This window comes from Suncus etruscus, chromosome 15 (assembly GCF_024139225.1).
Source record: "Suncus etruscus isolate mSunEtr1 chromosome 15, mSunEtr1.pri.cur, whole genome shotgun sequence".
Taxonomy (NCBI): Eukaryota; Metazoa; Chordata; class Mammalia; order Eulipotyphla; family Soricidae; genus Suncus; species Suncus etruscus.
This window is the reverse complement of record NC_064862.1, coordinates 50,172,586-51,285,088: the sequence shown is the minus strand read 5'-3', so window position 1 is coordinate 51,285,088 and position 1,112,503 is coordinate 50,172,586. Positions and strand designations below refer to the sequence as shown.

The 1,112,503-nt window shown below is 44.0% G+C and overlaps 12 protein-coding genes, 1 non-coding gene and 1 pseudogene across 18 annotated transcripts; 7 read left to right on the top strand and 7 right to left on the bottom strand.

Moving 5' to 3' along the window:
- Positions 1–30,091: 30,091 nt before the first annotated feature.
- Positions 30,092–37,412, top strand: PLAU (plasminogen activator, urokinase). Its single transcript, XM_049789271.1, has 10 exons — positions 30,092–30,175; positions 30,764–30,797; positions 30,987–31,094; positions 32,708–32,882; positions 33,042–33,163; positions 33,455–33,674; positions 33,793–33,941; positions 34,863–35,003; positions 35,629–35,777; positions 36,397–37,412. The coding sequence occupies exons 1-10, from the start codon at positions 30,119–30,121 to the stop codon at positions 36,640–36,642; spliced, it is 1,401 nt and encodes a 466-aa protein (XP_049645228.1). The 5' UTR covers positions 30,092–30,118; the 3' UTR covers positions 36,643–37,412.
- Positions 37,413–115,970: 78,558 nt separating this feature from the next.
- On the bottom strand, positions 115,971–118,400 carry LOC126030993 (glycine--tRNA ligase-like). The gene is given in 6 exon segments (XM_049789264.1): positions 115,971–116,254; positions 116,257–116,965; positions 117,172–117,459; positions 117,461–117,510; positions 117,513–118,287; positions 118,290–118,400. Coding segments are annotated over 6 exon segments (2,052 nt in total). The 5' UTR covers positions 118,386–118,400; the 3' UTR covers positions 115,971–116,120.
- A 24,740-nt stretch (positions 118,401–143,140) lies between these two features.
- Positions 143,141–251,042, top strand: VCL (vinculin). 2 transcript variants are annotated; one of them, XM_049789090.1, is made up of 22 exons: positions 143,141–143,402; positions 181,998–182,068; positions 206,516–206,666; positions 206,852–206,960; positions 209,178–209,300; positions 210,323–210,483; positions 224,026–224,116; positions 225,147–225,294; positions 231,072–231,225; positions 232,425–232,600; positions 233,802–233,992; positions 236,568–236,767; positions 237,191–237,319; positions 238,900–239,049; positions 240,327–240,435; positions 241,523–241,825; positions 243,257–243,381; positions 244,911–245,096; positions 246,814–247,005; positions 248,919–249,122; positions 249,207–249,311; positions 249,961–251,042. In XM_049789090.1, exons 1-22 carry the CDS (start codon positions 143,235–143,237, stop codon positions 250,105–250,107), a joined length of 3,393 nt encoding a protein of 1,130 aa, XP_049645047.1. In that variant the 5' UTR covers positions 143,141–143,234; the 3' UTR covers positions 250,108–251,042. The 2 variants fall into 2 exon arrangements, with proteins under 2 accessions (XP_049645047.1, XP_049645046.1); XM_049789089.1 differs by lacking the exon at positions 246,814–247,005.
- On the bottom strand, positions 177,663–179,857 carry LOC126031331 (probable RNA-binding protein 18; annotated as a pseudogene).
- A 3,335-nt stretch (positions 251,043–254,377) lies between the features above and the next one.
- Positions 254,378–271,794, bottom strand: AP3M1 (adaptor related protein complex 3 subunit mu 1). 2 transcript variants are annotated; one of them, XM_049789176.1, is made up of 9 exons: positions 271,533–271,794; positions 266,401–266,676; positions 264,802–264,973; positions 261,463–261,600; positions 260,351–260,436; positions 258,508–258,641; positions 257,231–257,438; positions 255,839–255,983; positions 254,378–254,817 (listed from the first exon to the last, which is right to left on the bottom strand). In XM_049789176.1, the coding sequence occupies exons 2-9, from the start codon at positions 266,671–266,673 to the stop codon at positions 254,717–254,719; spliced, it is 1,257 nt and encodes a 418-aa protein (XP_049645133.1). In that variant the 5' UTR covers positions 266,674–266,676; positions 271,533–271,794; the 3' UTR covers positions 254,378–254,716. The 2 variants fall into 2 exon arrangements, with proteins under 2 accessions (XP_049645133.1, XP_049645134.1); XM_049789177.1 differs by lacking the exon at positions 271,533–271,794 and adding an exon at positions 271,156–271,183.
- Positions 271,795–272,307: 513 nt separating this feature from the next.
- On the top strand, positions 272,308–675,155 carry ADK (adenosine kinase). Of its 2 annotated transcripts, none has more exons than XM_049789187.1 (11): positions 272,308–272,398; positions 330,600–330,674; positions 341,070–341,123; positions 404,263–404,341; positions 449,700–449,872; positions 455,438–455,546; positions 542,449–542,619; positions 590,499–590,534; positions 595,618–595,732; positions 652,025–652,111; positions 674,879–675,155. In XM_049789187.1, the coding sequence occupies exons 1-11, from the start codon at positions 272,334–272,336 to the stop codon at positions 675,001–675,003; spliced, it is 1,089 nt and encodes a 362-aa protein (XP_049645144.1). In that variant the 5' UTR covers positions 272,308–272,333; the 3' UTR covers positions 675,004–675,155. The 2 variants fall into 2 exon arrangements, with proteins under 2 accessions (XP_049645144.1, XP_049645145.1); XM_049789188.1 differs by lacking the exon at positions 272,308–272,398 and adding an exon at positions 303,259–303,372.
- Positions 675,156–681,228: 6,073 nt separating this feature from the next.
- On the top strand, positions 681,229–681,333 carry LOC126031441 (small nucleolar RNA U13). Its single transcript, XR_007503315.1, has one exon. It is a non-coding gene; the product is annotated as a small nucleolar RNA U13 (small nucleolar RNA).
- Positions 681,334–764,261: 82,928 nt separating this feature from the next.
- KAT6B (lysine acetyltransferase 6B) lies at positions 764,262–948,578 on the top strand. Of its 3 annotated transcripts, none has more exons than XM_049789068.1 (16): positions 764,262–765,076; positions 877,143–877,251; positions 888,598–888,713; positions 888,932–889,013; positions 891,673–891,805; positions 894,522–895,507; positions 896,563–896,684; positions 900,444–900,559; positions 904,186–904,327; positions 909,670–909,831; positions 912,835–912,928; positions 935,789–936,023; positions 936,867–937,026; positions 937,608–937,931; positions 940,225–940,513; positions 944,218–948,578. In XM_049789068.1, the coding sequence occupies exons 1-16, from the start codon at positions 764,456–764,458 to the stop codon at positions 946,830–946,832; spliced, it is 6,306 nt and encodes a 2,101-aa protein (XP_049645025.1). In that variant the 5' UTR covers positions 764,262–764,455; the 3' UTR covers positions 946,833–948,578. The 3 variants fall into 3 exon arrangements, with proteins under 3 accessions (XP_049645025.1, XP_049645027.1, XP_049645026.1); XM_049789069.1 differs by having other exon boundaries at positions 764,266–765,076; positions 894,522–894,577; XM_049789070.1 differs by lacking the exons at positions 891,673–891,805; positions 894,522–895,507 and having other exon boundaries at positions 764,265–765,076.
- Positions 948,579–950,758: 2,180 nt separating this feature from the next.
- Positions 950,759–968,589, bottom strand: DUSP29 (dual specificity phosphatase 29). Its single transcript, XM_049788100.1, has 3 exons — positions 968,360–968,589; positions 957,968–958,188; positions 950,759–950,982 (listed from the first exon to the last, which is right to left on the bottom strand). Exons 1-3 carry the CDS (start codon positions 968,551–968,553, stop codon positions 950,759–950,761), a joined length of 639 nt encoding a protein of 212 aa, XP_049644057.1. The 5' UTR covers positions 968,554–968,589.
- An 18,271-nt stretch (positions 968,590–986,860) lies between these two features.
- On the bottom strand, positions 986,861–991,460 carry LOC126030952 (dual specificity protein phosphatase 13). Its single transcript, XM_049789230.1, has 3 exons — positions 991,285–991,460; positions 987,403–987,623; positions 986,861–987,063 (listed from the first exon to the last, which is right to left on the bottom strand). Exons 1-3 carry the CDS (start codon positions 991,458–991,460, stop codon positions 986,861–986,863), a joined length of 600 nt encoding a protein of 199 aa, XP_049645187.1.
- Positions 991,461–998,827: 7,367 nt separating this feature from the next.
- LOC126030958 (dual specificity protein phosphatase 13-like) lies at positions 998,828–1,001,265 on the bottom strand. The gene is made up of 3 exons (XM_049789234.1): positions 1,001,117–1,001,265; positions 999,784–1,000,001; positions 998,828–999,027 (listed from the first exon to the last, which is right to left on the bottom strand). Exons 1-3 carry the CDS (start codon positions 1,001,263–1,001,265, stop codon positions 998,828–998,830), a joined length of 567 nt encoding a protein of 188 aa, XP_049645191.1.
- A 5,744-nt stretch (positions 1,001,266–1,007,009) lies between these two features.
- SAMD8 (sterile alpha motif domain containing 8) lies at positions 1,007,010–1,052,320 on the top strand. Its single transcript, XM_049789161.1, has 6 exons — positions 1,007,010–1,007,151; positions 1,041,150–1,041,742; positions 1,045,623–1,045,718; positions 1,047,556–1,047,673; positions 1,051,478–1,051,628; positions 1,051,785–1,052,320. The coding sequence occupies exons 2-6, from the start codon at positions 1,041,165–1,041,167 to the stop codon at positions 1,052,087–1,052,089; spliced, it is 1,248 nt and encodes a 415-aa protein (XP_049645118.1). The 5' UTR covers positions 1,007,010–1,007,151; positions 1,041,150–1,041,164; the 3' UTR covers positions 1,052,090–1,052,320.
- Positions 1,052,321–1,073,279: 20,959 nt separating this feature from the next.
- On the top strand, positions 1,073,280–1,088,896 carry VDAC2 (voltage dependent anion channel 2). Its single transcript, XM_049789207.1, has 10 exons — positions 1,073,280–1,073,422; positions 1,073,630–1,073,684; positions 1,075,469–1,075,537; positions 1,076,826–1,076,875; positions 1,080,580–1,080,732; positions 1,080,839–1,080,891; positions 1,081,421–1,081,648; positions 1,083,742–1,083,892; positions 1,086,173–1,086,230; positions 1,088,498–1,088,896. Exons 2-10 carry the CDS (start codon positions 1,073,663–1,073,665, stop codon positions 1,088,587–1,088,589), a joined length of 876 nt encoding a protein of 291 aa, XP_049645164.1. The 5' UTR covers positions 1,073,280–1,073,422; positions 1,073,630–1,073,662; the 3' UTR covers positions 1,088,590–1,088,896.
- Positions 1,088,897–1,091,548: 2,652 nt separating this feature from the next.
- Positions 1,091,549–1,093,107, bottom strand: COMTD1 (catechol-O-methyltransferase domain containing 1). The gene is made up of 7 exons (XM_049789215.1): positions 1,093,023–1,093,107; positions 1,092,819–1,092,946; positions 1,092,597–1,092,705; positions 1,092,384–1,092,502; positions 1,092,246–1,092,300; positions 1,092,016–1,092,149; positions 1,091,549–1,091,809 (listed from the first exon to the last, which is right to left on the bottom strand). The coding sequence occupies exons 1-7, from the start codon at positions 1,093,102–1,093,104 to the stop codon at positions 1,091,657–1,091,659; spliced, it is 780 nt and encodes a 259-aa protein (XP_049645172.1). The 5' UTR covers positions 1,093,105–1,093,107; the 3' UTR covers positions 1,091,549–1,091,656.
- Positions 1,093,108–1,112,503: the final 19,396 nt, after the last annotated feature.

Here is a 1,112,503-nt window from a genome sequence, read left to right as displayed (position 1 = left end):
GTCTCCAAGAAATGTCAGGAGTGATCTTTGAACAGAGTCAGGAGTGAGCCCCAAGCACAGCTGGTGTTATCTAACAATAAAATAATTCAGGGGACCTGGGGCTGTAGCAGTGATATTGCCTTGCATGCAGTCAATCTGGATTCAATCCCCAGCATCCCATATGGAGTTCTGAGCCCACCAGGAGTGATTCCTGAGTGCAGTGAGAAGACACCCCTGAGCTCTGCTGGGTGTGTTCCCAAAACAAAACAAAATAAATTCAGGAGGCCAGAACAATATTACAGGAAGTAGGGCACTTAACTTGCTTATGGCCAATCCAGGTCCCCATATGGTCTCCTAAACCCACCAAGAAACAGATCTAGGAGCAAGTCCTGAGCATCAGCAGGCATGGCCCCAAACCAACAAAACAAATTCAAATTCTAAACCTTTCTTAACATTTTGGGTGATTTTGGGTGATTCCTAGTGATTTCTTTGAAGGTGCTCTGAGAAAACTTCTCTTATGGGTGTGGAGGGGAGGATGTATAGATCCCGGGAGAGAAGGGAGGAATGATGAGGGAAGTATCTAGGAGGGTCAGAGCGAGTGAGCGGCTGCTGTCTTGCTGGATATGTTCAGCTGAGGAGTGGCTATCGAAGTGATGACAGGGCTGGGCTTGCAATCACACATGTGGTAGATGAGTGTGAAAAGCTCTCATGTCAAGAATCTCTGAAGTTAAAGGTCTCTGTCTTGCCTCGTATCTTCTAGGAGATCACTCATACCTGATACAGACTGCGGGCAGGCCCCACATGAGCTGGAGGAGGGAAGGAAGGAAGGAAGGAAGGGAGGGAGGGAGGGAGGGAGGGAGGGAAGAAGGGAGGGAGGGAGGGAGGGAGGGAGGAGGGAGGGAAGGAGGGAGGAAGGGAGGAAGGAAGGAAGGAAGGAGACAGAGAGTTTGAGCAATCATGTCAGCTACACCAAAGCCATCTCAGCAGCAATAAGCACCTGTGGGGGATTGGGGGTATGTTTGGGGCCACACCTGGCAATGCTCAGGGCTCTGCACTCAGGAATCACTCCTGGTAGGTTCAGGGGATCATATGGGATGTCAGGAATCAAACCTTGGTTGGCCTCGTGCAAGGCAAGAGTACTGTCACTCTGGTCCTGTGGCAGATTTCTTTTTTTTTGTGTGTGTGTGTGTGTTTTTGGGGGGTCATACCCAACAGCGCTCAGAGGTTACACCTGGCTCTATGCTCAGAAATCGCCCCTGGCAGGCACAGGGGACCATATGGGATGCCGGGATTCGAACCCCCATCCTTTTGCATGAAAGGCAAACACCTTACCTCCATGCTATCTCTCCGGCCCCTGTGGCAGTTTTCTGAGCAGAACTGAGACAGGAATTTTTAGCTGAGACTACAAGAGGAGGTGAAGGCATTATTGGAAAATATCATAATAATAGTGTCATGACTGACCTTATTAAAGAGTTAGCCAGAAGGTTACCTCTGGGCAGGCTGAATTCTCCTGGAAAGCTTAGGGAGGCTTTGCAGAGAACATGGATCTCAAAGTTATCTCACTTGACTGGGCCATGGCTCAGCAGTAGGTCATTAATGTGTGAGGCCCTGGATTTAATCCCTGGCACTGTAAAATGAAACAAAGCCAAATAAAACACACACACACACACACACACACACACACACACACACACAAATGGGGGCTGGAGAAATAGTACAGTAGGTTGGGCTCTTGCCTTGCACATACCTGATTGGATCCCCAGTATCTATTATGGTCTCTTGAGCATTGTCAGGAGTGATCCCCTGAGGGTAGAGCCAGGAGTAAGCTCTGAGCACCACCAGGTGTGGCACCCAAATAAAAGAAACAAGAACCTCCAAAATGTAGGCTAAATTAGACAAGAGTATATAGGCTGAATGCTCGTTTATAATTCTATTAATATCTAGCAGTTCAGTCTGTGGCTCTTTTCTGTCTATAATTTTGTATATTATCTATGATCTAGTCTATCACTCTTGGGGACTCTTTAGGGTTTCACTGTCACTTTCTCACAAATCCTCCTGTGTCATCGCTTAGATAAGGTCTCCCCCTAAGTACTCCCAATAGAGCACACAATAATCCCTTTTTACAAATTTACAAGCACTGCATATGTATTTCCACTTGAATTCCACCATCAAGCACACTCAACAGAAAGAGCAAAATCTCAAGAATCTCTCTTCCTTAGAGTCAGCCTTCATGTCAGTTTGATACCTCATACCACATCTAATGCCCCCAGCACTGCCAGGAACACAGTATCAGGAGGAAACCCTGAGCATAGCCAGGTGTGGCCCAAACCTCTTCTTCCTCCCCCTGAAGAGTCCCCTTTCATTGCAGATCTTGAGGTCATACACAGGGGGACAAAGACAATAAAGGGTAATAATTCTTAGCTTTTGTGCTTTTAAATACCAAGAGTCTGGCAATGTGACAATGTCATGGATTTTTAAGAAAAATTTCACAATTGTTGTATTAAATATGAATTATATAGTCCTAGATGTTGGAAGGTGGATGGTGAGGCCTTTCTCAGCCTAGACCATTGCTTGCAGCCTTTTTGGCCTGGTGGGTCTGTAGGTATCAGGGTAACAGTGAAGAAATGATCCACAGGCAGTCAGATGAAGTTTTAGGAGACATAAAGTTTTATTACAAGATTATAACTGCCATGTACATATTTTACATGGCTTCTAAGCTAACCAGCCTCTCTGCACCCAATCTGTGTTTCTTCTTTCTCTGTTGTGTCTTCTTTGCTTAGCTTTCTGTCATCCCTCCCCTGGCCACTTTAATTAGCAACCACAGACCCCTTCCAGCTGTGAGCTGGTCTGACCATCAGGTAAGATTAGCATTTGGCCTGGAGAAGGGTAGGTAACATACAATCTTTACTTCATAAATTAATCTTGTTTTATGTTTTCACTTTTAGGGTGAAATTTGGTGTGTGTGTGTGTGTGTGTGTGTGTGTGTGTGTGTGTGCGTGCACTCACACACAGGTCCATATCCTAGGGCCTCAACACTCAAGGTATCTCTCGACCACTGAGTTATATTCCAATCATTTGAAGTGATTTTGGAATTTCCCACAACTCACACCAACGCCCAGTCCTAGAAGAAGTTTTTCTCCCAGGACAAAGAGCTCTGAGGACAGACGGAGCATGTGCCCCTATAAGTAAGTGCTCAGTACCTGGGACCTTGGGCTGGGGAGAAAGAAACTGCAGGCAGAGAGGTGGTTGAATGCCTCCAGCTAGACTGTTCTCCTCTCAGGCTTGTGGCTTTTTAAAAATCCGTAGTTTAGTCTACTTTCTCCTAAAGCAGCATCTCTGGATTAGTACCTGGTCCCATCCTGCCAGGCAGCAGTGCATCCCCTGTGACTCACAGATCAGCCTCGCTAAGCCCCAGGGCTCAGACAGCCGGTTCCATCTGTTTGGGCTTCCTGGTCAGAAGCCAAACCCCACCCAAGCCCTTACTGGGACTCTTCTCTATCAGAATAAAAAACTGGGCTGGGATGCCTGTGCCCAATTATCTTGATCACAGCTATTGCACACAGGCTGTTTTCCCAGTCCTGGTGGGTTAACAACCAAACCAACTATGACAGTCCAAGCAGCCCTCACTGAGGCCCCCATGACTTCCTGTGTCTTTTGGAGGTCTTGCTCATCTATTTGTTTTAAAAATCAAGATGGTGCGTATTATTTAATATGATGTTTACAACTCCATGCCATGACCCACATTTTTTCCAAATAAGGAAGCTGAGACCTAGAGTGAAAAACAAGGCTGGGAGAGGGAAGGTTTGCAAGTCTCCTCTTTGATTTCACGACATTGATCCCACTCCTGAGTACAGAGCACAGAGAAAGCTCTGATCATGGCTGGGTGTGGCTAGAGAAAGCCAAACTCCTCCTCGTCGTCATCATCATCATCATCATCATCTTCTTCAACAACAACAACAACAACAAAAATAATAGGAATAATACTAACTAGTGTGGGAATGTCCAAGGCCATATAACTGGTCAGTTGCAGAGCCCTGACTTGTTTGCTGTTCTAATCCTAGATCTGGGATGCTAAAACTCTCCACTGAATTGTCTATTGCTCTTATGTCAATCAGTCTCTTAACAATGGCAGAGTTTAGGGTCCCAGAGACAGTACTAAAGAACATAAAAGTTTCGGGGAAGCAACTCAGCAACCAAAGTCCTTTTGCTTTGCTACTATGGGACTCTCAGACCACTGGGCTCAATCTATAGTGCTCCCCCCAGAAAAAAAAAAAAAAACCAATCCCTGAGGCTTTTCTGCTTGGGAATTTTTTTTTTTTTTTTTTTTTTTTGGTTTTTGGGCCACACCCGGCAGTGCTCAGGGGTTACTCCTGACTGTCTGCTCAGAAATAGCTCCTGGCAGGCACGGGGGACCATATGGGACACTGGGATTCGAACCAACCACCTTTGGTCCTGGATAGGCTGCTTGCAAGGCAAACGCCACTGTGCTATCTCTCTGGGCCCCTGCTTGGGAATTTTAGAACTAGAGCAGAAAGGAAAGGGCCCTTAATAAAGTGGGGAATGTTCAGTGAGCACCACAGAAAAAATGAGTGAGCACTCAAGCCAGTAGTTTGAGCCCTGGAGAGCGTATGTGTGTGTGTGTGTGTGTGTGTGTGTGTGTGTGTGTGTGTGTGTGTGTGTGAGAGAGAGAGAGAGAGAGAGAGAGAGAGAGAGAGATAATGAGAGAGAGAAAATGAGAGAGAGAATGAGGGAGAGAGAGAATGAGAGAGAGAGAGAGCTGTTGTGATGACTGGTGGATGTGGCCCTTAAACGAAAAAGAAAGAAAGAAAGAAAGAAAGAAAGAAAGAAAGAAAGAAAGAAAGAAAGAAAGAAAGAAAGAAAGAAAGAAAGAAAGAAAGAAAGAAAGAAAGAAAGAAAGAAAGAAAGAAAGAGAAAGAAAGAAAGAAAGAAAGAAAAGAAAGAGAGAGAGAGAGAGAGAGGAAGGAAGGAAGGAAGGAAGGAAGGAAGGAAGGAAGGAAGGAAGGAAGGAAGGAAGGAAGGAAGGAAGGAAGGAAGGAAGGAAATGATGGTTATGGGGAGCAGAGAGGAGCTTGAATTTGAGCAACCAAGATAGCACCATAATGTTTGGATTCCAGTGACAGATTCCAGTCTGTTGTCTTCGATCACCAAAAGTAGGTCAAAAATGAACCAAAGCTCAGGAGAACTGACTCACTGTGGTGAGCTCTGATGGGAGACAGGAAGCCTCAGAGGATGACTGCTGATGGATGAAGGAGAGAAGGTCCCAGAAACATCTACCGCAGACACAGGGAAACCACTGCCTGCCAACGGCAAGCCCCAGACCCAGGATGCATTTTAGCCCTCAGACCTGCCAGTCTTATTCCCTGTTGCAGACAGCTTTTCCCACAGAACAACTCCATCCTGTCAGCTTGAATCTTTCACCCTGACTCTCCCCTTTGGTCCTTTTTCCTTCTCAGCCTGGTTGCTTGTCTCTCACCCAGCCTCCAGTCCTCTGCTTGCCAAGCTCAGTGTCACTGTAGCTGTCTTCTTGGATTCTATCTCTGATTCATGCTCAGAACCTGGCAGATTTCCTGAGCTACAGGCCACTTCCCTTTTCTTTGGTATTTGGGGGTGGTGTAGGGGTGTGTAAACATTTTTAACATAGAATGTACTATTTGGGGGGCACACCTGGCAGCACTCAGGGGTTACTTCTGGCTCTGTGCTCAGAAATCCCTTCTGGTAGGTTCTGGAGACCATATGGGATACTGGGGATTGAACCAAGACAGCCCTGGGTTGGCTGCATGCAAGGCAAACGCCCTCCTGCTGTACTATCACTCCAGTTCCAAAATGTACTATTTTAAACTTTAAAATAGTTATTGTTTTTATTGTGAAAAAATAAATATCAAATTTACATTTTGGTCATTTCTGGGTGGTGAGATCAGTAGCATTAAAGATATTTTCATTGCTTTGTAATCACAGTGTTTTTTTATTCCTTTGTTTGCTTGTTTTTTGGGCCACACCCGGTGACTCTCAGGAGTTACTCCTGGCTATGCCCTCAGAAATCATTCCTGGCTTGTGGGGACCATATGGGACTCTGGGGGGATCAAACTGCTGTTCATCCTAGGCTAGTGCTTGCAAGGCAAACGCCTTACCTCTAGCACCACAGCTCCGGCCCCTGCTTTTTTTTTTTTTTTTTTTTTTTATTACAGAAGGTTTTCTGCATCCCAATCAGAAACACTGAATCATTACTCAGAAACTCCCCTCTTGGGGTCAGAGTAATAGCACAACAGGGAGGGCATTTGCCTTGCACTAGTTGACCTGGGTTGATCCCCAGAATCCCATTTGGTCACCTGAGCCTGCCAGGAGGGATTTTTTTTGGGGGGGCCACACCCTGTGATGCTCAGGGCTATGCACTCAGAAATTGCTCCTGACTAAGGGGGTCATATGGGGCACTGGGGGATTGAACCCTGGTCCATCCTAGGTTAGCGCTTGCAAGGCAAACCCCCTACCGCTTATGCTACCGCTCTGGCCCTTAAGGAGTGACAGCCAGAAGTATGCCTGAGTTCTGATGGGTATGCCTCCCCAAACTAACAAATAAACAACAACAAAAACAAACTGTCCTTTCTTACCCACTCAGCCCCTGGTACCTTATATTCTTATTTCCATTTGCATGAATTTGCCTATCTAAACACCTAATCTAAATAGAGGTATGTGCTTTTGTGTCTGACTGACAACACTAACCATGTTTCCAAGGTTCATCCATGTTATATATAGTCTATATAAGGACCTTCTTCAGGCTCAATAATACTCTATTGTGTACACAGGAAACATTGGGGGTTTATCTCTTTGCTATAATTGTGAATAAAGCTGCTACTTACAGGAAAGTCTTTGTTTTCTATTTTTGAGTTGGGGGAGCTTAAGTTAAGGCCCTACCCTACCATGTTCAGAGGTTATTCCTGGCTCTTTGCTCAAGAGAAACTCTTGGAATTTCCCAGGGGCCCATATCTAGTACCGGAGATGAACCAGATTTGACCACACACAAAGCGCATCTTCCCTCCTTGACTATCTCTCTCTTTGCGGTTCATTTTAGTTAAGATATTGTGGAACAGAACTGCTTGATTACATGGTGGATCAAGGCGCAATTTTTTGGTAAACTGGCAAACTGTTTTCCATGGGAGCTGCACCCTTTTATGGTCCTACCAGAAATGCTCAAGGGTTCCAGTTTCTTCACTTTCCTTGTCAACACTTGTTCGTTTCTTTTGTGTGTGTGTGTGTGGGGGGTGACAGCCATGATAGTGAGCAGGAAATGTCTTATGAGATTCCTTTGGAACACAATACTTTTCAAGTCCCAGTTTTCCTGATTTGATTTCCAAGGTTTGTTTTGTCCTCAGGACTCTCCATAGGTCTGCTCTGAATTTGAGAATTGCATTTCCCTGAGGCCGTGAAGCCTTTACTGATGATGAGCAGCCAACATGAGTCTCTTTCCCTGTACCCTCTCTTTTCTCTTCCATCTCTATGTCATGGAGAATTGGACTAAGAAATAATACAGGGCTAGGAAATCACACACATATTTGCATGCAGGAGGCCTGGCTTTGGTTCACCAAGCATTGCTGGGAGTGACCCAAAAGCGTCAGGCTTCCAAGCACCACTGGGTGTGGCTTCCAAACAAAAAACCAAACAGACAAAAGACAATACCAAGGAAAAAGAAATGATACAGGGGCCGGGTAGGTGGCGCTGGAGGTAAGGTGTCTGCCTTGCAAGCGCTAGCCAAGGAAGGACCGCGGTTCGATCCCCCGGCGTCCCATATGGTCCCCCCAAGCCAGGGGCGATTTCTGAGCACATAGCCAGGAGTAACCCTTGAGCGTCAAACGGGTGTGGCCCAAAAACAAAAACAAAAAAAAAAAAAAAAAAAAAAAAGAAATGATACAAAGGAAAGGAGAAGTGGTTGATTTAAAGGAGAGGTGAAGGATAGAATTAAACTTTTAGTGTTGATCATAATGTGCTGGGTGCTGTGGATGATACATAACTATATATAAAATCATATGAAGTTGTAGGCCAATGTTAATTCAATTAAAAAATAGAAAAATACAGGGGCCAGAGAGGTGGTACAAGCGGTAAGGCAGCCACCTTGCCCACACTAGCCTAGGACAGACCGCAGTTCAATCCCCCAGTGTCCCATATGTATGGTCCCTCAAGCTAGGAGCAATTTATGAGAGCATAGCCAGGACTAATCCCTGAGCGTCACCAGGTGTGGTCCAAAAACAAACAAACAAATAAATAAAAATAAAAATACAGACTTGAAGAATGTGGGAATATGAATTTGACTGACTTCTATTCCTCCCTTCCTTTCTTTTTCCTTTCTTCTTTCTTCCCTTTTCTTTCTTTTTCACTTGTTATTTTTCTTTTCCTTCCTTCCTTCCTTCCTTCCTTCCTTCCTTCCTTCCTTCCTTCCTTCCTTCCTTCCTTCCTGTTTTCTTTTTTTTTCTTTTCTAAAACACGCAGGAATCAGCCTGGCAGGGCTTCCAGGAATCATAAAGGATGCTGGGGGGCCAAACTCAGGCCAGCTGTGTGTGACGCAAGAGCCTAACCCACAGTACTCCAGCCCCCCAATTTTTTTTTTTTTTTAAGGTTCACAGTTTCCCGAGCTCATTCTCCAGAGTCAACCAGCCCAGAGACAACTATGCTGCCTTTTCAGGGACCAACTTTATGGCTTTGACCTGACACTGACCTCATAGCTAACAGTCAGGAAAAAATTGTTTTTCGGTCTTGCCAAGTCCCAGAGCAAGAGCTTATATTGTAGCTACATGCCCTGGGTTGTCCAGAGCAAGCCCCTTTACTTGATCTGTAGCCCAGGACCCTGAGACAGACCCTGAACATGCTGATTCACCACCTCATGAACCTCTGACTCCTGAGGGGATCATGGAGATCTGGAATTTTGGTCAGGAATTCCTATTTATATTCCCAGAACTCTGGCTCTCTGGGGCCATACTTGTTTATATTGTCAGTGCTTACGTTCTGTCCTTGCATCCTTCTGATGTCAGAATAGGGACACATCAAAGCCCGCCAGAGATCACAGATCCTCCTCTGGCTTTTGCTCCACTACAGGCCTCACACCTTGGCTTAACGGTACCTGCTTCAAATTTCTTTCAGTCATTTTTTTTTTTTTTTTTTGGTTTTTGTGCCACACCCAGCGGTGCTCAGGGGTTACTCCTGGCTGTCTGCTCAGAAATAGCTCCTGGCAGGCACGGGGGACCCTATGGGACACCGGGATTCAAACCAACCACCTTAGGTCCTGGATCAGCTGCTTGCAAGGCAAACACCACTGTGCTATCTCTCCAGGCCCTCTTTCAGTCATTTTTGTCTCCCCAAAAAACAGGTGGAAAACTACCCCCATGCATTCCACAAAAGAGAAAACAGAGGCCTGTGGAGGGAAGTGACTCAGGCAGAAGATCTGTTTGCTGACTCTGAAACCACAAATCTTGTTCAGAAGGAAGCGCTCAGAAATGGGATGGCTTTATTGGGCCAGAATGTAGGCACTGCATACAGGAGTGCTGAGTTCAGCTTCAGCACCTCAGGATGCCTTGAGCTCCACCAGGAGCCAACCTCCAAGCAGAGTCAGAAATAACCCCCAGCACTGCCAAGTGTGGCCCTCAAAACAAAAGAGAGAGAGAGAGAGAGAGAGAGAGAGAGAGAGAGAGAGAGAGAGAGAGAGAGAGAGAGAGAGAGAGACATGAGTCCTTTTGCATCAAGCAATGCATTAGTCTATGATCTACCTTGTCTTCCCACTCTGGACCCATGAGTCTATTGGACTGGCCTTCATATACATATTCATGATACAGCTTTTTTTCTTTCTTTTTTGGTCCACACTGGCAGTGTTCAGGGGTTACTCTTGTTTCTGCACTCAGAAATTACTCCTGGCAGGCTTGGGGGACCATATGGGATGCTGGGGATCTAACCCAAGTCAGCTGCTTCCAAAGCAAATGTCCTACCCACTATGCATCACTTTAGCCCCAGCCTTTTCTCTTGAATGTTTGCAACTTTATTTAAACACTGCGATTTAAGGACCGAAGAGATAGCACATTGGTAGGGCGTTTGCCTTGTATGCAGCAGAATGATGGTTTGAATTCCGGCATCCCATATGGTCCCCTGAGCCTGCCAGGAGTGATTTCTGAGTGCAGAGTCAGGATTAACTCCTGAGCACTGCCGGATGTGACCCCCCAAAAAAACCCAACCAACCAACCAAACAAACAAACAAAAAACAAAAAAAAAACCACTGCGATTTATCAAATTTGTTAATAATATAGTCATTTCAGGTCCTCACTGCTCCCATACCAATCCAACCAGCAGTATTCCCAGGGTACACTGGCCCACCCCCACACCTAGCCTGCCCACTTAGCACAAAAATAACTTACTTCATGTTACTTGTTCCAACAAATATCTAAAAAATGGTGTTACTAGGGGCCTAAGTGATAGCACAGCAGTAGGACATTTGCCTTGCATGCTGCCAACCTAGGACAGACCTGGGTTTGATCCCCAGCATCCCATATGGTCCCCTGAGTCTGGCAGGAGCGATTTTTCTGAGCACAGAGCCAGGAGTAACCTCTGAGCGCTACAAAGCGTGGCCTCAAAATAACAAGAACAACAAAAAAGTGTTACTAAACTTACTAAGTCTGAAGACTTGCTGAGCTGTTAGGAGCTAGCAGGATACAGCTCTTTTCAAAGAACTTTCTAAAGTTCTTTATAAAGTGACATGTATGACTTTCCAGGCCAGAAACAGTACAATGGGGAGGGTGCTTGCCTTGCACACAGTCTACCTGTGTTCATTCCAGTGGACCAGAAATGGTTTTCCAAGTCCTGCCAGGAATGAGCACACCCAAACCAAAAGTTAAAAATCAATAATAAATAAAATAGTATGGCCTTCTCAGTTTGGAAAAACAGAAATGCCTATTCTTTCCCCAGCACTGAAAAAGGAATATGCTGAATGAAATAATGCTCAGGTCATATACTAAAAGTTAGGCTCAGGGTTAAGTGTGTATGTTACAAACACAGGACATGCTGGCATCCCCCAAGCCAAAGACAGAGGACAGGAAAGAGACAGCACACCTTCCATCTGCCCCTCATATTCATCCCCCCAGAAATCCTCTCCTTTCCATTCTCACTCCACTATAGTTTCTAGTAATGAGCAGTATATTATTATCCCATTTCCTGAAAGAACAACAAATTCAAAGTTACTCTCTTATTTCTCATATTTAAATTGAGGCTTGTGGGAATTTTTAGCTTTATCGAAAACCTTATCTGTATCCTGGTTGAGGAACTCACCGTGGGGTCAAGAGCAGAGTCAGGAAGAAGTCCCAAACACTGCTGGGTGTGGCAGGAAAAGAAAAAAATAAGTGTGCTAATTAAATATAAACACATCAAAGAATCTTTATTTTGTTTTCACATGGAAGAATCTTGACCAACTGAATCATCTGGGGAAGTGAGGGTCGGGCTCCGACTAGTTGTACTTATTCCTGGTTCTGTGCTCAGGTACACTCTTTTTTTTTGATTTTTGGGCCACACCCGGTAACGCTCAGGGGTTACTCCTGGCTATGTGCTCAGAAGTTGCTCCTGGCTTGGGGGACCATATGGGACACCGGGGGATCGAACCGTGGTCCTTCCAAGGCTAGCGCAGGCAAGGCAGGCACCTTACCTTTAGCGCCACCGCCCGGCCCCCTCAGGTACACTCTTGCAGGTTTTCAGGACCCTATAGGGGGGATGAAGCAGGGATCATGGTTGGCTGCATCCAAAGTAAGTGCCTTATTCACTGTCCTATCCTCCGGGTCCAGTTTAACTACTTTTAACCAGCTTAACCAGATCAGAAGTGTTAAGGACACTCTCACTGATGGACAGAAAGTCGCCAACACAATTTTCATCCTTACATGACTGAAACTCTGACCCCTTCAGTCTCACTTCCTGTTCCCCCTCTCTCCACTTCCTGTTACACCCCTCTCCCCCATTCTTTGTTTCTCTGAGTGTGGGATTTGATTGTTCTGAACCAAAAGATACATGTGAACTCATGCAATATCAGCCTTTTAATTTATTTTTTTTTGGTGATGGATATATATAATTTAGCATAACATCTAAATGCCATTCATGCAGCATATGACAAATTTCCTTCCTTTTTCAGATTGACTAATATTCCATTGTGTGCCCATCCTACTTTGGTTAGGTTGTTTATTATCTAGTAGGCGGCTTGATTTCGTTCACCTTTTGACTATTGTGAATTCTGCTTCCCACGGACATGAGTGAACTAATAGCCCTGCTTTTAATTCTTGTGGATATAAACCCAGAAGGAGAATTGTTAGATCATTCTAACATCATTCTTTTTTTGGGGGGGCCACACCTGGTGATGCTCAGGGGTTACTCCTGGCTATGTGCTCAGAAGTCGCTCCTGGCTTGGGGGACCATATGGGATGCCTGGGGGATTGAACTGTGGTCCTTCCTTGGCTAGCGCTTGCAAGGCAAATACCTTACCTCTAGCGCCACCTCACCGGCCCCGATTAATGGTTAAATGCTTGATTGGGTGATGCAATGAAGCTCAGACCAAGTGGCACTGAGGATCACCAGTCCTACAGCCAATGGTGCTTGGGGGCCATGGATTAAGCTTTGCATACATTGCATGTGACTTAGTTGAAGTGGGGGAGCAAAGAAGGAATCCTCGAGAAAAGCATTTTCTTTTTCTTTTCTTCTCTTTTTTTTTTTTTTTTTTTTTTTTTTGGTTTTGGTTTTTGGGTCATACCCAGCCACACTCAGGGGTTTACTCCTGGTTCTGTACTTAGAATTAGTTTCTGGCAGGCTTGGGAGACCATATAGAATGCTGGGATACAAAACCGGGTCGCTGTGCTACAGCTCAAGCCTTTTCTTGACCCATCTTAATCACCCAGAAAACGCTGGGTTGGGTGAGAACTAGTAAAGTCTAACACCTCATGTTCTCCAGCCCCACAAGGCAGCTGTCATACTAGGTCTGGGTCTACTTGGGCTACTCAGTGTTGGAACTGGTCCTCACTACCTGACTCTCTAGGAGTTGCCAACTAGGTCTGGAGCAGGATTCGCTCTCTGCAAGGACAGGCAAGTCTTTTCTCACCTCTGCCTAGATCTTCCGGGAATATTGCTTCCCTGCAGAAAAGAATTTCAAAAGGAGACGAAATAGTAAAGTACAGTAGTTTGATTTAAAGAAATGGATTTAAAAGAATGTGGGGAGAAGAGAGAGATACAGAGAGAGACAATGCAACTGGGTTGAGAAGGAGCCCCACAGTCACTATAAAACAAAGTAGGTTTTATAGTAGTAAGTCTTTTCTACTCTGTACTGGTCCTAGAGTTTTACTGCAGACAAAAAAGTTCAGAGAGAGAGAGAAAGAGAGAGAGAGAGAGAGAGAGAGAGAGAGAGAGAGAGAGAGAGAGAGAGAGGCCTCAGAAGCAGGCAGGGGTGAGGGCATGAGGGCAACTGGGGACATTAATATTGGTTGCAGAAAATATGCCCTAATAGGGGTGTTGGACTTCGGGTTTTTTTTGTTTTTTTGTTTTTGATTTTTGGGTCACACCCGGCAGTGCTCAGGGGTTACTCCTGGCTCTACACTCAGAAATTGCTCCTGGCAGGCACTGGGGGATCATATGGGATGCCAGTTTCAAACCACCATTCTTCTGCATGCAAGGCAAACGCACTACCTCCATGCTATCTCTCCAGCCCAGCGGTGTTGGACTTTATATGACAGAACCTCAATGAGCAATTTTGTGACCACTGTGTTTAAATAAAGTGATTAATTTTTTAAAAGTTTAACTCTTGATGGTCCTTCCAGCTTCCATCATGACCTTCAGATTCTCTGGAGCCTCAGCTTTTCTCAGCCTTCTCTACCTCTTTCCTCACCTCAAGTTCTCCGTCTGGGCTCCTTTTCTCCAGAGATGCTCAGGGGTTACTCCTGGCTATGCACTCAGAAATCCCTCCTGGCAGGCAAGGGGGACCATATGGGATGCCGGGATTCAAACCACGGTCCTTCTGCATGCAAGGCAAATGCTCTACCTCCATGCTATCTCTCTGGCCCATTTTTTTAAAGTAGTAACTGTCCTCCTCAATACATTTTAATTATTTTATGTATACTCATTTTCTTTTCCTTAGCAGGTTTGATTATTTACTGTAATAATCATAATTATTATTATTATTATTATTGGTGAGTTTCTTTTTTGAAGTACACACCTGGTGGTACTTGGAAGCTATACCCACAGCCCCTGTGTTTGAGGGTCAAAGGTCATTTCTGATGGTGTTTGGGAGACCATAAGGTGCGGGGGATTGAACCGAAATTAGCAGCATGCAAGGCAAGTGCCTTAACCCCTGGAGTATCTCTCCAACCCTCAGATTTTTTGGTTCTGGGTTCACACTCAGCTGTGTTTAGGTCTTACTCCTGGCTTTGTGCTCAGGGATCTTTCCTGGCTATGCCCAAGGGATCCTATGTTTGAACCTATGGCAGGTTCAAACCCAAGTTAACTGTGAACAAGTAAATGCCTCAGCACCCAGATTTGAACCTTTTTGAGGGCCCTGCTTGTCCTGTGTCCCCAGGACCTTTCTCATTGCTTGGCACTGTAGGTATTTAGGTGACTACTCTGGTTGTTTGAATAAAATGAGTACTTTGAGTTGATTGCAGCCATTTAAACTTGAGAACTTGGGCTAGAATCTTCTTTCCAGATATAACAGAATAACTGTGTGGGTCCTATAGGGACCTGGGCTGCATATTCCTCCTCCACTGAACACAGATACTATGTTCCTCTCACACAGTTCTGTTTCCTCTCTCACCAGGAAAGCCCCAACTCATCCTGTCAATGTGACAGTGCCCTTCTAGTAGAATGGGAAGTTTCTAGAAAAACCACTGACCTTGAGCAGCTCAGAGGGGCTAGCAAGGAAAATGTCTATGAAAGGAGCCAGTCACACCAGCACTGTCCTGTGTTCACCAATGTCCTGTGTCCCCAATGTTTGTGAGGTTCATGGGGATAAGTCTCTCATTGGCCACCATGAATGATGGTGAGAGTTACCATGAATTCCCATGCACTTTTTGTCTCCTTATGATACTAGCCCCTTGTTTTCCTTTTAGTTGGCATTTGAATTTAATTTAAATTATTTTGGGTGGTTCCTGGGCCACACCCAGTAGTGTTTAGGGGTTATTCTTGACTCTGCACTCAGGAATTACTCCTGGAAGGCTCAGGGGGCCATATGGAACACCAGGGCCAAAAGCTGGATTGGGTTGGCTGTGTGCAAGACAAATGCTCTACCCTCTGTGATATCACTTTGGCACCAAGATTTCAACTCATTTTATCTACTCTTTTTTTGTTTGTTTGTTTGGGGGGCCACACTTGGTAGAGCTTAAGGGTCATTCCAAGCTATATGTTGGGGTAGGAGGGTTTTCCTGGCAGACTTAGGGGACCTGGCAGTGTGGGGATTGACCTTGAACCTCCTGCAAAGTATGTGCTTTGGCCACCCAAGCTATCTCTGGTTCCATGTGACATTTTGAAAATAAAACTTGAAAGGCCTCAGGATGTAGCTTTAAGGTTGAATGTTTGCTTTACAGGATATATCCCAACTCCTCCCCACATAGCCTAGTGCAAACAGTGTGCCACTCCTTTGGGATTCTTGGGGCTACACTGGAAGTGTGTTGTCTTAACGTCCAGGGATATGAGACCCTAAGTTATAATAATGACTAAGGGGGAAGGGAGAGAACAGAACTATTATCAGGCTCTTAGAAGAGAGATAGCACAGTGGTGGGGTATTTGCCTTGTAAATGCCGACCCGGGATGAACCTGGATTCAATCCCTAGCTTTCCATATAGTTCCCTGAACTTGCCAGGAGTAATTTCTGAGTGCAGAACCAGCAGTGACCCCTGAGCACCACCAGATGTGGCTCCAACCCCCCTCCCCTAAATAAAAGAATAAAGCCTTTCTGAGAAGGTTTTTTGGAGAGTTGGTCCTGGGGGACCATATGGGACACGGGGATTCGAACCAACCACCTTTGGTCCTGGATCGGCTGCTTGCAAGGCAAACGCCGCCGCTGTGCTATCTCTTCGGGCCCCAACCCTGCTTGATTCTTCTGTCTGGGAAATGGCCTCTCGCCCTGGACCTTCCCCACCCCACCCCACCCCACCCCCCACCCAAAGAATGGGGCAGCAGAGAGAAAGTTTTAGACTGGGAATCCCAGGTGAAAAAGTAGATCAGTTTTTGCCAGCAGCATGTTCTCCAAACTTAGACTGAAGTTCAGTCCTCAGATGTATGTGAGGAATCTGATTCCTGGGGCAGGGCCTGGAGCAATAGGTTAGCAGAATAGTGCATTTACCTTGTACTTAACTGACCTGAATTCAAAATCCAGAACCCAGGGCCGGAGAAATAGCATAGTGGTAAGGTGTTTGCCTTGCATGCAGCCAACACAGGTCAGACCCGGTTCGATTCCCGGCTTCCCATATGGTCCCCCAAACCTGCTAGGAGTGGTTTCTGAGCACAGAGCCAGGAGTAACCCCTGAGAGCTGCCCAGTGAGATCCTCAATAAAAACAAAATCCAGAACCTCATATGGTCCTCCAAGCGAACCAGGAGTGATCCCTGAGCACAGAACACCACTGGGTGTGCCCTCCCCCCAAAAATCCTAAACAGATTTCTGAGGCAGGGGAGATTCTTTTTTTTTGTTGTTGTTTGTTTGTTTTTTTGGGCCACACCCGGTGCTCAGGGGTTACTCCTGGCTGTCTGCTCAGAAATAGCTCCTGGCAGGCACGGGAGACCATATGGGACACCGGGATTTGAATCAACCACCTTTGGTCCTGGATCGGCTGCTTGCAAGGCAAACATCGCTGCGCTATCTCTCCGGGCCCGCAGGGGAGATTCTTAAGCACTGAGCCCTAAGTATCCTCTGAGCACTGATGGGTATGGCTCTCTTATATACAGTGAATCCGATTCTTAGACCCTATCTTAGAACTATTAAAGAAGTAACAAGAAGATTGTATATTTTATTTTTATTTATCAGTTTGTTTTTTGTTTGTTTTTAGGCTATACCTGAAAGTGTTCAGGGGTTATTCCTGGCTCAGGATTCATTTCTGGCTAGACTCAGAGGACCATATGGCATGTCAGGGATCAAACATGGGTTGACAGAGTGCAGAGCAAATGCCCTACCCACTATGCTATTTCTCTGTTTTTTTTTATAAGTTTTTGTTTGTTTGTTTTTAGCCACTCCCGGCAGTGCTCAGAGGTACTCCTGGCTCTGAGCTTAGAAATCGCTCCTGGCAGGCTTGGGGAACCATATGGGATGTGGATGTCAGGGTTTGAACCCAGGTCTGTCCCAGATCAGTCACGTGCAAGGCAAATGCCCTATTGCTATGCTATCACTCCGACACTCATTTTATCAGTTATTTTTTATTTATTTATTTATTTTTTGTTTTGGGGCCACACCCAGTGGTGCTCAGGGGTGGCTCCTGGCTGTCTGCTCAGAAATAGCTCCTGGCAGGCACGGGGGACCATATGGGACACCGGGATTTGAATCAACCACCTTTGGTCCTGGATCAGCTGTTTGTAAGGCAAACGCCGCTGTGCTATCTCTCTGGGCCTTTTATCAGTTATTTTTATAGGAGCCACACTGAGTGGAGGTCTTGGGGAGGTGGACCCCACTCCCAGTGATACCTTGTGATATGAGCAAATTATTTGGTGGTAAGGCCTGGGGGTGCATTACTTGCCAGGCAATGCTTGGAGGACCCCAGGTTACACCCAGTGATGGCATGGGGGGCTCTGTGTACCTCAGAGTATAAAACAGAACCCCAGGAGCCAACTATATACTCCAGCACTTTGAAACGTCTCCTGACTTTATTCATTTACCTTTAGTTTTTGTTGTTATTGTTGGACCACACCCAGAAGTGCTCAGGGCTTACTCTTAGCTTTGAGTTCATGGATTTCTCCTTATGTTTGGAGGGGGGAATCCTATGGGGCGCCGGAAATCAAATCTGTGTGAGTCACATGCAAGGCAAGTGCCCTTCCTACTCTGCCATCACCCCAGCCCCTATTTATTCAGTCTCATTGTTGGGAGGCCTCACCCAGTGGTGCTTAGGAATGTTGGGATGGTAGAACTTCACCATATCCCTGGCTCTGAAAATCTGTATTTTTAAACCTCTGAATTAGGCGCTTTTTTCTCCTTTTTAAAAATATTCTAATTTTTTGTGGGGGGGGGGGCATACCCAGAAGTGCTCAGGGTTTACTCTGCACTCAGAAATCACTCTTGGAAGGCTCAGGGGACCCTATTGGGGTTAGCTGTGTGCATAGCAAATATTCTTCCTGGTGTCCATCATTCCAGCCCTCATTTTTTTTTTTTTTTTGGTGGTTTTTGGGTCACACCCGGCAGTGCTCAGGGGTTATTCCTGGCTCCAGGCTCAGAAATTGCTCCTGGCAGGCACGGGGACCATATGGGACGCCGGGATTTGAAACGATGACCTCCTGCATGAAAGGCAAACGCCTTACCTCCATGCTATCTCTCCGGCCCCATTTTTAAAGCAGTATCTCAGGGGCCTGCAGTGCCACAATGGGGGACCATGTAGTTGAACTCAGAACCTTACAGATGTGCACTCTCAGCCTGCCAGGCGTTTTGTTGTTGTTGTTGTTTTTGTTTGTTTGTTTGTTTGTTTGGTTGGTTGGTTCTTTGGGCCACACCTGGTGACGCTCAGGGGTTACTCCTGGCTAAGCGCTCAGAAATTGCCCCTGGCTTGGGGGGACCATATGAGATGCCGGGGGATCGAACCGCAGTCCTTCCTTGGCTAGCGCTTGCAAGGCAGACACCTTACCTCCAGCACCACTTCAACCGGCCCCTTGTTGTTGTTTTTAATCATCATACAAGGTTGGAAAACTTGGGAGTCCGAGCGGTGGCGTGAACCGTAAGGCATCTGCCTTGCGCGGGCTTGCCTCGGGTGGACCTCTGTTTGATCCCTCGGCATCCCATTTGGTCCCTCGAGCCAGAAGCAATTTCTGAGAGCATAGCCAGGAGTAACCCCTGAGCGTCACTGGGTGTGGCCCCAAACCCCCCCCCAAAAAAACAAAATAAACAGAACAACAGGTTAGAAAACTTATTAGCAAATAATCATATTTACAAATATATTGCCATCTATTTCAAAAGTGACTATTATTATTATTTTTTTTTTCATCCAGGAATGGGTAAAGACACATTATCCTAGTGAAAATCGGCACCTGGTGTTGAGTTTGCAGGTTATTGAGTTGGCTGCATGACTTTAACTTCTTAAATCCTCAATTTCCTTTTCTATAAAATGGGGTGACACTGCATTCCTTTCATCCAAGAATGATAAGATACTCCATACCTTTTACCAGTGAATGCCTCTTGATAAAAAACACATGTTCAGTAAATAGAGGTAATTGTTACTTCCCTGAAGGACCACTGATGTAGGAGTGTGACCTAAATCTGGATGAATAAATTGTCAGAAAGAAAGGCTTGTCAAGGCCAGAGAATAGTACAATGAGTTAAGCTCTTACCTTGCAGGTGGCTCACCTGGATTCAGTCCCTGACACCATATATGGTCCCATGAGCACTGCTGGGTATGGCTCCCCGCAAAAACTCCAAGAGCCAAAAAAATAAAGCTGTCCTGGAAGTTTCCAGGGATCCTCACAGGAACATCAATAGTCAGGAGACCCAATCGTCACTGCTCAGACCAGATCCTGCAGTTGCAACAGTGACTGACTATTATAAACAAAAGAAAGGACATTTTAACCAAGTCTGGCTCGAGTTGGGTAAGGCAGGAACCAGTGCAGACTTGGACAGCTGGCTCTGCTCTGGCCTGACACCAAAGGTTAGAAGCAAGCTTTCCAGCCAGAAGTGAACCCATCATGCCCAAGGAAACATCTTTCCCTGGAATCAATGTGAGTTGGGTCCTGATCATGTTATCTCTCCTGCCAAGTGTGAATCCATGCATCTCACCTACCTACCTTTCATCTGACCTGAGAGCCGCTACTTTATTAAAACAAATTAACCTCTGTGTTCTAGTTTATAGAGTGGGGATTTTTATATCAGTAGAACCTTCCATAGGTTGTTGCTAGGATTTACTTATTTATTTTATTTTCCCCCTCAAGGGAACTTTATTCATGATACTACAGTTCTATTCTCAAACATCAACCCATGATTTGTCTTCATAATAAAAGATGAAATTTAAAATTGGATTACTTGTTCCTTTCTCTTTTTATCTCCCCTCAGTTCAAAATGCTTGCATCTCTTAATGACCAGCATTTTCTTAGATCTGCAGTTGAGCTAGACACACTCAAGTCTCAACACAATATCTTCTTTGTAGTAGGATTTACTAATTTCTATGTCATTTTATTAGAACAATTTTGTTTTTTTGTTTTTTTGTTTTGGGCCACACCCATTTGATGTTCAGGGGTTACTCCTGGCTAAATGTTCAGAAATTGCTCCTAGCTTGGGGGGACCATATGGGACGCCAGGGGATCGAACCAGGGTCCTTCCTTGGCTAGTGCTTGCAAGGCAGATATCTTACCTCTAGCGCCACCTCACTGGCCCCTATTAGAATAATTTTTTGTGGATCTGGAACAATGGTACAGCAGGCAGGGTATTTGCCTTTCTCATGGTTGACCCGGGTTCAATCCCCATCATCCCATATGGACCCCCTGAGCACCTCCAGAAATAATTCCTGAGCACCACCAGGTATGGCCCAAAAAACAACCAAAAATAAACAAACAAAAATTTTTGTGCCATTCCTGGGTATGCTCAGGCCTCGCACCTGGCTCTGTGCTCCAAGATCACTGCAGGATCATATGAGGTGCTAGGAATTGAATCAGGATCAGCCACATGCAAACCTTTAAGTGCCTTCCTTCCATATTATCTCTGACACCAAAGCCTTGAACATGTGAGCTTACTTAGTTATATATAAATATATATTTTATATACTTTTTGGTGTGGGTATGTACATGCAGAGGTGGTTAGGGTTACTCCTTGCTCTGTGCTTAGGGATCACTCAGGTGATGTTTAGAGGATTGACTTTAGGTCAGTCACAAATCAGGCAAACACCTTACTTGTGCTGTCTCTCCAGCTCCCCTTCTAAAATTTAAAAAGGAAATGAATGTCAGCCAGAAGGATAAACATAGGATGATATCACTTACATATGGAATTTAGAATAATTGGATGAGGGAATGCAATTGCTTAAAGAGGTGAGACGCCTAGAACCTTGACCTCAGAGTATAGGGAGGAGAAAGAAAGTAAAAAATGCAGTGTAAGGGGGACAGGGGTAGAAGAGACAGAGGAGGAGAAGCAAAGGTGGGCAGGGTTCAAGGGGATTCAGGTACATGAGTGGTGTTGTGGAAGGACAGAGCTAAATATCCCACCTGCTAAGTCAACAATACTAAAATAATGAGACTCAAACTTAAACAACCAAACTTAAAAGGGTGTACCACCTGTCAAGGTGGTATGCTGGGGTCAGTAGGGAACCCCAGAACACAGTATTGGGGGGTGGTTGACATGGGTGAAGGGTTTGGTGCTGGCACCTTGTATGTCTAAAACCCAATGATTAAAGTGTTACAAATTATGGTGTTTTAATAAATAAAGTGAAAACAAAAAGATGCATTATAAACAGCAGTTGGCAATTTCTTTCTTTCTTTTACAATGAAAGATGATAATATGCCTTTGCGGGGAACAGACTGTGTTTTCTTCCCTTCCCACTATCGCTGCTTTTAGAGGCAAGAAGGCATGTCTGGGAGCTCACTACATACACACTGTGGCTTCCACTATCCCCACAGATGCTTCTTGCAGGCTCCATCTGCACAGGCTCCTTCCCATTCCCTTCATCCTTTCCATCTGGAACCTTCTCAGTAGCTTCCTCCTCATTCTGGTCTCCATCACTGCTCAGAAAAGGCAGCATCTTTCGTAGGTAGGAAGGTTTGGGAGACAGTTTGGACTGGGGTGGTCAGAAAGGGAGGAGGAGAGAGGACTCAGACGAGGAAGGGAGAGGACGGATGTGTCATGAGGTTCCTCCAAATGGGTGAATTTTGAACCTCATCATTTTCAGTGAATGAACGCCTATGATTCACTTCCCTTCACAAGCCCTCATTCCCTCCATGTCCAGGAAAGGGAAGTCCTGGCATTTGCTCTCAAGAGAGTAGCCTATAGAATCCAGCATGGGAGAGCCCTGGGCACCAAGAATGGTCCATTGCCAAAGTTCTGGGGATCAGGGTGTGTGTTTCCTTCTGAGGGGTAGGTCAAGTTCTGAGGGCTCAGGGCAGGATGTGGTTGCTGAATGTCACTGACCTCTTGCAACTTTTGGCCCAATCACCTGTGTTGTGTTCCCCTTTATTGGCTCCCTTTCTTAGCTCTTTGGCTTCCGCTTCCTTCCACTGCTTGTCACTGACATTCTATGGGCTCTAAGCAGAGGGTTAAAGACAAGGACCCACCTTTGGCTCTTGGTGGAAGACCCAGAATGCTTGGAAAGCCAAGACCACAACTCTTTTTTGGGGGAAGGGTGTTTTTGAGGCCACATTTGTGCTCAGGTATTACTCCTGGCTCTGCACTTAGGAATCACTCTTGGTGTGCTCAGGGGACCCTATGGGACACCAGGGATCAAATTCTCAGGTCATCCATGTTTAGTGTAAGCGTCCTACCTGCTGTAATATTTTCATCTTAAAATTACTTTATTTAGGGGGTGGAGCACAGTGGGTAGGTTATCAGTCTTGCACCCAGATGACCCAGGACTGAAGGGGGTTTGATTCTTTGCACCCCACAAAGTCCCCCGAGCCTGTCAGGAGCAATTTCTGAGTGCAGATACAGGAGTAACCCCCAGTGCTGCTGGGTGTGGCCCTAAAACCAAAAATCAATAAATAAAATTACTTTATTTAAACACTCATGTATAAGGGTGTTCATAATACAGTTTTTCCTCCAGTGTTACAAAATTGTTCATGATAGTTTCTTTTTTTTTTGGTTTTTGAGCCACATCCGTTTGACGTTCAGGGGTTACTCCTGGCTATGCGCTCAGAAATCACCCCTGGCTTGGGGGGACCATATGGGACGCCGAGAGATCGAACCGCAGTCAGTCCTACGCTAGCGCTTGCAAGGCAGACACCTTACCTCCAGCGCCACTTTCCCGGCCCCCATGATTGAGTTTCAATCATAGGTGCTATCCTCCTTTCTCTGACCAAGGGTCTTTTTTGGTTGCTGTTTGTTTGTTTGTTTTGGGGTCACACAAGTAGTGCTCAGAAGGTACTTCTGGCTCTGCACTCAGGGATCACTCCTGGCAGTGCTTGAAAACCATATGGAATGCCGGGGATCAAACTTGGATTGCCCCCATGCAAGGCAAGCACCCTTCCCGCTGTCTTATTATTTCTCCCTCAACCAACTGTCTTTCCAGAGAGTAAGTTCCTAGGTACAAAAGTTCTGGATTTAAGTTAAGAAAAACCAGGGCCAGAGGGGGCCGGGTGGTGGCGCTAAAGGTAAGGTGCCTGCCTTGCCTGAGCTAACCTTGGACGGACCGCGGTTCGATCCCCCGGCGTCCCATATGGTCCCCCAAGCCAGGAGCAACTTCTGAGCACATAGCCAGGAGTAACCCCTGAGCGTTGCCGGGTGTGGCCCAAAAACAAAAACAAACAAAAAAAAAGAAAAACCAGGGCCAGAGAGATAGCATAGCAGTAGGGCATTTGCCTTGCATGCAGTAGACCCAGGACAGACAGTGGTTCAAATTCCTGCATCCCACATGGTCCCCCGAGCCTGCCAGGAGCGATTTCTGAGCACAGAGCCAGGAGTAAACCCTGAGCACCGTTGGGTGTGACCCCCCCCCAAATAAAACAAAACTTAACTAAACAAGAATTTAAGAAAAACTGCAAGATTTGGCCAAGACTCAAAACACTTAAGCAGAAATCTAAGAAGGAATGTGAGGTTAAAATCTGGGCTAACTATGTGAGAGAAAGGGAAGGGGGCTTATCGCCTGGAGGCCTCACCTTGGACCTCCCAGCACAGAGGCTTTTCCGGTGCTGCTGACAAGAGGGTAACCTCAGGGTGCAGCCCTCGAACTGACTCTTGGCTGCCTGTGAGTAAGGGAACAACTATGTAGCTTCCAGCCACTCTTTCCACACCACTGGGGACCTCACAGTGCCAAGCCCCCTCTCAGGTTACAGGCTGAACTGACAACTCTCTGAGGCTACTTCTGTCTAGTCCTTCAGTCGTACAATAGGCCTCAGACCAGGGGGAAACTGTGTGGGTCTCAGCTTCCTCCTCAGACTGCACAAGAGCAGGGCCAGACTGATCACCTCACATCCCAACTTCCCACATGGCAGGTCCAGAGGAAAGATGGAGGCTGCAGCCGACCGGGAGGAGGTGAGGGGGTGGAAGTCCCGGGTAGGAGGGCCCCCCATGCAGCTGTCCCTTTGCTGGGAATTGCTGCTAAGCTGAGAGCATCACACTGACTGGAATTCAGGGGTGGATTCTGGAACAGCCATTTCTTCTGGATCATACAGATCCACTAGCAATCGGAAATGATAGTGGACAAAGTGGGCCTGGGTGAGGAGCTTGGAGTGTAGCTCACGTTTGGGCGAGGGCTTGGAGCTAATCCCCTCAGACCCTTAAAAAAAACAACAATAACCCAACTAAGTCAACTTTCCCACATGGATGCAGACCTCGTTGAGATGTTGGATTTGAGGGTTAAGCAGAGCAAACTTTTGCTTGATTTGAAGAGGGGTGGGGGTGGGGGTCTGAGGCCTATAAATTCATCTGGCCAAGGTCAGTTTAGCAGGCCTGAGGCCAGATGTTGTGCTTTTCATTTCCTCCTTGGTGGAACTGACCAGGAATAATGGAACTTTTCTTTTGGTCTTGCTAATGAGAAGAGACCTAATTACCGTTTCCCAGACCAATTGTCAGAATCAGGTTCACACAGTCTGGCCTTCTTCATGCACCTTACTTCTGCTGGCCCTGGGGGGCAGTTCATGAAAAGTGGCCCTTCTCACCCCCCTCTCTTGCCACATCTGGATCAGGCTGTCTGGTTCCCCATGTGAGCCTGTGGCTGGTGGCTTTTGTCAATGAAGTCACACACAACCAGTTCCTTATTCTCACCCCTTGGGGCCCAGACTTCAGAAGACTTAGGCCACAAAGTGAAGTCAATTCTTCCTCAGGCAAGAGGCTAACTCACTCTGATGAGAACTTTCTAGGAGCAAAGACCAGAGTCAAGGCATAATTCTGTGAGATTTCTCAGACTTAGAGAGGACTCTCCTGAGCTAAAACATCTCATTTCTCTATTCCCCTTTTACTGTTCTCACTATACAGAGCACACCTTGGTCTTACAGCATGGACCAAGACATGCCAAAGCGATAGAATGGCAGGGAGGGTATTTGCCTTGCATGCAGCCGACCTGGGTTAGATCTTTGGCATCCATCTGGTCCCAAGTTCAAAGAGGAGTGATTCCTGAGTACAGTCAGAGTACACTGCCAGCTGTGGCCTAGAAACAAGCTCAAAACCCAAACCCATGTGTGCTAGTGAGGGCTTTGTCACTCATTATATTTTTCATCTGCAAAATGGTAATAGCAGTTTATATGTTGTAAGGCAATGGCAAGTTTGAAGAAAAAGTACTTTATTTTTGTGGGGTCACATCCCAATGATGCTCAGGGGTTATTCCTGATGGTGCTTGGGGGACCTTATGGGATCAAACCTGGGTCAGCTGCATATAAGAAAAATGCCCTCTCCACTGTGCTATTGCTCTGGCCCCTCTAAAGTACTTTTAAACATAAGTTAGAAATAATGACCATCTGCTTTATTTTCAGGCAAGAAAATATGAGAGAGAGAGAGAGAGAGAGAGAGAGAGAGAGAGAGAGAGAGAGAGAGAGAGAGAGAGAGAGAGAGAGAGAGAGAGAGAGAGAGAGAGAGAGAGAGAGGACATTTCCTGGGCTTCCCCCAAGCGCTCTGTTTCTACTTGTTCACTAACAATAAAGCAGGCTCCTTTCTTAAAAAGCTCCGAGTGAACAAAGCATGCCTGGTACAGGGAGAGATAAAGAGATTTAAGAAATCATTTCTGGCAGCCAAGAATTGAAAGTCAGGCTGGAGAGAGAATCTAGTGGGGAAGGCACTTAACTTGCCTTGCATGAAGCCAAGCCCAATTCCATCCCTAGACTTGTGCCTGCTTTTCTGAGATCAACCAGGTAAGATCCCTGAACACTGAACCAGGATAAAGCCCTAAGAACAATCAGATTAAGGGACCTTTCTCTCCAGCCCCCCACCATGAAAAAAAAAATTGAAAGTCTAGCACAGATTTGCACTCCCCCCAAAAATGACCAGAGATTTCAGAGTAGAAGGGAAGCTCTGGGAAGAGCTGTGGATATGAGAATTGTAGCACCAGGTGAAGAAGAGGAAGGAGAGTGGGGGCAGGGGAAGGGGGTGTCACAGAGCATAACGGTCCCAGCCTCTTTGTCCAGGAGGAAATGAGGTCATTGGCTCTCAAGAATCAGCATGACAGCCTTCAGCCAAGTAAGCTGGAGTCATGAGCCCCAGCTCTGCTGGGAGAGCTCGTGAATCACTGCCCAGCTGGGAATTTCCTAATCACCAACCTAGGAGTTTCGGGTTAAGTCCTGGGGCTGCACCCCTCTCTGTTTACATTCTATTATTTTTTTTTGGGGGGGGGGAGGTTTTCTTGTTGGGCTACACGTGGCAGTACCACTGGAGGGTTACTTTTGATTTCTGCACTCAGAAATCACTCCTGGCACGCTCAAGGCACCATATGGAATGCATGGGATGGAACCCTGGTTGCCTACATGCAAGGCAAAGGCCTTACCCGCTGTGATATCGCTGCAGCCCTTGATCACGTTTATTTACAGTTAATGGCTTCTCTTCTCCAAACCAAACCTGTCAGTCAGTTGCAGGAAGTAGCCACTTGCCACTCACCTCTGACTCAGGCCTTATCCTGGAGGCTGCTAGCTGAATCTAACACAGAAACTGCCTCTGGAGATGAAGGTCACCTGCCTCCCCAAAGCTGGCCGCTAAACTTGCACTTTCCCAGGCCCAGGGAAGGCCCCGTGAGACAGACGTCTGACCCTCTCCAAGGGACTTGATTCAAGTTCAGATTGGCTGGGCAGGAACAGGATGGAGACCACTGGGACCTGGCCTTTGACCATCCACAATGTGAAAGGGATTCGGAATTTATTTTTTGTAGACACTCAGAGTTTACTCCTGCCTCTGTGTTCATGGATCACTCCTAGTGGTACTCAGAGGACTAGATGGTTAGGGACTAAAGTGAGGCTGGGTGGGGTCTTGGCATGCAAGGCCAGAGTTTCACCAGCATCTCTGAGGCTTCCCCTGTGGTTTCATTAAAGGGAACTGTCCTGTCCTGATTGAGGAAAGGGATGAGGGACAGAGATGATGGAGCCGCTGAGTCTCTGCTGAGCTCCTCTGGTGGACATGTGTGGGTGTATGTATATGTATGCATGAATTATATGTGATCACTCTCAGGTTGGAAATTCTGCTGAGCTTGTTCTCATTTGGTCACTTTTGCTAGCATCTAATCTTTTTTTTTTGGGGGGGTGAAGGGGAACACCTGGCAGCTCTCAGGGGTTACTCTTGGCTTTGCACTCAGAAATCTGTTCCTGGCAGGCTTGGGGGAACCATATGGGATGTCGGGGATCAAACCTGGGTCTGGGCCCGGAGAGATGGCACAGCGGCGTTTGCCTTGCAAGCAGCCGATCCGGGACCAAAGGTGGTTGGTTCGAATTCCGGTGTCCCCATGCCTGCCAGGAGCTATTTCTGAGCAGACAGTCAGGAGTAACCCCTGAGCACCGCCGGGTGTGACCCAAAAACTAAAAAAAAAAAAAAAAAAAAAAAAAACCAACAAAAAACACCTGGGTCCATCCTATGTTGTCTGTGTACAAGGCAAATGCTCTACTGCTGTGCTATCACTCCTAATTATGTATATATATATATATAATTTGGGGGGGGGTGTTTTGGGTCACACCCAGCAGCACTCAGGGATTACTCCTGGCTCTACACTCAGAAATCGCTCCTGGCAGGCTCAGGGGACATATGGGATGCCAGGATTCGAATCACCATCCTTCGGTATGCAAGGCAAATGCTCTAGCTCCATGCTATCTCTCAGGTCCCTATCACTCCTAATCTTACTTGATAAGCAATCTTTACCTTTACCCAATCTCTTCTCCCCCTAGGGCAAGCTACCAAATTGCAAAACACATTCTGATCTTCCTTTTCACTTTTCTATACATGACTTACACATCATTAACATGGTAAATATCACTTCAGCTTTGAATATATTCATTTATTGAATTGTGGTTTTGAGGAATGCCACTCCTGGTGATGCTCAGGACTTATTCCTGGCTCTGTGCTCTGGAACCACTCCTGATGGTCCTGGGATGGGAGTTTGGGAGGTATGGGATGCCAGGATAGAATCTGGATCTGCCTTGTACAAGGCAAGCATCCTCCCTGCTTTATGCTCAGGCCCATAGTCAGTCTTGTTTTTGTTTTTGGGTCACACCCGGCAGTGCTCAGGGGTTATCCCTGGCTCTAGTCTCAGAAATCGCTCCTGGCAGGCTCAGGGGGACCATATGGGATGCTGGGATTCGAACCACTGTACTTCCGCATGCAAGGCACTACGTCCATGCTATCTCTCCAGCCCCTCAGTCTTGTTTTTATCCTGTGTTTTTTTTTATGGTTTTATATGTAATTTGATAATTTTAGTGTTATTAAATAATTAAATAGTATTCAATTTATTTTATTGTCTATTTTAATATTAATTAAAATATTAAATAAAGGGGCCAGAGTGGTGGCACAGCGGTAGGGCGTTTGCTTTGCACATGGCTGACCTAGAACGGACTGTGGTTCAATCCCCATATGGTCCTCCGAGCCAGGAGCAATTTCTGACCCAGAGCCAGGAGTAACCCCTGAGTGTCACCGAGTGTGAGCCCAAAATAATAAAGAACAAACAAAATTATTAAATAAAATAACTTATTTTAATTTATTATTATAGGCATGCAAAACATGTACTTCAGCCTTCTGTACTATCTGGCAGAACTTGTCAATAATATCTGACCAGGGCCAGAAATGATAGCACAGAGAGGAGGGCGGCCTGGCATGATTCCCGGCATCCCATAGTATTCTCAGATTTCTGAGCACAGAGCCAAGAAGAAACCCTGGCACCGCCGGGAGTGGCCCAAAAACCAAGGGAAAAAAAAAATCTGATTTGGGCAGGAGCGCTAATACAGCGGGTAGGGCGTTTACTTTGCACATCAACCTTGGTTCGATTCCCAGCACCTCAAATGGTCCTAGAGCTTGCCAGGAATGATTCCTGAGTGCAGAGCCAAAAGTTAGTTACCCCAGAGCGACCCAGGATTGTGGCCCCAAAACCAAAACAAACAACAACAGAAAACCCTGATCATCTATCTGGTAGATGAAATTCGACACAAAAACCCGTATCAGCATTTGGGGGGGGGGGGGACAGCAATGCCCTGTGGACTCTGTTCCTCAGCTCTAGGATCTGAAACACACTCGGGCATTTGGGGGGCTTGGAGAAGGAAGGGCTCTTTTTGGGGGGGCAGCTGGCAGGAGGCTGTGAAATGCAAGGGGACCCTGTTTTCCTTTCTGCAAATCTGGGCACGGAGCGCTGGGGCTGGCTGGGTCCAGGGCACTTGCTTGGGAGGTGGCGCATGTCCATGCCTCCCTCTGTCCACCCCTCTTTGGGGGCCTCGGGGTGCCGGCCGCAGGCCGGAGGAGGGAGGGGGAGCGCACCCGGCGTTCCCGGGCTGGGCGGGGCTGGGGCGGGTCCTATAAAGAGCCGGCGCGGTGCAGCCGCCGCTCAGTGCGGAGACCCGGGGCTCAGAGACCGTTTCTGATCGCCGGGTGTCCGTCAGTTGGGTCCCGTGTTCCTCCCGCTTGCCCGGTAGGGTAAGTTCGGGTCCGCCGCCTCCCCGGGTCCCCGCAGCCCTGCGCGCTTGCCGTGTGCGCCGGGTTCCTGGGACCGATCCCAGAGGGAGGGTGTTTCTGGACAGCTGAAAGCTCGTTCCAAAAGGGGGATCTCGGGGTGCCCGCAGCCCCCTGCTCCACGCGCCCCCGAGGGCCTGATTTTTGCTCCGTTTTTTGCAGTTTCAACCGCCTGCATTCATCCTCCTGCAACCATGCGAGTGCCCCTGGCGAGCTTGCTCGTCTGCACCCTCGTCCTGAGCCTCTCCCAGGTGAGTGAGGGCGTCTCCGCTGTGACTCACGGCCGGCTGGGCTGGAGGAGGAGGCTAGGCTGGCACCAGGGCCAGGAAGGGGCTGCATGGATGGGGTGGACAGGGCGGATTCCGTGCCCAGCAATAGACCAGGGGTAGCTCAGGTGCGGCACTGGAGTTTCTGGTAAATTGATTCCTGCAGTTGCAACAAAGAAGGCAGCTCAAGGCTGGCCGGCCTGCAAGAGCTTGAGCCTGAGCCGGGCAGCTTGCTTGCAAGTCAACCCATCCCCTGCGTCTTTTTTGTTTTATTTTTTGGACTACACCCGGCAGTGCTCAAGGCTTACTTAACTACTGATTGCTTTCAGGGATCATGCCTGGAATCAACGCCCTCCCCACTGTGCTCTCGCTCAACCCCCCCCCCCCTTTTTTTTTCTCTGCCCCGACTGTGATCTGGAAGCCTGTGCTATTTTGAGGACTAGTTGCCTGTGAAAGGGGTGAGGAGGGGAGCTGCCTGGGATGCAAGTGTGAGTTTAGGGATTAGGGCAAGTTTTTCCTGGCTTCCCAGTTGCTCCGGGCCTGTGCTGACCTGCCCTCTCCCATCTCTTTCAGGGCAGCCATGGGGTTCACAGAAGGTCCCGTTCAAGTGAGTTTCCCCTTCTCACCCTTGCACACTGCATCGCAGACTCTGAGAATTGGGGGGTGGGAGTGGGTTGGGGAATAACCTGGGTGTGGGGCGACAAGGCACAAGTTCTCCTGCCTTGCTGCAGATTTGGCTCCTGCTGGTCTTCTGGGGGGCTCATGCTCCTTGCTTAACACCCTTTGTTACTTCCAGTGAAATGTGCCTGTCTGAATGGAGGCACCTGTGTGTCCTACAAATACTTCTCCAACATTTATCGCTGCAACTGCCCGAGCAAATTCGAAGGGGAATACTGTGAGATAGGTAAGGAGGGTATTGACTGGCCCTTGGGAGGGACGTGGGGCAAGGGAGAGAAGTGGGCTGCAAAAGTCAGCAGTGAATGGATCCGTGTGATAGTGTCTTGAATGCTGTTGACCAGGGTTCCATCCCCAGCATTCCATATGATACCCAGAGCTACCAGGGCTGATTCTTGATTGAAGAACCAGGACTACCCCCTGAACACTGCAGGGTGTGGCCCCCAAACAAAGAGTTGGGAGGGTGCTGACTTTCCACATGGGGCCAACCCAGATGTCACCTCTGGGACCCTATATTGGTTCCCCCAAGCATTGCCAAGTCTAATTCCTGAGCACAGAGCCAGGAGTAACCCTTGAGTATCTCTGGAGGTGGTCCAAAAACAAAGCACCTTAAAATAAGTAAATATTTAAAAGCTCAATTAAGAACAAAGTCTTTCTTTAAATTTTTTTAAAAACTGGGGGCATGGGGCTGGTGAGTTGGCGCTAGAGGTAAGGTGTCTGCCTTGCAAGCGCTACCCAAGGAAGGACCACGGTTCAATCCCCCGGCGTCCCATATGGTCCCCCCAAGCCAGGGGCAATTTCTGAGTGCTTAGCCAGGAGTAATCCCTGAGCATCAAATGGATGTGGCCCCAAAAACCAAAAAAAAATTGGGGGCATGGAGCCAGAGAGATAGCATGGAGGTAGAGCGTTTGCCTTGAATGCAGAAGGTCGGTGATTCAAATCCCAGCATCCCATATGGTCCCCTGAACCTGCTAGGAGCGATTTCTGAGCAGAGAGCCAGGAGTAACTTCTGAGCGCTGCCAGGTGTGACCCAAAAACCAAAAAAAAAAAAAAAAAAAAAAAAAAAATTGGGGGCTAGGACCAGAGTGATAGCACAGCAGTAGGGTGTTTGCCTTGCATGCACTAATCCAGAAAGGACCTGGTTAGCCCGGAGTCCCATATAGTCCCCCTAGCCAGGAGCGATTTCTGTTTTGTTTTGTTTTGTTTTGTTTTTTGTTTTTCTTTTTTTGGGGTCACACCCAGCAGTGCTCAGGGATTACTCCTGGCTCTGTGCTCAGAAATCGCTCCTGGCAGGCTCGGAGGACCATATGGGATGCCAGGATTCGAGCCACCGTCCTTCTGCATCTAAGGCAAACGCTTTACCTTTACCTTTGTCCTATCTCTCCGGCCCCCAGAAGCGATTTCTGAACGATAGCCAGAAGTAACTCCTGAGCGTCACCTGGTGTGACCTAAAAAAAACAAACAAAAATTGGGGCCTGATAGCAGAGCGAAGAGGACATTTGCCTTGCCTGAGGCCAGCCTAGGTTCAATTCCCAGCATTCCTTAGGGGATGAGTTTGCCAGGAGTGTTTTCTAATGCAGAGCCAGGAGTAACCCCTGAGCACCACTGGGTATGGCCCAACAACAAACAAAAAAGAGCAGGCAGGAGTTGGGAAAAGGGAAAAGGGGGAGCTTTGGACTCTGAATGAGTGACACAGGCAAACACATGTAGGCATGCACTGTGGCCACCACACATGGGTGGCTTGGCAGAGTCCCTTTCTAGTGTTTTCTACCATGTTTCAGGCCACACGGAGCCTGCTAGACCCTGCAAGATGCCCACCTGAACTTTTCCTTCCTGTCTTAGATACCTCAAAAACCTGTTACGAGGGCAATGGCCACGCTTACCGAGGGAAGGCCAACACTGATGCACAGGGCAAGCCCTGCCTGGCCTGGAATTCTGCGGCGGTCCTGAAAAACACATTCCATGCCCACAGACAAGATGCCATGCAGCTGGGTCTGGGGAAACACAATTATTGCAGGTGAGCTGGCTGGTATGGAGGAACTTTTTACAGAAACCCTGGGTCACTATTCCCCCAATTTCCCAGTACTCTGGCTAGCCTTTGTGCAAGTCACAAGACTGACTTGCAAGGTCTTCTGGGTTGATACAAATCCCTCCCCTGTTCCTCTTACGTTGCCAGGAACCCCGACAACCAGAGGCGGCCCTGGTGTTATGTGCAGGTGGGCTTCAAGCAGTTCGTGCATGAGTGTAGGGTGCGTGATTGCTCCAATGGTGAGTACCACTGGCCTGTCACTCCACAGGGCCCTCAGTCCAGCACAGGAGAGAGGACGAGTGAGCTTAGATGGCCCCAAGGAAATGGGAGATTGAAAATTGGGAGGTCAGAGAAAGAGAGAAGAGAGAGGTCAGAGAATGAGAGCTGTGATGCTTTTTGGACTTTGTTCCGGGTCATCTATATCATGGTGCTGGATGGAGTGGGCAGTTCTCAGGGGACCATGTAATTCTCCTGTTCTATGTGGCGTGGCTGGGAGAGGAAGGCTTGTGCCTGCCTCCCTGAAACTCTCTCTCTCTTTCTCTCTGTCTCTTCTCCTTCAGAAGGGTCATTCTCAACTACCCCCAAGCAGTCTGAGTTCCAGTGCGGCCAGAAAGCTCTGAGACCTCGCTTTAAGATCATTGGAGGGGAGACTACCTACATTGAGAACCAGCCATGGTTCGCCGCCATCTATCGCAGGCACCGCGGAGGCTCCGTCACCTATGTGTGTGGTGGCAGTCTTATTGGTCCCTGCTGGGTGGCCAGTGCCACACACTGCTTCATGTAAGTCCCTCCCAAAACCCCGGCCTTACCCCTCTCTTTTACCTTCTTTGCCCAGCTCCCCTTCCTTCAGCACCCCATGGTGGTCTTTGGGACCAGCTGATGGTGTTTCCTTCCACAGCAATCACCCAAAGGGGGAAGACTACATGGTCTACCTGGGCCGCTCCACACTCAATACCAAGACCCCTGGCGAGGCCAAGTTCGAGGTGGAGGAGCTGATCCTGCATGAGAACTACAGCGCCATCACATGGGCGCACCACAATGACATTGGTGAGTGGGACCTGGGTGCAGTCAAGGTTCTGAAAGGCTTCCTGGTGGGAGCTGTCATCCAGAGGAGCTGGAAGACCCTGCTTATAAACATCAAAAGGAGTGTTGGGTTCTGAGTGGTGTCACTGAGCATCTCTGGAGATGCTGTTTGCCCCAAACCAAAGACAAGTGGTTGGATATGGCCTACGGGGCACCTGGAATGACGGTGCTTTTATTTTTGGTTTTGGGGCTACATTCAGTGGCACTCAAGGTTTACTCCTGGCTCTGCACTCAAAATTATTCCTGGCAGGCTTGGGGGACCGTATGGGACGCTGGAAATCAAATCTGGGTCAGCCATATGCAAAGCAAATGCCCTCCCCAACGTGCTATTGCTCTGACCCTGGCGTGAGTTGCAATGTTTTTTTCCTCTATTTCATGTGGGGCAAGTCACACTCTGGGCTGTAGTTCTGCCTAAAAAAGCCACGTTAGGGGATATTTTGCAAGGAAAAAAAATAAACCAAATAATTTGCTATATATGTGCAACAGTCTTCACTATCCCAATCTGTCAGTCTTCCCCAGCTGAGGCAAAGCTCTGGAGATGGGACAGGAGTCCATGAGATAGTATAGGGGGGGTAAGGCACTGTCCTTGCACGTATTTGATCCCAGTTAAATCCTCAGCACCTCATTTGCTTCCCTGAGTAGCATCTAGAGTGATCCTTGAGCACAGACTAGCGGAAGGCGTTGAGCAACGTTGAGTGTGACCCTGGTGCCACCACCCTAGAAAGAGAGCTACTGTACAGACAAGGGTCATTTCATTCAGGAGCCTAGTGAGGCATGTCCCCTGAGCTTAATCACTAAAGCCCACTCCCTGGAGAAGGTAGATTACACTCCCTCAAGTTGGGGAGCTGGCGCCATCTGAGTAAGTGACCACCTCTCTCTCCCCAGCCTTGCTGAAGATCAGGTCTAGCATGGGCCAGTGCGCTCAGCCATCACGCTCCATTCAGACCATCTGCCTGCCCCCAGTGTACGGTGATGCCCGCTTTGGAGCAAGCTGCGAGATCACCGGCTTTGGCAAAGAAGATCCTGGTCAGTGAACTTTGGGGTGACTAGAGTCCTGGGATGACTAGGTCCTGGAAATGAGCTCAGAAGCCCAGGGATTGTGGTGGGAACTGTGCAGAACATATGGGATCAGGGCAGAGACAGTGGATGGGCTCAGGGATGGAATGGAGCACCCTATTTGGAGAATGATGGAGCATTGATGAGGGGTTGGACATGGAGGTGAAGACTCAGACTTGAGAGGGAGATAATAAAAGTTTTTTATTATTTTTGGTTAGGGGGCTATACCTGTTTATTCAGGGGTTACTCAGACTTTGTTTTTAGAAATTACTCCTAGTAGGCTTGGGGGACCATATAGGATGCCAAGAATTGAACCTGGATTGGCCACATGCAAGGCAAATGCCCTCCCCAATGTGCCTTAAGAGAATAAGAGACCCTCTCAGGGTCCCTCTGGACAGACACTCTGACTCAACTCCTTTGGGGCCAGATATAGAACAACAAATAGGGCAATGGCCTTGCACAGATGCAGCCAACCCAGGTTTGATCCCCAGTGCTCTATATGATCCCTGAGCAAAGAGCTGGGAGGAAGCCCTTAGCACCCCCAAACCACAACATCAGTGATCTAAAGATTAATAATTCAAACTCTGCCCTTTAGCCGACTATCTGTACTCAGAGCACCTCAAGATGACATTAGTGACGTTGGTCTCGCACCGGGAGTGTCAGCAGCCGCACTACTATGGCTCTGAGGTCACCTCCAAGATGCTGTGTGCTGCTGACCCACAGTGGACAACAGACTCCTGCCAGGTGAGAGCCCTCAGGTGCTCCTGTCGCCCCCTCTTCACCTCCTCCATCTTATTTGCCTCCTAGCTCTGGGGTACTTCCCTTCAGAGGAAGCTCTAAACCACAAGAATTAGGAGGTTTAATTCCATTTCTGTGTTTTCCCCAAATAATCAGTCATGAGCTTGGCTCTGGACCAAGCACATTAAAAAGGAGGTGGAGTTAGGGTGGAGGCACCCCCCCCCCATGTGAGACACACGAAAGAACGCAGTGCTCAGGGAGGACTGTGGGTGAAATGAGCAGCAGTTTAAGGAGAGGAAGGCAGGGTCGCTGGTCACCAATGGGAAGTTCTGGCCAATAGCTGGTAACCAAGGGTTTCATCCCAGCAGTTCACTAAGCAGGGAGGAAGCCCTCAGTACTGCTGAGTGTGACCCCAAAGGGCACAGACAAAGACAGAAGTGAGACAAACAGAAACAGAAACAGGAGTAGAGGGGAAGACAGGGAGTGGGAGAGGGAGGAAGAGAGTGGGAAGGGGAAGGGAGAGTAGGGGAGTACGTGTCCTGTACTCTGGACATGTTTGGTCAGAGGGGGTGGTTCCTCTTTATCACTTCTACCAGAACTCATTGTTGGCTCCTTGACTTCACAGGGAGACTCTGGGGGCCCACTGGTCTGTTCTGTTCAAGGCCGCCTGACTCTGACCGGCATTGTGAGCTGGGGGAGAGGGTGTGCCATGAAAGACAAGCCGGGAGTCTACACCAGAGTGTCACGCTTCCTGTCCTGGATCCACACTCACACTGGGGGCGAGCTTGGCTTGGCCTCTGAGGAAGACACGGTCCATCTCTCCACTTACAGTGCTCACAGGAGGCACCTTGCCACCAGTTTGAGACACTGAGGAAGGCCGACTGCAGACCTCAGCGGGATGGATGAATGGTTTGGTCTGTGCGGCCTTAAGACAGCGACATTCGCTTTACCCCCAGACCCAAGGCTTGGGTGCTGGTCACCTGGCTCAGTCGGAGGGACAGCCCAGACCCAGGAGGGTTTGGGCCTTTCTCGGGGGTTAGACAAGTGGCATCTCCTGGCCCCAGGAGGAAGAAGAGGAGCCAGCTTCCCCCCCATACAGGGTTTTCTTGGTCCACTGTTGGGAAATGAGTCATTTCCCAACTAGGAAGTGTAACAGCTGAGATCTCATGAGCGGGTTCCACCATTGTGGGAACAACTGTTGTGGGGCAGAGAAACCCGAAGGACATGAGGGAAGGGCTCTGACATTCCATGAATGTGTCGGGAAATATATGTGTCTTTATACACTGGTGCACAGGCAGGCTGTGTCCTTGTGGGGAGGAGCTGGTGTGGCCCAGCATGAGGGCTCATTTCCCTCCACCGTGAGAACTATGGAGCTGTCCAGAGGCCTGACTGGAGAAATCAAGAGGTCAGTGCGGGTCAGTCAGAGCTGCAGCAGGCGACCTGCACTTGCACCTATCCTACTACACCCATGGCCCTGCTCTGTGGCCAGTTATTGCTTCAGATTTCCCAGTCCAGTTCATGCCACCCTCACCAAGTGAGTGAGGGCCACTCCTAAACACTGAATATTTAATAAATATACCCACTGTTTTTATTTATATCTATTTTTTATAATTTTGAATAAAGGCAATCAATAAAAGGTGATTTTTTTCCCTTCTTTCCCTTCTGAAGTCTTTGCCTGCTATCTGAGAGAACATAAAAAGTAAAAAATGACATGGGGGGGGGTTGGAGAGATAGCACAGCAGCGTTTGCCTTGCAAGCAGCCGACCCAGGACCTAAGGTGGTTGGTTCGAATCCCGGCGTCCCATATGGTCCCCCATGCCTGCTAGGAGCTATTTCTGAGCAGATAGCCAGGAGTAACCCCTGAGTGCTGCTGCCACTGGGTGTGGCCCAAAAACCAAAAAAAAAAAAAAAGACATGGGGCTGGAGAGGTAGTACAGTGGATGGACACATGCTTTGTACATGAATGACTTAGGTTCAAACAACCAGAATCCCATATCATCCTCTTAGACTGCCGAAAATGAACCCTAAGTACAACTAGGAGTGACTCCAGAGCAACCATGGGAGTGAGCCCAGAGCAGTGCCATGTGTGGCCCCAAAACAAATGGACTAAAACAGTAGAACACGACAACATGAACCACCCAAAGTTGAAGGGAACTGTGTTCCGGTACTAGCGGGTCTTTGGCAGGAAACATTGAAGATCCAAGTCCAGGTCAGGCCTCCAGGGGCACAAGAAGTGCAGGAAGGGGGCCGGAGAGATAGCATGGAGATAAGGTGCTTGCCTTTCATGCAGAAGGTCATTGGTTCGAATCCCAGTGTCCCATATGGTCCCCCAAGCCTGCCAGGAGCGATTTCTGAGCCTGGAGCCAGGAGTAACCCCTGAGTGCTGCCAGGTGTGACCCAAAAACCAAAAAATAAAGAAGTACAGGAAGGTGCCCCTAGCCAGGGACCCCAGTTGGGCATGTGATGTACAGGTGGGGTATCAGGTCCCACTTACCTGCTCAGCTTGTCTTTTTTGGGGGGTGGAGGGGAGGGCCTTTGGGCCACAGCCAGCAATGCTCAGAAGTTACTCTGGCTCTGCACTCAGAAATCACTCCTGGCTAGCTTGGGAAACCATATGGGATCCGGGAATTGAACCCGTGTCACCTGTGTGCAAGGCAAATGAAGTGTTCACTCTGGTCCCCCTGTTCAGCTTTTCTGCAGCCTTGTCTATGCCTCAGTCTCATGCACCATCAGTCCCATTCTATTTCCTATATTGGTGGGGAGGTGTTGAGGACTTGCCTGGCAGTGCTCAGGTTCACTTCTAGGGGCCATATGTGAGCCAAAGGCTTAAACATAGGTCAACCTGCTTGGACATTCATCCCTATGCATCTCCAATCCCCACTGTATTTTCTTTGCTCTGTCCCAGCAATCCTTGGACTGATCTTAGCTGGATGAGTGAAAACTACCCACCCCAAACCCAGGCCATGGGAGGCTGAGGGAGGGGTGTTAGCCCTTTTTTCAGTGTGTTCATGAGGTCTCTGAGAAATCATGGCTGTTCCTTTAGCAGAAAACTACGGCCTGGTGATTACCTAGGGTTAGAGGGAGACCAGATATTTGGAAACAAGCATCCATTTCAGAAAAATTGGAGCTGAGCAGGTAGAGAGAGGTAGTGTCAGATCCCCAAATATTGAATTTTTACACTATGTTAATGGACTTTGGCAGTATTTCTCAGTCACCTGAGTATCTTTCAAAAATATCTGCCTCTGCTCCACCCAGAAAGACGGTGATTCACATCGGGCCTGGCCCTGGGCCTCGTGATGCTGGGAAAACTCTCCAGGCGTTCCTTACACCTTGAGATCCTGGCTGGGTGAGGGGTGGGGGTGACACAATCTCCCAGCAGAATTGAAAGGCTCCGAAAGTGCCTGAGTTCCTGGTGCGAGGCTGGAGAGATAGCACAGTGAGGAGGGCATTTATTTGCTTTGCATGTGGCCCAGCAGGATTTGATTGGCATCCCATAGAGTCCCCTGAGCCTGCCTGAAATAACCCCTTTGTGCACGCAGCAGCTGGGTGTGGAAAAAAACAACAACAACAAAAAGAAAATTTCTGGTGTAGTCTCTTTTTGTTCTCTGCATAAACAATTTTTTGAAGACAGGTTTGGGGGGTTTTTGCTCAGAGAGTTCTTGGCAGGGGGCCTGAGTCACCTGAGCACTGAGCAGGAAAATCAGTGCAGTGACTGGAGTTCTCAGGTCCCTACACATTTCAAGCAAGGGTCTCTAGATCCAGATGACCTGGGTGCGATCTGTGTGACACAGGAGAGAATCAAAACAACAACAACAACAACAAAACACTCCCTGTGCCTCAGTTTCCCCATTTGTTACAAAAGATGTGGTAACATTTACCTTCATTGTTCATAGGACTCCTGGGTTCTGAACTTGAGGAAGGCAGAAGAGAAGCCATTAGAACAAAGCTGGCACCCCTCATAAGATGAAGGCAGGGGGACCCTAAGTTGCACTGGTGTGTTTTGTGGGAGCTCAAATTTGCCAGGAAAGTCAGGGTTTGGTGCTCAGGTCTCAGCGAAGACTGAGTGGGCACTTGCTTGTCCCTACTTTCCCCTCAAGGGCCCAAGAGAATCTTGTTCCGACTTGAGCCACTCAGGTGTCTGGCCCCAGAGAAGCTACAAACAGGAAGTGTTGGATTGAGCAATGATCCAGACCCTCACTTGCCGGTGCCTCTTCCCCAAGTCAGAGTCCCCTATGACCTCATGCCTTTGGGTGGGAAGAGGCGGGAGGGGGCTTCTGTCAGGATCAGCCAGTTCTCCAACAACTGACCCCAGGGCCCCAGAACAACTGACCCCTGGGCCTCAGAGATGACTCAGCCCAGCACTATGCTATCAGTGCCTAGGTTCACAGCACCTTCAGGCCCACTTGAAGGCCAGTGATGCTGGGGAATAGCAGAGCTAGCTTCAAAGTTAGCGCCAGAGAAACAGCCCCAAGAAAGGGCTTGTCTTCCAGTCCCTTCTCCAGGATTCCAGGATCCAAGATTCCAGGTCAAGCATGAACTTTTCAACCTAGGCCTAGAGTAGAACTCCCTCCTCTCCCACCTGTTGGTTTTTGAGAGCTCAGGGCTTATTCCTGACTCTACACCCAGGGATCACTCCTGGCAGTACTCAGGGAATACCTGGGATGTCGGGAGTCAGACCTGGGTCTGAAGCATACAAGGTGAGCACTCTCCCCCTCTGTGTTATCACTCTAGCTCCCAGGCCTAGATTTGAATTTTTTTCCTTTTTAGAATTTTGGTTTTGGGCTCACAACATTGGCCATGCTTGGGGGCTATGTGCGTAGTACTGGGAATCGAATTGGGCCTCCTGCACACAAGATGAGCCGCAGCCCTGGCTATAATTCTTTTCTCTTTATTTGTTGGGGAGAGAGGGACACATCTGGCAGTGCTCAGGGCTTACTCCTGGCTCTACACTCAGGGATCACTCCTGACAGGTTCAAGGGACGCTCTGGGATGATGGGGATCAAATCTGGGCCAGCTGCAGGTAAGATAAGCATCTTCCCTGCTGTACTATCACTCCATTCTCTCTTTTCTTTCCTCTTTTAGGGTTCATAGATGGTGAGAGGACACCTGTCGGTATCCCCTTCCCCAATTTTCTGTTTATCCCACCTAGATGGTCAGACCTACCTGTTAAGTATTTAGAGGCTTTCATAGTATTTCTCTTTGGTATATGTTTCCCTGCCTGCTTTTCCACCTACAACCTTTCAGGTAGGGGGCGCTGGCTTAGATCTGAATAAATAGGAGTTAAGCTGGAAGGACGGGATCCCAATTGCAGCTAGCTTAGAGAGCTGTAGAGTTTTGGAGCAGCTAGCAATTGGAAAAGGATTTGGTGTCCTATCTTCTTGCCTCTTACCCTCTTGTTTGTGTGGCTTATTTACTGTGAATCTATATAACTGGAACAGTTTTCCCTGTCCTGGGTGGACAGAGGAATGGGAAGTGCCTTCCATCTCTGGGAGCTCTGTAGGAATCAAACCTAAACCAATTTCCTAGAAAATGTGACATTACAATTGGCGCCTGGACATGAACTTGAACCCTGGACCCAAGAAGACCTCAGCAATAATGATGAGTGTCTTGGCCTTATGGTTAATCTTGGCTCCCTTCAACTGGAGTGAGTATGGAGAGTCCAAAAGGTTGGACCACGAGGCGCCTGATGTAAACATGGTGGAGCTCCTTCAGGCAGCAGAGCGGGCAGTGAAGCAGTGAAGCTGAAAGCTTGGAGTACCTACCCCAGAGACCTAGGACTGCGACTTTTATCCTACAAAAAGTGCCTCTACTGAGGACCTCGGCCTCCCAGTTTGCAGAAACTTATAGAGGCCACTGATAGGGGAATAAAACAACAAGAAAAAAAGGCACTTCATTGATGGTGAACTGACATCTGGATGATGGCCTACAGCCCCCAACATGATTCCAGCTTTGGCTAAGACGGACTTTCTGGCTAAGACGACCTCAGTTGTTCCAAACTCCCAGATGCGTGGTGGCAGTAGCCACAGAAAGCTGCACTCCCTGCAGACAGGTACCTCACTTCAGCACTAGCTGCCCCAAGGGGCAGAGAGGTGACCACGGCAGGGGAGCACTCCAGCAGGCAAGTGGGATCTATGCAGTGGCTCCAGCCCAGGACAGTCCACAGGATCAGGGGTTACTCCAAGCTAAAGCCATGTGGGCAGCCTGCGCACCCTGGGGAATATCCCACAACTTACCAGTGTCTGGACACCATGGTGATGAAGAAAAAGAAGAAAAACGAGAGAAAGAATAGAAGCCCAGTGCAACCCAACTGAAAAGCTGATTTTTAAAACCTCCTGCATCTTAACTTTGTTTCAGGTTTATCTCTTAACCCTATTTGCATCTGTCATTGTGTTGCTGGTTAAATGTGTTTTATAGTTTTTCCTGTTTAATATTTCCCAATTGCTACGATGTTTCCTTGTGTATCTTAATGTAGTAGCCTGTTTTCAAACTGTATTTTCTGCAGTAATGTTCTTGTAACTTTGTTTAGGGAAGTTTATGGAAAGGAACTAGGATATTCCAGTATGAAAGTGCTTGGTTAAACAGCATTAAGAGTTTTAAACTACGGAGCTGGAGAGATAGCGTGGAGGTAAGGCGTTTGCCTTTCATGCAGAAGGTCATTGGTTCAAATCCCTGCCATCCCATATGGTCCCTCAAGCCTGCCAGGAGCGATTTCTGAGCAGAGTCAGGAGTAACCCCTGAGTGCTGCCGGATGTGACCCCCCCCCCAAAAAAAAAAAACCCAACAAAAATAAAGAATTTTAAACGACAAGTGTATTTTGCAGAAAAGTTCGGTTTATGGAAAAGGCTGATATTTTAATCATATACCTTAATTTTTGTTGCTTTGGATTCTATGAGTTCCTAAGGCCGAGGTCAGGAAAACAAAAGCTAACCTTTTCTCCTTTTTATTTGAAACAAGAAAGGGGGAGATATTTCCCCTCCTCCAACTTCTCACCTGGATGGTGAGACCCTCCCACAGCTGGGAGGGGTCTGTGGTTGGTAATAAAGGGGTTAGGGGGGCAGGGGAGAGGGAGATAGGGTGGTGGGGAAAAGGTGGACACAGCAAGGAGAGAGATAGGACACAGGGTGGAGGCAGAGCAGCAGGAAAGAGGCTACTTAGCTTAGAGGCCATGTGAAAAAAGCACATGGCAATTAGGGCCTTGTAATTAAGTTGGCTGTCTCCTATAACTTCAATTTACTGCCTGTGGATTATTTCTTTGCCATCACCCTGCACCTTCAGACCTGCTGGCTGAATGGGCTGCAGGCGCCAGGCTGAGCTGAGAAAGGCCTCACCATTCATCCACACACATTAGGACTTTATAATTAATAATTAATACAGCACCACCCACACCTGGGAGGGGTCTGTGACTTGAAATAAAGAATATAAGATGCTGGCTTCGGAAGAGGAAGAGAGAGTCAGAGGAGGAGCAGGATAGAAGAAGCTCTTGGAATAAGCTGAGAATAGAAGCCATGTCAGGAAATGTACATGGCGGATAGAGTCATAGAATAAACTGAGCTGTCTCCTATGAATCTTTTAACTGATTGCCTGTGAAATTATTTCACCGCTACTACCCTTCTCCTAACCCGTTGGCAGAAGGGTGAAAGCACTGAGCCAAGGAAGGCCTCTCCCCAGACACTAGAACTCTATATTTTATATTAAAACAACAGACACCGACCATCCTCAGACACCACTTGCTTTTTTATTTTTAATTTTATTGAAACACTTGTAAAAAAAAAAAAAAAGAAAAGAAAGAAAGAAAAAGAAAGAAACACTTGTGATCATGGGGCCGGAGAGATAGCACAGCGATGTTTGTCTTGCAAGCAGCCGACCCAGGACCTAAGGTGGTTGGTTCAAATCCCGGCGTCCCATATGGTCCTCCCTGCCTGCCAGGAGCTGTTTCTGAGCAAATAGCCAGGAGTAACCCCTGAGCACTGCCAGATGTGGCCCAAAAACCAAAAAAAAAAAAAAAAAAAAACCAACAAAAATACCACTTATGATCTACAGAATCCTTCATGGTTGGATTGCAGATACAATAAGGCCCTTCCCTTCACCAGCAGACCCAGAGGGCATCCTATACCACCACCCCTTTAAGTTTAGATTGTTAAACTTTAGGTCCCTTGATTCTATTATCATATTTGTCTTGGATATTTAGTTCTGTTCTTATTTATTTCCCCACCAATGTATCTGAGACCACTTGGCCCCTGGCCCCCAATCTTTCTTTATTTCTTTATTAGTTTTAAGGAAAAATGTGGGAATATGTGGTAAAATAAAGTAATCTGTATCCCAAGGTTCTATAAAAAAAAAGACAGGAGCCCAGATTTAAAAGATGAGATAAAAATACAATAAATAATAATAATAATAAGTGTGTATGGAGCCCAGATTAAAAGATAAGAGATAAAAATACAATAAATAATAATAATAAAAAGTGTTGTGGCAGAGTTTTTGGTTGTTTATTTGTTTGTTTTGCATAGGCACAGCAAAATATGGGGAAAATAGAAAGGAAAAACCTTTGGCCTAAAAACAGGAAGACCCTACCTACCCATGAAGCATACAGCCATAAGACCAACTACAGGCTCAGGGCATACTAAGTTGTCTAACCCCAAAGTCTTTTTCTCTGTGGTCCCAGTAAGATGCCACTTTGAAACTCCACCCTGCTTCGGCTAACCTCATGGCTTTTGCTGCTGAAACTTGGTTTCATTGAAGTGGTTTCCGTTTTCACCAGAACCTCTCCCTTTGAACTATTTCATGACCCATTCTACTATCAGGACTAACCTTAATTTCCCCTGTTCTCTGACTTTCCCAAGCACTCCCCCTGCAACCACTCTGCCTTACACATCAGCCTACCCCTAGTTTATGCGTCCCCCTTCCTGGCCAACAGCAAACATGGGAGCCTTGCATTGAGTCAGTGGGAAAGAGGAGAGGCTGTGATTTAGGAGGTTCCTAAAGTCCAAATAAACCTCATCAGAATAAAACTAAAATAATTCACCTCGTAGGTAAGCATGAAACACAGTGCTTGTTAGTCTGTTCACAGAATTGTGCAAGTGTTACCACAATCACTTAGAGAGCTTGCACCACCTCCAGTGGAACTTGGATGACTGAACTCAATCATAAACAACTTGGTAACTATATCTGTAAGTATATGGTAACTGTATTCTATATATACTTGGTAACTGTATATCTCACAGAATTCAATTAAAATATTTACTTAAGAAAAAGAAGTTTACAATTAAACATGAATATAACATATTTCAAAAAAAAAAGAAAAGAAATAAAACTCTGGCCCACTGGTACTCAACACTGAATCCACTTAAAAAAATTTCCTCCCATGGGGCCAGAGTGATAGTACAGTGGGAAATGCTTTTGTCTTGCACATCACCAACTCATGTTCAATCTCCAACATCCCATAGGGTCTTCTGGGCACCACCAGGAGGAATTCCTGAGTGCAGAGCTAGGAGTAAGTCCTGAGCACTGGACTGGAGTCTAAGAAGCCCAGAAGCTGCTCTGTGTTCACACTGGCAGACTGAACCTCTTGGCAGACCCTGGACACTCTGAGGAGCTGGTGCTAGAGCTGAAGGCCTTGTTTGGGTCTTGTCTTGGGCCTTGAATTGATCCTTGGTTTCACTTTTGATTCTAGGCCTGCAGAGGCTGCGGCTTCTGACATTGAGGCATCAGTCTTTATTCCCAAGCCTGAGGTGAGCCAGGCACAAAGATTGAGCTTGTAGCTGTTGTTCTTTGTGACAATTGATGGACCTGGTCCTCTTGGGCTTCAAAGAGCCTGTGGCCTGACTTGGCCTATGCTTTATTGACCTTCCTTTTTCAGGTCCTTCTTGTGCTTCTTAACAAAGCATATGCTCCTTAGGAATTTAGAATGTCCTTTGAGATACTCCTATGTCTGTGTCTGGGCTTTCTTGTGGTATTTTGGTTGTGCTTTGTTTCTTTCTTTGTTTTGCTTTTGGCCATACCTGGTGATGCTTAGGAGTTACTCCTGACTCTGCACTCAGGAATCACTCCTAGCACGTTCTGGGGCCCATATAGAATGCCCAGGATAGAACCTGAGTCAGTTGCATGCAAGTTAAATGACCAACTCGCTGCACTATCTCTCTGGTCCTTGACTGGGGTTTCTTAAGGCCATTTCTATGCCATTTTCAAGATTGGTTGTGTTGGTGTGGTTTTTGGACTTGTCCTTGTCTGCACAATTTCCCAAGCCCTGAAACTAGAAGAGCAACCCTGAATCAATCTACGTTCTGTTTCTCCTAATTTGCTTATTTTGGACTTTCCTAAAAAAAGAACCACAAAAAGTATTTTTGTTTTGTTTTTGGGCCACACACAGTGGTTCTCAGGGCTTATTCCTGAATCTGTTCTCAGGGTTCATGTCTGGTGGTGCTCTGAGATCATATGTGGTGCTGATACTTAAACCAGGGTTGGCTAAATGCAAGTCAAATGTCTTACTACCTGTACTATCACTCTGGCCCGAGAATCATAAACTATGTTGCTTTTTGTAACTGAATTTTTCTTTTACTGAGTATCATGAATTTTTCTTTTACTGAGTATCATGTTCTACAGTTTCAACAGTTATGGCATGTACCAGTGAAGTTGCTGAGTATTGACTATTAAAATGGGAGAAAGGTGGGCAAGGGGCATTTAGAGAACTCATTGAAGGCCCTTGGTATCTTGAACAAAGACTTGAGCTAGACTTGAAAACAGCGGGCAGGGACCAGAGCGATAGTACAGTGGGGAGTACATTTGCCTTGCATGCTGCTGACCTGTTTCAAGCCTCAGCATCCCATAGGATTCTCCAAGCACCACCAGGAGTAATTATTCCTGAATGCAGAGCCAGAAGTAACCCCTGAGCAAGATGTGACCTAAAAACAAAAAGAAAGAAAGGAAGAAGGAAAGAAGGGAGGAGGGAAGAGAAGGAAGAACGGAAGGAGAGACAGACAGAAATAAAGAAAATAAAGAAAAGAAAGAAGAAAGGAAGAAGACAGAAGGAAAGGAATGAAGGAATGAAGGAAGGAAGGAAAGAAGGAAGGAAGAATGAAAAAAGAAAGTTGTTGTATTAATATAAAATATATAGTCCTAGGTTGTGGTGAGGTCTTTCTCAGCACAGAGCCTGTAGCCCCTTGGCTGGCAGGTCTGAAGGTTGCAGGATAACAGCTGAGATATAATCACAGGCAGTCAGTTAAAGTTTCATTGGAGACAGCTTGGTTTACCCTATGGCCCTAACTGCCATGTGCATTTCTTCACATGGCTTCTATGCTCAGCTTATTCCAAGCAGCTTCTTTTAACCTGCTCCTTCTCTGGTTCTCTCCCTTCATCTCTCTCCCTCCAGCCAAACTCTGTTATTCTTTATTCCAAACTGCAGAACCCTCCCAGGTGTGTGTGGGGGTCTGACCATTCAGGTGGGATAAACAGGGAGTTGGGGGGAGGGGATACCACAGAAAGGAATGGAAAAAAGGAAGAAAGAAAGGAAAGGAAAAATGAATGAATTAAAGGGAGAAAGAAAGAAAGGAAGAAAAGATGGATGAAAGGAAGAAAAGGAAGAAAGGAAAAAAAGGAAGAAAGGTAGGAAAAAAAGAAAGGATGGAAGGAAGAAAAGATAGGGAAAGAAGGAATGAAGGAAGAAAAAGAATAGAAGGAAGAAAGAATGAATGAAAGAAAGGAAGGAACTAAGGAAGGAAGGATAGATGGAAAGAAAGAAAGAAAAGGGAAGAAAGGAAAAAAGGAAAGGAAAAAGAATGAATGAAAAGAAGGAAGAAAGGACAGATGGAAAGAAAGAAAGAAAGAAAAGGGAAGGGAGGAAGAATAAATGAAAGAAAGGAAGGGAGAAAGAAAGGGAGGGAGGAAGGAAGGAAGGAAGGAAGGAAGGAAGGAAGGAAGGAAGGAAGGAAGGAAGGAAGGAAGGAAGGAAGGAAGGAAGGAAGGCTTTGCCTTGCATGTGGCTGATCCGGATTCGATCTCCAGAATTTCATCTGGTCCCCCAGGAGTGTGATTTCTGAGCACAGAGCCAGGAGTAACCTCTGAGTGCACCTTGGTGGGGTGGGGGAAAGACAGACAGACAGACAGACAGACAGACAGACAGACAGACAGTTGAAAGTTGAACAGAGAAAGGTTTTGCTACCAGGTAGAGAGTAGACTGGCTCAAGGTAAGGTTTAGTGGACATGTTTCAAGACCTTTGGAATGATGGCTTTGGGGGTGACATTGGTGTGTGTGTGTGTGTGTGTGTGTGTGTGTGTGTGTGTGTGTGTGTGTGTGTGTGTGTCAAGATGCCAGGTTGATGTTTGAGGCCTCTGGCTGTGCGTTGCAATTCCTAGGAGGCAATTGGCAGTTTTAGCTTCTCTATGGAATGTCTGGAGGGGGGTGTCCGCCTTTCTCCCCACTGTTGAAATAGCCAAGAAGCCCCAGACTAATATGTGGGTTTACTTGTCCTTTTTTTTTTTTTTTTTTTTTTTTTTTTGGTTTTTGGGCCACACCCTGTGACGCTCAGGGGTTACTCCTGGCTATGCGCTCAGAAGTTGCTCCTGGCTTCTTGGGGGACCATATGGGACGCCGGGGGATCGAACCGCGGTCCGTCCTAGGCTAGCGCAGGCAAGGCAGGCACCTTACCTTTAGCGCCACCGCCCGGCCCCGGGTTTACTTGTCCTTGTTCCCATCTATCCCGCCCATGTCAGTTCCACATCAACTGTTCCACATCAACACTTCCGTCTCAGCCCTGACCCTTCTCACCTGCTTGGCAGAACGAGACATGTTGAATCCTAAAGCACCAAGTTCCTGCAAACAAAACAGAGCTAAGACCACGGTTCACCTTCGAGGAGTTGGGCCAGTTTCTCAACTAGGAAGATGGTTATTGGTTTGTTTTTGTTTTAGGGACACCTTCGAGGTACACGGGGTTTATTCCAGGCTCTGAGCTCAGGAATCACTCCTGTCTGGGTTAGGGTGGGTGGGCGGATGATGGGAAGAACATATGCAGTGTCAGGGATCCAACCTGAGTGGGTTGTGTAGAAGGCAAGAGCCCAAACTTCGGTACTCTCTCTCTCTGGACTGCATCCCATAACTGTTACTAACTGAGCTCAGGGCTCCTAACATTAGAGACTCCATTTTACTCCCTGCCCTAGACTGTCAGCAGAAAGGGGACTCTCAGCCATTGATCCAAGATTCAGAACAGGTGTAGTCCAATAATGAATTGCTCAGGTCCTGGAATTATGACATCTCATTCCCTCAATTGTAACTGGTAGCCAGATTAACTATAAACTAGTTTGGAGGGTTTTCTTGTTTGTTTGTTTTGAGGCAACACCCAGTGATACTCAGATGTTAGCTTCCCCAGATCTTGATGTCTTCCCTTCCGAACTTCTTCCCAGCATCGATAGTTGACTTTGTAAACACTGAGCTTTAGTTAGTTCTCTTTTCTGAGTGTCAGATGCTTGGGTTTTGTTGTCTGTATGACACCCCCTCTTAATTTCACATACAGGGCACCTTAAACTCAACCTGCCCCAACCAGAATAACTCCTTCCTTCACTCTGTGTCTCAGAGGCTGGAACTCCAATCCATTCACTTCCAGAACCCCAGGGCACCTGTCCTTTCTCTTGTTTGACCCCACCCATCACCAAATGTGGCGAATGTTCCTTGTGATTCTGGAAGCCATAATTTATTTCAATCTTTCTCTTTGTTTAGACCAACATAACCTTTTACCAACTGGCCTCCCAGACTGTCTCCCTCCACTCCCTCCATTTCTCTTTTATTCATTGTGCTCCCCAGAATTGAGAAATCCTTTGAAAATGCAAATATGCATGACTCTCATAAATCTTGCTGGGGATTGGCCTGGAATGTGACAGGTCTCTACTTCCTCCCCTTGCATCCAGCTCTTTCCCTACTCAGCTTTCCTCTTACTCATCAATCTCTTATCACCAAACCCTAACTTGTAATGTTTCTTCTGGCTGGGACTATTTCTGACTTTCCTTGAGGACTAAAGTTCTTCCTCATACTTGAGAGGTTTGTTCTTCAAGGAAATTTTCCCTAGGATGGCTTGTGTCTAGAAAAGGTCCTACATTTTTGTCTCTCGCCTTAACGCACTACATCTGACCTCTTTGGATTTTTTTCCCCATCTAAATGTAACATCTCTGTGTGTGTGTGTGTGTGTGTGTGTGTGTGTGTGTGTTTAATTACCTCTCTATTTTTAGCATGATGTATATTGTATATAACAAATATTTAATAAATCACTATCTAGGATAAAGGCAATCTGATGTGCTTCTATTTTTCCCTCTAGCTACTTTTTTTTTTTATGTAGTTGCATTCAGACTCTACAAATTTGGTAACTTGCTCTGTTTGGATTATTTTTGCTCTAAGACTTCTTTGGTATTATTCTACAATCTCTCCAAGACTACTAAGTACAAGGTGGCCAGCAGGTAGGGCTCTCGCCTTGCACGCAGCTGAGCTGGCTTCTGAAAGGTGGCGAGATAGAAGAGGCAGGGGCAGAGACAGTTTTGACCAACTGGGAGGCACTTCAGGGAGAGGTCTGATAGTCTCTACACAGGCAGGAAAGAGTGTGGGAAGAGGTATGTGCTGATGCGGCCCTTAGTCAGCTTAAAAAGTTCCCATCTCCCCTCCTCTTTGGGTGGGTTTTTGTTGCAGCCTTTATCACTCATGGTAGGGCCCAACATCCTGTTATTCCCCACAGTTAGTCCTCGTGACTTCTGGTAGGAGCTGACATCCACTGATGTCGTTAGATCTAACTAGTCCTTCTCTGGGTGAGGGAAGGGACTGCCTGATATTTTTCTCCCTAGCAAGCCTTATAGGTTAGAACCCCAGCATCCTATATACTGGAAGTAATCCCTACTAGGTGTGGCCAAAAAAAAAAAAAAAAAGTACATGTGACTGATGAAAACATTCACCTGATTTATTTTTCTGGATTGAGGCATCATGAATAAAGTATGTGGAAGTTCTTTGTAAACAATAGGTATGTTCAAGGCAAGTGGATTTGCATAAACGAAATGTGGGTGAAGTTTCTTTTGCTCAGATGCCCTTCTGTATTTGCCCTTGTATTTTACTCCCTTGTTCTGCTTGATCACCTGGTTGAAGTATAAAACAATTAATTAACTTTAATATGGTACTAGCCCAAAGGTTCTTCAAAGACAAATGCTCAGACCAAGCTGATGAGGTTTGGGGTCCAGGAGAAGATTCAAGATTTTCATTGGTTTTTTTTGTTTTGTTTTTGTTTGTTTGTTTTGGCCACATCCTGTGATGCTCAGGGGTTACTCCTGGCTATGTGCTCAGAAATCGCTTCTGGCTTGGGGGACCATATGGGATGCCGGGGGATCAAACTTCTGTTCGTCCTAGGCTAGCACACACAAGGCAGATGTCTTACGCCCTGCACCACTGCTCCGGCCCAAGATGTTCATTGATTTTTTATCTTTCACTCATCAATTTACAAATGCTTATTGAAAATTGATTTTGAGGCCTAGATGGCACTGGGCCTATATAGAAATGAAAGCCCCAGTTTTAGCTTCATGAGGCTAAAGGTCAGGATGAGGAACAGCTAAATCAATAAAGAGAGTAGAAGGATGAGCAGGAAGACTTAGAGGGCAGCCATCTTTCTTGCTTTTTTGGAGGGGGGGTCACACCCATAGGCACTCAGAGGTTACTCCTGGCTCTGCACTCAGAAATCACTCCTGGAAGGCTTGAGGGATCATATGGGATGCTGAGGATTGAACCCAGGTCAGTCATGTGTCCCTCTCCAATGTGCTATTGTTCCGGTTTTCAACAGCTATCTTTCATTTGTGTTGGTTTGTTGTGTTGGGCCACACCTACCAATGTTTAAGTGTCTTTCATGGTTCTGTGCTCCAGAGTGACCCCTGACAGAATTGGGGAACATCTGGGCTGGTTTGGCTGTATGCAGGGCAGCCCCTGAACCTCCTGTTCTATCTTCCTGGCACCAGTGGAATCTTGAAGAGCAGATATAATGGAGAAACACCTTGCTGAGCCAAGGAGACAGCATGTACAAAGGTAAAGAGAAAGAGACAGACATGGACTTGAGAAAACTGCAGGCAGTTCAGGCAGGCTGGCTTGGTATGGGCTCTGTTTTGTTTGGTGTGGCAACTTGCCTGAAAGAATCAGTAGAGAGTGAAAATAGAAAGGCCTAAAAGACACCTTGTCTTGCCTGCCACAAGAAGGGCGTGGGACTTTATTGTGACAAAGAGTGACTAAAAAAGTTTAGGTGATGTGTCAGCAGTATGAAAATTTGATCTAAAGAAGCTTCTTGGCTGAAACTCTTAATGGAGGAGTTGGAAGGAGGAGGAAGTATAATTTCATCACTCTACCTTCAGAGTGATAAGAAAATCGACAAGTGGGTAATAACAAAACCTCTCTTTTCAAACGAAGAGGTGGCGCCATTATCAAATGCACAGTGTGAAGCTGGAGAGAAAGCACTTGCCTTGCAGGTGCTGTTACCTTTGATCTTGCTTTCTTTTCTTTCTTTCTTTTTTTTTTTTGAGGGGGTGGCCACACTCAGCAGCACTCAGGGGTTACTCCTGGCTCTGTGCTCAGAAATCACTCCTGGAAGGCTCGGGGGACCATATAGGATGTTGGGAATTGAATCTAGGTCTGTCCTGGGTCGGCAGCATATAAGGCAAACACCCTACTGCTATGCTATCTCTCCCGCCCCCTCATATTTTCTTTTTACTTCATATTTTTTCTCTATATTTCTCATACATGGATGTACATGGAATCTATTATGCTGAGTGAAATAAGTCAGAGGGAGAAAGAGACACAGAATAGTCTCACTCATCTATCGATTTAAAGAAAAGAAAAGGAAAAAAAGACATTGAAATATCAAGATATGAAACTCACCACAAAGAGTGGTGAGTGCAGTTAGAGAAATGACTACGCTGAGAACTATCATAACAATGTCAGTGAGGGAGGGGTATAGGAAGTCTGTCTCGAATACAGGCTGGGGGGGTGAGAGGGGAGAGAAGGATGGGGGCATTGGTGATGGGAAGGTTGCACTGGTGAAGGGGGGTGTTCTTTTTATGATTAAAACCCAACTACTATCATGTTTGTAAATAAGGTGTTTAAATATATTATTTTAAAAATAATTATTTAAACATCATGGTTACAAGGTTGTTTATAATGCAATATATTTTTTTTTCACAGATACAAAGTCATTCATTGTTTCAGTCATGCAATGTATATTTTTGTATTTTTCTTTCTGTATTTGGTTGCTTGGTTTTGGTAGTGCATAGAACTTGCTCCTGGCTTTGTACTCCTGGCAGGCTCATAGGTGGTGACTATATGAAGTGCAGGGGATCGAACCCATGCAAGACAAACACTTTCCCTACTGTACTATCTCTCCAGCCCCTGACCCAAGTTTGATGCCCCAGCATTGCATAAGGTCTTCAAAGCACTGTCATGAGTGATCCTTGAGCACAGAGCTAGGAGTAAGTCCTGAGTATAGCTGGGTATAGCCCCCAAACCAACCAACCAAACAACAAGTCAAAAAATAAAGAGAGAGAGAGAGAGAGAGAGAGAGAGAGTTTAACCAATTCCTTGCCTCCAGACCCAGCAGGATGGTCTGCTTTTGTCCCTCTGGGATGTCTCCACAGATTTCTCTTCCCATCCTGGACACAGGCCACGGAGCCCAGATGCTGGTTTACAAGGACTCAGCAAAATGCTCACCTCAGGATGAGGAAGCACCTGGGCAAGAGCCAGGCCCAACTCCCGCCCTAGACAACTCTGTGCCTTTGGTTCTTGTAGGCAGGATTATTATTGCTTATTCTCGAATACAGCCTATTCTCGAATGCCTTTTCTTCTGCTTATAATGCAGGAATTCTCTCACTAGCCTCAGCATTTGCTCAGCACCCCTAACAATAAGAAAGATTTTTTTTTTTTTGGAGCCATACCAAGTGGTGCTCAGGAGCTAATTCTGGTTTTGTTTGTTTTGTTTTGGGTCACACCTGGCTCTACATACAGGGATCACTCCTGGCAGTACTCAGGGGACCTTATGGGAGGCCAGGGATTAGAACCCAGGTCAGCCACATGTCAGATAAACTACCTGTTTTACGGTCACTCCAGCCCTGCATACATTTCTTATTTTTCTTCTTCTTCTTCATCTTCTTTTTTTTGGCTATACCTGGTGGTATTTAGGGGCTACTCCTGGCTCTGCATTCAGAAATTACTCCTGGCAGACTTCAAGGACTATATATGCTAGGGATTAAACCCAGGTCGGTCAAATGCAAGGCAAATGCTGTACCCACTGTGATATCACTCCGGTCCCTGTAGACATTCTTTAAGGTGAGTGTGGGGAAATGAATAAAGAACTCTGTGAGGCTGGAGAGATAGCATGGAGGTAAGGCATTTGCCTTTCATGCAGAAGGTCATTGGTTTGAATCCCGGCGTCCCATATGGTCCCCCATGCCTGCCAGGAGCAATTTCTGAGCATGAAGCCAGGAATAATCCCTGAGCACTGCCGGGTGTGACCCAAAAACCACAACAACAACAAAAAAAGAACTCTGGCCTTTCCCTACAGTCTTCTGGGGTAAATGTCAGAGTTAGCCCTGGGAATGGGCCAGGCAAGGTGAGAAGAGAAACCTCTCAGGTGTTCTGCACACTATAGCATCTTCATGTCCATGGCTCTTTCTCAAGGCTATTTGCACAACACACACACACATACACACACACACACACACACACACACACACACACACACACACACACACACCATCTTGGTTGTGCCTTTGCTCTGTGGTCTTGTACTTCTGCCACGGTTGAGGTGAGCCCTTCGGTTTCCCACCCAATTACCCCCATGCTCACTAACGGACAATCTCTGACTGCTGTGGGACCTGCCTTCAGAACTGGACCTTCTGTGCACAAGAGCACATAAAAACTGGCCTGGCAGCAGTGGATCTGAGGATCCACACTTGGGAGGAGTCTGAAGTTTGGAATAAAAGTGACCTGAGGGGAAGGGGAGGCAGACAAAGGAGCAAGGGATCATGGAGGGCAGCAGGAAAGAGGCTGCTTAGCTTAGAAGCCATGTGGAAAAATGCACTTGGTGATTAAGGCCGTGTAATAAAACTGGCTGTCTCCCGAAAGTTCATCTGACTGCTTTGTGAATCTCTCCACCATTATCCTGTAACTTTTAGACGTGTCGGCCAAGGGGCTACAGGTGCTGGGCCAAGCCGAGAAAGACCTCACCACCCCACCCTAGGACTCTATATTTAATATTTAAACAACAGATCATGACCCTGTTGCTCCACTAGGGAACATTCTTGCAACAACAATCACCCTGGGGTAATGTCAAGCAAACCTGCAAGGTTGCTCTGTGTTCCCAAAATGTCCCAGATCCTTCTGGGCCTGGGACTGTGGTCTGCACTCAGGGACTTGTAACCCTTCCTGGTCCTGATGCAGTCAAAGTCAGTTCTCTGCGTGTCTGATGGAGGCAGCATATGTTGGGTCTAGCTCTTCGTCTCCTGCTTTCTTAGAACTTACTTACTACTTAGAACTTTCTTCAAACTTACTTCTTAGAACTTACTAAGAACTTTTCTTAGAACTTACTGAGTGGTAACTTCTGGGTTTTGTGTAAATACTCTGCATTTAGCTCAGAACCAGCACCTGAGACTCAGAGGTGGATGCTGTTAGTAAGAATTTCCAGTGGTGGGGAACCCAGTCCAATCCTTCTATCTCCATTATCCTGGGTTCTACCAGTTGCACTTCATTTTTTGTTGTTGTCTGTTTACCGTGCTCAGGGGCCACCCCTGGACATGTTCATGGTGCTGAGAGTTGAACTTGGGACCTCATTCGCCCTTGTGAGACCTGTGCTTTGCCCCAAGCCCCATTCCCATTTCTCTTTGTTTATTTGCTTATTTGTATTTTTTTGGTTTTGTTTTTTGGGGCCACACCCAGTGACGCTCAGAGGTTACTCCTGGCTCTGCACTCAGAAATTGCTCCTGGCTTGGGGGGGGGGGACACCATATGGGATGCTGGGGGATCAAACCTCCATCCGTCCTAAGTTAGTGCCAGCAAGGCAGACAACTTACTGCTTTGTGCCACTGCTCTGACCCTGCTTATTTGTATTTTTTTTATTCTGTTTTTGAACCACACCCAGCAGAGCTCAGGTCAGAAATCACTCCTGGCAAGCTCAGGAGACCATAGATGCCAAGGATTAAACCTGGATTGGCTACATGCAAGACAAACTCCCTACCACTGTACTATCACTTGTACCTACATCCCTATTTCTTATAGCCCCTTAATTGTACCTTATTGTCAAGCAGGCATGGGAAGCTTTTCCTGCCAAGGACCATCTGGACTATGGAGTGATGGCAAGCAGGACATGGGCAGCAGACAAAAGGACAAAATGCCTATCCCTCACCCACCAAGATTTCAGCAGCCGTAGATTGCCTCTGGCAGACATAGCTCACTCTTGAAAGGAAGGGGATGGTGGCCTTTCTCCTTTCCCAAGCTCCCCTCCATCTTTCACTCTCCCCAGAGCCTGTGAGCAGCTGCATCCAAGCCTTGGGAGAACAAAACAGTGAAACTCTAGCTTGCCTAATGGATTTGTGACAGATGTTCGCCTGATCTCAGAACATTTTTTTTTTTTTTTGGTTTTTAGAGCCACACCCATTGACACTCAGGGGTTAGAAATCGCTCTTAGGGGCTGGAAAGATAGCATGGAGGTAGGGTGTTTGCCTTGCATGCAGAAGGACAGTGGTTCGAATCCCAGCATCCCATATGGTTCCATGAGCCTGCCAGGAGCAATTTCTGAGCGTAGAGTCAGGAATAAGTCCTGAGCACTGCCGGTGTAATCCAAAACAAACAAACAAACAAAAAATTGCTCCTGGCTTGGGGGACCATATGGGACATAGGGAATAGAACCAAGTCCATCCTGGATCGGCCGTGTGCAAGGCAAACACCCTACCGCTGTGCTATCGCTCAGGCCCCTCAGAACATTTCTTGGAAATAAATAATATTTTTAATTGCGTCACCATGAGATATGCAGTTACAAAGATGTTCAAAATTGAGTTTTGGTCCTACAATGTCCAACACACTTCACCAGAGCACATTTCCCACCACCAATCCAATGTCCTTAGTTTCCCTACTTCCCTCCCCGCTGCTCTCTCCCCTGCCTGCCTTTGGGACAGACATTTCTTCTCTCTCCTCTCTCTTTTTCTCTCTTCTCTTTATTTTTTTCCTTTTAGACACTGGTTTGCAGCATGTTTACTGAAGGTAACATGCTTATCACTTTGTACCCTTTTAGCACCCAATTCTTGTCCAGAGAGGTCATTCCCAAGTCTCATTGTCACTGTGGTCCCTTCTTGTCTGCCCTAATTGCACTTCCCCACACTTTGTGACAAGGTTCCTTCATGGCTAGTTCTTCTAGCCTTTTTTTTTGGGGGGGGGTCACACCCAGTGGCACTCAGGGGTTACTCCTGGTTCTGTACTCAGAAGTCACTCCACAGGGGACCATATTGGATGCTGGGATTTGAACCACCATCTGTTCGAATCAGCTTCATGCAAGGCAAACGCCCTACTGCTGTGCTACTTCTCCAGCCCCTAGCTTTTTTTTTTTTTTAATATTCCACAAATGATTGCAATCAGATGACTTTTGTTTGTTTGTTTGAGGCCACAATTGGCAATACTCAGGGCTTACTTACTCCTGCCTCTGTACTTAAGGATCTCTCCTGGCAGGTCTTGGGGACCATCTGTGGTGGTGATGATCAAACCTGGTCCTCCCTATCCACGATTGTATTGTTTGGGACTAATCTCTAACCCTTCTTTTCCCCTCTGAAGGCCCCTGTGCTGAGTTCTCCTGCACCATCCATGAGACTCTCCTCTTTAAGTCCTAATTGGGTCACTCCCAAGGGTCCTTTGCCACACAAGGTAATAATTGATCTTCAGCTATAGGTGTCAGAGTGGGTACCTTGGGTGGACCCCAGCCCAGCCCACTTTGGTCATCATAGCTCAGAAAGCAGCAGAGGTGGCCCAGGGGAGGGAATGAGCCGTAGCCCTGGGCAGTTTCTGCTGCAGGTGGGTCACCACTGACTACTCTGGAAATCCCCGTCAGGCTCAGTGCCCAGTGCCTGTGCCTGTCACTGAGGCAGCCATGACAGTAGCGTGTTCTCTCTCTCTCTCTCTCTCTCTCTCTCTTTCTCTCTCCATACCTGGTGGTGCTCAGGACTGACTCCTGACTACACTCAGGGATTCCCTCCTGATAGAACCCATGGGACCATATGGGATGCCAGGAATGGAACCTGGGTCTGCCACTGTGTTTGAGGTGTGTATGTGCTCACATGCTGTTCTGTCCTTTGCAGCCCTTTGCCTTTGTTGCTTTGGAAACCCTGAACTTTGTCCATGGGATGTGGAGGTGCACCAGGAGCGGCCCACACACATCCAGGCAGGCGCAGAAGCAGGTTTCCTGCAGAGCAGAGCTGAGATGAGGCTGGAGAGGGGGATGGGGGACCCCTGAGGCCCCAGTGGGTGACACTAACCTGGGCCTTGCCTCTCATAGCTGCTCTGCCTTAGGGAGATGCGTCATCAGGGGCCTCCCTGGTGGGTGACTCAGCCCTAGGTAAGGCCCATCTCCCTGGGAAGTGACTAAGCTTCCAGACTCTTCCTCCATTGGGGGCCAGGCTGCTTCTCCCCTGGGATCGCCTGAGGAGAGAGGCAGGGCTTCAGGTGACAGTGCTCCAGGGAGTTCTCTGTAGTGACTGTGTGTGTGTGTGTGTGTGTGTGTGTGTGTGTGTGTGTGTGTGTAGTGAGTGTATATGTGTGAGATGTGTGTATGAGTGTGTGTGTATGTGGGGGGGAAGTATGTGAACATGATATAGCATTTTCCCTCTTTTTTGTTTTTGCCTTTGGGCCACACCTGATGGTGTCCAGGGCTTACTCCTAGCTTGGTGCTTGAAGTTGCTCCTGGCAGTACTTGGGGGGACCCCACAGGGCTATGGATCAGGTCCTGGACTCCTCTAGCACAGTATCTTCACTAGTCCTTTGCTCGATGCCTCCCCAACACCTTTGCTGTCACCTCTGCTCTCTGCAGCATCTTTATTTCTGCCGCAATGAGACCTTTTGGCAATTCAGAAAGAGGCATTTGGAAAATGAGGAGATTTGTGATGAGCACCCAGATGAGAGTTCCTGGCCACTCTCAAGCCAGTTGCTAACTCACAAGGCTCTGTTTACCAGGTGTGCTCGGGTTCGGGAGATGGATTAGGAGATGGGGCCCAACACTTCCCTTCGGGTTTAGTCCCTAGCACCGTGTGCCCATCCCTCTTTAGCACTGTCAGGTGGGGTATCATAGGAGCAATTCTGGGTCCCTGAGCCCCTCTGGAAAGGACCCTCGATTGGGTCTTTGCACGGTTGGGTTCAACTTGACTAGTCCCATAGTTGCCTGAGTCAAAGGACCAAGACCAAATAGCCATAGAGCAAGGCAGGCCTCCGTAGAGCCCGTGAGAACATTCACAGTCACAGGACAAGACATGGAGGGAGTTGTAAGGTGAATCTAGCTCAGGGGTCTGCAACCTTTAAGACATAAAGAGCCACTTGCACTCATTTCTGAAGGAAAGGAGCAGCAAAGCCATTGTGACATTTAAAACAAATATAGCACTGCATACATCGTTTCTTATCTTAGTGCTATATACAGGATCGTGCAGTTAGCTGTCGATCTGAAAAAAAAAAAAACTTTTTCACTTTTTTTTTGTTTGTTTGTTTTTGGGACACACCCGGCAGTGCTCAGGGATTACTCCTGGCTGTCTGCTCAGAAATAGCTCCTGGCAGGCACGGGGGACCACATGGGACACTGGGATTCGAACCAACCACCTTAGGCCTTGGATCGGTTGCTTGCAAGGCAAACGCCGCTGTGCTATTTCTCCGGGCCCAGAACTTTTTCACTTAACAATGTAAAATATATTTGTGCAAGTTAATAGCCAATTAAAATATTTAATTTACCTGTTTTATTTGGGGGGGGTCAGACCTGGCAGTTCTCAGGGGTTACTCCTGGCTCTATGCTCAGAAATCGCTCCTGGCAGGCTCGAGGAACTATATGGGATGCCGGGATTTGAATTACTGTCCTTCTGCATGCAAGGCAAATGCCCTACCTCCATGCTATCTCTCCGGCCCCTAATTTACCTGTTTAATAAGATTTTTGCCACACAAATCTTTGGGAGGCTGCGGGGGTAAGTGATATAGCTACCCGACCCCCTGCTATAGGCCCTTCTACAAAGCTTCTAAAGAGCCGAAAGAGAGCCACAGGGTTGCTGATCCCTGAGTCCTAGCTAAAACCTAAACAAAGTAATTGCTTCCTTTGATATTTTTGTAAAAGCCCACTGGATACTTACTTTTGTATCTGACTGGAACTTGCCCCTCGGCAGAGAGAGCACATGGCAGAGAGCCTATGAGGCAAAAGGCAGACTGACTCCAATAAATCTTGTCCTGACTGGCTTGGTATTATTTCTCCCTGCTACCCTGCTACATCAGACCTGTCTGCCTAAGGAGCTAGAAACATGGTGCCTGGGGCAGTCTCACTACCTGGGGATTTTTTTTTTTAATTTTACATAGAGTCACGGGGTGAGCAGAAGGAAGACAAAAGGGGTGTCATGGGCCCGGGGCAGGGAAAGCCAGAGCCAGGGGCTCCCCAAGGAGAGGCAGGTGCTGGCAGGTGTGTGGGTGTGTCAGGAGAAGCAGGACTCAGGCATAGCCTGTGTGAAGACTGTTGGACCACACACACGAAGCTTGACTGACTGAGGGGCCTCATTCATGCTCGCATGTGCCCAGCCTAGGCTGATCCCTGAGCACTGCTGGTGTGGTCCAGAGGATCCCCTATATCCAGCAATGTCAGGATGGTCCTGGTGGTCCCTTGAACACGCTCTTGGTCCCCAGAACCACAGGTCCAAGTGATACCACACCTTACACTCTGAACCATCAGCCTGGTTAGCCAAGTATCACCAACAGTGACCTTGGTCCCCCTGTTCCTGCCTGGACACCCCTCCTTCCCATTCCCAAATTCAGCTGAGGGCCCAGGAGATACTCAAAGGGCTAGAATTCATGCCTGACATGTACAAAGCTCCCAGTTCTGACTCTAGTACCTCATGGATGATCTCTCAATGGGCTGGAGCAGCACCTCATTGCCCCCTCTACGCACTGGAGCCATCATGCCTGCATTACCGGACCATGGAACATTGGGAATGGTCCCCAGCACCCCTCCAAATTTGGCCTGGATAGGTCTGGAGTAGTGAGAGGCTATGTCTTAAAAATGGAGTATGCCGGGGCCGGGTAGGTGGCGCTGGAGGTAAGGTGTCTGCCTTGCAAGCGCTAGCCAAGGAAGGACTGCGGTTCGATCCCCCGGTGTCCCATATGGTCCCCCCAAGCCAGGGGCGATTTCTGAGCACATAGCCAGGAGTAACCCCTGAGCGTCAAACGGGTGTGGCCCAAAAACCAAAAAAAAAAAAAAAAATGGAGTATGCTGTGTAGAGAAATGAGAGTTGGAGAGGTAAGTTCAGCTGTAAGGTGAAGTGTTTCCTAAGTGGTGTTTGAGTCCGGGGGAAAGGGGTTAATCATTACTCATCGGTGCTGGAATGTTCTCTGTGTCAAGCCCTGTAATGTTTTCACATGAGTTGGTGCATTTAATTATCCCAACCAAGCCTATGTGATATTTATCACTGTTTTCCTTTCTTTCTCTATTTTGTATTTGCTGTTTCAAGGAAATTGAGGTTCAGGGAGGTTGAGTTAGGCGAGCCAGTCCCGCAGAACACCATGGGAAATACTGGAGATGGCACAGACCTGTGTCTGTGAAGAGCTAGGAGCGCCCCCTAAATGTGCCAGTCTAGCGTCCCCTGCTGGTAAGACATGAATTTGTCCTTCCTAAGAAAGTTGACACATCTGGAAAAAGTTTAGTTTTTTGTGGAAATGCTACTGACTGGCAGCTGGTGGACAATGAGTGTCCAGCACAGACTAGCTACCAGGGTCTCTCAGAAATAAATCCAGAGCAGAATGAGCATCCCACAGACCCTGCAGGACTCTCCGCCTTAGGCCTCTAAAGCCACCTTCTCTTGAGTGTCATTGCACCATGGTCCTTAATGCCACTCATGGTCCCTTCTCACCTCCCACGACACTGGGAGGAGAAGGAGATGCTGAAAACTGAACCAGAGTGAGAGAATGGGAGCAGCAGGCAGCAGGCACCAGGTGCATCATGGATATGGCCATTTAGGGTGTCAGGGGAAAGGGGCACAAAGAAGAGAAGAGGCAGGGGTGTGGTTGGTTCTTCTCTTAGAATTCTCATGCATTTTTCAGATTTCCATTATCTTGGGGGTTTTGTTTTTTTTGTTTGTTTGTTTGTTTTTTGGTTTTGGGGCCACATCCTGTGACACTCAGGGGTTACTCCTGGCTATGCACTCAGAAATCGCTCCTGGCTTGGGGGACCATATGGGACGCCAGGGGAGAGAACCATGGTCTGTCCTAGGTTAGCACATGCAAGGCAACTGCCCTACAGCTTGCACCACCGCTCAGGCCCCTTCATTATCATTTTAAAGCATTAGGGGCTGGCTGAGAGATAGGACAGTGAGGATGGTGTTTGCCTTGCATGCAGCTAACCTGGGTTCCATCCTTGAGCACCACCAGGAGTGATTCATAAGTGCAGAATCAGGAGTAACCCCTGTGCATCATTGGGTGTGGCCCCAAACAAAAAGACATATATAATATTTTAAAAGTTCAGGACCAGGGGCTGGAGAGATATCATGGAAGTAGGGCATTTGTTTGCAGAACAAACCTCCTTGCAGAAGGACAGTGGTTTGAAGCCCGGCATCCCATAGGTCCCCTGAGCCTGCTAGGAGCAATTTCTGAGCATGAGCCAGGAGTAACCCCTGAGCGCTGCTGGATGTAACTCAAAACAAAACAAAACAAAACAAACAAACAGAAAAACAAACTTCAGGACCAGTGCAGTAGTATAGAGGGGAGGGCACTTCCTTAGTGCATGACCAACCCAAGTTTGATCCCTAGCTCCCCATATAGTCCCCTGAGCTCCACCTGGAGTGATCCCTGAGCACAGAGGCTGAATAAGCCCTGAACACCTCAAGGTGTGACCACTCCCCACTAAAATTTGTTCCCAAGCTTTCAGCTCAGGGTATGTGTCAGTGTCAGAAGGTACTATCTTGCAACCAGGAGGCAGTGGGGTTTGATCCCCAGGGCTGCCCACATGTGTCCAGCATGGCCCTCCCTATGTTTGTACTGTCCAGTACCCTCGGGATATTGGCCAGCTCCAGAGCACCATGGCCAGAGTGTGTGTGAACTCCACTGAGCCCCACTGCTAAAAATGTAGGAGCACCTGGAATGGGAGCCCCACTCCGGCCAAGCACTCTTGAGGGAGCACTACCACAGCCAGAATGCATTGGAGTCAGCTAAATGTGTGTGTGGGGGGTTGTTTGTTTGGTTTTGGTTTTTGGGTCACACCCAACAATGCTCAGGGGTTACTCCGAGTTCTATGCTCAGAAATCACTCCTGGCAGGCTCAGGGGACTATATGGGATGCCAGGATTTGAACTATTTACCTTCTGTATGTGAGACAAATGCCTTACCTCCATGCTATCTCTCCAGCCCCAAGAATTAGCAATTTCAAGGTCACAGAGCCGTGATTCCACATCCCTGTACAATGTGAATTATTTTTTGTTCATTTGTTTGTTTGTTTTTGGGTCACACCCAGCAGCGCGCAGGGGGAACTCCTGGCTCTATGCTCAGAAATTGCTCCTGGCAGGCTCAGGGAACCATATGGAATGCCGGGATTCGAACCACCGTCCTTCTGCATGCAAGGCAAATGCCTTACCTCCATGCTATCTCTCCGGCCCAGCTAAATGTGTGTTACCTCTGGCAAACACATGCCTGAGTGCTGCAACTTAGAGTGTGACCCCAGCAAACACCAGGCCAGAGGGCACGAGCACCACACACCAGCCCTGTGTGAGAACCATGACACAGCGACTACAAAAGGAAGCAAAGGGACTGATGTAGTTCTCAGAGTTTTTCCCCCATTTTGTTCTATTGCAAGAAATTGTGGTTCTTGCTGTAGTGGGGTGGGGGGAGCAGGAGGCCCAGAGTGGACACTCCCTGCCAGGGTGAGGCCTGGGTTCCTGGGAAGTGCAGAGAGCTGGGCTAGAAGGATGTTGGGTTCCTAAAGGGTTCCCTGAATCACTTTCTGCTTCAACAAAGATGCAGAAAAAGGCACAGGGGCCCAGATGGGGGACACTCAGCCAGCTGAGAACTGCAGTAGCCAGAAAGTCACTTCTCCCACTTGCTGTCCCCAGGCCAATGAGAGCCCCCACAGGGGATAAAAGGGGTCACAGTCACCTTGGATAGCCCTCCCCTTCCTGGCTCTGCTCCCAGTGTCAGATTTCAGAGTGGTTCAGGGATAAAAAGTAGGGAGAGGGAAGGGCACCCAGTGGGCCATGTATCCTGGACCTTGCTTTTATGAAGGGCCTTCAATTTAAAGGTCTATTTTTGGGGTCGAAGCAAGAACCCGGTGAGTAGGGAGTTTTTTTTGCATGCATTCAGCCTAGGTTTGATCCCCGACATCCCATATGGTCTCCCGAGCCTGCCAGAAATTATTTCTGAGCTCGGAGCCACGAGTGGCCCCTGAGCACTGCTGCGTATGGCCCTGAAGTCAAAACCAAGCAAAAGGTTTATTTCTGGTTTGGGGGCCACCCCTGGCATTGTTCGGGGGCCACTCCTGGCTCTGCTCAGGGCTCACTTTCAGTACTGCTCAGTGGAGACTGGGGTTGGGGGGTTGATTACTCCTACTTTCCATTTACATAAGACGTGAAATATGTGGGGTTCTAGTCCTAGTTTCCCTCATCCCTCACTTTGCTCAGTAGAAGGCACCCCTAAACCGTTTCTGATAAAGCATGCTGTGAATGAGTATTCCTTCTATGCGTAATTGTGCATGAGACTGTTCTATTGTCTTGTGTGTGTGCATGTGCCAGAGAGAGAGAGAGAGAGAGAGAGAGAGAGAGAGAGAGAGAGAGAGAGAGAGCGTGTGCTAGGATTGTTCAGGAAGGACATTTGGCTACACTTTTAGTGACTATGTTTTGGTATTAAAAAGCCATCAAGAGGGGGCCAGAGAGATAGCACAGCCATAAGGCATTTGCCTTGCATGCAGAAGGACGGTGGTTCGAATCCCAGCATCCCATATGGTCCCCCGAGCCTGCTGGGGACAATTTCTGAGTGTAGAGCTAGGAGTAACCCCTGAGCGCTGCCAAGTGTGACCCAAAAAACAAATATAAATAAATAAATAAAATAAAATTAGTATGTTTCAGTGAATAAAATATCTTTACCTCAGAGGAAGATTGAGGTGAGGGGAAGTTCTCTCAGGAGGAGCTTCAGGGTTTCTGAGTGGCTTCACTGAGTTTCTCAATGGCTGAGGAAAACTTGGAAGGAGACCCTAAGGAACCTTTGAGAGAGTCTCTGAGGGCCTGGGCTTTTTTTTCCTGCTGGAGTCCCTCAGCTTCATCTGCATCTCTCTAGTGACCTCTGCTGGGCTGAGGGAGCAAGGCCACCAGGATGAGTGGTGGTGTCTCAAGCTCAGGCCTAGACTGGGAAGTGGTGGTGGGACAGCCAGATGGGCCAAGGAAGAGTCATGGCACCCAAACAAACTTCAAGAAGACAAGTTTCAAGTTCATCTGATTCTGAACGCCTCCCTTTGAGCTTCCGGAGTTGTTCTGAAGGTGATGCCGAGGAGGGAAGGCAAACCCAGGCCTGAAGTTCAGCTGACAGAGCCGGCACAGAAACACTCTTGTGAAACGGGGATTCGTGACTCCATGTTCTCTCTTCAGCCTAATCCCTTTTCTGTTGACTCAAGTCTGTCTAGACAGCTTCAAATATTCTTTAAGAAAACAAAAGCAAGGGGCCAGAGAGATAGCACAGTGATAGGGCGTTTGGTTCGAAGGAAGGTGGTTCGAATCCTGGAGTCGCATATGGTACCCCGAACCTGCCGGGGCCAATTTCTGAGCATAGAGCCAGGAGTAGCCCCTGAGCGCTGCTGGGTGTGACCCAAAAATAAAAGCAAAACAAACACAAGGATCCAGAGCAATCATCTGAAGCTTAAAAGGCATTTGCCTTGTAGTTTGATCCCTGGCATCACGTATACCAGCGTAATCTCAGCATAGTTCTATGCTCCAAGCCCACCAATTCTCCCAAATAAACAGCAAATAGTTTGTTTCAGGCTCACTATTGTTTTGTGTTTGTTTAATGCATAGGGGTTACTCTTGGTTCCACACTCAGGAATCACTTCTGGTAGCCTATTGAATGACAGGAGGTGCCAGAGATGGAACCCAGGTCAACAAAGCAAAGTTTTTAACCACTGTACCACCTCTACATTCCTTAAGTTTTAATCTTCAATGAAAAGTATTGAAACAATGTAAAGTTCGTCCCTGTAATGAAAATATGACTTCATCTTTTCTTTTTAAAATCAATCACAGGGACCGGAGTGATAGCACAAGGCCAACCTGGGATGGACCAGGTTTGATTCCCAGTATCCCATATGGTCCCCTGGACCTGCCAGGAGCAATTTCTGAGCACAGAACTAGGAGTAACCCCTGAGCATCGCCAGGTGTGGTCCAAAAACCAAAATAAATCAATCATTCAATCAAATCAATCATAGGAAAAGAAACCATGGAGATACATGTGTAGCTTAAGTGATCATTTAAAGGCACAAGCACTCAGGTAAAGAAATAAATTCTTGGGGCCAGAGAGATAGCATGGAGGTAAGGCGTTTGCCTTTCATGCAAAAGGTCAGTGGTTCGAATCCCGGCATCCCAGATGGTCCCCCGAGCCTGACAGAGCGATTTCTGAGCATAGAGCCAGGAATAACCCCTGAGCACTGCCAGGCGTGACCCAAAACCCAAATAAATAATAAATAAATAAATAAATTCTTGCCAGCATTCCCAGGAAGCTCTCCAAGTGGCATCTCCTAGTCAAAGTGAGTTTGTAATATCATGATGAGTATTTTGGAAAGCAGTTTAGATAGAAAAGCCCGACCTAAAGGCTTCTAGGAGACGGACACTTTCTTGTCTTCTGGGTCAGGCCAGAAGATCTCACAGAGGTTGAAAGATTTAGTAGAAAATTAAAAAAAGAAAAGAATTAAACATTAAAAAAAAAAAAAAGATTTAGCAGAAGCTGGAGCTCAGCTGGAAAATTGCAATGAGTGAGCTTAGATCCAAGAAAATAGACCCCTGCTAAAGCAGATGGGGAATATGAGGGACAATGTCTGATGCTTCTAGTCAAGGATTAATATCTGTAATGGATAGGGAAATTCCTTAGATCCACAAGAAAAATTCCAAAAATCAAATGGAAAAGTAATAAATAAAAAGAGCAACAGATAAATTAGGAAGGCACAGAAGGAAAGTCAAAACGGCTGGCAAGAAGTGTGAAAAGCAGCTTGAATTTAGTCACATTCTGAGAAATGCAAATGAAGAGGCATCCGTCTAGATCAATGGGATGGGCAAAAGCTGGACAAGGTATTTATTTTCCACCCCAGGGTGGCAAGGAGGTGGTGGGAGAGAGAGCTCCTGATCACTGGGAGGAGAGACTCGAGGACAACCTGGGAACCATTGGACTCTTTCTTGAGTGTCAACTTGTCAGATAGCAAGAGCCAGCTCCAGTCCTGGGTACACTATCCTGGAAATTTTCTCTTTTAAAACATTTTTTTCATTTCTTTTGAATATATTTCTGTAAGTAAAATGGTTATATAAAAATTCAGGAGCCGGAGAGATAGCATAGCGATATTTGCCTTGCAAGCAGCCTATCCAGGACCTAAGGTGGTTGGTTCGAATCCCAGCTTTCCATATGGTTCCCTGTGCCTGCCAGGAGCTATTTCTGAGCAGATAGCTCAGATAATCCCTGAGCACTGCTGGGTGTGGCCCAAAAACAAAAACAAAAATATTCTGTGCTAAACATCCCTAGTAACTGTTAGAATGCATTTTCAGAGCAAGTGCACCGCTTTCCATTGAGATATTTATTACATTTCCAACGCTTTTTACTTTTTTGGGGGGGGGAGGGGCACACCTAGCAGCACTCAGGGATTATTCCTGACTCTATGCTCAGAAATCACTCCTGGTAGGTTTAGGAGACCATCTGAAATGCTGAGGATCAAACCTGGTCTGTCCCAGGTTGGCCACGTTCAAGGCAAATGCCCTACCAAATGCTATTGCTCCAGCCCTTCCAATGCTTTTTAAACTGACTTTCAAATTGAGGCCATCCTAAAGGTTAATAAAATTTAAAATAAGTTTTTTTTTCATGCCTCAATGAAATTGAACATGTTTTTAGGTATTATTAACATTATTTTCTTCCCTGGAGAGATTATATTTTCATCTCTCTCATGCATATTTTGTTTGATTGTTTACTGGGCCACACTTGGTTGTGACAGAGCTTACTCCTGCTTGTCCTCAGGGATCAGTCTTAGCTCAAGGCACAATGCTGAATGCAAGACTAGCACCTTTTTCTTTTCTTTTCTTTTCTTTTCTTTTCTTTTCTTTTTTTGGTTTTTGGGCCACACCCGGTAACGCTCAGGGGTTACTCCTGGCTATGCGCTCAGAAGTCGATCCTGACTTGGGGGACCATACTGGACAGGACACCGGGGGATGGAACCGCGGTCCATCCTAGGCTAGTGCTTGCAAGGCAGACACCTTACCTCTAGCGCCACCTCGCAGGCCCCAAGACTAGCACCTTTTTCATCACCTTATCTTCTATACTATCTCTTTGGTTCCTTGATGGAGTTTCCAGAAGAAGTGAGAACCCCCAAACTTTTCAGAGCTATAAAGTCATGAGCAGACTACAAAATTACATCAAAATTACATCTAAGTTACATGGGACATAAAGTACAGACTTCAAGAAAGAAAGTATAAAATCAATGGTGACCTGAGGCTCTAGAGTGTCTTATTTAAGGTGGACTCAACATTCTTTTTTTTGTTTTGTTTTTGGGTCACACCCAGTTGCACTCAGGGGTTACTCCTGGCTCTATGCTCAGAAATCACCCCTGGCAGGCACAGAGGACCAAATGGGATGCCGTGATTCAAACCACCATCCTTCTGCATGAAAGGCAAACGCCTTACCTCCATGCTATTTCTCCAGCCCCGACTCAATATTTCTGACTCTTAGTGGGTAATAGGGAACTAGAAAACTATCTACCTAGATTTTAAATAATGTTTGTCCTAGAAATACTCTCAACATAGTTCCTGCTGCAGCATCAATGAGCTGATTTGTCAAAGGGCTGTGGCACCATTTCTGTTCCTCACTGGAAGATGGGAAAAGGAAAAAGGTAGACACAAGCTTTGTAGTGTGTGTAGTATGGCAATATGAATATCTGTCACATAGGAGTTGTATAGTGAACCAGTGAACTCAGAGCTCAGGGTGCTCTTAAGCATGAACTTTGTAAAGGAGAAATATGGTATTGTGATATATGATGTAGGAAAATGTCATTTATGTAGGATAAGCAGCATCATTGGTTCTAAGGATTTATGTCAAACACACAGCAGGGCCAAAGAGATAGGCTAAGGTGCTTGCCTTGTACGTAACTGAGACCTGTTTTATCCTCAGCACCATAGAGGGTCCTCCAGCACTGTCAGGAGTTCTGAACAACCAGGTGTGTTCTAAAACCAAAACCAACCAGCTCAGCAACCAAACCTAAAACCCATTGGAGTTAAAGCCCCTTATGGGACAGGAAGGATGATTGTTTAGAGGTTCAAATCAGAACAAAGATCAATGGGGATACCTACCTCCCAATGATGTCATGATGAATTTTTGAACAGGGACTTTGGCTAGCTTTCTGCAGAATTGACACACCCTATGAGCCCAAATTTTACCCGAATTTTTTTCACATAGATCATCAATAATAAGAAAATCTGAGGCTTCCCCAAATGATGGGATGGTTGCAGATTGTATGGAAGTTGGGGCCATTTAACAATGGAAGGACCATGAAGATCAACACAAGAGGCTTTGAGTATCTTAAGGGCAGTTACCCTCCCTGGGCTTCCCTTTTATTTTTGTAGGGTTCATGCTCACTTGGGGACAGAGATCTTACACTAAGATGGGCTGCCCTTATTGTAGGGGTGGTCTCAAGTGAGGTGGTCTAACATTGAGACATAGCTCCTGTCCCCTCCTGTGGCGGGGGGAGAAGCATTAAAGAATAACAAGTCGGGCCCGGAGAGATAGCACAGCGGCGTTTGCCTTGCAAGCAGCCGATCCAGGACCAAAGGTGGTTGGTTCGAATCCCGGTGTACCATATGGTCCCCCGTGCATGCCAGGAGCTATTTCTGAGCAGACAGCCAGGAGTAACCGCTGAGCACCGCCGGGTGTGACCCAAAAACCAAAAAAAAAAAAAAAAAATAACAAGTCACTTGTGTTGGATGGGTTGGTTTGGTTTTGGTAGAATGGGCAAGATTGGTTTGAACAAAGGAATATTTGGGGAGAATTCATTTCTTTAAATTTTGGTGCCATACTCAACGATGCTCAGGGTTTACTGCATTCAGGAATCACTTCTAGTAGTGTTTTAAGGACCATATGGGGTGCCCAGGATAGACACCATGTGCAAGGTAAACACATTTCCTGCTGTGCTATTGCTCTAGCCCTGGGGAGACTTCATCTTATTTTTTCTTTCTTTTTTTTTTTTTTTTAGGTTTTTGGGCCACACCCTGTGACGCTCAGGGGTTACTCCTAGCTATGCACTCAGAAGTTGCTCCTGGCTTCTTGGGGGACCATATGGGACACCGGGGGATCGAACCGCGGTCCGTCCTAGGCTAGCGCAGGCAAGGCAGGCACCTTACCTCCAGCGCCACCGCCCAGCCCCTTCATCTTATTTTTGTTTGTTCTACTTTTGTTTGCTTATTTGGGTGGGCACACTTAGAGGTGCTCAGGACTTACTCCTGACTGCTCAGAATTCACTCCTCAAAGTCTTGATGCCCAGAATCAAATTTAGTTTGACTGTGTTCAAAGCAACTGTCCCCCCCCCCCCCTGCCCCAGTATGCTATTGCTCTGGACCTGGTGAGGCTTAATTTTGTTTTGTTTTGTTTTTTGGGCCACACCTAGCATCGCTCAAGGGTTACTCCGGGCTCTGTGCTCAGAAATCCCTCCTGGCAGGCTCGGGGACCATATGCGATGCTGGGGATCAAACTTGGGTCTGTTCAGTCGGCTGCGCACTTGCAAGCCAAAGGTCCTACAGCTGTGCTATCACTCTGGCACTGAGGCTTAATTTTTGTGCCTCTAAGAATGGTTAGTAATTGGGGGCCGGGTAGGTGGCGCTGGAGGTAAGGTGTCTGCCTTGCAAGCGCTAGCCAAGGAAGGACCACAGTTCGATCCCCCGGCGTCCCATATGGTCCCCCCAAGCCAGGGGCGATTTCTGAGCACATAGCCAGGAGTAACCCCTGAGTGTCAAACGGGTGTGGCCCAAAAACAAAAAAACAAAACAAAAAAAAAAAGAATGGTTAGTAATTGGAGACATTCACAAGGAAAGTAGATTTTTGTTTTGTTTTGGGGCCACTCCAGCAAACTCAGAGTTTACTTGCACTTGTACTTGGGGATCACTCCTGGCAGAGATCAGAGGAGCCTATGTGGTGCAGGGGATTGAACCTAGGTCGGCTTCATGGAAGGCTGCAGCCTAGGAAAGCAGCAGAAAGTGGGGTGGGGGTGGCTAAGGCATGGGAAAGAAGGTGCGTAACATCATCTTGATGGTGTCTATAAAGAAGAAAGAGGGCCCGGAGAGATAGCACAGTGGCGTTTGCCTTGCAAGCAGCCGATCCAGGACCAAAGGTGGTTGGTTCGAATCCCGGTGTCCCATATTGTCCCCCGTGCCTGCCAGGAGCTATTTCTGAGCAGACAGCCAGGAGTAACCCCTGAGCACTGCCGGGTGTGGCCCAAAAACCAAAAAAAAAAAAAAAAAAAAAAAGAAGAAGAAGAAGAAGAAAGAAAAGGAGAGATAAAAGGAGTGGTGGAATGTTTGAATGCTTATTTGTGCAAATGCTGTGTGTATGGAACATGCATAAAGGAACATCTGCTCTTCTCTCTGGCACAGAAAAGGAAACATTGTAAAAATGGGGGGAAATATGAATAATGTCTGTATTTAGGCTAATGATCTTGTCGTAACATTAATTTCACAGTTTTGACAAATGGGCCATTTTGGGGAGTGTATGGAAGGTGTCACTATCATGGCAAGCTGCAGGAATCATTCAGAAACTCTCTGTATGGTCTTTGCAGCTAGATTATTAGATTATTATTAGATTATTCTCAATTGAAACAAGTAAGTGAAAGTTAGCTCTAACCAATGGGCATTTGAGAAGAAATAAAAATAGATATCTAGATTAACTGGATGAGTTTAGAATAAGTGGGATTTCTTGTTAGTTTTGGGGTCACAGCCAAAAATTCAGCAATGCTAAGAGGTTACTCCTAGCGATAATTCAGGAACCACTCCTGGTGGGGCACAGGGGACCATATAGGATGCTGGGATTAAATCTGAGTTTGCTGGGGCCGGAGCGGTGGCGCTAGAGGTAAGGTGTCTGCCTTGCAAGCTCTAGCCTAGGACGGACCGCGGTTCGATCCCCCGGCGTCCCATATGGTTCCCCCAAGTCAGGAGCATTTTCTGAGTGCATAGCCAGGAGTAATCCCTGAGCATCAAATGAGTGTGCCCCCCCCCCCCCATCTGAGTTTGCTGATGCCAAGCAAGTGCCTTCCCACTGTGCTATCTCTCTGGCCCTTTTATATGTGGTTTTTTTTTTTTTGTTTGTTTGTTTGTCTGTTTTGAGACCACACCTGGCAGTGCTCAGGGGTTGTTCCTGGTTCTGTGCTCAGAAATTACTCCTGACAGGTAGGGGGGACCATACGGGATACCAGGGAATTGAACTCAGGTCAGCTGCATACAGTGCAATGTCCTTCCTACTGTGCCATTATTCTGGTCCCTATATATATACATGTTTTTTTTTGTTTGTTTTTGTTTTTGTTTTTGGGCCACACCCGGTGGTGCTCAGGGGTTACTCCTGGCTGTCTGCTCAGAAATAGCTCCTGGCAGGCACGGGGGACCATATGGGACACCGGGATTAGAACCAACCACCTTTGGTCCTGGATCGGCTGCTTGCAAGACAAATGCCGCTGTGCTATCTCTCCAGGCCCTATATACATGGTTTTTAAGCTGAAGGAATGGATACCCTAAATTGCCAATTCTAAGAATACTATTGCAAGGGTGTGGGGCTGTAGATTATTTTCTTCTTTGTCTTTGCTATTGTCTATTTCACAATCAAAATGTGGACATTTCATCAGCATGAGAGGGAAACTATGGTCCCACCAGAAAGAATAATGCAGCGATCTTGTCTGGATTCCAGACCACAGGGCCCCCAAGGTCAGGCCTGAGATTGTGCCCTATAGAATTTGAGTGGTTTCTTTTTCCTCTAAAAGACCCATAGTGACTGGACATTCAGGGGAAGTGTGGGTCAGTTACTGCATTAGGGAATGCCCAGATGTTTGCAAATCTGCTGGCTCCTAGGCATGTGTGCGGATATGATTGGAACTCACAGAGACAGTGTGTATGCTCTTCTCTTTTTTCCAGTGTCTTCCTTCCTTCCTACCTTCCTTCCTTCCTTCCTTCCTTCCTTCCTTCCTTCCTTCCTTCCTTCCTTCCTTCCTTCCTTCCTTCCTTCCTTTCCTCCTTTTTCCCTCTCTTTCCTTCCTTTCTCCCTCTTCATTCCAGCAACAGCACTGATGATGGCAAAAGGGAAGAGAAGATGTGCCTGTTTCTAAGAAAACAACTCCATAGCAACTATATTCCCCAAATCCCCATGCATCCCAACATATTTCTTCTATTTTAGGACTTAAAGAATGAGAGAAATTTCCTGTTTCCTGCAAAATCAATTTGCCCATCTAACATAAACAGCATGTGCTCTGTTCCATTTTTCTTTCCTGAAGTTCCCTCTGGGGTCAGGAGTCTTGTCTGGAGGCCAGTGGAGCAGCCAGTTCTACCTGCCAGTTTCCCCCTTCCAGACCATCCTTCACACGTGCTGGTAAACTCAAATCTCTGCACCTGCGCATAGCTCCCACAGCCTCCTGGGATAAATCTGCCATCTCCCACTTCCGACTTCAATTGTTCTACTTAGTGAATGGACATGCTGTATAAACAGAGAGCTAGGAAGCATTTTAGTCACCGTACTGTTGACTCTAACACCAGAAGCATCACACAGAGCTAAGTGATGGCAGAAGGTGTCCATAAGCTGCTGAGGGGAAAGTCTGCCAAGAGAGCACAGAGTACAGTTTTGTTCTCCTTTTGAGGGTCTCCCAAGGAGACCTGGAAGTTCCTCTGTCAACTCTTGGCCAACTGGGCCAGAGGCTTCATGTTAGGACCCGGGATGCATGGAAGATTCCCTGGCACTGACTGCAGTCTTGAGGGCTGCTTATAGGGATGCTTGGGGACCAGTTGCTCAAAGCACAACCAGGTGCGGGTCCCAAAACAAAACAAAAAACGGGCCAGAGCAAAAGCACAAAGGGAGGGCATTTGCCTTGCATGCAGCTGACCTGGGTTTGATCCCAGGCATCTCCTATGGTTCCCCGAGCCTGCCAGGAGTAATTTCTGAGTGCAGAGCCAGTAGTAACCTCCAAGTGCCATCAAGTGTGGCCCCAAAACAAAAAGAAAAAGAAAGCTTGTAGATAGATGATTCTTGGGTGTGGTGGGGATTAAGAGAAACTCCATTTTTTTTTTATGGGGTGGGATCTGGTTCCCACCAGGAACAAGCTGAGGTCTTATTTCTGATGCTGTGCTCAGGTATCACTCCTGGCAACCATAAGCATAGCAGGGATTGAGCCCCAGGTCAACCATATGCAAGGCAAAACCTTACCAGCTATACTTTCTCTTGGGTTCCCCAAAACGTGAAACCCCTTAATTAGCAACTCCCCATATTCTTCTTTCATCTGCCTCTGGCCATCCCTGCTCACTGCTTTTTAGAAACTTGGGGGTTTAACTGTACTTTTTTTTGTTTTGTTTTGTTTTGTTTTGGGCTACACCTGGTGGTGCTCAGAGGTTACTCCTGGCTCTGTGCTCAGAAATAGCTCCTGGCAGGCTTGGGAGACCATATGAGATGCTGGGGTCGAACCTAGGTCAGCTGCATGCAAGTCAAACACCCTACTGCTGTGCTATCGCTCTGGCCCCTGTACTTTTTTAATAGGATAATATTCTGAAAATATTAAGAAGTCAGTAGTCTTAGTCAAATAAGCAGAAATTTTTAAAGCCAGCATTGCTGGGTTAGGGGTTCACTCTTGGTAATATTTGGGCTTGTGTTGCTTGAAAGCCTCCTGGGTGGCCCCTGACAATGCTTGGTAGGGGCCATGTAGAGCTGGGGAGGGGATCCAGCACCTTACACATGCTCAGTATGTTCACTCTCACTTGAACTCTCTCCCCAGCCCAAAGTGGGATGGTTTACAGTTCCTCATATAAACAAAATCCTACAGTATCCTGCACCCTGACTTCCTAGAGCATGTGCTTAACCCCCATTGTTCCACGGCGTGGGAGTTCCTGACTCTCAATAAGATAACAAATGTCCTACTGACCTACTCATTCTATTTTAGTGTTTGGGTAACACCCAGAAAATAGTATTCAAGGGCGACTTTTGGTTCCAGGGTTGGGGGGGGGTTCACTCCCAGCAATGCTTGGGAGACTATGTGGCACTGGGTTCAAAGCTGGGACTCTCTTATGCAAAATAAGTGTTTCAGCACTTTGAGCCAGTTCCTCGAATTTATTTTTAAGTTTTGTTTTTTTTTTAATAAGGGCCACACCTAGAAGTTTTAGGATGAGGTGAGGTGGGGGGTCTATGCATTATTAGCAACCAATTCCAGGGCCTCCCATGTGCAAGACATGTGTTTTGGTACTTGGGCCCCCTCCCTGCCGTTTATCTTACTTCCTTTGTCCCTTCATCAAGGGACAGACATTTGGTTTTTCCATATGAGAAATGCCTGGGCATGAATTTTCCCCCAAGATCTTCACTTGATTCTGTCAGATAAATATTGGCTCATTTGATGGTTCTATTTTTTCTGTTTCCGGAGAAACCTCCTCATTGTTTTTGTAGGGTTTATAGTGTTTTCCCTTTCTGCTGATGATAGTCAAGCATTCCAATTTCTCCACATCTTCACCACCACCTGTCTTTTGCATAAGAGTCATATGAGATAAGATGCACCCCCAAAATACAAATAATTTGGTAAAAGATGATCTCACTACTGGATGCTTATTCACTGGATATTTGGCAGGAAGGGGCCCTTGAATTCTCACTCTGCAAGAACAGGCCCACCTCAGGGCAGGCTCAGAGGCTCGGATAGGGTCTCCAGACACCATCCTTGACTCCCACACTCACAGAACCCATGAACTCTGGCAACTCGAAAGCTGTTTCAGGGAGTCCTGAGCAGGAAGCAGCCGTGGTGGTTGATAATCTATGACCCAAATATAGTCATCCAGGATCTCACTGTGGTTTCTTGAGGCTCTGATAGAGAAGACACTCACCACCTTCTCAAAGTTATTCTCAACGTTCAGTTCCTTGTTTTGCTCTGGCAGGATGTTACTTACCCCTGGGCTCTCCTAGGCCTCAAACTTTGGCTTCTCTGTAGGGCCCAGGCTCCCAACTTCATTAGCCAACGTATGTATGGGGCGACCTGGTGACAAGAGACTTCCAGAAAAGAGGCCGGAGGCTGTTAACAAGTTCCCAAACACCTTAAAGCTGACACCCACGTTTAGTTCCTCTTCAGGAAAGTCACCAAATAGAACTGACACAACCAGAGAGACTATCACCAGCCTTACACTCTTTACAACGGTACATTTCCTACCACCAGTGTTTGTTTCCCTCCTGCCCTCCTCTCTCTCTCTCTCTCTCTCTCTCTCTCTCTCTCTCTCTCTCTCTCTACCTCTCTCTCTACCTCTCTCCCTCCCTCCCTCTTTCTCTCTTTCTCTCTCTCCCTCCCTCCCTCCCTCTCTCTCTCTCTCTCTCTCTCTCTCTCTCTCTCTCTCTCTCTCTCTCTCCCCCCCCCAAGCAGAAGTGCTCAGTGAATATGCAAAGTAAAGTGTGTCTCTGACTTCTTCACCCCCCCAGATATGCTTGAGCTTGGACAAAGCCTTAGTTACCCACTCCCTTTCTGCCTCATCTGGAGGAGCATTTGTTTGGGTTTTGGTGGTGGTGGGGTATTTTTGTGGGGAAGTGGTGACCACAGCCAGCAATGCTCAGGGCTTACTCCTGACTGCACTCAGGAATTTAGGGGACCCTATGGGATGCCGTGGATTAAACTCAGGTTAGCTGCGTGCAAGGCGAGCGCCCTCCCCACTGTGTTATTTCTCCACCTTAAGGAGCATTGACTCGGGAGAACTCAGGATGACACATGTTACCTGTTTCAGGAGAGGAAACAGCGATAAATTCTAAAGAGGCTGTTATTTTGGGGGTCACATCCTGCAGTGTTCAGGGGCCCGCTTCCTCTCCTGAACATGGCACTTTGATCAGAACCCAGGTGTCCCCCATGTCAATCAAGCTTTGGTGCAGTCAGCTGATATCTCTCTGGTCCTGAGGGCTTCTGTTTTATTTTTATTCATTTAGTTTGAGTTGGGGGCCACACCTGGCGTTCTCAGGGCTTACTCCTGGCTCTGCACTCAGGGATCACTCCTGGCAAACGTCTTCCCCACTGTGCTATGTCTCTGGCCCCTTTTAAGATAGAAACTCCTTCTACATCCCAACTTGGGGTATGTCATGACTTTCTTTTACTTCCTCTTTTCACCCAAGGGCCTCTCTCCTCCCACCAGAGAAATCTGCCTTCTCTTTCTTCTGCTGCTCAATAACGTTTTCTTCCTGCAAATAAAACCGAAGAGAACTGGCAGGATCTGACTTCCCTTGGGGTTGCTCTCTGTTGATTTCTGAGGAGCCAGGCTTGGCCTGTTCTACTTCTCACCCCCTCATCCCCATCCCCCAGTCCATCTAGCAGTCTTCGAGACCGCCTGGAGAGGAGCAGGAAGGCAGTTTTCCTGCACTTTGGTCAGAACCCAACAGGGAAGCTTGCAGAAGGCTGCTTGCTTCAAAGCCTAGAAATGGGTTCGAAAACAGCTCTCCTCATCTTGAACCTGTTTTCAGGTCTCCACAGGGGAGTTCTCAGGGGTTCTGAGATGCTGTGGAAGCAACTGGAAGAGCAGAAGTGGATTAGCTCTGGCTCTGCGCCAGCTGCTTCCGCCCAGCACAGCCCTGAACCTCTCTGGGCAGGGCCCTGCAGCAACAATGTTCCAAGAAGGGAGGATGCAGGCAGGGTGGGACCACAGGTTATGGGTTTCCTCTTAATGCCTGTTTTCTGCTTTCTTTCCTTCTTTCCTTCTTTCCTTTCTTCCTTTCTTCCTTTCTTCCTTTCTTCCTTTCTTCCTTCCTTCCTTCCTTCCTTCCTTCCTTCCTTCCTTCCTTCCTTCCTTCCATTTTTGTTTTAGATTTTTGACTTCTTGGGGATGTTTGTTTTTGAAAATGCACAGACATTCAAATTCTTCTGTGTATGAAAAGTTAACAAAAGAAAAACATTCCTGGGCTACAGTACTAATAATAACCTTTCCTGGGGGTGGGCACATCATACCCAGTGGTTCTCCAGTGTTGTTCTTGGAGGCTCCACATTCAAAGTATGTGCTCAACCCTTGGAAGCTATCCTGGCTCTAAAACCATTGAGGGGATCCAGTGAAATAAAGTAAAAATGAACCCTGAGAAGCAGGTGGGCACAGAAAGGAGAACGGATAGAATAATATTTTACCTGGGGTGCATATTTTTTTTAACTGATGCAAAATATGTTTACTAGTAGCTCGCTTCTTCATGAAACCCAGTTCTGAGTTTATGTGGTCATGTTTATGTGGCCAGAGAAGAGACCCTGGTCAGGGATAGAAGGAGGAGAGGGACCAGTTTCCTGAGTCCTGAACAGTCCCCCTCGTGGAGAGATCAGCATTTGCTCTACTGGTTCAGTTCAGGTCTCATGGCCTAGCAGAACTATGTCACTGTCATCTGAAATCAGTTCCTTCTTTATTCCAGGATGAGCCTCTGATCCCCATACACCAGATGCTTCTATGAGTGAAACAATAACCACTAAAGCTAGTCTCCCTGATTTTGTTTGTTTTGTTTTGGGGCCACACCCAACAGTGTTCAGGGCTCTGCATGCAGGAATCACTCCTGGAAGGCTCAGAGAATCCCATGGGATGCTGAGGATTGAACATGGGCTTGCCTTATGCAAGGCAAATGCACTACTGCTGTGCTATTGCTCTGGCCCCTGGTCTCACTTTTGCAACTCTCCATTCTCACAACCCACGCACCATCTCACCTGTCAACACTTCTACCCTGGAGCCTTTCTCCTGTCACCAGCTCTGAGAAAGAATAGGGTTACAAACTCAATAAGAGCTTTATTAATTCTTGTTTTATTGTTGTTTGCTCCTGGAATTGAACTCAGATCCTCATATTTATGAAACTTATACACTAACCACTGAGCAGCCATCCCAGGCCTCAGGAGGATCTTAACTGGTGCCCTTGTGCAGTGGGAGTGTTTGCTCGCTAGAGTAGTGACAGGGCTGACCAGCAGCCCCTGAAGAGGGTAGATGGCACAGCCCTCAAAGCTCTAGCCTGGAACAGATATTGTGGCTCACAGAGGAATTGTTCCTGGCAATAGCCCTGGTGAGGCAGCATTAGTGCCTCTTGTGCTCGGGACTGTCATTTGCAGCCAGACACCTGAGCGTCTCAGGCACCAGAGGGTTTGTTCGGGGGGGGGGGGGGGGGGGGGGGGGTTGGCCAAGTTCAGGTTCCCTGGAGAGAGCTTTTTATGGAAAGAGAAATCTGGAGGAATCTGAGTGACTCATTCTTTCTTCCTGGAAGCCCAACCAACCCCAGATTCTCTGCCATTAAAATCAGACTGAAACAAAAGCCCAGAGCATGTATGTGAGAGCAGATTAGAAAGACTAGACAATAAAGCCAGAGAGATAGTGCAGCAGGTACTTTTTTTTTTTCTTCCGTTTTTGGGGCCACACCTGGCAGTGCTCAGGGGTTACTTTTGGCTCTCAAGGGGCCATATGAGATGCCAGGAATCGAACTGAGGTTCGTCTAGGGTTGGCTGTGTGCAAGGCAAACGCCTTACTGGTGTGCTATTGCTCTGGCCCCTACAGCAGGTATATTTGCCTTGCAGGCAGCAGACCCAGGTTTGATCACCAGCATCCCATATGGTTCCCCATTCCTGCCAGCAGTGAGTCAGGTGTGAGTCCTGAGTGCAGAGTTGGGGGTAACCCCTGAGTACCACTGGGTGTGGCTAAAAAAAAGTCAACGATAAGAGCCAGAGCCATAGCACAGTGGTAGGGCGTTTGCCTTGCACGCCGCCAACTCCGGACAGACTCCAGTTCGATTTCCGGCATCCCACATGATCCCTTGAGCTTGCCAGGAGTGATTTCTGAGTGCAGGGCCAGGAATAATCCCTGAGCACCACTTGGTGTGGCCCCAAAACAAAAAAAAAAAAAAAGAAAGAATAAACAGCTGAGACCCTCTTGAACCTTCACTGTCATTACATCACTTAGAATAGTCTGGACTTAGCCCTTCCCAGAACAGCCCCTGTCCCTGTCCTGGACATACTCCTTTGCCTTTAAGTGGACTTTTGTCACAGAGCCTGCAGGCCAGGGCACACATGCTGCCATATTTGGGAGTGAGCCGGAGACTGGAGGCATGTGGGTTTCTGTTTAAAATTCCAAAGCCAGCAGGGCGTAGATTATCCACTTCCTCCAATCCAGCGTGCTGTAATGAATGAGTCAGAGACGGATAAGCGTCTTCCCAGGGGAAGTTGTGTCCGAAAGTTAGAGTATATCATTAAACCAGGATAATGTTTCTAGGCATTAGCTGTAGGTTTCCATGCACTAGAAAACTCAAATCTCCATTGTGGTTTTCCAATATTCTAGCCGAGACAGGACAGTTTCTTTCAGATCTTCCTGATCAGAGCAAGACAGACAAGCTGATGAGGGGGGAGGCTCAGGCAGCTCCCTCAATGAACAATTCCCTTCCACAGCAGTGAAAACAAAACAAAACAAAAGGTAGCCCCGAGAACCTTGGAGTGAGGACCCTGCAAACTGGTCACCCCTAAGGTGCACGAGGGGAGGTTTGATGCTAGCAAAAACCATGGGGGGTGATTTAATTGAATTTAGCATAGTCCAGGACCAGGTGGTAGTGAAGAGAAGTGGGTTCTGAGAGAAAGGAACACAGTGCAGGGAAGATTTGCTAAGTGTTGGAGAAGTTTGGTTGCTTCAGATGAGCTGAGGGGCCGAGGATACCAAGGAAATCAGAAAAAAAAAAAAAAAAAAGGAATGGGTGGACCCAGAGACCATTGGAATCCCAGGTTCTCTTTCACACTTCAGCCTAGACCAGGCCTTTTTACATCTACAAAGCTATTTCTGGAAAGATCCTTGGCCTCTTCATTGAAAAGTGAGTAGACACCTACCCAGAGGGGCTAAGGTATTATTCATCCAATTTTATTTCCTCTTTCTTTCTTTGTTTTTGTTTTTAGACCACACCCGGTGGTGCTCAGGAGTTACTCCTGTCTCTGCACTCAGGAATTACTACTAGTGTTGCTCTGAAGACCCTATGGGATGTTGGATCAAGCCCAGGTTGGCTACATGCAAGACAAATGCCCTATCCACTCTTCTTTTCATCTCTCGATTAAGTAGCTTCTGTGCAGATCCCAAGAATGATGAGAGTTAATGGTCAAGCTAAGGCCACTGATCTTATCCACAAAATATCTCCTTTATCCTTTCAAATTAACTTTTCTGGGGGCTGGAGCAGCGGTGCAAGTGATAGGGTGTTTGCCTTATGTGTGCTAACATAGGACGAACCACTGCTCAATTTCCCCAGCATCCCATACAGATCCCCAAGCCAGGAACGATTTCTGAGCACATAGCCAGGTGTAACCCCTGAGCATCACTGGGTGTGGCCCCAAAACCAAAAAATAAAAAATAAAAATTAAATCAACCTTTCTGGCTAAAGAAGTTTTGTACATCTACATAATGGACTACTATGCAGCCATAGGAAAAATGAAGACATGACAATTGCTTATACATGAATGGACATGGAGACTATTATGCTGAGTGAATGAGTCAGTGGGAAAGGGATAGACATAGAATAATCTCACTCATTTGTGGGATAGAAGTAAAACAAGAGGGCCAGCGCATTGAGGTAGAGCATTTGCCTTGCGTGCAAAAGGACAGTGGTTCGAATCCCGGCATCCCATATGGTCCCCTCAGCCTGCCAGGAGTGATTTCTGAGCATAGAGCCAGGAGTAACCCCTGAGTGCAGTTGGGTGTGACCCCAAACCCAAAAAAACAAAAAACAAAAGAACAAAAGAAAAAAAAAAGAAAAACAAGAGATAGTGTGATAATAATATTCAGAGACAATAGAGACAAGAGGTCCAGCTCAGGGTAGAAAGCCTGCCTAAAGAGCAGCGAGTGTAACTAGAGTAAAGAAGGGTCTAAATAGCTCTGGACAATAACTCAGTGCTGAAATTAGAGAAACTAACAGGCAAGGCACCCCCCCATTAACAATAGTGTAGACCACAGTGTCAAGAAGGAAAGAGAAGGAGAAAGGCAAATTGCCAACCCTATAGCAAGGTGAGGGTGGGGGTGGAGGGTGAAAGGGAATTGGTGATGGGAAGGGTGACTCGTAAAGAATGGTATACATTGAATGACTAAAACCCAACAATGAGCAATTTGTAACCACAGAGCTCAAATACAGCAATTAAAATAAAAAAATTAACCTCTATCTGGGCATTGGAAGCCTCAATAAGCCATGATTGAGCATGTTTGTTCTACCATTCAGGTTCTTTCTAGCTTTGACAATGTAAACAATTTCAAATTGTTAGGTAGGAGTGTGTGTGTGTGTGTGTGTGTGTGTGTGTGTGTGTGTGTGTGTGTGTGTGTGTGTGTGTGTGTGTGTGTGGTGTAGAATTATTTAAGTCAACAAGAGGACCTTGTGGTACAGGGGATCAAATGGGGTCAGCCACAAGGAAAAGCCACAAGGTAAAGTCACAAGGTAACCACCTTAAACCCTGCACGGTCTCTCTAGCCCAAATGTTTATTTTCATAAATGCAAAAGAGAGCCTGCTATTGCAATGGTATTCACACAATGGTATTCAAAATATATAGTTAATTAGAGCAGTTTCTGGGGGCAAAATGGAAAGGAATTAGTAGGGGCTGGAGTAATAGTATAGCAGGGAGGGCATTTGCCTTGCATAAGGATAGCCCAGATTGATCCCAGGCATTCAATATGATCCCCTGAGCCTGCCAGAAGTGATTTCTGAGTGCAGAGTCAGGAGTAAACCCTGAGCACTGCTGTATGTGGCTCAAAACACACCAAACAAAAAGGTTAGGGAGAGAACTCCAAGGGTGCAGAGTGCAGGTTTTACCAGTGGGAAGTCTGGGTACAATCTCTGGTATCAACTGGTGCCTTAAACAGTGCTGTGAGCACTGAGCCTCTGAGCATTGTTGTTTGATGTAAACCCCCTACAAATGGCGGATTGGATTGTTGATTTTATTTTATTTTATTTATTTATTTATTTTGATTTTGGGCCACACTCACTGGCATTCAGGGATCCAACCTGGGTCATCTCTGTGCAAGGCAAATACCTTTCACACTGTGCTATTGTTCCCGCCCGTGAATTTTCTTTTCAATGTAATGAGATATTCCCAACAGCTCCCCTCTGCCTCTCCACTTTAGCAAAGGGCTTAGAGATAGTCTTAATCCTTCTAGCATTTTCCCTGTGCTTGTCTGCTTTCAGAGGGGGCCCTTCTGATATTTGCCTATCCTAGCATCTTGTTTTTCTGCAACATGAGATTGTGTTCTTTGTACCCAAGGAGGATGGAAAAGACGTTTCCAAATTAGGAAGTTTGGCTGCCTTGGGTTTGGACCAGATCAGCAGCAACTTCTGGCTCCTCCCAGGTCGAGTTCAAGAGTTCTGCTAAGCTGGGAAGCACAAAGAAACTCATTCGCACTTCTGCACCTTCTGCACTGTTGAACCCGTGGCAGGGGGTGGGGTGGGGCTGGGGATGCTGCCAGAAAATGAGGGTGGCAAAAACAAAACAAAACAAAACGTGAAGAGAAGGCAAAGCTGGATTTGGCATATCCCGATGTTCCAATTCCCGCTTTCCTGTCCTGAGTCCTAACTTGTCTTAGTCCTTTTAAGACTCGAAAGATTTTTGAGTTTTGGAAGCAGTAAAAGGAGTTTCATAGTTGACCTGTGTGACCGCCAGGAAGTCACTCAATGTTGGGAGCCTTTTTTTCTTTCTTGGAAAATAGAAGTGCTAGTGCCTCTCTCCTGGCAGAGTCATGAAGAGTAAGTGGTCTCAGCAATGTGGCACATGCAGAAGGTTCTAGAACCCCCTTCTTAGACTCTGAAATGCTCCCTTTTCATCCTTTTAGAGTATCTCGCTGATTCTCAGAATCAGCGAGCCTGAGAATGAGCTGACTGTACTTAGCTTGGAGTTAGAGGGAAAGTGTGATTATTAATTTACTGAGCTGCAAGTGACTGTGAGACCCAGGGATTGGCTTCTGTGAATGTCTGACTGTTGTCATTAGGAATGATGTAAGGGAAATCAAGAATGTCCTGTGACACAGGATGTATTTCCTTTTGTAGTGTCCCTTAACTTATTCCAGAATGCTTCACTACCCTGGCTCCTAAACCCAGTTCTGCCTCTTAGAGTGAACAGTAACAAGAGCTACCGAAGAGTTTATAGACCTTTGCTAAACTGTTGGGCACAGATGAGAGAAAGAAGGTGTGTGTGTGGGGGGGGGGGGCGGGGGGTAAGCTCAAAGACACGAGAATGCAAACTGCAGGTGCGGTTTATTTTCTTAGCTAGCTAGGGGTCCAAGACTTCCACCTGACAGCAGGCATTCAATCAAGGACCTTGAGACACTATTCCGCTCAGGTCATATAGATGTACTGCATCAATCTAGAGTCTAGATTCTAGACTCACCCAGTTACTTTCCTAATGGCACCTACCACATTTCAAAGAATACATCTTCTATCTCCCTCTGTCTCCAACTCTTATCTGAAGGTCATGTTCCTAAAGGAATACAACCTGACAAAAGGAGTACAGAAGCTAATAAGGGAGTACAGAAGCTACTAAGCAGTTTGGCAAAAACCAGAAACTTTCACAGGGAAAGAAGAATTCTTGAGGTCCCACAAAACAAGATCTTTATTTTTCCAAGAGAGAAGAATAAGAACCATCTTATTTTGAAGATAGTTGAGAAACATATTTTATTTATTTATTTATTTATTTTTATTTTGTGGGACCCCACACCAGGCAATGCTCAGGGGTTACTCCTGACTCTGTGCTCAGAAATTACTACTGGCAGGCTCAGGGAATCATATGGGATACCAGGGATCAAACCCAGGTCAGCAGAATGCAAGGCAAATGCCCTACCCGCTGTGTTATTGCTTCGGCCCAAAAGAAGCATACCATCTTTTAGATCGCCACATTTAGCTCTTAGAATCAGTGACACTCTGGCCCCCCAAAAATGTTTTTTACCTGTTTCTAAGGTCATATTCAAACAGAACATCAATCAACCAGACCAAGTCAATTGATAGATAGCCTTGATAGGGGCCAGAAAGATAGTGCGGGGCCGGAGAGATAGCATGGAGGTAAGGCGTTTGCCTTTCATGCAGGAGGTCATTGGTTCAAATCCCGGCGCCCCATATGGTCCCCCGTGCCTGCCAGGAGCAATTTCTGAGCCTGGAGCCAGGAATAATCCCTGAGCACTGCCGGGTGTGACCCAAAAACCAAAAAAAAAAAAAAAAAGAAAGATAGTGCATGCCTTGCATGCAATGATCCCATGCCAGGAATGCCCCCTGAACATAGAACCAGGGATGTATCCTGAACACTGCTAGTATTTCATCCCCACCCCCAGAGAGGTGGAGAGGCAGGAAGAGAAAAAGAGCCTTGTTATAAAATGTTTATTTATTTGTTTGTTTATTTTTGGGCTACACCCAGTGATGTTCAGGGATTACTCCTGGCTCTGCACTCAGAAATCGCTCCTGCAAAGCTCAGGAGACAATATGGAATGTGGGGAATCAAACCCACGTCAGCCGCGTGCTGGCAAATGCTCTAGTGCTATGCTGTCGCTCTGGCCCAGATAGCAGGTTTTTTTCCAGAAGGTTGACCATAGAATCAACTTATGACTCAGCAATTCCATTCTTAGGAAGGTGCCCCAGAGGAGAAAACATGTTCACACGAAACACTTAAACGTTCATATTCCTAGCAGCAGTGCTCACAAGTACAGAGCTTCAATGGAGTTAGGGGAGAATGAGGACTCCAAGGCCCTCTAACCACTCTCTGCTTTTGTTCTAGTCACAAACTGCAGAACCAAGTTCTCTGCCACCTCCTTCCTCTGGGAGCAACCAAGAACAATTTTTTTTTTAATTTATCTTCGTAGTTCTGGGTAAGTAGGAGCCCCAGTTTTATCAGAATTATTTCAGAGAGTGGAAGTGGCCAGGAACACTGGCCAATGGCCTGCTCGCCCAGTGCCTCCCACATCTCTCTCCCACTGGGCTTTTCCTTTCACTGAGACTTTTGGACTTTGGAGAACACCGGACTGATGGCGCCGTCTCTGTCGGTCCCTGTTCTTCTCTCTGTAGATGCTGTTGTGATGGCAGCAGAGGAAGAGGCACATAATTGGTTGTGCAGGTCACGGGCTGAGGGAAGTCTCTGTGGTCCATTGTTTGGAGCTCAGGCACATTCTGGTTGTGCTCACTGGGGGGCGCTGTGGAGCTCACCAGAGGAGGTGCTCCTAGCCCCAGTATCATTCTTAGAGAATCTTGCTTTTTAGCTGGGGGAATCACACACCTTGTTGGCTGGGGCTCGCCATGCCATCTGTCAGCAGAACTGTCAGCACCATGCTCTGCACTGCAGGACTCTGGAAGTGAGCTGGAGCCTCAACCTGACTAGGAGGCACTCCCATCACAGAGCTGCTCCTCAATCCTAAAAGCATCTCTTGAAAATTCAAAACCTCTGTGGAGCCCAAGTCCTTTTCAGAACCCACAGGAGCCTTTGTAAGGTGAGGGAGTAAAATCTTAGTTTGTAAATCATGGTATTTAAGTAAAAATGAAACAAATTTCACCTACCAACTTAAGCCTCTGTGCCTAGTTTTCTTTGAGTCTCTTTAGTAGATAGGGGTTCTGCTTGAGTCTCTCCCTGCAGCCCCTAAGCAGCTTTATAAAACATCCTCAACCCTCTCTTATGTCATGAACCAATCAGAACCAATAAAGCTTTTTGCAGGAAATGAAAAGGAAGGTACACTCATAGAGTGGAATATTATTCAGTCATTAAGAAAAGGCAATGGGGTCAGAGAGATAGCATGGAGGGAAGGCATTTGCCTTGCATGCAGAAGGACAGGGGTTCGAATCCCGGCATCCCATATGGTGCCTCAAGCCTGCCAGGAGAGATTTCTGAGCGTAGAGCCATGAGTAACCCCTGAGTGTTGCCAGGTGTGACCCCCCAAAAAAAATACATGGGGCCAGAGAGATAGCATGGAGATAAGGCACTTGCCTTGCATGCAGAAGGATGGTGGTTCGAATCCCGGCATCCCATATGGTTCCCCGAATGAGCCTGCCAGGAGCGATTTCTGAGCGTAGAGCCAGGAGGAATCCCTGAGCATTGCTGAGTATGACCCAAACACCAAAAAAAAAAAAAAAAAAGAAAGAAAAGAAAGAAAGGCAAATAAAGTAGTGATGCCTACTTCAGTGGAAGGGCCTGGCACACTCTCAGATACATGAAAGGAGCTTGACATCAAAAGTCACATCCTCTTTGATACCAGTTATATGAAATTTCTAGAAGTCAGAGTCACAGAGACTGAAAACAGCTGAGTCATCATTCCCTGGGCAGGGCGGAAAGGGAAGTGAGGCCTCACTGGTCTGTGGCTCCTATTTATGGTGACAGAAATGACTGTGATGATGGTGGCACATATCTTTGACTAGGCTAAAACTTATGTGGGAGGCCTGTGTTTCTTCATATCCCCCAGCTCTGGGGAGCTCTCAATGCACCCATGGGCAGGCTTGGTGGTCTCCAGCTTCTCAGGATGAGCTTCTCTGGGAGTGACGTTGGGTCCCCAAGAACCAGAGGGTCTGGCTCCTTTTGATTTTTTGGTTTTTTTTTTTTGTTTGTTTGTTTGTTTTTTTTGTTTTTTTTTTGGTTTTTGGGTTACACCTGGCAGTGCTCAGGGGTTCCTCCTGGCTCTACGCTCAGAAATTGCTCCTGGCAGGCTCGGGGGACCATATGGGATGCCGGGATTCAAACCACCGTCCTTCTGCATGTAAGGCAAACGCACTACCTCCATGCTATCTCTCCAGCCCCAGGTCCGTTTTAAAAAATAACTTAAATAAAGTTTTCAAAATGGGGTCCGGAGAGATAGCACAGCGGTGTTTGCCTTGCAAGCAGCCGATCCAGGACCTAAGGTGGTTGGTTCGAATCCCGGCGTCCCATATGGTCCCCCGTGCCTGCCAGGAGCTATTTCTGAGCAGACAGCCAGGAGTAACCCCTGAGCACCGCTGAGTGTGACCCAAAAACTAAAAAAAAAAAAAAGTTTTCAAAATGGTATCACAACTTTAGGACTTAACATTTTTTATTGTAACACTGTGATTTACCAAGTTGTTCATAATACATTCATTTTAATCATTAAATGTTCAGACACCAATCCCACCAGCAGTGTGACCTTCCCTTCACTAGTGTCCCCAGTCTCCCACCCACCACCAGTATGATCTTCCCTCTACCAGTGTCCCTCATCTTCCACCCACCAGCCTCGTCTGCCCCTTTACATGCACAAACAAATCTACCTCATATTGTTTGTTATGGCACAAAGACAAATGGTATTATCAAAACTTAGAACAACAAGGGTCAATTTAAAATAGTTGTTCTGGGCCCGGAGAGATAGCACAGCGGCGTTTGCCTTGCAAGCAGCCGATCCAGGACCAAAGGTGGTTGGTTCGAATCCCGGTGTCATGTATGGTCCCCCGTGCTTGCCAGGAGCTATTTCTGAGCAGACAGCCAGGAGTAACCCCTGAGCACCGCCGGGTGTGGCCCAAAAACAAAAACAAAAAAACAAAACAAAACAAAACAAAAAGTTGTTCTATCTCTGGTATTATTCAATCATTGTCTGAGGATTGACTGGGCCTTGGTTTGTTTTAGGGGTGATAGAAATATTCTGAAATTGTGACAATGGTTGTACAAGGGTAAATCTAAAAGCCACATATTTAATTTTAGGATCTTAATATGTCAGATTTATTCACTCATTTTTCACCTTGTTAGGTATAATAATACCTATATACATATGCATAAGTATGGAGTTTGATGAATTTTCATGAAGTGTGACTACCCAGGCAATTAGGATATTTGTGCTTATTTTTGTAGACAGTGCCCAGATCCTCATATGTGGGAGCCTTGTACTCCTCCACTGAGTAACATTCCCAAGCTTAGACATATATTAAATAAAATAAACACACTCACATTCCAGACTCTTATTTGCTTCAAGTCAACTTCACATCACAGGCTTACCAGCATCCTGACTTAGAATAGAATAATAGATGATTGCATTGCTCTTTCTGTAACACTTGGTTGTTTGTTTGTTTTTTTCGTTTTGAGTATAATTTAATTATATATATAAACATTTTTTAATTCATCACTTTTCAACAAATAGTTTCTGAGCATCTACTATGTGACTGGTCACTGCATTAGGTGTTGCAGCTACAATAATTAATATTTATATGTGGATAATAACTAAGGACAATAACTCACAAAACACAGAGAAGGAAGACATATGACAAAGAAATTATTTACTAATATGAGGGGAACGAGCAATGGCCAATTTAAACTTCATTGAGGAGATAACTCTAGGCCTGAAACAAGATATAAATGAGGAATTATTTAGAAGGAAAAAAAAGGACTTGCAGGGGCCGGAGAGATAGCACAGCGGCATTTGTTTGCCTTGCAAGCAGCCGATCCAGAACCTAAGGTGGTTGGTTCGAATCCCGGTGTCCCATATGGTCCCCCGTGCCCGCCAGGAACTATTTCTGAGCAGATAGCCAGGAGTAACCCTGAGCACCGCTGGGTGTGGCCCAAAAACCAAAAAAAGAAAAAGGACTTGCAAAAGATATATAGATGTGCTAGGATATACTTTACTCCTATGGCTACCAAATAAACCAACCAAAACATACTGAAGCTATAGAGAAAAATCACTAATGATAATAATTATTGATATTATAACAATAATATTAAGGTAGTTAATCAGCAGTATCTATAAAGCTTGAAATATAATGCACAAGTATTTTATGGTTGATGGGAAAGTATGATGCCTTTTACAGTCTTATAGTGGTCACCGTGCTGTGGCAGGCATAAGAAAATGGCTGAGACAAAATTGAAAAGAGCTTCAAATAATTATCTCTCTGAGAGTTACCAGAAAAAGAGACTGTTGTCAAGGAGGAAGAAGTGAGCACAGCAGTGAGGGGGAGAAGTAGATACCAAGGTCTGAAGAAGAGGAAACTCACTTGACATGTTTTGCAATGACTTTGAGTTCTGAAGAAGATAAAGAAAAGGGAAGCAAAGAGAAAGCAATATAGGGGCCAGAACAACAGCAGAGGATAGCAGAGTGAGTCGGGAGGTCACTTGCCTTTCATGTTGCTGACCTGTGTTCAATCCCTGGATTCCTATAGGGTCCCCTAAGCACCACCAGAAATAATTCCTGAGCACTGGACTAACCCCTGAGCACCACTGAGTGTCATCAAATCTCCCCCCCCCCCCGCCAATAAAACAATAAAAATGGGAAAGTAATATAGATCTAAATCTTTGTCTCTCTTTTTGGGGTGCTGTTCCAGCTTGCCTCCTGCACTGCAGAGCTCAATCAGCCATATCCTGAAGCCATTTATTAAAATGACACTGGTTAAGTCAATTAGAATTCCACAGGAGGATCTTTAATTCTCCCTCCAGAAAAAAATTAAGTTAGTTCCGTAGCAAAGTGATATTTTGAGACAAATATAGAGCTGTAAGATGATTTAGAAGGGGGCCGAAGAGATAGCATGGAGGTAGGGCATTTTGCCTTGCCTACAGAAAGACAGTGGTTCGAATCCCGGCATCCCATATGGTCCCCTCAAGCCTGCCAGGAGCGATTTCTGAGCGTAGAACCAGGAGTAATCCCTGAGCACTGCCAGGTGTGACCCCCCCCCAAAAAAAAAAAAAGATGATTTAGAAGGAAATATATGTACGGTTTTCTAATCATTTCTTGAAGGGGAGGAGAACTGGACCATGCCTGGCAAGAATAATTACAATGGGGGCTAGAATGATAGCACATTGCGGAGAGCATATGCCTTGTATGTGTTTGACTAGGACTCAATCCCAGGTATCCCATATGATTCCCTGCGTACCTCTGCCGTCCCACATGGCCCTACCTATTCATTCACAACTGCCTCTGTATCTCATTACAGATATTGAGATATGCCACATACCAAGCATTTTTGTTTTGTTTCATTTTGGTTTCGCTCCAACCTGGCTGTGCTCAGGATTTACTCCTGGCTCTGGGCTCAGATTTTACTCTGAGGCAGGATTGGGGAACCAAATGAGGTGCCAGAATCCCAAACTGGGCTGGCCTCATGCAAAACAAGAGTCCTGCTTGTTATTCTATCTTTTCAGTTCCTGGAAAGGGGATTGTTAAATATTATAAGAATCAAGTATCAAGTTACACATATTAGAGATATAAAGTTGAGTCTACCATTTCAGACTGCTCACTTGGCTATCCTGATGTGCTAGTTTTCTTGATATGGTTATGGGGCCACACTGGGGTGGTATGCAGGGGCTGCTACTGGCTCTGTGCCAAGGATATGTCAAGGGACCATATGGTGCTGAAATTTAACTCTGGCCTCCTGCATGCAGAGCCTTCTCCAGGGGGAGGCTTGAGGTTTATTTCCAGTTCAGTCAGACATTCTGGTTAGACAGGTGAAATAGAAAACATTGATACAAGAATACAGAACTTGTTTTTACTTGGTTTCTTATTTTGCTTTAAATATATGTGTATATATATACATGTATATATAACATTTTAAAAATACAACATATTGCTGGCAGGGAGACCCATAAATTAGCTATGATTATGTGGCAGTGAAGTGCCCAAATGGAATAATTCATGCTTTCATGTCATTTTCTTCAGCATAAAATCTGTGTTTATCCTGTTACCCAATTTCTTGAAATTGTTGATCTTTTAATTACATTTAAGGCATCCTATAAAAGATTAAAGATAGATGATGAGTGTATGAAGGCGCATTGCTTCAGTATGGACGAACATTTTCTTGATTTTGTTTTATCCCATAAAATAAAATACAGTGTGTGTGACTCTGGGTGGGTCTGGACCTTAAGTGTGAGGGTCTAGGGGCCAGAGTGATAGCAATTCAGGTAGGATGTTTGACATGCTATGTAGCCAATCCACTTTTAATCTCTAACATCCCATATGGTCCCCCAAGCCTGTCATGAGTGATTCCTAAGTGAAGATCCAAAAAATAACCCCTGAGCATTGCAGGGATTATTAAAAAAAATTTTTTTTTGATTGTCTAGGGCTGCAGGAAGCTCAGAGGGCCGAAAGGCAGGTTCAGTCAGAAAACCCCCAAGTAACCCTTAGGTCCCCAGCCAGGAATAGTCCTTGAACAGCACCACAGGATGTGGCCCTCAAACTAACGAACAAACAAGAAATTGCCCAATTTTTTATTTTTAAAATAAGCTTTATTTTTTGGGTTTTATGGGCCACACCCAGTGGCACTCAGGGGTTACTCCTGGCTCTACGTTCAGAAATCGCTCCTGGAAGGCTTGGGGGACTATATGGGATTCCAGGGATTGAACCTGATCTGTCCCAGGTCATTCACATGCAAGGCAAATGCCCTACTGCTGTGTTATCGCTCTGGCCCACAAAATAATTTTATATTAATATTTTAATATAGTTAAAGGTTATGATTTTAAAATGAAATAAATTCTTTAATTGAACTGTGATATATGCAGTTACAAAGTTGTTCATAGTTGAATTTCAGTTATACAATATCCAACACCCTTCACCAAGGCACATTTCCTGCCATCAATGCCCTGGTTTCCCTCCCTCCTCCCTCTTGCCAGTCTCTATGATAGACATTTTCCTTCTTTCTATCTCTTTCTCTCTCCCTCTCTCTTTTCCTCTCTCCCTCTCTCTCTCTTTCCCTCTCTCTCTTTATCTCTCTCCCTCTCCCTCTCTTTTTCTTTTTTGGTTTTTGGGCCACACCAGGGACAGTCAGGGGTTACTCCTAGTTCTGTGCTTAGAAATAGCCCCTGGCTTGGGGGACCATATGGGACGCCAGGGGATATAACCACGGTCCATCCTAGGTTAGCACGGGCAAGGCAGATGCCCTACCACTTGTGCCACTGCTATGGCTCCTCCCTCTCTCTTTCTCTCTTCCTCTCTTTTTCTCTCCCTCTCTCTCCCTCCCCTCTTCCTTTTGCATACTTTGGTTTTTAATACTGTTACTGAAGGAGTATCATGCCTATCACTTTACTTCCTTTCAGCTCCTAGTTCTTGACTAAAGTGGTCATTCCCAACTCATTGGGAATCTTTTTGTTTTGTTTTTGTTTTGGGGCCACACCCGGTGATACTCAGGGGTTACCCCGGCTATGCGCTCAGAAATCGCTCCTGGCTTGGAAGACCATATGGGATGTCGGTGGATCTAACGCGGTCCGTCCTGGGTCAGCCACTTGCAAGGCAAACGCCCTACTGCTGCGCCACCTCTCCAGCCCCTTGTTTGAAAGACTCTTGAAGCACCATATAAGAAGCCTGATGACCTTTCTGGAGAGTGTCTAAGGAAGCTTAGAAAAGCCACAGAGAACTAGAGAGACCTGGAGAATGTGTAGGAGGGAAACGCCCCCCCCCTTCCCCCGTCATTTCCGATCTTTTGAGCTCAGCCTTCCAGCCATAGTCTCCAAGACACAGGATATGAAAGAGGCTCATCTCGGATGGTCCAGCCTCATAGAATCCGCCAATGGCCACAGTCCCATGTGACTTCGTGTGAAGCAGAACTGCCCTGCTGAGGTCAATTAATCCAATGAATCCAAACAGATGATACAATGAAGGCCTTGAGTTTTGCAGTGGGTTTACTAACCAGTCATAAATAACTGAAATGGATATTTTTGTGTTCTCAAAATTTAATCCACTAGGAGTCTGTGCGTCCTGAGGATATTAGAGCTTCCTTGGGGGAAGAAACTACCTTTCATGAAAAAAAAATCTTATTTGGAAATAATTTCAAATGTACAGAAAAATTATAAAGTAGAATACAGCACTTCCATTTGCCCTTTACTTTGATTGTTTTCACTGACTGTTTCAGAATTACTTTGAGAATTCTCTGTACACACAACGTTCAATTACTCTTTGATATATTTATTTGTAGTTATGAGGTTCAATGATACAAGATTATAATAAAATTCAGAAATTAGGAATCAGATAGATAGTTCAGGGGTTAAAGCAATTGCCCTGCATGTACTTGAGTCTGATTTGATTCCCAGTACCCTCTCTGGTCCCCTAAACTAACGAGGGTTGATCCCTGAACACAGAAAGAAGAGTAAACCCTGAGTACCTCACTGGGTATGGCCATTATCACCTGCCTTCCCCCCAATTCAGAACTTAACATGGATTCAATAATGCCACCTAATCTGTAGATCTAATTTAGATGTCACTCGTTGTCAACACAAGTGTCCCCTGTAGATTCATATTCAAGTCACATTTGATTGTCACATCTTCTGTCTTCAATGGGCTTTCATTTCTTAGTATGCTTCAGGACCTTGAGAGTTTAAATACTGTGAAGTTTATTGCTTTTTATTATTATTATTATTATTATTATTATTTTGGGGCCACACATGGCCTTGTGTAGGGCTGAGTACTGGCTCTGTGCTCCGAGATGCACAGGGAAGCGCATGAGGTGCCGGGGATTGAACTTAGGTCAGCTATGTGCAAGGAAGAGCCTTCCCTCTGTACTGTACCTCCACCTCCCAATCTAATTACTTTCTAGGGTGTTCCTCATATCTGGGGGCTTGTCCAATGCATCTTTACAACCCATGCGTTTTTGCAAGAGTATCACAAGTTGATCCTATTCTTACCACTGAGCTTCACATGAAGAGACACAGCGTATCAATGCCCCATTAATGGTTATACTAACTCTTAGCACTTTATTAACAGGGTGCCAGCCAGGGTCCTCAGTGTAATTAATAATTGTTGCAAGGTTCTCTGATTGTGGGAAAGCCCTTAATTAACATTAAATTATTGCCAGTTTTAACACTCACAATGATTATTACTTGAATAAACTATCACCCTGATGATTGCCAAAAGGGACTTTTCTAGATTCTCAATGGATATACAGTGGACTGTCTGTCTGGTAGGAACCCAGCTTGATTATTTTTTAAACATATGCAGAAAATAGACAAACAAATCCCAAACCCTGTGACTTCCAAGTTACTGGAAGTTATTTATAGTTTGTGCTTCCTGAGAAAAGGAGGTCTGGATGCATTATGGAAGTAGATAGGTCTGTTCTAGAAAAGTTATCACCATGTTATGGAATCTTGAGAATGCAGACAAAGTGTTTCCTCTTTGCTCAGGAGAGAAAAATCCAGGGCTGGAGAGATAGCATGAAGGTAAGGTAATTGCCTTGCATGCAGAAGGACAGTGGTTTGAATCCCGGCATTCCATATAGGTCCCCCAAGCCTGCCAGGAGAGATTTCTGAGACTAGAGCCAGGAGTAATCTCTGAGTGTGTGCCTTCCCCTCAAAAGAGAGAGAGAGAGAGAGAGAGAGAGAGAGAGAGAGAGAGAGAGAGAGAGAGAGAGAGAGAGAGAGAAATCCCACAGAGTAAACTGAGTCAAATATGATCATTTTATTCATATATATTTTTTATTTTTGGTTTTTGGGCCACACCCGGCAGTACTAAGGAGCTACTCCTGGCTCTTTACTCAAAAATCACTCCTGGCAGACTTGGGGGACCATATGGGATGCCGGAAATCGAACCCAGGTTCGTCCTGGGACTTCCACATGCAAGGCAAATGCCCTACCACTGTGGTATTACTCTGGCCCCAAATATGATCATTTTAGACCAAGAAAATTTGTGTTTGGAGTGCAGACATGACAATTTCAAAAGAAAAAAATTGTTTCGGATGTCAGTTGGATCTATTTTTTGTGATCTTGTAAGGGAGCCACCTCAAAGGATCATTTCTAGTGGGGTTTGGGGGGATCCATTTGGGAATCAGTTGCCTGCAAGGCAAGTGCTCTAACCATTGTAGTATCTCTCTGGCCCCTTTGTTCTGTCTCAGATAGAATTTCCTGGCCTTTGGGTTCTGAGAAATCTTCTTCCACTTATGTGGCATGTACTTTTCTTTGGAGTTTCAGTTTGTTTTCTGTTAAAGACAGTCACTTAAGAGTGAGAGTAGGGGGCCCGGAGAGATAGCACAGCGGCGTTTGCCTTGCAAGCAGCCGATCCAGGACCAAAGGTGGTTGGTTCGAATCCCGGTGTCCCATATGGTCCCCCTGTGCCTGCCAGGGGCTATTTCTGAGTAGACAGCCAGGAGTAACCCCTGAGCACTGCCGGGTGTGACCCAAAAACTAAAAAAAAAAAAAAAGAGTGAGAGTAGGGACTAGAGCGGTGGGCCAGAGACTTGCCAGAGCTAGCCTAGGAAGGACTGTGGTTCGATTCCCTGGTGTCCCATATGGTCCCCCAAGCCAGGACTGATTTCTGAGCACAAAGCCAGGAGTGACCTCTGAGTGTCACAGGGTGTGGCCCAAAAAACCTAAATAAATAAATAGTAAGAGTAGCTAAGGATAGAATAGTATGCATGTTCCTGTAAACAGATCGTGGATAATTGTGTAGGGAATAGATGGGGGTGGATGTGATCTCTGTTATGGGGAGCCCTGAGAGTGACTGAGAATGACTGCAGGGTGAAAGGCTGGAGCAGTAGATTCTGACACAACTATTCCTCACCCCCATAACCCTTAGATTGCTCTCTCCTCTTCTGCTCGGTCCTTCTTTGGTAATCAAAGAAGTAATAATTTGTTTTAATTTATTTGTTTCATTGATAGACGCGACTACAATTTTTCATTCAAGCTGGCAAAATTTCAACATTTGGGTTATTTAGTTGTTTAACAACGATGGCTTCACACAAATCTATGATCAAGACTGATTAGTCTGACTCTCCTGCCACTAGTCTCTGTCAGTCTACCAAGAAAAAAAATAACCCCAAACTCCACAGTGACTCATCTATGAATTCATACTAATTTTGAAAACAATTACTGGGGGGCCCACCAAGAGGAATAGAAGCCCTTACTTAAGAGGTTAAAAGAATTCTGCTGTTGTGTGACTTAGATTTACTTTCATAAAAAAGAAAAAAACCTATCAGGATTCTAAAACACACTGACGGGCCTGGAGAGATAGCACAGCGGCGTTTGCCTTGCAAGCAGCCAATCCAGGACCTAAGGTGGTTGTTTCGAATCCCGGTGTCCCATATGGTCCCCCGTGCCTGCCAGGAGCTATTTCTGAGCAGACAGCCAGGAGTAACCCCAGAGCATCGCCAGGTGTGGCCCCAAAACAAAAAAACAAAACAAAACAAAACAAAAAAAAACACTGACTATAAGTATCTTTGGACAAAGTAGAAAAATTGAAAAAAAAAAAGAATTATTTAAAAATCACAGTTCATACAGGTCCCCAAGTAGACAAGAGTCTTCCCAGAAAAATATAGACTTATAATTAGCCATCAACCGATAGTTCAGGGTGTCTCAAAAGAAGCAAGTAAAAAGTACTGAGGGGCTGGAACGATAGCGCAGTGGTAGGGCGTTTGCCTTGCATGTGGACTATCTGGGACGAACACAGGTTTGATCTCTGACGTCCTATAAGGTTCCCAAGCTTGCCAGGAGCCATTTCTGAGCGCAGAGCCAGGACTAACCCCTGAGCGCTGCTGGGTGTAGCCCCCAAAACAAAGAAACAAAAAATTAAAAGTACTGAATGTATCTGATCCTGGAGAGTGTGGATTGGGGCAAAGGTATGGGGAGTGGGGGGGGGGGGGGAAGAAGCCAAACACCTCTTCTTTGGGCAATTCTAATACTTTCTGTGTGTGTGTGTGTGTGTGTGTGTGTGTGTGTGTGTGTGTGTGTGTGTGTGTGTGTGTGTGTTTTGGGTCACACCGGCAGCGCTCAGGGGTTACTCCTGGCTCCATGCTCAGAAATTGCTCCTGGCAGGCACGGGAGACCATATGGAACGCCGGGATTCGAACCGATGACCTTCTGCATGAAAGGCAAACGCCTTACCTCCATGCTATCTCTCCGGCCCCTACTTTTTTCTTCTTACTAAGTGTGCGCACACAATTGAGCACTCTTGCATGCTTTTTCTCAGGCTAGAGACATAGATGATATTGGGAAATAGTAATGGGCATTGACTAGAACTTTTGTTCTGCAGATGTTCACTTAGCCTTGCTAAAGTCCAAGAGGATTTATTGATTTCTATGTTTGGGTCATGTAGGGCAACCTAAATGTTGTGTGACCCATCATCACTGGATTGAAAGGAACAAAAAATGGCGGAGTCTTTTCTTCTCTCCCTATCTCTGTGTCCTGCTTCTCTTAGTGGCTTGGCTTCATTTTTCTTCCTTCTCCTGTTAACCTCTTGAAAAAAGGATTCCAGCAAGTCCAATTTTGAATCTTTCAAGATGAGAAACGCCCATGAGACCCTTTCTCTCTTAGACCAGTCAGTCAATGTTGGGTAGCGATATAACATGATAGATCATTTCCCTTTGGGTTCCATTTCTACCCCAGTTGCTGAGGAGTCCTTCCTCTGACTCTCACAACAACTAAGATTCTCCTGACTGCAAGTTTCCATCCCCAAACAACCCCCACCTCCCACAAGCAGGGCAGGGGCTGAGACAATCCTTCCTCATTATGTGTCATTAGGAAAAGATTCCAAACACCCACACACACTCTCCACAATTACATGAGACCAAAGATTCATCAGATTCCAAGAAACATAGTGTGAACTACACCAAGGTACATGATACTCAAATAACAAAGAGAAAAATCAGAAAAGTAGAGCGAAAAAAGGAAACGTCGTGTTTCATGTTTTAGAAAGGAACAAAGATTAACTTCAAACTTCTCATTGGGAACTGAAAATCAGATGTTAGTAGAGGTTTTTCTGCTTAAAGTTTAACAGATGGGCTTAGGAAGATGGTGGAAGGGAACCATGGGACCTGGATGAAGGGAAGTGGACACTCTGATAAAGAATCTGATGATGGACTGTTGGTATATGTAAAATTCTATCAAGGACAGTATTGTAAATCACAGGGTTTCACGATAAAATAGGAATTTTATGAAAATAATAAGTAGTAAAAAGAAAAACAACCAACCAACCTCTTCAACCTCAGATTTTTTGTGTCCAGCAAAAACTCATTTCAAAAATAATGGCCCGGGGCTAGAGAAATATATAGCAAGTTGGCACAGGCCTTAAATCTGGATACCGGTTTTGGGATACTAATTCCTTGGAGACCTTGAGGGGCCATCAGCTCCACCGTCCTGTTACTATAGCCAAACTCACTGTCGCTTCAGGAAACAAGCTGGGTAAAGTGGATGTTGAGTGTCATGCCAGCACCAGTATTGACAGGGATGTTCAGGATGCAGACCTGATCCTCAGGGTAGCTCAGGATGTCCTTGTTGTCCTATGTGGTAGCTTTCTCCGTGTGATGGGTCATATCCTTAATCCACATGGTGTAAATGAGGCTCAGAAGGCCATGACATTTAGCTTTCCAGTTTTCTTTTTTTGTTGTTGTTATTTTCGCGCCACACCCATTTGATGCTCAGGGATTACTCCTAGCTAAGCGCTTAGAAATTGCCCCAGGAGCCGGGTGGTGGCGCAAGAGGTAAGGTGCCTGCCTTGCCTGTGCTAGCCTTGGACGGACCACAGTTCAATCCCCCGGCGTCCCATATGGTCCCCCAAGCCAGGAGCAACTTCTGAGCGCATAGTCAGGAGTAACCCCTGAGCATTACCAGGTGTGGCCCCCCCCCAAAAAAAAAGAAAAAAAAGAAATTGCCCCTGGGACGCAGGGGATCGAACCACGGTCCTTCCTTGGCTAGTGCTTGCAAGGTGAACACCTTACCTCTAGCGCCACCTGGTCGGCCCCTGCTTCCCAGTTTTCGTTTTTTTTTTTTGTTTTGTTTTATTGTTTTTTTTTGGGGGGGGTCACACTTGGCGGTGCTCAGGGGTTACTCCTGGCTGTCTGCTTAGAAATAGCTTCTGGCAGGCACCGGGGACCATATGGGACACTGGGATTTGAACCAACCACCTTAGGTCCTGGATCGGCTGCTTGCAAGGCAAACGCCGCTGTGCTATCTCTCCGGGCCCTGCTTCTCAGTTTTCTAGTCAGCTTTCCAGTCATCTTTCTAGTCAACTTTTCAGTCAGTTTTCCAGTCAGTCAGCTTTTCAGTCATTTTCAGTCAGCTTTCCAGTCAGTCAGTTTTCTAGTTAACTTTCCAGTCAGCTTGGAATGGTCTTGCCCACAGCCAAGGCAGGGATGATGCTCTGGGCCACCATTGTCACACTGTTGTCATGAATGATCTTGGCAATGAGGGGGGAGGCATTGCTGACAATCTTGAGGGAGTTGTCACACTTCTCATAGATCATGTGTGTCACAAACAAGGGGACACTGGAGAAAGAAACAGAGATGACAACTCTTTTAGTTCTGCCTTTAGCTTCTCATGGTAGTGAAGACCTGCTGGACTTCAAGACACATTGAGTACTAGAGTCGACCCATTTGCTGTGGGCAGGATTGAACTCCTGGAGAATGGAGACATGAATAACAAAACTCCTACTCTAGGAAGCTACTCTACTCTAGGAACCTTTCTACTCTTGACGGTGCCAATGGACACGCCATGGGCAGAATCGCAGTAGACAAGTTGATCCTGTAGCTGAAGTCAATGAAGGGGTCATTGATGACTCTGATCTACGCATTTGAGTTGAGTGGGAAAGCTCAAGAGGGAGGATTCTTGGGGTCCTTTGGAAAAAAAGAGGGGGTATGTTGGTGGTATGTGTGGAGTTAGAATTAGGTGCATGAGGGGCCGGTGAGGTGGCACTAGAGGTAAGGTGTCTGCCTTGCAAGTGCTAGCCAAGGAAGGACCACGGATCGATCCCCCGTCGTCCCATATAGTCGCCCCAAGCCAGGGTGATTTCTGAGCGCTTAGCCAGGAGTAACTCCTGAGCATCAAATGGGTGTGGCCCGAAAAACAAAAAACAAACAACAAAAAAAAAGAATTAGGTGCATGAGAAACCATTATAAATAACATTGTAAACCACAAAAATCTTCATTTTAAAAAAAGAAAAATGGCGGGCCCGGAGAGATAGCACAGCGGTGTTTGCCTTGCAAGCAGCCGATCCAGGACCAAAGGTGTTTGGTTCGAATCCCGGTGTCCCATATGGTCCCCCGTGCCTGCCAGGAGCTATTTCTGAGCAGACAGCCAGGAGTAACCCCTGAGCACTGCCGGGTGTGGCCCAAAAACCAAAAAAAAAAAAAAAGAAAAAAGAAAAATGGCAAGTATTATCATTAAAAAAAAACCAACAACAAATAAAAAGCAGTGCAAGAGTACGAGGTCACTCTTGGTGACATTTGGAGACCAATACAATGCTGGGAATCCAACCTGGGTCAGCCACATGTAAAGCAAGTACCTTACCTGCTATGTTATCTCTTGGCCCCTATCCTTTTTATATCAGACAATTCTTTTTGTTTGTTTTTTGAGGTCACACCCAATGTGCTCAGGTATTACTCATGGCTTTTTTTGTGCTCAGAAATCACTCCTAGTAGGCTCATGGGACCTGGGGTTGCTGGGGATCAAACCCGGGCCAGTCAATGCAAGGTAAATGCCCTCCCCACTGTGATATCGCTCCACTTCAGCCCCAATGTCGGGCAAATTTTAAAGTATCATTTTTTGCCACACCCAGAGGTGCTCAGGGGTTACGCCTTGCTGTCTGCTCAGAAATAGCTCCTGGCAGGCACGGGGGACCATATGGGACACCGGGATTAGAACCAACCACCTTAGGTCCTGGATTGGCCGCTTGCAAGGCAAACGCTGCTGTGCTATCTCTCCAGGCCCTAAAATATCATTTTTAATACTATAAATAATCCCCTGAATAGGATAAAATAAAGGCCTATCCAGTTATAAATTATGAAATATTTAAAATAAACTTAATTAGTGTACTACAATCTGGGGGCTCAAGGGACAAAGTAAATGTACATGTTAAAATAAATAAAAAAATATATAATAAAAATAAACTTAATTAGTTAAATCCTCACACATACGAACATGTTGTTAAAACCCTTTCTAAACATTTTTTTTTTTTTTTTTTTTTGGCGGTTTTTAGTTTTTGGTTTTTGGGTCTCCTGGCTATGCGTTCAAAAATCGCTCCTGGCTTGATAGACCATATGGGATTCCAGGGGAGATCCAACCCAGGTAAGTCCTGGGTCAGCCACTTGCAGGGCAAAGGCTCTACTGCTGCGCCACCGCTCAGCTTCCGACTTCTAAACATTTCTGAGTGTGCGACTTGACATTGTTTTCTTTCAGAACTTGACCCAACTGCACCACCTACCTGATGAAGTCAGATAATGATCAGTTAATGAGACATTGTGCCTGAGTTTCCAAGATAGGGCTTCAACACCCACTCTAATCACGTGTGAACAAATGTTCACATTTTAACAGTGTTACTGTTGGCGAAATGCTGGTATGCTAGAAAATCAACGAAGTTAGGCTGTTTAGCACTCACTGCTCATAATCTAGTTGGAAAAGAGAGAGGAAATGAAAGTCTGTAAGGAACTCACAAGTGGTCGAAAGGAGTTGGGGCCGAGAGGATGCTGGGTCTTTGAACAAGTTTTCCCCTCAATTTCTCAATTTCTCAAATGACTTTCTGAAAATGGTAGAGTTCCTGAAAACAGTCAGTGAAGTTTTGGGTAGGGGAGCAGCAATACACCTTTTTGTTTGTTTGTTTTGGGGCCACACCTTATAGTGCTCAGGGCTGACTCCTGACTCTGCTCAGAAATTACTCCTTTGTTGTTCAGAGGACCCTATGGAATGCTGGGGGCAGAACAGGGGTCTGCAGTGTGTAATGCAAATGCCCTCCCCGCTGTGATATCGCTCTGACCCCAAGCAATACTCCCTTTGAAGTGGATAGATTCCTAGGTTAGTTAGTGTTTATCCACTGCCAGATCTTGGATTGAGATCAAGATCACAACAGGACCTCATGGAAAGCCCAGGAAAGGCCTGATGGGTGCTGAGAGGCTGAAACATCTACCTGGCAACCTCTAGGCTGGGAATTCAATGCCTGGTGCCAACACATGTGCCAAAATGCACTATTCTCTGCTGTCTGTTTTAGACAGATGTGTGTAAACATGAAACTTAACGGGGGTTTCACCCACCCTACCCTTGACAAACACTACCAGTGCAGCTAAAGGAGATCGTGGGAAAACACCATTGAAACTACTAACCATGGCCAAGTGGTCTCTGATTCTCACGCATATCGAGAGAAAAGAAACATAAGCAAATACAACAAATATTAACACATGTAAAATTCAGATTCTTACGCTCCCATCATAGAGGTACTGAATTCAGGCAGAAGAAATAGCACAATGAGTTGGGTATGTGCTTCACACACAAGAGATGTGAATTGGATCCCCAATAGCACACAGTCCCCAAGCATCTCCAGGAGTAACCCACTAGGCATCAAACTCTATGGCCACTACATTTAAAATAAAGGCAAAAAAGATAACCTGAATTTGAAGTATTTTGGTAGGGATCAAGAAACTGATGATGTTTTGAAGAAGATAGTATGGTAACAATACTCAAAGAAAATAGAGATGAAGGCCATGAGGACCGTCCATGAGGAAACTTGATAAGAAAGAGCAGAGAGGGGCCAGAGTCATGGTGGAGGAGGTAAGGTGTTCGCCTTGCACACACTAACCTAGAATAGACCATGGTTCGTGGCTCGATCCTCCAGCATCCCCCAGAATCGTCCCCCAAGCCAGGAGTGATTTCTGAGTGCATAGCCAGGAGTAACCCCTGAGCATCACCAGGTGTGGCCCACCCCCCCACCCCCACACACACAAAGAGCAGAGAGTGCACTGAGGGCAGAGAAGGAATCACCATGACAATGAGAGTTAGTAATGATCACTCTGGACAAGAACTGAGTGCTGAAAGGAGGTAAAGTGATAGAACCTTTCAGTAACAATATTGCAAACCACAGGGTCTAAAAGGAAATAAAAAGCGGGGAGAGAATGAGAGAGAGGAAAATAAAGTCTGTCATAGCCGAGGGCAAGGAAGATGTTGGGAGGGAAACTGGTGGTGGGAAATGTGCACTGGTGTAGGGTGTTGGATATTGTATGACTGAAACTCAATTGTGAACAACTTTGGAACTGTCTTCTCATGGTGATACAGTTAAAATATAAAATAAAATTGGGGCCGGTGCAATAGCACAGCAGTAGGGCATTTGCCTTGCACAAGGCTGACCCAGGACAGACCTGGGTTCGATCCCTGGTGTCCCATAGGGTCCCCTGAGCCAGGAGCAATTTCAGAGCACAGAGCCAGGAATAACCCCTGAGTATCACTGAGTGTGGCCCAAAATCAAACCAAAACAAAACAAATATATATATACATACATATATATTTAAAATAAAATTTTAATAAAAATATATATTTAAGGGGCCGGGCGGTGGCGCTGGAGGTAAGGTGCCTGCCTTGCCTGTGCTAGCCTAGGACGGACCGCGGTTCGATCCCCCGGCGTCCCATATGGTCCCCCAAGAAGCCAGGAGCAATTTCTGAGCTCATAGCCAGGAGTAACCCCTGAGCGTCACAGGGTGTGGCCCAAAAACCAAAAAAAAAATATATATATATATATATTTAAAATAAAAATTTAGAAATTTAAATAATTTAAATTTAAAATAATTTATTTAAGCACCGTGGTTACAGAAATGTTCATAATTGGATTTCAGTCACTGCCCTTCACCAGTACAACCTTCCCACCACTAATGTTCCCAATTTCCCTTCCCTTCTACCCCCTGCCTGTCTCTAGGGCAGGCATTCTGCTTCTCTCTCTCACTATCATTGTTATGGTAGTTCTAATGGTAGTTAGTGCTCTAACTGCAGTCATCTTTCTTTGTGGCAAGCTTGATATCATGAGCTAGTCTTCCTGGTCCTCATCTCTTCTGTCTCTGAATATTTTTACCATACTGTCTTTTATTTTTCTTCTATTCCACAGGTGAATGAGACTATTTTATGTCTATCCCTCTCTCCCTCTCTCTGACTCATTTCATTCAGCATAATAATCTCCATATCCATCGATGTATAGCAAATTTCATGACTCACTTTTCCTAATGGCAGCATAATATTCCAGTGAGTAGATATACCACTGTTTATTTAGTCCCTCATCTGTTGTTGGGTCGGGCACCTGGGTTGCTTCCAGATTCTGGCTACTGTAAATAGTGCTGTGATGAACATAGGAGTGCAGAAAGCATTTTTGTATTATGTTTCTGTGATCTAAGAGTGGTATAGCTGGATATATAAGAGCTTAATTTTTAATTTTTTGAGGAATATCCATATTGTTTTCCAAAAAAGCTGGACAAGACAGCATTCCCACCAGCAGTGAATGAGAATCCTTTCTCCCCACATCCATGCCAGCACTGGTTGTTCTTGTTCTTTATAATGTGTGCCAGTCTCTGCGGCATAAGATGATAGCTCATTGGGCCGGAGAGATAGTATGGAGTTAAGGCATTTGCCTTGCATGCAGAAGAATGGTGGTTCGAATCCTGTCATCCCATATGGTCCCCCGAGCCTGCCAGAAGGGATTTCTTAGTATAGAGCCAGGAGTAACCCCTGAGTGCTGCCAGGTGTGACCCAAAAACCAAATAAATAAATAAATAAATAAAGACCATACCTCATTGTTGTATTGATGTGCATCTCCCTGGTGATTAGTGATGTGGAGCATTTTTTTCATGTGCCTTTTGGCCATCTGTATTTTTTTCTTTGAGAAAATGTCTGTTTATTTCTTCTCCCTACCCCCTTTTTTTGGGGCCACATCCGGCTCTATGGTCAGAAATCACTCCTGGCAGGCTCAGGGGATCATATGGGATGCTGAGAATCGAATCCAGGTCTGTCCTGGGTTGGCCACATGCAAAGCAAAAGCCCTGCCACTGTGCTACCTCTCCAGCCCATTCTCCCCATTTTTTTTTTTTATGGGCTTAGATTTTTTTTTTTATTGTTGAGTTCTGTCAGTATTTTGTATATCTTAGCTATTAGCCCTTTATCAGAGGAGTATTGGTTAAGTAGATTCTCCCATTCAGTGTGTAGCCTCTGTATTCTAGTCACTGTTTCATTTAAAGTGAAGAAGTTTCTCAGTTTAATATAGTCCCATGTGTGTTTATTTTTGCTTCTACTTGCTTGGACAGTGGTGTTTCCTCCTTGAAGATAACCTTTAGTCTCACTTGTCATACATCTGAAAAATCACTTTAAATTTTAATCACCTTTTTTGAGGTAATTATCACAAATACCTTTACTTATGTCAACCCTGACCCTCAGATGATTTGTGTTAAATTCTGACTAATAAAAGTGTCAGGGAAATCAGCAGAGAGCTAGAAGCTTGGCTGGTTCGGTTAGATCCATAAAGCTATAACCCTTCCTCCAACTTCCTGTTTCCTTAACCTCTTCTTTGTATGTAAAAGTCCACCTTGTGGGTGGAGTTCTGGATAATAAAGAGTGTTAGCTTTGGGTGTGACAGAAAGAATAAGAAAGACATGGTTTAGGAGCACAGGGAGACAAGCTCAGCAGGAAAAGCACATGGCTTAGGCAGAGGAAGGCTGGGAGAGCTCTGCAAAGAAAGACATGTCAGAGAGACTCATGGCAGAAAAAGGCCACGAGGAATAATGTGAATTGATTCTAATGCATATCTTTTCTGACTGCTGTGTATTATTTCTCTGCCACTACTCTGCTTTAAGAGACCCCTGGGCCTGAGGTATTAGAAACATGGTGCTTAGGATGGCCTCATCCAACACGTGGACTTTATATTTTTTTTTTATAATTTTTTTATTTTGAATTATGAGAATAAAAGATGCAAAGAAAGAGGATAAGGTAAAGTTACAGTGGAAGGACAATCACCCATAACATAATTATCAGAAGTCCCCTTGTTGATATCTTAAATTTGAACTTTCACCAAAGAAAGTTAAGATAAATAAAACAGAATCCATGTGCAATTACTTTGTCCCTCAAGTCCCCAGATTGTAGCACATTATAATATTTCTTAACAGCACACAAGGCAATCTAAAGCCATCAAACTTACATAACTCCTTAAACATTAGAGGCATAGTATTTTTTACATTTCCATGTACATGCATATTAGCTTAAGTTAACCTCAAATTTTAAGTGGGTGCGTTTTAAGGATTAGAGTCAAAGGAGCACAGTAAAAACGGTGTTAGAGTGGCAATTGTTGTTTGCATAGGCCCACCAAAATATGAGAGGCATGGAAAGGAATAACCTTGGCCTAAATACAAAGAGATCCTACCCCTGAAGTTTCCTGGCGTAAGACCAGCTCTAGGCCTCAGGAAAGTTATCGTTCGATCCAAGACATTGTCTGTAGTGCCAACACACTTTCACACAGTCTCTGTTGTTGGTCTCATGTTTCTGTATTAAAGATTCTGGAATCTGCATGTCCTACATTGAAGTCATGATGTGGAGTGCCTTCTCGTTTCACCTCACCATGAAAGGGCAATGCAGGAAGCCCTTTCCTGTAAGCAGGTTGTTGTTGTTAAGTTTTCTCAGTGTTAAGGGAAGTCTCTTTTGAGCAGGACGATGTCTGAGCAGTGGTAGGGTCTTCCGTGGTAGAGGATTGCTTCCAGGTGATGTTATAGACAAACCTCACAATTAAGGGGCAATACAGCAAGTCCTGTCCAGTAAGCAGGTCTTTGTTCTTGTTGTCTTCTCAGTGTTAAGGGGTGTTTCTTTTGAGTAGATGTCAGAGCAGCTGTAGGGTCTTTCCTGGTACAGGAATGCCACCAGGTGATGTTATATACAACCTTGGATGTTTTGTAAATGTCTTCTGTAGATCAAGGGGTGAATGGAGAATGCCCATTCTTCTGAGGCCTGTGCCATGTCTTTATGTCAATGCTCAGGGTGTAAGGTCTCATTGCACTACAAGATTTGTGTGTTCCCATTCTTATTAGATAAGAACTTATTGGTATGTATAGTATTTTTCCATGTTAGTGTGCCTACGCAAACAAGATATAAAGCCACGTGGTGCTATCAGATATATGGGGGCATAAGAACATTTCCAACAAGACCCATGACTTGGTTCAAACATAAGTATTAAACTGAGGGATTCTTTCACACCAAATTCCATATTGAGCAGTTCACAAAGAGAAGATAAAAAACATGGGGGGGATCATCACTGTATAAGAAAGTATTTAGCAAAAGTTATAGCCGTCAAAGAAAACACCCATAAAATGTTGAAAAGATATGTGTCCTTTTTATGCCTTTAAAAATAGTTGGGTGAGGGGCCGGAGAGATAGCATGGAGGTAAGGTGTTTACCTTTCATGCAGAAGGTCATCGGTTCGAATCCCGGCGTCCCATATGGTCCCCTGTGCCTGCCAGGAGCAATTTCTGAGCACGGAGCCAGGAAAAACCCCTGAGCACTGCCGGGTGTGACCCGAAAACCACAAAAAAAAAAAAAAAAAAAAAAAAAAATAGTTGGGTGGGTGTTAACTCTAGGGCACCACTTTGGTCTGTGACTTAGGACTCAACAGTACTTAAGTTAGAAAGGGTATAAAAGGAGTAATGATGATAGGAGTTAAAGAAGTTAAAGAGAAATATGAACTTATGAAGGGGTATGCAAAAGGGCAGAGTACAAAATGGACATTCTGCATACATAAAAACATAATTCAATGATAGTGAGTACTATTAAAGTTTCTTGTGAGAGTACTATTACAGTTTCTTGTGAGAGTACTATTACAGTTTCTTGTGAGAGTACTATTACAGTTTCTTGTGAGAGTACTATTACAGTTTCTTGTGAGAGTACTATTAATGTTTCTTGTGAGAGTACTATTAATGTTTCTTGTGAGAGTACTATTAATGTTTCTTGTGAGAGTACTATTAATGTTTCTTGTGAGAGTACTATTAATGTTTCTTGTGAGAGTACTATTAATGTTTCTTGTGAGAGTACTATTAATGTTTCTTGTGAGAGTACTATTAATGTTTCTTGTGAGAGTACTATTAATGTTTCTTGTGAGAGTACTATTAATGTTTCTTGTGAGAGTACTATTAATGTTTCTTGTGAGAGTACTATTAATGTTTCTTGTGAGAGTACTATTAATGTTTCTTGTGAGAGTACTATTAATGTTTCTTGTGAGAGTACTATTAATGTTTCTTGTGAGAGTACTATTAATGTTTCTTGTGAGAGTACTATTAATGTTTCTTGTGAGAGTACTATTAATGTTTCTTGTGAGAGTACTATTAATGTTTCTTGTGAGAGTACTATTAATGTTTCTTGTGAGAGTACTATTAATGTTTCTTGTGAGAGTACTATTAATGTTTCTTGTGAGAGTACTATTAATGTTTCTTGTGAGAGTACTATTAATGTTTCTTGTGAGAGTACTATTAATGTTTCTTGTGAGAGTACTATTAATGTTTCTTGTGAGAGTACTATTAATGTTTCTTGTGAGAGTACTATTAATGTTTTTTGTGAGAGTACTATTAATGTTTCTTGTGAGAGTACTATTAATGTTTCTTGTGAGAGTACTATTAATGTTTCTTGTGAGAGTACTATTAATGTTTCTTGTGAGAGTACTATTAATGTTTCTTGTGAGAGTACTATTAATGTTTCTTGTGAGAGTACTATTAATGTTTCTTGTGAGAGTACTATTAATGTTTCTTGTGAGAGTACTATTAATGTTTCTTGTGAGAGTACTATTAATGTTTCTTGTGAGAGTACTATTAATGTTTCTTGTGAGAGTACTATTAATGTTTCTTGTGCGCGCGGGGGCTATCGCCCCCGCGCGATTTTGAAAATGTAGACTGGACAGAGATTACCAGTGCCAGCCAAACCTCCTCCTGCTAGACTCCCGGCTCCCAGGAAGGAGAGATCCTTCAAGAAGCTGGGAGACCAGAAGCTCAGAGCCCCACCCAGACCCTCCCTAAGGAGCCGCATGGATAGTGGGGGAAGGCCTAGGGTACCTTCAGGCTCCACCAAGGGGCCCAACTCACCGGCTTGCCCAGGCGTGTGGCCCGGGGAAGCCCTGGAGATCTGGAGCAAGGCGGCAGAGGGGTGCTGGGGTTACCCAAGTCCTGCACCCCCCCTAGGCCTGGCCAAGCAGGCCTCCGGCATGGCGGGGGCCTGCCAAACCTCCTCCTGCTAGACTCCCGGCTCCCAGGAAGGAGAGATCCTTCAAGAAGCTGGGAGACCAGAAGCCGGACTTTATATTTTTATTTTTATTCTACAAACAACCACTGGCAGAAAATGCATTTTCTCCCATGACTCTGATTTCTTGTACAAAACTGCAAATTGAGAACCAATGTCATGGAGTGTTTTGCCTACATTTTCTTCTATATACCTTATAGTTTCAGATCTGATATCAAGGTCTTTAAACAATTTTGATTTGACCTTTGTACCTGGTGTTAAAAAGAGGTCTGAGTTTGCTTTTTTTTATTTGCATGTAATATAATACAGAATTGTTGTTGTCCAGTTGTCCCAACATCACTTGTTGAAGAGGCTTTCCTTACTACACTTTGTGTTTCTTGCCCCTTTATCAAAGATTAATTGATTATACATCTGGGGATCAATCTCTGATATATCTATTTCATTGATCTGAAGGTCTGTCTTTATTCCAATACCATGCTGTTTTAATGACTATTGCTTTGTAGTACAATTTAAAGTTGGGGAAAGTGATGCCTTTCATCTTCCTTTTCTTAAGGATTGCTTTAGCTATTTAAGGGCATTTATTGTTCCAAATGAATTTCAGGAGTGTGGATCTTTGATCCACTAGTTTGAAAAACGTCATGAGTGGGGCTGGAGTAAGAGCACAGAGGGTAGGGCGCTTGCCTTGCATGCAGCCAACCTGGGTTTGATCCCAGCAGCCCATAATGGTCCCCTGAGACTGCCAGGACTGATTCCTGAGTGTAGAGCCAGGAGTAGCCATTGAGTACCACCAGGTGTGCCTCAAAACAAATTGAAAAAAAATGTTATGGGTATCCTTAGAGGGATTTCATTAATTCTGTACAATGTTTGTGGAGTATTGCCACTTAACAATGATGTTAAATTTCCAAATCCATGAACAAAGCATATATATTCATTTTTTGGTGTCTTCTTTTATTTCTTGAAGCAGTATTTTGTAGTTTTCTTTGTATATAGGTCTTTAACCTTTAGTTAATTTGACTCCAAGGTACTTGTGTTTCTGTGGTACAATTGTGAATGGGTTTTGTTTGTTTTTGTTTTTTGGGCCACTCCCTCAGGGATTATTCCTGGCTATTTGCTCAGAAATCACTCCTGGCTTGGGGGACCATATGGGACGCTGGGGGATCAAACCATGGTCCATCCTAGGTCAGCCGCATGCAAGGCAAAAGCCCTACCACTGCACACCGCTCCACCACCATGAATGGAATTTTTTTTTTTTGGTTTTTTGGGCCACACCCCTTTGACGCTCAGGGGTTACTCCTGGCTATGTGCTCAGAAATCGCCCCTGGCTTGGGGGGACCATATGGGACGCCGGGGATCAAACCACGGTCCTTCCTTGGCTAGCGCTTGCAAGGCAGACACCTTACCTCCAGCGCCACCTACCCGGCCCCATGAATGGAATTTTTTAATGTCTATTTCTTCTCTATCATTATTTGTATATTAAAAACATGGATTTTTGCATGTTAATTTGTGGCCTAAAAACATTTTTTTTTTTTTTTTTGGTTTTTGGGCCACACCTGGTGGTGCTCAAGGGTGACTCCTGGCTGTCTGCTCAGAAATAGCTCCTGGCAGGCTTGGGGGACCATATGGGATGTTGGGATTCGAACCAACCACCTTAGGTCCTGGATCAGCTGCTTGCAAGGCAAATGCCACTGTGCTATCTCCTCGGCTCAGAAAACATGGATTTGCATGTTAATTTTGTAGCCTGTCACTTTGCTATGCAAATCTATTGTTTCTAGAAGCTTTTTAGTAGTCTTTAGGATTTTCTAAATATAGTATCATGTTATCTGCAAACAGTGAGAGCTTGACTTCTTCCTTTCCTATTTGGATGTCTTTGATATCTTTTTCTTGACTGATTGCTATGGCAAGTACTTCCAGTACTATTTTGAATAGGAATGGTGAGAGGGGGCAGACTTGCTTTGTACCAGATCTTAGAGGAAAGGCTTTCTGTTTTTCCCCATTGAGTATAGTATTTGCCATGGGCTTGTGGTAACTGACCTTGACTATATTGAGAAAAGTTCTTTCCATTCCTATCTTGCTGAGAGTTTTTTTAAATCATGAATAGGTGTTGGACTTCATCAAATACTTCCTCTGCATCTATTGATACGATCATCTGACTTTTATTTTTCCTTTTGTTGATATATTATATTACATTGATTGACTCACATACATTAAACCATCATTGCATCTCTGGAATGAATCCTATTTGGTCATGATGTGTTACCTTCTTGATGAGGCATAGGATTCTATTTCCTAGAATTTTGTTGATGGTTTTGCATCTGTATTTTTCAAGGATATTGGTCTGTAGTTTTTGTTTTGTAGCATCTCTGTCTGCTTTTAATATCAGGGTGATATTAGCTTCAGAAAAACTATTTGGGAGTGTTTCTGTTCCTTCAATTTCCTAGAAGAGCCTGAAAAGAATTAGCAGGGTGGGTCCCTAGTGATAACTCAGCAGTAGGGCATTTGCCTTGCACACGGCTGACCTGGAATGGAGCCAGGTTTGATTCCTGGCACTCCATATCATCCTCCGAGTTTGCCAGGAGCAATATCTAAACACAGGACCAGGAGTAATTCTTGAACACTGCTGGGTGTGGTCCAAAAAAATAAAACAAAACAGAAAAGGGGCCGGAGAGATAGCATAGAGGTAAGGCATTTGCCTTTCATGCAGAAGGTCAATGGTTCGAATCCAGCATCCCATATGGTCCCCTGAGCCTGCCAGGAGCAATTTCTGAGCATAGAGCCAGGAGTAACTCCTGAACGCTACCGGGTGTGATCCAAAAACAAAACAAAACAAAACAAAAATAAAAAATTAATGAATTAAAAAACTGCCAAGAATGGCAGGAGGTCTTCATTAAAGGTTTGAAAGAATTCACTAGTGAATTCATCTGATCCTAGGCTTTTGTTTTTGGGAAACCTTTTATTTGGGGGGGGTTTGGATTTTGGGTCACAACCAGCAGCACTCAGGGGTTACTCCTGCCTCTATGCTCAGAAATCGTTCCTGGCAGGCTTGGTGGACCATATGAGATGATAGGATTCGAACTACCATCCTTCTGCATGTGAAACAAATGCCCTACCTCCATGCTATCTCTCCCCGGCCCCTTGGGAAACCTTTTGATTACTATTTCAATTTCTTCAATAGTGATAGGTCTGTTCAGATATTACAGATAATCTTGGTTCAACCTTAAGAGGTTATAGGAGTTCAGGAATTTTGGATTTTTTTTGTTTTGTTTTTTGTTTTTGGCCACACCCGGCAGTGCTCAGGGGTTACTCCTGGCTATGTGCTCAGAAATAGCTCCTGGCAGGCACGGGGGACCATATGGGACACCAGAATTCGAACCAACCACTTTAGGTCCTGGATTGGCTGCTTGTAAGGCAAACACCACTGTGCTATTTCTCCAGTCCCAGGAGTTCAAGAATTTATACATTTCTTTCAGGTTCTCTGTTTTGTGGCATAGAGTTTCTCAAAGTAATCTCTGATTACCTTTTGAATCTTTGTAGTATCTGTAGTTAAACTTCCCCCTTTCATTTCTAATTTAGTTTAGTTTGTTTTTGGGCCACACCCGGCAGTGCTCAGGGGTTACTCCTGGCTGTCTGCTCAGAAATAGCTCCTAGTAGGCACGGGGGACCATATGGGACACTGGGATTTGAACCAACCACCTTAGGTCCTGGATCGGCTGCTTGCAAGGCAAACGCCGCTGTGCTATCTCTCCGGGCCCTCTAATTTAATTTTTAAGTTTCTCTCTCTCTTTGTGAGTTATGCTAATGGTTTATTGATCTTGTTTATTTTTTTTCAAGAACTAACTCTTGCTTTTATCAATTTTTAGATTGTTTTTTATTTACAATTAATTCATTTCTCTCTAAGTTTTATTATTTCCTTCCATCTGCCTATTTTTGGCTAATTTTGTTGATCATTTTTTAAGCTGTGCCATTAAATTATTTATGTAGGCCTCTTCTTCCTTTCTGATGAGTGCTTGCAAAACTATAAATTTTCCTTTTAGTACCATTTTGTCTGTGTCCCACAAATTCATGTCTTCATTCTTATTTGTTTCCAATAATCTTTTTTTTATTGTGGGCAAAGTGAATTACAAATCTTTCACAGTAATATTTAAGGCACATAGTAGTAGTGAACGAGGGGCATTCCCACCACCAGTGTTGTCCTCCCTCCTCTCTTATTCCCAGCATGCATCCCATTTCCCCCTTTTCTATCCCCCATAATGCTAGTGCAGCTATTCCCCACATGTACAACTTGATGTAGATTGGGTATCATTTCCGTTGTCTTTGACTTTGGATTTTGTGTTCAAGTCTGATCATTTTTTATTTCCACCAAATAGACATATGACTGTCTGGTCTTGGTACCATCCATTTTTCTCCCTCCAATTATGATGCTGATCAAGGTGATTCCAGTAATGTGGCTCTATTGGAGATATAAGGAGGGATATGGAAGGAGTTCGTCGAGGTGCTGTAAGTATCCCTTTGGAAGAAGAAAGGAAAAAGAAAAAAAAAAAGAAAAAAGTAACAAAACAAAATAAAATGAGACAAGACAAAAACAAAACAATACAAAAAAACCAATAAGGGAGTAACAAAAAAAATACAAATAGAATTAAGAAATAAAAAGAGTAAACTAAAAAACCAAAACCATCAGCTACGAGGGGGACCATATGGGATGCCAGGATTCGAACCACTGACCTTCTGCATTCAAAGCAAATGCCTTACCTCCATGCTATCTCTCCGGCCCCTCTTTTTATTTTTCATAGGCACAGTAAACATTGGGGAAATTAGAACAAGAATCCCTTGGCCTAAGAGATACATGGTTTCTTTGCCCTTGAAGCATACTGCCATGAGAACAGCTACAGGCTTTGTACTCACTCTTTTACACACCCCAAGGTCTTTTAATGGTGCCAGATGACTTTCTGCTCAGGTGTGGGTGATGATATCCTGCCTCTGTAGCTGAAGATCTTGCTATTTGCATAGGTCATAGGGCGAAGACTAGGAGAGAGGTGGGGTTTTTTTTTGTTTGTTTTGTTTTGTTTTGTTTGTTTTACTGTTCTAGGATTTCTGTTCCTCACTGTTGTTGTAATCAGTCTTCTGTGGCTAGTGGACTCTAAGAATCTTTTGACTTCCTCTTTGATTTTATTTTTGATCCACTGGTTGTTCAATAGTGAGCTGTTTAATTTCCAGGTGTTAAAGTTTTTTTCTTAGTATCTGTTTGTAATTCATTTCTAATTCAGTGCATCATGATTTGAGAAGGTAGTTCATACAATTTCTATCCTCTTAATTTATGGTGTTATATTTTATGGCTCAGCATGAAGTCTATCTTGGAGGATAACTCATGTTCACTGGAGAATAATGTGTATCCAGTTTCCTGGAGATGACCCTATATATATATATTTATATATATATTTATATATATATATTTATATATATATTTATATATATATATATATATATATATATATATATATATATATACTTGCTTTATTCTATTTCTTCCTTCAGAGCCAGTATATTCTTGTTGGGTTTTAGCCTGGTTGACTTATCAAGGAGTGACGGCAGTGTTGAAGTCTCCCACTTTATTGTGTTGATATTGATGTCTTTATTCAAATTTATCAGCAATTGTTTTAAATATTTTGCTGGTTTTTCATTGAGTGCATACATGTTTAGGAGTGTGATTCTTCCTGGTTTACATATCCCTTGATTTAAAAAAATTTTTTTTCATGAATTCCTTCAACTTTAATGGTGAGGTGCAACTGGGCTGCCACTGAGGAAGACAGTGCCTGGGGTGGCTGCCATGCTGTCTGGCATGAGGTGAATGCGGCGAGTAATGTGTTTCTTAGTGCAATAGTTTGCAACAGTCTTCACTCCTCAGTAGTTTCCTTTTTCCTAGTCTCTTGCCCTTCAAAAAGAGGGTATCTGGCCTCCACGTTGGCCCAGGTGATGCAGCCATTGGTTAAGTCTCGGACTATGCCTGATAGTTGGGAGACCTTGGCATGATCTGCCACATGGAGTCCCTGTCATGCAGAGTGGCTTTGTGCAGGGTCTTGTTCACAGTATCGAAGTAGATGGTGATGCCAAAAGCCACACCAATCTCATCTGCCCTGGCATAGCGCTTTCCGATGGACCCAGAGGAGTCGTCGACCTTGTAAGAGACACCATTCCTGGTCAGGGCATTCGACAGTTCCCTGACGAAGGGCACGAACACCTGGTTCTGGCTCAGTGGGAGGATGAAGCATTTGAATGGAGCTACCACGGCAGAGAAGCTGAAGAATGTTCTCTGTTCATCTCCTTCTCGAATACAAAATGTATGTTCAAACATGGTGTACGTGATCTGGCCCAGGCCAAAGGATGGCTCAATGACTTTCGGAACCACTTCCTCCACATGTAATGTTTTGGAGAATCTCTTCACACTCACTATGTCTTTGGTTAACTGAAATGTTCTCCCTTCAGTTTCAATGGTAAATTCACCTTTCTCATCCAGAAGCTTCTCCATTTCTGTGATGTAACACTCCTCACACATGGCCAGGTATATCATCACCAGCTTGGTGTCCTTATAAGCCTTCCCAACTGCACCCTTATTGGGCTCAAACTGGACGATATTGACTGTTTTGGGTTCTTTCAGGGGTTTCTCAGCTACAAGTGGAACTTTGGTGGCTCGTGCATGGCAGGCTAGGTCAAAACACAAACGGTCAGCACATCTGACAATCTCTTTTTTTTTTTTTTTTTTTTTTTTTTTTTGTGCTTTTTGGGTCACACCCGGCAGTGCTCAGGAGTTATTCCTGGCTCCAGGCTCAGAAATTGCTCCTGGCAGGCACGGGGGACCATATGGGGCGCCGGGATTCGAACCGATGACCTTCTGTATGAAAGGCAAATGCCTTACCTCCATGCTATCTCTCCGGCCCCACATCTGACAATCTCAATCCAGCCATAGAAAGTTTTGGACTCAGGGTCCCAGCAGTCACAAGTGTAATAGACCATCTCATTCTCCATGTGCTGCTGGAAGCTGAGCTTTTCTGGAGCTACTCCGACCTTCACCAGATAGAGGTAAATGCGGCCAATGAAATAGCCTAATACTGAGTTATTGATAATACCCTGTTCCACTGCATCCCCTAAGTGCATTTTCTGAGCAGACTGTCCGCTGACCTGGGCTTTTGCGGAATACAAAATGAGGTGGGAATACAAAATGAAGTGGTGGTTGGCCACTCTGGAAGTTGGGGTGGTCTTTCTCATTGGGATCTACAAAGTGCTCTATTCCCTGACTCTGATGAGTCTGGACCAAGGGGAAATCTCATTCCTAAAGGAGTTTCCAATCTGGGGCGCAGCAAAAGGCAACTTTCCTTGGTTGAATTCCAAAAGCCATTTAAAATTTAGGAAAATCTCCTGTGCAGTTTCTGGCTGCAGGTATCCAGGCATATTTCCTTCAGACCCAATGAAGGTCTTGAACATTAGGTTAAATGATACTGGAGGGGAGAGCTCATTTCCAGTAATGGGGGATTTCACATTATAGTTCACGAAAAGATCCCCAAGTTCTTGCTGCCCATAGTTATCAAGCTGGATCAAGACATTTTCCACCTCTGCTTTCTTCTCAGCTGAACACTTTTTATCAGACATCAACTGCTACAAATGAGCTTTCAATAGATGGTCAGCACGAAAACACTCTCCATTCTTCACATCTTTGACCATGAAGTCAACAAATTTGTCTACGTGGCCAGAGGTCGTTAGTACTGGCTCTGGCGTAAGCATGGTGCAGTAGATCTCTAAGATCTGCTCCTCCTGGATAAAGTGCTGCCACCACGTCTGAATAATATTGTTCTTCAAGGCACAGCCCACAGGCCCGAAGTCATAAAGGCCACTGACACCTCCATAAATAGCGAAGGCTTGATCATAGAAAAATCTCTTGAGAGTGTCTTCCATTTTTGCTCTGTCCATAATGTCATCTTTGGGCTGCAATGCCAACTCCTTCGCCTCCAGAACCCTCTTCCTGCCTTTGAGCTCAGCAACAACCCGGTCGATATCCACGTGGGGAGGGGAGCTTTATCTTCTTTCAGTTTCTGTACCAGATCTCCCTGCTGGCGCACAGCGAACCGGAGGGGGGCCAGCAGGACATCGGACCCAGCGTCGTCCATGCTGCTGGGTGTAGAAGCGGCATGGGCTCAGGCAGGCAAGCGGAGGGCCCAGCCTGGAGATTTTTAAAATTTTTTTAATTGAAACCATGTGAATTACAGATTTTTCATAGTTGGATTTCAGACATAAAGCGACAGTGAATTAGGGCCATTTGTATCATTGGTGTTGACCTCCCTCCACTGAAGTTCCCAGCGAACATCCTATACCTCTACTTTTTTTTTTTTTTTTTTTTTTTTTTGGTTTTTGGTTTTTGGGCCACACCCAGCAGCGCTCAGGGATTACTCCTGGCTCTACGCTCTGAAATCGCTCCTGGCAGGCTTGGGACCATATGGGATGCTGGGATTTGAACCACCGTCCCTCTGCATGCAAGGCAAACACCTTACCTCCATGCTATCTCTCCGGCCCCAATCTAGTTTTTAAATTGCATGTGAAAGAAAATCCAAATTCAGTTACGTATGTTTAAACAAGAAAGGGGAGTTACTTTGTTCATTGGACCACTTGATTTTTGTATACATTAAACTGGGCAGTGGTGAAACCAAAGATTTCAGATAATATGGGGGGTGTTATTTGAGTGTATTTGGTAGGAGGCCAGATTAGGACACAAGGGTGAGGAACCCTCCTTGAGGAAAACAGGATTCTTTCCTGCCTGATTCTCCTCCAAAGGGACAGTGGCCTATTCTTGCCTTCCAAACCTAATGGGAATGTGAATGACAGACACCAAGAAAACCTGCAGTTCAGTAGGTGGAATTTACTGGATCTGTGAGCTGAGAGAGGGTCTAGAAATGTTCACCCATGAAACTGGTTTCTGGTAGGAGAAATGAAAACAAAATTTGGATAGACAACCAGAATTTTTGTTGGGAGAAGCTCTAAGCAGGGCCTCAGATCTCCCTCCATGACACTGCCTGGCTTCTGGGAGCCTGATAGATGGCCATAGGATGTTGGGGGGCTACCGGGTGGTGCTTGAGAGACATAATGGTGCTTAGGACTTGAACCTTGGGACTAATGCATGCTTTGAGCTATCTCCCTGGCCCACATTCACAGTTAACACTTAAAAAAAATTTTTTTTTCAATTTTTGGACCACACCCAACATTCATACTCAAGAATAACTCCTTGCTTTGCATTCAGGGATCACCCCTGACAAGCTCAGGCTACCAGATGTGTGAAAACAAAGGGAGGGATTATTTTACACAGCCTAGTTCATTCCTTTGAATTGCCCCTACTCTCTCTGAGCATGCATGTTTGCTTCCCCTGGAAAACGACATATTTCTAAGTGCTCTTTTTAAGTGGGGAGATAATACCTCTTTGTCAGGAGCGAGTGTCTGTTTCCTTGTGGGAATCTAGGCCAGCTTTATGCTTGACTCAGGCAGAATTGATATCAGGACTTGCAAGACAAAATTAGTAAAGATGAGTCAGCTCCTGTCTGCTCTGGATCTCTTGGGATCAAGCTTTGGAGGGCTAAGCCTTCTGTAAGAAAATCTAGTTATTCTGAAACCACTATGCATGACAGACCATGAGAGAAATTCACTTTGAAATAGAAAGACGTCTACAGGGCTACATCATTCAGTCTCTTAGCTCATCAAGTCTTCCCAGGAGAGTTGTCAGACATAGGAGTGAGGAAAATTTTCACAGAACAACAACTATAGCATCGCAGTGTAACCTTATGAGAAACTTGGTGCTAGAATTTTCCACATTTTCACATTCCTGAACCACAGGAGTGGGGTAGGGGAGATGAGAGAGAATAGACAGGTACTCTCTGGAGTAATATATAGACAACTAATACTCTTCTCCACAGTATTGGATAAGTGGAAGCTAAAGAAGAGATTTCCTATTAAGCAGACAACCAATGGTGTTCATTGTCCCCAGAAGTAATGAATGTGTGAAAGAACAATTTAGTGCTTATAGAAATTAAAAGTCAAGTTGCTGGAGAGATAGGTCAAAAGATTTGTATATGTGTTTTGCATGTAAAAACCCCGAGTTTGAGTCCTGGCCTTTTATAGTCCCTTTGAACATGCCAGCAGAGACCCTGAAAACTGTATGAGTAGCAGTTCCTAAGGACTGCTAGGCATGGCCTCAAAACAAAAAGAAGCAGGTAAGACTCACGTTTTTTTCCATGCAGTGCTTATAATAACAAAATATTGCAGACAATTAAAACATCCACAATAAGGGGATATATATGGCTCTTGATGCTTCAAATATTGTGGCTATCAACTGTCTATAGAAATCATAGCATTTTGGGCCCAGAGAGATAGCACAGTGGCGTTTGCTTTGCAAGCAGCCGATCCAGGACCAAAGGTGGTTGGTTTGAATCCTGGTGTCCCATATGGTCCCCCGTGCCTGCCAGGAGCTATTTCTGAGCAGACAGCCAGGAGTAACCCCTGAGCACCGCCGGGTGTGGCCCAAAAACCAAAAACCAAAACCAAAAACAAACAAACAAAAAAAATCATAGCATTTTAAAGTTTTTTTGTTTCAAACACTGTTTAATTTTTTTGTTTTGTTTTTGGGTCACACCCAGTGATGCTCAGGGGTTACTTCTGGCTCTGCTCTCAGAAATTGCTCCTGGGGGCTGGAGAGATAGCATTTTAAAAAGGGCATTTGCCTTGCATGCAGAAGGATGGTGGTTTGAATCCCGGCATCCCATATGGTCCCCTGAGCCTGCCAGGAGTGATTTCTGAGAGTAGAGCCAGGAGTAACCCCTGAGCGCCCCTGAGTAACCCCCCCAAAAGAAATCACTCCTGGCAGGCTCGGGGAGCCATATGGGATACCAGAATTTGAACCACCATCCATCCTGAATCAGCTGCTTTCAAGGCAAATGCCTTACCACTGTGCTATCTCTCTGGCCTCATTTTTTTTTTTTTTTTTGGTTTTTGGTTTTTGGGCCACACCCGGCGGTGCTCAGGGGTTACTCCTGGCTGTCTGCTCAGAAATAGCTCCTGGCAGGCACGGGGGACCATATGGGACACCGGGATTCGAACCAACCACCTTTGGTCCTGGATCGGCTGCTTGCAAGGCAAACGCCGCTGTGCTATCTCTCCGGGCCTCTGGCCTCATTTTTAAATTTTTTTTAAATTTTATTTTATTGAAACAATTGTGATCCACAGAGTCCTTCATAGTTGAATTGCAGATATACAATGAGTCAGGGCCCTTCCCACCACCAGTATGAACCTCCCTTCACCAATGGACCCAAGATATATTCTATACCACCACTTTTTGCCCCCTGGCCTTCCAGTAAAACTGAGCTGTGATACGTTTATTAAAGTAGAATTCTTATAGGTGTGCCTTAGGTCCCGACTTTATATAACAATAGAGATGATTTAAAACAGTGTTTGAGGTATATATACACAATGGAATATTATGCAGCCATCAGGAGAGATGAAATTATGAAATTTTCCTATACATGGATGTACATGGAATCTATTATGCTGAGTAAAATAAGTCAGAGGGAGAGACATAGACACAGAATAGTCTCACTCATCTATGGGTTTGAAGAAAAATAAAAGACATTGTTGTAATAATGCCCAGAGACATAGAAATGAGGGCTGGATGGACCAGCTCACGACATGAAGCTCACCACAAAGAGTGATGAGTGCAGTTAGAGAAATAACTACACTGACAACTATCATAACGATGTCAATGAGTGAGGGAAATAGAAAGCCTGTTTCAATTACAGGTGGAGGGGAGGAGAAAGATGGGGGGCATTGGTGATGGGAATGTTGCACTGGTGAAGGCAGGTGTTCTTTTTTTTTTTTTTTTTGGTTTTTGGGCCACACCCGTTTGATGCTCAGGGGTTACTCCTGGCTATGTGCTCAGAAATCGCCCCTGGCTTGGGGGGACCATATGGGACGCCGGGGGATCGAACCGCGGTCCGTTCCTTGGTAGCGCTTACAAGGCAGACACCTTATCTCCAGCGCCACCTTCCCGGCCCCTAGGCAGGTGTTCTTTTATATGACTGAAACCCAACTACAATCATGTCTGTAATCAAGGTGCTTAAATAAAGATATTTTAAAAAAGTGTTTGGGGACCAGTGAGGTGGCGCTAGAGGTAAGGTGTCTGCCTTGCTAGCGCTAGCCAAGGAAGGACCGCGGTTTGATCCCCGGCGTCCCATATGGTCCCCCCAAGCCAGGGGCAATTTCTGAGCACTTAGCCAGGAGTAACCACTTAGCATCAAACAGGTGTGGCTGAAAATACCAAAAAATAAAAAAATAAAAAAAAAAGGTGTTTGGTGGATTACTTTATTTTACCACATATTCCTGCATTTTTCTATAAAACTAAGAAGAAAGGAATAAAGAAAGGTTGGAGGCATTTTTTAGTTTTAAAGAATATTTTAGGAGCCAGAGAGATAGCATGGAGGTAGGATGTTTGCCTTGCATGCAGGATGGTGGTTTGAATCCCGGCATCCCATATGGTCTCCCAAGTCTGCCAGGAACAATTTCTGAGTGTAGAGCCAGGAGTAACCCCTACCGGGTATGACCCAAAAACTAAACAAAAAATATTTTATATCATGACATATGTTTTTGGTATAATATGTTACCTTGTAAAAATAATGATACAGAGGGCTGGAGTGTTAGTACAGTGTGTAAGGTGCTTGCTTTGCATGTGGTTGACCTGGATTTAATCCCCATTAAATATGGTCCCCCTGAACCTGCCAGGAGTGATTCCTGAGAGCAGAGTCTGTAGTAAGTCTTGAGTGTCAATAGGTGTGGCCTAAAACAAACACAAACAAAAAAAATGAAAATAGAAAGAATAAAAATGGAACACTAGATATTTTTGTTTGTTTTTGTTCTGGGGCTACACCCAGCAGTGCCAAGAATTTACTCTTGGCTCTGTGCTCAGAGATCATTCTAGGTGGTCTTGGGGTACTATATGGAGTACAGGAGATTGAACCTGGGTTAGCTAATACAAGGCAGGCACCCTTTTTACTGTACTATCACTCCTATCCTGAAAATAATATTTTTAAAAGGTAAGTTTATTTGGAGTACTAATTACTTTATAAAAAACTTAGAAAAAGAATTAAACCTAAAATATGTATGAGAATATGGAGACAAAGATTAAGGTATTGAGTGTGTTCTTTGCATATGGGATTATTTTTTATCCCTGTCTCACATGGTCTTCCACACACTGCTAAGTGATTCCCAAGTTAAGAGCTGGAAATAGTCTCCCCCTTCCACTATGACACAAAACCAAACTAATAACTAACTATATTAAAAAACATAAACAGGGGCAGGTAGGGGTTAATGTACTTGCCTTGCATGTGGTTCACCCTAAATAATCCCTAACACTTTATATAGGCCCCAAGTATAAGCAAGCATGATCTCTGAGCACAGAGCCAGAAGTATGCCATAAGCACTGTGGGTATGGTTCCTAAACAAACATATATACACACACATATACATACAAACATACTGACATGTATATATACAAAAAAAAAGTTAATAATGACTGTATTAAGTGCTTTATGTACCTATCTCTGAGACCTGGCATTTGGCATAATTTTTTTTTGGTCACATCCAGCAGTGCTCAGGGGTTACTCCTGGCTCTACGCTCAGAAATCGCTCCTGGAAGGCCTGGGGGACCATATGGAATGCTGGGATTTGAACCACCATCCTTCTGTGTTTAAGGCAAACGCCTTACGGCTGTGCTATCTCTCCGGCCCCATAATTTTTTTTCTTTGGTTTTTGGGCCACACCCGGCGATGCTCAGAGGTTACTCCTGGCTGTCTGCTCAGAAATAGCTCCTGGCAGGCCCGGGGGACCATATGGGACACCGGGATTCAAACCAACCACCTTTGGTCCTGGATCGGCTGCTTGCAAGGCAAACACCGCTGTGCTATCTCTCCGGGCCCCAAAATTGACATTCTTAAAACTGCAGATTGTGTCATTTTCTCACATTCTTGCTAAAACTTCTTGTTTCCACATTTTAAAAACATTATTGTGGGGACATACCTAGTAATCGTTAGGCCAAGCAGCACTTATATTTGGACTCTTTTGATTGATTGATAACCATATTAACTTATTGAAAGATTGAAGATTGAATCTGCATTTCCCTGATGACTATTAATACTGGGTACCTCTTCATATATATTTTGCCATTTGTTTATCTTCTTCAGAAATTTAAATTGCAATTCAAATTAAGAGGAAATAAAATCAAGATAGTGAAGAGCTCTCTGTAAAACTCTTGCTCTTTGAGGCATTATTCATAGAAGACAAGAAACTAAAAAACTAAGTGCTTATTGGAAGAAAAAAATAGACCTCTATAAATAAATCTATAAATAAATTAGTAAATAATCTAAAAATGTACTAACTTCTAATTTTATTTTATTTTTATTTTTTCTCCCCCCCCTCCACTAACTTCTAATTTTAATGTGAATATGTTCTGGAGGCACAGTATGATGACACCTGTTAACAGCAAGGTATTGTATTAATTTTTGTTTGTTTGTTTGTTTTTGGGTCACACCCAGCAGCGCTCAGGTGTTACTCCTGGCTCTACACTCAGAAATCGCTCCTGGCAGACTCAGGGAACCATATGGGGAGCCGGGATTCGAACCACCATCCTTCTGCATGCAAGACAAATACCCTACCTCCATGCTATCTCTCCAGCCCCAAGGTATTATATTCTTGAGATTTTCTAAGAGAGTAGATCTGAAGTTCTCTCATCTCTCTTACACAATGAAGGTTCTGTTGTGTTGATTACCTTGACTTGATCATCATTTCACAGTACATATATATATTATATATGAATATATGTTTCAAAACATCCCATTGTATGTCAAGAAGAAAAAAGGTGTACAACACACATTTTCAAAGTGTTGACGGAAGTGGTTGTGGTTATGGGTGGGGGAGGGTGGTAGGGTTTGGTGTACTGTAGCATTCATTAGAGGAAGGGCAGAAAGAAGTACTGATTGAGTCACCATGTGGGTTGGATGTGGGGACATAATGGGGCAGGGGCTGGTGAGGTGGTCTAAAATAGGGAAAGTGTGTCTCAGCCATGACTTGAAGGAGACAGTGGATACCTGTCACTCGTAGATTTACCCTGTGTGCTTGTATTGAGAAATTGGAAGTAGGTTCTTAGACGTGGAACAGAAACTCCACAGGAAGAGCGAAGAACAGACACCTGGAGCGAAACTGAGCATGCAGCTGTCCAGCTGTTATAGAAAACTCAGCTTTTGGGTCAAAGTGATAGCACAGTGGTAGGCATTAGCCTTACATGCTGTTGACCTAGGACAGACATGTGTTCCATTTCTGGCATCCCATATGGTCCCCTGAGCCTGCAAGGAGCATTTCTGAGCACATAAACATGAGTAACCCCTGAGCACTACCGGGTGTGGTTCAAAAACCAAAATTTAACAAAGAAAGAAAACTCAGATTTTATGCCCAGTCTGTCTAATGAAAGAACAGGTACTCCTTGCTTTTCACTTCAGAGAATTGCTGCCAAGTTAAAGGAGTCAAAAGTTTCAGAGCTTAAGAACTCAAACACATTAATCGGAAAGACCCACATACACTGGTGTTCATGGTAGCTCTATTTTCAGTAGTCATGATGCAGAAACAACCCAAGTGCCCAACAACAGATGAGTAGGGAAAGACATTCTTAGCATATATGCACATTTGACAACTCTACAGCTCTGAGAAAAGATCATCTAAGAGAAGTGAGTCAGAGGTACATTCCTGATGATCTCACTCATCTGGGGAGTATAAAGAAACAAAGAGGGGCCGGGCGGTGGCGCTGGAGGTAAGGTGCCTGCCTTACCTGCGCTAGCCTAGGAGACGGACCGCGGTTCGATCCCCCGGCGTCCCATATGGTCCCCCAAGCCAGGAGCGACTTCTGAGCGCATATAGCCAGGAGTAACCCCTGAGTGTCACCGGGTGTGGCCCAAAAACCAAAAAAAAAAAAAAAAAAAAGAAACAAAGAAAGGTATTAGGCACCCCCCCCAGAGCAAACAAACCATGACCAATAGAACTAGGAACTGAGGGGTATATGGGGAATGGGGAAAGGAACTGCAGACTAATCGTGGGGGAGATCTTGAACCAGTGTTGGATGAATTGTTGTTGCAGCCTTGTAACCATAAGTCAATGACTTCAGTACTATTATAAGTTATGATACTTCAATTATAAAAAAAGGGGGGGTATTGGGAGATACTTCAAAGGGCTAGACATGATTGTAGTTGGGTTTTAGTCATATAAAGAACACCCTCCTTCACCAGTGCAGGAGGAAACCCAGATTTGATGTTTGATAGCCATGGTTTCCTGAGCTTAGGGAGTTGTTCCCAAGCACAGTTGGATGTGGCTTCCAAAAAAGTCTCATGTCTGGGAACTGTATAAAATATTCACTTCCTGGGAGCTGGAAAGATATAACAGAAGGGAGAATGTTTGACTTGCCATGGCTGTACTCAGTTCAATCACTGGCATCCCAAATGGTCTCCTGAGCACCACCAGGAACAATCACTGAGTTCAGAGCCAGGCATAAGCACTGAGTACAGCTGAGCATGGTCCCAAAACAAAAGTCAAAAAACTTGATTCTCTTGTAAATTGTAAAACAAAACAATTCACATGGCTCCTGATGAGTAGATACATCTCAAGTAAGAATCCAGAGTTGAAAAAAAAAAAAAAAGGATCCAGAGGTAAAAGAAGATAAATTTTAACATCTTAAAGCAGTTCCTGTCTGGCTAGTTTTGGATGTCAATACTGATTAGGGGAATTTGCAAGGAGATGGTTTTTCCTATATTCTGAGGAAACAGGTTTTATTTTAGAGGCTAATACAGATAACTAACTTCCTAAGATCTGACTAATAAATAGTGTAATAGTGTTTAGGAAATAACAAACTTATCTGAAAGATATGCAAATCTACCTGGTGAAGGTTTTCTCAATGGCCAATGCTATTTACTGGACAAAACTTTAGATGTACGTTCTGAGGCGAGAATTAGTTAGCAAATACTCAAAGTCCTTTAGAGATGTCCAAATATCAGAACATTTCTTTTTGTTTAAAACTGCAATGACATATAGAAGACAAAGAGAAATAAAGTTGTATTTGGGTATATTTTGGTGCTGAGTTTTTCAGGGAAAGAGAAATTAATCAAGGTTAGATTTGCCTAAAAAGACCCTTATGTTTGGAAGTAAAAGGTTCAACTATATACACACTTAATACAGCAGAAGGGAGTATCATATATAAGACAAATAACTGTTTGTATTAAGCATAAGAAATTTCACCTTTCACTATCAAAAGTCTTGGTCAGCCATCCACATTGAGGGACGACTTCTCAATTGACCTTCTGACAAGATTCATTAGATTGTGGTGGTGATAATCCCTGTTTTTTGTTTGTTTGTTTGTTTGTTTGTTTTTTGTATCTGCTTATTTGTATCTGCTTGGTTTTACCCAAAACAGAGATTTTTCTACTTACCATAGTCTATATGTCTCAAGCATATAAAATCCTTGGGTTGGACTGGCTCAGGATAGGCCTTTCATCCTTACTTCATCGTCCATGGGTGGTCTCTGTATTCAATAAAAACTGCAGTGCAGGCAGGCAGCTCTCTCTCACTCTCTCTGCTTGATGAGACAGAGTGCTACTCAGCAACACATATTTCACTTTCAGCTTTCTTTGGATTATTTTTTGTTGCAGCCATTGCTCCAGACCCACCTTCCTTGGATGAAAATATAGCATTTGGGGCCATTACATCTGGTGTACTGAACAGGGACCTGAGAAGGCCCCAGTGATAATGGCAATTCCACCAAGAAACTCTGGATTCCATTAGAACCTCATCAGAAGCACAATCCTTATAAATGATGAAACCAAATCACAGATTTCTGCTGAAGGAATAAGGAACATCCAAGCTGAAGCATTCCTACTCCTCCAAGATCCAACACAGATTACTCAAGAGAAAGAGAAAAGGAAACTCACAGCAACTAACAGCAGGTAATTGGGACAACAAGTCTACATATCACTCTAAAGCAGAGACTACAGGAATTAGAAATGATCAGATTCAAATTTTCTGTTCCGTTTTAGGAGGAACTGGTCCACTTCTCACTTGACTTTGTAATTTAGGAAACACTGTTACATTAATTCAATATTACAGTGTCTGTGTAACGCTTCCTGTTTGGCTGATTATTTCAACTAAAACCATTACCAGGATGGTATTAATAGGTCAAATCTAGGCATAAATTGAGACATAAAGGTAAAGTGTCAGAAGAATTTGGCCTAATTATGATATTCCTGTGGGCAATACAGCACAGGCATATTAGCCCAAAAGACTTTTAAGAACCCTGGGAAGGGGCCGGAGAGATAGCATGGAGGTAGAGCGTTTGTTTGCCTTGCATGAAAAAAGATGGTGGTTCGAATCCTGGCATCCCATATGGTCCCCCGAGCCTGCCAGGAGCGATTTCTAAGCGTAGAGGCAAGAGTAACCCCTGAGCGCTGCCAGGTGTGACCCCCCCAAAAAACAAGAACCACTGGGAAGATCCATGACAGTTTTTAGGGTGCAGCCAACAAGATTCATATGAACTATTTCTATTTCTGATGAATGGTCTCCACGAAGACCTGAATAAAGCTGATAGGCAGAGAAGACATGAAAAGGAAATAATGATGGTCTCAGTGACTTGAAAGGAGCAGAGCATATTTGGTAAAAACACAAGCAGCTCAATGAATCTATTATTATTACATGTTTTCAAGGTAGTTCAGTCCAGTGCCACAGTCCAGTGTTGCATCTCTCACAAAAAGTCTTGGATATTTGAGACATTTATGCCTCTATCTCTGCCACTAGCATCGATAAGCAAATATATAATTCAGGATTGCCTCAAGTGATTTTTCAAAAAAGAAAAACTGACAGATAACAAAAGGTTTTATTGCAATCACTGCATAGCTCTCAGAGGGATTCTCTAAGAAAGATAGAATTTGGAAATTACCACCTGTTCTTTTAATATATCTGAAATGCTTTTCATACAAGGGCAAGTGGAAGCAAAAATGACATACCTGGGCTGGAGTGATAGCATAGCAGTAGGGGGTTTGCCTTGTACATGGCCGATCTGGAACGAACTGGGTTTGATTTTTGGCATTCCATATGGTCTCCAGAGCCTGCCAAGAGTGACTTCTGAGTGCAGAAACAAGAGTAATCCCTGAGCACTGCCGGGTGTAGCCCAAAAACAAAATTACAGACCTATGTGGACTTCCTCTTAGAAAACCTTGACTTTTCATAGGATGTTATTGATTCTAAGAACAACTTGAAGAAATCAAACTTATTTACTGTTTTGAATCATTATGATTAGATAGACAGAGCTCATTACATTGCCTACTTAAAAATTCAGCAAGACAACACTGATTTAATTAGATGATCACGAAGTTTTGGATATCCCCAACCCTTCTGTGAAATCTTCAGCAGCTTATGTACTCTTCTATACTTATAATGGGACCTATAGCAATGAATACAGCTGCATAAATTAAAGCAGGTGATCAGCTAATTTTCTTTTAAGATGTCTGCAATAATGCTTTGGTCCACAGAAATCTCTGGAGAAGTGATTTGGATGTCATGGACTCCGATTACAGTGCTCATTATAAGAATGTTTTAGTAACTTTTTTTTTTGTCACACCCGGCAGCGCTCAGGGGCTACTCCTGGCTCTACGCTCAGAAATTGCCCCCGGTATGCTTGGGGGACCGTATGGGATGCCGGGATTCGAACCACCATCCTTCTGCAAGCAAGGCAAACGCCCTACTGCTGTGCTAAATCTCCGGCGCCTAGTAACTTATTTTCTTCTTCTTTTTTTTTTTTTTGGTTTTTAGTTTTTGGTTTTTGGGTCTCACCCGGCAGTGCTCAGGGGTTACTCCTGGCTCCATGCTCAGAAATCGCTCCTGGCAGACTTGGGGGACCATATGGGATGCCGGGATTCAAACCGATGACCTTCTGCATGAAAGGCAAACGCCTTACCTTCATGCTATCTCTCCGGCCCCGACTTATTTTCAAACTAGTATGTTGCAATAATATTCTAATGTTTTTTTTTTTTTGGTTTTTTTTTTTTTTTTGGTTTTTGGGCCACACCCTGTGACGCTCAGAAGTTGCTCCTGGCTTCTTGGGGGACCATATGGGACGCCGGGGGATCAAACTGCGGTCCATCCTAGGCTAGCGCAGGCAAGGCAGGCACCTTACCTCCAGCGCCACCGCCCGGCCCCTATTCTAATGTTTTTGTTCCCAGAAGTCTATGGAGAAAGAAGTTTGAGCCCCCAGACATACATTACAGTGCTCTATATTCTAAACTCTCATAGAGTGCCCATTATAAGAATGTTTTAGCAATCTGTTTTTTTTTGTTTGTTTGTTTTTTTGTTTTTTTTTGGTTTTTGGGCCACACCCGGCGTTGCTCAGGGGTTACTCCTGGCTGTCTGCTCAGAAATAGCTCCTGGCAGGCACGGGGGACCATATGGGACACCGGGATTCGAACCAACCATCTTTGGTCCTGGATCGGCTGCTTGCAAGGCAAACGCCGCTGTGCTATCTCTCCGGGCCCCTATCAATCTGTTTTTAATTTAAATACATCTGCTAAAATGTTTTAATTTTTTCACAGTTGTTTATGGGAAAGGAACTGAGTACTCTGGACTTGCACTACAGTGCTCAGTACACTTAACTCTTATTACAGTGCTCATATAGAATGTTTAGCAACTTATAAAAAAGATTTTTGATATGCTTAAGAAAGGATATGAAAAAACTGGTTTAGTCTGATATATGCATAATCTAATCTATGATGCTTTACAGCCAAGTCTAAAATTTCCTCCCTACCTTATTAGCAGACTTTATATTCATGACGTGCTTTGGCCTATTCCTATTTACTGTCATCAATGAGTCAATTTTACATCTGAAACATACTGATAGACCTACTATGTATATGTGTGAATGTGTGTGGTGGCCATCTTTATGTTAGTTTAATGTCTGTCTGTGTCATATGTTATGTCTGTCTGTGTTGCACATAGTTCTTCTACCTTCCCTCTCCCCTGCCTGCCATTCTGCAAAATGTTTTTTTTGTTTGTTTGTTTTTTGGGTCACACTCGGCTGTGCTCAGGGGTTACTCTTGGCTCTATGCTCAGAAATAGCTTCTGGCAGGCACAGGGGAATCATGAGATGCCGGGATTGGAACCACCATCTTTATGCAAGCAAGGCAAATGCCCTACCTCCATGCTATCTCTCCGGCCCCTGCAAAAACTTTTTTATTGTTTCTCCATGCTCACTTATCCTGGATTTGTTGCTCCCCCTATGAAACCTCTTTACCCCTACAGATCAATATCCCTTGTGCTCTGAAATACCACCCCACTTCTACACGCTCCTGCCCAACTCCCACACCCCATCAACCTCTCGTCGCTGTGGACAGCTGCTCATACCGACCAGCTTCTTAAGTAGGCCTTGGCTCAGGGACTGATCTCAGCCCATAACTCTACCCAGCAGCTGCAGGCCATTTCCACCATCTACTTAATTGCCACCAACAGATAGATCATCTCGTTAGATGAAGCAGTATTAAAGACTCTACCCACCTTGGACTTATTCAACAGACCATAGGGAATATGTGTATATCTTTATATATATTTTCTCTTGTGCATTTTTTTGTTTTGTTTTTTTGTTTGTTTTGGGGTCACACCCGGCATTGCTCAGGGGTTACTCCTGGCTCTATGCTCAGAAATCGCTACTGGCAGGCCCGGGGGACCATATGGGATACTGGGATTTGAACCGATGACCTTTTGCATGAAAGGCAAATGCCTTACCTCCATGCTATTTCTCCAGCCCCCTCTTGTGCATTTCTAAATTGGGGAACAATATAACTCCTTTGTACTTGTTCAGCAGAAAATAGGGGGTATGTGTAGTTATATATTTCTTGGGGAACAGTGTTGTTGTTTACCTATGTATGAGGAATTATAGAGAATGACATCAACTGAGGAATAGATTTTGCAACCTAGTCATAGTTCCCTGGTGTCCCAATAGTACTTTGTGGCATTAATTTTTTTCCTTTTTGTATAGACCCAGTACATTTTACTGGGGATCTTTTGTGTGTGTGTGTGTGTGTGTGTGTGTGTGTGTGTGTGTGTGTGGTTTTTGGGTCACACCCAGCAGTGCTCAGAGGTTATTCCTGGCTCCAGGCTCAGAAATTGCTCCTGGCAGGCATGGGGGACCATATGGGACGCCAGGATTCGAATCGATGACCTTCTGCATGAAAGGCAAACGCCTTACCTCCATGCTATCTCTCCGGCTCCTTACTGGGGATCTTATGTGAGAGAGGAGTTCCAAAATTTATGTGCTGCAGAAAGGTCTTTTACTATGGACATTTGTCATATATATGTATATACATATATACATATACATATATATAAATATATATAAATAAAAATATTTGATTTTTTTTCTTTTTTTTTTTGTTTTGTTTTTGGGTCACACCCAGCATTGCTCAGGGGTTACTCCTGGCTGTCTGCTCAGAAATAGCTCCTGGCAGGCACGGGGGACCATATGGGACACCGGGATTCAAACCAACCACCTTTGGTCCTGGATCGGCCGTTTGCAAGGCAAACGCCGCTGTGCTCTCTCTCCAGGCCCAAAATATTTGATTTTTGGGCTACATCCAGAGGTGCTCAGGGGTTATTCCTAGCTCTGTGATCAGAAATCACTCCTGGCAAGCTCAGGGGACCATATGGGGTGCTGGAGAATCGAACCTGGGCCTATTCTGGGTTGGCAGCATGCAAAGCAAATGCCCTACCACTGTGCTATCTGGCCCCAACATTTATTATATTCACTTGAATTGAGCTGTACACCCTAAACTTTGGGTTCCATCACCAGAACCAAGAAAAGGTTTTGTGCCACCCTGACAACAAGGAATCCAGTACAGGCTTTGAGCCATCCTGGTAAGGACTTGCAAACCTGGGCATACTTCATGACTCCCTGACAATGATATAGAACTTGTGATATCCCAAGAACTCTAGTACTATGCCTACAATGACAGCTGCCATGCGAAGAACTTTTGTGGGACTCTCTGGGGTTAAGCAAAAATTAAACTCTCTGAAGGCTACAGTTGGAATGTTTGACCAAATGCTCCCTGAGAAAGGTCACCCTGCCCCTATTTAGGCTTAAAAGTTTCTTTTTTCTTTTCCTTTCCTTTCCTTTCCTTTCCTTTCCTTTCCTTTCCTTTCCTTTCCTTTCCTTTCCTTTCCTTTCCTTTCCTTTCCTTTCCTCCTTTCCTTCCTTTCCTTTCCTTTCCTTTCCTTTCCTTTCCTTTCCTTTCCTTTCCTTTCCTTTCCTTTCCTTTCCTTTCCTTTCCTTTCCTTTCCTTTCCTTTCCTTTCCTTTCCTTTCCTTTCCTTTCCTTTCCTTTCCTTTCCTTTCCTTTTCTTTTCTTTTCGTGTGTGTGTGTGTGTGTGTGTGTGTGTGCGTGTGTGTGTGTGTGTGTGTTTGGGTCACACCTGGCAGTGCTCAGGGGTTACTCTGGGCTTTATGCTCAGAAATCCTCCTGGCAAGCTCAGGGGACCATATGGGATGTCGGGACTCGAACCACTGCCCTTCTGCATGCAAGGCAAACACCCTACTTTCATGCTATCTCTCCAGCCCCTGGCTTAAAAGTTTTTTTTTTTTCCCTAGATTTTATTGTGCCTATGCAAAATAACAACCACTTTTATCGCTCTTATTTGGGAGTTCTTGCTCAAGGTTCTAAAGTTCTAGAGTTCTAAAGTTCTAGAACTTTAGTATATAATCTATTCTGGTTTATCTCAGATTTTCTGCTTTTCAGTACAAAAAAGGGGGAATTGTTGGTTTACAAGTTACAACTTGGTTTCACTCAAAACAAATATCATCCCTGGTATTTTTGTTTGTTTACAACTTGATTTGACTCAAAACAGATTTTCCTACTTACCATATTTTACATATCTCAAGCAAATCCTAGTGGAACAGGCTCAGGATAGGCCTTCTGTCTTTACAGCCGCAGCAAGGGATGGTCTCTGTACTCAATAAAAACTGCAGTTTAGGCAGGCAGCTCTCCCTCTCTCAGCTTGACAAGATAGGTTGCTACTTGGCCACACATATTTTACTCTCAGCTTTGTTTGGATTCTTTTCTGAGGTGACCCTTGCTCCATACTGACCCTTCTTGGGTGGAAATATGGTGTTTGGGGCTATTACAAATGCTCAATTATATCTTGTCTTTGATTTCTGTGGAGAAAGAGAAGATACTGGGGATATCAGTCATCTTACAGCCTCTCTTATAGACAGAGCTTAAAAGAATATAAATATAAAAGTAACTATATTAAGAGAGGGCATGGAGGTAGGGCGTTTATCTTACATTCAGAAGGTTGGTTAGAATCCTGGCATCCCATATTGTCTCCCATGCCTGCCAGTGGCAATTTCTGAGCAAAGAGCCAGGAGTAACCCCTGAGTGCTGCTGGGTATGACCCAAAACCAAAAAAAAAAAAAAAAAAAGAAGTGAGGAAGAGAAAAGACTTAATAAAAATTCTTTAGGCCCGGGCCTTGTGGAAGGAAATTATAAAGAAAGGACTAGAAAAAAATAGTCATTGAGTGTATTGGTATTTATTGCTATGTGACAAATGATTATCTTGTTATTATTTGCTTTGTAATAAACTTTTTGACTTATGATACTCTCACTCATGACAGCTTAATCATAGAAGTCAGATGCTTGTCACAATATAGGGCTAAATTCTCTGATCAGTAGTACATAGTATACATCAAGGTGTCAATTGGGCTGAATTTCCACCTGAAGGCTCTGGAGAACCTTTTGTATTTTTTTGTTTGTTTGTTTTGTTTTGTTTTTGAGTCACACCCGGCTGCGCTCAGGGGTTACTCCTGGCTCTACGCTCAGAAATTGCTCCTGGCAGGCTCAGGGTTCATATGGGATGCTGGAATTTGAACCACCGTCCTTCAGCGTCTAAGGCAAATGCCCTACCGCTTCACTATCTCTCCAGCCCCAAGCCTTATGTATTTTTTTTTTTTTTTGGTTTTTGGGCCACAGCCGGCGGTGCTCAGGGGTTACTCCTGGCTGTCTGCTCAGAAATAGCTCCTGGCAGGCACGGGGGACCATATGGGACACCGGGATTCGAAACAACCACCTTAGGTCCTGGATCGGCTGCTTGCAAGGCAAACACCGCTGTGCTATCTCTCCGGGCCCGCCTTATGTATTTTTTTAATACATAAATAATTGGGCTGAGAGAGTGTACAGCAGCAGGGCGTTTGCCTTGCACGCAGCCAATTCAGGACAGACTGTGGTTTGAATCCTGGCATCTCATATGGTTCCCTGTGCCTGTTTGAGTCACCATGAGATACAGTTACAAAACTGTTTATGATCGAGTTTTGGTCATACTATGTCCAACAAGGGCATATTTCCAGTCACTAATGTCCCCAGTTTCTCTCCTGTACTCCCTCCCTGTCTTTTCCTCTGTTTGCCTCTATGGCAGATACATTTCTTCTCTTTCTTTTTTTTTTCCTTTCTCCTATTTTTTCTTTTAAACACTATGGTTTGCAATATTGTTACCAAAGGGGTATTATGCATATTTATCTCCTTTCAACATCCAGTTCTTGTCCAAAGATATCATTTTCAAGTCTAAATATCTTCGTGCTCCTTTCTCTGCCTTTCCCTGATCTTTGTGGCAAGCTTCCTTCCATGAAGTGGTCCTGCTGGCCCTCAACTCTATTGTATTTGGTTATTAATACCATACTATATCCATCTGTATACATAATTATTCCACATAAAATAAATAATTATATATATAAATATTTCATGTATATCCAACAGATAATTGTTATCATTCTATGTTCAAGATCTTTCTTATTGGCAGAACTCAGTTCCTTGAAGCTGTGGGATTAGGGGTCCCTTTCTTCTCTAGCTAGTTATCTGCTAGCCAGGGCCACTCTCAGCTTCTAGAAGCTGTTGGCATTCCTTGATATGTGTGGGTTTCAGTATCTCTAATCCAGACAGAGCACATCAAATTCTTGTGCTTTTAATTTGAGTTTCTTCTTTCAAGGCCAGCTGTAGGAAATCCTCTGCTATAAAGTGGACAGGAGATTAGGTCAGGCCTGCCAGGATCATCTTTTTATCTTCAGGTCAACTGTGCTCTGTAACATGATCTAATTATGGAAGTGAAATCTAATATAGTCTTAGTCCTGGGTATTATAGCTGTGGTGGGAAATCTAGGGGCAACATCTTAGAATTTTACCAAGCATAGTAATCTTGAGATAAACTGAGAAAGGTTTTGAAATGGGAAAAAAGTGAAGTCACAGCTCCAAAAGTTAGATTTGACATGGGATGTTTGGAGACAGTGACTATGTTTCTAATTTTCCCAATAATCTTCCTAGCTTCCTTTTACTCAGGACCTCTTGCTTTGCTGGGTGCTCAGCAATATTTGCATCAGTTGTATCGTCTAAGTTTAAGAGATATTCCAGGTAGAGAGAAAAAGAGTCACTTTCCAGAGTTTTCTTGTCATTGATGAGGACGGTCAGGCGCTGCACTTTAAGTTAGAATTCTTTGCAGTTTAAACAATGGGTTTGAAGGATTTTCTGGGCCTAAACTGCCAAGGACATTGATGTTTTCCTGTGGAGGACCTTTAAGGGTGCATTGGAATGTCAGAGATGAGGGGTGCAGGAGTGGGTATGGGTGAATAATGGGGGAGGAGAATACAAGACTGAATGTGCACTGTGGTATTTTAAGAAGGTTATTCTGGGGCCCAGAGAGATAGCACAGCGGCGTTTGCCTTGCAAGCAGCCAATCCAGGACCAAAGGTGGTTGGTTCGAATCCCGGTGTCCATATGGTCCCCCGTGCCTGTCAGGAGCTATTTCTGAGCAGACAGCCAGGAGTAACCCCTGAGCACTGACGGTTGTGGCCTCCCCCCAAAAAAAAGAAGGTTATTCTGGCTAGTTAGGGGGAGCCTGAACTATAAAATTGATTCTTTTGTTTTGTTTTGTTTTTAGGCCACACCCGGTGACGCTCAGGGGTGATTCATGCTGTGTGTGTGTGTGTGTGTGTGTGTGTGTGTGTGTGTGTGTGTGTGCGTGAACTATAAAATTGGAAGTACATATGTAACATTAAAAAACTTAATGGGAGGGCCAGAAAGAAAGCATGGAGGTAGGATTTGTCTTGCATGCAGAAGGACGGTGGTTTGAATCCCGGCATCTCATATGGTCCCCTGAGCCTACCCGGAGCAATTTCTGAGCGTAGAGCCAGGAGTAATCCCTGAGCTCTGCCGGGTGTAACCCCAAAACAACAACAAAAACCAATGGGGGGGGGGAGCAGAGCGGTGGCATTGAGCCGTAAGGTGTCTGCCTGGCAGTAGCCTAGGATGGACCTCGGTTCAATCCCCAGGCGTCCCATATGGTCACCCAAGCCAGGAGCGATTTCTGAGGGCATAGCCAGGAGTAACCCCTGAGTGTCACCGGGAGTGGCCAAAAAGACCAAAAAACAAAACAAAAAAACCCAATGGGATAGAAGTGATAGGACAGTGACTAGGGACATTGCTCACGCATGGCCAACCAGAATTCAATTTCTGGCACCCCAAGAACCACCAGAAATGAGTTATGAGCACAGAGCCAGAAGGAAACCATGAACACCATGGAGTGGGGCTCAAAACCTAAAAACCAATCAATAAAATTTACACATCTTGTCTGACCGGGCCTCTGAATCACACGTTGATTAGTAGGAAATTCGTTGAACAAAAGCCACGTCCCTAAGTATAAGTGGGAGTAGAGTGAGAGTTACTGAGAATAGAATCATCTAGAGCTTCGCTTCTCTTCTGTAAAATAAGGAGCACAGAACATTGCTTTGGTGCAGTTAACTCTGCCGCGTTTCCGGGCAGAGGAGCTGGGCACAGGAAAGGACTTTCTCTGAATCTTCTGCATGCACCATCCTGAAGCCCAATAATCTTTTTTGGAATATACATCATACTTCATCCTGCTACCATTTTCTGGGATGAGGTTGAAGTTCTCTGCTCCCCCAGCTCTGACCCAACTTCACTGGCCAGTGACCATACTTGTTCTCTGGTCCCCTTGGGGTTGAAAGCAGAGAGATGGTTGTGGCCCTTCCAGATCTGAACAGTCACTGGGGCACATGTTGGGAGGTTGACTTGGTGGGTGGTATGTTTTCTGCAATCTCTTCACCTGTTTATTCAGCATTTTGGAGTGAGGGGCTCATAGCTTCACAGATCACCCCTCTGCTTTAAATTGGGGGTGCGGGAGATGCTTGCCATAGTTTTTGGCAGGGGAGCACACTCTGAAATGCAATGGGTAGCAATATCTCTTGGTGATGCTCAGGGTAACATATGAGATGCCAGAGATAGAACCCAGGTCAGATGTGTACAAGGCCAGCACACTCCCCAATGTGTTATACCTACTTGGCATGTCTTTTTTGCTCCTAGTCAGTCTGTTAGCTGGCAGGATGGTCTTTAGTAAAATGCTGAGCTCCCAAACTTCCAAAAGGGGTTCTACATTCTACCCAAATATTGCATGAAGTACATACCACTAAAGAAACAAAAAAATAGGCCCCGAGAGATAGCACAGCGGCGTTTGCCTTGCAAGCAGCCAATCCAGGACCAAAGGTGGTTGGTTCGAATCCCGGTGTCCCATATGGTCCTCTGTGCTTGCCAGGAGCTATTTCTGAGCAGACAGCCAGGAGTAACCCCTGAGCACAGCCGGGTGTGACCCCAAAAAACCCCAAAACAAAACAAAAACAAAAACAAAAATATAAAAAGAAAAGAAAAAAAACAAAAATACCAAAAAGGGTTGGAGAGATAGTACTTTAGCTAATGTGCTTGTCTTGCACGTGGATGACTCTAGTTTGAGCCGTGGCATCACATAAAACCTCTGACCACTTCCAGGAATGATCCTTGAGCACAGATCCATGAGCAAGCTCTGAGCACTTCCAGGAATGATCCTTGAGCACAGATCCAGGAACAAGCTCTGAGCACAGACAGTTGTGGCCCCAAAACAAAAATAAATAAATAAATAAAAATGCCAAGAAATATTCTGGTGGCAGGTATGGCACAGTGATATCACATTCCTGAAACATCTATCTATCTATCTATCTATCTATCTATCTATCTATCTATCTATCTATCTATCTATCTATCTATCTATCTCTCTCTCTCTCTATATATATATTTTTTTTTTTTTTGATTTTTGGGTCACACCCAGCAGTGCTCAGGGGTTACTGCTGGCTCTATGCTCAGAAATCGCTTCTGGCCAGGCTCGGTGGACCATATGGGATGCCAGGATTCGAACCACTTGTCCTTGTATGCAAGGCAAACGCCCTACCTCTATGCTATCTCTTCAGCCCTTAAACATCAATATTAATAGTTTTGTAAGGTGACTAAGAAAAAATTTTTTTCAAAGTACCATAAAAGGTACTTTCAGAGAGAGGCTGACAAAGAAAGGAATAATAAGCTTGACATTAGTCCCTTTAGCTCCACTTTTTTTTTTTTTTTTTGGTTTTTGGGCCACACCCTGTGCCGCTCAGGGGTTACTCCTGGCTATGCGCTCAGAAGTTGCTCCTGGCTTCTTGGGGGACCATATGGGACACCGGGGGATCGAACCGCGGTCCGTCCTAGGCTAGCGCAGGCAAGGCAGGCACCTTACCTCCAGCGCCACCGCCCGGCCCCTAGCTCCACTTTTTAAAACTTTATGTACTTATTGTGCTACTATAAATCATGTGAAACATGATATCCACAGCACTGAGTTACATCCCAGCATTTTCCAAACTTCTGAACAAGTAATCACAGTTCATTTTACAGGGAGGATCTGAGTATCTGGTGGTATCATGTGAAAACTTATACAAAATGCAAGGGTTCCGTTTCCTCATCTATAAAATGGGGGAGAGTAAGAGAGCACATACTGACTATATCTAACATTAATAAGCAGTGATACAAAGCCTAGGATTTAGAAAACACTAAGTAAATTTCAGCTTAACTAGATATAGAAAACCAATGTCAATAAAGACATAGAAGCAGAAGCAAAGAGTGAAGGTCTTATGAGAAGGGAAGATAAAAGATTTAGTGCGGGGCCGGCAAGGTGGCGCTAGAGGTAAGGTGTCTGCCTTGCAAGTGCTAGCCAAGGAAGGACCGCGGTTCCATCCCCCGGTGTCCCATATGGTCCCCCCAAGCCAGGGGCAATTTCTGAGTGCATAGCCAGGAGTAACCCCTGAGCATCAAACGGGTGTGGCCGAAAAAAAGAAAAAAAATTAAAAAAAAAAAAAGATTTAGTGCATGTATATGATGAACAGAAATGGCTTTAAAAACTGTACAAGATAGGGCCGGGTAGGTGGCGCTGGAGGTAAGGTGTCTGCCTTGCAAGCGCTAGCCAAGGAAGGACCGCGGTTCGATCCCCCGGCGTCCCATATGGTCCCCCCAAGCCAGGGGCGATTTCTGAGCACATAGCCAGGAGTAACCCCTGAGCGTCAAACGGGTGTGGCCCAAAAACCAAAAAAAAAAAAAAAAAACTGTACAAGATAAAGGGCCAGAGTGATAGTACAGTGGGTAGGGTGCTTGCCCCAGCATCCCATATGGCCTTGAAGGCACTGTCAGGAACAATTCCTGAGTGTGACAGAAGTCACCCCTGTGCCCCACCAGATGTGCCTCCCCCAAATGTACAAGATAACACCTAAATAACTTAACCTCTTGCAAAAGGAAGGCTGTCTAGAAATATTTTCATTGAACTTGAGCATCTTCTGTTTGGAAGTATTAGTGAAAGTGTTTCCTTCAGAATAGGGAAGTTTGAACAAAAGAGAAGTAGAGGTGAAGAAGACATTCAGAATTTTCTAACCCAAAGTATTGTGGGAGAAGTTAGGTAATTTCTCTCTCTCTCTCTCTCTCTCTCTCTCTCTCTCTCTCTCTCTCTCTCTCTCTCTCTCTCTCTCTCTCTTTGGTTTTTGGGCCACAACCGGTAATTCTCAGGGGTTACTCCTGGCTACGAGCTCAGAAGTTGCTCCTGGCTTGGGGGACCATATGGGACACCGGGGAATCGAACCGTGGTCCGTCCTAGGCTAGCGCTGGCAAGGCAGACACCTTACCTCTAGCGCCACCGCACCTGGCCCCTAATTTGTGTCTCTCAAAATAGAAAATGCACACATCTTTGCACTGACATCTAATTTCTGGTACTTGTCTTAGATAAAAACACATGTGCACAGCACAGAAGCAAGTACAATGTGTTTTTATTGCACTGTCTTTTAAATGGTGTAAAACAGAATTTGGGGGCTGAGTGATAGAACAGCGGAGAGGGCACTTGCCTTGTTCTTGGTTGACCTGAGTTGGATTCTCTGTATCCCATATCTAGAGCTCTACCAGGAGTGATGCCTGAGTGCAGAGCCAGGAATAACCCCTGAGCATTGCCTGGTGTGGCCCAAAACACAAAAACAACAACAAAAATGACCAAACAAATAACACTTCCCCCCAAAAAGCCAACCCAAAATCTACATGGTCATCATTAGGAAATGTTTAATAAAAAATGATTTACTTACACGAAAAAAAAAAGAAATAAGAAAAAAAAAAGAGAGAGAAAAAAAAATGATTTACTGGGCCCGGAGAGATAGCACAGCGGCGTTTGCCTTGCAAGCAGCCGATCCAGGACCAAAGGTGGTTGGTTCGAATCCCGGTGTCCCATATGGTCTCCCGTGCCTGCCAGGAGCATTTCTGAGCAGACAGCCAGGAATAACCCCTGAGCACTGCCGGGTGTGACCCAAAAACCAGAAAAAAAAAAAAGATTTACTGTTGAAGTGGGAAGTACAGCTTGAAGAGGCTTGCCTAGCCCATTCCAGGACCAGCATCTCATATAATCTTTGAACCCTTCCAGGAATGTTGTGTTCCCTTAGCTGGGAGTAACTCTGAGCACAAAGATAGGAAAAAGCCCTGAACACTGCTGTGTGTTGACCCAAAATCAAAAATAAAATAAAGAGGAAAGTGTTATAGTATGCAATGGAATACCATGCTGCCATTTAAAAGAAAGAAAAAGATAAGTAGGGAATTTTCATTTAAAGGGAAAGGGGAGAGTGAATTTTCAGGAAAATGAATTTTAAATAAATATGACATGACAAAGTGTCCACTGTTAGCTGTGTCTGAGTCACAGAATGAAAGTTCCTCTGCATTTCTGTTGCTAAAGAGGTGTGTGTGTGTGTGTGTGTGTGTGTGTGTGTGTGTGTGTGTAGAGACAGAAAGAGAATGAATGAATGTCTATTCATGTGTCTCTATGTACATCTCTATTTGAAGGTTTTACTAAAAACCCTTTCATGTATTACAGAGAGAAAGCGGAATGTGTTTTTGGTTTTTTATTACATATTTGAGCGTCTTGGGCGAAAGGGAAGGCGAGCTGTCCTGGAGACTAGGACTCCCAGGTCTCTCTCTCCCCGACCTCACCCCGTTGCGGTAGCCCTGCGGAGGGGGCGGAGCTAGTCGGGGGCGTGTCCCAGAGGAGAAGGCGTGGCCCCGAGAAGGAGGGCGTGTCCAGAAGAAGGCGTGGCCCGCGGCGCTCCCGTCCGCTCCGCTTTGCTCCTACCATGCCCTTATAAGGAGCGCCCCGGCCTCGGACTCGGGAATCCGGGCGCGATCCCGGCGGCGCGGTTTTGGATCTCAGGCCCCGCCCTTGGGAATGAGAGCAGGAGGGGCGTGGCCACAGCGCAGGGGGCGGGGCAGGATCAGAGAGGAACCAATAGGAAGCGCTCTTCGGGTCTGTGCCGCTCTGCCATTGGTCGAGGTGACGTGAGTGAGGCGGGGTGTCCGCCGCTGGGTGGTTACGCGGAGGGAAACCCGCACTGGGCGGACTAGTCGCCGCCGCCCGCCGCCGGGAGTCGTTCGGTGCGTCCGCGGGGTGCCAGGCGCGCAGTGGATCCCCGTTTTCTCGTGGCTCGCGGCCCGCCGCCCCTGCAGCCGCCACCATGCCGGTGTTTCACACACGCACGATCGAGAGCATCTTGGAGCCGGTGGCGCAGCAGATCTCGCACCTGGTGATCATGCACGAGGAGGGCGAGGTGGACGGCAAAGCCATCCCGGACCTCACGGCGCCCGTGGCCGCGGTGCAGGCGGCCGTCAGCAACCTGGTCCGGGTGAGTGAGTGCTGGGCCCGAGGCGCGGGCGGACAGGACACACCTTCCCTTGGCCTGGGGCTCCCGGGGATCGCTCTCTGCGTGAGCGAGCGAGCGGGTGCATGACGCCGGCGGGGCCCCCCGTTTGCTCGAAATTCCGACCCCGTTTCCGAGCCGTGTGACCTTGAGCGGGCAGCTTCCTCCCCGAGCCTCTCCGGGCCTCAGTCTCTGCATCTGCAGAGTGGGGACAGCCGCGATCACCCCGTGTGCAGAGTGGGAGACCTGGCCTGGCTCCAGGGCCCGGTGCGATGCTCCTGGGACGCGCATTTAGTGCTCCGGGGAGGCGCTCCCGGTGCTCTAGCAGGCTTAGAACGTTCCAGGGTCCAGTCCAGGGTTCCCAAGTAGGCGCTTTCGGTCCTGATTCTCCGAGCTGGAGATCACCAGCCGGCATGTGGTCGATCTTCCTGGGGAGAGGGGAGATCCTCGGTCGCCCCTCACCCTGACAGCCGTGCTGCTCCCAACAGCTGGGGCTTAGCCTGCCTTGTAGCTTTGGCTTCTCCCCACCTGCACCCCGCTTTCCCTCCAGGTGAGCCTCGTCCTAGGTGAGTCCTGCCCAGGGTTCCGGGGCGTCCCGCCCTTTTGTCCGTCCACCGGCTCCCCTGGCTGGCCACGTTGGGCCTTTCCCCGCTTTGCTGGCCGTTCTCTTCCATGCACCCCTGACAGATCCTCTGCAGTCCTCCTCCCCAGGTGCATTTCTTTATGTTTCACAAAGGGGCACCCAAGGGGGTGCGCCTTGCTTTTAGTCCCCCCTGCTTGGGCACCTCCACCTGCCTTGACCTGCTGTCTGTCACACAGACAGGGTGCGGGGCGTAGCGGCTGCTCCTCCTCCCGGCAGGAAGCAAGATGGAGCTGCCGGGAGAGGCCTGGTCTGGAGTCTGGGCGCCCGGGAGCGGCCCTGCTAGACCCCCGCTAAGCTCAGCACCCCCCGTCCCGTAGCCCCCCAGTACCGGTGGTGGAAGGGGATGGGGCCCAGACCGCTCGGGAAAGCGGGGGAAAGCTGATCACAGCTCCCCCGAGCTCCCTCTGCGAAACCCACGCCTGTCTGCTTCTCCGGGCTGACTCACATTTGGAGCCTGGGAGCAGCAACTTGGAGGAAAAGTTCTCGCTGCTCACCCCGGGACAATCACTACGGAGTGTCGGGTGGTGTGGGGAGCCTAGGAGGCCTCTGTGGGTCTGAGTAGGAATCACTGGACAGGAGGGACTAAAGGTCGCCCCAAGTTTCCAAAGCCTTCCCCCCAGTACTGTCTTCTGCAAGGTATACAGGACTCCCACCCCTAGCTAGACCCAGCAAGTTCTGGATCATCGGGACCTGTTGCAAAGATTCGTATTTCCCTAGCAACTCACCCAGTGCCACTTTTGTGCCTTCTGCTCTTTTGATAAACCCTCTCAGATCTAAGGCCCCCCGAGTTGCACATTCTCCTGTAGCCGAGTTTCTCCTGGCTGTAGTCCAGGCCTCCATTTCTCTACACACCGGAGCAAGGGGGGGTTGGGGGGACAAAGTAAAGATGCAGAAGATTGTGTTGCGTCAGGAAATGAAATTTAAAAACCACATGTTGCGCTTGAAACCGAGTGAGAGTAGCTGTGGAGCTGTTCTGGGGTTATTTTTAAAGAAGTTATTTATAAGCGTCAGAGTCATGAATGAAGAAGAATGGTAAGTCTGCTGCAGGAGAAGAAACCAGGACTTCTCAGGGTGGGGTGTGTCCGAATGATCAAAAAAATTTTTTTTAAAAAATAAGGACTTGCAATTTTCACTCCCGACTTGCTTGACTGCCTCTGTAGAGCTAGGGTGGAATACTTTGTAGTTGTGAAAAACTTCAGTTGGTTATTTTGCAAGTTGCACCTACTGTAGTTAGGAGACATTGTAATAGGCACTGAGTCAAGTACAGAAGAGGTTAAGACCAATCCAAGGTAAAATGCAGACTCCTGAGAAATGCAGGCATCACAATATATGCAGAAAGAATCTTGGGGTGGGTGGTAGATAAGAATGAACTTGGGGCCAGAGAGATAGTACAGCAGTCGGTTGTTTGCCTTGCACACAGCCAACCCAGGACAGACAGTGGCTCGGTTCCTGGCATCCCATATGGTCCCCAGAGCCTGCCAGGGGCAATTTCTGAGCGCAGAGCCAAGAGTAACCCCTGAGTGCTGCCGGGTGTGTCTCCCTCGCCTCCCCTCCCAAATATGAACATAGAGAAAGTTGTTAGCCCTGCCCTGATACTTATTTCATCAGCAATAAAGGTCCTGGTGAATATTTGACTCCAGCTTAAGCAGTAGGTTGCCTTGATAAGCTCAGTTGGGGGGAAATTGGAGTGAAGTCAATGCCTGACATATAGGTAGGTAGTTAGCTGAAGGGCCTAGCCATTAAGATAAACAAAGGAAATTCTCCTATACATGGAGGTACATGGAATATATTATACCGAGTGAAATAAATCAGAGGGAGAGAGATAGACACAGAATAGTCTCACTCATCTATGAGTTTGAAGAAAAATAAAAGACATTTTTGCAATAATCCTCAGAGACAAAATGAGGAGGGCTGGAAGATCCAGCTCACGACATGAAGCTCACCACAAAGAGTGGTTTGTGTAGTTAGAGAAATAACTACACTGAGTTCTATCATAACAATGTGAATGAATGAGGGAAGTGGAAAGCCTGTCTAGAGTACAGGTGGGGGTGGGGTGGGGAGAAGGGAGATTTGGGACACTGGTGGTGGGAATGTTGCACTGGTGAAGGGGGTGTTCTTTACATGAATGAAACCCAACTATAATCATATTTGTAATCAAGATATTTAAGTAAAGATATTAATATAAAAAAAGATAAACAAAGGAGTGGGAGGGAGAGAATGAGGAGAGTATGAGATGGAGACTGTGTGTAAGTTCTGTTCTGGTAGACCAGATATCATACCCTAGTTCTAAGTGCTTCCAATTTTCTGTGCCATTATGTTGTGGCCCTTATTTGCTGTTGAGTATTTTGTGATGATTTGTGTACTCGCTTTGATTTTTTTTTTTTTTTGGTTTTTGTGCCACACCCGGCGGTGCTCAGGGGTTACTCCTGGCTGCCTGCTCAGAAATAGCTCCTGGCAGGCATGGGGGACCATATGGGACACTGGGATTCGAACCAACCACCTTAGGTCCTGGGTCGGTTGCTTGCAAGGCAAATGCCGCTGTGCTATTTCTCCGGGCCCTGATTTTTTTTTTTTAAACTAAAGTGTATGTGATGGCTACCAGGTTTTTCCAAGAAAAGGAAGAAACAGGGAAAAGAAATAAATTAGGAGACTTTAAAAATTGCCTGGTCCTGGAGCAGAGATAGTACAGTAGGTAATGTAATTCCTTGCCTTGCTTGCAGCCATCCTTTCCTCCATTCCTGGCACCACTTAGGATCCTTTGAGCACTGCTAGAAATAAGCCCTTAGCATCATTAGTGTGGATTTCCCTTCCCTTAGATTCCCCTTTTCCAAATTGGTGGTCTTAAGGAAAATAGGGGTCTCTCTAGACTTTGGGTGTGGTAGGTATAATGAAGAAGTAATCAGTGGAAATATAATAGAAGAGTTAATAACCTGTAATTAGAACTCTCAGATTTTTAGGGGAAAAAACCCATTGTGTTACTATAAAATAATAAAACTGTTTTTGGGAACAAATATTCTGCATTAATATCATTCATATTTATATTATTCAGATATATTATAGCATTCAGATTTCTTTGCAGTTAACTTGGGATTTTATATCTTTAATCTCGTGTTTCACTTCTGGAATTTCTCTCAGTTGATTTACATATATACATATATGTATATATATATATAGATATATTTGTCTTATTTTTTTGGCCAAGAAAATTTGTGTCTGAAGTGTATATTCCTGAGCCCTGCTACTTACATCTAAAAGACTTTGAAAAAAAAAAAAGACTTTGGCATAGTTCTGAAAAAAAAAAAAAAAACTTACTGGATGCTAATGAAATTCTCAATTCTTAAGCAGTTTTGAACTCTTCCTTTAAAAACAATTTTTTTTGTTTGTTTGTTTTGGGCCATGCCTAGCTATGAACAAGGACTTACTCCTGATTCTGCACTCAGGGATTACTCCTGGCTCAGGACTATATGTTTTGCTGGGGCAAAGCAAGCACCTCCCCTACTGTATTTTAGCTTCTGCCCAGCTCCTCCTTTATGCTTGGGAAACCATATGGAGTTCTGAGGATCAAACTGGGGTTTGATCAAGGCAGTTAAGTAAAGATTGAGTCAGAAGGAAAAGTTGTATGTTTCTGAGCAAGTGAAGTACCTGGAAGTTCAGATGGAAGTGGTTTCTTTTGATGGGAGCATTAAAGATTTCAGGGAAGATGTAACATATGAACTGGCCTTAAAGGCAGGCAGGATCTGAACACCTAAAAAGCTGTGCTTAGACAGGCTTTCCCTGTGGAAAGGACAAGTAAGCACAGAGCTAAGGAGAGTCTGACCTGAGGATCTGAGGACCAATGTTTTGACTTAAGATCTATTGGAGGTGACAAAGTACAGGTGACAGTTGGGTGAAGAGCAAGATTCATGTGGATTTTTCATTTTGTGTTTACTTGTAAGCAAAAGTAGCCCATTCACTTTATGGAACTGTCTTATCACAACCAAATGAGCTGTCTATTCACACTTTGAGAGGACAGATTTATTTTTATGTTCTTTTTATATCCTGAACAAGGTCACTTTAAAAACATCTTATTTATGATAGAACATGCTATTGAATCCACCTACTTAAAGATATAATTCAGGGGGCTGGAGAGATAGTGGGTAGGGCGCTTGCCTTGCATGCAGCCAACCTGGGTGTAATGCCTAGTATCCCATATGTTTCTCCAAGTACCTCCAGGAGTAACTCCTGAACATTGGCAATTGTGCCTTTGTACCCACAAAGTGTATAATTCAGTATTTTCTGTTTTTGTTCTTTTGTATATTGAAGGGTTGTAAAACTGTCACTGTAATCTGACTATAGACATTTTTATCCTCTCAAAAATAAACTCATGGGACAGAAGACCAAAGATTAAGATGTTGCCCTGTGTGTGGCCAACCTCAGTTTGATCCTCAGAATTACATATGGTTACCCAAGCATTCCCAGGAGTAATCTCTGAGCACAGAGCTAGGAGTAAGCCCTGAGCACTGACAAGTATGGCCCAAGTCCTACTCCCCCCCCAAATAAATAAACTCATCCATCAGCAGTTATGTCTTTTCTCCCATCTGTCACTTTTCCACTTGTAGGCAGTGGTACTGACCACTTTTTTTGGTTTGTTTATTTTTGGGCCACACCCAGTGAGACGCTCAGGGGTTACTCCTGGCTATGCACTCAGAAATCGCTCCTGGCTTGGGGACCATATGGGATGCCGGGGGATTGAAGCGTGGTCTGTCCTCAGCTAGCGCCTTACCGCTTGTGCCACTGCTCCAGCCCCAGTAGACTTTCTGTTTCAATTAATTTATCTGTTTTGGACATTTCATATAAATAGACTTACAAAATGCCAGTTGTTTTCTTTGTGTCTGACTTACTTAGCATATTTTTCAAGATTCATCTATAATGTAGACTGTATCAGAACTTCATCCTTTTTTGTTGAGTAATATTCCACTGTTGAGAATAAATATGTTTTAAATGCCTAGAGTTGCATATAATTATGTGCAATAATAAAATAAGGAGGGCTAGAAGAGGGATGGGAAAGGAAACAGGCATTGAAATTACTCCTCAGGGTCAATTTTGTGACTTGGGAATTTTGTGACTTTAACTTTTATGAGCCTTCACATACATTATACCATGTTGGGGCCAGCTCTGGTACAAATAGCAGCGTTATTTTTACATGAAATTACTATATGGGAAGGACTTCTATTATACAAAAGAGATCACCAATTAGATTTGTTATCTGTATTATGCCTGAAATTATTTCTGCCTTACTTTGATTGATGTTGGACTTACATTAGTTAAAATAAATAACATTTAGATAATAGACATGTGGGTGATTTATTTTCCAAATTAAAACATAACATGTAATTTCTTTACTATGGAAGAACTAATAAAGTAAATAATAATTCTGTACAGCTTATAAAATCTGCAGATAGAGACATATTCTATATACTCTTTTTTTTTTTTTTGATTTTTGAGTCACATCCAGCAGCGCTCAGGGCTTACTCCTGGCTCTACACTCAGAAATCACTCCTCTCAGGCTCGGGATCCATATGGGATACTGGGATTCGAGCCACCATCCTTTTGCATGCAAGGCAAACGCCTTACCTCCATGCTATCTCTCCAGCCCCTATATACTCTTTTTAGCTTTAGTAAATATTGCTCTCTAATACAAATCTGGCTCTTAAAGATCACAGAAATTAATCTTGTCTATAGTGGCCCAAAATTAATCAGTGATTTTCAGGCCCCTTTTCTTACTCTAGATTCTCAGCTTTAATCCCTCCATTCTGTGTCCACTGAAAACAAATTTGTTAACTATTAGTGGTTCTTTTTTACCTTGTTTCAGAAGCAGCATGAATGCTGTTCATCATTGTTATTATTTGTCCTGGTACTCATCGAAGATGATCTGTTTAAGCCTGGCATTTTGGAATGGCATACATGAAATGAATGATAAAGATTTTGTTTTCTGATGCTAGCTAACTTTGCAACATTAAAAATAAAAGAGTTATATTATATGGGGCTGGGGAGATATCATAGTGGTAGGGTGTTGGCCTCGCAAACAGCCAATCTAGGATGGATGGTGGTTCAAATCTCAGCGTTCCATATGGTCCCCATGACTGCCGGGATTGATTTCTTTTTTTTTTTTTGGTCACACCCAGCAGCGCTCAGGGGTTACTCCTGGCTCTACGCTTAGAAATCACTCCTGGCAGGCTCTGGGGACCATATAGAATGCTGGAAATTGAACTACCGTCCTTCTGCATGCAAGGCAAATGCTCTACCTCCATGCTATCTCTCCAGCCCCCAGGATTGATTTCTGAGCACAGAGCCAGGAGTAACCCTTGAGCGCTGCCAGGTGTGACCCAAAAACCAAAAACCAAAAACCAAAAAAAAAAAAAAAGAAAAAAAAAAGATTATATGTAGATCAACACCAATGGTATTTATCCCTGCATAACAGAAAAAATTTTTCAGTTACTGTGCTCATCTATATGACTACTTAGTTTGACGTCTATTAGAACTGAAGAGTATTTAACATAAGTTTGTGTTGGGGCCAGAGAGATACTACAGTGTTGGTAAGGCAGTTGCTTTGTACTATCTGACCTGGAGTTGATCCCTGGCATTACATATGGTCCCTTGAGCACAGCCAGGAGTAAACTTTGCACCTGCTAGGTGTGTCTCAAAAACAAAAAATAAATAAATGAAGTTTTTTTTGTGGATTCTCTATGGAATCCTGAATTTTCATATGAAGAGATTTACCTCTAGATCAGAAAAATGAGACAGATGTGAACTTTATTCTAACATCTTAAGAACATTTACCTAATGTCTATATCATTGTAGAAATATGTTCTATCTATTTTTTTCTAATTGTATGTTTCTATAATATGTTTATACTTTTAATGGAGACCTAACATAAGTATTTGCTTATAAATGTCTACTCATTGGAAAATTGGACTTATCCAAAGCTGGTTTTTTATTTTTATTTATTGCTATACCCACTTGTGCTCAGGGCTTACTCTTGGCTCTGTGCTCAGAGATTACTCCTAGTGGGTTCAGGAGTCCTTAGGGGGAGCTGGGGATCAATTAAAGACTGTCTATGTGGAGATCAAGCACCCTACCTCTAGCCTTTCCACAGCTATTTTATAATGATCAGTGGTTTACTATTCTTTGGCTATAATCAAAGAGTAAAAGTCTTCCGGTATCAATTACAAGATCATTATAAGTTTGCACCTTCTGCTAAAGCCAAGGAAGCAAGAGAGGAAGGACTAAGGCAACTACTTTTGGGAGATAGAGCTTAATTGGATTTAATATTTCTTATACATTTGTTTTTTAAAAAATAGTCTGGTAATTTTATATAATTATTTAATTACTGTCATCTATGAAATGTTGACATTTTATAATACTACAGATGAGAGGCTCATTACTATAAAAGCCTTCTGACAACTTCCTTGCCTTTTACTGCATACCTAGGAAAGGTCAGAATAGCCTATTATCCACTCTGAAGTCCATCTGAACAGCCTGTGTTCTCTTGTCTTTTCCAGAGGATTCTAAACCCTCAGTAGTAGGTTCTTTCTCTATTGTGTTCACCCCTTTATTTCCAGTTGCTGTTTGGTAACAGGTGTGCAATAATAATTTTTTTTCTCTTATTCAAAGCTGTTAACATAGGTAGCATTCATTTTTTTAAACATAAAAATATTAAAACAACATAAAAATTTGTTAATAGGGATTTTTTAATTTTTGGTTTCCTTCATAGGGAGTTTTGTACAACAAATAGTTTTTAGCCCTAGCTTTCAAAACCTCTGACTCAGCCCAGTGTGAACAGTTTGCATTGACTTGATGCTGGGTTTTTGTCTGAAAAAAGCGTCTATACTAAGAGGCAGGTATGCAGGGCTAAGTGCCCATTGTTCGAGATAACAAACATGTTGGGGCTATTTCGGGTGGTGCGTCTCTGTTTCAGAGTCATTTCAGCTATGCAGCCACTAGCAAAGTTCATCACGTGACAAGATGTAGTCACCTCTCTGAAAGCAGCATTGGCATTCCTTCCAACTTGGGAGTGTCTTCTTAAACTTTAATATTTTAGACCAGGTGCGAATTGATACGTTATTCAAAGTCCTGGTGGTGATAGTGTAATATATGATGAGTCATGTATTCCCCATGGAAATATCTTGACTTCCTTGAGCCTTATTGCAGGAAACAAAGATAAAGTCTGATAGCCTTTTATTTTTTTTCTGACTGAGCTGGGCCCAGTCAGGAATTTCAGTGGAAATTTATAGTTATGATTGTGGGGTATATACATATATATATAAGGATATGCATAGATATATATGGGGTATATATGTATATATGGGGAGTTGGGGGTCACACCCAGCAATGTTCAGGGGTTATTCCTGATCTTGCACTCAGGAATTACTACTGGCAGAGCTTAGGAGCCTATAGGATGCAGAGGATCTGGGCCGGAGAGATAGCACAGCGGCATTTGCCTTGCAAGCAGCCGATCCAGGACCAAAGGTGGTTGGTTCGAATCCCGGTGTCCCATAGGGTCCCCCGTGCCTGCCAGGAGCTATTTCTGAGCAGACAGCCAGGAGTAACCCCTGAGCACCGCCGGGTGTGACCCCCAAAAAAACAAACAAAACAAAAGGATGCAGAGGATCTAACCTAGGTCAGTCATATGCAAGGCAAGTGCCCTCCCCATTGTACCCTCCTTTTGGGTCTATATTTTTTTGTTGGTCTATTTTTTGTCTTTGTTTGTTTGTTTGTTTTTGGGTCACACCCGGTGGCGCTCAGGTGTTACTCCTGGCTTTGTGCTCAGAAACTGCTCCTGGCAGGCTCGGGGAACCATATGGGATGCTGAGAATCTAACCCGAGTCTGTCCAGGATTGGCTCCATGCAAGACAATCATCCTACTGCTATGTTACCACTCTGGCTATTTTTATATAATGAGGCAGCTTATTATATAAGAGCAAAATATTACATACAAAGAAATAATATTCATTTTATGATATAAAAATAAATCATATTATTTTATCTTTCAGTTTCAAAAGAAGTAGCAATCTTTAGATGGAAGTGTCAAGATGAACTGGTATCCAGTAAATTTTTTTTTTCCTACAAAATGCTCTTGTTTCCAAGCCTTGCTGAACATCCATTCCTTCTTGGATGGGTTCATGCTGTTTTCAGCAGATCTGCCCTTAAATCTTCCTGTACTGAGAAAACTAGGAGATAACAGTCTCCGCTGTGGTTTTGAGAAAATTCAACTGCCATCAGGGCTAAGCAATATCACTACATCAAAGTAACTATTAAGGAGTAAAGTTCAGATTTGTCTTGAGTTGCCCAATCACCAGGGAAAAAAGATGGTTGTAGTATAAAAAGTGTCAAAAGTGTCAAAAGTGTCCTCTGCTGAGGATTTTCATCTCTATGTTCCTTGTACAAGATACTTGTTGATTTCTTACAGTGCCTGTTTGGTTAGTCTGGATCTTCATGTACACACATATGTTGGGATAATAGAAGTTTTGAATTATTTCTTGATTTTTTTAGCCTTAGGACTAGTAAAGGAAAAGAAGGTGCTCTTGTTTTCTTTCTTTTGAACCAGTTGACTAGAAGATACATTAGGGAAGGAGGTGAAGGTTAAGATGAAGGGGACTGTGTTCCTTTTGTGTTTATCTCAGAATGAAATGAAATCAAAATACTATTTTCATAATAGTACACTCTTAGTAACCAATATTTTAAAAATCACATTCAGCTAGGTTGGTGTTTGCAAAAGGACAAGAATGTTCTTTGTCCACATTTATTGAAACAGCAATAACTAGAGTCTAGTTAGCTACATGTTTGATAGATTGGGAATGTTGTAACAAACTGATTTCATTTTTATTGCTGAAATAGAAAAAAAAAAACCACCCCTGCCTTTCATTACCATCTTCTCAGTGTTGGGTCACACCCGGCACTGCTCAAGGTTTACTCCTGGCTCTACACGCAGATATCGCACCTGGCAGACTCTGGGGACCATGTGGGATGCCGGGGTTTGAACCCGGGTCTGTCCTGGGTCATCTGTGTGCAAGGCATACATCCTACCACTGTGCTATCACTCTGGCCCCTTTGGAAGACTGATTGGACTGTGTGTTTTCTTTTTGTTCTCTCCCTAATTTCTAGGTTGATTTCTGGAGGGAAGAACTGGGTTTTGTTCTTGATATTTCCATTGCTTTGCTAATCTCAATGCCGTGCTGACAACAGTTTATCTGGTTGGTTTGCTGGGTTTGGTTACTTATTATGCAGGCTGGTCATTCTGGGTTATTTTCCTATAATGGAGACAGCCCACTAGCTCTGGCCTCTGGGAGGCCATGGTATCCCTCATCTTGCCTTGGAACGTTATACAATAAAAATGCCTCTGTGATTACAGGAAGAAACAAAGATTCACAAATGACACTGTATTATGTTAGATGTTTGGACTTTTTAGCTGACAAAATTCTGTCTTTTTTCAGAAGCCAGCTTATTAGATTGGTTATTGGTGTGACCCTCTGTGGACAGAGATGAGAGGTCATGAATCTTAGAATGAAAAAGGTTTTGCAAATATTGTAAAGTTGCAAGAAAATGGAGTCTTTTTTTTTCTTTTTCTTTTTTTTTTTATTTTATTTTTTTTTATTTGCAGCAACAGAATTCAGAGATACTCACATGCCTACATTATTGCTGCATTAACTTTATTTTATTTTTTTTTAATGTAGTTAGCAGCACACAGACCAGTTAATCCTAAATTGTAGTGCATCTTTTATACTTTTTCCTTTTTTTTTTTTTTTTAACACCACCCATCACCAGTGCAACATTCCCATCACCAATGTCCCAAGTCTCCCTCCTCCCCACCCGTTTAGAGTTTAGAGTACAGGCGGGGGTCGGGTCGGGTCGGGTCTTTTTTTTTCTTTTGAGAATTTCCCACTGGTCATATTTCCAGTTGAATGACTTTTAAGAGGAAAGTGGCTGAAGTCCCCTGCAGTTCTTACTCCAGCTGGCCACAATCCAAGTCCAAGTCATTCCTCTTTTAAAAAATCCCAAGAGTTAGCTTTATGTCCAAGAGTTAGTTTTCTGGGGAGCAAAAGAAATGGCATATTTGTTCTAAGAGATGAGGGGCATCTATTATGTAGGACTTCCAACTTTTTATCTGTTTCCACTTCATCATTGCAGAACTGACTCATCTTTTATCTGTAAGGTGGACAAGATATTTTCCTCCAAACAATTAAAGTAGATAAGGATATATGGATGGGCTAGTAAATCTCACATGGGGAAAAAAAATCTCCACTAGAAAGAAACACTTGCATTTCTTGTCCTATAACTCTTCCCTATGAGCAAAGTTAGTTATCAGACTGCTATATATATTGCCAGTTGTTTTGAAAGGTAGTAGGTATGTTAAGATAGGGTCTCTGACATTGGTTGTTAAAATTTTGGTAAGTTTGATCATCTTAGAAAAGACTGATCTTAATCCACATCATCTCCACCGATGAAATGGCTGCAGAACTCAAATCTTTTGTTTTTGTTTCTTTAGTCATCATTCTTGTATTTTGAGCCAAACCTGACAATGCCTCTGTCCTCATGGAGAGCTTCTGGCAACATGGAGGGTACCAGGTTGTACTAGGGCCTCAGTCTGGATCTCCCTCATGCACTGTCTTCAAAAGAAGTGTGGTACTCTTTATGCTGGTTCAATAAGTACAGTTCGTATTCCTTGGACCCCCAGAATGAATGTGAGTAGAACAAATAGGTGTGGGAAATGACTCTGTAGCACTGATATCAAATATCCTTTCTTGTGGTTCCTGGGCACCCTGAGTTTTCATTTTTCCCACAGCACAGTGTTCATGTTCTTGGCATGTGCTGTTCCCTTTTCCTGAGCTGCTCCTGTGAATGTTTGTGCTGGTTTGGGTTCTGCTCCCCCAATTTCATCAACTCAGTTTTTAGGGCTGCCCTCCCTGGCTGTCCTTCGAAAACTAAGTTAGCTCCTTCTATTAGATTCTTGCCCTATGTTTTTCTTATTCTGTGTATCACAATTATAAGAAACTATTTCTATAATTATTGCTTATTGGACATCTTCCTTCTCTCCAAGCTTATCCCAGTAGCGAATACTGGCTTGGCCACTTTTGCCCTAGTTTTCAGCACCCAACATAGTGTTTGACATTTAGTGCATTTTTTAAATTAAATTGATTTAATTTAATTTTTGTTTTTTGAATCACATCCAGCAACACTCAGGCACTACTCCTGGCTCTACTCTCAGAAATCACACGCAGCAGGCTCAGGGGACCATATGGGATGCCGGGATTTGAACCACCGTCCTTCAGCATGCAAGGCAAATGCCCTATCGCTGTGCTATCTCTCCGGTCCTGTATTTTTTATTTTTATTTATTTTTGTTTTTTTGGGGCCACACCCGGCGGCGCTCAGGGGTTACTACTCCTGGCTCTCTGCTCAGAAATAGCTCCTGGCAGGCATGGGGGACCATATGGGACACCGGGATTTGAACCAACCACCTTAGGTCCTGGGTCGGCTGCTTGCAAGGCAAATGCTGCTGTGCTATCTCTCTGCCCACCCCCATGTATTTTTTTTAATTGAGGCATAATTATAGTCATGTCAAGAATAAAGCAAATGATTTGACTTTTCTTTCTTTCTTTCTTTCTTTTTTTTTTGTTTTTGGGCCACACCCAGTGACGCTCAGGGGTTACTTCTGGCTATGCACTCAGAAGTCGCTCCTGGCTTGGGGGACCATATGGGACGCCGGGGGATCGAACCTTGGTCCATCCTAGGCTAGCGCTGGCAAGGCAGACACTTTACCTCTAGCGCCACTGTACCGGCCCCTGATTTAACTTTTCTATATAATGTGAAATTGTTGCCATCATAAGTCTACTTCCCATTTATTCTTAGCAATTTTTAAAATTTTATTACTTTATTTATCATTGGAATTTTTGGGAGGTAGGCCCACATCTGACTGAGGGATTGATTATTCCTGGAAAAGTCAGGGAACTTTCTGGGGTGTTGGGGATCAAACTGGGGTTTTCTGTGTACAAGGCAATGTCCCTCCTAATGTACTATCTCTTTTGCCCCAAACTGAAAATTATTTGGGGGGGGGGTCACACCTTGCTTTGTCAGGAGGCAGAATGACTCCTGACTGTTCTCAGTGATCACTCCTGTCAGGGCTCTGGGGACCATTTGGGGTGATGGGGATTAGAACTAGGGTCACAGCTGTAACTCTATGCAAGCAAGCTCCTTAATCTGTTCTCTCTCTCCAATACCCCTCATTTTATGACTTTTATTTTTCTTGATGTGGAATATCATGTTGCTTGTTTTATGACTGTTAAAATATGTTTGTACTTCCTTTGTTTTTTTTTTTTTGTTTTTTTTTTGGCCACACCGTTTGATGCTCAGGGGTTACTCCTGGCTAAGCTCTCAGAAATCGCCCCTGGCTTGGGGGGACCATATGGGACACTGGGGGATTGAACCGGGGTCCTCCTTGGCTAGCGCTTGCAAGGCAGACACCTTACCTCTAGCGCCACCTCACCAGCCCCACTTCAAGAATGATTTTTTTTGTTTTCGTTTTTTGGGTCACACTCAGCAGCACTCAGGGGTCACTCCTGGCTCTATGCTCAGAAATCACTCCTGGCAGGCACAGGGGACCATATGGGATGCCGGGATTCGAACTACCGTCCTACTGCATAAAAGGCAAATGCCTTACCTCCATGCTATCTTTCCAACCCCGTTTGTACTTCTGGATCACGGTGTATGATACTTTTAGTGTATTTTGGATTTGGTTTGCTAATATCTTGGGGTAGAGGCAAAAAATCCATCAGTTATATTGACCTATTTTGTGTGTGTGTGTGTGTGTGTGTGTGTGTGTGTGTGTGTGTGTGTGTGTGTGAGAGAGAGAGAGAGAGAGAGAGAGAGGGCAGAGAGAGGGGGGGAGAGAGAGATGTCCTTGTTAGGTTTGATTAGAATGATTTTGGTTTTGGATTTTAATTTCTTTGTTTTGATTTGCCTTTTTTTTTTTTAATCACAATCATCTATTCTCAGGACTTTATTCTGCTCTGTGCTCAGGGATCACTCCTGGTGGGACACAGGGGATCAACCTTATGTGGTTCTAGGGATTGATCTCGGGTAGGCTTATGCAAAATAATCACCTAATCTGCTATCCTCTTATGTTCCAATTCATTTTTATATTGGCTTGATAGGTAGTAGCTTCTCTTATACTTATGATTTTATTTATTTGAGTTCTCTTTCCACCTTTTGAGTCTACTCAAGGGTCTGTCAATTTTGTTAAACTTTTTAAGGAACTAGGTTTTTTTTTTTTTCTCCTCTCCACATCATTGGTTTTCAGTCTGATTTTTATCATTTCCTTTCTGCTAATTTTGGGCTTTGTTTGTTCTTATTTTTCTAGTTTGTTTAGATACAATGTTAGGTTGTTGACATATCTTGACATATCTGTCTTCCCTCTTGCCTTTACATTCCATAGATTTTGGTATGTTGATTTTTCTGGGTACATTTATCTCTGGTATTTACATTTTTCTATGATTTCAGTAGTTGTTCAGTAGCATTTTGTTTAATCTTCACATATTTGTGATTTAAAAAAAAGCAGTGTTTTGGGTCTCTCAAGCAGACAGGGTTTCCTGTAGTCTGTGCCTGAACCCCAGTACTATCTCACCAACCCCTCCATTACTTTTTGTAATTTGTTTCTGACTTCAGACCATTGTGGTCAGAAAGGATCTTTGGTATAATCTCAATCTTCTTAAATTTATGAATACTTGCTTTATGCTTAGCACATGATCTGTCAGGGAGACCTTTACATGGCTACTTGAAAGGAATGTACAGTTATATAGAGATGGAATGTTCTATAGAAACCTGTTCAGTCCATCTGCTCTGATGCGATTGATGGTTTGTTGTGGTTGTTGTGAAATACCACTTCTAGTGGTGTTTGAACCACACCACATCCAGCCACACTTGGGGATCCCTGAGGAGTCAGGGATTGAATCCAGGGTCTTGTATAGGCAGCAGAAATCTGTAGTCCTGGCCTTCTAATTTGGCCTTTGAGACAGATGGTTCCTGCTGGGTCTGTCTGGACGCTCTGTCTGGTGATGTCAGTGGGCATCGGCATCTCTGACTATTACATTATTGCTCTTCAATCCTTCCTTGAGGTCTGTTAGTGTTTTCTTTATAAGTATTGGTACTCTGTGAGTCCACCTTTCTTGTCCTTCTTTGCTCTTTCCTATTGTGGTGTCTGGGGGTTGCACACTTCGTTGTGGTGCTCTTACACTTGATTATGGTACACACCAGGATTCTACACTCTGGTTGTGCTTGCACACCCTCAATTGAATATTAACAAAACACACTTGGCTACAGTGCACTGTAATTTATACTGACAGTCATGCTGGAAGCTATCCTGGTGGCATGGCTGGGAATTTCAGTTAGTGGTAATAGGGATCAAACTCCAGGCCTCATTCATACAGGGTAGACTACCACTAATCCATGGTCTTGGGCCTGAGTTTGCTTCCTTATTTTGTTGCTTTTTGGGCTATACTTATTTGTGCTTAGAGGTCAATCCTGGTAGGTTTGGAGAACTATTTGTAGTGCTGGGGATTGTTCACAGTCGACTGCATGCAAGCAAGCGCCATACCTACTGGTCTATTGTTTTAGCTCCATATTTATTTTTTGAGTAGATTTTTATTCGATTGATTAACCGCTCCATATCTTTTCACTGGAGCTGTTCATATTGAGATGGACTTTCCCCCCTTTTATGAATTGCTTATTTTAACTTTTCCTTTTATTGAGGGAGGAGGCCACATCTGGCAGTGTTTAGGACTTGCTCCTGACTCTACATTCAGGAATCATTCCTGCCAGTGTTTGGGATCGAACCCACGTCTACTATGTGCAAGGCAAACATCTTCCTTTCTGTGCTATCACTCCAGCGACATCTGTGAGCCTTTAGAAAGAGTCTTTGTCAGTTTCCAACAGCTCCTTAGGTTCCCCCCTGGAAATCGGTGCTATTGGGTTTTAGAGCTGCACATTTAGGGGCCTTTCACTTCAGGGCAGGTCTCCAGGGTTGGGATACTCAGGCAGGGGAGAAGCTTTTTGGGGGAGAAATTCTCTGCCCTGTATGGGTTATGGCAGGGGGCAGCTGGGATTCTGGACCAGCCCCAGCCACCTTATCCTGGCTGTGGCAGGCCTGGGTTTGATGGGGAGGGACTGCAGTTCTAGCACAGCAGAGCTTTTTCAGAAGAACCAGGTGTGTGCTGTGGCCTTGGAGCCACATTCTCAGCCCTTTTAGTCGAAATTTAAATGTTAGTCTAATGAAAAGCAGCGTTGATCTTTTTTAAACATAGGCATCACTTTTAACTTGAATTCAACAAGGCAACGTGCCAATGAAAGCTTTCAGCAGAATCCCGTATGTTGTGGAATATAAAGTTTAAACAACTTGGAAAACATCACTTCCAGTTTAGGGGCCTGAGCTTCTGGTTTTGCCAGTTTCCTAGGATGAAAATCAAACGTTTAAATTTTTAATTTTTGTTTGGAGTCAGGGTGAATTGTCAAGTATCTAATTCTTCCCTGTAGTTTGTTTGTTTGTTTATTGGGTCACACCCGGCAGTGTTCGGGGGTTACTCTTGGCTCTATGCTCAGAAATCACTCCTGGCAGGCTCAGGGGACCATATGGGATGCCAGGATTCAAAGCACTGTCCTTCTGCATGCAAGGCAAATGCCCTATCTCCATGCTGTCTCTCCAGCTCCTTCCCCCTGTAGTTTAGAAGTGAGGATTGGGCTCTGAACTTGGTTTTGTTTTTTGTTTTGTTTTTGTTTTTGTTTTTGGGCCACACCCGGCGGTGCTCAGGGGTTTCTCCTGGATGTCTGCTCAGAAATAGCTCCTGGCAGGCACGGGGGACCATATGGGACACCGGGATTCGAACCAACCACCTTTGGTCCTGGATCGGCTGCTTGCAAGGCAAACACTGCTGTGCTATCTCTCCGGGCCCCTGGGCTCTGAACTTGGGACTTTCCACCATCACCACCCAAGAATTCATTGTTCTTTTTTTCTAAAAAAAGAAAAACTTGCTCAGTCAGTAGTAGAGAACAGGCCTTGCATTTAGAAAGTCCTGGGTTAGAACTTTGGCATTATAAAAAACTAATAAACAGAGTTAGAGAGATGGTAAAGGGGGTAAGTAGCTTGCCTTGAATGTGACCTATTCTAGTTTGATCCCTTGAACTCTATATAATCTCCAAGCACTGTCAGGAGTGACCCATGAACAAGACTGGGAATCTTATAAAAATCAGCCAACCCTAATAAAAACAAATAAATCCCTTAGAATTGGGCTGGAGCAATAGCACTGTGGGTAGGGCATTTGCCTTGCACATGGCCATCCTGGGTTCGGTCCCCGACATCTCATAAGGTCCCCCAAGCCTGTCAGAAGTAGTTTCTGAGCGCAGAGCCAGGAATAACCCCTGAGTGACACTGGGTATGGTCCAAAAACAAAAACAAAAATAAAACCAACCACCACAAAACCCACTTAGAATAAAAAAAAAACATTGAGGACTTGGTTAGGCTGTTCATTAAAATGGTAAAATGAGGGCCCGGAGAGATAGCACAGCGATGTTTGCCTTGTAAACAGCCGATCCAGGACCTAAGGTGGTTGGTTCAAATCCCGGTGTCCCATATGGTCCCCCGTGCCTGCCAGGAGCTATTTCTGAGCAGACAGCCAGGAGTAACCCCTGAGCATCGCCGGGTGTGGCCCAAAAACCAAAAAAAAAAAAAAAAAAAAAAAAGGTAAAATGAAAGTCACCTGAGTGGATGATATATTTATAAAGTTGATTTCAACTTATTCCATCATAGCCAGATTAATTTAACCAATATTTAATGATACATTCAAATCAGATACTGGACATCAGCATTGCTTGCTGAAAGGTGTGTGAGGGAATCTCATCAGGTTTCCTCCCTGAGTAAAAAACGATGCTCACATGATACTTCAGAATCCATCATTCCTCATGTATGGCTGTCTGAGAGTTTCAGACAAACTGTTTAACCAAAATTGATTGATTTTACTCCCCACAAATTAGGGGTGAAATTTAATTTTTCTTATTGTCATATGGTTACTATTTCCTTGAAAATGAGAGATAAACAGGTGCATTTCCTTTCCTTCTGAAATCCATTCACTGCAAGTATTTTGTTGTTGCTGTTATATTTTTTTGTTTCTGGGCCACACGTGGTGGTGCTCAGGGGTTATTCCTGGCTTTTCACTCAGAAATCACTTCTGGCAGGATCAGGGGATCATATGGGATGCCAGGGATTGAACCTGGGTCTGTCTAGGTCTGTCCCAGGTTGACAATATCGACAATGTGCAAGGCAAACACCCTACCACTGTGCTATCACTCTGCCTCCTGCAAGATTTTTTGTTTTTTTTTGTTTTTTGTTTTGGGTCATATCTGGCGATATATAAGAGGCTTACTTTTGAATTTGTGCTCAGGAATCATCTTAGGGGACCATGTGGGGTGCTGGGGATTGAACCAGGGTTAGCCACATGCAAGGCAAGTGCCTTACCCACTGTATTATATCTCTCCAGTCCCCATTGCTAGCATTTTTGGGCAGTACTTTCTCCTCTAAATTTTTATTTTTATGAAGATATGTTTGTTCTCATTTTTGGAAGGATAATTTTATTGACTCTAAAAATCTACACTGTTGGGGGCCACCGGAGCAATGGCTCAGTGGTGGGGCATTTGCCTTGCACACAGCTGACCCATAATGGACCGTGGTTTGATCCCTGGCATCCCATATGGTCCCCCAAGCCAGGAGCAATTTCTGAGTGCATAGCCAGGAGTAACCCCTGAGTATCACCGGGGGTGGGGCCCCCCAAAATAATAATCTACACAGATGGAGGATTTTTTTCTTCTTTGAAAGTATATGTGTCTTCATTTAAGTCAGTCACCGGTTTAATTTTGTTTTATATTGGTTAATTTTTCTTCCTAGGATGTTTCTAAAGATCTTTTTTATTCTGGGCATTTTTTTGGACTCTGATTTTGAGGGTTGATTTCTTTTACCAATCTTAGAACTTTTCTAGTCATTATCGCTTGTGTGTTTTGCCTTTCCCTGATTTAATTCTCTTTTTGGAACTGGTGCTAATTTCCTCACTGCACTCCTCTTTATTGTTGTTGTTGTTTGTTTTTTGTTTTTGGGTCACACCTGGTGATGCTCAGGGGTCATTCCTGGCTCTGTGTTCAGAAATTGCTCCTGGCAGGTTCAGGGGACCATGTGGGGTGCCGGGATTCGAACCACTGTTCCTCCTGTATTGGCTGCGTGCAAGGCAAATGCTGTATCGCTTTTCTGTCTTTCCGGTCCCTGCACTCTACTCCTTAATAGTTTTATCTTTTCTAGTTGAATATCTCCAGCTCTCCCAGGTTGCAGCTATAACTGATATGCCATTTAATCCAACCACAGAGGTTTGTTTACATTTAAACAGCAATTGTTATTTCTAGATTTTGTTTGTGTTTTTCTCCCTTAAAATCTGCCTGTTTCTTTCATCAAGTACTTTTGTTGTTGTTGTATTTTGGTTTTTGGGCCACACCTGGCAGCACTCAGAGATTACTCCTGGCTCTGTGCTCAGAAATTGCTCCTGGTAGGTTCGGGGACTGTATGGAATGCGGGGAATTGAATCCGGGTCTGTCCTGGGTTGACCAAGTACAAGGCAAATGCTCTGCCACTACCCTATCACTCCATCCCCTTATCAAGTACTTTTAATAAAGATGATTTTTGTTTCCTTTAATTGGAAAAAACAATATTGACATGTAGAAACTATAAAGTTTTAGTACCAGGATAAGACTAGAAAGATGCCTTTTTATTCCTTTTTAAAAATTTACTTTATTTAAGCATCATGATTTGTAAAATTGTTCATAATACGGTTGTTTCTGGCTTTCAGTGTTCTTTTTTAAAATTAATTTCTTATAAGCACCGTTGTTTACAAAAATGTTTGTAGTTGGGTTTCAGTCATCAAATGTACACGCTCCTTCATCAACGAAACTTTCCCAACTCCAATGTTTCCCATTTTCCTCCTCCTCCACTCCCTGCCTGTCTTTGGGACAGACATTCTATTTCCTCTCACTATCATTGCCATGGTAATTATTAGCTCGGGGGACCATTTGGGATACCAGGTACCAATTCCCGGCTGGCTGTGTGCAAAGGAAATGCCTACCTACTACACTATTGTTCCAGTTCATTACTTTGCTATTTTTAAGCGTAGAGTGTATGAAGTTTATACATTCACTTCATGGAACCATCAATATTGTCTACCTCCAGAATCTTACTATTTTTCTCATCTGAAACTCTGTACCAGTGAAAAGCAACCCTATTGATTCCTGCCCCAAATTCCAGGAAAATGCTTTCTTAGTTTTGGTCATATTAATCAGACTTTCCTAGGTATTTCATGTAAGTGGAATCATAACAGTATTTATTATTTTCTGATTGTCTTATTTTAGTTAGCATTATGTCCATTTTTATTCACATTGTACCTGTGTCAAAATTTCCTTTTAAATGGTGAATAATATTCTGTTATATGTATCACATTTTGTTCATTCATTTATTTGTGCCTCTACTTTGGCTATTTTGATGAATGCTGCTATTTCGCCATATTTGCTATTCCTTAAAAGGCCCAGATTCTGTCCCTGAGGGGGTATGACCAACCCTCTGATAGGCTCATAGAGTATTGTGAACCCAGCTTCCCATGCCAGGGTGTAAACATGAAATCAGAGCAGGCCAAAGTCCCTTTTCTCTCTGGTAGGAGAGAAGTTTGTTCTGTTATATAGAAGAACCAGTTTTGGGGAGAGTGTTTACAAAATGAGGGTGTATTGGGGAGGGCACTTGCCTTTTTGCATGCAGTCAACTGAGGATTGATCCCTGGCATCCCATATGGTTCCCAGGGGTGCTGCCAGGAGTGATTTTGAGTGCAGAGCCAGGAGTAATCACTGAGCATTGCCAGGTCTGACACCCCCTCAAAATAAACAAGGATGGAAGGAAGAGATGGAAGGAAAGAAGGAAGGAAGGAAGAAAGGAAGGAAAAAAGGGAAAGAAGGAAGGAAGGAAGGAAGGAAGGAAGAAAAGAAGGAAGGAAGGAAGTGAGTGATAAATGCCATTTAAAAGCACAAACCATTTTTTTTTTTCAGGCCACACACATTTGATGCTCAGGGATTACTCCTGGCTAAGCGCTCAGAAATTGCCCCTGGCTTGGGGGGACCATATGGGACGCTGGGGGGATCCAACCTCGATCCTTCCTTGGCTAGCGCTTGCAAGGCAGACACCTTACCTCTAGTGCCACCTCGCCGGCCCCATAAACCATTTTTATCTTAGGAAAATGGAGACCTGGAGCTCCATCCTCAAATGCAACATGTAATAAGAGTTAAAGAATTTGAATTTTGGAATGACTCTTATTAATACTTGCATGTACTGGGCAAGTAATTTCATCACTTTGAATCTCAGTCTTCTGTTAATAAAGGGTGAAAGTAAAATCTCCTTAAGGGCCCCCAAAAATGTAAGACATTTGTGACCTGCCTAGAACAGGGCCTGCCTAGAATAAGGGGTCTCATTTCTTTCCTTTTGCATCTGACAGGATGCATTGGAGAGTTCCAATTTCATCTTTAAAAAATGTTTTTGTGGGACCGGAAAGATAGCATGGAGGTAAGGCTTTTGCCTTTCATTTAGGAAGTCATTGGTTCGAATCCCAGCATCCCATATGGTCCCCCGAGCCTGCCAGGAGCAATTTCTGAGCATGGAGCCAAGAGTAACCCCTGAGCACTGCCGGGTATGACCCAAAAACAAAAACAAAAAAAAAGTTTTTGTACTCCCATACCCAGGCTTATTTGGAAAGTCTACTGTGGAATTTGGAATTCTGCACATTTATGAACCAAAATTGGGGGAAAGTATGTTGGCAATAAAAACAAACAAATAAACTTTTCAAATCACAGTGTAGAATGATATGACTTTGAGAAAAGCAGATTTGGCCAGAGGGTAGTGAGGACAAAGGTAGATTCTGTTTGATGCTGATGGTATTTCTGAGGTACTGCAGGAAGTAAATATCTACCACACACTCAGACACTTCCTCTATTTACTAATAAAAGATCGATGGTGCATAGAAAATATTCACATATGCCCCAAAATATATGAGGCTGGGAGGATTGACCTAATTTTCCTTAGCAACCTACAATTTTTTTCCCCTCGTGTTTTTAATCATGATTTTAAGAAGTGGCTTGTGGAAAGGCAGCTCATAGTCTGATTTCTTTACTGTGTTGAAGAATACAAATAGAAGAATAGAAATCTCCTGAGTCAATCCTGTAGGAATGGGGTAGAATGAAATAGGTGAATGTTTGTAGATGGATACGAATGCTGTAGAATGAAACTTTAACCTATTTTATTAATTGCCTTTCTTAATCATTTTACTGATTTCCTTTTTTTATTTTTGGGTCAGACCCAGTATCGCTCAGGGTTTACTCCTGGATCTGCACTCAGAAATCGCTCCTGGCAGGCCCAGGGATCATATGGGATGCCAGGAATCAAACCCGGGTCCATCTGGGGTCAGCTGTGTGCAAGGCAAATGCCCTACTGCTGTGCTATCGCTCTGGCCCCATTTTACTGATTTCCATTCATATTTCTTTTGTCTTGGGGATGAGGACACATCCAGCTACACTCAGGGCTGACTCCTGGCTCTGTGCTCAGGGATCACTACTCCTGGTGGACTTGGTAGGCTATATGAGTTTCTGGAGAATTGAACCTACTACATCAGCTGCGTGTGAGGCAAGTGCCTTACCTGCTGTACCTTCCTAGCTCTCCCTACCCTCCCTACCCTCCCTCCCTCCCTCCCTCCCTCCCTCCCTCCCTTCCTCCCTCCCTCCCTCCTTTTCTTCCTTCCTTCCTCCCTCCCTCCCTCCCTTCCTTCTTTCCTTCCTTTCTTCCTTCCTTCCTTCCTTCGCCACGCCTGGCTGACTTCAAGGTTTACTCCTGGTTCTGTGCTCAGGGATGGTGATCAGGGATGGAACCAGGCCAGTTGCATGCCCTACCCCCTGGCCTAAAACACTTATTTTCTGGGGCCGAAGCGATGATAGCACAGCGGTAGGGTGTTTGCCATGCACAAGGCCAACACAGGACGGACCCTCTTTTGAATCCCGGTATCCCATATGGTCCCCTGAGCCTGCCAGGATTGATTTCTGAGCAGAGCCGGGAGTAACCCCTGAGCACCGCCGAGTGTGACCCCCAAACCAAAAATAAAACAAACAAACCAAAACACTTTCTGCCACTAGCTGTGTGTCATGACTATGAGAAGAAAAATTCTAAAACTAAGAGATTTATTTGTTTTCTATTTGAAGCACCTATCATATTCACACTTGTTTTTAGATATTGCCCCAGTTTTAAGGAATTTGTGGTAATTAGTTTTATAACTAAATGAGTTTCCATTTAAGTAATATTTTACTAATGAAAAAATTAGAAACTCTAAAGGAGATTAATTACTTCCCCATAATTAATGCCTGGTTTTCAGACAATAAAGGTAGAAGTAGAGGATTAGTGTTGGGTGTTCATGCATTTGCCTTGTGACCTTTGTGACCTAACTAAACAGGGAGTAAGGCTATTTGTTGGCAAACATCTGGCTTACAACTTAGGAAGTGTCCTTTCAAATACAGGAAATGGGGAGCTCAGGGACTCGGAGTACAAATTTGCTTCTGCTGTTGTCTTAGGGAAACAATCTTTCTGAAATTCTTTTTTAAATGCACGAATTGGGTTCCAATCACCAACTTCTTTTCCACACCAATTTTCTCTGGAATGGCAGAAATCTGTCTCTCTGCCTGTGTGTTTTTCATGTCAGGAAGAAAGAGATGGAGTAGAAAGTCCCATCTGGCCTGGAGAGATAGCACAGCGGCGTTTGCCTTGCAAGCAGCCGATCCAGGACCAAAGGTGGTTGGTTGGAATCCTGGTGTCCCATATGGTCCCCCGTGCCTGCAGGAGCTATTTCTGAGCAGACAGCCAGGAGTAACCCCTGAGCAACGCTGGGTGTGGCCCCCCCAAAAAAAAAAAGTCCCATCTGTGCTGGGGACCTGCCCTAGGAAATTGATGTTGGTTCAAGCACAAGTATTAACTGCATGCATGGGACTGATGTCTACAAAGATCTTGAGTTGATGGGGAGAAGGACATACCTGCAAAAAGGAAGGTTACCTAGATTGTCCTCAATAACGGAATCTGGAGGGCAAGACTGCTTTGCTAATGTTTCCCTTGCCTTCACTGACTCACTCAGCCTCATATTAAGTTAGAATAAACAGCTACTCTTAAGGAAGCTTGACCCTAGTTTCCAGGAAAGTATGTTCCATCAAATGAGCTTGCTTAACCTTAGAAACCCCCCTACCCCCAACAGAATTTAGCCTTCTGTTTAACCTGTTGGATTATCTTCTCAGTGATGTACATCTGAAATGAACTATTTTAGGCAGTTGGCAAATATTTGACCCTTTTTAGTCTCTGGTGGTTTCTCATTCATTTCTTTTGATTGTTTGCTTTGGAGGCACACCCTTTGATGCTCAGGGCTTGCTCCTAGTTCTGCACTGCTGGTGGTGCTTACAGGAATGGGATTCCGGGAATAGAGTAGGTGGTCCACTTGCAAGTTCAAGTCCTGGGTGGGCCACATGCAAGACAAGCACCCTCCCCACTGTTCTATTGCTCTGATTCCTCTAATTAATTAATTAAAAAAAAAAACCAGGGGCCAGAGTAATAGTATAGCTGTAGAGCATGTGCCTTGCATGCAGCTGATTCAGGACAGACCTGGGTTTGATCTCCGGCATCTCACATGGTCCCCTGATCCAGGAACGATTTCTGAGCACATAGCAAGCCAGGAGTAACCCCTAAGTGTCACTGGGTGTGGCCCCAAAACCAACTCCCACCCCAAATTTTTATTAATTAATTAATTAATTAATTAATTAATTAATTAATGTTTTTGGGCCACACTGGTGGTGCTCAACAGTACTCCTGGTTCTGTGCTCAGAAATCTCTCCTGGCAGGCTTGGGGGACCATGTGGATATTGCCAAGAATGGTCTTTGGGTTGTCTCCACAGTACTTTGCAGTATTCTGCAGTACTTTGTTGCCCCCCCTCTTCCTAACACACACAAGTGCAAGTCAAACAAAATCGGCCTGTAGATTAGTCTTGGCCCATGCACCGCCATTTGTCATTCCTGACATAAATTCTTCGTATTTATTTCTCATAGCTCATACAAGAAGAACACTTTTAATAAAGAACATATTTACAGAGGTAGGTAAGGAATTTCTATGAGTGGTCTCAGGAACTTTTTATCAAGGGACTGAGAGAGGTTTGCCTCATATACGGTTGATGAATCCTGACACCACAGGGACCAAGCAGGGACGGACACGAATGAATGAAATGGTTCGAATGTGGAGATCATGAAGAATGACATAAAAGTCTGTTTGTCAGTTGGGATTTTTGGGTTCCAACAAATTGTCTCCTTATTGGGATGCAGTTCTAGGGTGACCAAATAAGTTCTTAAAAATCCCATTTATTGGGGCCAGAGCGATAGCACAGTGGTGGTGTTTACTTTGCATGCTGCCGATCTAGGATGGATGTTGGTTCACATCCTGGCATTCCATATGGTCCCCTAAGCCAGGAGCGATTTCTGAGCGCATAGCCAGGAATAACCCTTGAGTGTCACCAGGTGTGGCCCCCCCCCCCCAAAAAAAATCCCATTTATTATTGGATCAGAATGAAGCAAGTATATAGGAATCACTTAAAAAAGTAAATAAAGGGGCCGGGTAGGTGGCGCTGGAGGTAAGGTGTCTGCCTTGCAAGCGCTAGCCAAGGAAGGACCGCGGTTCGATCCCCCGGCGTCCCATATGGTCCCCCCAAGCCAGGGGCGATTTCTGAGCACATAGCCAGGAGTAACCCCTGAGCATCAAACGGGTGTGGCCCAAAAACCAAAAAAAAAAAAAAAGTAAATAAAAGACATAGACTGGGGCCGGAGAGATGGCACAGTGGTAGGGTGTTTGCCTTGCATGCAGCCGATCCAAGATGAATGGTGGTTTGAGTCCTGGCATCCCATATGGTCCTCCAAGCCTACCAGGAGTGACTTCTGAGCATTGAGCCAGGAGTAACCCCTGAACACAGCCAGGTATGACCTAAAAACAACAACAACAACAACAAAAAAGACAAAGACTGTCATTGCTACAGGAGTAACTTTTATATATCTGGTACTAGGGATTGAACCCAGGACTTTATGCTGAAAACTCAGCAAATCTTTATTGTTGAACTACATTTCAGCCTCACATTGTTTAAAAAGCAAATATGTAATAATATTAGTCTATGCTCTTGCTGGGGTGGAAGTAACATTGTTTATGTGTTCTTTCTGCCCAGAGCATCATACAGATTAGTGCCGTACCTGTACAAATCTCAATGGCGTTCTTCAAAAAAAAAAAAAAAAATCCACAAACAGAACAAAATTTGCTAACATTTGTATGGAAGCACAAAACACTTGGAATCATCCAACTTCTGAGAAAAAAAAAAGATGGAAGCATTATGTTTTCTGAATTAATAAATTAGATTGTACACCCAGATTAATCCAATCATATGGTTAATCTGGCTTTGCAATAAGTGTTTTTTGCATCACTTATTTTGCATCTCTTACACCACATCGGATTGTTTCGTATTTGATTAAATATATCAGTGAGTTAGGAAATCAGGTCAAAAGAGAGAGTCCAAGATCTGGGTTTAAATGTCTGACTCTGGCAAACCATCCTTGAATAACATAAAAGGTACTAGAGAGAGGATGAGGAGGTCAACAATCTAACACTGCTGCTGGAAAACAAAAAAAAATCATAATGATTTTATTACCCTGGTTTGAGTCAGGAGTGGATCTGGATCCAGCTCCATATCAGAATGACCTCAGTATAATGGACTGATTAGAGACTAATACTTCTGCAATAGAACCATGGATTTAGAACCAAATTATAGGCGGATGAACCCGTGTTTCCTTATCTGGTGACAATTGAACTTATAGCGGGTCCACAGGACCTGCAAAGGTACATTAGACATACATTTTCATCATTTGTTTTTTCTTGGACGTTAAGAATTTTTGTGGATTACAGTTTCCTGCTACCCTGTTAATATAATGCTCTGGAGTTACCACTTCACACTATACAAATTGGTAACAAGCCCTCGTTGTATGCTGTCTTTCTGTTTCCTTATGCTAGTCTGGCTAAGGAAGACATTGGTATGAACATATTCTGGCAAGGGACTTAAACAGTCTAGCTTTCAAATCAAGTAGATTATGATAAAAGGAGTAACCATGGCAGGAGAAATAACAACAGCAGCAGGGAAAAAAAGACCTCTTCCAGGGAGTTTTGAACTAAAGTCACACAGGAACAAAAGATATTTAAATGAACCACTGAACAAAATAACAGCTTTCCCAAGAAGTGGGGTTTCCTGCCAAGTTCCCTGAAAATCACCCCCAGCTCATTTATTTAATCTTTCACTGCCTTATTTCACTTTCTAGGGGCGTTTTCCTTTTCTTCATCGGCCACATAGCAGACACATAGTGGGCACTGCCTGCCTTTTGACTGAATTGGGTAGAATTGGGCCTAAAGACTTCCAGATGATTCTCTGAAGAAGAAATCATTTTCTTACTTAATAGAACCAACACATTGGAGTTTTAGTAATGGGAGGCCATAATATGCATGTTGGGTCTTAGTAGGTCTTGAGTAGTTATGTTGCCTAGTGTCATTTTGTTATGATATTCATGAGGAAAAATTTGATTCTCACAGGCCTGGATTCCCAGAGTCTATGTGGAATTTGCAGTCACAGTATATTGTATCCGTGACTTTCTCCAAGTCTCCCTCACTTGGTTCAGAAGCTCCCTCCCCTTCCTGGGCCAGCCTTGTGCCAGTGTGAGTGCAGTGTGTCCAATGAGAGGTGTTTTGTCTGTGGCTTCCAAGGTGTTTTGTGCCTTGAGCTGCTGGGACAGGCTCTGGTCACCTGCCTGGAGTCTAATAAGTGGGTCAGAAACAAATGTAGGACTGAATGACTCCCAGTGATTGCCGAGTGGTAGAAAAGTTGGGAGGAGGGGGAAAGTGACGGGCATTTTAGGAGATTTTGTGACCAGAAAATTCTATAGAGGAGCCTGAGAAATAGCTCCGTTGCTGAGCACATGCTTCATATGCGGAAAGGTTTGACCCATAACCAGGAGCTACTCCTGAGCACAGAGCGAGAGTAGGAACTGCTGCTGAGCACAGGGTTGGGAGTAGCATAGAACACTGGGTATTGCCCTGTGCACAGACCAAAAACCAAAACAAAAAGGAGGAAACAACCAACAGGAGTTGTTTATTATATCCATTAACCTCTGGTAAAATTGGATTTGTTGTAAGTTATTTTCCTTTGGGCCACACCCAGTGATGCTCAGGGATTACTCCCGGCGGTACTCTGGGATCCTCTGGGATGCTGGAGATCTAACCCAGTTTTGTTTCATTCAAGGCAAGTACCCTACCCACTACTAACACTACAGCCTCCACATATAGGTACTTCTTCTTATTCTTTTTTTAACATATAGGTACTTTTTTTCGGAGAATTCTTTGGTGTTAGCAGAGTTCTCTGTGGGACATCCTCCATGTATAAGATCAGGGCTTTCCTGCGGAGTCACATTCCTGGCCCAGAAATGGACTTCTTTGAATGTTGTGGATTCATACTTCAGTGAGAGGAGCCTTGAATTGGCAAGGTGGAAAACACAGATGATAACCTCTGGTGAAGTGATAGGAACCTCTTAACTTTCACTCATACCCCACGCCCTTCTCAGACCCATTCAGACTTTTGTGGCGCCCCAGGCCCTTCTCAGGCTCTTTCAGACTTGAGTCTCATTTCCTTGGTTGATGCCTGTAGAGCCTGTTTTTCTTGTCTGATCAACCAGGTGCAAAAGCGCTAGCCCAGGCTTCTCTTTGCTTAGGCCTCCCAAGTGCCTTTGTTCCACTCAGCAACTTCTCTCTCCAGGGCTAGGTCCCTTTTTCTGTGCAAATATCAAGTAATAGAGGCAGCAATAAAGTTCACTATCATAGTTTGTGAAGCATCATATTAGTCAATGAGTCTGGAGGCAGAAACCTGAGTTTTGGGTTCCATTGAATCTCATTTACCTAGACCAGCTAATATGGTAGTCACTACCCATATGGAGCAACTGAAATTAGAAGAAGCTAATCGTTTTATGTATTTATGTAAACCCAGTAGTGCCCGGGGTCTATTCCTGACTTTGCTCAGGCGTCACTTCTGGTTATTTTCGGGGCGCTATATGTGGCACCAGGGATTGAACCCAGGTTGGCTGTGTGCAAGGTAAAGTGCCTTCCCTACTGTATTATCTCTGTATCCCCAAGAGGCCAATTTTCAAAGGTTTAATATATATATATATATATGGATATATTTATTTATATTTATAATATATATCTTTGGGGTTTTGGGCTATACCCAGTGGTGCTCATATACCCAGTGGTTATTCCTGGCTCTGCTCTCAGGAATTACTCCTGGCGGTGCTAGGGAACCACATGGGATGCTGGGGATCAAATCTGGGTTGGTCACGTGCAAGACAAATGCCCTATTTGCTGTGCTATAGTTCCAGCCCTGATTTTTTTTTTTTAGGTGGATCGCACTCAGCTGTGCCTAAGGTTTTTTCCTCGCTCTTCTGGCAATGCTTAGGCAACCACATGTGAAGCCAGGGTTCAAATCCCGAATGGTTGAATGCATGGCAAGTGTCATGTCTGCTCTACTATCTCTCAGACCTTAAGGCTATACAATGTTATTTACTCTAATTATATGACATTCTGGAAGAGGTACAACTGTGGAGACAAAAAAGATCGCCAGTTCCTAGGGTTTGGGCATCCAAAGGGAGGACTGTTACCCTTCCCCCAACTTCCTGTCTAGTCTTACCTGATGGTCAGACCAGCCCATTTCTGGGAGGGGTGGGGTCCATGGAAGGTAACTAAGGGGTTGCCTGAGGGGTGTAAAGGGATCCAGAGATTCTGAGGGAGATCAGTGAGGGATTTTGCTGGAGAAGCTGAGGAGGAAGAGGCAGGATGGGGAGATGAGAGATGGTTAGATGCAGAGAGGCTGTTTAGCTTAGAAGCCACACATGGTGGCTAGGGCCTTTAATAAAGCTGCATGTCTCCTAACATCTACTGACTGCTTGTGGGTCATTTCCTTGCCAATACCCTGAACCCTCAGACCCACCAGGCCAAAGAAACTGCAAGTGCCCCAGAAAGCCGAGAAAGGCCTCACCACCCACCCACCAACCATCATCCGTCCATTCATCCATCCATCCATTCAGGACTCATATTAATTTAATTAATTCTACAGAGGACTGTGCAGAGCACAGAATTTGAGTATGTCATTTTGAGATCCAAACTCAGATTCTACAACACTAAGAGTGAAATGTTGTATGAACTCTGGACTTTAGTTGTGATGTGTCTATGTAGACCTATCAACTATAAAAAGGGAAGCTGAGTAAGACACTTGCCTTGTATATGGCTGACTGGGGTGCTATGAGTGTGATCTTCAACACCTCATAAGGTCTTCTGAGCCCACTAGGAGTGATCTCTGAGTGCAGAGCCAGGGATACTCTTTGAGCACTGATGAGTATGACCCAAAAGCTTAAAACAAAAACAAGTGAAAAAGAAAAAGGACACTCTGAGGGGTCTGTTGAAGAGAGCATGTGGATAATGGAGGAGACTGTGCACGGTGGAGACAGAGACTAGGAAATCTCTGTATCGCCTCCAAGTTTCCCTAAGTACCTAAAACAGCTCTAAAAAATAGATGCCAAACTTAAAATAGGGTAAGTAAAAGTGGCTATTCAGTTCATGGCTCACACTGACCATATTTCAAATATTTTAGTAGCCACATTTGGTCACTGGCTTGCTGTTTTGGGAAGCAGAAATGCAGTAGGACATACGTGGATTGTTTCTGTCACTCCACATTGTTCTAAATGGTGTTCATTCTACAGCAGTGCTTTCTGTGTTGTTGCTTAAAAATGGGATCATTTATTGTACCCAATTCAGTTGGAGATTAGAGCAATCGTGAACATCAACATTGCAAGAATAAAAGCATTTTACAGTAATGAAATATCTTAGTGTCTACCTCTTAAATAATTTAAAATAGCTTTCAAATACGTAGCCCTTGACTATTTTTATTACCTCTTTCCTTTCATCTCACCTACCTTTCATATAAAGTAATGAAATAAATTACTTTCCTTAACAATTACCTCCACTTGGGTTTAAGTAAAATCATCATATATTGAAAAAAAAATAGGCGAGAGAAAGTGAAAAAGAGAATGTAAGAGGAAGGAAGGAAGGAAGGAAGGAAGGAAGGAAGGAAGCAAGGAAGCAAGGAAGCAAGGAAGCAAGCAAGCAAGCTTTGGGAAGAAGCCAAGGGTACTCCTTTCAGGTTGAGCTGTGAGTGTTGGGTCAGAACATTTGCTGTTTGAAAACTTTAAATTAATTATTTTTTCTGGCACACTCATGCTTTGTTTTGTTTTGTTTTGTTTTTTGGGGTCACACCAGCAGTGCTCAGGGGTTACTCCTAGCTTTACGCTCAGAAATTGCACCTGGCAGGCTCACTCGGGGGACCATATGTGATGCCGGGATTTGAACCACCGATCTTCTGCATGCAAGGCAAATGCTTTACCTCCCTGCTATCTCTCCGGCCCACACTCATGGTTCTTTTCCTCCTTTGATGTCTTTGAAGGCATTTCACTTAATTAGCCTGCAAGTCCTTTTCAAAAAAACTTTTCTCCTCCCCAGTCCCTTTTACCTTCCCTCCCCAGTCTAAGAGAAGCCCCAAGTAACTGTCAGTGTTTCCATTTCTTCTTCCCTGTCTTGTCTTTGCTCTGTCTCCTGGATGACAGCAGTGGCCTCACAACTGCTCATCCTGGTTCCCCTTCTCCACTGAACACACTTCTTCATATACCAGGCAGCACATCTTTTTAAAACATTTTAAACATTTATTAAAAAAAGATAACCAGCTCATTTCTTTCTTTGTCTACCTGCTTCCTTCCTGTTTTACTTAGGGAAGATTCTAAACACCTTCCCCTAGCCCAAAAGATGTGTGCTCCCTTCCTTCCTTTCTTACCCAACCCTACTGCCACACCTTCCCCTCACTAACTGTTTAGACTTCACCTATCCCAGACTCCTGGCCTTAGGACCATTTTCTTGCTTCTTCCATCCAGTGTGAGAGAAGCCACAGAACGTCAGTGACTCTGTGAGTTCTGCAGAGAAGCTGTCATTGGCTATATTTTGCAGCTCTGGTGGCCACACTTGGGGTGCTGAGGATCTCACTAGAAGTGTGTGTTGTGGTGGCAGAGGAATCAAACTTGGGCCCCCAAGTAGGTAAGGCAAGTGCTTTACCACCAAGCCACAATTCTGGGCCCCTTCTACAAGAGGACATTCTCCACTTTCATCTACTTGATTAGACCATTGCCTTTATCTCTGTCTGGCAGGCTCTTGAGTGTTAATTTAAGTTATTTGGATTCTCCTTGTCCTCTCTTTCTAGAACAAAGTTCCACAAGGGCAGGACTTCATGTTCATCTGCATTCTCCTCATACTTAGAAAGTCCATGGGGTTGTTCTCAATAAATGTTTAGTAACACAGAAGAATGACTTTCTAGAAGATGTCCGAGAGAATCTCACTCCCTTGCCCCTTGCTTTCTGTTTGTCTCTATCTTATGTGTGTCTGTCTAATATAAAATAAAAGGAATCTCTATGGGTCTACGTGTCAGTCTCCTTTGAAGCTTTCTTGATCCGCAGTATGAATTAGTGACTGTTGCTGAATTCCATCTTTTACTTCCTGAAATCGTGGCCACAAACTTTTTGAATGGGTGATTTAACTTGGAAAATACAGTGAACAATGCATCTGGAAATTTTCTGTCATGTTTGGATCTGAGAAACTCTAGGGAAGCAGCTGCTCATTTGAAAGGCTTTGATTAGGATACAGAGAGTCTGTTGTCTACGAAAGTGCTGGCTGTTACACTGTGTGTGTCTGTGTGTGTGTCTCTATGTGTATCTCTGTGTGTGTGCTTTTTCTTCTAAGCTATTAACATGAGAGAAACAAATCTTGTGTTCAGTAACTTATGCATGACTTGTATTCCTGGAGAACAGCTTATTGTGTTACTGGCTTTCATGGATTTACTGTGTGCTTAGAATTTGTTGCTGTATACTTAAAATGTAAAATTGCTTAATAGTAGGACTGAGGTATTTTCAATCCTGGATTTGAACATTTTCCCAGATTTTCAGCATTAACGTGGACTTTATATTTACGATTAATATCCTGATATAGCTTAATTTCGATAAAATTGGTAAATCCCACCATTCAGTTTTGTTTTTTATTTTATTTATTTTTATTTTTGGATACAATCCTATTTATTCTGGACAATGCTCAATTTCACACACACTTCAGGGAAGAAAAAGCCCTAAGATCATCCAAAAATGTTATGTCACCAAACTCTAATATGTGATTGTGTTTTGTGGGGGCAGTACAAAGTACTACAAAGTACAAAGGCAGAGGAGTGAAATGTCTCAATCGATTTGTTTTTGCTGGGTCAGTGAATATGTGAATCGCAGTCATCGTGGGGACTTCCATGTTTTTCTAAAATGAGTAGGTCTTTTTTTAATCTGGTGGCTTAAAGTAGGAATACGCTGGTGCAGCTGGATACTCTGCTTCAGGGTTTTCCTCCATCATCTTCAGTTTTGCTTCAATGACTTTGATCTTGGCGGTGACACTTAGGTTGGACTGAATGGGCTCAGTGCTGGAGGAGGGCTCCAGACAGATGGAAGGATCTAATGGTTCTTGTTGTATCGTACCTCTTTACTTGGGATGCACCCGCCGCACCATCTGATTCTTGGACAAAGCCAGCTTGCCATTGAGACACTGGATGGCTTGTTCTGTTTCCTGCTTGGTTTCAAAGTTAATGAAAGAGTAGTCCTGAGGCTGCCCCTCCAGGGCACCGGATTTGTGGAAGAAGATGTCAAACTGTTTCACCTTGTCGAACTTCTGCAGGAGCTTGAGAAGGTGGAATTCTGTGATTTTGGGGTCCGGGTTGCCAATCCATACCCGGTGCCCTTCCTGCAAGGGAGCCCTTTGAAAGGATGGATGCTTTCTCCAGGGGAAGAGCTTTATTTTCTGTTTCCGGGTCCCGACTGCCCCTCTTGCAGATTCTTCCACACAGCCCACTCCCAGGCCGCCAGGGACCCACTCACCATTCAATTTTAAAAACTGCATCTTCTGGGCTGGAGAGTTTAGCACAGTGGTAGGGTGTTTGCCTTGTATGTGGCAGACCCAGGACAGACGGTGGTTTGAATCCCGGTATCCCATATGGTCTCCCGTGCCTGCCGGGGGCGATTTCTGAGCACTGAGCCAGGAATAACCCCTTAGTGCTGCCGTGTGTGATCCAAAAAACCAGAAACCAAAAACAAACAAACAACCTCCCCCTGCATCTTCTTAGGATCTTACACCAGTGAGAATAGTACAAAAGCAATGATAACAATCTGTTGGCAGGAGTGTGGTGAAGAAGAAAGCCTCATTCACAGCTGGTGGGAATGGAAAACAGTCTGAAGAGTTCTTAATAAATTAAGAATTTTACTTCTGGCTGTCCACGACCCAAGGACACTCATTCAGAGGGACTTGTACACACATATGGACTCGACCTAGGTGTCACATGACAGATGAGTGGATTGTGAAGATGTGGTATGTCTACACAAGGGAATACTATTCAGCTGTCAGGAAGTCTATTGATGCTATTTCCTAAAATATACAGTTAACAACACTGACAACCCAAGATCCAAATTACAACCAGTAATTTAAAAATATGGGCCTGCCAGGGGCCAGAGTGATAGCAGAGCTGTAAGGTGTTTGCCTGGCATGTGTTTAACACAGGATGGACCCTGGTTTGAATCCTGATATCCCATATGGTCCCCCGAGCCTGCCAGTAGTGACTTCTGAGTGCAGAACTAGAAATAACCCGAGTGCCGCCTGGTGTACCCCAAAAACCCCCCAAAAAGAAAAAGTCCTGCCAATATGGCAAACTGTGTGTGGGGTGGTGGTGGAGGGGTGGAAGAAAATTGGGAACATGGATAGAGGGAAGTTGATTGTGGTGGTGAAATTTCAACTAGAACATTGAATGTCTAAAACTCAACTATCAGTAGCTTTGTAAATGCTGGTGTTTTAAGAACATTTTTTAAAAAGAAAGATTAAACATTGAGATACTAGAAATATTTTAAAAACATTTTAAATCACATCTTCTAAAATACTTTATATGTGATGTACTTAAAAGAAATAGGAGTTGATGCGCTTTAGAGAAACAATTTGTTTTGTTTTGGCCATACCTGGTGGTGCCTCCAGGCTGAGTCCTGGCTTCATACTTAGGGATTACTCCTGGTGGTGCTCCGGGAACTGGAGGTTGAACAAGGGTCAGGTACATCAGTGCAAGCTTCTTTTTTTGGTTTTTGGGCCACACCCATTTGACGCTCAGGGGTTACTCCTGGCTATGCGCTCAGAAATCGCCCCTGGCTTGGGGGGACCATATGGGACATCGGGGGATCAAACTGTGGTCCGACCTACGTTAGCGCTTGCAAGGCAGACACCTTACCTCTAGCGCCACCTTCCCTGCCCCAGTGCAAACTTCTTAACCCTTTAATGATCTCTTCAGCTCTGATTACAGGAGCAATATTTCTTTTAGGAATAATTTTGAAGAAAGTGAATATGTGTGTAATTTTTGATATAAAACATACTCATACCTTAGTGTGGCAGACTTGGCCATCAGTATTTGGGTAACTAACAGAAAATGAAAAATAATAAGAAAAAGAAAAGAAGATAAAAGAACATGAAATTATTAAGGAAATTATTAGATGGGAAATAATTGCAAAGTGACCCAGAATAACATTTATTTTTATTTTTATTTTATTTTGGGTTTTTGGGCCATACTGGGCTCCCACTCAGAAATTGCTCCTGGCAGGCTTAGGGTTCCATATGGGATGCTGGGGATTGAACCCCGTCTGTCCTGGGTTGGCTGCCTGCAAGGCAAATGCCTTACTGCTGTGCTATCGCTCCAGGCCCCAGAATAACATTTTAAATACTATATTTAAATGATAAAAAACTTGGGCTAGAAAGACAGACATGAGGAACGTCTTTGCCTTGTATGCATCCCACCCTGTTTGATCCTCAGCAACATGTGTGGTCCCTTGACCATCACCAGTAGTGGCCCGTAAGCACAGAATTGGGAGTAAACCTTGAATACAGCTGGGTGTGGCCCACACTCCTCTTCCTATGATAAAAATTGTATGTTCTCATTTCAAAATCAAAGGAACAAGATATAAATTCACTCAAAAATTCCCCAACTAGGGGCCAGAGAGATAGCATGGAGGTAAGGCGTTTGCCTCTCATGCAGAAGGTCGGTGGTTCAAATCCCGTTATCCCATATGGTCCCCTGAGCCTGCTAGGAGCGATTTCTGAGCATAGAGCCAGGAGTAACCCTTGAGCGCTGACGGGTGTGACCCAAAAACCAAAAACCAAAAAAAAAAAAAAATCCTCAATTAGTGTTAGCTTCTTCTTTAAGTTTTACCTTAAATGGCTGAACCTTTGCAGAGTCATAGCATTTTTATTATTTTTAGCTTTCATTTTAAATGAGTACCAACTTTCTCTTAACTGTTGTTTTAATGGTCCCACGGTACTCGATTAAAGATTATTTTTATTCTACCTTTTAAATTAAATATAAACGTCTTTCTGTACTGCTGAGTGTCTCTTAACTATGGTTTTAATTGCCCCATAGTATTCAGTCTAATTATATATATATATATATCTTAATTTACTAAATTCATTATTGCTGGATGCTGTTTTTAAATATCTTAGCTTTTATAACTCACTTGATGGTGAAGTTGTGAAGTTGTGAATATTATTATTACCACATTTGGTATTATCACTTATAAACCATATTCTCACAAGTGTAATTTTTAGGTAGAACATTTCAGACACAAACTTGCAGGCTAATTTAACAAAGAGAAGGTACCAATTACAGTTCTACCTCAGGGTATAAAACTATTCTATTGCGACACTCGGAATTATATATAATTATACATATAATGCACATGTGCACATGTTTGCATGTACATGTGTGTGTGTTTAGTATCAGGCAATTAACCAAAGTTTCACACAAGAGCAAGGCTCTACCACTGAGACACATCCCTGCCCCTATATTATTTCTTTCTTTTGTTTTTGGTTTTTGGGCCACACTCAGTGACGCTCAGGGGTTAGTCCTGACTATGTGTTCAGAAATTGCTCCTGGCTTGGGGGACCATATGGGATGCCAGGGGATCGAACCGTCTTCCATCCTAGGTCAGCAGCGTGCAAGGCAAAAGCCCTACTGCTGCACCACTGCTCTGGCCCCGATATATTATTTCTGTTTAAGTTGCTCTGTCATTGGGGGTGGGTGGAAACCTGCTGCTTGAGTTGGAATGCATTTAATTATTACTAGAGTTTTTCATGTCTGATTTTTAGTTCTAGAATCCTGATGATTTCAAATAGTTATTCTTTTTTTTTTTTGGTTTTTGGGCCACACCCGGTGGTGCTCAGGGGTTACTCCTGGCTGTCTCCTCAGAAATAGCTCCTGGCAGACACGGGGGACCATATGGGACACCGGGATTCGAACCAACCACCTTTGGTCCTGGATCAGCTGCTTGCAAGGCAAATGCCGCTGTTCTATCTCTCCGGGTCCTCAAATAGTTATTCTTTGTGTCAGTGAGGTCTGCTATTTTTCTGCATTGACATTTTAGCCTGCCTCAACAGATTCCTAAACTTCATAGCCTCTCTTTGAGCTACAAAAGTGTACATTTCAAATATATTTAAGAATGGCTTTTCCAACTCTGACTATGCATATCTAAGCTGTGACTCTTTCTTCTTCTTAGGTTGGAAAGGAAACTGTGCAGACAACGGAGGATCAGATTTTGAAGAGAGATATGCCACCAGCCTTTATTAAGTGAGTAACTGTCGTGTCCTTTTAGTAAGCAGTTACACCCTCCATTTTTTTTTTTTTTTTGAAAAGTAACGGACTTCAGAGGCAACTTTGATTTAAAATTTAGGACCAGGGGCCAGAGAGATAGCACAGCTGTAAGGTGTTTGCCTTGTAAGCAGCTGATCCAGGATGGATGGTGGTTCAAATCCTGGCATCACAGATGGTGTGTGTGTGTGTGTGTGTCTGTGTGTCTGTGTGTGTGTCTGTGTGTGTCCTGGCATCACATATGGTGTGTGTGTGTGTGTGTGTGTGTGTGTGTGTGTGTGTGTGTGTGTGTCCTGTGCCTGCCAGGAGTGAGCTTGGCAGGGTGTGATTCAAAAACAAACAAACAAAACAAACCAAGGGTCAGAGAGTATAAGAGTTAAAGCACTTGCCTCACAAGTGACCAACCCACATTCTATCCCTGGTATCACATATGTTTTTCTGAGTACTGCTGGATGTGAATCCAAAACAAACACAAATTTAAATATATATAAAATTGGACGTAGGGGCTGAGGCAGTAGCATAGTGGGGAGGGTATTTGCCTTGTACAAGACTGACCCGGGTTTGATCCCTGGCATCCTTTGCGTCCCTTGAGCCTGCCAGAAGTGATTTTTGAGCACAGATCCAGAAGAAACCTCTGAGCAAATTTTGGTGTGCTTTCCCCAAAAAAATTAGAACAAAAATTTTATGTTTGATTTTTCTCCCCTCCTGATACTAGAGATAGAACACAAGACTCCTGCATGCAAAATATGTGCTTAGCTACTGTACTCCACTGCCATTCCCCAATTTTAGTCTCCCTCACTCTAATTATCTACTATATACTTTTACCATGAGGCTGAGTTTTCCATTTTTATTTCCCAGATTAGGAAGTTTTCAGAAACATACTTTTATCTGGAAATGCATAAATGGGAATTACATACTAAAATATTTACTTAGAGATACTGGAATAATAGTAGCTAAAAGCTTTTCAAAAATTGCCATAACATTTAAGTAATTTTGGGGTCCAGAGCGATAGAACAGCGAGTAGGGCTTTAGCCTTGCACATGGCTGACCCGGGTTGATCCCCGGCATCCCATATAGTCCCTCGAGCCTGCCAGGAGTGATTTCTGAGGTGCAGAGCCAGGAGTAACCTCTGAGCTCTGCTAGGTGTGGCTCAAAAACAAACAAATCCCCCCCCCCATTTTTTTTAACAAATCGGAAATTTTTGAGAAGCTTTTATCTACTGTTACTATTCCTTGAGAAGTATTGGACAGCATGATGGTTTTAGTTAAGTGTTAGGTTTTAGTTAACTGTTAGTTAGCTGTTAGGTTTTGTAAAAAATTGCTAAGGGGGGCCAGCAAGCTGTTAGGTTTTAGTTAACTGTTAGTTAGCTGTTAGATTTTGTAGAAAATTGGTAAGGGGGGTCAGCGAGATAGCATGGAGGTAAGGTGTTTGTCTTGCATGCAGAAGGATAGTGGTTCTAATCCCGGCATCTCATATGGTCCCCCGAGCCTGCCAGGGGTGATATCTGAGCATAAAGCCAGGAGTAACCCCTGAGTGCTGCTGGGTGTGACCCAAAAATCAAAAACCAAAAAAAAAAAAAAAAGTTACTAAGTGGATAAAAGTTCTTTTTTTTTTTAATTCCCCCCCCCCCCCGGGATAAAAGTTCTTATCACAAGGTCAAATTAAAAAAGAAGTGACTGTCCTGCTTTTTCTATGTTGACATATCACATATATCTGTGTTGACTATTGTCTCAGTGGAATTCTAGCCCATAATGTACAATAAGTGTAAGTGACAGACAGATGATGATTATTAGGTTAAGATTAATTGTCTTTGGATACACAGGAAAAAAATGTCCTGACCAGTATTTTTTTTTTTTGGGGGGGGCCCACACCTGGTGGTGCTCAGGGGTTACTCCTGGCTGTCTGCTCAGAAATAGCTCCTGGCAGGCACGGGGGACCATATGGGACACCGGGATTCAAACCAACCATCTTTGGTCCTGGATCGGCTGCTTGCAAGGCAAACGCTGCTGTGCTCTCTCTCCAGGCCCTTGACCAGTATTTTAAAAGTAGATAGTTTTCTTGAACACAACCTAGAGGAAAAAAATCAATATAGCCCTGGATATCAACACACTGGGGCAAAGCAAATGAATATTCAGCAATTTAAAATATACTGGTTCTTGCTGGCTCTTGCTTTTATTTAGAATGCAAAATGAAGTTGAAAATGACTTTACACACAATAAAGTCACTGGAGGGCGTGGGGAAGAGAGGGAAACAGATGGATGCAATTAGTGATATCCTCAAAACTGTTGAGCGGAACTTTCTTGTTTGGTTGATGTTTGGAAGTTTCCAGGGCATGATAGACTGAAACTTTCTCTCATTCCATTCAAAATATATAATTTATTTATTTAAGCACCATGGTTACAGAAATGTTTGTAGTTGAATTTCAGTCATTGACTGTACATCACCCTTCACCAGTGCAACCTTCCCACCACCAATGTTCTTCACTTCCCTCTTTCCTATCCCTCTCATATTTATTCATATTTATAAGATTTCTGAATTGTCTAAGTAACACTAAGGAAGAATAACATAAGTGGACTGAGTTATAATTCAAAGCACTAGTGCACATGCTACACATGTAGGAGGCCCAGGGTCAGTCCTGGCACCACATGGTTTCCCCCCAAAGCACCATAGAACACAACCCCGACCACTATGCCAGGAGTAGCCCCTGAGCACTGCAGGGCGAGGCTTCCTTAAAAAAGGTTCTAAAAATTTGTTCTTTGATCAGTTTCCCTACTCATACAATATCAGACTGACCAGCCTAAAGATAGCAGATGATTCTTGACCTCAATATTTATTTATCTGGTAAAACCGAAAGAATTATTAAGAATTATTAAGTTGGGTTGGAGAGATAGCACAGCGGTAAGGCATTTGCCTTGCAAAGTGAAGGATGGTGGTTCGATTCCCAGCATCCCATATGGTCTTGAGCCTGCCAGGGGCGATTTCTGAGCATGGAGCCAGGAGTAACCTCTGAGCGCTGCTGGGTGTGACCCAAAAACCAAAACAAACAAAAAAAAAAGAATGATTAAGTTGAGAATGTAACTTTCAGGATTTTTGACATCTTCAGTAAAAATCGAATAATTTATTTGTGCAACTGTTGGAGAACAGATTCAGTGTCAATACCTGTTTTAGGGGGCCAGAGCAATAGCACAGTGGGGAGGGTGTTTGATAGCACATGGCCAACCTGGGTTCAATCCTCAGCATACCATATGGTTCCTCGAGCACCACCAGGAGTGATTTCTTATTATACAGCCAAGAGTAACCCCTGAGCCTCACCTGTTGTGGCCCCACATCACAAAAAAAAAGAAAGATTACACATATTTTTTGAATCTGTCAATGAGAGACTTCCATTACTGGGGCAATGCTTTATTGTGAAAGCAGGAATCATTTTCGTCTGGAGCCAGATTTCTTGATCACAGGAAGATTTTCCCTTTGGTGGAGCTGCACGTTATGTGATGGCTCAGTGCACTGGCAGTTAGATTGCTTTACTTATTTCACCCAAGACTGCCCGTTGCCCAGGGGAGGGAGATGGTTGCCTGCTGGTCTCCATAGAAACTGTTGTGTGCCCTAGAAATGTCAGGAGGGCAAGAGCTGAGTAGTGCAAGTCCAGTGGTTACTCAATCCCTATCTGAGCAATCACAGGACTGAGAGAGAGTCAGAATCTTGGAAGACGAGAGCAAATGCTTTCGATGTGGGAGTCATGGGTTTGGTTGCCAGCGCTGCTTGGTCCTTGATACTACCTCCAGAACAGGCTCAGTACCACTGTTGGGCCCAAAAAGGGAAAAAGCAGCAAGTCAATTGTTGTTTTATGTATCAGCTGCTATATGCCATGTTAGTATTTCTTCTTCTTCTTCTTCTTCTTCTTCTTCTTCTTCTTCTTCTTCTTCTTCTTCTTCTTCTTCTTCTTCTTCTTCTTCTTCTTCTTCTTCTTCTTCTTCTTCTTCTTCTTCTTCTTCTTCTTCTTCTTCTTCTTCTTCTTCTTCCTTCTTCTCCTCCTCCTCCCCTCCTCCTCTTCTTTTCCTCCTCCTCTTCTCCTTCTCCTCTTCTTCTTTTCTTCTTCTTCTCTTCCTCCTCCTCTTCTCTTTTTCCTCATCCTCCTCTTCCTTTCCTCCTCCTCCTCCTCTTCTTCTTCTTCTTCTTCTTCTTCTTCTTCTTCTTCTTCTTCTTCTTCATCATCATCATCATCATCAGACAGCTGCAGCTATAATGTTATGATTCATGGTTTAGATACCCAACTGGTTAGTTCATTCTTTGCTTTCTCATGAGCCAAGCATGCTAAGTGCTATCTAGACTAGTAGTTCTGATCAGTATATTATTATTATAAAGGATCACTTGTATGATTCAAGTTATTTATGAATAGTAGTAAAGGGCCCAAGTTTTTGAAAATCTGGAGCACATGCCTAGAATGTAGGAGTCCCCACATGGCCTCCCAAGTACTGTTGGGAGTAACTCCTAAGCACTCCAGTCAAGTGTGGATTCAAGCTATCTCCCCAAAAGAATTAAGTTGAAGGGCCAGAGAGATAGATGATTGAGGCCTGCATATGACCAACCGGGTTTGATCTCTAGCACCCCCAGACTGATCCTTGAGCACAGAGTTAATGTGTCAGCCCTGAACATAGCTAGGTATGACCTTGCTCTGGGTGGCTTCTGTCCCACAGCTCCAGTGGGCTTCAGTGAGTTCACTTCAGGGAGTGGGCACTGAATGAACTGGCGTGTGGGAAATTATTGAAGAATGAGACCACACAAATGAATTGTATGGGACAACATGTTCTGGCAAGTGTGTGACAAATTTAATCTCTAAGCTAGGAGTTTTATAAGGGGTAAAAGCCAGTCATAGGTATTGAGAAGAATGTTTACAATGACAAAGTAGAGTTTAACAATCCATTAAGCTATGGGTGTGAGCAGTAAGAATTCTGAGTTACAAAGGAGAAGGTCACAACTCAAGGCAGCTCTTTGCAAACTAACTTCAGATGCAAATAAGAGATAAGAGAGAAGTAGAAAATATCTAGAACTACCATCCTCACTGGGATGGGCTCTATTATTTTAGAGGTCAAGTGAAAGAGCTAACTCCACTAAGGAGTAGTTCCCATTTTCTGAGAAAAGTCCATAGCCCAGGATCTGCATTCTGGCTATGCCCTTGCATACCTGAAACCAAGGCTGCAAGGACATTTTGAAAAAGAGAAAAATATTGTTTTTGATTTGGTGCTAAATATTATCCAGGTAAGGGGATTTTTATCAAGGCTCTATTTTGCCTGTGAATATCATCAGCATAAGGGAGAACTAATTTTAAGGTCAAATAATATGAAGGCAATATAATGTCAGTACCATAACAAGACTCTTAGAAATCTCTCTTCGGGAATTCCTCAACTCTCCATGCAGGGGCAAGCACCCTCAGTGGACCTTTAGAGGGGGCCCCGTGGTTCTTTGCTCTAGGAAAATACATCTGGTGGGCCTACTGAACCCCCCCCCCCTTTAATGGAGATGTCTATGCATGGTCCAACGTGACCCAGAAGTCAAAATTTCAAAAAAATGGGGCATAGAGATAGTATAGTGGGTAAGATGCTTGGTTGCCTTGCACACGGTCTGCCAGGTTCAATCCTGGCATCCCATATCACCACCAGGAGTGGTACCTGAATGTAGAGCCAAGAATGAGCCCTGAGCATCTCCAGATGTGGTTCAAAAACAAAAAGAAAGAAAGAAACAAAGAGCCCATTAAGTTGAGGGTTCGGGTGTTGCTCAGTGGTACAATGCTTTTCTTTCTTTTTATTTTATTTTATTTTTTAGTACAGTGCTTTTCTTTGAGGAGCTTCTGGGTTTGATCCCCCCACCCCACATTCAATATCTTATATGTATATATATGTGTGTGTATATATACATATATAAAATAACATTACTCTCATTCATATACTGTTATTTGGTTTTCCTGTCACCTACTTGAAGTATAGTACATTTGCTTGGTTTTCATTGCTCTCTGTAAATTGTATTACAAAGCTATAGTCATTAAAACAGCATGGTACTGGAATAAAGACAGATCAGTGGAGTAGACTTGAGTATTCAGAGAATGTTCCTCAGACATACAGTTAGTTAATCTTTGACAAAGGGGCAAGAAATGAAAAGTGGAGCAAGGAAAGCCTCTTCAACAAGTGGTGTTGGCACAACTGGTCAGCCACTTGCAAAAAAGCGAACTCAGACCTCCATCTAGCACCGTGCACAAAGGTCAAATCCAAATGGATTAAAGACCTTGATATCAGACCCAAAATCATAAGGTATATAAAACAACATGTAGGTAAAACACTCCACGACATTGAGACTAAAGACACCTTCAAGGAGGAAACAGCATTCTCCAAACAAGTGGAAGCAGAGATAAACAGATGGGACAAGATTAAGCTGAGAAGCTTCTGTACATCAAAGAAAATAGTCCCTAGGACTATGATACAAAACTCACCCACAGAATGGGAGAGACTATTCACCCAATACCCAACAGACAAGGGGATAATATTGAAAATATACAAGGTACTGACAGAATTTAAAAAGAAAAATCTAACTCCATCAAAAAATGTGGAGAAGAAATGAACAGACATTTTCTCAAAGAAGAAATACAAATGGCCAAAGGGCACATGAAAAAAATGCTTCATTCTCTCTGTAGTGGGAAAGGAATGAGTAGAATAATAGCCTTTGTGCTGGAATCATTCTTAATTCCCAATGTTTCCAAGGGGAGTGTCATTTATGAAAGGTGGATTATCCCGCAAGACAACAGCGAAAAACTGCAGCTACAGAGATTATTTCTTCTACAGAGTTTTTTTTTTTAAGCAATGTGAACAGTTTATTTTTATTTTGGGGGCCTTTTGCGAGGGCACACCTGACAGCATTCGGGGATTATTCCTGGTTCTGCGCTTAGAAATCACTCCTGGCAGGCTCATATGGGATGCAGGGGATTGAACCTGGGTCCGTCCCGGGTTGGCAGCATGCAAGGCAAGCACCCTGTGGCTATGCTATTACTCTGGCCCCTGATGTGAGCCGTTTAAAGAGTTTTAATTGGGGCCGGAGAGGTGGCGCTAGAGGTAAAGTGTCTGCCTTGCAAGCGCTAGCCAAGTAAGGAACTCGGTTTGATCCCCCCGGCATCCCATATGGTCCCCCAAGCCAGGGTTAATTTCTGAGCGCTTAGCCAGGAGTAACCCCTGAGCATCAAATGGGTGTGGCCCCCCCCAAACAAAACAAAACAAAAACAAAGAGTTTTAATTAATACAAACTGACCTTACAATAATTAAAAAAAATTGTTCTTTTAGGTAGAAATAAAAGAGACTATGCAGGAATTGAGACGTGGTTCAGTAGATCAGGAACGAAGGACTCTATTCTGCTTTGAATGAATGGCACAATAGAGTCCCAGGGGCCTGTTGACCATGGCAAGAAGTAGGTTGAGCTAGGTAGGTGGGGCCCAGGCCTTGGAAAGCAGGGCATGGGGATTTAGAAATGGGGAGTAGAGAAGCCTTGCATTTCTTGAGCAATAGGATGGCATGGTCAAAGTGGGTGTTTAGGAAGATTCTCAGTCAAATGAAGGCTGAAGAAAGGGACTAGGCTGTCTGTCAAAGTGTCCTCTTCGCCTACTGTTAGCATTAAATTGCTTCTGGTGCACTTTGTAGAGGTGGGAGAGATTTATGGCAAACACATTCACTGGCCTTGGAAAAAGTTGGGAACACAATACAATCTTATGCCTTTGCAACAGAGCAGTAATTATGCAAGCAGGGGGATTTCTTGGGTTCTCCCTAAAGGCGGTGTGGTGCATTTCTGACTATGTCAAAAGGTGCTGAGGTGGTCCTGGTGGATGAGGCAATTATGAGGACAATGCACAGAGTGTGATGACACGCCATGGCAGTTTCCTTCAGAATTGTCCTATGGGGCCACTTTCTGCTTCTCCTGAACAGTCAGCTTGGAATTCTTCAAACTTGAGTAGAGTCACCAACTGGGGCTATTTTTGAAATTGTATTTATATAATTTATATTTATATATATTTATATTATGTACTATACATTATATATCATATATACATATTATGTATTTATATAATTCAAATTATATTTGAATGTTTAGACCTTTGGAATAAATGAATGTTCTAAAAATATTACGTGAAAGAGTCTAAGTTCCTTTGTTATAGGTGCCCATAAATAGATCTCAGAAAACTGTCTCTTTTCCCTTATTAAACTTGATTAGTTAAGCGTTCATTATTAAGTTTTTGCATTATTTTGATCTCATGTACAAAGAAATTTGAAAATTTCTTTGAAAACTCTTTCAAAGCTCTTAACTAATATTCTGTTTTACTTGATGTCACTTTCAATATTGTCAGATTTTTTTGGTGGCTTTATATTTTTAGATCACCAGCTCTTATATTTAGCCTTTTCTTTGCTTTTGATCTTGAATACTCAAAATAGTTTGTGGTGAAATTTGTATTTTAAACACTAATACTTCTCAATTCAAATGCCCAGAATAGTTTTTTATTTTAAGGCTAAAAAGGGAAATCTTTTATCATGCTATGCAATGTATTCTTTAAATCTAAGGGGTAGATTATTTATTATTATTATTATTATCATTTTTTTTGGCCACACCCAGAGTCCCTCACACCTGTCTCTAAGCTGAGAAATCACTCCTGGCTCAGGGGACCATATGAGATGCTGGGGATTGAACCTGTATCCATCCTGGGTCAGTCACATGCAAGGCAAGTGCCCTACCGCTGCTACCACTCTGGCCCCAGGAATGGGTTTTTAATCATATTATTTAATGCAGTTTTTCTGATACTAATGCATCCTCCTGTTTCCTCCTGTGTTCCTCTTCAGGAATTACTCTTTGTGGGGCTCACGGAACATACAGATGCTGGGGATTGAACCCTGATCTGCCACATACATAGTGCCCTACTGTACTATTATTTATTATTACTCAGACCCTTGTGGTTTTTTTTTTTAATTCAAACGTTTTGGTGTTTTTTTTTTTTTTGTTGTTGATATGATACCATTTTTGGTTTTAGTTTTGGGCCACGCCTGGTTGTGTGCTCAGGTGTTACGCCTGGCTCTGTACTCAGGCATCACTCACCTGCAAACAAAACTCTCTGGACTTGGACTCTCTAGCCCATTATGATAAGGTTTTTTTTTGTTTTTTTTTTTTGGGGGGGGTCACACCTGGCAGCGCTCAAGGGTTAGTCCTGGCTCTACACTCGGAAATCGCTCCTGGCAGGCTCGGGGGACCATATGGGATATCGGGATTTGAACCACCATCTTTCTGCATGCAAGGCAAATGCCCTACCTTCATGCTATTTCTTCAGCCCCCTATGATAAGGTCTTTGCCTCAAGGATAAAGCGATGTTCCCTTGTGAGGCCCATTCATACTCTCTGGTTGATTTGCAGCCTTTATGACCCAGAACAAACACCACTTTAATTTACCTTTTGGATTCACCATGAAATAGTATTGGATACTCCTGTTTTTTAGATTTTCTCAAGCTAAAATGATTGGTAAGCTTCCTTTTTTCTCCATAATGGCCTGAGTTATTTTATTCACTTGAAGAATTCTAACTAGAATGGGAGGAATTTCATCCTTTCTCTTTTGTATATGCTCTGTGATTAATAGGGACATAGGTCCGAGGTCTGGAGCCCATAGATAGTGAGCTCTATCCTGGCATTGGATCATCAATTGTGGCCTCAGCAGTTCCAGCTTTGCAGGCCCAAGGACCACTGCTTTGTTGGGCTGAGTATCTCCAAGAGTGGCCACTGGACCCCTGAACCATGCTTAGGGGATCCTTCAGCCAATAGAAAGAGATATGAGGGGCTGGAGAGATAGCATGGAGGTAGGGCATTTGCCTTGCATGCAGAAGGACAGTGGTTCGAATCCCGGCATCCTGCATGGTCCCCCGAGCCTGCCAGGAGCGATTTCTGAGTATAAAGCCAAGAGTAACTCCTGAGCGCTGTTTGGTGTGACCCAAAAACCAAAGGGAAAAAATAAAAAAGAAGGAGATATGAGCAGAACTTGAGACAGGAGAACTGTGTTTCCATGGTTTGTGTATAGCTATGAAAAATCACAAGGTCAGAAGAACTCCAGGAGCACCTGTAGTGATAGCACGGTGTGGAGGGCACTTATCTTGCAACTATAGAGCCACATGCAGCAATTCTTGGGGTGCTGTATGGTATTGGGACTCAAAACTGGGTCCAGGCTTAAGAACAGCACTATGTTCCCACCCACCGAGTTATCAGAATTTGCAGTGTTTTAATTGAGGAGTTTGGGGGTCATTTCTAGCTGTGTTCAGGGCTACTCTTGGCCTCCTGGCTCTGTGTGTAGGAGTCACGCCTGGCAGGGCACCATACGTGGTGCTGGAGATTGAACCCTGGTTGGCAGCATGCAAGACAGGCATTGGACAGCCCTGCTACCTTTTAAACAAGCTGTGTGATTAGGAGACTTGAGGAGCAGATACGGGAGTAGCTGAAAGTTCTTCGTCATGGCTGCTTCCCTTCAGTCAGCCCAGCTCAGTCAGTTGTGCTCAGGGGTCACTCCTGTCATGCTCAGGGGATCATATGTGGGGGTTGAATTGGGTTTGGCTGCATGCAAGGCAAGCAAGAAGACTCTGTGCGGGGCTGGAGAGATAGCATGGAGGTAAGGCAATTGCCTTTCATGCAGGAGGTCATTGGTTCGAATCCTGGCATCCCATATAGTCCCCCTAGCCTGCCAGGAGCGATTTCTGAGCATGGAGCCAGGAATAACCCCTGAGCGCTGCCTGGTGTGACCCAAATCCCCCCTCCAAAAAAAAGAAGACTCTGTGCTCTCTCTCTGGCCCCACAATCTTCTTTCATGTGCAAAGCAAAGTCATAAGGGGTTGCTTAGCCTTCTAATATCAGGTGACATCATAGAGTTCAGCCAGTGTGTGTGTTGGAACTGTGTTTACATCATTATCTTTAGATAATGAGAGATCAAAAAGGAATCTAGTGCTGAGGCTGGAGAGATAGCATGGAGGTGGCGCGTTTGCACGCAGAAGGACGGTGGTTCGAACCCCAGCATCCCATATGGTCCCCCGGGCCTGCCAGGAGCGATTTCTGAGCGTAGAGCCTGAGCGCTGCTGGGTGTGACTCCAAAACAAAGAAACACAACACAACAAAACAAAAAGGGAATCTAGTGTTTTGGATTTTTCCAGTCTGACTCCCTGTAGTTTTCAGTGTTGGTTTTGGGTGTTTGCAGACAGGGTCCTGTGCTGTCACTGAGCTGGGCCCATCAGACCTTTTCATTCTGCAGCCCAGAGTGCATGTGGTGAGTTGGTGCTACTTGAATTAGGTAACAGTTGGTCTTTACCCTCTGTGGATCTGACTTCCTCCTGAAAACTAACTATACTGTGGACTTCACTCAAGTTTCTGGGTGACTAATGGCTGAGGCTTCTTGACCTTTCTCAAAATGGCAACACGAGGAACAAAGTTTATTGGCTACTATTGGGATACACAGCATGTACCTGCTGTTTCTATTTTAGTTATTTACTCAGTATTGTTTGGCTTTGGGGCCACCTTCTGGGTTTGGTGATTTGGGGTCATTTTCAAGGGGTGCTTGGGACCACACAGTGCTGGGGAGCAAAATCAGGCCTGTTGCAGGCAAAGCTGGCACCTAGCCAATGGATCTATTTCTCTGCTTCAACTTTTCTTCTATTTTAAAGTAAAGTTTGTGCTAATTTACTAGTATGTAAAAGAAACAACTTTTCAAATATCTCTGAATTTTTTGAAATCTTCATATATTATTGTCTTTAAAGTTTTGTTTTGTTTTGTTTTGTTTTGGGCCTATTCCCACCAATGCTCAGGGATTACTCCTAGCTCTGTACTCAGAACCCCCTGGGTAGGGCTCAGGGGACTATATGGGATGCCAGGGATGGAAGTAGGATTGACTTGTATGCAAAAATGCTTTTCCCTCTGTACTATTGCTCCATCCCCTCCCTTATTATTTTTAATGGTATATCTAGACACAGGACATCTTAGGCCAGAGTCATAGCACAGGAACTTATGTACTTACAAGGTGATCAGCTGATCCAGCTTGATTCCAGCATCACATATGGTCCCCAGCGACCTTCCAGGGTTACTCATAGAATATCCCTTCATGTCACAGGCTTCCATCCTTCCCTGAAGAACATGTGCAAGCAGAAGGAAATGATACTAGTTGGGGAGTCTAGAAACATGGAGCTGTCAGTCAGTCGCTGATCCTGGAATTTGATTAACAGTCATTTTGCAGACTTTTTTTTTTTTTGGAGGGGAGCCACACTTGGCTGTTCTCTGGGCTTATTCTTGGCTCTGTGCTCAGGGATCACTTCTGGCAGATTTGAGACCATCTAGGATGCCAGGGATCTGACTGAGGTCTGCCTGGCTGTACAAGGCAAGTGCTCTGCCTGATGTGCTATCTCTCCACAAGCCCCCACTGGCTACTATATTGCTTATAGACTCCATGAAGGGAGAATGTGTGAGATCCAATACTCATTTTCACCTAACAGCCTTTTGACTTGATGGTGGGAAGAAGAGTGAGTTCTAGGTCTTCTTGCTCTCATAACTTGTTATTTAAGTTCTTTCATTTATGGAAGGGCCTGGATTTTAATATTGTCTTCCACTGATAATGTATGTGTCACCATAGAGAAAAAGGGGCAGTTTTTGTTTGTTTGGGGACCACACTTAATAGTACTGCGGGCGGGCCCGGAGAGATAGCACAGCGGCGTTTGCCTTGCAAGCAGCTGATCCAGGACCAAAGATGGTTGGTTTGAATCCCAGTGTCCCATATGGTCCCCCGTACCTGCCAGGAGCTATTTCTGAGCAGACAGCCAGGAGTAACCACTGAGCACTGCTGGGTGTGGCCCCCCCCAAAAAAAAAAAAAACCAAAAAAAAAGGAAAAAAAATAGTACTGCGGGCGATTCTGTGCTCAGGGGTTGCTTCCAATAGGGCTTTGGGGACTGTGTAGTGCCAGGGATTGAACCTAGCCTATTTAGCTGTCTCTGGCCTCAGAAAAGGGGAGTCTTAAAAGAGATTTATCATGGAATAAAAAACCATAACACACTTAACTACCAGCATTTTAATGATCCTATTTCTATATTCTTGTTTTATAGAACATTGAGCTTCTCAAATTGGAAAGTGCGCTGAGAATATTTCATCTCTGAGAGGCACTATCCATGTAGCAAGGAAAGGAAAATATCAGGAAGAGGAAACAAGGATCTAACCGTGGTGGTTGGTTAGAAATATTGTGAGGAGAGCCCGGAGAGATAGCACAGCGGTGTTTGCCTTGCAAGCAGCCGATCCAGGACCAAAGGTGGTTGGTTCGAATCCCGGTGTCCCATATAGTCCCCCGTGCCTGCCAGGAGCTATTTCTGAGCAGACAGCCAGGAGTAATCCCTGAGCACCGCTGGGTGTGGCCCAAAAACCAAAAAAAAAAAAAAAAAAAAAGAAATATTGTGAGGAGAGTCATCGTTGTAAATAGTGCTGAGCTTCTGAGCCACAAGCAAAATTGTCTTCATTGCTTTTTGAGACATTTTAGTTGCGATTAAGAATGGCGAATGTGTCTTTATCTTCACCACTGATTTCCTAACCTCCCCCTCTCACTTTCATGAATTCTTAGCATGTGTTTGACACTCTTATAAATAACAGCTTATATTTGTTCGTTTACTGGGGCCTTTAAAAGGGAACATTCAATTTATAGATCTTAGATAGCACTGAAATGAACACGAACAAAAAGTATAAAAGTATATAAGTGAACAAAAAGTATAAAAGAACATAAGGTTAGTAACTCACTTTTGGATATGTTCCAGAAGAACCTTTAGGAATAACTTGTAGTGATCAATATAAAGTTTTAACTTCTTGATTATTATTTTTTCTTTCTTTTTGGTTTTTGGGTCACACCCCACAGCGCTCAGGGGTTACTCCTGGCTCTGAGCTCAGAAATTGCCAGGCTTAGGGGACCATGTGGGATGCCGGGATTCAAACCACCGTCCATCCTGGGTCGGCAGCGTGTAAGGCAAATGCCCTACCACTGTGCTATCTCTCTGGCCCAACTTCTTGATTCTTGATCATTAAAATCACATGGAACTAAACTATATATAATATATAATTATCCTAGACTATATAAAATCATGTGGTAATTCTGGGAAAAATGGATTGGTGGGTAAGGAGTGAATGTAGTAGAGGTTCTCTGAGGCAATGATCATTCCGTTGAGCTAAAGTATAATTTTTGCTTTTTTTTTGTTGTTTGTTTTTGGGCCATATCCACTGGTACTCTGGGGTCCCTCCTGGCTCTGTGCTCAGGGGTCGTTCCTGGCAGAGTTTAGGGGACTATATAGAATGCCAGGATCAAACCCTCGTCAGTGTGTGTAAGGCAAATGCTTTCTCCACTGTGCTATCACTCCAGCTCCTAAAGTAAAATGCTTTTCTATTAATTTAGATTAAAGACAGAGGAAGAGAGATGCTTTAATCTGTTCTATTTAAAGTATCTAAATTAATTTTATTTATACATATACATATATGTACTTATAATAAGGTATACAATTATATAGGAAACAAATCTTAGACCTATCTCATTCTCAATTGCTTTTGAAGTTTTTTAATTCAAATTTATATTTAAAATAAAGATTGATCACATTAAGAAGCTAGTCTGTTTGAATGTTTAAATAAAATCTCATTTTTCATAGACAAGACAGACTCTTTCTGAGTACTGGTTAGTTATGGTGGGATTTCTTTGGCTTTTAAGAGCGCCATTAAAATTTAATGCACAGATTAGATGTCTTACTGTATGGGGAAAAAGAGACGTTGTCTGCTGGTCTTACGGTTTTTACCACACAAGGGAACCATTAGTGAAGAATCAAATTGATTCCTGCAAAGCTTCTTTTCCATTTCATCTGTGTTTTTTTTTTTTCTGTTCCTTCCTTTCTCCATGATCATCATTCCTATCAGTTATTTCTTGATTTTTTTTTTCCTCTCAAATTTGAAACATGCAGTAACTGTGTCTGCAAATAGGTGGTGAGCAACAGTTTTATTTTATGATGTTCATGTTTGTTTGCTCTAATTTATAAGTAAGGTTTATTTTCCCTGGAAATAAAATCAAGTTTGTGACTTTTGTGTATATGTTTGTGTATGGGGGTAGAGGGAGACATCTCACAGTGATGTTTTGGACTAAATCTGGAGAGTGGGGGCGACCTGGTGATTCTCACCTATCTTGGCCTAGGGTCTAAAAACAAGCATCCATGGATGAGGTAATGAGGTGAGAACCCTCAGGTTTGCCCAGGCCATTCTGTGGGTACTCGGTTGTCTCCATAGCTGTACCCAGAAATCCTTGGGAGACTGTGGTACCTGGGATAGAAATGGGCTTGACCACATGGAACGCAGGAACCTAGACTTTGTCTCTGATTGATGACTTTATTTTAATTAAAAACTTTGTGTTTTTCTTATCAGTAACAGTAAGGTAAGCAGGAGTGCCAAAAAGTTATTAAAAAATGAGCCGGAGTGATGGCATATCAATAGGCCATTTGCCTACTGACCCAGGACGGACCTGGGTTCAATCCCTGTCATCTCATATGGTTCCCCTGAGCCTGCCAAGAGTGATTTCTGAGCACAGAGCCAGGAGTAACGCCAAAGCACTGCAGGATGTGGCCCCAAAACTATAGCAAATTATAATTTAAAAAAAGTGATTAAAAAGTGCCTGTGATAGAGGCAGAGTTGTGGGTGGAAGGGAAAACTGGGGACATTGGTGGAGAGATGTGAGCACTTGTGAATGGGGGGGTGTCAGTTTTGGAACACTGTACAACTGAAGATCAGTCATGAGTAATTGTAATTCATGGTGACTAAATAAAATTTAAAAATTTACAAAATTTGCATTTTAGTTGTTCTGAGGTCATAGCACCTACCAGTGCTTTTTTTTGGGGGGGGGGCATGTGGTGCTGGAATCAGAGTCAGGTTCCTGCACCTGCTAGACTTGTGCTATACCCCCAGCACTGGTCTCCCATTTCCTGTCTTTGAGCAATCACTATTAGCCAGTGGTTTATGGGAAGATTGCAGTCTTTGCCTTTTCTTGGTGAAAAGAGTCTTTCAGCAAATACCTATTAGAGTATTTATTATATCCTAGGCTTCTTCCTTGAAAGAAGGTGTCTCTCAGCGTTGCTGAGTTTCCACTATTCTGTGGAAGATGGTGCTGACTGAAGCAAGAGGTTAGAATATGACTTGTGGGAACCCTTAGTGGAGGTCCTCAGAGATTTGGGAGACTTATCTGAAGAAAGCAGTATTTCAAAGCTGCATCGAATGGATGGAAAGGTGAGGTAGCTTAGAGAAGGATGGAGTGCGGCTTTGCATGTGGGAGTTGAGCATTGTGGTCCTGTGAGCACTACTGGGAGCATTTCTCCTCTGCACTGCCAGGTATGGCCCCTCAAAGAAACAAACATGCAAATCAAATGAAAACTTTAGTCTCTGAGTGAGCAAGTAGGGTTCTTCCGCAAAGGAGGGGCACCAGGGGAGACAACTGGGAGAACTCTGAAGCAAGGCCAGCGCTCTTTAATTTAAATGCTCGTTTGACTTTTTTTTTTTTTTTTTTTTTTTTTTTTGGTTTTTGGGCCACACCCGGCAGTGCTCAGGGGTTACTCCTGGCTGTCTGCTCAGAAATAGCTCCTGGCAGGCACGGGGGACCATATGGGACACCGGGATTCGAACCAACCACCTTTGGTCCTGGATCGGCTGCTTGCAAGGCAAACGCCACTGTGCTATCTCTCCGGGCCCTTCTTAAAGGACTTTTAAAAAATTTACTTATTGTGACGTTTTCATGTAAACATTTAAAAATCATTACGTTTAACTAGTTGCAAAACATGTATAAAACATGTATATTTCTGCCATATTATTTGTTAAGTATGTGTCATAAGTATATTTTCATGTGAATTTAGTTAATTCAATTTATGGAAAACATCTGTAATAATAATAATAATTGGTAAGCACAGTCCTCATTGTCTAACTGGCCAGTCAAATTACATTTGCTCTTTTAAACCTAACATCTTTAAACTTTCAAGAAAGTTACTGCTTTTATTATTAGCTGTAAAAGGTGTTCAAATAATAAACGCAATTTTTATGTTTATCTACATCATTACATTTTTTTTTTTTTTTTTGGTTTTTGGGTCACACCCGGCGGTGCTCAGGGGTTAACTCCTGGCTGTCTGCTCAGAAATAGCTCCTGGCAGGCACGGGGGACCATATGGGACACCGGGATTCGAACCAACCACCTTTGGTCCTGGATCGGCTGCTTGCAAGGCAAACACCACTGTGCTATCTCTCCGGGCCCTACATCATTACATTTTTGTGCTCTTCTTGTAGATCCTTATTTCCATCTGGTATCATTTATCTTTTATAAATGAAATACTATGAAAAGTATTTTTTAACCCCTATGTTTTATTTATTTTGTTTTGTTCTTTTTTTTTTTTTTATAAAATTGAAAGAATATTTTCTATTATATATTATGACAATTTCTTTTTTTTTTCCAGTTAATCCTAAATTGTAGTGCATCTTTTATACTTTTTCTTTTTCTTTTTTTTTTTTTTAACACCACCCATCACCAGTGCAACATTCCCATCACCAATGTCCCAAGTCTCCCTCCTCCCCACCCGACCCCCGCCTGTACTCTAAACAGGTTCTCAATTTCCCTCATACATTCTCATTATTAGGACAGTTCAAAATGTAGTTATTTATCCAACTAAACTCATCACTCTTTGTGGTGAGCTTCCTGAGGTGAGCTGGAACTTCCAGCTCTTTTCTCTTTTGTGTCTGAAAGTTATTATTGCAAGAATGTCTTTCATTTTTCTTAAAACCCATAAATGTGTTTTGTTCTTTTTTTTAAATATATTTTTATTTAAGTAACATGATCATATTTGGGTTACAGTCATAACCAGAACACCTCCCTTCACCAGTGTAACATTACCCCCTCTGTAATTCCCATCTCCCGCCTGTATTCGAGACAGGCATTCTACTACAGTTATTTGTTTTTAAGTTCAGTAAGTTGTATTTTTTTTCCTTAAAGGATAAGAGTAAAAAAATATATTAAAGGTGTGATAGTGGGAATCGCCATTGTTTGCATAGGTCCAGAAAAATGGGAAAATGGAGAAAAACTCCTTGACCTGATTACAAAAAGGCCTCACCCTAGAAGTTTATTGGCATAAGACAGACTCTGGGTTCAAGGCATACCAGTTTGTCCAACTCCAGTCATTCTCAAGGTTCCGGTGAAACTTTTTCACACTTTAGCTTTTGTTGGGAAAAGAATTTTTTGTTTTAATTTTGAGATATATATTTTCATTGGGCATAAGGTTACAGATTTAGGTTGAGAGGTTTTTTTTGGGAGGGGTCATCACACCCCACAGCTCTCAGGGGTTACTCCTGGCTCTACAATCAGAAATCACTTCTGGCAGACTCGAGGGACCATATGGGATACTGGGATTCAAACCACCATCCTTTTGCATGCAAGCAAATGTCCTACCTCCATGCTATCTCTCCAGCCCCTGAGAGGTTTTATTTTATTTATTTATTTATTTATTTATTTATTTATTTATTTATTTATTTATTTATTTATTTATTTATTTATTTATTTATTGTTTCCTTGTTTTTGTACTTTGACATGTTATCCTACAACTTTCTGCTTTGCATTGTTCCTAGGGAAAAGTCTGGTTTCCAGCCTTTGTTGTTCTTTGTAAGTGGTCTGCCATTTTCCCCTCTTTCATTCCATTTGTTGTTTTTTCTGTTGTTATAGCCAGTGGCTACATGCCTTAGTTGTGATTCGCCAAATTTATAGTTGAGATGCTTCCTGAGGGTCAAGTGCTTTAGTTGTTTGCACATTTTGGTTATAGGGCCCACACACTTGGTGATCACAGTCTCTTTGACACTAAGATCCCAATGGCCTTGTCCCAGGACTCAGCATATGGGCAGTGCTGAGATCTAACTCACAGTCTCCAAGTAAGGGCTCTGCCACTCCCTTATCCTCTAGCCCCTCATTGGTCAATTTTCTCTGGTTGCTCTTACTTTTTTCTTAAAATATGTTTTTTGGGGGCCAGAGCAGTGGCGCAAGTGGTAAGGCATCTGCCTTGCCTGTGCTAGCCTAGGAAAGACTGCAGTTCGATCCCCCGGTGTCCCATATGGTCCCCCAAGCTAGGAGCGATTTCTGAGCACATGGCCAGGAGCATCACCGGGTGTGGCCCAAAAAACCAAAAACAAAAAAAAAATGTTTTTTGCTAGTATTTATGGTTTACATTCTATTTTCAGAAACACCAGTTCAAATGAATTTCTCTCCAACCACAGCATGGCTCCTTTGGAGTTATTTGAGTCATTCTTAGCATGCAATTGCATCAAACCTTGAACCTGAACAAATGGAATTTCCAAATCATTAACTTTTAGATGAACAGATAAGAATATATGAACAGGTAATGGCAGAGCCTAGTAAATTTCCAAGTAGACAATTGTGGAAATGTATCTTCTGGTGTAGCAGACCTGAGTTCCTTCTAAAAACAAGGGCAAACTAGAAGTAGAAAGACAGATACTTCTGCATCTTAGGGACCTTAGTCCTTTTTATAATTATGTCTAGTGCTATAGAGGAACCAGAGATTCTGTTTTTCCTTACTTTGAGGACTCTAGTGGCATGTGTATTGGATTGCATTGTGTTGGCTCATAGCTCCCTGGTACTGGGCTCCTTTTTGAATTTTTTTCTTTGCCTTTTTAGTTTGATTTTTTATTTCCACAAATAAGTTTAGTTGCATGAAAACCACTCTTCCTCCTTGCTTACTTCCTAGAGTATCTATGTCTAGATCCGTCTCTAATTGTTCTTTTTAAATAGTTGTTATTTACTGAAGCAAGTTAGTTTTATGCTTTGTGTGTGTGTGTGTGTGTGTGTGTGTGTGTGTGTATGTGTATGTGTGTGTGTGTGTGTGAGTGTGAGTTTGGCAATGCTCAGGAATGCTCACATTCTCAGCCTTCATGCAGGAATTATTCCATTTTTTTCTTTTTAAATAATATCTTTATTAAGCACCATGATTACAAACATGATTGTAGTTGGTTTCAGTCATAAGAGGAACAGCCCCTTTCACCAGTACAACAAAGAATTATTCCTGCCATTGCTTGGGGTTGACTGTGTGCAAAGCAAGTGCCCTCTGTGCTCTACTATTGTTCTGGCCCACAAGATAATTTTCACTGACCAAAACTTACTTAGAAAGGAGTGAGGGAAGAGAAAGGGAGGGAGTATGTATTCAAGAGAGAATATGGGCTGCCCCAGAGTGGAGAAGAGCCAGAGATAAGTAAAACTGGATGTTTATTCAAGCTTCTATTGAAATCTTTCACTTATCTACTTAGTGTGCTCCATTTTCCCATTAGCTTTTTGAAAATAAGAACCTACATTATTGTAATACCTGCATTAGCTTTTTATCTACTAATTCTGTTATCTGAGTCATTACTGGGTTGGCTTTAAAGACCCTTCCCCAATGATGGATAGTATGTTTATACCTACTGAATGCATGGTAAATTTTGATTTGATGCCAGCTCATGTTACTGTTTAAACAAAACACTTTAGTCTTAATTGTTTAAGGCAACATTAAATATATATTTTTTAAATTTATTTTTTGGGCCACACCTAGTGATGCTCAGGGATTATTCCTGACTCTGCACTCAGGCATCACTTTTGATGATGCTGGGGACCATATGAGATGCAGAGATGGAAGCAAGTCTGCCTTATAGAAGGCAAATGCTCTCCCCTCTACTTTTATCTCTCTGGCTCCAACAGTATAATTACTTTATCTTACATTTCTGGAGTCTAAACTGGCTTAGCAGGATTGTGTTTCTACTGAACATTCTAAGAGTTAATTTTCTTTCTTTACTTATTTTGAGGTGGAGATGAAGGAGTTGGGGTCACACAAATGATGCTCCAACTTTATTACTCCAGGGTCTATCTATGCTCAGGGATCACTCCTGGCAGGGCTTAAAGGACCAGATGGGTGGCAGCGATTGAAATTGATTTTCTATGTGCCAGGCAAACTCCATCTTTCTGGCCCTACTTTATTTTCTTTCTTTTCCAATATCTGGAATTGCCAGGATTCCTTGATTTATAGTTCTGCATCCCTGGGTCCATTTCTTTTTTTTTTTTTTTTTTTTTTTTTTTGTTTTTGGGCCACACCCGGCGGTGCTCAGGGGTTACTCCTGGCTGTGTGCTCAGAAATAGCTCCTGGCAGGCACGGGGGACCATATGGGACACCGGGACTCGAACCAACCACCTTTGGTCCTGGATCGGCTGCTTGCAGGGCAAACGCAGCTGTGCTATCTCTCTGGGCCCCTTGGGTCCATTTCTTCACATGTCTCCCTGCTGCTTTTTTCCATTTGTATTGGGAAAATATCTTTAATGTACTGATAAAATAACTGTCAATATAGATTTCTATATAACTGAAGTAGTCTTTGAAGAGAATATAAGTTTTCAAATATATATAAATAAAGGTTTTCAAACAAAAGTGGATACATTTTGTCTCCAGCAGATGATTGCTAGAGCAAATTCTAGAGTGTATGCCCCAGACAGATCTAAATGCCAAGCAAGTGACTGGACAGTTTGTTAGCAAACAAAAGCAAACTTTGACTAATGCTATATAATTCTTACAATATTTGGAAATCTTAGAATAAGATACCATATTTATAATGACAAAATATTGATTTATAAAACTGAATTTAAAAAAATTAGCATAAAAGTCAGGGAAAGGATAATGGGGAACTTTATCCAAAGATCAATTTTTTTTTTAATCTGGTTTTGGACCACTCAGGTAGTGCCCAGTAATTACTCTTGGTGGGCTTGAGAATCTTGACCCTTTGGGATGCAGAGGATGAAACCTGGTCAGCCACATGCAAGGCAACCACCCTACCCACTGTGCTATCCCTCTGGCACACCTTACCATCATTTTGTTCTGTCTTGAGGCTAATTAAAATAATGACTTACTTTAGGTTAAAAAAATTCTTTTGCAGTGCCAGGTATGTAGAATCCTGGATTCACACATGCACTTTACCACATCCCTGACCTTCAATTTAGACAGTTTTCTTTTTGTATTTCTTCCTTTTACTCTTTTTTTTTTTTTTTTTTTTTGGTTTTTGGGCCACACCCGGTAACGCTCAGGGGTTACTCCTGGCTATGTGCTCAGAAGTTGCTCCTGGCTTGGGGGACCATATGGGACACTGGGGGATCGAACCGCGGTCCGTCCAAGGCTAGCGCAGGCAAGGCAGGCACCTTACCTTTAGCGCCACCGCCCGGCCCCTACTCTTTTTTTTTTAATTTAGATTTTTAACATACCAAATAAATATTTGGCTAAAATATTTCTTTACTTTTGAGTACAGAACCAGAAATAGCTACTGAGTATCCCAGGGTGCGGTACAAAATTTAAAAATCCCAAATAGGGTAGGAGTGATAGCAAAGTAGTTAGGGTCCTTGCCTTGCATGTGGTCAATTCGGGTTTAATCCCTGACATCCCCTAGGTCCCCCAAGCACCTCCAGGAGTGATTTCTGAGGGCAGAGCCCAGAGTAATTCCTGAGTACTCCCGGGTGTGGCCCAAAAACCAAAAAATAAAAGATCCTAAATAAAACAATCCACTGCTGGGTATAGTTCATGGTTGAATCCTAATTCCAACCACCCAACTATGACACATTGCATTTGTGCTGGAGATAAAGTACAGTAGTTAAAGTACTTACATTTCATGCTGCTGACCCAAGTTTGCTACCCAGCTTTGCATATATTTCCCTCACCACTAGAAGCTTATACCTTAGCATAGAGCCAGGGATAGCTCCTGAGCACCTGTGATTGTGATCCCACATTCCCTCCTCCCAAAATGGGGAGCAAACCATGATGTGCTACAACTTGGGTGAACTTTAAGACAGTGTGCAAGGGAGAAAAAAGAGACAAAATCCAGTTACTTGGTACATGATTCCTTTTATATGATTAATCCAAGACAGGCAAAATCATAGGGACAGAAAGCTGGTTAATAGTTATCAGGAAATGGGGAAAGAGGAGAAATGAGTGATTATTTAATAGGTATGTAGCATTACTGAAGTGAAGAAAAAGTTTTTACACAAGAGAGAGGTTTGCTCAATATTGTGAATATGTTAAGTGCCACTGAACAATCAGCCCTTAAAATGGTTAATTGTACATTAAGTTTTACAAAAAACAAAAAACAAAAAAAAACACCACCAAAAACCCTTTGAAATAGCATATGAAATTTATGTTTTTGGTTAATTCTATTTATAAACAATATTGCAATACTCTTGTACTTTGTTTTGGTTTTGGTTTGATTTTGGGGTGCTCTAGGTTTCATTTGTGGTGTTAGGCTGGAAACCAGGTCAGCCACATGCAAGGCATAACCCTTCCTGCTATGCTACCACTCTAGACCCAGCTAGTTTATACTTTTGAAGCTTTGTATTATTTTATTTGATTCTCAAAGCCGCTCTTTGAAATCCTTTCTATTTGCCTGTGTCTATTCTGTGATTTCAAATTAAAATATATACTCATGCCTGATTACTTTAACTCAGAGTGATTTGTTTCCTGTCTCTGTTACTCAGTGATACCATAATAGTTTTACTGAATATGAGAGTCAAGGAAATGATGTATTAGGTCTTTTTCCCTCATCAATAATTCAATGAGTGGCTACATTTTAGTAGCACAAGAGGATAAAGAAAGGTACTTGATTTATGTCTGTTGGGGGCCTCCCTTTTAAAGGAACACTCGTTCTTGTCTGATTAGTTCATGTTTATTATTAAATGATATTTGCATTAACTATTAATAACTGACTATGTTATAAATGGCAGTGACATTTTAATTAACAGCATAGTTTTATAGTGCTGTTTGCAAGCGGCCTAATGCATTGTCTAAAGAAATTTCATTGAGCTGAACGCATGAGAAATTTCTGCACAGTTTCCTGTTGTTACTTGCTTCCTCGGATCCATAAATTTAATTCAGCACAATGTCTTGACATTTTAGTTCTCAAAATTCAATCTGAAAATGCTGTCAAGGGGTTTTTGGTGTGGGGTCTTTTGATGATAACACATATAGGTTGAGAAATGAGGAATCAAAAACAGCTACAAAAATACAGGAGCCTCCAATCAAAGATCCCAAACATGTATTTTCTCCACATTTTTTTGTTTTGTTTTCAGGTAATAATAAAGAACAAGGTGTTGTACAGTACATGAATGAATGGGCGGATGAATGAATGAATGGACTACTTTTAATTGTGAATTTTATAAGCTCAAATCTAAATTAATTGTTGCCAACTTCTGTGTAGTGAAAAAAATGTGAATTCTGCTCCACTGTCTTTCTTGCATTTTCTCTAGACTTTTTTTTGCCTGGTTCCACCCTGAGTTCACACCATATTCTTGCTCCACAGGGTTGAGAACGCTTGTACCAAGCTTGTCCAAGCTGCTCACATGCTCCAGTCGGACCCTTACTCAGTGCCTGCTCGGGATTATCTCATCGATGGGTCCAGGGGGATCCTGTCAGGCACATCTGACCTGCTGCTCACCTTCGACGAGGCTGAGGTAGGCACTGTGAGGCCCATGCATGCTCAGCCTGCCCAGTAAACCTCATTTTTATTAATACTGGCAGGTGGCTAATGCAGGGATGATGAGATGATTTGTGTTGGAGGAGAATATTCTGTACTTAGCATGACCAGGTTTTCTCTTCACTATGTGCTCAGACTTCAGACTCTGAAATCTATTTTCAGGTGCGCAAAATTATCAGAGTTTGCAAAGGAATTTTGGAATATCTTACAGTGGCAGAGGTGGTGGAGACTATGGAAGATTTGGTTACCTACACCAAGAATCTGGGGCCTGGTGAGTCACAGAGATAACTTCTCTAGTGAAAGTGCTTCTGGGGTATTTATGTTTGATCATTGGGGAGTAGCAGCCCCCCCTGACTCTTGAAGCACAAGGCATTGGTCTGTTAGGTACTCTCTACTTTTCCTGACACTCAGACTGGGCTCCCATCCTTATTGCTAAAAGCCAAGTCTGCTTTCAACAAATCCTGGCCCTGCCTGATGAATAAAATTAGATATCGCAAATGTTTTCAGAGAATATAGAAAATACTCTTCTATGGCTGGAATGCTCTAGGCTGCCCTCAGTCCTAACCCTTTTGTTCCACATGACACAACATTCCATTCCTTAGTTGTCTGCTAGTTCCCCATACGATCAGGATGTCTCCACTGGATAGTTACCCCGCCTTGCTAGGATGGACTCATGCTGCAACCCCTGGCTGCTTAAACTAATCATATCTCACAGGAGGGAAGGCTGCGGGGACTGAATCTCATTTTGAAATGATTGTTTAGTCATCTGAGAACAGTCTTCAAAATGCAGGACAGATAACTGCTTTTGATTGTGACTCAAAGAGGATTTAAAGTAGGAAAAAGGCATCTTCAGGTCTGGAGCACTAGTACAAGAAGGAAGGCACTTGCTTTGCAGGTGGATGTGGGAGCCACAGCCTAGTTCACATCCCCAGCCTGGCTCACATCGCCAGCTGGTTCCTTGGACCCTGTCAGAGCTCACTCCTGAGCGCAGGGAGAGGAATAGTCCTTGACCCCCAAACCATCTTTACCATTCCCCCAAAAGTGGCATATCTGATGTTTATCTTGCCACCACCAAACATCATGTACCTAACCTTCTAAACTCCCTTGCCTATATGAAATTAATTGTCATTAAACTCTGATGCGGTCATTCTGTACACTTAGGGCAATGGAGGATTTCTTTGGACCATCACTGAAGATCACCAGGAAATCACTAAATAGTAGCCTTAACCATTTTCCTAGCACTGGAAAATAAGTAGCATGTTATGTCTTCAAGTGAAAACTTATGCAGAATCTCTAATTACAAAATTCGAGTTGAAAGAGCTGTGGTTGAAACAGCAGAGATGACTCCTTCCCATCTCCCCTTGGTTCCTCATAAACTACTTAAGAAATCCTAGCAGTGGTTCGCAAATCAAAGCTTCAGAGACTCAAGTAGCGCTTTGAATAATAACCAAAGTAAACACAAAGTGCTGGCAGGCTGATTCCTAAACACCAGCTGCTTTCCAACTCTGTCATCACAGTTATTATTTTCATAATATTTCTATTTGTTTCTAATTTTAAAAGCAGTTCATGCTTATTTGGGGCACATTGGGAAAGGACAAAAAAATGACAAAGATGAAAACAAAACACATTGTTGTCATTCTTAAGACATTTTCTCAGCCAGTCGAGTCTCAGTAGTAGGTGCCATGAGGTTCTTAGATGGCTTGGGGCTATGCCAACCTTACACCGAGAAGCCCAGAGCAGACAGGCATCAAAATATTTTACCGCACTGGGGACTTTATTTTCTACCCCAAAAACACCTTTTTATTTTAATTAAAAATATTTGTGAATGTGTTTATGTTGATTATAGTAGAATTATATCACATTTTTAGATTTGCATTTAATAAGCTATTTCTATGTTGCTCATTCCTGCCTCTGTACTCAGGGATCATACCTGGCAGGGTTCAGGGGGACCAGATGGGGTGCTAGGGATTGGACACTACTTGGCCATGTGCAAGGTAAGTGTCCTGCCTGCTGGACTCTTCCCTTGAATCCCTAATAAGCTACTTTGAATGGAACAAACAAATGGGGCTGGAGAGATAGTACAGTGGGCACAGCACTTGTCTTGCTTGTGGCTGACTTAAGTTTGATTCCCAACATCCCAGGTGCCAGAGCAAGAGCACAGTGGGGAGGGCACTAACATTGCATATAGCCAATCCAGATTCGATCTCTGGCTCTCTGTATGGTCCCCTGAGCACCACCAGGAGTGATCCTTGAGCACAGAGCCAGGTGAGCATTTGAGCATTGCCAGGTGTGGCCCAGAAAACAAACCCAACCCCAAATAAAATAGACTAAATTGTACTAAATTAGAGCTGCCTGGAAACTCCTCCTGAAGTCAGTGATGCTGTATGGTGTTTCCTAAGTGGGCAGTGGGTCTGGACGTTGGTAGTGGTAAGCCCAAGAAAGGCCTCATCTTCCTGTTCACCCTCCTGCTTTGTTTGTCCCATGCCAGGAATGACCAAGATGGCCAAGATGATTGATGAACGGCAGCAGGAGTTGACGCACCAGGAGCACCGTGTGATGCTGGTGAATTCCATGAACACTGTCAAGGAGCTACTCCCTGTGCTCATATCAGGTATTCTCCACGAGTGCCCATTTCAGGGACCCTCTACCCTCATTTTCCTTTCTTTCCCCCTCCTCTCTTCTTTTTAAGGAGAGTTTTGCAGTTCTGTTGATTGGTCTTTTGTTTTTCGTTTTCAGATTATTTTATGGAGAGATACTCTCTTTCTCCAATGATCCATATTCTTTGTCAGTCTGTTTTTTGTTTGACCACACCCAGCTGTGCTCAAGAGCTTACTACTATTTCTGTACTCAGGGATTCATTTTAGAAACTCAGGGAGGAGACAGAGCGATGGCACAGTGGGTAGGGCGTTTGTCTTGTATGTGGCCTACCCGGGACCGACCCAGGTTTGATCCCTGGCATCCCATTTCGTACCCCAAGCTTGGCAGGAGCAAATTCTGAGTGCAGAGCCAGGACAGGATTAACTCCTGAGCACTGCCAGGTGTGGCCCAAACCAAAAAATTAAAAAAAACAAAACAAAAGACTTAGGATGCCACTTGGGGTGCTTGCGATTGAACCTGGTCCAGCTATTTGCAAGGCAGACTCCCTATCTGCTGTACTATTGTTCTGACCCAGATTCATATTATTCATATTAGGTGTGTCTTTACTGTGAGAGCTAGTAAGTCCCTGCTATATATTGAAAGAAATGCTGGAAAATAAACTTAGCATTTTCGTGTATTCCATTAGTATGAAAGATATTCCACCTAGTTCTCCTGTTTTCATTTTGTCCCATTAACTGTTGGGACTAGGGCAACTGATTGTGAAGATGGTTGGCTATTTTGTAATTGTAGCTGAACCAGTATAATCCTGTTGAAGTAGTTCTTTGATCATACTGTATTACTGTTTTGTACTCTGAGTTTTCCTCACAATGTAGGTAATGGATATTGGAACTCTGTTGTCTCACTTTCTGTGTTTCTCAGCTTCTTTGAAAGACCCCAAACATTTGTCAAAGTGTGAAACTTGTTCTTGTGTGAAAATGGTTTTCATGCAAGAGCAAACCCCAAGTGAAGTTTCTGATTATTTGTTTATTTTGATAGCCATGAAGATTTACGTAACAACAAAAAACTCAAAGAACCAAGGGATCGAAGAAGCCTTGAAAAACCGCAATTTCACTGTGGAAAAGATGAGTGCGGAAATAAATGAGATCATTCGTGTGCTACAACTTACTTCCTGGGATGAAGATGCTTGGGCTAGCAAGGTAAGGCTGCCCCGAGGAGACACTACTGGGCCTCTGCTGCGTGGGCTCTCATTGAACTAGTCATTGGGGATAGCTTTGAGCTTACTCAGATACTAGAAAGCAATTTCTGCCTTTTGTTTTAGGAGCTATTTGCTGTTTTTGCAAAAAAAATTTTGTGCCCAAGTAGAACAAATAAACTGAAGTGTGGGGTGAAATGTTGTTGAAGGATATACTAAAACTTTTTTTCTTTCAGCCTGCAGTCTCATTTATTTGGCTGGTGAGGAATTTTGGGGCTCTGTTCCTTCCCTTAAGGTGGGGGTGATCCCAACCTTTTCCATGGGCTGCTGTTGATAAGTGACTGAGACACAGCAACTGAATTTCATGGGGAAACTTCCTTAAACAGACTTTTGAGTTCGACAGATTGCCAGAAGGAACTCAAAGGTCTAGGTATAGAGATTAGTTTTCATAGGGTTCAGTTAGTTTGGAGGGTGGGGAGGGCTTTTTTTTGGGGGGGGCCACATCCGGCGTTGCTCAGGGGTTACTCCTGGCTGTCTGCTCAGAAATAGCTCCTGGCAGGCACGGGGGACCATATGGGACACCGGGATTCGAACCAACCACCTTTGGTCCTGGATCGGCTGCTTGCAAGGCAAATGCCACTGTGCTATCTCTCCGGGCCAGGGCTTTACCTTTTGTATAGGCTCTGTTGTTAGACTTGGGGAGAGCTGGGGTATTTCTGGCAATCCTGGGAGTTCTGTGATGCTGCTGCTCATATTTGCTTCTCTCTGTCTAGTGATCATTATGAGACACTTGGGCTTATAATTTTAGGAGCCCAAGATGCAGATAATGTGGAGGGGTGGGGTGGGAGCACACTGTGTCTCCGAGATCTGCCTTTCCCACTGGTCACCACATATTTCTAGAACCTTCTAACAAGTCTAGTTTTTTGTAGTATAAACACTACTAGGTGCCCAGTAGAGCTATTCTGATCTGCCGGGACCTCTGTCAGGTAAGGTTAGGACTGACCCCTCAGACCCACCAGCCTTGTTGCCTGAACGACAAACCCTAATCCCCAGTAGAAATTGGCTTCATTTGGGTTTGTGTACAGAGACCCAAAGCTCTTCAGCAAGTTCTAAGCCTGTGCATTCAACCTGTGTGTTAAAATCATTGAAAGTCTTGATATGTTCCTTTTGCATATTTGCCAACTTTCACTTGCCCATTTTGACTTCTTTATGCATCTTTTTCTGTTGTTGTTGTTCTCCTGTTTGTTTTATTCTTTTGTCTCACCCTTAGAAGGTAAGCTTCCCCCTGCCCTTGCATTTCTCTGTAGCTTTACAAAAGAGCCGGAGCATGTCTGGGAGGGCTTCTTGTGCTGTGTGCTGTGCCATCTTCTGTGTGCCCGTGTGGACCTCGGATTCATATCTGAGTGTGACTGAGGGTGGGGGGCAGTGCTGGGCGGACTGGTGAGCTATTTGGTTTTGGAAAGCAAAAGGGAAGATTATGAGAGAATATCAGGCTTTCTAAATGGGAATTACTTGCTTCTCTCTAAGTAGGCTCCTTTAAGCAGTATTATTAGACTAACCACCCCGAGGGGCAGTTTTTCTCAGTAACTAGGCAAGCACGGCCTTTTCTGTGGTTTTACTCTGCAGAAAGGCTAGAGAGATAGATAGTATAGTGGAGAGGTTGCTTGCCTTGCATGCTGCTGATCCGGTTCCAATTCCTGCATCAGATAGCACCCTGAGCACTACTAGGAGTGATCCCTGAGTGCAGAGCCAAGAGTAAGCCCTGAGCAAAAAAAAAAAAAGGAAGGAAGGAAGGAGGGAGGGAAGGAACTCGAAGCTTCGGGGGGAGGGTACTCCCCTTTGCCCCTCCTACCTGTGTACTTTGCAGACTCTGGAATTTTGCTTTTGGAGATAATGTCATTGAGGTTTTGAGCCATAAGGACAGGCTAGATGGTTCAATCGGATCCCCCGTGCTTTACAGTCACCCCAGCCTTTGACCTTAGAAAGCAAGCAGCTGAAGTCACTGGACCAGCCGCCCTAGGCTGCCTCAGTTGTGATCAGCTGTGAATCTCTCTGGCTTCACGTTCCTCCACTGTAGCCCTTCCCTGAGTTTCTCTCCTTCACTTCTAGCTGTACTGTTTCCCTGTTGCTGAAGGAGGGAAAGGTTTACTTACCATCACTTAGTGAACTGTGTTATTGAGCTTGGTTTTCTGAACAAGGCTCATTGAGAGCTGCTGCTTTTGTAAAATAAAGTAAAAAGAAAAGAGGGGGGGTTCATTGAGATTTTCAGGCCTTCAGAAGATAGAAAAGGGAAAGAGACCAGCTCCCCACTATGTTCACCCTGTAGCTGTCTCACTTTCATGCAGATGTAGAAGGTAGCAGACTAGGGATGCTGCAGGACCATTAGAATAAATGAAAGAAAATTAGTTCAGCCAAAAGAAACTTGGGGACAAATGTGTAAGAAGTCAGCTGGGTTTGGCTTTTGTTGTTCACAAGCAAACATCCAAATACTCTAAAATAAGGAACGTGACAAATCTCCCTCTGAGTCCTGCCCACCTCTGCTGTTTTCTCCCCTTTAGTGTTGAAGAGTTGTAATTATATTTCTTGGTTATAAGAATGTCTAGAAAAAGTTTTCACCTTTAACTTGGAAATTGTTTGCTAGGGTTGAGTTGATTTTTCAGTCGAGTAGCCTTGTTCTCTTTCATTGCTCAACTAGAAGCATTGAACTCATCTGCCCTCACGTCTGTCTGTGAGTACTGGATTCCCACTTAATTCTATTTAACATATATGCTATCTTTTACCTCCTCTCACACCTCCCAACGGAAGCATTAATGTCTTACCATACTTGTTTCACGGTTCCTTATTGATGCAGTTTTCTCCTGGAACAGTGGGGGAAGAAAGTAAGTGGAAAAAAAATTTTGGTAGTGAGTGAGAGATAGAATGCCTGTCTTGAATACAGGCAGGGGGGTGGGGGAAGATGGAGACAGCGGGCATTGGTGGTGGGAATGTTGCACTGGTGAACTGGATGTTCTTTTTTTATAACTGAAACCCAACTACAAACATGTTTGTTTGTAATCATGGTGCTTAAATATATTATTAAACAAACAAACAAATAAACCTCCCCCCCCCCCCCAGTACACAAATTCTTGGTAAAGCATGTCTTGCCAAATTTAAAAGTTAGGCTTTTAGGGGTCATGCAATACCTGGTTGTCTTATATTTTCTATCTGCATTGACATGGCAGATTTTTTTTTTTTTTTTGGTTTTTGGGCCACACCCGGCGGTGCTCAGGGGTTACTCCTGGCTGTCTGCTCAGAAATAGCTCCTGGCAGGCACGGGGGACCACATGGGACACCGGATTTGAACCAACCACCTTAGGTCCTGGATCGGCTGCTTGCAAGGCAAACGCCGCTGTGCTATCTCTCCGGGCCGGCAGATTTTTTTAAGTGTTCAAAGTAGTTTGACTTAAAAGACGTTATTTTATTTTTAAAGTTTAAAAAGTGCTTCTCTTTGAGGGGTGACTCAGGGATGATTCACAAATGACCTGTCTTGTGAGTTCACAAGTTCCATGTCTGGTATTGCCACATGTGCTGAGTACGGCTCTGGGGGTAGCCACAGCTCAGAACCCCTGTGTGCAATCTCTGGAGGGGCCACAGCTGCAAGCTCCTATCAAGTACTACAGCTTAAACTTTGTAAGCACTGAGGCATGAGTACATATCCTGTGAGCACAAATGGTTGCTGCTCACCTGACTCCCCGCAGTAAATACCATCAGCTAATTGTGAGTACAACAAACCCTGGCAGAAACTTGGACCTAGTGTGTGAACATTCCAACCAACGGGGTGTGCAAACCCCAGTACAGTAGCACCAGGGAAAGGGTAGGAATGAGAAAGAGAGTTTAAATAAAGATTCAAAAGATTTTCACCCTGGGCTAGAATGATAGTACTGTGGGAAGGGCACTTGCCTTGCATGCTGCTGACCGGGGTTGGGTTCCCAACATCGCATCTGGTCCCCTGAGCCTATAGCAGTGATCCCTGAGTGCAGAACCAGGACTGAACCCTGGGCATTATCAGGTGTGGCCTCAAAACAAAACGAACTAAAATTAATTTGACTTTTTTTTACCCCCCCCCCACTGGAAGACATTATAAAAAATAAAAGTTTTTATTTTATGTTAAACAAAATTCTCTTTCAACTTTTTAAAAATGGAGAAATCTATCCTTAATATTGTGTGTGTGTGTGTGTGTGTGTGTGTGTGTTTGTTTATAGTACTTGTACCCTGATGCATGCTGAGAAACATTAGAAAAGTCATTCACTGCTAAGAACCTTTGTCGCCAAACAAAGGGGTTCTGACAACTGAACCCTGAAGCCATGAGACACTATTACTCAGGATTCGTTCCTGTGCCATCCTGGGCCAGAGCCATATTTCAGCAGGAAGGGCACTTGTCTTTTGTACTTTTGACCTGGGTTAGGTGCCCGATATCCCAATCAGTCCCTGCATCCTGCAAGGAGGATTAAGCCCTGAGCACTGCTAAGTGTGGTTCTCCCAAACAAAAACAAAGCAAACAAACCAATGACTTACTGTGCTGAAGCTTCCCACTGTGGGCTTGACCTGCCAGAGGGTGAGAGCAGCCTTGAGCTTAGAGCTCATCACTGACCTTTTCCAAGGAAGGAGCTGTTATTGCTTGGAGTATACAGTTTTTTTTTTAAATATAATTTTATTTTGTTATATAATTACTTTGCTCTGTTTACAGATTTGTTCATGGTTGACTTTCAGTCTTAGAATGTGCATCGTCTGCCACCAGTGCAGCATATTTCCTGTTATTATTATTCCACCCATCCTCACCTACCTGCCTGCCTTTGGGGCAGGCACTTTAGTCTCTCTCTCTCTCTCTCTCTCTCTCTCTCTCTCTCTCTCTCTCTCTCTCTCTCTCTCTCTCTCTCTCTCTCTCCCTCTTCTTTTTTGACACTGTGGTTTGCACCATTACTAATAAAGGAGTACCATGCATATTACTTTATCTCCCTTCAGCACCCAGTTCTTTCTTTTTCTTTTCTTTTTTTTTTTTTCCTTTGGTTTTTGGGCCACACCCGGAGGTGCTCAGGGGTTACTCCTGGCTGTCTGCTCAGGAATAGCTCCTGGCAGGCACGGGGGACCATATGGGACACCGGGATTCGAACCAACCACCTTGGGTCCTGGATTGGCTGCTTGCAAGGCAAACGCCGCTGTGCTATCTCTCCAGGCCCAGCACCCAGTTCTTGTCCAGAATGGTCAGTTCCAACTGTCATTGTCACTGTGGACCATTCACTACTCTTTACTACTCTTTTTGGCAAGCTTCCTGGTCAGACTGGTGCTTTTGATCTTCTGTACTGTCTCTGGCTATTACTACTATACTGTCTTTTATTTTTATTATACCTCACAAATGAGAGGACATGTGGTTCTGTACTCCTGGTCCCTATTTTGCGGATTATGGAGATTTGTGGGACTTATTTACATTTCAACCTATTTGAAGGACTGGAAGGAGGACTCAGTGGCCTGAGCTTTGCATGCAGGGGACTCTAGCACCTTAGATTCCTGCTGGTATTCTATAAACACTGCTGAAAGTCACTCCTAACATTCCCAACTCCTAACCTCTTCCCTAATCAACTGTTTTGAGTGGAAATTTGTACATGAGCTTTTCTTTGATGGGGTGGGAACCAGTGGGCTACACCCAGCAATGCTCAGGGCTGATTAATGTCTCTGGGCCCAGGGATCACTCCTGGCAGGCTCGGGGAACCATATGTGGTGCCAAATTTCAAGCCCTGGTTGGCCATGCACACAAGGCAAATGCTTTACCCACTGTACTATCTCTCTGTCCCCAGTAAGTGAGCTTTTAATGAACTATTTAATCTTTTATTTTAGCAGCTGGAAGTATTTTATTTAACAGTCTTCACTTTAGTGATAGATTTAGCTCCTGGAATTTGAGATAAATTACCAAGGCAGGTGTTTATGCTAAGTTCCCTCTCCCCTCTACACTGTGAAAAGCCTCAGAGAGAAAAGGAAATGGTCATTTTTCTCAGACCTGAGTGATCTTTCAGTTGGTCCTTCAGTTGGTGCTTTTGGGAGATAGGGTTTGAGCCTGGAAGTTGTTCTTTGAGATGAGGAGTCAGTAGCTTTCAATGTTCTCTCTTGGTTTTACTATGCTTTGTAGGATTTTATTTCATGGCTCAATCTATTTTTCCCAGAAACATTTTTGTTTAAAACCTTGATTTGGGGGGCTGAAGAGATAGCACAGTAGTTGGGCATTTGCCTTGCATGCAGTTGACCTGGGAGGGACACTGTTCAATTTCCGGCATTCTATATGGGCCCCCAGCCAGCCAGGGGCGATTTCTGAGTGCAGAGCCAGGAGTAACCCCTGAGCACCGCTGGGTGTGGCCCCCAAACCAATCATTCAATTAATAAATAAAGTTAAAAAACAAACAAACCTTGATTTGGGAACTGGAGCGATAGCACAGAGGTAGGGCATTTGCTTGCATGTGCCCGGCCTAGGATGGAACTGGGTTCAACCCCCATCATCCCAGATGGTCCCCTGAGCCTGCCAGGAGCGATTTGTGAGCTCATGCAGAGCTAGGAGTAACTCCTGAGCACTGCCAGGTGTGGCCCAAGAAACAAAAAATTTTGATTTGGGGTTTTCTGTTGCTGGAGGTTTTTTTTTCCCTCCTGATAATTTCATTACCATAAGTTGTACCAAGCAATAAATATATAGTAAATCATATGTTGCCTGCCAAGGGGCAGGTTTGGAGTGGGAAGGAAACTGGGAAGAGTGGTGAAGGGAAGGTCACACTGATGGTGGGTTTGGGGTGGGAACATTAAAGGCCAGAAACTACTGTATCATGAGCAACTTTGTAAACCAAGGTGTTAAAGTAATTTTAAAAAAGAATATATATTCTTTTAATAACTATAGAAAAAATCTAGGAGGCCCGGAGAGATAGCACAGCGGCGTTTGCCTTGCAAGCAGCCGATCCAGGACCAAAGGTGGTTGGTTCGAATCCCGGTGTCCCATATGGTCCCCCGTGCCTGCCAGGAGCTATTTCTGAGCACACAGCCAGGAGTAACCCCTGAGCACCGCCGGGTGTGGCCCAAAAACCAAAAAAAAAAAAAAGAAAAAAAAAAAAAAAAGAAAAAATCTAGGATACTCGAGTTATTTGCAGTAATTTAAGACTATGACCTTAGAAAAACTAATATAGATAATATGTGAAATATGAATATTATAATGTATTCATTATGAATATGTGAATACATATTTCTATATTATATATGTACATATATATAAGTCTAGTACTATATTAAATTGCAGCAGTATTTTGGGTTCTGTGAAAGCAAGACAAAGTTTTTTTTGTGTGTGTGGTTTTTGGGTCATACCCGGCAGTGCTCAGGGGTTATTCCTGGCTCTGTGCTCAGAAATTGCTCCTGGCAGGCATGGGGACCATATGGGACACCAGGATTTGAACTGATGACCTCCTGCATGAAAGGTAAATGCCTTACTTCCATGCTATCTCTCCGGCCTTGACAAAGTTATTTTTTTTTATTTATTTATTTATTTATTTATTTATTTATTTATTTATTTATTTATTTATTTATTTATTTATCTTTTGGTTTTTGGGCCATACCCACTGAAGCTCAGGGGTTACTCCTGGTTATGTGCTCAGAAATCGCTCCTGGTTTGGGGGACCATATGGGATGCTGGGGATGAAACCCAGGTTCGTCCTGGCTTGGCCACATGCAAGGCAAACACCCTATTGCTGCTCTATTGCTCCGGCCCCGAGACAAAGTTCTTCAAAGTTGTTCTTCCACCTTGTGGTATGTGGGGGAGAGTCCCAAAGTCAGAGTTTGGGCATTGTGGGTTGTTTTTCTTCTCTTTTCATTTCATTTAAACCCAGGTTCAGTGGTGGCAGAATGTAGCAGGGAGGGAACCAGATCCACCAACTGTCTTCATATTGCACGCACATATTTGGTCTTTTCCACACTCATTCTTTGGAAAAATGAATCAAGGGCATTGGTGGAGATATTTTTCTTTTCCTAATTTGAGTTTTTTGGTTTTGGGCCACACCCGGCAGCACTCGGGTTACTCTTGGGTCCATGCTCAGAAATCGCCCCTGGCAGGCTCAGGGGACCGACCATATGGGATGCTGGGATTCGAACCACTGTCCTTCTACATGCAAGGCAAATGCCTTACCTCCATGCTATCTCTCCGGACCCCCTAATTTTAGTTTTACAAAGTTAATTTATAAAGGTGTAGTGCTCTCTGTCTGTCTGTTTGTCTGTCTCTCTGTCTATCTCTGTCTCTGTGTGTCTCTCCTTTTTGGGTCACATCTGGCAGTACTCAGGGGTTACTCTTCACTTTGCACTCAGGAATCACTCTTGGCAGTTCTTGGGGGGACCATATAGGGTGCCAAGTATCAACTCAGGTCAGCTGCATGCAAGGCAATGTCATACCCTTTGTACTATTGCTATGGCCCCATAAAATGTTTTGTTTTGTTTTTGGGCCACACACAATGACACTCAGGGGTTACTCCTGGCTATGTACTCAGAAATCAGTTCTGGCTTGGGGGACCATATAGAATGCCATGTGATCAAACCATGGTCCTTCCTAGGTCGGCTGCATGTAAGGCAAATGCCCGACCACTGCACCACCGCTCCGGCCCCTAAAATGTTTATTTTAGTTTATTTATTTATTTTTTTGGTTTTTGGGTCACACCCAGTAGTGCTCAGGGGTTAGTCCTGGCTCTATGCTCAGAAATCGCACCTAGCAGGTTCAGGGGACCATATGGGATGCCGGGATTTGAAAAACTGACCTTCTGCATGCAAGGCAAATGCCTTACCTCCATGCTATCTCTCCAACCCCAAATGTTTATTTTTTTTAAAGGGTCAAAGTGATAGTACAGTGGGAAGGATGCTTGCCTTACACATGGCTAACCTGGGTATTTCAATCCCTTGAATTCTATATAGTCTTTCAAGAAACCCTCCAGGAGTGATCCTTGAGCACAGACCCAAGGGTAAGCCCTGCGTACTCTGGGTGTGGCCAAAAAGAAAAAAAATAAAATGGAGTGTATTGTGTTTTAATGAATATTAACAACCTGTCCTATTTCAGAGAGAATATGAGGTGGCCTTTACAGTGACTTATTTATTCCCACAATTGTGGGATAAAAATTCCCACGATTGTGGGAATAAAATTAATGCTATTAAAATTTTTAGTAACTTATTGAAATTTTCCTTTAAAAATCTATATTTAGGGGCCATAATGATAGCATAGCGGAGAGGGTTTTATTGCATATGGCCAATACACGTTTTAGACCCTGAGCACTGTTAGGCCTGATCTCTGAACACAGAGCAAGGAGTAAGCCCTGAGCACCACCGGATGTGGCTCTAAAGCATATAAAAAGAAATGTAGCTTTATCCAAAATTTAGGGACAAACGATAAAACATTTCTTGATGTTCACTCTTTCACTCAGGACTAAGTTCCTCATTTTCTGAGTTTTAGAGACTTTCTTTATTACAGCTATTTGAGTTTTAACAGGGATCAAGTAATAGCAGTGATTTCTGATGACACGGAAAATAGCAAAGCCAATTTCATAGCATTTGGGGCAGTAGAAAAAGGCAGTCATTTAGGGTAATGAGGGCTCTGGGTTGGATTTCTGAGAGCACTTGTTGTAACTAAAGCCAAAATTGACAAAACAGAGACTTGCTGACTGTTACAGAAGATTATTAGATTCTTTGCCAGTTCTCTTCGGTAAAAGAAAAAAAGAAAAAACTATTGAGTTTCATCTATCACAGAATAATGAAGTTTGGTAACAACAAATCTGAGATCCAGTTGGGTTTCTAGGCCTGATCCCCATTTCTTAATTTATTAAATTAACTTACATTTAAATTTGTGTTTCAATGAAGTAGAGAGAGAGAGAGAGAGAGAGAGAGAGAGAGAGAGAGAGAGAGAGAGAGAGAGAGAGAGAGAGAGAGAGTGACAAAATTTGACATGCAGGAAATTCTCAATTAAAGTCAGGAAGTGATCCTTATTTATTTTCTAACTGCTAGCCTGTAGGCTAAAATAGACACTAGAACTTTTCCTTTTGAATGATGTGAGGGGCTGAACAGTAGCTCGGAGGATTATGCAAGTGCTTTAATGTGGGGTGCCCATTAGTCCCATGTGGTCCCTGAGCACTACTGGTAGCAATTTTCAAGCACTCAGCCAGGCCTAGCCCCCTGATTACCACTCGGTATGTTCCAAAACAAAACAAAATCAAAACAAAACAAAAACAAAAACAAAACAATATAAACTAGTTTTTTGAAATACAGCAAATTTGTTTGTTGAGGGGCACATCTGGCAGAGTTTGGGGTACAATTTCTGCTGGGTTTGGGCTTCACTCCAAGTGGTGCTTGGGGACCATGGCATTGTTGCTGGGCCTTCTGCATGCCAATGTTCTTCATTCTAGTGAATATCTATCTGACTCAGATTTTTTTATGGGTGGGGGCGCCCTCATTATTTTCAGAGCTCGGGGGCACAGTATCTCAGTAATACTTGGTCTGGTAATTCTGTGCTACTTGAGACCAGTAATGCCAGGGGGTCGAAAGAGCCCCTTTTGGTATTGCTCAGGGGGTCATGAAGTGCACTAAAGATTACATTTAGGGACCTTGCGTGTGTAAGACAATTCTCCAGCTCTTTGAACTGGAGAACATCTCCCTACTTCCAATTCTATCGTTTTTGTTTATCATTATTACAGTATTTTGTTTGTTTTTGAGTCACACATGGTGGCGCTCAGAGGTTACTCCTGGCTCTGTGCTAATAAATTATCCCTGGCAAGCTCAGGGGACAATATGGGATGCCAGGATTCGAACCACCATCCATCCTGAATCTGCCGCATGCAATGCAAATTCCCTACCACTGTGCTATATCTCTGACCTCTCACTATTATATTTTTTAGTTTTTTTGGGGGGCATACACAGTGGTGCTCAATAGTTATTTCTGGCTCTGCAGCTAGGAATTACTCCTGGCAAGCTTGAGAACCACATGGGATGCTGAGGATCAAACCTGGCATGTGCAAGGCAAGCAGGTTACTTGCTATGCTATTCCTCTTTCCTCTGGCTTTCTAGTTTTGTTGCTGTTTTTGAGCCACACCTAGTGACACTCACGGTTACTCCTGGCTATGCACTCAGAGTTTGCCCCTGGCTTGGGGGACCGTATGGGATGCTGGTGAAATGGAACTTCCATCTGTCCTAGGTTAGCACGTGTAAGGCAAATGCCCTACCAACTGGCCCCATGTCTATTTTTATTTTAACTAAAAATATGTTAGTAAATGGTCACTGGCAGAATTTTTAAATTAAGTACTTTTGCAGGAATGTAATTTCTTTTCAGGGCATATTCTTCTTTAATGAGAGCTTGTTGCTTATTTTTATATCTGTTTCTAAACAAAGCCCTATAATTTGTGTTAGGTTTTAAAGTTGCCTGAGATCCTCTTTAAATATATATAGGAGCTGAAGACATAGTGTGTGTGTATGTATGTATATATCTTTATATATATATGCCTTATATTTGGTTTGATCCCAAGTATCACATATGGTCCTCAAAGTGCTGCCAGGGGTGATTCCCAAGAGTCAGGAGTAACCACTGAGCATCTCTGGATGAGTGACCCAGAAACCAAACCAAACCAACAAAAAAGCACCAGACCCCAAAACTCAAAAATGCCCCTTGTCTGCAGCAATTTTAAATAGATTCTCTTATAGCTCTGGCTTCATCTATAGGTACCACTGTTCATTTAACTTGATCATCCTTCCCTTCCCCCCTCCCCCCCCCCCCCCGTTTGTCAATTCATTTCTCTTTATTGCTGTTGGCTAACAATGTGCCTTAGACAACGTAGGTTGTAAAAGGCATCAAGGTGGGCAGGATCCTAAAGCTGAGAGTGTTGGGATGGAGTGATGGCACAGTAGGGAGGGCATTTGCTTGCATATGGCTGACCCGGGGGTTTAATCCCGACATCCCATAAAGTCCCCCAAGCAATGTCAGGAGTGATTGCTGAGTGCAGAGCAGGAGTAAGCCCAGAGCACTGCTGGGTGTGTCCAAATAAGCAAACAAAAGCTGTGAGTTCTGTGATTTTAAAACATTAGATTTTGGGGCATCCTATCAGACCCCAGAGACCCTTATCTTGCTTGCTCCCAGCTAGGGCTTATCTTGTGCTAATGTTGGGTCTCCTTTAAATTGGAAGAAGAGGTTCTCTTGGCGCCCCCGTGTGGGAAATTGGGGGTACAGTATCTGCAGAAACCCAGCTTTGCTTAGCTGTAGATGGAACTGATTGGGGTTTTGAAGACTGTCTAGGATTTCAGAGACAGCACAAATGTCGACATGGTTGTAAGCATACAGCCTCAACTATAATAAACTAAACATAGATAAGTAAACTTAAAAAGCTCTGTATCTTGTAGAGTCAAAAAATAAAAACGAATCATCGGATTGCTGATTGTGAGGATGAATCTATTGGCACATGTTATATCATCTTCTGAAGTTGCTTTTATATTTTCAAAGCTATGGAAATATACATATTAAGAAATTAGTGTGGGGGCCAGGTGGTGGTGCTAGAGGTAAGGTGTCTGCCTTGCCTGCGCTAGCCTTGGACGGACCACGGTTCGATCCCCTGGTGTCCCATATGGTCCCCCAAGTCAGGAGCAACTTCTGAGTGCATAGCCAGGAGTAACTCCTAAGCGTTACTGGGTGTGGCCCAAAACCCCCCCCCCAAAAAAAAAGAAAAAAAAAGAAATTAGTGTGGGTGCTGGAGTGATAGTTCAATGGGTAAGGCATTTGTCTAGCACGTGGGAGACCCAGGTTTGATCCTCGGCATCTCATATGGTCCCCCTAGTCTGCCAGGAGCAATAATCCCTGGGCACCGCCAGATGTGACTCAGAAATAAGCAAACAAAAATTAGTTCGTTATTTCATTCTCCCCAAACTGGGTGCTTCTTAGTCCTGATTGTCAGTGCTTCCAGGTGGGAGTGGGGCAGGTAAAGAATTTGAGGAGTGTCAGGGAAGGCCAGAAAGATGCGTCTCTCATCTATTCTATTTTAGTACATTTCATACACCTAACATTTATGTTCAACCAGTAATTTCAAGTTTTTCATCCTGATTCCAGTTGCACTTCATCCAGTGTCTTTCACCAGAAGATATCAAAGCCCAGTGATTTATGGCACTGGATGCTAATGAGGCTTTCCCCGGTGGCTCTGCCAGGGCTGCGGTGGGCGAATGTGGACCGAGTGGAAAGGCTGATAACAAGGCATGTGGCAACAAGGGAATTTTCCCGCTGGAAAACACTAAACATCTTTTGGCTAGAGCAATTTTTCCAGTCTTCACTGCTTAGCAGTACATAGACCAAAGCACAGAGTGGAGTTCATGAAAGATTTGCATGCCGATGCTGCCTTTGGACCGAAATTGAGCATTCTGGTGTGATGAGAATATCGTTAAGGCTCTTGGAGCAAGTGTGAATGTTAACACGGTCACTTCTCTGTCTTCCTTTGTATCATGGTTTTTGCAAAGAAAATAACACGGTGCTTTTCTTCACAAGGACACGGAAGCCATGAAGAGAGCTCTGGCCTCCATTGACTCTAAACTGAACCAGGCCAAAGGCTGGCTACGAGACCCCGGTGCATCCCCAGGTAACTCTCTCTCTCTCTCTCTCTCTCTCTCTCTCTCTCTCTCTCTCTCTCTCTCTCTCTCTGATGAGACAGTCAAGTTGTCCCATCCTGTCATTTGAAGTCACTTGTGCTGCAGATGGAGGCTATCCCCACTCTGTCTGGTTTGACTAATGGGCAGATTACTGATCTTTGAAAGGAAGGATGTGGCCAGTAAATGCTCACCATGAAGGAGTCAACTAAATACAACCAGGCATCCTGTGACAAATTTTAGTTCCCCTTTTCCTAGAAGCTCATAATTTTGCATAAAAGCTCTTCTTGTCATTTCTATGCGTAAGTTGGTCATTTCTAGCAATGGAATGGACTTCACTATAGCAGGTGAAATGACAGTTTGTAGAAATTGTAAACTTTAGTTGACTTAGATTGAGAAGGATAAGACCCACATAGTTATTGAGCTAAGATCTATTATGAAGGGGCCCGGAGAGATAGCACAGCGGCGTTTGCCTTGCAAGCAGCTGATCCAGGACCAAAGGTGGTTGGTTCAAATCCCGGTGTCCCATATGGTCCCCTGTACCTGCCAGGAGCTATTTCTGAGCAGACAGCCAGGAGTAACCCCTGAGCACCACCGGGTGTGGCCCAAAAAACCAAAAAAAAAAAAAAATCTATTATGAAGTTTTCTTATCTAATATTGATGCAGTTTTAGATCAATATTAGAATGAATGTGATTAGAGGTACTAAATTCTATGAAACTATTGGAGTCTGTTTGCATCATCTGTTCTGTGAACTGCTTTTTATCTCCAGGTGGGTCTAGTTCCAAGAGTGTTTCTTTACACTGTCTCTGGTTGAAATCTCACTCTCTGATTGTAAAGGACCTCTCTTGGCTATTGCCTATCAGGTGTACTGTCTTATATTACTCAGTGTCGTTTAAAATCACCCACTGCTTCAGGACTGAGATGACCCCAGACAACCTCCCCTCTCTCTATAATGAACATGTTGGCCACATAGATCTTTCCTCTCTCTCCCTCTCACCACTCACACCCCCTTTCCCTCCCAGGAGATGCCGGTGAGCAGGCCATCCGGCAGATCTTGGATGAAGCGGGAAAAGTCGGTGAACTCTGTGCCGGCAAAGAACGCAGGGAGATCCTTGGAACTTGCAAAATGCTGGGGCAGATGACGGATCAGGTGGCTGAGCTCCGAGCCAGGTAAAGTGCCCGTTCCTGCCCAGAGTGGGTCTTGGTGACTCAGAGAGATGGGGTTTCTCCTGGGGGAGTGATTGGGAAAACATGTCTCTGTACCTTGGACTCGGCTGGCTTTGGCTGATGGATAAATGTCGATTTCACAGTCTGTTAATTGCTTGAGATTAAAGTGAATGTGTCCTTTCTTTGCTTTTAAAATACATAGATCTAAGGGCCAGAGTGATAGCAGAGGAGGTAGGGTGCTTGCCTTGCACATGGTTGACTCGGGTTCAATCCCCAGCATCCCATATTGTCCACTGAGCCAGCCAGGAGTGCAGAACCAGAAGTAACCCCTGAATGCTGCTGGGTGTGACCCAAAAATAAAAAACCAAACAAACAAAAAAGCAAACAAACTATGGATCTAAAGTTGAAATAGAAACAGGATGTTTTGGACCGGAGATATAGCACAGCAGTAGGGCATTTGCCTTGCACTCAGCCAATCCAGGACGGACTGTGGTTTGAATCCTGGCATCCCATATGGTCCCCTGAACCTGCAGGAGTGATTTCTGAGCGCCACCAGGTGTGACCCAAAAACTGGAAGAAGGAAAAAAAAGGCTGTTTTACCTCTTCAGTAACAAGCTTGCAAATGACAGTGCCTAAAAAGAAAATAAGGGGGAGAAATAAGAGGAAGAGGAGAATGGTGAGGGAGAGAGAGAATGCGCTCTAGAGGCAACAGCAGGAGGGAAACTGGGGTCATTGGTGATTGGAAATGTGCCCTGGTGAAGGGTGTTGGACATTGTAGGACTGAAATTCAATCATGAACAACTTTGTAACTGTGTATCTCATGACAATTCAATTCAATTCAATTCAGTTAGAATTATTTAAAATAATAAAATTGGGCAAAAAGAAAAAAATAGGATATTTTAAGAAATCAGTAGTCACATGACAGGTTAGGGGAGTGAGCAGGTATTTTGGGGGGATAGCTAGAAGGAAGCACAGTGTCCAATAATGAAACGATTTCATATCACCAACAAAACTCAGGTAAGGGCTAGAAGGATACTCCAGGGCAGAGTGCATGCTTTGTATTGGGAGTAGCCTGGGCCAGGCATGTGTGGTCCCCCACTGAAACCCACCCTCCCACCACCACCCTCCCCCGCCATGACTGTGTTAGATAGGTGATCCTCTAAGATGGTCATTGTTGAACACTTTTCATTTCTATTTTATCATTGTTCATTAATTTTATCACTTTTTTTTAACCTTTCCACCCACTCAAACCTTGACTTTTAGAGCTTCCCCCCACTCACAACCTGAATATATCTAGTATGCCATTAAGAAAACTCAGTGCATTCATAGGATTGAGTTAGTGAAGTTCTAGAAGAGCCTCATTTTTCTGGCAATGGGATTTTATGGAATAAACATGCAGAAAAATTGTGTGTGGTGAGATAGCCATGTAAGTAGAGTTGAATTTTGCTACCATGATGTCCTAAGACATCTTGATAATTGGGATATATGAAGTTTCCCTACAGACAAGCTTCAGAAAACTCCTGATACACTGCACACTATGACATCTGGTCTACCATTGACACATAGACTTGAGTGACTCCAAACAACAATAATAAAAGCAGTATATGCGGGCTGGAGAAATAGCATGGAGGTAGGGCATTTACCTTGCATGCAGAAGGACTGTGGTTTGAATCCCAGCATCCCATATGGTCCCCTGAGTCTGCCAAGAGCGATTTCTGAGTGTAGAGCCAGGAGTAACTCCTGAGTGCTGCCGGTGTGACACCCTCCCCCCCCAAGAAAAAAACACAGTATGTATGTGTGTGAGAGAGGGATGGCCATACCTGATGTTCGCTGCAGTCAATCTCAACTTCGTATTCATGGGTCACTGCTGATGGTGCTCTGAGAACCATGTGGTATGAAGAATGGAACCTAGAGCCTGTCCTTTTGAGACAGTAGCTCTATCACAGGGCCACATCCTTAGTATTTCCTTTTTCCTAGCCAAATCTGGTTTGCAGAGTAAAGTAGTAGTTTTTTGAGGGTCCACACTCAGTGGTGCTCAGGAACTGTTCCTGGCTGTATGCTCAGGAGTGACCCTTGCTGGTACTCTGGGGGTTATATGTGGTGCTGGGAACATGACCCAGAACCAAAATCTCAACTGGCAAGTGCTTTGTCTCCTGGACTATCTCTAATCCCTGAAGTAGTGCTTCTTGCCTTTTGGTGGGGCCCAGGTCATTTTTATGACCTGGTGAACATTCCTCCCATCAGCACTCAGGGGTTACTTTTGGTTCTACACTCAGAAATCATCCTTGACAGGCTCGGGGGACCATATGGGATGCCAGGATTCAAAATGTCATCCTTCTGCATACAAGGCAAATGCCTTACCTCCATGCTATCTCTTCGGCCCAACCTGATGAACATTCTTTTTTGTTTGTTTGTTTTTGGGTCACATCTGGCAGTGCTCAGGGGTTACTCCTGGCTCTATGCTCAGATATTGCTCCTGGCAGGCTCGGGAGACCATATGGGATGCTGGGATTCGAATTGCTATCCTTCTACATGCAAACGCCTTACTTCCATGCTATCTCTCCGGCCCCTGATGAACATTCTTAATCTTTCCTACAAAGGTGCATGTAAACAAGCAGTATCATGTGTGATCTCCAGAGCTTCATAGATTCACTGTGATTTTGCAAGCTCTAGTGTGACAAGGAAGGAACAATATTGTTCAGTGGATCCCACTGATTTCTAGCTTTTCTCTAGCTGCAAAGCTGTCTGTTCTGTCGTGAACTTGACGGGAATTTTTTTTAGCAAGAACAAAAAGAGGCTCTGACCCTTCCAGAGAAATGCCAATGCAGTTGGACAAGAATTTTGGCATCTCCAGCTTCTCATTGCTGGCTCCTTTGCCTGCAGTCTTTCCACATTGTGGCAGTTTTCTCTTGGAATCTTCAAACACATAGTTGTGTGTGTTCAGAGAAAGATGAATTGGAACAAGAGAATGAGGTAATGCTATATAGCATTGGCCATTAATCTAGAGAGAGAAAAGGCCAGGACAGTGACAAACAGCTCTAAGACAGCTTCCCATGAAAGTATGCAAATTCCTTTTACAGTGGAGGATTAGAAAACTCTCTTCCTGTGCCTGAGATAGCACCGCAAGGAGGGCTTTTGTCTTGCACCTGGCCAACCTGCGTTTGACCTCTGGTATCTCATATATTCCCCAAGTCTGCTAGATGTGATGCCTGAGTGCAGAGTCAAGAGTAACCCCCTCAGCACTGCTGAGTGTGACCCCAAAACAAAAGCAAAACAAAACAAAACAGAACAAAAAAAGTTCTATGTTACCTGTTCTTAAATTCTGTCCAGCTACTTAATATTTTACAGCAGAAACCAAGTCTCTGTTTTCTCATTGATATTTTTCCAATCTCTCACCAAGAGTTTCTAGGTTATAAATATTTATCCTGGTTCTTCCTACCATGGGACTCACTAAACTTGAAATTTTGGGTGAGAGGCCAGAACAACAGCATAGCAGATAGGGGGTTTGCTAGCCTGTGACTGGCCTGCATTTGATCTCTGGCATTCCATATGGTCCTTCATATTACCCAGGAGTAATTCCTGAACTCAGGAATAAAGAGCCAGGAGTAAACCCTGCGCATCACTGGATGGGACCCCAAAATAAAAACTAAACTAAACTAAATTGGGTGAAAATTTATGTAGCTTGTAAATATTTTGACTTTTCAGTCAGACTCTTATGCCAAAATATGGTCTCATTCAAATTAAGTTATAAAGAGAATGAATCCCCAAATCTTCCGTTCCCCTGCCAGGTAGGAGAGAAGCTTCATGAACAAGTGAGAAGTCTACACATCTTGGGTTGGTGAAGGAGTTCATTCAAAAGGCTGTAGCACTTACAGTACAGTTAGAGGCCAGGGTTCAATCCCCAGCACTGATGATTCTCTTGTTCCATTTGTGCACTGTTCCCACATCCAAATACCTGGACATAGAGTCCATCACCTCAAGTTTGATATAAATGAAAAAATAACGATGAATTTTAAAAGGAAGGGCAAATTCGGATTTCTTATTAAGAAAGCAGATTTTTTTGAGTTCATCTTAAAAGTCAAGGCTCTGATTCGGAAGATCAGCTACTCTAGTCAACCAAACAATAAAGTGGATGGATTAAAAAAAAAAAATCTGAGCTTAGGTCAGAGTGATAGCACAGCAGGTAAAGTGTTTTCTGTGCATGTGGCTGACCTGGGTTCGTTCCCTGGTATTCCATATGGTCTCCCTTTCACCAGCAGGAATGATGCCTGAGCACAGAGCCAGAAATAATTCCTGAGCATCGCTGGGTGTGACCCAAAAACAACAAAACAAAACAAAAAGTATCGGAGCTTGTAAAAAAAAATGGCAAAGTTGAGACTGTAGATAGTGGAGCGAGAGATAGTGGAGCGGACAATACACTTGCCTTGCACACAGCCAACCCGGATTCAATTGCCAGCACCACATATGGTCCTTTGAGCATCACCTGGAGAGATCCCTGAGCACAGAGCCCTGAGCAACACTGAGTATGACCCCTCACACACAAATATATCTGGCAAATATTATTTGGTTATGGCTTGGAAAGTCTCTAAGAAAATAAAACGAATGTTTTTTGAATTCCACATCTTGCTCTAGTGGCGTATTGCTTCTTACAAAGGAGACTTGCTAAATTTGATCTTAAGGAGCTTGGTAATGGTAATTTTTTATTACCATGTATTTCTCCCCCCCCCCCCCCACCCCCAGTTCTAAACTGATTTTGCATGTAGCCTGCATGGGAGTGGAAGTTAGCATACTATCACTGGGTGTTTTTTTTTTTTTTTAATCACTATCATCATTAGAAAAGTCAATAATAGTTTATATGTTTTGTTTTGGCTTTTGGTTTTTGGGTCACACCCAGCAGTGCTCAGGGGTTACTCTTGACTCTACACTCAGAAATCGCTCCTGGCAGGCTCAGGGGATTATATGGGATGCCGGGATTCGAACCATCTACCTTCTGCATGAAAGGCAAAAGCCTTACCTTCATGCTATCTCTCCAGCCTCAATGGTTTATATGTATATAAAATATATATGTATATATTATATATATACATATATATTATATACATATAAACTATATGTAGCTTTATTGCCAAATTGCTTCTAAACATGCCCTTTTGCATGAGGCACTCAGATGAGCTGAGCAAATATTTTACCTACTCATTTGTTACTTTCTTTGGTAGAAAACTGAAGCTGAGGAGATTGAACATCATGTACAAGGTTTTACATGTCCCGGGAACCAGGATTTGAACTCAGATCTACTTGGCCGTAGAGGAACATGTTTTCAATGACCCTATTGTGCTCTCTCCTGAGGCATTTTCCATGTGTATTTGCCCATGAATAAGCCCAGTGGAGGGGCTGCTTGTTTTTGAAGTGCACTTTTCTATGGCAACAAAACTGTTGATGAGCTCACAGACTCATCTCACTCAAAGTTTAGATTTGACTCTGTAATTGTCACCAAGTGAAAACCTTTATGGTCAGAACTTGCCAGCCTGGATTTTGAAGTGACTTTATGATGCCACGATGCCAATATGTGCTTTGAAAAGCACGGGGCTAGTAGGTGGTTTAGGGGTGCGGGGACAGTCTCACTTTGTTCCTCTATGGGGTTTTCTTGGCTGTTCAAGATCCATCATGGAAAGGGAGGGAGTAAGGAAGCATGTTCAGAAAAGCATCTGTTTGAGCTCTTGGTCAGCTTTTCTGTGAACATTTGTGACAGTGCATCAGCCGCATCTGTTTGTTTTGAGTAGGGGCCAAGGAGCCTCCCCGGTGGCCATGCAGAAAGCCCAGCAGGTGTCCCAGGGGCTGGATGTGCTCACTGCGAAGGTGGAGAATGCAGCCCGCAAGCTGGAGGCCATGACAAACTCCAAGCAGACCATAGCAAAGAAGATTGATTCCGCTCAGGTAGAAATGATGATTCTCCTGGGGGTGGGAAGGGAAGAAGGGGAAGAGCCTGTCGACAGTCTTTCTCGCCTCCTTGTCCTTCCTCTTTCTCTCTCTATTACTCTGCCTGGATGAAGGTGTTCATGAGATATGACTGAGGTCTAGTGTGACCCAGTGTTGGCCTCTTTCCTCCCACCAAGGTCTAAACCATTGTTCTTTATAATTTGAAATATAGCTATTAATTTTGTTATAGGTAGGTCAGATTTGGCACTCTGAGTACCCAGGCAAATCTTAATTCCTGTTATAGATTATAGCATAGGAAAAATAATTTTATCAGTCTCAGAATTGTCAACCTTTCTCTAGTTATAGCCATGTGAATAGATACAGGTTGACATATGATTGATTTCCAAATATTTCACAAAGCAAAACCAATAATCAAGAAGTTGAAGTAGGGGCTGAAACGATAGCACAGTGACAGGGCATTTGCCTTGCATGTGGCTGACCCAGGACAGATCCAGGTTCAATCCCTAGCATCCCATATGGTCCCCTGTGCCTGCCAGGAGTGACTTCTGAGCACAGAGCCAGGAGTAACCCTTGAGCGTCACCAGGTGTGGCCCCCAAAACAAACAAACAAAAAAATGCTGACATATTAAAAAGGTTGATGTATTCATCAAAGATAAGGTAAACTCGTGGTAATTTTATTCTAATGGAGACAAATACCTTTTTTTTTTTCTTTCAAAAAGTGAGAGGTTGGGGCCCAGATTGTGGCCTTGTGGTAATGTGTGTGGCCTTTCTGGTATGTGTGTGGCCTTGAATTCGATCCCTTTCAGCACAAATAAAAAGATGAGCGATTTATTTGGGGGGGGGGTTTAGGACCATACCCAGCACTGTTCAGGGGTTACTTCTGACTCTGCACTCAGAAATCACTTCTGGCAGGCTAAGGGGACCATATGGGATGGCAGAGATTGAACTGGAGCCATCCATGTTTAAGGCAAGCGTTTTCTGTGCTGTTCTATCACTCCTGCCCTGTGATTTGGCTTATTTTTTTTTTTTTACTTGCGCTAAGAACCTACATGCAACAGTAAGAACCTACATTGTGAAAAAAAATTACTGTTGTGCTTTGTGATTATTTCACAGTATTTTTTGCTGACTGTGTTCTATTTAATGACATGTAGCTATGGAGCAGGCTTCAAAGCACTTCTTTCTGTTTCCATGTGCAGAACTGGCTTGCAGACCCCAACGGGGGGCCTGAAGGAGAAGAACAGATTCGAGGGGCTCTGACTGAAGCTCGGAAAATAGCGGAGTTATGTGATGACCCTAAGGAGAGAGACGACATTCTTCGTTCTCTTGGGGAAATATCTGCCCTGACTTCTAAATTAACAGATCTACGCCGACAGTAAGTATTTCCTTCATCCAATCCTTTAAACTCTATTTTTCCTCAAAACACCCAATTAATTGAGTTCCTTGGGTTAAATGATGTTCCTTTTCTGTTTTGTTTTGGCCACACACAGCAGTGCTCAGACTCTGCGCTCAGAAATCACTCTTGGCAGGGACAATAGAGATGCCAGGGATTGAACCCTGATCAACTGCATGCAAGTCAAATGCCCTCCCTGCTGTGCTATTGCTCTGGCCTCTGATGTTTATTTTCTATTCTGTTCTCATTGATTCGGTGTGTTGTACCAGTGACTTAACCTAAGCTAAATGATTTATTGCTAATCACATGTTAAATCCTAAGAATTATTTTTTAATTTGTATTTTTGTTGTTTTGGGACCATACCTAACAGTGCTGAGGGGTTGTCCCTGGTCTGTGCTCAGAGATACTCCTGGCTAGGCCCAGAGAACTATATCTAGTGCTAGAGTTCAAACCTGCAAGATAAGCCATAGCCTGCTATATGATCTCTCCTAAGCTCCTATTTTTTTTTTTAACTACCGTGCTATTGCTCTGGCCCCTTTTTAAAATAATTTAAAATAATTTAGAAAAAAATTAATTTTTTAAAAGTAATTTTAAAAATTTTAATTTAAAATAAATTCTACAAAAAAATATGGGGCCAGAGCAGTGACACTGGTAGTAGGACGTTTGCCTTGCATGCACTAATCTAGGACTGAACACGGTTCGATCTCCTGGCATCCCATGTGGTCCCCCAAGCCAGGGGCAATTTCTGAGCACATAGCCAGGAATAACCCCTGAGTGTCACCAGGTGTGGCCCAAAAACCAAAATAAAAAAAAAATCTAAATTTTACCTTTTTTTGGTTTTGTTTTATTTTTGTTTGTTTTTGGGCCACACCTAGTAACATTCAAGGGTTCCTCCTGGCTCTATGCTCAGAAATCGCTCCTGGCAGGCTTAGGGGACCACATGGGATGCTGGGGAATCGGTCCACACAGTTCGTTCTAGGTTAGCACTGTAGCAAGGCAAATGCCCTACTGCTTGCACCACCATTCTGGCTCCGACTTTTCTTTTATTATTTATTTTTCAGCTATCTGAAATGTCTATAACTGTGCCTGGACAAGCAACTGGTCATCTCATTGGCCTTTGTATAGTGTCATCTCATTGAAATAGCATCTGTGTGTGTGACAGGTCCTGTTTTTCTCTCTACAGGGGGAAAGGAGATTCCCCAGAGGCCCGGGCTTTGGCCAAACAAGTGGCCACTGCCTTGCAGAACCTACAGAGCAAAACCAATAGGGCCGTGGCCAACAGCAGGCCCACTAAAGCCGCAGTTCACCTTGAGGGCAAGATCGAGCAAGCTCATCGGTGGATTGATAACCCCACAGTGGACGATCGGGGAGTAGGTAGGACCATCAGTGTATGTCAAATTCCCATGAAACTGATCTCATAGAAGTGAGCAAGTTGTTGACAGATCTGTAACATCTGTCATTCAGGCCCAAGGGGGTTCTTTTGTCCCAGGTGCAAGGCCATTCTGTACTGTGACTCCATGTCCACTTGTGGCCAACTATATTCTGGTGATTTCATCAAGATGTATTAGTAATTATATCCTTTTGCTGTGGACAAATATAAAGGTCCATAGGTAGGCATTGAAACCTGAGCCAATTATTTTCAGCCTGTGAAAACTTCTATTCTCATGTTTCTGCTTCCCATCTGTTGTTTCATTCAATTTCATATTTTTCCTTCAAAGTTTAAACTTAATTTACATGCCATAGTTTATAAAATTGTTTATAATACAGTTGTTTTGGCATTTAATGTTCCAACACCAATCCACCACCATTGAGACCATTTCTCTACCTTTGTCCCAAGTTTTCTACCTAATCCCCAGCCTTCTCACTTGGCAGGCACAAAGTAATTTATTTTTATTACTTTTTACAACAAAATGGTAAGTGAAATGGTAAAAAAAAAAAGTTCAGGGGCTGGCGAGATAGCGTGGAGGTAGGGTGTTTGCCTTGTATGTAGAAGGACGGTGGTTCGAATCCCAGCATCCCATATGGTCCCCCAAGCCTGCCAGGAGGGATTTCTGAGTGTAGAGCCAGGAGCAACACCTGAGCACTGTTGGGTGTGACCCAAAAACCCAGCCCCCCCCCAAATAGTTCATAGCATAGCAGGTAGGGCTTTTGCCTCGAATGTGGCTGACCTGGGTTCAATTCCTGGCATTCCACTTGGTCCCCTAAGCCTGCCAGGAACGATTTCTGAGCACAGAGCCAGGAGTAACTCCTTAGCCCTGCTGGGTATAGCTCAAAAACCAGAAAGTAAAAAATAAATAAAAGGAAGTTTGAAAATTGTTCTATCTCACAACGTCATTAAAGCCCTTGTCTGAGTAGTAATGGAGCAGTTTATTACTAGTTGAGCCTTCTCTGATACTGTTTTTTGTTTTTGAGCTTAGTGGCTTTTATGATATTTTCTCATCTAATTTGCTGTGCTTCTACTAGGCTGTCAGGAATATGGAATTTGGAGGTGTCATGTGGCTACATATGCCACCATGTGCTCTAGGAGCTCTGGGGTCTGTTGAACTGGGCTGATTTTCGGCTCACCATCCCCTCCCAAGGGTCCCTGAGAGGTTTTAGCCTGAAGACAGTGTTTTCCTGGCTTGGCTTGGCATCTCTTCTGAAGCTGGGCCATTTACATGGTGGTAACTGTGGGATGTCTTGTCCAATTCAATTTCTGTAAGACAGAAATAACACAAATACAGTTTTGGAAAACAGGTAAAAGGCACTTACATGTCAAGATTATTTTTAGTTATAACAAGAATTTTGATTTGGGGGAGGTTTTGGAATAAGTCTTTTTTAATTTTTTTTGGTTTTTCGGGCCACACCCGTTTGATGCTCATGGGTTAGTCCTGGCTAAGCGCTCAGAAATTGCCCCTGACTTGGGGGGATCATATGGGACGCCAGGGGATAAAACCGTGGTCCTTCCTTGGCTAGCGCTTGCAAGGCAGACACCTTACCTCTAGCGCCACCTTGCCGGCCCCTGTTTTTGGAATAAATCTAAAAGAATTTAGCTCATATTATGGAAGCAAGCTACTGAAGATCAAAGATCTATTCTTTTACTAGCAGTGTTTATTGGCTATAAAGGAATTTTAAAATTTGTGATTTCCAGTGTCAATGAATCAGACATGTATAACTTCCTGGAGAAGGAACAAATTGGTGCAAATGTTTTGAATGGTAATTTTATATTATAGCTCAAGATCTTTAAAAATGTGCATTCCAGGGCTGGAATGATAGCACAGCAGGTAGGTTGCTTGCCTTGTCAGCAGCTGACCCAGTTTCAATCCCTGACCTTATATGAGGTCACTCTAACCCTACCAGGAGCAAGCCCAGAGCATAAGTAAATAGCTGATAATTTTGGCTGATACGATAAAATATTACATAGATTTTCACTGATATATAATGATGTAAAATGCATTAAATACAAAGCAAGAATAAAAGTCAATTTCTAATATGAATACAATTTTGTGAAATATAAATATATATGTTAGAGCATATGATATTAAAATAAAACATTCAAACAAATCATTCTCCAAGTGATGCGATAATGGATAGTTTATCTTTATTTAAACATTTATATGTTTTTTTTCTATTGTTAGGGAAAACTTCCCACTAAGTGGCACTATTTATTTTTGTTTGCTTTTGGGTCATGGCTGGTTCCTTTGTCAGAGGTTACTCCTGACACTGTTCAGTGGTTACTCCTGGTGGTACTCAGGGCCCATAAGTGATACCAGGGATGAAGCCTGTGTTTACCTGCAAGGCATATGCCTTAGTCTTTGTACTATCCCTCTGGCCTTAAGTGTTCCTTTGTTGGGTTAACTGAATAGTATATATTAAAATAAGCCATACAAGGGTCTTAACTACAGTTTACCATACCTGCATTCTTCAGGTCTATTTGAATTTTGAGTTCAGTGTTTTTGTCTTCTTCTAGGTCAAGCTGCTATTCGAGGGCTTGTGGCTGAAGGGCACCGGCTGGCTAATGTCATGATGGGACCTTATCGCCAAGACCTTCTAGCAAAATGTGACCGAGTGGACCAGCTGACAGCGCAGCTGGCTGATCTGGCTGCCAGAGGGGAAGGGGAGAGTCCCCAGGCGAGAGCACTTGCTTCCCAGCTTCAAGATTCATTGAAGGTAGAAATTCCCTCCCTCCCTCCCTCCCTCCAAGATATATGGGCCATCTTTGACTTTCACTACTCAGTAGATGCTTATCTCTTAAAAAACAGGATCTTGGGCTGGAGAGATAGCATAGAGGCAGGGCATTTGCCTTGCATACAGCTGATCTAGGACAGACAGTGGTTCAAATTCCGGCATCCCATATGGTCCTCTGAGCTCAGAGCCAGGAGTCACCCCTGAGCGCCGTCAGGTGTGACCCAAAAATAAAAACAAAACCAAAAACAAGCAGGATCTCACCTGTTCTGTGCTAGTTCAGGGCCTTGATACTCTGTAAATTTTTATGGAATAAAAGACCAAGCAATTCCTTGGTAAAGTGGGGACATTGGGAAATAAGTGTTTGCAAGTGTCTAAGATATTCCCTCTGTGAACAATGCTTTGAAGGACCTGAAATCACGGATGCAAGAGGCCATGACTCAGGAGGTGTCTGATGTTTTCAGTGATACCACGACTCCCATCAAGCTGCTGGCGGTGGCAGCCACTGCTCCTCCTGATGTGCCCAACAGGGAAGAGGTGGGTGTCTTTGCCCTACACACATCACACATCACACACATACACACACATACTCTGACATTTTATACACATGAATTAGTTTGTCAGGGTTAGCTGTGATGCCAGCCTGCATCAAGGGCACCTGGAAGAGCTCACTAACTTCAAGAATCAAAATGGACTCTCTTGGGCCCAGAGAGATAGCACAGCGGCGTTTGCCTTGCAAGTAGCAAGTTGGTTCGAATCCCGGTGTCCCATATGGTCCCCCATGCCTGCCAGGAGCTATTTCTGAGCAGACAGCCAGGAGTAACCCCTGAGCACAGCCGGGTGTGGCCCCAAAACAAAACAAAACAAAACAAAACAAAAAAAAAAAAAACGGATTCTTGAAGATGCCTTTGGGACCTGTGTTTAGTTTTAAGCATTAGAAGGCCTGATCATCCTAAAGAAAAAGAGTGGGTTTTTAAAACATTTTAAAATGTTTGGTCACTCGAGGTGTCAGAAGTTGGCCATCCTGGGGCCAGAGCGATAGCACAGTGGGTAGGGTGTTTATCTTGCACACAGTATGGACTTGGGTTAAATCCCAGCATCTCGTATGTCCCCTGAGCCTACCAGGAGTAATTTTTGAGTGCAGAACTAGGAGTAAACATTGAGAGCCACCAGGTGTGGCCTAAAAACCAACCAACCGGGGCCGGGCGGTGGCGCTGGAGGTAAGGTGCCTGCCTTGCCTGCGCTAGCCTAGGACGGACCGAGGTTCGATCCCCCGGCGTCCCATATGGTCCCCCAAGAAGCCAGGAGCAACTTCTGAGCGCATAGCCAGGAGTAACCCCTGAGCGTCACAGGGTGTGGCCCAAAAACAAACAAAAAAAAAAAAAAAAAAAAAAAACCAACCAACCAACCAACAAACAAAAAAAAAAAAAAAAAAAAAAGAAAATGTTGGCCATCCTCATTCTTGAGTCAGGCCGGTATGTGTTTCTGCATTAATACTAGTGGGATAGGTGAGGGAGGACCCCCTCTCCTCACCAGTGGCTGGCACTTGCTTTAGGATATTCATGTATCAACTCACTGGCTCTAGGAGTAGGTTTGTTTAAACTCTTCAAACTAGAGCATCAACCTCGTAGGCACAGGGATTATTGGAGTCTTTGCATTTGATGATCTTGATTCAGACTCTCAAAATTACAGTGGCAGATTGCCTGTATATGCCAATCCAGATTTATTCCCTGACATCCCATATGGTCCCTGAGCACCACCAAGAGTGATTCCTGAGTGCAGAGCCAGGAGTAGCCCCTGAGCACCACAGGGTGTGGCCCCAAACCAAGCACCAAACCCAGCGCAAACCAGACTGCCAGACAGAGGTGACCCAGGTGGAAGGGATGGTCAAGGGCGTTGTGGGCGACACTTCTGCCAACCCTGAGAAGGGGCAGCGGGGCCAGGATAAGTTGTGGGTCTGTTGTATTTTTCTAGTACCCAGTGCCAGTTGTTGTGGTAAAATTCTTTACTCTTTTTAAATACTCTGCTAAAAAAAACCAAAGCAAAACAATTTTTTAGGCTGCTTGACTTGGCCTGTTGAAATGACTTTTCTTTCACATCTTTATTTCCTCTTTCAGGTATTTGATGAAAGAGCAGCCAACTTTGAGAATCACTCTGGACGACTCGGGGCCACTGCAGAGAAGGCAGCTGCTGTGGGGACAGCAAATAAGTCTATCGTGGAAGGGATCCAGTCGTCTGTGAAGACGGCCCGAGAACTTACTCCTCAGGTGGGTCTCAACCCTCTTTCCCTCATTCAGTCCTTATTGGGGAGTGTGTAGCAGGGGTCAGGGAGATGACACAGGGGTTAAAGCCACCTCATGTGGCCCCCTGATTACCACCAGAGTGACCCCCTGAGCACAGAGTCAGGATAAGCTCTGGAGTTTTGCCAGGTGTGAATCCCCAAAACAAACAAAAAGTTACAGGAGCTGGAGCAATAGCACAGTGGGTGGGGCATTTGCCTTGCACAAGGCCAACCCAGGTTCAATCCCTGGTATTCCATATGGTTTCCCAAGCCTTTGAGGAGTGATTTCTGGATGCAGTCAAGAGTAATCCCTGAGCACTACCCAGTGTGGCCCCAAAACAAAACAAAACAAACAAAAAGTTACTTACAAACAGTTTCTCTACATCTTTGAATACCTAGTATGACAGATCATTAAAAAATACCCATAATGGGACCAGAGCAATAGTACAGTGGGTAAGGCACTTGCCTTGTATGTGGTTGGCCTGAATTCTGTCTTTGGCATCCGATAGGGTCTACCAGGTATGATTACTGAGCCAGGGGTAAACTTTGAGCACCGCTGGGTGTGGCCCCAAACCACCCAACCAAATAAAACAAACAAAAACCAAAACCCAAGAGCTCTTAAGCAAGAGATCTCAATCTTCTAAATCTTGATTTTGTATCTGCCAGGTGGAACAATGATATCCTATCTCTCAGCCAGGTTTTTGTAAGGAATTAGTAAGGCGATGAAGGTGGAAGCACTTTATAGACTCTGTAAATGTTATCTTAACAGATAAATATGTATTATTTCTCAATTTTTAGTCTCTAATGGTGCTTTAAAAAATAAATTCTTTATTGAATCACATTAGATACACAGTTTCAAAGTTGTTCATGATTGAGTTTGAGTCATACAATGTCCAACACCCTTCACCAGTGCACATTTCCCACCATAATAATGTTTTTAAAGTTGAATTTGATAACCAGGGCCTAAATCCATATCAGATTTTATGTATTCTGAAGGACTAAGTAGACACTCTTTTACTTGGCTCCTTATACTCACTCAGTGACTGTCAAACTTTTTTGCTGGGGCTTATCTTAGGCGACTCCCATCAGTGCTGACCCAAGATGGGCCAATTTTGGCTTTAGTATGGCTTTCTACTGCCACCTATGGGGCGAGAGGAGGAAGCACCACCAGAGCCTGGTATTTCTGTGGTGGGGCTGCTCTAGTATTGAAAGGTTGTCCTGTTCCCCATCCTCCCTCCCCCCCTCCCCCCATCACCTCCCCAGGTCGTCTCCGCGGCCCGAATCCTGCTCAGGAACCCTGGCAATCAAGCTGCTTATGAACATTTTGAGACCATGAAAAACCAGTGGATCGATAACGTGGAGAAGATGACAGGTTGGTTGGTGTGCAAGGTTCTCCCCAAGTCCCCTGAGGCAGGAGCTGGGAGGAACAGGAGCCCGCCGGGTCCAGTTCCAAGGTGGCCATTGGATAAAGGGCCTGTCATGTGCTTGGCGTGTTCTTGGCTCCGATGAAGGTGGCTGAGCAGTGGCGGCTTCTCATTCAAGCCTGGTGTCTTTGTATGGAGAGAGGCTCTCTGAGTCTCCTTTATCCTGGGGCCGCGATCCCGGTGTGATGTTTATTGTCCCTGGGCCTATCTTCTCCCTGAATGGGGCCTTTGCTCCTGCCGAGCCCGAGTTCGGTTTCAGAGGCGGAGAGGGCGGCATTGGCGGATACAGTGAGCGTCCCTGTCACTTTCCTGGGCTCACATTTCAGGGAGCCACAATAGCAACCATTTAATACAACTTGTCTCAAGAGTTTCCTTCAACTTTGGGTCAACTATGTAGTTTGGGGAGAGAAAGAAGGAAGGGAAAGAAGGGAAACCAGGCCCCCCAGCGACCCCGTGCCAGTGTGAGTGCAGTGACCCCTCGGAAACTTCACTGCCGAGGGAAGGGCCGAGGAATGTCGGGGTGTTCCCACTTCTCCACACCTCCCTGACGAAGCCTGTCTGTGACAGCCAGAGCTGAAAGTGGAGCGAGCTCTTCAGGTGTCTAAAGGCAGGAACAGGAACAAGAAACGGGCCAGCGGCTGATTGGAACCATTCGAGAGCTTCATCTTGGGCGCTGCCTGCTGCCAGCAAGCACCAGATGGCTGGGGAGTGAGACGGGAAGCCAGAAAGTTTTACTCCCATATAAAGTGGTTGTCAATGTGGTGGAGGCTTCTGGACACGGGCCTTTGCTCCTTTGGTCCTTGTGTTGTTCTGCGTTTCTGCTGGTCTTTGAGAGATACAGGATAGCCAGGGCATGCACCTCTCTGCTCCATTTTTGTGCACCGATTTTCCACCTGGAGATTTTTTGATTCTCTAAGCAGACTCGGGCTGAGGAGAGGATTCTGGGCACTGGCCTTTTTGCACAAGCAACTGGAAAGTGGATGACCAGGTTTTGGACACATCGAATTTAACTTCGAATTTCTATTCCCTTGACAGGACTGGTGGACGAAGCTATCGACACCAAGTCACTGTTGGATGCTTCTGAAGAAGCGATTAAAAAGGACCTGGACAAGTGTAAGGTCGCCATGGCCAACATGCAGCCACAGATGCTGGTTGCTGGCGCCACCAGCATTGCTCGTAGGGCCAACCGGATTCTGCTGGTGGCCAAGAGGGAAGTGGAGAACTCTGAGGACCCCAAGTTCCGGGAGGCTGTGAAAGCTGCCTCGGATGAACTGAGCAAAACCATCTCGCCAATGGTGATGGATGCCAAAGCTGTGGCAGGCAACATCTCTGACCCAGGTAAGCCAGGCATGGGGGTAGGAAGTGTGGAGGGGTCTGACCAAGAGATAAATTCAGGAGGTTGATGGGGGAGGGGGGGAAGGTGCAGAGTCTGGGTGCAGAAGAGAGATGCTGTCTCAAGTATGCGGGGTCTCTCCTCCTATGTCAGCAACAATCAGGGAGAGCTTTCCTGCTGGTCAGAATTCAATCTTCCTGGCCTAAATTCTGGGTGCTTCTTGAAGCTGCCTCACCAGCCTCACCCCATATAGTTATCATGTGAGACATTTCTCAGAAGACAGAGGATGACCAATTTGCCTGCTTGTGTAACAGCCATAGCTTCTGCTTTTCCTTCTCTCTTGAATATGCTTGATTTCTCTCTGCTCCAGAGGGCTCGAGTTGACCAGGAATCTCCTAAGTGACTCAAGTGAGTCGTATACCAAAGCATCTAAATGTGTGGAACATTCATTGTTTTTAGCCTGTTTGCGAGGGGGACTCTTGTCCATGGACAGCTCTGACTCAGAGACAGACTTTTTTTTTTTTTTTTTTTTTTTGGTTTTTGGGCCACACCCGGCGGTGCTCAGAGGTTTCTCCTGGCTGTCTGCTCAGAAATAGCTCCTGGCAGGCACGGGGGACCATATGGGACACCGGGATTTGAACCAACCACCTTTGGTCCTGGATCGGCTGCTTGCAAGGCAAACGCCGCTGTGCTATCTCTCCGGGCCCAGAGACAGACTTTTTCCCCCTGGTTTTGGGGCCATTTTTGGTGGTGCTCAAGGGTGACTTCTGGCTCTGTGCTCAGGAATCATTACTGGCAAGCTCAGAGAATCATAGGAGATGTCAGAGATTGAACCTGAGTTGGCTGAGTGCAAGGCAAATGCTCTCCCTGCTGTGCTATGGCTCTTTCCCCCAGGGATAGTCTAACCCAGTAGTTCTCAAACTATGGCCAGTGGTCACATACTGTATTTGTTCCCATTTTGTTTCTTCACTTCAAAATACGATATATGCAGTGTGCATAGAAATTTGTTCATAGTTTTTGTTTTTACTGCAGTTCTGTTCTCCAGTGGTCTGAGGGCCATTTAAAAAGTTTAAGGCCTCCTGTTTAAAACGTTTGAGGACTATTGGAACTTGTGTCTTCACCCCACTGGCACTAAGGACATGCCCACTGTCATGACTGGTTTCAGTTATCCCCAGTGGAGACTCGATACCAAGGAGAATATGCAGAAAGGCTAGTGGAGTAGAGGAGGAAGTAGGAAGGAAACCTGGGACTCACACGTACCCTGTGTATGACAGTCAAAAGGGTGGCCTGAACACCCCCAGGACCCCTGACTTTATAGCACATCCCTAGCCCATCACCTTCAGTCCTTGCACTCAGCTTGCTGGCACCTCCCAGTGAGGCTTTTGTCCAGAGAAACCAGTTCTGAGCTGGCGCTGAAGGAGGCATCTCATTTCTAGGACTGCAAAAGAGCTTCTTAGATTCGGGATACCGAATCCTGGGGGCTGTGGCCAGGGTGCGAGAAGCCTTCCAGCCCCAGGAGCCCGAGTTCCCACCACCGCCGCCTGATCTGGAGCAGCTGCGGGTAAGTCAGAGCTGGGAGGACTGAGGAGGCAGGACAGAGGAGGGAGGTGCTGGGCTAAGGGGAGAGAAATGAGGCATCTCAGGAGCCTTGGACCACTTTCTTTGAGTTTTGGAAATGCAGAGGCACCCCGGATCTTCCTCCCCTGACCTAGCAGGGCCCTGGGCTTGCTTTCCTGTTCAGGTTGATGGGTAGTGAGTTTAGGGTAGGACTCACCTTCAGGGCGCTGTGAATGTGCTTGGGACCTTAGCAAGAAGCATGGTAAGATTCTGAGCAAGTGCTGGAAACTGGTGAGATTTCTTCAGGCTCTTTGTTTTCCTTGGCTTTTTTTTTTTGGGGGGGGGGGTCACACCTGGCAGTGCTCAGGAGTTACTCCTGGCTCTATGCTCAGAAATCACCCCCGGCAGGCTCTGGGGACCATATGGGATGCCGGGATTTGAACCACCGCCCTTCTGCATGCAAGGCAAATGCCCTACCTCCATGCTATCTCTCCAGCCCAGTTTTCCTTGGCTTTTATTGGGTTAAGTAACAGGAGTAATGTGATCATTTTTGTTACCTCCGCCCTCCATTTAAAATCTTTCATGCAGAGTAGCTGGGATTTATTCTTGCAGAAGTAAGTGGTTTGGGTGGGGACCAGTTCCAAACTCAGGAATCAGACCCAATCTTTGTCTCTAGTTCATGGTCAGAGCTTGACTTTGAGGTGACTTGTGAAGGCAGCAATAATTCCATTTATTTACTGGATTGATAGCCCTTAGTCAAGTCAGTCTAAGGTGAAGTTTTGGAGTTCAGGTAGGAGAGTCGATCAAGGGGCCGGAGAGGTAGCATGCAGGTAGTGCGTTTGCCTTGCATGCAGGTCGGTGGTTCGTATCCTGGCATCTCATATGGTCCCCCAAGCCTGCCAGGAGCGATTTCTGAGTGTAGAGCCAGCAGTAACCCCTGAGCGCAGCTGGGTGTGACCAAAAAAATAAAAAATAAAAAGGAGAGTCGGTCGAGCCACTGTTTGTGGCTCAAAGGCTTAGTTTCCTTCTCTCCTTTGCACTTGGTGGTCCATGAGGGAACTAGAGAGGCTGCTTCGAGCAGCAACTGCTCTTTGGAGTTCAGAGCACGGCAGAGTGGAGGCTCCTGAGCTGGCTGGTGTCATCTGGTGATGGGTCAGAGGCTTGTGAGCTGCAGAGTTGAGATGGTCCTTGAGCGTCTTTGTATACCTCTGGTCCCCTGTATTCTCTGATTCTGTGTGACCTCTGGTTTTATGTGACCTCTGGTTTCATGTGATCTCTGGTCTCATGTGACCTCGGTTTTCTGAGACCTCCTGTGACCTTCTCCTGTGATCTCTGTTCCCATGTGGCTTCTGCTCTCTTGCTTCCCTGGGACCAACCCAAATGGGAGCTACGGGACCATGTGTGTGATGGGGAAGGTTGAGAAAGCACTTGTAGCCCTGCTGGGGTGTGGTCCAGGTACTGAGATGGAGCTGCTATGCTGTAGGTCCCATCTCACCAAGGACATCCCCATAAATCCTAGTGGTTCTTTTTCAGCTGACAGATGAGCTTGCGCCTCCCAAACCACCGCTACCTGAGGGAGAGGTCCCCCCACCCAGGCCCCCGCCGCCTGAGGACAAGGATGAGGAATTCCCCGAGCAGAAAGCTGGGGAGGTGATTAATCAGCCCATGATGATGGCTGCACGGCAGCTCCACGATGAAGCTCGAAAATGGTCCAGCAAGGTACGTACTGCCATGGGGATGGGGACAAGAGCAGGGCTGTCAGCCCAGGAGGAATGGGAACCTGGAACCCCCTCCTCTTCTTAGGGTTCAGTGAGATGACTCTGGGCTTCCTGCTGTGGTTCTTCCCCTTGTTGATTGGTTGCCCTGACCCCAGCTCATCTGTTAGAAGTTGCTTTGCTTCCCCAGGATCACACAGTGTCTTTGAGGATCTTGTTCATTATCAGGGAGTAGTTCTGTCTTCAGCCTGGCAGGCTGGGTGCAGGGCCCGCTGTCTCCTCACGGAGTGTCTCTGAAGCTATGTGCTCCATTTTCCCCTTCAACCAAGACTACACAGGCTAGCTAGTCTGAAAATAGGAATGTTAGAGCTCTTCGGGACAGGGGTGCTGCTGTAGGCCGAGCCCAAGAGGCGTTTTTGCCTCTTTGTCCCTAAATAACAAACAGGAACTATGGGCAATTCTAGAGGGAACTGAACATTGGTGCTCCTGGTCAGCACTGACTGAGCCCAGTCTGTTCTCAGCTGCTCCCAAAATGCTCTTAGGTCTTATTCCTGTATCTCACTTGCTCTCACTCTCACCCTCTCTCTTGATTTTTGGGTCACCCCCAACAGTGTTCAAGGGTTACTTCTGGCTCTGCTCTCAGAAATTACTCCTGGTGAACTTGGGGGACCAGAAGAGATGCTGGGGATCAAACCTAGGTCGGCCTTGTGCAAGGCAAATGCTCTACCCACTGTGCTATTGCTCCGGCTCCAGATTTTAAAGGAAATTAAAGCTTTATCACAGCACATGTAGGTACAACATGCAGTGAAACCAAACAGGCAGGACTTGTTGAGATAAAGACAAATCTTTGCTTTGTTCTTATTGTCAGCGTGTGGGTCCCTGGAAGGGGTGAGCTGGGGCTGAGTGGATCAGAGCCTGATCAAATATGAGGCAGTGACAGGTCTGGGTGTGTGGAACTGTCACTGTTTCTTGCTCTAGACTTTGAGAGGGGGGCCTTCCCCCTCTCGGTAGTGGGGTGAGTTCTGGTTGAGGCAGGGCGTGGAGATGGTCTTGGGTCATGGTGTGGGCTCTGAATCCTTCTTCATTATTTGGTGGCTGGCTTTTTGCAACTTTCATACCTCCAATAAAATTCAAGAGAAGGGCCCCAGCAGTCTAGCTGTGAATTCTGGGACTTTAGCCTCTTGAAGGAAGTTGGCACCTGTGACTGACATTGGTGGGCTCGTGCTCCTTCCTGTGCCCAGGCAAATGAGGAGCCGCGTCCATCTGAGCAAGCAGAGCATCCACTTCATTCTGTTCCAGGCAGCCTCGTTTGCTGTTTGCTCTCCCCTCTGGAGCCTTTTAAGGTAGTTGGCTCCTCTCCCTTTGCTGTTTGGCTCTGCCAGAATATTCTGCTGCAGGGCCTGCTGTTGACCAGTTTCCTTGACAATAAGTGTGTACGCCTTGGATGACGTGGTTTTGTCTGAAGACCTTTGCCCCTGGAGCGAATCTCTACCCTTCCCTCCCTCCTAACAGGGTGGCCAGGCTGGTACCAAGACCGAGAACGGCCCATCTCCTGCCTTGCATGAACCTTGTGGGCATTGGGGCCAGGACAGTCTGTGATCTGAGTCCTGTCTGGGCAACTTTGTTATCCCTGAACCAGAGGGAGTGACGCCTTCTCCCTCCTCCACCTCTGCCATGCCTAACCCTGTCCCTGTTTCTTACCCTGCCCGCTGTCCGCCAAGCCGGGTAACCCAGCCACCTCAGTGGGTCTAGGTGTGGTGGCAGAGGCAGATGTGGGGTTCCCTGTCCCCCCTGACATGGAAGACGACCTCGAAGCTGAGCTGCTGGCCGTGCCCTGCAACCAGCCGGTCAACCTGCCCATTCTGGCCGCGGCTCAGGCCTTGCACCGGGAAGCCACCAAGTGGTCTAGTAAGGTACTGACAGGCCCCTCCACGGGCGCCTCCAAATGAATGCATCGGCCATGTGCATCGTTCACATTGCATCACCCCTGATCTGTGCGGCCCTGTGAGTCTGAGGGCGGCCCTCCGTCTGTCCGTCCATCTGTCTGTCTGCGCCTGGGGTCAGGACTGGCCTCATGGATGAATCCCAGGTCTGCTCATGCCAAATGAATGGAATCGCATTTCTGCGTGGGGGGGGGGGTGAGTTAGAGAGAGATGGGGGGGGGTTCACTTGGAAAGGATTCTCCTGCTCCTCACCTGTGCCTGGAAGGTGTGGTACAGTGACCTAGGTTGGGGAGCTCTGGGGGTCACCTGGCTTGACCTCTGCTTCCTTGCTGATATGCTGGGGCCAGGCAGAATGGGGCAGCGTGGGACGCCAGCATTGGGCACACTGCTTGCTGCCCTGCACTTGGCTGAGTGGCAGACACTGGCCATGACAGGCCCCACAGGCCGGGGGCTTCACTGACTGCTTCTCAGGGCGCTCGTTAGGACACCGAGGGCCGTGCTGGAGGTGCTGACACAGAGCTGGTCTGAGGCGGTCCCTCTGTCCCATGCAGGGTGACTGACCCCACTGTTTCCTAATGCCATGGATTCTACTGGGGGCTAGTGCTACTAGGCCCCTTACTGGCCTTTTCCCCACCCTGGTTCTTTGTCTCTTTAGTGCCTGAGGCACCCCGTGTCCTCCTGTTCCCCCATTCCCTCCCCTTCCTCCCCAGCCTGTCCAGGATGGATGAGGGAGAGAAGAAATTGAGCTTCATGGCCCTGTGCTCTTCCGTTCTCCATAGAGCCTTGGTTTCCACTGAGCAGCCCAGAGAAGAGCTGTGAGGGCCATGATGTAGCTCCCGGACAACCTTCCTATGTCCAGGATGAGGGTTCAGTACACAGTCTCAGTGGAACTGCTTGCTCAGTCCTATTTGAGGGAAGGCTTAGGTCTTTTTTTTTTTTTTTTTTTTTTTACAGTTTCAGTTGTAAGTTTTCTTTATCTTTTTGGGCCACATTTGGAGGTGCTCAGGGGTTACTATTGGTTTTGTGCTTAGGAATCACTCCAGCAATGCTCGGGGGACCCTATAGGATGCCATGGATTGAACCTGGTTCAGCTGCCTGTAGGGCAAACACCATCCTTGATACTTTTGCTCTGGGTCCTCATGTTTTCTTTCCCTGACATCTTCCCTGGCCTCTTCTTAGTTGTAAATTCCTTTCATTGAAGCCATGTAGCTAAAAGCCAAAGAATTGATTCTTGATTTTTTCCCCTTCTTTTTAAATGTTCAATACCAAAAATTAAATTGCATAGACTAATAAAATAAACAAGAGGTAGTAGTAGAGGGAGGCAGGGCTTTTAGGTCTGAAATGCCTGATAGGCCTTTTTATCCTCACCAGGCCTGTGAATACCTGCTTGATGTTAAACTGTAGCAGCACCAGGCTGCTCTTTAAAACGGGGCAGGAGAGGATGCACCCCCAAGGTGCCTCTGTACCCATCTCAGGCCAGCTCTGCCGCTTTCCCTCAAGAGAAAGGCAAATGCCTGTTTTAACCAGTGTCTTGGTCCTGTCCTTACTTGACTGACATGATCTACCAGAAGTGCTGCTGTGAATCTGGGGCTGTGCCCTGGGATCTATGTTGCCCTTTCGACTAATCTGCAGGTCTCCCTGCAGCTGAATGGAAACTCGCTGAGTGTTGGGGTGTGTGCCCTACACCTTCTTTTTGTTCCTCCTGTGCCGGCAGCTGTGTCCTCTCCTACTTTCTCCTCTCATCTCTTCTCTTTTCCACTCCTGTCCTTTTCTGTTCTCTTTTTCTCCTCTCCTCTCTTTGAGCAGCAGGCTCCCTCTTCCTCTTCACTGCTCCTCCCTGTCCTTCCGGGGTGAGTTCACTGTCTCTCCTTTCTTCCCTCCAGGGCAATGACATCATCGCTGCGGCCAAGCGAATGGCTCTGCTGATGGCTGAGATGTCTCGGCTGGTACGAGGGGGCAGCGGTACCAAGCGGGCACTGATCCAATGTGCCAAGGACATCGCCAAGGCCTCAGACGAAGTGACTCGGCTGGCCAAAGAAGTTGCCAAGCAGTGCACAGACAAGCGGATCAGAACCAACCTCCTACAGGTGAGAACTGTGGTTTGTGTTCGTAAATGGGGATCAGGGACGGGAGCCACAGAAGCAAAACTGAACGGCCTGTGTATTCCTTAGGTGTGCGAGCGCATCCCCACCATCAGCACCCAGCTCAAAATCCTGTCCACAGTGAAGGCCACCATGCTGGGCCGGACCAACATCAGCGACGAGGAGTCAGAGCAGGTACTGAGGGGTTGGAGCCACCACTGCTCACCTGGCCCCAAGACAGCAGAGCAGGTCTGGCTTGTTATCTCCTAGACAGGACACTGGCTGAGGCCACTAAGGGTCCATTTCTCCATTCCAGGGTGCATGGTTTTCCCCTACCTGAGATCTAGAGACATCTTTACTCCCAGATGCTCATGTTTTAGCTGCAGGGAATTTTTGCCACCCTGCTCTGTCCTCAAGGAGGACCTAATTGGGGGGATTCAGAGATGTGAGGCAGATGGGCCTGTGCTGAGATACTTCTCTTTGGGTTTCTCCCTTGAAGATTTGAAATCACTATCATGAGCTCAAAATGAAGCTTTTGGTTTGTACCCCGGCAATCCTGTCTTTGAGTTAGTCCTTCCCTGTCTCCAGCAAGATGGCCCAAGTGTTCTTGATTAAAGAAAACCGTCTGGGAAGCACCTTTCCCCCTTTAACTATTCTTGCTGAGAGGGATGCTAGGAGGTGGTTGGGCTGCTTAAGTAGTGGTGGAGATGTGAGGTGGTTTAGGGGGGATTCTGAGCCCCCAGAGTTATCACACAATGGCAGAGGGCGGCAGATTCCAGGAGGTGAACTCCTGGCTTCGGTCCAGGCCGGATGAGGATGACCTCTAACACCTCTGTCCTCACAGGCCACAGAGATGCTGGTTCACAATGCCCAGAACCTCATGCAGTCAGTAAAGGAAACGGTCCGAGAAGCCGAGGCTGCGTCCATCAAGATCCGCACAGATGCCGGCTTCACGCTGCGTTGGGTCCGGAAGACCCCTTGGTACCAGTAGGCCCCTGCTCAAAATTCCACATAACAGAGGGGAAGCGCCCGAGTTCCAGAGCCATTCCAAATGGCCCAGGGCTCCAGAACCACCTCCTGGCTTGATCCAACGAAGGAACGGGGCCTCCTTACACTTGCTCCTCCCTAAGTGCGCCTCTGTCTAAGGCCCGTTTCCTCAGTTCTGCTCTCCATCCTTCCAACAGAGAATGGGCTTATAGCCCACGGACCCCAGATAAGCTCTGAACCCAGTAAACACTAGGCAGCCCCTCCCTTGTTCCTTCACCCCCATCCCGCTCCAGCGTGTCCACTCAGAAGGAAATTACTGGCCTCCACATTCGCTTTGGGTTTTCTGTGGCTGGCCCAGCTGCCTGCCTGCCCTGGCCAGTCTCCTTGTCAGCAGGACTGTGCTCCCTTTGGAGCCCCAGCAGCAGGGGTTGGGACTCACAGTTCAGTCCACCCACGGTACTAAACTCAACTACTCTGGGGACCATGGGGTTCTCTTGTCTGGGCCCCTAAGCAGCGCCTGTGCTAGATACTGCCCAACCCCACAGTGCCCCCACAACTCCCCTAAGAACACACCGTGGATCCAGGGTGCTTTGTTCCTGGCCAAGTATTCTCACTGTGTCTTCTTTTTGAGCTAAAATGCTGCACTTGATTCTTAACCAAACCAGGGCTCCAAGCCTCATTTGAGCAAAACCCCACCTTCTTCAATTTCTGAATTGCAGTCAAGAGACATGCATTTGTCCAGAGAGAAACATGTGTTTGCCTTCCTCATCCTTGGAAAGTTGCAGCCCCCAATATTGGTGCTTGTCTTCCCCTGAGGACTGCAGGAAGGGCCCTGGCAGTCCTGGGGTGGGACTCATCCTGTGCAAGGGGATGGTGTCCAGACTGGGTCTCTAGATGGGTGATTCCCCATTCCTGCCTCTTCCAACCACCCCTGCAGCCATGCTCTCATCCTCCTCCCTGATTGTTCTAGGCAATTATGGGGTCTTTTGAAATATTACCATAGTAAGTTGCTACAAGCAAAAGGCAGGATTTTTCACTTGTCCTTGCTGTTGGCATTTCCCAGCACACAAAACTTTCTTCCCCAATCCAGAAATGAATGAATTGAGTAGGAACCCCACTGAGATGTCTCCCTGCCCACCTCAAGTGATAGACCAGTCCCGGCCTCCAAGACGTAAAACTTGGGTAAAACTTGTCTCAAGCCAGTTCGTTTTCTCAGGCTTCCTTGGTTTCCTTTAACCCAACATAGACAACTTTCCAGCCCTCTGCATATGTGTATAGTTGCTTCTCTGACAAAATACAATATTAATGCCTTTAAAGTATGAATCTATGCCAAAGATTTTGTTTTACTACAGATTCCTTAGGATAAGAAAAATCACGTTCTTCTCTGGGTTATTCCAGTATATCGACACTGGTTTATCCTTTTGGCTGATGTACTTTTTCTCTAATATCAATGCTTAAGGCACAGTGAAGTAAATTGGGGGTAAGGATTCCTTAAACAATTAGAGATATTGCCACTAAAAAAAGATAAAAAACAAAAACAGCTACATTTATAACCTAGTATTTGTTATATGAAAATATTTTCTGCCTCTTCTTTTGTTCAGTCTAAAACTAAATAAAGTGCATTTGTATGAATGATGTTGTAAATGATGATGTCTCATTTTAGCAGTAAATTTCAAGGTTGGGTTTCTCCGGAGTTTTGAGAATAGTCATCAAAACTCAACATCTGCAAGATCTGAAAATGAAAAGATCCAAATGTGCTGCATTAGTTTACTCTATAAGAATTGGTGTCAGGGGGCCGGGCGGTGGCGCTAAAGGTAAGGTGCCTGCCTTGCCTGCGCTAATCTTGGACGGACCGCGGTTCGATCCCCCAGTGTCCCATATGGTCCCCCAAGCCAGGAGCAACTTCTGAGCACATAGCCAGGAGTAACCCCTGAGCGTTACTGGGTGTGGCCCAAAAACCAAAAAAAAAAAAAAAAAAAAAAAAATTGGTGTCAGAAAGACAACTTTAGGGGTTTAACCCCAGGAGTACACGTTACAGATCGCTGTGGAATTAGTCTCTTATTTTGAGGAGATTTCAGCTCTGGATAAACTGTCATTATCTTCTTTATGCACAAAAAAGGGGAACATTTATGACATTTGCTCTAAGACTTTAGAAAGCAGGGGTAGGGGGATATTGCTCAATTGGTGGAGCACATGCCCAGCATGCTCCAGGGCCGGGTCTGACACCTGGCATTGCCTGGGACTTTCAGAGCTCAGCTGAGTGTGGCCCCTAATAAGAAAAAGTAAAGTTAGAAAATGGAATACTTCTGGGGTCAACTATAATTAACTGCTTTAAAATATTCAAACTTTGTAACCAGGGTGTTTAAATGAAAAACAAAAAACAAAACCATAAAAAAAGGTTCAGTAACCTAGGTATTCATAGTAAGTGGTGGAAGGGACAGAAACTCTGATGACTTAATATCTGGCCTGTTCTGTTCTCTTCTGGACAGAGTAGTAAAGTTCGGAGTAAACATGCCTCTCCAGAAGCACTCAGACCCTGTTCAATAGAAGGTATAAACCAAGTGTGATCAACTTTGACACAGAGCCATACCCATCTGAGATTGCTCTAGAATAAATTTCAAGTTATCTTCTCTTTCTTTTTTTTTTTATTGACAGTGTGGCCAGAGCTAGAGAAACAAATTTACTGGATTAAATCCAATTAATTAGTAATAAATACAATAATTTAACTCTGAAAGAAAATAGTCCACTTGGAAACGTGAGTAGGAAACACTAAAGGAAAGGGTCTTTTGGCAAACAAACTACTTGTATAGGAGTGAAGATTACAGAGTTGGACAGTCTAGATATGGATATTTCAAAAGAGGGAGGGACTTTCCAGAAAGAAAAGCCAAGGAACTGGCAGCTCTTTTGGGGAATGAACTCTGAAGAGAGGAACATTAAAAATGACAAGCAATGAGCTGGGTCACAGACCTCAGGTGAAGGGAATAAATCTTTGGCAACAGCATGCATGATTTGCAGTTGCCAAGATGAGACCCTAACAATCTCAGTGTGGTGTAAGGTGGCGCTTCCAGTTAGGTGGGTGCAGAGTGCTCTCTACAAAGGGAAGAATGATGGTACCCAGAGTCTAGAACCATTAATCCTGGAGTGCAGATAGATGGACACACAACATGACAATTGAGGAGAACAAAAAGGTCAGAGTCCCCAAAGAGAGGAAAGAGAATGAAGAGGTAAATGAAGACGTAAATAGTGGCACAATCACCTCTATCTAAACTTTCAACCTTTCTCCATTCTTCCTGCCTACTGTGGCCAAATGAGTGAGCAAGGACAACTGAGGCAGGGAAGGGAACCAAAACAAAGGTCAATCAATGCTCTGGCCTTGATGACCACCAGCAATGAAGGATTTTATTACTGCTCCCACAGAATGTCCATTACACACTCAGTCAGACAGGCTTAAACTTAGTTTAAGTCTTCTGGAAGCTTACATGAGGACAATGATTTTTTAGAAGGGAATTTACTGACACTAGATTTGGTGACAACAACAAAAAGGGAAAAAATATCTTAAAAACCTGCTAGGCATGGGACTGCACAGCGGGTAGGATATTGGCCTCGCACGTGACCAACCCAGGCTCGATTCCTGGCATCCCATATGGTCCCGAGCACTGCCAGGAATAATTTCTGAGCACAAAGCCAGGAATAAGCCCTGAGTGCTGCCAGATGTGGCCCAAAAACCAAAATAAAATTGCTAGATAGATGCCTTTCTCTCCTTTCATTAAAAGGCACAGGCCCTGCAGGCTCGTCGTGATTTCTGTGGTGTTGGATAAGCTTTAAAAAAACATTAAGACAGCAAAGGGTCAACTGAATGTCTTTTACTACCATAATCTGTGGAAAGTCTCAAATGCTTGTGCTTGCAGTAAGGCCCTAAAAGCAATAGTATTAATGACCTTTGTACAGTAGCCAGTCACCTCTTCATTACAAATGGATTCTACTATGCTAACCGTAGAAGCAGTGGCACAAAACCATGATGGTGCTTGGTCCAGTAAGGTCCCTAAAACTCAAAATCTGGGCTTGACGTAAAAATCTTCTTTATAAAAAAATAGCATACCAAAGACCAAGTACAGTGAGAATGGAGCCTGGGCCAGCAACGTTCCCTGCCTGGATGGCGGGAGTGGCTCTTGCTACAGTGCTTGCTTAATGGCACGTGTGAACAGTGGAGTAAGGCAAACACTTCGAAGAGGCAGTTTTCTGTAAACTTTTAGGGGAGAGGAGGAGCGATTTTCTCGGTGGAGGGGAGAGGCAGATGCTTAGCAGGGGTGGCCGTGAATAGTCTGGGACATCTGGCAGCACCGACCCACCCCGCTCCCAAACCTCCTGGAGGAAATCACCTCTCAGATCATCCTAAGTGAAAAATACAAAATAAGCTAAGTCAGTCCAAAGGTTTCTTAGCTTATAGCTCTGTGAGGCTCCTACTCTGGTGAAGCGGCTCTCTGCTAGTTGTGCATGGCTGGACCCGGATGCTCTAACTGCGATACCTATTCCCACCCACTTGGTACCTAATAGTTTGAAACTGTCGTGACTCTTGGAAAACAAACAGATCTCGAGGGACTTTTGGCATCTTTTCATGTCCTCACTTGGAACTTTCCAGCTTTTGTGACGTATTTGACTCCTTTAAATGGCTTATATTTCTCCCCATACATGTCCAAGCGGTTTACTTTTAAGCCTGTATCCAAAAAAAAAAAAAAAAAAAAAAAGTCAAAGGTATATTGTAGACTCCTGTATTTGATTATTCGGTCATTAGCTGCTTTCCTTTTCCTCCTCATATCCTTTCTGAGCTATAAAAACCCACCCAGCATGATTAGGGACTCACCTACGTTTAATTAACATAAGTACCTTTAACAACCCCTCAGATGATTTACTTTTGTTCTGTTAACTCTAGATAATGAAAGTGCCAGGGAAAGTAGCTCAGCTCAGCTTAGCTAGCCGGCTGCTCAATCACCTTGGCCTTATGCATCTTCTCTTGTGACTCCATCCGTTTCTTGTGCTACGCCCCTGTGGCCAACCAGTCCATCCAGGGTCAGAATGATATGGCGAATACTGTGGACTGCAGGAAGCAGGCAACCCCCAGGAAACCACGCCCCCACAGCATATATTTTTTTGTCTTTTCTTTCCACAGTATATTATTAGGTTACTTAAACACCAGCCAATACAGTATTTGCTCAACAAGGAGCAATGCAGGCATGCCTGCCCACGGTGCCCCTCATGACTTGAACTTCCTTACTTTAGGGCCCATTTCCTCATTATGGATCAAGGCCAGCACATGCCTGTGTGGGGCATGGACTTTGCTTTTTCTCACTTTGGAGAAGCACGTGTTCTTTCTTTGAGCATGCATCTATTTCTACCCCATTCCCCATTTCCCAAATAAATGTGTTAAGCTTGAAAAACAAAAATGAACCACTCTACTGGCATTCAGTTACAATGCTACAGATAAGGGGTCAGTGTCAATTCTCAGGCAAGAAGGGCTGTTCTTTAAGGTAAGTTCTTTCTGATACTGGGCTCCTTGGATGCCTGCAGGAGGGTGCTAGCAAGGGGAAGTGAATCCAGACTGTTACCTGGTGGGGTGAGGTTGGCCCCTGAGCTCAGTGTCAAAGACAGGAATGTGTCTTTCTAGATAGAGCTGCCTATCTGGGTGTGACTGTTGCAAAGCTTGGTCACCCCATAATATGAGCTGAACTCAAACTCACCTGATATAGCCAGCTGCTGGATCCTGAACTGGATGTTGAGGCTTGGGTTTTCTTCCGGCTTGGGTGCTCCAGACTGTAGGTTGACCAGTCCTTTAAGGCTAGGGAGCTTTTGTGGAGTAATTTTTCCCACATCCCATGTCAGTATCTTAAAATGACACAAGCAAACACAAATAACTGGAACCACTGAAACAATGCCTCACAAGAACTGCAGTGTCAGCAATAGTGCTCAGAAATCTCAGAATTCCTGGACCGTGCAACAGTTTCAATTTTTTGGAAATACTGTCATACCCACAGGAACACAGCAATTTAGATGCCAATCTTTCTCTAAAGTCATCTAATATTCAGAAACAAATGAAGTAACAAAATGGTCACCTACGAGCAAGAGCTTACTAAAACCATCTGACAATGACTTAATGACCTCAATGGCGATAATTTTCACACATTTGCTTGTTGCCATATTCTTTTTTTTTTTTAACTTTCCTCCCTCCTTCCTTCACAATTTCTCTCCCACTTACCTGGGAACAAGTGTATTATGATCAGCTATACCAACTATGTGATACATGCCTTTAAATAATATAATAAAAAGATTTTGGGGGAGGAAGGGAATGAGCACAATGAGGAAAAAAAACAAAACAAAAATGATAAATCTTGGAAGACACCACACACTCCCATCAGAAAGAGACTAACGAAGCATGGTGACTTGAAAATGAGAGACGTGGTCCCATCACCCATTACTGTGACTTTGGAGTGTGAGGATGAGAACCAAAGTTAGTTAATGTCTACTTTTAGCTCCAGCGCTTTTCATAGGTTTATCTCATGAAAAGTGGATGATCGGGAACTTGACTATTTTCTTTGGTTTTTGGATCACAGCAACGCTCAGGGGTTACTCCTGGCTCTGTGCTCAGAAATCACTCCTGGGAGCCTTGGGGGACCATATTGGATGCTGGGATTCGAACCACTGTCCTTCTGCATGCAAAGCAAATGCCTTGCCTCCATGCTATCTTTCTGGCCCCACTGACTATTTTCCTAGGAGCTACGTCCCCAAAGAGGCCAGAGCTGACAGTGTTTGGGGACCATGCGAGATTGGAGTTCAAATTCTGGGGTTCCCACATGCTGGACGTGTTGTATGCTTGAGCTACATCCCTGCCCTCCAGAAATTTTGACTCTGTTCTCAGGAATCACACCTGGCAGAGCTCAGGGGGATCATATGAGGTGTGGGAGATTGAACCTGGGCCAGCTGTGTGCAAGGTCAGCTCCCTCCCTGCTGTGCTAACACTGGAGTTGGACCCAAAATGTGAGCCCTTCTCTCTGGCACCCAAATTCCCAGGTCCCGAATCTAATAAATGACCACAACAGAGACATTTGCTGGCCTCCGGCTTGAGGCGGCTGTACCTTGGTGACGGGGTCAAATGTGTAGCTGCCCTGGGTCGGCGTCAGATTCATGTTCAGCACAACTTTGGGCATGTGGACTGTCACGGTGATTCCTTCAATCGTTTTCCCCATATTCTGCTTTGGTCCAATAGTGATATCAAATCTGCCACATGAACTGTTCTCCTTGAAACTGATGCTATGTTTCACGTACACTGGAATCGCCACTAGACTAGAGAGGAAGGAAAGAGCATCAAACACACAATGAACGTGTCAAACAGCATCAGCAGTTGGGCTCAGGTCCGCACCAGGCGCCTCAGTACATAATACTGTTTTGTGGCTGTGCTGGGGACTGGGCAATGGCTTTTCTCTGGTTTTGGACTCTTAACAGACAATGCTGGGACTCTTCCTGGCTCTGCTCAGGGCTGCTCCCTCCCGGTGCTGCTTGGGACTGAACAAGCATTAAATAATGCAAGGTTAGTGACTTTACTTTTGTGCTGCGTTGTAAATCACAGAAATTATAAGTATATGATCAAGGGAGAAATCTGGAAATAATATAACAAATGGGAGCAAACAATCTTAAAGGAATAAGTCACAGTTCCACAAAAAAGAGTATTTAAAATGACAAACTAAATAAAGCATTTTCTATGTAATAAGAAAGAATTCCTCTGCTTTTTAAAATCCTGTCAATATAATAATGATTTTTCTGATTTTTAGGTGTGTATTGCCCCCCCCCCCAATTAAAGTGCTAGGCGGGAAATAAGGGAGAATACGCCAGTGCTTGGAGGACTTACTGTATGTGGAAACGGATTGAACCAAGGTTGGCTGCATGCAAGGCAAGCACCTTAACCCCTGTACTATCTCTCTGGCCCCATTTTTCTCAAATTTATTTTTGTGCGATGCACTAGTTCTAACATATTATTAATTTATTAATAATATAACATTAAGTAGTTAACTTAAATCTCAGAGCAGAAAACAGTGACTAGAAGTCAATCCGGGATGTTGTGGGGACCTTTGTCCCTATTAGCCAGATGTCTCTAGAACACTGAAAATAATGTCATGGGTTCACAGTTTCACCAAGTATACCTGGCCCCCAGTGCTTCCCTTCCAGGTGTTTTTCAGATATAGTCACCAGTGCTCTGTACTCCTGGATTAAAGCTGACTGTTTTAGATACATATTTCCACCAATCCTTCCTCACTCAAAGGAACAATGGTGACTTTTAGCATCCGACTCTGAAGGCACTTGGGGAAGGGCTCAGCACTGTGAGCAAAGATGGCAGTCTGGGCAATGATCCACTTACTTCTGTGAGCTGACACGGTATGAGATGAGCCGGAAATTTCCATCAGGAGGAATAAAGGACAAAACTCTTTCTGATTCCCAGCGTTTGAACCGGATACAAGGGTGGAAGCTGACATCATCTAGAAGCCGTGGATTCTGCCGGGACAAGACAAAAATATACTGTTCACGGAGTAAATGAATATGGTGACTCCTCAGCTATTCAAAGCCCGTGTGCACCCTAAAGATAAAGCAAATATGGCTGCAACCTGACTACAGCAATGTAATCTCAGTGTCTGATGGTACTTTATAGAGTTTGCGTGGGGTCAGGGGGGCTTTCCAGCAGTGCTTATGAGCCCTAAGCTGGCTCTGCTGGGTTATATTTGGTCAATAGGGCTGGTGGTCTAATGTGAGGCCCAGAGGAGGTGGACATGCTGGGCCCTGCAGTGCTGAGAAGATCAAGGGGAAGTATCCTGACAGTGCTTGCAGAATTCCAGGCCAAACCTGGACATGATGTCGGGAGGCTGTGTGAAGTGTGCAAACCTCCCCCACCACCTTGTACCACCTCCCAGTCCATGAGAATATTTCATGTCCCTCAATTACTCCAATTTCAAAGTTTCTATAATATAGGGAAAAAAAAATTGGGGAGGGGGCATACCCGGTGGTGCTCAGGGGTTACTCCTGGCTCTCTGCTCAGAAATCGCTCCTGGCAGGTACGGGGGACCATATGGGATGCTGGGATTCGAACCACTGTTGGTCCTGGGTCAGCACTTGCAAGACAAATGCCCTACCGTTGTGCTATCTCTCCACCCCCTAATGTAGGGAATCTTCCATCTCACAGATGGATAAACCAAGGCCCCAAGAACTCAAGAGCCAGCCGGGAGGGGGTTCAGAGGGTACCAGGAGTGCTGGCTTGCTCGAGAACCCTTTAGTCCAGCACACTGCTGGGCATGGGACAAAGTCAAAGCTCCAAAACAAAGGCCCCAAAGTCTGGTCAAGTTGATGGCAGAGGCACCGCCAAGATTCAGCAACTGCCAGAACTGAATGAAGTATAGGATCAAGGCCCTTTTGAAGTCAGGCAATAATGCAATAAAAACAGCCATTCAGGTCCACCAAGACCAGCCCAAGTCAGGGCTGACACAGAGACTAAAGTCTCTCCACAGCCTTGCCGTAAGGGCCATGCTCATTGGGTCATAGGCTCTCCTGGCTTGAGAAAAGCTGCTAAGAATGTTTCTCTTTTCTTTCTCTTGAAGGGGTCAGAGACACACCTATTTAACCAACTTACATGTTGAAGGCCAAAGTTTGATTCTCAGGAGCAAATGAGTTGAGAGAAATCCCTTTGCTCTGAATGTGGCCCCGAAACCAAGAAGAATTCTATTATTGTTTATGGGATTTGATCCCTGGCATCTCCTAGGTTCCCTGAATACTGACATAAGTAATTATTCCTGGGCACAGAGCCAGGAGCACCAACCAGGTATGTCCCCAATATCAAGAAAAAAAATTTTTTATTAATATTTTAAAAAAATTCTCTATCTCCTTTCTTGGTTGTTGTGATAACTGGGGACCACACTTTTTTTTTTTTTTTTTTTTTTTTTTTTGTGGTGCTCACGTAAGTGGTTCTTGTGTGCTGCAGCTCATTTTCTTGCAGCCTCGAGGACCAGGACCCGAGTAGCAGTGCCACTTCACCCAGTATGTGAGTGCAGGGGACGGAAACCGGGCTCTATACCTAAAAGGAGAGGGGTCCACACTGAGCCATTACCAAGCTTCTTTAGGAAAGTGCATGTGAACCTCCGTATTTTGGATTCATCTTGTTGTTCATATGGTGTTGGGCATACCAGGAACTACAGATCAGGAAGGAAAGAACTCACCATAAAAGAAAGGGAGAGGTCAGGCATTCCAGTGAGCTTAATGCAAGCATCTATGACTCCCTGGATTTCCGCAAAGACTGTAGACCCTAGAAGAGGGAGTGACAGATAAGGACATCAGTGGAAGGTGTCTCTTCACCCCAGCTTACTCACCCTGTATTCAAAGTAATGGAAATGGCTCCTAGGGAAACCCACACCTCGAAGTGCTAAGGGCCCACATATGGCAGTGCTCAGGGGAACCATAAGCAATGTCAAAATCTGAATCACCAACAGGCCCATGCAACCCTCTGCACAATCTCTCAGGACCTTTGTGCATCTTTTCCCACAAGGATGTGTTACAACATTTCAGACATTCTCTAGCTACAAAATGCTCATCCCAATAAAAAAAGCAAACCTGTCCCCATCCTTAAGCGTTACCCTTAACCGGGCCTTGACTCACCCATCACAGGCCCCGATTGGGACTTGTGCTATTTGCTGGCAACTTTAATTCTCCAAACCCCAATTCATGACGAAGCTAGTACATGCGTATAAAACAATCACTAGATACACACCTCATGTGGAAACAAGTGGTATGTGACAATCAGAATTTAGCAACTTAATTCACTGACTTATGAGTCTCAGTTCACCAAATGGAGTGGCTAGCTGCAGAATTCCCCCTTGCCACAATCAAACAACACTACACGATAAAGGAAATAATCTGAACAACAGAGGTATTATCAGCTGCCCTCTGGCAGAGATGAACAGATCATTATTGTGGGAAGGAAGTGCAGGGATGCAGGCACCTGCTTGCCTTGCATGCTCCTGCCCCTGGTTCAGTCTCCAGTTCTATATTTGGTCATAAAGTGGCAGCAAAAATATAGCAGACGGTACATCAATGAGTGTTAGAATACAGTAAGAATTGACTTAAAACTAAGGCAGCAGGAGATTCTATTTATGAAAGTTTGGAAGATGTCACTAATCATTATGTAAACAAAAAGTAACTTTGAAGCAAAACATTTTTAAAAATCCTAAAGTAAAAGAATGCTTTTTTGCTGTAACTGGAGTGTCAACCGAGTTCAATGATCTGTTCAACTAAGTCAGCTGAACTATTTGTCCCAATTATAAGCACCCCCTACCTGATTTATCTATAATTGCATCTATCTCTTCAATGACATCAAAGTAGGCTTCATTGTTCGTATACTTGACCCCTGCCCGGCGCCATGGGATATTGGATAGCTGTCCAGTGGGGAGAGTGTCCCCAACATTGCTACTACCTGCAAGTCAGAAAAGGAAAAAAGCAAGGTCATTGCATAAAATGGTCATCAGAAAATTTACTTTAAAAAAAAAAAAAGGCCTAGGGGCCGGAGAGATAGCACAGCGGTAGGACAGACAGTGGTTTGAATCTCGGCATATCATATGGTCCCCTGAGCCTGCCAGGAGTGATTTCTGAGCATAGAGTCAGGAGTAAACCCCTGAGCACAGCTAGGTGTGACCCAAAAACCAGAAACAAACAAAAAACAAAACAAAACAAAACAAAACAAAAACCAGTTATTTTCTGTTTGGCTTTTCTTCACTGAGGCTGTAAATGACTGTCTGGAATTGTCAGAGACATATCCACCTGTTCAAGCTGTGAGAAGAGACACAAGCCATATGATTCTTTATCTGCCAAACCAGGTTACTTTGACTTATTTACTGCCTTTTGCTTCTGGTACACTAACAGTAATCTAGCCTAGTTCCTAGTTGCTTACCAACAGAATCCCAACTCTGTTACTTAGGGAAAGAGGCTGGTTGTTTCAAAATAATGGTAACCTGTCTCCTCTGAGAAGACAGAGTTGTAACTAGGTCCTCTAGTTGATGATTTCAGATTTACAGCAGATGCTGCCAGATGGCCTCAGTGGAGTAACTGCATGAAGAGCAGAACAAGTCTAAGGTTCTACCCATTGGATTATCTCTCTGACCCCCAGACAAAGACTTAATGCTCAACAACAAAAGCAAAATATGGAGAATTCATCAATGATTAAAAATGATCTTCCTATTACTAAAATACAATCGCCATCACTATTAGTAGGTCTTTTCCTTTTTTTTCCTTTGCAGTGCTAGGAGCTGAACCCAGGTAGCGCAGACCAGACAAGTAAGTGCTCCATTTGATCCCAGGCTGTTATATATTTAATTGTATTATATATTATATATATAATATATATAATAATATCAGAAATCGCTCCTGGCAGATACAGGGGACCACATGGGATGCCTTACCTCCATGCTATCTCTTCAGCCACTATTTTTCTATTTTTAATGATTTTTATTTTTTTTTTATTTTAACTGTACTCTGGAATACAGTTGTGACCACACCATCATATACAGCTTTGGTGTCTAATTATAGTTGGTGTCCTGTCTCAAACCTACTGCTTTCCAGAATATTTGAAAAGCACTGCGCGGGGGGGGGGGGGGGGGGGCATCTAGCAGTGCTCAGGGTATACTCCTGGCTCTGTGCTGGCAGGTTTTGGGGACCGTATGGGATGTTAAGGATCAAACTTGGGTCAGCTAAGTGCAAGGCAAAAGCCAGACTTGTACATTTGCTCTGGCACCTAAAAGCACATTATTTAACTTAGTGTTCCAAGGTGCCCTCGACTTAACTTTATCTTTTTCTATTAAAAAAATAATGAAAATTAGAGGCTGGAGAAATAGCATGGAGGTAAGGCATTTGCCTTGCATGCAGAAGGTCTGTGGTTTGAATCTTGGCGTCCCATATGGTCCCCTGAGCCTGCCAGGAGTGATTTCTTAGCATAGAGCCAGGAGTAACCCCTGAACACTGCTGAGTGTGACCCCCCCCTCAAAAAAAAATCCCTAATAAGATAATAAAAATTAGTAAAAAAAAAAAAAAAAAAGTAAAAAATAGTAAAAATAGGGGCTGAAGTGGTGGTGCAGGTGGTAGGGCATTTGCCTTGCACTCACTAACCTAGGATGAACCACGGTTTGATCCCCAGCATCCCATATGGTCCAAGCCAGGGGTGATTTCTGAGCACATAGCCAGGAGTAACCCCTGAGCATCACTGGGTGTGGTCTCCAAACAAAAACAAACAAGCAAAAATAGTAAAAATAGACCTGCTTTTGCTAAACCGATCATCTGAATTAATAGTTTAGTTTGAAGGCAATAGTTGGCAGTGCTCAGGGTATTAGGAATCACTCCTGATATTTTTGCAGGATCCTTATAAAGTGCTAGGGCTCAAACCTGAGTTGGTTACATGCGAGGCATGCACCTTACAAGCTGTACTATCGCTCTGGTCCCCAAACTGATTTTTGATAGAGAGGCACAACTCAAGGTTTTTCTTATTTTTCTGCTTTGATACATATTCTATGTCTTTTTTTAATTTTTTTTTTTTTTTTTTTTTTTTTTTTTGGTTTTTAGGCTCAGGGTGACTCCTGGGTATTTGCTCAGAAATCATTCCTGGTTTGGGGACGCCAGGGGGATCGAACCTCGGTCTGTCCTAGGTCAGTGCGCTCTACCGCTTGCACCACTGCTCTGGCCCCATTTTGTGTCTTTTTATTTTGTGTGTGTGGTTTTTGGGTCTCACCCAGCAGTGCTCAGGGGACCACATGGGATGCTGGGATTTGAACTGATGACCTTCTGCATGAAAGGCAAACAACTTACCTCCATGCTATCTCTCCGGCCCCATTTTGTGTCTTAATGTGCTAAATTTAAGTAAATTGTGCAACATGCTGATTTGACATAATTATATACTGCAAAATGATCACCACTATAACTTAATTAAACCTGCTCCACACCACATAAGATGCTATTTTGAATGTTAAAATGACTGTCTAGAAATAGGGTAATTGCTCTTACAAGTAGTTTAATACATAGATTTATATATTGGATTCTTTTTATTTTTTTTTCATTTTACTGAGTTAAAATTGACAAAACATTGTATAATATATGATATAAACAAGTATTCACAGAATACTGTATTCACAGTATTCAGTTAACATTCATCACTACAACAGCTTTATTAGGATTAATTGGTATAATTACTCATAATTATTAGTGCTAAAGAATAATAAAAATTTCCCAAAAAGGGGGGGCAGAGAGATAGCGTGGAGGTAAGGCATTTGCCTTTCATGCAGAAGGACGGTGGTTTGAATCCCAGCATCCCATATGGTCCCCAGGCCTGCCAGGAGCGATTTCTGAGCATGGAGCCAGGAGTGACCCCTGAGCGCTGCCGGGTGTGACCCCCCCCCCAAAAAAAAAAAAAAAAACTTTTGTCGTGGTCTTCAGAGACCTACATTAAAAGGATAATAATCAAAACTTGTTTATCATTTAAAACCTGACACATTATAAAAAAAATAGGCAACTAAATAGTGCCTTTAACTTTAATTTTCAAACTTGATTACTTTAACAATCTGCAAAATCAAAAGCAACAAGGAGTTGTTTAAATTTTAACTGCTCAGTTCCTAAGGATACATTTTCACCTTACCTGTAATTGAGTTCACAACAGAACGTAGAATTGTTGGTGGTTTAATCAATTCTTTCAAAATGTTAGATTCAGTAGCCAGTGGGAATCCATTGTCTAACATTTCTTCCAGAAGCTCATAGACTATGACCACATTATCCTTAATCGCAGCCTCTGAGCACTCACCAAAGTAGTCCTAACAAAACAAAGATAATATTGCACAAAGAAAGGCATGAAGAAAGGCTTGCTAAAAAAGTTCTGTTCCAAAAGGAGAAACTTAGAGCAGCATAATTCACTGTTGAATGCTGTAAAATAAATGGTGGTGGTGGTAGGGGAACCCCTCTACACTTTTATACACTATTTCTCTATATTTATTTCCCATCACATAATATGCCAGAAAGTACATTGAAAATTAAACCAGGATGTGAACTATGTATTTTATTTGCTCTGAATAGGTACCCCAAAGCTCATAAATAAGTTTTAAATTATTTGATACACTTAGCAAGGCAAGAGAAAAATAACAAAATGCAAAACTGGGGGGAGGGGGTTGTCATGAGCCATAAATGACAGAGTGCAGGGCTTACTCCTGGTTTTATGATCAGTAAAGTATCTTAGGACCACCCATGTGGAAGACACTATTGTTTCCTGTTGGTAAAATTTGTAACACATCTAAACAATGAGTTCCACGGCCATGAGATTAATATCCTGAAATAGTGCAAGGACTAATAACACATGCTATCATTACAAATAAAAAATATTTATTAAATATTTATTTATTACAAATAAATAAGAGGTTTGGAAGGCAGGGCCAGGAATGTGACTTAGTGGTAGAACATTTTCCTTGCACATATGAGGTCCTAGATTCTACCCCTAGCAACACAAAAGAGTTAAAAACAAAAGGGGAGAGGGCCGGAGCAGTGGTGCAAGCGGTAGGGTGTTCGATTCCCTGGCGTCCCATATGGTCCCCCAAGCCAGGAATGATTTCTGAGCACACAGCCAGGAGTAACCTGAGTGTCACCAGGTGTGGCCCCAAACCCAAAATAAATAAATGAAAATAAAAAGGGGGGAGTCATGTGTTGGTTTTGTTTAGGAACTTAGGTTTAGCTGCAAAGAAGAGACAGGCTACATATCCAAAAACTGCTTAGCTAAAGAAACTATAATCAGGGATCAGAGTGACAGCACATCAGCAAGGTATTTTGCCTTGCACACAGCCAACTCGGGACGAACCTGGGTTTGATTCCCGGCACCCCCTATATGGTCCCCTGAACCTGCCAGGAGCGATTTCTGAGCACAGAGTCAGAAGTAACCTCTAAGCGTTTTTGGGTGTAGTCCAAAACCAAAAACAAACAAAAATTTTTAAAAAATGTATATCCAAAGAAAAGGGGGGCGGAGAGATCACATGGAGGTAGGGTGTTTGCCTTGCATGCAGAAAGACGGTGGTTCAAATCCCGACATCCCATATGGTCCCCCGAGCCTGCCAGGAGCAATTTCTGAGCATAGAGCCAGAAGTAACCCCTGAGCACTGCTGGGTGTGACCCAAAACCCAACCCCCCCCCCCAAAAAAAAGAAATCATATCCCATCTCCAACTAAATGGGTTGTTTAAAGCTTCTAGAATAACCAACCTGAAAAGTGTCGGCCACCCGATGCAAGAATTCAATTACAAAGAGGGGCGGGACTTCAGACTGGATGACAGACACGAAGAAGAGCTTCTCACGGTAGATGCTGATGAGGTAGTGATGTGGGGTCGAGATGACAGGGGGCACATTCTCCACATCAGCAGCTTTCTCCTGTGCCTCGAAGAAATAATCACAGACAGACTGGCTCACCACGCTTTTCCAGTGCTTCTCTAAGAAGATGTCACCGGAACAATTGATGAGAAATAGGCTGTGGATCATTTTCTGAGGGGTGGGGGGAAGAAAAAGCAAGTTTAAATTTATTACATATCAGAGCCAGGGTTCTAGGGAAAGCAGTAAAGTCATGCCTTGCAGGAATAAAGCTCAAAGCATGGACCTGAGCATGGAATCCTTTTCCAACCACCAAACAAATCTCAACAAATACTTCTCATTTGTCAAAAACTAGCCTTGTAGGATCCTGATAAAAGCAATATATACAGTGATATTGGTTGTATCAACACAAGAACAGAAGAAAAACAAAAAATAAAATAACACCACGGGGGCTGGAGAAATATCACAGAGGTAGGGCATTTGCCTTGCACGTGGCCGACCCTGGATAACCTGGGTTTGATCCCCAGCATCCCATATGAACCCCAAGCCTGCCAGGAGTGATTTCTGAGTGCAGAGCCAGGAGTAACCCCTGAGCGTGGCCAGGTGTGGCCTCCCCAAACAGGGAGGGACACACACGGACGGACGGACGGACACACACACACACACACACACACACACACACACACACACACACCCTAACCTCCACCACCTCATGGTGTGCCACCCACCCCACCACACTCAGCATCTCTGGCTCGTACAGCAGCACTACAAGGACAGGTTCAAGCACTGAGTCATCATCACAGATGAAGGGGCTAGAGTGATAGCATAGCAGAGAGCATCTTTGCCGTGCACATTGCCAATCTAGGTTCAATCCCCAGCATCTAATGGTCCCCCAAGCCTGCCAGGATTAGTTTCTGAGTGCAGAGCCAGGAGTAACTCCAGAGCACCGCCAGGTGTGGCCCCCTTATAAAACAAAAAACACAAATATAAAAGTTCTCAATGAAATAGTTTCTGAGTGCAGAGCCAGGAGTAACCCCAGAGCACCGCCAGGTGTGGCCCCCTTATAAAACAAAAACCACAAATATAAAAGTTCTCAATGAAATATAAACTGGTCCAGTGATATGTAAAAAAAGGTGTGCCCCCCTTATAAAACAAAAAACACAAATATAAAAGTTCTCAATGAAATATAAACTGGTCCAGTGATATGTAAAAAAAGTAGCACCTGGCCAAATGTGATTTATTCCAAGACTACATGTTTGGTTAAAGATATATGAAAGTTGGGTAAGAGCAATAGTACAGCAGGGAAGGGTGTTTGCCTTGCATGTGGATAACATGAATTCAACTCCTGTGTGGTCCACCTAGTACCAACAGGAGTAATTTTTGAGTGTAGAGCCAGAAGTAACCTCTGAGCATCACCAGCTATGGCCCCAAAACCAAACAAACTGGAAACATCTGGAGTGGGAAAGCTATTACAAGTGGTACCAGAGGTAGGTCACTTACTGTCTTGCATTAGGCTGATCCTGGTAGAATGTTCCCTGGTGTGGCCCAAAAACAAAACCCAAAGAAGGACACACATCTTGTTTGGTAAAAAGCCAAACACAAAGGCTATGGGAGACAAAAACCTGGAGTGAGTGTTTCACATGTTTGACATTCTCAACCAAATCCTTGGCACCAGCACTGTGTCTGCCCTCTCCCACTTCCCATTGCAGTGGTCCTGGTGGATTTTGGCGGCCCTGGGCCCACGCAGCCGAGCCCTAACTGGCCTTGAGCACTGACCATCAGGCCCAAGGATGGGAAGGAATCTCTTCTTGGAACTCCATACAAAGACCCACATCTGCTCTGCTAAATCGTTCCAAGCAGAAATTGGATTGAACATAGCTGAGCGGGTCCCTTCTCATCCTTGCTAAGCTGCGGAAACATTCTTTCCACGAAAAATCCCCACCAAGGCTGTTTTTGCTGGCAGGAGTTCAAGTCTCAGAACTTAAGTCAATCCAATCAATGAGATGGGCACTTGCCTTGCCAGTGGCCTACCTGAGTTTGATCCCAGGCCATACGAAAGAGAACCTCCCGCACTGCCAAGAGTGATTCCTGAGCACAGAGAAAATTGCCAGGTGTGGCCCAAATGCCTATTTACCCCCCAACCCCCACCAAAGTAGTTTCTAGTGGTAGCTCAATGGATTCCTAGGAACTGGTGGTACAGGGGGAGAAATAAATAGCAAGACATGAAAATGTATCCAATAGAGGGTAGTATAGACACCAAGGGAAAAACAAATACAAGCAAACTGGAATAGTTTATAAAGTTAGGGAAGAAAGAATATTTAAGGTTCTATTTCAATTTTTTGTTAGGCTACGCCCAGTAGTGTTCAGGGCTTACTCCTAGCTCTGCATTCAGGGATCACTCCTAGCTGTGCTCAGGGGACCATATAGATAAGGTTCAGGGAATTGAATCTGGGTTAGCCTCATGCAAGGCAAAACAACCAGTCTCCTGTAATCTCTATCTAATCCCCAAGGAAGACTTTTTTTGGGGGGGTTTTGGGGGGAATGAAGCTACACCCAACAGTGCTCAGGGCTTACTTCTGGTTCTACACTCAGGGATCATTGCTGGTGCGCTTAGAGGACCATGTGAGATGCTGTTGATTAAAGCTGGGTCAGAACATGCAAGGAAAGCACCTTTTCTGCTGTATCATCACTTTGGCCCTGGGAGAATATTTTTAAATGCTGAAGGAAAGGTGTGAGTACAATGGAATAGGCTGATGAGGTCAGGTAGGAAAACCAGAGGAAAAAAACAACCTTCCCCAAATAAGAAAACTTGAATTACATGGTTGCAAAAGATGCCTTCTGGACCAGAGAGATATATGGTGGATAAGGACTTCCATTGACAAAGCTGAACTAAACCCCAAACAAACAAAAGATAATGACTTCTATATTCTGTGTCAAGATGAGGTCATTTGAGGAAGCAGTAGAAACTTCTCTTCTCTACCCCTAAATAGAGGTATTAAACTGCTTAGAGTGCAAAGCATTTCTGTGACTAAGTGAAATGTCTAGAAATAGTGCAAAATCCCTTAGGTGTCAGTTAGAAAAGAGAGCTGAGAGTATAGACACCTTTCCTGTGTGTTGTGCATCAGTTAATTCTTTATCCATCTCAATTTCTCTTCCTGAGGTTGAGACTTTCCAACGCCAAATCCACTTCTTGATGTATTTATTTTTGGGTCTGAAGCCACACTTAGTGATGCTCAGAGGTTATTCCTGGTTCTCTGATCAAGAATCACTCCTGAGGGGCCGGAGAGATAGCATGGAGGTAAGGCGTTTTCCTTGCATGCAGAAGGATGGTGGTTTGAATCCCGGCATCCCATATGGTCCCCTGTGCCTGCCAGGAGCCATTTCTGAGCAGAGAACCAGGAATAACCCCTGAGCGCTGCTGGGTGTGACCCAAAAACCAACCCCTCCCAAAAAAAGAACCACTCCTGGGGGGCCAGAGCGGTGACACAAGCGGTAGGGCGTTTGCCTTGCATGCTCTAACCTAGGTCGGACCGTGGTTCGATCCCCTGGCGTCCCATATGGTCCCCCAAGCCAAGAGAGAGTTCTGAGCGCATACCCAGGAGTAACTCCTGAGCATCACCGAATGTGTCCCAAAAAGCAAAAAAAAAGAAAAAGAAAAAAATTACTTCTGAAGACTAAGGGGGGGGGGGGAGGAACATATGGGATGTTGGAGAAGGAACTTGGGTCGGTCTGGCTGTGAACAAAGAAAATCCCCTCTCTGCTGTGTTATGGCTCTGGTCCTTACTCCTTGAAATCTTGATTCTTTCCCTTCCCTTGAATTTCAGATTATTTTGGGGGAAGTCACATCTTGCCACGGTAGGGGTAGGAAGGCTGGGTATGCAGTACAAGAGTGTAGTGATCCCTGGACCTCATATATCCAAGGCAGGTGATTTATTAATTATGTTATATTCTCCACTCTCCTTCTAATCTTCTACAATAACTTGCTTTCTCCCTCAAACTGGACTGGCATTTCTGTTCTCTAAAACAAATAAGCCCCTGCTTGCTGAAGAGACCTTAAACACGCTCAATAATCTTTTGGTTTTTTTTTTTTTTTCTCTCTCCAAATAATTAGCAGCCTAGGGTTTTCCTTTGTTTGGGGACCACACCCAGCGATGTTTATGGGTCATTCCTTGTGTTGGCAGAGGCAGCCTGGGTGGCAGATCCAATGCTAGCTTCCTGCCTGCAAGCATGAGCTCCAGTCCCCTAGAAATCGGAATCTGGAAGCAGCGTTCAAATGGCCCCAAGACTTCTTCTTAACCCTCAAATCCCGGCCTAGTCTCAAACACCCACTTCCTTCGTGCTTTGCACTTCACTGAACTCCCCTTGCTTTCAGAAGACAAATACAACAATACCTGGACTCTTATGAGACAGCAACTGTCAACACGATTTGAGTAGTCACCCCACAAAGAGGCTGATTTCCAACTTCAACCCCAGGCTCCCCCCAATCCTTTAAATACATCCACCATCTTTACCTAATGCACCGCGGGGGATCTGAACAACTCCAGTTGCCCCCCACCAGGCTGCACCCGGGTCTTAGGGCTGCCCCACACTCAAAGCTAGTGGTCCAGGAGCTCCAGGTGCAACCCAAACCCCGTTTCTACATCGGCCCCGCACCCCGCAACCTGCTCCCTTAGCAGGCCCGTCCCGGCGCCGCCCCAGGAAGTCCATGAGGTCAGTCTGGGGTTTGGCCCTTCCTGGAAGGCGGAAATCTGGGACTGGGGTGCCAGGAGGTTAACTCCAGCGGCACCCCAAGAAGTCTGAGCTTCGGGAACGTGCAGCCGGGAACCCCCGAGCTTTGCAAGTGCGCCTAAGTGTCCCTAAGGCCCTGCTGCAAGGGAGGAAGCCGGGAAGGCCGGGAGGGAGTCGCACCGGACGCCCTCGGAGCCCAGATCGGAGCCCCTATTAGCCCCAGCTCTGCAGCGTCCGCGCCACGTCTTCGATTTCCCAGCCGCCTCGCGCCAGCGGACTCCCGGGCCCTGACACTCACTCACCCCGACCCGACTCCAGGGGCCGCCGGTGGGAACGTTCCGTGCCTGGGGTCCTCCTGGCAGGACCGAAGCCGAAGCAGCGAGAAGGCCGCGAAGACCCCCTGCAGCCGAGGCGGCTAGTACAGTGCCTGATTTCTAGCTGCAATGAAATGAACTCAATCTCCACAAATGAGCGAAAAGATGCTTCCCTGAAAGATTAATGTCTCTTAAGAGTACTATCTAAATTTTCTAACTGACTCAGAATCGAGAATAATTAATGTTTCTAAAGGGTTTTTCACTCAGTGCGCTCCTTCGCGGCCTAAATCACGCTTCATGATGAACTTGTGGGCGGTCCATAAAAGCGACGTGGGTGGGGCTTTGGGTCGTAAGAGCCAATGACTGTTGAGGGAACGGCACTCGGAGTGGGCGGAGCCCTGAAGGCGGTCTCTAAAGGAAATGCGGCGGAGTAGAATGAGGCCGGAGCCGGGGCGGGGGCATGGAAAAGAGAGTGGGTGGGGCTTTGAGCGTCAGAGCCAATACTGCTGAGTGGGACGACACGCGGAGTGGGCGGAGCCCTGAAGGGCGGGACTCCCAAGGAAAAGCCGCCGGAGTGAAGTGGGCTGGGTCCGGGGGGGCGGGCCAGGGAAAAATGCAAGTGGGTGGGACTTCGAGCGTAAGAGCCAATGACTGTTGAGTGAACGGCACTCGGAGTGGGCGGGGCCCTGAAAGGCGGGACTCCCAAGGAAACGCCGCGGGAGTGGAGTGGGCCGGGCCCGGGGGCGGGGCGCGAGCGGGTGGGTCCTGAGTGGGCTGCGAGCTGCGAAGATGGCAGCGTCTGAGGAGGGGCCGAAACCCAAAAAGCTCAAGGTGGAGGCGCCACCAGCGCTGAGGTGAGCGCTTGCCCAACGACGGCGGGGTGGAGGGTTCGGGGTCTGCAGCTCACTGCCCCGGGGCCCACGTGGGGCGGCGCGGGGCGGCGTGGCTCAGGGTTTGGATGAGACGCGCTCAGCCGGGCACGGTGCGCGCAGGGCACGGCTCGTCGTCGCGACTCCTCGTGCGCTGCGCTGCGTCCTCGGCCAATCAGCGCGCGGGCTAAACGAGGGCTGGGCCGGAGCCGGGCCCGCTGCCCGCGCCACGTGGGGAAGCCCCGTGCTAGGCCCGCGACCCTGGAACATCCGAGCAGACAGTCCCAGCTCTTCCCCCTAGCTTTCCCCCAGCTGGAGTGGCCCAGCGACGGGCGGCCGGCCTGCCTGCTCGAGCCTTCCAAAGGCCAACTGCATGCAGAGGTTTTGCATCTGGGACTCGGAAGGGCACTTTGACCTTCCCTTGCCAGGGCGCACGCTGTGAGCTGGCACTGCCAAGCGCGGCCTCCTTGGCACGCTGAATCACCTCTGACGCTTGGCCAGGGCCACCACCGCGTTCCTCTCAACTCCTGGCAAGGTGGATTTTTCTTTTTCCCCACTCTGCACGCCTTGAGAATGCAAACCAAGGTGGCTCCCTCCACGTGTGACAAACAGCAGCTTGGAATGAGGCAAGGTTATTTGTGCAGATGGGTGCTTCCTAATGAAGTATAAGGTGCAGCCTCTTGCATATAGCTCGGTGATTTTGAAATGCTGGGTGCCAGGCAGGATTTGTTTTTCTTTCTCCCCATCTAAAAATAGATAATGTCGGACTGAGTTGAGACTATCAGGACACTTGGTTAGACCAGACGAATCTCATCTCTTCTGACATAGTCCTTTTGTATTGCTGAAAGAACGAGTCATTTACAATAAAAAAATTTTTTTTAAAAGGATCACTTGGTGTCCTGGAAGCCTGTTGATATTTTGAATACAGGCCAGCAAATATTTTCTCTTCTTTTTCTGTGTTCCTACTATCCCCCAAAGATAGTATATATTTCTGATAGCAAAATAATATTTTAAAAGATGGGTGCCAGAGCGATATTGTACAGCTTGTTGGGCGTTTGTCTTGCACCGTAGCTCACCCAGCTTCGATCTCTACTACTGGCCCCCCCCATATGTTTCCCCTTTACCCCCAGCACTGTCAGGACTAATTCCTGAGTGCAAAGCCACGAATAATCAAAACACACAACACAGGATATCCTACTTTATTTTTGGGGGGGGGGTCATAAGGGTCACGCTCAGAAATAGCTCCTGGCAGGCTCAGGGGACCATATGGGATGTCAGGATTCGAACCACAGTCCTTCTGCATGTAGGGCAAATGCCGTATCTCCATGCTATCTCTCCGGCCCCAGGATATCCAACTTTTAAGTGTCACAATTCTAGCTGACAAAGTAGGTTTTATGGGCTAGCTAGACCAACCCGGATTCACATCTGTGTTGTCCTTGCTGAATCCTTTATTAATTCCCTAAAATGGAATTATAGAGCTATTCCCAAGTTGATGACAAAATACAACTTCTCTTTTCTGTTTAATAAACACACAACCCTTGGGCCCAGAAAGAGAGCACAGCGGCATTTGCCTTGCAAGCAGCTGATCCAGGACCAAAGGTGGTTGGTTCGAATCCCGGTGTCCCATATGGTTTCACCCCCTCCCCGTGCCTGCCAGGAGTAACCCCTGAGCACCGCCGGGTGTGGCCCAAAAAACCAAAAAAAATAAAAAATAAAAAAATAAACACACAACCCTAATGATCCTGGTTTCTAAGTGCTTTTAGTTTTGCAGATAAGGAAACTGAAGCCCAGACAAGCAAGGAATTGAAATGTGAACCCAGAGAGCATTTTGGATGTAAATGTAATTGCTCTCTGACTGAGTTGCGCTTGGTTTGAAACAGCTACCCAGGCTATGAATCTTTCTGCTTGTGCAGCCTTAAAAATGATAAATAACAATGCTTAATACTTTAGGATGTGTGGGCAAGACACTGTTTCAGCACTTTACCTTTTTCTCCCTCATTCATTCTCATAACTGCCCTATGAGACAGATACCAAAATTTTGCACAGTGGAAACAGGCAAGGAGAAGTAACTTGCTCAGGTTCACCTGTCTAGTACCTGGTGTTGGAATTTTCATCCAGCTAGTCTTATTATCTAAGTTTGTGCTCTCATTACCATGCCCTCATTAGTCATTGCAGCAAGTTTTCTCAAAACCACAGTGAATTGTAAGCGTCATTTTTGTTTCTCTTTTCTTTCTTTAATTTATTTGTTGTACCAGTAACTTTAAATGAAGCTTCAACAAAAATGAAACATAATACATAGTAATTCTGACCTTTATTTTATAGACCAGTTCCTTTTAATTAACGTTTATTTGCATATGGGATGCCGGGATTCGAACCAACCACCTTAGGTCCTGGATCAGCTGCTTGCAAGGCAAACGCCCCTGTGCTATCTCTCCGGGCCCTATTTAAAATTTGTAAAAGTACTTACTTCAGCAAGAAAACCTCATTTGAAGTATTCCCTAGCGCCCCCTGTGGACACTGAACTTTATAAAAGATGAGACACTGGTGTCCTCGGACAGATTGCCTGATTTGATTTGGGATTGCTATTTTGGTTTTCATCGTTTTTGTTTGGCTTCTGTAGTCTCAGTGTGATTAGGTACTGACCAGTAGTCTGTGTGCATTATGAGTATGACATGTCATTTTAGGCTTCGCTTCCAATTCTGATTAATTTTGAAGGAGAGTGGCTTACATAACCTGAGCATAGCTTTATACATAGAATTAGTCAGTGGGTACAGATGAATTTGTGAGATGTATTTGTCATTGTCGGGAAAAGGGAGAGGATTTTGTGAAGTTCAACTAAGTGTGGGATAGAGGAAATTCTGTTTTCTCTTTGACACTTGGCAATTTCTTTTTTTCTTTATTTCTGGAGCTCTTTTCAGCAGGAAATGGTACTCATCTAGAGATTTAATTCAAGGGTGCAGCTAAATAGCATCCTTCCGAAGGCCCTTGTAATAATGACTGCTGTGGCCCAAATTCACAGTAATGTTGTAATAGAGAAAAGGAAACAAACAATGAGAGACAAAGTTTCCTTTCTCAAATACCATTAATTTTCTTCACTTGTTGCTTTTCTGAGTGTCCCTGAAGTTATGAAGAAATAAGCTGGCTTTTCACATGTCTTCATATTGGGTTGGGGAACAGAAAGAAACATCAACTGCATGCCAGCTATTATTTTGGTATTCTGGATATGCTAGTTCCTTTTATATACTTAATTTTATTGTTATTTTATGGGGGATGCCCACACTAATAATGCTCAAGGCTTACTCCTGGCTCTGTGCTCAGGAATGACTCCTGGCAGTGCTCAGGCGACCATTTGGGATGCCAGGGATGGAACTCATATGCAAGGCTGTTGGTTTTCATCCTGTTCAGGATAAGCTTGTCACTCATTGGCTGGAAGCATCTTTAGATTGACGCTCTTTTGGATTGGTACCTTAAACTACCTGTCCTCCTCCCTTCTTTGGGTTCCCTATAAAGCCTCCTGGTCTCAGAAAAAACTGCTTGAGGTTTCAGTTTTCCAGGACTGAACTTTCTGCTTGCTGGACTTAGTACTTTGAGCAGAAAGTTACAGTGGAAGCTCCTGAACCTAAAAGCTGTAAGTTTTATCTCCTTAACTGTGTGTGATTTATTTCCTATGTTTGTGTTTGCTTCCAGAACTGCATCTCCCTAATCCCTTAAGTTCGGGGCATGAGGCTTCTGCAACACAAGACCATGTGTAAGGCCAGTGCCTTGCCCTCATTTCACTCCAACCCTCTGCTATCATTTTAATAGCAGGAGCAACGATATATTCCTTTTTTTTTTTTTTTGGTTTTTGGGCCACACCCTGTGACGCTCAGGGGTTACTCCTGGCTATGCGCTCAGAAGTTGCTCCTGGCTTCTTGGGGGACCATATGGGACGCCGGGGGATCGAACCGCGGTCCGTCCTAGGCTAGCGCAGGCAAGGCAGGCACCTTACCTCCAGCGCCACCGCCCGGCCCCAGCAACGATATATTCCTAATCCTTGCATTACAACTGAGGTCTCTAGGCTGTTAGATGCCTTTTTTGGGAGACTGTTCCCTAAATGATGTTTCCATGACACTTATGCAGGTCTACTTTATTTTCTCATCCACGTCTTTTTTGTTTTGTTTTGTTTTGTTTTTTAGGGTCACACCCGGCAGCGCTCAGGGGTTACTCCTGGCTCTAAGCTCAGAAATCGCTCCTGGCAGGCCCGGGAGACCATATGGGATGCCAGGATTTGAACCACCATCCTTCTGCATGCAAGGGAAACGTGCTACCTCTGTGCTATCTCTCCGGCCCCATCCACATGTCTTTTCTTCAAAGGTCACCTCTAAGGGGGATACATGTCTGTCAAAGCCTATTGAACTCATGCCTCAAGTTTTATAGTAACTCTTTAAGTGTCTGCTCTGTTGGGCTTGGTGCAAAGAAGTAAGACCCAGCTGTTTGCTTCCTGGTGGGAATTTTTTTTTGGTTTTGGTTTTTGGGTCACACCCGGCAGTGCTCAGGGGTCACTCCTGGCTCCAGGCTCAGAAATCGCTCCTGGCAGGCTTAGGGGACCATATGGGATGCTAGGATTCAAACCATCGTCCTGCATGCAAGGCAAATGCCCTACCTCCATGCTATCTCTCCAGCCCCTCCTGGTCGGAATTGAGTGGGGTTTGGGGAAATAATCACTAAAGCTTTTTTTTTTTTTTTTTTTTTTTTTTGGTTTTTGGGCCACACCCGGCGGTGCTCAGGGGTTCCTCCTGGCTGTCTGCTCAGAAATAGCTCCTGGCAGGCACGGGGGACCATATGGGACACCGGGATTCGAACCAACCACCTTTGGTCCTGGATCGGCTGCTTGCAAGGCAAACGCCACTGTGCTATCTCTCCGGGCCCTAAAGCTTTTTTTTTTTTTTTTTTTAACTTTTGGGCCACACCTGGTGACGCTCAGGGGTTATCCTGGCTATGTGCTCAGAAATCACTCCTGACTTAGGGGACCACATGGGATATGCTGGTGGATCGAACCGTTGTCCATCCTAGGTCAGTGCGTGCAAGGCAAATGCCCTACCACTTATGCCACCGTTCTGGCCCTTCTAAAGCACTCTGAATGTGGCATAGAGTTAACTTGGTGTGGGGTTGGCTGTCTGGTTTTATGGGGTTCATTAAGACACAGAGATGGTCTCTGTTGGAGAACTGCTGAGGCTTTTTTGTTTGTTTGTTTGTTTTTGTTTTTGGGCCACAACCGGTGGTGCTCAGGGGTTACTCCTGGCTCTGTGCTCAGAAGTTGTTTCTTGGCAGTCTTAGGGGATCATATGGTATGCTGGGTATGGAACCTGGGTCAGCCAGGTGCAAGGCAAATGCCCTCTGTGCTATCACCCTGGCTCCTGCAGAGGCTTTTGTCTGATGGAAACGGAAGATAAAGAAGGCAGGCACAGGCTTTATTTTTTTGTTTTTGGTCCACACCCAGTGTCACTTAGGGCTTACTCCTGGCTCTGCGCTTAGAAATCACTCCTGGCAGACTCGGGGGACCACATGGGATGCTGGGGATTGAACCCGGGTCCATCCCCAGGAGCACTGTTTCTCTAGTCTCAAGGGTTGACTCTCAAATCCACAACAGAACTCTGAAATGAATGCCTTGATAAGGGCTTTTTCTGGGGATGTTAAACTAAGTGCAGAGTGTAGGAGAAAGTGAGCCAGAGGAAAACTCTCATGAATGGGGTAACCAGGGTGTCTTGGAACAAGTATGAAGTACCCAGGGAAAGTAGAACAAATTTTTGGGTGGAAAGATGCTCATTGAAAACTATGATTGGGGCCTGCAAGCACAACAGGGAAGGCATTTGATTTGCACATGGCTGACCAGGGCTAAATTCCCGGCATCCCAGATGGTCCCCTGAACCATCCTGGAGTAATTTCTTTCCTTCCTTCCTTCCTTCCTTCCTTCCTTCCTTCCTTCCTTCCTTCCTTCCTTCCTTCCTTCCTTCCTTCCTTCCTTCCTTCCTTCCTTTCCTTCCTTTCCTTCCCCTTCATCCTCCTTCCTTCCTTCCTTCCTTCCTTCCTTCCTTCCTTCTTCCCTCCCTCCTCCCTCCTTCCCTCCCTCCCTCCTTCCTTCCTCCTTCCCTCCTTCCCTTCCTTCCCTCCTTCCCTCCTTCCCTCCTTCCCTCCTTCCCTCCCTCCCTCCTTCCTTCCCTCCTTCCCTCCTTCCCTCCTTCCCTCCTTCCCTCCTTCCTTCCCTCCTTCCCTCCTTCCCTCCTTCCCTCCTTCCCTCCCTCCTTCCTTCCTTCCTTCCTTCCTTCCTTCCTTCCTTCCTTCCTTCCTTCCTTCCTTCCTTCCTTCCTTCCTTCCCTCCTTCCTTCCTTCCTTCCCTCCTTCCCTCCTTCCTCCCTCCTCCTCCCTCTCCTTCCTTCCTTCCTTCCTTCCTTCCTTCCTTCCTTCCTTCCTTCCTTCCTTCCTTCCTTCCTTCCTTCCTTCCCTCCTTCCCTCCTTCCCTCCTTCCCTCCTTCCCTCCTTCCTTCCTTCCTTCCTTCCTTCCTTCCCTTCCTTCCTTCCTTCTTCCTTCCTTCCCTCCTTCCCTCCTTCCCTCCTTCCCTCCTTCCTCCTCCCTCCCTCCCTCCCTCCCTCCCTCCCTCCCTCCCTCCCTCCTTCCCTCCTTCCTTCCTTCCTTCCTTCCTTCCTTCCTTCCTTCCTTCCTTCCTTCCTTCCTTCCTTCCTTCCTTCCTTCCTTCTTTCCTTCCTTCCTTCTTTCCTTCTGGATTTTTGGGCCACACCCAGCGGTGCTCAGGGGTTACTCCTGGCTGTCTGCTCAGAAATAGCTCCTGGCAGGCACGGGGGACCATATGGGACACCGGGATTCGAACCAACCAACTTTGGTTCTGGATCGGCTGCTTGCAAGGTAAACACCGTTGTGCTATCTCTCTGGGCCCCAGGAGTAATTTCTGAGTGAGGACCCAGGAGAAAGCCTTGAATACCATTTTTGGGGTGTGGCCCAAAAACCAAAACCAAAACCAAAAATCCCTAAGTGTTTGAGGTCTCCACATAGACTAATTAGCAAGTAATAAAACATGAAGCTGAAGCTGTTGTGCCTCTTTTTTCTACCTGGAATATAGCTTCATCTCCCTTCCCTGCTCATTGGAAAAATAATTTATATGGGGCCGGGCGGTGGCGCTGGAGGTAAGGTGCCTGCCTTGCCTGCGCTAGCCTAGGACGGACCGCGGTTCGATCCCCCGGCGTCCCATATGGTCCCCCAAGCCAGGAGCGACTTCTGAGCGCATAGCCAGGAGTAACCCCTGAGCATCACCGGGTGTGGCCCAAAAACCAAAAAAAAAAAAAAATTTATGAAAGAGCGTTCTGGTCAGGGTAGAATCCAGAGGTTACATGCATGAACTCAGAAATCAAATATCTGGTTCTAAATGAGAGGAGTGTAGGAGGTAAGCACTTGCCTTTGCATGCACCTGATCCAAGTTCAGTCCCCAGCACTGACTGCATTTGAATACTGTCAGGCGTGATCCCTGAGCACAGAGCAAAGCTGGATATGACTGCCCCCAAACCAAAAACAACCAAACATCAGTTTTGGCTCTTGGTCCTTATGAGTTGGTGATCTTGGAGAAATTACTTACTAGTCCTGGGTTTCTATGATTTTATCTATAAAATGGGCATAAAATTAGCGCCTACCTCAAAGGAGGGTTTAAGAGAAAATGAAGCTAAGATTCGTACATAGCAGACCTTCAAGAAATGTTAGTTTCGGCAAATGTTATCCATATGGATATGGAGGGTATTGTGCTGAGTAAAATGAGTCAGAGGGAGGAGGACAGACAGAGTAATCGCCCTCATTCCTGAGCTATAAAAAAGAAAGATCGTATAGTAATAATAACGACAGAGACTAAGGCCAGGAGGATCAGCCATGGAGGAAGCATGCATGGTGGAGGGGAGGAGTGCAGTTAGGGCAGAGAAGGGAGACTATGACAGTGAGAGTTAGGAATGATCACTCTGGACAAGAATGAGGTGTGGATAGGAGGGAAAGTACTCTTTGAGTAACAATATTAGGGGGGGAGAGTGAGGGGGGTACAGAGAGAGAGAAAGAGAGAGAAGAGAAGAGAAGAGAAGAGAAGAGAAGAGAAGAGGGAAGAGAGAATGCCCTGGAGGCAGGAGGGGGTGGGGAGAGAAGAAAACTGGGGACATTGGTGGCAGGAAATGTGCCCTAGTGTTAGACATTGTATGACTCAAACTCAATCATGAACTTTCTTTTTGTTTTTGTTTTTTGGGCCACACCTGGCTGCACTCAGGGGTCACTCCTGGCTTTGCTCAGAAATCGCTCCTGGCAGGCACAGGGACTAGATGGGATGCTAGCATTCAAACCACCTTTGGGCCTAGGTCACTGCTTGCAAGGCAAACACCTTACCACTGTGCTATCTCTCCGGCCCCTCAATCATGAACATTTTTTTAAAATCATGAACATTTTTATAACTGTTTATCTCAGAATGACTCAATTCAGGAATTTATTTATAAAAAAAATGTTATCCATAAAATAGGTAAAATAATAGTGCTGACTTCAGAAGAGCCCTGTGTGGGTTTAGAGAGAAAATGAACATTGCAAGTACATAGCAGTTATCTTCCACTTCAAGAAATTTTTCTAATTCCCATTTCTCTTCTGCTTTTGGCTTCCTCCTCTGCTTTGGACACAGCAAATCAAAGGAAAAGATTGTGGCAAAGTAAAGAAGAGAACCACACTCAGAGCCTAAAAGAGAAAGGAAGGGTGTGCAGTTAGACTGTGGGTTTGGGCATGGGGGGGATGGAAAGGAAACTGTGCCCTGAGTCAGTGGCCCTGAGGCAGCTGGGGGTGGGCTTGGGCTGGGTGAGGGAAGGCTGCAGGCCTGTGATTGCTCTCCACTGTTGCTCTAAAAAGCTGTGGGCTGACCTGATGACACAGTGAAAGAGCTGCCAGATGTCTGGAGCTGGGAACTGTCATTTTCCCCATGCTCACTTAGGACTGGGAATAGCAGGCCCTGAGGTCAGGGCCCTGGGGTGGGGAGGGAGGGTTGTCTGGAAAAGGCAGGGAAAGTGTGAGTCTGCAGTCTGCTAGGATGACTTGTCCTCAGATTCACAGCTACCAGGAGACTTTGATCCCACATTCAATTCTAGCAGCTGCAAAGTGAAGCTAAGTCCTGCAGGCATCCTTAGGCTGAGAGGTGGATCTAGGATCTGGAGCTCCTAAGTGTTCAAGCACCAGTCTGGTTTCCTAGCAAGGCCAAGGTAGTCAGTCCTCAAGTACCACAACATTGCCCCCCCTCCCATACAAGTCTTTACAATTAAAGAAGTAATTGCTAGTAAAAATCATGTTATAAATTAAAATAGGTAGTTAGGAAGTAAATAGCTATATAAAAGCAGGAAAAACAACCTTTGGGGCCAGAGAGATAATACAGCACTTAGAGCACTTGCCTTGCATCTGAAGTGTCATTTGAGTCCTATCACTAGTTTGATTCTTGAGAGCCAGGAATAACCCCTGAGCATCTCCAGGTGTGGCTCAAAACCAAAACAAACACTCCCCAGCAATCTATAATTATCATGTTCATGTATGGAGAGAGAATTTGAAATTTTAGATCCTCACAATTATTGGTTATCTCTTCTGTAAGATGGTGGTTATTTCTGTTTAGAATAATTGTGGGTTATTCTTTTTATTTGTTTCTTTTATTTATTATTTTTATTTTACCCCCCCCCCACTTTTTTTTCTTTTATTTGTTTCCTATAGTTTAGAAAAGGCTTTTCAACTTTTCTACACATGTGGTGTTGAAGCTGGAGAAACTTATGCATTGATAACTTCATTTTGCTAAGTGCTAAGTGGCCAAATGCTATCATCATAAAAATGGATCTCTGGGGAATCGGACAAATCTTTTAACTTTGTAAAACAAAGACCGATTTTTTTTTTTAAATCCCAAGTGCTCTGCAAACCGGAATTTCAAGAACTTTGGGAGGAAGTAACTGAGAAGCAAAATGGGAATTGATTAGGTTCCGGTAGTATTTATCCGCCTGTGGCAAGTGTCTGCATCTACAGTTTTGCTGCAGAAAGAACTGTTAAGTCTGTTCATGTTCCTCAAAGGGGTTCACGGACTCCATAATTCAAGGACTCCATAATTTAGATAATGTGGCACTGGGCTTATTTCTCACACAGTCCAGGTTGTTACAAGATAGCATTTTATTAACCACGAGGAAAAAAGCAACAGTTTCGGCCTGGTAAAAGAGGATTTCCAGTTCGTTCTCTATTAGTTTTGAAAACACTCTTAGTCCTAACTACATTATGAACCGTCAAGCCACTTACTGTCCCAGAGATGGGATTTGGACCAGCATGAGCTCCATTCTCCTCATTCTTTGTGCTCTTGAGTATGTGTGTAAGTGAGCCAGCACTTAGGATATGTGGTAGAGCTAATGGATAATGAGGAAATGGAACCAACCCCACCCAGACCTCAAAGAGAGGGAAGTGGGTTCTGCCTCCCAGTAGGAAAGAAATCTCTTCTAGTTCAGTTAGAAAATAAATAATATAGGAAACAGTTAGTCCTGCCACTTGCTCATCAAGGGCTGGGAAGAGTCTGTTTTCTGTCAAAGCTGCCCTAATAAGCAGCTAATAAGGGTGTGACTCATTCTCCACTCACACTTCACTGTCTCTGCTGCACACTTGGCCTTGTTGCCATCTACAAATGCCCCCCTGTTTGAGCTTGTCCACTGCTGCTTGCTGTGAGGAAACTTCCCAAATAAATAAATCCTTGTGCCTCTTCACTAATTGCATGAAGACATAGTGGCTCTCATGTTTGATTGAAGGAAAGAATTCTTAGTTGTTTTTTGTTTTTTTTTGGGTTTTTGTTGTTGTTGTTTTTGTCTTTGGGCCATACCTGGTGATGCTCAGGGGTTACTCCTGGCTCTGGGCTCAGAAATCGCTCCTGGCTTGGGGAGCCATATGGGGCACCAGGGAATCGAACAGTAGTCCGTCCTGGGTTAACGCAAGCAAGGCAGATGCCCAACCCCTTGCGCCACCGCTCCAGCCCCAGAATTCTTAGCTTTTAAAAGAGGTTAACAGGATCAACCAAAGAGATCATTAAGTGAGTGATGGGCTTGCCTTGTATGAGTCTCTTACCCAGGTAACCCAGGTTCAATCCCCAGCATCTCAGATGCTCCCTGAGTACAGAGTCAGGAGGAAGCCCTGAGCACTACCGTCTGAGACCCAAAACAACAATAACAACAAGGTGCTGACAGTTATTCACTTATTAGTGAAAATGAGTCCTGTAATAATTGTATTTATTTTTTTAATCCCTGGAGTTAATAGACCCCTTAACTGCATATACTTCCTGGTTCCTCTCATTTTTCTTGTTCCAGACAGTGAGCTTCTATGCAAAATAAACCTATTGATGAGAATGCATTCCTACCTTCCATAAGTCAGCCCTGAATACTGCCAGGTATGGCCCCCAACAAAAACAACGAAAAGAAACAATATCTATAAAGAAGTATCCCTTTAGTGGGAGGTCGGAGAAATAGCGCACGTAGTAGGGTGTTTGCTTTACACTCAGCCAAGCAAGCCAATCCCGACAAACGATGGATGGTGGTTTGAATCCTGGGCATCCATATGGTCCTCCCAGCCTGCCAGGAGCAATTTCTGAGCAAAGAACCCCGGGAGTACACTCCCTGAGGTGCCGGCTCAGGTGTGAACTCAAAAACAAGCAAACATAAAAAAGGATCTGTTGTCAGTGATTTACTTTTACTTTTTTTTTTTTTCTGGTAATTGCTTATTTTGTGGAAGAATTAGGAAGAAGAGTGATTTTACTCAAATCTCAGAAATTTATTTTAGAAACAAAAGAGATTTCAGAATGCAAGAGTCTGTTTTACCTCTAGGTTAATAAGTTCTTATTGAGTCTATTTGCAAGAAAAATAAAGCCCATTTTAATTTAGCTTCCTGCAGTAACCACTGAATAATACCACAAACTGGTCATAGTCACAAATGTGTCCTATTGACTCATCCTTGAGTGAAATAAAGTAGCAGGAGAATCCAATTCACTTATCTTCAGTTTTCTCAAATTCCTTCCTGCTCGATACAACAGAATGAACTCTAAGCCCCAAAAGCTAAATCTGGGGAGAGGGGAAAATGTAAGCGTTACAAATTGAATACCAGAAAGAAATTCCTGCAGATGAAGAAGCTTGAAATGCATTTTTAGTCTTTGAAGTGAACCACAGTAAAAATGTGAACTCATTGGTTGGTTGTTTTGTTGACAGAACCGAGGAAGCCATAATCCCCTTTTAAGAAAATAGAGTGTTTCAAAAATTCTTCCTAAATAGAGCTGAGGTCTAAATTAACCTTTTTAGGCCTCAGACTTGCTGATGATTCAAACCGTGAAGCTGTCAGAGCTATGCAGTCTTGCACCCTTGGTTCTGCCTGTCCTCACACACCCAAGTGTGCTAATTGCATTACAACGAGGAATCTCGGGCTGATGCACATTGGATTCATGACAAGATTCTGCTGTGATTTTCCTCAATGCTTCATTGAAATCTAATGATGTAGAGTTTGAAAATTATTGCTATAAGACTGTTACATTGTTAAATTTATAAGTGGTCCATAATGCTTTATATTAATAGTAATATTTTAGGGTGCTGGAGAAATAGCATAGCAGTCAAGGTGTTGGTTTTGCTTGCACTGCAGTTCCCGGCATATCATATGGGCCCCCAAGAGCACTAGCAGCTCTGAGTGCAGCTAGGAGCACAACTCCCTGCCCCTGTAGTATTTTAGTTAAAATGATTTCTTTCTTTTTTATGTGGAGGGGAGTTTAAGTTCTTTACTTGGTACGTTCATGTAAAAATAAAATAGATGTTCCAACCAGGTCAACTGCATGCATTGCAAGAGCCCGGCATCCCATGTGGTCCCTGAGCACTGCCAGGGGTGATCCCTGAGCATCATTCGGCACGGTCAAAAATCAAACAACTCTCCTACCAGAACCTATGGTATTTTTGTTTGTTTGGGGGCATACATACACATTCCAACATACACACACACACACACACACACACACACACAGAGCAACATAAACACATGTACACACTGACACACATCCAGAATATGACATTTGTGGGGGATGCATACCCGGCAGCACTCGAATTACTCCTGGCTCTGTGCTCAGAAATCACTCCTGGCAGGCTCGAGGGACCATATGGGATGCTAGGAATTGAACCCAGGTTGATTGCATACAAGGCGAACACCCTCCCTGCTATGCTTTTTGCTCCAGCCCGCTAATACTATTCGGGAATAAGAAATGCATCAATTTGGGGGGGGGGTTGGGCATACCCAGTGATACTCAGGGGTTACTCCTGGCTATGCACTCAGAAATCGCTCCTAGCTTGGGGGACCATATGGGACGCGGGGGGGGGGGGGGTGGAAACGCGATTCGTCCTAGGCTAGCGTGTGTGCAAGCCTTATGCCCTGTGCCACGGCTCCAGCCCCAAGCATCAATTTTCTTTGAAAAAAAAAAGTTTTGTTTTGCTGCTGCCAGTGATCAAACCCAGGGCCTCACACAAGCAAGGCCAAGTATAAACTACTACTGCGCTACATTTTCTCAGCCTCTTTGAAGTCTTGTTGTTGTTGTTTTGTTTTTGTTTTTGTTTTTGAGCCACCCTTGGCCGAACTCTGGAGTCACTCCTGGCTCTGCACTCAATAGTTGCTCCTGGCAGGCTTGGGGGAACCATATGGGATGCCGGGGATCAAACCCGGGGCCATCCCATGTTGGCTGTGTGCAAGGCAAGCACCCTACTGCTATGCTATCACTCTGGCCCCTGTTTTTAAAGATAAATAATTACATTTACTAGATTATATTAGATCACATACATTTACATTTATGTTACTAGAATATATTGAACATTCTAACTTGATCCTCACAAGGAGGCTGTCAGGTAATTGCCAAAGCTGGAAGGACAGGGCCAGAGGATGAAAGGACCCCTGTTTAGTGAGGTTCTCATTTCACAGTGCTGTTATATCAGAAAGAAACACATTGAGGAGTTGTCTATGTGAGTTTTGTATGTGCTAGAGAATCACACTGTTTACTAGAATTATGTTGTGGTACTGTGTTTAGAAACTCGGTTTAGATACTTTTATTAACATTCAAATATTTGTAATCTTTTCCCTGCTGCCTCAGGAATAAATTAGAATATGGGGCTAGAACAGTAAGTAGTACAGCGGGTAGGTTTTTTGTCTTCAAAAGGCCTACCCAGTTTTCAAACCTGACTCTGTTTGAGGCTTTCTCCTGGATCTGTGCTTAAAGATCACTTGTGGTGAAGCTTGGGGGGGACCATCTGGGGTGTTGGGGATCTAAGCCACGTGGTCTGCATGCAAGGCATATACCCTACCTGCTGCACTGTTTCTCTGAATCTGGGGGTAAATGACATTTAAAAAAATTTTTTTTTGTTTTTGTTTTTGGTTTTTGGGCCACACCCGGTGGTACTCAGGGGTGACTCCTGGCTGTCTGCTCAGAAATAGCTCCTGGCAGGCACGGGGGACCATATGGGACACCGGGATTCGAACCAACCACTTTTGGTCCTGGATCGGCTGCTTGCAAGGCAAACGCCTCTGTGCTCTCTCTCCGGGCCCCATTTTTTTTTTCCGGGCCCCATTTTTAAAAACTTAATAAATAAAAAAGAATATCCATGCTGGGACTAGCCAAGAGTGAGTGTTACTCTGAGACACATTGTTTCACTACAGATATGCATAGAGTACTAGGTTGCAAGGTACATAGAGAACAAGGTTGCAATGAATTTTTCTACTGTGAGTTTGTTGTTCTAGGGCCGGCAACCTTTAAGACATAAAGAGCCATTTGGACTCCTTTCCGGAAAAACAAACAAACAAGAAAACCTGGGAGCACAAAACCATCGTGACATTTAAAACAAAGCTAAAAAACAAATAGCACTGCATACCTTGTTTCTTATCTTAATGCTATATACAGGATTGTGCAGTTAGCTGTCGATCTGAAGATAAAAAAGAACTTTTTCACTTAACAATGTAAAACATATTTATGCAAATTAATAGCCAATTAAAATATTTAAGTGATACTGCTCCCCACTCCCTGCTATCGGCCCTCCTGTCAGAACCGCGGCAAAGCTTCAAAAGAGCTGCATGGAGCTGCTGGGTGCTGGCCCCTGTTCTAGACAGAGTTTAGTTTTTTTTGTTGTTGTTGTTGTTGTTGTTGTTGTTTTTGGGTCACACCCGGTGGTGCTCAGGGGTGACTCCTGGCTATCTGCTCAGAAATAGCTCCTGGCAGACACGGGGGACCATATGGGACACCGGGATTCGAACCAACCACCTTTGGTCCTGGATCGGCTGCTTGCAAGGCAAACGCCACTGTGCTATCTCTCCGGGCCCAGTTTGTTTTGTTTTTGTTTGTTTTTGGGTCACACCTGGCAGCGCTCAGGGATTTCTCCTGCGCTCAGAAATCACTCCTGGCGGGCTCAGGGGACCATATGGGATGCCGGGATTTGAACCACTGTCCTTCTGCATGCAAGGCAAACTCCATGCTATCTCTCCGGCCCCCAGAGTGTAGTATTTTATAATAACAACATGGGCTTGAGCAATTGTACAGCTGGGAGGCCGCTTGCTCTGCACTCAGGCAAACAGAGTTTGATCCTTGGCATCCCAAGGATCCCCTGAGCATAGTCATGCCCCTTCCCCAAGCACCACCAGGAGTGATTGCTAAGCAATTCCTGAACATGGAGCCAGGAGTAACCCCTGAGTAATCCCATTGCCGCATGTGACCTCAAAACTAGGGGGGAGGGTGCTAACCAAATAGTATGCTGCCAGGGAGACAGCACATGATAGGGTGTGCACTTTGTACATGTGGGACCCCATTTCATTACCTGGCACCCTATACCTCCACCCTCCCTGGCACCATGGGTATAGCCTAGAGGGGCTCTTGAGCACTATTCAGTGTGGCCCTGGTGGTCCCCAGCATCGAAAATCGCTTGGAGAGAGGGGCCAGGGAGATAGCACATTGGTAGAACGTTTGCCTTGCAGGCAGCCAATCCAGGATGGACAGTGGTCCTCCATGTGGTCCTCCATGCCTTCCAGGAGTGATTTCTGAGCGTAGAGCCCAGAGTAATCCCTGAGTGCTACCGGGTGTGGCCCAAAAAACAAAAAAAATCCAAAATCTCTTGGAGAGGGCTGAAGTGGTAGCACAGTGGGCAGGCGTCCCCAGCTGGGAAGGGCTTAAGGATTCAATGCTCAGTCCTAGAAAGTCATGCAAGTACCCCACTGCCCCCCTCCAGTCCTGAGGGGCCTTGGGGCTGTACCTGGGTGACAACTAGGAGATTGGGCAAAATTATAGACAGTTAAGGGGCCTGAATGATAACACTGTAGGGTGGGTTAAACAACCTTAGGCAATCAACCTGACTTTGATCTCCAATTATCCCATATGGTCATGTGGTCCTCTGAGCCGGCCAGGAACAATTCATGAGCATAGAGTCAGGAATAACTCCTGAGCATTGGCTGTGGCCCAAAAACTAAATGGGGGGAAAAAAAAGACAGGACAGATCCTTTAGTTCTTCCGGTTTTCCCTGTAAGTGAGCAAAAATGGGTTGGAAAGACACTTCTTTTGTACGTCTTGTGCTAGGCCAGCTAATGATACAGACAGCTGCTAAATTCCTGCATTTATGGAAAAACCCTAGTGCTCTGTCCTGAAATGTGGGTATTTATAGGAGCTCAGGCTTCATTCAGGCTGTGAAAGGGGTTGTACATACAAACGAGAAAAGGTACTGAGAGAGAACAGAGAGGCAGAGAGACAGAGAAATTGGTGTCAGGCCCAGAGTGAGCACTAGAGAATTTCACCTTTTGTTCTGCCCCATTCCTGGCTGCCAGCTGCTTGGAGAACAGTCATTTCTTAGGTGTTGTTCATTGAGACTGCAGAGAGGTCAGGACATTTATTCAGGAAGAAGCAGAAGGCACTATGAACTAAGAAAAACTCAAAAACAAAATGTGTTCCCTGTGTCCTTGGCTCCCTGATGACCTCCCAGAACCATCTCCTGGACTCTGGTCATTTGACTCAGTAGCAGCAGCTACATTTACTCAATGCTGCCCCAAGTCTGTTTACTTATCTTTGCCTTCTTTATTTATTGGTTTGTTTGGGGACTACACTTGGAGGTTTTCAGGACAGACTCCTAGCTCTGTGCTCAGATATCACAACTGGCAGGGCTCAGAGGATGGTTTGGAATGTGGGGGATTGAACCCAGATCCACTGCAAAGCCAATGCTCTTCTTGCTGTGCTATTTCTCTGGCTCTGATACAAGCTCTTTAACACAATAGTTTCTTAAAGAAAAAAGATTGGGTGTGGGTGCCCCTGCCTGCAGGGACACCAATTAAGATGTGGTTATTCTTTCTTGGAGGGAGATCGCGCATACACAAAGACACAAAGACAGACACGGAGACAGACAAGAGTGGGAAAAGGATTCCAGATCCAAATCCAATTCCGTTTATTGAAACTCAAGGCCCAGCTTATATACTTTTGCGGGCATAGTTCCACTCGTAAATATATCAATAGGGGATAGATACATTGAACAGGCCAGATTGTCCAGGTAACAGGACTCATAGGCGAGTGGGACGGAATGTACAGATAATGAGATCCATCTCCATCAGGCCGGGGTGCACTGATAATGGAACCCATCTCAGGCAGGTCAGAATGTACAGATAATGGGGACCTCATAATGGGACTCATTTTCCCATGACCAAAATTCTGTGCCTTCTTTGTTTCTGTACAAGACTTAAATCTTAGATGTTTACATTTATTTCTCTCTGCTTTTAACAAAGTTCTGTGCTTGTCACAAGGCTCTGCTTTTTAGCTAAGTTTTCTGCCTGTTATAAGGGTTCCTGGCAATTGGGGGCTGAAACAATAGTACAGCGGTAGGTCCAGGACAGATGGTGGTTTGAGTCCCAGCATCCCAAATGGTCCCCCAAGCCAGGAGTGATTTCTGAGAGCATAGCCAGGAGTAACCCCTGTGTGTCACCGGGTGTGGCCCAAAAAATGGAAGAAAAAAAAGGATTAAGATTTAGACTTTGATGTGGAGAGTTAAAACCCAAAGATCAAAAGGTTTTAAAACGTTTTTTTTTTTTTTTTTTTTTTGGAGGGTGCACACCTCGCTGTTTTCAGGGCTTAGGGCTCTGTGCTCAAGGATAAGACCTGGTAGGGTTCTGGGACCATCCCTATGGAATGCCAGGGATCAATTCCGGATCAGCTGCGCACAAGGCAGGTGCCCTTCTCACTGTGCTATTGATCCTTCTCTCATTTTAAAACTTTATTAAATAATATTGCAGGACGCAGTGAAGTAGATGCCCAATTATCTTTTTATTCAGGACTCCAGGCCGACAGAAACTCATATAGTTTGTTTTGGGGCCACAGCAGAGGTGCTCAGGACATAGTCCTGGCTCTGTGCTCAGGGATCATTCCAGGCAGGGCTCAGGGATCTAACTGTATGTGGTACCAGGAATGGAATTGGGATGAGTGAAGTAAAAAGACAGGTAGGTACATTAACCACTGTACTATGACTCAGACCCAGATGATATGGTTTGAATTGTGTAGAAAATAAAATATATATATGTGTGACCAGGGAGAAGCTTGGATCCTTAGCACCACAAGGCTCTAGAACACGAACCAACTGTGAGACCCCCCCCCCCATTGACCTCACTGACCTCCCTGCACATCAGGCCTTGACAGTTCTTCTATGCTGAGAGGTGTCCAGATTGGCCCATGAGCATTTTTGGGGAGGCGCCTATAAAAGAGAGGTAGCTCCATCTTCCCAAGGGTAGGAGGGAGCTTTTGATAAGACCCAGTCAATGTTCTTTGGCAGGCTGTCCTGAAGGGAAAGAAGAGCCTTTCACAACCTGTTATCAGCAAGTGGACCAAAGTCCAAGAAAACTTTAGCAGATGAAAGGTCTCATTTTATATAAGTGCCCTATTTTAATATTAAAGTTTAATTTAAAGAGCACTTAAAATTTATTCAGTCTTGGATTTCTTTTTTTTTTTGGTGGGGTTACTGGTGTTTTTTGGGCCCAGCAGTATCCAGGGGCTATTCCTTCCTGGCTTTGGGGCTTTTATGATACTTGGCAAGTCCCTTAATCCCTGGCCCAAATGTATTTAATATTTTTAAAAATAAAAAAAAATTGGGGAGTGGTCGGAGAGATAGCATGGAGGTAAGGCATTTGCCTTGCATGCAGAAGGTTGGTGGTTTGAATCCCAGTATCCCATATGGTCCCCCGAGCCTGCCAGCGATTTCTGAGCATAGAACCAGGAGTAACCCCTGAGTGCTTGTGGGTATGACCCAAACCTCCCCCAAAAATAGGGGGTCAAACCTAGTGATTCTCAGGAGTCACTCTGGGGACCATATGGAATGCCGAGTATCAAACCTGGGTCAGCTGTGTGCAAAACAAATTCCCTACCTGCTGTGCTATGCTCCGTCCCCCCTTTTTGGGGGTTAGGGCTCCAGCCCCCATTTGACTTTAATGATCATGTTTGGATCATCCACAAAGACTGAGATATTGGGGGAGCACTTGATTTGCATACAGCTGACCTGTATTCAGTCCCGGGCATACCATATGGTTCCCTGAGCATAGGAGCGACTCCTGTGTGCAGAGCCAGGAGTAAGCCATGAGCACCACTGGGTGTGACCAAAAACAAAATCAAAACAAAAATTTGTCTTCGACAGAGTCATCCTCCTGAGTTCTTTTCCTTTCTTTATATGTTATTTTCCTTTATATATATTTTATTTTCTATGTTCTTTGTTTTGGAGCTACCCATGGCATTACTTGGGAGGCCCTGCAATGTGGGGGTCAAACGCAGGATCCCACATGCAAGGCAGTAACTCTAGCCATTGGCTTTTGGGCCACATGCAGCAATGCTCAGAGCTTACTCCTTGCTCTGTGCTCAAGAATTACTCCTGGCAGTACTCAGGAGACCCAATCAAACCCAAGTCAGCCTCATGCAAAGCAAATGCCCTTCCCACTGTATTATCACTGTTTCTATATTTCTTTTTTTTTTTTTTTTTTTTTTTTTTTGTGGTTTTTGGGTCACACCCGGCAGTGCTCAGGGGTTATTCCTGGCTCCAGGCTCAGAAATTGCTCCTGGCAGGCACGGGGGACCATATGGGACGCTGGGATTTGAACCGATGACCTCCTGCATGAAAGGCAAACATCTTACCTCCATGCTATCTCTCCAGCCCCTGTTTCTATATTTCTAAGACATTTAAGTACCCTTAATTTATACCAAATGCTCAAATGCAGTTCAATTTAACAAGTTCTTTGCAAAGTAATTTTGTAGTCCCATCTGGCTGTAGGCAATAATTCCCATATATGCATAGGCATACAACAAGCAGGCAGACAGTCAAGAGACCTCACAACTTCATTTTAGGTACAAAATTTTTTTGAGGTAATAGTGGAGTACAAATGGTTTCTTTTAGGTGCTTCATATATCTTTAGTTTTCACTAGTGTTTGATGTGAACTTTCAGGAAAGCATCTTTTTAAAAAAAAAAAAAGTTGGGGGGGGTTGGGTCACACCTGGAGGCACTCAGGTTACTCCTGGCTCTGTGCTCAGAAATCATTCTTGGCAGGCTCAGGGAACCATATAGGATGCCAGGAATCAAACCGGGTCTGTGTACAAGGTAAGTGGCCTTTGTCTGTTTATGCCAAACCTCACACTGGACCACCAGTTCTGGCTGACAGTTTCTGCTCTGAAACTTACCACTGGGAGACTGGAAGCAGATAGATCCAGCTGATGTCACATAGGCTCAGAGGATAGGCCTTCTGCACAATTCTCTTCACTCAGAGGTTGGGAAAGAATCAAGGATGTCTTTCCATCAGTTATGTGCTAAAGTGAAGATTCGGGCTGGTCTCTGTAGGGCTCTGTGGAACTCTGTGGAAATGTCTACTCGTCTATGTGGACTTGCCTTATTGGAAAGTGACTTAGGTTAGTTTGTGGATGGAGTTTAGAACCAGAGGAATATACTTAGGGATTTTAGAAATGGGGGAAAAAAACCAAAAAACTCCAGGGGGATTTTGGGTACTATTTTGGGTATTTTTACTACATTTTTCTTTGTCGCTGAAGTCTCCAGAGTTTTCCTTTGGATCCCTGGATAGCTGCTCCCAACCCTCAGAGTTAAAAACAATGTCCAGGGGCCCGAATAGCACAGTGAATGACCTGGGGGTTCGATCCCTGGCATCCCATATGGTGCCCTGAGTCTGTCAGGAGTGATTACTGAGTGCAGAGCCAGGAGTATCCCCTGAGCATCACCATGTAGGGTCCCCAAACCAACAACAACAATAACAACAACAACAACAACAAAAAAAAAAAACCTTTCACCTAGTAAATGGAAATCTAGTAAATGAAGCGATTGCTGATGGCATGATTCCTAGTGAAACAGCATTTCTGAATCAGAGTGATGAAGAACTGTACCAAATGGATGGGTTCGAGATGTAGAATGGAGTAGGGGAAGAGAAGCCAGTTTCAGGTTATGGCCCTGCCTGTTTCTTTAGGGTACAGAGGGGTCTACTCAGCATATTACCTCATTACTGGCTATTAGGAAATTTCAGCTTACTGAGTTAAAAGCTCCATTAAAGAGAGATGTTGAAACTGCAATTAAGTAACTTATTAACTCTTGATTTGCTGATGTGAAACTTAATACAAGTGACTTCATTTTTGGGTCTGTTGTCTTTTTCTAATGGTATGTTCTTGGCAGTAATTGGGAAGCACTGGAAAAAAGGTTTTTGAATATTATTACTTATTTGGGGGGGGGGCTACTTCTCTGTTGTGCTCAGGAATCATACCTGGAGATGCTCAGGGTATCATATGGGATGCCGGACATTAAACCTAAGTCGGCTGCTTACAAGGGCGACTTTCTCAGAATATATTGTTTCTAGCTTCGTTTTTGAGTTTTTGAGGTGTAGTTCGTTGAAAATAAAGAACATAGTGTAGGTGTGCCTGGAAAAGTTTTGCTAAAAATTCTGACTAAATGACGTTCAATCAATCAGATGTTATAATCTTCAAATTCCCTTGGGAGATAAATTGTCAGGTTCCATTTAAAGAGTGCATTCTGTTTGAATATGTAATTTTACAGTTGAAATGTGACAAACCTTTACGGATAACACAAATGAAATAAAAATAGTAGTTCTCTTGTAAAATCATCTGAGGAAAAGTGCTGGTACATTTAGCAATATATATTTTTGAATAATGAAAATGGAATCCACTTTGTTTTTATTTATTTATTTTGGGTTTTGGGCCATACCCAGTAGGGCTCAGGGGTTATTTCTGGCTCTGCACTCAGGAATTACCCCTGGAAGTGCTGGGTGGGGGGACTATATGGGATGTCAGGGACGCAAGGCAAATGCTCTCCCCACTGTACTGGCTCCTACTTTGTGTTTTTAAATGAATTAACCTCAAATTTATTTTTAATTTTTCTTTCTTTGCCAGCAGATCAACTCTTTGAATCCTCCCTCAATTTGTACCAAGTGCAAGTTGACTGTTTTTCAGGAATACCAAAAAAAAAAAAAAAAAAAAAAAAAAAAAGAAGAGCTGGGAAGAGGGCACTTACCTGACATTTTTGAGGCCCCCTGACTCTGATCCCCATCACTCAGGTTTTCTACCCCACCATAATGGGCTGTAGTCCAATTAAATCACTGCAAATTCTAAGTTCTCCAGCATTGAGTGTAGGGCGTCCATATGTCCCTTCTCCAAAGTCCCCAGTTTCCCTACTGCCTCTCAGCCCGCCTCCTTGACAGGCATTTTTTCTATTTTTGTTTGTTTGTTTGTTTTGTTTTTTGGTTTTGTTTTTTGGGCCACACCTGGCGGTGCTTAAGGGTTATTCCTGGCTATCTGCTCAGAAATAGCTCCTGGCAGGCACTGGGGACCATATGGGACGTGGGGATTCGAACCAACCACCTTAGGTCCTGGATCGGCTGCTTGCAAGGCAAACTATTTTTCTTTTTTCCTCTTCAACACTGTGCTTTACTATTACTGGTAGGGAATTATGCCTGTCACTTTACTTCCTTTTAACTCCCACCCTCCTGAAGTTCCCCTACCTTTGGTCCTTGTAGGGGCCCCTTCTCTGACTTTCTCTTTCCCCTACTGGTAAAATTCCCACTAATCCCTGTTTTTATTGCCTTTGGGCATAAATTTCTCTCCTGTTTCCTTAGATAAGGAAGCCTGTGCCCTTTTTGTTAAGGAGTATAATTCCAATCTCAGTATCCCCAGATTCCTAACCTCCCTCCCCCCTAGTGTTCTTCCATATTTTTATACCTACATTTCAGCCCCTGCCTGTGTACTGGTCCTAGATGTAATCAAGGTTGTAGCCCTAAGTTTCGACCTTTCAACACTTGAGGAGCATTGTGGGCTAGTGGCTGAAATATTGCTTTATGTTAAGGCTTGCTGCTTGTTTTAGGAAGGCACATCTTCCTAAATTTCTCTTTGGGAGGTTTTTTGTTTTGTTTTGTTTTGTTTTGTTTCTGCGTTCAGGGGTTACTCATGGCTCTGTCCTCTGAAATCACTCCCGGCAGGCTAAGCTGGGGACCCATTCTAGGTCGACCACATGCAAGGCAAACATTCTTTCTGCTGTGCTATTGCTCTGGCCCCCTCTTTGGGGAATATCTTATATCCTGCCCTTTTTTTATTCCCTCCAGTTTTAATGTACATTGAGATGAAGGGAATGCATTTTATTTTGCTTGGGACTATGAGGCATGCTTTGCTCAGCTGAGGGTTGGCCACATGTGAGTCAAGTGCTTACCCTTATGTTATGTTTCCAGCCTTGGGAAGGTATTTTTAAAGGATGTGCAGGGAAGGGCACAGTCCCCATGGTGTTGAGACAGCTGGTCCCCCAAAGGCTATGCAAAACTTCTTGAAGTGGTATTTATGCAGTACACTTCTGTTAGGGTTTAAAATTAACTGAGAAAAATCATAAAGACATCTTATTTCTGTTATTTTTGTCCCAAGGAATCTTTATCCATGAGATGAAGAGAGATTTATAAAATAAAGCCAGATTCAATAAAAGAAAGTAGTTGAAAAATATTTTTTTGTAGGATAAAAATTTTACACAATTAAAACTTCATGCATGCAAGGTGTGTTCTAGCACTTACATACATCCCCAGCTTAGAATCAGTGATTGCACAGTGGAGAGGTTATTGTCCCTAGCATTCTGAATGGTCCTCTGAGCACTACCAGGAGTGATTCTCTTTTTTTCTTCTTTCTTTTGTTAGTTTTTGGGCCACACCCGGCAGTGCTTAGGGGTTACTCTGACTCTGTGCACAGAAATTGACCCTGGCAGAGTTGGGGTCCTTATGAAATGCCGGGAATCGAACCACCATTTGTTTTGGGTTGGCTGCATGCAAGGCAGATATCCTACTACTGTGCTATATCTCTGGCTCCTACGAGTAATTCCTGAGTGCAGAGCTAGTAGTAAGCCCTTTAGCATCGCCAGGTGTGGCCCCCAAACAAAAGAAAGAAATTTGGTGGCTGAGCACAGCAGGTAGCACTGTGGGACTCAGGGAACCAACCATATAAGTTGCTGGGAATTGAATTTGTTTGGCTCCACTCTATTTTCTTTATTACTTCTCAGGCTTCCTACACTTGTTAGATTTGGAGAGGACTTTGGCTGTTATTCTGGCCTTGGAGATGGGTACGTCCGCATCATTAGTTATGTTGTTTGGAGGTAGTTACCTTCTTGTCCTTTATAGCTGCAGGCTGACCGCATGAATCAGGTAGATGAAATACTTTACTGTTTTCCAGATTCAAATTACTCTGACCTGGGTACCTTGATTCAGCTCTTGAAATTGTAGGTTAAAATTTTTCTATTGACTTTTCTTATGTGAAAAGAACTATTTTCAAAGAAATATCTTTCTGTTTTGTTTTGGAGGCACTATGCTCAGGGATCTTGCCTGGAGGGGCAGGCTCAGATGTGGGGATTGAATTTATGTTGGCTGCATGCAGGGCAAGCTCATTCCCCGCTGTCCAATCTCTCCAGCCCCTGGAATCAGTATCTTTAAAAGGTGATCAGAAGAGTCACGAAGAGCTAACCGCATGCAGGTGTGCGTAGCGGCAGCCTGAATGGAAGAGACAGTAGGGAAAGGTTAGAAAGAGTATGAAGGGGCCGGAGAGATAGCATGGAGATAAGGTGTTTGCCTTGCAATCAGAAGGTTGGTAGTTCAACCCCATATGGTCCCCTGAGTCTGCCAAGAGTGATTTCTGAGCATAGAGCCAGGAGAAACCCCTGAGCATTGCTAGGTGTGACCCTAAAAAAGAAAAGAAAAGGAAGGAAGGAAGGAAGGAAGGAAGGAAGGAAGGAAGGAAGGAAGGAAGGAAGGAAGGAAGGAAGGAAGGAAGGAAGGAAAAGAAGGAAGGAAGGAAGGAAAAGAAGGAAGGAAGGAAGGAAGGAAGGAAGGAAGGAAGGAAGGAAGGAAAAGAAGGAAGGAAGGAAGGAGCTGTAAATAAAAAATCATGATTTAACCGGGAAAGCCCATGTTTTGCTTCGGGGAGAAACCCCTGAGCATTGCTGGGTGTGACCCTAAAAAAGAAAAGGAAGTAAGAAAGGAAGGAGCTGTAAATAAAAAAATCAATGATTTAACTGGGAAAGCCCATGTTTTGCTTTGGGGAGAAACCCCTGAGCATTGCTGGGTGTGACCCTGAAAAAGAAAAGGAAGGAAGGAAGGAGCTGTAAGGAAGGAAAGAAGGAAGGAAGGAATGAAGGAAGGAAGGGAGGAAGGAAGGAAGGAATAAAGGAAGGAGCTGTAAATAAAAAATCATGATTTAACCGGGAAAGCCCATGTTTTGCTTCGGGGCCATACCAGCAATGTTCAGGGATCACTCCTGGTGGGGCTCAGGGGACATATACTGTGCTGGGCATCCAAATGGGGTCATTACATGCCAGGCCAGTTCCTTTTCTCCTGAACTCTCCACCCTGGGAAACCACACCTTTACCTCTTGAAACCGAGAGAGCCATCACCCTAAATTCTTTATGCCAAAATAGTATTTTCTGTCTTTACCTGCTGAGATGAACTGTTACCTAAGAAAATTAAAAAGATGATGCCAAAGTGATGATAATACAGCGGTAGAGCATTTGCCTTGCACACAGCTGACCCAAGATGGACCTGAATTTGATCCCTGGCATCCCATATGGTCCCTTGAGCCTGCCAGCAGTGACTTCTGAATGCAAAATTAGGAGTAAACCCTGAGTGCTGCTGGGTATGGCTCAAAAAAAAAAAAAAATGAAAAAGAGAAAACTTTGGGGGAAGTGTAGAGAGGTAAGTGAAGGAGCTGGACCACAGGCTTTGCATGCAGGAGGCCTGGGTTCAATCCTTAGTACCATGTGGTCCTTTGAGCACTGCCAGGAACAAATCCCAAGCATAGCAGAGAACACCCCTGATCACACTGGGTGTATACTCATCTCCAAAACACTTGCAAGTTGAACTTACCAGTTTTGAGTAATAACATTCAACATTCTCATTCCATTGGTCACTTCCCAGAAATCCTCTTTGAATGTTGTATGGCTTTAATTTTGCTCAGGCCTGGGGTCTGAGAAATAGCTCAGCTGTAAGGCATTTGTTTCTAGGACAAAAGGGGCTTCAAATCCCAATATCCCCCATGTCTGCCAGAAGCAATTTCTGAGTGCAGAGCCAGGAGTAGCCCTGAGTACCGCTGGGTATGACCCAAACCCCCCCCCCCAATTTTTTTTTTTTTTTTTTTTGCTCAGGCCTTACTCCTTTCTTTGCTCAGGGATCACGCCTGGTTGGAGCTCAGTGTACCATATGAGGTGCTGCAGAATGAACTCATGTTGACAATGTGCAAGGCCAGCACCTTACTATCTACCTAATGAATATTTGAATATTGCAGACTTATTTGTATTACCTAATGATAAGGAATTCACTATGTTTGTTAAGAACATAAAATTAAAAAATTTATTTTTAAAAACGTGACTGCTTGCTTGCTTGCTTGATTCTGGCTTTTGCACTCAGAAATCTGCCCCAGCAGGCTGGGGGACCATATGGAATGCTGGGAATTGAACCCAGTCCCTCCCGGGTCGGTCACATGCATGGCAAACACCCTATTACTTTGCTATCTCTCTGGCCCTAAAATTAGAATTTTTTAAATTTTTATTATTTAGTTTTGTTTTTTGACTACACACATCGGCATTCAGGGATTACTCCTGGCTCTGCACTCAGAAATTGCTCCTGGCAGGATCGGGGTGAGGGAGCATATGGAATATTGGGGATTGATCCCAGGTCCAGGACCTGGGTCAGCCTCATGCAAGGCAAATGCCCTACTGCTGTGCTATTGCTCCATAGAATTTTTTTTAAAGATTCATTATGAAAAATTTATTATGAAAAGTAGGAGTTACTAGAATATATTAAGCATGAGAAGAATACTTTTTCTTTTTTTTTTTTTTATAGGATCAAGTTTATTAGAGCTTTTAGGCTATACTTAACAGAGATGGCATATTTTTTTGAGGGGTGGCTGAGGGCTTTAGACAATGCTTAGAAACTATTTCTGGCTCTGTGTTTGCAGACCATGCAGGGCTGGGGATTGAACTCTGGGCTCCAGACTCTCTTCTCTGACTCTGTGGTCCTTGGAGATACAATTTAAGATTAATATTAGAGTGTGATAATAGCAGAGTAATGTTTATGCTATGACAGTAGATATACAGATTATTTTATTAGAATTAAGTAATCTTTATGCTATGTGACAATTCTACTTTATTAGAATTAAGTTTAATGTTCACAATGTCCTGAAAAACATGTAATTGGGTAATGAAAGAGAAGAGAGGCTGAGAAGCACCCAAGGTCAGGCAGTTGGTAGGGGTCAGACAGGGATCCAGGCTCCTCTTGTTTGGCTACTCAGTGTGACCCCCAGACCTGGAACAGATGGTGAAATCTGAGCACGTGGGGAGATGCGGGGACAGAAGAGATAGGCTGGGTTTGGCTTAGGTACTTGCCTCGCATGCAGCAGCTCATGGTTCTGGTTACAGAATTAGTGGATGGTCCAATCGCCATCCTTTTTCCTCAGTATCTGTAGGAGTGACCTCTGAGCACAGAGCCAGGAGTAAGCCATGTGGGGTGTGCCCCAACCCCTATACCCTACCCCCATGCATGGAAAACTTGAATCCTATCTCCACCCACCTCTTCAGAAGACTATCTTGCCTTTTCTTGAATTAACATCCTGCTTAATTCAGAGGGATAGTGAGGACCATACAGTGCAGGGGGTGGAACCGTGAGCTCCCTCCTGTACTCCCTGAACTGTATCTCCCATCCCAAGTGGCCCTTCCTGAGGCTGGAGCAGCAGTACAGTGGGGAGGGTAATTGCCTTGCATGCAGCCATTCTGGATCCCCTGATCTCACTAGAAGTGACTCCTGAGTGCAGAGCCAGAAGAAACCCCCGAACATTGGCCAGTGTGACCCAAAAACAAAAATCAACCAAAGAAACCATTTAGAGCCTCCTTTTACAGCCTGTACTCAAGAACAGGATCATGACGTGATTATAGTCATGGCTCTCTTTATTCTTTATAGGCATTTCCTTTCCTTCCTTCAGTCATTCCTTCTTATTCTCTTCCTTCCTTCTTTTCCTCCCTTCCTTCCTTCTGGGCTTCCACAGGCAAAGAAACAATAGTTCATCCACTCTCTCTTGCTTGGTATTTTCAGTTCTGTAATTTAGGACCAAGGGTTGGTTATCATTTGATACTATATATTCCCTTGTGGTCTTTTAGGTTATTGGAGGGGGGGCACTTACTCCTGGTTCTGTGCTTAGAGATCACACTTGGCCATGTTTGGGGGACCCTAAGTGGTGCTCAGGATGCAATGTTGGTCTGCAGCGTGCAAGCAAGCACCCTATCTGCTGTCTTCTCTCTCTCTGGTAGCCTCTTACCCTTGTTTCAAATATACTACTAGAGTAAAATGATCCACTATTTATTTTCATTCTAACTGAATTTTGCTGAAGATAAAAGGGTTTATATAGGGCTGGTTGGGTACTTGGGAAAGTTAAATATTTTTTAAAAAGTGGGTTCTGCAAAAATAAAAAAAATAAAAATAAAAAAGAGGGCCAGAGCCATAACACAACTGTAAGGCATTTGCCTTGCACGTGGCCAACATAGGATGGACCCTGGTTCAAATCCTGGCATCCCATATGGTCCCTAGAGCCTGCCAGGAGTGACTTCTGAGAGTAGAGCCAGGAGTAACCCTGAGCGCTGCCTGTTGTGACCCAAAAACAAACAAAACAAACAAACAAACAAACAAAAGAAGTGGGTTCTGGGGAGAAAGGGCCCCTGAAATCATGGTTTGCTGAATCCCCAGGGAAGGTTGTCTGGTCCTGGGAAAGCTCAGAGATAAAACTTGTCAAATAGTAGCTGGGGGCAGGGATGGCCTGTCCTCCTCCAGGAATTTGGGGGGGGGGGAAGATCCTGATCTTTGCCCTTTTTTTTTTTTTATCACTAACTGGGCCTTGAATGTTAAACACACTGATAACCTAAGGGTCTGGGACTCTAACAAAAGGGCATACCTGTGGAGGTCAAGCCTGCTTGCTCAACCCAGAGCCTGCCTGCTACCCAGCTCATGGCTTAATATTTCACTTAACACAGCTTTCCCGAAGTAAAAAAAAAACAACAACAAACAAACTATAAGAGACATTGCATTGTTTTTATATTAACCGTTTTTCATTGTGGCTACTAAAATGTCAGGCAGAAAGACGAAATTCAGTCTAGTGAAAACGTGGACATTTATGTAAAAATACCTGCCTTGGCTTCCCATTTTAGCCAAGTGAAATGAACTGAAATGAAAGATTACTAGTCTCAGCCCAGGCGCTCAGGATCACAATCATGATTCCATATTGTCAGGAAATGTTAAATAATAAATAAATAATAACAGGCCATAAAAGGGAAGCTGGTGAAAGCTATTGAGGTCATCAATCTAGTAACCCAGGGAATTTGCCTTGTGTTTAGTGGTTCCAAGTTAGCTTCTTACCTTTACCTACCCCCTCCCCAGATGATTTTGTTTGTTTGTTTTTTGGGTCACACCCTGCAGTACTCAGGGGTTCCTCCTGGCTCCACGCTCAGAAATCACTCCTGGCAGGCTTGGGGGACCATAAGGGATGGCAGGATTTGAACCACCGTCCTTCTGCATGCAAGGCAAAACGCCTTACCTTCATTCTATCTCTCCGGCTCTCCCCCAGATGATTTTTGTGGGGGTCATTAATACTTCCAAAAGTTCCCCTGTGGCAGGAGTAGCATCACCTCCCTGCAAACTCCAGAAAAGCAAGAATCATCAGGCAGTGGGAGTGGACTGGGCTGGCCTCTATGTTTCCTCCAACTTGGTTGTTGAACCCAGAATACCCTCCCACCCCGGTTTGGCTTGCATTTACCCGGACCACACCTGGGAACAGCATCAGCCCCCCAGTGCCCGGGGCCTCCCCGCACCAGATCCTGTTGCACAAAGTTATGCACCGAGCCCCAGGCCGGACGGCACCCCTCAGCCCCGAGTCAGGAACAAGTTTTAGGAGGAGTGGGGGCCCGTCCACAGGCCCAGGGAACAGCGACCTGCGGCCGCCCAGGTAGACAGGCGGCCACGTGACTCGCGAGCCGCGGCCGGCTGGGGGGCGGCCATGTTTGAGACGGGCACCTCACCTCCTGCCCCCGCGGGCGCCCGGGTGAAGGTAAAGTGCCGCTACCCGCACTCAAGATGGCCCCTGGGCCCGCCGCTCCCGGGGCCGCTGGCTCGGGGCGGAGCGCCCGCCCCCTCGGGGGCGCGGCCAATCAGCGCGCGGGACCGCTGGGCGGGGCCCGCCCGCGCGGGGTGTGTGAGGACGCGCTCGGGGCCGGGGCAGACAGGCGGCGCGGCCGTGACTGGTCCTGCCTGCTGCTGCCGCCGCTGGCCGTGCGGACGCCGAGCATCGTGCACGGGCCGGGCAGGTGAAGCCATGACGTCGGTCAGGTAATGGGGGATCCGGAGCCGGCTGTCTCGTCCGTCCTCGCCCCTGGTCTTGCAGCTTCTGTCGTGCACCCCCGCGCCCCTCTGGTGCACCTTTCCTTTGCACTTTGCATTTGCTTGTTCTTGCTACCCTCTGAAGTTTTGGGGTTTTTTTTGGGGGGGTGGGGGGGAGTCCGTTCTGACCCTCATCCAGACCTAGTTAGTGGTGCATGCAGTGCTTCTCTTGAGGGTGGGGGCTGGGGTTGCCGGAGCTCTCTTTTTTTCCTCCTAGGGTGACCCAGGGCCCCGGGGAGCGTGGTGTGCCCAGTACGTGTGTGTGTGTGTGTGTGTGTGTGTGTGTGTGTGTGTGTCCGTCCGTCCCTACCAGCGTGTCATGCCTTTCACAGAACTTACCTGGTGGTGGCCGTGAGCAGACCCGTTTGCAAAGCGTACCCCTTCTCTGGTCTAGGTAGATTGGTCCTGAGTTGTGAAATAGCGCCAGCAGCTGTGGGCTAAGGGCATGAGCGAGCCCTTTGCTGCCCAGACGTACCATCTGTTTACTTGCTGTTTGTGGGAGCCTGAGTCCAGGGAGACTCGAGGAGGAGGAGATATACATAGTTAAGCAAAGAGCTAGGGGCTTCCCTCAGCGTCCAGGGGCGGCCGAAAAACGGGCCCGTCCACTCGGCCAGTTTTCCCTTGATCGAATGTTTGACTTCGGGTTCTGACTTGCCTCTTAAAGTGGCTTGGCCTGAATGAGCTGTCCCTGAGAATCGTTTCTATGCAAATGAAAGGAATAAGTTCTGTTTGGGGTCCTTAGTTTCTCAAAGCACAATGATTGAACAGGTTCTTGTTTGGCTCTGCACCCAGGAATTACCCTTTGGTGGTGCGGGGGAGTTGGGGGGCACCATATGGGATGCTGGGGATCAACAAACCAGAGTTGGCCATGTGCACAGTAAATTCCCTACCGCTGTGTTATTGCTTTGGCCCCTATAAAGGTAATTTTGGCTGCATAGTGAGAAAACCAAGCCCTCAGGTAAGATAAAGTAAATTGCAATTGTGCTCATTTGGATGCAGTTTGTCTTCAGTTGCATAACTCTAGACTGACACCAACTAAGAGTAATTAGCTCATCATGCAGCAGGAGAAATTCAGGTGTTGAACCTTGAGGCAAACCTAGGAAGGGCTCATAAGATTCAGACATTTTAATTTTAATTTTTAATTAAATTTAATTTTTAGGGCGCCTTGAGATATTTTCTTTGCATGCATCAAATCCCGGGTCCATTTCCAGCCAACTCCATTTGGTCCCCTGGGCACCACCAGGAGAGATCCCTGATCTCTGTCCAATGTGGCCCAAAACAAAATAAATTCTTTGGTTTGGTTTTTGGGTCAATCCCATGGGACTCTGTGATGATTGGGGTGAAGCTGAGGTGTGTCCCATGCCAACACATCTTTGGTATGATCTGTTCTTTCTCTCCTGCCCCAGGTCTGTTTTTCCAAGCTAACAATTTACCATGAATTAGGGTTTTACTATTACACTAGTTAATCCCCCTCCTACTTCCACTTTCATCAGCACAGCCTGCTGTTAATTAGGTGTGTGGGCCAAATTCTTTCTATGTTATGTTAAGAAACAGTTCTTGAAAAAAAAAAAAAAAACAGTTCTTGGGGGCTGGTAGTAGTACAACAGGGAGGTCTTTTGTCTTGCACAAGCCAACCCAAGTTCAATCCCGGGAATCTCACAGGGTCCTCTGAGCCCTCCAGGAGTAATTTGGTTTGTTTCAAAAGCAAAAACAAACAAACAAACAAAAATCATTTCCTGGTGCAGATTCAGGGATATGCCTTGTATCCTGCACCTCCCTGAGCATTCCTTGGGGTCACTCCTGAGCACAGAACCAGAAATAGCTCTTTGTGACACTGTGTATGACACCCCCTTTCTGCCCAAGAAAAGAAAGCAGCATTTCTCTGTCTGTTTTTGGGCCACACCAGCCATGCTCTGCATTCAGGAATGCTCCTGGTGGTGCTGGGAGGCCCTCTGGGGTGCTGGGATTGAACCCAATTCAGATACATGCAAGGCAAGCACCCATCCCTACTATATTATTACTCCTGCCACAGGAATCAGCTTTTTATTTATTAGACCTTTTTTTGGGGGGGAGTGGGCACACCTGGCGATGCTCAGGGGTTACTCCTGGCTATTCAGAAATAGGTCCTGGCAGGCACGGGGGACCATATGGAACGCCGGGATTCGAACCAACCACCTTAGGTCCTGGATCAGCTGCTTGCCGGCCTCCAGACATTTTTTTTTTTTTAAATAAGTCTTATAGGGGCTCACTTTTTTAAATTACAAATTGGTTTTGTTGGGGCCGAAAAGATGCATGGAGGTGGTGCGTTTGCCTTGCATGCAAAAGCATGGTGGTTCGAATCTCGGCATCCCATATGGCCCCCCGTGCCTGCCAGGAGCGATTTCTGAGCATAGAGCCAGGAGTAACCCCTGAGTACTGCCGGGTGTGTCCCAAAAACCACACACACAAAAAAGTTGGTTTTGTTGTTTTTGGATCACACTTGTTGGGACACACAAGGCAAACCATCAAACTTGCTCCTGCTCTCTGTGGGCTCACTTTTAATCAACTATGGTTTTCCTACTGACCTAAGGCTTTTCCAGCTTAGTAAATGACAGCAGAATTTACATCTTTTAATGTAGATTTTCAGGACTGGTTGTCTTCAAAGTACTAATTTTAAAGGATGATACCAGATTAACTTGATTGTTTGGAAAGGATAAATAGCTGCTAGGAAAAGTTACGTTTACTCTATTCCTCCACTTTTGCGTGTCGAAGTTACTAGAACCATACAGATGGGACACTTGTTTTGCATGTGACAAAGCCTGGTTTGATTCCTGAGCCCTGGCAGGAGTGATTCCTGACTGAGCACAGAACCAGGGGTATTTGCTCCTTTCACTGTCACCAGGTATTTTATAGTCTCTCTCTTTCCTATCAGGTAATTTAGTCTCTTTCTCATATTAATGTTCATGAGGATTAATGCAAAGCAAAGATATTATAGATATTTGCCATAAGACTTGACAACTTTTGTCCACATTTTCCAGGAAACTGAAATTGCATCTTGTGTCTATGAGAACTCTGTGCCCCTTGGGATGACTATTATTTAATGTAATCAGAACATTCCTTTAGTTCTCACTCCATTCTGTGCCTGGTCATCTTTGGCCAGGAGAGTGAGCCAGGTCACAAGTTATCAACATCTGATTTCATGTCCAGTGTTTTTAACATGACACTTAAATTGTTGCTAAATATAGTAACCCATGGCTCTTTATGCAGTGACTCCCAAAGGATGTTAGATTGGAACCCAATTAGGACCTTTGATCAGCTTACCTGAGTTTTGAGGGTCTGTTTCTAACTCATTGATCTTTATTTTTTCCTCTCTTTTTCTTCCAGATATTTTTTTTAGTGACATATTGTCTGATGAAGTTGTTAAAATGTATTTCACAGACTTGTTGGGTAGGCTAACATTGTAGCCCCATTATATTGAAGCTTTGAAACATTAGAGATTCCTAAATAATTGAATGAGAAAGAGGAATAAGGAGAATGAGTGAGTAAGTTAAAGTTTCCTAGCCACAGACATCTTGTGCTCAGGGCTGACTCCTGGCTCTGCACACAGAGATTACTCCTGACAGTTGCTTAGAGGCGACAATATAGGATGTAAGGGATCAAACCCAGGCCAGCTACATGCAAGGTAAGCATGCCTTTCTCTTCAGCCCCCCTCCCCCAATAATATTTAAAGATCTTTGAATGAAATTGGCTGGGGATAACTGTCTTGGTAACTTTTATTGTTGCTCTTTATTTGTGAATCTATATCTATAGCCGCTAAAACCAGTTACCTTGGAAGAATAATATTTCCTTTTGTTCTGGTTAACAGATTCCAGCTTATCTTCCTTTGGGAAAGAATTTAGAATGTTGTAGTTGAGGTAACATGGTTGCACTAGCCATTCTGCTTATGATAAACAAAGTTACTTTCCTTCCAGCACCTGCAGAGTGACCAAACCTCCCCTTCCTCAATCCCTTCTCAGTCCCATTTGTCCTGAGGTCACTGGAATTCACTCCTTCCTATCCCCCAACCCACCCCAAACTTGGTGACCTCAGTTCTGTATTCAAAGACCAAGGATGTATTGTCATTAGTTACCATCTAAGGGAGACTGTTTTTTTTTTTTTTTGGTTTGTTTTTTTTGGCCACACCCATTTGATGCTCAGGGGTTACTCCTGGCTAAGGGCTCAGAAATCGCCCCTGGCTTGGGGGGACCGCGGTCCTTCCTTGGCTAGCGCTTGCAAGGCAGACACCTTACCTCTAACGTCACCTCGCCGGCCCCAAGACTTTTTTTTTTTAATTTTATTTTTTTGTGGGGAATAGGAAGGGGGTACCTGGTAGTACTCAGGGCTTATTCTTGGCTCAGAGCTCAGAGATCTCTCCTGGCCAGCTCAGGGGATGATGTGGTTCTAGGCTGCCTGCTCTTGGGGAAACACCCTCCCTGAAGTGCTGTTGCTCCAGCCCCATCTCTAACACAGGAACTTCACTCAGCATGTCTTGGCTAGTGAGTGCTTCACACTGGTGTCAGGAACCACTAAGGCACTGGCTCGAAGGTTACTAGGGCCACACCCAGACTGCTGAAAGGGAAGTACCAGGCTGCACCCTGTGTGGTACTCTTGGACAGGTGCTCCAGTTGCCTCCTGCATTGTCTTTTTTTTTTTTTTTTTTAAGCAGGCCTAGTAGGAAAAGTTGAGAGTTCAGTTAAAATTTAGATGGGAGAGGGAAGGGCTGGAGCCATAGCATAGTGGGGAGCATGTCTGCTTTGCACGTGGCAACCCGGGTTCGATGTATGGCATCCTGTATGTTCCCAGAGCCTGCCTGGAGTAACCTCTGAGTGCTGCTGGGAGTGGCCCAACAAAATAAAAACTCATGCGGGAGAGAAAATTGTAGACTTCGGACTCACTGGGAAAATGTGTTTGTTTGTTTCTTTTTTAATTTATTTTTCTTCCTTTATTCTGAATCTTGAGGACTAAAGTGAAATTAGGTGACACTAGAGCTTAAACTAGAATTTCAGTTTTGTGATTTCTGCTTTATGCACTATGTACCAAACAACCTCTGTTTCCAAATACCCCCTGTGACTTTTGCCTTGTTTTCTCAGCATCACTGTCTAGTCTGGTTTGGGGCATTGCCTTCTACTGGGATTGTTGCCAGGCCAGACCTCGGGAATGTGGTGGGCAGACTGGGCGAGTGTTGGCTGTTGAACTGAGGAGCCCTATTTTTCAGGGCAGATTTGGTCTCAAGACTATTCTGGGACCCGCCATCACAGTGGCCTCCATCATGATTCTAGAACCATTTCTGTGGGTGGGGTGACTCTGGAAAATTTGTGGGATTTCGGGATATTTTTCTCTCTTAACACTCAGGACTTTTTGAGGTACATCCAGCAGGACCTGCCAAGCCACTCAGAGGGAGAACATTCAGAGGGAGACAGAAAGCTGGCCAAGGTTGAAACTGCCTTTTCTTTGTGGAGTTATCATAAATGAAGCAAAATTTCAAGCCCCATTTCAGGACCTTGTGCCTTGCCCAAAAAAATGATCAATTCCAGCTCACTGCATTTGCTCGGGACTCTGGGATTCCTTAGCAAGGCCTATGAGCATCTCTTTAGAAGAAGAAGGAAATTTGTTTGATGAGACGTTTCAAGCTGTTAATGCTTATATTTATAAATAGGTCATCTTTGTTTGAAAAAAATGTTTGGGAACTCCATATCTTCCCAGTCACAGTATTGCTACATTAAGCAGAACTGTCAAAAGATAAAGGGGGGAGTCAAGTGATGAGTCTGGTGTTAACTCTTTTCTGTCATGTTAGCTAGAAATCTTGGCTCTTTACCTCGTCATATCAACTTGGGTTCAAATGACTCGTTTAATAAATGGTTGTAACAAAGCATTAAGTATTTTCAAATAGCAAAGCTGACATAACTAGAACACCACTCGTTGGTTTGCGCAAGGCATTGCTGGATCACTCCTGTAGTTCTGGTATAATTTCTACAATTCTGCTGTCATTCTAAAAAGTTCCCCATGTAGACAGTAAATTGTCTGGTCACCTACTTGTATGCTATAATAATTTGGGGGAGGGGATATTTTATTACTGAGATGGAATTCATGCATTGTGAGGATTTAAAGGCATAACAGCACATATTATAATGTTTGATAAACTCTAAGTTACTGTCTTAGTCCTTGTTATATCACATGTGCTCTTGAAAGTGGAATTTAAAAATGATTTTTATCTAATTTCAGGGGAACTTACCATTTAATGGCAGAGGGAGTTATCTCAGAAGTGTTTTACAAGAGAGGGGACTAGAGACCTAGTAAGTAGTTGGGGAGATGTTAGCTGTACAGGAGAGAAGGTGAAATGCCAATGTATTTGTGGGTTTTTTTTTTTGTTTTGTTTTGTTTTTGGTGGGGGTTTTGGGCCACACCCAGCAGCACTTAAGGGTTATTGCTGGCTCTGGGCTCAGAAATAGCCAGCTCCTGCCCCCTGCCCCAAGAATCTATTATAAAGAGGCCAGGGTTGGCCTAGCCTAGACTAAAGGACATAAATGTTTCCATTTTCAGTTCACAGAAATATGCCAATACTATTTTATTTTGTTTGTTTGTTTCTGGGCCACACCCAGGGGTGCTCGGGTTACTACTGGCTCTGCACTCAGAAATCACTCTTGGCAGGCTCAGGGGACCATATGAGATGCCAGGATTTGAACTCTGGTTAGCTACAGTCAAGACAAACATCCTACCACTGCTATAGCTCCAGCCCCAGCAAACACTATTTTATATATAGAAAAACCAAAAGTCTTCCGATTACTTACGACAACAGATGTATTTGTGTCAGCATCACCTACATGTCAAAATACAAAAGCTGCTGCCCCAGAAAGTTCTTTCTCATCTCTTGTCCTCCCTCCCTGCATCCATCCGTAGAATCATTCTAAAGCTTCATGTAAATGGAATGATAGCGAAAATACTGTTTCTGCCTGGTTACCTCTATTCAGCAGTCACTTTTTCCATACCTATTAGAGAATTGCTCGGTCATCCTCCATTACTTGGAAATTGTTCTGTTGATGGACTTGGGGTTGTTGCTTAAGTGTTGTTGTTGGGTTGTTTGTGTTTGTGTTGTGGGATTAAAAGCACAAATGTTCTTGTCTAAGGCTTTGTGTAGCCTGGGATAAATACATCAGGAACTGCTGTGCCCAATTTTATGTTTATTTAACTTTAGAAATCCCCCAGACTTTTATATTTAGTTTGTCTATTTGGCTTTAGAAATTTCCAACTATTTATAAAATGAGAAAATGAACACACTTTATATCCCTATCTTCCTATCAATAGGATTATTTTGTTTGGGGAGCCTTTAGAGGTGACCTTCTTAGGGCCCATGGATGTGCTTAGGACCACATCTGGCAATCCTGGGAAATTGTGCAGTGGTGTCAGTGTTGGGATGGAATTGAGGGCCTCATGCCTGCAACATATGTGCCAGCCCTGGAGAACTCTCCTCACTTTCACCCAGCAGTGTTTGGAGACTTCTAGTTATTTCACATTCTTTTTGTTTGCTTCTTATTTATTTGGGGGTGCCACAAAACCCTGTTTTGTGCTCAGGGTTACTCCTGGCTCTGCACTCAGGAATCACTCCTGACTGGGGGGTAGGGGGACGACTACATGCGATGCCGGGAATCAAACCTGTACATATAAGCCAAGCTCCCTCCCTGCTGTACTGTCTCTTGGCTCCTAATTCTCAACAATGATGAAGACATATTTTCATTTTGCCCTTTTGGTGGGTGTGCAGTTAGATTTCATTGTGGTTTAGTTGTTCATCTCCTTAATGGTAAATGATGTGATAATAGTCCATTTACTTATTTTGGTTTTTTTTTTCGGAAGGAATTGTTCTCTTGCAACTTTTTAAATCTTCCCTGTGTTTTGACTGCATTGTCTTTTCTGATTTGTAGGAATTCTTTTTATATATTGTAATTTGATTTATTTGTTCAGTTTTAAGACACATCACATACATATACTCATACAGTTATATAAAAGTATCTGCTCTGGATTGGAGACTTTTATTTTCTTTGCAGTGTTTTTTGGAGCATATGTTGGATTGGGGGGGTGTGAGGGTCAGAAATTTTTTTTTATTTTTTTACTCCTTTATGCAGTGTTGTACTCCTAGAAATCTTTTCTTTCCCTTTATCTTTTTTAGAAGATTAATCATTTCATAACTTTTGTTTGTTTTATTTTGGGGCAACATGCAGTAATGCTCAGACCTTATTACTTCTGATTGAGCTCAGAAATCACTCCTGGTGATGCTTCGGGAACCATATGGGATGCTAGAGGTTAAACTCAGGTTAGCTGCATGCATGGCAAATGTCCTACCCTTATTTATTTTCTATTTTGGGGGGGGGGTGTTGCCATACATGACTGTGCTCATTAGGGGCTTACTCCTGGCTCTGTGCTCACAGATCAGTCCTGGCAGGACTTGGGGGGGATTGGATTGTCTGGGGTGCTGGGATTGAGTCTGTGTTGGCCTTGTGTACAGCAAGTGCCTTCTCCTCTATCTTGTGCAACTACCATCTAATTCTCAGTATTTTATCACCTCATTCAAGACTTCAGGTTAGAAAAAAAAATAAAAAAAGACTTCAGGCTTTACACCTGGGAATTCAGGATTCTTTCTTTCTCTGGCACCTATGGGAGTGACTAAAAACAAAAACAAAACAAACAAAAAAGAAATCAATAACTGTAAAGGAGAAAAGTACTCTGTGTCCCCCTCTTCATTCTTACTAATCTACTTTCAATTTCTGTGAATTTGCTGTATTCTGCACATTGTACAAAGGAAATCATGCCATTTGGGTCATACCTGATGATGCTTAGCTGTCATTCCTGGCTCTGCTCTCAGGGATCACCCCTGGCAGGGCACAGCAACCATATTATATATCAGGGATCGAACCCTGGTATGTAAGGCAAGTGCCCTTCCTTTTCACCTTACCATTTGCTCTGGTTCTGAAGATCTTTTTTACCCACTGAGCTGTAGTATTTTCAAGTGCCATCAATCATACTTCATTCGTATGGCTTGATTATTGTTACATTGTAATCACACATAGGCCACATTTTGTACTACCTTCATCCATTGAAATTTCCTTTTATTTCTACTGTTATTTTCTTTTTTATTATTATGAATTAAACATTAAATGTTCACATGCAAGGTTTTGTGAAGTTAGGATGTTTTCATTTTTCCGGGGAACACTCAATAGAGTCTTGTAATTTTGTGTGCTTTCTTCTAAGCTGTTTTCTTAGATGCAGCATCATTGCCATTCCCAGGAGCAAAAGAAGAGATTGTTATTTCTCTACATACTTGAAATACTTGTTATTGTCTAGGAAGCTCTCGGACTTCCTGAACCATAATATAGCCTTTACACTCATCCTGGCACCTCTGCCCAGTCTTGGCTTCTCTTTGCGGAGCTCAGTCTTACATAGATGGTTGCTTGGGACTTTTCAGGGATTTATTTATTTATTTGGAGTTGGGGGCCACACCTAGTGATGCTTAGGGGTTTATTCTTGACTCCACACTCAGGAATTACTCCTGGTGGTGCTCAGATGGTGCTCAGGGGACCCTATGGGATGCTGCTGGGCCCGGGACCAAACCTGAGTTCTTTGCTTTCAAGGCAAATACCCTCCCTACTGTACTATCACTTTCACTCCCTTTTCAGATATTTCTTAGGCATGTACCAAGCAAGCCCTCGGCACATGTATATGACTTCCTAGAGCTGCTTTTCTCAGCCAGGGCCCACATGGCCCTGTGTGGGCCCCAGTATAGTCCAAGGGGAGCAGCAGTGAAATTAGTGTGAATGGGTCTGTGCAGGAGGATTGAGTCCAAAGGTATGAGTAAAGGTACTAGAAAGAAAGAAACCAGGTCAGAGCAGACCAAAGTTAAAATAAAGGTGGAGAAACAGTGTTTCACTCTGAATGAGAGTACTCATAGACCCCTGCACAACTGCCTTTTTTTAAGTGGAGAAAGAGACAGACAGATGTGTATCCCAGTGCAACTGGGAAGGGTCTGGTAGGCCTTGTGCCACTCTCTTTGGTAAACACTGTTTTAGATGGCCAGGATGGGGCCAGAGAGGAAGCTCGGATTAGAGTGGACCCAGGTTTGATCCCTGGCACTGTTGGATGTGGCCTGTCTTCCTCCCCACCAAAAATATTTTGAGGATCTGCAGAATGTTCTAGAATTCTTTATGAAATAAAGAATTCCCACTTCCACCATTGATTTTTCTGTTGGCTTTTTGGTCTCCATGGCTTTAGACCACAGAGGGATGAAACAGTGCAAGTGATATATTTTTTTGTTTGTTTGGGGTTTATTCAGGGATCACTCTTTGGGGGGTCTTGGGGGGTGTTGGGGATTGAACCCTTGTCAGTCATGTATGAAGTAGGTGGCTTCCCTACTGTCCAAGTCCTCAGGCATGCATCTCAATGATTTTTTTTTGTTGTTGTTGTTATTTATTTGTTTTGTTTGGGGGTCATACCTAGTGATGATAAAGGGCTTATTTCTGCTCTGTGCTCAGAAATCACTCTGGCAGTACTCAGGGAACCATATGGAATGCTAGGGATTGATCTCCAGTCAGTCATTTGCAAGGCAAATGCTTTACCTGTTGTTCTCTCTCTCCAACCTCCCTAACTGCTTTTTATTTTTAAGATTATTTTTTATTTGTACTTTTCTTTTATTATTTTTTAAAAATAATATATTCAAACACTGTGATTACAAATATGATTGTAGTTGGGTTTCAGTCATCAAAAGAACACCCCCCTTCACCAATGCAACATTCCCATCACCAATGCCCCATCTCCCCCTCGCCCCCCATTTGAGACAGGCTTAACTGCTTTGTAAACAGCCACCATACACCTTTAATTTTTTCTTTCTTTTTGAAATACTTAAAGACTGGGGATTAGCTCAGTGGCAAACCACAGACCAAGGTACGTTGTTAGGTCCTGGGCATGATGCCTGGCTCTGCACACTAAAGAACTGACTTAACTTTTAGGGCCAGGGATGTGTCTGGGACATATCAGTTCTTGTTATTTTGCTTTGTGGGTCACCTCTGGTGGTGATCAAGGCTTACTCCTGGCTCTGTTTAGGGGTGCAGGAGACCAAACCTGGGTCGGCTGTGTACACACCAAATACTATACAATCTCTCCAGTTCTAAGTTTAAGTTTCTCTTGTGATCTTATTTTCTTATGGTTTTTCAGCTACACCCTGTGACGCTTAGGGGCCACTCCTGGCTATGCACTCAGAAATCGCTCCCTGGGGCCGGGGAGATAGCATGGAGGTAAGGCATTTGCCTTGCATGCAGAAGGACGGTTGGTTCGAATTCTGGCATCCCGTATGGTTCCCCAAGCCTGCAGGAGCAATTTCTGAGCGTAGAGCCAGGAGGAACCCCTGAGCGCTGCCAGGTGTGACCCAAAAACCAAAAACCAAAAAAAAAAAAAAGAAAAAAAAGAAAAAAAAAAAAGAAATCACTCCTGGCTTGGGGGACCATATGGGATGCTGGGGGATCGAACCGCAGTCTGTCCTAGGCTAGCACATGCAAGGCAGACACCTTACAGCCTGTGCCATCACTCCGGCCCCAAATTCACATATCTTATATTTATTAGTATCCTTTGCTCGAATTCCGACCTCCTTTTATTCTAGGAAGTAGTAATTTTCATTTTTTATTGGCCACAACCTATCTTAATATTCTGTCTTTTCACTTTGGGGGTAAAAACTTTGAAGCCAAGACTTTCCTCTAAATCTCTGCCAGCATAACAGAAGCAGAAACTTTTGATCCTAAGAACCTGGAATTGCAGAGACATGCTTAACACATGGTTATGAATACAAATAAATTGTTTTGTTTTGTTTTTTTTGGGCCACACCTGGTGACGCTCAGGGGTTACTCCTTGCTATGCACTTAGCAATTGCCTCTGGCTTAGTGGACCATATGGGACGCCAGGGGATCAAACCACCATCTGTCCTAGGTTAGCACATGCAAGCACATGCTCCGGCACCTGAAATTTTTTTTACCCCCCCCCCCCCAGTTGATTGCAATCAGTTGGTTGATAGGAAACAACTCCTAAAATTTATTTTAAAAGCCTTTGAAAGAAGTGTTTGTCACCCTGAGTTTGTAGTGGGCCACCAATGGAAGTTGTGTGAATAAGGAGCCACTGGTTTATCTGGGGGGAAAGAAAAGAGATCAGAAAGGAGCCAGGTTGGAAAAAAGGTTGAGATTAGTTCCTTTAAAGAATAAAACCTAGGGGCCCAGAGTAATAGTACAGTGGTGATGGCATTTGCCTTTCATGTGGCTGACCTGGGTTTGATCCCCAGCACCTCATATGATCTCCTGAGCACTACCAGGAATGACCCCTAAGTGCAGAGCAGGGAGACCTCTGAACATCATTGGATGTGGCCCAAAATATAAAAAAAGAAAAAAATTAAACCTAGGAACTTGGGGTAAGGCACTACATATAATTTCCTGAGCCCAGTCCATGTGATATCCAGGTATGGACCAAAAAGCCATAAATAAATGAACAACTAGAAAAAAGATTTGGGGAGGCAGGAACATGTAGCAGAACACCTGTGTGAACTGAGCTTCCTCCAAACAAATGTTGGAGCTGGGCGAGGGTCAGTTGCTGCAGTAGAAGGCAGGCAGACAGAGTCCCTAAAGAAGGTGACATTGGAGCAATTTTTAAAAGATAAGGTCTCCCGCAGTCATTTTCAGGAACTAGCAAGGATTTGGGATTTGAACATTTTATGCTTGCATTTAAGTGGTAAAAGAGTCAGACACACATTCTCTCTCTCTCTCTCTCTCTCTCTCTCTCTCTCTCTCTCTCTCTCTCTCTCTCTCTCTCTCTCTCTCTCTCTCCCCCTCCCTCCCTCCCTCTCTCTCTCTCCCTCCTTCCCTCTCTCTCTCTCTCTCCCACCCTCCCTCCCTCCTTCCCCCCCATTCTAACTGTTCTGAAGTGAAGGTACATTTCTCCATGGGCTGTATCTTGCAGACACTGCGAGAGATCAAAGCAGACCTTACATAATTGATGGCATTTTAGATGTGATCAAAGACAGCAGGTGTGCATTCACACTCAGACTTTTCTCTCTGTTTCAAAGGTAAAGTTTTTATTCTATTTATCTTGGAAACTCAGCTGAATTCAAAAATCATCACCAATGTAAGGAAAAGGATGTGACAATGGTGATACTGTAGGGGATGATTGTGGTGCAATTAATGAGCTGTGGTGTTTGTGCAGTCTCTTGACAGGCAGGCTGTGCACTGGAGATGCTTGTTGAGTTTGTGGACACTGAACCTTGAAATGCTTGTCTTTAAGGATGTGGAAGGTGTGGTAGGACACTGAGGAAGGGGTGGACTAATGGGTACCAGAATGAATTGTAAAATTTTCTCAGGCCTGATTGCTATGGCAACTACTTCCAGTATTTGTTGAATAGAAGTGGCAAGAGGGGACAACTGTAAATAATGTTGGTGAAGTCAGATCCCAAGATGTAGAACTGGGAAGTCTGAGTCACTAGTGAGAGTCACTCCCGGGTTTGTGGAGTACTCACCAGTTACTTTTGGAGAGTAATTCACATTATTGTAGGTGAGAAATGAATATTTATATTAAGGAAGTATAGGATGTGGAATGTCAGTCAATCAGGGGGTTGTGAGAGGGGATTAAAACAGGGTATGTGCTTCTGTTTTTAGAGAAGAAGGTAAGGAAAAGCAGGGTGTGTGCTCTGAGTGTTAAATAAGGGTGTACCGTATTTTCCTGCGTATAAGACGACTTTTGAAATGAAAAAAAGTCAACTGAAAATCAGGGGTCGTCTTATACGCCGAGTATATCCCGAAAAACGTTTCAATATGCCGCTAAACGAAAATCGTTTGGATATTGCCACGAAAAGAATTTCCCAACTCGGGCCCGGAGAGATAGCACAGCGGCGTTTGCCTTGCAAGCAGCCGATCCAGGACCAAAGGTGGTTGGTTCGAATCCCGGTGTCCCACATAGTCCCCCGTGCCTGCCTGACCTATTTCTGAGCAGACAGCCAGGAGTAACCCCTGAGCACCGCCGGGTGTGACCCAAAAACCAAAAAAAAAAAAAAAAAAAAAAAAGAATTTCCCAACTCGATCCTGCACCAATCACTGCAAGGCTGCTCGGACCGCCTCTCTAACTCAGCCAATCCAAGCAGGCTTTTTATGCATGCAAATTAGACAATGTTCTGGACCTGAATCTACACTGTAAAAAGCCTGCTCAGAGTCAGAGAGGAAGTCTAAAATTAGGAGTTCGTCTTATGTTTGTTAAACAAGAATTGAGATGGTTAGTTAAGCACAAAAAAATAGAGAAGGGCTAGATAAATCATGCTAGACTGTCTTCTGCTAGAGAACACCAGATCATACAGCAAAGTGTTAAAAGTGACTGTTATTTTGATAAATGCAGTAAAGCTGGGATGAACATTTTAATCTAGATTATATTAGATGTAGAGCAGGGTGGCCTTTCCCAGGATACATCTGGTTATAGATTTCAACTGCAGTCTTCAGGCTAATCTTTAAACAACCCAGAGGTCCTGGAGAAAGTAAAAAGTTCTTTTTCCTTTATCTTCTCTTTGGTGGCTGTCCTCTACAGGCATTGCCCTAGAGTCCTTTGGGCTTTCACAAGCTTTTCACAAGTCATTACTAGGGCAGATTACAAGTCCTTGTTAAGGTGTCAGGAAGCATGCCCTAGTATCAAGTCATTGCCAGGATGGTGCAAAGCTTGCCCCTGGTTCCCTTGTCACCACCAGTGAAACCTACCTTGGTTTTGTTGACATTTAGGGGTGGGCTATATGGTCAACTCAGAGCAACTGAAGCTAAATTCAAGGCAGTATGACAAATGTTAAAAGCCCATCTGCAACATAAAAATTTAGGAGTTCCTATCTCTAATAGATAGGAACTCATCTTTTTCATAAGATTTCCCCCGTTTTACTAGGTCTATGCCAAAAGGATATTGCCACAAGGTAATATTAGTGTGCTAGGAGACTATGGCTAAGTCTGATTCATAGGTATAGAAACAACAGTGTTCCCCAGTAAATATATAAAGAAACATATGTATCCCCCTTATGTCTGTTGAATTAAGTCCAAGGCAATAACATTATACCCCAATAAATACATATAGAGAAATGTATATCCCCCCGTTTGTCTGCTGAGTCAAGTCCAAAGTAATAACACTTCCCTAAGAAATATATGTAGAGAAATATATATATATCCCCTTTTATCAAGTTCAAAGTAATAACATTGTTCCTGAAGAAATACATATATCGGACCCGGAGAGATAGCACAGCGGCGTTTGCCTTGCAAGCTGCCAATCCAGGACCAAAGGTGGTTGGTTCGAATCCCGGTGTCCCATATGGTCCCCCGTGCCTGCCAGGAGCTATTTCTGAACAGCCAGGAGTAACCCCTGAGCATCACCGGGTGTGGCCCAAAAACCAAAAAAAAAAAAAAAAAAAAAAAGAAATACACATATCCCCCTAAGTTGAGAGCAAGTTCAAAGTAAGATGATTCGAGAGGACTACTTCAGCTAACGAGGTAATCTGTTGGCTGAGAGTAGTTTATGGAGCCAATGGAAGTGTCAATGATTTCCTGCAGCTGCTGTGAAATCACAGGCTAAAATCAGTCCTGAGACAGGACCCATTTGAAAAGCTGGTTCTGGTCATGAGCAGCAATCCACAGTGATGAGAGGTGAAAAGGCTTGGTGTAGGAGTGTGATAGTGTTACAAGGCACAGGGGTGTTGAGCTATGGGGGTAAAGGGGTTTAGTAGGGAGAGCAAAAATTATGGGATAAGTGAGCATAGGAAAACAATAGAAAGGTTTTTGCTAATTGCAGGGGATGGGGAAAGGTAGAAGAGTTATGTTCCCCAGGCGACTCAGCAACAGTCTGCATGCAGGGCAGATCGCTCCACATTTAATGATATGCTGAAACTAGAGGATGCTCCACATCAGCCTGACATCGATGAAAGAAATGCACAGAATCCAGAGTCTTTAAATATAAGAGTCTGATACCAACAATAGCTAAAGTGTGAAAAAGTTTCACCGGGACCTTGAAAATGACTGGAGTTGGATAGACTGATATGCCTGGAACCCAGAGTCTGTCTTATGCTAATAAACTTCTGGGGTGAGGCCTTTTTGTAATCAGGTCAAGGGTTTTTTTTTTTTTCCATTTTCTCCATTTTTCTGGACCTATGCAAACATTGGCGATTGCCACTATCACACCTTTACTATATTTTTTTTACTCTTATCCTTTAAGGAAAAAAATACAACTTACTGAACTTAAAAACAAATTACTGTAGTAGAATGCCTGTCTCGAATACAGGCAGGGGATGGTAAGGGGGGAGGGGGTAATGTTGCACTGGTGAAGGGGGGTGTTCTGGTTATGACTAACTCAAATATGATCATGTTACTTAAATAAAAAATATATTTAAAAAAAAGAGTTATGTTCAACACAGACAGACATTAGCCTAACATAAAGTGGCCAAAACTCTCTCTCTCTCTCTCTCTCTCACACATACACACACACACACACACACACACACACACACACACACACACACAATTGATCAATTGGTTAACAACTATAAAACTGACCCATCTTGGGTGGTAAATAGATCAAAGCTCTTTATAAATATAATGCCGGCAAGTAAAGTGGTAAGGATATTTTAGATTTGGCTGTAAAGCATCAAAGGTTAGATTATGGACATATATGTAAACCAATTGGCTTTCCCATATCCTGTCTTAAGCAAATCACAAAATTTTTTTTCATAAGTTGCAAAGCGTCCTATAATGACCACTGTAATAAGAGTTAAGAGTAAAAAGCACTGTAGTGCGAATTTGTAACATCCAACTTGTTTTCAGTAGACTTCTGCTTTAATTTATGCAGCTATAAGCTGCTGAAGATTTCACAGAAGATTTGGGAATATACAAAACTTCGTGATCATTGAACTTAAATCAGAATTGTCTCATTGCATTCTTACAGTAGGCAATGTAGTGACATTGGTCTATTTCACCATAATGACTTGAAAAAGAAAATAAGTTGTATTTTTCAGAATTGTTCTTGGAATCAGTAACATACTGTGACAAGCTGAGGTTTTCTTCTTTTTTTTTTTTTTTTTTTGGTTTTTGGGCCACACCCAGCGATGCTCAGGGGTTACTCCTGGCTGTCTGCTCAGAAATAGCTCCTGGCAGGCACGGGGGACCATATGGGACACCGGGATTCAAACCAACCACCTTTGGTCCTGAATCGGCTGCTTGCACGGCAAACACCGCTGTGCTATCTCTCCGGGCCCAAGCTGAGGTTTTCTAAGGGAAAGTCCACATAGGTCTGTAATCTTTGCTTCTGCAAAGACAAGTGATTCAGATATATCAAAAACACAAATAGTAATTTTGAAATTTCTGTCTTTTTTAGAGAATCCATTGCATTCTGCAGTAAGATCTGTTATTGTTTGTCAGTTTTTCTTTTTTGGAAAATAACTTGAGGCAATCCTGGAGTGTACATTTACTTGTGAATACTAATGGCAAAGATAGGTGCATCAAATGTCCAAGACTTTAAGAACTGTGGATTTGAACTTGGCTTGAAAAAGTGTAACAATAATAGACTCATTGAACTGCTTGTGTCTCTGCCCAGCATGCTCCACAGCTTATAAGTTATCTAGATGATTACTATTTTTCTCTTTATATCCTTTCTGCCTATCAGCTTTATTCATATCTTCATGTAAACCATTCATCAGAAATAGAAGTAGTTCATGTGAATCTTATTGGCTGTACCCTGCAAATTATTCATTGATGTTCCCAATGGTTATCTTGGTCTTTTGGGCCGATAGCCTGTGCTGTCCTACCCACAGAGCTTTCATAATTTTGCCAAGTTCTTCAGCCACTTTTCCTTTATATCCCAAAGGATTTGACTTGTCAATATCATTCTGGTAATGGTTTCAGTTACAGGGGTCTCAAACTCAATTTACCTGGGGGCTGCAGGAGGCAAAGTCGGGGTGATCCTTGAGTGCAAAGTCAGTAGTAAGCCTTGAACATTGGAGGTGTGACCCAAACAACTAAAACAAAACAAAACAAAAAAAATATTCCTTTAGGGCAGGGCCACAAAATGTTGTATGGAGGGCCGCGAGTTTGAGACCCCTGAGTTAAAATAATCAGCCAAACATGGAGTGTTACACAGACACTGTAATATTGAGTTCATGTAACAAATGTTTCCTAAATTATGAAGTCCAGTGAGAACTGGATCAGTTTCCTCAAAAACAGAAATCAGACTTTTGAATCTGGTCATTCCTAATTCCTATAATCTCTGTCTTTTTTTTTTTTTTTTTTTTGTGGTTTTTGGGTCACACCCGGCGTGCTCAGGGGTTATTCCTGGCTCCAGGCTCAGAAACCGCTCCTGGCAGGCACGGGGGACCATATGGGAAGCTGGGATTTGAACCAATGACCTCCTGCATGAAAGGCAAACCTCCATGGAGGCCTTACCTCCATGCTATCTCTCCAGCCCCTTTATAATCTCTGTCTTAATGTGATATGTTGGCTTGTTGTCCCTGTTATCTGTTTTGTTTGTAATTGGTTTCCTTTTCTCTTTCTTTTGGATAGTCCATGTTGGATTTAGGGAGGAACAGAAACGCTTCCTTTTGGAGGGTTCCTTATCCCGTTCAGCAGCAATCTGTATTTTGGTTTCAGTGAGAATTCTGTTTCTGACAAGGCATAGTGGGATCTATAGTTTCTTGGTGGGGCTGCCATTTGTAAAAATATAAGCATATCCTTTTTCTTGAGTGAGGAGCTTATCAGCTATCCATTCTTTATCAATTTTTACTCAAAATAGGCAAGTTCACTGTTTTTTTTGAGCTTGTTTATCTTCTTGAAAGTGTCTTTCTGCAGCTGTGTGTGGTTCTCCTTGGTGTAAATTCAAGAAAGTTAGTGAAAATAGTGTTAAGGATAAAAGGTCAGTTGGTGGCATGCCCTTTCCCTGTTTTTTGTTTTTTTTTTTTCTTTTTTTTTTTTTGGTTATTGGGACACACCTGGAGGTGCTCAGGAGTTACTCCTGGCAGGCACAGGGGACCATATGAATTACCGAGATTCGAACCAGGGTTTGTCCTGTGTTGGCCACGTGCAAGGCAAACGCCTCACTGCTGTGCTATCACTCTGACTCCCTTTTCCCTGTATTTTAATCATTGGCTTTTGAGGGTTCTATGACTATGTTTAACTATGCATTGTCCCTGAGGCTTGTAAAGGATACCAGTGATGTGTTTGATTTGCCATTCTTTACAAAATGATAGAAAAATTTTACTAAAGTAGCCTGGGCCATTATCAGTTTTGATAGTTTGGAAATGCCCATGACAGAGTGAAAAGGAACAGACAGCCTTAGCTCTTTCAGAATTCATAGGGACAGCACATATAAAACAAGAATTAAGTGTCAACTACTACATGAAGATATGGCTTGTTTGGAAAAAGGATTACCAACTGCCACAAATCATTGATCTGCAGACCTTAGGAGTTGGCTCCAGGGCCCGGAGAGATAGCACAGCGCGTTTGCCTTGCAAGCAGCCAATCCAGGACCAAAGGTGGTTGGTTCGAATCCCGTTGTCCCATATGGTCCCCCGTGCCTGCCAGGAGCTATTTCTGAGCAGACAGCCAGGAGTAACCCCTGAGCACTGCCGGGTGTGGCCCAAAAACCAAAAAAAAAAAAAAAAAAAGGAGTTGGCTCTAGCTATAAGTGGGGTACAGTTTAAAGGTGAACAAATATTATATGCCCTGATAATTTGTCTAGCTTGTCTACATAGAATGCTATAATGTACATGAAGACAGCGAGTGCTATAAGTACTGTAAAAACAGGTGCTACCAAGTGATTAGCAATTTCGTTTCCTTGAGCCATCAGTCCGGAGAGACAAGAATGAGATCTTTTATGTGGATTCAAAACACTGTCTTAAAAGAGTTTGGAGTTGCTGAAGTAGTTCCTGAACCACATGGTTATGAGCATTTAAGGAAGTAGTGACATCTCATGGAAAAGGCAGACCACATATGCTGAGTCACTCACCACTCACCATGCATGGGCTGACCATGAGAAAGTAAGTAAATCATACAAACTCAAATACCTTGGAGCCAACTTAACTAAAGAGGCAAAGGATCTATACAAAGAAAACTGCAAAACCCTGCTTTAGATGTGGGCTGGAGAGATAGCATAGCAGTACTGCATATGCCTTGCACACCAAGGACACATGATGGACAGTGGTTTGAATTCTGGCATCCCATATGGTCCCCCGAGCCAGCCAGGAGCCATTTCTGAGCGCAGAGCCAGGAGTTATTACCTGAGCACCACTGCCAGATTGTGACCCAACCCTCCCCCTCAAACAAAAAAAAAAAAAACAAAAAAGAAATAAAAGATGGCACAAGGAAATGGAGACACATACCCTACTTATGGATTGGGAGGATTAACATCATTAAAATAGGAATACTTCCAAAGCATTGTACAGATTTAATGCAATAGAAGTGGATCAAACACTCCTGAAATTCATTTGAAACAATAAGTACCCATGAATAACTAGAGCAACCCTTAGGAAAGAAATATGGGAGGCATCGCTTCCCCCAACTTTAAATTGTGTTACAAAGCAATAGTCATTAAAACAGCAAGGTATTGGAATAAAGGCAGATCCTCAGGTCAATAAAATAGACTTGAATATTCGGAGAATGTTCCCCAGACATATAATCAATTAATCTTTCATAAAGAGGCAAGAAATGCAAAATGGAGCAAGGAAAGCCTCTTCAACAAATGGTGTTGGAGCAACTGGTCAGCCATCTGCAAAATAGCAAACTCAGACCTCCATCTTAACACCATCCACAAAGGTCAAATCCAAATGGGCTAAAGACTTTGATATCAGACCTGAAACCATAAGGTTCATAGAACAGCCCATAGGTAAAACACTTCATGACATTGAGGCTAAAAGCATCTTCAAGGAGGAAATATCACTCTCCAAACAAGTGGGAGCAGAGATAAACAGATGGGACTATATTAAGTTGAGAAGCTTCTGCACCTTAAAGGAAATAGTTACTAAGATACAAAGGCCATCCACAGAATGGGAGAAACTATACATCCAATACCCATCAGATAAGAGGCTAATATCTAAGATATACAAGGTACTGATAGAAATTAACAAGGAGGGGCTGGGCGGTGGCGGTAAAGGTAAGGTGCCTGCCTTGCCTGCGCTAACCTTGGACGGACCGCGGTTCGATCCCCCGTGTCCCATATGGTCCCCCAAGCCAGGAGCAACTTCTGAGCACATAGCCAGGAGTAACCTCTGAGCGTTACCAGGTGTGGCCCAAAAACCAAAAAAACAAAACAAAAAAAAAAAAAAAAGAAATTAACAAGGAAATAACATTTAACCCCATCAAAAAATGGGGAGAAGAAATGAACAGACACTTTGTCAAAGAAGAACTACAAGGCTAAAAGGCACATGAAAAATGCTCCACATCACTAATCATCAGGGAGATACAAGTCAAAACAACAATGAGGTAACATCTCATGCCACAGAGACTGGCACACCACAAAGAACAAGAACAATCAGTGATAGCAGGGATGTGGAGAGAAAGGAATCTCATTCACTGCTGATGGGAATGCCGTCTAGTCCAGCCTTTATGGAAAACATTATGGAACTTCCTCAAAAGTGGAAATTGAACTCCCCTATGATCCATCTATACCTCCTAGGGATATACTCTAGGAACACAAAAACACAATATGAAAAGACCTTCTGCACACTCATATTTATTGCAGCGCTATTTTTAATAGCCAGAATCTGGAAACAGCCCTAATGTCCAACAGCAGATGAGTCCCAAAGAATCTGGTACATACACACAATGAAATACTATGCAGCTGCCAGGAGACATGAAGTCATGAAATTTTTCAATACATGGATGACATGGAAACTATTATGCTGAGTGAAGTAAGTTAGAGGGAGAGAAATAGACACAGAATAGTCTCACTTATCTATGGTATTTAAGAAAATAAAAGACATTATTGTAATAATACCCAGAGACAATACAGATGAGGGCTGGAAGGCTTGGCATATGATATGAAGCTTACCACAAAGATTGGTAAGTGCAGTTAGAGAAATAACTACACTAATAACTATCGTGACAATGAATAAGAGAAGTAGAATGCCTGTCTCAAATATATGGAGCGGGTGAGGGAGGATGGAGATGAAAGGCATTGGTGGTGAGAATGTTGCACAGGTGAAGGGGGGTTGTTCTTTTTATGACTGAAATCCAACTTCAAACATGATTGTAATCATGATGCTTAAATAAAGATACTATTGTAAAGAAAAAAGTAAGTAAATGTGTGTGTTGAATTCCACTTGGGCAGATTTATAATTTGTAGGCACTATTGTGGTCAATTAGGGGCCAGTGATACCACCTTTCCCTGATGAAGAACCATCTATATAATATACCCGAGCATCACGGATGGGAGAAGAATAGATTATAGAAGGAATTACAAAAGGCATCTTTCTTAGAAAATCCCAGATTTTTTTTAGCCACATAGAAGAAAATTTCTCCTGAGAAATCAGTTAAGGCTCTTTGAAAAGCCTCACTAAGAGGCAGAATGGATTTAATTTCCTTTTTTGGAATAGATAAGACAATGACATGGGAGTCATATCCCAGTAGGGCAAGTGCTCACAGTCTCCCTTCAATTACCATAACATCTATCAATTCTAAAGTGTATGAAGCTGTTTAAATAGAGCCATTCTAAAAGTGGCAGGTCCCTAACTGCAGCAGCCCCAATTAAAAGGGCGAGGCCTGTGAACTAGTGGCCAGAGAGAGGGCTGGGCGAGGTATGTGATATTCAGCACCCCACTGATTATGTAGATCTCAGCCTCATAGATTCAGGGATATGGGAGTTACATATGGCAGGAAAATGACTATGTCCTTCAGGGCCAGTGCATTTTAGTTGCCTTGTACTTCGATGGACAGAAGAAAGTAAAATGCCACCTATTCCCTCCAGGCCATAAGATAGATCTTACAAGGCCCAATTATGGAGCCATTATTGAAAGGAGATGAGAAAAACCTGCACCTGTGTCAAAGATACCTTTAAATTTCTTGTCATGGGGCTGGGCGGTGGCGCTGGTGGTAAGGTGCCTGCCTTGCCTGCGCTAGCCTAGGACGGACTGCAGTTCGATCCCCCGGCGTCCCATATGGTCCCCCAAGAAGCCAGGAGCAACTTCTGAGCGCATAGCCAGGAGTAACCCCTGAGCGTCACAGGGTGTGGCCCAAAAACCAAAAAAAAAAAAAAATTTCTTGTCATTAATCTCAAGGGTTAACTGTGGATGCTGAGTTTGTGTAAATTTAACAGTAAAGGCTATTAGAGGATTAGGGGAGGCATCCACTGGTTACTTTGGGAGAGTAATTCAGTTTATTGTAGGTGGGAAATGGATATATATATATAAAGGGAGAGTAGGATGTTGAGTAAGGTGTCAGACAGTCAGGTGGGATGTGAGAGGTGATTAAGGAAGAATGGGAAAGGGGATTAGGGAAATCGGGTTGTGTGTTCTAGTGTTAAAACAAGATGTGTGCTTAAGGCAGTGCCTCTCAATTATTTTCTGTCATGCCCCCCTAGGAAGAAGAAAACATTTTTCACGCCCCCCATGCAACTGTAAATAGTATTTTTATTAAAAAAAAAAAACTTAAACCTGCAAAACAAAAATATATCAAATAATTTGAGCTGGGGCCCGGAGAGATAGCACAGCAGTGTTTGCCTTGCAAGCAGCCGATCCAGGTCCTAAGGTGGTTGTTTCGAATCCTGGCGTCCATATGGTCCCCCGTGCCTGCCAGGAGCTATTTCTGAGCAGATAGCCACGAGTAACCCCTGAGCACCTCCGGGCTTGGCCCAAAAAACAAAAAAAAATAATTTGAGCTGATTTTTTAATCAGAGGTGATGTCTGGGTTAATGGCTACAATGAGCATGTTTTGCAATGCATAGCTTTTCAAAGCAAGGTTTGAAGCAGGACACAGCAACTCTCAGCTCCAGAGGCATAAACACGGGGTTTAGCTTGTTTGGACTGTGTTTGCTGAGATCAAACGCGCCCCCTTTATGGAGGGCACGTGTCCACTATTTGAGAAACACTGGCTTAAGGTGATTAGCTACAGACAACCTTTTCTTGTGCCAGATCTTACAGAAAAGGCTTTAAATTTTTCCTCATTTAGTATAATATTTGCCATGGGCTTGTGGTAAATGGCCTTGACTCTATTGAGAAAAGTTCCTTCCATTTCCATCTTGTTGAGAGTTTTCATCATTAATGAGCGTTGGACCTTATCAAATGCTTTTTCTGTATCTATTCCTTTTGTTGCTATGATGTATTACATTGATTGACTTGTGTATGTTAAAGCATCCTTGTATCTCTGGAATGAATCCTACTTGGTCATGGTATATGACCTTCTTGATGAAAATGTTGTACCCTGGGCTGGAGAGATAGCATGGAGGTAAGGCGTTTGCCTTTCATGCAAGAGGTCATCGGTTCGAATCCCAGCGTCCCATATGGTCCCCTGTGCCTGCCAGGAGCAATTTCTGAGCATGGAGCCAGGAGTAACCCCTGAGCACTGCCGGGTGTGACCCAAAAACCACAAAAAAAAAAAAAAAAAAAAGAAAATGTTGTACCCTATTTGTTAGGATTTTGTAGAGGATCTTTGCATCTGTGTTTATCAAGGATATTGATCTTGTGATTTTCTTTTTTTTTTTTTTTCTTTTTTGTGGTATCTCTGTCTGCCATTGGTATCAGGGTGAGTTTAGCATCATAAAAACTATTGGGGGAGTGTTTCTGTTTATTAAATTTCTTGGAAAAGCCTGAAAAGGATTGGCAATAGGTCCTCTTGAAAGGTTTGAAAGAATTTACTAATAAATCCATCCAGGGCCTTGCCTTTTATTTTTGGGAAGCCTTTTGATTACCATTTTAATATCCCCAACAGTGATAGGTCTGTTCAGATATTTCAGATTATCTTGGTTCGACATTGGGAGGTTATAAGAGTCAATAAGGGCCCAAGAATTTATCCATTTCTTCCAGGTTCTCTGTTTTGTGGCATAATTTTTCTCGAAGTAATCTCTAATTACCCTTTGAATTTCTGCAGTGTCTGTAGTAACCTCTCCCTTTTCATTTTCTAATTTGGTTTATTATGCCCTCTGCACTCCTATGTTTGTCACAGCAGTATTTATAATAGCCAGAATCTGGAAGCAACCCAGGTGCCCGACAACAGATGAATGGCTAAAGAAACACATCTATACAATGAAATACTATGCAACCATTAGGAAAAATGAAGTCATGAAATTTGCATATACATGAACAGAGCTTATTATCCTGAATGAAATGAGTCAGAGGGAGAGGGATAAATAATCTCACTCATATGTCATAAATAAGGGGAAGAAAAGGCAGTGTGGGGATGATATCCAGAGACAATAGAGATGAGGATTAGGAGGACCAGTCCATGATAGGAAGCTTGTCACAAAAAGTGGAGAGTGCAGTTAGAGAAGGGTCTACTATATATGAAAGTGATAGTTGGAATGGATCACTTTGGACAGCATACATGGCACCCCTGCATTAACAGTCGTGCAAATCAAAGTGGAGTGGAGTAGAGAGGAAGAAAGGAGAGAGAGGGAAAGAGGAGAGGAGAGGGAGAGGGAGAGAGAGGAGAGAGAGAGGAGAGAATGCCTAAGTAACTCCCAGTTACCTTTAGAGAGGAGAGAATGCCTAAGTAACTCCCAGTTACCTTTAGATACTCTAACAGCCTCTCATTAACATAACACTATCCATTTCTATATCAGTTTTAGGGGCTGGGACTGGCATGGGTCTCATGGGACTTGACCATATCAATCTTTTTGTTTACAGCATGAATTTGGAGGAAGGTTGGGACTACCAAGAACCTCCCTCATCTGACTCTGCCCCTACCCTGCCAGTGTCTGTGTGTTAGGCTTCAGTACCATTTTTTTTTTTTAACTACACCCGGTGATACTCAGGGGCTACTCCTAGCTTTGCTCAGGACTCCTTCCTGGCATGCTCAGGGGGCCATGTGGGATGCCAGTGACCGAACTCAGGTCGAGCGTGTGCAAGGCAAGTGCCCTACCCACTGTTCTATAGCTCCGGCGCCTTCAGTACCATTTTAGTTTATTGTTATCACGACTCTGTCTGGGGCCACACCTAGCACCATTTCGAGAGGGTGTGTTTGGGAAATACTATTACTGTTGTGGACTTATTTGAGGACAGTGTTTGGGGTTCTCCCGACTTAATGCTGGAGTAGCACTACATGGGAAGCATATTTACTGGTAACCTCCTCCTGGCTGTGCTTCAGGAACCCTGTCCATTGTACTATCTCGGTGTGTGTACGTGTCTCTGTGTGTCTTTGTGTGTCAGTCACACTGGAGCCAGGATGCTTGATTAATCACAGGACTCCCCAGTACTTGTGGGTATTTCTGAGTAAGGGCAGCAAGGCTGGTTAGGTGGTAATAGGTGAAGGCAGTTGCTTTAAGTGGCCCAGTCTTGTCTTGAATCTGGCGCTGCGGAATACCCCTGAGCACCTTCCCCTAAAATATTAAAAGATTTCAACACAATTAAAATATATATTAATACAATTAGTCATTAGCTACTAAATTTTAATTTTTTTAGTTTTATTGGGGGGGGCACACCCAGCGGCGGTGTAGGGATTATTACTCCTGCCTCTGCTCAGAAATTGCTTTTGTCTTGGGGTACCATATGGGATACCGGAGATTGAACCTGGGTCCATCCTGGGTCAGCCACATGCAAGGCAAACATCCTATTGCTGTGCTACCACTCCAGTCTCCCTGCATTTTTATATTTAAAAGAAACATAGGATCAGATTTCTTTCTTTTTTTTCTTTGGGGGGACTACTCTGGCATTGCTTGGATTTGCACCCTCCCTGCCCCCTATCCCATCTACCTCACACACACCCGCCCATCCTGCTATATTTAAATCAATTCAGTTTACAAGTCTTCCTTCTTCAATGGCTTTGCGCAAATTCTGCAGCATCTTGTATGGGCTGGACAAAGAAAAGTTTCGAGAAAACAATTGTTGGGTTCAGTTTTTATATGCAGATATTGATACCAGTTTGAATTTTACATGTCAATTTATTTCCTATAGTATTTTTAACCTGCATCTATATTTTCTTTGTTGTTTCTTTTTTTAGTGAAAATATTCTCTTTGGCATGGGAAACCCTCTTCTTGACATTACTGCTATAGTAGACAAGGATTTCCTCGACAAGTAAGTACAAATTTGTTGTATATGCTATTTTAGTTGGAAACAAACTTATTTGTAATTTTTTTGTTTGTTTTTGGTTTGGGGCTATACCCTGGCAGCTCTCAGGGATAACTCCTGGTTCTGAGCTCAGAAATAGCTCCTGGCAGGCTTGGGGGACCATATGGGATGCCGGGGATGGAACCCGAGTCCATCTTGGGTCAGCAGTGTGCAAAGCAAATGTCCTACCACTGTGCTATTACTCCGGCCCCTATTTGTAATTTATTGTGTAATTGAACAAGTATTTCCCTGGGGAAGCGTTGGCATATTCGCTTTTTTTTTTTTTTTTTTTTTGGTTTTGGGTTTTGGGTCACACCTGGCAGCACTCAGGGGTTACTCCTGGTACTCCTGAGTCTATGCTTAGAAATCACCCCTGGCAGGCTTGAGGGACCATATGGGATGCTGTCCTTCTGCATGCAAGGCAAACACCCTACCTCCATGCTATCTCTCCGCCCATATTTGCTTATTTTCATTGAAATTTTTATTTTCATTCTCTGCAAGGCAGAGATGAAATGATTTACCTAGTGATTTAGTTTTTAAGTTATTGTTTGCTGTTGTTGAACTCCAATCATCTGTTATATTAATTTCTTTGATATATCTCCAGCCCCCATGTTTTGAATTTTTGAGTATGACTGATCTTAAATTTTTCCCCATCACTTTATTGAGTAAAATGAAATTTTCTTTGAGAATTTTGGTGTTTTTCTTTTTTGAGGGGTGGGGGCCACACCTGGCAGTGGATAGTGGCTATTCCTGGCTCTGTGCTTAGGGTTCACTCCTGGCTGGTGTGTAGGATATGTCATGCCAGAGATGGAACTGAAGTTGGCTGCATGCAAAGCAAGTGCCTTAATTCCTATATTAGTTCTCCAGCCTTCCTTTTTGGTATTCTTTTAATTTTGGGCTACATTTACAGTGGCTCTGGCTGGTTCTGCATTCAAGGATCACTCCTGGTGGGCTCAGGGGACCAGATGGGGTGCCAGGGTTCAAACTGCAGGATTTGTACTGTCTTTATACTGACTCTTTGGCTCTAATTGAAAAGATATCTATTCTGGGCCCCTGTGGTCTTTCCTCTCCTTCTCTCTCACCTTTCCCTCTCCTCTAGTCTCTCTCCTTGGTTCTCTTTCTGTCTTGCCTCTCCTTCCTGGGGAAGATAATTGTTGTTTAGACATTCAGGCCCCCTCTGGAGAGGTCCAAGTGGCAGGGCCCTGCCAGCAATCTTCTGAGTGAGCAAAAGGAAGGGAAGTCCGATCTGTGCTGAGCCTGATACAACAGCATCTCTCTCTCTCTCTCACTTCCTTCTGGAAACTCAGCTAAGCCACTTCTAGATTTCCAATCCCAAGGAGATAATGGCATATTTTAACCTGCAAGTATATCTTTTAAGGTACATATACTGTGCACCAATGAGCACTAGGACAAAGCAAAAATATCTCTTCCCAACCCTCTGTGGCCCATTTCCTAAAACCTCATTGGTATGTGGCTGTTATATCTTGTTGACTGGTGGAATTTTATTTTGGTTTGATCCTGCTAAAAATATGTGCTGTTGTTGTTTGCTTTAATTGGGAGATAACCCCTAATAAGAGTGTGTAGAAATCCATCATCTTAGTCAGTTTTGTTTCTTTACAGAAAACGTTTGATTTCTTGAAGAACTAAGCCTGGCTTTATTCTTAGATCTGTCCAAAGGCAAGATGGTTTAGAAACACCATAATTAAGCAGGCAGTTTAATTCTTCCTTTTCCCCTCATTTGCTTGTTTTTCTTTTTCTTTTTTTTTTTCCTCATTAAATCAGATGTATTTCTGCTTGGTTTCTCCAAGAAGAAATAGTCTCATTTATTTTAGAGCTTTAAGTTGTGATTGTGGAGATTCTAGTTCTCTTATTTTTAGCTCCTCTCTTTTTCTCTTTCCTCTTATCTTCCAGTAGGTCGATTTAATGCAACACTCACAGCCACTTTCCTCTGAAATTCAGCCTTTAGTTTCCTGAGCTCTGCTAAATTCCGAATCTTCTCTTTTTATCTCTGAACATTTGTGAGAGCTTCTTGGTCATAATATGATGCTAAGGGCTGGCTCCAACTGGTGCTTGCGTGCGGGGGCAGCAGGCCATGCAGTGCTGGGGGTCTAACCCAAGGCTCCATCAGGCAGTGCCTGTACCCCCTCACTCTGAGTCATTTTCCCTGCTCCCTAGAGTCTTTTTAGAGCATGTAGAATAGACAGCATTACTATGACTCAGACATGCCAATGAGAAAGTGATTTGATAGCCAAAGTGTGAATTTCTTCTGGAATAGCCAATTGATCATTTGAAGATGAAATATAAAAGTGCTTTTCTTCCTGGAATAAAATCATTGAGAGGACCCAGGGAGATAGAGCACTCTCCAGACCCCCCGCCTCTCCTGCTTGTTCCCCAGCACTGAATGAATAAACTCTCTTTCTCTTTCTCTCTTTCTCTCTCTTTCTCCCCACCTCCCTCTCTCTCCCTCCAACCCCCTACCCCCCCCCCCCCCCCAGCATCAGTGAGCTCTGGTGGTTGCTCCACCCTCAGATCTTCCACTCTAGCATTGCACCATCTGGTGACTGAGCATTTCAGAGCCCCATTAGCACTGCTTGGGAAACTTCCCCAGTAAAGAAAAACTTAGCTTCCCTCTCTAGTTAAAAAGCAAAATCGTTAGTCCATTTGATAGTGCTCCAGGATATAATTGAAATTCAGTAGCAGCCCCCTGCATCAGAAGTTAGAATATTAAGAAGCTACTGGAATTAGGACCTAGTGATAGTATAGCAGTTTGGTGTTTGCCTTGCACACAAATTTAGATTCAATCCCCGGCATCCCGTATGGTCCCTGCCAGGAGCGATTTTTGATCTTTTTTTTGGTTTTTGGGCCACACCCGGCGGTGCTCAGGGGTTACTCGTGGCTGTCTGCTCAGAAATAGCTCCTGGCAGGCACGGGGGACGGGGACCATATGGGACGCCAGGATTCGAACCAACCACCTTAGGTCCTGTGTTGGTTGCTTGCAAGGGAAAGGCCACTGTGCTATCTCTCTGGCCCCAAGGAGCAATTTTTGAGCTCAGAGCTAGGAGGAACCCCCCCCCCTGAACACTGCTGGGTGGGGCTCCCCACAAAAAAAAAATCCACTGGGGTGTGGAGAGATAATAGAGCAGGGAGGACACAGGTCTTGCATAAGCTAACTCAGGTTTCATCCAAGGTACCCCAGATGGTTCCCTGAGTATTGCCAGGGGTGATCCCTGAACTCAGCAGAGCCTGGAGTATGCCCTGAGCACAGTTGAGTATGGCCTCAAAACAAACAAATGCACATGGGCCAGAGATATCTTTCAAGTGGTAAAGTTTATGCATTGGATGCATGAGAACAGGGCTTGATACACAATTCTGTGTGTACCCCTGTCCCCCCAGCACTGCCAGATAATGGCCTGGTGGCCCTGACCTCTATTAAGATGTCCGCCACCCGGGGGTAGGAGTGATTGCACAGTGGGTAGGCTCTTGCTCACGGCTGACCCATGTTTGATCTCTGGCATCCCACCAAGCCTACCAGTAGTAATTTCTGAGTGCAGAGCCAGGAGTAATGCCCGAGCACCACACCACTGGGTATGTCCAAAAACCAACCCAAAAAGAAAGGGAAGGAAGGAAGGAAAGGAAGGAAGGAAGGAAGGAAGGAAGGAAGGAAGGAAGGAAGGAAGGAAGGAAGGAAGGAAGGAAGGAGGGAGGGAGGGAGGGAGGGAGGGAGGGAGGGAGGGAGGGAGGGAGGGAGGGAGGGCACATTTTATTACTTTTGTCTTCCAACTTTCATGTGTTTTAACTCCCTCGCATTATTTCCCTTTGTCACTGAGATTTATACTTTCATGTTTCCTTACTAGCACTTTCTTTTCATCTGAACAAAATTTCTTTCTCATTTCTCAAAGGGTGGTAGTATTGTTAAACTCCTTTAGATTTTTCTTGTCTTCAAAATTCATCTTTCCTCTAATTTTGAGTAATATGTTTGCCTGGAAGAGTTCTTATTTGGAACCAAGAATAGATTGGAGCTTTCACATTTATAATTATGATTTCTACCCAGCCTGCTTTCAAATAGTACTTGAAGCATTCTTTTTAGATTATAACATAAGTGTTTGCTATTCTAGGATTGCACTTTTTTAAAAAAGTTTATACTTTTATGGTATGTTTATTTTATTTATTTATTTTGTGGGTATTTTTGGGGGGCAACACTTGAGGGTACTCAAGGGTTACTCCTGCCTCTACACTTGGGAATCACTCCTGGTGGGCTCAGGATACCATATGGCATGCCAGGGAGCAAACCCAGGTCAGCCATGTGCAAAGCAAGTGCACTACCTGTTGTGCTATTGCTCCAATTCCTGTAGTGTTCTGCAGAGGAACACACTTTCTTTCATCAGTGCTCCTTTTTTTCCTAATTTGCAAATAAGATCAGGTTTCCTTTTAAAATTGAGATTATTTTAGGTAGCTAGAAAGGTACTTAACAACTGGAGTTATGTTAGTTACTCTTCATAAAGTTATATTTCTATTGAAAATTGGGAAAGTAGTTATTTACAGTACAGAGTTTGCAAATGAGGAAATATGTATATATGCCTAGCGTGATAATTGATGCTTGATCTCTATCCTTTTCCTGTAATCCACAGCCACAAGACCAGTTGCTTCCATTGATCTGTGCTAGTTCTTGCCGTGACTTATTAATGTGAGATTTTGGGAACCAACTGAACATGTAGTTGGGATCAGAAACGCAGATGAGCACTGTGTCCTTACAGTTTGGTTCAGCCTTGAGTAGAAGTTTACTTTCTTTTCCTAAGCAGTATTTAAGACTCAAGGGAGATCTGTTTGATGAAAACAAGAACAAATTAAAAAAAAAAAAAAAAGAGAGAGAGAGTGAGAGGAAATAGAGTATATTGAGATCTGATTGAAAATTACTTGGTTTGGTGCTCTGGGAAATCAGCTGAGAGAAAGAAATACTTGGAAAGAGTGCTGCTTTGACATGCATTTGGGAGTTGGTAACTAATTTATCTGTTAAAGGGGTTCAAGATCAAGTCTACACATTTAGGATTGTAGGTCTCATAGACAGACTCTCAGTGGCGTCAGTACAATTGCCCTTTTGGTGAGTTGATCAAAATCACTCAATTCTTCCCTGATTTGTTTCTCTCTTGTGCCACACTCAGCCATGCCCAAGGCTTACTTCTCGCTCTGTGCTCAGAGGTTTCTCCTGACAGTGCTCTGAGGAAAACGCTGATGCTTATGATTAAACTTGAGCCCACCTCATGAGTAAGGGGCTTACTCTCTGTACCATCTATTTCCTGGCCTGCTTCTTGTCTGTGTGGAATCTCCCCCATCTTTTGCTACTCTCAATGTAATATTCTTAGCATTAGACATAAAGACTGTTCATGGGGAAGGAACAAAGAGAAAAAATAAGAAAGAAAAATTAAAAAAAGAAAAGAAAACCTATTTGGGAACAGATAAAAGTTTTTCCTTTTATTGGGGATTCTATTAGAAAGAAGACTTTCATTAATTCCCTCTTTGGTGTGACCAACATAATTATCCTTAAATTTATTGCAACACATAATCCATTATGAGCAGTTATTTTTATTCTGATTTATTCTGCTTACTCAGTGACCTTAGGAAGGTAAAAAAATGTTTTTCTATCAGCAACTTGGTAGACAAGAAAGTAAAGTTGGGGCCAGAGCAGTGGTGTGGAGTGGTAAGGCAACTGCCTTGCCGGCACTAGCCTAGGACTGACTGTGGTTCGATCCTCCAGTGTCCCATATGGTCCCCCAAGCCAGGAGCGATTTCTGAATGCTTAGCCAGGAGTAACCCCTGAGTGTCACCAGGTGTGGCCCAAAAAAAAACCCAAAACAAAACAAAGCAAAGTTATGTTGACCGAGTTTCTTTTCGAAGGACATAGTTTTCATAAAATCTGTTTTGTACATTTTTATTTATTTTTATTTATTTTTTATTTTTATTTATTTTTTTTTTTTGGTTTTTGGTTTTTGGGCCACACCCGGTAACGCTCAGGGGTTACTCCTGGCTTGGGGGACCATATGGGACGCGGGGGGGGGGGGGGGATCGAACCGCCGTCTGTCCAAGGCTAGCGCAGGCAAGGCAGGCAGGCAGGCAGGCAGGCAGGCACCTTACCTCTAGTGCCACCGCCCGGCCCCGTACATTTTTATTTTTTTATTTATTTTTTTTTTTTTTGTGGTTTTTGGGTCACACCCGGCAGTGCTCAGGGGTTACTCCTGGCTCCATGCTCAGAAATTGCTCCTGGCAGGCACAGGGGACCATATGGGATGCTGGGATTCGAACCGATGACCTCTTGCATGAAAGGCAAACGCTTTACCTCCATGCTATCTCTCCAGCCCCGTACATTTTTATTTTAATAAATGCTTTGTTATATACCTCCCCAGCTAAACAAATTGACATTTAGCACTAAAAGTGCTAAGTCACTTTTTTTTGAACCTAGTGTTTTGATTTCTACAACCATCATTCATAAAAATATGTGAAAAAGCTAATGATAATGTTAAAGCTTTTTAAATCCTTATTTTCTGATTTCAAATTTTTATTAAAATATCATGATTTACCAAATTGTTAATACAGGCATTAAATGTTCCAACATCTGTGTCCCCAGTTTCCCACTCATTACCCTAACCTACCATTTTTGCAGGTACAAATAAATTTATTTCCTATTGTTTGTTACAACACAAAGGCAAATGGAATGATCAAAACTTAGGTCATGGGGCCGGCGAGGTGGCACTAGAGGTAAGGTGTTTGTCTTGCAAGCGCTAGCCAAGGAAGGACCGAGGTTCGATCCCTTGGTGTCCCATATGGTCCCCCCAAGCCAGAGGCGATTTCTGAGTGCTTAGCCAGGAGTAACCCCTGAGCATCAAACGGGTGTGCCCCCCCCCCAAAAAAAAACTTAGGTCATTAAGGGTCAGTTTGAAATACTAGTTATATTTCTTCATGGTGTTACTGAGGTCTGTGTGTAAGGATTTGCTGGGAGATTCCTATGGAACTTTCCTATCAGATTTTCTGGAATCCTACTGAGCTGACACTGCTATGAAAATTTAAGGTGTTGAGTGAGAGAATATCTATAGATCTGGAACAAATTTGGTGGCTTGGCATATGATAAGATTGAGTTGTGGAGCTGGGCTGTTTCCTGTCAGAGCATGTTGGGTATGGCACTGGGCTGCTGTGGTTCATGCAGAAAGAGGAATCTGCCCCCACCCCATCTCAGAACGCACCAGAGTTTTCGGCACAGACCAGGGAAGAGTTGGTAACTGTAATTTCCTCCTCCTCTCCCTTCTGCTCTCCATTTCTCCCCCCCTCCCTCCCCCTCCCTCCCTCCCTCCCTCCCTCCCTCCCTCCCTCCCTCCCTCCCTCCCTCCCTCCCTCCCTCCTTCCTTCCTTCCTTCCTTCCTTCCTTCCTTCCTTCCTTCCTTCCTTCCTTCCTTCCTTCCTTCCTTCCTTCCTTCCTTCCTTCCTTCCTTCCTGTATTGGTTTGATTCCCGGTATCCCATATGGTCCCCTGAGTTTGCCAGGGGCAATTTCTCTCTCTCTCTCTCTCTCTCTCTCTCTCTCTCTCTCTCTCTCTCTCTCTCTCTCTCTCTCTCTCTCTCTCTCTCTCTCCCTCTCTCTCCTTCTCTCTCCCCCTCTCTCCCCCTCTCTCCCCCTCTCTCCCCCTCTCTCCCTCTCTTCTTTCTTTCTCTCTTTTCGTCCCTTTTCCTCCCTCCCTCCCTTCCTTCTTCCCTCCCTCCCTCCCTTCCTTCCTCCCTCCCTCCCTTCCTCCCTCTCTTTCCTTTCCTTTCCTTTCCTTTCCTTTCCTTTCCTTTCCTTTCCTTTCCTTTCCTTTCCTTTCCTTTCCTTTCCTTTCCCTTCCCTTCCCTTCCCTTTCCCTTTCCCTTTCCCTTCCCTTCCCCCTTCCCTTCCCTTCCTCTTTCCCTTCCCTTCCCTTCCCTTCCCTTTCCCTTTCCCTTCCCTTCCCTTCCCTTCCCTTCCCTTCCCTTCCCTTCCCTTCCCTTCCCTTTCCCTTTCCCTTCCCCCTTCCCTTCCCCCTTCCCTTCCCTTCCCTTCCCTTCCCTTCCCTTCCCTTCCCTTCCCTTCCCTTCCCTTCCCTTCCCTTCCCTTCCCTTCCCTTCCCTTCCCTTCCCTTCCCTTCCCTTCCCCTTTCCCTTCCCTTTCCTTTCCTTTTTACTTCCCCTTTTCCTTCCCTTCCCTTCCCTTCCCTTTCCCTTTCCCTTTCCCTTTCCCTTCCCTTTCCTTTCCTTTCCACTTCCCTCCCTCAGTGATGCTGAGGGCTTAACTCATGGTTCTGGACTCAGATATCCAGAGCCCTTCCCTGTTGTTTTTTTTTTTTTTTTTTTTTTTTTTTTGTGGTTTTTGGGTCACACCCGGCAGTGCTCAGGGGTTATTCCTGGCTTCATGCTCAGAAATTGCTCCTGGCAGGCATGGGGGACCATATGGGACGCCGGGATTCGAACCGATGACCTCCTACATGAAAGGCAAACGCCTTACCACCATGCTATCTCTCCGGCCCCAGAGCCCTTCCCTGTTATACTATCTTCAGACCCTCATTTTCATTTTTAATGTTAAAGATTTTTATATTTCTTTCTTGATTTAAATTTGCATATTTTGTTTGTTTTGGAGTACCCAGTGGTACCCAGGGGTTACTCCTGGCTCTGCACTCAGAAATTATTCCTCGCAGGCTTGAGGGACCTTATGTGATATTGGGGATCTAACCCAGGTTAGCTGCGTACAAGGCAAACACCCTACTCTCTGTGCTATTGCTCTAGCCCCTAAATTTACATTTCTAGTACACCTTTTTCCCTACTAGATTTTTTTTATGTGTTGCATTTTTATTCATGGCTTATATTTTTCATGTAATATATTATGCATACATTATGAAGGTAATGTATTTTATGCATTAAAGCATTTCATGCATTTTGATCACCGAAGCATATGTCTTCGCAATAAAATATCTATGTAAATTGATCTAAAATTTACTTCTAGTCATTAAGTTATAATTAGCATAATATATTTAGCAAAGAGCATAAGTATATTAAATTGTGGTTAAATAATTACTAAACAAGAAAATTTAAGTTATCAGAAGTACGTTTTTTAATGACATGGTATAGGTAAATGTTTTCCTTTTTCCTTTTTTTTTTTTTGGGTCACACCCAGCAGCGCTCAGGGGTTACTCCTGGCTCTGTGCTCAGAAATCGCTCCAGGCAGGCTCAGGAGTCCAGATGGGATGCCTTGAATTGAACCCAGGTCCATCCTAAGTCGGTTGTCTGTAAGACAAATGCCCTACACTGTACTATCACTCCAGCCCCTTTAGTGCAACTTTTGTAGATAGCTAATACAGTTGTAATAAGACAAGTTCATCATCAGTTTTGTTGCTTAAGTGTTGAGAAATATGATCAGACAGTTAGATAGAAACTGTTCTTTCTACCTATGTTGCTCAATTCTTTGAGATTAATGCCTGGGAGATGACTCAGAGGGCTAGAGCTCAGATCTGGCTTGCATTGGCTCCAAGGTTTCATCCCCAGCCCCTTACGGCCTCCTGAGTATAAGGGGGGATAACCCTGGTGACCCCCCAAGTCAAACTGTCATCAGATTATTTTTGTCAAATGTGATTAGGTTCTTTAATTTTATTGTTTTGCGGCCACACCTGGTGGTTTCAGGGCTTACTCCTGGCTTAGTAGTCAGGAACCACACTTCTGGGGACCCTATGGGATGTCAGGGATCAAACCTGGTTCAGATTCCTATAAAGCCAACTTACCTTCTCCTCCCCTCTGTTCTCTGTTTATCTCTCTCTCTCTCTCTCTCCCTCTCCCTCCCCCCTCCCTCCATCCTTCCTTCCCTTCCACTCTCCTCCCTTTTTCTACCTCCTCTACCAGCTTCATTCTTTATTGAAAATAATGTAGAAAGAGGAGGCTGGAAGTTTCATTTGGTGCTTTCATTGAAGAAGTTCCATGGACAGATCATTATGAGTCATTTTTCATTTTGCACTTCAAAGTTTTCGATCAGGCTGTGCCATACAGAAAATGTTTACTCCCTTCAGCTGTGCAAAGAGACGTTAATTGGGAACGTTTCCTGTTCTAATAATATCTAGCAATCTCCAGTCTTAGATAGGAAAGCAGATGTAAAGAGATGAAATTATTGTCTGTGGTCATTAAACTAGATAATGATTCAATTAAGAGCAACAAAACTTAGATTTTTTTCCTCCTGTGTCACAGTTCCTACTACAGACAACCTGTTTATTTCTAGTGGGGTTTAACTTGCTCCTGCATAGTCTCCCAGTCTACTCAGAAGGAGCCAGAATTGTACTTGAGTATGTCTGTAATCGGCCCTTTTCTGTTTCTTTGTTTACAGGTATTCCCTTAAACCAAATGACCAGATATTGGCTGAAGATAAACACAAAGAACTGTAAGTGCATGAAATCTTAGGTTGTGTCAAGGTTACTCTGGAATTAGTACCTGTATGTCAGCAAGCCAGTTTTTAAAAATGATAAAAATTATAAAAAAATTTTTGGGCCCGGAGAGATAGCACAGTGGCGTTTGCGTTGCAAGCAGCGATCCAGAACACCTAAGATGGTTGGTTCGAATCCCAGTGTCCCATATGGTCCCCCGTGCCTGCCAGAGGCTATTTCTGAGCAGACAGCCAGGAGTAACCCCTGAGCACCACCGGGTGTGACCCAAAAACCATATATATATATATGGGGCCGGAGAGATAGCATGGAGGTAGGGCGTTTGCTTTTCATGCAGGAGGTCATCAGTTCAAATCCTGGCATCCCATGTGGTCCCTCGTGCCTGCCAGGAGCAATTTCTGAGCCTGGAGCCAGGAATAACCCCTGAGTACTGCCGGGTGTGACCCAAAAACCACACACACACACACACACACACACACACACATACACACAAAAGATATATATAAATTTTTATATGCAGGCCATCAGCTTGAATTATATTTTGTTTTGTTTTGTTTTTTGGACCATACCCAGCTGCTCTCAGGGGTTACTCCTGGCTATGCATTAAAAATGCTCCTGGCAGTCTTGGGGGAACCATATGGGATGCCGGGGATTGAACCTGGTTCTGTCCTGGGTCAGCAGCATGGAAGGTAAACACCTTACTACTGTGCTATCACTCTGGCCCTAGAATTTGTATTCTAGAACTATTCTCTTTTATAGCTTTCACACAGTGAAACATCCAAATCTTAAGGGTAACTTTTCTAAGTTCTAACAAGGCATAATGATTTCCAACTCAAACCTATAGCACACGAAGAATATTACTCTTCCTTCCTCCCCAAAAAAGTTCCTATAAACCTCTTTGCATCCATGTCTCAGCTCTAATTTTCTCAGCAGTAATTGATGTTGATTTCTTTTTATCATAAATGAATTTTTCTCTTTTTCTAGACTTTTTAGTAAATGGAATCATGTCTGTTGATTTACATAATGTTACTTTTTACTCAGTATGACTGTCATAATAACACTATGTGTTAGACATTTTAGAGAAAACACAATTTTATTGACCATCTTAAAATAAGAAGTGTCAGGGTCAATGCAAGAGCTCACTGTGCTGAAACATGCGCTTTTCATGCAGAAGGTCTGGGTCCATTTCCTGCACCCCATATGGTCCCCTGAATGCTGGCAGAGTGACCCCAAACCAAACCATCCTAAAGATAGTTGCTTTACTATTAAACAGCATTTAAAAGACCTGCTCTTTTAGATGTGCTTTTCTATTGAGATACATCCTTGTCATATAATTGCCTTTTTTTTGGGGGGGTTGGTGTTTTGGCAGTGCTCAGGGGTTACTCCTGGCTATCTGGTCAGAAATAGTGCCTGGCAGGCACAGGCAGTGGGGGAGTGGGGAGCATATGGGATGCCAGGATTCGAACCAACCACCTTAGGTCCTGGATCGGCTGCTTGCAAGGCAAACGCTGCTGTGCTATCTCTCCGGCCCCATAATTGCCCTTTTATATATATATATATATATATATATATATATATATATATATATATATATATATATATATATATATATATATATATATATATATATATATATATATATATATAATTTTTATTTTGACCAAAGTGGATTACAGATCATTCACAGTAGTATTTTAGGTATATAGTGACATTGAATCAGGGGCATTCCCACCACCAATGTTGTCCTCCCTCCACGCCTGTTCCCAGCATGCATCACATATGAGCCCCTTCTTTGCCACCCCGGACTGCTAGTACAAGTGGACCCTTCTGTGTCTAGCTTGTTGTAGATTGGGTATCAATTCTGTTGGAGTTGGCTTTGGATTTGGTGTTTCAGTCTGCCTAATTTGGCAGTGCAGGACACCATATATGGTCCAGGGCTCAAACTGGGGTCAACCATGTGCCGGACAAGGACCATACCCCTTATGATCCCTTTTCCCCAAAATAATTGTCTATAACCATTAGTGGTTTTTTTTTTTTGTTTGTTTGTTTGTTTGTTTGTTTTGGGCCACACCCAGCGATGCTCAGGGGTTACTCCTGGCTGTCTGCTCAGAAATAGCTCTTGGCAGGCAGGGGGGACCATATGGGACACCGGGATTCGAACCAACCACCTTTGGTCCTGGATCGGCTGCTTGCAAGGCAAACTCCACTGTGCTATCTCTCCGGGCCCTAGTGGGTATTTTTTTTGTCTTGTTGGTGGTTTTGGTTTGTGGGCCATACTTAGTAGCACTTGGGTTACTTCTGGTTCTGCACTCAGAAATCACTCCTGGAGGTGCTTGGGAGACGATATGGGATGCCAGGGATCGAACACAGGTCAGCTGCATGCAAGGCCCTCCCCACTGCTATCTCTCTGGCCCCCAATTAGTGCATTTTAATTGGTACTTTCTGGAGAGTGGACTTGTCAGATTTTGCCATTTCAAGCCATTCATAGCCCTCCTGATTTCTGAAAGATATTTTCACTTAGTAAAGAAATCTAGGGATGCATTATGTGTTGGTTTTTTTCATTCCTTCTCGGGTTCATTGAAATATGTGTGAATGTTGTGAATTGCACGAATGCCATGAATATTGGTGAATGCGGTACTAAGCATGAGCTCAGCCACTCAGCTATGCTTCTAAAATCATAGTACCTTCCTTAATTGTTTAAATTTTTTTTTAGAGTTTGTTTGTGGGGGTGGTACATACCCAGTGGTGCTCAGGAATCACTCCTGGTGGTGCTTGGGACCAATGGGAATCTGGAGATTGAATCTGGGTCAGCTTCTTGCAAGGCGATGCCTTACTGGCTATGCTGTCTATGCCTTCAGCCCCCAAATCCTACCATGAACCCTAAAACTCCTGTGTACATGATGTGATGACTTGGGTGTGCATCAGAGTATTGGACCATTTAATGACAATGCTGGCTTGTAATTCAAGTCTCCTGATAGTCACAGTTTAACAAAACGTAAGTCCCTGTGGTACTGGTTCCCTCTGTAGGACTTTATTAATATTGCAATTAACTATTTTAATTCTTTAGTCAAGGAATTAAAACATGATCTAGAAGGGATTTTTAAATGTTCTTACGCAATTTTATTTTATATTTGATTCACAAGGTTGGTTTTGTGTGATGTGCGAATATTAACTTTTTTTGGGGGGCACACCTGGTGAGGCTCAGGTGTTACTCCCTGCTACGCACTCAGAAATAGAAATCACTCCTGGCTTAGGGAGGACCATATGGGACACTGGGGATCGAACCCAGGTTTGTCCTGTGTCAGCCACATGCAAGGCAAACACCCTACCACTGTGCTATCACACCTGCCCGCAAATACTAACTTTTTATAATAATGAGTCATGGTGTCAATATGAAATTGTAATAGCATATGCAAAATGGAGCTTCCTTCTTCCTCAAACATTTCTACTTCTTTATAGTGATTATTTGAAGGACAGAGAAACTTGTGATTTTCAGCAAAAGGGTTGGCTTGTGTATTTTAAAAATCTTACCATTGCGAATGAGAGATTGAGAGCTTTTTGCAGACTGAATTACTGAGTAATTCAGGAGGAGTCAATGTCATCTGTGATGTTGGATTTGTTGTTGGGAAGGAGGGCAGGATCCTAAAATGTGTGAGAAGACAGTGACTTGCACTGAAGAGAGGCTTAGCTTGCTGAAGTATATACTTGTCTTGCAAGGGGCTCACATTCAGTCTCTCGCACTATGTGGTTCCCTAGAACATTGCCAGAAGTGACCCCCCAAAATCATAAGTTTAGGAATAGCACCCCTGGATGTGTTCCCCAAACCCTCTTCCCTCCAAAATAGCAGTTTGTGGGGATAATGGGTGTTGATATCTGTAATCTACCTATGTTTTATCAATTACTATGAGTAAAAGATAGAAAGATTTGTAGTAAGTATGATTCAGGTTGTGTTATAATGTTAATATGGAGGTGAATATTCACTAGTTATATAAGCATCAACTTCTTTGTAATTTTCCTTTTATGTGTTTTGAAATTGTTTAAGAGTAAGAAGAAACTCATTCCAAATCTCCTGGTGTTGCACATACTATGCTTCAGAAATCAGCTGCCCTGTGGGGAATATATACCTCTTTGGGTAAATATATAGTCTTAGGGGCTCCCAAAGTCTTAGGTGCTCAGAAGATCCAGGGGCCAAACTGCAGTGCAGAGGGCCACTAGCATCAACCCAACTGTGCCTCATCTCCATCTCTTTCTGTGGAGCAGGGTATTGAACCGGGACCTCACAGTGCACACCAGCACCTGTGCTACCCCAGCCCTAAGTACATGTGTAAAATTACATTACATATGTATTGAAGGTGAAACAGTTTTATCTTTGTTAAATAACTCCACATTTAAGGCATTTAAGGCTTAAAGCAGATCGATGTTTTCTCATAGCCTTTCTCTGTTGCACTCTTGCTAAGCTCTGGAATTACTCTGGTATAAATAAATCAAGGAACATACCAGAATTTGTGTCCTGGGACCAGAGCAATAGCACAGTTGGGGAGGGCGCTTGCATTGCATGTGACAGATCCAGGCTTGATCTCCTGGATCCCATATGATTTCCTGAGTAACATAGGAGTGTGACCCCTCAGCTCAGAGCCAGGAGTAACCCCTGATTACTGCCAGGTATGTCTTCCCGAGAAAAACAAAATAAAAACAAACCAAGAATTTATATCATGGAGTTGACACTTTCATGTTTTGTGACTTAATTCCCCTAAATGTTTATTAATATAAATTATGAGAATGTCACAGGCTCATAGAGTTATTGTGAGGATTAAATAATGCCATATATAGGAAATTTTATGATGCCCAGCATGCAAATAATTAATTCTGTAACTATTTACATTTATCGATCATCTTTCTTCTAGTCTCAGTAGTTTGATTACAGAGTTCATATTCATTCATTGATTTGTCTTTAGTGCTTGGCATCTGATAGGTGTGTAGTAAATATCTGTGATTAACTCAGGTCTATTTTATTCTGTTTACTATTTTGGACCACACCTGCTGGTGCTCAGGAGGTAATACTGGCTCAGAATTTGAGGATCACTCCTGGCAGTGCTTGGGGGACCTGATGGGATGCTGGGGATTGAATCTGGATCAACTTTTGTCTGCCCTACTTTAGTGGTGATGTTTGCACACTGCTGGGTCATGGCACTTGTATAGAGTTCTTGTTCCAGTTGCAGGTGTTAGCAGGAGCAGCACCTCTGTGTCACACAGGATTGTGGGTTACCTGGGAATGAGGGTGTCTGGGATGGCAGGTGGTAAAAGAATTACCGAGTTGGTGGTGTTCAGCACATGTGGGACACGGGATTTGAATTCACATACCATATTTATTCCAGTATAACACGCACAATTTTCTACCAAAAAAATAAATCAAAGTTTGGGTGCACGTTATAAACGAGGGCTGGGGTGGGGTGGCAGTGGCGGCTGGTCCAATGAGGGCGCAGGTGAATTGTGAGTTCGCACTGCACCTTTTCCAGGCTGCAGCCGCGCACTGTATGCGAGGGCGAGGAAAAGAAAAACCTCAAGAAACCTGGCCTTTCTCTCCTGACATCCTGGGTTAAAACATCATGGGAAGACATACCAAAAGAAATGATCATCAAGAGTTTTTTGAAGACAGGCATCAGCAATCAAATGGACAGCACAGAAGACGACCTGCTATGGAATTTAAACTCAGAAGAAAGCGAAGAAACTGGAGAAACAGATGTTCCTGCCAACTGGGACATTGATGAAAAATTAACTCGAGAATAATGGGAACAACTCTTTAGTGTATCTGATGATGAATCTGACTTTGTAGCATTTTAAATAGTGTTACTGGTAATTTTATTTTGGTATTGTGTTTATAGCAGTTTATATTGTCAATAAATGATTTTATCATGGCTGCACGTGTTCAACAACGTTGTTTTTTTTTTTGCCAGTTACAATGCTTGGTGTGAAATAAAATTTTATACCGATTTTTAATCGAAAATTAGGGATGCACTTTATATGTGGGTGCGCATTATACTCAAATAAATACGGTAAGCTTGCAAGGCACTGAGCAATTCCTGAGTCCTTCAGAAAAGGCCCAGGAGGTACACAGTGGTTAGGGCACTTGCCTGCCCCTAACCCTGGTCAGATTCCTAGTACCTTATGGTCCCCTGAGCATTCCGAGATACAGCCCAGGAGGCTTTCAGCATTGCTGGGGTGACGTGGGTATTTCTTTAGTGGGACCCCTCTCCTTACTAAAAACACTAGTCACAGCAGGTGATGTGAGTTTCTTCAGAATAATTTTGGTCATTCTTGTCTTTCGTGCTAGTTTGAAGAGATTTTTCTGTTTAAATTATATCTTTATGAATGTAATCAAATGTCACAGCTTGCTCCTTTAAGATGAGAGTGATTCCACATTGTAGATATATTTTGAAGATACAATTACTTTTTCTGTCATCTCTTAATTATGACCCACTTAAATTTTCTTAGTAAAAAGTTAAAGAAACTTTTGTGGCTTTTCCAACATTGACTTTGTAATTAAAACACTAAAAACTAACTGGCCAGCCAAGTGTTAGTATTTCTTCAATCTGCCCAAATTGTCTCTTTTTCCACTGTAGGGCAGGACAATGCATTTTGAAGTTAGCCCCTTCTTAAATTAAGGGCTTTGTTTTTATTATTTTCAACATGTGAGTTTCCATTTGAATGTCATTTCCATTTGAATGCCTGGGAACAGAATTGCCTAGTAATTGAGAGTTTGCTCCTTTACTGTCCTCACTCCTTTGAAGTAGTGGTATGTATTCCTCTCATCTGAAGAACAGAGGAATAAAAAAAGTGTCTGAGGTCTGAGTAGGTTTTGAATGTGAATATATTCTTCAGTCACAGCTTGTTGGCTTTGGTCTCTGGTGGTGTTAGCATTGTCAATTAGGATCATTTTTGTGAATTACCTAGTTGAAAAGAGGCTGTTTGTATATACACATTTTTCCAAACTGATGATATTTTTTTTTGGTTTTGTTTAGGCTCAGAACCTCTTTTTTGTTGATTTGTTTTTGGTTTTTGGGCCACATTTGGTGATGCTCAGGGGTTACTCCTGGCTCAGCATAGGAATCACTCCTGGCAGGTCATTATGAGATGCTGGAATAGAACCCTAGATGGCCACTTGCAAGGCAAGACACCCTGCCTGCTGGACTTTTGTTCTGGCCCCAGGCTCAGAACACATCGTCTTTTCAACTGTGGTTGTACACTAATGCCTAACTTCTCATAATGAAAAATTAAACAATCTGTAGCCATGTTTTTGTTTTTCAAGTATATTTGCTTCTAAACCAAGGCACTTTTTAATTTAGTACATTCTTTTTTTTTTTTTTTTTTGGTTTTTGGGCCACACCCGGTGATGCTCAGGGGTTACTCCTGGCTGTCTGCTCAGAAATAGCTCCTGGCAGGCACGGGGGACCATATGGGACACCGAGATTCAAACCAACCACGTTTGGTCCTGGATCGGCTGCTTGCAAGGCAAACACCACTGTGCTATCTCTCCGGGCCAAAATAAAAAATACCTTATGATGTAGTTTTTTCTATTTTGGTCGGGCTACACCTGGCATTGCTCAGTGGTTACCCCAGCTCTACACTGAGGGATCACTATTTCCAACAGGGCTTGGGGTACCATATGGAGTGCCAGGACTCAAACTGAGGTTGGTTGTGTGAAAGGCAAGTGCCCCTATGTACTGTTCTGTCTCTCTGGCTCTAATGACTTTATTTCTTTTTTGTTTTGTTTTGTTTTATTTTGGGCCACACCCATTTGATGCTCAGGGGTTACTCCTGGCTACCTGGCTAAGCGCTCAGAAATTGCCCCTGGCTTGGGGTGACCATATGGGACTCAGGGGGATCAAACCTCAGTCCTTCCTTGGCTAGCGCTTGCAAGGCAGACACCTTACCCCTAGCGCCACCTCTCCGGCCCCTAATGACTTTATTTTTATAATGCAATTTTCCCCCAGAGATAGAAAATGAAAATTATTTTAACATTAAGTCAATGCCCACCAGGTGGTGCTGTTTTGCTTTTTTTGTTTGAAATTAAGGAGAATGAATACTCTGTTCAAAGTCTGAAAGAGATAGTACTCAAATGTTATAAATTTGTATTAGTTTATATATCTGTATATAAACATGTATACATTTGGTTTATGGGCCTCACTTAGCTATGCTCAGAGATTACTTCTGGCTCTACACTCAGGTAGAGTGTATGACAATCCACTTACTAGGTACTATATTCCACTGACAAGGTACTATATTATTTTGTTTGTTTGTTTGTTTTTGTTTTCTTGAGCCACACCTGGTGTGGCTACTCCTGGCTACGCGCTCAGAAATCACTCCTGGCTTGGGGAACCATATGGGATGTCGGGGGATCAAACGTGATTGATTTGGACAGTAAAGGACAGAACAATTTACTCTGTCAATAAGTGCCAGAGTACAAATTTCATTTTGGAGCTTGGAAGTTTCTAGTTCCAATTCACATGGTATAATTCACAGTTCAGTCCTAGTTTATGGTCTTTTATGTGTTTCAATGTTTGATTTTGTGAAGATGTGAATCACTAAGCCACTCCTGTTGGGTAGAATTGAATTTGGTATTGTAAACAATTTCAAAATTAGAATAACATCAGCAAAATAGTGCTTTATAATTCCTTCATGGTTAAAAAAAAACCTTTAGTTAAATAATTTTGATTGATATAAAAAGTTTGCAATTGTCAGGGAGCCTAAAGTATTTTAGTACTTAAATATTTTAAACTTTTATGGAATTTTTTTTTTTTTTTTGCTTTGGGGGCTTCATCTGGTAGTTTCGAGTTGTGGCTTCTAGCCAGTGTTTGGCCACTGTCGGCAGTGTGAAGCGGGTGCCTTCTCTCTCAGATGCTCTGTCCAGCTCATCAGCCAACCTGTTTCCTTGTACAAGCTTCCATTTTCGGGGTAACTCTGGGGTTACTCTTACTTCAGACAGGTCTTTCTGTTTGTAATATTTTACATTTATTACACATTTTTCTGTTTTTTTTTTTTATTTTAGTTTTTGTTTGTTCGTTTGTTTTTGGGCCACACCCTGTGGTACTCGGGTTATTCCTGACTCTGTGTTCAGAAGCTGTTCCTGGCAGGCTCAGAGGATCATATGGATGCTGAACCTGGGTCCATCCTGGGTCGGCAGAATGCAAGGCAAACCCCTTTGTGTTATCCCTGTGCTATCACTCCAGCCCCATACATTATTTTCTTTTTTTGTTGTTTGTTTTTGATTTTTGGCCCACACCCGGTGATGCTCAGATTACTCCTGACTATGCGCTCAGAAATCGCTCCTGACTTTAGTAATCCCCTAAAATATTTACATACACAACAGGGGACCATATGGAACTCCAGGGGATCAAACCGTGGTTCATCCTGGGTCAGCTGCGTGTAAGGCAAAGCCCTACTACTGCACCACTGCTCCAACCTCCCATACATTATTTTCTTAACACGTTTCTTTTTTTTTTTTTTTGGTTTTTGGGCCACACCCGGCAGTGCTCAGGGGTTACTCCTGGCTGTCTGCTCGGAAATAGCTCCTGGCAGGCACGGGGGACCATATGGGACACCGGGACTCGAACCAACCACCTTTGGTCCTGGATCGGCTGCTTGCAAGGCAAACACCTCTGTGCTATCTCTCCAGGCCCAACACATTTCTTTGTAACTGAGATACACAGTTACAAAATTATTCATGATTGAGTTTCTGTCATAGAATGTTCAGTACCCTTCACCAGGGCATATTTCCCACCACCAGTGTCCCCTCCTGTTCTCCCCCTTTCCTACCTCTGGTGCAGACATTCTCTCTCTTCTTCCTCTTCCTCTTTCTCCCTCTTCATTCTCCCACTATTTTTCCCTTTTAGGCACTGCTGTTTGCAGTCTTGTTACTGAAGAGTTATTGTGCATATCCCTTTGCCTAAGACAGGCTATTTCTTTTATTGGAATTTTGGGGGGTTTTGTTTGTTTGTTTGTTTTTGCATTGGAATTTTGTTTTAGGAAAACTTAGAGCATCCCAAACCCTGAACATGTAACATAGTCTGTGGTTGGAGGGGCTGGTGATGGTTATGGTCCCTGCTTCTCAGATCTCCTCGAGTCTCCTTTTCGGCCACTCCTTAGTTTGTTGTCTTTGTTTTGTGGTTCGGGCCCATAGCACATCAGTGCTGGGGGCTACTCCTGACTCTGGTCAGGGGTCCTTACTCTCATTGCTACCTGACAGTCCAGGTAGCGCTGAGGCTTGAACTGGGGGCCCCTGCATGCTTGCAGCTCTTTGAGATCTCACATTAGTTGGGCCTTGAGTGCACTTCTTGCTTCTAGAGTTTTCTCCTGCAAGCTTTTCCCGTGGGTCATTGGTTTACCTGTAAAAATACCCTGAAAGAGTCCTGAGTGCCCCTTACCTTGTGTCATGTAAGTCTCCCGTCAGTACCTTGTACATTGTGAATCAGATAGAGATGTGTTTGGTTTTGCTGCTTACAATAAATTGCATATACTTTGTAGATAGAAGCTATTTTGAATTATTTTATCTCTACTAAAATAATAAAAGAAAAAGATTTGCAGAGAAGAAATTGAAAATGAATATTCTCACTGCATACTTGTACTTGCTATGTGTCTAAATATATACACAGCACTAGAATCTTTAAATATTCAAAAGTATAACTTTCCTTGAGACTAAGGACTTTTGAAACACTTTTATCATATGATTATAATTTTAAAAATTCTACTTGAAATGCTTTGGTACTGAACATGTACATTAAATATTGGGTGTCTGGGGCCGAAGCAATAGCATAGCATGGCTAACCCAGGTTTGAGCCCCAGCATCCCATATAGTCCCCCGAGCATGCTAGGAGTAACCCCTGAGTGCCAATAGGTGTGTCCTCAAAAAAACCCTAAAAATTGGGTGTCTATTGAAAAATTTAGTATAATTAAATTTAAGTTTTCTCTCTGGAGAATGTGGCTAGAAAAACTAATTTTTGACTCTTATTTTAAATTACAGATTATTGCAAAATTGTGTAATCTTTTGGGGTTTCATAGAGAAGCTATTTTCCTCGTGAACATCAATAAAAATGATTCATTTATATATGTAGGTTCTTATAATTTGTTTGGGGAGCATACCTTGCTGTGCTCAGGGCTTACACCTGGCTCTGCCCTCAGGGATCACTCTTGGCAGGGCTCTGGGAATCATATGTGATGCTAGAAATGGAATTTGAATCAGTCATGTGCAAAGCAAACACCCTCCCCACTGTACTATCTATCTGGCTCTATATGCAGATTCTGGATTTATGGGTGCATAAAACACATGTTTCTTACCTTAGTACCCATGAAATAGCCAACAGCATTCATTCGACATATACATTTCCAATATCATCCTTTAAGTAGTATTTGAGGGTTGGAGAGATGGAAAGGAAGGTGTTGGCTTTGCAATGTGGCCAACTGAGATCTGATTTCTTGTACCTTTTTTGGTCCCCCTGCGTAGCATCTGTAGTACTATAAGAATACAGATCTGTAGCTCTTCCAGATATCTTTCTTTTTGGAGATTTTAGTCCCTTACCCTGTATAACATTGATTGGGGTGCTCTTGTTCCACCTGCCATCGTTACTGGTTGGTGAGAGTTGATGACTGGCCCATCATCTTGGTTCTGAAGAGAAAGAACATTGAGCTGAACCTTTCGCTGATCCATTCACGTCTGTCTAATGTAAGCAAGAAAAGTCCTTTTAAGTCCTTTAAGCCACTCAGATCTTGTGCTTGTTATGAACTTGATCAATTGGACCAGAAACTGCCCTACCCTGTCCTTACCTGCATAGAAAAGGCTTAGCTAGAAAGAAAATTGTTTTCGACAGATTTATTGTGAAGAGTAAAAATTCACAGAGTTCTAATCTGATTTCAAGATGGAGATCGCCATCATTCAGCTACAATTGGAACATTGAAGTTTTAATGAGATTTAGAAAATGAGATGTTACTGTTTCTGTGACTCATGTTGAGAGATTAAAATAACCTTCTGTTTAATTTGTCAACCTAGACTCAGCCATTGTGACACAAATATGTTATAAAATTGGAAAAGTTGGACAGCTGCCACTTTTAGGTCACTTCGTAGGTTTTAAGTGTTACACAGTGTTACTGATTTTAAGCATTTAGCAAATAAGAAAATTGAGTGGTTCATTTTGATAATTAAAATTCCAAAAATTTTTCACATTTTCAAATAATTTGTGATGATGCTAATATTCCTTTGAAAATATAAGAGCTACTGAAGCAGGCACAGTGGATAGGGCATCTGTCTTGCACACAGCCAACCAGGGTTCAATACCCAAGCCTACTAGGAGTGATTCATCAGTAAATCCTGAGCATCGCCAGGTGTGGCTCCAAAAAGGTAAGTAACAAAAACAAACCAAAAAATAAAACTCAAGGGGCCGAAGAGATAGCATGGAGGTAAGGTGTTTGCCTTGCATGCAGAAGGTCATTGGTTCGAATGCCGGCATCCCATATGGTCCCTTGAGCCTGCCAGGAGTGATTTCTGAGCGTAGAGCCAGAAGGAACCCCTGAGCGCTGCCGGGTGTGACCCAAAAACCAAAAAAATTAAATAAATAAAATAAAACCCTTAATTTCTATAGATCTAAGCATCCCAGTCAAGCTATAGAGAAACAGCAGTGCAACTTGTACTGTAAATAAACTATTAGCACTAAGCATCACAGTGAGAGCTGATAGTATATGAATTATTCACTGTAAACTTATTATCTCTGTGTAAGATAATGTAAGATAATGAAGCTAATTGCCATGACTTTAAACTCAGGGGAGGGATCAGTTTGCCTGTAGAACTTCCGGGCTGTGCCTACCACCCACGAGGGCAGCCCTACAACTACAGGGAGAGAAGCCCTAGACCTACAGGCGCTTGCTGTGTTGGCTTTGTGGAAATGCTCTTTTCCCCTTTGCTTCTTTGTTGCTAAACTTATATTGTGTTTATTTGGAGGGGGGAGTCAGATGGGAGAGGTTTTTTTTCTCTTGTTTTTTATTTAATTTTTTTGCCCAAGGATCTTCAAAAGGTGTTCTATGAAAAATGCTTGAGTTTTCTTACTTGTTCTTTTTTGTGCGGTAGACCAAACATTGTCTCACTCTTTCATGCACCCACTTTTCTAATCAAATTCGTTTGCCCCATAAATAGTACTTGCTCGAAAACTCTAGTTGAAATGTCAGTCTTTTTTCTTCACTTGAGAAAGTTTAGTTAGAAGTGATTGACTTCTAAAGTTTAGGGCAGTCTCATAGAGCCCCTTCAAATCTAGAATATTGTGGAGTAGTTTTTTTCTTTATTTTTTATTCTAAATTTAAGATTTTGATAAACTTCTTTTTCTCTCATGTAAATTATCTGTAATAAGTTATCCTAATTAAAGTTGGTAAATCTACAACTGTTTCAATTACACAGTAATCAATTATACACTAATTTAATTCTCCTTAGCAGGGTACGTACATCATTAATCAGTTTCAGACTTAATACAACATATTTAGAAGTAATCAAAATTTGAACCACTTTTCTTTAGCTACAGCAAGTGAAGGATCAGATTGTCAACTCAAATGCTTATTTCTATCTAGTATTTAAATATTACTTATACTAGTTTTATATAGTTTAATATTCTGTCCTTTCCCTTAAATTTTGTTTTGTTTTGGTTTGGTTTTTGGCAGTGCTCAGGGGTTATTCCTGACTCTGCACACAGGAATCTTTCCTGGCGGCTTGCAGGACCATATGGTTGCCGGAGATCCAACCAGGTTGGCTCTGTGCAAGTAAACTCGCTCTCCTTAAGGCCCTTTTCTCTTAATTTTTATTGTGTATGAGGACTGTATGTGATGCTGGGGATCAGACCCTGGGCCTTTACACATGCAAAATAAGTGCTATACCCCTAAATTATAGCCCTGGCACTTTTCCTTTAAATTTTTCCCATTAAAAATATTTTAAAATTAGGGGCCGGAGAGATAGGAGGTAGAGTGTTTGCTTTGCATGCAGAAGGACGGTGGTTCAAATCCCGGCATCCCATATGGTCCCCTTGAGCCTGTCAGAAGCGAGTTCTGAGTGTAGAACCAGGAGGAACCAATCCCTGAGCACCGTTGTGTGTGACCCAAAAACCAAAAGAAAAAAATTTTTACATTAGGTCCTGTAGCATGGTTTTTAGGGCCAAGAGATAGTATAGGAGTAAAGCGCTTTCTTGGCATGTGACCAACACCATTTGGATCTGTGGTGTTCCATGTGGTCCCCCAATACTGCAGGAGTGATCCATGAGCACAGCCAGAAGCAAATCCTTGGCCACCCCCCAATAAAATATATAGCCATCTTTGTCTTCCCCTTGAGCTCTCTAGAAGCAACTGCTTTCAATATTAATAGCCTATTCCTGATAACATTTGTGGAAATAATCTATTCTTTCATCTTCTCTTCATTAGCCAGTTTGAGATGTTATCTGTTGACGTTTTTATTACATTCCTAGTTAGATCAGATTATATCTACTGCAGTTTATAAAAATGAAATAATTCTCACTAAATGTATAAGTAGTCTATAATATCTTTCTGAATATAATAAACCCAATTTCATTTATTTTATGTGATGTCTCATTATTTATTGACTTGACTTTTAATTTGCTTGATTTCCTTTTGAACAAGTGTAATGGCCCCAAAGACTGGTCTGGAGCAAAGGTCTCAAGGATCACTACAGAAAAATAATCCAAAGAAAGCTGAAAGTGAAATAGCAATCTGTCTGGGGGAGGGGGTGGAGAGTAGGGATGAGAGAGGGAGAGCTGTTTTTCAGAACTGCAGGTTTTATTGAGTACAGAGACCACCTCATGAAGGGGAAAGTAAGGACAGAAGGCCTATCCTGAGCCATTCCTGCCCAGGTTTGCTTGAGACATGTATAATATGGTAAATAGTAAAAAAGCTCTGTTTTTGGTAAAACCAAGTTGTAAACAAACAGATACAAAGAAATCGGGTATGGTCTTTGTGGGGTTTTTTTGTTGTTGTTATTTTGGTTTTTGCTCACACCCGGCAGTGCTCAGGGTTTACTCCTGGCTTTACGCTTAGAAATCACTCCTGGCAGGCTCGGAGGGATCATATGGGATACCGGGATTTGAACCACCGTCCTTCTGCATGCAAGGTGAATGCCCTACCTCCATGCTATCTTTCTGGCCTCTATGATCTTTGTTTTGAGTGAAACCAAATTGTAACTGTAAACCAACCAACTGACAAGTTTTATTTGATTTAATTTTTTGGTGTATGGGCTATACCCAGCAGTGGGCTTGGGGGAACATATTGGATAACAGGAATTGAACCAGCGTTGACTGCAATCAAAGCAAATAAATGCCTTACCTCTATTTTTGCCCTGGGCACCTCCTCCTTTCTTTTTATTTTAATATTTTTTAAATTTTGTCCTTCAGCCAGCAAGTATTAGATCCTCCAGGTTAGACTTATGAATTTTTTTCCCCAAGCATATAAAAATAGCTCCAGAGCAGAGCTAATTTCCCCCCTGAAGACTCTTCTCTCATAATTTTCTGTTTTACTTCAAGTATGTTTATTTTCTTTACTTCACACACTTTGATCCTGTGACTTCCCTTTGCTGCTCCTTTGTGGGATAAATTACATTTTTGCTTCTTTTCTTGCTTATTAGTTTATTCCCTTGTTTCCTTGACGTGTATTCTCCAGAGATTCTTGAAAAAGAAAGTGTGAAATAAAACATTTTGAGAATTTGCAGTTCTAAAATGCCTTGATTCTACCTGGCATTAGATTTGCATTTCAAATAGGTATGAAATTGGAGGTTGAAATCTTTCTCAAAAATTTGAAGACCTTCCTCTTATACTGACTTTCTTGTACTGAGCTTTTATCTGTGACCTGTTTTTCTCTCCTTGGAGACTCTTACAGGATACTCTCCCTCTTGTTATTTTAAAATACCTTTATGCATTTTTCTTATTTTGGCTTTACTCCCTCTCTCCCTTGTGCTTAATCATGTGATGGACTCCTAAAATTTCCAGCATTTTAATATCCTTCCTTCCATTTTTTTTTTAATGACACAGTTTTGGTAATTTTCTCTAGTTTTCTTTGTTCTTTCGTTCTGGGTCTATGAGTTATTTTATTGACCAATTTTCTGTCCTTGTACTTTCAAGCCTTTTCACTCTCAAAAAGAACTTACATGTATCTTTTTACCTGTACTTGAAAATACTGTGCTTTCTTTTTTCTTTGAATAAGACAGCTAAAAGGTATAGACATTTTAATTTTGGAGACACTCCAAATTGTATTACCTAAGAATTTTAGCAGTTACCATGAGAGAATACAACAATGTTTATTTGTGCTGCCAACATAATAGGTACAACATGGCATAGAACAGTTCTGTGGAGTCTATAAAAATAGGATTTATAAATAGATCTATAAGAATAAGACTTATTCCTAATTGCTGTTGAGGTTCCAAGGATCTTAATTTTATTCACAATTTTCATAGTGTAGAAAAAAAAAGAATTCATGGTCCCCGGTAATAGCGCTGCAGGTAGAATGTTTGCCTTTCATATGGCCGACCTGGGTTCAATCCCCAGCATCCCATAGAGTCCCCAGAGCCTGCCAAGAGTGCTTCTTGAGCACAGAACTGGAGTGCTTCCTAGTGTGGCCAAAAAAAAAAAAAAAAACAAAAAAAAAAAAAAACACAAAAAGAAATAAAGGAGAGAGAAAGAGATTCTTTTATAATCATTCTGTAGGCAATTCTTTCTGATCAGTATAAGCAGTATCATAGTGGGTTTAAATTAATAGCATACAAACTCTTTAAGGGCTGTTGGCTGAAGATAACAGTCTTCTTCCTTGATGGCTGACATGGCTGACCTACACCAGCCCCTCCTCCTTTCTTCTGTCTGTTTGCCAATTCTCAGGATTAAACATACCAGTTGAGGATGACACTGGGAAGAACCTTTTGCCACAAGGAAAATTAAACTGTAAAGTCTGGGTTGCAACTTTCTCTGGTTTCTCACTGCTTCTTCTGTGAGTTGGAGGGCATGGGGTGGCTATGAGGATATGGGGATGGGAGAGACACTGTGACTCTTCTTTTTACTTGAGCTTCAAACTCTTATTATGAAAGCTTTACATGTAGTGAGTATCGCTTTGCAAGCCTGTTTACTACCAGTTTCTCATAGTATCCTGTCTCTCAACATAGTAAACCAACATGGAAGCCTTTTCAGTTCTTAGAATAAAAGGGGCTTCCTTTTTGAGGTTCCTTTTCTTCAGAAAATAGTTGAAGAACATTGGCCAGGTCACTGAGCTAAAGTTCCAGGTGTCTCATGGTCAACCCAAAGGATTGATGTCTCTAGTGTGACAGGCCCAGCACAAGGAACCTTATCCTGGGCCTTGTTTTGAGGAGCAGATAGACCAGGGGTCTCAAACTCAATTTACCTGGGGGCCGCAGGAGGCAAAGTTGATGTGAGACAGGGCCGCATAAGGGATTTCACACACACACAAAAAAAGGCCTCAAACGTCATTATTAATAGTTTTAATTATTTCTTCTGAACATGAATAGAACATTGAGTGAAGATCATGAACAGTTCTTCTGAACATGGCATCTTTTGCCTATTCCTTGCTGCCAGAGACTTGACAGCGCTTCTTCTCACAAATCTGAACCACATTTGGCTTTAGAGAGGAAGCAGTTGAGACCCTCAGTATAGCTTGAAGATGATCATCATTAAGTCTAGACCTGTACTTTGACTTATTGAAGTTCAATGTGGAGAATAACTTTTCACACAAATATGTGCTCCCACATGGTGCGCTTGAACATTCGGGAAAGCTCGGGGATGTTGGGGGGCAATTCTCTCAAAAATTGCCCATGCGTGTCTGCTTTTCCACTAATCTCCCTGAACTTGGCTTTGAGATCAGAGTTGCATTGCAGGTCAATGAGCTCCATTTGAAGCACATCAAAGGGAAAGGGGTCCACAAAAATTTGGAAAGTGACTCTGTGCTTTTTGAAGTCTGCAAATCTGTGATCAAATTCCTTCTCTAGCTTAAAAATAGCATCAACATATTTCTCACCACTGAATGGTATGCCTGCATCCACAAGTTCCTTGCATGCTGGGAAATGGCAAAGGTTTGTCTGAGAGAGCTGGGATTTCCATAATACAAGTTTTGTGGAGAATGCTCTCACATTGTCATAGGCAGCACTGATACGCTGCCCGGGGCCTTGTAACATCTTGTTTAGTACATTCAGCTTATGTGTGATGTCAACAAGAAAAGCTAAATCCATGAGCCATTTGTGATCACTCAACTCAGAAACAGCATTCCCATCCTTCTCCATGAAGACTTTCACTTCTTCTCTCAACTCAAAAAATCTTTTCAGGACATTTCCCCTGCTGAGCCAACGTACCTTGGTGAAATAGAGCACATCTCCATATTCTGACTTCCATTTCCTCTAAACAAGCATGGAACCTCCTGTGCTTTAAGCTCCTGGATCAGATTTGGTTGATGCATTTCACAACAACAGACATCACATTGTCACACGGCAGGCATTTACTGCAAAGGGCCTGCTAATGGATAATGCAGTTAAGAGCAATGGCCTTCTCTACACCCTCCTCTTCAAGTTTTTTTTGAACAAGTGCCACCAGTCCATTTTTCTTCCCTGTCATCAATGGCACTCCATCGGTTCTTATTCCAACAAACCTGAATTCCATGGCAAACCTGCATTCTCAATGGCATCACACAGATGCTGAAATATCTCATTAGCGGTGGTCTGGCCATGCATTGGAATTATTGTGAGCAGCTCTTCTGTCAATTCAAAATTGCAATCAACACCATGGACATAAATTGTGAGCTGCGCAGTGTCTGTTATATCTGTACCCTCGTCAAGAGCAACTGAGTATGCATCAAAACATTTGGCTTTCTCACACAATTGATGATAAATGTCACTTGACATGTCAGAAATGTGCTCTGCCACAGTGTTGGCAGAAAGGCTGATTTTGCTAAACTGACCTTTCTTTTCCAGACAGGTAATATTTGCAGCCTGTAACATGCATTTTTTAACAAACTCTCCTTCTGTGAATGGTTTCCCTGCCTTAGCAATCATCTCACTAACCATGTAACTAGCTTCGACTGATGCAACATTCTCTTCGGTTGCTTTCTTGAAGAAATCTTGTTGCCTCATTAGACAGACTTTAAGACTGGCAACCCGCTTGGCTCTCTCATTTCCTTGATATTTTGCACATTCCTCAGCATGTTTAGTTGAATAATGGCGTTTCAAGTTGTATTCCTTGTGCACTGCAACTTTCTCTGAGCAAATAAGATATGTGGGGATCTGTGCTCAAGAAAGAAATACTATGTCTCCCACTTTTCCTGAAATTATCTGTGCTCATCATCAATCTTTCTCTTCACTGCAGGCTTTGATGAAGTCATGATGAAGGTATGACAAAATCTAATTCTGTAATAAACTTCTCTCCCTTCTCTCCCTTAGGCCTCTGATAATGCAAGGGACAGTGGGCAGGAGCAGCGGAAATGACATCTGCGCTAGGTGCAAAGTATTTGTGATTATTCGCTTACCAAATATTCGCAATAAAAAATCGCAAAAAATCGCATTAAACATTTGCATACCCCGAACGGAACTGCTGGAGGTATGTGAATGTTTAATGCAATTTTTTCTTACTAATGCAATTTTTATTGCGATTATTCGGTAAGCGAATAATTGTGAATACTGCGATATTTGAAGGCCGGCCGAGGGCCACAAAATGTCGTACAGAGGGCCGCAAATGGCCCGTGGGCCTCGAGTTTGAGACCTCTGAGCTAGAGAGTGTATCTATCGATCGATCGTTTTGGCCCACACCTGGAGGCACTCGGTTTCTTCTGAGTCTGTGCCCCGAAATCACTCCTGGCAGATTTGGGGGACCATATAGGATGCTGAGGATCAAACCTGGGTAGGTCGCATGCAAGGTAAATACCCTAAACACTGTGCTATCACTCCAGTCCCAAATACAGCATTTTTTAAAATTTGTCTTATGTTCTAGAGGGCACTCTCAGTGATGCTCAGAGGTTACTCCTGGTTATGCACTCAGGAATTACTCCTGGTTGGCTAGAACCCAGGTTGGCCCTATGCAAGACAAACATTCTCCCTGCTGTTCTGTTTTCCGGCCCCTTCTTTAAATATGTTCATGAACACATTTATTAACTTTTTATATTTTAAACTCGAAAAGGAAAAAGTATCTTGGCAGAAAGATGTATTATGTGTTTCTTATGAGCTCTTCAATTGCTCAAAAATGAAAACATTTATTAAGGGACTCAACAAAATTGATTAAACGGTATTTAAAACATATGTTAGAATTGACCTCATCTTGAAATGGCTTGGATCCATGAGTGATTCCCCAAGGTAACTCATACAGAGCAAAGTTTTGTCTCCCCCACCCTCATGCTGAAATATTTGATACTGCACAGGGGAATTAAAGAAGTCACAAAGTAATAGGAAAAAGAGAAACCTTACCTTTTCCTTTCACTGCTTTTACGAGAATCATTTTTAGTGTGAGAGTAAATCATATATAGTTGGAGATTATTGGTCTTCATAACCTTGGTTTCAGTGTGTATATGTTGTTAGTAAATTGAATATTTTGGGGAGAAATGAAAGAATGGCCAAGAGATTGCAGAGGCAATTGAGGAGTTGTATCTGTGTATTGTATCTGGTTTTTTTTTTTTTAGCACCCCTTAAGCCCCTCAAAACTATCCATACAGATAATTCAGGCTAGAGGGATAGAACATTGGGGAGGGCATTCGTCTTATATGCATATGACCTGGGTTTTGACTCCCAGCATCCCCAGTTCCCCTAAACACTATTGGGTTTTTGTTTTGAAACAAAAAAAGAATATATAGACCTCTCAGACTATTTTTGCTGTGAATATTTGGGGGGCCACACCCAGCAACACTTGGGTTCTTCCTAGCCCCTCACTCGGAAATCACTCCTGGCAGGGTCGGGGAACCATATGGGATGCTGGGAACTGAACCTGGGTCTGTCCCAGGTCGGCCACATACAAGGCAAATGCCCTGCCACTGTGCTATTGTTCTGACCCTCTTTTTATTTTTATTTTTTTAACTTTTCTATAGGAACTATTTTCTGACCACTATGTAGAAAATTTCATTCTTTATATTTGTTAAAAATGTGAGTGTCGGGGCCGGTGCGGTGGCGTTAGAGGTAAGGAGCCTGCCTTGCGTGCACTAGCCTAGGACGGACCGCGGTTCGATCCCCTGGCGTCCCATATGGTCCCCCAAGCCAGGAGCAACTTCTGAGTACACAGCCAGGAGTAACCCCTGAGCGTCACCGGGTGTGGCCACCCCAAAAAACAAAACAAAACAAAATAAAAATGTGAGTGTCTCAGAAAGCAGCTATAAAGCATTAGAAATACGATTGTATTATACCTCGCTCTAATTACATTCTGCTTCTTAAGCCAAGGTTTAGAGTATATTTGTTTTTAGTGGTTTTTTTGGATGTGTAGTTTTTGGTAGAATATCTTTGATAATAAGCTATCATGCTTAGAATACAAAATAGTAGAAAAGTCATCATTACAGACAGCCATAGTTTTAGAGGAAAATGTGATAACCTTTTAAAAATGAGAACTGCATGCTTTCAAGGGATGTATTAGTCTAATTTTTAAATTAAAATTTATTTTTTGGGGTCACTCCCAGCAGCGCTCAGGGGCTACTCCTGGCTCTGTGCTCAGACATCGCCCCCGGCAGGTTCAGGGGACCACATGGGATGCTGGGATTCGATCCACCGTCCTTCTGCATGCACGGAAAATGCCTTACCTCCATGCTATCTCTCCGGTCCCTTAAATTAATTTTTTTATTTTTTTTCAGAGATTGCTGAATTTGAGTTTTATGTATTTGGGTTGATCTTCTTAGGAAAAGAAAATTGACTAAGAAAAAGTTGGGCTTTATGGATAGTTTAGGAAGCAAATGGCTTTGGAGCCACTTTGCCTTTCTGAGATCTGGAGCATGCAAATGAGTTCTCAGAGTAGTACTTAAAAATGCTTATGGTAACAACTTGCTTCATCAATAGTCTGTGTAAAATACTAGAGTGAAAGGAAGGAAGAGAGGGAGGGAAGGAAGGGAGGGAGGAATGATGGGAGGAAAGAAAGGAAGGAATTCACTGTGAATGTCCATATGAATGAAATAGAATCTATTTGATTATTTGATGATATTTTTCTCCCTTTTTTTTGGATCATACCTGGTGATGCCCAAGACCAACTTACCTCCACCTCTGCATTAAGGAATCGCTCCTGGCAGTGGTCTGGGAACCATATGGGATTCTGGAGATTGAACTTGCAAGCCAAGTACACCCTACCTGCTGTACTATCACACCAGACCTTGAAAGACCGCCCCCCGCCTTTGGTTTTTGGACCACACCTGGTGGTGCTGAGGGGTTACTCCTGGCTCTGCACTCAGAAATAGCTCCTGGCAGGCTCGAGGGACCTTAATTGGATGCCAGGAATCGAACCTGGATTTGTCTTGGGTCAGCCATATGCAAGACACATAAACGCCCTACCGATGTGCCATCGTTCTGGCCCTGGAAGACTTTTTTTTTTTTTTTTTGAGGATGGAAGATTCTGGAAGGAATTGTGAAGGTGGAACAACAGAGAATTTAGCCCTTATGTTACCAGTATTACGTTGATACTTCATCATCAGTACAATACAGTGAGTCAGGAGGCCACAAGGTGGTGCCATTCACCTAAACTGCTTCTTTGTCTTCTCTGGAGGCTGACTGGCCCGCAGGGCAGAAAACTGAAAAAGTCACAAATTAAAGCTTTTTAGCCTCAATTTAGAGAATCGCTTGCATGTTAAAAGTGTGGATTGTTTCATTAAGACATTTTCAAAGTACTTTGATAGTTCCTGCTCCTCAGTGATCTTTTGGAAAATTACCCTTTATCATTTATTCATCAAATAAACTGTATTTAAAGGCAAACATTTCTCTTTTAAAGATAATATTATAAAAGTGTGCTTCTATGTGGAGTTAATTTCCAAACCCAACCAAAATGTTTATGGTGAAACGATGCAATACTAAGGCATTCCAGGGTCTTTAGTTGATATTTGTGGTCATAGTTCAGGTCATGTTCAGTTCCGTTCACCTTGAGTAAAGAGTTTATAGATTCCTGGGAATATTTCTAGATTTCAGATTGAGACTACTGTAATAATTCAATCAAATCTGGAGGTGAGTTCCTCCACCAAACTCCCTCTGTATGTTGATGACACAGGGTCGAATACAAGATTGAACGCATACAAGGTCACACAAGGGATTGTACATGGGGTTAAACACAGGTTCGTGTGCACTTAGGATTGAACACAGGACCACACACACACCTTAGCTGTAGTTCTCAATATGTGGGTTATGTTTGCCTGGGGTGGTACGTCCTGCAGCAGGGTTCATCCACTCTTTCAGATGTGGTACCGCCGGGCTCACACTTCTTTTTTTTCTTTTTTTGGTTTTTGGTTTTTGGGTCACACCCGGCATTGCTCAGGGGTTACTCCTGGCTGTCTGCTCAGAAATAGCTCCTGGCAGGCACAGGGGACCATATGGGACACCCGGATTCGAACCAACCACCTTTGGTCCTGGATTGGCCGTTTGTAAGGCAAACGCCGCTGTGCTATCTCTCCAGGCCCGGGCTCACACTTCTTAAAGTTCATGTAAATTTAATTAATACAATATATTTTATTACATTCAATTAATAATTTAATTAGACTTTAATATATTTAATATATCATTAATTTGATTATTATATTTAATGTATATTGCGTGGCACAGTTAATTGATATTGGAAGTTTAAAAAATACTTTAGTAATAGAAAATATGTGAAATTTGTGATCACTAGCTGTGGAGTCATTAACTCATTGGCTGAAGGTTTACCAAGCTGTTGCCACTTGTGCCTTCTATGTTGTTGTCTTTGTTATTGTACAGAAGGATGGGGTGCCCTATTGTGGGTCGCTTGTCCAGCCTCGGCCTTCATGCTTCTTTCAGATCCAGTGCTCAAAGAAGGCTGTAATCTTTACTTGAGATGCTCAAACACTCCTGCCATGTTTGGGATTTGAGACAATAAAGCCACTGGGATGACCTTTGACACATGCTCACATTCTCATCTTTCCTCAAGCCAATTTTCAACCCTCTTAGACCATTGAAATTGTTATTGATGGGTGCATTGGATGAGTGAGAGGTGTTTTAGTGGGTCCCCTAACTTAAAAAGTCATTGCATGGCTGACCCACTATGAAACTGTGGCCAAAGAATGTTATTTAGAGTGCTTCCTGCCCTGACCCTGATGTTCTTGCTATGGACCCTTTTGCACACACTCTCCTCTCCTGGACATGTTGTAGTTGCCCGCAGTTTTAAACTTACAACCTTCCCATATTTTTGCCATCTGTTCTGCTGGTTTCAGGAGAAGTTGTGCTATTCCATCATACTCATTTTGTTTGGCTTGGCCTGCCTTTGTACTTAACTCGTGCCATTGGAGAAAGAATTAGTATGGTTGGAAATTTATGAGATTCCAAGTGTTGGGGGAATGGCTCCCCAATGCAAATGAGAAAGTTTTAGGGGACTAAAAACTGGTTGTAAAATGATAATAATTTTCATAAGAAAGTATCTCAAAGTTATTCTTTCCTTGATTTTTTTTTTATTGTTTTTGGTTTTTGGGTCACACCCAGTGATGCTCAGGAATTACTCCTGGCTGTGCACTCAGAAATCACTCCTGGCTTGGGGGTCCATATGGGATGCCGGAGGATTGAATCGCGGTCCTTAGGCTAGTGAGGTCAAGGTAGACAAATTATGGCCTGCACCACCACTCCAGCCACTTTTGACTGTATTTTTATAGGGTTCATTTTTAATTACCTCTCTGCTGACTTATTAGTTATGTGAGTTCTTAGGATCTAATTCCTCAGGCAGAAGTGGGTATGTGAAGCCTGGCTGGTAAACCAGTGATGCTCCTGTTTTACTCCTGATCCCGTGCTCAGGGATCACTCCTGGAAGTGATCAGGTAATCATATGCTGTGCCAGGGATTGACCCAGGATCAGGATTTAAGCAACTATTATGATAATGAAAATAGATCAATATGGCAAGTACCTACCACTTGCTTTACATATTCTTGATATTATAAAGATGTCATTTTACTACGAAGCCCGGTTAGTAAGTTTGGGATTTTATCAACACTATCTGTATGCCTTGTTAGTTAGTCTAAAACAGTGATGGCTAACCTTTTTGAGCCTACGTGCCCAAACTGCCGCACAAAACCAAAGAATTTCCTCAAAAGTGCCAGCACATCAATTAAACCTTAATAACAAGATTTTAGTATCTAAAATCTATGCAGCACATGCCTCTTATCTTAATTGCGGACCTTCCCATGTTCCAGCTTCAAGACCTTCGCGTGCCACAGGTTCGCCATCACGGGTCTAAAATATGTGAATATTACAGTTGTAACTTTCTAATGATACGTTATAAAACGATTAATTTCACTGATTACCTTTTCTATTTCATGTGTGTGTTGAATGTCAGGTTGTATTCTTGCAAGACTGAAAATGAATTTTTGTGTTTCAGAAATGTAAATGATCTTTAAAGAAAGCAATAAACAGTGAAATGTTGTTATATGATTTTATTGTTTGGGGAAATAATACAAATGTTTCTGTGTTGGAAGAAAGAGAAATGTGGTTGAAATGTGTTTTTAGTTAAAATGCTTACAGCATTCAGAAATATTTTAAGTATTGCATTAATTTTTCAATTATCTCTTTATCTATTCACAAAGATTGCTTGCATTTATCATCATTTTCTGTACCAACTTTGAGCTGTTTAAGTAGGATTTGTTTAGGTTTAACTGAAAGGTATAGTCTCAGAAGAGCCTTTATCATGGTTTTTAAGCAATATTTGAACTGTAGGTGTTTGATAATCAATGTTTCCAAAACTAAAAATAATGAAACTCTTGGTTGTGATGATGAAAAAGAATTATTTTTCTTTTAAGATGTTGGATGACTCATCATTCTTTGACTTAGCACATACTTAAAAATGGTTAGCTACAAACTATTACACCTGTATCCTTTATTCATCATGGATGAATATCAATGTAAAAAGTACTTTTTACCTGATTTCACCATAGAAAATTTTGTGAGCAAAAATGTAGCCACCATATTCCCAACAAATGATAAAAAGTGATATGGTCCATTATTTTATTTTTATTGTATTCTTTATATTACCATATTAATTGCAAATTATTTTATTTTATTTTACTTTCTTAAACTTTATTGATTCGTTGTTGGGCCACACCAGCAGTGCTCAGGTGTTACTCCTGACTCTGCATTCAGAAATCGCCCCTGGCAGGCTGGGGGACCATATGGGAATCAGGTCCCTCCCATGCAGCCTCATGCAAAGCAGTCTCTCCAGCCTCTGCAAATTATTTTAAAGAAAAATTTATTATGGGTAGAAAAGTAGTAAGAATATACTATTTGACTATTGAGAGGTGCTTGCTGATAGTTAGAAGTATCTTTTTGAGGGAATAATTGAAAATGGTGGAAATTCAACTTGTACAGCAGTAAAAATTATTTTGAAGCCAAAATGATCTTTAAACATATTGAAAATATTGTGCATATACAACAAGGCATCATAGCTTTGTGGGTTAACAGCTAATGACTCTTAACCATATTAGAAATAAGAATAGAGATGGGCCAGGAGTAACCCATGAGTGCCGCTGGATGTGACACCCCCCCCCAAAAAAAAAAAAAAACCAAACAACAACGAGAAAAATAAAGAATAAAAATTTTGAGAAGGTCTATGAACATACTTTAAAGCTATCACAACTATAATAGCCCCACTATAGAATAACATAAAGAGCACAACTTGGTGAAAAAGAACTTTCGTTTTCAAAACACAGGGTTTTGCTTAGCATTTTTGTGAATCTCTATTACATGCAACTTACCTGTTTCCTGTCTCTGAGCGCTTCTGCATTCTGAGAAGTGGCAATCAATATATTACTTTAAAGCAGTTTATTGATTGATTGATTGATTGGTTTGGGGGCCACATCTGGTAATGCTCTGGTTACTCCTGGATCTGCGCTCAGGAATTGAACCACGTCCGTCCAGGTCAGCCACATGCAAGGCAAATGACCTATCGTTGTGCTATCGCTCTGGCCCCTCAATGTATTATTTTGATTGAGTTCATAAAGGAGACATGGTCTCACACAGATAAAAAGATTTTATATACAGGTAGTAAACACGCAGTAGAAATACTGAAAACTAATGTAATTTCTGCAGTTGCTTCAATGAACATTGATGCCATATTCAGGGCTTTATATAGACCTTGTAGTTTCTAAACTAAATACAGGTATGTCAGTAGCCGTTTCTCTAGTCATCAGAGTAATGTCATGGCATACATTGTTAGCTTCTGGAAATTTTTGCTATGTAATTGTGCAAGATTTTATATAAATAACATATATAAGAGGCAAATAATTTTAACCTGTAGAGTTCTTGGAGGGAAATTAGGTTGGGCCAGTGAGATACTACAGGTGATGAGGCAATTGCCTTGTATGTGGCTGACCTGGGTTGGTTTTTGATACCTTTAGATTGGCAGTTGCTCATTGGGGACATGAAAAAGGATAGAATTTGCTTAGTAGCTTGCAGAAATAGTCATTTCCAGCTGGAAATTTGAGTTGCAGCATTAATGATTAAGTGTTTCAGCCATTTGTATATTTATGGTAAAACCACAATTATTTCTGTTTTACATTTTTATTGCAAGTATATATATGTGTATATATATGTATACATATATATACACTTGGTTTTTGGGCCACAGCCAGTGACGCTCAGGGTCACTTCTGGCTATGCACTCAGAAATCGCTCCTTGCTTGGAGGGCCATACGGGACGCTGGAGGATCAAACCACGTTGCATCCTAGGCTAACGCGGGGAAGGCAGCACATTACTGTTTGTGCCACCGTTCTGGCCCCTGGAATTATATTTTAAGTCAGTTTTGCTTTAAGCGTATAGTTTGTTTTGCTTCTTAGTAGGTGGTGGTTATCAATATTTGAATATTTGGTGGATAGAACTACTTGGTATTATTATATTAGATTAAACTTTCCTTTGAGAAGTCTAGCAAATGCTTGTTTTTCTTGAGTAGAAACTAGCCACAATACAAATCTGTGGAAACTAAGTTATTTGCATAAATTTGTCATGTAGGAAACCTTAGTTATTATAATAGGCTTTAATGTGTGGCTGATTTGTTTACTGTCTTAAATGTAAGTCAGTCAAAATATATGTGAAATTTACATACAGGAGAAGTATTGCTTATACCTTTGTATTACTGAATTAATTGTCCTTGTCAGGGACTTGAAAAGTTTTCATTCCTCATTTTTGTTTCTTCTTCCATTTCTGTAATCTGAAGGGAGTTGAGAATGCTAGAGGATGTAAAGAATTGATTCTTCTCTTAACAATTGAGTAGGAGGACTGTTCTGACATCAGTAGATTAAGTAGACTTTTTTTTGGGCCACACTCATCAGGGCTCTTGTGGTCCTGGCTCTTTGCTCAGAAATCACTCCTGGCAGGCTCAGGGGACCATGTGGGATGCTGGGAATCAATTTGGAGCTCATCTGGGGTTGGCTGCGTGCAAGGCAAACACCCTACCACTGTGCTATTGCTCCAGTCCCCTAAGTATACTTTAAAAAAATTTTTATTTCCTCCTTTCTTTTCCTTCCTCCTCGAGTAGATTTTTTTTTTGTTGTTGTTGTTAAGTTCACTCTTGGCTATACTGCTCCAGGGACACTAATATGTTTTTTTCTTTCTTTTATAAAATTTTTTTTGGGGGGGTCACGCCCAGAAGCACTTAAGGGTTACTCCTGGCTCTGCACTCAGAAATCACTCCTGACTCAATGGACCATATGGGATGCTAGGGATTGAACCAAGGTATTTTCATTAAGTAGTTGTTTGATCTAACTTTGTTGTTGTTGTTTTTGTTTATTTGGTTAGTTGGTTTTGCGGTGGGGCACACTCAGTGATGCTCAGGGGTTACTCCTGGCTATGCACTTGAAATCGCTCCCAACTTGGGGGAACCATATGGGTCTCCGGGATTGAACCAAGGTCTGTCCTGGGTCAGCCAGGGTAGGCAAATGGCCTACCGCTATGCTATCTCTCCAGCCCCAACTTTTCTCTTTCCAGTCTTCTTTGATGTTCTTCATTTTTCAATGTCATAACAATACTCATATTTCTCTTAGCATTTTTAGCAATGTAATGTGTGGCTGTGTGCATTTTTATGTCAGTCTCTCTTAAGTAGACTGTAAGCTTCTTGAAGGCAAGGTGACCTAGATTCAGCACCTTGGCAGTGATGGGGAGACACATTGTAAGAACTTGAATATTGGTGTATGGAGAAACATTTTTCACCAGTATGTCAAAAACATCCTGGTTATACTTAGGATAATAAGAATTAAAATTTAATTTATGGGGGCCGGAATGATAGCACTGCAGGAAGGGAGTGTATTTGCCTTGCACAGGGCCAACCCAGGTTCTATTCAATATGGTCCCCTGAACACGTCAGGAGTGATTTCTGAGTGCTGGGGGAAAAGTGCAGGTCCTTTTATAAATGGAATTCTTGAATGATGAGGAATAGGAAGAGCTGGGAGAAAACTGGACTCTTAAGCCAGGAACTTCTATTCGTTTTTATTGTTGCTGCTGCTGCCGCCACCATAGAAATTGCCACCCACAAACCCATCAGGACTAGGACTATAACTCTTGGACAGATTCTTTTTTTTTTGGTTTTTGGGCCACACCCGGCTGTGCTCAGGGGTTACTTCTGGCTGTCTGCTCAGAAATAGCTCCTGGCAGGCACGGGGGACCATATGGGGCACCGGGATTCGAACCAACCACTTTTGGTCCTGGTTCGGCTGCTTGCAAGGCAAACGTCGCTGTGCTATCTCTTTGGGCCCCTTTTATTTATTTATTTATTTATTTATTTATTTATTTATTTATTTATTTTGGTTTCTGGGTCACACCCAGAATCTCCGGGCCCCGGACAGATTCTTAATTACTTCTTCAGTTTCCTTGTTTGGGATTGGCCTATTCAGGCTTTCTCCTTCCTCCTTATTCCATTTTTGGAGATTTAATGTTTCTAAGAATCTTGTTCATTCTTCTAGTTTCTCTACCTTATCAGAATAGAGTTCTTCCAAGTAGATCTCATGATGTTTTTGATTTTTAGAAGTTCTATTGTAATTTCTTCCCATTTTCTGATCCGGTGCTTTTTTCTTCTTAGATGTTTCTCTGAACATTTAAAGTTTGATGTTACCTTTCTTTTCTTCTGAAGGCCTTAATGGCTATGAGTTTGACCCTACATATTCTTCCCCAGAGATTTTGGTAACTTGCTTTTTCATTATCATTTGTCTTATCTTTCAGAATCAGATGAACTGATACTTGAAGCTATTTTTCTCTGCAACTAATTTTATGTCGTTAACAGCAAATGTTATCACATACAGGGTGACATAGTAAAAACATGGAAAGAATCTGTACTCATGCTGTTGTAATAATTCCTGTAATTGTCTTAAAAAAAAAACAACAACAACACTGGAGGCTGGAGAGAAGGTCCTAGTGCTGCCAGGGAGAACTCTTAAGCATCAATGGGTGCTGAATATCCCTTAAAAGAAAACCAAGGGGTTAGAGCAATGGCACAGTGGTAAGGTGTTTGCCTTGTACACAGCTGATCTAGGACTGACCTTGGTTCGATCCCTGGCATCCCATATGGTCCCCTGAGCCAGGAACAATTTCTGAGCACACAGCCAGGAGTAACTTCTGAGCGTCACTGGGTGTGCCCCCCCCAAAAGAAAAGAAAATCAAAATAGGTATTTCTTGTAACTAATGTTTAAAAAATCTTAAGTACATAAACATCCTAACATTTAGATTACTTCCATTTTAAAGCTTGAATCTGTAGTTTTACAAGAAGTTCTTGATGTCTATTTCTCATGAAATTAAACTGAATACGGAATTTTGATCATATTCTTCCTTTATTGTTTTTTTTGTTTTTGTTTTTGTTTTTCCCAAAACTTGGGTGACTCTGACATGTAGTTGTTGGGCAATACTGGTCACTTTAATCTTGTGTTTTGTATGATTCATGTTGACCCAACATTTTAATAAATCTGTCTCCAAGGACTGATTAAAGAAGTATCTGGTTTATTGAAATGTATACATTTTCCTTGTGAAATACTTTTTATCTGTGACTCGTCAAAAGCTTTTGAGGCACAGGTTTTTGATCCTGCTGCTACATTTTTAATTAATACTTTAGATGTGAAAGGTGACAGTTTAAAAGATGGTTGTTAGTAGCCTGTCCTTAAAGCAAGTGGCATTTGGTTTTATTTTACAATAGAATTTAATCTTACATGTTTTTTGTTAAAGTAATGTCACCAAAAAATCTCTTATTGAACTATTTGTGGTGAGCTTTTTAAGGATGTTTAAGATTTCACATGGAGTTTAACTGATCACAGATGAAGTTGTAAATTAATACCTCATGAGCGTATTTGACTACAGGGCACTGTTTGTGAGTCAAAACTGCTTTGTTCCTGTAAACTGTAAAGGAGATTTAAGCATATGGATTAAAATTGCATGGTGATACCAACATATTTAGGAAAAGACATTGTAGCTGTATCGTTCAGAATGAACAAAAATATAATGAATAGTTTATAAGTTTCATTTCCCTAAAGCTTCCAGAGTTATAAGAATTTGTTTCATTTTTGTTTCTGTTGAATTAATCACCTTAATGTGATTGTTTTGCTGCTTTTAAAACAGTACATAGTAATAATAATAATAATAATAATAATAAAAGAAATTCTCTAGTGTGGTGAGGACAACAGAAGTTTCCCAGGAAACATGTATTTTTACAGTAATGTTCAGGCTTGTATCAATCATATACATAAAGTTGTACTTGTTTTCATTTCCTGTAGAATTAATAGTTGTTCATTAATATCTAGTGAGTATTAAATGAGCATTTTACTGTACAATATGTATATTTTTGTTCTTTAGTACTTTATGAACATTTAAAATATATGATGTCTGTAGAGTATATTCTTTGAGCTATGACAGATGGTCAAGTATCTGTTTTTAAAAATGTCCAAAATATATTAGGGACTTGTTCTAAAAGGTAAGTTACAAGAACTGAATCCAGTTTTATTTACTTCTCTATTCAATATGAATAACACTGAATCGTGTTATCTGTTTTGCAGATACTTTTCCTCCTTTGTTCTTTGTTTTTTTTTTCTTGTGGATGACAGTTGTAGCATTAAATGTTCTCAAACCCCCCTAAACGCCTTAATATTAGTTCTATTTTCAGTGAACCTTTGGAAACTTGTGTGTGTGTGTGTCTGTGCGTGTGTGTGCGTGTGTGTGTGTGTGTGTGTGTTCCACATTCTGAATCTGACTCCTGCCATGGACTGTTTTAAACATACGGAAGGAAGGAAGGAGGGAGGGAGGGGGGGGAGAGAGAGAGAGAGAGAGAGAGAGAGAGAGAGAGAGAAAGAGAGAAAGAAAGAAAGAGAGAGAAAGAGAGAAAGCGAGAAAGAAAAAGAAAGAGAGAAAGAGAAAAAGAAAGAGAAAGAAGAGAGAGAAACCTCTTAACCAACTTCTTGTTTAACTCCTTCCTATTTTACTCTTCATTCAGCTCAAGTGGCATGGTTATTCTAGCAGTTCTTACCATCACATCTTTTCTTTGATAATGCCAGCTTCTAAATTCGAGTTGGTACCATGTATACCCTGCAGTCTGACTGAGTGCCCTGCTTTGTTGTCCGAATGTACTTATTCTATCGTACTAGGTGTTTTTAACCGTCTTCAATCCTACTCTTGAAACCTTCTCCATCAGCTCCTTCACCAGCTCCTATTTCTAGCTGAAATTACTTCTGAATTCTCTCTCATTCTCTCTGTGTGCTTTCATATGTCCAGTGGTTTTGCTTGTTCAGCCTTTTCTATCCCAGCTATACTCATTCAGCTTCAAAATAATAGAGACCTTAGTAATTCATTTGGGGAGAGGGGAGTTTGACAGGCATGGCCTCATGCAGCTACAATCAGGGCTTTCTGTGTGCTCAGGGATCACTCCAGGCTGTGCTCCTGAGACCAAAGGTGCTGTTGGGTTGAATCTGGGTGGGCTACATGCAAGGCAGCCTGGCAGCTATACCATATCTCCACATCTTCCTTGAGAGTGGGGAAGAAAAAGAAGGCATTTGATTACACTCAGAGATGCTCTGGGGTTCTTCCTAGCTCTGCACTCAGGAATTACTCCTGGTGATACTCTGGGGATTGAACTCTGGTTGGCCATGTGCAAGGCAAGTGCCCTTATCTGCTGTACTATTGCTTCAGACCCTGAAGCTATTTTACTTATTCTTAATTTATTATCTTTTTAAAAATTTAGTCACCATGAAATGACCAAGTGATTTATGATTGGGTTTTAGGCAGACAGTCTTTCAACACCAAACACCCATACGCCCCCATTCCCCACCACACACACCCCATTTGCCTTTAATCAGTATAATTCTACAAGAGGCTTTTATATTATTGTATATATATATATATATATTTATTAAAAGTATTTTCTATCGGCTTGAGAAATAGCACAGTGGGGAGGGTGTTTGCCTTGCACACAACCAACCCAGGTTTGATCCCCGGCATCTTATAAGGTCCCTCAAGCCTGTCAGGAGTAACCCCAGAACCCCACCAAGTGTAGTCCCTGAACCAAAAAAAAAAAAAGTTTTTTCTATGTTAGGTCCACTCCTAGCATTGCTGAGAGAGAGAGAGAGAGAGAAGAGAGAAGAGAATGAGAATTTAGAGAGAGAGAGAGAAGAGAATGAGAATTTGTACTTCATTACTAAATTGAGCCATTATAAGCAAAAAAATAAATAAAAATAAAAAATGAGGGACAAGAGCGATTACAGTGTGTAGGGTGCTTGCCTTACTTGTGACCAATTTGGGTTTAATTTCTGGCACCCCATGTCACCTCTGAGCATCTCTGTGAATGATTCTTAAGTGCAGAGTCAGGAACAAACCCTGAGCAGATATCTCCTTGCATGCCCCCAAACCCAAAATACAGAAATAAATGAAATATTAAACAGCCATAAATAATTTTTTTGTTTTGTTTTGTTTTTGGGTCACACCCGGCAGCGCTCAGGGGTTATTCCTGGCTCTATGCTCAGAAATCCCTCCTAGCAGGCTCCGGGGACCATATGGGATGCCGGGATTCGAACCACCATCCTTCTGCATGTAAGGCAAATGCCCCACCTCCATGCTATCTCTCCGGCCCCTATAAATAATTTTTTAAACCTCTTAATTCTTCTTAGTTTTGTAATGGCATGTTTTTCAGTCGATATCTGATAAATATTTGTTAGATATTTTCCCTCAAATCTCTTGAGTAAAGGCCACAATATCTTTTGAACCTGGAGATTATAGCCGTTTAAAATATATCCTAAATTACATAGTGACTTGTTTCTTTTTGATTGGTGAGGACTTGTACTCTACCCCAAATAGGATGGAAAATACTACCGATTAGTAATTTTACCATGAGTTGCATAGATTTTTTAATGTTTTGTATTCCCCTAGTACTTAAATGATGTCATGGTTGACCTGAAAAATTGCTACATCTCTGTAATTCTCTAGATAACCAGAATCTAGATAATATTTTTTTACTCTCTGTTAGAACTGTTCTTGCTTAGCTGTGTGTGTGTGACAGGAAACCTAACTAGCTTCAGCTTAGGCTAAAAAAGGAATTTAATAGCTGAAGACACCAGACTACGTGCTCACAAAAATGTACGCAGATACACTTGGGCCTTAGGGATGACTAAGTCTAACTAAAAATTGATGTTTCTTTTTCAGACTGACTTTATTCCCCCCCTTATGTCTTATTTTCTGTGCCTGTATTTTGTAGGTTTTTTTTTTTTTTTTTGCTTCTTTATTTGAAAAACTATTAGCCCTGTGGGTTACTAGGCTTTATATTTTATATATATATTTCATAAAGTAACCCAAAAATAATAGTTTGGATGAATAGTTGAGAAAGATTTGCAATGTATGTTTCATTATTTCTTCCTCTAAATAAAGGAATCAGGACTGTATTCTTGTTTGTTTGACTGAAGTACCTTTCAATTTAGCTAGGGGAGAGTTTCACACCCAGCAGTCAGTGTTCAGGTTTTATTTTAGAGGTACTTGGGGTGAACCCTGGGGCTCCAGGGTCACACCTGGTCTCATGCATATAAAGTTCATTTCTGACAATAGAACCATCTCTGGCTCAAGCACTTTTCAGTTTTCACTAGAGACACTGAAGTTTTTTGTATTTGTGTCTAGAATTCATATCTAAGAGGTTCCATGGTTTTATGAAGATATATATTTGTTGAAAGAAAAGGCAATTTCTTATGTGATTTTTGTAAAGTTTCCCACTTGATGAAAGGTTATAAATTTTTAGTATGCATTTCTTTTCTTTCTTTTCTTTTAATTACCCAATGTGCTTAAATGCATTTTATTAAGTTGACCCTTCAAGATTGCTCTTATTAGCTAAAGAGAGGTGCTGGATTTTCCAATGTTTTAGAAGAGGCTATATTTAGCTGCTGGTATTTCAAGTTGGAACAGTTCATTCTACTGTGCCTTACTTAATGAGTCATCTGAAGAAAATGGGCAGCCTCTTGCTTTTAGAAAGAGTCTGTAGCAAAGAATAATAATAAGTTAGACTTGCTGGAGGATTTCTTTGTGTCAAATAACAAGTTCAAAATGGAAAATGTTTTGTACTTCATTCTGTTGCCTATATAAAATAAAGATTAATTAATTCTAATATATAGAAGCATTTTGTTCATTAAGATCTTCAGCTGATAAAAATGAGGAAAAAAATAAACAATAATCCTGATGTCACATAACAGAAAGAAACGTGTGCTGTTTGGAGTTGGAGAAAAATGAAAGCCTGCATAAACATAAATTCTGCTATATCCTCTATATGGCAGTTATCAGATCTTTTTATTTTGTCTTGAGGCCACCCACAGAGCAGTGCTCAGGCTTACTCCTGGCTCTTTGATCAGGGGTCACTTCTGGCCATGCTCAGGGAACCATATGGGGTGCTTAGAATTGAATCCAAGTCAGCTACAAACAAGGCAAGTGCCTTACTCACTGTCCTCTCTCTCCAGCCCCAACAGCAGTCAACTCTTTTTTTCTTTTTTTTTTTTTTTTTTGGTTTTTGGGCCACACCCGGCGATGCTCAGGGGTTACTCCTGGCTGTCTGCTCAGAAATAGTTCCTGGCAGGCACGGGGGACCATATGGGACACCGGGATTCAAACCAAACCAACCACCTTTGGTCCTGGATCGGCTGCTTGCAAGGCAAACACCGCTGTGCTATCTCTCCGGGCCCAGCAGTCAACTCTTAATGATAATCATCAGTATCTAAGAAGTGCACCATGATGCTTGATGCTTTGCTTTGTTTTTGTTTTTGCTTTTGTTTATTTTGGTCAGACCCAGCAATGCTCAGGGGTTACTCCTGGCCCTACACTTAGAAATCTCGCCTTGCAGGCTCGGGGGGGGGGGGGGGGGGCATATGGGATACCTGGATTAGAACCACTTTCCTTCTGCATGCAAGTCAAACACCCTACCTCCATGCTGTCTCTCAGGCCTCTGGTACTTGATGCTTTTTAAAATGGTTTATTCAGTCCCTTTGTTGTGGTGATGGTTCTGTTGGTGATGGTGTGTCTGAAGTTACATACTAGCTTCAAGTGTGCTGGAGGGGTTTCACTCTTGTGGTGCTCACACTCTTTAAGGAGGGGCTCTATGATTTGCACACTCAGACTGGCAGAGTTGGGGAGCTGATTTGTCATTGTGGGAATGCTGTCAAGGCCATAACACGCTTTCAGCAGAGCTTTATTTAGCCCTGCTGTTCTTGAAGTCTTGATTGTTTTATAAAAAGGATTTTTGTATTATATCTAACTTAATGACCCCCAATAAGTGTATTATAGAAATCCACCCTCCTAAGTGTACATACAGTTCAGTAGTAAATAAGTAAAAAAAGTTTATATTATTGTGTGATCATGCTCACCCTCCATCTCATAATTCTTTTGCTCTTGTATAACTGAATTTGCTTGTGTACTTCCAGCTGTTCTTTACCGGAAGTTGCTTTAGGCACGAGAGATCCCAGATCCAGGTTGAAACAGCAGTTTCCAGACTCATCTGTGCATATGAGTCATGTCCCAGGGGATTGGATTGCAACCTAATGCTTGAAGGGCAAGAGCTGAGTATTGCAGATCAAGTCCCCGAGTTCCTGTGAATGTCTTTATGTGCACAAAGGTTTCTATTTTCTCCGAGTCCAGTTTGTCAATTTTTGTGTTTGTTGTCAATACTTCTGTTCTCATTCCTAAGAAACCATTGCCCAGGCCAGTGCTGTGAAGCTTTTGTTTGTGTTTTCTTGTGTTTCATATTTTAAATATGTCTTTCATCACTTGGAATTAATTTTTATATATGGTGTTAGAGAAGGAATCAAATTCATCTTTCTTAGCACCCTCTGTTATAAAGCCATTTCTTCCCCCATTGAATTAATTCAGTTCTTGGACAATTTCCCGAATAATTTGGTGATAATTGAATGGTTCTGCTTCTGAGAACTCTGTTCTGTTCTACTAGTCTCTATGCCTTTCTATGCAAACATATAATATTTAGAAGACTGTGGCTTAATGGTTAATTTTGGAATCGGAAGTGCGAATAAACCCTTTAGCTTTGCTGTCCTTTAATGTTTTTTTCACTGATTGAGATTCGATGTCAATTTTAAAATAATGCTTTTCTATTTCTGCACAAAAGAAGTCATTGAGATTTTGAGAATGTGCTTAAGTTTTATCTAATTTTTTAACTTGAGATTTAATTTGATATAGCAGTTTTAATTTGATATAGTAGTAAATGTTATTAGATAATGTTTAGTTTTAAAAAAGATATGGAAGATACCTATTCTAATTTGGCTAATTTTGTATTGTATACATCCGATTTCTTAACTTTTATAATTATGATTAATTATATTCTTTATTATTTTATATCTCTTGCAGGAATGTTATATGATAGTGTGGAATATAGAAAAGTATTATAGAAAAATTTAAGATCTCTGAGCTACATTTTTTAGCGCAAAATATCTCATTTGACATAGACTTGCTATGGCTCCTATGCAGAGAATGATTGGTTAGGGTTAGGGTTTACAGTTAGGGTTAATGGTTAGGATTAGGAGTTATGGTTTAGTGTTAGGATTAGAATTCAGGGTTAGGGTTAGGGGTTAGAGTTAGGGTTTAGTATTAGGGTTAGGGTTTAGGGGTTAATATCAGCCCTTTGCTTTAAGTAATGTCACAGAGATGAAATCAGGTGAGGAGCCAAAGTTAAAGGAAGTCAGGGTGAAAGGTCACAGAAACAATGAGTCAGGTGAGGCCCAAGTTTACTTTATTCATTTACAAAGATCATATGAAAAGTCCTGGGAGGTACCCTGGGCCTTTACTTAGCATTTTGGTTTTTTCAGTACATGGAAATTTGGGAATCCTAAAGATTTGTCAATATTGGAGAGATTTGTTAGTCAGTTCCTTCAATAAGTTTTAGTAAATGTGCTTGTATTTTCTGATATCTTAAACTAAACATAACTACAACTGAATTCCTAATCTTTTACACAGAATCGGATCTAACTCGCCTCTTCTCCAGTTCACTTCCATTTTGCTTATTCAAGCTCAAAGGGCTCAACGTCGCCTTTCTTCCCCCTGTATACCCACTAATTTTCTTCTGGCACTTTTCCAATCTTTCACAAATTATACTGGATTATCTTGGAGGGGTTTCAGAGGGGGTTCCACCTGGCAATACTGATGAGTTACTTCTGGCTTTTCACTTGGGACCAGATGGGATGCCAGGGATTGAACCTGGGGCAGCTGGTCATGTGCAAAACAAGCGCCCTCCCCACTGTATTACTCCAGCCCTTTGGGTCACTTTTTAATTATCTCCTTAATCTGATCACTTCTTGCCATCCACACAGATCCGGTCAGTCCGTTGTGGGTTCAATACAGTAAGTGAGGGCAGGTCCAGCACCTCCTGCCATGGGGGTGGGGGGGTGGGGGGCGGCGGCTAAGGGTGCCCCTCCTGGGTCCTAGAAATTCAGTAAGTCCCTGGAATCTGTTTCTTTGGACAGAGAATTCAAAACAACACCCCTCACAGTACCAATTTGGCCTTCACCAGGCTAGCCTAGAAATGAATGGTGTTGTAAAAAGTTGTATTACTTGCAGGTGAACTGCTAGCACTAAAAGTCAGTTGAAAATAATAATAATAATAATTGAAAGAAGACATATACATGGTGGCTAGTTGCTAAAATACTACACAAAATATATTCCCAAGTGATGGTTCACTGCAGTATAACTGGAATAACGCCAGCACGTAAGGATACCAGTACCAAGCTGCTTATTCCAAAATGAAAGGATGAATCAGAATTAGAAACTCTTCAAATGACTTACTGGAGCTCCTTTCGGCTGTTTTTCCAGAGGATTTCCAGGGCTTATCCCAGCTCCCAGCCATGAACCTCTGCCATCTGTGTGTGAACTGCACCTTCTCATATGATGTCTGATCTTTTACAAGGTTTCCCTTCCTGGGTATCCCCTCAGCCAGCCCATATGGGTATGGAGCTCCCTTACATCTTTTACTTACTCTTTTATCACAGTTCATAATTCTTGACTTCACACTCGCCTGTTTCCCAGGCTGTGTGGTTTTCATCTTTTGATTGGACTTCAACCAGCATGCAATATTAATATGTTTCAGGAGAAGTTTTTATAGATGGTAAAAAAAAAAAAAAGACACACTTGCAAAAATTCAACATTCATTCTTCTTCTCTTGTTAACTTTTTATGAATGGAAGTATAGCACAGGTCAAAAAATAGACAGCTTCTAAGTGTGCAGCTGAAAGAGTCACCTCAGAGTAAACATGGCTCACTTCACCACCAGCCAGCTCTAGAAACAGCATTTGGCCAGGAGCCCAGAAAAGACCTTGTGCCCCTCCTTTGCCCCAAAGGTATCCACTCTCTGGCTTACAGCTTTCCTCCTGTAGTAATCATGATTACATGTGTAATCATACTGTAGGCATTTTTCCCCCCCTCTGGCTTCTCAGATTACTTTTACTGTTATTTATTCTCATGTTTTTAGACTTTTGTTTGGTTTTGGTTTGGGGACCATACCCATTGGTGTTCAGGGCTTACTCTTAGTTCTGCTCTCAAGAATCATTACTGGCAGTGCTCAGGGAATCATAGGGGATTCCAGAGATTGAACTGAAGTTGGGTGCATGCAAGCCAAGCACCCTACCTGCTCCTACTATCTCTTTGACCCCTGTTTGTTTATTTGTATGTTCTATTCTGTATAAATCCACATTAATTTTATAATATACAATTGATAAATATTTGTTTTGTCATTTGATTCTGTTGCAGTGGATGTCAATAGTGAACATTCTTTGTATGTGTCTTGGAGTCTATATATACATATATTTTTGTTTTTGTTTTTTTGGGTCAGCGCTCAGGGGGTACTCCTGGCTCTATGCTTAGAAATCGCTCCTGGCAGGCAGGGGACCAATGGGATGCCAGGATTTGAACCACCATTTTACTGCATGGAAGGCAAATGCCTTACCTCCATGCTATCTCTCCAGCCCCTGTATATACATATTTCTATTGGATTATTTGTAGGAAGTTAAATATTTGGTACCTTAGAATGTTAGTCTTCAGTTTACTATATATTGCCCAAAGAGTTGCCAAGGTTTTTATTCCCATCAGAGTTCCAGTTGTTCTACTAGTGTTGCCAATCTTCAAAGCACACTTTTTAAAAAACACTGGTATGAGTAGTTGTATCTTAATATAATTTTATTTACAGTTCCTTCACTATGACCACTAATCAAGTTCATTGCCGCCTTTTGTTTTTGTTTTTGTTTTTGTTTTGTTTTTTTTTGTATTGTTTTGTTTTATTTTGGGGTCACACCCAGCAGAGCTCAGGGGTTACTCCTGGCTCTGCCCTCAGAAATCGCTTCTGGCAGGCACAAGGGACCAACCATATGGAATGCTGGGATTTGAATCACCGTCTGTCTGTCCTGGGTCAGCTGCTTGCAAGGTAAACGCTTTACCGCTGTGCTATGTCTCAGGCTGTGATTTGCCTGTTATAACTTCTCTTCAATTGCCTTCATGGTGTTTAATGTTTTTTGTTTGTTTGATTGTTTTGGGGCCACATCTGGTGATGCTCAGGTGCTATGTGCTCAGAAATCGCTCCTGGCTTGGGGCCATATGGGACACCAGGGGATCAAACCTTGATCCGTCTTAGGCCAGCGCAGGCAAGGTAGACATCTTACCACTTGCGCCACCGCTCCTGCCCTGTTTAATGGTATTTTTTTTATTGATTTATAGAAATTTTTTCTATGTATAGGTCATGAGCCATTTTGATTGGAAGATAGATGATGTCTCTGACTCAACCTTTCATTTCCCTCTCCCATCCCATCTCTTTTTACTTGGATCTTATATGCAGGGTTTATTTTCCCTTTCCATTCTTGAAATGTATGCTTGACTATTTGAATTTTTATCTACAACACAAATTTGCATAGCAACATATGACAGGAAAGGAAAGATCACCCACTGGGGAGGGCATTTACCTGCACATGGTGCACCCAGGTTCAGTCCCAGCATCCAGTATGTTTTCTCCAAGTACCACCAGGAGTGATTTCTGATTGCAGAGCCAGGAGTAAGCCCTGAGCATCGCTAGGTGTAGCCCCAAAGCAACAACAACAACAATTTAGAAAATTCAGGAGCCAGAGTGATAAAACAGCAGGTAGGGAGTTTGCTTTGCATGTGACTGACCTGGATTTGATGCCCAGCATCCCATAGGGTCCCCTGAGTACTGCCAGGAGTGATTGCTGAGTGTAGAGCCAGAAGTAGTAACTCCTGAGTACCACTGGGTATGAGCCAAAAATCAAATAATTATGATGATGATATGATAATGATAATAATAATAATAAATTAGCAAATTAAAAATATCACAGTAGAGTTTTTTCTTTTGCATGTTCCTGTACATTCTTGCACATACTCATAGTGAGTCTGGGGAGGTGGCCCAAGAACCAATCAATCTGGGCCCGAGAGATAGCACAGCGGCATTTGCCTTGCAAGCAGCCAATCCAGGACCAAAGGTGGTTGGTTCGAATCCCGGTGTCCCATATGGTCCCCCGTGCCTGCCAGGAGCTATTTCTGAGCAGACAGCCAGGAGTAAACCCTGAGCAATGCCACGTGTGACCCAAAAACCAAAAAAAAAAAGAACCAATCAATCAATAAAGAAATAAAGTTTAAAAAAAAAAGAATTGGGGGTATCGGAAGCATTATCATAGCCAATTACAGAGGATAAATAATTTTGGGTGGTGTTTCTGGGCTCTCAATGACTCAACAGATGTTTCTGTACATCCTCACATCTTTCTTCCAAGAGATAATGCAGAATATAAGTGACAGAAGTTTTTTTGTTTTGGTTTTGTTTTGGTTTTTGGGTCACATCCGGCGGCGTTCAGGGGTTACTCCTGGCTTTGTGCCCAGGAATCAAACCCTTTTGCTCTGGGTCAGCCACATGCAAGGCAAACTCCCTACTACTGTGCTATCTCTCCGGACTATGACAGAAGAATTTGCAACAAACAAGACTATTTTGGTGGTATCTCATGTGGAATTTGTTATGTTGTGTTAGAACTGATGGTTTTAAAAATGTTGAGCTAAGGAGAAATGACTCTCTGTGCTGGATGCTAGGAATAGCTCCAGGCTCAATCTCTTATACCAGGCACCCAACTGTATTATCACTAGGATACCACCAAAAGTTGCACTGAATTTTTAAGCTCACAAGTGAAGTTTTCTAGTCATAGAGTCCTTTTTTTTTTTTTGGTGGTTTTTGGGTCACACTCGGCAGTGCTCAGGGGTTATTCCTGGCTCCATGCTCAGAAATTGCTCTTGGCAGGCACGGGGGACCATATGGGATGCCGGGATTCGAACTGATGACCTTCTGCATGAAAGGCAAACACCTTACCTCCATGCTATCTCTCCAGCCCCCATAGAGTCCTTTTTAACTACTTGGATGAAGCATGGAGGAATTCTGAAGATTGCCTTTTTTTTCAGTCTTATATTGTTTCTGAGTTAGGTTGCGTTTACTTTTCCATCAAGACCATTGCAGCATTGGCATGGAGGAAAGGTACAGGCAGTCATCCAAGGGCAGGTGGGAAAGGCACAAGGAAGGTCAAGCCTCTCTTTAGATGCCTTATGTCAAAAGTTAAAAGAAGTGATGGGGGCCAGAGCTATAGTACAGTGGGTAGGGTGTTTGCCTTGCATATGGCTGACCCAGGTTCAATCCCTCGAATCACATGTGGTACCCCTGAGTGCTACCGAGTTTGTCCCCAAAACAACAACAACAAAAATAGAAGCAATGTCTTCATTCCTGCACCTATTTGTAGCAGTTTATTTTCCATACTACAATTACAGTTTAAACAGTGTTTTTCAGACTTTGACTTGGGAGCAAAGGCAACTTCCTTATGTCCTGATCCTCTTTCCCTGACCATCTGAGTCATTGTCATTTAGTAGGGAGTTGGAAGTGATTCATCTGCAGTGAAGTCACACATAGGAGTCCAGTGTCAGGAGACACTCATATGATGTCTCTCAGTGATGAACATGCATGGAAATCCATACAGATGGATTTCTCTGTATCTGGATTGGTCCGTGTACATATATGAGCATGCACAAAGGACATTTTCAGATTTGAAATATGTATGTAAAGTCTCACTGTTGTATGTCAGTGTTCACCGATAAACATTTGTGACTTTTAATGATAGGGGATGCCAGCATTAAACCAATGATATGAAATGGTATTCCTAGCAAAAGAATTACGTTCTCATGTTCCCCACTCCCCTTTCTTTCTCTCTTCCTCTCTCCCCTCCCCACAGAAATTTTGTTCCAGTGAAACTTAAGACTTTCAGATTCTTTTCTATCATGATGATGCATCCTGTAATATAAGTTTAAGTACAGAAAGACTCTTTGGAGGAAAAGACTTTGGTATTAGTATTTTCTCTTATTTGTGTGTGTGTTGGGGGGTACACCTGGTGGCGCTCAGGGTTACTCAGGGTTACTCCTGGTTCTGTGCTCATAAATTACTCCTGGCATTCTTGGGAGATCTTATGGGTTGCCAGGGATTGAACTTTTTTTGGCCATATGCAAGGCAAATGACCTTCCTGCTGTGCTATTGCTCTGGCCCCTAGTATTAATATTAGTATTTTCTTAACCTGATGCCAGATAAATACACATCTTTGGGGCCAGAGTAGTAGTTCAGGGGTATGGTTTTACTTGCCTTTCCTGCTGAGGCTCCAGTTCTACCCCTGGCACCACATATGGTCCCTTATGTACCATCAGATACAGGAAAAACCTCTGAGCACCACCAGGTGTGGCCCCAAATCCAAATAAAAGAAGAAGAAATACACATCTTCAAATTTACATCTTCAACTATACAGAATAAATCATTTATCTCTATGTATTCTTTTTTTTTTGTGTGTGTGTGTGTGGTTTTTGGGTCACACCCGGCAGTGCTCAGGGGTTATTCCTGGCTCCAGGATCAGAAATTGCTCCTGGCAGGCACGGGGGACCATATGGGACGCCGGGATTCGAACTGATGACCTTCTGCATGAGAGGCAAATGCCTTACCTCCATGCTATCTCTCCGGCCCCTATGCATTCTTTCTAATATTAGTATTCAGTGAAAATTTTCAGATCGAGCAATAGTTTCTAAGGAAAATAATATTTGTATTCTGAAACTATTATCCATTAGTAGTGACAGAGAATGATTAATCATTACTCTGGGTGCTAAGATCTTCATAAAATCATTATATTCTCACAATTACTTTGGAATTAAATTCTATATATTTTATATCCAAGCCCTTAGTGTTTATTTTTAAATTTTCTTTTTATGGAGCAATTTTGTCTCGGCATGTTGCTTCTGAATTGTAGTTTCTTTTTCCTTTTTTTTTTTTTTTAAATCTGTTTATATTCAATGGGATTAAAAACACACTTCCACTCTTCAAGCAAATTTATCTTCTACCCTTTAGGCTGTTCTTGGAGCTCTTAAGAATGAATATCTTAAAAATCCTCCCCAGATGTTTTAAACTTCAGGAACTTGTGGTTTTCTTTATTGGAATGGCTGTAGTTTTTGCAAGATTAAAGCAAACATCTCTTTAGTATCCAAACACTTTTCATATTAGTCTTAATGTCTTTTGTTTCAAAGACATAGAAAAGGTAGGCTTGACTATAAATGGTAGAGTCTTTCAAAGTCCTTGGATTTAAGAGGCATTATCAAAATGAAAATTGGATTTATAGTAGGGTAAGATAAAATATTGTATGAATGTTTGCATCAGCATTATTCTGTGGTTAGCATTTGTTTAATATGTACCTCTGGTTAATTGCTTAGGGTCACGAAGTAGGCTTTATTCTTCATGACTTGGTCAGGTAGGAACTGAGAAATTTGAAAAAGTCAGTCATCTAGTTTCTTTTAGGGGAGAGCCTAAAAAGTTGGAGGGCTGGAGAGATAGTACAGCGGTAGAGCATTTGCCTTGTACTCAGCTGGTCCCGGCCAGATGGTGGTTCGAATCCTGGCATCCCATATGGTTCCCCAAGCCTGCCAGGAGCGATTTCTGAGTGCATAGCCAGGATTAACCCCCCAGATCTGCTGGGCATCAACCAAAAAAAAAATAATAATAATTTAAAAAGAAAAAAAAGAAAAAAATAGTTGGTAATATTTGTTGAGTGTTGTGAGCAAGGCAAAAATCCTCACAAGAGATTGGTAATATTTATGCAAGTTGGAAATAAGAAATTATATGAAAAAGAATGAATTAGTGTTGTACACATTTACGCACATTTCCCCTCTCGTCTTGAGCCCGTTATAGGGAAAAGGAACATACAAAACGTGTTCTTACTTATTTAGAAATGATTTTCTGGGGCCAGAAAGATAGCACAGCCTTGCAAGCAGCCGATCCAGGACCTAAGGTGGTTGGTTCGAATCCCAGTGTCCCATATGTTCCCCCGTGCCTGCCAGGAGCTATTTCTGAGCAGACAGCCAGGAGTAACCCCTGAGCACTGCCAGGTATGGCCCAAAAAACAAAACAAAACAAAAAAGAATGATTTTATGTTTTTCTCATTATATTATGTTGGTTTTGGGGGACAGTTGGGCTACAACTGGTGTGACACTCAGGGGTTACTCCTGGCTATGTGCTCAGAAATCAGTCTTGACTTGGGGGACCATATAGGACACCAGGGGATCTAAATGCAGTCTGTCCTAGGTTAGCACATGCAAGGCAAACCTTACCACTGCGCCATCACTTTGGCCCCTCATTATATTATATTGTATTGCAGTGATAATCTCGTTTGACTGCCAGTGGAATTTCTCTTTGATAACAATGTTCTTTGGCTTTGTTTTTATGAAGTTATTTTTCTTTACCTTTCTATATACTATCCAGTTATCTTGGGACATTGGCAGCATCTAATTTAATGAATTTTCTAAATATATACAGATTATTATACTTTAAGAATCAATAGCAGTAGTTTATCATTTGTCCTTATTATGCTCAGTAAATCTAGCACTATGCTTCAATATGAAAGAATGTAAATATGTAGTCTTAAATATAGTGCTATGCATTTGCATAGCCAGATTTAAAATTGGAGCCAGACACAGTGGGGAGGAAGTTTGCCTTGCACACAGCCAGCCCAGATTCAATTCATGGCATCTCATATAGCCCCCTGAACACCACCAGGAGTAATTCCCAAGTACAGAGCCAGGAATAACTCCTTAGAACCACCATGTGTGACCCAGTATTTCTACCCCCCAAAATATAAAAATCTCAGATTATTTAAATTACTAGTACTGTATCAAACAATTAGATAAGGATGAAATTAAAGTCAGGCTTGTATTATACCATATGCTTTGAATGACTAAGGAAGTGCTATCTATTTTGATGGCTTAAAATGTGAAATCTTGTTTGTTGGTTTCATGGGGAAGGGGCATACCCAGTAGTGCTTAGGACTAACTCCTGGTTCTGTCCTCGGATCATTTCTGGCTTGGCTTGGTGGACCATGTGGAGTTCCAGGGACTTAGCTTGGGAACTGCTGCATACAAGACACGTGCCTCAGTCCCTATAATGCCCCTCTATCCCTAAAATCATATTTTATATCATGTTAGTCTTATTTGTCCTTGAAAGAAATGGACCATGTTGAATATTCCTTCCTTTTTTTTTTTTTTTTTTTATTCTGGTTTTTGGTTTTTGGGTCACACTTGGCAGTGCTCTGGGGTCACTCCTGGCTCTACACTCAGAAATCGCTCCTGGCAGGCTCACAGGACCATATGGGATGCTGGGATTCGAACCACCGTCCTTCTGCATGAAAGGCAAACACTTTAGGATTTTTCCTATGTGAGATGTCTGACCATTTTTTTTAATAAAATATTTAAGCACCATGATTACAAGTGTGATTGTAGTTGAGTTTCAGTCATAAATAGAACAACCCCCTTCTCCAGTGCAACATTCCCACTACCTCTGTCCCCTTCCTCTTTCCCCACCGCTGCCTGTATTTTTATTTTATTTTAATTTAATTTAATTTTATTTTGGATTTTGGGTCACACCCAGCAACAGGGGTTACTCATGGCTCTATGCTCAGAAATCACTCCTGATGAGCTCGGGGGATCATATGGGATGCCAGGATTCGAACCACCATCTTTCTGTATGCAAGGCAAACACCCTGCCTCCCTGCTATCTCTCTGGCCCCATTAATTTTGTTACAGTTGCTTTATTAGATGTGAGCATGCACAAGTATATCAAATATTTTGATATACCTGAATTCATAAAGTTGTGAGAATAATAGAGCCTGAACATGAGATCATTTGCAATCAAATCCAGGCATTGAGATATATAGGTCATCTCCTCTACAAATTGAACCACATCCATAGACTCCTCCTCATCCTCTTTTCTTGTCTTTTTTTCTTCCTCCTCCTCTTCTTCCTCCTCTTTTTCTTTCTCTTCTTCCCCTTCTTACTCATCTTTGCCTTCTTCCTCCTCTTCTTCCTTTTCATCTTCCACTTCTTCTTACTCTTCTATTCTTTTTTTTTTAACATATTTTATTTAAACACCTTGATTTCATACATGATTGTGTTTGGGTTTCAGTCATGTAAAGAACACCATCCATCACCAGTGCAACATTCCCATCACCAATGTCCCAAATCTCCCTCCTCCCCACCCGACCCCCACCTGTACTTGAGACAGGCTTTCTATTTCCCTCATACATTCTAATTATTAGAATAGTTCAAAATGTAGTTATTTCTCTAACTAAGCTCACCCTGTTTGCAGTGAGCTTCATGAGGTGAGCTGTAACTTCCAGCTCTTTCTCTTTTGTGTCTGAAAATTATTATTGCAAGAATGTCTTTCATTATTTTTTTAAAACCCATAGATGAGTGGATGAGTGAGACCATTCTGTCTCTCTCTCTCTCTCTCTCTCTCTCTCTCTCTCTCTGACTTATTTCACTCAGCATAATAGATTCCATGTACATGGAAAATTTCATGACTTCATCTCTCCTGACAGCTGCATAATATTCCATTGTGTATATGTACCACAGTTTCTTTTTTTTTTTTTTTTTTTGTGGTTTTTGGGTCACACCCGGCAGTGCTCAGGGGTTATTCCTGGCTCCAGGCTCAGAAATTGCTCCTGGCAGGCACGGGGGACCATATGGGGCGCCGGGATTCGAACCGATGACCTCCTGCATGAAAGGCAAACGCCTTACCTCCATGCTATCTCTCCGGCCCCTTACCACAGTTTCTTTAGCCATTCATCTGTTGAAGGGCATCTTGGTTATTTCCAGAGTCTTGCTATGGTAAATAGTGCTGCAATGAATATAGGTGTAAGGAAGGGATTTTTATATTGTATTTTTGTGTTCCTAGGGTATATTACTCCTCTTTCCCTTACTCTTCTTATTCTTCTTCCTCCTTTTCCTCTTCTCACTCTTCCTCAAACCCTTATTATTATTCTTTTCCTGGGACTTCAGTGATTCCTATATGGTTTCTGTTGAATTTATCAAAGACTTCTATTTTCATCTGTTCACATTCTTTGAGTAGTTTAGACATTGTCTGATCATTTTCTTTAAGGTTCTCTTCCAGTCTGTTCTGCTATATGGAGTTATTCTGCATCTCATCCTCTGGCTCACTGACCCTGTTTGCAGCCGCCATTACTCCAGAGGAGAAACTTTCCATTGAGATTTTCAGTTCATAAACCGACTTTTTCAGACCTGTTATTTCAGTATGACATTTTCTAATTTCAATCTTCATATCCTCTTGATTTTTATTTGTGTTTCATTCTAGTCTGTCTATGCTTTCTTTGAGCTCCATGAACATCCTCCATAATTCTTCTCTAAACACCTTATCTGAGAGGATACCTCTCAGATACTGACTGGTACTTTTTGGGTCATCAAAGCAGCCATCTTCATTCTCTATACATCCTGCATTGTTTCCCAATTGTGACACTTGTGGTGTGGTTTTTACTATGCGCTGAGGTGGGGTTCAGGGCTTAAAAGATGCTAGTGGCTGCAGAGAGAAGCAGAGCAGCCGTGCTCCTCACGCTCCACCCAAAAAGCAGGAAGAGAGCAAGGCAGCAGTCCTTTATAAATGGTTCTGGGTGCCCAATCACACTGCAGGAATCAGCCCCCACTTTGGTTGAGTGGGGACATCTTACTAGGTTTGGGTCCTGGAAAAATTGTGTTCCTTGGTGTCTTCTGGGCTGCCCTCCCGCAGAAAGAAGGCAGGGAGCAGGGCAGCAGTCCTTTATAATGGCTCTCTGGTGCCAATCACACGGCAGGACTCAGTCCCCACGTTGGTTGGGTGGGGACATCTTACCGCGTTTGGGTCCTTTAGAGATTATGTTCGTTGGCTGATTATTTTTAAATGCACGTATCTATATGTCTTTCATCTAGTTAGGTCAGTTCCGAGCCATATTTTCTTTTTTTTTTTTTTTTTTGACAATGAAGTCTCCCCACCCCCATTTTTTTTTCTGGAACTCTTAGGACATAGATGATAAATCTTGTTTCATAGGAATCTGAATCTTCTTTTGAAAAGTAACATTTTCTCTGGTTCAAAGTAGAACTTTTGTTTTGTTTTTTGTTTTTGGGTCACACCCGGCAGCACTCAGGGGTCACCCCTGGCTGGCTCTGTGCTCCTGGTAGGCTCTGGGGGACCATATGGGATGCCGGGATTTGAACCATAGACCTTCTGCATGCAAGGCAAATGCCTTGCCTCCATGCTATCTCTCCGGCCCCAAAGCAGAACATTTTTTTTTTTTTGATTTTTTTTTTTTTATTTAAACACCTTGATTACATACATGATTGTGTTTGGGTTTCAGTCATAAAAGGAACACCACCCATCACCAGTGCAACATTCCCATCACCCAAGTCCCAAATCACCCTCCTCCCCACCCAACCCCCGCCTATACCCTAAACAGGCTCTACATTTCCCTCATACATTCTCAATATTAGGACAGTTCAAAATGTAGTTATTTCTCTAACTAAACTCATCACTCTTTGTGGTGAGCTTCCTGAGGTGAGCTGGAACTTCCAGCTCTTTTCTCTTTTGTGTCTGAAAATTATTATTACAAGGGTGTCTTTCATTTTTCTTAAAACCCATAGATGAGTGAGACCATTCTGCGTTTTTCTCTCTCTCTCTGACTTATTTCACTCAGCATAATAGATTCCATGTACATCCATGTATAGGAAAATTTCATGACTTCATCTCTCCTGACAGCTGCATAATATTCCATTGTGTATATGTACCACAGTTTCTTTAGCCATTCATCTGTTGAAGGGCATCTTGGTTGTTTCCAGAGTCTTGCTATGGTAAATAGAGCTGCAATGAATATAGGTGTAAGGAAGGGGTTTTTGTATTGTATTTTTGTGTTCCTAGGGTATATTCCTAGGAGTGGTATAGCTGGATCGTATGGGAGCTCGATTTCCAGTTTTTGGAGGAATCTCCATATCGCTTTCCATAAAGGTTGAACTAGACAGCATTCCCACCAGCAGTGGATAAGAGTTCCTTTCTCTCCACATCCCCGCCAACACTGTTTATTCTCATTCTTTGTGATGTGTGCCATTCTCTGGGGTGTGAGGTGGTATCTCATCGTTGTTTTGATTTGCATCTCCCTGATGATTAGTGATGTGGAACATTTTTTCATGTGTCTTTTGGCCATGCGTATTTCTTCTTTGTCAAAGTGTCTGTTCATTTCTTCTCCCCATTTTTTGATGGGGTTAGATGTTTTTTTCTTGTAAAGTTCTGTCAGTGCCTTGTATATTTTGGAGATTAGCCCCTTATCTGATGGGTATTGGGTGAATAGTTTCTCCCACTCAGTGGGTGGCTCTTGTATCCTGGGCACTATTTCCTTTGAGGTGCAGAAGCTTCTCAGCTTAATATATTCCCATCTGTTAATCTCTGCTTTCACTTGCTTGGAGAGTGCAGTTTCCTCCTTGAAGATGCCTGTAATGTCCTGTAGTGTTTTGCCTATGTGCTGTTCTATATATCTTATGGTTTTGGGGCTGATATCGAGGTCTTTAATCCATTTGGATTTTACCTTTGTACATGATGTTAGCTGGGGGTCTAAGTTTAATTTTTTGCAAGTGGCTATCCAATTGTGCCAACACCACTTGTTGAAGAGGCTTTCCCTGCTCCATTTAGGATTTCCTGCTCCTTTATCAAAAATTAGATGGTTGTATCTCTGGGGAACATTTTCTGAGTATTCAAGCCTATTCCACTGATCTGAGGACTTATCCTTATTCCAATACCATGCTGTTTTGATAACTGTTGCTTTGTAGTACAGTTTAAAGTTGGGAAAAGTAATTCCTCCCATATTCTTTTTCCCAATGATTGCTTTAGCTATTCGAGGGTGTTTATTGTTCCAAATGAATTTCAAAAGTGTCTGATCCACTTCTTTGAAGAATGTCATGGGTATCTTTAGAGGGATGGCATTAAATCTGTATAATGCCTTGGGGAGTATTGACATTTTGATGATGTTAATCCTGCCAATCCATGAGCAGGGTATGTGTTTCCATTTCCGTGTGTCCTCTCTTATTTCTTGGAGCAGAGTTTTATAGTTTTCTTTGTATAGGTCCTTCACATATTTAGTCAAGTTGATTCCAAGATATTTGAGTTTGTGTGGTACTATTGTGAATGGGGTTGTTTTCTTAATGTCCATTTCTTCTTTATTACTGTTGGTGTATAGAAAGGCCATTGATTTTTGTGTGTTAATTTTGTAGCCTGCCACCTTGCTATATGAGTCTATTGTTTCTAGAAGCTTTTTGATAGAGTCTTTAGGGTTTTCTAAGTAGAGTATCATGTCATCTGCAAACAGTGAGAGCTTGACTTCTTCCTTTCCTATCTGGATTCCCTTGATATCCTTTTCTTGCCTAATCGCTATAGCAAGTACTTCCAGTGCTATGTTGAATAGGAGTGGTGAGAGAGGACAGCCTTGTCTTGTGCCAGAATTTAGAGGGAAGGCTTTCAGTTTTTCTCCATTGAGGATAATATTTGCCACTGGCTTGTGGTAGATGGCCTTCACTATATTGAGAAAGGTTCCCTCCATTCCCATCTTGCTGAGAGTTTTGATCAAGAATGGGTGTTGGACCTTATCAAATGCTTTCTCTGCATCTATTGATATGATCATGTGGTTTTTATTTTTCTTGTTATTGATGTTGTGTATTATGTTGATAGATTTACGGATGTTAAACCAGCCTTGCATTCCTGGGATGAAACCTACTTGATCGTAGTGGATGATCTTCTTAATGAGGCATTGAATCCTATTTGCCAGGATTTTGTTGAGGATCTTTGCATCTGCATTCATCAGTGATATTGGTCTGTAATTTTCTTTTTTGGTAGCGTCTCTGTCTGGTTTAGGTATCAAGGTGATGTTGGCTTCATAAAAGCTATTTGGAAGTGTTTCTGTTTGTTCAATTTCATGAAAGAGTCTTGCCAAGATTGGCAGTAGTTCCTCTTGGAAAGTTTGATAGAATTCATTAGTGAATCCATCTGGACCTGGGCTTTTGTTTTTCGGCAGACATTTGATTACTGTTTTAATTTCATCAATGGTGATGGGGGTGTTTAGATATGCTACATCCTCTTCCTTCAACCGTGGAAGATTATAAGAGTCCAAGAATTTATCCATTTCTTCCAGGTTCTCATTTTTAGTGGCGTAGAGTTTTTCAAAGTAGTTTCTGATTACCCTTTGAATCTCTGTCATATCAGTAGTGATCTCTCCTTTTTCATTCCTGATACGAGTTATCAAGTTTCTCTCTCTCTCTTTCTTTGTTAGGTTTGCCAGTGGTCTATCAATCTTGTTTAGTTTTTCAAAGAACCAACTTCTGCTTTCGTTGATCTTTCGGATTGTTTTTTGAGTTTCCACTTCGTTGATTTCTGCTCTCAGCTTTGTTATTTCCTTCTGTCTTCCTGTTCTTGGGTCCTTTTGTTGAGCATTTTCTAGTTCTATTAGCTGTGTCATTAAGCTACTCAGGTAAGCTCCTTCTTCCTTCCTGATGTGTGCTTGCAAAGCTATAAATTTTCCTCTCAGTACTGCTTTTGCTGTGTCCCATAAGTTCTGAGAGTTTGTGTCTTTATTGTCATTTGTTTCCAGGAACCTTTTTATTTCCTCCTTGATTTCATCTCGGACCCACTGGTTATTGAGCATGAGGCTGTTTAACTTCCAGGTGTTAAAGTGTTTCTTCTGAGTCCCTTTGGAGTTCACAAATAATTTCAGAGCCTTGTGGTCAGCGAAGGTAGTCTGCAAAATTTCTATCCTCTTGATCTTATGGAGGTATGTTTTATGTGCCAGCATGTAGTCTATCCTGGAGAATGTCCCATGTACATTGGAGAAGAATGTGTATCCAGGTTTCTGGGGATGGAGTGTCCTATATATATCCACTAGGCCTCTTTCTTCCATTTCTCTCCTCAGGTCTAGTATATTCTTGTTGGGTTTCAGTCTGGTTGACCTGTCCAGTGTTGACAAAGCCGTGTTTAGGTCCCCCACAATTATTGTGTTGTTGTTGATATTATTTTTCAGATTTGTCAGCAGTTGTATTAAATATTTTGCTGGCCCCTCATTCGGTGCATATATGTTTAGGAGAGTGAATTCTTCCTGCTCTACGTACCCCTTGATTAATATAAAATGTCCGTCTTTGTCCCTTACAACCTTCCTGAGTATAAAGTTTGCATTATCTGATATTAGTATGGCCACTCCAGCTTTTTTATGGGTGTTGTTTGCTTGGATAACTTTTCTCCAGCCTTTTATTTTGAGTCTATGTTTGTTCTGACTATTCAGGTGCGTTTCTTGTAGGCAGCAGAAGGTTGGATTGAGTTTTTTGATCCATTTAGCCACTCTGTGTCTCTTAACTGGTGCATTTAGTCCATTGACGTTGAGAGAAAGAATTGTCCTGGGAATTAACGCCATCTTTATTTCAAAATTTGGTGTGTCTTTTGGGTAGTCTTGTCTTAGATTAGGTCTTTCAGTTTTTCTCTTAAGACTGGTTTTGTGTCTGTGAAGTTTCTGAGCTGTTTTTTGTCTGTGAAACCATGTATTCTTCCATCAAACCGGAAAGTGAGTTTTGCTGGGTATAGTATTCTGGGTGAAGCATTCATTTCATTCAGTCTTGTCACAATATCCCACCACTGCTTTCTGGCATTGAGCGTTTCTGGTGACAGGTCTGCTGTAAATCTCAGGGAAGCTTGCTTGAACATGATTTCCCCTTTTGATCTTGCTGTTTTCAGAATTCTGTCTCTATCTGTGGGATTTGTCATTGTGACTAGGATGTGTCTTGGGGTGGTTTTTCTGGGGTCTCTTTTGGTTGGTACTCTTCGGGCATGCAGGATTTGATCACATATATTCTTTAGCTCTGGAAGTTTCTCTTTAATGATGTTCTTGACCATTGATTCTTCCTGGAAATTTTCTTCCTGGGTCTCTGGGACTCCAATGATTCTTAAGTTGTTTCTGTTGATCTTATCATAGACTTCTATTTTCGTCTGTTCCCATTCTTTGACTAATTTTTCCATTGTCTGCTCATTTGCTTTAAGTTTTTTGTCCAATCTCTCCTGCTGTATGGAATTGTTATGTATCTCATCTTCCACAGCACCAAGTCTATTCTCAGCTTCTGATACCCTGTCCCAGAGCTTATCCATTTTGTCATTCACTTCGTTTACTGAGTTTTTCAGGCCTGTTAGTTGACATGTTATTTCAGTTTGGAGTTTTGTCATTTCTGCCTTCATATTTTCTTGGTTCTTATTAGTGTTCTGTTCAACTCGATCCATGGTTTCTTGGAGTCTGTTGAGCACCTTCCATATTGCTAGTCTAAAGTCCTTATCTGAGAGGTTGATTAGTTGTTCAGTCATTATCTGGTCCTCAGAATTGTCATCTTCATTCTCTATGTCTGATGCTGGCCTGCGCTGTTTCCCCATTGTCACATTTGTATTGTGGGTTTTTCTACGTGTTGTAGTGGTATTCATTGTCTATATGATGTAGGCAGCACACTCCTCTGGCTCCTCCCTTTCTGGATGGGCTGACTTGCCTCTAAGGGAGGGGAGTCCTCCGTGGATGAAGCCTCACACTGGGTCAAATCTTAGGCCCGAGCATGTAACAGAGAAGACAGTCCAGAGAGAAATGTTTGCTTCTGTGATATAGCGCCGTTCTTAGTGTGATTTTTCCTTCTTGTTGCAATGGAGTTCTTTCCTTAGAAAGAGTGCACGGCCGCGTAGCGAAGCGGAGCGGCCGTGCTCCTCTGAGCCTCTTTTTGCCCCACTCGCAAGAGTTTCACGCAAGAGGACAGTAGACAGACATAGACAGGTCACACTCACAGTCTTTCACAGCTGAGCCCCACTGGGCCGGTGTACTTTCGCGGATTTTCCCCGCCTGGTGTCACACACAGGGAGCCAGCTTTTGCAAAGGATAGCCGGTTTTTATGCTCTGAAGTCCCTCCCTGAAAATGGCGTCTGGGCGAGCGAGGTTTCTGGAGGCTCTTTTTGCCCCACTCGCAAGAGTTTCACGCAAGAGGACAGTAGACAGACATAGACAGGTCACACTCACAGTCTTTCACAGCTGAGCCCCACTGGGCCGGTGTACTTTCGCGGATTTTCCCCGCCTGGTGTCACACACAGGGAGCCAGCTTTTGCAAAGGATAGCCGGTTTTTATGCTCTGAAGTCCCTCCCTGAAAATGGCGTCTGGGCGAGCGAGGTTTCTGGAGGCTCTTTTTGCCCCACTCGCAAGAGTTTCACGCAAGAGGACAGTAGACAGACATAGACAGGTCACACTCACAGTCTTTCACAGCTGAGCCCCACTGGGCCGGTGTACTTTCGCGGATTTTCCCCGCCTGGTGTCACACACAGGGAGCCCAAAGCAGAACATTTTTATTGAGCTCTTTTTAGTCGCCTCCTGAGTTTCTCTTTTCTTCATTTTGCTGTTTGAGTTCATCTAGCCAATCAAAAGTTTTTAGTCATTGAATTTTTATTTGATTTTCTCTTTATACTCTGGTTTTGGAGATGGGAGGGCAAGGGGGCAAGGGACACAAATGGTGATGCTCGAGACTTATTCCTGGCTCTCTACTCAGGGACCTCTCCTGGCAGCACTGGGATTTGAACCTAGTTTGGCTATGTGCAAGGCAAGTGCCCTCTGCCCACTACTATCACTCCAGCCATATATATTGTAATTTGTAATAAGTATTTTGTCCCATGTGTGTTCAGAGATCTGGTAGACCTGGTATTTGGTGGGTTTTGATCCTCTCTGGTCCTTTTGCCAGCAAACATGGTGTAGTAAATCCTTTATTCTTGGAATGGACTCATCAGTAGACATAGAGAGAATAGGCTAAATTGAAATTGAAGTCTGCAAATCCTTAAATTTATACATGAAATTATTCATTTCTAGATGTTTGATTGATTTTTTTTGTTTTGATTTGTTTTGTTTTTGGGCCACACCCAGCAGTGCTGGGGTTACTCCTGGCTATCTGCCTAGAAATAGCTCCTGGCAGGCACAGGGGACCATATGGGACACCGGGATTCGAACCAACCACCTTAGGTCCTGGATCGGCTGCTTGCAAGGCAAGTGCCGCTGTGCTATCTCTCCGGCCCCATTTAAGAATAATTTTAATTCTTATTTCAGATTTTTTCATGCTTGACCTAATTTTCACATTCTGCTTTCTTAAAACTAGTTCCTTTATTTTCGGGGCTAATTTCTTAAAATATTTTAAAAATATCTTTATTCTTTCTTTTTGTTTTTGTCTATCTGGCCTTTTTGCGTAGATAATCTGTGGTTGTTTGCTAGATTCTTACTCTAAGAATGAGCTCATCAGGTCTATCTATCTTCTCACCTTCATAAAACCACAGAGAAATAATACAGGAATAAGGTGCTTGCTGTGCATGCAGATTCCCTGGCAGTGCATTTGGCCCTCATGGGTATAGCCAGAAGTGATGCCCGAGCACCATCACATGTGGCCCAAACCACTCCACACTCCCACCACCCTGCTAAAGACAAGATGATCGACTTTGATGAGTTCAGTCTCTCTTGCCTCTTCTTTAAATTGAAGTGTTTTGTTTTAATTTTTGGGAGGTGACACACTCAGTTTCAACTTTTTTTTTATACTGTGTACTTACTAAAGTGCCCCACTTTTTTTTTATTTAAAGAAAATTCATCTCATAGTTGAACATAAAACATTTGTTTCTAGATAAATGAGAGCAAAGTTATTATTACAAAGAAATTTAAAAAATGAATAGAAAAAAGAAAAAGAAAGAGAAAAAGAATATTCAATAAAAAAGAAAGAAAAAATACAGTAAACTTAATAAAAAAATTTTTAAAAAAGTACAGGGCCAGAGATTTAGCACAGTGGTAGGGCGTTTGCCTTGCACATGGCCAACATAGGATGGACCTGGGTTCAATTTCTGACATATGGCTCCCCTGAGTGAGGCCGGGTGTGGCCCAAAAACCAAAAAAAATTAAAAAAGTACAGTAGCAAGCATATTTGTGAGAATCATTGTATCTTCAATTAGGTCATGAATATAATGGCAGAAGATTTAGTAAGTTCTTGTTGTTAGCTGTCCTTTCTGTGAACTTGTGTTCCTATAGGTATGACAGTATCAAATAAATGAAGTTGTCCATAAATTCAAAGAACTACTACTGATATTAAGACTTTTAGGGCCTCTTGGAAAAAGGAAGATATGGAGGAGATTGCCAGCACTTGCTCCAAAAGCTGTGGTAATATCAGCCCCCAAACCTGCATGCCTAAGTGTGATCAGATCAGTGTCCCTGAATCCTAGAGAGTCACTGATGAGACAGGGCCATAGGGGAAAGGGTGATTCTAGATGATGGAGGCATGGCATGGCAGGGGCTTGGCCCACCCTCCTCACAATGTGGATAGCTTTGTCCGGAGTAGACTGGCATTCAGAAATCACTCCTGGTAGACTCTGGGGATGTGTTGTGTGTGTGTGTGTGTGTGTGTGTGTGTGTGTGTGTGTGTGTGTGTGTGTGTGTGTGTGTTTGGTTGGTTAGTTGGTTAGTTGGTTTTTGGGTCACACCCAGCAATGCTCAGGGATTACTCCTGGCTCTAAGCTCATATGGGATGCTGGGATTCGAATCATCAGCCTTCTGCATGCAAGGCAAATGCCTTACCTCCATGCTATCTCTCCGGCCCTCTGTTATCTGTTTTTATGTTGAGTTGGAACCTGATGCACATAGTGTATCTGAATTTAAGAGTAATTTTCTTGTATTTTTATGCCACACCCAAAGGTGCTCAGGGCTTACTCCTGGATCAGTGTTCAGGGATCACTCCTAGCCGTGCTTAGGAGTTGTTGGTGTTTGAAGCAAGGTCAACCAAGTGCTCTACACATTATACTGTCTTTGATCCCTAATTTCGTCTATTTTAATCACTGGCATACAAAGTAATTTTTGACTATATTTGATTATCTCATGCGGCAAAAAGAAGTCATCCTCAAAGTTATAAATGGGAATAATTACATCTAAAGCACTTTAGAATTAAGTAAGGAGTTATCTAGGCAATACATGCTTAAAACTACTTTCTTATCAAAAAAAATAAAATTAGAGGTTGGAGCAATACCTTTAAATTACAGTCCTTATGAACTAATCGCTTAACCTTAATTTTCAATGACTGTTACTTTTTCCATCTTTGAAAATATGCTTAAATATAAACACATGTGGAAATGTTTCTTTGGCTTTTATCAAACTGACATTTAAGTGATTCTCTTATTTTAAACTTCACTAAACATTTGTGGTAAAAGATTTCAAAGCTTTGAATCTAAAATTTGCCTATGGATTTTTCCCCCTGTGTTATTCTATTAACATTTGGTCTTAATAAGTATAACCTGTTTAAAATTACTGATTTTTTTTCATTTATTATTTGTTTAGATGAGAAGTTTAGGAAAGACTTAGTCAAAAACCCAACTTGGCAGTGAAAAATGCTTTCTTAAGGAAGTGCAATTTCCCCCCCTTGGTTTTACTCTGAAAATTTGTCTTGTGCATCAAACTATCACATTGTCTTCTCAGAGGAAATGTGGACGGTTACTGATGTGCCTGTCTACTCTGTGGTCATGTTACTGCAATGAGAGATCTTCTTTATCTTCTGATGTTGGCTGCGCTCTCACTCAGCTCCCCCCCTCAACTCCCAGACTAGGATGAAAGAGTGGATTTAGTTACTGCAAAGTGGGAAGCAATTACACTAAACTAGAACTAGAAATTGTAAATAGTGGTTTGTGGGCATTTTTCTGTTTGTAATTTTTCTTAGGTATTTTTTTCATAGAAGAATGATTGGCTCTAAATTATGGGGTATCATCATGGAATTAAAGCTTTCTTATTTCAAGTAGTGTTTTCCTCATATCAGATAACTAGGGGAAAAATACTCATTGAACTGTAAATGTTTTCATTTCCTTTCTTCCTTTTCTCTTATTTTTTATTTTCTTTATATTTCTGGCATTTTGAACCAGAAGTGTCTTCTGGGTGTATTATTTAGGCAGATTTTGCCAGAGAGGCTTGTGGCCAGTGCCTAAAACACAGCCAACCCTGGTTTGATTCCTGACCCTACTTGGTCCCCCAAACAATCAATGAGTACAACCCCGAAGGCCCCCAGAACTACCAGGTGATCTACATACTCCTAGCACATTAGACCCAAGTAACACCCATACTCAAACCCCTTGTTTCAGTTTGCATGGTTTCATTCATTTTCAGAGCTCTGTAGTTGGCCATTTGTGTATTTAGTGCCGCACTGAACATAGGTGTGTGTGGATCCTTTTGAATTAATGTTTTTTTCTTTGGGGTATAGATGCCAAGAAATTATACTGTTTGATTCTATGTATGAGAGGACTCTTTTTTTTTTTTTTTGAGAAATCTCCATACTGCTTTCCAGTGAAGCAGACAACAGTCGTACCAAGGTGGAAGAGGACTGTCCACACCACTGAGTTGTTGGGGTGAAGAGGCAAGGGTGGTTGGTAGCCCTTGTGTGGGAGAGAGATGGGTACTCCAGAGATAGAAGGAGTGGTGGAATTCTGTCTATGAGAAGCCATTATTATAGGATAAAAATAATAATGTATATAATCTACATTAATAGTGATTGTATATGTTATAGTATAATATTAATAAAAAGGGACACGTGTATCGCCTTTGTATATCTCAGATGTATTTCCTTAACATCTATAACTCTTTTCGAACATCCTCATATAGTGACAATTTTGCCCACTGGTTTTGTTATTTGATTGTTTGATTTCCCCCCTTTGAGATCTGTTTTATAAGCAATATTGGCAGAGGAGTATCTCTGTATAGAATGCATGTTTGAACCAAGTTACGGGGAATGTTGGACTTTATTCGTCAGCCCCCAGATGCACCAACAATATCTTGTGGCATTGCTTTTCTTTTGCATAGGCACATTAAAATGGGAAAATAATACATATGAAACAAATTCTTATCTAATAGAGATGGGAACGCAAATTTGGTAATGCAATTAGGCCTTATACCCTGAACATTAGCATAATGATTTGGCTCAGGCCTCAGAAGAATGGGCATCTCCCACACACACCTGAACAATGGATACCATCTATGGAAACAACCACAATTATCTATAACATTACCAGGATCCAAGCCTCTACCAGGGAAGACCTACCACTGCTTTGGCATTGACTTACTCCAAAGAGTGCTCCCAACACCCAGAAGACTCAGCAACAGTCTGAATGCAGGGCAGATTGCTCTGCATTTAATGGTATGCTGAAACTAGAGGATGCTCCACATCAGCCTGACATCGATGAGAGAAATGCACAGAATCCAGAATCTTTAAATATAAAAATCTGATACCAACAATAGTGAAAGTGTGAAAAAGTTTCACCGGGACCACGAAGAATGACTCGGGTTGGACAGACTGGTATGCCTGGAACCCAGAGTCAGTCTTATGCCAATAAACTTCTGGGGTGAGGCCTTTTTGTAATCAGGTCAAGGATTTTTTTCCATTTTCCCCATTTTTCTGTACCTATGCAAACAATGGCGATTGCCACTATCACACCTTCACTATATTTTTTTACTCTTATCCTTTAAGGAAAAAATACAATTTACTGAACTTAAAAACAAATAACTGTAATAGAATGCCTGTCTTGAATACAGGCAAGGGATGGGAAGGGGGGAAGGGGGTATGTTACACTGGTGAAAGGGGGTATTCTTGTTATGACTGTAACCCAACTATGATCATGTTACTTAAGTAAAAAATATATTTAAAAAAAGGGGGGGCGTTCCTTGTAGTGAACTTCCTGGAGAGAAGTTGTTTTAGTCACAATCCACAGTACTGGTATATCAGAACTTTCAGCTTCTCTCTCTCTCTCTCTCTCTCTCTCTCTCTCTCTCTCTCTCTCTCTCTCAGAACTTTCAGCTTTTCTCTCTGTCTCCCTCCCTCCTTCTCTCTTCCCCTCTCACTCCCCCTTCCTCTCCTACTCCCCCCCCCCCCCGTTTGTCAGGTTAGAAAAATTTTCTCCCTGAGTAACTTACTGAAAATCAAGCTAACCAATATAATTTCCTGATAGGCTAAATTGCAAGCTATTCAGCTTAAGTTTAGCTAAAATTTGTAGCACTTAGTGGAAGGTACAAGTGTTAAGAGAATATACATATATACATTGCTTTAAAATAATTATTCCTCTATTCTTATTTTTAATATGCTCGTTTATTTGTTTGTTTATTGGGTTTTTTTGTTTGTTTGGTTGGTTGGTTTTTGGGCCACACCCAGCGGTGCTCAGGGGTTACTCCTGGCTGTCTGCTCAGAAATAGCTCCTGGCAGGCACAAGGGGGGGGGGGAGGGGGACGACGGACCATATGGGACACCGGGATTCGAACAAACCACCTTAGGTCCTGGATCGGCTGCTTGCACGGCAAACACCGCTGTGCTATCTCTCCGGGCCTGTTTATTGTTTTTTTAGGTCATGCCTGGTGGTGCTCCGGGCTTACTCCTGGCTCTGTGGTCCAGGGATCACCCCTACTGGGTTCATATGGGGTGCTGGGTATTGAACCTGACTGGCCTCATGCAAGACATGTGTCCACCCACTATTTCTTCAGCCCCTCCACTCAATTATTTTTTGGGGTTTTTTGGTGGGGGCCACACCTGGTGATGCTCAGGGTTTACTCCTGACTATGAGCTCAGAAATTGCTCCTGGCTTGGGGGACCATATCGGACGGTAGGGGATCAAACCATGGTCCATTCTAGGCTAGACACCTCACCACTTGCGCCACCACTCAGGCCCCATCCACTCAAATTTTTAAATTTGGAATAATGATGTTCCTGTTAGGGTTTCATGCATACAAAGTTTAAGTTTTATACCCCCTCATTATCTCAGGATGCTCTCCCCACACTCACTAATAAACATAGTTTAGTAAGCTAATTCTCAGGTCAATTTTTAGTCTTACAATGAACAATGTAATTTTAATTTTTATAGTATTTTCATGGGAAAATTTAAGTATGTTATTTAATAAAGTTTTTATTTGTAGCATCATATATAAAATTCCACTCATTTTTATTTAATACATTTTGAAGCTGGAAAATATGCATTATGACAGTAGTCAAATACTAATGCTTTCCCCCTTTGCTTTGATTTTCTCATAGGTTTGATGAAATTGTAAAAAAATTCAAAGTCGAATATCATGCTGGTGGCTCTACCCAGAATTCAATTAAAGTGGCCCAGGTTGGTTAATTATTTTAAAGTCATAAAGAAATGAATTTGTCAGTGTATCGTGACATTTTATCATTGTACATAATTGTTCCTATTTCTGTTCGGTGCTGTAGAACCATCTTGTTAATTTTTAATTTGGTTTTAATCATCATTATTTTAAGCAACAAGTATTTATTCCTAGCAACAAAAATGTATTGTAGTTGATATCCCTTGTGTAATATTTTGAAAATATTTATTGATCATTATTTTTATTCTTGAGGATGAATCTTTCTTTTTTATATAACTTTTATATTATTTGTAGCACTATCTTGTTTTATGCTCACATTCTTTTGTCTGTTTGCTTGTTGACTTTATTTGATGGTGCTCAGGGCTTACTACCCTCTCTGTGCTCAGAGATAAGTCCAGATGATGTTCTGAGGACCATATGTGGTGCCAGGGATTGAACCAAGGTCAGCCTTATGCAGGGTGATGGATACCTTCTAGCACCGCTTATGTTTATTGGGGTGTATTTTTGGGTTTTTTTTTTTTTTTTTTTTTTGGCTGGGTGGCAGGGACTGCACCTAGCTGTGCATAGTAGTTCAGGACTCCATATTTGGTGTCTGAGACTAAGCCTGGGTCATTTTATGCAAGGCCAATGCTTGAATTAATTTTTACCTTTTTGTTGTTGTTGTTGTTGTTTTATTTTGGGTCACGCCCAGCAGTGCTCAGGGGTTACTTCTAGCTCCACACTCAGAAATCGCTCCTGGCAGGCTCAGGGGACCATATGGGATGTCGGGATTCGAACCAATGACATTCTGCGTGAAAGGCAAATGCCCTACCTCCATGTTATCTCTCTGGCCCCAATTTTTACTTTTTTTTTTTAACCTTAACCCTGCTCTTAAGACTTTTATTGTTCCCGTTCTTTATCTTCTGGTTTTTTTGTTTGTTTGTTTGTTTGTTTGTTTTGTTGGGGGTACTCCTCACTTCTGTGAGACATGTGCTCTGCTTCTGAATCACATCCTAAGCCCCCTATTATTTTGAATATAATTCAGCCTCATGGTGTTTGTTTGCCTTTTTAGGGCCACTCACACACAGTGATGCTCAGGGGTTACTCCTGGCTATTCGCTCAGAATTGCTCCTGGCTTGGGGGACCATATGGGACGCTGGGTTAGCCACTTGTAAGGCAAACACCCTACTGCTTGTGCCACCACTCTGGCCCCTCTTTTCTTTTTTTTTTTTTTTTTTTTTTTTTTTTTGGTTTTTGGGCCACACCCGGCGGTGCTCAGGGGTTACTCCTGGCTGTCTGCTCAGAAATAGCTCCTGGCAGGCACGGGGGACCATATGGGACACGGGGATTCGAACCAACCACCTTTGGTCCTGGATCGGCTGCTTGCAAGGCAAACGCTGCTGTGCTATCTCTCCGGGCCCGCCCCTCTTTTCTTTTATCTTTTTCTTTCTTTTTTTGGGTGGGCAGCCACACCTGGTGGTGCTCAGGGGTTACTCCTGGCTCTGCATTCAGAAATAGCAAGGTTGGATATGGTATGCTGGGAATCCTGGTTCATCCCAGGTCAGCCGTGTGTAGTGCCCTACCGCTGTGCTATTGTTCAGGCCCCTGTTTATTTCTTATCAGAGGATATGTCTATAGCAATGTATTTTATATTGCTTTGTGCTGTAAATTTTGTGTGTGTATATATAGGTAGATACAGATGTTTGTATTTAGAATCTATACTTTTATATACATATACTTATCTAACTTATCTATAGTCTTCCACGGGGAGGTTGGATAAATCATTTGACATTTCTTCCTCCTCTCACCATTCTAATTGCCTAATCAAACGAAAGTATTGGTTCTCTGGTTAAAATCAGGATGGTCATGAAAAAAAGCTTTAGGTATCTCTGGTAATTCCTACAAATTGAATCCTAGGTCAAAATTCTTCATTGTTACTTGTAGGTCAATTCTGATGTTCTCAGGTTATTTTGATTTTTCATTGATTTCTTTTTTTTTTTTTTTTTAATTTTAAGTTCAAGAATAGGAGAGTGGAAAATTGACAATAAATTCAAGGCCACTTTCTGATTTTTTTGAAGTATTTGATTTTTTTAAATGTTTGAGGTATTTTATTGATTTCCAATGTGGTCCTGTTGTCATCACACAACTCCCATTTCATCACAGTCCTAAAGCATTTTAGATTGTTCAAAGTTACCTTTAGTGCTCATTTATGGGCAGTGTTCTGAGAAAGGTAAAAATCACGTTCCCCTTGATTTGTATCATTTGTCTCTGATGACTAGTTCGTTCAGGTTAATAAATGGACAGTTTTTGCCCTTAGATATTATCTTCTCTGCTTGCCTGCTATATAACAAAGCACCTCCACCTTGGTGACTTAACCAACAGAATTTATTTCTCATACTTGGGGAGGCTGGAAAGTTAAAGATTGAGGGGCCCTCCCCTGGGTTTCTGATGAGAACTCTTCTGGCTTGTGGAAATCTGTTTTCACTGTGTCCCTACAAGCCTCCTCTTCTGTGTCGTTGTGGAGAAGGAATGAGGGGAATTGTCCGTTGTCTAAAAGGACCCTCACTCCCATGAGTTAGTGCCCTTTCTTTGGACCTTATTTGACTGTAATGATTGCCGAACAGGTCCTATCTCTCTCCCAACGTAATTACAATGTGGGATAGTGTTTTTGGCACATGGATGTTTAGGGGTGGGGGCCAAGAACAACCACTGTATTGTCCTGAACAGGCATCTTTGTAAGAAATTCTCTCTCTCACCCTCCCTCTTCTCTTCCCCCCTTTCTCTTTCTCTCTCTCTCTTCCTTTCTCTTCACCCCCCTCTCCTTTCTCCTCTCTCCTCTCTCCTCTCTCTCTCCTCTGTCTCTCCTCTTTTTCCTCTCTCTCCTCTCTCATCAAGAATTGACTTGACCAGAATTTTTGACTGATCAAGAATTAGTGTTGAAAGGAAATAATATGATAGACATGATAACCTTCAGGAATAGTATTGCAAACCAGAGGGAGCTGTAACACAGCAGGGTGGGCGTTTGCCTTGCATGCTGCTGACTCAGGTTACACCCTCCCCACATCCCAGAAGGCCCCCCAAGCACCTCCGGAAGTAATTCCTGAGCACTGCCTGGCCTCAAAACCAAAATACCAAGCAAAAACAAACAAACAAACAAAACAACAATATTGCAAACCACTGTGTCTAGAGGACAAAAAAATACATTTTTTTTAAGCTGAAGGGAGATAGTACCAAGGCTCCAGTGCTTAAGTAATTGCTTGCTTTGCATGAAGCTGATCTCTGGCCTCTCCAGGTTTGTTTACTCTGTCTGCTGATCACTGCCAGGAACTACTACTGACCACAGAGCCAGGAATCACCCCTGAGCTGCTGGGTGTTACCCAACCTTTCTTCCTACTTTGCAAGTAACAGTTTTCTGTGGGGTAGGTTAGTGTTGGTCAATCCATTCTCTTTGGTCTGTGTGCAGTCTATTTCTTCTCATAGTTCTCCCCATAACTCCTTTCAGCTATTTCTTCTTCCCATAACTGAAGGACGGATCCTTGCAGGATAAACAAGGTTCTGATCTAGCCTGTTCCATGGTTTTCTCTGTGCCTTTTGTTTCTTTTATTGAATTCTATGGGTAGTGAACCTGATATTTTCTTACTGGGAGCTTCAAGATCTGTCTTTGTTTTTTGGGGGGGGTGGATTTTTTTATGTTTTTTGTTTGTTTCTATTTTTATCTCCTTGATATTTATTTACTGACTTTTGTCTTTTTTACTTTCTTGCATTATCTTGTTGCACATTGAACTGACCTTCTCGCGTTCTTTGAGCATATTTTGAGTTTCTTTTAATTGAGATTTTGGACTCGTCTCTGAATTGGGACACAGCCCTGTCTTGGGGTTGGATTCTGTATAAGTTGTTCTGTCTGTATGATGTCCTGTTGCCCTGAGGTTCTGGACTTACGTACTTAATGTTTTTTCTCTCTCCATTTGCAGCTTTAAATATCCCTATTTTCATTTCCAGAAAGAAAGAAATTTATTTTATTGTTTTTCCAACTACACACCCTGTAGGGTGGCTTGGACAGTGCCTGGAGGTGGCATGAATTGAACGCAGAGCAGATCTTTTGAGCTGTCTGCCCCACGTTTTGAACTTCTTTTTTTTTTTTTTTTTTTTTTGATTTTTGGGCCACACTGGCGATGCTCAGGGGTTACTCCTGGCTGTCTGCTCAGAAATAGCTCCTGGCAGGCACGGGGGACCATATGGGACACCGGGATTCAAACCAACCACCTTTGGTCCTGGATCGGCTGCTTGCAAGGCAAACGCCACTGTGCTATCTCTCCGGGCCCTGAACTTCTTATTTATTGTTTTGAACTTTGATTCTGTTATCAGGGTCTCTAGAGAGAGCTGCCCTGATTTTACTTTTTAAGCAGAGCACATTAGTTGTTTCGGACCCTTGATATTTTGGAAGGTCGTTAGGATTCTATTGGCAATTGCTGTGTCTGCTGGATGTGAGAAGGCCTGGAAGGGCTGAAGTGCTGGATGCTACTTCCCTGCTTTTTACACCTCTAGCCCCTCCCTCACCACCACCAGCACTGGAACCCAGATCTGTGACTTGCCAGTGTGTCTGTTAGCCAGGCACTTCACAGTGTCAGAACATGTCCAGAGAACCTACCCAGGATTTTGTCCAAGCACTTTCTCTGTTCTTATTGTTCCTTTCCAGACTGTTCCCAATGTCAGCTTTTTCTGTCAGCTAAATATCGACCCCAGGTATGAACCTTGTACAGCTCAGACGTGGGTTCAGTCTCAGCTCCATATATGGTTGCCCTTGAGTCAGGAGTCACCACTGAGCATAGCTGTATGTGTCCCAACAAACCTCCTCCAAATACCCCCCTCCCAAAGTCAACTGTTTTTATACTTTCTCCTAATTTACTTGCTGATTTTCTGTGTTTCCTTAAAAAAATGATTATTTTGTGCACATTTTTGGCATCTGATACCATTTGTCACATATAAAGAAGTTCTTGTTTTTTTTTTTTTTTTGATTTTTGGGTCACACCCGGCGGTGCTCAGGGGTTACTCCTGGCTGTCTGCTCAGAAATAGCTCCTGGCAGGCACAGGAACCACATGGGACACCGGGATTCGAACCAACCACCTTTGGTCCTGGATCGGCTGCTTGCAAGGCAAACGCCGCTGTGCTATCTCTCCGGGCCCAGAAGTTCTCGTTTTAACCTTTGTTAACTGGGCTATAATCAGATTATTGGAATCAATGAGAAGAAAAAAAGAATCAGGTGTTTTGTTTTGTTTTTTCTTTTGTCCTCTCCTAAGGTTGAGGCTAACTGGATTTATATGACTATGCAGTAATAACCCCTGGCACCACCAGGATTAACCCCTCATGGTTGAGTGAGGAGTAGCCCCAAAGCGCTGCCAAGTGTGGTCCAAAAACAAGAAAGGGAAAGAAAAGGGGAAGTATTTATTAGAACAGATAATTTTCTTATTATTTAATTTCTAAATGACTTTTTTTTAAAGGGGAAGTTTTTGAGATTATGGAAATCACTTATTTTTGTATATGTCTTCCAACCAGTAGTCATTATTTCTCTTTTGGAAGCCAAGATATCACTCAGCTCCTAATGACAGGTTTTCATCCCTAAAGTTAACACTAAGGGTAGACAGAGTTGGTAGGGACTTGCCTTACACACAGCTGACCCAGGTTCAATTTTCAGCACATCACATAATCTTCTAGGTTCCAACAGGAGTGATCCTTCAGTGCAGAGACAGGACTGAGCCCTGAGTACCACCAGACAGTATGTGGATGTTACATCTTTTGTTGAGTTCCAAATATATAATAAAAATAAAATCTAAGATGACAGATTAATAATAGTCAGTGAGCAAGCTGGAATATAGGGTTAATTGTCAATCCAAGGATGTTCGATATTAGTAAATCTGTGATTGTAACTTTTGGATAATAGCTATTATGTTTGATTTTTGTTTATTGAGGTAATATTGATTTCAAACAGTGTCACTGTTTATATATTCTAGGGATGTAGTATTACACATCTACACCAAATTGCCATATCCCTCTAATACAATTTATTGGCTTCTTTTAATCCTCTTTGTAAAGATACTGTTATTATTATCAATTTTGATACTTTTGGGGACACACTCCTGTGGTATTCAGGGATTACTGGCTTTATGTTGAGGGATCACTCTTGGTGGGTTTGGGAGACTATATGGGATACAGGAAATGCTCTCTCTTCTCTCTCTCTTCTCTCTCTCTCTTCTCTCTCCCCTCCTCTCTCTCCTTCTCCCCCTCTCCTCTCCCCCTTCTCTCTCCCTCCCTCCCTTCCATTCTCACCCAAACCCTGCTGTGCTCAGGAATTACTCCTGCCTCTGTGCTTAGATATCAATCCTGGTAGGTTTGAAAGACTGTATAGGGTATCAGAGATAGAATCCAGATTGGCTGTGTGCCGGGCAAGTGCCCTACCCAATGTAGTATTACTCTGCCCTCTATATTTTTATCTAGCTCTAAATCATTTACTGCCATCAGCTGGTTCATATTTCTTGTTTCCCTTTAATAGTAATTTTTATATAAGTCAGTATAACTGATTAATATATTACTTTTTAAGCTGATACTCTCTTCAAAATTGTTGATGAAATATAAGATGATAGTTTGTGTAGTTACAAGGAAATGAGAGTTACTTTATCTTTTCAAGTGCAAAGTCTACTCATTGTTTTTATTCGCTTGTGTGCAAGGCATAAAGAAGCATATTATGGAAAAAAAAAAAGAAGCATATTATGGTGAAACTATGAAAAGGTAAATTTATGGTTAGCTTCCAGATCTGTTCCAGAGTTTATAACCATATGGTCTCTTTGGAGACAGCTATAATTATTCATGGGAATATTTTCAACTCCAAAAGGCATGGTTTGTGTATTGGCAGAAAGTAAAAAAAAATACCAGTGGTTTAAACCATATGTAGTTTTCTTAGAGTTAAGCAAGGGAAATGAACTAAAGAACTAATTGTCAATCATCAGTTGCAATGTAGTTTGTCTCAGTGTTGTCAGAAGTCATTCATAGTGAAAAAAATATTGCACAATAAAACATTTGATGGTAATGGAAATAAAATAGCAACTCTTGGACACATGAATTTATCTGCATTTGAATCATTAAGTATAAGAAATTCTCAGTTTGGGCCCGGAGAGATAGCACAGCGGCGTTTGCCTTGCATGCAGCCCATCCAGGACCAAAGGTGATTGGTTCAAATCCCGGTGTCCCATATGGTCCCCCGTGCCTGCCAGGAACTGTTTCTGAGCAGACAGCCAGGAGTCACCCCTGAGCACTGCTGGGTGTGGCCCCACCCAAAAATAAAAAAGAAATTCTCAGTTTAATCACAGGATAAATTACAAAGAAACAAAGGATTATTCATTTTGAGGACATATAAAAATAAAAGCCAAAACATATTAATGTTACAATAATTCTGAAATTTAGTACTGAAAGAAAATGCCGCTAGAAATATTTTTCTTGAAGGTAAAGCATTTAAAGTAATTTCACTTGTCATGCACTTATTTATATCACTTACACTTAAGAAACATTGTAAACCACTTCAACAATTTTTAATATGATTTAGTAATAGGATTAAATTTATGTTACTTCACTTTTCTATTCTAAGAGTTAGCAAGAGATATAAAAAATGAGATGACAAATTTAAAAAATGGAAACCATCTATTTTTATTCAGCTGTTTTAAAAGAAAAATGCCTGGTGGGCTGGGAATATACAGGAAATTTAAATTTGTGATTGAGAATAAGAAATGCCTTTGTGGTTTAAAAAAGGAATACCGGTGTGTCACATTAAAGTTATGGTATCTACAATATTGTATAGTTAGTGGGAAAATGTATTACATCGGGGAGGGGAGTATGTATGTTGTACTTTAGAGAACTCGTGTGAGGATGTGAAGGAAGAGAAGAAGAACTGCATAAAACCCTGAACATTAATAAAATCCAGTCAGAGAGGAAGAATTTTTCTGTCTCCCATGTAACATAAAACAGATGTTGCATTTCTGTGAAAAACAGTCTCGACTATAATGCATGTTTCGATGTAGCTGGTCAATGGGAGAAACATGAACAAGATAACTGAACATGTCTTTCGCTTGTGAATTTTTCTAGTGGGGTTAAGGAGGGTGACAGAGAACTTGCTAAAATAGTGTACTCTGGATATCTTAATTTAGAGAGCTGAAGGGTTAATAGTTGGCTGTATTAATTTTTCATTTATGAACTTTTGCAAATGGAAGCTGTTTTCCTCCCCCACCTCCCCAGAAAAAAGGCCGAGAGCCAAGATTTTGAGCACAGATCTGATTTCCTGTTTGAATAGGTGATGCCCATAAATCTAAATTGTAATTCATTAACTCTCAGTGGAACCCTCTGAGCCTTGCCGAGTGGTTGGCAGCTGAGTGAGAAAAGGCATGTGTGGGAAGACCCATTGGGGATGTTAGCATGTCCCAAGTCTTTTGTGTTGCTTTATTAAAAAGTTTACCTTCTCCCTTGTCAGCTTGTGATTTTTGGTTATACTTAGAATACTGTAGGTCTTTTCAATATGTAGTGAATGCCATAGGTACTGTTATGTAACCATAAGACCCAAACAGAGAGTAGTTGGTTGCCCCAGACCCTGCCTGTGCCCTTTCCTCACCAGCCTTTTCTCTTCCTTCAGCCTTTGGCAATCACAGCTCTTGTTTTTGTTGGCAGACTTGGCCCTTCTTGATGGGGATGCCAAAACCCGTAAAGGCTCTGGCCTGGGCCATTTCTCAGCATTATTTATACAGCTGGAGGGCTTAAGACATGAGGTAACTGTCTCTCCCCAGACAAGGCAGACTCCATTACTGTGGGCCATAAAACCGGTAGATTCTCCAAACTTTATTTTCCTCACCTGCCAACTTGAACCTACCGCATCCATGGCATCTCCCTGAACCATGTCCTGGTGACCCCAGTAGACTTGGGGAGAAGGAACTGGTGTATATATGCTTATAATATAAGCAAGAATAATTGTATCTTCTATAAGTCAGTAGTGGCCTTCTTATTTTGGGAGGTGGGGTGGGATTGGGGGGTTAAGGATTCAAATTAAGCAGAAGAGAACCTCACATCACTTCCTTCCCAAAAAGTCATTCCATGAGTTCAGAAGCCCAAGTGAGACTGTTCAGGACAAATCATAGCCGTTTATTCTGAACTGTTGTTCTTGCTGAGCTTTCCCCTGAGAGCTGCCTTGCCACAGCAGTGGAATTCAGTCTGTGGAGTATGTTGTAGTCGAAGACAAATACCTTCAGCCTCCCACCCCATTGACCATATCCCCGTACATTTCTCGAAAATATACCCACTCCCTTTCCAAGGATCCCAGTGCCCCTCCCATTCAGCTCTGCTCACTAGTCTTACTTGGTGGATCATTTCTTTCCTCCTATTGCCTTTGGCTCTGTGTCACTCCCTTGCTGTAGATCTTTGTAAGTCCCATAGAAGAGGGATCACCCTGAGTCTCTCCCCTTCCTTTTGGCTCACTTCCCTCAGCAGGATAGAATATCCACTAGTTTTTTTGTTTTTTGGGGGGGCCACACCCGGCAGTGCTCAGGAGTTACTCCTGGCTGTCTGCTCAGAAATAGTTCCTGGCAGGCACGGGGGACCATATGGGACACCGGGATTCGAACCAGGACACCGGGATTCGAACCAACCACCTTTGGTCCTGGATCGGCTGCTTGCAAGGCAAATGCCGTTGTGCTATCTCTCCGGGCCCTATCCACTAGTTTTATCCATGTCATTACAAAGTACTAGAATCCTAGAATGTTTCTGTAGCTTTTCCTGTGTTACAGCCAATAGTTTTGATCAGATAGCCCTAACTGTTTTTTGATTCTACTAGCTGCATTTATGTTTGCCTTTTATTTATTTTGTTTCCTGGGGCATTTTGTAGATCTATCCCTAACATACTATTTAATTACTTTTAAATGGTCCGCTAGCTATGTACTTGGAGGTAATATTTCATAGTTTCTCTTCCTGTCATCTAAGTTTCAAATGTGAAAAGTAAAGGAGAATATCTAAGGTGGCAGATAGAAATAGAGAACCTTCTCAGTATATTTAGACATCTAAGAAGTGCAAATTGAAACCACTGCCTAATTTCTCAGATCTGGCTACATTTTTATTTATTTATTTTATATTTATTTTGGATTTGGGGTCACACCTAGTGGTGCTCTGGGGTTACTCCTGGCTCTGCGCTCAGAAGTCACTCCTGGCAGGCTTAGGGGACCATATGGGATGCCAGAATTCAAACCGGGGTCCGTCCTATATTGGCTGCATGCAAGGCAAATGCCTTACCACTAGCTACATTTTTTAATAACTCCATTTGGTTTCAGACTCGAACATAATAAGTGAAGGTGAGCAGGCAAATTGACTGCATCTGTCATTCATGGCTGGTGGGGACGTATGACTGAATAAACAAATGTTCAGACAATTCTAGTGTCCAGGAATAATATTCAGCATCAAAAAGGAAGAACAGCAGCCAGAGAGGTGGCTGACAGATAGCGCCAATTGCTTTTGACATGAATCTGAGCACTGTCAGATGTATCGTTTGTAGTGACTCCTCATGTGGTAGGTTTGATCACTGAACTCCCCCTGCATTCCCAAAGCATTTCTTTTTACTTTTGGTTTTGTTTTTGGGCCACACCCAGCGACACTCAGAGGTTACTCCTTGCTCTGCACTCAGAAATCACTCTTACAGGCTCGGGGGACCATATGGGATGCTGGAGATTAAATTCAGGTCCATCCCAGGTCGGCTATGTGCAAGGCAAATAGCTTACCTACTGCTGTGCTATAGCTCTGGCCCTCCCAAAACATTTCTAAAATGGGTAAAGTATCAAGAGAGCCATCAGAGTCCAGGAATCTTAAAGGCTTTGAAGTTTTGTATAATTGCAAATATCTCATGTTCTTAAAGTTAAGTTCTTTTTGGGCATCAGAACCATGAATACTAGCAGAGTCAAGGTTGGTAGATAGACTAGGACTTCTTTTTTTTTTTTTTTTTTTTTTATGTGTGTGTATGTGTGTGTGGTTTTTGGGTCACACCTGGTAGTGCTCAGGGGTTATTCCTTGCTCCAGGCTCAGAAATTGCTCCTGGCAGGCACGGGTGACCATATGGGATGCCGGGATTTGAACTGATGACCTCCTACATGAAAGGCAAACACCTTACCTCCTTGCTGTCTCTCCGGGCCCCAGACTAGGACTTCTTGGAGTGATGTTTTTATCTGGATTTTCATAGGGATCATGCAAATTCATATAGCTGCTAAGATTTGACAGGGTTCCATGCACTTAGGTATCTTTTTTTTTTGTGTGTGTGTGTGGTTTTTGGGTCACACCCGGCGGTGCTCAGGGGTTATTCCTGGCTCCAGGCTCAGAAATTGCTCCTGGCAGGCACAGGGGACCATATGGGACGCCGGGATTCGAACCGATGACCTCCTGCATGAAAGGCAAATGCCTTACCTCCATGCTATCTCTCCGGCCCGCACTTAGGTATCTTTAGAAATGAGTGAAAAATGGAGAGTCAGTACAGGGTTGAAGGCTCTTGCTTGTTTGTGCAGTCAGTCAATCCCAGTTCTGTCCATGCACCACATAGGGTCACTCCCAAAGCACTCCCAGAATTGACTCCTATGCTCTGCTGGGTGTCGCCCTAAAACAACAGCCCCAAGACTAAGTAGTGAAATCTGAAGAGGGTCTGTAGTTTGCATTGTCTGAATGTCCAATTTTAGGGTTGATAATGGACTTCAGTCATATGGTACCTGGGGGCATTTAGGATAATGCACCACATGAGAGTTCTGTGAATTCCTGTTCTGGGGCATCTAAAGTGAGTGAGCATTTGATTGTTAGCTTTTAACAGTCTATAGATACCTAGTCTAATCCCTACCACTGTCCTACAACTGCCCCTTTTACTCGATTTACATATTTCTGTCCACATTCCCTCTGGCTGCCACCAAATTCTTCTCATCTTGAGACTTAGCTTTTTGGTTTTGTTCTAATGTTTTGCGTTATATATACATTTTTATGTTTTGACATCCATATGTACTATATTATGACCACCCTGAAAGTTGAGTTGCCACCCAACTCTATAAACCTCCCCCCAATTAAGTTATGCCCCCTTTTCCTTGTAGATACCCACCACTGATCCTATAATAAGACTATGTAGGTTTGCCTTTTTTTCCCACCATACTTCAAGTCTTGATTTTTATGCCTAGTAGGAGAATCATACAATGTTTGTCTTTTTTTCCATCCGTCATATTTCACTTAACATAATTCCCTCAAGGCCTATCCACATCATCACATAGAGCAATCAATATTTCACATTTTTGATTTTGGTGAGAGTTGAGGAGAATTACATTATGTATATAGTTACATACTGCTTAACAAAGGAGATAATGTTGTGGAAAAAATGCCTCGTTTGAGTGATCTTTGTCACTGCAAAAATGCCACAGATAGGAATTGAAGAAGCCTAGATGTATGGATTATGATGGCAGAACAGTTTACTGAACTAATAACATTCTCTTCCCTTTTTGGGGGGGGGGGGGTTTGGGTTTTTGGTTTTTGGGTCACACCTGGCAGTGCTCAGGGGTTATTCCTGGCTCCAGGCTCAGAAATCACTCGTGGCAGGTACGGGGACCATATAGGACACCAGGATTCGAACTGATGACTTCCTGCGTGAAAGGCAAATGCCTTACCTCCATGCTATCTCTGGTCCCTACATTCTCTTCCTTTATTTGACAAATTTCTGCCACCTTTTTTCTATCTTGGCTAAAATAGTTCTTTTGAAGTTTTATCTCTCACACTTTTGACCCTCAGAGAAATTTTTGTTACACTCACTTACTAGAAATGGTGGCTTTTGGTAGCAGACTTGAAAATACATCCTAAATCTTGACTGTACAAATAAATTATTCAAAACATGAGACCACCTCTTTTAGTGATCTTTAGTACAGGTATATTTGTAAGTGGTAGCAGAATCACTCCCTAGATAGAAGTTCGATTACTTTTCATTTTATTCACCTGAAAATAAATCACTTTCAAGATTTGGCAGACGTCTCTTTTTTCCTGGAAAGGGGGGGAAAGATTTATTAAAGTAGCGGTTTCTTTCCTATATCAATGCTGGCTTTTTCTTCCCTTTATCCTTCTTTATTGAAAGAAGCCAGAGGCCAAGCATGGACTTGTCTGTTTTCCTCTTTATTTCAATGTTATTTTTAACCGAGTTGATGAAATTCCTGTTTTTGAAAGATCATTTTTTTCTACCATAATGAAGAAATTTATTGGAGTTGATGTTAATATTAGGTTACTATAAACTGTATTTCTTTAAATACATATTGATTTATATGCATTTAACATGTACTTAGGGTTCAGCTTTATTGACCAAAAATCAGTATTTAGTTTTCTTCCAGGGGAATATTACGGAAAAGAAAAATAGAGAGATTAAATGGCTAACAGGCTAAGGATGCATTTTCAGTGCTTCATAGTGTGTATGTGTGTGTGCGCACACACACGCATGCATGCATATACATGCATATACCCTCATTTGTAATATAAGAACTAGAAGATTGTTTACCTGTATTCTCATATACTGTTTTTCTTTGGGGCCATATTCAGTAATGCTCAGAGGTGGTTTCTTTTTTATTTTTTAATTATCTTTATTTAAACACCATGATTACAAACGTGATTGCAGTTGTATGATTACAGTCATGTAAAGAACACCCCCCTTCACCAGTGCAACATTCCCACCACCAATTTCCCAGCTCTCCCTCCTCCCCACCCCACCCACACCTGTACTCGAGACAGGTTTTCTACTTCCCTCATTCATTCATATTGTTATGATAGTTCTCAGTGTAGTTATTTCTCTAACTGCACTCATCACTCTATGTGGTGAGCTTCATGTCATGAACTGTACCTACCAGCCTCAGAGGTGGTTTCTGATGTGGCGTAGGAGGGATTATATGGAGTACTGAGGATTGACTCCAGGTCAGGTGCATGTAAGGTAAGTGCCGTAACTGTTGTATCTCCAGCTCAAGAATAAATTTTTTTTTAGTTGACTTTGTAGAACATGTAAAGGAAATCTCTTAATTTTATATTAATATCTTCTTTTGTTTGTTTGTTTTTTTTTTGGAGGGCCATACCTGGCAGCGTTCTTTGTGGTGAAATTCATATCATTAGCCAGTCCTTAAAGTCCTCATCTCTATTGTCTCTGGGTATTGCAATAATGTCTTTTATTTTTCTTAAATTCCATAGATGAGTGAGACTGTTCTGTGCCTATCTCTCTCCCTCTGACTTATTTCACTTAGCATAATACTTTCCGTGTCCATCCATGTATAGGAAAATCTCATGACTTCATCTCTCCTGACAACTGCATAATATTCCATTGCATAGATGTACCACGGTTTCTTTACCCATCTATCTGTTGAAGAGCATCTTGGTTGTTTCCAGATTCTAGCTATTGTAAATAGTGCTGCAATGTATATAGGTGTGCAGAAGGCCTTTTTTTGCTGTGTTTTTGTGTTCCTAGGGTATATCCCCATGAGTGGTATAGCTAGATTATATGGGAGCTCAATTTCTAGTTTTTTGAGGAATCTCCATATTGTTTTCTATAAAAGCTAAACAAGATGCCATTTCCACCAGCAGTGAATGGGAGTTCCTTTCTCCCCACATCCTCACCAGTACTGATTGTTCTTATTCTTTGTGATATGTGCCAGTCTCTGTGGTATGAATTGGTACCTCATAGTTTTTTTGATTTGCCTCTCCCTGATGACTAATGATACGGAGTATTTTTTTTTTTCATGTGTCCTTTGGCTATTTGTATTTCTTCTTTGAGAAATTGTCTGTTCATTTCTTATCCATTTTTTGATGGGATTACATGTTATTTTCTTGTTAAGTTCTGCCAGTAGCTTGTAAATCTTAGATATTCGCTCCTTATCTGATGGGTATTGGGTGAATAGTTTCTCCCATTCTGTGCGTGGCCTTTGTATCCTCATCACTATTTCCTTTGAGGTGCAGAAGCTTCTCAGTTGTCCCATTCATTTGTTTATCTCTGCTTCCACTTGTTTGGACAGTGCTGTTTCCTCCTTGAAGATGCTTTTAGTCTCAATGTCATGGAGAGTGTTTTGCTTATGTGTTCTTCTATATAGATTCTGGTTCTGAGTTTGATATTAAGGTCTTTAATCCATTTGGATTTGACCATTGTGCATGGTGTAAGATGGAGGTCTGAGTTAGCTTTTTCGAAAGTGGCTGACCAGTTGTACCAACACCACTTGTTGAAGAGGCTTTCCTAGCTCCACTTTGCATTTCAAAGATTAATTGGTTGTATGTCTGGGGAACATTCTCTGAATATTCAAGTCAATTTTATTGATCTGAGGGTCTGTCTTTATTCCAATACTATGCAGTTTTAATGACTACTTCTTTGTACTTTAACATTTTTTTTTAAGTTTAAATTTTTAAAGTCTAAATTTGGGGAAAGTGATGCCCCCCTTAGTCTTTATCTTAAGGGTTGCTCTAGCTATTCACGGGTGTTTATTGTGCCAAGTGAATTTCAGGAGTGTTTTATCACTTCTTTGAAGAATGTTATGGGTATCCTTAGAAGATTTGAATTCAATCTATAGTGTTGGGGCCAGAGAGATAGCACAGTGGTAGTGCATTTGTCTTGCACACAGCCAATCCAGGACGGATGGTGGTTCAAATCCCAGCATCCCATATGGTCCCCCATGCCTCCAGGAGTGATTTCTGAGCACAGCCAGGAGTAACCCCTGAGCACTGCCAGGTGTGAAGCCTCCCCCCCAAAAAAATATCTGTACAGTGCTTTGGGGAGTATGTTAATCTTCCCAATCCATGAGCAGGGTATGTCTACATTTTCTTGTGTCCTCTTGCTTTTTTGTTTTGTTTTGTTTTTATTTTTAGGCCACACCCATTTGATGCTCAGGGGTTACTCCTGGCTAAGCGCTCAGAAATTGCCCTGGCTTGGAGGGACCATATGGGATGCCGGGGGATCAGACCTTCCTTGGCTAGCGCTTGCAAGGCAGACACCTTACCTCTAGCGCCACCTCACCGGCCACATCCAGCAGTGCTCAGGGGTTACTTTTGGCTATCTGCTCAGAAATAGCTCCTGGCAGGCACGGGGGACCATATGGGACACTGGGATTCGAACCAACCACCTTTGGTCCAGGATTGGCTGCTTGCAAGGCAAACGCCGCTGTGCTATCTCTCCAGGCCCTGTTTTTTTTAAATGTCCATTTCTTCTCTATCATTATTTGTGTATAAGAAGGCCATTGATTTTTACGTGTTAATTTTATAGCTTGTCACTTTGCTAGATGAATCTATTGTTTCTAGAAGCTTTTTGGTAGAGTTTTTAGGGTTCTCTAAATATAGTATGTCATCTACAAACAGTGAGAGCTTGACTTCTTTTTTTATATGGATGCCTTTAATATCTTTTTCTTGCCTAATCGCTATGGCAAGAACTTCCTGCACTGTGTTGAATAGTAGTGATGATAGGGGCAGCCTTGTCTTATACCATATTTTAGAGGAATAGCTTTTAGTTTATCTCTATTGAGAATAATAATTGCCCTTGGCTTGTGGTAGATTCCCTTGACTATAATGAGACTGTATTTCCTCTATTCCCATCTTGTTGAGAGTTTTGTTTTGTTTTGGGTCACACTGGCAGCGCTCAGGGGTTACTCCTGGCTCAATGCTCAGAAATCGCCCCTGGCAGGCTCGAGGGACCATATGGGATACTGGGATTCGAACCACCATCCTTCTGCATGCAAGGCAAACACCCTGCCTTCATGCTATCTCTCCAGCCCTTGTTGAGAGTTTTTATCATGAATGGGTGTTGGACTTTATCAAATGCTTTCTCCAAATCTATTGATATGATCATATGGGTTTTATTTTTCCTTTTGTTGATATGGTTTATTATGTTGATTGATTTGCATTTGTTAAGCCATCCTTGCATTCCTGGAATGAAACCTACATGGTCCTGGTGTATGACCTTCTTGATGAGGCATTGGGTCCTATTTGCCAGGATTTTGTTGAGGATCTTTGCATCTGTGTTCATCAGCGATATTGGTCTTAGTTTTCTTTTTTTCAGCATCTCTCTCTGGTTTTGGTATCAAAGTGATTTTAGCTTTATAAAAACTATTTGGGAGTAAGGAACTTATATTTTTAAAAAGTCCCTGTGGTGGGGCTGGAGAATTAGCATGGAGGTAGGGCATTTGCCTTGCATGCTGAAGGATGGTGGTTTGAATACTGGCATCCCATATGATTCCTCAAGCCTGCCAGAAGCAATTTCTAAGCATAGAGCTAGGAGTAACCTCTGAGCACTGCCAGGTGTGACCCAAAAACAAAAACAAAAAGTTCCTGTGCTAGAGGTAGGTTGATAGGTAAGAGAAACTGTGGACAGTGGTGGAGAAAAGTAGATAGTTGGTGAAGGGATGGGCGTTGGAACATCGAATACCTGGAACCCAGTAATGAATAACTTTAAGTTCAGGTGACTAAAAATTTAAAAAATAATAATAATAATAATAATACGCACTCAACTTTCTATTAGGAGACAACTTTTCAACTTCTAAGCAGTTATTTCATTCATAAAGAAGTTTTCTCATTGTCATCTACATGCTGACTCTTCATTGTCCCAGTGCCTAGACTTCTTGTTTTCTTCGGTCTTTGAAAAATGGGTATTTTCCTTCTGCCCTTTTTTATATCTGAAAGTTTTTATTTATATTTTACTTCCTATTCTTGAGTTTACATATCCCACCCTCCCCACCTTCACTGCCTTTGTTAAAACCATGGTTAAATTCTCTCTCAACTCAGTATTAGTTTTTTCCTCACTGTGCAACTTATTACCTGGTTTCTTTTCCTGAGTTTATATGACAGGTTTATAGAAATCGTTTTCCACACTCATGACATATGTGGGGTTTTGTTTTGTTTTTCTCTTTCCTTTCACTCTGACTGGTGGCAAAATTTAAGCTGTGGCCTTTGATTTGCAAAATTCCCTGAGTCCTTTTTGATTCTTCTTTCATTTATCTGTTGCCTTTATCAAAGTTGACCTCAGGACCTCCTTTGAAGGATTGACTAAAGTCTCCTGTGATTACCTTCAGCTATTCCAATATTTTTTTTGGGGGGGGCACACCCTTTTGACGCTCTGGGGTTACTCCTGCTATGCACTCAGAAATCGTTCCATGGTTGGGGGGACCAGATAGGACTGTGGGGGATGGAACCTTGGTTTGTCCTAGGCTAGCGCTTGCAAGGCAGATGCCTTACCTCTATAGCCAACACTCCGGTCCCAGTTATTCCAACTTTTCCTCTTTCTCTTAACTCATCTCTTTTCTTTTCCACAGTTAGAAATCTGGGAGGGAAATACTAGAATCTTCCTCTTCTGACAACACCACCATATTTTTTTCTCTGCTTAAAATTGGAGCCCAGAGATCACATTTTTCTCTTGGGTACTTACAGGTTTGAAGGAAACAAGTTCCAGTTCTTTCCAATGTATCCTTTCTTTCCCTAAGCTGCAATCCCAGGCAACGTTTGCAGTTTCCACTTCTTTTTCTGTTGGGCAGTCTTACAGAATCGACCCTCAATATATTCATGGTTTCCCACCATATTTTCCCAGTGACACTCAGGGGTTACTCCTGGCTCTGTGCTCAGAAATCACTCCTTGCTTGGGAGACCATATGGGATGCCAGGGATCAAACCTAAGTCTGCCCTGCATCAGCTGCATGCAAGGCAAACGCCCTACTGCTGGGCTATCACTCCAGCCCGACACTTTCCTCTCTTTTTTTCTAGTTTGTTCACTTTTCTTCTAGAGTACAGAGCAATTTTTCTCTATTTACCCCACAGCCTCTCTGACTCTCCCAGGGCTGCTGAAAAATCCCAATGTAGGAAAAGACAAATTCTGTCACATTGCTCTCTTGGGATGCATCAGCAGTTGGTGTTATCATTTTGGATAAATATAGCCTGTCTTGCCTTTTCTTTAAGCTCCTTTTTTATTGAGGTAAAATTCATATAATGAAATTAATAATTTTTAAGTATGCTCTTCTGTGGAATTGACTGCCTTGGTGGTGGTTGGCAGTCCTGTGCTATCTCCACTTCCACACCTTTTCTGGACACATTAGACCTTCCCTCCAATTCCCTTCTGCCACCCCTTGGAGAGTTGGCGATTTGTTTCTCTGGATTTACCAATTTGGGATTTTTGTATAAGTGAAATCATTACATTATGTGATCTTTTCTGTCTGGCATCCTGCTCTTAGAAAGGCTTTTTTGTTTGTTTCATCTACTTTGTCTGATATGTTAGTTATTCAATGTTGGGCTGTATTCCAATCCCTTATATTGTACTGTTAGCTGTTGTATATGGTGTGTTGTTAGCTGTCCATCAGTTGATGGGAATTTGGATGGTTTCCATCTTGTTTGTTATTTTGTCCATACCCAGCAGTGCTCAGGGGTTACTCCTGGCTCTGAGCTCAAAAGTCAAAACTGGCATGCTTGGGGACCATATGGGATGCCGGGGATTGAAAATAGGTCAGCTATGTACAAGGCAAATGCTCTATTGCTGTGGCCCTGGTTTCTTTTTTTTTTTCTTTTTTTTTTTTGTGGTTTTTGGGTCACACCCGGCAGTGCTCAGGGGTTATTCCTGGCTCCAGGCTCAGAAATTGCTCCCAGCAGGCACAGGGGACCATATGGGGCGCCGGGATTCAAACCGATGACCTCCTGCATGAAAGGCAAACACCCTACCTCCATGCTATCTCTCCGGCCCCCTGGCCCTGGTTTCTATCTTTCTGTTGATTGAACCTTAGCCTACCAGTTTCTACTGTCTTTAACAAACTTTATACATTGGCTGTGCGTTTTACATTTTCAGCAGCAGAATACAAAAGTATCAGTTTGTGAGCATGCTCACCAACATTTGATCTTTTCTATTTTTGATGTTTTTGGATTTTGTGGGAGGCCAACCAACAATTTTTAGGGCTTCTTACTCTGCACTGGGGAGTCACTCTTGTTCAATTTGGGGACTCATATGAGATGATAAGGATTGATCCTGAATTGGCCATGTATAAGGTCAACTTCCCTACCCGCCTCACTCTCTCCAACCCATGTTTGTTTTCATTTTGACCAACCTATTAGGTATAAAATACTATTTCACTGTGATTCTGATTTGAATTTCTACTGCTAGGATGTTTGGATTGTTTCTATATCCTGTCTGTTGGCCTAACCACTGCAGTTAATATATGTGGCCTATGGCTTAATTAATGGTTTTGTGTTTGGGGTGAAGTAGATGCCAAGAAGTGAATTCACTGGTTCATAAGGAAGCTCTAGTCTTACTTTTTTGAATAATCATCATAGTGTTATACAGAGAGCTAAATCAGACAGACAGTATTCCCATCAGCAGTAAAAAAAGATTTCCTTTTTTTTTTTTTTTAACCACATCCCCCAACACTGATTGTGTCCAGGATATATAAAGATTTGTTTCGACATTAAATCTTTTCTCTGAGACTGGAGGAATACCGCCTTACAATAAACATTTTATGATACTTCATAAGTAGAGAACCAAATCAAATCATAATGCTCATATAAATGCTATAAAGCTTCATCAAAATGGGAGTCGTTGAAGAAAATTTAGCAAGTGCTCTAAATGAGCTTGTAAAAGTTTTGCTTTCCTGCTTATGTTCTAAAGGTTTTTAACTGGAAAATTTGGGAAGAAAGTATGAAAATTTACAAATGAATATTTATCCCTATGAAAGTGTGCTTCTGTTCTGTCTCTTTGGAAAATCCCAATTATTGTTGCTCTACACATTCAGAATTTGTGCATAGGGGGGGTGGAACCATACTGCATGCATGCAGCTGACCCGAATTCAATCCCTGGTGTTCCATAGGGTCCCCCAACCCTTCCAGGAGAGATTTTTGAATGCAGAGCCAGGAATAACCCCTGAGTACCACCAGGTGTGGCACAAGAAACAAAAACAGAATTTGTTCATAGATGGCAGTACAGTGACTTTTTGATAAATACGAAGAGTCATTGAGATCTAAAATGATTCTCAAGGTAATGCTTTAAAAATTATTTACTTAAAAACCCAACCTGGCAAAAAAAAAAAAAAATAGAAAGAAAAACCGACTTGGCATGATGCCATTATCACACGGTGACATCCCTAGAATGTGGCTCAGTCACTGCACTTTGAACATGCTTATGCCTACAATTTCCACAGGTGGGGAATTCAGCTGCGTAACTTGTGGTATTGGAGGCCTGTGTTTGTTCTCTTCCCTGATTTTAAAATAGAAATAGAAAAATGTCATGATTTTGTGTAAATCTTCTGTAAGTTGTATTTTAGAACTATAGGTTTTGGGATCTCTTCCATGTTTCCTTCTTGAAGCAGCTATCATAGTAAGTTTTTGTCCCATGTAAGTGTAGTGTCTTATGTTTTACTTTTCTGTTTCTTTTGAGGCCACTCATGGCAGTGCTCAGGGCTTACTCCTGGCTCTGTGCTTAGGGGACACTTTTCACTCCGACGTACTGTTGGTTATTGAATCCAGGTCATTGAGGTATATAGGTCAGATGCCTTCCCCACTGTATCACAATGACCCTTTTATATTTTTGTTCTTTTTGTTGTTAGTCTTATTTAAAATCATCTTTATGTCTGTCTGAGGTACTGGGTTGGATATCCAGCACTGCAAAAATAAATACATTAAAATTTGGGGGGATGGACATGGGGCTTGGGGCCACTCTAATAGTGCTCAGAGCATACTCTTGGCTCTGCACACAGGAATTACTCATGGTGATGTTCAAGGTCCATTTGGGACCATATGGGATGCCAGAGATTGAATCTGGGTTAGTCACATGCAGCATAAGTGTTCTACTTGACCCTAAAATTTTTAAAAATATAATGGGCCTGGAGAGATAGCACAGCGGCATTTGCCTTGCAAGCAGCCGATCCAGGACCTAAGGTGGTTGGTTCGAATCCCGGTGTCCCATATGGTCCCCCGTGCCTGCCAGGAGCTATTTCTGAGCAGACAGCCAGGAATAACTCCTGAGCACCGCCGGGTGTGGCCCAAAAACCAATATATATATAAATAAAATATTTCTCTAGCAGTATGCTGGGTGTTAGGATACTGCAGTGTGCTTCAGAGAGAAAGGGGTATAGATACACTTTTACGAAATAAGTTATATGTTTTGTCAACCATGGATTTTATTTATTTAAACAAATATGAATATAGTAAATACATAATTTAAATATTTTTCTGCTAATACATGAAGTTGTAGTTATGAAAATAAAGCTTATATATCCATATGCATATTCATGTATCACATGTGTATTTGGATAGATGTGTTTATATATTTTAAAATATTTATAATTATATGTGTGTATACAAATGGCATATCTTGGCTGGAGGGATAGTACTGCTTTGTATTTAGTCTTAATTATTTGTATGTTGTCTTAATCCCTAGCATCACATATGGTCTCTCATTAACCATAAGCACAACTGGATATAACCCCACTCTATCCCCCCCCCCCAAAATAATAGAATTGTCATGTCTCTAAAAAATTGATAAATTGACCAAAGTGTTGGGACCAAAGGATTGAGAGCCATAATCCTTTGTTTCCCTTAGGGGAACTATGGCTGATAAATTCAGTGTTGATGTCATCTTTGAACAGCCTAAGTAGCTTAGAGAAATGAGAATCAGCTTTATGATTGGTTGACAGAAAAGCTAATCTAGTTGACCTTTCAAGTTTTTTTTAATTTAATATTTCTTAATTTCTTCTTCTGTGAGTATTTACTGACATTAGAATTAGACTTTGCATCATTCATCTCTTAATATTACACATCAGATGCTTTTAACAGAAACTTGATAAATGATGTTGACTTAAGTGGGGTTTATGTTTACACTTGCTAGCTCTGCCAGAACTCACTAGCCTCTTAAAATTTCTGTCTGAAATATTATTACTGCAAATTATATACATATATTAGACTAGAATGTCGTGTTTTGTTAAGAGAGCCATTTAGACTGATTTGTAAACATGAGACAGAATTTAGTCATTTCATCTGAGTGCTTGCTGAAAATCATTATTAAAAGAAGAGTCAAAAACAGATCTTTATCTAAAAAGATGAGCTATAGTTTATTTTATTTTTCATGACTCAAATCTAAAGACTGACCTTCCTCACTCCCTCCCTACTTTCTTCTTTCCTTCATCCCTCCCACATCTGGTTATACTGTGGGCTTACTTCTGGCTCTTGAATTACTCTTAGTAGTGCTCAGGGGCCCATATAGGATGCCAGGGATGGAACCTGGGTCACTTGCTGTACAATCACCCCAGCCCTTGGTTTGTGTTGATGCCACACCCAGCAGAGCTCAGGGATTACTCCTGGCTCTGTGCTCAGAAATCACTCCTTTACGACTGAAACCCAACTACAATCATGCTTGTAATCATGGTGCTTAAAGATTAAAAAAGAAAGAAAGAAAGAAATCACACCTGACAGCTCTCAGGGCAACATTAGTGGTTCTCTCCAGAGAACCTTGACTGAGGGCAAGGCAAGCTCCTCATTTGTTGTAACATCTCTTTGGCCCCAAGGGTGCTTCATTCTCTTTCTCAATTGTGTGACTTTCCCAGTGATCAAGAATTTTTTAAAATTAGTTATTTCTTTGGGGAACAGAGGAATGCATTTCTTTCATGGACTTCTTGGGTCAGAGCTCTGTTGTTCTTTGTGGGGGAAGAGGGACTCAGGGATCGTCTTGGGGGACTGTAGGATTCTGGGAATTGGACCCAGGTATCCTCATACAAAGCAAGTTCCTTACCCACTGTACTATCTCTCTGGCCCCTGTTATTCTTATTTAAATCTTTATGTAGTATACTAGACATCTGTAATGTGTTTTTCTTAATTTTAATAAAATCTCCAGTTATATTTTATATCAGCTATTCTCTATCATTTTTCATTGTACTTATTTTTTCTTATTTCCCTCAGAGAAGTAACAATGATCAGAATAAAGAACAATGACTTTATATTAAATCCCAGCATGATTTTGTACATTTGCCACAGATCCTTCTATATTGAGTCAGCAGGTATTATTGAATGCTTCAAATTTTCTCATAGCATGGGCTCAGAATTTGTGTCTTGAATTTTAAAGTATTTCCAAATTGTTTTCCTTCCCTTTTTGAAGAAACATATTTTTAAAATGAATAACTCAGTGTTTTAAATTTAAGGTAATTTTATAGATATTAGAAAAAATCATGTTATGTAATGACAACCCTGTTCCCATAAACACTTTTTTTGTTTTGTTTTGGGGCCACATCCGGTGACGCTCAGGTTACTCCTGGCCATACGCTCAGAAATCACCCCTGGCTTGGGGGGACCATATGGGACTCCTGGGGATCAAACCAAGGTCTGTCTTAGGCTAGCACAGGCAAGGCAGACACCTTACCACTTGCACCACGGCTCCGGCCCCAAAATATACACTTTTTTTTTAATTAATATTTATAGAGGTGTTATAGTTTACAGTCCTATTGAAGTTGTTGTGTGAGTTTTTGTTTGGGGCCCACCACCCACCAGTGTTCAAGGGTACTAGATTTGATAAAAACTATATTTTTACATACTGATGAATAAAGTTGTACCCTTCTGCACATAAACCCTTTACAGAAGTTTTACTGAGAACATTGGGAAATTATGTTGAGTTTACAGCAGAATTATTTGTAATGACCAAAAATATTGGAAACAACCCAATGTTTATCAGCCAACCTGGGGATAGACGAGATGTTGTGGTCTTAAAGTAGGTTATTGGTGATGATACTGGGATGAGTGCTCCAATCTAGGGCTACTGTGGGGGAAACATGTCACAGCATCATACATGCTCTGTGATTTCATTCCTGTGCACTCTTTCGTAGTAGGCACGTCCAGGTTGCCAGAAAACGGCATTGTTGCTTAAAGTGTGCAGCGATGGAAGTTGAGTTGTCATAGTGGTTTTGTTAAGAGGAGTCCTTTTGGGGGCCAGAGAGATAGCATGGGGGTAAAGCATTTGCCTTGCATGCAGAAGGATGGCGTTTCGAATACAAGTATCTCATATGGTCCCCTAAGCCTGCCAGGAGCGATTTCTGAGCTTAGAGTCTGGAGTAACACAGAATGACGGCGTTTCGAATACAAGAATCCCATATGGTCCCCTAAGCCTGCCAGGAGCGATTTCTGAGCTTAGAGTCTGGAGTAACCCCTGAGTGGTGCCAGGTGTGACCAAAAACAAAAAAAAAATGTGACCCGGAGAGATAACACAGACTCTGCAATATTATCAAATAATTCAGTTTATAATACTGGCCTTCTCTGTAGAATCAATTTTGAAAATTTTGAAAACGTGGTACCTTTCTTCCTTTGCACGCAGCCAACCAAGGATGGATGGTGGTAGTTTGAATCCCGGCATCCCAAATGGTCCCCCGAGACTGCCTGAAGCGTTTTCTGAGCACAGAGCCAGGAGTAACCCATGAGTGATGCCAGATGTGACCCCCCCAAAAACAAAACAAAACAAAACAAAATGTTACTACCAGTGTCAAGAAAATACTTTTACTATTTAATGTGGACTGTGTTGTGGATGTGAATTTTACAAGGTATAATTTTTCATCACAAGCTGAAATTTTATTATTAGCAATAAATTCTAACAGCTATTTTAAGTAGCTATTTTAAAATACAGGCTTACTTTTTTTTCCCATTTCCCAGAAATGTAGGCCATAATCCTAAATTGTAATAATTATCATTTGTCTGTCAATCCTGATAACAAATAAAAATAGTCTCCATTTAAAAAAGCAAATAAGTCATTTAGCAACTGCAAAAGTGCTTATCTATAGCAAAGCATTATATTTCACTCATATTTCTCATTTCCTTACAGAAAAGTATTTTTTAAAAAGATGTGTATTTAAGGATTAGTGTTTAAGAGATTTTAGTTAATTAATTAATTAATTTTGCTGTTGCAGAAGACATAATTGGCTTTTATTCCACACCCTTTCTAATCCTTGGAGCATGCCTAGGATTGAAGCCTAAATCCAAATAGGTATGGCCCCAAATTGAAAACAGGTAAAATTAAGATGCTGTATTTTTAAAAGAGCAGGGTTTTGAAGGACACAATGATTGCCTAACACAGTTGCCTTTCTGATTTATATAAAAGCATTTTCACTCACCAGTGAATTATCACAATGAAAGCAATAAATATATCAAGACCTTGAAAAATACAAGTAGCATCATAAAATTATGTTGAAATTTTTTGGTTTTGTTTTTGGGCCACACCTAGCAGTGCTCAGTGCTTACTTCTGGCTCTATACCAAGGAATCACTGCCAGAGGTGGTAGGGAACAATGTGGGATGCTGGGATTTAAATTCAGGTTTGCTGAATACAAGACAAGATCTCTGTCCACTGGACTATCACTCCAGCCCCTACAATGAAACTTCAAATTAACTTTTAATCCTTTTTTTCAAAGATCTTTGTTCATCCCTTGTATATTAAAACTATTACTCAGTTCTTCCTTTATCTTTTCTTCTTTCTAAAGGGATAATTTCCTGCAGGAACTACCTTAAATTTCCATATCTTCAAAATCAGTTGACCATATCCTAACATTTTATCTTTGTCTTTTTATTTGACCTTTCTTTTTTGGGGGAAGGGGTCCCACTCAGCAGCACTCGGGGGACCATATAGGATGCCGGGATTAGAACCACCGTTCTTCTGCATGCATGGCAAATAAATGACTTACCACATGTTATCTTAGGTCCCTTTATTTTATCTTTCTTCTTTTCGCCAGGATTGTGGCTTAGACTCTGGTCTAATGTGCTGTCTATACTCAGGAATGGTCCAAATCTCCCTCCATCCCATCCCACCCCCACCTGTACTCCAGACAGTCTTTCCAGTTCCCTCATTCATTCACATGATTATGGTAGTTCTCTGTGTAGTTATTTCTATAGCTGTACTCACCACACTTTGTGGTGAGCTTCATGGAGTGAGCTGGGGTTCCAGCCCTCCTCTCATTGTCTCTGAGGATTGTTACAAAAATGACTTTTATTTTTCTTAAAACCCATAGATGAGTGAGACTATTCTCTCTCTCTCTCTCTCCCTCTGACTTATTTCACTCAGCATGATAGATTCCATGTACATCCATGTATAGGAAAATTTCATGACTTCATCTCTCCTGACGGCTGCATAATATTCCATTGTGTATATGTACCACAGTTTCTTTAGCCATTCATCTGTTGAATGGCATCTTGGTTATTTCCAAGCCTGGCTATTGTGAATAGTGCTGCAATAAATATAGTGTGAGGAAGGGGTTTTTGTATTGTATTCTTGTGTTCTTAGGGTATATCCCTAGGAGTGGAATAGCTGGGTCGAATGGGAGCTCAATTTCCAGATTTTGGAGGAATCTCCATATTGCTTTCCATAGAAGCTGTACTAGATGGCATTCCCACCAGCAGTGAAAAAGAGTTCCTTTCTCTCCACATCCCCGCCAGCACTGATTGTTCTCATTCTTTGTGATGTGTGCCAATCTCTGGGGTGTGAGGTGGTATCTCATCATTGTTTTGATTTGCATCTCCCTGATGATTAGTGACGAGGAGCATTTTTTCATGTGCCTTTTGGCCATTTGTATTTCTTTTTTTTTTTTTATCAAAGTGTCTGTTCATTTCTTCTCCCCATTTTTTGATGGGATTAGATGTTTTTTTCTTGTAAAGTTCTGTCAGTGCCCTGTATATTTTGGATATTAGCCCCTTATCTGAAGGGTGTTGTGTGAATAGTTTCTCCCACTCAGTGGGTGACTCTTGTATCCTGGGCACTATTTCTTTTGAGGTGCAGAAGCTTCTCAGTTTAATGTATTCCCATCTGTTGATCTCTGCTTCCACTTGTTTGGAAAGTGCAATTTCCTCCTTGAAGATGCCTTTAGTCTCAATGTCATGGAGTGGTTTTTTTTGTTTTTTTTGTTTTTTTTTTTTGGTTTTTGGGTCACACCCGGCGGTGCTCAGGGGTTACTCCTGGCTGTCTGCTCAGAAAATAGCTCCTGGCAGGCACGGGGGACCATATGGGACACCAGGATTCGAACCAACCACCTTTGGTCCTGGATCGGCTGCTTGCAAGGCAAAAACCGCTGTGCTATCTCTCCGGGCCCCATCATGGAGTGTTTTACCGACGTGTTGTTCTATATACCTTATGGTATCTGGTCTGATATCAAGGTCTTTAATCCATTTGGATTTTACCTTTGTACATGATGTTAACAGGGGGTCTATGTTCGCTTTTTTGCAAGTGGCTAACCAGTTCTGCCAGCACCACTTGTTGAAGAGATTTTCCCTGCTCCACTTAGGATTTCTTGCTCCTTTGTCAAAAATTAGGTAATTGTATGTTTGGGGAGCGTTCTCTGAGAACTCAAGCCTATTCCACTGATCTGAGGGTCTGTCTTTATTCCAATACCATGCAGTTTTGATAACTATTGCTTTGTAGTACAGTTTAAAGTTGGGGAAAGTAATGCCTCCCATTTTCCTTTTCCCTAGGAGTGCTTTAGCTATTCGCGGGTGTTTATTGTTCCAGATAAACTTCATAAGTGTTTGATCCACTTCTTTGAAGAATGTCATAGGTATTTTTAAGGGGATCACATTAAATCTGTATAATGCTTTGGGGAGTATTGCCATTTTAATGATGTTAATCGTGCCAATCCATAAGCAGGGTATGTGTTTCCATTTCCGTGTGTCCTCTCTTATTTCTTGGAGCAGGGCTTTATAGTTTTCTTTGTATAGGTCCTTCATGTCTTTGGTCAAGTTGACTCCAAGATATTTGAGTTTGTGTGGCACTATTGTGAATGGGATTGCCTTCCTGACTTCCATCTCTTCCCTATCATTATTGGTGTATAAAAAGGCCATTGATTTCTGTAGGTTGATTTTGTAGCCTGCCACCTTGCTATATGAGTCTATTGTTTCTAGAAGCTTTTTGGTAGAGTCTTTAGGGTTTTCTAAGTAGAGTATCATGTCGTCTGCAAACAATGAGAGCTTGACTTCTTCCTTTCCTATCTGGATTCCCTTGATATCTTTTTCTTGCCTGATCGCTATAGCAAGAACTTCCAGTACTATGTTGAAGAGGAGTGGTGAGAGAGGACAGCCTTGTCTTGTACCAGAATTTAGAGGAAAGGCTTTTAGTTTTTCTCTATTGAGGATAATATTTGCCATGGGTTTGTGGTAGATGGCTTCAACTATATTGAGATAGGTTCCTTCCATTCCCATCTTGCTGAGAGTTTTGATCAAGAATGGGTGTTGGACCTTATCAAATGCTTTCTCTGCATCTATTGATATGATTATGTGATTTTTATTTTTCTTATTGTTGATGTTGTGTATGATGTTGATAGATTTACAGATGTTAAACCATCCTTGCATTCCTGGGATGAAACCTACTTGGTCGTAGTGTATGATCTTCTTGATGATGCATTGGATCCTATTTGCCAGGATTTTGTTGAAGATCTTTGCATCAGCATTCATCAGGGATATTGGTCTGTAATTTTCTTTTTTGGCAGCGTCTCTGTCTGGTTTTGGTATCAAGGTGATGTTGGCTTCATAAAAGCTGTTTGGGAGTGTTCCCGTTTTTTCAATTTCATGGAAGAGCTCGGCTAGGATTGGTAGTAGCTCCTCTTGAAAGATTTGAAAAAATTCATTAGGAAAACCATCTGGGCCTGGGCTTTTCTTTTTGGGCAGATGTTTGATTACAGTTTCAATTTCCTCAGTAGTGATAGGGGTGTTTAGATATGCTACATCCTCCTTACTTAAATGTGGAAGGTTATAAGTGTTCAAGAATTTTTCCATTTCTTCTATGTTCTCATGTTTAGCATAAAGTTTCTCAAAGTAGTCTCTGACTGGGGCCGGGCGGTGGCGCTAGAGGTATGGTGCCTGCCTTGCCTGCGCTAGCCTTGGACGGACCGCGGTTCAATCCCCCAGCGTCCCATATGGTCCCCCAAGCCAGGAGCAACTTCTGAGCACATAGCCAGGAGTAACCCCTGAGCGTCACCGGGTGTGGCCCAAAAACAAAACAAACAAGCAAAAAAAAAAACAAAGTAGTCTCTGATTACCCTTTGGATCTCTGCAATTTCTGTCGTGATCTCCCCCTTTTCATTTCTAATACAGGTTATCAGATTTCTCTCTCTCTCTCTTTCTTTGTGAGTTTTGCCAATGGTCTATCTATCTTGTTTATTTTTTCAAAGAACCAGCTTCTGCTTTCATTGATCTTTCGGATTGTTTTTTGGTTTTCCACTTCATTGAGTTCTGCTTTCAGCTTTGTTATTTCCTTCTGTCTCCCTATTTTTGGTTTCTTTTGTTGATCATTTTCTAATTTTTTGAGCTGCGTCATTAAGCTATTCAGGTATGCTCCTTCTTCCTTCCTGATGTGTGCTTGTAGAGCTATAAATTTTCCTCTCAGGACCGCTTTTGCTGTGTCCCATAGATTCTGGCAGTTTGTGTCTTCATTATCATTTGTTTCCAGGAAAGTTTTGATTTTCTTTTTGATTTCATCTCGGACCCACTGGTTGTTCAGTAGCAGGGTGTTTAATTTCCAATTGTTAAAGTTTTTCTTCTGTGTTGCTTTGTAGTTCACATCTAATTTCAGAGCCTTGTGGTCAGCAAAGGTAGCCTGCAAGATTTCTATCCTCTTGATTTTATGGAGGTATGTTTTATGTGCCAGCATGTAGTCTATTCTGGAGAATGACCCATGTACATTGGAAAAGAACGTGTATCCAGGTTTTTTGGGATGGAGTGTCCTGTATATATCTACTAGTCCTCTTTCTTTCATAACTCTTTTCAGGGCAAGTATGTTTTTGTTGGGTTTCAATCTGGTTGACCTATCAAGTGTTGATAGGGCCGTGTTGAGTTCTCCCACAATTATTGTGTTATTATTGATTTCTTCTTTCAGATTTGTCAGTAATTGTATTATAATTATAATTTATTTATTAATTATAATTATTTAATTATAATTATATATAATTAATTATAAAATTAATTATAATTTGCTGGTCTCTCATTGGGTGCATATATGTTTAATAGTCTGATTTTTTCCTGTTGCACATATCCCTTGATTAGTACATAGTGTCCATCTTTGTCCCTTACCACTTTTCTGAGTATAAAGTTGGTGTCATCAGATATTAATATGGCCACCCCAGCTTTTTTGAGGGTGTTGTTTGCTTGGATGATTTTCCTCCAGCCTTTGATTTTTGTTCTGGCTATTCAGATGTGTTTCTTGTAGGCAGCAGAAGGTTGGATTCATCTTTTTGACCCATTTTGGCACTCTGTGTCTTTTAATTGGTGGATTTAGTCCTTGACATTGAGGGAGATGATTGTCATAGGATTTAATGTCATCTTTGTAGATAAGTTTGCTGTGTTTGTTGGTCTCTCTTGTCTTAGAGTAGACCTGTAAGTTTTTCCTTTAAGGCTGGTTTATCATCTGTGAAGTTTTCTGAGCTGTTGTTTATCCATGAAGCTGTGTATTCTTCCTTCAAACCTGAACGTGAGTCGGGCTGGGTGCAGTATTCTCGGTGAGACATTCATTTCATTCAGTCTTGTCACAATATCCCACCACTGTCTTCTGGTCTTGAGAGTTTCTTGTGACATGTCTGTTGTAAGTCTTAGGGATCCTCCTTTGAATGTAATTTCCCTTTTTGATCTTGCTTTCAGTATTCTATCTCTATCTATGGGATTTGTCATTGTAATGAGGATATGTCTTGGGGTGTTTTTCTTTGGGTCTCTTTTAGCTGGTACTCTTCGAGCATGCAGGATTTGATTGCATGTAGTCTTTAACTCTGGGAGTATCTCTTTGATGATGTCTTTGACAGTTGATTCTTCCTGGGTTTCTGGGACTCCAATGATTCTTATGTTGTTTCTGTTGAGTTTATCAAAGACTTCTATTTTCATCTGTTCGCATGCCTTGAGTACTTTTTCCATTGCCTGTTCGTTTGTCTTAAGGTTCTTTTCCAATTTCTTCTGTTGTGTTGAGTTTTTCTGCATCTCATCTTTCTGTACTCCGATTCTCTCCTCAGCTGCTGATACCCTGTTGGCGAGGCTATCCATTGAGGTTTTCAGTTGAGCAACCGTGTTTTTCAGATCTGTTATTTCAGTTTGGAGTTTTCTGATTTCTGTCTTTGTGTTCTCTTCAGATTGATCTATGCTTTTTTTTGAGTTCTACAAACATATTCCATATTGCTATTTTAAGTTTCTTATCTGAGAGGTTAATCAGGTGGTTGGAATTTATTAGGTCTTCCGAGCTTTCATCTTCATTTTTCTGGCGAACAAATTCGACACAAAGAGCCAAAATTTTAAACTGTGAGAGTCAGAGAGCCACACCACACAGTGACCTGCCAAAACAAACACTCACACAAAAGCATATATTTTTTTTTATATTCAATCTCTTTTTAGTAGTATATTTATTTAAGCACAGTGATTGCAAACATGTTTATAGTTGGGTTTTCAGTTATATTAAAAAAAGAGAACACCTTTTCACCAGTGCAACCTTCCCACCGCCTGCCTGTATTTGAGATAGGCATTCTATTTCTCTCACTCACTACCATTGTCATGATAGTTGTTAATGTAGTTTATTCTCTAACTGAACTCACCACTCTTTGTGGTGAGCTTCATATCATTGGGCCAGTCATTCCAGCCCTCATCTCTATTGTCTCTGGGTATTTTTATAATAATGTCTTTTATTTTTCTTAAATCCCACAGATGAGTGAAACTATTCTGTGTCTATCTCTCTCCCTCTGACTTATTTCACTCAGCTAATAGATTCCATGTCCGTCCATGTAAAGGAAAATTTCATGACTTCATTTTTTCTGATGGCTGAATAGTATTCCATTGTGTATAGGTACCACAGTTTCTTTAGCCACTCATTTGTTGTCAGGGAAAGCATATAATTCTAACAATAATCTATTAGACACATATTGCATTTTGCCATTTTGAGTGAGGGTAAAAATTCTGCAGTGATGGTGAGGGTGTGCTGCGTCCTCCACACTAAGAACTAATGGCAAGATGTGACTCAGCATGTGACACACAGGTTCCCCCCCCCCCCCCCCCCCCCCCCCGCTGGCCTGTGCAGTTGTTTCCAAGGGATAAGAGAGAGGAGGACACAGCTTGGAGGCAGGACTACATGCTCGGAGATCTCTCCTCAGAGGTCCCTCCTCAGAAGCAGCAGAACAAAATCCAAACTTGGCAAAGAGCCACGTGTTCGCCACCCTGGAACTAGAGCGTCTTTAATACACCTAAGAATAGCCTCTGGGACTCTTGTTACCTGGGTCCACGCAAATGGCCCCATATGAACACATGATCTGAGTCTCCCCTCCTGAGTTGAGTGTGGCTTTCCTACTTTCATGCTGGGCTGTGTACCAGTGCTCTCTCTGCCTTTGAAGAAGCCCACACTCTCTCTTAAACATGCTACTCTCTCATTCTTTTCTCTCTTTCCCCACTTCCTCAGTGCCTTTGAATAAAACCTGTTTTATTCAAAATAGGCTTTTACTCAAAACCTAGCTTTGAGCAGTCTTCTAGGTGTGTATTTGTACGCTTGGATTCTTTACCTACATTCAGAGTTTGTGTGTTGTAGCCAATGTGTGTGGAGATCACTCAGTCAAGTACTAACATTCTGTGAGAGTCTTAAGGTCTTCTTTACTTTGATATTTGATGGATTTTTGTGTATTGAAAACATCCACAGCAATAGTACGTTTGCATCACGCACAGCCAATCCTGCTCAATCCCCAGTATCCCATATGTTAGTACTAGGAATGATTTCTGAGTGCAGATCCACGAGCGCCTCCCTGAGCGCCTGAGCGCCTCCTGGTGTGACCCAACAACCAAAAAGGAAAAAAAAAGACCATTCTGCACACTCCTCGGTTACTCACAATAGTTCTCTCTCTCTCTCTCTCTCTCTCTCTCTCTCTCTCTCTCTCTCTCTCTCTCTCTCTCTCTCTCTCTCTCTCTCTCTCTCTCTCTCTCTTTCCCCCTCCCTCTCTCCCTCTCTCTCTTTCTCCCACCCCCATACTCCTCTCCCTCTCTCCTTGCCTCCATCCTTTCTCTATTTACTACCAGTATGGCTGGTGGGGGGAAGGTACATGCTGTGCAAAGTAGCTAGCCCAGACTTCCTAGATGTAAAGCATGTGCTCAACTAACTGGCCCATCTCCTTAGCTCTTTTTCTCTTACAGTAAACTGAAGCTTATAACTAATCAAAATATTCAATATTTTCATTTATACTGTTTGGTGTTCTTGCCATAATTTAAAATTTTGTCCTTGTCTTCTAGTTAGTAAAATAGCCCAATCTTTTTCTGGTTTAATTTTTTTTATATCATTGTTTAAAAGTATGGGAGGAAAGCACAAATGTCAAACCAAAATGGGTAAATGACCTTAATATTGAGCCAGAGCTGGAGAGCCATAGATGATGCTGAGGAAAACATAAGTTGATCATGTCTTGGCATTGACTCCAGAGGTATATTTGGTGATTCAGCACCATTAACCAAGCAAGTAGAAGCAAAGATGAACAAACGGGACCATATCAAACCCAGAAGCTTCTGCACTGCAAAGGAAGTGATGACCAGAATAAAAAGATGCCCCCCCAGAATGGGAGAGAATATTTACCCACCACTCACCTGGTAAAGAATTGATACCCCAATTATAAAGAGTACTGGTAGAGAAAGAAAAGACAATTAGAAGAATTAGAGAGAGAAAAGAAAATTACAAGAATAAAAACAGGGGCTGGAGAGATAGCACAGCGGCGTTTGCCTTGCAAGCAGCCAATCCAGGTCCTAAGGTGGTTGGTTCGATACTCCGGTGTCCCATATGGTCCCCCATGCCTGCTAGGAGCTATTTCTGAGCAGAAAGTCAGGAGTAATCTCTGAGCACCACCGGGTGTGGCCCAAAAACCAAAAAAAAAAAAAAAAAAAAAAAAAGAATAAAAACAACTAACTCCACTCTAAAACAGGAGAAGAGACAAGAGAAAGTTTCTCCGAAAAGACACACAGAAGTCTAGCAGTAGATGAAGAATGTTTGGCTTCACTCCTCAGGGCAATGCACACCCAAAAGATGAGATCTCCATGTGGCCTCTCAATTTATATATAGAATCAGCTTTTTCATCAACAGTAGCAGAAAGGGACTCTGAATTAGTCAATTTTGCTGGTTTAAACCCCTTCCATGGCATCATTTTGTCATGTCTAGTATAAAACTTATTTTTTCTAGTTGTAGAGATCTGTATGCCTTATTTCTTTAATGAAATCTTTATTTAAGCACCATGATTACAAGCAAGATTGTAGTTGGGTTTCAGTCATCAACAGAACACCCCCCCCCTCACCACTGCAACATTCCCACCACCAATGCTTCGCCCTCCCAATTTTTAGTGCTGTTATGTCCTTGTTCCCAAGCAGGGTGGTGCCCCTTGAAAGCATAGGCCAAACCATCCCTCCAGAGGTCAGATCCTTCAAATGTATGCCTTATTTCTGAAAGATGTTCTGGTTTTTGTTGTTGTTGTTTTTCTTTTTTAAGAAAGATTACAAATTGTAATATATTCATTTGCATATCATGTGTCTCATTTGTGCTTACATGGTTTGTTCTGGGGCTTGGTATCCAGCCCAAAGAAACATGTATATAAAACACCTGGTTGCTTTCATGCCCCCACACAAGCTTCCTTATTTATATATTTTGGAGTCTTTACTGGCCCCTCTTTCCCACCCATCAGCATTCTCAGTCATTCGCTTTTTTTATTTATATCATTTCTTTGACTCTCTTTGGTTACTGTTTTGTTTCATTTGATTTCCTTTTTGTTTTGAATCATCAGAGAACATGACTGATTCATTCAACTTTATGTTCTGGTGCAAACAGGGTCCCCCTGATTTATAGAAACTTTCCATCAAATCATTTTAGATTGGATAGACTGTCAAAATTAGTCAACACTGAACACACAAAATGTTTTCTTATTCGTTAGAGCCATAGCCCTGAACTTTATGCCTAACTTAGATTGAAATACAGTCTTGTAGTTTCTATTTTCACCTTCCTTACTCACCTGCTATTTATTTTTCCTTTTATGCAATTCTTAATGGCCAGAAGGATGTTTCCTCATTTAATTTGGTTAGTTATTAAGATCTAGACAGATCTTTAGTTTTGAAAGATAGCTACACTAATACAATTATAATGTCAGGGAGATATGTGAAAAATAGCAGCCTGTTCAGTGCTCCCTACCTCCACCCTATTTTCCCTTGAAGTTATTATCCTAGAGGAAGAAAGGGAAAAAGAAATGTATGGTGTGAGTTTAGGTTTACTACAGAAAGTCTTTAAGAACCCCGTTACTATGGCAACAAATGCATGAATTTCAAGTGGAATATTTTCAGCATATAGAACTGAATAAAACTACACATCTCTATTCTTTGTGAACTCAAAATTCTGAAACCCCTCTGTTCAAATTAAGTTTTTCAGTGTTCCTACATTTTCTAATATTTGATGGAATATTATGTTGAAGCCTGTTTTTTATGCATCTGCCATGCATTATATGAAACATTTTATTTGAAATTTTTTATCATTTCCCTAATCTTTACAGATTTTATTTTATTAAATAATAAAGAAACCAATAAATTGTTTCATACATTGGGAACGTGAAACAATTATAAAAACCTACCATTTTGGAGATTCTTTGGCTTTTACCACTGTCTGTAATTCCAGTGCAGGAAAGCTGGTAAGCTTTTTTAGTCTGGTGGCCACACTCAACACTCAGGTTCCTCTTAGCTCTGCACTCAAAAATTTCACCTGGCAGGCTCAGGGGACCACATGGGATGCCAGGGATAGAACCCTGGTTGGCTACATGCAAGGCAAACATTCCCCCCCTCTCCTTCCTGAAATTTAACTGAAGCCTCAACTTTAGATTTGGGCCAGCACTTAAGTAACTCCTGGCTTTGTGCTCATAAATTACTCATGGCACCTGGCAGGCTTGAAGGAACATATGAGATACGAGGGATTGAACTCAGGTCAACCGCATACAAGGCAAATGCCCTCCTCTGTTTTATCTATCACTCAACCCCATGGCTTGTAGGCTTTTCACTGCTACATCACATATGCAGGCTTTTGAGCAATGAGGATGAAAACCACACAGGTAGATTGCAAGGACCATTAGATCCAGATGGTGTGTGCAGTTCCTTGAATGGAATCGCCTTTAAATGAAAGGATCAGCCGTCTGGGCTGCCCTGATGGGTGCTGGAAGGAGAGGAGGAGAAATGTTCCTTGATGGTAACTGTGCATGAAATTGCCACATTCAGAGATACTGACCAGATGTTTCAATCTCAATAACTCACTCATGGGGTGACGGCATGAACTGATCTTGGCCGCCACGGTCACACACACCTTGAAGAAGGGCTAATTTCATCCGGGCTTTTTGTCATGGTGCTGTCCAGAAGCCATGACTTGACCTTGGCTGTGGCTTTTGGTGGTTGCTGCTGTTAGGTGTTGATGGACAGATGTGTCAGGTTCCTGGATGCTGCTTTCTGTAATGTTGTCCTCTAGAAATCACAAAGGACTTCCTGCAATTTTGGTTTTGTCCTCTGGTTCAGGTTGATATGTGTGGCCTATTTTGTAAATATTTCCCAGTAAGTGCATCTGAGTGACATTCTCACCTCCAAAAGTCATGCTCGTAAGTTTTCTTAACTGGAGTTACCTCCTGTTGCCATTTTAATTTGTCACTTTCTTGTTTTTTTGTTTTGGTTTTGGGGTCATGCCTGGGTGATGCTCAAGGATTACTCCTGGCTTTGCACTCAAGTATCACTCTGGCAGTCTCAGGGAACCTTATGAGATGGCAGGGATCAAACCCAGGCTGGCCACGTTCAAGACAAATGCCCTCCCCACTGTGCAATAGCTCCAGCCCCTAACTTCCTTCTTTTATATGAAGTGTATTCTTCTGGATTTTTTTTCTATCCTTGGAAGTTATGATACTCATAGAAAGGACTGTAACTTCCTGGCCAAAGAGTGTCTAAAATATCCCTTCAGAAGTGTACCGTTTTGAGGGTTTATTGTTTGTTTTTAGTTTTGGCTGCACTCAGGGTTTAATCCTGATTTTGCGCTCAGGAAATTGCTCCTGGCAGATTCCGGGAACATATTTAATGCCGGGGATCAAACCCAGGTCATTCCTGGGTTGGTTGAGGGTAAATCAAATGCCCTACCTGCTGTGCTACCCTTCTGGCCATACAGTTTTGAGTTTTACCACCAATCTACCTATTATGTCTTTATAAGTGGAATTGGGTATTTGGTGATTTCGATTCAGAGGTAACACAGTAGGTAAAGGACTAGAATAATGCTCAACATACATATATTGGAAATCGTTGTTAATTGGGTACTTAATTATTCCCTACTTTTATTGATCCTAACTCATCTTTATCTAATTGAAATGGTTATTAATGGAATCTTTGGTTTATATTTGATACCCATGGATGCTCAGGGGCTATCCTGGCTCACAGCTTAGAGGATCAAGTCTATTAGCATACAGACCTGCCAGTCCATTGACCTCTCTCTCTCTCTCTCTCTGGCCCCAAGATTTTGTTTTAAATGTGTAGCTTTTCTTTAACTGCCAGTGTTTAGAATGTTAGGGGAAATGGTGAGATAAACTTAGAAATTACTTTGAAACTGTAATAAGTAAAAATTAAACTTGGGGGGGCACACCCACTTGCACTCATGGGTTACTACTGACTACGCTCAGGTATCACCCCTAGCAGGCTCTGGAGACCACATAGGGTGCCCGGGATCAAGCCCAGGTCAGCTGCACATGTAAGACAATTGCCTTCCCCACTATGGTATTGCTCTGGCCCCACCATTTAATTAAAAAAAAAAAAAAAAAAGTCTTCTGCATTCCAGTGCTGCTCTTGTTACTATCTTTGATTTGAAGTTGTTTGACGTTAAGAAAATCTTCATCCACTCTCCTAGAGTCCCTGGCCTTATCTAAATATTAAAGTAAAGATTTGGGGGGGCCCAGCAGTGCTTGGGTCCCCTTTGATTCCATTTAGCCCTGTCTTGCAGGTCCGAGCAGCACTGCTCAGATCTGTGTTGCTGATTCTCTACAGGGAGCCATGTGGGGGACCCCAGGTACAAGGGGTCACCCTTGGGACGTCCTGTGTGCCAGGCATGTGCTCCTGCCCTTTGACCTTTTTCTCCGGCCAAGGAATGACTTGAATATAATTAATTATGTGTCTGGTGCCATGAGGGCCTCTGTAAGGCCTCTGCAAATGTCAGAAGAGACAGTTTTCCTTGTGCTTTTATGCTTAATGACCAGTGCTCAATAGTGTGGAAATATGATCAGGGGGTAGGAGGCAGGTACAATAAGCTGGGAACACTTGGGGAGTCTTCTTGTGAGGATGCCTTTAGGTGGGCCTTCATCTTTGAGACACAGGTGTTCTTTCCTTGTTACAGGAGGGTTTCATGGCACGTGCCAGGGGAGTTAAACCAGGGAACATCAAAGGTACTCCTCTTCTGTTGTTTTCTCTAATGTCTTTAGCCAGTAGGCTTCAGGTTAGAGGTGCGTACCCTGAACCCCATCTGTGGAGAACAATGTATCCTTAATGTCACTAGCAGGAGTTTCACTGCCCTGTGAATGTTAGGGGAAGTTACATTGAATTCTTTGTTCAGATGATGTTTTCTAGAAGTTTTGGTGTTTTTTTTTTAAAACTATAATTTCTCCCTGAGTCTTTTTTCCCTCCCCACTGAAAAGAAAGACTTCATTGTGAGCATGCAAGAATTAAAGCAAAAGGGGTCTCATTTGAAAATCCAAACAGAATGAAGTAGAATATAGATACTATTTATCTGATAAAAAAAAAATTTTGACTTAAAGGTTTCTGGCTGGTGAAAGTCCAATTGAGGGGAGCTCAGAGATAGTATAGGGTTTAAGGCACTTGCTTTGCATGCACCCAAACCCCCAGCATCACACATAGACCTAGTGTATCTTTGGGTGGACCATCCCCCTTACCAGTTTGCCTTGGATTATAAGAAATAAAGAGCACAGGGGCCGGAGTGATAGCACAGCGGTAGGGCATTTGCCTTGCAGGCAGCTGACCCAGGACAGACTTGGGTTCGATCCCCAGCATACCATATAGTCCCCCAGGCCAGGGGCAATTTCTGAGCGCATAGCCAGGAGCAAAGTATTGATCTAGTCATTATAATAGCAGTTTTAATAGTTTAGATTTATGATGTGTCCACTTTCTGTGCTATGGCTATTACCCAGATTTATGGCTATATTATTGATATCTGAAAGTGAAATGAATTCAGTATGCATTTATCATGTGTGTTAGAAAATCCTTTATCTTTAGAGTACAGATACAAGGAAGAGGTGATAAGCATTTTATTCTAAGACTGTTTCTCATTCATCTTTCTTCATTGCATTTATAAAGTACCAGAACCGTTGGAATACTCAATTTACTGTTTATTTTCTGATTCTAACCCTTGATTGCTTCCTGCTTCTGAACTTCCTTATCAAATTCTTCTTTGAAACTTAACTCATACCACAAAACCTATGTTCTCCTTGCTTCTTTCTGGATGCAAGTTTCCCCAGCCAAATTTCTCCCAGTGTCCTAAAATACAATACGAATTTGGGTGTGGTTTGATAGATTACATTGTGGGCCTTGGCCTTGCTATTTCCATTCATCCATAGAGAATATTTCTTTGATTTCCTAGATCCAAAAAGTAAACTACCAAATTATACCACATAGGAAAATACACTCATCAGGAGACAATTGATTGATCTTTGATCCTCATGGTTCAGTTAGTGGTATTCCCATGTTCTAAAATAGTAACTCTGGAGGCTGGAGAAAGACCACAGCAGTAGGGTATTTGCGTTACATGCAAGGCATCCAGGATGGATGGTAGTTTGAATCCCAGCATCCCATATGGTCCTCCAAGCCTGCCAGGAGCAATTTCTGAGCTCAGAGCCAGGAGTAACCCCTAAGTGTGTACAAATGACAACAACCATACTTTTAAGAGGTACTGTGACGAAAGCAAGCAGGATGGGGCTGGTAGAAGAGAAAGGGGTGGGCAGGAAATTGGGGGTGCTGTTTGGATTGGTGCTGAACCAGAACAGGCCTGGAACTTATTCCTGAAACTCACCCTTGGAAATCGGAGCACCTAAATAAACTGTTTCTCAAAGCTACTTTATTCACAATAAGGCACAACACATGGTAGGGGGTCAAAGATATATTTATGAAATGAACTGAATGAAGAAAAACTTTTTTATTGACTCTTAAGTGTCCAGTTATTATTAACTTTATCATTCTTAACAAGCACAATCCCTTTTTTTTTTTTTTTTTTTTTTGGTTTTTGGGCCACACCCAGCGGTGCTCAGGAGTGACTCCTGGCTGTCTGCTCAGAAATAGCTCCTGTCAGGCACGGGGGACCATATGGGACACCGGGATTCGAACCAACCACCTTTGGTCCTGGATCGGCTGCTTGCAAGGCAAACGCCGCTGTGCTAGCTCTCCGGGCCCCAACAAGCACAATCTTAGGGATTTGCGTGACCATCTTTATTCTCATCATAATCCTGCAAGGAATGTAACTAGAATAGGAAATTTGTATGGAGTTGTTATTTATCTCATCTTCCACAGCACCAATTCTATTCTCAGCTTCTGTTACCCTGGCATAGAGCTTATGCATTTTGTCATTCAATTCGCTTACTGATTTTTTTCAGGCCTGTTATTTGACCTATTATTTCAGTTTGGAGTTTTGTGATTTCTGTCTTCATATTTTCTTTGTTCTTATTAGTGTTCTGTTCAACTTGATCCATGGTTTCTTTGAGCATCTTCCATATTGTTTGTCTAAACCCCTTATCTGAGAGATTGATTAGTTGGTTGGTCGTTTTCTGGTCATCAGAACTGTCATCTTAATTTTCTATGTCTGATGCTGGCCTGCGTTGTTTCCCCATTGTCACACTTGTATTGTGGGTTTCTCTACGTGTTGTGGTGGTATTCATTGGCTAAATGATATACGAGGACATGCTCCTCTGGCTCCGCCCTTTATGGGTGGGTTGACTTGCCTCCAAGGAAAGGGTGTCCTCCGTGGATGAAGCCTCACACAGGATCAAATCTTAGGCCCGAGCATACAGCAGAGAAGACAGTCTGGGGGAAAATGCTGGGCTTCAGTAATCCAGCACAGTTCTTAGTGTGATTTTTTTTCTTCTTGTTTCAATGGCGTTCTTTCCTTAGAAAGAGCGCACGGCCGGGGCCGGGTAGCGAAGCAGAGCGGCCGTGCTCTGCTGAAGCCTCTTTTCGGCCCACTCCCAAGAGGTTCAGGTGACAGGACAGGAGACAGACACACACAGGCAGCACTCTGTGATTTTTATTTAAGGACATTCATTTTCAATTGTTTATTGTTTGGGCATTGGGATGGACGGAAGCATTTGTAATCCACACGGGGTTGATTACACATGATGTTTGATACAGAGTTAGACCTGGGCTAAAATTTTAGCATTCTTCTTAGCATACTCGCTTTTATAAGTCTTTCAAAAACTAAACTTTTAAAGTCAACTTTAGCTTTTCTAATTACACTGTCTCTTTGTAGTTTGTGTGCTTTGAAGCAATAATTTTGACTTCTATTTCTTTTGGTATATATATTTTCTGTCTGCCAGCCTGCCTTTATTCCTTTACTCTATAACCAAGATCTCTTTAGAAATAAAAATAAGTTATAGAACTATGCATGGAGTGAGAAGTGTTTCAAACTTAAGGAAAACTCAGAATAGCAGAATGGTGGGGCCGGAGAGATAGCACAGCAATAGGGTGTTTGCCTTGCACTCAGCCGACCCAGGATGAATGGTGATTCAAATTCCAGCATTCCCTAGAGTCCCCCGTGCCTGCCAGGAGCAATTTCTGAGCGAAGAGCAAGGAGTGGCCCCTGAGCGCCATGGGTTGTGACCCAAAAACAAAAACAAAAATAAACAAAAACAGAATAGCGGGGCCGGCGAGGTGGTGCTAGAGGTAAGGTGTCTGCCTTGCAAGCGCTAGCCAGGGAAGGACCGTGGTTCGATCCCCCAGCGTCCCATATGGTCCCCCCAAGCCAGGGGCAATTTCTGAGCTCTTAGCCAGGAGTAACCCTTGAGCATCAAACCGGTGTGGCCCCAAAAACAAAAACAAAAAACACAGAATATCAAAATGTATCTTTATACCCTCTGCAGATATCTATTAGTGGTTAAAATTTTTATTCATTTTATTTATGTTTTATTTATGGAAATAAATGTTTTGCTGTACCAAGTATTGTTCCCCTTTATAAGAAACAGCTGATTTAATACTATTTATTTATTTATTTATTTTGGTTTTTGGGCCACACCTGGCGGTGCTCAGGGGTTACTCCTGGCTGTCTGCTCAGAAATAGCTCCTGGCAGGCACAGGGGACCATATGGGACACCGGGATTTGAACCAACCACCTTGGGTCCTGGATTGGCTGATTCAATACTATTTATTAATAGATTGCTTTCAAGTTTCAGAGACGGTTTGATTTTATTTTGACAGATCAGATTGAACCTGGGTCAATCTCATGCACTGCTGGGGCCTGCCTGCTATACCTTGCTCTGTTTTATTCTTTTTTTTTTTTTTTTTTTTTTTTTTTTTTTTTTTTTTTGGGCCACACCCGGCGGTGCTCAGGGGTTACTCCTGTCTGTCTGCTCAGAAATAACTCCTGGCAGGCACGGGGGACCATATGGGACATCGGGATTCAAACCAACCACCTTTGGTCCTGGATCGGCTGCTTGCAAGGCAAACGCCGCTGTGCTATTTCTCCAGGCCCGCTCTGTTTTATTCTTACGTGTTTCTTTTTTTTTCTTATATTTTTCATTCTCAGTTTGTTTACCTCAATTCAGGACACTCCCAGCCTTTCATTTATTTTGCTGTTTTCTCTCTCCAACTCCTATAAACAAATGAATGTGCTATGTGCTAGAGGAATATCTGTAATCATAACTTTTTTTTTCAGAAAGTACGTTTTATATTTGCTCTCCTTCATTTCCTCTATTTTTTGTATTTTACAAAATACCATGACCTGTGTTCCCCTAGCTTTTCATTGTTCTACTTTGTATTTTAAAAATTGCTGCGTCGGGGGCCGGGCGGTGGCGCTGGAGGTAAGGTGCCTGCCTTGCCTGCGCTAGCCTAGGACGGACCGCGGTTCGATCCCCCGGCGTCCCATATGGTCCCCCAAGAAGCCAGGAGCAACTTCTGAGCACATAGCCAGGAGTAACCCCTGAGCGTCACAGGGTGTGGCCCAAAAACCAAAAAAAAAAAAAAAAAAAAAAAAAAATTGCTGCGTCGTCTTCCATTAAATGCGTTTATCATAATAAGTATTAAAGCTACTTTTCTCCAACTGCTTTCTGCTGATGGTCATAAAAATTGCTTGCAGTATTTGCCATTGAATTAATATTTAAAGAATACTCAGGCATATCTTCATCTAAATTTATTACATAGATCTTAAGGATAATAGCAACAGGTGGTATTGCTAGATCATTCATTAGTTTTTGTAACTTAATGTTATAGTTATGGCTTTATTTTTTTCTGTTTTTATTCTCAGTAGAATGAATAAACTTCAATATTGTGCATTTCTTGTACATCCCAATATTTAAGAATGTTTGATCTATTTTCACTTTCTGTTTTGCTAACTCTAAATGCTAGAATCAAAACAGATGGGTGACTTTGAAAAAGCGAATAGTGTTAAAAATCTCAATGATTTGAGCTAACAATTAAAGAAACATATCCGTGCAAAGCACGCATTTTCAAACTAGATATCACTTGCTCATTTATAGCAGATATATTAATGTTTATAATGCCAAGAGAAACATAAAACAAGAACAAGCAATTATCAGTTCCTTATGAAAGTAGTTCCGCTCTATTGTATATGCATTTCTTTAAGTATGACCATAATGTTGGCAATCACTGTGAATATGTCCTTTGTTAGGTCCCACATACTGTCCTTCGCAGTGCATAGCAATTCGTTTATTTGATTTAATCATCAGCTACCTCAAGAATCTGTTTATCATGATTATCCCTGGTTTTCAGACAAGAAGTTGCAGCCTAGGAATGTTCAGTGACATATAACCTTTAGTTGTCTGTGAGTTAAGCAATTTTTGTACCCAGACTCTCCTCCCTTGGGATTCTGAGCTTTTCTTGGCGGGGTACCACTTGGCTTGGTTCTCTGCTATTTTCAGCTATAACAGCAGGTTTGACCTGTGGTCAGTGAAACTTTCTATTCCGAGTTCACAGCCACAAGGTGTTCTAGGGGTCTCCTGGAGGAATAACCAGGTGGCACTTAGTTGTTGTACTGGTTTGTTGTAAAGTTGTGGTGCAGAGTCCCAGTTCTGGTCCTAACCACCTTGGCATCCATCCTGCGCTTCTTGGATTTGCCAGCCTGTACGGCAGGAGGCAGAATTGTGCCAATGATCTCCTGTTGCTCCTTTGCAGTGGATGATTCAGAAGCCACACAAAGCTGCCACCTTTTTTGGCTGCATCGGGATGGATAAATTCGGGGAAATCCTGAAGAAGAAGGCAGCTGAGGCACATGTGGACGCACATTACTACGAGCAGAATGAGCAGCCCACAGGGACATGCGCTGCCTGCATCACCGGCGGAAACAGGTCAGCAGGGTGCAAGTACCTGGAACCTGGGCGGGTGCCGAATCCTGCTCTAGGGCTGGGCCCTCAGCCACATGGTCATGACCCCTTGCAGCATTTCACCCAGTCCTCTTTCTATCACTTTAATGTCTTAAAATTTTCCTTTGGAACTGGAGTGATAGCATGAAGGGCATGGGCCTTGCAAACCATACTGGGTTCGATCCCTGGCATCTAATAGGATGCCTTGAGCCTGCCAATAACGATTCCTGATCATAGAGCCAGGAATAATTTCTGAGCACCTTCAGGTATGGCCAAATAAAATAAATAATAAAAAATAAATTTACTCTACTTTGGGGCCGTTAGGGTATTCCCAGGAGTGCTATTACTGAGTCCTATGGAAGCTCAATTTCTAGGTGTTTTTTTTTTTTTTTTTTTGAGAAATGTGCATATTGTTTTCTAAAAGGCTGGACCAGTCAACAACAGCCCCCCCCCCCCCCAGCAGTGAGTGAGAGTCCCTTTCTCCCCTGATTTATGCCAACACGGATTTTTCTTGTGCTTTATTGATATGTGCCAGTCTCTGTGGTGTAAGATGGTATCATGAACCACTTTGTAACTGTGTATCTCATGGTGATTTAATTTAAAAAACGTATATTTAAAAAAAAATTAAAAGTTTCTGGGGCTGGAGAGATAGCACAGCGGTAGGGCATTAGTCTTGCAAGCAGCTGATACAGGAGGAATGGTGGTTCGAATCCCACCATCCCATATGGTCCCCTGTGCCTGCCAGGAGCGAATTCTGAGCACAGAGCCAGGAGTAACCCCTGAACGCCACCAGCTGTGACTCAAAAAAAAAAAAAAAAAAGAAAGAAAGAAAATTAAAAGTTTCTTTGGGCCAGAGCAATAATGCAGTGGTAATGGGTGTTTTGCCTTGCACACAGCCTACCCAGGTTCAATCCCCTGCTTCCCATATGGTCCCTGGAGCCTGCCAGAGTAATTTATTTATTTATTTATTTATTTTTTGTTTTTTGTGTTACACCCAGTAGCGATCAGGGGTTACTCCTGGCAGGCACAGGGTACCATATGGGATGCCGGGATTCGAACCACTGTCCTTCTACATGAAAGGCAAACACCTTACCTCCATGCTATCTTTCCGGCCCCACCAGAAGTAATTTCTTAGTACAGAGCCAGGATTAACCCCTGAGCACTGCTGCAGGTTGTGCCCCCCTAAAACAAAACAAAACAAAGTCTTAAAAAAGTTTCTTTGGACCAGAGTGATAGAACTACAGGTAGGGCATTTGATTAGATTAGAACAAAAACTTTTAAATCATACCCTGAAACTGAACTATTCAGATCATTACTTATAATCACAGATGCATTTTTAACAGATATAAAATGCCATTTTATCTCTCTCTCTATATATATATATATACATACATACATACATACATACATACATACATACATACATATACATATATATATATATACACATACCTTAGGAGAAATTTTTTTTAGGAGAAATTATTTTACTACATGAATTTGAGGTCTATTTTTCAGTGCTTTCCTTGCAGTAGCTAGTGTCCTTTGCAGCTCATCTAAGAATGTGAACATTGTCCTTACTAAATTGCTCATGGGCATAAGATAAGCTTTTGCTCCTTTGCAGGAAGAAAACAAAACAACTTTCCAATCTGTTAGGCTCAGCAAGCTTACTCTCCTTTTAAATACTTGATCACCAGTACTTTTACCTCTTTGTATTAAGGAACAATTCCTGAGTCTTATCTGCTTCTTGTCTTCTTCCCCACCTTTCCCTTCCCATGTCAGTTTTCCAAATGCCAACTTGAATTTACAGTAGTTTTCCCAGGAGTAAAAAATAGCCAAGTTTTGGCTGTGGAGAAAGTTAAAGTAGAATGTTGTATCTAACTGGTAGCAGAAGTGTTGGCTTTTATTTAGTCATAATTTTTCTTTTGGTCAACATTATGTTACCACTAGGATTTAATTAATATATCTTTATAGATGACGGCAAACCATTCTTGTTTTTGATAGTTGTTTTCATATGGTGTGCTGGTGCACCATTCCCCTTGTTTTCATTCATTTAATTGAACATCAGCAGATGCCCCTTCTGTTGTCGATTGGCATATGGACCAGTAGAATGTTTCAGAAGACACGCAGTCAACATGTGAACCCACACGTTTCACTTGCTTCCCTTCCCTTTGTTGTTGTCATAGTTACTAGCCGTCTCACACACACACACACACACACACACACACACACACACACACACACACACACACACACACACACACACACACACACGGTCTTAATGTTCAATCATTTGTCTATGCTGTTTGCTTGGACTTAGAATCTGGTTGGAGTGCCCTCCCTGACCCTGGGGCTTGCTACTTACTGGCACTCAGATCCTGGATATGATACCTGCCCAGGGCACTACGATACTTACCCTTGTCTTGTTGGGGTTGCTCCCCACACCCCACCTATGGTACTTACACATCTGTAGTTGCAGGGTCTCCTGGGGACACCATGTACTTGAGCACTGAGCCTTGCTCATAGCAATTGTGGTGCTCTGGAACTGTACTCTGACTTGAGAACAGTCGCAACTGCAATACTCAGAGACTCTTCTTGGAAAAGAAGTCCCAAGACTTCTTCTTGGGAATGAACTCACAGCTCTCATGTTTACAAGATCTCTACAGTTTGTGAATGAGCTTTTTCTCAGAGATCCACATATAAATTGATATATTTTCTTTTTAAATAGTAACCAATCTAGGGGGCTGGAACAATAGCTCAGTGAGAGGTTGTTTGCCTTGCATGTGTCCAACCAGATTTGATCTCCAGCATCCCATAGGGTCCCTTGAATAATTCCTGGGTGCAGAGCTAGTACACCCACCCATATGAATATTCCTGAGGGCTATTATTGTTTGTGGCCAAAAAACAAACAAAAGTAGTACCTAGTCATATTTTTTGTTTTGTTTTGTTTTGTTTTCGGACCACATCCATTTGATGCTCAGGAGTTACTCCTGGCTAAGCGCTCAGAAATTGCCCCCGGCTTTGGGGGACCATATGGGATGCCGGGGGATCGAACCGCTGTCCTTCCTTGGCTCGCGCTTGCAAGGCAGACACCTTACCTCTAGCGCCACCTCGCCAGCAATATTTTTAAGTCTCAAGTGATATTTATACATATATGTCTACAAATCACAACTTCCCATTTAATTAAAACGTAGTTGATTGGTAATTTTTTCTAATTTTGTTTTATGATTTTAAGTAAAATATTTTAAGAGAAGGTTAATTTTTAATATTCAGGCTATTTTTATTATTTTATTTTTTATTATAATATCATGATTTACCAAGTTCTTCATAATACAGTCATTTCAAACATTAAATGTTCCAACATCAATCCTACCACTAGTATGACCTTCCCTTCACCAGTGTCCCCAGTTTCCCTGTAGTATGTGTGGGAACAAATAAAATTTACTTCAAACAAATTCATTGTTGTTGGTTACCATACAGAGGCAATTTGAATTATCTAAACTTAGATCAACAAGGGTTAGTTCAAAAAGTTCTCCATGGTATTACTAAAGTTGATGTCTGAGGATTGATTGGGTTGTGGTTGGTGCTAGTTGAGATTCTGTGTTACTGTTCAGGGTCCCTGAGCCTTGAAGATTCCTAAAGAATCTTCTCATCAAATTTTCTGGGATACTACTAGGCTGACACCTCTATAAAATATCAAAATTTTCTTTTGGAGCATGGTGAAGGAGCCATTTTTCCTTGCCAGGCTCTTTTCTGATTTTTCATGGCGATGTTGGTACATAACATTGCTTGTTGCTTAATGAACACAAATTGCCATGACAGCGCCAGTGTGTTATGATTAGAAAAGAGGGAAAAATGGTTTTATTAACTTGTATGCACTGTATGTAATTGTTTTATTAAATCTTGTTGTTGGGCAATAATAAACAGCTCTGTGTGGTGCCAGTATCACAAATCTTAATGGAATATCCTGCTTAGATTTTCCAGGGGCCAGTGTGAGGAGTCTTTAATTATAGAAAGTTTAATTTATCACAGTCCTTAAAAAGTAATGGCTTGCAAATTAATTACTCAGTGTAGGGGTGGCCTGTATTTATATGTGTAATTTGGAAAAATTATGTACATGGTACTTAAAATAGGATTTTGATGTTTCTTTTTTTCTCCCAGTTTTTATTAGAATACTGTGATTTACCAAGTTGTTCATAATACAGTCATTTCAGGCATTAAATGTTCTAATACCAATCCCACTACCAGTGTGATCTTCCCATACAGACACAGATTGTTACTTCAGATTGTTTATTATAACAGAAAGGGCAAATGGAATTGTCTAAACTTAGATCAACCCAGGTCAATTTAATATGATTGTTATATCTCTTCATGGTGTTACTACAGTCAGCATATAAGGATTTACTGGGCTTAGTTGAGCCTTCTGTGTTACTATTTAGGCTTACTGAGCTTGATATTTTACTATGTGATTTTTCATCAGGTTCCCTAGGAGGGGCCGGAGCAATAGCACAGTGGTAGGGTATTTGCCTTGCACGAAGCCAATCCCTGACAGACTCTGGTTCTATTCCCTGCATCCCATATGGTCCCATGAGCCTGCCAGGAGTAGCCTCTGAATGCTACTGGGTGTGACCCCCCCAAAAAAAAATGATTTCCTGGGAGACTATTGGGCTGACATTACTCTAGATGTTGAGGTTTCATGCAGTCCACAATTTATAGACCTAAAACAAATTTTATGGCTTGGAAGTTTGATAAGGTTAAGTCATAGAGCTGGGCTGTTTCTGTCAAAGGGTGAATGGGGTGACATTGGACTGCTATAGATCATGTACAAAGAGGAATCTGGGGCCCGGAGAGATAGCATAGCAGCGTTTGCCTTGCAAGCAGCCGATCCAGGACCAAAGGTGGTTGGTTCGAATCCCGGCGTCCCATATGGTCCCCCGTGCCTGCCAGGAGCTATTTCTGTGCAGACAGCCAGGAGTAACTCCTGAGCAACACCGGGAGTGGCCCAAAAAAACAACAACAAACCCCCCCCTCAAAAAAAAAGAGGAATCTGCCCCGTCCCCTTTCTGAGTGGGCCACAGAGGAATCAGCCCAAATTGGGTCACCTGGAAAGTGATGCTAAATAACTACCATCTAGCCTATTCAAATGAATTTTCATTTAACATGGCAAATATTAACATTTTAGTAGAAAGGAAATCTAAATTTCTCAAAAGTACCAGTGATATTTAGAAAAAATTCATTTTTCTGTTCATCTTTTGGGAAGCACAGAAGTCTCAAAAAGTTCTCAAAACCACTATTTAGCACCAGAGAAATAGTACAGGAATTAAGTTGAACATGGCTGACTTTGGTTCTTTCTTCAGTTCTACATGTGGTCCCCCAAACACAGCTAGAAATAAACACTGATCATGGCGAGGTAAAACCCAAAACAGACAAAAAGAATACAAATATTATGTTAAACAAAATTTTTTTAAAACTGTTTGATTTTTCTAAGAGAAATAGTTGACATAGATAAATGGTTGTAATATAAGTAAAACTTGCTTTCTCTTGATGTCTTAGGTCCCTTGTGGCTAATCTTGCGGCTGCAAATTGTTATAAAAAGGAAAAACATCTCGATGTGGAGAAAAACTGGATGCTGGTAGAAAAAGCAAGAGTTTATTATATTGCGGTAAGAGTTTCCCTAGTTCAAATGCCTTTTACTGTGTTTACACTGTAATCATTATGCCTGATGTCATTTTTTGCTATGTTTTTGGGCCATACATGCCTGGTCTATTCGGAGACTTCTTCCAACCCACTTCTCACATATCCCTCTCAGCAGTGCTTGTGATTGTGCAGTGCTGGGAACCCTACCTAGTTCTTTTGAATTTGAAGCAAGAGTCCCAGCCTGTAATAGATCTCTGGGCTCCAGTTTTTAAAGAATTCTATTTGACTTCTCCTGCTCACTATTTGTCTATTCCAAACCACTTGTTGATTTTGCTCTTATAAATACAGAACTTTGTGTTTATACAAATATATAAACTATACAAATATAGAACCTTCCCAGGGGCCAGAGAGACAGTACAGCTGTTTATATAGCTCACTCCACATGCAGCTGACCAGGGTTCCATCCCTGGCATCCTATATGGTTCCCCAAACCTAACCAGGATGATGCCTGAGCACAGAGATGGGAGTCAGCACTGAACACCAGGCGTGGCCCAAAAACAACCCCCTAAAAAGGAACAACTTTTGTAGTGATGTAATCACACATCTGCCACCTCTTGCAGATACATTGTACATAAGTACTTTAGCTATTAAATTCTATGTTATCCTAATTTCTGAAAATCTTAGTTTTTGTTTTTGTATCACATCTGGCTGTGCTCAGTAGTCACTCTTGGCAGTGCGAGGTAGGAAGCCATAGGCTTTGCCAGAGATTGGACCAGGATCGGCCTTGTGCAAAAGCAAGTGCCTTAATCCCTTTTCTATATCTCTCTGGACCTTGTTTTATTTGGTTTTGGTTTTTGGCCCACACCCGGTAGCACTCAGAGGTTACTCCTGGCTTTGAGTTTAGAAATTGTTCTTGGCAGGCTCAGGGGACCATATGGGATGCCAGGGACCGAACCCGGGTCTATCCTAGGTCGGCCACGTGCAAGACAAACGCTCTACCTCTGTGCTATCGCTCCGGCCCTGTCTTTTTATTTTTTAATTATGGTTTTTGTATTATGGTAATAATAGCATGAATTGTTATGGTATTGATGTCCAAAATTACTCTAACCCACCACTACCATAATTGCCCATGGCCTCCTCTCACTCCATCTTCTCTGGTTCTGAAGATCTTTAAAAGTAATTCCGGGTCCCATATGGTCCCCTGTGCCTGCCAGGAGCTATTTCTGAGCAGACAGCCAGGAGTAACCCCTGAGCAACGCTGGGTGTGGCCCAAAAACCAAAAACAAAAACAAAAACAAAAAGTAATTCCGGGGCTAGAGAGATAGCACAGCAGTAGGGTGTTTGCCTTGCTTGCTGAAGGATGGTGGTTCGAATCCCTGCATCTCATATGGTCCCCCAGGCCTGCCAGGAGCGATTTCTGAGCGTAGAGCCAGGAGTAATCCCTGAGCACTGCTTGGGTGTGACCCAAAAACCAAATCAAAAAAATAGTTCCAAGCTTACATCTTATATTATTAGGCTACTTGTGAATGATGTATGCATTGTGTGGGAAAATACTGGTAGCATAAATATGCACTGCAAACACTTTGAGCTTATTTGCCTTAAAAAAAAAACCTTAATTGCTATTTATTCCGTAGTAATTACCATGACACCTTTTAATTTAATATTTCAGAAACATTGATCGTGACAAATCTCTTAAATCTGGGAATAAGGGCAGCATGTAATTGAATTATTAAGTCTTCTGACATAAAAAATAATTGGTTAAGAATTTATTTCTGAAATAAGACTGTGCCAGAATCCCTCCTGAATTAATCACCCTCTAAGTACCTTGTTTCTGATGTTGTACTAGTTAAATGTGTCTGAGCACAAATAAAGCAGATTCCCTTGCAAAATTAATAACCCCCTCGTATGTCTCAAATATCAATGATTCCGTAAAGCGCTGCTGCCATACACTGCCTGAGCAGTGACCCAGTGAAGACAAGAAACAATATTATGGATTATTCATTAGGAAACATTGAACATTAACAGTTTCGTCCACCATTCCTGTTTCCTTCCTCATGTTGACTTGGATTACAGTTGTTTTTCCAAGCTATTTGTTGTTGATGTCTCTGTATCAGAAGTCCTACCTCTGCCTTTTTGTTGAGGGGCTGTTCCCTGTGATTGGGGGTGGGGAGGAATCAGTGCTGCCCCTGTTAAATTCTCACGCCCTTGTTTGCCTTGACATGAGTTCATGGAAGAAAGTCATGTGACCTGTGACCTCTTCTGCTAGTACACGAGGAAACCATTTTAAATACTGGGGCTGGGGGTGGAGGGGAAGAATGTTTTTGGGTCAAATGGCTCAGTACCCTGGGCTTGGTCTGTGACTCCACATGGAATCCTGAGCACCAAAAGAGCAACCTCTGAGCTCTGGTGGGTGTGACAGAGGAAAAAAGAAACCAGGGGATTGAAGTGATAGTACAGCAGTTAAGGCACTTGCCTTGCATGAGGCTGACCCAGGTTTGATCCCTGGCATCCCATATGTTCCTTGATTATCATCAGATGTGATCCCAAAAAAAATTTTTTTTAAAGAAAAATAAATAAAAGAAACCAAAGGGGCTGGAGATATAGTATGGAGGTAAGGCATTTGCCTTGCATGAAGAAGGATGGTGGTTTGGATCCTGGCATCTCATATAGTCCCCGAGCCTGCCAGAAACGATTCCTGATCGTAGAGCCAGGAGTAACCCGCACTGCCGGTTGTGACCAAAAAAGAAAAAGAAACCAAAAACCTACCATAAATAAAAAACACAGCCTGGGGCTGGAGAGATAGCATGAAGGTAAGGCATTTGCCTTTCATGCAGGAGGTCATCAGTTCAAATCCCGTGCCCCATATGGTCCCCTGTGCCTGCCAGGAGCAATTTCTGAGCCTGGAGCCAGGAATAACCCCTGAGCACTGCCGAGTGTGACCCACAAAAACAAAAACAAACAAACAAACAAAAAAAACAGCCTGTTTTCTGTTAATAAGATTTTACTGATTTACCATTTGTTTACATATGAACTCCATAGTCTCATGGTGCTGGACTGTAAGACTAGAGAACAGTTTGTGACATTGAAGCTAAAGACATTTTAAGGATGAAACATCACTGAAAAAGCAAGTAGAAGCAAAGATAAACTAATGGAACTTCATTAAACTACATTAAGAAGCTTCTACACCTCATAGGAAATAGTGATTAGGAGACACTTCACCCAACTGGTAAAGGGTTAATATGTAAGATATACAAGGCTCTGGTCGCGTGTAAGAAGAACCATCCAAAACCCATCCAAAAATGGGAAGAATTGAACAGACATTTCCTCATGAAGTACAGGTGGCCAAAAAGCAAATGAAAAAATGTTCCACATCACTAATCATGAGGGCAACGCAAATAAAATACTGTTTTTAAAGTGCTTTCATTGCTATCAGAAATAATACTAAGATGATCAGTATTTCTGGGAATAGTATAGAAAGCTTTATAATTTTTTTCTCCACTAAACAGAATAGAATTAAGATTATATTCGTTAGGGGCTGGAGTGATAGTGCAGCAGTATGGCGTTTGCCTTGCACGTGGCTGCCCAAGGACGGGCCTCCGTTCAATCCCTGGCATTCTATATGGTCCCCCGAGCCAGGAAAGATTTCTGAGCGCATAGCCAGGAGTAACCCCTGAGCGTCACCAAGTGTGGCCAAAAAAACAAAAAAAAAAAAAGATAGATTGGTTAAAGAATTTTCTAGCTCTAGATAAAGATGAAAGTTTTCTGTTTTGGACTCACGGCATTATAATGAAAGCTTAGAATTTTTAGGATATTGGAAACCACACTATATACTAATTTTAATGGTATGAAAATAAACATGTATGTTGTTTAGCATTTAAGACAGTAGATCCTTATACGGAGCCCCAGATGAATTAACAAGCCATCTACTGAAATGTTTCCACTTCCATTTACTTTGTTTATATGTTTTGGACCAGTCAGCAATTTCTTCTTAACAAAATGAACTGTTCACTAAGTTTCTATAATAAACATGTTTAAGAGATGAATACTGTATACCTAAGATGAGAGTCTACATTCTTACATGCTAGTTTTCATTTTTAAATTGTATGCAAACAGGACTCAAACAGTTTGCAGTGTGTTTTCCAACCTATTTTATCTTGTATATACAGTGCCTCTATAGTCTAATAAGTTTTAATTACTATAGTCTATTTTCTTTATCCTGAATAAATAAAATGGATTGTTTTTTTCAAAAGAGGTTTATTGTGATATATATGCACCATAAAGTTCACCTTTGTAGAGTGTCCCATTCAAGTATTGTTAACATAATTACAGAGGAGTGCTTTAACCCATCATCATAATCTAATTTTAGAACAATTTAACATCACTGCAGAAAAACTTTGTGCCTATTAGCAGTGATTTTCTGGCCTTTGGGTTCAATCATATTTCCACATTCTCTCTTAACTCTTTGGTGGTATCAAAGTATTATGGCATAAGCTATAAATTGTTCCCAATTAGATAACTAATGAATGTGCCTCTTTGGATTATTTTTATTTAATAAATGGAAATTATAGTAAATCTATTTTGATTTGCTTTTGTTAGCCAGTTCTATTTTATACAATATTCGAAAGATGGTCTGTATAGCCTTTATTTAATCTGGAGTTAATGTTGCTGTGTTTTAGGGTCATGTCTTTGATAGATCCATTTATGTTCCAATTTGGTTAGGTTGAATATAGGAGATGAAGCTTTTAGAAATTTATATTTGCCTACGTGGGATTAAAAAAATGAGAAAAGTTGAAGTTAATTTGTTCCCATATAAATCTATATTTCTTGTGCCCCGATTTCAAGCCAATTCAGCAGTAAGGTAGAACTCATTTGATTCCAACCTCCTGTGTCTAAAATGTTTTATCTCTACTCTTTGAAAATACCTTCTGAAAGCTAGAAAGAACTCTCCAGACTTTTAATACTATTTCTGTGTCCCAAGAATAGAAATATTTTTCACTGCCATTGTCTAAATGTAATTAGGAATACTAACAAATCCTAAATAGTGGGGAATGTTCTGGAAGATAGATTGCTGCTTTGCCAAATTGCATTGCTCTCTATATGGATTTCTGGCATAGGTTTCTCTTAAAAGTGTAGGAAACCCTTGAATACTTTCTCTCAATAGCATTCTTTCCCTATTATATCTTCACTTTAGACATGTCAGTTTTTTCTATCCTCACACTCCTGTTCAGTTTCATTTTCTTGTCTAGTAATTTTGTACATTTATTTTTCAAAATATATCTTTATTATAAAGAATATAAATCTATTTAGTATGGTTAATTACAAATTTTGAAGATCATGACAGAAAGTCAAAGTCAAATAAAACGTAACATGCACAATAATCCACCAAAGCATTGTATTTCTGCTTTGCCAGAAAAATACACATAATAAAGTAAAAGTTATCTATATTTTATTATTCATCTCTCAAACTAAATATTAGTTTCCTCTTTAAGGTAAGCATTTATTGAACTTAACACATAATAAACCAGTTGAGCTTTTGAAATAAAAAAGAATGTTTGTGTGTGTTTGTGTGCACATATTACATATGTAGTTTTGGGGCCATACCTGGGTATGGCCAGGGGTCACTCCTGGCTCAACTACATGCAAAGCAAATGCCATACATGCTGTGCTATCACCCTGAAATACTATATTTGACTAAAAAGTGTCAAATAGCATTTTTCAGGTTATTTGAAGTGCTTTACTAGACTGGTTGATAATTTCTGAGTTTTGAACATGCCCCTAATATTTATTTGCTTGTATAATTTCCATGTAATTTTTGGATCTTCATAAAAATCATTTAAAAGAGCCTAAAAAGAAGTTAGGTGTTTCGCTAATACGTGGAGTTTAAGTCAAGAACTATAGTAAATTGTGAGTGAAATTGATTTATATTTCAATTATGGTTTCTTTTTTTAGAAAATGTCTGTGAAGGTTTTTTGTTTTGGTTTGGTTTTGGTTTTCGGGCCACACCCAATGACACTCGGGTTGTTACTCCTGGCTCTGTGCTCAGAAATTGCTCCTGCCTTGGGGGGACCATATGGGACACTGGGGATGAACCACAGTCTGTCCTAGGCTACACAAGCTATGCAGACGCCTTACCCCTTGTGCCACCACTTCGGCCCCTTATTTGATTTATAAATACTGGCCAGAGCGATATTAAAGTGGTTAAGTCGCTTGCCTTACATACTGCCAACCTGGGTGCCATCTTTAGCACCAGATATGGTCAGTCGTCTGAGCACCACCAGTGTGATCAAGCCAACAAGTAAAAAATTGACTTAAAGTCTAACCTGATGGTATTTGGGGCCTATGCCCTGTGGTATCTCTTAGACAGGAATATTTCTCCAGCTCCGTCTATGCTGGATTTTCAGTACTTTTCTGTACATAAAAGGTTCACAGGACTGATATTTGCCTATGGGAGCCCCAGTTCTCATCCCAAACACTATGATCCCAAGTACTGTGTATCCAAAACATGGTCCAAAAATCAAATCTGATTTTGAAAAAAGTATATGGGTTTTATTTTGGCATCAACTAAACATTGTTTATTATAAAAGTACATTGAAATGGGCTAGACTCTCTGAATTAAATTTCAGTACCCTGTGATCCATGCTGTGGTTAAAATATGCTTCAAAAAGTAAGTTTTTGGTCTAACAGTAGGATGAAACTGGGCACACACACAAAAAAATTGAATGGGCTAGAGCAGTAGCACAGCTGGTAGGGTGTTTGCCTTGCACACAGCCGACCTGGGTTTGATCCCCCTCCTGTTGAATTTTGTTTTTCATTCAGCAGTACAGCATCCTATATGATCCCTGAGCTTGCAAGGAGTAATGCCTGAGCACCCGCAAATATTATCAAAAAACAAACAAACAAAAAAACATTAAAATAGGTAATCAGACCCAGTTGTAAAATGGTTTTTTTAGTGTTAGTAATATAAGCAAAATTTGTTAAAATCTTTCAACTATCTTGAATTTATTCTCCTTAGTGTATGTATATATACATATGTATATGGTATACTACTTGAATATAACCAAAGGTTACTTAATGCTAGTATTCCTTTATAAAGAGTCCCCAGTATCAATTTGATTTCCAATGTTTTAGTGTTCTCATCATGGTGTTTGCACATAACTGGTAGTTTTTTTTTTTTTTTTTTGACGTTCTTTTATTTGGGGGGGGGGTTGGTTTTAGGGCCACACCCGGCGGTGCTCAGGGGTTACTCCTGGCTGTCTGCTCAGAAATAGCTCCTGGCAGGCACAGGGGACCATATGGGACACCGGGATTAGAACCAACCACCTTTGGTCCTGGATCAGCTGCTTGCAAGGCAAACGCCACTGTGCTATCTCTCTGGGCCCGACATTCTTTTTTTTTTTTCTGGGCCACACCCATTTGATGCTCAGGGGTTACTCCTGGCTAAGCGCTCAGAAATTGCCCCTGGCTTGAGGGGGGACCATATGGGACACCGGGGGATCGAACCGCGGTCCTTCCTTAGCTAGCGCTTGCAAGGCAGACACCTTACCTCTAGCGCCACCTCGCCGGTCCCTTTTTTGACATTCTTCCGATGATGAACTAAGTTGCACCTGTACTTTGTATTGGAAAAAAAATTTTTTTAAATAGTATGTAGACATTGGCAAGAATCGGGCTAGAGCAATAGCACAATAGGCAGGCCATTTGTGTGTGTGTGTGTGTGTGTGTGTGTGTGTGTGTGTGTGTATAAAGAGAGAGAGAGAGAGAGAGAGAGAGAGAGAGAGAGAGAGAGAGAGAGAGAGAGAGAGAGAAGAAGAAGAAGAAGAAGAAGAAAAAAGAATGGCCACTGAATTATTTGTTTCACAGCTGCTTCTGTAACACTTAGTGTGCTCTTGGGTAGTATTAGATTATCCTGGACCTACGACAGCCAATCTATCCTGAAGTATGCCAGTTTCCTGAGAGCTGAGCCTGGCCCCAGCCCTCTCTCTGATGTGCCACATTCATTTCCATTAACTACCATTCCTGGGAAGCAGTAGTATTGCTCAGGTTCTGCGGCATCTCAATCCCAATCCAAAAATGGCAAAATATCTCTAGGCTCTTTATCATAAGATCTCCTGTCCTTCATCCCATTGAAATCACTAAATATATAAATAACCAAAAGTCTCATAGAAATGCATGGAACTTACTTCCGGGGACAATACAGCCTGCCCTGCACTTGGAATCAGTTTCATCCTATGTGAATTTCATGGCATGAATATAAAACCTCAGCCTGCAATCTTGGAGCAGATTTGCAAATCCTTAATTTTTGTGCCTGAAGTTGACAAGGAAACAGCTTCCAAACATAGGTTAATTTGCTTTTGAAGGGTTCCCACAGTATTGCTTCATGATGCTTTTGTGTTTTGATTGGGGGGTGGGGTGGGCATAGAGACAGTTTATCCAGCCACATTTCAGGTGCCAAGACCTTCTGTATCCTTTTTCCTAAATCAGTTTAAACAAAACCCTATCGACAGTCCTCTCCACCACTCCCCAGAGAAAGTATTGCTTAGTCAGTTCTCACCTGCAAATTCTTGATAATGGAGCTAGCACCTTGGTCCTCCTGTCCCTTTCTCAACCCCCCACCCCTAACAGGGCTTTAGATGATAGATAAACTTCCCAGCTCAGTAATTAACCGAGCTCAGTCATTGCACTCCATATCGTGTGATTTTTTTTTTTCCAGTGGAATACATTATTGGAGCACTTACACTGCCAGTCTTGCGTCTGCAGCCCAGGCGGCAAGAGCAGTGAGTGCCATTTTTCACAAAGAAAATGTTGAACCGCAGCCAAGTGTTTGGTGGCAGTGTGTTGCTAGGAAATCAGGGTCCTGAGGCGATTAATGACAAAGCAAGCAATAACAAGAAGGCAGAATTACAGATTTAAAAAGAGGGAGAGGGGAAAAAAAGTGGTTGGTGTTATAATTACCCCAAGAAATCCGCACTCATTAAATTGGCTGTTTTTATGATTGACTTTAATTGGAGGTTAGCTCAGATATTTAGCCCCTTTCCCACCCCTTTAAACACACACAGGCACATAATCTGCAAAACTGCAGCCTTGTTTTTCTAAGCATCGAGAGGCGCTTGCCCTGTAATTTGATCCCCACTGACAGATGCATTTTCTATGCTGCCATTTTGAATTAACCTATTGTAGAACAATTTTCTTCAGTCCTGTTGAATAAAACATCCAGGCTGATTACCTCCGATGGGTTTGCTAGAGTAAAAGAATGTACTTCTCATTGAAGTCGATTATTTGCATGGACTCAGGCTGATTTTGAACTCTGCCAATGAGCATAATCATTTGTAATAAATTTCCAAAGAAATCGGTAGAGAAGAGGTAATGAGACTCAACCTTTTATAGTGTGTTTGGCACCTGCATTAAAATAGTATTAGTCTTACTACATGGTGAGTTTGGTGTTTTTTTTCTTAATTTTTCCTCCATTAAGATGTTTTATTCATTTTGAACAGGTTTTTTAAAAATCTTTTTTTAATGTTGATATTTTTAAGAATAGAATCTTATATGTATATGCTACAAAATGAACATTCTTTTATCCCCCCACACACAGCCCCCTTATTGCAAGATTATTTTTAATCTCTCAAATATTTAACTAAATTGTATTGAAAAATATGCATGTTTGTGATCAATCCCTGGTGTATAATGTGAACTTAATTCTTTCATTTAGATGGTCTAGGTTTCGAAAAAGCATATTACCAGTGAAGTATGTGTGTGTTTGTGGTTGATTGGTTGGTTTGTTTTGGTCTATAGTACTAAAGGAAGCACCCATTTATGCACCTCTCAGACCTGGAGAATCAAGTTCCTCAATGCCTCTACACTCCATATTTTTAATCAAACCCTGTAACAAAAGAGCTAAGCACATTCTATCTGACAATACACTCTCTGCTAATCAGATGCCAATGACAAGCTGTCTGCTTTGTTAAATACTTCACTTCCTAGAGGCATGAAGACAGCTGCTCTAAGTTTGATGAAATTTAGTAGTTCAATCTATTTTTCTACCCTTGGGCAACTAAGATATTGTTAATGTAGTCCACCCCAATTGGTACACTTTAGGGAGTTTTTTGTTGTTGTTGTTGTTGTTGTTGTTTTAAAGAGTTTGTAATTCAAATGCTAAAACATTTATTACATTGAGGATCTGCTGTAAGTTTTACAGGGGGCTGGTACTTATTGAGATAACCCCCACATATAATTCACAGTGATCTGAAGGCTGTAATTGTATTTGGGGGAGAGAGGAACTATATGTGTTTTCTTCACAAGGGTTTTTAATTCTATTTCTATTTCATGACAGTCTACTTCCGTCCCGAAATTGCCTGTCTGTAATTGACTGTAGCAATTGTAAGCATGAAAATACTCTTCCAAGTATTTTTTTCTTTAAATATTATTAACCGACATACTACCACAAGGGGGAGAAATCTAAACTTGAAAGTCTTTAACTGGTGTTACTTCCCACAAATAGTCTGTGCTAGCTTAGATCGAGACACTTAGCTGCCTACCAAAAAGCCATTGCCTTTGGAGACATGATTCTAAAATTATTTTTGGAATCTGTGTAGATAGTATTTGACTTTAAATAAAACAGGAACTTTTACTTCAACAATAGATGGTTGTTTTTAAGGTAAAGAGAGACACAGTGACAAATAAGGATCCTGAATATTTGAAATCTGAACAGTATTCTGCTAGGGGAGGGGCCAGAGAGATAGCACATCAGTAAGTCATTTGCCTTGCAGGCAGCTAATCCAGGACAGACAGTGGTTTGAATCCCGGCATACCATATAGTCCCCTGAGCCTGCCAGGAGCAATTTCTGAGTGCAGAGGCAAGAGTAACCCCTGAGCGCTGCCGGGTGTAACCCAAAAATAAAATAAAATAATCTTCTAGAGGAATTATCCTTCTGAATTTGAAAGCTGGAGATCTATGATTGTAGCCAGCTATCATAATGTATCTACTAAGTAATTGATTTAGCAAAGTGAATAACCTTCTAGTTTATTATTAATGGAGTCTAACTTATTTTTGAGTATTTATCAATAAACCACTGATCATTTAATCCTCAGCATTTGTGGGAGCAAAGCCTACATGATTCATTCACTGAAGAATATAGATGTAGAAAATAGGTACTTGGAAATATATCCAACTCTTAAGTCCTGACCAATGTCAAAGTTAATTCAAGCCTTAGATGTTTGAGAGTAGCCCTGGGGAAAACCTAATTAAATAATATAGGTATTTATTTTTCCCCTCTAATCTAGTTTATAAATTCTCCATGGTCATATCTTTTAAGCAATGACTATCTTACTACTATAGTTTTTGTTGCTGGAGAGGTGGCGCTAGAGGTAAGGTGTCTGCCTTGCAAGCGCTAGCTAAGAAAGGACCGTGGTTCGATCCCCCGGAGTCCCATATGGTCCCCCCAAGCCAGGGGCAATTGCTGAGCGTTTAGCCAGGAGTAACCCCTGAGCATCAAATGAGTGTGGCCCAAAAAACAAACAAACAAACAAACAAAAAATATATATACTTTTTGTTCTGTGAGGAATCATGATTTTTAAGTTTTACTTCTTGATTTTTTTAAAAATTATTTTATATATTAAAATTACACATGGTGGGGCCGGAGAGATAGCATGAAGGTAAGGCATTTGCCTTGCATGCAGAAGGTCGGTGGTTTGAATCCCGACATCCCATATGGTCCCCTGAGTCTGCCAGGAGTGATTTCTGAGTGTAGAGCCCGAAGTGACCCTGGAGCACTGCTGAGTGTGACCCAAAAACAAACAAACAAACAAATTACACATTGTGAAGGAAAATGACCAGGGAGAACATGGGACTATTTGGATGGTATTAGCGTTACTGTATGGCACGATAGTGGTAGGCATATGATTCTTTGCATATGTTAAAAGGAGTTAATATTAATGTTCTGTACTTTTTTTTATATAAACAATCCTGGGAGAGGAGTTTGGGGGCACTGAGTGAGTCTTGCAGTCAATGTGCATTCACTCTACCCTCAGCCCTGAAGTAGAGTAAGCAGGATAGGAAAACAATGAATGGAGAATACAAATGGTTGTTTAATGTATTTTGGGGTCCCTATTTAGAAATTTGGTGATGCTTTCGTGGCCAGAAAAAAAAGTGCATATACTTTTATTTATATCAGTTGTGTATGGTAGAACTAGTTTTGTTTAAGTTTCATTTCAAGTCACAAATTCTAAGAATTTCTTTTATTTTGGAGTATTGGGGGGCCACATCCAGAGATGCTAAGGACTTACTCCTGGCTCTGTGCTTAGTATCACTCCTAAGCACAAGAGTGGTTGTGGTTCTGTAACTGCCAGTGAAACTGACAATCTTTTTTTGTTTGTTTGTTTTTGTGCCATACCCAGCAGTGCTTAGGGTTTATTCCTGGCTCTGCAATCAGGAATTACTCCTAGTAGTGCTTGGGGTGAGGGGACCATATGAGATACAAGCACCTTGCCTTGCACTATCACTCTGGCCCAAAACTAAGAATCTTACATGATTATTGGTCTTTCGTATTTCTCTTTTCTTTTATATTTTTCCCTTTGATTTTTGGTTTTGGGGTCACACCCGCGACACTCAGGAGTTACTCCTGGCTCTGTGCTCAGATGTCACTCTTGGCAGGCTCGGGGGACCATATGGGATCCCGGGATTCAAACTGTAGGCTGTCCTATGTTGGCTGCATGCAAAGCAAATGCCTAACCACTGTGCTATAGCTCCGGCCCCCATATTTCTTTTTCTTGTAAATCATCTCTTCATACTCTGCTCATTTTTCTTTTATGTAGTTTCTCATCCTTTTATATTAATTTGTTGATTGCTTATTATATATTTTGGACAAATTGTTATCAAGCTGAAAATTGTTCTCTTATTTTTTAATTTTTATTTTTTTATATACTGCTTTTATTGACAATTAATCCCTCTGTACATCCATGTTCTCATTCTATAATTAGTTTCCATAATAATTCCATAATTACATTTTCAGGGAAATAGCACATTCTATGGGCGTATGATTTATGTATATGTTCTTTTTACAGTTGCTTTATTAGAGTGAGCATGCATAAGTATATCACATTTTATACATGCAGATATACACGAATTCATACAAGTTGTGAGAATATTAGAGCATGAACACGAGATCATCAGGGATCAAATCTAGGCATGACACCTATAAGTCATCCGCTCTACAAATTAAACCACATCCCTAGCCGCCTCTTCCTCCTCTTTTTCTACATTTGGGGGGGGGGGGTGGTTGAGCCACACTCAGTGACTCTCAGAGGTTATTCCTGGCTATGCGTTCAAAAATCCCTCCTGGCTTGGGAGACAATATGGAACATTGAGGGATCAAACCACAGTCCATCCTAGGCTAGCACTTGCAAGGCAGATGCCTTACCTCTAGCGCTACCGATTTGGCCCCTTTCTGTACTTTTTATAATGTTGGGAATCCTGTGGTGGTGTGCAGACCTTGTAAATAAATCTGCCTTCATTATGAGTATGTGTCATTACCTCTGTGAAAGGGTAAAAAGAGAAGGAGACCTTAACAACTTCTGGAGAAAGGTGTTTGGAAGGTGTAAAGCGTAATTAAGTCATAGGAGCACCTCAAAGAAACACTTGATAAAAATGCTAGCTGGTAGAAATGTTCACTGCAGGACTGTGGATTAACCATCCTGAAACTGATAGGATAAGATTAAACAAAAATCAAAAAAAAGAAAATAAAAAAGGGGCCAGAGAGATAGCATGGAGGTAAGGTGTTTGCATGGCATGCAGAAGGACGGTGGTTCGAATCCCGGCATCCATATGGTCCCCCAAGCCTGCCAGGAGTGATTTCTGAGCATAGAGCCAGGAGTAACCCCTGAGCACTCTCAGGTATGTCCCAAAAACCAAAAAAAAAAAAAAAAAAGATTACTAAACAAAAATCTAAATAGGTGTTCTATGGTAGCATTTAGAGAGAAGAGACAGATAAAAAAGATAAGCAGAGAGAGGAAGAATGGGTGGGAGAGAGGAAGGATGGAAATGAACTGGAAAGGGAAATAAAACATGAATGTAGGTTTATTTTAAGATGGGGGCGCAGGTCCCGGAGAGAGATAGCACAGCAGTGTTTGCCTTGCAAGCAGCCCATCCAGGACCAAAGGTGGTTGGTTCGAATCCCAGTGTCCCATATGGTCCCCCGTGCCTGCCAGGAGCTATTTCTGAGCAGACAGCCAGGAGTAACCCCTGAGCACCGCCGGGTGTGCCCCCCCCCAAAAAAAAAGATGGGGGCATGGAGAGATAGCATGGAGGTAAGGTGTTTGCCTTGCATGCAGAAGGTTGGTGGTTTGAATCCTGTCATCCCATATGGTCCCCCGAGCCTGCCAGGAGTGATTTCTGAGCATAGAGCCAGGAGTAATCCCTGAGTGCTGCTGGGTGTGACCTAATAAAACAAACAAACAAAAATAATAAAAAAGATGTATAAATGAGGGGCCAGAGCGTGGCGCTGAGTGGTAAGGAATCTACTTTGCTGGCGCTAGCCTAGGACAGACTGCAGTTCGATTCTCTGGCATCCTATATGGTCCCCCAAGCCAAGAGCAATTTCTGAGCACATAGCCAGGAGTAACCCCTGAGCTCATTGGGTGTGGCCAAAACACAACAACAAAAAGATTATAAATGGATAGATGCAGAAGTAATTGCATGCATGTATATTTACACATATATTTTATAGCTTTGCTATAAAGTTGTGGAATGAATGGAAAACCATGTAGCAACTATCAATACCCAAACACATGGGTGTAAGTTCCTTTCTCCAATAAAAGACTACCGGGTTCTTGGGAAAAAATGGCTAAGTGTTAGGCCTGGGCATTGTAAACACATGAGAAAACACCAGGAAATCCAAAACTGATGGGCATTCTCCTCAGAACAGTCAAGGTAAGGAAAAACTTAAGACTTGTCAATGATGAGGGGAAACTAAGGAGACTTGATAACCAAATACAGAGTGGTTTGCTGGATCGAATCCAGAACAAACAAAAAAGAAAAGACTTTAGTGTAAATACTGGTGAAATCTGAATTAAATTTGGACTTCAGTTAATAGGAATGTACCGAACTTGATTTTCTTAGTTTGAAAAAATGTTCAGGAATGTCAGATGTTAACATTAGGGCAATTGGGTGAGGGTTGTATACCAACTTTGTTATGATTAAAAATAATCTAAAATGATTCCTGAGATGAAGAGGTAATAGAGCAGGTTGTGATTGCACGCAGTTCATCCAAGTTCTATCCCCAGCACCACATATATTGCCCTAAATCATTTCACAAGTGAACCCTGATCACAGAGCCAGGAGTAAGCCCTGGGCACTGCTGGGTGTAACCAAAACTAAAATAAATAAGTAATTTTTAAAATAAAATCATTTCTAAATACTTGAGAAATGCAAATATAGTACTCATAAGAAAGAACATCACCACTGTCTTGTGTACCTCATGCTCCAACCTCCCTTTACACCCCAAAGGTCATATCTTGATTTATCTGATGTTTTTCTTTATGACCAAGCCACATGTTTCCCTAATCATCTCTCTTCTCTTTTGTTATCTGAATAAAGAAAAGCCATGGATATTTTTTGTTTTGTTTTGTTTTTGGGTCACACCTGGCAGTGCTCAGGGGTTATTCCTGGCTCCATGCTCAGAAATTGCTTCTGGCAGGCCCCGGGGACCATATGGGACGCTGGGATTTGAACTGATGACCTTCTGCATGAAAGGCAAACACCTTACCTCCATGCTATCTCTCCAGCCCCCATGGATATTTTTTTTATTAAGTTTGTAACCTGCCACTTTACTATAAAAGTTTGTTGTGTCTAGATGCTTTTTTATAGTCTTTAGGATTTTCTAAATATAGTATCATGTCATCCTTAACAGCGAGAGTTTTACTTCTTCCTTTCCTATATGGATACCCTTGGTATCTTTTTTTCTTGTCGAATTGCTATGGCAAGTACTTCCAGTACTATTTTTAATAGAAGTGGTGAGAATGGGCAGTTGACTTGTGCTTTATTTTAGAGGGAAGGCTTTTAGGTTTTTCTCATTGAATATAATGCAGAAGAAGTGCTATATTATGAAACTTAAGTCAACCTTATTACCAGAAACAGAACACCTCCTTTAGTTTGTTGTTGTTCATTGTTTGCTTTCATTGTAAACATAATATATTTGTTAGAATAAACTTGAAAAGTAGGAAAAAATTTAAGAATAGTAAAATTCTGGGGCCGGAGTAATGGTGCAGCAGTAAGGCTTTTGCCTTGCAGGTGTCTAACGTAGGACAGACCATGGTCATATCCCCCGAAATCCCATATGTTCCCCAAGCTGGGAGTGATTTCTGAGTGCATAGCCAGGAGTAATCCCTGAGCGTCACCAGGTATGGCCCAAAATAAAAAAAAAAAAATCTGGGCTGGAGCAATAGCACAGCGGTAGGGCATTTGCCTTGCACGCAGCCAAACTCTGACAGACTCACTTCGAGTTCCAGCATCCCATATGGTCCCCTAAACTGCCAGGAGCAATTTCTGAGCATAGAGCCAGGAGTAGTAAATCCTGAGAACTGCCGGATGTGGTCCAAAAAACAAAAAATTAAAAATAAAAAAGCAAATTTTTTTTTGTTTTTTGGGGGTCACACCTGGCAGCGCTCAGGGGTTATTCCTGGCTCTACGCTCAGAAATCACTCCTGGCAAGCTCAGGGGACCATATGGTATGCTGGGATTTGAACCACCGTCATTCTGCATGCAAGGCAAATGCCCTAACTCCATGCTACCTCTCCGGCCCGCAAAATTGTTTTTAATTCCCTCAAACATGCATTTTTAATATTGAATGTGTCTTATATAACTTGTATTGTATCTGTTTCATAATGTGATTTTTGTTTTTAATGTGTAACATATACTTGCATTTGCTATTAATTGCTCTTCATTAATAACTCATTTCTCAGTTATATGTGAGAATAAATTCAAGCAGATAAGAATTTATTTCAGGACTCAGTTCTTGTGACATATGAGAAAATTTTGCTAAGATAATTTATTGCTGAGGCTTGAGAGATAGCACAGCGGTAGGGCATTTGCCTTGCATGGGGCCAATCCAGGAGAAACTCGATTAGATTTTGTGGCATCCCATATGAGACCCCAGGGGCAATTTCTGAATGCAGGGGCAGGAGTAACCTCTGAATGCCACTCTGTGTGGCCCAAAAACCAATCAGTCAACAAAGTTATAGAAAAAGGTTATTCATTGCTTTAAGTTATTAAATAATTAAAAATACATGAATGACCAATTAGAGAACATTACTTAAATAAACACATAAACACAACTGACTACTACGGAGCTTTTTATTAACAGATATGGACTAATTTCTAGGAAATATCACCTGAAAAAGGTCAAAAAAGCATATATGACTAGAAAGATAATACTGTGAGTAAAGTACTTGACTTGCACTGTTGATCTGGGTTCAATCTCATAATATCCCAGTTGACCCCCCCAACTTACGTGATTCCTAAGTACAGATCTAGAAGTATGCCTTGAGCACCACTATGTGTGATCCAGAAACCATGTGTGTGTTAATGAGAAGTGTGAAGTTGGGGCCCAGAGAGATAACACAGTGGTGTTTGCCTTGCAAGGAGCCGATCCAGGACCAAAGGTGGTTGGTTCGAATCCCGGTGTCCCATATGGTCCCTCGTGCCTGCCAGGAGCTATTTCTGAGCAGACAGCCAGGAGTAACCCCTGAGCACTGCCGGGTGTGACCCAAAAACCAAAAAAAAAAAAAAAAAAAAAAAAAGTGTGAAGTTGTTAGGGTATATATGTGCAAGAAAGATAAAGCAGAAAACAGGAAATTAGTTATGTGATAGGAGAAAAATTTGGCAGAAGCAGTAAAAAGAGTATGGCCCCCTTGATCTCCATTGACTGAGGATAGTATAGCTTGAGTCTCTGCTTCTGTGATGTGTCATCGTGGGTTAAATGTATCCAGATCTGTTGGTCTCTCTCCTTATAAGAACACAGGGTCGGGGCTGGAGAGATAGCATGGAGGTAAGGCGTTTGCCTTTCATGCAGGAGGTCATCCGTTCGAATCCCAGCGTCCCATATGGTCCCCCGTGCCTGCCAGGAGCAATTTCTGAGCATGGAGCCAGGAATAACCCCTGAGCACTGCGGGGTGTGACCCAAAAACTACAAAAAAAAAAAAAAGAACACAGGGTCACATTTCCACAAACCTGGCTTCGAAATGAACCCTCCATCACAGATAACCAAGAGTAAGTTCTTTAGCATATCTTGTTGTGGGCTATGATTCAACCCACACCTCATGGTATTCTCATGGTTGAAGGAGTATGGATGACAAGGATTTCTTTCAGGTCACTTTCTGGCCTGAGAAATAGCACAAAGGTAGGGTATTGGCCTAGCATGCAGCTGCCCAGGACGGACCTTGGTTCAATCTCCGGTGTCCCATATGGTCCCCCAAGCCAGGAGCAATTTCTGAGCCATAGCCAGGAGTAACCCCTGAGAGTCACCAGGTGTGTCCCAATAAATAAATATATAAATAAATAAATAAAATAGGTCACTTCCTGGCAAGGCTCAGCCCTGATGGACATCTCCAAAAATTCCACAAAGAAATGGATATGGGGGATGGCCTGGAACGCTAGCACACAGGTAAGCTTTTGCCTTGCATGCGGCCAACTGGGTTCAATCCCTGGCATCCTATATGGCCCCCCAGGCCCATCAGAAGCAATTCTTGAGCTTTGAGACAGGAATAACCCCTGAGCACACTCAGGTGTGGCCCAACCCTGTCCCCAATGGATGTGGGAAATAAGATGGATATCATATGATACATATTATGTATCATAGGTACATGGGGATTGCTTGGCATAACACTCAGTCTCAAGTCTGGGACAATTTGTGAAAATAATGAAGATTGTAATGACACATAGAGTATGGAGGGGGCAAGTTCTGTGATGCTGTACTAATAGTAGATGGTACCAGTCAACTTGCAAATGTGCTGGGCATACTGCATCAGAATAAAATAAGAAAAACAAGAACACTTTGCAGCACAAGGTTAAAAAAATTATATCCCAGCCGGAGCCATAGCACAGCAGTAGAGCATTTGCCTTGCATACGGCCAGCACTAGATGGACCCTGGTTTGATTTCTGGCATCCCATATGGTCCCTTGAGTCTGCCAGGAGTGATTTTTGAGTGCAGAGCCAGTAGTAACCCCTAAGTGCTGCTGGGTATGACCCAAAAATAAAAAAAAAAAAAATAAAAAGATTACATCCAGGGGCCAGAGTGTGATAGCACAGCAGTAGGGTATTTGCCTTGCTCATGGCCAACCCAGGACAGATGGTGGTTCAAATCCCGGGATCCCATTTGGTTCCCTGTGCTTGCAGGGGTGATTTCTGAATGCAGAGCCAGGAGTATCCCCTGAGCGCGGCTGGGTATGGCCTAAACCCCCCTCAAAAAAAAGATTATATCTGGGAAAAATCATCAGTGGACACAACATCTAAGTGCAGGACTGCAAATATGTTCAGAGACACTTGACAAGTATTGTGCTTCCTCCATAACCATCCCAGGATGCTTATTGTACATTGTTGAGAAAAGAACAGTAATGGAGTGGAAAATTCAGTCCACATTCTGTCTGGTGTCAGAATGACTGTCATCGAGGGATGGAGAGATACTACCTGGGTTAAGGCGCTTCCCCTCAATGCAAGCAACCTGCACCCTAGTACTGCATATGTTCCCCCAGTCAGCACCAGAAATGAACTCTCACCCCCAGGAGAAAGTCCTGAGCTTTGTGAGGTGTAGCCCATTCCCATATAAAATGATCATCACTAGGGTCGGAGCAATAGCGCAGCAGTATGGCATTTGCCTTGCATGCAGCTGACCCAGGAGGGACCTGAGTTCGATCCCCTTCATCCCATATGCCCCCCCCAAGCCAGGAGCAATTTCTGAGTGCATAGCCAGGAGTAACCCCTGAGCATGAGCGTCACCGGGTTTGGCCCCCCCAAAAAAAAATTATCATCGCCAGTAAAAGTCAGGGGGCATTGGATATCTTCTCGTGAGATTCGTAGCCAAGTACCAGTATCACCCAACATTAGTTTAATCGTAATCTTTTTTGGGGGCCACACCCGTTTGATGCTCAGGGGTTACTCCTGGATAAGCGCTCAGAAATTGCCCCTGTCTTGGGGGACCATATGGGACGCAGGAGGATCGAACCGCGGTCCTTCCTTGGCTAGCACTTGCAAGGTAGACACCTTACCTCTAGCACCACCTCACCGGCTCCAGTTTAATCATAATCTAATCACAGTAAAGTATTGGCCAAATGTTCTGATACAGAAATAGGCAGTGCTAGCAAAGACGAATGATTCAGCACATGGAATAAAAAAGGTGAGCAGAAAAACTCTGGGCGAAGGTGAGTAGCTGTAGTCATTCTTTCATTTTTATTTTTTGTAACTTTGCTCATAGGAAATTATTTCCAGTCCAAAACTTAAAGAAATTATATTTTAATTAGAAAGAAATTGAAAAGCAAAATATCTCAAAGTGGACTTCGTGTAGGGAGTCCCAAGTGACACTTGACGTTTCCTAAGTGAATATTTTTCAAACTACTTATTTAGGAAACTATTTTGTGTTAATTGTGACGCAGCCTATTTTGTTGACTTTGCTTCTTGCCACATTAAATCATTATCTCGAATCACCTTGAGATTTCACAGGATAGTAACCTAATACAGAATTAATGTACAGTTCTGTGGTTTCTATAGTTTGTATCATTTTGAGTTTATTACACTAGAAATAGGTATCATTTAGCGCATTCAGCACTGGGTACATTGATGAAGAGATGTTGACACTGATGGTGGGATTGGTCTTAAAACATTGTATCTCTGAAACCCATCTGTGAGGAATTTTGTAAATTGTAATATTTTCAATTAAAAGCAGAAATCATTTGTAAGCCAACTTCTCACCTTTCCGTTGGGATGCATTTTTATATGCTTGAAAAATTTGCAAATTATTTGTTCACAGCCTACAGATCTACAGTCAGGTTTTCTTAGCCCGGTGTTTTCTACCAGTAGTCAACTTAGGGATGGAAGAGAAGACAAATGTGTGTTTTCTGGGCCCCCAGAGAATGGATTTTAAGCCTAGCATGAGTATGCACTGGGAAGAAGGGCAGGGGTGCTTCTGCCATTGCAAGATGCTCTCCCAGCTTTCAGATGAGCCTTTGAGATGTTCCATCAGCATCTATCACCAGAATTCTGCTTTGTCTTCATTCTGTCTGGAGCAAAGACTTAAGCCACCCTGTCTCCTTCACTGTGTGGCTGAGATGATGGAAATTGGTTTATTCAGCCCAGAATGGAGGGATGATATCGTGGAAAGTTGTCCTGTGCATCCTATCCCAAGTTTGCAGCCTACCAAAGCATGTGATAGGACACCAAAGGTCATCTCACCTGTTATACTAAGGTACTCTGATTCATGAGGGCTCCAAATTTCCAAATTAGGCCCCTAATTTCCCTCAAATTTGGAGATGCAAATTCTCTGTCAGTGGCACTCATTGTTGGTCCTTATTGTGTGGCCCAGAAACAAAAAGACAAAATATTAAACCTCTTGGGAGGAAGTACAGCTAGCCTGCTCAGGGCTTACTCCTAGGAATTGAACCCAGGTCTGCCAAGATTAGGACAAGTAAGTGCCTTACTCCAGCCAGTAGTAAATTTTTTTTTTTTTTTTTTGGTTTTGGTTTTTGAGCCACACCCAGCGGTGCTCAGGGGTTACTCCTGGCTGTCTGCTCAGAAATAGCTCCTGGCAGGCACGGGGGACCATATGGGACACCGATATTCAAACCAACCACCTTTGGTCCTGTATTGGCTGCTTGCAAGGCAAACGCCGCTGTGCTATCTCTCCGGGCCCCCAGTAGTAAATTTTAAGCAACATTGGGTGCTAGGGATTTTTTTTTTATCATGCTTGACTTTTGGAGGTGGGGGTAGAGGAGATGGAAACACCTAGTGGTGCTCAGAGCTTACTCCCTGGCTCTGTACTCAGGGATCACTCCTCGAAGTGCTTGGGGACTATACAGAAAGCTGGGGATCGTCCCTGGGTCAGCCACATGGAGACACCATGTGTCTCACAGTTCTCATTTTCCACCAACCTCCCTCTTAGCTTTTGACCATTACTGTCATTTTGAGAAAGTCACTTATATAGTAGCATACTCTGTCACCTTTCACTCCCCATAATCCTCCACCACAATGTTGTATATATTGGGAAATTTTCTGTTAAGAGCTTAAAAAATAAAAACAAAATAACACTGCTATGGATATGTAACATTTAAATATTTACTCACTGGAGGACATCTAGATCTATAAGCATTTGCTCCTGTGTGGTTTTAGTTTTCAGAACCCACTTCTTTATCCACTGCATCCTACCACAATAAATGGAATGGGTTGACTTGCTTGGGAAGGTGACATTCTGAAGACACCTGAGAGAAGTCAGGGTGGAAGCTGGGTAGTTATTTGGGGGTGGCATGTTTCAAGCAGAGGGATCAAGTATAGAAGCCGGGAGATGGGAATTTGTGGCATAGCACAGAGGGCAGAGAGGCAGCTGACAGAAGGGGAAGGAATCCCAGGAAAATGTGGATCAGATCAATAGAAAAAAAGGATTTTTCAGTTTTCCCAAAGGGAGACATAGACAAACATGGAATAGTTTGATTGAAAGACATGTTCTGGGTTTTTGTGTAAAATCTCCAGAGCTTCTTATAGAAAGAGAGGCCAGAGAGGTGGCACCACAGGTAAAGCAATTAAGGCACTTGCCTGGCATGTCACCAGCCCAGGTTTCATTTTTGTCACTGAATGGTTCACTGAGCCCCACATGGAGGAACTACCTCTGAGCACCATCAGTACTGCCCCTCTTCCCCCTTCCTTCTTTTCTCCTTCCCTATCTTCCTTCTTCCATTCTTTCCTTCCTCTTTCCTTTCCTTCCTCCCCCCCTCACCTTCCTTCTTTACTCCCTCTCTCCCTCCTTTGCCTCTCCCTCATTTCTTCCTTTTTTCCTTCCTTTCCTCCCTCCCTCCACCCACTCCACACAGGGAACTCTTGTTGCCATTAGTTAATTTTTCTGTCCCTAAATCAAGTATTACAAGACTAAATGTCCATAATCTCAAGACTTTATTATCTTCCTAATTAAAGATGAAGCAAAAAATGGGCTCACTTGACCCTTTATGTTATTTAAGCCAGTTTTAAATGTGCTTGTAGCTTAGGTGATGTGGATTCAATTGTGGCAGCATTCTGGGTTTTGCCATAACAAGTCATTGCACCTTCACCCACCCCAACGCCCATTGCCTGTTCCCCTGTGCCCCACCCCCCTTGCCAGCACACCCACATCCCCTGTCCCCGGGTTCCTCCTAGGTCCACCCCTTCAGCTCATGGTACCTACTTCTCATGCTGTTTCCCTGGCGTTTGTGTAGCTCTTTGCTTCATTTCTTTAGACAATAAATCTATGTGAAATCATCTGGTATTTGTCTTTTCCTTTCAACTCACTTCTTTCCGTCAATGCTGCTTTTTAATATCCGGCATACTCGATGCTACAGTTCATTCAGCTCCATGCATTCCAGCCACAGTATAATCTGCAGTTTGGACTTTCTTCTGTAATTCTCTTTGTTGTCACAATCCTTTCTCCTCTCTCCCCTAGTTGTCGCTATCTGTCCTATGTTCTATGTAACACTTTGAGACAGTTGGCCACTCTTTCCTTTTGGAAACATTTTGATTTGAGAGTGGAATGTGCAGGAAAGGAAAGACCCTTCTTCTCATTAATAATAATATTGTTAATTCCTACATTGAGGTACTTTTACCTTGCTTCCTTGTGCTGACAGTAGTAGTAATAAATGAAATAATAAAATGGAACTTTTGTTTTTGGGCATATCATTTGCTTGGCATTGTCAAGAATAATAGTAAATCTGGGGCCAAAGCTATAGCACAGCGGATAGGGTGTTGTTAGCCTTGCATGTGGCCGAGCTGCGTTTACTCCTCAGCATCCCATATTGTCTTCTGAACTTGCCAGGAGTAATTTATGGGCACAGAGCCAGGAATAATGCCTGAGCGCCGCCAGGTGTGGTCCAGAAACAAACAAAATAAAAAATATTAAACCTCTTGGGAGGAAGTACAGCTAGCCTGCTCAGGGCTTACTCCCAGGAATTGAACCCAGGTCTGCCAAGTGTAGGGCAAGTAAGTGCCTTACTTCAGCCCAGTAGTAAATTTTAAGCAACATTGAATGCTGGGGATTTTTTTTTTATCATGCTTGACTTTTTTTTTTGGGGGGGGGGGTAGAGGAGGAGACGGAAACACCTGGTTGTGCTCAGAGCTTACTCCTTAGCTCTGTACTCAGGGATCACCCCTGGCAGTGCTTAGGGACTATATAGAAAGCTGAGGATCGTCCCTGGGTCAGCCACATGGAGTCATGTGGCCTACCTACTATACTCTCCCTTGTATCACCGACTTTTATTTAGTTGTTGACTATCTAATGAGGTAGGTTGCTTCTCTTCATAAAAAGACAAAAGTTGAGCATTAAACACTAGGCACTATTGGGCCTTTTCTGTTTCCTGATTTTCTTGTCCTCTTCATACCTAGATTTTCTTTCACCTAGTGTCACATTTTATTCTACAAGTTGACTTAGCAATAGCTCCTTGATTGTATTTTTTTTTTATCAGAAAAGTTCTCTGGTTCTATAGCAGCCAACACTGCCCATTAATTAGTGGTGCAATACAGAATCATTCTTTGGATGATTAAATTAGCAAAGTGGATCATCTCTAAGTGTTTATACAGTGAACAGTACATCAGAAATGTCATCATTTCATTTCATTAAAGAATTTACATACACATCAGATTGTTGAGTGCTCATTTATGCTGAAAGTCTACTTCCTCGCTGTTTGTGTTGGGAAACATTCAATAGCCAGTCTTGAATTTAAAAAAAAATTTTTTTAATTGAATGCTTAAAGAATTACAAGTGTTCCTTGCCTTAGCCCGAACGCTAACCAGAAGTGCTTTTCTCAACTGCTAAGAATGGACCAAAGATTCTGCTGAGGGCTGGAGATACTTATCTGCCTAATTGAGCTGTCATTTGTTGACATGAAGGAAACCATGTGACCTGCTCTAATGCATTTCTCAGTAACAGCAGGAGGCTGGAATGAAGTTCATCCAAGAGAGGAACTAGCAGCAATATTATTAGACTTGTAAAAATAGCATTGTGAAGAGGGAAGGGCTGGAGTAAAAAAAGAAGAAGAAAGCTAGTGAGATAAAGCCTATAATGCTAAAAAGATCATCACAGTGTTTTTTTTTTTAAATCATAGTGAAGCTTAAGTATTTTCATCCTGTTATTTATTCAGTAATTGTCTAATGACAGTCACTGGGTATGACAAAGGGGATATTGATTTGTGGAACATGATTCATGTCAGTTAATAATAAAGGTGGAAATCAGTGGCATATCATTGACTGCTCAATAAATGATGTATCATTAAAAGTTTATGAATATAGGGGGCCAGAGAGATAGCATGGAGGTAGGCGTTTGCCTTGCATGCAGGACGGTGGTTCGAATACCGGCATCCCATATGGTCCCCTGAGCCTGCCAGGTGCGATTTCTGAGCGTAGAGCCAGGAGGAATTCCTGAGCATGCCAGGTGTGACCCAACCCCCCCAAAAAAAAAGTTTATGAGTATAGACAGTAAAGTGATCAAAGCTCAACTAGCTCCATTATTCTTGCCTGGGGCACATCAGAAATTAGCAATGAGAGATTATTTTGTTAAGTGTTAACTTTAGTCTACATCAAAGCCAAAGAGTAGAAGAGTTTTTCTGTTTGTTTTGTTTTGTTTTACATTTTGGTCCACATCCACTGATGCTCAGTGCTTACTCCTGACTAAGGAATTACTCCTGGTGGTGCTCAGGTGCTCACTTGGTGCCCAGAATCTTGATTCTTTACTAGTAGGAAAATAAAAATGCAGAAGTCTATGGAAAGGAGTGTAAGTAACAAACCAAAACAAATTAAAGGTTAACTACTTGGATGAATTTAGAAAATCAACTAGTTAGTAAATCCAGAAAAAAAGTAATCATTTCTTAGGCATGTCTGGAGGTTTTTTTTTTTTTTTTTTTTTTTTTTTTTTTGGTTTTTGGGCCACACCCGGTAACGCTCAGGGGTTACTCCTGGCTATGTGCTCAGAAGTTGCTCCTGGCTTGGGGGACCATATGGGACACCGGGGGATCGAACCTCGGTCCGTCCAAGGCTAGCGCAGGCAAGGCAGGCACCTTACCTTTAGCGCCACCGCCCAGCCCATGTCTGGAGTTTTATTGAAGACTTTTTTGAAGTAGAAATGTCAATTAGGTACCCACAGGTAATCAGAAATGGAACTCTACTTTTTGGAAGTGAATCAAAGTTAAAGGCTCAATTGTAGGAGTCATTTATAATGACAGTATGGTTAAACTTGAATATTGACATTACCAGCAAAGAAATATAGGGAAAAAATACCAAATTCAACATTTTCTGGAATGTCTGCTAAATGGTGAAGTAAGACTTTACAGCCATCAGAGGAAATAGTTCAAAACTGTCACTAAGTGAACCAGTGTAAACTTTGATCATGTCACTGCTGATAGTTAAAAAAAGAAAAACAGGAGCCACAGTGGTGGGGCGTTTGCCTTGCATGTGGCACTGGGTTCAGTCCCTTCTCCCTGGCTTCCAGCTCTGCTCATCATGGAGCAAGGGAAAGTGTCTGCAGGAAAATTTCAGTCCTGGGAGTACTCTCCAGCCACAAAGCACCAAATAAGACCACAAGGGCTTCAGACTCGGTAAATAATTCAGAAGGACTAAGGTTAACATGCATGTATGGGGCCAGTGAGCAGGGCTATGAACCTCATGCCTGGCTACCACTGCCTCTGGGCCAACCAAAGCTGTATCCAGGAATTGGACCTTCTGACCTCATCTTCTTGAGCATCCCTGGATATGATTCCCCAAGTCTCTTGAGTACTCCTTGCAAGGTTCTCCTGCCAAACCAAACCAAAACACTCGCTTGAAAAAGAGTCATTGGGAGGGAAAAGGGCATCAGGGAAGGTGACAGGAAAACTGTTGACATTACTGGTAGGAAATATGCACTGGTAAATGTTCTATAGTGTATGACTGTAACTCAATCATGAACAACTTTATCTTTTAAAGAAAAAAAGTAGTAGTGTCATGACAATGTTAATGAGTGAGAGAAGTAGAATGCCTGTCTCAAATACAGGCAGGAGGTGGGGACAGAAGGAGATGGAGGCCATTTGTGATGGGAATGTTGCACTGGTGAAGGGGGGGTGTTCTTTTTATGAGTGAAAACCAACTACAATCATGTATGTAATCATGGTGCTTACATAAAGATTATTAAACAAAAGTAGTATGAACAACCATGTAACCACGATGTTTACACTTTTTTAATTAAAAAATTTTAATTTGCCTTGCATACGGCTAACATACAACAGACAGCAGTTCTATCCCCCCGCGTGCCATATGGTCCCCCAAGCCAGGAGCAATTCGATTTCTGAGCACATAGCCAGGAGTAAACCCTGAGCATCACCGAGTGTGGTTCAAAAACAACAAAATTAAAATTAAAAAAAAAAAAAGAATCATAAGTAAGACCTAAAATTATAGCTCCTTACCAGGAAATGAACATAATTGCTGTGGATGCCAGACTTCCCATGTGTCTTTGGATGTTCGGCCCTAAGCTCTCAGAGAAACGAAGGAGAAATAAATTCTTAGGACTGCCTCATACAAAAATTACTTTTCTGTACTCTGGAAGAAACTGGCATCCAGATGAAAAGACTTCTTACGATGTTCTTTCATGGGGTAGAAAATAATGTTATGCAAAGACTTAATATCCAGAATGAACAAAGAACTCATAAAACAGCAATAAAAAATAAAAATAAATAAAAACTATGGTTCAAAATGTACAGAGGATCTTGACCAAAATTTCTCTGAGCAGGACACAGGTGGCCAGCAGGCATGGAAAAGATGTTCCTGTCTCTTTCTTAGGGCAAATCATATCCATATGGGTGTAACTGCCCCCTAGTGTTCTACTGGTGAGCGAGCTATTTACCACCCAGAGCGGGTAAGAGTGAATCTTGGTAGGATGTTGGCAAATGTAACCCCTTCCTTACCTGCCCCTGGGCAGAGATGACTTGTGGACCATGATCTGGAAAACCTTAATTCTTTTTTTATTTGTTTTGTTTTGTTTTGTTTTTGTGGGGGGGCATACCTGTTGACACTAGGGTTACTCCTGGCTATATGCTTAGAAATCACTCCTGGCTTGGGGGATCATATGGGATGCTGGGGGATCAAACGGTGGTCCATCCTAGGTTAGCGCATGCAAGGCAAGTGCCCTACTGCTTGCGCCACCTCTCGGCCCCTGGAAAATCTTAATTCTAATTCAATTCTACTGTCATTCTCATTTTGGGTGTTGACTTGTAAAGTCATGAAACATGAGGTTGAAAGGGGTTATATTCACCTCCCTTGTCATTGTAGCCTTATTTACTCTAGCCAAGATCTAGAACATATTTTAAGTACCAATTTCTGATAAGGAAAATTGATGTGTTTTCTGTACCCAATAAATGTCACTTAGTTGTAAAAAGATCAAATATTGTCACCTGCAAAATCAATCTAGGCTCCTGAGGTTATTGTGCTCGGTGAAATCTTCCATAGGAGACAGGCGAACATCTTAAGATTTCACTCAGGCTCTACAAAGGGGGTCATTGAATGGAGCAGGGCCAGGAATGTAGCTCTAAAGACTAGTCAGTTTTTTGCATGTGGGAGCCCCGAATGATCAACATGGTTCCCCTGGGGCATCAACTAGCTGTAACCCCAAAACTATAATAGCCCCCCTGAGCCTGCCAGGAGTAATTTCTGAGTGCAGAGCCTAGCTGGGAAGATGCTCAGTGGCAGAGTGTCTGGCCCTTTGAGAAAACTGTTCTCCCTTTTCATTGTTCTCTTACCCATGACAGAAATAGGGTGGAGACATTGTATGCATTTCTCAGTGACTTGTTGTGTGGGGCCACACTTGATAGTGCTCAGGGGCTACTTCTGGGGCATTACTTAGGGTCACTTTGAAGGGCATTGGAAGGATCATGTGCCCAGGATTGAATCTCAATGCCCTGTACACAGAACATGTACCTGAGTCCTCTGTGCGGTCTGTCTAGTTCATCTTAAGAGATGGTGTTTTGAAAGCTTGATAGATTGTGAGATATTCTCATTGATTGGGGCCAGAATGATAGCACGGTGGGGAGGGCATTTGCCGTGCATGTGACCAACCTGGGTTTCATCCCCAGCATCCCCCTATGATCTCCCAAGCTTGCCATGTGTAATTTATGAGTGCAAAGCCAGGAGAAGTAACTCCTGAACACCACCAGTTGTGGCCCCAAAACAAAAAAGTTCTGATTTTAATTGTTATTAAAGAGATTATCATGGCCACACTTGACTCTAAATGTCATTCACTGGATGACATTGGATGAATCGGATGATTTCCAAGTGTATTTGTGTGTTTTATGTGAGTGTGTTGTGTGTATTGTGTGTGAATACTTTTTTTCTATTATGGCATTGTCTCACTATCCCTAGATTCCTTGGGAGCAGAATTTCTGGCCTGGCGCTTAGTCTGTCCTTTGCTCTTGTCCAGTGCAGCTCTATAAAAGCCCCCACCAGGGGCCGGGTAGGTGGCGCTGGAGGTAAGGTGTCTGCCTTGCAAGCGCTAGCCAAGGAAGGACCGAGGTTCAATCCCCCGGCGTCCCATATGGTCCCCCCAAGCCAGGGGCGATTTCTGAGCACATAGCCAGGAGTAACCCCTGAGTGTCAAACGGGTGTGGCCCAAAAAACCAAAAAAAAAAAAAAAAAAAAAAAGCCCCCACCTTAGGGCTCCATTTTCTGGGGCCCAATCCTGGCTCTTATCTTTGGTGGTTTATCCCCAAAGGATCTATTTCTTGATAAGTATAAGTATCTTGATACTTATACCTATAACCATTCTATACTAGTTTGGTTTTGTTCTGTTTTGTTTTAGTGACACACCTGGTGGTACTCAGGCCTTTCTCTTGACTCTGCACTCAGGTTACACCTGGCCATGTTCAGGGAGCCCCATAAAGCCAAGCCTGTGACAACTGGTACCCTATCTGCTGTACCATTTATTTGGCCCCCTTTGATTACGTTGTAGCAAATACTGTCTGGTTCAGAATTTCAGTTAATTAGGGTTTTTTTTTTGTTGTTGTTGTTTTTGGTCTTTTGGTCTATACCCCCATCTGTGCCCAGGGCTTAACTTCCGGCTCTACGCTCCCCTAGTGGGGAGGGGCGGGGTAGAGGAAGGACTAAAAGATGGTGCCAGGGAACCCAGGTCAGCTCCAAGTAAGGCAAGTACCGTACCTTTCCCACGTATTATCTCTCCTACCCTCATGGCTTTATCATTTTACTCCTGGCCTATAGCATAATAATAACTGGTTTCTCTACTTACTTTTAACCCTTCTAAATCATCCTTCACAGAAGAGGTGAAATCATCTTTCAGAAATGCAAGTCTGCCTCGATGGCTCTTTGATGTTCAGAGTCAAAGTTGGATGGTCGCCAGTTGCCCATAGAATAAAGACCAAAGCTTCATGCAGTTATATAGAAGACTGTCTCACGGTTTCCTCTCGCCAATTTCATGTCATCTTATTCCATTCCATGCCTCATTAATCATTTCTTGAATGTTCAAAAGAAAGAAAAAAAATTTTCTTTTCCGTTTCAAGTGCTCGACTTAGTAATTCTTCCTGGAATGTTCTTGACACAGGTTTTGAGAGCTGACTCACACCCTGTCAGCTTTCAGAGTCAGCAAGACTTTTTCTGGCCACCTCTCTAAAGTAGCTTCCTTATGAACTATAGTTATGTGTCACCTCCCAACCCCTTGACACTGAACCAGGCTTGTCACCTTGAATTATCTCTGATTAGTTAACTATTGACTTTAATCACTCCAAGGATCCTGTCAGATGAAGAAGGCAAAGAAGGCACTAGCTGGCCTTCCTTGAATCATCACATATTATTTCTCACGTTACTGGTTTTATTTGCAGTATTCCTGTGGACATCTTTGGAACCTTGTATTTCTTTTCTATATCCTGCCTTGATGCCACATTGCACATCATCAGATATGTATAAATCGGAGGGGTTATTTTTCTCCTGCTTTTTTTTGATGTTTTCATTGTGGGCATTTTTTCCTTTCTCAATCGTTATGCAATCCCAAAACAGAAGGGAGGAATGTGTTTCATTTCACTGTCTACAATTTCATGTGGCTTCATTCAGTCCATACTGCCAGCCAGCACTTTCTCCCTAATTATGCATCTGGTGTATACAAATTGTTCATATCATCTTTTAAAAAAATTATAAATCACATCTCACATAATGACTTCTGTTTCTTATGCAGAAGGTTAGACTTCTCAATTAAGCTTATCAGCTGGATTTTCTGCCTTTGGAACACATTATGAGGCAAAATTAAATTTTCAAAGTTTGGTGGCAGTTGGAGGCATTCATTCAGCATTTTTCAAATATGTTAATCTATAATCCCTTATATACTGCTCCATGTAAAATAGTGGGCAATTTTGTCTATACAAAAAGCTGTGAAAGTTATTACTTCTGCTTTCTCCAATGACTTAAAGTTTATCAGAAAGGATTATAGAAAGAACAGATTTATAACAACTGTCTGATATATGACCAGAATCCCATGTTCAACTAAAACACACTTGCCCTAGGCTTCCTAGAGTATAATGCCTTGAGCAAGTAGCTTTCAACAGCTTTTTTTCAGGAAGCAATATTTTTCTTCAGTAAAAGGGTCACTGTACTGTTTTTCTTTTTTCCCTCTCCTGTCTTATCTTTTGAATTCAGGAAGTACTTTAAATTTACAGGCAGCTTTGAAGGCATGAAGCAAGTTCAGCCCCAGAAGTATTTCCTGTTATGGCATTAATCTAATTCCATGAAAGTAGAGCTGATTTTTCATCTGTAAAGGCGATAAAGTGCCTAGAGCAGCTGGCCATTATTCTGGGTTATCATGATAAAGAGGCTTAGTTTTGACACCAAAGAGTTTATCAGCCTACCCAGTGGAAGATTTCATCCTTTTGTTGAGTGATATATTAGTGTATTATAATCTGTCTTGACTACCAGCAGGAAACTTGTGCCTTCATATTGAAAATATTTACTTGAAGCAGCAACTATGGTGTGTTCATAAAATATGCCATCTATAACAAATCAAGCAAGCTCCGAACATTAAGTCAAATTGAATATCTAATGTTGGAACGTTTTATATTCGGTTAGTTAGTATTCCCATTGATGTCCCAATTAGAAATCATGATGATGGTATAGTAATAATAGAATTATCCAGTTCGTATTTGCAACACCTGGTTTGCTCAAGTGTTTTCTGGATCAATTGAGTTTTTTCGTCTGTTAACCTTTTAGAGGTGGTAGAAACAGAAGCTCAAACATTAAGTAATTTTCTCCAGGTTATATAATCACAAGTGGTAATTTGCTGATTGGCTCTTGGGCTCTCTTTAGGAGGTCATAGGAAGAAGGCTATCACTCCCTAATTCTGCCTTTTATACTTAAGAGGAACCGAAAACTTCTTAGATGCACTGAAGAGTGAGTGAGAATATTCACAATGCCTCACCATGTCCTGAAGCAGTGATGTCTGTTTTAGGGGCCAGGGAACTAGTTCAGAATACTGGAATGTTGCATAAAGGAGCACAGAGTTTGTTCCTGGTACCCCAAGGGCCAACATCTCCCACTTGGAGGCATCCCCATGTACAGACCTGCCTGGTTTTTTGGTTAGAAGCTGAACCAATAAACAACTAAACATGAACTATTTTTTATATCCATCAAATCAACGTATTGCTTTTTATAGGCATAATAACTTGAAGACATATCTTTGAACATAAAAAATATACAGGCTTGGGATTGGAGCGATTTTATAGTTTTAGGGTGTTTGCCTTGCATGTGGTAGACAGGACAGACCTGGGTTCTATTCCTGGCATCTCATATGGTCCCCCAATTGCCAGGAGCAATTTTTTTTGTTGTTTGTTTTGTTTTGTTTTTTGGACCACACGTGGTGGTGCTCAGGGGTTACTCCTGGCTATGCACTCAGAAATCACTCCTGGTTTGGGGGACCATATGAGAAGCCCAGGATTGAATCCAGGCCCATCCTGGGTCAGCCACATGCAAGGCAAATGCCCTACTGCTGTGCTATCGTTCCAACCATTTTTTTTCCCTCTAATCTTGGATCACACCCAGCAGCACTCTGGTTATCCTGGCTCTGTGCTCAGAAATCGCTCCTGGCAGGCTCGGGAGACCAGATCGGATAGCAGTATTCATACCACTGTCTGTACTAAATCAACTGCATGCAAAGCAATGCCCAACTGCTGTGCTGCCCTTCTGGCCCCAGGAGTGATTTCTAAGTGCAGAGCCAGGAGTATCCCCTGACTGCCTGCCTCCTGGTGTGGCCCAAAAATAAACAAACAAAATACGGGCCAACCAAATGCATGACTGAACTACTAAATCTAAAATTAGGGAATTTTGTAATAATTTCACTAGTTCAGAGTAAACTTTGTGATCATCATTTTTCAAAGGAGCATGGGGAAAGAATAGACAAAGTAGAGCAGATTGTAACCAGTGATGCCATATTGTTCAACAATGAGAAGGAAGAACGGAAACGTACTGCAATGGAGATGATATAGGAAACATGATGCTGTGTGTGAGAACTTGTTCTTACACAGTTCCACATGTGATTTCATCCATGTGCAGGGCCAGAAGAGTCAGCTCGTGACACAAGCCAGGTTGGGTTTTGCTACAGTTGCTAATGGGCGAGAGGGACAATGGTGACAGTGAGTGGGTGCGGGATGTTCTTATGGGACCATGTCCTAATCTTGGTCCTGGTTACTCCTCCTTATGTATACTCTGAAAAACACTTGATTATGCTCTTTCAATACATGAACTTTCTGGTATGTGAATTGGCAATCCAGTAAGACTCTGAACTGAGAAGAGATGGTTCTAGAACTTTGGGGTTGATTACTTAGTGGGTACCAATGGCCTCTCTCTGGCCTGCTTTGATGTCACATAACTGCAGCCACTTAGTTGGTAGCAGTTTCTGTCAGGAAATTGGACACCACAGACCTGTCTCCTTGGTTACTGTTGCCAGTCTGTGGACTGGGAATGCCGAACAGGAGTTGGTCCACAAGTGGGAAAAGCTTAAAGAATATTCTAAACACCTCGTATGGAAGAATCCGAGCGATCATAAATTTGGAAAATACATTCATTGGCAGTTTTGAGGGTAAATACTTTGAGAGGGACTCCTTGAGGAAACGAGTGGTAAAAATGGATTGTAGTTTGAGTTACTACTTTTTTTTTTTTTTTTTTTGGATTTTGGGCCACACCCGGTAACGCTCAGGGGTTACTCCTGGCTATGCGCTCAGAAGTCGCTCCTGGCTTGGGGGACCATATGGGACGCCGGGGGATCGAACCGCGGTCCGTCTCCTAGGCTAGCGCAGGTAAGGCAGGCACCTTACCTCCAGCGCCACCGCCCGGCCCCTGAGTTACTACTTTTTATCAGATACCTTGATGCAGAATTAACGTACTTACCTACTCAAGGCCCATGGTGGGGCGAGGGGAGATCAAGGTCTCATGGTAGTAATTCAGGAAGAAAGAACAGGTATGAGACTTCCTATGTTGTCCACAACTTATGAATGGATTTGTTACTAAGACTCTGGCTCTCAAACTATCTCAGTCCTTACCACATCATCCTGGATGGACAGATGAGCCATACACCCAAAGTTTACTTGCCACTTAGCTATTTGGAGCTTAAAATGCATTTTTCTTTTTTTTTTTTTTTTTTTTTTTTGGTTTTTGGGCCACACCCATTTGACGCTCAGGGGTTACTCCTGGCTATGCGCTCAGAAGTCGCTCCTGGCTTGGGGGACCATATGGGACGCCGGGGGATCGAACCGCGGTCCGTCCTAGGCTAGCGCAGGCAAGGCAGGCACCTTACCTTTAGCGCCACCGCCCGGCCCCTAAAATGCATTTTTCTACACCATTTAACTTCCTATACAAACTCTAGTTACTGTCCCACAAGAGTCCATAAATTTATAGTTGTTAATGAAGCACAATTAAGTAGGAAGAGGAAAATCATTAGTGAAAAGGGAGCGAGAAGAATACCTTTCTATGGATAAATTTTGACCAAGTTTGATTTCAGTTTGTTGTTGTTATTGTTTGGTTGGCTGTGTGTGTGTGTGTGTGTGTGTGTGTGTGTGTGTGTGTGTGTGTGTGTGTGTGTGTGTGTGTGTGTGTGTGTGTGTTTTGTTTGGTGATATCTTTGGTTTGAGGGTTTTATTTGTTTGTTTTGTAGGCACTGTCTCCCAAGCAGTGCTTAGGAGACTCAGGGTCCTTCCAAGTGTGCTCTAAGAGATGGGCTTACTCCGTGCTGCCAAGAGTCCCCTCTCAGGCTATACCTAACAATGATCAGGGCACAAAGTGGTGCCAAGGACTGAACCACAGTTGGTCATTTAACAGGCATGCACCTAAACCCCTGTTGACTCTGCAGCCTGGTGTTCCTTTCGGGACTGGCTTGTCACTTTAGTTGCAAACACCTGCTTGCAAGTTAGTCACATATTGCCTATGATATGGAATATAGAGGCTCTAAGGAATCAGCCTGGGAAGATGTTCTATCGCCTGCTCTGATCAAAGTTAAATGACTAACTCAAGACTGTGAACCTGTTTATTAAAATCAGTTGACGATGATTTCCTGGCCAGCCCTTCTCAGACAGACTCCAGGAATGATGTTTCCACCGGAAGATTTGGTCTTACAGAGAAGCAGCTCCTTAAGATGTGTGGTGGTCATTAATATGTTGATCCATGACTTTTAATTTAAAAAATAAAACAAAACATTTCCTCCCTTGGAAAGGCTGTTTTATTTCTCTGCAGAAATCACCTCACGGTTCCCTGAGATAGTAGTTATTTCTGCTGCATCTGAATGTAGCAATACCCCTTCCAGAAGACAGAAAATACATAGCACAAAGCAATATGACATTGAGAATGTACCTCAAGTCAAATTTATTATTTTTAATGCCATAACTATTCACTTAGGAAAGCATAAGTAACCTATGGGTTGTAAACAGGTTGTTTCATATTTTTTTCTTTTCTTTTCTTTGGGGGGGGGCGCTCTCTGGGCCATACTCAGTGACACTCAGAGGCTACTCTTGGCTATGTGGTCAGGAATCGTTCCTGGCTTGGGAATGCTGGGAGATCGAATCGCAGTCCTTCCTAGGCTAGCATGGGTAAGGCAGATGCCACCGCTCCGGCCCCTTTGCTAAAGAATACATTGGTCACACTCATATTTAATATTATAAATTTGCCAAGTTTTTTTTTCTCTCAATGTAGTTATTTTCTCTAACAACACTCATCACTCTTTGTGGTGAGCTTCATGTAGTGAGCTGGACCTTCAAGTCCTCCTCTCTTTTGTCTCTGAGAATTACTGCAAAAATGTCTTTTATTTTTCTTGAAACCCATAGATGACTGAAACCCAAATACAATCATGTATGTAATAAAGTTGGTTAAGTAAAAAAAAACAAACCCATAGATGAGTGAGACTATTCTGCTTCTTTTTCTCTCCCTCTGACTTATTTCACTCAGCATAATAGATTCCATGTATATCTATGTATAGGAAAATTTCATGACTTCATCTCTCCTGGCGGCTGCATAGTATTCCATTGTGTATATGTACCACAGTTTCTTTAGCCACTCATCTGTTGAGGGGCATCTTAGTTGTTTACAGAGTCTGGCTATTGTAAATAACGCTGCAACGAATATAGGTGTGAGGAAGGGATTTTTGTATTGTATCTTTATGTTCCTAGGGTATATTCCTAGGACCAGTTTTTCTTTTTAAAAAAAGTCTTTCTTTACTTATTCTGCCAGGAAATTTAGCAACCAAAGATTTTGGGTTAAAATCAGCAGCCCCAATTTGACACCTCTTTGGATGTGATTAATATATTTGTAGATTTTTTTCCCCTAAGGGGAATTGTTGTACTGAATATCAAGCTTCTGGTTTTAAACACATGAATCACATCTTCATTATAAATACCTACTTTTTTATTATTATTTCTCAAGGGAACAGTTCTTCCTTGTATAATGTTATATTTCTTTTTATTTGCATAAAGAACAAACTGGGGCTGGAGAGATAATCCAGCAGGTAAGGCACTTGTTTTGCACAGTCATTTCAGGTTTCCCAGCACCCCATATGATTTCTCAAGTTCGCCAGGAGTGATTTCTGAGTGCAGAGTCAAGTATAAACTCTGAGCATCACCAGATGTGGACCAGAAATCAAACCCCTTTTATCCCCCCCCAAAAAAAAACCAAAAGAATAAATTGCTGCTATTAATGCAGATAAGAATTCTCTTTTTCTGACATGCTTTCAAACCTTTTCTCTAGTTCTTTACTATTTAAAATACCCTGATTGAAAGAAAGTGGCTGTGTGTAAAAGAAGCTTCTTGGAATGTCTCTGTCACGTGTCTTGGTATGTTTACACCTGCATGAAGAAAAGAGTAAACGATTTCTTGAGAACCCACAGTTGTATGGCTGCTTTCCCTTCTGATCTGCTCAGAGGCATTTAACCTCTCTTAACCTTGGTTTTCTTATTTCGAGGAAGTGACTGGTGGGCTTTACCTTAAATCATAAAGTGAGGGCAAGTAATTGTTTACTGAGCGTTCCAAGAAAGGGTAATGGAAAATGTCAAGGATAAATGAAAGAGTTATAACTGCTCTTTTTCTCTCAAATGAATAGCAATTCTCTCATTCAACTATCATTTAAAATATATATGCCTTTTTAAAAAGTCATTTAAATATAAATGCATAAATCAATAGGGAGTATTTTGATATATTACTTCACTAGTGCTTTTGAGCTAATTGAAATGTATAACTCAAAAAATACTTTTTGTCACGTTTGAATAGTAGGTTAGCCAAAACCTAGTAAATAATTTGAGAATTGATTCTGTCGATCTAAAATGGATGACAGGTACTTTTAAGTGGCTTTACTTTTTCATTCTGATCTAAGGTTGATCATTTATCTTCTTACTCTAATTTGAGAATTAGTACCCTGCCACTGTGTAATCAATGTGTAATTTACTCATTTCTCAGAATTACCTTCCTTCTCTTAATTTACTCATGTTCTTTGTCCATTTCAGAGTGGGACATAAGAAATGTAGCTTATAAAAATGGATTTGTGGGCCGGAGAGATAGCATGGAGGCAGGGCGTTTGCCTTGCGTGCAGAAGGATGGTGGTTCAAATCCCGGCATCCCAAATGGTCCCCTGAGCCTGCCAGAAGTGATTTCTGAGCGTAGAGCCAGGAGTAATCCCTGAGTGCTGCTGGGTGTGACCCCCCCCCAAATGGATTTGTGCTCGAGGAATTATTCTTTATATTACTAGGATGTCATTTCCTTTTAGACTTCTAGAAAGTATAGGAGCTTCAGAGTTAGATAAGTCTGTGTTCAAATTTTGGTTCAGTTACTTGTCAAATATTTGACCAAAGCCCCAACTTTCCCAGTTGGGATATAAATAATGATATTTACATCTTTAGATTATGAGATTTAGAAAACTTTGAGGGAGCCACACCTGGCTCTGCATTCAAAAATCACTCATGATGGTGTGTGGGGTTCTCAGGGATGCTCGGAATCAAATCCAGGTCAGCGATATGCAAGGCAAGTGCCCTCCCCACTGTGTTATCACTCTGGCCCCCTAGATTATGAAGTTTAAAGTTGTCAACATATACAGAACGTGGCCTGTGCTAAGTATTGACTTTGTGCCAGACCTTTCAGTACTGGTCTTCTTTTTTGTTTGTTTGTTTTTTGTTTTTGTTTTTTGAGCCACACCCGGTGATGCTTAGGGGTTACTGCTGGCTATGGGCTACGAAATCACTCCTAGCTTGGGGAACCATATGGGACCCCAAGGGATCTGACCGAGGTCCATCCTGGGTAATCCCCATGCAAGGCAAACACCCTATCACTGCACTATTGCTCTGGCCCTGTACTGGTTTTCTCGACCTTTCCCTTTCCCTTTTGGTGCTTTGCACCTTTCATACAAACCACGCTCTCCTTTCTCTGTGACACTCACTCATTCAGTGCTCGTTGATCTTTTATGCAAAGACAGCAAAAAGCTTTACCCATAGATAGTTCCTGTGTAGGCAAAAAATTGTCAGAAATTCCCATTTAGACTTATGCAAGTTTTTGCTTCTACCTCGATGCAAATTTATAGATAACCTGACTTGCTGTATAGTTCTTATTTAATAAAATTCCTACTTCTTTAGTTTAAAAACAGACATATTACACACAGATATACACACACAATTGCAGACAGTAATTCCACACTTGCAGACTGAAGCTGCCTTTTATAAGTAACGTTTAAATATTCTGTTCTCTCAGAGAGCCCTTGGTATATGCTTTTAAGGCCACACAACTGACTCAACCTGGTCCTTCCAGATTAACCAGGGTAGTTCCACATTGCAATGTTAAGTGATTGGGACTTTTTTGTTTTGTTTTTGTTTGTTTGTTTGTTTTGGTTTGGGGCCTCACCTGGTGGCGCTCAGGAGTAACTCCATTCAAAAATCACTCCTGGTGGTACGCGGGGACCCTCGGGGATGCCTGGAATCAAATCCAGGTCAGCTGCATGCAAGGCAAATGCCCTACCACTGTGCTATCATCCGGCCCCTGATTTGGGAGTTTTAACTACATCTGAAAAATCACCTTTTCAGCAAAACCTTGATTCGTTTTTTATTTAATAACAGAGAAATCGGAACTGGAGAGATAGCACAGTGGTAAGGCATTTGCCTTACATACAGCCGATCCAAGACTGATGGTGGTTTGAATACTGGCATCCCATATGGTACCCCGTGCCTGCCAGGAGCCATTTCTGAGCATAGAGCAAGGAGTAACCCCTGAGCACCTTCTGGTATGACCCCCAAACAAAACAAAAACAATCTGAGGAAGGTTGGGTGTAGCTTGACCAACTTTTCTTTTCTATCTTTTTTTTTATCTTTTTGAGTTTTGAGAAACCTTTTAAGTAGGGCCTATGTATAAACAACCCAGACATGGGACCTTGAGGCTCAGAGCTTAGACCTGACAAGGTAATGTTCTTCACTGGGAAGTTCGAGGCCCACTTCACACACATTCTCCATCAAATTCAAGACATCCTGCAGGCTCCAGCCCTTTGAAGGTTGTCTACAATCATTCATTTAGGATGTATAGAAGTGGTAGAAACTACCTCATAAATGTTGTGTTGATTTACAGAAACAAAACAATCTGTTCCCGTGTGATTTAAGCACAGATTGAGTTATACCCATATATATGATAACCAAGAATATAAGATAAGGATCATATCAAGAGTATAATAACTGGAGGGAACTGCTTTCAGCCATTGCCTGTTTAAACTGATTAAACAAAGACCAAAATCCTAACTTAAAACCTGCCTTGTAGGGGTGGGAGCAATAGCACAGCGGGAAGAGCATTTGCCTTGCACACAGCCAACCTGGGTTTGATACCCAGCATCCGATAAGGTCCTCTGAGACTACCAGGAGTAATTTCTGAGTGCAGAGCCAGGAGTAATCCCTGTGCACCTCCAGGTCTGCCTCCCTTGAAAAAACACCTTTCTGTGGACTAGAGACATCGTATTGTAGTACGTGTTTTCACCAATCCTATTCAAATTCAGGGTACCACTTTTGGTTCCCTGAACAGGACCAGGGATCAATCCTGGGCACACAGCCAGGAATAGCCCCTGAGAAAGAGTGGCTGTGGCCCAGCACCCCACCAACCCTTTCCCACAAAACAACCCCCAAAATCCTATATTAATGGGCCAGGAAGATGACTTAAAGTGTTAGAACATATCTTCTGTGTGCCAGAGCCCCAGGTTTGGTGACCACTACCTGAGCACTATGCTGGGAGTGTTCCTTTACCCCCTGCGTAACCACCCTCTGCTGTTATATCCAGTTATAGTAGGAGTCAATGCTTTGTTACCTACCTTAGCTTTAAGAATCTATAGTGCTTGGAATCAGAGTGATAGATAGCACATCAGGTAGAGTGTTTGTCTTGCACATGGCCAATCCAAATTTGATCCCCAGTGTCCCATATGTTCTGCTGAGCACCGCCCAGTGTACCCTGAGCATCATCAAGTGTGGGCCAAAAAAAACGATAATTCTAAATTGAAGAAAGACATTTTTAGTTATTTCCCCCAAAACAATGTAAAATTCTTTGTGGGCAAAAAGTATTACGCAATTTTAGATCACTCTGTCTTAAGCACAGAACCAGGATTCAACCCTGAGCACCTTTAAATGTGACCAAAAAAAAAAAAAAAGGAAGAAAAGAAAAAGTACAGTTTGGGATCACTTCTCAGTGTTCTCTCTCTAAGTATTATTGGCTGAATTAAAGTAGTGAAAATAATTTTAAAAGTTTGTAATGCGACTTTTGTAATGCTGACAAGGAAAACAATTATTTGAGATATAACATATATAGTTTATAATTCCTACAGTGTAAAATTGATCTGGTTCGTATATTTCAGTTAACAAGAGGTCACTAAACTTCTTTTAGTACATGGCAAAACATTGAATATAAAGGAAAGCTGATGGAATTTCATCCTACTAAGTACAAATATTTGTTTGGAGTTTCAAGGTTTGTTAGAGAAAATTATTTAATTAATGATGTAACTATGCTATCTTTTAACCTTCCTATTTTATTTGCAGTTGAGTGATAGTGTATGTATAAATTGCTTTTTATTTCTCATTCTTTCCACTTTGAAGTATAAAACAATATCCAAGGAAAATCACCCAGGCACTTTCTGTATGTGTGTTTTTAAACTTTATAAAAATTAGGGCTCTCCTGTTTTGTTTTGCTTTTTCATAATTAAATTTGGTTTCCCAAAGAATTTGTGAAAAAAGGTAAAACAATAGTTTGTGGCATATAGTGATTCCTTTTTTCAATTTGTACTGATTTTGTATTATTTACTCAGCCATTAAAATACAGGGATTTCTTGTGTGGAGCAGGCAGGAGTTAAAAATCTCTTGTTCTGATGGCTTTTCAGTGATTTTTCACTAGAAAGATAAACATGGCTTTATTGTTTACTTTAGCCAGTAAAGTTTTCTGCAAATTTGATACCCAAAGGCAAAGCAGTGTGTTTACTTTTCCACTTTGCCCCAAAGAGAGACAGTAAAACAGTGTTTTTGAGTGGAATAACTCACTTAACTGCTTGATTTCTTGGGAAGCACAGGGAGCTTTTATCACATGATTATAGGTGTTGTGTCGTGAATTGTACTACACTTGAAAGATGAGTCTAATTTCTGGCCCTTGAAATGTGACTAAACATTTAAAAGGGAGGCCTGATTTTCCAAAGTGACACCCAGATCTGTAGTTAATTTTCATCAGAGGGCCTGATTTTTTTTTTTTTCCTGGTAATTCAGAAAAAAGGAAAAGGAGCGGGGATGGGGGTGGTAGTGTAATATATAACAAAAAGCCACTAGCGTGAGTATTTGAGTGTTTTATTCCATCTGACAAAGTTCCACTGGGAATAGAACTGATCAGTTCTCCTTTCACAGAGAAGCAAATATCAGAATATGCCAATTTTAAAATGAAGGAGTGAAATTTCAGAAAGGAGCTTTAAAAGAAAATTAAAAATTGGGATTCCTTCAAAGAATAGTCATGTAATCTTTCATATAAAAATGATGATTGTATTATTTGCTTCTATTTATTTACATTTCCCTTATTTGGTAGGTCAGGCAAATTATTTTATCCGAGCCTAGGTGTAGATTCAGTATCTCAGTGGTCTTTTTGCTTATTTGTGCTGAGCCAGACATGATGAATTGTTCACCATGTAGTGTGTTATGTTCTAAGAAAATTAGACTTTGTAAAAATCACGCATGATTAAAAAGGAAATATAGCCCAAATAATCTCTTCAATAAATTTGAGAGTAAGACAATAGATAGGGTTGTCCAGAGTACATAAAAGTTGTCTTAACTTAATAATGGACTTTTGAAGTGGAGACATTATTCACTTGACTGGGAAGTCGCCCCCACTTATTGACAGTGCCCCTGAATCTAAATCCTGAAACCTCCTGAATCCTGGTTTAAAGCACTGTGGTCATATTGCCTTCTTCAAAGCTGCTAATGATTTGCTGTTTGCCTAGCGAATTTTTTTTTGTCTGTCTCTAATTAATCAGCAAACATGAATGTGGTACTAATGACTCAGGGTAAGCCTACCAGCTTTATTTTCATTTCTCTGTTACAAAACCACAAATTTATAGATACAAAAACACGATCCTTGGGTTATTTATCAAGAAATTTAAAGAGGAGAATTTCATTTACTACCTAACAGTAGGAATAATTAAAATGTTATCCTGGTCCTTTCAACAGCAGCCCTTTTATGGCATGTTAATTCTAGGTGAACATTTTTATATTGAATCTAAAATATCTCATGATGGACCACAGAGTTCTAGAAATTTAATTTTAACTATCACAAGCACTTAATTATAATTGAATGTTTGATTACCCAGTTTTATCATTATAATAACAAAAATTACTTTAAGCAAGTATAATAGAAATTTCTGTATTGCTTCATGCCACAGAATTATTTTCTAATTCCTTTTAGGTTACTGTAACCTGTTTTCAACAATGATAGTAATAATATCTCCATAAAACATAACATTTTTAAGATAACTATAAAAACTCAGCTATACTCTTATAGGTGCTTATTAGAACTTAGTCAGCTGTACTTATCTTTCCTTTTATTTAGTTATTTTGTTTTTATTTTTGGTTTTGATTGTGGTTTCTGGGTCACACCTGGCGGTGCTCAGGGGTTACTCCTGACCCTGCACTCGGAAATCACTCTGGCAGGCTCGTGGGACCTTATAGGATACCGAGATTCGAACCATCATCTGTCCTGGGTTGGCTGCTTGCAAGGCAAGCCCTACCACTGTGCTACCTCTCTGGCCCCAGTACTTTTTTTTTTTTTTTTGAGCTTTTTGGGCCACACCTGGTGATGCTCAGGGGTTACTCCTGGCTATGTGCTCAGAAATCACTCCTGACTTGGGGGACCATATGGGACACTTGGGGATCAAACTGTAGTTCGTCCTAGGTTAGTGCGTGAAAGGCAAATGTCCTACCACTTGCGCCACCTCTTCGGTCCCTGTACTTATTTTTCAATTGTGTTGTTTTGCGATTACTTTTGTTTTATTGTTTGTTTTTATTTGTTTGTTTTGTTTTTGGATCACCCCTGGCAGACACAGGACAGGATTCGAACCACCTTCCTTCTGCCTGGAAGGCAGATGTCTTACCTCCAGGCTATCTCTCCAGCCCCTTGTTTTTTCTTTTTGATTACCAATGCAAACTATGGTTTTTTGTTTTGTTTTTGTTTTTGTTTTTTTTTGGGCCACACCCGGCATTGCTCAGGGGTTACTTCTGGCTGTCTGCTCAGAAATAGCTCCTGGCAAGCACGGGGGACCATGTGGGACACCGGGATTCGAACCAACCACCTTTGGTCCAGGATCGGCTGCTTGCAGGGCAAACACCGCTGTGCTATCTCTGCGGACCCTGCAAACTATGGTTTTAACATATGGCCTTGTGATAGTCTCATGGTTATAGTGGTATGTTTTGTTAAAATTCACACAAATCTTTGCCTTCCCTCCCTCTCCCCCCCCCCCAACCCCCCCCTCTCTCTCACTTTCTCTCTGGTTTTTGGTTTGGGGGAACACCCGGTGGTACTCAGGAGTTACTCCTAGCTCTGTGCTCAGAAATCACTCCTAGCAGCCTCGGGTGACTATATGGGATTCTGGGAATTGAACCAGGGTCCATCCGGGGTCCGCCGAGTGCAACACAAACACCCTACCGCTGTGATATCGTTGCAGCCCTCAATGAGAAGCCTTCTTAAAAGGTTTAAGAAGTTATTTATTTTTAAGTATAAATACCTTATATAATCCAGATGCTTTATTCAATTTTTTTTAATAATCCAACTAGCGAACAATGTGGGGTTTTTCCCCCCAACATTTAGGACAAAGATGGATTTCTGTAGAATTCAACATGAATCCCATCTCCTTGTCAATGTATGACTCTAATTGCCGACTGATCAATATTTGATCTTTTTCCCACCCTGAAAACATGTTTCTTTGACTCTGTCTCTCTCTCTTCCTTTTGGACCATTGCAGCCATGTGAGAATGGCTCGTTTGTTTGTTCTGTCTGGCTAGAGGCCAGGGGTCTCTTATTAGTATAATGCAGTTCATTGATGTGAATTTGTTGATCTCCTGGGTAGTTTTTCACAAATTTTAGGCAATTAAAACCTCTTATATGACATTTCACTTGCAGTTATTAGTGGTCTTTCAGTGGTTGTGCTTTTAAAAATGACTTCATTTTATGATTATTTCCTTTCCTCTCATTTATCTCCCTCCTCAAACTGTAAAATTCTAGAAAAGACCTGAAGCAGTCATCCCATTGATTTCATAAGAAGCAATAATTTATAGACATATAATTCAATGACTTAATATTTTATTATAAAACTTAATGAAAAATTTTTGTAATGTCTGCTTGTTTAAAACCTACAGGACCCCCCCCAGAATAGCCATAATAAGTTTGGCAATGACAAAATCATCTAAAAATGGTTTTAATAATGGCTAAAATCCTTAAACACACATGCACATTTTAACATTTTTAGTGAGACGGTTTTTAAAGTTGGAACTATCTTAATTTTTCATACTGTTCTCATAACTAGAAGGTGTGTCCTTTTTGTTCCATACCTTTTGCAGTGAATAAACTTTTTTCAGGACATTTGAAGTAAAATTACTGTACATAGGTCACTTAAGATTTTTAGGAATGCTATGGCAGTACTTAGAAATCTTTTTTTTTTAATAATTTTTATTGTGACCAACATTAATTACAAATCTTTCACAGTAATATTTGTGGTACATAGTGGCATTGAATCAGGGATATTCCCACCACCTGTATTGTCCTCCCTTCACCCCAGTTCCAGCATCCCCTTCCTTTGCCCCCGGACTGCTAGGATAACTGGTCCCTCTGTGTATAGCTTGTTGAAGATTGGATATCGATTTTGTTGTCGTTGACTTTGGGTTCGGTGTTTAAGTCTTTTCCTTTTTTATTTCTACACAATGTTCATACAACTGTTTGGAATAATTAGAAATCTTTTAACAGGGACCAGAGCAGTCGTACAGTGGGTAGGGTGCTTACCTTACCCACACCATCCTGGGTTCAATCCCTGCATCTCATATGTTCCCTCAAATACCGCCAGGGGGATTCCTGAGTGCTGAATCAGGAGCAAGCCCTGAGCTCCATCGAGTGTGACTCAAAACCAAAAAAAAAAAAATAAAAAAAAATTAGGGGCTGGAGCAATAGCACAGCAGTTAAGCATTTGGCGAATACAAGACGGACCCTGGTTGAAATCCCTGCCAGGAGTGACTTCTGAGTACAGAGCTAGGAGTAACTCCTAAGCGCCACCGCCAGGTGTTACCCTCCCCCCCAAAAAATACAACTAAACAAACAAACAAAAAAAAAAGAAATTTTAAATTAACATAAAAGATTGTATTCAGTTTTAGAAGCCTTTTTGGCATTTTCTTTTTCTTTTTTTTTTTTTTTTTGGCTTTTGGGCCACACCTGGCGGTGCTCAGGAGTTACTCCTGGCTGGCTGCTCAGAAATAACTCCTGGCAGGCACGGGGGACCATATGGGACACCAGGATTTGAACCAACCACCTTAGGTCCTGGATCGGCGCTTGCAAGGCAAATGCCGCTGTGCTATCTCTTCGGGCCCTAACTTTTATTTCAAAGTATGTAAAAAATAATAGCAAATATTTGTTCATCACATTATGCTACTAGTAAGGCAAGGACTGGATATTGATTTGGAGTGTCTGCCTTGAATCTGAAAAAGACATTAAGAAGAATCTAAAAAAGAAAATAAAAGTAAATAAGATCCTATATACTAGCACTTCATGGAAAATAATGAGTTCACACCATATGCAAAATATGTGGAAGTGTAGAGCAGAACAAAATCCCTTGCTTATGCCTGTATCATAGAAAAACCATCATACCCTGTTGGTGGGGATGTAATTAGGCTGGCCTCTACAGAAAACTCTCAAAATATTTTTTAAAAAATAGTCTAACATATGATTGAGCAGTTTTGCCTCTATTTTAAGGAATACAAAAACTCTCATTCACAAAGATAAATGCATTGCTTTACTCATTACAGTGTTCTTTTCAGAAGTCAAATTATAGAAACATTCTAAATGTCCAGCAGACAAATGGATAATGGAAATATGGTATATATCCAAAAAAGTACTACTCAACCACAAGAGAATATCTTGCATTTTTCAACAATATCATTAAGCAGGAGGAGGTTGTGCTAAGTGTAGTAATTCAGAAAAGACAAATATTGAATGATAGTCTGTACATGTCAGATAAGGGGAAACAAAGACATGGAAATTGTTTAATCCAAAGGAAACAGACTGGTACTCTAAGACTGGAGTGGGAGAGGGGCCCAACAGACTAGTTGAAGATAGAAGCACTTTAATTGTGATGAAGGGTTAATTGAAAGCACCCATAGTCAAGTTATCTGTTAGCTTAATTTAAAAAAGGATCTTTACTTTGTGGAACCTGTTTTTCTAGATATCTGGGGGAAAGGACAAAATAATAAATCAGTATTATTTCACATTATCTTATATTTTTATATTGTCTTGTGTTATAGTTACCTGAAGGGTCACGTTCTCAAGAATATTGGTTGAGATATGATTCCCACCGAGATCCCAGATAGGAAAGGCAGTTTCCATTCTAACTGTCCTAACTGGACAGGGGGAACAGTTCCCGTTGTAGAGATCCACAGGAAAGGAGCAGGGAAATAGGGCATTTGCCTTGCATGCAGAAGGACAGTGGTTTGAATCCTGGCATCCCATATGGTCCCCCGAGCCTGCCCTGAGCAATTTTTGAGCATAGAGCCAGGAGTAACCCCCTGAGCGCTACCAGGTATGACCCCAAAAACAAAGAAATAAAATAAAATAGAAAGATCCGCAGCAAATCATTCCTGACAGGGCTTGGGAGGAGATGGAACCTGGTTCTGGAAATGAAACCAGGGCAGCAGCATGCAAGGCAAACAACTTCCCTGCTGTGCTGTCTCCTGAGCCCTCCATTTATTCTTTACGTTTTTTCTACTTCCCCCTACTTCACTGGAAGTTACTGCTCTTTTTTGGCTGTGTTCTCAAGGGTAAGTATTTTTGTTTTGACTTTAAAGAAAACTATTCAGTTTTGCTTCAGACATTTTATTGTTGTCCTCTGTTTCTCCTGAGGTGACAGAAATCCAGTTTGGTCTAGAATATTCATTCAGGGGCAGGAAAGGTGGCGCTAGAGGTAAGGTGTCTGCCTTGCAAGCGCTAGCCAAGGAAGGACCATGGTTCGATCCCCCGGTGTCCCATATGGTCCCCCCAAGCCAGGAGCGATTTCTGAGTGCATAGCCTGGAGTAACCCCTGAGCGTCAAATGGGTGTGGCCCAAACCCCCCCCCCCAAAAAAAGAATATTCATTCAATCCACCACCCTCTATGTCCATCTTTCTACTTGTCAGCAAAAGAAAGAGATTTTTCTGCATACCATTTATGACCAGCAAAACCAACTCAGTGTTCTTTCTCTGAGTTCTTCGAAGATTTAAAATGGGAAGGAGGGCCGGAGCAATAGCACAACACTAAGGCATTTGCCTTGCACGTGTCCAACATAGGACAAACCCTGGTTCAAATCCGGCATTCCATATGGTCCCTTGAGCCTGCCAGGAGCAACTTCTGAGCACAGAACCAGGAGTAACTCCTGAGTCCCTACGAATGTAACCCAAAACCCACCCCCCCCCCAAAAAAAAAAAAAAAAGAATCTAAAATGGGACGGAGGAGAAGTCATTAAACCAAACTTGATGAAAAGGCATTTTATCTCTCTAAATGGAAAATGCAATGAGAAAAGTTAAACAGATTACTGTGTCACCCCTCTCCCCCTCCCAAAAAAAAAAAAAAAACCGTATCTTTTATAGAACATCTTTTTACATCTTAAGGGATATTACAGACACAGTTTGGAAGATTATAATACAAAATAGTAGCTCTCTGTAGTCTAGTCAAAGGCAAAACATTTTCTCTATGAAAATAGGACAGGTTGTTTTGGTTTTTGGTTTTTAACTGCTCCTGTCATTGTTGGTTCTTTCTTGCTTCTCAATAACTTCTTTTAAGTTTGTTCCTGCCTTGCTCATTCGTGCCCCAATCCACTTATTTTTATCCCTGCCTCAATGAATATTTCTCTCCATAATAGTGGTCACATCAAAAGTTAACTGGGAAAAAAAAAAAGGAAGTTAACTGGGAGGCACTCTTGCTTTATTTTTAAATTTCAAAAAAGTTTTCAGTGGAGACACTTATTTCTGGCTCTAGCTTTCTAGTTCCCCCACTCCCAAAGGAAAAGTTCTGTGAAACTGAAACAGTACCTGCCATTGAGTGCTTTTTGACTCTCTTCTCCCAAGCTCATCCAGATAAAGCCATTTTTGATGGAAAACAAAAACATCCTTGTGGTCCCTTATTCCAGAGATCATTCTGGTCCCAACAAGGTGATTCTGATCAGTGCAGGCATACTGTCTGGATTTGATCATTGTGGGTTGGGCTTCATTTTTATTTGTTTATTGTGTTCATTAGGTATCTTATCACCAACTCTGTGATAGTGAAGCAACAAACATTGGTCTAGCTCATTGGTTGCTTTGACTTTGCTTATCTCACAAAAGGGAAATTCGATGGTATGTTGGCTTCAAAAACACATCTCGGTGTATAAAATTTTTCCTTTCAATGTGCAGCACCATAAGGCTTTTTTATAATGCAAGTATGATTCCTACTCCAGAATGCATATTTTTCCCTAAAATTTCAGTTATGCTTTTATGGTCCCTGTAATTGGTTCCATCTAACCAGAGTGCCAGATTGTTCGCTTTGCCTTGTCTCCACCCTGTATCTTTAGAATAAAAAACAAAAACAAAAACAAAAAAAAACCCTAAGAGTAAGAATTGTCCCTGACAAACAAAATGTACAAGGTGTTTGTCTCTGCCTTTTCATCTGTCAAGGTCTCTCTTCTTGGGAGTAGGGGGTGTATGGTGATATTTGAATGAACTGTTTCTTTTATTTCATGAATTACAGTTTAAGAAAATGTTTAAAGTAAATGGATAATCATTAGTTCTGGTAGTCTCCATTTTCCCGAGAATGCCTCTGTCAGAAATGATGTCATCGCCAGGAAGTTCTGTCTGGCAGATGAATGAGTTTAGAGCACTGAGTATGTCTAATAAAAGGCACTATTGTCATGCCGCACTCCCGCTGATGTGGCTTGCCAGCTTTCTGTCTTTAAATTTACAGAACATCTTCTGTGATTAAAGTAAGGAATCCTTAGAGCAAGTCCTTAGAGTCCACAGACTATAAACTTGGGGAAGCCAGAAATAGAAAAGGCTATTTCCTTTTAGTTCCTAATTCCTCAGACTTCAGCTTCTAGGCATATTTCCCTTTGTTTTTTTGTCAAAAACTGGTCACATAAAACAATAAATCTACTTCTTGCTATACTCTTGCTGACATCTGATTTTATCTATCTGCGGGTTGAAACCATTAAGAAAACATTTTTCTCACTTTCCTAGCCCGTGTGGCTTATGTAGCTCTAGAGTGTTATGACTGTTACAGCAAAGATCTTGTTTCTTTTATTTGATGAGGAAGAAAAGTGCTGTAGATACTATTTGTGTTTAATTTGATTGTTGACTTCTGACTAAAACCTACAATAACCTAGATATAGCACTGATTCTTCCCAATCAATAAACTACACAGCACTTTACATATAGTAAATATTTATTATAATGGAACTCATACATCTTGTAGGCTAAAATATCACTTCTGCTCTTTCATTTACTTTCTTCAGTAGATTTATTTTAGCAATTACTAGACTTATTGACTTTCTCCTATTAACAATAAATCCAGTTTGCATTATCTTCTGTAGTAAACGATAATGTAGAAAATGTAGAAAAATGTTTTTGCAGTACGCCTTCCCAAAATCTCAGCTTGTTTGACTAATAAAAATAAAGAATTTTGTACTGAGGTTTTATTGTACAATAATTACAGCATTTTCATGTGCTATATCATAGCCTGTTAACTAAAAAATAAATGGGTACTTAAAATGGAAAATGAAATTATCCTGTTACTTGAAATATCTTAACTCAGGTTTTATTACAGGTTGCATATGGTATCTGTTAGAACTTTAAACCTATCTTGGATGTTGAATTATTGTGTGGATTAACTGTTGCATTTGAAAGTTTTTGACTTTAAAAGCATATGTCTGTTTTAAATCTTATACAAATGTCTTACAGGTTTTGAGAGCAGCTTAATCTTTTTGTTGTATGGCTTTTGCTCCAAACAGTGTCCCAGCAAATGTCGAAAGTTGCTTTGGATATTTTTTGTGCTGTCATTTTTATGTATATTTTTAAATTAGATAAAATCTTCTAAATGTTTCACTTACTGTCAGAATTTCTCTGTTCAACAATTTGTAAATAAAAAATTAAGAGATATTACACATATTAAGAAAAAATACTTTACTGTAGTTCTCAGAAAAATAACAAATTGATTTAAGAGTTCATGGGATGAATAGATGGGAGAAAGCTCAATGTAGGAGGGTCTAGGTTTAATCTTCAGTCCCCCATTTTACTCCAAGCACCTAATCACCAGGTAAGAAATGAGCCCTAAGCACTTACAGAGCGTGGCTCTAAAATAATAGATTTTGGGCCCAGAGATATAGCACAGCGCCTTGCCTTGCAAGCAGCCTATCCAGGACCAAAGGTGGTTGGTTCGAATCCCGGTGTCCCATTTGGTCCCCGTGCCTGCCAGGAGCTATTTCTGAGCAGACAGCCAGGAGTAACCCCTGAGCACCGCCGGGTGTGGCCCAAAAACCAAACCAAAACAAAACAAATAAAATAATAGATTTTTTTTTGGACCCTCCTAAATTTTTTTAATTTTTGTTTTAAGTGTGCATGAGAACTTTTCTAAAATTCTATAGATCAATCTAAGGGAAAATAAGAGGGAAATTTTGTTTTATTTTGTTTTGTTTTGTTTTTGAGTCAAATCCAACAGTAGCACTTGGGTTATTCCTGGCTCTGCATTCAGAAATCACTTCTGGCAGGCTCAGAGGACCATATGGAGTGTGGAGATCTAACCCTGGTTGGCCACTTGCAATGCAAATGCTGTACCCACTCAACTATCACTCCGCCTCCCCTTCCCCGCCCCCCCCCAAAAAAGGTTGTTTTTGGTTTTGTGCCACACCTGGTTGTGCTTGGGTGCTTGGCTCTGTGCTCAGAAATTACTCCTGGCAGGCTCGGGGGACCATTTGGGATCCAGGAATCAAACCCAGGCCCATCCTGGGTCAGCTGCATGCTAGACAAGCACCCTATCACCGTGCTATCTCTTCGGGCCCCCAAAAAAGATTAACATAATGTTCTACTAGACGTAACAACAGGAATTCCTGAAAATAATGCAGTAAGTGACATATAAATCTTACTTCATTTTGTATTTATTTATTGCTGTTGGGACCACACCCCACTGCGCTCAAGTTACTTCTCGCTCTGCACTTAGAAATCACTGCTGGCGGGCTCAGGGGATCCAGGGATTGAACCGGGGTTGGCTGTGCGCAAGGCAAATGCCCTCCCCACTGTTCTATTGCTCCTGCACCTTATTTGGGGCTGAGAGATGGAATAGAAGATTGGGTGCTTGCCTTGCATACAGCAGATCAGAGTTCAATCTTAAAAATCTCATATGGTTCCCCAACCCAACCAGGAGTGATCCCTGAGCCCAGAGACAGAAGTCCCAAGCAACCTCAGTATGGTCACCAAAACCAAATCATATGATTTGAGTTCTGGCCATTCGTTTTGGTCCAGTTTCTTTCACAGCTGAGCCATCTTCCTTGGACTGTAACAGTCACTTTAGCTTTCAGAGTTCAAATCACATTTATCGTGATCTTAGGTCATGAATGAGCTTAGTAACCATCTGATGTTTTATGTAACATATTTTACTCCTCTCTCTGGCTTATCAAATTGGCTGCTGCCCTTCTGAACCATAGCTTGATTTCTTTGCGGAAATTTACTTCTGAATGAGAAAACTGTAGCGAAGCCAGAAAGCTGATCACTTTTAGAGCTACATGTAAAAGAAAGCTTGCCTGCACATAAAATTTAGTATTGACCCTAGTTTTGTTTGGTATGTCCATTATTTATGGGTTCAAGGACTTGTGGTAGCCTGAAACTGCCTTTAGTGGCAGGTGCAATGGAACAGTGGGTAATGCACTTGCCTTGTATATGCCCAACCCTGGTTTAATTCCTGGCATACCAGAAGATCCACCAAACACTGCCAGTATTGATCCTTGAGCATTGCTGGTGTAGCCCCAAAACAAAATAAAATCTTTGAAAAGGAAAGGAAAGGGGAGCCGGAGAGATAGCACAGTGGTAGGGCATTTGCTTTGAACACCAATCCAGGACAGACAGTGGTTTGAATCCTGGCATCCCATATGGTCCCCCCAAGCCAACCAGAGACAATTTCTGAGTGCAGAGCCAGGAGTAACCCCTGAGCGCCGCTGGGTGTAACCCAAAAAATAACAGCAACAAGTAAAGAAAAGAAAACTGCTGTCTAAGATTCCAAGATACACCATAAATTCATGAATAAGAATGGAATCCTGGGGCTAGAGAGATAGCATGGAGGTAGAGCATTTGCCTTGCATGCAGAAGGTTGGTGGTTCGAATCCCAGCATCCCATATGGTCCCCCAAGCCTGCCAGGAGCGAATTTTGAGCATAGAGCCAGGAGTAATTCCTGAGCACTGCTGGGTGTGAGTCCAAAACCAAAAACGAAAAAAAACAAAACAAAAAAAAAACAACCAAGAATGGAAACCTGCAACTCAAATGGTTGAGAACTTTCCAGCTAATAGGATTATTATATATATACATATATATATATATATATACACACATATATATATTTTGGGGTGCCTTCCAAATGGTATTGGACAGTAGGGACTCCAGCCTTGACCTGCTGGATCATTTCTTCTCTCAGGGAGACAATGGGTGCTGAGAATTCAACTTGGGAACTCATGCATTTAAGGCATGTACTCTGGCCTTTTAGGTATCTGTATTGGTAAAGAATGGGGGACATACCCAGGACTACTTTGGGGATTGTGCATTGCTGGGGATTGAACCTGGGCTCATCCTTGCATGCACATCATGAACCATCTCCCCAACTTTATATATATTTTTAATTAAACACCCATTATAATTAATTTACCCAGATTTTTTTATCTTTTGTATGCTGTTGGTTCCACTGTTCTATTTCCCCTTTTCTCCTTTGTTATTAAAAGTCTGAAAGCGATAAAAGCCTGAGAGATAGCTCAGCAATAGGACATTTGCCTTGCATGTGTCTGATCTAGGACAGATGGTGGTTCGAATCCCGGCATCCCATATGGTTCCCCGTGCTTGCCAGGAGTGATTTCTGAGTGCAGAGCCGGGAGTAATTCCTGAGCGCTGCCAGGTGTGACCCAAAAAACAACAACAAAAAATGTCTGAAAGAAAACGTGTGTAGCAAAATCCGAGTTCCGCCCCCTTGTACTCCCATTTTTTTTTATAAAGTATTGTTTTTATTTAAACTCCATAATTACAAACATGTTTGTAGTTAGGTTTCAGTCATAAAAGGAACACCCCACCACCACCAATCCAACATTCCTACCACCAATACCCCCCCCTTATTTTTCATCCCCCATGCCCTGCCTGTATTTGAGACAGAATTTTACTTCTTACTTATTAGCATTGTCATGATAGTTGTTAGTGTAGTTATTTCTCTTAACTGTACTCACCACTCTGGTGAGCTTCATCTCATAAGCTGGTCCTTCATTGTCTCTGGACTTTATTACAATAATGTCTTTTATCTTTCTTAAAACCCAAAGATGAGTGAGACTATTCTGTGTCTATCTCTCTCCCTCTGACTTATTTCACTCAGCATAATAGTTTCCATATCCATCCATGGATAAGAAAATCTTATGGGGCCCGGAGAGATAGCACAGCGGTGTTTGCCTTGCAAGCAGCCGATCCAGGATCCAGGACCAAAGGTGGTTGGTTCGAATCCCCGTGTCCCACATGGTACCCCGTGCCTGCCAGGAGCTATTTCTGAGTACACAGCCAGGAGTAACCCCTGAGCGCCGCCGGGTGTGACCCAAAAAAAACAAACAAAAAAAAGAAAATCTTATGACTTCATCTCTCCTGACAGCTGCATAATATTCCATTGTGTATATATACCAGTTTCTTTAGCCATTCATCTATTGAAGGGCTTCTTGGTTGTTTCCAGATTCTGGCTATATGGGTGTGCAGAAGGGATTTTTAAATTGTATTTTTGTATTCCTAAGGTATATCCCTAGGAATGGTATAGCTGGATCATATGGGATCTCAATTTTGTGTTTTGAGGAATCTTTATTTTGTTTTCCATAAAGGCTAGACTAGACAGCATTCCCACCACCAGTGAATGAGAGTTTCTTTCTCCCCACATCCCTGCCAGCACTGATTGTTCTTGTTCTTTGTGATGTGTGCCAGTCTCTATGGCTTGAGATGGTACCTCATAGTTGTTTTGATTTGCATCTCCTTGATGATTAGTAATGTGGAGCAATTTTTATGTGCCTTCAGGCCATTTGTGTTTCTTCTTTGAGGAATGTGCTCCCATTTTAAATAAATATGCCTAAACTAAAAACAAATATCTGTTGTATAGCTTATAACATGCCCTTACATTTATCCTATTTTTTTCCTTACCATTAACTTCTGGTTATGGTCCTGTTTTTTATATTTTTCTAAAACTCTTCATTCTCAAGGAAGTAAGCAAAGTATAAATATAATAATAATAATAATAATAACAATAAATGAAATGTTTTAAGAAAATGTGTAGAAAGATGATACAGTGGGAGAAAAAAACTGTTTTATTATGACTGAAACCCAACTACAAGCCTGTTGGTAACCATGGTGCTTAAATAAAGATTTAAAAAAAAACACTGTTTTAAAGATCTCCCAAAAAATAGTGCAGAATTTTAAAAATTATTATTTTGGGTGGGACTCAGGCTACTCCTGACTCTGCTCAGAAATCACTAATGGCACATGTGGGAGGCCATCTGGGATGCCAGGGATCAAACCCAGGACTGTTGAGTGCAAGGCAAAGGCCCTCCTCAGTGTGCTATTGCTCTGGCCCAAGTGTAGATTCTTAAAAGTATAAGAGCGATATACTAAGTAAGAATTGAATTGGAAAAGACCTTTGCTTTATGGTCATTCTAAATTAGCATGCTTATATGTTCCAAATGTTATATGTCTCAGAAATTAAGTACATAAAGCATTTGGACTAGTATATAATGACTACCAAGAAAATCATAAGCATGGCACTTAACTTTTTCTGTATCAATTATATTTCCATTTTGAGCAGTTATAGCAAAGAACAATATATAGTTATGCTTTCAGTATATTATAAGAATTTGTCAATAATTTATCAAGTAATTTTATTGTAGGATTTCACTGTAGATATATATGTTTCTGTTAGTACTTGAAGAACATTTTATAAACTCTTAATATGCTTTACTCAAGAGAGTATACCTGAGGCTGAAAAGATTTCTCAGCTTGCCCGGGTTCAATTTCTAGTACACCACATGGTTCCCAAAGCACAGATTTGGCATCAGCCCCCAAACTGCACAAGGTTCATACTCAAAAGCAAACAAATGAGAAGACACCTTATCTTAAAATCCTTTTCAGTTTAAATATGGTAATTGTTTAACTCATTCTGCTAAAGGCTCATTATGTTTTGAAAATATAGCAGTAGCCAAATTGAAAGTTACTGCTTTTAATAGCTTGCATTTAAGTAGACTTTAAAAACCACATAATAAATTAGGTGAGAATAAGGGTGATAAAAAAGATAATGTGTGCTTGGATCTGGAGAGGTAGATTGCAATTTGAAAGAAGACCATGGAGAAAGGTCTCACCTCCAGTAATATTTAAAGAAAAAACTTAAAGCTAAAGGAGCTAGTCTTGCCCATGTTAGGAAGGAAAAAACAATCTCGACTGGGAAGAAATGGGAAAAATATGTATGGTCCTATTAGCATGTTTTAGAAACGGCAAGGAAATGCTTAGAATGTAGTTCCTCAGGAGAGCATTTGTCTTGCACGTGTGAAGCCTTGAGGTCAGTTCCCTGCTCTGTAAAAGAGGAAATGGTGGGGGGGATAATAAAATTCAGATTAATATGGCCAAAATGAAACCAGCAATGCATTAATTTTATTGAGGGAGGACAATTGAGGATGACTGTAAAGAGTTTCTCTTGTTCTTCTCAAACAAAAACCCATCTTTTATGTGAAGAAGAAATGCAACCTGAATGACACTCTGGTTGCATTGTTCTGACTCCGTGTGTGTGTGTGTGTGTGTGTGTGTGTGTGTGTGTGTGTGTGTGTGTGTTCATTCGCTCATGCGTGTGCGTGTGCATGTGAAGAACTGAGTAGAGCAAAGATGGAACTAGTGCTCAGGCTTGGCAGTGGAATGATTGAGAATGCTTGGTTTCTTGCAGGTGCTTTGCAGGCAGTGGGAAGAATCTATCTCAGACTGAAAGATGTTAGAGACGGAAACAACTCTAAGATGGAATGTCAGTTACAGCGAAGGAAATGGGGAGAACATGGGCATGGTTTACATAAAGGAAGAAAAATTGGAGTTTAAAAAAAAAGAAAGAAAAGTAGGAGTTATATTTGATTAGTTGTTTTTTGTTTCTACTTTCTTGGTTGGGGTCCTTTTGATAATGAATGACTTCTTTCGTCTATTTCACTCTTTATAATTTATTATAAAGCACATTAATGGAAGCACAACTTTTTCTCTTTGTTTTCCCTCTTTAAGAAAATAGCTGTGTGTGTGTGTGTCTGTCTGTCTATGCATACACACATACATAATGCTTTTTGTCTCGCTAACATATTTGTTCTCCCTCCCCCGACTTGGCAGGCTTGTTTGAAGGTCTAACATTACACATTATGTCATGGGTACACTGGCGCACATGTGTTCAATCCCATCGTAAATGGAAGCAGCTGGTTTCCTGTGCAGTTCAGGGGGAGGGGGCTTGAGCACCGACTTCAGAATTCACTGGGTTCTCCATCCTGTAGTAAGTAACATGCTGTGATTTCAATTAGTACCAATGGGTAACAAGCTACCTAATGGTTTAAAAAAAAATGATTATGTTCCCATAGTTAACCCCAGTTAATGTTCTTGCCTTCTCTCCAGGACCTACTCACAACCCTTCCTACTAACCTTAGCCCAGAGAACATGGTACCCCATAGGCTTTGTTTTAGACTGACTTGATTCTGAAAAGTCCTTGACGGAGGGGTGGGGTATCCCCTCTAAGGGAAAAGCTGAATTCATACCCAGGAACTGCAGGATTACTTTGGTGTTTTAACTAGTCCCTTGTAACACTAGCAAGCCCCATAAATACCTAGTGGAAAAACAGCAGAAAATGAGCCTTGCAGCAGCCTTTTGAGATCAAATTTATGTTACCGAACTTTTTTTTTTTTTGAGGTTGAGTGTAAAGGTCAGAAGAAAGTGGGTAGATTAAAGTTGCTGATTTTTGCAAACTTAAGGCCACATTTAAAGGTTTCTCTTCCATAGCAAGAAAATTTCAAGATAAATGGCTTTGCTTCATTAGTTGAAATGTCATGTCTTCATTGAATAGCTGTTAGGCAAGACATTTAGTGATTTCGTCGTATTTACATGCAATAAATAAAAACCCACGCTCCAGTTTAACAAGCCTGAAGACAGGAATTCAAGAACGTGTAGGTGTTTATAAAAACGATATGTTAACTGACTAGTAATAGGGATTTATTAATATGTTTATGGGTTCTAAATAATTTTTTTAGACTCTTGGAGAATATAAGAGAAAAAGATAAAGCTTTCCCTTTTGTAAGTATAGGTTATTGATCTAGTAATGTAATTCTGTATGTCTTAGTTTTTCCTTTCCTTTTCTGTACATTAAACTATTTAGTAAAGGCAAATGGCCTCAAAGAAAGAACAATGGTGTCTTCACATTAAAGAAAATGTATAAATACTTGAACTGACTTCCTTACCTTGTGAATAATACTGTTGTTATTATTATCAGTCCAGACCAAAATTTTGCCAAGTGTACTTTCACTTCTTATTTTCCTCACTTTATACATGAAATTTCATGTTCATTTTCACTCTCTGTTCTTGTTTAAAAACACACTTTAAATATTAACTGATCTTATAGCGCCCTATTACCATATATGTGATTTTTGTATGATATTTGAGTTTTCATTTTCACTTTATTTCTGTTTTCTAAAAAAGGAAGTTCCTGAAGCCCGAGAGATAGCACAGTGGGTAGGGTGCTTGCGTTGCACACAGCCAACCCAGGTTCATCCTCAGCATCCCATATGGTCCCCCAAGCACCATCAGGTATGAATCAGAACAAAACAAAACCAATAGCAACAAAAGGTACCAACCCTTCTGAAATACTGGCTACCAACAAGCCCCGTATCTCCTAAGTCTCTGACACCTACCAGGTACCAGGTTTTTCCCTTTGTTCCACTTTTCCTCATTAGTTCTCTCTAGGTTCCGGGAGCAATTTCCTCCTCTTAACTTTCTATATTTTATTGCAGTGTAAAGCTCAGCTTTTCTTCTCTCTAGTGTCCATTAAGTACTGTTTCTGTTCCGGGGTCCCAATGATCCTGATGGGGAAGAGGGAGAGAGCAATGTTGGAGCGGGTGGTATAAAATGGCCCTGCTAGCTCCCTGGGCTGGGGACAGGAGAAACATAAAAATAAAAATAAAATGGCCCTAGAAGAACAAAGAGATACATAGTAAAGAACCTTAAAGAGAAGATGCCCCCTACTTTCTTTCAGTTCAGGCTGTACTTTCAGCCGCTTTAATTTCTTAGTTAAAAGTTTAAAGTTTATAGTACTCTGATATGCAATTTTATAATTCTGGCAATGATAGGCTTTCTTGAGTATGGTGTCAAGCCTTTATGAAAAACAGTATGGGTATTCCTCAAAAAACTGTAAATTGAGCTCCCAATGATCCAGCAATTCCACTCCTAGGGATATACCCTAGGAACACAAAAACACAACACAAAAATGCCTCTGCACATTGCACATTGCAGCACTATTTATAATAGCCAGAATTTGGAAATAACCCAGATGCCTGACAACAGAAAAAACTGGTACATATATACAATAGAATACTATGCAGCCATCAGGAAAAATGAAGCCAAGAAATTTTCCTATGCATGGATGGATATGAAATTTTTATTTATTTATTTACTTATTTATTTATTTATTTATTTTGGTTTTTGGGTCACACCTGGCAGCGCTCAGGTGTTGCTTCTGGTTCTGTGCTCAGAAATCCTTCCTGGAAGGCTGGGGGGACTATTTGGGGTGCCAGGAATCTAACCACTGTCTGTTCTCGATCTACTGCGTGCCCTACTCTGGCCTCGGATTTGGAAACTATTTTGCTGAGTGAAATAAGTCAGAGGGAGTGAGAGAGACACAGTTTCACTCATCTATGGGATTTAAGGAAAATAAAGACAGAAGTGTAATAACACCCAGAGACAATGGAGGTGAGGGCTGGAATGACCAACCCATGATATAAAGCTTACCACAAAGAGTGGTGAGTGCAGTTAAGTAAATAACTGCACTAACAATGATCATGACAATGATAGAGAAATAGAATGCCTGTCTTGAATACAGGCAAGGGGTAGTGAAGCATGGAGATGAAGGGTATTGATAGTGGGAAGGTTGCACTGGTGAAGGGGGATGTTCTTTCTTATAACTGAAACCCAGCTACAAACATGTTTGTAATCATGTTGCTTAAATATATTATTTAAAAAAAAAAAAAACTACTTGGGAAGACCCTAATGCTGCCCTAGCACCAACTTACCCCGGGATAGGTTCATATGAGACTTACAATGGGCCTGTTATACTGGCAGTCTGGAACCAAAGGGTGGTAGGTAGTAGGATGCACTTTCTGGGAACATTGGTGGAGGGAGGTCAACACTGGTGTTGGGATTAGCCCTGATCCATTGTATGTCTGAAATCCAACTATGAAGGACTTTGTAAATTACATTGGTTTCAATACAATAAAATTAAAAAAAATTATAGACACTATGATATGCAGTTTTATAATTCTGGCAAGAATAGGGTTTCTTGTATGGTGTTCTTCAAAACCACACCACACCATTTTCCCTCCCCCTTGTCTCAGCATGCCCTCTTCCTGTCTCAGCACCCCTTCCCTGGGCCTCTCCTCTACCAGTCACTGGACCTTATTCTTGAGGCTACCTATTGGAGACTTTATTTTTTTGTTTTTGTTTTTGGATCACACCCAGTGGTTCTCAGAGGTTACTTCCTCCTGGCTGTGCTCAGGGATTATATGAAATGCTAGAGATCGAACTGGGTCAGATGCAAGAAAAGCAAACTGTCTTACCTACTTACTGTGTTTTTTTGAGAGTGCTTTATTCTGGCCCTGTTTGAGAGTTCTTCAGGCTATTTTTTTATGTTGATGAGGATCTAATAGCTCCTTTTATATTTTAACAAACCTACATTTTAATATCTGGTGTTTTTATGGCTTATGTTTGTTTTTGTTTTGTTTTTGTTTTGGGGTCACACCCAGTGGTGCTCGGGTTACTCCTGGTTCTTCACTCAGAAAGCACTCCTGACAGGCTCGGGGGATCATATGGGATGCTGGAGATAGAATCTGGGTCCTTCCAGGGTCAGCCACGTGCAAGCTAATGCCTTACCACTGTGCTATCACGCCAGCCCCATATCTGGTGTTTTAAATGTGATATGTTATCCCCCCCCCCAATTTCTATTATGACACCCTGTCTTGAAGTTGTTCATCATATAGTTGTTTCAGGCATGAATATGCCAACACCAATCCTTTTGTTTTTAATTTATTTTGGGGGGCTCACACCTGGCTCTGCACTCAAAAATCGCTCCTGGCAGGCAAGGGGACCATATGGAATGCTGGGATTCGAACCACCATCTGTCCTGGATCGGCTGCATGCAAGGCAAACGCCCTACCGCTGTGCTCTCTCTCCAGACCCAACACCAATCCTTTTAGTGTGACCTTCCCTTCTCCAGTATCCCCAATCTCCCACCCATCACTTTAGCTTGCCTCCATTCAGACACGAACAAATTTACTTCATCTTTTTGTTACAACACACAAAAGTACAAGGAATGAGCAAAACTTCGATCAACAAGGTTTAGTTTGAAATGATTGTTCTCTCTCTCTCTCTCTCTCTCTCTCTCTCTCTCTCTCTCTCTCTCTCTCTCTCTGGTGTGACTAAAGTCGATATCTGAGGATTGACTGAGCTGGGACTGGTGGTAGTTGAGCCTTCTGGGGGGAAGATCATCAATGATTTCTCAGGATGTGCATAATAACAATCTCTCTTGTCACTTTGGTGGGGAGGGGTCACACTGTGAATCTCTCCTGGAATCCTGGAATCTCACAGGATCCTATAGGATATAGAAAATCGAACCTGTGTCTGCCACTGAAGTATCGCTCTGACCCCCTGACTCATCCCACTTGGGGATACCCTCAGTGCCCCAGTTCAGACAGCATGTGCCTGAAGATTACTTTTTTCCTTTCCTTGTACTAGTCCTGAGAATGAGTCCAGCCTCTCAGGGCAAGCTCAGCGCCACCTTCTGGAGAAATGCAGTATCAGAGAACCTGTTAAAAGGAACCGCATTGAGAATTAAACATTTGTGAGGAAATCTGTGAAACTGCAGATTGTTTTTTTTTTTTAAGTTTTGTACTTTAAATGTTACCATATACTAGTAGATTTGGGCCTACATCACTTATGTGATGCTACTAATACTTGGAATCTTATTAAGGAAGATTTGGCTCTTTGTCTTCATTATTGATCGCTTCACTTATTTAATAAGCAATACTTTCCCCTTTTTTTGGGGGGTGGGGGACCCTGCACATGGAGGCGTTCAAGGGTTATTCCTGGCTCTGCACTCAGGGAACACTACTGGTAAGTTCAAGGGACCATATAAGATGCTGAGGATGAAACCCAGTTCAGCCATGTGCAAGATAAGAGCCCTTTCCACTGTACTGTCGTTCCAACGCCAGAAATTTTGTTTTTTTAAAAACTGCCATGAGAATATGTTCTCATTGCTGTGAGGTAAATAGTAACTGAGAGGTGTTTGTAATGAACTTTATTTTGGTCGTTACTCCAGATTATATTCATGTATCAAATCATTACATGATAAATCTTGATATAGATGATGTTACCAACTTGTTTGTTTTGGGGGCCACACCTGGCTGTGCTCAGGGGTTATTCCTGGCTCTGTGCTGAGAAATCACTTCTGTCAGGCTTGGCAACTTTATGGTGGGATGCCAGGAATCGAACCCGGTTCCATCCTGGGTTGGCCACATTCGAGGCAAATGTCCTACAGCTGTGCTATTGCTCTGGCCCCATGTTACAAATAATGTAATTTCAGTAAACCTGGGAAATATATTCATTTTAATTAATGGATATTTATTTAATTGGGGGAATTATAATGCAATACTAGACTAATTTCATTGTCCAGCATCTGGCCTTTTCTATTGAATACTGTTTTCTGGGTGAGGCCATACTCTGCAATGTTCAGGGTTATCCCTGACTTGGTGCTCAGGGGTGATGCTTGATAGGCATCAGAGGACCATCTGCAGTATTGGGGATTGAACTGAGGGTTGGCAGGAGGCAGAGCTGAACCCCTAGACCAGTGATGGCTAACCTTTTTGAGCCCAAGTGCCCAAACTGCCGCACAAAACCAAAGAATTTCCTCACAGTGCCAACATGGCCTCCCAATGGCCATTCTGGCCCTGTTGCCAGGTGAAATGCAAAGCAGACACCCACACACTTGCCTCCCGCCACGCCGCATATCTTAATTGAGGACCTTCCCAAGTGCCAGCTGCAAGGTCTTCGCCTGCCACAGCTGGTTCACCATCGCTGCTCTAGACCATCTCTTCAGCCTCCTATGAGAGCTCTTTCAGATTGACTTTTTAAATGCCTGTGATAGACCTAAGTGCTTTCTCAGTTTCACTTAAAACAAACATCAGGGGGCCAGAAGCAAGAGCACTACAGGCAGGGCATTTGCCTTGCACACATATGACCAGGTTTGATCGCTGCTTTCCCATATGTTACTCTGAGTATTTCCAGGAGTGAGTCCTGAGTGAAGAGGCAGGAGTAACCCTGAGCACCACCAGCTGTGCCCCAACCCCCCCAAAAAAAACCCAGTTCCTCAAAAGTAGACTTTCTATTGTGTAAAATAATAAAATGTATATGTACCATGTTTTTAAAAACGGGAAAACAAGAAAGTAGGACTGGAGCAAACTTATAAGGAACTTGCCTTGAACTTGCTGGACTTGGGTTGAATCCCCAACACCCCATGTGGTCCCAAACACTGCCAGGTGTGGCCAGAAATGGATTGGGAATTAATTCCAGTTGGGATTATTAACATAGGGAAATTCTATGAATGTTCATTGTATTATTGTCTCAACTTTTTTTTTTCAAGCTTGTTTTTTTTGAAACTGAAAAAGTTAAGCGAAGGCATAACTTACAGTAAGAAAATGCATTTGATTTAATTTAATTTTTTGGTAGAGTGCCAGGAATTGAGCCCAAGCGTCATGTTTTCAAGGTAGGCACTCTGCCACTCTACCACATTCTTGGCCAAAAAACACATTTTTAAAGTGTGATTATATTAATAAAAAAAATCCAGAATACTCAGTATACTTTTTGCAACTTCTGTGAGGAACGCTTTTCAGAAATCTTTATTCTATAGCTGCTAGAGAGTTTCCCTTGTAGTACCTACAAAGCCAAATTTTCCTTAAATTTTAGATATTAAACATGAAGCAATCGAAGTAGAATTTCCATTTCACTTTTTTTTAATTTGGTTTTTGATTTTTGGGTCACACCCGGCAGCACTCAGGGGTTACTCCTGGCTCCAGGCTCAGAAATTGCTCCTGGCAGGCTTGGGGGACCAGATGGGATGTCGGGATTCGAACCAATGACCTTCTGCATGCAAAGTTAATGCCTTATCTCCATTCTATCTCTTCGGCCCCTTCATTTCACTTCTAAGTGTTCACAAAAGCAGGTATTCTTTTTTTTTTTTGGTTTTGGTTTTTGGGCCACTCCCGGCGGTGCTCAGGGGTTACTCCTGGCTGTCTGCTCAGAAATAGCTCCTGGCAGGCACGGGGGGACCATATGGGACACCGGGATTCGAACCAACCACCTTTGGTCCTGGATCAGCTGCTTGCAAGGCAAACGCCGCTGTGCTATCTCTCCAGGCCCAAAAGCAGGTATTTTTCAAAGAATAACTTTTACTTAAGATTGTGTTTAAAAAAATGCTATATGAATGAATCTAGGGGGCAGCTTACTGAGAGATGGATATAGAGTAATCTCTTGTACTGGGATATTAATAATAATAGTAAAGGGGCTGGCGATATAGTATGGAGGTAGGACGTTTGCCTTCCATGCAGAAGGACAGTGGTTCGAATCCCAGCATCCCATATGGTCCCCTGTGCCTGCCAGGGGCAATTTCTGAGCGTAGAGCCAGGAGTAACCCCTGAGCACTGCCGGTGTGACCCAAAAACCAAAAAAAAAAAAAAAAGAAAAAAGAAAAAAAAATAATAGTAGTAAGAAGGAAATAAGTAGGCAAAGGCAACAGAACTTCTCTAAGAGTTGGTCTACAGAGCTGAGCTTACCAATGGGATGGGCAGGGGTGGGGTGGGGAGCCTTGGGACTTTGATGGAAGTATTTGGACACTCTGAGTTGGTGCTACAACATTGTATGTATGAAACTGTCAGTAGTCCTACTGGGAATCACATTGCTTCGATAAATATTGGAGGAAAATATATATACTTAAATGATTAAATGATGAGTTTCAAAGTAATGCTGTTCTGAAATTCCACAAGTTGAAATGGATAAAGGAAGAACTTAAATTTGGGGTAGAGAAAAGGGAGATCTGTGAATATTTTGCATTTGAATTTAAATTCTGGATTAAAAGTAATTTTCCCTCTGTGTCTTCTTTTTGATACTCCTTAATGTATACTCCTTGGAAACAGTGATCTAACTAGTCCTGAAAAACTATTTCTGTGCCAAAGTCAAAGCAAGATGATGTCATTTGGTGATTATTCAATAATTGGGTGACAATATGATGACTCAGTCTACATTCTCTGCATGATTATTATGTGCTCGCTCAGAATAGAATGCAGATTAATTTTTTTTATACCTGATACAAAATATTTTAGCTGCAAGCACTAAATACTAAGGAGAAAAAATATACTTGTGTCAAATTGGAAAAGTATTATTGGGGCTTGAGTGTTCTTTTAAATGTTCTTTAAAACCCTATACAATTAGGGTTTTTATAAGTTGGTTGAACTGCAAATAATTTACATCAGTTTACTTAATGTAATAATCTTTAGGCCTGTATTTTGGAAATAGAACCAATAGTCATGAAAGTGAATTATTTGCTCATTCATCATGTACCAAAGCATCCTTTTATTCTTTCCAAATCTATGACATCTGAATTTAGAAAATATTACAATAAGCAAAAAATACTCATGTTTTATTTCTCCATTTTTTCATGCTTTTTTAAATTAGACCAAAATGCTTGTGGAAATAAAATCTTCTCTGTGCATTCATTGCATCATTGATTTTTATCAGTAGGTTTCTGTCAAGACACTTACATCCTAACTTTGAGTAGGCTGAACATATGGTATATGTTATATAAGTAATGATAGTGTAGAACCATGTTAACCCATAAAATATTGCCAGGGATTTACCAACAGCCACAAATTTAATTATACAGAAGAAAATTGTAGTTTAAAAAATGCATTCTTTGACATTCTCTCTGTCTAGATGGTTCCAGAGATAGTATATCCCCATGCAACATATGATCTCCATTCTACGATTAAAACAAAACTTCAGAGCTTAATTTAAGCTTTAATGGTTGTTACTTACATAGTGCTAGTAAATGAAAAGGGGGGATAAAAGTCTTTGACCCACTGCCTCAGTCTACTTCTATTTTCTAATTGAAGTGATCCAGGTATTTAGATTTCTGATAGTATTCATCTCTATTTTTCTTGCACAAGATATTTCTGAGAAGGTCAATAAGCTGATCTTTTGTCTGAATTTTCTCAGGCTAGGATTGAGCAAGATGGTTCCAAGAGCTTCTTCTAACCTGAGAATTTAGTGAGTCTTTCTTAGTGACCAAGATCCATTCTAGGTCAGTGGTGTTGAGGGGGCAAGGAAAGAGCTCCTAGAATACACACATGCCTACAGTGGGGTTGATTCCTGTTGTCCTCAGCACCCATAGAGAAATCCTGGGAGCTATCTTCTCTTCAAGACATAAAGACTACTAGGCCAGGTGGCTTTGGAGGAGATCCTTAAATACTGCTTGGGATAGCTCATCTCCAAAAAGATAATAATAAGTGAATGACCAGAGAGATAGTACAGGAGTTAAGGCACTTGCCTTGGTGCCAGCCTGCTTATCCTCGGCCCCCTTTATCTTGCCCCCTTAGCCCACACCTGGCTTGGCTAGCTCAGTTCTACAGTCCTGAATTTAGGAGTTTATATAGCTATTATCTGTTTGCACTTGGTTGATTTCTGTCTTCAAGTGAGTGGGATCTTCAAAGATTGCTTCTCTCGTTGATTCATTTGCTCACCTCTGCTTCCTGCGGATTGCAGGAGAGGATCCCTCTCCTCCATTCTGTTGGGCATTGAGGTAGTATGGAGATCTTGGCTATGGCACACAGTACTGCAAGCACCATGCGAATGTAGGGATCTTTGAGGTTCATGTTTCTGAGTTCTTGGGGGAGATTCAAGGAGTGGGGTAACTGGGTTCTAGGGAGGTTCCATTTGAAGTGTTCCTGGGATATTTCCAGCCTACTCTCCACTAAGGATGACTCAAAGAACAGTCCCAGCAGCAGTGAAGGGGGCTCTTTGCTCACTACATTCCCCAAGCACAGGCACTGTTTCCAGATGTCCTAACCCTACCCTTTCTCATTAATATTTTTCACCAATTGGATTGATGGTGTCCAATTGTCCCTTTACTTGGCATTTTCCTTATTGAGAAGCACTTCTTCACATGCTTGTTGACCATCTCTGTTATCTTCATTGGAAAATGACTGCATATTTGGTGGTGGCCTTGGTTTTTTCTTGATTTTGTTAGTACTTCGTGGATCTTAGAATTTAGTCTTTTGTCAGATGTATGTAGATATTTTCTTCCATTTAGCAAGTTGGCTATATTTTAGCAGCCTTTTCTTTCACAATTTAGAAACTTTTGTCATTTGATATAGTTCCATTTATTTTTATTTAATATTTTGTTTTCTTCATCAGTGCCTTTGATGTTGATAATATTTATAATATTTAACATTTATAGGGGCCAGCGAGGTGGCACTAGAGGTAAGGCGTCTGCCTTGCAAGTGCTAGCCAAGGAAGGACTGCGGTTCGATCCCCCAGTGTCCCATATGGTCTCCCCAAGCCAGGGACAATTTCTGAGCTCTTAGCCAGGAGTGTAACCCCTGAGCATCAAACGGGTGTGGCCTGAAAAACCAAAAAAATAAATAAATAAAATTTAACATTTATAATATATAAATATTGATAATATTTATGTTTCCCAGTGGATTTTGAGCTAATATTCCAATCTCCAATCCTTCTTGAATTCCTGTGTATAGACTAGGTTGTCCAAAATCTCTGCCATAATTTGTATATCTGAAATTATGGTTGATCCATAAGCAGAACATTCTTCTGCTTTGTTACCTTTTGCTATCATCACGCTCTGTTCTTTTCTTTTCATAAGATATAATTCACTTGGTTACTTTTATATAATATCTTTATTGTTCCACTTATAAGCAAAATAAAATCTGGGAATATGGGTTACAGTGGTATTTTGTCAAAGAAGAAAATGAAGAAGTTAACTTGTTTATTTTCTTTATTTGACAAGTTAACCTTGACAAATGATGAAGTTAACCTGTATTTTAGTTCTAGTCCACATATCCTTGTTTATTTATATAGTAGATTTTATTTCTACTTTGTTGCATGTGTTTTCTTTTTCCCGTTAGTTTAAGGGGTTAGATTTTGCTCACTCACTTGTCTTGTGACTAAAGTTTTATTGAAAAATAACAAGGCTTAGCTTTGAAATTGTAGTCCATTTTATTTTGTTTATTTTGGGGCCACACCCAGTAGTTCCCAAGGGTTACTCCTGCTCTGCACTTAGAAATCACTCCAGGCAGTCTCGGGACCATATAGGATGCCAGGGATCGAACCTGGGTTAGTCCTGGGTCGGCTGTGTACAAGTCAAATGCCCTATCACTGTGCTACCACTCCGTCCCCTGTAGTCTATTTTAATGCTACAATGGCAGACTTGGTTAGTTGCAAGAGAGATCAGATGGCCCATGAACCTCATTATTTACACAGAAATTATTTGCCCACTCTTTGCTTGGTAAATATTTTGGAATTATGTGGGAGGTGAAGAACAGGTTCAACAGGAAAAGAAAAAATGTGTAGGAAGTTTTAGGATTTGTTATTTGGGCTGCCAAATATGCCAAATATATGTGTTCAATGTAAAAGTTTCATGAAGGTGAATCTTCAAAGATAATAGTGAAAGCAAGATTTAGAGGATTTATCAAGAACTTGAGACGCATTGATTAGGAAATGAGCAATTTAAGGGTTTTGAGCAAAAGCACTTTGCCAAAATGGGAAGCTGCTGCCTTTGTATATACCAGGGGTAGCGAACAAGTTCGACACAAAGAGCCAAAATTTTAAACTGTGAGAGTCAGAGAGCCACACCACGCGGTGACCTGCCAAAACAGACAAACACTCACACATAGCATATAATTTTAACAATAATATATTAAACACATACTGTATTTTGCCATTTTGAGTGAAGGTAAAAATCCTGCAGTGATGGTGAGGTTGTGCTGCATCCTTCACACTAAGAACTCATGGCAAGATGTGACCCAACATGTGACACACGGGTCCCCCCACTCGCTGGCCTGTGCAGTTGTTTCCGAGGGATGGGAGACGGGACTACGTGCTCGGAGATCTCTCCTCAGAGGTCCCTCCTCAGAAGCAGCAGAACAAAATCCAAACTTGGCAAAGAGCCACAGTATACAAAATAATGATAAGAGGCAAAGAGCCTCATTCATTTTGGCCCAGAGCCGCATGTAGCTCGAGAGCCACATGTTCGGATTGCTCGCCACCGCGGGTATATACTAAGAATTAAGAGTGTTGGATGCTTGCCTTCAACCAGATGACCCAGTTTCCATCCTGGCACCCCCAGATGGTCCCCCAAGACCCACCAGAATTGGTCCCTGAGTGCAAACCCAGGAGTCACCTTGAGCACTGCCAATTGTGGCCCCAATTTATTTTAAAGGAGAGAGAGAAAAGTGAGTTGTATTTATGAAGAAACTGTAATGTATTAAGGAATAGAGCCAAAGTTGCAAGAATTATTCTACAATTTAAATTAATTGTACCTTATAGCAGGTAGGGTGTTTGTCTTGCATGCAGCTGACCCAGGTTCAATCCCTGAGCATCACCAGGAATAGCCTCCCCACCAACAAAAGTCAGTAAATAAATTGATGATACCTTAAACATTGACTTTGAAACTGTGAATGTCTGAATTTAGGGTTCAGTTCCCTGAGTCCATGGAGTAAACCAAAATAAATCCATGGAGCAGAAAAACTGAAAATTATTTACATGGGGCCGAAGAGATAGCATGGAGGTAAGGCGTTTGCTTTTCATGCAGAAGGATGGTGGTTCGAATCCTGGCATCCCATATGGTTCCCTGTGCATGCCAGGAGCGATTTCTGAGCATAGAGCCAGGGTACCCCTGAGCACTGCCGGGTGTGACCCAAAAACCAGAGGGGGGGGAGGGAGGGAGGGAGGGAGGGAGGGAGGGAGGGAGGGAGGGAGGGAGGGAAGGAGGGAAGGAAGGAAGGAAGGAAGGAAGGAAGGAAGGAAGGAAGGAAGGAAGGAAGGAAGGAAGGAAGGAAGGAAGGAAGGAAGGAAGGAAGGAAGGAAGGAAGGAAGGAAGGAAAATTATTTACATAAGGGGCAGAAGAGATAGTACATCAGATAATGACTTTTGCCTGGCACGTGAGCCAGCCTCATGTCAATCCCTGAAACCCATGCCATCCTTTGAGCCCCACCATTAGTGTTACCTAAGCTCAGAGCCAAGAATAACCCCTCAGCACCATTCGGTGTGTAGTCCAAAAATAAAATGGCATGTATGAAGTTTTGATGGAATATTTAAGCTAGCAGAGTTTTGGTTTGTTTTTTGGTTTGGGTTTTTTTTTGTTTTGTTTTGTTTTAGTTGTTTTTTTTGTTTTTTGTTTTTTTGTTTTAGTTTTTGGGTTACACCCAGCAGCGCTCAGAGATTACTCCTGGCTCTATGCTCAGAAGTCGCTCCTGGCAGGCTCGAGGGACCATATCATATGCCGGAATTCGAACCACAGTCTTTCTGCATGCAAGGCAAACGTTCTACCTCCATGCTATCTCTCCAGCCCGTTTTTGGTTTTTGGCCACACCCAGTGATGCTCAGGGTGTTACTCCTCGCTATGCGCTCAGAAATCAATCCTGCCTTGGGGGACCCTATGGGACACCGAGGAATCGAACTGCAGTCAGTCCTAGTTTAGCTGCATGCAAGGCAAACGTCCTACTACTGTGCCACCTCTCCGGCCCCATTTAGTTAGTGGAGTTTTTAACAGAGTTGGGTAAGAAACAAAGTCAAATAGATGGCCAGGATCAGCTTTCCTAGTTATAAGGTTTCCTGTAGATTCTAGTCTACCTCACAGCACCATATTGCCACCTATTAGCAGGTTCCTTTTCTTTTTTTCTTTTTTTTTTTAGGTTCCATTTTTATTTATTTATTTTTTTTTTTGGGCCACACCCGGTAATGCTCAGGAGTTTCTCCTGGCTATGTGCTTAGAAGTTGCTCCTGGCTTGGGGGACCATATGGGACACCGGGGAAACGAACCACGGTCCGTCCAAGGCTAGTGCAGGCAAGGCAGGCACCTTACCTTTAGCGCCACCGCCTGGCCCCGGGTTCCATTTTTAATAAAAGAAATATCACTCACTTCTATTGTCTAGAAATATCCTGATAATTAGACTAACTTTTTTTTGGGGGGGGGCTACACCTGTTGACACTCAAGTGTAACTTCTGGCTTGGGGAACCATATGGGATGCCAGAGGATCATACTACGGCCCATCCTAGGTTAGCACATGCAAAGCAAACACCCTACCGCTTGCACCACTGCTCCGGCCCCTAGATTGACTTTTTTTTTTTTTTTGAGATTTTTTTTGGGGGGTTCACACCCAGCAGCACTCAGGGGTTACTCCTGGCTCTGCGCTCAGAAATTGCTCTTGGCAGGCTTGAGGGACTATATGTGATGCCAGGATTCGAACCACTGTCCTTCTGCATGCAATGCTTTTCTCTGGCCCCTAGATTGACTATTTTTATGGGACGTGGGGAAAGTGGGTTGGACCCATCCCTTGGTGCTCAGTGACTTATCCTGACTTTTGTCTCAGGTATGATGATCTCTGGTGGTGCTCAGACCATTTGAAGTGCCAGGAATCAAACCAGGGATTCAAACTAGGGTTGGCCATATGCATGGCAAGCACCTTACTTCCTATCTTATCATTCTAGCCCCTAATTCTGCTCTCCTAATACTGAGTAAAATGTTTGCATTTCTAACAAGTCTCTCAAATGAAGCTACATCAAGATTTTTTTGTTTTTTGTTTTTTAATATTAGAATTACAGTTTCCAATCTATGCATTGAAATGCCTCTGGCATTCTAACAGTGCAAGTGCACTGTTAGATGTTTTCTGTTAGGGTACTTCATAATTTCATCATTAGATTGTGAGCTATTCCTTGGATGATGTTATATCTTTGGTAACAATGCCACTGATTGGGGTTGAGATAGACATTCATTTTGGAAATTGGTGCTGTTCAGGAAGTGAGAGCAATAGTGTTTATGGAGCCTTGATGAGTCGGGCAGTGCTCAGAAGCACTATATCCTGTTAATAAATATTGTGTTTGATGGATTTTTAGCCAGTAAAAAAAAATTATTTATTTACATTTATCAATTCTTCCCAGGGTACTGAGTTGTTAAGATAGCAGTATTAGGGGTCAGAGAGATAGCATGGAGGTAAGGCATGGAGGTAATCGGTTTGAATCCCGGCATCCCACATGGTCCCCCGTGCCTGCCAGGAGCAATTTCTGAACATGGAGCCAGGAGTAACCCCTGAACACTGCCGGGTGTGACCCAAAACACACACACACACACACACACACACACACACAGATAGCATTATTAAAGTGTTCAGACCTAAGTGTTTAAAAGTTAAAATACTGCTTCTAGACTTCCTAGAATACCAAGGAAAAATTATACGCTAAAGAGAGTGTTCTGAGAATGTGCTGGATCCTCTGAATTAGACTCTAGTATGTGTATGCTTGTGTGTTTATGTGTTTGATTTGTTTTGGGATCACATCTGTTGGTGCATAGTGGTTACTCTGGTTCTAGACTTAAGAATTATTCCTGGTGGTGTTCCAGGAACCATATTCGATGCAGGGTTTCAAACCCAGGTCAGCCTTGTGCAAGGCAAACACCCTATCAGCTGAAATATTGTTCCAGCCATACATATATATGTATATATTCTTTTTTGTTTGTTTGTTTTTTGTTTTTTGTTTTTGGGTTACATCCAGCAGCGCTCAGGGGTTACTCATGGCTCTATGCTCAGAAATCGCTCCTGGCAGACTCGGGGGACCATATGGGATGCCAGGATTCGAACCAATGACCTTCTGCATGAAAGGCAAATGCCTTACCTCCATGCTATCTCTCTGGCCCCATATATATCTTCTTTAATGTGTGTGAGTGAAGTTATCTTTTTCCTTTCTTTCAAAATGTCTTCATGTCAAGCATGTGGATTTTATGTAATGTCTCAAATTTTAATCAGCTCTTTAAAAATTATCTACATGCTATTTTGTGCTAACATGCAAATAAATTAAGACTTGTACAAACATACAAATCAAGAGTCCCCTTGGGTCTAGGGAAATAGCTACAAGACCTGGAACTCCTATTTTGCATGTGGAAGGCCAGAGTTCGTTCTCTAGAGCCACAAGGTCCTTTGATGCTCTGCCAAGTGACTCCAAAACAAACCAAGAAGGGACTGTTGCCTCTAGTGTTAGACTCAGTTTAAGAGGTACAACATACACAAGTAGCTGGTAATATTAAGTAAGCTTAAGGGTAAGGAGATGACACTCAAGGACAGCACCTGTGCTTTGCCTACTGGAGCTATGGGTTCAGTCCCTGGTGCTGTTGGGTCCCACAGGGAACTGGGAAAGTGCTCCCCAAGATCCACCAGTGTGGCCCAAAGGAGCAGGAGTAAATATGTTGCTTCCTTATTCCATGGAATTCCTTTGATAAGAACCAAGTAGATCTGTCAGTAGAAATTAAGTCTTGTGGAATGAAAGACTTGAAATGCACCTTGACGCAGGGCATGTGAGATTTTTTTTTTTTTTTTTTGGTTTTTGGGCCACACCCGGTGATGCTCAGCGGTTACTCCTGGCTATGCGCTCAGAGGTCACTCCTGGCTTGGGGGACCATATGGGACGCCGGGGATCGAACCGCGGTCCGTCCTAGGCTAGCGCAGGCAAGGCAGGCACCTTACCTCCAGCGCCACCGCCCGGCCCCGCATGTGAGATTTTTAATAAGTAAATGTAGCAGCTACTTCTGATAGAAGTAACACTGTGAAAACTGTTTTATTTTGGAGCAAGGATGTATGTTTCAGAGTAATAAGAGGTAACAGCTGTTTGACTATGTTGGTTGAAATACTGTTGTGGATTGCTCTGAATTCTGGGTGTGAGGCATTTGGGTTTAATTTACTGGGGAAACAAAAGTGATTAGGGTGATTAATCTGTCAACAGGATATAAGATGATTAAATCAAGGGGGGAGAGAGAGAATAGGCTGGGAGAGTTTTGGAAAAGGGAAGGATGAATTTTGTTTTATGTATTTGTATCTCAAAGGAAATGCAAAACTGAATTGAAATAGAAGAGCATACATTGAAACTAGCAGCTGTAACATTCATGGAAAAACAAAACTTTCCCCAAGTTCCTTGATATTTCTGCAGAAAGAAACTATAAATGTGTTTGGGCTACAAACTACATGACATATCTTGTATAAAGCTCTCATTAGGGGCCAGAGCGATAGCACATCGGTAGGGCTTTTGCCTTGCATGCGGCTGACCCAGGATGGGCCTCAGTTCAATCCCCGGCGTCCCAAATGGTGCCCCAAGCCAGGAGTGATTTCTGAGTGCATAGCGAGGAGTAACCCCTGAGCATCAACAGGTGTGGCCCAAAAACCAAAAACACAACTCAGTTCATTCTCAGATGGACTTTGAGAAGTGTGACTACTTCCTAGAAAAGTGAGGTCCAGGGAAGTAAATATCACAATGTAAACAAAATCACATCAGTAGTAATAAGTAGTCAGATTGGTAGTTTACTAGTCAGTAACTATCAAAACATGGATATATTTGTGGGACTGGAGAGACAGTACAGATTGTAGTACATCAGGCAAGGCATTTGCCTTGTATACGGCAGACCTGGGTTCAATCCCCTATATTCCATATGGTCCCCTGAGCCCATTATGAGTGATTCCTGAATGCAGAGCCAAGAGTAATCTCTGAGCATTTCTGGGATGGCCCAAAAATAAATTGGAAAAAAAAGTATCTGAGTTTGTTTAAAACCATCAGATGCAGGGAATTGAATTCATTTTTCCAGATTCTATCAAATTATGATTTCGCTTAGAATAGCTTCATTCTTCACGCTTTATTTTTCATATTATGCCTGATCACTGATTCTTTTCCTCTTCCTTTGGGACTTTATGCTTGATGCCTCCTTTATCCTTGTAAAAAGGATCTTGTTTTAAATGTTTCCCTGAATGTCTGGTTCATCTGCGGTGTATAAACGTACACTCTCGAACTTAAGTCTTATATTTCCGGTGCATTGCTTTTAAAGTCTCTCTAGAATAGTGTTCATTCACCACATTCCTTATCTTTTCCCTTAGAAATAGGTTTCTCTTATGTCTCACACTTCCTCATACTAGCAAAAGATAAATATTTCCCAGCTGTCCCTGCAAATCCATCTTTTCTCCACTTACCTAGTTATTTTTTTTTTTCTATCTCAGGCTTTGCAATAGGCTCTGACTTTTTCATTTATGCTATCCCTAAGATCCCAGGTATAAATCCCCTCAAGGATGAAGATATCTGGATTTCATTGATGCCTATGGAAGCAGCCACCCAGGCAGGAAGAGTGAAGTGAATTATTCTCTCATCAGTACATTTTATTCATGTCCTGTTGACATACGTCTCCCAGCATTTTGGAGTGTTATTTGTTCTTTAGTGATCTTTGTGAAGAGCCTGAAGTAATGCGTATTATAACTTTGTAGTCATAAATGATTTCTACCTTAGCTCAATTGTCAGCATTTTCCTCAGAAGTCAATAGGGACAGTGCTTCCTCCTACTTCCCTTGTGACCATCCCACTCCTGGGATGATTCTGTGAAATCAGTTCACACTCTTGGTTTTTGGGCCACACCCGGTGACGCTCAGGGGTTACTCCTGGCTATGTGCTCAGAAATCGGTACTGGCAAGGCAAACACCCTACTGCTTGCGCCACCACAAGTTCACACTCTTGAGAAATTCTGAAAACATGGGGAGAAGAAATTCTACATGGTCGTTTTACTTGTTTAACTTTGATGTATTTGTTTTCTCAATCTCCTTCTCCAAATATGTTATTACTTCTCCAACTAGTTTACTCCTTCTCCAGCTAGTGTAACTTATTCTTCAACTAGAGTTACTTCTTCTGTGACTAGTGTTACTTCCTTCCAGCATGTTCTGGAAGACTGAGAGCAGTGTTGGATCTGAGACTTAAAATCTGCTGCCCCCAACCCTGCCTTCTCAGCTCTAGTCTGGGTGGCTCTGTGGCAATGCAAGTATTTTTCTGTATTCATACATACTCTTACTTTATTTTCTTTATTATTTTTTTTGTCACACCCAGCAAGCTCAGGGGTTACTCCTGGCTCTATTCTCAGAAATCGCTCCTGGCAGGCTCGGGGGACCTTATGGGATGTCAGGATTCAAACCACCATCCTTCTGCATGAAAGGCAAATGCCTTACCTCCATGCTATCTCTCCAGCCCCCAATTTTCTTCATTGATTTTGTGAAGTGACTTTTGTCTGTTTGGTTTGTTTTGGTTTTGGGAGTAGAGTTGGTCAAGGGCCATACCTAGCAGGACGCAGGCACCACGTCTGATGTGGGGCTGGGGGCAAATGCTATATACTCTGTGGTCTCTCCAGTCTTACGAGATGATTTATACTTACTAACATCACTCATCTCATATTTATTTTGCTTCTTTCTGCAATCTACTAAAAGAAATAAAAGAAATGGTTGCTCACCAGCTGTTTATTAGCTCTTTCTGTTGCTTGTTGAATTGAGTCCCAGTATTTAGAAACACTTCTTGTTTGTATCCAGATGTACTTGAGTTGAACAGAATATTTGTATATTTTCAGTGTTTCTTAGCATAAGAGAACAGAAGTCACATCACCCAAGCTTCAAAAACTTAAAAAATATCAACCCAGGACCACTGGGTTTGATCCCCAGTGTCCCATATGGTTCCCCATCCTGCTAGTAGTGATTTCTGAGTAGGAGTAATCTCTGAGCACTTCTTGATATGCCCCCCCCCCCCAAAAAAAGAAAACTTAAAAAAATATATTAAAATAATTTGTAATATTTTTCTCAGGTTTACCTATATTCTTTGTTTGTTTGTTTGTTTGTTTTAGTTTTTGGGTTACACCCGGCTACGTTCAGGGGTTACTCCTGGCTCTATGCTCAGAAATCGCTCTTGACAGGCTTGGGGGACCATATGAGATGCCAGGATTCGAACCACAGTCCTTCTCCATGCAAGGCAAATGCATTACCTCCATACTATCTTTCCGGCCCCAGGTTTACCTATATTCTTGCTGTATTCACTTTCTGATTAATTTTTTCTGATGGATTATATGATTTATTACCGGTTTTTATACATGCTATAGATATCTTCTAAATATTCTCCAGAGGGGGAGATTTTGGCCTTTTCACACCAACCAGGAATATGGAAAACCCCTGCCTCAAATCAGACCTTTCTCAGCTTTTTTTTTTTTTTTTTTTTGGTTTTTGGGCCACACCCGGCGGTGCTCAGGGGTTACTCCTGGCTGTCTGCTCAGAAATAGCTCCTGGCAGGCACGGGGGACCATATGGGACACCGGGATTTGAACCAACCACCTTTGGTCCTGGATCGACTACTTGCAAGGCAAACGCCACTGTGCTATCTCTCCAGGCCCTCTCAGCTTTTTCTTCTTACGACCCCTTTTCTCCCAAGAAATTATAATGTGATCTGAGTGTATAAAATAGGTGTATAGGGCTGGAGCGGTGGTGAGGAGCGGTAAGGCATCTGCCTTGCAAGTACTAGCCTAGGACGGATCGCAGTTCGATTCCCCAGTGTCCCATATGGTCCCCCAAGCCAGGACCAATTTCTAAGCACATAGCCAGGAGTAACCCCTGAGTGTCACCGGGTATGGCCAAAAAATAATAATAAATAAATAAATAAATAGTAAAGTAAATAATAAAATAAAATAGGTTTATAGGGCCAGAGCAACAGTAGGACAGTGGGTAAGGTCTTGCATATGGCTGACTCAAGTTCAGTCCCTGGTACCTCAGATGGCCCCAGTGCTGCCAAGAGTGATCCCTGAGCATAAAGCCAAGAACACTGGAGTGTAGCCCCAAAACAAAACAAAAAAATTAATAAAATAATATAGGTCAATAAATTAAATGCTTAACAACAATTAATGAGGTTTAGACCAAAAATTGTGGGAGAGTTTTGAGCCGTGTATGGCAATGCTCAAGAATTACTCATGGCTCAGAGCTCAGAGATCATTTCTGACAGATCTGGAGACTGTCTGGAATACCTGGAATTGAACAGGTCTGTCACATGCAAGGTTAGTGCCCTACATGCTGTACTCTCTGACCCATAAAACAAAATATTAAAGCTATTTGGTGACTCCCATTTTTCAGTTACACAACTCTATGTATAGGGTTGTAAACTACAGCTCTTAAGTTGGAAATTGACTTGAGTATAGGGATATCAAATGAGAAAGAAGCAAAGGTCACCTAAAAATGTAAAGTTATCTAGTAGTCACCGTGATTGAGGAGAACTTTCCCTGGGACCATGAGGAAAGTCTTTGGGGTTAAAAAACTTATTATATGAGCCGGATCAATAGCACAGTGGTAAGATGTTGGCCTTGCATGTGACCAATCTAAGGCTGTTCCTGGTTCAATCCCCAGCATCCCATATGGTCCCCTGAGTGTGCCAGGAGCAATTTCTGAGCACACAGCCAGGAGTAACCCCTGAGCACCACAGAGTGTGGCCCCAATTCTAGATCAATAGAAAATATACTTTTAAAAGAAAACAACTTAGTATGCCCAGTGCCTGGAGTTAGTCTTATGGCAAAGTGCTCCATTGATATGGGGACAATGCTTTTCCTTTCGATTTTCTCCAACTTTTGCCGCGCTTATACAAAAAACTACCACCCCTTTTTTAAAAATCTTTTAGATAGGAGTTCCCGCCTTTTTCATCGAGCCTTGGGATATGAATTACTTTGTTTTATGTATGTCTGCATTTTTCTATAAAATTAAGAAGAAAAAAAAAGATGGGAGCCAGAGGCCAAGTGGACTTAGGTGCATTGGTGGAGATAAAAAAAAAAATGGCAGAACTAAATATCCAAACCAAAGTCAACAACAATAGAATCAAGAGACCCAAACTCTAACAATCTAAACTTAAAATGGCCCTGTTACACTGGCAGGCTGGGAGGCAAAAGGTGGTGGCATGAGTTGCACTCTGGGGACATTGGTGGAGAAAGGTCAATACTGGTGGTGGGAATGGCCCTGTTTTACTGTATGTCTGAAATCCAACTAAGAAGGACTTTATGAATCACAATGGTTTCAATAAAAATTTTAAAAAATTCTGTGCCTTAGTAAAGGCAATTAAAATGATATTCAAGTTATGGATCTCCATACATTATGGTAGAAACTAGAAAGAAAATTCTTTTTCTTTTAGTATAATAAGTCATTTAGATTTTCTGTTCCTCCCAGAGAAATCTTTCCGGGAACTGAATGACAAATCTATGTATTTGAGACTTGTAGCTTAAACTTTAGGCCAGCTAAATCTTTCTCTAGATCTCTAGCTGCCCTTTTTGCCTAATTTTATTGTCCACCTTAAAGGACTGAACTGTGTCACTTGACTCAGTTCTTGTTCATATTATCTAGCCTCTTGTGTTTGGTCGCCTGAAGAAACAAAGGCTAACAGGGTTAATTACTGTGTAGATTTGGGTCCTAAGAAGAAAATCACAGGATTTTTATTGATTATTTTTCTAAATGAAAAACCTACCAACCTCTGATCTGTAGAGATGCAAAAATTGACCTTTTTATCACATACCTAGTCCCCAGGGGAGAGAGGAAGAAAAGCTATTTTTGTCAAGGCACTTCTTATTTGAGTGCTTGTACAGTTTGGAACACATAGCCTAGAAGAGAATCACACATCTAGCAAGAAAACCATTGTTGGCATCAATCTTAGGTCTTTTCCATCAAACAGCAGGCCTCCTACATTGTTTAAAAACTAAATATTTGCCTAAAGATAAAGCAAGAAACTACTCAGAATTAGAATTTAATTGTGAATTTGCCTCATAAGATTAGATATATTTTTCATGTATTCTTCAAGTAACAAAATATAAAGAGACATGTCCATACCGCAGTACTCTTGCTTCATATTTTAAAAATAAAACAACATACTCACACACAAATACACACATACATACACACACTTACTTGGAATAAAGCCAGACTTAAACTCCAGGGGCGTACTGTTCAGTACCTTAAATTACAATCAGATGTATTTTAGCACAGATCAAATTTTCAGTGTGTAGTTGGTGAGAAGCCTAATTATTTGACCAGGTTACTATTTATGTAGACCATTCTAGGACTGTCTGTGGTTAATCCACAGCCCCAGACTGCTTGCTCTGGGAGGTTTTTATTTCATGCTGGAGCAGTTTAAGGAGAAATGGGTGATGGGTAGGGGCTGGGGGGGGGCATTAAACTCTCCTCATTAAATGAGAGACTAAAAAGCAAGTACATACATATTACTATGGAGACAAGATGCTGTATAAACTGTTCAGTTTCACTCTCCAAGTGACAGAAATAGCAAAGGAAGCAGCTTGGATGCTCATAGTTTTCGAGTGACATGGTATTTGGTTTTTAAAAAAAAAGGATAAAAACATTTTTAAAACAATGTTACCTAGGAGTCAGATTTGTTACCTTTCTATAACAATTGAATATTGGTTATGAATTAAAAGAGTGAAGCTTTTTAATGAGAACATACTATATTACTCTGATAGGAAAACATTTTTATTAGAATTTCATTAGCAATACTTTAAAGTGATGAGATAATTATACTCTTAATATACTGTCAGAAAAAATCTCTTGGGAGTTCAACATTTGTTGGGTTTTTTTGGTTTTTTCGTTTTTGTTTTTGTTTTTGATTTTTTGGTTTTTGGTTTTTGGGCCACACCCGACGGTGCTCAGGGGTTACTCCTGGCTGTCTGCTCAGAAATAGCTCCTGGCAGGCACAGGGGACCATATGGGACACCGCGATTCGAACCAACCACCTTTGGTCCTGGATTGGCTGCTTGCAAGGCAAACGCCGCTGTGCTATCTCTCCAGGCCCGGAGCTCAACATTTGTAAGGCAATAAATCTGTCAGATAACTCCCTATATGTATCATTCCTACATTAAAAATAATTTTAATATTATTTTAATAGAAAATGTGAAAATAATAGAAAAATTTTGATTCTGAAATACAATTTGAAGAGAATATTTCGATAAACATTTTGGAAAGACTTAAGAAATGGCCTTAATTCGTGTTCAGGGTTATAAGCCTCCATGTCCTTCCAATCACTAATAAGCTAAATTTTTTTTCCCGTTTTGATTCTTCTGTACTCGTGTATCTGACCAGATTCATCCTTTATTCCTTCTTTTGTTTCTCTTCTAGATCCTTGTTATTGAAGAGTAAAAATTCTCAAAATTCCCCTGTTCTTAAAAACAACTCTTTATCTCCAACTGGCTGACCAAAAATACTTTCTGCCCTTTTCTTTTCTTTTTTTTTTTTCCCCCTGTGGAATACAGAAATACAGTTCCATCACATACATACAGGCTGTATGCTCAGGAAAACTTTTATTTTGTTTTGTTTTGTTTTGGGGCCACAACTGGTGACACTCAGGGGTTACTCCTGGCTTTGCACTCAGAAATTGCTCCTGGCTTGGGGGACCATATGGGACACCGGGTATTGAACCACAGTCCGTCCTAGGTTAGCGCATGCAAGGCAGATATCCTTCTGCTTGCGCCATAGCTCCAGCCCCCTTGAAAACATTTCTTTTTTTAGGCAATATTTTTTTTCGCACCACACCCATTTGATGCTCAGGGGTTACTCCTGGCTAAGCACTCAGAAATCGCCCCTTGCTGGGGGGGGGACCATGTGGGACGCCGGGGGATCGAACCACGGTCCTTCCTTGGCTAGCGCTTGCAAGGCAGACACCTTACCTCTAGTGCCACCTCGCCGGCCCCAACATTTCTAAACATTACTGTCTTGCCTTTCTAGTTCCTAAAATGAGAATAATATCAATATTCACCTTGTAAGTTTGATGAAAGGAAAAATGCTAAGAAATGCATTAATATACATAAAAATTGTTGCTCACAATGCCTGGAACACAAGTATTGGCCTAGGAAGAAAGAGAACTCATAGAATTGGAGCAGATGCTTGGCATTACCCAAGATTCTGGTTCGGTTTCCGGTAACATATAACCTGCACACAGTTGGATGGGATCCTAATGACCACCATCCCGAGCATTGATGGGATGAATCTCCCACCATAAAAAGAAAAGAAGAAACAAATTCACCATATTTTCCAGCATATAAGACAACTTTTTAACTCATGAAAAACTTCTTAAAAGTCAGGGGTCATCTTGTATGCCAGTATACGGCATGCTGAAACTTACTCCAGCTTCAGGGAGAAGTGGTCCTCCCCACTCTTACCACCAGCATCCCTCTGTTCAGGATACAGAGGAGGCACTCTGTCTCCCTCTAGCAGTCCTATTAATCACTGCACTCCAGCCAGCTGCTCTTGTGGAGCCCTCTCCCTGCTCTCAATGTAGATCACTGTTTTATGTTTACATGGTTTTTTGTTGTTGTTGTTGTTGTTGTTTTTTGTTTTTTTTGGGGGGGGCCACACCCGGCGTTGCTCAGGGGTTACTCCTGGCTGTCTGCTCAGAAATAGCTCCTGGCAGGCACGGGGGACCATATGGGACACCGGGATTCGAACCAACCACCTTTGGTCCGGGATCGGCTGCTTGCAAGGCAAACGCCGCTGTGCTATCTCTCTGGGCCCATGTTTACATGTTTGATGACAAGTAGCCTTATGTTTATAAGTGAGTTTTCCAGCTAAGTACATGCATGGCATAAGCATATGAATTAAAATCTCCTATTGAAATCAAATCTTACGTTTTTTAATTTCCATTTGGTGTGCGCTAGAAGAGAGGTAGTCTTATATGGCGAATATAGCCCAAAACCCATATTTTAACAGGAAAAGTAGGGGGTTGTCTTATACACCGGAAAATACGGTTGTTTCCAGGTGATTCTATTATAACCACTTGCAATACTTCAAAAAAGAACAGTACATGTACCATTATTTTTCTTTCTTTAACAGCTATTTATTTTGGAGCCAGAGAGGTGAGAGAGGATTTCAGATGTAGGGGTTAAGGTGCTTGCCTTGGTCAACCTCTGTTCCATCCGCTGTACCATATTTGGGTCCCTATCACTGTCACTTCTGAGTACAGAGATAGGAATAGCTCCTCAGCTATTTTTTTCTCTGTCTTTTTTCTCTCTCTCTTCCTCTCCTCTCTCTCTCTCTCTTCTCTCTCTCTTTCTCTCTCTCTCTCTCACACACACACACACACACACACACGTGTACACACATACACACACCTTGCAAATAATAGAATGACTCCTGACTATTTTCCTGCAAACTTTATTTCTTTGTTGTTGTTGTTGTTGTTGTTTTGTTTTTTTGTTGTTGTTGTTGTTTTTGGTTTTTGGGCCACACCCGGCGGTGCTCAGGGGTTACTCCTGGCTGTCTGCTCAGAAATAGCTCCTGGCAGGCACGGGGGACCATATGGGACACCAGGATTCGTTTGCAAGGCAAACGCCGCTGTGCTATATCTCCGGGCCCAAACTTTATTTCTTATCACCTGCCACCACCACACGTAATAGTCCCCTATCTTGCCGCTTGAGATCCTTTGCATTCCTCACTCGGCCAACATCTCCAATGTTGCCTTAGTGAACCAATTACTATGTGAACACTCATGTGTTGACTGCCAGACATGAGAGAGAAAAGTGGGGCCGGGGAGATTGCACAGTGGGGAGGGCATTTGCCTTGTACATGGTCAATCTGGGTTTGATCTCAGGCATCCCATATGGTTCCCCTGAGCCCTGCAAGGGTGATTTCTTTTTTTTTTTTTTTTTTTTTATTAATTATTTTTTTTATTATTTTAATTATGACAACAAAGATGCAAAGAAAGAGGACAGGGTAAAGTTACAGTGGAAGCCCAATCACCCATAAACAGGATTCTCAGTAGTTCCATCGATGATATCCCAGCCTTGAACTTTCAGCCAAAGAACATTAAGAAAAACAAAACTGAACCCATGTACAATACAATTACTTTGTCCCTCAAATCCCCAGTTGTAGTACATATTGTTTCTTAGCAGCACACCATATAATCTAAAGATATTAGACTTATGTAACTCTTTAAACATTGAGGGCAAAGTACATTTATCTAGTTCCATGCACATGCTTACTAGTTTAAGTTAACCTCAAAAGTTTTAATGGGTTGTTTTTCTTAAGGATTGGAGTCAAGAGAACATAGTAAAAAACGATATTAAAGTGGCATTTGTTTGCATAGGCCCACCAAAACATAAGGGACATGGAAAGACAAATTATGGTCTAAATACATGGAGACCCTACCCCTGAAGTTTCCTGGCACAGGACTGACTCTAGGCTCCAGGCAAACTAGTTTGTCCAATTCAAGTCATAGTCTGTAGTGGCAATACACCTCCATTCCTCACATAGTCTCTGTTGTTGGTATCATTCTTCTGTATTAAAGATCCTGGAGTCTGCATATCGCAAGGGTGATTTCTGAGTGCAGAGCCAGGTGTAACCCCAGAGCACCTCTGGATGGGAGAGGGAGAGAGGAAGGAAGGGAGGGAGGGAGGGAGGGAGGGGAGGAAAAAAAGCATGGGGGACAAGGGTTTACAGCCTCATGGAACCCTGACTGTACTTACTATTCTGGGTCATTAAACCAGGAAGAAGGGCAAATGCTAACTGGCATAAATACCTATCTAATGCTAATCAAACCTAAGTGGGCCTTTACATTATCACTAATGAAAAGTCTCTCTGGATTGTCTTCTGCCCAGAGAGGGGGCAAACCAAAGAGTGAATACAGAATCCTCACCTATAGGGCTTTCCTAAGAGTGCCTGCATTCTGGCAATTAGAAATTAAGATTCCTGGGCCGGAGAGATAACACAGCAATAGAACTTTTGCCTTGCAAGCGGCCAACCCAGGACCAGTGGTGGTTCGAATCCCAGCATCCCATATGGTCCCCTGAGCCTGCCAGGGGCGATTTCTGAGCTCAGAGCCAGGAGTCACCCCTGAGCGTTGCCAGGTGTGACCCAAAAACCAAATTAAAAAAAGAAATTAAAATTCCTTAGATCACCTTTTCTGCCCCTCTCCCCAGAATATCATTTTTCTTACTTATTTCTTGGATGTTATGGGGGAGGGCTTGGCCACACCTGGCTTTGTATTAGGGATTCACCATAAGTTCTGGGAACCAAACCCTTCTTGGCTACATGGTAGTAGCATACAATAAATGCAGTACTAGCTGGGCTTACATGCTGTTTCACTTCTGGCCCAGACGCAGAGATTTGAAGACTTCCAGAACCTTGGGATGTGGCTGAGAATTAGTACCTTGCATGCATAAGGCTCACTGTTTATCCCCTGCACCCCAACAATGACTACAGAAAGAGGGCTCTGTTCCAGTACTGGCCTTTCACACAGACAACCCAAACTCAATTCCTTGCATCACTTATGGTTATCCCTTTACTCCCAGGATGATTCCTGAGCATAGAGCCAGAAATAAGCACAGCCAGGTGTGATCCAAAGCTTCCACCCCCCAAAAAAGGCCTCAGAGCTTGCAGTGTCATTACGGCACTTGTGTGCTTCCTGGTTTCAACTTCCCCAGGTACTGCCACAGGAGTGATCACTGAGCAAGGCACCTGGAGTAAGCCCTGAACGTCACCAGGTCTGGCTCCAGAACCAAGAAAAGAAGTAGAAATGCCTAAAGATTGAATTAATATGCCTGTGTTAATATTTCCAGTTAAATGAGATATTTCCACTGGTTTTCCCTTTGCGGGTTCCCAGAATTTTTTTTCAGGATTAGATTTACATCTCTGCCATGCAATAATGCACTCTGAGGCAGTGGCCTATGTCAAATATTTACTGATCCTGATAAACTTTTCTCCTAGTCAAATGCTGTTTTATGCATTGCACTTTTAAATAGACTTTTGTGTTTCGTATATAGATGAATTTTTATTATTTCCCCATTAGGTGCCATTTCTAATATCTTCTCTTTTTCTCTCCTTTATCCAGGGTTTTTTTCTTACGGTTTCTCCAGAGTCTGTGTTGAAGGTAGCTCACCATGCATCTGAAAAGAACAGAATTTTCACTATGAATTTGTCAGCACCATTTATTAGCCAGTTCTACAAGGAACCCCTGATGAAAGTTTTGCCTTATGTTGACATCCTTTTTGGAAATGAGACTGTAAGTTACACTTGGGGAGAGGGGGATAGTGCTTGTTTTTCTTTTGTTTTGTGTTTGTGCATATACCCGACAACAGATGAATGGCTAAAGAAACTGTAGTACATCTATACAATGGAATACTATGCAACTGTTAGAAAATGAAGTCATGAAATTTGCTTATACATGGTTGGATGTATAGACTATTATGTTGAATGAAATAAGTCAGAGGAAGAGAGAATAGTCTCACTCATTTGTGGGATTTAAGAAAAATAAAAGACAGTATAATAATAGCACTGAGAGACAATAGAAATGAGAGCTAGAAGGACCAGCCTATAATAACAAGCTTATCACAAAAATGGTAAGTATAGTTAGAGAAATAACTACACTAATAGCTATCTTGACAACAATAAAGAGAGAATACAATACTTGTCTTGAAGATGGGGAGGGGGAGGTAGGGAATGGGGGGATAATGGGGAAGGGGGTGTGCATTCTATGGCTGAAACACAATTACAAACATGTTTGTAACCATAGTGCTTAAATAAAGATATTATTAAGAACGTAGAAAAATTTACAATCATCTTTGATGGTTCGAGACCAACGGGTGTCTTCCAGTTCTTTAGAAATAATAAAATTAAGGCCCGGAGAGATAGCACAGCAGCATTTGCCTCGCAAGCAGCCGATCCAGGACCAAAGGTGGTTGGTTCGAATCCCGGTGTCCCATATGGTCCCCCGTGCCTGCCAGGAGCTATTTCTGAGCAGACAGCCAGTAGTGACCCCTGAGCACCGCTGGGTGTGGCCCAAAAACCAAAATAATAATAATAATAATAATAATAATAAATTTTTTAAAAGAAGAAAAAGAATAGCATCTTTGGGAATTGCAAAGAAGAGTTTTTATAACTCTCAGGGTCTGTACCTACTGGTAGTCTCAGGAAACTGATCTAAATGTGTAGATTTTCCTCTCTACCTGTTTTCTTTTTTATTTTTTTTTTTTTTTTGTTTTTGAGTCACACTTGGCGGTGCTCAGGGGTTACTCCTGGCTGTCTGCTCAGAAATAGCTCCTGGCAGGCACGGGGGTCCATATGGGACACTGGGATTCAAACCAACCACCTTTGGTCCTGGATCAGCTGCTTGCAAGGCAAAGGCCGCTGTGCTATCTCTCCGGGCCCCTCTACCTGTTTTCTTAATGGATCCAGAAGACCCAGTAAAGAGATTGCTGTATCTCTTAGTGACCACTTGATTTTCCTTGGGCAAAACTGACCCTTGACCTCAGAGTTCTTAAAAGTTAGGGTGCCAGAGTGATAGCACCGTGGTAGGGCGTTTGCCTTGCACATAGCCGATCCAAGACAGTAGTTCGAATCCCAGCATCCCATATGGTCCCCCATGCCTGCCAGGAGTGATTTCTGAGCACAGAGCCAAGAGTAACAACCCCTAAGTACTGGTAGGTGTGACCCAACCTCCCCCAAACAAAGGCAGGTCAGGCAGGTCGAACGGATTGAAATAGAAAATTTTCTGTAGGTTTTCAAAGGATGCATATGATTTCAAAATGGACACTTTTGCAGGGCGCTGTAGCAATGGTACAGTGGAAAGGGCTCTTGACTTGCACGCAACCAACCTGGGCTCAATCTCTGGCATCTCAGAAGGTCTCCAGAGTGCCATCAGTAATGATTTTTGAGTGTAAAATGAAGAGTTACCTCTGAGTATTTCCAGTTGTGGCCCCCAATCAAACACAGACAAACAAGACACTTGGGAATAATAGCAACCTGAGAACTTGAAATAGTAAAAGAAATTCAGTTTTGACTGTATAATTCTCTGATATAATGGAGAATAGTCTTAAAATTGTTAAGAATGTCTGAATAACTTTTTAATAAGAGTTTACATATTTTTGAAACATGTAAAACAAGTTGGAAAGAATTTACCAGAAGCAAGGAACAATGCTTAGTGCTTTGGCTGAGATTTGGGAGAATGGAAAAGAAGGACTCCAAGAACACAGGCAACAACAGAAATAATAAATTGGCTTTCACTGTAATTAAAGCCACTTGATTCTAAGAAAACGCAAGAAAATGAAAAGAAGTCCACAAAATGGGAAATATATTTTCTACTATGTGATTAACAGACTAATAGGCTATATATTGCAACAGTAATCAAAATATATCTGAGTCAAGAAACCTAACTAAAAATGAACAAAAGGTAAACATTCAAAAAAGATACCTGAGGAGCTGAAGCAGTAGTATAGCAAGAAAGGTGTTTACCTTGCATGTAGATGACCCAGGTTCAATCCCTGGTCTAAGGTCCCAAACCCCTCACCACCACTAACTCCAAGCACCACCGGTAATAGTCCCTGAACATCAGCAGATGTGACCCCAAATCAAATAACAAACAGAAAACACTATGTGGACCGGGGTGGTGGTGTTAGCGGTAAGGCGTCTGCCTCGCAAGCGCTAACCTAGGACAGACCAAGGTTTGATCCCCCAGCATCCTGCCAGGAGTGATTTCTGAGCACATAGCCAGGAGTAACCCCTTAGCGTCACTGGGTGTGACCCAAAAACCAAAAGAAGAAAAGAAAACAATGTGAATGACAATAACAAGATGTTTATCATCACCTATTGATTCTGAAAACTAGTAAAGTTAATGTTCATTTAGAAATTTAGTCTAGTTTTTTTATTTTTTCTGTTGGGTGGGGATTGAGGGACTAGAGGTACTCAGATGCTATTCCTAGATTTGATCTCAGGAATGACCCCTGGTGCCGGTAGAGGACCATACATCATGCCAGGGTTTCGAATTGGGGTCAGCAGAATGACCCTTAATCCCTAACTATGTCTCTGATCTTAGAATTTATTTTTTGTTTGTTTGGGGGCTACATTCGGCTCTACTCAGGCTATACTCAGGGATCACTCCAGATTGGCTCTGGAAACCAAATGGGCTGCCAGGATTTAAAACCAGGTCGGCCATGTGCAAGTGCCTTACCCGCTCTTCTATTGCTTGGCCCTTCTGATCCTAGTTTTCTATTTTTTGTTTTATAGGGTTTTTTTGGTTTTTGGGTCACACCCAGCTGTGCTCAGGAGTTACTCCTGGCTCTATGCTCAGAAATTGCTCCTGGCAGGCTCAGGGGATCATATGGGATGCCAGGATTTAAACCATCAACTTTTTGCATGCAAGGCAAATGCCTTACCTCCATGCTATCTCTCTGGCCCCAGCTCTGTATTCTTGTCACTCTTGACAAGGTTAGGGAACCATTCAGTACTGGGGGCCAAACCGTGACCTCCAACATGTACTTAGGCCTTTGAGCCTGTCTCTTTGGCCCCCACTTTGAAAATTCTTTACTAAAATAAAATAAATAAATAAGAAAGAAAATTGTTGGGGCCGGGCGGTGGCGCTAAAGGCAAGGTGTCTGCCTTGCCAGCGCTAGCCTAGGACGGACCGCGGTTCGATCCCCCGGTGTCCCATATGGTCCCCCAAAGCCAGGAGCGACTTCTGAGCGCATAGCCAGGAGTAACCCCTGAGCGTCACTGGGTGTGGCCCAAAAAACAAAAACAAAAACAAAAAAAAAAAAAGAAAGAAAATTGTTAACTTAGTTGCAAATATCAATTGGCCAAATTGAGTCTGAATAAATAAAAACTACCACATTTTGTTACAAAAACTAATTATAGAGTTGTTCTTTTTTGGGGGGTGCCACACCTGATGGAGTTCAGGCTCTACATTCAGAAATCACTCCTGTCAGGCATGGGGAACTGAGGACCATATGGGATGCCAAATATCGAACCCAGGTTGGCCACATGCAAGACAAACATCTCCAGCTGTGCTATCACTTCAGCCCCCAAGTTGTTCATTTTGTTTCTCTAATCTCATTTGCCATTTTTCCCATTGAATATTCTTGTAATACTAAAATATCTTCTGTTGCCCAGAGATTGAAAAGGGGGCCATTTGATATTTTAAATGTGATGAAGTGTAAAATCTATTCCTCAGAAATTACCAGTAGAATTATTTTCTTTTTCTTTCTGCCCTGCCCCCGTCAGTCAAATTTGCTGTCTTACTCTAAATGTTCAGAATGCCAAGTTTTAGAGGCAATTAGTAATATTATTACAGAGTAACATTACTACACATATAGTAAGTAATAATGTTCTTTTTTCTTAGCACCTTCTGTTTAAACAATGAGTTCCAAAAACCCCAAGACTATATTCAGAGTCAGTGAGAAATAGTGATTCCTGTGAGACAAGAGATAAATTAAGTGAGCCTCTAAGTACCCCAGCCTATTGCTTAGAGAGAATTTCTAGGCCACATTGAACTTGGCATTAGCTTTGAATTGTGGAGATAAGGCAGGAAGTTCAGAAATGTAACACAGAGTTCACTAGTCAGAGGGTACAAGTGAAGAAATAGCTTCATAAAAAAGATACGCATTTCTGAACTACTGCAAACAAAGATGACTTTCAAGGAAAGGAAACTGAATCAAAACTCTTTATAAACTTAGACAGCAAAAAATCCTTTATAGCAAATCACCCAACCGTACATAAGAAGGATAATTCATCATGATCCAGAATACAGAATTGGCTTATAATGTAATTCATCTTAGTAAAGCTAAAGGAAATAAATAATCATCTTAATGGACCTAAAAAACCCTCTACAGATAAGAAAACTCTAACATTTACTGATGACATCCTCAAAATAACTGGGATTAGAGAGGAACTTCTCCAACCCAATATCTAACCCCAAATTATATAGGGACCATCATATTTAATATGAAAAATGAGCTGCAAATTTTCTTTAAATTGAGAACAAAACAAAATGTTTCCTTTGTTGACTTCTAATGAATATTATGCTGGAGGATTTAGTGAGTGCCACTAAGGTACAAAGAAACAGTTCAGGAAGGAAGAAATAAAATAGTCTCTATTATCATCTTTCACAGAATATCTTAAGTCTAAGTTTTTTAAGGCTATGGCTATAAATGACATATTTATTTTTACCATGTTAGCAGCTCTCAGTGAAATTTTAAAATGCTTTTCTTGCAGCCCCCCCACCAAACACACCCTCTTTTGGTGTATTCTTCCTAACAAATGGTTCATATAGTAAACATCTATTGAGAATTGAAATTATTGAGGAGTGGAGTGTTGAGAGCACATGCCTATGGAATTTAACGTGTCATTGTTTAAACTATCACTGAGACCAGAGAGATAGGAAAGTAGAGCACTTGCCTTGCAAATGGTCAACCCAGATTCAGTTCCTAGCCCCCTTTATTGTCCCCCTTTGTTGTGATCCCTGAGGGCAGAGCCAAGACATCCCAGAGCACCACCAGATGTGTGTCCGCAAAATCAAAATATTAAAAATTACCAGCATGTCTGTTATTAAATTGATCTGTGGACTCAACAGGACTTAATCCAGGGGTGATTTCTTTTTTTTCTTTTTTTTTGTTTTTGGGCCACACCCGGCATTGCTCAGGGGTTACTCCTGGCTGTCTGCTCAGAAATAGCTCCTGGCAGGCACGGGGGACCATATGGGACACCGGGATTCGAACCAACCACCTTTGGTTCTGGATCGGCTGCTTACAAGGCAAACGTCGCTGTGCTATCTCTCCGGGCCCCCAGGGGTGATTTCTAAGTTCAGAGCCAATAGTAGGCCCTGACACTGCCACGTGTGGCCCCAAAACCAATCAATCAATAAATAAATAAGTAAAGTTTAGAAAAAAATAAAAATAAAACTATATTGAAGGGACCAAAGTGATAGCACAGCAAGGAGGGCATTTGCCTTGCATAAGGCCAATCTGGATTCCATCACTAGCATCTCTTATGGTCCCTTGAACCTGCCAGGAGTGATTTCTGAGTGCACAGCCAGGAGTAACCCCTGAGTGTCACTGAGTGTGGTGCAAAAACAAACAAACAAACCAAAAACCATATTGAAGCAACAGCATAATATCACCCTTAAAAGTAAGTGAATAGGGGGCTGGAGAGATAGCATGGAGGTAAGGCGTTTGCCTTTCATGCAGGAGGTCATTGGTTCGAATCCCACCATCCCATATGGTCCCCCGTGCCTGCCAGGAGCAATTTCTGAGCCTGGAGCCAGGAATAACCCCTGTGCATGCCAGGTGTGACCCAAAAACCACAAAAAAAAAAAAAAAAAGGTAAGTGAATAGGAGCTGGAGCTATAGCACAGCAAGTAGGGCGTTTTTCTTGCATGGGGCAGACCAGAATTTGATCCCCACCATCCCATAGGGTAAACTGAGCTTGTCAGGAGTAATCCCTGAGCACCACCGTGTGTCCCCTCTCCCCCCAAAAAAAAAGATAAATAAATAGAACCAAGTATAGAAGTGATAGTCTAACAGGGGTCTCAAACTCAATTTACCTGGGGGCCACAGGAGGCAAAGTCGGGTGATACTTGAGTGCAAAGTCAGTAGTAAACCTTGAACATTGGGGGGTGTGACCCAAACAACTAAAACAAAACAAAACAAAAAAAGATTCCTGGGCGGTGTTTGCCTTGCAAGCAGCCGATCCAGGACCAAAGGTGGTTGGTTCCAATCCCGGTGTCCCATATGGTCCCCCGTGCCTGCCAGGAGCTATTTCTGAGCAGACAGCCAGGAGTAACCCCTGAGCACCGCCAGGTGTGGCCCAAAAACCAAAAAAAAAAAAAGATTCCTCTAGGGCAGAGCCACAAAATGTTGTACGGAGGGCCACAAATGGCCCGCGGGCCGCGAGTTTGAGAACCCTGGTCTAGAAAGTGACCCACATTTGATTTTTCAACAAAGTATGATCACACCAAATAATAATGACAGAATGTGAATTTATGATATGCTGTAGGCTTCTGCAGATCCCCCAGTCCTTTACGTAAATTATAATCTTCCAAAATAAAAGCATGTGTTCACAAATAACTCTAGAAATACATGGAAAAATTTTTCCTTATAACGTGTCATAATGAAGGATCATGTAAACAGGTACAACTACTTTGAGAAATGGTTTTCCACTTTCTTCAAAGTTACATATAGCTGCACCTTAGAACATTCCCTTTTAAAATTACCCAAGACAATAAAAACATGTATGTATGTGAACCTTTACAACTTCTCATGCAATTTTATTTATAAGTGTCTAGAGTCTCAGAAACAATCCAAATGTACATCTACCAGTGACTAAATACAGATTGCTCTAGGGGTCTGGAATGTGACCAGTGGTGTCAAGTTCTTGTCTTGTGAGCACATGTCAAAGCCCTGTGTGACTGTGCCTGGGGGAGCTGATCAGATGGCCCAAATGGGCTGGAGCGGTGGCATAGCAGGTAGGGTGTTTGCCTTGCACTCAGTGACCTTGCACAGACCCAGGTTCTATCACCTCCACATCCCATATGGCCCTCCAAGCCAGGAGCGATTTCTGAGCGTATAGCCAGGAGTAACCCCTGACCATCACAGGGTGTAGCCCAAAAATAAAAACAGACGAAAACAGATGGCCCAACTGTGAATCCCTGTGAGAAGTCTTAGGGTCTTTTTGGAAGAGCCCAGGACAAGCCTGAAACAGTGAACCCCATCCCCAGTGCACACAGACTACCCCAAGGCAATCCTGAATCTCTTCATGCTCTGGGGTCCTCGGAGAGGTAAAATCAAAACAAAAATCTGTATTGGAACTAAAGCAAATTGTGACATGTCTACACACTTCTAAAAGGTTTCTCAACTGTAACCGGAAGGAACTATTTATACTTCCCCCAACATGAATAAATTTCTGAATACTTAGGCTGAATTAAAGATGAGATGTCAGACAAAGCATATCTTGGATAATTCCATTTAAATTAAATTCTAAAAAAATTCAAAGTAATCTGTCAGGGTAGAGCCAACCCTTGGTTGCCTGAGAATGAAGATGTATGGTGAGATTGGTTTCAAATGGACATGAGGGAACTTTGAAGGAGTAATGGACGTTTTCCTTTCTTCATCAGCACTCAGTGCATATGTTAAAATGTATCTTTATCTAATGAGCTAGGGTGACCCTGCAAAGAGCTGTCACTCTGCCTGCCCTCTCTGGTCCATTCCATTGACTCAGGTGTCTCTTTTAATGCCAATACCACACTGTTTTGGTCAATATCACTAGGTAATTTGAAATCGGGGATCATAGTGTCTTTACTTTTGTTCCTTCTCCAGATTACTTTGTCTTAAAGGAGATTTTTAGGATCTTTTATTCTATTCTGTGAGGGGAAAATGCCATTCCAATTTTGTTAGGGGTTGTGTTGAATTTTAGATGGCTTTGGGTAATATTGATTTTTCAACTGTTTTTTCCAATCTATGGATATGAAATATATTTTTTTTATTTATGTATATAAATAATAGATGTTTGTATTTTGATCTTGTATGCCATAGCTATACTGAGTTGATTTATATCTATTCATATATATTTTCGGGGGAACCACATCTGACTGTGTTCAGGGCTTAATCCTGGCTGTGCACTCACAAATTACTCATGGTGGTGCTCAGGGAATGATATGGGATGCCAGTGCCCTACTCACTGAACATCTGGCCCCTTTCAGTATATATCATTTGAAATAAGTCACCATTTTACTTCTTTTTCAATTTTACTTCATTATTTTACCTAATTCTTCTGTCTAGGGCTTGTGGTGATATGTTGAATAAAAGTTATGAGGGTAGGTAGGTACCTTGTCTTATTTTGTTGTTTTTGTTTTTGTTTGGGGGCCACACCCAGCAGTCTTTTGGCCTTACTACTGGCTCTCTCTGTGATCACTCCTGGCAGGCTCAAGGGACTATTCAGGGTATTGGGGATCAAACTCAGGGCAACTGGGTTCAAAGCAAATGCCTTAACCAGCTCCTTGGCCCCACTATTTCTTATCTTAGACTGTTGAGTCAAGTATTAGCTACAGCCTTTTTCTTTGTAAATTAAATCTTTTTAAAATATCCATTTTCTTCTCACATTATGATATTTAGGAACAACGAAAAACTTTATTGTAAGTCAGCAGACTAATTCTGAAATCTAAAATAATATTGTGTCTAACAGTTGTTGTTGTTTTGTTTGTTTGTTTGTTTGTTTTTGTTTTTGGGCCACACCGGCGGTGCTCAGGGGTTACTCCTGGCTGTTGCTTAGAAATAGCTCCTGGCGCCCGGGAGAGATAGCACAGTGGTGTTTGCCTTGCAAGCAGCCGATCCAGAACCAAAGGTGGTTGGTTCAAATCCCAGTGTCCCATATGGTCCCCTGTGCCTGCCAGGAGCTATTTCTGAGCAGACAGCCAGGAGTAACCCCTGAGCACCGCTGGGTGTGACCCAAAAACCAAAAAAAAAAAAAAAAAAAAAATTTGAGAGAAAAAAAGAAATAGCTCCTGGCAGGCACGGGGGACCATATGGGACACCAGGATTCGAACCAACCACCTTAGGTCCTGGATTGGCTGATTGCAAGGCAAACACCACTGTGCTATCTCTCTGGGTCTGTGTCTAACAGTTTTAGGTAATTATTTACTTTTCCACTAATTGTGCAACAGACTAGTACATTGCCTCTTAAGTTAATATTTCACCATATCTCATTCAATTGTTTTCACAGTTTGACTTAGGAAAAAGGATACTTTTTTTAAAAGAAACTCTGAAAATACTTTGGCACATCCTGAGATAAGTACTGGTGTCCACCCAAACATCATTTCATCGTTAGTGTGATCAAAGTAAAGTATAGTTATCAAGTGTTATGATAATCATTAAAAGAAAAATACACATAAAATTTACCATTTTGATGGGGCTGGAGAGATAGCATAGAGGTAGGGCATTTGCTTTGCATGCAGAAGGACAGTGATTTGAATCCCGGCATCCCATATAGTCCCCCAAGCCTGCCAGGAGCAATTTCTTTTTCTTTTTTTTTTTTTTTTTTTTTTTTGGTTTTTGGGCCACACCCGGTAACGCTCAGGGGTTACTCCTGGCTATGCGCTCAGAAGTTGCTCCTGGCTTGGGGGACCATATGGGACTCCAGGGGATCGAACCGCGGTCCGTCCGAGGCTAGCGCAGGCAAGGCAGGCACCTTACCTTTAGCGCCACCGCCCGGCCCCGGGGAACAATTTCTTGATTGTAGAACCAGGAGTAATCCCTGAGCGCTGCCAGGTGTGACCCAAACCCCCCTCCCCAAATTACCGTTTTGTACTACTATAATGTAGTGTGAAGGACACTCCCAGCATTGTCCCATTGGCCCCTGATACCTCAACCCCATTCACCCCCCTCAAGCCACTTTTTTTTTTTTAATTTAGGGCCACACCTGGTGACACTAGGGGTTACTCCTGGCTATGAGCTCAGAAATCGCTCCTGGCTTGGGGGACCAAATGGTACATCTGGGATCGTCCTAGACTAGTGCACACAAGGCAGACGCCGCTTGCACCACTGCTCCGACCCCATCAAGCCACTATTCTGTTTTCTCCACAATATGGCTTACAGATACATCTCAATTGTATTTTAGGTACAATTCTGTTTTTGCTTTTGGGCCACACCCAGTAGCACTCAGGTTACTCCAGGCTCTGCTCTCAGAAGTCACTCCTGGCAGACTGGAGACTATAAATCCCTTTTGCCAGGGATCAAACCCGGGTCAGCTGCATGCAAGGCCAATGCCCTACCTGCTGTGCTATCACTGGGCCCCTGTAGGCACGATTCTAAATAGATTCAGTTTGGCTCTCACGTAACATAATTTGTTAAGTGAATAATAATCATTTTGTGAATAATGTAGCTATGAAGCTGAAGGCATGAAACCAACAGTGACATTGCTGGAGTGTGTGATACTGTGGCTCAGTTTTTGAGGATCTACCAGGTTGTTTTCTACAAATGCAGCTGCATCATTTTATACTCCCATCATCAATATGCAAAGGTCCAGCTTCTACACATCCTTGCTAACAATTGTCGTTTCCTTTTATATATGTAAGACCTCATCGATTTTTGTCCAGCTGGGCAGACAGTTCCTGTGCTGCCCCTGGTAATGTTAGGGACACCCTCCAGTATTGGGACTCAAATCCTAGTTACTCCTCCCAAACCCCCATATCTATCGCTCTATATATACATATATTCAATATATTATATCATTGTATGATATATAATACATTAATATATTCATATATTTATTAATTTAAATATAAATAAATTAGCATATAATATAGTTTTATCTATATTTAAACCAAAGCCCTCTTATTTGGGTGTGAAATAGCATCTTATTGTACTCCTGGCTCCTTTTAATGGGGCTTAGCAGCTCAAAGAGAAATGTGTATATCGACACAATTAGCAACTCTTGGTAGCCTGCTATCCTGCATCTTCCACTTTAATTCTTTTGAGAGGAACTCCTGGCGACTGTGTGGGGGCCCTGATGGAGCCAAGGGGATTGTACCCAGGCCCTTACATGCAAAACTTGTACTTCGGGCCACTGAGCTGGGCATTTCACTCAGGAAACTGTATGGATTTCCAGGTTGTTATTGGTTTTGTTTGTTCATTTGTTCTTAGATTTTTGGGCCACACCCAGTGATGCTCAGGGTTTACTTCTGGCTTTGCGCTCAGAAATCGCTCCTGGCTTGGGGGACCATATGGGACACCAGGGGATCAACCTCGGTCCGTCCTGGGTCAGCCACATGCAAGGCAAACACCATACCACTGTGCCATCGCTCTGGCCTCCCTGGTTGTTATTGTTAAGGTACTATTGAAATGACTTCAATGCATAAATTCTTTTAAGTGTTTCACTGTTTTTCTAAGTCATTTTTAACATCCTCAAAGTTTTCCATATTTCCCTTGAGCAACAGCCATTTGTTCCCACGATTCACATGTAATCACCTTAATAAAGGGCATTGGACAGGCAGGTAATTATACCCACTGATGCCTGCTAATGCAAGCTGTTTGGCAGTCATTATATGTAATACATGACTAAAGAAGTTGATTATTCTTCTTGTTTTTCATTTTTATTAAATTAAGTTTTGGTTTTTTTTTTTTTTTTAATAATGTCATCTTGCAAATGGTTCTTAGGAGTAATACTGTTCAGGGCTTCATAATCACTAGATAATTAACCTGCCAGGATTAAGTACACTCAACTTTGCCTGGGGATGCTTAACTCTCAGGAAGGTCAATTATCTCATGATAATAACTGCTTTGTCAAGAGTTTCACTTAATTCCATTGTGAAACAGCACTCACCCATAGCACGCAACTTAAGATTTGTTTAAATAAGGAAATTCAGCTTGGAAAGTGGGCATAAGAATTCAGCTTCATTGCTTCATATGGTTTAAAGATGTTTCGTTTCAGATAAAATTCCACCTCTGCATTTTGAGTCTGGCAGGTGAGGTCTCTTCTGGTGGCATTTGTTCCATGTATTTATTAGTTGCCTGTTTGGAAATTTGTTTTAAATGCCTGTTGAACCTTTAGTAGATTACAAGTCCATTGCAACTCAGGAACTGTGATGACACGCTTTCCTGTGTGGTGACTTAGTATGTTGTTGTTGTTGTTGATGATGATATGCTGATGATAATGATAATGATGTTGAGTAGAATCTGGGTTAGTTGTTGAGTCATGCAAAGCAGTGAAAATATTTTGCAGGCGATGGTGGTGGGTGGAGCCCAAAGCAGTAATTTATTTTGACACTTCTGGACATTAAAGCAACATGAAATTGATTTTTACTAATGGAATTCAAGGTTTTTTTTGTTTTGTTTTTTTGGTTTTTTGTTTTTGGGCCACACCCGGTGGTGCTCAGGGGTTACTCCTGGCTGTCTGCTCAGAAATAGCTCCTGGCAGGCACGGGGGACCTGGGACACCGGGATTCGAACCAACCACCTTTGGTCCTGGATCGGCTGCTTGCAAGGCAAACGCTGCTGTGCTATCTCTCCGGGCCCTGGAATTTGAGTTTTTTAACTCATCTCCTTTTGGGTTTGTTTTTTGTTTTGTTTTTGGCCACATCTGCAGATGCTCAGATATTACTCCTGGTTCTGCAATCAGCAATTATTCCTGGTGGTATTTAGGGGACCATCTGGAGTGCGAAGGATTGAACCTTGCAAGGCTCCCCATCTGGTCAGCTGCTCCCTACCTGCTGTACTCTCTCTCCAGCCCCTGGCTATGTAGCTCCGTCTTAGTAAACTGAATCATCTCTTTACCAAATCGAGGGAACTGGATTTGTTTGTGCCTTCCTTCATGTATTTAATTAGACAAGGGAGACATTGCTGATGTTTGCTGTGCACATTGTTAAATCTCCTAAGCTTTCTAACAGCCATTGATTCTTTTTTTGCGGGGGCCCACACCTGGTGGTGCTCAGAGGTTATACTCTCATCTCTACAAAGGAAGTTGTTATTTCAGGATGAAAATGTATGCACGGGGCCGGGCGGTGGCGCTAAAGGTAAGGTGCGCCTGCCTTGCGTGCGCTAGCCTTGGACAGACCGCGGTTCGATCCCCCGGTGTCCCATATGGTCCCCCAAGCCAGGAGCAACTTCTGAGCACATAGCCAGGAGTAACCCCTGAGCGTTACCGGGTGTGGCCCAAAAACCAAAAAAAAAAAAAAAAAAAAAAAAAAAGAAAATGTATGCACATCTTTAAATTATGCATAGGACATATAAATGATAAAATAGAATTTTCTATATCCTTACTCAGATAGTGTCTTTTTGGGTAGGAGATTTTCTGTTCTTTGTCAAGGTAGCATTTTTTAATGTTTGAAAACCCTGTCAAGTATGGACACAATGTTATCTTCAGGGAACTCATTTTTGAATTTTGACTCAAAATTTTGTTCCTTATGATAGATGATTTCCAAGCATTTTCAGACTTCGGGCCATCACCTTGATCCATGGTCTAACAAGAGAAGCTGTGTTCTTACCTATCCTTATTATCAAGGGATTTCCTGTATGATGTGGGGTCAGGGTCGTATCTAAAATACTAATTCTACACTCCAGAAATGCCTTATTTCTTCCCAAATAACGATATATGTCACCTTCCTACTGCTGCTGTTCATACCAATTTTTCCCTTTCTTTTTTTTTTTTTTTTTTGTTGTTGTTTTTTTTTGGGGGTTTTTTTTTGTTTTTTGTTTTTGTTTTGGTTTGGGTTTTTTTTTTTTTTGGTTTTTTTTTTTTTTGGTTTTTGGTTTTTGGCTTTTGGGCCACACCCAGCGGTGCTCAGGGGTTACTCCTGGCTGTGTGCTCAGAAATAGCTCCTGGTAGGCACGGGGGACCATATGGGACTCGGGGATTCGAACCAACTACCTTTGGTCCTGGATCGACTGCTTGCAAGGCAAACACCGGGCCCAATTTTTCCTTTTCTTTTTTTTTCTTTTGTTTTCTTTTTTTTTTTTTTTTTTTTCCACTTGCAACCAGATATGATATGGAACAGATAAAACCTAAGGGGTTGAGCCAGAGAGATAGCATGGAGGTAAGGCTTTTGCCTTTCCTGCAGAAGGACAGTGGTTCGATCCCGGCATCCCATCTGGTTCCCCGAGCCTGCCAGGAGCGATTTCTGAGCATAGAGCCAGGAGTAACCCCTTGAGTGCTGCCGGGTGTGACCCAAAAAACAAAGCAAAACAAAACAAAAAAAAAAACTTAGGTTGCTAAAAAATATATAACCTCTTCAAAATCATGAATATTTTTCTAAACTTAATGTTTACCTATTTCTATTTTCTACAGAAAGTAATCAGGCATCAGTCAAAATAAGGCTATCACACCTTCTGATTGTTGCTTAGTTTATGGATTTACCCTTCTCCTTAGAGTCTTTATAAGGTGTTTTACATATGCAAAAAGCTAAGCACCCTAGAACTCAGGGGAGACTATTATTAATGGAAAAAGCATATAGTTAAAAAGTTTTGCCAGCAGGTCCAGGGCAGTAGTACTGCGGGTAGTCTTTCCTTGCTCGCTGCCAACCCTTGTTCAATCCCTGACACCATGTGGTCCCTTAAGTGCTGCAAAAACTGAATGCAAAGCCAGAAGTAACCCCTGAGCACCATCCGGTGTGGCCCCCTCAAAAAAAAAAAAAAAAGAATAGTTACTTAGTATCTGTTTTGTGACTCTATTTATAATCCACCTTATCTTCCACCATTTTCTTCTTCCAGCTACTGTCTTTTCTAAGTCCTTCACCTGCATTGCATAAAGGCAAGAGGTTTCTAAATCTTTGCAAAATAACTATTCATCCTTTGTTTTTTTTTTTCAAAGCTCTAGTTTGAAGTTCTTTGAATTCCTATAATCATATTACAATGCTTTTCCATTTTATTAAATATTTCCTTCACCTTTTTTATTTGTTTCTGTTGCTGTACTGCAAATTTGTGGCATTTTAATATAGCTAAAGTAGGCAAATTTCTTTGATAAAAAACTAATGAGATTATAGCCAAAGCTTTCACATAATGCATTGGAACTTTGGTACTGGCTAATTTATACTGGCTTCATCTCAGAGAAAAACTAAAAACAAAACTGGTCTTGGACTCAACACAGTTGTTTTTCTGTCTCTTTTTGACACAGGAAGGTCATTAGTAAAGGTTAAATTATATTCTGAAGACAATTTTTCAATATTTTAATTTTAGGCACTGTGTTTACAACACTCTTGATGTTAGAATTTCATGCATAAAAGTTTCCAACACCATATCACCCCAGAATGCTCCCTCTGTTAACAGGATTTTATCAACAGTAATTTCCTAGCTTTGATTAGTTCATAGTGGTTACGAATGATGTTTATATTAGAAAAACTCTTTAATGTCTTTTTTTGGATCCAGATGGAATCTAGGATCCCAAATTAACTTGTGCGTGCCCTTTTCCCTTTTGTTTTTAATCAGGAGCATTTCTTTGGTTTTTCTGTCTTTTATGATTACGGCATACTTAGAAAGTTGTAACCAGTTTTTCTACAATATTCTTTGTAGGAGTGATAAGTTTTTGACAGCACAAAAATTCTGCAGTGTCTTTTTTCATACATTCTAACAGTATTTTTTTGTTTTTTTGAGGGAGCACTCAGGTTACTTCTGGCTCTCCATGTTACTCAGAAATAATTTTAGCACGCTCAAGGACTGTATGGGATGCTGGGGATCGAACCCAGGTCAGCTGCACAACCACAAATGCCCTTCTACTCTGTTATTGCTCTGGCCTCAAACTTCCTCTTAATTTTACAATTAATTTTATATCTTTAATCTTATATGTAAGATTCCCTATACTTGACTGTAGGGCTAGATCTAGAGATATTAATTGCAAGTAAGATATTTGTGAGTGTGTAGGAAAAATTGCTTCTGGCAGGCTTGGGGAACCGTAGGGATTTCCTGGGATCAAACCAGGGTCAGTTCTGGGTTGGCCACATGCAAGGGAAATGCCCTCCCACTGAGCTATCATCCAGCCCCCATGGTTGGGTCACCTTAATCCAATGGTTCTCAAATAGTGGGGCGCGCGTTTGACCTCGGCAGACACTGTCATAACAAACTAAGCCCCGTGTTTATGTCTCTGTATATCTCTGAAGCTGAGAGTTGCTGTCCTGCTTCAAACCAGCTTCGAAAAGCTATGCGTTGCAAAACGTGCTCATTGTAGCCATTAGTCCAGACATTGCAAAACGTGCTCATTGTAGCCATTAGTCCAGACAACACCTCTGATTAAAAAATCAGCTCAAATTACTTTATATATTTTTGTTTTGCAAGTTTAAGTTTTTTTTTAATAAAGATACTATTTACAGTCATGCAGGGGGCGCGAAAAATGTTTTCTTCTCCCTAGGGGGAGCATGACAGAAAATAATTGAGAAGCAGTGCCTTAATCCCTTCTCTCTCTCTCTCTCTCTCTCTCTCTCTCTCTCTCTCTCTCTCTCTCTCTCTCTCTCTCTCTCCCCTTTCTCTTTCTTTCTCTCTTTCTCTCTCTCCCCTCCCTAAATGATTCAATATTTTTTCATTTCCATTCAACCTCAACCTCCAGAAGTAACATTATTGATTCACATGGACACTTTGCATCTATTCCAAATGTATTATCCAGTATAAGCAATATTATTAAAATGCTAGTCTAGTAGTCATAGGAACTCTTGACATGTTAGCTCATTAATCTGTGGTAATGGCAAGTCCATTTTAAGGACAACTAGATATGGTATTCTCATTGCTGTTATTTGATTGTTGAGCTATTCTTTTTTAAACCATCATGAATAATTCATTTTAAAAGGCAATGGCTATTCTCAGCACTTGACCTTATTAAAACTAACTCTTAACCATGAAGACATTAGTGAATAGAATGTGAGCACTAATTTCATTAGCTCAAGGTGGAATTCTTAATTTGAGCAGATTATTGTATTACCTGTATCAAACCAACTTGGATTCATTATAGAACATTGCAAGGACCCCCATGGGGTTGAGTTGAAACGGACCTTCATCCTGGAATGTTGTTTTGGTTAGGAGGGGAATTCCTCATCAGACTGTTACGCTGGAGTCAAAGTTTATTTCTTGCTCTGTGGAACTCAGAGCTGTGCCCCCAAGGGAATTCTAAAAAATAAATTATAAAGCATTTGCTTTGTGCTGCGGACATTGAGGCAGCCTCAGGATGAGTGAAAAACATACAGACAAACCACGAAGCCTTGTCACAACTGGTTAGCACTTGGTTCTGGTCTTCAAGGAAAGAAGTGTATTGAGTGCTCAGGAGGTAAAGGTAGAGGAAGAACATCAAGATGTTTTTCATAAATGGCAGAGCCTCTGCCCCTGCAACCACAGCCCATAGTTTATGTGAAGTGTGTTCCAGGAAGCTGAAGACTGGATTCTTAATTCTTTCAGCCATGCCTGCATAGGGGAGGACACACATTGAGTATCCTTTGAATGAACAATGTGAATTTGCACTAGGAGTAAAATTAGGCCTTGCAGAACAGAGGTTATCTGCTATAACTAAGTTGATAAAGATCAAATGTCTGGAATCTTTGGCAGGAGGCCTTGGATTTCCGATCTGTCTTGATTGTTCTTTGATTATTTTATAATGATTTATTAAGCCAAGATTATGCATCAGATGCTAGGGATGTGATGTGGAATAGACCTGGCCTTACCCTCCCTGCATTTTATAGTAGAAATGGAATTATGGGTATTTCTCAGAGGACTTCAGTTTATCATTATGAATCAATTAATTACAATTTAACAGTACTTTGGTTTTTGTTTGTTTGTTTTTGGGGCCACATCTGTTGATGTTCAGGGGTTACTCCTGGTTATGCGCTCAGAAATTGCTCCTGGCTTGGGGGACCATACGGGACGTGAGGAGATTGAACCGAGGTCCATCCTAGGCTAGCACTTGCAAGGCAGACACCTTATCTCCAGGGCCACCATTCCGCCCCCAATATAACAGTACTTTGTTCTGAAATTTTATTTTATTTATTTTTTTTTTGTTTTTGTTTTTCAGGCCACACCCGTTTGATGCTCAGGGGTTACTCCTGGCTAAGCGCTCAGAAATTGCCCCTGGCTTGGGGGGACCATATGGGACACTGGGGGATCGAACCGTGGTCACGGTCCTTCCTTGGCTAGTGCTTGCAAGGCAGACACCTTACCTCTAGCGCCACCTCACCGGCCCCAAAAGAAGTTAGTTTGTTTGTTTGTTTTTTTGGTTTTGGTTTTGGTTTTTGGGCCACACCCGTTTGACACTCAGGGGTTACTCCTGGCTATGTGCTCAGAAATCGCCCCTGGCTTGGGGGGCCATATGGGACGCTGGGGGATCGAACCGCGGTCTGTCCTACGCTAGCGCTTGCAAGGCAGACACCTTACCTCTAGCGCCACCTTCCCGGCCCCCTGAAATTTTATTAAATTAATGTATTTATAAAATTTTTCTAAGTTTAGTAGGATTATGTAATGTCTCAAGTGAGAGCTCCAATTTCTGTGAAATCTTTATTCACTATTCTCCCTCCCGAATTTATAGAGCACTCTGTGTGATTACACATGTATTCGGCATTTGTTTCTTTTTCTTTTTTGGTTTTTGGGCCACACCTGGCGGTGCTTAGAAGTTACCCCTGGTTCTATGTTCAGAAATCACACCTAGCAGGCTCAGGGGACCATATGGGATACTGGGAATCAAACCCAGGTCCATCCTAGGTCGGCGCATGCAAGGCACACGTCCTACCATTGTGCTACCTCTCTGGCCCCAGCATTTGTTTTCTGATTTGTGCTATTTTGTTTATGTAGTAGATCATTTTTTCTTAGAGAAGAGAGGTATGTGGGTGTTTGCACTGTAGTTTATTACAATAATATAGGAATATTTCTACAAAATAAAATTTCCTACAAATAATAAGTATAAAATACACCTTTTATGTCATAAAAATTAAAGGGGATCTGGGGGACTGGAGCGATAGATAGCACAGCGGTAAGGCATTTGCCTTGCACACAGCCAACACAGGACGGACAGTGGTTCGAATCTTGGCATCACATATGGCCCCCCGAGCCTGCCAGGAGCGACTTCTGAGTACAGAGGCAGTAGTAACCCCTGAGTGCCACTGGGTGTGACCCAAAAACAGAACAAAAAAAATTAAAGGGACTTTTGATAACTATAGCTAGTATGGCTCAATTGATAGTACAGTATGTAAGGTATTTGCCTTGCATGAGGCCAACCCAATTTCAATCCTTGGCAGCCCATACGATCCCCCTAGCCTAGCACCACCAGAAATGATTCCTTTTCTTCTTTCTTTCTTTCTTTCTTTCTTTCTTTCTTTCTTTCTTTCTTTCTTTCTTTCTTTCTTTCTTTCTTTCTTTCATTTTGGTTTGGGTCATACCCAGCAGCACTCAGGAATTACTCCTGGCTCTGCATTCAGAAATCACTCCTGGCAGGCTCCAGGGACGATATGGGATGCCGGGAATCGAACTACCACCCATCCTGGTTGACAGCATGCAAGGCAAATGTCCTACTGCTGTGCTATTTCTCTGGCTCCAGGAATGATTTCTGAGTATAGAGCCAAGAATAAACCTTGAGTACCTCCGGATATGACCCCAAAACCAAAAAATTAATTTTTTTTTCTTTTTTGGTTTTTGGGCCACACCTGGTGTTGCTCAGGGGTTACTCCTGGCTGTCTGCTCAGAAATAGCTCCTGGCAGGCATAGGGGACCATATGGGACACCGGGATTCAAACCAACCACCTTTGGTCCTGGATTGGCTGCTTGCAAAGCAAACGCCGCTGTGCTATCTCTCCGGGCCCCAAAAAATTAAATTTTTTAATTTAAAAAGTAATCCAAGATAGTCAGGTTTAGAAGGATCTGGTTTCTTGATTGCTATATCCAGAAAGCTCCTAAGAGAATAGAAAAATATGCCAGGTCAAGTTGTGTCCACACACCACCCCCAAATCCAGTATCGGAATCCACCTTGGACCTCCCCATGATCTCAGCTCCCTAGAGAAGATAGATGGGCAGAACTTTCTTCATTGTGACCAGGCAGGGACGCCATTTCCTTCTTTGGGGACACAGGCACTGCACATATTTGCTCAGACACCTCCTATGATTTATCACCATCATTATCATCATCATCACCGTCATTGTGATAATTCTCCATGAAGCTCTTAAACCCTACACACAAGTCACTGCTCTCTCCATTTGTTTCTTGAATAGCAATGACATTATAGAGAGTGAAGGCCCTCATTTATTTAAATTAAAAAAAAATAGCCAGGGTAGAATTTCATTGTCTTAGTCATCTTCCAGGTAAATCAGAAGTTATTACAGCTCTGGGGCAGCATGACTTATCTATTGACAACCTCTAGGGTTGTGCACTGTTCACTGGTAAAATGTAGTTACCATAGCAATGAGCCCATCGCGTGGTTGCCGTGCTCATTCTAAAATAGTGGCCACATGAGCCAGTCTTCTTCCTATCTCTGTCCTGCTTCCTGTGTGTCCCGCTGGAGACCAGTTCATGTCCTTCTTCAGGTTCAGAGCTTAACACAATTCAAAAGCTTGCAGAGAAAGGAAACATTTGCAAGAGGTAAATTTGCACCCTCTCTCATGCTCTGCATTCTTTGCCACTGAGCTAAAAGAGCAGCTACCCTGGCCTAAATTTACCTACATGTGCTGCTACTTATTAAAGCCAAATATATTCTATTGGAATACCTGACCACATGAAGAGTTGGCAGGAGGAACATTTGTATATTGAATTTGCAGGAACATTTTTATTTTTCTCCATCTTGTCCATCAATTTCTAACCAATCTTAGCTCTTTCATACCTTTTTTTTTTTTTTTTTTTTTTTAGTTTTTGGTTTTTGGGTCACACCCGGCAGTGCTCAGGAGCTACTTCTGGCTCTAGGCAGGCACAGGGGACCATATGGGACGCCAGGATTTGAACCATCGTCCTTCTGCAGGAAAGGCAAATGCCTTACCTCCATGCAATCTCTCCGGCCCCTCTTTCATACCTTTTAAGCATCAAATTCACACACAAAATGGAACTCAAGGAGTTTGTTTTAATATGAGGCAAGAAGGAGGGAGGTCAGATTCAGATGGAATTATGCCTTTAGAAGAATGGTCAATTTTTGCAAGATTTCAGGGTGAGTTAAACTGCGCTGGATCATATGATAAGGTCCTTCCCAATTTTTGCTTTTGTCATGTCCCCACTTGTACCTCCCTGGGGCTCCCTTTGGAGGAAGAAGTAAAGCTGTCAGGCCTCAAGAGATCAACTAGGAGCCCTCCCTCTTATGTGGAAAGCAAGTGGACTAGATGTACTGTTTCTGCAGTCCCAAAAACTCACATGTTACTACACAGTTCTCATTTACCAGAATGTGGAGACAACTCCAGTACCCATTAGTGTAAAACTACACACACACACACACACACACACACACACACACACACACACACACACACACACACACACCACAGTTCTCATTTACCAGGATGTGGAGACAATTCCAGTACCCATCAGTGTAAAATTACATATGCACACACACACACACGTGCGCGCGTGTGTATGTGTGTGTATACTTATATAAGGATTCTTTAACTTTCCAAAAGTAGTGTTCTGCCTTTTGAATTGTGGATAGACTTTGAATCTATTTTACTAAAGAGATAAATTTGGGGGGCCAGAGTGGTAGCACTGCAGGGAGGGCTTTTGTCTTGCATGTGGCCAACCCAAGTTCAATCCCTGGCATCCTATAGGGTACCCTGAGTCTTTCAGGAGTGATTTCTGAGCATAGAGACAGGACTAACCCCAGAGCCCCGCCAAATGTGGTCCAAAAATCAGGGTGGAAAAGGAGATATATTGGGCACAAAAAGTCAAATCTCACTTATGTGGAATCTATTTCATTAGAATTTATTGGGGGGGGGGTTCACACCCGCTGGCACAGAGTGGTTACTCCTGGTTCTACCCTCAGAAATCATTCCTGGCAGATTCAGAGGACCGACCATATGGGATGCCGGGATTCGAATCACCGTCCTTCTGCATGCAATTATGTGGAATCTAAAACCCTTCAACTCAAATAATAAAATGGTGATTCCCAGGAGACAGGGCTTAGGGGAATAAGGTCAGTGTTGTTTACAGGAACCAACTTGCTACTAAATAAGCCATAAAGAGATTTTCTTTTAGCTCAGTTTAATGACCACAGCCAACAAAAATATACATAATATATATATTGAGGGCATACATAAATCGTTAAAGTGGCAAACACTGCAATATATAAATATCAGATTGGCATGCACCTTAACTTTGCAATGTTACATGCTAAGTGCAGTCAGTAAAAGAGGTAGGGGCTGGAGTGGTGGTACAGCAGTTGGACGTTTGCCTTGCACATGGCTGACCTAGGACGGACATTGATTCAATCCCCAGGCGTCCCATATAGTCCCCCAAGCCAGGAGCGATTTCTGAGTGCATAGCCAGGAGTAACCCCTGAGCATCACCAGGTGTGGCCCACAAAGCAAAATAAATAAATAGAATGAAATAAAAGAGGTGCATGTTTTGAGCCTATTTAAGGTAGTATGGTATACTAAGCATAAGTACATCAAAAAGTCAATAATGAAGTAAAATTACCCAATGATACACTAAGACCTCCCTTTCAAAAATTCGAACAATCTAAGTGCATTCTCTTTCTAGCAGTATTTCTACTAGGGTAGTACCAGTGTTGGGGAAGCTTTAGCTACAGTCATTTCTAGAATGTAAATGAAGAACTCACTTGAAAAAGGAAACAAAGCAAATGAGTTTGTGAATTTATATCTGCCAGAATGTACTTATTGCCCGGCATACCCCTCCATTTCATATTTCTTCCTTTCACCGCCACACCCAGCAGTGCTCAGGGCTTACTCCTGGCTCTGCTCTCAGGAATAACTTTGAACAGTGCTATGGGATGCAGACTGGAAATATAAGCGCTTAATATGTGTTAGAGAGATGGCTTTATGAGATTGCAATGTGTCCTCTTTGGAAATTGAGACATTTCAAGTGATCTCCGATAAATTAGAGCCAAGACACAATCTCATTATTTCTCTGTTGCATTGTAATATTTTTTTCTAATGGTTCCCTAGAATTTAGTCTGTGAAACAGTTTTCTAGTGAATTCTTAGTATCTAATCTAGTCTAGAGTTTATATGAAAGTTAGTTTTGAGGATTATATGTGTGTTGGGGAGCAACACACATATATGGGGTGTGGGGGGAGTATGTGCGTATTTATTTTTATCTGGTGCATTTGAGCATTCCCCCACCTTATCATTAAAGGTCCCCAAAACAGTGTATAAATTCCAGAGAATACTTAAGTACCCACTTGTGCCTTCTCTTGATAAGCCAGTGAGAAGATTTTCAGGCAGGAAATGTATATGGTAAAACAGCAAAGTGGAAAGTATTGTCAGCAGGAAAATTTCAATGGACTAGCTGCTCTAGACATGAGATAAAGCTTTGGAAATTTGTTTGATATCCTAAGACATGAGGACTGGGATGCTTTGACTAGAAATATAGGGCCATGAAGTGTAAGGGGGTGTCCTTAAACATTGCAGTGCCTCTGTCCCAGTTTCTGTCATCTTCAGACTTGAGTTTATCCAGCTGTTACACAGGATCTGCTGTCTGTATACAAATTGCAGATTCCTGTGATCTGGAATGGTCCTGAGTGGTAGCTGGTCATTTCAGTGGACTTTTCCTTTGCCTGAAACTAAAGCATTAAAGCATACGATGGTAAAATGTGGGGATAACAGAGCCCTACACAGAATGAAAGATTTTCAGATATTAGGAACATGGAATATAGCGAACTAAACCCTTGGGAGCACCCTCAGGACCAGGGTAATCAATGGAAAGGCTTCTTGCTTTTAATTTGTAGTCTGTTGCCTGATGCATGATATATACATGTTTTATTGATGATGGGGTTTTTGAGGGGAGGATCGCACCTGGCAGTGGCACTCAGGGGTTACTCCTGGCTCTGTGCTCAGAAATTGCCTCTGGCATGGGGCCGGAGTGGTGGCGCAGCAGTAGGGTGTTTGCCTTGCATGCGGCTGACCTAGGACGGACCACAGTTCGATCCCCTGGCATCCCATATGGACCCCCAAGCCAGGAGTAATCCCTGAGCATCACATGATATGGCCCAAAAACAAAAAAGGAAGGAAGGAAGGAAGGAAGGAAGGAAGGAAGGAAGGAAGGAAGGAAGGAAGGAAGGAAGGAAGGAAGGAAGGAAGGAAGGAAGGAAGGAAGGAAGGAAAAGGGAGGGAGAGAGAAGGAAAAGAGAGGGAGAGAGAAGGAAGGAAGAAAGGAGAGAGAGAGAGAGAGAGAAGAGAGGAGAGAGGAGAGAGATTGCCCCTGGCAAACTCAGGGGACCATATAGGATGCCGGGAATCAAACCACTGTCTGTCCTAGGTTGGCCGCACGTGCAGGCAAATGCCCTACTGCTATGCTATCTCTCTGGCCCATATAGATGCATTTTTTTAAATAAATAAGATCTATATGACATAGGGGAGGTGGCAAGGATTGGGCCACACCTGGGAGTGCTTGGGGATCTCTCTTGACAGTGTCCTCAGGACCGAGAGTACAAGAAGAGAATTGGAGTCAGGTTTATATAAAGCAAGCATCCATAAACTCCCACTCACCCCTGTTCTATCTTTATAACACTTTGTTGCTTTGTTTTTGTTTGGGGATGACACCCAGTTCAGGGCTTACTCTAGGCTCTGTGCTCAGGGATCACTCTTACAATGCTCTAGGGGTCATATGTGGCGCCAGGGATCAAACTGGATCATCTCATGCAAGGCAAGAGCTTTATGTATTTGCTATACAATCTCTCCAGCCCTATATGGCATTTTAAAATGAAATAAGACTCGTGTGTGTGTGTGTGTGTGTGTGTGTGTGTGTGTGTGTGTGTGTGTGTGTGTGTTTTGCTTGGAATTGAATCCAGGACCTCACATGTGCAAGACATGTGTGTATGTGTGTGTGTGTGTGTGTGTGTGTGTGTGTGTGTGTGTGTGTGTGTGTCTAGAGGAATGTAGCAAATTGAACATCATGAAAAAAAACAAAAATTTCCCATAGAGGTGGGAGGGGTGTTAAGGGCTTAAGTGTGTTGGGACATGCTATGGGTATACTTTGACTTATTAGCAATTTGTTTCCTGAATAGTTTCATTCTTTTTGTTTTCCTATTCCTTAGACATAGTTTTATTCTTCTTGTTGCTGATCTTTCCACCTTCGTTGGAAATTAGTGCATCAGTTTATAACTGACTGGAATTGTCAGCGGCCCAGTGAATTTGACATAGCTAGAAAAGAACAGAAAATAAGGTTGTGGTTACATTGCCGTGTCACAGAGCTCAACTTCCCTCTGAGGGCCAGAGTATGAAGGAGTTCACTTATCGTATAAGGCATATGACATTTTAGGGAACTTTTGAGTGTGGTACATGTGCTTTTAATAAATGTCTGTATAAGCAAAAAATTCCATCTCTGTTCCTGGTGTCCAGTGTGCTTTTATTGTGTTTTATGCTTGATAATTTGGAAAGTGACCTTGAAAGTAAGGTCAAGGGCAAAATACAAATTTCTGGTTTCTGGATTTGGATTTACATTCAAAAAATTGTTTTTTTTGTTTGGTTTTACTTTGCTGTATTATGGGTACTTGTAGAATTTAGAACCCAAGACGAGGCCGGAGAGATAAAACAGTGGTAGGGCATTTGTCTTGCACATAGCCAATCCAGGATGGACGGTGGTTCAAATCTCGGCATCCCATATGGTCCCCCGATCCTGCCAGGAGCAACTTCTGAGCATAGAGCCAGGAGTAACCCCTGAGCGCTGCCAGGTGTTATCTAAAAAACAAACAAACAAATAAATAACAAAAGTTTCAAGAGAAGTGAAAGCAAGGCAGTCCAGCCACAGATCTAAGGTTCAGTCTAAATCTATTATATCTTTTAGACGTGCTTATTGAGTTGGTGGGACTGTCTTTGTAGACATTTTCTCCGAGAACTAAACGAAAGTAAAAGGATTTCAGTTTGATACTAGTCATTTTTAAAAATACCACCATCTCATAATGTAATGGTGATGCTGGTTCAACAATAAAACATGTCCATGAGACCTGGCTTCTATTCTAAAATAATAAATAAAATTGGGGTTGGAGCAATACATAGTGGGGAGGGTGTTTGCCTTGCATGTTGCTGATCTGGGTTCAATCCCTGGCATCCCACGTGGTCCTAAGTCAGCTGGAAAGGATTCCTGAATACAAAGACAGGATTAACCCTGACTACTACCAGGTGTGGCCCTAAAACCAATAAATAAAGTATAAATTTTGTTATAGATGTAACAAGACTCCACTTAGACTCCTCAGTTTTCCGACTAATGGGTATTATTCAAGCCAAGCTAGAGTCAAAAATGTTAAAAGACAGTTGAATAGAATACAAATTAAAAGTGGAATAAATGCACGTTCTCAGTTCCGTGGTGTGTATTTCCATCTGTTGTCAGAAGTCTTAGGAATGTGGCGCAAAATTGGGCTGAAAGAACTATTTGCCTCCTCAGAGGGACAGGTATCACTTCCTTTTCCATCAGTATCATCTCAGGACACTGATTGTCACATCTGGAAATAGAAGATGCAGAAGACTCAGGTCTAAGCATTGGCCTCCTGGTTCCAAGCTTCAGAATTCTCAGGCCTTGTTCTTACCTTCAACTGCATTCTGTAGCTTCTCCTCTCCTTCATCTCCTGGTCTCCGTGTGTCTTTCTTAATTCTTTTTCACTCTAACCACTGTTACTTCTTCCAAATGCTTCTTATTTCTACTTAGGAATATATCTCAGTGCCATTTATCAAATCATAAATTCTTTGTGAATTTCTATGTGAGCATAGTGGGATTCAACAGTAGTTTGAAACTGCAGCATTATAATTAAGCAGGCATTTATTATTATTATTATTATTATCATTATTATTATTTAATACAGTGATAAGTCACATTTTCCAGCCTCTTCTGCTTTTACATGCCTGTGAATCAGGCAAAAAGATTTCTTTTTTTTTTTTTTAATTTTGGCTTTTGGGCCACACCCGGCACTGCCCAGGGGTTACTCCTTGCTGTCTGTTCAGAAATAGCTCCTGGCAGGCACAGGGGACCATATAGGACACCAGGATTCGAACCAACCACCTTTGGTCCTGGATCGGCTGCTTGCAAGGCAAACGCCGCTGTGCTATCTCTCCGGGCCCATCAAAAAGATTTCTTGAAATTGGATTTTTCAAAAGAAATGAGTCTCTTTTTTTCTGTCTCCTTGAAAATTTGTTTTAGGGCCAGAGAGATAGTACAGCGGTAGGGCATTTGCCTTGCATGCAGCCAATCCAGAATGGACAGTGGTTCACATCCCGGCATCCCATATGGTCCCCCGAGCCTGCCAGGAGCGATTTCTGATTGCAGAACCAGGAGTAATCCCTTAGTGCCACCAGGTGTGGCCCCAAAACCAAAAATAAATAAATAAATACCCTCCTTGATTCATACCAGTCATTTCTTAGTAGATTCTCCAGATTTTTTATTTTTTATTTTAAGGGCCCTTCTTAGAAGTAGACTCTGTGGATATTAGAGACATTCCCAAAAATCACTATTACTTTCATCTCAATTTTAGAGATTGGATAATTTGCATAATGATGCAACTGAATTTATGTTTTGGCCATGTTCACAGTAAAGGTTTTATCAGGGAACATGGAATTCTTGATTGATTCAAGGTTCAAGACTCCCCATCCTGGACCAGAGAGATAGGACAGCGGGTAGGGCGTCTGCTTTGCACCTGGCACGGATGGTGGTTTGATTCCCGGCATCCCATATATGGTCCCCCGAGCCTGCCAGGAGCGATTTCTGAGCGCAGAGCCAGGATTAACCCCTGAGCTCCGCTGGGCATGACCCAAAGACCAAAAGAAAACAAACAACAAAGATTCCTCATCCCATCCCATTTTTGAAAGACCATGGAAAGCAAGCTCCATGACTGGACTTAAATATATTGTACTTAACATAGCATCACATCTCTTTGTCACCTGCTTTCTAATCTGCCAGCAAAACCTCTTTATCCAACCTGCATCTCACTGCTGGATGAATTGATCTGTCTAAAGTGAAATCCTAATTATGTCATTTGCCTGTTCAAAAACCCTTAATATCTCTCACTCCCTCCATCTGCCCACCATATAGTTAAATGAATTAAATCCAATCTCCTAACTCATTACAGACTAAATGTACATTTTAGTTCTTTGTACATTTTGCTACTCTTTTCATCCCTTCTGATCCAACAAAATTGGACCACTTGGCATTCTCATCACAGTCCTTGCTCCTCATTTTCTTGAACTCTATGTCCTTCTTATTTATTCCTTCATCAGGTATTTTACCTCTCTATGTTCACATCAAATTAACTTCCACCATAAAACATTTATTCTTTTCCTCCTGTTCTCACTTACAACATATAAGACATACCTTTTTTAGAAGATATGGTAATACCAGGTAGAGTATTTGCTTTACACGCTGCTGACTTGATTTCAAACTCCAGCATCCCATGTGGTACCCTGATCGCACTAGAAGTATCTATCACTGAGCATAGAGCCAGGAGTAAGCCCTGAGCCAAGTCTGGTATCTCAATACTTGGGGCTAGTGTGATAGTAGAGTCAAAAGGGCTTTTGCCTTGCATGCAGCCAACTCAGGTTCGATCCCCAGCATCCCATATGGTTCCCCGAGCCTGCCAGGAATAATCCCTGAGAACCACCAGGTGTGGCCCAAAAACCTTGCAGCAAAAATAAAACCCCAAACTTTGTATTTGTTTATTTTTGTTTTAAGGGTTACTCGTGGGCCCGGAGAGATAGCACAGCGGTGTTTGCCTTGCAAACAGCCGATCCAGGACCAAAGGTGGTTGGTTCGAATCCCGGTGTCCCATATGGTCCCCCGTGCCTGCCAGGAGCTATTTCTGAGCAGACAGCCAGGAGTAACCCCTGAGCACCACCGGGTGTGGCCCAAAAACAAAAAACAAACAAACAAAAAAAAAGGTTACTCGTGGCTCTGCACTCAGAATTTATGCCCAGCAGGCTCAGAGTACCATATGGGATGCCAGGGATTGAACCCTGGGCAAGGCAAACTCCATGCCCACTGTGCTATGGATCCAGCCCTAACACCTGAACTTTTTTGTGTTCATCATCGTAATTTCTTATTTTTTGATTAATCAGATGAGGGAAACGCAGATATATATATATAAGTTCAGAAATAAGTGTTAAGTAATGTGTTAATTCTCTAACATGTTAAACTTTTTGAAATAGATGAAGATTGTTACTGTTGTACCCTTTATTCCTACACAGATAATCAAAAATCTACCCTGACCGTTACAATACAGTCTCTGTCCACAGTATCTGAGTTCCTAAGTAACCATGTAAGAATTCCCAGGTAGCAATTATCAGTTGGTTTCATGAAGGCTGAACGTAGTCTCAAACTATTGCATAGGTGCTCCAAGTTTCCAAATCTCAAGAGTTTATCTTCTTTTTTTTTTTTTTTTTTTTTTTTTGGTTTTTGGGCCACACCCGTTTGACGCTCAGGGGTTACTCCTGGCTATGCGCTCAGAAATTGCCCCTGGCTTGGGGGGACCATATGGGACGCCAGGGGATCGAACCACGGTTCTTCCTTGGCTAGCGCTTGCAAGACAGACACCTTACCTCTAGCGCCACCTTCCCGGCCCCAAGAGTTTGTCTTAAGAATATACAATAAGGGACCAGAGTGATAGCACAAGTGATAGGGGCATTTGCCGTGCATGTGAATGACCTAAAATGGACTGTGGTTCAATCCCCAGTGTCCTATATGGTCGAGAATAGCCAGTAGTAACCCCTGAGTGCCACCGGATGTGGCCCAAAAAGCAAAAAAAAAAGAAAAAAGAAAAAAAAAGACTATACAATAAATGTAGTTTGTTTTGGAGATATTTTTTTTACCCAGATACCCAGAAAATTGCATTCTTCTATGCTACTTAAAGTAGCTTTCAGATTCCAGGCCTGTTTCCACACTCACTGGCTTTTAATTCTTCTGAAATCCCACCTAGAATGTGAGACGCTTTTTCCCTTTGCTCATATTATGGCTCATTTTTTTAGTTCCCAAGAATGGACTGTTGCTTACTGGAAAGTTGACCCTGTTTACTATCGTTTGAAAGTAATTTAAAAAAAAAGATAGCCTTCGCCTGTTGGTTACAGCAGAGAAATGTGAAGGTAGCACAGCAGAAAGATGTGTTCCCAATAACTAGGAAGTCGTATTAATTACAAGCCCATTGTTAATGTTGGTTATCCAAGTGAAGTCTAGTCATGGTCAAGTTATTCTGTGTGAAGTGGAGGTTGGTGTACCCTACCTTACCTGTAAGTGCCCCACTTCTTTTTTTTTTTTTTTTTTTTTTTTGTCTTTTTGTTTGTTGGTTTGGTTTGGTTTTGGCTTTCGGCCACACCTGGTAGAGCTCATGGATTTCTCCTGGCTTTGCACTCAGAAATTACTCCTGGCCAGCTCAAGGACCATATGGGATACCAGGGATCAGCTGCATGCAAGGCAAATACCCTCCCTACAGTGCTGTCGCTCTGCCCCATTATCCTAACTAGAGTCTCTCTACCTTTAATGTTTTTGGTTTTTTGTTTTTGTTTTTGTTTTTGTTTTTGTTTTTGGGCCACACCAGCATTGCTCAGGGGTTACTCCTGGCTGTCTGCTCAGAAATAGCTCCTGGCAGGCACGGGGGACCATATGGGACACCGGGATTCAAACCAACCACCTTTGGTCCTGGATTGGCTGCTTGCAAGGCAAACGCCGCTGTGCTATCTCTCCGGGCCCAATGTTTTTGTTTTTTGTTTGTTTGTTTGTTTTTAGTTTTTGGGCTACACCAGGTGACGCTTAGGGTTTACTTCTGGCTATGTGCTCAGAAATTGTTCCTGTCTTGGGGGACCGTATGGGACACTCGATGAATCGAACTGTGGTCTGTCCTAAGTTAGCCGCATGCAAGGCAAACACCCTACTGCTGCATCATCTCTCCGGCCCCTACTTTCAGTCCTTTTGACTGCTAACCTAATAGTGTCTGATTTCCAGGATCTATTAGGGAAGTAAATGCATGTCAAGTTCCCGTTATGTCTAAACCCATCTCAAATCTGCTCTGAATACACAAGTCAACTTTCCTGATTTGAAGTCGGTGCATGTTCATTGGAAATAGAACTTAGTTTCATTCCTTTCACAAGATGGTCTTTAGGATCATTATTGTTCATATGCCTTATATCTTTTTGTAAGAATTTGCTCTCTCAATCAGATATTGTCCTTGGAGCACCTTATATTATTGTATATAATCTCCTCTTGAAATGAACAATCTTTTAACTACATGTGAAGATGTAGTATAGTGATATGTGTTGGCAGTAAAAAATAAAGTTGCAGATTACATTGGGTATATATTAGCATTGATTTGCTAGACGGGAGAAAGGTGTGATTTTAAAGTCATGAAAGTATAGCATAGTAGATTATTGCGGGTTCTAAGTTTATTTCAACTAATGTGTGTTTCTATGCCACATACCATAAATTTTCTAATCTTACATTTCAGCAAAGGAAAATAGTAGCTTGTCATAAAGAATTGCTCTTAGTTGAAAACTTACCAAGTCTCCAACTGAGTTGGAACTTATATTTATTCCTATTATTTCTTCTGGGCATAAAACATCGATTTATAGTCTTAGTTATTTTTATAGGGTTGTTCTCTGCTATTTATCAAACTTCTCTGAGAAGCCTTTTGGCACCTGGCCTTGTTTTTGTACTAGACTGCTCTTTGGTCTCCAGAATCTGCTGGTACTGTCTGGGTTGTCCGTATCTTTAAAATAGAATTTTTTTTAATTAAGAGTAAAATTTTTCAGAATAAAAGGCTTTTTCCCCTATGGAATGTTCATGTTGGAACATTAGGCCAGAGTCAAAATCTTGTTTATATGTGGAACCGTAACCAAACCCAGGGCCTCCCACATGCAAGGTAAGCACTCTACCCCTTCAGAATCATACCACAACCATGCCAGAATTCAGTGACTAGTTCTGGACAACTAACTGCCCAAGTATAGGAAAATCCAATTGATAAGCATGATGACAGAGCACATCAGATTGGAAATACACTGTTTCTAGCCAAATTCCCAATCCCATTTCTGAAAATTACAATGTCCATAGGTAGATCTGTCACTTGTTTATTTGTCAAGGCAGGGGGATAGTGTTTCTCCCAACTAATATTTAGGAGGCCCAGGGGTCCCCCTCACAATGCTCAGGCATCCAGATGGTTCCAGGATTCCGGGAATTGAACTTATGTCTGTTGCATGTTGGTTAATGCACCCTAACCACTATATTGTACTATCTCCTAGCCTCTAACCTTTTTTTTTTTTTGTGGAAGGGAAGGGGTTTGGGTTTGGGGGAAACACTCAATGGAGCTCAAGGGTTACTCCTGACTCTGTACTCAGGAATCAATCCTGGAGGCTGGCCACGACCATATGGGATACTAGGGACCGAACCCATCAGCTACATGCAAATTAAACACCCTACCCACTATTCTGTCATTCTGAGTCCCAACCTCTAACCTCTTTGTTGATTTATTTGTTTTGTTCTGTTGGATTTTTGGGGCCACACCCAGCAGCGCTCAGGGGTTACTTCTGGCTCTGCACTCAGAAATTGCTCCTGGCAGGCTTGGGGAACCATATGGGATGCCGGGTACTGAACCTGGGTCAGCCACGTGCAAGGCAAACACTCTACCACTGTGCTATTACACCGGTCCTAGTGTTCGCTGTTTCTTGGTTTTTGTTTTATGGGTCATATCTAACTGTGCTCAGGTATGGCTCCTGGCTCTACACTCAGGGGTCACTCCTGGAGAAACTTGGGGTGCTATGCAGGATGCCAGAGATTGAACCCAAGTCAATTGCTACAGCGCAAGCATTTTACCTGCTATCCTATCTCTTTGGCCCGCTTCTGACCTCTTAAAATGCGATTATTTTCATTGATACATTTAACTCATTCCAGTACGGATTCAATTTATACCCTATATGAGCATTAGTTCTTAGGATCAGATACAAGCATTTGTTATCAAGAATTTCATAAACTGGGGCCGGAGAGATAGCATGGAGGTAAGGCGTTTGCCTTTCATGCAGGAGGTCATCGGTTCGAATCCCGGCGCCCCATATGGTCCCCTGTGCCTGCCAGGAGCAATTTCTGAGCCTGGAGCCAGGAATAACCCCTGAGCACTGCCAGGTGTGACCCAAAAAAAAAAAAAAAAAAGAATTTCATAAACTGAAGCCGGAGCAAAAGCACAGCATAGAGTGCATTTGCCTTGCACATAGTCAACCAGAATTCTCTTTGGCATCTAATATGGTCCCCTAAGTCTGCCAAGAGTGATTCCTGAACACAGAGCCAGTAGTAATTTCTGAGCACCACCAGTTGTGGCCCAGAACCCCCCCCCCCAAAGAAGAATATAAATAATCTCAAACTGAGGGAGAAAATAGGTGGTAAATTATAAAGCATGCAGGAAAGTGGCACAATAGAAGCAGATCTAGAGCACTAAAGTCAGTCAACTCATTCTCAGAATAAAGAACCTCAAAGAGACCAGTGCAGTGTTAATCGACTGCACAGGTATTTCTTTGGCTAGTATAGATGAGTGTATGATCCTTGTCATGTGGTCAGTTAAGAAGGACTTGCTTTGTTCAGTTAAGAGCAGTATTATCGGTGCTTGAAGGTATGAAGTGAATGGTGATCAACTGTCTGTTGACTAACTTTCCTTTTGTTTTTGTTTTTGTGTCACACCGGCAGCGCTCAGGGGTTCCTCCTGGCTCTATGCTCAGAAATCGCTCCCGGCAGGCTCGGGGGACTATATGGGATGCCGGGATTCAAACCACCAACCTTCTGCCTGCAAGGCAAATGCCTTACCTCCATGCCATCTCTTCAGCCCCTGACTAACTTTCCAATTTGCACAAAATTGCCTTAAGAGATACCTTTCCAAAAAGTGCAAAGAGGAAAAGTATCATTTATGCGGTGATAAGGAAAGAGAAATTAGGACCAGTTCAAGGTTCCCCATAAGCAGAATGTGGCCCAACTCACTCTGGGAAGTGAGTTGGATTTTGACACACCAGGTGGTCCTCAGGGGTTACTACTGGCTCTGCACTCAAAAGTTGCTCCTGGCAGGCTCGGGGGACCATATGAGATGCTGGGATTCGAACCACTGTCCTTCTGCATGCAAGGCAAGTGCCTTATATTCATGCTCTTTGGCCCCGAGACTTTTTATTTTTGTAGGAGGATTTGGTTTGGTTTTGGTTTGATTTGATTTGGTTTGGTTTGGTTTGGGGCCCACATCTAGCAGTGCTTTGGGTTTTTACTCCTACTCCTAACTCTGCACTCAGAAATTACTTCTAGGGGCTGGAGAGATAGTACGGTGGTAGGGCGTTTGCCTTGTATGCAGCCGACCTCTGATGGACCTTGGTTCAATTCCTGGCATCCCATATGGTCCCCCAAGCCTGCCAGGAGTGATTTTTGAGTGCAGAGCCAGGAGTAAACCCTGAGTGCCGCCAGGTGTGACCCAAAAAGTGAAAAAAAAAAAAGGAAGGAAGGGAGGAAGGGAGGGAGGGAGGGAGGGAGGGAGGGAGGGAGGGAGGGAGGGAGGGAGGAAGGAAGGAAGGAAGGAAGGAAGGAAGGAAGGAAGGAAGGAAGGAAGGAAGGAAGGAAGGAAGGAAGGAAGGAAGGAAGGAAGGAAGGAAGGAAAAAATCACTCTGGCTTACTTGGGAGAACCGTATGGGTTGCTGGGGGATCAACCCCCGGTTCGCTGCATACAAAGCAAAGGCCCTACCTGCTTAGGCCCCAAGGTGGGTTATTAGTTTGGTTCGGTTTGGGTTTGGGTTTGGGTTTTTTGTTTGTTTCCTATTTTTCAGATTTTTCTCAGCCAGTATTGATATTTAGGAAGATGGACCTAATGCTTTTGTGCAATGAGTGTAAATTATAAGAGGGACAGTTAAAAGACTAGACATAATCCAGTCCAGAGATAGTACAGGCCTGACCTGTGTTTGTGTTAGAAGGAAAGGAAACAAAGAGTACACAGGCCACACCTGCCTTATAAAAGGAACTTGGCAGAATTTGGTTGCATAGAAAATGTCATGCAATTCATGAGGTAGTGTCTGATAAAGGAATAATGGAAATCATTCCTCCTCACAAAAAATTGGAGGAGGGGCCAGAGCAGTGCTACAGCAGGGAGGGCTCATGCCTTGTATTGGGCCAACCAGGTTCCAGGCCTCTCATCTCTTAGGAATTTTTAGCACTGCCAGAAATAATCCCTGAGCACAGATCCAAAAGCAAATCTTCACTACTATTGGGTGTGACCCAGAAAGGAAAAAAAGGGGGAGAAAATATTGGAAAAATTGATAACTAAATCTCTAAAGAAAGGCTATATGTATGAGTAATGTATGAGAAATAAGATAAGCAAAGGAAATATAATAGTGTTTCTTGCAGAGGCTGAAAAGGATTTCAACTATGGAAACTTTTCAAAAGTTTTCAAAGCCAATTATAACCCTAATGGCCATGCCAAAAAGAAAAAAAAAACTTTACAGTATTCATTAAGCCTCATTTTTCACCTATTAAGTTAATCATTGGAATTAGAAAATTCAAACTAGATCTAGAATGTGCAGGAGTAAATCGAGGGAAATTGGCCATCATTGTAGAGGGAAAGTGTTTATTTGGAAATTAAAGGGTAGTTAGCAACACAAAGAAATTAGAAGGTTGGGAATTAAACCTCTGAAAGAATGGTAGGAAGTGGGTACTCATTTTTATTTCCTAAATATTCCTAAATTTTATGCTAGACAAAAATCCTTCCATGAGACGTTCTCAGAAAGTTCACGATTAAAAACCAGGATTGGTAACCAGTAAGAATATAGTTCTGGGAAGAAGATAGGTAGAAGCCAATTTGAAATATATTAGACAGTAAGTTCAACATGCAATTCATAAAAATTTCATCTTTTAGTGTTTTTTTGTTTTGTTTTGTTTTGTTTTGTTTTTCTGGTTGGGTCATACCCAGCAGCACTCAAGGGTTACTCCTGGCTTTATGCTCAGAAATCGCCTCTGGCAGGCTCGGGGGACCATATGGGCCGCCGGGATTTGAACCACCATTTGTCTTGCATTGGCTGCATGCTAGGCAAATGCCCTACCACTGGGCTGTCTCTCCATCTTTTAATGAGCCCGAGAATAAACATGACATTTCTCTTTGCCCCTTTATATTACTTTCAATTCCCTGTGGCTTTGTGGTTGATAAAATTCATAGGACTCAAACATTCATTGTTTGTCTTATAGCTTATACAACAATTATTTCTGGCGCAATAGGGTAGTAAAGTGGGCAGGACACTTGTTTTGCATACCCAAAAAACAACCCAGGTGGGCCATATGCAAGGCAACACCCTACTCCCTGTGCTATCACTCCAGCCCCATTTTCACTTCTATGAACAAAGCTAAATAGTATCTGTATCCTAGACACTGACCTATAACCCACGCAAATATCAAGATCGCTAGCTACAAGGGCTTGATTTTCTCACACACAACTGAAAGGAAACTTTCCTGGCATCACAAAAAAAAGCCTTTTGGGATGGGGTAATGAGTATATATGGAGCCAGGGGTTGATCCCATGATGGCATGCTTCAAGGATGGAGAAACCCTGAATCTCTTAGGCCACGGGAATTCCCTTTCTTCCCCAAATCTTACTGTGCCTATGCAAAAAAAAAAAAAAAGTGGGGGAAACGCCAAACCCTGCCACTCCAGCACCCATACTTTTTCTTGTTTTGTTTTGATTTGTTATTTTTTTACTTTATTTTCCTTCTCTTTTTTCTTCCACTTTTCTCTTTCTTTTTCACTCTTGTGGTTATTATTTAGAGATTTGTTTTTATTTTTATTTGTCGGGTCCATTTTTTTCTTTTTTCTTCCATTTTTCTATTCTTTCTTTTTTCTCTCTCTTCTTTCTTTTTTTGGTAGTTGTCACCAAATTTTTTTCTCCCTTTTTTCTTATCCTTTTTATCTCCAATGATGGTGGAATGGATGCTCAATCTACAACAAGCTGTAAAGTGGAGACCAGTTGCACTAGCATTCTGGGGGGTAGAGGAGGGAGATATGGGATGCATACTGGGAACAGGGGCGGAGGGAGGACAGCACTGGTGGTGGGAATGCCCCTCATTCATTGTCACTATGTACCATAAATGATGCAGTGAAAGTTTTGTAATGCACTTTGGTCACAATAAAAATTAAAAAAAAATAAAAAATAAAATAAATAATATCTCTAGCATTCAGCTTTGTGTTATTCTACAAGCCCATGTTCTCCCTTAAACACATACCTCCTTTGCTTGTCTATTTCTTTACTTACTTATTTCTTCTACTCTCCAGAATGGCCTGTGTTCTCTCTCAAGCACTCTTTTTCTCTTTCTCCACAATCTTACATTTAAAACAAATAAATTGATGGGGGCCGGAGAGATAGTACAGTGGTAGGGCATTTGCCTTGCACGCAGCTGACCCAGGACCAATAGTGGTTTGAATCCTGATATCTCATATGGTCCTCATAGCCTGCCAGGAGAGATTTCTGAGAGCAGAGCAATAACTAACCCCTGAGCATTACCAAGTATAACCCAAAAGCCAAAAAATAAAATAAAATAGAGGGCCAGAGTAATTAACACAGTGTTAGGGTGTTTGCCTTGCATATGGCCAACCCAGGACAGATCCGGATTCGATCCCCTATATCCCATAAGGTTCCCTGAACCTGCCATGAGCCATTTCTGAGTGCAGAGCTGGGAGTAAACCCTGAGCACCGCCAGGTGTGACCCAGAAACAAAAAATAAATAAATAAATAAAAATATTGGGGCCGGAGCAGTGGCTCAGAGCCAGAGGTGTCTGCCTTGCCAGCACTAGCCTAGGACGGGCCACGATTCCATCCCCTGGCATCCAATATGGTCCCCCAAGCCAGGAGCGAAAAAACAAAAAATAAATAAAAATAAAGGGGGTGGAGCAGTACCACTAAGCCATAAGGCATCTGCCTTATGTGCGCTGGCCTACGATGGACCACGACAGTTTGATCCCCTGGCATCCCATATGGTCCCCCAAGCCAGGAGCAATTTCTGAGCGCAAAGTCAGGAGTAACCCCTGAGCATCACTGAGTGTGTCCCCTCCTAAAAAATTAAAAAATGGGGGCCAGAGAGGTAGCACTAGAGGTAAGACGTTTGCTTTGCAAGTGCTAGCCTAGGACAGACCGCAATTCGATACCCCGGTGTCCCACATGGTCCCCCAAGTCAAGGGCGATTTCTGAGTGCATAGCTGGAGTAACTCCTGAGCGTCACTGGGTGTGGCCCAAAAGTTAAATACTAATTGGATAGAGAGAGGTTTATTCTGCTTTCTGAAACAGAAATATCGTTATTTGGTCCTATGTTGGACCTTCTCCCTTTCTAAATTTTATTTATTTTATTTTATTTTTTATTTTATTTTATTTTTAGTTTTTGGATCACACCCAGCAGTGCTCAGGTGTCACTCCTGGCTCTATGCTCAGAAATCGCTTCTAGCAGGCTTGGGGAACCATATGGGATGCCGGGATTCCAACCACTGTCCTTCTGCATGCAAGGCAAATGCCCTACCTCCATGCTATCTCTCCAGCCCCTTCCTCTCTAATTTTGACCCAGGAAGTTTTAGGCCACAACCCTCACATCTGGCATCAAAGGACAATTGGTTACATAAGCAAGCACATAATAGTTCTGAATCACAGCAGCAAGTGCTAGGACAAAGGTTATGAGCTGTGATTATCATGGCCCTTAGTATCCAGTTCTCTAGATAGCTTATGGCAATAAGAAATGAAAATTTTATTTTACTTTTTTATTTTTGGGTCACACCTGGCTGCACTCTGAAGTCACTCCTGGAAGTAGTCTCTGATTACCCTTTGAATCTCTGCAGTATCTGTGGTGATCTCCCCCTTTTCATTCCTAATCCGGTGTATTAGATTTCTCTCTCTGTTTCTTTTTGAGTTTTGTTAGTGGTTTATCAATCTTGTTTATTTTTTCAAAGAACCAACTTTAGTTTTCGTTGATCTAATTGTTTTTTTGTATTTCCATTTCATTGATTTCTGCTCTAAGCTTTGTTATTTCCTTCTGCCTTCCTATTTTCGGTTCCTTTTGTTGGTCATTTTCTACTTCTGAAAATTGTGTCATTAAGCTTTTTATATGCCCCTTCTTTCTTTCTGATGTGTGCTTGCAAGGCTATAAATTTTCCTCTAAGTACTGCTTTTTTGTGTCCCATAAATTCTGACAACTTGTATCTTCATTGTCATTTGTTTCCAGAAATGTTTTGATTTCCTTTTTAATTTTATTTCTGACCCACTGGTTGTTCAGTAGTGAACTGTTTAGTTTCCAGGTGTTAAAGTTTTCTTCTGTGTTTCTTTGTATTTCACATCTACTTTCAGTGCCCTGTGGTCTGTGAAGGTAGTTTGTATAATTTCTATCCTCTTGACTTTATGGAGTTGTTTTATGGGCCAGCATGTAGTCTATCCTGGAGAATGACCCATGTGCATTGGAGAAGAATGTATATCCAGCACTCTCTAAACAAGTCGAAGCAGAGATACACAATGGGACTATATTAAGCTGAGAAGCAATTTCTCAAAGAAGAAATACAAATGGCCAGAAGGCACATGAAGAAATGCTCCACATCACTAATCATTAGGGAGATGCAAATCAAAACAACAATGAGGTACCATCTCACATCACAGAGACTGGCACACAACACAAAGAACAAGAACATCACTGTTAGTGTGGATATGAGGAGAAAGAAACTCTTATTCACTGCTGATATTCCATATGGTCCCCACTGCCTGCCAGGAGCGATTTCTGAGCATAGAGCCAGGAGTAACTCCTGAGCACTGCTGGGTGTGATCCAAAAACAACACAAAAAAAGGCAAATAAGAAACTTCTTTTTATTGAGGGAGGTTTGGTTTGGGGCCACACCTGGCCCCCAGAAATTAGTTCTGGCAGGCTTGGGGTAACCGTATGGGATGCTGGGAATCAAACCTGGGTCCATCCTGGGTTTGGCTGCCTGCAAGGCAAGTGTCCTACCACTGTGCTATCACTCCAGCCCCAAACTTCTGTAAAAGTAAAAGTATCGGGGCCAGAGAGATAGCATGGAGGTAAGGCGTTTGCCTTTCTTGCAGAAGGATGGTGGTTCGAATCCCGGCATCCCATATGGTCAGGGGCGATTTCTGAGCATAGAGCCAGGAGTAACCCCTGAGCACTGTCAGATGTGACACACACAAAAAAAAAAAAAAAACACAAAACAAAAAAAAAGTAAAAGTTTCAAGGTGGAAACAGCACTCTCCAAACATGTGGAAGAAGAGATAAATAGATGGGAATATATTAAGCTAAGAAGTTTCTGCACCTCAAAGGAAATAGTGCCTAGGATACAAAAGCCACCCACAGAATGAGAGAAACTATTCACCCAATACCCATCAGATAAGGGGCTAATATCGAAAATATACAAGGTACTGACAGAACTTAACAAGAAAAATCATCTAACCCCATCAATAAATGGGAAGAAGAAATGAACAGACACTTTCTCAAAGAAGGAAAACAAATGGCCAAAAGACACATGAAAAAATGCTCTACATCACTAATCATCAGGGAGGTGGAAATCAAAACAACAATGAGGTACCATCTCACACCACAAAGACTGGCACACATCACAAAGAACAAGAACAATCAGTGCTGGCAGGGATGTGGAGAGAAAGGAACTCCCATTCACTGCTGGTGGGAATGCTGTCTAGTCCAGCCCTTATGGAAAACAATATGGAGATTCCTCAAAAAACTGGAAATTGAGCACCCATTTGATTTGGCAATACCACACCTAGGGATATACCCTAGGAACACAAAAATCCAGTACAAAAATCCCTTCCTCACACCTATATTCATCGCAGCACTTTTTACAATAGCTAGACTCTGGAAACAACCAAGATGCCTTTCAACAGATGAATGGCTAAAGAAACTGTGGTACATATATACAATGGAATCTTTTTTTTTCTTTCTTTTTTTTTTTTTTTTTTTTTTTTTTGATTTTTGGGCCACACCCGGTAATGCTCAGGGTTTACTCCTGGCTATGTGCTCAGAAGTTGCTCCTGGCTTGGGGGACCATATGGGACACCGGGGGATCGAACCGCGGTCCGTCCAAGGCTAGCGCAGGCAAGGCAGGCACCTTACCTTTAGCGCCACCGCCCGGCCCCTACAATGGAATCTTATGCAGCGTCAGGAGAGATGAAGTCATGAAATTTTTCTATACATGGATGTACATGGAATCTATTAGTTAGAGGGAGAGAGAGATGCACACACAGAATAGTCTCACTCATCTCTGGGTTTGAAGAAAAATTAAGACATTGAAATAATTCCCAGAGTTGAGGGCCGGAAGGACCCGCTCATGATATGAAGCTCTCCACAAAAGTGGTGAGTGCAGTTAGAGAAATAATTATGCTGAGAATTATCATAACAATGTCAGTGAGTGAGGGAAGTAGAAAGCCTGTCTTGAATACAGGCGGGGTCTGGGGGAGAGAAGAGATGGGGCCATTGGTGATGGGTAGGTTGCACAGGTGAAGGGGGCTGTTCTTGTTATGACTGAAACCCAACTACAGTTATGTTTGTAATCATAGTGTTTAAAGAATTTAGTTTAAAACAAAAACAAAACAAAAAAAATTGCTCCTGGCAGGCTCTGGGGACCATATGGAATGCTGAGATTCAAAATGGGGTCTGTTCTGAGTTGGGTGCATGCAAGGCAAACGCCTTACCACTGTGCTATCATTCCGGCCCCAAGAAATGAAAATTTTAAAGGCATTTTTCAACTTCACCAAAAAAATGTTACGTTGTGGTTTGTAGGACATAGAACTATCTTCACTTCCAGAAGAAAAAAAATTAGCTTCTACAGCTAGTGAATGTTTTTTGTTTGTTTGTTTGTTTGTTTTGGTTTTTGGGTCACACCCGGCAGTGCTCAGGGGTTACTCCTGGCTTTATGCTCAGAAATTGCCCCTGGCAGGCACAAGGGATTCGAACCACTGTCTTACTGCATGAAAGGCAAAAGCCTTATCTCCATGCTATCTCTCTGGCCCTACAGCTAGTGAATCTTTAAAGTTGCAGGAAAATAGGTCTAACTGGTAGTAATTGGAAGTGTAATAAGAATATGATAGATAAGTTATGAGTTTAGTTTAATAGTGGCTATAGGTTGCTCAACTTAATGTACATATCAGACTAAATGCAGGAAAAACAATTTTCTTCTCAATGTAAGGAAGTGGTCTTCTAGATTCTTACAAGCAAAGTTTTAAGTTTTCTTCTTCCTTCACTGTATAATCATGCTTTTTGTTTTGTTTTGTTTTGGGGCCACCCGGCAGCACTCAGGGGTTACTCCTGGCTCTGCACTCAGAAATCTCTCCTGGTAGGCTCAGGGACCACATGGGATGCCGGGGATTGAACCTGGGGTTCATCCAATGTGCAAGACAAACAACCTACCCACTGTGCTATCGCTCCAGCCCCAAGATTGTGGGTTTTTTTGTTTGGTTGGTTTTTTGGTTTTTGGGCCACACCCGATGACGCTCATGGGTTACTCCTGGTTATGCACTCAGAAATTGCTCCTGGCTTGGGGGACCAAATGGGATGTCGGGGGATGCAATGCAGTTCATCCTAGGCTAGTGTCAGCAAGTCATATGCCTTACCACTTGCGCCACTGCTCTGCCCAAGATTGTGGGTTTTAATAGTGACTCACTCTAATTTCTTTAACTAGCTCTTGATATACGTAGCCCAACCATTCCATTACCCACAAACTGTGCTTTAATAGCAAAATACCTCAACTCAAAATCCTGTTTGTGACCAGAGTGATAGCACAGTGGGTAAGGCATTTGTCTTGCATGCGGTCAACCAGGGTTTGATTCTTAGCATCCCATATGGTCCCCCAAGTCTGCCAGGAGTAACTTCTGAGCGTGGAACCAGGAGTAACCCCTGAGCACTGCCGAGTATGACCCCAAAACAAAACAACAAAAATTATTGCTTCCCAGCACCCTTCCAGCTTGGTAGGTGAAGCCACACAAGTCTACTACTTCAAAGACTACTGCAAATAGTGCAGTGTAGACAAGAGACTAAGATTTGAATTATGTCATTTTCAACACTCGGTCTCCAAAAGGGGAAATATGACTTTGCTGTTGTGAGAGATTATGAGTATTTATCTTGGGAGAAGTCATATGGCAGTGCATGATCATATATATGGTCAACAATGGTGGCTGATTCTACAGAAGAAACACAATAGTGGTAAAAGTTAGCACAATGGTAGGACTGGAGCAGTGGCACAAGTGGCAAGGCATTTTGCCTTGCATGCGCTAACCTAGGACAGACTGCGGTTCAATCCCTCAGCATCCTATATGGTCCCCCCAAGCCAGGAGCGATTTCTGTGTGCATAGCCAGGAGTAACCACTGAGTGCCACCGGGTGTGGCCTAAAATAACGAAAGAAAATAAAGTTAGCAAAATGTGTAGAATGTTGATGGCCTTCATGCCTTCTTAAGATTCACTCCCCTTCCAGACTTTCTTTGGCTTTTGTTGCTTGTCATGAATGAAGGAAAGTGCCACTCTTGCTGAAAAGTGTCCACAGCCTCTGTTGTTTATGTCCTAAATCTCTCCTACTTTTTTATTTTTTTTTTATGTCAGGTGAAAAATGGAAAAGCATGGAACTATTGTGATTATCCATGATAATCACCTTCAGGAAGAGCCAGCCTGCTCCTGTGCTCGAACCCTAGCTGTCCAACACATGTCACCTCCCCTCCACAGTTAGACTGAAACCCGCCTGCTTCATTAGATTTGTGAAACTAGGTCCCCAGAGCCCTGGGAGTAGCACAGATGGGGACTTGCTTGTTTTCTCTTCTCACTTTTACTGCAAAGACACACAGAAAAAGTCCCTTTTGATTAGCATGATCAGTGCACTTGGAATTGGCCCTGATATTTGGAAACCACTTGCTTGTGCTCTCTCTCTTTCTCTCTGTCTCTCACTCACTCCTCTTCATATCGCCCTTCCTTGCTTCCTCTCCCTTTCTCCTCCCTCCTGTCTCCTCCTTTCTCTTCTCATCTCCCTCCTCTCCTCCTCTTACTTTTCTCTTTCCTCTTCTCTCTGCCTCTCCATGTAAGACAAATCTGAGACCAAAATTTGGCTCACAATTCTTCCAAAGTCAAACTCTCTTCTCCTGTGTGGTTCTATTTGTTTCCTTGAGCAGGAGAAAGAAATATCATTCCATCATTGTATGGACAATCACCACCTGATGAGGGCTGAACTGTGGGGAAATCCAGGGTGATATAAAGCTGAGAACCAGTTGCCTTTCCCAGTGGAATGATTAGGATAGCACCAGAGATCAAAAGAAGGTGGGAGGAAATTAGGAGATAAGATCTTTTTGAGGGGCCAGAGTGATAGCAGAATGGGTAATGCATTTATCTTGTGCGAGGCCAACTTGGGTTCAATCCTGAGCCTGCCAAGAGTGATTTCTAAGCGCAGAGCTCTAAAGAAAGCAAAAGAAAAAGTATTTTTTGAGCCAGGGGACAAGGGTTTCACTCATCAATCAGGTTACCACCCTGCCAACTTGTATGCAGAGCCACTAAAAGAAAATCAGATTATCTTTTCTTCATCACAACCTTCCCCAGTCAAAAATGCATTTATATTTATTTATATTTATACTGTGGAATATTCGGCAGATGTGGAAGTAGCCTCTGGCCCAGCCTCCTTCAAGAATCTGACGTGCGGGGCCGGGCAGTGGCGCTGGAGGTAAGGTGCCTGCCTTGCCTGCGCTAGCCTAGGACGGACCGCGGTTCGATCCCCCGGCGTCCCATATGGTCCTCCAAGAAGCCAGGAGCAACTTCTGAGCGCATAGCCAGGAGTAACCCCTGAGCGTCACAGGGTGTGGCCCAAAAACCAAAAAAAAAAAAAAGAATCTGACGTGCATGGATGCATTTTCTTGCCACACCAGAACAGGCCTGTGGCTCCTTCCACTGGTGTGAGCAAAACTGAGTATTAATAAAAAGCTACTGGGCCACTGTGGATGAGTTCGAATTGAGAGTTTTTGTGTAGTTTTAGTCATTGCAATCCTTCATGATAACTTTATCATCTAGTCCTCTGGGTTCTCTTGAGAGCCCCAGGAAATCCGTTGTAATTCTGTGTGTCTTTTATTTCTCTGCTCCCTTTCTCAGAGGAGAATTCTCTGTGGTGGGTTACTGACCCCCTTCAAGTGGGTGTCTGAAGGTGCTTGGCAGAGATGCAAATGGTTGCTCACCACTTTGTAAAATAACAAAAAGCCTGAAAGGATTCCGTTGGTTATTTCTGAGATGCTGAGATGCATGGCTTGAAAAAAAAAGCTCTATTCTCATTCTCATCTTTTGAACCTTGTGCTTTCCCAGGACTTCCAAGCCAGCAAGTATTATTTTGCGGTGCATAAAAATTCTACTGGAAGTAGATTTCACGGAGGTTCACCTTGAAGGCACTAATTGTCCAGATCCTATTTCAGGTTTTTGGTTTATTGTTGTTTTTTTTTTAAATCTACATCCTGTAAGGTTAATTCTTAGCAGCTTTATGCCTCTCTAGTGAACAGTCTAAGGGAGACCTTTAGCTCCTTTTCTGTTAAATTCAGCATTCTGATGTTAACAGCCATTTAGACCTTCCCAAACTCTCAAAATAGGTTCTCAGATCTATATGGTATTAGTTCTCTTGCACCATAGATATATATAGATTTTTTTTCTTGCCCCAGTGATTCCATGATTTCTTAATGTGTAGTAAGTACCCATTTGTGCTAGAGACATTTAACTGTACTCACTGCCTTACATGGTTTGGTACAGACTCGTTTTAGTTGACTGGGATTGGCTCGCCCCTCAGGCTCAAAACCCATCCTTCTATTAATATCTCTTGGCAAAGATAATTTTGGAGGAATGTGAGTTATGATGTCGAGGCTCTTGACAGTTGTCTGCGGGATTTTTCGTCTTCAAGAGGAAGATGGAAGTAATATTGCTTCCATTTTCTGTATCAGTCCTAAAATTAAAATAAATGCACAAAGGAAGGCAAGGGAAGGGATTTACATACACAGAAATTTGTTTCATAGCCTAATCTTTTATAAGGACATTAATGTGTATATATGTGTGTATATGTATAGTAATGTTCATCAGTTTCCTGAATTGTATCTTTTTTTTTAAAAGCTGTTTTTTAACTTTTGTCAGAATGAGTTTAGAGGTAGCTTGTTTAAGTAAAAAAATTTTTTTAAAAAGTAAAAAAATTTTAATAGCCAAAAAGTTACAATACAAAAGATATATAGATGTAATGGCTGATACTTGCCATTTTTTGCTTTGCTAATTTTCATTTATCATTTCCTCTTCATTTCAAAATATTTCAGAATGCACTTTTGATAATTTACAACATCTTAGAACCTGCTCAGATTGATCATTCTTGATATTCCCTGATGTCCATTTCATTCTAAAGTTCCCAAGCTTATCCCAAATGTACCTGTTAGTACCGGAGTGATAGTACTAACAGTGGAGAGGGCATTTATTTACCTTGCACCTGGCCAACCTGGGTTCGATCCCCATGGTCCCCTCAGCATCCCATATAGTCCCCTGAGCACTATTAGATGTGATATCTGAGCACAGAGCCAGGTGTAATCACTGAGCACATTAAGGTGTGGCCCAAAAACAAAACAAAAATAAAAATGTACCTCTTCTAGCTAGGTTAGGGTGCCCAAATTCATCTCATTAATGTCTGTGTATCCTTCTTGGTCATTTCTCTAGAGGCCTTGCTCCTTGATCCTGACATTGATTTCTTAAAGAAATTACCTGTCTTTCTAGTGTCTGCTTTATGCATTTGTTCATTTGCTTTGTTTCTCCCCTGTCTGAGTGTAAGTTTCTGAATTAAATTTTGATTCCTTCATGTTGGAAAAATTGAGGATTAGGAAACTTCAGTCATATTATGTACTACCTACTATATCGCATATTCAAAGTCCTGGGTTGTTCCACAACCCCATTTATAGTTGTGATAAGTGAGAGATTTGGCCACAGACTTAGGGTGGTGACAGTTGTTATATCCTTCTGTTATAAAGTCATACTTTGCTCCTCATGCCCCGCATATAATCTGTGCTACTCCAAAGCCAATTTCCCATTATTTTGTCACCTAATGAATTTCACACCCTTGGATGGGTCCCTGCTCAGACTTCCTTGCTAGGGATGGAAATAATGGTGATTTTTTTTTCTTAATCTGCTTATTTATTAGCAGACAATTTCTTTCTACAGAGCAGCTTTCTGTAAGGTCTTGTTGTAATTAAAAACATCACCATCTGCATGTTCCTTAAGTGGGAAACGATCGTCTTTCTTTGCCGGGGTCAAAACACCTGAACTCGGTGTGACAGCCATAGTGAAAACAAGTGCTACATCTTCTTTATCCCAACTTCTGAAGTGTGTTGACATTTGGGTTGCCTTTTTGTATGTCAGGGAGAAAAGAATTTTTTTTTTTTGGTGTAAGAATGAAAACTGAACTATGTGGGTATGTTGAGATCATTGTGTAAAAAGAAAACTGAATGAGTTTCAACATGGATTATTTCTTCATTACCTAGCACTTGATAATTAACTATTCTTTTTTTTTTCTTTCTTTATTTTTTATTTCAGGAAGCTGCCACTTTTGCTCGAGAACAAGGCTTTGAGGTGAGTTAACCCACAATTGCACGCTAAACAGACCCTAAAGGTTTTTTCTCTCTGATAATGAAGTTCTTTGGGGCAGTGATTGATGTGCTATTATACTCTCGGAGCCTCTCCGCAGTTGCCATGGAAACTTGGCAGTCGTCATGGTTTCTTTGTTCTGCCAGCACAGTGTTATGACGCACCCGGCTAGGTCTGCACCCAACATCGCCTACAGATGTTATTTATTGAATTTTGAAAAGCCTCTTGGGAAGCCAAGAGGTTGGGCACGGTTTCAAGCTGCCTCTGCAGATATGGGGCCTGTCAGTTTTTTCAGTTAAAAAGCAGCCTCATTAGCTGTATTACATTTCAGAAAGCTTCACTGCCTAAGCTGTGGCGGAGTCAGGCTAAATAGTGAAATCTAATGTCGTTGGACTCATTTTCATGCCCTACCACATGGACATTATCACTCTGCAAATTAATTTCCAAAAGGTTGTGCTTAACTGTTGTCAGGAATGGATTCATTTAAAAGCCTGCTCAGAGACATTTCCTTTTGGAAATTTGTTTCTTCTTTTTTTTTTTCCTTTGAGGTCACAAAACAGATATAAATCCAAGTGAAATCAATATTTCGTTTCCATTTCCAGGTCCTGATTGTAGTTTTCCTGATAGAAATATTATCCTGTCAAAATTCAAAACTCCATGTGGTAGTTGTTGGCAGAATAAAGATGACAGACAAGACCATGTTTTATCTAGAATATTCAACCTTCCATTGATTGTTACAAAACATTGATTTTAATCTGATCCCAGGTTGATTGACACAGTTAACTAAGTGCATGAGTTCTGAGGCTGTCATATTTTTATTTGTATTTTTGATTGGTTGTAATGGTTGTTTGGGGACCTTGTTGGGTTTTGCTTGTTGATTTTGCTTTTTTTTTTTTTTTAATTTGTTTTTAGTTTGGGGCTCAGTGCTCAGGACTTGCTCCTGGCTGTGCTCAAGGATGATTCCTGGCATGCCTCATGGGACCATATGTGGTGCCAGAGATCAAATATGGGTTCACTGCATGCCAGGCCTACCCACTATACTCTTCATTCCAGTCCTCACAGTCATATTTTTCAAGCCATAACTCTATAAAATCTTGTGTTCTGTAAAGCAACTTGGGATGTTTTACATAATAGTAATGTTTAAAATTTTAATGACTAACGCATTTCTTTATTCCAGCAATGAATATAGACACTCTCATTGTTTGCATACTCAGAATTGTCTTCCATTAGGGAAACTGGGGTGTTGACGAGATATATTAGTAGATACTCTTTGAAGTCTTTAGAGAAAGATTGAATTTTTTATGGAGCTGTGACTTAAATGTTCTAAAGGCAGATTAATTATTTAAAAACATAGTAATATGCATGGATATTACCTAGGAGTATGCCAAGGAAAACCAGACATGAATTTTTTTTTGTTTTGGTTTTTGGGTCACACTCCTGGCTCTACACTCAGAAATCACTCCTGGCAGGCTCAGGGGACTATATGGAATGCTGGGATTTGAACCATTGTCCTTCTGCATGCAAGGCAAATAAATGCCCTACCTCCATGCTGTCTCTCAGGCCCCGACATGAACTTTTTTTTAATTATCTTTATTTAAACACCGAGATTACAAATATGATTGTAGTTGTATGATAACAGTCATGTAAAGAACACCCCCCTTCACCAGTGCAAGATTCCCACCACCAATTTGACGTGAATTTTTTTTTAATAAAGTTTTACTTAGAGCCAGAGAGATAGCACAGAGGTAGGGCATTTGCCTTGCACACAGCCGATCCAGGACAAACAGTAGTTCGAATTTTGACACCCTACATGGTTCCCTCGTGCCTGCCAGAAGCGATTTCCTAGCACAGAGCCAAGTGTAATCCCTGAGCGCCACCAGGTGTGACCCAAAAACCAAAATAAAGGGGCCAGAGCAATAACGCAGCGATAGCACGTTTGCCTTACAGGTAGATGGCTGACCCAGGACAGACCTTAGTTCAATCCCTAGAGTCCCATGTGGTCCCCCAAGCCAGGAGCGACTTCTGAGCACATAACCAGGAGTAACCCCTGAGTATTACTGAGTGTGGCCCAAAAGCAAAATAAAAAGTTTTACTTAAATTAGATTTTTTTGGGGGGTCACACCCAGCAGCGTTCAGGGGCTACTCCTCACTCCATGCTCAGAAATTATTCCTGGCAGGCTCTGGGAACTACATGGAATGCCAGGGCTCAAACCACCATCCTTCTGCATGCAAGACAAATGCCTTACCTCCATGCTATCTCTCCAGCCCCTTAAATTAGATTTTTTTTAAACTGTATGATTAGTAAAGTAGTAATCATAGAGGAGGCCACTTGGCCCAGAATGGGAAGTGAATGAGGAAGAGATAGCATATGAGAGCTCTGGTGACTGGCACATCTGAGGAAGACCATGGCTGTTACAGAAGAAAAGTAAGATAAGTGGTGCTTGAAGACACCACAGTTGGTATTCCACAAGAGTCAGGAGATTGACAGTGTTGTTTAACATTTATAGCTCCAGCCTGTTAAAAGAAAGAATAAAGGGCCAGAGAGATAGCACAGAGGTAGGTTGTTTGCCTTGCACACAGCTGACCCAGGACAGACGGTAGTTCGAATCCAAGCATCCTATATGGTTCCCTGCCAGGAGCAATTTCTGAGCGCAGAACCATGAATATCCCCTGAGTAACACCAACTGTTATCCAAAAATGGGGGGGGGGGGGGAAAAAGGGAATAAAGAGAGCAGGTAGTCTTTCATTTGGAGGACATTTAAAAGTTTAAGTGATCAAATCCTTAGAGGTGAGAAAGCATAATCCCACATTTATAAATGGCCTTATAGGGGACCCTCTGTACTAGTAGATAAGGTGCTCATTTTGCATGTAGCCTACCCAGGTTTGATCCAAGCCCCAGCAAGAGTGATCAACCCCAAGCACAGCCAAATGATGCTGTCTAGGGGCCCAAGGAGATACCCTAGGGGTCAAATGTATGCACTTTGCAGATAACTGGTTTCATCCCACACTGTGACGCTCCAAAATGTTGTAATTTCTCAAACAGCTATTTGTAACCATTGACCTGTTCATCAGTACTGACCTGTTTTTCTTTTCCAGATATACTAATTAACTTCCCTTATATTATTTGTAGCGTTTCTCCTCAGTTTTTCCATTACAGTTGGAAAGTTTGGGACCAGGCAACTAGTGACCAGCCTAAACTATGGGCATTTTAGCTCAACTTAATTTTCAAGTCAGAGCATCTATAATGGTTTGCCTGATACGAAAAAAAAATCATTCATATTTCTACAATTTCTACAATTTATCTACCATTTTTTTTATTTCCCACACCTGTGAGTACTTATTGTTGGGAAACTACTCCCAAGCAGTGCTCAGAGGACCATGCAGTGCTAGGGATCAAACCCAGGACTACTCCCGCACTACATGTGCTTCAGCCTTAGAATTAATTTATAATTATTGTCATTTTGTTTGTTTTGGTTTCTGGGCAACTCGGGGCTTACTCCTATCTCTGCTCTCCCGGATCATTTCTGGCAGTGTTCAGGGACCATAGGGATGCTGAGGATAAAAACATGGATTGGTCACATGCAAGGCAAGTGTCCTATTCTCTCCAGTCCCAATTTTGTCTTTGTTTGTTTTTGTTTTGTTTTTTGGGCCACACCCAGTGATACTCAGGGATTACTCCTGGCTATGCGCTCAGAAATTGTTTCTGGCTTGGGGGACCATATGGGACACTGGGGAGGGAGCAAGGGGGCGGGGCCGAACTGCTGTTCGTCCTAGGCTAGCACCGGCAAAGCAGACACCTTACCACTCTGTGCCACTGCTCCGGCCCCCCAATTTTGTCATTTTAAAAGAAATTTAAGGCTTTGTAAGAAGCAGCATCTCTTTATTACCAGTTCTTAGAAAGCTTTGGCATTATATCAACTTAGTGTTTTCAGGGTCAGTATAAGCAGGCTTTGGAAATCTTCTATCATGCAGTACCATGTAAGACTGGGAGTTCAGTGCTTAGTTACCTAGCGCTGTGCTGAGGGTCCTCAGTACACCACCACCCCCCCCCCCCAGTATTCCCTGGTATCTGTCAGGTGCCTGGGAGTAGATTTGGTTTTTCCCAGGCCCTCTTTCCATCTTTTTGTAAATCTCTTTCATTGAACTTCTGCACATAGACTGCCTACTTGGCTGATAATTGAAAATCATTGCTAAATTCTAAAAAACAAAAAAACTGTGATAATGCCATAAGGCTAATGTGAAAGATACCTTTAGAGGCATCTGTGGTTGAGTGTCTGAGATTTGATTCAGAATCATATCAAAAGCAAGTACATGAGAGTGCATGCTTTGCCTGCAGCAGCTGCTGGTTCAAATTCCCAGCACTGTGTATAGTTCTAATGAGCACCACCATGGGTTACTAGTGAGCACAAAGTCATGAGGAGACCCAGATTACTACCAGGTCTGGCATAAAAATAAGAAACCAGGTAGAAAGTACTATTCATCATAAGCCTTAAATGGTTATAGCTTGAGGATTGCAGGTTTTTAGAGTTCTTTAGAGGGTATCTTATTCTCGATTTACTTTTGTCTGTGTTAAAAACCATTTTTAGGGACTGGAGAGATAGCATGGAGGTAGGGTGTTTGCCTTGCATGCAGAAGGATAGTGGTTCAAATCCCGGCATTTCATATGGTCCCCCGAGCATGCCAGGAGCAATTTTTGGGTGTAGAGCCAGGAGTAACCCCTGAGCACTGCCGCTCGGGGAAAAAAAAAATTTTTTTTTTTTTTTTGCTTTTTTGGGCCACACCCGTTTGATGCTCAGGGGTTACTCCTGGCTAAGCACTCAGAAATCGCCCCTGGCATGGGGGGACCATGTGGAACACTGGGGGATCGCGGTCCTTCCTTGGCTAGCGCTTGCAAGGCAGACACCTTACCTCTGGCGCCATCTCTCCGGCCCCATGAAATTTTTAATTACTTTTTACTATGAAAAGGTATTGACTCTTACTTTTGATCACCAAAAGCTAAATCCTTAATCAAGTCATCAAATTTCGCCATGTCATACTGGACATCTTTTTTTTTTTTTTCTTTTCATAGACTGAAGACATAAAAGAGATCGCTAAAAAGGCACAAGCTCTGCCCAAACTGAACTCGAAGAGGCAACGGATTGTGGTTTTCACTCAAGGGAAAGATGAAACCATCATGGCCACAGGTAGATCTATTTTGAAACTCCATAAGGAACCCAGTACAATGTAGGCCAGTTGCTTTCTTAGAAAATTTCATATTCTTTCTATTATAATTTATCTAAACATCGTGTCTTTTCCTTTTTTAAATAAAAATCACCTTCACACACCTATGCATGCAAATCATGAGATCTGACCCTACCTGGATAGAATTCTAAGGTATCCATCCACTGAGTGAAAGCAGAGGGAGTCAGACAGATGGAGAATCTCTCTCAGGTATGAGATGTAAAGGCACGTAGTTAGGGAGCAATACATGGCCAAAGCCACAAAATCAAAAAGTTGGTCCCTAGAACTGAGCTTACTGTGAAGGGGACCTAAGGGAGAGTAAGAGGGAGGGATGGTAGCTTCCACAGGGACACTCATAGAAGGAAGCCCAGACTCTGGACATGGGTGTGATGTTGGAATGATGCATGCAGTCATAAAAAGAACATTCACTTTCACCAGTTCAACATTCCCACCACCAATGCCCCCCACCCCTGCCTATATTCGAGATAACATTCTACTTCTCTCACTCATTAATAAAATTATTTTGATATTTTGGAGTTGACATTTTTTGTATTTTGGTTGTAGGGCCACACCCAGCGACACTCGGGCTACTCATGCTATGCAGAAATCACTCAGAAATTACTCCTGGCTTGGGTGACTATGTGGGACGCCAGGGATCTAACTGAGGTTCATCCTAGATCAGCCATATACAAGGCAAATGTCCTACCTCTGCGCTATCACACACACGCCCTGGAGTTGACATTTTGCTATTGTTTCTCTTGTATTTTGGAGATGAACTCCTTATTAGATATATGATTTGCAAAATCTTTTTCCATTGATAGGTTTCTTCACTTTATTGATAATTTTCTTAGTTATGAAAGAGGGATATGGAGAAGAGAGAGGAAATTTACTTTTGCTTCTTTTGCCTTTGCTTTTAGTCAGTAAGTCCATGGAGTCTTTGTTTAAACTGATATCTAGATCAGGGGTCCTCAAACTTTTTAAACAGGGGACCAGTTCACTGTTCCTCAGACCATTGGAGGATCTGACTATAGTAAAAACAAAACTTATGAACAAATCCTTATGCACACTGCATATATCTTATTTTGCAATGAAGAAACAAAACAGATACAAATACAATATGTGGCCCGCAGGCCTTAGTTTGAGGAGCACTGATCCAGATAATTACTACCTGTTTTCTTCTATGCATTATTGTTTCTTGTCTTACATTTAAGTCTTTCTTCCATTTTTGTTTTGGTCTTTTGGTTGTTTGTGTTTGGGCCACTCTGATAAAAGGCTTAAAGCTTGCTCCTTGCTCAAGGGTAACTCCTGGCAGACTCAGCAGACCATATAGTATGTTAGGGTTCATACCCAAGTTGGACACACACTAGACAAATCTTTGTACCTGCTATACTATCTCTTCATCCCTCTTCCCATTCAAAGTTACTTCATTTGAAGTAAAGGTGCTCAGGTGTTTCTCCTAGCTCTGCACTCAGGAATCATTCCTGGTGCTACACAGGGAACCATGTGTTGGAAATAATGAAAACGGGTCACCCTGTTTACAGCAAGCACCCTTCCTGCTACACTATGTCTCCAGATCCTTGAATTACTTTTTGTGAACAGTATAAGATTGTCCTTTTGGGGGCCAGAGAGGTAGCATGGAGGTAAGGCATTTGCCTTTCATGCAGAAGGATGGTGGTTCGAATCCTGGCATCCCATATGGTCCCCCGAGCCTGCCAGGGGCGATTTCTGAGCATTGAGCCAGGAGTAACCCCTAAGCGCTGCCAGTGTGACCCAAAAACCAAAAACCAAAAAAAAAAAGAAAGAAAGAAAAAGAAAAAGATTGTCATTTAGTTTAATTCTTTTGCACGTGACCAATTTTCCCATGAGAAGACTGTCCTTTCCAATTATTTCTAGAATCACCTATCCTAAGTTACTTGACCATATGTGTACATGGGCTCTCTGTTCTTTTCTGTTGATCTGTGTATCTGTTTATATGCCACTTCTATAACGCTTTGATTCCTATAACTTTGTAATACAGTTTGAAATCAGTGAGTATACTGCCTTTAATCTTGTTCTTTATTTTCAGTATTATTTTGGAATAGTCAGGTTTTTTTATGTGTGCTTTCTTATAATTTTTGTGCTTTTTTTCTCTATGAAAATGTACCCTTTATTCTAACGGATATTACAAAATATTTCATTTTCAATAAATTATTATAATTAAGTTGAACAAATTCAATCTTATTTAGTTTAATTACTTTGATATTTTATGGATATTGTCTGGCAAAAACTCTTACCTGGAGATTGGGGTGGGGGGGCACATGGATACAAATATCTGCTGGAATAAAATTAATTTGTCTAATTATGGACAAATGAAATCCAGAAATAAGTTATTTCTTTAGTCTAACAACATAAAGGAATTTTTCCTTCTTTTTTTTTATTCATTTTTGGTTTTGCTTTTTAATTTTTGGCCCATGCATGTGGTGTTCTGGGCTTACTTCTGGCGGGGCTCAATCCTGGCTCAAAGCTCCAGGATTATTCCTGAAGGGCTCAAGGGATCATATGGAGTGCTGGGGATTGAAACCCAGGTCAGCCACATGCAAGGCAAGTGCTCTACCTGCTGTACTGTAACTCCAGCCCCTTCATCCATGTTTTTTTTTTTTTGTTTTTTTTTTGGGGTTTTTTTTTTGTTTGTTTGTTTTTGGGCCACACCCGGTAACGCTCAGGGGTTACTCCTGGCTATGTGCTCAGAAGTTGCTCCTGGCTTGGGGGACCATATGGGACACCGGGGGATCGAACCGCGGTCCGTCCAAGGCTAGCGCAGGCAAGGCAGGCACCTTACCTTTAGCGCCACCGCCCGGCCCCCATTCATCCATGTTTTTTTATAGCACCAATAGAGATAGAAATATCATCTGATAAACATTTATTGATTCAAGTGGTAATTTGTTACTGTACAACATGTAGTCAAAATACAAGCCTCTTAATTCCATATGAGCCATTAAGTTGGAAACCAATTAATTGATAGGTATTATAAACTATAAGAAATAATTACCTTGGTGTATATTCATTACTCTGCTAGAACACTGAACTTTTCGATATGAGTCAATTGATAAATTTAAATTAATTAACTCAAACTCTGATTCTAAAGAAGAGTTGTATTGATTTAGGGAGATAAAGAGAGCTTAGTAAATTTTTGCTGAGTTAAATATATAAGCCGGGGCCGGTGAGGTGGCGCTAGAGGTAAGGTATCTGCCTTGCAAGTACTAGCCAAGGAAGGACCTCAGTTTGATCCCCCGGCGTCCCATATGGTCTCCCCAAGCCAAGGGCAATTTCTGAGCCTTTAGCCAGGAGTAGCCCCTGAGCATCAAACGGGTGTGGCTGAAAACCAAAAAAAAAAAAAAAAAAAAAAAAAAAATATATATATATATATATATATAAGCCTAAAAAATAGCCTGAGAATTTATATTGTCAGATTTTGAGGAAAGGGATTGTAGAATTTATTCCAACATTTTCTTATCTTAGAAATGTGAAAGGCAAGGTTCACAGATTGATTTCATAAAAATATTTGTTCGAAAATAATTCAGTGAGAGGCCAATGGAAGAAGTAGTAAGAGATGAAGTGAGATTTTTCCTGAGTTTATTGCTGACATTGGGTTATGGATATGTAGTAATAGTGCTTATGTGGTTACCTCCCCTTTTGTATTTATGCTTATTTTTTTCTTTAATGGTACTAAAAAATAAAATTAAATAAATAAATAAATAAAATAAATAGTAAAAAAAAATGTATTTCATCAAAATAAAGACTATTTTTCAATCAAGTTCAGAGCTATTAAGTAGAGTTCCCCAGACACCTTGCTATCCTTTCTAAGCCCCGTATTCTAAGAAGGATTTAAAGAAAGGAGGGCAATCCGGTCAAAGAGGATCATGCAGAGAAAGCATCAGGTAATATAGAATGTTTTCTAGCGGGAAAAGTCATCTTCTTAATTTATATGAGAGGAAAGAAACCAATTCTGAAAAGGTGTCTCTGCATTGATAATAACCATCTGAATTGAATCCCTGCATTTGTCTTAGCTTTGAACACTGTTTGAAAAACTGAAAAACGTGGGATATTCTTAGCTTATAAGAACTACAGGACTGCTTGAAGGTTTTTTAAATGCCTGTGGTGGGACTAAAGCTGTAGCACAGAGGGGAGGGTTTTTGACATGCACATAGACGACCTAGGTTCGATCCTGGCATCCCATATGGTTCACCAAGCTTACCAGGAATGATTCCTGAGCACAGAGCCAGGAGCAACCCCTGAGCTCTGCCAGGTGTGGCCCAAAACCTTCTCCCCCTCCCAAAAAAGAAAGAATGAATGAATGAGGGGCCGGAGAGATAGCATGGAGGTAGGCGCTTGCCTTTCATGCGGGACTGTGGTTCGAATCCCATATGGTCTCCTGTGCCTGCCAGAGGCGATTTCTGTGCATAGAGCCAGGAGTAACCCCTGAGTGCTGTTGGGTGTGACCAAAAAAACAAACAAACAAAAAGAATGAATGAATGAAATACCTGTTGATTGATCTTTATGAAGACATTGATTTGTAGGCTTTATTTTCCAGAGAAACATGTTGTACCAGTGTCTTCCTCATTGTAAACCAATAGTTCTCTCCTCAAAATTCTATTTTTGGAAAATTATCCTCCCCATTTCTGTGATTGAAATTTTCTTGTCAGGTCATTTTGTTTCTTTAGTATAATCTGTCACACCCTTCTCCAGAATGCTGACCAGCCCACATTTCCTTTGAGGAATGATTTCGGCTCCACTTTGCTGTTCCTGCCATAGGAAAATGAACTTAGAGGAGAGGATGCACACGCTGGTTGCAATGCATGATAAATACAAGATGGATAGACAATCTGTCCCGGGGTGTCAGCTACCAAAGCAAACATGATAAATGTTAACGCAGCTTTGAGCCCCAGGATAAGGCCTTCCGCACACAGGCAGAGCAGAATCTCTTTGCCGTGTTGTTATTCATGGCAGCCAAATAAATGTCAATAATAAAAGAGAATTAAAGATTTTCATTTCCCAGAGGCAATCCCCTAATACGGCTTGATCTTTCATTTCATTTGTAATTCGTTCTCATGTCAGGGCGCAATCATTCGCCAGGCTCTGGGTGTCATGTTAAGTCATTTAATAATGATTAAGAACATAAAAATGCTTGGCCTGTGGGGCAATTCACAGAAGAGATGCCAATTTGTTATTGTTGTTTATTTCCCTCCTTTTCTCTTGAATATGAATCAGTTGTTGGGTTTTTTTTTTCTCCTCTTCCTAGCATTAAAATACTAATAGAGGCCAGGGAGGCAAAGTGTCCCTTAATTTACCATAAGTGGCATTCAAGAATGGCACAAGGCACTTATTAAAACACTAATTAGAAATCATTGTTCCTAAACCTCAGTGTGTTGAGTATTTTTAAATGATAAACTAAGTTCCATGGCATTGAGCAATAAAACCGAATTCCCTTCCTTGGTATTTTGTTCTTGAGATCTATAAGTCATTTTCTTGCATTTTTTAAATGTTACTCTTAGAATTTCTGTTCCCTGAATTGCCTACAGGTCTCGTGTCTGTGTGTGGTGCATGCATTTTTTCCTGTCACCTGTATTTCAGATGAACTAGCCTAGCCCTGTGTTCGTGTACCCATTGATTTGTCACATCTTAGTCGTTGTTGCTTCATTGCTTACAGGCTAAACTAGACCCAAGCTTTGGTGGGAGGAGAAAGTGTGGGGTAGACACTATAAGGCAGCAAGAATAAGAAACTAATGGGTGCAATAGTATTGTGGGGAGGGTGTTTGCCTTGCATGCAGCTGAACAAGATTCGATCCCCGGCATCCCAGATGGTCCCCTGAGCCTGCCAGGAGTAATCCCTGAGTGCTGCTAGGTGTGGCCCAATAACCAACCCTCTGCCAAAAAAAGAATAACAAGGATGGACAGAAAAGATGTGATTTGTTAAGAAATATCATGTTAACCTGTTCACTGGCATAAGCATTAAAGAAAGGAAATATTTTTTTCCATAAACTAGAAAATGTCAGACTGAAGTTTTTATTTTTGTAAGATAGCAATTACTTATAAGTTTGACATAGTTTCATCATTAAAATATATGTGTATGTATGGACAGTTTACTCATGGGGAAGCACCACATCCAGAGATGCTCAGGAATTACTCCTGGCCCTGCACTTAGGAATCACTCCTAGTGGTACTTTGGCAACCATATGAGATGCCGGGGATCAAACCTGAGTAGGCCACATGCAAGGCAAGTGTCCTATTCACTATGCTATTCCTCCAGCCCTTTGGGCCACAAATTTTAAAAAGTTGAAATTTTCGGGCTGGAAAGATAGCACAGTAGTAGGGTGTTTGCCTTGCATGCAGCTGATTCAAACAGAATGGTGGTTCAAATCCGAGCATCCCATATGGTCCCCCATGCCTGCCAGGAGTAACCCTTGAGTGTGACCGAGTGCAACCCAAAAACAAAAAAAAGTTGAAATATTTGTTTCTATCTTAAATGTGCTAAGGTGGAAAGAGCAAATCAAACTTGTGTTTTAAGTTGTAAATAATGCCTTTGTATGGGTCCTAAGGCAAAACTGAAAGAACAATAAACCCCCAGTTTAACTTTAAATTATTGTCCCAGAATCTTCTAGAACATCAGTCCTTAAAATAGGGCTTCAGGCTGGCATTGTCCCTGAGGAATGGGGAATGCCTGCCTTCAAAACCCTGGTGTTGGGGTTGGTGCAGTGGCGCAAGCGGTAGGACATTTGCCTTACACACACTAACCCGGTTCCCATATGGTTCCCCAAGCCAGGAGCGATTTCTGAGCACATAGCCAGGAGTAATCCCTGAGCATCAGCGGTGTGGCCCAAAAACCTAAAATAAATAAATAAATAAAAATAATAAAAATAACATATTTTGCCTTCTTCCTTTCCTTCTCTCCTTTCCACCCTTTCCTCCCTTCCTTCCTTTCTTTCTTCCTTTCTCCTTTCCTCATTTTCTTCCTTTTCCCTTTCCTTCAAAAAAAAAATGAAGAAGAAAAAAAATAACACATTTTTATGACCAGAATGATAGTACAGTGTGGAAGGCATCTGTCTTGAATGCAGCCAACCCAAATTCAATCCTCAGCAGCCCAAATGGTCTCCTGAGGAGTGATCCCTGAGCACCTTCAAGTATGGTCCAAAAACAAAATAGATTCCATCAAAAACTAGGGAGAATTCAGGCTGGAGAGATAGCATGGGGTAGGGCATTTGCCTTGCATGCCAGAAGGACGGTGGTTCAAATCCCGGCTTCCCATATGGTCCCCTGAGCCTGCCAAGAGCGATTTCTGAGCATAGAGATAGCACAGAGATTCTGAGCGCTGCTGGGTGTGACCCCAAAACAAACCCCCCCAAAAAAAAACTAGGGAGAGGATCTGAATACAAACTTCTCCAAGAAGACATAACTAATATGTTCATATAAAAAATGTTCATCAGGGGCCGGAGAGATAGCACAGCGGTGTTTGCCTTGCAAGCAGCCGACCCAGAACCTAAGGTGGTTGGTTCGAATCCCAGTGTTCCATATGGTCCCCTGTGCCTGCCAGGAGCTATTTCTGAGCAGATGGCCAGGAGTAACCCCCTGAGGACCTCTGGGTATGGCCCAAAAACAAAAACAAAAAATGTTCATCAAAACTTAATATCAGGGACATACATATAAACCCCACTGAGATGTCAACCAACACCACTGCAAAGGTTTATATCATAGCAGGAGGAGAGAAAATAATGAAAAAGAAAAGTGAATCATCAAATAGAAAAAATAAACTGTGTTGCCCTCTCAGCAAACCTTACTGAGTTATGATTCTATCATCTGCTTAGAAGTTTTTCAGTTGAGAACTATATGGGAGATACTCCTTTCCCCTCTGGGACTTGCCTTTTCACTCCAGCATAATTTACTTCTTTTTTTTATTTTTGGTTTTTGGGCCACACCCACTGATGCTCAGGGTTACTCCTGGCCATGTGCTCAGAAATCGCTCCTGGCTTGGGGGACCATATGGGATGCCGGGGGATCAAACCGTGGTCCGTCCTAGGTCAGCGCATTCAAGGCAAATGCCCTACCACTTGTGCTGCTGCTCCAGCCCCATAATTTATTTTTTATTAAATTTTTAGTCAGTAAAATCTCCTAATTTTAATAGAACCCAAATTCTAATGTTTGTCCCTCGTGGGTAGTGTTTTTATTATTATTATTATTATTATTATCATTATTATTATTATTATTATTATTTTAAGGAACATTCCCCAAACTTTGATCCTTTCATTCTTGCACTCTAGATCCTCCAGGCATTTAGAATAAGAGTTTGTTTTTATTTGTGCGGTGTCGATTATAAGGCGTAATTTGTGTCGCTGCACTGATTAGCTAGTTGATCCATCATTGATGAGTGGAATCCTCCTTTCCACTCTTTAACGTGTGCATTAAATTCACACTTTGGTTGCATTTCAGACAACCTTGGATCTGGAGGCTCTTTCTAAGTCTGTTCATTTCCATTATTCTTTATATGCTGTACCAGTTTACAGGTTCTTAATTACTTTGCTTGTAATCCATCTTTTCTTTTTTTTTTTTGGCATCTGGTAACTTTGTAACTGGAAAAAAATTAACTTGGCCACATAAATCCTAAGGTCCACTTATTTATGGCCATTTCTTAATTTTGTAATGCAGTTTCTATTTAGGCTCCATTATTTACAATATTGTCAGTAGTAAAGTTTTAGTTGTGCAGTGTTTTAACACCGTCCCCACGACCACCAGAATGATACACCTTCTGCATCAGCATTTCAGCCTCCCCACCCTACTCCCAATACACTCAGGTGTGTTCCTGCGTCCAAGCTCTGTTGCCACTGGCTATTTGTTCTAGCCTCCCTGTGTTCCTTTATATTATGAGAGAACATTCCAAATATGTCCAGGACCTTTTAACTGTCTTCACTCACCAGAATAATTCCCTTGAGTTCCATCCAAGTAGTGACAAATTTTATTTTCTCTTTTCTTCCAGGTGTACATGCGCTCACACACACACACACACACGCACACACACACACACAATCTGAACAATCTCAGGTTTTTTATTTGGGGGTTTTGTGAGGTTGGGTTTTTTTGTTTGTTTGTTTGTTTTTTGGTTTTTGGGCCACACCCGGCGGTGCTCAGGGGTTACTCCTGGCTGTCTGCTCAGAAATAGCTCCTGGCAGGCACGGGGAACCATATGGGACACCGGGATTCGAACCAACCACCTTTGGTCCTGGATCGGCTGCTTGCAAGGCAAACGCCGCTGTGCTATCTCTCCGGGCCCGGGTATTTTATTTTTAATTATTTAAGTACTTTGCTTTACAAGATTGTTCATAATGTAGTTGTGTATTTTTTCCACAGTTGCAAAATTGTTCATGCTGAGTTTTAGTCATATAGTGTCCCCAGTTTCCCTCTCACCTGTCTCTGGGTCAGACATTTTTTTCTCCCCCCCCCTTTCTCTCTCTCTCCCTCCCCCTTACTGGTGCTCTCCCTCACTCACTCCCTCTCGCTCTCTTCTTTTTCCTTTTTAGACACTGTGGTTTGCAATGTTGTTACTGGAAGGGTATCATGCCTATCACTTTCCTTCCTTTCAGCACTTGTCCATAGTGATCATTTCAGCTCTCATTGTCACAGTGCTCCCTTCTCTGCCCTAACTGTACTCCCTTTAGGTGATGTCGGGGATGAAATCCAGGTCAGCTGTGTGCAAAACAAGCACCCTCCCCACTATACTATCACTCTGTTGTTTTCTGGTCATTTTAAATGTCTGTTGTTTTTCTCCCCTTTATTTTTGGCCTTTCGTGTGTTATTTTTGCCCCAAGATTCTCTCCATTTATTGTTTTCGGCAGTGGGGACAGTTGGCTTTTGGGTCATACCCAGTGGTGTTCAGGGGTTACCCTGGCTCTGTGCTCAGGGATCACTTCTGGTGGGCTTAAAGGACAATATGGGGTGCTAGGGTTTAAACATGAGTTGACTGTATGCAAAGCAAACATCTGACCTGCTATACTTTCACTCCGACCTCTACTTTTTTTTAATTTTACTTTAAATGTCTATGCTGTAACTCAGTGGTTTCTATGAGTTTCTACCAGTCTTTTTTGTGCTGATACCAACTCGTCAGAATTTGACTAGATCAGTTCTGTTCTTCTCTTACTTAATTTTTAGTTTCTTGTTGATTTTGTTCCTGATATTACTTTTTATCTCTGTGCTCAAGATTTTATTGGTTTTTATTTCACTTTTTTTTTTCTTTCACAGATAAGAATTCCTTTCAGGTCTGGTGATAGTAAACTATTGCCTTTCGTCTGTCTGATAAAACCTTGATTTCTCCATCAAATTTTGCTGTGTTAAGTTTCCTTGGCTGGTGGATTCTGTATTTGTTCTGTGAATATGTCATTCCTCTGTCTCTCCTGTAGGGTTTCTGCTGAAAAGTCTCATCCAATCCTGGTAGATGTTAGGTTTTCATTTTTCTTATCCATTCCTGGCCTTCAGTATTTTTTCTTTATCATTGACTTGATTAGTTAACAATACTGTCTTGGTGTAAGGCTTATTAAATTCTGAAATCTGGGTATTTTCCTGCCGTCTAGTTATATAGTTTATTCTTTCCTTGAAAATTAGTCTCTCTCTCTCTCTCTCTCTCTCTCTCTACCTATCTCTCTCTCTATCTCTATCTCTATCTCCCTCTCTCCCTCCCTCCCCCTTCTAATGGAGTCTGATATTTCACCATTTTTTCCTAAGTCTTGTCTTTCCTCCCATTGCCCTCCCCCCTTGTCATTTAGTGAATGCTGTGATCTTTTCTATTTCTGATATTCTTTCCTCTGGGGAGATTGCTCCTACCTGGGAGACTGGATTTATTCCCATGTGTTTATTCATTCGCCACCCCACCACCACCCCTCCTTCTCTAGAACTGTCTTGGCAAAAAAAAAAAAAACACTCCTTTTGCTCTTGGCAATACCTGTGTAAGGGGGATTCTCTGAGTTTAGTAACTGTTAGAATATTTTCTCCTTGTTCTTTGCCCAATCCCTGCTCCAGCTTGTGTATTTGAGTGTACCCTCTATATAGACTTGGCATTTTCTTTGAGGAAGTTCGACAGTTTTAGCTTGAGTGTTTTCTGCTTTTTTACCTGAGTCAGCTTCTTTTGTTTTCCTGCAGGTGGTGCTGTGGCTTTGTTGTTGTTGTTGTTGTTGTTTGTAAAGTGGGGGGGCTAGGAGTTGTCACACCTGAGGGTACTCAGGAAACACTCCCAGTAGTGTAAGCCTTAAGGTGCCAGTGCCAGGGGCAAACTCAGGATTCCCACAGAAGCAAAGCACATGCTCCAGCCTGTTGAGCAATTCCGAACCCTGGAATTGCTTGGGTTTTTATTTTTTTTTAATTGAGATACTGTAATTTACAGTGTTACTAATGATTTCTCATATCCATAATTCCAATAGCAAAGGAAGTCTTTGTTTTTATGGCCAAGATAATGAGCAGGAAAATGGTAGTGATGAGATTGAAAACCCCAGTGTGGGACTGACCAGGGAGCATGGCCATTGCTGCCCCTTGGCCTCTCTGGCCTCTTTTTGTTTTCTGTTCTGGGCAACAGGCTCGTCAGTCTCTTCTACCTCTGGGCCCAGGCAGGATGCTGCACTTCCCTGTATAGAAGGGGAGACTTCTACTGCTCCAGCTAATGGAGGGGAGAACTCTACTGCTTCAGCTGATGCTTGCCCTCTTGCCCCAAAACTCTAGGCATAAGGTTTTATTTCCATTCAGAAATCAGATGTCGCCAGCAGCACAATGCATATTTCTGAGATTGGAACTGTTATTCCTGTATTCATGGCTCTCTTTCCCCATCTATACAACCCCACTGACTCTACACCCTGATCCAGTTGCATCAGATAGACAAATGCACCGTCTCTAGGCAAGGTAGACTCTGAACAGGTAGGGTTTTTCCTGTGCAAGAAAATCAGCTGTCAACTTGTATCTGTTCTAACACTTTGCCTGTCATCTGGATCTATTTGTACATCTTTGCAGTGTTGTTCATGAGAGGGTTTATCTTCTCATTGTCTCTTTTTTTGAAAGGGAGGGCCACACCAGTGGTGCTCAGGGGTTACTCCTAGCTCTGCACTCAGAAATCACCCCTAGCAGGTTCGGGGTACCATGTAGGATGCCGGGGGATTGAACCCAGGTCCATCCCAGTTCGGCCATGTCACCCTACCACTGTGCTATTGCTATGGCCCTCATTGTCACTTTTTGTTTTTGGGGGGGGCCACCCTCATTAATTGGGTAGGAACATTGTGATAACCTTAAGAAGTTCATTAGAAAGTACTTTTTTAATTCCAAGTTTTAGAGGAATCTTTTTGCATGGTTTTTCTTCTCTCTTCTCTTTTTTTTTTTTTTTTTTTGCAGGGGGGATCATCAGCACTCAGGGATTACTCCTGGCTTTGCACTCCTGGCAGGCACTGGGGACCACATAGGATGCTGGGGATTAAACCCGGGTTGGCCTTATGCAAGGCAAACACCCTTCCTGCCATGATATTGTTTCTGCCCCGTTTTACATGGGTTTTTTTTTTTCTGTTCCTATATGGCTTCGTTTATTTTTCTAGATATTTGTAAGCATCAAAGATATTTAAGTTTATTGGCACAAAGTTATAGTATTCTATCACTTCATTTTCCTGGTTACTATAGGATCTATAGTAATGTTTCCTTTTAAATTTCTAATCTTAAAATTTTGTGTTTTTTGCATTTTCATTAATTATATTCTTCTTCAAGGTCCAAACCAAATAAATAAAAATAGTAGAAACCATGATATATATATAGAAAGAGAGGAGGGGGGAGGGAGAGAGAGAGAGAGGTAGGTCAAGCTTCTTAAGTTTGCTATCTGAGTCATTTATATTCTTAATTTTGTATGCTTGGTTTTTTATTTGCTTATCTGAATTATTTTATAATTTTCTTGAAATGCCTTTTATTAGTGAATTCTTTTTGGTCTTCTTGATGTAAAAAAGAAAAATAATTATCTGTCTTACTCTTAATCCCTCACATATAGAGTTTCCATTTTTCTCTGGCTGCTTTTTCTATTGGTTAGTTTTAGGGTCACATACAACAGTTCTCAGGGCAAACTCCTGGATCAGGAATTTCTTCAGGGAGGATCATAGGCAGTACCTTCACCCCTGAACACTCTCTCTCTGACTGCTCTCTAGATGTTTTATTTGACTTTGGTTCTGTATACATGGTTCTGGTTTTTCTTGTTGGTCCTGCTAGGGTTCTTGGTGTTCTTTGAGTCTGTCACAGACATTCATCAATGTGAAATTCCATCATTATTTGTATGGTTTTTTTGTTTTGTTTATTTTTTTTGGCTTGGTTTTTGGGTCACACCCGGTGGCGCTCAGGGGCTACTCCTGGCTCTGTGCTCAGAAATTGCTCCTGGCAGGCACAGGGGACCATATGGGGTGTCGGGATTCGAACCACCATCTGTCCTGAATTGTCTGTTTGCAAGGCAAACGCCCTACCACTGTGCTATCTCTCCAGCCACCCCCCCATTATTTGTATCTTTTCTTTATCCTTCCTTTTCTAATTGGGATGCCAGTTGCACATATCTTAACTTTTTCATTCAAGCCATATGGTTTAAGCTCATGATTTTCCTCCTCAAGCTTTAACGTGTACATTTGTGGTGACCTGGTATTTCGCTCACTAATCCTCTTTTCTATTTTATCTCATCTACATTTTAGAACATCTATTGAGTTTTCTAATTCAGTAATCTCAGCTTTTTCTTTTTCTGTATAATTTAATTTTTTTTAAATCCCAGTGCTATTATATAATCCTTTACTTTGTCATTTATTGTTTGAACTTCTTATAAATTTTTGTTATACTAATGATAAATTGTAAATACCAAAAACTACATCTCTGTCAGCATTTGATCTGTTATGGTGTGTTGTTGTTGTTGTTGTTTTCTTTAAATCTTCCCTTTAGAACATGTTTCCAAGCTTACCTGATTGTTTTTCATTAAAACCACCTCAGGGCCAGAGAGATAGCATGGAGGTAAGATGGTTGCCTTGCATGCAGAAGGATATTACTTCAAATCCCGGCATCCCATATGGTCCCCCAAGCCTGCCGGGGACAATTTCTGAACATAGTGCCAGGAGTAGCCCCTGCAGCCGGGTATGACCCAAAAACAAAACAAAAAAACTAAACTAAACCTCCATAAAAAAGATAGTATTTTTGTTGGTGATAGGGCATATTTAGACTAAAGTATAGAAAAGCAAATGTCAGGACAACTAATAATTTGGTTGTATGAACTGGTTCCAAGACTCACCCTCGTGCTTTCTACCCACTCTTTAAAATCTCAGGGTATCTGCTAGAGTCTATACTCAGTTTCAAGTTCTCAGTACCAGTTTCAACTTCTTTTGTACTACAACTCTAACCATGCATCTATCCTGCCTTTTTGACTCTTGGTACCGTAGTCTCTTGTCCTGCTTCTTTTGAGATGCTTCAAAAGAGGGACCAGGATGATAATACAATAGATAGAACATTTGCCTTACATGTGGCCAATTTAGAATTGATCCCCATTATCCTATATTGTCCTAAGTCCTCCATATGTGACCCCTGAATGCACAGCCAAGATTAAACCCTAAACACTGCTGGGTGTGATAAACAGTGTAAAATAAAAAGATGAACAAAGACAAAGATAAACAAATGACCCCAAGGAAAAAAATCCCTGAGTCTCAAATTTGTTTTGTTTTGTTTGGGGTCATACCTGACAGTGTTCAGTGGTTCATAGGGATTCACAGGGAACCATCCTGGGTCAATTGTATGCAAGGCAAGCACCTTACCCTCTGTAGTATTACACTAGTCCCTCGTTTTAACTCTTTTCCCTTTTATTTTGGAAACACACTGGCAGTGTTCAGGGGTTACTCCAGACTCTGCACTCAGAAATCACTCCTGGTAGTGCTTGGGAACCATATGGGATGCCGAGGATCAAATCCAGGTCAGCTATGTTGCTCTCTCTGCTATACTCACTCTGTCCCCTTTCTTCTCTCTCTCTCTCTTTTTTTTTTTTTTTTTTTTTTTTTTGTAGTTTTTGGGTCACACCCGGCAGTGCTCAGGGGTTATTCCTGGCTCCAGGCTCAGAAATTGCTCCTGGCAGGCACGGGGGACCATATGGGGCACCAGGGTTTGAACCAATGACCTCCTGCATGAAAGGCAAACGCCTTACCTCCATGTTATCTCTCCGTCCCCTTTCTTCTCTTTTTTTTCCCACCCCCCCTCTTTTTTTAAAGTTCTCTTTCCTTAGGGGTTTGTTTCTTTTTTTGCTTGTTTGTTTTATTTTGTTTTTGGGTCACACCTGGCAGTGCTAGGGAGTTACTCCTAGCTTGGCACTCAGAAATCACCCCTGGCAGGCATGGGGGACCATATGGGATGCTAGGATTCGAACCATTATCTGTCCTGGATTGGCTGAATGCAAGACAGATGCCCCATTGTGCTATTTCTCGGCTCCCAAGGATTTGTCTCTTTTGGGGGAGGGGGGCCACGCCCGGCAGTGCTCAGGGGTTACTCCTGGCTGTCTGCTCAGAAATAGCTCCTGGCAGGCACGGGGGGGACCATATGGGACACCGGGATTCGAACCAACCACCTTAAGTCCTGGATGGCTGCTTGCAAGGCAAACACCGCTGTGCTATCTCTCCCATCCCAAGGGTTTGTCTCTTTAAGCCCTGGATACCTGAGCGATTCTTTTTGTTGGCATGATTTTGTTTTGATAAGGAGATTTTATTTTTTTCCAGCTATCTAAAGTGTAGGAGCTGGTTTGTTTGAAGCTGTGACATTAGGGCATGAATTAATGTACTGCGTGGCTATTTTTATCCTAAAATAGAAAAATACTTGAACAAAAACGTTCTGTGGAATTCTTTACTTGTTTCAGAAAGTTCTTAGCTGATTATTTTTGTTTTGGGGCCACAGTGGGTAACATTCACACATTATTACTCCTGGCAGACTTGGGGGACTATATGGGGTGCTGGGGATTGAACCCGGGTTAGCCATGTGCAAGACAAGTGCACTCCCCACTATGCTCTTGCCTCAGCGCCTTGTTCTTAGCTTATGTGAGTTTTGCCCTCCGTAACCCACTCCAGTTTCCAACTTGCAGTTGTTGGGAGTTGGGTACTTTCGAACAGTGCTCCCATTGTGCCAGGTAGGTCTGGCTGGAAACATTGCTCAGGCCCAGTGATACCGGGGCCACACTCTCTCTCTCTCTCTCTCTCTCTCTCTCTCTCTCTCTCTCTCTCTCTCTCTCTCTCTCTCCTCTCTCTCTCTCTCTCTCTCTCTCTCTCTCTCTCTCTCTCTCTCTCTCTCTCTCTCTCTCTCTCTCTCTCTCTCTCTCTCTCCCCCCCCCACTGCTCCTGGGACCAGTATTTCCATGTGGTACAAGGATTCAAATTCCAGCCCCCGTGCATTCAGGACATGCACCCCACACATTCCTTGATGGGTTAGTTGGTTTGGGGTCATTCCTAGTTCGTCTCTTCCTGGATGAGTGTGGTCTGGGGTTCCAGGGCTCTGACCCATGATTTCTGCCTGTGCCCACAGTGAGTGCCCTGAGCTTGGTTAAGTGTTTTAAACCCTAACCTTGAGGAAGAGACAGCTGGAGTCAAGTTCAGCCTCTTGGACTAGTCTCATCCATTTGGCTCCACTGTGTTTCATTTATTTTGCTCGAGTAGTTTTCAGCCAGAAGTGACTTCCCTTGGTTTGGGTTGTCACCGTTGAATGGGAAGGTGATTCTCTGGCCTCTGAGCAACACATGACACAAAGTGTGATGTGCAATATAGCTACCTAAGCAGTGGATTATTAGGCTCTTGGCATTGAGCAGCTGGAGGGGAGTGAGGCACTAGCCTTATATGTTGCTGGCCCTGTTTGAATCCCCAGCACTCCATAAGGGCTCCTGAGCACAGAGCCAGGAGTAGCCCCTGATCACCAATGGGCATGGAACACACACACACACACACACACACACACACACACACACACACACACAATTATCTGACCCAGATTATCAATTGTACAAAGGACTTGGTCAGAGAGTTTAGTCTAGAGGATAAGGCACTCACATTTTTATTTTTGGTTTTTGGGTCACACCCAGCAACACTCAGAGGATTCCTCCTGGCTCTGCACTCAAAAATCGCATCTGGCAGGCTTGGGGGACCATATGGGATGCCAGGAATTGAACCACCATCTGTCCTGGGTTGGCCGTGTGCAAGGCAAACACCCTACCACTGTGCTATCTCTTCGGCCCCAGCACTCACACTTTTTACTGACCCAGGTTTGAACTCTTGCTTTGCATCTGGTCTCCAAGACCATGGGTGATCCCTGAGTACAGAGCTAGGAATAAGCCCTGAGCACCACTGAGCATGGCCAAACACATCAAGCCTTCAAAGGCCTATGGGCAGGATAGCTTGCTAGTAATGTGCCTGTCTTGCCAGAGCAAGGTTGCAAGTTGGACCCTGGCACCCAGGATTGCTGCATGGGGTAGTCCACACCACAGCAAAGTGTCTGAGCTTAGAGGTCCTCACTGCTGCAACAGCAACAAAAAAGGGGAAAAGGGGGTCAGAGCAATAGAAGAGCGGGTAGGGCATTTGCCATACAGCCTACCCAGGTTCAATCCCTGGCATCCCATATGGTACCCCAAACCTGCCAGGAGCAATTTCTGAGTGTAAGCTCGAAGTAACCCTTGTGCACTTCTGGGTATAGCCCCCCCCCCCCAAAAAAAAATAAAAGAGGGGAAAAGGAGGAATTGAACAAACTTGTCCACCTGACTGGCCAAGCCCCTTCAGAAGGTGTTTAGAAGATCTGGCATGTTTCTCTCTCTACTTACTCACATCTAACTAGAGAATCAATTCTAAGATTGCTTCTCTCAGAACAATATGCAGATTGTTGACCTGGAGTGTTGAGGCCTTGTTTCCATGGCTAACTGTTAGTGCATCTGCCAGGTAGCCTCCAATCTTCAGTCTCCAATTTTGTCCAGGTCTGTCAGAACTGGAAAACCATTCTCTGGCGGAGGACTGTGCAGAGATTATACATGCTTTTCCATGTGAGAGCAGCATCAGGATTATGAATTCATTCACCTCAGTGTCTCCATCTTCACACTCCAGCTAACAGATTTCTAGGATCAAAAGCTCTTCGAAATATAGTCCACGTGGGGCTGGAGAGATAGCATGGAGGTAAGGCGTTTGCCTTTCATGCAGGAGTTCATCGGTTCAAATCCCAGCGTCCCATATGGTCCCCCGTGCCTGCCAGGAGCAATTTCTGAGCATGAAGCCAGGAGTAACCCCTGAGCACTGCCGGGTGTGACCCAAAAACTACCAAAAAAAAAAAATATAGTCCACGTAGCTTCTTAGAGGCAGGCTGTGTGTGATAGGATGATTGTTTGCGCCTGGTAATTCTCCTGCAATTAATTTTCAGAGCAGTACTACTTGGCAGCAAAACTTTATTTTGGCTGAGACCCTGCATGCTAGTGTTTTGCTCAGACAAACACATCTTTGAAGGTGGAGTAGGAAAGTCTGATTTAGATAACTGGAGAGATAGCATGGAGGTAGGGCGTTTGCCTTTCATGCAGAAGGATGGTGGTTAGAATCCCGGCATCCCATATGGTCCCCTGAGCCTGCCAGGAGTAACCCCTGAGCGCTGCTGGGTGTGACCCCCCCCCTCAAAAAAGTAAATGTATTTAAAAAAAAAACTACTTAAATAAAGACATTGGGCCGGAGAGATACCATAGCATACAGGTAGGGCATTTGCCTTGCATGCAGAAGGGCAGTGGTTCAAATCCTGGCATCCCATATGGTGCCCCAAGCCTGCCAGGAGCAATTTCTGAGCGTAGAGCCAGGAGTAACCCCTGAGTGTTGCCATTGTGACCTCAAAACAAAACAAAACAAAACAAAAGACATATTGCTTTATTCCCTTAAGCCTTAGCAAAGATGGTTTATCTTTAATTACACTAATATAGAAACACACCGTTTTTGATTCATTGACTTTTTTTTTTTTCTCTTTAAAATAAGCCCAATAGAAACCAACATCCCTGGGGTATCTAGCACTTTTTTTTTTTTTTACCCCAAAAAGTCTAGTTAGCCTTTCTCTGCTTCTGGTAAGCTATTTTAAGTTTAGAACATGGTTTTAAATCTCCAGTCTCAAGAAAGTGCCTAATCTGTTGGCAAACTAATAAATTGGCACTTCGCTTTCTACTTGATGGTCTGCAGATTAAACTTGCCTGTCCTCTAAGTAAGGTATTTACTTGTTTGATTTTTTCCGTTTCTTCTGGTGGTTCCTGTGGTATTGCATGACCAGGAGTCAAGACCCAGGGGTGATGCTCACTGGGCATCACAGTGTTGGCTGCAGTGCATGCTGGGACTCAGTCTGTCTCCTGGGGGACACCAGCACATGGGTGCAGCCCAGCCCAAAGCTTGTCATTTGTTGTATTCCAGGAATCCCACATAGTAGTGTCTCCTGGAACTGTGTGTGGGACACTGCCAGGTGTGGGGGGGGGAGAGAAGAGAGTGAGAGAATCCGGATTTAGGAGCCAGAGAGATATGTGGAGGTAGGACATTTGCCTTGCATGCAGAAGAACAGTAGTTCAAATCCCGGCATCCCATATGGTGCCTTGAGTGCTGCCAGGTGTGACCCAAAAACAAAAACAAAACAAAAAGATTTTTAAAAAAATGTGTGTGGGAGATCCACACCTGGCTCTGTGCTCAGAAATTACTCCTGGCAGGCTCAAGAGACCATATACGATGCCAGGGGTCAAACCCGGGTCAGCTATGTGCAAGGCAAATGCTCTACCTACTACACTATCACTTGGCCATCAATTTCTTGTTTTGTTTTGTTTTATTTTTTGGGGTCACACCCGGCAGCACTCAGGGGTTACTCCTGGGTTTACCCTCAGAAATCACTCCTGGCAAGCTCGAGAGGAACCATATGGGATGCCGGGATTCGAACCACCGACCTTCTGCATGCAAGGCAAACACCTTACCTCCATGCTATCTCTCCGGCCCCCCCTTTTTTTTTTTTTAATGCCAGGGACAAAATCAGGAACCTAACCAGATGATTTGAGAGTGAAAAGGAGCTTTCTTGATTTTACTAGAGCTATCCAGGGCAAACTGGGCCATATAGTCACACTGATCACTACATTTTTCAACAAAGGTAAAATTTGGTATGATACATGATTGCATTAGCTAGGTTTTTGTTTTTAGTTTTTGGGTCATACTAGGTGGCGTTCAGGAGTCACTCCTTGCTCTGCTCCCAGAAATTGCTCCTGGAGTCCATATGGGATGCCAGGATTCAAACCACCGTTTGTCCTGAATTGGCTGCAAACAGCCCTACCATTGTGCTATCTCTTCGGCCCATTAACTAGGTTTTGTATTGCATGGTTTCTGTTATTACCTTCAATGCATAGATTCTGTGTCATTTTCTAAGAGCATTCCAGAGTGATAGTACAGCAGGTAAGGTGTTTTCCTAGCACCTGGCTGACCCAAGTTCAATCCTGCTATCTCATGTGGTCCCCCTGAACTCACCAGGAGTGATTCCTGACTGCTGAGCCAGGAGTAACCATTGATCATTGCCAGATGTAATCCAACAACCAAAAAAAATAGTAATAATAATAATAAAAGGAGGACAAGTTGGAGGGACAGCATCAATATGTGAAATGGTAAAATAACAATACAACTGGATTCAGATTGGCACCACTTGATTTAGTGCCTAATTTGTATCAAGAATTTAGGTTATCGAGATAACTTTGACAAAATTTGTTCCTCTAACAGTGGTCCTCAAACTATGGCCCACAGGCCACATATTGTATTTGTATCTGTTTTGTTTCTTCATTGCAAAATAAGATATATGCAGTGTGCATAAGAATTAGTTCATAAGTTTTGTTTTTACTATAGTCAGACCCTCCAATGGTCTGAGGGAGAGTGAACTGGCCCCCTGTTTAAAAAGTTTGAGGACCCCTGCTCTAGAATTATAGAAGAGACTTAATCCAATAATACAGTATCAGAAATGGCATATTTCATAAGCTTCTTATTATAGTTTTAGAACTTATATCAAAAAGAAAGAACAAGAGAGTGGGCAAAATTTCACAAAGACTGGCTGGAGAGATAGCAGAGTGGTAGGGCATTTGCCTCGCAAGCTGCTGACCCAGGACCAATGGTGGTTCGAATTCTGGGATCCCGTATGGTTCTGAGCCTGCCAGGAGCGATTTCTAAGCCAAGAGCCAGGAATAACCCCTGAGCACCGCCGGGGGTGGCCCAAAAACTAAGAAAAAAAAGTAAAAGAAAAAAAAATTTTTTTTTTCACAAAGAATGTGATTTTTAAACTAGCACTTTGTTTTAGGAGCCATACCCAGTGGTGCTCAGACTTACTCAGGGGTCATTTCTGGCAGTGACCAGGGAGCTACATGGGATGCCAGAGATCAAACTGGGCCAGCTACATGCAAGGCAAGCACTCTCCCCATCTACCATCCCTATGGTTCAAGCCCTTTTAATTAATCTTTGAAATGCTATTCTGGAACTTTGAGATTGCAATATTATTTTGATTTACTAGGGATCAACAAATACTAAACATGAAGATTTACTTTTTAATTAAGTGTCAATGAATAAGAACTTCAATAATCACACTAAAAATGATGAACACTCCCATGGGGTTAGAGTGAGAAAATCTTGATCAGGTTAGAACAATTGTAGAGGATATATATATATATATATATATATATATATATATATATATATATATATATATATATATATGCACACACATATACACATGTCTCATAGAAAAATCACTAGGGAATTTGCTTTAGAAAATTAATAAATATTGGCTTGGCTTATAGGTGATAAACATAGACTGATGCAAAAGGGTAATGAATTCAGTCATGGAGAAAGTTTTAGAAGCAACAAAGTGCTTTGCAAAAGTACTGCTGTAGGGGTAACTCTTATTCATTATTTTTACCCTTAAGTTCTAGAAAAAGTAACACATTAATAAAATTCACAGTCAAAACTAAATTAGGAGTTACCTGTACCTCCTGATAAAACTGTAAAAAAAAAAGACACAGAAGTTAAAAATTCAAAGTAGGGGCCGTAGGCGGTAGTGCGTTTGCCTTGCAGGCAGCCTATCCAGGATGGACCGTGGTTCGAATTCAGGCATCTCATATGGTCCCCATGCCTGCCAGGAAGATTTCTGATCACAGAACCAGGAGTAACCCTTGAGCGAGGCTGGGTGTGACCAAGAATTTTTTTCAAAGTAAAATGAACTATATAAAAATAAATCCCACTTAAAGTTATACATAGGGGCTGGCAGGATAGTACAGTGGGTAGGTCACTTGTCTTGCACACAGTCAACCTAGGTTTGATCCCTTGAGCCCTGTATGGTCCTCTGAACACCACTAGGGGTAAGCAAGCCCTGAGTACCCCTAGGTGTGGCCCCCAAACAAACAAAAAAAAGCTACATAGAAGAGATTTATGATAAGATGAAATTGATACCTTGATTTCTTTCTCTTTTTTGGGGGGTTCACACCCGGCAGCGCTCGGGTTACTCCTGGCTCTATGCTCAGAAATCGCCCCTAGCAGGCACAGGGGACCATATGGGATGCCAGGATTCGAACCACCATCTTTCTGCATGAAAGGCAAATGCCCTACCTCCATGCTATCTCTCCGGCCCCAGATATCTTGATTTCTAAGAAATATTACTGGTCTGGGGGCCGGAGCAGTGGCGCAAGCAGTAGGGCATTTGCCTTGCACACAGTTGACCTAGGATAGACTGGCTGTTCAATCCCTGGTGTCCCATATGATCCCCCAGGCCAGGAGCGATTTTAAAGTGCATAGCCAGGAGTAATCCCTGAGTGACATCGAATGTGGCCCAAAAAGGAAGGGAGGGAGTAAGAAGATTGGAAGGAAAATTATTGGTCTGGAATTTTTGTTTTTATTTGACTAGGGGTCACATCCTGTGGTACTTAGAAATTGTTCTGCTCAGGGATCACTTCTAGAGGTTCTTCTTTTTGTTTGATGGTTTTGATTTTTGGGTCACACCCTGTGACGCTCAGAGGTCTCCTGGCTATGTGCTCAGAAATGGCTCCTGGCTTGGGGGACCATATAGGATGCCAGGGATCAAACCGAGGTCCTTTCTGGGTCAGCTACATGCAAGACAAACGCTGCACTACTATGCTATTGCTCCAGCCCTTCCTAGCGGTTCTTGGGGGAACCATATGTGGTGCCAGATATACAAACTAGGCTGCATGCGAGACCAGAGCCTTAACCTCTATTTTGTGTCTCTGGACCCTACTCTAACTGGATTGGGGTTCAAGAACTACAGAGTGGAGTCACCTAAAGTTTAAATCAGCAGGACTATATTTTCACTTAAAGAGTCTATTAAAAGATAAATATATATATGTATATATATATGTGTGTGTATATATATATACATATATATATATAATGTGATAATAATTCAAAGTGGATTTTTTTTTTTGGCAAAAAATTTTACTCCTGGGATCAAAGCAATTGCACAGTGGGCAGGGCATTTGCCTTACAAGCAGTCAACCGAGGTTCGATCTCTGAGATCCCATATGGCCCCCCAAGCACCACCAGGAATGATCCTCGAGTTCAAAGCAAGGAGTAACACCTGAGCACCACTAAGTATGACTCAAGAAAAAAAAAATTCTAATCTGTGCTTGAATTTTCTCTGGAACACATCCATTTGTGATGCACTCTGAATTATGGCAGTTTTCTGGTACTCGGGGTGGCTGCATGCACAGAACACTTGCTTAGTGAGAACAAGGCCCAGAATCCATCGCTAGCATCACCCTCTGGTCTCAACATGATGCCAGCAGAGGCTGTGAGCACCAGCACACAGCCAGGCATGTGCAAGCAACACAACTACAAAATGTTCTGACACCACCAAGACAGTGACCTGTCTTGTAAGTGTCTGAGCACTGTAACCCTAGGCCCTCATCACATGGTGAATGGGAAGGGGGTGAAATAAGCAAGAGTTTTAAAATTGTCTTAAATGAGAGTTTCTTGTTTTGTTTGTCGGCCACACCCGGGAGACGTTCAGGGGTTATTCCTGGCTATGCGCTCAGAAATCACTCCTGGCTTAGGGGACCATATGGGACACTGAGGGATCGAACTGCGGTCCATCCTAAGCTAGCATAAGCAGGGCAGGTGCCTTATGCCCTGTGCCACTGCTCTGGCCCCTTAAATGGGAGTTTTAAGGATGACACAGGACAAGAAGGTGAGGAGAGCAAGACTGAGAGTGCTAGCTCGCTAGCTCTATGGGATGAGCACATACTTTGCAATGGAAACAATGAGGTCCAGGGTCCAGTGCTGAGAATGGAACTCTCCAAACATTTTTATGTACTCAGAAAAAGGAGGGAGGGAGGGAGGGAGGGAGGGAGGGAGGGGAGGGAGGAAGGAAGGATAGGAAGGAAGGAAGGAAGGAAGGAAGGAAGGAAGGAAGGAAGGAAGGGAGGAAGGGAGGAAGGGAGGGAGGGAGGGAGGGATGAAGGAAGGAAGGGAGGAAGGAAGGAAGAGGAAGGAAGGAAGGAAGGAAGGAGGAAGGAAAGAAGGAAGGAAGGAAGGAAGGAAGGAAGGAAGGAAGGAAGGGAGGGAGGGAGGGAGGGAGGGAGGGAGGGAGGGGAGGGATGAAGGAAGGAGGAAGGAAGGAAGGAAGGAAGGAAGGAAGGAAGGGAGGGAGGGAGGGAGAAAGGAAGGAAGGAAAGGAAGGAAGGAAGGAAGGGAAGGAAGGAAAGAAGGAAGGAGGGAGGGAGGGAGGGGGAGGGAGGAGAGGGAAGGAGGGAGGGAGGGGAAGGAGGGAAGGAAGGAGGGGAGAGGGAGGGATGAAGGAGGGAAGGAAGGAAGAGGAGGAAGGAAGGAAGGAGGAAGGAAGGAAGGAAGGAAGGCAGGAAGGCCTAGGGCAGGAAGGAAGGGAAGGAAGGAAGGAAGGAAGGAAGGATCCTACAATTCTATGTCCTATAATGTTTTCCTTTAAGGATAAAAGTGGAATAAAGATAATTTTACATGAGTGTATATTCAATTCTATTTATATAAGCCTCAAAGAGATATAATTTAGGTAATCTTTCAAGGGAATTAATAATGAAAAGAAATAAAAAGTATGGTATAGATTATTAATCATTAAAAGCCAGACCCAAATTGCTTGAAACTGAACCATATCTGTCTTTTCATGATTCTACACTAGACTTGTCTCAGCTTGACACTTCTGTTCTTGTTGCAGTTGTCATTTGTGTAGCTACATCCAACTACTATGCTTGATTTCTGTAGATTTAATTTCTGCCAATAGAGGTTGGCTAGAACTTTCTCCCATCTCTCCATGTAGTCTCAGAATCAGTGCTTTCCAGTGTCACTTCCAAATCGAACACTTGTGCATCTTTATAGATAGTATAAACCATAGAGTACAGAAAATACAAGTAGACTTCTGAGAAAAGACCAGGGTTGGATGAGGAGAAATTTATACTTATACTCAGGGTTATACTTAGGACTATATTACAATGATATTTGAATTCATCATTAAAGATTTGGGGTCGGAGAGATAGCATGGAGGTAAGGCAAACATTTGCCTTTCATGTAGAAGGATGGTGATTCGAATCCCGGCATCCCATATTGTCCCCTGTGTCTTCCAGGGGCGATTCCTGAGCATAGAGCCAGGAGTAACCCCTGAGTGCTGCCTGGTGTGACTCAAAAACAAAAACAAAAACAAAAAAAAAAAAAGAGAAAGATTTAGGGTTTGTTTAAAAGAGAAAGAAGTTATCAGTAAGCGTAGTTATCAAATTTCTTTATTTCCGGGGCTGGTGAGGTGGCGCTAGAGGTAAGGTGTCTGCCTTGCAAGCGCTAGTCAAGGAAGGACTGCAGTTCTTTCCCCCAGCGTCCCATATGGTCCCCCCAAGCCAGGGGCGATTTCCAAAAAAAAAAAAAGAATTTATTTCCTAGGCAGATTGAGCTCTTAGATGATAATATAGGCAAAGAGTAGTTACTGTATATTATTTTTTCTTTTTTTTTTCTTTTTTGTTTTTTGGGCCACACCCATTTGATGCTCAGGGGTTACTCCTGGCTAAGTGCTCAGAAATTGCCCCTGGCTTGAGGGGACCATCTGGGATGCCGGGGGATCAAACCGTGGTCCTTCCTTGGCTAGCGCTTGCAAGGCAGACACCTTACCCCTAGCACCACCTCACCAGCCCCTGTATATTATTTTTCTATAGATAATGTTCCTACAGAGTTTATAGTGTAAAAAATATATTGGGTTGGTTTGGAGCGGTGGTGCAGGCGGTCAGGTGTCTGCCTTACATGCACTAACCTAGGGTGGACCGCGGTTCAATCTCCGGCGTCCCATATGGTCCCCCAAGCAAGGGACTATTTCTGAGTGCATAGCCAAGAGTAACCCCTAAGTGTCACCGGTTGTGGCCCAAAAAGAAAAAAAAAAAGATTTTAAACTATTGGGGGGCCTGAGGGATAGCACAGACAGCAGTAGGGCCTTGCTTGCAGCTGACCCAGGACGGACCTCTGTTCGATCCCTGGTGTCCCATATGGTCCCCCAAGCCAGGATCGATTTCTGAGTGCATAGCCTGAGCATCACCAGGGTGGCCCCCAAAAAACAAAGAAAAGATTTAAACTATTGGAAATTTTTTCTCTATGTGCACATGGAAATTGGTAGAACACACTATTCTGAATAGTTATTTTTATTAGCTCTGGATGGGCTGCAAGTTCAACAGACTTTTTGGCTTTTTATTAGGGAGGACCTATGGTGCAATTTAAACAATTTAAATAATCATAGATGTAATGGATATAAAGTTATCTGTTCCATTTTGATCAATACTAGTTGAACATGACCGTCAGACAATAGGGTCATGCCTATTATTTATTTGTTGTTACCACCAAAAATACTACAGCACTTTGAGACTGTCTTTAAGTTTGGAAACTTTTAAAGACTGGGATTATGGTACCATGGATAGAGCACTTGGCTTTACTGCAGCTGACCTGAATTCGATCCCTGGTACTCCCATATGGTGCCCTTAGCACCACCGAGTGTGAACCAAAGACAAACAAAAAATGGGGGTCGGGGCCGGCGAGGTGGCGCTAGAGGTAAGGTACCTGCCTTGCAAGCGCTAGCCAAGGAAAGATCGCGACCGCGGTTCGATCCCCCGGCGTCCCATATGGTTCCCCCCCAAGCCAGGGGCAATTTCTGAGCGCTTAGCCAGGAGTAACCCCTGAGCATCAAACGGGTGTGGCCCGAAAACCAAAAAAAAAAAAAAATGGGGGTCGTCTTTTCTATACATTGAACAAATGGAGCTAGGGTTGGGTCTGCACAGTTACTGGTTGCTCATCCTTCCCATCCAGTTGGCAAAGCACAATCCAGGGGTGACGCTCCGACACCATGAGGCATGATCTCTGGCACTTTGACTAAATGTGTGGGCATGGGGCCGGAGAGATAGCACAGCGGTGTTCGCTTAGCAAGCAGTCTATCCAGGACCTAAGGTGGTTGGTTTGAATCCCGGCGTCCCATATGGTGGTCTCCCATACCTGCCAGGAGCTATTTTTGAGCAGATAGTCAGGAGTAACCCCTGGGCACCGCTGGGTGTGACCCAAGAGGGGACCACCTACTCTAGCAGCCCAGGGGAGGGGAGGATGGTGGGGGATATGGTTGCAGGAAGGGAAGGGGGATGGGGGGAGGACAAATTTGGTGATGGGTATTCCCCTGATTCAATGTTAATATGTACCTAAAATACTACTGTGAAAGATATGTAACCCATTATGATCAAAATAAAAATTAAAAAAAGATGTGTGGGCATCACAACCCAGGGTGATCTTGGGCGTCCCAGCTGTAACAGAACATAAGGGAGAGGAGAAAGGGAAGCCTTGTATGCTAATCAGGACAGAAAAGTGCCCAGTGAGGCCGGAGCAATAGCACAGTGGGGAGGGGGTGTTTGTCTTGCTTGTGGCTGACCCGGGTTCGATCTCCAGCATCCCATCTGGTCACCCAGGAGTGACTTCTGAGCACAGAGCCAGGAGTGGCCCCTGAGCATCACCGGTTGTGGTGTCCTACGACTAAACACCAGGCATGCACAATATCCTATTTTCCTATGTTAATACACCCCCCTTTTTGCTTTTTTTTTCAAACAACAACTCCCTCCTTTTAATTAACTGTACAAATTGAGCTCTCCTGAACTAGCAGAGACAACTAGTAGCTGAAGCTCTGGGGCTTCATTAGCGCAGCGATGGCTTCATTAACGACCCTCCCTGAACAGAACCAGGGCCTGGCCTGCGGGAGGGGGGATCAATTTGCCCTGCGCCAGCCAGGTAGTGGCAGTGGCAGCGAGGCCTAATGAGCCAGTTCCACGGACGTGGCTCTGGCTGGGCTCCAACTCCTTAGGGGCCAGCTGGGATAAGGCTCAGCGCGCGACTGCACCTTTGGGACCCTCGCAGCCTGGTTACCCAGGTGTTGAAAAAACCATTTCTACACCAACACCATATGTAGCTTTTAAAAGACTCAGCAGGGCTCTTGCTCTGGGCTGAGCATTCCTGGTGTGGAAGGAGCCAGCTCAGAATAGGCCAAGAGGGAGGAGCGGCCTTGTGCAAGGAAGCTCCCCAGGTCTTCCATGAGATTGTACAGAGTTTGATTCTCCCCAACCCTCTACCCCCAATCTCTCTGTTTCCTCTTGATTTCATTGTCAGTTGAAATTCTGGCCAAGCTGCAAGTGTGGCTCTAAGCTCTTAGGTATTGTGTTGTGTATCTCTGCACAAGGATTATGCCTAGTGTCTTGTCACAGCGTCCCAGGTCTGCCTCTGCCAAACATTCCATCCCCATAGCAAAATATTGTGGTCCTGCTGTGATTCGACATGTGTCTGTGTGTGTGTGCAAAATGGTCCTGCTGTGATTTAACTTTCAGGTGTGTGTGTATGTGTGTGTGTGTGTGTGTGTGTGTGTGTGTCAACTTGCGGGTGGGTGTGGGTGTGTTTTGACCCTCAGAGCTTAGCTAGATGAATCCTCATTAAGGTAAAGGTAGTTTCTTTCTTTATATTTTATTTTTATTTTATTTTGGACCACAACCAGCAGTGCTTAGGGCTTACTCCTGGTTTAGCAGACTCCTGGCAGGGCCCTGTGACCATATGGGATGCCAGGATTAAGCCTAGGTCTGTTGCATGCAAGGCAAACACCCTCCCCATGGTACTATTTTATTGCTCCAGCCCCCTAAACTAAAGGCAATTTCATTTTAGGTTGGGTTTTGTTTGTTTGGTTGGTTGGTTGGTTGGTTGGTTGGTTGGTTGGTTGGTTGGTTGGTTGGTTTTAGGGTCAGGGGGCTACTCCTGGCTCTGCACTCAGAAATCGCTCCTGGCAGACCCGGAAGGCCATATGGGATGCCGGATTCCAACCACTGTCCATCCTGGATTGACTGTGTGCAAGGCAGACACCCTACTGCTGTGCTATCTTTTCAGCCCCTCATTGTAGGTTTTATTTGGGTTTTTTGTTTGATTTTTGGTTTTGGTTTTTTGAGCCACACCCAGTGATGCTCAGAGGTTATTCCTGGCTATGCGCTCGAAATCTCTCCTGGCTTGGGGGACCATATGGGTCACCGGGAGATGGAACCGTGGTCCATCCTAGGCTAGCACCAGCAAGGCAGATGCCATACCGCTCTACGTCAATGTTCCTGCCCCTTATTGTAGAATTTTTGAAGGTTTGGATATAGACCTTACTTGAAAGATACCATTGTACCTGAGTTTTTACCTATAAAAATTAGTCAAATATAAAATGGTATTTACTATGGGACCAGAGCAATAGCACAGCGAGTAAAGTGTTTGTCTTCCACGCAGCTGCCCCAGGTTCGATCCCCAGCATTCAATAGGGTTCTCCAAACATTCAGGGAATAATCCCTGAGCACTATTGGGTGTGGCCCATAAACCAATAAATAAATAAGGATAAAACGTTATTTACTATTGGGGCCAGAGAGATATCAATGAGGTAGATCATTTGCCATGCATGCAAAAGGATGGTGGTTCGAATCCTGGCAACCCATATGGTATCCCAAGCCTGCCAGGAGCGATTTCTGAGCATGGAACCAGGAGTAACCTCGAACTCTGCCAGGTGTGACCCAAAATCCCAAAAAAATAAATGTTATTATATCAATTTGTTTTGTTTTTTTTGTTTTTTGTTTGGCTTTTGGGCCACACCCGGCCATGCTCAGGGGTTACTCCTGGCTTTCTGCTCAGAAATAGCTCCTGGCAGGCACGGGGGACTATATGGGACACTGGGATTCAAACCAACCACCTTTGGTCCTGGATCGGCTGCTTTGCAAGGCAAACGCCGCTGTGCTATCTCTCCAGGCCCCAATTTGTTATTATTACTTTTTTTTGTTGTTCAGGGGTTACTCCTGGCTCTGCACTGACAAATCACTCCTGGTGGGCTCAAGGGGTACTATATATATGGGATGCCAGGGATCAAGCCCAAATGTCCAAGAAAAGCACTCTACTTGCTGTACTATCTCTCTGACCTTAATTATTTTATTGTTTACAAACATTTTATTAGAGAGTTTTTTCTTCTATGAACTAAAATTTCGGTTAATTTTGTGGGGACGGAATGGAGCACTTCTGATGGTTGAGACTCTTCTTGACTCTGTGCTCAGGAGACCTGACAATACACAAGTGACAATCTACAGTGCCAGGACTCAAACCCAGTTTGGCAAGAGGCTTAACTTCTGCACAGTCTCTCAGTATTTTAATTCTTACAACTTCTGTACATTGAATTTCCTCTACTTCCAATTTGGGGAACTATGTAGAATATACTTTACTCATCTTGACTGTGCTTTATCCTAGGTCTTCTAATCTGTCTTCCAGTTCGCTAATTCTTTTCTAAGCTGTGTCTGTTCTTTTAAACCTATATACACATCAAGCTCTTTGATGTGTATCCATTTAATCCTCTCAAGTTCTTGTTTTAATCTCCATTCCATGTACTTTACAGCCCAGTGAAATTTTCAATTCTATTTTAATTCTTGGTATAGTTATTTCAAAGTTTCTGTTTGATTAGTTTGGTATCCAGTACTACTATGACAAATTTCTGTTGCAGAATTTTTATTGATTATGATTTATTGTCTCTTTACTGCTTTTTGTAAATATGACATTATATTTGGAAGAAAACCTACAGAAGTAATTAGAGTCATAGGATATGCCATATTTGCTTTTTGAAATAAATGATAGGACTCTAGAATCCTCTTAATCTATAGTTCATTGTCTAGACCCTTCTTTTTTGAGGTGAGGCTTGGGTTTTGGGGCAACACCCTATGCCGCCCCAGGAATTACTCCTGGTTCTTCACACAGAAATCACTCCTCGCAGGCTCGGGACTATATGGGACATCAGGGATCAAATCTTGGTTTGCAAGGCAAACCCTCACTGCTGTGCTATTGCTCTCCCTACGGCCTCTCTACTTTTAAGGGGATCTTTGGATTCCAAACCTAAGTTTAGAGTTGTTGGTTATTTTTCCATAGGGCCTTGTCTCTCTACGAGTTCCAGATTCCAAAATTGGTCCTCCTGTTAGTACTCACCACCAAGTTTATCTCTAGCTTTGATCATCCCATATATTCTAGTCTGGTAATTCTCTATTCCTTTGTAGATATCTTCAAATAGTGAGTTTCAGGGAGGAAAGTAAGTATTACACCGGGTTCTCAAGGCTAACTCATGGCTCTGCATTCAGGGATCATTCCTGGAAGGCTCACAGGACCATTTGTGGTGCCAGATATTGAACCCAGATTGCCATATACGAGGCTGTACTCTCTCCATCCCTCCAAGTAGAATTTTTTTATTTTGGTTTTTGGGTCATGCCCAGCAGCGCTCAGGGGTTACTCCTGGCTCTATACTCAGAAATTGCTCCTGGCAGGCTCGGGGACCATATGGGATGCCAGGATTCAAACCACCATCCTTCTACATGCAAGGCAAATACATACCTCTATGCTATTTCTCCGGCCCCCCAAGTAAAAATTTTTTTTTTTGGTTTTTGGGCCACCCCTGGTAATGCTCAGGGGTCACTCCTGGTTATCTGCTCAGAAATAGCTCCTGGCTGGCACAGGGGACCTTATGGGATGCCAGGACTTGAACTCTTGAACTCGGTTGCTTGCAAGGCAAATGCCGCTGTGCTATCTCTTCGCCCCCCCAAGTAGAATTTTTAAATGTATATTTTATCTAGATATTTTGATCTTGTCAAAACAGTTGATCTAAAACTCCTTATTCTGCCATAATATACAAAATAATATACCTATATTTCCCTGTACTGAAGGTCTTAGGAAGCTGATGAAGGCCAAATAACCCTGACTCATTTTTATCACCTGTGCTCCATTAATCCAGATACTATATTTAGGACTTCCTTTTTTTTTTTTTTTTTTTTTTTTTTTTGGTTTTTGGATCACACCTGGCAGCGCTCAGAGGTTACTCCTGGCTCTACGCTCAGAAATCGCTCCTGGCAGGCTCGGGAGACCATATGGGATGACAGGATTCGAACCACCAACCTTCTGCATGCAAGGCGCCTTACCACCATGCCATCTCTCCAGCCCCCAAAGTTAAAACTTTTAATATGATGCAATCCTGGTTTTGTTTGTTGTTTTGGTATCTTTGTCAGTGGAATCAAAACACTGAGTATACAGTCAGGTGGATTTTGGATTGGTGGAGAGCATCACACACACACACACCCCAGCCTCAGCTTTTGTGTGTGTTCTATTTTGCATGGCAGTATCTTTCCTACTGTTTTCCTCACTGATTTTTTTTTCCAGTCGATTGATTTCAATAGGTTTGTTGTTTTAAACTTCGATTTGCATTCTCCCTATGTATTTGCAGTCTTTTCTCCTTTCAGTCACCCTAGATGCCTTTATCTTCTAAACTCTAGAGATTCACAGTTCTCCTTTACATTTATGGAACTGCTCTAGTTATTGTCATCTTTTCCAGGATATACCTGGATAAATTATCATTTTATTCTTGTGTTTTTTTTTTCTGAGCAAGTCCAGACATGTTTTATAGGAGGTCTCTTAGACAATGGCATGTAAATGTCTGAGTAAAGTGCAACATTAACATACTTATTTATCTTATTACTACTTGTTGATCTTCCTACTACTTTTTGATCTAAAACGGAAGCATTATTTATTAACAATGGAACTTGTTGTGAAAGATGGGAGTCTTGTGAAAGGGAGAGAAGGATTTCTTCAGACATAGCCTTGCTCTCTTTGTCCTAAACCTTCATTCTAATAACACCAAAGTAAATGGTCTGAGCACCCCACGATTAGCCTCCAAGATGTGTGTGTGAGAACTGTGTTTTCAGGGATGAAAGTGGCAGAAAGTGATGCCCCCTCCCGAGTACTTAGTTTCAAAATATTGTGTGTTCAGTGGCGTGATTGTCAGCGTCAACCAAACAAACACTTTCAGGGGAGCCTGTCAGCTGTCCGGTAACGGGAGATTTCAAGGCCATGCCAGTCGTGCCGGTCCGGCCCAGTTCTTTTTCTCTATTATCATATCAATTGAGTCAGTTCATCGTGGACAAAGCGAGGTTATGGGAACCACCTAGAACATCACGCATCATTGGCCCTCAATGCCGCACACACGGACATCTGCAACTTGAGTCCCATTCACAGTGGGTAGCATGGGGGGCGGTGAATAGCTTTCTTCCGCCTTTAATGGCAAAAGAGTATTTCTTAATGTTCGCATTGTTTATCAACAGGAACCCCAGTGATAATTATGAGATTCTGGCTGTGCCCTCCCTCAATTTGTCATTTTATTGCAGAGAGATCCAAATTTACTCTTGAGTTTGAGCTCATGTGATTCCAGACTAATCATTTAAGTCCCTTGAAAAGGGAATTGTGGATTGCACATGATTGGGGAGGGGGGGCATTTTCTGATTCTTGGGTCACTTTGGGGATTAAGTAAACAAGGGTGACAGGACACTGAAAGGCAATGGAAAAAGAGAAGAAGTCACTAGTTAGACTCATACAGGCAGACTCTCTGAACCTGAGAGGGCGTTAATGTTCTATAGAATTAATCACAAATAATTAGGCCAAAGTGGGGCTAAATTAAAACAAAACTATTAGGATGAGGTGTCCCCTTGATTCTGTATTGAAAGGACAGGGAATGACCAAAAAGGTACAAGGATAGTGAGCAAAAGATAGGAATGCCCAAGTAGGAAATTCCACCTGCAGAGGAAAAGCTTGGCATAGCCATGACCTCCTTTGCTGTGGGATCTTGGTGATGTTACTAATAACAAGCAGATGTTATCGAGATTCCTCCTTCTGCTCACTGGCAGCCAAGGGTGTTGTTGTTGTTGTTGTTGTTTTGTTCCAGGGTACAAAATATCTTCCCCCCAAATGAAGGGAAGTTGTCGAAATTAAGGAAAGGTCATCGATTGGTGTGATTGGTAGGTGTTTTATGATGAAGCAAGATGTGAGGAAACAGTGAACACATTTCCAAGCAAGTTAAGGGAGACAGGGCCCGGAGAGATAGCACAGCGGTGTTTGCCTTGCAAGCAGCCGATCCAGGACCAAAGGTGGTTGGTTCGAATCCTGGTGTCCCACATGGTCCACCATGCCTGCCAGGAGCTATTTCTGAGCAGATAGCCAGGAGTAACCCCTGAGCACCGCCGGGTGTGTCCCCAAAAAAAAAGTTAAGGGAGACAGTCTGTAAAGTTTGTCTCTTGTTAAATAAAGATCTCAGGATTTCACTTCACTGTTTTCACAGTATTCCAATATTCAGAAAAAATCTGAAACTAGCCCATGAGTGAGTGAGTCAGTCTATTTGAACTGGACTATTTCCTCCTAGTTAAGATCGTCATTCTCGGCCCGGAGAGATAGCACAGTGGTGTTTGCCTTGCAAGCAGCCGATCCAGGACCTAAGGTGGTTGGTTCAAATCACGATGTCCCATATGGTCCCCCGTGCCTGCCAGGAGCTATTTCTGAGCAGACAGCCAGGAGTAACCCCTGAGCAACGCCGGGTGTGGGCCCCCCCCCCCAAAAAAAAAAGATTGTCATTCTCGGGGCAGTGAGGTGGCACTAGAGGTAAGGTGTCTGCCTTGCAAGCTCTAGCCAAGGAAGGACCATGGTTTGATCCCCCGCATCCCATATGGTCCCCCCAAGCCAGGGGCAATTTCTGACTGCTTAGCCAGGAGTAACCCCTGAGCATCAAACGGGTGTGGCCCAAAAAACAAAAACAAAAAACAAAAAAAATTGTCATTCTCAGGGCCAGAGAGATAGCATGGTGATAAGGCCTTTGCCTTTCAGGCAGAAGGTCATTGGTTCAAATCCCAGCATCCCATATGGTCCCTGTGCCTGCCAGGAGCAATTTCTGATATTGGAGCCAGGAGTACCCCTGAGCACTGCCAGGTGTGACCCAAAAACCAAAAAAAAGGGGGGCGGCGAGGTGGCACTAGAGGTAAGGTGTCTGCCTTGCAAGCGCTAGCCAAGGAAGGACCGCTGTTCGATGCCCCAGAGTCCCATATGGTCCCCCCAAGCTAGGGGCAATTCCTGAGCGCTTAGCCAGGAGTAACCCCTGAGCATCAAACAGGTGTGGCCTGAAAAACCAAAACAAAAAGATTGTCTTTCATTCTCTGGCATCTGCTTTGCAAGCGCTAGCCTAGAACGGACCGTGGTTCAATCTCCCGACGTCCCATATGGTCCCCCAAGCCAGGAGCAATTTCTGAGTGCATAGCCAGGAGTAACCCCTGAGCATCAATGGGTTTGGCCCAAAAAAAAAAAAAAGAGGGCCCGGAGAGATAGCACAGCGGCGTTTGCCTTGCAAGCAGCCGATCCAGGACCAAAGGTGGTTGGTTTGAATCCCGGTGTCCCATATGGTCCCCCATGTCTGCCAGGAGCTATTTCTGAGCAGACAGCCAGGAGTAACCCCTGAGCATCGCCAGGTGTGGCCCAAAAACAAACAAAAAAAAAAAAAAAAGAAGAGATGCTGGAATTTGAACCACCCTCCTTCTGCATGCAAGGCAAACTCCCTACCTCCATGTTCTCTCCAGCCCTAGGTTAGGACATTACGATAAATATGTACTTCTCTTTTGACATGTACACATTTTTTGCCACACCCAACAGTGCTCAGGGATCACTCCTGACCTTCAGGGATCACTCCTGGTATATGGGATGTTGGGGATCAAACCCATGTCAGCTCAACCTGCTCTACTATCACTTCAGCCTCACATTTTATTTTATTTTACTTTTTGTTTGTTTGTTTTTGTGCCATACCCGGCTGCACTCAGGGTTTACTCCTGGCTCTGCACTCAGAAATCACTCCTGGCAGACTCAGGCGACCATATGGGACGCCGGGGATCAAACTCAGGTCTGTCCCTGGGTGGCCATGTGCAAGGCAAAAGACTTACCCCTGTGCTATAGCTCTGGCCCTTCAACTCTTTATTTGCAAGTGCTTTTTAGGAATCCTTTCTAGGAACTCTTCTTCCAAATTGCTGCAGTAATGAGTCCTACTCTCTGTTAAGAGAGTAATCGATAAACTACAAATTAATGTTCCCTAATTCACATCACAATGCACTTGTAATTATTTTGAGATGAGGGGAAAAAATAGCCAACCTGTGCATTTAATTTATAGCTGTAATTAAATAAGCTCATTTGATACTAATTAGGTGAGCCTAAAAGGATCATAGGTTTGTGTATTTAATTATCAAAATCTAATCAACAAGTTTTTAAAAGATGTTTTGTCGTGTAATCAACACTGACTTTGTTCCGACTCACAATTTTACATCTTTAAACTTTCAATAGTTTAAGATATACGTATCATGAACTATGGGAAATTTACTTGCTAGGTAAGCAATTTTTGTCATATATATTTTGTTTGTTTGGTATGGTTTAAGGGCCACATCCAGTTGTGCTCAGGAGTTATTTCTGGTTCTACACTCAAATCACTTCTGGGGGCCTGGAGTGATAGCACAATGGTAGGGCATTTACCTTGCACGCGGCTTCCCAGGACAGACCTGGGTTTGATCCCCGGTGTCCCATATGGTCCCTCAAGCCAGGATCGATTTCTGAGCACATTTAGCCAAGAGTAACCCTTGAGTATCACCAGGTGTGGCCCAAAGACCAAAAATAAAAAATCACTTCTTGCTAGCTCAGGGAAAACCATGTGGGATGCCAAGGATCGAACCCCGGTCAACTCTATGCAAGGCAAGTTCTCTCCTTGCATGGCCCTGGCCTCTGTAATTATTTTTTGTTTTTGTTTTTGGGTCACACCCGGCAGTGCTCAGGGGTTACTCCTGGCTCTCTCCTCAGAAATCGCTCCAGGCAGGCACAGGGGACTATATGGGATGCCGGGATTCAAATCGCCGACCTTCTGCATGCAAGGCAAATGCGCTCCCTCCATGCTATCTCTCCGGCCCCCTGTAATTATATTTGTAGTTTATCATCAGTGTAGTTTTAGAGAATGGCCTGAAAAGTCCAGAAATCTCAGGGCCAGAGAGAAATACAAGGAGGAAGGTGCTCTGTCTTCTCAGGCTCCCCAGATATAGATTCAGTTAGCCCACCCCACTAATCAGTAAGCAGTGTTGGGTAAGACCCAAGATCCCCTCCCCAAGAAATAAAGTCAAATCAGGGAAAAAAAAAAAACTAAGATTTGATACTTATCATTTTAAAAAAGACCATAGAAATTCTCTAGAAAATCTACCAAAAATGAGGGAGAAATGAAGTATTTCTCCTTTGGGGAGTTTTGAGGGGAAATACCAGCTACATTCAGGGATTACTACTGGCTCTGTGCTTAGGGATCAGCTCTGGTGGACATAGGGGACCATGGAGGGTGTCAGGGATTGAACCTATGTGGCAACATGATAGATAGAATTGTGTCTCTCCCACTGTGCTCTCTCTCCAGTCCCCACATTCCCACTTAAAGGGAAGCTAAAGTTGTTCCTCATAGTATACTTGCCCTGTACAAAGTACAAGTCTTTAACTCTTCTTTTATTTCATACATGATTTTTTTGTTTATTTGTTTTGGGACCACACCTGGTGGTACTCAGGGGTTTCTCCTGGCTCTGCACTCAGGGGTCATTCCTGGTGGTGCTTTTGGGGGAGCATAGATACCAGGAATCGAAACTGGGTTGATTATGTGCAAAGCAACCGCCCTTCTCACTGTGCCATCACTCTGGCCTCTCTTACATGATTTTCAAATCAAATATATCATGCCAGAAAGAGAATAAAGAGAATAAGGTGTTTGCCTTGCATAAGACTACAGCTAAGACCTCACCTTCCAGGCATGACTTCTGAAAAAAATATATTAATCCTGGGGCCAGAGTGATAGTATAACGGGTAGGGCATTGTCTTGCACACTACACTGCTGACCTGAGTTCAATCCCCAGCATCTCATATGGTCCCCTAAACCTGCCAAAGTAATTTCTGAGTACAAAGCCAGGAGTAACCCCTGAGTGCCACCAGGTGTGGCCCCAAAACAACAACAACAAAAAAAAAAACAGTTAACCAAACATAAATACTTGTTACTAGGCACACATGTATAAAGATGTGACACATTGAGACTGGAGCGATAGCACAACAGGAAGGCATTTGCTTCACATGTGGCTCACCCAGGTTCAATCCCCAGCATTCTACAGGGTCCCCCCAAGCCTGCCAGGAGTATTCCTGAGTACAGAGCTAAGAATAACCCCATGTGCACTAAAACTCCTGGCTCTAAAAACAAAAAAGATATAGCATACAACAGGAACGGCATGATAGACCTGTCTAGAAACAAAGGCTTTCTCTATGCTGTTGGAGCTAAATTGGCATCAAATGGAAGAAACCTGCTTGTTTGAAGTTTAGGGTGTTTTAATTCCCATTGTAATTTTTTTTTCTGTTTTGTTTTATTTTGTTTTTGGGCCACTCCTGGTGATGCTCAAGAGTTACTCCTGGCTATGCACTCAAAAATCGCCTCTGGCTTTGGGAGACGATCCACGGTCCATCCTAGGTCAACCTCGTGCAAGGCAAACACCCTATTGCTCCAGCCCCTCCCATTGTAATTTTTTGTTTGTTTGTTTTGTTTTGGGGCCACACCCGGTGACACTCCTGGCTATGCACTCAGAAATTGCTCCTGGCTTGGGGGACCATATGGGACTCCCGGGGGATCTAACTGTGATCCGTCCTAGGCTGGCTCGGGCAAGGCCTTACCGCTTGATCTATGGCTCCAGCCCCCATTGTAATTTCATTTGTTTGTTTGTTTTGGGTCACATCCAGCAGCGCTCAACCATTACTCCTGACTCTATCACTCAGAAATCGCCCCTGGCAGGCTTAGGGAACCTTATGGGATGCCGGGATTCAAACCACCGCCCTTCTGCATGCAATGCCTTACCTCCATGCTATCTCTCTGCCCCCTGAAGTGTTTTTTTCCATTGTAATTTCTAAGGAAAAAAAAATTAAGGGATTCAGAATTTTATTTTGAAAAGTGGTATATAAAAAAATTAGGGTTTTTGTTTCTTGTCTTGTGAGTTTTGGGACTTTTTTCTTCCTTTTTTTTTATTTGTTGTTTGTCTTTTACTTTTGGTTCTTGGTTACACCCAGCAGTAACTCCTGGCTCTGCTTCTGACAAGGATGAGAGATTTGAAGTGCTGAGCATCAAACCTGGGTCAATCATGTACAAGGCAATTGCCCTCCCTATTTTACTTCCACTCTCAACTTTCTCATTTATTTTTTAAATAATTAACCGTATGTTTACACATTTTAATCTACTTTTAAATGCAAGAGAGAAATGATTCAGTAAAGAAACATGCTTTGTTTAAATTAGGTAAAATGGTCATTGGCTGGTAAGCCTGTGAGTCAGTCCAATTACTTATTAGGCCATCAGTAGCAACCATCACTTCTGTCAATGTTTGAGTTAATTCACATATGTTAATTAATTTCATACATTGGGGAACTCAGATGTTATTTATAGTAGAGAAAAAAAATTTTTTAGATCTTTTCCTTTCTTTCAAATCTACGTGACATTAAGTTTAGGTATTCTTATTGCAACCAAACAGATTGCCCTAACATCAGAGAGATTTCGAGGTTACTCCTGGCTCTTCACTCAGAAATCGCCCCTGGCCAGAGCGGTGGCACAGGGCGTAAAGGTGTCTACCTTGTGCGTGCTAGCCTAGGACAGATCACGGTTTGATCCCCCAGCATCCCATATAGTCCCCCAAGCCAGGAACGATTTTTGAGTGCATAGCTAGGAGTAATCCCCCTGAGCATCACTGGGTGTGGCCCAAAAAAAAAAATTGCCCCTGCCAGGTATGGGGGGGCCATATGGGATGCAGGAATTCAAACCACCATCCTTCTGCATGCAAGGCAAACACACTACCTTCATGCTATCTCTCTGGCCCCCAGGAGCGATTTCTGAGCACAGAGTCAGGCAGGGTGTGGCCCCAAAACCTAAATAAATAAATAAAAGTTTGTAAAAGTCTTCCTAATTTCTGAATGGTGAGAGGAAGTAACATAGCAATCAAATAATGTTTTCATTATTTCTCTAGGATGTTTTCATGAGTCTGAGAAGATTTTCAAGACAAGCTTTGCGAGGTTGATTTTATTCAGTATTGAAATGGCCTCTTTTTTTTTTTTTTTTTTTTTTTTGGTTTTTGGGCCACACCCTGTGACGCTCAGGGGTTACTCCTGGCTATGCGCTCAGAAGTTGCTCCTGGCTTCTTGGGGGACCATATGGGGCACCGGGGGATCGAACCGCGGTCCGTCCTAGGCTAGCGCAGGCAAGGCAGGCACCTTACCTCCAGCGCCACCGCCCGGCCCCTGAAATGGCCTCTTAGCCTCTGATTTTTCACGCAGTTAATGTGATTTTCTTTCTTGATATGTATTTAGAAAGTTAGATTAAATCCCAGTATATCAAAAAAAAATGGAGTCATTGTCAGCTCGTTCCTTTGGCTTACTTGATTTACTATCCTTATTTAGAGAGGGATATTATAGTTAAGAACTACTTATTCAAGAGGAGGAAATTATAGAGTGAGTTTTAAGTTCTGCTAGTTGAAATAAAGGCTAATCATCACAACTTAAAATCTCGCAGAAATTCTCGTTCATTTGTGTGAACGATCACATTGTGTGATCCAAGAGCTCAAAATAAGATTTTCTTGATTCTTACCTAAAATGAGGCTCAATAGTTTCACGGGGAAAATGTTTGCAAGTATTATGAACACAAGTATGAGAAATTGTACATGACAAAAAAAACAATCTCCTGGGGCCAGAAAGATAGCACGGAGGTTGGGCAGGGGTCTCAAACTCAGTTTACCTGGGGGCCGCAGGAGGCAAATTCGGAGTGAGGCAGGGCCGCATAAGGGATTTTGCTTACCGAATATTCGCAATAAAAAATCGCATTAGTGGGGGCCGGAGAGATAGCATGGAGGTAAGGCGTTTGCCTTTCATGCAGGAGGTCATCGGTTCGAATCCCGGCGTCCCATATGGTCCCCCGTGCCTGCCAGGAACAATTTCTGAGCCTGGAGCCAGGAATAATCCCTGAGCACTGCCGGGTGTGACCCAAAAACCACAAAAAAAAAAAAAAAAAAATCGCATTAGTAAGAAAAAATCGCATTAAACATTTGCATACCCCAAACGGAACTGCTCGGGGTACGCGAATGTTTAATGCGATTTTTTTCTTACTAATGCGATTTTTTTTTGGGGGGAGTGCTACACCCTGCCGTGCTCAGGGGTTACTCCTGGCTGTCTGCTCAGAAATAGCTCCTGGCAGGCACGGGAGACCATATGGGACACTGGGATTCGAACCAACCACCTTTGGTCCTGGATCGGCTGCTTGCAAGGCAAACGCCGCTGTGCTATCTCTCCGGGCCCACTAATGCGATTTTTATTGCGATTATTCGGTAAGTGAATAATCGCAAATACTGCGATATTTGAAGGCCGGCCGCAGGCCACAAAATGTTGTAGCAGGCTGCGAGTTTGAGACCCCTGAGGTAGGGCATTTGCCTTGCATGCAGAAGGACAGTGGTTCAAATCCCAGCATCCCATATGGTCCCCCGTGCCTGCCAGGAGCGACTTCTGAGAATAGAGCCAGGAGCAACCCCTGAGAGCTGCCGGGTGTGACCCAAAAACCAAAAACCAAAACAAAAAAAATGGGGTCCCTCTAGTGCAAAACATATACCCCTAAGCCCTGTACTCTTTAATTCCCAGATGAATTCACAAGTGGTTTTTGAGGAGAAAAAAGTTGATCAGGTTTGCATTCATGCATTCGCACGCACGCACACACACACACACACACACACACACACACACACAATCCAGCCGTTTGTCTCATTCTGCAAATATTTACTGGGAGTTTATAATGTGCCAAGCAGTTTCAGGGCTAGATTGTCTTTGCTATAACCCGCTTACCTGCGTTACCAAGGAGAAAAATGAAATATCTACCATATATACTTGAGTATAAGCCGAGTTTTCTTCGGCACAAAATTTGTACCGAAAAAACCCAAACTCGGCTTATACTCAGGTCATACAGGTTATTTGATGTGGTGGGCGCACACAGAATCAAATGCACTAGTCTCTAGTCATCTTCTGCCGTCTGCTGAAGGGGCGGTGCTTCAGCTCAGTCCACAAGCTGAGCTGAAGAGGTAGGCGGCTGAACTAATGGTATACCACTGAACTATTTTTGTTTGTTTGTTTGTTTTTGGGCCACACCCGGTAACACTCGGGGGTTACTCCTGGCTATACGCTCAGAAGTCGCTCCTGGCTTGGGGGACCATATGGGATGCCGGGGATCGAACCGCGGTCCATCCTAGGCTAGCGCTGGCAAGGCAGACACCTTACCTCTAGTGCCACCACACCGGCCCCTCCACTGAACTATTTAACTCACAATATTCTGCACTTTGTATGAGACTGACAGCAGTGATGATATCTGCGAACTCTGTGATAATGACAATGTCTATGCTGATACCCTCACATCAGATACAGTTAAAGCTCTGTTTGGACATACAGATGATGAGGAGAAGGAATCCAGTTTTGAAGGATTTTAACCTTTGTGATTTATCTTGATTACCTGTTAAGCTACAGTTTTCTGCACTTTGGGGCCGGGCGGTGGCGCTAAAGGTAAGGTGCCTGCCTTGCCTGCGCTAACCTTGGACGGACCGCGGTTCGATCCCCCAGTGTCCCATATGGTCCCCCAAGCCAGGAGCAACTTCTGAGCACATAGCCAGGAGTAACCCCTGAGCGTTACTGGGTGTGGCCCAAAAACCAAAAAAAAAAAAAAAAAAGTTTTCTGCACTTTAAAGTTTTAAAGTTATTGTTGCTAGTTTGCAGTTTTTCTTTGCAATATATATTGAAAAACATCTAACCAACTGATTCCTCAATTATTGTAATTTGGGGGGGGGGGGTATTTATTTTTTATTTTTGAAATTTAGCAGTGGCTGCTGCATTTTCCACCTCGGCTTATCCAGGGGTCTCAAACTCAATTTACCTGCGGGCTGCAGGAGGCAAAGTCAGGGTGATCCTTGAGTGCAAAGTCAGTAGTAAGCCTTGAACATTGGGGGGTGTGACCCAAACAACTACCGTATTTTCCGGCATATAAAACGACTGGGCATATAAGACAACCCCCTAATTTTGCAGTTAAAACATAGGTGTAGGCCTATATTCCCTGTATCAGACAGAACGTTCCTGTGCTGCAACTGTATGTACCACAGTGAGCCAATCACAACAAGCAAAGGTTCAAAGGTTATACTGTCATAGACGCCCTCTCTGACGCTGGCCAATCTGAACAGGCTTTTGACAGTGTAGATTCGGGTCTAGACATTGTCTAATTTTCATGCATAAAAAGCCGGCTTGGATTGGCTGAGTGAGAGAGGCAGTCCGAGCAGCCTTGCAGTGATTGGTCCCTTATCATAGGCACCTTTTCTGGCAATTCCCTGGTGGCGTCAGTTAATCTCCCCCACTACATGAACCAAACCACACCCCATCCTCAGACCCGAGCACTGAACCACCAACACGGTTAGCTAGGTTTTGCCAGAAGTGGCCCCCAGATCTCCTGAGTACTGTTTGGGAGCCCCCAAGAAAGAGATTTGGAAAATCTGTGGCCTGATTTTTTTTTTTTTTGTTTCGTTTAGCGGCATATTGAAACATTTTTCGGGATATACTCTGCGTATAAGGTAACCACCCCGCCCCCGGGCCCGGAGAGATATAGCACAGCGGCGTTTGCCTTGCAAGCAGCCGATCCAGGACCAAAGGTGGTTGGTTCGAATCCCAGTGACCCATATGGTCCCCCGTGCCTGCCAGGAGCTATTTCTGAGCAGACAGCCAGGAGTAACCCCTGAGCAACGCCGGGTGTGGCCCAAAAACCAAAAAAGAAAAAAGAAAAGACAACCCCCGATTTTCGGCTGACTTTTTTTTGTTTCAAAAGTCGTCTTGGGCCCGGAAAGATAGCACAGCGGTGTTTGCCTTGCAAGCAGCCGATCCAGGACCAAAGGTGGTTGGTTCGAATCCCGAATCCCGGTGTCCCATATGGTCCCCTGTGCCTGCCAGGAGCTATTTCTGAGCAGACAGCCAGGAGTAACCCCTGAGCACTGCCGGGGGTGGCCCAAAAACCAAAAAAAAAAAAAAGTCGTCTTATGGGGCCGGTGAGGTGGCACTGGAGGTAAGGTGTCTGCCTTGCAAGCTCTAGCCAAGGAAGGACCACGGTTCGATCCCATATGGTCCCCCCAAGCTAGGGGCGATTTCTGAGCGCTTAGCCAGGAGTAACCCCTGAGCATCAAACTGGTGTGGCCCGAAAAACAAACAACAAAAAAAAAAGTCGTCTTATACGCCGGAAAATACGGTAAAACAAAGCAAAACAAAAAATGCTTCCTCTAGGGCAGGGCCACAAAATGTACGGAGGGCCACAAACGGCCCGCGGGCCACGAGTTTGAGACCTCTGGCTTATACTCAAGTCACTAAGTGTTCTTTGTTCTTAGGGTAAAACTAAAGGGGGGGTCGGCTTATACTCAAATATATATGGTAATTTAGGGAACTGATCATACATAGTAGAAAGCTCTCATGAGGGACCAAAGCTAGTGGGGTTGGTGTATGCCTTGCACACTGGTTCAATCCCTGACATTCTGTTGTCCCCACCCCCCAGCCTGCCAGGAGTGATCTCAAAGCAGGAGTCAGAAGTAACCACTGATATGTCCTCCTAATCCTTATTTAAAAGGAAAGCTCTCAAAGGAAAGCAAAATGGGGCAATAAGTGATTTTTATCTTTCTCCTTTTGTCTTATCTTTATTATATTTACATGAGAACTATATGATGGTTGAATTTATGGAGATAATTTCACTGAAGAGCTTCAAATCATCATGTTGTGTGTCTTGAGCTCACATGTATGTCAGCAATTTCCTCACTGAGACAGGTGAGGTGGAGTGGGTGGGGTCCATCTGCCCTTCCAGATGGGGTGGATTTATTCATCACTCAGCAGTCCTCTTCCAGTGGCTTCCACATTTGCCCAAGCACTGGTTTAGTTCCCTCACATGTCTTTGTTTGACTTACAAGAGTAACTGGAAAGACTCGGCTGTCTGGTTGGCAGACAGTCGCCTCTGAGTCGGGAGAGAGTTACTAGGTCTGGCTTTATTCTTGAAACTGGGAGTTCATGAGGCTGGAGGTAGAACACTTTCCTTCACAACACTGACTGGTTCCATCTCCAGCACCCCATATGGTCCCCAAGAACCACCAGAGATAATCCCTGAGTGTACAGCTGGGAGTAAGCCCTAAGGACTGCTGGGTGTGGCCCAAAAAGCAAAATAGATAATTAAACTGTAACTTTAGACAAGTAACTTCATCTCCCTGATCCTGTTTCCTCAACCAGAAATTATGTGTTGTAACACTGACTACAGATCAACAGAATATTTTCCATATCAAATGAAATAAGCATGTGAAAACAATTTTAAAATGGTTCCTATGTGTGTTTATAACATGCATACAGTTCATTATAGCAATGCCTCAAGGAAATGGCCTTAATGCCTCCAAATAGAATTCTTGTTTACATTTTAGCACATTCAGACTATAAAATAATGTATACCTGTCAAAAACAGTGATTTTTGAGGCTGGAGTGATGGTATAGAGAGGTTCATTCACTTGCCTTATCCAGAGCAATCTAACATTCACTCTAACTTCATGATCTCCTGTGTCCCACCAGGAGGAAGTCCTGAATACAATGGTATGTGCCCTTCCTCCCACTCAAAAAACTAGTGATTCCAAGGGCTGGAGAGATAATAGTGGGTAAGATGCTTGGTTTGCAGGTAGCTGACACAAGTCCCATCTGCAGCTTCCCATGAGGCTCCCCAAGTTCACCAGGAGTGATCTCTGAGTGCAAAGCCAAGAGTAAACCCTGAGCTCCACTAGGTATCATTCTTAAAAAATAGCAACAACCAGAAAAGATGATACCAAAAAGTAATGAATGGACAGGGGCCGGAGAGCTAGCATGAGGTAAGGCATTTGCCTTTCATGCAGAAGGTCATCAGTTCGAATCCGGCTTCCCATAAGGTCCCCTGTGCCTGCCAGGAGCAATTTGTGAGCATGGAGCCAGGAGTTTCCCCTGAATACTGCCGGGTGTGACCCAAAAACCACACACACACACACACACACACACACACACAGTAATGGACAGGAAAATGTTTACAGTATAACAGTGTTTTTTTTTTATAACAATGTTTTATAACAGTGACTTACCTTTTTTGGGGGGTGGCCACTCCCGGTGACGCTCAGGGGTTACTCTTGGCTCTACACTCTGAAATCGCTCCTTGGGGGAACATAAGGGATGCCGACGATCAAACCCAGGTCAGCCACATGCAAGGCAAATGCTCTACTGCTGTGTTATGGTTCAGGCCCCTATAACAATGATTTTAAAAATAACTTAGTGATTAAAGGGCCATTAATGATTGATCATATGGGTAGAGTTTCTATACATCTCACTGATCTTTCTGTTTCTTGATCTAGTTAATGGTTCCATGGTGTGGTCTCTTTATTTAAAAAAAAAACCTACTGTATATTCATTTTAGTACTGCTTTGTGCCTAGATATTTGTTTTTGTTTGGTTTGGTTTGGTTTTAGGGCCACACCTGGTGACGTTCAGGGAATGCTGGCAATGCGCTCAGAAATCGCTCCTGGCCTGGGGGACCATATGGTACACTAGGATGAACCAAGGTTCATCTTGGGTCAGCCACGCGAAAAGCAAGCACCCTACCACTGCACTACCACTCCGGCCCTGGATATTTGTTTTAAAACTTAAATATGGGGGCCGGAGATATAGCACAGCAGTGTTTGCCTTGCAAGCAGCCGATCCAGGACCTAAGGTGGTTGGTTCGAATCCTGGTGTCCCATATGGTCCCCTGTGCCTGCTAGGAGCTATTTCTGAGCAGACAACCAGGAGTAACCCCTGAGCACCGCCGGGTGTGGCCCAGAAAACAAAAAAACAAAAACTTAAATTTGGTGGCCTGAGAGATAAGGCGGGTTAAGACACTTTCCTTACATGCTCGATCATTGACATCACATATGGTCTCCCAATTTTCTCCAAGATTAAGTCCTTAACACAGAGCCAAGAGTTAAGAGGCCCTGAGAACTACTGGGTATGACATCAAGACTAAATTAATTAGGGCCTGGAGCAGTGGCATGATCCGTAAGGCATCTGCCTCGCATGCACTAGCCTAGGACGAATCAAGGTTCGATTCCCCCAATGTCCCATATGGTCCCCCAAGCCATTTCTGAGCAAATAGCCAGGAATAGCCAGGAATAACTCCTAAGTGTCACCAAGTGTAGCCGAAAAACAAACAAAAAAAACTAAGTTAATTATAAATAATCTTTGTTATAAAATGGGGGTGCTTTGGGAAATGTGTCTCAGTGGTAAAGCACTAGCATGCATAAGACCTTGGGTTTGTTTTTCAGTACCAAATACACAAACACAATATTAACATTTTTTGGTTCCTTTTTTTAGAAAACAAGCTAAACTTAAAGATAACATAGTAAAATCACGTCCTTATTTTAAGAACCTGTACTTTTTTAAGAGTAGACAGATGTTTTTATATTTTGAAATATAAACGTATCTACAGAAAATTGCACAAATCCTAAGTGTCATGAGTGTATATCTTATTTTTACCAACGTGAGTACCCGTATGCATCAATGACTTGGTGAGAGAAACCTGTTTCCCTGTCAGCCACACACCCTCTGTGTCATAATCATTACCAGTTTCCTCAAAATTTCACCACTATCTGGACTTTTAAATGTTGATTTGTTTTGCACCGTTTGAGTTTGAGATAAATAGAAGAGGGCCAGGAATATTACTTGATGTCTGGCTTCTGTTGCTCAACATGATGTTTGCGAGTCTCGCCAATATTCAATAAGTGGTTTTAAAGCAGTAATTCCCTGATTCTTTTCTTCATCACTTTCCTACGGAAAACTATTTTCATATTCAAAGCAGGCGTTCATTGATTCTCTCATCTGTCTCCATTCAGTACTGAAGATTTTTACCTGCCATTTACTTGAAGCACTTGCAGAAAATTCAACAAAAACATGAATCAACTACACAACACACACACACACACACACACACACACACACACACACAAATACAAATAAACACATGCTATGGGCTTAATCTGGTTCTGAGCTGAGGGATCACTCCTGACAGGGCTTGGGGGGCTCTCTAGGGTGCCAGGTATTAAAAGCTGTTGGCAGCATGGAATTGAGCACCTTGCCAGTTTTACTCTCTCTTTCTCTTGGCCTGAATCTCATTGTTTTAGATTGGTAGTGTATCTAAAGGGCAGTTTTTGTTGTGAGTGCTCCAAATTATCTACATGTCTGGTGAATATTCACAAAGACTCCATAAAATCAACTGTTAGGACATTTACCCAGGAGAAAAACAAGGTGGCCTAGATAATGGAACCTCAACAAAACTGAGCTTCATGAAGATGTACCAGTGCTCAGGAAGATGAGTCCAAACAATTTGACTTCTATTCATTGTCTGTGCCCAGATACCCTTCCCCATGCTGTGACTGACTTACTGGCACTCTGGGTCCCCCAGAACTGGACCCAGCTGTATGAGAATCCTGGGTTCTAACTTAGGCCTCGTGTAGGCAAGGCAGACAGGCTACCCCATGTGCTGTCTGTCTCCCTTCCCTGGCAAACTCTGAAACCAAAATGTTCACTTCTCCTTGGAATATTTACTATCTCATTTATCAATTTTAGTCATCAGTAGAGGGCTTATAAAGGGAATTTAGGGTTTGGAGCAATAACACAGCTGGGAAGGCATTTGCCTTGCATGCTGCTAACTCGGGTCCAATCCCTGGCATCCCATAGGTTCGTCCCTCCTGCACCACCAAGAATGATCCCTGAACTCAGAGCCAGGAGTAACCCGTGAGCACCACTTTGGTGTTGTCCAAAAACCAAAGGGGGGACAGGAGATTTAAAAGTCTATTCCTGTAATCAAAACCTCATTCTTTCCCTTTAAATTATAGAAGCAGCATTGTGCTGTGGGTAGAGATGTGTCTTTCTCCCTGTGAGGCTCTGGGTTGGTTACTGATTCAGGGGCGAGGGGGAAAGGAGCAACTTGGCTTCTATGGCAGCTTTGAGATTACATTTTACTTTGCTTCCTCTCCCCCCCCCCCATAAGTCCTGTTTTGCAAGTGGGACCTTCAGCAATTGGCAATCTCCTAAACCTCAAGATCTTCATTGATAAATGATCTTCTGTTATACCTAATTCCTGGGAAGGGCATAAGGAAATGTGAAACAGTGTTTATAGCTCAGTACATTATACCTCCGGAAGCCTTTTGGGAATCCATTTTTATTTTATTGAGGGCAGGGAGAGGGAAGTGAACCATACCGAGCCATGCTCAGAGTTTACTCCTGGTGTCTGAGCTCAGGGATCACTCCTGATGGGATCTGGTAGGGAGTTTGGGGGCCATTATGCTGTAATGAGGATCAGTTGGTCACATGCAGTCAAGTACCTCACCTCCATACTATTTCTCCCACCCTTGAGTGTCACTTTTGCTATTACCCCATTGCCTAATATCACAAATCTGAACTTTTGTCTGATACATTTCCTTAGACAGAGTTGCATCCATCCGTGTTTGTCATTTTTCATCTTGTGTCATATCATAGTGTTCCTGACATACGAACTTGCTTTCCTGTACCTCCATGATATAGACTTGTTTCTATTCATTTCTCCTTCATTGACACATCTTTAAGTTGTAGCTTTTTTTGTTGTTGTTTCCTTAAAACCTTCTCTGGTTAAACTCATGTTGTTGCTTTCCTTCTCAGTTTTGGATTTTTTTGTTTGTTTTTGTTTGAGGGCCACACCCAGCGACTCCTGGCTCTGCACTTGGAGTACTCCTGGTGATGTTCCAGGACAATATGGGATGGTGGGGATTGAATCCTAATTGGCCATTACTATGTGCTAAGCCATGTGCTATGTGCTGTCTATGCTGTGTTCTCTCTCCGGCCCCAGTTTTGGGATTTTTAATTAAATAGGTGGGTTTTTGGGGTTTTTTGTTTTGTTTTGTTTTGTTTTGTGTTTTGGTTTTGGGGCTCAGAAATATTCCTGGCAGACGCAGGGGACCAATGGGATGCCAGTGATCAAACTCAGGACAGCCTGACAAAAAGATAGGCGTCTTACCCATTGTGCTATCTCTCCAGCCCCAAAATATTTTTTTTTATTTTTTTACTTTATTTAAACACAGTGGTTTACAAAGTTGTTCATGTTCCAACACTAAGCCTTCTACCATTTTCTCCACCCAACTCACTCCTCTATTACCTGCACTATCTTTGTGGCATTTATTATTATTGCAAATCAGTATGTTCATTGTGTTTTTTTTTGTTTTGTTTTGTTTATTTTGGTCACTTACATATATTCCTTCCTCCCTGAACTGTTTGGCCTCCAGAGAGCAGGATTCTGCCCGACCTATGTATATCTCTTTTCCCAGCATCCAAGAGTATCTGGAGCATGATAAGCTCTTAAAGTATTGCTGGAGCTGGGGTCGGCGCGGTGGCGCTAGAGGTAAGCTGTCTGCCTTGCCAGCGCTAGCCTAGGACAGACCGCATGGTCCCCCAAGCCAGGAGCGACTTCTGAGTGCATAGCCAGGAGTAGCCCCTGAGCGTCAAACGTGTGTGGCCCAAAAACCAAAAAAAAGTATTGCTGGAGCAGTAGCACAACTGTAAGGCGTTTTTGCCTTGCATGCAGCCAAAACAGGATGGATGGTGGTTCGAATCCCACCATTTCATATGGTCCTGAGCCTGTCAGGAGTGACTTCTGAGCACAGAGCCACGAGTAACCCCTGAGCCCCACCAGGTGTGACCCAAAAAAAAAAAAAAAAGTATTGCTTGGGACCAGAGCAATAGTACAACAGGTAGGACATTTGCCTTGCACGTGGCTGACCCAGGTTCAATCCACAGCATCCAGTATGGCCCCCTAAACCTTCCAGGTGTATCCCTGAGCACCTTCGGATGTGGCCAAAAAAAAACAAAAATAAATAAATAAATAAAATAAAATATTCCTCAAATGGAGTCACTGAGCCTAAGCCACACAGAATCCCCAGGGTCTTTTGAGACCCACTTAACTATTCCTGCCACTACCCCATGGATGGGGCCTTTTGGGAACGTGCTTCTACCTGACAGTCATCATATGTTCTGGATGACATTGACACGTGTAGGATTTTTTATCATCAGAGATTCTCACTCAGTTACAAATGAAACTAATTAAAGCATGGATGTCATGCTGTGTTATCCTGTTACATAAGTATGTTGAGAGAAATTTTCCAACTAAAAAGACTTTGGTTTTTTGTTGCTGTTGTTAACCAGAAAATTAAATGAACACCAAGCTCTTCACTCCCCAAAACTTCTGTTAGGATTGTTCTACCAATCTCTATTAGTGGCAGAATCTGTTTCCTTGCTCTGTTTACTAGGGCAGCTTGAGCAGCTCAGATACTAGTATTGTAGCCTTGCAAATTAAAAAGAAATTCTTGGGGACCAGAGTGATATCACAACAGGTAGGGTGTTTGCCCTGCACGCGTCCAACCCGGGTTCAATTTCCGGCATCCCATATGGTCCCTCAAACCTGCCAGGAATGATTTCTGAGCACAGAACCTGGAGTAACATCTGAGTGCCATCAGCTGTGGCCCCAAAACCAAATAAAATTTTTTTCTTGAGAGTGGAGCAATGATACAGTAGGTAGGGCACTTACTATTTACACAGAGCCCTGGGTTTTTTTGTTTGTTTGTTTGTTTTTTGGTTTTTTTGGGGTCACACCAGGCAGTGCTCAGGGGTTATTCCTGGCTCCAGGCTCAGAAATTGCTCCTGGCAGGCACGGGGGACCATATGGGACGCCGGGATTCGAACCGATGACCTCCTGCATGAAAGGCAAACGCTTTACCTCCATGCTATCTCTCCGGCCCCAGAGCCCTGGGTTTTATCCCCAGTATCCCATATATTCCCTGAGCACTACTGGATGTAGCCCAAAAACCAAAAATATATATATATTAATAAACTTAAATTAAAAATAAGAATTGCATGATTAGAGTAATAGAGCAGTGGGTAGGGCTCTTGCCTTGCCCATGAGAGACCCAGGTTTGATCCCTGAGTGGAAAGCCAGAAGTTACCCTGAGCACTTCAAGATGTGGCCCCAAAACAAAGTAAATTAGGATTGATGGCTGAGGAGATGATTCAAAGGGCTGGGGTAAATGAACATTTGTTCTGAGAAGTACAAAAGGCAGAAAGTAATTCTACTTTATGTTTCAGGAAATTGAACTTCATATGGCACAGGGCTAACGCGTCTCTGATTTGTATATATAAAGGTTTAGTAAAACTTTTTATTTAGCTTTTTCAGTAATTTTAGACCAAAAAGATTTGTAAGAACAAATTTCAAAATAATCTCTTCCATGATGAATTAGATTTTCTTCAGAAATAAAGATTTATGTAACCAAAATAACTTTTTCAAACAAAGAAATCAAGAATTATATGCAATTACGACTTGCCATTTATATGTAATTATTTTCAAATCCCAGCAATTCTTGTATTACCTAAAATGTTTTATAGGCATGCTACATCATTACATAATATAACCCTATTATAAATGGTAATGGTGTCATTAACTTAGCTCATTTTACTTATTTAGTGCCTGTTTGTTCTTAGTTTATAGTTGTTAATTCCCTTTATAGTACAACTTGTACTTGGAAGTAATAAAACCAGATTTCTTTATAAATATTTATGATATAGATGTTTTCCCAAATCAAACTACAGCCCATTTCTTAATTATTTCTAGTAAACTCTTCGTGCCTTTTTTTTCTTATTCTCCTATGTAAAATTGTAACTTCCAACTGTACTTACTCATGATATTCTAGGAAATTTAATCCTTGTGAGGTGTGCCTTAACTTCAGTTAATCAAAATCCTCTGGGATCAGAGTGATAACAGTAGGAAGGGCATTTCCCTTGCAAGTGGCCAATCCAAGTTCAATGCCCAGCATCCCAGAGCCTGCCAGGAGTGATCCCTGAGTGCAAAGCCAGGAGTAAGTCCTGCGTATTACCTGTTGTGCCCCCCAAAACCAATATATTGATTTTTCATTTGCATACTTGGTTCCAAAATAGGAATATTTATATTTGAAAACAATGGGTTTACCATAACATCTATATTATATGTTCATTTCATTATTATGTCATTGCTTATTTCATATTGAAAGAATACACACATGTTCCTTATAATGTATTGTGGTACATAATATAGATTTTTAGGTTCTCTATAAGAAAGACTTAAAGGGGCCGGAGAGATAGCACAGCAGTAGGGCTTTTGCCTTGTATGCAGCCAACCCAGGAGAGACGGTGTTTCTGGTTCAATTCCAGGCATCCCATATGGTCCCCTGAGCCTGCCAGGAGCAATTTCTGAGCACAGAGCCAGGAGTAACCCCTGAGCACTACCGGGTGTGGCCCCAAAACAAAACAAACAGAAAAAAGAAAAAAAGTAAAAGAAAGACTTAAAGGTGGGCCTAGAGTGATAGTATAGCACTTGTACAAGGGCATTTGCCTTGTACATGACCAACCTGGATTGATCTCTGGCATTCCATATGATCCCTGAGCACTGCCAGGAATAATTCCTAAGTGCAAAGCCAGAAGGAACCCTTGAACACCACCAGATGTGGTCCATAATAATAATAATAATAATAATAATAATAATAATAATAATAAAAAGCTGGGGGACCAGAGTGATAGCACAGCGGTAAGGCTAAGGTGAGAGAGAGAGAGAGAGAGAGAGAGAGAGAGAGAGAGAGAGAGAGAGAGAGAGAAGGGGAGGGGAGGGGAGGGGAGGGGAGGGGAGGGGAGGGAGAAGACTTAGAGGATATTTACATCTCTATAGAGAGAGATCTTGTAAGTGCCTTACCTTTTGTACTATTTTTCTAACCCCCTCATTTGTAGATAGATAGATAGATAGATAGATAGATAGATAGATAGATAGATAGATAGATAGATAGATAGATAGATAGATAGATATAGATATAGATATAGATTTTTTTTATTTTGGGGTCACACCTGGTAGTGCTCAGGCATTACTCCTGACTCTACGCTCAGAAATTGCTCCTGGCAGGCTCAGAGGACCATATGGGATGCCGGAATTTGAACCACCGACCTTCTGCATGAAAGGCAAACGCCTTTACCTTCATGCTATCTCTCCAGCTCCCACATCATTTATATTTTTTTATATTTTTTAAACTATATACCTCTTTATATACAAGGATTCACAATCAACAATGCAGTCAGACTTGCTTTATCAAAGACTCAAGCACCATGTAAGCACTTCCATTAGTTGGTAATTTTTCTTCAAGTTTTTTTTATTTGGGCCACATCCGTTTGACTCCTGGCTAAGCGCTCAGAAATTGCCCCTGACTTGAGGGGACCATATGGGACGCCGGGGGGTCGAACGGCCATCCTTCCTTGGCTAGCGCTTGCAAGGCAGACACCTTACCTCTAGAGCCACCTCACTGGCCCCTTTCTTCAAGTATTTAAGAAAAGTTCAGCTACCTTTTATAGTAATTCCCCCAAAATGTGAACTATCTATGGATAATATATGAGGCGTGGCCACAGGATCACTCATGGCTCTGCACTCAGGAAATTATTCCTAGTTCAGTACTCAGGAGACCAAATAGGATGCAGGAACCGATTCTGTGTAATCCATGTACAAGGCCAGCATTCTGCTTGCTATTCTATTTCCCCAGGCCATGTCATTCTTACAGATCACATCTGTGTATGTGTTTATTTATTTTTTTAGTTGGCATTGTTCATCATACTACATTTGTTTCAGATAAGTGAAGGCAAAGTAGTTTAAGGGCCAGAGTGATAGCACAGCAGGTAGAGCATTTGCCTTGCACACAGCCTACCCGGGTTTGATCCCTGGCACTCCATGGGATCCTCAGAGCCTACTGCCAGGAGTAATCCTGAGCACCACCAGGTGTGACCCAAAAACCAAGAAGAAAAAGAAATTGTACAGTAACAAGCTTATTTGTATAAATTATTATATCATCAATGAAGTCATTAATACAATGAATGGCAGAAGGTTTGGTAAGCTCTTATTATATGTCCATACTGTTAATCAGGGTGTTCCTTTAGGGATGAATTTGTTCAGAAATGAAGTTGTCAAGTGGCCACATGCAAGGCAAATAAGCAAATGAAGTTGTCCAGAAATTCAGAGCTACAATACTACAAATTTTAATTGCATATACTCAGCTTCAGAGTCTCCTGGAAGAAGGCCTGGTTCAAACATGGCAACTGGGTTTGTGGGCAAGGTTACAGCTGCCAGGCTTTCGTAGAAGAAGGAAGATATGAGGAAGGGTGCCTGCACTCATTCCAAAAAAAGCCAACCTAATAACTGATGTACCTGAAGTGCGGTTAGATCAGCGTCCCTGCAGGGAATCATAGAGATTCAGTGACGAGGCATTCCATTAGGGAAACAATGATTGTGGGCGATGGAGGCAGCAAGCATGGCTTCATCAGGGTGGGGGCTTGGCCCACCCTCTCCTCCTGAGATGGCCAGCTTTGTGCTGTGTGGGCAGTGTAGCCATAATCTTTCACAGCTCAGTTTACATCTTTCAAAAAAAGAGTGAGTCTATGAAGCTGGCCCAGTTCAAATATGGCAACTGCCTGTATATGAATCTTGCCAAGAAAGAATTGCTCACAAATAACCTTCCAGCTTAGTTCACTAGCAGACTCTGGTGTTTAAGGCCTGTCTCTCTCTGAGGAGTTGTGAAGAAATCTGACGCACTCCTGGGTGCCTCTGTGGTTGAGTGTTACAACAAGAAGTCAATCTGTTCCCCTTTCATTCTAATTGTAGATAAAGAAGTCACCACTTTTACTGTCTTGGATCAGGACCAGAAAGACATCGTTGATACCAATGGAGCTGGAGACGCATTTGTCGGAGGTACGCCACGTTATTTTCTACCTCCTTACAAAAACATTTCCTTGAACCCATGCCCCTTACCATATAGCCAAGATTGATGAACTTAATAAGTTTTCATTTCTCTTCTGATATAATTAATTCCTAATGTTCTTTGCCTAGGCCGCCATCATTGTGAACATTATATGGGGGTTTCATTCAATAAGAAAAATAGGTATTTTGAGGATCGTAAAGAGAATTTGTCAGGATGCTCCACCCAAGTCATTTTCACAAGATTAATTGTGGCTATCATAATGTTGCCTAAACTTATGCTGCATCAAGCACTGTGTGCAGTCTAATCAGAGACCTTAGGGCTTGAATGTTAATGCATTTTTGTGCTGTGAAACAAGTTGTGGTGAATACTGAATATAACGCGAATATCTGTGATCACATCTTTGGAGTCTAACATTTGGTTTGGGAACACTTGTTTCTTACACAGTAGGTGCTTATTATTCTTAAGACGGTTCAACTCTGGCCTGGCCCAGGTTTGTCAGAACTGGCAGCATTTCTAAGAACCTAATGGCTCTGGGAATGAGTCTTCAAAACTAGAATCAAAATAAAACATATTACAGTGGCGAGAGCGTTTGCCTCGCACCTGTCTGACCTGGGCCTGATCCCCAACATCCCATAGGGTCTCCCTAGCATGTCAGGAGTGATCCCTGAGTGGAGCCAATTCCAATTCTAAGTTCTTAGGCAAAGCCTTGCTTCACTTCCTGTGTGCTAATGGACCATCCCAATTTCAGAGTGCCCGGTGTTCTTTTTATTATTATTATTATTATTATTATTATTATTATTATTATTATTATTATTTTCTTTCAATTTAATTTTTTTTTTGGTTTTTGGTAACACCCGGCGGTGCTCAGAGGTTACTCCTGGCTGTCTGCTCAGAAATAGCTCCTGGCAGGCACGGGGGCCCATATGGGACACCAGGATTCGAACTAACCACCTTTGGTCCTGGATTGGCTGCTTGCAAGGCAAACCCCGCTGTGCTATCTCTCTGGGCCCCTAATTTAAATTTTTTGTTTGTTAGTTTGTTTTTGAGTAACACCCAGCAGTGCTCAGGGGTTACTCTTGGCTCTATGCTCAGAAATTGCTCCTGCAGGCTCGGGGAACCATATGGGATGCTGGGATTTGAACCACCGTCTTCTTCATGCAAGGCAAACGCCCTACCTCCATGTTATCTCTTCGGCCCTGCCAGGAGCAATTTCTGAGTGCAGAGTCAGGAGTAACCCCTGAGCACCAACGGTATAACCCAAAAACCAAAAAAAAAAAAAAAAACCAACAACAACAACAAAAAACCCAATCACCTAAATACAGGGAAGGGAAATTTCTTATTCCATCTCCCTGGTCAGTGACAGCTCCTTCCAGCCTCTCACATCTGCCCCTTGTTCTATTTGGAGACTTTAGCATTGCCTCTGGTCCACTGTCTCTCCTTATTGGAGCTCCTTTTATTCCCATTCTGCCTTAACAGCCCAGGTGCTTGGGGCCACAGTGATAGCACTGCAGGGAGGATGCGATTAACCTTGCACGAGATAGGCTCAGGTTCAATTCCCTGGCATCCCATTTGGTCCCCCAAGTCTGCCAGAAGTGATTTCTGAATGAAGAGCCAGGAGGAACCCCTCAGCACTACTGGGGTTGGCCCTCCCCTGAGAAAGAAAAAAAAAATCCAGGTGCCTAGAGTGTCCCCTTGGAAAGGCCATATGATCCTCTCCAAGTAGGATTTCAGAGTTTACCAGGTCAGGGAAAAACTCTCATAGTAAGAATCCTAGTTCAGTATGGCCATAGTAACAGATGGAAATCTAGAAGGTTTTGTGAAAAGCTCTGTCATTGTTTCCCTGCAATCTCTCTTCCCCTTTGCCCTCCCAGTAAATAAAATGGAGAAGAAGTGGGGGAAATAATCCTAACTAAGACCATGAAAGTGGGCTTGATCGGTTGGCTTCCGGAAGCTGTCAATACCAGCCTGAGCTGATCTAAGAGGGTTCAGTTGTAAGTTTGTGGCAGCTGCAGGAATAGAAACCAGCCCTTTTTGAACTAAAGGTGAGTGAAAGTCTGAGAGGCAATAGGTGGCAGGTTCTAACCCAAGGGTTGGTCTGACCTAATATTCTCAAAATCCAAACAACCACAAGTATGTTTACAGACCATCACAGCTTAGAAGGCACTGTGTGAGTGATAGGGAAGAACTGCCTTTCCATACTTTGTCCTTTTACTTTTTTTTCAGTGTTAGGGATTCAGCCCATTCCAGGCACACACATTCTATAGCAACATCTCCTCCCTAGCACCTCCAAATGCTTTTTCTTTTCAAATTTTCCCTGCCAATCATAGCCGGGAAAATTAATTTCCCCCACCAAAAGAAAATTTCAGGGACTAGAGAAATAATATATCACCTTACCAGGCCCAGAGAGATAGCACAGCGGTGTTTGCCTTGCAAGCAGTCGATCCAGGACCAAAGGTGGTTGGTTGGAATCCCGGTGTCCCATATGGTCCCCCGTGCCTGCCAGGAGCTATTTCTGAGCAGACAGCCAGGAGTAATCCCTGAGCACCATCGTGTGTGGCCCAAAAAAAAAAAAAAAAAAAAAAAAAAAATATATATATATATATATATATATATATATATAACCTTACCTTCCCCTCCAAGCAAGAAGACATGAATATGGTTTTCTTTTTTATTCTTTTTCTGTTTGTTTTTTATTTTGGTTTTGGTTTTTGGGTCACACCCAGCAGCACTCAGGGGTTACTCCTGGCTCTGCACTCAAAAAGTCGCTCCTGGCAGGCTCGGGGGGATCATATGGGATGCTGGGAATCAAACGGTATCCATCGGGGTTGACCACGTGCAAGGCAAACAAACGCCCTACCGTTGTGCTATTGCTCTGACCCCCATAAATGTTGGTTTTTTTTGGTTTTTTTGTGTCACACCCGGCAGCGCTCAAGGGTTCCTCCTGGCCCTACACTCAGAAATCACTCCTGGCAGGCTCGGGAGACCTTATGGGATGCCGGGATTCGAACCACCGTCCTTCTGTATGCAAGGCAAACGCCCTTACCTCCATGCTATCTCTCCGGCCCTAAATGTGGTTTTCTAAACACTAGTGTTTGGATTGATGCCAGAAAGGTGAACCGTTAATAAATATTTAAGAAGAAACCATGTGGCTGGGCCATGAGTGAGTGGCTCTATAGTCAGCTTTTTTTTGTTTTTTTCGGTCACACCCAGCAGCACTCAGGGGTTACTCCTGGCTCTAGGCTCAGAAATTGCTGCTGGCAGGCTCAGGGCACCATATGGGATGCCAGGATTCAAACCACCGTCCTTCTTCATGCAAGGCAAACACCTTACCTCCATGCTATCTCTTCTGCCCCTGATTTTTTTGTTTTGTTTTTTGTTTTGGGGTCACACCCAGTGGTGCTCAGGGTTTACTCCTGGCTGTCTGCTCAGAAATAGCTCCTGGCAGGCACGGGGGACCATATGGGACACCGGGATTCGAACCAACCACCTTTGGTCCTGGATCGGCTGCTTGCAAGGCAAACACCGCTGTGCTATCTCTCTGGGCCCTGCCCCTGATTTTTTTATATATCTTATTTATTTATTTATTTTTAATGTATTCTATTTTTTTGGTTTTTTTGTTTTGTTTTGTTTTGTTTGTTTTTGGGCCATACCCGGAGGTGCTCAGGGGTTACTCCTGCCTGTCTGCTCAGAATAGCTCCTGGCAGGCATGGGGGACCATATGGGACACCGGGATTTGAACCAACCACCTTTGGTCCTGAATCGGCTGCTTGCAAGGCAAACGCCCTGCTGTGCTATCTCTCTGGGCCCAATGTATTCTATTTTTAAATTTCCCAATATTATTTACATTGAGGCGGCTGGAACCAGAGTACAGAGTATAGGACACTTGTCTTGCTTACAGCCAACTTGGGATCTATCTCCAAGTTGAGCCCCACTAATAGTAATTCGAGTACAGAGCCAGGAGTCAACCCTGAGTACCATTGCGTATAGCAAAAAAAAAAAAAAAAGTTTAATTCATTACATATGCTTTTATTGGCCTTTTAATTGATCTCGTCTAAATCAATAAAATCTCTCATACCTAGGCCTGCTAGTACAGATCTTGGCCATAGTAAATACAATTGGTCTCAGCTTTCTAAACTGCTTGAACTATAACTTGGGTGTTCTCTGACTTGAATAAACCCTTACAACATTAAGGTTATGCTTGATACGACTAGAGGTCTAGCGAAAGCAAATAAAAATTAGTGACATAATTGCTGGATTAATAGCTCTTCTTACTTTGGAAATATGATTCCCTGGATCCACAATGCAGGCTCTTAATTTATGTCTCATTTTATTATCCATTTTTCATTTTACTATCCAGTTAACATTGGCATTTTATAGAGTTAAGAAATGGATATTTTAGTTCAAGCCCATCAAATAAATGGCAAATAAAAAATGAGTTTCTGCCATTGGATGCTCTTAAAACTTTAGGGCCATCCTACAGTGAAGAATTGTGTCAGTTGATCAAATACAGAGGTTTCTTTTGGGGGGTGAGGGGCGGGTTGGGCCACACCCAGCAGCACAGGGGTTACTCCTGATTCTGCACTCAGAAATCGCTCTTGGCAGGCTTTGGGGACCATATGGGACGCTGGGAATCAAACCCAGATTGGCTGCATACAAGGCAAATAAATGTCCTACCGATATGCTATCGCTCTGGCCCCTCAAATACAGAAGGTTTTTTTTTTGTTTTGGTTTGGTTTTTGGGCCACACCCAGTGACACTCAGGAATTACTCCTGGCTTTGTGCTCAGAAATCGCTCCTGGCTCAGGGAACTATATGGGACACCGGGGGATCGAACCCAGATTTGTCCTAGGTTAGCCACGTGGAAGTCAAATGCCCAGCTGCTGCATCACAGCTCCTGCCTCTCAAATACAGAGTTTTTTTGTTTTTTTTTTTTTAAGGTAACAAATGTTTTTAAATACAGAGTTTTTAATTGAGTTAAATTGTATCAGTCTTAGTTAATTTTGCTTGTGAATTAGGACTAAAGCCTAGATCTCTATTCTATAAAACATTATGTTCTGATAAGTTTTTTGTTTGTTTTGTTGGGGTGGGGACATTGGGCCACATCCAGCAGTGCACAGGGTTTGCTCCTGGCTCTGAGCTCAGAGAATACTCCTGGCAGTGCTCGGGGACCATAGGGAATGCCAAAGATCAGCAGCATACAAGGCAAACACCCTCCCCACTAGACATTGCTAGCCCTATGTCCTGGTGAGTTTTGTTTGTTTGTTTGTTTGTTTTTTGGATCACACCCTGCAGTGCTCAGAAATCGCTCCTGGCAGGGGGGGCGGGCATATGGGACGCCAGGATTCGAACCAATGACCTTCTGCATGAAAGGCAAATGCCTTACCTCCATGCTATCTCTCCAGCCCCTGTTCGTTTTTTTTTAACCGTACCTAAACATGTGTTCTGAAAAGATTTAAGGGATTTATTTTGGGGAGTGGTCACACACTCAGGGATTACTCCTGGCTCTTGCTCAGAAATCGCTCCTGGCAGGCATGGGGAACCATATGGGATGCTGGGATTCGAACCACCGTCCTGGATTGGCTGTGTGCAAGGCAAACGCCCTACTGCTGTGCTATCTCTCTGGCCCCAGGATTTGAGTTTTTAAATCACACTTTCTACTTTTCATGTCTTCAAATAAGTAGCAAAGTGGCATCTTTTCTGAATAAGAATGAGGATTTAAAATTTTTCCATTTGGGGGCCAGAAAGATAGCATGGAGGTAAGGCATTTGCCTTGCATGCAAAAGATCATTGGTTCGAATCCCGGCATCCCATATAGTCCCCCAAGCCTGCCAGGAGCAATTTCTGAGCATGGAACCAGGAGTAACCCTTGAGTGCTGTCGGGTGTGACCCAAAAACCCAAAAAAAAAAAAAAAAGAAATTTTCTGTTTGGCCTTAGCTATATTTCAGTTAGTTACTCATAAAGCAATTGCCTGAGTGATAAATTCCATTTAGGGTTCAAGACCCCTTAGTCACTTGGAAGCTCCATCTTACAGATGTACACAGTGAGACTTACGAACTCCCTTTCTGTAGTAACCAAGAGCCAGAGTCCATAGAAATAGCTCAGCAGGGAGGGCATTTGCCTTACAAGCATCCGACCTGTATTCGATCCCCAGCATCCCATATGGTTCCCCAAATCCCACCAGGAGTGATTCCAGAGTACAGAGTCAGATGTAAGTCTTGAGCATCGCCAGGTATTACCAAAAAATAAAATAAAATAAAAAGGAGAGCCACCGGTTATTCCATATGACTTGAATAAGGAACAGTTTTTAAAATTGGGCAAGTCCAAAAGAAATCCTAAAATGTAAGAAAGACTCTCTCATGGCAGGGAAAAGAAATACTAGAGCTTGATCTCAGCATCTGCCCATGAGAATCCGAAGCAGAAATTCGGATTTCCTAGAAGCGAACACCAAAAAAATGACAAAAGGTTTTAGTTACCCTGTTGAGACGAGAGGCCTTTTTCAATGGACAGGAAGACAAAGAGGCCAAGCACATGCTCTGGGTTCCCGTCCCTACCAGCCAGGGAAAATATTGACACTTACGGACGCCAGGCTCGGGCGTTCAGATCTCCCGCTGTTTATTTCTATAACAACCTCATCAATGTGCCTCTTACCCGGCTCTCCAGGTTTAACTGAGTTGAGTCGATTTGTTGCCACAGCTTCAAGTAGCTGTTACAGAACAAGCCAGACATCCTAATAAAGCTGTAAACTGTGTTTACTCAAACCAAGTATTGATTTTGCTTGGAGAGGGCGGCTGCATCACACTGCAGTTTCTCATTCTCGTCTGTCCTGCTCAGGAACACTAAGTAAAGCCATCAAAGGGTCATTAGAAATACCCCCAAATGTAGCCCTGCATTAACTTGCTCATGGGGGAGTTGGGCCACTTAATTAGCTCGTGTTAAAAATTTCCTCTTAGTAATGATAGTTGAGCACTTTTAACACCACTACCAGGTGGAGCAAAAGCTCAAGGTTGTAAATCCATAAACTCAGGAACTGAAGGCCTGGTGGTTTCTCAGGGTTGTAATTAGGCCAACACTGCGGTATAATGGATGTGTCCTCACCAGCAGAGGTAGTTTTCTAAAAAATCAGTTATTAGGAAGTCGTAAAGCAAATTTCAGCAACTTAAAATATCTCTTTGTAGGGAAAAAAAAAAACCCACCTGGCTGACACGTTTGTTATACTTAAATGTTTGCGGGGGGAGGTGTCTAGAGAAATAGTCCAGGGCCTAGGTAGGGTGCTTGCCTTGCACCAAACGAATCTGGCTTTGATTCCTGGGCATCCCAAATGGTCCCTCTGAGCCCTGCCAGGAGTAAACCATTAGTACCACTTGGGTGTGTCCAGAAAGCCAATAAATAAAATAAAATAAATATATCATGCCATAATGATCTCCTTTCATGTTTTGAGCATTTCTTCATGCAAAAGAAAAATACATCTGTGAATTTTTTTATTAGAATTTTTTTTTTTTTTTTTTTTTTTTTTTTGGTTTTTGGTTTTTGGGACACACCCTGTGACACTCAGGGACTAGTCCTGACTCTAAGCTCAGAAATTGCTCCTTGCAGGCTTGGGGGACCATACAGGATGCTGGGATTCAAACCACCGATCTTCTGCATGCGAGGCAAATGCCCTACCGCTGTGCTATCTCTCTGGCCCCAGGATTTTTATTTTCTCTTTTGAAAATTAAAAAGCTGTGCTGGTGTTTTTTCTCTTTTTTGCTACAAAAATTTTTTGTTTGTTTTTGTTTTTGTGTCACACCTGGCAACGCTCAGGGGTTACTACTGGCTCTGTACTCAGAAATCACCCCTAGCAGGCTCGGGACCATATGGGATGCTGGGATTCAAACCACTATTGGTCCTGGGTTGGCCACTTGCAAGGCAAACGTCCGACAGCTGTGTTATGTCTCTGGCCCTCTTTTTTGCTACACAATTTTACATCCCATGACTTCATGGCATAAAGGTGGACCTTAGGATAGATTGTGACTTAATCACAACATCGCATTTCAGAGGCAAAGACTTGACTGTAATATTTTTGTTTTGTTTTGGGGCCACACCCGGTGACACTCAGGGGTTACTCCAGGCTATGTGCTAAGAAATCACCCCTGGTTTGGGGGACCATATGGGACGCCAGGGGATTGAACTGCAATTCATTCTAGGTCAGTGCATGCAAGGCAAATGCCATACCGCTTGCGCTACCACTCCAGCCCCTCATTTTTGTTTGTTTGTTTTTGGGTCACACCTGGTTACTCCTGGCTCTGCACTCAGAAATCACTCCTGGCAGTCTCAGGAGACCATATGAGATGCCAGGAATCAAACCAGGGTCCATCTGGGCTTAGCCTCGGGCAAGGTAAACAAATGCCCTACCGCTGTTCTATAGCTCTGGCCCCATGCAATATCCTTTTCTGTCCTTTTCAGTAGAGTCTGACAACTAGGCTTTTCCAGTAATTCACCTCCAAGTACTGTCATTCTTGTGAGTCCGTTGGACACTGCAGGAAGTCATGAGAAGTCTGCTAGCTAAGCAGTGAATACAAAACTGTAGATACTGGAAGAAAAGTCGCTTTAAATAAAATAGGCAAACTTTTTTTCTTTACTGAAATTCCACTTTTTTTTTTTTCTCTTAGATGAGAGAGTTCTTTCTAGGATGTTTTTGTGTAGGACGAAGGGAGATAGCGTGTTCATCTGAATACCTTTGCTCTCTGATCACACACATACATACATACAGGCAATGTCCAACTGTTCTGTATCCTGGAGTGGACATACAGCTGGAGAAGAAATAAAAGATTAACAAATAAATACAAGAAATAATATATTAACAAATGTCATAGCAAATGCCACAGCCATAACTATGTGGCTCAGCTTGGGGGATGAACTATAATGAACACAGATAAGAAAGAGCACAACTTCAGTACAAAACTTTCACGTCAGCCAGGTGAGCAGCACAGCTGGTGTGTGCAATCACACATCTTTATCATAATGACCATAGAGGGAAGGAGAAGTGATACTAGAAATGAAAAACCAAAAAAATTTAAGGCTGATGAGATAGTACAGTGGGGAGGGCATTTGTCTTGAACGCAGCCTATCTGGGTTCTCTTCCCAGCACCCGCATATGATCCCTTGAGTCCACCAAGAGTGATCCCTGAGTGAAGAGCCAAGAGTAAGCTCTGAGCACTGCTGGTTGTGGCCCAAACTCCCTGCACAAATAATAATAATTGTCGGTTGACTGATTAAGTCAAAGGAAATTTTCTGGTTTTGCTTTTGAACCAAACCAGGCTGTGCTCAGGGATTATTCCTGGCTCTGTACTCAGGGAATCACTCCTAGAGTGCTTAGGGGACCCTATAGGAAGCCAGGGATCATACGCTGGTAGCCCATGTGCAAGAAAAGTGCCATCCCCACTGTACTATCATTCCAGCCCCAGCTAAAGTCATTTTTATAACATCTGGGCTCTTTCTTTTCACTCATTTCTTAGAATAAAATTGAGTGAAGATGTAATAGTGGCCTGAATCTAATAAATTGTTGATTTTGATGAGTACAAGTTATTATATACATAATTGAAGTATCAGAGCACCAGGAGTGATTCCTGAGAGCAGAGCCAGAAGTAATCCCTGTGTACTGCTGGGTATGGCCCAAAAATAGAGAGAGTGAGAGAGAGAGAATATATCAACCATTATGAAATCATAGCTCCCTAAGAAATAAATTCAACATAATCAAATTAGTGGAAAATCAAGTTAACTGAGATTTAAAGCCAAAAAAATTGAAGTTTCTTCCAGGGAAATGGGACATGGGGAAATACAGGATTTAGCCCTGTCAGTGTCTATAAAATATTATATCAGTGTTGCTTTAATTACATGGTAAAGCCTTGAAGAACAAAGGTAATTACACGATAACTTCTGTTACCACTTCCACATTATCTCTTAATAACCAAGTAATTAACTTGTCACTACTATCCAATATATTGTTTGATACGATTCTCTGTATGGAGCATTGATAACAGCAGTGAGTGCACTGGGATAGCACAGGAACGGAGGCAGCTGGGATTCTAATAGTCAGGAGCACCGGGAGGTCAGTCACCCTTTGGTCCAGCAGTCAGGGATGTGAGCCAAGTTCCAGAGAGCCACAGCAGAGTCAGAGAGTAGTCTTCTCACTTTGGAAGGCAACAACCCACAATAAAGGAAAAAAGCTTGCCAATCACTGGAGCAGGTACACTTATTTACCAAAGATCACTTCTTTGCATAGTTGTAAACACTTGGTTTTGTTGGGGGAAATTTTTTTCTTACTTTTTGTTTGTTACTGTACTCATTTTGGATTTTAGGGGACCAGCCCCCAGTGGTGTTCAGGGGTTGCTTTTGGGTGATATTCAGACAACAACCTGGCCAGCTCAGGAAGCCCTGAAGCCCAAGATTCTTCTTTTTGCTTGTTTATTTGTTTGTTTTAGGAACATACCCAGCAGTGTTGAGGGGTTACTCCTAGCTTTGCATTCCAAAATTGCTTCTGGCAAGCTTCGGGCACCCTATGGGATGCTGGGGATTGAACCCGGGTCGGCCGCATGCAAGGCAAAAGCCCTCCCAGCTGTGCTATCACTCTGGTCCCGCACAATTTTTCTCTTTAAGTAAATATCAAAAATGCTTAACTGGGGCCAGAGAGATAGCATGGAGGTAAGGCATTTGCCTTTCATGCAGAAGGTCATCGGTTCGAATCCCAGCGTCCCATATCATATGGTCCCCTGTGCCTGCCAGGAGCATGGAGCCAGGAGTAACCCCTGAGCACTGCAAAAAAAAAATATGCTTAACCAAATCTAATGAAATGTTATTTCCTATTTTACCAGCCTTGAAATGGTAGGTTCCATTCACCTCTGCTGGTCATTGTCCCTGGGCCAGTGTGCTGTTAGCTACCTCAGAGTCTTCGAGTTGGGACCAGAACATCTTTGCATGCAAGAGGTTTGCTCTCCAGTGCTGCTGCATTCCCCCAAGCACTGCCAGAAAGACTTTGATGCCAGAAAAAACCTAAGGATAATTCTAAGTGGTTCAGGGAGATGTCTCAGAGATGGGAGCACATGTTTTGTATGTGGAAATCCTGGTTTTGACCCTAGCACTATTCAGTTCCCCCCAAGCATTGCTGGAAGCAAATCCCCAAGTATCACTTTATGGCCCAAATGTTTAAAAAAAAAAAATGAGCTGGCTTGCCCTTGCTTGGCCAAAGAATTACCGTATTTTCCAGCGTATAAGACAACTGGGCATATAAGATGATCTTCTAATTTTGCAGTTAAAACATAGGTTTAGGCTTATATTCGCTGTATCAGACAGAACGTTCCTGTGCTGCAACTGTATGTACCACAGTGAGCCAATCACAAGAAGCAAAGGTTCAGAGGTTATACTGTCATAGACTTCCTCTCTGACTCTGGCCAATCTGAGCAGGCTTTTGACAGTGTAGATTCGGTACAGAACATTGTCTCATTTGCATGCATGAAAAGCCTGCTTGGATTGGCTGAGTTAGAGAGGCGGTCCGAGCAGCCTTGCAGTGATTGGTGCAGGATCGAGTTGGAAAATTCATTTTGTGGCAATATTTAGACAATTTTTGTTTAGCTGCATATTGAAACATTTTTTGGGATATACTTGGCGTATAAGACGACCCCCGATTTTCAGTTGACTTTTTTTGTTTCAAAAAATACGGTAAGGGGCCCCGGAGAGATAGCACAGCGGTGTTTGCCTTGCAAGCAGCCGATCCAGGACCAAAGGTGGTTGGTTCGAATCCCGGTGACCCATATGGTCCCCCGTGCCTGCCAGGAGCTATTTCTGAGCAGACAGCCAGGAGTAACCCCTGAGCACTGCCGGGTGTGGCCCAAAAACCAAAAAAAAAAAAAAAAAAAAAAATACGGTAAGTTGATATGTCCAGGAGCAAGAGTAATAGTATAGCAAGTAAGGAGTTTGCCTTGCATGCAGCTGACCTGGGTTCAATCTTCAGCATCTAATATGATCCTATGAGTCCCGCCAGGAGTAAGTCCCAAGTGCAGTGCCAGGAGAAAGACCTGAGCACCAGTGGGTGTGACCCCAACGTTGTGATAGCCACTGAAACTGCATAGAAATTTGTATAAGTGAACCGGAGTGATAGCATAGCGGTAGGGCATCTGCCTTGCACACTGCTGACCCTCTATGTTGTATTAATTATTAATAATATAGTCCTAGGGTTGTTGGATGGATGGATGGATGGATGGATGGATGGATGGATGGATGGATGGATGGATGGTGAGGCCTTTCTCGGATGGATGGATGGATGGATGGATGGATGGATGGATGGATGGATGGATGGTGAGGCCTTTCTCGGATGGATGGATGGATGGATGTATGGATGGATGGATGGATGGATGGATGGATGGATGGATGGATGGATGGATGGATGGATGGTGAGGCCTTTCTCGGATGGATGGATGGATGGATGGATGGATGGATGGATGGATGGATGGTGAGGCCTTTCTCGGCCCAGCCCAGTGCCTGCAGATCTGTAGGTATCAGGGTAAAGGCAAAGAAATGATCCACAGACAGTCAGTTGAAGTTTCAGGAGGCATCCAGCTTTATAAGAAGGCCCTAACCGCCAAGTGCGTATTTCTCACATGACCTCTAAGCTAAACAGCCTCTTTCCTGCTCCTGCATCCATCCTGTCTCTAATCTCTCCTTGCTGCATCTGCCTCTTTTCCCTCCTCCCAGACAACTTTAATTACCAACCACAGACCCCTCCCAGCTGTTGGAGGGTCTCACCATCCAGGTGAGTTTAGCATTTGGCCTTGGGGAGGGTAACACAAGGACAGACCCAGGTTTAATCCCTGCCATCTCTTATGGTCCATTGAGCCTGCCAGGACTGATTTCTGAGCACAGAGCCAGGAGTAACCTGAGTTTTGGTGGCCCAAAACCTAAAAAACAAGAAAAAGAAATTTGTATAAGTAGTTTTGTTCATAGTTCGTAAAACCTGGGAGCCAGGAATATTGCCTTCAGTGTGTGCAGTGGTAAACAGCAGAAGATGGAATACTCAGGATCAAAGTGAAATGAGAAAATGAGCTACATGCCTTCTGTGGAAAGCTTAGAAATGTGGAGGATGACATAAAAGGTACCCCCAAGAAGGCTGGGAAAGCGACACTACCTGTGCAGTACTGAAAGAGGGGCACGCTGAATCCAGGGGCAGGAGGTGCTGAGGGTAGAGGGGAGAAATATGGGGGCAAAGGTGATTATTTAGGATAATAAATTCCCTTTGTATGGGTTGATAATGGTATATGCAGAGCACTGTGCTTTTTTGTAAACCCCTCAAATATATCAAACAATGAGTGAGCCCTGTTACAAACCAGGGCATATAGAAATGAGCCAGTTATGGTTTACCAGTGATCCCACCTTGATTTGAGGTAGAGGAAACTGAGAGAAGGGATGCAGAGTGGGAATATAGGAACTATGCATCTTGTATTTAGTTTTCCTATAAGCCCAACTTCCCACAAAGTAGAACCTTAATTTTTCATTTTGGTAAAAAAAAATTGGCCACATCCAGTAGCACTCAGGGTTTATTCCTGGCTCTGTGCTCAGAAATTATCCCTTAGGCTGGAGCAATAGCACAGCAGGTTGGGCATTTGCCTTGCACACAGCTGACCTGGGTTCAATCCCTGGCATCTCATATGGTCCCCTGAATAGTGAAGGGTATGACCCAAAAATTGAAAAAAGAAAGGAAGGGGGCCAAAGAGATAGCATGGAGGTAAGGCATTTGCCTTGCATGAGAAGGACAGTGGTTCGAATCCCAGCATCTCATATGGTTCCCAGGAAATTGCCAGGAGCAATTTCTGAGTATAGAGTCAGGAGTAACACCTGAGCACTGTTGGGTGTAACCCAAAAACAAAACAAAACAAAACAAAAAAAAGAGGGACCCGAGTGGTTGGCACAAGCAGTAGGGAGTTTGCACACGTTAACCTAGGATGGACTATGGTTCGATCCCCCGGCACCCCATATGGTTCCCAAACCAGGAATGATTTCAGAGCACATAGCCAGGAGTAACCCCTGAGCGTCACCAGGTGTGGCCCAAAAAGCAAAAACAACAAAAAGAAATTACTCTAGGTAAGCTCACGGGGCCCCTCTGAGGATCAAACCTGGTTCAGCAAGGCAAATGACTACCCACTGTGCTATTGTTCTGACCCCTAATTTTTTGTTTGTGTCATATGCGGCTGCACTCAGGGATTACTCTTGGTTCTATGCTCAGAAATTGCTCCTGGCAGGCTCGGGGGACCACATGGGATGCCGCGATTTGAACCACCGTCCTTCTGAATGCAAGGCAAACTCCCCTACCTTCATGCTATCTTTCTGCCCCCCCCCACCTAATTTTTTTAAGTGAAATATTCTCTCCCACCACACATTCTGGGTCTTCCAGCATTCTGAGCGTGTAGGAGTACAGACTCAGTTTTTCCTGTGTCTTGTAATCTCTGATCTCCAAGATCTTGTGATCTTTCGTTTCATGGAATAGCTGCTCCCTCGAATTGCTCACTGGGCTTTCCTGCCTCCTCCTTCAGAAATTCTCTGGCTGGCCCTCCATACATGCTTCACATTGATCCTTGCAGTTACATTTCTTATCCTATTCCTTTCCTCCTTCCATCCACTCAGCCCCACAAGTCTGCATGTGTTACTGCTCAAGAGTCAGCGAGTCTGGGGACTACTAAGGGGCTTGGATATGGCTTCCTGCTGAGCTCAGCAGTGGCCGGCCGACTTTGATCATATTTATTTGGGGTGTAGTGGGGCCACACCCAGTAGTACCAGGAGGAGGCTTTATGCTCAGAAATGACCCCTGGTAGTGCTCAGGAAATGATCCACCGTGCCAGGGCATTGAGCCAAGGTCAGCCGGGAGCAAGAAAAGTATCTTAGCCTGCACTGTCTCAGGTTTATGTCTTCCCTTCTGAATCTCATTCCCACTTCGGGCCAACTGCAATGCCTGTCCTTGGTCTCATCTTTTAGACCTGTTCCAAGGGTCACATAGCTTGTTTCATTTTGGCATCTTGCTCTGTGTGGCTGGCACAAGCATCTTTTTATTTTGTTTTGTTTTTGTTTTTTGGGTCACACTGGCAGTGCTCAGGGGTTACTCTCTATGCTCAGAAATCGGTCCTGGCAGGCTTGGGGGACCATATGGGATGCTGGGATTTGAACCACCGACCTTTTCCATGCAAGGTAAATGCATTACCTCTATGCTATCTCTCCGGCCCCTGGCACAAGCATCTTTTATTGTTGTTTTCATCACATACACAGAGCATGTCCTTGCTTGATAAGAAATTGCTCTGTGGGCTGGCTTCTTCCTCACGTTGCTCTCACGAGTCTCAGTTTTATGTAAAGTGTCCCTTGGGAGGCCCTCACAGGTCACACAGCCCTGTCTTTGTGACCATGTCTTATTAAAATTACCGTGTTTTATTAAAATTCCAAAAGGCATGACCAGAACAAAAACAGTGTGGGGAGGGCTTTGCACATGGCCAAGCCTGCCAGGAGTGATATCTGTGTGCAAAGCCAGGAATAACACCTGAGCATTATCAGGTGTGACCTCCCCCACCCCCAAATAAAAATATCCTGCATGCTTGTTGCTCTTCTAAACTTTGGTCAGTGAAGGTCAGAAAACAAAAGTCCATCCAGAGTGAAAGGAACTTTTTTAGAGACTGGGAGTAAAAAACTTGAGTTTTTCATGTATCTATGGTGATATATGCCTACTAAGTTGGAGGATAAAGACTTTATAATTAAAGGGCCAGAGAAATTGTACTGCAAGAAGGGCACCGGCCTTGTACATGGCTGACCCGAGTTCAGTCTCCTGCATCTCATATGGTCCCCTGAGCCCTGAGCATCACCAGCTGTGGGGAAAAAAAGATGTTCTCCTAGAGACACTCTAGACACGATAAACAAACCATTACATGAAGACACAGGAGACCACAGGTTCACTCCATGCCTCCCCACCCCGTATTGGGCTCTGTCCCCGTGTGGCCTGTGCAGTCCCAGCACTACCACCAAGTGTGAGATGTCCAGAACAAAGGACATTGGGGAAGGGGGAGAATTACAGCAACATGGGCCGGAGAGATAACATGGAGGTAGGGTGTTTGCCTTGCATGAAGAAGGACGGTTCGAATCCCGGCATCCCATATGGTCCCCCGAGCCTGCCAGGAGAGATTTCTGAGCGTAGAGCCAGGAGGAACCCCTGAGCGCAGCCGGGTGTGACCAAAAAAGAATTATTTTTGAAAAAAGAATTATACAACGTGTGTGTATGTGTGTGAGGGGGAAGGGGAGTGTGTGTGTGTGTGTGTGTGTGTGTGTGTGTGTGTGTGTGTGTGTTTTCCAAGAGCTGAAGTTCTCTCTTCCAAAAGCTTCACCCAGCATAGCCCACAGCCATGTTTCTCCTCTCAGAATGGGAGATGCTGGTACTAAGGCTTTCACAATATTCCATAAACACAAGTTCTTCTCTTTCCTCACAGCGACCACACCAAGGGATATGAGGAAAACAGATGTTGCTTCTCTAGCTTCTAGTGGCCATGTCTCCACTGCAAGCCAATCTGACTCCAGATTTGGCACCTACTCCCACCACTGCAGGCTGAGCATCTTCATCTCATTAGCTGGTCTGAAAGTTAATATTGACCTTTGACTGTTACCTGAAAAGTCAGTGCTGAAGTACAGAGACAGAAAGAGAGAAAGAGTCCACATTCTAAGCAAGCATCTTCTGAAGACTCACTCTATTAACCAGTTTCCTTATTTATTTGATGAGAAGAAGGACATCAACTCCTCTTAGTGTGTCTCAGTTAACCTGTGCACCCCCCTTCCCTCCTTGTGCCCCAGCAAGGCTGCTGGGACCCTGGGAAAGGTCTAGAAAGAACCCTTTTCTCCTATTCCTCTGCTCTGAGGGTGTGAGTAATCCCCCACGAGGGTGGAGCTCTGTGTTCTCCTGTTATTGACCTAACTTATTCGTAACTACAGTGCCTACCTGTACACCTTTGTGGCATGTCTCTGACACACAATGAGCCATGTGCTGAAAGTGTAGCTTTTAGCAATACAGACTTGTATGTGCACCCATACAGCTATTTGGCTCGGGTCATATTTGCTGTTCATCTTCCCTCATTTCATATTTGCTCACTGAGGCTCTTGCAAACCAAGCTGTCAGGAGCTGCTGCTTATGCTATTGTGGTAGATCTGTACCTTTATTCACCTGGAGTACAGCAGCTGTTGATGGAATGACTGAGTCATATAAGGTATAGGTTTATTAGGGGGTCATATCCGGTGATGCTCAGGACTTACTCTTGGCTCTGCACTCAGGCATTCCTCCTGGTAGGGCCTAGGGAACCATTTGTGTGATGCTAAGAATCAAATGCAGATCAGTCACATGCAAGCTCCCTACCCACTGTACTATCTCTCCAGACCAAAGTTTGGTGTTTCCAAAGTTACACTCTGCAGTTGTTCCTGGCTGTGTGCTCCAGAGTGACCACTGGGTGGCAGGGGTTGGGAGTTAAACTGGAATGTTGGTGGAGGGAAGTGGACAGTGGTGAAGGGATTGGTGCTGGAACATTGTATGCCTGAAATTCAATCAGGAATAACTAGGTAGCCCATTATGATTCAATACATTTTTAAAATACATATCATATAAACTTTATGTGAATGTTTCCATACAAAGATACATGGTGCCAGAATTGAACAGGTCAGTTGAGAAGCAATCAAGGCATGTACCTCAACCCCAAACTCTCTCCAGCCCTGATTATTAATTTAAAATATGAGGCCAGAGAGATAGCATAGAGGTAGGGCATTTGCCTTGCATGCTCAAGGACGGTGGTTCCAATCTCAGCATCCCATATGGTCCCCCGAGCCTGCCAGGAGCGATTTCTGAGCATAGAGCCAAGAGTAACCCCTGAGTGCTGCCGGGTGTGACCTAAAAACCAAAAAAAAAAAAAAAAAGAGGGGCCGGAGAGATAGCATGGAGGTAAGGCGTTTGCCTTTCATGCAGGAGGACAGTGGTTCGAATCCCAGCATCCCATATGGTCCCCACTGCCTGCCAGGGGCGATTTTTGAGCATAGAGCCAGGAATAATGCCTGAGCACTGCCGGGTGTAACCGAAAACCAAAAAAAAAAAAAATGAAAGACACTGACAGGAAAAAAAAAAAAAGACAGACACTGACAGGGGCCAGAGAGATAGCACAGCAGTAGGGCAATTAATTGCCTTGCATGTGACCAACCCAGGACAGACCTAGGTTTGATTCTCAGCATCACATATGGTCCCCCGAGCCTGCCAGGAGCAATTTCTGAGCACAGAGCTAAGAGTAATCCCTGAGCACTGCCAGGTATGGCACCTCCCTCCCCCAAAAAATAGACATTGTGAAATGTTTTTCAAACTGGTTTTGTCTTTTAATATTCCAGTTATCCCTTTATGTGGGTTCTGATTAGTCTACACTTGTGGGGGGATTGGCTTTTGGCTTTGGGACCACACCCAGCAGCACTCGGGTTACTTCTGGCTCTGTGGTAAGAAATCACAGACAATAGGATGCCAGGGGTCAAATCTGGGCCGGCTACATGCAAGGCAAATACCCCGCCTGCTGTGCTGTTGCTCCAGCCCCTTATCAGTCTTCTCATTTTATTCAGTTTATTGAATGGTGGTGGTATTATAGTTTTTATTTCTATAATAGATGCTAAGTGTTGCACTTTCTTTTTGCTTTTATGGCATGTGCTTCTTTTTTTGTTTGTTTTGTTTTTTTAGGGGGGTCACACCCAGCTACACTCAGGGGTTACTCCTGGCTCTATACTCAGAAATCACTCTTGGCAGGCTTGGGGGACCATATGGGATGCCAGGATTTGAACCACCGTCCTTCTGCATGCAGAGCCAAATGCCTTACCTCCATGCTATCTCTCCGGCCCCGGCATGTGCTTCTTTGCAAAAATATTTTGTTGTTTTGTTTCTGGACCATACCTGTGAGTGCTCAGAGATTAATCCTGGTTCTGCATTCAGGAATCACTTCTGGCTGGCAGGACCACATGGGATACCAGGGATTGAACCCTGGTTAGCTGCTTTGCATCTGTGCTATCACTTTAACCCAATCTTGGCTAAAAATATATTTTTGGGGGGCCACACACGGTGACGCTCAGGGGTTACTCCTGGCTCTGCGCTCAGAAATTGTTCCTGGCTTGGGAAACCATAAGGGATACCAGGGGTTCAAACCACAGTTTGTCCTAGATAAACCGTGTGCAACACCCTACTGTTGTGCCACCGCTCCGGCCCATGGCTAAAAAAAATTTTTTTTTTGGTTTTTGGGCCACACCTGGCGGTGCTCAGGGGTTACTCCTGGCTCTCTGCTCAGAAATAGCTCCTGGCAGGCACGGGGGACCATATGGGACACCGGGATTAGAACCAACCACCTTTGGTCCTGGATCGGCTGCTTGCCAGGCAAACGCTGCTGTGCTATCTCTCCGGGCCCGGCTAAAAATATTTTTATTAGTCACTTTTACTCTTTTGTTTGTTTGTTTTGGGCCATACCTGGCAATGCTCATGGGTTACTCCTGGCTATCTGCTCAGAAATCGCTCCTGACAAGTGCAGGGGATCATATGGGATGCCGGGATTTGAACCACTGTTGGTCCTGGGTCAGCCGCTCGCAAGGCAAACGCCCTATCGCTATGTTATCTCTCCAGCCCAATTTTTACTCATTTTTATTGGGTTGGTTCTTATCATTGAGGTATTTAATTTGTTCGTGTTCACCTTGCTTTTTCTTTCATGGAAGTTTGTACTTTTTTGATTCTTTAGGTAGCTTTAGTAAATTCAAAAATCACTAAGGGCTTCTCTTGTCAGAGTTTTATAATTTAGCACTGATATTAGGCCAGTGATCCATTTCAAATTAAATTTTGCAAATAATTTTTTTTTGGTTTTTCGGGCCACACCCGTTTGATGCTCGGGGGTTACTCCTGGATAATCGCTCAGAAATTGTCCCTGGCTTGGGGGGACCATCTGGGACGCCGGGGGATCGAACCGTGGTCCTTCCTTGGCTAGGGCTTGCAAAGCAGACACCTTACCACTAGCGCCACCTCGCTGGCCCCGCAAATAATTTTTTTTTTTTACTTTATTGTTGATTTTTGGCTCACACCCAGTGGCACTCAGGAGTCACTCAAGACTCTATACTCAGAAGCTGCCTCTGGCAGGCTGGGGGACCATATGACATGCCAGGAATCAAATCAGGTCCCTTCGGGGTTGGCCACATACAAAGCAAATGCCCTACCACTGCGCTATCTCTCCAGCCCCCAATTTTGCAAATAATTTAAGGGAAGAGTTGAAATGTTTATCTCTGTTGTTTATTTTGTCCACATAAAGCATTCAACTATCCTAAGACCATCTGATAAAAAAAATAAACATATCCCCCCCAATTAGAGGGGGAAATAAAGGAGGCATCAGGACCAAACAGGTGTAAGACTACGAAGTAATAGGATAGGTACAGAGGGGACCACATATTCTAGTAGCACTGGGGGTGAGGGAAGAGGATATGGAAGGTAGGACAAAAAAGGAGGAGTAGGGAAGACAAACCGGTGATGGGAATCCCCCCTGATTTTATGTAAATATGTACCTAAAATATTATTGTCAACAATATGTAAGCCACTATGATCAAAATAAAAATTATGTTAAAAAAAATAAACATATCTTAGGGAACTGAGTGATTGTATTGCTTAGGAATCTTGCATTGAGGCCCATCTGGGTTCATCCAGCACCTCAAAGGACTCCTCTGGGACTAATCCCTGAGTGCAGAGCCAGAAGCACATCGGGTATAGCCTAAAAAACAGACACACAGCAAAGAAAAAGGAAAAAAGAATGAGTTGGGGGGTATTACCTTTTTAGAATCTTGAAGTGTTTGTAGAGTTTAAGATTAATGTTTTTCAAAAAAAAAAAAAAAGATTAATGTTTTTTAGGGCCGGAGAGATAGCATGGAGGTAAAGCCTCCATGCAGAAGGACAGTGGTTCGAATCCCGGCATCCCATATGGACCTCTGTGCCTGCCAGGGGCGATTTCTGAGCATAGAGCCAGGAGTAGCCCCTGAGTGCTGCCAGGTGTGACCCAAAAAACAAAAAACAAAAAAAACAAAACAAAAAAGATTAATGTTTTTAAAATTAACGTTTTTCCTTTGACGTTTGACAGAATTAATCATTGATGGGGTCCGAGAGGTAGCATGGAGGAAGGGTGTTTGCCTTGCATGCAGAAGGTCGATGGTTTGAATTCCGGCATCGCATATGGTTCCCTGAGCGATTTCTGAGCTTAGAGCCAGGAGTAATCCCTGAGCGCTGTGGGGTGTGACTCAAAAAAAAAAATTAATCATTGATACCATCATTTTCTTTACAGGAAACTTTAATGAAAAAAATCAACATATTTCATGGCTATTTGAGTTATCTGTTTCTAAGAACTAAACTTTGATATCCTGTGTCTGTCTAGGAATTTGTCCAGTTCATCAAATTAGTCAAGTCTCTTTTGAAAAGTCCCTCTAACCTTACTCTCCTTTTAGTGTCCGTGTAGGTGCTCTGTGATTACCTTCTTCATTCCAACAATTGGAATTTACCTCTTCTCTTTGATTTTTTTGACCAGTCTACCCAAGTAATTAATTTTGTCCTTCAGGGGTCCCCAGTTTCATCTTCTGCCTCATTGAGATCAATGGGTTTTCCCTAGGCCATTCCTGTATGTGTGTGTCCTATTAACTCTAGGCAACAGCTTGACCAATTTTATGGTTTACCTAATTGTTTAACTTCTTTTCATTGATCTTTCATAGCTGCTGTATTTTGTTTCATATATTTTGTCTTTAGTGGTTTCTTGAAAAAGGGTAAAAGGTGGTTGCTTTCATTTCATCTCATTTAGAAGCAGAAGTCCTGGACATTGTTTTCTAATTTATATTCGTTATATTACAAAGCTTTACCCACTAGAGAAATCATTTGACAGTGAGTCTGTTAAGTGAAAGGGAAGTATTAGGTTCTTCATAACTTTCTTTTTCTTTTTTTTTTTTGTTTTTTTTGGGTCACACCCGTTTGATGCTCAGGGGTTACTCCTGGCTAAGCGCTCAGAAATTGCCCCTGGCTTGGGGGGGCCATATGGGACACCGGGGGATCGAACCACGGTCCGTCCTTGGCTAGTGCTTGCAAGGCAGACACCTTACCTCTAGCGCCACCTCACCGGCCCCTCTTCATAACTTTTTAAGTCTACACTCTCACTTAGAGAAACTTCCAAATGACAGAATTTGATCCCCAGACAGATATATCAGAAATAATAATATAGAAGAAATCCAGAAGAATGAAGAAAGGGAATCCTTCATAATTTCTCAGCTATAATTATCCCTTGTGATATTACTGGGTCTAAATTTTTGTTTGCTTTGCTTTTGTATCCTGGCCAGACCTGGTAGTGCTCAGGAGCACTCTCTCGTGGGGTGGGGTTGGGTGGGGAATGGGACCATGCAGGGCTGCAGCTCAAATATTGCAAAGTAAGGCCTGTCAGAATACTCACAGCCTTCTCCTTGCAGAACCAGAGCCCAGTCATGGAAAGACCAACTTGCCATGATCATGGCTCTTCATGTGGCTCAGTGGTGGACCTTCCTGTCTTATGTGTGTGAGGTTTGAGGTTCCATCCATAGCACCAATAGACACTTTTAGATTAGGAGAAACAGTGTTTGTTTAAGCCCTGAGCTTTGTCCATGGACATTTCTAAAAGCTGGCATCATGATGCTCAGTCTTTCCTTTTGTCTTTGCCAGGTTTCCTGTCCCAACTGGTATCTGACAAACCCCTGACTGAGTGCATCCGCGCCGGTCACTATGCTGCAAGTGTGATCATTAAGAGAACTGGCTGCACTTTTCCTGAGAAGCCGGACTTCCACTGACAGGCCAGCAGGCAACCAAACGAAGAGGACACATGGACACAGCCCTGATGGCGTCTCCACAACTCTACTATAAAACCCAGAAGAGAATTGTCGATCATTTGTCTCCTGATAATGTCTGTCCTGAATTTAGGCGGTACATACAGCAATGCGCAGTAGAATCTTGAACTCCCCAGATTACCTGACCCCTAAAAATGATGCTCATTTTTAAAGTTTGATCGCGCTGCTTGAATGCCAGAAATCTAGAGCCTTTCCTTTGAGATTTTTTTATTTCATTTTTCAATTGCTTCGACAAGATATGGTATACCTAGCAGACTAATCATTTTTTACATTTCTGCTTTGAATGCAGATGCCATTTAATAAGGTAGCTTTTCTTTTTTTAAGGAATTACTCCTAACACATGAAACTCTAGCTTTTTATATAAGTATATTTAATTTAGGGGTTAGGTATATGTATGTACCATATATATACACGATAAATGATCAAATGAGAGAAATAATTATTCTACCAAATAATCTCTACAGTGTGTACTCATATAATAAACTTGGGAATAATTAAGTCACTTGCCAAATTTTCAGTTCTGTTAGAATATTCAGATCATAATCCTATATTTACTAAGGTACTCTGTAATTTGATACAAATAAATAAAAAACTTATATGGGAAAATTTGTTCTGTCTCTGTACTCTGTACTCAATGAACTAAGGAAGAAAGGTCATTATTGAAGTCTAAATTCTGAAAAGAAATTGGATTTGTTGATGGAAGTAGGAGGAACACATGGGGTTTTTTCCACTTCTCAGTGGCTATTCCTGTCTCTGTACTCAGGAGTCACTCTTGGCAGTCCTGGGGGACCATATGTGATACATAGGGTCAAACCCAATTGGCTTCATGAGAGACCAGTTTCTTTCCTTCCTTCCTTCCTTCCTTCCTTCCTTCCTTCCTTCCTTCCTTCCTTCCTTCCTTCCTTCCTTCCTTCCTTCCTTCCTTCCTTCCTTCCTTCCTTCTTTCTTTTCTTTCTTTCTTCCTTCCTTCCTTCCTTCCTTCCTTCCTTCCTTCCTTCCTTCCTTCCTTCCTTCCTTCCTTCCTTCCTTCCTTCCTTCCTTTCTTTCTTTCTTTCTTTCTTTCTTTCTTTCTTTCTTTCTTTCTTTCTTTCTTCCTTTCTTCCTTCCTTCCTTCCTTCCTTTCTTCCTTCCTTCCTTCCTTCCTTCCTTCCTTTCTTCTCTCTCTCTCTTTTATTTTTGACAGACCAGCTTTTTTTTTTTTTTTTTTTTTTTTTTTGGTTTTTGGTTTTTGGGTCACACCCGGCTGGCTCTATGCTCAGAAATCGCTTCCTGGCAGGCTTGGGGGACCATATGGGATGCCGGGATTTGAATCACCATCCTTCTGCATAAAAGGCAAACGCCTTACCTCCATGCTATCTTTCTGGCCCTGAGAGACCAGTTTCTTTCTTTTTTGGTTTTTCAGGCCACACCCGTTTGATGCTCAGGGGTTACTCCTGGCTAAGCACTCAGAAATCGCCCCTGGCTTGGGGGGACCATATGGGACGCCAGGGGATCGAACCGCGGTCCTTCCTTGGCTAGCGCTTGCAAGGCAGACACCTTACCTCTAACGCCACCTCTCTGGCCCCGAGACCAGTTTCTTAACACCTGTTCTTCCCTTTCCCTTTTCACTCTTTTGCTTGTTTTGGTTGGTTGTTTTTTTGTTTTTTTTTTTTTTGGTTTTTGGGTTTTGGGCCACACCCTAAGGTATTCAGAGGTTACTTCTGGCTCTGTACTTAGAAATTACTCCTGGGGGCCTGGAGAGATAGCACAGTGGTGTTTGCCTTGCAAGCAGCCGATCCAGGACCTAAGGTGGTTGGTTCAAATCCCGGTGTCCCTGGGCCCAGAGAGATAGCACAGCAGCATTTGCCTTGCAAGCAGCCGACCCAGGACCAAAGTTGGTTGGTTCGAATCCCGGTGTCCCATATGGTCCCCCGTGCCTGCCAGGAGCTATTTCTGAGCAGACAGCCAGGAGTAACCTCTGAGCAACACCGGGTGTGGCCCAAAAAACAAAAAATAAGAAAAAAGAAAAAAAAAAGAAATTACTCCTGGTGGCTCCTGGGACTATATAGGATACCTGGGATCAAACCTGTGTCAACCACATGCAAAGCAAACACCTTACCCATGTGCTATTGCTCTTTCCCCCATAGAGCCTATTTTTTTTGTTTTCGTTTTTTTGTTTTTGTTTTTGGGTCACACCCGGCAGTGCTCAGGGGTTACTCCTGGCTCTATGCTCAGAAATCGCTCCTGGCAGGCTCGGGAGACCATATGGGATGCTGGGATTTGAACCACCATCCTTCTGCATGCAAGACAAATGCTTTACCTCCATACTATCTCTGCTGCCCAATAGAGCCTTTTTTTTTTGTTTTGGGCCACACCCAGTATTGCTCAGGGGTTACTCCTGGCTGTCTGCCCAGAAATACCTCCTGGCAGGCATGGGGGACCATATGGGACACCGGGATTCGAACCAACCACCTTTGGTCCTGGTTTGGCTGCTTGCAAGGCAAACGCCGCTGTGCTATCTCTCTGGGCCCCAATAGAGCCTATTTTTTTGTTTGTTTTTGTTTTTGTTTTTGGATCACATCCGGCGGTGCTCAGGGGTTACTCCTGGCTGTCTGCCCAGAAATAGCTCCTGGCAGGCATGGGGGACCATATGGGACACCGGGATTCGAACCAACCACCTTTGGTACTGGATCAGCTGCTTGCAAGGCAAATGCCGCTGTGCTATCTCTCCAGGCCCAATAGAGCCTATTTTTAAGGTCATCTCTCCTATAGAATTTATGTAACAATACTTCATTTCTCTTAAGACTCCAAGAGTGGTGAGCTGGAGAGATAGCACAGTGGTAGGGCATTTGCCTTGAACGTAGCCAATTCAGGACAAACAATGGTTGGAATTCCGGCATCCCATATGGTCCCCTGTGCCTGCCATGAGTAACCCCTGAACACCGCCAAGTATGTCCCCCGCAAAAAAAGACTTCAGGAGTAGAGTTTTATTTGGTAATAAAATATATTCTATTTATCCACTCATGAGTTAATGGTCACCTGGATTATTAACACATTTTAGATATCATAATTAACATTTCTGTTAGAATATCCATGCACTGATCTTGTATTGTTTTTTAATTATTTGGGATCTATATTTGGATTAGAATTTCTGGATTACATGATAACTCTTGTTTATAACTTTTTGCAAAACTGCCAAACTTTTCCCCATCCTATTACCATTTTCCATCCTCGGCATGATTTGAGGGCTACAATTTCTCCTTGTTCTCACTAGCATTCGCTGTTATCTTGTTGTTTGGTTAGAGCCATCTTTGTAAAAACAAAGGCTATCTCATGGTTTTGATTAGCATTTTCCTAAAAAACTAGTAGATATTAAGTATCATTTTATGTACTAGTTGTCCTTTTTTTTTTGGTTTTTGGTTTTTGGGTCACACCATCAGTGCTCAGGGGTTGCTCCTGACTCTGCACTCAGAAATTGCCTCTGCAGGCAGGGGGAATCATATAGGATGCTGCGAATCGCATATAGAACCACCATCCATCCTGGATCAGCTTCGTGCAAGGCAAATGCACTACCACTGCACCACCGCTCAAGCCCCAGCTCCATGTTGTTTTTGTTTTTGTTTTTTTGTTTTTTGGGCCATACCCGGTGACGCTCGAGTTATTCCTGGCTACGTGCTCAGAAATCGCTCCCCATATGGAATGCTGGGGATCAAACTGCTGTCCGTCCTATGCTAGTGCACACAGGCAGAAAAGCTTTACGGCTTACGCCACCACTCCAGCCCTCCATGTTTTTAGTGGTTTGTGTTTTGTTTTGTTTTGTTTTGTTTTGGGCCACACCTGGTGATGCTCAGGGGTTTTCCTGGCTATGCACTCAAATTGCTCCTGGCTTAGGGGACCATATGGGACGCTGGTGGACCGGTCCATCCTAGTCTAGCTCAGGCTTGCGCTACTGCTCCGGCCCCCCACCATGTTTTTTTGTTTGTTTTTGGGTCACACCCGGCAGCGCTAAGGGGTTATTCCTGGCTCTACGCTCAGAAATCACTTCTGACAGGCTCGGGGAACCATATGGGATGCTGGGATTCGAACCACCGACCTTCTGCATGCAAGGCAAACGCCTTACCTCCATGTTATCTCTCCGGTCCCAACCCACCATGTTTTTGGGTTTTAGGTTTTTTTGTTTTTGTTTTTTTTGTTTTTGTTTTTGTTTTTGGACCACAACCCGGCGGTGCTCAGGGGTTACTTCCTGGCTATCCGCTCAGCCATATGGCATCCTTGGATTAGAACCAACCACCTTAGGTCTTGGATCGGCTGCTTGCAAGGCAAACGCTGCTGTGCTATCTCTCCGGCCCCATCCCATCATGTTTTTTTAATTGAGTGACTTATCCTTTTATTTTTAGCTGAAATAATCCTTTATCAAGTCTCAGATAATTACAAATATTTGTTCCATTCAGTGGTTTCTAGTTTTACTTTCTTCTGTTTCTTTTTGGCTTTAATTTTGGTTGGGTTGGGTTATCTGGGGGGACTCAGGGTTTACTCTTGACTCTGTTCAGGGATTACTACTAACAGGGACCAGGGGATCATAGCTGGTGCCAGGGATTGAACCTATGTCAGCTATGTGCAAAACAAATGCCTTAACTCCTATACTATATTTCTGGCACCTAATTTCACTTTCTTAGCATCATTTGAGATCATTTGAAGCACAAATAATTTTTAATTTTTATTAAGTCTATATTTTTATTTGTATTTTGTTTTTGCTTTGGGACCACAACCTCCTGTATTTATGGCTTACTCTTGGCTTTGTGCTCAGGGATCACTTCTGGCAGGATTTGGGGAGGGGATACATGCAGTGGAAGGGTTTGAACCCAGGTCAACTGCCTCTAAGGCACATTCCTCACCCTCTGTACTGTCCTGTCATTTGTACTTATTTCGCATCTAAGAAAATATTACCTAATCCAAGAGCACAGAGAATTAAAGCCATTTTCTGAATGTTAATAAATTTTTTTTTTACATTTAAGTTTTTTTTGTTGTTTTTTTAATTTTCTCTTTTTTGGATGAGGAAAGATTCTAGGATGAGAAGGAGGGAGAGTGAGTCAGAGAGAAAACCACTAATAATCTAAAATTATTGGCTTTCCTTATAGAGACGGTTCCTAATACATTGGGACATTGGGAGTTACAGAGAGAGAGAGAGAGAGAGAGAGAGAGAGAGAGAGAGAGAGAGAGTGTGTGTGTGTGTGTGTGAGAGAGAGAGAGAGAGAGAGAGGAGAGAAGACGTGAAGAAAAGAACAGAAGCTCTAAGAAATCTCTCCCAAGTAACTGATACTATCCCCTAGAGAGAGAGAAGAGAGAGAGAAGAGGTGAAGAAACAAAAAAACAGAAGCTCTCACATTTAAGTTTTTTATTAAAGTGTATATACATGGTCTAAAGCTCTTGCATGTGGAGTTCCAGTCATTTAATATGATTATTTCTTCGTTATGAATTGTCTCGCCACTGTTGAAAATCAGTTGACCATAATTACAAGGTTTTCTTTTATTTCTAGGTTCTCAGCTCTGTTATATTGATGTATTGTCTGTTTCTGCCAACCCAGACTTTTTATTACAGGAACTTCTAATGTGTTTTGAAATCAGGAATTGGTATCATATGGGGGTGGGGTTGGAGGTTGGACCACATATGGCTTACTCTTGGCTCTGCTCAAGGATCACTCCTGGCAAGCTCTGTACTTGGGGCTTACTCCTAGTTCTGTGCTCAAGGATCACTCCTGGCAGACTCAGGGGCCCTCATAGGGTGCTGGGTCAGCCATGTGTAAGACTGCACACTGTTCAACCTTATGCATTGTCCAACCCCAGGAAGTGAGAAACTTCAGATTTCTCGCTCAGGAACAATTAGTTTAAAAGCTAGGAACTTGTCAGTGTATTAAAACTATTTTAGACTCTTCTCTCCATTCATCAGAAGGAGGAATATGAACACAGATCCCACAATTTCCTTGTAATAAAAAATAGTCATTGGATAGGTGGTTTTATCCTCACTGAGTAGAGACTATTACTTTGGTTTTCTATTTTTTGATGACTATATATCAATGACTAGGCTGCTGATTCATTACTAGTATTGCTGGGATGTGGAGAAAAATGAACTGGTGCAACCATTTTGGAAAATAGTGTGATCATTCTTGAAATTAAAAATTATCTGGGCTAGATCCTTTTCCGGTTCATAAGCATGATGATTGGGTTTTCACACGTCTGTGTGATATGTGCCTCCCTTCCAACCTTGTTACGACGTGGGCACATCACCCTTCTGACGTGAAAAGAAAAAAAAGAAAAAAAAATTATCTGGGCTAGGGGCCGGAGAGATAGCATGGAGGTAAGGCGTTTGCCTTCCATGCAGGAGGTCATCGGTTCGAATCCCGGCGCCCCATATGGTCCCCCGTGCCTGCCAGGAGCAATTTCTGAGCCTGGAGCCAGGAATAACCCCTGAGCACTGCCGGGTGTGACCCACAAACCACACACACAAAAAAAAAATTATCTGGGCCAGAGAAATAGCATGAAGGTAGGGTATTTGTCTTGCATGCAGAAGGACAGTGGTTCAAATCCCAGCATCCATATGGTCCACTGAGACGAGCCTGCCAGGAGCGATTTCTGAGTGTAGAACCAGGAGTAACCCCTGAGCGCAGCCGGGGTGACCCAAAAACAAACAAACAAAAAAAATTACCATATAGGGGCCAGAGCTATAACACAGCCATAGGGCATTTGCCTTGCACACAGTTACCCAAGATGGACCTGGGTTCAATCCCAGCATCCTACATGATCCCCCTAGCCAGGAGCAATTTCTGTTTTTTCCTATTTGTTTTATTTTTGTTTTTTTTTGTTTTGTTTTGTTTTTTGGGCTACAACCGTTTGATGCTCAGTGGTTACTCCTGGCTAAGCGCTCAGAAATTGCCCCTGACTTGGGGGGACCATCTGGGACAGGGGATCTAACTGCTGTTTTTCCTTGGCTAGCACTTGCAAGGCAGACACCTCTAGCGCCACCTCACCGGCCCCTGGGAGCAATTTCTGAGCACATAGCCAGGAGTCACTGGGTGTGGCCCAAAAAACAAACAAAAATTACCATATAATCCAGAATTCTACTTCTAAGTATCTGTCCAATTAAATTTTAACTCAAGTAGATGTGAACCCCTAAAAAGTTGTCCCCTGGTGCCAGTTGCAATGACCGGGTTATAGGAACAACCCAGATCTCTACTGAGAGGTGAATTAAAGATGTAGAATATACACAACAGAGGAACAACTCAACCCTCTTCAAAAAAGCTGAATGGGATGTGTGTGTATATGTGTGAGAAGCAAGATAGTTATTAAAATTTAGTAAGGGTTTTGAAAGTAGTTAAAGTGATATTCATGATACCTTTTCAGTAATACTATTGCAAACTCATATTGTCCAAAAGAGAAGAAAAATGTCTGCTGGAGGGCAGAAGGGAAACTGGGGCCACTGGTGAAGGGTGTTGGACATTGGATGACTGGAATCAGTCATCAGCAATCTTGTAACTATCTCACTACGATTCAATTTATTTTTTAAAAAATGTAAGACTGGGAAGAGAAAGAGTGCTTAAGGGAGAACACAGGCCAGTCTTGAGTAGAAATAAGTAAAGGGACAAGCAAAGGAGATAAGTGTTTAAGGGAGAACACGGACTTGGAGAGTAAGACAAAGCTCAATGCTAGTAATACTATTTAATTTCGTTCAAAAAGCTGAAATTGATGCTGGAGTGATAGCACAGGGTGTAGGGTTCTTTCCTTGCACATGGCCCACCCGGGTTTGATCCCTGGCATCCCATATGATCCCCTGAGCATAGAGACAGAATTAACCCCTGAGTATCTCCAGGTGTGGCCCAAAAGAAAAAGAAAATAGTATAATTGAATAAAGCAAAGTAATAATAAAGTAGTGGACGTTGGCAAGAAACAGATTGACAGAAGAAAAGAATTTGAGCAAGAAGCTAGAGCTGGGGAGAGGGGTGTCTAATGGATGTTGGCAGATGAATTTAAAAAATTTTTTTTTTTTTTGGTTTTTGGGCCACATCCAGCGGTGCTCAGGGGTTACTCCTGGCTGTCTGCTCAGAAATAGCTCCTGGCAGACACGGGGGACCATATGGGACCCCAGGATTCGAACCAACCACCTTTGGTCCTGGATCGGCTGATTGCAAGGCAAATGCCGCTGTGCTACTCTCCGAGCCCTAAAATGTTTTTAATTGGGGCCGAAGATAGCATGGAGGTAGGGCGTTTGTTTTGCATGCAGAAGGACAGTGGTTCAAATCCCGGCATCCCATATGGTCCCCCAAGCCTGCCAGGAGCGATTTCTGAGCGTAGAGCCAGGAGTAACCCCTGAGTGCTGCCGGGTGTGACCCAAAAACCAAAAAAATAAATGAAATAAAATATCCTTAATTTTTGTTAATTGCCTTGGGGTCAAGGAGATAGTTCAGCAGGCTGGAGAGCATATCTGGCACTCATGGGGGCCTGGAGTTCCACCCCTGCCATTTCATGCCTTCCCTCCTGCCTCCTTCTAGGTATAACCTAACATCATCCCAACACCTGGGGTTTGGGTTTTAGGAGTTTGGGGACCCCTAGGCCTCTCCCCCCAAAAAAGAAAAACAATAAGTAGGCTAGAAAAATGACCGGCTAGTACTCATTCCCTTAATAGCCTAAATTTTCTCATCTGGGATTGAGGAGTCATCTAGGATTTTTGGGGAGTGGTGTTTTTTTGTTTTGTTTTGTTTTGGGGCCACACTCAGTGACGCTCAGGGGTTACTCCTGGCTATGTGCTCAGAAATTGCTCCTGGCAGGCTTGGGGGACCATATCGGATGCCAGGGATAGAACCCCAGGTCCGTCTTGGGTCAGCCACGTGTGAGGCAGACACCCTACCACTGTGCTATCGCCCCGGCCCGAAGTTACCCCACTTTTAAAGTTCGAGAGAAGATAGGGAATGGAGGAAGAAAAATAAAGTTGTTAACGGGGACTCTGGCCTCAGAGTGGCTTCAAGTTACTCCATTCTGTTGATGTATGTCAGTTGGACTTGGATACCCCCCACTGTAATGACAGTTGAATCTGGACACGCTCCTTGGACACAGCCCCTGTCATGCCGGGTATAAAAAAGAAACTTGGGTCTTTGGGAGGGCCCAAGGGTAGTGACCAGAGCAGCACCTGCCAGTCCATGGAGGGAGGGGGCATCGGCAAGATGCTGCCTGCTTTATATCTATTTCTTTTTCTTTCTGGAACCTGGCCTCCCTTGCCACCTCTGGTGGTGGTATCTCTCTCTCTCTCTCTCTCCCTCTCTCTCTCTCTCTCTCTCTCTCTCTCTCTCTCTCTCTCTCTCTCTCTCTCTCTCTCCCTCCCTCCCTCCCTCCCCATTCCTTCTCTCCTCTCCTCTTCTCTCTCTCTCTCCCTTCCTCCCTATCCCTCTCCCTCCTAGGCATCCTGCTGCTACAAATTGACTGGAGTTCCTGGGTGAGCATGAGGCCCCACCTAACAGCTAGGTTCTACTGGCCCCCGTGGGCCTTGCAGCACCAGACCCTCTGCAGCCTTGCAGATGGACTTGCAGTTTACTGCAGTAACCCACCTATGGAAAACTGCAGCAAGGGAGTCTACAAAATTCTGCACACCATAGCTTATTTTCTGTGATGCACAAGGCGTTGAAATGTTAGGTGTGACGTCTATGAACTTTAGTCACGGCCCAGTGGGTGGAACAGGCCTGCAGTTCTGAAGGGGGTAAAGCAATTCCTCTGTGAAGAGGTAGCTGGAAAGACCGGGCCACTTGTGAGTGTGTCAGCGTGGGACAAATGAGGAGGATGAAGGAAAGGTGACAGGAAAGGTAAACCCAGGTGATGGTGAGAATTAGAACATTCAAGCCATCAGCCTGGTTTCAGCCAGTGAGTCAGGGCAGCCATCAAAAATGGCTTCTATGAGTTGAAAAAGAATGTACCCTTCCCCTTTTTGCAGGCTGGCTTGGGGCCAGGATGCAAAACAGGAGAAAAAACTGCCAGAGCAAAGGGGCTATTGCTTGTGTTTTCTGCTAGTTATTTATGTATTTTACCTTCTGGAAATGTCCTTTTTCTAGAACTTTTTTTTTCTATTTCTCTTCTTTCTCTTTCTTCTTCTTTTTTTTTTTTTTTTTATGTTTCTGGTTTACACCTGGCAGTGCTCAGGGGGTTACTTCTGGCTCTGCACTCAGAAGTTTCTCCTGGCAGGCTCAAGGACCATATAGGATGTCAGGATTCAAACCACCATCCATCCTGACCTGTTGCATGCAAGCCAAACACCCTACCACTGGCTGTGCTATCTCTCCAGCCCTGAGAACTTTCTTTTGTTTTGTTTTGTTTTTGGGTCACACCTGGCAGCACTCAGGAGTTACTCCTGACTCTGCACTTAGAAGTCGCTCCCTGGGGGGCCGGAGAGATAGCATGGAGGTAAGGCGCTTGCCTTTCATGCAGGAGGTCATTGGTTCGAATCCCGGCGTTCCTTGTGGTCCCCCGTGCCTGCCAGGAGCAATTTCTGAGCCTGGAGCCAGAAATAAACCCTGAGCACTGCCGGGTGTGACCCAAAAACCACACACACATACACACAAAAAGAAGTCGCTCCTTGGGGCTGGAGAGAGCACAGCAGTGGGGCATTTGCCTTTCATGCGGCCAACCCTGGAGGGACCTCGTTCGATTTCTGGCATCCCATATGGTCCCCCAGCCTGCCAGGAGCGATTTCTGAGTGCAGAGCCAAGAGTAACCCCTGAGTGCAGCTGTGTGTGGCCCAACAACCAACCAACCAACCAATCAACCAATAAAGTAAAAAAAAAAAAAAAAAAAAAAAAAGCTCCTAGCAGGCTGTGCTATCACTCCGGCCCCCCTTTTATTTTTTTTACTTTTTTTTTGTTTTGTTTTGGGGCCACACATGGCAGTGCTAGGTGTTATTCATGGTTCTACACTCAGGAATCACTCCTGGCAGACCCCAGGATCAAACCCAGCTGGTTTTGCACAAGGCAAATGCCCTCCCTGCTGTGCCATCTCTCTGGATGTTTTCTGGAACAAGCAACCTGGCTACAATATAATGGTTTTGTGTTCTTGTCATGCTGAGAATTACTGGATCCTATGAAAGTTCTGCCTTGTTTGGGGGCCACACCTGACTGTACTCAGGGTATACTCACTCTAAACTTGGACATAACTCCTGGCACAGATGTGGGAAAATATATGTGGTTCGAGGGATATTGAACCTGGGTCAACTGCATGCATAGCAAGAGTCTTACTGCTTCTAAGCCTGGAAGTTCTATTATTTTTAAATGTGGTCTGTTTGGGAACCATACCTTGCTGCTCCTAGTTTGTATGGGGTTTGAGGCGTCAAGCTGGCAGTACTCAGGTTAACAAGGGGTGCCAGAGATTGAACCCAAACCTCCTGTGCTCAGTCTGTTGAACGAGCTCTCTGGCCCCTATTTTAAATTTGTTGAAATGTTACCATCCCATTTTTCACAGAGGTTACAGAGAACTACTTTTCCATTAATGACAGAAGGGTTTCACTGCATCCCCAACAACAGTTAGTCATAGGGTGTTGGCCATTCTCACTGGTGTGAAGTGGCATCTCATTGTTGCTTTGATTTACATCTCCCTGATAATACATGAAGAAGAATTTTTTCTATTTCTAGTGGTTATCACACATTCCATCCCTTCAAGTTATCCCCCTGTCTCCCTCATTTATTTTTGTCTTGTTTGCTTGGCCAAGGGTGTTGATTTATTGAAGATACCTGGAGAGTCCTGCCTGATATTTTCCATGATGCATCTTAGAAATTCTGCTCTAATTGCAGTCTTTACTTCATTTTGAATTAACCTTTGTCCCCTCTATGTATGCCATAAGGTAGGAAATCCATTTTTATGTTTAGTATTAGTATTTTTGGCATTTATCTATCCTTCCCAGCACTGTGTGTGTGTGTGTGTGTGTGTGTGTGTGTGTGTGTGTGTGTGTGTGTGTGTGTGCCACGCGGGTTGGTGTTGTTCTTGTTATTTTGGGCACTATAGCTAGCTATGCTCAGGGCTTACAGTGGGCTCAGGGATCACTCCTGGAGGGGCTCAGTAACTATAGGGATATCCAGGGATCAGATCTGGATCAGTGATATTCAAGGCAAGAACCTTACCTCCTGTGCTGTACTGTCTCTCTGACCCCACTAAACCATTTGTTGAAGAGACTTTTCATCCTCCACTTAATGCAGTTAACTCCTTTGTCATTAATGAACTCTCCATGTCTGAAAGTCTACAAGGCTTTTTTTTTTTTTGGGGGGGGGGGTCACACGTGGTGGCACTCAAGAGTTATTCCTGGCTTTGCACTCAGAAATTACTCCTGGCACTCGGGACCATATGGGATGCCAGAGCTTGAACCCAGGTCCATCCTGGGTCAAATTTCCTACCACTGGCCTCTCTAATTTCTTTTTTTGAGGGTGGCCACACCCCATGTTGCTCAGGGATAACTCCTGACTATGTGCTCAGAAATCACTCCTGGCTTGGAGGATCATACAGGGGTCCTCAAACTTTTTAAACAGGGGGCCAGTTCACTGTCCTTCAAACTGTTGGAGGGCCAGATTATAGTAAAAACAAAAATTATGAACAAATTTCTATGCACACTGCATATATCTTATTTAGAAGTGAAGAAACAAAATGGGAATAAATACAATATGTGGCCTGCGGGCTGTAGTTTGAAGACCCCTGATAGGATATCAGGGGATCGAACCATGGTCCATCCTGGATCAGCCGCTTGCAAGGCAAACGCCCTACCGCTGTGGCTGTGCTATCACTCTGGCCCTCATTTCTTTTTTTGTTTGTTTGGTTTTTGTTGTTTGTTTGCTTGTTTTTTGGTCATGCCCAGCAGTACTCAAGGGTTACTCCTGGCTTTGCACTCAGAAATGACTCCTGGCAGGCTCCAAGAACAATATAGGATGTCAGAGATCTAACCCGGATCAACCACATGCAAGACAAACACCCTACCTGTTGTGGTATTGTTCTGGCCCCTAAGCTCTCGTTTCTATTCTGTTCTGAACATCTGATTTTATTCCCATGCCATACTGTTTTGATTATTATAGTCATATTGTATTAATTTGAAGTCAGGAAATTCAGTCTACTGAATTTACTCCCATCTATCTTTTTTTTTTTTTTTTAGTGAAAATTGCTTTGGCTATTTGAGGAGGTTTGCAAGTCTATACATTGTGGAGCCCACTTGGCAATACCCAAAAACACTATATGGGTTGCTGGCGATCAAACCCTTGTCAGCTGTGTGGAGAGCAACCACTCTAGTCACGATATCCCAGCTCCTTCACACAAATTTTAGGATCAATTGTTCGATGTTTTTGAAGAAAGCTATTAGAATTTTGAGAAATTACAAAATCAATTTTTGTTGATAAGGGCACCATTAAAAATATGGTGTATGGGACCAGATCAATCGTACAGTATTTGTTTTGTACTTGTCAACCCAGATTCAATCTTCCACACTCCATTTGGACCCTCCAGCCCACCAGGAGTGATCCCTGAGCACTGCCAGCTGTGGGTCAAAAAACAAAAAAGATACAGTGTAGGTACGCTACAGACCATGATAAAAATTTTTACAAACATGTATCTGACAAAAAAAAATAATCTAGACTATATTAAAAACTGCAACTCAATAATAAAAGCCTTACAAGGAGCCGGAGAGATGGCATGGAGGTAAGGTGTTTGCCTTTCATGCAGAAGGTCAGTGGTTCGAATCCCAGCATCCCATATGGTCCCCCGAATGAGCCTGCCAGGAGTGATTTCTGAGCATAGAGTTAGGAATAACCCCTGAGCGCTGCTGGGTGTGACCCCCCCAAAAAAAACTAAATTAAATTAAAAATAAAAGCCTTACAAAAGAATAAACATGACCAAAAATATATAAAATATTAGTCATGAATTAATTAACATTTAAACTTCAGACACTGCACTGGAATAATCAAAATTAAAATGACAGGGGGCTGGAGCAGTAGCACAGTGGGCAGGGCATTTTCTTGCATATGACCCACCCAGGTTCGATTCCCAGCATCCATATGGTTCCCTGAGCCTGCTGGTAGCAATTTATAAGCGCAGAGCCAGGAATAACACCTGAACGCCACTGGATGTGGTCCCAAAAAAACAAAAAATAAAATAAAAATAAAAATATTATACCTTTCCCCCTATGAGATCTGTTTTATAAGCAATACTGATAGAAGAGTATCTCTGTATAGAATGCATGTTTGAACCAAGTTACGGGGAATGTTGGACCTTATTTGTTGGCCCCCCCAGATGCACCAACAATACCTTGTGGCATTGTTTCTATTTTGCATAGACACATTAAAATGGGAAAATCATACATATTCAAACAAGTTCTTATCTAATAGAAGAATACAAATTTGGTAATGCAGTTAGGCCTTATACCCTGAACATTGGCATAATGATTTGGCTTAGGCCTCAGAAGAATGCGCATCACCCACACACACCTGAACAATGGATACCATCTATGGAAACAACCACAATTGTCTATAACATTACCAGGATCCAAGCCTCTACCAGGGAAGACCTACCACTGCTCTGGCATTGACTTACACCAAAGAGTGCTCTCAACACCCAGACGACTCAGCAACAGCCTGCTTGCAGGACAGATCGTTCCGCATCTAATGGTGTGTTAAAACTAGAGGATACTCCACATCAGCCTGACTTCAATGAAAGAAATGCATAGAATCCAGAATCTTTAAATATAGGAACCTGATACCAACAACAGCTAAAGTGTAAAAAAGTTTCACTGGGATCACGGAGAATGACTCGGATTGGACAGACTGGTATGCCTGGAGCCCAGAGTCGGTCTTATGCCAATATACCTCGGGGATGAGGCCTTCTTATAATCAGGCCAAGGATTTTTTTTTTTCGTTTTCCCCATATTTTTCTGGGCCTATGCAAACAACGGCGATTGCCACTGTCACACCTTTACTATTTTTTCTTTAACCCTTATCCTTTAAGGAAAAAAAAAAAAAGAAACAATTTACTGAACTTAAAAACAAATAACTGGGGCCGGAGAGAGGCGTTTGCTTTTCATGCAGAAGGTCATTGGTTCGAATCCCGACATCCCATATGGTCCCCTGAGCCTGCCAGGAGTGATTCCTGAGCCAGGAGTGGCCTCTGAGTGCTGCCGGGTGTGACCCAAAAAAACAAAACAAAAACAAAACAAAAAGAAAAACAAATAACTGTAGTAGAATGCCTGTCTCGAATATAGGCAGGGGTTGGGACAGGGGAATGTTACACTGGTGAAGGGGGTTGTTCTGTTTGTGACTGTAACCCAACTATACTCATGTTACTTAAATAATATATTTATAAAAATAATAAAATAAAGGAAAGCAGATATGAAGAAAAAATATTATACTAAAATGACAGACCAAATGTTGGAGAAATGAAGCAACATTGGAAAAGTATCATACTTTCTGGCGTATAAGACGGCTTTTCTTTTGGGGGGTGCCCGGTGGTGCTCAGGGGTTATTCCTGGCTCTGGTCTCAGAAATCGCTCCTGGCAGGCACAGAGGACCATATGGGATGCCGGGATTCAAACCACAGTCCTTCTGCCTGCAAGGCAAATACCCTACCTCCACGCTATCTCTCAGGCCCCAAACCTTATATTTTAACAGGAAAAGTAGGGGGTCAATTTATATGCCCAGTCATCTTTTTGTTTGTTTGTTTGTTTTGTGTTTTGGTCACACCCAGCAACGCTCAGGGTTTACTCCTGGCTCTATGCTCAGAAATCGACTCTGGCAGGCTCAGGGGACCATATGGGATGCTGGGATTTAAACCACCGTCCTTCTGCATGCAAGGCAAATGCTCTATCTCCATGCTATCTCGCTGGCCCCGCCCAGTCATCTTATACTCCAGAAGATAGGATAAAATGGAAGAACCACACTGGAAAAAGCCTTAGAAGTTTTTTTTTATCAAAGAAAACATTTTAGTTCATCACTTCTACTCCTTTATTAATACTAGAAAAATAAAAACATGGGCCAGGAGGTAGCAGAGTGGTAGGGTGCTTGCTTTGCACGTGACCAACACAGGACAGACAGTGGTTCAATTCCCGGCATCCCATATGATCCCCTGAGCCAACCAGGGATAATTTCTGAGCACAGAGCCAGGAGTAACCCCTGAGCACTGCCAGATGTGACCCCCAAAAAATAAAAAAATAAAAACATATAATCACAAAACACTTGTCTTAGGCTATTGTTAAATGCTTAATTGTTATTGTGAAATACTAGAAACACTTTTCCATAGACAAATAGATTAAAAAGAATTGCAGTATATTCAAACAATAGAATAATATAAAATATATATGAGAAAGTATTAGTGAAACAGCATGAGTCAATCTCAAAAGCATTTTTTTTTTGTGGTTTTTGGGTCACACCCGGCAGTGCTCAGGGGTTATTCCTGGCTTCACGCTCAGAAATTGCTCCTGGCAGGCACGGGGGACCATATGGGACGCCGGGATTCGAACTGATGACCTCCTGCATGAAAGGCAAACACCTTACCTCCATGCTATCTCTCCGGCCCCAAAAGCATTTTATTGAGTCAAATAAGTCAAATAGAAAAGAATGCAAATGTAGATTTCTAAGTTCTAACAAATCCCAAGCTTGTATAACAGGCAAAAGCTACCTTTGGTAAAAGCAAACATCCAGGGACCAGAGCAGTGGCACAAGTGGGAGGGTGTCTGCCTTGCACGTGCAAACCTAGGACGGACTGTGGTTCAATCCCCGGGCATCCTATATGGTCCCCCAAGCCAGGAGTGATTTCTAAGGGCGTAGCCAGGAGTAACCCCTGAGCATCACCAGGTATGGCCCAAAAAGAAAAAACAAACAGACAAGCAAACCACATCAGAACAAGGGTTGGATCTGTAGGAGAGGCGGGAGGGGAACTGATGGCAATGAGGGAATTTTCAGAGCTGACAAGGATGCTCTGTGTCATGAGGCATTACCTGGGTGTGTATATTGGTCAGAGTTGTGGGAACCGTGCACTTCACTTTAATTGCAGGCTTCGGTTTTGGTTTTTGAGTCACACCCAGAGTTCTCGGAACTTACTCCTAACTCTGCACTCAGGGATCACTCCTGCCCTTACCTGAGGGAACATATGGGGATTGAATCCAAGTCAGAAGCTTACAAGTATCTACATCATCTTTTCTGCCCAAACTGATTTTTAATCACAAAGTTGTAACTAGGCAGATAATGTTACTCCTGGCTCTGCACTCAGAAATTACTCCTGGCAGACTTGGGGGACCATATGGGATGCTTGGCTGCTTGGGAGGCAAATGCCCTCCCCTCTAAGCTATCGCCCTGCCACCACCACCCCGCCTCCCACACCCCTGTAGAGATGTTTTGAACTTAAGGAACTAGAGGCTGGAGTCAGCAATAGTACAGTGGGAAAGGCACTTGCACACGGCAGACCCAGGTTCATTCCTCAGCATCCTGTGTGGTCTCCAGGGACCATTAGGAGTAATTTCTAAGTTCAGAGCCAGGAGTAACCCCTGAGCATCACTGAGTGTGTTCCTTCCTAAAAAAAATAAAAATGGGGCCGGAGAGATAGCACAGCGGTAAGGCGTTTGCCCTGCATGCAGAAGGACAGTGGTTTGAATCCCAGCATCCCATATGGTCCCCCGTGCCTGCCAGGAGTGATTTCTGAGCATAGAGCCAGGAGTAATCCCTGAGCACTGCCGGGTGTGACCCAAAAACCAAAAATAAATAAATAAATAAAAATGGGGCCAGAGAGGTGGCGCTAGAGGTAAGGCATCTACCTCGCAAGCGCTAGCCTAGGACAGATAGCAGTTCGATCCCCCGGCGTCCCATATGATCCCCCCAAGTCAGGGGCAATTTCAGAATGCATAGCCAGGAGTAACCCCTGAGCATCAAATGGATGTGGCCAAAAATAAATAAATAAAATAAAAATATAATTAATTAAGGAAAAAAAGGTAAATAAGGGACTGGAAAGATAGCACAGTGGTAGGGCGTTTGCCTTGCATGCAGCTGATCCAGGACAAACGGTGCTTCAAATCCTGGCATCCCAACTGATCCCCCATGAGCGATTTCTGAGTGCAAAGCCAGGAGTGACTCCTGAACACTGCTGGGTGTGACCCAAAAACAACAACAAAAAGGCAAATAAGTAACAAAGTTCTTTTTATTGGGGTGGTTGGTTTGGGGCTACACCCGGCTGTGCTCAGGGGTTAGTCCTGGCTCTGCACTCAGAAATCACTGCTGGCAGGCTTGGGGGACCATACGGGATAGTAGGATCAAACCTGTGTCCATCCTAAGTTGTCTGCCTGTAAGGCAAATGCCCACCAGTGTGCTATCACTCCAGCCCCAAATTTCTTTGAAAGTAAAAGTATCAAGGAGGAAACAGCACTCTCCAAACAAGTGGAAGCAGAGATAAGTAGATGGGAACATATTAAGCTGAGAAGTTTCTGTACCTCAAAGGAAATAGTGCCTAGGATACAAAAGTCACCCACAGAATGGGAGAAACTATTCACCCAATATCCATCAGATAAGGGGCTAATCTCCAAAACATACAAGGTACTGACAGAACTTAACAAGAAAAATCATTTAACCCCATTAATAAATGAACAGAAATGAAAAGACACTTCCTCAAAGAAGAAATATAAATGGCCAAAAGTCAGATGAAAAAATGTTCCACATCACTAATCATCAGGGAGATGCAAATCAAAACAACAATGAGGTACCATCTCACACCACAGAGACTGACACACATCACAAAGAACAAGAACACCACTGCTGGCGTGGATGTGAGGAGAAAGAAACTCTTATTCACTGCTGGTGGGAATGCTGTCTAGTCCAGCCTTTATGTAAAACAATATGGAGATTCCAGAAAAAACTGGAAATTGAGCTCCCATATAATCCAGCTACACCACTCCTAGGGATATACCCTAGGAACAAAAAATGCAATTCAAAAATTCTTTCTTCACACCTATATTCATTGCAGCACTATTTACAATAGCCAGACTCTGGGAACAACCAAGATGCCCTTCAACAGGTGAATGGCTAAAGAAACTATGGCACATATACACAATGGAATAGTATGCAGCAGTCAGGAAAGATAAAGTCATGAAATTTCCCTATACATGGATCTACATGGAATCTATTATGCTGAGTGAAATAAGTCAAAGGGAGATAGAATAGTCTCACTTATCTATGGGTTTTAAGAAAAATTAGGGACATTAATTATTTATTGTAATAATGCCCAGAAACTATAGAGATGAGGTTCAGAAAATCAATATGAAGCTCACCACAAAGAGTGGTGAGTACAGTTAGAAAAATAACTACACTAACAACTACCATGACCATGTTAACAAGTGAGAGAAGTAGAATGCCTGTCTCAATAACAGGAAGGGGTTGGAAGGGGGGCATTGGTGGTGAAAATGTTGCACTGGTAAAGGGGGGTGTTCTGTAAAAAAAGTAAAAGTAAAGATCTACAATTCAGTATTTTAGAAGATTCACTGGCTTATGCAGTGATAACCATAATCTTTAGAATACTCTGAAAAGAGTTTTTTTTGTGTTTGTATTTTTTTTTGGGTCACACCCGGCAGTGCTCAGGGGTTTATCCTGGCTCCAAGCTCAGAAATTGCTCCTGGCCGGCACGGGGGACCATCTGGGATACCGGGATTCGAACCGATGACCTTCTGCATAAAAGGTAAACGCCTTACCTCCATGCTATCTCTCCGGCCCCTGAAAAGAGTATCTTTTTGTTTTTTGTTTTTTGTTTTGTTTTTGTTTTTTTTTTTTTTGGTTTTTGGGCCACACCCGGCTGTGCTCAGGGGTTACTCCTGGCTGTCTGCTCAGAAATAGCTCCTGGCAAGCACGGGGGACCATATGGGACACCGGGATTCGAACCAACCACCTTTGGTCCTGGATCGGCTGCTTGCAAGGCAAACGCCGCTGTGCTATCTCTCCGGGCCCTGAAAAGAGTATTTTTAACTGTTGCTCCCCATCTTCCCTAGTGCCTCCCCCTAACTTCTCTACTTTGTCTCTTCAGATATACTTATTCTGGACAATTGGTGCAAAGAAAATCTTAAAATATTTAGTTTTCTAAAACTGACTTCTTTCACTTAGCATAATCTTTTCAGAGCTGATCTATATTACAAGCATTTATAAATGCTCTGGTTTTATTTCACTTTCCAAATGATACTAAATGGCAGAATAACCCACATTTTATTTATTTTTATGTCCTTTGATGGACACTTAGGTTGTTCCACTCTTTTGCTAGGAAGGATGATGTTGCTCTAGACATTTATACACAAGTTTTTGTAGAGACATATATTTACACTTCTCTTAGATATGTAAGAATAGAATAGTAAATTCCATGCTTATTTGCTTTGCTTGGTTTGGGGGCCATACTCAGCTGTTCTCAATGCTTACTCCTGGCTCTGTGCTTTATATTCAGGGCTCTCTCTAGCGGGGCCTAGGGACCATATGTGGTACCAGGGATCAAACCTGGGTTAACCATTAGCGAGGCAAGCACCTTACCCACTGTACTATCTTTCTGGCTTTCTGTGTTCCTTTTTTGCTTGTTTGGAAGCCACATCTGGCTGTGTTCAGGGATTACTCCTGGTTCTGTACTCAGGGGAACATGATTTAGGGAACTTATGGTGTGCTGGGGACTGAACCTGGATCTATCATGCAAGACTAGTGCTCTACTCCCTGTACTGTCTGTTTTTTCACTTCTTTCTTTTATTTATTTATTTATTTATTTATTTATTTTGGTTTTTGGGCCACACCTGGCAGTGCTCAGGGGTTACTCCTGGCTCTGCATTCAGAAATCACTCCTGGCAGGCACAGGGGACCATATGGGATGCCAGGATTCAAAACACCATCCATCCTGGATCAGCTGCTTGTAAAGCAAACACCCTACCACTGTGCTATCTCTCTGGCCCCCGTATGTTCACTTCTTTTTGTTTATTTGTTTTGGTTTTTGGGTCACACCCGGCAGCACTGAGGGGTTACTCCTGGCTCTATGCTCAGAAATTGCTCCTGGGAGGCTCAGGGGACCATATAGGATACTGGGATTCGAGCTACCATCCTTCTGTATGGACGCATACAGGCACACAAGGCAAATGCCTTACCTCCATGCTATCCCTCTGGCCCTGTATGTTCACTTCTTTAGGAATTCCAAAATTATACTTCAATGCAGTCACAAAAATTTATATAGATGTAAACTATGTTCAATTTCTCCACATCCTTGCCAACATTCATCATTAATAGTATCCCCTGCCTTTTATTATTGTGCTAACATACATATCTAAAAGGTAACTTAGGGACCAGAGAGATAGCACAGCGGTAGGGTGTTTGCCTCGCAAGCGGTCAACCCAGGACCAAAGGTGGTTTGAATCCCAGCATCCCATATAGTCCCCTGTGCCTGCCAGGAGCGATTTCTGAGAAGATAGTCAGAAGTAACCCCTTAGCATAGCCAGGTGTGCCCAAAAATACAAAACAAAGCAAAAAAAAAAAAAAAAAAAGTTACAAAATTTTTGTAACTTACAAAAAAAAAAAAAAGATAGCTTACTTCAAGACAATACACATTTGTAAACATGTTACCTTAACTACCATGATAAAACATAAAATACATATTATGAGGCTGGAGTTAATAGTACAGCAGGTAGGACATCTGCCTTGCATATAGAAGACCTGGGTTCAATTCTTGGCACACTATATGGCCCATGAGCCCATCAGAAGTTGTTCCTAAGCACAGAGCCAGAAATAAACCCTGAGCACCACAGATATGGCCCCAAAATAAAAAATTAATTAAATTTGGGGCTGGAGCGACAGTACTGCAAGAAGGGCGTTTACTTTGCACTTGACTGACCCATGTTCAAAATCCAGCTTCCCATATGGTCCCCTAAACCTAGCAGGAGTGATTCCTGAATGCAGAGTCAAGAATAAGTCCTGGGGCCGGTGAGGTGGCGCTAGAGGTAAGGTGTCTGCCTTGCAAACGCTAGCCATGGAAGGACCGCGGTTCGATCCCCCGGCGTCCAATATGGTCCCCCCAAGCCAGGGGCAATTTCTGAGCGCTTAGCAAGGAGTAACCCCTGAGCATCAAACGGGTGTGGCCCGAAAAACCTAAAAAAAAAAAAAAGAATAAATCCTGTGCATCACTGGGTATAACCCAAAACTAAAAAGAAAAAAGAAAAGAAAAAAATTAAGTACACACACATAAACATTTAATCATTTTAAGTAAGTCAGTGGCACCAGTTAACAACCAGAAGGTACTGGGGCTGGAGAGATAGCATGGAGGTAAAGCGTTTGCAAAAGGTTGGTGGTTAGAGTCCCGGCATCCCATATGGTCCCCCAAGCCTGCCAGAAGCGACTTCTGAGCATAAAGCCAGGAGTAACCCCTGAGCGCTGCTGGGTGTGACCCAAAAATTAAAAAAAAAATCAGAAGGTCAAGCATTCCCTCCGTTTATTCCAGAAGGATTCCTTGCCTCCAACAGAAACTCTACACCCAATTTGCTGCTTCTACCTCCAACTTCCTTTTTTGCTGCTCTTAATTTGTTTGTTCTCAACATGCCACATGTGTGAAATCATACAGTTCTTGTCTCTGGCTTGCTTTCCAAGGTTTGTCTACCCATTCACCATCTATTGATGCCACTTTAATTGTTGCCACCTTTTGGCTCCTGAGAAGAGGGTTACAAAGGTCATGGACATGACAGGATCAGTTTGAGAGAATCCACTGAGGAGCAGAAGTGCAGGGTCAGATGTTTTCTGTGTTCTTGCCACACACCAAAAAGTAGGCCCAGGAAAAGAGTAATTATGTGAAGAGATGCATGTGTGACCTAGATTGAGTGATTATTTCACAGTTTGAAGGTGGAGCAAATCATCCATTTATGCACCTTGAGTTTATTATACAATGTGTAACTGTCCATTCTACTTCCATAAAACTGAAGAAATAAAAGAAAATATTTCTGAAATGTTCCTGAAAGCAAACATAAAAACATAAGTATAACAACTTTAAAAAACAAAAGCAAGGGGTCGGAAAGGTAGCATAGAGGCAGGGTGTTTGCCTTGCATGCAGAAGGAATCCTGATATCCCATATGGTCCCCTGAACCTGCCAGGAGTGATTTCTAAGTGTAGAGTCAGAAATGGCCACTGAGCACTGCTGGGTGTGACCCAAAAACAAAACAAAACAAAACAAAAAAAGCAGGGGCTGGAGAGATAGCATGGAGTTAAGGCATTTGTCTTGCATGCAGAAGGACAGTGGTTCAAATCCCGGCATCTCATATGGTTCCCTGAGCCTGCCAGGAGCGATTTCTGAGCGTAGAGCCATGAGTAACCCCTGAGTGTTGTCAGTTGTGATCCAAAAAACAAAACACAAACAAACACAAAACAAACAAAAAACCAAAAGCAGAACATGAGACCCGTTACATTCCTGGATTTAGCAATATTATAAATTATTAATGTAAGATGCTAAAGATAATTTGTGTTAGGCAAGACAATGAATTTTTGCACAGAAAAAAAGAGTGATAGTATAATGAGGAGAACACTTGCCTTGCACACAGTGACCTAATACTCCCCACCCCAGGAATGATTCCTGAGCATAGAAACTATGCCCTCAGCACCACTTGTAGTGCCCCCCCGAAAATAAAGAAAAAGAGAGGCTACTTGTATAATTATGTATTAAAACATACTATGATGGGCCAGAGAGATAGCATGGAGGTAAGGCACTTGTCTTGCATGGAGAAGGACAGTGGTTTGAATCCCGGCATCCCATTATGGTCCCCCGAGCCTGCCAGGAGCGATTTCTGAGCATAGAGCCAGGAGTAACCCCTGAGCGTTGCTGGGTGTGACCCAAAAAAAATTACTGGGGCTGGAGCAATAATACAAGAGGGAGGACTCTTGCTTTGCACACAGCCAACTCATGTTCGATCCCCATCACCCCATCTGGTCTTGAGCCCACCAGGAGTGATTCCTAAGCACAGAATCAGGAATAACTCCCAAGCAAAGCTGGGTGTGGATCAAAAATAAAAATATTTTTATTTATATAGATGTTAACTATGTTCAATTTCTCTACATCCTTGCCAACATTCATCATTAATAGTATCCCCTGCCTTTCATTATTGTGCTAACATACATATCAAAAAGGTAACTTAGGGACCGGAGAGATAGCACAGCGGTAGGGTGTTTGCCTCACAAGCGGCCAACCCAGGACCAAAGGTGGTTTGAATCCCGGCATCCCATATAGTACCCTGAGATAGTATAGAGGTAGGGCATTTGCCTTGCATGCAGAAGGATGGTGGTTCAAATCCCGGTGTCCCATATGTTCTCCCAAGCATGGCAGGAGCAATTTCTGAGCATAGAGCCAGGAGTAACCCCTGAGCATTGCTGGGTGTGACCCAAAAACCTAAAAAAAAAAATTTTTTTTTATATTGAAATGTGTCTGAAGGCACTTTGCACCTTGCCTTGTACCTGGCCAACCTGGATTTGATTCCCAGCATCATGTATATTTCCCAAGTCCTGTCAGGAATGACCCCTGAGCCAGTAGTAAACTCTGAACTTCTCCAGGTATGGCCCCAAAACCAAAGGTAGATAGATAGATGGGTAGATAGATGTGTAGGTGGGTGGGTGGGTGAATGGTGGATGGATGGATGCTTGGAGAAAAGGAGGGAGGGAGTAATTGAGCGAGGGAGGGAGGGATGAATGAGTAAATGGATGGGTAGATGGATGGATAGAGAGAAATTATAAATTAGGCACCATGGTTATTAACAGTTATTATAACATAGTTATTCAGTTGAGTTTCAGGTATTCAATGCTCCAACCAATCCCCCATCTCTCTACTATTGTTCACCAATGACCCCGCGGTCCTTCCCACCCCAGCCTGCCTCCTTGACAGGCACATTTTTTGTTTGTTTGTTTTTGGCCACACCTGGTGACACTCAGAGGTTACTCCTGGCTATGCGCTCAGAAATTGCTCATGGCTTGAGGGACCATATGGGATGCTTAAAGTCAGATGCCTTATCGCTCAGGCCCCACAGGCACTTTTTTTTTTTTTTTTCGGTTTTTGGGCCACACCCGGTGGAGCTCAGGGGTTACTCCTGGCTGTCTGCTCAGAAATAGCTCCTAACAGGCACAGGGGACCATATGGGACACCGGGATTCGAACCAACCACCTTAGGTCCTGGATCTGCTGCTTGCCAGGCAAACGCCGCTGTGCTATCTCTCTGGGCTCAACAGACACATTTTTAAGTCCAGTTGTAGTTAGGATCTCCTGCTCTGTTATTATTGGCTCTGTTGTTTAGTTACACACATACACCTCATGTCTACACCACTGATGTGCCCAGGCCTCTCTCTCCTGCCAATGTCACTTCTCATCCATCTCTTATAAAAAATAATTTTTCTTCCTTTGGCCACACCTGGTGGTCTATTCCTGGCTCTTTGTTCAGGAGCAACTCCTGTCAGTAGACTATACACAGTACCAGAATTAAATACCAGTAGGGTTAGACAAGCACCTTACATATATTATGTATCTCTGGTCCTGGATTCTGTTTGGGAAAATTATTAAGTTATTAAGATCAAATTCCAGGGGCAGGGGCCAGAGCAATAGCACAGTGGTAAGGTGTTTGCATTGCATGCAGCCAACACAGGACAGACCCCAGTTTGAATCCCAACATTCCATATGGTCCCGAGCTTGCCAGGACCGACTTCTTAGTGCAGAACCAAGAGTAACTCTGAGCAGTACCAAGTATGACCCTCCCCCCACAAAAAAAGTTCCAGGGGCTGGAGAGCTAGCACAGCAGTAGGGAATGTGCCTGGCATGCAGCTGACCCAGGACAGATCTCGGTTCTATTCCTAACATCCTATATGGTCCCCTAAGCCTGCCAGGAGCTATTTCTGAGTGCAAAGCCAGGATTAACCCTGAGCGCTGCCATGTGTGCCCCCCCCCCAAAAATCAAGTTCCAAATATATCATATTTTTAAAAATATGGGGCCGGCGAGATAGCATGGAGGTAAGCCTTTGCCTTCCATGCAGGAGGACCGTGGTTCGAATGCCGGTATTCCAGATGGTCCCCCGTGCCTGCCAGGAGTGATTTCTGAGCCAGGAGTAACCCCTGAGCACTGCCGGGTGTGACCCAAAACAAACAAACAAACAAAAAAATACATTGAAACATAGTTAGAAAGAAGGTAGGAAATATTGAGTCATAAAATTTTTTTCAAAGTATAAGGGGCTGGAGAGATAGCATAGAGGTAGGGAGTTTGCCTTGCATGCAGAAGGTCGGTGGCTCGAATCCCGGCATCCCGTATGGTCCCCTGTGCCTGCCAGGGACGATTTCTGAGTGTAGAGCCAGGAGTAACCCCTAAGTACTGCTGGGTGTCACCCAAAAGCCAAAAAAAATTTTTTTTCAAAGTGTAAGACTAAAAAAAATAATAATAATAAAGGATGCATAAACTTGCCTCCTTAATTTTTTTTTTTTTTTGGTTTTTGGGCCACACCCGGTAATGCTCAGGGGTTACTCCTGGCTATAAGTTGCTCCTGGCTTGGGGGACCATATGGGACGCTGGGGGATCGAACCGCGGTCCGTCCTAGGCTAGCGCTGGCAAGGCAGACACCTTGCTGGCCACCGTGCTGGCCCCACCTCCTTAAATATGGTCCTCTGAGCACCACCAGGAGTGACTCCTGAGTGCAAAGCCAGGAGTAACCCTTGAACACTGTCAGATGTGGCCCAAAACTAATAATAATTATTATATATTTAAATTATATGTTCAATCCTTGGCACCACAAAAAAAAAAACTTTAAATTGTATTTTATTCTTATTTATTTTATTTTATTTTATTTATTTTATTTATTTATTTATTTATTTTATTCTTATAATAGTTTGTTTTTTTTTTTTGGCTACATATAGCTGTGCTCAAGGATTTTTTTAGGCTCCATGATCAGGATCACTGTGAATTGCTCAGGGGACCATGTATAGTGCCACGGATCAAACCCAGGCTTGAGTGCATGCAAGACAAGTGCTTCTCTGGCCATCCTATCTCTCTAGTCTCAATATATATATATTTTTCTATATATATATATGAATATAACATATACAATATATATGAATGTATGTATATATATATATATATATATATATATATATATTTGTTGTTGTTGCTCTTTTTTGGGTCACACCCGGCAGCGCTCAGGGGTTACTCCTGGCTCTACGTTCAGAAATCGCTCCTGGCAGGCTTGGGGGACCATATGGGATGCCGGGATTCAAACCACTGTCCTTCTGTATGCAAGGCAAATGCTTTACATCCATGCTATCTCTCCGGCCCCATATGTATATATTTTAGACACATCCAGTTCTCAGGATTAACTTCTGGCAGAGATTAAGAACTATATGTGATTTCAGGAATTCAACCCAGGTCAGCAGGATGAAAAGCAGGTGTGCTATCTATTAAAAAAAAAAAAGCTCTTTGGCCCTAACATTTAATTTTTTTTTTATAAAGAAAAAGGCAATCGGGGCCGGGAAGGTGGCGCTAAAGGTAAGGTGTCTGTCTTGCAAGCGCTAGCGTAGGACAAACCGCAGCTCGATCCCCCGGCGTCCCATATGGTCCCCCCAAGCCAGGGGCGATTTCTGAGCACATAGCCAGGAGTAACCTCTGAGTGTCAAACGGGTGTGGCCCAAAACCAAAAAAAAAAAAAAAAAAGAAAAAACAAAGAAAAAGGCAATCAACACTTGGGGATAAAATATTAGTAGTATAAAAGATTGACAAAAAGCTAATAATCTTTCTTTCATTGTTTTTTATTATTATTTTGATTTTTTTTGTTTTGGATCACACCCGGCAGCGCTCAGGGGTTACTCCTGACTCTGTGCTCATAAATCATTCCTGGTAGGCTCGGGGACCATATGGGATGCTGGGAATTAAACCACTGTCTATCCTGGGTTGGCCCCATGCAAGGCAAAGGCTATACCTCTGTACTTTAATCTTCGGCCCCAACAAAACTAATAATCTTAATCTAAAAAGCGGGACTGGAGCAATAGCATGGAGGTAAGGCATTTACCTTGCATGCAGAAGGATGGTGGTTCGAATCCCAGCATCCCATAGAAAGCATTTTTGTTTTGTTTTGTTTTTGGATCACACCCAGGAGTGTCCAAGGGTTACTCCTGGCTCTACACTCAGAAATCACTCTTGGGGGCCAGAGAGATAGCATGGAGGTAGGGCGTTTGCCTTGCAAGCAGAAGGACGGTGGTACGGCAGTTCAAAACCTGGCATCCCATATGGTCCCCCGAGCCTGCCAGGAGTGATTTCTGAGTGCAGAGCCAGGAGTAACCTCTGAGTGCCGCCGGGTGTGACCCAAAAACAAAACAACAACAAAAATAAATCACTCCTGGCTGGCTCAGGGGACCATATGAGATGTCGGGATTTGAATCACTGTCCTTCTACAAGCAAGGCAAACGCCCTACCTCTCTGCTATTTCTCCAGAGTAACCCCTGAGCACCGCAGGGTGTGACCCAAAAACCAAAAAAAAAAGTTGCTTTTTATGGGATGCCGGGATTCGAACCACCATCCTTCTGCATGCAAGGCAAATACTTACCTCCACGCTATTGCTTCGGCCCCTGGAAAACATTCTTACAAAACAGAAGGTAAAAACACTAATCCCTCTCCTGGTTCCATTAAATATGGATTGAGGGCCGGAGCGGTGGCATGTATGATAAGGTGTCTGTCTTGCCAGCACTAGCCTAGGACAGACAGTGGTTTGATCACCCGGCGGCCCATATGGTCCCCCAAGGCAGTGCATAGCCAGGAGTGCATAGCCAGGAGTAATCCCTCAGCGTCACTGGGTGTGGGCCCCCCAAAACAAAACAAAAAATATAAGGATTGGGAAAACCCTCCCAAACAAATGATAATAAATCAGAGAAATAGAAACATTCATTGGGGAACTATAACCCAATATACAAAAAAATAAATAGAATAGGGGCTGAAATGATAGTACAGCAAGCAGGGAGGGTCTTTGCTTTTGCAAGTAGCTAACCTGGATTCAATCCTCGGCATTCCAGAGTGCTTTCTGAGCACAGAGCCAGGAGTATCCCCTGAAGATCTCCAGGTATGACTCGAAAACCAACAAACAAAAAAACAAAACAAAAACAAAAAAACAAACAAAAATCCAAACAAACAAAAACATAGAATAAATGACAGTGCAGCAGTAAAGGCCAGACCTGCTCTTAGGAGTGTTTGGCTGTGGTAGATGGCACCATGGCACCTCCCCTGGCTCTTGAGCAGGTGCTGTGTGTTCCTCTGGCTATTAGAGAAGGAGGAGCCAGAGTCCCACCCATTGTGTAACCCTTTTGTCTACACTGGGGAGCTGGGCCTTAACCTCACACCTGGAAAATAAGATAGAAAGGGGATAGTGGCTTTCTTTTCCTCTTGTCTACATTCCACCAAGAAAGATGCCACATGGGCCAGAGAATTAGCACAGTGGGGAGGGCGTTTGTCTTGCACATAGTCAACCTAGGTTCAATCCCTGCATCCCATATGGTCTCCTAGCCTGCCAGGAGTGATTCGTAAGTGCAAAGCCAGGAGTAACCCTCGAGCACCATTGGGTGTGGCCCCCCAAAAAGTAAATAAGAAAGAAGCCATGAATAGTCAATTTAACGGCAGGCACAGCAGCCAACACCAGCTCCTTCCTTCTCCAGAACTTGTTCTTCCAGCAAAAAAGGCCTGACAAGGAACCCGAAGTCTAGCTTGTGCCACCTTAGGCAACTCCCTTCCTCTTGCCATGTGGAATCCTGCTTCTTACCCTGGACCCAGTCCTTCCATGATTCAGGTGATTGGTCAGAACCCTTCAGCAGCACTATGGAGCTCCTTCCTTGTCCCATTTCAGGCTTTCTGGCCCAACACATTGACTCACAGACACTATTTACAGAACCACCAGCTCATTGAGTGAGACAGGCCAAGCTGAAACAAAGGAGAAAGTGAGTTTGTGCTTATTCCCAATTAGATTTTGAATGTGCTCAAAGGCTCATAAACTACTGTGAGCTCAAACTCTCCTCTTTGGGTCTCCACCATAATATATATATATATATATATATATATATATATATATATATATATATATATATATATATATATATATATTTATTTTTTTATTTTTTTATTTTTTGAGGATGGGCTACACCTGGAGATGCTCGGGGTTTACTTCTGGCTCTGTGTTTAAGGATCACTCCTGGTAGGTGAAGGGACAATATGGAGGGACCATATAGTATTGGGGATAAAACCTGGTCAGCTGTGTGCAAGGCAAACATCTTCCCTGCTGAACTAATTGCCTCCAGTAAATGAGCAGCCAACATATCATACACGCATGCCCACATGCATACACATTCACACACATGTGGACATTCTTGCACCTGACATGCTCACTACTAAAGCCACAGTCTTGGCTGAATGACCCAAGATTCTGTTACTTACAAGTTATGGACTCATAAATTAGACCAGAGGGACAAGCACCGGGTGGCTCCTCCAGACGGGGTGAGGGTCTCTGTGCCAAGCCCAGACAGACAAAGGCCTCCTGGGCCCGAGTCAAATACCTACCTGACTCGATTTAACAGCCCAGCCTGCGGTTTTATAGCCCAAGACTCCAGGCTCCACATAACAGTACTAGCTCTTTATGTGTTGGCCAGAGCCAGGTGCAAAGAGAACTGACTACCCCAGACTGGAGGGTGCCTGCACCCTGACTGGGAAGCCAGAAGACTTGTCCACAAAAGGAGTCTTTATCTCAGGCCTTTCTCTGAGAGGGAAAAGGAAGTTAGGAAAGTTTATGGCCCAAGGCTCAGGGCAACATGCTGCAGGGAGTTGCATGCTGGGTTGGGGAACGAGTGGGGAGGCTAAAGAGGGGGGTCACAGAATGACCCTCTATTTTCATGCTCCTAAGAGCTGAAAGAGTACAGCCATTTCCCCCTTTTCGATCCTGAAAGTTGGGGTTACCTCTCTTTTTTTTTTTTTGAGTTATACTCGGCAGCGCTCAGGGGTTACTCCTGGCTCTATGCTCAGAAATTGCTCTTGGCAGGCTCGGGGGACCATATGGGATGCCAAGATTCGAACCACTGTCCTTCTGCATGCAAGGCAAACACCTTACCGCTGTGCTATCTCACCGGCCCCAAGGGTTACCTCTCTTTTTTTTTGTTTTTTTTTTGTTTTTTTTTTTGTTTTTTTGGGTCACACCCGTTTGATGCTCAGGGGTTACTCCTGGCTATGTTTTTGACACTCAGGGGTTACTCCTGGCTATGCGCTCAGAAGTCATCCCTGGCTTGGGGGGACCATATGGGACGCCGGGGGATCAAACTGTGGTCCGTCCTACACTAGCGCTTGCAAGGCAGACACCTTACCTCTAGCACCACCTTCCCGGCCCCGGGGTCTCTCTTAAAAGGCCAAAGAAATGGAGTATCCCAGGCCAGAGCAATATGTACAAAAAGAGGTATCTGCCTTGCATGCGGCTGACCTAGGTTTGATCCCCAGCATGCTATATCATCCCCTGAGCACTGCTAGGAGTGATTCCTAAGTGCAAAGCCAGTAGTGACTCCTAAGCACTACAAAGTATGGCCCAAAATCAAACCAAACCAACCAACCAACAAAAAACAATCCAGACCATCTCCCAGCAGGAGCACAGCATTGTTTCTGTAATATTTCCGTTTTTTCCCCCTCTTCCTCCACTATTTCTGCCTCAGCTGCATAACCTAAACCTAATTGTGAGGACCCAACATACCCAAGCAGACTATTCTGCTAAATAATTGGCCTGTAACCTTCAAAAAGCTCAAGGATACAAAAGGGCTGAAGCTCTTTCAGACTGACAGAGAACAAGAAGACATGACTAATAAATAAACACTCTGTACTTGTCCTCTTTTTTTTTTTTTAAATAGGTGCTACTTCTAGCAGTCTCAGGCCTGGCAGTGATCAGGGCTTCTCAGAGCCACCACACCCATCAGTGCCAGGATTGAGGTAGCATTGTGCCATCTCACTAACAGCCCAGCCCATGAACTTGACCCTTACACTCCCTTCCCTTCTCTCTTCTATTGTTTCATGATGGGGTTGCATACACCTAGATGTGGAGCATAATCATACACAGACCCAGGTGCTCACAGGGTTACAGTCTCAGCCAGAGTGCCTGGACATCTCTTTTTTTTTTTTTTAATTTTTTTTTTTTTTTTATTAAAACACCATGAGCATGGGCCCAGAGAGATAGCACAGCGGTGTTTGCCTTGCAAGCAGCCGATCCAGGACCAAAGGTGGTTGGTTCGAATCCCGGTGTCCCATATGGTCCCCTGTGCCTGACAGGAGGTATTTCTGAGCAGACAGCCAGGAGTAACCCCTGAGCACCGCCGGGTGTGGCCCAAAAACCAAAAAACAAAAAACAAAAAAACACCATGAGCCATAGCACAGTGGGGAGGGAATTTTCCTTGCACGCAGCTGACCAGGGTTCGATCACTGGCATCCCACAGCATGCCCCTGATTACTGCCAGGAGTAATTTCTTTTTTTTTTTTTTTTTTGGGTCACACCCGGCTGTGCTTAGGAGTTACTCCTGGCTCTATCTATGCTCAGAAATCGCTTCTGGCAGGCTCAGGGGACCATATGGGATGCGGGGATCGAACCATTGTCCTTCTGCATGCAAGGCAAACACCCTACCTGCATGCTATCTCTCTGGCCCTGCCAGGAGTGATTTCTGAGTAGTAACCTGAGTGCTGCCTGGTGTGGCCCAAAAACCAAATAATTTTTTTGTGTGTGTGGTTTTTGGGTCACACCCGGCAGTGCTCAGGGGTTACTCCTGGCTCCATGCTCAGAAATTGCTCCTGGCAGGCACGGGGGACCATATGGGATGCCGGCATTCGAACCGATGATCTTCTGCATGAAAGGCAAACGCCTTACCTCCATGCTATCTTTCCGGCCCCCCAAATAATTTTTTAATTAATTTTAAAAATAAAACAAAAAACATGATTGACAGTGTTGTTCATAGGGGAGTTTCAGGTCTACTCTGTCCCAGTGCCAATCCCAGTTATGACCTTTCTTCTACCATGTCTTCAGGTTCCTTCCCACTCCCAGCCTGCCCACTTGGTAAACACATAACAAATGTACTTCCTAGGACTTGTGCCAACGGAACTCCAAGGAATGGCGGATAGAATTACCAGAAAATCAATCCTTAAGGAACCAGAGCAATAGCAGCATGGAGAGGGTATTTGCACACAGCCAACCAGGTTCAATTCCTGACATCCCATAGGGTCCCTGGAGCCTGCCAGGAGTAATGCCTGAGTGCCACCTGGTGTGCCCCCCCAAAAAAAAACCCCAAATGAATAAGCCCTGAGCACCACTGAGTGTGCCCAAACCCCAAAGAGAGTAAAAAGGAGAGAGAAAAATTAGATTCAGCAGAGTTATAAATTTAATTTATTAGATTAATTTAAATTACTTAGGGATTGTTATATAACTGAAGTATATGAATAGGAAATAAATTATATTATATTCATAAACATAATTTCAAGAGGTTGAAATTTTGTAACTAAATCTATAAATGAGACCAAACTATATACTCAAACTATATACTAATTACTAACATTTTCAGACTTATATATGGAATAGGTTTTTCAATAAAACTTAAAAAGTTTAATGAGGGTCCAGGTCAGCAGGGAGGTATTTGCCTTGCAGGTTCCATCTCTAGCATCCCTTAGGATCCCCTAACTCTGCCAGGAGCAATTTCTGAGTGCAGAGCCAGCAGTCAGCCCTGAGCACCACTGGATGTGGCCCAAAATATATCTGGCACCAGAGAGAAAACATAGTGGGCAAGGAGCTTGCTTTAGGGGGAGAGAGGGACTGGTCTGAAAGATAGAACTCAGCTCAGCTGCAAAGCAAGACAAGTGTCTTTTTTTCACTTTTATTTTTTTTTAATTTTTTTATTTTTAATTATGAGAACAAAGATGCAAAAAAAGAGGACAAGGTAAAGTTACAGTGGAAGGACAATCACCCATAACATAATTCTCAGAAGTCCCCTTGCTGATATCTTAACTTTGAACCTTCAGCCAAAGAACATTAAGATAAATAAAACAGAATCCATGTACAATTACTTTGTCCCTCAAGTCCCCAGATTGTAACACATTATAATATTTCTTAACAGCACACAAGGCAATCTAAAGCCATAAAATTTACGTAACTCACAAGGCAAGTGTCTTAACCTCTGCACTATCTGACCCCCAGGACTGCTATTTTTCCAAAAAGACAAGTTCCTACTTTTGTGCTACTCATGTCCTAGTGGAAATACATCAGGAAATGATGCTGTTCTGATGAATGAGAAATTACAGGAGATGCCAGGTAAGGGAGGTAAGAAATGCTGTTTGCTCCAGCAATTTGGAGGGAGCAATTCCTGAGCAGAGATCCAAAGAAAGGGGGTTAAATATCCCTGTTCCAGGGCTGGAGCACAGTGGTAGGGCATTTACCTTGCACACTGCAAACCAGAACTGACCTGGTTTCGATCGCTGGCATCCCATATAGTCCCCTGAGCTTGCCAGGAGCGATTTCTGAGCACAGAAATCAGGAGTAACCCCTGAGTACTGCTGGGTATGGCCCCCACAAATAACATATCCCTATTTTAGGCAAAGTCAACAGCACGTGAGACTGAGGAGTGAGTCCTGATGTAGTGAAGAATCTGTGAGAATGGGATCAGTTGCATCCCAGATGTGAATCCAAACCCTGTTTTGAGGTGCCCTGTAGTATCTGTTCTCAGGGTTCCAGGGGAGGGTCAGGTGCCACCGAATGTGCGTAACATGGAACCGATCACAGGTTACTGCATGAATACAAGGCCAGGATAATCCTTGAACCCTAGGTTAGATAACCTGAGAAGGGATGAGCTGGGAGTGGCAGAGGGCAGTGGTGGAGGGTTGTGAGAGGAAGAAGTGAGACTGTGTGCATCAAGGCTATGAGAGTCCACACCACTGTAATGTGTCAGCTACAATATAATTTAGAAAAAAAGCCAAAGGAGTGGGCCCTCATGGGTAGCAGTCCTGACCTTGAGGAGTGGCTGTGGGATCAGAGCAGAGCCATGACAGTAAGCGTTATATTTATTGTCATATCTACCAGCTAAATTACTCACCCACCAAGTGAGTAACTTCACATAGGGGAAGTGTGTGAAAACTAGACTGCATTTATTTCCAACCGCTGGGTTTTCTTGTTGGTTTTAGGGTGGGTGTTAAGGGTCAAATATAGCAGTTCTCAGGGGTTACTCCTGGCTCTGCATTCAAGAATCATTCCTTGAGCCAGAGCAGTGGCGCAAGCAGTAGAGCATTTGCCTTGCCCGCGCTAGCCTAGGACAGACCTCGGTTCGATCCCCCTGGCTTGGTCCCCCAAGCCAGGAGCCATTTCTGAGAGCATAGCCAGGAGTAGCTCCTGAGCATCACTGGTGTGGCCCAAAAACCAAAAAGAAAGAAAAAAGAAAAGCGACCCTGAACTTGAAATAGAAAAGGTGTGAAATGTGATTGCAGCAAATACCAGAAAGGTGCTAGGCAGGTCCATTCCCACACAGACACCCCAAACCTCAATGGTTTAGAACAGCCAAGGTTTGTTTCTCACTCAAGCAAGATGTGCATAAACTGAGAGGGGCCCACTGCTGCAGTTCCAGTTCATGGCCAGGCTGGGAGCAGCAGCCAAGCTAACACTGCCCAGTGTCTAAAGAGGGCAGGCTCCTGGCAGGGTCCTGCACAGCATCAGGGTTGAGGATTCAGATAGTCACTCCCCTCACATCCACTCAGTATTCAGATAGTCACCCACAACATGTCCAATCAGGATTCACACATTCACTCATGGCAAATGTCCCTCAGTAGGAAATATGTTAAGGTAGAATTGGTATCTCATTGAGTGAGAAAAACATAGAGTCCAGAGAGATAGACCAGTGGATAGATCTTACATGCCAGCATGCAGCTAACCCCTAGTTCCATCATTGGCACCACCCAGGGTCCATAGATAGATAGATACATAGGCAGGTAGGTGGTAGATTAGATAGATAGATGGATGGATAGATAGATAGATGATAGATAGATAGATAGATAGATAGATAGATAGATAGATAGATAGATAGATAGATAGATAGATACCTGAACTCAGGGCCAGGAGTTAGACCCGAGCCTCATGGCCCAAACAAAATAAAATTTGATGAGGTATCTGGGAGACAGTACAGGAATTAGGGCACTTTTCTTGCATTAAACCGAAGGAGGTGAATGGGTGAGGCGGAGCTATAGCACAGCGGATAGGCGTTTGCCTTGCATATGGCCTACCCTGATTCAATCCCCAGCATCCCATATGGTTCCCCAAGCCTACCAGGAGTGATTTCTGAGCTCAGAACCAAGAGTAACCCCTGAGTGCCACCAATGTGGACCCCCCAAAAAGCTGAGGGGCTCAGGGAGAGCCTGCCTTTGTGTCTACAGGCAGGAAACAGTGACAGAAAGCAGGTGTTAGGTGTTAGAGGTTGGTCTCAACTGTAGGAGGAGGATCTCCCTGAAGGCAAAGGAGGAGTTCCCAGTCACCTGTGCCTGGCAGTATTTGAGAGCGGCCCTGGCTCTTCTTGTGAAGTGGCTTCCTCTCTCATCCAAAAGTGGCTGCTTCACACCAAGTCTAGACCAGCCCCAGCCCTGAGAGGAAACTCAGTGGGCTGGAGCCTCTCCTACCCCTGGTACCCAACCTGGCCAGGAGTAGGCCCTGAGCATGATGTCACAGGTGTAACCTGTGACCCCCAAACAACACAAAAGCAAAACCAAATATCTGCACCTTCTTCAAAAACACATCAAGGGCCGGAGTGATGAGAGAGTAGTGTAAAAGACACTTGCTAGGCACCAGCCAATTGGTTTTGCTTTCCTGGCACCTCATCTGGTCTCCCAGCCCTAGCAGAATGCAGAATTAAGAATAAGCTGGGGGCTGAGCCTGGAGAGATAGCACAGCGGCGTTTGCCTTGCAAGCAGCCGATCCAGGATCTAAGGTGATTGGTTCGAATCCCGGTGTCTCATATGGTCCCCCGTGCCTGCCAAGAGCTATTTCTGAGCAGATAGCCAGGAGTAACCCCTGAGTGCTGCCAGGTGTGACCCAAAAACAACAACAACAACAACAACAACAAAAATAAGCTGGGGCTGGAAAGAAAGCATGAAGGTAAGGCGTTTGCCTTTCATACAGAAAGACGGTGGTTCGAATCCTGGCATTCCATATGGTCCCCCATGCCTGCCAGGGGCGATTTCTGAGCATAGAGCCAGGAGTAACCCCTGAGCGTGGCCCGGTGTGACCCCCCCAAAAAAAAGTTAAAAATAAGCTATGATGGGGCTAGAGAGATAGCATGGAGGTAAGGCGTTTGCCTTTCATACAGAAGGTCGGTGGTTTGAATCCCGGCATTCGAATCCCGGCATCCCATATGGTCCCCTGTGCCTGCCAGGAGCGATTTCAGAGCGTAGAGCCAGGAGTAACCCCTGAACGCTGCTGGGTGTGACCCCATAACAAAACAAAACAAAAAAAGAATAAGCTATGTGGGGCTGGAGAGATAGCATGAAGGTAAAGCATTTGCCTTGCATGCAGAAGGTCAGTGGTTCAAATCCCGGCATCCCATATGGTCCCCCGAGCCTGCCAGGAGCGATTTCTGAGCATAGAGCCAGGAGTAACCCCTGAGTGCTGCCGGGTATGACCCAAAAACAAAAAAAAACAAAAAAACAAACAAAAAAAGAGTAAGTTCAAACCAGGGTTTGAGCAAGAGAGAGATTGGAGAGAGAGAGTGTGAGAGAGAGAGAGAGAGAGAGAGAGAGAGAGAGAGAGAGAGAGAGAGAGATGAAAGAAGAGAGAGTATAGCAGCAAATTAGGCTCAGTTTGCATGCAACAGACCTGAGTTTAAGTCTCAGATTCAATCTCCCATAGGATCCTTGAGCAATGCCAGGAGTGATTCCTGAGCACCATCAGATGTGGCCCCAAAAGCAAATAAAACAAAGATATTAAAATCTCTCTTTGAGGGGCCTGGCGGTGGCGCTGGAGGTAAGGTGCCTGCCTTACCTGCGCTAGCCTAGGAGACGGACCGCGGTTCGATCCCCCGGCGTCCCATATGGTCCCCCAAGCCAGGAGCGACTTCTGAGCACATAGCCAGGAGTAACCCCTGAGCGTTACTGGGTGTGGCCCAAAAACCAAAAAAAAAAAAAAAAAAAAAAAAATCTCTCTTTGATCCAAAGAAAGTGATTTAACAAGCTTACACTTAATTGAGAGAGGATTCAAGCACAATTCAACCACCTACCTGCCAAGAAAGGCGCTTCATGGAAACTCCTGAGAGTTTTTAATTAAAATGACTCATTGGAAGCCATGATATATTTATGATGTGTATTTTATGAGAGATTTCACCCAGCTTGTTTAGGGATATAGTATATGATATATAAGACCATGATCCTTGGCTAATTGGAGACATGGTATATATAAGGGCATGATTCTTTTATTCCTATATACCTGAGCATCTAAGTATTCACCTGGGCACTTATCCTGATCTTTGTGGTAAGCAGATTTACAAATCAGGAAAACTAATGCCTTGTACCTCGAGGCAGATCCTGACACCTCACCCTGGTACACCTGAAATCTAAGCTCAGTTGGTCACACTCTGGTCGCCAAAGTCTGAGGAAGTCAACAGGACCATCCAGATCCCAGATAGACTGTGTGAAACCAAAGACATTTTGCTTTACCACAGCATCCCCAACACCACAGATGATCATCTATGCTCTATCAGGAGTGATTCCTTGAGCACAGAGCTAGGAGGAAGCCCTGACTACAGCTGGGGATGACCCCAAAACCAAAGACAAAGAAAGCCAAAAACTGTATTGTGAACTGAGCAGCTACTGGGGGCTCTTGAGAGGGAGTGACCCCTAAGCCAAGATTTGACAGAGGAAGAGAGAGTGAGGTAGAAGAGAGTAAGAAATGAGGGGCTGGGCCCGGAGAGATAGCACAGTGGCGTTTGCCTTGCAAGCAGCCGATCCAGGACCAAAGGTGGTTGGTTCGAATCCCGGTGTCCCATATGGTCCCCTGTGCCTGCCAGGAGCTATTTCTGAGCAGACAGCCAGGAGTAACCCCTGAGCACCGCTGGGTGTGGCCCAAAAACAAAACAAAAAAAAAATGAGGGGCTAAGCCATAGTACAGCAGGAAGGGCATTTACCTGGCATGTGGCCAACCTGGATTCAATCCCCAGCATCCCATATGGTCCCCCTAGCCTGCCAGGACTAATTCCTGAGTGTAGAACCAGGAGTAATTCCTGAGCACTACTGGGTGCCTCTAAACTCAAAAACAAAAAAGATGAGGTGGGCTGATAGATGCCATCATGAATGAGATAGATCATCACTTTTGGTTTGGTCATTTTATTTTTGGGGGCCACACTTGGTGATACTCATGAGTGATTCCTGACTCTGCCCAGAAATGACCTAGTGGCACTGCTTGAGAGCCCATAAGGGATGCCTAGAATTGAATCCAGGTGGGTTGTGTGCAAGGCAAGTGCCCTCCCCAATATACTAGACTCTGGCTGAGAGCTTGCAGGTGATTGAGAGGATTTGCTTCAACCACTGAACTAAGACGGGTTTGGAGACTCTTGCCTGAAAAATGTGGATCCCTTGAGCTGTGGTTAATGTCTTTAACCTTTTGAGTTGCTGCTCTATTTGTACATCAGACCTTGGTGTAAGTGAGCCCCTCCATGGTCTCCATTTAGATTATGATACACAATGCTTCAGGGAACTTTTTGACACTGTCCCTTTGGAACATAAGGGAGAATTGTCTGGGGATGGAAGTTACCAAATTGAAGGATGTAGGGTGCTGACTTGTTAGCCTTGACCACGTTGCCCCACCCAGAGCGTGTCCCCACTGTGAAAAGGCACCAATACCACAGGAGTCCCATTTGCTGAGCAGCTCTACAGTCTGCAAATCATTCTGTGGCTTTCAGTCACATCTCCCTTCCCCTAGTCGGCTGAACACCTTCTCATGCCTTGACTTGTGGTTTCGCCTTTCCTTCCAGTTACCTCCTTCTGTCCTTTGATCATGATTCTGTGCAGCTATTTCTCTCTCTATTTTTCTGAAATTGATTTTTTAGAAGTCTTTTTATTTATATATTCTAGATACTGATCTTTTGTTGATTATACACAATCTGTTGTAGATTATATGTCATGCAAATATCTTCTTCCCTTCTCTGGCTTGTCTTCACATTTTTTATGACATCTTTTGTTGTCCAGAAGTTTTTAATTTTTAGACGGCTGAAGATTTGCATAGTTTTTCTTTTTTTAAGGCTGGCGCTTTTTAATGTCTTGTTTAAGAAATGCTCCTTGATGCCAAGGTCATAACATTTTCCCCTGTTCATCTGGCCTTTATATTTGCTAATATGATCAATCTGGTTAGAGTTAAGAGGGAAGGGGAAGACTGATTTGTCCCTCTGGAGGTGACTTTGCATATCTTGTCCAGATTTTTGAAGGCAGATTTCATGGTCTAACTCTCAGAGGTCCTTGTATCCCTTGATTTCCTGGCTTTGGGGGAAGCTTTTCTTCCACTCACCAAATCCGAGGCAGGTTTTTACGAGGCTCGTCTCAGGATATGTCCTAGGGAAATGCAGTTGGATGAGGTCCATGCACCTCATCATTAGGGTCATTAGAATTGTGGTGGAGAGAAAGTGGGTCACCAGACATTTCTGTGAAGGGTTCAGCACTGGTCAAAATCTGTGCTCCTTTCAACATGAAGGTTGCACTTGTCCTCTAATTTCCTGACCTTGGTACTCACACACCTCCTTTTAACTGGGGCACACACACACACACACACACACACACACACACACACACACACACACACACACACACACACAAAAACACCCTGCTGTACCAGGAGCAATAGCACAGCAGGGAAAGCTCCTCTTGGATACCACTGACCCAGATTTGATCTCCCTGGTTTCCAAGAAGGTGTTTTTTTTTGGGGGGTGGTGGTGGTGATGTTTGGGTCATACCCAGTGTCGGCACAAAGGGGTTACTCTTGGCTCTGCACTCAGAAATCACTCCTGACAGACTCGGGTACCATATGGGATGCCGGGATTCGAACCACCATCCGTCCTGTCCTGGGTTTGCTGCATGTAAGGCAAATGCCCTACCACTGTACTATCTCTCCCACCCCAATCAGGAAGGTTTTTTGAGCCCCACCAGAAGTAATCTCTGAGCACAGAGCCAAGTGCAAGCCCTGAGTACCCTGGTGTGACACTCTTAGCTCCCCATTAAAAGAAAAACAATATAGGTCTGGAACAATAGTTCATCAGGCAAGGCTTTTGTCTTGCAGGTGGCCAACCCAGGTTCAATCCCCAGCATCCCATTTGGTTTCCCAAGCCTGACAGGAGTAATTTCTGAGCACAGAGTCAAGAGTAAAAACCCTGAGTGTCACTGCGTGTGGCCCCAAAACAAAAACAAATGAACAAACAAACAAAAAACAACATAGTTCTGGGCCCAAAAACACCTCCAAAGAGTAATAAGACAGGGCTGAAGGGATAGTACAAAATGAGCTCTGGCCTTGCATGCACCAAACATTAGTTTTATCCCCAACATCCCATACGATCCCCTGAGCAGTGCCAGGAGTGATCCCTAAGTATAGAGTCAGGAGCAAGTTCTGAGCATCGCCAGGCTTGTCTTAAATCAAATGAGCAAGACAAGGAAAATAGGGATTTTATTTACTCAATGTTTATACAGACTGCGACATTTATGTTAATTGACTTATTTAGTCTCTGAGTGTCCCCTGCAGTAGATCCTATGACTGCCCTTGCAGAGCCAGGAAAACTTGCATGGAGTAAATTGGCCCCTTCATGTCTGCATGTTCTGTGAGAGGCTTTTTTTTTTTTTTTTTTTTTGTTGGTTTTTTTTATTTTGTTTTTGGGCCACACCCGTTTGACGCTCAGGGGTTACTCCTGGCTATGTGCTCAGAAATCGCCCCTGGCTTGGGGGGGACCATATGGGACGCCGGGGGATCGAACCGCGGTCCGTTCCTTGGTAGCACTTACAAGGCAGACACCTTATCTCTAGCGCCACCTTCCCGGCCCTGTGAGAGGCTTTTTAAGCCTCTGACAGTTTGAGAAGGGAGAGGATGTAGAGAAAGAAGAGCCTGTAGAAGTGGAAAGTGCACGTCTTTAACAATATTGGTTATAGATAGATTTTTTCTGTTTGTTTTTGGGCCACACCCTGTGACGCTCAGGGGTTACTCCTGGCTATGTGCTCAGAATTACTCCTGGCTTGGGGGACCATATGGGACGCTGGAGGATTGAACCACGGTCCTAGGTCAGACACTTGCAAGGCAAATGCCTTACCACTGAACCACCACTCTGGCCACTCAATTTTTTTTTCTGATTTTTGGGACACACTTGGGGGTGCTCAGGTGTTATTCTTGGCTTTGCACACAGAAATCGCTCCTAGCAGGCTTGGGGGACCATATGGGATGCCGAGAATAGAACTTAGGTTCATCCTGGGTTGGCAGAGTGCAAAGCAAACGCCCTACTGCTGTGCTATCTCTCCGGCCCTTGTTATTTTGTAAATTTTACATGTTTTTGAAAATAAGAAGTTGGAGAAACAAGCAAGAGAATGGTCTGGGGGTGTAGAAGGAACCTGGGGATATGGTAATAGTTTTGGGCACTGGTGAAGGTAGTGGACTAGAATTTAAGATGCTAAAAGCAGATATAAAACTCTGAGGAGTGGGGTCTGGAGATATGTCAAAGGGCCAGACCTTCAATTAGTTCCCCACACCCCGAGGAGCAACTCCTAAGCATCAGCTGAGAGTCACCTCTGAGCACTACTGGGGTGGCCCCCAAACCAAAAAGAAAAACTAGATAAGAGCCTGGAGAGATATTGTGTAGTGCCTTGCAGGAGGTTTGATCCTCAGCACCCCATATGGTACCCTGGGGCCTGCCAGAAGTGATCCCAGAGTGTCGAGCCAGAGGTGTGCCCACAAAAGAAACAAGACAAAAAATTTATTAGCACTCTGTAACCAAATTTATGTCAATTTTTTAAAAAGTGGTTAAGAAGGGGTCGGAGAGATAGCATGGAGGTAAAGTGTTTGCCTTGCATGCAGCCAACCCAGAACAAACTGAAAAGGGAAGTCAACAACTAGTTACACCACCACCCACTTATACCTGCCTTTTTGTATCTAACCCTTTTTGTCCTAAAGAGGGACTCATATTACCTTAGCGGAAGTCATCCCCACCCCTCTCTTCCCCTCTCTTCCCCCTCCCCTTCCTATGGTATATAAGGATGAACAAAGAAAGCCACGTGGTCCTTTGCCTCTGTTCGGTTCTGGCCGGCCAGAATAAAGAACCCACTTGAGCTTTTGCCTGAGTGACTGTCTCTTCATTTCTCCATGTCAGAGCAGCATCTGGACTATCGAGCCTTACATTTTTGGCGAGCCAGCCAGGAGTCTGTGATCTGTCCGGAGCGGAGTGGTGAACCGATGACTTGGTGGATTCTAAGCAGTGTGTCTTGTGTTGTTGGCTGTGATTTGATGTGTGTTGAAAATAGAAATAGGGGATTGGGCCCGGAGAGATAGCACAGCAGTGTTTGCCTTGCAAGCAGCCGATCCAAGCCCAACGGTGGTTGGTTCGAATCCTGGTGTCCCATATGGTCCCCCGTGCCTGCCAGGAGCTATTTCTGAGCAGACAATCAGGAGTAACCCCTGAGCACCGCCGGGTGTGGCCCAAAAAACAAAAAGAAAAGAAAAAAAAAAGAAACAGGGGATTGGTGGAAGTGTGACTGAGGGCTTGAAAGTCCCCACCCAACGTGGTTTCTGGGTGGTAGTGAACTGATGGGTTAAAAAACTATAGGTCACGACCCTGGAGGCACCCCAGGAGCTCAATTTTGCTGCAGCGGGAAGACGTTCCCGGGCTGCCATGGTGAACCCTATTTCTATTAATTGGAGATCTTTGTTTTGAGATTTTTGTTTTTCCTTTTGTGTAAGTGTGTAGGTGTGTGTTGGCTTTATTTTCTTGAACACTTCTTTCCTCACTTCCTTTGTCCCCTCCCATCATTCCCTCATCTATTCTTTTGATTCCTTCTCCCATTATGGGTCAGCAGCAAACCACCCCTTTGTCTCTTACTATAGACCACTGGTCAGAAGTAAGGACTCGCACACAAAATCATTCCCTGGTCATCAAAAAGGGCAAGTGGCAGACGTGTTGTGCTGCTGAGTGGCCTACCTTTCAGGTTGGATGGCCACAGGGAAGGTCTTTCTATGTTTCCCTAGATCACAGAGTGAAGGACATCGTGTATTGACCAGGGCCGTATGGACATCCTGATCAAGAACCCTATATTCTCATGTGGGAAGACCTTTGTACCAGCCACCCTAACTGGGTGCAGCCATTCCTTCCCCTTCCTAAACCTTTTTCCTTACAACCGTCCTTGGAGCCTATGATCGTACCCATGAAGGCAGAGGGGGTGTCAGAATCAAAGCCTAATGAAGAGCTGTGCCCGCATTTACCCGGACACCACAGACCTGCTTTTCTTTGACCCCCCTCCTTACTGCCCGTCTGCTCATGCCCCCTACACTCCAGCAGATGAGATGGCAGCAGAACACTGTTCCCCATCAGAATCCTCCTCCTCACCTTCCCCCAAGCCACAGGGAGAGGGAGAGGGGGAAGGAGTAACTCCCCTGCCTCCATCACCCCTTGAGTTCATGCCGGACGAGAGCCCAACAAGGCCAGCTGCAGGGACCCACAGCAAACAAAGAGATCCAGCATTTGGAGCTTTGCCAATCATGCAGCTGTGGCCAGTAGGGCCTATGGTGGACGATGGAAGGGGGGGAGATGCCTACCCTCCAGTATTGGCCCTTCTCTTCTGACCTATATAATTGGAAGCTTAACCATCCCTCTTTTTATGAAGACCCCACTAGGTTAATTAATCTTTTAGATTCTTTGATGAACACCCACCAACCTACTTGGGACAACTGCCAACAGTTGCTTCGTACCTGTTCACTACTGAAGAACAGGACCGCATATTGGCAGCAGCCCGGAGAAATGTGATAGGATTAGATGGCTTGGTGACAATCAGACCTGATGTTACTGATGATGCTTTCCCCTTGCAGAGACTGAATTGGGACCCCAACACGTACAAAGGCGAAGGTGGGGGAGCCTGTCCACCTATTGCCAGACTCTCATGAGAGGTCTCCGGGAAGCAGATAGGAAGCCCCCCAATGTGGCCAAGGTAAAAGAGGTGATACAGGGACCCAACGAGCCTCCCGCGGTTTTCCTAGTAAGGCTGATGGAAGCCTATAGGATGTATACCCCTTTCGATCCAACCTCCGAAACTCATTAGGCTTCGGTCATTATGGTTTTTGTAGGGCAGTCAGCAAAAGATATTAGAAAGAAACTTCAGAGGCTGGAGTATATCCAGGGAAAAGCATTACAGGACCTAGTAAAGGAGGCTGAGAAAGTGTTCAGTAAGAGAGAAACAAAGGAGGAAAGAGAGGAGCGATTAGAAAAGGAGAGGAGAGAGTGGCAGGAGAAGAGAGACAGAAAGAAAGGAGGCAGAAGAAAAAGAGAGGGGAGAGAGAGAGGAGGGAAGAACAAAAGGACAGAAGAAGGAATAAGGAACTGGCAAGGGTCTTGGCAGTAGCGCAGGTCAGAAAGGTAGGGACCTGGGCCCATGAAGACGCCAACCTCTGGACAAGGATCAATGCGCTCGCTTACGCCAGAGGGGACACTGGGCTCGGGAATGCACCCACCTCCCACAGTCCCCCCTGACCTTCAAGGACCCTGGCCCTTGAATCTAAATAGGGGGGTCGGGGCTCCAACCCCCTCTGGGAGCTCAGGGCTAAATTTAAGGTGGAGGGGACTCTCATAGACTTTGAACTTGACACAGGGGCAGTATATTCGGTCCTAAAGAAGCCCTTGGGACCTCTCTCTAGTAAACAATCCTTAGTACAAGGAGCTAATGGAAGTAGCTACCATTCTTGGACTACTTCCGGGACTATGGACTTGGGGAAAGAAGAAATCAAGCATTCTTTCCTGGTCATACCGAACTGCCCCTCACCTCTAATGGGACGAGACTTGCTAACCAAACTCAGAGCCCAAATAACTTTTGAAAAAACTGGTCCAGCCAGAGAGATAGCATTGAGGTAAGGCATTTGCCTTTCATGCAGGAGGTCATCGGTTCAAATTTCGGTGCCCCATATGGTCCCCCATGCCTGCCAGGAGCGATTTCTGAGCCTGGAGCCAGGAATAACCCCTGAGCACTGCCGGGTGTGACCCAAAAATCACACACACACACACAAAAAAGAAAGAAAAGAAAAAAGAAAGAAAGAAAGAAGAAAGAAAGAAAGAAAGAAAGAAAGAAAGAAGAGAAAGAAGAAAGAAAGAAAGGAAAAGAAAGAAAGAAAGAAGAAAGAAAGAAAAAAGAAAGAAAGAAGAAAGAGAAAGAAGAAAAAGAAAGAAAGAAAGAAAGAAGAAAAAAGAGAAGAAGAAAGAAAGAAAGAAAAGAAAAAGAAACTGGTCCAGAAATTGCTTTTCTTAATCCCAATGTCCAACCATCTACCACCTCTGTCCTGACCATTAGGGCTGAGGATGAATATAGACTATTCACAAATGATCCCTTGCCACATGAAAACCAAGACACCGATTTTTGGTTGAGACTAGTTTCGGGAGCTTGGGCCGAAACTGCAGGACTGGGGTTGTGTACCTTGCAGGCTCCAGTAATGGTAGAGCTGAAAGCTACTGTTGTTCCTGTGCGAGTCAGACAGTACCCCATGAGTCAGGAAGTGAAGAAAGGCATAACTCCTCATATTTGAAAACTTCTCCAACGGGGGGGGGTCCTAGTACAGTGTCAGTCAGCCTGGAATACTCCACTACTCCCGGTCAAAAAACCTGGAACCGGGGACTATCAGACAGTGCAGGACCTAAGGGTGGTTAACAGCTGAGTGGAAGTTATCCATCCCACTGTGCCTAACCCATACAATCTCCTCAGTACCTTAAGCCCTGAAAGAATATGGTACACTGTACTGAACTTAAAGGATGCTTTCTTCTGCCTGTCCTTACATTCGGCCAGTCAACCTTTATTTGCTTTTGAGTGGAGTGATCCTGAGGCAGGAATTTCGGGCCAACTAACCTGGACCAGACTGCCCCAGGGGTTTAAGAAGTCCCCTACCAACTTTGATGAGGCCCTGCACCAAGACTTAAGTCTCTTCCACAGCCAGCACCCCCAGGTTACCTTGCTGCAGTATGTGGATGATCTTTTAATTGCAGAAAAAACTGAAGAGGATTGCAAGCAGGCCACCCATAACCTGCTAAAGAAACTTGCCCGGCTAGGGTATAGAGCATCAGCCAAGAAGGCGCAGCTGTGCCAGAGAGAGGTGACGTTTCTGGGATACATGCTACAAGAGAAAAAGCAATGGCTGATGAAGGCCTGGAAGAAGGTCGTGGCACAAATCCCAGTACCTACCACCCGCCAGCAGTTACGTGAGTTTCTGGGGACAGCAGGTTTCTGCTGCCTCTGGATCCCTGGTTTCACCAGTCTGGCAGCCCCACTATACCTCCTCACGAAAGGGGATGCCAAGTTTGAGTGGACCCATGAATGCCAGAAGGCGTTTGACTTTATCAAAACAGCTCTGCTCACAGCCCCGGCCCTGGCCCTCCCTGATGCTAGGAAACCCTTTACCTTATATCTAGAAGAGAAAGAGGGGATGGCACGGGAGTGCTGACTCAGACGCTGGGTCCGTGGAAAAGGCCAGTTGCCTACCTATCAAAGAAACTAGACTCAGTGGCCAGCGGGTGGCCTAAATGAGGGCAATAGTCGCGGCTGCACTGCTGGTAAAGGATGCGGATAAAATTTCCTTGGGACAGAAGTTAACTATAATAGCCTCTCATGCTCTGGAAAGTATAATTCGGCAGCCCCCCCGACCATTGGCTCTCAAATGCCTGTATCACCCACTATCAGAGTATCCTTCTAGACAAAGGCAGAATAACTATTGGCCTACCTGTGACTCTCAATTCGGCTACCCTGCTCCCTGAAGAGTCAGAGACACCAGTGTTGCATAACTGCCAGGATCTGCTGGCTGAAGAGAGTGGGCTGTGGAGGGGCCTACAGGTCCATTAAAGAACTCTGATGTCATATGGTACACAAATGGAAGTAGCTTCCTCCAGGATGGGGAGAGGCAAGCTGGAGCTGCTGTGGTGAGTGACCATGATGTTAGCGCCTAAAAGAGGGAACCTCTGCTCAGTGAGCTGAGTTTCTAGCCCTTACCAGGGCATTGGAAATGGCAGCGGGAAAAAGAGCAACCATCTACATGGATAGCAGGTACGCTTTCGGGACTGCCCATGTCCATGGTGCTATCTACCAAAGGAGGGGACTCCTGACCTCTGCGGGAAAAGAAATTAAAAACAAAGAAGAGATACTGCGTCTTTTATCGGCTCTACTCCTACCCAAAGAACTGGCTATAGTTCACTGTCCTGGTCATCAAACGGGCAAAGGGACCGTCGCGTCTGGGAACCGAAGAGCTGATGAAGTGGCGAAGGCAGCGGCATCTCGCACGAAGGAGACCCCTGTGCTTGCTGTTACTGAACCCGACAACCTCCCTCCAGTGTCAACTGTAGACTTCCTTCTTTCTGACAAAGTACAAGAAGTCAATCAGTATCTGCAAACTCTTCACCAACTCACTCACCTAGGGGCCAGAAAAATGATGGAGCTAATTAGAGAATGGCCCCGGGCACCCAAACCAGAGAGGCTAAAGGAAACGGCTGAAAAAAAATGTAAAATCCTGCTGACCCTGTCAACTGGTAAATGCCTATCCTACCAAGATGGGGACAGGAAAGAGACTGAGAGGGGAGAGACCGGGCCAACATTAGGAGATTGATTTCACTGAAATCAAGCCTGCCAAATATGGACTAAAGTATTTGCTAGTCTTTGTAGAAACATTTTCAGGATGGGTGGAAGCTTACTCATGCAAGAAGGAAACAGCCCAGGTGGTGGCTAAGAAGATATTAGATGACATCTTCCCCCAGTTTGGACTTCCTCAGGTAATTGGGTCAGACAATGGACCTGCTTTTGTGGCCCAGGTAAGTCAGAGATTAGCCAAGACCCTGGGGATCAATTGGAAACTGCATTGTGCATATCACCCCCAAGTTCAGGGCAGGTAGAAAGGATAAATAGAACAATTAAGGAGACTCTAACCAAATTATCTCTAGAGACTGGCATTGGGGACTGGACCACCCTCCTACCTTCTGCCCTCTTCAGGGCAAGAAATACCCCTTTGCCTTCTTTGTGTGAATTAACCCCCTTTGAAGTGTTGTATGGCGCTCCCCCCGCCCCCACCCCCCGGTGCGAATGCTTTCAGAGCCTTATGATGTTTTCTCTCCCACTTCCATTCCCCTAGCAGCTCGGCTGGCCGCCATCACTGCCCTACAAAGCCAAGTCTGGAAGGGACTCAGACAGGCATATGAACCCGGAGAACTGACGATGCCTCACCCCTTCAAGCCGGGAGACCAGGTCCTGATGAGACGACACTGCTCGCAGACTCTGCCTAGGTGGAAAGGGCCTTATGTCATCCTTCTGATCACCCCAACTGCTATTAAGGTGGACGGCATTGCTTCCTGGGTTCATGCCTCCCATCAAAAACCTGCCCCTGCTGATCTCAACTATGATGAGTGGAAAGTGGAGCGCACTGAGAATCCCCTCAAGATTCGGGTTCAGCGGGCACACTCCAGCCCTGCTGCGCTCACTGACTCTGACTCTGACTCACTGACTCTGACAATGCTCCTCCTGGCACTCTCTGAGGGAGGACTCGATCAGGCCATACACCCAAAAGAACTGGTAAAAAGACTGTATGGAAACCCCTGTGTCTGCAGGGGGGGGGCTATCAACTCAACAGTAGGCTTCTGTACACTCGATCAGTAGACTGTGGGAACTAGAACTGCTTACCTCCAGTCCCCTACTTCTTCCCATGTGTGTGTTGGGGGGGAGCCGGAATGGGTATGTAAAGCAAAACCTCAGCCTTTGCCTCTCTCTTTGGTGGGGGGGAATGCCCTACCGGATGTGTGGAGCTTGATCAAGTTCACTCCCAGTGCTATAGGGAGTATCGAGAGTGTACCAAAAATAACAAGGCATATCTGGTGGCCAAGCTCACAGAGACTTACAGGGGGAGCATGGGAGGGGAATAGACAGTTAATAGCCATAAGTCCCCCTATGGAGCCATGAATCTCATGGCCCAGGTGGGAGACTTGGTCTGCTGGCCCCTAAAGGCGCCCGTTCACATCTTGGATGGGGGGGTGACAGAACAGGAAAGAGAGAAGGAGGTCATAGACTGGGCTACAAAGGAGGTAGAGACCCTAATGCCTAAGTGGCCCTGACATCCCTCTCTCCGACCCCAGATGCCTGCTGAAAAGTTAGATCCGAATACTCAGAACATCCTAGAAGAAACTCACAAACTTCTTAATTTCTCCAACCCTTATTTAGCTGCTGATTGTTGGCTTTGTATGAAGAAGGGGGAAAATTGGCCTCTGGCTGGCCCTGTTCAACTAGGTGATCTAACCTTTGCTTCTTTTAGTTGTACTTATGTCAAACCCTTTAAGGTAGTCCCTTTTAGCTTTGAATCTTCTGTTTGCTATTCACATAATGGCACCGAATCTGTAGACCTGGGTCAGGTAGAAGCCGCTCAGTGCTTGGAAATCCTACCTGCCCCCGCCCCCCCCCCCCCCGAGCCCAGGGTGCTTACCTCTGGGACGGGTATGGATATGTGGGGGAAATTTGGATTACTCTCTTTTACCCCAAAACTGGACTGGAATTTGTGCCCCAGCATTAGTACTCCCCAACACTGACATCATCCTGGGGACAGAGCCCATCCCTCTGCCTAGCATAGATCTCTTAGGTGGCACTCGTCTGTCTCAGTGAGCCATGGTGTTCCTGCCCCTACTGGTTGGGCTTGGGGGTAGCAGGTGGATTGGCGACTGGGGGAACAGGGCTAGCAATATCAATAGACAGGTATGACAGACTCTCGCAACAGTTAATTTTAGATGTGGAGGCGGTATATAAATCTATTAGTAATCTGCAGGACCAGCTCGACTCCGTGGCTGAAGTGGTATTACAAAGCAGGTGAGGGTTAGATTTAATCTTGGCAGAGAAAGGAGGGCTTTGTGTGGCCTTGCAAGAAAAATGTTATTTTTATATTAACAAAATCGGGAATAGTGCGGGACAGAATCAGACACCATCAAGAGGAGCTAGCCAAAAGAAGAAAGGAGCTATTAGACGGTCCCTTACGGTCTTTATGGGGTGGGATTCTCCCCTAGCTAATACCCCTTCTGGGGCCCCTTTTGGGCCTCTTCTGGTAGCCATCGGGCCATGCATAATCAATCGCCTTACTACATTCATTCGGGCTCAGGTTGGGGAAGTCAAGCTCATGATATGACGCCAACAGTACCAAGAATTAGCTCACGCAGGCAATTCTGACCAGGAATATCAGGAGGTGGAGGCCCCCTATCACACTGGCTTCTAGGATTGGAAGCCTTACTACAAGAACTGGGGATTGAAAAGGAAAGTCAACAACTAGTTACACCACCCCCCACTTATACCTGCCTTTTTTTATCTAACCCTTTTTGTCCTAAAGAGGGACTCGTGTTACCTTAGAGGAAGTCATCCCCACCCCTCTCTTCCCCCTCCCCTTCCTATGGTATATAAGGATGAACAAAGAAAGCCACGTGGTCCTTTGCCTCTGTTTGGTTCTGAACGAGCATTGGACCCTGGCCAGCCAGAATAAAGGACCCACTTGAGCTTTTGCCTGAGTGACTGTCTCTTCATTTCTCCACGTCGGAGCAGCATCTAAACTACCGAGCCTTAGTTTCGGGGTATTAGACCCTTACCCCAGTTTATTACTTTTCTCTTTTTCAAACAAAACCACGCAACTTGAACTAGCTAGTCCTGCCTCCAGTTAGAGGGGGAACTAAGGGAGGCATCAAGACCAAACAGGTGCAAGACTACTAAGTTGTGGGTTAGATACAGAGGGGACCACATATTCTAGCCGACCTGGGGTGAGGGAAGAGGAAATGGGAGGTAGGACAGAAACGGAGGTGTAGGGAGGACAATTTGGTGATGGGAATCCCCCCTGATTTTATGTAAATATGTACCTAAAATATTATTGTCAACACTATGTAAACCACTATGATCAAAATAAAAATTAAAAAAAAGAATATGATAGATATCTTCCATTATGCAGCTATTTGACAAAATAAAGTCGTGAAATTTGAAAAAAAAAAAAAAACAAACAAAAAAAAAACAATGGTTTGAAACCCAGCATCCCATATGGTCTCTGGAGACTGCCAGGAGCGATTTCTGAGTGTAGACCCAGGAGTAATCCCTGAGTGCTGCCAAGTGTGACACCCCCCCCCCAAGAAAAGTGGTTAAGAAAAACTAAAGTGTGTTCTGGAGCAATAGCACAGTAGAGAAAATGTTTGCCTTACATGCAGCCAAACCAGGTTCCATCTCTAGCATCCCTTAGGGTCTCCCGGGCACCTCCAGAAGTAATTTCTAAGTACAGATCCAGAAGTGAGCCCTGACCAACACTGAGTGTGACCCAAAAACAAACAAAAAAAGAAAATATTACTATTAAGTAGTAAAGATGATCAGGCTCAGAGTTTGAAAATAGAAAAATTTAGGTTTTTTTGTTTTTGCCTTTTTTTTTTTTTTTTTGGTTTTTGGTTTTTGGGTCACACCCAGCAGTGCTCAGGGGCCACTCCTGACTCTATGCTCAGAAATCACTCATATAGGATGCCAGGATTAGAACTATTGTCCTTCAGCATGCAAGGCAAACACCCTACCTCCATGCTATCTTTCCGGCCCTGGAAATAGAAAAAAAAAATTTTTTTTTTTGGTTTTTGGGCTGCACCCGTTTGATGCTCAGGAATTATTCCTAGCTAAGCACTCAGAAATTGCCCCTGGCTTGGGGGGGGGAACCATATGGGATGCTGGGGGATCGAACCGCGGTCTTTCCTTGGCTAGCGCTTGCAAGGCAGACACCTTACCTCTAGCGCCACCTCGCCGGCCCCAGAAATAGAAAATTTTAATAGAAAGATAAAGGGAAAGAAATTCCTCAGCTGGAGAGGATTTTAGTCTAGGACTAAGCTAAAAATGAAGGTCTTTTGTTCTGGAGCAATAGCACAGCATCCCTTATGATCCCCAGAACCAGGAGTGATCCCTGACTGCAGAGCCAAAAGTAATCCCTTAGCGATGTTGGATGTGACTGAAAAAAAAACAAAACAAATCAAAACAGGCCTTTTGTATAGGTCTTTATATCTGAGAGCTGGGCTCTTTGAATGCAAAGATTATACTGGATGGTGACAAAAATGCTTCCAGAAAATACAAGGATTACACTGGGAATCTGGTGAGTTTCAGAGCCTTTTGAAATTCTCTGTTAATCCATGATCTTGGAGTAATTAACTCAGGGGTTACTACAGGATTTGTGTTCAGGAATCACTCCTGACAGGCACAGGAGACCATATGGCAGGGGTCTTCAAACTTTTTAAAGTGGGGGCCGGATTACGGTCCCTTAGAGAGCTGGAGGGCCGGACTATATGAGCTACTAATTCCTACTCACACTGCACATATCTTATATAAATAAAATGAAAACCATTTATAAACAGATCATGCGCCAGTATTTCAATGGGAACTGTGGGCCTGCTTTTGGCTAATAAGATGGTCAATGTCAGGTTCCATATTTGTCACTGCCAGCCGTAACAAGTGATGCAAGTGGGCATCAGTTAATCTTGATCTGGTTGGAGATTTCAGATGTTTCATTCTTGAAAAAGTCTGTTCACAGGCATAAGTGCTACCAAAGATGGTTACCATTTTGAGTGCATGGTTCCTGATATTTGGATATACACTGAGTGTATATGCTGGCAGGTATCTTGGCAACCAAACAGCGCTCACTGCTGGCGAGCCAGATCAGACTCCTCTGCGGGCCGAATGTGGCCCGTGGGTCATAGTTTGAAGACCCCTGCCACATTGGATGCAGGGAATTGAATCAGGGTCAGCCTCATGCAAGGCAAAAGCCCTCCCTGCTGTGCTATCACTGAGCATCACTCCAGCCAGCTAGCAAATCACTTTCCCCTGCAGAACTCCAGCAATTCAGGAGAGACCACCAGATGCAGTTTTCATTTTTTTTGTGAGGCCCAAGGAGGGATGCATTGTCTAAGGACCAAATGTTGTAAACCACATGTTAGACATCTCTTTCTCAAGCCTAAGTTTCCATTACACCACACCAAGCTACTTGGTCATACCCGTTAATCTATCTGGCAAGGACAGGAAGAGGCAGTAGGAAAGTATCCTAAACAATAGCCAATCATTTTAAAGATCTTGGGAACTTGAGCCTCAAAATATCCCCTCCCTATATAAACCAGCTTATGACCTTTGCAGGGCAGGGGCTGTCTCCTCTGGGAGATAGCCCTGACCGGCTAGTATGGGGCTTGCTGCTAAGTGAATAAAGTTTTGTTTAGCTTTACTCAAAAATAAAATTTTTTTTTATCACACTAGGGTCCATCCTAGGTTGGCCGCAAACGTCCTACCCCTACCACTCAGCTATCTCTTCTACCCTAGGTTTATTCCAATTGTGTGGTCTTGTCTCCCGACCCTAATACCTTGAGTTTGTGTGACCAGTGCTTACTCCTTATTTCTAACATTGAACGTTGCTGCATTTTTTTTTTTTTTGGTTTTTGGGTCACATCCAGCAGCACTCAGGGGTTACTCCTGGCTCTACGCTCAGAAATCGCTCCCAGCAGGCTTGGGGGACCATATGGGATGCCGCGATTCAAACCACCATCCTTCTGCATGCAAGGCAAATGCCTTACTGCTGTGCTATCTCTCCAGCTCTCACGTTGCTGCATTTTTTTTTCATTTTTTTCTTTCTTCTTTCTTTTCTTCCTTCCTTCCTTCCTTCCTTCCTTCCTTCCTTCCTTCCTTACTTCCTTCCTTCCTTCCTTCCTTCCTTCCTTCCTTCCTTCCTTCCTTCCTTCCTTCCTTCCTTCTTTCTTTCTTTCTTTCTTTCTTCTTTTTTGTTTTTGTTTTTGGGCCACACCCGGCATTGCTCAGGGGTTACTCCTGGCTGTCTGCTCAGAAATAGCTCCTGGCAGGCACGGGGGACCATATGGGACACCGGGATTCAAAGATTCAAACCAACTACCTTTGGTCCTGGATCGGCTGCTTGCAAGGCAAACGCTGCTGTGCTATCTCTCCGGGCCCACGTTGCTGCATTTTTACCTCACATCAATATTTCTTAGAAAACGGATCCACCTGGGTCCGGAGAGATAGCACAGCAGTGTTTGCCTTGCAAGCAGCCGACACAGGACCTAAGGTGGTTGGTTAGAATCCTGGTGTCCCATATGGTCCTCCGTGCCGGCCAGGAGCTAATTTTGAGCAGACAGCCAGGAGTAACTCCTGAGCAACGCCGGGTGTGGCCCAAAAACAAAACAAAAAAAAGAAAAAAAAGAAAAAAAATCAACCACTCTCTTTGGGGCTCCCTTTTTGTCACCTTTAGTAAAAGTGCTTGTTTTTGCTGATCAAAATGGTACTATTCAGAATATTAAAACAAAACAAAACAAAACAAAAAAAACCCACAACTATTGTGAGGGGCCAGAGCCTACAGAGAGTAGAGCATTTGCCTTGCATATGGTGACCCAGGTTCAATCCCATATGGTCCCCTGAGCCTTCCAGGAGTAATTTCTGAGCACAGAGCCAGGAGTAACCCCTAGCATGGCCGGGGTGACCTCCCCTCAAGAAAACAAAAAAAAAAACAAAAACAAAAAAACTGGGGCCAGAGAGATAGCATGGAGGTAAGGCATTTGCCTTTCATACAGAAGGATGGTGGTTCGAATCCCGGCATCCCAAATGGTCCCCTGTACCTGCCAGGGGCGATTTCTGAGCGTAGAGCCAGGAGTAACCCCTGAGTGCTGTTGGGTGTGACCCAAAAACAAAGAAACAAAACAAAACAAAACAAAACAAAAAACTGTATTGTGTGGGCCAGAGAAATAGCACAGTGGTTAGGATGCTTGCCTTGCAGGCAGCCAACCCAAGTTGAATCCCTGGCATCCTCATATGGTTCCCCAATCCCCACCAGGAGTGATGATCACCCTGAGATCACAGAGCAAAGAATAAGCCCCGAGAGTTGCCAGGTGTTACTGGCAAAATAAACTGAGTTGGGGTAAGGGTGTGGTCAAAGATGGGCTGCACAAAGTAGCTCAATGTACAGAACAAGTTTTGCATATATGAAGCTCTGGGTTCTATGTCCAGCATCCATCAGCACTCCTCTGCCCCCCAAAAAAGGAAGAAAATGTTGATTAGCAAGAACTATTGGAATAACAAAAAACAGTTAAAAGAAGGGGCTGGAGCCATAGCACAATGGTAGGGCCATTGTGCACGTGGCCACATGCATGTGGCCAACCGGGACCCAGTATGGTCCCCCAAGCCTGCCAGGAGCATTTTCTGAGGGCAGAGCCAGGAGTTACTCCTGAGTGCCACCGAGTGTGGCCTAAAACAACAATAAAAACTGTTAAAAGGAAATGTGGAGGGCTCGGAGAGATAGCACAGCGGTGTTTGCCTTGCAAGCAGCCGATTCAGGACCTAAGGTGGTTGGTTCGAATCCCGGTGTCCCATATGGTGTGTCGTGTCTCCCCCCCCCCCCCTGCCTGCCAGGAGCTATTTCTGAGCAGACAGCCAGGAGTAACCCCTGAGCACCTCCGGGTGTGGCCCAAAAACAAACAAACAAAAAAAGAAATGTGGAAACACATTTGCATATGTTTGAGCTGACAGACTAAAACAATTTAAAAGAAATCTACTACCCAAATAGAAATGGGGCCAAAGGTATTTGAGCAGACAATTCAAGACAAAGGAATGAAGAAAGGCTCTTAAACATATGAAAAGGTATTCCAGCAGACTCTTAATGAGAAATGTAAATTGAAATTTAAATTGGCCACCACTTTCACCTTGGCCCAGAACAAAGGTTGACAAAACCTTTGCAGGGTTTGGGGACAGAATCTTCAACACCTCTGTTGGAGATGTGCTTTGAAGCGAGCTCCCCCTTCCTGCTAGGTGAGCTGGCCACATCCTAGGTGTCAATTAAAAATTGTGATCTTTCAAAAAAAAATATTGTGATCTTCTTCAGATCAGTTCTGCTCTGAGCAATAGCAGGCATTTACCTGGCATCCACACTTAAAAGTGCAAAATGTCACACAGTGCAGTAAAAAAGGCAAGATACAGAACAATTAATTGTTTTGGTTGGCTTGGTTTGGTTTGAGGCTACTCCTGGCGATGCTCAGGGCTTGCTCCTTACTTTGTGCTCAGGAATCACTCATGGAGGGGCTCAGGGAACATTTGGGATGCAGGGGATCAGACCCAAATGGGCCATATGCAAGCATCAAGCAATTGCTCTGGCCCTCAGAACACTTAATTGTATATATCATCATTAAACTAACATGTTAAAAGAATATGTACAATTCGGGCCGAAGTGATAGCACAGCGGTAGGACATTTGCCTTGCATGTGGCCAACCCAGGACAGACTCAGGTTTGATTCCCAGCATCCCATATGGTTCCCAAGAATATGTACAGCAGGTATGGTGTTGGCCCTGCATGTGAATTCAATATCCAGCACCAGATATACCCCTGAGAACACCACCATAAATAATCCCCAAGCACAGAATCAGGAGTGAGTACTGAATACATACTGCTGGGTGCGTTCACCTTCCAAAATAAAGTATGACAGCACCATAATTTTCTTTTGGTTTTTGGGTCACACCCGGCAACGCTCAGGGGCTACTCCTGGCTCTATGCTCAGAAATCGCCCCCAGCAGGCTCGGGGACCATATGGGATGCTGGGATTTTTTTTTTTGATTTTTTTTTTGGTTTTTGGGTCTCATCCGGCAGTGCTCAGGGGTTACTCCTGGCTCCATACTCAGAAATTGCTCCTGGCAAGCATGGGAGACCATATGGGACGCTGGGATTCAAACCAATGACCTTCTGCATGAAAGGCAAACGCCTTACCTCCATGCTATCTCTCCGGCCCGGGATGCTGGGATTTGAACCATCGTCCTTCAGCATGCAAGGCAAATGCCCTACCGCTATGCTATCTCTCCGGCCCCAAGCACCATAATTTTCTTAAGTTCCCCTAATATGGGATTTCTTGTTTCCCTGGGTTTTTTTTTAGGATGATAAGAAATGTTAGACAGGAGATGGAGAGATAGCACAGCAGTAGGGCATTTGCCTTGCAAGCGGCCGACCCAGGTTCAAAAGTAGTTTGAATCCCAGCATCCCATATGGTCCCCTGTGCCTGTCAGGAGTGATTTCTGAGCAGATAGCCAGGAGTAACCCCTGAGTGCAGCCGGGTGTGGCCCCCCTCAAAAAAAAAAAAGAAAAGAAAAGAAATGTTAGACAGATATCTTTATAATGTGGGGAAATCTCTGTCAACTTTTCAGATTATTAAATAAAAAAAAATAAAAAAAATTATTTTTGGGGGGTCACACCCGGCAGCGCTCAGGGGTTACTCTTGGCTCTCTGCTCAGAAATTGCCTCTGGCAGGCACAGGGGACTATATGGAATGCCGGGATTCCAACTATCGTCTTTCTGCATGAAAGGCAAACGCCTTACCTCCATGCTATCTCTCCGGCCCCAAGAAAAAAATTTCTTTAATTTAATTTTATTTAAACAATTGTGATCTACAGAGTCCTTCATAGTTGAATTTCAGATATACAATGAGTCAGGGTCATTCCCACCACCAGTGTCAACTTCCCTCCACTAATGGACCCAGAGTACATCCCATACCACCACCAGTCCCCTGGCCTGCTAGTATAACAGGCCCATTTAAGTTTGTTAAAGTTTAGGTCCCTTGATTCTATTATCATTGACTTTGGCTTGAATATTTAGTTCTGTCTTTATTTATGTATCTAATACCACTTGGTCCCTGGCCCCCAGCCTTTCTTTATTCCTCAAAGAAAGAAAAATTAATTTGAAACTAGGCCTAAAAGATACTAAGCTCCAGCTTCTTGGCCTGGGTTTGATCCTGGCATGACAGGAGTGATCACTGCTGGGAGTGATTCTTTTTTTTTTTTTTTTTTTTGGTTTTTGGGTCACACCTGGCAATGCTCAGGGGTTATTCCTGGCTCTACGCTCAGAAATCGCCCACTGCAGGCTCAGGGGACCATATGGGATGCCGGGATTTGAACCAACATCTGCCTTACCGCTGTGCTATCTCTTCGGCCCCTAGGAGTGATTCTTGAATGCAGAGCCAGAGTAAGCCTTGAGCACTGCTGAATGTGGCCCCCAAATCTAAATAAATAAAGAAGAGCTGTGCAACTTCAAGCTGGGGGTATAGCTGAGTGGCAGAGTGCTTACTTGATGTAGCTTACAGGTGAGGCCCTGGTTTGAGTCTGGCCAAAAAAAAAGTAAAAAAAAAAAAAATGGCAAAAGAGCAGGACACCTAGTAAACTGGAGAGCTCCTCTGGGCCTGGGGGCTGTACAAAATGTGCCTATTGAGCCAGCTGCCTGCATGGACTTTGACTTCAGCAGTCACTCACGGAGAGGTAGGTGGGTGCAATGTTAGTGGGCTCAGCAGTGGGAATTCCTGGCTGGGAATCCTTGGCCCTATGGTCCTTGTCTGTAATCTGGGGAACAATCATGGCATTTCTGAATGGGCTGTTGTAAAGCTCGAATGAGCCTGTTCAGGGAAACCACTCAGTCCTCAAAGTACTTGGCAAGTGGTAGTAGCGGTTAGGAATAAGATTGTTAGGTCAAGCACTCCTGAGGCCGTGTTCAGCAAACATACTACCTCAGTCCACTTCATACCCCCAGGTCCCCACTCTTCATTCTTAGTGGTCTGAAGGGGCTTTGCTTGGATATTCGCAGCATCCCATCCTTGGGTGGTTGCTGGAAGCTTTCTAGCCAGAATTGACTGAGTCTTATTGGGAATGGTCTTTACCCCTTCTCCCATCATTGCTTGGATGCCCTCCCGCTGTTCCCTTCCACCAAAAAAGGAACCAGCATCTCCTGGGCTGGAGAGATGGTTTCACTCAAAGGACTGGACATGTGCTTTCATAGTAGGTGCCCTAGATTGGTTCCCTGACATTGCATGGTCCCTAGCATAAAGCTGGGAATTGTCTCCCTCTCCCCATGCCCCAGTATTGGGCATTAGTGTTGCGACCTCCCCAAAAATAACAAAAGAAACATCTGACCTAATCATAATCATATTTGTAATCAAGATGTTTAAATAAAGAAAAAAATTAAAAAAAGAAAGAAACATCTGCATTAACGTGCAAAATGCAGATTTCTTTTTAGTTTTTTTTTTTTTTTTTTTTTTTTTTGGTTTTGGGGCCACATCTGGCTGTGCTTAGGGGTTCCTCCTGACTCTGTGCTCAGAAATTACTCCTGGTGTGCTGGGAGGCTTGGCAGGCCCCCAGCCGTCCTTGTCTTTTTCCCCTGACTCCAGGCCTTCCCTGGGTGCCAGCTCAGATGGCCAGAAGTGGGTTCAGGTGGACTCTTAGTGGTCCTCAGGTTCCTCCCTCCCTCCGTACTCCAGGGGGGAGGTGCATGGGGAGGAGAGCGGGCAGACATTTGGCTTTCGGTTTCCTCCTTGATTCTGGAGACCAGCTCTTGCCAGGTATAGGGTTTTTCTCCCCTGGACTTCAGTCTTTCCCTGGGCACCGGTCTAGGTGGACTCTATAGGGGTCAACAGGCTTTCCCCCTATCTCTCCCTACACTAATGGGAATGCGTTCTGGGAGGAGGGAAGGCTGTTCTAGCACTGGTTTATGTTGGGACAGTCAGTGGAAATTTTTTCTCTTTGTTTTCATATTGATAGTATTGTGTGCATATATTCTATATATCCATAATATCCATCTTGTATTGGGACCTTGATACTGTCCTACAAAGCTCATTTCTAATATTTTACTGCCTCAGTCCCAACCCTTACTTCCCCCCATCCTCCCATGTAGCTACAGCTAATGACATGAAGCTCACCACATAGAGTGATAAGTGCAGTTAGAGAAATAACTACACTGAAAACTATCATAACAATGTGACTGAATGAGGGAAAAAGAAAGCCCTCTCGAGTACAGGTGTGGGTGGGGTGGGGAGTAGGTAGATCTGGGAAATTGGTGGTGGGAATCCTGCACTGGTGAAGGAGGGTGTTCTTTACATGACTGTAAGCATACAACTACAATTATATTTGTAATCATGGTGTTTAAATAAAGATAATTAAAAAAAAAAGAAATTACTCCTGGTGGTGCTTGGGGACCCTATGTGATGCCTGGGATCGAACCCAGGTCAACTGCATGCAAGGCAAACACCTTCCAGCTATGCTATGACTCTGGCCCCAAGATCCAGGTTTCTAAAAAAGATTCAGCTTCAAGGATGGAGGACATAGTTCAGGTGGTTGACAACATACCCTGCATGTATAAAAGCCCCGAGCTAACCCCCTAGCACCATGAAACAAACAAGTTTAACTTACAGGAGTGACAGGCCTGAAAAATAGTATAGGACTAAGGTGCTTGCCTTGTGTGTGACCTACCCAGTTTTGATACCATGAGGTCCTCTAAGTCCTCCAGAAGTTGATTCCTGAGAGCAGAGCCAGGAGTAAGCCCTGAACACCAATAATGTGACCCCTCCACCTTCCCCCAAAATAAACAACCAATAAAAAAAAAAACTCACAATAAGAATGAAGTATGTCGGGCCCGGAGAGATAGCACAGCGGCATTTGCCTTGCAAGCAGCCGATCCAGGACCAAAGGTGGTTAGTTCAAATCCCGGTGTCCCATATGGTCCCCCGTGCCTGCCAAGAGCTATTTCTGAGCAGACAGCCAGAAGTAACCCCTGAGCACTGCCGGGTGTGGTCCAAAAAAACAAAACAAAAACAAAAAACAAAGAATGAAGTATGTCCACTGCAAAGGGTGGACGTGACCCCTTAAAAAGAGTTTCCATGGCCCCTTAACACATACTGTACAGGTCACAGAAGGAGGTGCTCACATTCTAGTGCTCCGGGGAGGTTGCACTTTGTACTCACTGCTCACCAAGCTCCCAGGAAGAGCACAGTTGTTTACTTGACTGAACAGGGAAATGCTTTGACCTCGGCGACACATTCACTGAGCTTTAAGGAAGGTTTGTATAAGTTACTGCACTTAGGAAATACATTAATTTTGCGTATGCAACATAACCTGTTGTAATAGGCCAAATGTAACATCTCCTCTCCCCAGCTCCATGCAAGAAAATAGACTTTTTTCATGTCAGAGCAAGCTGGAAAAGTTTATTCCACTTAGTCAAACATAGGTCCAGGCCATTAGTGGCTCTGTCAACATGGACCTCTTTGTCTGGGATATGAGGCTTCTGAGGTCTTGGAGAGGGCCTGGGAAGGTGGAAGGAGGGATGCTGCTCTAGTTAGCCCAGTAGTCTAATCTTACTTGACTAATCACCTCTCCTTTACTTTGAGGGACCCTGCCATACAACCTAGGTGCAAAGAGACTAAAATATCTGGGTTTGTGGAAATAGAAACTAAACTCAGTTCATTACACATTTTTCAGGACATAGGAGTAAGGGGGCAGGAGAGAGAGCTCCATAGGAGGGAGTATGTGCTTTGCCAGAAGGAGGCCTGGGTTTGATTCCTGCCACTCCTGGTCCTGGGGCACTGCTGAAGGATAAAGTGAGGGGCCAAAAGAGTTCCGTGGGCATATTCTTGGCATTCAGGAATTTGAGCCCTGGCACTGCTTTGTCCTCTGATCACTGCTGGGAGTGGATCCCAACAATTGAGTCAGGAGTACCCCCTGAAAATTGCTGGGAATGGCCAGAAAAATGATACTTATTTTTTCTTTTTTTAAAATTTTATTTTAAGGGGCCAGAGAGATAGCATGGAGGTAAAGTGTTTGCCTTGCATGCAGAAGGTCAGTTGTTTGAATCCCGGCATCTCATATGGTCCCCCGAGCCTGCCAGGAGTGATTTCTGAGCATAGAGCCAGAAGTAACCCCTGAGCGCTGCCAGGTGTGACCCAAAAACCAAAAAAAAAATTTTTTTTTTAATTTTAAAATAACATCTTTATTTAAGCACCATGATTACAAACATGATTGTAGTTGGGTTTTAGTCATGAAAAGAACACCCTCTTCACTAGTGCAACATTCCTACCACCAATGCCCCTCCTCCCTCCCCCTCCACCACCTGAATTCCAGACCAGCATTCTACTTCTCTCCTTCATTAACATTGTCATGATAGTTGTCAGTGTAGTTATTTCTCTAACTGCACTCACTACTCTTTGTGGTGAGCTTCATATCTTGGAAAGATAAATTTTGATCTCAGAAGAAATGTCCAAGATGGAAGTGATGCATACTTTATGTGTGTGTGTATGTATGTATGTATGTATGTATGTATGAACTTAAATAATAGAAAAATAGCAAATATATATATTATAAAAATGGAGGCCCTCCTACTGGTCAAATACTAAAATGTTAAGTGTTTAAAGACTCGCCAATAAAATGTAGCATTTGGAAAAACAGGTTGGGTTTACACACACACACACACACACACACACACACACACACACAATGCTGCCAGGGATTAAACCCAGGGCTCCAGGAAAAGGGGTTTTATTTTGGATCAGATGTGTTGGTAAGGAAAGACCCAACCTCCATGCCTCTATGTTTAATTCCTGTAGACAGCTGGGGTGGGGAAGGTAGCACAAAGGGCCATTGGGGAAAGCTGGAAATAAAATAACTACCAAAACATGACACTATAGTTTTGGAGTAACCGGTTTTTGCGCTATTCAGGATAATTCTTCTTTGCTTGTGCTTGCCACTCATTGACTGGAAGTACCTCTGGATTCACCACCCATGGAGATGGGGTGGTCCTTCTCTTCCCAATAAAGACCTCTGGTCACATCGAGAAGCCATTTGCAGTTTCCATTTCCACATCTAGTCTTTCTCAGTGCTGGTATCTTTTGCCAGTGAGTGGAAATCTTGTGATGGGAGTTTCCTGAACCTGTTTTATTCTCTTCAACTTTGTGTAGATTATTTCCTTTGCTTCCAGACCCATGCTCCCCAATCCCTCAGGATTGGAGCATGATACTTCTACTTCATTATAGAAGATATGTTGGTGTGTGTGATATTTAGATAACTGATTAAGTTTAGAAAGATGGGCTTGGAAATGAAGCAATAGGCTGGCATGGCGGCCTATTCTGGTTCAATCCCTGGCATCCCAGATGGTTCCCCAATCTGCACTACGAGTGATCTCTGAGCACAGAGCCAGGCATCAGCTCTGAGCATCACTGGATGTGGACCCAATGCCTCCCCTTTCTGCTCCTGCCCAAATGTTTTCCCCAGTGATCAGAACACTTGTCTGATGCCCATGAGGCCCTGAATTAGACCCCTCTGGACTACAGCACCACCAGGTTTCACCCTGCCTGATGGCCCCGAAGGTACTCAGACTCAGCCCTTAGTGCCTCGGCTCACTTCTAATGGTGCTCCGAAAATCCACACAGGTATGACCCCCAGTCCACAGCAAACAGATATTTAATTATATAACAGGGTCCTTTCTTGCGAATTTCTCATTTGCTGTGGAGATACACCGAATATATCAAAGATTGTCCACTCTGACTACCTGGGTATTTAATAAATACTGACAAGGGAGGGAAACTGGTGATACTGGTGGCAGGAAATGAGCATTGTTGAAGGGACAGGTGTTGGAACATTGTATGACTGACACTCAACCATCAGTAACTTTTAAATTTTGTATCTTACATGGAGATTTAATTTTAATTTAAAAAACAACAACCCCCAAACTGATGAATGGGTCCTGCATTTGGATATTGCTGAAATTGCTCAGGTGGTGCTAATATGGACTGGCCTGGGAGTCTCTGGTTTCTTTCTAGGTGTCGGGCACCAGGGCACTTACACAGATGCACAAGCTGGTCTATGCACTAGAAAAGCTAAAAGGAAAGCAGATAGGCCAAACATAACAATGGTATACGGTAAATACTTTTATTTATCATCACAAGAGCTGGCCTCAGAGTAAAGAAAGTTGTGAGGCCTGTGGGCTGCCCATGAGGCCAAGGCCTTTGGAGAGGCAGGGAGGGAGACTTTCATCATCTTTATCAGATAAGGAAGGGATCACAGGCCCTGCCACCTGGACCCTGAGTACTGGGCATGGAGGAAAGTTCTGGGCCCGGATAAGTGAGAGATAAGATACTGGGCATAGCCCGAGGACACACTGGGGCATTGGTGTTGATTGAGGAAGCATTTAAAGGGCATGAGAGGGCCCGGAGAGATAGCACTGTGGGGTTTGCCTTGCAAGCAGCCGATCCAGGACCAAAGGTGGTTGGTTCGAATCCCGGTGTCCCATATGGTCCCCTGTGCCTGCCAGGAGCTATTTCTAAGCAGACAGCCAGGAGTAACCGCCGGGTGTAGCCCAAAAACCAAAAAAAAAAAAAAAAAAAAAAAAAAAAAAAAGGGCATGGGAGGTTTTTTGCAGAGGCAGTGGTGATGCCCCACAATGGTGTTTAAGATCTTTCTGGCTCGTTATTACATGCTTCTAACTTGGCTTTGCTGACCAGCATGAATCTAGGGGTAACTGGTCATCCTATTGACTCTGCCCTTCACTGGCATAACTAGACCTTGATTTGTGAGGCCAATTTTCTATCAATGAAGACGGAAGATTCCACATAGCTCTGGATTCTCTCCCCTTTTATTTTTTTAGAGTGCTCTGGTCCCTCCAACCCCCCCCCCCCCATGCAGATTTTTTAGAAGTGATTCACAGAATGAATAAAAATAGAATTCATTATGGTTGGCCTTGCCCAACCAGTTCAGAGCCCTGTTCACCCTTCCTCAATTTCCATCCAAAGGACTCTTAGGAGCATCTGTGAAAGTGATAGCATCTTTTTTTTTTTGGCCCACACCCGGCAGTACTCAGGGGTTACTCCTGGCAGGCACATGGGACCATATGGGACACCGGGGATTTGAACCAACCACCTTAAGTCCTGAATCCGCTGCTTGAAAGCCGCTGCTTGAAAGCCGCTGTGCTATCTCTCCAGCCGGAAAGTGATAACATCTTATCAGCCTGTTTCTTGGACTTGTCTGGGGGCGAGTAAACAAACCCTGCAGTTTCCCTTCAACTTCTGAAGCTCCTTAAAAGAAACCCTAGTTGAGGACTCAAGGACAAATAAGTCTGCCCATGGAATCATCTTCTAAGATTCAGCCTTACTTTTCCCTTGGGGAAGAAGAGGATTAATTCGGACTAGTGGTTCTCAACTTCAGTAGCCATTCAAGTTTCCAGTCAAGTTGTAGGAGTCAAGGGTAGGTTTGGAGGACCCCACTCCAGATAGAGTGAAAAGATATCTCTGTATTTTCTTTTCCAGACCATTCTGATGCCTCTCAGCAGTGAGCCCCATTGGTCACTGTCACTAGAGCTGTCATTAGCTCTGGCCAGTGCTGTCATTGACAAATGCTGGGGGTCAGGGAGGGACTGGCTCCTGGATCCAATTGTTCTATGCAGGCACATCTTACACCAAGTTAGCTATTTTGAAGTTCACTTAATGGAGCTGTTTAACTTAGTTGAGATTTGAGATAGCACAGATAAAGATAAAGGTGAGTTCTAGGAGTAAGGATTGAGTATTTATCCCAGGGACCAGGTTTTCTTTCTTTTGGCTTTTGGACCACACCCATTGGTTACTCCTAGCTCCTGTGCTCAGAAATCATTCCTGGCAGGCACGAATATGGAATACTGGGATTGAACCTGGGTAGACTGCGTGCAAGGCCAATGCCCTACCCATAGTGCTATGGCTCTGGCACCAAGGGACCAGGTTGTCTTAGCAGGACCCATCAGTGGAGGGAATGTACCACACTCTCTCATGACTTTGCTCCTGTTGGAGAACTGCATTTGTGAAGAAACTCTCCTGCTTCTCATGTTGGCAGCTTTTAGGGTTACCTGAGCACTTGTGTAGGTTCTCTTCGTCTTCCCTCTCTATATCTTCACCTCTTGATGCACATGGGTGATAGATAACACGATAACATGCATTGGTGATAATGTGGAGGTGGAGGTGGCTGCAGGTATCTGAAATGTGGGGATTTCGGGCCTTTTATCACTTTGGGGTGTTTCTTTACCTTGATGATACAGATTTGGGTTTTTTGAAATTTGTTTTTAATTAAGACATGATTTATTTTTATTATTTCAGAAAAAAAACGCATTTGAAGTGGGGGACTCAGATCTAAATCACAAAGCAAAGTGCATCTGGGCCAGTCAAGCTGTGAGGTGGGGAACACAGGGTAAGTTTACTGAGTTCTTGGGAGAACACAAGCCCCAACACCTGCTTTATGTAAAAAGCACTCCTTATAAACGTTTATTTTCTCTTTGAAATACTTAATGAGTTATGAACTAAGGCTTGTAAAAAGTCTTCGTGAGGGGACTACTGAAGATGCTGAAAAGGAGGATGTGTAAAGGTAGTTCAAACCCCGAGAAGCTCAAATTCTAACCCCAAGGCAGAAGGCTGGGCTCAAATCCCAGGAAGCTCAAATCCTAACCCCAAGGCAGAAGGCTGGGCTTCCTGGGATTCACCTGTGAGAACTAAGATCGAATCTTCAGAGATTGGGGTTTCCAAAACTCCCAAGCACTGAAACACCTCTGGCAGGGGACGTACAGTGGAACCAGTGAGAGTTCTGGGCTCCCTCTCCTCCTCTTTCTGCACTTTCATCCTACTCTGGGCCCTTTGCCTTGGCCCCCATTAGTGGAGGAAGATGATGCCCCAGCTTGCTGAACTCACTTTAGAGTATTTTGGGGTCTGTCTTGAGGCCAGCAGGCTGGGCTGCTCTCTTTGTGGGTCTGTGCTGACCTGCATGGGCCTAGATTCTTGGATGCTGGAATGAAGCATCAACTAAGGCCTATATCTGGCGCCTCTTGTCACTCACGCCTAGGCCCATGGTGGCCTGTCCTTTCAGCCAACATGTAGCCGGGCTGTGTGCCTGTAATTTGGACCAGTTCAAAGTCACCATCCTCCCTGGTCCCCTTTGGAGAGAAATAATGCCTAGAGGCGGTGGGGGGGGACTTCATCCCCCAACTCTGTAGCTGGTAATTTTCTCCAGCTTCCTTGGCCTATTTCCTGAAGTTGCCCCCCTCCCCACTCCACCAACATCCCACCATTCTGCTTGCAGCAGGACAGATCCTCCCTCTTTTTTAGAGGTTCCGAGAGCAACAGAGTGACCTAGACTAGGCAGCCACAGGAGCCCCCAAACCTCTCACATGGGGCCTCAGGAACTCGGGGGGCCCCAGGGGAAGCCTGGAAAGCCCAACTTCACCATCAGCCTGCAGTGTAGGGGAGAGGGAGAAGTGCCCCCCAACCCGTGGTCTTCACTGTCCTGCCTCCTGCACCTCTATCCTGGGCTGCAACGATGCCCTAGGGTGGAGGACCCCCCCAAGTTCCCCCAGCACAGGAGGACTTGGCCAACCTCACAGCTGCAGAAGGCCTGGACTGGGGTACCTTGAGGGGGGGGGCGCATCTACCCCACCCCTAGCTTGTCCTGCCAGCCCACACACTCGCACCCTGGCACGCTTTGGCCGTGTTCCTCAATGTCCCCACATTGCAGTGGCCCCTCTCCCTGCAGATGAGCGCGGCGGAGGGAGACACCCCCACCCCGAAGGGTCGCGTCGTGGGGGACAAGTTTGGGGGTCCACAGCGGAGGAGGAGGAGGAGGAGGAGGAGGTGGAGGAGGAGGGCGGGGACGGACGGACTGGGTGGGCGAGGAGGAGGAGGCCCGCACCTCCGGGTCCCCCAAGGCCCGGGCGCCCCCCAGCATCCATCGTCCCCGGAGGCGAGGCAGGTACCCCGGGGCGGGGACTGAGGCGGGCGGGGTCCGGGCTGCGCCCCCCGGCCGGGCCGGGCCGGGCCGGGCAGGCGGCGGGCGGGCGGGCGGGCGCGCGGCGCGGGGGGAGCGGGGCTGGGCGGCGCTGCCTCGGGCTCTGTGCGCTGCAGCCCGGAGCCGAGGAGGAGGAGGAGGCGGAGGAGGAGAAGGAGGCGGCGGCGGCGGCGGCGGCGGGTCCCGGGCGGGGGGAGCGCGGCGCTGCGGACCCGGGCGGCTGGCAAAGGACGCGGCGGAGGCGGAGGCGGAGGCAGGCGGCGGGGAGAGCCGGGCTGCAGCAACAAAGGGCAGCCCGGGATGGGCCGGGCTGCGGGCGAGGTGAGCCGGGCACCCGGGCGGTGCACGTGCTTGCAGACACGGGTGAGTGTGGAGCCGGAGGGGAGCGGGGTGCGCGCGTGTGTGCGTGTGTGTGTGTGTGTGTGCGCGTGTGTCTGTGCATGCACGCCCGGTGCAAACGCCTGTAAGGGCTTTGCAGCGAGACCCCCAGAGAGCAGCATTCAGCGCTGCCTTCCTGCTTGCAGCCTCCGGCCCGGGGTGCTGCAGGGCAGGGTTTTGTGTGTGTGTGTGTGTGTGTGTGTGTGTGTGTGTGTGCATGGGGGGGGGGGATAAGGATGCAAGGCAGGGGGCGGGCGAGCGACGAGTCGCCCCGGACGGGACGCGAGCGGGAGGAGGAGGAGGAGGAGGAGGAGGAGGAGGAGGAGGAGGAAAAGGAGGAGGGAGGCGGGAGGGGGGAACGGAGCTCCGCTCGCGGGGCGGCGCGCCCATCCGCGCGAGCCGGCGACGGAGAACCTCGAATTTTAACTTCGCGCGCCCGCGCCCGCGCGCACGCGCGCACCCGCGCCGGCCTCCCGCGGCCGCCGCAGCCGCCGCCGCCGCCGCCAGCGATCGGCTCTCACACAAACTTGAAGGCTGCCGGCCTGGGTGGGGGAGGGGAGCGGGAGCGGGCGCTCTGATTGGCGTGCTCCGCAGCCAATCAGGGCGCGCGCCTCCCCGCCGCGCGCTGACCCTATCCTTTCCCGAGTTGGAGGGAGCGGTAGGTGGAAGTAGAGGTGGCGCGCTGTCTGAGCCGGAGGAAAAAGGGCTGGACCAATCGGCGTCCAGGAAGGGGGCGGGATTAGCCGGCTGCTGATTGGCTCCGGAGGTGGGCCCGCCCCTGGAGGCGGTGCCGGAGAGGAATATGGGTCGAGAGGGCGTGTCTATACGGAGGCCAAGATGATTGGCAGGTGTCTGCCCCAATGGGTCGCCTCGTGGCTTGCGTCTGCGTGACGGGCAGGCTCGAGAGCCAATCAGGAGCCCCGAGCGTCCGCCGGTTCGTCCAATGGGACGCCGTTGAGGCGGGGCCGCGACTCGGGTTTAATGAAACTCCATTGGGCTGTAATCAGTGTCATGTCGGATTCATGTCAACGACAACAACAGGGGGACACAAAATGGCGGCGGCTTAGCTCCTACCCCTGGCGGCGGCGGCGACGGCACCACCCGCGGGCGGCGGCCGCGGGGTCTTTGGCGGGCAGCGGCGGCGCTCCTGGCGGGCGCGGCGGCGGCGGCGGCGGCGGGCGGTGGCGCGCAGCCAGGTCTGTCACCCACCGCGCGCGTCCCCAGGGGGAGGAGACTGAGCGGGAGTGGGGCGGAGGGCAGGGGGGCGGGGAACGGCGGCGTCGGGCCTCGTGACGCCCCTCCCACAGGCCTCTGCGCGAGGGTCACCGCGGGGCCGCCCGGGGTCAGGCTGCCCTGAGCGTGACGGTAGGGGGCGGGGGCAGTGGGGGGGAGAGCAGAGGCCCCGCCTCCCGCCGGGCCTCCAGGGCAGGGGGCGGGGCCGTCCGAGGGGGCGTGGCCGGGCCGGGCGGGGCCAGCCCAGCCCAGGTGGTCGGTCGGTCGGTGGGAAGCCCGGGGTGGTGCAAGGATGGGAGTGACTTGGAATGAGTGGGGATGGAGGTGGTAGGCGTGGGAGGTGGCCCGGGACCGTCTGCGAGGAGAAATTGGAGGGGCGAGGTGGACGCAAGAGTAGAGTGATGCCTTGGAGATACACTTTGGGAGATGCCCAAAGGGGATCTAGGGTTGAAGCGGGTGAAGGTAGGTAGGTGGGTTGCTGCAGGGAGAAAGAGGTGGTGGTGCTTATGTGGGTCAAATTCGGACAGGGTTTTGGGTGTGGTGGTGAAGGCTCTTCTCAAAGCCCTGCAAGAAGTAGTTGTTGGTGCAGCATCAGGGGCACTGTTGGAGGGATCTGGGTGAGTTGGTTGGCATATTGGGTGGGAGAAGAAAAGGGGACGCATAATAAGATGCACTCTTTTTTGGAGAAATCGGGAAAGATGGGGTGGATGTGTTTGAGACTGTGAGGCGAGACAGATTTGAAGGTGAAGGACGTGGGGAGAGGGAGGCTCCCTAGAACTTGTCAAATGTTGTCTATGATGAGCACAGAGCTCTTGGTGGGGGGGAGTCTTGGAGGTAGGAAGGAGGCAGGTGTGGAGAAAGATGGCAGGTGTGGAGAGAGATGGCAGGTGTGGGTGAAGGAGCACCTGGAGTGAGGATGGGGGCTTAGAGACTTGATGGACAGTGTGGATTTCTTGGGGGAAAACTTAGGCCGAGGGTCAGTTTTAGGAAGAGGCGCTGTGTTGCTTTGGGAAAAAAGTCTTGTGTGTTGACTGATTGTGGGTGTACCAAGTCTGAGCGGAGGGGCTGAGATACACGTGGCCTTGTGAAGAAGTTGAATGCTATTTGAGTTGTGAGAAGGTAGTGATAAAGAATTATAGATGTGGGGCCTGAGCCATAGGACAGCAGAGGAGAGCGTTTGCCTTGCACGCTGGCGGATCCAGGTTCAATCCCGAGCATCCCATATGGTTCCCCAAGCACCACCTTGAGTTGATTCCTGAGGGCAGACCTCTGAGCATCACCAGGTTGGCACAAAAAGCACATAGAAGCAATGAACTATGTAGTTGAGGTGAAGAGGACAGTTAGGAAATTGTCATATAGACACAGAAAGTAGAGGTAGCAGAGCGGAATTGTTGTGTTGGGGTACTGAGACCGTGGTCTGTGACCTTCCAGAAATAGGTGCTTTTTGGTTTAGTTTTGTTTTTCCCAGGACTATGAATAAGGTACATTTTCCCTGTCTTATTTGTGCCTCCTAGATTATCTATAATTGTAATAAAACAATTAACTCTTTTGTTTTTGGTTTGGGCCTGCTTCCAGCAGTGCTTAGGGGTTACTCTGCTCAGAAATCACTCCTGGTGGGAATCATATGGGATGCTGGGGATTGAATTCAGGCTGGTGGTTGGCTCATTCAAGGCAAGTGCTCTTCCCTCTCTACTATGGCTCCGGCCCAATCTTTAATTTATGAGAACTACATATTGATTGGGAGTGTTTTGTTTATTTTGGGGTCACAGCCAGTGGTGCTCCTATCTCTGTGCTTGGGAGTTGCCCCTGATGTTTGGCAGAACCATGAGTTCTTGGGTACTGACCCTGGGCCTCCTTCATGCAGTGCCTGGGCTCAGGCTGTTGTTCTCCATGGGTCCTTGGGACAGGTTTCCCCATAGTTCCCTCCCTTTTTTTTTTTTTTTTTTTTTGGGCCACACCCGTTTGATGCTCAGGGGTTACTCCTGGCTATGCGCTCTGAAGTCGCTCCTGGCTTGGGGGGACCATATGGGACGCTGGGGGAATCGAACCGAGGTCCATCCTACACTAGCGCTTGCAAAGCAAACACCTTACCTCTAGCACCACCTTCCCGGCCCTAGTCCCCTCCTTTTGTTGTCACTTTGGCATTGGTGACCAGAATCCTTTTGTTGTCATTGTGGCATAGGTGACTTGACTGAGGGCCTTACACATTCCATTTCAGTGCTCTCGGCGGTGTACACTTGCTGTAGTGCTTACTCAGATCTGCACCCCTTGGTTATAACTTCACACTCTTGGTTGGTAGTGTTGCCTGGATGCCATTGGATGTGAGTGTACATGCTTGCATGTATGCTGGTGTGTGTATTGATCTGCGGGGCCAGGTGCTCTCCTCCTGGGGCCTGAGATAGTCTTGATGTTTTTACCAAATGGATTATTTTCACTCTTGTAGAAAGAATCAACTGCGGGCCCGGAGAGATAGCACAGCGGCGTTTGCCTTGCAAGCAGCCGATCCAGGACCAAAGGTGGTTGGTTCGAATCCCGGGGTCCCATATGGTCCCCCGTGCCTGCCAGGAGCTATTTCTGAGCAGACAACCAGGAGTAACCTCTGAGCAAAGCCGGGTGTGACCCAAAAACAAAAAAACAAAACAAAACAAAACAGAAAGAATCAACTGCACCCACAACTGCTACCCACAGATCTGTTCAGTAGCCCGCCTGATCTTACCTGAGAACTTAGGCTAGAAGTTGGGTTGGTGAACATAATTACAAAATAAAAAGAGACAAGGTTTTTTTTTTTTTTTAGTTTTGGTTGCCTTTTTGTTTGTTTGTTTGGTGACCACACCCAGTAGGGCTCTGGCACTACTTCTGGCTTGGTGCTCACGAGTCATTCCAGGAAGTGCTTGGAAGTAGTGCTCAGGGGATTGATGGTCCCCAGCTGTCCAAGAAAGCTTTCGCCCTTAATGGGCTGAGCTTTCTCTCCAGTGCATGTTTGGTTTCCATTTTCCTTACTGTGTGCCACATGTCATAGTGCTGGGGCTTGAACTCGGCCTTACACTTGCTAGTCGTTCTCTGTCACTCTGCACTTAGCTTCCCAGCCCTGAGCTCTGAGTTTGAATATTACACAAGGGATTTAGGGTACTGGCTGTCTGGTCAGGAGAAGTTTGGCTCCCCTCATCCCTAGACTGGCTGCCACATTCCAGCCTTTCTACCAAATGTTTATCTCACGCACTGCTTAGTGCAGAAACTGCACCAAAACAGAAAGTTTCACATGAATGGAGCTGAAATAGGGTGAGTTTGGGAAAACAGTTTAGGAAGTTTGGCAAATTTATTGTGCTTCAGAAACTTTTGGGCTTTCACAGTTAGGAGATGATTTAACAAAAAAAAAATTTGATCTGGGGCCAGAGCAATAGCACAGCAGTAAGGTGTTTGCCTTGCATGCAGCCAACACAGGATGGACACCCGTTCAAATCCTGGCATCCCATATGGTCCCCTGAGCCTGCCAGGAGCGACTTCTGATTGCAGAGCCAGGAGTAACTCCTGAGCACGGCCAGGTGTGACCCAAAAACCAAAAAAAAAATTGATTTGACTTTTCTTTCTTTTTTTATTTTTGGGCCACAACTAGTGGCAGTCAGGAATTATTACTGGCAGTGTGCTTAGAAATTACTCCTGGCAGACTCAGGTGACAATATGGGATGCCAGGGATTGAATCTGAGTCAGCCGAAAGCAAGACAAACACACTACCCACTATGCTATCATTCCAGGCTATGCTTTTCTTGTTTTTTGTTTTGAGGGCCATACCTAGTGGTGCTTGGCTCTTTCTCCTGGTACTGTACTTAAGGATTACGCCTGGTAGTGTTTGGAGATCTTAGGTAATGCCAGGGACCAAATCTGGGTTGGTGACATGCAAGGCAAGTACCCTACCTGCCGTACTATCGGTCCAGTCCTGGTCTCGCTTTATCAAATGCTCAGATTCCTCATTCATTTTCAGTCTTAGCTAGTGCTTAGTTTTTCCCATGCTTTTTGTGGAGTGAGGGAGAAGGAAATGGTTTTCATGAGAGGACGGATGAGTGAGCAGGAGTGATTGGAGAAAAGTTTCTAAGCCTCTGAGCGGAGAAGTGTGAAGAATATTTTCTTCCCAACTATTTGCTTTTCCTAAGCACCTTGAAGCACAATTCCGCAACTTAATGTAAGCATCTTCCTCAGTTTTTGCATCATCCATTCCACTGTAACTCGATATTTAAATTGTGTCCAGTTTGAGGCAGCTGGGAACACACCTGCTGTGTGTGAGAGTGTAAATGTGTGTGATGCGTGTGTGTGTGTGTGTGTGTGTGTGTGTGTGTTCTGACCTGTCGTCTGGGGGCACACATGTTGCTTAACCAGGAGATGTCCACCTAGAGCTGGCTTTGCCAGCTGAGTATCTCCCCAAGTTATGCATGTGTGATCGAGCATCTCTACTCAAGGGTCTGGTCTGGGTGATGAGTTGTTTATAGCCATCCTGGTCTTGGCCATACTTTTCTTCACCTTTCCAGGTACCAACTAGTCCCACTGTTACCAGTGTTCCGAATTACATCCTTTTAATTATGTATGTGAGTCCTCAAGGCTCCTCACCCTCTCTTAAGTTCTTGTCTGATAGATTAGCCAGTCCATATGATGCTCTTTCTGTTCCTCTGATTAGTGCTCAGATAGAACCACTCTCCTTGTACGTGTGAATTGCTTGGCTTTTAAGGTGATCCCACCAGCATACACCTCCGAGGCTCTTTTTTTGTTGCTTTTTCAAAGTTATTTATTTACTCAGGATACAAATCCTTTGTTGCATGTGGCAAATGTCTTCTTGTCTGTGGCCTGTCTTTTCCATTTTCTTGTATGGTGTCTTATTGAACAGAAGTTCTTAATTTGAATGGAGTTACACTTATTGTTTTTTTTCTACCAGTTGGTTGGAGCCTTTGGTGTCTTGTATGAAAACTTTTTCTACCCTCCGGCCAAGCAGATATTCTTGTAGTGAGTTTTATCTTCTAGGAGGTTTATTGGCTTTTTAGAGATAGATGATCATGAGTGGAGTGGACTCTTCTTGACCCAGTCTGCACTGCCACAAATCGAGTTTTGTTTTTCTGCATGTCTTCTCTTCTGTGTTGTGATTTCGACTTCTCTGTAGCTGTATCCAAGAGCCAATGCTGACTTCCCATCTCTTAGGAGAAAATAGTGCTTTAGACAGAAGTTCAGGCAGATTAGATTTTACAAGCCTCTAGCTGACTCTGTTACCCTTTCCGCCTTTTATGACCTGGCATTTTATTCTGTTCCTGCTATGTAGCCACTGTTATGCCTGCTTTGTTATATTTGTTGATCATTTATTCTTCTTAACAGTTCTTAAAGCGGGTGATTTCCTATTTCTTATAGATTAGGAGGCGGAGATTTGGTTTATGCAGCATGCCTCGGATCTCATGCTGGTCTTTGGGTTCCAAATTTTCTAATCTACGGGCTTACTTCAAGTTTCAGATCCTGATAGGTTGATATTATCCAAAACAAATCAGAAGGATTTTTACACTTTTTTTCTTTTCCTGATATGGGAGTCGATCCCAGGTGCTGAGCATGCAAGGCAAATCTCTAGCACTGAGCCACATGCCTGGCTCTGATATTTCTCACATTTAATGTAACATGCCCTAATGAAAGCACTCATAGGGATAATTATTGTGAGATTTTAATATAAGTACCAACTTCTGAGTATGTTAAAATACACAAAGCTGTTAGTAGGCCTAATGAAAGGACAGTAAAGATGTACACTGATGTCTCTCTTCCATATGTCCTTTAAAAAAATACAGATCCAGGGGCCGGAGAGATAGCATGGAGGTAAGATGTTTGCCTTACATGCAGAAAGACGGTGGTTCAAATCCTGGCATCCTATATGGTCCCCTGAGCCTGCCAGGAGTGATTTCTGAGCTCATAGCCTGGAGTAACCCCTGAGCACTGCTGGGTGTGACCCAAAAAAAACAAAAAAACCAAAAATGAAAACAAAAAAATCAGATCCAGGGCCACAGCGCGGTGGGCGTTGCCTTGCAAGCTGCTGACCTGGAACCGGCCTACGTTTGATTTCTGGCATTCCCTATGACTCCCTGAGCCTCCCAGGAGCGATTTCTGAGTGCAGAGCCAGGAATAACCCCTGGTCACTGATGGGTGTGGCCCAACTACCGCTTAGCCCCCATACAGATCTGAAGCCAGGGGTATGGCTCAGTGATAGAACACTTGCCTTACTTGTGTGAGGCTCTGGGCTCAATTCCTCAAAGCATTCCCCAAATTAAAAAAAAAAAAAATCAGAAGGGGTTGGACTGATAGCACAGAAGGTAGGGCCTTGCATGTGGCTGACCTGTTTTTGATCCCTCGCATCTCACATGGTGCCCTGAACACTACCAGCAATGATCTCTGAGTTCAGAGCAGGAGTAGCCCCTGAGCACCGACAGGTGTGGCTCCTTCATTTATTTTTTGATTCTTTTATCATATGAAGGGGGGTTCTCACCCCTTCAAAGCGCTCAGGGTTACTCTTGGCAGGCACGGGGAGAACCATATGGATGCTGGGATTCCAACCACCATCTGTCCTAGGTCAACTGCTTGCAAGGCAAATGCCCTTCCATGGTGCTTTCTCTCCGGTCCCATGGTGTGGCTCCTTCAACAATAATATAAAAAAAAATTAAAAATCACAGTGAAAACTAGATGAATAATTTTGAGACATAAAAAAAAAAAGAATACTAAGGAAAAAATGGAATGCTAATTTATTTTTAGGCTATATTGGATTTATTCTTTGAAGAACCTAATAGCATTACAACCGAATTTTGAAGTGATTTGTATATTGAAATTCATGTCTAAACAGTTCAAATGTCAGATTATAAAAAAGTTTATAGCCTTTGTCATTAAAACCCAGCTAAAGCTAATTTGTAATTAGAGGAGAAATCTAGGATTGAGTGGGCATTTTTTTTTTTTCCTTTTTGGGCCACACTTGGTGACTCAGGAGTTATTCCTGGCTATGTGCTCCTGGCTTAGGGGGCCTATGGGACACTGGGGGATCGAACCACAGCAGGTTTTTTTGTTTTGTTTTTTTTTTGTTTTCTTTGTTTGTTTTGGGTCACACCTGGCAGCACTCAGGGGTTACTCCTGGCTCTATGCTCAGAAATTGCTCCTGGCAGCCTCAAGGGACCATATGGGATGCCGGGATTCGATCATAGTCCTTCTGCATGCAAGGCAAATGCCCTACCTCCATTGCTTTGGCCCGAACTGCGGTGTTTTTAAAGACCCACTTCAACCCCTCCTCTTTTTAAAAAGAAAAAGACACTCAATTTTGTTGATTATTATATTTTTTTGGTTTGGGGCCACTCCTGGCAGTGCTCAAGGATTATTCTTTGCACTTAGGAATTACTCAGGGGACCATATGGGACAGTGGGGATTGAACCCTTGTGTAGGGCAATCTCCCTTCTCACTGTACTATCTCTCCAGACCCAAGTTGACTATTTCTTAAGTGAAAGTGCTTAGTTTTAATATCCTCACTACTAATCAGTGTGCCCTGGCTTCAAAGACCTGAGGACTTTATCTGACTTTTTATCTTGTCTCTAAAATCCTCTGTTTTACAAGGGATCAGATTTCCTGGTGCTGTTCCTCACAGTGTGATTAAAGTTTTGTGCCTGAAACTCTTACTTAAATGCAGGGATGATGATGCAAACGTAATGCTTTGGCTTCACCCAGAGATTTGGGACATGTTTCTACTCATGTCTGCTGATGATGTTGAAACTAATCTCTGCTAAGGATTATGGAAACCATAATAGTTTATTGATGGTTCAGTTATTGTTTGTCGAAGCAGATTTACACAATTACAGTTTAATGACATAACAAGGATATTGTCAACTAGGAGAGCATGACATGAAAAATTAAACTTCCAATTAATATAATATGTATTAGTTGAAACGATCATTTTCATGGTGATTTAGCCTCTTAGAAATCCTTGGAAAACATTATTAGCTTATGAATTGAGAACTCTATGTTAATGAATAGTGAAAAAAAACTTAGTATTAATTCTAAAGCGATGGAGAATTAAATATTCAGTTCAAAGTAACATTTATTGAGCGCCTGATTTGGGCTTACTGCTGAGTTAGACTCAGCATTGAGATTTGGAGAGATGACCTAGTGAATGTTCTGGTTCCTTAACACTTTTTTAACCTTCTAAGAGGGATTTAGATATTCAGGAAAAGTGTGTCTGGTACATGTGTCCAGGTACTTCCTGTCTGTGGTGTATATGTGTACTTCATGCCAGTGCAGTGTGCATATGCATTTCCTGTCTGCATGTTGTGTGCATGCACTTCCTGCTGGCGCGGTGTGTGCGTCACTTCCTGACTGCGCCCTGTCTGTGTGGTGTGCATGCATTTCCTGTCTGTCTGGTGTGTCCACGCGCATTTCATCTGTGTGGTGCGTTCATGTGCTTCCTGCCTGTGTGATGTATACATGTACCTGCTGTCTCTGGCATGCATGCACTTCCACTCTCTGTGGTTTGTGCATGCACCGCCTGCCTGTGCAGTGTGCACATGCATTTCCTCTCTGTGTGGTGCGTGCATGCACTTCCTGTTTGCAGTGTGTGCATGCACTTTCTACAGTGGCTGCTACCTTTAACTTCATCTGTCATGCCTGTATGCTTTTGTCACAACCATATATATACTTTTGTTTGTTTGTTTGTTTGTTTTTGGGTCATACCCAGTAGCGCTTAGGGGTTACTCCTGGCTCTAAGCTCAGAAATCGCTTCTGGCAGGCTCGGGGGACCATATGGGATGCCCAGATTCGAACCACTGTCTTTCTGCATGCAAGGCAAATGCCCTACCCACATGCTACCTCTCCTAACCATATTTTAATTGTTTTTGGACCACACCAGGTAGTGCTCGGGATTATACCACGTGCCCTATTGTGATGCCACAATTCAGAATATTATAAGCCCCAGACTATCTTTTGTTTGCTTTCTGAGAGGATTATGAACTGAACTGCTCCATGTGGTCAGTGTGTAAATCAGTGTGGTACAAAGCAATGAGTGAATGCCATCAAGAGAGATGGGAGTTTCCTCTAGACAAGGAGGTGCAGGTTTCTGAGAAGGTAGTTTCCTTTGGGCCACAAGGATTTTGTTTTTGTTTTTGTTTTTGTTTTTGTGCTACACCCAACAGTGCTCTGGGAATCACTCCTGGTGGTGCTTGGGGGGACCATATGGGGTGCTATGTGCAGGGCAAATGCCCTATTTGGATAATAACATTCTGGCCTCCAACCAGGAAGAATTTGATTTCTGTGTTTTTGTTTTTTTTTTTTGTTTGTTTTTTTTTTTTTGTTTTTTGGGTCCACCTGGCAGTGCTCAGGGGTTATTCCTGGCTCCATGCTCAGAAATTGCTTCTGGCAGGCACAGGGGACCATATGGGACGCCGGGATTCGAACCGATGACCTTCTGCATGAAAGGCAAATGCCTTACCTCCATGCTATCTCTCCGGCCCATCCAGGAAGAATTTGAACTGAGACACGAGACTGGGCAGTTTTGCTTTATCTTTCCCAAGTGCTGTTTCAGCTCTATTAGTGAATTAGTGTTACACTTGTTTCTGAATTTTTTTCTCACCTTGCATAGTCAAAAGAATCTTTTCTTCCAGTACTCTCTCTCTCTCTCTCTCTCTTTTTTTTTTTTTGGTTTTTTTGGGCCACACCTGTTTGACGTTCAGAGGTTACTCCTGGCCATGCGCTCAGAAATCGACCCTGGCTTGGGGGGACCATATGGGACACCGAGGGATTGAACCTCGGTCTGTCCTAGGCTAGCGCTTGCAAGGCAGACACCTTACTTCTAGCGCCACCTTCCCGGCCCCTTCTTCCAGTACTCTTAGAGCAATGCTCACTCATTTAGAAGTTAGGTGGGATGGTTTGGCTGAGTGCAAGGGATTATGGTCACCCTAATATTTAATCTATAAGGTATAACACTCAAGGCATTTTCTCCCAAGAGCTTTAAGGACCTCACTTTGAAAGCTAATGGGGATAGGAAAGAGTTTAGATTTTGTAGTAGTTTTTGTTGGGTTTTAGGCCATTCCTGGCAATGCTTAGGGATTACTCCTGGCTCTGCACTCAGGAATTACTCCTGGCAAGTCTCAGGGACCATATGGGTTGCAGGGGATCAAACTCAGGTCAGCCACATGTAAGGAAGCTACTTTACCTGCTATCAATCTAGCCCCCAAGAGAGAGTATAGTTTTTGTTTGGTTTGGTTTGGGGGCCACTTCTGCTGGTGCTCAAGGGTTACTCCTACACTTGAAATTTCTCCTGGCATTTAGTGGGATGCTAGGCTCAAACCTGGGTTGTCCTCGTGGAAGGCAAGTGCTGTACTTTTCCCTTTTTCCTCCTTTTGCTTCCTACTTACCCCGTCTTCCAGCCCCACGAAACATGTTTACGCATGTATCTGTTCTCTGATTTAACAAATTATACATCTGACCTTGTTTTGTTTATGGGGCCCACACCAGGAAGTGCTCAGGGCTTTCTTCTATCCCTGCTCAGCAATTTTACTTTTGGTAGTGCTCAGGGATTACCTCTGGTCTTGTGCATAGGAATCCACCTTAGTGGTGTTGGGGAGACTGTAGATGCTGAGATGGAATTGCAGTGATGCTTGTGTGCCAAGTGAGCGCCGAAGCCCCTATACTATCTCACTGACTTCCCCAATATGACCTTTCATGACTGGCTTCTCTGAGTGGCTTGAGTGTTTTGAGGCTTGTCCATGTTGTAGCATCATATTCCATTGGCTGGGACATGCATTTCCACACATTCCTCTTCCCTGCTGATAGGTGCTGGGCTCTTTCCCTTTGGTTCCTGTGAAGACACAAGCTACCTGTTTTCAGTTCTTTAATCACTGGAAGTGAAATTGCCATTCCAGATGACCATTTTATCTTTAACTTTTGGATGCTCTGCCTTGGAATTGGCTTTTTTCCTTGTAGATTTGAGGCTCTTTCTGCTTTTGTGTTCTTGGCAGTACTGGGAACCAAACCTGGGACTCTTGCACCCAAAGCTTGTGCTCTCCCCCTCTGAGCCATCACCTCCTATACCCCATTTATTTTTAGTGGTAGAATCACAGGGTCGACACAGCACTTAACCTAATCCTACGACTAGAGACAGAGTATCTCTCTGCTTGGCCTTGGGTTTGAGTTTATAACCTCACCCTGAAATGCACAGGGTTTTGGGTTTTGAGCATTAATTTTTGGGGAGGTAAGTAGATGTGTGTAGACTTGAAAGGTTACTTGACTTGTCAGTGGTATGGTAATGGGTATTATTAGCTAGCTGGTTGTTTTGCTCATTCAGAATGCAGTTTTGGTGCCTTGCTTATAGTCAGTTTAGTGGGTAGAGAAGACAGTGTCCCTGTTCCTTTACCTATACAGGGTCTTAGGTCAGAAGATTGTTCAATTTGGCATTTCTCATCAGTTACATAAGCGGCTTTGAAATAATCCAGAAGCGCATAAAAGTGAGAGAACTAAAAATAACTATTAGCAAGGAAAACTCAGGATGATAAACAAAGGCGTAAACTCGGTTGATAACTCCCCCCCCCCCTTTTTTTAACCTGTTTTGGCTCATCCATAGTCTTGGGAGTTGAGTGTTAAACATTGCTTTGAAAACAGGCTTTAGTAAAAAACAGGCAGCTTCCCATAATATTTATGATCCAGAATATTTTGACTTAAATGTTAACATGAATATTTCTAAATAGTGTTGATATTTTATATTATACTAATGAAACCAAAAGCTCTGTGTTGGACCAAGCATTTCTCTAGATCTGTTTAGAATAGTTTGTAATGAATGATGTAAATAGTGTTTTATTATGAGGCTGCATGGTACAACCATATAATTTACTGATACTATTTTGTAGTTAAAAATAAAAGGATTCAAAACCGCAGAAAATAGAATAATTTAATTTGATGTAGCATGAGTCTTCAAAATTAATTTGGAATGATTCATTCCTATTTTGATAGCCTTTTAGTCTAACTTTCAAGTTTTTATAGAAAAACTGAAAAGAATGATTTTTAGGTTTGCGTTTGAATAGAATGTCCTATCTACATATGAAACAAATCCTCTTCTTCTGGAAGAGAAGGGGGGTGGGTAATTCAGAATTGGGGGGTGGAGACGCTTTTTCTTCTATTTGGCTTTTGAGTGAGTTATGCAGTTTTTTTTTTTTTTTTCCTGTAGATTTGTTTCTGGTTAGGCACTGCTTAGACTAAAATTGGCTTTCAATCTATTCTCTTAGCAATTCCAATTTACAGTGGGGCCAGTGGGATGTCAGAAGCAAACCAGCCGGAGATTAGAAAATTTGCAGTGGATAATGTACAAAGTGGATAATATACATGTATTTAGTGGAGAATTGGCTACAGATAAGAGACTTCTGATTTTCTTCTTACTTGTGTGTGTTTGAAGTTGAACATTGATTCTGCTCAGAAGAAAGATCTGCTGAGTTACATCTGCTTTTGCCTAATTAACTCGGTTGGTTGGTGTCAGATGAGGGCTACTTTTGAGATTTAATTGAGACATGGCGTGTGTATCTGAGACTAGGGGAGGGGAGGACTCCAAGTTTGCTGGAAATACAATTCTATCATATTGAAAATATACTGCACTGTGGGGATTTATTTTATTATATTTTTGGTTTTTGGGCCATACTCAGTGGTGCTCAGGGGTTAGTTAGTTCCTGGCTCTGCACTTGGGAATCACTCCTGGCTAGTGATGCTGGGGATTGAACCTGGGTCAATCACAGGCAAGGCAAGCGGCCTCTCCATTGTTTTTTTTTTTGTTTTTTTTTTTTTGTGTTTTTTTGGGTCACACCCGGCAGTGCTCAGAGATTATTCCTGGCTCCAGGCTCAGAAATTGTTCCTGGCAGGCACGGGGGACCATATGGGATGCCGGGATTCGAACCGATGACCTCCTGCATGAAAGGCAAACGCCTTACCTCCATGCTATCTCTCCGGCCTGCGGCCTCTCCATTGTACCAGTATTCCCAGAAGTCACACTTGGGAAGATCTGGGGGTCTCGAGTGGCAGTGTGTCTTAGCTGGAATACCGGGCAGGGCAGTGCTGGTCACCAGATTCTGGTTTCTGTGCCCGCCAGACAGGTTTACCATCCCTGAGCTCTTGTGGGCTTTCTGCCCAACTAACCTGTAAATCTGGAGAACAGGTTTGGACATTGGCTTCTCAGGCACTTGCTTTGGGCCTGTCCTGAATTCAATTAGTTTTCCCTCCAGTGGGCTGTGTATCACTGGTTGTGGAGTGTTCAGACATCCTCTTTGGTGGCTTTATTGAGTAGTTGTAGAGATTCATGGGCAGCTACTCAATTTAAAGTATAAAAATGGTTTGGAGGGGTGGGGGTAAAGGTAGAGAGAGGGGATTCCTGTCTGTGGGAGACCAGGATTTTTTTTTTTTTTTGGTTTTTGGGCCACACCCAGCGTTGCTCAGGGGTTACTCCTGGCTGTCTGCTCAGAAATAGCTCCTGGCAGGCACAGGGGACCATATGGGACACCGGGATTCGAACCAACCACCTTTGGTCCTGGATCAGCTGCTTGCAAGGCAAATGCCTCTGTGCTATCTCTCCGAGCCCTGGGACACCAGGATTTAACCCAAGGCTCCCACATGAGTGTATATCCTCTCCAGGGGTCTCAAACACGGGCTGCAAACAGCCCTCTGTACAACATTTTGTGGCCCTGCCCTAGAGGAATCTTTTTTTGTTTTGTTTTGTTTTAGTTGTTTGGGTCACACCCCAATGTTCAAGGCTTACTACTGACTTTGCACTCAAGGATCATCTCGACTTTGCCTCCTGTGCGGGCCCCCAGGTAAATTGAGTTTGAGACCCCTGCGTCTAGCCCTTCAAGGATTGTCTTAAACCCAAATTAAAGAATTAAAGTTCACCTTTTTGGGTTTGTTTTATTTTTGGCCACACCTGCAGCATTTAGGGGATTACTCCTGGCTCTGTGCTTAGAAATTGCTCCTGGCAGGCTCAGGGGAACATAGGGGATGCTGAGGATTGAACCCGGGTCTGTCCCAGCTTGGCCAAAGGCAAGGCCCTACTCCTGTTCTATAGCTTTGGTTCCTGAATTCTTCTTTTGATTGTGGGCAATCCAATAGTTTGTCTTGATGGTATATTTTAGTGCTATTCTGAGCATCACTATGAAATGTGGCTTGTTTTAAGATATGTGCATTTGCTTGTGTGACCATAGTGCCTGAAAGTAACTGATTTGTTAGGTACTTACTTTTCTGTGACCTTTCTAGTTGCAGCAGCTGTATTTTGTGCAGTCAAATGAAATTAGTTGATTCATCATGAATAAATGATGAGAGACGTCATCATTACTTGGGCATTACAGAAAAACTAATGAAATTTTGCCCCCAAACTGTTTCCTGTGGAATGATCAGTTTCCTATTGGCCACATGAGTCATAGGACTATTCCCATGCTCCTTCCTAAAGTGGGAATTTTGTTCCTAAACACTCTGTGTGCCCTACCTAAGGATCCTGTCAGTGATTTATATGCAGAAAACTAGGGGAGTGGCCATCAAATTTACAGATGACTCTGAGGACAGCATCAAGATTCAAAACTGTTTGAACAGGTGGAAGATAGACACCAACCAACTGTAATTTTAAATCCAGCCTTTAAATTTGCATGAGGGAGGTAATGGTAAAGCCTCCCAGCTTCATAGCACATTTGAGAGTCCACCTGGGATTTGTCGCTGGACTGTGTGTGCTAAGTTCGAGCCAGTTGGCAAGGCAGGGCAGTGAGGCAAGTTCAAAGAACCTTGGATTGCATTTCTTTTTTTTTTCTTCTTCTTCCTCTTCTTTTTTTTTTTTTGGGGGGGGGGTCCACACCCGGCAGTGCTAAGGGGTCACTCCTGGCTTTGCGCTCAGAACTCGCTCCTAGCTGGCTTGGGGGGACCATATGGGATGCTGGGATTCGAACCACCATGGCACTCAGAAATCTCAACTGGTTTTGGGGACCATATGGGATGCTGGGGGATCCAACTGCGGTTTGTCCTAGGTCTGAGTGAGCAAGACAAATGCCCTACCGCTTGCACCAGTGCTCTCGCCCCTGAATTGAACTTCTTTTTTAAGAGAGAATCACATCCGTGGTGCTTGGAGGCTACTCCTGGCAGTGCTCAGGGATCATGGGAGGACTCCCCGCTGCAAAGCATCTGCTCTAGATCTTTGAGTCACCTACATCTCTAATCTGCTTGGATCATGATTTTCTTTGCACAAGGCTGTGATTGTCTGCCGTATTTAAGATGGGCCTTAGCCAAAGTAGCAGGAACCAAGATTGAAGAAGGAATTTAGAAATCACCAGAGATGGCAAGTGTTAGGATCTGGAGGTGTTGAATGCTTTTAGGTGAGACTGGAGGCTTCAGCTGTGAATAGGGTGTTTCTTTGTTACGGTTGTTCTTTGTTTTTGTTTTGGGCTACACCCAGGAGTACTAAGGGCAGAGCTTAGGGTCCCATAGGTGGTGCCAGAAATAGTTTGAACCTGGGTTGGTTACTTGCAAGGCTAGCGCCCTCCCATGTTACCGAAAGTCTTTCGGTTTCATGTGAGTAGAACCACTCATATTTAAATACCTACAGACCTGTCCGTGAATTATTACTAAGGTATTTCTTGAGTTTGTTTTTAGGGACTAGGTCTACTGGCAAGGAGTTACAGGGAAGGCAGGCTTTGATTGGTTGAGGAAGATGCTCTTTGCAGTTTGAGCTGTTAAGGGTTTACTCCTGGCAATTTTGGGGATTGAACCCTGATTGGCAGAGTACAGGTCAGTACCTTTCTGTCTCTTTGGGCCTCATCAGTTGTGCTAATTTTTTTGTTTGTTTGCTTTTTTTGGGCCACACCCATTTGATGCTCAGGGGTTACTCCTGGCTAAGCACTCAGAAATTGCCTTCGGCTTGGGGGGACCATATGGGATGGGGGGGAGGGGTATCGAACCTCGGTCCTTCCTTGGCTAGCGCTTGCAAGGTAGACACCTTACCTCTAGCGCCACCTCACCAGCCTCTGTTGTGCTAATTTTTAAGCAACTTTTCAGAATAATGGAAAGCGAATATTGCATTTTATTTTGTTTTGTTTTGTTTTTGGGTCACACCCGGCAGCACTTGGGTTACTCCCGGCTCTGCACTCAGAAATCGCTCCTGGCAGGCTCGGGTGACCATATGGGATGCCAGGATTCGAACCACCGTCCTTCTGCATACAAGGCAAATACCTACCTCCATGCTATCTCTTTGGCCCTGAATATTGCATTTTTAAGTCTATCTGAATAAAGCTTCGAAGGCAGAAATTGTTTTCCCCTTTCATTGACTACCTTGTGAACTATATTGAATACTTCACCAGAGAGATTACTTTTGTCTTGGAATGAATGAAATATTTTTGAGGGTTGGAGCAATAGTACCTTGAATAGGGCTCTTGCCTTGCACATGATTAATACGGGGTCAGTATTTGGCACCCCAGTAGGAGTGATCCTCGAGCATAGAAGCCATGAGTAAGCGCAGAGCATTGAGCTGGAATAAGCATTGCTGGATATAGGCCTCCCCTACCCCAAAACAAAACAGCAGAAGTTCTATTTTTTTTCCCAGTACACATGTATATTACGTTGGATGGGAGTATGAGAGCTGCATATTAGGTTTTGTGTCCTAGCAGTCCCGTGCAGGATGCATGCCTTAATCACTGGTCCTCAAACTACGGCCAGTGGGCCACATATTGTTCTCGTTTTGTTTCTTCACTTCAAAATAAGATATATGCAGTGGGGCCGGAGAGATAGCACAGCGGTAAGGCGTTTGCCTTGCAAGTATCCTACCCAGGACCAAAGGTGGTTCGATTCTTGGCATCCCATATGGTTCCCTGTGCCTGCCAGGAGCGATTTCTGAGCACAGAGCCAGGAGTAACCCCTGAGCACCACTGGGTGTGGCCCCGAAAACAAACAAAAAGATATATGCAGTGTGCATAGGAATTTGTTCATAGTTTTTGTTTTTACTATAGTCCAGCCCTCCAATGGTCTGAGGGACAGTGAACTGGCCCCCTGGTTAAAAAGTTTGAGGACCACTTCTAGAGCTTAGTTCCTGGAGCATCTTTCCCCCTTTTCTCTGATGAAAAATGACTGAGCCATTTTCATTTCTACAGGACCTCAGTGCAGAGATGGAGTTAGAGCAGGCAGCTTGCACTAGAACTGTTTTTGTTGGTTGGTTGGTTTGATTTTGAGGCCTCACCAAGTAATGATCAAAGCTTAAGTCCTGGCTCTGCACTCAGGAATCATTCCTGAGCACCATATGTGGTGCTGGGCACCTGGGTCTGCTGCCTGTAAGGCAAGAGCTACAGTCACTGTTTTCTCTCTCTGACCCCCATTGTGTCTGTCTCCCTCCCTCCCTCCCTCCTTCCTTTCCTTCTTTCCTTGGAGGTAGAGCTTTAGCCTTGCATGCTGCCACCACAGGACAGAGGTGGTTCGAATCTCGGCATCCCATATGGTCCCCCAAGGCTGCTAGGAGTGATTTCTGAACGTAGAGCCCTGAGTGCTGCCGGTGTGACCCAAAAACCAAAACCCCCCAAAAGGAAGGAAGGAAGGAAGGAAGATAGGAAGGAAGGAAGGAAGGAAGGAAGGAAGGAAGGAAGGAAGGAAGGAAGGAAGGAAAGAAATTCGTCATGGGGCTGGAGATACAGTACAGCGGTAGGGCGTTTGCCTTGCATGCCGCCACCACAGGACAGACGGTGGTTCCAATCTTGGCATCAGTATGGTCCCCCATTCCTGCCAAGAGCGATTTTTGAGTGCAGAGCCAGGAGTAAACCCCTGAGTGCTGCCAGGTGTGACCCAAAAACTGAAAAAAAAAAAAAAAAAAAAAAGGGAAAAAGAAATTGGTCGTGATTGAATTTCACTCATGCACGAGCTAGCTAGCTTTTATATTTTTTACTTATAATTTATTTAATTTACATTTTTTGGTTTTGAGGTCTGAGCATCGTCAGGTGAGACAGTATAATGGATGGGGCGCTAGCCCCTGGCATCTCATATGGTCCCCAAACCTCTAAGAGTAATTCTTGAGTGCACAGCCTGGCGTAATCCCAGAGCTTTGCTGGGTGTGACCTCAAAACAAAAGGATTAATATTTAGATTTTTAAGGGGGGGGGAACTTATCCTGTATGTTTATGCAAGATAAATATATATAGCTGTATATGTATATGTGTATATGATTTGGTGTCACACTTAGCAGCGCTTGGGCCCTACTGCTGACTGTACTCAGCAATCATTACCATGAGTGGTGCCAGGGAGAACTACATGTGGAATTGGGAATTGAGTTAGGGAGGGTTACATGTAAGGCAAGGCAAGAATAATAAGAAAATAACACTTTCTGTATTATTTCTCTAGTTCCTCAATGTATATTTCGAAAACCTTTTTATTAATTTCAATAATGAGTATCTCTTTTATCTCTTACAGATACCTCTTAAATGTTTTATTATAAGTGACTTAATATAAATATAAATACAGGTGAAAGATTATTTTTAAAAACTATGTATTTCTCAGGCTGGGACCCAGTTTCTGGCTGGAGAACAAAGTCATGGTGGCTTTGTCATATGATACCTGCCAGTTATTTCTTCTGTGTTTATTTTGTATTTGAAAAAGTAAGACAGTAAGTCAAAGACAGTAAGTCTTTGATTTTTTTGAAGTTCCATTGTTAAGAGCCTTTCCCTTTTTTAAATCCCTAAGGTCTTGATTTCCTTGTTCAAGATGGTCTTCTCCAGAGTGCGGGACTTGCTGTTGGTTGATTAAGACAACTCTCCACATTGCCAGTGTGTCCTCATTTTTAATCTCTCGAAGATGGATGTATGCAAGATGCTGCGTGACGTGGTCTGGAATACCCTCTGCACTCGTTGAGTTGCCTATGACTTGTACAGTGTGCCAGCCCCATTAACGACAAGGAGAATCTCTATGGGTCATTTCTGCAGCCAGGAAGGCATTGATCAACCATGGTAAAACTTGCAAACCCACTTTATACAGAGTGGATTCTTGAAGCAATACAAAAAATCAAAAAGCAGAAGCAGAGGCCATCAGAGGAGAGGATCTGCCATGCGGTCAGCACGTTGCATGGCCTGGAAAAGAAAACAGTGTCGGAGCAGCTGGAGCTCAGTGTGGAGGATGGCTCCGTGCTCCGAGTTACCAACAAGGGCCTGGCCTCCTACAAGGACCCAGACCACCCTGGCCGCTTCGCTTCCGTCAGGCCGGGCGCCTTCCCCAAGGCCACCAAGGGGCCACGAGGACCATGTGGTGATCTCCGCAGCGTGGATTGGAACAAACTGCTGCGAAGGGCCATTGAAGGCCTCGAGGAGCCGGGCGGGTCCTCGCTGAAGAACATCGAGAAGTACCTTAGGAGTCAGGGCGACCTGACGGCCACCACCACGCACCCGGCCTTCCAGCAGCGCCTTCGACTTGGGGCCAAGCGCGCCGTCAACACCGGGCGGCTGCTGAAGGATGGGCCGCAGTACAGGGTCAGCCAGGGGGGCCTGGACGGCAAGGGCACTCCTAAACACCCCGGCTCCTTTCCAGCCTCACTGCCGCCCGTCAGCCTCCTGCCCCACGAGAAGGACCAGGTGAGTGAGTCCAGACATCCTTGCCTTTAGATGCTCTGTGTAATAGAATGTGCTGGGTTTGATTCATTTAAATGATTTTGCTTTTTGTTCTTTGGGCCGCTCCCAGTCCCGGTGGTACTCAGAGGATCTATGGACAAGCGTTTCTGAGTCAAATTTAAGAAAGTCAAAGGTTGGCCATGAGCTGGCTTTTATATATCACTTATTAATTTATATGTGTATTTTTGGTGTTTGGGTCACTCAGTGATGCTCAAGGGTTACCCCTGGCTTTGCACTCAGGAATCACTCCTGTAGGGCTCTAGGGGAACAGACAGGATGCCAAGATTTGAATCTGGGTTGACCCTCTGCTAGGCAAGAGCCCTCCCTGCTGTCATGCCGCTCTGGCCCCTGTATTTTATTTATTACTTTATTATTATTTTATTTGTTGTTGTGGTTTGGTTTGAGTGCCATTCCTGGTGGTGCTCAGGGCTTACTCCTGACTTTGCATTCAGGGGGTCACTCTGAGAAAGCCTCGGGGGATCTAGGGGGTGCCAGGGATCAAACCTGTGTTGGTTGCATTCAAGACAAGTGCCTAAGCCTCTGCTCTCTCTCTTTCTCTCTCCTCTCTCTCTCTTCTCTCTCTCCTCCTCCCCTCGAGCTTTTATGGTTGATAGTTTGTGTATTCTTTTGCAGTATAAATTTGTTCTAGATACTTTCACAGTATATTAAGGGTTCCTCATTGGTAGACTAAAACTTACTTGTTTATATATAATTAAAAAAAAACAACACCGGGCCCGGAGAGATAGCAGAGCGGCGTTTGCCTTGCAAACAGCCGATCCAGGACCAAAGGTGGTTGGTTCGAATCCCGGTGTCCCATATGGTCCCCCGTGCCTGCCAGGAGCTATTTCTGAGCAGACAGCCAGGAGTAACCCCTGAGCATTGCCGGGAGTGGCCCAAAAACCAAAAAAAAAAAAAAAAAAAAAAAAAAAAAAAAAAAAACAACACCAAAAGCTTCTTAATTGTTAATGTCTGTGTGTGTGATGGTACCAGGATAGATGACACGAATCCTTCCTTAAGTCAGACTCATAAATATTTCAAAATTGTATATTTTTCTCTTGTAAAATTAATTTTATATTATATATAAATTATTAAAAAATTATCAACTGGTTTACTGAGGTAGAATTGACATATTTTTCTCTTTATTGTTTTCTGAGAAGAATAGACTATTTTACTGAGAATGTACACATTCCTGGAATGATTTTAACATGTAACCTAAATTCTGCCTGTTTCAATTTAAAGTCATTTATTATTAACTATGCAGTGAATGAAAGTGAATGTTTATTTTGTCTCATGGTAAATCTTTTTCTTGTACTCCTGATTTCTCTGGGCCTTATGTTATTCTTGTAGGTTTATATATATGTGGCAGATTTTTTCTTTAGATTACTGCTAGTTTCAAGTAGTATGGTTGAGTAGGATTTTCCTTTTGTTTTGTTTTAGAACTGAAACTTGAAACTGCAACTGAAACTGGAAATCAAAGTAGAGCAATGATAATAAATCGTAACTGGGGACCTCCTGTTTGTGGTCTGTCCTTTGGGTAATGGGTACATTGATAACAACGTGGGCACTGTTGATAGAGAGGACTGGTTGTGAGGTTCACCCCCACACTTTTCCTAGTGATTCGAATTCTGTTAGAAGCAGTGCTTCTGACTCACTCATCACAGACAGGCAGCGCAATGGGGTTCCTCCTGGTTCTCTGCTCAGAAATCACTCCTGGCAGGCTCGGGGGACCATATGGGATGCCAGGATTCGAATCACCTCGAATCACTGTCCTTCTGCAAGCAAGGCAAGTGCCCTACCTCTATGCTATCTCTTCGGCCCTACCACAGATTCTTTTTTTTTTTTGTTTTGTTTTTGGGCCACACCTGGCGGTGCTCAGGGGTTACTCCTGGCTGTTTGCTCAGAAATAGCTCCTGGCAGGCACAGAGGACCATATGGGACACCGGGATTCGAACCAACCACCTTAGGTCCTGGATCGACTGCTTGCAAGGCTAGCACCGCTGTGCTATCTCTCCGGGCCCAACCTACCACAGATTCTTAACTGGGCTTTATTTCTATGCTTCCCAATTAGCTGTTCCTTTGGACAGTGGTGAAATTACTACTGAGGTCCTCCTAAACTTGACTCTCTCTCCTCCATTCTCCAAAGTGTTGTTGAGGTGACATAGTTTCAAGACTGTCATGCTGTGTCCCACCAGGGCCAGAGTGCTGGTAAGACCCTCCTGCACTCCACGGTTCTGGGGTCCTTCTCTCCTGCCCCATAATCTTCACTCTGTATTCAAAGACTTCAGGAGTCTCAAATGGAGTATATGGGAATGTCCACTCCTTCTATTGGGGGGCAGTGGAGGAAACCCTGTATTGGGTATCTATTCAGGCTCTGTTGCATGCAAGGCAAGTTTCCAACTCCAATCCTATATCTGGCCTGAAATCTTCCATCAAGGGAGCATCAGACAGTGCTTCCTCTGCATGGCTGTCACCCGGCACCTGGGGTATTCCAAGGCTGAGATCTGCTGATTTAGCTGATCAACTCCGGCTTTCCCAGTGGGGCAGGACTAGGTGATTGATCTCTCTTCAGAATAATCCAAACCTTCATCTAAACTGTTGTTGTTTTTGTTTGTTTATATATGGCACAGACGAAGTGTGCCCAAGGTCGTCAGTGTGCCCAAGGTTGTCAGAGCTCTGGGGGGACCATGTGTTGTTAGGATCAGCCTCTTTCCAGTCTTTGATCCAGACTCCCCCATCCCCTAGCCAAACTCTGGCATTTCTCTCTCAGCCGTGTCTTTCTTCTATTAGTCTTATGAAATACATATCCATAGGTGGTGTTGGTGTATGGTATCTAATCCCTATTTATGATCATCAGAAGGCAATTTGTGTGTTTTCACAAACTGGACGTGGGTTTTTTTTTTTGTTTTTTGTTTTTTTTTTACACAAAATACGGCAAATGACTCCAGTCCCCTTTCCTGTGCCCCACATTGCCACCTCTGTTTCTCATTACATATTATGCCACGAGGAATTTCCCGAAGGGAATTTGATCTCATGAGACATGATCAATTTATAAATCTTGGTTTTTAAAAATTATCTTTTATTGTAGAAGAGGAACATTCAGCAGTGATCAGTGCTTATTTCTGGTTCTGTGCTCAGGAATCATTCCTAGTAGTGCTTGGGAAACCATATGAGGTGCCAGGGATTGAATCTGGTTGGCTGCATGCAACCAAATTCCCTGTCCACTGTACTATTTCTCAGACACAACCTTCCCCCACCACGTTATCTTTAAAAAAAGATTTTGTGAAGCTGATACCTAGTAGTATTTTTGTCTGACCCCATGGTGCTTGGGAGCCCTGAGAATCACACCAGAATGCTCTGAAGAATAGCAGAGGGTCAAATTCTGTGGGTCCTTTACCATTGAGCTACCCCCTGACTTGGAATGCTTTAGCTCAAGGTCTACTAAGATTTGATCATTGTCAAGTACATGGACTAATTCAGGCATTTTAAGGCAACTTGACAGTTTGTTTTCCAATAGTTTTATGACCAGGGGATATTTATCCTTGAGTTGAGGAGTACTGTATGTTTCCTGAGATTCTTTTCTGCCTTTCTCTTTAACAATACCTGTCACTTCCTGCTAGTTTGATCTCAGTTTTTTCCCCAAACAGCATCTCTGCAAAGGTATTCTAGTCAGAAGAAAAAAACTTCTGTCTGCAAGATCCAGGTTTGAGGACAAATAATTTCTGATTAGCACACAAGTTTCACTGGCTTTTTAAATGATGCTGACCCAGATTATCCTGTTAGTGTCTTTATATCATAACAACGTAAAAAACTGGGGCCAGAGCTATAGTGCAGTGGTAGGGCATTTGCCTTGCATGTGGCTGAACCAGGATCTCAGTTTGATCCCCAGCATCCCATATGGCCCCCAAGCCAGGAGTGATTTCTGAGTGCATAGCCAGGAGTAATTCCGAGCATCATGGGGTATGGCCCCAAACAAACAAACAAACAAAAAAAAAGTGAAAAACTGTGTCCTAGAAGTGTTTGGGCTATTCCTGACAATACTCAGGGGTTCCTCCTGGCTCTGTACTCAGGAATCAGTCTTTTTTTTTTTTTTTTTTTTTGGTTTTTGGGCCACACCCTGCGGTGCTCAGGGGTTACTCCTGGCTGTCTGCTCAGAAATAGCTCTTGGCAGGCACGGGGGACCATATGGAACACCGGGATTCGAACCAACCACCTTTGGTCCTGGATTGGCTGCTTGCAAGGCAAACGCCACTGTGCTATCTCTCCGGGCCCCAGGAATCAGTCTTGATGGTGCTCAGGGGACTACATGAGATCCAGAGATCAAACCGGGTTATCTTCATGCAAGGTAAGAGCCTATACCATCGCTCTGGCTCCAATATGCCCTAGAATTTGACTTGAAGTTTAGAGGCTCTATTGAGTGATCATAATCTAATGGTTTTTATTTTATTTTAATTAATTAATTACATTTTTTTTATGGGCAGTTTCTTTTGGAGCCACACTCTTTGATGCTCAGGGGCTATTCCTAACTGTTTTAAAGAGTGACTGTTCCATGCTGGTGCTTGAGAGACCACATGTGGTATTAGGTATATGAACTGGGATCCGTGTGCTGTGAGCCACATGCCTTAACCCCTACACTCTCTCTCTGGTCAATAAATTTTTTTTTTCCCTCACACCTGGTTCTACTCAGGGATTATACCTGGCTCTGCACTCAAGGTCATTCAATATGATATGCTACATGGGGGGACCATAGAGGATAGTGGGAATTGAATCCATGTGAGCCACTTGCAGCACAGGTACTTGCCCTTCTGTGCCATCACTCTGGCTCATTATAACCTAAACCTTCCAGATGTACCGTACCGATTGGAGATGGTGCCGTGGCTGGAGCACACATTTTGGCTGTGGAAACCCTGAGTCCAGTCATGGTGCCATGTGCTCTGAGCATCAACTTGTGTGATCCAGAGGAAACTAAACCAAAAGAACAAATAAAAATAAAGAGAAATGAGGGGCCAGAGCAATGGCGCAAGTGGTGGCATGTTTGCTTTGCATGCCCTAACCCAGGACGGACCGTGGTTCGATTCCTTGGCATCCCATATGGTCCCCAAGCCAGGAGTAACCCTGAGTGTGTGGCCCAAAGAGAAAAAAAAAGAGAGAAATGGTATCAAGTCATTTTTATCCAGTGTATTGCTTAGATTATATATTATAGCGGGATTTTTCTTGGAGCTAATTAATAAGAATCATATCATAGGGCATTTGCCTTGCATGCTGCTGATTCAGGACGGATCCAGGTTCTATCCCCGGCATTTTATAGGGTCCCCTGAGCCTGCCAGGAGCAATTTCTGAGCACAGAGCCAGGAGTAACCCCTGAGCACTGGTTTTTGGGTGTGGCTCAAAAACCAAAACCTCCCAAAAAAGAACCATATAATAGTTTACTGTCCTTGATATTATTAAAGGCAACTAATTTAAATGCTTATAAACTTATTAAGTAAATGTAATAGGAATTAGTAATCTAGTATTAATGTATGAGTTTAGGTAAGCAGACCTAAACCTCCCCCGAGATAAAAAGTTAACCGAAATGTAATGTATCCACATATTATTTTAGAGTCAATGGCTCTAGTGCAGGGGTCTCAAACTCAATTTACCTGGGGGCTGCAGGAGCAAAGTCGGGGTGAGACAGGGCCGCATAAGGGATTTCACACACAAAAAAACGTCCTCAACCATCATTATTAACAGTTTTAATTACCGTATTTGTGTGCGTATAAGACAACCCCTAATTTTGCAGTTAAAACATAGGTTTAGGCCTATATTCTCTGTATCAGACAGAACGTTCCTGTTCTGCAACTATTTGTACCACAGTGAGCCAATCACAACAAGCACAGGTTCAAAGGTTATACTGTAATAAACTTCCTCTCTGACTCTGGCCAATCTGAGCAGGCTTTTGACAGTGTAGATTCGGGTACAGAACACTGTATAATTTGCATGCATAAAAAGCCTGCTTGGATTGGCTGAGTTAGAGAGGCGGTCCGAGCAGCCTTGCAGTGATTGGTGCAGGATCGAGTTGGAAAATTCATTTTGTGGCAATATTCAGACAATTTTTGTTTAGCGGCATATTGAAACATTTTTCAGGATATACTCGGCGTATATCAACCGATTTTCGGTTGACTTTTTTTTTTGTTTCAAAAGTCATCTTATATACTGGAAAATACGGTATTTCTTCTGAACACAAATAGAACATTGAGTGAAGACCACGAACAGTTCTTCTAAACATGGCACCTTTTTTTTTTTTTTTTTTTTTTGGGTCACACCTGGCGGTACTCAGGGGTTACTCCTGGCTGTTTGCTCAGAAATAGCTCCTGGCAGGCACGGGGGACCATATGGGACACCGGGATTCGAACCAACCACCTTTGGTCCTGGATCGGCTGCTTGCAAGGCAAACGCCGCTGTGCTATCTCTCCGGGCCCCTAACATGGCATCTTTTGCCTATTACTTGCTGCCAGAGACTTGACAGCGCTTCTTCTCACAAATCTGAACCACATTTGACTTTAGAGAGGAAGCAGTTGAGACCCTCAGTATGGCTTGAAGATGATCATCATTAAGTCTAGACCTGTACTTTGACTTATTAAAGTTCAATGTGAAGAATAACTTTTCACACAGATATGTGCTCCCAAAAAGGCACATGGTGCGCTTGAACATTCGGGAAAGCTCGAGGAAGCTGGGGGGCAATTCTCTCAAAAATTGCCCATGCATGTCTGCTTTTCCACTAATCTCCCTGAACTTGGCTTTGAGATCAGAGTTGCATTGCAGGTCAATGAGCTCCATTTGAAGCACAGGAGGGGCATCTTGCACATCAAGGAAAAGGGGTCCACAAAAATTTGGAAAGTGGCTCTGTGGTTTTTGAAGTATGCAAATCTGTGATCAAATTCCTTCTCTAGCTTAAAAATAGCATCAACAGGGGCCGGAGAGATAGCATGGAGGTAATGCGTTTGCCTTTCATGCAGAAGGTCATCGGTTCGAATCCTGGTGTCTCATATAGTCCCCCGAGCCTGCCAGGAGCAATTTCTGAGTGTGGAGCCAGGAGTAACCCCTGAGCACTGCCGGGTATGACCCAAAAACAAACAAAGAAACAAAAAAATAGCATCAACATATTTCTCACCACTGAATGGTATGCTTGCATTCACAAGTTCCTTGCATGCTGGGAAATGGCAAAGGTTTGTCTGAGAGAGCTGGGATTTTCGTAACACAAGTTTTGTGGAGAATATTCTCACGTTGTCATAGGCAGCTCTGATAAGCTGCCCCGGGCCTTCATAACATCTTGTTTAGTACATTCAGCTTATGTGTGATGTCAACAAGAAAAGCTAAGTTCATGAGCCATTTGTGATCATTCAACTCAGAAACTGCATTCCCATCCTTCTCCATGAAGGCTTTCACTTCTCTCAACTCAAAAAATCTTTTCAGGACATTTCCCCTGCTGAGCCACCTCGGTGAAATAGAGCACATCTCCATATTCTGACTTCATTTCCTCTAAAAAGCATGGAACCTCCTGTGCTTTAAGCCCCTGGATCTGATTTGGTTGATGCATTTCACAACAACAGACATCACATTGTCACATGGCAGGCATTTACTGTAAAGGGCCTGCTGATGGATAATGCAGTGAAGAGCAGTGGCCTTCTCTACACCCTCCTCTTCAAGTTTTTTTTGAACAAGTGACACCAGTCTATTTTTCCTCCGATGGCGCTCCATCGGTTCTTATTCCAACAAACCTCTCCCATGACAAACCTGCATTCTCAATGGCATCACACAGATGCCGAAATATCTCATTAGCGGTGGTCTGGCCATTCATTGGAATTATTGTGAGCAGCTCCTCTGTCAATTCAAAATTGCAATCAACACCACGGATATAAATTGTGAGCTGCGCAGTGTCTGTTATATCTGTGCCCTCGTCAAAAGCAACTAAGTATGCATCAAAACATTTGGCTTTCTCACAGTTGATGATAAATGTCACTTGACATGTCAGAAATGCGCTCTGCCACAGTGCTGGCAGAAAGGCTGATTTTGCTAAACTGACCTTTCTTTTCCGGACAGATAATACTTTCAGCCTGTAACATGCATTTTTTTTTAAACAAACTTTCCTTCTGTGAATGGTTCCCCTGCCTTAGCAGTCATCTCAGCCTTAGCAGTCATCTCACTAACCATGTAACTAGCTTTTTTTTTTTTGTGGTTTTTTGGGTCACACCCGGCAGTGCTCAGGGGTTATTCCTGGCTCCAGGCTCAGAAATTGCTCCTGGCAGTCACGGGGGACCATATGGAGGACCATATGGGGCGTCGGGATTCGAACCGATGACCTCCTGCATGAAAGGCAAATGCCTTACCTCCATGCTATCTCTCGGGCCCCACATGTAACTAGCTTTGACTGATGCAACATTCTCTTTGGTTGCTTTCTTGAAGAAATCTTGTTGCCTCATTAGACATGCTTTAAGACTGGCAACCCACTTGGCTCTCTCATTTCCTTGATATTTTGCACATTCCTCAGCATGTTTAGTTGAATAATGGCATTTCAAGTTGTATTCCTTGTGCACTGCAACTTTCTCTGAGCAAATAAGATATGTGGGGATGCCCCTGTGCTCAAAAAAGAAATACTGCGTCTCACACTTTTCCTGAAATTGTCTGTGCTCGTCATCAATCTTTTTTTTTTTTTTTTTTTTTTGGTTTTTGGGCCACACCCGGTAACGCTCAGGGGTTACTCCTGGCTATGTGCTCAGAAGTTTGCTCCTGGCTTGGGGGACCATATGGGACACCGGGGGATCGAACTGCGGTCCGTCCAAGGTTAGCGCAGGCAAGGCAGGCACCTTACCTTTAGCGCCACCGCCCGGCCCCTCGTCATCAATCTTTCTCTTCACTGCAGGCTTTGATGAAGTCATGATGAAGGTATGACAAAATCTAATTCTGTAATAAACGTCTCTCCCTTCTTTCCCTAGGCCTCCAATAATGCAAGGGACAGCGGGCAGGAGCAGCGGAAATGATGTTTGTGCTAGGTGCAAAGTATTCGCGATTATTTGCTTACCAAATATTCGCAATAAAAAATCGCATTAGTAAGAAAAAAAATTGCATTAAACAGTTGCATACCCCAAGCGGAACTGCTCGGGGTATGCAAATGTTTAATGCGATTTTTTTCTTACTAATGCGATTTTTATTGCAATTATTCGGTAAGCGAATAATCGCGAATACTGCGATATTTGAAGGCTGGCCGCAGGCTACAAAATGTTGTATGGAGGGCCGCAAACGGCCCGTGGGCCTCGAGTTTGAGACCACTGCTCTAGTGTTTTCTCCTTTTAAAATTAGGTTTTCAAAAAAAAAAATTAGAATCTCAAAGGAATCTGAGATAACAAAGAGCATGAAGGAACATCTTTGTACTATAGAATATATTTAGAGGTTTTTTTTGGCCACACCCAGTGACGCACAGAGGTTACTCCTGGCTCTGTGCTCAGAAATCGCTCCTGGTAGGCCCAGGGGACCATATGGGATGCCCGGATTTGAACCATGGTTGGTCCTGGGTCAGCTGCTTGCATAGCAAACGTCCTACAACTGTGCTATCTCTCCGGTCCGTGTTTTTTAATATTAAAACTACATATGCTGTTGCCTGATTATTCTTGCTTCAGTCATTGAACTTGACTCTCTATGTAGATTGTTGTACTGTAATTTGCTCATGGAGTACTTTTTTGGTTATATTTGGAAGTCAGATTATCAGAGTTTTTGACATGTTGGAAGTCTGTAAGAGTGCATTGTGGGAGGACATTTGTGATACAAATGACTTCTCAGAGATCTCAATTCCAATTTAGTCAACTGAGATTTTTTTTTTTTGGGCCACACCCGTTTGATGCTCAGGGGTTACTCCTGGCTAAGCGCTCAGAAATTGGCCCTGGCTTGGGAGGACCATATGGGACACCGGGGGATCGAACCACGGTCCTTCCTTGGCTAGCGCGCTTGCAAGGCAGACACCTTACTTCTAGTCTGGCTACTTTTGATGAAGCACTTTCATCTAATTGCAAAAAAAAAAAATATTAGTAAAAACAAATCGATCACTTCTTGTGTAAATGCAGGCAACTATTTTAAATGCTTAATCTGTGTATTTTTTTTTTTTTTGGTTTTTGGGTCACACCCGTTTGACGCTCAGGGGTTACTCCTGGCTATGCGCTCAGAAATCGCCCCTGGCTTGGGGGGACCATATGGGACGCTGGGGGATCGAACCGCGGTCCGTCCTATGCTAGCACTTGCAAGGCAGACACTTTACCTCTAGCGCCACCTTCCCGGCCCCTAATCTGTGTATTTTGTTTGCTTGTTTTGGGACCACACCTGGCCATCCTCAGGATAACTCCTGGCTCTATGCTCAGGGATGACTCCTGAAGGTGCTTATGGGGAACCATATGTGGTGCTGGGAATCGAACCTGAGTCAACTGCATGCAAGGCCCATGCCTTACCACTGCTGAATAGAATTCTGACCTGCCTTCATTTATTATCTACTTGGTTTATTGTAATAGTTATAAGGTCCTTAGACTAATGTCTTTGTTTTATAGAAGTAAAAACAGGCTGAAAGCTTGAGTGATTTGTCCAAAGTCACTGATTCACTTATTGCAGGGAGTAGTGCAGGCCAGTTCAGAGACATAGGCAGATTTCTTGAGGTTGAACCGTGGACTAGTTGACAGTAGAAGCTTCTCAGAAGTGGCCAAGTATCTCTTTTAGTTCTTCACAGTTTTCAAGTAATTTTCCATGGTGTGTGGGGAGAGGGAGGGAGCCACCTGCCTGTTTTGAGCTTCCTCCCAGCATTTTGCTCAGGATCACTCCTGGGATTTGGGGAATCCTGGGAAATTTAGGAATCAGCTCTGGGCATATTGTACAAGGCAAATGACTGCCTCACTGGCCCAGTTCTATGATCTTTTGTTTATTATTTGCTATTCTATTGTTGATTATTTATAATTTGGTTTGAGGCCACATCAAGTAGTGCCCAGGGTTACCCCTGGCTCTGCACTCAGTACTGATTACTGAGTACTCAGTACTCTGTACTCAATTACTCCTGCAATACTTGGGGTCCTATGGGATGAGAGGATTGAACCCAAGTATGCTGTGTGTAAGGCACACATGCCTTACCCACTGTACTATTTGCTCTGGCCCAAGATAGTTTTTTATATTATTTTAATTTATTTTTTCCATTCTTTTTCCACCCAAGAAATTTTTGTTTGTTTATTTTTGGGGTTACTCCTGGCTATATGCTCAGAAATCGCTCCTGGCTTGGGGGGGGGGGAAACCATATGGGATGCTGGGGATTGAACTATGGTTCGTCCTAGGTTAGTGCATGCAAGGCAGATGCCCTACCACTTGCACCACCTCTCTGGCCCCCAAGAAGTTTTTATTTGAAACTTAGAAGAATACGAGAGGAGAGAAAAGAGGGAAATGTGCATTTGAGAGAGAACATGGGTTTCTTCAGAGTGGCACAGAGAGGCAAGCGAAATTCATGTCCAAGGAAGAAAGACCCTGGGCTTGAAGAATGAGCCTGTTACTGTTTTGTAAAGCGATGGCATTAATTTGCTGTGCCCTTTTTCTGTATCTTGTATTGTGCACTGCCACAAATTAAAGACCTTTATTTTCAGAACCTTTCTGCTTTTTCCCCCTGCATCCTCTCCTTTCCAATTCTGTAATTGCTTGCATCTCTCTGGGACATTTCCAGTCACCTTTATTTTAAAGACTATTCACTATTCTAGATGGTTCTTGCGTGGAGCAGACTTTCAGAAGTCTCCTGACTTTAGGAGAATTGTTTATAGTTTCTGACGTCTCTGGATCTTTTTGGTGCTTGCACACGATAATTTTAGTTGTTTCCTTTTTTTTTCTTTTTGGGCTACAGCTGATGACACTTAGGGGTTACTCCTGGCTATGCTCTCAGAAATAGATCCTGACTTGGGAGACCATATGGGACACCGGGGATTGGTCTGTCCTGGATCTGCCACATGCAAGGCAAACGTCCTACTGCTGTGCTATCTCTCTGGCCATGCACACGATAATTTTAAAGTGCCCACATGTCCTTTGCAGTCGATCTTTTTAATTTCTCTTTGAATCAGGGTCCTTTGTACTGTAGATGTCACTTCTCGGAGTTCTTAGTGTGTGCTCAATGGAAATTGGATAAAGTCCTAAGTATTAAAATCACATAGACTCTTGTCAATAATTTGAATTTGGTAATTGGTATGGGTGAAAGTTTTCAAATGACTGAAGTCAGACAGAAATGTGTTAGAACTGGGGACTTGTGGTAGGAGAGATTCTGGCTGATTGGAGAAACTCTGGGTGGTTGGAGAGATCCTGGATGACTGGAGAGATTCTTGATGGTTGGAAAGATTCTGGATGGTTGGAAAGATTCTGGATGTTCTTCTAATGAAGTGTCAGAAGTTCTTCATCAGAGCAGGGAATCTTTTTCTTTCTCTTGGAGGTGTTGGGATGAAACTCAGAGATTCCTATGTGCAAATTATATGCTCTGTGCTCACAGACCTCAAGTAGCAGAGTCTCAGGACAGGATTTGTGAGCAGAAAGTAGCAGTTAGGGTCTGGAACCATAGTACAGTGAGGAGGGTGTTTGCCTTGCATGTGGTGGACCCAAGTTCAATGCCTGTCTCCCGAGCCTGCAGAGTGATTCTGGAACCCAGGCCAGGAGTGATTCCTGAGCACCACTGGTGTGGCCCCAAAACCAAGAAAGGAAAAGGAACAGTTAAGCCTGTCCAGAGGAGCACCAGCCAGGCTCTTTTCAAACACTGCGAGTTGGGTAAAGAGAGGAATGAGGAGCGAACAAGACTCTTGTACTCGGAGCCATGACAGCTCGCTCCACTTGGGGCTTTTATCAAGATGGGACTTGTCTAGATGCCTAATGTCAGAGGTTTCAGGTAAAGTAGGAACATGTCAGGATTTCTGATTGTTCAGTACGTGTTAAACATTTGTTTTAACTCTTTGGATCTTAGATGTATTTGATACTGTAGACAGGTCCTAATCCTGACCTGATGGATCCATCTGTTTTCTGATTTCTCAGTGTTTTTTCTTTGCAGTCTTGTGGAACTTAGTTTGGGCTATTTTCAGCAGCTTTCAGGAATTTATTGTTATATTGTAGTCCCATCTACCTATTTATAATATAGGTAGATGGTGGCTGGTAACAGCTATATTTATTACCCTTGTACTAACGAGTCTGTGCTTTACAACACTAAAGTTAGGTGCTATTTGTTGACCGATTTGGATTGTATCTTGGATGCCCATCTTGACGATCCAATGAAAATCTTGAATAATTTATTCTTTCCCTTCTGACTTCATTTAATAACGACTGTGTTTTATTAGTGTTTCTCTGGAGAAAGTCTGTCTTCTTTTCATGTATTTTATGCACGCGTGAATCTATAAAGAATGCTGAAGGAAATGGGAGTTGATTGGAGATTTTTAAATTGGTCGCACACTTCACTTTCTTGTCCTGTGCATTAAACTACCTTGTGGATTTGACAGGCCTGTTTTTGTTCTATTAACATTTAAAATGTGAATCTGCATCTTCTCAACTGCTTTGATCTCACCAACCTATTAATGGAGGTAAGTATATAAACATCAATTAAAAAGTCAAGTTAGCAAATGAGTTCAGCTCTGTAATTTGTTGGTGGCATTTTTGAGGTGGTGGGGCCCTGAGGACTCAGAGTACGGTTCTGTTGGTACGTGGGTTTAGGTGGTTTATATGGTGGCGGAGAAGAGGGGGTTTGGCTGCGCACATAGAAACAAGCTTCCTCTTCACTTCTCCCAGCTTCTGCTTTCCAGAGAATTGTCCAAGAGTTTGTGAACTAGGCACAGTTTTTCTTTTGCTAAACCAACCCTTTAAAAATCTAGCACAAATAGACACATACAGCACAGCTTGTTTCATGGAGGGTGATTATTTTGGAAAAAAAAGAAAAAAGAAAAGAAAAGAAAAGAAAAAGAAAAATCGACAGCAGGAACAGGCAAGGCCAAGTTCTGAAATAAACACTAATAAATTTAAAACTGTGAGGCCGGTCTCTACAAAGATACAAAATAAATAGCAATCAGTGGTCCCAGCAACCTCCAGGAAGGATTTGTGTTAATTTGACAAGTGGGTTTCAAATGCCTGAGCCCTTCTTTGTGAGAAACCAGCTTTGTTCCTACAGCCTTGCTCTCATTTGCTTGACTTTTGATCGTGGATAAAACCAGCTGCAATTTTGTTTCATTAACCAACTTAACTGGTTAACAGATGTTTGTTTTGGCTTGATTGCAGTCCTTCCTATTAGGAACAGAATCAGCTGCCTGGGAACCTTGCTGGGCCTTTTCCTGTCTGCAGCCCAGACAGGCCGTTTCAGAAGAGCAACTTAATGTTATTTACAAGTTTAATTTTGGTTTCTGCACGATCATTGATCATTGCAGGTATAGAAGAAACATTTAAGTTCTTGTTCTCCAGTTAGAAAAGCCTTTTGTTCCTAATCCACCATCTGTTAGTCCAGTACCCCCCACTGCTTTCTTCTCCCTTCTGTCCCTCCTCCTTTCCCCTTTTCTCCTTCTCTCTTTTCCACTTCCTCTTTCCCTGTTTTTATTCCTTCACTGGTGCTCTCTCTTTCTCAGTACAAAATCTGTGCGAACAGTGGAAAATGTCTTTTTGGGGTTTATATTTTTTGCGGGGGTCACCCCTGGTGGCGCTGAGTGCTGACCCTGGCTCTGTGCTCAAGAATCAATCCTGGCAGGCTCAGGGGGCCATAAGGGGTGCCGGGGATCAAACCGGGTCAGCTGTGTGCAAGACAAGTGCCCACTGTACTATTGCTCTGCTTTATTCTGGCAGAGGCCCCAAGCAGTGGGAAAGGTCTCGCAATAGAGGTCAACTAAGATATCAGTGACTCTCCTACTGTGTAAGGGAGGGACAAGGCCTGGACTAGCTGAACTGAAATCATTTCATCTCTCTGACATCCCTAAGCTGCCATCTGGAAGGCAGGAGCCTGCGGGAAGCGGCTAAAGCCGTGATCTGGGCTGCTTGTGATGCTTGGAGTGATGTGGGCTGGGAGCCAGGCAGTGCCCAAATGATTTCTGGGAGTCATTTTGGATACAACCAGACCTGCTTTTGGTTCCTGGTTTTACTGCCTTATTTGTGACCCTTTCTGGTCATACACAGAAAGGATGGAGAGGAAGGAGAAGGAGTGAAGTCGGAAGAGAAATAAAAAATGTGCACTGCCAACCCAGTATCCAGAGTGTCTGTCAGCTGATGATTTCACCTTGAGTACAGATGAACCATTTCAGTTAGGGGTGATCAAATAAGCCTCTTTTTCAAGACTGCCCCCCTCCCCGTTTGCTTCCTTTCTGGTGCTTATTGCTGGGGTATGTGTCTCTCTCCATGTCTCTCAGTAGATCGAAACCTGTGAGGTTCATACTCCTATTTGACCCAACAGTTCATTAATTGTCTGTATTTCCCACATGGCTCCAGAATGGTATTTCTACCTTGAGTTTTGATCCTGACTTGAGTTCAGAGTGGGGCTGTCTCCTTTAGTAGGAGAACATTTGGTCCAGTTTTTCTTTCTCCTGTCCAGTCGGAGAACCCAGGCCAGCTATATTCCAGGGTGTCCCACAGCACATTTGTTTGTTCATGTGCTCATGAGTAGATTCTTGGTAAACATTTTGGGCATGAACATCCTATTGGGGGCCGGAGCCATAGCACAGCGATAGCACAGCAGCATTTGCCTTGTTTGAGGACAACTTGGATTTGATCCTCAGCATCCCATATGATTCCCTGAACCTGCTAGAAGTGATTGTTTTGTTTTGCTTTAGGGCCACACCCAGTGGTGCTCAGGGGTTACTCCTGGCTATGTGCTCAGAAATCGCTCCTGGCTTGGGGGACCATATGGGTCGCCAGGGGATTGAATCACGGTCGTGTGCAAGGCAAAAGCCCTACTGCTGGGCCACCGCCTCCTAGAAGTGATTGTTGAGTGTAGAGCCAGGAGTATTGGGAGTATCAGGAGTGCTGCAGGGTGTGGCTGAGATACCCTCCCCCCCAAGAAAAAGAACATCCTTTGATGATGGGGTATCGTTCTCCTTGTGTGATGCTAACCTGCCTCCTTTCAGATGGTCTTACTGTCTCTCAGTTTGCTGAAGTGGAGGGTCCTCCTTTGAGGTAATTGGGAGGGGCTACTACTTGGAGATCAGGTGAGTCAGGGTTTCACCAGTATGTATTTGTTTTCTGTCTTCGGGTAACAAGTTACCACAATTATCATAGCTGCAAATGTTGGTTGTCTGATCAGTTTATAGGCCACAGTCTAACATTGGTTACATTGGATTCAAACACAATGTGGTCAAGGTTGAACCAACTCCTTTCTGGGGATGCTAGGGAAGAAAGAGTCTGCTTTGTTTTTTCCCAGCTGTCTGAGATCTCTTCAGAGATAGCCTCAGCCCCACCATCACATCTCTGGGACCATGTTTCTGTGGTTACAACTCTCTGAACCTGGCCATGCCAGAGTCTTGGCATGTAATGGATTGCAGTGATTAGCCCGAGGAGATGGAACTAATCTAGGATAATCTCTTCATTGCACAGCCCTTAATTTAATCACATCTTTGAAGCCAGTTCACCAGGAAGGTGACAGACAGCAGGCCCGGGCTTTGGAATGTGAAGGAACGCTTTGAGGTGGGTGGAAAGAGGGGCTGATATTCATAGAAGAGGGTCAGTAGCTGCACCCAACCTGCTTTTTACCTCAGAGATTGCAGTCGTTGAAAGGGTTCATAGCCATGGTGTCACATGGTCTGAGTCTCTTACTTAGAAAGGAGTGAATCTCAGTTTGTGGGAATAATGGTTGCAGAAGGCTGGGCATGAGGAGACCTGAGTTCTAGGCTGGATGGTACATCCTGAATGACGGTACAGCCACAAAAGGGGGTTGGAGCAGCCTCCTGCTTCAGTGTTCTTCTATGTTCTTGCGTCTCACATTGAAGAGCTGAACAATGGATTTGGCAGTAATAGCTTGAGGTTTTCTTTTCTTTTCTTTCTTTTCTTTCTTTCTTTTTTTTTTTTTTTTTTAACAATAGGAACTTGTGTTTCCAAAATGTTTTCTGAGAAGTGTATTTAAGGTTATACAGAAGGGCCTTTCATTTAAATGCCCAGTCTACATGAAAAAAATATAAGACATCTTAAAATAAGATAGGCTCTTTGGTGACATCTCAAAGACTGAGTAACAGCTGAAGAATTTTATATTTGTCATTTAAATGAGACTTCTCAATTAGAGGCTGTAAATAGGCTGAAAAAGAAAAAGAACAATCTAGGCCTCATGAGATATTTTGTGTCAATTATATCTCAATAAAGCTGAGAAAAAAAATAGCACGCAGGTGGAGGCATAGAATTTCATAGTCTTAGCGAAAACAAAAAATAATATGAAATCAAGATTCATGAAGGCAGTTCACCTCAGGAGTTCTTTATGTCCCCTTCATTTTATCTTTTCTTTTTCCTGTAGTAGCTGCAGTTAGTTGGAATTCTTTGGAAATACTGACTGTTCCACTTGTTAAAGAATAACCATTTAGTTGTCAGCCTATAAATGTCATTTCAAGATGATTTTTTAAAAAAGGCACAATCTTCTCAGCTGATAAGCTTTGACCTTCTGTGATTCTCCCAACTTAGCCTGTTTCCTACCAGCCATTATAATAGAACAAGATTTCAACAGATACATCTGCATGAAGCATTTGTACCAGCTTAGAAAATCACCTCTTGATTGAAAAATTGTAGACCACCATAATTTCAATTTAGCATGGTATGTTGATTAACTAACCTCTGTGAAGGCATGAACCAGAAGCCCACAGTAGACCTTAGAATATCCATCTCATGCACATTGTATGTGTTTCCCCGCCCCCCAAAAGTTTTTTCCCCCTCAAAAGTTTGGAACAGAGGGGCCAGAGTGATAGCACAGTGATAGGGCATTTGCCGTGCACACAACCAACCCGGGATTGACCTGGGTTAGATTCCCATCATCCCATATGGTCCCGAGCCTACCAGGAGTGATTTCTGAGCATAGAGCCAAGAGTGCCGTCAGTTGTGGCCCCCAAAATACCCAAAAATTTTTTTGGGGGAACAGCATGAAATAGCTTTCATCTATACTATATATGTATATACTTTTAATTTTAATTATCTTGTTTGTTTTTGGGTCACACGTGGCAATGCTCAGGGATTACTCCTGGCTCTGTGCTCCTGCCAGGTGTGGGGGGATCATATAGGTTGCTGGGAATTGAACCTGGGTTCGTCTTGGGTTGGTGGCATGCAAAGCAAATGCCCCACCGCTGTGCTTTTGCTCTGGTCCCTATACCATATTTTAATTTATATTTGTCTTTGGTTTTGGGCCATACCCGACGGCACTCGGGTTATTACTAGCTCTACACTCAGAAATCGCTTCTGACAGGCTTGTGGGACCATATGGGATGCCTGGAATCGAACCACTGTCTGTCCTGGGTTGGCTGCATGCAAGGCAACTGTCCTACTGCGGTACTATATCTCTAGCCCCATATACTTTTTTTGTTTGTTTGTTTTTGGGTCATACCTGGCAGTGCTCAGGGTTACTCCTGGCTCTGCGCTCAGAAATCGCTCCTGGCAGGCACGGAGGATCGTATGGGATGTCGGAAATCGAAACACCCTCCATCCTGGATCAGCTGCTTGCAAGGCAAATGCCCTACTGCTGCTGTGCTATCTCTACAGCCCCAGCCCATATACCATATATATATATATAGACATTTTTTTTTGGTTTTTGGGTCACACTTAGCAGCACTCAGGGGTTACTCCTGGCTCCACGCTCAGAAATCGCTCCTGGAAGGCTTGGGGGGACCATATAGATGCCAGGATTCGAACCAATGACCTTCTGCATGAAAGGCAAATGCCTTACCTCTATTCTATCTCTCCGGCCCCAACCCATATACCATATTTTTAAAGTTAATGTTTTGAGGGCCCGGAGAGATAGCACAGCGGCGTTTTGCCTTGCAAGCAGCCAATCCTGGACCAAAGGTGGTTGGTTCGAATCCCGGTGTCCCATATGGTCCCCCGTGCCTGCCAGGAGCTATTTCTGAGCAGACAGCCAGGAGTAACCCGAGTACTGCCGGGTGTGCCCCCCCCAAAAAAAAAAGTTAATGTTTTGATCAATATAGCAAGACCATCACCTTGTATTTCATGTAAAGGGCCTGATCCTATTCAAAGTTGTCATTGGTTTGGTGTCTTAAAGCGAAATCCAAAAAACATGGCCTAAGGAGGTACTTGTACCTTGTAAAGTGGGCATAATAAAGTAGCTATAATTAAAATTGAAGTCTCTACAGAAAACATTTCAAGAAGTTATTCATCTAAATGTTAAATGATTCTACTGTCATATTTTATGTGTTTATGACATACAGAATAATTTTGCATAATCCCTGCTAGATAAATATTGCTCTCAGTGGAATTTTAGAGGTGATATAATAGTTTAAACCGGAAGTCTGACCTGTTTCCCCCTATACCTCCTAAGGCTTCACAAATTCCCATGGAATCAATAGGTAATCACATAGGAGACATGGTATTAGGTTCTATCAAAGTCATACAAAAATATATAGTAGGGTGGTTATTAGACTTTTGCCAGTTGAAACACATCAAGATTTGCTGTTTTGTGATTCGGTCTCAAAAGGTCAGTGGGCTGAATGAAGTATCCTTTTTAGAAATGAATGCCAGCTATCAGTAAGGAGGCAGATAATCTTTTTGTGGGCACCGAATTTCCTGTGAGGTGGAACTTGTTTTTGTTCTTAGTTTTCAAAGGAAGGAACTGAGGTGAACAAGTCTTCCTCAATATCATAGTGTTGGTGTGGCAGAGCCAGGATTTAAGCCCTTGTCAGCTTGCTTGTTACTCAGCACTCACTGCCTCTTTCTCACCATGAAACCTTTTTCTTTTTCAATAAGGAAAGGGTATTGAAAAGCATTACACATTGGGTTTTTAGAAACTGGGACCTTTGTAGGATATAATTCAGGAGACACAGAAAAGTTTAAACATTATAGTGTGGCATCTTGAAGGTAGTTTTAACCCCATGGTAACTTGATGTATTTAATGATAATGATTATGTTTTTGAGATTTAAGGCCCTGGAGAAATAGAAGTTCAAAAGTTCAAGATTTAGTTGACCTAATCCAGTTTCCCAAAATGAAATCCCCTTCTCTCCCCTTCCTCACAGCAGTCTTTCACTTATCGTTTGCTTAGATGCTGTTTGGACAAGGCTTCTGTAAGGTTATTGCCACTTTCCCTCATTCCTCTCAAATACACACTTCAAATGAAGCCACTGCTTAATTGAACTTGGAGTTGGTATTTGTTTCAGAAAACCCCAAATCATCACATTTCTTTTCTGTTGCAGTGAAATAAAAAGTTACAGTTGGGGGCCAGAGCGATAGCACAGCGGTAAGGCGTTTGCCTTGCACATGGCCAACAGAGGGCAGAACCCTGGTTAGAATTTTGGTATCCCATATGGTCCCTCAAGCCTGCCAGAAACGACTTCTGAGTGCAGAGCCAGGAGTAACCTCTGAGCGCCTCTGGGTGTGACCCCTCAAAAAAAAGTTACAGTTGACTTTGTAATTTAAACTTAAAATGGTCCTGTAATACTGGAAGACTGGGGGTAGATGGGGTGGTATGGGACGTACAGGGGAACATTGGTAGAGGGAAGCCCAACACTGGTGGTGGGATTGGCCCTGATTCATTGTATATCTGAAACCCAAATATGAAGGACCTTTTAAATAAAAATAAAATAAAACTAAAAACATTTCTGGCTCTGTGCTTAGAAATCACTCCTGGCAGGTTTGGGGGACCTTATGGGATGCGAGGGACCAAACCCAGGTCGGCAATGTGCAAGGCAAATACCCTCCCTGCTGCGCTATCACTCTGGCCCTGAAGTCTTTTTCTTAGCAATTTTCTCCATGTATTTAGGGACTCCTCAGGTCTTCTATTACTTGTGTGAGTGCGTTGTTCCAGCACTACACCCAGTGATGCTCAGGACTTTCTTCTGGTTCTGAGCTCAGGGATCACTATAAGGTTTGGGAGATTTAACCTGGGTCAGCTGTGTGCAGGAGAGCTTAACCTCTGTACAATCTTCCTGGTCCCAAACCCCAAGGTCTTTAAGCCAGTTTGATTTTGTGTGTGTGTGTGTGTGTGTGTGTGTGTGTGTGTGTGTGTGTGTGTGTGTGTGTGTGTGTGTGTGTGTGTGAATAGTATGAGATGGTTCCAATTTTTTTGTTTGTTTGCTTGTTTTTGGGCCATACCAGGTGATGCTCAGGGGTTACTTCTGGCTATGTACTCAGAAATCGCTCCTGGCTTAGGGGACCATATTGGACGCCAGGGGATCGAATCACGGTCCAGTCTTGGGTCAACTGCATGCAAGGCAAATGTCCTAGCGCTGAGCCATCGCTCCAGCCCCTCTTTTCTTTTCATGTATGGCTAGCCAGCTTTCCCACCACCATTTTTTGTTTTGTTTTTCTTTATGTTTTTGTGCACCATCTGGTGATGTTCAGTGGCTCTCCACCAGGACTTATTCCTAGCAGTGCTCAGGACACCAGTGGGATGCCAAAGATTGAACATGGGTTAACCATGTGCATGACAAGCACCCTCCCCACTGCACTGTCTCTCCAACCTTCAACATTTGTTAAGAAGTCTTTCTTTGCTCTACTTCATGAATATAGATCTTCTGTTGTAGCTGAAGTACCCACATATCTGAGGCTTTATCTCAGGACTTAGAATTCTGTTCTGGTCTTGAGGAGGGGGAACACTCTATATTCTAGTAACTGCAGCTTTGATTATTTGATTATTATAGTTTCGTGTTTGTAGTACAAGTCAAAGTTGAGAAACACAATCCCATCTTTTTTATTTTTTTCCCTCTCAGAATTGTTTTTTCTATTTGGGGAGAATATATGAGTCTATAAACATTTTAGTAGAGTTTCTTCAAGTCTTTGAAGAATGTCCTTGGAGTTTTATTAATTTTTTGTTTTGATTTTGAGTCATCTCCAGCCAATCTTAGTGCTGGCTCTTTGGCTCCTGTGCTCAGGAATCACTTTTGGTGTAGTCAGGTATTTCTGGGGATTGAACCAGGGCTGGCTACATGCATAGTGAGCTTATCTCTGTACTATTGCTTTGTACCCCACCACTGGAATTTTAATGGATGTTGCATTGACTCTCTTTGGGTCTTTTTGACAGTATTGAGTCTCTTAAGTCCATGAACAGAGACTATCTTGCTTATAGGGATTATACTATTTACTGTATAGTATAGGGCAGTGGCCGGCAATCTGCAGCTCTCGAGCCACATGTGGTTCTTTACACTTTTCACTTTTTTTTGGGCCACACCCGGGGGTGCTCAGGGGTTACTCCTGGCTGTCTGCTCAGAAATAGCTCCTGGCAGGCACGAGGGACCATATGGGACACCGGGATTCGAACCAACCACCTTTGGTCCTGGATCGGCTGCTTGCAAGGCAAACGCCCCTGTGCTTTCTCTCCGGCCCCGTTCTTCAGACTTTTAATTTGGCTCTTCTGTGTGCCGGGCAGCCACTCTAGGAGTCAGGACTCTGCTCCTAGCCTCTGTCAGTGTGCGTCCTGTGTGGCTCTCAAAATAAATTTCAATTGTGGTTTTGGTGAGATTTGGCTCAGTTGAAAAAAAAGGTTGCCGACCACTGGTATAGGGACTATACTATCCTTGCTTTGCTGTGTGAGGTACTCCTTCCCCCAATGCTCTAAACTTTCTATTGAAATGTTAACATCACCTGCAAGGTCAGGCCCACCCATTCCTGGGAGGAGCCTGAGATTTGGAATAAAGGTGTTGCCTGCAGGGACTGGGAGGCAGAAAAAGGAGCAAGGAATTATGGAGAGCAGAAGAGAAGCTGCTTGGAAAAAGCTTAGCACTGAAGCCATGTGAGGAAATGTTCTTTTCCTCACATGGCGGTTAGTGCAGCGAAATAAATCTGGCTGTCTCCTGAAACTTTGCCTGTGAATTTCTATGCCATTATTCTGTGCCTTCAGATCCTCCTGTTTGGGTAAAGGTGCCGTGCAGAGAAAGCTTTCACCCAACCTAGGACTTTATATTTTATATTTATACAACATGCTATTCCATTTATTTTAAAGTTATGTTTTGTTTGTGGGGGAGGGTTCATACCCTGACAGTGCTCAGGGTTTACTCTTGGGTCTGAGCTCAGATTTCTAGTTCTCAAGTATCAGTCTTTCTCCTCATGGAACCAACAAAGGAGAAAGACTGATACATGAGAACCAGAACAGTATTTTGAAAGGGATTGTTTTTAAAAAAATCTTTTTCTGAGGCTGGAGCGATAGCACAGTGGTAAGGCTATTGACTTTCATGCCACCAACCCAGGACAGATCTGGGTTCAATCCTGATATGGTCCTCCGAGCATGCCCGTAGCGATTTCTGAGCCAGGAATAGCTCCTGAGTACTTCTGGGTGTGGCCCAAAAACCAATAAATAAATTAATAAATAAATTCTCTAAAATATTAAGTAAAACATCTTTTTCTTTTAATTTATGAATAGGCTGTGATTGCACATTGAACTCAAAGATATTCTTTACTATTTTTGTTTGCTTGTTTTTTTTTTTTTTTTTTTTTGGCCATACCCAGCGGTGCTCAGGGGTTACTACTGGCTCTGCACTTAGAAGTCACTACTGGCATGCTCGGAGGACCATATGAGGTATTGGAGATGGAATCCAGGTCTCTCCTGGTCAGCAGCATGCAAGGCAAACGCCCTATCGCTGTGCTATTATTACTTCGGCCCCCTCAAAGATATTCTTCAAAGTTAGGATTTTAATTCTGTCTTCCCTTGCCCCATCTGTATTGTTACATCGAAATAATGTGAACTATATCAGCTCTAGATTTGTGCTTTTTTGTTTGTTTATTTTTAGGCTTATCTGGTGATGCTGAATGGGAGGGTTTACTTCTGGCTCTGTACTCCGGAGTCATTCCTGGTGGTGTGTGGGGACCATATATGGTCCTATAGGATGCTGTGTATCAGTTCTGGGTTGACTGTGTATCCTGTTTATCTTTTCAGCCCCTAGATATTGAAATCATTGCTTTTGCTACTAGATTACGATACCTTACTAAAACAAACCAATGAAACAACCAACAACAACAGAGTGATAGCACAGCTGTAGGGTGTTTGCCTTGTATATTGTCGATCGGGACCGACTCAGGTTCGATCCCCCATATCCCAAATGGTCCCCCGAGCCTGCCAGGAGCAATTTCTAAGTGCAGAACCAGGAGAACTCCTGAGTATGACTGGATGTGGCCCAAAAACAAATAAACAAAAATATAATAATAAAAATAACAAAAAACAAAATAGCCACAACAACATCATCAAAAAAACAGCTCCAAACCAGCTCCAAACAACACTCAATGTTGATATGAGCCCTCATGCAGGACTGTTTGTGTGACTGTATTTTTCTGGAATGTAAAGGAGTAGTGTGCCATGCAGACTGTGCTTTGGTGCCACCGACTGCCCCTGTGCTCAGGCAGGGGTAGGGGTGAGGTTCCTCCCAGCAGTGTCTAGGGGACCATGAACCTGGATGTAAGGAAAGTGCCTTACTAACTTCTGTACCATCTTTTCAGTTCCAAATATGAGTTTTCAACACTTTTCACTGTGGTTTATAAAGTTGTTTATTATACAGTTGTTTCTGTCCTTCAGTGTTCCATCACTAGTCCAATACCAGTGTGATCTACCCTCCACTATTTTTTTTTTTTTTTTTTGCTTTTTGGGTCATACCCAGTGATGCTTAGGGGTTACTCCTGGCTTTGTGCTCAGAAATAGCTCCCATATGGGACACTGGGGATCGAACCTTGGTCCATCCTAGGTTAGCCAAGCTCCCTACCCCTTGCGCCACCACTCTGGCCTTTCCCTCCACTATTACCCCAGTTACTCCCCCCAAGCCCTCCCACTTAGCAGGCACCAAATAATTTATTTTATGTTGCTTGTTACAATAAAATGTCTAGTGGAATTATTGAAAAATCCTTCAGTAGAAGAAATTCTGTGAAAATTGTTGAACAATAGTGTCATTAAAGCATTGTCTGGGAATTTACTAAGCTGTTTGCTGCTAGTTGAGCATTATGTATTGTTCTTTTTTTCTTTTTGGTTTTTGGGTCACACCTGGCAGCACTCAGGGGTTACTCCTGGCTCTATGCTTAGAAATCGCACCCAGGGACGCTCCTCTTTGGGGCCGGGCGGTGGCGCTGGAGGTAAGGTGCCTGCCTTACCTGCGCTAGCCTAGGAGACGGACCGCGGTTCGATCCCCCGGCGTCCCATATGGTCCCCCAAGCCAGGAGCGACTTCTGAGCGGCATAGCCAGGAGTAACCCCTGAGCGTTACCGGGTGTGGCCCAAAAACCAAAAACCAAAAAAAAAAAAAAAAAAAGAAATTGCTCCTGGCAGGCTTGGGGACCCATATGGTATGCTGGGATTCAAACAACCCTCCTTCTGCATGCAAGGCAAATGCCTTACTTTCGTGCTATCTCTCTGGCCCCTTTCTACATTGTTCTTTTTACTGAGATTAGTTGGCTTCTTTGCTACTTTTCCATCTGATTTGCTGTACTACTACTGGGGTATTAGTACTGAGGAATTTGGGGTGTCATGCAGCTGCATATATGCCTTTGTGCCGCAGGAACCTTAGGATCTGTAGAATTGGCCCTCTGAGCTGACATGTCAGGTTACTGTCAGTGTTTTGTGAGGTCTGGTAGAACAGTTTTTATCTGATCATTTCAATTTGGGATGCATATATGTTGACTATTGTGTCTTACTATATGGACTCTTTGATCAGTGTTTAATATCCGCCTTTGCTTCTCATAACCTTTTTTTAGTTGAACATTTATTAGATCTGATAAAGGCAGTTTCTGCCTTTTTCACTGCTTTGGTTTGTAACACTTGTTATAAAGCCTTTCTTGCTGACCTTGTGTTCTTTATACCCAATTTGAGTCTCCAGTACTCAGACTATAGATGGAGTCTTTGGTCTCTCTCTCTTTCTTTCTTTCTTTCTTTCTTTCTTTCTTTCTTTCTTTCTTTCTTTCTTTCTTTCTTTCTTTCTTTCTTTCTTTCTTTCTTTCTTTCTCTCTCTCTCTCTCTCTCTCTCTCTCTCTCTTTCTTTCTTTCTTTCTTTCTTTCTTTCTTTCTTTCTTTCTTTCTTTCTTTCTTTCTTTCTTTCTTTCTTTCTTTCTTTCTTTCTTTCTTTCTTCTTTCTTTCTTTCTTCTTTCTTTCTCTCTCTCTCTCTCTCTCTCTTTCTTTCCTTTCTTTCTCTCTCTCTCTCCCCCCCCTCCCTCCTTCCCTCCCTCCCTCCCTCCCTCCATCTTCTCTTTTTGCTAGGTTTACTCAGATTTCATGTTTAGCAGTTATTGACAGTATATATTTTGTCTTCTGGCTTGAATTTTTTTGTCCCCCCTTTTGTTTTTGTCTTTTCAAGTGAATGATTTGCTCCGCTGATTCGCTTCATTTTTCTCTTTTTTCTTAGTGTTTCCAGAGGTTTTTTTTTTTTTTTTTTTTTTACCATGGACGTGTGTGTGTGTGTGTGTGTGTGTGTGTGTGTGTGTGTGGGTGGGTGTGTGGGTGGGTGTGGTGTGGTGTGTGGGTGTGGGTGTGGTTTTGTAGTGGGTGCTTAATGGTAACTCCTGGCTTTATGCTCAGAAATTACTCTTGGCAGGCTCGGGGGACCATATAGGATACCAGGGATTGAACCTGGGTTGACCACATGCTATCACTCTAACCCCTATGGGCATTGTTTTATACATTTTTAAACTTAACTTAAATTTTATTTTAGTAAAATCATTATGATCTACAAAGTCATTCATAGTTGAATTTCAGATATACAGTGAATCAGGGCCTTTCCCACCACCAATATCAACCTCCCTCCATCTGTGAACCCAGAGTGCATCCTTTACCACCACCCTTTGCCCCCTGACCTGTCAGTATAATAGACCCATTTACGTTTAGATTGTTAAAGTTTAGGTCTCTTGATTCGATTGTTAACTTTAGCTTGAATATGTTGTCATCCTTTTTTCCACCTCCAGTGTACCTGAGACCACTTGGCCCCGGTCCCCATCCTTTCTTTTCTTTTTTTGGTTTTTGGGTCACACCTGGCAGTGCTCAGGGGTTGGTTTTTTCTGGCTCTATGCTCAGAAATCGCTTCTGGCAGACTCAGGGGACCATAGGGGATACCAGGATTTGAACTACTGTCTTTCTGCATGCAAGGTAAATGCCCTACCTCCATGCTATCTTTCTGGCCCCCTTTTCTTTTTATTTTTATAGTAAAATGCAGAAATATAAGGTAAAACAAAGTATTTTCTGCTCCAAAGTTTTATGAAAAAGGCGGGAACCCTTATTTAAAAGATAAAAAAAGGGGGCTGGAGCAATAGCATAGCTGTAGGGTGTTTGCCTTCAGGAATCTGACCAGTATGTACCCGGGTTTGATTCACGTCATCCCATATGGTCCCTGAGCTTGCCAGGAGTGATTTCTAAGCGCTGAGCTAGGAGGAACCCCTGAGTGCTGCTGGGTGTGGCCCCAAAACAAAACAAAATGGATAAAGAAAAAAGAAGAATTTAAAAAGGGGTTGGCAGTTTTTTGCATGGGCTCAGGCAAGTTGGGGAAATAGAAAGGAAAACCTTTTGGCCTAAAAACAGGGATGTTTCATATTTTCTATATCCATACAAGTTTTTTTTTTTTTTTTTTTGATTTTTGGGCTACACCCGGTGGTGCTCAGGGGTTACTCCTGGCTGTCTGCTCAGAAATAGCTCCTGGCAGGCACGGGGGACCATATGGGACAGTGGGATTTGAACCAACCACCTTTGGTCCTGGATTGGCTGCTTGCAAGGCAAACACCGCTGTGCTATCTCTCCAGGCCCCCCAAAGTTTTTTGTGCTGATATCAGCTTAACATAATTTATGCTGGATCTGTTCTATTTTTTCCCCCTTTTTATCTTTAATGTTGCATCATATCATATCATATCACTATTTTTGTTTCTGTTATTACATTACTGTTGATGTAATTACCCAAGATGTTGTTATCTTAGTTTCATCTTTCACATACAAGAATTTCTTTCAACATTTTTTAAGAGCAGGTTGATGATAGTAAACTCTGTTGGCCTTTGTTTCTTAGGAAAAGCCTATAGTTCTCCATCAGATTTGAATGGTGCTTTTGCCAGGTAAAATTTTCTTGGCTGGCAGATTCTGTTAGTCCTGCGAATATATCATTCTACTCTTCTCGCCTGTATGGTTTCTGCCAAGAAGTATCTGATCAAAGTCTGATAGAGGTGCCTTTGAATGTTACTCTTTTCCTTCCTTAGTAGCTTTTAGTGTTTTTTCTTTGTCATATCCCTTTGACAACTGAATAATGGTTATATCCTGTTGTAGGTCTTACTAGAAATTTGGGTATTTTCTCAGCTTCCTGGAGATCTAGGGTTAACTCTTTCCTTAGGTTTAAGGAAGCTCTACTATTATTTCTTTGATTATGTCTCTGCTTTCTTCTCCTCTCCCTTCTTTTTCTTCTTCCTTTTTTCTGGCCTGCTGTACCTCTAATGTTTTTTTTTTGTTTGTTTTTTTTGGGCCACACCCGGCGATGCTCAGGGGTTACTCCTGGCTGTCTGCTCAGAAATAGCTCCTGGCAGGCACGGGGGACCATATGGGATACCGGGATTCGAACCAACCACCTTAGGTCCTGGATCGGCTGCTTGCAAGGCAAACGCGGCTGAGCTATCTCTCCGGGCCCTGTACCTCTAATGTTTACCATAAGGCTGATGTTTACCCTTCTAACAGAGCCTGATATTACTGACAGGATTTTCTTTATTTTTTTTTCTAACTCATGTTTCTCTTTCCTTTTCTGTTTGAGTCATTGTATGATTTTCTGTTTGAGTCACTGTGTGATTTTTATCTTCAATTTCTGATGCTCTTTCTTCAGAGACTGAGCGGAATCTCTTGGTAACTTTCCATGGTGGGTGGAACTTCCTTCTGTGTATGCTTCAGATCCAATGTCTCTGTCTGGTATCTCTGGGCAGGGTGGAGTGGCTTGGGGGTGGGGTGGTGGTTCCCAGCATAGAACTGGAAGGGGAGGGAGCTCTGGGCTACTCCTTAACAGTGCTGTGCAACCAGTCAGTGGTAGGGATTGAACTCAGCGTCTTAGCATCCCAAGCCTAAGCATCTACACAGAACTTCTGTTTGAAATTGTATGGTTTGGGTCCTGTTTTAGGATTTGGGGGCACACCTAGTAGTGCCCAGGGGCTCCACATAGCTCATGTCTCTTTTGCTCATGGGACCTAATGCAGTGTTGGGTATCAAGTAGTCTGTAGTAGGCAAAGTTTCATGTTCTGGGTCTTCTGTAATGTCTTCGGTCTCTTAAAATAACTCTTGGGCATGTTTCTGTATGTTTGGTTCAGACTCTTCAAGTTTATTATAATGTTGACTCTTCATTATTTGTGGAACTGTCCTCTGGGGCCAGAGCCATAGAACAGTGGGATCTGGAGATTCCCAGAGGCTAAGAACCCTGCCTGGTCTCTGTCTGGCTCTGATTCCCTTCCCATGGTCTCCCAAATCCTGCTGCTCAGGTACTGGCTTTTGGAATATTCCCTGGCACAAGCGCTCCGGGGCTCTGGATCTCCCTATTACCACCAGAAATCAGCCTGTTACTGCAGCGTTGTCAGTGCATTGGGCAGGAGGGGATGTGCAACCACAGATGGGCTGAGGGCTGCTGGCTTCAGTTTTTAGGACTCAAGTCTATTGAAAAACACTATTGAAAAACATTATTTTGAGGTGTGAATCTAGGTTGCCCATCTGAGGTAGTACTTGCCTGGCAGTGCTTGTAGACCAAACACAGTGCCAGAGTTTGAGAAATGTTTGGCAGGTGCCTTGCCTGCTACTGTCTGCTATCCTCAGCTCAGCTTTCCAAGCTGGACTCCGGTGGCAGGGACATTAGCCCGGACTCATGTCTGGATTGTGACTCCTCTGGTCATGGGAAGGGAAAGTGAGGGTTCTGTTCCTCAGTGGATTCTCTCCGACCCTTGGGAAGGGTGATGGGGCGAGGAGATGTGGGGGTCTGTTCTCTGATTGATCTGGCTCCTCTTCTGATTCCACCATCGCGGGACCTCAGAGCCTGGACTGGTCTCCCTGCTAGTTTCCCTTCTGGTCTGGCCAGGAGCACAGGTGTGCCCAACTGGGATCCTTGAGGAATTTTTAGTTGTGTTCTAGCTGTGAGCTGGAGTCTCTTTTGTATTTCAGTGTCACTTTTCTCCCTACTATTTTTAATAATAAGACTATTTATTTGGAAGTTTTGATAGTAAGAGCTGTAAATGACCAATGGGTTTGTCTGAGTATGTCTTTCATTAAGAAAAAGCTGGAGTGGTGGCGCAAGTCGTAAGGCATCTATCTGCCTTTTGCACACCAGCCTAGGACGGACTGGGGTTCGATCCTCGGGCATCCCATATGGTCCCCCAAGCCAGGAGCGATTTCTGAGCACATAGCCAGGAGTAACGAGCGTCACTGGGTGTGGCACAAAAACAAAAAAAAGAAAATACTGATCAGTTGTTTCTTTTTTTTTTTTGGTTTTTGGTTTTTGGGCCACACCACCTGGCGGTGCTCAGGGGTTACGCCTGGCTGTCTGCTCAGAAATAGCTCCTGGCAGGCACGGGGGACCATATGGGACACCGGGATTCGAACCAACCACCTTTGGTCCTGGATCGGCTGCTTCCAAGGCAAACGCCTCTGTGCTATCTCTCCGGGCCCTGATCAGTTGTTTCTATGGTTTATTTAAAATGCTTTTACCAATGCAAAATATATAAGTAACTTACATATTTATATTTTGATAATGATTTATAGAAAAACCTAAGAGGAGTCTTGAATATCTCCTTTTAAATAAAACCCTCATGGTAACCAATATAACCAGTTGTCTTAGAACATTTAATGCTGTGATTAGCTTCTCTCTCTCATCTTTATCTTTATCTCCCTCCCTTCCTCCCATGATGCTCAGTGATACTAGGGGCTTACTCCTGGGCCTGGTACTCAGCTTGGGGACATATGATATGTCGAGGGTCAAACCTGAGTCAGCAAGTATGATCTCTGCTCTGTACTGTCACTGTGGTCCCTCTTTCTTCCTTTCTTCTCTCCCACTCTCCATCTTCAGGCATTGAACCTGGTCTCTAGCATGCTGGGATATTTCTTTGGAAATACACTGTACCTGGTAGAGCTCATAATGATATCAAGACAGGACTTGAACCCAGGTCCTGACACATGTTCAGTCTCCAGGCAGGAGACAGACTCATCAGTTTTTATTCATTCATTTTGTGTCCAACCACCTTACTAAATTGTTTTTGTTTATGATAGTTCATTATTTGGGGCTTTTCTGATATACAATGCTGTGATCCAGAGAGAGCTGATGACAGCTTTTAAATGAAAAAAAAATTTTTTTTAAAGAATGGGCCTCCATTGGCATTATTATTTTATTTTATTTATACATTTTTTGTTTTTTGTGTCACATCTGGCGGCACTCAGGTTACTCCTGGCTCTGTACTCAGAAATAGCCCCTGGCAGGCTGGGGGACCATATGGGATGCTGGAATTGAACCCGGTCCCTCCCTGGTTTGCCGCACTCCCTACCACTGTACTATCTCTCTGACTCCAGTAGTGAATATTTCTTTGTTTTGTTTTGTTTTGTTTTTGGGTCACACCCGGCCACGCTCAGAGGTTACTCCTGGGTCTATGCTCAGAAATCGCTCCTGGCAGGCTCAGGGGACCATATGGGATGCTGGGATTCGAACCACTGACCTGCATGAAAGGCAAACACCTTACCTCCATGCTATCTCTCCGGCCCCTAGTGAATATTTCTTAAATCTTTCTCTCCTGATAATTTTGGGGTGGGGGAGGGCACATCCAGCAGCACTCAGGAGTTTCTCATGGCTCTGTGAGAAATTACTCACGGTGGTGCTTGGGGATCATATGGACTGCCAGGGATTGAACCCTGTTGGCTGTGTGCAAGACAAGCACCCTACCTTTTGTGCTATCGCTCAATCCTCTCTTCCAATTGTGATCAGTTGTAGTTACCTCTTGAACAATAGTAAAGAATACTGCTGATATAAAGGGATATGAAATATGTCAGTATTCAATATTTTTATTAGTATTCTGTTATCTTATATATTTATCATAAAAGAAGTTCTGGTAAGCATGGACTTTGATCAGATAACTTTATGGTAGAAGGTAGGAGTATTTTTCTTTGATATTTTTTAAATGTATGTAATGATATAACTAATATCTTAATATGTAAGCAGCTATTCTTTGTGTGATTCCTATATGCTTGTCTGGTATTACTTGTTTAATGTATGACATTATTTTGAATAATTTTCTGGCATACTTAAAATTATTAGTCTCTTTTGGTTTTTGTGGATTTTTTGGGGGGCTCACTCTGAAACTGTGTTCAAGAGATCACTTTTGGCAGGACTTGGGGGACCATATGGGATGGTACGGATCATCCTGGGCTGCCTGCATGCAAGGCAAATGTCCCAACATGACCATGTATCTATGTAGTTCTATTGAAAATAGGTTGATCCTTTTTGTTATGGTTTGGCAGTTAGCTCTGAGATGGATGATTTCTTCCTAAAAAGTTACAATAGGGTCGGAGAGATAGCATGGAGGTAGGGCATTTGCCTTGCATGTAGAAGGACAGTGGTTCAAATCCTGGCATCCTATGTGGTCTCCTGAGATTGCCAGGAGTGATTTTTTTTGTGTGTGTGTGGCTTTTTGGGTCACACCTGGCAGCGCTCAGGGGCTACTCCTGGCTCTACACTCAGAAATCACCTCCGGCAGGCTAGGGGGACCATGTAGAATGCCGGGATTTGAACCACCATCCTTCTGCATGTAAGGCAAACACCCTACCTCCATGCTATCTCTCCAGCTCTATGCCAGGAGTGATTTCTGAGCGTAGAGCCAGGAGTAACCCCTGAGCGCTGCCGGGTGTGAGTCCCCCCCCCAAAAAAAGTTACAGTAACATGGGTCAGAGAGATAGCACAGTGGTAGGGCATTTGCCTTGCACACAGCTGATCCAGGACAGACGGTGGTTCGAATCCCAGCATTCATATGGTCCCCTGTGCCTGTCAGGAGTGAATTCTGAGCACAGAACCAGGAGTAATCCCTGAGCACTGCTGGGTATGACCCAAAACACCAAAAAAAAAAAAAAGTTACAATGACTTTCAGAAAACAAAGGTCTACACAGACTTCCTGAGTCTTAGTCATCTCATCCATAAAATAGGAATAACAAAATAATTCTTTTTGAGACACTTAATTAGAATTTAACAAACTAATTATGTGTTTAAGTTCGCTAATACAGTCCTTACTCAGTAGAAGAGGCAAGCTAGTTATTTTGAACTTAGAATTTATAACAGTGGTCTGACATGATCTTTTGATTGCTCTGTTCTCTTTCAAGGGCCTATAAAAACTCTCTTAAATGTTTCCCTTCATACCTCTGTATGTTATAAACCGGCATTTACTTTAACAGCAGACTGGTTTTCCTTTTCTATTTTCTTTTGTATTTCGCTTTACTTTTCCCATATACTTTACATTGTTTTCAAACCCAGTGTTCATCTTCATCATAAGAGGGGCTTCACTCATTCCAGTTTCATATTCTGTCCATCTTAGTGATTTTTTTAAAAAACATGTTGCTTCAAATTTCCCTACAAACAGCCAAATGCCTTTCATGAATCTTGGTGGAATTCAGTACCAGACATGGGAGGGTTAGGTACATTTCAATTTGAATCCAGCTTTTAAGGGACATGAAGACATTAATATTAATGTTCTTTGTCCTGTGATGGAATTCCAGTTATCTAGGATTATGTCTCCATGTGTTAGGAAATACTTTCAGAAATATTTAACGGACTGTTTCAGAAGAGTCATAACAGAATAAGTATAAACGTACAGGTATAGATAAAAGATGTGTGGTTAAACACTAACAATTAGTGTGTCTAACTAATGTGTAGGCAAGTACCAACTATACTCAAAATATTTTTGTAGGCCTGGCATTTTTTTTTCCCTGAACATCAGAGTTAGAGAAAACAAATGTAATAGAAATACTCATGGAGAATTAAATGGCCTCACTTGCTTTTATTTTATTTTAACTTGAATAGATCTGATAAGGGGCCAGAGAGATAAAACAGCTGTAGGGCCTAGCATTACTAGCACGAGGCTGATCCAGGAATTCGATCCAGGGTTCGATTCCCTGCATCCTGTATGGTCCCCTGAGCCAGCCAGGGTTGATTTCTGAGCACAAAATCAGGAGTAACCTATGCTGCCAGTGTGGCCCAAACATTCAAAAAAAAAAACAAACCTTATAATAAAAGGAAAGTATCATTATTGTTAAGTGGAAAACAAATATTTCTTGCCATAAATAAAAGACTAATGGTACAAGTCACTTAAAAGAGCTTTACTAATGGGGCTGGATTCTATTATCTGCCAAGGCCGAGAGCCCTGAGGCCTGTTCTCTCCAAGCAAACATTAGAGAGGTGTTACAGACATATTAACACCAAATTGAGACTTTCTCCTTGATTTAATGAGAGGGAATGAAACAAAATTGAAAAGGGAACTGCTTTCTCACTTGCCTTTCAGCTAAAGCAAATCATCTCATCTTGCCACTCAACATCTGAAATTCCTGAATACCAGGATAAGTGCTGCATTGGTGATTGAAGTAGCCTGGGTTAGGAGGAAGAGATTCAACTGAGTGTCTAGAATGTAGAAATACCAGCAGCTAATTTGCTTGGAAGTTTCAGTCACTAGGTACATGTTGACCCTGGCCTAAGGCTGATGTCTGTTGCTGATGTCTCTCTCAGGGCTTTTGTTGCTCCTTTCCCACCCACCCACCCCTTCCCCTCTTTCTTTTCTTTGCTGCTAGGTTGTGCCTGCTGTTATTTTGGGAAACTACAAGGTCTCTTTGCCACTTGAACAATGCAAGAAGCCAGATCTTGTCTGTCTCACATTTTGCTTCCTTAGACCAAGACGCAGTTGAATAAAACATAGTACCCATCTGGCTCGGGGATCTCAGTGGCACGCAAAATAACTCAGTAGCACGATGTTGGATCCCAACGCCTGCAAGTTTTCTGAGAGTTCAGCGGCCCTTTGGCTGTTGCTAAGAGACGTTTCCCTGACAGGAGGGACTCGGCCTATCTGCTCGCTGCCAGTTGTTCTCTAGGCACTTGGCTCCACCGCCTTGCAGATGGTTGGGCTGTGGGTGGTGGGTTGTGCTGATTATCTCAGTGAATTAAGGTAACCTTTGCTGTGCTGATTATCTCAGTGAATTAAGGTAACCTTTGGTCACCCATTGAATTCTGCTGCCAGTTGGTCGGTGAGCAGCTGCCCTGTGCATTTTAGTTGGGGTTTTGAAGTAGACAAAGACCATCTGAAAGGGTGGTCAGCCTGATCCAGGTACTCAACAAAGGACCAATGAAATCCTCTTCCTCCTTCCATACTGTTTCTCTTCTGATGGAAATGAAGGAACAAAAACCATGTTGGGATTTTTTTTTTACTTTTGACTCAGTCAGTATCACAATTAAAGCAATGGTTTATTGGGTGTTGGTTGAATTCTTGAGATCATTTCTTAAAAATTTAATATAAGTTGGAGAAACGTAATATTTGAGATGGAACAAGCCTGATTTTATCACACTCTTATGTTTGATGACACGTGATAGAATAAGGAAGCAGGGTTTTATTTGTTGTTTATTTTCACAAATATTCTGAAAGTTGAAAGCTTGCCTTAGTGGAATTGCCTTTGGGCAGATTCTAATTGTCTGATATTTGTAGGCCTATTTTCTTTCCACAGTCATTGTTTGGAGGCTTAAGGTGCATAGGGCTTCGACATGTATTATATATTTGACTACTGAACTCCCATTTCTGGTTCTCAAATCCTCAATACTTTTATGTAGATTTTTTTTGTTTGTCTCTTTTGGGGCCATACCCAGCAATGCTCAGGGCTTACTCCAGGCTCTGCAGTCAGAAATTACTCCTGGACCATATCTTGTAAGGTGACACCAGCTATTAACCCAAAACAAAGGCATTCCCCCAAGTTCCTTTTTCTTTAAAACCTATCTTTTGATATGCAAAAACCTAACTGGACAAATTGGGAATGGGTTAATAAAGAGAGTTCTGGCTTGGTGAGTGAGGCAAAAAGCAGACTTGACTCCTTAACTCTCTTCACTAGCTTTGTTTTATTATTATTATTATTATTATTATTATTATTTTTTTTTTTTTTTTTGCGGCCACACCCGGTGATGCTTAGGGTTCACTCCTCGCTCTCTGCTCAGAAATCGCTCCTGGCAGGCATGGAGGGGCTATATATATGGGATGCCGGGATTCAAACCACCATTGGTCCTGGGTCGGCCGCTTGCAAGGCAAATGCCCTACCTCTGTGCTATCTCTCTGGCCCCTGTTTATTAATTTTTCATCACGACCCTGCATCTTCATACCTTTCTGCCTGGGGGGTAGAAATAAGGTACATGGGTGATCTCACAAATTGTGGCACCTGAACAGGGATCTGGAGCCTGCTGTTGGTCCCCCTCAATGGTTGGGGGAGGCAAGGTCCTCACATAAAACACCTTTGGTAGAAGAAAGGCGGTGGGGTCTGGGACACAGCTCAAAGTCTTTGACTCTCCCTTTCAGTGCCTGCTTCTGTCCCACCTGAAGGGGCCTCTGTCATGTTCAGAACAGGGGCCATGTGCACCGATATTCCGGTAAAGGGCACTACACACCCAGTCCAACTCCAGGAGGCCCTCATGGTAATAATCCACCAGAGGGTCAAGGCATCACCATCGTTGAGTCTTCTTGGGTCCCTGGGTCGCTGTTCAAGTGCCAGTTGTAAAATAAATCACCAGAATTTTTTGGCAGGGCTGCCATCTGTGGGAACGTAAGCCTATCCTTTTCCTTGAATAAGGGAATTACCAACAACCCATTCATTATCAATTTTTACCCAAATAGGTGGATTTTTTTTTTTTTTTTTTTGGTTTTTGGGCCACACCCAGCGTTGTTCAGGGGTTTACTTCTGGCTGTCTGCTCAGAAATAGTTCCTGGCAGGCACGGGGGACCATATGGGACACCAGGATTTGAACCAACCATCTTTGGTTCTGGATCGGCTGCTTGCAAGGCAAACGCCGCTGTGCTATCTCTCCGGGCCCTGAGCATCTTCTTTAAAGTTTCTTTCTGTAGCTGTGTAGGGTTCAGTTTGGGATAAATTTGGGAAGCTTAGTGAAAACAATGTTAAGGATAAAATGTCCACTGAAGAGATAGCATGGAGTTAAGGCGTTTGCCTTGCATACAAAAGGTCAGTGGGGGGGCCGGGCGGTGGCGCTAGAGGTAAGGTGCCTGCCTTGCCTGCGCTAGCCTTGGATGGACCGCGGTTCGATCCCCCGGTGTCCCATATGGTCCCCCAAGCCAGGAGCGACTTCTGAGCGCATAGCCAGGAGTAACCCCTGAGCGTCACCGGGTGTGACCCAAAAAAAAACAAAACAAAAAAACAAAAGGTCAGTGGTTCGAATCCTGGCATCCCATATGGTCCCCTGAGCCTGCGGGGGGCAATTTCTGAGCTTAGAGCCAGGAGTAACCCCTGAGCACTGCCAGGTGTGACCCAAAAACCAAAAAAGGATAAAATGTCCATTGATAACATGTCCCTTTTTCTATAATTTTAATATTGAGTTGTTTTTTTTTTTTAATTTCAAATTTTATTCTGAGGCAGAGCGATATCACAGCAGGTAAGGCATTTGCCTTGCATTCCGCTGACCCAGATTCAATCCCCAGCATCTCATATAGTCTCCTGAGACGGCCAGGAGTGATATACTCAAGCTTAGAGCCAGGAGAGTCCACATCACTGGGTGTGGCCCAAAAACCAAAAAAAGAAGGAAAAACAAAGTCTTTTCCCCTAATTCCTCTCAACTGTCTTACTGGATCTTGGCCTGCATTGTTCAGTTGAGCCTTTTCTCTCAGCACTCCCTGTCCTGACTGATGAGGTGAGGACCTTCTTCCCAGTGACAGCAAGTCTCCCAGTCAATTCCCAGTTAATTTCAGACAGATTGAGTGGGTCCTTTCATTTCCACTTTGCTTGTTCAACCATAAATTGTCTATTGAAAAAGATCATTTCAGTGATTATTTCTCTTTTGTGGTAGACTTGTCAGCTAATGAAACGAGCAATGCATATGTTTCTAGTATAAATGATCATGGGGGGAGGTAAAGCAATAGAATAGACAGGGCATTTGCCTTGCATGTATGTGGTCGACCTGGGTCCAATGCCCAGCATTGCATATGTCCCGTTAAACCTGCCAGGAATGATGCCTGAGCACAGAGCCAAGGGTAAACCCAGAGCACCACTGGGTGTGGCCAATAAAACCCCAAACAAATAATAATAAAATAAAAGATCATAGGGGGGCCAGGAATGGGACTTGGAAATAGAGCCTGTAAGTTTTCTGTGTCATCCTCAGGACTGCAGGGTATTGTTGCATTAAATATTAAATATAAAGTCCTGGATGGTGTGGATGATGGTGAGATGGATGGAGGGTGACCTTTCTTTTTACTTTTTTTAATTTTTTTTTTTTGTTTGTTTTTGGGTCATACCCGGCAGCACTCAGGGGTTACTCCTGGCTCTATGCTCAGAAATCGCTCCTGGCAGACACAGGGGACCATATGGGATGCTGGGATTCTAACCACCATCCTTCTGCATGCAATGCAAACACCTTCCTCCATGCTATCTCTCCAACCTGGAGGGTGACCTTTCTCTGCTGGCCCTGGGCCACAAGCCTGCAACTCCCTCCAGCCAGTGTGTCCAGGGTTCAGTATAGCCATGAGGAAATTATCCACAGGCAGTCAGGTTTCAGGAGACATCAGCTTTATTAAGGTCCTAGCCACCATGTGTGGCTCCTAAGCTTTTTTAAACCTTTTAAGCCTGTTCTATAAGTAGCCCTGCATACAAACCTGTCTTTCCTAGCCACCTCTCTTGTGAATCCTCTCTCAATCCTCCCGCAGAACCCCCCATCTGCCCCTTAGGCAATCCTTTTAGTAACCACAGACCCCTCCCAGATGTGGGCAGGTCTGCCTCTCAAGGTGAGCAAACAGGAAGTTGGGGGAAGGGAGTAACAGGTATGAACAAAATAAAAAGCAGACTTCTTTCAGAAAAGATAATTTAATCTATCAGTATCCCAAAGTACAAAGAATTTTTTTTTTTTTTTGATTTTTGGATCACGCTGGGTAGCGCTCAGGGGTTATTGGGTTACTCCTGGCTCTAAGCTCAGAAATTATTGGCAGGCTCCGGGGACCATATGGGATGCCGGGATTCGAACCACCGCTCTTCTGCATGCAAGGCAAATGCCCTACCTCCATGCTATCTCTTCGGCCCCAGAAAGAATATTCTATTTTTTTTTATTTTTGGGTCGCACCTGGTGGTGCTCAGGGGTTACTCCTTGCCATCAGCTCAGAAATAGTTCCTGGCAGGCACGGAGGACCATATGGAGAAAGAATATTCTTAAAAGAAGTTACTGTAGGGCCGGAGCGATAGTACAATGGCAGGGTGTTGGCCTTACATGCAGCCAACACTGGACTGACACTGGTTCGATTCCCAGCATCTCATATGGTCCCCTGAGCCTGCCAGGAGCAATTTCTGAGCGAAGAGCCAGAAATAACCCCTGAGCACTGCTGGGTGTGACCCCAAAACAAAACAAAAAAGTTACTGTATATGTTAGATTTGTGTGTGTGTGTGTGTGTGGTTTTTTTTTGGGGTCACATCCAGCAGTGCTCAGGGGTTATTCCTGGCTCCAGGCTCAGAAATTGCTCCTGGCAGGCACGGGGGACCATATGGGACGCTGGGGGATTCGAACTGATGACCTCCTGCATGAAAGGCAAACACCTTACCTCCATGCTATCTCTCTGGCCCCTATATGTTAGATTTAATTGAGCTTTCTAGTGATTAGTAAGATTTAGACAAATCAACAACTTAGTGATTAATCTGTAGATGTCTGCAGAGGGAAAAGGTCAAAAGAGTAAAATAAATTCAAGGAATTTCCAGTTTATGGCACTGAAGAAGTCTAGTTTCGCATGTAGGAATCTTGGCAGAGCAGGGAGCTGTCATTCCCCCCGCCCCCCCTTCTTTCAATGCTGTAGGTTTGGTTTCACTTCCCACTGTGTCTCTATCTGCTTCACCACCTTCTACCCCTCTCCTGAAGGTTCGTACCAACGTCCTTCTTGCCATCTTCTCAGGACAGCCCTGTGTTAGCCAAGACAAACATGCTGGGCATTAAGCAACAGTTGGGAGACACCTGCTGGTCTGGAGATGACCTAACGTGACTGGATGTCCAGCAGTCAGCCAGAGATACCCCCAGAGCTTGGGAGCTTCTGAGCCCAAACTAGCATCGGGGGCAGAGATATTCTTCCTCTTCTTTGCTGGCCTCTGGCACTTTCTGTCCCCCTAAACCAGTAGTGTTTTATGGTCATTACTGTTTGGCATCCCACATAGTCCCCTGAGCACCCCCAGGAGTCACCCCTCAGCATTGCTGGGTGCAGCCCCCAGTTCTCCACCCCCCCAAAAAAAAACCCCTGTAATTTACTAAGTTATTGATAATTGGTTGAAGCTTTTAAAAAAAGTTGTTGGTTTTGGGGGCTGTACCTGATATACTGAAGGATCACTCCTGCTAGGTTTAGAGGACCATATAGGATGCTGAGGATCAAACCCAGGTCAGCCCACAAATCAATGTCTTCATAAAGATCAATCAGTGGTATTTCATTCATTAATTTTTTTTATTTTTTGGATTTTTGGGTCATACTCGGCAGCGCTCAGGGGTTACTCCTGCTCTACCCTCAGAAATTGCTCCTGGCTGGCTCTGGGGACCATATGGGATGCCGGGATTCGAACCGCCGTCCTTCCACATGCAAGGCAAACGCTTTACCTCCATGCTATCGCTCCAGCCCCCCCAATTGATAATTTTTAATGAAAAACGTCTCATTTTAATAACTGTGATGTATCATTTTTTTTTTTTTTGGTTTTGTTTTTTGGTGCTCAGGGGTTACTCCTGGCTAAGCGCTCAGAAATTGCCCCTGGCTTGGGGGAACCATGGGACGCCAGGGGGATCGAACCGCAGTCCATCCTTGGCTAGTGCTTGCAAGGCAGACACCTTACCTCTAGCGCCACCTCACCGGCCCCTTTTTTGTTGTTTTTTTTTTGTTTGTTTGTTTTGTTTTGTTTTATTTATTTATTTATTTTTGGTTACACCCGGCAGCACTCAGGGATTACTCCTGGCTCTATGCTCAGAAATTGCCCCCGGTAGGCTCAGGGGACCATATGGGATACCTGGATTTGAAACACTGTCCTTCTGCATGAAAGGCAAACACGGACCCGGAGAGATAGCACAGTGGCGTTTGCCTTGCTAGCAGCCGATCCAGGACCAAAGGTGGTTCGTTCGAAGCCCGGTGCCCCATATGGTCCCCTGTCCCTGCCAGGAGCTATTTCTGAGCAGACAGCCAGGAGTAACCCCTGAGCAATGCCGGGTGTGGCCCAAAAACCAAAAAAAAAGAAAAACAAAGAAAGGCAGACGCCTTAATGCTATCTCTCCGGCCCCTGTGATGTATCATTTTACCAATCGTCAGTGTTGGGGTGTTGTGAACACAGCATTCCAGCCCCCAACTCTCGTGTCCAATTCCCTTCACTGACTATGATGAACACTGTCTCAGGGCCCCCCACTCCACTTTCTTTTAAGGATACACTGCTCCCCACTGCTTGAATGAACTCTTAGTTCCAAGAGCAGTTCTCAGATGTAGTTGCTTTGGGACTTTTTGTTGTGATTGTTTTGTTTTGTTTTTTGTTTGTTTGTTTTTGGTTTTACACCTGCCAGCGTTCAGGGTTACTCCTGGCTCTACTTTCAGAAATTGCTCCTGGCAGGCACAGGGAACCATATGGGATGTCGGAATTTGAACCATTGTCCATCCTGGATTGGCTGCTTGCAAGGTAAACGCCTTACCACTGTGCTATCTCTCCGGCCCCTGCTTTGAGGGTTTTGTGATTTCCTCCAAATCCAAGGCATGAGGGTCATTCTTGTATCGGTCTCACCAGCTGCCTTAACTCAGGTGCTGTCCACAAGTTGCATCCAGTCTTTCCCTGATAAGGGACGTGTCATAATCTCTAGGAGGGCAAGACAGTAGGCATTATCTTTGCCCAGAAACTGAGTTCCAGAGAATTCTGGCCTTCTATGACTAGGTCAGACCTGGACCTCTGAGTAGAGCCATCCTGTGGACTCCCCATGGAACCTGGGGCTGCTTGTCTTCCTGGTCTTGAGACCACTTTGCTTTGGCACTTGCTCACTGACCACTTGTTCTTACTCACCTTCAGTGTTTGCCTTGGGCTGAGTGTTGCTGTGCCCTCCATGGTCATTGTCACAGGGTTGGCCCTCCTTTTTTGTTTTGGGGCCACACCAGGTGGTGCACAGGGGTAACTCCTGGCTTTGTACTTAAGAATCTCACTTAGGTCACTATGTGCAAGGCAAATGCCCCACCCGCTGTCATTGTTCCATAACCCCCACACATGGCCCTTTTTAAAGGCTGTTTATCAATTCTTCATTTATATCATCAAAAGTGTTGAGTGCCTGGTGGGAGCCTAGTGTGGTGGTCCAAGGCACCCCATTTTTCATGGAGAAGTGCTGATAAGCAGATAACTCAGCACAGATTACAGACAGTCATAAAGAAAATCCAGACTTGGTGAGAGGCTGGAGAGCCTGGGAATGCAGAGTGCAGAGGAGAATGAAAGAGTGGATGACTGAGGGGCAGAGGGTCTGGACATTGTGTTTGAGACAGAAAAAGGGTAGCAGGGCCTAAGCCATAGCACAGTGGGGAGGGCACTTGCCTTGCACCTGTCTGACCTGCGTTTGATCCCTGGCATCCCAGATTATTCCCTGAGCAGCACTTGGAGAGCCAGGAGTCAGCCCAGAGAAGCCCAAGTGCGGCCCCCAAACAAAAACTAAATTCGTGAACATTTGACATCTGATAAAGATACAAAGTAAAGATGAGATGGAGAAAGCATTTTCCTTATGCGATGAGAACTCTCTGGAATATTCTCTTTTTCTGTCTTTTTAATTTAGGCACTATGAACCATATTACAGTCAATAGTAATAGTTTAGGCAGAAAGTATTGCTACGCCATGCCCACCTCCAGAACTGATTCTTTCTTTTTTTTATTTTTTGGTTTTTGGGTCACACCCGGCAGTGCTCAGGGGCTACTCCTGGCTCTATGCTCAGAAATCACCCCGTGCAGGCTTAGGGGACCAAATGGGATGCCGAGATTCAAACCACCATCCTTCTGCATGCAAGGCAAATGCCCTACCGCTGTGCTATCTCTCCGGCTTCCAGGACTGATTCTTGAAGTGACTTAAGAATATACAAAATGGTATTTTAAACTCATCAGCATGCCAAATGGATAGCACACCTCGGAACTTATTTCTCTTATCAATGAGAGGTGTATCATTTGACCACTTGTTCTTTTATCCCCCACTTCTTACTCTGGACCAGAAAAAAAAAATCTAAATCAGTTTTTTTTCTAAGGTATTTTTTTGTCCCTACTAAGATATTCCTTAATGTCTTACATCTTTGTTCTTGTTTTTGTTTGGGGGCCACACCTGGTGGCGCTCATGGGTTACTCCTGACTCTGTGCTCAAAAATTACTCCTGGCAGACTTGGGGACCATGTGGGATATCAGGGATCAAACTCGGTTCAGCCATGTGCAAGGCAAATGCCCTCTCGACTGTGCATTGGCTCCGGCCTCATTGTCTAATATCTTATTCCCATACATAGTGTGGCTGCAAATGAGAATTTCTCTCCTTTTTATGGGTGTGAATGCATGAGTATGTGTGTGGGTATGAGAGAGAGCTCGTGTGTGATATGGTCATGCCTTGCCTATAGTGTGTTCATACCACTTTTTTTTTTTTTTTTTTTTTTTTTTTGGTTTTTGGGCCACACCCTGTGACGCTCAGGGGTTACTCCTGGCTATGCGCTCAGAAGTTGCTCCTGGCTTCTTGGGGGACCATATGGGACGCCGGGGGATCGAACCGCGGTCCGTCCTAGGCTAGTGCAGGCAAGGCAGGCACCTTACCTCCAGCGCCACCGCCCGGCCCCTCATACCACTTTCTTACCGAGGAGCACTTGAGGATGGTTTCTGTGCCCTGGTCGTGAACAGGGAGCAGGGAGCAGGGAGTGGAGAGCTGGGCAGCATGATTGGTCCTTTGAAAATATTCCCATATGTGCAGTCGCTGCACCAGATGGTAGTTCGGGACTGGCCTGGCTGCTTCGGGAGGCAAAGGGTCATGATCTTTACCGCTTATTCGCTAGTGGTTCAGGAGCAGAAAAAAAGAGTGAATGGACTCAGGCGGCAAATTGTCCAGAGCAGATGGGTGTTTATTGTAACAGCCCTGCAACTTCTCCAGGGAATTGAAATACTTTGAAAATAATGCTCGGAAGGTCACTGCGGCCACAGTTTGTGGGGTGTATGTATGGGGAAAACTTGTGGTTCAAGGAAAGGAGGAGAGGGAGAACAGTGCGGGGGTGGGGGGAAGGGGCTCTGCTGAGGTGTGGAGGTGTTGCCCTACCTTTAACAGTGGACATGGGAGAAGGAGACAGGTCTGAAATAAGACTTGGAGGTAGAACGTGGTGAGGAGCGATGTGATGGGCAGAGACGGGACATGGGTGGCTTGGGAGCCAGCCCCCTGATGGTCACAGAATAGTTCTCTTTCCCATGTGCTCCCACCCCATCTGCACATGCATGTCTGCCCCTCGATGACCAGTGGTGAGGGGTCAGGTGGGGAAGTGACTTACTTGCTGTTGGCAGGACCCATAGAATTTTTTTTTTTACTTACCGAGAAATCCCAAGTCTAGGCATGAGAGATCATTCTTCAATCATCCCCTCTGCACCTACTGAGTGGTGAAGGCACTGGGGGAGGTGCAGAAAAAAGAAAATAAAAAACTGGGGTAGCAGAACCCAGTGGCAATGGAGATGCCTTGCCTTCAGGAGCCCCCGGGCTTGAGTCTTAAGTATTGCAAAAACAAACCAGAAACATCCTTCCTACCATAAAACAGGTTCTAGTTTGCCCCATGTAGAAAGGGCAGAGAATTCAGAGCTACACTAGACTCCAGTCTGGAGTAAATATATTCTTACTTTGACCATCAGAAGTTTGAAAAGCTGCTTCCTGGAGTATTGTAAGCCGGTTCCCTCATGCCTTGGTAATAATGCAGAGGATAGGCTTACTACGGGTGACAGTGGGGACCCACACTGTTTGTTTCCTCAGTGATTGATGGGACCATGAGACTGTTCCCCAGCTGACTTGATTTATGACTATTTTTTGTTCCCAGCCTTCGAGTCCTGAGTGGCTGCTGTCTGCTGGGTACCACTGGAGAAGCTTACAGGGAAGCCCTGCTGGAGACTGGGTGGGACCCATGGGGGACCCAAGGGCCTCTGGAGAAGGCAACATTCCAGTTCAGACAGGAAGAATCCCAGTGCCAGAAAGAGCATCCCACAGTCTGAGTGTGAGGGACCCTAAGTTGGAATGTGGAGGACTAAGAGGGAGTGTGACTTCTGATCATTGTTTTAGGATGTGAGGTGCTCAGGGGCTCAGGTGCCACTCCTGGTTGGTGGGACAGTACAATACTGGGTCAGAGGATTCAGGTCTATAGGGCCCAGGGTCTAGGGGACACCCAGTGGTGCAGGATGTTGTGTTGAGGAATTGGGCTGTATGTGGTGCTGCAATTTGCAATTGGGTCCCCAAAGCATATGAAGCCCATACAGTTGAGCTGTGCATTGCCTCCCCAGCCCTGGATTATTTTGAAGATATCAAGTTCCTAGGACCTAATAATGGGTAGATATAGGGTGGGCTGGGTAGATATAGGGTGGGGCTGGGGAGTAGTGGGAGGTGTGATTTGGCTGGAGTGGAAGAGGCTAAGTCAAGAGACTGGGTAGGCTGGGGAATTGCTGGGAAGTGTGGCTGGAGATAAGTCCTTAGAGCAGTTGCTTGCAGGGCCCATCAGACCTGGAAGGGGAAGGATGAGCCCAGACCCAAGGCCAGACTCCATCTCTCTGGGGACAGTTAAAGAGCAAGAAAATGTTTGTGGACTGGGCTGGGAGGGCTGGGAGGCTCCTATAACCAGTGATGGAGAGTTGAACCCTGATTACTACTTACTAAGGGAAGTTACTTCTGTTTCAGAATTTAATTCTGTGTAAGACCACATTTTAGAGTTTGTAATTTGTTATAAACTGGGGCTAAATTTATTTTCTGCATATGTCCAGACACGGTATTTGGCACTACACATGGAATTCAGGATCCTCAGTTGTTTGCTAGAGGTTGTTGAGCTGATTAGAAGAAATCAATTCAGTCTTAAGGTTTAGGCCCTTAGCAGTAAAAGGTGGTTGTGGTGCTATTTCCCAATGCAGATCAGAGGTGTGATCTCCAATATGGGTCGGCAAGCACCTTACTTGAACTTGATATGGTCTTGTTCCTAGATTAGCATTAGAAGGTCTCAATCAAATGACCCTCAAAATCCCTGTCGTGGATCATTGGCTTCCTCCTCCCCGGCATTATTTTGTGTCTTCTTAACAGCAACCTTACTTTGCAGCTCTGGGGAGACTCTGATTTATACTTTACCACATCTCTGCAGAAGTTCCTGTCAGAAGGTGTGTCTTCCGTCTTCCATTTGAGGAGTGAAACCTAGCTTCCTTCTCAGGGTAACTTTCCAAGTCCACCGATTTTAGTCTCCTTCTCAGTCATTTATGGTGTGGGCATTTCACTTGTGGTGTATAAACTACAACCTCCTACAAGTATCCTACAAGGCAAATAGATTCATTTTTAATTAGTAGCTTTAGAAACAGAATTTTATCATAATGAAATTTATAAACCAAAGAAGGGAACAAATATTTACACTTGCAGCTTTGTCAACATTGCTCACGGTTTGCAGAGCACTGAAAATGTCAATTACTCTCCCAGGCTTTGATAGTGTCAGTGCAAAGAAATTGTCCTAATAAGTTGGCTTCACCTCCTTTGCTATCTCTTATGTATGTGGAGGACGTGGAAGATACGGATGTGTTTTTTTTTTTCCCCTTAGTGACTGGCATTATTTTTGTTAGCACTGGTTTTTTTCATAGAAAGATTTTTTTTTTTTTAGAAGCTAGTCTTCACTTTTGGCTGTTGCTTTATTTGGGCGATACAATTTCTTAGGCATCTGCAAATACTCCCGGCAGATTTTATATTGAGAAGTTAATGTTTTTGGTGCTTGCATGCAATTATTTTCAGTACAAGTAGACTTTTAATTCCACTGCAATCTTCAACCATTCACGGGGGTTTCTGGGAGCAGAATAATATAGCCCTAAGCTTTGTGTGGCTCTCTAGGTAGCCTAATGCTTGTCAAAATGTTTCATTTTTTTTATTTAAACAAGTTTTTTGGGGGGGCCACACCTAGCTGGGTCAGGACCTACCATTGTCTCTGCACTCAGGAATTTTTTTTTTTACTGCCCCCCTCAAGAATTATTTTTGGCAATGCTCAAATCCATGTGGAATGCCGGGGATTAAACTCAGATTGGTCATGTGTTGGGCAAATGCACACCCCACTGTCTTATTGCTCTGGCCCTATTTTCCAAAACATTTAAAAATTTTTCTCCTCCTTACCCCCTGTAGTGTTTGGGACCTGTTTAAACTCATTGGAATCATACTTGGAGTGTGCAGGGCCATGTGGACCCTGGAGTATCAAACTCTGGGCCTCACATACCAGTCCATGCACTACCACACTAAGCCAATTTGGATGGTCTTTACATATGTGTGCATTTTAAAGATCTTAATCCAGGGGCCGGAGAGATGGCATGGAGGTAAGGCGTTTGCCTTGCATGCAGAAGGTCGGTGGTTCGAATCCCGGCATCCCATATGGTCCCTCGAGCCTGCCAGGAGCGATTTCTGAGCATAGAGCCAGGAGTAACCCCTGAGCGCTGGCAGGTGTTACACCCCCCCCCCCCAAAAAAAAAAAGATCTCGATCCAAACCTAAAAGTTGAAAATTTGTTGTTTTGGGGATGTGATGAGAGTGTGGGCATGCTTAGCTGTTTTGGGACTTTTTTTGGCATTGTGCTCAGGAGTGGGGGATCAAAGGCTGGGGTTTGAATGGGGCTTGGTGACATACAGGGCAAGTGCCTGACTACCTTCCTGCTACTTCTTTGTCTACCCAAAAGCCTTATTTATTTATTTATTTATTTAGTTTTGGTTTTTGGGCCATACCTGGCGATGCTCAGGGGTTATTCCTGGCTATGTGCTCAGAAATTGCCCCTGGCTTGGGGGACTTTATAGGACGCTGGGGGATCGATCCACGGTTCGTCCTAGGTTAGTGCATGCAAGGCAAACACTCTATTGCCTGCGCCACTGCTCCTCCCCCCCCCAAAGCTTTTTTGTTTGTTTCTTTGTTTTGTTTTGTTTTTCTTTGAGGGGTCACACCTGGCGGCGCTCAGGGTTACTCCTAGCTCTGCGCTCAGAAATCGCTACTGGCAGACACAGGGGACCGTATGGGAGGGCGGGATTCGAACCACTGTTTGTCCTGGATCGGTTGCATGCAAGGCAAACGCCCTACTGCTGTGATATTTCTTTGGACCCCCAGCAAAAAGCTTTTTTTTTTTCTTTCGGCTTTTGGGTCATACCTGGCAGCACTCAGGGTTTCCTCCTGGCTCTTTGCTCAGAAATCACTCCTGGCAGGCTTGGGCGACCATATGGGATGCTGGGATTTGAACCACCGTCCTTCTGCATACAAGGCAAATGCCCTAACTCTATGCTATCTCTTCGCCGCCCCCTCCCCACACAAGCTTTTTAAACTTTAGTGGAATATTTATCCTTTGGGTTGTGTTTTCAGTTTGAAATTTTATTTCTCCTTCCCTCTATTTATGTTGCAGATTGAGGATGATCTTTGGATGTGCTGTTCCTTATCTTGTTTTAGGGCCTGCTATTGCTTCTGAGCTCAACTAAACTCTGAGTTGAAGGGTGAAAGTGTCTCTCTTTGGGGTCAGGAACCCTGCTACCACCTTGGGCCATGTCAGTACCTAACTCCTGTACTCTTTCTCAGGCTCTACTCACGGATGCTCAGTCACAGTGCTCACTAGCTGTCCTACCCTTTAGTCAGGTGTCCTGCTCTCCTGTACTCCCACCCTTACCATGATCAGGATCTATTGCCTGGGCCTCATGCTGGCTCTTCCTCCTCCTCTCAATGGTTGCCTCACTCTTCTCTACGCTGAGGCTTCCTCAGATTCCTCTCACCCTTGCAGTTGAGCTCTCCCATCTAGCTGTGAATACTTTTTTCTCCAAGGGAAAGGAGGGGAAAAGGAATGAGGAGAATAGCTAAAACTTGGTCTGGTGAGATTTCCTTTTCGTTTTAGAAATCAGGCTGTCCTCCTCTCTTCCTCACCAACACCCCATTCCCTTGCTCTCTGCTTCTCTTTCATTGTATGCAATGGAGTAATGACTAGTTTCTCTCCTCCCCTCCCTTCCCTTCCCCTCCCCTCCCCTCCCCTCCTCTCCCCTCCTCTCCCCTCCCCTCCCCTCCCCTCCCCTCCCTTTCCTTTATTGACATCTCCAGGACTACCCAGTCTACCTGTAATCACCAGCTTCTGGGCCTTATCTGTGGTGCTGGGACATCTGGTAGATCCAAGTTGGCTCCTCTATTCAGTTTTCTCCTGCTCTGTCCCTTGACTTAAAACACAGAGATGGACCCTCTTTTGAGAGTGGAGAACCTTGTTAGGGTTTGCAAAAAGCTGAAGAAACTGCTTAATATGGTAATGATCAGCAACACCAAATAATTATCTTAGATCATGCAGAGTTGTTAAATAAGAACTGCATTTGCCATGGGAAGTACGTGGGACTGGACCCGTGGAGTGAATGGGAGGTGGGAGTTGGGCTTTCCCAGTGCTCATGTGCCTGCGCATGCGTGCGTGCGCGCGCTGGGCTCATACCACTCAGAGAGGCCATTCCCTGGGCATTGAGCCCGATGAGCTCAGTCTCTGTCCCTTTTCGTCCTCTTCCCTTCCCACTTCCTTCCCCCTTCATGCTTTTTCTTTTCTTTTCTTTTTTGGTTTTTGGTTTTTGGGTCACACCCGGCGGTGCTCAGGGGTTGTCTGCTCAGAAATAGCTCCTGGCAGGCCCGGGGGACCATATGAGACACCGGGATTCGAACCAACCACCTTTGGTCCTGGATCCGCTGCTTGCAAGGCAAACACCGCTGTGCTATCTCTCCGGCCCGCTTTTTGTTTTCTTTAGTTTAGGACCACACTCAGGGGTGCTCAGGGTCTATTCCTAGCTCTGCATTCAAGGATTACTATTGGCAGTGCACGGGTGTGAGGGGTGGGAGTGGGGGTGGGGTGGGGCAACAACACATGTATCTGTGATGTTGTGGCTCGAACCCAGGTTGCCTGAGTGCAAAACAGGTGTCCTCCCTACTGTAATATTGCTCTGGCCCCTCTTTTGTGCAATTTTGTGCCCTTCGTTTTTTGCTTCCTTGTCATGCTGGGAAGCCTCCCCTTTTGATAGGCAAACCTTTTGAGTAAACTAGAGGTATAATTTGCTTACTATGAACTTTAGCCTTTCAGAGTGAATGGTTGTTTTTTGTTTTGTTTTGTTTTGTTTATAGGTTTGAGTTTTGAGCTACTCTCAGCAGGGCAGAGTGGGGAGGTGGGGACATGAGATTTGTTCTTGGCAAAGTGCTCAAGAGACTAGTGTTGGGGGTCAAACCTGGAACTCTGCATGTACTTTAGCCTTTAAGGTATCCCTATCCAATTTAGTGTTTAGTTTGAGAGTCTTTATTTGCGGGGGAGTTATGTTTCTCCCACATGGAGCTATGGAGCCCAGGAAGCCACTTCCAGTAGTATAGGTCAACCAGGCTGGCTCTGTGCTAGGTCTAAGGGTGTGAGTGCCACCAGGACCATCCCAGTTGTGCTCAGGGGCTTTGGGGCTAAATCCAACCATGCTAGGGAGTCTGCATGATACTCAGAAATGACCCTGACTCAGGTGCATGCAAGGTGTTTGCTCTAACCTCTGCAATATCTCTCTGGCCCTTCCAGTGTTTTTTTAAATCTATTATTTGCAGAATCACAAGGCCCTCAGCACTTCCTACTTACTGTCATTGCCCTACAGTGAACCCCATCTCCAGTAGCAGCTTGTCAGGTGTATTTCTGCCTCTGGGATATTTTCTGTCCTTAGATTTGTAGGTTCTGAACATTTCATTTGAAAACAATCACAGCAGTGTTTTGTGTCTGGCTTCTTTTACTTACCATATTGCTTTCTACTTTATTCCAATTGTACCATGTATCTGTAATGCCGTCCTTTTAATTGTTGAGGAATATTCTATAGTATGGATCCAACTTCTTTTGTTTATTCATTCATGAGTTGAACATTGTTGAGCTGAAGAACATCCCTCCCTCCCTCCCTCCCTCCCTCCCTCCCTCCCTCCCTCCCTCCCTCCCTCCCTCCCTTCCTTCCTTCCTTCCTTCCTTCCTTCCTTCCTTCCTTCCTTCCTTCCTTCCTTCCTTCCTTCCTTCCTTCCTTCCTTCCTTCCTTCCTTCCTTTTTATTTTGAATAGTGAACTCGTGTGTGTGTGTGTGTGTGTGTGTGTGTGTGTGTGTGTATGTGTGTTTTGGGGTCACTTTAGGTTATGTTCAGGATTTACTCTGATTGCACTCAGGGATCACTGATGGCTGACTGGAGTGGGCCAGGGCTTGAACTTGGGTTGACTGCATACAAGGTATGCAAGCCTTACCCATTAGACTATCTCTCCAGCCCCTGCTGTAAACATTTGTCCAAGTCTTTGAGTAGGTATGTGGTTTTAGATCTTTGGGAATATACCTTTAGTCTTTTGGTATATAAAGATATAAATGGTATATAATATAAATGGTACATAACACAGGTGAACTTTTGGGGGTCTCACCTCATTCTTTAAGGGAACTCCAGTTCTGATGACATGATTGATTTTCTAGTCCAATTCTTAGTGGATCTTATGATTTGGGGGCTTATCAGCTTGTCTTCATTTGACTTTCCACTTCAGCCATATGATTCTTGTGACACTTAACTGAGAATACATGGGGAAAGTGCTGGCTCAGTACTTGATGGGGTCATTTCCATGGCACTTAGCACCCTGCCTTTGCCTTCTGAGCAGCTTCAATTGCTGGATGCTCTGTACTTTGCTATTATGTTTAATTGACTGATTATAGCGAAACTAATTGTCTTTTGTCCCAGTTAGAAATTACATGGTAAATCCTATGTCACCAGAATACTGTCAGGATATTGTATGATGGCATATAGCTCTCATAGTGTATTGTGGTATATAGTTCATATACTATATGATGGCAATATAGCATGTATACTACACAGTGGCATATTTTATATAGTGGTATATTTTATATAGTGGCATATATAGCATAGTATAAGCTGACATAGCTCATATATTATGGCGGTATATAGCTTATATATTGGATGGTAGTATATAGTTATAGACTATACATTATGTGTTATATATTTTACTATATATACTTGCATTGATACTATGTAGTATATAGTATAATATATATTATATGCATATATATGCTATATATACATAATATATAATTATATGGAACCCTCCTCACATCAGGCTTCTAGCTAAAGTTGACTGAAAACTCTTGTGTAGAGCCTTGATGGTGATGGAGATGGGAGAAAACCACTCGGAAACAACTGTGAGGCCCCATCCTCCAAACTAAGGCCTGCCCTGAAGGGACTTGGGGGCCAGGTTGGGTGCTCCTCCATTGCTGTACTGCTGCATCCCCTTTCCCTGTCTTTCTTTTCATACTGTTAATAGTCTTCTGGTTCATTTCCTCTTTCCAGTCCTGGAACTGGCTGATGCAGATTTTAAGTTTTTTGCATGTTTGACTGTTGGCTAATATTTAATGATAATTTCATTCCATAGCTATTCTCTTCTCTGATATCCTGGAATTCACCCACATGCCCTCAATTCTACCTTCTGATAATTATGTTTTGTCAAAAAAAGAGGTGTGATATTTGGACATACTCTCTTATTAGCAGAGGTAGTGCTCAGTGTGAGGCAAATGCTTATTTTGAAGTTGTTGCAGCTGGTGAATACTAATGTAATTGAGAGAATTCCTTTCTATCCTTAAGAATCTTTGTACATGCACTCGGTTTCTGGAATGATTTCATAGTAGTTTGTAGTTTTCCAGTCAATATAGTTAACAGTAGGTCAGTGCATCTGGATTTTGAAATGCTTGGTAAAAAATGTTTTTGTTTTTGTTTTTCGGGCCACACCTGTTTGATGCTCAGGGGTTACTCCTGGCTAAGCACTCAGAAATTGCCCCTGGCTTGAGGGGACCATATGGGACACTGGGGGATCGAACCTCGGTCCTTCCTTGACTAGCGCTTGCAAGGCAGACACCTTACCTCTAGCGTCACCTCGCCCCCCCCCCCAAATAAATATTTTGTAAGCTGGCTCACTGTTTTGTTTGGGGGTCGCACTTGCTATACTTAAGGACTATACCTCCTTGTGCTTGGGGAATCCCAGCAATGCTGCCAGACCATATTGAACTGAATTTTCTGCATAAAAGTATCTGCTCAAGATCTTTGACCCATTTACCTGGCCCAAGATTGTTGACTCTTATTACTAAAATATGTTTTGGTTGCTTTTGGACTTTGGGATGGTGATGGGTAGGTTTGGGTCACACCCAGTGGTGATCGGGATAGTCCTAGAATAACTCCTGGCAATGCTTAGGAACCAAGTGGGTGCCAGGTGCATGACTAAAGTCCTGTGGAAACAGCCATAAGCAAGGCAAGTGCTTTACCACTTGCATTATCTTTCAGGATTGCTCACTTTTAAAAATTCTTTTGTTCAAGAGCTGGAAAGGTAGTGCAGAGAGTGAGGTGTTTGCCTTGCATCCAATGGTTAGATCCTTGGCACCACATATGGTTGGTCCTCTTGACTCTGGCAAGAGTTGATAGTGAGCACAGAGCCTGGAGTAGCTCCTGGACACTGCTAGAACGACCCAATTCCTGCCCCAAACCCAAGTTGCTTTATTAAAAATGTTACATTTTTCTTTTGCCTAGTTTTTCCATCAAGAAAATTTCTAGTAAATAATAAACTTCAGAGAGAACATTTTATCTTTCATGATTTAAATAATTTTCTCCTGGGATGATAGTTAATACTTCTTGGTTCAGACACCTTAGTATTCTGAATTGTTAAAAATATGGTATACGGTACCAGGATTTATATAACAGGCTCTTAGTACACTTTTGAAGATGATGTGGATTTTCTTTTAAAAGCAGCAAGATGGCATTTGCCAAATATTGGTAGAGTGTACATGGTACTATTTCCCACCCGTCATTCCGACCCCATTGGAGGAGTGGCCTGGACACAGTCTCTGTCTTGATTTCCTTAGCGTTTATAAAAAGATTCCAAACAGTTGTCAGCTGATAACTAAGCTATCTGTTGTAAGCTAGAGATGTCAGTTCAGAAGGAGCGAGGGACGTTGATATCCCCACTGGCTGCTCTCCTTGCTGCATTTCTCATGGCTGTGTTTGAAGGGGAGATTATTATAGGAAACTCAGCTAATCCCAGAAAAGAGCTGTTGTTCATATGCTTAAAGTGATTGTGAGGGAGAAGGCAGCGCCATCTGCACTGGTGAAGGACCTGGGGTAACTGCATCTCCAGCCTGCAGAACATTCAGACTCTGCGCCATGTTTCTGTCCCTTGGCACTCCTAGGTAACCACCCGGATTTATTTTCCATTGGCACTTAATAGGTTTTACTGGTCTCAGTGTAGCAAGGGGTGCGTCGTTGGTTTTTTGCTGAGAACTCTTGGCTTAAATCTTGTTCCTAGAAGGCAGAGAAATAGAAGTGTGAGGGTGGAGTTGGATTAGGAGAGACGGGGTGGGGGGAGAGATATTTGTGAGAAAATATGAATGTTTGGGAAGGTGCAAGTTCAGAGGGGTTGCCTCTTATTTTTCTAACATATAGATATGTACATCAGCCTTTCTCTTAAACATTTCCATGATTTTTATCATTTTGCTATATATCCCAGGCCTTAAATTCTGAACTCCTAGAGGCCTCCAATATTGTTGTTGTTGTTTTGTGCAATGCTCAGGAGTTACTCCTGACTGTACTCAGGGATCACTCCTATTGGGGTGCTGGGGATTGAATCCAGGTCGACCATATTCAAGGCAGACACCCTATTGCTCTACTGTCTCTCTGGCCCCTGACTTAGATATTTTGTTTTGTATATATAATTTTGAAGTTTTTTTTTTCTCAGTATGCTATGTTTAGTACATTAAGAACTGTATAATCTTGGGCCCGGAGTGATAGCACAGCAGTGTTTGCCTTGCAAGCAGCCGATCCAGGACCAAAGGTGGTTGGTTCGAATCCCGGTGTCCCATATGGTCTCCGTGCCTGCCAGGAGCTATTTCTGAGCAGACAGCCAGGAGGAACCCCTGAGCACCTCCAGTGTGGCCCAAAAACCAACCAATCAACCAAACAAACAAACAAACAACTGTATAAACTTGACTTCTTCAGTGACCATGAATCAGAAATGTTCTCTGATTCATGTTTCTCTCTGATAGGGAGGCTACATGTAGCACCAAGTGTGTGTTGCAGGCTACAGATGTGTTATGGTGCAGCTGAATGTTTTTCTGTGATGAGGCAAATCTATTATGCTAAAAGCTCATCTCATCAGTGTATTTCTTTCTGTTATTCTAAGGGAGCAGAGTGTTTGAAAATTTCATCATAGCACTTGGGTGATCTTGCACTTTACTGGTTGCAAGTTAAAAGTCCTTCGATTTACAGTTCATCTGAAAAGCAGTGCTGGCCGAAGAGGGACAGGAAGATTTTGATATCTGCACTTGTTAGCTACACTTAAATAGCACTAAAATGTGGGAGTGGAGGAATTAAATTTTCTTTATAGTGTAAAAAGGCACATTTAATTAGTAGTTAGATAATGGAGAGCACAGATCTACAATATGTAGAAAATCTTCATTTTGTTATAATGGCATCCTGAGAGGCCAGGAAGCCATTAATTTGGCATCTCAAACTAACTAGTTAACTAACTTTCATTCTTCCCTTCTCCCTCCATCTCCCTCTCTTTTTCCTTTCCCTCCTTTCTTTTCTCCCCTCTCTCCCCCAAGTATCTAGTTTTAGAATGGGAAGTTGAGTCCAGTTAAATTTGAAATTGATATGAATAGTATTGCCATTAATCACAGGGAGTTCTTCTAAAAAGATAGTCTGGTGGGCCGGAGAGATAGCATGGAGGTAGGGTGTTTGCTTTGCATGCAGAAGGACTGTGGTTTGAATCCTGGCATCCCATTTCATTCCCTGATCCTGTCAGGAGCGATTTTTGAGTGTAGAGCCTGGAGTAACCCCTGAGCACTGCCCGGTGTGGCCCAAAAACCAGGGGGGGGGGGGGGAGAAAGATAAAGTCTGGGCCAGACTTTATAGTATAGCAGGGAGGGCACTGAAAGTACTTGCCTTTCATGCAGCTGAACTGGGCTCTATCTCTGCCATCCCATCTGGCCATCTGTGTACCATCAGGAGTGATTCCTGAGTGCAGAACCAAGAATAACCCTGGAGTACTGACTGCCAAGTGTGGCAAACCCCCTTCCCCCCAAAAAAAAGATAAAGACTGGGGCCTTAGTGGTAGCACAGTGGTAGGGCATTTGCGTTGCACATGGCTGACTTAGGATGGATGCAGATTCTAACCCCGGCATCCCATATGGTCCCCAGCCTGGAGCAATTTCTGAGCGCAGAGCCAGGAGTAACCCCTGAGCGTCGCCAGGTATGGACTGAACCCCCTCCCTCAAAAAAAAGACAAAGATCATCAGACTTAAATATATTAGAAATAAACTTCTTTGAGAAGGTTAAGTTTTCATTCTAAAATATATCCTGTTGGGGTCAGAGCAACAGCACAGTGGTAAGGTGTTTGCCTTGCACATGTGTGACCCAAAAACCAAATATGTATATATATATATATATATATATATATATATATATATATATATATATATTCATATTCTGTTGTCATTAGTGGAACAAATATTCTGAAATTACTGTAAAGGAGGCCAGAGCAATAGTATAATAGATAAGGGACTTGCCTTGCATATGGCTGGCACAGATTTAATCCCTGGAATAACATATGGTCACCCAAACCTGTTCAGAAATGAGAGCCAGCAGTAAGTTCTTGGCATCACAATGTAAGGCCCCAAATAGCATAAATAAGTAAAATTTTAAAGAGGATGTGGGCAGAGAGATAGATAGTACAGCAGGTAAGGCACTTGCCTTGCATTTGACCAACCTGGGTTCAATCCCTTGCATCCTTGAGCACCTCCAGGCATGATTCCTGAGCACAGAGACTGAAATAATCCCTGAGCATTGCAGGGGTGTGGCTCAAAAACAAAGGAACAAGAGAGAAGGAACTGAGAGGTCACTGCTGTGTCTTCTCTGGTGCTGGCCAGCCAGGGGCCTTGTCAGGCTTTGGCATCAAGGCAGACAGGCAGCCACTGACATATAGTTTGGTTGCTGCTTCTGCAGCCTGAGTCCTTCCTGCAGTAGGAGGAGCTGTTTGTTCAGCCTCTCATCAGTTCTGATTTGCCAGAGGAATTTTGAGTGAGAGGATTGAGGTGAAATCAGGATTTCCTAGGGTGACTCACTGCAGGAGTTTGCTGAGGGGGTGTGAGCAAGCCCTCTGCTGCCAATGCTTCTGGGCATCAGACTTTACTGCTAGAGAACAGGGAGCCTGAGTGTTTGTTTTCATTTCACTTTCAGCACTTCCCATGGCTTACTCCTAACTCTAGGATCAGGTCACTGTTGGCAGTGCTGGGGGTATCAGGCAATGGCAGAGATGCAGCCAGGCCAGCACCTACCTAACTCTATGTTCTCTCCTGCCCCCCCAAGGAGCTTTGCTTGGTCATGCAAGGACAGGCTAATGAATAGAAGTACTCTCTTAAACTGGAGCGACAATCCTCTTTGACCCACTACCCCCTTCTCTTAGTGAAAATATCCGTGAGTCTTACCCCGCCCCTCACCATGCAAGTGCCCCTTGAAGCTCTCATCTCCCCCTGGAACTTGTATCACCCACTTTGCAGAAACACTGCCTTAAAGAGAGATGTGGAGATGGTGAATAAATCATTTTTTAAGAAGTCACACAAGACTTCAATCCCTCTTCCTTCTCCAAATCTAACAGGACTCCCCCACCCCAAGTCCTGTTGCTGTACTTGGTATGGGGAGATTGGACAAGGGAATGACTGCATTCATTTGGCTAGTACAGAGGGGGATGGGTGCCACTGCTCCCTGCAATGTCCCTGCTCTGCTTCCCCTGCCCCCTGCCCTGTTTGTAGGTAGGAACTCGGAACCTAACTGTCTCCAGCTGTGGCCCTGGCAGTTGGGTGAGTCAAGGGCAGATGGGTGAGGAATAGGTGGTTTTGGGGTGAGAAAGGATTCGTGGGGCTGAGCTGAATGGGAGTACAGATGTGTAGAAGGGGAGCCAACCTCTGGTGCTCCTCCGGGAATGGGCCCTGGGCTGCAGTCCTGTGGGTTGGCCTCTGTTCAGGCCAGGGGTGGGGAGGGCTGGCACTGGGTTTATCCCAACAAGGTCTGATCACGGTGCAATATTGGGTTACTCTATGACTGTCCTCATTTTCTGATCTTCAGTCTCCATGTCCTAGTGGCTGGGCTGAAGCCACAAAAGGGTTCACCTGCTCCCTCTGATGCTTAGAAAGTGACTGAGCTTCTTTGGCACCAGCTTCTTCAGAGGAAATTCTCGAGGTTCGGGATGTGAAATCATATTCCATCTCTCTCCAGGATTCAGAAGTTTGCAAAAAACAAGCTCCCCATGAGAAGAAAATGTTACCTCAGTGGAAATAATCTTGGGCCTATGGAGAATGAGTGGATGCGGCTGTTTGAAAGATGGGAAATGTCTGTTTCACCAAAGACTAAGCTGTGATTATCAGGAAAAGGCATAATAGAGTAAAAGGAAATTTTGACCATAAATAGTGGACAAAAGACAATATCGCCTATATAAGGCATTTTCTGCAAGATAACCAAGAGTGATTTAGATGGGCAAACATTGAAAAGCTTAATAATTCGTGTTCACAATAGTGAGACAAAAAGGAGCCATTCAGGTCTTTGGGGAGGGCAGTATATATATGCATATTGCTTTTTCTCAGAAATATGTTTCCAGCAAAATGCACCTGAGCACATACTTACCATTGTTGGTAATTGTGAGAAGTTGTAGAACAATAGTATAGCTAGCAGATGGAGTATTATACAGGACTTTCCAAGAGTATGCTAGATCTATATGCAGTGGGTATGGGAAGCTCTCCCAGTTACATTTTTTAGTGAGGACAAGAGAAAAATTTCATATATGTTAAAGATAAGCATTGCATTTTATAGGCTCAGTACGCACTACGCATATGCCATCTAAGTATAAAATAACTTCATTTGGATTTTAGATGTGGTGCATGGATCCTAAAACAGGTTTTTTATTTTAATATTTTTGGAATCATGGAAGCTAATATCAGTGGCATAGAGTACATGGAATGTTTCTCTGTCTTGGTAAAGTATAATGCATACATGTTCAGGTTTCTGGGGTTTTTCTGTTGGCTAAACTGGGCCTCTATAATTTGCCATGGTACTTGGTTGATATTCAGTTTTATGTAACAGCTTTAAGACCTGGGTGACTAAGAGTAGTTAGTCTGGAAGATTTTGGTAGGAGAGATTGAGAGCTGAGGTCTCATCAGGATGGGGGCTCAGGAGCCCCTGGACAGCCAGTGTGAGGACAGCATGCCCTAGCAAAGTGCTCTGGGAGTTCCCTTAGATAAGCGTAGCCTTTGGTGCCCATCAGGTTAGATGTAGTATTGTGCGGCCAGGCAGAACGTTCCCCAGGAGCACTGCAAGTACACAGGCCTGAGCCGAGAGGAAAGCTGTCCCAGAGAGAAGTTAGCGAAGAAAGAGATAGATTTTGGAGTTGCAGCCAATGGGGTAATGATGGTTTATGGGCTCCCTTAGTTGTGGGCCCAGACTCCATGTACATCACTGGTGCATGGTGTTGCTTCATGACCAATACTACATGGAGAGTTCAGGGAGACGGTACATCGAGGACTATTGATGAGGCCTGAGTGCAGCTGATTGTGAGGAATTAGAAGAGAGCACTTCCGGGACATCAAGGCTGAGCAGTTCACTGGAGTGGTCTTGATGGAAGAAAGATGGTGGACTTGTGGGTGGTAGGTTGGGAGTTGGGGCAAGTCAGAGGCCTCAGTACTGCATGAAGGCACTAAGGAGAAAGGAGGTTTGGAAAGGTGTGTGTGTGAGAGAGACAGAGAGAGAGAAGAGAGAGAGACAGACAGACAGACAGAGGGAGAGAAACACAGACAGACAGACACCCCAAGTAGGCCACTAACCCTTGATTCAGAAGATTTATGTTAGGGCTGGAGAGATAGCACAGTGGTAGGGAGTTTGCCTTGCATGCAGCCTGATGGTAGTTTGAATCCCAGCATACCATATGATCTCTCAAGCCTGCCAGGGGCGATTTCTGAACGTAGAGCCAGAGTATCCCCTGAGGGGGCGTGACACAAAAACAAACAAAAAGAAGATTCATGTTATCCAGTATTTGGGGGGAGTGGCACTGTCCTTGGTTCTATTTTTGTTTATTTTCTTCTTCTTTTTTTTAAATATATATTTTTTATTTAAGTAACATGATCATAGTTGGGTTACAGTCATAACCAAAACACCCCCCTTCACCAGTGTAACATTACCCCCTTCCCCCTTCCCATACCCTGCCTGTATTCGAGACAGGCATTCTACTACAGTTATTTGTTTTTAAGTTCAGTAAGTTGTATTTTTTTTTCCTTAAAGGATGAGAGTAAAAAATATAATAAAGGTGTGATAGTGGCAATTGCCATTGTTTGCATAGGTACAGAAAAATGGGGAAAATGGAAAAAAAATCCTTGACCTGATTACAAAAAGGCCTCACCACAGAAGTTTATTGGCATAAGACCGATCTGGGTTCCAGGCATACCAGCCCTTCCAACTCGAGTCATTCTCAAGGTCCCAGGGAAACTTTTTCACACTTTAGCTATTGTTGGTATCAGATTCTTATATTTAAAGACTCTGGATTCTGTACATTTCTTTCATCGATGTCAGGCTGATGTGGAGCATCCTCAAGTTTCAGCATACCATTAAATGTGGAGTGATCTGCCCTGCTTGCTTGCAGACTGTTGCTGAGTCGTCTGGGTGTTGGGAGCACTCTTTGGAGTAAGTCAGTGCCAAAGCAGTGGTAGGTCTTCCCTGGTAGAGGCTTGGATCCTAGTAATGTTATAGACAATTATGGTTGTTTCCATAGATGGTATCCATTGTTCAGGTGTGTGTGGGCGATGCCCATTCTTCTGAGGCCTGAGCCAAATCATCATGCCAATGTTCAGGGTAAAAGGCCTAATTATATTACCAAATTTGTGTTCCCATCTCTATTAGATAAGAACTTGTTTGCATATGTATTATTTTCCCATTTTAATGTGCCTATGCAAAAGAGAGGCAAGATATTGTTGGTGCATCTTGGGGTGTTTACATCTCGAAATTCTCAGGGTTTACTCCTGACTATTTGCTCAGTAATTATTCCTGACAGTGCTCAAGGGACCATATGGGATTCCGGAGATTGAACTCAGGCTGGCTATGTGCAAGTCAAGTACCTTTCATGCTTATCCCTCCAGCCCAATTTTCAGATTTTTGGGGTTTTGTTTGTTTTGCCACATCCAGGATGCTCAGGAGATACTCCTGGCTCAGCACTTATCACTCCTGGTGGTGCTTGGGGGACCACATGGAATGCCAGGGATCAAACCCAGACAGATTTGGGGAAACAAGTACTTTACCTTTTACTGTCTCTTTGAACTGCTGTTTATTTTCTAAGGCTTTATATGATGGATGTTTGTTTATTTATTTATTTATTTGTTTGTTTGTTTTTGGTTTTTGGGTCACACCTGGCATTGACTCCCAGCTCCACACTCAGAAATCGCTCCTGGCAGGCTCGGGGGACCATATGGGATGCCGGGATTCAAACCAATGACCTTCTACATGAAAGGCAAATGCCTTACCTCCATTCTATCTCTCCAGCCCTGGATGTTTATTTTTATTTTATTTTTGGGTGTCACAACTGGAGGCGCTCAGGGGTTACTACTGGTTCTGTGCTCAGAAGTCGCTCCTGAAGGCTTAGGGGCCCATATGGGATGCTGGGAATCAAACCAAGGATTTGAACTGGGATCCATCTGGGGTTGACCACGTGCAAGGCAAACACCCTTCCGTTGTGCTTTTCCTCCGGCCCCCATATGATGGATGTTTAAATTTTGTACTAGAACTAGAAACAGCCAAGGGCTGAAACTATTTTGAATATGAGTAAGTAGTTGAATTGCAAATGTACCCAAAATGTACCATAAAACATTCTATTTTTACTATCTGCCCATCTTGGAAAAGGTAGCTTAGGGTGAGAGCCTGGTACTTCCACCCCACCAGTGACAGTTAAGACCCTGCCTGACAAAATGAAATGAGATCTGAAACACCTACCAGCAAGATGAGAGGAACAAGATTTCCTCTGATGCAAATAGGCTGATGTGACCAAGGAGGCCATGATCTCGCCCCTAGATTGTTTTTTGGTTTGGGGCTGCTTCTCCGCTTCTCTTGGCCTGGCAGCAGAATCCCTTCAGTCCTATTCTCCTTGCTAGTCGCTGAGCACGGACTTTGGTAAAGAGCCTACAGCCAGCTTTCTGGATTCTGCCTTGTTGAGCTGAGCTGAGCTGACCTTAGGAATGAAATATGGAGGATTGGTTCATGGCAGGACAGTGTGTTGGCAGCCTTGTCTTTTGGAAGCACACCCTTGTTTTCACAATACAGAATTTAAGGGGTGGTACCAAATGAGTCTTTTTTTTTTTGGGGGGGGGTCACACCCGGCAGTTACTCCTGCCTCTGCTCAGAAGTCGCCCCTGGCAGGCAGGGGACCATATGAGATGCCGGGATTCGAACCACTTTCCTTCTGCATGAAAGGCAAACACCTTAACCTCCATGCTATCTCTCCGGCCCTCAAAATGAGTCTTCATCCTTGTCTCTAATGCTTTCACAGAAGTTTTATTAATGTGGTGTAACATGCCTTAGATTATTATTAGTTATTATAACCAACAAGATTATTATATATAATATATTTAAGTATATAATATATTATGACAACTAATAAGATTAATTATTATTTGCTGAGTGGCTGTGTTTTAAATAAAGAGCAATTAAGAAGTTCAAACATAGGCCAGAGAGATAGTACAAATGGGGAGGGTGTTTGTTTTGCATGTAGCCAACCCAGCCAGTTTCAGTCCCCCCAGTCTTCCAGCAATGATCCTTGAGCACAGAGCTGGGAATAATCCCTGAACATCGCTGGGTATAACCTTCCTACGTCCTCAAAAAATAATTCAAACAGACCCAAGAGATAGTACAGTGGTAAAGGTGTTTGCCTTGCATGTGGTTGACCCAAGTTTGATCCCTGGCACCCCATATGTTCTCATATCTTCTCAGGGTTCCCTGAGCCCCATAAAGAGTGATCCTTGAGCACAGACCCAGGAGTAACCCCTGAGTGCTCCAGAATGTGGGTCCTACCCCCAGGAAAATTCAAACATAGTGAATTAATATGATCTGACAAAAAAATTAAATTCTGTATCCCTGGCAGTAATGATTTTAGCCCTTTTGAGAATTTTCACTTCTGGTTTTTTTGTTTTGTTTTGTTTTGTTTATTTTTTTGTTTGTTTTGGAGGAGCCAGACTTACAGGTACTGGGAGCCACTCCTGCCAGTACTCTGAGGTCCCCACTGTGCTTGGGAGCCCAGCAGAAGCCCCCACCAGCACAGACCTTGGACTTCTCTCTCTGAGCACTCCCTGGCCCTATTCTCTTGCTGGTTCTGACTGGCAGCGGCAGACTGTAGCTGGTATTTTCTTGTACCAATCATTTGAGAATTATACTGGCTTGTGGTGTGGCCAGCAGAAAGAGCATAGCCTGTCTCTGCCAGAATTGTTTGACATATATTCAGAGTTTTTATTTATATTTATTTTTGGATTTGGGGCCACACTCAGCAGTGCTAAGGGCTTATTCTTGGCTCTGTGCTCAGGAATCACTTCTGGCAGGCTCTGGGGTACCTTAGGGGGATGCTAGGGATTGAATCTAGGTTCTCTGGAAGAATTGTGCTTCCCTTCCTTCCTTCCTTCCTTCCTTCCTTCCTTCCTTCCTTCCTTCCTTCCTTCCTTCCTTCCTTCCTTCCTTCCTTCCTTCCTTCCTTCCCTCCTCACCTCCCTCCCTCCCTCCCTCCCTCCCTCCCTCCCTCCCTCCCTCCCTCCCTCCCTCCCTCCCTCCCTTCCTTCCTTCCTTCCTTCCTTCCTTCCTTCCTTCCCTCCCTCCCTCCCTCCCTCCCTTCCTCCCCCCTCACCTCCCTCCCTCCCCCCTCACCTCCCTCCCTCCCCCCTCCCTCCCTTACCTACCTCCCTCCCTCCCTCCCTCCTCCCTCCCTCCCTCCCTCCCTCCTTCCTTCTTTCCTTCCTTCCTTCCACACCCGGCAGCGCTCAGGGGTTACTCCTGACGCTACGCTCAGAAATCACTCCTGGCAGGCTCGGGGGACCATATGGGATATCAGGATTCGAACCACCATTCTTCTGCATGCAAGGCAAACGCCTTACCTCCATGCTATCTCTCCAACCCCTCTTTTTTTGGGGGGGGTGTCACACCCGGTGGTGCTCAGAGGTTACTCCTGTCTGTCTGCTCAGAAATAGCTCCTGGCAGGCACGAGGGACCATATGGGACACCAGGATTCGAACCAACCACCTTTGGTCCTGGATCAGCTACTTGCAAGGCAAACACCGCTGTGCTATCTCTCCGCCCCCCCCCCCCCTTTTTTTAAAGATTTTTGGGTCCACACACTGGGCATAGTGTTCAAGGCTACTCCTGACTCTGGGCTCAGAGATCACTCCTAGAAGGATTAAGGGACCATATATGGAATCCCAGAGTTGAACCTGCTGGCCCATTGTTGTCTCTCTCTGCCAGTTCTCTGGGGGCATCGGTGAATATGTCTAACCCTCTTTCACGGCACTGTATGTTTCTGGAACACCCAGCATGGCCTTGTTTGTTTTATTCATTCATTCCTGTGGACATACTGGAGGATCTGGATCTGGCTCAATTTTGTTTGTCTCTTTGAAATGATTAAGGGTAGAAAGAAAGAGAAAAATAAATGTCTTGTTAGAAATAACAGAACTTCTTACCAATTGTGCTTCCTAATATTCGTTTTCTTCTAATTTTATCTGGTGTGATTTTGGCAGCTAATTGTAGATTTTATGAACTTACATTGGGTTTCCTTTGTCTTCTATTATAAAAGCAGTAATTAGAGCAAATGATCCTTTTGAGAGGTTGCTTAATGAATTCTACTTCTTTCAAATGCAATGCTTTAAATCTTCCTTCAAGTAAACTGAACTAATGCTCCAATTACTTCCCTGTTAGATCAGTATTGAACCCAAGACTGTGATGAATATGAATTCCCTTCTGTTAAATGCCTTTGCTTTGGTGGTGATGGTGGGATTTCCGACAACCAGAAAATAATTTATTGATGTTGCGTTTAGTATAATTTACTCTGCTCCATTATATCATGCAAGTGTGAATTGATGTGTCATGGAAGATTGTGCCATATTGGAATCCTACTTTCTATGGAACAAATAGCTGTTGTGTGTATTATTCATTGTTGGTGTTTAAATGTAATGGATTAAGATTGCAGAAAGTGTGTGTGTGCGCGCACACGCGACTCAGTAGACACATGTTTTTGTTTTTGTTTGGGGGGCACACCTGTCAGTGCTCAGGGGTTACTCCTGGCTTTGCTCTCAGGAATCACACCTGGCAGGCTTGGGGGGACCAAATAGGATGCTGGGGATTGAACCCAGGTTGGCTGCGGTCAAGGGAACTGCCCTCCTCACTGTGCTTTTGCTCCAATCTCAGTATTCACATGTTTTTCACAGTATTTCCATGTATTCACATGGAATCCTACAGCCTCAATTTATGGTTTCAAGCCATCCTTCACCCTGAGACAAGCTCAGGCACAGACTCTTGCCTTGGCATGGGTGCCAGTGAGCCCTTTCTCCTCCCCAGTGTGGCATGGAAAGTCCACTGCCAGCAAGCCGGAAGGCAGGGTGGCTCTTTGCTTCACTTACCCGGGGCCCTTCTACTTGCACTGAGGCTTACAGGCCAGAAAAACCCAGGAAGTCGCTTTGACTGGAGGACCCCGCTTTCCAGGACCCCCACACCCCCAAAGATGCTGCTTGTTCCCTCAGAGTAAAGACTACAGTATCTGTGTCAGGTCTTAAGCTATGAACTTGATGTTAGGTGGACTTACTTCTGGGGGCCTCCCAGGCAGTGCTCAAGGGACTTGGGCTAGAGCAAATGCTGTGAGAGTGACAGAGTTCGACCCCTAGCACTGCATAGCCACTGAACACTGCCTAGTGTAGACCCTGTGTCCCCCATTTCCTCTGGGGAGGACACGGACACAGACACAGACACACACACACACACAGACACACACACATGCACACAGACCACAATAAGAGAGTTAACATTTAATTCCATTACACGTGAAACCATACACAGACACACACAGACACACACACGCACACACACCACAATAAGAGAGTTAACATTTAATTCCATTACACGTGAAACCATACGTAAACGGCAGACTAGATTCCTAGATTCAGTGTCTGGAGAAATGGAGAAATGAAACCTTTTTAGAGAAGGTTTGGGTTGACCTAAACCTAGCAGGGCCAGAATACCTCTTTTGTTTTATCTCATGGCTTCTGTCAAAACCAAGAAGTGTGACCTGAACTAGTTTTAGTATTATCTCGAGGCCTTGAAACCTTCAAAACAGAAAGTGGAGGTGGGTTAGGCCCAGCTGGCTCTGCTTTCTGAGAGGATGTGGTCAGGGATAAGTCTCTGCATCTTGAGCTGTGCTCCTGACTGGTGGCTCTGAGGATACCTTGTGCAGAGGACTCTCCATGGGGGAGGGGAATAGGAAAATGCCCACTGAGCCTTCCTGCCCGGTGAGTCCTCCCAACCCCCCAGAACTTCCCCAACCTGTCTGCCTGAGGCACTGCCAACCTCCCTCATGCTGGGCCAGCCTCCAACTCCAGGGGCATTGGGCACACTGGTTTCGAGGAGGTGCCCACAGGAGACAAGGGCCTGGTGCCAGGTTGGGATAAAGAGTGTGTTCCTCAGAGGACAGGGGGTGATGCACGGGAAGAAAAGTGAGGGGGGGAGGAGAATTGCTCATGAGAATTACTCAACGAGTGAGTGTTATTCAGCCCCAAAAATCTGCTTTGCAAGAGACTCGGGCCTGCAAGTGTCGGCCACTGAGCTCTCTGGTCTCTGGAGGAAGCCACTGCACACTGGGCGGGTACTGCACCCTCTGAGGACCATTCCAAGCTGAGCTCTTCAGGGACTGTCTCTGCCACCAACATAAATGCAGAGGGGGGAACACCCCCAAGTGTTTGTGCTTTGAAATTATTATGGGCACCTTTGGTACATTTTTGGGGGGGCACGCTAAAATTGCAATCACCCTGGCCACCTAGTTGCATGTGGCAGCCTTTCCGTTTTAGGAAATAATTACCACTGAATCAAATTTTTCACTACACATGTGATATCGGGTCACCTCTCAAAGTCAATTGCGTGAAGGATGAAACAGGCCCGATCAAAAGAACCCGGCCCAACTTCCTGGGGGTTCTCATCTTTTTCATGTAGAACGCGTCTCCGTCTCTCTGATTAGCACTCACGTTGTAGAAAGAAATATTGACACCCGGTAAAGTGCGCGGTGACCCCACTTCTGGCTGGGTGGGCCTCTGGAGCATTGATATTCCGGTAACCTTTGAGGCAAAATGTGTGGTGAGTGTATTAATGAGCTGGTTGAAGTGATGTACAGTAATTTCATCCTTGGATAAAAACAGATGTGAGAGATTCTGTTTTAATATTTAATCAGGCCCCAAGCCTCTGTTGGCTTGTTTAAGTTGACCCGACAGCATTAGACCTGGAAACACTTTGAATGAAGCCGGGATGAAGCCGGGAGTGCCTGACCTCCTGCCAACAGTTGTAATTTAATCAGGCTGCTGCCTTGGTGGAGAGCTCAGCTAATGGGCGAATCCTCTCCTGGCTCAGCCAGCCCGTGTTGTGTGCTTCAAGGAGGGATGGGATGCAAAATGGAAAGAGAATCCAAATAAAGAAACCGTATTTTCAAAGGCAAGTTGAAACCTTTGTTTTCATTTTTGTTGAGAGACAGTTGCATTGCTCAGTTGAGAGAGAGAGAGAGAGAGAGAGAGAGAGAGAGAGAGAGAGAGAGAGAGAGAGAGAGAGCTTAAGGAGTGAGCAGTGCTGTGTAGTCCATCTCTCTCCTCCTTCCCCAAAAAAGCAAAGTGTTGGAGTAACCAGTTTTCACTCTATTTAGGATAGATAATTTTTTCTACACTTGATCTTAGCCAAAAGGCCGAGAGCGATAATTTTTTTCTTGTGCTTGTCACTGATGGGCTGGAAATACCTCTGGATTAGTCCCTTACCCCTCCTGTTCTCCACTCATGTGGGTGTGGGGGGTTGGTCCTTCTCTTCCCAATAAAAACTTTGGGTCTCTGGGAGAGGCAGCTTGCTGTTTTGGTTCTATAGCTGGCCTATCTGCCTGCTGGTATCTTTTGCCAGCCTAGTGGAAAGCTTGTGGTGGAAGTTTCCTGAATCTCTTTTATTCTCTTAAGCCTTGTGTGGATTAATTGCTGTGTCACCATTGCTTCCAGATGAACATTCCCCAATTTCATGGGATTGAGGCATGAGGCTTCTGCTTCAGGAAAAATCTTTGGTTCTTTAATAATTGGGGGGGAGCACGTTTGGGCCACACCCGACTGCACTCCTGGCTCTGCCCTCAGAAATCGCTCCTGGTAGGCTTGAGGACCATATGGAATGTTGGTAATCTAACCCAGGTCCGTCCCTGGTCGACTGCGTGCAAGGCAAACACCCTACCACTGTGCTATCTCTCCGGCCCCAGTTCTCTAATAATTTGTTTGGTTTGAAGGAAAGGTCAGCTGGACTAAATTTCATGACTTAATGAATGAAATGCCCTTTTATACACACACACACACACACACACACACACAAATATATACATGTTTTTCATCAAATAAAATTTTATTGTTGTAAAAACATATTTGTATATTTACATACACACATACTATTTTTAGATTTTAGAAGTGTTGCAGGCTACTGGGGGAAGAAAAATGAATGAAAAAAATGTGGAGATAGTCTCTTGTAATCCCACTAATCCAGAAAGAAAACTATGTTTCCTTCCTTTCTTCCCTCCTTTCTTCCATCGTTCCCCCTTCTCCCCTTCCCCCCTTCCTCCCTCCTTCCCTCCCTCCCTCCTTCCCTCCCTCCCTCCCTCCTTCCCCCCTTCCTCCCTCCTTCCCTCCCTCCCTCCTTCCCTCCCTCCCTCCCTCCCTCCCTTCCTCCCTCCCTCCCTCCTTCCTTCCTTCCTTCCTTCCTCCCTCCCTCCCTCCCTCCCTCCCTCCCTCCCTCCCTCCCTCCCTCCCTCCCTCCCTCCCTCCCTCCCTCTTATTTGGCTTGGAGGACGATATGAGGTATAGGACTCAAACCCATCTTGGTCTTGGGCAAGACAAACTCTCTCTCTCTCTCTCTCTCTCTCTCTCTCTCTCTCTCTCTCTCTCTCTCTCTCTCTCTCTCTCTCTCTCTCTCTCTCCCTCTCCCCCCCTCTCCCTCCCCCCCTCCCCTCTCATTTTTTTTGGGTCACACCCGGCAGTGCTCAGGAGTTACTCCTGGCTCCATGCTCAGAAATCGCTCTGGCAAGCTTGGGGGACCATAAAGACAACTCTCTACCTGCTGCACTGCTGTTCTGTTCCCCGGTCTGTTAAATATCCCTTGATTGAATATCATCATGTTAGCAACATTTTAAGATATGCCCTCAATTTAGTATCGTACTAGTAACACACTAAGATATGACCATCTTACTGTGCTCCTTTGACTATAATCCTTAAAAAGAACCCACTTAAAATTTGAGGTTAACTTAAGCTAATATGCATGTATTTGGAAATGTAAAAAAATACTATGCCTGTAATGTTTAAGGAGTTACGTATGTTTTATGGCTTTAGATTGCCTTGTGTGCTGTTAAGAAATATTATAATGTGTTACAATCTGGGGACTTGAGGGACAAAGTAATTGTACATGGATTCTGTCTTATTTATCTTAATGTTCTTTGGCTGAAATTTCAAAGTTAAGATATCAGCAAGAGGACTTCTGAGAATTATGTTATGGGTGATTGTCCTTCCACTGTAACTTTACCTTGTCCTCTTTCTTTGCATCCTTGTTCTCATAATTAAAAATAAAAAAATTAATAAAAAAAAGAAAAAAAAGATATGACCATCTCTTTGTGGCCTGTGACATTTGTAGGAATATTATGTGTATGAGGCATATTTTAGAGGTTGTGTAATTCATTGTATTTTAAGGCTGGCGTTATTAGTTATTTTATATTGTCTTCTTATGACTTCCATTACTTCTTAGCCATTTTGGCTTTGAGTCGGTTTTGCTTGTACATATTTCCATCTCTTAGACTACTTCATACTAAGTAGATATCCAATAAGTATCTGATCTTTATTTTGGGGGGTTTGATTTTTATGAAATGTAACCTCTGCTAGTGCTCAAATTATATGGACAAAGTAAAAAGCAGTAACTGTTAAGCTCCTCAGAAAGGAAAGGGAAATAATCTTAATTTAAACTAAAAGGAATTTTTGCAAACCACTACAAGTAATCCTTGAGTGCAAAGCTAGGAGTAAGCCCTGAGCATAGCCAGGTGTGGTCCCAAACCAAACCAAACCAATAAGCAAAAAAACCTAATAGGTATTTTGATAGTTCTGGCATCTGGAGTGAATCCTAAAGGAAGTTGGCTGGTTCTTCCCTTCAGGATCTTCACAGAGCCTTTATTATTTCCGATTTACTGAGGGCCAGTTTGGTACGAGAATTCTATGACTCTTCTGATAACTCTTTTTTTCTAATCTCTTCCTTTTGAAGATGGGGGACACCTGTGAATAGGGCTGAGGTGTCACCCTGAATTATCTTACCTCATCTGATTAGGGAAAGAGACCATTCACACGCACACATTGAAGACAATTTCCAGGACCCAAGAGAAATTACTCAGGTTACCCTGGCCTAGTATGGAAACCGCTTCTGGTCTCCTGAGCTCCGTCAGGTGTGGTCCTCTTCAAATGCCAAACATTTTCAGGGCCAGAGAGTGAGCAGCTCAAAGGACTAGGACACAGGTGGAACCTTGGGCTTAGTCTCCAGCCCCACTGGCTGTGGATTCCTTCCAAGAAAAAGTCTAACAGCTCTTATCTGACTAGTGGGAAGAAAGAGAGTTGAAGGTTGGGTAGAATTTATTTGGTTCATTGTATCATTGTCGGCTTTTCAAGTTAAAGGGGCACCATGTACTCAGGTAGTGCGGTGTAGCTTCTCAAAGCCAAGTACTGGCAGATTTGACAATTAGCAAAGAAACAGGAGTTTCCATTCTCAACTAACAGGTACTGATTTTTGGCAGCCATGAAGGAGCCTTGGAAGGAGACACTTTTCAAAATCCACCCGATCAGAACCCAGGCTCGTCAACACTTACTCTTTCTACCCTGTAAGACCAGGCAGAGAACCCAGTATAGCCCACCTGGATTTCTGAATCACAGAACTGTGAATCAGCAGTAGAAAACCAGTGTTTTCTGGTCTGGCTGGTACTTGGCTCTGTCAGACTTGATGCCCATTTTTCTCTCACAGGACATGCTGACCCTCGTTTCTCTGACTCTTCTTCTCAAGGTCCTGGGCAACAGGACGTGGCCATGGTAATGGCCCCAGAGATCTGAGATGTCTTAGAGAAATTTTTTCCTCACTGAACTTTTGAGGATGGCATTTTATAACATTCTGCATAATAGATGGAAGAAATGAAGAGAGGAAAGGAGTTGCTTGCCCATGATTTACAGTTTAATCACTGAAGAAATGCACTTTATATTAACTCTCAATCTGATTACTTCTGGTAAAAGCTGTAGTCTAAAATGTAAGCCATTGAGCAAAAGCCAGTACTGTTGTGGGGGATTTTCATGGTATACATACAAGATATTCTTGCCCAGTAAAATGTTGATCGACTGGTGGCCAGTTAGGGGGCCGGTAAGGGAAAAAACTGTTGGGCTCTCAGCTGAGCTAACTGGGCCTTCCTAGGCCTTTCTTCACCAAGTGTTTGTGGCTAAACAGTTGTAGATGTGGACTCCTTGGAAGTAGAGCCTCACCCTTTACCTCAGTTTACCAAAGCACCTCCTCCCCATAAAATAAGGCTTGCAGAGTGTCTCTGCCCGTCATGTGCTTAAACAGTACTGGACACTGATACTAGTGGTGGACCAAGGAGAGATGCGTGATGGGTGTCTTTGCTTTAGCAGGGAGGAGTGAGCATCATGGCGAATGGTCAGTCCCTCGTGGTAATAAAAGTGGACCTATCTTTAGTCACTTTATTGCTGTTTTTAAATCCTCCATAGACTGAGCAGCCCCTTACTGATTTGGTGGAACAGCCTTTTCTTTCACCTGCCATTGGAAATGCTGCTGCATTGCAGTCTTGAGCTCAAAAATAGATGCTGTTACTGCTCTTTTTTCACGTTGGAGCTGAGGTGTGTGTTTTAATAACTCCCAGCGAGCCGGGTCCAGTAATGACACTGATAGAAATTAATGACAGGAGTGCATAGGAAAAGTGGATCTAATAAAAATCACCAAGCACTTCTGTGGGATCTGTAAAGTATGAAAGAGGCAGCAACATTTTCACTGGAAAAAAAAATAATAAAAGCAAAGCAACCAGGAAGCAAAGAGACCAAGGTATCTTTTTGTCTGGGTTCAAGGCATCATGCTGTTACATAGGTGTTCTTGAAGGCACAAGGTACCCCCTGGAACTTCCAGTGTTTTGTCTGTAAACTAGATTTATCTTTTATGTGTCACATCTGGTGAACTCAGGGCTTACTCCTGGCTTAGTACTCGGGTTATTCTGGTGGTGCTCAGAGACCAGCTGAGGTGCTGGGGACTGGCCTTTGAGATGAAGACAAAAGGGAGAAAAATAGGCTAGGCCAAAGGTACTCTGAGTGGTTCTGAACCCTTTCGGGTATGCAGCAGATCTGAGTTTCTTTCCTCTCATTCTCTGGACAGACTTGAGGGAATGTTTGGAGTTTTGTAGGGAATTTTGTAGGGACAGTTGCTCTTTGTAGGATGAGTAAAGGGTCCAGCTGCCAAAGCCCCACCCAGACCACATAGACCCCAAATCACTCTCTGAGGTGAATGTCATCTCCACTAGTCTCTTCTTTCCCTAATGTCATTTGCCATCTTGCTTTATTTAGAGTTGCTCCTCTGTTGAGTTGGTTGGCACAAAGAAAAACTCTCCCATTGTTGTTGCTGTAGTTCTGTGAGCATTGGTTAACTGTAGTGTCTTGGTCAATTAGCGAATCAGCCTGTCTGCATTTTAGCTGTTTGTTTTTTCTTTTTGTTTTGCCTTTTTTTTTTTGTTTGTTTTTTTGTTTTTGTTTTTGGGTCACACCCGGCAGCGCTCAGGTGGTATTCCTGTTCTATGCTCAGAAAACGCTCCTGGCAGGCTCAGAGGACCATATGGGACACCAGGATTTGAACCACTGACCTTCTGCATAAGAGGCAAACGCCTTACCTCCATGCTATCTCTCCAGTCCCAGGTTTTTGGTTTTTGAGTCACACCCAGCTGCACTCAGGGATTACTCCTGGCTCTACACTCAGAAAACGCTCCTGCCAGGCTCAGCTGACCATATGGAATACTGGGATTTGAACCACCGTCTTTCTGCATGCAAGGCAAACGCCCCACCTCCATGCTATCTCTCCGGCCCCCATGTTTTGCATTATTATTAACAAGAAAAGAATTTGTTACTTTTGGGGGTGCATTTTCGGTGGTCAAGTGACCACCTTTTCAGGAGGAGAAATGTGCTTAGTTTTTCGAGGTTTAGCATTTAGTATCCAGACATTGAAAGATATACTTAGGGGCTTGAGGAGACAGCTCAGAGGTGAGTGGCTCTGGTCTTATGTCATGGGTCCCTGGGACCAACTGGCCCCTGGGCATTGCCTCCCTAGCCCTGGAGATCACAAAGATTGCAGGGTATCTCTAGGGGTGACCCGATGGCTCCCAGCACTTGCTGTATCCAAGCAAACAATCTTGGCTGGACTTTCATGTATCTTCCCATCCCTCCAAAGGGCTACTTCTGACACTCAGAACTAAAGCTTTGCTTTCCCAAGGCTTTTTTGGAGGGTGTGTATATTATTTTATTGTCTTATTTTTTCAACACCTCCCTTCTTTTGGAGAGGTGCTCTGACTCATTCAACCATTTCAGTTGTAATGGACTGTGGACTCCAGGAAGCTGCCTTATCTTGGCCTGAGATCAGACCCCTTAAGTTGAGAAGGTCTGTCTAGACCCGTAAGGCGAACCTATGGCACGTGTGCCAGTGGTGGCACGTGAAGGCCTTGCAGCTGGCATGCGGGAAGGTCCGCAATTAAGCTATGCGGCGCGTGCTGCATAGTTTTTAGATACTAAAATTTTGTTATTAAGGTTTAATTGACATGCTGGTACTTTTGAGGAAATTCTTTGGTTTTGTATGGCAGTTTGGGGCACTCGGGCTCAAAAAAGTTAGCCATCACTGGTCTAGACTTTTAACAGAGATGAGCACCACTCTTATTGTCATGGTGAATCTCTAATAGTCATAGGCTTTCTTTCCATTTCTTTTTCCACCCTGAGCTTGAGTTAATTTTGTCACTCCTATTCCCCCCTTTTCTTTCTTCTCTCTCTTTCACTGTCTTCCACTCTGTCTCTCCATCCCATAACTCTCACTTTGCATGCCCAGTGATGCATGCCTTCTGCCTCTGAGTAGTTCCATTCCAGATCCTTGTGACTCAAAATGTTTCTTTGAGTCTTGATAAATCAAATATCATGTATGGGCCCAGAGAGATAGCACAGCGGCGTTTGCCTTGCAAGCAGCCAATCCAGGACCAAAGGAGGTTGGTTCGAATCCTGGTGTCCCATATGGTCCCCTGTGCCTGCCAGGAGCTATTTCTAAACAGGCAGCCAGGAGTAACCCCTGAACATCGCTGGGTGTGGCCCAAAAACCAAAAAAAGAAAAAAAAAAAAAGAATGTCGTGTGTGTGTGTGTTTTGGTTGTTTGGGGGGCCCACTCGTTCATGCTCAAGGGTTACTCCTGATTGCACTCAGGAATTACTCCTCGTGGAGCTTCGGGAAACCATACTGGGTGACAGGGATCAAACCCCTGTTATCCACATCCAAGGCAAAAGTCCTCCCCCACTGTCCAAGTACCTTTTGTTTTTCTTCTTAAAAATAATGTGGGGGGGGGGGCAGAGAGATAGCATGGAGGTAAAGCGTTTGCCTTGCATGCAGAAGGACGGTGGTCCCAATCCCGGCACCCATATGGTCCCCCAAGCCTGCCAGGAGCGAGTGTAGAGTGTAGAGCCAGAAGGAACCCCTGAGTACTGCCAGGTGTGACGCAAATATCAAAAAAAAAAAAAAAAAGTATTGGGGCCGGAGTGGTGGCACAGGTGGTAGGGCATTTACCTTGCCACACTGACGTAAGACGGGCCAAGGTTTGATCCGCTGGAGGTTTTTTTTTTGGTTTTTGGTTTTTGGGTCACACCCGGCAGTGCTCAGGGGTTACTCCTGGCAGGCTCGGGGGACCATATGGGATGCTGGGATTCGAACCACCGTCCTTCTGCATGAAAGGCAAATGCCCTACCTCCATGCCATCTCTCCGATCCCCAAAAAAGTATTTTTAAGACTAGATATTCTAACATCTTCCGAGGAACAAATTTTATTGGACTTTTATGGGTGGCTTAGCAGAATATTATATACAAGAAGGTATTTGATAAACAATTTTCATTTCCCTGGGATCACTATCTTATTGCTTTGACAAATATTTAATTATAAAATATATTTCTAGACTGGATTCCTGGCTTTGTATTCAGAAATCACTTGTAGTGGGCTCTGGATCCATATGAGATGCCAGAGTTCAAGCCTGGGTCGGCCGCGTACAAGGCAAGATGTACTATCACTGTACTATCATTCCACTCCACTGAACCATTTTGGGAAGGAGGGATCCACCTAGCTATTTTGGGGGGCATCAGGCTGTGTTCTTGGGGGTTCTGTGCATTGCTAGGCATCGACCCTGAGCCTCCTGCAGTGAAGCTGAGCGGTTTTAATACTTTTCTCATCTTGATCTCTTCTAGACTCGATCAAGATTGAATGAGATTCGGATCTTGCTAAAGAACTAATGTAGCTGTCAGGCAATTTGCATCTTAGACATAGGCACTTGCAGAGGGAATGCCCAGAGGTGAAAAACTTGTCTGCCTCAGCCCCTCAAAAGATCTGCTTCCAGCCAGGAAGTAGACTCACCTGTAGACCCCACAACCGTGGACCTGAGCATTTGGACCCAGAAGCCTGCAATAGGGCCTATTCTTAGCAGAAGCCCAAAGTGTTACTTTATTTAGCAAATCTGTAGAGTTTTCTTTATAATCAGTATGTAATTATTTAATCCCAAACTTAAAGTCCTATAACGGAAAACAGATGCTGTTATCGTTCTTTCTCTCACTCTCTTTCTGTCTCACACACAAAGAAATAAAATTTGATCATATTACTTAAATGAATTATTTTGCAATTGGAAGAATTGTTATATGAATGCCTTTCAACTTAGTTTTCTCAATGTGAAATGCTTATAACTAACTCGGATTTAGTTAATTTAGTATTTATCACACATAATTCATATTTATTGCAAAGGGTAAAGCAATTTATTTTTTATGGAAAATTTTAGAATCCTTTTAGCAAAGAACAGCCAGAATTGCTAACTTTTTTAAGCAGCTGGCTCTAGAAATTAAGACTGTCTTTAATAATGAACCTCCTCCTCCCTTAACCCCCCATTCAGTTCAATAGCTGAAAAGTAATGCAGACTTAGGATATGACTTCAATGTATTTAGCGTGAATTGATTTTATTTGTTGTTAGCACACTCTGCTTTGTTTTCAAAGTTTGTTTATACAGTTCCTTAAAGCAAATAAATCTTTTGTTTTGGGCCACATCCAGTGGTGCTCAGAGGTTGGTTACTCCTGGCACTGCACTCAGGAATCACTCCTGGCAGGCTCAGAGAATGGGAAGCTAGGATTTGAACCTGGGTTGGCAGCATGCAAGACAAGGGCCCTCTCTGCTGTACTATCATTTCATGGGAAGGAGACATTCATTTTAGGTTCTGCAAATGTGCCATCAAGAGGGGTTCTCTAGTGGCTCTTGATAGAATGAGCTATTAGGCTTAGGTTTAGTCACATTCGGGGCCGGCGCAGTGGCGCTAGAGGTAAGGTGTCTGTCTGTCTGCCTTGCCAGCACTAGCCTAGGACAGACCGCGGTTTGATCCCCTAGCGTTTCATATGGTCCCCCAAGCTAGGAGCGACTTCTGAGCGCATAGCCAGGAGTAACCCCTAAGCGTCACCGGGTGTGGCCCCAAAACCAAAAAAAAAAAAAAAAAAGGAATATTGGTCACATTTGAAGCATGTTGGAACCTAAAAGTGGTGCTTCAATTTATCAAAGATCATCACTCTCAGATTCTTAATACTCTCTAAAATAGAGAAAGTCAATTCTCAAAGATAAAAGTGATATAGCACTAGGAATAAACTATAAATTGCCGTGCGGAAGAAATCTCTCTGTTTAGATTTTAGGAAATACTTTCCAAGCCCAGCTAATTCACTCTTGAACTAGAGGGAAAAGAAGAAGGAGGATGAAGGAAAGTAAAAAGGTGCAAATGGAAGAATGTTCAGAAAATAACTTTCCTGGAAAAGCATGGACATATGCTCTTATTGCATTTGAGCAGATTTTGCCCAAGGCTTCAACAAATAATTGAACAGAATTTTGCTTTAGGACCCTGTGTGTGTATATGGGGAGGGGGGCATACTGTAGATGCTCAGGGGTTACTCCTGGTTCTGCACTCAGGAATTGCTCCTGTTGGTGCTTGGGGACCATGCCAGGGTTCGAACTTGGGTTGGTACAATCAAAGCAGATACTTTCTGTACTATCTTACTCACCCCAAATACGTTTGTTTTGATGGTTTAAATTAATCTGACCCAGAACTTAGACATTTCTTCCTGACATCTCAAGTCTGTGAATGATCTGATGAGGCATCAGACCTGATTTGAATTCTTTCATGGCACAAAGGAGGAACGTGTGTACCTCTCTTACTTCACAAACTCCTTACAGGTGTCCTGAAAAAGTTGGGATCTTTTGTTAGTGGACTTGGTAATGTTCCTTGTTGGCAGACTGTGGAAAAATATTTCATTCCTTTATTTTTGTTTTATTTTTATAATTGTGGGACCTTGTTACAAATATATTATTTAACAAATATTAAAGCTTAATTTGGGTTCTTATATATGCAGGTTTAAAAAAAAATTTTTTTTTTGGTTTTTAGGTTACAGCCAGTGACACTCAGGAGTTATTCCTGGTCTGCACTCAGGAATCAATCCTGGTGGACTTGGGGGAACCATATGGGATGCCAGGGTTTGAACCTGGGTCAGCCACATGCAAGGCAAATGACCTACCCACTGTGCTATTGCTTTGCCCCCGACCCCCCCCCCCGCAGTTGTTGTTGTTTTTTTTTTTTAAAGAAGAAAAGTCTTCAGAGTTATAAAATTATAAGACGATCCTAGGCATATACAGATGACAGATTATAGTCACAAACTGTCCAAGAGTGATTGGATTTGGGGAGTAGGTTGAACTGGACCCTATGGCTGAATATGTCACAGAGCCTCAGAAGCAGACCAGCAATAACTTATTTAAAAAATATTTTTTTAATTTAAGCACTGTGATTACAGAAATTACTCCTGGCTCTATGCTTAGAAATAGCTCCTGGCAGGCTCAGGGTACCATATGGGATGCCTGGATTCGAACCACCGTCCTTCTGCATGCAAGGCAAACTCCCTACTCCATGTTATCTCTCCAGCCCCCAGAGTTGGATTTCAATCATAGTATGCTTCAGTACAACTTTCCCACTATCAATGTCCGCATTTTCTGCCTACCTCCACCCCCTGCAAGGCACTCTGCTTCTGTCTGTCTGTCTGTCTGTCTGTCTGTCTGTCTGTCTGTCTGTCTGTCTGTCTCTCTCACACACACACACACACACACACACACACACACACACACACTGTGTTTTACACTATTATCTGTAAGGGGGTGCCAGTTCTTGTCCAGAGTGATAACTTTCAACTATCATTGTTATGGTAGTTGTCAGTGCAATTAGTGCTCTGACTATACTCACTACTCTTTGTGGCAAGGTTCAAATTCATATCATGGGCTGGTCCTCCCTGTCCTTATCTGCCATATGTCTTTAATGTTGGTTTCAATTTAGTTTTGTTTGGAAGATCCTGTCTTCATCCTCCAGGGCCTCTGAAAGACCAGATACTTGATTTTTTTCTTCTGAATTGGTTACTCTAGGTATCCTGGAGGCTTTTTTAAAAATCAAGAATTAAAGCAGTCATAATGTAGCTCATTTTGCTCTTTTTCTCTTATACTCCCTTCATAAATGATTGGTTTTCAAATAGCAATGTTTTTGCCAGTTTGCTGAATAACTAGGGCTGAAGGTTAATAGCAAGACATTTTATAAAAATCAGTGGGTAGGGCTGTGTCCAAATGAGGCTTGTATTAGGCAAAGAGTAAGAGAATGGGAACGACCAAGAGATATCATACAAGCTAAGTGACTAGTTAAGAGGATTAACTTTATAAGATGATGTTTGAAATAGTTTGGAATTTGCCACTTAATTCACATCGTGTGGGTTTTGGAAATGAAAAGGTATTCATGACCGCCAAAACATTGCTTCTTAGCCATGAAGTTGGCTTGCTATTAAATATTAAAATTTTAGGAGCCAGAGAGATTGCACAGTGGGAAGGCACTTGCCTTGCACGCAGTCAACTTGGGTTTGATCCCGAGCTTCCCATATGTTATTCCTTCTTTTTTTTTTGGTTTTTGGGCCACACCCGATGACGCTCAGGGGTTACTCCTGGCTATGCGCTCAGAAGTCGCTCCTGGCTTGGGGGACCATATGGGACACCGGGGGATCGAACCACGGTCCGTCCTAGGCTAGCGCAGGCAAGGCAGGCACCTTACCTCTAGCGCCACCACCCGGCCCCAGTTATTCCTAAGTACTTCCAGGAGTGGTTCCTGAGTTTAGAGCCAGGAGTAACCCCTGAGCATTGCCTGGCGTGCCCCCAAACACTGTTCTCCACTTCCTCAAAAAGCTTCTTATTGCCTTGTCATGAAATCTAGTGATGAAATAATCAGTTTGTTTTACTGAAACTTTTTTCCCAGCTATATTTAATCAAGTCAGTGGGACATAAACTGTGTATGTGTGTTTTGTGTGTGCCAGTGCAGGAGAGCTCCCAAGCCAGAAGATTGGAGAGCTTTGGTTTAGTGCCAGTGACTGAGGTCCAAAAAAACCAAACCAAACCAAAAAAAAAATGTTAGAATATTATTATAGATATCTCTAAGGAACATTCAGTTATACATCCACTATTTTTTTTTTTTTTTTTGGTTTTTGGGCCACACCCGGCGGTGCTCAGGGGTTACTCCTGGCTGTCTGCTCAGAAATAGCTCCTGGCAGGCACGGGGGACCATATCGGACACCGGGATTCGAACCAACCACCTTAGGTCCTGGATCGGCTGCTTGCAAGGCAAACGCCGCTGTGCTATCTCTCTGGGCCCATACATCCACTATTTTTTGTTTGTTTTGTTTTTGGGCCACACCCGGCGTTGCTCAGGGGGTTACTCCTGGCTGTCTGCTCAGAGATAGCTCCTGGCAGGCACGGGGGACCATATGGGACACCGGGATTTGAACCAACCACCTTTGGTCCTGGATCGGCTGCTTGCAAGGCAAACGCCGCTGTGCTATCTCTCCGGGCCCATACATCCACTATTTTAACAGCTGTATTCATAGCAGCAAATTTCTTTGAAGTATAAAAAGAATATAAGCTGCTGAAGATTTTACAGACGAGTAAGCTATTTCTGATATTACTTGATCATCAAATTTAAACCAATGTTTTCTTGCTGTATTTTTTTCTTTTTTCTTTTGGTTTTTGGATCACACCCGGCAGCACTCAGGGCTTACTCCTGGCTCTGCGCTCAGAGCCAGAGCTCTTGGCAGGCTCAGGGGACCATATGGGATGCTGGGATTCCAACCGAGATTTGTCCTGCGTTGGCTGCATGCAAAGCAAATGTCTTACCGTTGTGCTATCTCTCCGGCCCCGTCTGATGGTTTCTTAATAATAGATACTGGAGAATTCCAATTAGTCAAAGAGGTTTCAATGTGTCCCAGCCTCAACTGTTCATCGACTAAGTCTCTAAGTGCCTCTAATTTGTGCTGTGGAGGGATACTGGGGAATCCAGTAGCTTTCAATGGATTCCCATTCAGTGGGAATGGGTTCTAGGTTCTTTAACCCAGTGGCCCCAATTAAAAAGGTGAGACCGGGGCCGGAGAGGTAGCATGGAGGTAAGGCGTTTGCCTTTCATGCAGGAGGTCATCGGTTCGAATCCCGGCGCCCCATATGGTCCCCTGTGCCTGCCAGGAGCAATTTCTGAGCCTGGAGCCAGAAATAACCCCTGAGCACTGCCGGGTGTGACCCAAAAAAAAAAAAATAAATAAAAAGGTGAGACCTCTGAACTAACATAATGGGAGGTGTTTTGGCAAGGGATGCAATATTCAATAGCTCCTCATTGCTAATGCAATCACATCCCCATAGGTTCAAAGAGACCAGAGCTACATAAAGCCTGAATATTGCCTTTTGATTTTTCAGTCATATGCATTTCAAATACCTAGTGCTCTGGTGAATGGAATTTGGAGACAAGACCCCTCCTATCCCTTCCAAACTGTTTTGAATTTCTTGGAGGTCTCAAGTTCGAGTCCAATCTCTTAAAGAAATCACAGACACTTCTGCCCCTGAATCATACACTCCTTCAAATTTTCTGCCCTGAATTTCAAGCAAGCGTTATCATTGGATTTTCCTCTTTTTTTTTTTTTTTTTTTTTTTTTTTTTGGTTTTTGGGTCACACCCAGCAGCGCTCAGGGGTTACTCCTGGCTCTATGCTCAGAAATCACCCCTGGCAGGCACAGGGGACCATATAGGATGTTGGGATTCAAAACTGATGACCATCTGCATGAAAGGCAAATGCCTTACCTCCATGCTATCTCTCCGGCCCCTGGACTTTCCTCTTTAAGCTTAGCAATAAAAGTTATAAATGCAGAAGCTTCAGGGTTAGTACTTCCAAAGCCTCCTTCCCTGATATGTTCTGATTTTCCAGGCATAACATAAGTAAGTAATAAAATTTGAGCTATATTTTCACCTTTCTTAAAGGTCCAGACTGTGGGTACTGAAACAAGAACTATTATTTTCCCTACGTGATCAGAATCTATAATCCCTGGGTGAATTACTATTCCTTTGAGCATTAAACTGCTTCTTCCTAAAGTCATCCCCACAGTCCTTTGATGGAGTGGCCCTGTTATGCCAGACCCAATATTAAGGGCATTGAGCTGGAAGGATGGTCAAGTCCTCTGGGCAGGGAATATCTAAATTGTAGTTTCTTGAAGTGACAGGCTTTAATGAGCTTACACAGAGGAGTTATCTTGGTCTGGGTGGGAAGCAGAACTATTGATGAACAGGTTCTCTGGTTTTGAGGACCCAAGGATTGGCCCCTGACAAAGTTTCCCAAGACAGGTTGATTAAGTTTTGGTCTCAAGACTTGAGTAGGTACAAAAAGTGGTTGTGACCTGCATTGATTGGCCCCTGACAAAGTTTCCCAAGACAGGTTGATTAAGTTTTGGTCTCGAGACTTGAGTAGGTACAAAAAGTGGTTGTGACCTGCATTGTTTTTGTAAATGTTCCATATTGCCACACTTAAACATCTGACCTGTCCTGGTGAGATAGGCTTTGGACACCTCCCCTGATTTCTGAGGAGATGGTACTGAATGATAGTCACTTGCCCAATGAAATCCCTTGCCACACCTCGGGCAAGGACCAGGTAGTTTCCTTAGGTGAAAGTCATTGATCTGATTTTCTGGAGTTCGCCTTTAAATAGCATATGTTGTTAGAGGTGCAGTGGTTGGGGGCAGCATTTTTACAAGCAAATAGAAATCCCATGACATCTTTCTTCTCTCTCCCTAATTGGGGTACGATAGCCTGACAATATTCATTGGCTTAATCAAAAGCTAAGTTTTTGTCAAAACATCTTGAATTTCTATAATTCTAACCTGCCTTTTAATTGCCTTTGTCAGTTTCCCCACAAATTCTGCATATGGCTCTGTAACTCTTTGAATAATCTTTGTATATCTATCTTTGAACTCGGTATCTGAGTCAATGTTTTCCCAAGCCTTCAATGCATGTTCCCTGACAAGCTTTAAAACAGCATGGGGTAGTCTTGCCTGCCTATTTACTTCTGTGTACTGTCCTTCCCCTATAAGATAATTTCATAAGATAATGTGACTCCTGCCACCCTCCCTCCAGAGTGATCCAGACTAATAATTTTATTCTTAGGATTTTTTGCAAACCACATTTTTCACTGTAAACATTGAGAAACACTCAAACACTCAAAGGTCTTTGCATCAGAGTTAAAGTCCTATTTGGTCTAATATCCACATCATCATTCCAGGTACCAAGGTATTCAACACAAAATGGAGAAAGAGGTTCATACTCCAAGCACAATTTCTTAAATCTACCTAGGTAATATTGAAACCCTCATAGTTTGAAACTTGGTTGTTTTCCTGATGGGGAGAATTCATTTCTGATACTGTGTCATTACTAATTTCCGAAGAACTACCTATCCCTTGTGGGGGAGGCAGGTTCATTCCACACTCTCTAAAAGGCTGAGGTGGAGGGTAGGTGGGTGAGAATCCTACAGATCTGCCTTCTGATCGGACCATTTTAATATTTTATTCACTTTGTAAGCCAATATGATCAATTAAAATAGCCTGAGGCTTTATTGGCCTAGCGCCAGTAGGGGGCAATAGAACATAAATCAGGGCTTTGGGCTTGACTACATGTGATCACTGGAGTTGCCTTTCTTTCTTTTTTTTTTTTTTTTTTTTTTGTGGTTTTTGGGTCACACCGGCAGTGCTCAGGGGTTATTCCTGGCTCCAGGCTCAGAAATTGCTCCTGGCAGGCACGGGGGACCATATGGGGCTCCGGGATTCGAACCGATGACCTCCTGCATGAAAGGCAAATGCCTTACCTCCATGCTATCTCTCCGGCCCCTGGAGTTGCCTTTCTAATATTTGGCTTTACTGGCCTTTCAGAACTATTCAGTGTTTCAGAAACTTTTAAAGCAAGGTTATAATAATCGGCCCGTGCCTCAGCAAATTTCAATGTGAGGCTAGAGAATTCAGTCCGATGATCAAACAAGATAAAAAAAAAACAAGGAAAGCCATCACTAATGCAATTTTGTTTTTGTTTTTGGGTCACACCCAGCAGTGCTCAGGAGTTACTCCTGGCTCTACGCTCAGAAATTGCCCCCAGCAGGCTTGGGGGACCATATGGGATGCCTGATTCCAATCACTGTCCTTCTTCATGCAAGGCAAACGCCTTACCGCTGTGCTATCTCTTGGCCCCAACTAATGCAATTTGTATGAGGAGAAGTCAGGGTCCATCAACCAAAGCCCAAACAAATGACATCACATTTAACCAGAGTCATACGCTTAAAACCCAGAATGGTGAAATCCATCTGAGAAGCAACAAAATTACATCGCAGCAAACATCCCTGTTTAATTCCCTGTTACAGTTTCAGGTTCAGGTTCTGGTGACATCTATAAGTGGAGTCCCAGGCTCCAAAATAAGGATTTGGTGATATGTGGATCTGGAAGCAAATAATATTTTTTTTTTGGGCCACACCCTGTGACGCTCAGGGGTTACTCCTGGCTATGCGCTCAGAAGTTGCTCCTGGCTTCTTGGGGGACCATATGGGACGCCGGGGGATCGAACCGCGGTCCGTCCTAGGTTAGCGCAGGCAAGGCAGGAACCTTACCTCCAGCGCCACCGCCCGGCCCCGGAAGCAAATAATATTGACACAGAAAATAATCCACACAGTGAAAGGTACAAGAACAGGTTCAGAAAATCCAGCACTCAAGCCAGGAATCTCACCACACAAGCCTTCTGCTTCTAAGAAAGAAAGCAGATTAGTGGAGGAAGACCTACCATCCTCAAACCTATGCTTTTATTGATGTAAGAATCTGGTCACATCCTAGAGTGGGAATGAATACCAAGTAGGGAATAATCTAATAATCCCATGACCAGATCACACCCTAGGGTGGAGTATGAATATTGATTAGGGTGGGACCAGTAATCCAACACACACACACACACACACACACACACACACACACACACACACACACACACCAGTGTTGCTAGTTTGAGGTAGAAATGTAGTGTATGGTCAAAGGGTCATTAAAAACTCCACCATGGGTAACTCCTGGCTCTGCACTCAGAAATTAATACTGGCAGGCTCAGGGGACCCTATTTGATGCCCGTGATCAAACCCAGGTTGTCACATGCAACACAAACACCTTACACACTGTACTATCAGTTTGGCCCTAAGTAATAATTTTTAATGCATTCTAGGTTTAGTACTTACCTGGATTTTTTTTTTTTTTTGAGCCACACCTCTTGGTGATCAGTCAGAGCTTACTCCTAGTTCTGGCTCAAGGATCACTTCTGTTGGGTTTTGGGGGACCATATAGGATGCTGGAGATCGAATCAGGTTGGCTGTTTGCAGTGCAAGTGCTCTACCCACTATACAACCGCTCCAGCCTTCTTATTTGCGTTTTTACCCACAGAAGAAAGAAGTGAGGGACTGGTTCTGTGGAAGAACCACATGCCTTGCTGATACAAGGCCTTGGATTCCATTACTGGCACCAAAGGGAGAGAAGAGGAAAAAGTTAAGCACAAACAGATATCACCATTTTTCATGGTAACATGACTTACAGTCCATTAGTAGTAAAATTAGGTTATTTGAAAACTGACTACTCTTCACACTTTACAGACTGATTACCCTTGTCATATTATCCTCCTTGATAACAATAATTTGAAAATACTTAATACCTAGTTAGTCTTCTTTTCTGGCTAAATTTAAATGATTGGTTTTGCATTACATGACATAAAACGTGTGGAGGTTGAGGGTCTACAAAGAAAATATTTAAATTCTCTATTCAGATTGGAGTTCTGTGGGGAAAATATTTAACGAAGTGTGTGTGTGTGTGTGTGTGTGTGTGTGTGTGTGTGTGTGTGTGTGTGTGTGTGTTATTTTGAGTCAGGCTGAAGAAGCTGAAATGAGACAGTGAGCCACAGAGTGAGCCACAAATGTGTAATTTGGGGGGGGGGAGCGGGGGGGCCCACACCCGGCAGTGCTCAGGGATCACTCCTGGCTATCTGCTCAGAAATAGCTCCTGGCAGGCACGGGGGACCATATGGGACACCGGGATTCAAACCAACCACCTTTGGTCCTGGATCAGCAAACGCTGCTATGCTATCTCTCCGGGCCCACAAATGTGTAATTTGAACAGAATTTCCCCCCACCTGTATGCAGGTGCAAATTTTGTTAATCCTCATTCAGAATAATGTAAATCACTCTTGATTTTATCATGACAAGCCTTTTCTGTTTGCTGAGATAAGAATTAACCTGTTTATGAAAAAAGGTGATTAAAAATAAGGAATGAAATCTTAAATATGTTCTGTGATATATGCTACATTAGTAGATATTTTAGTACATTAATTAAATATTCTAATTAATTCTAACTAGTACACGTGCTAGTTGTTTGTTATCTTGTTTTGAGCTGCGCTCATTGCTGACTCTTGGTTCTGCACTCTGGGATTATTCCTGGTGATTATTCCTCACAGGACCACATGGGTTTTGGGGATCAAACCAGCAAGTGCCCTCTGTGCTGTGCTCTGGCTCCAGCCCCATTGCATTGGCTGTGAAATCAGGCTTTCTCAGAGCTGTTTTGAGTTTTTATTTTCTGCGATTTACAGATGAATAATTTATAATAAATATAAATTTATTTATTATAATTTAGAATGATTTATTAGTGATGGTTTCCTGTGTACAGAATGCCAACATCACACACCTGGTCAGTGTACTCATGTCCTTCCCCCAAATCTCCATGCCCATCTGTTTTAAAAAGTCCAACCCCAGGGGCTGGAGAGATAGCACAGAGGTAAGGCAATTGCCTTGCAAGAGGCCGACCCAGGACCAATGGTGGTTTAAATCTGGGCATCCCATATGGGTCCCCCCCACCTGCCAGGTGTGATTTCTAAGCACAGAGCCAGGAATAACCCCTGAGGACCACTGAGTGTGGCCCAAAAAGAAGAAAGTTCCACCCCATCCCTCAACTTGGTTTTGTGGATCAGTTTTTTTGTTGTGTTGCCCTTGGCCCTTTGTTAAAATGCTTCATTGTTGCCTCTGATCCCTGTATCTTCCCTTTTTTAAAGTGTATTTAATGCTTTATTCCCCTTTCCCTCTGTTGATGTCTTTGTGGTTGCTTAGGGGCTGGGAGCATGCTCAGTCATGGTGTTGACACATTTATTTTAGCAAGGCCTTCTCCTGGGGCTTGCACACATGGCAACCCTAACACATGTGCTCACCATGCACTGGGGTACAAATACATGCACTTGCCAGAGCAACCGATCCTGACTACAGTGCTCACATGCTTATTTCTTTGTGGTGTTGGCCAGTGTTTATATCCAGGCACCAGGACTTCAGCTGCTGTGATCGGGACGGATTCACGGCCTTACTCTTGCCAATCCCCACACTTTAGGCCTTGGCCTTTCTTGGCTTCTGCTACTCCCTTTCAGTGGAGGGTGGGGAGTGGCCTTTAAGGATGTGACTTGCTGGTTATCTCCAAAATACACCAGAAGAAAGCAAAATATGTGTTTATGGGATTGTTTTGTCTAAAAGCATGTTCTTGAATTAATTGATACATGAATATCTTCATAATTATGTACATGTGTGCGCACACACACATTCCTTCCCTATATCATTTATTAATAACCAGGGAGGGTCTGGGCCTTCGGTGAATTCTTTTTTTTTTTTTTTTTTTTTTTTTTTTTTGTGGTTTTTGGGTCACACCCGGCAGTGCTCAGGGGTTATTCCTGGCTCCAGGCTCAGAAATTGCTCCTGGCAGGCACGGGAGGACCATATATGGGACGCCGGGATTCGAACCGATGACCTCCTGCATGAGAGGCAAACGCCTTACCTCCATGCTATCTCTCCGGCCCCCTTCGGTGAATTCTTTGAATTTGTTTGTGGCATTGAATCTCTCCCTTGGTGAGGAAAGTGGGTGGTGCTGTTTAGCCAAAATTTGTCCATGGGAGACCAGGACTCATCACATCTAATAATTTTTTCTGTTTTGTTTTGTTTTGTTTTTGGGCCACACCCAGCACTGCTCAGAATATTCGTGGGGGTGTCCAGGGGACCCTATGAAATTTCATGGATCAAACCTGGATCTGCAAGGTATGCAAACACCAGATCAAATCTGGGTGTGCAAGGCAAACACCCTCCCCATTGTGCTATCACTCTATACAGTTAACATCTTTTTGTTGTTGTTGTTTTTGGGCCACACCCGGTAATGCTCAGGGGTTACTCCTGGCTATGCGCTCAGAAATTGCTCCTGGCTTGGGGGACCATATGGGACGCTGGGGGATTGAACCGTGGTCCGTCCAAGGCTAGCGCAGGCAAGGCTAGCGCCACTGCCCGGCCCCCACACTTAACATCTTAACACAGGCAACGGTGTCAAGTACTCTGTGGATATGTGGCATTATTTGTCACTTGTACAGCCATGGCCATTCCCATAGGTGGTATTGTGTCACACATTAGACCACAGATCATTCCCATTTTACACACAAGTGTAGGCACCCCAGAGCAACCACATATGCTATGAAGGCTCCATTGCAGGGAGTGGAAGAGTCAGAACTCACACCCAATTCAGACCCTTCTCGTTTCCACTATTTGCGTCAGCAGATAGGAGTTCTCTGGAGTAAGTTCTGACAATGTAGATAAAATAGGAATTTTGGGGGAACCAAGTTAAATTAAAACAACAATAACAACAACTGAAAAACTCATTTTGGTGAAGTGGTTTTCTGTTCAGCCTGAAGCCCTGGGAAGGCCTCGGAGGTTTCTGAAGGTCCCTGGCATTTCCTACCCCAACAGAAGGTACTGGCACACACCAGGAAGCCTCTCTAGAGGACTGTGGCCACAGTAAGCTCTGGAGTCTGACTGTGGGGCGCCATCAGGGCACACCCCCTTTTCCAGGGTAGCTGCCCATCTGTTCTCCAGGAGCTGCTGGCTCTGTGCCGCTGCCACTTGGCTGCTGTTTTCAAGTGCCGAAATCAGTGAGCTACTTACCCCAGGGAGAACAGACAGGCTCTTCTTAGAGTGTCTGTAATTAGGGGACCATAATTAGAAATGGAACCTTCTTCATATAATTTGCAGCTCACCTCGTTTTTCTGCTTACACACTGTTTCCCTGCTCATCTTTCCCAGGGTGCTTGTGAAAACAGGTGCTTGGTCTCACAATAGCCCAACGAGGCCCATGGAACAATCCAAGTCCTCCAGACCCTCTAAATTTGTTGTGCAGCCATGGGATTCTCCCCTGTCCTAGCCTGGCTTTTGAAACTGTAGAGTTCCCCAAGTCTTGGAAGTGTTGCAGGGAACAATCTTAAAAAAAAAAAAGAAAAACCTGGTGCTAGTTTCTTGGAGATCAGAACGAGCCTAGAAATGAATAACTCCTTAGAGAGAGACACACAAGTATTGGAGGTTAGGAGTTGACTTGGTTGTCACTGTGGTATATGATAACATTGTTTGGCTGGTCACATTGAGTGTGTTTAAAGAGATGTAAGTCACTGTTGATTTTTGCCTGGCTGGTTGGAGTTGGAGTTGATTGTGATTTATTCATGAGCCCAATTGCAAGGTAGATGTTCTTGTATTGATTCAACAGATGGTCCTGGCTGTATCTTGTTAAAAAGGACCCGGTGGTTGAATACTCTAAAAGCCAAATCAATAAACTCCGACCGCTGTTTTCTCCCTCTAAGTATATATATGGCCTCTTAACCTGAATGAAAAGGACTGTTTGGAATCTCCATGGTCTGGACTATCCCCCCGTTCAAAATAAAAAAGAAAAGAAAAAGAAAAAAGGCTTGTGTCTGTGTTGGAACAGTTTGCACAGATCTTGACCATTCAGGATTATTCTTATGTGCCTCCTAGAGCTGGCTAACTGGCTTAGTGGAAGAGACATCATGACAATTTTCTTTGGGAACGTGACATCTTTATTTGGGTGACATGAATAGAGAACTTTGCTTAGAGCATGCCCGAATGCTAATAAAAATGTCAAGGGCTTTGAGACCTATTTCTTTATTGTGGAGGAGGAATTTTATTGTTTTTGCTTTTTTTTTTTTTTTTTGGGACCTCCCAAGTGGTGTTGGGCCCACTCCTGGTGATTCTTAGCCAGGAGTGAGGCAGATGGTTGAATGTGGGTTAGGATGGGGGTGATGCTGGTTTTTGCCAGGCCACATCTGGGGGGGATTGTGGTGGTGGGCAGTTAAATAGGGCTGGTTGATGGAGACCCAGGGTCGGGCACTCCTGTACCATTTCTCTGATACCCACATTGAATGACATCGTAGCCAGTAATTGCTGAGAAATTAGCCCGACTAGTAGTCACTAGAAAGCTTTTTTTCCTCCCCTGAAGGTTTTATTGACTTGAGAACAGTTTCTGATGGTCTTTGCTCCTGGACAAAGACTTAGTTACAGTGACACTAGCCTCTCTGAGGTCCCCCATGAAATCTATTCAATTCAGTTGTTTCTTGGTCCTTCTTGCTTTCAAATCCAAGTTCCCAGAATGGGCTGCTCCTCCCTGCCGGTCGGGCTTCCTGGCCATGCCAGCTTCATCCCCATCTTTCCTATTGCTGCTGCTCTAGCTGTTTGCCCCTGCATTAAAGCAGCAATAGCCTGCTCAGGATTATCTCACTCCCCTCATCTGCTGGCTGGGTCCTCCCCACCTCCTCCTCCTCCACCTAGTCCTCCTTCCAAGTCCCTCCTGCTCCTTCTCCTTAAGGTTGCACCTTCCTTGTGAACTCGAATTAATGTTTTGGAGTGTCCTCCCAAGCACTGTTCTTTTGAAACTCTTGCCCAACTAATGGTACACATGAGATTGGGGTGGTGGGGAGAGGAGAGAAGAGAGAGTCCTAAAATCCCATCTTTTGTAAAAATCCCTTCGAATTAAGTAGCCCTGCTAATATCTCTCCATCTCCTTCAAAAAGATTGGGCCTCCCCTTGCTTCCTCTTCCTTCTCAAGTCTTTCTTTTTTTCTTTCTTTTTTTGGTTTTTGGGTCACACCCGGCAGCACTCAGGGGTTACTCTTGGCTCTACACTCAGAAAATCGCCCCTGGCAGGAATGGGGAACCATATGGGATGCCGGGATTCGAACCACCCTCCTTCTGCATGAAAGGCAAATGCCTCCATGCTATCCTTCCGGCCCCTGGCCCTGATTTCTGAGCAGTGCCAGTGTTCCACCTCCCCCAGTAACTGGGGGAACCCCTGGAATCAGAGCTGGCAGCTCTGCTCATTTGGGGGGGGGGGGGCTGTCCTTTCCTCGGGAGATCCTACCTGAGATGACCAGAGCCATTTGAGAGCTTCACTGGTCACACAGTGAGAATGCAGGAAATATTAGCTGCTATGGCCTAGGGCTGGAGAGGAGAGACTGAAGATCCTGGGCCCTGGCTCTCAGTCCCACTGTGTGCTCATTTCTCTGCGTATGTGTTCTCCTGTGCACACACATACACATGCAATCATGTCTGTCCTGGCAAAGTTGGGGAAGCTAAACAGAATGGTCAAGTCTTTTTTGAGACTTGAAAAAGTACATGGGTGGGCTGGAGAGATAGCATGGAGGTAAGGCATTTGCCTTGCATGCAGAAGGCCAGTGGTTCGAACCCCGGCATCCCATATGGTCCCCCAAGCCTGCCAGGAGCAATTTCTGAGCATAGAGCCAGGAGGAACCCCTGAGTGCTGCCAGGTGTGACCGAAAAACCAAAAAAAGAAAAAAAAAAAAAGAAAAAGTACATGGGGCTGGAGACATGGCATAGCGGGGAGGGCATTTGCCTTGCACAAGACTGACCTAGGCTTGATCCCTGGCACCCCATATTGATCCTGTGCCCCTCCAGGAGTGATGCCTGAACATAACCTGGTACTAGCCTTGAGCACTGTCAAGTGTACAATTCCCCCTTAAGCTCCCCCACAAATGTGAGGGGGGAAATGAAACATGAAGTCAAATCTGACTGAGGTAGAGTTGAAACAAAGGTGGACCAGCACTGAAATAGTTGATCCTGCAGCCCTTTTGGAGGTCTGGAATGAACTGGTAAAGCCTAAAGACCCCAAGAGTCCATGTGTGTTTGGACATGCATGCTTTAGGGAAATAGTGATGGGGCTCAAGTCTTTTTCCCTTAGGAAAATGTTCTAAGTAGGCACAAATTCACTTAGTTCTTAATAAGTGAAAGAGAAAGAATATTTTAGAACCAGAAATCTAGGATGCCAGACGACTCAGCAATAGCCTGCTTGCAGGGCAGATCACTCCACATTTAATGGTATACTGAAACTAGAGGATGCTCCACATCCGGACATCGATGAAAGAAATGCACAGAATCCAGAATCTTTAAATATAAGAACCTGATACCAACAATAACTAAAGTGTGAAAAAGTTTCACCGGGACCACGGAGAATGACTCGGGTTGGACAGACTGGTATGCCTGGAACCCAGAGTCGGTCTTATGCCAATAAACTTCTGGGGTGAGGCCTTTTTGTAATCAGGCCAAGGATTTTTTTCCGTTTTCCTCATATTTTTCTGGACCTATGCAAACAATGGTGGTTGCCACTATCACACCTTTACTATATTTTTTTACTCTTATCCTTTAAGGAAAAAAAAATACAATTTACTGAACTTAAAAACAAATAACTGTATTAGAATGCCTATATCAAATACAGGCTGGGGATGGAAATGGGGGAGGGGGAATGTGACACTGGTGAAGGGGGCTGTTCTGTTTGTGACTGTAACCTAACTATGATCATGTTACTTAAATAAAAAATATATTAAAAAAAAAAGAAATCTAGGGTGGAGTGGTCTGGCTGACTCAGTGCTAACCAGTGCTCCCTTGAGCACTGACAGTGTGGCCCATAGAGACCCCTGGATCCTCCTCCTGCACCCCTTTTGCAGGGCCTGAGCAGCCCTTATATTGAGGGCATCAGTGAAACATTTATTTACAAAACTCTAGACAGAAAAGGCTCTCTATTAAAAAATAATAATGCTTTATTATGCCAGCATTTTTATGTAATGTTGATCCCAGATGTGTGTGATGTGCAGGTGACCCAGTTTGTAAATACAATTTTATGTCATCCATCATATTTTGGAAAGGGATACTCTTGCAAACATAATAATTACTTGGATTTTCCTAGTCAGTTTGGTGGATCATACTATATAGGTGGTTTCATTCCTGTGGTTTTGTAAGATAAAATTATTACAGCCATTCTGAGGAGGAAAGTGGCCTTAAAAGGGTCAGTGGACTCCACTGTCAGAGATTCATGACTTGCATTTCTGCACAAGTGTAGGTTTATTCCCAGTGATACAAATTGCTGTTTTCTTTGGCAGGAATTAGAAGCAAGGCTCTGTGAAATTATTTAATATCTAAAAAAGTTGTGGCCCTGGTTAGTTGGCCTATCCTAGAGTGGTGTTTGTGTAAAATAAAACGATCACACCTCTTTTGGCTGGGAATCCAGATCGGGTTACCTGGAAGGTGATGATGGAGAACTAGAACCCTTAGCTTGATCTCTAAAAATTGGTAAAAGTTAAAAAAATATTTGGCTTGGGAGCCCAATATTTGTATCAATATAATAACCCAAGTTAGTCTTTTTAAAAAATTTTTTTAGAATTTTGAATCACTGTGAGTAGTTACAGAGTTATTCATGACTTAGTTCCAGTGTCAACACCCTTCACCAATGCACATTTCTCACCCACCAATGTCCTCAGTTTCCCTTCTACCCTCTCCCCTGCCTGCCACTAAGTTAGACATCTCTCCCTCTCCCTTTCCCTCCCTCCTCTTCCCCTTCCCTCCCCTCCATCTCCACCCCCCTTTTTCTTTGTTTTTGTTTTTGGGTCACACCCGGTAGCACTCAGAGATTTCTCCTGGCTCTAAGCTCAGAAATCGCTCCTGGTAGGCTCAGAAATATCAGTGACTCAGGAAGCCATAAAAGAGCCCAGCCCATTTAATTTCACACATAAATTTACTAGACTAGGCAACAGAATCATCAGAGAAAAATGACTAGTAGTCGCTTTGGCCAGTTGAGTGAATAGAATTACACAGGCTCTTTTTTTTTTTTTTTTTTTTCCATAAGGGAAGACAAGCACCCTATTCACTGGAATATATCTCTGGCCCCTGAAATAAATACCCACCCTTCATAAAGATTCTAAAACAGGAGTCTCAATCTCAATTTACCTGGGGACCGCAGGAGGCAAAGTCGGGGTGATCCTTGAGTGCAAAGTCAGTAGTAACATTGGGGGTGTGTGACCCAAACAACTAAAACAAAACAAAACAAAAAAAGATTTCTCTAGGGCAGGAGTTTGAGACCCCTGTTCTAAAAGAATTGAATGAGGGAATAAAAGTCTTCTATTATCCTAATTATTATAATAATTGACATGGGTAAATGTATTTAAATGGACTCTTAAAAGGTGCAGTTTTAGGGCTTGGGAAGTTAGCTCAGTGCTTAAGGGAGATTGCTTTGCATACACAGGGAACCAACTTTAATCCCTGCCCACACACCCTATTTTATGCCAGCAGGTGTGGCCCTGGGAGGACTCCCTTTCCCCAAGAACCAACAGAATCATCTTGGTAGTGCTCAGCACCAATGGACTGAGCATTGAATTATCTGCCAGATTGGCCAAGTGTCACCAGGATTAACCCCAGGTCCCCTGAGCACTCACTTCTTGGGCAATTTCCCTCCCACCCCAGCAGTTAATTAATAAAGAAATAAAAAGCTGTCATTTCTATAAATTAGACCTCTATGGCAGTGATTTAGAGAACAAATAAAGGTCATGTGCATGAGGGACAGTTGGTTCTTCTCTTTTATTTTCTATTAATGTTTGCATTTGATTATGGTGTATGGTAGATGCCAGCTTCATAAATTTGATGGAAAAATGTACCCTCCTTGGTTTTGGGAAATAAATCATGTAAGGTTAAGTTTGTTTTCTTCTTCAGTATTAGCCTTCTGGCTTTAGAGGTCTTTATAAGGGAGATTTTAGGTTACAAATTCATTGATTTAGAATTATGCATACTATTTCCTCTTGTGTCAGTTTTGTTGATTCTTGTCAATGAAGTTTTCTATTTCATTTATCTCCTTTATTGGCATCAAGTTGCTCATTTCCTTTCATTTAATCTAATGTCTTCAGCATCTGTGGTGGTAGCTCTTCTTGACATCGGTAATTAGCATTTCATTTACCTGCCTCACATGTGATTGTGCTCAAGAGAAAGCACACAAATACTTATCAGATTGTTCATAGCAATGTTCATTTTAGCGCTTAGTTATACATAAAGTATGTGAACAAATGCAGTAATAATACAATGAATGAAGTAACCTCTACAGAAAAGACTCCTTGTCTGGTTCTGTTTGTATAGCATTCCCAAATAGGATGCGTGGTAAAAATCAAAATTAAGGTTGTGTGAATAGCAGAATGGGAAAGGTCAGAGAGAGTTTCCTTGGACCAGGCAATGTTCTACATCTTATTAGAGATGTGTGTTAAATACGTGTGTTCATTTATTCAAGTTTTTAAAAATTATATACTTCATTATAAATAAATATGATATACTTAATACATATACATAAAATATACTTTGGTTTGTTTGGCTATGTGAATCTACCTAGAATCATTTAACCTTTTATTTATCTAAAACGATTTTGTTATGGGTATTTTACAGTTAAAAACATATAAGCAGATGGATGTGAGGGTTCTGAATTTAATGTTTATTTTCCCCTATATTTCTTAGTTTGCCATTGATAAGCTAAAATAAGATGGTGGTTTCGAGAAACAAAAGAGCGCCAGCTAAATCATGTTGCATTTATTCATTCAATAAATATTTATCAAGCATTCACTGTTAATATTTCTTCACCATGTGTAGTAATTAAGGTACAGCCAAACAAGGATCTCCTGCAAACAGCTCAGAGTGTACTAAACTTTGACTCAAAATATGCAAGGAATTCTTTATTTCATAAGTAAGTCGCTTTCTTCCACCTACTGTGTACTTTCTGGGTTGCATTCTGTACAGCTGTAAATTGATCTTGAAAATCCTTGCCTTGTTGGGCCAGAGAAGATACAGTGGTAGGGTGCTTGCCTTGCCCACGGCCACCCCGGGTTCAATTTCTGGCACCCTAGATGGTCTCCCCACAAGTTTGCCAGGAATGATTCCTGAGCACAGAGCCAGAAGTAAGTCCAGAATACCAAAAACAAAACCTCCTTGTCCTGGGCTGGATTATAGACTGACCACTTTCTGTCTATATACTTACCGCATATATAAGTATATATATATAAGTATATATATATACTTATATATATATATAAGTATATATATATATATATATATATATACATATATATATATACAAGTATAAGCCAATTTTTTTCTGGCACAAAATTTGTGCCTGAAAACACTGAACTCAGCTTATACTTGGGTATACAGGTTATTTGATTTGGTGCACGCACACTTAGTCAAATGCACATAGTCTGGGGCCAGAGTGATAGCACAGCGGTAGGGCGTTTGCCTTGCACACAGAAAGTTCAAATCCCAGCATCCCATATGGTCCCCCTGAGCCTGCCAGGAGCGATTTCTGATTGTAGAGCCAGGAGGAACCCCTGAGCGCTGCCGGGTGTGACCCAAAAACCAAAATCAAAAAAAAAAAAACAAAAAAACAAAAAAATGCACATAGCCTCCAGTAGTCTTCTGCCGTCTGCTGGAGAGGGCAGTACTTCAGCTCAGTCCGCAAATCAAGGCTGAGCTGAAAAGGTAGGCAGCTGAACTGAACTGTGTGCCACTGAACTAGTTAACACACAATATTCCGCCCTTTGTATGAGACCGACAGCAGTGATGATGATATCTGCGAACTCAGTGATGATGACAATGTCTGTGCTGATACCCTCTCATCAGATACAGCTGAAGCTCTGTTTGGACATGCAGAGGAGGAGGAGGAGGAATCCAGTTTTAAAGGATTTTAACTTTTGTGATTTAGCTTGATTACTGTTAAGCTACGGTTTTCTGCACTTCGTTTAAAGTTTTAAAGTTATTGTTGCTAGTTTACAGTTTTTCTTCAGCAATAAATGTTGAAAAACATCTAACCTACTGATTCCTCAATAATGGTAATTGAGGTACATATTTTTATTTTTGAAACTTACCAGTGACTGCTGCATTTTCTACCTTGGCTTAATCTCGAGTCACTAAGTTTTCCCAGTTTTTAGGGTAAAATTAAGGGGATTGGCTTATACTCGGGTCAGCTTATACTCAAGTATATACGGTATGTTTTAGGACTTTTATGCAGCCCTTAGAAGTGTTATGCTAGCACGCCAGAGAGCACAGATTCCCCAGATAAAGTTTATGTAGGTACTTAGGTTTCAATGTCTGATCTCCATTCTATAGAGTTGAGTCTGAATCTCATTCCCAGCTCCTGGCATTTGTCTATGAGTTGGTACCTACAGTTATCCTGGCCTGATGCAGTTTTGAAAGTTTGGAAAACAGAAGGTAAAAAAGGCAGAGGTACAGCCATTCTGTGCCACACACAATTGTTTTCTTTCTTTTTTCTTTTTTGTTTTTTGGGCCACACCTGGTGATGCTCAGGGTTTACTCCTGGTTAAGTGCTCAGAAATCCCTCTGGCTTGGGTGATCATATGGGATGCTGGGGATCGAACCAAGGTCTGTCCTGGTTCAGCCCTGTGAAAGGCAAACGCCCTACCCCTGCACTTTTGCTCCAGCTCACACAGAAAACAATTGTTTTCTGAAGTCCTCTGGGCAGCAAGAACAAAGTGGTTCTGCAATCACACTGCCTTTATTAGTCTAATGGGACTAGTGCTTGGGCCTTCAGTGGTTCTAGGCCTGGCATACTTGGGTGTTGAGTCAACACTAGGAACTTCTGAAGTCATGCCAGGTGCCTCAGCTTCCTTGCATATCTCTGACTGTGGAATGTCCTCAGGCAGTGCTGGTGATACTATCATGAGACAGGTTGACTTTGTCCAATTTGGGGGACACCTGTCCACCTCTCTTCCATTGCTTTACTGCACTCTCTTTTCCCCATTTAGTTCTGTTGGTTGGTAAAGAAGCTTTTATGTTCACATTGAAACTAAACTAACACAAATCTCTTCAGACAACTGAAGAAGCCTGTCCTGATCCCGGCACTATAAACTTCCATTTAATAAAAGCCAAAAGAGGAGTGGTAGCACAGTGGTACTAGCACAAGGCATTTGCCTTGCATGTGGCTGACCCAGGACAGATGTCGTTCAATCCCTGGCATTCCATATGATTCCCTGAGCCAGGAGCGATTTCTGAGCACAGAGCCAGGAATAACCCCTGAGCGCTGATGGTGTGATCCAAAAAAGCCAAAAAAAAAAAAAAAGGAAAGAAAAACACTGTAGGGGTTGTACGTACAGAGGGAGGGTGATGCGTGTTATGTAAATTCATCTGAACCCATATCCTGTCCAGTGAGGCATGGTGTGCTTTGGGGCTATACTGACATGTCCCTGTAGGTTTATCAGTTGTAACAGTTTTGTTGGAGAATGTTGGTAATTGGGCAGATTGGATAGGAGGCTTGAGAAGGATCCTTCCAGAACTTTACCTTTGACTATGGACCTAGAACTACTCCCTCCACCCCAAAAAAATATAGTAGTGTTGAAAGAGGAAGCTTAAATATTAATGATGCTCAAGTAGGAATTTATGAAAATATAGTTTTGGGTTTATAGTTTATTGCTGATACCCTGGCATGCTCGCCCAAGACGGTGACCTGTAAATTATGAACAGATGCCCTATGACCACATGTGAGATTTCCAGCTGTGTCGAATCAGACATTGATCCCTCATTTGAGAAATGCAACATTGACCCTGCCTGATGGGCAGATGAAATCTTAAAAGCCAAAATCTCTGCTCACCACTCCTTTGCATTGTCCATCCCCTTCCCCATATTTTCTAGGCTTCATAAGAGGGAACAAACAAGAGCTAGCTGCTTTAGTTCAGCATCGTCTGTGGGACTATGTTTGTTTGACTCCAGCAGAATCACTTTCCTTAATCAGCAAACACCTTGCCTCATTAGAGCAAGTTTCAGACACAGGACCCAGGGCAGGCGAGGAGTATTGCAGTGAGATGCTTTTAGAAAATCTCTCCTCTTCTTGTCTTCCTTCGGGTCTCAGCTCTTCATAGATTATACTTCTGAGTCAGCTCTGGACAGCGGATTTGCCCACTATGTGCTCTTGGATAACTGTTTTTGTTCCCACGTGATTCTTTAAGTGACCTATTCACAGGTCTGTGTTGGGATGCTTTTAAATCCCTCCATTTCACTAGATTTACTTATCACTTTTGAGTGACTGAGAACTTTCCTCCCTGGACTAGGACGTAAATGTAGCAAGCACAGTCAGGATCTCTGAATATTATCAATCAAAAACCCTTTTGCGGGACCTTACATCCTGAACATTGACATAATGACCTGGCACAGGCCTCAGAAGAAAGGGCATTTTCCATTCACCCCTGAACCAGGGAAGCCATCCATGAAACATCCAGGTTTGCCTATAATATCACCTGGAAGCAATCTTCTACCACGGAAGACCCTACCACTCTCAGACATCGACCTGCTCAAAAGAGACTTCCCTTAACACTGAGAAGACTTAACAACAACGACCTGCTTACAGGACAGGGCTTTCTGCATTGCCCTTTAATGGTGAGGTGAAACGAGAAGACACTCCATATCATGACTTTAATGTAGGATATGCAGATTCCAGGATCTATAATACAGAAACATGATACCAACAACAGAGACTGTGTGAAAAGTGTGTTGGCACTACGGACAATGTCTTGGATTGGACGATAACTTGCCTGGAGCCTAGAGTTGGTTTTATGCCAAAAAACTTCAGGGGTAGGATCTCTTTGTATTTAGGCCAAGGTTATTCCTTTCCATGCCTCTCATATTTTGGTGGGCCTATGCAAACAACAATTGCCAATCTAACACCGTTTTTACTGTGCTCCTTTGATTCTAATCCTTAAAAAAAAAGACCCACTTAAAATTTGAGGTTAACTTAAGCTAATATGCATGTACATGGAAATGTAAAAAATACTATGCCTCTAATGTTAAGGAGTTACGTAAGTTTTATGGCTTTAGATTGCCTTGTGTGCTGTTAAGAAATATAATGTGTTACAATCTGGGGACTTGAGGGACAAAGTAATTGTACATGGATTCTGTTTTATTTATCTTAATGTTCTTTGACAAAAAGTTCAAAGTTAAGATATCAGCAAGGGGACTTCTTCTGCGAATTATGTTATGGGTGATTGTCCTTCCACTTGTAACTTTACCTTGTCCTCTTTCTTTGCATCTTTGTTCTCATAGTTCAAAATAAAAAAAATTTAAAAAAAAAGAAAAAAAAAACCTTTGCCCAGAGCAATTCAGTTACTCAGCTAAGAGTGGATGAGGAAGATCTTGTACCCCTTCCTAGAGCCAGTGAGCAGTGTGGAGTAGTGTGATGAGGGAGGGATGAAAGTGACAGTAAAAAGAATTTATTCAGCTTTAGGAAAATCGTGGTCATACCATGAACAGAGAAGTCTGTTGGGGTCAAAGCTTCCTAAATTTTGTCTAAGCCCAGAGGAAGATGACTTTGTCCCTGGCAGAAGGGAAAGTATGTGAGGCATGGGGACTGGTGGAGCAGGTTCCTGTGGGGCCCAGGGGAGCATTGCTGGAGCCAGTGGGCCTTCCTGTGCCTAGCCTGGGCTGATGGGAAGCCAGTCCAAGTCCAGACACCACATATCCTTGGCTGGTAGTAGTAAAGGCCAGGATGAATCCTAGCCTTGCTCAAAGCCTGCTTGGGCAGGTTGCAGAGTGAGAAGTTAAGTCTCTCTTTTTCTCAGCTAAGAGAACCAGTGTGTGGCCCCCCAAAAAAATTCATGTTCCTTGAAAACTCTTTGGACAGTTCTCTGTGTTGTTCTGTTGTCATTGGTGGAGGGCTTGTGGAGAATATTCACTATTTAATATTCACTATGAAATGCACTAGCATTTCATCAAGTGTTTTCTTCAACAGATTTAGGCTTTTAGAATATTCCAACTCTGTTGCAGTTGTCTTTGATTTCTCTGTAATGTTGGTGTTTGATTTCCTTGCCTTCCCTCACCCCCATATAGAAAGAAGTGGGAATTGACAGTGGTGTTGTCCCTTTGTTTATCTTGGTTATAAGTTCTAGGGTCTATTGCTGAGTGATCCCAGCATTAAATTAAGGCTACGGTAATGGTGAGGAAGTTCTCCTACTACATAATAATTTTCTTTTTCTTTTTCTTTTTGGCTACACCAGCAGTACTCAGGGCTTACTCTTGGATCTGTGCTCAGGGATCACTGCTGGTGGGCTCAGAGGACAATGTGGGGTGCCAAGGATCAAACCTGGGAGAACTGTGCGCAAGGCAAGTGCCCTTCCCGATATAGTGGCCCTCTGGCCCCTCTATGTTGTGGTTTTGTCTTAACTGGAAGACAGAAGTGGAATTTGGAATTACATCCAAATACAAGTGGCATTGTTTTGTATTGTTAAATCTCAATAGTGGTATTTTAAGTGTCATTAAAGTAGCTTGTCACTGATGGTTACATTATGCTTCATATTGTGGTCATTAAGGATATATAAATGTAGGTATATTCAAATGAAGGATAGAAGGGAATGTGCCTATGCTTGTTGAAGGCGGGTACATAATCTTCCACGGAAGCAGGTTGTTCAGACATTGTATTTTGAGGCCGGAGCTACAGCCAGAATCAAATCTCTGTCCTCCTGATGGAGCTTTCAGTTTAGTTAAGTGAAACAAAATAGAGAAATGCTACATAACATGTCCATTGAGGACAAGTGCACGGTAGGTAGAAAAATAGTGCCAAGTGTGTACACTTGTTAAAAACAGATCTGTTGTTAAGAAACGAATGCCAAGGATGCTCTCTCACTATTGGACTTGCAAAGACAGTAGTGATGGGCCAGGGGGAGTTTGGAAGGGTCAAAGGTGCAGACAGCAGACTGGGATTGTTGTTCTGTCTGTCTGGAACCCTGTGCGACCTCCAGGCACATTTGCTTCCCTGAACCACAGAAACTGGCCAGACCTCTCCGACCTGCCTCACTGGCTCTTGGGGGAAGAATTTCAGTCTGTGGCAAACAAAGCACTGCCTAAACTTTGGCTTTTGGGGTAAAATGATAAAGATGCACATACAAGATGCATGCACAGGTCGAAAACAGTCCTGTTTAAACACACACACACACACACACACTCGAAAACAGTCCTGTTTACACACACACACACACACACACTCAAATACACATCAAGTAGCTGAAATTAGCCCTAAGTACCCCCAAGTACCCTTGGATGTGACACAAAAACAAATATTTTGTTATTTTAAAAACAAACCAAAAAACCACACAGATGGATTGTTTGCTTTTCTGATGTTCTTTATGTAAAACTTTGTTTCTTTCTCCCTTAGCCTTTTCCTTTTCCATTGAGCTTCCCCTTTATTAAACCCATTATTGGACTCCTGTACCCAAACTTCCTAATCAGTCTCTTCCCCCGAACCCCCAGCCCTTGAAGGTCAACATTTATCACAGGGCCTTACCAAATCACAAGTCTATCCTAAAAAGTATTTCTGAACTCCCACTCCGTAGTTCCTTTATGCTGCTATTTATTATGGATTTCATTCTTCTTTTGGTCTTTCTGTTTCTATAACCAAACAAAATCCAGCAGCAACCATAACAGTATCTGACTTGAACCTTCCAGTTCACAAAGTTCTTCTGTACTTGCTCCCATTGTAAGTTTAGCAGCTCTAATGCTACACAGCACGGACACAATTACGCTCTTTTATGAAGAACTGGCTGCAAAACAGAACATTGCCATGGCCTTTCCATTGACAGGCCTGAAAAAATACCAGAATTTTCTTAACACTTGGAATTAGGGAAGGGAAGGGTCACCCCCCAACCCCCTACATGGTCCACTGCATATCACCCGCTCTGACTCAGACCCCAACCTACAGCAAAGAATGTGTGATTCCAGTTATTAGGAGGCAAGAGGAGTGAACACCAGAGAGACATAAAGGAGTAGCTCAGTTCTTTGGGGCTGGGGAGTTCATGTTTAATGGTTCTGGAGTTTTTATTTGGAAAGAATGGAAGAAATCCTAGAGACAGTTGTGGGATCCTTTTCCAATAGTCTGGGTGTACAGATACTTTACAGAGGTGCTGGTAGTGAATATTGTATATGTGTATTTTGCCACAGTTTTTAGGAACTAGGGGGAAATGACCTATTGTCAAAAGACTTCTCTTGTCAAATTTTATTCTCTTTATATTAACCCCCTTTTGTTAAGTTTTATGGCCTATAGTTAATGGAAAACAAATAAACCACACCCAGCACTGCTCAGGGCTTACTCTTGGCTCTTTTGAGGACTCCCTGCAGAACTCAGGAGATGCTGGGGATCAAACCCGGGTCATCCTCTGCCAGGCAAATGCCTTCCGGCTGTTCTATCTCTCCAGCCCTGAGAATAGATTTTATCTTTCCCCAGATAAAGGGAGACCTGTAGATTGTTTCTTCCCTTCAGTACCTTCACAATTAACTAGCCCCTTTCCTTCCTGATGTGTTTTATTTTATAATTTACTTGTATCATGATAGAGTTAAGGGACACACACATTGTGATGGATCGATAAATTAAAAAAAAAATCTCTTGGGGCCGGGCGGTGGCGCTAAAGGTAAGGTGCCTGCCTTGCCTGTGCTAGCCTTGGATGGACCGCGGTTCGATCCCCCGGTGTCCCATATGGTCCCCCAAGCCAGGAGCAACTTCTGAGCACATAGCCAGGAGTAACCCCTGAGCATTACCAGGTGTGGCCCAAAAATCGAAAAAAAAAAAAAAATCTCTTGCTGCTTCTCCCACGCCTATTTTTCTCCCTTCCTCTCTCCCACAGCATCACTTTTACTTAAGAAGTGGGGTCATTTGTTCTGGGGCATTTTGATACTTGTGAACTGCTATTTGGATGGGCATATTTCTCTGTACTGTATTTCCTGAGAATCTGTTCTGGCATTTTTATTTATAAGTGCTTATAATTTATCTATGTAATTCATTTTCAGTAATTTTTGAAAGTAGATAATCACTTCTCTGTGATGGTTCTCCAGGAAATATTGTATTGGTATCTTCATTGACCCTAATTAAATGTTTTGTTTCCATATATTTGGGGATGGGTTTTTTTTTGTTTTGTTTTTTTTTTTCTATTTTCTTTCTGCTCAAGATTTCTACTCTCTTATCATTATGGATGGAAAAAAATGACATGGTTTCTGTATTCATGTATTATACGACTTCTTTTATGGTCCAACATTCAATCTATCCTTGATTGTTCAATGGGCCCTTGAGAAGATTGTGTGTTCTTGTCTTTGATTGAGGATGTAAGCTTCTATTGAGTCCATCTCTTCTCTTGATTCAGTGCCCGTGTTCCCTTGCTAATCACTCTGTGGGGCTGAACTGCCCATTTCTGTAATTACATGTGCATAGACTCCTTACAATCTCTCTATTGCTCAAGGTCTAACTCAAGGTCTGTTAATGTTTTGTATATTTACATATGGTTTCCTCTGTTTAAGGTGTGTGTGTGTGTGTGTGTGTGTGTGTGTGTGTGTGTGTGTGTGTATATGCGCTGATGGACTATTTATATCTTCTTGGCAGGTAGACCCCTTTATCGGTATATAGTATCCATTTGGGTCTGATTATCAGTTTAGTTGAAAGCCTTAAGAACATCAATTCCTGTACTGTTCTCTGCAATACTGACTTGAATTCACTCTAGCTTTTCTTTCTGTCTTTATGAGACTCTTGTATGGATATACATAGGCATATATGTATATATACATATACACATATATATTTTCCCTTTTTTTTATTTTATAAAAAAATTCTAGGGGCCGGGCGGTGGCGCTAAAGGTAAGGTGCCTGACTTGCCTGCACTAGCCTTGGACGGACCGCGGTTCGATCCCCCGGTGTCCCATATGGTCCCCCAAGCCAGGAGCAACTTCTGAGCACATAGCCAGGAGTAACCCCTGAGCATTACCGGGTGTGGCCCCCAAAAAAAAATTCTAGCCAGTCATTCTCTGTCTCATGGTGGTGTTTTGAACATCATTTACATTTCAGGTGTAATTGATGTAACGAGGTTTACTTCTGGCCTATCTTTGTTTTCTGTTGTTTTAAAAGTTCTTACATTTGTTCCGACATGTCTTTTTATGTGAATGGTTTGCCCTGATGAGTCTTGCCTTTTGTTGTTGTTGTTGTTTATTTTCTTTTCCCCTAAATGTCCCTGCTCCAGATTTTTGTCTTCAGGTTACCATGGGGATTGTATTCTTTCTATATCTAAAAAGATCTTGTATGCTGGCATCAACTCATCATCTCTCCTTTTCTCTTTTCCCTTTAATCTTGGTGTTGCTTCATATTGTTGTTTTTGTTCTTGTTACTGTATTACTCTTTATCTCCTTGATCAAGATTTTATTATCTTTTGTTTTATCTTCTCATGTAGAAAATTCTTTTCAACATGTCTTTAGAGCAGGTGGTCAATTTCATTAGCTTTTGTTGTTTTTGTTTTGGGGCCACACCCAGAGCACTCAGGGATTACTTGTGGCTCTGTGCTCAGAAAACATTCCTGGCAGGTTCTGGGGACCATATGGGATGTCGGGATCGAACCCGGGTCAGCTGAATGCAAGGCAAATGACCTTGTGCTATCATTCTGACCCTCCATTAGCTTTTGTTAGTCTCAAAAAGCCTTTATTTCTCCTTCATATTTGAAGAGTAATCTTGCCAGGTAAAGTATTCTTGATTGGCAGATTTTGTCTTTTAGTCATTTGGATGTGGTATTCCAGGTTCTGCTGAAAGGTTAGGACACTGAGTGGAGCTTAACTGGGTTGTTTGCTCCTTTCTTCTTTCCCCTATCTGCCTTCAGTATTTCCTTGTTGTTACAATGATAAACAATGCTGGGGGCTTCTTCAGATTCTGAAATCTCAGTGTTTCCTCCCCTTTTGTTTGGTGTGAGGTTTCCTGAGGTTTGTCAACTGTGATTTCTATGAATTTGTTCTCCCTTCTCTTCTCTTTCTCATCACCTCTGGTGTCGCCCCCCCCCCCCCAACTCTGATGTAAACCTTTTTTCTGGAATGAAACATTTCCTTCATTGATTTCTGAGGTTTGGGTTCTCTTGTATTTATCTCATCCCTGTGATTCTTAGTTGTCCCACCTCTCATCTCTTGGGAATCTCAAACATCTTCAGTCTGTAGTGTAGAGATGCTCTCCAGGTGATGCTAGGGATGCCTCAGATTGAACCTGGGTCAGCCACTTGCGAGTCTAACTCCCTCCCCACTGTGCCATCTCTCCAGCCCCTCTATTGAGATTCTTTTTCTGCTTGTTTGGTTTTGGGCCACACCCAGTGGCACTCAGGAATTGCTCCTGGCAGTCTCAGGGGGACCCTGTAGGATGCCGGACCCTCGTTGACCATGTGCAAAAAGCCCTACCAGCTGAGCTGTTGCTCCAGCCCCTGTTGAGATTCGTCAAAAAGGGCATCTTCCCTCTTTTTTTTTTTTTGGTTTTTGGGCCATACCCGGCAGTGCTCAGGGGTTACTCCTGGCTGTCTGCTCAGAAATAGCTCCTGGCAGGCACAGGGGACCATATGGGACACCGGGATTCGAACCAACTACCTTTGGTCCTGGATCTGCTGCTTGCAAGGCAAACACTGCTGTGCTATCTCTCCGGGCCCGGCATCTTCCCTCTTTGTTACCTCATCTAATCCTTTGAGCTTGCCCTCTGGAGCCTTTTGTTTTTCTTTTTCTTTTTTGTTCCTTTTCCTTTTTGTAGTCCCATTAATTTTTTTTAATGCCCAGAGCCTGTGCTATTGCATCTAGTTTGGTTTCTTTTCTGTTCCTGCAGGTGGCGCTATGACTTGAGTGTTGAATCACTTTTGTATGGCCCTGAAGGGGCGGGCAAGGCCAAGGGGGTAGGTGGGGAAGAGGTCAGAGGTCAGTTCCACGCTTCTCCTGGGCTTCTGTGGCCACCTGAGCTCCTGGTGTCAGGGGTCAGTCATTTCGCCTAAGTGTCCATCTGTGGGCTGGGACTCCAGCTGGTTCAGGAGTGCAGGAGTGGTTCAGAAACAAACCCAGGAGCAGGTGAGACTTCCCCCTTGGTCTGTAGCTTTCTTTTCTTATTATTTAATTTTTTGCAGAGTAGAGGCATCACCCTCGGGGATCACTGCTGGTGGTGCTGGTGGAAGATTGCAAGTCCCTGGGATTCAAACCTGGCACACACGCACTGGACCTGTTGTGCCCTCTCTTCTAGCCTGTAGTTGGTTGGTTGCTGGTTGTGCTCTAGCAGGGACCTTGGCTTGTCAGTCTCTAGGTCACCATCTCCCACCTGGGTCTCCTCCGCAGTTGGCTTTGGAAGTGGTCACCAGAGTGGGCCCTTATTCCAAGACCACCCCTTACATGAGCAAAGAGGAAAAGGTGCTTTTTGGAGCATGTAATGTTAGCACTTGAGATTTGTTTGAAGCAGTCAGGTATGTTGATAAGAAAATGTAATGACCAACAGGTCACACAGCGATACATTTCATTTTCCTTCAGACCTCTTAAATATGATTTGCCCATCATGACAGGTGCAGAATTGATTTCTAGTGTATTCAGATTTCTTTGGCTTGGCAATCAATTTTAATCTTTGAACCAGGGATTATTTTTTGGTTATATGTAGTCTGATGGAGACTCGAGAATGAATCCTACTAACTCAGTGACCCATTTACACACATTACTGGCAAAGTTTCATTTTATACAAGTGACAACTTTTTAGAGTTAATTAGACTCAGCTGAGGTTAGCAAAAAGTGCTTGGAATGATCAATAATTCATCAGGTCAGCTGTTTCTGTGTAATGCAGTAGTTTTATAGAGGATTGTGATATAGTTGTCCCAAATGAAATATTTGTGAGCATACATTAATGTAGTGGACTTTATTTAGAAATATGGCAATGCGATAGCATCTTATGTTTTCTATTCCTGGGGATGAGTGTGGGACTGCAGTCCTTCTGGTCATGAACTACCAGCAACCTTTGTCCTGTGTGTTACCTTTGGTTCAGAAGAAAAAAAATGAGCTTGACTGCCAGCCCATGGCCATGCCTGTCTTCCAGCGAAAAAACACAATTGCCCATTTGGTTTGGTTTCATCGCATGAGGGATCTGTGACATTTTGTAAATTATTTATCCACTGCTAGGATGGCAGTTATGTCTTAAGCCTGGTTTTGTCAGCTGAGACCCGTGATCCCATTAGGACAAGTGCTGGGCTCTAGCTGGAATCTATCAGGAAACCCTGTCACTTGAAAACCAGATTGTTCTTTTAATTGCTATTTAAAGGAACCAAAGTGTTCCCTAGGTACTGCAGCTGAGCAGTTGCAAGGAATAACTATAGGTCCATAATTATGCAGTGCTGATTATCTGGCATTAGAAAAACTATGACCGGAGTTAGTGACCAATTTGTTGTAGCATGCCAGTTAGTTCTGTTTTGTTTTGTTTTTGGCAGAATAGGGAGTTATAAGGTTTTTGTAGCCTTTAACCTACAGCTAACAAAAATACATTTGCTTGGCATCTGGGAATGTAAAGCCTGTATAGATGAAAAGAGTAAATTAAATGAAAACAATGTAAGAGAATGAATGTTTGTAGTGGGAAATTAAATGAACAGACATCCTGTAGTGTTTTGTTTTTGTTTTTGTTTTTGTTTTTGGGCCATACCAGTGGCACTCAGGAGTTACTCCTGGCAAGCTCAAGGGACCACATGGGATGACAAGGATTGAACCCCTGGTCGGCCATGTGCAAGGCAAATGCCATGCAAGGCAATACAGCCCCCCATATTGAACAGTTTTAGAAATACCTGGTCATAAAATAAGTTCTGGGTTGTTTTGTTTTTTTTTTTTGATGAATATTGTTCCATTAAACCAAAACCTTTGTTGGAATAATTTCAGCTTTTTGAAATATTATCTTAAATTCAGGTAGTATTCTTTTTCGTTTTGGAAAGCTAGCCTATTCCTTCCATTTATTCAGTTCCCAAGTATATTTTTGAGTTCATATTATGTATCAAGCCATGTTTTAGGCAGTTGGGATAGAATAACTGAACAAATGCAGTTTTTTCTCATGCTGATGTATATTTAGAAAAGTTAGATCTAGCAAAATCTTGTTTTTAATTTACATTAAGACCATTTGTGATTATGCTCATTTTCTTGCCTTGAATTCTTGATTCATGAGATTCATATATAAATACATTCTACCCACATTCAGATGACTAGCAGACAGCCTGTGTGATGGTTTGGAATATGCAATAACATTGTAGCTCTCCTCTAATTCGGGCTGTTCAAAGTAACATGACAAGATCTCTTGTTATAATTAACTATCTGGATGGGAGGAGAGGAGTATTGCTGCTCATTATAAATAATAATATAGACACTAAAATGTCTGCAGATTGTTAAAAGTAGTTCCCTTTATAAATTAAAGGAGATTTGGTTTTTGGGTTCCACAACTGGCAGTGTTCAGGGGTTACTCCTGATTCTGCACTCAGGGATCACTCCTGGCAGGCTCGGGGGACCTTATGGGATGCTGGGGCTCAAACCCAGGTGGTTGCATGCAAGGCAAATGCTCTCCCTGCTGTGTCCCAGATTAGACACATTTTTTTTTTATTTCCCTTCCTGCCCAATTAGACACTTATTTTTTTTGGGGGGGGGCACACCCGGCGGTGCTCAGGGGTTACCCCTGGCTGTCTGCTTAGAAATAGCTCCTGGCAGGTACGGGGGACCATATGGGACACTGGGATTCGAACCAACCACCTTTGGTCCTGGATCGGCTGCTTGCAAAGCAAACGCCGCTGTGCTATCTCTCCAGGCCCTAGACACTTTCTAATTAAGGTGGCAATATAAGTGATTGAGAATTTATGAGAAATCTTTTCTTTTTTTTCCTTTTCGGTTTTTTTTTTGGGGGGGGGGCGTTATCTTGGGGCCATTTGGGTGGTGCTCATATACAATATGGAGGGACCTGATTGTGGCATTCTCACAGGAAAACCTATATACCCTTTAGCCAGCTCCCTGGCCCTGCCTGATGAGATTTAATTTGGAAGACCTCAGTAGCAGAAAGGGCCTTCTAAGTGGTCTTTTGATCTCTTCCAGTGGTTCTTTAAAACTTTTAGGTTTTTAGTTCTCTTATTTCAGTTAATAGTATTTGATGGCAATTACTTAGTTGCAGAATAATAATTCTCACACTAAAACATTTGATCGAGTTTAGACCATCTCTACCAGCTAGAGGATCTCCATTGACTATTATATTTATCAGATGACAATTTATAGTGATATAAATCACGTGAACAATTAGATCTCAAATGAATATCCAATCAACTCCATGTTCTATATATATTTATATATATATATATATATATATATAAAGAATAAGATTTTGTGCCTTTATTAAAAGTACTATATGCTCTTTTAACATGTCAGTTTTTTCTTTTATTAGAAAGTGGTCTGAGTACCTGAATCAGCAGTTTTGCTTAAATATTTAAGAAGCTTTAGGGGCCGGAGAGAGATAGCACAGCGGTGTTTGCCTTGCAAACAGCCGATCCAGGACCTAAGGTGGTTGGTTTGAATCCCGGCGTCCCATATGGTCCCCCGTGCCTGTCAGGTGCTATTTCTGAGCAGACAGCCAGGAGTAACTCCTGAGCACAGCCATGTGTGGCCCAAAAACCAAAAAAAAAAAAAAGAAGAAGAAGAAGAAGAAGCTTTATGATATGTATTTTTCACAGTTAAAACATTAAGAGATAGTATGGAGGTAAGGCATTTGCCTTTCATGCAGGAGGTCATCGGTTCGAATCCCGGCGTCCCATATGGTCCCCTGTGCCTGCCAAGAGCAATTTCTGAGCCTGGAACCAGGAATAACCCCTGAGCACAGCCGGGTGTGACCCAAAAACCACAAAAAAAAGGATGGTGGTTCGAATTCTGGCATCCCATATGGTCCTACAAGCCTGCCAGGAGCGATTTCTGAGCATAGAGCCAGGAGTAACCCCTGAGCGATGCCAAGTGTGACCCAAAAAAAAACTAAAAAAACACTGTTCAAGGGGCTGAAGTGATGCCGCGAGTCGTAAGGCCTTGTGCGTGCTAGCCTAGGATGGACCACGTTTTGATCCCCCAGCATCCTATATGGTTCCCCAAACCAGGAGCGATTTCTGAGCGCATAGCCAGGAGTAACCCCTAGCGTCACTGGGTGTGGCTCACAAAACCAAATAAAACCAAAACAAAACCAAAAAAACTCACATTGTTCAAGAAACTTTAAAAAAAATTTTTTTGGACCACACCCAGCTGCACTCAGGGGTTACTCCTGGCTCTATGCTCAGGAATCGCTCCTGGCAAGCTCGGGTGACCATATGGGATGCCAGGATTCGAACCACCGACTTTCTGCATGCAAGGCAAACGCCTTACCTCCATGCTATCTCTCCGGCCCCCAAGAAATTTTAAGATTTTATTAAATTTTTTTCCTGGAAAGTGGGAAACTAACTACATTTTTCATCTATATTTTGTTCTAGCCCCGCGCCGACCCTATTCCAATATGTAGCTTCTGTTTGGGAACGAAAGAATCAAACCGTGAGAAGAAACCAGAGGAGCTTCTGTCCTGTGCAGACTGTGGCAGCAGTGGTGAGTGTCTCTGTGTGTGTGCACATACGTGCTTGTACGTCCATGCAATGACTTGCCATGTAACTACAAAACATGTGTCTTGGGCAAAACAATTCATTATTGGAGCAGTGATTTGAAAAATGAAGCCTAGGCTTCCTTTTTTTTTTTTTTTTTTTTACAAGATACTAATGGACAAAGTGTGACTGACATTAAAATGTTGATATCAGGGCCCGGAGAGATAGCACAGCGGCGTTTGCCTTGCAAGCAGCCGATCCAGGACCAAAGGTGGTTGGTTCGAATCCCAGTGTCCCATATGGCCCCCCATGCCTGCCAGGAGGTATTTCTGAGCAGACAGCCAGGAGTAACCCCTGAGTACCACCAGGTGTGGCCCAAAAACCAAAAAAAAAAAAAGTTGATATCGTCTGGGGGCTGGAGCAATATAGCACAACGGTGGAGCGTTTGCCTTGCATATGGCCTACCCGGGATGAACCCTGGTTCAATCCCCGGCATCCCATGTGGTCCCCTTAGCCTGCCAGGAGCAATTTCTGAGCGCAGAGCCAGAAGTAACCCGAGTGCTGCCTGGTAAGACCCAAACCCCCACTCTAAAAAAAAATTGATATCATCTATGTGCCATTTGTAACCAGACAGGGATTTCTTACCAGCACTGATGATTCAGTGTTTAGTTTATTCTAAATAAGGAGGGAAGACATTCTAACCTTTCAAACAACATAACTTACTTTTCCCTAAACCTGGAATCTTAATATAGTTTCAGATCCTGACACCTACTGGTGAAATGAACGTATTACAGCTCAGCTCTGTGTGACTCAATAAAACAGAACATTTTTTAGAAATGGAAATAGAATCAAGAGACCATTAGGTGGGCCAGAGAAATAGCAGAGCAGTAGGGCGTTTGTCTTGCACGCGGCCGACCCAGGACGGACCTGGGTTCTATTCCTGGCATCCCATATGGTCTCCCAAGCCTGCCAAGAGCGATTTTGGAGTGCATAGCCAGGAGTAACCCCTGATTGCTGCTGGGTATGGCCCAAAAACAAACAAACAAACAAATGCAGAAAGCATTGTTGAAATCAGGTCATTATTAAGTGGGGTCCCTGGACCTCTTGTAAACTGCAATGCCCTATATCCTTTCAAAGGTGGATAGTCTTTTTTCTGCTTGCATAAGATTTTAAAACCATATTTCCAGGCTCAAATAAGGAAGATATGCTTTGATTAAAATATACTAGAGGCCGGAGTGGTAGCACAGTGGTAGAGTATTTGCCTTGCATATGGCTAACCCAGGACAGACGTAGGTTTGATCTCTGGCATCCCGTATGGTCCCCCAAGCCAGGAGCGATTTCTGAGTGCAGGACCAGGAGTAACCCCTGAGCACCACCGGTGTGATCCAGAAAAGCAAAAAAAAAAAAAGTATACTATTATTTTAATGATTATTTTGGGCCGGAATAATAGCACAGTGGGGAGGGCATTTGCCTGGCGTGCAGCTGACTCGAGTTTGATCCCATAGGGTCCTCTGAGCCTATCCGGAGTAATTTCTGAGCATAGACCCAGGAGTAAGCCCTAAGTACAGCCAACCAAATATGATCCAAAACCACACACACACAAAAGAAGAAATGGAATAGCCAGCTGTTTTCACTTCATCTGCCCCAAGTGGTACTTACGGTACTTACTTAACCACTTAACCATTCTGGGCCTCAGCCTTCTCATGGGAAAACTGGATGTGGTGGTCTTTTAACCTCTTAGGCTTAATAGGAAGTGAGAGAGAATATGAGGACTAGCCTTGAACAGGGCCTGCTACAACCGTGGCAGACATTCTTTTTGAAATCAGCCTCTGCTGTGATTTGGCTTCTGTAGGATCAAGGTCACTAATTGATGGATGCAAGCGACAGAAATTGTTACTCCTCTTGTTGGATGGAGACGGTCCTGTTCTCCTGGGATGCTATTCACTGATAGGTCTTAGGGAAGGAAGGGAAGAAATTGGCCACTAGTCCTCCATTCTCCAACTCTTCTTGAGAAATGTGTTTTCACAGCCTTCCTCAAAGCCTACCTGAGTCCGTGAAAATTCTGCCACCAGCCTTCGGGATCATGGGCAGCAAGAAAATGAAACGAGGGAACTTGTGTTTAGTTGAATAAATTTCAGTACCTTTAGTACTTCATCTTGGCCAGGGAAGCCTCACTCGTTAAATCTGACTTGGTTTTATCTCTAGGGTTTTCTTATTCTGAATCAATTCTGCTAGTCCAAGCAGAGGTGCTGACTGTCTAGTGTTTGTGCTTTGTGAGTCTTAGGATATTCTTCACTGATGGACTTCTGGAGTATCTGTTTGTCTGGATGCCTAGACAGATATATGTGTGTGTGTGTGTGTGTGTGTGTGTGTGTGTGTGTGTTTTACCTACTGGTGGTACATTTATTGGAGTTGATAAGGAATTTGAGATCATTATCTGTTATCTTGTAACTTCAAGGCCTCCTGGATAGGGTATAATGGTGTAATTCTTTATTTTTTTTTGTGGGGGGGCACACCCGGCAGTGCTCAGGAGTTACTCCTGGCTGTCTATTCAGAAATAGCTCGGGGGACCATATGGGACACCAGGATTCGAACCAACCACCTTTGGTCCTGGATTGGCTGCTTAAAAGGCAAACGCCGCTGTGCTATCTCTTCGGGTCCATAATGGTATAATTCTAAGCAGGTAGATCTTAAGAGTTTCTGATGTAATCAGTGTACCCTTCTGTCCCACACTGAAGGCTAAGGAGGACCCTTGTCTTTATTCTTTGAGTTCACTGAAAGTTGATTTGTTTTTCCACCCTGAAATTCTTCCTTTCCCAGATTATGTGGAGTGTTGTTTTCTTTCCAAAATTCATGGTTTTCCTTTTGAATGAGTACTGAAGATGCTTTTTATTTCATTTAATATTTTTTTTGGCATGAGGCCCTCCCCTCCTGTCAGTGCCAGCGAGGGTTGTGATGGGGCTCAGACCTAGGCTCTAGCATACGGAAGTTGCATACTTGCCTTTTAAGCTCTGCCCCCAGCCCAAGGATACAGTTGAAAAGGATCACACTGCTTGAGTCATTGTGGATGGGAGTTTCTCTTACCCTTTCCCTTTCTGATTTCACAGAGAATCAGAAGCTTTGGAAAAGTTTAGGTCTGGGTCGAGGCTCAAATCTGAACCCTGGAGCCACTGTGCCCACTTTTCTGGAATAGGGATACTCAGATGATTTCTCTGCACCATGCAGAGGATCTGGTTTTTGTGTTGGATTCATTCCATCTCCCCATGTGCCTGGGCCAAGCTATTTAAAGCTTAAAAAAGAGAAATATACACACACACAAACCTAAAACTTAAGACACCAACCATTGTTCCCAGTTCAGTGAGATGCACTTTTGGCATTTCCTTCTTTAGATAGATGAGTGGACGGTATTACTTGTTAGTCTTAGAAAAGAATTAAATATGGGGCTCGGTCATATGGAAGATCCTTAGCTCTTTTATAATAACACCTGGTAATTAGAGGGGAAAGGGAGGAAATGGGGGGCAGGACACAGCTGTGCATTCTAACAGAGGCAGGGTTCTCATCATAATCTCATTTAGTCTCCTTGTTTTCAACTGGGGTTAACTCCATGGTGCTGCTGCTGAGCCATATGGGCCTGGTGATTCCATGATCATGGCCCATGTGCTGCTTGATCCAACTTGATCCAATTCCCATGCTAGGAATGTGCTCACCCGGCAGTGTTCAGGTCTCACTCCTGGCCCTGTGCTCAAGACTCACTCTTTTTTTTTTTTTTTTTTTTTTTTTTTTGGTTTTTGGGTCACACCCAGCAGCGCTCAGGGATTACTCCTGGCTCTAAACTCAGAAATCACTCCTGGCAGGCTTGGGGGACCATACAGGATGCTAGGATTCGAACCACCGTCCTTCTACTTGCAAAGCAAATGTCTTACCTCCATGCTGTCTCTCTGGCCCCAAGACTCACTCCTGACTGCAGTCAGGAATCACTCCTGGTAGTGCTCAGGCATTATGGGATGTCAGATGGTATGGGATGACCATATGGAATTTCAGGAATCACACCCATAAGTGATATTAAGAGTCTGCATGCGAGGCAAACGCCCTCCCCACTGTACTATCTCTCTGGTCCCTCCAGTCCAGTCCCCAGCTCAAGAATGACTGTGTGCTCGGCCTTCATTGACCTGACAGGAATTCCCAATTCCGTGGTTTCAGGATTGAGTTGAGACTGGTGACCAAAGGAATCCCTAATGAAAGATGTTCCTGACTACCTGCACCCAGGATAAGGGACTCTAGACATAGCCCAGAAGGAGGACCCTTCTGAAGGGAGTTCCTATCAGCAGCCTGTCTGCGGGTCTGTGGATCTGTTTGTATGAACACACACATATACACACACACATCTGTTTGTATGAACAAATACCCCTCTCTCTCTCTCTCTCTCTCTCTCTCTCTCTCTCTCTCTCTCTCTCTCTCTCTCTCTCTCTCTCTCTCTCTCTCTCTCAATGGAGGTAGGGGGTAGGCAATCTTTTCTTTTAAACTTCTCTGTTTTTTCCTGCTAAATATTTTTGATTGTTTTTGGGCCACCCCCGGTGATGCTCAGGGCTTACTCCTGGCCATGTGCTCAAAATCGCTCCTCGTTTGGAGGACCATATGGGACACAGGGGGATCGAACCCAGGTTTGACCTAGGTCAGCGCGTGCAAGGCAAACGCCCTACCGCTAGTGCCACCACTTTGGCCCCACTAAACAATATTTTTTTTATTAATTATTTTTTTTATTTTTTTTATTATTTTAAACTAAACAATATTTTAATAGACACTTAGAGTTGGCAAGTAATACCAAGGTAAGGTGAGAGGCACCCTGCACAATATCCAAAGATGTTCCCATTTTCTTCACTGCTGGTGGGGGGCTGTGCCTCTTTTTCTTTAGCTGTAGAATGTGGGGTCCGGTGTGTGCACCATGTGTACTTAACTGTTGTATGGACTGAGGGCGAGAAAGGTAGGAGGATTATCCATAGCATGACATGAAGGCTCACTCTTCGCACTGGTGCAAATGTGGGGGGGAGGGGTGTCTCTTGGGTCCTTCTGTTGTTGGGTCCACAGAAAGCAGTGCTGAGCCAAGAAGGGGTGCTGACTTGACTTTCATGGATCAGCCTCCCTTAAAAAGGAACACTGTTCTGTTTGCTGTGCCTCATTAAGACCCAATTATCTTTAATTAGCTTCACATAAGTTTTAGATATTATACCAGACGAAATCTCGTGTCTGCTGTTGAGATTGCTGGGTGGGTAAGCCTTACTTACAGCCGAGTCATGTATGAGCGTATGTGTGCTTCCATATTAGCAGATCGAAACTAAGTGTGAGGTTGAGAATCACAGCCTCATCTGAAGGGGAGGCCTGTTGCAGAGGGAGAAGGCAGAGGCTGCTGGGATGAAGCGGGAGTGAGGCCTGGAAAAGCCCCTTTGGACAGGAAGGGCACTGCACTTCCCACCATCCCATCTCTTGCAAATCTGATGCCTCTCCTGGTCTTTTTCTGAATGCAACCCTGCCAGCCTTTGTTCGGTTCCCCTATGAGCTGGTAGGTGCAGGAGACTACTAAAGTCTGTTGGGGGCCTCAGCTTGGTTGCTCAGGGCTTATTCCTGACTCTGTGCTCAGGGGAGCATATAGGGTACTGGGGATCAAACTGGGTTCAGCTGAATATAATGCAAGTGCCTTGGCTCCTGTACTGGAGCCTACCTTCTACCTTCCTTCCCTCCTTCCCTCCCTTTCTCCCTCAGTCTCTTCTTCTTTACTTCCTTTTCCCTTCCTTCCCTTCCTCTTTTTCCTCTTCCCTCCTTCCTTTCCCTCCCTCCCTCCCTCCCTCCCTCCCTCCCTCCCTCCCTCCCTCCCTCCCTCCCTCCCTCCCTCCCTTCCTTCCTTCCTATCTTCCGTGGTGCTCAGGGCTCAAACTTGCCATATCTCAGGAAATCTCTGGGGTGCAAGGAACAGCCTTCTGTCAGGCTTGCACCCTCCCTGCTGTCCTGTGGCCCCTTCTCCAGTCAAAATGAGAAGCTGCCCCCGGATGGGTTGGTTCATCATCTAATCTCACACTGACTGGACAGAGATAGAATTACTAGGTTGAGGGCCCGGAGAGATAGCACAGCGGTGTTTGCCTTGCAAGCAGCCAATCCAGGACCAAAGGTGGTTGGTTCGAATCCCGGTGTCCCATATGGTCCCCCGTGCCTGCCAGGAGCTATTTCTGAGCAGATAGCCAGGAGTAACCCCTGAGCACCGCCGGGTGTGACCCAAAAAAAAAAAAAAGAATTACTAGGTTGAGAAGGAAACTAGAAAAACTAGGCCAGAAACCTTGCTTTCAGCCTGGACTTGGCTAAAGTTCTTTTGGCCCCAGTGACATCCACGTAGCAAAGTCTAATGGTCACTTCTCAGTCTTTGCTAAAATCTAACTAGTGTCTCTCCAACCACACAAAGAATTACAGGTATTCCAAGGACCCATTGTGGGCCCTTTTTCTTGAACGGTCCTTTCCCTGCAGCTTCTGTGATAGTGTATTTGATGTGTTTTCTCATCATTTCCCTCAGCTTTTGTTAGCTCTGTGGTCTCTCCCTACTCCCTGAGTGTTTCTTCAGGCTCTGTCCTTGGCCCTGTATGTCTATCTACCTGTTGCATGACTCTCCCCTTACCTTTCGGCACACAGCCTTCCTTCACATTCCCCCATCTCCTTTCAGTGGTCCTCAAACTTTTTAAACAGGGGCCAGTTTACTGTCCCTCAGATCGTTGGCGGGCCAGACTATAGTAAAAACAAAAACTATGAACAAATTCCTCTGCACACAGCATCTATCTTATTTTAAAGTGAAGAAACAAAACAGGAACAAATACTATATGTGGCCCGCGGGCCATAGTTTGAAGACCCCTGCTAGGTAATATCCCAAACACTTATCAACCCTGCACTGTTCCCCTCACTCCAAAACAACAATTGGAATGAAGAAATGCCAGCGAATGGTGCCCTTTTTCTCCCCTGAAGGTGACCCACTTAGCAAACGATGCGCAGTATCGTCACACAGAGCCCTCTCTACTGTTCTCTTGAGCCCAGGAAGCACCAGCAGTGCATTTCTTCTTTTTTGGGGGGGTCGGGGGTCACACCCAGTGGCATTCAGGGGTTACTCCTGGCTCTGCACTCAGAAATCGCTCCTGCCAGGCTCAGGGAACCATATGGGATGCCGAGAATTGAACCAGGGTTTGTCCTGGGCCAGCCGTGTGCAAAGCAAACACCCTACTGCTGTACTACTTCTCAGTCCCATCAGTGCATTTATTCTACTTCAGAAATGTGTCCTAACAACTCCAGCAGTGCGGTCAGACCCAACATTACAGTATCCCTAACTCTTACTTTGATTCTTTCCCTTCAGCTAGCTTTTATACAGCAGTCCAAGTTGCTTTATAAAATCATAGTTATTTGGAAAAAAAATTATAGGTATTTGGACTGAGAAACAAGCAGTCCAGGAGGTCAGACACTTACCTTGCAAGTAACTGACCCCAATTCAAATCCCTGCCACTACATCTGGTCTCCCAGCACTGCCAGGATCCAAGCACAGAGCCCAGACTTTACTTGAGTACTGTCATCCCAACCCCAAATAAAGTTGAGATCAGTGACAGCCATTGCTCATTGAAAAAACTGTGATTCTTGAAGATAGCCCAGGAATTCTGCTATTGAGCCTGTGTGTGTGTGATTGTCCCTTCCTGTGCTGTTTACTACTCAGCTGACCCCTTTCCTCGAATGGAGCATGTCCTTTTCTCCCTCTTCTGGTTCATCTAATTCTGTTTATTTGTTGGGTCTTTATTTAGAAAAATCTTCCTCTAGCCTCCTGTGAGATTTCCCATATCACTACCCACCCCCATCATCACACAATCCCCCCAAACTCTGGTTTGATGTCTGTCTGGCCTGCTCAGACATTTTAACCAGGTTTAAACCTCTCTTCTGTCTCATAGGATTCATAATCAGTCCAAGGAGTCTGGTGTTTAAGCCTGATTCATTTTCAATATTTTTATAACAAATCTCCACTTATTTAAAAGCTTATCTAATAGCTTATAAACTATACAGATTTATTTATTTAGATGTTGGGGCCACTACCAAAGATGCTCAGGACTTACTTCTGGCCCTGCACTCAGGAATCACTCCTGGAGATGTCCAGTGGATGCTCTGGGATGTCAGGGATCCAACCTGGGTCAGCTGCTTGCAAAGCAAAAGCCCTCCCCATGTACTAGGGTTCTGGCCCCCAAAATTACATATTTATTGCTTCTCTGTCCTAGACATGAAAAGCCTGACTTGGGTTCTTGCATTAAGATCCAGCTATCGGGTCAGACCAAAAGCACAGTGGGAAGGGCATTTACCTTGTATGCAGCCAACCTAGGCTCTATCCCCGGCATCCCATAGGGTCCCCAGAGCTGGCCATGATTAATTTCTGAGCACAGTGCCAGAATTAACCCCTGAGTGCCACTGGGTGTGCCCTCCAAATAAAAATAGATAAATAAATGAAACAGTCCAGCTATCAGCAGGGTAAAGGTCATCTAGGAAGCATCTAGAATGGAGGATCTGTTTGCTCCCTCATTGTTGCAGACAGTGTGGACTAAGCCCCTTGTATTCTAATGCTCTCCTTAACTTCTAGAGACCATCCACATTCCTTGGCTTTTGGCCCTCTTCCTGCATTTTAAAGCTGACTAAAGTTGAGCTGTTGGGAGGGAAAGGTACCTTCTCGTACTTTGAGCCTCTCTTCCTTCCCTTTTCTTTGTTTCAGTCTACTAAGCCTGCTAGAAAGTAGTGTGTACTTGATGTACCTGTGAGTAGTTTGGTAATACTTAATATATTCTATGATAATAACCCGCACCTGTTCCCTTTGCAATGTCATCCAATAGTTTTATAGGTTACTGATAATAAGCTTTAGACCCCCAGGGTAAGGGCGCGCATTATTCTGTTTACTATGTCTTTCTCCTCTTCCTCCTTATCCTCAGACCCATACAGTATATCTTCAAAACTTATTTCTACTAGTCTGTGGATCTCATTAGTACTTAAGTTTCAATACTAGCCTTCTGGTTTTGCCAGATGAAACTATCACAGACTATTAGTACTTGATATGTTTTTGTCATGAGAATGAAGGAATGAATGACTAACTACACATTAGTTGACAAATAGACAGCACTGCAACAAACTCCAGGGAGACAAACTACCATGAGAATCTTATCAGCAGAGATCAGGAATGTTAGAGGGAGCTGCTAGAATGGTGGGTGGGAGGTAAAGGATTGGATTATCAAGAGCAGAGTTTCCTTGATCTGATCACAGCATTAGATTGTATAGAAATTGTATCAAGTCTCAGTTACAGTCTTTTTGTTGTTGTTTTTGGGTCACACTTGGCTTCGCTCAGGGGTTACTCCTGGCTCTACGCTCAGAAATCGCTCCTGGCAGGCTCAGGGAACCATATGGGATGCCAGGATTCAAACCACCATCCTTCTGCATGCAAGGCAAATGCCCTACCTCCATGCTATCTCTCTGGCCCCTCAGTTACAGTCTTTTGTGTTATTTTAAAGTTGGCCATGAGAAAATAAAATGGAAATGTTTCTTTATTCCTTAGCACCCTTTACAGAATCCTAGAAATTTAGTCCGGAAGGAATCTCTGTGGCCAGTTCTCTTGAGCTAAATAAAGGTGTGATTGCTGCAAAAGGCAAGACAGGCTGGAGACCTGAGAGTCTGATTAGGGAACAGAAATGAAAGTAGCTGAGATATATTACTTAAAGGGAGAAAAGGCAGTGAAAGGGAAAAAACATTCCTTAAAAGTGACTGAAATGTATTAATTTAAAATATATGTATATAATTACAAAGAAGTATTTTTCATAGGATATCTGTGAATTATCAGTACGCTATCATGTGTGAATTACCTAAGTTCCTACTTATTAAGCAATAAAGTAAAAAACAGACTTTAAATATAAAGAAAAGTTTAGCACATGAAATTGAGGTCTTAAGTGCTAGTGATCTATGTCTTACAGGAAGTAATAAAAAGAGAAGCCAGTGGTCTACTTGTCCTCTATTGGGACCCATTTTAAAGGGTGGAATTTAAATTGCTGGGGGCTTTTTTGCTTGTTTTGGGGGGGGGCCATACCCGGTGTCACTCAAGGATTCCTCCTTTCTCTGAGCTCAGAACACACTCTTGGTAGGCTCAGGAGACCATATGGGATGGTCTAGATTAGCTGCGTGCAGGTTAGATAACCTACTCATTGTGTTCATCTCTCCGGCTCCCTATTTTTAAGTCATGAGGTTTTTTTAAATCCATTAGAGAAGAGGGAAATCACCACCACCACCACCACCCCCTATTTTTAAGTCATGAGGTTTTTTTTAAATCCATTAGAGAAGAGGGAAATCACCACCACCACCACCACCACCACCCCCATGGAATAGGAGAGATAGGACAGTGAGTGGCTCTTACCTTGTATGGAGCCGACCCACGTTTGATCCCCAGCATCCCATGTGGTGCCCTGAGCACCACCAGGAGTGATTTCTAAGTGCAGAGCCAGGAGAAAGCCACAAGAACTGCCAGCAGTGATCTCTGAGCACAGAAAGCCAAGAATATCACTAAGAACCACTGAATATGGCCCAAACACTAAAATGCTGTGGACCAGAGATTTAACCAGTAAGCACAGGAATGAGACCCATATCTGAACTTAAATTTCTTTCTTTTTTTTTTTTTTTTTTGTTTTTTGTTTTTTGGGCCACACCCTGTGACGCTCAGGAGTTACTCCTGGCTATGCGCTCAGAAGTTGCTCCTGGCTTCTTGGGGGACCATATGGGACGCCGGGGGATCGAACTGCGGTCCGTCCTAGGCTAGCGCAGGCAAGGCAGGCACCTTACCTCCAGCGCCACCGCCCGGCCCCTTGAACTTAAATTTCCTTTTCATATTCTCAAAGATTGGAAGTGAGGGGCCAAAGAGATAGCATGGAGGTAGGGTATTTGCCTTGCTTGCAGAAGGACGGTGGTTCGAATCCTGGCATCCCATGTGGTCCACAGGGTCTGCCTTAGATTTCTGAGCGTAGAGCCAGGAGTGACCCCTGAGCACAGCTGGGTATGTCCCCCCCCAAAAAAAAAGATTGAAAGTGATAAAAATCCCCCAAATTTTTAGGAAACCATACTCAAGTCATGCTGTTCAAGTTCTTAAGGTAGGTGTGTGTGTGTGTGTGTGTGTGTGTGTGTGTGTGTGTGTGTGTGTGTGTGTGTGTGTGTATGTGTGTGTGTGTGTGTGTGTTGTTACCATCATACAATCAGGAACTATCAGGGAAAGGGAAATTCAAAACAAAGTCACCAGTTCCATACAGCAATTTGCCTTTTATTCTTATAGGACACCCATCCTGTTTGAAATTCTGTCCTGAATTAACAACAAACGTAAAGGCCTTACGATGGCAGTGCATCGAGTGTAAGACATGCAGCGCCTGTAGGATCCAAGGCAAAAATGCAGTGAGTACATTTCAGCCACCTCTGGACAATAGTCACTTTACTCTCTTATCAACTGTTGCTGCTTTCTTAGTAAAGTTTTAAATATACGTGTTGTCAGATGTCAGCCGGGATCGCGATACCCCTCACATTTATTCAATTGTTGGTTAACTGGGGACCTTAGCAAGTGGTAGTCTTTGCAGTCGGTCACATTCTCAATTCTCTACTGTGTTATATTACAGGATAATATGCTTTTTTGTGACTCCTGTGATAGAGGATTCCACATGGAGTGCTGTGATCCCCCACTTTCCAGAATGCCAAAAGGTGAACTTTTCAAGCATATTTAAAATAAGTTTCATCATACACACACACATGCCTGACGGTTCTGGGGTTCCCTCGTCGTTTCACCTGTCCTCCTCATTCTTCCGACCTTTTGTATAGGAGCGTCAAAGCATGTAGATTGGGGTGGGGGGTTGAACTACAGACTGAGGACTCTAATTCAGATACAGGGCATTGAGGAAAGGCATGGTTTTGTGTGTTGAAAGTATGGAGCCACAACTCCTCTTCCTCAACACAGTTCAGGGGGAAGAAATGACCTGTTTTTCTTAGTGTCCATGGTGAAGAGTTGTGTGATGGAAAGCACCCTCATTCACTGGCCCAATAGTTGATGTTTTGAGCATCTGAACCATCAGGCCTGGGTATATCCGTGTGGAAAGTGACTTTCCCTCCCTATCGGATGTTAGCTGACCCCTGCTTTGGTGTCATCCTCTTAGAAAAATAAGTGATATAAAATTCGTGGAAGACACATAAGTTGGTCTTCTGGGCCAGAGAGATAGCTCAACAGACTAATTGCCTGCTCTGCTTGCTGAGGACCCAGAGCCAAGAATAACCCTGAGCCCCACTGAGGTATGGGCCAAAAACGAACAAGCAAATAGTGACCAACTTGACCTTCTTATTGCAAAGCTTAGACACTGTGGAAGGTTGTTTTTATTTTTTAAATGCAGATTGCCTAAAAGAAAGATGAACAATTAGAAAGTCCTTCCTTGTCCTCGCATATCCTCTTTAAGAAGAAATGGGATGATTCTGTACACGTGTTCATTGCCGTATCGATTCCCTCCTCTTTGCAACAGATGCCCTGTCATTTATGATTCTATTTTATTAAGCATTTAATGTTTTTTTAATGTGGTTGGTGATGACCGTGTATATACTGTCTATGGAGACCAATGGTGCATAATGGGGCTCACAGACCTGTGCCTGGGTCACGTCTGTGCATGTCAGTGGCTCTCCATAATGGCTGAGGTGGAACATGCATGCTCTAAGCTGCTGCTGTCTCACTCCCATTGTCTGACATCACAGCTTGCTTCGCTCGTCTAGATTGTTCCTGGGTGGTACCTGCTGAGACTTGACTGCCCTGTGCCTGAGCATACCATCATTTATTTGACCCTGTGGTGCGCATTACCAACGTGTCCAAGATTTCCTATCCACAGTTACTTCCTCAGGGTCAGGTCCTAGAGGAAGAACCGGTAGATTTAAGGCCTGTGTACATGGTTTCTGAACAGCCATCAGCATGTAAGAATACCTGTGTCCCCATATTATCAGATATCACCAAAGCACCCATCACTAGCTATGAGGTTAAGACACGATTGTTTCTTTATTTGAACAGCTTTACCCCTTCCCAAAAAAAAGGATCCACCTTTCAGTCTGTGATCATATAAAATGTAGTGTGATAGGAGATTTTAAACAAAATTCAGTAAATAGGAAAAAATAATGAATGAGGTTAATAAATTGACTTTATTTTTTATGTTTAATACTATGATTGCCTATACTTATAAAGAGACTGTTTTTTTGTTTGTTTTTAACCCATTAAATAATTTTCTATTGGGATTTTTACATTTTTCTTCCTGATTTGCAAAAGGTCTCCATAAATCTTTTATGGGTTTAGTCTTTTAAATGTCAGCCACACTTAGATAATATATAAATACTCACGTGTGTGTTCCCCCAGTATTTATGTAATTATGTCATAACATGCCTCTGTCTATGATTTATTTTTATAAAGCTGAGGAAGTAGTTCTTTTCCAGATAGACACCTTTCGGTTCTATCACCACTTACTGAATCACTTCACCCTGTCCCCTGTTTGAACTTTGGCCTTTTTTATCTACTGGACTTTTTCATATGTCTTGGTGGTTGTGATCTTTTGGTTCTTACCCATGACGTACATCCCTATGCCAGTTGCATAGTTAGAATTACCTTAGCTTTGTAGCTCTGAAATGATTTTTTAACTTAAAAATGTAGAATTTGTGCCCATCATTTAAAAAAGAAAATTAAACATACCCGGAATGAGATGTTAAAACAAAGAGTCCCCCCAACCTACTCCCAAGGGGGGTTCCCCCAAGACTAATGGACTTGAAAATGTTTTCTTCGAAAAAAAAAAAAAAAAAAAAGAAAATGTTTTCTTCGGGGGATTAGAGCAAAAGCACAGTGGGTTAGTCACTTGCCTTACACACGACTGACCTTGGTTCTATCCTTGGCATCCTATATCACCCCTGAACACTGCCAGGAGTGATTCCTGAGCTCAGAGCCAGGAGTAACCCCTGAGCATTGCTAGGTGTGGCCCAGTCCCCTCTTTCTCTCCTCCACCTCCAACTCCAAAGTCTTCAAATTCAAAGATAACCAATACCTGCCAGACTGGGGTTTGCCCTTGGGGTTTGCCCTTTCTGTATTGGAGGGAGGCTTGGCAACACGGTGGGAGGTGTTGTGTTCTCACAGGGATACCCCCACCACTTCCCTGCTTCCCTGCAGTTTTACTGGGAGTGGTGACCTTTGGTGCCCCCCACCCCCAGGAGAAGAACAAAGGCAGCTCCAAGTTCCCACCTTGGGGACACTGTTGCATCCTTGGGCAGTGTGTTGGCACTGCCAGTGATATGTCGTCTCTCTCCTAAAATACAACATTAAAATATCTTTTTCATATATATATTAATTCAGGGATGTGGATTTGCCAAGTCTGCAGACCAAAGAAAAAGGGAAGAAAACTACTTCAGGAGAAAGCCGCACAAATAAAACGACGATATGCAAAACCCATTGGACGGCCGAAAAATAAATTAAAGCAACGATTGTTGTAGGTTGAGATCTTAAAGAAAGAATCTTTTTCATGGTGCTTGAAAGCTCTAGGTTGATTGTAATTCCCTTAGAGACTATTATACTTTTAAGCATTATTTTTAATAAATTTAAGGGGATGAAGTCATTTTGCATAAGCTGTGGAAAACAAATTTTTGAGGATAATATTTTTTAATTACAATTGGCATTTTGGTGTTTTCTATTGGCAGTATCTATGATACTGGCATTTTTCAATGCAACAGGATGGAAGCCTACACAAGACTTGGAAACAAAACTCAGCCTAATTTGTTACTCGCTAAGCATTATAAGAACTTAATTAGATAAATATTTTAATGGAATTTCATAAACAAGAGGCATTTATCCCTGTCTGCATTGAATTGGTTTTGTCATTGAAGGTAACAGTGTAGAAAAATTCTTTTCTGGCACTCATTTAGCCTCACAACTTTTTTAGGTTCCCTTTTCTAAAATATGAATTCTCAAAGAAATCTCAGCTCACATACCCGAGTCTTCCCCTAAAGCTAGACACATGTGCAAATATACTAGATTTTTGGGTCAGTAGCCTTTGGATCTGCTGGGAAAACCCTTTTTCCTCTACTTTCCTGCCAAATCGTTGTCAAGCTCAGTATACTTAAGTTTAGAGAAGTAGAGAAGAACGAAGAAGTGACATAAATATGTCATTTAAAGCCTGTGCCTAGATTGAACTATAAGCATTAACACAGTTTTACCCACGAGAAGTCAGTGAACTGGCATATGTGAATGGATACTGACTCTGCATATGCCATGTAAAACCCTAGGCTCCCCCTTGTTTACCACTTACTTTATCTGAAGTAACCCACTTTATAAAAACATGCTCTCGAACAGTCCTCCCACACCTTTATGGTCCAAAGGAGTAAAGGACATGCTTCTTTCTCTGAAACATTATGAAAACCTTCTCACTCATGGGCATTTGGAAATGGAATTTTTGCTAATTTCTCGAGGCAAACGCAAAACAGTAATGAATAACATCTTTTACATTAGCACCACATGAAGTAGAGATTTTATATTTTTTTTGCACTGATCCTGTGCTCCTGTGTAAGCATTGTTCTCAAAATGGGCCTGTATCCTTGGGGCCCAATTAAAAAATCAAATTAGGATATAAACTTTCTAGACAGAGGACACAGCTGAAAATTGCATCTGGCACCAATCCTAACTTTTTGTTTGTCCAAAATTGTCCTTTGAGCTTAGGAATGTTTAAAACAGTCCAAGGAGCTTTCCTCTTACACGCATTATAAGCATATTATATTTTCTGAGCAATCAATTTAGATATGGTCCAGAATGTCGGTTTCTGAGCTGAAACATTTTTGGTCAAGTTGAGTTGCTTTGTTGGGAACTGTCACTGTGACCTTTGGGGTATCCATTGGTGGTCAGGCCAAGCGCCTGGTGTTGGAAGGTCCCTAGAGCAAGGTCCCAAGATCTTCTGGAACCATGCACAGAGCACAGCTGGAACAAGTTCTGCCCTTTGTCACTAAGGCTATTGTAGTGAGTCAATACCATCCTTCTCAGGCCTTCTTTTCTTCCCATTCAGCCTCTAGCTGCAAACAGATCCTTTTTAACTTGCATCCTTGTGCTCCAACACTGTCAGAATCGGATGCTCATTTTTGTTTTGCAAAAGTTGGCTGCAAAATGGGGAGGTGGGCAGTACCTGGGCCTGGAAACTTGTTCCCACACTGCCATAGGGCCCAGCTTGCTTCTAGTGGCCAAAAGTGTAGCAGTGGAACATGTGGTATATGAGGTGCTTCTCTGCCAGACTCTCCTTGGCATGTCTGACCTGCTCCAGTTTTTCCTGAATCATTTATTTAGGGGATTTTTGTTTGTTTTGGTCATTGTTCTCCCCCCCCCCCTTTTTTTTTTCAGCAATATTTGATGCTGGAGTTAATTTTCTCCTCTTCTTAGAGAGTATTACTGTCTATTCTATTTGGAGCATAAACTAATGAGAGGAAGAGGGTTTCTTTTAATGTTTTTGCAGGGGAAATTTTGGGCCACATTTGACAGTGTTCAGGGATTACTCCTGGCTCTGCACTCAAAGAATCACTCCTAGTGATACACAGGGGACCATTTGGGATACCGGGGATAGAGCCTGGGACAGCTGTTTGCAAGGCAGGTGCTCTCCCTGGTAGACTACCATTCTGGTCCCTTAGTTTTTTTCTTTTAAGTTCTAATTTATTCCCAATTCTATTTATCTAAAAGTTTTCAAATTGAAGTAAAATTGTTTCTAACTAACTAGGAGATTATATATGCTACCTTTTTTTCCTCCTTACCCACTTACTCCTACTTAGTAACTATTTCCTTTTTTAAAAAAAATGGCTTTTCAGGAAACTAATTGCTTGTGAATTGATACAAAGAGCAAGAATAACATTTCTATTGGATTCCAATGAAAGCGTGAGCTGTTCTAGGCTTTTCACATGCTCTGTTCTGTAGGTAGAGTAGATCCTGTCAATTCTTCTAGTACCATTTGGAAGAGCCCTGGGAGCACATAGGGTGCCCATTTTCAAAAGAAAGGCAGCTAAGCGGGCATGCATGCATACACATACAAACACACACACACACATACACACGAGTTTTGAAGGTTGCAGTTTCATTTCTTAAGTATAAGCACAGCAAGTGAATCAAGTTGCTATAATATTTATCTCCAGTACCTCTTCCTCAATGCTGATACTATTCTCTAAATTTTTGCCTAGGTCTGTAACCAGTGATGAAGGATCCATGAATGCATTCACAGGAAGGGGGTCACCTGGTAGGGGTCAAAAGACTAAAGTCTGTACCACACCTTCATCTGGTCATGCTGCATCTGGCAAGGACTCGAGCAGCAGATTGGCTGTTACAGACCCCCCTCGGCCTGGTGCCGCCACCAAAACCACCACCTCCACCTCCACCACCTCCTCCTCCTCCTCCTCCTCCTCCACCTACATTTCTGCCTCCACACTTAAAGTTAACAAGAAAACCAAAGGGCTCATTGACGGCCTTACTAAGTTTTTCACGCCATCGCCCGATGGCCGCAGGTCTCGCGGTGAAATAATAGACTTTTCCAAGCACTACCGTCCCCGGACCAAGGTCTCTCGGAGACCTTCATACCCTCCTCATGTGTCCCAGGCCACAGGCACCACACACAAGCTAAAACCTCCGCCTTCTGCACCCCCACTGCCCGCCCCCGTCTCCGCTCAGAGCCCCAGTTCGCAAAGGTCCAGCGCCTCCACCTCTTCTACCTCTCCCCAGAGCTCGTCCAGCCAGTCCAGCGCGCCCTCCCTTAGTGGCCTGACCAGTAACAGCCAGCTCAAGGCTCTCTTTGATGGACTCTCCCATATCTATACCACTCAGGGCCAGTCCCGGCAAAAGGGCCAGCCCACCTACGCCCCGGCCCAGCGCAGGCGACCAAGAAGGGAGTTACCGGCCATGGCCAAGGCCAAAGCCAAAGCCAAATCCAAATCCAAAGCCCATTTCTTGGGCAAGAGAGAGATTAGGAGCCGGTTGCTCTCCCACTCCTCCTCCTGGGGCCTGGCCCGAGGCCGTATCTTTAAGGCCATCGCTCACTTCAAGCGCTCGACTTTCCTTAAAAAGCACAGGCTGCTAGACAGATTAAAATGTAAAGTGACCCCTCAGGTGGGGACCCCCTCACCCGGGAAGGGGAGCTTGACAGACGGAAGGATTAAACCTGATCAGGATGATGGTAAGCAAAAGGTCAACGCTCCAACCAAACCTGCGTCCTGTCCCTTTTCTCCTCCCACCCCCCCTTGAAAACCCCAGATAGAGATAAACAAATCAGTTCCTGTGTGTCACCTAGGCCTTGGCGCTCTCTCTCCTCACTTCACTTTCATACAGAAGCAGCCAAACTTGGACCTTTTTCTAATGCTCACTAAAACCTCCCCTCAAATTGTCGTTTATTTTCCCCCCAACTAATACTCTTCTGCCTCTTATTATTTATTTCCATCTGTAGTGACATTAGGAGCCACCCTTGGCCCCCCCCCCCCACCAGATGCCTTTATAGCATTGCTTAATGGCTTCCTAGTCCCGCATGAGTAGCCACTGTCGCACTTCTGCCATGCTCGATCCCAGGCCCACGGTGTGCGTCGGTGCTTCCGACGGGCGGTCTGCTCCCCTCTGCTCCATTGCTCTCATGACAACATCCATTTTGCTTCCTTCTTGACAAAGCCTGATCTGTGATTCTGTAAAGTGTGCTTTTTAAGTTTTTCTTTTTTCTTTTGGATGTGAGAATCCGTGTGTGTATTCACTTTTAGGGGAGAAATCCAAAAGGGGGAAAAAAAAAGACCTGATTTCATCATTTTGTTTTACAATTTGGCCCAGCACATGCTAACCCTTAATAAAAACCAAAAGAAATCTCAAAACAAAATGCGTGCCATTTGGACAAAGCGGTTAGATTGTTTTTAATGATCTCAAAAAACTGATTCTGCGAATTCTTAAACTAGACCTTGCTATCACTTCTAATTTGGGGTTAAAATAACTGGATTTTTGCCTTGTATTGTTCTTACTGTCTCCCTCATTTATCAGAACTAGAAAACGACCACGGTAGTGCACATCAAAATAATGGTACCATAAGGGAAGGGTGCTGCTGGGTCAGCGAGCCGGATTTAATCTTAAAAACTGGCTGGAAAAGAAAATGGTCCCTGTTTACCCATCATGCTAGTCGGAGCTATGTCAGTGAGCTACAGCATTAACTCATGTTTCAAATCAGTGAGTACAGTTTCTGCTGGTTTTAAATGACAGATACTGAAATCAAAATAAGCATCAAACAAGAAAGTACAGATTTAAATGTGATTGGAAACAAGGATATCGTAACCGAAGAGGATCTGGACGTTTTTAAACAGGCCCAGGAACTTTCTTGGGAGGTAAGGCCCGGGGTATCACCTCAGAGTTACGAAATTAATATGTGATGTACATAGATGGCTGTTATGAAGTTAACTGGTGTTATTGTGGATCCTTAAGATTCTGTATGGTTGGGCCCGGAGAGATAGCACAGTGGCGTTTGCCTTGCAAGCAGCCGATCCAGGACCTAAGGTGATTGGTTTGAATCCCAGTGTCCCACATGGTCCCCCGTGCCTGTCAGGAGCTATTTCTGAGCAGATAGCCAGGAGTAACCCCTGAGCACTGCTGGGTGTGGCCCAAAAACCAAAAAAAAAAAAATAAAGATTCTGTATGGTTGGGGCCGGAGAGTTAGAATGAAGGTAAGGCGTCATTGGTTTGAATCCGGCATCCCATATGGTCCCCGGAGCCTGCCAGGAGTGATTTCTGAGCGTGGAGCCAGGAATAACCCCTGAGCGCTGCCGGTGTGACCCAAAAAAAATAAATTCTGTATGGTTGGGGCCGGAGTGGTGGCACAAGCGATAAGACGTCTGCCTTGCATGCACTAGCCTAGGACAGACTGTGGTTCAGTCCTCTGGTATCCCATATAGTTCCCCAAGCCAGGAACAATTTCTTAGCGCATAGCCAGGAGTAACCCCTGAGCGTCACCGGGTGTGGCCAAAAAAAAAAAAAGATTCTGTATGGTTGAGGCTGGAGAGATAGCACAGAGGTAGGGCATTTGCCTTGCATGCAGCTGACCCTATTGGGGGTGGGGGGGGCACATCCAGCTGTGCCCAGGGGTTACTACTGGCTTTGCACTCAGAAATTGCTCCTGGCAGGCTCAGAGCACCATATGGCATGCCAGGGATTAAACCCAGGTAGGCTACATGCAAGCAGCTGTGCTATCACTTCGGCTTCAAAGCATGAACTTTGTCATCTTGTCTGTGTTCTTTCTCTTTGTTTCATTCCCTCACTCCCTTTGTTCCTCTTTTCCTCCCTCTCTCCTTCCCTCCCTCCCTTCCTTCTTCTATGGTAAAGGAAGCCCAGGGCTTCACAAATGCCAGACACGTGTTCATTGACCATGTGTCTTTGCCAACCCTGGTTGTGTTCTTTTTTTATTATTATTATTTTTTTATTTTTAATTATGAGAACAATGATACAAAGGAAGAGGACAAGGTAAAATTACCATGGAAGGACAATCACCAATAAACATAGTTCTCAGAAGAAATCCCGTTGCTGACACCTTAATTTTGAACATACAGTCAAGGAACATTAAGAAGAAATAAAACAGAACCCATGTACAATTACTTTGTCCCTCAAGTCTGGTTGTGTTCTTTTGTTTTGGTTTTGATTTTGGGGCCACACCACCTCAATGAGCTCAGGCCTTAACTTCTGCTCTGTGGTTGGGGATCTCTCCCAGTTGGGGCCATGTGCAGTACCTGGGTTTGAACCAAATGCAGCTGCATGCCAGACGAGTGCCTTCCTCACCATTTTATTGCTCAAGTACCCTGGTTTCTGCTCACTGATTTAATCAATTTCTTATCAGTGAAGCAGTGGTTGAGGCAGGTTTTGGGAGGAAAAAAAATACAAATTTAGGTGTGAAAGAATAGATTTCTGATTATTTTTACCCAACGTTAGAAAACCTGACTTAACAAAATCATCATTACACTTAAATTTATCAATGTCTTTTCTCACACAGATGGTCCCTCTATATGATGAATACCATACACTTAACCCCTTGGCCTCGTGAAGGCAATATTGTATTTGATGATCAGTTATTACTTTTTAAATTATCTAGTAATTTCTCTAAATTATTTCATTTAAAATATTAAATGTCCTTAGCTTCTTATTTTTTGCACAATTTTTTTTTTTTTTTGGTTTTGTGCCACACCCGGCGGTGCTCAGGGGTTACTCCTGTCTGTCTGCTCAGAAATAGCTCCTGGCAGGCACGGGGGACCATATGGGACACCGGGATTCGAACCAACCACCTTTGCTCCTGGATCGGCTGCTTGCAAGGCAAATGCCGCTGTGCTATCTCTCCGGGCCCTTTTTGCACAATTTTTTTGAAACTTTTTTTCTTTATTTAAACATCTTGTTTACATATATGATTGTGATTAAGTTTGTCCTTAGCTTGTTATCACTAAAACACTGAAAGGTGCTAGTGCACTTCTTTGAAAACATTTTTTTTTACTTTATTTTTATTTTATTTTATTTTATTTTTTTGGATTTTTGGGCCACACCTGGTGACACTCAGGGGTTACTTCTAGCTATGCACTCAGAAATTGCTCCTGGCTTGGGGGACCATATGGGACAGCAGGGTATCAAACCATGGTCCATCCTGGGTCAGCCTGTGCAAGGCAAATGCCCTACCACCGCACCATCACTTCGGCCCCTTGAAAACATTTTGTATGCATGATGAATGTTGTTGTCCCTAGGCCACATCCTCTGGACCACATCATTGCTATGTAGGCTCCCTACTCAAGCCCCACCTCTCCAAAAGGGGCTTGACAGGGTTTTCTGTAACCTCCTTAACTTTAAGTACAGCCGCTTTGATTACCTTTGGACAACAGAAATGGCATAGGAGTTCCCAATGTTTTGAGGTTTAAAGTTCTTAAATATTGGGGCCAGAGTGATAATATAGTGGGGGAGGGCATTTGCTTTGCATGCAGCAGATCTGGATTCAGTCCCCGGCATACCAAAGGATCTTCTGAACACTCCCAGGAGTGATTCCTGAGTGTGGAGTCAGGAATAAGCCCTGAGCATTGCTAGGTGTGAAACAAAAGCAAAAATAATAACAAAGTCCTAAATAGTGTCTTTTGGAGAATCGTCATCTCATATTCTAATCCAGACATGAATAGCAGGCCAGTATCTGAAAAATATTGCTAAATCTGATTCCCTTTCTTTCCCAACATGGTAGCAGTAACTTTGTTTTGTTGTGCTGTTGTTTGAGATGGGGGTGTGGGTTTTTTTAAAGGAAAGAGAAGCAAAGACCTTCCTACAAATTCAGGGAATTGACAAAAGAGAACTTAAGGGGTATACCCTTTTTCTTTTCTTCTTTTTTTTTTTTTTTTTGGCTTTTGTTTTGGGGCCACACCCATCAGTGCTTAGGGATTCCTCCTGGCTCTTTGCTCAGGAATCACTCCTGGTGGTGCTGTTGGGGGGGTTCACATGGAGATGTCAAAGATGGAACCAAGGTCAGTCGCATACACGGCAAATGCCCACCCCTCTGGTGCTAGGGCTCCTCTGGCCCCTGCATAGCCAGTTTCTGTTTCCATGGAGCCTATTTCTGTATGTTGTGAATCCTGTGAGCTGGCAGCCGGTCTCTAATAGCCCCTCACATGTGTCTTCCTGCTGGGGAGCAGGCAATGTTGGGAAATGAATATTCGACTTCAAACTTCGCAGCTGATCATTTATTTTAGAATTGGGATAAATATTATTGTATGGGGGAAATAGCAAACTCTCAGAGTGCAGAACAGCTGCATCATCTTCTAATTTCCTCAATTTTAATACATTGAAAAGATTGTTCAGCTCAATTGGCATTTATGTGTATTCACATTGTATTAATTTCCTGTCTTGATGAGAGTGTTCCTCAGAGTATTTGTCTGTTTATCTGCAAATCTTATAGAAAAATTGCTTCTTTGACAAGGGCTTAGGGTTTTTTTTTTCTCCAACAGGAAAATTCACAATTAAGATTAATGTTCTGGTCTTTATAGTATTTTTTCATAGCTGCTGCTGGAAGAACTAGTGTGTATACGTGAAGATCATTCTTTTCATAAGGCTTAGATATTTTGTTTTCTCTCTGCCAGAAAATAGAGTGTGAGAGTGGGGTGGAAGACTGCGGTCGATATCCTTCTGTAATCGAATTTGGCAAGTACGAAATCCAGACCTGGTACTCCTCGCCTTACCCACAGGAATATGCAAGGTAATGAAATGAGCCTAGCAGGTTTATAATTTTAACGATGTTATGTGACGAAGGAACAATTTTGGTTCCAGAGCAGAAAGTATAGGAGAGGAATTTTGAAGCTCTTCTGAAACAGACTTTCGAAAGCACCATTATTTCTTTGTTGTTCTTGTAGACCATGCTCAGCAGTGCTTAGTGCAGCCAGGATCAGACCTGATGGTTTGGGAGAAATAAGAGGGGATACCAGGGCCATAGCTGAGTTGTATCGATGTGGGGCTTGCGATCAAAGCAAGGCAATCAAGTGGTCATGTGCTTGTGCATGTACTTGACCACTAAGCCACATGGCCACCCTGACAGCACAGTCTTCTTGCATTCACTTTTTGCAAAAAAAAAAAAAAAAATTACATCATCTGGAGTTTCACGGGCAATGAGAATTTTGTCCTTTGGTGGTAAAATTAGTATTTCCTAAAGTGGAAGATGCTACCTTGTAGGGGTGGGGGACAGTCATAGGCTCAGATATAATTGGAAGGGAGCACTTGGTGTTTATTCACATTAAAGAAGGTCAATTTCTAGACAGGCACTGAGTGATTTTTTTTCCCTCCCCCTTCCTGAAAAGGGGACAGTAGGCCAGATAATTGTGGGAATCTCTGATCATTGGTAATATATCAGATGTTTTTGTATATAACTGAATCAGGAAGGGGGGATGATCATTTAAATAATATTTGGTTGGTTTTCAAATTCCCAGCTACCTCTTTCTTTTTCTCTGTGGGCTAGTTAAATTTTATCACTGCTTGCTGGTATTGGATTTTTATGTTTTTGACAGAAATGTAGCAAAGATAAGAAAAATGGGAGAATGGGGCCAGAGAGATAGCATGAAGGTAGAGTGTTTGCCTTGCATGCAGAAGGATGGTGGTTTGAATCCCGGCATCCCATATGATCCCCTGAGCCTGCCAGGAGCGATTTCTGAGCAAAGAACCAGGAGTAACCCCTGAGCACTGCTGGGTGTGACCCAAAATCAAAAAAAAAAAAAAAAAAAAAAGGGGGGCCGGAGATATAGCATGGAGTGTAAGGCGATTGCCTTTCATGCAGAAGGTCATCAGTTCAAATCCTGGAGTCCCATATGGTCCCTCGAGCTTGCCAGGAGCGATTTCTGAGCATAGAGCCAGGAGTAACCCTTGAGCAATGCCGGCTGTGACCCAAAAAAACAAAAAAACAAAAAAAAAAAAAAAAAAAAAAAAAGAAAAAGAAAAATGGGAGAAAGTAGGTAGGAGCAAGTAGCTTTAAGAGCTTCTTCCCTAGGGGCTGGAGTGATAGCACCTCTGTAGGATGTTTGCCTTGCATGATCCCGGCATTCCATATGGTCCCCCAAGCCTGCCAGGACCTATTTCTGAGTGCAGAGTCAGGAGTCACCCCTGAGAGCTGCCTTGTATGGACCAAAAACAAATTAAACCACTTAGTTTTGGTTTTTTGGTTTTTGAGTCACACCTGGTAGCACTCAGGGGTTATTCCTGGCTCCAGGCTCAGAAATTGCTCCTGGCAGGCTCAGGGGACCATATGGGATGCCGGGATACGAACCACCGTCCTTCTGCATGTAAGGCAAATCGCCTTACCTCCATGCTATCTCTCCGGGCCCCTCCTTTTAAACCACTTAGGACTAACATTTTGAAAAAGGAAAATTGTGATATTTGTGCAATAGCATTTGTCTTTACATGGCCCACCTGGGTTCAATCCCTAGCATCCCGTATGATCCCCGAGCCTGCCAGGAGTGATTTCAGGAGTAATCCCTGAGTGCTGCTGGATATGGTCCCCCCAAAAAAAAGAAAGAAAGAAAATTGTAATACCAGAGTTTTCATTTGTTACATTGTTATATATTTAGAAGTGACTGTTTGAACAGATATTAGTTCAGCATGTTGAGCCAATGCAGTTTGATAGTGACCACTTTAGTTTTCTTCAAGAATAGAACCTTTGGGACTGGAGAGATAGCATGGAGATAATGCATTTACCTTGCATGCAGAAGGACATGGTTCAAATCCCGGCATCCCATGTGGTCCCCCAAGCCTGCCAGGAGCAATTTCTGAGCGTAGAACCAGGAGGAACCCCTGAGCGCTGCCAGGTGTGACCCAAAAACAAACAAACAAACAAAAAATAGAGCCTTTGCTACGTGGATGACTGACCATCTAACTGAAAACATGAGGTGGTGTTCTAGAAATTCACTGGGAAACAGAATCTAAGTATTTCTCACCTAAGGCACTCGGGTTACTCCTAACTCTGCACTCAGAAATTATCCCCCTGGCAGGCTCAGGTGCTGGGATAGGCTCAGGTGCTGAGATGCTGAGGATCAAACCCAGGTCACTGCATGTGAAGTAAATGCCTTGTCCAATGTGCTATCACTCCAGACTCTGGAGTCTTTTTTTTTTTTTTTTTTCGGCCACACCCGTTTGATGCTCAGGGGTTACTCCTGGCTAAGCGCTCAGAAATTGCCCCTGGCTTGGGGGGACCATATGGGACGCCGGGGGATCGAACCGCAGTCCTGATCCTTGGCTAGTGCTTGCAAGGCAGACACCTTACCTCCAGCGCCACCTCGCCGGCCCCGTCTTTTTGTTTTCTCAGCTTGTGTGTTCTCAAGTATTTCTTATGTTTATGAGCTTTAATTTGCATGAGTGAGTTTTTGCAGTTAGTACAAAAGTTGCAATTAGTATTATTTCTGTATCTCTCCACATCAACTTTCTCCCTGTTTGTAAGCATCCCAAGGCCCTTAAAAGTGCTGTTCTGATTTTTTTTTTTTTTTTTTTGGTTTTTGGTTTTTGGTTTTTGGGTCACACCCAGCTGTGCTTGGGTTACACCTGCCTTTGTGATCAGAAGTCATTCCTGGCAGGCTCAGGACTATATGGGATGGTGGGATTCGAACCACTGTCCATCCTGTATTGGCCACATGCAAGGCCAGTGCCCTACTGCTGTGCTATTTCTCTGGCCCCTGTTCTGATTTATTTTTGTTAACGTTAACAATGGTCAATTAAGCATGGAGAGGGCAGAAGTCTTAAGTGATAGAATTTTTAAGGGGGAGAAAAAGTCAGCCGAGAGTGGAGTTAGTATGGTCCCAACTTGCTTTTGCATGTGCTTATTTTATACCACACAAAATGATGATAATAACTGACCTCAGCCCTAAGTGGAAATAAAAACAGTCAAGTTCCAAAACAGGCTCTGTCCTATAACTACCAAGATCATTAAAGAAATAATATACTTATGTCTCAGTAGACTATGATGAGTTGTGGCACTGACCCAAATACTACCCAAAATAGGACAGGAAATCCGAGGTTTGAAAAGTATGCATGATTTATCCAACAAGAGAAAAACCTTATTGTGGTTTTTAAGAGTGTCCACATCTGAAAACTTTTCTATAGGACATATCTAAGGAAACAAGTGATTTGTTCACAAAGGAAAGGCAGCACATATTGTACTGAAATATACTGTTGTTTTGACTACTGGCTTTGTTTTAAATGAGTCTTTTCATATACAATTTTAATACAAATCTTTGTTATCTAGAGAAATCTAAAGTGTTTACTATTTCCCATAAAAAGTATATAGCCCCCCAAAAAAGTATATAGCCAGTGTGATTATATTCTTTGATTTTTTTTTAATCTTCACAGATTACCAAAGCTTTACCTGTGTGAATTCTGTCTTAAATATATGAAAAGTAAAAATATTTTGTTAAGACACTCAAAGAAATGTGGATGGTTTCATCCCCCAGCCAACGAAATTTACCGAAAGAAAGACCTTTCAGTATTTGAGGTAAGCATGTGTGAATGAAAATCAAATCAAAGGTTAGCTTTCTGCAGCCTCATTCTTATAATTGTCTTTGTACTAGAGTTGTTTCTAGAAAGCACAAATGACTCTCCATCTTAGCATGGAAATTCAGGATGGCTTTTTCAAATACCTCCATGTTTTGGAATGTTTATCTGACCGTATTATACAACCATTTAGATTGATGATGAATTCCTATTTTATTATCTAAACTATTTTTTATCCTCTCCAACACTCCATCTGCACCAGAGAGACTCAGCAGTGGATTTATGATCTCGGCTTTTTGTAAATTCTACTTCCTCTCATAAAATAGATGAGCCTTGTGGACAGAGTTCACCAGTGGCTGGCAGGTGCTCAGCCTTCCGGGAACTGAATATCTTCGTCCCCCTGTAGTACACACCACCTGTGTTTCCGCCCATTTCTTGGCAGGGCCGAAGTATCCTGTTGGGGAGCCCCCAGCAGATATTGGGTTACCTGCACCCCCCCTCTATTATCTGAGTAGGTGGCCACTCCTGGAGCACTCTGCTGTTCACAAGAACCCCCAGGGACCACAAGCTAGCCTGAGTTCTTGGAGACATTTTATGTTTGTTGAATTGACTGAGGACCAGAAATCTGGGCCTGTGTAGTTGCATTCAGACATCTTTCTAGTGTCTGCCTTAGTATCTAGTTTCTCTAAGTCAATTGGACCTTGAGAAACTCATGCCTTTGATTTTATTTTCAGGTGGTTGTGGTTGTTGTTGTTGTTGTTGTTGTTGTTGTCAGGTGGTTGTTGTTGTTGTTTTGGTTTGGTTTGGTTTTTGGGCCACTCCCTATATTCAGGGATTACTCCTGGCTCTGCACTCAGGAATCACTCCTGGCAGACACAGGCAACCCTAGAGGATGCCAGGGATCAAACTCAGATCAGCTGCATGGAAGGCAAACGCCCTACCTGATGTGCTTTTACTCCGGTCCAAGGGCATCTTATTCTTGATTCTCTTCACTCCAATTTAATGTGTCCTCTGACCTTGTCTTATTTTCTTCTCTTTCTCCTCTCTTCATTGTGCAGTTTTTGGTTGGATGGCTTGGTGTTTGTTTCTTCTGTTCCTGGGTTCTCAGGAAAAAGCCTTGTTCCGAAGACATCTCTTTTCTCTAAGCTACAGCTTTATTCTGAGGGTTTCATTTCCCAAATTGTTCACTATAGTGTTCTGCCCCCATGTTTCTCTGGATTCTGGTCTCTAATGTCTTGCCATTAGATTTTGAATGTGCAAGTTTCTCACACAAACCAGGTTTCCCCTCTTCTGCTAGCCTAGCCCACCACTTTTTTTTTTTTATCAAGGTTAATCAAAGAATACAGGTAATTCCAGCTGTGTGTCTTCGTTGATTTCTTGAATCTCCTTCCTATTTATTTTTAGCTCCTCTAGCAAGCTTGATGGAGGAGGTGATCTTGTTTAGAGAATAGCCATGGAGAGTATCATTCTGGGCATTGCTCACACGTCTCTGCCAATTCTGTACCTGATTCTATGTTGGGGGGGCAGATGTCCGCACCAAAGTATGTGTAATAGCATCCGTTGCCTCTGCGCACAGTTTTTACAACCTGAAATGTCCCCAGACATAGATAAGTGCCCTTTGAAAGGCAAAATCTCCCCATCTGCTCCCATGAGGATTATGAGGCCATGGGAAAAGCCAAATACAGGTTGTTTGTCCTTCCAAAATATCTGTGGTTGGTCTTGTGGTCCTGTCCAGCAGTGCTTCTCTTAATTGGGGCCCAACTATAATCCACAGTCAAGCTTCCTACTGGCTCCTTTCTTCATGCCCTGAATCCTTTCTTCTACTCATCATGAAATGGAAACCATTGCCTCATTTTCTCTCAACAAGCAATACAGGGCTGTAGAGATAGCATGGAGGTAAAGTGTTTACCTTGCATGCAGAAGGATGGTGGTTCGAATCCCGGCATCCCATATGGTGCCCCGAGCCTGCCAGGAGCGATTTCTGAGCGTAGAGCCAGTAAGAACCCCTGAGCGCTGCCAGGTGTGACCCAAAAACAGAAACAAACAAAAAAATAAAACAAGGAATACACAATGTTGACTTTAATTATTAAATAAAGCAGCATGAATCAGCCTGTGGAATTGCAGCTCACATAAATCCGAGTTAAGAAAATGAGTCTTGGGGCCGGAGAGATAGCACAGCGGTGTTTGTCTTGCAAGCAGCCGATCCAGGACCTAAGGTGGTTGGTTCGAATCCCAGTGTCCCATATGGTTCCCCGTGCCTGCCAGGAACTATTTCTGAGCAGACAGCCAGGAGTAACTCCTGAGCAATGCCGGGTGTGGCCCAAAAAAACAAAAAAAAAGAAAGAAAGAAAATGAGTCTTGGGGCCAGAAAGATAGCATGGAGGTAGGGTGATTGCCTTGCACGCAGAAGGATGGTGGTTCAAATCCTGGCATCTCATATGGTCCCCTGAGGACTGTAACCCAAAAACCAAAAAAAAAGAAAAAAAGAAAGTGAGTCTTCTAAGGCCAGTGAATATGGCCTTTGTTCAGGATGCTCCTTTCAGAGCACAGAGATGAGAGGGCTGTGTAGTTTTTTTTTTTTTTTTTTTTTTTTTTTTTTTTTTTTGGTTTTTGGGTCACACCTGGCAATGCTCAGGGGTTATTCCTGGCTTTATGCTCAGAAATCACCCCTGGCAGGCTCGGGGGACCATATGGGATGCCGGGATTTGAACCAGCGACCTTCCACATGTAAGGCAAACGCCTTACCGCTGTGCTATCTCTCCGGCCCCAGGGCTGTGTAGTTTTATAAGATAGGACTGGAGTAATAAGAAAACGTGTTGGACACTTGCCTTACACATCTGGGACCCAGGTTTGATCCTCAGCATCCCAGATGATAAACAAGAAAAAAAATTTAAATGAACTGAAATCAGAGGCCAGAGCAATAGTACAGTGCATCGGGCTGTACCATCCAATGGGGCTGAATCAGGTTCAATCCCCAGCATCCTGTATGGTCCCTGGAGCCTGCCAGGATTGATTCCTGAGCTCAGAGCCAGGAACTAATTCCTGAGCATTTTTTGTGGCCCAAAAGACCAAAAAAAGTATTTATTTATTTGGTTTTTGGTTTTCGGGTCATACCCAGCAGTGCTCAGGGGTTATTCCTGGCTCTATGCTCAGAAATTGCTCCTGGCAGGCCCGGGGGACCATATGGGATGCCAGGATTTGAACCATCATCCTTCTGCATGCAAGGCAAACACCCTATCTCCATGCTATCTCTCCAGCCCTAAGACTAAAATATTTTTTAAAATTAAAAAGAAATTGGAGGGCCTGGAGAGATAGCACAGCGGCGTTTGCCTTGCAAGCAGCTGATCCAGGACCAAAGGTGGTTGGTTCGAATCCCGGTGTCCCATATGGTCCCCCATGCCTGCCAGGAGCTATTTCTGAGCAGACAGCCAGGAGTAACCCCTGAGCACCACCAGGTGTGGCCCAAAAACCAAAAAAAAAAAAAAAGAAAGAAAGGAAGGAAGGAAGGAAGGAAGGAAGGTAGGAAGGGAGAGAGGGAGGGCGGGAGGGAGGGAGGGAGGGAGGGAGGGAAGGAAGGAAGGAAGGAAGGAAGGAAGGAAGGAAGGAAGGAAGGAAGGAAGGAAGGAAGGAAGGAAATTAGATTAGATATGTGCCATACTCTCTATGCTAGAATCTGAGATGAATGCTTAGAGTTTAACAGTAAAATACTTTTCTCACAGCCATTTCTTTTTTTGGTTTTTGGTTTTTGGGTCACACCGGCAGTGCTCAGTTACTTCTGGCTTTTTGCTCAGAAATCGTTCCTGGCAGGCTTGGGGGACCATATGGGATGCCAGGATTCAAACCACCATCCTTCAGCATGCAAGGCAAATGCTCTACCTCTATGCTATATCTCTCCAGCCTCATCCATTTCTTAAATAACATATAAAATAAATCCATAACGGACCACTTTCCTGGCTTAATTTATCTCCCCCTCTTGAAAACCACATTGATCTTTCACAACTGATAAGAATATTTCTCTTAAGTATTGAAGAAATCTTTCCTTAAGCATCTCTTTGTTTTTCTGGCTTACACATACAAATGCCCCCCTTTTATTTTGTATTATAGTACATTTCCAAACATACTATACTCCCAAATACAAAAATGAAACAAAACCTTCCGTTAATTAAAGAGAGAATTTCATCCTCTCTGCCCATTACCCATAGTTGATTATGTTGCGTTGTGGCGGGATCCAGCCTGTATGAAAGCAAAGTAGTTATATGAAGTCTAAAAATAATTTGTGCAATATGAGAACCTGTATGGTCCACAGGGGACTTGAGAATGGTCAAGTTCATTGTTAAAGAGCTCTGCTTAGCAAATATTCGTTTCCCCAAAGAAAAGTGCTAGGGAAATTCTTAACTCTGCTGTGCTTTCTGTTTCCAACTTGTAACTCCATGTGATCACAGAGGCTAGCATCGATGCCTACCCCACCTGTAGTAGCCATCAGAATCACAGCTTGGTTCTTTGCTTTTGAAAAGAAATAGACTGTAATTATGGTACTTATTGTAGGTTGAAATTTATCTCAGTTCTCTCTGTAAGTATTCCCATTATAGAAATATTTATCTTTTCCAATTATATTTTAAATGATGCTTAAGAGAAAATCAAAATGGAAGCCTATTGCTAATCTACATTTTGGGGGGAATCCACATAATACAGCTCATTAACTTAATTCTGGTATGTGTGAAATCTTTTTGAAAACAAGTTTTAACAATGTTTTTAAGCAATATTGCAATCTGTTTACATTTCCTATCATTCAGGTTTACTCAATTCAAATAGAGGATATAAGTAATTATTTTCAACTCCTAATAAATGACTAGTAAAAAAATGACTCCTTTGTTAGTTCTTAGGCCTTTCTTCAGGTGTATTTTTTGTTCGTTTTTGTTTTGGGGTCACACCCAGCAGCGCTCAGGGGTTACTCTTGACTCTATGCTCAGAAATTGCTCCTGGCAGGCTCAGGGGACCATATGGGATGCTGGGATTAGAACCACTGTCCTTCTGCATGGAAGGCAAACGCCCTACCTCCATGCTATCTCTCTGGTCTCTTCTTCAGGTATCTTGAATAAGAAACTTCAGCTGCTTAAAATTTGTCCAACTTTAAAGGCAAAGTGAAATTCTGACTATATTCCCATCCCCACCCCCCCACAGCTGTTTTCCAGTTAGCTTTACATTTGTTTAAGGGAATGTTTTAATCTCTGGGTTTTGGATGGGGAAAGAAAACCATATATTCTCCGAAAAAATTAAGCAACAGAGGCACTTTTCTCCTGAGCAGTATTTTCATGCTAACTCTTGTCTGTTTCCCTTTGCTAGGTTGATGGGAATATGAGCAAAATTTATTGCCAAAACCTCTGCTTGTTAGCCAAGCTCTTCCTGGATCACAAAACGTTGTATTATGATGTTGAACCATTCCTCTTTTATGTCCTTACAAAAAATGATGAAAAGGGCTGTCATCTGGTTGGCTACTTCTCGAAGGTAAGACGGGGTGCCAGCACAGCCTTCGCAACCTTTGTTTTTTTTCTCAAAATGTTCCTGGTAGAACCCAATTCTTGGAGCAGAGGCTGATTCATAGCTGTGGATTGAAGAAGGGACACGTGTTTCTGAGGCTTGGTGCCTGTTCAGAGACCTCTTAAAAGACAAAAACCATGAACATCGGAAGCCCATGTGAAAGGGACCTCTGCACTATTCGCTGTCTAACTCTCAGTATCTGAGGAGTGTTATAATTACTGGTGGCCAGGCCACATGCCTCTTGGGTTGGCTCAGTGCTCAGCGTCTTTCCCTTCTCTCCTTGAGTGGTATCTGCATTAGTGGGTTCAGCCTCACAGAAGCATTTAGGAGAGAATTCTCATTTCTCCTCATGGCATCCCCTCTGTGATTGTTAGTAGCTCTATCAGCTGGAACATTGGCATGTGGACTGCCACACGAGTTGAGTGACTGGTCTCAGATTCTCAGAATCTTTTTTTTTTTTTTGGTTTTTGGTTTTCGGGTCACACCCTGCATCGTTCGGGGTCACTCCCAGCTCTATACTCAGAAATTACTCCTGGCAGGCTCTGGGGACCATATAGGATGCTGGGATTCGAACCACCGTCCTTCTGCATGTAAAGCAAACGCCCTACCTCCATGGTATCTCTCCACCCCTGGTCTCAGATTCTTAACATGTGTGAGTTTTTTTTAAGGCCTTAAGCAGCCTCACCTTGGGTTCAGCATCTTCAGCTGAGAACAGAGGCAAACTCTGGATAGGCTGAGGATAGATTTCCACAAATCCAGAGTGGTTCTTGCTCAGAGGATCCTGGGAAATAATACTCAATCAAGGAAGACAAAATTTGGAGCTATTTACCATGTCATTTTTCTCACACTAAATCCTTTAATTGTACCAAGATGGTAATGATGAGACTTCCCAACCAGTTGGAAAAATGATTTGAATCCTTCATCTTAGTATATGGCGTTTTTATTTTGTTTGTTTTAGTGATGAGTGAATTGGTAATTAATCTTATTTAGCATCACATAAATAGAAGTCATTATATTTATGAAGGATCATAGGATAGGATTTAGGGGGCGAGTATCTGAATCAGAGGTCTAGCAATAGGCCTCACCTGCAGAAAATTCCAGTACCATTTAAAAGAGACCCTGAGTGTGAAGGTCCTTCACAAACTGCAGCATTTAAACTTTGTAGAACCATCCCATCATGGTAGATGTAAGCATCAGTAGTACCCTTATCAGTCTTCAAACCAAGGGATGTAAGAAATGAACACTAAGTGCCACAAATAAAAATCCCATATAATTTTCATGCCATCTTTTCTTCTATGAAGACTTCCCAGATAACACAGTAAAATAAAATGTAAAAAATAGGAAAATAAGATGTAGTTACTTTTTTAGTCCATTGAACTGAGCTGTTAAGAAACAGTGAAATCAGCTCTCTGAAGGCTGAAGCAATAGTTCAGTGGGGAGGGCACTGGTCTTGCACGTAGCTAACCCGGATTTGATTCCCAGCACCACATATGATCTCTCAAGCCTGCCAGGAGTGAATCCTGAGTGCAGAGCCATGAGTAAGTACTAAGCACCACTGGGTGTGACCCGTAAACCAAAGGAGGAGATAGAGTGAGTACTTTTGGGTTGGATCTCACACTCCTCCCTCCCCCAATAAAAAGGCTCCTAAAGGTAGAAATGGTTCTGGACGAAGACACTAGGGACACTAGGTATAATTCTAGTCCAAAATAGCATCTCTTTAGACCAAGAGGCCCATTTGTCTGGCTTTGCAGACCTGACTTGTTATCCAAACCCTTGTGTGTCCTCAACACGGCCCAGCCTAACTCCTCAGGGACACTCACTCACTGTTTCAGACTCCGCAGACAGCTCTGAACGTGGAAAAGTTGGAAGTACATCACTTTTCACAAAGAAATCTTTAATTTTGCCCTGTAGGGGTTTTTCCACAACCGTTTCCTGTGATCTTTCAAATAGGTTCATTAAAGTTCTGGGTGTTCTGAAGTAGCCCTGTGATGTGGTTAGTTCACTCACGCTCAGTCTTCCTGGTGGTTTTTCTTTGGCTAGAGCATTTGCAGCCTCAGATGCTTTTTCCAAGGTTCTCCTCTGTCGCTTTTGGCAGCTTCTGTGTGCTCTGAGTAAAATAAAATAGTGCCATCCTGATGCTACATCTTAAGAAAACTGAATTCTTCCCACCAGCTCCCCAGGCTTGCACCTGACTTCAGATTTGAGGGAATATCTTGGCCTTAGTTTTTGTTTTTGTTTTTGTTTTTTATTTAGAGGCTTTAGTGCTACATGCTGTTGCTCGCTCTTCTTTTTCTCCAAGTTTGAAATGCAGGCTCTTTACATTTTTGTTTGTTTATTTTAGTTTTGGGCCACACCTAGCAGTGCTCAAGGGTTAATCATGGCTCTTCATTCAGGGATCACTCCTGGTGGTGCTCTGGGGACCATATGGGATGCTGGGGATCGAACCCAGTTTGACTTCATGCAAGACAAATGACCTCCCTGCTGTGCTATCACTACTGCCCCCTTCTGGATTTTTTTACTTTGACAATTTTTCCCCCCAGAGGGAAGCTATTTTGGCTTGACTGGGGCATTTTCTTAGAGTCAGAAGACAGATCGCTGTTGCAGAATTGTAAGTGACTGAGAAAGTAACTGGTTGAGTCTTAAATTGGAGTCGTGGAATGGGGTAGCCACACACACCCTCATCTCCCTAGATGTTTGCACAAGGAAATCATTTCTTCATGCTGTATTCTGTGGGTTTGGTCTACATTCCTACTGCTTATTTATTTTCTATTTTACGGTGCCACCTTCAAGAAGAAAGACATAATGGAAAGCCTGGCTAGGCTGGGTTCATTATTAGCGGCTCATTTTATGAATGCCGCCTCGACGCATTGAGTCACCTTTGGGGGCCACACTGCAAAGGCCTGGCTGGTGCTGGAAATCGCTCACTTTGGCCAAGCTCTTGACTCCCTCGTTTTGTTTCTCTTCCCGCAGGAAAAGCTTTGCCAGCAGAAGTACAATGTCTCCTGCATAATGATCATGCCCCAGCACCAAAGGCAAGGATTCGGCCGCTTTCTCATTGACTTCAGTAAGTGAAGTGCTTTATTTTCTTTCATCATGGGGGGCTGCTAAAGGAAAAAAAAAAAACGGTACTACATAAAACTTTATTTAACCTACTTTGTTGTTTTGGTTTGTTTTTATTTTCTTTTTTTTTTAATCAACAGATGATGAGTTTTCTATTTATATTTACATGGGGGAGAAAATCTTCCTCCAGTGAAAAATTCACTGCTGCTTCCTTATTGTACTCGAGGAAATTGAGCTGGGCTCTCTCTCTCCCTGTGGTGTTACTGGCTGACAAAGCCATATCGTTATTGGAGGAACTGGCAGGATCACATTCCTTTCTGCCCTGCTCGTGCTCATTAGCATCCAAAGAGGCAATTATTTGCGATTAAAGTGAGAGGAAGTGTTATTTAAAAGGATTTTCAGCTTTCTGATTTTTTTTTCCCCTATAATCTTAACACTGTACAGGGCAGGAAAGGGATGCTTTCATTTAGAAAAAAAATTTTTATTCGCAGTTCAATGCCTCATGCTTCTCTGATAGAGTGTGACTATGTAATTTTATTAATAATTTCCCATTTCTGCTTTCATTATTACAGTGTTTATCCATAGAGGTTGACCAAGAAACCTTTTAGTTTGCTTTGATTTGGGTTTGAGTTGGGGGGGCCACATCCTCTGGTCCTCAGGGCTTACTCAGAATTACTCCTGGAAGACTCGGGGGACCTTGTAGGGTGCCAGGGATTGAACATGGGTTGACCTCATGTAAGGCAAGCACTCTTTCTGCTCTATTATTGCTCTGCCATCCTTCATCAGATTACATTAACAGACTGTAGTCTATAATTTTGCACTGAATAAATGAGATTTAAGAAACATATAATCTTCATTAACTTCAAAAGACAGAGTAATTGTACATAAGGAAAGCATCGTTCTAGAATGATGTTGAGAGCCAGAGAGAGATAGTACAGCAGGTAAGGTTCATGCCTTTGATGTGGCTGACCCAGGTTTGATTCCTGGCATCCTAGATAATTCCCTGAGCACAATCAGATGTAATCCCTGAGTGTAGAGCTAGGGGTAACCCCTGAGCACCACTAGCTGATTGCCAAAATCCTGTGGAGTTGGGGGAGTGCAAAAGGAATTATTTTGAATGTGAATCTATATTATTCACTATTTACATAACATTTCAAACTATTATAATTTTCACATTATAATCATACTATAACATTTCACATATTCATTTCCCTGATCTTACCTGTTATTTATTGATAATGATAAACTGAGCTCACACCCTTTTAGTTTTACTATAAGTTGTATCTTACAGCCCTAGATATTCTCGGTTCTAAGGGTATATCTAACAGCTGTTTGTTCTAGAGCTTTGGAGGCATTTCTATCAACTGTTCATGCATATTATGCCTGGTGTGTGGCCATTCAAGCTTCAAACTATATTTTATTTAAGCTTTAAAATGTGGATAGCATCTGCAGGCCTATAGAAGTCAAATTCTGGCTGAACATTCCAGCTCTTCTAATGCCTAATTGCAGCCTTTTAGATGGTTTAATTTCCTGACTCTCCCCCCCCCTTTTTTTTTTTTGATATTGCAAGCAGGTTCCCATCCTCTTAATCTTTGTCTCTTGTCTGTTACCTGGGCTTGGCCACTTTTCCCCTGTGCCTTCCCATAGGCCCAAAGTTCACCTCCCCAGGATAAGAGCAGACAAGATTCTCAAGTTCACCCTCCTTTCTCCCTTGGCTCAAGTTTGTGTGGCAGAGATATGAGATTAAATTTATCCATTTATGAAAATGATTGACATGAGTTCAACAGGGCATGAACTCCCCAGAGCCCTCCTAGAAGAGTACACTTGGATGGATGGGTTTTGATTGGTTTGAATCGAATTCCCAAAGAAATACATGGCTTCTCCCATGATCCTTTTCTATTTAAATTTAAAGATGTAAAAGGACTAGTACTAAGGCCAGAGTTATAGCACAGCAGGGAGGGTGTTTGCCTTGCACATAGCCTATTCAGGTTTGATTCCCTGGCATTCCAGATGGTCCCCCAACACTGCTAGGAGTAAGCCCTGAGTATTGCTGGATATGGCCCCAAAACAAAAATGATAATAAAATAATAATAATAATAATAAAGAACTAGTACTAACTAGGTAAAGATGAAAATTTCCAAACAGAATAGCACCTACATAGTGTTAACTAAATCTGATGTTTTCCACATAATAAAACAATCAGGAACAAAGGTATTTCTTCCTGAATATTAAATCTGTATTAAGCATTTTAGTAAAACTACAAGTGGGACTTTCCTATATTTTAGGGGTATAGTGAACTATTTCTGGAGGTATTTTGGCGTGAGAAAAGCCCTCTAGAAGAGAGATGTCTGAGCAAGGTCATGCTAAGTCAAATTTTAGATTTTCCTGGGCCCTTTTCATTGTCCTTACCTTGTAATGGATTAAGGCTAATGGGGAATAACTTGAATAGATTTGAAAGAGGATTGGTGTTATTCCATCCAAGAAAAGGGAACTATAGGAAAAATTCCCCCCCCCCCCCCACAATAGAAATTCACTTTAAGAACAACAGAAAATTTATTCAATGACTACAGAGTGGATTTTTTTTCTTGTTTTTGTTTGTTTGGTTGGTTGGGTTTTTTGGGGGCCACTCCGTTGGCTCTCAGGGGTTACTCCTGGCTCTGTGCTCAATGATTATTGCTGGCAGGCTCGGGGGACCATATGGGATGCTGGGGATTGAACCCGGGTCTGTTCTGGGTTGGTCTCGTGCAAGGCAAACGCCTTACCACTGTGCTATCGCTCTGGCCCCTTTCTGTTCCTTTTTTTTTTTGTTTGTGTTTGTTTTTGTTTTGGGGCCACACCAGCAGCGCTCGGGTTACTCCTGGCTCTTTGCTCAGAACTCGCTCCTAGCAGGCACGGGGACCATATGGGATGCCAGGATTCGAACCACTGTCCATCCTGGGTCAGCAGTTTGCAAGTCAAACGCCCTGCGTTGTGCTATCTCTCTGGCTCCTTTTTGTTCTTGTTTGTTTGTTTGTTTGTTTGTTTTTGAGTCATACCTGGCAACGCTCAGGAGTGGCACAGGGCAGGCACAGGGGACCATATGGGATGCCGGGATTTGAACCGATGCCCTTCTGCATGAAAGGCAAACGCCTTACCTCCATGCTATCTCTCTGGCCCCTTTTGTTCTTTTTTTTAAATTAAAATTTTTCATTGTGATTCTGTAGTTAATGATGGTTGCATATACACATAATTTCATCACCAAGCCCATCAGCAGTGTCCTCACTTCCTCCCTCAAAGACCCCAATGCCTCTCCCTCCCAAGCACTCCACCCCCAAACCAACACAGTTGCATGGGTAAGTTCCCCATTACCTTGCCTTTGGACCTTTGTTACTATGTTGCTGTATATCTTTAAGTCCCACATATGTGAGAGATCATTCTGGATACAAAAGATTATAAAAAGCCTGGAGTAGACTGTTAAAATATGACATTGGGGCATGGCAGAGCAAAAGCATAGTTGTAGGGTGTTTTGCTTTGCACATGGCTGAAGCTGGATGGACTTGGTTTTTGATCCCCAGCGTCCCATATTGGTCCCCCAAGCCAGGAGCAATTTCTGAGCACATAGACAGGAGTAATCCCTGAGTGTTACTTGGTGTGGCCCAAAAACCAAAACCAAAAACAAATTTATTTTAAAAAGATGACAACAGGGGCCAAAGAGATAGTACAGTGGGTGGGGTGTATCTCATATAGTCCCTGCTAGGAGTGATTCCTGAGCACATAGCCAGGAGTAAAATCTGAATACTGCTGGGCTTAGTTCAAACCCCCCCCCCCCAAAAAAAAACCACCCCACAGAGCTATACCCTTCTCCATTGTAATAAAAGGCTGAATATTCTAGGAAGGTTGACAGGTGAGCTTTCTGTAGAAGGAGGAATGATACCTACTGAATGTTCAAGATCCTTCTCAAATGCCTAATTCAAAACTCAAGGCAAAGCTCAAAGCAGGGTTATGGGTTGTCCTGTGTCCCCCCTTTGTGTTTGCTTGTTTGAGAGCCACACCATCTTGTTCTTTCTCTCACCTTGAATCACTTGCTCCTTCTCCAAAGAGTATTCATTGGTTTTGTATAATAGTGAACAATTTAGAAAGGAGGATCTGGGCAGCTGGGAGTCACTGCTCTAGGCACTACCCTCTATTGCAGCGGCACATAAACATCCACATAAATGCATGTATCACCAATGTAACCCCACATCTGCACCATCACAGGGCTTTGTATGGCTCATATTTGTCACTTTCCTCTCTGACAGGGTCTTTGTTGGACAGGCCCAGCCCAAACGTACATTCGGTAGGTTCGAAATTGTTGACTCTTCCACTGGGAAGCAGACTTCCTGATAGTGGGCAGTGTTTGCGCACGGTTCTGTCTTACTTTGCCCTGAGTGCATTTAATCCAAATACTAGGCTAACCATCTCTTGGGTGAATCATTTTTAAAGCCCACCTATTCTTTTGTAATATTCCTTTGACACAGTAAGGCTTATTTGTTTCAGGCTTAGGAAAAGCAGAACATTTTTCACCCCCTCAATCTCCTTGACCTAGTTAGTTGTCTTCTCTCTTTCCAAGAATATCAAACAGGAATGTGATTTTCAAAGTTGAGGCCTTATTAAAGGGGCTCTGCGGAAAGGTGTCAACTCTTCCTGTCTCTCCATCTGTTCCCAGACCCCAGTTCTTTCCCATTTTTAGTTTATATTTGCTCTATTTTATTTGTTTCTTGTTTTCATTTTTTTTGTTTGTTTCTGGGTTATACCCGGTGGGCTCAGAAGTTTCTTCTGGCTCTACACTCAGGAATCACTTCTGGCAGCTGGGGTACCCTGTGGGATGCCCGGATCTAACCCAGGTTGGCCTGCGTGCAAGGTAAATGCCCTCTCCGCCTCTGTACTATTGCTCTAGCCTTGTATATTTTCTGTTTTGTTTTTATGGTACTCAGGGTTTACTCCTAGCTCTGCAGTTAGGGATCACTCCTAGTGGATTCAAGGAACCCTATGAGATACAGGTATTGAACCTGGGTAAACCACAAGCAAGGCAAGCACCACCTGCATTATAAAATATCACTCCAGCTCCTCCTGTGTTTTGTTTTGTTTTGTTTTTTTACAAATAAGAAACCAGATATTTCCTAGTTTTCTTCCTTGATTCCAAAGAAAGTAGGACTGCTGACTGTCTGCTTCTGTTTTACTTCAATCCAGTCTGGAAATCCCTCCATACTCCCTAGACATCCTGGGATTCACTTACCCCTACTGTCCCAGTTAGGGAGATGGAGATCCTGACCAGGCCTATTACTCAGCCTGCAGCTGCCTACAGAGTAAGTTAGAACCTCCTTCCCCCCACTTTTATTGGGATGGGGGGACTACTCCCACTGGCAGGCAGTTTAATGCTGGGGCTCCAAGCTAAATCTGGCAGTGCTCAGAGAATCGTCTGGTACTGGATATTGAGTTGAGTTCAGTTCCTACAGGGCCTACCCCAACCAACCCTTGCTGTGTCTCCAACCACTCACACGGGAGCACTTGATATGGGGCTTGGAGCTTCCTGACAAGAGAGGAAGCTGAAACTCAGTTGCATGAATACTCGGTGGCATCACTCCAGTGAGTCTGGATGATCTGACTCAGCTGCGTCAGGTCCTAATGCTTAATTAAAATGCGAACGAAATTGTGGAAGACGTTCAGGGCCGGAGAGATAGCATGGAGGTAGGGTGTTTGCCTTGTATGCAGAAGGAAGGTGGTTCGAATTCCGGCATCCCATTGGATCCCCCGAGCCTGCCAGGAGAGTAACCCCTGAGCGATGCAGGGTGTGACCCAAAATCCAAAAAAAAAAAAAAGCACATTCAGATAGCTGCAAATTATGGGTTTGTTTTGTTTTGGTTTTAAGTTTTTGTTTGTTTGTTTGTTTTGTTTTTTTGTCTTTTGGGGGTTTTTATACTTATCGAATGCTTCTGAATGTCCCCAACTCCTTGATGAAAGAGATGAGCACCATTATGTTTCTGTTAGAAAAGGTACAAATTCACAGGCCTCTTCTGGAATCTCATTGTGTGTATCAAAAACAATCTCACACCCATCTGTCCTTACACTTGTAGGTTTTTAACATGAATGTTTATAAACAGATTCCATGCTTGCCTGGTTTCAGGGCCTCCCAGCAGTGTTGGAGGACCTGAGGAGGTCACACCCAGTTTAATGTAGGCCCAGCTGTGCAGACTGGACTAGTGTTCAAACCTGGAAATGGAAAAGTCTGTGGTGCAAGTGCCTGGAATTAAACTTGGGGTCTAGTGTCCCAGCCCTGGGGATCTTTCTCCCCAGTTCCTAACTTTAAAAAATGCCTCACGGGGCCGGAGCCATAGCACAGTGGTAGAGCATTTGCCTTGCACGCAACTGACCCAGGCCGGACCTCAGTTCAATAATTGGCATCCCATATGGTCCCCCAAGCCAGGAGCGATTTCTGAGCACATAGCCAGGAGTAACCACTGAGCATCACCCCCCCAAAAAAATGCTTCAGTAAGATACTATGCAGTGTTTGTATCATTCTTCACATGACAGAGTGAGAGGATTAGAAGTGTCTGAATGGGGGCCGAAGAGATAGCATGGAGGGAGGGCGTCTGCCTTTCATGCAGAAGGACAGTGGTTTGAATCCCGGCATCCCATATGGTCCCCTGAGCCTGCCAGGAGCGATTTCTGAGTGCAGAGCCAGGAATAACCCCTGAGCACTGCTGGGTGTGACCCAAAAAACAAAAAACAAAACAAAAAATAGTATCTGAATGAATTAGATAAATACTCATTCCATGCAGTAATTTCCCTTTACTCACAGCTTTTTGTGGGGAGGAAGGACCATATCTGGTGGAAGGACCATATCTGGTGGTGCTCAGAGGTTACTCTTGGCAGATTCGGGGGACAATATGGAATGCCGGGGATTGAACCCGAGATGGCCATATATAAGACAAATGCCCTCCCCACTGTGCACTCGCTCTGGCCCTGACATCCCTGTATTGAAAGTTTTCATCATGAGTTTCCTGAGATCTGAAGTATTGTTTCTAAATAGTTTGTGCTTCTGGTACATGGTTCAGTGACCTGTTTTTGGTGCCTGTAGGGAATCCAGTCTCAACAGGTAGGGAAACATGACCTCCTCCTCTCCCCTTAAAACTCAGGTTAGGAAGAATGCAGCAAGCTTTTGAGGGGAAGCAATTCTGGGCTCAGAAGTCCCTCCTGGCAGGCTCTGGGGACCATATGGGATGCCGGGATTCGAACTGGGGTCCGTCTCAGGTCGGCTGCGTGCAAGGCAATGCCCTACCACTGTGCTATATGGCTCCAGCCCCAGGAGGCACTTTCTTACTGTGTTTTCTCCTCATGTAATTATTAGGAAGAACAATTTTGTTTTTTTGTTTTTTGGGTCACTCCTGGCTCTGCTCAGAAATTGCTCCTGGCAGGCTCAGGGGACCATATGGGATGCTGGGATTTGAACAACCATCCTTCTGCGTGCAAGGCAAACTGCTCTACCTCCATACTATCTCTCTGGTCCCCAAACAATTTTATTTTATCCAAAGATAATCAAGGACTTGGAAGATGGCTCTCAAGAGGGCAATGTCTACCCTCAGCACCTTATGGTCCCCTCCCCCTCCCCCCTACACAGCACCTCTGGGTACAACCCTCAAAACTACAAATGAAGGAAATAAAATTCATCAACAGTGGTTGATTTATTTCCAAATGTTGTTAGGAATATATGCTGTCTTAGGGAGTCTGGATATGGGGGGGTATTTTGGGGGGGAATAATTGGGTTTTGGATTTGGCTGTGGCCAGGTTCATTCTTTTTTTTTTTTTTTTTTTTGGTTTTTGGGCCACACCTGGCGGTGCTCAGGGGTTACTCCTGGCTGTCTGCTCAGAAACAGCTCCTGGCAGGCACGGGGGACCATATGGGACACCGGGATTCGAACCAACCACCTTTGGTCCTGGATCGACTTTTTGCAAGGCAAACGCCGCTGTGCTATCTCTCCGGGCCCCCAGGTTCATTCTTAATGGAGCTTCAAAGACAAGATGGGTGCAAGGGCTCAAACTGGTGGAACATGTATTTCCGTTCCAATGTAGCCATATGGAAAGAATAGAGCAACCTCCTTTCGGAAAGAAGATATTTGGAGGGCCAGGACATCCCTGGTGGAAGAAGGACCACTTAGCGCTTCTGCCCTTTTATCAGCTCCTTCCTTACTCCTGCATTTATTTTGAAAGAAAATTTCACCCTCTGTCTTCCAACACAGTAGCTAGCTACCGTCACACTTCCTGGCTGTGCTCCTTAAATGAGGCTCAAGTCTTTCAGTCTTCTCATTGACAGGAAGCCCTCCTCCTTACATCACAATTATTGGGAAATAGAACCAGCACTGGGTCCCCACACACTAGTGTTTGGAGGAGATGTATATTGACCCGTATAATTGCAGATTATGCAGAATAGATTCTTGTTTATAACAAAATAAGGAAATGGCTGTTTTTCCCCTCGTTTCTCATCTTGATATGCTGCACTAAAAGCCTTTATCATTACTGTTCTGTTACACGGGGCTGCTGTGGCATAATATATGTTAATACGCTGAAGATAACATCAAGGTTGGAAATTGAGCTCCCAGTGATTTATTCAGAGGCTGACTGTTAGTGAATGCACCAAGATGAGTTGTATGAGGCCGTGCAACTAACAATTGATTTATGTCTTCTTTAAACTAAGCTTGTCATAAATAAAAAGCAAATAAATAGCTCTTCAATTTTGTATTCATTGCTTTCATTGTGAACATGAAACATACAGCCCACATCTTACCAACTCGCCTGACGTAGTTGGGAATGTCTTCAAGTTTGGACATACAGGCGGATTTATTTTTCTTTTTAAATGAATCTTTTTGTTGTTGTTGTTGTTGTTGTTACTTCAGATTTCTAACACTGACCATTGTTTTCCTTGAGTCACTCTGGAAACCCACGACTGGGCACATGTTATTTCAGATCACATCATCAGTGTGAGGAAATGTCAGAAGAGCCTTAGCAATAGCGTTATGAGGGCCCAGCTTTACTCACTGCCAGACTCCAGGCCTTGAGCACAGGACAAAGCACATAGTGGGCACACCTAAAGGAGGTGTGCTGAGGAGTAAACAGATGTATTTTAAAAGCCAACATAGGGATCAAAGTGGTGGTGCTAGCGGTAAGGCATCTGCCTTGCAAGTACTAACCTAGGACGACCACAGTTTGATCCCCCAGCATCCCATATGATCCCCCAAGCCAGAAGCAATTTTTGAGCACATACCCATAGCCAGGAGTAACCCCTGGGTTACTGGGTATGGCCAGTAACTGGTATGGCCCAAACACCCCCGCACACACACACAAAAAAGCCAACATAGACCCATTCCTTCCCTTCTTTGTACCACTCACACATGCCAAACTCACCTCATTAGCTCAAGGTAGATGTAGTGCTTGATCTCAGCTCTCCCCTCTGTGCTGTGTCTAGGAGCTTAAAACTTAAACCTGGTCCTTGAGCAAATGTCCAGCCCAATGAGATGAGTTGTTTGGCTGGCCCTCGGTCTGTTTCTTTTGGTCCCTACACCCTTGGAGCCAGCCTGCACACTTTATGTGGACGGTGTTGGGCTTGGCCTAACTGAAGCATCCTTCAGATCACAGTGGTCCTCAAACTATGGCCCGAGGGCCACATATTGTATTTGTATCTGTTTTGTTTCTTCATTGCAAAATAAGATATATGCAGTGTGCATAAGAATTCGTTCATAAGTTTTGTTTTTACTATAGTCAGACCCTCCAGTGGTCTGAGGGACAGTGAACTGGCCCCCTGTTTAAAAAGTTTGAGGACCCCTGCTTCAGGATAACTGATAACCTAGTTTTTACCCCGGCACGGTGCGCTGTCTGATAATCCAAGTTCACCCAGCTCTGGGATGCTGCGTCTGTGAGTGGACAGAGCTCTGTAGCAAAACAGCACTTTCCAGTTTTTTCTTCCATTTGTCCAGTCCACTTTGTGTTTACACTTTTGTTGGTTTTTTTGATCATTTCAGGTGTCTAAAGAATTCAGGATTCACCTGAAGTGATCAAATGATGTAAGGAAAAGAGGGAAGGGGGAGAATAAGTGTTTGTGATTCAAAATTCTGATCAATTGGTTTGGTTCAAAATGTACCTTAAAAGTGTAAAAATGGGCTGGAGCAGTGGCGCAGGGTATAAGGCGTTTGCCTTGCATGGGCTAGCCTAGGATGGACCACGGTTCGATCCCCCAGCATCCCATATGCTCCTCCATGCCAAGAGCAATTTCTGAGCACATAGCCAGGTGCTATGTGACCCAGAACATCAATGGGTGTGGCCAAAAAAAAAAAACACACACACACACAAAAGTGTAAACACAGAATGCAGGAGTGAGAGTACAGGAGGGAAGGCATTTGCTTGGCATGTGACTGACAGCTGCTACCCTGATTTGAATCTCTGGAACTGCATCTGATTCCCTGAGCATGGTTGAATGGGATCCAGCCCCTGGTAGAAAAAGACTATTTTCTTTATGAAAGATGAAAGAGAAAAAAAATAACAATAAAAAACTGCAAATGGTTTGGTTTTTGGGGAGCTACACCCAGCAGTGCTCAGGGCTTACTCTTCGCAGGCTCAGGGGACCACATGGGATGCCAAGGATTGAACCAGGGTTGACAACCTGCAAGGCAAATGCCCTCCCCACTGTGCTATCTCTCTAGCCCTTAGGACCATGTTTAAGAAAAGATAATGTACTTATATATACAGCATCGTGCCCTCGCAAGCCCTGTTGAGTTTAGCTGGGAGGTGCATTCCTCTAAATTATGCTTCTATTCTTAAACCTAAAAAAGCACAGTTGAAGGGTTCTGTGCTGATAATATAGAGGATTTCGTCATTGAAGAAGTGGGGTGGGCTGAAAGTAGACATAGAATCTGGGCCCAGAGTGATGGTGAGATGACACAGTCACACTAGAATAGGCCTTGACAACTTCCTTTTCCCTTTCATCTTATTCTATTTTTCAGTGTTCCAAAATGTCACCCAGCAACATTAGAAGGAATTGAAATGTAAGAAATTATCCTTGCTTCCTCCTGAAATTTTGGGTGCTGAGTAGTTCTGAGATCTAGGGTGCATCTTTAGAAAGGGAAGGAAAAAGGCTAGAATGTCTTAAAATATACCCAAATGAGGTGCTGCTGATTAGTTGTTGAAAAAACAAACATTTACTTCCTGAGATGATTCTCTGTTCGTGGAATTGAAGCCTTGCCCTGTGTTTTGCCCAGTGTTAGAGCTCGCCCTAAGCAACTTAAGGTCATTAATCTCAGGATTTTTCCCCCTGTATCTTTTTTTTTTTTTTTTGCCCGTAGTTAGAGGAGGTGAGCATCTCTCTGCCACCACCCCCCATTTCTAAAGCAGAAGCTACATCTGGGGTCCTACAGCCTTCAGTTGCTTGTGGTTAGAAACACGGGGTTCAGACAGGAAACAAAATGAGTGATATCTTTGAATCTGTCCTAAGTGTTGTTTATTTTACCAAGTAACACAGATAAATCCTCACAGAGGAAGGGAAGTCATCAGGCCTCCTTGATCATTGGGAACTTTTCAAGGGATTACTTTGAAATACATCCCTGCCAACTTTTCATAAATTAGGCATAAACTTTCTTTGACCTTATCGCCCGCAATTAAATCGCAGTTGAAGGGTTAAATCCAACTAAAAGGCTGTTCTGTATCTTGCGCCCAGTTCTCCTGCAGAATTACACAGGAAGTTTCGTTCGCTTCTCAAGCAGTGTGATTACAAGAGACGGTTCTTTAATTTACAGTTTCCATCTGCTCGTCCATAATCACATGCTTCCACCTAGTTGTGTGCATTCCCCCCCCCCTTCACGACTATCTCTGTTGTGCTTTGATTTGTAAATTGTGATTGCAGCCTGATTGATCACTTATAATGGAGCTTATTGGATAGGTGGCTGTGGTTTTTATTTTTAATGAACTTTAACTGTTAACATGTCCTTTTGAGTTCTTGTTATTTACGTCATTTGCGGTTCATGTGTTCATGTTACACACTCATTAACAAATTCAACTCTCAGAGCCTTTTTCCTTATTAAATTTGAAAAGTATACTGTCTGGCATGCAACTGAACTAGAAACCAGTAGACACACAACTATTGAGTGGGCTACAAAGCCATTTCAGTCCTTTTGACACATGAATAGAAATTGTGTATGTCACAGGGACCTCACATTATAAAGATTCACAGAGTCAAGAGAAATGTGTTTTGGGGCTGGTGGTGCCTATTTTAACAGAATATACTTAAGTCTCCGCTTTAAGAGCTAAAGTGTGTGGGGCTGGAGCAGTAGGACATCAGAGAAGGTGCTTGCCTTGCACACGGACAACCCATGTTCAATCTCTAGCATTTCATAGGGTCCCCTGAGCATGCCAAGAGTGATTCCCAAGCACAGAGCCAGGAGTAAGCCCTGGACGCAGCCCCAATGAAACAAACAGAAAAAGAACTTAAGTATATGGAAATCTTATCTACTGACTCTCGAAACTAGTTTCCTCACTGAAGAGGATCTAATGATGCATACCTTTTAAATATAAATGATGCTTTTTTTTCTGTCGGCTAGTATGTAACCATCCAGTTTGACCTTATGGGTTCACTCCCTTTATTTGTTTTTTAGGGGATGGGAGGTTATTGAGTAACATCCTGTAGCGTTCAGAGGCTCCCCCAGCTCTGTGCTCCAATAGCTACTGGTGGTGACTGCTGTTAGGAATCTTGACAAAGCTAAGATTCCTACCTGGTGCCAAATTCTCCAGCAGGGCCGACCTTAATGGTCATATAGGGCTACAGTACCCACCCCTGGGAAGTGCAAAATATACCCATTCATTACCTTAAATTCTTTTTTGTGTTTGTTTTTAGGCCACACTTGGCAGTGCTCTGGGGTTATTCATGGCTCTGCACTCAGAAATCATTCCTGGCAGGCTTGAGGGACCATAGGGGATACTGGGAATCGAACCGAAGTTTGTCCCTGGTCAGCCCCATTACCTTAAATTCTGTTTGATAAAATGTATAGGGGTGAAGCAAAGTTTTCTGTTTTCTGCAGATCATGAATGGGCCATTAGTGGGATGTAGCTAGAGTTGGTTTCTCTCCTCCATGCTCTCACGCTGGGGGCTGGGCTGGGCTCTGGTTCTGGGAAGTTACCCTCCAAACTGACCAGGTCTCTTTTGAACTGTGTGTTGTTCAGAAACAAAAATCTTAAGAGATGGGCCCGGAGAGATAGCACAGTGGCGTTTGCCTTGCAAGCAGCCGATCCAGGACCAAAGGTGGTTGGTTTGAATCCTGGTGTCCCATATGGTCCCCCGTGCCTGCCAGGAGCTATTTCTGAGCAGACAGCCAGGAGTAACCCCTGAGCACCGCCGGGTGTGGCCCAAAAACCAAAAAAAAAAAAAAAAAAAAAAAAGTCTTAAGAGATTTTTTTTTCTTCTGTTTCATTTCTTCATCTTGCCGTATAATTTGTGTTTGCTGCACAAAGAAAGCTTATTACCCAGAATTGGAATTATAACACGTTGCTTCCTCCTGTTTTTGAAAATTATAGTTGGTGTGTGTGCGTGTGCACAATCACATATGTGGACCCACACACACTTTCGGGGTTTTGCGGGAGAACAGGTGGGAAACAAGTTGCTCTTCTTAGCATCTTGTTTCCCCAGAGCCTGGCTTTAAACTGAGGGGCAGTATCTGTGCTGGTATCAACACATAAGCCAGCCAGCCAAGGATAATCAGAGCAGCTGACTGAGCCTTAGAACCAACTATCTTGGGTACCACCCCATCCTGGGCCCTGTGAGAAAGGGAGAAATTCTTGCTTTTAGTAATTTAAGGAAATGTTGGTATGGTGTTTTGGTAAGAGATGAACGATCTTTGAAGTGACATGTTCTAGTTTATACAGTTATGTACTTAAGGAAGATATTGATTTGGAATATGTGTTACAAAGTAGTATCTATTTTTGGGGGGTGCCCACACCCAACAATTGGAAAGGGTTATTCTGGGCTCTGCATTCTAGAATTATTCCTGGCAATGCTTAGGGGGCCCTATGGAATGCTGGGGTGGAACCTGGGTTGGCTGCATGCAGGCTAGCTCTGGCCCTTATACAACATTTCAATGATTTATAATCTCTCAATGTAAATTCTTATTACAAGATTTTGTGATTCGGGTGTGAATGTTTTAGCCAGGTTTCAATATTGAAATATTATTTTTTGAAGTTGTCAGATTAAGTTTGTAGTGGTGGATTTTTGCGCATTTGTAAAGAAGAAATGTTAAATACCAGATTATTTCTTTTTTTTCTTTTTGGTTTTTGGGCCACACTCGGTGACGCTCAGGGGTTACTCCTGACTCTGCACTCAGAAGTCGCTCCTGGCTTGGGGGACCATATGGGACGCGGGGGGAACCGCAGTCCATCCTAGGCTAGCGCTGACAAGGCAGACACCTTACCTCTTTCGGCACTGTGCCGGCCCCTAAATTACTTCTTCTTAAAGAATATTTTTATCCAAAATAAAATTAAAATCTAGGTTGGGGTCAAGGAGATGTGTTAAGAGAATTTTAATTCAGGGGCCAGAGCAATAGCACAGCGGTAGGTCCGTTGCCTTGCCATGGCCAACCCGAGATGGACTCGGTATGATTTCCAGCATCCCATATGGTCCTCTGAATCTGCCAGGAGTGATTTTTTTTTTGGGGGGGGGGTTTCACACCTGGCAGCGCTCAGGGGTTTACTCCTGGCTCTATGCTCAGAAATCGCTCCTGGCAGGCCCCAGGGGGCCATATGGAATAAATTTTAACCACCGCCCTTCTGCATGCAAGGCAAACACCTTATCTCTGGCCCCAGGAACAATTTCTGAACTCAGAGCCAGGAGTAACTCCTGAGCACCACCAGGTATGGCCCAAAAACACAAAACAAAAATGGAATTTAGTTCATACTTTGTGGTTGTCATTTGTTTGTTTGGGGACCACATCTGGCTATGTTTAAGAGTTGCTCTCAGCTCGGTGCTTTTTCAGTACTGTTTGCGGGACCATGTGATGCTAGGAATTAAACTGGGGGCCTCCCATGCAAGGCAAGTGTTCCACCACTGAGCCACATCGTCAAACGTTAGCATTCCTCATCATCATTTTAAAAAGTAAATTTAAGGAGCCTGAGCAATAGCACAGCAGGAAGGACATTTGTCATGCATTGTCAGCCAACCAGGGTTGATCCCCAACATTCCATAGGGTCGCCCAAGCATGCCAGGAGTGATTCCTGGCCCCTAAACAGAACAGAATCAGAACAAGGAACCTGTAGTAACAAAAATGAGGTCTGGTTGTGACAGCATCTTTCTTAGGGGACTGTCAGCAGATCACCTTGCTAGTGCTGATCAGAAGGCTCCTGGATGTGTAGTTTAAGATTCTATTTCTAGGTGAATGGAAACTACAAATGTAGATTTCAGTCTTGGTTTTTCTATGTGGAACTTAGCATTAGTGACTCCATTCTGGGGCTGTAGTGAACAGCAACCTTGCTTTTTTTTTCTGAGAATGGTTCTAGAAATGACCCACGTAAGGGCCCATGGGATATTGGGGTGCTTGCTGAGAACTTGCTTATGGAGAATTTCTTGAGGTCATTTCAGAGGCAGACTATGTAATGGAATTTTTTTCCCTTTCATGGCTTCTTCCTTTAATTAACTTTATATTTGACAGGGTGAAGTCCTGGAAACAATGGAGTGATTTCCAAGTGTCTCTCATTGCTCATTTCTGCAGGCCCAGTAGAACAGGGTGCCATGTCTGTCTATCTGTCTCTCTTCTTGCTCTCCTCTCTCCTCTCTCTTTCTCCTTTCTCTCTCTCCCCACCCCTCTCTCCCCTTTCTTTCCCTCCCTCCCCTTTTTCTTCACATTAATGAAAACTTCATCCAAATGATCGCCCTTGAAATTTCATTCTGAAACTTAAACAGGCTTTTTGTAATGTGCTTGGCACCATCCTACCTAGTCTATGTTCTTTTCGTTTTGGGGATTTGCCTGAGAGGTATGGTTGTTACCCATCACTTACGGGTTTAGGATCTGAAGGAAAAAGAGGTTAAGTAACTAGCTTGGGATCACATAGCTAATAGGGTCTGACTCTTCACCAATCTCTATCTATCCCAGGGTCCACCTACTATAGTCAGCAAATGCTGCTTTGTTTTAAAATTCTTGTGACCTTGATGCCCACCTCTTTATTTTTTACCTCATCTCTGTGAAACACAGGTGGTCCAAAAGTCTGGCCCAGGGAAACCTGGAAATTGCTCAGTCCTTCCAGGACAACTGGGAGGTCGGTACTTCCATTTTAGAGTTAAAATTGTTGAAGTACCCTGTGTCCATTCTGCTCATTATTTTTAAAATAGTTTTTATGAAGTTTCAGAGCCTGTGATATCTCAACAGGTTAAAATACAAAGCAAACATGAAAATAAGCATTTTTCTCATTATAATGTTGAAGAAATTTGTAAAAATGTAAAGCATTACCATTTATACTTTTTTGGTTTAGAAAATGGAAAATTTTTTTCATTTAAAAAGTTTGTTTTTTTTTTAAATCTTTTTAACAGAATTAACTTTTTAGGGCCAGAGTGATAGCACAGTGCATAGAACAGTTTGTCTTGCATGTGGCTGATTCAGGTTCAGTCCCAGTGATCCACCAGGGGTAAGAGCCCTGAGCATCATTGACTGTGACCCAAAAACCAAAATAAAGAAATAAATATTTGTCAGGCTTCTTAGAAAATAAGTAGTAAGAAAGCGAAGGGTAGCTGCAGTGCTCCAGAGTTACTCTAGGCCCAGCCCTTGGGGTCACCCCAAGCAGTGAGAATCAAAGTTAGGCCCCCTTCATTGGAATCTGCTCTCAGCCTGTCAAGCTATCTCTTCAGCCGCCAGGGTTAAGACCTTTTTTGTTTTGTTTTGTTTTGTTTTGTTTTTGGGCCACACCCGGCGGTGCTCAGGGGTTACTCCTGGCTGTCTGCTCAGAAATAGCTCCTGGCAGGCACGGGGGACCATATGGGACACTGGGATTCGAACCAACCACCTTTGGTCCTGGATCGGCTGCTTGCAAGGCAAACGCCGCTGTGCTATCTCTCCGGGCCCAGGGTTCAGATTTTTAAAATAGAAGCTCAGAGGTTGCATGTATAGAGAGGGACCTCACCAGGCAGTGTGTGGGGAGCCTAGCTGATAAACCTAGAACATAAAGACACCTCAGTAATTCCTAATCTGGTCACCCACGTGACCAAAGGCGCCCATGCCTTGAGAACAAAGAAAATAGACAAATAAAGTAATTCAGAGCAGCCCAATATATCCAGCCAGAAAGAAAAATATAGAGCAACCTGCCTTTGTATTAGCAAAACGTTATTAAGATTATAGCTGATGTTCTATTTATACTTGTTGAGTATAATTTATAGAACTCTGTTTGAATCTTATACCTTTTAGTAAAACGTGCTCAGGTCTACCTCTTTGCCCCTCCCTATTACCTGCCCCAGTTTATGCTAATGAATGCTTGTAACTGTGATTGGTGGAAAACTTGTAACACCTTCCCACGTATCTCAGCCCTTAAAAGCTGATCCCCGAACAATAAACTTCCCTTTTTGAACAGCATGCGTTGTCTTAAAGGCTTCTCTTACTAATTTCTCTAGTTCTTCTTTACAGGTCGGTTCTGCTCGAGTGAACCCACTAATAACTAGCAACCTTCATTTCCACACCCCCACGGGTCGGGGGTCTCCCACGAAAGTTGCAGCAGTGTTCAGAGTAACTCTGTGCTTTAGGACCAATTCTGCTGGTACTCTGGGGGACCATCTGTAGTGCCAAGGATCTAATCCGACTGGCCACATAGAAGACAAAGAGGCTTAACCCTTTTACTATCTCTCTGGTCCCAATAATATTTTTTAATATAAAGCTCAGAAATCAAAATATTGGTGAACCAGTGATTTAATATCAATACCATATTATTCAAGCATGAGTCTAGTCTGGCTCTCGTTAGAAAATACGTAATTCTGGGCCCCGCCAGGACCTGCTGGGTCAGAATGCACTCTGTATGGAAGCTGCAGGCACAGATACCCTAACAAACTCAAGCCCTCTAGAGCAGTGGTCGGCAACCTGTGGCTCGTGAGCCACATGCGGCTCTTTACACGTTTGAATGTGGCTCTTCTGTGTTCCGAGTGGTTGCTCCAGGAGTCAGGACTCTGATCCTCGCCTCTGTCAGTGTACGCCCTGTGTACAGCCCTGGTGGCCGGCTCCACACAGCTCCAGGCGGGTCATGTGGTATGGGGGGGGCGTGACTTTCTGTGTGTACCATCCTAAGTATTTTTGGTTTTAAAAATGTGGCTCTCGGGCCGGTGAGGTAGCGCTAGAGGTAAGGCAAGTGCTAGCCAAGGAAGGACCGTGGTTCGATCCCCCGGCGTCCCATATGGTCCCCCCAAGCCAGGGGCAATTTCTGAGCGCTTAGCCAGGAGTAACCCCTGAACATCAAAACAGGTGTGGCCCGAAAACCAAAATAAAAAAAAAATGTGGCTCTCGGGCCAGAGAGATAGCATGGAGGTAAGATGTTTGCATCTCATGCAGAAGGTCGGTGGTTCCAATCCTGTCATCTCAAGATCGTCCCCTGAGCCTGCCAGGAGCGATCTCTAAGCATAGAGCCAGGAGTAACCCCTGAGTGCTGCCAGGTGTGACCCAAAAACCAAAAAAAAAGGGGGGGGGTTGGAGAGATAGCATGGAGGTAAGGTAAGGCGTTTGCCTTGTATGCAGAAGGTTGCTGGTTCGAATCCCGGCATCCCATATGGTCCCCCGAGCCTGCCGGGGGCGATTTCTGAGCGTAGAGCCAGGAATAACCCCTGAGCGTTGCCGGGTGTGACACAAAAGCCAATAAATAAATAAATAAATAAATAATAAATAAATAAAGTGGCTCTCAAAATAAATTTCAATCACCAAAATAAATTTTGGCGAGATTTGACTCAGTTGAAAAAAAGGTTGCCGACCACTGCTCTAGAGAAACAGCCTGGTGTAGCTTTGAGGAGCCCCCTCATCAGTTTCCTACCCTGAAGGGATCTCTGAACAGAGATTCTGCAGCCCAGCCCTGTTGTCTCCAGCCAGTGACCTTCCTGGCCACATGAGGCCATCACAGCCCTACCACGACCTACAGTGTTTCTATCAGGGCCTCAGACATGCATGTACCAGAATCTTATGGAGGCTTCTTAGAGCCCCAGGACTGGGTCTTCTGACCCTAAGTGTCTGGTCTATATGTTGAGAAATCTCACTTAAACTCCTACCTGTTGTCAGTCACGCCCTCTGACGACCAGTGGCTTGTGGGAAGTAGACTGTTTAATTCAAGCAGCATTTACTCCAGTTGTCAGAGTTTTTTGTTTGGTTGGTTGGTTTTTGGTTTTTGGGACACACCTGGTGGCACTCAGGGGTTGTTACTCCTGGCTATGTGCTGAGAAATCGTCCCTGGCTTGAGGGACCATCCGGGATGCGGGGGGATTGAATCGCGGTTCATCCTAGGCTAGCCCAGACAAGGCAGACACCTTGCGCCCTGCATCACCACTTTGGTCCCATCAGAGAATTATTTTAAGTCTATGCAATTTGGAAGAAGTGTCTTAAACTTCCATATTTTCTTTTTTGTTTTGTTTTGTTTTTGTGTTTTTGTTTTTGGGTCACACCCGGCAGTGCTCAGGGGCTACTCCTGGCAGCGCTGGATATGGCCCAAAACAAAACAACCAAAAACACTTGTATTCTATAAAAACAGTGGGCAAGCTAGCCCACTAGCCTTTTTGTTTGTAAATAAGGAAGCCTTCTTTTGGTTTAGAAAATGAAAAAAAAAAAGTTAGGTTTTTTTTCTTTTTAATAGAGAGAATTAACTTTCTAGAGCCAGAGTGATAGCACAGTGCAGAGAACAAACATTTATCCTGCATGTGGCTGACTCAGGTTTAGTCCCCAGCGATTCACCAGGAGTAAGAGCCCTGAGCATCATTGGCTGTGACCCAACTGTTTACCAACTTTCTCGTTTACCAATTAAAATATTAGCTTGGAATTTGAGCAGATTATCTGTCAGATCTTCAAAGTGCTGCTTAAATGGATAGCCCAGACAATTCATCCCTGTGGTCACAGAATCTAGGATTGTCAGTCTAAAGCTTTGCCACCCAAAAAGGTCCAGATGTGGCTAAGCCACTGATTTCTCCCTGCCCAAAAACTACCTTGAGCCCCTGCCTGGGGCCAGACCCCAGGCCACATGCTCAGGGCTGTCTTCTGAGCGGAAAGCTCCCTGCAGGGTTTCCTGAGCAAAGCAGGTACCTGGTGAAAGGCATGTTGTTGTCTTTGAAGATGCTCTTCCCAGAAAGCACCCAGTGACCCTCGGACATCACACCCTCCAGACAGTTGGGAGTTGGCAGGAGTTTGGTCAGAGTGTACTTCCTTTTAAAGACTTAACTATGAGGATTACAAAGTTATTTTTATGTTTCTCAATGCTGATTTTCCCAGGTAAAGGGATATGTAATCAAGGCCACATTTGCCTGTACTAATTCTTTCATCTGAAAGTAAATGCTCAAATATATATATATATACTTAAAACCACAGAAGGAGATTCTTAAAACCACAGAAGGCAGTGAGAGGGAAGGAGAGCCATAGCCGCCCTCTGACTCCTTTATGCCAGACTGAGGGGGCCTCTCTCTCCCCAGCTGTCAGGCTCCCGGCCCCTCAGAAACCCAGTAAGAAACAGGGCCAAGAAGCCCCACAAGTTCCTGCAGGATCCTCCACCGCAGACTTCCCTGAACAAAGGACAGCTCGCTCCATGTTGGGTCCTAAGGTTCATTCTCCCCTCGGCACATTTCTCAGTGTGTGCCAGTCACGGAGGTGGCAGGTGACGGATGGACCAATCATCTGCTTTGTGAGAGTTAGGCATCCTTAGAGCTCTGGCAACAGCGAGCATCTCTGCCAATTGCCAGGGCACGGTCTAGGCAGGATTCAGTGCAGCAGCTGCCCTGTTAGTGTTCTTGGCACTGTGTGGGTGAAAAGCCTCTGGGTATAGCCAGGTGACGTGTTGGCAGTGGTTTGACTATAAAATTCTGCGATGCTGGTTTGCCTTCAGTCAAATATTTTGTGCTTAACACATGAGTAAATGGGACCGAGACGTCAAAAGAACCCCCAGCCAGTGCGAAAGTCAAATAGATCCCTATGCTTTTTTTTTTTTTTAGATCCCTATTCTTAACAATGACATTCAGATTAAAGCCATCAATGTGCGAGATATATTGTGGCTATATAATATACCCCTCTAGGTAGGTGTCAGTTTGGATTTCTTGTTCTCTATATTTCTGTGTTACTTACAGTGGCTTTTGAGATGCAGTAAAATGGTCTTGAGTCATTGATTTCTCCTTGTAGCCACGACCAAAAAAATTTTTTTGAGAAAATTCGTGAACGCAGCCATTTTGGAAATGTAGATAAAGAGGAAAATGCTGAAGATTTGGGTGGCTTTAGAGCAGCGTGATTTTGTAATTGCTGCCACCTACTGTATGTGGTGGCATACACAAAGGAACTTTAAATTCAGGGGCTTGAAAAGGTGTTGTAATAGATCGTTTGAGCCAGATAGACACCCCCTTAGTTCCTAGCATTCCTTCTCTCCTTCCTCAGCTGCTCTTAATTACCCAGACAGCGGTGAGCTTTTCATCATTACCTTCAAGTGGATTTAAAAGTTTATTCGCCTTTCTTAGTTCCCTTGCCTAGAAACCGGCACAGGAAGGCGGTAGGATACTCGTGTTCCCAAGCCCTCTGTGCTCAGGGACCAGCTGAGTTGGTTTTAAGGAGGTGGTTCTGTGGTCATTTGTGGAAGCAATAGTCTCAGGGTGGGTTTTATATTTATTTTTCATGAAAGAGGTGATAAAAAAAAAAAAGAGCTGCCGAGGGGTGCCATGGAGTTGCAGCGGTGAACTTGAAAGACCTTCTTTTATTAGTACTCAAAGCTGTGGGTCGGCCCACTAGTTACAGGGAACAGACAATAATGGGATCTGAGCGCGCAGGTCACTCGCTTTTATGAAGGCCCAGCTGTCAGGGGTCATTAGGTCCTTCCTGTGGGACGTGCCCATTAATGCCGGGGGTGGTCCCGCAGCAGGATTGGTGCCTTAGTGCCTGGCATTTAGTACTAGGACAGCCTGAAAGCTGGAGGCTGACCGGATGCTGCACCCTATTAGAAGAGATGTCTTTGGCCTCTGCTTTGTTAAAAATGCTATGAGGTGTGTTTGCTCCGTACAGGTCCCAGGAAGGGAATGAGACTGTCACTGGACAAGACTCAGAAGCAGGGGGCTGAAGAGAGGGTATAGCAGGGAGAGCAATCGCCTTGCACACGGCCAACCGGGATTTGATCTTCAGTATCCCATAGGTTCCTCAAGAACTTCCAAGAGTAGCCCCTGAGCATTGTTAGTGTAGCGAAAGAAAGAAAAAAAGAAGAAAAGAGAAAAAGAAGATAGTTTAGTTAGTTTCAGAAGCACAAACTCCCTGGAGATCAAATTGCTGGAAAGAGATTACAAATGTGAAAGAATGGCCTGATGTCATACCTTGATGTTTTTGTTTATTTGTTTTGTTTTGGAGATACACCTAGTGATGCTTAGGACTTGCTCCTGATTATGCACTCAGGAACCACTCCTGGCGGTGCTTAGGGGACTCTATAGGATGGGATGTTGGGAATCAAACCTGGGTCAGCCATGTGCAAAGCAAATGTTCAGAGAGATAGCACTCTCTGCAGTGCTATCTTTCTGGCCCCATCATACCTTAATGCTTTTTTGCCTTTTTGACTGTTGCTACTGCCATAGTTCCAAGGGGCCCCTGTCCTGGCTCCTGGGAACACCATGGTCAGGTCTCCTTTGCTTTCTCTGCCCCAGGCTATTTGCTTTCTAGAAGAGAAGGACAGGCCGGCTCGCCCGAGAAGCCACTCTCTGACCTGGGCCGACTATCATACCTGGCCTACTGGCGGAGCGTCATCCTGGAGTACCTGTCTCACCACCGCCATGACAGACACATCAGCATCAAGGCCATCAGCAGAGCCACAGGCATGTGTCCCCACGACATTGCCACAACCCTGCAGCATCTCCACATGATCGACAGAAGGGATGGCCGGTGAGTGTGGGCACCTGGGCCCGAGAGGCAAGGGACGGCAGGTGCTGGCCTGGCCCACAACTGCTACAGCTTGTCCCCTTGAATCGTATGAGCCCCTGCACATCATTGGGTACAACTGGGCCAGCTCCAGAACTACTGAGGTGGCCTGGGAAATCCCCAGCTCCATCGCCCCAAACTCTCACACTAATGGGGCCAGAGCAATAGCACAGCAGTAGGGCCTTTGCCTTGCACAGAGCCAACCTGGGTTCAATCCCCGGCATTCCATATAGTCCCCTGAACCTGCCAGAAGCGATTTCTGAGGCAGAGCCATGAGTAACTCCTGAGTGCTGCCCGGTGTGGCACAAAAAAAAAAACAAAAACCTCTAGTCCAGTTGTCCAAGAATCACCTGGGGGAGATAGGGTGCCTTCCAATAGCCACTTGGGTGGACCATCCCCCAAGAATACAAGTGAGGGTTCTCACCAGCAGTAATGTTCAAGCCCTATGCTGAACTCTCAGGCCCAAAACCAGGTAGCAGAAAGAAACTGGAAAAATGGGGCCAGAGTCTTGCAAATGGCCAATCCAGGTTCCATCCTTGATATCCCATATGGTCCTCTGAATCTGCCAAGAGTGATTCCTGAGTTCAGAGCCAGCAGTAACCTGGGCACCACAAGATGAGGTTCCAAAAAAAAAACCAGAAATACGAGAGATGTTCCCTCAGTCAGAAAATTATTTTTGCCAGTCAGGTCTAGGTCTCCCCATATTGTGCCTTGTCGGAATTACCAGAGGTTCATATGGGGGAAGGAGGTGAAAGCGAAAATAAAGAAGCTTTTGATGGGACTTTGTTTTTTCTCATCACATTACAGATTTGTCATCATTAGAAGGGAAAGGTTGATATTGGACCATATGGAGAAAGTGAAAAGCTCTTCTCGGACCAACGAGCTCGACCCAGACTGTCTGAGGTGGACCCCAATTCTCATTTCTAATGCTGCGGTTTCTGAGGAAGAGCGTGAGGCAGAGAAAGAGGTAATGATTGGCTCCCACAGCCTGTGGGTAGCGTGTCTTCACACCCCTCAGAAAGTCACTGGCATCTCAGCCAGCAGCGGGGTTCTGTGGAGAGAGTCCCTGTGAAGGGACATGGTGCTAATATCTCCTCACTAAGGTGGCACTGGTAAGATCTGATAATTGGATTGGATGGAGGATGAGGAATGGAACAAGTACCATTGATCATGAGAGAGCATTTCTCACTCTGGGCAGCACATAATCAGATCCGATTTAGCACTCAGCTCCCAGGCTCTGGTGTCAATCGATTTCGTGTGTTTATGAACTTGCTTCTCATGCTCCATGCCACTGAGCATGTAATGGAGTGATAAAGGACTCAAATCAATTCGCTGCATCATTAATAGTGCTAAATATCCCATGAAACCCAGTCTCCTTTGATCTGTTATCCCTAATGATGGTCTCGAGTCCTGAGCTAGTGTGACTGGAAGGTGGCTTTGACTCTTGATTATCTTGCTCAGAAACCACTTCCAGATACCCTTTGCCTTTGATTCAACGCACTATCCTTAAGGCTGGCCCACCTTTCTCTCCTCTCCCTCGCCCCTTAGGCTGAGCGGCTGATGGAACAAGCCAGCTGCTGGGAGAAGGAGGAGCAAGAGATCCTGTCATCTAGAGCAAGCAGTAGGCAATCACCTGCAAAAGTACAATCCAAAAATAAGTACGGACATTCCCCGGAGCGCCGGCCAGTGGCAGGGGAGCGAGGGCAGCTGATGGAGCTGTCTAAGGACAGCAGTGAAGAAGAGGAGGAGGAGGAGGAGGAGGAAGAGGAAGAAGAAGAGGAGGAAGAGGAGGAGGAGGAAGAGGAAGAAGAAAACATTCAGAGCTCTCCTCCCAGACTGACTAAACCACAGTCGGTTGCTGTAAAGAGAAAGGTATATGTCTGGTTAGATACTCATTCGGGGGTCGGTCTTCAAGTGAAGCTTCCTTGTCTTGTAGCTGTAAGCATCCTGTGATTATCTGTTTGACACTTTGTGCACTAAATCGATCTTTGTATCTAGTCACTCTGATCATCGATGCCCACTCATAGTCATTTTCACTTCGGGGACAGCAAAGAGGAGCAGGCCCAGTTCCTAGAGTAGCTGCTGACCTTTGCCACCTGCTGGTGGGGTGGGACCGGAATCAGCAAGAGAACAGAAGAAAAGGGAACCAAAGCCTCCTTCATCTGATGCCTGATAGCACCGGGGTTTGTCTGGAAGGCTTATCCAGGCCCACAGCCCCAGCGTGGGGTTCTGCCTAGTTCGCAGCACAGAACTGTTAGAAGGCATTTGCCACTAACATTTACTGACATGTCTCCAATCTTCGTGGCTCAATATCTTCCTTATGATCCATGGATCAGGGTGTGAAAATTGACCTTGTCTTTAGCTACTGATGCGACCAGGCCTGAGAGCTTTGCCATTACTACCAGTGATACAGACAAGAGCCAGGTACTGGCTAGTGTGACCGAGACTGAGGGAGAGTTAACTTGGTGCTGTCCCATGGTCTGTCTCTGGGGCGTCTGTCAAAGGACCTGCTGTTCTTTTTTTTTTTTTTTTGGTTTTTGGGCCACACCCGGCGATGCTCAGGGGTTACTCCTGGCTGTCTGCTCAGAAATAGCTCCTGGCAGGCACGGGGGACCATATGGGACACCGGGATTCGAACCAACCACCTTTGGTCCTGGATCAGCTGCTTGCAAGGCAAACGCCGCTGTGCTATCTCTCCGGGCCCACCTGCTGTTCTTTTGGGGACAACATTACAAGTGCTTCAGGGCTTATTGCTGGCTCTGCTCTTAGGGGTCGCTCCTGGTGGTGCTCTGGGAACCATTTGCAGTGCTGGGGACTAAATCTGGGTCAGTACAAGGCAAGTGCTCTGGCCTGGGACTTTTTGTTGTGTTGTTAAATTTTATTAAGGCATTATACCTTTCTAAAACATTTTAAATTTCACTGTTGTTGAGATTGCATTGACTTGGATTCACACACATGCCGGGACATGGTGCTTCCACAGTCAGTCATGCTCCTTGTTTCCAGTTGGAGCGCTTGCACACATTTACCAGGCCTATGCTCCTTTGGTTGGGGTGTCAGTGCCAGTTCAGGTTATGTGTTGTTGTCAGGGCAGGGCACCCGCCCCCACCATCACCCCCAGGGGTTCACATTGGGGATCTGGAAGTGCAAGGGACCTGGGACTCCTCCCCAAATGGAGGCCCATTAAGGCCATATTTACCCTCTAGTCTCTGTGATTGTGGGTTGTTTGACACTCACTGCTGAGAGCTGGGTATTGCTTCCAACAGGGATCACAGAAGTGGAGCTATCAGGTAAGGGCAGTCTCACCCCAGTATTCAGCCAAGTAGTGATTCCGGGGAGCACAGCTGGCGCTCTGAGCCCCTGAACTCACCAATGGGCCACTTTCAACATTCAGCACTACAGTAGAAGCTAAGAACCTCATACTTGGGCCCAACCATGCAACCGTACCTGGACTCCAACTCCAGGCCTTGCACTCTTTGAGCTGTTTTCATGAGCCTGCATAAATACCTTTCGTGCTTCTCTTTTCTGTTGTTTTTGTCTTGGGAGACCAGTCATGCCAGTGCTCAGGGCTCACTCCTGGCTCTGTGCTCAGGGATCACTTCTGATAGGGTTTTGGAGATCCTATGGGGTGCCAAGGATCAAACCTGGGTCTGCCACATATGAGGCAAGCACCACCTACCTGTTGTACAATTGCTCCAGCCCCAGGCACCTAAAGTCTAATGAAATGGGGGAACCAGTCTCCTGTACATAGCAACCTTGTACACAGTCATATTCCCCACAATTCTTCGCACACGGTTGGTACACAGTAATGGTCCCAGGATGTAAGTGTCATGATATCTGTAAAAATACAGGTGTTCACAGCCTTAATCTCTGTGATGTATTAGACACTGAAGTCAGCCAGTATCACTCGGAAAAATCCATGCTAGAAAATGCCAAGAATGGCTTTGAAAAGCTCCATCTCAGCTATCTGTGAAGCTGTTTCCTCTCTGAGCACCAGCCTTAGTAAACAACTTCCTAATGGGAAAACATTTGCCCATCGGGAAGCTAAATAGAAAGGTGTTCCCCCAGTCTGGCACGGGTTTTCCATGGCGTGTGTCACGCATGCTGACATGCCCATGCTGTGTCCCATGTGCTCTCACTCACATTTGATGTTTGGGATTCCTTGTAGAGGCCTTTTGTACTCAAGAAGAAAAGGGGGCGGAAACGCCGGAGGATCAACAGTAGTGTGACCACGGAGACCATCTCTGAGACCACCGAGGTGCTCCACGAACCCTTTGACCACTCGGATGAGGAAAGGCCGATGCCACAGCTGCAGCCCACCTGCGAGCTGGTTCAGGAGAACAGCAGGAAGCGTGCCCCAAGAAAGTCCTTAGCACCCCAGCCTGGGAAGAAGAGGCGAGCTGAGGGCACAACTGCACCAGACAATCATGGCTTTCCCAATGCCGAGCCCATGAGAAGTGAGTGCGGGACCCCTCGCTCCCCTGCAGCTAATAGTGAGGCTCCGGGGGTTGTCTCAAGGCCTCTTGGGGGGGGGGGCGTATCTACCCATTAGAAATCGTGGTCATAGATGTCCTTCCTTTATTTTTTGGGTGGGGGCACACCCAGCAGCGCTCAGGGGTTACTCCTGGCTCTACGCTCAGAAATCACTCCTGGCAGACTCGGGGGGCCATATGGGATGCTGGGATTTGGACCACCGTTCTTCTTCATGCAAGGCAAACACCCTACCGCTGGCCCCATAGATGTCCTTTCTAAGTCATAGAAGGTTCTCCCTTCTTCCTGGCATTTGGTTACAGTTTAAGTAACTTTGAAAGACCGCATTCTCCTAGGTATAAAGTTCAACTTTCTAGTAGTTGGCTTGTTCTTGAAAATTTAGAAGTGTCAAGAAACACAGTGCATTTTCTTTTGTGTGTGTGTGTGTGTGTGTTTTTGAGTCACACCCGGTAGTGCTCAGGGGATACTCCTGGCTCCATGCTCAGAAATTGCTCCTGGCAGGCACAGGGGACCATATGGGACGCCGGGATTCAAACTGATGACCTTCTGCATGAAAGGCAAACGCCTTACCTCCATGCTATCTCTCCAGCCCCACAGTGCATTTTCTTATTAGATGCTCAGGGGTTACTCCTGGCTACGCGCTCAGAAATTGCCCCTGGCTTGGGGGGACCATATGGGACGCCGGGGGATCAAACCGTGGTCCTTTCCTTGGCTAGCGCTTGCAAGGCAGATACCTTACCTCTAGCGCCACCTCACTGGCCCCACAGTGCATTTTCTTGATATTTTTTCTTTTATGCAACTTCACTATTCTTGAAATCAGGATAGAGGTCATTGTCAACATGAGCATTGAAAACAAGAGTTTCTTTTTAATCCGTGAGGTAGGAAACACTAAATCTAAGTAAATGGGTTGATTAGAATGAGGTTTGGTATTTAGGATGATGTAGAGATCAGGAAGTTGTCTTTAAAATTACAAATTTGCAGTTTGGTTTTGGCAGGGGGCACCCTATGCCAGCCCTAACCACCAGCAAACCATCTTTGATAACTGGTTTAAAAGCAGCCATTCGGAGTAAGGAGATGTTTGACTAGCATGTGGATAGCCCCAATTCCCCCACAAAAAAGCCACCATGTTCTTGTCTATTAACTTGGGATCTTCTGCACCTCACTGAAATTTGAGGATTTGTGGGCAAGATTCTCTACTGCTGAAATGATCCTATTTTTTTTATTAAAAAAAGTAATATTTTTAAATTTTGGGGGGGGTCACACCCGGCAGTACTCAGGAGTTACTCCTGGCTCCACACTAGGAAATTGCTTCTGGCAGGCATGGGGGGAGGGGATGCTGGGATTCAAACCACCATCCTTCTGCATGCAAGGCAAATGCCCTACCTCCATGCTATCTCTCTGGCCCCCAAAAAACATAATTTTTTTAATCTGGAAAGCAGATTAGAAAAGTCACCATTTAAGAGCACGAGTCAGCATCTACTGGGCTTCACAACAATGCTCATAGCTGTATAGATTTGCTGAGGGAATGACCTTTATCTTGGGGAGAGAGAAATCAAGCCTTGTTCTTCCGTTTCTTGAAACAACAAAATGCAGTGTATCTATGTGTATGAATCTGACTTTATTTCTACTTCTTGAAAGTCTCAGTAGTCTTTTAATTCTCCACTTTGTGTTGCTTTTATTTTGGGAAGCTTGAAGACCACCCCTGGTGGTACTCCATTCTAGGGATGGAATCAACCTAACCCATCTACTCTTTCTGGCCCAGTGTTCATTGCTTTTCAAAAGCAAAAGTGGCTATATTATACCCGATGTCTTTTTATTTTATTTATTTATTTTCGTTTGTTTGTTTTTGGGTCACACCCAGCAGCACTCAGGGGTTACTCCTAGCTCCACACTCAGAAATCGCCCCTGGCAGGCTCAGGGGACCATATGGGATGCCGAGATTCGAACCACCTCCATGCTATCTCTCCAGCCCCTCCGATGTCTTTTTAGACTCTTCTTTTAAAATTACTTGGAAAGAGGTTATTCCTCTAACAAATTAAATATGGTGTCGAGGGGGCCAAGCAGTATAAATGAAAATGAAGCCATTTGCTGGGCTGGAGTGATAGTATAGCATGGTGACACTTGCCTTGCATGCAGCAAACCCGAGTTTGATTTACAACGCTCCATATGTTCAAAACCCCTTGGACCACCAGGAGTGAATCCTGAGTGCAGAGCCAGGCATAACCCCTAAGCATCATGGGTGTGGCTCCCAAAAAGAAAAATAAAACTAAGCTATTTGTGCATCTTGAAAAGAATAGGTACCAGGCTTGGCACTTCTAAAAGCTGCCAATCCTACCCCCTATACTTTGTTTTGTTTGGACAGTTTCATTAGACAGGACTTGCTGGTAGGTTAATGTGTTTTACTGAATAACAAGCAAAGTGTTTACCCTGCCTGTGTTTCTTTGCTCCCTACTGATTAGATTTTTTTTTTTTTTTTTTTTTTGGCGTTTGGTTTTTGGGTCACATCCGGCCGCGCTCAGGGGTTACTCCTGGCTCCACACTCAGAAATCACTCCTGGCAGTCTCGGGGGACCATATGGGATGCCAGGATTCGAACTACCATCCTTCTGCATGCAAGGCAAAATGCCTTACCTTCATGCTATCTCTCCAGCCTCCAAGAATTGGAATTTTTTTTCTAAAATTCCAAACTTCATTGAAATGATTGGGTCCATATTTGGCAAAAAGGGTCTCTGTGACATACTAATTATTAGATTTTGTTTTTGTTCTTCCAAATTGTATTTCTAATACGGATCTTTCTCGTAAGACGTAAGCGTCTTCCTGTAAATCGACCCCTCCAGGGAGATGAGTGTATCTTAAGATTTTTTTATTCTGAAAGCTAAAGTCCTCTGTGGAGTATGCTCATTCATATATATTTTTGCTTATACATTTTATATATCTAGCACGTCTATCTAGATGTGCATCTAAGTACGGTAAAAAATAGATTAGCTGAACTAAAATGAACTTGACAATTATGACAATTATGGATCTAATATTCAGACCTTATATTTGAATAGCAAATGGTTTGAGTAGCAAATTGGTCCGAACACATGATGGGGGCAGAATTCCTGATGGGAAAGATACCTATCCTTCTGCTGACAAATGCATTAGTAAATGCGTGTGGTCTTTGTCATGGTATTTAGTTATCGTTCATTTGGGTCAGAGAGCATTCAATTTTGCACCAGAGAAATAAAAGCGAACACATAAAAAGAAACCCCCTGCTTCATGAATGAAGCTCTGTTCACTAACTGAGGATGGAGATGGTCTGGGAATATGGGCACTTAGCCCTCTCTCTCCTGTATTTCCTAATTTTTAAGTGTGCAAATTGACTTTATTATTCTGTACAAGTATGGGCTTTTGCATCAGAGAATGTCCTGTTGAACCCTTAAATGTATTAATATTGCCTGTACCCATATACATCCTATATAAAGCCCAATTTTTTGTTGAGAGAGACAGAGACTGGTAAGGTTGGGTGGATCATTTTCCCAGGCCCAGGTTATTTCCTGGGTTTATACAATATTCCTGTGCATTTTGCTTTACGATACCTTGGCTCTTGTGTTGAAAGGGCTCGATTTGTTTATGATCATGCTTTTAAGTCTTTGTCTTTTTTCTTTCTCTCTTATCTTCCTCATCAGATAATGTGGGAGGTGATGCGGACGGCCTGAAGGAAGGCAGCAGAGACAATCCTGAAGCTGTGCCGTGCAAGCAGGGCTGGTCACGGGGAAGCAAGCGTGGCACCGCCAAGTGTAGACCCAGCAAAGAGAGGAAGAGCGGATTCAAGCTGAACCTCTACACACCCCCTGAAACACCCCTGGAGCCTGCTGAACTGGCCACTGTGGACGAACCAGATGAGGTCCCTGAGGACAGGGCCAGCCCCAGCCCCAGCCCTGCAGGAACCCAAGAGGCACCTGATGCCCCAGAGCCCCTGGAGGAGAACCCAAAGGAGGAGACGCTTGCGCCTGAGGGTCCAGAGAACTCACCAGGGGCCAAAGAGGATGCTGATCCACCCAAATCCCAGGGGGCGGGGGAAAGGGAGGAGGAGGGAGAAGAGGAGGAAGAGGAAGTGGAGGAAGAAGAAGAGAGCAATGTGGACAAAGACTCAGAACCTTCTAAACATAAGAAAAAGGAGGAGCCAGAAGTATGCCTGGACAAAGACAAGCCAGCGCAGCTGGATGACCATGACGAGGAGGAAGAAGAGGAGGAGGAGGAAGAGCCATCTCACAACGAGGGCCACGATGCTGATGATGAGGACGACAGTCATCTGGAACCCACGGCTGCCACCAAGGTCCTGAGCCCCAGAGCAACGCTGGAAAACCACGCATCTTTTTTAGAACTTAGTGACCAGCCACCTCACTCGAGCCCGGCCGTACTCATGGACTGTGGAAGCACCGACCTCACCGTGCAGGGGACCATGGAGCCCAAGGCGGTGTTGGCCGAGGATACCGTGGCAACAGCGGCCCCCGAGTCAGACGAGGAAGGGCTGGAGGAACAGGCAGAACAGCTGGCTCCACTAGGCCAAGGAGAGCCGTACCCTGAGCTGAAAGCGGGGGACCAGACCGCCTTGGAGGTAGACTCAGAGACAGCGCAGGCCGTGCAGTCACTGACACAGGAGAGCGGCGAGCCCGACGATGCCTTCCAGGACTGTACTGAGACGCAGGAAGCCTGCCGGAGCCTCCAGAGCTACACGCATACAGACCAGAGCCCCCCAGGGGCTACCGCTGCGCTAGACGACTGCCAGCCATCAGAGCACAGCAGCCCTGTCTCGTCTGTCCACTCACACCCGGGGCAGTCTGTCCGCTCCGTCAGCAGTCCAAGCGTCCCTGCCCTGGAGAGCAGCTATGCCCAAATCAGCCCCGATTCTGGTGCCATCTCGGTGCCATCCCTGCAGAACCTCGAGACCAGCCCCATGATGGACGTGCCATCTGTGTCCGACCACTCACAGCAGGTGGTGGACAGTGGCTTCAGTGACCTGGGCAGCATCGAGAGCACCACCGAGAACTATGAGAACCCCAGCAGCTATGACTCTACGCTGGGCGGCAGCATCTGCGGCAGCAGCTCGTCCCAGAGCAGCTGCTCTTATGGTGGCCTCCCATCCGGCAGCCTACCCCAGAGCAGCTGTGCTGTCACCCCACAGTTGCCCAGCCTGAGCGGGAGCTGCAGCTTGCTAGGCCAGGGCAGCATCGGCTCACCGCCTCCCTGCAGCGTCAAGTCCCCTCAGGGCTGCGTCGGGGAACGGCCCCCCAGCAGCAGCCAGCAGCTTGCTCCCTGCAGCCTGGCAGCCAACTTCACACCGCCCATGCAGCTGGCCGAGCTGCCCGAGCCCGGCGGTGGTGGCGGTGGAGGCGGTGGCGGTGCCAATCTGGGCTTATACGAGCGCATGGGGCAGAGTGATTTCGGTACCGGTCACTACCCACAACCGTCAGCCACCTTCAGCCTTGCCAAACTGCAGCAGTTGACGAACACCCTGATCGACCATTCATTGCCTTACAGCCCCTCGGCCGCGGTCACCTCCTATGCAAACAGTGCCTCTCTGTCCACGCCGCTGAGCAACTCGGGGCTCGTGCAGCTGGCCCAGGCCCCGCACTCTGTCCCTGGGGCGCCCCAAGCACAGGCCACCATGACTCCCCCACCCAACTTGACACCACCGCCCATGAACCTGCCACCGCCACTGCTGCAGCGGAACATGGCCGCGTCCAACCTGGGCATTGCCCACAGCCAAAGACTGCAGACTCAGCTGGCGGGCAAGGGCCATGTCGCCATGAGAACCAAATCAGCAGCGGCAGCTGCGGCGGCAGCAGCAGCGGCAGCAGCAGCAGCATCTCTGTCACCAGCCACTGCCGCCGCCTCACACCAGCCGCAGATCTATGGACGCTCGCAGCCCGTGGCCATGCAGGGCCCCTCGAGGACTCTGGCCATGCAGAGGGGCATGAACATGGGCATGAACCTGATGCCCGCACCTGCCTACAATGTCAACTCGGTGAACGTGAACCCACTCAATGCCATGAACGGCTATGGCATGTCGCAGCCCATGATGAACAGCGGCTACCCAGGCAACCATGGCTACATGAACCAGACGCCTCAGTACCCGATGCAGGTGCAGATGGGCATGATGGGTGCTCAGCCGTATGCCCAGCAGCCCATGCAGACCCCGCCGCATGGCAATATGATGTACACGGCGCCAGGCCACCACAGCTACATGAACTCGGGTATGTCCAAACAGCCCCTCAACAGTTCCTACATGCGGAGGTAGGGGCCGCCCCGCTACCCTGCCTGGCCCCCTGCACACAGACCTTCGAAGTGTACGATTTCAAAACCAGCAATTGGTGTGAATGCAAAAAAACAAAAACAAACAAAAAATAAAATAAAAACCCACATTGTTGGCACCATTTCTTTAAAAAAAAAAAAAAAGAAGAAAAAGAAAAAAAAAGAAAAATAAATGAAACAAACAAAAATAGCTGTATGCAGCAGAAAGCCTTATACAAGTTCTTTTTTCTTTTTTTTTCTTTTTCTTTTCCCTTTTTTTTAAATTTAATTTAATATTTTTATTTGGTATCTGTTTCTGTTGCTTTGATACAAAATTCTCTGCAAAGGAAAGGAAGGCCTCTCTGGACTATTACAGTGTGGGGGTGACCAGCGACCAAGTTGCCTCCCCATTAAACAATGTGGATATCGAGCCCCCCCCCCATTCTGTTTTAATACTGAACCCCCTGAGAGCTTTGGTTTCTCTGCCCTGTCCACTCCATGTAAATGCCTTTTAGCCTTTCAGTTATTGTATATTTTTGTTTAAGGGGACACTTCAGCATGCCGCTAATGTCTTTGTTAGTGACAGTGCATTTTGTCGTACTGTACCAAGTGTCGTGCTAACAGTAAGCCATTTCTTAAGTTTTTTGCCTTGATTAGGGTGCCCTAATTTGAGGGTTTTAAAAAAACGAAACAAAAACAAAAAAACAAAAACAACTATATTTTTGTTAATTATAAAACTGTAAAGAGCTATAAAAGCTATTCCCATTTGGTTCGTCAAAAGGGTTTTATTGCTGATGTTTGGTGTAAAGTTGAGACCCTTTTCCTTTTTTGGTGACAGGTTTCTTTGGGGGGGGTAAAAAAAAAGGCAGCTTTCTGTTTTATAAATGCAGACTTCTGTTTATTGAATGAAGCATATCTCAGTGTTTAATCTGTCAGGTTTTGAAAACATTTCATATATGTCCAAATACTTGGCAGGATTTAAAAAAAAATAGTGAATTTGGTGTAAAGTTGCTATTTTATGGAAATGCCTCTAACTTTACATTTTCATTCCATCTGTAGATTTTTCTATCTTTATAAAATATTGGAGTTATTTTTTAAGGGAAAAAAATAGAGAAGTAGCTTGTGAATAGCTCAAATGAAGCTTCCAACCCGCATGTACAAAAGCAAAAGTTATTTGTGTCTGTTTATATCGCTTCCTTTTTGTAGCCTTTGTATCTGCACAGGGTGACTGTAAGGGACCAGCAGGGGAGGCGGAACCCTTGTATAGAAATAGGAGCCAGCAACACTCTTGTATTTATCTGTTCTCTTTTTAGTCAGTCACTTCAAAAGACGAAAAAACAAACAAACAAAAAAACCCCAACAAAAAAAAAAAAGCTGTACATTTTAACATAAAATAAATTATGATGAGCCATTTTTAGCCTCTTGTGTCCTGTCCTATTATGACTGATAGAGAATGACCAGTGGAACTGTTATCATATGTCACATCTCAGAACACAAACACATTTGGGGAAAATAAATTATTTAGTATAGATTGGAGCTACGAGATTTTTTCTGGTTTTGACTTTGGGGGAGGGGGATGGCAATAAAGAGTAATATCTAAAAAATAATAATAAACCATCACATATACCAAATACCTATTTAATAAATTAATTTATAATGGATTTTAATGCTTTTCATGAAAGTTTATTTTATGCGAGTGCATACCTTCTGTATGCCAATCATTGTCTTTAAAATAAAGTGATTTTGTTTTTTTCTTTTTGACTTTGATCTTCATTTGCAAAGGGATCCACTTCTGCCCAAATAACCTCAATAGTAGCCTCATTTGTAGATCTATCGGAAATACCCCAGGCGCTGAGCACAGCAGCAGCAAACTTTGTCTTTCTAAAGATTAACACCCGCCCCCAAATACACCCCTTCTGGGACTGGAGGTTTGAAAAGTCATTTTCCATAAAGTGTGAACGCTTTTGCTCTGTTGTGAATGAATGCTTGCATGTTTTCTCAGAATCCTTAGCTTATTTAGACTTTAAAAAAAAAAAAAGGAAGAAACATGATTTTATGGCGCTCAGAGAAAGTTCCGTGTGACCATCCCAACATGTGAGTGTTACTGATGAGCCCTGCTAATGTGTTTGACTTGGCCTACATGAGACGGGCCAGTGAACCTCTCAGTGTCTGATCCCTAACACCACATGGTCCGAGAATATTCGGGGTGACCTAGACCCCCAACAGTAAGGCAAGAGTAGCCCTCAGCACTACCACCAGCTATGAGGGGAAGAAAAAATCCTAAACATCAGCGCTCGGAATTCTGTGAATCCAGCCAGTCGTCATGGCCACAATCGTGGCTCATATGTATCATGTGGCTCTCCAAGAGTGCAGAAGTAGCTGGTGCCTCCACCTACCATGACCCTGCACAGGGAGGGTTCAACCTTGTGCTCTGTCCCTCATGTCAGCTGGCGGACGGGGAGGGACACTGAATCCTACCCCAGAGTGCTGTGGGCTCTGTTTTTTGGAGACCACACCCAGGGATTACTCTGCACTCAGGGATCATTGCTGGTGGTGTCTGGGGAACCCTATAGGAAGCTGGGAATCAAACCCGGTCAGCTACATGCAAGGCCAGTGCCCTCCCCATTATGCTCTGGCTCCAGCCCCAAGGGTGCTAGTTTGGATTGAATTCTCAGAGGCCTGCTGGACAGAAGGCCCACACCATGTTCCCCAGGTGTGTGGGATGGGGGCGGAGGGTGGTAGAGAGGGCTGCTAGCCAAGCTTAAAGGCTTCATGCCAAAGACCCCTTCCGCTTACTGTGGTTGGTGTGGTGCCCCTGGGGTAGGGGCACCAAAATCAGAGAGGAGAAAGTCTTTCTCCGAAGCGGCCATGAGTGCTTTCCCAGTCCATCCTCTCCTCTCTGACCTCACTAGAGAAACCAGCCTGACCCTGAGGCTGCCGACAAACATGAAGTGGGGTTCTCTGGCAGGCCCAGATAATGGGAAGCAGAAACAGACCACAGCTTCCAAAGCCCCATCTGACACACAGCCAGAACTCAAAGCAGGCAACGCATGTCTGAGGCCCTGGGTTGGCTTGCAGGCACCAGAGACAAAAGTAAGAGCCCATGATATGGGTCTTTTGGGGTGATCTGCTGGTGCTCAAACCCACAGCCTCCTGTGTGCAACTAGGCACGGTGCCATCCATCCTGGCCCAGAGTTCACTGAGCCTCAACAACCACATGGGAGTTTATTACTAATGCTCCCCCCATCCTGTCTCACAGACCTTTCGCAAAACCCTCTTCCCCCCAGGAGGGCCCATACCCCTGCCTGGGCTGGAAAAGGCCACGATGTTGTAGTGAGTTCTGGACCACAGTGGGACTTAAGGTGCAGATATGGTACCTTTGAGGTTTCCCAGCCACCACCCTACACAAGGGACTCTGTCGGTCCAAAAAGCTGCTAACTCCTGGCCACGGCCTGCAGGGCACCTCCCTGTTTAAAAAAAATACATCCATAATGTCCTAGTTAGGTTTTATGAGCAATAGCACTGCAGGGAGGATGTTAGCCTTGCACGCAGCTCACCCAGGTTCAATCCCTAGCATCCCATATAATCCCTGAGCACCTCCAGGGATAATTCCTGAGCACTGAGCCAGGAGTGGCCCCCAAAAACAACCAAAAAAGTGACTTTCAGACCAAGCCAAAGGCCTCACTCCAGGCAATGCTGCCACATCCTTTAATGCTTTTCTGCTCCATCTTACCCGAGGGAACGGCTTTGCAGGTGCCCAAGTCCAAGTGTGTGCTCAGCTGAAGGCGATTCTTCTGGAGGGCCTGGGGCAAGTCTGCACAGTCAAAGCACCCAGGAAGTCCTAGCTGGGTTGTCAGAAGCTGCGGGAAGACGTTTCCCCATTCCAGTCCAGTCCCGGTACCAGTGTAAGAGCCCAAAGTGACAGGAAGTGCCTCACAGCTGCTCAGCTCTGGCCTGTGCCTGCCGCCTCTGCTGCACCAGCTGCAGGTCGAGTTCCCGGAGCTGCTTCAGGAAGCCCCGGTTGGGGAGAACACAGCGGTTCTTGGCCACTTGCCGGATGGCATCGACCAGGGTCATGTCCCTGTGGATCATCAGATAGGCCAGGACTAGGGTAGCTGAGCGGCTGCGGCCCATAACACAGTGAACCAGGATCTTACCTGCAACACAGAGGAGAGAAGAGGCGCCCAACTACAGCCATCAGCAGAGGGACCATGTCCCACAAGCCCTGTGGTGGTAGATCCAAGGGTAACTACCCTTCAGACTGTCCTTGATGAAACAACAAAAAATTAGTTCAATTCCCAGCATTCTCTATGGTCCCCAAGCCGTCCAGGAGTAATTTCTGAGCACAGAGCTAGGAGTCCCCCTGAGCACTGCCGGATATGGCCCCAAAACAAATTTAAAAAAATATTCATTTGGAGCTAGAGCAATAGTACAGCAGATAGAGAGCACTTGCTTGCAAAAAGCTGACCCACGGGGTCAGAGAGATAGCATGGAGGTAAGGCATTTGCCCTGCATGCAGGACAGCGGTTCGAATCCTGGCATCCCATATGGTACCCCGAGCCTGCCAGGAGCAATTTCTGAGCATAGAGCCAAGAGTAACCCCTGAGTGCTGCCAGGTGTGACCCAAAAAACAACAAAAAAAGCTGACACAGGTCTGATCCCCAGTATCACATATGCTTTCCCCCGTGCATGGCCAGGTGATTCCTGAGCACCAAGCCAGGAGTAAGCCCTTAGCACTGCCAGGTATGGACCAAAAAGAGAAAAAAAAGTTTAGTTTCATCCAACATTGTCTGCTGGTTCTCCCTAACTTAGTGTAATGATCCAAGAAATAGATCTAAGGTGTTCTGCTACACCCCCAAAGCATGGTTATCAGGAAGAAGAGCACAGGGGACTGAGTTATATAAGCTTGCTTTTTTTTTTTTTTTTTTTATGGTCACTGGTCCACAGAGCAAATATAACTGAACAAATGCAAGGGGGTTAGGGGCAGAGTAGATCCTAATAAATCAAATTTAGGAATCTGGTTCAGCACCAAAGATGTTTCTCAGAGTGAGCAACATCAAAAAAAACGACCCAGATTACCACATACAATGCAAGGAACAAGGCGTCGGCAAATCCTGGTAGGCAAGGCAGATCATCTGTTAACTGGGGAAAATACTAAGGGCATATTTTAGAGCAAATAGTCCTGTGGACTATTTGAAAGTGTTCTGGAAGAGCCTCAAGATAGAAAAACAACTTTGTTTTAAAACATTAATTTGACTTTCAATAAATTTGTTAAGCCATAAAAAAAGAAAAATACCCAGATTTTACTGCAATGATAACATGTAAATCTTCTGAGCACTGAAGTCAAACTTGGGAATTACGGATCTATTACCATCAGGATCACAGCTTTCCGACACTTCTAAGATCCGTGGTGGTATCGACTATTTTTTTTTTCAAGTGCCAATATTTAAAAGCTTCATAAACCAGTATTTTTCAGATGACTGATGTGGGACATTGCAGAATCACGGATAGATCATCTGTTCCAAGTGCAAGACAAGACCAGATTTTCATCTTAATGGACCGATTAATGGATTTATGTCTTCCAATGCCACATCACAACTAGTCTTTAAGAAGCAATTGCTTGTCAAGTTTCGATGTCACCGCAAATAAGAATGCCCACATTTATCTGCGAAAGCTCTTAATGTGCCCCTGTTCCTCTGGCTACACATCTGAGTTGGCTGGATTCTCTTCACAGGCAACAACAGAAACAAACACATCCCAAGGGATAGAACCCTGAACAAGGAAGCTGGCCTGAAACTTCCCACTGGATTCCCCCTGGGGACGCTCGAGAGTTCAGAGAGGTCACAGTATGTCTTCTCTTAAATTCATCCTTGATATATCAGCTATCCCCATTTTCTGGCAGGGCGAGGCCCGGGGGGGGGGGTGAAGCACAGGGCCAGGGGGGAGACAGGACATTTCCAGTGATGACACCCTAAAGCTAAGGCACATTTCTAGAGACACAGAATAGTTTCTCTGGCCTCTTCCCTCTCCTACTCTGGTTCCTCCCCCCCATCCCCCCATCACTCACAGGGTGCTAGCCTGCCCCTGTTCCTCTACTCAGGCCCATGGGGCATGTGGTATGACAGTGGTTTTTGGAGAGGCATGAAAAGTGCCCCTGAAGCACACAGTGAGGACTAAAGAAGGAGGAGAAGGAAGACCAGAGGCAAATGGCTCCCTGGAGGCCCACTGATCCCAATCTTCTCAGGGGTCCATGCCCCTGCTCACAGCAGAAGAGCCCAGAGCATCTGTTTGCCTGACTTTGTATGGGCTTAGCAGGGAGATTGGGCCAAGTACCCCCTCTTCCGGGGCTAGAGCGGAATGTCTCCCTCTGGCATCTAAACCCCCCCAAGTCTGTTCCAGAGCTGCCGGGCCTCTCACCAGCTCTGCTGATAACTAAAGCGTTTCTTCCTCTCCTGGCAAAATAAGGGTAATTCTTTCTGTCAGGACTCCAGACTTGAAGCAGACGAAAGCTGTAATTCATTAAATCTTCTGGAAGCCTGATGTCTGAGGAAAGGGGGGTACAGAGAAAAACGAAGATGAAGATGGGGGTGGGGGGAGGAGGTAGTGGGCTCTAGCAGGCACTCCTTGAGCTGAATTTTGGTTTTGTTCTTATTTGGGGGAGGGCACTCCCAAGTGGTACTCAGGCAGCCCAGGACCCCAAACAGAACTCTCAGCCCAAGTAGTCAACAGGTCCTAAGAATATGGTCTTAAGGGCCCGGAGAGATAGCACAGCGGCGTTTGCCTTGCAAGCAGCCGATCCAGGACCAAAGGTGGTTAGTTCGAATCCCGGTGTCCCATATGGTCCCCCGTGCCTGCCAGGAGCTATTTCTGAGCAGATAGCCAGGAGTAACCCCTGAGCACCGCGGGGTGTGGCCCAAAAACCAAAAAAAAAAAAAAAAAAAAAGAATATGGTCTTAAGGATGTGATGTTAGTCTGCCAGGGCATCCCTAAGGTCACCCCAAGGCTCTGTGACCTCCAACACAATATGTGACCTTGAGGTTTAAGACTCACTGAGGGGGAGGGTGCATTCATGGCAGGGGTACGTGATTCCTTGCAGGAGCATCACTACCCAGCACTTCTGGGAAAGCTTGTCCCACAGTTCTTGCAAGGCTACCTGGGGAGAAGGAGGTTGAATCGGACTGGGAAGCAGAGGGAAGCACAGAGTCAAGAGGGAGCTGCCCGACTGCTCAGCCTCTTCATCCATGCCTCTGGCATCATGTCTAGCAATCAGTCCAAAAGAGGGTCTGGCTTGACTTGACTCTGGAAGTGCCACCCTGGTTTTGCCACACCTGACAAGGCCCCACGAGACTCATACCACTACCTACCCACTGCCATGGCTTACAGAGGCCGTGGTAACACAGCTCAGGCTGAGCAAAGCCACATTTATTTGGTTACTCGACTCCTTAAGCATGGCCCAGGCTGCTAAGGGCAAGATCTGGATGTCTGGCATTAGGAGTGTTGGAGGGCCCGGAGAGATAGCACAGCGGCGTTTGCCTTGCAAGCAGCCAAACCAGGACCAGAGGTGATTGGTTCGAATCCCGGTGTCCCATATGGTCCCCCGTGCCTACCAGGAGCTATTTCTGAGCAGACAGCCAGGAGTAACCCCTGAGCACCGCCGGGTGTGACCCAAAAACCAAAAAAAAAAAAAAAAAAAGGAGTGTTGGAAAGAAATTTCAATTTATTGCCACTATTTCGACCATGGGCGATTCTATGGGAATAGCTGGGAACAGCCAGACTGGTGGGGAGGCCAGATAGCAAGGGCTTTGATACTCACTGGACTATCAGTGGTTGGATTGAGTGGATCTTCTTTCTGGGAAGATAGGCCCCTCAACACCTGGCAGCACCTTTCACCAGTGTTAGTTAAGGGCCCCCCCTTGACCTGAAGGATAGTGTTAAGGATTTGAACTTTAAGAAGTCTTTGATATGCACATGGGAAGGGTACTGAGAAGGCAAAGACTTGGTAACACCCCAGTCTCTGCCCTCCAGCCTCTGCCCCTTCTCAGGCCTGTGCCTCTATTTCTCATTCTGGCTCTTGTCTCTGCTCAGCATTTCCAACCACCTAGTCTAGGAATCAGGATCTAAATATTGTCCTTGAATGGTGAGTGCTATACGCAGATCTAGAACCCAGGCTAGTCTTTTCCTAAGCCAGCAATAGCGACTGACGCTAAAATGGGGTGCCAGGAAGAGTAAACAAGCCGCCTGGTGCTTATACTGTAGTATTCAAAGCTGGGATGCCTGTTTCCCCTTTGGTGGTTGGAAATTTGATGATAATGTGCATGTGTTGGTGAGGCTCTGGGCTTCCCGCTACCCAACCCCCTTATTGAATACATCTGACAGCTTGCTGCCCACAGGGCTCCATGGCATAAGTTTTGTGTGAGTTACAGGCAGCAGAGACCCCTTAGAACCGTGCACAGTGAACACTTCCACCTAAGGCCCAGAGCCAACACATCACCAGTCAATTGTGTGGGGACTGTAACCCAGGTGAGGGTGAAGAAACAGTCATGATGTGAAACAGAAATCGAAGGACTAAGCTGTTGTCTAGTTTGGGGAGGTTTTCGTGTCAATTGTGTTTTCTGTAACTTGAAAGGCCCTTGGGAAAATTTTACCTCAAGGTGATGAGGTAAAAATGATAGCACATGGGGTGGGAGCAATAGCACAGCAGTAAGGCATTTGCCTTGCATGCAGCCAACCGAGGACGGTCAGTGGTTCAAATCCTGGCATCCCATATGGTCCCCCGTGTCTGCCAGGGGCAATTTCTGAGTGCTGAGCCAGGAATAACTCCTGAGCACCGCCATTTTGACCCCCCCCCAAAATGATAGCATAGTGGGGAGGGTGTTTATCTTGTACTCAGTCAACCCAGGTTCGATCCCCAGCATCTCATATGGTCCCCTGAGCCTGCCAGGAGTGATTTCTGAGTGCAGAACCAGGAGTAATCCCTGAGCACCACTGGGTATGGACCAGAAGCAAAGCAAACAATATATATATATATATATCTTGAGGATTTTTTTTTGAGTCACACCCTCTGTAGAGCCAGGAGTGACCCCTGAGCGCTGGCAGATATGACCCAAAAACCAAAAAGAAAAAAAAACTCATAAATAGGAGCCGGAGAAATAGAATAGAGATAAAGTGTTTGCCTTGCATGCAGTAGGATGGTGGTTCGAATCCTGGCATCCTGTATGGTCCCCGAGCCTGCCAGGAGCGATTTCTGAGCACAGAGCCAGGAGTAACTCCTGAATGCTGCCGGGTGTGACCCAAAAACCAAAAAAAAAAAAAAAAAAAAAAGACTCATAAAGATCAACTCTGATCTCCAGCATCCCATATGATTCCCTAAGCCTGCTAGGAGTAACTGTTACCTGGGTATGACCAGAGTCATAAAACAAACAAAACAAACAAACAAAAAACCCTCATAAATAGAAGCACAAGGAGAGACTCTGGAAGGAGGCATTTCCCCCTGCCTCGATACCAACTTGAGCACCACGGAGTTTTTCATTAGATGCCAAAACACACAGCTGGTATCTCCGGCCCATCATGAGGCCATCAGAGTCCGGGACAATCCAGCAGGTGCAGGAGCGCCTGTGGGCCTCATAGTACCCACCTTTTTTTTGGGGGGGGGCTATACCCAGTGACGCTCAGGGGTTACTCCTGGCTATGCGCTCAGAAATCGCTCCTGACTTGGGGGACCATATGGGACACTGGGGGATCAAAACTGGGTCAAATGTATGCAAGGTAAACGCCCTACCACTGCACCATTGCTCCGGCCCCAGTATCCATCTTTTGCATCAAAAAAAGCCCCGTAAGTGGACACTTTGAGGTCGGAGGTGGCCCTGTACCAGGACTGACACATGGAGCTGAGCACTAATTCGGGAGATGTTTTCCCACTGGCCTCTCGAGATGGATGGCCCTGAAAGGCAGTTTACAGCAGTGACTGTGGATTGTCTTACACTGTACCCTGCACTGTATCCTCTCGTCCAATAGTGTCTTCCTGGATTAAGACCATTGAAACTGTTTTCAGCACAAGGTCCAGCAAGTGGTGATTAATTAGCTTTAAGAAACTGGGGCCAGAGTGATAGCACAGCAGATAGAGAATTTGCTTTGCTTGTGGCTGACCCAGGTTTGATCCCAGGCATCCCATAGGGTCCTCCGAGCCTGCCAGGAATAATTTCTGAGCACAGAGCCAGGAGTTAACCCGAGTACCACTGGGTGTGGCAAAAAAAAAAATTAGAGTCTCACTTTCTGTCCCATTCCGTTTGCCATGTGGAAAGTCGAAGTAACAGGTTTTTCTACTATACGTTTGCATTTGGAAAGAGAGGGTTAGGGCGAAGTTTGGGTGTTTGGTCGGAGACTGTGAAATAACCGCCCTTGGGTTTTGGGCCACACCTGGTGACATTCAGGGGTTACTCCTGACTATGTGCTCAAAAATTACTCCTGGCTTGTGGGAAGCATATGGGACGCCGGGGGATTGAACCATGGTCCCTCCTAGGTTAGCACATAGCAAGGCAAACAAATGACCTACGGCTTGCACCACAGCTCCGACCCCTCTCTGGTTTTTTTGTTTTGTTATGTTTTGTTTTGGGGGGCAAACCCGGCAGCACTCAGGTGTTACTCCTGGCTACTCAGGGTTACCCTGCAGCGCTCAGGGGTTACTCCTGGCTCTACACTCAGAAATCGCTATGAGGTCGGTACATGGGATACCAGGGTTCAAACCAGGTCCACCCTGGGTCAGCCATGTGCAAGGCAAACGCCCTACCATTGTGCTATGCTCAGGCCCTGGATTCTCGAATTTGCTCCTGAGCGACTTTCTGGCCTCTAAGCCCTGTGGGAGGGGTCCCGGGCCTGTGTCCCTTGACTTTGGTTCCCACGTTCTTCTGCAAAGCAAGATGCAGACCAAAGCCCTTTGCTGAGGACCCTTCCCCACCCACCCAGACCCTTGGGAAGTATGGGACCAGGCCCCACGCGTCTGCTGCAAGAAAAAGCACTAGCGGTTCCACGGGACAAGGCGCTGCCATCCTCGGGGCACACACTGGGGGGCCGAGATAGGGGTCCCCAGGCAGGGCGAGCCAGGGAAGGAAGTGGACGTTATGGGCCGCACCCCCAAAGTCTTACTCTGGTCAGAATGGAGTGCGGCCTCGATGAAGGCGGCTGCTGAGTAGAAGAAGACGCTGAGGTCGAAGGTGGGCAGGTCCTCGGCCTCCACGCCGTGGTACTCGATGGGCAGGTCGCGGTAGTAGTCAGGCCCGGTGTCCACGTTCCAGCGGCCCTGTGCCGCGTTCAGCACGTGCGTGAAGCCGGCCTTCTTCAGCCGGTAGCGGTCCAGCGCCGTGGCCCTGCCCAGGGAGAGGCGTGGGTGGGCGGGGCTCGGGAGGGGCGTGGTGTGGGCGGGGAAATGGGCGTGGTAGAAAGGGAAAGACAATGGTATTGGTGTGGGGCTTAGGGAAGGGGCGTGGTTTCAAAGGGAGAATCGGTGGGCGGGGCCCTACAAAGAGGCGTGGTCTGGTTGGGAAAGGGAGTGATAGGGCGGGGCTTCGGTGCAGTGGGCGGGGTAATGGGCGTGACAAAGAAGTCATAGTGGGCGGGGCTTGAATGGGAGTGGTGGAAAAAGGGAAGAGTTGCCAAGTGTATGTGGTGTGGGCGGGGCTACGGGGAGGGGTGTGGTTTCTATGGGAGGGGCGTGGTGTGGCTGGGGAAATGGGCGTGGCTGGGCATGATAGAAAAAGGAAAGAGGCAGGGGAAATGGGCAGGGCGTATGTAGTGTGGGCGGGACTACATGGAAGAAAGTGGGTGGGGTCTTACAAAGAGGCGTGGTGTGACTGGGAAAGTGGGCGGGGCTTCAGCTGTTTGTGGGCGTGGCATGGGCGGGGAAGTAGCTCGGGTAGGATGGGAAAGAGGGCGGGGTTCTATAGAAAATGCCTATGGGTGGGGCTTATTAGGAAAGGGGCGTGTGTAGCAAAGAAAGGGCCTGGTAGATGTGGGCAAGGATGGAGGAAAAGGGCCATGGTGTCCCAGTAAAAGGAGGATGCGGGGTATTGGAGCTTGGCATGGTGTGACATAGACAGGGCATTGAGGAACACTTGGTGCAGAAGACAGAATTGAGGGTGTGGCACAGACAGATAAATTATAAAGGGCGGGGCTCCCACAGGTGTCTGTCATCTGCTGTTTCCCTTTTCCAAGATTGGGGCTTCCTTGGACCCAGCCCTGCTTCTGCTGACCTTGGTCTACCTATGGAGGGAAGAAGCCAGGAGCAAGTAGAAGATAGGAGAGGGGCCGGTGAGGTGGCACTAGAGGTAAGGTCTCTGCCTTGCAAGCACTAGCCAAGGAAGGACCGTGGTTCGATCCCCCGTCCCATATGGTCCCCCCAAGCCAGGGGCGATTTCTGAGCGCTTAGCCAGGAGTAACCCCTGAGTATCAAACGGGTGTGGCCCCCCAAAAAAAAGAAGATATGAGAGCCCTTCGTGCATTTCCCCCCCACTCTCCATCCCTTCTTTCTGCATGCACCAAATTTCGCAGGCTTGGTTGTCCTGCTAATTACCTAAAAACAACTTGTTGGTGGGGCTGAGCTGTGTAAGGCTTTGTACATTCTAGAACTGGCTTTCCTCTAAAGTAAACCCTCCAGGTGTCTCTGGGGTTTGGAAGTTCAAAGAATCCCATTCATAAGGGGCTTAAGAACAGGTCTTTCCAACCGAAGCAATAGTACTGTGGGGAAGTCGTTTGCCTTGCACGTGGCTGACCTGGGTTTGATCCCCCAGCATCCTGTATGGTCCCCTGAGCCTGCTAGGAGAGATTCCTGAGTGCAGAGCCAGGAATAACCCCTGAGCACCACTGGATGTGGCTCCAAAACAAAACTAAACTAACAAACAAAAATGAATAGATTGTTTAGTTTGGAGGTTTGGTGTGAGGTTGAGCTATTGGCTTTCACAGCACTGGTGGAGCGTTGGGTGAAGGATTAACTGGAGGCAATTTATTTGCCCAGTGGGTAACTTGAATAGAGTTCCCACGACCCAGCCAATGAAGTTACTTGGTTTTTAACCCAGAATATCCCATTTTGAGATGTGTGGTGGTCTTGAACCATGGAGTAGAGGTAGACCTCAGAGGGAGCAGGAAAGAGTTTTCTGCTTGGGTTTGGGGGAGCAGGCTTTGAGCTTTCTTTTTCTTTTTCTTTTTTTGGGCCACACCCAGTGACATTCAGTGGTTACTCAATCACTCCTAGCTTGGGGGACCATATGGGACTCTGGGATTCAAACCACTGTCCATCCTGGATCAGCTGTGTACAAGGCAAACACCCTATTGCTGTGCTATTTCTCCAGCCCCTGAGCCTTCTTATAAAAGAGAATCAAGGACACACCTCGCCAAAGAAATAACATGATCCAGAGCTGAAGAAGCACAAACTTGAGAGCTAGGAATCAACTCTATTTCCCAAAATAGAATAGGTTTAGAATGTGTGATGAACCAGGCCCTCTGCTTGGTGCTGATGATCTAGCAGTGAACAAGGTTAGTCAAAAAAAATCCCTCAGGAAGGGGCCGGAGAGATAGCATGGAGGTAAGGCGTTTGCCTTTCATGCAGAAGGTCATTGGTTCAAATTCTGGCATCCCATATGGTCACCTGAGCCTGCTAGGAGCGATTTCTGAGAGTAGAGCCAGGAGTAACCCCTGAGCGCTGTCGGGTGTGATCCAAAAAATAAAAATAAAAATTCCTCAGGAAGATTAGATGGGGAGAACAAAGAAGCAGTCATTGGTAAAAACAAGATAATTTTTTTTTTGGTGTTTTGGGCCACAGCCGGCAGTGCTCAACGGGGGACCATATGGGACACCGGGATTTGAACCACCCACCTTAGGTCCTGGATCTGCTGCTTGCAAGGCAAACACTGCTGTGCTATCTCTCCAGCCCAAAACAAGATAATTTAAGGTTAGATAAGAGCTCAGCAGAATGACTGGGGCTTCAGGAAGGGATTTCAGGAAGACTTATCTGAGAGCAGGTACTGAAGCTTAGACTGGTAAAATGGATTTAGGCAGAATTGAGGAAGGGAGATAAAGAGTCATAGTACAGTAGGGAGGGTACTTGCCTTGCCTGTGTTCAATCCGCATCCCAGCACTGCCAAGAGCAATTCCTGAGTACAGAGTTCTGAGCACTACTGTATGTGTGGTCAAACAAACAAAATAAGACTATAAAATAAAAAAATATTTTATCCAGGATGAGAGAATTAGAAATAACTATAAGCAGAAGGGAACCAGGCTGAGAGAGCTACACATATGAGGAACAGAAGGGAAAGAGTGTGACCATAGTGGCCAGTGGGAAAGCAATGCAAGAAGAAGTTCGGAAGGGGCAGATACTTGCCACAGGGATGGGGGGGTGGGTTTTCAGCCTCTTAACAAGGGTTTGGATTCAATATGATGGACGGCCACAGGCCACTTCTCAGAGGAAGTGAACATGGTTTACTTTTCTTTATATTGTTGCTTTTGGGCCACACCTGGTGGCACTCAAGGATAACTCCTGGCTTTGTGCTCAGAAATTACTCTTGATAGGCTCAGAGGACCATATGGGATGCTGGGGATTGAACCTGGGTCAACTGCATGCAAGACAAATGCCCTCCCTGCTGTGCTATTATTCTGGCCTTGTACATGATGGTTTAGTTATTAAAAGATCTATTGGCCAATGTGTGGAGGTGGATTTGAAAGAGGCCAAAAGTGGAAGCACATCTACACTAGCACCAGGAATCAGACTTCTGTTAGGGAAGTAAAAAAGTAAAAAGTATTGACTTACTCCAGAGTGGGTTCATAGGACACCCTGACAACTTGGTAACTGCAACAACCTGCTTTCAGGGCAGGGTGCTCTGCATTGCCACCTAATGGTGAGATGAAACCAGAGGATGCTCTGCTTCACCCTGTCTTTGACATAGGATCTATACAGTAACCAGGATCTTAAATACAGAAACCTGACAGCAACACCATGTTTGTGAAGAGCTTTTACTGAGACCACAGAGAAAGACTTTAGGGTGAGACAACTTAGTATGCCTGAAGCCTGTAGTTGGTCTTATGCCAGGATATTTCTGAGTAAGGTCTCTCTTGTTTTTAGGCCTATGCAAACAACAACTGCCACACACACAAACCTTTTTTATTGTATTTTTTATCTCATCTTTTAAAAGAAAAAGATCTTGGGGCTGGTGAGGTGGCGCTAGAGGTAAGGTGCTTGCCTTGCAAGTGCTAGCCAAAGAAGGACCGCGGTTCGATCCCCCGGCGTCCCATATGGTCCCCCCAAGCCAGGGGCGATTTCTGAGCGCTTAGCCAGGAGTAAACCCTGAGTATCAAATGGGTGTGGCCCGAAAAACCAAATAAATAAATAAAAGAAAAATCTTACTAAACCCTCTGCTATTGATTGTATTAATGACTTTATTAGAGATATGATCATTTTCACAAATATACTTGCAGTAGCAAGTACTTTTTCTTCTTTCTATTTTCTACTCTTCCATTTTATTTTTTTAGTTTTTCTTTCTATTTTCTTTCAATTTTTCAATAACTTTGCTTTTCCTTATTTTATTATTATTATTATTATTAATTATTTGTTTGTTTGTTTTTGGTTTTTGGATCACAACCAGTGGCACTCTTGGGTTACTCCTGACTCTGCGCTTAGAAATTGCTCCTGGCAGGCACATGGACCATATGAGATGCTGTCCCATGAGTCAGCTGCATGCAAGGCAAACACCCTACGACTGTGCTATCTCTCCAGCCTGATGCATTTTCTTTAAATAAAAACATTTAGACAAAAAGTAGTAGCAAGGATGGGCCAGAGAGAGAGCATGGAGATAGGGTGTTTGCCTTGCATGGCTCGAATCCCGGCATCCCATATGGTCCCCTGAGCCTGCCAGGAGCGATTTCTGAGCACAGAGCCAGTAGTGACCCTTGAGCGCTGCCGGGGTCAGCCAACCCCCAACCCCCAAAAAAACCAAAGAAACAAAAAAATAACTTTTTAAACAAGGGGCCAGTTCACTGTCCCTTAGACCGTTGGAGGGCTGGACAAAACAAACAAAAAAAAAAAAAACAAAAAACAAAAAACAAAAACTATGAACAAATTCCTATGCACACTGCATATATCTTATTTTGAAGTAAAGAAACAAAACGGGAACAAATACAATATGTGGCCTGTGGGCCAACCACTGCTTAAGAGAGATGTTTTTTCCTAGGTAGAATTTCTGGGTATGAGCATTTCTAACACATTTGATGCTTGTTATTAAATGATGCACTAAAGGGGCTGGAGAGGGGCTGGAGAGATAGTACAGCGACGTTTGCCTTGCAAGCAGCCGATCCAGGACCTAAGGTGGTTGGTTCGAATCCTGGCATCCCATATGGTCCCCCATGCCTGCCAGGAGCTATTTCTGAGCAGATAGCTGGGAGTAACCTCTGAGCACCGCCTGGTGTGGCCCAAAAGCCAAAAAATTAAGGGGCTGGAGAGATAGCATAGAGGTTGGGCATTTGCCTTGCATGCAGAAGGATGGTAGTTTGTACCTGCTGGGTGTGACCCAAAAATTAAAAAAAAAAAGATGCACTAAAAAGATTGCTTAAATTTATATTTTGATTAATATTCTTTGCTAGGTGAAGAAAAAGAAAAAAAGGATAATAGGGCCAAAGAGATAGGCAGCAGGGAGGGTGCTTGGCTTGCATGGTGTTTGCTTCCCGGCAACCCATATTATGGTCCCCTGAATCTGCCAGGAATGATCCCTGAACATTGCTAGGTGTGGCCCCAAAAGCACAAAAAGTGTCCCATTATTAATGGCTAAAAAATGAGGATGGACATTTTTGCACATTATTTGGAAGTTCATGCAATCTACTTTTGGAGAACATCATCTTTTGACCCAATTCTTGTTAGCTCTTTGTCTTTCCTTTTATTTTCTTTTTCCTTTTCTTTTTTTTTCAAAATCAACATTATTGAAAAGGAGAGAAGCCAACCCCTCCACTTTTCTTTTTTTTTTTTTTTTTTTTTTGGTTTTTGGGCCACACCCGTTTGACACTCAGGGGTTACTCCTGAGCTATGCGCCCAGAAATCGCCCCTGGCTTGGGGGGACCATATGGGATGCCAGGGGATCGAACCACGGTCCGGTCCGTCCTACTCTAGCGCTTGCAAGGCAGACACCTTACCTCTAGCGCCACCTTCCCGGCCCCAACCCCTCCACTTTTCATCTGCAGGGCCACAGTGTCAAGCACTCCGTGTGTCTGTATGTCCTGCATCCCACATCCCTGGAGTCTTCACCCTTCTTTTTTCTTTTGGTTTTTGAGTCACCTTCGGCAGTGCTCAGGGTTCCTCCTGGCTCTACGCTCAGAAATCACTCTTGGGGGCCCGGAGAGATAGCACATCGGCGTTTGCCTTGCAAGCAGCCGATCCAGGACCAAAGGTGATTGGTTCGAATCCCGGTGTCCCATATGGTCCCCCGTGCCTGCCAGGAGCTATTTCTGAGCAGACAGCCAGGAGTAACCCCTGAGCAACGCCGGGTGTGACCCAAAAACAAAAACGAAAACAAAAACAAAAAAAAAGAAATCACTCTTGGCAGGCTCAGGGGACCGTATGATATGCCGGGATTCAAACCACCGTCCCTCTGCATGCAAAGCAAACACCCTACCTCCATGCTATCTCTCTGGCCCCTTTCACCCTTCTTTTAAACCTCTTGCCTGAGGGCCAGTGAGGTGGCGCTAGAGGTAAGGTCTCTGCCTTGCAAGCGCTAGCCAAGGAAGGACCACGGTTCAATCCCCTGGCATCCCATATGGTCCCCCTAAGCCAGGGGTGATTTCTGAGTGCTTAGCCAGGAGTAACCTCTGAGCATCAGAGCGGGTGTGGCCCCAAAAAACAAAAATAAATAAATAAATAAACAAACAAAAAATAAACCTCTTGCCTGGCTCCAGATTCTGCAGCAGACTGGAGCACCAGAGAAGTAACTGGCCCCCATAGGGCCAGTTTCCTTAACAGTAGCCTTTCTCCTTCCCTCCTCTACCCAGCTCCTTCTGGAAGCTTGCTTCTAGTCCTCACCCTGAAAACTGCCAAGAACAAGCATTGTCTAGGGGCCAAGGATGTGACTTAATGGTAGAGCACATGGCTTGCATGTGTGGGATCCATCTCTGGCACCACAGATCCCCAAGTACCATCTCCCTGACTAACACTTCTGACGTTCAACCTTTTTATACTCTGATGGTTTCCTGTTGCCAGTCTGCACAACCTTGACATCTGCTTCAAGACCCATTTTCCCCGTTGGGCTTTTACACTGAGCCCAATGGTTCATGTCTGTATGTGTGTGTCTGCAAACTCTCCCTCAGCTGCCTGGTGATGAGGAATGAGCTACTCACAGGTTGTCAGGATTTTCTTTGAGCACTGAAGAAAGTCTGCTCATCTCAGGGCACTTTCTGGTAAGACCCATTGCTTCCCCACACTTGGTCACAGCCACCTGATTGCCAGAAGCCTTCGTTCTAGAAACTGGTACCTTATTTACAGATCCTGATAACCTTAATGTGATCTCAATGGCCCCTCCTACTTTACTTTTTCTTTGGGGGGGTCACATCCGGCAGTGCTCAGGGGTTATTCAGAAATCATTCCTGCCAGGCTCGGGGGACCATATGGGATGCCGGGATTCGAACCACCGACCTTCTGCAAGCAAGGCAAATGCCTTACCTCCATGCTATCTCTCCAGCCCCCCCTCCTACTTTTTATTGGGTTTTCATACAGCAGGTACATACAGGCGGAATTGACTGAGGTCAATTCCCTGGCCATGAAAATGAAATTTGCTGGGGCTCTAGTGTGTGGTGTTCATGTTACTTGCAGACAATGAAGCTGTTTAGACTTGAGAGCCCTGTGAAGATGGGCTGACAGGGATCACTGATAAGCCTCAACTGCTTCATGAACCTCAAGGGACCCTCTGCCTTTCTTACTTGTGAAAGAGAATCAGTTACATTGGCAAGGCTTTCCCTACAAGATTCTTATATAGTTGAATGATTCAGGTTTCTTTGAAAGGGTAAAGATAAATTTCAAGAGGAAAAAAAACCTCTGCAGTAGACAAATGTAGATCAAAATGTTATTGGAGGTTATCTCTTTTTAATGATATTATAGGTAATGGAAAATTTTAATTTTATTCTTTGTTTGGATTTCATAAATTTTCAACAACAAACCTGTCACATGGTATTTAATATGTAAACTTGATTGCTGTGAATGTTTTGTCCTTCATTAGAAAGTGATGTTTGCAAAGACAAAAATAGCCTCAATGCTTTTTTAAAGCTCTGTAGGAATTGAGGGCCAGAGCGGTAGCACAGCAGGGAAGGTGTTTGCTTTGCACGTTGCCCACTGGGTTCGATCTCCAGCATCCCATAGGATGCCCCCCTAGCACCACCAGGAGTGATTCCTGAGTGCAGAGCCAGGAGTAACCCTGAGCACAGTCAGGTGTGGCCCAAACGCCCTTCCTCCTATAAATGGGGAACTTGCCTAGGACTCCACCACTCACGCACAGAGCTGTATGATAGGCCCAGGGTTGGCACCAGGTTGTCCACAAATGAAAGATCGACTCCCACCAAATCTTGTACAGAAGAAGCTGCCCTGCCAGAGACTTTACAACCACTTTGACATCGCCAGTGTATTTTCCTCCAGGAAAAAGAGAAAGAAATTTTTGTTAAACCAACGAAAGCTGGGATGGAAATTAGAGTGAGAACATTTGAATGAAAGAAACTTGGTGCTGTGGAGCACACTCCAGCTTTCTGAAGCACCGGTTGAGGGGCTGCTGATTGAGAAGAGGCGGAGAATGATTCTTATCTCGTCCTGACTCCAGGGCCCCAGCTCTCTCAGGAGGGCAACACTTGCTTAGCCTAATTTGAATCTAATTTGAATGACTTAAAAGTAATAAAACAAGTATGTGCTTGAGCCTAATAAAGCCTGATTTATTTAATAGAACATTTTTTGAAGCATTTCACTGTTGAGCTGATAGGGTCCTCTGAAAGCATCCCTTTACTTCCAAATAAAGAAACCGAGTCTCAGTTTTTAGGCCACACCTCGTGGTGCTCAGGGGTTTTTCCTGACTCTGTGCTCAGGAATCACTCCTGGCAGGCGTGGGGACCATATGGTCAAACCTAGGTTGGCCACATGCAAGGCAAAAACCCGCCCAGCTGTTTTATGGCTCCTGCCGGAGAACAGTAAAACAATGAACCAAATCCCACCCTTAGGGACTCCCTACAGTGGGGCAGGACTCTGCTCAGAGTCCTAACTGAGATCTTTGTTCTGGTCCTTGCTAACCCCACATTTGGCATTGCTGGCATATTTCATATCCCTACCACCAATAACAACCAACAACCAAGTAGAGGGAAGGAATTGTGTGTCTTTCGGGGGAGGCAAAAATTAGTTGTGTTGTTGGTTTTTTTTTTGGGGGGGGGTCCATTCCTGGTGATGCTCAGGGGTTACTCCTGGCTATGCGCTCAGAAATCGCTCCTGGCTTGGGGGACCATATGGGATGCTGGGGATCAAACCCAGGTCTGTCCTGGGTCAGCTGCATGCAAGGCAAATGCCCTACCACTGTTCTACTGCTCCAGTCCTGGAAAGTTAATTTTGTTGGGTTTTGTTTTGTTTTGCCAGGCTAACTCCTGGCTCTGCACTCAGGAATCACTCCTCATAGGGGGACCATAGAGGATGCCAAAGATCAAACCCAGTCAACCTTGTGCAAGATAAACGCCCTCCCAGCTGTGCTTTATTTACTCCACATGCGTGAGTCTAGTTATTTCTTGTTTTCTATTTTCTTTTTTTCACCTAGTATAAATACCTCAAGTTCCATTAATTTTAATGGAGAAGCTGGAGGCTAGGAGATTCCTCATTCAGCCATCACTTTGTGGGCTTTGAGATCGATTTCATGTTAGAGCTATTGCGAAGAACGCTGCTTTAAACTTCAGGTGCAAAGATCCTTTTGAGTCAGTGTTTTTATTATTCTTGGATAGATTTGGCTGTTGTAATCCTAAAAGTTGGCTAATTCTGCTTTAAGTTGTTTAAGTGTTCCTGTTATATATATCTCCTATCACTTATTCATACGCTTTTGGGTTTTGCGGGGGAGTCATTTGGCCACACCTGGCAGTGCTCAGGCAAGCTCAGAGAGCCATATAAAATACTGAGGATCGAACCCAGATCAGCTACGTGTAAGACAAATGCCTTTCTTATGGTGCTATCATTCTGGCCCCTTGTTCATGCTTTTTTGTTGTTGTTATTCTCTTTTATTTTTGGGCCACACCTGGCAGTGCTCAAGGGTTACTACTGACTTTGTGCTCAGAAATTGCTCCTGGGAGGCTCGGGGGATCATCTGGGTTACCGGGATTCAAATCACCATCCTTCTGCATGCAAGGCAAATGCCTTACCTCCATGCTATCTCTCCGGCCCCGCGTTCCATATTTAAAAAAAAAAAAAAAAGACTACGATAGGGGATGGGGACATTGAGGCAGGTTTGGGGGTGACTGGCCACCTCTGGGCAAAGTCACAGGTGAGGCTTGGTTTGCACTTACTCATCACCAATATACAGCTTAGGCCAGACCTCATTGACATGAGTGTACTGGGGGCTGCCTTTCCAGAAGAGCCGCTCCAGCTCGAAGGGCCCTGGGGTGCAGTAGGCCTCCCCATCCCCATCTGCGGATTCCTGCAGACTCTGGGCACATGAATAGGCATTCTTGGGGCTTGTCTTTGCTTCTCCGGATGCCATCTGGAAGCCAAGAGATTTTCTTTTCTCTCTGCACCTGGTCAGGAACAAGGTCAGGATTGGAGTGAACAAAGACAGAGGCAGGGTACAAACTTTAGGAAAGAGTAGGAATAAAGTTGGCCCTAAGATTCAGCAGGCATTTCCATCTGTGCTCCTTTTCCTCCAAGGTAAGCAAAAAGTCAGAGTGGTAGTTAGGCAGCCTCCCCTTACCCCATTCTCCTCTCTGGAATAGAAGAAGCTGAGGGGGGGAGGGGAAGAAGAGGCTGAGGGACCTCAGACCCAAAAGGGGCTTGGGATCTAAGAAATCCCCGCAGAGAAGCCTCTCTTGCCTCTTTTTTTTTGTTGTTTGTTTGTTTTTTTGGTTTTTTTTTGGGTCACACCTGGCGTTGCTCAGGGGTGACTCCTGGCTGTCTGCTCAGAAACAGCTCCTAGCAGGCACGGGGGACCATATGAGACACCGGGATTCGAACCAACCACCTTTGGTCCTGGATCGGCTGCTTGCAAGGCAAACGCCGCTGTGCTATCTCTCCGGGCCCTCTTGCCTCTTTTTTGTTTGTTTGTTTATTTGTTTTTGTTTTTTATGTGTGTTTTTTCTTTGTTTGTTTTTGGCCCACACCCAGTGATGCTCAAGGGTTACTCCTGGCTATGTGCTCAGAAACTGCTCCTGGCTTGGGGGACCATATGGGATGCCGGGGATCAAATTGGAGTTTGTCCTAGGTTAGCGCATGCAAGGCAAATGTCCTTTGCAAGGCTTGCGCCACCCTCTAGTCCCTGTGTTTTTGTTTTAGGGCCACACTTGACAGTGCTCAGCTGACATCTCATTTTTATATAATTATAATAAATTGAAAGAAAAATAAAAGGCCATATATCCAATACTGTAGTGTCGGGGCCGGCGCCACGGCACTAGAGGTAAGGTGTCTGCCTTGCCAGCGCTAGCCTAGGACGGACCGTGGTCCCCCAGTGTCCCACATGGTCCCCCAAGCCTGGAGCGACTTCTGAGCACATAGTCAGGAGTAACCCTTGAGCATCACCAGGTGTGGCCCAAAAACAAAAACAAAACAAACAAATAAACAAAAAAAACAATATTGTTGTGTCACCTTTTTCAGTTTCTGACATAGTTCTATTTATTGTTAATTTATTCTCATTTATAAATAAATCATATTTATAGCAATATGCATAGTATTGATATGCTTGAAATCATTTTAACTTGAAAAAAGTTGAACTGGCACTTTTTAAAATTAATTTTTTTAACCACACCTGGCAGTGCTCAGGGCTTACTCCTGGTCCTGCACTCAGGAATCACTCCTGGCAGGCTCAGGTGACCATATGGGATGCCAGGGACTGAATTCAGGTTGACCACATGCAAGGCAAAGGCCCTCCCCACTGTGCTGTCACTCCTCTCTTGGATTTTATATTTCTTTAGTCCTACTTTTGTTTGGTGGCCACATCCAGCGGTGCTCAGGTGTTACTCCTGGCTCTACTCTTGGGAATCACTCCTGGCTATGCTCATGAGGGGGCCATCTGGGGTGCCAAGAATTGAACTCAGGTTGGCTGCATGCAAGGCAAGCTGTACTATCTCTCTTGTCCCCAGTCTATGTTTTCTCTTAATAAACCGAAGTCTGTTGGTGTGGCTATTTGACCTGAGTAGGAAGGCACAGAGACCCCGACATTAGAGGCCTTCAAAACTCAGCCCATGCCAGGGTACAGTTGAATTTCAAAACTCATCTGGCCCTGAGCCATCACACACATTCTTGGGGTCCCACAGCTTTGGTGTAGGAGGAAACTTGCAACTTGCAGGAAGGTTTGCCAGCTTATTTCAACAGTTGGTGCTGAGATACTTTGCTCTAGCTCTCTGCGTGTTGGATAAACTCTTGGGGTGGGGGAGTCGTGTGAGATTCTCCAGGCTGAGAAACTTGTGGAGGTATTTGAAAGGTGTGTTTGGAGCACTGTGTAGACTCTGCAAGTGGTACCAGAAGGGAGGGAAGAAGAAAAGAGGGAAGGGAGGAATGAAGGAAAGACAGAAGGAAGGAAGGAGGGAAGGGAGTAAAGAAGGAAGGAAGGGGGAGGGAATGGGGAGCTGTGAGACCTACAGTGGCCACTCAATACTTGCTCTCTCTTGAGCCAGAGAGATAGCACAGTGGAAGGCCTTGCATGTAGTCAACCCATGTTCAATGGCCAGGACCCCAGCTGGTCCCCTGAGCCTGCCAGGAATGATTCCTGAGTACAGAACTCAGAGTAACCCCTGAACACTACCAAGTGTGGTTAATAAAATGCCCTCTCTTTACTGAAATAGAAGCTAGTTCTAAGTTCAGAATAAGGGTGCAGGACTGGGGAGAGTAAGGCACTTACCACTGAGTAAGGTATCTTTCTAACAATACCCATCACTTAGGAGGTGCTTAGGCAGTGCTCTGGACAGCACTTGGTGAGCACCAGGAGGGAGGAAAAGAATGATCGAGGAAGAATGACCTTGAAGGATTGTCAGCCCTGCACCAGGTACAGCTAGAGCTGAAGGAGGAAGGACTGGGCCTGAACCAGGTGCAGGGAACAAAGGGGACAGAAAGGGCAGAGGGGACAAAGGGGGAAATGCCCAGGACTTAGCCAGTTGCTCAGACCCAGTGCTATTTTGGAGTCAGCATGCTGTACTTTCAGCCCTGTAGTTCTCTGAAGGTTGGCCCAGGTCCCGGGGCACTCACCAGGGCTGCTCAGCAAATACTCCAACACCCCCTTCTGGGGTGATGTGGGGAAACCCTGGAGCCCTCCCCAGGGCACCTTCTGCCCTACTCCTTTGATCCAGAAGCTGCTCCTCCTCCTTCCATTCTCCCCTGCAGGCCCAGCTCTGCAGCTCAGTGCTGACAGTGCTGGCTGCATTTCCAGACAGAAGCGGAAGTGGCGGGGTCTCCCCCGAGTGCCTTGGCATGCAGAGGGGCTCTGGGACCCATTACCCTCCATCCTGCAGCTTTGGCGGGGTTGGGGAGAAGGAACAAAGCACAGAGCCTGCCAGAAACCGCAACTCTGGAACAGGTTCCAAGCCCTAAGGTGGCTAGTATGCACCACACTAGTCTGTGGGGCTCCCAGATCTAGGAAGCTGAAGAGGCCCCACACATCTGTCTCCCTGCTCACTGCCCAGAATGCTGAGGGAAGACAGATCTATCCTGTTTGGTTTCCAGAGATCCGACCCTGAGATTAGCTGCCAAGGTCCCAGTGACACGTACAATATCAATCAGAAGACAAAGGTCCTAATCAGAGCCAACTGGGTTGTCCAGAGAGGCCTCCAGGTTCTCCTTACAGCCTTTTCTGGTCCCAGGAGTCAAGGTGCCAACTTGAAGGGTATTGGACTCCCTGCCTGGCATTGGCCTTTACCCAGAGGAGCCTTCATAGGGGGGGACCAGGCAGGTAATGGGATGACAGGAAGGGAAATGGGGGCTCAGAAGCTGCCAGGGTACATTTCACCAATTCCCCAGCATACCAGCTCACCACCCCTAGCACTGGGAAAGGGAAGGGGGTTGTGTGGACACCAAGAACCAAATGCAGCTCTCCAGACTACAGCTGCCATTCTTTTTTTGTTTGTTCTTGGGCCACACCCAGTGACACTTAGGGGTTTCTCCTGGCTGTGTACTCAGAAATCACTCCTGGCTTGGGGGACTATATAGGACGTTGGGGATTGAACCCAAGTTAGTCCTGAGTCAGCTGCATGCAAGGCAAATGCCCTACTGCTGTGCTATTACTCCAGCTTCTACAGCTGCCATTTTTAGTTTGTTTTTGGGTCACACAGGCGATGATCAGGGGTCACTACTGGCTTTGCACTTAGGAAATACTCCTGATGGTGCTTAGGGACCATACAGTATGTCAGGAATCAAACCTGGATTGGCCTGTGCAAGGCAAATGCCTTTCCCACTGGACTAAGGCTCCAGCCCTGGGCATTCTACCCTTCTAAGTGAGCAGTGAATCCCAACTTCCTCATTTGTCCTTGAGATGTCAGAAGCCAGATTTGGAGAGAAAGAAGTTGCCCACATGACTCTCAGGACAGCTTTAACAAATGCCAGTCTGGTCCTGTGCATGCCCCAGAAACCAGAGGCCTGGCTCCTATTTCTAGGTCCATATGGTTTCCCAAACACCAGTGGGAGTGACTCACCCCCAAGCTACGAAGTCAGGGATGGTTCCTGAGCACCATAGGGTGCAGGTTAAATGTAGACAAAGGAACAAAAATATCAGGTAAGGTAGAGCAAGGTGTGTTCTGTTTTCTTTCTCTTTGTTTTTTGATTTTTGGGGCACACCTGACTTACTCCGAGCTCTGCACTCAGGGATCACACTTGGAGGGCTTTGCTGGGAATAAAACCCAAATCTGCCATGTGAAAGTCAAGTGCCTATTGAACTATTGTTCCAGCCCCTTTTTATTTTCTTTAAGAAATGCTAAAAAACAAAACAAAACAAAAAAACAAGAGCAGAGAGAACACTTAATCCACCCAAATTTGAATACCTGGTACCACATACATGGTCCCCTGAGCACTACTCGGAATGACCAACGAACACAGAACTATAAATATAACTGAATGTGGCCCCAAACATACCCCCACCCGACTCTCCCCGAAAAAGAAAAAGAGAAACCAAATAGGCACAGGACCCTGGGAAAGTCCAGCTCCAAAGTGGAGTTTTGAAGCTTTGAGTTGAACCCAAGTCTAAGGGAAACTTCCTATGGTTTCTGACAGATGACTGCCTGGGTCCTCTGGGGATCCAGAGTTTGTCTGTGATTTGACTTATCCGGATTTGGTTTGATCTCAGTCCATAGGCCTCAGAGGCAACCTGGTGGGTCACAAATGCGGGGTGGGTGGGACAATATCCCCCTCAGTCTGGGCCTGTCCCCCACTTTAGTCCTGAATCCCTTTTGTTTAGTTTCTGGGACAGGACTGGTCATAGAGGTTTCTGCCTTCTAGACGTTTTTCATCTCCTGGAGCAGTTTATGATCTAGTTAAGCCTTTAGAAAAGTCACTTCCCCCTGGGCACTCTCTGTGCACGCAAGTATGTGGGGGGCAGTGCACCAGCTCACGGCAGGGAGCCAGTCAGCATGGAACATTCTTTGTCAGGAAGCAACCAAGTTGGGCTTGGAATGTACTTTGACAAAGGGGAGAGAATGACAATGTTGTGGAAGAGCAAGGACTCAATTAGGAGAGAAATACCTACTGCTGTGGTATTTAGAGGGGGTATTTGAGGGGGGGTTTAGAAGGGGGTATTTAGAGGGGCAGAATTTGGCAGCAGTATAGCTATATTTTTTAATTTACTACAAGTATGTGCTTGTCTTTGCACATCCTGAAGAGTGAAAATGATCCTAATGTAGATTTAAAAGAAAAAATCATTTAAAACCTGGACATGGAAAACCCAGGAATTTTTTTGTTGTTAACCTATAATTTAATTTCTCATGTATCAGACTAATCCAAGTTTAACAAAATTTTTTCTTCTTCTTTGGATTCTGGCAACTATGTTAATAGGAGGCAATTATGTGAATTAAAATAAAATCCTTTTATTAAACAGCAGAAAAGCTTTAATTTACAGAGGTAATTTAATTTTTCAATTTTTTTTTTCTTTTTGCTGCAATGGTGTTGATATTGTTTGCTTGTTTGATGAAATCTTCCAATGTTTCAAAGTGCATTAGGGTGATAACTTAGGAACTTGTCATTCATTTCCCCAATCTTGGTTTGGCAGAGCTGGACCATCTGGAAATCATAAGGAAGCTAGAGGCCCACACTTGGCTCTCTTCTTGGATGAGGAGTACCTGAATGGCCTTTACTTCTGTGGATCAGGTCATGAAGCTGATCAGGAGAGGAGGCTCTTGGTACCTTCCTGCTCAGTTAGTTGTGGTTTCTGACTCAAGAGGAGCCCCTGTTTAGCGGGAACTGCTGAAAGGGGCCTGTGCTGAGGGCCTTCCTCTGAGGTACCTTCTCTGAAAAGGGTCTTCCCCTGAAAGGGGCCTGTGCTGAGGGCCCAAGATGGGCCTTCCTCTAAGAAGGTTGGACATGCTCTGAGTTTTCTCACAGTTTTTGAATTCACTGATATCTGTCCTTCTAGCCCCTGCCCATCAAGAACCATTTTCTGGGGCTGGAGTGATGGTAGGGCATTTGCCTTGCACAGCTAATCCAGGACAAATTGTAGTTCCATCCCTGGGTGTCCCATTTGGTCCCCCAAGCCAGGAGCGATTTCTGAGTGCATAGCCAGAGTAATCCCTGAGCGTCACCAGGTGTGACCCAAAATCAAAGACTGGGAGAATCACAGAAGGGGAAAAACTATTCACCCAATACCTGTCAGACAAAGGGCTAATATCTAAGATATACAAATTACTGACAGAACTTAATAAAAAATAAACATCTAACCCCATCAAAAAATGGGGAGAAGAAATGAGCAATTTCTCAAAGAAGAAATACAAATAGTCAAAAGGCACATGAAAAAATGTTCCATATCACTAATCATCAGGGAGATGTAAATCAAAACAATGAGGTACCATCTCATACCACAGAGACTGACACACATCACAAAGAACAAGAACAATAAGTGCTGGTGGGAATGTGGGGGAGAAAGGAACTGTCATTCACTGCTGGTGGAGATGATTGCTGGATTAGACAGCCTTTATGGAAAACAATATGGAGATTCCTCAAAAAACTAGAAATTGAGCTCCCATATGATCCAGCTATACCACTGCTAGGGATATACCCTAGGAACACAAAAATACAATACAAAAATTCCTTCCTCACACCTATATGTATCGCAGCACTATTTACAATAGCCAGACTCTGGAAACAATCAAGATGCCCTTCAACACATGAATGGCTAAAGAACTGTGATACATATACACAATGGAATATTATGCAGCCGTCAGGAGAGATGAAGTCATGAAATTTTCCTATACATGATGGACATGGAAACTATTATGCTGAGTAAAATAAGTCAGAGGGAGAGAGAATAGAATAGTCTAACTTATCTATGTTTTTTTGGGGGCCACACCTGGCGGTGCTCAGGGTTACTCCTGGCTATCTGCTCAGAAATAGCTCCTGGCAGGCATGGGGAACTATATGGGACACCGGGATTCGAACCAACCACCTTAGGTTCTGGGTCAGCTGTTTGCAAGGCAAATACCGCTGTGCTATCTCTCTGGCCCCTTATCTATGGGTTTTAAGGAAAATAAGACATTATTGTACTAATGTCCAGAGACGTGGGCCTGAAGGACCAGATCACCATATGAAGCTCACCTCGAGGAGGGGTGAGTTCAGTTAGAACACTAACAACTACCAAGACCATGTTAATGAGTGAGAGAAGTAGAATGCCTGCCTTGAATACAGGCAGGGGGTGTGGGTAAAGGGAGATGGGGTGCATTGGTGGTGGGAATATTGCACTGGTGAAGAGGAGTGTTCTTTTAGTGACTGAAATCCAACTACAGTCATTCATGTTTATAATCACGGTTTATAATATATATATTATATGTTTATAATATATATTATTTAAACACCGTGATATATATATAAAGAACCATTTTCCTCTGTATATCATCTCTTCCTGACTTCTATTTGACACTATTCCTATCCCTCCAAGAGCCTTAAACCAATCACAAAAGCTCAGTGGAAACTCAAGGCCCTGGCAGACCCAGAGAAATAATTCTATAGTTGATTGCCTTTCTTGTGTGCCTGATACCTGCTATCTACACCTTCCAGATGATACCCACACTTAACAGATCAAATGATGAGGGGCCAGCGGGAACTCACTCCTGGGCTGCCTGGCCTCCTACCTCCAAGTCAGCAGACAGAGCATAGTTTATTTGGTCAAGCTTCTGAAGGCATGTCCAGACCTTGAGTCTTGTGTCTGCCTGCCCCGATGTGGAGCATCAGTGAAAGCTGTGGGAAACACCTTCACTGGCCTTGGACTGTCGGAGAGTATGGCTGCCTGTCAAATGGGGACCTGAGGCACTTGCCGGTTTGGGGATGTGACGCAGCTCTGGAAGTCCCTGTCGCGTTAACATGAGCCCAGAGAATGTTTCATCAAGTGGGATCAAAGTGGCAGCTGGCCCTGATGGCAGCTGAGAATTGTCACAGCTGTCAGCAAGTCACTGACCTGAGCCAAGAACTGGGAGGTCTATGAGGCACTGGCCTTGTGCGTGGTCTGCAAAGGTTCAATCCTCTGCTCTTGTAGGATCCCACGAACCCTGCCAGGAGTGATCCCTGAGCACAAAGAAATAAAGCCCAAGAACCAGGTATGGCCACCCCCAAAAAGAATGCCTCAAAGTATTTTGGAGGGTTCTCCCAAGCAGTGCACAGGGTTTCCACTGACGATTCTTTTGTTTTGTTTTGTTTTGGTTTTGGTTTTTGCCAGGTCACACCCAGCAGCACTTCGGGGTTACTCCTGGCTCTACACTCAGAAATTGCTCCTGGCAGGCTCGGGGGACCATATGGGATGCCCAGATTTGAACCATTGACCTTCTGCATGAAAGGCAAACGCCTTACCTCCATGCTATCTCTCCGGTCCCCCCACTGATGAATTTTAACCAAACGGGGCAATCTGTCTAGCACAAGAGCTCGAGAATGTTGCTCAGGCCCTGTGAGGCTAGGATTACTTCTAGGAGACCCCAATGATATTTGGGGTACCATGTGGGGCCAAGAATTCAACCCAGCCAGCACTATGTATCCTAACTGCTGTACTGTCTCCTAGTCCCTCAAGTATGATTTTTTTAAAGTTGAAATTAAGTGGAATCAAAATTATTTTGTTGTAAGAGAACAAGGAGGGGACACCAGAAATCTTGGGGACATGACAATGCTCAGCATGGTCCAGAGACCATGGAGGCTGGGGGATCTTTGAGCACCACCTCCCCACACGCCACCTTGAGTCTCTGCCCTGTTGACTCTCATTTTGTTCCTTTGGAACATTCATTCCCCCCCACCCCCTGCCGCCATACACACAAACCATGTAAAAGAGACCCTTCTATTCCAGCAGTTCTTGTGTTCTAGGCCCTGAGGAGCCACTGGGTTCTCGGTACAGGGTGGCAGAGCCTGGTGGAGATGCTGTCCCTCCCCTGAACAGAATCGGTGCTGTTCCTCTGTCACCTTGTCTCTACTCAGACACTGGGCTCCAACCCAAGCCACCACCATCCCCAAGTCCTGGGGAAAGCTTCAATAAGTAGACAGTCTGGGGCTAGAACAATAATATAGGGCAGTGGTCCTCAAACTACGGCCCGCGGGCCACATATTGTATTTATTCCCATTTTGTTTCTTCACTTCTAAATAAGATATATGCAGTGTGCATAGAAATTTGTTCATAATTTTTGTTTTTACTATAATCTGGCCCTCCAACAGTCTGAAGGACAGTGAACTGGCCCCCTGTTTAAAAAGTTTGAGGACCCCCGATAGGGAGTCAGGCACTTGCCTGTACACAGCCCACCTGGGTTCCATCCTCTGCACCACCTGTATAGCCCCCTGAGCACTTCCAGGAGTAAACCCTCATCACAACCAGGTGTGGTCCAAACACCAAATACATATAGTGAGTAGAGGACCCCCCTAGGGTCCCTTGAGCACTGACAAGTGATCCCTGAGCACTACTGAGTGTGGCCCCTCCAAAATAAACAACAATAAAAAAATGACATTCTGTTTATGGGACACAAGGAAGAATTTTCCCATCTGGGTGTGTGAGTAATTTTCATTATTTGTGTCACTCTTCCCATGTTTCTGTGCCAGCCACTAACACACACTCACACACACACACACACACACACACACACACACACACACACACACACACACACACTCTCATGCATACATGCACATGCACACTGCTGAGATTCTCTTATTTGCTAAAAGGGCAAACATAGAACCTGTTGGTAATCCATTGCCTGCAAAGGCCATGAACTTTTTTGGCTTTGTTTCGGGGCTACACCTGGCCATGCTCAGGGTTTACTCATAGCTCTGCATATAGGGATCCCTCTTGATGAGGCTTAAGGGGAATTTAGGGTGCCAGAAAAATTGAACCCAGGTCAGCTGCATGCCAAGCAAGTGCCTTCCTCATAATACTACAGCCTAGTTTTATTGAACACAGCATCTTTCTTAAACTGGAAGCCAGACTTAGAGAGGAGAGTGGGTGAAATTTAATGGAGTCTGTAGGAACAGACAGATACCAAGAAACTTTTGGTACTTTAGCTGAGATTCCTTTAGGGATTTCAGCTATTCTTCAACTGCTCCAGAAAGGAAATGGAATGGAGAGTTTCCATTTTCAATAGGAGAACAGCTGGAGGGGAGTTCCTGGCCACTCCTCACCCCCACACCTTGGCCTTACCTGTGTGCACCCGGCCTGGTTGAGCGAGGAGGTGCCTGTCCGCAGGGCGTGTGGCAACTGCACGCCAGCCACCCGACTGGCATCTGAGAGCCTATTTTTAGGGTCAGATCTGCTGACGCTGGCCTGGCACACTCACCAGTCTGAGAAGAGACTTGCGCATCTGCTGGCAGACTGACCTGCCAGTGTGACCTGAAACTCTTGACTTCAGGAGTCCTGTACCTGGACATACTGCCCAGTCTGATCATAGTGGCAAGGCCTGCAGTCACAGGGTAGCCACAAGGTGGCCACAAGCTGGGGATTTCCCAAGTCGTTCTCTGGGCATGAAGCATACACAGCAGGCTCTTGATCTGACCAGGTTCTCTCTCTGACCCTCATATTTACATGTACATATTTACATGTCATTTTTGTTGTTGTTGTTGTTGTTTTGGGGGGGCCACACCCAGTGATGCTCAGAGGTTACTCTTGGCTATGTGCTCAGAAATCACTCCTGGCTTGGGACACCAGGGGATCAAACCGAAGTCCATCCTAGGCTAGCGTGTGCAAAGCAGACAGCTTATGCTCTGCGCCACCGCTTCAGCCCCACATGTACTCATTTTTATTTCGATTACTTTTTGTTTGTTTGTTTTTGGGTCACACTGGGCAGCACTCAGGGGTTACTCCTGGCTCTACGCTCAGAAATTGCTCCTGGCAGGCTCAGGGGAACATATGGAATGCCGAGATTCGAACCGCAGACCTTCTGCATGCAAGCAAATGCCTTACCTCCATGCTATATCTCCGGCTCCTGTTTGTTTTTGTGCCATACCCAGCAATGCTCAGAGGTTACTCCTGACTCTATACTCAGAAATTACTCCTGGCAGGCTCAAGGACCATATGGGATGTCGAGGATCAAACCTGAATGAGCCATGCACAAGGCAAATGCCCGCTGTGCTATCACTCTGGCCAGGCCCCCTTCAATTACATTTTAATTTGCTTCCTTCAGCTCTGTGTTGCCCAAAACATAACACAAGCACTCATGCCTTGTACATTTTTTTTCTGGTGGTCACAATTAAATGTAAAATGAAACAGGAGAAATTAGAGTTAAGAAGATTGGTCATTTAGCTGAATATATGTCATATCTTTTAGCATGTAGTTAAAGTGAGAGATTATTGGAATATTGAACATTATGTTTTTCTTAGTTTTCTTGTTTGGAGGAGAGGAGTTTGGGCCATGCCCAGAAGTACTTAAGGCTAACTCTTGGTTCTGCACTCAGATCACTTCTGGTAGTACTCAGGGGACCATACTGAGTACTGGGGATGGAAGATGGGTCAACTATGCACAAAGCCAGTGCCTTGTCCCACTGTGCTATCTCTCTGGCCCTGATATTCTTTTTTCATCAAACAAACAAAAAAAGACCCTGTTCATCTGTAGAGCACTCCTCACCTTGGACAAGCCACATTTCAAGGACTGGGTGGCACCTCGCCTTGGGACCGAGCCCTGAGAGACAGCCAGACCTGGCTGGGAGCTATGGAATGGCCAGACTTGGCCTGTTGCCCCAGCCAGGCTTCCTTTCCTCCCTTCAGATCATGACAAACCTTCTCTCTGGCCCAGACTGGGTGGCCCCTACATCCCAAAGCCGGCTGTGTGGGTGCCTTGGATGAATCCAATGTCACTGGGAGTTGGCTGGTGGCTGGCAGAGCCGCCTCCACTTATGCTCTGTCAGTCTAGCCCGTTAGCCGAGCAATGTAAGGACATCATGTTTGCAGAGGAGCTAAAGGCCAAGGATGTTTCTGTGGAATCGATACCGCTGTTTATCTCCTTGGCTGTCAAAACACACGCCTGCCTGCTTCCAGCCTCCTCGTGGGGGGCCACAGGAGTCCTGAGGATCTGGGGCACAGGCTGTGGGCAAGGCCTCACCACCCTCTCCTACCCACTCTCCTGTCTCCCAGGAGACTGAGTGATGCTTGAGGCCTACTCAAGTCTGTCAGTGAGTTCAGCAAATGGGTAAATTGTGTCTCTATTAGCACTTCTGTCTTCATGCCAGGACGTGTTTATTTTCTAGATAGATGCTGTTTCCTCTTCATGGCCTGTTAGTGACTCAAAGTGACACTGACGAGGCCTGACAGTGTGATTACTCATGAATGAGAGGCAGGGGAGTGGGACAAGGGCTGGAGCTTTTAGAACAGAAAAGGTTGGGTTCAAATCCTGCCCTTTCACTCTGAGCCCAGGAAATCCTTTAAAATCCCTGACTCTGCCCCCTACCTGTCCATTGGGATTATGGTGGGCTCTACCTATAGGGGCAGCCTGTAGATCCAGTAGGAGCAAGCACACAGGCTCTCAGTTTAGAATAAGCAACCAACACATGCCAACCATGGTTGGGTTGTCTTTCCTTGTCCCTTAACTCAAGTGAATACTTTTAGCTCTGCTGAATAGATCTAGAAATCTAGAGGGGCCAGAGAGATAGTACAGTAGGAAGAACACTTGGCTTGCATGCAGCTGACCCAGGTTTGATGCCCATCCTCCAACCAGGATCAAGTCCTGAGCTTAGACCCAGGAGTAAGCCTTGAGCATAGCCAGCTGAGTGTGACAAGAATGAACAGAGGAAGGAAGGAAGAAGGAAGAAGGAAGGAAGGAAGGAAGGAAGGAAGGAAGGAAGGAAGGAAGGAAGGAAGGAAGGAAGGAAGGAAGGAAGGAAGGAAAGAAAGAAGGAAGGAGGGAAGGAAGGAGGGAGGGAAGGAAGGAAGGAGGGAAGGGAGGAAGAAAGGAAGGAAGGAAGGAGGGAAGGAGGGAAGGAGGGAGGGAAGGAAGGAGGGAGGGAAGGAAGGAAGGAAGGAAGGAAGAAGGGGAGGAAGGAAGAAGGGGAGGAAGGAAGAAGGGGAGGAAGGAAGGAAGAAGAGGAGGAAGGAAGAAAGAAAGGAGGGAAGGAAGGAGGGGAGGAAGGAAGGAGGGAAGGAGGAGGGAGGGAGGGAGGGAAAGAAGGAAGGAGGAAGGGAGGAAGGAATTGGATTGCTTCAATACCCAGCACCACCTAGTTTCCAAACCACCACCAGGATTGGGTCCTGAACACTGAGTCTGGAGTACACCTTATGTACTTCAGGGTATGGCTCAGAAACCAGAAGGAAAAGAGGAAGCGCAGCCATATTTTTATTCTCAAAATATGATGTCTTGGAGGGCACAGAGCAATAGTGCAACAGGTAGGGCATTTGCCTTGTACACAGCCAACTGAGGTTTGATTCCTGACATCCCATACATATAATCCCCCAATCCTACTAGCAATGACTCCTGAGTGCAGAGCTAGGAGTTACCTTTATGCACAGTGGGATATGGCCAAAAAAAAAAAGACCCTTTTGTTTGGCAGGACAGACTCAGAGGGCTCAAGATGAAAAGGTCACCCTCATCTTGCATCCTCTCCAGTCCCTTAAAGGAACCAGCATATGTGAATGGGGGGAGGGAGCCTGAGGATGGTGAAAGAACCAACTTTGGCTTCCTGCCCTTCCCCTAATCACATGCGGCAAGACTTCCTGAGAAGTTGGTAACCCCATCCTGTTGGCAAAATGATCATTTTCCTAGAACTTATATGAGGACATTTTTACTGCGATGTAATAGAGAAGGAAAAAGAATACTCTTCCCGAAATTTTCTCATAAGCCTGCTTCGTGTGTGTGTGTGTGTGTGTGTGTGTGTACTAGCATATATGCATAGGCTTAGAGCTTTGGCCAGGCCACAGAGTTTTTTATTGAGAAAAAAATTAGATTCATATATATATAGGAAAGACATTTAACTTTTCTGAATTAAGGACCAGAATAAAGATGAGCTGGGAGACTGAAGAGCCTGTAAAACTCTTTTCATTAAGCAAATATTCTGGTGTTTAGAGGAACAAGTTTTAAAAGAGGAGAGCTGCGTTTGTCATTATAACTGAGTAACCTAATGTAAGTTTACAACCATGTAATAGAATGCAGAGCCTGTTATGCATGTAAAACTGTTTGGCAAGGGCTTTAAGAATCATGAACATCTATTTAGAAGAAAGTGGAAGCAAATCCAGATGGTCTTTTAAAAATAGGAGAAGGGCCAGGGGGACGCTCAAAAGATACAACCACACGCTTTGCATGCTTAGGGCCCCAGGTTCAATCCTGGCACCAAAGGTCACCCTAAACTTCCACTTGGTGTGGCCTTCAAGCACTGTCAAGCTCAAGCAGCACTGAACTAATGGGTCTGAGCACTGAATAATGAGTTGTGACTGGGAAGACCCCCAAACTAGAAACAGCTCATTATTATTCTCTTAATATCCCAGTGCCAATCTGAGAAGCTTCAGGAGAGACTGGGGGTGTCCCTAAAATCTACCCAACAACAGTTCTCTGGGAGGGAGATAGACCCTCAAATCTTTTTTCCAGGCCTTGGTTTTCTCAGGGGAAGGAATGTGGTACCAGTTTTTGTTGAGTACCTACTATGGGTTAGGCACCAGGGCTGTTTCTCTATATCCATAGTCACATCAGTCCTGTGCAATTAATTCTCTCACTCCATTGACCCTGAAGGAACCTGAGGTTTGGAGAAGTTAAGGCTCAAGATGGTGGTCCAAGAATAATTCGCATATAAATGGGACCACCAGGAAGCCAAGGCTTCTGCTCTTTCTGCCTCTCCCCTCCCTTCTTGGTGGCTCAGGCTGGCAGTGTTGGGGACACCCGCTAGGACTCCCTTGGCTGGAGACTTCTCAGTACTGGGCATGAGATAGGCCAAGCCAGCAAGTCCTCTCAGTGAGGCCTGAGGGTTAGTGACTTAAACACCATCTTTCTCTCTCAGGTGAGGGAGAGCGGAGACAGGCAGCCTTCAGCCAACTGCAGCACGTCAAGCTCACTTTGGGTGTATGGAAGAGCAGGGTGTTGGTAATTTGAAGACATGCCCCTTGCCTCTGAGAAGACCCTCAAGGGTCCACACGGCATCTCCGGTGTCCAATCTACCAGCATCTTGTAACTGGGCCCATTTCCCCACAAGAAAGGTGGGGAGACATCTCCTTTATCACCGTGTTCTTCTCTATCACCTGCATATAAGGGGAAAGTAAATAGTGGAAAAGCTGGTGCCTACGTTCATGTAAATATCCATGGTGCATCCAGGGTCTCTTCTTCTCTAAGCCTCAGTTTGTTCATCTGCACAGTGGGCTTACACACACACACCCACAGCAGCAAAATCTTGTTCTTATTTCTTGTCCATTCACTGTCAGGAAGACCTAAGTAATGTTTGTGCTGTTTACAAGTTGGAGATAGAGGTGACAGAGGAGAACAGAGCCTGGACTCAGCTGTCTTAGTGGAGTTCCCTGGCTTAGAACTGTCACCACTTGTGAGGGAGGGAAATTTTCCCTTGCCAGACTTGGTGGTCCAAACCTGAACAGGCCAAAGAGCTAGGAGTATCTTTAATTAGATCTGAGTAAAAGGAACGTTTCACGGAGGAGCTGAAGCAGTTTCAGAGGGAACTTGGTGGCTGGGGAGGTCAAGATGTGCTGGAAGGAGGCATAAGGGACACCCAATGGTCAGTGCACACAGGTAGAGCTGAAGAAACAGCAGCTACCTCTGGAGTCCAGGCCTGGACTCGTGGAGGCCATTCCCAACTGCTCAGTTCTGTGGGTAACCAACTGGCAGGGCTAAAGGCAGGGTTCAGACTACAGGGCATGGGTGTGGCCCCCAAGAACAGCCCACTGAATAAACTAAAACAAAAAGAGAAAAATTAGACAGACACAGACATAGACACACACAGACACACACATATGTGTATGCCACACATCCCTCACCCCAAACTCTATTTCTTTCTTTCTTTCTTTCTTTCTTTCTTTCTTTCTTTCTTTCTTTCTTTCTTTCCTTTCTTTCTTTCTTTCTTCTTTCTTTCTTTCTTCTCTTCTTCTTTCTTTCTTTCTTTCTTTTTTTTCTTTCTTTCCTTTCTTTCTTTCTTTCTTTCTTTCCTTCCTTCCTTCTTCCTTTCTTCCTTTCTTCTTCTTCTTTCTTTTCTTTCTTTCTTTCTTTCTTTCTTTCTTTCTTTCTTTCTTTCTTTCTTTCTTTCTCTTTCTTTCTTTCCTTTCTTTCTTTCTTTCTTTCTTTCTTTCTTTCTTTCTTTCTTTCTTTTCTTTCTTTCTTTCTTCTTTCCTTCCTTTCTTCCTTCCTCCTTCCCTTCTTTCTTTCTCTTCTTCTTCTTTCTTTCTTTCTTTCTTCTTTCTTTCTTTCTTTTCTTTCTTTCTTTCTTCTATCTTTCTTTCTTTCTTTCTTTCTTTCTTTCTTTCTTTCTTTCTTTCTTTCTTTCTTCCTTCTCTTCCTTCCCTTCCTTCCTTCCTTCCTTCCTTCCTTCCTTCCTTTCTTCTTCCTTTTCTTTCTTTCTTTCTTTCTTTCTTTCTTTTCTTTCTTTTCTTTCTTTCTTTTCTTTCTTTCTCTTTCTTTCTTTCCTTTCTTTCTTTCCTTCTTCTTTCTTTCCTCTTCTATCTTTCCTTCTTCTTCTTTCTTTCTTTTCATTTCTTTCTTTCTTTTCTTTCTTTCTTTCTTTCTTTCTTTCTTTCTTTCTTTCTTTCTTTCTTTCTTTCTACTCTTTCTCTTCTTTCTTTCTCTTCTTTCTTCTTTTCTTTCCTTTCTTTTCTTTCTTTCTTTCTTTTCTTTCTTTTCTTTCTTTCCTTTCTCCTTTCTTTCTTCCTTCTTTCCTTTCCTTCCTTCCTTCTTTCTATCTTTCTTTCTTTCTTTCTTTCTTTCTTTCTTTCTTTCTTTCTTTCTTTCTTTCTTTCTTTTCTTTCTTTCTTTCTTTCTTTCTTTCTTTCTTTCTTTCCTTTCTTCTTTCTTTCTTTCTTTCCTTCTTTATTTTTTCTTTCTTCTTTCTTTCTTTCTTTCTTTCTTTCTTTCTCTATTTTTTCTTTCTTCCTTTCTTCTTCCTTTCTTACTCCTTCCTTTCTACCTCCCTTCCTCCCTTCCTTCGTTCTTTCTTTCTTTCTTTCTTCTTTCTTTCTTTCTCTTTCTTTCTTTCTTTCTTTCTATTTTATTTTCTTTTCTTTCTTTCTTCTTTCTTTCTTTCTTTCTTCCTTCCTCCTTCCTTCTTTCTTTCTTTTTCTTTCTTCCTTCCTTCCTTCCTTCCTTCCTTCCTTCCTTCCTTCCTTCCTTCCTTCCTTCCTTCCTTCCTTCCTTCCTTCCTTCCTTCCTTCCTTCCTTCCTTCCTTTCTTTCTTTCTCTCTTTCTCTTTCTTTCTTTCTTTCTTTTTTTTGGGGTGGTGGTGGTGGTGGTGGCTACACTTAACAGTGCTCAGGGGTTATTCTTGGCTCTGCACTCAGGAGTCATTCCTAGAGGTTCTCGGAGGATCCCATGGGATGCCAGGGATCAAACCCAAGCTAGGCACATTCAAGGCAAACTCCCTCCCCACTGTGCTATGGCTCTGGCCCTTCACCCCAGTTTTTTGTTCGCTTTTGGGGCCATACCCAGTGGTGCTTAGGGGTTATTCCTGTTCTACACTCAGGAATCACTCCTGGCAGTGCTCAGGGGACACTCGCTGTGGGATGCCAGGGATCGAACCCAGGTCAGCCACATGCAAGGCAAATGCCTTCCTCACTGGGCTCTTACTCCAGCCTCTTATCCCAAACTGAGTGGTGGTTTAAGGTGAGATTTCCACAGAGGAAGAAAAAAGGCAGGTGAGCTGTGGATGTGCACCCACCCTTCTTCCCCAAATGGGCACACGCCCCTCAATGGCCTGGTTGCCTCCTCCAGGAAAACTCCTGTAGTCTTGTGATGGGCCAGAAGGGGCAGGAACCACCAGAAACACTTGGGCCTTATTCTGATGAACACTTTATTATAGAGCAGACTGCATTTATTTATCTATTTATTTTTTTGCATAAAGAATCTCTGGATGGGTCAGGGCAATCCACCTGCTACAAAAGGTTATGTCTGAACTTTCCTAACTCTTGCTCAACGAAGTACACCTTCTCTGTCCTTGAAGTCCAGGACACAGGCCAGGGCAGTGGCTGCCATGTCTGTGCAGGGCTGGCTATGTTGGGCCGTGCTGGCCAGCCAGGGCCGGGGCAAGTACTCAGAGCCGCCCTGTCTCCTGCCCCAGCTGATTGTCGAGAACTTGGAGCTGCCGCAGGAAGCCAGAATTGGGGCAGATCTCCCGGTGGGCCTGCACCGTCTGGATGGCCTCCACCAGTGTCATGTTCTCACAGATCATGAGGAAGGCCAGCACCAGGGTGGCCGAGCGGCTCACGCCCATAGCACAGTGGACCAGCACCCGTCCTGCAGGAGATGAGTGGAAATCAGCCCGCACCCACCCACCCAGTCCAGGAGCCAGCGCAGTGTCCTGACCATGGTGTTTGCTGTCAAGGGGGCAGAGAGGGAAGGAAAGGGGAGGGAACAGACCAGTGTGTGAACAGGCCTCCCTTGTGCCTCCGTGGCTCTCTCCAAGCCCAGGAGTGAGGAATTTGTAGAAAGGAATTTTTGTGCTGTGGCCACCACACCCATTAGTACTAACTAAAAGAAATAATGGGAATGCCCAGAAATCCTGCCTCCTGGCCCCCACAGTTACAAGCAGTTCTTGGGAGTATGGAGAGCAGCCTAAAGGGACCAACAGCTCACCATGGGGAGCACTGAGAGCAGCCTTGATGTACCGGGCCACGGGCAGGAAGTGCACGCTGAGGTCGTAGAACGGACTGTCCTCCGCCTCAATGCCGTAGTACTCCAGGGCCATCCCACGGTAGAATTTGGCACCCGTATCCACCTGGAACTTGCCCGCAGCCACGTTCACCACGTGGGTGATGCCCAGCTGTGCCAGCTTGCCCTTGTCTCGTGCCACATACCTGGGGAAGGGTGGAGGGGCTAGCTCCAGAGCTGGAACTTGCCCCACCTTATTCTGTCAGCCCCTCTCCACAAGCAGAAATCACAGGATGGCCTGGTGCAGCGTGCAGAGGCCCTGCAGAATATGAGATGCCCCAACCCCACTTAATATACTCTGGTCAATGCTTTTGGAGATAGTTTGGCCAAAATTATTACCAGCCTTAAAAATGCTTGTTTTGGGGCTCAGAAAGATAGCATGGAGGTAGGGTGTTTGCCTTGCATGCAGGAGAATGGTGGTTCGAATCCTGGCATCCCATATGGTCCCCCAAGCCTGCCAGGAACGATTTCTGAGCAGAGCCAGGAATAACCCCTGAGTGCTGCCGGGTGTGACCCAAGAACAAAAACAAAAATAAAAAACATGCTTGTTTTTGGGGCTGGAGAGATAGCATAGAGGCAAGGCATTTGCCTTGCAATCAGAATCCCATATGGTGGTTCGAATCCCAGCGTCCCATATGGTCCCCCAAGCCTGCCAGGAGTGATTTCTGAGCATAGAGCCAGGAGTAACCCCTGAGCACTGCCGGGTGTAACCCCCCCCCCAAACAAAACAAAACAAAACGCTTGTTTTCTTTTGCACCAGACCATGTTCCAGGTTTCTGCCTGTGGAGGAGTGCAGACCCCTCCATGTCTGTATGCATTTGAGTTTTGTTTTGTTTGTTTGTTTGTTTGTTTGTTTTGGAGCCACACCAGCAATACTCAGGGCTTTCTCCAGACTCTGTACTCAGAAAATATATGTAGCAGTACTCAGGGGACAATATGGATGCTGAGGATCAAACCCCAGTTTGCTGTAAAGCAAGAGCTTTCCCTGCTGTACTATTGCTCCAGCCCCTTTTCCCATTTTTTTTCTTCTGTTTTTTTGGTCTATATCTGACAGTACTCAGGACTTACTTCTGGCTGAGCTTAGAAATTACTCCTGGCAGTAGTTAGGGGACCATATGTGATGCCAGGGATGCAGCCCAGGTCAATTGTATGCAAGGCAAATGTCCTACCTGCTGTATTATCGCTCCAGCCTGCTCTGTACACATTCTAAAAAAACCAACAAAGATTTTAATGATGGTTGTCTATGACAGATAGGGAAGGCACTTTGTTTTCATTCTACTTTATGAAAAATGATTTGCAGCGCTCAGATCCAACTCAAAATCTCACACTGGGGCCGGAACAATATCACAGCAGTAAGGCGTTTGTCTTGCACTCGGCCAATACAGGATGAACCCTGATTCAAATCCCAGCATCCTATATGGTCCCCTGAGCGTTCCAGGAGTGACTTCTGAACGCAGAGCTAGGAGTAACTCCTGAGTGCTGCTGGGTGTGACCCAGCAGGTGTGACCCAAAAACAAAAACAAAATCTCACACTGGTGAGGCACGGTCCCACCCCAGACTTTTTTTTTTTTTGTCACAATCGGCAGCGCTCAGGGTTTACTCCTGGCTCTAGGCTCAGAAATTACTCCTGGCAGGTTCAAGGGACCATTTGGGATGCCAGGATTTGAACCACCGACCTTCTGCATGCAAGGCAAATGCCTTACCTCCACACTATTTCTCTGGCCCCCCCAGAAATAATTTTTAATAGATGCATGTAGGGCTGGAGAGATAGCTCAGCAGTGGGGTGTTTGCCTTAGACGTAGGACAGTGGGTTCGAATCGCCAGCATCCCATATGGGTCCTCCCCGAGCCTGCCAGGGAGCGATTTTCTGAGTATAGAGCCAGAAGTAACCCCTGAGTGCTGCTGGGTGTGACCCAAAACAAAAACAAACAAAAGGGGGCCGGGCGGTGGCGCTAAAGGTAAGGTGCGCCTGCCTTGCCTGCGGTAGCCTTGGACGGACGGCGGTTCGATCCCCCGGTGTCCCATATGGTCCCCCAAGCCAGGAGCAACTTCTGAGCGCATAGCCAGGAGTAACCCCTGAGCGTTACCGGGTGTGGCCCAAAAACCAAAAAAAAAAAAAAAAAAAAAAAAAAAACAAAAACAAACAAAAAAAGATGCATGTAACTGTGTGGGAAATTTTTAGAAGAAAAATGTCTAATTCTTTGTGAGGGGAGTACTCAGGGAGTACTGCCAGGGATTAAATGGAGGGTTGGCCACATGCAAGGCTAGTGCTTTAATCCCTGTTCTATCTCTCTGGCCTCTTTAATTCTATTTTTATTCTCCTCTCTGTCTACTTGTTAGAGAAACCTCTATGTCTGTTCCTAGGACACAGAAATAAAACTTTCTAGGATCCTAATAGCCAAACAATGGAGGGACTCCAATGTTTGTATGCAGTGGAATGGATGGACTGGGGCACATTCACACAAAAAGTAGCAAAATGATGGGGCCGAAGTGATAGCATAGCAGGAAGGGTGTTTGCCTTTCATAGCAAGCTGCTGACCCAGTTTTAAACTCTAGTATCTTATATGGTCCCAAGTCCTGCCACGTATAGCAAAAAAAAAAAAAAAAAAAAAAAATGTAGCAAAATGAACATAGGACACTGCCCAGAGCAGCTCAGGAGCAATTTTAATTTTTAGAGATCACTCCTGGGAATATTCAAGGGGACCAAACAAGTGGTGTTGGGGGTCAAACTTAGAGCCTTGCGCATGCTAGCCTATGTCCTACCACTTGAACCAGCTCCTTGGCCCTGAACTTTTACACACTGTGACTTGACTCACAAATAGCTTTAGAAGACACGTCAAAAATAACTACAGGGCAGGAGAGACAGCATGGAGGTAGGGTGTTTGCCCTGCATGCAGAAGGACAGTGGTTCAAATCCTGGCATCCCATATGGTCCCGAGCCTGCCAGGAGTGATTTCTGAGCATAGAGCCAGGAGTAACCCCTGAGCACTGCTGGGTGTGACCCAAAGACAAAATAAATAAATAAATAACTACAATGGGGCCAGAGAGATAGTGTGGAGGCAAGGTGTTTGCCTTGCATGCAGAAAAACGGTGGTTCAAATCCCAGCATTCCATATGGTCCCCTGAGCCTGCCAGGAGTGATTTCTGAGTGTAGAGCCAGGAAAAACCCGAGCACTGCTGGGTGTGCCCAAAAACCAATATATATATATATATACTACAATATCAGATCTGTAGGCAGTCCTCAAATGGAAAGCAAGGAGAGAATGTTTTCGGTACTCAAGGCTTTCCTCAGGGAAAGGGTGATGAGGAGAAAGGGATTCAGAGCAGGGCCTCTGGGACACAAGCAAAGTTCTGGACCCAGGAGCCAAAACCATTTATGTAGTCAGGGGCCAGAGAGATAGCACAGCAGGTTGCGGTTAAGGCATTTATTTGCCTTGCTCATGGTCTACCCGGGTTTGATCCCCAGCATCCCATATGGTCGCCGAGTCTGTCAGGAGTGATTTGTGAGTGCAGAGCCAGGAAAAAAAAATCTCTAAATGCTACTGGGTGTGGCCCAAAAACAAATAAATACTTTATGTGGTTTATACAACTGGGGCACTTTTTGTACCTATGTTCTATGTCCACAATTCAAAGAGTAAAGGGAAGAAAAAGGGAAAACCATGAGTGATAACTGTGATGCCACATCTTCCCAGGGGCTATAACATCCACACACCTACACACCTACACACACACACACACACACACACACACACACACACACACACACACACACACACACACACACACACCTCTCCTGGTCCCACTTACGCATCTCCCAGGAAGAGCTTGGGCCACACTTCATTGATGTGACTCAATGAGGTGGCCCTCCGGACCCACAGCAGACGCTGCAGTGAGGCCAGTGTGGGGGGCTGGTAGGGGAGTGTCCGTGCTGCGGCCCCGTGGATCTTGGGTCTTCGAAGGTCCTGCTTCTGTAGCGAGTCCATCCTAGAAGACAGCAGACACTGCTGTGGTTTGGGCAGAGCTTAGGCTCCCTGCAGAGGAAGCCAGCAGGGGGCAGCATGGTGCCTGGATGGCAGCAAGTGGAAGGGGGTCAGGGCCTCAGCTCTTCCAGACTAGCTTAACCAGCTTTTCCCTGGAGAAGCAGGGAACTGTGAGATTAGGACTCCTCTTTCCCTTTCTGAAGTGGAACATTTGGGCCAAGGTGGCCCTTGGAGTATCCTGCTTCCTGGTCAGTTCAGAATCCACCCTTCCCACTGCTTGGAGACCAGAGACCAATCTTGAGCAGTGAGAGGGCCCAGGAAAGGCTTTCATGGGGCTCTCTCCTCTGCTATTGCCAGGGCTGACTGCCAGCATCCATCCCTCCAGGCTTCAGGGCCTTGAGAGGCAGAGCTTATCTCTGGTGCGAGGGACCAGGCCAAGAACGCTAGTGGGACACTTTAGCACTTTACCAGGATGAGCTAACACTGCTTGAGCAGCAACATCTTTTGCACCGGACAATGACTCTCGGGGTTTATTTTGTTTGGTTTTTATGTGGTATCCAAAGCTTTCTGGCAACCGAGTCCAAGTCTGGGGTCTCAGTCAAATCTGTGTCCCTCATCTTCCACCCCCAAATCTTCCTGGAAAGTCTGGGGCCGCTGTCCTGTCCATAGGGGAGCCTGGTGTTATGGGAACATGTCTGCCTGCAGGCTCTGGGCTTTCCTCCTTACCCCCATGGCTCAGACCAGGGCTGCAGACTGGGCCACCCCCAGGTGGGCTGGGCACTGTGAGGAGTCAGCTGGCCGTGGGGTTCGGTGGCCCTGAAGAACTTGGGTAGCAGGGGCACTAGAATCTGGGATTGTGCTGGCATGGGGTACCTCTCTGGACTCAATGCCCCTGACCCCCTCAACCAGTAGGTGGGAATGGGATAAATGGGCAAGAAGGCCTTGTCTCTTTGGCAGGCAGCACTAGGACCAGGGAGAGATACGGCCACAAAGGAGACCACGGGCTTGGCCACGCTCACCCAGCCCGGAGCTGAGGTGCAGGGAGGAAGCCAAGAGCCAGCTCTGCCCTTCATCCCCTGAGGCAGCCTCTCAGGGCAGGCTGAGTGGCCTGCCACCTACCTAGGGCATGACCTGGGACCAGGGAGGAGGGGAGAGGGTGCAGGGACTGGACTCAAAGTGCCAGTGGAACAGGGTTGGGAGAGCTTCTGCTCAGAACCCCATGCTGTGAGGCGCCCAGAGTTCCGAGGGGCCCTCAGAGCCCACAAAGGTGGGGCCTGTGAGCACTCACCAGGCCTCCATGGAAGGACCCCAATCCTGGCAACCCCTCCAGAGGGGTCTCTGCTTAAGTATCTCTCTGTTTTGTTTGATTTGGTTTTGGTTTGGAGGCTACACCCAGTGGTGCTCAGGCATTACTTACTTCTACTTCTGCACTTAGAAATCATTCCAGGCAAGCTTGGGGAACAATATGGGACGTGAGAGATCAAACCCAGGTCAGCCAAGACATGTGCAATGCAAATGTCAACCCGCTGTACTATCGCTTCAGCCCCCTGTAAAATCTCTTGGGATTCCTCTGGAGGGGGTCTCTGCATCTCTTTACATTCCTACATCTTTGGGCCTGGAACTCTAAGGGGCTCACAATGGACAGAGATGGATGCAGACAGATTTTCCAGAGGGGGGGGTAGAAAATTCACCACTGATGGGGAAAAACAATGGGGAGGGATGGAGGAAGGCCTATCCCTTAGGACCACAAGCAGGTGATGCTTGTCTTTTGTGGGGGAGTCAAGAACCTGGGCTGGCTGAGCTCTCAGGGTCAGACCTGATGTGAGAGGAATGAAATGATTGCCCCTCTAGGGCAGATAGCGAGAGTGTGTTGATAGAGGTTCCCCACTCCACTCTAGACTGCATGGATGGGAGACCTGTGGTCATCAGTGCGGCCTCTGAGTTTGATGTGGGGTAAGGCTGCCACCCGGTGGCCAGCAGGCATCATGCAGCCCAGTGCCTCCTGGAAACCCACCTAGGGACCCTGTGGCCAACCCAGGCCCCACCTGGTGAAGAGGCCTTTCCTCTGGACAGAGGGTCCTTTGCCAAGACCCTCATCTGGTGTTCTTGGTGTCTTGTCTATGGGGTGTCCAGAGTCGAGTCCAGCCTGTGCTTTCTCTGGCATTCTTGGATTTCTGCATTCCCAGGCCTGTCCCGAGCATAGGGGGAGATGCAAAGGCCAGCCTGGCCTGCTCCAGGTCACCCCAGCCCTCACTCTGCTGCCTTCCAAACTCTCAACCCAGCTAGTCCAGGTCTTGGATCTCAGGCTGCTGCTCTGAACAAGTGCTGAGCCTTGTGTTCAGCCTCATGTGGCTCCTCTTTTTGGTGGACTTTCCCACCTGCCTATGTCTCCCCAACATTTACCCCACAAGCAGTCCCTTTGGGTCTTCCTGGCTTTTCCTTCTCCTCTTCACCCTGGGAGACTAGGCAGGACCTACAGGCTGTAAGTCCCTGAGTCCAGCAAGTAAGGTGCCTCAGGGGTGATGTGAGGGGGGTGGGGGTGTCCTCTATTTGGTTAGAGGAGTAATCTTGGGCTGATCCTTCCCTCCAAGAGGGTTTGAGGGTCCTTGGAGGATTCCAAAATAAGAAAGACTCCCTCATACTCTGCCTCATGGCAGACGCCCCAGAATCTGCCTCTCACTGAAACCACCTTGATTAGTTCCTCTCACCCTTCCCAGCAGTGAGTGAAGAGGAAGCCCCACCCCGACTTCTCAACTTTGTTTCCTGACATTGCTTTCTCAGCCCAGCAATGATACTAATAATGATTAATATCCTTATAGTCACCCCTCCACTAAAGATGCACCAGACATAGCAAGTGTTTCTCCCCCACACTTCACAATATCCTTTGGAGGCAGGTAAGATAATCACATATGCAGACAGACACAGACACACAGACACAGACAGACAGACACCCCTGTACAGATAGAGAAAATGAGGCCCTGAGAAATTACACGCTGGGCTCCAGGTCACTCGGCCTTGAGCAGGAGTTGGGAGATAAGCTTAAATATCTCTAGGCTTTATCTGTACTCCATCTCCTCCCCAGGGGGTCTAATCTGACCCCAACCCCCACAAACACATATATACACATATATTCACACACAGACACACACATATATAGACACACATACATACACACAGACTTTCACATAGACACACAGGGGCCTTGAGCAAGCTCTGTAGGGCCCCTGAAACAGTTCACCCACCTGTTGGGGTGTCTGGTCCAGGCTGTGGCAGTCACTGATGGGCACTGGATGCTGTTGGCTCCTGGCTGTCTGTCTCTGGGCACTTGTGGTGGTTTCTATTTTTTGATTAGGGTTTAATTATAAGCATGATGTGGGGCCTCTGGGCCCTCCCAGCTGTTTGCCAACTGATGTCCCACAGGAGGAGAGGCGCCTGGCAGGGTGTGTGTGCAGGTCAGTGGGGGAAGGACGGTGAAGAGGCAAACAGGACTGAGAAGGATGGTGGAGAGGTGGAGCAGCCTGAGCCTCTTCATGGTGAAGGAGAAGGAAGGAACAAGCCCAAATCTCACAGGACCCAGCGGCTTTGCCAAATCAGGACCTGACAAGGGCCCTTTGCTGGGAGCCCAGAGTTACAATTAGGATCTAAACAGGGCAGGTGGCAGGTGTAAGTGGGGGTTGGAGTAGATATTTAGACCAGTGGTTTTCAACTGTAAAATAGGATAAATAGTTCTGGACTGCTTAGGCAAGTATAAAGGACATTATTGATAATAGTATTTGATATATTATTTTTAAAATGACTATAATTTTATATTTATTCTTTTTTTGGGGGGGGTCACACCCACCGGTGCTCAGGGGTTACTCCTTGCTCTGTGCTCAGAAATCACTCCTGGGGGCCAGAGAGATAGCATGGAGGTAGGGAGTTTGCCTTGCATGCAGAAGGTCAATGGTTCAATGGTTCAAATTCCGGCATCCCATATGGTCCCTCGAGCCTGCCAGGAGCAATTTCTGAGCATAGAGCCAGGAGTAACCCCTGAGCGCTGCCGGGTGTGATCCAAACCCCCTCCCAAAATTACTCCTGGCAGGTATGGGGGACCATATGGGATGCCAGGATTCGAACCACCACCTGTCCTGTGGTGGCGGCGTGCAAGGCAAATGCCCTACTGCTGTTCTCTCTTTGGTTCCTGTCTTATATATTCTTTTTTTTTTTTGGCGGGGAGGCCACACCTGTTGACGCTCAGGGGTTACTTCTGGCTAAGCACTCAGAAATCATTTCTGGCTTGGGGGAACCATATGGGATGCCAAGGGATGGAATCATGGTTTGTCCTAGGCTAGCACTTGCAAGGCCTTACCTTTAGCGCCACCACTCTAGCCCTGTATTTTTTTTTTTTTTTTTTTTGGTTTTTGGTTTTTGGGCCATACCTGGTGACACTCAGGGGTTACTCCTGGCTCTCTGCTCAGAAATCACTTCTGAGAGGCACGGGGGACCATATGGGATGCTGATATTTGAACCACCATTGGTGCTGAGTTGGCTGCTTGCAAGGCAAACACCCTACCACTATGCTATCTCTATCCTTATGGCTAGGGAGACAACTCAAAGGGATAGACAATGCTTTACATGCAGGCAGCCCATTCAGTTCCCTGAGCACTGACTTGAGTAACCCAGAGCACCACTGTGATTGGCTCAAGAATCAAAATATAGGGCTGGAGCGATAGCACAGTGGGGAGGGCAGTTGCCTTGCACAAGTTTGGGTTCCAACCCTGGCATCCCATAGGGTTCCCTGAACCAACCAGGAATGATTTCTGAGTGCCAAGTCAGGAATAAGCCCTGAGCACCTCCAGCTGTGTCTCCAAAACAAGCAAAAGCAAAAGAAACTGCAAGAGCAAATATTTTTGCTGAGATCAGGGGTAGTGGGACCACTTTTCCACCAATGGCCATTGGAATACTTGGAACCTCACTGAGGAGCCTGACAGCACAGACACACACAGCTCTGAAGTCTGCCCCATATGCCCCTGGATTTCCGGAAACCTTGATGTCTGCCACAGGCATACCCACCAGATAGGCTACTTGAGGCAGTGACTGTGAGGAGTCACCTTTGTGTGACTTCTCTGATTTTCATTGAATGGAGTGACTCCCAGAGAGGCCCCTGGGGCTTATCTGTGGGGTCCTTTGCCAAACTACAGCCACACTAACAGAGTTCAGCTCAGACACCACTGGTGTCTCCTGAATTTTGAGAGGAGTCAGTGAGGCAGGTGAGACCAGGAGCTACCCTAGAACCCCAGAATCCCCCCTGTGTTCCCCCTCCCCTAGCTCACAGGTATCCTAGCCACCCCACCAACCTCAGAAACTGGACTGGGCCAGCAGCCCTCTCCTACCTGCAGAGGCCTCAGACAGTGCTTGGGTAGTGAGTATGAGCAGCTAGAGACACTGGTACGCAGGCAGATGCCAGCCCCTTGGGCTCTGGGCCTCTCCTGGGCACCTGCCTGGCTTAGAGCCTGCAGAAGCACCAGCAGGGCCACCAGGGGGCCAGAGCACGGAGTCCTGAGGTGGATGGCATGGAGCAGTTCTGGGGGAGAAGGAGAGATGGATTCTGGTTTACAAGAAAGGAATCTAAGTTCAGACAAATGGAAACACGATGGAGAAGGGGGCAAAGCTGCCTCCTGAGCCTGCTTCTGCGTTTAGGCCTTTGTGTTTGTCTTGGTGCTGGGAGAGAGAATGAAGCCTCTCTTCATGTCTTCCTCGCTTCTCAGAGTTCCAGACCTAGGGCTGCCAGAAATCGTCAGCAAGCTGTGTGCACAGAATGCTCCTCCAACTCCCACTTGCACAGAGTATTTGCCAGATGATGCTCCAGGGGTTGGGCAATGCTGTAGCCTGACAGACACCCACCACTCCCAGCAAAGATCACACTGTCTATGGTATGAGGTTGAGAAGGGGGTGACTGGCCTGACCCAGAGTTGGTGCTGCCCACAGGAATCCTGGAGCATATTTTGGGGAGACAGAGCAGCATGCGGGCACCTTGTTCCCATTGTTAACTTCAACCCCCCAATGCCAGCACAGAACCCCACAACAGTTTCCCACCTAGCTTGGCCCCAGGCCTAACCTCCACCCTCCCTGCTTCTAACCTAATGTTCACATTGAGGCCCACACCTGCCTGAGCCCTGTTCTACACAGGGAAGGGTTAGAGAAATGTTGGAGGGATGGTGGGAAAAGAAGCTGCCACTCTCACTGACACAGAGCTTTTGGGTGATGGGGTATTTCAAAAATCAGGGTTGAAGGGAGAAAGCTGCATTCAGGAGGTGAGGAATGAGATGTGAGGTGTGGGGTATGAGGTGTGAGGTGAGGGGTGTGAAGTGTGAGGTGGGAGCTGCTACTTCATAGACCCCGCCCCTAAACTAATGGCCTCTGAAGACCCACTGGTATGGGGAGCCTGGGAGAAGATGGTATGTCGGGATGGGGGCTCTCTAGCTCCCCACAGATTGACCCTAATCTGGGCCTCAAATAAATACTCCCCTGCCTCCTCCAGTGGCTCTGGACCAAAATCTGAGGTGTGGCTCAAGGAACTGAAGGGCCAGGAACCCAAGAACTGAACAAACTGTCACTGCTGTGAATCAGCATTTTCTCTGGGGCAGCTCGGGACACAGTGTCCCATAGGACAAGGAACTGGGGTCCCCAATCCCATGGGTCCTGGTACTTCAATACTGTCTGTTATTGCTCCACATGACAGGCCCCGGAACAGGAGGGCAGGGGGCAAATGGCCACAGAACAAGGGCAATGGGTGAGCAGATAGGCAGGGTCTGGAGAGGCTCAGGACAGCCCTTGGAACCCTGAGTTTCTCAGAGCTGAGAGAAATGGAGCATAGGAAGTGCTTCTGTAGTCTGAGTCAGGAGGGGGAACAGATAGCAGGGCCAAGGGTCGCTGGGGATGACAAGACTAACTTCCTGCTTGTGGAACTGGGAAGGATCCTTGGCTGGTGGCTCCTATCAACCCCTCTAGGCATGGAGCAGCCCAGGGCAGGGCTGACCTGAGCATTGGCTAAGCCTGGGTCCAGTTTACCATGATGGGGACCCTATAGGGGCCTGCTCTAAAGAGACATACACAGAGAGTTGGAAAACCCTCAGGTACCGGCTCTGCTGGGGTCTAGGGGGGCCCAAAGCTTTCAGCCAAAGAGATAGATCAGGTCAGTATCAAGTCCAAGCTAGAGGCCTCGTTGCTTGTCCTGGGCTCTGCACCCCTTTCTTTCTGGGAGCTCAGGGGTCTGAGTGAGAGATAGGGAAGGCCTTGGCAAGTCTGCTTCCATTCCTACTTCTGAGCAACCCCTGAGCAGGGCCTTTCCCTGTCCCATCATACAATGGCCCTAGCTCTCACCTGTGCCCTCAGCTCTGGCTGGCATCTCGCAGCTCTCTGTCCAGTCTGCAGAGCTGCCGGAGGAAGCCTCGGTTGGGAAAAATCCAACGGTGCTGCCGAACGGCAATCACAGCCTGGCGCAGGGTCAGCTGCTGGCGCAACATGAGGAAGGCCAGGACCAGAGTGGCTGATCGGCTCACGCCCACCACGCAGTGCACCAGAACCTTGGCTGGGGAAGATATGTGTTAAAAAGATCCTTTCTGGTGTGACCAGAGAGCAGGATGCTTGTCTTACACACAGCCGACCCAGGTTCCATCCCTGACACCTCATATGGTCCTACAAGCCCTGCCAGGATTGATCCCTGAGCGCTGAGCCAGGAGTAAATTCTGAGCATCATTGGGTGTGGCCCCAAGCCAAAATAAAGGAATAAATAACAGTGCCATCCAAGGCCTACCGAGAAACCCACGTTCCTTTTGGACACTCTATCTTGGAAACTCTCCAGCCTAACCTTGACAGGCCTCAGTGTCCATATTTGACACCTGGGGGAATATCTAGCTTGCACTCTGGCCTCTGTCTAAAGCTTAAAGAGTGCTTCTGCTGGTCCTGATCTGGTGACTTCTAGCCCAAAGCGGACTTTAGAGTCCAGGTTTTCCCCTCTGGGAAGTCATGCAGTTGTAGAAATTGCTGGAGCACTAAGATGAGAAATTTGAATGACCTGATGAACTTGGGAAAACCAGAGATGGGGACCAGAAAGCTGGTTCAAATATGCACACTGTCCTGGATTCCCAGTCTGGTGTGATCGCCTAAGCATGCCTGGGAGTGACCCTGTGCACAGAGGCAGGAGTAGCCTCTGAGCACTGCCAGGTCAGGTACACACACACACACACACACACACACACACACACACATGAGCACTGATTTTTGGAGGGAAATGGGCTCCAGATCCAGGATGACAGGGATCTGGGACCAGAGGTCATGTCCCTACCCCCAGGGGTGCAGAGCGCTTGGTGGATGAAGTCAGCTGCTGAGGAGAAGTAGGTGCTGATGTCGAAGTCTGGGAGGTCGTGGGCTGGCACCCCCAGGTAGGTCACACTGGTGCCGTAGAAGTCGGGGCTTCCCTGGCAGTAGAGACCCCCATGGGCAGCGTTTAACACGTGGGTGATGCCCAATTTCCACAGCTCGAAGCGATTATTGGCCGTCACCCTGAAGGGGTAAGGAAACCAATAGTGGCTGCATTGTAGGGAGGAAAAGGAGGAGGAGGAGGATTTCCTTGGACCCCGGCTTCAGAAGGGTCCTGAGTTCACAGCCCATCCCCTGAGCTTTCACGTGGGAGAGGTGAGGGCAGATGGAACTATCTTTAGACCCTAGTCGCATCCTTCAGCCCTGAGAGGGAGGGAGGGAGAGAGGGAGGGAGGGAAGGAGGGAGGGAGGGAAGGAGAGAGGGAGGGAGGGAGGGAGGAAGGAAGGAAGGAAGGAGGAAGGAAGGAAGGAAGGAAGGAAGGAAGGAAGGAAGGAAGGAAGGAAGGAAGGAAGGAAGGAAGGAAGGAAGGAAGGAAGGAAGGGGAGGTAGGGCAGGAGGGAGGAATGAAGATAAAAAAGGGAAGAAGGAATGAAGGTGGGAAGGAGGGAGGGAAGAAAGGAAGAATGGAAGAAGAAAGGAAGGAGGACAGAAGGAGGATGGGAGGAAGAAGGGAGGGAGGTATTGCTTCAGCCCAGGGCCAGCATGCACATCTGAACAACCAGCCTCTCCTGTCTCCCACTTCACACCTGCTCTAATCTGTCTGGAGTTTCAGATGATGCCTTCATTCCCTGATACACCTGGGCTCAGCCTTCCTCATTCCTTCTCTTCATCCCTAGGAAGGGAGCCAGCATGCATAGAGGAGCTGGACTAGCCAACCTGAGGCTCCACAGTCTAGCAGGGTTTTTCTTCCAGCCAGGCAAATTTTCTAGGGCCCCTGGGGACCTACCCAGCACTGCAAGGCCCTAAGGCCTAGCAGCAATGGGTGGGATGGGGGTTAACCAGACAAGTCCTAGATTAAACATTTTTCTTTTTCTTTTTCTCTTTTTTGGGGGGGAGGGTCCCCACCCAGCAGCGCTCAGGGGTTAGTCCTGGCTCTATGCTCAGAAATCACCCCTGGCAGGCACAGGGGACCATATGGGATGCTGGGATTCAAACCCCGTCCTTCTTTATGAAAGGCAAATGCCCTACCTCCATGCTATCTCTCCAGCCCCTAAACTATTTCTTGATCTCACATTACCTTCATTTCTGGTAAAGAGCCCAAGAACCATTTCCCTTGCCCCCTGCCACCATCACTCACGCATCTCCAATGTAAAGATTGGGCCAAACTTCATCCACTCGGCTGCAAGAAACCTTCCCTGCCCTCAGGAGCTCCTCCAGCTCCAGGACACTGGGGCCAGGGGTGTCCTCTGTTGTGCCCCTCAGCGTGGGCAGTGAGGCATCAGTCATGGGCAAGTCTGGACTAGCTCAGCCACCCCTCTGTCCCTGAGGTCACCAGGTTCTGCTTCTTCAGGGTCATTCTCCTTCTCGGAGATTGGCAGGAGCAGGTGGGAGCCAGTGACTCAGCAAGTCACAGACAGTGGCCTCCAGGGAAGTCAGGAAGGTTTCCTCTCTTGGCCATCAAGATATGATAACTCGACAAGTCAGACATGCTTTTTTGAGGCGGATGAGGCCACACCCAGTGGCACTCAGGTTGTTCCTGACTCTGTGCTCAGAAACCACTCCTGGTGGTGCTCAGGGGACCATATGGGAATCTGGAGATAGAACTTGGGTCTGCTGCATGCAAGGCAAACACCCTTCCTACTGTGCTAAGGCTCTGGCCCAGGCCTGCCTTTCTTTGCAAGTCACTTTACTTTGCCCAGACTCCTTTTTTGGTTTGGTTTGGTTTGGTTTGGGCACACAGGTAAGTAATCTTGGTAGTATTCATAGAGAGGTCAAACTGTGCAGGGAATCAAATACATTTTCTTCTGTGTGCAAAGCATGCATTCTAGCCTGTGTCCAGCTGTTTTTCAACAGTCTGAAATCTTTGCGAGATGGGGAGCAGAGTAGGCAGGGATTTATTTGTCTTTGCAGTACAGTGCTGGGGATCAAGCCAGCTCTTTAGCATACATGGCAAGAACTCCAAACAGGGACCGAAGTGATAGCACAGCGGTAAGGCATTTGCCTTGCACGCAGCCAGCATAGGATGGACCCTGGTTCAAATCCCAGCATCCCATGTGCACCCCACCCCCAGGCCTGTCAGGAGCAACTTCTGAGCGCAGAGCCAGGAGTTAACTCCTGAGCACTGCCAGGTGTGATCCGCCCCAAAAGCAAAACAAAAAAAGAACTCCAAACAGCAATTGTGGGTATCCCCTCCCACCCCCCGCTGGTTCTTCTAAGTGTAATGACATCTCCAAGACTAGTGAGAAGTAGATAAAACAAGGGATGTTCTGTGTCTAATGCAGTGGCTCTCAAACTTTTTTTTTTTTTTTTTTTGGTTTTTGGGTCACACCCGGCTGTGCTCAGGGGTTACTCCTGGCTGTCTGCTCAGAAATAGCTCCTGGCAGGCACAAGGGACCATATGGGACACTGGGATTCGAACCAACCACCTTTGGTCCTGGATTGGCTGCTTGCAAGGCAAACACCGCTGTGCTATCTCTCCGGGCCCTGGCTCTCAAACTTTTCAAACAGGGGACCAGGTCACTGTCCCTCAGTTGGCAGACCAGATATATAGTTAAAAAAAATATGAACAGGGGCCGGGAAGGTGGCGCTAGAGGTAAGGTGTCTGCCTTACAAGCGCTAGCGTAGGACGGACCTCGGTTCGATCCCCCGGCATCCCATATGGTCTCCCCAAGCCAGGGGCGATTTCTGAGCTCATAGCCAGGAGTAACCCCTGAGCGTCAAACGAGTGTGGCCCAAAAAACAAAAAAAACAAAAAACAAAAAAAAAAATATGAACAAATCCCTATGCATATAGTACTCATATCTTATTGTGGAAAAAAAAGGAACAAATACAATATTTAAATGGAAGAACAAGTAAAGTTTATATATATATATCTTTTTGTTTGTTTGTTTGTTTTTTTGTTTTTGGGTCACACCTGGCAGTGCTCAGGGGTTACTCCTGGCTCCACGCTCAGAAATCGCTCCTGGCAGGCTCGGGGAACCATATGGGATGCCGGGATTCGAATCAATGTCCTTTTGCATGAAAGGCAAATACCTACCTCCGTGCTTTCTCTCCAGCCCCAAGAACAAGTAAAGTTTTTTTTTGTTTGTTTTTTTTGGTTTTTTTGGTTTTTGGGCCACACCCGTTTGACGCTCAGGGGTTACTCCTGGCTATGTGCTCAGAAATCGCCCCTGGCATGGGGGGACCATATGGGACGCCGGGGGATTGAACCGCGGTCCCTCCTTGGCTAGCGCTTGCAAGGCAGACACCTTACCTCCAGCGCCACCTACCCGGCCCAAGAACAAGTAAAGTTAAATCAACAAATTTACCAGTATTTCAATGGGAATTATGGGCCAGCTTTTGGCGTTTGAGGCCCTCTGCTGAGAGACAGAAGGAGAGGAATTGAGAGTACGGCGCACAACCCATACATGTGCACTGTGGGCCAGGACAAGTTCCCTACTAAGGAGGCAAAAAGACCCTGGCGAGGGCCCGGAGAGATAGCACAGTGGCGTTTGCCTAGCAAGCAGCCGATCCAGGACCTAAGGTGGTTGGTTTGAATCCCGGTGTCCCATATAGTCCCCTGTGCCTGCCAGGAGCTATTTCTGAGCAGACAGCCAGGAGTAACCCCTGAGCACTGCCAGGTGTGGCCCAAAAACCAAAAACCAAAAAAAAAAAAAAAAAAAAAAAAGACCCTGGCGACCAGATAAGTGTCCTTAGCGGACTGCATGTGGCCCACAGACCTTAGTTTGAGGACCCCTGGAATGCATAGTAGCTGATTACAAAAAGGTTGTTGATGACTATGTTTAGAACTTTAATAGGGCTAATTGGTTCTGAGCACTGAGTTCAAGTAGAGACACAGGGTGATTGGCTCCCAGGATGAAAAACTGGTCTGTGGGGAACCAATTCTGAAGGTTGGGGCTAGGCACAAACTGGGGGAGCCTAGAGAACATCTCTGGATTGTGGGTTTCAGGGGAATTTTTTTTGGGGGGGGCCACACCCATTTGACGCTCAGGGGTTACTCCTGGCTATGTGCTCAGAAATCGCCCTTGGCTTGAGGGGACCATATGGGACACCAGGGGAATGAACCGCTGTCTGTCCTACGCTAGCGCTTGCAAGGCAGACACCTCACCTCTAGCGCCACCTTCCCGGCTCCTCGGGGGAATTTTTTGAGTTGTAACTTAAGAAATGTGGAGGCTGAGAAGAGCTGATCTAATGGGTTAAAATTTAAATCTATGATTCTGTAGAGAAAAGGACTGATTTCTGCAGAGACTATGCTGAAATGGCCTGTGGAAAATCAGAAAAGTGGAGACTGGATGAGATCTGAACAGGGGGAACAAACAGATCTGTCCTCAGAAATTTTTCTGGGGTTGGAGGGAGAGTTCTTTGTCTATAAGTGTAAGGACATCCGGAATTAAGACTTAGCATAAGTTCCTCCATTTTAAGATATCAGCCATTTTATACATACTGGCTGACCTGTCCATCATCCCCCCCAACCATGTCCTGAAACCCTCCCCTCTCTGGAATGAGACTTTGTGCAAGTCGATAGGGTGAACTGACCTCACAGTTACCTTCCCACCATGTCCTAAACCTCCCAACCATGTCTTGAACAAAGTGCAGATCCATCAAAAAGGCAAGAGGGAGCTGGTAGTCTGACAGTTCCCAAGAGTATGTGAACAATATACCCTCCAGGTGGTTCTAACCAATCACTGTAAAAGAAATGAGGAAATTGTGAGATGGAGTTTTAGAGCATAAAAGGAAGTCCCTTACCCAAGGCCAGGGTCACTGTCCTCCTAAAGGGGACAGCCCTGACCAAGTCAGCTTCAGAACTAACTCAAAGCTTGCTAGACTTGTGACTTGTGCATAATAACATATTTTAATACAAAGCTCATTGCTTTGTGTAGTGCTTTAGATACTTGACTCTAACAATAAGGACCTTTGTTTCTAAACACAACAAAAATAGAAAAAGGGTTCTGTGTGTTCTTCCAGAGCTAGAAATACTTTTAGGCGATTTCAGGAAGACCCAACTGGAGAGATAGGACAGGATGAAGGCACTAAACTTGCACACAGACTACCCGGGTTTAATCCTGGGCACTCCATAGGGTCCTTCAGCCATAACAGAAGCAATCCTTGAACACTACCAGGTGTGCCCCTCTCTGCCCCCTGCTTTTCCAAAAGGAAGGCTCTGAAGTTATGGAATCTTCCAAAGGGACTTTGACTCCTGCTTGACAGGAAAAACTACACCAGCCATTCCTTAGAAGCAGCTTGGCCCTTGTCCATCACAGAACCTTTGGTTTTCTCCCTACCAAAAGGACTGAAATCTACCTTGCTAAATAAATGAAAGCAAGGCCCAGGAAGGACTGGACCCAGGGATAAGCCTCTAGTTTACTCCAAAGTGAGGGTTTCCTAGGGAACTCCCTCTCGAGGGTGATCCACAACAGGAGAGTGAGAATATCCTAAGTGACGAATTTGGCACATATAAATAGCTGGGCCTTGGGCGAGGGTTTTGGTCTTTCTGTGATGTAATTCCTGTAGAGTCAGCACAAGGATTAAGTTCAATATTTACACGAATTTGACATAGGTGCAAGGGGAGGGGGTAAAACAAAGCAACCAGTGGCAATACCATTACTAGGGGCTGATGTTGAATTGAATGTTGTGGGGGGCCCTGCTAAAAAGTAGATGTTCTTCCAGTGCTATGACCTCCTCGGTGGACCCCACAGATTTGCCTCCAACTTCCAGGTCCTTTTCCCTTCCCTCCTCTCCCCTTCTTTCTATGGCTCAACCTAATTCCCATAGTCAGCCTGTTGGTTAAGTGGAATTGGCTATTTCTGATGACATTAATTTCCTAGAACAAGCTGGGCTCTGAAAAGACTGAAAAGTCACTCATCCTTAAATGATTTTTTCCCCCAGATAGTGAAATCACTGCATGAAAATTGCATTCATAAATGACTTTTGGACTTAAGATGGGGTACATCCACTGCACATACCCGGTACCCCAGACATATCATTCAGTCTGGCTTAGTTGGGCTTTTTCTTCTCTCTCTCTCCCTTTTCCCTTTTTTCTGCATTCTGATCTCCTCAACTCCCCTCTTTCATGTCCCCTTCTCTTCCTTTTTCACTTCCCTTCCATCCTCTCTCCTGCCTTTTCCCTTCCCTTTCCTCTCTCCTTTCCACATCCCTTCCTTCTCCTTCCCTTCCTTTCCTCCCCTTCTTTCCCTCTCCTCTCTCTTCCTCCACTTACCTCTTTCTTCCTTCCCTTCCTTTTCCTTCCCTCCCTTCCCTTTCTTCCTTCCCATCCTTTTCCTTCCTTTCCTCCCCTCCCTTCCTTCTTCCTTCCCTTCCTTTTTCTTCTTTTCCTCCCTTCCTCTCCCTCCCTTCCCTCTTTTTTCCTTCTCTTCCTTTTTCTCCTTCCCTTTCTTCCTTTCCTTCCTTCCTTCCTTCCTCTCCCTTCCTTCCTTTTTCTTTCTTTCTTCCCCTCCCTTCCTTCTTCCTTTCCTCCCTTCCTCTCCCCTCCCTTCCCTTTCTTCCTTCTCTTCCTTTTTCTCCTTCCCTTCCTTTTCCTTCCTTTCTCTCCCTTCCCTCTTCCCATCCTTTTCCTTCCTTTCCTTCCCTCCCTTCCCTCTTCCTTCCCTTCCTTTTTCTTCCTTTCCTCCCTTCCTCTCCCCTCCCTTCCCTTTCTTCCTTCTCTTCCTTTTTCTTCCTTTCCTCCCTTCCTCTCCCCTCCCCTCCCTCTTTCTTCTTTCCCTTCCTTTTTCCTTCCCCCTTCCTTCCCCTCCCCTCGCCTTTCCTCCCCTCAGGGGGTGGGTGTGGGTGGGGCGCGACTCAGCGAGAGGCTTGCGCATGCGCCCTCCGCCTCCCCGAGCGGGGCCCCGTTCGCTTCTCATCCCAGGTCCGGCGCGGCTCTTCCGGTCCGGGCCAAGCCCCGCCCCGCGCCCTGCGCGCCCCGCGGTGGGCGGGCACTTCCGGTGTGGCGGGGGCCGCGGCGCGGCCGAGAGCGAGCGGGTCGGCGCGATGCCTGCGCGCATTCGCTATCGCCCGCGCCTGCCGTCGGCCTCGCCGGTGCGGGGTCCGCCCCCGTCGCCGCCGCTCGGGCCGCTGGGCTCGGGAGAGGCGCCGTGGGGCTCGGACGCGGACTCGGACGGCGGCTCGGAGGCGGCGGCGGTGGGCCGGGGGCGGCCGTCCGGGGGACCCCCGGAGGTGAGGCCGGGGGCGACGGGCGAGGGCGGGGAGCGGCGTGGAGGCCGTTGCGGGGAGTCGGGGCCGCGCCGTTCGGGATGCTCCGGGCCCGGCCGCGCACCCCGCACACACGCGCCTCGGCATCTCCCCCCACCCTGTGCTGGGGGCTCGCTGGCTGCTTTGCAGGCGGCCTGGCGGCACCCCGCGGGCCCCGCGGATGCTGCGAAGGGCCGGGGAGCGGGGAGGCGGTGCCGAAGGAAAGCGAGGTTCCACAAGACACCCCCCACCCCCCGTTTTAGATTCTCTTTCTTTTTTTTTCCTATTTGTTATTTTTAACTCGCCTTGCTTGCATTTCGCCCTTACAGGCACGCTCATTTTATTCATCATTATCGTCATCATTATTTTGGTTTTTGGATCCCAAATTAGGGGTTCCTCCTGGCTCTGTGCTCCTGGCAGGCTCTTTCGGGGGACCCTATGGGATGCCGGGATTCGAACCACCGTCCTTTTGCATGCAAGGCAAATGCCTTACCTCCGTGCTATCTCTCTATTCATTATTATGGATGATGATTATTTTGGAGGGGCCCCCTTCTGGCCCTGCGCTCAAGGATCACACCCTGTGGTGCTCAGGGGGACCCGAGGAGATGCTGGCTGCGATGGAACCCGGGTTGGTGTCGTGCCAGGCAAGCACTCTCCCCGTTGTGCTCTATCCCTGTAAGCCACCAAAGTCCCTTTTTTTGTTTTTGTTTTTGGGGCACACCCGGCAGCGCTCAGGGCTTGTTACTCCTGGCTTTGTGCTCAGAAATCGCTCCTGGCAGGCACTGGGGACCACATGGGATGCCATGCCGGGATTTGAACCACCGTTAGTCCTGGATCAGTTGCGTGCAAGGCAAACGCCCTACCAGTGTGCTATCTCTCTGGCCCCAATCAAAGTCACTTTTTGCATGCTCATTTTATTAATTATTATTGTCATCATTATTTTGGTTTTTGGGTCACACCCAGTGGCTCTCAGTGGTCACTCCTGGCTCTACGCTCAGAAATCGCTCCTGGCAGGCTGGGGGGTGGGGCATATGGGATGCCGGGATTCGAACCACCGTCCTATATGCAAGGCAAGCGCCTTACTACCTCCATGCTACCTCTCCGGCCCCCAAAGTTACTTTTTAAAATAGGAAACTTAATGCAGCTTCTATTTGAGAGATAAAGATACTTATATAGGCGCTATATTACCTAAGACACTCTTTGGAAAAGATCGTGGTGTTAGTAGAAAAATGCAGAATGAGCTAAATTACAGCAACTAGACTTTGCCTGAAGTAGTTCTGCTTTTTGCAATATTTGCATGTAACCTCATTATTTCTCATTTTCTCGAGTGTTTCTATTTATTTAGGATAATGAATTACAAAATGCTGTGTTTTTATGTTTTTTTAATTTTTGAATTATTGTCCATTATTATTACTGTCAAGTATTCGGCATACTGTTTTCCAACACTAGTTTCTAAGATTTTTTGACTTTCGCGTGGTTTAGGAAACTTCTGTAAGGGTGTGATGTAATATACAAATGGATAATAGTTGGGCAAGAACAGAAAGAATCACTTGACTCCTGATATGATCTTGACCGTGATTATTTAGGTCTTGTGGGTCTCTTGACGATGAGAAATGAAGTTACCTAAAAATAGGAAAACCTGGGTCACAGAGAACAATCTCAGGGTTTTGATGCTGCCTCCATTACTACCCTGTCATTTGCCTTTGTGTAGATCTTTGTATAGATCTGGATTTGCCATAGACAGACCTGGAATGTGAGCTTTTCTGTCTTCCTCCTCCCATATACACTCTTCCAACATCACTGGACTTTTTTTTTTTTTTTTTTTTTTTTAATCACTGGACTTTTAAAAGAAGGGAACAAGGATGACAATGCTCCTGGGCACATCCTTGCTCCTGGAGATGCTTGAGGTACCATGCAATGCTGGGGATTGAACCCAGGCCTCCTGCATACAAAGCACAACTTTGTCTCTGGATCTTCCCTATAGCTGAGCTGTGGGCACTGAAGTGCCTTGTTACTTCACTACCGACACACAGGAGACTCTTTCAGTACTGAGTGTAACAATGGAGAAACCTTTATTTGAGTCTTAGGAAACCGAATTGTACCAGTTTCACCATAAAATAATGTTTATATACCCTAGAAGAGTGTTGAGGAAGTTGTGACAGTCTTAGAATTTTTCTCTTGGAGGGAGGAAGGCACCCTATCCCTCTCTGGGTTTATCCCTCTTGGCTCTGCGCTTCAAGGCTCACTCCTAACCTGATCTGAGAACCATCTGGGGTGCCAGGTATTGAATCTGGGTCAGTGCATGAAAGGCAAGCACCTTACCTGCTGTAGTATTATTCCGACCCCGTCTTAAAAATGTTGACATAGTTTTCTGAACTGTGAGAGCAAATAAGACTGGTGATAATCTAAGTCTTAATTATCTTGACTCCTTTCCTGTTCCCTTTAAAATTCTTGGCAAGAATTGTGCGATAACACAGTGGTAGCGAGTCTGCCTTGCACGCTGCCAACCCCAGATGGACTTTGGTTCGATTTCTGGCATCTCATGTGATCCCCAAGCCAGGAGCTCTTCTGAGCGAAGAGCCAGGAGCTCTTCTGAGCGCCACCGGGTGTGACCCAAACACCAAAATAAAATAAAATAAAATTGTTGGCAAGAGGGATAGGCAGAGAGATAATATAGTGGGTAAGATGCTTGCCTTGCCCATGGCTGACCTGGGTTTGATCCCCTATACCTCATATAGTCCCCTCAAGCCTTCGAGGAGTTAACCCTGAGTTCAGAGCAAGCAGTAAGTTCCCTGTACAGCCAGGTGTGGCTCTGACTCAAAACCAAACAATTCTTGGTATAAGTCAGGAGTCCAATACATGCCTCGGATGGCCCCCTGAGCACCATGGGTTGTAACCCTGGACCAGAGTTCAGCTCTAGCATTGAACTATTTGGCTAGGTACTTTACTAGAAATTTAGTAGGTGAGAACCATGAACTGAGAAAACACAGGGTCTTAACTATGTGACATTATTGGAAATGCCTGGAAATTGGCTTCAGTTTAGAAGCTTGAAACCAAGTGAAATCGATATTAAAATTTATCAATATAATAGTGCATGAAAGTCAAAAGATTGCCAAAGCCTTTCATTAAATTTTCAGCCTGAATCCGATACACTTTCTTAGGATTCTAATGGACTGTGAAGTCTGGAGCCAGGTTCTCATTTCTGTTACGTTGATTTGATTCAGGGATGGAACCTATCTAAAAATAAGTTAAACTCAGTTTGTCCAAGTAGAATTGTATTGATTAGACGAAGAACCAGAATTTTATATAATGACCTTCTTCACTGCTACACTATACAATATGGCTAGGTTGAGCCCCTCACCTAATTTCCTATTGGATCTTGACAGTTGTTTAAAACCTCTTTCTGTAATTAAGAATGTAAACTAGATGATGTTCTTGGATTTATGTTCATTGAATTGGGACAGTTCTGCATGTGGTTTAGAATTAAATGCAACAAATAGGCATCTAAATTGAAGCTGGAAAAGATTTATGTTTTATGCATACTGGACAGGAGTATAAAAAGTTTGAACCTGGGGTGTTTACCTTGCACATGGCTAACCCAAGATGGACCTTGGTTGGTTTGATCCCAAGTGTCCCAGATGGTGCCCCAAGCCAGGAGCAGTTTCTTTCAGGAGTAATTACTGAGCATCACCGGGTGTGGCCCAAAAACCAAAAACCAAAACAAAACAAAAAAAACAAAACAAAAGGGGGTGGAGAATGGCTCAAGGGGTAAGGCCTTGCCAGCTCTAGCCTAGGACGATTGTGATTCCATCTCCTGGCATCCCAGATGGTTCCTCAAGCCAGGAGCTATTTCTGAGAGCATAGCCAGGAGTGACCCCTGAGTGCCACTGGGTGTGGCCCAAAAACCAAAAAAAAAAAAAAAAAGTTTGAACCCACATGGATCTGTGCTCGAATGATCCCTAGCAGTGCTTAGTGGCATGGATAGAACCAGACTTGTCTGTCACAGGCAAGGCAAGCACTTTATCCCTGTACTGTTAATCCAGCTCCCATAAAAAATATGAAAAGAGCTGTTGGAGCTATAGGGTGTTTGCCTTGCACGTGGCTGACCCAGGACAGACCTGTGTGCTATCCCCACCATCCCATATGGTTCTCCAAGCCAGGAGCTATTTCTGAGAGCATAGCCAGGAGTAACCCCTGAGCGTCACCGGGTGTGACTCCCTCTCAAAAAAAAAACGAAAAAAAATATTTTTTTGTTTTTGTTTTTGGATCACACCCTGCAGCGCTCAGGAGTTACTCCTGGCTCTATGCTCAGAAATCTCCCCCAGGGACTAGCACAGGGTGTTTGCCTTGCAAGCAGCCGACCCAGGACCTGAGGTGGTTGGTTCGAATCCCAGAGTCCCATATGGTCCCCGTGCCTGCCAGAAGCTATTTCTGAGCAGATAGCCAGGAGTAACCCCTGTGCATTGCTGGGTAGAAGTTGCCCCAGCAGGCTCGGGGAACCATATGATATGCTGGGATTTGAACCACCGTCCTTCTGCATGCAAGGCAAACGCCTTACCGCTGTGCTATCTCTGCCTCCCCCCCAAATTTTTTTGCTTAATGAAAAATTTAAATTTAGAATTAAAACTATTTAGTGATTGGCTAGGGAAATAGCTGTAAAGGCTTTGCATAAGGAAGGTCCAGGTTCAGTCTCAGTACAGAATCACCAGAGTGGCTCCTAAAAACCAAGTAAGATGTTTTAATGGGATAGGAAACTGTGTGCTCCCAAATTCTGCTGACTGCAGGGCTAAAATGTTCCCATGTAAACCTTGTTTTCTTTTTTTTTTTTTTTTTTTGGTTTTTGGGCCACACCCGGTGGCACTCAGGGGTTACTCCTGGCTATGTGCTCAGAAATTGCTCCTGACTTGGGGCCCCATATTGGATGCCAGGGGATCAAATCGCAGTCTCTGCTAGGCTTGTGTGGGCAAGGCAGACGCCTTACCACTTGTGCCACAGCTCCGGCCCCAAACCTTGTTCTCTTACACTTGAGAAACTTTGTTTCACTGTAGTTTATATTTTAAAAAAAAAATTACACTTTTGGGGCCGGAGAGATAGCATGGAGGTAAGGCCTTTCATGCAGAAGGTCATCAGTTCGAATCCGGCGTCCCATATGGTTCCCCGTTCCTGCCAGGAGCAATTTCTGAGCATGGAGCCAGGAGTTTCCCCTGAACACTGCCAGATGTGACCCAGAAACCACAAACAAACAAACAAACAAATTACACTTTTACTTGTTGTTTATGGATCTGCAAACTGTTACTATTTTTTCTTCCTTGCATATTAAATAAGTATCATGCTTCGATTAAAGCTTATTTTTAGCATGAATGCAACTATAAAGTAAACCTGTCTTAAAGAGAATATATTGCCTTTAACTTTGGATAATTATTAAAAAAAAACTCCCACTTTTTCCTTGTGATATGGATGGGGCAGTTTCTAGAGATTGAATTCAGGACATGCGATATTAAATTTTAAAGCTTGGAGAGGATTTAAAAATCTTTACTGTATTCTAAATCAGTAATATCTTCTAAAACAGCATGCAATTTTATGAATTGTCCAAAATTCCTTTAAAGATTTTTTTAAAAAGAAGGCAGTTGCTTCAAACATCTGTACTCCAAAAACAAAACAAAAAACACACCTGTACTCCAGTGTTTTTAGAGTAATTTATTCGTGTATGCACACATGTAAAATCTAATGTATTGAGACCTTACTCTAATCACTACATTAACACAGGCATTATTGAGATAAAGAGGAAGATTGCCCAGACCATGATTGGGGTATAGTGTAATAGAACACTTGTGTAGTATGTGTGAGGGCCCGTGTTCAAGTTTCAGCACTGGGGAATTGGGATAGAATGGATTTTGGTGGCATTGGAGCGATAGCATAGTGGATAGGTGTTGTATTAAATATTAATTATCGAGTCCTTGAGGTAGGTGAATGATGGAGTTGGATGGATGGTGCCTGCAGCCCCTTTAGGCAAGTGGGTCTGAGGGTATCAGGATAACAGCGAGGAAATGACCCACAGCAGTCATGAAGTTTCAGGAGAAATTCAGCTTTATTAAAGCTAACCGTCATGTGTGTCTTCTAAGCTAAACAGCCTCTGCATCCATGCTATTGCTCATCTCTCTCTCTTCTTTCTGATCCTCTCACCCCTCCCCAGGCCAACCACAGACCCCTCCCAGCAGTGGGATGGTCTGACCATCAGGTAAGATTAGCATTTTGCCTTGGAGAGGGGTAACATCTCCCCCTTCTGTGTTGGGAAAAAAAGAGGGAAGGTTATCTTTTGTTTTCCTGATTTTCTTTTTTTTTTTTTTTTTTTTTTTTGGTTTTTGGGCCACACCCTGTGACGCTCAGAGGTTACTCCTGGCTATGCGCTCAGAAGTTGCTCCTGGCTTCTTGGGGGACCATATGGCACGCCGGGGGATCGAACCTCGGTCCGTCCTAGGCTAGCGCAGGCAAGGCAGGCACCTTACCTCCAGCGCCACCGCCCGGCCCCTGTTTTCCTGATTTTCAACCTAATATTTCTCAAAGCGGGCCCGGAGAGATAGCACAGCGGTGTTTGCCTTGCTAGCAGCCAATCCAGGACCAAAGGTGGTTGGTTCAAATCCTGGTGTCCCATATGGTCCCCCGTGCCTGCCAGGAGCTATTTCTGAGCAGACAGCCAGGAGTAACCCCTGAGCGCCGCCGGGTGTGGCCCAAAAACCAAAAAAAAAAAAAAAAAAAAAAAAAATATTTCTCAAAGCATAAAGTCCAAAGTGTAAAATTAAAATATCAGCCTTTTTCATAAACAGAACTTTTCTGCAAAATATACCTGTAGTTTAAAATTCTTTGTTTCTTTTGGCCACACCTGCTTGACACTCAAGGGTTACTCCAGGCTAAGTGCTCAGAAATTGCTCCTGGCTTGGGGGGACCACATGGGACGCTGGGTGTGGCAAAAAACAAAAACAAAAGAATGGATTTTGAAGTCTTGGGCCAGTTCTTTGTGTTCTAAATCTACAAAGAGATTTGAAAAGCAGTGAAGCCTTTCTTGTGATGATACTCCCTGACTGATATCCTCTGTTATTCCCTGTATTTTCAAGTAGCACCTTTTGGTCTCTAGCATGTATATTAGCATAATTAAGATCAGTGAGATGATGGCACAGTGGTAGGGCTTTTGCCTTGCATGCAGCTGACCCAGGATGGACCACAGTTCAATCCCCTGGGCCGATATAATCTCCCGACGTCCCAGATGGTCCCCCAAGCCAGGAGCGATTTCTGAGCACATAGCCAGGAGTAACCCCTGAACTTCAGCAGGTGTGGCTCCCCCCCAAAATAAAGGAAAAGAAAAAAAGGCAGTGAAATGGGTTCTGTCTTTGCTTTGATCACTGCTATCTCTTGAATGTTCTCTTTCTCTTGTTAAAAAAATATAGATGTGTTTTTAGATATCAGTGAACTATGATATGAGTCAGTGATGAGTTTTAAAGAAAGGTTGCTAAGTGGTATGCTTCTGTTGAAATATTTGTTACATTTGATTATAAATTACTTTATGAGAGGCTCATATTGATATGTGGAATTCTGCATCAGTTGGCTGGAAAGCATTATTGAACAATAATTGATTTTATTTGTAAATGTGCTATTGAAAGGTAATTCTTCAGCAAAACTTTTATAAGGTTGTGACTTTTTTTGGGGAGGGCCACCTCTGGTGACGCTCAGGAGTTATTCCTGGCTATGTGCTCAGAAATTGCTCCTGGCTTGAGGGACTATATAGGACACCGGGGATCTAACTGTGGTCTGTCCTAAGCTAGCGCTGGTAAGGCAGACGCTTTACTGCTCCTCATCACTGCTTCCTTTATTTTATATTAAACTAGGTTTTTTTGGTTTTTGTTCTTTTTTTTTTTTTTTTTTTTGTGGTTTTTGGGTCACACCTGGCAGTGCTCAGGGGTTATTCCTGGCTCCATGCTCAGAAATTGCTCCTGGCAAGCACGGGACGCCAGGATTCGAACCAATGACCTTCTGCATGAAAGGCAAACATCTTACCTCCATGCTATCTATCCGGCCCCTAAACTAGGTATTTCAAGAGTTCAGAGTGGGATTGAGTATTAGTTGATAGATTGCTACCCTAATGATTTAATTTTGAATGGAGGTCATTACTAGCAGAAAGGAGTTGATGGCAGTATGCATTTATTTATTTATTTATTTATTTATTTATTTATTTATATTTTATAACGCATTTTCTATTACAAATACATTATCTGCATTATTTTCATGTAGTCTTTTCAAACCTGTGGAAGAGATCTGCTGTTTGCTTTGCTTCTCTTGTTTCCATTTTTTTCCTTTCTCTTTTCTACATTTCTTTTTTTTTTTTTTTGTCACACCTGGCAGTGTTCAGGGGTTACTCCTGGCTCTACCCTCAGAAATCGCTCCTGGCAGGCTCGGGGGACCATATGGGATGCCAAGATTCGAACCACTGACCTTCTGCATGAAAGGCAAATGCCTTACCTCCAAGCTATCTCTCTGGCCCCTTTTTTCCTTTCTCTTTTCTACTTTTATGGAGGCACCAGTGTTAATACAATCAGTGGTACTTTTCATGTGTACACCATTCCAGAATGGGACCTGCTTCCCTCCACTAGGGTTCCAAATCTCCATTTTTAATGACTTGGGCCATATGTTTCTATACTGTTTCCCATACTGTTTCCATCTCTGTTTTACATTTGAGAGATTTTTTTTTGTAATTTATTATGGAGGTGGTAACTCAATAATTAAACTAATATTCTCATCTTACAGATAAAACAGCGAGTTTCATGAAGGTCCAGTCACTTTTGCAAGGCTATAAGAGCAGAAGCCGTAATCATGCAATTTGAATTTAGGTGTGTGACTCCAGAACCAGTGCTTGTAAAGACTAGATACCCTATTTTAGTCAGCGTCTGCTGTAGCAGAGCTATCTTAAAAAAAACAAAAAACAAAAAAAACTCTAGCCTGAGTTTTTTCAGCTTTAAATTGAAGATCTGGACTAGATTGTTCAGGTCACTTCCACTCCTAACACTACCAGAATTTTGCCATCCAAATTTAAAAACTAATGTGTTTAGTGGTTCTGATTAGGTTCTGGACATAATCTCTTGATTCTTCAAGCATAAAGGTCATTTTCCAGAGGCCACTATGAATGAATCACAGAGCTGTACATATATCAGGTCTTTTTGAAATTCTAGCTCTCGTTGCCTCACTATTTATCTTTTAGTTAGTGTCTTATCCAGGTACATGATGAATAATTGGGATTAATTGATTTTCTTTTTGTATCTATATGATATGCACCATATAGTGAGAAATAGTCTTGTTTTTGTTTATCTCTTTGGGACTTGGGGTTACGCCCAGTGACACATAAGAGTATCATATGTTATATTGGGAACCAAACCAGGATAGGCCTCAAGCAAGTTAAGAAAGAATTCTTTTTTTTTTTTTGAATTCTCTCTTTTGACCCTTATTGATCTAACTTGATAATTCCACATGCCTCTGTATTGTAACAAAGAATATTTAATAAATTTGTTCTCTTTTCTTGTTTTTGTTTTTTTGTTTTTTTGGCCTCACCTGGTGACGCTCAGGGGTTACTCCTGGCTATGCCCTCAGAAATCGCCCCTGGCTTGGGGCACCATATGGGACGCTGGGGAGATCCAACTATGGTCCGTTCTAGGCTAGTGCTGGCAAGGCAGATGCCTTACTGCTCCATGCCACTGCTCTGGACCCACAATAAATTTGTTTTAAAACAAAGAACTTCATCTCTTCAGGCCTGTTTTTCTTTATAAAAACATCGTTTACCTTGTATCCTCAAGGATTAGTGTTAGATAGTGAAAGAACCCAATGTCTGAGGGACTGTTATTAGCTTGAACTGTTCCTTTTAAAATATACTCATGTAATACATGTGTTAGAATATGTTGCATCTTTTATTATTATTATTATTATTATTATTATTATTATTATTATTGGTTTTTGGGTCACATCTGACAGTGCGCTAGTAAACTGCGCTCAGAAATCGCTCCTGCCAGGCACGGTGGGACCATATTAGATGCCAGGATTTGAACCACCGTCCGTCCTGAATTGGCTTCTTGTAAGGCAAATGCTCTAGCTATCTCTCTGACCCATGCACCTTTTAATTTTTTGTTGTTATTGAGTCACACTTGGCAGTGTGCAGGCTTACTCCAGGCTCTTCTCAGGGATTATTTCTGGCATGGCTCGACCCTGTAGGTGCTAAAATCAGACCTGGCATAGCCACATGCTAGGCAAGCTCCTTACTCATTGTCTTATCTCACAAACTCTTCTTTAAACTTCTAAACCCTTTATTTTAAAATAATAGCAGCTTCATGGAAAATTATAGCATAGTGCAGAGAGGGTTCAAATTTATTTTCCCTCCCTATACATACTGCCTTAATCTACTTTTAAAATTCTTAGTTTAGTCACTATGATTTACAATACTGTTACTGTTAGGATTTCATGTAAACATCATTCATGGTTTCACCTTTCATAATAGTACAGCACCGTGATCAAGAAATTGATGTTAGGGGCCGTCGAGGTGGCGCTAGAGGTAAGGTGTCTGCCTTGCAAGCGCTAGCCAAGGAAGGACCGTGGTTCGATCCCCTGGCGTCCCCTATGGTCCCCCCAAGCCAGGGGCAGTTTCTGAGCACTTAGCCAGGAGTAACCCCTGAGCATCAAATGGGTGTGGCCCGAAAAACCAAAAAAAAAATTGATGTTGATTCAAGGATACTCTCGATTGGTTGTGTTTCAGCTATCATGAGTAGATTTGTATGAACATTTTTGCTCCATCAAAATCCAGAATTATGATACCATTACTATATGTCCCTTGGGTTATCTACCACCTCCTAGATGGAACTGTTTCTAACTTTTGCCAACTATTGATCTGTTTTCCACCTATATAGTTTTGTTTATTTGAAGATGTTATATAAATGGCATTAATAGTTCATAAACTTCTTGACTTTTTCTTTTACTTCTTGACTTTTTCTTTTAACTTGATATCCATTGTATCCATGAACTTCCACTTTGTGTGTTTGTTGTGGGGGTCGGGGATGTAATTAGTGCTTACTCCTTGTCAAACCATTTTTGGTGGGGTTTGGGCCACACCCAGTGATGCTCAGGCGTTACTCCTGGCTCTGCGCTCAAAAATGGCTCCTGGCAGGCATGGGGGACCATATGGGATGCTGGGAATCGAACCCAGGTTCGTCCCAAGTTGGCTGCATGTAAGGCAAATGCCCTACTGCTGTGTTATCACTCTGGCCCCCAAAATTTTTTCCTTTTAATTTTTTGAGGGCTTCTTGTGCCCATATTTTCAGCCTCACACCCATCCCCAATGTACCACCCCCTCCTCCAAGTACACCCACATCCCTTTCTTTCAACACCCCCATCACCAACAGCTCCTTTGTATCATTTTTCTCATTGTGTTGTCTTTGGTCCTTTGTTGCTCCTGTACTGTGGATCTCTTAAGTCCCACATAGAGAAGTTATCCTATGTCTGTCTCTCTCCCTTTCCTAACTAACTTCACTCAGCACCATCTCTAGTTCTATCATGTGGCTGCAAATCACAACCTTTGGTACTTTCTTAGAATAGTGTTGCATTGTGTGTATAATACAGCTTATTGGTCCAATAATCCCATTGTCACAAAATAATTTTACTTTCACAAGAGCCATATGTGAGAGGTTTAGTTTCTCTGCATCCTTGCCAGCATTTTATCAGTATTTTTTTAAATTTTATTTTACTGTTTTTGGTTTTTGAACCACATCTGGTGGCGCTCAGGGGTTACTCCTGGCTCTGCACTCAGAAATTGCTCCTGACAGGCTCCGGGGACCATATGGGATGCTGGGTTCAACCACACTCCATCCTGGTTCAGTTGCATTAAGGCAAACACCCTACTGCTGTGCTATTTCTCCGGCCCCCATTTTATCACTATTTTAATGGTTCTAATAATTGTCTAATGGATATTTTACCATGTTCTTAATGTGCATTTCTTTAGTGCCTAATGATGTTGAACATGTTCATATGTGGTTATCTTGCTATTTGTATATCTTCTCTGGTGACCTGTCTTTTTTTTTTTTCAAATTGGGATTTCTTTTTCTTTTTCTTTGTTTTGTTTTGTTTTTGGGTCACACCCGGCTGTCTGCTCAGAAATAGCTCCTGGCAGGCACGGGGGACCATATGGGACATCGGGATTCGAACCAATCACCTTTGGTCCTGCATTGGCTGCTTGCAAGGCAAACGTCGCTGTGCTATCTCTCCGGGCCCCAAATTGGGATTTCTTTGGGAGTTTGGGTCCCTCGCCTTGTCTATTCTCAGCACTTACTCCTGGTTGCACTCAGGGTTCACTTTTGGGGGCCTTGGGGAAACTATATGTGGTACTGGGGATTGGAACCAGAGTCCTCCACATATAAGGCAGGCACACTACCCACTGTGCTTGTGCTTTGGCTCTGGGTTTTATTCTAGAGATGAGTCCTTTCTTGAGTATGTTGCTTGTAAATGTTTCTCCCAATCCTTGGCTTCATTGTCTTTTCACAGTTGTTTTTGTTGTTTAGTTTTTCCAGCAGTACTATTAGCAGTGTCTCCTGTTTTGCTGTGTTTCTGTTACCAGAGTATTATGATTCTCCAACCATTATCCCAAGGTCCTTAAGCCCCTTCATCCTCAGAGCTCAATTCCATTGATTATGGACCAGGGTTGTTTTCACTGGGAATTGTAGTATAAGGATATTCTTTAGCTATTTAACTACTTTTTTTTTGGGGGGGGGGCCCACACCCTGTACCACCAGAAGGATTACTTCTGGCTCTGCCCTCAGAGATCACTCCTTGCAGGCTCGGGGGAACCAACTGGGATGTCAGGGATAGAACCCAGGTTGCTCCAGGTCAGCCCTGTGCAAGGCAAATTTCCTACAGTTGTGCTATTACTCCAGCCAGCTATTTTAACTTCTAACTTAAATGTACATTCTCAAATTTTTTACATCAACAAATAAATTCATTAAATACATTTTTTATTTGGGGCCACACCTGTTGGTACTCAGGACTTACTTCTGGCTCTGTGCTTAGGGATCACTCTGGATGGAGTTTAGAGGACCTTATGGGGTGATAAGGAATGAACCTGAGTTAACCATATGCCAGGCAAGCATCTTAGCCTCTGTTCTGTCTCCCTAGCCCTTGGATGTTGCATTCTACTAACTTCCTTTAGTGACACTGGCTGGTTAATTACACCTTTTTCGTAAAGATTCGTTACACAGATTAAACAGGCCACATTCTTAATCTAGACATGGAACTGACTGTAAGTGTGTATGGCAGTGTGCTAACTCCCTGGCACAAAACCAACAAAGCTACTGGAAAGACACTCTGAAAGAACCCCCACCCCCACCTTGGACAAGTGAATTATTGTAGACCTTTGGGTTATTACAGAATGTGTTTTGAAAGCAAGTCACCCAAGGAAAAGTCTGGTTCCCTTGTATGAACTGTACTAGATAACAAAATTGCTCTATATCATATCCTTGCTGAACCACAACGAATCTGTTATATTTAACTACTCTCAGACACCTCTAGCACAGAAGATAAGAAACCCCTGCTCCAGTGCTCTCTCCTTCCTTGACTTGACTTGCCTGCTTGCTGTAAGACTGCCCTCCAGTCACCATCTAAGAATCTTGTCTTTAACTCTCAGTTTACAGCAACAAAATCCAGATAATGGGTTAAGATGAGCAAATGTTTTGAGATGATCACAAAGGTCTGTAAGTTTTACATTGAGAAGCTTCGAGGAATCACAGGAAATTGAGGTCATTTATAGGAATGCAGCACTGAAACCTTCCTCCACCGTGGTCCCCCTTGGCCCAAATATGACCCAGCAAACTCAATAAAACCCCCTCCCCTCTAACATGGAACATGAAATACTTGGCATTTGGGTCATGGTGCCCATAGAGTGTTCTAGTCTGAACAGCCTGTATTGCCAGGGGAGCAGTGATAGAAAGAGGAGCCACCTTTGCGTTGTTCCCTGTCCATGCAATAGGTAGGGCGATTAAAAATGTGCTACTGGGGCCCGGAGAGATAGCACAGCGGTGTTTGCCTCGCAAGCAGCCGATCCAGGACCAAAGGTGGTTGGTTCGAATCCCGGTGTCCCACATGGTCCCCCGTGCCTGCCAGGAGCTATTTCTGAGCAGACAGCCAGGAATAACCCCTGAGCACCACCGGGTGTGACCCAAAAACCAAACATACAAAAAAAAAAAAAATGTGCTACTGGAAACGAAGAAATTGAAACATTTCTATAAGTTCCCTAGGAATTCACCCCCAACCCTAAAAAATCTCCTAGGGTGTATAAACTTGTTAGATTAGGTCTTTTAGGACACAACAATGAAATAAGAAAAATATAATTTAAAAATCCACTTATTTCTTCTATCCCAGGGACTATAAATCTTTTTTCTTTTTCTTTTCTTTTTGGCTAAACTTCATTTTAATGGGAGCTGCTTCAGGTACAGCATGCTTTCCCCCATACTCATGCTAAGGAGCCACTGGGTTGCCAGCCCCTGACCTGTGATGGTAGGGGCCAGGCAGGGTTCCCGTTGATTTAGTCATCTCTCCAACCCAGAATTTCCTTCTTTTTTAAATCTAAAGTATTATCCTTGGAGTGTATTTGTCGCATTTTGTTCATTCACCTACTCTTCGGTGATTGAATAAAAAAATATGCTGTTAGGAACTCCTAGAACCATAAAGACTCCAGCCTAGGCTCCATCCTTGGACCTGTTCAGATACCAAGATCTCTAGCTACAGAGTCAGGATTTTATCATCCACGATGGAGCGGAAAGTTTCCAGACACCACCAAAGGACCAAGGGGAGAGTAAAAGAACATGTATGGAGCCTGTAGTTATTCACATGACAGTATACTTCAAGGGCGGAGAAACCCTGTATCTCCTAGACCAGTGGTGGGCAAGTTGCGGCTCAACAGCCACATGCGGCTCTTTACACTTTTTTTTTGGTAGTTTTTGGGTCACACCCGGCAGTGCTCAGGAGTTATACCTGGCTCCAGGCTCAGAAATTGCTCCTGGCAGGCATGGGGGACCATATGGGACGCCGGATTGGAACTGATGACCTCTTGCATGAAAGGCAAAAGCCTTACCTCCATGCTGTCTCTCCGGCCCCCTCTTCACACTTTTTTTTTTTCTTTTTTTTTTTTGTGGTTTTTGGGTCACACCCGGCAGTGCTCAGGGGTTATTCCTGGCTCCAGGCTCAGAAATTGCTCCTGGCAGGCACGGGGGACCATATGGGGCTCCGGGATTCGAACCGATGACCTCCTGCATGAAAGGCAAATGCCTTACCTCCATGCTATCTCTCCGGCCCCTCTTCACACTTTTTGTTTTTTGGTTTTTTTTGTGGTTTTTTTTTGGGTCACACCCGGCAGTGCTCAGGGGTTTTTCCTGGCTCCCGTGCTCAGAAATTGCTCCTGGCATGCACAGGGGACCATATGGGACGCTGGGATTCGAACCGATGACCTTCTGCATGAAAGGTAAATGCCTTACCTCCATGCTATCTCTCCGGCCCCCTCTTCACACTTTTTAATGCGGCTCTTTTGTGTGCCCGTCAGCTGCTCCAGGAGTCAGGACTCTGCTCCTAGCCTGTCAGTGCGTGCCCTGTGTGGCTCTCAAAATAAATTTCAATCATGGTTTTGGAAAGATTTGGCCCAGTTGAAAAAAAAGGTTGCCCACCACTGTCTTAGACCAAGGGAATTCCCTTTCTGATTTCCCCAATATTTACTGTGCCTATGCAAGGGGAAAAAAAAAGAGAAGCACAAATTAACTTTTTTTTGTTTGTTTTGCTATTGTTATTTGTTGCTTGTTTTTTTTTTCCCCCTGGGTTTTCTTTTTTGTGTGTGTGCTTTGTTTTGTTTTTTATTTCAGGACTGTGGTTATTGTGTGGTTGGTATCTTTATTGCTGTGATGCTTTTCGAGTTTTTTGTTTGATTTTTTTTAATTTTCTTTTTTTTAATTATTTTTTATTTTATTTAAACACCTTGATTACATACATGATCGTGTTTGGGTTTCAGTCATGTAAAGAACATCACCCATCACCAGTGCAACATTCCATCACCAATGTCCCAAGTCTCCCTCCTCCCCACCCAACCCCCGCCTGTACTCTAGACAGGCTTTCTATAACCCTCATTATTAGGATAGTTCAAAATGTAGTTATTTCTCTAACTAAACTCATCCCTGTTTGTGGTGAGCTTCATGAGGTGAGCTTTAACTTCCAGCCCTTCTCCCTTTTGTGTCTGAAAATTATTATTGCAAGAATGTCTTTCATTTTTCTTTTTGTGTGTGTGTGTGTGTGTGTTATAGGCGCATATTAGATATCTTTTTATTATTATTATTATTTTAATTATGACAACAAAGATGCAAAGAAAGAGGACAGGGTAAAGTTACAGTGGAAGCCCAATCACCCATAAACAGAATTCTCAGTAGTCCCATCGATGATATCCCAGCCTTGAAGTTTCAGCCAAAGAACATTAAGAAAAACAAAACTGAACCCATGTACAATACAATTACTTTGTCCCTCAAATCCCCAGTTGTAGTACATACTATTTCTTAGCAGCACACAACATAATCTAAAGACATTAGACTTATGTAACTCCTTAAACATTGAGGGCAAAGTACATTTATCTAGTTCCATGCACATGCTTACTAGTTTAAGTTAACCTCAAAAGTTTTAGTGGGTTGTTTTTCTTAAGGATTGGAGTCAAGGGAACATAGTAAAAAACGGTGTTAAAGTGGCATTTGTTTGCATAGGCCCACCAAAATATGAGGGACATGAAAAGAAAAATTATGGTCTAAATACAAGGAGACCCTACCCCTGAAGTTTCCTGGCACAGGACTGACTCTAGGCTCCAGGCAAACTAGTTTGTCCAATTCAAGTCATCGTCTGTAGTGGCAATACACCTCCATTCCTCACATAGTCTCTGTTGTTGGTATCATGCTTCTGTATTAAAGATCCTGGAGTCTGCATATCCCATATTGCAGTCAGGATGGTGCAGAGCATCCTCTCGTTTCACCTCACACTTAAGGGGCACTAGAGAGAACCATGTCCTGTAGAGCAGGTCATTGTTGTTGTCAAGTCTTCTCAGTGTAAATGGAAGTCTCTTTTTAGGAGGTCGATGTCAGACCCTTGGTAGTGTCTTTCCTGGTAGAGGACTGCTTCCAGCTGTTGCTATAAAAGACCTTGGATGTTTTTTTTTTTTTTGTGGTTTTTGGGTCACACCCGGCAGTGCTCAGGGGTTATTCCTGGCTCCAGGCTCAGAAATTGCTCCTGGCAGGCACGGGGGACCATATGGGATGCCGGGATTCGAACTGATGACCTCCTGCATGAAAGGCAAACGCCTTACCTCCATGCTATCTCTCCGGCCTCGACCTTGGATGTTTTCGTAGATAGCTTGCCTGGTTCTCTCTGACTTATTTCACTCAGCATAATAGATTCCATGTACATCCATGTATAGGAAAATTTTTTTAGTATTGTTGGGTTTCTTCCTTTTTCCCTTTCTTCTCTTAAACTGATATTTACAGTCTCTAGAAGGACTCCACCCATTTTTTTGCTTGTTTGATTTTTGTTCCATTTTATTTATTTTTTTCTTTTCTTCAAACAGAACCACATAATTTGAACCATCTTATCTCACCTCACAAATTGAGGGGGAATAATGGAGGGTACCAAGACCAGGCAGTCATATGAACATTATGTAGAAATAAAATGATCAGACATGCTAGACAGAGGGGACCACTTATATTAGCAACCCAGGTGTTAAAGGAGGGGGATGTGGGATGCATGCTGGGAACAGGGATGGAGGGAGGACAACATTGGTGGTGGGAGTGCCCCTGATTCAAAATCACGATGTACCTAAAAAAATTACTTTGAAAGATTTGTAATCCACTTTAGTCAAAATGAAAATTTAAAAAAATATAAAAAATGCAGTTAGGGGGGGCCGGGCGGTGGCGCTAAAGGTAAGGTGCCTGCCTTGCCTGCGCTAACCTTGGACGGACCGCGGTTCGATCCCCCGGTGTCCCATATGGTCCCCCCAAGCCAGGAGCAACTTCTGAGCACATAGCCAGGAGTAACCCCTGAGCGTTACCGTGTGTGGCCCAAAAACCAAAAAAAAAAAAAAAAAAATGCAGTTAGGACCAGATTTGACTTTGCTGGGTCACATGGTCATTTTGTATCATTTCTCAGCAGTCATTGTTCCACTTTTCCAAAGAGCCACTCTGTTTTACATTCTCACCAGTAATGATATGCGCATGTTGTCATTTTTCTTTTTTCCTTTTTTTTTTTTTTTTTGGTTTTTGGTTTTTGGGCCACACCCATTTGACTCTCAGGGGTTACTCCTGGCTATGCGCTCAGAAATCGCCCCTGGCTTGGGGGGGACCATATGGGACGCCGGGGGATTGAGCTTGCAAGGCAGACACCCTACCTCTAGAGCCACCTTCCCGGCCCCACACGTTGTCATTTTTCAAAGTTCACTAGTCTACACTGTTTTTGTCTTGAACAGAGGATAATTTCCCTACTGTGTCATTTCATTGTGGTTTTGATTTTATTTCCCCAGTGAAAATGGTGTTGAGCATCTTTACCCATGTTTATGAGATATTTGTTTTGTTTTTGAGGGTGCAGATCCACTTCAGTTCTCACACCAGGTTGTGGGATGTGGGAGACCACTCAGTGCCAGGGTTCCCTCACGAATAGGCTTGCTGGCCCTGAACTATCTCCACAGCATCTCTCTCTCACACTCTCTCTCTCTCTCCCTCCCTCTCCCCTCTCTCTCTCCCTCTCCTCTCTCTTTCCCTCCCCCTCCCTCTCTCTCCCTCCCCCTCCCCTCTCTCTCTCTTTCCCTCTCCTCTCCTCTCTCTCTCCCTCTCCCCTTCCCCTCTCTCTCTCTCTCCCTCTCCTTCTCTCCCTCTTTTTCCCTCCACGCCTGTCAGCGCTCAGGGGTTACTCCTGGCTCTACACTCAAATCACTCCTGGCAGATTCGGGGGACCATATGGAATGCTGGGAATCGAACACCAGCCATGTGCAAAGCAAACACCCTACTGCTATGTTCTCTCCAGCCCCCTATATATCTTTAAAGCAAAGTCTAATCAGGCAAGTCCCTTGGCTGTTTCTATAAATAGGGCCATTGGTTTTTGTTATGGATGTTGTTGCAGTGAGTGGACTTAATGCACGCTGGCCTCCCCAGCTTCCCATGGTAGTGAAGCTGACGCCCCTTAGTCAGCCACTTCCAGTCTTGCTTCCTTCCTTTCTTCCTTCCTTCCTTCCTTCCTTCCTTCCTTCCTTCCTTCCTTCCTTCCTTCCTTCCTTCCTTCCTTCCTTCCTTCCTTCCTTCCTTCCTTCCTTCCTTCCTTCCTTCCTTCCTTCCTTCCTTCCTTCCTTCCTCTGTCCTATCCTTTCCTTGCCTTTCCTATCCTTTTCTTTTCTTTCTTTTGGCCACACCCAGCTGCACTCAGGGGTTATTCCTAGCTCTTCACTCAGAAATCACTCCTGACAGGCTCAGAGGACCAATGGGATGCTGGGGATTGAACCCTAGTTCTTCCCAGGTTGGCAGCATGCAAGGCAAATGCCCTATCGCTGTGTGATCACTTCAGTCCCATTTTCTTTGTTTTATGTCCACCTCCCCAGTCTTGCTTTCTAAGTTATTTCTGGTACCTCACCCCAAAGCACAGAGCAGTTTCTGTCCCTTTCAAGTGAACTGGACTAATGTACCAATAAAAGTTCTATCAAGATACTATCTTTCAAAACACATGAAATACCCAAAGGTAAGAAAGGTTTATAACATTTTGTCATGAGGTTGACTGACTCAATTCTAGGTAAGGAACTTTATATTGGGCTGGAGTGATAGCACAGTGGTAGGGTGTTTGCTTTGCACACTGCTGATGGACACCCAGGATGGACCAGGTTTTCGATTCTCGGCATCCCAGATAGTCCCCTAAGCCTGCCCGGAGCGATTTCTCAGCACAGTCAGGAGTAACCCCTGAGCACTGCTGGGTGTGGCCCCAAAACAAAATAAACAAAATTTAAAAGAAAACAAAGAAAATAAAGGAACTTTATGTTTCTAATTTCCTAAACATCTAATTAAGCAGAGTATAGTTTTTATCTTCTCTTTTCATTAAATATGCATATTCTGGAGATAAGGCTAAAGTGGTAAGCCAGGTGCATCACATGTTTGAGTGAGGCCCTGAGTTCAATCCCTAGAACAGCTTGGTCCTTCTGGACTGCCAAATGTTATCTCCACGACATATTTTTATTTTTGGGGGGGGGGCACACCTGGTGATGCTCAGGGGTTACTCTTGACTATGCGCTTAGAAATCGCTCCTGGTCTGGGGGACCATATAGGATACTGGGGGATTGAACCGTGGTTTGTCCTGGGCTAGCGCAGGCAAGGCAGATAGATGCCTTACCACTTGCACCACTGCTCCGGCCCCCCATAACTCAGTTCTTTTTGCAAGCTTAGTATAGGCAACATTATGTAAAACATGTTAGTTGATCTTTACTAATTCAGTGTTTTTTAAATGTTAACTTCCTGTTTATTTATTTATTTATTTATTTATTGGTTTTTGGGCTATACCTGGTGATGCTCAGGGGTTACTCTGGCTTTGTGCTCAGAAATCGCTCCTGGCAAGCTCAGGATTATATGGGATGTCAGGAATCGAACTGGTCTGTCCCGGGTCAGCCGCATGCAAGGCAAATGCCTTACCACTGTGCTATCTCTTCGACTCCATAATTCAGTGTTTTTTTGGAGCCATACTCTACCACTTGTGCCACCGCTCTGGCCCCTCCACGATAATTTAGTGTATTAACACCTCATGGAATCCTGAGCACTACAAGGTGTGACCTTTTGGTGGATCTTAAGTACTACCAATTGTGGCCACACAAAATAGACACAGAAAATGGGGCAGTTAAAGGAAAAAGAAGGCCTAGGAGCAGTCAAGCATTAGGGTACTTATCTTGTGTGTACAGGAGGCATGTTTTGCATTGCCGGTAATGGGCCTCAAGCACTAAGCCAGGAATATTCCCGAGAACCACTGGCCTTTCTCTCCCCTCCCGCCTTGTTCCCCTCCCTCAAAGGGAAGGAAATTCTCATTTGGATAATAATTTGGATGAAACTTGAAGTCATATATGCCAGCTATGGGTGGGAAAATATTATATGCTTTATTTAGCTTAGTTACCTAGAACAGTCTTCCATAAAAATAGAATAGTTGTTGCCAGGCAAAAAGACAAACACATACACATACACACCCTATACACACACACACACACACACACACACAAATGCACACACACCCTATACACACACACACATCCTTGCTTCACTGTCAGCTTGTCAAATCAGATTAGTGAGTTGATTGAACCTAATTTACAGTGGGACTCAAGTCAGTGGTGATGCATAGATGGTAATTCTCCCATTAGTCAATTCTTTTTTTTTTTTGGTTTTTTGGGCCACACCCGGCATTGTTCAGGGGTTACTCCTGGCAGGCACAGGGGACCATATGGGACACCGGGATTCGAACCAACCACCTTTGGTCCTGGATCGGCTGCTTGCAAGGCAAATGCCGCTGTGCTATCTCTCCGGGCCCATGGTCAATTCTTCTTACCCAATGGTGACTAGAATGTCCTGAAGCTGGTCAGTCTCAGAAGGCGAGACAAAACACTTTCACAGAGCGAAACCAAGAAGGACTTTAGTAGAAGTCAGGATCTTTATTTGCTGTTCTGGGCTGATTGTGCTTAGTTTCTGTTAAACTTTAACGTAGTTTTAACAGAACTGAGTAGTTCTGTTAAATTAATGTACTTTCCTTTTTTGTGGTTTTGGGGTCACACCCAGCAGTGCTCAGGAGTTACTCCTGGCTCCATGCTCAGAAATTGCTCCTGGCAGGCACAGGGGACCATATGGGACTCTGGGATTCAAACCGATGACCTTCTGAATGAAAGGCAAATGCCTTACCTCTATGCTATCTCTCCTGCCCCAAATTAATGTACTTTTAACAACTGAGTTATCTATGTTGGTGTGCAGAATTGGATTCATTCTAATGACACCCATTTATGACTCAGTTGATTAGAATAGCTGTATTAATGTTAAAGAATGTCAAAATCAAAGTTCATCTATTGGAGCAGGATTGGTAGCACAGCGGTAGGGCATTTGCCTTGTATGCGGCCAATTCTGGATGGACCTGGGTTCGATCCCTGGCATCCCATATGGTCCCCCAAGCCTGCCAGGAGCGATTTCTGAGTGCAGAGCCAGGAGTGACCCCTGAGCATTGCCGGGTGTGACAACCCAAAAAAAACCTCGAAGTTTATCTATTTATGATAAGGTTATATTACATTTTATTACTCAGTTTGAGGTAAGAATATAATAGGAAATACACTGACCTTTTTTTTTTTTTGGTCACACACTGAACTCTTATTAGAAAGAATTAAATTTAGAGTTTTAGAAAAACACATTTATTAGTAAATAAGAGTTGACAGATTGAAAATTGTACTTAAAAAGAGATTTTTTATTTTTGGATCACACCCGGCAGCGCTTAGAGGTTGTTGCTCCTCCTGGCTCTATGCTCAGAAATCACTCCTGGCAGACTCAGGAGACCATATGGGATGCCGGGATTCGAACCACTGTCCTTCTTCATGCAAGGCAAACACCCTACCTTCATGCTATCTCTCTGGCCCCTTAAAAAGAGATTTGTAAAAGTCATAACTAGGGGCCGGAGCGATGGTGTAGCAGTAGGGCGTTTGCCTTGCATGCGGCTGATGCAGAATGAACTTCACTTAGATCGCCGATGTCCCATATGGTCCTCCAAGCCAGGAGCAATTTCTGGGTGCGTAGTCAGGAGTAACCCCTGAACGTCACTGGGTGTGGCCCAAACACCAAGAAAAAAGTTATTCATAACTAGAGGGGCTGGAGATAATACAAGTGGATAGGGTGTTTGTCTGGCATGTAGCTCCACTGGGTTTGATCTCAGCACCCCATATGGTTCCATGAGCACCACCAGGAGTAAGCCCTGAGCACCACTAGATATGGCCCAAATACCCCCAATTCATACCAGATTTTCCTAAAAGACAAGATTTTTATTTTTTATTATTTTTTGTTTGTTTGTTTTTGGCCACACCAAGTGATGCTAAGGGGTTACTCCTGGCTCTGTAGTCAGAAATTGCTCCTGGCTTGGGGACACGGTGGTGGGGGGAATCAAACCGCTGTTTGTCCTTGGTCAGCCACTGATCGACCACCACCATTCCAAGACAAGATGTTTTATTCTACTTTGTACAGAGCAATCAGTTTTATCTATTTTTTATTACTTGGAATTAAGTTTTGCAAATGCTTAATAATTTACAAATGAATTATTCTCCTGCCATGATAAGACAAATAGTGACCTTTGATAATTAAGTAATTGCTTAACAATAGTTCAGGATTATAGAAGTCCTTTAACAATTTTTTTGTTGGGGGTGCCAGAGTGATGATAACACAGCCGTAGGGTGTTTGCCTTGCTTGTGGCCAATCTCATGGCGGTTCTCTGTCAACCCATATGGTCCCCAGAGCCTGCCAGGTGCAGTTTTTGAGTGCAGAGCCCGGAGTAACCCCTGAGCACTGCAGGGTGTGACCCCAAAATAAAGTATAAATAAACAAACAAAATTTTTTTGTTGGGGCCAGAGTGATAGCACAGCAGTAGGGCTTTGCCTTACACACGGCCAATTCAGGACAGACTGGGATTCAGTTCCAAGAATCTCAAATGGTTCTCTTGAGCGATTTTTGAGTGCCGGTGTGGGCAAAAAAGATAATTCTTTTGTTTTTGTTTTTGGGCCATACTCAACAACACCCTGGCATTATTCCTGGCTGTGTGTTCAGAAATCGCTCCTGGCAGGCCTCAGGGGACCGACCATATGAGACAGGGGTCCTCAAACTTTTTAAACAGGGGGCCAGTTCACTGTCCCTCAGACCATTGGAGGGTCTGACTATAGTAAAAACAGAACTTATGAACGAATTCTTATGCACACTGCATATATCTTATTTTGCAATGAAGAAACAAAACAGATACAAATACAATATGTGGCCCGCGGGCCATAGTTTGAGGACCACTGAGAGATGTCAGGGATCAAACTGGGGTTGGCCACGTGCAAGACAAATAAATGCCTTACCTGTCTATCACTCCAGGCCCCCTCCGGTTGCTTCCGGTAGAGTTCTAGTTTGAAGTCTCACATTAGACTTTTGATTCAGTTAGAGTTGATATTCAGATCTGGTAAGAAGTATGGCTTGGTGAATTTTGTTCCTGTTTCGTTTGATCTCTTACCCTTTCCTCACTAATATGCACACGTTTGTAGAAAATACAGTACCATGAATATTTGTGGCTGGCTTTGCTGTTCTCTTTTCATTGATTTGTTGATTTTATGCCCAAACCACTTCAGCTTGATTGGAGGCAGGTGATAGATAAAAATTATAATATGATCTGCAGTGACTTTTGCATAATGGGGGGACATGTAGATATGATGGGCATCATCTTCCTGATTAGGTTAATAAAGCACAGTTGACAGAAAAGCTGATTATCCTAGTGGACCTGACCTAATCACACTAGCCCTTCAAAAGACTTGGGTGCAGGAAAAGATAAGCATAAAAGAGGTTGCAAAAGCAGAAGCTGCTGCCTTTCAGATAAGAGGAGACCTTGGTAAGAAATGTGGTTGACCACTAAATTTGTGGTAAAATTGTTGCATAATAAAATCAGCTGTTAATGTTCTTTTTCTTTTCTTTTTTTTTTTTTTTTTTTGGTTTTTTTGAAATGTTCTTTTTCAAAGTTACTTTGACTTTTTATCTGATGGACTTTCCAAGAAGATATATCAGTATCTAAAAACTATTCAGTTAAAAAAAAAAACTACTCAGTTATGGTTTTTTTGACTTCGTAATTTTTTGCTCCCAGCTTTGCTCAGGAATCCCTCCTGGTGCTGCTTTGAGGGAGGACTAAGTATGGTGCTGGGGTGGAACTGAGTTTAGAACCAGGGTCAGCTGCTTGCAAGGCCAGTGCCTACTTGCTGCTGTGCTACCCTCTCTAGCTCTCATGAGATTTTTTAATTGGAATCGCAGTAAATCTTATAAGGAATCTGAGGAAAATTGAGTCAAGTGCTATTTAGATCTGTTTAGGTCTTTCATTGATTTTGCAGAATTAGTTTTTCATATACAGGCCTTTCCCATGTTTTGTAAGTTTTATTCTCGAATATTTAATGTTTATATTATTGTCAGTTATATTGGTTTACAAGTTTTAAACATTCTAACATGTTAAAAAAGATCTCTTGGCGGGGGTGGGGGCGGCGTGGTGGCGCTAAAGGTAAGGTGTCTGCCTTGCCAGCGCTAGCCTAGGACGGACCACGGTTCGATCCCCTGGCGTCCCATATGGTCCCCCAAGCCAGGAGTGACTGCTGAGCATCAACGGGTGTGGCCCAAAAAAGAAAAGAAAAAAAGATCTCTCAGGGGCTGAGAGATAGCACAGCGGTAGGACGTTTGCCTTGCATGCAGCTGACCCAGGGTGGACCCAGGACGGACCCATTCATTTTCGATCTCTGGCATCCATCCTTATGGTCCTCTGAGCCTGCCAGGAGCCATGGAACCAGGAGTAACCTTTGAGTGCTGCTGGTTGTGGCTCAAAACCCAACCCCCTTACACCCCCCCCCCCCCGCCCCCCAATTCTCTTTTCTCTTCTCAACTCTGCCAGTTTGCCAGGCCTTACCCAGTTTTCATCCTGGAAATTCTCAAGGCATTTTGCTGTGCCTGACCATACTATACTCATCCCCCACATTCAAGGGAGGATGAGTTTGTTCACTGCTGCCTAGTGTCATCCCCCTCCCCCTTTTATTGGGGAATTTTCTTGGTTTTTGGTTCACACCCAAGGTTCACACTTGGGTGTGAACTCCTGGCTCCATACTCAGGAATCACTCCTGCTGGCTTGGGAGATCTTATAGGATGCTGAGAATCTAACTTGGGTCAGCTGCCAGCAAGTTTGATTCTCAGCATCCTATAAGATCATGAATAGTAGGTCCCAGGGGACCATAATTCGTGTAGGAGCTTCAACCCAGTCGGTCTGGTGCAGGGCAAGTGACACACCGGCTATACTATCTCTGCCCCCTTTGTTGGCCTATTTTTATTTTTTGTAGGGGAGGGTAAATCTGGTCTCTCTTAAGTACATCTTAGCCAGAAGCAGGACTGGTAATTTAACTGGGAATATACACTAATTATTGGCTAAGTATTCTTTAACATTTACTAACTCAATTTTTCATTTTGTGAACTTAGATAAAACCTCTGGCTGTCAAACTCCTCATTCAGAGTTTCATACTTGCTGTTCTTCCTGTGGTGCTCTATAAATAATGGAATTGGCTCTGAAGCCTTTGATCATCTTTAATATACCTTTTATTGCAGATTTTCAACATGAGCTAATGCTGGGCCTCTTCTCATGTGTAGTAAGTAGCGTATAATGAAAGGGCATGTCCCGACCTGATGGACGCATCACTGGGCTGTAGCATGACTTCAGGGCATTGCCACAGCAGCGCCTGGACTCCCAGGAGGCTTTCTTCTCTGATAACCCACATTTTATAGCAGCTAGATGGGCAGCATCAAAACCTGTTTGTTCGCCTGATAGAAGGCATAGAGAACTGACTATATGTGATAGGGGAAGAAATGGAATAAAAATATCACTTGTAGATGTGTTGAAAGTGGAGCTGTACTCAAGAATAATGCTGCAAGGATGAGAGTGATGTGGAATTCATTTGTGGTAAGCTGTTTCAGAAGGAGAACGATAGGGAAGTCAGAGTCAAATGATTCAAGATCCAGCCTTGTTCTGTCCCAATAAGAGCTTCTCTATTTCCCCCAGTTAATACTTGCAGAATTCATAGCATGTTATTATTGGATAGTTCAAGGGTGAAGTAATTTATTCTGGTAGGGAAAAAATATGTGTGTAGTTTTGTGTCCCCCTCCCGTCCCCTATATGTAGTTTCTTTGAAGCAATCTAAATGATACAAATTCTATACATCAGTGTGTCAGTTCTCTGTGTTAAATGATACTCTTCTGGCTTTGGGGATAACTAAGGATACACTAATACACTAAAGCCAAAGAAAGAATTAAGTATTTTTGTAGCTCTCTATCGCATGAGATAGCTCTTTTACTAAATGAATATGCTGTTAATTTTCTAAGACTAAAAAGCAATTGTGTATTGGGTAATATTAAACATTGTATTTGTTGTGCCTGTCAAGATGACAGGCTTTGAGGGGGAATTAGTGGAAGGAACCTGGGAACATTGGTAGAGGGAAGTTGACACTGGTGGTGGGATCTATCAGCTGGAACATTCTATGTCTAAAACTCAACTATGAAGAACTTTATAAATCATAGTGCTTTAATTTTAAAAGTGTTCTTTAAGTTATATTTAGAAACACAAAAGATGTTTTTAAAAAATCCTTCCCAAAAGTAGGACTTTTTAAAATAAACGAGTAAAGGAATATTTGGGGCTGGAGCAGTAGCACAGCTGGTAGGGTGTGTTTGCCTTGCACATGGTCAACCTGGGTTTGATCTCAGGCATCCCATTTGATCCGCAGCCTGCCAGGATTTACCCCTGAGCACTGCTGGGTGTGGCCCAAAACATAAAAATAAATATTTAATGAGTATTTATTTATTTATTTATTTATTTTTTTGTGGTTTTTGGGTCACACCCGGCAGTGCTCAGGGGTTATTCCTGGCTCCAGGCTCAGAAATTGCTCCTGGCAGGCACAGGGGACCATATGGGACGCCGGGATTCGAACTGATGACCTCCTGCATGAAAGGCAAACGCCTTACCTCCATGCTATCTCTCCGGCCCCTAATGAGTATTTCTTACTTGATGAATATTTTGTTGGTATTAAGTGTTCTTGTAAATTATCTTTTTCAACTATAAGATTTACTGATAAGACATAATAGCAGCTTTTTCCTTTTCCTTCCTTCCTTCCTTCCTTCCTTCCTTCCTTCCTTCCTTCCTTCCTTCCTTCCTTCCTTCCTTCCTTCCTTCCTTCCTTCCTTCCTTCCTTCCTTCCTTCCTTCCTTCCTTCCTTCCTTCCTTCTCTTCCTCCCTCCCTCCCTTCTTCCCATTTCTTCCCCCCCTCCCTCCCTCTCTTTTTTTTTTTTTTTTTTTTTTTGGATTTTGGGTCACACCCGGCAGCAATCAGGGGGTTACTCCTGGCTTAGAGCTCACAAGTCGTTTCTGGTAGGTTTGGGGGGACCATATGGGATGGCGGAAATCGAACCCGGGTCCTTCCTGGGTCGACCACATGCAAGGCAATGTTCTGCCATTGTGCTATCTCTCTTGCTCCTGGCTTAGAGCTCACAAATCATTTCTGGTAGGTTTGGGGGGACCATATGGGATGGCGGAAATTGAACCCGGGTCTTTCCTGGGTCAACCACATGCAAGGCAATGTTCTGCCATTGTGCTATCTCTCCTGCTTCAGCTTTTTATTTTTTCATTGTACAGAAACATTGAAGGATTTATATCGCCAAAATTGCATGTCCAAATCAGGCATTATCTGGAAGAAAAGGGAATGCTCTCCAAAAAGAACATTATCTTGTTATCTATTTTTTAGTGCTCTGTATGGAATGCAGAGCCTCAGATATGTAAGTACTAGTGAGCTACAGTCTTTTAAGTTAAATTAAATTTTAGGGGCCGGAATGGTGGCAAAGTGATAAGGATGCCTGCGCACACTAGCCTAGGATGGATCGAAGTTCGATCCCCTGGCGTCCCATATGGTCCCCCAATCCAGGAGTGATTTCTGAGTGCATAGCCAGGAGTAACCCCTGAGAGTCACTGGGTGTGCCCCCCCCAAATTAAAATTTAAATTAACACTTTACAGGGGTCAGAGTGATGGCGCAAGCTATAGGGCATTTGCCTTGCAAGCGTTGACCTAGGACGGTTCACGGTTCGATTCCCCGTTGTCCCATATGGTCCCCCAAGCCAGGAAAGATCTCTGAGTGCATAGCCAGGAGTAACCCCTGAGCATCACCGGGTGTGGCCCAAAAACCAAAAAAAATTTTTTAACACTTTACATATATGTTATGTTAAGCATAATGTAGGATAGATCATAAGACTATGAGGGGCCAGAACAATAGCACAGTGGGAAGGGTGTATTCCTTGCATATGGCCCACCCAAATTCTATCTCTGGCACCCCACTGGTCCCCTGAGCCTGTCAGATGTGATCTTTTTACAAGTATTTACTTATTTATTTTAGTTTTATTTTATTGAAACCATTGTTATCTACGAAGTTCTTCATAGTTGAATTTCAGATATACAGTGAATCAGGGCCATTCCCACCACCAGTGTTGACATCCCTCCACCAGTGAACCCTTTGCCCCCTGGCCTGCCAGTATAACAGGCTCATTTAAGTTTAAATTTTTTTCTAATGAATCTTTATTTAAGCACCATGATTTGCATGTTTGTAGTTGGGTTTCAGTCATAACAGAATACCCCCTTCACCAGTGAAACATTCCCACCACCAATGCCCCCCCCCCATATCACGACAAGCATTCTCTTATTCTTTAACATTGTCATGTTAGTTGTTACTGTAGTTATTTCCCTAACAGCGTTCACCACTCTTTGTGGTAAGCTTCAGGTTGTGAGCTGGTCCTTCCGGCCCTTCCAGCCCTTAACTCTATTGTCTCTGGGCCTTATAACAGTAATGTCTTTAATTTTTCTTAAAACCCATAGATGAGTGAGACTAGTCTGTGTCTGTCTCTCTCCTTCTGACTTATTTCACTCAGCATAATAGATTCCATGTATATCCACATGTAGAAAAATTTCTTGACTTCATCTGATGGTTGCATAATATTCCATTGTGTATATGTATAAGTTTAGATTACTAAAGTTTTGATGTCTTGATTCTACTATTGTTGACTTTGGCTTGGATATTTAATTCTGTCCTTTTTTTTCCTCCACCAATGCACCTGAGACTACTTGACCCATGGCCCCCAGCCATTTTTTTTTAATTTTATAGAAAAATGCAGAAATATGAGGTAAAATAGTAATCTGTCTCCCAAGGTTCTATGAAAAAGGTGGGAGCCTCTATATAAAAGATAAAAAAAGAAGAAAAAAACTGTGTGTGGCAGGATTTTATTTTTGCATAGGTGCAGCAAAAGTTGGGGAAAATAGAAAGGAAAAACCTTTGGCCTGAAAAAGGGAGACCCTACCTACCCATGAAGCATTCAACCATAAGACCAACTACTGGCTCCGAGCATACTAAGTTGTCTAACCCCAAAGCCTTTCTTCATGGTCCCAATAAAAATTCTTCTCAATCACAGTTGTTGCAGTCAGGTTCCTGTAATTAGAGATCTTGGTTTTGCACAGTTCCTGTGTCAAAATCGGGGTGTCATGGAGTATTATCTATTTCAGAAGTGATTTTTTTTTCTTTCCTGTTTTGTTATTTGGTCCACACCCAGTGATGCTTAGGGGTTCCTCCTGGCTGTGCACTCAGAAATCACTCCTGGCTTGGGGGACCATATGACACACTGGGAATCAAATCCTGGTCCATCCTGGGTCAGCCTCATGCCAGGCAAAAGCCCTACTGCTTCGCTAGCGCTCCAGCCCCCTAGAAGTGATTTTCTTTTCTTTTTTCTTTTTTTTTCTTTTTTTGGTTTTTGGCCCACACTCTGTGACGCTCAGGGGTTACCCCTGGCTATGTGCTCAGAAATCACTTCTGGCAGGCTTGGGGGACAATATGGGAGATACGGGGGATCAAACCACTGTCTGTCCTAGGTCAGACACGTGCAAGGCTAACTCCTTACCACTTCGCCACCGCTCTGGCCCCTAGAAGTGATTTCTGAGTGCAGAGCCAGGAGTAACACCTGAGTTCTACTGGGTGTGGCCCAAAAATTAAAAAACAAGACTGTAGGTGAATAATTTTCATAAAACGAAACTGCCTGTAAACCGCCTGTATAGCTGTCAGACATATTAGGAAACAACATTTGTATTTGAACTCTTTATTTTTTGTTTGTTTTTGGGTCACATTTGGCAGTGCTCAGGGGTTACTCCTGGCTCTACTCTCAGAAATTGCTCCTGGCAGGCTCGGGGGACCATATGGGATGCTGGGATTCAAACCACTGTCCTTTTGCATGCAAGGCAAATGCCCCACCTCCATGCTATCTCTCCGACTCCTATTAATATTATTATTATTATTATTTTTTTTGGTTTTTTGGGCCATACCCGGCGGTGCTCAGGGGTTACTCCTGGCTGTCTGCTCAGAAATAGCTCCTGGCAGGCACGGGGGACCATATGGGACACCGGGATTCGAACCAACCACCTTTGGTCCTGGATCGGCTGCTTGCAAGGCAAACACCACTGTGCTATCTCTCTGGGCCCCCAATTATTTATTTTTTGGTTTTTGGACCACACCCGGTGGTGCTCAGGGGTTACTCCTGGCTGTCTGCTCAGAAATAGCTCCTGGCAGGCATGGGGGACCACATGGGACACCGGGATTCGAACCAACCACCTTTGGTCCTGGATTGGCTGCTTGCAAGGCAAACGCCGCTGTGCTATCTCTCTGGGCCCTATTTTTTAAATTTTTCCCCAAGCTGGATAGTGGGCACATGAATATTTATTGTTTCATTTATTTAGTTTTTGTGTTTGAGGTTGGGGGCGTTTATTTGACAGTACTCACTGACCACTCCTTAATGTACTAAGTAAGGAGTCACTCCTGGCAGTGCTTGGTAACCATATAGTGCCACAGGTCATACTGTTCTGTGCAAGCAAGGCTAACACCATAACCCCAATACTATATCTTTGGTCTTTATTTATAAATTTTTAATGATCTTTTTTTGGGGGAGGGATATACCTAGCAGAACTCAGGGCTTAGGGGACACTAGGCTTGGCTCAGGACCAGATGGAGGGTTTCTGAGGATCAAGCTCAGGTCAGTCACAGAGGCAAGAACTGTGCCAAGCTTTTATGTCTTTTTTGTTTTGTTTTGTTTTTGGGTCACACCCGGCAGCGCTCGGGTTACTCCTGGCTCCATGCTCAGAAATCACTCCTGACAGACTCTGGGGACCATAGGGGATGCCGGGATTTGAACCAATGACCTTCTGCATAAAAGGCAAACACCTTACCTCCATGCTATCTCTCTGGCCCCCAAGCTTTATTTCTTTAATGCTTAAATGCCTGCCTGCTACCCTTTAAATAGTACCTTCAGGAAAACCTGGTGTGGAGAGGTCTGGAAATCCTTAGACATCAATAGCTGAAGAAGCAAGTTTTCTTCTTTTCATGGAAGCCTTTGTCTCTTGTGAAACTAAGTTTTTTTTAATAGAATCATAAACATGACACACATACACGCACGCACATAAGCTGTGTGTGTTACCAAAGTAATACAAATTATTAGCACTTTATTTGGGGGGGGGGCACACCCAGTAGTGCTCAGAGGTTACTCCTGGCTCTTTGCTCAGAAATTACTCCTGTCAGTCTTGGGGGTTGGGGGCCAAATGGGATGCCGGGGATCAAACCTGGGTCAGCTGTGTACAAAGAAAACTCCCTTCCCCGTACTATTGTCCCGGCCCCTTATTAGTACTTTTTGGACTTACTCTTACCCTGTGCTCTGGGCTCACTCCTGGCATTGCTCAGAGGTGATCTGCTGGTGCCGTGGTGTAGAACCCAGGCTGACTGAGCACAATGCAAACATCTCCAACATTACTCTTTTGTTTTGCAACTTTCCCTTTGTTTTTGAGGTCATTGTTACTGTAGTGCCAGGGGTCACAGACCTGATTGTGATACTCTGATACTCCCTGGGGCTATATGTTAGGCTGTAGTGTTCACACACTGACCTGTAGCACCGTGGAACTGGAATGGCAGCCTTGCTCTGCTTGCAGCTGACCCAGCACAGACCTGGGTTTGATCCCTGATATCCCATGTGGTCCCCCGAACCTGCCAGGAGTGATTTCTGAGCAGAGTCGGGAATATCCCCTGAGTGCTGCTGGATGTGGCCCAAAAACAAACAAAAAAGAATATTCAAAGTATAAAAGAACAGTTAAGGGGCTGGAGCAGTGGTGCAGGGCATAAGGCATCTGCCTTGCACTCGCTAGCCTAGGGCGGACTGAGGTTCGATCCCCCAGCATCCCATATGGTCTCCCAAGCCAGGGGTGATTTCTGAGTGTATAGAACCCCCAGCATCTTCGGGTGTAGCTCAAAAACAAAAACAAAACAAAACAAAAAGAACAGAGTTAAGATGTCAATTTATATCTAGTTTACAGGGTTTATTTCTGATGTTGAAACTCTATGTACAAAAATTACCTAGTAGATAGAAATATACTTGATCTAATATTTTAATTAGTTGTTTATTTGTGTTTCATTAATTTTTTGGGGGGGGAAAAAGGGAGATAGGTATTCCATGAACTTAAAGATTTCAGGGGCTGGAGCAATAACACAGTGGTAGGGCATTTGCCTTGTATGCAGCCGATCTCAGATGGATACGGGTTCTATTCCCAGCCTTCCATATGGTCCTCAAAGCCTGCCAGCGGCGACTTCTGAGCATCGAGCCAGGAGTATCTGAGCACCAATGGGTGTGGCCCCCCCCCAAAAAAACAAAAGCAAAACAAAAATGATTTCAGAAAAATAACTTCTATATAAATCAAATGGTTGTGTGCAGTGCATGTTGATAATGGGATTTTTCTCAATAGTTCTCAGCAGTAGTCTTTTTCTAATTAACTTATGACTCCTCTGGGGTAAAGCCATTTGTAAAATAATATTTGGCAAAATTGATCTTTAGTTTTCCTTCTGCTGTTGGATTTATAGACATAAAAGTATTAGAATGTCTGTTAAACACTCGTTATTAAATAATCTATTTCTTTTGTTTCCTCCTGGAAACCAATAGGCCAGTGTAGGTAAATTTCTGGTATGTTTTTGCACAAGTGAGGGTGAGTTGTTAACAACTAACTAAAGAATTTGTTTTCTTTTCCTGTTTCCTGCTGGCAGACAGTGGAGTCGGAAATGGCCGGTCCTCATCAGCTTTGCATCCGTCGCTGGACCACCAAGCATGTTGCCGTTTGGCTGAAGGATGAAGGCTTCGTAGAGTATGTGGACATTCTGTGCAATAAGCATCGTCTAGATGGCGTCACGCTCCTCACTCTGACCGAGTATGATCTACGCTCTCCTCCTCTGGAAATCAAGGTCTTAGGTGACATTAAAAGGCTGATGCTTTCTGTCCGGAAGTTACAGAAGATACACGCTGATGTTCTGGAAGAAATGGGCTACAGCAGTGACAGTCCCATGGGCTCCATGACGCCCTTCATCAGCGCTCTCTCCAGCACGGAGTGGCTCTGTAATGGAGACCCTTCGCACGACTGTGATGGACCCATCAGTGACTTGAGTTCTGATCAGTACCAGTACATGAATGGCAAAAGCAAGCACTCTGTTCGAAGACTGGACCCAGAATATTGGAAGACCATATTGAGTTGCATATATGTTTTTATAGTCTTTGGATTTACATCATTCATTATGGTCATAGTCCACGAGCGAGTGCCTGACATGCAGACCTACCCGCCACTCCCTGATATATTTCTGGACAGGTCAGTTTAGCTTTTAATGACTAGGTCTGTCAAGGATTGCTGTGGCAGTCATGAAATGATAGGCTTCCAGTAATTGTGCTGTTATTGATACTGATTCGGTTGATACATAATTTCCATTAGCTTTTATCTGGCAGTGTATAAAGATAAAACTTTGAAGTCCCTTTTTCCTCTCTTCAATTAACTAGAACTTGGAAAAGACAACTGCTTAACTTTTTTTCTATAGCTATTATTCCGGGGGCACTTCAGTTTTTGGGGGGGCCACATGGCTGTATTCAGGGCTTCCTCTTGTCTCTAAACTCAAGGATCACTCCTAGTGAGGCTTGGGTGGCCAAATAGGAGCTGTGGATCGAGTCCAGGAAAACCTTACCCACTGGACTCTGTTGGGAGATGCTGCAAGTCCCAGCTGAAAGTTGTCAATGAGAGATTTGAACTTGCTCCCTCATCCTCAGTCCCTAAGTAAGGGGGTTGCTGGAGAAATTTTCTGGGATATTTGCTCTCAATTCAAGAGAGTATTTCCAGAATCTCAAGAACATTTTTCTCAATAGAGAGTCACTTATGAGTGTTGAGAGTATAAGTGTACAAGAAAATGAAACAAGGTGCTGGAGTAACAGTCCAGTGGAGAGGGTACTTAAGTACATGTGTCCAACTTGGGTTTGATCCCTGGACCCCATATGGTACCCCAGAGCCTCCAGTAGTGATCCCTGAGTGCAGTGATAAGGAGTAAGCCCCAAGAACTGCCCTGTGTGGCCCAAAATTCACACCAGGAAAATGAAACAAAGATCTAGATACATGGGTCTCAAACTCAATTTACCTGGGGACCGCAGGAGGCAAAGTCGGGGTGATCCTTGAGTGCAAAGTCAGTAGTAAGCCTTGAACATTGGGGGGTGGGACCCAGACAACTAAAACAAAACAAAATAAAAAAAGATTCCTCTAGGGCAGGGCCACAAAATGTTGTGACCCCTGATAGAAGAACAAGGAGGAACACTGCCAGCACCTATTACTATTCTCCTAGGAAGGTGCACAAATAGCCCGAAAGGCATTATCAGTATCAGCAAGGGGGAGACAACACATGAAAGCATGAAAGAAATGCAGTATGTGCAACCAATGGACTAAAAGAGGATGAGGTGTCCAGATACATTCTAGAATATGCATAATTACTGTGCAAGTGCAAAATACAGTTGTCAGGATATGCAAATCACCTGAATGCCCACACTGTAGGAATAATTAAAGAGGCTTCGAGAAGAAATCTTGCAGGTTGCTTTCACTTGCACAGACCCACATTCATCTGTGGTTTATAACAAAATAAAACAAGGGAAAAGATGATGTCAAATGAAGTCAAGACCTTGGTCTTTGATTTTCAAACTGAGATTAGCAAGAGTACAGGAAGAAAGGTGTTCGCAGTACCCAGGACTGCACAGGCAGAGCAAGAGCCCAGCCCTTTAGCTACTTTCTCAGTATAGCACACCTTGTCTGGGAGGGGAATGTGTGGGTTGCTGGAGATCAAAATCTAGGATCTCCCTTATGTATCTATGATTTATCTTGTTCCCTTTGGAGTTGAGCCAAACTTCCTTCTGCCCGAAAACCTGGGACTGTGATGCTTCCTTTTGTCCTCTTTCTGGGCCTTCCTGAGCAAATTTTCCTTCTACTTTCCCTTGGGAAAAATCTTAATTACTTTCACATTGTTGTTTGTTTCTGAAGCTTATTTGATGCAGTTCCAAACACTTCAGTGTATCAAACACAGAAAATCAGAAGTCAAAAAGGAAAGGCAGCCTTATTGTTATCAAAGGATCAAGAGCTAGCTGATGGCATAAAAGCCACGGAGGAAATACAACACTAGAAAAAACAAGCACTGTAATGGCCAGGCCACATCCATATAGGGTATCACTGCCCTTTGTTCCTCAGTAATCTCTGAGGTCATTGCTATAAAAATGTGATGACTACTATCCATAGTGATGAAGTTAGATTAGCAAAGAAAACTAAATTCTGCTTAGAAAAATGATTAGTGTATAATGCATTTTATAAAGTGTTATATTGAGGTAAGTGAATTTGTTTTTGGTGTTACTGTTTTGGGCCACCAACTACTGATGCTCAGGGCTTACTCCTGGCACTGTGCTCAGGAATTATTTGGTGCTTAAGGGACCATATGCAATGCCAGAGATTGAACCCAAGTTTAAACTCATATTTGACAGTATTTTCACAACTCTCCATTAGAATGGAAGTAAAATGGAGTCGGTACTCAACAGTCCTCCAAGGGCAAGTGTAGTAACGGGACTGACTTTGGAGAGGAGAAGGCGGGCACAGTGCCTGCCCATCATGAGATGGAGTGAGCTGGAAGTGTCGGGAAGGCAAGTCCATCTGCATCAGTGAGCTCTGGGGATGAAAAATAAACTCTCAAAATAGGAAACACTAAGCTTCTTAACACTGGAGCTGAATATGGAGACAGTAGTTGAACACTGGTTTAACAATCCTTTAAACTTGCTCTCCCCCAGGCGCAGTGGGTGATCTGTTAGTAACTCCTACATCCAAAAACAGACTCAACCACACTGAAAATGTCAGCTCTAACCCACTACCACAGGACTTTGAGATGTGCTTGTGATGTGCAGGTTGGGGCGGGGGGGTTGTAGAAGTGAGCACGGGAACTTTGGTGGAGGGAAGCTGGCACTAGTGATAGGACTAGTACTAGTGTTGAAATACTGTTCTCCTAAAGTCTAGCTATCAAAATCTTTGTAAATCATGGTTCTTAATTAAATTTAAAAAAATTTTTAAAAGCTAAATTCAAGCTCTGGCATCTGAAATGTCTACATACAGCATGCAGTGAACTTGTTTCCCTTTGTCTTTCATGCTATTTTATGTAGGAAGGGAGGATCCCAAGATGGAATTCACAGACAATAAATAGGGCCTTTGTGAATGAGGGGCTTTGTGAAGCAATTTCCTCATATTCCTCTGTGTATTGGAAATACTATCTTCTAAAAGAATTGAAGTTCTATAGAAATCAATTTAAGGGCCCGGAGAGATAGCACAGCGGCGTTTGCCTTGCAAGCAGCCGATCCAGGACCAAAGGTGGTTGGTTCGAATCCCGGTGTCCCATATGGTCCCCCGTGCCTGCCAGGAGCTATTTCTGAGTAGACAGCCAGGAGTAACCCCTGAGCACCGCCGGGTGTGGCCCAAAAACCAAAAAAAAAAAAAAAAAAAAAAAAAAAGAAATCAATTTAAAAATCACTATTAATGGGCCCAGAAAGATAGCATAGCGGCGTTTGCCTTGCAAGCAGCCGATCCAGGACCAAAGGTGGTTGGTTTGAATCCCGGTGTCCCATATGGTCCCCCGTGCCTGCCAGGAGCTATTTCAGAGAAGACAACCAGGAGTAACCCCTGAGCACCCGCTGGGTGTGGCCCCCCCCCAAAAAAAAATCACTATTAAAGGGACCGGAAAGATAGCATGGAGGTAAGGCGTTTGCCTTGCATGCAGAAGGACAGTGGTTTGAATCCTGGCATTCCATATGGTCCCCTGAGCCTGCCAGGAGCGATTTCTGAGCGTAGGTGTGACCCAAAAACAAAAAACAAAACAAACAAACAAAAAGATCACTATTAAAAAAAGCTTATAGGGGCTGGAGCTGTGGCACAAGTGGTAAGCCATCTTGCATGTGCTAGCCTAGGATGGACCGCGGTTCGATCCCCTAGCATCCCATATGGTCCCCCCCCCCCCCAAGCCAGGGGCAATTCTGAGCGAGTAGCCAGGACTTGTAATCCCTGAGTGTCACCGGGTGTGGCCCAAAACCCAACCTCCCCTCCCCTACAAAAGTAGCTTATAGAGAAGGGTAGCCACATTCATATCTGTCTACTTCGCTTTAGTCCAAAATGTAATTTTCTTTTTCCATTCTAGCGTTCCACGGATCCCATGGGCCTTTGCCATGACAGAAGTATGTGGTGTGATTTTGTGCTATATTTGGCTCCTGGTTCTCCTTCTTCATAAGCACAGGTACCTCATTTACTCTGCAGACAAAGGTTTTTATTGTCTCACTAACAGACAATCAAACATTTTCCTTTTGCACTTTCCTTGTTAATTTCCTTCTCTTATCATGATGACATTATAGTGTAATTACAAAGAAAATGTCTGGGTTTAGGGAGTCAGCCAAAGATAGAACTACATGGACTGTTGATAGTATATATATTTTTCTTTTGTTCTGAGAGGGTTGGTTTAATTTTGGGGCCACACTCAGCTGTGTTCAGTGGTCTCTAGTTTTGGGGACTGGAAGGAGTAGGGGGGAATGTATATGGTGTGGGAGATCAAACCAGGTTGGCTGTGTGCCAGCCAACTGCCCTCCCTTCTGTCCTCTCTCCACAGCCTTACTTTATCTTTCTTTGGAAACAAAAAAATGTGACTTTCTGTAGAACAGAAATATCCCCCCCACTCCCATAACTTTTTGGCTACATGCTTGGTTTTTAGGGGGGAGGAGGGAGGTTGGAAGGGGGAAATTGTTCTTTGCTTTGGAGAGAAATTCATTAAAAAGAGGCTTTTGTTTTGTTTAACATCTTATCTATGTAGTTTAGATGGTTTTTAAAAAAGGCTGATTAGGGAAACTGTTTCTTTGGAGTTTTTGTTTTGTTTTGGGACTATACCCAACATGCGTGGGGACCATGCATTACTAGGGATTTGGTTACATGTGAGGCTAGCACCTTAACCCTAGTATCTTTCTGGTCCCTTAAAGATTGTTTTAGGTTTGGTTCCAGTATTTGGCCACCCTGAGGATTCTGAGAATCAAACCCAGTTGTCAGACATGAAAACCATGCTTTGCTATCTCCCCAGCTCTTTGGTATTTTTACTCAAGACATGTGAAAAATAAATTTTAGATTAAAAAAAAGTGAAGCATAAGAGAACGTTCCTTCCTACTTTATAGGGGGGAAATGATTTTAAGTTAAAAAATAAAGGTCATGGGGCCGGGGTGGTGGCACAAGCGGTAAGGTGTCTACCTTGCCTGTGCTAGCCTAGGACGGACCATGGTTCAATCTCCCGGCATCCCATATGGTCCCCTAAGCCAGGAGAGATTTCTGGGCACATAGCCAGGAATAACCCCTGAGCATCACCGTGTGTGGCCCCAAACCCAAAAATAAATAAATAAAGGTCAAAAAATAGGAAGCAGGTAACTGGGGACATGGTGGGATCAGTTTCAGAATATTGAATTCCTAAAAAGCCTGTTTATGAACAATGTTGTAAATAAAGTTGCAAACTAAAAAATAAATTAAAATTAAATTAACTGAGACCTAAGCAATAGCACAGCAGGTAGGGTGTTTGCCTTGCACGTGGCCGACCCGGGTTCAATCCTCAGCATCCACAGCATCCCATATGGTTCCCTGAGCCTATCAGGAGTGATTCCTGAGCACAGAGCCAGGAATAACCCCTGAGCACCATGAGTGTGCTCCCCCCAAATAATTAAATTAATATGGGCCAAGTGATAGAACCTTGGGCCTTGCATACGGGCCTTGCATGTTGTTTGATTCTCAGTGCCACAAAATAAGTAGGTTAAATGAATTCAAAATAGATTCAGAGGCTGAAGAGAATACAGTGGGTAGGGTGCTGGCCTTGCATGTGACCGACCAGGGTTTTGTCCCCTGTACAACATATGATTCTGTGATCCCTGAGGGCAGAGCCAGGAGCAAGTGCTGAGCATCATGTGGTTATGGCCCCCCAAACAAAAAACTTATGAATATGGATTTAATAAATGTATTGATGAATTTAATACAAATAAATTAGGTAGCAGATTTTACTAGAGAGGGTTTCCTGACTGGCCTCCCTCTTGTGGTCGCCCTGTGCACAGGTCAATCCTCCTGCGAAGGCTCTGCAGTCTGATGGGCACCGTCTTCCTGCTTCGCTGCTTCACCATGTTCGTCACCTCCCTCTCTGTGCCAGGACAGCACCTGCAGTGCACCGGGAAGGTAGCTGCCCCCTCCTTCCGGTCACCTTCTGTCACAGTGTCCTCTGGTCTGGCAGGGTTGCCCTGTAGTGTCGGGAACTGAGCCCAGGACTATGTGCATCAAAAGCACATGTTCTGCCACTTGAGCCACACCCCCAGCTTGTCCTGTCTTGTTCTTGGTGGGTTCAGTGTATCCTAAATTGAGTAGGACTAGAACCTGGCTTTTTCAATTTGGAGACACACCTGGCCTGCTCAGGGCTGACTCCTGACTCGTACTTATGTACTTATGTACTTATGTGTCACTCCTGACTCTGTTCTCAGGGCTTACTTCTGGAAGATTTTTATATGTGGGGGAATCACGCCAGGCAATGCTCAGGGGTTACTCCTGGCTTTGCGCTCAGGGGCCATTCTTGATGGTGCTCGGGGGACCATATGGGATGCTAGGGATCAAATCTAGGTCAGCTGTGTGCAAGGCAAACTTGGGAGACCATATGTGTTGCTGGGGATCAAACCCAGGTCTGCATTCAAGGCAAGTACCTTGTTCACTGTACTACCTCTCTAGCTCTGATAGATGCTTACTAGAGTACTATTGTACATACTAGTGTATTGTTTCCTTTTTTCTGTCAAAATGCATATAGCTCTCCCTCATCTGTAATAACTACAGAGGGTTCTAGTGTTTGATTTAGTCTCCAAGTGATGTAAATTTGGGTTGTGGAATTACAAAATTTTGGGAAGTAGAATTATAGAACCAGAGGACTCTATAATATATAATAAAAATCTATATACATTGCTTAAATTTTCATTAAAAATATTAGCTTTTCTCAATTATATTAGCTTTTCCAACAATTATTCCTATCAATTATACCTACTCTCATACTAGTATGTTAGTAATATTTTAATTCACTGTTAAACTGCTTAATGAAAATGATAACTCAGGGGCCGGAGCATGGTGCTAGTGGTAAGGCATCTGCCTTGCAAGCGCTAAAAGCGCTAACCTAGGACGAACCGAGGATTGATTCCCCGGTGTCCCATATGGTCCCCCAAATCAGGATCAATTTTTTTTTTGGATTTTGGTTTTTGGGTCACACCTGGCAGCGCTCAGGGGTTATTCCTGACTCTATGCTCAGAAATTGCCCCTGTCAGGCACAGGGGATCGTATGGGATGCCAGGATTCAAACCACCCTCCTTCTGCATGAAAGGCAAACGCCTTACTTCCATGCTATCTCTCTGGCCCCAGGAGAGGTTTCTGAGTGCATAGCCAGGAGTAGCCCCTGAGCATCATTGGGTGTGGTTCCCCCCTCCAAAAAAAAAAGAAAATGATATCTGAGACGTTTGTGGCCTTGTGTTTTTTATATTCAGTCACGAATCTATTGACTTTCTTTCTGTGGTATATGAGATAATAGGACTGTTTCCCCCTAGAATGTATATTGGTCAAAGAGAGTTTTAAAAAGGAAAAATGTAAATTTTATTTTGAAAAGTAAATCCTATAATTGAGGGATTTAATAAAGTCTTAGCCACTAAAGAGCAGGAAGGATATCTTTGCATAGGGCTGTTGCTGAAATAAATTATCTATCATTCACATCCTCTGTCCAGCCCTTTTTCTGTCTCTAATGACTTTTATTATCAGCTAGTTATATATGGGCATCTCTATTCTACTCTGCCCTAAATAATGTTAATTGCTTTGAACTATAATATAACCTACTTACTGACCTGTATTTGCAGCTGTCATTAAAAATAGAAAGTTGGGATATAGTTACTAGCAATCATCTCCGTTACAATGAACTCTTTAAAGTGCAGTCATTGTAATAAATTGCTTAAAATCTCCTCCCCTGAGATTTGAAGACAGAACAAGAATCTGGCCCCAGGGAAGGACAAGGAAGTAGCTCAAAGAGGGCTAGATCCTGACAGACACAGTGCCCCGGGTTCAATCCCTTGCTCTACACATCCTCCCAAGCACTACTGGAGGGAGCACCACTGAGTCAGCCGCACAAAAAGGAACATTTACAGTAGGGGTTACATCTTGCCTTCCTGGAGTGTCCCTTTGAAGGTTCGTTTGACCTTCCCTCTAGTGGAACATCTAAAATCCTTAAGACTGGAATAGGGAGAAGCGTAATTGAGCACTTAGTGTTTTCTTCATGTGGGGCCTCCCCCACAGTACTCAGGGCAGCCAGGGGACACCCCAACAGTACTTAGCTGATCAGACTCTTTGTATCCATGCTTGGCATAAACATTGTGTTGGCATTTGGGCCCAGTAGTTTGGGGGCCACCTGAGCAGTGCTCAACAGCCACCAAAACTCTCCTGTTGGTGCTCTGAAGACCATGTAGTGCTGGGGATCAAACTCTGATCTTCTGTCCCAAGTGCACAAGTTCTGGCCTTCTGGGTTGCTATTCTGGGTTTGCTAAGGATGAAATCCTTCATCTCATGTGCAAAGTAGGTGTTCTATTGCTGAGTCACATCCTTAGCTGATATTCTTTTTCCTTTTTTTGGTTGGTTGGGGTTATTTGGGGGGGCTAGTGGGAGGGGAACAAAACTGGTAATGCCCAGGGACCATTTCTTTCTCTTTCTCTTTTTTTTTTTTTTTTTTTTTTGTGGTTTTTGGGCCACATCCGATGACGCTCAGGGATTACTCCTGGCTTTGTGCTCAGAAATCGCTTGTGCGTTGGGGATTAACCGCAGTCTATCCTAGGTTTAGCATGTAGCAAGGCCTACACCCTACTGCTTGCGCCACCGCTCCGATCCCTCAGGGACCATTTCTGGTGGTTCAGTTTTTTTGTTTTGTTTTGTTTTGTTTTGTTTTGTTTTGTTTTGTTTTGTTCTTGGGCCACATTCAGCTGTTTCAGGGCTTATTCCTGCCTCAAGAATCACTCTGTCAGTGCTCAAGGATCAGGCTTCATTTGTGGTGCTGGACAAGAAATCAGGGTCCGATGCATACAGGGCAAATTCCTTAAATACTGGACTATCTCTCACCTTGGAGTTGAGATTTGATTTTTAGCATTAATGGAACCAGAGTGGTAGTATGGCAGGAAGGGCGCTTTTCTTGCATGCAACCAACCTAGGTTCGATCCTCCAGTGTCCCATGTGGTCCCCTGAACACCACCAGGAGTAACCCTTGAGTGCAGATCTAGGAGTAACCACTGAGCTAAAAAAATTTGGAATCGGGGCTGGGGAAATATCCAAAAGAGCTGGAACACTTGCTTCCTGTGAGGGAGGCCTGGGTTTGATCCAAGCTCTGTATGACCCTCCCTCCCCCAAGCACTGCCAGAAGCTTCCTCTAAGCATCGAAAGTTGTGTAGCCCCTGAGCACCACTGCTTGACACAGAATCAAGCAGTGGAATTGTTGCAGCCCAGATGAGGGACCTGTGGCTTCCAACTTTTTCCTGGGAATATGTGAAGCCAGAACTTCATGTCCTGGGGTCTGCTGTTTGCATCAGGATAATAATTAAAATGTTTCTTCACCCATCCACCTTGGCATGGTCTGTGCATGGGGGACCCGACTCTCTGGGGACCAAGCATGAACCTCACATGTAAAGGGGTCTGTTCTGCCACTGAGTTTTATCCCCATCCCCAACTCATTGTTGGTTTGTTGGTTTGTTCCTGGGCCACTTTGGCAGTGCTCAAGGGACCATGTGGTATGCCAGAGATCAAACCAAGGGTCCTCCTGCAAAGTATACTCTCCAGCCCCAAATCCTCCTGAAGTCTGTCTAAGATTAGATGAGAAGCTTTGCTTGTGCAAGATCGAACTTGCATCATGTTCGCAGTCCAGTGTTCTTGTTCCGCATCTCAGCTTCTGGTGCACTTAATGCTAATCTGTGACTTTCTTTCTAGGTTTATGGCAATGTTTGGGAGAAAATGCGCCGGGCTTTTGCCATTTGGAGCGGCTTTGGCATGACCCTGACCGGTGTCCACACTTGTGGGGATTACATGTTCAGTGGCCACACAGTCGTCTTAACTATGCTGAATTTCTTTGTCACTGAATGTAAGTATCTGGTTACCGATTTCACATGTTTTAGGTTTCTAGTGACAGAGAGGCTCCAGGAAGGGCGCTGGGAGGAAACCTAAAGACCTGAGGAGCAGGATGGAAAAGCATCAGAGGGAATGTGACTCTAAAATGATCTTTCTGTCCTTTCCCCAGATACGCCAAGGAGTTGGAATTTCTTGCACACTTTGTCGTGGGTTCTCAACCTCTTTGGCATCTTTTTCATCTTGGCCGCCCACGAACATTACTCCATCGATGTGTTCATCGCCTTTTATATCACAACGAGACTCTTTCTATACTACCATACTCTGGCCAACACCAGGGCGTACCACCAGAGTCGGAGGGCAAGGATCTGGTTCCCCATGTTTTCGTTTTTTGAGTGTAATGTTAATGGTACCGTCCCTAATGAGTATTGTTGGCCCTTCTCAAAGCCAACAATAATGAAAAGACTCATAGGGTGAATGTGATCTCTGCCAATAGGTTTGTGGTTAACACACAGTAGCTGTTGAAAACCAGTAACCTTGCTTCCTTCCCCTAGACTGTTCCTGGATATTTTATTGAGGGGATTTAAAGTGAATACCTTGTCTAGTTCCCTGATCTAAGCAAGGCTGCAATGCCAGAAAGCAAGAAAGGCCCATCAAGAGTCCTTCTGTGTATGTTTGTACAGAAAGCTTAAGGGGATGTTTTCCGCCCCATCTCTGTTGATTGAAGCTGAGCTCTTAAACTCACCTGCTGAGTATTTGCCTATTGAAGTTAAGGAAATCAACTTGAGTAATTTGCTCACAGAAGGATTTTTATGTTTTTGGTTTTGTTTTTTTTCTACTGGGAATCCAGTCAAGAAACAGTTTGATGGAATTCCTTATTTTAAAGGAAAATCCCTTGCAAGTGAGCAGTAATGAATGTTTCTTTGAACTGACCTCTTCAGTTTGTTTGTGGTTGTTTAAACGCAGCTCTGGGTCCATTTTACTAACAACTAATTTTTCTCCTCTTAACCATATGTCAGAAAACTAGACTGAATATATCATGGTGCCTGGAACAAGGAGAGATGGAAGGAGTCATATGAAAGACGATGGGGCCTCCGGCGTCCTTCCAAAAGCAAATGTAGTATTGATATTTTCTCACCAAAGATGCAGCAAAGAGTGTGTTAAAAAAAAAAAAAAAGCGTGTTCAAAATGATCATCACTAAGTTTCATGAGAAGAAAATTTCTGCCCTTGTGAAAATGATTTTGGTTGCATTTTAATAATGTTGGTACCTGGAATAACTTTGCACTACTATTTGTTAGACCATTTATGCTAAATTTTATGCTTTGTTAATGATGTCATTTAGTGAGCCAAATAGTGGAGTGTTTTGCCCGGTGTTCACATTCTTATATTCTTAAGTAAGGTGGTATGCATGCAAAGAATATTTTTCTCTTTATGAAGTGCAATGTAGAACAGTTTGCAGGCATAAGAGCTTTTTTCAGTTTTTGAAATTTCTTGTTCTTGGTAGTAAATAGTCTTAACAGAAGAAAAGGTTTTTGTTTTGTTTTTAAGTACAAATGATTTGTCTACATATGTTTTTTTAATTTTGTCTTCTTTGGAATTTAGTTGCTGTTTACAAAAGAAATTTAGTACCTTAAGGAATTTGACCTCTGTGATACCATTTGTCACTTTATTTTTAATGGTTTGTGTAGACATTATGACAGTAGCATGGTTATGGAATTGGAATTTGAACTCCAGTTGTTGACCTTAGTCTCTAGAATATTGTGTACTTTTTAACCTTTCATTTTAAAGGAAGGCGTTGGGAAGGTGGTGGTGGCACATTGTAGTCTACAATTAGGATTCTTAGAAGAAGCCTGCACCTTATATAGGTGAAATGTGTTCATTTTGCACTTTGAGTCATACTCCCATCCCAGGATAAGCTGTAGAGAAAATCAAGTGGAGTGGCAGTAGAGGGACATTAATGCAAACGTGTTTCGGTGAAAAGTGGAGTAGCCCACATTTGGGAGTGGCTCTGAACTTTTTTTTTTCCACTTGATAAACAGCACACTGCAATGCAAGATTTATTATACTTCAGTGTATTGTAATTACAAGCTTTTAAATGTCATTACATGCATGGAACAAATACACCGACATTTCATCTAAGGCAATTGCTTAATCATGAAGTGTGAGGGTTCCCTATACCAATAGAGTGGTTTGATCCTTGAAGTCACAAGTGTTATTTTTTTTTCTTCTCCCCAAATAAAAGCAAGACTGAACTGAACTGGATGAGGACTGATCTTGACTTGTAAAAAAATAATGGGAAAATTTCACAACAACCTTAATTCAAGAATGTTAAATAGGTACTTAACAGTAAATTCTTCATACATCAGTTTTCTTACTTTCATGAAGAATTGCAGCTATTTTTTGCAGAGCTATGATCCTTGGGAGTATCTACCAGCAGGCTTCAGTCAAGGTATCCAAATCCTTCATTTTATTTCTTACTTGTTTTGGGGAGCAGGAAAGTAAGTTAGATTATAATATAAGTGTTAAAACCATGATAAGGCTGTTTACATAAATCATCTCCAAGTGTCTGTACACAGCAGAAAGACTAGTAGACAGACTAGTAGAAATGAACTGAGTCAGTTTTTGGGAATGCAAGCTGGAGGTTCTGGATAAAGCCTTTGAAAGCTCTATAAAGAAACATCAGTGTTCCTGTTTGGTAGGTGGACAGCTCTCAAGCCCTGTTCAGGGCTTCTGGAGATATGGAGGCAATTGAGCTAGGAGGTTCAGTGCCAGCACCTGGCAGCCCAGTTGCATAACAGGGATACAAGAGCTACACCCAGTGTTGCCAAGGGCTATACCCAGTGGTGCTTTGAGGGAGAGCAGCCTGCTGGGCACTGAATCCACAGCCTTGTCACAGGGCCAAGACTGTCCCCGCTCTAGCATGGCCCTTGTTTCCTTCCTTTTATTTTTAAATTTATGCAGGGCAGCATTCCTGAAGACTGTAGGGATTAATTCATGTAATGACATGAATTCTTGTAGGGAGTAAGAGATTTGAAAGAAGTGGAGGTTGATGTTCTCACTGACAGTGTCAGAGCAGCTTTTTTTTTTGGGGGGGGGGGGGCTGTGGTGCACGGTTATTAGCTTCTCTTCCGTAGTTTTCCTGTAGCCATAGTTGCTGGGATCAAATGCTGTTCTCATATGCTGGATGTTGTTAATAGTATCCTCTTCAGTTAACAAAGCAGTGAATGTGTTAGTCTTAGAGCCAGTCAGGCAAGTGTAAACACAACATACACACATGCATACGCACGCATGTGCAAGATCTGGTGGTGTGAAGTGATGCTGCGGTGTGTGCTTTCCTGTGCTTTCCTCCCTGGTCTTCCCAGCAATGTAGAATTCTGAAAATCTTGCCCTTTAAAGTGAAGAACAGAGCAGTCAGATCCACTCCTAGCTGGTGAAAACTGTCTGTTTGGGGCTATTGGTTGGGAAATTGCCATATATGCCAAGTCCTACTCATAACACCTACTTTGCCGATACTCAGCAAAAGGCAGGTTAAAAATTGGTTTCATTATAAGCTGTTTTAAAAAGAATTCCTAATTTCAAAATGCTTGAGAAAATTAACCATTTTCTTGTTTTAAAACCTTGGATGGAATAACTTAAAGCTTTGGTAACCTGGTAGACTTGTTATCTCATAAAAAAAATATAGAGTTAATAGTAATTTGTAGTTCAAGGTATTGTGGCCCTTGAGATAAGCTCTTGTTTAGAATAGTCCATTTGCTTTCTTCAGCAGTATTGGTTTCATTTTGATAGTTTCAGAGCCAACAGAACATGCCATTTTTAATGCTAAGTTTACTTGGCTTTTAGGGTAAAAAAGTAAAAAAAGTCTAGCCCAGATGATCCCAATTCCCTCTGTAGAGGAGAATGTTATTTACATGAGTTGCCTTGGGTGCTAAATGAAAAGGCAAAGAAATTGAACCCTTTTCACCTCTCTGCCTCTGAGTGGCTTTCAATGCTCTATGGCCATAGGTCTTGGCCCCCTACCCTTGTCATCACTTCCAGTGAATGACACGAATTTCAAGTAACTTAGTTACTAGAATGTGAATTAATATTTTGCAACCAGTTCCATTTAAAAAAATACCGATGACATCTCTAAGCCATATTTCAGCTATCACTGTTATTTTCAAGGTCTTGTTCTACCCTCAATTAACCAAAGGACTTTTTCTCATCAGATTAGATATTCAAGCACAAGGAAGCTTTGTGTCTCCTATAGAGGGAATGAAATATTACTCATCTCATTGTTATTTCAGGTCTATTTTGATCTGAAGTTGTTGTCTGAACATACCCAAATTATATTAAAGTCATCTTACGCTGTTGAGCATGAATCATTTTTATTTTGAAAATTTCATGGATTACTAGGACAATTTTAAGTATTAACTGTTTTGGAATCAAAGAAGTGGAAACCAGTACTGAATGGGGAAGCAAAATTAGCTTGGCCTAAAGTGGACATGTCTTATTCTACCTAAATGTCACCCTATCCACAGAGAAACTAGTATTACTTGAAGATGTGAAAGTTCCTGTGGTAGCCATACCTTGAAGCACAGTTTTGTATATAAGTAAATATCTTGATTCTAAATTAAATACAGATTTAACTAATATATTATTTTATATCTTTGTTGATTAAAATGTTTTAAAACACTAAAAATAAAATATTTAGAAAATTTCATTGCAGTCTCTTATTCAAATTATTTGCATTTTTTAATGGTCTTTGTTTAAATGGTGGATTTTTATTTTTGTAAATGATTGGGTCCTGCAACTTGAATCCTTACTCTACCCTCTTTTTTGCTCTTCTTCCTTTCTCTAAGTTTTGTCAGATTGATCTCAGAGGGTACAACAATCAACTGTTCTACTAGTAATTATTTTCTTTTTGGGGTCACATTAGTCAGTTCTCCAGGGATCCTATTGGCTCTGCACTCAAGAATAACTCCAAACTGGGCCGGGCGGTGGCGCTCGAGGTAAGGTGCCTGCCTTACCTGCGCTAGCCTAGGAGACGGACCGCGGTTCGATCCCCCGGCGTCCCATATGGTCCCCCAAGCCAGGAGCGACTTCTGAGCGCATAGCCAGGAGTAACCCCTGAGCGTCACCGGGTGTGGCCCAAAAACCAAAAAAAAAAAAAAAAAAAGAATAACTCCAAACTGCTCAGGGGGGGGCCCGGAGAGATAGCACAGAGGTGTTTGCCTTGCATGCAGCTGATCCAGGACCAAAGGTGGTTGGTTCGAATCCCGGTGTCCCATATGATCCCCCGTGCCTGCCAGGAGCTATTTCTGAGCAGACAGCCAGGAGTAACCCCTGAGCACCGCCGGGTGTGGCCCAAAAACCAAAAAAAAAAAAAAAACTGCTCAGGGGGACCATATGGAATTTAAGGGATCAAACCCAGGTTGGTTGCATGCAAGGCAAGTGCCCCCCTTCAACCAACCACTGTGCTATCATTCTAGCCCCCTATTAGCAATGTTGGAGTTTGCTTATTAATCCACATCTTTGCAGATTAATGTATTACTAAACTTATTTTTGCCATTTGATAGATTTTTAAATGGTGTCATGATTCCCACAAGATGCAAGATTTTTTTTTTTTTAAGTTTTTGGGCCACACCCATCGGTGCTGAGGGGTTACTCCTGGCTCTGTGCTCAGAAATTGCTCCTGGCAGGCTCGGGGGACCATATGGGATGCTAGGAATTGAACCTGGGTTAGTCCAGTGTTGGTTGCAAGGCAAACACCCTGCCACTGTGCTGTCTTTCTACCCCCTCCAGTGCTTAAAAGTACCTGATTGGGCTGGAGAGATAGTTCATTGGTGAAGATGCTGCTCTGTTTGTGGCTGCCCTGGGTTTGATCCCTAGCACCCAGTATGGCCCCTTTGAGACCTGCCAGGAGTGATCCCTGAGTGGAACACCACTGTGACACCCCCCCCCCAAAGATACCTGGTACATGTAGTTTATTGTTTCAGTTAAATGTATTCAACAAATGTTTATTGTTCTTTTAAAACTTCTTTCAGAAGAGAGCTCAAAGGACTCGTGTATGCCTCACCTAGTGGGTTGGAGCTTTGGTCTTCTCGGCACCTGATCCCACCACATTTCCAACACCACCTGGTATGGTTGCAAATTAAAGAAAACCTTCCAGAACTCAGGTCGTAGACATTCATCTGGGTCCTTGTCCTTGTCTTAATGTCTCAGGGTGGAAGGTAGAAATGACAGAGCAGGCGGAACGGGGATTATAACACTTGCCAACCTGAGAGGAGGGAGAGTGGAGAGAGTGAAGAGACAAGAGGGGAGGGAGGGAGACTGACAAAGTGAGTTTTCCAGAGGGGTCCCTAACCTAAGAAGTAGGGAGGAGGGCTCTGGGGGACACAAGTCTCTCCTTACTGGCAGCATAAGGCCAAACAAAAGGAAGGTACTCATCTGCTCTCAGTCTATATGGGACCATTGTATGGATAATTATTTGGAAGGTTGGGGGTTTGGACCACACCCAGGTTCAGATTCAGTTGCACTCAGGAGTTACTCCTGGCTCTGCTCTCAGGAATACTGGCAGGCTGGGGGACTATATGGGATGCCAGGGATCACACCAGGGCCAACAGCATGCAAGGTAAATGCCCTCCCTACTGTGTAATTGCTCCGGCCCCTTCTATAGATGACCAAGGGGCTGAAGTGATAGCACAGAGGAGAAGGGTAAACCCTATGCACTTCCCGGTACAGCCCCAAAACAAAACACAAATTTGACTTAGTCTGCACTTGTTAGTTTTCCAGAAAGATCGGCATGACAAAAATTGTTACCATTACATGTATTACTGTTAACACATTCAATCGGGCCAGGGAGATAGCACAGCAGTAGGGCATTTGCCTTGCATGCAGCCGAACCAGGACGGACCTGGATTCGATTCCCGGCATCCCATATGGTGCACTAAGTCTGCCAGGAGTGAAAAATAAAAGTTGCTGACATTAGGAATAAATTAGCTCTCTAGATAATACGCAAATAGAAATGGAAAGAAAAAGCATCCCAGGACCGGAGAGAGGGTACAGCAGAGAAGGCACTTCCTTTGCAGCAACCTTGAGGATTCAACCCCAGCGCCTCTTATGGTCCCCTGACCACCAGGAATGATCCCTGAGCACAGAGCAAGGAACATGCCTGAGTGCTGCTGAGTTTGGCCCCCCAGAAAAGAAAAGCATTTCTACAATTTGCCTACTATTTCAATAGTGCAAGTTTATAGAGTAACTTTAGATTAAGACAGTTACAGGCCATCTTCATCAGGCCTAACTCGTCACTACTTTGCAGCATAACCAGATGTGTGTCCCCCTTAACACAGATGATTATTGCTTTGCCTCCAAACAAATTAAAATATTAAGGGGGGGGGCTGAAGAGATAGCATGGAGGTAAGGCGTTTGCCTTGCATGCAGAAGGATGGTGGTTCGAATCCTGGTATCCCATATGGTACCCCAAGCCTGCCAGGAGCGATTTCTGAGCACAGAGCCAGGGTAACTCCTGAGTGACCCCGGGTGTGGCCCAAGAACAAAAAAGTTTAAAAGGGGAGAGATAGAACTGTGGCTGGCCTTGCACCATAGTCAACCTATGTTCTATTCCCCACACCCTGATAGTCCCCAGAGCTCCACTGAGCACAGCTGGGTATGGACTCCAAACAAAGCTAGCTCAGTTGCTCAAGCTATCTGAAAACAGACACCCAGACAGAAAGACATGTTTCCTTGAACTCTATAAAATCATGTAATTGAATGAACATGAGTTCAATTCCAGTTTAAGACCCTCCTGGCATGGGGCCAGGAATGAAACACCTGAGCCATACTAGCTCCAGCTGGAGTAGATGCGAGGGGCTGGAGACCCAGCACCTGTGAATGGGGAAGAGGAGAAAAGGAAGAGAGGGTGGGAGGGAGGAAAGAAGGAGGGATAGAAGAAAATGTGATTTGGGGAGCACATTCAGCTGTGCTCAGGGCTTACTCCTTACTGCACTCAAATCACACCTGGCTGAGCTGGGGTTGCTGGGGGGTGCCCTATGCGGTGCCAGGGATTGAATTTGGGTCAGCAAAGCAGGTGCCCTCCCTGCTGTGCTGTCTGCTGGGAAGCAGGAAGCTGGAAGCAGTTTCTTCCCTTTCCCATTGAGTGAGGTCACTGGCCTTTTTCGATAGGTGCCAGCAGAGGGTGCTACAAACCTTACACAATGACACTGGCAAGCCACAGACTTGTGGTTCCTTGCAGCACCCTGAGACTGAGTCTGCCTAGAGGCAGTTTCATTTCACTGATTCTTCCTGAGGCAAATGATCCCAAATCAAGGTGGCTGCCTGCCCTTCTCAAGGGATTTCATGAAGGATAGCAGGAGGATGCAGGGGTTCACAGAACCCCTCTTATTGAACGCAGAGGATCGTAAAAGGTTATCTAAATTGTAAAGCTCCGTACAAGATGAAGACTGAGCATCTTCGTTTTATTATTCCTCCCTCTCATCTTTTCATTTTATTTTACTGTGGCTGTTACTAGTGTATACAGTGTTAAAACTTTGTTCAACTTGGCCCCTTTTCTTCCAATGCTCCCTCCCAAAATTTAGAAGAAATCTGGGGTTAGGGAAAACTCCCAAGTTATCCCTACTACTCAGACTTTTTTCTCATACACATGCACTTTCTCACACTCACATTCTCTCACACACACCCATTCACACAGAATAGGGTGTCCTCTAGCTGTGACCTTCCGAGGCTCCAACTCCAATTCCCCAATGTAGGAGGGTTTCTTTTTTTTTTTTTTTTTTTTTGGTTTTTGGGCCACACCTGGCATTGCTCAGGGGTTACTCCTGGCTATCTGCTCAGAAATAGCTCCTGGCAGGCACGGGGGACCATATGGGACACCGGGATTCGAACCAACCACCTTAGTTCCTGGATCGGCTGCTAGCAAGGCAAACACCGCTGTGGTATCTCTCTGGGCCCGAGGGTTTCTGAGAAACTAAGGAGGCTGGAGGTTGAGGTGAGGGCAGATGGGTGCCTGTCTCCAACTGTGAGCAGGGCCACGCTCTGGCATAGACCAGGCCCTTCCTGGCAGTGCAGCTCAACTAGCAAACTGGCAGATGACTCATTTCTGGAGCTTCCTCCTTGCAAAGACACTGAAGCCCGGGGGTCACAGCTATGCTTGGACTCCACACCCAGCCAGATCCCTGGGAAACAGCCTGACATGCCCCATTCAGCAAAGCCATGCTGGCCAGGTCAGCCCCAAGATGGTAGTCCTTGCTGTTCTCAGCATCTTGTTTCTCCATCATCTTTATACTTGATTCCTTTGTTTTTTCTTAAGTATTTTTTTTCCCGGGGCCACACTGGGATGTGTTCAGGAGTTCCTCTAGCTCTGCACTCATGGATCACTGGGGGGAATATAAAGTGCCAGGGATCAAACCCCAGTTGGCTATGTGCAAGACAAGCACCCTCCTCGCTGTGTTATCTCCCTGATCCCTCCTTTGCTTTCTCGTTACTTGCCCCTGTATGCACTTAGGATGAGGCTTTCATAGCTTAAACACAAATGTCTGTAGAGGGAACACAACTTTGCTCTTCGTGGGCCCCTTGTGGGCAGTGACTATAAACTCAGGTTCTTTTGTGTGTTTAAACATTACATCAGCATTTTCAGTCTTCAACATTTGCATTACTGGCTTCTGATTTATTCATTTGCACTTCTTGGCGATGTCTCTGTCTGCCAGTGGCCTATTTTCCCTTCTCTTCCCACTCAGCTCTTTGTTATTAAGTAAAATGAGCTTACAGTTCAGTTTGGTATTTTGGGTACCAGGGCAGTTCCTAGTCCTGGGCTGAGGCGTGATTTCTGATGCTGCTCAGGGGACTGTGTATGGTGCTAGAGTCAAATCCAGGTCAGTCACCTGCAAGGCAAACCCACTGCACTCGGGCTCCTACCCTGGACAAGGTCTACAGTAAGAATTGGTTACCTGGTAGCAGCCCCCGGTTCATTGCTTCCAGCCCAAGTCAATACTGGAATTGCTCCTAGGCTCCAGAAAGAGCATTAGGAATTATCTGGAATCCCGACTACTCCGCTTCTAACCTGGGTATAGGAAAACTCAGATTAGTGGGAGGGATGGCAAGTCACCCCATGTCAAACGGACCAACCTCCTACCACCAGGAATAACGGCCCATTGTCCTTTTGGCTTCTGAACTGATTCCTGGCGGCTGCAGCCAAGCTGTCCTGTGACTAGAGCAGCCATGAACTCTGCTTCTTCTCCCCGCTGTGCTATATCTCCCACACCAGTGTTGGACTCAGAGTAGCCATACTGCTAGCCTTGGGGTGTGAATCCTGACACCTTGACAGGTGGGAACCCAGTGGAAAGGCAGCTTCCCTTTTACCTGCATCGAGGAGGCCTCTGAGGATGGACACAGGTGGAACAAGGGTAACCCAAAGCAAGTTCTTGCATGTTTTGCAAAGAAGTCCCACAATTAGGACTCTGCCTGAGGAGGCATTGTGACTTTGCTTCAGTACACTGATAAGCCATGAAATCTCAGGGGGAGCTGAAGAAACTAATCTAAGCCAAACATAGCACTTACCTCAGACTCAGACAAAGCTCATATAAATTTTTTTCTTTTTCTGTTTTTTTTTTTTGGGGGGGGGAGGGGACACTCCTGGTTCTGACTCAGTGTTTAGGGATTACTCCTGACTCAGTACTCAGGGCTCATTCCTGTCTCTGTGCTCAAGGATCAGTCCTGGCTCTGTGCTCTGGGCTCACCTCTGGCTCACTTTTGGCTCTGTGCTTAGGGATCACTCCTGGCTCTGTGCTCAGAGGATCATTCATAGGGTTGGGGCTCCAACCAAAGTCAGTCACATGGAAGCAAGCTCTTGACCTACTGGCCCTTTGTGTTCCAGGGAGCCATGAATGTGACTTTTTCCATAAGTGTGGGGCAGGAAAACATTTTTCTGCTAATGACAACTGGGTACGTCTCACCTCATTCACGGGGCAATCAGTTCAGTGGGCTGTGGGGAGCTGACACAGCTTCTGCCTGTCCGGGATCAGGACCAGACCCCAGAATCTGGGGTTGGGGGGTCTAAGCCTGACCATGGTCTGGATGTTACTCTCCCCTTGGGTTAATTCTGACTTTGCACTCAGAAGTCACTCCTGGCAGGTGGGGGGGGACCATATGGGATGCCAGGGGTATGGAACCTGGGTTGGCTGTGTGCAAGGCAAATACCCTACTCGCTGTGCTATCACTCCAGCAAACCATTTTCTTGTTTACACAAACTCCCTAAGTCCTCAGCTTCCCTACAAAATACTCTTCCATTTCCTTCACCAGAGGAGAAAAGTCCCTTTCTCAGGGAGGCAGATCCCGGGAGCCCCTTCTCCATTCACCTCTGTTCTTCTGCCTTCCTAGCAGATTCTTGTAAGTTCCTTTGAGATTCCTATAAGCCCTATGATCCTGGGTGACAGTTTTTGGTCACTCCTCCGAGTTCCCTGAGGACTTTGGCCTCTGACTCACAGTTTCCCCTCATCTCTTATTATCAAACAACATCCGGGCTCCTCCAATACTTAGCTAATAACCTGGGCCTGTCTCACGATGGTGTACTGGAAAAGACCTTTAAGAACCTGCTACCTCCACTCCATGTTTCCATTCCCTCCCTGGAATCTCAGTACCCAAAAGACCCACCAAAACACAAAGGCCAGTCAAAGGTGAAGAACACGGCCCAGTGACAGAACACATGTCTGTCAGCCTACCTTTGATTCCTGGGTCTTGAGATACACAAAAGGAGTTTTGTTTCCTGTTGGGGGTCACACCTGACAGTTCTCAGGGCTTACTCCTGACTCTGCACTCAGGAATCACTTCTGGCAGGGTTGGGGGAACCTATGGGATGTTGGAGATCAGACCTGGGTTGGCCACTTGCAAGGCAAACGTTCTACCCTCTGAATATTACTCTGGCCCCACAAAAAGGAATTTGTGTTTCTTTTTGTTTGTTTGTTTGTTTTTTATTTTTATTTTTGGGGTCACACCTGGCTCGTGCTCAGGGGTTACTCCTGGCTGTCTGCTCAGAAATAGCTCCTGGCAGGCATGGGGGACCATATGGGACACCGGAATTCGAACCAACCACCTTAGGTCCTGGATCGGCTGTTTGCAAGGCAAACGCCACTGAGCTATCTCTCCAGGCCCGGAATTTGTGTTTTTTATCACAAACATTTTGTCTAGCTGCTGAGACCTGCTCCCTCTAACCCATTCTAGATCTTGCTGTTCCTGTGAAGCGAGGAGTCTTCAGGGCCTTGGGATCATGCCTGTCCTACTCCACATCCTGCCTGTATTCTTTTTGATGTGACTTGTATTTTTGTGGTGCCAGGCATCAAAGCCAGGGTCCCATTCATACAAGCTTGCTGACTTGTGTGCTACCATTAAGTCTCATCCTCAGTCCAGGCTCAATTTCTGTTTTTAGTTTTGTTTTATTTTTATTTTATTTTATTTTATTTTTCAGGTTTTTGGCCACACATGGCGGCTCTTAGATTAGTCCTGCCTTGGAAATTGCTCAGAGACCATATAGGATGCCAGGGATTGAACTTGAGTTGCCCCAGTTCAGCCACGTGCAAGGCAAATGCCCTACCTGCTGTGTTATTGTTCCAGCCCTCTGTTTTTGTATTTTACTTTTGTTTGAGTCCCACAATGCAGGACTGAAAGTTACTCCAGGCTCTGTGCCAGCAGTGCTTAAAGGGTCATGCTGCATCAGGGATTGAACACAGGGCCTCTTATATGCAAAGTACGTGCTGTCCCTTTAAGCCATCTATTGTTAGACTTGGTCAAACTCTGAATACAGTGCTCCATCCTCCATGTAGGATGAGGCTGGAGTTGGTTGTCAGGGTCTGTCTGGCCTTCCCCCAAGTCTTCTCCTAAGATGCCAGTGCCACACAATGATGCCTAAAGTATGTCCAAGTAGCATATAGAAGTCTGGAGGATGGGGCCCGGTGAAATAGCACAGCGGCATTTGCCTTGCAAGCAGTCGGTCCAGGACCAAAGATAGTTGGTTCGAATCCCGGTGTCCCATATGGTCCTCCGTGCTTGCCAGGAGCTATTTCTGAGCAGACAGCCAGGAGTAACCCCTGAGCACTGCCGGGTGTGGCCCAAAAACCAAAAAAAAAAAAAAAAAAAAAAAAAAAAGAAGTGACTGGCTGTCTGCATCTTTTCATTACCACCTTTGGAATAGGGGTGTCCTCTGATCCTTTATTTCCATGTATATGGTGGGTGCATATATGTGGGGTGGGGGGGCTTGTCTTCTTAATTCATAGATCTTCACATATAGGACTGGAAAGACAGTACAGCAGGTAAAGTGCTTACCTTCCACATAGCTGACTTTTATTCAATCCCCAGCATATCAGTATGGACCATATGAGAATGGTCCCCTGAAGTCTGCCAGGAAGTAACCCCTGGCATTGAACAAGGAGTAAGCCCTAGCATTGCCAGGTGTGGTTCCCCAAATAAAAACCAAACAAGAAGAAAAAGACACCTTCAGTCACCCATAGGCGATGGGTGTGACTCAGTGGTAAAGCACATGCCTTGCATGCATGAAGCCTGGATTTCGTCATTGGCTCCTCCCCTCACCCTGTAATAAAAGGAATTGCTCCATTTAAGCCCCTTGCAGCTTCATGAACATTGAAGGTTTGGGTGAGGTCTTGCAAAGTAGGTAGGAGAAGTATTAGAAATAATAATAATATGGGTGGGAGTGATAGTACAGTGGGGAGGGTGTTTGCTTGCAAGTGGCTGACCTGGGTTTGATTCCTGCCACCCCACATGGAGTGATTCTTGAGCTCAGAGCCTAGAGTAATCCCTGAGCACCGCTGGTTGTGACCCCAAAGCAAAGAAAGGAAATACTAATAATAGGATATAGTATACCATCTATTAAAAATTAACATTAAGATCACAGTGTCATTTGTTACTCATATAATATGTAATCGATTATGAAATATGATTACATTATACACGGTAAATATGGCAATGTGAGCAGAGTACTAACTGTATTACTCTGAAAATACAGCTCTGATAGCACAGTGGGGAGGGCACTTACCTTGCACATGGCTTATCCGAATTCAAATACAGTTCTAAGTCTGGGGAAGAGTGTTCTCCCAGTGCTGCTGAAGGGCCATGGTTCATGACCAGCAGTGCCAGCCCTTGTGCAAACTAGGTCTGTGTGCTCTAGCCTTTGAGCCAGCTCCCAGCCCTACCTCATTTACTTCTATATCCAAAGGGTGGGCCTTAATCCTTCAGCCCTCGTGTATTAATGACTCACTTATAACAAATAGAATCAAGGCTCAAAGGACCTTGATTTCTGGGATTGGGCCATCAAGGACACCCTGACTCAGGTAACCATCTCTGGGAGAGGCTTGTTGGCAGTTCACGTGGGCAGCAGCAGCCCTGATGGGCAGAGCGGCCCACTAAGGAATGGAGACCTCTGGGGATAGCAAGTTCATGCTCACCCAGCCTGGCAGCTACTTCAGGAGACCCTGGGCCCAAGCTACCACCTGCTGACTATTTTGGGGAGTGGGCCCAAGCCACCATCTGCTGACACTCTCTCTCCCTCCCTCCTCTCTCCCTCCTCTCTCTCTCTCTCTCTCTCTCTCTCTCTCTCTCTCTCTCTCTCTCTCTCTCTCTCACTATTTTGGGAGTGGTTAAACCACACTTGGTGATGCTCAAAGGTTACTCCTGGCGATGCTTGGGGATCCATGTGGGATGCCAGGAATTGAACCTGGGTCTGCTGTGCACAAAGCAAGCACCCACTTGCTATATTATCTCTCTAGTCCCACTTCTCTATTTTTTATTAAATTTTATTTTTGTACCATACCCAGCATTGCTCATGGTTTATTATTCATAGTTGGACTTGGGGAACCATATGGGATGCCTTAGGATCTAATCTGGTTCCCTCGCATGCAAGTGCTCTCCCTGATGTGTTGAATCAAATAATTAAGGATGGGGCTGGATGGTGGTGGATGGCATTCCAGGCCACGTGGCTCTTCAACCCCATCCAGCCGGTGGGTTCCAGGCCCAGGTGATCGGCGTAATGAAAACTCACTCACAGGCAGGCATCAGGAACCATTAGCTTTATTCATGCCCTATTCACCACATGTGTGTGGCCTATCTCATAACCTTTCAAGCATTCAGCCATTCTAGGCTAGCCCTGCCTCTTAACCCTTTCAGCCATCTTCCCTTTGGGCTCCATGCTGGTCAAAGACCAGAACACAGAGGCCCAAAAGCCAGAGCGCCCAACAGCGCAGAAAGGGGCCCAAATTCCCTTGGTTCAAGGCTTATCTAACTTTTCCAAGACCCCTCCCAGGAATGGGCCGGGTCTTGCAGGTAAGATCACACCTAATATCCGGTTCCCAAGACCCCTCCCAGAAATGGGTGGGTCTTAGGTATCTACACCCAAATTCAGGGTCTCAGCTAGGTACACCAACATTTCCCCCTTTTCTTAATATTTTCATGCACCAACGTAATAAAGTGAAAATTAATATACCAGCCCTTTTTAAAAACATAACATTTCTGCAAAATATACTATACACCTGTAACTTAAAATTCTTTTGGGCCGGAGAGATAGCATGGAGGTAAGGCGTTTGCCTCTCATGCAGGAGGTCATCGGTTCGAATCCCGGCGTCCCATATATGGTCCTCCCGTGCCTGCCAGGAGCAATTTCTGAGCCTGGAGCCAGGAATAACCCCTGAGCACTGCCGGGTGTGACCCAAAAAAAACCACAAAAAAAAATAAAATAAAATAAAATTCTTTTAATGCTTTTTTACCAAGCACTATTTTGGAACTTTCATGTTCCTATACTTTTAAACTATATTGGGGGAACTTCCTGTTCCTATTAACCTTCCCTACACACAAGTACTAAAGCATAAATGCATAGCATACATTTTAAAAACAGGCTAAGTACATTAAAATACACACAGTAAAACATTTTGCAATTGAAAATATTAACTATGACAGACAACAAAACACATTTAAATTATAAAGAAAATGACTTAATTAAGACAAAGATGCAGGCGGTTAGAAATGAGATGTTAAATGGGCTAAACTGTATTACCTCCCTAATTTTTTTTTAAACCACTAACTCACTAAAACTTATCCCATCACCAACTGTGAGTGAAATATATGACTACCCGCTTAGTCCCTACACCTAAAATCATAAGTTCAGATGATTAATTTGTCCCACGCTGATCTACGTTGCTGCATGAAAATATTAACCCACCTTTGGCTAAAGGTGGAGTCAAAATTACAAAAGGCTCTTTTTATATTTCAAAAAAGGGGGAAATGTAGGGTACCTATCTGAGACCCACCCATTTCTGGGAGGGGTCTTGGGAACCGGATAATAGGTGTGACCTTACCTGCAAGACCCGGCCCATTCCTGGGAGGGGTCTTGGAATAGGTAGATAAACCCGGAAGCCAGGGGATTAGGGGCTTTTGCCTTTTGGCCCTGCTGGGCTTTGAGGAAGATGGTTGAATTATAAGATGCAGGGCTAAGAATGGCCGAATGCTTGAAAGGTTATGAGATAGGCCACACACCTGTGGTGGTCAGGGCATGAATAAAGATGATGCTTCCTGAAGCCTGCCTGTGAGTGAGTCTTGATTACGCCGATTACCTGGGCCTGGAACCTGCCAGTTCATGGGGTTGCTGAGCCACGTGGCATGGGATGGCAGAGAGAGAAATCCACCTCCATCCACTGCCATCCAGCACAATCCTTAATTATTTGATACAACACTGATGTACTATTGCTCTGCCTCCATTATGTGCATTTTTTGGGTTTTGTTTTGTTTTTAAGTCATACCTGGTAGTATCGCTGAAATAGGGAGAGTGTTTGCCTTGCAATCGCCACCCAAAATTTGATCCCCTGCATCCTCCCTGTTCCCCCTGAGCCCATCAGGAGTAATTCCTGAGCACAGAGTCAGGAGTAAGTCTGGAGCACCATTGAGTATGGACTGCCTAAGAAACAACAAAAATTGTCCCAAAACATAATAACCAGACAATAGATGTTTTATTGTTTGAAAGTATCTGTGAGGCAAAAATTAGAGAATTAGGGACTGGTGAGATAATACAGCAGATTTGGCTCAGGGGACCAGAAAGGGGTGCTGGGAATAAAATCTTGGTTGGTGAGTGCAAGACAGACAACCTCCCTGCTGTACAAGAGCTCTGGCCAGTGGGGTTTTTAATTATGTATTATTATTGTTTTAGGTTTTCTTTGGCCACACCCGGCGGTTGTCAGGGTTTACTCCTGGCTCTGCACTCAGAAATTACTCTTGGCAGGCTTGGGGGACCATATGGGAAGCTAGGGATCGAACTTGGGTCAGCCATATGCAAGGCAAATGCCCTACCCACTGTGTTATTGCTCTTCAGTGTATTACTTTTGGGCATGTGCATACATGCGTACGTATGTGCGTGTGTGCGTGCATGCGTGTGTGTGTGTGTGTGTGTGTGTGTGTGTGTGTAGTAGGGGTGGAACCAAAAACTACATGCATGGGAGACCTATGTTAGCCAAGGCGCTACTTCCTGGGTCCTATTTCCAACTCTTTTTTTTTTTTTTGGTTTTTCGGGCCACACCTGTTTTATGCTCAGGGGTTACTCCTGGCTAAGTGCTCAGAAATTGCCCCTGGCTCGGGGCCGGGCGGTGGCGCTACAGGTAAGGAGCCTGCCTTGCCTGAGCTAGCCTTGAACGAACCACGGTTCGATCCCCCGGTGTCCCATATGGTCCCCCAAGCCAGGAGCAACTTCTGAGCGCATAGCCAGGAGTAACCCCTGATCGTTACTGGGTGTGGCCCAAAAACCAAAAAAAAAAAAAAAAAAAAAAAGAAATTGCCCCTGGCTTGGGGGGACCGAACCGCGGTCCTTCCTTGGCTAGCGCTTGCAAGGCAGACACCTTACCTCTAGCGCCACCTCACCAGCCTCTATTTCCAACTCAGTGCAAAGGCCTTCAGTCTGCTCTGCACACAGGGCATGGCACTTCCAACTCCTGAAGCTCTTCAGCCTTTGTTTTTGGGCCTTTCACCAGGTATTCCAGTACAGTCTCACAACAGCCTTTACAGCAAACTATCTTTTCAAGGATGTTTATGTAGTCAACAGCCTCAGAAAACTGAGATGATGATGGTGTTCCTTTGGAGCCCAGAGTAGATCTTATTTCCTGAGTTAGTGGAATAATGTCTTCCTCTAGGACAGAGCTCCTGGAGGCCGGAGGGTGGTTTCTTTTGTCCAGAGTTCTTCAGCTGTGACACAAACACAGATGTCCCGGCACCTCTCTAGGGCACTCTGTGTTACTGCTGTAGGGCACAGAAGGCCAGAGATGAAGGACCACGGGTGCCACTAATAATAATAAAGTCTGTTGTCTGTGACCTTAAAGTCTCAATTCTCCTGCCAGCATTTATGAAATGACAATGTGATGGCAGTGGGATTGACTTATAAACCATCAGGCTATTCACAGTCTTTTTATTTTTGGTATTTTGGGGGGCCACACATGGTGGTTTACTCTGGGCTTTTCGCTCAGGAATCACTCCTGGCAGGCTCGGGGGACCATATGCCCTCCCCTCTGAGCTATCACTCTGGTCCTTGCAGTTCTTGATACTTGCATACAAATTTGATTCTTTAGTTTTTTACATAAAAACTCAGTGGACTCTGCTTCCCACCTGGGTATACAGGTAGTTGCTCTCTGAGTAGTAGCTGCTTGAAATGCTATTTCGGTCTAAAGAGCTTTGGATGTAAACACTCATGAAAGTTTAACAAATCTTACTATGATTGAGGGGGTGGGAGGCCACATCCCGACTCAGATCACTCTTGTGGTTAGCCAGGAGTAACCCCTGAGCATCAAACGGGTGTGGCCTGAAAACCAAAAAAAAAAAAAAAAAGAGTTGGAAATAGGGCCCAGGAAGTAGCGCCTTGACTAACATAGGTTTCCCATGCATGTAGCTCTTGGTTCCACCCCTACTACACACACACACACACACACACACACACACACACACACACGCACACACACACGCACACACCAAAAAGTAATACACTGAAGGGACTATGTGGGGTGTTGGGATAGAACCAGGTAAGCCAGGTGCTTTGTAAATGCTCTACTCACTATACTAATATCTTTCCAGCTCCCAGCTCCAACTTTTGAAATAAATTGCTATGATTCCCGCACTGCTCAAAATTTATTTCCTGTTCTGTCCTTAGGGATCACTTCTGAAGGTGCTCCTGAGAAGTGGGGTGAAATGGGGTAAAGTGGTATATGCAGTGCTGAGAAATGAACCTGGGTTGAGTCTGTGTGAAGTCAGTGCCTGTCTCCTTCTGTCCTGTGTCTCCAGTTCCATTCCTTTAGTTAATTAATACATAGGTTACACCTCCGTGGGGCTTGAAGACTGAGAAGCCTTAGTCTGTGATCTGTGGCCTGTGAAAAGGGAAATGCTGCAGAGTCATCACAAGGTGACTAAGTAATTAAAAGTCAAGGTTGTGGGGCCGGAGTGATAGCACAGCAGAAGGGTGTTTGCCTTGCATGCTGCCTACACAGGACGTACCCAGGTTCTATCCCCAATCCCATATGGTTCCCCCCACCCCGAGTCTGCCAGGAGCGATTTCTGAGCACTGAGCCAGGAGTAACCCCTGAGTGCCACCAAAAACAAACAAACAAAAAAAACAAAAAGTCAAGGTTATGAGGCTGGAGCCATGAAGCAGCTGACCTGGGCTCCATCCCCAGCATATCATAGGGTCCTTAAAGTCCTTCTGGGAATGATTCTTGAACTCAGAGCCAAGAGTTGCCCCTGAGCACCACCGGGTATGTCCCTCTTTCCCTCTAAAGATCTGGTCCAGAATAGGTTCAGGGGTGGGAGTTGGTGGCTGTAGCAACATAGACCAGACCAGCTTCCCAAAAGGATGACTTTGCACCTGAAACCAAATATAGGGAGGGCAACTTTGGTCTGCAAGAGGGGGACTGACTCTGCTGGGAGCTTTTCAGGAGTAACCGGGATCCGGACCAGCAGGATCTGACCGATCAACCAAGGCTGCTGACAGGGCTTGTTCTGGGCTGGAATCTGTCCAGGCAACCAGAGACCTACCTTTCCAGTGAGCATTGCAGTTCTGCTTGTCCTGGATGGAACTTAAGTAAAATCAGAGGAAACGGGGAGGGGGGGGGGAAGCCTGCTGCTCAAGGAGCTAGAAATTTGCCATTTTATATTTGATTTTTTTTTTCGGTGTGGGGCACATTCTAGCTGTTTTTTTGGGGTCCCCTATGCTGTCGGAGGATCGATTCTGAGCTGCCTGCAGGCGGGCGAAACGTGGAGCCTGCATTATCTCTTCCTACCCTCCTGTCCCCCCCCCCCCCAAATGTGTCATTTTATACATGCAGAAACAGACGATAGATTTCGGAGCCTCAGTTTCTCCCTTTTTCTATCTCAATGGCGGGTGCATTTTCCCTGTCCCTCATCCTCCTGCTAGCACGCCCAGGGAGTGAATGAATAGGATGCAGCATTCGAATGCCTCATCAGCGTGAGTCCAACGTTTTTTAGCAGGACTGACTCACCAACACCTCTCTGGTTATGTGCCCTTGTAAAGCAGGGAGGAGGCCACCTAGAAAAAAACTCCAGGGCTTAGGGAAAGGCGGGACAGGGGAGCGGGGTGGGGGTTAGGAAGTGGCGGGCACCCTGAGAACAGCTTAGATATGCTGGAGCAGCAGCAGCAAAGAGCCCCACTAGCCCTGCCTGGCAGTTGGGCCGCAGCGTGTTGCAATGAAGGAGCGCTCGGGCTTTCTCTCCTGGGCCTGCTAGGGCAGAGCAGAGCGTGTTTCCCTGTTATTCCCTTTTTTTTTTTTGGGGGGGGGGTGTTGATTTTTGAGTCACACCCAGAAGCGCTCAGGGGTTACTCCTAGCTCTACACTCAGAAATCGCTCCTGGCAGGCTCAGGGGACCATATGAAATGTCAGGATTTGAACCACTGTCCTTCTGCATGCAAGGCAAACGCCCTACCTCCATGCTATCTTTCCGGCCCCCCTCCCCTGTTTATCCTTTTATTTAAAAAAGTTCTTTTGGTTTTGGGGTCCACACCTGGCAGCGCACAGAGGTTCCTCCTGGCTCTGCGCTCAGGAATCGCTCCTGGCAGGCTCGGGGAACCATATGGGGTGCTGGGGATCGAAATTGGGCCGGCCACGTGCAAGGCAAACACTGCCCCGATGCTGCTATCACTGGGGCCCAGAGCGTGTTTGCATCTCGCACGCAGCCCACGCTCAGGCTGCCCAAGCCTAACTTCTAGCAGCTGCACTATGGAGGGGAAAGCCCGAGCAAGCAAGGAGGAAGATGAAGTTCCAAGTCCCGGGTGGGAGAACCCGACCGCGCCCCGCAGGGCCCGGCCCCGCCCACCGCGGCGAGCGCGCATGCGCAGACTCCACCTAGCCCCTAGCCCGCGCGGTCTCCACCGTGCTGCCGCCGCCGTTTTCCCCGCCCCTTCGCCTTTAGGGCTGTCCAAAGTACTGCCTGATCCAAAACTCCGCAGCGCCAGCTTTGCCCGAGAACAAGACGCCGTTAGACGGCCCTATAGACAGCCTATCTCTGAGTTGCCGTCGTTTTCGACGCTTCGGGATTTGCCGGAGCGGGTGCGAGGCGCGGCGGACGGCGCGGCGGGGACAGGCGGTACGACGGACAGCCCGCCGGGGCCGCGGCGGGGTCCTTGGAATAGGCGAGGACCGGGCTGCGGCGGGCGGAACGGTGTCTCCTTCACTTCGCCCTCCAGCCGCATCCGCTGCAGCTTTAGCGCCCGGAGCAGGAGGAGAGCCGCTTGCAGCTTCGAGCGGCCGCGGCCCCGCGTCAGGAGACCCTCCCGCCAGGTAGCGTCGCGCCTTCTCTCGGGACCTGCCTGCGAGGCGGCGGCCGGCGGCGCCCCGAGGGGAGAGAGAGGGAGGGAGGCCAGTCTGGGCCCGGCCGAGCCCCTAAGATGGCCGCGCCGCGCCCCCTTCGCCCCGCCACCGCGCCGCGCGGCTTCTGCCCGCCGGCCCCGCGCTCACGGCCTTGTCTTTCTGTCTCTCCCCCTGCAGATCATCTCGTCGCCCTCCGCCCGCGGCCTCGCCATGGCGGCCTACTGCAAACGGCGTAAGTCGGTTGGGCCCGGGGAGGCCGCTGGCCTCTGCCCCATCCATCCCCGGCCTGCCTGCGGAGGAAGCGCCGGGCTGGCTGCTCCTGGCTTGGACGCGCTCCTAGCTGGGGTGGGGCGTGGGGTTTGGGGTGCACGCTTCACCCCGCAGTTCCTTTTTTTTTTCCTGACCTTTTGCACCCACTGCATGTCTTCAGGTGGGTCCGAAGCCAAAACGCAGACACACACACACACACTCTCACTCAAACACACTTTTTGCACCCCGTTACGTGTCCTTAGATGGGTCCGAAGCCAACACACACACACACACACACACACACACACACCTTTTGCATCCCACTACGTGTCCTTAGGTGAGTCCAAAGCCAACACAAAACCCCTTTTGCACCACACTACGTATCTTTAGATGGGCCCGAAGCCAACACACACATCACACATCACACACACACCTTTTGCACCCCATCATGTGTCCTTGGATGGGTCCGTAGCAAAACAAAACAAAGCAAAAACAAAAACACCAAAGTTTTCTTCTCCCATGCGGGAACCGGCCCCTGGGCGCGTGCGGTGGTGCACGTCGCCTTGCTGCAGTGAGGTTGCGTTGCGTTGCCTGAGTTGAGTTGCTCCTGGTGGCGGGAATGCAACAAGGTCATCCTCCCTTGTGAATGGAAGGAAGGGCACGGACGTGCCCAGGGGTATGGATGAAGGAACTGGTGCCCGGCTATTTCTCCCGCTTTAACCGTGCAACCCCCCCCCCCCCTTGAACTCGCCTCGCCCTTAGTGCTCCTTCCCCAGATCTGCCGGCCCGGCCCCCTTTAGTGCTGACTTAAGTTGACATACGTAGACAATGGGCAGACCTGGAGTTCCAAGCCTGGGGTTCCGTACAGGGGCGCCAGTTAATTGGCTGCCCAGACGCCAGAATGTTGGTTTTGACCTGAGGACACTTGGGGTGCTAGATGGGGGGTGGGAGCAGGACCTTGTCTCGGGTTTTATTAAGCTTGTATGGGTTCTTCAGCCCCCTGCGGTGAGTTGGGGCTCCTTGGCTTTTTTGGGGGGGGTAGAATCCGGGGTTGGAGGGGAGACTTAAGAGATAGCCCGTGTATATTTAGATGTGGAAAGTCTCATTTCTTGCTTGGATTTTTTTTTTACCCGAGGCATGTCGGTTGAGGCCTCTGCAGGGGGCGGAGAGATAGCTTAGAGGTAGGGCGTTTGCCTTGCGTGCTGGACTGTGGTTCGAATCCCGGCATTCCATATGGTTCCCCCCTCCCCCCAGCCTGCCAGGAGCGGTTTCTGAGCCTAGAGCTAGGAGTAACCCCTGAGAGCTGCCGGGTGTGACCCCCCCTAACCCCTCCCCCCAATAAAAGGCCTCCTTGTTGTAGTGGAACTGTTACCTCTCTTAGAATACCGTGTTTGGAACCCTGGAAGCCAGAATAGTCAGGAGGAGACGGTCTTAACTGTTGTGTTGTGTGTCTAGTGGTGTAGCCAGTTGGACAGCTTGAGTGTTCTTTTTTTTATTGTAGTCTTTTTATTTGTTTTGGTCTTGGGGGTCAAAACCATCGGTGCTCTGGGCTTACTTACACCTGTCTCTGCGCTCAGGGCTTAGGATCACTCCTAGAGGTGCTGGGGGTGCCGGAAACTAAGCCCTCAGTTGACTGACTTCAAGGCAAGCAACCGCCTTGCTCGTTGTCCTCTCTCTGGCCCCAAGCTGTTGGAACAGGTTTTGGGATAATTTTTAATTTTCAGGCAGTAAATGGAGCATTAACACTGAATTGTTTCTTTCTACTAGAGATGTGTGTTCCTCCTTCATATTGTGACCTTGGCAAAGCTGCCAGAGACATTTTCAACAAAGGATTTGGTAAGAATTTTAAACTTTATTTTTCAGACGAGAAGTGAAAATGTGCTTGGAATTGTATAGGAAAGTTAAATCAATAATTTATTTCTTTGGGCTGGAGCGATAGCGTAGCGGTAGGGCATTTGCCTTGCTCTTAACTGACCCAGGACTGACCTGTGTTAGATCCCCAGCATCCCATATGGTCCCCTAGCCAGGAGTAACCCCTGAGAGTCACCAGCTGTGGCCCCAAAACAAGATTATTTCTTTAAATTTCTCAGTGATGGGGTTGGGCACAGTGGTAGGGTGTTTGCCTTGCACGCGGCCAACTTGGGAAGGACCCGAGTTCCATCCCTGGCATCCCATGTAGTTCCCGAGCCTGCCAGGAGCAACGAGCGCTGTCAGGGAAAATAAAAATCTAAGTGAGCTTTAATATTAGCTTGTTCTTTAAAAAATGTTATAATAATGTGATATAATCTATATCCCTCCACTTTTTTCAAATTTTTTTCACTTTTTTACAGTTAAAGGATTTCACTTCTTTTTTTCACTTCATTCTTTTCCTTCATCTTCTTGTGACTAGATTTATTATGTATTAGTTTACTCTTGTGGTAAGTGAATGTTTTCTTTTTTCTTTGAAGATTTTGTTCCATACTCTGTTATCTTCAGATTTTTGGGGCTGGAGCAGTGGCGCAAGCGGTAAGGCATCTGCCTTGCCTGCGCTAGCCTAGGGCGGACTGCTTGTTCGATCCCCTGGCATCCCATATGGTCCCCCAAACTAGGAGTGATCTCTGAGAACATAGCCAGGAGTAACCCCTGAGGTTCCCCCTCCACCAAATGCCTATGCAATAATAAGTCATTGACTATTTTGAAATCGTTTTTTTTTTTAAACTGGTTGTTTTTTTTTTGGGGGGGGTCATACCCAGTGGTTCTCAGGGGTTACTCCTGACTCTGTGCTCAGAAGTCGCTTCTGCCAGACTCTGGAGATGGTGGGATTTGAACAGGGCTCGTCCTGTGTTGGCTGCATGCAAGGCAAACACCTTACTGCTGTGCTACCTCTCCAGTTCCCTGGTTAGATTTTTTTTTTTTTAAATTGATTTGAAAACATCTTAGATGTCAGTTTTTGTCATTTTTTTTCCATTTAAATACTGTTTCAAAACAAAGATTTCACCCCACAGTTAAATATTATCTCAGTGCATGATATCCTTCCTCTGAATGTGAGGCATCTGATTTTTTTTAAAATGTGCATTGGTACAAGACAGTACACTGATAGCATGTCTTTTAGAAGGGACTTATTTTACCTTCCACTCTTTTGAAGGTTTTGGGTTGGTGAAGTTGGATGTGAAGACAAAGTCCTGCAGTGGTGTGGTGAGTGTTGGCATCTTAAGTTCTGATGAACCTTGGTAATTGCATGCAATTCCCCACCTTATTTTATAAGGCAGGCTTGAACTTGCATGTAACTTATTCGGGACTTTGACTATGATGTCCAATTTTCCTATCATTTTGCTGTTTACTATGAACAAATAACTGAGGAAAGACCTTGGTCATGTGGGACCTCATTGAAACTCAGTAAGAGAAGCTACAGGCAGGGAACTAACTTAAACATTGTTGAAATCCTCTTGGTGCCAGTTAAAGTCCTGAAGGATGGATAATTGGTCCTAAAACTGTTTTCAATCCTTATTTTAGCACGCTGATCATTTCTATCATGTTTGTATCTTCCCTTTAGAAAGAGTAGCATGGGTGGAGGTTAAGATTTGTGAATGGAGAGTGTCTTGATGGTGCATTTTGAAAGTGGTTACTATTTTAGTATTTTGATGTTTTGATTTTTCCTAAATAGGCCGCTTCAAAGAAAGTAAAATTTAGCTTTGTGTAAATTTTCCCCCATACTCTCCCCCCCTCTTTTTTTTTTTTGCTGTTTTGGGTATAAGATGTTGGTTCTTTTGATGAATCCCTGCAATAGTTAGTCTAGCTTTTTTGGTATTTCACTAAAATCAATCACATTGTGGTTTCTTGATGCATGGACTTAGATTTTTGATGTTTGCTTCCTTTTACCTAAGAATCTGAGTCTTCGTTGTGGTGGTGGAACTGGCTTCCAGATGAAGGCTCCAGAGGCTCCTGTTAACTTTATTAGAAACTGTGGGTACATTGAAATATAAAAGATCCTCTTGGGGCTGGAGAGATAGCATGGAGGTAAAGCGTTTGCCTTTCATGCAAGAGGTCATCGGTTCGAATCCCAGCATCCCATATGGTCCCCTGTGCCTGCCAGGAGCAATTTCTGAGCATGGAGCCAGGAGTAACCCCTGAGCACTGCCGGGTGTGACCCAAAAACCACAAAAAAAAAAAAAAAAAAAAAAAAAAAAAAAGATCCTCTTAAAAATATTTAAAAAAGACTATTTAAAAAGTTTTCTCTCTGGTAGGAGAGATACAATAAACTGAAAGTTGGGCAATAGAAATATATTAAGTACTGGCTTGCTTGATAAATTTGTTGGAAAGAATTATGGTGGACAGGATTAAGGGATATTATAAGGAATTAGATTCAAGATGAATGTATAGGAATTGGATTCTGTGTAAAATACAGTTTTTTTTTTTTTAAATACTATTTTTTATTTAAACACTTTGATTACAAACATGATTGTAGTTGGGTTTCAGTCATATAAGAGGACACCCCTCATCACTAGTGCAACATTCCCACCACTAATGTCCCAAATATCCCTCCTCTCTACCCCGCCCCCACCTGTACTCTAGATAGGCTATTTCCCTCATACATGTAAAATTCATTAAAACATTTTATTTTTATTCTCCCGTGTAAAATTTATTTTTGTTGTTGTTTTCTGTTACCAATTCATTACTTACTTTTTGAATTTATGTCCTTGATCCCAAGGACATGTAAGGAAAACTCAGTTCTTTTGAATTGCTGGATCTGCAGAGAGGCTCAGACAACTGCACCAGGCCTGAATGCCTGGTGCTAGAATGAAGGTGTCAGTTCTAATGCCTGTGGTGTCATGGAACTTAATTCTGGTCCACTGTATCATCGTGATTCTGTGTCCCGAGGATTTCTTCGCATGTATTTAGCTGGACGGTTAACCTGTAGGCTGATGATGGGATTGGATAGGGGCTTCAGAGTGAGTCACTGATCACTCATTTAGGATTCAAAGTAGGTGCTGGATATTAGGCATTCTGGGTATCTGCTGAAAGTCTGTTTTGATAATGTTTTCCTTTTGTGTAGAGCACATGAAAATAGGCAAAGGTTTCCCAGTGTGTGTCCATCCAGTTTTAGTCCTTCAAAGGCAGAGTTTTTAAAATGTGAGGAAACAGAGTTGTGTATTCCTGTAATGGCTTTAGTAAAGAAGCCTTGGATTGGTTGCCAGGGCTTCTAATTTATACCCAGTGTTCTTTCTTAGCACAATTTAGTGCTTTTTAATGGGCATTGACTGCCAAGTCTTGACTTGAAATTCTGTTAATGAAAGCATCTCATTTTAGGTGCTTGGAGAGAAGGCCTAAAGATTTGAGTCTGATTTTGCTGTAGAGCTACTATAGTTTTGGTTCACATTCTTATTTTTTAAAATGCTACGTTCCATGGCCAGAGCAATAGTGCAGTAGGGAAGGCATCTCCTTGCATGTGGCTGACCCAGGTTTTATTCCCTGATTCCTGTTTGGTCCCCTGAGTTCAGGTAGGAGTGATTGCTGATCGCAGAACGTAGAGTAAAACCCTGAGCACTGATGGGTGTAGCCCCACCCCCCAATTAAAAATTAAAAGAATATGAAAGATGTTTGGAAGACTATAGATTAGAAAAATAATGCTGGGCCAGAGAGATAGCATGGAGGTAAGGCATCTGCCTTACATGCAGAAGGACGGTGGTTCGAATCCGGCATCCCATATGGTCCCCCAAGCCTGCCAGGGCAATTTCTGAGCATAGAGCCAGGAGTGACAACCCTTGAGTGCTGCTGGGTGTGACCCAAAAAACAAAAAAGAAAAGAAAGGGGGCCGGCGAGGTGGCGCTAGAGGTAAGGTGTCTGCCTTGCAAGCGCTAGCCAAGGAAGGACCGCGGTTCGATCCCCTGGCGTCCCTTATGGTCCCCCCAAGTCGGGCAATTTCTGAGCGCTTAGCCAGGAGTAAACCTTGAGCATCAAACGGGTGTGGCCCGAAAAAACCAAAAACCAAAAAAAAAATATATATATATATATAATATTGAGATTGCCAGATAATTTAAAAATTTGTTATTGGTGTGAATTCCTCATAAGTACATTCATAATTAATAATTTTCAGGAAATGTTAGGTTATAGATTATGAGTAAAATTCTGATAATAAAGTGGAATTTGTAAGCAACTGCACTGATCTCTTTAGCATTTTCCATGTTTAAAGAAAGAGTGGGGGCGGGCCCGGAGAGATAGCACAGCGGCGTTTGCCTTGCAAGCAGCCGATCCAGGACCAAAGGTGGTTGGTTCGAATCCCGGTGTCCCATATGGTCCCCCGTGCCTGCCAGGAGCTGTTTCTGAGCAGACAGCCAGGAATAACCCCTGAGCTCCGCCGGATGTGGCCCAAAAACCAAAAAAAAAAAAAAAAAAAAAAAAGAAAGAGTGGGTGCAGTGCCAAACCCTCTGTGTTGGTACTCTAGCCAGTGATGTGAAGCTGCTCTGGCCTGGTGGTCTTGAGGCTACCAGGGTCACCACCATTCGGCGATGTGATTGAACTCAGGGCCTTGTCATGCACAGCATGTCCTCTGCTACTTGATCTCTTTATCTGAGAAATGTAGTTGGGGACTGGAGCCATAGTACAGTTTGCCTTGCACTTGGCCGATTCAGGTTCAGTCTTCGGCATCCATATGTTCCCTTGAATCTGCCAGGAGTGAACTCATGAGTGCAAAACCAGGAGTAATATTTGATCATAACTAGAAACACCTCCCCCCATGTAGGTTGTTCACTTGGGAATGAGGAAGAGTTTAACGTGTGCTTGGTTGGAAATACTGTCTTAAAGAACATGGAGCTATTAACGGTTACAGTGGGGTTTTAAAGTTTCAAATTAGTGGATTCTGTGGGCTTATGAGAAAAATTCATAGTTTTTCTCTTATTAGGAATTTTCAACATCTGGCTCATCTAATACAGATACTGGTAAAGTAACTGGGACCTTGGAAACCAAATACAAGTGGTGTGAGTATGGCTTGACTTTCACAGAGAAATGGAACACTGATAACACTCTGGGGACGGAAATTGCGATTGAAGACCAGGTAACATTTTGAAAATACACTTACTTTTGTGTATTGGTTGCTTTATTTTCATATTTTTAAGAGGAAATCAAACTAAAGGCAAAAAATTCTTTTTCTTTCAAAATAGATATGTCAGGGTTTGAAACTGACGTTTGATACCACCTTTTCACCAAATACGGGGTAAGAATGGACATTTTTATCTGCATAGACTTGAAAGTACTCTTAGTAATACGGGGCAAGACACACACTTAACAAGTTTGCTAGTTCAGCTACCTTGAGGCCAATTTCCCCCTCAGGAGCAAGAGCAGCACATCACTGTCATTGTCTTGCTCTCAAATATTTGCCTCTAATGTGACACCAGTTTGGGTAATTACCATATTTTGGAGAGGTCTTGGTGATTGGTGTCAGTTATGCAGTGATGGCAACTCATATTGCTTTTGGAGTTTTTGGTTCGTTAAACTTTTTATTCTAACTGCAAGGACCGTCCTGCTTCTGCTTGGACTTTTGAGTGATGCTGCAACCAGTGGGCTAAGTATGTGCTCTGTGTGCAGGAGACCTGGGTTTGAGGCCTAGCACTCCTTGGCTCTCTGAGTTGGGAATGGCTCTAAAGCCAAACAGAACCTAAATCTATTTTGTATCGTCTGCTGAAGCTCTACATATATATCTTATCTGCTGGCATCAGTCTTAAGTCAATTTGTTCTTTTTTCAGAAAGAAAAGTGGAAAAATCAAGTCTTCTTATAAACGGGAGTGTATAAACCTTGGCTGTGACATCGACTTTGACTTTGCTGGGCCCGCGATTCATGGCTCAGCCGTGTTTGGGTATGAGGGCTGGCTTGCTGGCTACCAGATGACCTTTGACAGTGCCAAATCCAAGCTGACAAGGAATAACTTTGCAGTGGGCTACAGGACCGGGGACTTCCAGCTACACACCAATGTGTGAGTGTCTCTCTCTCTCTAGGTCCTCGGATACGGCATCAGGTCTGATTAATCTTATCAAGACATCATTTCTGGAGTGGGTGGTGGTACTCAGGATGGTAGGAGGTTAAAATGTAATCCAGGAACTTGATGGTAGCCTTGGGTGCTACTGGGTCACTGTATCTTTTTATTGACTTACTTCAGGTGAATTTTTATTTAGAAAGGGGGGGTAGCATGACATAAATTTGGGAATTTTTGTTGATTGTGGTACTATTGCAGAATTTCTTTTGAGTTGGGGTGCCGGAGGCTCCTTAGCAGTTCTGAGGACTGCCAGGTCTAGTACTTGCTTGTTTAGGATGCAATATGGTGATGGGGACTGGATCCAGGTTCTCTGTGTGACAATATACGCTGGCCCTTGTGCTGTCTCCCCAGCTTCTAAAGGAGTTCTTGATTTTGGGGGGGGGGTGTCTTTTGGGCCACACCCGGCGTTGCTCAGGGGTCACTCCTGGCCGTCTGCTCAGAAATAGCTCTTGGCAGGCACGGGGACCATATGGGACACCGGGATTCGAACCAACCACCTTTGGTCCTGGATCGGCTGCTTGCAAGGCAAACGCCGCTGTGCTATCTCTCCGGGCCCAGGAGTTCTTGACTTTAACAGACCGTGCAGGGCTAGAGAGGTAGGGTGTACATCCGGCAAGATGCTTGAACACAGCAGACCCAAGCTCAGTCCCCAGTGTCACAAATGATCTTTGAGCACTGCCAGGAATGATCCCTGATCACAGAGCCAGGAGTTTTAAGTCATGAGCATTGTTCAGAAAGGCTCCTAAGAACATACTTGGGTATTTTCAGGGTGAGCTCAGAAATAATGGTAAAGAACCAGAGAGCTAATACCTTGCATGTGCCCAGCTGGGTTCAGTCCTTTACCACTTAAGATTGTTCAAACCGGGGCTGGAGAGATAGCATGGAGGTAAGGCGTTTGCCTTTCATGCAGATGGTTGGTGGTTCGAATCCTGGCATCCCATATGGTTCCCTGAGCTTGCCAGGAGTGATTTCTGTGCATAGAGCCAGGAGTAACCTCCGAGTGCTGCTGGGTGTGACCCAAAACCCAAAAACTTAAAAAAAAAATTTGTTCAAACCCTGCCCACAGTGATTTCTGAGAGCAGAGACAGGAGTAAAGCCAGGTGTGGCCCTAAATCAAACAAGAACTGTACAAACAATGGTCTCACTCTGGTGCTGAGTCATTTTTCATTTCATGTGAGTGAGGTTTAATGTGCTTGAAATTTTTAGAAGATAAAAAGACATTGCCAGAACTCTTACCAGTGCGTTCATTTGACTTAGTTGTGTGAGGTTCTGATTTGATAGAACTGCCTAAATGTACAGTATCTTTACTAATCCAAGCCAGGAGAGGATTTATTTATACATGTGTTGTGTTTATCTACCTGTATAATAAAAACTTAAGATAGGGGAAGTATAAAGAATGAAGCCAAAATATCCTATAATCCTATTCTTTACATATGTATACAATTATGTTAATATTTTTGTATTTCTTTAGATAAATATATAGATATGCATGACATGTCCACAGGCACATATACCTCTTTACCTTAGTCATATTTTCCCCTAAAACATTGTATAATCCCCAACATGATTATTAGAAACTGTATGGAAATTACACTGGATGGATATATCGATTTACCCAATCCTGTATTTGGACATAGACTGGGAGATCCATTAAAACTTGGGAGTGTCGGGGCTGAAGATATAGCATAGCAGTAGGGCATTTGCCTTGCATGCGCTGACCTGGGATCGGGTTCAGTTCCCTGCATCTCATATGGACTCATGAGTCTGCCAGGAGCGATTTCTGAGTGCATAGCCAGGAGTAACCCTTGAGCGCTGCTGGGTGTGGCCTAAAATAAGAAAACAAAACAAAACAAAAAACCAAACAAACCAAACTTGGGAGTGATAGCACACCAAGTAGGGTGTTTGCCTTGCAAACTTTGGAGTGCTTTTAGTGGAATTTGACCCATGTGAACAGTGGTTTTATTTAAATGTAATGCTAGAGTGATAGACTGTTAGCCAATTGTCTTGAGTTAACTGATAGCATTATTTTACAGCAATGATGGGACAGAATTTGGAGGATCAATTTATCAGAAAGTCTGTGAAGATCTTGACACCTCGGTAAACCTTGCTTGGACATCAGGTACCAACTGCACTCGCTTTGGCATCGCAGCTAAATACCAGTTGGATCCCTCTGCTTCCATTTCCGTGAGTACCCTGGGTTCTAGGAGGGCTTTGGTTGTGAGAATCCATCTTTGGGGGTACTCTGAATGGTGCTGAGTTAGAATATCTGTAGGGAAGGGACTAGAGGCCTGAATGCTTCTTGTTTTGTGGGGAGTCTGATGGTTGGCCTTGGGAATGCCTTTCCCAGCAGAAGCTGCTGAGTTAACATTGAGGACACCCTGTGAGTTCAGGAAATCTAAATCCTATTTCAGGAGAGACCTAGTCTGTCTGAGGCCCAGACAGTTCTCATATTTCAAGGAGTTACTATATTTTGTTAATGTGACTATTTTGACTTGTCCTTTTATGTTCACCAAAATGGTGCATGAACCATTTTATAGGTGAAATGATGGAAGCTTAGGGAAGAGCCAAGTAAATGTGGTGGCCCCCCATCTCAGCTACTTAGCAGACTGAGGCTGCTGTGGCTGGGAGAGAGAGGACATGGAGGACCTTTTTGTCTGTTTGCTGGACAGCGTGTTTAGTCCATTGTTTCTCTTCCCAGAGTGGTACTAGGTGGGGAGAATCAGAAGCATTGCATAAAGGGTTTACTATATCCTTTCCTGTTTTCTACTTAATTTCCTCATGGCCTATACAGTTTGTTTCTCTTCGGGTGCATATAGTGCCTTCAGTGTAAACCCTGAGTGATGTGTGGCTCTTGACAGGCTGAAATGGGAAGAAAGCACAGTGGTATCTGTGTGTGATCCTTGGGCGTTGGTTTGGGAATGTGCCTGGTATTTCCCATCTGTTGGTACAATCAGGTATCACTCGAGGCATTGCTAATACCCATCCTAGTTTGTGGCTGATTCCTGTTCTCGGAAAGAGTAGGGTCTTGAATCCAGCTGTCTGAGGCTCTTTCTTGGTTGGGGACAAACAAGATGCTCACTAGTAGGGTACTTCTTCCTTAGACAAGCACCTTGACGTGGCTGCTGGATTCATGTCTAATGTTAATTATCCTATCTATTAAGTTCTTTGGATGTTTCACACATTAGAATTTAGATCTCAAATATTCCTGAATTTGTTGTTGTTTTTTTTTTTTGTTTTTGGGCCACACCCTGTGACGCTCAGGGGTTACTCCTGGCTATGCGCTCAGAAGTTGCTCCTGGCTTCTTGGGGGACCATATGGGACGCCGGGGGATCGAACCTCGGTCCGTCCTAAGCTAGCGCAGGCAAGGCAGGCACCTTACCTCCAGCGCCACCGCCCGGCCCTCAAATATTCCTGAATTTGTTTTCACTCCAGAACTAGTGTTTGTGCCCCCCTCCCCCCCCCTTTTTTTTTTTTTTTTGGTTTTTGGGTCACACCCGGCGGTGCTCAGGGGTTACTCCTGGCTGTCTGCTCAGAAATAGCTCCTGGCAGGCACAGTGGACCATATGGGACACCGGGATTTGAGCCAACCACCTTTGGTCCTGGATCGGCTGCTTGCAAGGCAAACACCACTGTGCTATCTCTCCGGGCCCCCCCTCCCCTTTTATTTGAGTAAAATAGTTTGATTTAGAAAAATGTAAGAGAATGCCCACTCACAGGTTGGAGAATACATTGCTGGTTGCTTACCTATGCACTCACAGTCCAGATGCTGAAGAGTGGGCTGCAGCGCTGATTGAGAGACCCTGGTGGTGGTGGTGGTGCCCATCTCTAATGTGGCTCAATGAGCTTGTTAGAGGAAACTTTTCCCTGGGGTCGGAGTGATAGGCAGCAGCAGGGCACTTGCCTTGTACATGGATGACCTGAGCTTGGTTATTGGATCCCTTTAAGGTCCCCCTGAGCCCCACTAGAAGTGATCCTTGAGTGTAGTCAGGGTGTTGCCCAAAAAATAAAGGAGGAAATTTTCAGGGGCCGGGGAGAGAGCATAGAGGTAGGGCATTTGCCTAGCACGCAGCTAGGACGAATGGTGATTTGAATCCATATGGTCCCTGTGCCTGCCAGGAGTGATTTCTGAGTGCAGAGCCAGGAATAACCCGAGCACGCCGGGTGTGACCCCTCCCCCCCAAAAAAACCAAAACTTCGGGACTTTCCCAGCCTTTGAAAGTGAGTGAAACTAGATCCTAAAATATTAAAATTGTGGTGGGTAGGTGGGTGGGCTCAAATGTGGAGACTGAGTGGGTCAGTTATGCCTAGAGAGTGTCAAGAGTCTGGTTGTGGACAATCAAGACTCGGGACATGAATGAATCAGAATGAAGTGAAGGGTTTTTGTCATAGGCGATTAAACATTTGGATTCTTTGGGAACACCCTGGAAGTTTTTTCTCACTTACACTTTTGAATTTAATTTTAGGCAAAAGTCAACAACTCTAGTTTAATTGGAGTAGGCTACACTCAGACTCTGAGGCCCGGTAAGTATCTTGGTAAAGTTGGGGTTTGGGAATGTTTGAAAATTGGCTTTTCTTTCTGAGCTTACTTTGCAAACCTTTCCACCTTAAGGAGTTGGCAAGGGGCCAGAGAGATGGTGTAGGGTCTTGTAGTCTAGTCTTGCACACAGTCAACCCCATTTGTTCTGGCACTACACAGTCTCCAAGCACTGTTGAGGTGTCGGAGCACAAACCATTCTCCCACCCCCAATTTTTACATTTTTTTATTTCTCTCACCAGTTGGGTTGTTCAGTCTTTTGTTTACTTTATAATGCAATATATTTTTTGTTTTTTTGGTTTTTGGGTCACACCTGGCTCCACGCTCAGAAATTGCTCCTGGCAGGCTCGGGGGACCATATGGGATGCCGGGATTCAAACCGATGACCTGCATAAAAGGCAAACACCTTACCTCCATGCTATCTCTTCAGCCCCAAATTTATATTTTCAACTCAAACTTCAGTGTGCAAGAATTTAGTTTGGGAAAAACTGGTTAAAATTCAGACTTAGGGGCTGGAGGGATAGCACAGCAGCAGTAGGGTGTTTCCCTTGCATGTGGTGAACTCAGGAGGGAACCAGTTTTATTCCCAGCATCCTATATCCTCAGCCTGCCAGGGGCAATTTTTGAATGCAGAGCCAGAAATAACAATAACCCCTTAGTGCCACCAGGTTTGGCCCCCAAACCAAAAATAAGTAAATAAACTTAAAAAAAAATTCAGACTTAGGATTCATAGTACATGGTTAAGACATAAACATGCTTGTCTACTGTGATCCATGTAAGTTTTAACTTCTGAACTGCACGCTATACCCCTCTAAAGTGCACATTCCAATTCAGTAGTTTTAGGGTACAGACTTAAGTTCTTGTTTCTTCCTTTTTTTTTTTTTTTTTTTTTTAATTTGGTTTTGTTTTTGGATCATACTTAGTGGTACTGAGGGCTTGTTCCTGCTTTGGAGCTCAGGAATCATGATTGAAGGTGGGTTGGCTCTGCGCAAGGCAAGGCCCAACCCACTATACTTTCCCTTGGTCCCCGAATTTTGTTTTGTTGGCCTTACCTGGAAATACTTGGGGTTTGCTCCCAGTGGTATCTTGGAGATTTTACTCAAGTCTCTGGGTTGCACAGCACACACTAGCCCCGACAAGTGGGTGTTTCACATACATGTAGATAGCAGCTGATTATCAGCTCTAGCACCCATAAGCCATTATCACAGCTGATACATCAACATGAGTATACCTTATACTAGTTTACATTTAGATTTTTGCTGTGTGTCCCTTAAATTACTTTTTGTGGGGTGGAGGGTTGGGGCCACACCTGGCGGTGCTCAGGGGACCATATGGGATGCTGGGGATCGAATCCTGGTCTGTCCTGGGTCTGCCACTTGCAAGGCAAACACCCTATCTCTCCCCCCCCCCCCCTTAAATTACTTTTCTTTTTGGTTTTTGGGTCAGACCCAGCAGCACTCAGTGGTTCCTCTTAGCTCTACGCTCAGAAATCGCTCCTGGCAGGCTCAGGGGACCATATGCGATGCTGGGATTTGAACCAATGACCTTCTGCGTGAAAGGCAAATGCCTTACCTCTATGCTATCACTCTGGCCCCCTTAAATTACTTTTTTTTTTTTTTTTTTTTTGGTTTTTTTGTTTTTTGGGCCACACCCGGTAACGCTCGGGTTACTCCTGGCTATGTGCTCAGAAGTTGCTCCTGGCTTGGGGGACCATATGGGACACCCGGGGGATTGAACCGTGGTCCGTCCAAGGCTAGCGCAGGCAAGGCAGGCACCTTACCTTTAGCGCCACCGCCCGGCCCCCTTAAATTACTTTTTAAAAAATATTTAAAGTATTGTGGTTTACAAAGTTATTCATAGCTGAGAGTTTTTTTTTTTTTAAGTTTTTTATTTTTAGTTTATACCTGATGGTGCTCAGGGTTAACTCCTAGAGGTGCTTGGGGACCATATGGGATTGAACCTGGTCCCTGCTACACATTTCTTTATTGTAGTTTTCTATTCCTTGGACAAGTTCTTAGGTCTTTTTAGTTTCAGTCTAGGTCGCACTGAACATTATATAGCACCTTGTAGAAAATGTTGAATTGCACTAATGTCTTTTATGCCCAGTCTTAATGCCATGTTCAGAATTGTCCCATCTGAATTCTTTCTGGGCATCTGGTGCCCTGAAAAGCTGGAGTGTAGGCCCTTGCCCTGCTGCGGGAGTGACAGACTTTGAGGTCCAGATCCGAGTCATGATTGTCTGCTTTCATTGCAGGTATGAAGCTCACACTGTCTGCTCTGGTAGATGGGAAGAGCATTAATGCTGGAGGCCACAAACTCGGGCTTGCCCTGGAGCTGGAGGCTTAAGCCAGCCCAAGAAACCTCTGGGAAATGATGTCAGATTTGGCCTTAATATATTTCCATTGTGACCAGCAGGCTTCTCTCTCCCCTCCCTCCCACCCCCAAAGAAGGTGATCAAACAAAGGATGATCTAAATAAGAACTGTATTTTAAATATTTAGATGGCTACTTGTTAGCTGGTTTCTAGTTGAATTGGTTACCTACCTAGTTACCAGTGCTGCGCCATGCAGTCACCTATACATTATTTAAATGTATTTAACTGTTCAATGAGCTGCCCACCAATAATGAAATAGACCTTTATGAAAACTGTGCAATTGTGTGCATGTTTGTTTTTATGTTCCTTTTAACATTGACTATTGCCATTGAAGGAGATGGATCAGTGGATAATTTAAGATGAGGCTTTTTTTTCTGTTCAGCCATTATTAGTTACTTTTGGTATCCTTAATTATTACAAATTATGAATAAAATAAGTATAATGAATGACTCCCAAGTATTTGCAGAATTTGCCAGCTAGAATCAAGTCTCCCTGGTATCTAGGTAATCCTTTTATTTTTCAGTGAGCAATTTTGCTCTTTACACCAATCTAACTCTGTGCCATAGACTTCTTTGCTTTGTGACCCTAGACTTAACTCCATGAGCTTTTTTTTTTTTTTTTTTAGATTACAATAAAATAAGGATATATGCCTTACATCTTCAGTTTGTAAGTTTGTGTAAAGTTTCCTTGGCTCATTGTTAACTACAGTAAGGGTTGCAGAGAAAATGAAGAGAGGGAACATGGGTTGATGCTCAAGTTAAAACACATGCAAGCCCCTGCTGGACTCTGAACTAGTTCCAGACAGGTGAACGGGGCCAGGGGAGTCTGGGATTTGTGCCCAGGACTTGCTTCTTTCCTACTGGGTTTCAGCTGAGAAACAGGTGATTCTTTTTATAAAGTAGGAATGTGGTTCTCTGGTTTGAAGGATATTAAAGGTTAGAGATGCTGGGTGACTTTTTTTCAACAAATGATACTAGATCTGAAATAGTTTGAAGTGAGATCTCAAGAACTGGTAAGAAAATGGAATACTCGGGGCCACATTCACAGAATGGGTCTTGCTATATTCAGGTCAACAAGAATCTGAGGAGAGCTAGAAGCCCATTCAAATTCTTCTCGCTGGTGGCTGCGCATAAAGATCCCTCTGGCTTCACTGTATTCTCAGACTGGGATGCAGTGACCTGTAGATCCTACCTGGCAGTACAATGCCAGAAAATTAGAATCTAGTCAGTTTCTTATCTATTGATAGATAAGAAAATGAAGGCTGGAGCTGAGAATGTTCCAGGGACTAAAGGACTTGCTTTGTTTCCATCAGTCAAACTGCAGTTTGATCCTGGACCTGAATACCATGGACTGATCCTGAGTGTAGTCTGAAAAATCTTGGGGCCGGAGAGATAGCATGGAGTTAAGGCATTTGCTTTGCATGCAGAAGGATGGTGGCTCTATAGAACCTGCACTTCAGTTGATACCTTATTTCGTCTTGAGGGTCAGGACCATCCCATATTGTCCCCAAAGACTGCCAGAAGCGATTTCTGAGCATAGAGCCAGGAGTGACGACCCCTGAGCGCTGCCGGGTGTGACCCAAAAACAACAAAAAAGAATGAAAAATTGGGCTGGAGAGAGCATGGAGTTAAGGCATTTTCCTTGCATGTAGAACAGTGGGCATCCCTTATGGTCCCCGAGCCTTCCAGGAGTGATTTCTGAGCGTAGAGCCAGGAATAACACCTGAGTGCTGCTGGTGTGACCCAAAAACAAAGAATGAAAAATCTTGGAGCACAACTAAAAATGAGTTCTGAGTCAACCCTGTGACAGGTCTGAGGTGTTTTTGGAAGCATCTCCCAACATTTTTCAGCTAAAGGAGTCATAGGAGGAAAGAATTTTAGGAGCTCTGCTCTAGAGCACTCATGGTCCCTTGGGTGGCCAGTGTTGTGGACTGGCTTTTGTTGTTGATGTTCAAGGAGTTCCCAGCTTTTCAAAAGTCTTAATAGATTGGACCAACATCATAAGTGGGCCATGTGCTCTCAGCACTGCCCAGCCACAGTGACAGGAGCTGTTGGTCAGGACAGTGCCAGGTTGAGGACCTACACCTCCAACCTTGCCCCAGTCTTCAGGTCACACCTGCCATTTCCTAAGTGTGTCCTCCCACAGATGTAACTCAGGCATAGGCCATGAGTGGGAATGACACACTTAGGGAATGGCAGATGTGACTGAGGGAAATGATGGGGCTCCTGAATATTCCACAGCCTTTCAGATGGTGCTTGGGAGACCAAATCCCACTTGAACCTGCTCTGGGAAAGTCTTAGAATGACCCTTCTTGGCAAGAGAACAAGAAGCTTGTTTGCTTGGGGAAATTTGTCACAAATCCTTTGTTGGCCACCTAGGTCTTTGCCAGGGCCAGTCCTATCTTTTTTTGGGGGGGTAGTAGGGGGGGTCACACCCGGCAGCTGCTTGGTTCAAACTACATGGGTTTAGGGGTCCATATGGGATGCTGGGAATCAAGCCTGGTGGCTGCATGCAAGGCAACAGCCCTCCCCATTGCTCTCTGATGCGACAGCCTCAAAGCACCCTCCTGTCTGTCACCTTGCTCGCCTGCCTGTGAAACTGCACATTGGCGCTCCAGGTCAAGTTGCATAGTGATGCTCCCTGGGGCTGAGTTGAGGGTTCTTTGGAGAACATTTGTGGGTAAATGGCTACAGACCCGATAATCTGCAAAAGTCCAGGGCTCTGCAGCTGTCATAGGTCCCCCATGGGCTCTCCCAGGCCAGATCAACTGAGCTGTCAGCACTCAGGTCTCGTGCAGAGCTAGGCCGGGACCGCTGGTGAGTGCTCTTCCTGTTCTCGGGCTCTCCTGTCGCTGGTCCACCACTAGGTATGAGCGGTGTCCTAAAAGCTTGAACACTCGTGTCTCCAGGGGCTCATTCCATCATTGACCTCACGCACCGAGGCTCAGAAGCTGAAGTCCCAGCCCCACTTTATTATGGGGGCGAGAACTGGGGTTCAGCGGCGGCTCCCAGGCGCCTTAAGGACTCCGGCCGGTCCCTTCCTAGATCTTGAAAGCCAAGGTGAGGCCGTCTCCCAGCGGCAGGAGGCTGATGTGGACCCGGGCGTCGCGCAGAATGCGCTCGTTGAGGCTGCGCAGGGCCTCCACCGCAGGGTTCCGCGTTCCGGGGCACAGCACCTCCCCGCGGCCCAGCACCTGCGGTAGCAAGCACGGCGAGGCATGGGTTCAGGGGCGGGACCGGGGTCAGGTGGGCGGGGTGTTAGAACAGCGGAGCCCGGGCCGCCGGGCAGGTAAAGAGCGAGGCGGAAGAGCGTGTGGGCGGGGCCTAGGAGGGGGCGCGTGGTTGGTTGGCGGCGCGGGTGGGCGGGGCGACACGAGGCCCGGCCCCCTCCGCCGCTTACCCCGAGCAGGGCGAGCACGCCGCCGGGTCGTAGCAACTCCAGGCAGCGCTCGTAGTAGGCGGCGCAGTTCTCCCTGTCGGCGTCCACCACGGCCACGTCGAAGGTGCCGGCCTCGCCCGCGGCCAGGAGCTCATCTGCAGGGCAGGGCAGGGCGGGGCACACGTAGCTGAGCCAAGCTTTCCCCGAGGGCCCCATCCACCCGGCCTGCCCAGCTCGGCCCCGGGGCTCACCCAGGGTGTCCAGGGCCGGCTTCACGCGCAGCTCGATCTTGTGCTCCTCCTCGGCCTGCAAGCGCAAGAGCAGCAGCGGCGGGTCAGGGGCCGCCTGGCCGCCCTCGGGACGGGGATCCCCGGGCCCGGCCGACTCACCTGCTGCCACAGGGGCCGCCCCAGCTCCGGCAGCTCCGCCGTCACCTCGCAGGTCACCACGCGGCCCGTCGGGGGCAGCGCCAGGGCCAGCGCCAGCGCCGAGTAGCCCGTGAAGGTGCCTGGGGCGGAGGACACGGGGCCGTGAGGTGAGGTCCGAACCGGGCCCGGCCGACCTCGCCCGCCTGCCCCGCCCCGCCCTGCCCAGCTACCCACCCAGGTCCAGCGCCTTCTCGGCCTTGACGAGCCGCGCCAGGTTGGCCAGGAGCTGGGCCTGCTCGCAGCTCATCAGCAGGGACGCGCCCTGCGGCTGCTCCAGGGTGAGCTGCGGCGGAGACGGGGCAAAGGGATGAGCCAGCGGCGGGGTGCAGGGTGCAGGGCACGGGCCCGGCCCCCCCAGGCCTCCCAGCCGCGTGGGTGCGTGCAGACCCCGCTGACCGTCCGCAGGCTCCGCAGCGCCGGGTGCTCGCGCAGGGAGCGGCTCAGCAGGTACTGCCACAGCGGGCTGTCCTCGGGCGGCAGCAGGCTCTTCTGGCGCCGGCCCGGCCAGCGCGGGCCCCAGCGGCCTGCAGGAGTCAGGAGGCAGGAGTCAGGCAGGAGTCGGGGCGCTCGGAGGGAGCCGATCGGGAGGCCCGGACTCACCGAGGATGAAGCCGGTGGCCAAGGCGGCGCCCAGCGCGCCCAGCGCGGCGGGCACGGAGATCCGGGGCAGCGGCTGCGGCATGGCACCGGCGACCCTGGAGCTGCGTCCCGGGCTCCCGGGCGCACTTGCACCGCGGACTTTGCAGGCTCCGCCTTCCCCCGGCTTGCTCGCTCGCGGCGCCTCGGCCTCGGGCGCCACCCGGTGGTCGCAGAGCCGCGCTGCAAGGCGCTCCGCTCCCTAGGGCCGATCGCCACCTGGTGGCCACGCGCGGATATGCGCTCGGCGGCGGGCTCTGCGCCCACCCAGGGCCTGCTCCCGGGACGGAGGGGAAACAAAAACTCCTGGCGCTAATAGCACGGTGGCAGACCTGGGTTCCATCTCCGGCATCCCATAGGGTCCTCCGAGCACCTCCCAGAGTGACCGCCAAGAGCACCCCCGGGTGTGGCCGAAAAACACAAAATAAAAACAAAACTAACACCTCCTCTTGGCTCTCTCCATATGGATAGAGTCTGAACCGTGTGTGCAACAGGATAGATTAGTAGGTGCTAGAAAGTTAAAGGAGCCCTTTTAGAAAAAAAAAAAAACTGCATCAGAGGTGTTTTTGAGGGTTGGGGTTGGGGGTTCCCTCCCTCGCCCTGGCTGTCCGTCCAGTGGGGTCCCTCTCCGATAAAAATCGACTCAACAGCTCTGTCAGACTCTGGGAGATGGGAAAGGGCAGGGCAGGGGGTGGCCCAGACCCCTAGTTCTGGGGCGCAGCGGTGGTTCCTGTTCTCAGGGGTGGTGGGAGTGAACCCCCACCCACCACTCAGTCAGCCGCAGCCCCAAGGGTGGTTCTAATTAGGGGGAGCCCCTGCTCACCGCTAGATTCTACCAGAGGTGCTTCCTGCTCTGGTCCCTCATGCACCTGTCCCCAGAGTCCCCTATGTTCCAGCCTCTGCTGGAGTGAGCTTCAGCCCTTCTTGAATGTTCTCTGAACAGAGTCCTTGCCTGCAGTGAGAATAATGGGGGCCCATGCTGAGCCTCGACACTTTGTACCCCAGTGTTTCTTTGAGCAGATGTTACTCCCAATTTCCAGAAGATACTGCAGCTCAGAGCATCACTGCATCCTGGGTGGGCCCTCCTCTCCCTCTCCCTCTTCTCACCAATTCTAGTCCTTGAACATCTCTCTCCTTCCTCACCTCCCCTACCATCCATTTTCTCCCTTTTCATTCCTTCCTTTCTTTTTCTATTTTCTCATCTGGCACTGCTCAGAGCTCTAGACTCAGACACTCCTGAGAGGTTCTGTGGCTCACATGGATTGCCAGGGACCAAACTGGGGCCTGCCCTGTATAAAGCAAACGCCCTCCCCTCTGTACTATCCCTCTGGTTCCTGCTCCTGCTTTCTTGAACCCAAACCACTGGTCAGAATACACACAGCTGGACACTCCCTTTGGACCCCCTTAGGAGCCTCACTGCCTCACTCTTAGCACCTCTGGGGTGCTCCTCCACTGGCTTATCCTCAGCGGGGATGACCCCCCCCATTGTCTCCCTTAGGCAGGTCCCCCACTTTGCTCCTCCTTCCCCTCCATCCCTTCTGCCTTCAGGCTGGAGCCTGAGGAGGGGGCCTGTCACTGCATATCCCCGTCAGATTAAAAAACTAATTTGAAAAGATTAATGTATTCCATTCTTGTTACGCAGGCTCCGATACCTCTGGGCCCACGGCCGCTCTGCCTCCTGATTATTGAATTTTTATGGCCTGGTAATTAATTGCAGATTCCCTGTTTTGTTCTATTTCTTCTTCTCTGACATTTTAATTTCAACAAAAAGCAGTGGTCTCCATGCAGGTTGTCTCTGGAGATCCTAATGGTCTATAAAACAGAATGACTTATGGCCGCGGCACCCACTTCAGCGGCCCGGCGATTGTTTGAAACCTTGCTGATCATGCAAAATTTAATTTTTCCACCACCCGCCCCCAGCTCACTGCTCATTTCATGTCTTTTCTGCTCACAGTGTTGGGAGATATCGAGGCCAGGACTGAGGCACCCCACGAGGTTCTGTCCTCGGGGTGGCCCCCTAGGCCCCTGAGGGGCAACTCTGGCCCCACCTGCCTTCACTGGCCTCTAGAGGAAAAGGAGCCTTCTCAGATGCCCTGAGGCCCTGCTTCCCCCAAGGAGTCTTTGAAGTCCCTTCTATTGCCCAGTGAGCCCCATATACTCAGCGAATGTGAGTCCCAACTGTCCACCCCTGGAGACTTAGCCGGGCACCCTCTAGTCTATACCATGATCCTATCACAGGTTGGCTGCAGCTCCCACCCCTCCTACTGCCTCACACCCTTTCGGGAGCTAATTTCTCTTTACTGACAAGACCCTCCTTGATTCCAGACATGGTCTCTGCCCACTACCCGCACTGCTCCATCAGCCCCCCACTATTCCCCTGGGTTCTCTTCATGTCACACTTAAAGTGTCACAGGAGGCTGTGTCAGTCCCTGAGGAGAAGACCCAGGTGACAGCGGCCTTGAGAGAATGCAGAGAGGACATCTTGGGTAGCTAAGAGTGGGGTTGTTGCTGCTGACCCTGGACACTCCTCTTCCATCACTTCCCTTGTTTCACAGCCTGGAGATCTCATGGCTAGAGCGAGCATGGAAGGGCAGTTGGAGCAGGAGTCCTCTCTTTGCCAGGACGACAAACCTTTTCTCTTTCAAGCCTGGCACATGCAGAGCACATGGTCCAGCACATGGTCCTTTGCTGCTAGCCCCGCCTTCAGGGTTTGCCCTTCAGAGTTTTGTTCTTTTAAAATTATTTTCCATCTTCAGTGGGAAGAATGCTCCATTTACAGTATCTTTTCTGTTCTTTCATTTTTTTTTTTGGTTCCACCCAGCAGTGTGCAGGGGTTACTTCTTTTTTTGTTTGTTTTTGGGCCACACCCGGCGTTGCTCAGGGGTTACTCCTGACTGCTCAGAAATAGCTCCTGGCAGGCATGGGGGACCATATGGGACACCGGGATTCGAACCAACCACCTTTGGTCCTGGATCGGCTGCTTGCAAGGCAAACACCCCACTGTGCTATCTCTCCGGGCCCGGGTTACTTCTGACTTTGGCAATCTTGGGGGACACCATAGGATGCAGGGATAAGACCTGGGTCGCTGTGTGTAAGGCAAACACCCTACTCACTGTGCTATCACTCTAGCTGCTCTTTTATTCATTTAAGTCTTGGTTGAGGTTGTGACTTCCCCTGTTGTTAATGATGGTCTCCAGCATAGTTTCAGCACCACACTCCCCCAGGTGCAAGGCAAATGTCCTCCCTGCTGTGCAATGGCTTGGCCCTCCATACTTAGTTTTCAACCTGATTCTAGAGGAAATGCCTATTGAGTTGAACTGCTTCTCCTATGTCTCATTACATCCTTGGCCTGACTTACCTAAGAAATTAGGGTTGGATTTGGCTATGATGAAAAAGAAAAAAGATAAAAAATGGGGGGCTTGGGGCTGGAGAGATAGCTTGGAGTAAGGTGCTTGCTTGCCTTGCATGCAGAAGGACGGTGGTTCAAATCCCGGCATCCCATATGGTCCCCCGAGCCTTCCAGGAGCAATTTCTGAGTGTAGAGCCAAGAGTAAACTCTGAGCGCTGCTGGATGTGACCCAAAACCCAAAACCAAAAAAAAAACAAAAAAGGGGAGGGGTCCAAGAAATAATATTTTCTTTTTTTTTTCTTTTTTTGGGGTGAGGGGGGGCAGACCCGGTAGTGCTCAGGGGTTAATCCTGGCTCTGTGATCAGAAATCATTCCTGTAGCCTCAGGGACCATATAGGATGCCAGGGATCGAACCCAGGTGGGCCGCAGGTGCAAGGCAAAACACCCTCCCTACTGTGCGATTGCTCTGGCCACTAAATTTTTATTTATATAAGATAAAGTTTGGGGGGCCGGAGAGATAGCATGGAGGTAAGGCGTTTGCCCATCATGCAGGAGGTCATCGGTTCGAATCCCGGCACCCCATATGGTCCCCCGTGCCTGCTAGCCAGAAATAAGCCTGGAGCCAGAAATAATCCCTGAGCACTGCCGGGTGTGACCCAAAAACCACAAAAAAAAAAAAAAAAAAAAAAGATAAAGCTTGGACCTGGAGGTGATAAAGAGCCTGTCTGGTCAACAGCAACCCTGAGCTTTACTCTGTATCATTGCACTACCACCTTCATCATCATCATGTGATTTCTCTCCACTGAGCTAAATGACTGCCTTGGCTCCAGCCATCACACCTTCTTTCTAGTTTTTCTGGAAAAGGGGGTATGATTACACTTAAAGTGTGCCTGGATTGGGGCCGGCGAGATAGTATGGATGTAAAGCGTTTGCCTTGCATGCAGAAGGTCGGTGGTTCGAATCCTAGCATCCCATATGGTCACCCGAGCCTGCCAGGAGCGATTTCTGAGCGTAGAGCCAGGAGGAACCCCTGAGCGCTGCCGGGTGTGACCCAAAAACCAAAGAAAAAAAAAGTGCTTGTATCCTCAAACACAGCCTGGCTGCTGCCTGCTACGGAAGGAGAAACGGAGGCACTGCGGGCAGGGTGAATCCTGGAGAGGGTGCAGGAGGAGGAGGAGGAAGTGGAGGAACCTGTGCTTTGCGAAGCGCAGGCCTCTGGGGCGCAGATCACCTCTTTGCGCCCGCTGTTCCTTGGGGTGTGCAGCACCTTACCTGCTGGGCCAGCTGACACATAAACCTGACTCCGTCCATCCCAGCAATGCTGCAGTGACTTCCAATGCTTGGGCGCCTCCTGAGCACTGAATAATTCAGGCCCAAGTATCGGGGAGGAGGAATTGGCCACAGGGCCCGGCCGTGGGGTCTCAGGTGCAGACACTCCAGAAACACCGACTTCACAGCCACCGACACTCACTGCCTCAGCCTGTCTGGGGCTTTGGGCTGATGGGGAAGACCTAGACTGGGGCCTAGACTTGGGGGAGCTGCTGAGGGGTGTTGGTTTGCCGGGGCCAGACAAGGGAGCATCATGGCTGACACTCTGGGACACTTTTTTTCTTTTTTGGACCACATCCGTTTGATGCTCAGGGGTTACTCCTGGCTAAGTGCTCAGAAATTGCCCCTGGCTTGGGGGGACCATATGGGACGCGGGGGATTGAACCGCGGTCCTTCCTTGGCTAGCGCTTGCAAATCTAGTCCCAACTTTGGGGACACCGTGGATGTGGACTCTCAGAAGCTCCGACACAGAGGGCTGAGGGCTTAGAAGTTTGCACTGGCTGTACTCTAGGAACAGGGAAACTGAGGCAGTGAAGAGACAGCCCGCAGAACCCAGCACTCAGCAAGGGTAGCCCTGGGGGTCACTTGCTTTTTAGTTTTGTTTTTGGGGCCACACCCAGCAGCTCTCAGGGGTTCTGGCTCTGTTCAGAAATCACTTCCGGCAGGCTTGGGAGACCATATGGGATATCGGGGGGTTAACTTGGGTTGGCCACATGTAAGGCAAACACCCTACATGCTGTGTGCTGTGCTATGGCTCTAGCACCCACACTTGTCCCCCCCCCTTTTTTTTTTGGGTCACACCTGGCAGTGCTCAGGGGTTACTCCTGGCTCCATGCTCAAAAATCACTCCTGGCAGGCTCGGGGGACCATATGGGATGCTGGGATTCGAACCAATGACCTCCATGCTATCTCTCTGGCCTGCCCTTCCCTTTTTTTTTTTTACTGCCCCTGGGCTTCCCCATCTTCCCCCAACTGTGTGAGTTCACTGCTTTTGAGTTCAGTGCTCCCTGAGATAGGACCCATCAAAGTAGTCCCTGTCCCACCCACCCTGGCTGATGATGCTCATCCTCGATGCCAAGCCTGGGGGAGGCTGGGGAACAGCTCAGGCTCCTCCTTCCAGGGGGTCTCCCCTAGCTCGATCGAGATTGTGAAGAAGCAACTCCTCTGCCTGGGAGCCTCAGTTTCCCCATCTGTGTGCTAGGGTGGGAAAGGGTCTTTCTCGGCTCACTGGTCCCTCCTGCACCTCAATTGTCCTGGGTTTCTCCCACCAAAGCACCTGGATGGCCTGGACCAGCCGCAATGCACAGGTGAGGCTCTGAGCCCCTGCAGGAGTATTTCTCATCACATCCAGGGATGCTCAGGGCTTACTCCAAGCTCTATGCTCAGAATCATCCTCTTGGCAGGGACCAAAGGAGCTGCATTTTCTGGTCCCCCAAAGATACCCACCTGACTAGGTGTGTGATGACTTGGAGGGGCAAGTCTTGCCTCCTCTTTGGGTCACAGCCTCCCTTCTGTAAAAGCCGGCATGTCGGCCAGAGAAATAGATGGATGGGAAGATGCTGGCCTTGCTTGATCCCTGGGACCATATAGGGTCCTCCAAGTACCATCAGGAGTGATGCCTGAGCACAGAGCCAGGAGAGAGCGCTTTGCATTGCCAGTGTATCCTCCAGAGCCAAATAGTCAAACCCAAATACTACCCACAGGAACTGAAGCCATTGAATATTGGGGAGGACATTTGCCTTACCTGTGGCCAACCTGGGTTTGGTCCTCAGCACCCCATACTACGAGAAGTAATTCTCTCTCTCTCTCTCTCTGTGTGTGTGTGTGTGTGTGTGTGTGTGTGTGTGTGTGTGTGACACTTGGCAGAGCTCAGGGCTTACTACTAGTTCTGCACTCAGTGGCCACTCCTGGTGGGCTCAAGGGACCATATAGGAAGCCAGGGATCAAATCTGGGTTGGCTGCATGCAAGGCAAGTGCCCTCCTTTCTGTATTATTGCTCTGCCCTTAGGAATAATTCTTGAGTGCAAAGACAGGAGTGTCTACTGAACATCAACAGATGTGGCCCAAACCAAGCACCACCCCCCAAGAAAAAACCAAAAACCCAAAACAAAACAAAAAAAGAAACCAAAAGAAAGAAAAATACCCTCCAAAACAAACAAACCAAATACTAACCCTGGTGGCCCACTTGCAGGATACCTGATCTTGTGGGAGTGGTTGAGGTAGAGATGTTGTATTGGAAAATCACATGTACGAAACCCAATAATTTCCCATCAATTCTCACCATAAATCGCAGTGCCTAAAAGTTTTTGTTTCTGGGTCCACACCAGAGGTGCTCAGGGTTGATTTTAGGCTCTGTACTCAGGGATTACTCCAGGTGGGGGACATGGGGACCATTTAGAGGTGCTAGGCTATTGCTCCAGTCCCCAATGTTTAAAATCTAAAGCTAATCTAAAAGCAAAAGCAAAACCAAAATAAGGGTGTGTGTGTGTGTGTGTGTGTGTGTGTGTGTGTGTGTGTGTGTGTGTGTGTAGCAGAGCAGATGACCTTGAAATGTCCTTCCACTGAGAGACAGAACAGAACTTTCAGACAGCTGAAAACGGCGCTTCAGGACAACCCAGCGCCCTGGTGCCTTGGCTTGTCTCTGATCCCTGAACACTTGCCCAGTGAACCCAACAGCCAGGGCTGGTCACAGCCCAATGCGGCCCCTCGCTCACTCTCTCACATGCTCACTCCCCAACATCTGCTACAGCATTTAGCACGTTAATAGATTAGCTTTGAGAATCGGGCAGGTGTTTTCCACCCCAGCCAGAAAACATCAAAATCGGATTGTTCTCCAAGCCTTTCTGCACAGGCAGTGGAGGTAGGATGACGCATACGGTCTAACAGATAATAAAACACACAGAACATTGGCTTTAAGGTACAGGCGGGGGGGGGGGGGGGATTTTGCCCCATGCTTTGGAGGAACAAAAACTCACTCTATTTGGGAATTGGGTAATTGAATACAGATGGGAGGAGGTAAATGAAAGAATTTAGCAAATATCTCAGTGGAATAGCTAATGGGAAGGAGACAGAATAGGAAATTAAAAATTATTCGAAGCAGATGGACCATTCTTTGAGTTTTAAAAAAATTTATTAGGGCCGCGAAAAAAATGTGTCTGTTTATTTTCGACGGCCATGAAATTAATGACTTGGTGAGTTTTGCTTGTGCGATTTTATGACCGCTGTGTCATCTGTCATAATTTGGGGGCAGTTTGATATGAATTTATGATGTCCCTACCCAGTTCACCCCGATTTATTGGCATGGGTCATACCTGAATGTAGCTGCCCCTTAGTGTGGGAGCAGAGTGAACACTTAGGCCAGGGCAAGGGGGTCCCTGGGGGAAATCTCAGCCCAGGGAGAATCTAGAAGCTTCCGAGGTTCATTCTGGGGCTACGGGAAAGGATAGGAATGAGCGGGCTGAACTTCCTCCATGGTGATCACCCCCATGGTAGGGGCTCCCCACAAACAAACAAAACCCCACAAGAAGCCAGTCCAGTCCCAAAGCCACCTGGGTCCATAGTCCAGCTCACCTGCCCCAGACCTGGAGCTCAGGGGCAAAAGCAAATGATCATCTCCAGGCTGATACAAACTCTGTCTGCCTCTTTCCATCTGCAGACCAGTCCTGGCTACCGACTTGTGGTCAAAAGATGAGACACTGGGGCCAGAGAGATAGCACAGTGGCATTTGCCTTGCAAGCAGCCGATCCAGGACCTAAGGTGGTTGGTTCGAATCCCGGGCATCCCATATGGTCCCCAGGGCCTGCCAGAGGCTATTTCTGAGCAGATAGTCAGGAGTAACCCCTGAGCACAGCCGGGTGTGACCCAAAAACCAAAAAAAAAAAAAAAGATGAGACACTGGGGCCAGAGCAATAGCACAGCAGGGAGGACATTGGTCTTGCATGAAACTAGCTTGGGTTCGATCTCTAGCATCCCATATGGTCTCCCGAGCCTGCTAGGAGTGATTTCTGAGCATAGAGCCAGGAATAAGCCCGGAGCATTGCTAGGTGTGACATTCCCCCCCCCCCCAAACCCAGAAAAAAAAACAAAAAACAAACAAAAAAAAACAACACTGATGAGTTATTTTAGATATAAATTTCAAATTTGGCTAACCAACTTTTATTAAAACTTTTTGTTACATATTTTTATAATGCATATTATAGCAGCAATATATACATTTTTCCTATTACTTTTTTTTTTTTTTTTTTTTTGGTTTTTGGGCCACACCCGGTGACGCTCAGGGGTTACTCCTGGCTATGTGCTCAGAAGTCGCTCCTGGCTTGGGGGACCATATGGGACGCCGGGGGATCGAACCGCGGTCCGTCCGAGGCTAGCGCAGGCAAGGCAGGCACCTTACCTTTAGCGCCACCGCCCGGCCCCCCATTTTTCCTATTACTTTATTTAAGCACTGTGGCTACAAAATTGTTCATTTTTAATTTCAGTCATAGATTGCACACCATCCTTCACCTGGGCACTTTTCCTACACCAATGTCCCCAGTTTCTATCCTCAACGCTTCCTTCCTTCCTTCCTTCCTTCCTTCCTTCCTTCCTTCCTTCCTTCCTTCCTTCCTTCCTTCCTTCCTTCCTTCCTTCCTTCCTTCCTTCCTTTCTTCCTTCTCTCTTTCTTTTTATTTATCTATTTATTTATTTTTGGTTTTTTGGGGGTCACACCCAGCAGCGCTCAGGGGTTACTCCTGGCTCTATACTCAGAAATTGCTCCTGGCAGGCTTGGGGGTCCATATGGGATGCCGGGATTCGAACCACCATCCTTCTGAATGCAAGGCAAATGCCCTACATTCCATGCTATCTCTCCGGTCCCTTTATTTATTTTTATTTTTTATTATTTGGTTTTTGGGCCACACCCGGCAGCACTCAGGGGTTACTCTTGGCTATCTGCTCAGAAATAGCTCCTGGCAGGCATGGGGGACCATATGGGATGCCGGGATTTGAACCAACCACCTTAGGTTCTGGATCGGCTGCTTGCAAGGCAAACACCGCTGTGCTATCTTTCCGGCTCCCCCTTTATTTATTTATTTATTTATTTATTTATTTATTTATTTATTTATTTATTTATTTATTTATTTTTTTTGGTTTTTGGGTCACACCCGGCAGTGCTCAGGGGTTATTCCTGGCTCCAGGCTCAGAAATCGCTCCTGGCAGGCACAGGGGACCACATGGGGCGCCGGGATTCGAACCGATGACCTCCTGCATGAAAGGCAAACGCCTTACCTCCATGCTATCTCTCCGGCCCCTATTTTTTATTTTTTGTGTCACACCCAGTGGTTCTCCTTGCTCTGTGCTCAGAAATTACTCCTGGCAGGCTTGGGGGACCATATGGGGATAGAACCTGGGTAGGCCATGTGCAAGGCAAACACTCTCTCTGCTGTGCTATTGCTCCAGCCTCTCCAGGTTATTTCCTTTTTAATTGTATCCTCAGTACCTCCTATTCCCCTCTGACCACTTTTCCCAGCCCCAAGCCTTTCTCCTTCTCTAATCTGTGCCCTGAATCTTTAACTTTTGCTCTTATTTCTTCCTGACAGTCAGAAACCCTAAAATTCAGAGAAAGATTTGCCATTTTCTCTAGAGCCCCAGGACTCATCTAGTTTTGAGCGGGGACTCTCAGGCACCTGTAGACACAACTCAGAGCTGCTGAAGCCTTACTCTGCTCTCTGATCTCCCCAGACCCAGCAGAAACTTTGCACTGTTAGCTGGTGTCCCTACAGTGATTTCCTTCAGCAATACTATCCTGTCACCAGGGCTGGCTGCCTGTGAATCTTATGGTCCCTCCTACCCAATGTGGTAGCTCCAGAGGCAGGAATATTGAACTCTGGGCTTGGAATCGGTATTGGCCAACCTTACCCTTGGCCCAATGTGTCAGACTGTGGGGTTTGGCTCAGGTAGGCTGTGGGCAGCTCTGAATTCTGTGTTCTTTCTTGGGAGTGTGGAAGGTCACATTTATCAGTGCTCAGGGGTAACTTCTGCCTCTGCACTGAAGAATTACTCTTGGCCTCAGAATCGAATGGCATATGACCCCAGAAATCCTGTTTTGAGTATCTATCCCCAGTATCTATCTGGTCCAAAAGGATGCATGCACACCACCATTTATTGCAGCAATCAGGACAATAGCTAAGAGTTGGAATTAACCTAGATGTCCAACAACAGACAGAGTGAATCAAGAAGATGTGGTACATATACATAATGGAATACTACATAGCTGTAAGGAATTATGCAGGTGAAACTGGAAGAGGGTATATTATATGAAGCCAGAGAAGAAGGATAAATACAAGATAGCATCACTTATATGTGGTATTTAAGACAACTGCACAAAGAAATGCAGTGGTTTAAATAGGGGTTGTTCAGAACACTCTAGGCCCCAGAGTATAGTGAGGAGAAGGAAAGAAATTGAATGGAGGTGGAGAAAGACAAACATGAAAGGATATGGGTACAGGGGCTAAGAGGTCTCAGGTGCATTGGTGGTGTTAAAAAAGACAGAAATAGGGCCCAGAGAGATAGCACATCGGCGTTTGCCTTGCAAGCAGCCGATCCAGGACCAAAGGTGGTTGATTCGAATCCCGGTGTCCCATATGGTCCCCCGTGCCTACCAGGAGCTATTTCTGAGCAGACAGCCAGGAGTAACCCCTGAGCACCGCCGGGTGTGCCCCCCCCAAAAAGAAGGACAGAAATAAATATCTAAGTCAGAATCAACAACAATGAAGTCATGAGACCCAAACTTAAAAAATACTTTAAAAATCTAATCAAAAAGGTTGGCGGTTGGGGCCAGAGAGGTGGTGCAAGCAATAGGGCGTTTGTCTAGCACGTGGATGACCTAGGACAGACTGTGGTTCGATCCCCCATGTGATCCCATATGGTCCCCCAAGCCAGGAGCGATTTCTGAGTGCATAGTCAGGAGTAACCCTGGAGTGTCACCGGGTGTGCCCCCCAAAAAAACAAAACAAACAAAAAGGCTGGGGAAGGGGTTGGTGGCATGGAATGGACTCTGGGAACATTGGTAGGAGAAATTGACACTGGTAGTAGGATTTGTCCTGAAACATTGTATATTTAAAACCCAACTATCAATAATTTTGTAACTCACAATGGTTTAAATAAAATATTAAAAAAAAAAAAAAAGAACCAATACTGGTGTGCTTAGGGGCCATATGAGATGCCAGGAATTGAACCTGAATTGGCTGTGTACATGGCAAGTGCTCTCCCTGCTGAGTTCTTGTCTTCAGGCCCACTCTGTCATTCGGGCCCCTGTGCCTCTCGCATCTCCACAACAGGAGCAAAACAAACTATTAGGGGGCTGGAGAGATAGTATAGAGTGGATAACACTTACTTTTGCACATGGGTGACCTGGGTTTGATCCCTGGCACCCCATATCTTTTCCAGAGCATCTCCAGGAATGATTCCTGAGCTCAGAGCTAGGAGTAAACACTGAGCATCTCTAGGTATGGCCTAAACAAGAAGACAATACAATAATAATAAAAATTAAAAAAGAGGGGCCGGAAAGATAGCATGGAGGTAAGGCGTTTGCCTTTCATGCAGAAAGTCATCGGTTCAAATCCCAGCGTCCCATATGGTTCCCCGTGCCTGCCAGGAACAATTTCTGAGCATGGAGCCAGGAATAACCCCTGAGCACTGCCGGGTGTGACCCAAAACCACACACACAAAAGAAAAATTAAAAAAGAAGGGCTGGAGTGATAGCACAGCGGTAAGGCATTTATTTGGCTTGCATGCAGTTGACCCAGGATGGACCCGCCAGGATCCCCGGCCTCCCATATGGTCCCCTGAGCCAGAAGCTATTTCTGAGTGCATAGCCAGGAATAACCCTTGAGGGTCACTGGGTGTGGCCCCAAAACCAAAAATAAAATAATAATAATAATAAAAAAAAGAATACACAATGAAGGCCCAGCCCTGTGTGAGGATCTTGCTGTTGGCAACTTGTGCCTTAAACTTGTGTGGTTAAGTTTGCAGTGAGTGTTTTCCAGGGCCAGGCCCTGTCCTGGTGCCTCATGGGCTGCAGCGAACAGCACCTCCCTGCTTCCTGCCCCCTTGAACTTCCCCTCATGTGGCTGCGGAGGATGGGCAGTCAAAAGACTTGGCACTCCCTGAGGTGCTAGGTAGTTTGGGATGTAAGCAGGGGTAAAGGCCAGAGTGGGCATGGGGGTGGGGGTTGAGTGGTATTTGTTTTGATGCATCTATCCCGGGAAAGCCTCAATGACCAGGGACTATTTTGGGGGCGGGGGGAGGTTGGGCCATACCCAGCGGTGATCAGGAGTTACTCCTGGCTCTGCACTCAGAAATTGCTCCTGGCAGGTTAAGGGATGGTGGGAATCAAACCTGGGTCTGTCCCAAGTCAGCCACTTACAAGGCAAATGCCCTACAGCTCTGGCCCCACAGGGACCATTTTTTACTGCCTAATCAAGTTATTTTTGTTATTTTCTTCCAGATCAAACTTTGTTGGACACAAAGTTCCATGGAATAAAACAGAGCTCAGATACATTTATCTGGTCCATTAATTATTTTTGTTTGTTTTTGTGCCACACCTGGTTGTGCTCAGCAGTTAGTCCTGGCTCTGCATTCAGAAATTATTTCTTTTTTTTTTTTTTTGGTTTTTGGGCCACACCCAGCCTTGCTCAGGGGTTACTCCTGGCTGTCTGCTCAGAAATAGCTCCTGGCAAACACGGGGGACCATATGGGACACTGGGATTCGAACCAACCACCTTTGGTCCTGGATCGGCTGCTTGCAAGGCAAACGCCGCTGTGCTATCTCTCCGGGCCCCAGAAATTATTTCTAACAGGCTCAGGAGACCATATGAGATGCCAGGGATTGAACCTGGGTCAGCTGAATGCAAGGCAAACGCCCTTCCTGCTGTGCTATCACTCTGACTCCTGGTACACTAATTTTTGAAGAAGAATCTGAGAATGTACAACGGGGAAAGAATGTACTATGGGGAAAGCCTGAAATTGGATTCTTTCCTTACATATTAAAAATTTCTCTCATCCCTGAGTGTCACAGGGTGTGGCTCAAAAACAAAAAAAAAACAAAAAACAAAACAAAAAAAATTCTCTCAAAATGGACAAAGCACTTGTAAGCCCTGAAACCAATAAAACACTAGAAGAAAAAAAAATTGGTGTGATAAACTTTAAAAGAGCATCATTGGTGGTAGCGCAGCAGTAGGGCGTTTGCCTTGCATGTGGCTGATCTAGGACGGACTATGGTTCGATCCCTGGCATCCCATATGGTCCCCCAAGCCAGGAGCGAATTCTGGGGGCATATCTAGGAGTAACCCCTGCATGTCAACAGGTGTGCCCCCCCCAAAAAAAAACAAATCCAAAAAGTATTTAAAAGGGGGGCCTAAAACCCATGATATTTCTGTGATGAAATACAGTAACCTCTGAGCTGAGGCATGAAAGCAGCCTCATATAGGCATAGGGGCCACAGGGAGCTTTTGGGTTTCCCAAATAGTCAGTGCAAAGGTCATGGGGTGGACACATAGAGGGAGCAAAATCAACAAGGGGGAGAGTATGTGTTTTGGGTTCATACTCATTAGTGCTTAGGGGTTACTCCTGACTCTACACTCAGGAATCACTCCTGGTGGTGCTCAGGGGATCCTATATGATGTGATGAATCGATCGCAAATTAGCTCCATACACAGCAAACACTCACCTCATCGTCATATTGCTCCAGCTCCAGTGCTCTTAATTTGGGATTCATTTCAAATCTATGACCATGTGAAACAGGAAATCCTTGGCCAAGCAAGTTGGATGATTCATTGTTTGGGTCTGCTGAGTGGTGCTGGGGATCCAACTCAGGTTCCTGAGTGTCTCCTACCTCACTCCCACTGATCAGGTAAGGATACTGAGGCACAGAGAGGCTGCACAACTTCCTGGATCTGACCCAAATAGCCGGGCCCATCATCTCTGCTGGGGATATACATGCAGAGCCAGGCTCCCTGACATGTGTTTCCACACAGAACCACGCATACCTGTCCACTCTGCTGCTGTGTGCAGACCTCTGTGTGTGCCAATACACTTTCCGCCTGGGGTCCAGCCTCGCCTTCCTCTGAAGCTGATGTCCCTGGGTCAGGATGGGGTCAGGGTGACTGCTGACAGGGTGATGGAAAGCAGGAAAGTCACAAATAAGCAAATGGCCCTGCTGGACCAGGCCTCACAGTGCACTTCCTGGAAGCCCAGGATGTGTTTATTTTTCATGGCTGCCCAGAGCCAGCCCGAGTCTCTGCCTCCCTGACACTGTCCCCATGGAACAAGGGTGGTGGGGTCCGAGGCCTGGCTCAGGGAGGTCCAATGTATCTTCCACAGCAGAGGCCCGGGGTACATTCCAGTGACAGCCCCCCTAATGTAGGATTCCCTCCCAGCCCTGTGACCCCACATTCTTCTGGCACTTCTACTTTTGCCCCTAGTCCCCTGTCTGGTCCACTGTGGCCTGTTCATTGGATGAAGCCTGTTATTCTTATCAAATATTACTTCCTGGGGCTGAAGTGATAGTGCAGTGGTGTGGACATTTGCCTTGCACACGGCAGATCCAAGTTCAATCCCCGGCATCCCGAATGGTCTCCTGAGTCTGCCAGGGAAGACCCCTGAGTACAGAGCTAGAGCATGCAAGGTGTGGCCTCAAAACAAATAAACAAAACACCTCCTCCAAGAAACTTATACTTATACTTATACTTTACTCAGGGATCACTCCAGGGATGCTCAGCAAAACATAAGCTGTGTGCTCATTTGCTCTACCTGCTGTCCTAGTGCTCAGGCCCAAGTCCCTATTTCTTTTCTTTTCCTTTTGTTTATTTTATTTATTTATTTATTTATTTATTTATTTATTTATTTATTTTTTTTACTTCCTGGGCCACATGCGGTAACGCTCAAGGGTTACTCCTGGCTATGCACTCAGAAATCACTCCTGGCTTGGGGGAACCATATGGGACACCAGGGGATCGAACCACAGTCAGTCCTAGGTTAGCGCGTGCAAGGTAAACACCTTACTGCTTGCACCACTGCTCCGGCCCCTCTTTTCTTTTTGTTTAATTTGGCTTGTTTGTTGATTAGGCCCACAATAGGCAGTCTGGAGGGTGCACTCCTGGCTCTGTATTCAGGAATTATTTCCTGCTGGTTAGGGGACTGACCATATGGGATTCTAAGAGTTGAATCAGGGTCTGCCAGGTGCGAGGTAAATGCCCTACCTGCAGTACTATCACTCCAGATCCTAACTTTGTTTGTTTATTAATTTGTTTTGGGGCCACACCTGGAGGTGCTCCAGGATTACTCATGGCTCTGCACTCAGGGATCACTCTTGGCAGGCTCAAGAGACCATATGGGTTACCAGGATTGAACCTGGGTTGGCCATGTGCAAGGCAAACACTCTACTCAATGTGCTCAGGCCCTCAGCTTCTAACTTTGTTTGTTTTTTTTGGGCCATACCCACTGATGCTCAGGGGTTACTCCTGGATATGCACTCAGAAATTGCTCCTGGCTTGGGGGAACCATATGAAAGCCAGGGGGTCAAACCGCACTTGGTCCTAGGTCAGCCGCATGCAAGGCAAATGCCCTACTGCTGCGCCACTGCTCTGGCCCCTGACTTTTTAAAGGACAAAAGTGTCTTCTTGGACCAGGATTTAAGTAATTGGCCTTACCCATGACCTACCCTGGTTCCATCCCCATTGGTACATGCAAGGCAAATGCTGCACCACTGAACTGCATTTCGACCCTAACTTCTTCTATACCTATAAAACTGAAACTTGACGGCTGGGAGAGAGCTTACAGGCCCAGGCATGTGTAAGGGTATTGTCTCATTCACCACATGCTGTCTCCCCTTTCTGGAACTTTTGGGGGTGACCCTGGTGTGCCTGGCTCTGCCTGGCTTACGAAGTGTCTATATTAGTGGCCTTTAGACTTCCTGAGTACTGTCTGGAGCATCTCTTCAAAACAACCAACCAAAAACAAACAAATCCCCTGCTGAAACTCTATACCTCCCCTTCCCACCCCCAATGCCTGACAACCGCTTTCAATTTTTTTTTTTTTTGCTTTGTTTTTAGGAAACTACCATGCTGGGGGTCACTTCTGGTTGGTCCTGCACTAGGGGTCACTCCCAGCAGTACTTAGGGGACCCTGCAGTGCTGGCAATCAAAGCCAGAACAACCTCCCCCCATCCTTTGTGGAAACATGCCCTCAGTCTGTTGAGTTCTCTGTCCAGCTGGTGGATTTCCTTTCTTTTTAAAGAATGAATAATCAAATATTCCATCATATGTGGAAATTGCATCGTTAATCCATTAATCTGTCAATGTCCACTACCTTTGGGTTGGTTATTGCAGATAGAAATCAGTTATCCTTTAGCATTTTGTTCTTTTGTTTGTTTTTGAGACACACACTGATTTTGGACTCTTGGTTTTGCACTGCGGTGCTCAGTGTAACCATATGGGATGCTGGGAATCAAACTAGCTTTGGCAGCTTGCGAGGCAAAGTCCTTCCCACTGAACTATTGCGCTGGCCCCCAAATTTTGTTCTTTTATGTTAGTACTTGTTTTTTTTTTTTTTTAATTTTTATTTTTAATTATGAGAACAAGGGTGCAAAGTAAGAGGACAAGGTAAAGTTACAGTGGAAGGACAATCACCCATAACATAATTCTCAGAAGTCCCCTTGCTGATATATTAACTTTGAAATTTCAGCCAAAGAACATTAAGATAAATAAGACAGAATCCATGTACAATTACTTTGTCCCTCAAGTCCCCAGATTGTAACACATTATAATATTTCTTAACAGTACACAAGGCAATCTAAAGCCATAAAACTTATGTAACTCCTTAAACATTACAGGCATAGTATTTTCTTACATTTCCATATACATGCATATTAGCTTAAGTTAACCTCAAATTTTAAGTGAGTTCTTTTTTTTTTTTTTTTTTGTGGTTTTTGGGTCACACCTGGCAGTGCTCAGGGGTTATTCCTGGCTCCATGCTCAGAAATTGCTCCTGGCAGGCACGGGGGACCATATGGGACGCTGGGATTCGAACAGATGACCTCCTGCATGAAAGGCAAACGCCTTACCTCCATGCTATCTCTCCAGCCCCTTAAGTGAGTTCTTTTTAAGGATTAAAGTCAAAGGAGCACAGTAAGAATGGTGTTAGAGTGGCAATTGTTGTTTGCATAGGCCCACCAAAATATGAGGGACATGGAAAGAAATAACCTTGGCCTAAGTACAAAGAGACCAGACCCCTGAAGTTTCCTGGCACAAGACCAAGTCTAGGCTCCAAGCAAGCTAGATCGTCCAATCCAATACATTGTCTGTAGTGCCAACACACTTTTATTTTTCACACAGTCTCTGTTGTTGGTATCATGTTTCTGTATTAAAGATCCTGGAATCTGCATATCTTACATTGAAGTCAGGACGTGGAGCATCCTCTCCTTTCACCTCACAATCAAAGGGCAATGCAGGGAGCCCTGTCCTGTAAGCAGGTCGTTGTTGTTGTTAAGTCTTCTCAGTGTTAAGGGAAGTCTCTTTTGAGCAGGTCGAAGTCTGAGCAGTGTAGGTCTTCCGTGGTAGAGGATTGCTTCCAGGTGATGTTATAGACCAGCCTGGATGTTTCGTGGATGGCTTTCCTGGTTCAGGGGAGAATGGAATATGCCCTTTCTTCTGAGGTCTGTGCCAGGTCGTTATGTCAATGTTCAGGGTGTAAGGTCCCTTTGCACTACAAGGTTTGTGTGTTCCAATCTCTATTAGATAGGATTTTATTTGTATTTATACTATTTTCCCATTTTAATGTGCCTATGCAAATAAGAAGCAATGCCACATGGTGTTATTGGCACATATGGGGGCCATAAGAACAATTACAATGATTCCATTGATATGATTCAATCATAAGCATTAAACTGGGGGACTCTTCCACCAAAATTCCTTGTTAAACAGCTCAAAAAGAGAAGATAAAAAGTGGTTAGAATCATCACTGTATAAGACAACATTTAGTAAGAATTATAGCTGTCAGAGAAAAAACACAAAATATTCTAAAGAAATACGTGTCCATTTTATGTATCTTGAAACAGTTTGGGGTTGTCACACACAATGCACAGCTTTGGACTGTGATTACGATTCTACACTACTGAAGTTAAAAAGAGTAAACTAGGTTAGTGATGTTTGAGAAGGGGTTAGAGAGTTAAAGAGTAAAAAAGAGCTTTGTAGGGGTGTGGGAAAGGGGAGAATACAAAATAAACATTCTGTATACGGAAAACATAACATAAGAATAAGGAATATTCTGAATACATGAAATACCGCCCCCGCGCGGTTCTGTAGTTTTTGGATGCCTAGGGAGGAATTTCTCACCCCCTCCCCCCAAGGCCCGATTAACCAGGCGTGGCCCTGAAGACCCGCCTGGTGTGGGGGGAATCATGCTCTCCTGGACAAAGTGGTCAGCCCAGGGTCCTATGGCTAGCTGTCCTGCCCAGAGCCCCCATCATACCAGTCAAAAGCCCACGAAATCCTGGCATGTGGAGTGTTCTGGGCCCAGCCGAGCCTCTGTAGTTTTTGGCTGCCTAGGGAGGAATTTCTCACCCCCTCCCCCCAGGGCCCGATTAACCAGGCGTGGCCCTGAAGACCCGCCTGGTGTGGGGGGAATCTTGTTCCCCTGGACTAAGTGGTCAGCCCAGGGGTCCTATGGCTAGCTGTCCTGCCCAGAGCCCCCAACATACCAGGCAAACACACCAAGAAATCCTGGCATTCCG

Coding starts and splice junctions, on each gene's coding strand:
- PLAU (XM_049789271.1), top strand. CDS start 30,119: ATGCGAGTGCCCCTGGCGAGCTTGCTCGTCTGCACCCTCGTCCTGAGC. Junction 33,942..34,862: donor GGCGCACCACAATGACATTG/GTGAGTGGGACC, acceptor CTCTCTCCCCAG/CCTTGCTGAAGATCAGGTCT. Junction 35,004..35,628: donor CTTTGGCAAAGAAGATCCTG/GTCAGTGAACTT, acceptor TCTGCCCTTTAG/CCGACTATCTGTACTCAGAG.
- VCL (XM_049789090.1), top strand. CDS start 143,235: ATGCCGGTGTTTCACACACGCACGATCGAGAGCATCTTGGAGCCGGTG. Junction 182,069..206,515: donor ATGCCACCAGCCTTTATTAA/GTGAGTAACTGT, acceptor CTTGCTCCACAG/GGTTGAGAACGCTTGTACCA. Junction 247,006..248,918: donor CCACCAAGTGGTCTAGTAAG/GTACTGACAGGC, acceptor TCTTCCCTCCAG/GGCAATGACATCATCGCTGC.
- AP3M1 (XM_049789176.1), bottom strand. CDS start 266,673: ATGATCCACAGCCTATTTCTCATCAATTGTTCCGGTGACATCTTCTTA. Junction 264,974..266,400: donor GGGTGGCCGACACTTTTCAG/GTTGGTTATTCT, acceptor TTGTTTTGTTAG/GACTACTTTGGTGAGTGCTC. Junction 261,601..264,801: donor TGTTGTGAACTCAATTACAG/GTAAGGTGAAAA, acceptor TCTGACTTGCAG/GTAGTAGCAATGTTGGGGAC.
- ADK (XM_049789187.1), top strand. CDS start 272,334: ATGGCAGCGTCTGAGGAGGGGCCGAAACCCAAAAAGCTCAAGGTGGAG. Junction 404,342..449,699: donor ATTCAATTAAAGTGGCCCAG/GTTGGTTAATTA, acceptor GCTCCTTTGCAG/TGGATGATTCAGAAGCCACA. Junction 595,733..652,024: donor TGAAACCATCATGGCCACAG/GTAGATCTATTT, acceptor TTCTAATTGTAG/ATAAAGAAGTCACCACTTTT.
- KAT6B (XM_049789068.1), top strand. CDS start 764,456: ATGGTAAAACTTGCAAACCCACTTTATACAGAGTGGATTCTTGAAGCA. Junction 900,560..904,185: donor TACCCACAGGAATATGCAAG/GTAATGAAATGA, acceptor TAATCTTCACAG/ATTACCAAAGCTTTACCTGT. Junction 912,929..935,788: donor CCGCTTTCTCATTGACTTCA/GTAAGTGAAGTG, acceptor TCTCTGCCCCAG/GCTATTTGCTTTCTAGAAGA.
- DUSP29 (XM_049788100.1), bottom strand. CDS start 968,553: ATGGCATCCGGAGAAGCAAAGACAAGCCCCAAGAATGCCTATTCATGT. Junction 958,189..968,359: donor AAGCTGTATATTGGTGATGA/GTAAGTGCAAAC, acceptor CTCCCTGGGCAG/GGCCACGGCGCTGGACCGCT. Junction 950,983..957,967: donor CGCACTCCATTCTGACCAGA/GTAAGACTTTGG, acceptor TCTGTGTTGCAG/GTAAGATCCTGGTTCACTGT.
- LOC126030952 (XM_049789230.1), bottom strand. CDS start 991,460: ATGGACTCGCTACAGAAGCAGGACCTTCGAAGACCCAAGATCCACGGG. Junction 987,624..991,284: donor AAGCTCTTCCTGGGAGATGC/GTAAGTGGGACC, acceptor ACCCTTCCCCAG/GTATGTGGCACGAGACAAGG. Junction 987,064..987,402: donor TGCTCTCAGTGCTCCCCATG/GTGAGCTGTTGG, acceptor CATCTCCTGCAG/GACGGGTGCTGGTCCACTGT.
- LOC126030958 (XM_049789234.1), bottom strand. CDS start 1,001,265: ATGACTGATGCCTCACTGCCCACGCTGAGGGGCACAACAGAGGACACC. Junction 1,000,002..1,001,116: donor AATCTTTACATTGGAGATGC/GTGAGTGATGGT, acceptor TTACCCCTTCAG/GGTGACGGCCAATAATCGCT. Junction 999,028..999,783: donor AGCGCTCTGCACCCCTGGGG/GTAGGGACATGA, acceptor TATCTTCCCCAG/CCAAGGTTCTGGTGCACTGC.
- SAMD8 (XM_049789161.1), top strand. CDS start 1,041,165: ATGGCCGGTCCTCATCAGCTTTGCATCCGTCGCTGGACCACCAAGCAT. Junction 1,045,719..1,047,555: donor CTCCTTCTTCATAAGCACAG/GTACCTCATTTA, acceptor CCCTGTGCACAG/GTCAATCCTCCTGCGAAGGC. Junction 1,051,629..1,051,784: donor GAATTTCTTTGTCACTGAAT/GTAAGTATCTGG, acceptor TCCTTTCCCCAG/ATACGCCAAGGAGTTGGAAT.
- VDAC2 (XM_049789207.1), top strand. CDS start 1,073,663: ATGGCGGCCTACTGCAAACGGC. Junction 1,076,876..1,080,579: donor CAAAGTCCTGCAGTGGTGTG/GTGAGTGTTGGC, acceptor TTCTCTTATTAG/GAATTTTCAACATCTGGCTC. Junction 1,081,649..1,083,741: donor TTCCAGCTACACACCAATGT/GTGAGTGTCTCT, acceptor ATTATTTTACAG/CAATGATGGGACAGAATTTG.
- COMTD1 (XM_049789215.1), bottom strand. CDS start 1,093,104: ATGCCGCAGCCGCTGCCCCGGATCTCCGTGCCCGCCGCGCTGGGCGCG. Junction 1,092,706..1,092,818: donor CGCTGCGGAGCCTGCGGACG/GTCAGCGGGGTC, acceptor TCTCCGCCGCAG/CTCACCCTGGAGCAGCCGCA. Junction 1,091,810..1,092,015: donor GCGTGCTCGCCCTGCTCGGG/GTAAGCGGCGGA, acceptor TTGCTACCGCAG/GTGCTGGGCCGCGGGGAGGT.